This window comes from Manis javanica, chromosome X (assembly GCF_040802235.1).
Source record: "Manis javanica isolate MJ-LG chromosome X, MJ_LKY, whole genome shotgun sequence".
Lineage (NCBI taxonomy): Eukaryota > Metazoa > Chordata > Mammalia > Pholidota > Manidae > Manis > Manis javanica.
In genome coordinates this window covers 3074975-4228407 of record NC_133174.1, presented here as the reverse complement: position 1 = coordinate 4228407, position 1153433 = coordinate 3074975, and the positions used below count along the sequence as shown (strand labels likewise).

Below are 1153433 nucleotides of genomic sequence, written 5' to 3'. Positions count from 1 at the left end.
ATACAAAATTAACACACAGAAATCTGTAGCTTTCCTATACACTAACAATGAACCAACAGAAAGAGAAATCAGGAAAACAATTCCATTCACAATTGCATCAAAAAGAATAAAATACCTAGGAATAAACCTAACCAAGGAAGTGAAAGACCTATACCCTGAAAGTCACTCTTAAGAGAAATTAAAGGGGACACTACAAATGGAAACTCATCCCATGCTCCTGGCTAGGAAGAATTAATATTATCAAAATGGCCATACTGCCCAAAGCAATATACGGATTTGATGCAATCCCTCTCAAATTACCAGCAACATTCTTCAATGAACTGCAACAAGTAATTCAAAAATTCATATGGAAACACCAAAGATCCCGAATAGCCAAAGCAATCCTGAAAAAGAAGAATAAAGTAGGGGGATCTCACCCCCCAACTTCAAGCTCTACTACAAAGCCATAGTAATCAAGACAATTTGGTACTGGCACAAGAACAGAGCCACAGACCAGTGGAACAGATTAGAGACCCCAGAAATTAACCCAAACATATATGGTCAATTAATATTTTGATAAAGGAGCCATGGACATACAATGGCAAAATGACAGTCTCTTCAACAGATGGTGCTGGCAAAACTGGACAGCTACATGTAGGAGAATGAAACTGGATCATTGTCTCACCCCATATACAAAGGTAAACTCAAAATGGATCAAAGACCTGAATGTAATTCATGAAACCATTAAACTCTTGGAAAAAAACATAGGCAAAAACCTCTTAGACATAAACATGAGTGACCTCTTCTTGAACATATCTCCCCGGACAAGGAAAACAACAGCAAAATGAGCAAGTGGGACTACATTAAGCTGAAAGGCTTCTGTACAGCGAAAGACACCATCAATAGAACAAAAAGGAACCCTACAGTATAGGAGAATATATTTGAAAATGACACATCCGATAAAGGCTTGACGTCCAGAATATATAAAGAGCTCACACGCCTCAACAAACAAAAAACAAATAACCCAATTAAAAAATGGGCAGAGGAACTGAACAGACAGTTCTCCAAAAAAGAAATACAGATGGCCAAGAGACACATGAAAAGATGCTCCACATCGCTAATTATCAGAGAAATGCAAATTAAAACTACAATGAGGTATCACCTCACACCAGTAAGGATAGCTGCCATCCAAAAGACAAACAACAACAAATGTTGGCGAGGCTGTGGAGAAAGGGGAACCCTCCTACACTGCTGGTGGGAATGTAAATTAATTCAACCATTGTGGAAAGCAGTATGGAGGTGCATCAAAATGCTCAAAACAGACCTACCATTTGACCCAGGAATTCCACTCCTAGGAATTTACCCTAAGAACGCAGCAATCAAGTTTGAGAAAGACAGATGCACTCCTATGTTTATCGCAGCACTATTTACAATAGCCAAGAATTGGAAGCAACCTAAATGTCCATCGGTAGATGAATGGATAAAGAAGATGTGGTACATATACACAATGGGATACTACTCAGCCATAAGAAGTGGAAAAATCCAACCATTTGCAGCAACATGGATGGAGCTGGAGAGTATTATGCTCAGCGAAATAAGCCAAGCGGAGAAAGAGAAATACCAAATGATGTCACTCGTCTGAGGAGTATAGGAACAAAGGAAAAACTGAAGGAACAAAACAGCAGCAGAATTACAGAACCCAAAAATGGACTAACAGGTACCAAAGGGAAAGGAACTGGGGAGGATGGGTGGGCAGGGAGGGATAAGAGGGTGGAAGAAGAAGGGGGGTGTGAAGATTAGCATGCATGGGGGGGAGGGAGAAAGGGGAGGGTGGGCTGCACAACACAGAGAGGACAAGTAGTGACTCTACAACATTTTGCTAAGCTGATGGACAGTAACCGTAATGTGGTTGTTAGGGGGGACCTGATATAGGGGAGAGCATAGTAAACATAGTACTCTTCATGTAAGTGTAGATTAAAGATTAAAAAAAAAAAAGAAAGAAAGAAAGAAAAGGGGGATTACTCCTTGATAGGATAAAACTATTGGTAAATCAAAGATCAACACATGCTTTAAATATCCTTAATGTTGATCACTTAAAGGGTGTCAGATGATCAGCTATGGAGGTACTCTTTTCTGATAATATTCCTTTCTCTTAATAAAAAAAAAAAAGCAGTTCCTGTGTGCTGACCTCCAATGAGTTCTGCACAGTGGTATAGAGGGCATGTCAAAGCGTGGACAAAGGGTCTGTTTGTTTCTATGCAGAAGATCAAGGCCTAGCTTGGATACCCAGAAAATGAACCAAGATACGATATGAGGAGGAGCTTCTGGCATCAGCACTCTCTGGAGGACTCGTGCAGGGGGATGATCATCAAAAAGCCTCCACAGGGATCCAGGCGATGCTGCGGTTGTGGCTGTGTCCATCCCACCATTTCCTGGACTTGCCACTGGAATGAGGAGGGAGATGTCTAGGCTGGCATGTGCATACAGTGAGACAACGAATTTGAGTGGATCTGTACTGTTGGAACTCAACCAGGAGTTGGGAGGGGTGCAAGTTGTAGCACCCCAAAATCTCATGACTATAGACTATCTATGGTTAAAAGAACATATGGGATGTGAACAGATCCCAGAAATGGGCTGCTTTAATTTGTCTGATTTCTCTCAGACTGTTCAAGTACAGTTGGACAATATCCATCATATCATAGACAAATTTTCACAAATGCCTAGGGTGCCTAAATGGTTTTCTTGGCTTCACTGGAGATGGATGGTAATTATAGATTTGCTTTGTTTATGTCACCGTATTCCTATTATGTTAATATGTGAGCGCAAATTAGTTAGTAGTTTAAAACCTATACATGCTTAAGTTACTCTACAAGAAGATATGTCAAAGAAATAATCAATCCTCCCATGTTTTCTTCCGTCTGCTCCCTCTACAGCTTTTCTTCTTCCTTCCTAATTACAACCCTTAAATAGAATTCGTGCCTCATATCGAATTTACCGAGTATCATAATTCGTCCAGGTGGTAAAGATACCTGAAGACAAGTGCTGGGCATAGAAGCCAAAGGGCATAAATCTGCAAAGAAGTAAAAAGCTAACCTTCTCAAACAATATGGCTTCTCTCTCACTTACCAACTTTACATTTCCCTGTATGGCCCCGGAAGATGACTGGTTAGCCAGAGACGGGTAAGATTCCTCAAGGGAGGAACAACCTAAGACAGGCACAGTCACAGGGGGGCCATCAGGTGAGAATTTGGGGATCAACAGAGGTGAGGCTCAGAACCTCACCCCCCCTGCTTTGAGAGAAATCTTCTGCATCCGTGGATGTCTTGCTGCCCTTGTCTAGCCTGGATTAATACTTAGTCCATAGGCACACACCTGATCATCTGATCATCTACATTTGCCCTCTTACAGCACTATGTTTTCTACCTTTATCTTGCATCTACCTACCACTTCAGCATTTTATTAAAAATAAAAATAATAATAATTATAAAGGGAGAAATGTGGGATCCACATATAAATCAAGTATAAAAATCAAACAAATGACCTGAATGTTTATAGTTCATAATGCGTGATCAAAACCAAAAGTTTGTGTGATGACTGCCCTTGTACTGTTCACCATGTAAGAATTTATTCACTATGTAAGAATCCGTTCACCATGTAAGAACTTGTTCGTTATGCTTCAGAAGATTGGAGACTGACGAGAATTAGGCTTGAGATGGATTAATGATTGTGCATTGAGCATTGACCCCCCTATACAGAATTTTATTGTTGTTAACAACCATTTGATCAATAAATACGAGAGATGCCCTCTCAAAAGAAAAAACCAAAAAAAAAAAAAGAGAGAAGTAAGTTATATGCCAAACTATTAATATTTGCCTTTGGGAAAGGGATTTAAACTGGGATGAATGGAAGGTTAGAGCAGCTTCCTCCATTTTACTGTGTGTAATTCTGTAGCATTCAGGTATTTTAGAGTGACAAAATGAATACATAGCCATGATTAGCCTGTTTATAGTCATGAAATGAAAAACTCAGAATTAATTTTGCAATGTCCCTATGAATCCAATGAGATTTAAGAGTGGACGGGAAAAACATGGTAGCTATACATTTTTGAGTATTTATTTGTTTATGCTTTTTTTATTAGCCTTTTAACAATGAATATCTTGAATGGTGGGAAGTTCTTGTTTTGTCTAAAAATATTTTTCAAAGAGGAGAATGTTTGGTACTCTATGAGGTCCCTGCCACATGTTTCCATGGGGCTGACATGGAATTTAAGATGAGTGGTTCTATTTTGCCCTGTCCTTCTGTGACTTGGAGCGTCCCCTGATGAGCGCCTGCTCCATCAGAGCAACTTCGTCAGCAAATCCTGAGCCATAGGACCTGTCCGAGGCTAAACTCATTCAGTGTACACGTTTGTTTCTTAAGACCTTTGACTCCCTAAGTCGCTCTGAGAACTGCCTAATGTGACTGAAAGAACTTTGGGTGCAGATTTTGTGATCTCTTCGAATAGCAGGGAAGTGCCTACTATGCTAGACCAGCATTAAGTCTGCGGCCTAAAATCCAAAAAGGATGTTTTCTAGTGAATCAATCCTATTAATGGTGGTGTAGGAGGCCGAGAAGAGCGTCCAGGCCCACTGTGATCCGAGCCATATGCCCCGTACAATAGCCGTTCAGCACAGGTGGCCGTTTGGCACCTGAAGTGAGATGCTTCCAAACTGAGAGGTGCTGTGAGTGTAAACACACAAAAAACTTGGAATATAAAATACCCCCTTAAACCTGTCATATTGATTGATTGTAATGTTTGGGATACACTGTGTTAAATAAGACATAATGCTAATTGCACTAATTTATTCTTGCCTTTGTCATGTGGCCACTAGAAATTTTACAATTCCATAGTCATCTTAAATTCTGGTTTCTGTTAAGATTCTATCAGGCAAAGATGATTTAGAAGCACAAGAGAGAATTTTTATGTACCAATCGTGATACAATATGTATTAACACAAGTCTGGTTTCATAGTTTCATAGAAACTTCCAAAAATAATGAAGGAACTTTATCTGGGTCCTAAGTATTCCTACATAAATGTTAGAGTGATACAGATAATCTTCACATGATATTCTAAAGTGACTCAACAGCTCAATATGGAAAAAAAAAACAAAACAAGCAAAAGCGTGGTTTACTTAAAGAGAAGGCAGCAGAGTTTGAACCTCAGTTTTTCTGGGACTGTCCATCTTTATACATGGCTGTAAGGAGTACATATTCATTCTGTGTATTAAGTACATATCCATATTCATATGTACTTCTTATGGACCACAGCACCGGTCCCTGAAGCAAAGAACGCACACAGACTCAAGGTCTGACCGTGACAGGAAACTGCCATTTCTGTGCTAAGTGTAAGGAGCTTCTCTTATGCTCCTCTGCATGTAATGAGCTCTCAGGTCAGTGAGAGAGCGGGGGGGTGGGGTGGGGACGGGCATCTGTTCACAGATACGCAGTTTCCACGTGAAAACTGGCAGAGCCACAGCCAGTACCAGACACTCTATAAAATTATTATTATTTTTACCTAAGGGTGAAGTTGACCTTTCTACCTCTTCAGTTAAACTCATGATGAAGAGCTACCAACCCAGTTCCTTACCGTAAGACTTACTAGTTGGGGGAGCTGGTCAATTTACTAATTTTAAAGAACTTAGTTATTCTTGGCTTCTGTATTTATTTGCTCCAACAAATAATGAGAAAAATGCAGCAATGGAAGCAAGCGGCCTTTGCAGAACTTATAACACGTCATCTTCTGTGTTTTTGCAATATGTTCTCACTTACAGAATGGCTCCAATTAGCTGGTAAGGGCCAAGGTCACACTAAGCTCATATTTTGGCAGTACCTGGATAAATAGAGTGCTGGGAAATGACTTGTTTCTTGGAGGGGTGGGGACGTGTGGCCCAGTGGGGCTGACTCAGGCCCTCACTGCACCATGCCAGCCCATGAACTAGGGCGTCAGCGTCAGCTGGTTGACCTCAAGCTCTGCTTCAGCATCTGAGTCCCTGGGAGAGATGAATACCCAATAAAAGATGGGCTGGAAGACTCATCCTAAAGAGACCAAAGAATTCTGAGTACAATACGCCTCATTCTGAACCTGAACATGGCACTGACATCACTTGGACATGTTCTGTAGACCAGGGGCGCATTTCATTTTGGCATTGTGCGCACGTGTAAGCAGCCCCATGTCCCAGCCGTGCCGTTTTCCTCTGCGGCATGAAGGTGCCCCTACCACGGAGAGCAAACCCACAAACCAAAGCCTCATCATGATTGCGTGGGTCCAATGGTCAACCACCCGGGCCCCGCAGTTCTGAAACCCCAATGCTCTTTTTAATTGATAATCTGAATAAGCAGCACCTTCAACTGAAAATCTAGCTTTTATATATTTACCTTTTATATTTGTTGTTAAATACACTTGCTTCTTGGTTATCCCTATCACAGCCCCTGAGTTGTCCGGAAGCTCTGGAGATACCATCAGTTTAAGAAACCACTGTTCTGAGATGGGAAGCTTCCACGGAGCGACTTCTTCAGTGTCCAAGGGTGAATTAAAATGCAAAACACCACATAAAAGACTGTTACTCCAAGAGGGTACCATGCCACTAAAAACTCCAGTGGAATCCTTACTTCACCCCTCCGTTTATTTAGAAGTCGGTTCTCAGAGAAGAACGAGGGTCAGAAACCTCCTTGGGTACAATCCTTGTTTGACTATCATGGGACACCGGGGGTTCATGGGAAGAAATGGTGGCGATGACCCCTCCTCCGTGCTCTGTAATATGCAGTATATATTGTGAATATAGTGTTTCTGGATTGTACATGTGAAAGCTGCTAAGAGACCAGATGTCAAAGTTCTCACCACAAAACAGGAATGGGATTATGCGACGCGATGGAGGGGTTCGCTAACACGACAGGGCCATCCTATTGCGTCACAGGCGTATATCCAGTCAACACGTTGCACACCTTAAACTCATGCAATGCTGTCTATCAATTATACCTCAACAAAGCCCTGTGTGCACTGGCTGTTTCGGATCATGTGAAGGCTCCATTGTCCCCGTCCATATATGCTTCTCTGCTCTGAATTATGTGGTATTTGGGACACCATTGATCTGGCATGTAGTACATGCAGCCTGTACTGCCATTTCTTTTCTAACGTGGACATCATGCGTCTTCCCACTTGCATTCTCCCGAAGACCATAACATGTGTTTATCACTCCGTCCAGAAACATGCAAACAACAACTTGCATTCAACTCAACCGGGAAAATAACACGGAGGCAGAGGTGTAACACAAATGGGCTTCAGGGTTTGGTGACAAGACTGTGCTTTTACGCTCCTTCAGAACACTTGCAGATGAGCCCCTAGACTCTTGTCTGCTACAACCTCCTCTTGTACCTTTATTCGTTGCTTTCAATGATGCTGGTTATGCTTCCTCAGTTATTTATTACTTTTCATGTGTGGCTCTTCCTAGCCATGCCTACGGCATGCATTGCAAGGTAGACACCTGATAGGTCACCTTACTATTATGGGACTTGTAAATCGTAGACTCTTTTCTGAAGAAACAGCCATCAGTCTCAACTTCAGCTATCCCCCTGTCTATCCCTAAATATCTGGCTGCAGGATGAACAGGCCCCCCGCCCAGCATATTCCTCCCACAAAAATACATGAGGAATTTTCAGGGAACATGAAGGAAGCATTAAAACTTTATTCTCAAGAAAACTAAACATAAACACAGTAATCATGCTTTCAGAAAGATCTAAAAAATGCAACTACACGACATTTCACAATTAAGTTAAATTGTTTCCCCCATGTAACTGTAAGATTACATCTAGAAGAAATAACTCTGTAAGCACATGAATAGACATTTTCACTTGATTTCAAGAATTTAAAGGAAGGCAGTTTTGGCCTCCAGTGGTTGGAGAAGGGGCACTGAAATTCATCCCTGCTCTTTCTGTGTTTCTAGAAAATGAGCTGTTTAAAACATGTGCTGACAGAATCCTGTAACTAGGTAAAACAATTATGTAATTATTGAGGGTTGAGTAAGAAAACATTGTTTGTTTTCATATAATTGTTAATAACTATATTACTTATGGATGGTGAAGATATTACATTTCCTTATGAAGTAAAAATAATTCTGTAAGACTTCAGGCAAAACTGGGTATCAGGCTCCTTAAAGAAGTAAAGATTCTTAATTTCAAGTTATATGGGTCACTGGGCACTTCTGTAGTCTACCAATAATGTACCTTTATAAAGCAGAAATCCTCAAAGGTTTCATGGTGTAACGCATGATTCAAATTACCTGAAAATGTCCTACATGATGGCAACATGTATATATTAAAAATGATCCTTTCCAAAATGTCCTTAAACAAATATCTTATATTTTAAGTACAACAGCAGTGAATGTTTTATCAAGTAAATCCCCAAAGGTAGCACATTTCCGCTACCTGCTGTCTAGCGCCCTGCCCTCTCTTTTCTCACTCTGGTTTTTATGCGAGTGCCAACATGTGATTCGGACACAAAGCAATGTTGCTTGTGAATCTACACATTCTAATTAGAGAGTTAGCAAATTATATTGCAAAAGAAATGTTATTACTACAGTCATATTTTGCGTGGAAGAGAAGACAGTAGTCTGACTAGGGAAGAAGAAAATAAGCAAGCACGTAGGTGTGTTGCTAAGGTCAGAACTCCACCTGGTCTGTCTGTCTGCCCACCCTGACTTCCCTGCGAGCCTCACCCTGCCCCATTTCTTCTGGGGGCCCTTTTCCCCCCTTGCTACGCTCAGCCTGGACTTCAGGAGTGAGCACGTCTCCAGCCTCAGTCACGAGCCTGACTGAATGCAGCCTGGGGAGGGCAGGATTTCTCCTGGGAGGGCAACACAGGGCCACACGCCCCAGGGTATGCCAGACATGGAAAAGCCTCGGCCAAACCACAGAAGTTGGAAGTGACTGGCTCAGGACTGCCACGTGATCCGTCCAGGCTCACGAGAGTCAAGAGATTTCCCAGCATCCTGAGCAAAGCCGCTTTGCTCTTTAAGCAGAAGGGCAGGACCAGACAGCAAAAGATGACCATGTGAGCAGCATTTCAGCAATGAGGTCAACATGTTAAAGCACTTTCCGAAGAAAGGTTATCTTTCTGAGTACCACACAACATCTAGACAGAATGAGTAGAAATGACAACGTTTTCTAATGAGTGTTCCTTTCATTGTTAAAATGCTTCTAGGAGAGAAAACTGCTACAAAACTGCCTGGAGCTATAGGATGAGAATCGAATTCAGAATTGGTGCCCTGTGTGGGCCTTCCACAGACCAGGGTCACATCCCATTGCGGGTGTGCAGAGGGATCAACTGGCATGAGAAATGGGGAGGGTTCTTATTTGTTTCCTTGGCCGTGTTCTTGGTCATTTTATCTGTAAGATCTTAATGCTTTTGCTGCTTTTTCACTTGGAAATGCAGTACACGTACATGGCTAGTTTTCCTATCAAGTGCTAATTTAAAACCTAAGTATCTTAAAGGGCAATTACAAACTTTTGGCTCTTCATCCACAAACTGAGAGCTGTTTTCTTCGGCCACACCATCTTTGAAATGCCCTCGGAACCACCTTCTCTATTTTGGGTCACCTTGGTGAGAACAGGATATTTTGCTTCCTTCCAACACAGGATGGAGGCCATTTCTTCTAGCTTAAAACACAGTTATTTTGTTCCCTCTTACACTGGGCTCCCTGAAGATACCTAAAAGGCCACTACAGAGCGGGACTGGGGACAAATGTGTGTCTCCTGATCCATCAGTCACCACGTTACCGTTAAAGAACTAGAACCACCTCAAAGATGATTAATAATGTAAGAGCCATTTTCCCGGGCACCAAGGTGAGCATCTTCACTTGCTGTTTGGACTCTCCCTGCGCTTGACAGGACTTTTCTTTAAAAAGAGCTTCCCTGTTATTTGTCTCCTTACCTCCGGCACTTCGGTGCTGCTTTCTTCTCACCTGCAGACCTTCCCGTGGGCAGGTGCTTTCTCACCTGGACTGTCTTGCCTGACGCCTACACCCTTTACAGCAGCACGAACCTCCGAGCACAAAAATGACTTTTCGGAGCTGCCGTCATCTCAGCCACCAGGAGAAATCTATGCTCAGAAATGAGCTGCCTCGAACCAAGACATGTTAAAAGGTTGAGGGTTTGATAAACCACTGCACGAACACATTCAATTAAAATTGGCCAAGTGACTGTAACAGATGAAAAAATAAACACTGGATTGCCAAATTAGATTAGGCCACAGACTGCTGGTCCATTACCCTCTCTGGGGTGTCCTTGACAATGCCCTCAACATCAGGTTTCACGATAAGGCAGAAATGTCCCGATAATGAACTTGATAGGAAATGGGAGAAACTCCTTGACCTCAAAGAGCCACAGTCTGTCGTATATTATTTAACGGGCTTCGTAAGCTTCTTTTTATGACTCTACATCCTTATACAGTTCAGTTGTCCAGTACGGCAGACAGTAGCTTCCTATGGCCATTCTGTTCACATTTAAATGAACTGAAATAAGATAGAGCTAAAAATTATTTTCCAAGCACCCCGGCCACAGGTCAGGCCATCTAAAGCTACGTGTGGCTGGTGGGCATCACCCTTGGCCGCCCAGGTAGGGGACTCCCAGAAAGTTGCCCTGGCCTGAGCTGCTCCCTAGGGTAGACGCCTATCTGAGGACTGTTCTGGGGCCTGGTTTCTGTTCTGTGGGGGGGGCCTTTGGTTTCTCCTGGAAAGTCAGCAATGCTTGTGGAAAGAACGTGCCAGCTCCCAGTGCTGTGGCGGTGCCCGGCGAGATTCCTCAGGTCTGAACCATTCAGCGGGTCTCCCTCTCACTCCATACCCACTCGCGAGCCCCTCCAGCTAGCGTTCCACTTCCCAAACCTCCCACATCCGCCTTCCATCCTCACCTTGCCCTTGCACTCACCGTGGCCCAGCCGCATGGACAGCTTGTGCTTTCCCTCGTGTTAAACCCTGGTTCCCACTCCATTAAGAGCAATTCTGCTTCCTTCACCAGTAAGACTGCACTTCCTTCACAGGTCAAAGCTCTTTTTACTCCCAACAGAATATTTATGTGTTTCCCCTGGAGTCAGTACAGTTTTCCCCTCATGGGGACGCCTGAATCATTACATGCTTTCACTTCAGCACATACGTCTTATTCTCCTTGGCATCGCGGAGGTGAGCAGACGTGCCTTACGGATCCAACTGCCTCACGGGTTAGGATATGCGTGGAGCTCGTGCTTCAGCACCTCTGGGTGACTGACACACATTAGGCATTCAACCAGTGAGTCTGGAATTACATTTAAGTGACACACTAGGATAACTCTGCGGAAACTTGGTGGGGTCTGCAGAGAGTCGGCCTAGTGCTGGACCCTGGCTGATTCTCCCTCCCTCCCCAGCTCAAACCCCTGCACCCCTGTCCTCTGGATCATCCCCGCTGTCTTCAGCAAGGTCCTGCGTTCTCACTGTGTTCTGCTCAAGCTGCCCACTGTGTTTGGCCTCTCTTCATTTACTGCTCTGACCATGATGTCCCTGAACGCCCGTCCAGCTCTGTTCCTCAGATGTACTGCTCTGACCCTGGATGTCCCTGAACGCCCGTCCAGCTCTGTTCCTCGGACCTACTGCTGTGACCCCGAGGTCCCTGAACACCCATCCAGCTCTGTTCCTCAGACTTACAGCTCTGACCCCGAGGTTCCTGAATGCCCGTCCAGCTCTCTATTCCCTGGACTTACCACTCTGATCCCGAGCTCCCTGAACACCCGTCCAGTTCTCTGTTCCTCGGACTTACAGCTCTGACCCCGAGGTCCCTGAATGGCCATCCAGCTCTGTTCCCTGGACTTACTGCTCTGACCCCGAGGTCCCTGAATGCCCATCCAGCTCTGTTTCTCGGACTTACTGCTCTGACCCCGAGGCCCCTGAACGCCCGTCCAGCTCTGTTCCTCGGATTTACAGCTCTGACCCTGAGAAAGGTGCTAGATGACCCATGGACAGAAGTGCGGGCTGATGAGTGCAGCTGTCCTGTGCAGCACTTCACAATCTCAGGTGTCGGCAGCTGTTCACACTTTCTTGTATGCCTGGGCATCTCATCTTTATTACCCGTATTTAGGTCAAAATAGTGATGATGATATAAAATTGAAATGATACTTCTCAAACTTAGAGTTGTGTGAATTCATACGTACGACAGTAAATTTCACAGCTCATCCCCACTGCGATACATAATCAAATACAATGCCGAGCGGGTGAACATGTCATCTACACAGCTCTGCGCCTCTGACTTCCAAAGTGATGTGTGATGGAAGTCACGGTAATTCACTGCTATGATGCCACTTGATAAAAAACATCCTTCCTATGTGCCAAAGCATTTTTATTTCTTTATGTCTCTAACCTGAGACACTCTTGTAAGTGAGCGCATGAATTAATGAGTCACTAGAATTATTTCTGGGCTGGATAACAGCCTCGCCCTCCCACAGCAGACACAAACCCTGAGACCTGAGATGACATGGTCGCTGTCTGAAATGTTACAGTTGCCCCTGTGGAGTTATGACCTAAGAAAAGAGAGCAGCTGTCTGGGGCACTGCTTTTGATCCATCACATAGTAATGAAATGTAGGACACGAGCTACAGAAGCTGTCTGATTAGGTTACATCTCCGCTGGAAGCCCCAAGTTCATTTCTAATGACCGGTGGGATGACACACTTTCAGTCTTCAGCGGACGCCCCACTGTGTTCGGGTGCCTGGAGCTTCAAAAAGAGGAAGAGAACTCACATATGATGCTTTCAAGACCCTTGGCAGAGACAATAGTTTTCAGCACATAAAGACAAGACTTTAAGATGAGGTATTTTGAAAATAACCTTTATGTGACAAAATGCTATTACGGCTGTATTTTGGGGGGTGGGGGACACACAGTCAGGAAGTTTGTTAAGTAAAGGTGATGATTTCTCTATAAACATCCTCGCACACACCCACCTCTGTATGTTGTCCGTGACCCACACCCCCTCACCCTGCAGGTGAGAATGGCTGAAATGTGACGGGTATGAACACACAGCAGCCAGGAAGGCAACAGTCACTTATCTTCGAGGAACTGGAGACCCTCCTATCATTCCAGATTTGTGCAAAGTCGATTATTTACCCGGTTTTCCTCCATGAGACAGATCATTACTTCAGTCTGGGATGGAATGGAGCACCCTTGCTGCGCTGACATGAAACATTTTATTTCCTCTAGGAAATAATACAGCACCAGGCTGTAGATACTCTTTGTGTTTTCTATGTCACCTACACAGATACTAGAAAAGAAATAAACAAAAAAATCTGTCGAATTGCACACAGGAGTCAAGGCTGGTGACGCCGTTCCCCAGTATTTTCCATACCTTTTCGGCTGCCGTGATGGTGAAGGATACAATTTGGATGTGTCAGCATAGTTCAAGGTACAGTTCCCTAAAGACAAAGTCATCAGCTGCTTTGCTAAAAGTTGAAATCACTCAGTGCCAGTCCACTCACTGCCAGCCTGCAAAAACTGAGCCCCCCCGCTGCAATGACTTCCCCTCCGGCACCTTTGAGGGAGGTCCTAATTGATCATAAGGTCGCTCCCCCAGTGAAAAACAGCCTGTGTGGAACACACTGATGGGTGAAGGGCTCTCCATGCTGGCTGGGAGTCTCACAGCCAAGCTCGGCCCCGTGCGTTAGGAAACTGCGAGCCTGCTCGTGTCCACGCCTCTGATCCACCCTCCTTGCATCTCTCTCCTACCTTGGCCCTGTCCTGGATGGCATCTGTGGTTATCTATGCCCTAATTTTATTTTCCATTATTACTCCCTCTCCAGAACAGCAAGCGAAGCACCTCATCTTCAGACCGCCTTCCATCCCTGCTGATTGACTGACTACTTGCACTAATGAAAAGTTCAATCTCATCCAGCTCAAATATCCACTGGCACCTGCCCTCCTTTGGACGTCCATACTCCTTGTTATGTTCTTTTGTCTGCATCTCCACTTACGGCCCCGCAGAGGGTAACCTTTTTAATAACTTCCTTGCCAAGAAGCTAAGCTCTCTTCGCTCCACATTTTATGTTATTCAATGAGCAAAACGTTCACACGTCAGATCTGTCTGCTGCTGTTCCTTTCACTCAGAGAGGAGAGCCTTACTGGGAAAAACCATCTGAAAATGCCAGATGGACAACAATGCATTATTGATCACCACAATCAACCAGGATTTTAAAATATCCAGAAAAATGTAATGCATTTCTTGGTTCAACTCAATATCCACTTTTCACAATTATTCCTTTAAAGGCTCACCACGCTCCAAATCCAATCGTGCCTCACTCCGTGTTCGCAGTAGAGGACACAATACCTCCACCACGGAGAGACATCACCCCCTAAACAGGAGCCCCCAGCCTCCCACCCCCAGGCACACAGCATCTGACTGGGGAGAAACCTGCTCACTGCCTGTTCCCTCCCCGGAGCAGTCTGTCCACTGGTTCTGCGGGTCCAACTCCTGCTTTCCAGGAACATAACGCTCCTTGCTACACGTTTGTATCTTTACTCTTTCCTTTCCTAGAGGAGTATTCATGAAAACATTTAAAACCCTTTTACTTTCTCAGCAGGAAAGAGAGGAAGGGCGAAGGAGAAGGAGAGAGCAAGGGAGAAAGGAAGAAAAAAACAGAAAGAGAAAAGGAAAATAATAAGGAAAAAGAAAGTTCTCCTTCACTCTGACTTCCTTCTCCAGCTACACTTTATCAGTTCCTCGTACAAGTGCGGTAATAATTGTTTCCACTTTTGCATTTTGAGCTTACTTCTCACATGAATCTGTCACTCCAAAAAATAGCCCCTGCTCAGGTTACCAGCATCTTCATCCTCCAAACACCATGGATAGTTTCTGGTCTCCTTCCTTTCTGACTTCTCAAGAGCATTATTGTCAGTCTGAAATACCCTGTTTCCTTGAAATCCCTGACATCTGGAAAGCTTTCTGTGTTCTCCCTCCAAACTCAAATGTTCTTTTCCATTTTGCTGTCATTCTCTCCACTTCACAAGGACAGGGGTCTCTGCTTCTCTCCACACATAGCCTTTATTCTCTCGAAGAAATATGAGAGACAATAGTTGGGAATACGGTCGCCCAGAAGGGTGTCACCTTCAAGTTTCCAGGCCCCGTATCTCCAAATCTACACATGGGAACACAAGTGCAGGTCCTTCCTGAGCTCCTGTCTGCGCCTTCCCGCAGAGAACACTCAGCCACTGTCACCCAGATCGGACCCCTGGGCCAATCAGCAGTTGTCAGGATGCTGGAGTCACAAGACTAGAAGGAAACCGCATGCGTAAATCCACTTTCGAGAAGAGATGCGTGCAAATACTTTTCTGTGATAAAGGGAGAAATGTGGGAGTGCTGAGCAAACACACACTAGGCCTTTGCTGTGCGAGCAAAGAGTGGGATTTCGCACTCCGTACTTTCTACCTAAGGAGCTTCACTACATCCGTGACATCAGAATCACCACGTGGGTTGGTCAGGGTTGGTCCAGAGAAACAGAACAAATGGGATGTGCGTATATCTAGAAGGAGATTTATTTTGAGGAATCGGCTCAGTGTGACTATAGAGGCTGGCGGGCCCAACAGCTGCAAGGTGGGCCCGCAGGCTGCAGACCCAGAAAGAGCGGACACTGTAGTTTAATTCTGAAGCCCACCTGCTGGCAGAATTTTCTCTTGTTCAGAAGCCTGTCTTATTCTGCCAGGCATTCATTTGATTGGATGAGGCCCACCCATATCACAGACGGCAACCGTTTTCCTCAAAGCCCCCGATCTGCATGTTAATTTCAGCCAAAAACACGCTCACAAGACACATCCCAAGTGATGTCTGACTACCTCCCCAGGTGCCATGGCCCAGCCGAGTGGACACAGAAAATGACCCATTGCACCATCCCCAGCTCGTATCACTGAGATTCAGACCAGAAACCAGTATCTACTCACTGTTCATCTCCACTAAAGCTCCAGACACCCCCACTTAGCTCACCATGTCCAGACGGAGCTCACGACACTTTTTCTGGATACTCGACTTCTTGTACTGTCCACTCCTTCTTGACCAGGTTATGCAAACCAGACACCGGAGACGATTCTTGAGGGATGCCCCCCACTGATTTCCTCTGACCACCGAGTCACACATCACAACCGTGTCTTGTCAATGTCAACTCCGAAGTGTCACTCGGCCCTGTGTGATTTGTTCCATCTCCACCCAACATGACCCAAGCAGGCTGCCGTCCTCTCTCCCCTAAATGACTGAGAGAGTCTCCTAAGGGCCCTTCTCAATCGCGCTCTCTTGTCCTTGAGGCGCGGCTAGGATTCTCAGGATCGCCTCGTCCATCTTTTCTGCGGACTCAGCATACGCTGTACCTGCAGCTCATATAAATCCTCACCACCCTTTCTCTAGCACCCATGCACCTTGCCCTCAGGAGTGCCCCCGGACAACTCATACCACCCTTGTTCCAAGCCCTGGCCCCTCTGGCCTGACGGACACACATCAGTTCTGCAGGGAAACCTTTTCTGTACCCGAAACCGGACAGGTCTACCAACAGAACGTGTCACATTTCTAATGACGTGTTTCGTGCCGACTGGTTTTGTGCCTGGCTCCCCGCTGGCTTGCGGGCTCCCAGAGGAGACGGGTTTTCTTGAAGTGCAGCTTCAGTTTCATCTGACTAGTAAGTACACCAAAAATGTCTATTTAATGGGTGCTTCTCATTTTTCCTGGTTTTTCTATCACGTAAAAATTTTTTCTACTGTAAGTTGTAAGCAAGAATAACATCTCTCCAGTGTGTCATTGATTTTTGGTTTCTCCTATGTCACCATCCCCACAAAGCAAGGTGGACATGGATTGGAGAGAACTGAGCATTTGCTGCATGTTGACAATGTGAATAGAAAAACATCCTTTCACTCCAAGAAAGCAGGCCCTCCATCTACCCACACATTTTTATACGTCCTACTGCTGTGCCGTCCCCAGTAATTCTTACCAGAGAGTCATGACACCATGCCATCACGGGGCTTAAACACTGACTTCTAAAAGAGTCAACCACTTCATCAGACTCACCTTTGCAATTCTGCCGATACAGTACTGCATAAGGAACTTTCCATGGTGTCCTCGGAGCATGTGGCTAAGTCGCCTCATCTGGCACATTCTATCCTTTCGAGGTCAGTAGCACTTCTGTTACTGAACAAGTGCAACTGTTTTTAATTGTCACCGCGGGTCACTTCCGTCAATCTTGGCAGACAGGACCCTGACCGCAGGCTCTAACTAATGGTACAGCTTCGAAGTACATCTGCCATCACATGCGCAGGGCTGTGCCATCACACAAGGCAGGGACGAGAACAACTGGACACTAAGGTATGATGATTATGTCTAATGATCGGTCTATGTACTATGGGAATCGTACTCTGTACTACATCCTGTGGGAATTGTGCAGTTATTCAAAAACATTCTGAAGCACATGCACGAATGCACTGTACAAATTCTTCAGACTTCAGTTTGATACAATAAAACCTAAGTAGGACAAACACAATCCTTTGACACTTAAATATTTGAAGGTTGAATCCTCATCAGCCAGTTTTGGGTAGAAAGCAACAGCAATGATGTGTTTTAAACATAGCACAGTAAACTGAAAAAAGAATGGTGGTATAGGTAAGGAAAACCACTCACTCACAGTGCGAACCCGTGTAACACTGAATATTTAGGTTCCAGAAATATAGGACCCCTTCACATACTGTTGAAAGGTTAACCATCACAGGGTAAAACTGTGACGCCCAGTGGCCAAAGACTTCCAATGTTGCAGACATTCATCTGCATCCTCTGTTCTTTATCACCATCATAGATGGGTGTCCACTTATTTATTTATCAAATGAAATGCATGAAATTGAAATAGGCAACGTGTTGTATTCTTTACGTACATGCACAAAACATATCCTTTTAATTTGAAAAATTGCAGGTGCCAATGTTGTAGAGTGTGTGTGCTGATACGTAGTACCTGCATCAATGTGATTTATGAACATCTCTTCTTAAATACACACACCCATTTGTGAAGAACCTTCTGATCTCTATTCACGAGGAGAACTCACAATTTTTTCTTTTGCAAAACCCTCAGAGAAATGCAAAATGAATTACCCTACTTGGTGAACCAGTAATGGAGGTAGACCTCATTTATATACTGCAGAGTACTGCCTGATATACAGGGAGACCTTATGATGAGTACATTTATTCTTCCCTTGCCCAATTTCACTGATTGGTATTTCTCTTCCTTAATTTCATTTCTTTTGCATCCCTGGGAAGGTACACAGTGGTGGTTAAGAGAAAGTTACAGTGAGATGTCAACCCTTTTGCCTAATTGATTTATAACTTCATGCAACTGTTCCATAGGCCCCAAACACTTCAGTGTTTTTATTTGAAATATGACACCATACTTTATTTTTTTGAAGAATGGTAAAAATAATTCCCATGTCTCCCCTCTGTTGCAAGGATTACCTAATACATGGATACATAGCTCTATATCTGTTGAGTACAGTGTTTGTAATTTGGTTTTTATTCAATACTTGTAGTTATTATTACTATTCAAATAAATTTCCATCCAGTGCATAGACTGTCTACCCATTGGATTTCAGAATTCTGCAATGGAAATGTAGCTGGAATAAATGGAGGCTCTCTCGGTGCCTGGAGGAAAGATATTCAACTATGTTTACTGACTTCATTCTCTAGTTTACCCAGGCATGTTAATATTGAAGATGAACAACAAATCCCACAAAGATGTCAGGTGGTCTTTTAAGCCTGCAAAACTGCTGTTCATGACTTTGTCTTCCAGAGATTCTTGATGGTCCCGGAAGCCATCAGCAAATATATTCAAAGAAGCCATTTTTATTTTCTTTTAGAATAGTTTTCTTATTTTAATATCCACCGATTCTCTCCTTTGGTTTCTCTATGAGAACTGGAGGGTAATTCAGCCCACTGTCTCCTTTTCCTGAGCTTTCACTGTGCCCCGTTCTCTGGCTGCTCTACAAGACCAGATGTTCGTTGGACCAGAGATGGAGATACTCTAGGGTTCCCCTTACTTGCATAACATATAGAATAGCATAGACATGGATTTGCAACCTACTTTTTTTTTACTTAATATCATATGTTGAAATGTTTCTTATCCTTATGTTACGGTGGCATTCCTGTCATGGGGGCATGCCATATTTTAATTAATGCTTCTTCTTCTGAGGGACACTGAGGCTGCCTGGAATCCTTAGCTATAAATGTGTCAGCCATAACTAAAATTGTACATATGGCCTACCACACATGCATGAGTATATCTATAGGAGAAATTCTCAGGAATGGTATAGCCAGCTCAAGTATCACTATCAAATAATATATTTTTAATACTGCTAGATATTGCCAGATATTTCTCCTAAGGGCTTGCAGCAATTTTTACCTGTGTCAAGAATATACAAGGGTTATTTGCAATATTTTAATTATTCAGTGCATTTGCTGGACGTCTGCTTCTCATGTCACTTCTCACATGGCATCCCCATTGCAGGGCTTTCTCATTTTCTCCAGTTCCAGAATGCAAGGTCTCTCTTACCAGCTCACTCTCAGCTGCGCTTCACACTTTGCTCAGCCCACAAGAGGCTATCAGAGTCCTTCTTAATGAATAACTGAGGCGTCTATGGGCTATGCCATTTCTAAATCAATTTTAAGAACGCAAAAACACTGGCAAGCAAGAAGTATATACAAGCACACATTAAAAATAGGTAAAACACAGTCAAATTCAGAAAAAAAAAAAAACTCTAAGAACATGGTTAAAATTTTCCAAAATAACAGTTTTCCAAAATGCAGTTTGAAAACTGCAAATTTGAAAATTGCAAATTTTCAAATTGCAGTAGAAATGAATAATGATTTTTCTGTTTCAGTGCTGCAGAAACGAACAGGCTTTTATAGTAATTTTAAAAAAGATACAATATAAAATGGCTAAACTCACCATCAGAAAAATAATAGAAATGTACATGTAGTATAAATTAATTACGTACATTTTCACAGTTGGACATAGGACAATCATCTGTCATTTAGGGGCAGTTACATGGAGCTGTTTTGTTAAAGCACATTTTAACAATTTCCCTAAACTAAGGAATCTCTCCTAAATTCAGCTACTGGCTTCGTAACTGATTCATTCATTAATCCATTCAGTCACGCAATGTCTCAGCCAATATTTATGGTGGTTTTTCTTCTTAGTAAAGGACTATGTTGGTGTTATATGACATCCCAAATCTATTTGATAATAATCCTGGGTTCTGTAAATTTAGAGAAGAGTAGGAAATAATTTTCTTTTATTAATAAATTACATGATTGCACTTAATGTATTTCCTACTATCTTTAATTTTAAGATATGTAAGGGAATACAAAATAGTTTATATTTACCCTATGTTACATATGTGTATATGCAAATAGTTCCCTAATTTTACACATGGCATATTATTAAATTATGTTTGTAGATTAAATTGCGTACATTGAGAACACTTCCCTCTACCAAAGCATTTTGGGAAACCATGAGCATGAGCTACCTGTGTGGGTGCTCTTATGTTTGGCTAAACAGTATTACAGCCCAAGGGGAATGACCGGGGAGGGAAGACATGGCCAGACTGCTGGGGCTAGAAAAAGCAGGCAAGTCCATCAAACTCATTCCAAAAAGCTTACAGAGAAAAACCTGAAAACACTCAGAGTCACTTAGATGGTGCTTCCTGGACCTTTGTGGCAGCCGGTGGGACTTAGCAATAAGCACATTTATCTAAACTCAAAAAGACATCTATAGCACCAATTTAAAACAGTGTGCTAAACAGGCAGTTTTGAAAGGCATAGTATTCCTGAACAGGCTTTACCATGACTGAGAAATGACATATATCAAGGCACAAGGCTGCAATATGAAAATAGTGTAAAACGAGTCATGTGACATTGTATAACCAATTACAGTTTTGACTGATATATTCTCTAAGTCCAAATTGCCAGACGCCAAGCATCTGTGTGGCTGGGAACATCTACAGTAGTGCTTTTCTGTTGACATAGCCCCCCAGTGTCTGACTTCTTGGATGATTGATGGCACTCATTTATTAGCTGTGGGGTCAGGGCAGTGATCTATATGAAGGTCTCCCAGGCACAGAGATGTTAAAATTCATTTACTGTAATGCATCAATTGTGACACCCAATAAATGTTCCACCGTAAGTAGGATCTGATATAAGATTTTGTTCATGATGTATCAGTGATGAATTCAACTACCACATCAACATTTTAAATTGAATTATATGTTCTCTAAATTAATTTTATCCCTAAGCATCTCCTTTTCTGTTTACACATAAAAGTCTTCCAAATTCCAATAATGAAAAATCATATTTTAAATTGGCACTCAGGAAAGGATATATATTTTGAATAAAGAGAAGCATTAAAAAAAAAACATGTACATGGATAAATGCTTTCAAATCAACTCACCAAAAACAAGCCCAACTGGTGTAAAACTAGGAAGAGAGGTTTTCACTGGGGGTCAGCAGACTATATCCTGCTGACCAGACCGAGCTACCTTCTCTTATAAATACAGTTTCACTGGAACCCAGCCACATCTACTCACGTTTCACTGTTTCTGGACACTTTCAGGGTAAAACAGCAGTTGAGTAGCTGAGATGCAGACCACATTGTCGGCAAGCCTATCATATTTCGTATCTGGCCCTGTACAGAAGCTTGCTGACCTCTGGTCTAGAGCTTTGGATCTCCAGCTAGAACTTGCGTCAGAATCCCTGGACGTTTAGTAATGGATTCATAGCTGGGCTTCACCTGTAGAGGTGCCAATTCAGTAGTAGGTCTGGGGAGAGGACTGAGTGTACGTATTTCTGACGACTTCCCTAGCCATGCTGATGTGGCTTGTTCCAAGATCATAAGCTGAGAACCCCTAGTGAAGCCAAAACTACTCTTCACCTCAGCTGTATCAATTTCCTCTGCTTAAAAAATAGCACCATAAAGTGGCTGAATATTTGTTGCTGAATTAGGACCTTCCTTTGCATTTTATAATCTAACTGTTACCCATCACAAATTACTGTATCAATGGCTCTGAAGTGTAAGTAATCGTTACCCACCTCCCTCACCCGACAGTGAGGGGCTCATGCCCTCACACAGGCTTAACAGCTTGTCCCGGAATAGCCCCAAAGTCAATAGTAGCCGAAGACTGGAAGTCACATTTCTTCAACAAGTACTGGGGTATCCAGATCACATGGCCTTTTTATAGAAATTCTAGACTCACATGATGGACAAAGAACCAGAGGTCAACTTGTCAACTGCCTCGCCTCTAAGCCCCTGGCAGATGTCAGATTTTCCAGCTCCTCTGGGGTCCTTAGTCCCATTCTCTCACTGGAGAAATAAAAGCAACTTCCCACACACTTTCAAAGTTGGAGCCCCCAGCAAAATCTAGGCGCCATTTGCTTAGAATTTTAAGATAATTCAATAAGGGTTATTAAATGACCTTGAAAAATAAACTAACTCTCTGATTCTGTTTTCTGTGGTTATATTCCATTAGTTGGAAAAGGATTTTCAATGCCAGTGTTATCAACATTATCTATGATATTAGTAGTTACGAGTTAAGTTTCTAAAGACCTGATCTTGAATCAATTATATTGTGTAATAGCTCCGCTAACTGTGGCAACATAGGTTTTTCCTTGAGTGCCACGTCCAGTCAAAATACACGCTCAATTTGAATTCCAGAGCAGCTAGATGAGTTACACCAGTATCCTTCAAAACTTTTGACATAAATGTCCCTTAAAGGAGAGCCACATTTGGTTAAAGTTTTTAAAAAGATGAAGAAAAGGAAAAAAAAAATGGTTGTGCTAAGGCCAAGTTCACAGTTATCTCAAAGAAACAACTGAGAATATGATGAAAGATTAAAAATGTCAAATGACATGTGAATGTTGAAGCCACAACTTAGTGCAGGATTCAGATTTTATCACATTGGACCTGCAATATGGTAACTAAACTCACAAAAGAGCCACAATTCAATTATAACCATTTAGCTTTTCTACATCTTTCTACATCTAATCCATAGAAAATAAGCTCTTTTCCTGATGGTTGGCATCTTCCACAGTGGGAAATTCAGTGCCGAGGACAAAGAGCATGAGGCCTCTCTGAATTAGGACACTATTCAAAGGCATAATCAAGCATTCAAAGGATAACGAGTACCCTGACCTTCAAATCCAATACACCAATGATCAGAAATCCTCAACCGCTGTTCACGTTTCTTGCCAGACAAAATACATCTCATACCATACACGAAGTCATACATTACACCTTCTGAGGAGTAAGCAGGTTTGTGTTTTAGTTTGACGGCAATCTGGAACCAGACCAGTTTCCAAAAAACGAATTTACTTTGCCGTGGTGCTACAGTGCGTTTCACTTCTTTTAAGCTCTGTGAAGACCTGTGAGCGCTCTACTGGCGACAGTTCCAGAAGCTCGGTGGTATGATCTCTCCTCACTGGCTACCAGCTGCTGACTGCCCACCCTTCCCTACCCTCCTGTTGTTTGCCAGTCCAGGGCCCTTTCATGATGCCCAGAGCACTGTTCCCTTTGCCACCTTTCCGCGTTTTATTAACCCTTTTCTTTACAGACTAATACACCATGATGACTTTGCTGTTTGATCATCCGTCCCAAGGATGCTCCCAAACACAGACTGCTTCCTAGACCCCCATCTTTCCTACCGTTCTCGTTGTCCATGGGGATTCCTTCACCATAGCCGAGTCCTCTCCCTCTGGCCATGGGCACCGTGCCACACTAGCTCGCGGCCTCTCAAAGTTCCTCCACCTGCAGCTCCTCACCCCTCACCTTCTCCCTGGCGTTATCCACCTAGCTCCTGTTTCTTCGGGAATCCAGCAAGGGCTTTAATGCTCGAGGTCCCGTGTTTTACATACACCCTCACACCGAAATCCCAGTTGTGCATTGATCCTTGTGTCAATACTGGCCTAGGTGTTTTGTGTTTAATATTCACAGTTCTTGGGGACATGTCCCATCTTCAGCTGACAGAGGAGAAAACTGGGAAACAGTTCCTGCCTAAAATTACATCAAAGACTCAAACTGGACAGGCCGGCCGCAGAGCTGTCGTTCTTCACTAGTGTTCCGTGTCCCCACGTCAGTAAGGGCACTGCCACCTCTCTCCTGGGAATCCACGAACGGGTGCAGAACCTGCTGGCTGTGTTTCCTGAGAGGGGGAAGAGGCTGATGTGTCAAATCAAAGCAACACTGAGAGAGAAAAATACAACATATGGGCAAATAAAAACTGGGGAGAGTTCCTTGTGGTATCCCAGCCTTTGATTCTTGTTTCTTGGAGACTTACTAGATCCTTACATTTCTCGCATTTTTCTTATCTTTGTACATATTTTTTTTTATGCCTGAACCTTAGATCCTATGGCTGTTCCCCTCATTCTCTGCCAAACTATGTACTTTTCTGTACAGAGAGAAAATACATGTGCTCAGCTTGGCACTTAACATGGAACTAGCATTTTTACCTGTGACACAGACAATCTTCCCTTCCCCTCCTCCCGTTGTGATCGCAAAGGTGTTCTTCTTGTCTACCTGCCTCCTGGTTCCCACTGACTAGTGACTTCCCAGGATACGAAGTCTGTTATCTACTCTCCTCCCAGAATTTTTCTCCTCTCCGTCTCATGCCTTCTTTCTACCCATATTTACACATGCTCATTTTAAAAATAAAGAAAAACAAAACCTCTCCCACAACTGGCAGCCACTACTCCCCTTTACAGCTAGGGCGCTCCACATTCACTGTCTTACCTCCTGCTGAACTTCACGGTTACACTGAAAGAAATCACCTCTACGCAAGACAGAAAATATACCGAAGGGCATTTTTTAAACACTTAGTAAACCTTATTATAGGATAGTTTTATAGGTTATTATGGGACAGTTTCAGGTTTACAGCAAAGTGGTAAGAAGATTGGAGAGTTCTTAGATATCCACACCCAATTCCCCTACTGTTAACACCTTACATTAGGGTGCCTCATGGATAACAACTGGCGAACTAATATTGATATGTTATTATTAACTAAAGTCTGTTCTTCATCTGCATTTCCTTAGTTTTCCTAATGTCTGTTTTTTGCTCCAGGATCCCATCCAGGATCTCACATTATATTTAGTAGTTATATCTTCTTGGTGTCCTTTATACTACCACGGTTTCTCAGACTTTCCCTGTTTTTGATGACTTTGACAGCTTTGCAGGAGGTTGGTCTGGCATTTTATACAATATCCTTCAACTCTGTTTTTTCTAATGGTTTTCTCATGCTTTGATCGGTGTTACAGGTATTTGTGGGGAAGACCACGGAAGTGAAGGGCCCGTCTCATCATGTCATGCAGAGGTTATTACATGCTGTCACCAGGGCTTATCACGGTTGATGCCGACCCTTGATCAGTAGGCTGATGAACTGTTTGTCAGGTTTCTCCCAGGGAAAGTTGCTCACCTTCCTTTCTGAAGAACATTCTTAACAGTAAGACATTCACATGTCAAACTTGAGAGTATCTAAATAATCAGGGAATTGTGTTGCACGCACACACACGTGCATGAGAGCTGTCCTCTCGGGAGGGAGGGCACTGGGTTTGCACTGAGATAGAGAGACCCAAGCACTCCCACTGTGGACTTTGAGTGGGCAAGAGAATACCAGCCTGTGGGGTCGGACAGATATCCTAAACTCAGTGTGGAGCATGAAAGATAAGTGGACAGACAGGGTTACATTCTGTATCATTTGGGAACTGATGTAAGTACTGTGAAACAAAGACGAGAAGTACAATGGTTCAAACAGGATGGATGCTCGTGTCTCTCTCGTGCCATCGCCGAGAGATGGGTGCATGGACGACGGCCAGAAGCACAGCTCTGCCATCCTCAACACCTGCCTTAACATCTCTGGGCTGAGGTCTCCTGCTCCGTGTGCCAACTCCGCTAAGCCAAGGAAGGAAGAAACAATGGAAGGCATCTGTGTGCCCCTCTCAGGGACGGGAGGCACAAACTGCTTGTGTGACCACCATTCACACTCCACTGCCCTCAAGTTAGTACCACTACGTATCCAGCCGCAAAGGGGTGGGCACAATGCGGGGTCTCACTGGATGCCCGTATGCTTGCTAAAACTTGGCTAGGTTTATAGGAAAAAGTAGCCAGAAGAGAATGGATACTGGGAGAATAAACAGGTCAAGAATGGGCAGATTTTTAACCGCGTATCTGTGGCCAGGCTGTTCGGTATTTGTCCAAATAATAAGATGACACGTGAATAAAAGCTGCAGATGGAATCAGCGCCGTGTTGAGTTTACGGGCCCACATCATTCTCCACCTCCCATCCACCCACTACACACCTCGAAAGGTGAGTCGGCTGGGCTGCTACAGAGAACAATAAAACTCCTGAGCTCTGAGGCCGGCACTCACCTCTGCCGTCCTCCCCAGGAATGCAATCTGAAGCTTGTTTCCATGTTTTAGTGGGGAAGCTGGTTCTAGAAGCTTCCACGTGAGTCTTCCTGTCAGACGCATCTTCCCTCTGTGGCTCAGGGACCCACAGGTGGGGATTCTCCCACTTGCCAACTGCTTTTGTTTCAGCTGTGCACTCGGGTCTTGGGGAAATGATGACAGGATGGGTTTTCAGATATGCTGGGCTCCCTGCCCACCAAATTCTATTTTTACCTGACTCCCAGAATCCCCCATCCTGATGAGAGTCATTTGCATTCTGGGACTCAGAGGTTAGACTCAGCTCAGAAGTAGCGTTTGTAAAACCTAAGATGCAAGATAGTCTCCTTTTTGCAGTTTCCAGACACCCAGCTAAAGGGCTACCAGCCCTCTGGAGGAAGACCTAAAGGAGGATTCGTCACTCACCCACGTGGCCTCATCTCACATACCTGGTCTCGGTTAGAGATCAGTAATTCACCCACGTGGGCTCATCTCACATACCTGGTCTGGGTTAGAGATCAGTAACTCACCCACGTGGCCTCATCTCACATACCTGGTCTGGGTTAGAGATCAGTAACTCACCCACGTGGCCTCATCTCACATACCTGGTCTGGGTTAGAGATCAGTAACTCACCCACGTGGCCTCATCTCACATACCTGGTCTGGGTTAGAGATCAGTAACTCACCCACGTGGCCTCATCTCACATACCTGGTCTGGGTTAGAGATCAGTAACTCACCCACGTGGCCTCATCTCACATACCTGGTCTGGGTTGCACGTGAAGGTCTTGGGATTGACTAAGAGGCTAGCACTACCTTTGTGCTAACCTGCTTCTGTTAGCAGACCTATCTGCTTCGTGCACACAGGTCAGCAGGATGGTAGTAAGATGCCTAAACTCTTTAACATAAAGAAAATGGAGAGCAAATGAGATGAAGGTAAGTAATGAGTGGACCACACAGGGGACCTAATACCAAGTAGTCACACAGACAACTGACCTTGTCCTTACATCATGCTTAAGGTTGCACCATTTACCTAATCATGTCAATTCTTACTAATGTACCGAGAAAGAGCAACCCTTTGACAGCATGCTGAAATGGCTGAACTCAATAGAGTACCCTTATGAAATTTCCCATTCATAAGACATAGATAAGCCTGAGCCTCCTGCATTGAATATGAACATGTAATATCTCTCTGTGAAGAATATGAGTTATCAATAATTTTTCATCCTCTGAGCATTTTGGAATGTTTTGTTACAGGAATTATATTTAGAACCATACACTTAATTAGTGTATTTTATCATTTACCCATCTAAATGATAAGTTGGTAAAAATATATAGGAAAACATACTCATAATTTTCTGACTTAAGGACAAAATGTAATTCATGATAACATTTCAGTGCCCAAAATTAACTTCTTAATTCTAAAAGTAAAATTACAACTAAAATACATTGTATAGTATAAATTAGCAGCCTTAAATTACACAGGAACCTGAAATGAATACACGAATCTTGATAAGTCGCTGAATTTACTGAAACAATTTTCTGGCTACCTTGAAAACATTTCACCGTACTTTCAGCCTAATTAGAAATAAACAACTTGATTTACTTTCTTCTTTGGGAAAAGAAATGGGAACAGCTTTGTTCTTTTTAAGGGAAACAGTAATTTTTATTAAATATCAAATTCATGTTTCCTTTATGCATGTAAGGCAAAATATTTCAATGCCATCTGCGCCTCAGTACTGATTCATATAAAGTCAGCTAAGTATTTCCTTTGTAATTGAGTTTATCAGTAAATTTGAATCTGTAGCCCCAGGATAGCATTGGAAATAGTAGGAAAATTCACTGACTTTCTCATTTCTGTCTGACTAAGTGCCCCTCGGGCAGCTAGGTGCCCGGCCTCTTTCCACAGTACTGATACGCCAGTCCTCTCAGGGTCACTAATTAGTGTTACTCTGAACACAAGCACTTTTCTTTGTCTCTCCCTCCCCAAGCCTATTCATTAGACATGACCTATATAGCTATTTTTCCCTCTTTCCCTTCTCCCATTACTTCGTATAATTACATCTCCGTACAGTATTGCCTGTCTCTCCTGGTGACTGTTGCAGGTTAAACGGTTCGCCCCGGAAAGAGCCCTAAGCCCCGGGAGCTGAGAAGCCAGCTGTATTTGGAGCCTGAGTCTTTATAGAAGTTATGGAGCTGAACTGCAGTCATCAGGGTGAGCCCTCACGCAGAAGGGATGCAGTCCTTACTAAAAGGGGAGACTTGGGCATGACACAGATACCCACAGTGGAAGACGGTGTGAGGGGACACAGGCACAATGCTACATGCAGACGGAAACACAGATGGCAGTGACGTTTCCACGAGGCAAGGACTGCCGCAGACTGCCAGACAGCAGAGGCTAGAGGGTCCCCATGGAGCAGATCTCCCTGCCGGCCTCAGAAGGAACGGACCCTACCAACGCCTGCACCTTGGGCTTTTAGCCTTGAGAACCGTGAGGCAGTACATCTCTTGTCTAAGCCGCCCCAGGCGGTGGTACTTTGTGTGAAGGCGGCCTAGCAAAATAATAGGTGCCTTTATACCTGAAATAGTGTATACTGCAAATGTCTTGCATTCCTGTATCAGAGAAGAAAAGGACACAGGTGTCTGGGAACAGGAGAAGATGGGACTTTTCCTATTATCCACTGTCTTAATTACTAGGCTGGAGCATGGACGGGGTGCCACTTGGCCAAGACAGACGCTGACGAACACTCTCATACTGCCCCAGAGGGGCCTCGCCCAATTTGTTCACTGTGCAAAGACATGAAAAATCCAAGCCCAGAGCAGGAAGACAGGAAGAAAGACTGAGAGGCCAGCTGCCTTCCGGCTGCCCACTCACCCGCCGTCCTCCCCACCCACACCCTCTCTGTGCTCCAACACCTCCCTTGGTGCATGTGAGGACGTTCTCAGTGCCCCATTTCCACACCAGGGTCCTGCCCTGGGGCAGGTTGTCCCCCAGAAGACACAGGGCAACTTCCAGAGACCTTCCTGGCTGTCACGGGAGGGAGTGCAGCCGGCATCCAGGGATGCTCTGGAACCCTACAATGCTCGACACAGCCGTCCAGCACACACCAGCTGTCCCCCAATGTCCTCAGGGCCCTGGATAAGAAGTGTGACCACGGAAGGAGCGGTGGGCAGACTGTCAGCGGAGAGAAGATTCCCAGGCAGGCTGCCCTACCGTCACTGTGACCTCCTCTCATCAGCAGCTCCACCTGGGCAGGAGGGGCCTGGCAAAGAGGAGAGAGGAGCGTCTGCACTGGGGCGTCCTGGAGAGGTGCGGCCGGTTCCCGCCCTACGAGGCTGAACGTGAGTGATCCCCGACAACGGACGGTACCCCCGTCCCAGCACAGATCCAAGCACACAGCAGACACTTCATCAGCACTGCCTAAACGAATGGAAAGTGATTCTTTTCCTTTCACCAGTTACTAGAATAAATATGAGGGGCATTTTTTACAGTTGAGCATATAATAGGTACAGCAGCTCTCTGTCATGCCCATTCCCACTTTTCCATTGATTAAAACTGGTCGTGCCTCTTAATCCCTGGTTTTTTATTTGCTACATTCCCTATGGAATATTGGTAGAGTAAACTGAGGGCCCCTCTGAAGTCCATCACCCTTTATTTAATTTTTAGTACTCTCTAGTAACAGGTCAGTGTTGCCCAAAGACACCTGGATACACCTCAAAAGATAATCCGTTGCCACACATGTTTTCACCCAGAGCAGGAGCAACCTTTATTTGTTGTATTAAGTTGAATATTGTCAAAAACACAGTTTAGTCACCTCCCCAGTCGGGTTTCCAGAAAGGACAGAGGAACACCTTTGAAAAGTATCTGTGATGGCTAATTTGCAAACAGAAGATTCATCAGAAGAGATGACCTTTTCTTTTTCTAACATCTAAGATGCTAGTACCTGAGAGAGTCCCGCTAAGCGTTTTGTTTTAAAATTGCATTTGCGTTGCCTGCCCGATCCCATTTGACGCTTTGTACTCAGCAGTGAGCCACGTTAGACTTCAAGCGCTCTGCACAAACGGTTGGCTGGAGTTGGAAATCTTTTGCATTCACACAGCACAAGGCACCAGCCCCAGAAGGTTGGCTGGGACCTTTCTCCATCGAGGACAGCTCTCCTCTTGAAGCCCTTCAGAAGCTTGCTGAGGTTGTAAAAACAGCTTTGAATATTTGGTTTGCCATTAGAAACCAAATCCTCTCCGTAATGGTGAGAAATAGCTATTTTCTTAACCTATCCATAGTTGAGCTAAACTTCAAAAAACAAAACATTACACTAAGTTGTGCTTCACTCCGATTTAACTGAAAGAAAACTCAAGGATATTGTTCTGTAATTTTAGAGAGGGCCAGAATTATTAAATTCTAATGGATTTTAGGGGTTCAGTCTTACTGTTCTAAACAAAATAGGAAAATTGTTAAGTTTGTATTTTGATTCAGATTTAAAATTCTGCCAATCACGTTCAAGGACACATATGCAAGTTTGCAAGATATGATGAGTGTTTATGAATTAAACTGTGATTAGAGGTTGGCAGCCTATCCCAGAGGTAAGATTCATTAAATTTTAGATCCATGGGCTGTGCTGTTTAATGACTAATGAGGTGGCCTCATCTCTCGCCAGGTTTAATTGGTTGGAGTGGATTGAAATGGATTAGGAATAAAGTATGGTTCTGCTTGGAAAAAGCTAGACCTCCTTTGATGGCACTTTCAACTGGTATTAAAATTCATTTTCAAAAATACAAGGCTCACACACCAGTCCCCTTTCTGCAACGCTTCATCAAGCAGAAAACCAAATCATTAACGTATATGTGTTTTTTTAAATGTGAATTTCATTTTGTTTCAACAACTTGTTTCCACTGAAGGCCGTCTGTCTCCAGCACCGGGCCCAAAGCTTTTTCTCTTTAATCATGAGGACAGAACCGGCTACAGACAATTCTCCCTGTTTACAGCAACTTTAATCAAGATTTGGAAAATGTGGCAAATATTCTGACATAAACTGTTTTGTTACTGCCTATGGTAGCACTCAGTGTTTACCATTCTTATTCATATGTGGCAAAACAAAAAAAACAAAAAAAAAATTCAAAAACTAAACTTCCAAACAGCAAACACAACTTAGCAAACCTCCAAGTGTAGGATGCGTGTCCCTGACAATACAAAGCAACTCCTAGTGTTTCCCCTCGGGCCACGAGTAATTTGACAACACATGCACTTGGTCTTTAGAATATTCTAAGGAGAAGTAAGACCAGAAGTGATTTCAGCTCAGAGTCTCCGACAGGGGGACTGGAAACGCCACTGTTTTCCTGGGACGGACAGTGGGACGTGAAACTGCAGCCTGTGGTGTCACCGGGGGACTAGCTGGGGGTCAGAGGCTCTGAGGTGCCTATTGGGTGAGCTTGGCCTGTTGCACTGAACACCACGGACTGGGCGGCTTCCACAAAAAACCTTCTCTCAGCTCTGGGGGCAGGAAGTCCAAAGCGAAAGTGCTGGTCGGTCTGATGATCTTTCATTCTCATTCATTCTCCCCCTTTCTCTCTCTCTCTCCCCCTCCCTCAGGAGTGAGAGAAGGATGCCTGTACTTGTTTGGGGTGTCTGAGGATTCTGTATAAGTAGCCCTGGTCCTTGGCCCCAGACACAAGAGTCCCAGGGCTGGGCAAACAGACCTGATGCTTTCAGGCGGGGATCCTGGCACAGAGAAGGGCTGGATCAAGAGTGTGCAAAGGGTTCCTTGCCTCGGAGGATGGGGAACGGAGGATGGCCAAGAAGACAGACCCCCTTTGTGATGTAAAGCATGGAGAGGATGGGGGCCCCAGCTGAGGAGGCGTCGAGGGGACAGCTCATCAGGAAACCGGAAGCAGAGTGAAACTGATGGCAGAAAGGAGAAGCACTGCGGAGAACACAGCGCCGAGAGCAAAGGAAGAGGCTGGAAGGGGGAAGGCCTGAGGTCCGGAGGCAGGGAGGCAGGGAGATGGGCTTCTGAAAACGCAGCGTGGAAGGCGGGATGCGCAGGCAGAGAAAGCCGACGGAGAAGCAGCCAGACAGCAGGCGGCCAGAACCGGGGCGAACTGCTGGGAAGGGAAGGGACTGAATGGAAGAGTGGAATGAAAGGCTGAGAAAACACTATGGCGTTTCTAGGAAGTTTGGCATTTGAGAGAGTCAAGACCAGGTTCGAATTCTTGGGAGACCAGTGATATTGTCAGGGAAATCATCCCCACTTGGAGAGAGTCGGTTTCCCAAAGTCCGAAGGATCAGATACCTGGTGTTCGCCATTGATCGTCCTGCTGGTCTTACTGATGGGCCAGCACCCATCTCAAAAATGGTCTAGTTCCCTAAACTTTGAGAAGCAATGCATGTTTGTAGCATCACCTGGCCTCATTTGCATTTCTCATTTTCTCCTCTCCTGCCTCTTTCTTCTGGTTTAAGAGGCACTGCGTGCCTGTTACACCCAGTAACTCTCAAGGGCACCTTATATTTTTCAGAGAGAAGGAGCTAAATTAAGCTAATGAATATAAACAACCAGGCTTCTTAGATTCTGAAATGAAGAGCATCTCCCAGAGACACACAGTTGATCCATTAAAGATCACGTTACAGTCTTTTTACACCTATACAATGTTTAACCATCATAACACAGGGAATCTGTTGAGACAGGAAATGAAGTTGCAGTTTTATGATCTGAGTAACAACAAGCTCATGGGGCAGAGTAATGTGCGTTTCGGTTTCTGCAGCATTTCTACACACACGGCCTCGCCTGCCTGCCGGCTCATGGGCAGACATTTCATGTTGCTCTGGAGGAGTGTTCTTTGAATTGCATTATGCATGATCCTCAATGTCTTTAACATCTCAGCCTTTTAATAATTCAAAAAAGAGAAAAATGATTTCAACCTCTTTCAGAGTCGAGTTTTATTCCTGTTTTCCCCAGCGTGGTCTACTAAATTACATCAGCCACCCCTTCCCTGGTCAACACCGAGACCTGAGCCGGCGTGGCCGTGACGTGCTAGAGAGGCGCGTTAGTCCATGGGTCCCAGCAGGGAGGGCCTCCCTAGACCCGGAGCTGTGAACTTAGTGAAGACACATCACCAAACACAAAGGGTCTGAGGCTAGAAGGGCTCTCATCTTCTTACTTTAGAAATAACACTGCCACAAAGAACCACCTTTCTGTCCCTGTTTCTTACTTAAAAATAATCATTTCCTTAATTGCTAGAACTTGATGAACTCAGTTAAACATTTATCAATCAGCATTGGGGAAAAATACGACAATTGAGGTTTTGTGTCCACCTCCCTGGATTGTCATGATTCCTTTAGCACAAGGGGTCCTTACAGAGATGACATGACGGATGTGGCCAGGATGCCACTTTCCGCAGCGCACTGCACAGGGTGACACATTTTTCCCAGTGATGCCTAAAGTGTTCACGGATCTGATTTATTCCTAAAGGAACATCTGCAGGAATCAGAGGACCAACAGGTGGGACGATACTCTAGGAATGGAATCTTATTTACATACAGGCTAAGTTTTCTCTCAAATTGTTAAAATGCACACAGCACTAATGTACACGTTACGGTGCTTCCATACAGTAGAGTGGGGAAGGGGGGTTCATTGTGTCCCCCTTCGTGACTTCCTTGATCTTTCTCACATTAAAACATGAAATATTTGTGCAGCGGAAAACAAGCAAAAGATTCCCCAAGGATTCAGTTAGGCCAACAGGTTGACAGAAGAACCTGTTCCATTTACCACTTTATATTAAGTTGAAATTGTCAGAAACCATGTGGGCTGAAACTTTTTTCTAAATCAATCTTAATACTTTCATAGTACAAAGTTTATTTTTGAGGAAAACTAAAATTTAACTGATGAAAATGAAGAGAAAGTGGCTCAGAGCAATTGTGCTCTGACATGAATTTGGAAGGATGTTCTGCACCCTAAACATTTGGCCTCCAGCTGGGTGACTATGTACATGCACATGGAGACATGCAGGAGACGTCTAAGTAGCAAGTTAGGTATTTTAAAAAATACACATTGCCACATGGGTGTATCACTTACAGGAAAAGGTCAGATACACCCCTCAAGCTATTTGTAGATCTATCTGCTCAAAACAATTTCTGAGCCTGTCAGCTGAGAGATCCAAATGCCCTGCGCTTCCCCACCTCATGAAGACGCAGGGCTGAGTGGCTCCGCATTGCACCCCAACACTTGCCCAGTGTCCGGTCAGCGTGTGTACCTCCTAGCTGGCTCTCCGCACCTCCTAGCTCGCTCTGTGCTGCACCCCAGCCCTCTTCCTTCTGCCCCTGGTCCTGCTTGCCGCGCCCACAGCTTCAGCCACAAGGATCTCTCCCTGAGAGGCCTGTCTCCTCTGCCAACACCCACTTCTCCTTCTCAGCTTAGCTCAAATATTCTCTCTAAGCCCTCCTCAAATTGCTCCCCACGGTCGGTCACTTAGATCTGCCTCTGTGTCCAACAGAACGATTTGTTTACTTCTTTCAGAGCTGGCGGAGTCTGAGTGGTGAGCCACTAGGTAGGCTCAGCTGTGCCCTCTGAGAACAGAAACCTTTTCTCCTTTGGTTTCAGGACTCCCCACAGAGCCAGGACCCGGGAAAGCAGAGCGTAGAAGTATGGGTGGGGAGCCGGTTCCTCTCCCTGCAAGCAGAGGTTCGAGACAGGGCCCCGTGTGCCTCGGGGGGAGGCTGTCCCCATCCCCTCCCACCCAGTCACCTGCTGCAGAAGGAGGGATCCCTTGGCAGCCTAAACAGTCCCGGATGGATGAACACAGGACACTCGGCCCTGGACACACGAGACGGGCAGCAGCTGGCCAGCCACGTGGAGTCACATTTGGGGGAGGCCCGGCACACAGGGCCACCCTGGGGCACGTGGGGGCAGAGTGAAGCGGCAGGGGCCCTGGAGGCTGGCTTTGCAGTAATGAGAGGGAGAGGGCACTCCCACGGGAGGGGGCGGCTGGCCCTGAATCGTCTGACTTATGTGGCAGGCTGGCAGGGAGGCGAAGGCCGTGACGCTGAGCACCATGAGATGAGGCTGGTCTGTTAGGAGAGCCAGCTGGGTGGGGAGTCCTTCCTGCTGGGTGGGGGCCAGATCTGGTGAGCGTAGGGCACAGTTAGAACTCGGGGATCCCAACAGCCTAGAGGATGTCAATGCAGTACGTCACAGAGTCTGGCACATTCTCTTTGCTCTTATGCTAAAATGGTTTCAGGTTCTAGGCGGGCGGCCCTGTCTGGACAATCCTTGCAGACGTTGTCTAATTCAAGTTTTGGAATTGGTCACAATAACGGGGTCCCTTCGGTAGCCCCATCACGGCAATAGGGGCTGTGGTGTGTTTCATGGTTCAGTAATGATGGCGATTTGGACAGGAGTCTGCCGTCCTTTCAGCCCCAAGTCACCGCTCTTTCGAACATTTTTTGCACTCTGGGAACTTAAAGGAAAACATACGTAAATGAAAAACCAGGGGTCTCTGTGTGCAGTAGAGGCTTGCCGTGAGGACGAAAGGTAAACCAGTCCACAGCAACTGCTGGTAAGGAGCTCTCCTAGCAGTGAAATCAACAGCGGTCAGCGGGAGCAGGATGACGAGTTGGCAGGTGTGCAGGGAGCAGACAGACATGGGCTGGGGGGTGGTGAGGACTGCAAGCTGGCCTGCAGCTCTTAGCACAGTGTTCTGTTTCACTGCGTCAAGCAAGTCCGGCTCTTTGTCACCAGTGAGAAGCAGCAGGGTGGTTCTTACAGTGTGCTTTGGTGTTGTGTGTGTGATACACGTCGGACGTGACCTCATACAGTCGTTTCCCGTGTGCAGTCACCTTGTATGCAGTGTAACAGATCATCACCATCTGAGTGTATAAAAACACCTGCTCACGACACCCCCTAATCTGTGAGATGTGCAGGCACAGGTTCCCTGGGTCCTTTGCTGGGGGTCTCCCCGGGATAAAGTCAAGGTGTCAGCTGGGTAGCATTCTAAGGCTGGACTAGGAAACAATCCATTCTCAAGTTCATTCGGGTTCCTGACACAATTCAGTTGCTTGCAACTGCAGGAAATGACTGAAGTCCCATTTCTTTGCTGGCTGTCAGCAAGTGGCAGCCACCCCCAGGGTCCTTGCCACGTGGTCCCCTTCAGGGGTACATCCAAGTGCTTTGTTCCTTCAAGGCCGGCATGAGCGTTTCTTCGAGAGAGTCCTGGACCGTCTTGACAGGGCTCACCTGTTAGGTCAGTCAGGCCCACTTCCCTTCCATGAACTCAAATCCACTCAGTGTCTGGGGACTGTGATCATATCTGCCAAATCCCTTTCCCTTCCCCACATCTTTAGTGGTATCACAGGAGCACCCTCACCATAGTCACACTCAACGCGTGGGGAGTACACAGGGCATGTACACCAGAGGGCAGGCATCCTGGGGCCAGTCCACGATCCCGCCTGCCACACCCTGCCCTTCTAACACTGACCTCTGTTTGCAAAACCATGGCCACACTCAAAATTCAGAGACCAGTATTAGTTGCTGAAAGCTATCAAATTTTACCACCTCTAAAAACCAAGTCCCACATAAACAGCACACTTTGTACCACTTCCCTGCAAATGCTTGTCACCTCTAGCTTTCATGACAGGCTGCATAGGGACAGGACAGACAAGCATTTCGTCTCAGCAGAATCATATTCTGAGAACCTCCAATCTCCCGCAAGTCCTGCTTCTGGCGTGCAACTGTGAGAACCTCTCCAGGTGGTAGCCCATCCTTCCCGAACCCATCCCAAACCAAAAATCAATAAATATGTTCTTAATATCTCATTCCTGCATTCACTCATTCATTCATCATTCAACAGATAATCACTGAGACCAGGGGGTCACTGAGCCTGGGGTCACTGTACCTGCGATAGACAGGGTTAGGGTTAGGGATAGGTGAGACCTGACTCTCAGTTCAGCCCCTATGCCCTGAACAATTCCAGAATATTTTCACATGAATAAAAATACTTAGCATGAAGGACTGTCAATGAATTAGAAATTCCGTGCATAAAATCCTTAGCAACTTTCCTGGCACACGACAGGCGTCTAATAAGGAGTAGACATTGTAGGTATTGGCACACTTTCCCTGATTCTCAAAAAGTTTATAGCAGCTGTGACTAGAGGACTGAAGGCGGCTTTGGCTCGTGGGCCGAGCCCCTTATACCCAAAGATTCCACCAGCTTTGGGGACACTAGGCAAGGGCACTCCGGACAGCAGTCCAGAGCAGAACGGCAGCGCTGGGATAAGGGGCTCAAAGCAGGTGTTCTATGCAACCTTTGGACAGAGAGGTCCCTTCTGGCTGGTGCGGTGAAGGAATGAAGGCTTCGCGGAGGACTCAGTGTGTGGGCAGGGCATGAGGATGAAGGTGCTGGGGAGGGAACTGCAGTCAGAGGAGCGGCAGGTACTGAGACTCCGACGTGGGAAATGGGAAGATGTGGAGAACAACACGAGGCCCTGATTGGCTGGGGACAGCAGCTGATGGGAGACCACGGCTGGGAGAGGGTGCGTGGGGCGGTGCTGCCTCTGCAGAGACTGGCTGAGCGTGGAAGACGTTAATCGGAAGATAACGGGGAGGCGTTTAAGGCTCACAGGACACAACTTACCCAACTGAAGCAGAAAGGGCACCCCAGCAGCATCTTGTTGCCAGGGTTGTGTACGTGCGTGTGTGTGTGTGTGTGTGTTCATTTCACACTCCTTGAACAGAGAGACAAAGGTGTGAGAATTCCATCAACATCAACATTCTCTGCAGAATTTGGGAGATAAGCCATTTTATCATAGATGGATTCATCCTGAGATAATATAATGATGGGAAGATGACAAATTCCACTCTTTGGGGAAAAAGCATAGCATTCAGCACATAGCTTTGGTAAGTAGTATGACGGTTCTACTGACTTAGTTGAGATTAATTATATAGATGTTATTTCCCAGTTGTTCTGTTTCAGCAACATGGAAGCCACCATGGAATAAAAGTAAATGTACTTACTTCTCAGTGAAGAAGAACAGGAGCAAGACACTACCACCGAGGCAGGCGGCAGGAACCCAGGACATCCAGGTGTGCACTACTGCGCACGTGGCCCTTCACCTGAGAGTCTGCACTTCCCTCGCCCACGAAATGCGCATAATATCTGTTCTGACTGCCAGGTAAAATATCAACCAGGAACAGCACACTTCAACTGTAATTGTTAGTGTCTGAGATGCAGCCGTCTTATTAATTGCTTTTTTATCTTCCTCTTGGCCAGTGACAAATTGATGCTCCATTAACATTCTGTGTAACAAGATGGGCGCAATCCCACAGCATTTAAAAGATCACTTTAGGGAACATCTTTCCTGTTGTTTTATTTATGCAGACCCTTCCACGTCCCATATTCTGTCTCCCTATTTCCGTGTATGTTGACGCTCAGGGGTACTGTGCACATGAAATGGTTTTCATACGCATGCCTTGCAAGTGCATGCATGAATGAATGTTAAGCCATTCCTGCCTTTTAAGGCAAGCTTGACATTTGCAGTTTCTATATGCACAGAAGTCAAGCTGGCCCTAAAAGAGAGTCATAGCTTTATATAAATCTAAGGAATCATTAAGATTTTAAAAATCATCTTTGCCACACATTTATACACGGATGCTGAGTGACTCTGTGAATTAACGTTGAACAACTGTTTTGAAAGCAGAAGTCAATCTCCCTAACTTCCTCCACATCACACGTAGCAGAGTTCCACGGCATCGTACAAAAAGACCCCATCTACAGTCCACGTGGAGTTTCACTTCTGCCTTCGTAAGTAAATTATGCCTGTCACTGCCATTAGACGTGATTCTTACTCTGAACCATTACAGCACACCTTCAAGAACTCTGCGGCGTTTCCTGTGTCCCTCTTCAGATACAGACATAATGCAAAGCTGTTAGAAGAGGCGATCAATACAGCTGACAAAATGTTCCAGCATCTGGAAATGCCAAAATGCCTTAATGTAGAAATGCCCAGGGAAACTGGTCACTAAGGTGCATTTAATTCCGAGTCATGTTCGTTCCTGCTTAGGGAACTTCCTTAAACATAAGACAGTGAATGTGGAAATGTTGAGAGTCACAATAAGGAGTCTTGGAGTTCCCCTCAGTCATCCGACATCCCTGTGCCTTCCCAGGCTTTGTTCCAGCTTCAGGAGGGGCTGGGAGGCAAAGGGCATGAAAGCGATTATGGGATGTTTGATAGGAATTAAGCTAGATTTGGCTTACTATTAGGCCAGCATCAGATAGGAAGACCTTAGCACTGCAGGCGATCAGAGGGACTGTTCCGAAAATGAGTTGCTTGTAGAGGGCTAGGAGGCAAGCAAGAAGCTAAGGGCGGCAGGAGGCTGCCCAGAGGTCCACAGTGACGGCCCGTCCTGCCACTCGGCGCTGCACGAGGAAAGGAGCCCTTGACCTTGGTGATGCAGGGCCGACCCTGACCCCACACCAATGTCAGAGGGGGTGACGGGGACGGTAGTTTCCACGCTGAGAAGGGAAAGGGTGACAACCCATCGCCCGGCACCTGTGGTCTGCCTTGTCCCAGTGGTGCAGTGGCGACAGGAGGGGGGAGGCACAGGAGCGGGAACAGCGGTAGGTTCTCCTTCCCTTCAAGAATGTCACGGTTTTCAGATTCTCTGGGTGTCATGCACTCGACAGTATGAGACGAGGCACAATGACACGTCACAGAGGAAGAGGGAGAAGGGCTGGCCGCCGCGGTGCGGGGAGCACGGGAGAAGCAGCCTCCCAAAGCAGTCCGCCTGCCCAGGACGATGAGGAGGGCGGCGCAGGCGCAGGCGATGGGAAGCCGAGCTCCCGTGGAGGGCCCGGACGCTCACCCCCGCCCTCTCTGGTCCACCGAATGCAGTCAGCACCCAGTGACACCAACGCCGTGGCCCGGTACCATCCACGGCTCTCTGTGCTGGCCTCCAGCTGGTGCCCCTAACTTGTGGCAGGAGGCATTTTACGTTTGTCTGTTTCCTAGAAGCTGAGGTGTCACCCAGGAGATGGTGGCAGTGGAATTTCAGAGGCGCGTGGGCAGGGGTGGGCTGTGAATTTCGGCTGGTCAGAAGTCTGATTCCTGCCTGGAAGCATAAGGATGGCCTGCTGGCCACCCGTACGCCCTCCTTGCTAAAAACGACTGAAGATCTTGGCCAGGGTAATGCGGCCGAAAGACGTGCTAAACTGAAATTAAAATAGTCTCACTCTTTTGTCAGAGTAACAATGCACACATAAGAATCTTAGAGTCCTACTCAATATTTGGATGTTATACTTTCTCCAAGAAACCTTGGTGTCACTGAGATGACGCACAGCCTGTTTAACGTTTTTGGACGTTCTGAAGTGGAGCGCCTTTCTTTAGGATTCGGAAGGCTTACATGATGTGGGGCTGGGAATCATAAGCACATGCCAGATAAGATCCTTTCCAGTGGTTTGTGGACTGGCTCTGCATGGATGGAAGCACTGCAAGGGAATGCCTCACAGAAGAGAATGCTTTAAGATAGGAAGGAGAAATGCATTAATGAAAAACACTTGGGTCTTAGTTCCAATTTTAGCCATGGATGCCAGGTTAAAACTATTGACCTGGACATAGGAGCACAGATTCGTTATGTCGTTTGAACTGGGCAGTGTGAAGGGATTTCTGGTTTTCAACGTGTCTGATATCCTGACCAATTAGCATGCAGGCCGCTTGACAGACAACGGCTCCACGTCTGGAAAATCTGACAGAATCTAAAACCGATCAGTGGGGACCTGTCTGCTTCAATCACTGCTGGTTGCGAGTTTGTGTCCAAACGAGGTATGTGTTTCAAGCTATATGATTTTCACAATGCTTTTGGTTTTCTTTCTTTGGAAACCTTAGTTTTTACCCTGAATTTAAAACACATCAAATTCAAATCAAAGCAAATAAAGTTCATGCTAAAAGCCCTTAATTACACACACACACACACACACACACACACACACACACACACACAGACATACATTATGACTTTCCCTCCTACCAACACACACACACACACACACACACTACAAGGTATGCACAAAAAAATGATTATAGTTCTTAAGAAAAGGGACAGGATGTACAAGTGGTTTTACTGTATACACCAAAAAATAAAATTCATCAAATTTGGATGTAAAAAGCCCATATGATTAGTAATATACACACACATACATGTATTAGTATTGTGTGTTTATATATATACTTTTTTCTACCCTGTGGTAATCACGCTTTCTTGAAACCATCCAAATGCATAAAATTGAGGCCAATCATAAAAACCAGGCAGCTTATTTATTCAGCAAAGATTTTCTGATCATCCACTCTTGGGGATTCGGGGGAACCTACTAGATTCACATCAGCTTTGTCTTACCTGACTTTGGAAACAGTCAAGGGCTAGACAGAAAAGGCAGGCAATTGGAAATAAAAATACAGCTTGTGCCTGATAAAAGCTGGATTGAAAGATACAGGTTAGGAACGTAGAAAAGTGGATTTCCTCCTAGTGAACCTCCCAAATTAGACCCTGTCCCCCAGCGTCCGTAGCCGGGACGTAGCAGCAGAGCGCCTGCTCTCCTTGGGTGAGGCTGCCGCCAACAGTGGACCGGGATGAGGAGGGGAGAACCCTGAACAGACTGGCTTCTTCATTCCAAATGCACCATGTCACTAGTACATATTTGCACATGACTCAGATGTGCTTTTTGCACACACTGCTTCTCTGCTGCACAGACTGGTGGGTGGCTCCTCAGGTGTAGATGCGGCTGCTCCCAGCCGGGCAGACAGCATTTGAAGGATGGAGACAGTTGGTCTGGTTTTGGTCTCACTGGGAGCTGTCCTCGATGTGCTCATTCCAGGGGGGTGACAGCCATCAGGAGTGTACTTTGGGCATGAAGGATCAGCCACGTGGGCCGTGTGTGCATTGTGACACTGATGCGTCTATGCAGCAACAGTTTTCACACCCTTGTCTTTCCTATGCTCATCAGTGGGCCATGTACTTAATATACTGAGGAACACAACACTCCTAATCATGTGCAAAATCTTGATAAAGTGCTGCGCCTCTCGAGGTGCAGCATTTGACACACCCCCTTGTAAATCTGCAAATGAACAGGCATGCCAGATAGTCGCTACCCCGTCCCTGCCAATGCACTCAGCACCTTCCCCATCCCTCTGAGCCCTGTGTTTCAGGAACCGAATGCTGTCTTCGAGGGAGCTGACCCATGGAATCATTTGCCCCCAGAGCTGCTGACACTGCCTCTTGCCCTGGAAACATGCAGGCCTATCGGTTATAGGGCATTCCTCCACGCCCACAGCTTTCCCGGATGCTCGGGAGTTTCCGGTGAGGCTCGTACATCTAATGCTCTGACTTCACTTCCACAGTGGAGCGAGTGAGCTGTTCTTGAGCACAAAACTTAAGGGAGAGCCCCAAACAGGAAGTCATCAGGATGGATACTATATTAATGTGCTTTGAAAACATCTACATTAATGCAAAACAACCACACAATGAATAAAATATCAACATTTTAAGTAAGAACAGGATCGGACCTTGGACTTGAGTGGCTCACCCAACTCTTGGCCCAGAGCCCTAATAATATATTCAGTTCACATGTACTTTATTATTGCAACGTTTGCAAAAACGAGATACCTGCTCTGTGATTGGTTACAATCTCTCCATGTCTTTACTCCCAACGTCTTTCTCCAATTACCTTTCATATCAGACAGGGTTGGATGATACAAGCACATTTTGAGCATCATTTTCACAGACGGACTGGTTGGGGTAAGGTTGGGGTAACCCTAGGTTTCAGATTAGTGGGATGTTTCTTTACGATCCCAGCACTTTTTCTGTACTTAAGTTATTGCTAGTCAATTCCACTGCTTTCCTATTACTGCTGCAACAAATCAGCACAAATATAGTGACTTGACGTAATGCACACTCACTGCCTGACAGTTCTGGAGGTCGGTGGTCCTAAAAGGGCTGCTGCAGCCATGTTCCTTCCGGAAGCTGGAGGGGAGACTCCATGCCGTGCCTTTCCCAGCTTCTGCAGGATTCTCCCTCGGCTCACAGCTCCATGTCATTCCAGCCCCTGCTTCTGTCCTCACATCCCCTCCTCTGGTTCTGACCTTCCTGCCCACCTCCTGTGATGACCCTGGGACCCCGTGCACCATCCAGGCTCATCTCCCATCTCAAGGTCCATCACTGAATCACCCTGCGATGCCTCTTTTCCCATGTAGGTAACATATTCACGAAGCTGGGCACTAGGGCGGGGACATCTCTGGGGGCTGTGATTCCTTCCACGGCAACATCCTAGTGTACGAATGGCCCCCAGGAACCCCCTCACCACCTACTGTGCTGATTCCCTGGGTGACCTGCCACCAAGATGCCAGACCAGCAGGCTTCTCCCGGTAGGAAGACGTGGCATGGGGTCCCCCGCCCCGAATGGGGATGTCTGAAGTGCAGGAGGACTGAGGTGGGAAATGATAGAAGCCGGTCTGTGGAAATGTCTTCCAGTCTTACAGAACATATGTGAAAGAAATCTGCTGGATGTTTTCCTAAATTTCACACAATCCCAGAAATCTATATCATATCCCACTGAGTTCTCACACCTAGGGCCCATTGTATGAGCTTAAACGATATTGAAATCCAGAGTCAACTTAGTCCACATATTTCTAAAGACTCTTCAAAGCCTCTAGACAAGAAACTAAGAAACTTGCTGTCTGCACTTCCGTCAGGAGTCCGCAGTGAAGAACAACCTTAACTGTAAAAGAATTGGCTGCAGCCATTATTTTTCCTTCTGCCAATGTCAGCTGGGTATCGACAGTTTTCTAAAGCTCGAACTTCCCATGCTTATGTTCCCCCACGTGGAGCTGAGATGCAATTTAAAGTCCTGGCATGACACCATGAAAACCCTGGTTGTAAAACACCACATTTAAGAAAAGAAAGAGGCAGGTGATTGCCAGTTCCTGCCTGTTATATCTGATAATTCTGAATATGAAAATGAAAAGAATCTATTTTCCTAGAACCAATTCCTATTCTCCTGTGTGACGTCTTAGAAGGCTTCAGCTGCCCAGCAGCTGTGATGGTCTTTGATGTCCAGGGCCCGTGTGATCCCAGGTCAAGCCACCTCTGCCTGGACCCTATACATCTACTGACTCGCACACAAGCACACGTGGACGGCATTCTTTCTCAGGCTCGTTTTTGCCTTAAATAACTTATTCCTCTGGGAATATTTTCTCACCTATGGAGTGACTCAGCAAAGGGACAATTCAGCTCTAGCAAAGCCACTTGGTAATCCCAAGGCCAGACGCCCGGATCCCAGCCCCTGCTTGAAGCTTCCATAATTTCCTGGGGATGTCATTTACAAATTTCAATCCAAGCCCACTTCTTAAGGTTCCCCAATAAACAGTGAGAGTTTGGTATTGGGGCATCCCCCATTGTGCCACTTTCTCTCCTGCAAAGCAGCCAGGCAGCAGAACAGCTAAATATCTCCTTTACTACTGATAAAAGCTCATCAGAACACAATGTATTGGATGTTAGCAACAATGGGCTAAACTCACGTCTCAGAAGATTGCATTCTCCCACTCAGGAAAGGGTAATGGTAAAATGACCAGCCCCCCCACCCCCGCCGCACACCCCATGGGGGTGATATGACAGAGGACCGGACCTGAACACACGCTCTCACGAAGCAGGCAGCTCCCAGAAGGGAAGGAGCAGCTCTGTGCTCCGATTCCGAGTCCTCAAGCCACAGAAGGTGCACGACCCCTCCTCCGGAGGAAGGAGTGAAGGACAGAGAGATGGGGACTTTGCAGTAATATATGCTCTTGCTTGCAGAAATGCAGAGAAGAGCATGGAAATTCCATTCTCCCATCAACACCTCCTTTGTGCCTGGAATTATTCTAGGTAGTCACACATGGATTATATTTTTTAGTGTTTACACATTTAAGTTATTTAAAATCCATCTCCAAATGTCAAGATAGAGATGGAAAATTTCCAAAATCAAAAGGCACAGTTAAAAATAAGCCTGCTCTCCCGTTGTTATAAAATAGTGTCCAAAACAAACTAAAGAACCCATAAATTCACATCATAGAGTCCACTGGGAATGTATAAAAAAGAAGACAAACCAAACTGGCTGGATAGCCACAAAGATGACCTTTGAAATAAATATTATGGTCTGTTCTTAAGAACCTGAGACAGGAAAAAGAAAGAAATAAGTAGGAGTCCAATATTAGAACTAAAAAAAAAATCACCAAAAACAGAGCCCTTTCTTAGAAATAAATTATGTCCTTTGGAAAACCTGAAGGGATGCACTTTTCATTTAGAAAATATTGGCCTGTTTTTAGACAATGTCAGGAACCACAAAGTAATATCATAATGGTAAATTCCTCTCATGACTCATCTTTGAAATGATTTGAAATTCAGATGGGAAATCATACGTTCAGGACTCCTTTCTAGTTCAATAACTGGGGGTGAAAAATCGCCAGCAGCACCTCAAAAGGAAAAGATTTAACACACTGGAAACCCACACAGGGCACTTCTTCCCACACTTACTGATAGAGGAATTACCCACTTTTCCCCAAAGTAATCCAAGAGTCTCAGTACCACTCAGTGGGAGCAGGGTATTTTTTTGTAGAAACTGTGTAGATGTGCACTCATGTCAACCACACCACTGCTCCAGGCACAGACCTTACACTCTGCTTATTATCTTACATCATCTACCATTGGGGCAGCCAGCTGAGGATCATTTGGAACTAACGCCTTCTGTTCCAATTCTGCTCCTCGAGCACCCTCTGTTTCTTTGGGTAAAAGGATTGGCTTGTTTCAACAAACTTCAAAAGCTGCCCCGGCAGGGTATCTCAACTATAAAGGAGTCCAGCTACTTACCAAAGGTCAATAGCATTTGAAAAAAGATTTTTCCCAACTTTTTCCTACAGCCAGTTCAGTATTATTCAAAATAATTTTTTTAATTCTTAGATTTCACAGTATTTATTGAGCAAAGACCTAGTTACTCTATGAGAAGTTACCAAAGCAGTCCCATATGGAGATCGGCACCACAGTAGGGTGCTCCATAACAAAAATGGAATTGGCTCATTGTTTTGGTGACAGGGCAGCAAAGAAACTTGTATTTTAGGGTACAAAGCTGAGGTCCTTGGTACAAACCTGGAAAATATTTGGTCCGTTTGTCACCTACGGTAAATTAAAAGGTGGACTGTGTAATTTTTGCAGGAAATGAATGGAAAAAGCTGGAAGGTCCTCGTGTTCAACTGTCTCCAACTACTTTTACAAAGCATTACAAAAAAGAAGATTAACTTAGGCAACAATTGGCTAATTTGCAAGGAGAGATGTAAGGAAACAGGGAGGTCAGAAATTGGGGTCATTAAGAAAAAAAGAACTGTTTCTGCCCCCCATCACCAGGAGGTATAAATGTTGTTCAAAGCCTTCCTCAGAGGCCAAATTAAGCCATTTTGGGCAAATAATGAGATCAAGCCCTGGGCAATGATCTGATTCATGATGTTGCTTGATATATTAGATGATCTCATGGGAGTCAGAAATAAGATGACAAAGTCTAAGGTTAAACTAAGAAGCCAAATATGTGGCGCCGAGCTGAGAACTTTATCCAGAGAAGAATGCTGGGGATGACAGACACATGAACCTACTGGGCAGTAAATAAACTGGAAACCTACTAAGTGTTCTGAGGAATTTATACTTTTACTGAGCTACGAGCCTGCCCTGGAAAGGCATCATACTACAGGAGCCTTCTGTGGATGTCGGAAGGAAGAGCCGGTAAAGGCGCGCAGTAACGGAAGCGCTGTGCAATGCCCAGCACCCACTTTCTACTTGGCCAAGGAGAATGAATGTGGAACTGCCTCCCAGAGAGCCAGACAGCCGAGCCAGTGCCAGAAGCATCCCTGCTTAGTCAGATTTCATGACTGCTCTGTACTTGTTCGTCTAGAAAACGTCAGTCACTGATGGCGTGGCTGGCCTTATTGTTGCCTGTGATAAAGGGCCAGTGGATGTGAGTGGAGTCCCCCGGGAAGGTATCTGCTGGACCTGTCCCTGCTCACTAGCAGCAATGCATCCCTTGGTAACGTGCGGCACCAGGGTCTAACAAGCGTCGGCTCAGCACAGGAGGTCTACCCATCTTTGGCAACCGGAGGAGGCAGTCTGCCTGCAACTGATAATCAGGTGCAAGCCAGCTGACAGCTGCTATGACAATGGCACTCAATAGAGTGCAACATGCATGTGCCCCCAGCCTTCTGAGAGCTCGGCCTGACGGGTGGCGGAGTGTCAGAACCCCTCATGCTACAGTAAATAAATCAGCAGGGCGGCAGCCTCGCCTAGGGGCTCCCCACAGACACTGTGCAAATCAAACACACCAGTCGGCCTCAGATGCAATGCTCTGTCTCCAGCAGCCACCTTCCTGTAAGCGTCTGATGCAAGGCAGGGCTGAGAGGGAGGGGTAATGCCTCCTGGGACAGCAGACGTCCGACCGCGAGGCTGCCCCTATGTGAGGAGTCGAATTCACGGACACTGAAGGTGGACGGTGGGAACCAGGGGCTGAGGGCAGAGGGAATGGGAATGAGAGCTTAATGGGGACAGAGTTTCTCTCCGGGAAGATGACAGAGTTCTGGGGATGGACGGTGGCTACGGTCGCACAGCAATGGGATGTACTTAACGTGACTGAATGCACGCTTGAGAATCGTTAAAATGGCAGATTTTATGTTGTGTATATACTACCTCAATTAAAAAAAATATATATATATATATATATATATTATACGTATGTATATAAAGAAATGCACTATCCAGCCATGAAGAGTCATGGAGGAACCCGAAACGCACATTACTAAGTATAAGAAGCTAATCTGAAAAGCGTAGGATGTGGCTCCAACTCTATGACATTCAGGCAAACCCACAGGGACTGTCCAATGACCAGTGTTGCCAGAGGTTGGGAGGTAGGGGGCGGAATGGGAGGAGCGCGGAGGACTTTCAGGGCAGGGGACATACTCTGCATGAGATTGCAGTGACCGAGCGTGTCATCATACGTTTGTCCAAATGCACAGAATGGGCCACGCCAAGGGTGACCCCAGTGTGACCGGTGCACGCTGGGGGATGACATCAGTGTAGTTGTAAGAAACACCCCTTGTGGTCGGAGTGTGGAGAGTGGGGGGCTGTGCACGTGTGCGGGCAGGGGTATATGGGCCCTGTCTGTACCTTCCTCTTGATTTTGCTGTGAACCTACAACTGTTCTAAAAAAAAATAGTCTCGACAAAGAAAAATAATAACAAGGAAAAAACAAAGTCCTCCTTCTGCAGCACCGACTTCCATTGTCATCTTCACGTTACATAAATGTATGCAAACATAAACTAATTATGAACTCCTTGATCTTTAGTGCTGCACAAGAGGAAGGTGAAACTAAGCTGGCAGATTAGGCAGATTAACAGCCCACAAAACAAGAAATTCTGAATCGCTGTGAATGTGATGCGCCAGAAGCCGCTGTGTTGGGGAAACGAAGTGCCTGTTTAGACCGTGCCCGTGGAAGCGCCTGTGGTATGTTGTGGCAAGCGTGGCCTGCCGGGCTGCGGACTGACGCACTCACCCACAGTGCCCAGGCTCACCCCAAGGGCAGGCTCCTCTCTCTGGAAGGGCAGCTCACCCTGACCACCTGGGCTGAGGGCATCCGCTATTCAGCAGGACAGACACAGGATTGGTGGCCTGGCCTCTCTTTCCTCTCTCAGTACTCAGATAAGCACCCCCACTCCTGAGTGCCAAGGCAGTGGAGACACAAAGGGACAGAGGCCTCCTGCTGACTCCCCGGTAATGTCAGCCACCTTGACGATGCAGGGACAACCTCACTAGTCTTCAGATGAACACCAAAACAAAGACAGAAAAATAATACAAAACAGGACGGTAGAAAATCAGCCAAATAGCAAACATTCATCTGTAGACACTCAGCTTGGATTCCCTACCAGTTAGATCAACCTGAACTATTTTCATATTTCTTCGTGGAATATGTTCAGGTGGATTCAGAGGCAAAGAAGTGGGACTGGTACTTGACACAGGACTTGAAGTCCGATCTGTTATTTAATCAGTGTGACAGTGAGAAAAGATGTTAATTTCTTCAGCATGTTTTCTTCTCTTAAAAAAGGATCAAGTTTGTGCCTATGATCCATTCTATCTTTAAAATTGTATTTTTGATACAATACTGTTTTGGCTAGCATACCTATATATAAAGTATAGTAGAATTTTAATTGCAATAAAATGGTTTTTTGAAAACAGCATTACCACTACTCGCTAGAGCCCTGTCACTGCGTAAAATCAAACATCTTGAGATGAATATTGCATATATGGTGTAGAAATGTTTTAAGTCTTCTCACAGGCAACCATGAATATCCTTTTTTGTACTCTCTTTAGCAGAGCTCAACACAAAGTTACAGCACCCCCGTTAGTGCAGTCCTGAGCTCAATAAATTATCTGTACTTCCCACATACATTTCCTGTGTGTGCTAAAGGTCCTATAAAAATGACATGAATCGATACATACCAGGGATCTACAAGTATTTTCAGTAGAGGGTGAGAAAGTGAGATATGCTTATCTTTGCAGGGCCACACGAGCAGTTATGCATCACTTGCCACTGCAGCCAAAAGCAGGTACAGACAATACGTAAATGAATGACGTTGATTGTGTTCCGATAAAACTTTATTTACAAAAATGGGCACTGCACTGAATCGGACAAAGGGTGGTCATTTGCTGATTCGTGGTATATGAAGGCCCCGATATGATAATGTGAACGCAGAAAATGAAGAATCATTTTCCTTACTCCTGTAATTATTTAGATGTTGAAACACTGGAACTTCAAAGTTAAAAGAATCAGACTCTAAAAGGAAATTGTATACACTTCCTTAAGTGTTTTAATGTACAGTGTCGTATGTATGAAAAGTAACTCGATCCAGTGCAAATGTAGGTTTGTTTTTCTCATTTGGACCATGCTTATACTTTGTATGGAGAAAGCATGCCCACAGTGTAAGGTGATTTCCTTTCGACATCTTGAAACGTTCACTTGACATCAAGGTGATGAGAGACTCAAAGAATAATTTGGTGTCAATGTCTAAGTTAACCTTCCAGAGAATTTTCCTTTCTGTAACAAACAATCTTAGAGGATGAAGAGATGATAGCTTTCTGGCAAGGCAAATTGACATTTTTTTAGAATTTTAATAGTAAAAAGTTCTTCCTTCTCTTCAGCAAGAGCATTATCCGTTTTAATGTAGGTTATTTTTCCTCAAAGGTGTTTCTCTACTTGGAAATCACATATCATCTCCATCCCACTGAAAAAAACTTGGGCTTTCTGTCCATTTAGAACAGGCGTCAATGCGGAGACAGTCCTTGTACCAAAAGAAAAGCTTAAGCATCATGTCCTAGGACACTGCTTACTGTATTTTTGTAAAATTATTTTTAAAACTGACATTGATATATAGCAAATAAAATGTGTATGCCATGTCAAATTGAGACAAGACTCAAGGCTAAGTCAGCATGACAGCTGTGAATGTAATTAAATTTTATTTATGGGTTAAAAGTATTTTTTGGTCAATGTTTTAGTGACTACAACTTCAATTGTATGGTCAATTTAAAATTGCTTAACCAAGGCACACTGAAAATAATCGTATCTTAAAAATGAACTGATCCAGAATGAGATAATAAATGCCAGTATCCCTAGTTCAGAAAGAATGGCAGATAAAAATGTTCCTAGCTATTAAATTAACCTTGAAGGCAAGTTAAATTTGGGTACAGTAATCATACTCCTACTCAAGAAATTCAAGGGAAATCCCTGTGCTGAATACTGTGCATTATTTTGAATCTCCCTGAGAATATGTAATATGTGCTTATTTTCTTAGGAGTTTATACAGATTTAGGCAGCCTGGAGTAAGATAAGGAAAGAATTAAACATTTACATTTTAGGGTCACTGAGAAATGTGAACCCATCTATTCACTTTACTAACGTAATCTTGTTCAAAGCTTCAGGTTTGGATTTAAATAATCTATTTTTATGATGAGTCAACAATCCAAATAAAGTATTTTATGTCTGGTAGAGGCTGAGAAGATAAGGAATGATGGACAGAGCATCCCCAAACTCTGAGAAGTAGAAAAAAAAATAGATGAAGTTACTAAACTAGGTCCTGTTTTGTGACATCCTAGGATCTCAGTGTGAAAACAATTTTCAGATCCTTCAGGTGCCAAGACAAATGAGATTCACACAGAGACACCAATGAGTGTCAGAAAAATGTGAGGCAAAATTAAAAAAGAAAAGTCACCAGAAGAAATAGATGGAGAATGTAGGATTTCTGCATAGTCAGTTATTAAACGACAAAGAAGTTTTTACCCCCTTGCCAAATCACACCTTGATGGGTTTTAAAAAATTCACATGTAACTAGTGAGGATGTGTTTGAAGTCTGTGAAAGAACAAGCTTTTTGGAACTTGAATAACTACGTTCTGGGGTAAAGTAACTACCGATTGCGTGCGTCTCAGAAACGGCTTTGGGTTTGCGAGCGGTCATCCCCTAGCTGCGCACTGCTCAGGTCCATTCCTCCCCTGCTTCTGACCCCATCCCATGCTTCTGCGCGTACGTCCTACGGTCTGCTTTGGACTATGGTAATTCCTATATTCAAGACACCTGTGGTCTGTCTCTATACATCTTTCCTGGAGTTTATACATTCTTCATTGCATCTCATACCGATTTCATCTAAGAGACTGTACCCAAATTAATATTCCAAATAAAGCAAAATGAGACCACTAATTTCAAAATAAATCAATGTCACAGAATGAGAAAGGGATTCAGGGTTGGGAGATTGGGGTTAACACACCAAACTCTACCAGCAGCCAGGCACTCAGTAACTCTGATGTGCTTGGACTCTTTCTGTCTCTCTCTTGTGTATATTTATCTGTTCCAACTCCCTGGATGAAGCTTTATTTTGTAAAATATGAGCTGTGAAAGTACTGAGCCAACTGAGAAAGCCGTACATAGCAACAGTCAAGGGAACGGGGCGTCGAGGCCCTGGAACGGGAGGCAGAAAACCAGGTTCCAGGACTTCGCTGGCATTGACCCTGCTGTGCAAAACTGACTCTGAAGGCTCTCAGGAAGGTGACTGTGTGACACAGTTATGCCAATATTGTAGATTTCGAGGCAGGCATGACTGTCTTCAGTCCCTATGAACTGTGTGTCGTTGAACATAATTGTTTTCTTTTCTCTCAGTGCCCAAATCTGTAAAGAGTAAAGGATAAATGGAGCCTCAGAGGGTTTTGGTGGGAATTAAACTATGCAAAACTTGCAGAGCATGGGCCGCAGTGATTGGCACGGAGTAGCTTCTCGGTGAGCCAATGTTCACCGGAGGTCCAGGTGAAGATGTGCGCCCCACTCTGTGCATGCAGGGGAGACTGCAGCACACCTCGCACGTGGCAGTTGCTCACTTCTTTCCCCTGAGGCTGTCCACCTCCCCATCCTCTGAAGTCACAGACCGTACTCTTCCCTCAAGACTGGAGTCAAATTCCCCCTCCCAGGCAGAGCCTCGGTGTGGTTCCCCAACCTCAGCCAGCTCCCCTCTGAATTCCCACGGCAGCCGCCGGCGGTCCTTCCTCCGCGACGGACCCTGCCGTGTTACCGGTGCATCCTTACTCCTGGTTTTTTGAATTTTGATCGAACGCCCTGCTTGTCTTCTCTTTAAGCTTTTATTCTATTTACCTCTGCATCTTGCTCCTCAGAGTGTCTCAGTTGGTGCAGGGCTGAATGAGTGATGTTTTTATCTCTTTTGTTATGAATTTTCTATGTGTGCTCTTTAATGCATCACCTTTAGGTTGCAACAGGCCTACAAAATAGAAATAAGTAAAAAAACATATATTCTATATGTTTTCTCATGTTTTATTTTCAAAATGCCTTTGCATGTGCTGTGTCCTTTCATCCGTCTACCATTCCCAGCCGTGAAAGATACGTCATGTGGACTTAGTTCTGTCTTTTAAGGCAGAAAATTCATCAAGAGGCGTTGATCTGGTTTGATCAACATTTCACAGTCTTCATTTTGATTAAGTTCTTGATCAAAAAAAAAAATCACAGAGGTGCATCAAAATGCTCAAAACAGACCTACCATTTGACCCAGGAATTCCACTCCTAGGAATTTACCCTAAGAACGCAGCAATCAAGTTTGAGAAAGACAGATGCACTCCTATGTTTATCGCAGCACTATTTACAATAGCCAAGAATTGGAAGCAACCTAAATGTCCATCTGTAGATGAATGGATAAAGAAGATGTGGTACATATACACAATGGAATACTACTCAGCCATAAGAAGTGGAAAAATCCAACCATTTGCAGCAACATGGATGGAGCTGGAGAGTATTATGCTCAGTGAAATAAGCCAAGCGGAGAAAGAGAAATACCAAATGATTTCACTCATCTGAGGAGTATAGGAACAAAGGAAAAACTGAAGGAACAAAACAGCAGCAGAATTACAGAACCCAAAAATGGACTAACAGGTACCAAAGGGAAAGGAACTGGGGAGGATGGGTGGGCAGGGAGGGATAAGGGGGGGGAAGAAGAAGGGGGATATTAAGATTAGCATGCATGGGGGGGAGGGAGAAAGGGGAGGGTGGGCTGCACAACACAGAGAGGACAAGTAGTGACTCTACCACATTTTGCTAAGCTGATGGACAGTAACCGTAATGTGGTTGTTAGGGGGGACCTGATATAGGGGAGAGCATAGTAAACATAGTATTCTTCAGGTAAGTGTAGATTAAAAATTTAAAAAAAAAAAAGAAAGAAAGAAAGAAAAGGGGGATTACTCCTTAACAGGATAAAACTATTGGTAAATCAAAGATCAACGCATGCTTTAAATATCCTTAATGTTGATCACTTAAAGGGTGTCAGATGATCAGCTATGGAGGTACTCTTTTCTGATAATATTCCTTTCTCTTAATTAAAAAAAAAAAAAAAAAGCAGTTACTGTGTGCTGACCTCCAATGAGTTCTGCACAGTGGTATAGAGGGCATGTCAAAGTGTGGGCAAAGGGTCTGTTTGTTTCTACGCAGAAGATCAAGGCCTAGCTTGGATACCCAGAAAATGAACTAAGATACGATATGAGGAGGAGCTCCCGGCATCAGCACTCTCTGGAGGACTCGTGCCGGGGGATGATCATCAAAAAGCCTCCACAGGGATCCGGACGATGCTGCGGTTGTGGCTGCATCCAGCCCACCGTCTCCTGGACTTGCCATAAGAAGGAGGAGGGAGATGTCTAGGCTGGCATGTGCATACAGTGAGACAACGAATTTGACTGGATCTGTACTGTTGGAACTCAACCAGGAGTTGGGAGGGGTGCAAGTTGTAGCACCCCAAAATCTCATGACTATAGACTATCTATGGTTAAAAGAACATATGGGATGTGAACAGATCCCAGAAATGGGCTGCTTTAATTTGTCTGATGGTTCAAGTACAGTTGGAAAATATCCATCATATCATAGATAAATTTTCACAAATGCCTAGGGTGCCTAAATGGTTTTCTTGGCTTCACTGGAGATGGCTGGTAATTATAGATTTGCTTTGTTTATGTCACCGTATTCCTATTATGTTAATATGTGTGTGCAAATTAGTTAGTAGTTTAAAACCTATACATACTTAAGGTACTATACAAGAAGATATGTCAAAGAAATAATCAATCCTCCCAAGTTTCCTTCATATGCTACATCTATAGCTTTTCTTCTTCCTTCCTAATTACAAACCTTAAATAGAATTCGTGCCTCATATCGAATTTACCGAGTATCATAATTCCTCCAGGTGGTAAAGATACCTCGAGACAAGTGCTGGACATAGAAGCCACAGGGCATAAATCTGCAAAGAAGTTAAAAGCTAACCTTTGCAAACAATATGGCTTCTCTCTCACTTACCAACTTTACATCTCCCTGTATGGCCCCGGAAGATGACTGGTTAGCCAGAGACGGGTAAGATTCCTCAAGGGAGGAACAACCTAAGACAGGCACAGTCGCAGGGGGGCCATCAGGTGAGAATTTGGGGATCAACAGAGGTGAGGCTCAGAACCTCACCCCCCCTGCTTTGAGAGAAAAAAAAAAAAATCACATTAAAGTTGATATTTCTCATAATAAAAATATTGAACTACAGTTTAATAAGTCTTAAACCAAGACTCTACAATTATATATACCTTCGTATTTCAAGAGAAAAACAGAAACATTTAATTTGCACATCCAGGCACCTGTTAACAATGGCGTGTTTACTTGAAAGATCTTGCTTTGCTCTCTATGCACAGACCAGATATTACATATTCACTGGACTCAAAAACTGGGGGCGAGGGGATTGTAATCATATAACTGCAGATGAAGCCAATTTCTGTGTGTGTGTGTGTGTGTGTGTGTGTATTTTCCATTAAGGACATTTCAACCCTTGACAGAGGAGACAGTGTTCTTGCTACAATGTATCACTGAATTTGGCTGCAGCAAATCCCCTGCCGGAGAACTCTTGGGAAGATTCTTTGTCTTGCTGAATCTTGTATCTAGTTGCTCCTTCAGCACAGGCAGAAAAAAAGATGCTGACGCTAAAAAAAAATAAATCTAACAGCTGCAGAAATAATAAGGCTCACAATACCAGTCCCATAGCTGTGCTCACAGTAAGTGCAAGAAGATGTCTGTGGAAAGACCTAGCTCAAGGCACGCATGAAGCAAGCGTGCGAGGTGGAGAAAAGACTTAACATCACTGGAGTTACCCCCCTGGGCTGACCGTGCTGGATACAGGCTCACGGGGACTCACGACAATGCCATTTCAATGTTCTTAAAAGTAACATAAGCTTGGGGTGGGGGGAGGGCATTAATTTAGCTAATGCAATAAAATTCCTTATTTTGCGTTTTACTATCTCTTGACATCAGAGTGCAGTGAAATCAGTCTCAAAACATCCCCAAATTAGTGTGTTGACAAGTATGACGCCACCGAGTTACAACATGGGGTGCAGTGAGACTACAGAGCATTAAGGTGGAACAGCCCTTACGAAAAAGAATCATCAATGGCTCACCTGAAAAGAGGGGGGAAATGGTTCTTTACCTTGTAAGTGATTAGAACGCTGCATCTGGCCACCTTGTGCACTGGTAGATGAGCATATTTTTACTTCAACATGAGAAGAAACATAAAACGCTTCAACAAAGACGTTACATTAGGCCCCACTTCTCCCAGTGAGGCCAGTACTTCTTGCACCTGCAAACACAAGGGCCTGAGTACCACGCGTTCAAACACCCTGATTAAGATGGAAGGGACAACTTAGTATGTTTTAGAGAACAGCATCACATCTAAAATGGTTTAAAACGGAACAGTAGTTCCCACTTGCAGTGTAGGCATCATTTACTCAAAAGAATGCCCATATTTAGAATACAGTTTGTCTAATGCAGCTTCATGAAATGCACTAGGCCTATACCATTAGCACAGCTACAGATGGATGTACTAGTTAAGTTTTTTATGTGCTAGCTTGGGAGTTTTTCTAGGATTTATAATAGAATTTATATGAGGAAATGTGTTTTGAGTTGCAAACAACCTCTTACAAATGGACAGTTGGGACTTTCTTAATGTATTAAGTACACTTACATGACAATAAGCAATGTTGCTTAATATGTGGGAAGCATTTTATAGTCCACTGAAATTTTACTGCAACTTGTGATAATATAACTTGCATAGCTATGTGTGTGAACAATGGGAGCATGATTATCTTGGATGAAACCCTTATGCAGTGGGGAAAGTTCGCCTGATGTGTTTGGACTCTTAAGGAGTTATTAGAGAAAACAAGAAAAATGGCTTAATAGATGTTTCCACATGTGTGACTGGAATATTGTAGCACCAGAAAGTGACAAAGACAAGGCACTGATTTTGAAGGAGCCACAAAAGACCTATTGAAGCGAAAGTCATAATCAAATTGCACCTTGGAACCCCAGGCCCCTCTCAGTTTGAAACAGACATTACTGCATGGCAGGTGGGATCAGCCAGGGTGGTGTGACGTGCTCTTCCGTGGTGCGTGAGACGGATGGCACCTGATTGGGAGGCGACTGGAAGGGCCACCTGCCTGTTTGGAGAAGGTGAGCTGCTCAGATGCCCAGACACTTAGAAGCCCAATCCAACAAAGAAAAGACGGATCCATGGATAGGACGGGAGCCAGGCAGGTGCACAGGGACAGTCCACACACGTTATCCGGAAGGAGGGCGGACAAGCAGCACGGTTAAGACTGAGGCTTTAGGACGGGTCCGCCGCGAGGGTGCACCCAGGCTCTGCCAATGAACAGCTGTGCACCTCATACCAGCTTGTAAATGTCTGACTCTTGACTTTCCTCTCATGTAAAGTGGGGATACTCCTTCAACCTGATAAACCTGTGCTGGAGGCTAAGGGGGTAAGGTGTGCCAAGTGTCTGCTGCACGCCAGGGCCTCCTACTTCTGCGCCAAGTAGCATTCCTTGATGGAGAGACACCCAATCTCACGGATGGACAGACCAGTGCGGACCAGGGAGGCTATCCCACAGGCAAAGGGCATCACAGAGCCCGACAGGTAGACAGCACAGCCTCAAAGCAGTAGGCTTGGAATTGCCACCAGCTGCAGCGCCACTACGAAGGTTGCCTCCAACATCACTCCGAGGAGACATATTCAGAGCCCAAGGTGTGTGAGCTCTGCAGGTGCACCTTTCAGGAGGGCCCACTGCTCCCCCCTCGTGCCCGGATGCCCTGTCACGGAGACAGACATCTGGAAGATGTTTACTCCTAGGTGCTCACCCTCCAGGCAAGGTCCGGCAGACTTCCAAGTCTGGGGAGTTTAGGGTTCCAGGCAGGACAGTGAGGTCACAGATCACAGATGTGGCCACCAGAGCCAAGAAAGGCAGGCGGCCCGTCTCAAGACAGGAACCAAATGGAATCTGGTTGTTATATCATTTGCTCAAAACCAGAGTTACACCAGCCAGTGGAACCTTGATATTACGAACCACAGTGGTCCTAGAGGGGATTAAACTTAACACACAGGGTTAACTGAAAAGGAAAGATGCAGACACCAAGACACTAGCTCTACCAACAAATCAGATGCCCAAGGGGAGAGGGCATGTCACCAGTCACCAGAAACAACCCTATGAGGTCCTGCCTACGTACCAGATGTTTACACCCTTCAATGCCATTACCGTGTTTGGCTCAACCTTACTTCCCAAAATCAAGAGAAGATGTAAAAATTCTTTCTGTTCTTTTTCAGTGGCTCATTTGGCATCTGAAATGACAAGGTGAAGGTAAATTTCTGTTTGTACAACACAGGGAAGCTTCAAAACCTTTGGTGTTCCAATTACTGATTCAATGGCTAACACAGACATGTTGAGTTTTAATGACCCGACCCCTCCCCTGTCCGCCCTCTTTTTACGTTTCCTGTATTCATACACTCTCTCAGCTTCTCAGTGTACTGGGCTTGATGACTGATCCATGAATATAAAGGGGGAGTACGCCTGTTTGGCCATTTAAGATGGTGGCATGGAGGCTTCATTAGATTCACGATTTAATCCTTAGCCAGCAGTTGGCTTTTTGCCCCAAACTTTCTTTCACACTCACAAGAAATGTACAATTTAGGGTGATAACAAGAACCTGGTGTGGTCTCAGCTCTTTTCAGATAACCTGCTGCCATATTTTCAGATTTGCCTGCATTGTTGCTCCATCTGAGAAGTAGTGGGACTTATGTCACCTCATAAAGGACAGGATAAACCAGACCAGAATTCCAGAGACGTCATTCTTTTCACCTCATCCATGAAGTTGGAAGAGCATTTCCTCAGATAAATCAAACCACTGCAGGAATTAGGCATGACAAGATTTCAGCCGTGTACTGGTTCGTGTAATGAATTCCCCAATGGTGCAGCGTTTATGTGAGTTTTAATTGCCAAACCACACAGAGTCATCCAACCACACCGATCTATGTTGTCCATTGGAAATCATCTATCTTTTCATTTAAAATAAGTATCCTTTCACACACGCACAGCAAGACTAGGTCTAGACTTTTATTTTTGAGGTGTGATACATCAAGATGAATAGTGACTTCAGTATGGGGCCCCACATGGGCAGTGAACTGTTTTCTTTTGTTAGTGGATTAGGTTAATGCTCTTTCTCTATATGGGATGCAGGGAAAATACTCATCAACTTCAGGGCAATTCACAAAAACCAGCAGCAGGAAAGAAACGCAAAGCCAACTGTCCCACACATGTTTATCTGCGCACCTACACGTGTGTGTGCAGAATTCCACGCTGCTGCGTGTGAAGCGTCTCAGTGAGTTTACTAGCTATCATGTCAACAATCACGGCTCAATGCACGAAAATGCTTCCGCTTTTTAATTAGTCATGTTCTGAGCGCCTATTTTAGCCATAAAATTGGCTAATGGGTAAAACTGCTGTACTAGCTTAGGTGGTTTGGCAATCAAAGAGAAGCCGTGAAAAGCCCAGGAGGGTGAATTTACCTCAGTTGTACTGCAGGCCTAGATAAGTAAATCCTGGATTCAGTCTTCTGCTCACAAGGACACCTGACAGCACCCCAAGGCACCCAAACACCCTCTCCACAAGAACCGGGCCCCTGCCTGGATCACTACTCGGAATCGACAGGCCTTACTGCAGTTGTGCTGGGTCTGACTCTCACAGAAAACAAATTCCAGATCCCTCTGGTCCCTTCACTGACATGGGTGATCCTTGTAAGAGTTTCTCTGTTTTGAGCAAAGCTAGGTGTCCATGGTTTGCCCAGAAGCACAACTTGGGTCCATCGGTGGTAAGTCATCCACGTACTGCTGAAACCAGCTGACTGTGTCCACCTGCTGGTCTGTGTGGCTCCAAGCCTGCATATTCCCAATCAATTAGCTTTGAATTCAATCGATAGCTATTAATTCATGTATGTGTTCATTCACTGAACATGTTCCCTGCAGCAAGCAGTATGCAGAGTACAGGTAACACATCATGGAACAGGGCATCTGCACTCAGAAGGCGTGCGGTCTACAGGGAGGGCAAGGCAGACGGACGTGGACACCCGGCGCTGCCAGCACGGAAGGGTCAGGCTCGCCTATGAGTGCCCATCCCCCAACACTCATGGGAGCCACCGAGGGCCCTCCAACTGCACATGCTCAAGACTGGCCTGACCCGCATCCCAGAAGCCGCTGATGGTCTCTGCTTGCACGGGGGATGGGAGAGAGGCCCCTCTGGGCTCCCAGCACAGTCAGGCCGTAATGATACCCTGGGGAACGGGAAAGGGGATGGAGACGAGGGAAAACTGACCCTGAGAGATGCTGTGGGACAAGGGAGGATAATGGGAGGGTGTACGCTGGGGTGGGGGTCGCTGAGGGGAAGAAAGAATCGAGCAGGAAGAGGGCTTCCTGTCCACGTTTGCATGGCTAGATGGTGACCTTTGATAACCTTGGAGGGAAAAAAGGGTCTGAATGGGGACCATTGATGTGAACATGATGTCTCAGGGTCAGCTTTCTCTGGACAAAACCAACTCAAACAGTATTCTCCACATTTACAAAAATGATATTGGAATCAAATGACTATGACATTTGAACAAGTCTCTAAATAGTTAGATCGTTTTCTATAAATGAAATAAACTTATAAACCTAGGAAATCTCAGGTTTGCAATCATTCCAATATTTTTTGTGAATCTGATAAAATACTTGTACGCCTTTCATCTTAAATCCACGGCTCAGTCGCGTATTTTACACTGGACTCACCGAGCTGATCGGTCTGACGTTCTGTTGGCCAAGGTCCTCTTCTCCCAGATGCGTGGACTGGAGGCTCTGTTCTCTCTGATGAGAGCCTCCTACCCATCCAGGTGTGGCCCTGCACCCCTCCCTGCCTGCACCTCCTTGCGCCCATCACTTCCCCACTTTCCCAGGTAGCTGTTTCTCTCCAGCTTTCCAGACAAAGTCCTGCTCTCTCTTCCAAATGAACTCGTTTTTTTTTTCCCTTGTGTAGTACTTTTTCATTTTGTACCATAGCTCTTGATAAATTTGGAAGGTAGTTGGTTTTCAACTTTCTTTTTTGGCATTTATCATTAGAATACTGAATGAAAGGAAGGCAGAGAGAGGCATAAACTCATTCTGGAAGAAAATATAAAAGAAATTACAAATTCCCGAATAGGTTTGTATTAGCTCTTTAGAAAAACTTGAGAACATGACTTCCATTGTTAAAAAGACTTTATGGGAAAGATAATAAAAGCACTGAATTGAGACAAAACCAAAAGGTTGCTGAGCCACGGGAACAGAGTGGGGAAAAGGCATCATTATTCACGGAACCAATGAATAAAGGAACCATAAAAAGTTAGGTATACAAACCTGTAAGCTGAATGCCTGCTTTAAAGGACAGCCGTCAGAGAATTCCAGCATGTGAGCTGAGAGGCACTACGACTGAAGTCAAATTGGGAAGAAAGATGGCAGTAATTAAGAAGGATTATAATGATTCAACAAAAACATTAAGGACTGCTCCAAAAAAAGCAGGGTTTTGAAACACATGGATTTACGGTTATGCACATATTGTAGTAAAAGGAGTTTCCAAATGTTTCCAGAAAGGATCACGACAGAGTATTGTGCTGCATATCAGTAGCCCGACAAAAGACGGAAATTCAAAATCAGAGCAAGCTTCCACTGCAGGTGTCCTGTCTTCACAGCAATGTGACAGTCGAAATAACCTGAGAACCTTTATAAGTTGGGAACCTTCCGTGACAGATACCCTGAGATGCCAAAGAACCCAGGCATGCAGTCTGCCCTAAACCCAGGGAACAATGAAGCCACTTAGGAGATTATGCAAATATTTAAAATGCAATTAGAGAACCTAAGGTTGCAAAGCAGAGACAGAGAGGGCAGAGTGGCTCCAGTCTGGTACAAAGTGACTGAGCCCCTGTGGGAAAGAAGCACAGAGACAGCAAATGACATCCATGCAGACGATGTAAAAATAACACACACTCACAAAGATGAGCCCATGGCAAGGGCGGGGGCTCTACTAAGGGTTGATATAAAGTGCCCATTTGTTTATGAATGGCAGGAAGGTGCACATGTTGGACTCCCCCCACTCGCATGACATGGAACCCCTAGATGTTCCTCTGTTCATCACGTTTGTCTCTGACAGAGCCTCATGAAAGAAGAGAGCAGCAATATTCTAATGTACTTTCTCATTAATAATTTGAATACCCGATAATGATGGTTACCCTTGTTTGAAAAGCTTGAGCTCTTCGATGTGATGGGGCTCAGGGCAGGCCCCTTGGCACTGAGAAATGGCAGGTGCAGGAAGGACTCTCTAGCCTTACCCCAAAGCGGGTCAGAACGCCCTCCCGGGAGGCGCCCTCCCCACACCCAGAGGAAAGGAGGCCTTCCCCGGGGAAGGCGAGGGGCTGGGGAGGGATGCGCCATCCATGCCTGGCGATGTCCCCACCCACCACGCTGTGCTTGCCCCGTCCTGGCACGTGTGCCCACCAGTCCATGCACCAGCGTGGATCCGCTCAGGCTGACCTGTGTCCTCAGGTCTGCTTTCCTGAGGCTCCCGGGTCATGTAGAACATGCACGAAACAAACGGGTTTGCTTCTCTCCTTTCCTCTGTCTTTTGTCACGGGGTTCCAGCTGAGACTCACAAGGGCAGAGGATAAAGGCAGGTGCCCCCCTGTACAAATGCAACCCCCTCTCACCCCACCTGTGCGTCTACCTCACGCACAGCCGCCTGAGCAACATCATCCTAGCAAGTGAGCAGCCATATCATAAAGGCAATCTTGTTTCATTCCTGGAAAGGCAAGAAGCCCCCAGATAGAAAGCAACACAAACAAAACAAAATACCAGCATTTCATTTTGAGCATATTAGTCAGTGGGTTGGACAGAAGTCCCACATAAGCACACACACGCTTCATGTAAAAATAATGAAGTAAGGTCACCTACCCTCCACAGTGAGTGTGAACCAAAAAGCCTCTCTGAAAGAGTGGGTGGGAATGAAAAACCCCGGCTGTGCATTTTGAAAGATACTTTCCGAGAGAGAGACAGGTGAGTTTTAGCTTAAGAGCTGACCACGCATTTCCCCCTTTTTAAGGGTCATGTGTGACTCCTGAACTAAACTATTAAATGTGTTCCTCTGAGACCGGGGGAACTGCAACGTCTTAGATGTGCTAGCCTTGGCTGACGGTGCCTCTGCGTTCAGCTACACAGAGCCACAGAAGACGTCTCTTCATCACACTATAATACAGACCATAGAATGACATGCTACGTAAACAGGTATGGACGACCACACAGAGAGGCTCAAGGGTAAGTTGAGTCTTCTCAAAGTTGACACTTTCTTACTATTTTGAAGCACTTTTACTGTTCACCATATTCTCAGTAGGAGCTATTCTCAATGTAGATATTGCACATCGTCATCACTACAGGTTTTCACCAGGGCTTATGAGTCCCAAGAATGACTCAAAATGCAGACAACAACATTTTCTCTCCTCTCAGGAACACCTAATGCCAAGATTTCAGGAGACACACGGTAAAACAGAAATTACAAGCACTACGTATTTTCCAGTGTTGTGCTGGAGTAAACTGCAGAAATGATCATCTTAAAATTCATAGTCTTTCCCATTTCCTAATGGTTCCTGGAGGCATGCTATGCAACTGGCTAGGGTTGCCAGACAGAGCACATAAAAATACAGGAATCACATTAAAGATTCAGATAAACAGTGGGTAACTGATGAGTGCATGTATCTCCTGTGCTGAAAATGAAGCACGTGTTAAGCTGAAATTCAGATTTCACTCGCTTGTTGCATTTACATGGCAAGTCCTAAGCCCCTGAGAAGGAAAAATATGCAAGTGCTCTGGCATTCAGTGGGAGAGCGGACACCTACGCTACCTTGAGTTGCTTGGTGCGGGCAAATCGCTCAAAGCCACGTATCGACACCACTCTGAAAACTTGAACTACCTCTTCTTGGCCCCAGAACACTCATTCCACTGTGCTCCCCGTGTGTTACTTTACAACATAATTTTTCCAGTTCTTTTTTCTTTCTATTAATTCCTCACTGGGTCATATCCCCACATGATAAGGAATCAACCGTAATAGGAACTTACCGGCTAATAGGGAACTTTGTACCTAAAAAAAGGTTTTTTCCACTGCAAACTCGTACCTCGGAGGGACAAGAAAGAGCTGCTAAAGGGCCCCCCAGATTCGTCCCTGGGTGTCCCCAGGTGTATGTGGTGGTATCACACTTTACTCATTAGCATTTTCTTCACATTTCCTTTCTTCATAATGACTAGCGCATCATTATTTTCCATAAGTGATGAAAAGCTGGGAACCTGGCCAAAAGTCATCTTAACAGATGCTCTTTCATCATTTCAATGACTTCCATCATTTTGCAGATCCTGGTAATTCTATGTCAGAGGTGGAATTTGTGCTGAGTACGGTGGGCTGCTGTTATGAAAACAGACACCGGAAATAAATCAACCTGGTGACCACCACCCAACAAGCCTGGGGACACAGGCTGCCCTGGTGTGTGTGCCTTGCCTGCGGCTTGGTTTTGCGGAATCCACTGTTTCCCATTTTGTGCTTCATTTCCATTCACCGTTTTACTCACACCCCACACATGGCATTACCTGTAGGGACTCAGGACAGTCTAGGTTTACTTTTGGGAAGATGAACTCATTGCAAATATGCTGGAGTCTGGAGCAAGAGGAACTACAAGCTCTATGTCACTAGGTGCTGAATTCAAAGCACAGGAACAGTCCCACAGAACAGCACGTGCATATGCGGGCGCGCTTATTCTGGAATGCGTGCTGAGGATGAAGACAGTGTTGGTCTCATGTTCCTTCCCATAAACTGAGACCTGAACCCAAGCAGTCTGGATATATAATCATGTCTTTGGTTATATTACTGTCTTTCTTTGATATACTAGCGAATGCCCAAAAGGGGAAGCTTGGCTGTGTGAGGTTCATCAGGGCAGATGGATTATCTGTCCCGCAGCAGGAGTCGGCGCACAGGCAACTCAGCCCCACACTGGCCTGGACCCTGGAAGTCATCTTCCTTCAGGGCCCAGTGACTCGTGCGCACACTCAGTGCTGCTGCCCACGGGGAGGCAGGAAGGAATGCCCCCTCCCAACCCAGAGCCCCAGGTCAGCGCCCCTGCAGGGGACAGCGCTTCCATGCCATTTCATTCCCAACCGAGGGCGCCCCGCCTGCTCACCATGGAGTCACCTTTGGTAGAAGCTTTGCCTTCCCGCCCTTTCGGCATCAAAGGCCTCCTGTGGGGACGCGCCCCACTGGCCCCCCACAAGGGGTCCTTGTGTGTGCAGGGCACTGAAGCTCGTTAACGGGAGAAAAAAAACAGAAACAAATGTCCAGCTGACAAAGACAGAAAGGCCTAGAGGCACAGGAGCCTCCGGAACCACTTGATTAGAAAGGGGACTGGGTATTCATTCGCTTTTTGTTCTGAGAATTAGTAGGAAGTTTTCACTAGCTGTCCTTTCAAACTGGCCAGTTTGAGAGAATTCTCATCAGGAAGCACTTCTCAGTGTGGGAATGCTAGACACTTAGGGCCTGCAGAACAAATTTTTCATTGTTTAAAAATTTTATTTTAAAGGGCCAATATTTGACTTATGCGGCCTTACATGATGTTTCCAAAAGTGAGGTGTACAGGCTGAGTGCTTGTTCTGAAAGCAAAAGAAAAACTTCTAATTTTAGAACAGGTAAAGAGAAAACTCCACGGAATTAGAAGTTAGATCTGAGATTGGTCATAGGAACAGCAACTATCAAGTCCTTTACGTGGTTGGAAGAGAAAGAGGCCTCTCACATACGGGGCTCTGGAGGCTGGCAAAGCTGATATTTTTGCCAAAGTGGGTGTTTTTTGATCCTTGAGAAGCAGAAAGAAGTTATTCATGCTAATAAGTAAGTAATCTCTTAAGTATTGTGAATGTCCTGTTTCCCATAAACCTAGAAATTAAAAAGTTTTCTCTCCTCCCTTCTCCTTTTTCAGTTGTTTTTTTTCTAAGCCTGAAGTCCAAAAGTTTACAGTGTGTCCTAAGACAGATGGTTATCTTGCATTAGAGTTAATTTGGCTACATTGAATAAATATTCATCTGCAAATGTGGTGCCTTATAAGCTTTGAAATAAAGTACACACACGTTACAGTAATGCTGAAGACTAGAATAAACAAAGGCTGTTTGGGCCTGAACATAACCGTTTCCAAATTAGATGTTATGTGTAAAAATGAAAGACTAATTCAGCATCTATGAAAACCACAGGAAAATACACTCTGTCAGCTGCGGCTATATATATGATGGTTCAATCTCTCTCTGTGACAGCTATAAACATAACAAGATCAACATTAAAGTATGTCTCACTTTCCAGTAATATTTCATTTTTTAAAAATCTTATTTTAAAGGGCCAATATTTGACTTACGTTTATTTCATGTCAAACATTTAGTTCTTCTCAGATTTAGAAGTTTGGACCATAAAGTCATTTATAGATCTGGCAAATAATTTTATGGGGCTTACATATTAGATACCTGGATACTGCTTTATAATCTTTAATCTGTGATTCTGGGGTAAAAGTTCGCCACTGGTTAAAACCAGAAGGTTTTACTGTGACAAACAGCGCTAGAGGGAAGCTGGGGTGAGCCCGGTGGGGAACCAGGTGCAGCACTGGAACAGCCCCTCTTTGCGACCAGCAGTGGAAAGAGGTGACCTGTGTCCACACCACCAAGCCTAGCTTTGGCAAAACCCTTCCCATCCACGCAGATTCCAATTCACATCGTCGGCTTGTACACCTATCTCACTCAGCAACACCAAAGTTGGGATTGGGAGTGACCCCTGCAGATCCTGACGGAGCCTGGGCTTCTGAGACCACCAGAGCCTTCCTTCATCCCATTTGATTTCCACCAAGTGCCCTAACTATTTCCAATCCCCGTGCCGTTTTACCCCTGAGAATCATACCCTTTATTTGAATCCTTGTGCATTCAAAAGACAGACAGTACGCATTCTTACATCTCTAATGCATTTCCATAACCATTAAAAGATATTCCTCAGAGTGTCACAGTATGTTATTTTCCCCCTGTGGAAAGCTTCTTGTTTTTGAAAAATGGCACATTTTTCCCCCCAAATCAGAAACTACATGCTAAACTACAGTCCACAAAAATAAACTAGGTCTCCCCACAGGGCACCACGGGGCAATCTTCTCCCCTTTCCCCAAACAAGCTGTTCTGAATGCTGACTACTTCCCAAGGATGTGAAAGGCCAGCATTAGAACAGAAAGGTCCCTGCACCCTGACAGCTTCCCTGCCTGTGGGACAAATCTACAATGAACAAGTCCACAGGTTGGTAAAGTACCTCATCGAAGCAGTTCAAGATGGGTCTGAATGTCTCGGTAGGGCTAGAATGTACGGTGTCGTGCAGAAGTGTTAAACAAAGCCATCAATGCCTATAAGGAGAGGTGGACTTTCATCCAGTTTTTTTTGGAGTGGGGATTGCTTTGCCTGCTTACGGAAAAGGAATTGCAGGGAAGCAGCAGAGAATCGGGGGCAGGTCAGGAGGCTCTCAGTAGGCAGGAGATGACAGAGGGTTGAACTAGATGTGGCAGAGGTGAGAAAACGGGTGTGCTGGGATGCGCAGGAGAGACTGGGCAGAGGGGACCTGGGGATGGAGGGAAGGGGTTAAAGGGTGCCAGGGACGTCTGGCTTGAGTAACTGGGTACATAGAAGAACCATGTGCTGAGATCTGGAAGACTGAAAAAGAAATAGATACTTTTAGGCAAAATTAAATGACCAGTTTGGGACACGCATCTGGGATACATCCAAGCAGAAATCTCAAGACAAAACAAAAGCCCGAATCCACCAGTCGGGCATAAGTCTGGCACACACAGGAGAGTCCTCAGCAGCCACCCACGCTCAGGGGTTAGTAGCTGGTCACTGGCACTTCAAGTGAGGAGGATGGATGGGAGGACTTAGAGCAAGAGAGGCGTGAAGACAGGACCACTCAGAAGCACGGAGAACGCTCAGGAAGGAGGGAGACAATGTGGCTGTCACACTCAGCCCGTTCATGTTGCGAGTGTCAGGCTCAGTTCCGCGGCAATTCCGTGCATCCTTTAGCACGTCTGCTGCAGCGGTTCTAAACTCTGGCTGCATTTTACATTTATCTATGCACTTTGGAATAATCCTAATGCCTGCGTCCCACCCCAGCTGGTCTTAGGAACTGGTCCACCCAGACAGTTCTGATGTTCACCCAGGGTTGAGTATCACTGTTGTTGGCTGTGGACGTAAGAGGTACTTGTCAGATACACATAACGGCAACCGGCTTACAGTGCATAAAGAGCTTTGCTATTTTTCCAATACGCAAGCGTCACTGAACAGTCCCTTCATCTCTCCCTGAAAATGTTAAACTTTAATTAACCGAAGAATTTCACTTAACTATTTCATGTCCTGACCTACAAAAGCAACATAATATACCTGTAGAGATACATTTTAATTTCCTCAGAGTTAATAATGCTGATCTGAGATGGCAAATGCGATCATGTGGGGACATGGAGGATGCCAGCAGCCTCGAAGATAGGGACACTAGCCCCACCCAACAGGAGAAGTTAGAAAGATTCCCCGAGGGTGATGGTGCCTATGTGACCTGAAGGACAGTGGGATATCCAGACAAAGAAGAATATGGGAATTTCAGACAGCACAACCACCTGGAAAAATGCAGGGGGACCCGAACCAGCATGGCGTGTGAAGGGGGCCAACAACTCCTTTTAGCTGCAGCTTGAAAGGCGTGGAGAATGGCAGGGAAGGGATGGTCGCTGCACAGCACGTCTGTGCACGGCAGCGAGCTCGCACTTACTCTCTAGGTGGTGTGACCAATGAAAGGCTTTTCTGACGGGCAGCGCCGAGCCCTGTTTCTGTTTGGGACAATCCTAATCAGTGTTCAGGACATAGGTTTAAGGCAGAAGTGTACTCAGGGACCCCGCTGAGTACAATAACTGCCTCTTTGGGTAAGAGCTGAGAAAGCAGGAGGGACCCAGGCAGATTCAGGTCTGGGAACCGGTCAAGAGGCAAAGTGCACTGAATAAAGGACAAAGGGCTGGACATGCAGGACAAGGGGAGAAAGGACGCAGTTGTTTCCTAGATTCGGCACAGAGGGGATGTGGTGCCTGCAGTGCAGGGAACAGGATGATTCGGGCGGATGCCTGAAACGCGACCAAGTGAGTGTGTCCCTCGGAGAGTGCACATTGGCACCAGTTTTCCGGAGCAGTTGCAACGAGGTGTCACAAATCCCGTTTTCCCTGCTGACACCTCTGAAGTGACTTAAAACAACACAAATCTGTCAACTTCAAGCTCTGGAAGTTACAAGTCCAAAACAGGACTCACAGGCTAAAATCAGGATGTCGGCACAGCGCACTCCGTGCAGAGGTCATAGGGAGAAGCCGTTTCCTTGTCCTTTCTGGCTTCCTGAGTCTGCCCACATCCTTTGGCTCCTGGCCCCTGCCTCCACCTCTGAGGCCAGTGGGCCGGGTAAGTTCTTCTTACACTGGGCTCTCCCTGCACTTCCGCCTGCCGCTTCCACCGTGAAGATCCTGCATGGTCACACCAGACCCATCTGAATAATCTCCCTATTTTGTGTCCAGCTGATGGGCATCCTTAGTCCCATCTGCAACCTGAACTCCCACCCACTATGAAAAGTTAACCAGTCCATGGATTGCAGGAATTAGGATGTGGAGATCTTGGGGTGGTGGTGGTGAGGGGGGCTGTCATTATCCTGTGTACCACTATATCTTAGCCTAAAACATGGCATAGCTGTAAGAGGTTCGGCATCGAATCTGACACTCAACAGCACAAAGTGATTAACAAAAACCATGAAAGAAGCTGAGGTTTCCCAGCAGAATGAGAAAAAAGGGAACAGTGTTTGGGGATGAATGTTTAGGGTGGAGAAGGAGGAGGCATCCATGAAGAAACTACGAGCAACTAGAGAGCGAATGGAACCAGGGGAACGTAGTAGGCATGCGGAAGCTGGGGTTTGGAGGGGTGGGAGCCGTGGTTGTAAGCTGGGTCAAAGTCTGCACCTTGGAAATCCTTGACTTGTTGAAAACGGTGAGGAAGAGATCCACAGGGAGTGGATCTTAATTTTGAGTCAAAGCTAGGACATGGAAAATGTTCCTATGTCTTTTCTACACGTACATTGTACAAAACACGTTATCCTCCGTGGCAAACACAGATGCATCCTTCACGTTCTCATCCTGTGTGAATGTCCTCTAAATTTCCTGAGCACATAAATGGAGTGCCTGGCTGAGCAGCGCTCTTACACGTCAGGACTTCCCACGAGCTTGTTATGGCTGCACACAGTGCGGCGAAAACAAAAAATCTCCTCTGTGGTTTCATTTAGATTATTGCCGCCCATTCTGGTGAAATGTCTACACCTCATGAGAATAATCAATACCACTGCATGCTAACAAAAATTGTATCATGGAAGGGATGTGTTAGCTGTGGTCTGAATCAGCAACTCTTTGCAGGGTGATTTTGTTGTTCCGTAAGTTCACATTTCTCTGCCTTTCCTTAAGTCATTACAACATCTAGGTAATGTGATAGAGCTTCTTTAATATGCAGTCCATATACAAAATACAAAAAAACCCAGAGCTGATGCAGAGCTCAGGGCATAGAAAGGCAAACATGAAGAAAACAAATGGGATTAAATCTGGTATTAAGAGATGTGACCAGGGAAACATATTTACTATGCCGAAAAACTCAAGATACAAAGTTTTATTCGATTTTTCTTCCCTTTTCAGAAAGGGTGATAAAGCCATTAAGCAAAAAAAATGACAAATTTTAAAAAGTACCAAAAAAAAGTGTTGCACCATTTTCTGGGAGAAAGTCACTCAAGTGGGAACATGCGGGCTGTAGGTAGAAGTGGACAGACCTCTATGGACTGGTGTGACGTGCATGGGCAAGGGGGGATGTAAAATGAGGCTGAAGGTTGGACTCACGCTTGTCTGGGGAAGCTGTGTGCCAAGCTGTGAGCTTTGGAACAATAGCCAGAAACTTAATGTGACTATTCTGGAGAGAAGTTTGAAGTCTAAGCAGGGATATGGAAAAACAGGAGCAGACACTAAGCATCCAAGACATATAATTAGCAGACTTTTACCACTGAAAGGCATAAGGAATAAAGGACAGTAGAACTCAGATAATTGTGAGGCTTTCAGAAGGAGCCGATGGCAAACTAACTGATTCACACTTGAAAAAGAGAAAGGGAAATTGTGGAGAGACTCTGACCAGCCAGGTGGCTATTTAAGCCTCCTAGAGCTTAGGGAGAGTACAGAAGACGCAGCTCTGAATCAGAGGTCAGCTGCCCAAGTGGCAGGGGTAGTGGTAGATGCACATGTTTTTAATTTCTAGGAGACCTGGCTTTGATCTGTCCAAGTCCCAGCTGCTAGAGTGTAGCTGGTCCGATTTGACAATTACATCAAGGGGAATGGAGTGAACACTACGTATCACTGAAATTGGTCTAAATCCAAGGTGTAAGGATTTTCTTTGCTCATAACCAAATGTGCTTTTAGATGAAGCTAATGATACTTCAAAATCACGGGGCAGTTAGGGAGTGTTTATATTTTAATCTGAAGCAATACACTGGCAAGAGATGGTAACAATGACATATCCCTATAAATCGCCCTGCAGTTGGCCAGCAAACGTAAATATGTCATCCAGGGTGATAATAAGTGAGGTTCACTTGGCTGAATGGTAGCTTAGTGAATCTCCTGCTACTCTTTTATGATTTTTGTTTGCTTCAGCCACACTTAAAACATTCTTCATCAAGTATCATTTGTGCTGATAAAGTAATTTAGTCTTTGTTTATCCAGTATTTTCTCCTATTTTTTCAGTCATAAATAAATCTTTCCTCTTAACTGTTTAAGAAGAAATTGTTTAAAAACTGTTCAAAATTTTTAAAAAATGTTTAAAAATGTTTTATGTCATCTTTATGTTATTTCTTCCATGCTACATTGTGAAAAAGTTAATATATTTTTGCCTCTACAAATTCTATAAATAACAGAGGCTATAAATAAACTCTAGGTTCATTGTTAAAATGAAAGGTATTTCACCCATCATGAAAATCATAGGGTTGCACAGTGGGCAGTCATGTTTGTGTTTACCTTCTGTGAAATAAATATATTTACAGAGAGAATGCCTGAGTGTCCACAGGGACTGGCAAGTAGGAAATCAGTAAAGAGTTCTCTTCTTGAGCTGCTTTTGGACCACGCAATTTCTAATGTTTTGGACCACGCAACGACTGGTCTAGGCGTCGCCAGGCAGTACTGCGGCCATCTGAGTGCGAGGGGACATGTAGCTTCGTTTGCGGCACTGTTTCCATACATGCCAAGTAGTGCATCAGCTCCACGTCCTGTGACTTGGCATCTATCCAATCATTTGATTCTTTCATGTCCACTTTGTTTCTCCTCTATTCCTTTTTTTTTTTTTTCCTGAAACAGAATTTTCCTTCTCTCCTGAAAAAGTCTATCTTTTAAGTCAAGTCCAGAATGATTATTGTTCATTAAAGGAATAAAGCCATTCATTCATTTAATTCACCACTGGCTAAATGCCCCAAAGCGAGAGGCACAGATGCAGATGCTGGGAATACAGCAACGAGCGAAACAGAGAAAGCCCGGCTCTCCTGGGGTTTACACTCTAACACAGGGAGACAGAAAACTACCAGACGGGTCCAAATACCATAGCGCAGGTGACAATGAAGGCTAGGATGAAAAGTATGCCAGGGTACTGAGAAGAGAGGGGCGGGGTCGGTAGAATTTTAAATAGAGCAGTCAGAGAGAAAAATGTCTGCGAGAGTAGTTGGGCTAAAGGAGAAAGCTGGGCAGGTTTCTGCAGGGAGACCGTTCCGGGTAGAAGAAACGAAGCAGAAACGCCTCCCCGGGAGGGCAGTGTGATTGTCCCCACCTCTTAACAACGGGGAAGGAGAGGTGAAATGAGATCTGATGGCCGAGCACGAGATCCCGTAATACATGGCGGTCCAGTCCAGACTTTGCATTTTACGCTGACTGAGAAAGCAAGCAATACGGTGCGAGTCCACTCTTTGGGCGTCCACTATAATATGCGAGTGTCATGACACACACATGACCATGTGAGTATCACGACTTATTTTAACGGAATCACTGTGGCCGCCCAGGAAGACGAGCATAGGAACAGGTGCGCCGGCTGGCCAGACGGCAGGGCCCAGAAGCGGCTGTATTCCGGGTGCAGCTGGCAGCCGCAGTGGACAGAATACGCCAGTGACTTCCAGCCACAGAGAGCTCGGAAGTGATCCAGGCTCTCCCGGTGCAACAGCTGGAAAAACGCTGCCATTTGCTGAGCCGGGCAGTTTTGTGGGAGCACCAAGATTCTTTGGTGAGGCCAGGGGTCAGGGGGTGGAAGTCAAAAGTCCTCACCCTTGGCCAGCTTCTCTGTGTAAAGAAACAAAAATGAAAATATGAATGCAAATAGGTCTAATATCAAAGCCCCAGGGTTAAGGGCTTGGGACTTTCTTGGGTGTTGCATTTGTATCTCAGGTGTCTGTAAGAAGAGGCGCTTTCTAAACTCCTCTCACTCCAGGTGCTGAGAGACTCACCGCACAAAAGGACATCACAGAGGTCATTCCCCAAATATGCGAGGGGCACGTGTCCCATGCCTGCCTTGCTCCCCGACCTCGGATTACGGCAATGAACGCGCAGACCAGGGCCCTGACCGCACGGCGCTGATGTGCAGGGGTTCTGAGACATGACCGCCTGGAAAACTCTTCCCATGTCCTTGCTGACCTGACTGTCCAAAGCCGCTGTGGCCTGGGCCCCTCGTCACTGCACCTGAAGAGGCTGTCAGGGCAGTGCCATCACACACCCCTGGGGACCCCGGCGGGCTGCCCCTTGGCAAACCGCTCAGACACCCCGCACCTGATGCTCCCCCGCAGCCCTCCCTGGTGCCACGGCACAGAGCTGGTCCTCAGCAGGCTTCTCCCAGCCTCAGACCTTCTCTCAGCACTTGGCACCTTCTCTCCTTGACCCAAGCAGGCTTTTCCACAGACAGGGTTTCAGGCACAGCCTTCCCTGCACTCCTGAGCTTACAGGCCCAGCCAGGCGGGCAGATGCCCTTCGCCTCCGCTCAGCCGTGTCGTCCAAACGGGGTGTCCTGCTTCCCCCTGACGTGGGGCCCACCTTCCCTGACGCAGTCCCATCTCTACTAGCATTGTTTGCTATAGCACAGCTCACTAGGACATTTGACTTAGTCTGACTATTTTTTTTTTAGATGCTGATAAAAGTCTCACCTACCCCTAGAAAATGATGAATTTTCCTCTGCGCCTATTACCACAAGTTTAGCAGCTTCCTCTGCTCAGGGTCCACCTGAGCAAAATTAAGGTGTTGGCAGGACGGGCTCTAATCTGGGGGTCCCAGGGAACCGCTTTTAAGCCCGTCCAGGTTGTTGGCAGAACAGTGACTGCCGGGTGACCATGGGTGGTAGGACAGAGGCCCCTGTCTTGTTTCTGGCTGTGACCTGGGGTCCCTCAGTTCCTGGGGGCTGTCCTCAGGTCCTCCCACTTCCCCTAGTATCAGGGGGCCTCCCTTGCACACACACCCCCTCTTCGTAGCTCTCTAATGTTCGCTTCTCTTACCAACTAAGAAAACTCTGCTTTCCTGTGGCTCGTGCAATGACCCCATCTTAAGGCAAGTGATGAGGAACCTGAATCCCATCTGCAGAACTCCTTGTGCCATGGACAAGATGGGACATCACCACAACAGTAACACGTGGGGGCAGAAGTCACAGGAGCCATCTGCAAGGCCGCCTGCCGTCCCTCCCCACAGAGATTTCCAAGCTCATGTTTTGTCTTATGAGTAAGTGTGTGACCTAAAGGGCCTCACACGAAAATGGGAAAAAAACAGTATATATGACAAGAGATAGGCAACTGCTGAGAGGCACGCACAGACAGTGTGTTCGTCTCACTGCGGCTGGGAGTGACTGCCAGTGGCCAACCCGACCTTCAGACAGTGCGATGAAGTCCTGCCGTGAAGACGAGAGTAGCTAGGCAACACGGGTAATGGGGTGCAGAATGGGGCGAGGGAGACACCTCGCATCTCTAAAGATTTCATTTCTGTAAACACTGGTGAGAAGAGATCAACTGTCAAACACTGGACATGTACATTTTCAAGTGATCTCAACTCTTTACACTGAAGAGCCAGATGTTTAAAGAGATCATTACGTTCAGCTGAGCGGGATGGATCCTGCCCTTGGTTACGGTGGCTCGGACAAGATGCAGAGGGAGGGTGGATATGCTCAACGTAATACTCTTTTTTTCACATATACTTTACCTAAAGTTGAATGTTTAAAAGCCATAGAGGAAAAACTAAAAAAAGACTAGATGAATGTTTCTTCTATTCCTTTGATGTAACAATTATAAAATTATAAAAAGAAAAAGAAAAGTCAAGTGTGGTATATAGAATATTCACTGGAATCTGGAAAAAAGGACTTCTGCTCCTTGTTTTTGCAGGAAATGACGACAGCACCTTGGACAAGCATTCTATATTCTCCCTGCAACGTGACCCTCCTATATTTAAAATAAGGATGTGTCACCATCGTGAGTCACTTTCCCCTTGACGTCATGGTCAAAGAGTGTACCCTTGGCGTAATGAAATACTGCAGACGCACTCAGAGGTCTTACTATTTTGAAGTACTTTCCCCAGAAAGCTCCGGGGATTCTTTGGTATCGCTCAGTCTCCCTGAATGGATTGTAAACAAGCTGCCTGCTCCAGTGCCCTGGCATTGCAAAGTCCCTTTCCTGATTGAAGAGGGTTCAGGACTTTTGCCTGACCTCAATCAGGTCCTGGGGTTCTCGGTGTAACAGACCTGCAAGGAGCTAACTGAATGACTCTATGGCCTAATTTCATCACGGGACTGCCGCTGCAGATGACCACAGGCTGACTGAGCAGGTCGTCCTCAGGATCCCACGGTCTCTTTCCATCTTGAATTCTTACATACTCAATGAGCCCTGCTCCCTACTGGAGGCCAGTCTAAGAGGAAGAAGAATCTCATTTTATGACTTTCTGTTAAAAGCGTGCATGCAAATGATTTTCCAGATTTTTCTGATTCTTCTGGGGAATTCACATATACACATGTTGTTTTCTTAAACAGAAAATTCATCAAAATCATCCAATCTATTAGCCGTTGTCTTGTTAAGTCCTTACTCAAAAAGGAAACACAAATCTAGGCCCAAGACAGTGTGAACACAGAGTAGGTTATCAGAATGTGCATGCTACAGAAGAATAAAAACACAGCCTTACTGGGTAACAGAGGGTTTTCACTAGAGTTTCCATATGAGTTGTTCTCATTATTTTATCTTTTCAGATGAGTGCTGGTAGAGGAAGGGGGCAAAAAATATGTGGCTGGTGGTTTGAAATGTTTTCCTTTTCAGTGCTTGCACTTCAGAGGCTGACACTTTCTCCTTTCTATGTACGCTCCTGAAAGCAGAGAGTGCACACTTGTGTCAATTTGTGTGTAACTAAAATTACATATATGCATAAACACACACACACACGGAATGTGTATGTGAGCTATAAATATATCAAATATGTATATGAAGTGTCTATATGTATGAGATATAAATATCTGAAATATATATGAACTACACACATCTGATTGCATATATATGCACATAATAAATGTGAATACATAAACGTACAACCTTCTGAACAAAATCATAAATTGATGTGACCAACTCTTAACTCATCAGAAGAAAATGAAAATACCTAAGTTATGAGTCCCTCATAAGGTTCAGTAAGTGAGTCTTTCATCTACAAATATCTATGGAGCATCTATTAAATACCTGTTTCTTAAACTGGGGCAGGGACAGAAGAAGGAATAGGAAAATAAAAGTCTCCTGCTTTCGTTTGGATTGTCTCTGCATGAAATCATTGTAGTTTTAAAAAGAGCTGCTGTAAATAATTACAGAAAAGGGCTGCATAGGCTTCCACAACATTGTGTTAAAGCTGGTCCATTTCGTACAGGAGGGGAAAAAAAAAATCCCTCTTTGATTAAGCCACTTTAGTCTTGTTTCCTCAGGGCCTTATTCGTTCCACTGCAGTCAAAGCAATCTTCCTGCAAAACCTCCTTCATTATTCATCGCTTGCTGCTAGAGATCACGGGGACATATTCTTCTCCATCTGTGTCCTTTTCCCAGCTTCTCCATCCTTGTGGTGACACACACCCAATTCATCTTGTCCTTTTCAATTTTCTTGTCCCTTGAAGCAAATCTACGGACAGTGCCTACCAATCATACCTCTATAACATTTTTATAATTCACTCTTTCTATCAGATACACTTTCCTCCTTTTTCACCTTTATTATTTTGAGCAATGACTGGCACGAACATCTCTAGTCTCTCCTTGTCTCTAGCACTACAATACTGTACATAAATGTTACCTATTATATGGCTGAGTATTCCACCATGAAACAGCACTCCCTTTTGGCTTTTACTGTTACTTTTCATTGTTGTTGTTTCTTTGGATTTAACTGAAGTATAACCGACACACAAAAAAACTGCTGATGCCTACAATTTGATGACTTTGTGTCTGTATGTACACAGTTAGGAAGCCATCACTGTCACTTGAGCTCTGCTTTCAAGGGGATTATAATTTCATTGGAAAAATAAGTCCTGTGTTGTGAGCGCCGTCAACCTGCTAGAAGCTGGACTCCAGACAAAGCCCGCCATGCCTAGGTGTAAACCATCAGTCTTGGCCCCCATGGGAGATTCACCCAGACCCCAGCATGTAGTAACAGCTTATTTCTGCCTCCTGTAGCAGGACTCAAGAATGAGGGAAACACCATGTGTCTTCAAGGCTGGCATCAGAGATCCCCAACCTCAGCAACATCTGTGGATGCCCCTACCCACCTGTGGGCGCTCCTCAAATAGTTCTGACCAACAGCTTCTCTGCAAATCCCATCTCCTCGTGCTGACCGGCCTCTGCATTTCCATCCGAGGCAAGGGCCCTCTTTCACTGTCAGCCTCCAACCAAGTTTCAGACAGGCCGTCGATGGTTATCACATCCCAGATGATTCAAGTCGGGACATTTTTTGAGCAGAAAGGATTTATCCTCAGGCATTGCTCTGGGACAAACGGCAAAAGCAGAGGCCGTCATGAACCACCAGGGTTCCTGGGCCACCTTCTCCCTTACCCTGTTCTGATCCACTCAAGACGTCTGTTACCAATAGAAAATGACAAAATAGGGTCTTGTCAAATGCAGTTGTGGTATGTGCAAAATACTGTCTGGATAAATAGGATACAGCAATAAGCTCAGGCCGGAGTCCTAAGGGGGAAAGGTGTCTCACGGAGGGAAAAGGCTTTCAAAGGGAGTGCGGACAAAGCAAGGGACCCTGTGCCCCTGATTAACACGCTGTCCCCTAGATAACTGCTTTCGTCTGCTTCATTTTCCCACCAGAGACTTATGTGTCTATTGTCTGTTGATCATGTCAAGCTGTGTCCCTCCTAGAACAGGCTCAAGGCCCTTAGCTGGCTCTCCAAAGTCACATTCACGTGACTCTTAACAAGGGATTCCTACATTCTGGAGATAAACACTAAACTGTTTACCCAAGAACTGAAATGACTATGGAATTGCCTTCAGAATAATCTATAAAGGATGGGGAAGAGGTGCAGGTGAAGACAAGACTGGCCATGAGGGGGTATTGGAGGCTGAGTGAAGGGAAGGTTATTGTGCTATGATTCTATTTTCCTAACTTTATGGGTTTAAAGTTCTTCATACTGAAATTTAAATATTTAAAAACCATGCTTTTTACTAGCCCTTTTGTATCTCCTATACCCAAATTCAATCACATTTCTTTCTCTTGTGTCAGCCTATTGGAACTTGGCTGGCTTGGTGATTTCCACTGTCAAGCTCTTTATAAAATGTTAATGTGCTATTCGATCACTTCACGTTTGCACACATTATCCATCAGGGGTTAGTTAGTGTCCTCGGTACCGTGACTAGAATAACTAATACAACATGACTCCTGTCTTCAAGCACCTAACGGGGGAGCAGGTACTCACAGGCATGTGGGGGTGTATACTAGCAGGTGTGTGTGACCAAGTATTAAACGTGTTTGACACACACAGTCAGTGACAAGAGTGGGTGTTGTGTTGGAACTGGGATGGAGTGGGGTGTCAGAATTCAGCAGAGAAGAGGTCATGTGTAAGTAAAGTACGTGTCTGGTTAAACCATTCTAGGCAGATGGAGATTCAAGGGGAAAGGCTCCCAGAAATGAAATAGCCTTGGACACTGAATGCCAACTACAGTTGAAAGAAATGAAATGTCATTTATTTGGTACTTTGTTTTGTACTGACAGTGATCATTCTACCTAATAAGAGGATTAAGAAAACAAGAATTATCCTAGATATAATGCAATCATCATAGGACAATTTGCAGTATCTCACAACACAGCTCTTATTAAAGACTTCTTTTTCTGCTTAAATTTTTCACTATACTAATCTTGTGAAAGGCCTTTCTTAATATTCAAGGCTTACTGCTCTGAATAACTTGGAGAAACAGATGATTTTGTGTTAGAATAATACCGCCTACCTCTCCATGAAAACCCCGAATGAATATTGACTGTGAACAGTGATGGCAAGTTTTTATTCCAAGAGGCTCCACGGAGCTCTGACTGCACCCGAATCATGGTGCACCAAAATGCACAAAGAACATGAGACTCATGCCGACACCCTGCGCAGTGGCTGGCAGCTGACGGAGTCAAGCATGACTCTTAGTGCCCCACGCAGAAATCCACATGCGATGAAAGTTCGGATTGTTTGAGTCCTTTAACAACAACAACAACAAAATCACCCATGGGAGTTCATTATATGTGATTTGATCATGTTTACATAGCCTAGGAATGAAAAGATACGCATTTCCCCTAGATTATTAAAAGAAAAAGGCTGATTTTCCAAACACACTGGGATCATTTTTTCTCGTAACACAATGGTGCTTTCCTATAGATAACACAATCTTTGGGTAGTCTACTTTTAACTTATTGAAGGCTTCCTTTATTATTTCTAATAAAAGAAAACAGAGAAGTAAAATGCCTATTAAAACAAATGTCTGTGTACATGCCGCCCAGAATTAACAGCAGTCACTTTTGTTTCAAACACGAGAAAAGAGCATGAAACATTCACAGAAAGAGTGAATCACCCATGACAACATCCCACCTCCCTTTCCTCTTTCTCTTTGTCCACTTGAAACTACCACAACTTAACGCATAATGTGTCTCTTAAGTAAAGTCTCTCAAATAAGTAACTTCATAAACTTGACAATGTTCTATGGATCTTCAAGAAACATAAATGGTAGAAAGTATGGATTCTTCTACAACTTTCATTTTACCTCTTTATACTTTGAAAACTTTTCACAGATACACTGAATTCCTTTTAAATGTTATACTGATTGTATCACACATTATAGGTATATCCCAAATTTACCATTTATCCATTAACAGATTTGGGTCTTTCCCTATTAAAAAAAGTGAAAAATTCAACAATGAATTTCTTTGTACAGATCACTGAGTTCACTTAAATATTCCAAATTTTGTCCAAGAAAATGTAATGATGTGTGTGCATTTGATTTTTATACATGTGCATACACAAATTATTTTTGTCATTCGTTTACATTTGACATTGTTTTATTGGTTTAGTGACTCTGATGTTTTACTATCTGCTACGTAGAAAATTAGGATTGTGGCATTTTCTCATGAATTTTAAGACAGGAATCTTACCATACATAACCAATCACTCCATCAATTCATCCTGTTCTTTTTTTCATGTTATTATGTCATTACCTTTTTATCTCTCTTTTAAATAAAAAGCTCGTTAACTAGATTGACCAACAACATTTCTATATTATCTGACACATATCTAAACTGCGTTAGAAAAAATGTTTCTCCTGGGAGGACTTAAGATGTTTACAGGCTCCCCAGGTCAGAAATTTGTCCTTCAATGCGGTCTACTCCCATACGATATACAAAACTTTCATGCAATATGCTGTTCAATTCTATTTATCATTTTATATATGACTCTCCACTGTGTCATCTTCATAGACAATCGCCACATCTTCTAACAACAACAGTAATCATCAACATAAAAAATCATGCCCATGTTCGCCATAACATGAAGAGATACTATCATTTCTTGAATAATACCATGAAAGCACTTTTTGTAAATTATCTTATTTTACTACCACTACACTATGATCACGGTTATTACGTCCTTTATTTCATATTAGAAGGAAATAAGACTCCCAAGAACTTACACAGGTTGACCCAAGTTACTCATCCACTAAGTGACTCAGGTAACCCCGAGCCAAAGAACCGACAGTCTGAACCAGAGCTATTACGCCCTCCCCACTGTAAACCCACAATGTCTAGGTCTTCAACACAGCAAATACACAAACATTTTTAAGGCAATAAATAACAAGCTTTGTGAGGACAACAAAATTCTAATCAGTAAGGTGTTTTTCTTGTCCCTTGTGGGTAACAGCTAAAGAACAAGTGATGGGGACTCAATACAAAATAAATTAAGTTTCAACATTTATACACATATATATCTGCAAATGAACATATATAGAAAATGAGATTATTTATGAATTCATATTCTATGAGAATACTGCAAATTTCCAAGGGCCAAATATATTTATATCTTGATTTTGGTGCTTAATAGGAAAAAAATTATTTCTACAAGTACTGGGGTCAATTTGTAAATGAGTGTGTGGTTAATGGAGAGTGAATTCCCTCAAGTAGTGTTTTCATGACTTGCCTGATGGTAAGATGCACCTGGGGAATGTGTTAAAAGTACTGATTCTTCAGAATCAAACCTGGGAACACTAAAGCAAAGTACCTAAAGGACTCAGTGTCCAGCCTTCCTTAGTGTATCAGTCAACGAATGGTGTTAGCTCGGGACAAACAGAGAAACAAACACGCTAAAACAAAACAATATTTTTTAAGTGCAGAAGAGGCAATATTAATAAAATAGTTGGGAACTTTGTGGAGTTGAAAGACACACGTCTTCAGACTCAGGCAGACTAATTAAAAAGAAAGCTGAGTTACATGCTAGTCAAACCAATAATATGAAATTCTGAGCCTAAAATGCATGTATTAGGAAAACAATTTTTAAAGATTCTTCTACTAAGAACTCAAACCAAGCAGTTAGATACATAGAAAAAAAAGCAAGGAAATAACTCGAAAAACTACAAGCACAGTAGTAGTAAAGACCGACAAATTAATGAAACCGAGAACAAAGCAGTGACTCAGAGTGCAACAGAGCTAACTGCTGAATCTTTTAAAACAAAGGTATGACTGATGACCTTCTGGAAAGCTGAGAAATAAAGCACAGAATTGATGCTAGACATTATTTGGATAACTACGTTCAGCCAAAAACTCCAAAATCGATAACACACACATTCTTTTAAAACATTAAAACAAACTCAAAAAGAAATTGAGATCTTGAGTAATCTGACACACATTAAATAAAGATGGTATAATTATGTTTCTGCACATTGTGTGTGTTATAGTTCACAGGAAAAAATTTTAGAAAGGACCGTCACAGCGCAACCAGAGATTGCCAGATGTCTCTGCTCCTTAGCTGTGATGCAAGCAAACAGCTATTTCGTACACCCACATAATGGCCAACAGCCATATATAACTATTTAAATTATTTAAAACTAAGTAACACTTGAAACTCAGTCCTTCAGTTTTGGTGGCCACATTGCAAGTACTCTACAGCCACATGAGCCTAATAAAGAATATTTTGGTAAAGACATGCCAGATGAGATTCTGCAAAGGAGAATTTACAGAAGAGACAGTGACCTGCATAGAACGAGGCCCTTCAGACGATCAGCAAGCTATTCTGTGAAGAACTCAACTATGCTGTTGTATCACAAATGCAGTCAGACGCTGCTTGTCCCTGACTGGCCATGGCTGCCTTCCAATAAAACTTTATTTATAAAGCAGGCAGTGGTGGGCCAGATTTGGCCCAGAGGCGGTAGTCTACCAACCCCAGGTACAGTTGGAGGTGCCTAGAATGAGAACGATGATTTTACTTTTCCTCAGGATGCTTTTCTGCCAACAGGAGAAAATCACTGCATCACAATGGAGTAAGGTTTTATTTTAATACTTCAGTCCATTGTACTTTCTGCAACACAACACACTCCACTAAAAAAAAACAGCAGACCATGCCGGTTTTTCTTTGTTTGCGCCCCATGAAAGGAGTCAGCACTGAAAAGTGAGTGAAGCCAGCTCTGATTTTCACCACCTTTCCCCCACGCCATGCTTCCCAGGCTCTACTCAAGAGTGCACAGCGGTCATGGATCAACCTGGCTCTAGCTGTAAGCTACCTGGGGAATGGCATGTTCCTTTCAAATCAAAGTGTTAAAGACCTAAAAGGCATTTCCTTGGAGGCTGAGCAGCAATGAGCCCTGTGGGGGAACATGGCATCAGCCTGTTATGCACATGCAGCCGACCTGTGCCTTCCACACCTTGTAACACGCTTCCTCACATCTCTGACCCGTCTTTTTTTTTTTTTTGAGAGGGCATCTCTCTTATTCATTGATCAAATGGTTGTTAACCACAATAAAATTCTGTATAGGGGGGTCAATGCTCAGTGCACAATCATTAATCCATCTCAAGCCTAATTCTCCTCAGTCTCCAACCTTCTGAAGCACAACGAACATGGGAAGCTGTCTGGAAGGCTTAACCCAGAGTTCAGGGCATAAAGATGAAAAAGCCTCCCCCAACTACTGCAAAGCAGCCTTGAAGAGATTAATTTAGCAGAAATCTTGGCCCTCTACAGACAGCAACACTTAATGTTATGTTGATCTCTTGGATACCTTTACCAACAGCAAGGGTATCAGGCACATGAGGAAAAACACAGCTCACTGCTCAACAAATGTGAAATGTAACCCTTACACCAGATAAACACAGCTCATATTTATTGAGGAAAAAAAATTTTTCTGAAACTATAGTGATTTCATTCATGTTTAGAGTTGGGTCCTGGACATGGATTTTTTTGCAAAAACAGGTGTGATGCCATCTTTTACATAACAAGTATACTTGCCTTTGCTTGGTTTAATTTTTCCAATTGCTCATTAACAAAGAAGACACATTTAAGTAAAGAAAATCCAGGGAAAACAATGAGAAAACCCCGACTGCTTTCTGGATGGGTATATTTAGGAAATGTTCACTGATTCTTTAACCACTGGGGATAATATCTAGCAACCTCTCCCGAGAGCTTTGCACTATACATTGATACTCATAATTCCCGAATCCATGAACACGTCTCCACTAACACTAATAGATGCTCAGGGTGTACCACACATCTCATCTTCAGAAATGCCAGACAGATAAACACCTATATACATATACACACACAGAGATGGTAAGTGCTAGCTAGCCAGCTAGACAGCTTGATAGACGCAGACAGACAGGAATAAAGCCAATGAATATTTACTTAATACTGCTAAGTCTCAAAGCCTCTGTGTATAATGTTTTCCAGTTGTCCGGATGAAGCTCACTGAAGTTAAAATGGGATCACACAGCTAGAAAGGAGGTGACTCATGTCCCTAACCCTCGTCCCTGCTTGACTCACACCCTGTTTCTTCTGTTTCCCACAAGAGCAGGGTCACAATGATCGGATTTTTATAGGATATACTTAGTTGAGACAGTTGAGGACTATGCATTCCTTCTATATTAAAACTGCTACCATGATACATATGTGTGTGTATCATATATGTGTGTGAATGTGTGTATATATACCTATGTATACACATACATACATATATGTATTTTTTGGAAAGACTTCATTCCACAGAAAGTTGACATCAGATGTTGTCAAAAGTCAACGTTAATCAGGAAAACAAAGGCTCTTTACAAAAAGAACCTTCTTCTAAAATGTTAATAGATTGTAGTATGACATTTCAGATTTATTTAGAACAATCAACTTGAATTGGTGGTATGTGGACATTGTGCTTTCAACATTAAACATACTGAAGAATGGAGGCAAAGTTTTTGTCAGAAAATATATACGTCTGTATGCTTTTGAACATAAGTTTTTTACCATAGAGAGAAAAAAAGTACATTTGCTTCTTAAACGATCTAATGCGTGGCATGTGGTTAGTTTCCTTTGTCGCTTCTCAGATCTCCAGTAGTGGTGGACAGGGAAAACCTCCAATGAATGTGACCCAGACCCTTGACCCTAAGGGATGGCCTCTGCACGTTCAGGAGGAAGAAAAATTTCTATGGGACTGGGAGAAAAATAATAGCAATAACTATAATAATTAGACTTAAAATGTCTTAGAGAGTTTCCCTTTGGCTAAGAGGTGCTTGCCCTTGTAGTAGAAACTGATATGAAATTGAGAGCTAACTGCAAATGCTCATAAAAGACATCTCCCCAAATGCAAGGCTGAGGGAAAGGACAAATTAGGTGACTTTCTATGTAGCTGCTCCAGGGGGTGGCTGAGAGCAACGTCTGCAGACCGCACACACTCAGAGGACCGTAGGATGCATTTGTTCTGACTGGAGTTGTTGACCACATGCATATACAGAAGTACAGCAAACTCCCTAAAATTCTGGGAAAGTGGCCAAGGCACATTCCTGCGTCGGCACAGAAAGGTGACCGCTTGAGAAGACATTAGGAAGAGTCACGTCCAGCACAAGCCAGGAGCGGGGACTGGGCTTTGAGGTGTCACGGCAAGTGGAAGAGGCGGGATCTGACAAGGACGGGTGTGAACAGATGGACGTTTGGGCAGTGCCAGGACGCTCCTCCCAATCTAGGAATCACGTAATTCAAATGCATCAGAAGTAAAGTAAGGCAAGTCCCCGGTTGCCCAGAACTCCAAACCACACACTTCCCATTGCTTTCCTTCACAACATGCGTGCACCGGAGCTTCTTTCGAGCCTGCCATGACAGTATAAACTCATACAAGGGCACTGTGTGTTTGCTGTATGCAAGCGGTGTGCAGACATGCACACATACACTTATTAGAAAACTGTGTGCATTTAACTGCGCTCCCCTGATACCTATTTAATAGTCCTAACCAGCAGGACAATTTCTGAGCTCGCAGAGGAGAGATTCCATACAAGAGGCATCCAGCTGCCATTGCTTCTGAGATGCGACTATCCCGGTGACTTAGAGAAAGGCACCCACTTCCTTCTCTTGGAAGCAGCAAATGTGAAGTCAACCTCTCATGATCCAAAAAAGAGGGTGTTTTCTCCCCATGTCCTGGTGCTCCCCATGCAACTTTCCTTTTTCTGGGTTTATGGAAACTTGCCTTGTTAACGGACAAGGGCCTTTCACAAATGTATGCTGTCAAATAGCACAACCTTCTGGCACAGAAGAGAGAGAGTCAATAAGTGTGAATTGCAGGTGATTTAAATATTTAGATCTATGTGTGCCCAATTTAAATTTTTAAGATTGTGATCAAATCAGAACAATTTAAAGGCCCAATGGAGCCAATTGTAACAGCTTATGAAGCCTGCTGGAAAAGAGGCTGCTCTAGACTCTCAATGCTCTGCGTCCAGTGCGCCGTGGACTGGTGATAAGAGGAAGCCAGGAACGATGCTCTCCGCTGTCCACAGGTGCTCACTCACCTAGTGGAGGTCCAAGCTACACTCTGATCAGTCTTGTCACGGTCATTCTCTTCTGTCCATACAGCTCGGTGCAGCCAGCACTCATCAAGTGATGGCCTTCTTTCCACAGCATCCTATCATTTTAGTGCTCGGACTGACTTTGGGGCCCATCTTCTCAAGTTTATTTTTTTACAGGTGACGAGACTGTGGACCCCAGAAGATAAAGAAAAATTGTGCATTCCTTTCGTGGGGACGCGAAAACTAAAGCGCATGGCTGCACAATTCTTTTTCTGCTACGTTTTGATCCCCCTTAGCTCTCGTTTCCCGTGATTTGTAGAAGATTTTTAGTCGATGGCCTGGGTATATCTTACGTTCCCACCTAGGCTTGAAGCGAGCTGACAGTAAAGTTTATGATTTACTGTGAAATTAACCTGCTACTTGAACTCAGCATGAAGGTCGCCTCAGTAACAAAAATAAGCCACGGATGTGACTTGGCCCCAATTAAACAAAACAAGTACGTGATTCAGTCATTCTGTTCCCTTTAACCAGTGTTACTGAAGCATGATATGTGTACTTAAGAGCTAAAAATATCTGAACACATGAGCTCAGCTAATTTTGGTACATCTTCCCTCTTTCCTCATAAAGTTTCTGAAATGATGAAGCACTTGCTTTGATCTCTAAGGAGGAACACACCACAGAAATACACTCTCTTTATGCCCCCAACACCCTCAAATCCTGCCCTTTCCTGACCTAACTCCATGGTTTTAGACAGTATCTATTAAGAATTGCAACTTTCAGTGGGAAAACTAATTGCATTGCAATACTCATGCATGTCACTGGAAAGAAACGAGGCCTTGCACGCTGAGATTTGCCTACTTTATGCATTCACACATGTTATGTTTTGAAATGATGCTGTTATTGCAGATTATGCTGGTATGTATACTGCTGAAGAATGCTAAGTTCTGAACACAGGGATACCTTGAAAGCTCCCAGGAGGAGGAACTTGTGTCTTTCCTGTAAAGCAAAAACAGGTTTCTGCAAAACAGAAGACAATTTCCTGTCTTCAGGGAAAATCTTCTTCATTTTTTGAAAATAATGCCATAAGAATAGAGCATTCCAGACGGCTGGAGTTAGGTCAGTATATGTGTACATCACCCTCTGCCACGCTGTCAGGAAACAGAGAAAGTCTATTCCTCTAGAAGTGTATTCAGTTTCCCTGTCTGGCCTTTTCCTCTGTCCTCGCCCATGCTCTAATCACCTGCACTTTTAGGGAAAAGCAAATACCCAAGACTGACACCTCACTGCTTCAGGCGGGATGGGACTGCTGTGCACTCACGTGTCTCTTTCCACGCCTCCTCTCTTCAGACACCTGCATGATGATGTCTGTCTCTCGTCTGCTGACGTGCATTTCCTGCAGCTATGGAGTGCCTCCTTAGCTGGGATCCCGGGGCCTGTGGCTGCCCTCTCGCTGGCCCCCGCGACGGCACAGAACTCTGCTGCCACCTGCCCCCCGTAGTGCCTTCGCTGCCTCCCGGCTCTGATCCTATCCCCTCATTGCTGACGCACCACCACGCCCCTCGCTGTCTTTCCCTTTAAGCAGCGTACTCCTGATTATTTGGGGTTCTGTTTCGGTCTTCTCTCTAGTTCTCCAGATTCACCCAGCTCCAAAATAAATCCCCTCTTCTTTCCCATTGCAACGTCTATGATATCAAATCCCAAGTAACCACCTGCAGACTCCACGCCTGTGTTCTGCTTTTAGATTCTCGGTACCTGTGGCCTGTTCGATTACTTCTTTATCAGCTGGAGCGCACGGATTATAAAAATGAACTATGCCTTTTCCCCAAAACGTGTTTCTTCTTTCCAACCTTCTTCTGGTCACACCACCGTTCTGCTAGCTGAGCAGAGAACTTGCAATGCGTGGCTGTCCTTGACGGTTTATTTCCTTTTCCATCTGTCAGCTCAAATCTGATGCACACCCATTAATCTAAGGCAACAGGAAGGACCCTGTGGACCACACTTTTGTTCTTCCTTTGTGTATCTCCCTCAACCACCGCCCTTTCCTCCCAGCTCTGCGTGCTGTCACTGCAGGCCTCCCCGACAGAAAGCTCCCAACACACGTGCTTCCTCTCCTCTGACGCTGAGCCCCAAGCCCCTGCCTGTCCCTAAGCCCTTGGGTGACTGTCCCCTGATGTACTCTCCACTCCAGTTACAGATACCTCCCAGCACAACACAAATCCTTCATTTTTCTTATAAGCAAGTGCTTCATTTGTTACCATTGTTCTTTGGGTTCTGGTGTAAAGTCATTTTTCTAACATATTTGTCCCCGTAATGCCTGCCCTTAAAAGTCTCTCTGCCTCTGGAAGTGATGTCAATACTTCAACACCCTTTTCAGGTTCCGCCCATCACGGGGGCAGCTCCGTGGATCACAGTGCTCCCCTGGGCCCCCAGGGCCTTCCTCCGGGGCCCCCCGTGGCACTGCGTGCCGCCCCCATGTCCTCCTGCTCCTCTGCCTATCAGAGCCACAGCATGGAGGCTGGCAGTGCACCCAGTGAAAACAGTGAGCACCCCAGGCCCCCTCACGTGGAGGTACCGGGCAGGAAGGCACGCTCACAGGTGTGTGCTTCCTTCCTCTGACACCTTCACCCCGAGCTCGGAGCTCCAGAAGCCAGCACGCAAGGCTTCCCCAGTCGGAGCAGGAAAACCCCAAGTCTATGTCCCCAAGCCACTGCCCCCCCAGAGCAGGCTGGGCCACCTACGGCCTGAGTTCTCGTGCAAGAGGAAATGAAGCCCTGCTCCTCCGTACCTCCCGGCAGCTTCGTCTCTGGTCCAGCTGAGATGCTGCATCCCTTGGTGCTGCGTGACCATCCTGCGCCGGTGCCAACCCACATGTTTCATTCATAGCCTCCCCAGCTAAATTTTAAGATCTCATCAAAATCAACAATAAAACAGAAAACTGTTTTAAAACTGGCTATTTTCTTTAGGCTCAATTTCATCCCTCCACTCTAGGGCTTGTTTTTCAAATTGTGTTAGTTCTCCAACACCTAACCGTTCGGAAGCTAATCAATGGCTTCTGTGAACAGCGGGAGTCACGAGTTTAAGCATCTCCCCCAGCCAGACTATGAAATGGCAAAGTTTTGCCACAATATGTGGACAAACTGCCAAATCAAACATTATGCATCATCATCAAACACAGAAGCTTTAATATTCTGGACATGTTTGGCAATATAGTCAGGCTTGTTTGTTTCAGTCCATTTGTATCTTGTTCTTTTATTGTAGGACACAGGTCTGCACCCTCTCTTCGGACAGGGAGCCATGCGCACTGTGTGTCCAACGAGGGCAGGTCCCATACTATGTGCAGGGTCCCATACAGTTGCTTGTGGGTGGACTTGTTACTCCTTAGACGGGCTGCGGCATAACCCCTTTCCTGTCCACGCAGCGTCCCAAGGAGAATATCCCGTGGGTGAGGGACCGACAGTCATGCTTAGGAGGGGCCCACTGGCAAGGCAGGTCAGAACACTAGGACAGCCTCGGGGTTCTGGGCTCCCATTACCTTCCGTGGTTTCCTCCCAGCAGGCAGGATCAGGGACTGCCACATGTCACGTGGCGGGGGGTGCCTGGGAGGGATGAGAGACAAGCCTCCTGGGCTCCGGGCCCTGCAATGTGACCCTTGTGTCATCTTTCTAGGGTAAGCTCTTGGAGGACGGCAGTCATCAGTTTTCTGCAAAGGGAACCTTTAATCTGCCCACCTCAGCCTGGGCAGCCTTCCCTGTTTACGGATCCCGCCATGGTAAGGGCCATCAGTGAGCACTGTTCATGCAGGACCTTGGAAGGAAGCCCGGCTCGGCCACACACCTGTCACCAGGGGTCTCTGCCGGGTGGTACCTGATGAGCGGCTGCAACTGGCGCAATGGGGTGGCGGCCCATGTCAGGCCTCAGGCAGTGGCTTCACAGCCATCCAGGCAACCACACACACACACACACACACACACACACACACACACACACACTATGGGAAACATTCTGATCAGGCCTCAGGCAGTGGCTTCACAGCCATCCAGGCAACCACACACACACACACACACACACACACACACACACACACACACTATGGGAAACATTCTGATCTCCGCCTCCAAATACCATCAACCTAGTTTAAATGACACAGTCAGAAATATCATAAGTCACAGGGCCTGTATAGTTTAAATAACTTCACTAGCATCCTACATATTTACCTTATTCAAATAATGTAAAACTTGATTAAAAATGTCCAGGATAATGTAAAAAATGAAGAAAGATACATGTTTAAATCATGAGGTTCTATGTGCAGAAAGGGGGGATTAAAACTTAAAACCCAAATTATGAGTTGAAAGTTCAAATTCAAGTTATTACAACTATAAATGTAAAACAAAATGATACAAATGCAGAGTTCCTAATGAACTCTGGATCAGTTAGCTGGGTAGGAATCGTCCTTCCAAATAATTTAGCAGCCCCCCAGGTCCCCAGCATTCCAGTGGGTTTTAACAAGTCGAACCATGCACACGTGCGCTGTGCATTACCAAGATAAATCCCTAAGAGTGGCAGCAAGTTCCCTTTTCTGATCACGGAGAGCTCCCACCTGGCAACATCTGAGCCACAGTTTGCTTTGTTCTTAACAGGTTAGGCACTCAAACTCTGATTGAGAGAAGTTCTTTCTGCTTCCACGGTGCTTCCTCTTAAGTCTTCGGTCCCTCGATGTGTCTGAGACGCGGCCTTTCATCTTCAGCAATGGGCTTCCAGGGTGCTTACGGGGCAAATGTCAAAAGCCATTTTCAAAGTAGATACTCAAGTATTAGGTCACTAAACTCCTCTACTATGCACACGCAATGCACAAACCTAAGGCCATTTTTTAAAATTGAGTATATTTACAAAATTTCTAAGTAAATGTGGGGCCCATACATTTAAGCAGGAGATTATAAAGTTCTATGTTGTCTCAGACCACATCAGCGATGTGCCTGCTTTAGTTAAGTCAAGTTTGGTTTCCAGCAGTTCTGTCGCTCTTCTCTAAGCATTTGCTGGTCACCGTCACAGTCTTGGTAGGCAGCCTCCGTGTGGACACCCTGTGTAAACATCTGCGGCAGCTGTACCTCAGTACGCACGGAACACAGGAAAGCATCAAAGCTTGACATAAAACATCCTAGGCTAGCGTTTGGATTGTTCTGTTCTCTACAGAACGCAAACTAAAGCCCCAGACCTCCGAAGAGAACACCCCAGACTTCACTAGCATTCAGCACCGAGAAGGCTTTCTCTTCCAGGATGCAAAAGAACGGGGAGCGGGAACCAGAGGAGGGGAGACGAAAGCAGCGACAGTTACTATGTCCCATCTTCCTCATTAACTGCCGAGAGCTGATTCATTCAGGAAATACCGAAACTGAAGGACTAGATTGCATTCTCCGTCGGCAGCGAAATTCAACAAGCATCACTTTCAAAACTTCATGTAAACTTTGAAAAGCTTTAATGATTACTTATAATTGCCCAAGTTTCATTAAGTTAGTCTTAATCTTCCAAATAATTCTCTAAGAGATTTTACTTTTTCCCCAACCCATTATTTTGCTTTGAACATAAATTTTCATTTTTTAAAACTCTGTCATTAAATTGGCCATTTATGTAGCTCTAATTCATTTCTTTCTGCATGAAATAGAATTTAAAAATATTACAAATCCCATTATTTCTTTCTGAAGTATACTTTTATAAAATAACCTTTAACTTGCCCAATTCCGGGATGAACAAAGATGTCTGGGAACAGTCATTACAAGGTCTTCTCAAGGTCTCAGATGCTAAAACATACCTTCTAATGCAAGATCTATTTAAATTTTGCCCCAAATTTTAGTGACAGAATGTCTATATGCCCTGTAGATAAAACCCATCAAATACTTCATTTCCTAGCTTTCTGTAAAATGGATGTGGCTGTGTGGTTAGGTTCTGGCTAATGAGCAGGAGCAAAGTTTTCCCTTCTGCGTAGTACCTTTTGGGAGTTGGGAGGGATGACATCCTAGCTGATGTGACAGGGCGAGCCACAGCAGCCACCTTAGTGCCTGAGGCATGGTGGAGCAGAAAGCTGCAAGAAGCCTGGGTGCTTAGTGACGTGGAAGGGCATCATGTCCTCTCTGCATGGCACCCTCCAGACTTGATGTGAGTTACGATGAACTTTCATTTTTTCAAGCTGCTACGACTCTATGTCTAATATGAGACAACGCTAAGTGACACGATGCCTTAGGATCCGGGCGTGCCTCCAACCCAGGTTAGTAGAAGTCTAGCGCTGTTCTCATGGGCCCATCAGGCTCAGAGGCATCCCTCCGCTCGCTGCTCCTAGTGCGGAGAACACAGGAGCCCGTGCCTGTTCTGTGCTGAGCACAGAGATCTGCACTGGGATTCTCTGAGGTCGTAGGCGGTCTGCTATCCCCCCTGGGATTTGGAGAGAAAGCCGGTTGCCACGTAAATGCCAGGACTCCCAGTTAAAGCTGAATTTCAGATAAACAATGATAAGAAAAAAGTTGGAATGTCACATGGGCTTGCAGCTTCCATCAGCTGCAAAAACATAGCGGTTCCTGAAGTGAAAAAGCAGCGGGAAGCAGGCGAACTATAAAATGAGACCAATAACTGAGCAAACAAGGCATCTGGGGGCTATTGAATACAAAGCCAAATAGTCCTGTGCAGCCCAGTCTACCTGGAGGACGGCCTCTGAGTTATGGTTTTCAACACAACCCAAGGTTCACGGTGGTGACACTGGATCATTGGCCACATAAATTAAAGTCTCCAGGTTCTACTGCAGGGCAAAGTGATGGGCAATATACTTTATGTGTATTTCTTTCTGCAAAAATGGAAGCATACGCTTTAAAAATACACGTCTTAAAAGGCTTCTGTTTTTGATACAATTCACACACAGGGGAAGCCTCGGTCATTCTCCTACACGCTGAATCAACTAGGACGGTCAGAGGGTTTGTGTTTTGTTTGGGCTTTTTAAAAACTGCAGCATAAACCATTTTTTAATGATGCAAACTTTTAATATGCCTTCCCAGATATCTGGTGTGAATATAAAGAAAAACATGCTATTTCCATGTATGTCTCCATTTGTACACTCTGGGGCTATTTTCTGAGATGTCATTTTAAAAACTTGAAGTGATTTCATCTGGAAAAAAAAATCTAGGCATTTACCTCAGTGCAACGAACGAAAAGGTTTCTGAGCTGCGGCTCAGGGGGAAGGACAGAGACGCGAGCGAGTTCTCCATCACCTATTGATGCTGAGCGTGTGTGCGATGGAGGGCTCTGGGTCCATCACTCCGCCCTTCCTGGGATGAGAATCTAGAGGTGTTTTTGAAACCAGTCCTAGGTTTCTTATGTTAACCAAACATTAGGCAGCCAAGACTTGACTTACAGACTCATCTGCATTGGACTCCAAAGTCCCAGATGCTATCATCTTGTTCTCACTTGGATTGCCTCATGCACAACAGTCCTTATGTGAATGCACCTTAGGAAATGCAGCCCCCCAGGACTCCTCAGATTGGAATTATCTGCCACCTGCTGCACTCTTAATTGAGTAAAAGCTTCCCACATATGCAGCAGTTCTTTCTGTTGGTGGTGAAATGGAAGCACTGGAGAGTGCACAAGCATATGCAGTGTGCTACTGTCAGAAAGAGAAAGGTGGATGGTCAGGAGTATGCAGGACCTCTGGTGTCTAAGGCATGCTTCCAAAGGGGGTGGCCTCTTGACTGCTATTGGTATCACCTAATTTATACAATGCTTCTTTACTCACCTAAAACCAAACATAAATTTGAAAGCAAAACAACACAAAATCCATAGAACACACTTCTGATGATCTATAAAAGCTTGTGTCCAAACCAAGATCAATCAAACGCTGAATTCTCTACTTGAAACATTTTCTGGCAAAATGTCTCGGGAGTGTTCCTAACAATGAAGAGTAACACTTTTCAAGAGTGTGGAATCTCAGAAACACATGTGATTGAGTGTGAGTATGCTGCCTTATTAGATAGCGGCTGCCTTATATTACAGACATGTGGGGCCTTTGGTGCTGAAGCAAATTCTTCCAGTATTAACGACTTGTCCATGTGAAAAAGGTTCATTTTTTATCATTTTTCACCAATTCCAGTAACTCATCTCAGTACAACATAGTAAACTGCCTGTGTGCTGATGCCTTCGATCAACCCTGACAGTGTTAAACGTTATATTCTGAGATGACTGCTTACACCCAAGGTACATTTCTAAAGGACGGTGTAAGAGAGGCAATCTTTTTTCCAAAATCTGCTCCGTGCCTGGGTTCAGATATTCAGTGTGTGCTTACCTGAGAGAAAATATATTTGAAAGTCTTAATAACCGTATCTCAAAAATTGTCTGAATCCATTCTGTTCATGAACTGGACTAGCAAGAATCAGATACAAAGATTTTGGTAGTGCAGGACGATTCCTGTAGTCTGTTCAGCTCAACATATATTTGTTCCACTTATTGCCATGTCCCCCAATTTTCCCACTAAACTCTGCATGTGTGATGACAACATATCAATCAGGGCAGATATCAAATGTGGAGTCCATGAACAGCGCGAAGGAGATAACATCACAGTTCATTCTATTTCAACAAATGTTCACCTCTGGTTATTTATAATGAGTCTAGCCAGCATTCTTTCATTCAGTTCCATGCAGATGCACCCGGCTTAGAAAGGAAAGATTTAAGTTTTATGTAGGAATTCCAGTTCCCCTCCAAAATAATCCTAAACGAGTCACAAAGATTTAAATCAGAGTTCGGAGGCTGAAGGAAAACCTGAATGGTAAGGAAGTAGCGGTGGGCACAGGAGGCTCTATGGCACAGGCTTCGGAGGAGTGGGACCCCGGACACCTGCTCCAGCCAACACCTGCTGGTGCTGAGGCTGCTTGGTGCCGCTGACTCGCTCGTGGCCAGCACTCACACCCGCACCACTGGGCTGTCTACCTACCAGCTCTGACCCATTTGCAGAGAAGCTGTTGTCCTGTACTTCATGTCCCCTGGCCAGGGCGCTGACCTCTTACTCTCTTGCAATCACTCACACCAGGCTCGGTGTTCCACAGATTCTCATGTCCACTGATCCCAGGGTGTGCCAAAGAACGTACATCATGAAGAAGGAGACTGACATGGAAAGGAGGCAAGGAGAGAGAGAGACGCACGGGAAGAGACAGGGCGGGAGGGCGGGACAGGCAGGCGTCCCAGGATGTGGGAAGTTTTATGTGCGCTCCTACTATGTGGGGGCAAAGAGAATGGGCTCAAAGCCTACCAGCAAAGAAAGCAAATGCCCACCATCCAGGGTCTTGAAATCTCACACCCACCTCCTTAGCACATCAGAATTCCGAGACTTAAAAGATAAATAGATGTGCATATATAAGATTCACACCACCAGGACACAAAACTTCCAGAAATTTCTTTGGGATCCATAGAAAAGTCCTAGACCTCACACAAGGGTATGGCACTTGGAAACAGATCTAAGCCCAGGAGAGGAGGTGATGCAATGAGGCCCCTCCATTCCTCCTCTGCACCTTTACTTCTTCCCCCTGCACGGCCAGCGGCTGATACCTGGACGTCCTTGCCCGAAGGCAGGCTCTCTCAGGAGAGCCCACGTCAGCAGCCCGGATCTGCTAAGGAATTAGGACCTCCGGAAGCAGCTCTCGGTCAACGACTAACCAGAGTTGGGTCTGGGTATAAATGCCCCATCTTCCCGTGCCTGCCCTCGGGTGGGATAATTCCGTGCGGGGGTCCCACTTGCCCTTCCTGAATCCCCAGGGGGGGCCAGCTGCAGTCACCACAGGGGCCACGTGCCTGATGACAAACACCCTAGGGCTGCCCCCTGACCCCGTCTCAGCCCGCAGCCCCTCCGCTGTTCCTCTGGACCCCTCCCAAATACTTCTTGCATGGCAATCCCCTTGTGCCAGGGCCTGCTTCCGGGTACGCGCTGGAACTGGGTGAAGAAGGCCAAGCATGCATCTGAGAAGGAGTGACATTCCTTCAAGACAAAAGGGATGTGCCGTCGCAGATCCGTGGAACACAAGAATAAAGATTCCTTAGCTAACTTTTTAAATAGAGTATGACAAAGTTCTGATCACAATGGAGGGAGCGATTTCATCATTACCAATGTATTTACGTGTGTGTTTCTCCAACAAGAGCCACAGAGATGAGCAGAGAAAGCCTGAATCAGGAATGAGGGATAAAAGTCACACAGCCAGGGGAGAGTAGGAAGCTCCACAGAGATCACAGAACGTCAGGTCCTTGGAGGTATGGGGGCAATAATACCTCTTCTTCCCACGGAACTCTGGAAATTGGAAAAAAGGAAGGAAGAGGAAAGAAACATGCCAAGTGCTTCCTAGTTTTTTAGGACGCGACCAAGAACAAAGACCTGTGTTTGTTTAGGGACTGAATGAATCGCATGGAGACGGAGAAGTGTGTTTACTACAAAGAGCACCCGTGCTGCCTGTTGGAAAGAGAAGGTGGAGAAAATGCATCACGATCAAAATGCACCAGACACGAAGGTGTTTGCATTCAGGCTGTGGCCAAGCACCCCGCAAGGGACCTCAGTGTGTCCTCAGGGCGGTTCCGGCTCAGATGCTCCGTTCACAGGGAGGGTAAACAACTGGCAGAGGGGCTGACATGCAGGGCTGTTTGCAAGCGGGCATCCCAGCCCAGCAGCTGAGTTGCAAGTGTTTTTCTCTGTGGTTAGCTGGTTTCAGGAGGTAGCTGCTCTCATCTCAGCTCATTGGTCATGAGATAAAGGACAGAAACACAGAGCTTCTTTGCCTCTACTGGTCAACAGGTTCAGGCCAGAATGACACATTGGGGTGTGTCCTTGTGACAGGCAAAGGTCGCACCCACACCCACAGGTCCTAGGGTGTCACGAGAAAGCCTGGACAGTGTGTCTCACCTACGGTGAGTCATACGGTGGGGGGTCAGCCAGGTTCCGGAAGGCAGAGGGCGGGAACACTCAGGAAACACAAGGGTGGGGGATCTCTTATATGCAGCTGTGTTCCGGGCGGACAGGACTCAGGCAAAGCCCCCCGCTGTCAGAGTCCCCTTCTGTCCTAGACAAACGAGTATCATTCATCACTGAAAGATTCGGAAGAATGCACGTTATTAGGGCAAAGCAGGGTTGAAGAAGGAGTCTCTAGAGGGCTGCTGGCGGAGGTGTTCATGCAACATCGACTGGACCTTCTCCTGAGAGGTGGCGGCAAGGGCCAGTTGGTCAGGGCTCTACAGACCAGGCATCTTCAAAGAAGGATGCCCCAAAGGAAGAAGAGAAACACCCATATAAAAGGATGTATGAAAATAAGGAACCAAGAGTTGAAATCTGAGAGTATCTAGTCCAAAGGATTCCAAGGGATCAGGTGACGACAGGTTTTCAATGAAGGGACACCTTGGAAACCACGTACTTCTTGAGAGCCCATGCCTCAACGCTCTCGGAACGCTGTCCGGTCCTGGTGAAGGGCCCTCGTGACCTGAGCACCCCTTAGTACAGCATCTCCTTAGTGGCCCAGAGAATGAATGGCTATCAAGAAACATTCAAGCCCACGCATGGTGTGCTCAGGGTGAATCCCTCAAAGCTTCGATCAGGGTCCTGGCGTTAGCTCCCAGAGCTTTCTTAGAACCCAGGAGAAACGGTCAGCCACAATGCCATCTAGAGGCCCAGTCGAGACCTGCGCCATCAGATCTTAGTTTTCAGCGACGCAAAGTCAGGCAGAGAGGAGGAAAACATGGGTAGCTTAGTCTGGATGGTTGTAGCCAGATCCTGAAGGGAAATGGTAGGAGTGGAGACTTGACTTGGGTGGGCGGTTTGTCTCCGCGAACAGGACTGGTACAAAGGAAGCCTGGGCCTCAGCTGCTGTTTATGACTTAGGAAATCTGGTAAAAAGATACCAGTTTGTGGAGACAGGGAACAGAGGAAGGGGTAGTGGGTGGGAGACGAGGTTACTAATTCACAGGGAGAGGACACACAGCCGTCACGTGAAGCGGACCAGCTGAAGTTTCAGGCCAGGACACCTCCCTGGGGCACGGTCCCACCCGGGTACAGGCAGGAGGGACCTGAGGCCACGCACGCGGGTGGATGAGCCTGTCTGAAGAGCTCGCCTCGTGTGAGAACACGAGCTCAGAGGAACCAGACGTGGAAGGTGCCAACTTAGGAAACAGACCGAGCAGGGGAACGGAGGAGGGTGGACGGAGGATCAGAAGAACGTAGGATCCGATCAAGACTCACTGGACAGGACCTAAGGAGCCACTGGGAAGGGCAGAGCATTTGCAGATCCAGTGTGAATGATGAAGGCATAATATACATTCATTGAGTCAAAACATAACTTAAGCGCTTCACACAGATCAACTTGTTCAATTGCGAGATATTCTCCCTATATTAAACAAAGACAGTGGAGGGCAGCTGTTCTTTCCAAGACCACACACCAAATCGGTACAGAGCCAACCGGTCTGACTGACATTGAAAAATGCACATTTAAACACTACCACACACTGTCTTCTGCAGGAAATGAAAACCGGAGGTAGCAAACGCTCACTGCGCTTTCTAGATGTTTGGCTGAGGAGGGAATGATTAATAGCAGCTAGAACTTCACTGAATGAGCATATGGGTTCTACGTGCTTCCAACTGTCCACTAACGTAATCCTCACGACTACCCACAGAGCCAGACACTATCACCTTCCCAGACGGGGAGCTGGGCAGAAGAGGGGCTATGAGGTGAAGAACGGGTGCTGGCTTTTTGTGAAGTTGCTAGTTGACTTAGGGATGTTGGTAGAGAAAAGAGCAGAGACAGGATGTGTGACCAGTAGAGGGAGAGCTGGCAAATGCGATACAATGGCTCTCCTAACAAGCCGGATAGTCAAGGATGTCAGCCAGGAAGCCAACATGGGAGGAAAGATTCAGGGGGAAACACAGAATTCTAACTGGTTTAAGAGCTGTGTCTCTACTGACAATACCCATCTGGAAAAGGGAAAGAGGCGGCCCAGGCAGGCAGAGCAGACTTGATCAGAATGAAGAACTAGACATAAATAAAATAAGGCAACGTGGAGACTGTGGGTCAGATAGAAGTTAGCCTGCTCCCTAAATCCTGCTTCTTGGGAACCTGTGGCCCCCAGGAGAGGCCCACGTTATTTTGAATTAGGGCAATCACCCAGGATGACCCAGGCGGGCCCATGTAACCACTAGTAGGGTCCTCCTAAGACGGAGGTGGAGGGTCAGAGCCAAAGAAGGAGACGTGAGGAACGCAGAGGCCAGAATGATGGGGGCCACGAGCCAGGGAGCCCTTTAGAAGCTGGAAAAGACAAGAAAAGACGGTCTCCCGGAGCCTCCAAAGGAACCAGTCCTGCTGACACAGGGATTTTAGCCAGAATATTGGGGGTCCCGGAATCTGGGGGTGGGGAGGGGGAGAACGTCTGTCTTCCTCATCAGTACAGCCCTGGAAACCACACAGCCTTGGCGGAGGTCTGACATCTTTGCCCCAAATGAGTCGGGCTGGAACTGTTGTTATGTTAGCATTTTTCAGTTTATGTATTTTAAGAAATAATGTCTTTCAGAGTAACCCTATTACGGACATGGAAAAATTTGCTCCTGAGCAGTGTCAGTCCTTGACACCTGCGTTCGTGGTTATAAAATTCTACTACTTTCTTTTGATAGATATTTAACTGACCCCAAAAAAGGGCAACTGGTTAAGAGTCCAATGTTATAGTCAATGCCAAGTAGTGGGGAAGGGTAGCTGAGTGGGCCACGGGTTCTCTCCTCAATTTCGTCCTTTCTGACAGTAATTTTGGTTACCTGGAGGTCAGTATGGATGTCCCAAAGGACATGATTTGGAAAAAAGAGTCAATGGGTTAGAAAAGAAAATCTGTATCTGAGCAGTTCAGAATAAGCTCTCAAGAGGAACATGACTTATTTTTAATGTGACAGGACAAGTATTGTACCAATGATAAAAAGGATAAAGAAGTTCACTCCTAATCCTGTAACCATGTAATATTTTTTTATATTTTTGACTTGACTTTATCATAAACATTTTTTGTTCATAGATATTATTTTAACATAATGTCGAAATACGTAAAGTCTTGAATTTATATATTTTTAAAAATCCATAACTATCTGATAAGGGTGAGTGGTATATAAAATTACTTTAAAAAGTTGTTTCACTGTAAGTTTAGTATAAATCAGCAGCATACTTACTGTCTCAAAAGCTAATGCAATTCAGACTTCTTAAATGGAATTATGAATATGAAGAAAAGTAAGTACTAGCTCCAATCCACTCCACCTCTTCACAGTACCCTAAGCATGTCTTTCTCAGGGTTAAGCAACTGCACATAAATATGGGCAGTTTGGACAGATGTTCCAAAGGGGGACTGGAACTGTGTGAGCCCAGCAGCCCGCCCCCTGGAAAAGAGAGTTGGGGAAAATGAAGCAAGGACCGACCCGGAGTGGAGACACAATAGCAATTCTCAAATATCAGAAGTTGTTTCATTTAGAGAAACTTTAAACGTCTTCAGAGATGGAAGCGGTTGTCTCAGAAGGCAGTGGGTTCCTTATTCTTTAATGAAGATCTTTGCAAGGTTTTCGGTGAAAGTATCTATGAACTGAGTGGATGGTTGGAGTAGAAAAACTGTCATTTTTTAAATATAATATTCTGTGATCTTTACTCCTGTGAGATGCAAAATTTCAAAAAATTAAAAATTTGATTTTTATGTGATTATCCTCCTTCCCTCTTTCGCCCAACCTCCCATGTTAGTCTGTGCAAAATGGACATCAAGGACCGGAAGAATCCACGACTTTTCATACGGTTGAAGTTCCATAACGTATCGGTATAGCTCTCTAAAGTGTCGAAACTGGCGTATGCATCTCTACTCTCATAATGTGAACCCTCTTCTCCAAGGCACATGAGCAATGTTTGACATTTGATCAGGTGATAAAAAAGAAATGTAACAAAGGACAATAGAATTTTGTTTCAGATTTTGGCAAAACACAAGGGGGAAAATGAATGAAGCGGGAAAGCATTTGGCAAATGCAATATTTTCTGATTTTTATTTATGACTTACTTTTCTACCCTACTTGGCTCTGCCGTAACCTATTGAAGCCAAGAACAATTAGAACACAAAGAGCGTTTTGAAAATATCTGAACTTAATTCACCAAGTTCAAGGTAAGTGCACGTTACTTAGAAGCCAATCTCTGAGTAAGAGGTAAAATATATACCATAAAATGATTCCCTTGACATTTCCTCCTGTAGCAACAACTGTAAAAATTCCAAATTTCATGAAGCCAAATGCAATCCTAAACATCTGACTGAAAGGCAGCCTATTTCACACTCCATAATTTTTATTTTTGTAATGCTGACGTCAGCCCTGAATATTGAGAATATTCCCCAATGAATTTACTTCAAAAAATATTTACATGGACATTTATCCAGTTGGAAAAATATTCGTCTTTTTCCCATAATCATTAACTGCAGATCTTCCCACCTGACTATGGCCTAGGAGAGCGTGGAGGCACAGGGGCACTATTCCAGAGGGCTGGCAGGGCACGCAAGGAATGAGGGAGGCTCCTTATCATCTAGGTAAATGCACAATAGCCCTGTTGCCTTCCAAACAGCTGTTCCTTATGCCCCAGGATTATCTGATGACAATCTAGGACATTAAGCCATTGACAGGGCATATCTCGAAGGTAGAGATGGAGATTGCTTGAGGACACAATGAATATCTGCATCCTTCTAACCAGGCATCTGAAGGCTTGCCGTTCTGAATAATGCCACCCTTCCCTCCTTTTGGGGTTCTCTCCACCTTAAAGTGTTCTTACATCTTAATGACATTTTCTTAGAATATGATTGGTGGTGCCTCTTTCTTCTTTTACGGTGGGTTTGACTTTCTAATGCAGCAAACAATCGTTCTGGGACAAGAAAGGCTGACAGATACAGTAAACAAAATGTGATAGGTAATTCAGTTTTCAGTAGAAAAAAATATTATGAAGTGTTTTCTTGAAATACCACTGGAGAGCAATCACAACAGAGCTTCCAAAATCAAGACGGGAACAAATTCATCAATGCACGCTGGGCACACCTGCAAATAACGATCAAAATCGGGAAGCGGTGTTTCCTAACCTAGCAGTCTAGGCACTGACACCACTGAATGAGAAACAGCGACACATCTGTAAAAGCTTCACTCAGAAAACCTAATTTTTTGGACAGGATCAACTAATTTAATGACTACTTTAGGGCTGATTTGCTATTGTGTTTGGGAGATGCCCAGCAACTCTCCCGAAGGCTCTAAATGAAGAAATATATTTATACACATTTATTTTTAATCTTAAAAGGATGATTTTAAACCTGTTAAAATGATGAACTATCCATGTAACACGTTTCAATCATTTTCCTAGAGCGAATCTCACTTCCGCTGTGGAATGGGCTTTGATCTCCTATAATTTTTCTGCAGCTCTTAGCATTTTCCTCCACCCAGTACCACTGCACCCTTTCCCTCCCTAACCTGCTGCTTTGCCTTCAAAGCTCAACTTGGAAAAAACAAGCTTCCCTCCCAGGTGCCTGGGGACAGGGCAGATCTGTCCCTTTCAAACGCTAAACAGCTCATCACCGTCACAGGTCTGGCCCACCTACCGCCTCCGGCCTGCCCTTTCTGGGGGTCTCCTGCTTGTCAGCCTGGGACTGTTAAGATGTCATTCCGACAGTTACTGAGGGACCTCACTTCGGGCTCAGACCCCGCTAGGGCGCTCGGCCCGGCAGTGAGAGTGGTTAGGGAGGGACATAAAAAAGGTTCATTTGATGCCCTCCCCAGTTTTACCAGCACCGCCCGTTGGCCACGGTTCAGCCAGTGAGCGGACTCATCCTCTCAATCCCATTGTTTCAGGAAGATTCCGTGAATGCCTCTTTGTGGAGGTGACGGGGAGTCTCAAAGGTCTACTGAGGAAATCTTTAGGACCTGCACAAACTCCTCCAAGCGACCACCTTTACCACAAGCCATCTAAAAATAGCATGTCTTCCCTTTCTTTCTATGTTCAGAGTCGAACACAATTGCTGGCCCTGTGCCGTAAGCATGTGCTCTCTCCACTGAAAGTCTTATTTAAGGAAAGAACGGTGGATGGCAGGATGGCTGGACCAATCGGTAAAGACACAGTTGGCCGTAGTTCCGGCTATGCCACTGGCCACGAAAATCCTTACTTCATTTTCCTTATTTGTTCTTGGGCCTTGACATAGAAAACTGAGATTCTCTATTTTATTTGAAAGGTGCTTTTAAACTCAACTTTAGTGAAAATATATTTTGACCAGAAAAAAATTGCTTAGCTTGAGTTGAACTAGATTCAGTGAGGTTATAAAAAATTGATTATCACCAAGCCTAGTGTTCAACTCAACCTCCTTGCTGCAAACATGTTTTAACACCTTAAGTGAACAGAAAAGGTTTCCTGAAGCAAATATTCTAACAAATGTCTGTCAACAACAAACATTCTAGTCTCTCAGGTTACAGGTCGATGCTCTTCGAAAGGACTACAAAACCTTTCAGTGTTACAGAAAAGCTCACTGCTAGTGTAGTCAGACTTTCAACTTCCATGCAAATGGAAGCCACAATAAAGACACATTTATTCTTAATTGCGTCAGTATTTGTTGACCTTCACCCGGGCAGTCTGATGAAAGGTTAAGTCACCATCACAAAGCAAGAGTATCTCTTCTACTTTTGGGTTTTCTAATCATTGCTGCATGAAGCCCAGAGTTACTGCTTTGAAGGCAATTTTAAACCAAGGATGAATCTAAATTTGTTTTTGACTTAAAAAAAACTTTAGAAAGAGAACAGAAAGAATGCTTATCATCTTGTAGGACCACTCCTAACCCTAACAGCGAGTGGGTCTGGCCTGTAAGTTTCTTTAAAGCTGGGCCCCTGTGTGACCAAGGTTTGGACCTTCCATGGGGCCCAGAGCCCCCCTTACATGCATCAGGAGCTGAAAAGTACCTGATTAATTAATACAGTAGTGAATCTTGTTCCTGCCTCTGTTTTCAGACAGGACTATAAACAAGGCATCCTGCCACCAGCTTCTGCACCAGACCCGCTTTAACCAGCAAATACATATTGGCAAATACTATAGACAGAGATGCAGAGACAGAAATAGATACAGTTACAGACATACGCTGTGGCAGAGACAGTTTCAGTTACAAGGTAAAGAGATACATATACAGTTACAATGCACAGCCTCTGCCTTCGGTTTTCAGGTAAGACGAGCATTCTTTAAGAAACGTACAATATGACGTGGTAGGTGAAAAATACCAAGAAGCTATGCAGGTGAGTGATGGATGGAAGAATGAGGAGGCATGGATCCAACGTCAGGAACAAAGGCTTGAGGGTACAGGACAAACCCCCCCATGGAGGCCCCGAAACAGGGGCTCCCATATAGACTAGAGCGGATGTCTAGGAAGGTGGGCAGCATCAGGGACGTCACCTGGAAGCTGTCTAGTCGATAAGCACCTGCGAGCGGATAGAGGCTGGCTCCCCGATGGTGCACGGCAGCTGCGATGGGGAAACCGGGTTCATTCATGGGGTCAGTGTCCAGCCAGTCCTTACTCCCTCAGGGATGAAGATCCCACTGCTAGGCCGGATGCATGGACACACAGTGGGGGCCTTGGTGGAGGGCGGCCAGCTCAGCCCAGCTCTGGATCAGAGCTGTGACCTCCAGCCAGGAGATCTTGTCTCAGACCCCGACCCTTCCTCAACAGGCCCCCGACATTTCCACCACCTCCTGCTCACCTATGAGTGTATTTGCTTAGCTGGAGAGCAAGGATTTTGGTCCAGAACCTACTGTTTTAGAGGCTTTTTCCTGAGAGCTTGACAGTACTCTTCACCCCCATGCAAACAAAACACAACGCAGGTTCTTTTATGACCTGTTAAAGTCAGTCTCCCTTCTGCTCGCCCCACTCTGCCCGACTCCCCAGCCCTCTGTGCCTGGTGCCCTTTCCATCCTCACTGATAAAGCTGGGTGGTGCCACCGCGGCCCCAACAATGGATTGAAGAGTCAGGAGTCTGTGCGTCGTGCTCAACCCGGGAACGCTACTGCCCGTAGGTGGTAGATTTTATCCAAAGCAACATCGCACCAGGCCCCAGGCGGAGCAGACCCCTCAAGGGCAACCACTGACTGGCCCTGCGATCTCCTTCTCCCCGCCTGTGCCAATTTTCCTATCTGTACCAAGAATACCTTGTCCTTGTTGCCTGGAATACCCTTATCCTGTTCAAACACCACCTATTAGGACAGTTCATTACCTCTGTTGGAAAGCTTCTACTCAGCATTTGCACAGCACCATGCAGAGGTGACCTTTGCATCATGTGCCACCCATGGAGGTCAGAGGGCACCCCTAGCTCGTCTGAAGTACCAAGAGACTTGTGCTGGGTCAGGCCCTTAGCGGCCAATCAAGAAGTCTGCATACATAATATAAGCAAAATTTTGAATTTGAGTCACATGGTAAGGCATATACATTTGCTCTTCATAATTAAACACTAGAGAAAGACTTAAATTATTATGTGGCACTTCAAATATAAAGCCAATTGAACAGAACTGCCAAAATGTATCACCGGTATTCCCAAGAAAGTGGCAAGTGTTACCTTATGCCAAGCAAGGCCATTCACCGTACACTGTTCATCCTGGAATCTTTAAATAAAGAAGGACTATTTCTAATTTTGCTGACAGTAACTGTTCCATAGCCTTGTGATATTTTTAAGTAAATATCTGAGTTACTGTAAACAGGAACAAGATTTATAAACCCAATTCAAAATTCTTTTACCTTTCAATAACTTAAGGCTTTGTTCTGTTCACTTAAATTTAAAACCCTACACATTTATACAAGAAAATGATCCTACGCAGTATCTATTCATGTTCCCTCCCCCAGATTGTTTTCCCAAAAAATAAGGAAAGTGCACAAAAGAAGTTAAGAGAACTTCTGACAGATAGAATCTTAATGACAGAACTGGGATTTAAATCTGTTTTGAAACCTAGTTTATTACCACTTGTCGACTTGTCCACGCCATAAACAAAACAACTAGTGTTAAAAAAAAATGCAGTGTTTCTTGCTTCTAAGCACAAACAGGCATTCAGTCAAGACAGAGTTATTAACTGCATCCCATATGTCAGGCCACATTCAGGGATGGAGGAGGTGAACATTACCCATGTTCGGCATTACTTCAATACCCTGTGGTTGTCTGCAAGAATCAAATGAGATTATGCAGCACAGTAGATAAAATGCAGAAGTATGTATACAAACGCAAATTGTTAGGAAAAACTAGGAGTTAATGGGCATCTTGGTCCTCATAGTCTAGTGCTGGAATCTCAAACGTCCTCAAACATCGACGAGGACCAATGCGTGAGAGTTGGGGAGTGACTCAGACCCAGCAAAGCTGGCTGCAACTGGCAAATGTTTTACGCTGATTTCTGTTCTAAATGTGTGAAGGAAGGAATTCCAACATCTTTACATCTTCAAGACCAATTCATGGTATCTGTGTAAAAGAACAAGAGACAAAATTGCTGAAGTCAATAGTTTAGGAAGGATCTCTGCTGCCAGAGATAAGTTAGAAATTACTGACTGGTGCGCTTGGGAAGCCAGAAAAGAAGGAACGACCATTCTGCAATGCTGTGCTGTCTAAATCAGTCCAAATCCATGGATTTGGACAAGTGTACTAAGACCTAAATGTAGATATTTCAAACTGGCTCCCTTTTTTTCTTAAATCCTTGTGTCGGTTTATTTGGAAAAGTTCCCGAGCGCCTATACTTAGGAACGACCATATGAATATTTTAGAAAACAATCCAGTCACAGTGTGGATAAAACACTGCCCCAAAGCATACCATATCTTCACAATTAAGTAGAAAGAATAAAGTAATAACGCACTTTAAGGGGAACAGGAGTTATAAAGTACACTCATGGTACCAATCATCCCTCCGCATACTGCACTGATAGGATGTGTAAAAGTGGAAGTATTGTGCGATGCAACTTTTCTTCTTACCAAATTTGGATTTGACTTCTCTTTAGAGGACAGCTCTTCATATCTCATCACTAAGTTCAACCGTCCACAAAGTGGAGAATATGGAAAGCTCAAACCTCAACTTCTAGTGGCATTTTTATTAAGTAAAATAAAATAGTTCTATGATGCACATTGACTACATACTACTTACACATTCAAAAATAAACTAATAAGTACAGCTACTGTCAATACAGGACGATTTCTACACCTTCAGTTCCTAAGTTGATAGTGACTAGGCTCAGGCCTCCATCTCAGCCCTCAGTGAAGAAAATACGTTTAGAATTGTACCCTAGTAAATGGTGAATGTCAGAAAAGAGAAACAATGAGATAAGAAGGCTAAATTAAGTCTGAAACAATCAGGATCTTGAAATCGTCGTAAGTAGTCAATTAAGGAAATCAGATTTTGAAAGACTTTGGGAAACAAGAAAAGGACTATGAAATGTAAAATTATCGTACGATAATACCGTTTACGTTAAACAGCATTTCTGAAACTTGATACTGTTACCACTTGGATGGATACTTTCGTGTGAGGAATTGTTTACCAGCATCTCTGGCCTCTAATCACCAGATACTATTAGCATGCCTCCCTTGATGGGGAAAAATCGCCTCCAGTTTAGAATCATTACACATTGACAGACAGCATTCCAGCAGCCATTAAAAGGTCTCTCTGGTCAAACAAAGCATTAAGACGTGAATTTACCCTTAGCATTTATGATCACGCACGGAGCATTTGTGTTCATTTTCTGTTGAGCGCTCACTGCCGAGGGCAGTCATCAACAGCACTTTGCCCAATGACTAAATCCGCAGATCCCATACGCCCCTTAAGTCTCACACCTGACAGGTGGTGTGGGAAGGGCAGGACAATGCGAGGACACTGAGGGACCCCTGCCCGGGACGTGGTCCTGAGGGAATGAGCAAGAAGGAGAGCCGCGTGCACCTGGTCAGGGCTGCAGTAACACTTTTGGGACAGGGCAGAGGAATGAGGTCTGTGGTTGTCGCGCCAACATTCATTTCCTAAGTTACGAGAATGGCAGCCTGACCAAGCTCACCGTTGACGTAACAGTGAGCAGAACCACAGGTCAGCCTGGCCTGGGCGAGTGTGTGTTTCTGAGAATGCGGGATTCCCCGTGGCAGCGACCGTCCGGCCACCAGAGGGGGCTGAAGGCCGAAGGGCCGGAGAATCAGAAGATGGCAAAGCGAGACATGGCACATTGTTGCCTTGGGGCTCCCAGGAGACGCTGAGGCTGTGGATCCCCAGGGCACGAGACAGTTCAGAAGGCAATGCCACATTGCTCCGAGAGAACCAGGTGGAATGTGGGTCGTCTGCTCACCCACGTTAAATCAGGAAAGGCTGCTGGCATCTGAACGGATTTGTTGCATTAACCTTGCAGAATATCCCTTGTAACAAGTAGAAAAGGCAAGTATGCACTAAAACGTGAGAGGAAACGTGAGGCAATGCATAAAGGGAGGTTAGTGTCTCAAGGAACGGACGGACGCACCGTCAGATCCACTGAGAAGCATGTGTCAATAAGCACTGGCACAAATAGGTTACACTCCACACCAAAGAAAAGAGCCATCTGTGTCCATGTGGAGATAAACAGGAAAGGAGAAAGCTCTTCTTTACGGTGTCACGTCAACTGAGGACAGGAGAAGAAACAGCAGAATTAGGGTAGCACTGGAGAATGAAGCGAGTGGGTACCACTCGGATGAGGAACAGAGTACTTGCATGACCTCAGGAGTATTTGTGCACAAAATATTGATTCATTACAGTGCCAAAAACCTGGAAGCCTCTTCCTTGATCAAGTGATCAAGGTGACAGATTGCAAATGAGGAGACAAATCTACCCCCAGAGAGGATGCCAAGGAGAACACAGGCTCATATTTGTGACAGTCCTGCTAAAACTGTATACCCAAATCTAGTCACAAGGAAACATAAGACAAAGTCCAACTGAGGATGTAAATTTCAAAACAAAAGTCATGACAATTAGAGCCGTTGCAGGTAAAAAGATGCCAAAGAAATACAGAAGCTAACTGCAGCGTATACATCTGTGCCAACTCTTCCTTCTATACAGAACACCCTCTGGATAACTGGCACAACTGGGATGGCATCTGCGGCTGGCATACGCAGACCCAAATTTCCTGATTTTGATGGCTGTATTGTGGTTTTGTTGGAGAATGTCTTTCTTTGCAGGAAATACCCACATAATTATCACGTCGACAGCTGGCTTCAAATGGTTTACGAAAAATAAAAGCTCCTGGAATTTTTTCACAACTATGTTAAAGTTTAAGAGGATCTCAAAATGAAAAGTATTATATATGGATTATATTTCTTTCACAACAATGGGAACTTTAAAGGATGCCAGAAAAGTTAATTTTGAATAATCAGAAACATTATACTAAGGTGTTGGAGAAAATACCCCTGTCAGACTATTTAGCCATCTTAAAGAGAACAATTCATGAGGTTAACAATATTGGTGATAACTTGGTAAACCTTTAGTTCTGCAGAATTAAACTACTTAGTATTCAAAGACATCAGATTCGTTAAGGAGTAGGAATTAAAAAATGTTGTCTTAGAAGAAAAACTACCCTTGTCTTTTTTTTAAGCCAAGAATAGATAACTATATTGCAAGTAGAGTTTCCTTAAAAAATTTTCAGAGCTAGACTTTAATCAGATGAAGTGGATTTTCCAAATTGAAGTGATTATGTGTGTGTATAGAACACATAATATTCAAGCTCGATAATTTTGTTGATGATCATTGCATACTTTGCTTTGTCTAGAAACTCCCAAGGCACATGAGTTTTGAGTGCCTAGTCAGGTGCTCAAATAGTCCAGATAACTATCTGTAGCAACCTCAGGAGGGGTTTTTAACTGAGCAATAACTTTTATTAGTGAGGCTGGTCTTCCATTGCATCTACACATTGCTCTGATATAACTTACCAAGCCTCCCACCCCAGGGCCTCTTCATAAGCCTTGGAATGAGGAGGACATTAATCCAGCTCAGGGGTTTTCCACTAGGGCCGGTATCTGTCCCCCAGGGGACACTGGCAATATCTGGAGACATCTCTGGTTGTCACAGCTGGGGGATGAGTGCTACTGCCATCTAGTGGGTGGAGGCCGGGATGCTGTTTAACATGGTACAGTGTGTAGGACGCCCCCCACCACCCCAGGCACCCAGCTCCGAATGTCAGGAGACAGAAGCTGTGAACCAGGGACCTATGTTCTTATGCAAACCACCGCCTTGGGGCAAAGGGACTTTGTAGGCTTTGGTCCCCCTGGGATACCCATGAAGCGATGGATCAGAAGTAGATGACAACTGACTCTAGGAAAACAGGGACTGATTTTAAGATGTCAAAATACTGCAGAGGTATTCTAAAAGGACATTTTTGATAATGCTTGCAAAAATCACATATCTTTATATTGATTGAAAATGAGTTTTCTAGAGAGCACACAGTAACTGACACCATGACTTTCAGCCTCTGAGCGCAAATGACGCCACAGTCTCACCAGCATCAACCTACAAACAGAGTGATATATATCTCAAGCCAGATTTTTTAAAATTCCTCAAGTTGTGACAATATCATGCATTTCATGAACCAGAGGTCATGGCTACTGAGCAAGAATGACTCCAGATATGAAGGCAGAGAAATATGAAGAGAAATCACAGTGAAGCTAGCTGGGAGATACTGACGGGTGTTTTCCAAAGAGCTGGGGAGGTGTGAAGCGGGTGAACAAGCAGTGACGATGAGACTGCACCCCACCTGCAGATCGGCCGGGGTTTCAGGGTACCTATAATGATTTTTTGATGTTGTCATTATTGCAAGGTGGCTCCCTTTTGACAATTTTTAAGTAAAGCACATGGGCTGCCAATTCTGATGTAGGGTTGGGACAATAAGTAAAATGAATTCATTATTTATTTGTCGATAAACAGGATTTTACTGTAATAATTTCCCCATTTTCAGGCAACCCCAGCTCTTTTTCCTTGATCCAAAAGAATGGATTATACTGACTTTTTTTCATTTCTATCTTAAACTTGTGTGAAATAATAAGGTATATATTTAACCTACAGCTACTTTTTAAATTCATTCATTTCTTATAATACCACTGCATTAAATATCATGACCTACATATCAAAATTCAAGGTCCCTAACTTGGAAATACCGTTCCCCTGAAACAGATTAAATTTCAGACATCTCAACGGAATGACTGATTGTGTTTCAGGTCACGGAGACCCAAGAGGTTAAAGCCAGCTGAGGACCTTAGGGGAAACCCAAAGTCAGAACACAGGGACAGGGATGTAAAAAACTCTAAAGCTGGAGACCCTGTGCAGGTCCAAAGCAGAACACTTTGGACCAGAGAGTCAATACTTGGTTGAGGAGGGGTGAGAGGCAAAGAAGCGCAGAGGAGGAGTCATGCACGGTGACGAGCTTTAGGAAGACCGCACATCTGACACACATGCGCCTTAACGGGCGGGAAGCTGCAAGGCACGGGGAAGAGTTGGAGGGCCAGAGGGAAGGCAGACGGTTGCAGGCCAACCAGGACTACACCGTGTGTGTGTGTATTAAGCTGTCCATGCATTCACCCATTTTCATTCATGCAACAGCCATTTATTGAAGCCACCTGTGGGAGACTTCCTGCAACAAAGAACAGCTGGTTTAGGCTCTGATAAACACCCCTACTTTGCAAATAGGAACAGCAGTTAACTATGCACTGACCGCTTACAGGTGCGAGCATCTGTGCTAATGACCGCATGATGTAGGTATGACTACTTCCTATTCACATATGTGGAACCCCAGGCTGAGAATGGAACATGCCTGAGTCACAGAGCTATTAGAGAAAGAAGCCAGGCTTGCAGAGGTGATTGCTGTGTGATTTCCAACTTCCCACTGAAATACCTTTGAGAATAAGAAAAAACTCTCACACTATCACTGGAAGCTGTCCGACCACTCCTGTTCTCAAAAGAGGCAAGAAGAGCTGCCACTCACAAAAAGGATGCTGAAAGTAATAAGCAAAAGCACCAAGGAGTTAACTTAAAGCCAGCTCAAGCTACGTGGCCATCACAGGCCACCTAGCAACTTGGTATATTTCCAAGATAAATGTTCTGTATCTCCGCACCAATCTTTAAATCGAGGAGGGGAAAATATTTTTAATGCAAATAACCATATGCATATTATTCTGTGTTGATATAAGAAATCTATTTCATGCAAGAACACCACATTCTAACTTACTTGGTGGAGTCCACCTCTGTTAAATCAAACATTCACCCTCATTAAGGATAGAGCTTAGCCTCCAGATAGAATCACAAAGTATCCGATTTATCACACTGTAGCCTGCACTATTAATCTGCACAACTTCAGATGACTGAAACAGAGTATTTCAGGTGACTGTCAATTGTCTCAGTTTGATGGTCAGCCCGAGTTTTTCCATTTAACACAAGGGGTGTTTTCTTTCTTAGTATTGTACTTGAAGACACGGTATCGATGGCATGGGGGGTAACCGGGTCCACTCTCCAGTCACTTAAGAAGTTACATGTAAAAACAGAAATTAACAGTAATTTAGACCAATGGCATTTTTTTTTGCTTAGTGGCTGGTATTCTGGAGTTGGCTGGCTTAATTCAATTCTGCGCATTCCTATACATTAGGACCCCACTGGACCATTATTACTGTCATTCATACAGTCAACCCCAATTATCCAGCTCGGCAGACATACTGTGAGGAAGCCAGCTGTGTGGGCAGCATGTGTGGTCCCACCCCCTCCCGGCCTGCAGTCTTTCTACTTCCACCAGGGATTGGAACACCCAGACGCAGAGCAGAAAGAACATGGGAAAGACTCCTGGGAGAGAGGGCACCCTTCCAGAAGAGAGAGGGATGCGACGGTACGTAAAATCTCTCTGAAAAAGAAGAAAGATAGAAGACAGCACTGCTGTGGGAATATTTAGTAATAGTAGAAAAAATAAGTTACATGAAAAACCATCTCAAGAATACAATGAACATGTAGGAAGAACTGTAAATTGTAACAACAAAACGTTATTTCGAAAACATAAGAGTCGGAAATAACTACGAAATTTTCAACAGAGAAAACATGAAACACAGAACATGTTCCATCACATATTGATAGTCCTATAAAGATTCAATAAGTATAATAAATGTATTTATGTCAATTCATTAGAACAGTTTCAATATCAATTTTATTGATAGGGTCAATAGATAAATAACGCTGTTATAGAGAATCTAGGTTAAAGTATCTGACTTAAAATAATGAGCTAAGGAAGACACATCATTCATTGATATTTCTTGAAAAATAACATTTTCAGCTCGTGGTTTATAACATATTTCTTTTGAAATGATAAAGAAATTAAGTATAGAAATCTTTGGAGAACTAGATGAAAATATGATTGAATATTTATCTGATCCTGCAATATACCCTAATCTTTACAAACATCCAAAGACATACAAAATAATTAAAAATTTTGACTACATATAAATTTTTTTTTTCGTTTTAACAAGAACATGGTAAAGGACAATTACTCATTAAATATTTGGGGAAATAACTGCCATCTTTGCAGGGTGAAGGGCATTGTTATGGAGTGTTTGTGTGCCCCCAGATCCACATGCTGAAGCGCTCGACTCCCCTGTGTCACAGGGGCCGGAGGGACAGCCTTTGGGAAGCAGGTGTAGGTGAGGTCATGAGGCTGGGCCCCCACGACGGGATTTGTGTCCTGGGAAAATTACAACATGGGGAGAGAGTGGCCATCTGAGAGCTGGGGAAAGTCTTCATCGAGAACCCGACTGTGCTTCCACCCTGATCTCGGACTTTCAGTCTCCAGATCTGTGAGGAATAAATGTCTGTTCTTTAGGCCACCCAGTCTGGGATACTGCGCTAAGGTAGTACAAACTAAGACAGATGTTAAAATATCTCTAATTAGCAAAGAATATTCAAAAACCACTAGAAAAATATTAAAACTTTATATTCCCAAAAAGGTGCTAAAATCTATCTAAAATCATTCAACCTCAATATGAATATTGAAATTGAATAATGCTGAATAATAAGATACTTCTCATCTATCAAAATCAATAGGAAATGACCAGTGTGTGTAAGAGATCATGGAGATAAACCCATTCATATTCTGTTGTTAGAGGAGTTTAGCTAATGTAATATTCTTGGGTTCAAACTGGCAATGTGTATTAAACACAGATCAAATGGTGGGGGACTCTATTACCTAGGACTAGTCTAGGCAAGAGAGAAAGAATTATGTGATAAATGGTACCAAGACAAGTGGTTAGCAATTTGGGTAAAATAAAAAGGTTAAGAGTTTTATATCATTTCAAGTGCTAATTTAATCCTGAGTGTTTTTGAGGATTTAATCTAAACTATGAAACTTTATGAAGAAAACATAGCTGAGTATCTGATCTGCGCAGGGTGAATGATATTTAAACTTCAAAGAAGTAGAGAAAAAGATCTATTTTCTATTATAGCTATACATATATATCATTGCAAATATACATAAAAAGAAGTTTTAGAAACTTAAGAGGTTACTCAGATCTTTCAAGAATCAGCAACTTTAGCAACATTACCACCGTTATTTCTTACAAACTTGAATTCCATTCCTAAACTTTTGAAACAACTGTCTTCTCCTATGTTACTGTTTGTATATTTTCACTCAAACCAGGAATAAATTTCTCCTAAGTAGGCAGGACTTGGGTATCTTTGTCTATTCCATAGGACACAGCTTTGTAACTAGCGAGGATTTTTATTTAGGTCTAGAAAAACTCGTGTGTATATTTTAAAGTTCATGTTCAACACCTTGAGAACAGTCCATCTCAGAGTGAGTCCAGTCCGATGCTGGCCTGGAACCTGCCTGGCCTTCAGAAGTACAGCCTTCTTACCGCACACATACTGAAGCTGTTTCAAGCCGAACACCTCCACCGCTCATCTGGAGCTCTGCTGATAGTCTCAGTTGCTCCCAGCACCCACAGCCCCCGTCTGGAACACCTTCACACCACAGCCCCTTTCCCCTCCAGCGCCCCTCTGTACCACAAACATTTCACCAGACCTTTGTAACTCTCCCGAAATGATATTCATATGCAGCACAGCTACCTACACACATTATTATAAACATGACAGGAAACAATGCCCATTGTGGTACAAGGCAGAAATAAAAACAATGTAATGTACAATAACTCATCTTTTTAAATATGCAAATGCTCGGGCACAGTGACAACAGAACAGAATGAGGTTGTTACATGTTTGCTCCCATGTATAAACTGCCTTAGATACAAGAGAAGATGTTGTTCACTGAATAATGATACTTAAAAAGACCCCAAACACATGATGTTTTGGGAGCAGGTAAATTTATGCATAGTTGTAAATCTACCATAAATACCTAACTATGGCAGGTGGCCTGATACATGGGTCTCTGTCAACAAGCCAGCCAGCAAGCGGCATGTCAAAAAGGAGGTGCCTTTCGAAAGCAGTGAACAACTCTTAGTGGTATTCTCAATGAGACCAAGTAAATGATTTTTCTTGAAGTTACCTCTGGTTACCTTCTGAGAATACTCAATGTGTATTAAACCTATAAAGAGAGTGCCTTGAGTTTCTATGTATAAAGAAGTTAAGTTTTTTAGCTTTAGAGAATCATAGACCATGTTCTCCTACAGGTTCTTCAAAAGTTGTGTGTGCTCTGGGGAGCTTCTCCTTTGTGCAAAACCCTTCCATGCGTTACAATGCCTGTGGAATCCCTGTAATTGTGACAACTGAAACATGCCCCTCTCCCAATTCCAAAAATACCACACAGGAAGCACTGACATCCCATTTGAAAAGCACCGGTTCTATTCTTTTCCCGGTCTCCTTGCCTCAGCTTCGAAGAGTATTTCACAATTTTGCTACTTCTTCTGACCTTTCTTTTTATTCGTACCATTTGAAACACACCTTGTTCACATTCTCAGCTTTTCTTTTCCCTTCTCAAATAAGTCCTTCATCTACACCTGTGTTTACCTTTGCATGGAATGATATTTGTGAACGTTTAGTGACACACACAGTTCCATTTCTTCAGCAAGGAATATAGATGATATTTTTATCAGCCAATTTAACATGAACTTAGTTGGAAGGATTTCAGTAAAAAGAATTAAAGGAAATTCAGCACATGAAAACTTAATAAATATAAAAAGTAAAGCTCATATATTTGTTTAATGTGAAAGGACAGCAATAAAGTACGTTTTTAAAACCCTAAGTGCCATATAATACAAGATTTAATACATTTCAATATCAGTCTCGCCACAATATGCAGTCACATTAGCCAAGTTAAATTTATTTTAAGGCATTAGCTATTTGTGTTCTACTTTCATAAAGTGTTTAGCTATTCGTATGAATGGATTTGTTTTCATTCACCCAAGAAGTAGACGGCCGTTTCATTACCTGCTTGGGGTGACCGCGCTGCCAGGACAGGAATCTTGTACTAAACCTCTGATGGTCTCAGTGCTGCATGGGCTCTCTAAGCACGGGTCTCAGAGACCCCTCGGTAGCCGTAGCCATGGGTAACACTGCGGAGTCAGGAGAATTCATCTGTGGCCCCGCAGCTGTGGTGTTCACAGGGCTTCTCAACTTCTCCCAACGTATGAATGGGTCCTCACAGAAGGTTTACAGTAAAGGCAAATTCCTCAAGAGTCTAAACTTATTAGAAATACCTAATCTGCACGATGACAGCCATGACCCATTCTGTCACCCCCCCACCTCAAACTGCGGCTATCCCATGAACTCTGGAGAGCAATTTAATCCGTAGCTCAAGTCAGTAACTGTTTATGGAGCATTATCCATGCACAACACACTGTACAAAGCCTCAGGAGATGCAGAGACGGATGTACTATGATCACGCACATGGCTCTTCATGAGCAGTCGCCCTGGTTATCAGCCATCCAAGTATTTTCACTCCTTGGGCAGAAAGTAATGAGAGCCCCTTCAAACATACACTGGCAGCTCCTCTGCTGAGTTGCATAAGAAAGGAGTCACTTTACTCTATTCATAGTCACAGCCCCCTCTCAGGGGCCACCTTCCCCAGGCATCTAATGCTACCTCTGAAAAACACAAGACCGTGGTAAGGACTGTAGCATCTCCAGTTTTCCGGGTCCCACAGAGGCGGCAGCGTAGTTAAGGCAGCAAAGGACAAAAAGGAGGTAAAGAAAAGCGTCTGTCTGTACTTCTAGGGCCCCAGGCATAGCGCCCAAGGAAAAGCAAGTCAGTTATACCAGCTGGAAGTCTCGAAACGTGTGGTTCAGCGTGTGGCTGTGCAGACACCATCTGCAGCCCAGCGGTGCTGCTCGCAGCTCAGCTAAGGGGCAGTGGTTCCGGGACTGGAAACAGAGCACCTGAGCCAAGGTCCACAACCCAGTCTGCGGCACCGAGGAACACCGGGGCCTCAGACATCACCTGACGTAAGCATCCAGCCCCATTACTTTTCCCGCAATGAGTGGAAGCATCGCTGCGGTCTTACGCATCTCCCTTTAGATGCACTCACGCACTCGACATGGTCAGAGGGAACCAGGCTCACCAACAGTACCTCACGAGGACAAGAGTCAAAAAAAAAAGATCCTGGATACAGGCAGAGCGGGGCACCCAGTGAGCTAAACGTCAGAACCATCAGGAGGCCATGAGGTGGAGACCTGAATTGGGCATCAAGGAAATCAGAAGGGAAGATGCACGAGCCTGGATGCGGGGACTTGAGGAGAAGAGGCGGGGGTCACAGTGGCACAGAGCAGAGGAGCAAGGGCGGGGGGGCAAGCAGACAACTCTCACAGAAGGTGGCAGAAGCAGGGCAACAGCTCTGCCTTGGAAACAAGTCACCAGATTACATTTATGTCTCTCCAGTTATAGGAGGGAAGCTTCCAGATGTGGAAGGGTCATCTGTGAGCCTTCTGAATAAAGCTCGTAAAATCCATGGGTACCAGACTCCCAGCTTGCATAAAACATGGGTTTCTCTGTCATACTCCAAAAGCTGACACTGAGTATCTGTGGCTGGGAGGCAATCGCATTAGAAATGTCAAGTATTAATACAATAAAACTATTCTTTTCCCCACCTCTCTGCAATCTAGATGAAATCTCTCTCTCACGCTCCTTGTTGTACTGACATTTGTCACTCCATATGCTTCGATTATATCACGGGGGAAATTGTGGAGATTATGTAGCAGCGGAAATAAAAGTCAACCCACAAAACAGAAATGCTCCCTAGCCTGTGTCAGTGAGCACGCCTGACTATGTTTCTGCGCCCACTGGGGGCAGCCGAGGCTGTCTGCTGACGGGGGGTTCGGGCTGCTGGCCCTTCCTTGGCCACCACTGCCCGATGGAGAGCAACTGCTGAATCCTGTCTTCTCTATCCTCACCCAAGACACCCCAAGGAATCTCATTAGGAAACTGATTTTGCTGTTGTCTTTAGGACATAGTCTCCTTTGTCCATAAATCAGTGTAGCAGAAACTCACATCGACGCTCAACCAAAGCGTGTGTCATTCTCTTATGTACTAACTTTCCAGGACAGCTGCTGATGGAAGGACAGGCCAGAAAAAGGAAATGTAGGACAAACTGAAATGTTTTGTTTGCTCAGAGCCCCTTCTGTGGCTCATTTCTAATAGTCTCCTATCTGCCTGCAGTTTTTCTGCAGTTCTTACCTTCAGATTTCTTGTGTTTTCTTCTCTAAAATTCTTAACCCTCTGCCAATAGTTAACCATCTTCATGTAACAATCCGATTGGCTTACTCCAATTGCTTTTGGTATTCCTTTAATTCCCGAACCATTTTAACACTCACATAGCCCCAAATATTTCTTCCTGAAGCGAAAAAAAGGGCCAGTAGGTGACAACTAACTTGAAAAACATTTCTCAAACATTTTTTTCCTCAATTGAATAAGCCAAGTCAATGTTTCCAAAATAAAGGCTTGCTTTGCCAGAAAATATTTGTGAAGGTATTTCAATAGCTGCAATAGAACAAATACTTGGATGGTGGGCAAACAGCACATGAGAACGATCTTTGCATTCCTCCTGAGCCCCTGCGGTAGCTCGTGCTTGTTTCTGCCCTGGCCGAGAACCCGTGAGATACTGGGTGACATTGTTTGTTCCCCAGCTCCTCCCCGCCACACACAGCAAATACGGTACAAATGCGTCATTTGCCAAAAAGAGGATTTTCGTCGTTAATACACACCCATCTCAAACTGCCTGCAGTTCCTTGTGACTCAGAGTGGCCATCTGACAGGAAAGGATAGAAAAAAGCTGGGACTTGGCAGGACTGAAAAGCAGCCACAGTAGCAGGCCGTGTGCTTTGGCTGTAAACCACCTGCGCAAGAATATCCCCGCGTGAATTCTTAGCAGGAACTGGTGCTCTGTGACCAGTCACAAACAACCATAATGTCATTTTGGTGATTACAGCTCCACAATTCATCCTCACATTTGGCAAAAAAAAAAAAAATTCCAGCAAAGTGTATTCCTAGATACCTTGCTTATGTGGCCACACAAATGAAATCTAATAAAAAATCAATGTCACCCCTATAGCACTTACTTTAATATGTATTGTACTGCAAAAATATATCTCCAGAAATACTTAAAATTTAACCGTCTCTGGTCTACTTTTCTCTTGAAATTTATATTTAAAATGCAAACATTTCACAATGTAAATGTCAGAAATTCTACTCAAATAGAAAACTCAGTTATGATCTGTAGTTATGCCTACAGTTTCTAAATGCAAAATTTTTAAAACTCTATGAAAATTTTATCATTTGCCTTAGTAGTTCTCAAGCAAGGGCAGCTTTGTTTCTGGACCCTTCAGTTTCCTAGGAAGGGACGTGTATGATACTTGGGATGTGTTTGTTATCAGGACTGGGAAGTGCCCTGGCACCACTGGGCAGAGCCCAGGACGGCTGCTCAGCCTCCTATAGAGCCCAGGAGGCCCCACCACAATTCTCCAGCCTAAGTGGGAATAGTGCTAAAGATGAGAAATGATGCTTTTCTCTGACTATGTATCTTCCTTTGATAAAAACAAGGTAGAAACATGAGAAAATACCTTATGGAATTTATTCTTTAAATTAAATAATACTTACTCTGCAATTTTCTACTATGAATAAACTAAATATGGACTATGAAACAGTCTTTTGGAAAGTAAAGTTCTTTGTATCCTTTTCCAAAATGCAGCTTCCTGTTTTCCTGAAGGAACACTTAAGAAATTCCTACTCCAAAGGCATCCCAGTTTGATGAGTTTTCCAGAAAAAAGACTGAAGAGTTAAGTGAAATTTAATCAGAAACATTCCAATCTCATTCAATTTCTTTTAAAATATCACATGGATTTTAAAATTAAAGATGAAATCTATCTGAAACATGAAAAGTGGTCATCCTAGACTCGTGATATAAGGGGTATCTGTCAAATATTAGAAGTATAATTCATGTTCCTCATCTCTAAAAGTTTGAATTATTTTACTATCAACTCTCATCTTGGCTGCTTATTGAGCTAGCATCAAGGAAAAGATCTGACCTTATTTAAAGTGTTAATATTGGGGACCACCTTAATCAAATCATCATCGATAATGGCACTTGATCAAAACAGTACCATCACGTGATAGAATGCAACAGAGACAGTGCAGGGACGGGGCTACTCCTGGTGAAGATGTGCGGTCCGAACAGAATCGTGAGGACATATCAGATAAACCCAGACTGAGAGCATTCTATGAAATAAATGGCTTGTAAATATCTGTTGTGCCAAGATCAGGAAAGTCAAAGAAAGATGAGAAACCAGACTAAGGGACACGTCAAGTCCGAGCAGTGCAGAATTCTGACTGGCTCCTTCGGCTATAAAGGACATTAGGGCTATTGGTGAAAGCTGAATGGGGTCTGATCGTTAACTGTACTCTTTAAAAATGGGTGAGTTTGAGAGCATGTGAAAAACATCTCAACAAACCTGTTTAAAAATAGTCAGGTACTATTTTTCTTCTGCCTTATATCTAAAAATTTGACCAATCACCATGTACTTTATTCATTTGTTCATTTATTCGGCCAATATCTTGCCTCTGAACATTACTGAACTCAACCATAGTAAAAACAGACATGGCCAATCAGTGAAATATTCCTTCCTCCATCATCAGTCATGTATTTAGAAGTTGCACACAGCACGTCTCTCTAATATGAGTAAAAATAAAGGGAATTCCATATACAGATTATGCCTACAATCTCTGATATTCACATAAGCATTTAGATCTTTAGTTATTGAAGAGGGACAGCTGAGTGTCTGCAGTTAAACCAACCTAGGCCTTTCAACGGTGGTTTTGAAACACTGACACATTCTCAGGGGATGAAATATTTGGAAATCTACTAAATACACCTGGTTATTTTTTTTAGGCTCCTTGTACACAAAAATATTCAGTTGTAATGACTATGATATCAAATTGCCACATTCCCCCCAAAATCTATGTTATTCTTTCATTTTCTCTATCTTTGTCTCTCTTCCCCTTTTGTAGATATGCCAATGAGGATACCGGAGGTACCCTTCTTTGCAATTTGGTTTTTACTCTCTCTCTTATTTTAGGCACATAGCCTGCCAAGGAATTCCTTTTAGATTCCCACAAAGGCTGCTGTGACTGAGTTAGCGTCATTGCTCTCTTAGAGTCTATGATTTAAACTTCCGGCTCTCTAAACCTGGTCTTCAGATCAGCAGAAGAGCATCCGGCTGAAACTTGGCAGAAATGAAATCATTGAGCCCGAGCCCCTATCCACTGAATCAGAAAGTCCAAGAGAGGGGCTGCGCAGTCCGTGTTTGCATAAGACCTCCAGGGCATCTGAGGAACTCTAAGTTTTGAGAAACAGTGTCTTGATGCATTAGCTCTCAAAGTCAAGGGCATACAGAAACGACCTGGGAACTTGTTTAAAATGCAGCTCATTTGAGTTTTTTGAAGCACTCCAGTCGCTTCTGCTTCTGGGCGCTGGGGCAGGGTGAGCAACTTCATGCACATTCTCTCTGATGCATCCGCATTTATAAGAGGTCCCACATCATCACTGCATGGGTTAAGGAGCAGGATTCCCTGGGAATGGGGAGAACTCCAAAGCCAAGGGCAGCGAGAGGACTTCCAGAAGTCCTTGCTTCCACCCAGCCACGATCCTACAGAGAGGTCTGCAAGGGCAAGCGGGGCTGGTCACACAATGTGGGTGTGAGCTACACATGCTGTCGCCTGATGGCTCTTCTCTGTAGGACCAGCACAGGAACAAGCTTATCAATGAGGTGACACAGACTTCTGGGCTCTTGACAGTCGGAACTGGGCACGAGCCACTTACAGCTGCTGGGAACCCGGGCGCTGTGGAACTCACTGGGTGCTGACAACCCCTCCTGTCATGACGAGCTGCGTTTGCATGCAGCCCTGCACTGGGAAAATGGGCAAGAAGCCCTCTGGCCCCAAACGGCTCACTGTCCACGCAATCCAGAGAGCGCACTTAGGGCCCCAGGAAAGCCCAGACCATCACACAGCTGGCGTTTAGTAGACCTTGCTGGGAGAAGGGCCTTCCTAGACTACAACGCAATCTCTGATCTTTTTGCCTTTCTGTATTATATGGTGCTTCCCGCGTACTATCCCGGAGGAAAATAATTAATGTAAGCACCCTATTTGTGAGACTCCATTTCCTCTCTAACACTGAGCACGGACTCCTCACTGTGATAGACTATGGATGGTTCTGTCAGAGTCTGAATGGAAGCATCTCACACATGGCTATTTTGAATATTTTTCATTTCTGGGTAATTGAAAGTCATTTTGTGGTTCCATGAGGAAGTGGTCAGGAAGACGGATGATGAAGTACACTTGCCTCTTGTATATGACAAATGAGGGTGGGCTGCTCTGTTCCACAGCCTCGAGGTGGAAATCATTTAACATGTCACAGGTATGACCAGATTTTTACTATACTCAGGGGATATGGAGCAAATGGAAAAACCAAAAGATTAATTAAAATACAGTTGCTACTGCTAGAGAAATTTTAAAGGTTTTGGGAAGAAGTCTTGATATGGTGCGAACAGGGGCACCAATGTTAACTCATACAAACAGCAAGTTGGCTTGGCACAGCTTGTCTCCCCATCTCCACCGCCAGCAGGACCTGAAGTCTTATACCGAAGCCCCTGCATACCTTATGGAATCCAGTGGATGCACAGAAAATACATACATGAATGTCTGAATAATTCACATAACAGCTATGGAGTCTGATACAGAATGCAGCTTATCTTCAAAATATTTTTCCATTGTATTTGTCAATTAGGATTTTAAAAATATTCCTCTTTACATTGTCATATATGAATTTACTTTTTAAAAAAATGAACCTCTCCAACAACTGGATGCAAGATTCTTATACTCAGAGGAATGAGTCAACCAGAGCTATGTGTAACAAATTGGACAACCCTGAAGAAACAGATAAATTCCTAGACATGTACACCCTAGTGAGACTAAGTTATTTCTGAGAAAATTCTTTAAACAGAAATATTATTCAGCCGTCAAAAGAGAAGGACCTCCTGTCATTTGTAGTAACATGGGCAGACCCTCAGGGTGCTGTGCTAAGTGAAATTACCTGGACAGAGAAAGACAAATACCGCATTTGGTATCACTTATACATATCTTATGATGCTGTTTCTCAATCATACCTCAAAAATGCTGGAAAACAAGAAACGCAAACCATGTTCCAAGCACCCTTAAAGATCTGGTCTTGGCAAGACTCCTGTGGGTGAGCTGTGTACTAAATCCGGAGCCCCAAAGATCAAGGGGATCTACGGCAGATGGTTGGACAGTAAGTGAAATGCAAAACCAGCCTGGACACATGGAATATTTGGGTGATGCCTCCTGACTGACGACTCCTATGGCCGGGGAGACTCGCAGAACAGAGAAAGCTCCCTACACGAAGGCCTGGGTGCTCGGGGTGGACAGTGAGACGTGCACTGAGGGTCTCCTGTGGAGCCTCGGTGGGTGGACACAGACGTGAAAGGCCACCGCACCAGCGGAACCAAGCCAGCAGACCTGACCCTCGGGCCAGAACCATGTACGATGAAGGATATGTTTTCAGGCAGCGCTCCCCCCATCCTGCCCAAGGGACTAACCATTCAGCTGCATTCGGGGGAATGCAACAAAATTTCAGACTCACTGGTTTGGTGAAAAATAATAATAATATTATTAATACTAGTACTAATACATAATGAACTCCAGAAAGCTAAGGCATTATTTTCTAGTTTGATGCCTTCTCAGAAAATGTTCTCAAAGTAAGAATCTGATGATCAACGGGAGAAGTTCAGACTATACATTTTTTTCAAATAAAGGATTTGGTGCTTATAAGCATTGCCACAAACGAGCATGTCTGCTGTCACACTATGGAAAAATACATTTTTTCCAGACATTAACTCGAGAAGGGTCATAGTAAACAGAGCAAGACGGCAGGGCAAAATCAAGAGCGCCAGGGAGCACACACGGGCCTTTTTTCCATTGTAGGACAGCGCCCCCTGCAGGAACAACTGATGTCCTTCATTTCAGAGTTAAGGTTTTCAACAATCTACTTTCTTGCTTTATGTTCGGTTACTCCGTAAAGTGATAGACTGGTGAGAAGTCTGTTAGGGCGCTTCATATGGAAATCACAGCGTGTCTGGGGCACTGACTCAATGAAGCAGTGTGTAAAAATAAAATCGTTACTTTCTTCTTGAAAAGAAAATGTTAAAGCACATTAGGAAGATTTTCACAAAGGGAGACTATCTGACAAGTATAATTAATAGACACAAATCGCCTGTAAAGCACTAAAAAAATACAAACCAAAGGTCACCAGTGTCTTCACTGCGCAATGAGGAAATAAATCCCATTTAAGTAGAGAATTAAAATACAGCATAGTATATATTTTTGCATATTTCTTCTTGGTTTAAAACAACAGTTTAGTTATATTTTATCCATGAACTATCCATACAGTCTACTTATTTTAGATCAAGTGCACAAATCTAGTCTATTCTGGGTTAGTTAGATTCTGAAAAGCAGGGTTAAGAAAACAAATGGGCAATAAAATGTAGATAGTTTTTTTAAGAAGAAACATTTTGGTTGATTATTTTGAGAGAACGTTTGTGCCGAAGGGAAGGTTGGGTTCTCTGCAAGCAGCGAGCAGGTGGACCCTGGAGGAGGGCGTTTGCTGTGGACAGCACATCTGGGAAGCAGGAAGGGGCAGCGTTTGGAGGGGGGAGCTGAATGGCACTGTGCCGCGCAGCAAAGCTGGGGGCAAGCCCGCAGGTGCCGGGGAGCCGACGGCTGGGTCAGAGCAGCACGGCTTCCAACCCCTGCCTTACACATTCCCTAGACATGGGTCACCCTGACCGAGATACGCCCTTGCGCAGAAACTGAGCAGCTGAAGCCCCCAGGAGGGAGCTGCCTCCCACCCACACTCCCCGGCGGGGCTGCAGGCCTGGGCTTCTAGGGGATCAGCCATGAGGCCACGGAGCCACCCCCTTCACCCATCTCCTTTCGGGGGTCATGTCCCCCTAGGATGCCAGCTTCTCCTGCTGGGAGAAGAACATGTAGCACAGGAAGGTGGGTGGGGCACACTGCAGCCCCCAGGGCCGCCTCTCATTCTTAGACAGCCCCAGCCCTGGCTACCACCTCTGCTGGCTTGCTGGCTTCAGGGCTGGAGTGACACAAGTCCTCACTCCTAAGGGGCTGGGCCCACGCGCTCGGCTCTTGCACATGCGGGGTTGATGCAGCTCTTGTTTTGGTGAAAATAATATAAACCACCGGGGTGACACACCTCGTCCTGGCCCTCATCACGGCACCACATCCCACTCTTGGGCACTTCAGTCTCTCTGTTTGCAGCCTACAGTCCTGGGATTCTGGCTTGTGCCCCGGCAAATGTGTAGTTCCCTGGGACCAGCGTGTCAGTGCCAGGCTGAGCGCTGCAGGCCCAGGGAGTGTGAAGTCCCCCCGTGGGTCCGTAGGAGCAAAGAGTCGGGGCCTTCCTGCTCTCTCCCCTGGTATCAGGGCCCACAGAGCCTCGTGCCCCGTTCAATCTCTGGCACCACATCCATTCTCCTGAATGCACACCCCGCCATCTGAGGACAGGACCCCATCTTACAGGCAGCCCGACTTGTCAGTTGTTGATTTCTCCCATCCTCTGACATCTGAGCACGGTCTAGTTCCTGTCGGATCTGCGGCCAGTGTTTAGCTTCTTATTCCTGGGCTGATCTAGTCTCAGATGCCTGCCCCGCACTGTGGCCCATTTTCGCTCTCACAATCGGGGCCTCTGCAGGAAGTTTGGCGATTCTGCACTGCCCACCGCCAGGGGGCGCGCTTTATAAAGGCCTGCTCTGTGGGGTCAGCCCCCTTGGGGAGCGGCGCCCTGTTTCTGCAGGACACAGCACCACCCTCCTGAACAAAAGAACACCTCTAGGTCCACAACACTGTCCTGTCTCAGAGATGCCTTTTTATCTCAAGAGGCTGGAGTCTGGAGAGAAAGAAATGAACATTATCAGGGACTTTTATCAAAACAAAATGTTATCTACTATTTGGCTACTGGAAATGCTATACAATTTATGAACTATTTATATATAACTAAGGAAACTCCATCACCTTCCATAGTCATGTCCATTGCCATCATAAAAAAATCAATATGCCATTATTGTGGAAAAAAAGTTTTTTTGAAAATCCGCTTGGTGGGAATACTAAACATTTTTTAAACAGCGAAGATGGGAAACTGCCGCTCTTTACGTTCTATAGTTTCCATTTCCTATGCTTTTTTCTCTCTGATGGTTTGTAAGGTTGTGAGGCCTTTTGAGAAACTTGACATATTGAGGCGCTTTCCCTCAGAAAAATGTCAATTATGGACATGCACATACAGTTTGCAGGTGTGTACGACCTCCCTAAAAGCCCACCCATAGATTCTGGAAGATTCCACGGGTTTTAGCATTTGGTAGCCAGGGAAAAATAGATCATGCACTGGATCTGGATTCTAAAGACTGGGTGATGACCGGCTTCTACCATTTACTAATCACATGGCCTCATGCAAGGCAACTGTCGAGTGGCATTTTGCCACCTGCATTGTGAATATCATTGCATATAATTTTATCTGACATACTTGAGGGCGTCAGAGGGGATGACAAAGGGGGGAAACACATCTGAGTGAGGTGCTCACTTTTTTTTAAAGTTAGATTAACAATCATGTCATTCACCTTATACTCATCACTGTGAATTTCTGCCAATAGCTGCCTTTCTCTGATCTCTTCTATGCTTATTGACCAGACCAATCAATTCACAAAACAGTTAACCCTTTTCTCATGACACGAGTGAAGTGCTTGCCTCTAGGATTTTTTGGCCATTGTATTTAGTTACAAAATCCTAATCATATCCACATGGTATTTAGGTACCTGTATGTCTAAAAATAGGGCAAGTTTGACTGAGGAGGCCTTGGTGGGTTGCTACAGGGGGCACATGTGACTACAGGCATGCAGTAGGAATGTGAAAAGGCCAGAGCTGCACGTGAAAACCCAAGGAGCTCTCCATGATGAGAGAGTCTCTGGTAGGACAGAGATGCTGATCAGTATTTGATGAAATGATGAAGTTTCCTCTGGTATCAACAGCTTAGTTACATTGATTCACTGAACCAATTAATTAATACATACTCTTTGAACTTCCACTAGATTCAAAGCATCATAATGGAAAAGCTAATGAGCGTACATCAAAGCTTGTGATGCACCTAGCCCTTAAATAACTTTATTTTGCAACAAGCTCTCTCCAGAGATGCACCATGCACACCAACTCACAACAGCGTGTGGCACGAAGAGCCACAAGAGCCCCACCCTCCTCAGCCCCCACCTACACTCTCTCTGGTATGCCCAGAGGAAGCTGCACCCAGCAGGTGGGCCACCAGCTGGACTGAGCGCAGGAAGGAAGGAGTTGCAAGGAGCGGATGATTTCTGGCACAGAGAAGCACGTGAGGAATGAAGAACGCCAGAAAGGTGTCTATTTCACTGCTTTATAATTACTAATATGGCCCTACACTGATGGCGGAGAAAGGTGGTTATGTTTCTGATAGTGAAAAAGGCTCTATTTTTCTGCAGGCCCTGGGCTAAATCAGCCCCTCGTTTCCAATAGCACCCTCACAAATTTACTCTAATGGAACTCTGAACCCTCTCTGGACTTTCTTCCTCCCGTTACTACTGGAGTGAGGGGCTTCTACCTTGCTCCACTGAGAGAGGCAATCCGTATGTGTCTCAAAGCTGCATCTGAATTTACCTGCGATACAGTTTAGAATCTAGGCTCATCATCCTAAACTCCCAGGCTCTAACGTTATTCTTCTGACACACGAATGAGATTTCGGGCATAATAAGGAAAGTGACTGATGTCCTACAAAAGAGTTTCAAGTTCCAGATGACTATCACTATTAGACAGGTGTCCCTGTCAACGACTGCTTTCAGTGAGAGTCACAGCTGAAGGTCAGGGTCAGCAGATCATTCTTTCCTGAAAACTCCAGGGCACCAGAGCTTTCAGAGGGTGAGGTGCAGAGAGTGTCCTATTATGGCAAAGAAGATGGCTTATCAGACTTGGAATCTTTTTTCTAGTCTACAACAGAAAGGCTTGAACATAACAAAAGAGGTTGAGAAGAATTGAGAAAAAAAGAACATTTTGTCTGTTAAGTCGATGCCATAGTCAATTTCACATGTTAAATTATCTCACTTCATTGAAATGTGAGCCTGTCTGTCACATCACCAATGGAGCATCTACATTCACTATAGTTGAAAGGATGTTTTCAAAAGCCCTTGTATTTACTCCTCTCTTAATCTAGTTTCTAACTGATGCTTCATACACTGCAGTCCCTAAAGATTGAGGCAATTGCGGTTCCCTCCTTCTCAGTTACAAACAGATGGTTTTCACTAGCATATAGCTTTGTATCTCTAGAATGTTTTTTGAAAAGTACAAATACGTTATTTACAGGGAAGACACCCAGGAATGACTTCAATATCCATAACACGTGTGCTTAAAAGGGAATGAAAAACTGAACACAGATTTCCTGATTCCCCTTCCTGTAAACAATCAGCAAGCCCAGAATATTTTCTATAAAAGCACACATTTTATTTAAGAGACAGTATCATGAATCCCATGCTCTTACCCATAAAATATTTCTTCCAATCATGGTTTTGAGGAAGATGATATTATTTAATAATTTGTATTCAATTTAGTCCCACACTGTAAAGTGTAAATAAATCATCATTTAGGAAACGGCACCTCAAAGGCAAGACGACAGTGGTGGGTTTCTTAAAATCTGTGTAAATCCTTTTGCAAAAATAAAAGATAACTGAAAATAAAAAAGACATTTTTATTTTCATTGGCTGCTATACCAACCGAGCCCATCTTTCCAACTCAGTGGCTTAAAACAACACAAGATTATTATGTTATAGTTCTGGGGATCAGACGTCCAAAAAGATGTTATGGTCCTAAAATCAAAGACAGCTGTCTATATTCCTTTATGGAGGCTCTAGAGGAGGACTTTTTTTTCCAGTTTCCTCAAAGTCTGATAATTTTCTTAAAATATTCTCTTGAGAGAATATTTATCATTTTGGATTGAGTGTGCCTTTTCAATGTGGAGAATCAAATCATGTTTTACTGCCAGAAGATATTCTTGAATTGTTAGTATCGCTCCATTCTGTGTCTTTATTCCTTGAAGGTTATATTAAGGTCATGCAATGACTCCAGCAATGGTTTCACTTCTTGAAGATAAAGCACCTCAATAGAATGAATACAAAAAATCATTAAAAGAATGTACTAAAAGAAAAATGGATTAATTAACAATAGTAATAATAGTACTACAAGCAGCTAAAGAGGGTTACAATCCAAGCAGGCCCTCCTTATCTGGGCTGATTGGGTGGCCCTCGTGCCAGGCACAGGAAGCCCTGAGTGCCAGGTGCCCTATGGTAGAGGCCCAATGAGGAAACCTTTGGCATTGACGTCCGTCTCCTGTGTGCAGACCTCACTTTTACCTTAAGCACATGTACGTCATTATTCCAGGCCATAGCCAACGTATTTTATCATTACTATTGATACAAGAAGGTAATCAGGTCAAAACTTCCCAAAATAAGAACCCACAACCCAGGACGTCTTGTACGCATGGACGTAAAGCTTGAACTGAACCCAAGAAAATCAATGAGAATGATCAGAACATCTGCAGCACAAGTCCTGCTGCAATTTCCTGGCTCCATATGAGCCCATCACCTACCCCAGACGGTCAACGCATGCAGACTCTTCAGGGGCTGAGCCAGACGACAGTGAGATGCTCTCTCCCTTTCTTATTCACCGGTCAAGTTGAAGCCTTTGGCACATTGGTCCCCACGCACCTGAGAGCAGGGAAGATGCTCGGTGTGGGCGATCCTCTCTCATGCCTCCCAAGTAACACGGCAGGATGCTTAGGGGGTGTCTGCCCCGCCTCGTAGGGCAGGGGGTTGCTACACGTCTGGGAGAGAGAGACAGCTGTGAAGAGTAAGTGGACCCCCAAATCTCTTTGTTTGCTCTCTGGCCACTGGACGTACACCACTTCCTCATGCTCCCCAGAGGAGGCCGGGTCACAGGAACGCTCGGCTACACCAGCGTCTGCAGGAGTCTCTCCCTGAAACTCGGAGGGGAGACTCTCTCCCTCTCGGCGGCAGCTTCTCCATTTAGGATGAGGTGACGGTACCCCAGGACGGAGGCTTCCTGCTGGTGGTCAGCCCTGCTGCTTTCGCCTCCCGTCCCTCCACCGAGGAGTGCATGAGTCTGTCGTCAGAACGGTCTGTACACGCCTGTGCAGCCGCTTTAGTGACTGCAGAATGACTGTACTGCGAGACACAAAGAAGCAACTGCCGCTCACCTCCCCAGCTTTCCACTGTGGAAACCGCAGCCCTCGCTTAAGAATAACCCTCAATGTGACTGTGGTAGATGAGATATGGAATTGTCAGGGCCCATATGATGTTTTGGTAAAAGTTGAAGCAGAACAACACACCGCACGTCGGGGGCTTAGACAACAGACGTGAACTTCTCACGGTCCTGCAGGCTGGGCCCCGAGGTCCAGGCGCGGGCAGGGCTGGTCCGCCTGAGCCTCCCTCCTGGGCGTGTGCACGCCCTGTGTCCTCACTTAGGTGGTCGTCCCTCTGTGCAAATCTGTCCTGATCTCCTCGTCTTATGAGGACACAGTCCTATTGGACGCCCACCCTAATGACTTCATTTTGCCTTAACTGCCTCTTTAAAACTCACATCTCCCAATAATGTACCAGCAAATTCTGAAGACCGGGGATATTAGGACTCCAACATAAGAGTGGGGCAGGGGGACACGATTCAGGTCATAACATCCCAGGAAAAAAAAAATTTATATACATATATATTATATATATATATATATATATATATATATATATATATATAATATATATATACACATACACACACATATATATTTCAAAAAACTATAATCATAAGTGATGCTGTAGTCCTTTTATTTTCCACTTCTTAAAATGAAGGAAATTAACAAAGCTCACCTCCACCTACTTATCCAAGTAGAGAATATTCCTAATGAGCATTCACATATTTCACGGAATGGAACAGCAAGATCCCTGTCTGATTTCTTCTTATCTCTCATTCATTCAATGCACATTTGTACTGGGCTTTAGGAAAATAATTCCATTTCCCCAACTCACATTTCCTAAACTGCCAACTTCAACAATATGAAGTCCTGTACCAAACACGTTATTTTTGGAAATACGTAATTAGGTAAGCGTTGCCTTTCAAGACACTGTCCTAGGAAAGTTCCAGAAAGCTCTTGCCATAAACACTGTTCTTGACAAACCCATTTACCAACCATGCTAAGTGTCAAGTCATTTCAAGGACAAAAGAAAGAATGTGAGAGAAAGGTGGAGCCAAGATGGCGGTGTGAGTAGGACAGTGGGAATCTCCTCCCAAAAAGATATATATTTTTTAAAATACAGCAAATATGCGGAGCCAGGATGGCGGTGTGAGTAGAGCAGTGGAAATCTCCTCCCAATAACACATAGAGCTATGAAAATATAACAAAGAAAAATCTTCCTAAAATAGAGACCACAGGACACAGGACAACATCCAGACCACATCCACACCTGCAAGGAACCAGCGCCTTGCGAAGGGGGTAAGATACAAGCCCCGGCCCGGCGGGACCCGAGTGCCCCTCCCCCCGGCTCCCGGCGGGTGGAGAGAAACCGGAGCTGTTTTTTTTTTTTTGGCGAGCGCTTTTTGGAAGCCTTAGAGGTACGGGCCCCCGTTGCTGGGGAGGTAGGGTGGCGGGACCGGTGAGCAGGTGCCTGGGAACAGCGCTGGAGGACAAAGAACACCCCGCGTTTCTCCCTGCGGGACCGGCGGGCGGGTGCCTGAGACCGGTGCCTGAGGACGGAGGAGGTCGCACGTTTTTCCCCTTATTTTTTTTTTTTTCTCTTTTTGGCGAGCGCTTTTTGGAAGCCTTGAAGGGACGGGGACCCCAGTGCTAGGGAGGCAGGGTGGCAGGACTGGTGAGCGGGTGCCTGGGACCGGCGCCTGAGGACAAAGAATATCCCACGTTTTTCCCTGCGGGACCGGTGGGCGGGTGCCTGAGACCGGCACTTGAGGACAGAGGAAATCGCGCGTTTTTCCCCTTTTTTTTTCTCTTTTCTGCGAGTGCTTTTTGCAAGCCTAAAAGGGACAGGGACCCCGGTGCTAGGGAGGCAGGGCGGCGGGACTGGTGAGCGGGTGCCTGGGACCGGCACCTGAGGACAAAGAATATCCCGCGATTTTCCCTGTGGGACCGGTGGGTGGGTGCCTGAGACCGGCACCTGAGGACGGAAGAAATCGCGCGTTTTTCCCCTTTTTTTCTCTCTTTTTGGCGAGTGCTTTTTGGAAGCCTTGAAGGGACAGGGACCCCGGTGCTAGGGAGGCAGGGCGGCGGGACTGGTGAGCGGGTGCCTGGGACCAGTGCCTGAGGACAAAGAATATCGAGCGTTCTTTCCCTGCGGGACCGGTGGGTGGGTGCTTTTTGGAAGCCTTGAAAGGACAGGGACCCTGGTGCTAGGGAGACAGGGCAGCAGGACCAGTGAGCGGGTGCCTGGGACCGGCACCTGAGGACAAAAAAAAAAAAAAAAAAAAAAAAAAAATCGCTTGTTTTTTCCTTTTTGTTGCTGTTGTGGTTTTGGTTTGGAGAGTGCTTTTTGGAAGTCTTAAAGGGGCAGGACAGGTCACTTAGACCAGAGGCAGGGAATCTGGGGATCTCTGGGCACTCTAACCCCCTGGGCAGCAGGGAGCACAGAGGCCCCTTACGGAGATAAATAGTCTCCTGGGCGCTCCCCCTCCAAACGGGGCTCCACCATTTTGGAGGAACAGCCCCAGCCAGGCCAAGCCCACAGCAACAGCGGAGATAAACCCCAAAGCAACTGGGCAGGAAGCAGAAGCCCTGTCTGCGCACAGCTGCCCAGCACAAGCCACTAGAGGTCGCTATTCTCCCAGGAAAAGGCTACAAACCAACAAGAAGGGAAGCTCTTCCAGCGGTCACGTGTACCAGCTCTGCAAACTATCTCTATCACCATGAAAAGGCAAAACTACAGGCAGACAAAGATCACAGAGACAACACCTGAGAAGGAGACAGACCTAACTAGTCTTCCTGAAAAAGAATTCAAAATAAAAATCATGAACATGCTGACAGAGATGCAGAAAAAAATGCAAGAGCAATGGGATGAGATGCAGAGAAAAATGCAAGAGCAGTGGGATGAAGTCCGGAAGGAGATCACAGATGTCAGGAAAGAGATCACAGAAGTGAAACAATCCCTGGAAGGATTTATAAGCAGAATGGATAAGATGCAAGAGGCCATTGAAGGAATAGAAGCCAGAGAACAGGAACGTATAGAAGCTGACATAGAGAGAGATAAAAGGATCTCCAGGAATGAAACAACACTAAGAGAAATATGTGACCAATACAAAAGGAAAAACATTCGTATTATAGGGATGCCAGAAGAGGAAGAAAGAGGAAAAGGGATAGAAAGTGTCTTTGAAGAAATAATTGCTGAAAACTTCCCCAAACTGGGGGAGGAAATAATCGAACAGACCATGGAATTATACAGAACCCCCAACAGAAAGGATCCAAGGAGGACAACACCAAGACACATAATAATTAAAATGGCAAGGATCAAGGACAAGGAAAGAGTTTTAAAGGCAGCTAGAGAGAAAAAGGTCACCTATAAAGGAAAACCAATCAGGCTAACATCAGACTTCTCAACAGAAACCCTACAGGCCAGAAGAGAATGGCATGATATACTTAATGCAATGAAACAGAAGGGCCTTGAACCAAGGATACTGTATCCAGCACGACTATCATTTAAATATGATGGTGGGATCAAACAATTCCCAGACAAGCAAAAGCTGAGGGAATTTGCCTCCCACAAACCACCTCTACAGGGCATCCTACAGGGACTGCTCTAGATGGGAGCACCCCTAAAAAGAGCACAGAACAAAACACACAACATATGAAGAATGGAGGAGGAGGAATAAGAAGGGAGAGAAGAAAAGAATCTCCAGACAGTGTATATAAAAGCTCAATAAGCGAGCTAAGTTAGGCAGTAAGATACTAAAGAAGCTAACCTTGAACCTTTGGTAACCACGAATCTAAAGCCTGCAATGGCAATAAGTACATATCTTTCAATAGTCACCCTAAATGTAAATGGACTTAATGCACCAATCAAAAGACATAGAGTAATAGAATGGATAAAAAAGCAAGACCCATCTATATGCTGCTTACAAGAAACTCACCTTAAACCCAAAGATAAGCATAGACTAAAAGTCAAGGGATGGAAAAACATATTTCAGGCAAACAACAGTGAGAAGAAAGCAGGGGTTGCAGTACTAATATCAGACAAAATAGACTTCAAAACAAAGAAAGTAACAAGAGATAAAGAAGGCCACTACATAATGATAAAGGGCTCAGTCCAACAAGAGGATATAACCATTCTAAATATATATGCACCCAATACAGGAGCACCAGCATATGTGAAGCAAATACTAACAGAATTAAAGAGGGAAATAGACTGCAATGCATTCATTGTAGGAGACTTCAACACACCACTCACCCCAAAGGATAGATCCACCGGGCAGAAAATAAGTAAAGACACACAGGCACTGAACAACACACTAGAACAGATGGACCTAATAGACATCTATAGAACTTTACATCCAAAAGCAACAGGATATACATTCTTCTCAAGTGCACATGCAACATTCTCCAGAATAGACCACATACTAGCTCACAAAAAGAGCCTCAGTAAATTCCACAATATTGAAATTCTACCAACCAATTTTTCAGACCACAAAGGTATGAAAGTAGAAATAAATTCTACAAAGAAAACAAAAAGGCTCACAAACACATGGAGGCTTAACAACATGCTACTAAATAATCAATGGATCAATGAACAAATCAAAATAGAGATCAAGGAATATATAGAAACAAATGACAACAACACTAAGCCCCAACTTCTGTGGGATGCAGCGAAAGCAGTCTTAAGAGGAAAGTATATAGCAATCCAGGCACACTTGAAGAAGGAAGAACAATCCCAAATGAATAGTCTAACATCACAATTATTAAAACTGGAAAAAGAAGAACAAATGAGGCCTAAAGTCAGCAGAAGGAGGGACATAATAAAGATCAGAGAAGAAATAAACAAAATTGAGAAGAATAAAACAATAGCAAAAATCAACGAAACCAAGAGCTGGTTCTTTGAGAAAATAAACAAAATAGATGAGCCTCTAGCCCAACTTATTAAGAGAAAAAGAGAGTCAACACAAATCAACATAATCAGAAATGAGAATGGAAAAATCACGACAGACTCCACAGAAATACAAAGAATTATTAAAGACTACTATGAAAACCTATATGCCAACAAGCTGGAAAACCTAGAAGAAATGGACAACTTCCTAGAAAAATACAACCTCCCAAGACTGACCAAGGAAGAAACACAAAAGTTAAACAAACCAATTACAAGCAAAGAAATTGAAACAGTAATCAAAAAACTACCCAAGAACAAAACCCCGGGGCCGGACGGATTTACCTCGGAATTTTATCAGACACACAGAGAAGACATAATACCCATTCTCCTTAAAGTGTTCCACAAAATAGAAGAAGAGGGAATACTCCCAAACTCATTCTATGAAGCCAACATCACCCTAATACCAAAACCAGGAAAAGACCCCACCAAAAAAGAAAATTACAGACCAATATCCCTGATGAATGTAGATGCAAAAATACTCAATAAAATATTAGCAAACAGAATTCAACAGTATATCAAAAGGATCATACACCATGACCAAGTGGGGTTCATCCCAGGGATGCAAGGATGGTACAACATTCGAAAATCCATCAACATCATCTACCACATCAACAAAAAGAAAGACAAAAACCACATGATCATCTCCATAGATGCTGAAAAAGCATTTGACAAAATTCAACATCCATTCATGATAAAAACTCTCAGCAAAATGGGAATAGAGGGCAAGTACCTCAACATAATAAAGGCCATATATGATAAACCCACAGCCAGCATTATACTGAACAGCGAGAAGCTGAAAGCATTTCCACTGAGATCGGGAACCAGACAGGGATGCCCACTCTCCCCACTGTTATTTAACATAGTACTGGAGGTCCTAGCCACGGCAATCAGACAAAACAAAGAAATACAAGGAATCCAGATTGGTAAAGAAGAAGTTAAACTGTCACTATTTGCAGATGATATGATACTGTACATAAAAAACCCTAAAGACTCCACTCCAAAACTACTAGAACTGATATCGGAATACAGCAAAGTTGCAGGATACAAAATCAACACACAGAAATCTGTAGCTTTCCTATACACTAACAACGAATCAATAGAAAGAGAAATCAGGAAAACAATTCCATTCACCATTGCATCAAAAAGAATAAAATACCTAGGAATAAACCTAACCAAGGAAGTGAAAGACTTATACTCTGAAAACTACAAGTCACTCTTAAGAGAAATTAAAGGGGACACTAATAAATGGAAACTCATCCCATGCTCATGGCTAGGAAGAATTAATATCGTCAAAATGGCCATCCTGCCCAAAGCAATATACAGATTTGATGCAATCCCTCTCAAATTACCAGCAACATTCTTCAATGAATTGGAACAAATAATTCAAAAATTCATATGGAAACACCAAAGACCCCGAATAGCCAAAGCAATCCTGAGAAAGAAGAATAAAGTAGGGGGGATCTCACTCCCCAACTTCAAGCTCTACTACAAAGCCATAGTAATCAAGACAATTTGGTACTGGCACAAGAACAGAGCCACAGACCAGTGGAACAGATTAGAGACCCCAGAAATTAACCCAAACATATATGGTCAATTAATATTTGATAAAGGAGCCATGGACATACAATGGCAAAATGACAGTCTCTTCAACAGATGGTGCTGGCAAAACTGGACAGCTACATGTAGGAGAATGAAACTGGACCATTGTCTAACCCCATATACAAAGGTAAACTCAAAATGGATCAAAGACCTGAATGTAAGGCATGAAACCATTAAACTCTTGGAAAAAAACATAGGCAAAAACCTCTTAGACATAAACATGAGTGATCTCTTGAACATATCTCCCCGGGCAAGGAAAACAACAGCAAAATGAGCAAGTGGGACTACATTAAGCTGAAAGGCTTCTGTACAGCGAAAGACACCATCAATAGAACAAAAAGGAACCCTACAGTATAGGAGAATATATTTGAAAATGACAGATCCGATAAAGGCTTGACGTCCAGAATATATAAAGAGCTCACACGCCTCAACAAACAAAAAACAAATAACCCAATTAAAAAATGGGCAGAGGAACTGAACAGACAGTTCTCCAAAAAAGAAATACAGATGGCCAAGAGACACATGAAAAGATGCTCCACATCGCTAATTATCAGAGAAATGCAAATTAAAACTACAATGAGGTATCACCTCACACCAGTAAGGATAGCTGCCATCCAAAAGACAAACAACAACAAATGTTGGCGAGGCTGTGGAGAAAGGGGAACCCTCCTACACTGCTGGTGGGAATGTAAATTAGTTCAACCATTGTGGAAAGCAGTTTGGAGGTTCATCAAAATGCTCAAAACAGACCTACCTTTTGATCCAGGAATCCCACTCCTAGGAATTTACCCTAAGAACGCAGCAATCAAGTTTGAGAAAGACAGATGCACCCCTATGTTTATCGCAGCACTATTTACAATAGCCAAGAATTGGAAACAACCTAAATGTCCATCGGTAGATGAATGGATAAAGAAGATGTGGTACATATACACAATGGAATACTACTCAGCCATAAGAAGTGGAAAAATCCAACCATTTGCAGCAACATGGATGGAGCTGGAGAGTATTATGCTCAGTGAAATAAGCCAAGCGGAGAAAGAGAAATACCAAATGATGTCACTCATCTGAGGAGTATAGGAACAAAGGAAAAACTGAAGGAACAAAACAGCAGTGAAGTTACAGAACCCAAAAATGGACTAACAGGTACCAAAGGGAAAGGAACTGGGGAGGATGGGTGGGCAGGGAGGGATAAGGGGGGGGAAGAAAAAGGGGGTTATTAAGATTAGCATGCATGGGGGGGAGGGAGCAAGGGGAGGGTGGGCTGCACAACACAGAGAGGACAAGTAGTGACTCTACAACATTTTGCTAAGCTGATGGACAGTAACCGTAATGTGGTTGTTAGGGGGGACCTGATATAGGGGAGAGCATAGTAAACATAGTATTCTTCATGTAAGTGTAGATTAAAAATTAAAAAAAAAAAAAAAAAAAGAAAGAAAGAAAGAAAGAAGGAAAAGGGGGATTACTCCTTAACAGGATAAAACTATTGGTAAATCAAAGATCAATGCATGCTTTAAATATCCTTAATGTTGATCACTTAAAGGGTGTCAGATGATCAGCTATGGAGGTACTCTTTTCTGATAATATTCCTTTCTCTTAATTTAAAAAAAAAAAAAAAAAAGCAGTTACTGTGTGCTGACCTCCAATGAGTTCTGCACAGTGGTATAGAGGGCATGTCAAAGTGTGGGCAAAGGGTCTGTTTGTTTCTATGCAGGAGATCAAGGCCTAGCTTGGATACCCAGAAAATGAACTAAGATACGATATGAGGAGGAGCTTCCGGCATCAGCACTCTCTGGAGGACTTGTGCCGGGGGATGATCATCAAAAAGCCTCCACAGGGATTCGGACGATGCTGCGGTTGTGGCTGCATCCAGCCCACCATCTCCTGGACTTGCCATAAGAATGAGGAGGGAGATGTCTAGGCTGGCATGTGCATACAGTGAGACAACGAATTTGACCGGATCTGTACTGTTGGAACTCAACCAGGAGTTGGGAGGGGTGCAAGTTGTAGCACTCCAAAATCTCATGACTATAGACTATCTATGGTTAAAAGAACATATGGGATGTGTTTTAATCCCAGAAATGGGCTGCTTTAATTTGTCTGATGGTTCAAGTACAGTTGGACAATATCCATCATATCATAGATAAATTTTCACAAATGCCTAGGGTGCCTAAATGGTTTTCTTGGCTTCACTGGAGATGGATGGTAATTATAGATTTGCTTTGTTTATGTCACCGTATTCCTATTATGTTAATATATGTGTGCAAATTAGTTAGTAGTTTAAAACCTATACATACTTAAGGTACTATACAAGAAGATATGTCAAAGAAATAATCAATCCTCCCAAGTTTCCTTCGTATGCTACATCTATAGCTTTTCTTCTTCCTTCCTAATTACAACCCTTAAATAGAATTCGTGCCTCATATCGAATTTACCGAGTATCATAATTCCTCCAGGTGGTAAAGATACCTCGAGACAAGTGCTGGGCATAGAAGCCACAGGGCATAAATCTGCAAAGAAGTAAAAAGCTAACCTTTGCAAACAATATGGCTTCTCTCTCACTTACCAACTTTACATTTCCCTGTATGGCCCCGGAAGATGACTGGTTAGCCAGAGACGGGTAAGATTCCTCAAGGGAGGAACAACCTAAGACAGGCACAGTCGCAGGGGGGCCATCAGGTGAGAATTTGGGGATCAACAGAGGTGAGGCTCAGAACCTCACCCCCCCTGCTTTGAGAGAAATCTTCTGCATCCGTGGATGTCTTGATGCCCTTGTCTAGCCTGGATTAATACTTAGTCCATAGGCACACACCTGATCATCTGATCATCTACATTTGCCTTCTTACAGCACTAAACTATGTTTTCTACCTTTATCTTGCATCTACCTACCACTTCAGCATTTTATTAAAAATAAAAATAATAATAATAGTAGGAGAAATGGGGGATCAACATATAGATCAAGTACAAAAATCAAACGAATATTCATATTTGACCTGATTGTTTATAGGTCATATTGCATGATCAAAACCGAAAGTTTCTGTGATGACTGCCCTTGTACTGTTCACGATGTAAGAATTTATTCACTATGTAAGAATTCGTTCACCATGTAAGAACTTGTTCGTTATGCTTCAGAAGATTGGAGACTGACGAGAATTAGGCTTGAGATGGATTAATGATTGTACATTGAGCGTTGACCCCCCTATACTGAATTTTATTGTTGTTAACAACCATTTGATCAATAAATATGAGAGATGCCCTCTCAAAAAAAAAAAAAAAAAAATACAGCAAATACAACTAATCCTAAAAGAGAGACCAGAAGACACAGGACAACAGCCAGACCACATCCACACCTGTGAGAACCCAGCGCCTGGTGAAAGGGGTGAGATACAAGCCCCGGCCCGGCGGGACCCGAGCGCACCTCACTCCAGCTCCCGGCGGGAGGAGAGGAGTCGGAGCGGGGAGGGAGCGGGAGCCCAGAACTGCTAAGCACCCAGCCCCAGATATCCGGACCAGAGCGCAGACACAGTGCATGCGTGGGGTGCTGGAAACTAGGGAAATAGGACAGTAAGACATGTGAGCGGGTCCCAAAGCCAGCACTCCTGTGACAAAGAAAAGTGAGTGCTTTTTGAAAGTCTTAAAGGGACAGGGACCCCACAGCTGAAAGGAAGCATCCTGGGTCACAGTCCAGCAGCTGGAAATTCCAGCGAACTCTGGGCACACTAACCCCCTGGGCAACAGCTCTGAGACCCCTCATGGGGGTAAACACCCAAACAGTCCCCTGTTCATTACCCCTCCGGGGCCCCACCATAGCAGAGCAGCAGCCTGAGGCTGGCCACGCCCACAGCAAGGGAGCTTCCTCCATACCAGCCGGGCAAGATACAGACCCAGTCTACATGCAATTGCCCAAAACGAGCCACTAGGGGTCGCAGTTCTCCCAGTAAAGAAAGGCCAGTAGCAAGTGGAAAGCCTTGGCTCTCCCAGCTGACAGACGAGTCAATAGCTCATCATTGCACCTATCAACATGAAAAGGCAAAAAAATTTGATCCAGACAAGACTAACCCTGACAGCTTCGACATCTTCTACATGTTCCCCCAAAAAGGAACCTGGGGAGATAGATTTAACCAGTCTTCCTGAAAAAGAATTCAAAACAAAAGTCATAACCATGCTGATGGACTTGCAGAGAAACATGCAAGAACTAAGGAGGGAGAATACAGAAATAACACAATCTCTGGAAGGACTTCAAAACAGAATGGACGAGATGCAAGAGACCATTAATGGACTAGAAAACAGAGAACAGGAACGCAGAGAAGCTGATGCAGAGAGAGATAAAAGGATCTCCAGGAAAGAAAGAATTTTAAGAGAACTGAGTGACCAATCGAAATTGAAATGGAACAATATCTGCATTATAGGGGTACCAGAAGAAGAAGAGAGAGAAAAAGGGATAGAAAGTGTCTTTGAAGAAATAATTGCTGAAGACTTCCCCAAACTAGGGGAGAAAATGGCCGCTCAGACCACAGAGGTACACAGAACTCCCATGACAAGGGATCCAAGGAGGGCAACACCAAGACACATAATAATTAAAATGGCAAAGATCAAAGACAAGGACAAAGTATTAAAGGCAGCCAGAGAGGAAAAAAAAGGTCACCTATAAAGGAAAACCCATCAGGCTATCATCAGACTTCTCAACAGAAACCTTACAGGCCAGAAGAGAATGGCATGATATACTTAATGCAATGAAACAGAAGGGCCTCGAACCAAGACTACTATATCCAGCACGATTATCATTTAAATATGAAGGAGGGATTAAACAATTCCAGACAAGCAAAAGCTGAGGGAATTTGCCTCCCACAAACCACCTCTACAGGGTATCTTACAGGGACTGCTCTAGATGGGAGCACTCCTAAAAAGAGCACAGAACAAAACACCCAACATGTAAAGAAGGGAGGAGGAGGAATAAGAAGGGAGAGAAATAAAGAATCATCAGACCGTGTTTATAATAGCTCAATAAGCCAGTTAAGTTAGACAGTAAGATAGTAAAGAAGCTAACCTTGAACCTTTAGTAACCACAAACCTAAATCCTGCAATGGCAATAAGTACATACCTTTCAATAATCACCCTAAATGTAAATGGACTGAATGCACCAATCAAAAGACATAGAGTAATAGAATGGATAAAAAAGCAAGACCCATCCATATGCTGCTTACAAGAGACTCACCTCAAACCCAAAGACATGCACAGACTTAAAGTCAAGGGATGGAAAAAGATATTTCATGCAAATAACAGAGAGAAAAAAGCAGGTGTTGCAATACTAGTATCAGACAAAATAGACTTCAAAATAAAGAAAGTAACAAAAGATAAAGAAGGACACTACATAATGATAAAGGGCTCAGTCCAACAAGAGGATATAACCGTTATAAATATATATGCACCCAATACAGGAGCACCAGCATATGCAAAACAAATACTAACAGAATTAAAGGAGGAAATAGATTGCAATGCATTCATTCTGGGAGACTTCAACACACCACTCACTCCAAAGGACAGATCCACCATACAGAAAATAAGTAAGGACACAGAGGCACTGAACAACACACTAGAACAGATGGACCTAATAGACATCGTAGAACTCTACATCCAAAAGCAACAGGATACACATTCTTCTCAAGTGCACATGGAACATTCTCCAGAACAGACCACATATCAGGCCACAAAAAGAGCCTCAGTAAATTCCAAAAGACTGAAATCCTACCAACCAACTTTTCAGACCACAAAGGCATAAAACTAAAAATAAACTGTACAAAGAAAGCAAAAAGGCTCACAAACACATGGAGGCTTAACAACACGCTCCTAAATAATCAATCAATGACCATATCAAAATGGAGATCCAGCAATATATGGAAACAAATGACAACAACAACACAAAGCCCCAACTCCTGTGGGATACAGCAAAAGTAGTCTTAAGAGGAAAGTATACAGCAATCCAGGCACACTTGAAGAAGGAAGAACCATCCCAAATGAATGGTCTAATGTCACAATTATTGAAATTGGAAAAAGAAGAACAAATGAGGCCTAAGTTCAGCAGAAGGAGGGGCATAATAAAGATCAGAGAAGAAATAAATAAAATTGAAAAGAATAAAACAATAGCAAAAATCAATGAAACCAAGAGCTGGTTCTTTGAGAAAATAAACAAAATAGATAAGCCTCTAGCCCAACTTATTAAGAGGAAAAGAGAGTCAACACAAATCAACAGAATCAGAAACAAGAAAGGAAAAATCACGACGGACCCCACAGAAATACAAAGAATTATTAGAGAATACTATGAAAATCTATATGCTAACAAGCTGGGAAACCTAGGGGAAATGGAAAACTTCCTAGAAAAATACAACCTTCCAAGACTGACCCAGAAAGAAACAGAAAATCTAAACAGACCAATTACCAGCAATGAAATTGAAGCGGTAATCAAAAACCTACCAAAGAACAAAACCCCCGGGCCAGATGGATTTACCTTGGAATTTTATCAGACACACAGAGAAGACATAATACCCATTCTCCTTAAAGTTTTCCAAAAAATAGAAGGGGAGGGAATACTCCCAAACTCTTTCTATGAAGCCAACATCACCCTAATACCAAAACCAGACAAAGCCCGCACCAAAAAAGAAAACTACACACAAATATCCCTGATGAACGTAGATGCAAAAATACTCAACAAAATATTAGCAAACTGAATTCAAAAATACATCAAAAGGATCGTACACCATGACCAAGTGGGATTCATCTCAGGGATGCAAGGAAGGTACAACAATCGAAAATCCATCAACATCATCCACCACATCAACAAAAAGAAGGACAAAAACCACACGATCATCTCCATAGATGCAGAAAAAGCATTTGATAAAATTCAACATCCATTCATGATAAAAACTCTCAACAAAATGGGTATAGAGGGCAAGTACCTCAACATAATAAAGGCCATATATGACAAACCCACAGCCAACATTATACTGAACAGCGAGAAGCTGAAAGCATTTCCTCTGAGATCGGGAACCAGACAGGGATGCCCACTCTCCCACTGTTATTTAACATAGTACTGGAGGTCCTCGCCACAGCAATCAGACAAAACAAAGAAATACAAGGAATCCAGATTGGTAAAGAAGAGGTCAAACTGTCACTATTTGCACATGACATGATATTGTATATAAAAAACCCTAAAGACTCCACTCCGAAACTACTAGAGCTAATATCGGAATTCAGCAAAGTTGCAGGATACAAAATTAACACACAGAAATCTGTGGCTTTCCTATACACTAACAATAAACTAATAGAGAAATCAGGAAAACAATTCCATTCACAATTGCATCAAAAAGAATAAAATACTTAGGAATAAACCTAACCAAGGAAGTGAAAGACCTATACCCTGAAAACTATAAGACACTCTTAAGAGAAATTAAAGAGGTCACTAACAAATGGAAACTCATCCCATGCTTGTGGCTAGGAAGAATTAATATCGTCAAAATGGCCATCCTGCCCAAAGCAATATACAGATTTGATGCAATCCCTATCAAATTATCAACAGCTTTCTTCAATGAACTGGAACAAATAGTTCAAAAATTCATATGGCACCACCAAAGACCCCGAATAGCTAAAGCAATCCTGAGAAGGAAGAATAAAGTGGGGGGGATCTCACTCCCCAACTTCAAGCTCTACTACGAAGCCACAGTAATCAAGACAATTTGGTACTGGCACAAGAACAGAGCCACAGACCAGTGGAACAGAACAGAGACTCCAAACATTAACCCAAACATATATGGTCAACTAATATTTGATAAAGGGGCCATGGACATACAATGGGGAAATGACAGTCTCTTCAACAGATGGTGCTGGCAAAACTGGACAGCTACATGTAAGAGAATGAAACTGGATCACTGTCTAACCCCATACACAAAAGTAAATTCGAAATGGATCAAAGGCTTGAATGTAAGTCACGAAACCATAAAACTCTTAGAAAAAAACATAGGCAAAAATCTCTTAGACATAAACATGAGTGACCTCTTGTTGAACATATCTCCCCGGGCAAGGGAAACAAACGCAAAAATGAACAAATGGGACTATATCAAGCTGAAAAGCTTCTGTACAGCAAAGGACACCATCAATAGAACAAAAAGGTATCCTACAGTATGGGGGAATATATTCGAAAATGACAGATCCGATAAAGGGCTGACACCCAAAATATATAAAGAGCTCACACACCTCGACAAACAAAAAGCAAATAATCCAATTAAAAAATGGGCAGAGGAGCTGAATAGACAGTTCTCTAAAGAAGAAATTCAGATGGCCAACAGACACATGAAAAGATGCTCCACATAGCTTGTCATCAGAGAAATGCAAATTAAAACCACAATGAGATATCACCTCACACCAGTAAGGATGGCTACCATCCAAAAGACAAACAACAACAAATGTTGGCGAGGTTGTGGAGAAAGGGGAACCCTCCTACACTGCTGGTGGGAATGTAAATTAGTTCAACCATTGTGGAAAGCAGTATGGAGGTTCCTCAAAATACTCAAAATAGAAATACCATTTGACCCAGGAATTCCACTTCTAGGAATTTACCCTAAGAATGCAGCACTCCAGTTTGAAAAAGACAGATGCACCCCTATGTTTATCGCTGCACTATTTACAATAGCCAAGATATGGAAGCAACCTAAATGTCCATCAGTAGATGAATGGATAAAGAAGATGTGGTACATATACACAATGGAATACTACTCAGCCATAAGAAGAAAACAAATCCTACCATTCGCAACAAAATGGATGGAACTAGAGGGTATTATGCTCAGTGAAATAAGCCAGGCAGAGAAAGACAAGTACCAAATGATTTCACTCATATGTGGAGTATAAGAACAAAAGAAAACTGAAGGGACAAAACAGCAGCAGAATCACAGAACCCAAGAATGGACTAACAGTTACCAAAGGGAACGGGACTGGGGAGGACGGGTGGGAAGGGAGGGATAAGGGCGGGAAGAAAAGAAAGGGGGCATTACGTTTAGCATGTACAGTGTTGGGGGGGCACGGGGAGGGCTGTGCAACACAGAGAAGACAAGTAGTGATTTTACAGCACAGTGACTGTGAACGGGGATGTTGGGGAGACTTGGTGAAGGGGGGAGCCTAGTAAACATAATGTCCTTCATGTAATTGTACATTAATGATACCAAAAAAAAAAAAGAAAAAAGAAAGAATGTGAGAAAGAAGAGCATGTCAGCTGATACATCACACACCGACAAAAAACACTGATACTTGAAGATTTATAGGAAAGTTAGAAAAGAAGATAAATGACTTGTTAAGGTTTGTTATACCAGAAGGCAAATTTTACCAATATGTATTATCAAATATTCCTGCTGAGGAATTTATAAGCATTAATGACAATGATGATGAGACAAACACCTGTAAGGTAATTCCGCAGGACAGGCTCAATGGAAAACATGCGAGTTTGGGTCTTTAGCTCCCTTATAACATATTAGTGGTGTACGTAATATACCAGAATGTCTTAATTTAAGAAATAATACTCTGACTGAGAAAGGGGGTTAAGAGATGGACCATATTCTCAAAGAACTCCCAGTTTGGAAAGGAGATAACTAATGCGTATCGATGGTGAGGTAGTTTAGGAGAAAGACATGACATACGCTCCTGTGTCTACAAGTCAGCTCCTTTCAGTTACGTCCCCTTCTCTTTTTCTTCCCGTGTACCCTGTCGGGTCACCTGGCCCCTTAAGACAACAGCCTACCCATTCCCCACCACTTGCCAATTTCTGCATCCCGCAGGAGGCCTCTAGGACCAACTGGGTGCCCTCGTGCCAACATAGGGCAGAGGCAGGCTTGCAGGTGGGAGGTGTGGCCCCCCCTCACAGACAAGGTGTGCCTTCGCTCCAGCGGAGATGCCCCGCCCCCCAGGTCAGGATGGGCGATGATGGATCTGGAAACAGGGCAGTGCCCCTCTGTGTTTCATATCCCCTCCCAATGTGTCCGTGTGTGGCCCTTCCCAGTGTGTCCCCACCGCAGGGGACGCCCAGGGAGGACCAAGATTAGCTTCTGCTCCACTTCAACAGCTGTTCTCTGGCCTCCTATGCCTACCTAAAGAGTTTGGGGAGAGAGGATCTTCCTTCAAATCAGGGGTCTGCAAACTACAGTCCCATCCTATTGTTTTATAGCTCAAGAGATAGTTTTTTAAAAAATCCTTTTCAATAGTCAGAAAAAAAAGAAAAAAGACTTTGAGGCACATGAAAATTATTTGTGCTGCCATTTCTGTACCCTAAATAATATTTTACGGGAACACTGCCACACTCGTTTGCTTAGGTACTACTGTCTGTGAGCACGGAGTGTAGTGCTTCCGCCACGCAACTACACAGCTGCAAAGCCTAAAATATTTATTATCGAAGCATTACAGAAAGAGTTTGCTGGTCCCAGTGTTACGTCTCACCCTCTACCCTCTCTATTCTAGGACTTCAGTAAGGCTTGACATCAAGGCCACCCTGCCTTCCTTTCAATATGTAAAGCTAGCTATAAATCTCCGTTTTCCCTGAAAAGCCTGACTTTCAAGATTGGCTGCTTCACCTGAGATTCTCAGCCCTGGGAGCAGCGGTGAACAATGACCTCATTATTTCCTCCTTCCTTGCCTGCTTTAGAAATCCTTACCGGCATTTTAGATAACGGATGGTTCTGGTTCACTGGGTGGGGGGAAAACATTATACCCAAGGGCAAGCAACAGAACACAGGAGTAGGTTCCAAAAAATATTACCTTCGGGACAAATGACATCAACAAGGGTAGGAGGGACACACACCGTGAATAGAAGAAGGGATGTGGGGAGACTTGAAGGATGTGAGAGACTTTTAGGGGTGAACAGGAGGTTGTGAGTGAGGGTGGGAGGGAAGGTGATACAGAAAATAAAATGAGCAAAAGCCTCAAACCTCAGGTGCTCAGGCAGTTCCTCTAAGAGCGTGATGTTTGCAGCAATGAGACACTGGGAAGGGGGGTAACACAGGGACACCTTGAAAGGTAAATTATTACACCTGTACATGCTCTGAAGTGGATTCGTCAGTGTGTGACTGACGGGCATATATCTTGCAACCCAGATGCTCAGACTGAATTTCCTGTAGGCAGAATGTGCGTGAAACCAAGAAAACAGTCGAATTAGTTATACCCTGGCTCATGGAAACAAGGAAAAAGAAAGTAAGGGACAAGGACTAGACAGCTCAGGAAAGGGGGACGCCGAGCATTTTACACAGCCTCTTCCTATTTCATTCTCCCCACCGAGCTTATATTTTGCTCTTCCCAAGTTTAGACGCATTGTGATTCCTCGTATCTGTAACAGCCTCGTTTATTTCAGCAGCCTCCTGTAAAACCTGCTTAATCATACGAAATATTCAATAACTGTCACTGAAATTCACATTCAGAAATATGCGATGCCTAGTAAGAAATGTCAAAGAATTAAAAAGAAGTCCATACATTGTAACAACTGTCATGTGACCAAATAAAAGAAACCCTGGTGAGTCTTAATTTATAGAAGAGCTGACTTCCTGAGCCATTGAACTACAATAATATGCTAGGTGATGTAATTGACACACCTTCGCAGAACTGCCTTACAAAAGGGAGTGCAGAGTACACTTGAGGGCCATAGCGGAAGACAGGACTTAGGTTTAAGAAAATATCACTTTTCTTACTAAATATTTTAACATGAAACTTTGGTTTTTCTAAGTGAACACGGATATTAGTCAACCCAAGTCACAGGGTGTAAATAATGTACTATGGGGACCGGGACTGCTTTACACTGCAGGCAATGGATTCTCCCCCCTATGTATGATTAATTCGCTAAGGGTACTGCATTGAGGGTAAGAATGGGATTCTAATCATTGACCTGTTGGGGTTTCAGATCATGGGGCTCAGGACAGGCCCCTTGGTATCTTGATGCTTCCCAGGTGAAGGCATTGAGAACTGGCAGGTGCAAGAAGGACTCTGGCCTTGCCCCGAAGCGGGTCAGAATGCCCTCCTGGGAGACACCTTCCCCATACCCGGAGGAAAGGAGACCTTCCCCTGGGAAGACGTGGGCGGGGGTGGTGGGGGTATGTGCCACCCAGGCCTGGCAATGTCCCTGTCCACCACTCTGCGCTTCCCCTGTCCTGGCACATCTGCCCACGGCTTTGCACCAGTCCATGCACAAGCGCAGACCCACTCAGGCTGACCCGTATCCTCAGGTCTTCCTTTCCTGAGGCCCCCGGGTCACACAGAACTTACACTAAATAAACGTGTCTGCCTCTCTCCTGTTCGTCTGTCTTACCACAGGGGGCCCGGCCAAGAACTCACAAGGACAGAGGACAGTTTCTTCCCCTCTATGGTACCTGTCCGTTGAGTACGTTTGAGACGGTTGACAGCTGAGATACCTTCCAGGTTTAAAATCTACGAAATTCTTTTATCTGGTTCTTCAATATTCAGTCCAGCTTGTTGAATGCCCACTATATGCCAATCATTCTGTCAAGTAATGCCGACTGGATTCAAGGAGGAAAGGGTAGAAAGAATTGAAGAGTGGTCCCAGTCTGAGATGTCCTTCGTCACTGGGCAACAATTCATGCGTTGAGAAAATGGCAGTTTAAATTCTCTAGACAGTTTCCCTACGTTTTGATCTAACTTAAGTGAATCATGCCCACTACGTGCTTTCTTCAGCTTTTGTCTCCATGATTCTGTCCTTCCTCGTTTATATCCCTAGTTTTTGTGGTTTAATGAAGAAAGGCAAACACAGCCATACAGAAAGTATCATGAAGAAACCATTCCCCTAATTTTCATTTCCGTAAGCTGTGTTCCTCTGTCTTGTGTCAGTACAGCTCTCTGGTGTCTCCAGCAAAGCCAGCCTCCGGCACTGGCCACACCTGTCTCCCAGTAGGTCTCTTCCACCCCCCTGGTGCCACAGAGCTTTTAAATCAGATACCAGGTGAGGCTATAATGCTGCTCCAACTTGGTTTTACCAATGTGCAGTGTCTTCTCATTGTCCTTTCATTTCACTGCTTCTTTCTCTCCACCACAGTCTGTGTTTTATGAGGGACTGAGACGAGGGGGAGGATAGAGGGCAGCCCCTGCTCTTCCATCCTGCATTATATCCCCATTTTCCATACATAAAGCAGCACTGCTTACTTGATGGTCCCATCACAGACTTTAGTTAATTAATAACACAAATGCACAGAGAATCCCCTGCATGTGGTGTAAAGCTCTACGTTGCTGGGGGACCATAAATCAATGAGTAGATGTGGCACCTTTGACCAAAAAGCTTCAGGGAAAAATAAAATTGAAATACCATTTGGGTGAGAATGTTCTTTGTTAAACCCTTCAGTATTCTCAACGGGTTTTCAGAAAAGGGTTTCATGTGCCCGCTTAGACTGGGCATGGCATCTTTTTTGGCAGCCGCTTGGCAAAATCTCAGAATCACTTGCTCTTAAGACTAGCTTGACAAGTCATTTTCCAATCACAGATGAATGACCCACTTTCCTCTGAACCTAACTTGCAGGAGACCTAGCAATGTTCCTGAGCGGGCAAGTTAACTGATAATGGAAAGGTTAAATTTCCTCGGTGTCTCTCAACTTTTATCACGCACCCAGTAAAAGTAGTTCTAACTCACTCACTGTGAATTGCAAACTCAAAGAATTTTGGATCCAGAAGTAGCACAACACAGACGGAGTATACAACGCATCAGCCCTAAATCCTGCTGTGTTCTTAAGACCTCCTTCTCTCATGTATCAAATTATCAGTAAAAAGAAGTTCCAGTAAACTCAAGCCTCGCTAAAATTACGTAACTGTTTCCCATATGTACTACTGTCAGCCCTATGCATTTGTCATGCGTTGTATTTAGCTTATACAACTTATTTATTTAATTCTTCCTCAATGCTCTCAATAGGCTCAGTTCCTACATCCCAGATAAGACCAGGGAAAACCTCCGGTGAAAGGAAGTGAAGCATGGTGGAGCTGGCGGAGTTGAATTCTAAAACCCAGGGATTCGTGGTGGTGGAGTTTTGATGTCCAAGACATTCTTCATTTTCCTCTTTGCTCCTCATACAGTCTGTAGGTCCCTAAGGTATTTCTTAAATTATATTTGAAACAGAGGTTACCGGATTTCAATGTACTATTAGCGTGAGCAGTGAGTCATACTTTAATCAACAAAGCATATTACGTTCTTATCATTAGAATGCTACAGTGGTTCTGTGCAGCTCAGCATGGCGTCTAGGAAGCGTGCCATCCGACCCCGACTTTACCCTCCATCTGTGTTCACACACAGAGATGTGTGCCATTTTTAAGATGACCTTTTCAGAAGCTTACCCGAGTTAACCACCTCTAACAAGTTGTTTCTCCTTTTGGGCCTTTAATACACATCATCTGTCATTAGCTCACATTTATGGTTCAACATGCAAAAGTCAATGAAAAATAGATCACATAGATTCTACATAATAATATGGGATTCCTGAGAGGAACATGCTTTATCTTCTGAAATTGGCAGCATGGCTCTGTTCCAGAGATGGGCTCCAGTTGTGCTTGGTAGGATATACGCTTTCTGGCTGATTGACAAACTTGGAGATGGGCCGAGCGACGAATCTGAAACCCAACCAAGAGTGGGTGTTTGCCAGGGACTTCCTCAAAGGCAGACATCCCAGCCCTGAGCTTAATTCTGACACCACAGGCCTAAGGAAAAGTTGTGCCACAACTGGAGTCCAGCAGAAAACCACGGCACTGGATGAAAGCTCCCAGGAATCGTTTCCAGAAAGAGCGGACGCTGAGGTGGCCCAGGCTGCCTTGACACTCTGTTGTCTTTATTTTTGACGTGATGGGTGAGCACACCTGGCCAGTGGAATTAGCCTGATGCTGAAGTGATCCGGTCCTCTCCCAGGATTCTACTTCCACCCACGTCTCTGAGCGGGATCAGCGGTAGACAAGCTCCCCTTAACCATCCTTTTCTTGAAAACCCGCTGAGAATACTGAAGGGTGTACGAAGGACATTCTCATCCAAATGACTTTTTGATTTTATTTTTCCTTGAAGCTTTTCGGTCAAAGATACGACATCTACTCATTGATTTATAGTTCCTCAGCAACCTAGAGCTTTACACTGCAGGCAATGGATTCTCCCCCCTATGTATGATTAATTCGCTAAGGTCTGTGATAGGACAAAATGTCATCAAGTCATCAATCCTGCTTATGTATGGAAAATGGGGATATGATACCGGATGGAAGAGCTGACCTCTCTCCTCTCTCTCCTCTCTCCAGTCCCTCAGAAAATACAGACAGTGGTGGAGAGAAAGAAGCAATGCCTGCTCATATTTATCTTTGTTACCTCTCTGTGGGTTTTCTAATAACCTATTCTTTTGCCAGGAAAAAAGACTTACATCATTCAGGATGATTTCAGCTGTAAGTCAAGAAGTCTTAACTCCAAAGGGCCTTTGTAATAAGGGAAAACCACTATTTTGTATAAAAGGAAATGAACTGCCACATCTCCTGGTCCTACAGGCTTAGGAGAGCTGCTGCAGCCCCACGAGCTCCAGGCAGGTCGGTTTATATCTACAAGAAGAGATTCTATTGTTTTCTAGAAGCTCCTTTTCTCAGAAAGAGCTGCTTTATCTCTCAGGGGTTTTTCTTCTGAAAGTGCACACGTGTCCCCAGGGTGGTGGCGGGGGGACCTGGAACACATCTGCACTCCGACCTGCCATCCGTGCTGCCCCATGCTTCCTCCCTGTCTGAGGAGGGGACCTCACCGGCTACATGTCCATTTCTGGGATTTGGCTCTTGAAGGTTCTCAATCCTTCTTCCCCACCCTCTCCCTCCCCCTACTGCCTGGCAACCCACCAGACATGTATCTGTTTGTGGCAACTCTTGACACTTTTTGAAGCTTTCTGTCCCATCCTGGGTTATTCTTAGATTCCCAAACAAACTGACTCATACAAGTGAAATCATGGTGGGTTGAGAGAACTTTACTAAGCTTCCCACAAGAAGTCCCACTGTATTGTCACTTTGAGCCCCATGAGAAACCATTATACAATGTTTTCTACATAGGTACTCATTCAACGTTGCTAACCTTTTAAAATGGAATGCTTCCCTAAATATCTTTTTGTGAATTTTAAAAGGTGGGGTGGGAAATATTCAATGAATCTTTAGGAAACAGCTCAGATAGTTGGAATAAAACAAGCCAGTTAATACAGATCTGATGGCAATGACTTTTCACTCAAGGACAAATTTGATCTTTTTTTTTTTTAAAAGAGTTCTACTCTCCATTTTCCATTAAACCTATGAAAGCCATAAGCATTACTGTCTTGCTATCAAATGGCACATTACAGGCAAAGAAATTATACCTAGGTTTACTACTTAAGGAGTTAGAATTACTATTTGAGGACTACTTAATTTATTATGAAGAAAGTTCTGAAAGAAAAATGTACATATATTGCTATGTAAAGCAAGGACTATATATTTTTATGACATCTCCAAATCTGCATTGAACTCTGCCGCTGACGAGGTTCTTTCATGCACATCAGCTGTCTGTGAGGCTCTCTAAGACACCCAAATGGAAGCACTGTTATTAGCAGCACCTCTTTACAGGTGATTTGTGACAAGGTCCTGCACAAAAACGATTTGCTGGGAAAGAAGCATTACAGGGTCAACCCACAACTGAAACCCAACACTCTGAATTCAAAATCATATGCCTTTTCATACAGCATTTTAAGACTCATTTATAAGGAATTTCTCTTGTCGAAAATATGGGAGGCTGAATTATCTGTCATTAAAAATATTGTTCTATACTCTTCAGGCTCATAAAATGTTTGTGTGAATTAATATAAAACACGACGGCTGGCTCACTTATACCCTAAAGTTAAAATACAATGATTTGACATAATGATTTTGTATTTGGTTATGTTTGCAAGCTATGTTACACCCACTTACTAAGTTTTCCATCCTTGCTACCCACTGGTCTTTATAAATCCAGGCTGATAACTGCCGTACTTGCCTAACTAAAGAGAGACACATCACACTCAAGGGAGAACACAGAAGTGGGTGTATGGTCAGGATAATGCCGTGTGGCCTCTGAGAATAAAATAGGCAAGTGATGGAGCGATTGCTGTTGCTAGCATCTACCACACTTTCCATATTGCCCAGTGGGATTGGTTGATACATCATGTTGTCACGTGGCTTCAGTGGGGGAGCAAGTTAGATTAAGAGGTTACTTTGAACTCTTCTCAAAGGTATAGCCAGGAGATAAAGGCAAAGGGTAAGAAATGGAGGAGCTTCTTTTAAATTCCACCCTAGCATCATGCTTGATGGCAGAGATTATGATCCGTCATAACGTAACAGAACTTCCATTCGGTGACTGCTACTTCTGAAGCATCGTGCAGAACGTATCTTAATGACCTTAACGTGTTTAAGCACATGGATCTGTGCCTCTTGACATTTTCTGACTCTCTTATAAAGAACTTCTGATAGCCCATCCACCTCAGCCTCAAGTGTCACTGTAATGCCCACCGGAGCTGGGGCACTGGGATCCCCACATTACACTTTTGGATAACTAAGAATCTTGAACCCCCCAAAGAAGGCAAAATCCCCAAAAAGTCATGAAAATACAGATTTCAGTCATTCATCGGATCTTACTTTGACACATGCCCTGATCTCCCACGATCATAAAGAACACGTGGAAAGCAAGCAGTGGTACCTGCACAACCAACAGGAATTTAAGCTACAGGGCACCCTGGAGGCCACATCCAAAATGAAGTCAGTTCCTTAACCTGGCTGTGTTTTATTCCCATTTCTCCCTCTTTCCCCCAAATGCCAGACACAGACATCTATGACTGCCTCTCTGCCAAATCCACGTGAACGGTGTCAGCTTCCACTAGCTGTGGTCCCTGGAACACAGGACAGCTTCTCTCCACATCTGAGCATCTTCTCCCCACCAGCCTCATCACGGGCCACGTGGGTCGACACGGCATCCTGAGAGTTCAGAGCTTTCTTCTCTCCTTATTTCCATCTTCATCTGCTTCTGCAGCTGCTCCTTGCAACCCCCAGCCCAGAACTATCTACAGGCAGGTCAGCTGCTGGCACTTGACTTCTCCTTCATGCCTGTACACGGTGCTTTTAAAGTCCAGCTCTCCCTGCGCCCACCTTCCTCACCAATGTTCCGTGTCTCCCGCTGTCTACAAGGCACAGTCCAATCACTCTAACCTGCTGTTCTGTTCCGGTTATGGGCCACATTCCACCCCACAACCTGCAGACCTGTGAGCTCTGCCTTGACGTCACAGAGCCTTTATTTTGTGATATAGCACAAAGCTTATCCACAATTATTCCAAAGAGATCTGCCAGCTCGTCCTAATCAGTAGAACATGAAACCTCACTGTGGGTCATGGCCATTATTTTCTCTTTTGTCACCTACATTTTAAAAAATGCTTTTCTCAGTTAATACGCATTTTTTTTTTGGTGACAAGACTTGTTTAAAAACTGCTGGGCTGTGGGCCCTCTTATAATTAAGCCTTCCCTAGACTCCTGCTTTCATTTCTGCTTTCCAGCTCAGTTCTTTATTGGGAATAGGGCACAAACCCCAATTCCAGGCTGGTTGGTTGGACAATGACCCCCTGGGGGGGCTCTTCCTGCTAGAGTTTCTCTCTGCATCCCAAATGGAATACATTTCTACATTCTTCTGCCTGAACCTGTGTGGACTGCCCGAATCTTCAACGGCAACTTGACCTGAGGCTACAGAAAAGCCACTGATACACATGGCCCCACGTCTTTGGTTTACAAGGATGGGACATCCCTGTCCTGTTGTAGAATTAATCACAAATGGGTACAATGGCAGGGACTTCTCCTCTGGCCTTCTACCCTTCAGGCCTTCTTTACCTCTACACAGATCCTACTGTCACCTACATTAGTTAAACCTAACTGTGCATTACTAGCATATACATGCATGTACACACACACACAGGTATGAGGAATATGTACTGTGTGTATATATATACATACTGATGTAACTACTTATATGTTTGTGTGTGTGTGCGTGCCTGTATACATGAGGTGTGTACTTCTAACTCCTTTCTTGGGAGCTGAACTTTTTTAGTTTTCCCCAAGTTTTCTACTTGATTGGCTGCCCTCAGAGAAGGATCAGATAAGCAGACACAGTTAGAAATCAGAGAAAAATATGTTCCCAGTGAACAGGTAAAGTTCAGAATCGTTGCTCTTTGCAGCCAGCTACCAAAATGTCAAATGCTCACATGTTCACAATAACTCTGAAGTCCTTTATTTTCCAACCATTTAATAAAACTCTGTCAATTTTACTTTTGAAACATGTTAACCCAAATCCGAGAAATGGACTCACAAGGACTTGTATGCTATCAAACAGGCAAGAAAGTCTTTTTAAGGAGAAAAATATAGATGGTGTTATGTGTGTGCTTCTCCTTTACGAGTTTTTGGAAACACTCGGGAAAAAACTGGAAACCAGTGTTGAGGTGTCAGCCGACCGTGTCGTGTTGGAAAACCCAGCGGATTCCCCCATGGGTGTGCACATGTGCGATGTGCGAAGCACCCTCAGAATGCTCCGCTCATGATGGTGCTCAGTGGGATGCGTGTCACAATTTGTGAAGTGCCACTGGGTAAGGACAAGATGGGGCACGCTGGTCACAGGGAAACTCAGCGAAGGGGGCACAAGCCACCTGCCAGAGAGGCAGCGTCGGAAACATGTGGTGAAGCAGTGCCCCCGACACAGAGCAGAACTGCACATACGTCGCAGAGCGGCAGCAGCGTGAAGAATAGGAATGAGGCCCCACAAAGAGCGGTGTTTCCTTGTGAAGAGCTCATGACCCTGGAGGACATTAAACAGAGGTACTTTCCTGTAGACAGACGAGTATTTCATATGAAAATGTCAGTGTCCAGACAGACACATTAAAAAATAGAAAACGTGGATCCGCGTGCCCACTGTCAGCAATACTTTCCCCTGTGAATGATTTTTGCACTATTTATGCTAAGTACTAAATACTAAGCTTGCCAACAGTATTAAGATGGGGGCACTGGAATCAATTACTTGGACCCAAAGATCCAGAACAGAGCCCAGAATGCACTTGGTCACATACTGGTATGAACCCCATGCAAAGAACTGGGGGACATGTCATCCATAAAAACTGAGTTTTATTGTTATTTGTTTGACTAGGGGCCCCCAATTAGTCTCCAAGTAGCACTATATCAGCGCATCAAAGGCACACGTTAAAGTGAGTCTCTTGCACAGCCTTGGGTGTGGGAGGCTTTGGGAGGCTTGCTGGCTACGTTTCTCCAGATCAGCGGGGCCAGCTACAGCCCCAGGACAGGCTGCCCAGGGGGCCAAGTGAGGCGCTGTACACGAAGCACCAGGAACCCCTTGTGAGGTGCAGAGCTGCCCTGTGAACCTTATTAGCTTTCATTTCATCTTTTGTGTTTCTTTTCTTTTTTCACCTCTTTGAACAAAAACTCGTAAAGCTCCCTATTGTAGGGGACACGTTAATGAGCCATAGAACAAAACCTCCTATCCAGGGGAGCACAGATCATTAGAAGGCATCCCGTGGAAAAAGAGGCATTGGGGAGTGGGGGGCGAGGAGGAGATGGGGAGAAGGAGAAGAAGAAATAAAAATACAGTATGAATAATAATACGCTGATGAAGTATGCATATTTCAAGATGCAGCAAAATAAACCTAAGTGACTGGTTATTACTGAACCGTTATGTCTTTATACTTCCTTATGTTTATAAAGCATCTTCAAATTATCTCTTGTAAAATTATGACACGAGACACTACATTTTACAAATCAGGGGACTGTCCCTTAGAGGGACAGGTCCAGTCTTACATTGGGTAGAAAACAAAATGCACACATGAACTTCCACCTCCAGAAAGCCCGCCCAGGGTGTTCCCACTAAATCACAGCACTCACAGACTGCTTGAGTCAGAACCCTGCACAGAACCCTAAAACACTTGCTTTTTAAAGAACCACATATCCCCACTCTACTGAAACTCTCCCAATGCTTACAACTGTCTCATTACAGCCTGGAGAATGTCGCTAACTCATTTACACATTATCACAAACTCATAAAAACAGGAAGATTTTTTTTAGAAATAAGTAATTCGGTTCTTGAAATGCACACGACTGGTGTGTTACTGTTCGTGCTTACTGGTCATGAAAGAAAGTCACTTCGTTTCCATCAGAAAGCACCCCAAGGCTGAAGAAGTAGTGGTCAGTCTTCAAGGTTGCTCTACCGCCAGAAAGATGTTTTCGGTAACTGTTTCCCGGTTGGGATCTCCTAGGCACACAGCATGGTACCAGGATAAAGAGGAATGGGATAAAATCCGAATAAACAAATAGCAATACTCATAAATATATTTGTGCAAACAGTGATGAACCAGTGGATCGATGTTTTAGCAGCAGACCAGGAAGACAGGAAGGAGGAAGCCTCTATTTCTGCCTTCACGAGGAAGGACACAAATTGAGATGCCAACACAAAGGAAGAGAGACTTGAGCTGGTCCCAAGTGCCAGTGGGGACACTGCAGACTAACACACGAGACAGAGGGAAGGAGGGCGTGCTCAGTGAGGAGACCAGCAGCCCGAGAAACCTCCGGATCCCTGCGGAGTGCGAGGGTAAGTCTAGGCACCGACTCACGGGAGGGTGATGGCTGAAGGCAGGTGGCAGCGACAGTCACAGAGGCATAAAGCCAGGGCCTCTTCTTCTAAGTGTCCACCGGTGCCTATTCCTTTATTATGATTGTTATTAGTTACTATTATTACTATCTTTTAATTATTTATATTTATTTAAAAATCTATTTTTATCTTTTAATTTGAAGATGAAAGACCAATATTTTAAAAAAGAGAGAAAAAGGAAGGGGGAGAGATGGAGAAAGGGGCAGAGAGAGACAGAGGCGAAGAGAGAGCGACCGTGATCGTGACTGAGCCTGCAGGTGTGAACGCGTGGTCGCTGCAGCTCGCAGAGAGGGACGTGGGCACATGGGCACCGCTGATAAAGGCTACCCCAAGGTGTGAAAGACGCACAGGTGCCTGTGCCCGCACAGCTCTCTCACATGTCTGGGAACACAAACCGCACTGAGGGGGGGCCCGACGGCCAGCCGGTGGAATCATTCCGAGGGTATGAGCATCGTGGGGAAATAGCCCCGGGGAAGCACAAGGCCAGGAGGGGTGTGAAACGGACACTGACAGACAAGGTGGGAGGCAAGGGTGTCCATCCAAGGAACACGCCAAGAGCGAGAGCTGAGGGCACCCTGCCACAGGGTGCCCAAGGCCTGCAGCGGGCGGGATAGGAGGCCAAGTCGCTCCACCCTGATGAAGACGAGGACTGCCTGGTGGTGGTGTGACAGTAAAAACAAGAGTCCCACAGGGCTGGGGGGCTAGCAAAGTGAAGGAAATGTTAGCTGCCACCATCTGAGCCATATTTATGGCAGCATTATCACGGTCTTAGCACCGTGGGAGATGTCGGGGATCCAAAAGTGAACAAGACGTGATCCTGTCCCTAAGGCGCTCTTCCTGTAGCAGAAAGCAAACACGATTACACCGTGGAGTGACATCACAGAGCCTGGAACCACGCAGCTGGGCAGGAGATGGCAGAGGGAGTGGGTACCTGTAGCAGGTAATGCCTGCAGTGGGCACCAGAGGGGGGATGCTGCATGAGCAGAGGACGGGGGCACCGGCGGTCCGACCAGCAGAAACACACGTGGACATGAGGAAGACCCGAGGGACCACACGTCTGCCTGAGCGTCAGTGCAGCCAGGTTCTCACCAGGAGGCATCTCGGGGCCACACATGGGCTCGTGGTCCACGCAGCTCTGATTCTGGCAGGCCCAGTCACTAGCTCCAGCACCTTGGGGAAGTGGCCTCACCTCCACACAAGTCCCTGATCTCAAAAAAGGGATAAAATGACTGCCGGATCATGCCTGGTTTGTTGGGCAGAAAAAAAGATATAATCATGCCTCATGTTTAGTGCAATAGCTGGCTCAGACTGTTCCTCAAATTATTAAAACATCACATGTTCCCACAAAAAGAGAGAAAAATGGTTCCAAAACTGATTTATACTGATTTCCTCATCATTTTAAAGTCTGGGATTGATCATACCAAGGCTATCATAGTACAGATTTTGTTGAAAGAAACTTTTATTCCTGGTACGTGTAACTCAGTTGCTTGTGCAAAAGCCAAAATGTGACTTTTTTTAATCATCTCAGAAACATCTGTTTGGGAAATTAGAACCAGCCAATGGCAGAGCCACCTACTTCTAAAATACATTACGTTTTGAGATTAAAAAATAGGAACTGAAATAAAGAAATAATAGAACAAACAATACTCAGATGAAATGCATTAGACAATTAACTATTCTTCCATTACTGCAGCTTATGTATAATATAGTCTTGTTAAAAAGTAACGCTGCTGTCCAAGCCTATTACATTTTAAAGGCTCTCCTGCTTTATGAAAAACACATAGAATCACCATTATTCAAGTCACATAACTGGATTGTGCAGTGAATTATTTGCAAGCTTTTCTTTAATGGGCACAGTGGAGGGCCACAGACATCAAATCCCCTTCTTTAAGCACAAAGACAGAAGATCTCTGTAGGAAGACCTTTGTGGAAAGATTTTCCAGGTGGAAAATCAACACTGCCACCTGGCCCACAGCTAATTTCAGGGAAAATTTTCTCAAAAATCTGATTATGGGACGGCAACACAGTTCCAAATTCCTGTTAGTGAACAAAAAAAAAGACAGCTTAGGGTGTCAGACAGCTAGGTGTGCAGTGGGTTCCCAGGACTGTGAGGCTGCCAGGTGCTCCTTGCCTCATATGCTGGTTTGAGACCCAAAGGAAGACTTTCAATCACCTTGTAAACAGGTAAAAAGCACAGAAGACCTCAGTGATGTATAGATGATAACAAGATTAAAGGGATTGACTGATCCTTGGAGAAAAATCCCTAAAGTGGTCCATAAACATTAGGAATTATAAAACACAGAAGCTGGTCTGGTTATAAAACTCACCCCGGTCCCAGGGTAACTGTGTAGCTTTGTCAATCTGCACACTGTGCTGAAATACCGACGACATGGCTTTTGATTAGTAAGCAAAGCTGGTGTCTCGGGGCCATCTGGGGCTTTGCGGATAGGCACAACGGAACTCAGCCAGCTGGTTTATACTCCTTTGAACACACACAGGGAAATCGGTAACTGCTTGATGTTACAAAAAGCACCTTCCCGTTCACAAAGCCAAGTCTATCCTGCTCTTTTTCTTTACCGTGTACGTGATGCAGTGGCGCAGAAATGGATCCCTTTCTAGAAGAAAGACAAGTTGAAAGTCTAACAGACTCGGGAAGGCTGGGAGTTCTTATATTATGCGGGTGACAACAGAGCTGCCTCTTTGGAAAGGGGCTGTCACACATGAGACATTCTAAGCAGGTGACAGTGTGTCAGCAATTTTTTTTTTTAAGCATGTATTTATCTTCAGCTAGATAGAGAACCACCATTTTCTAGGATGTCTTAACATTGCATCAGGTCATCCTCGGTCTATCTCATCATCACCTTATTCCAGAAAGTGCATCAACGATGCTCTGGCCATTTCCACGTTGAAGGCATGCCACACTGATGGGATTAATTCAGAGTGAGCTTGGATGAGCAGGATGGTCCCAGCATCCTCAGTGGAGCCATGAAAACATGCTGATCAACCCAAGCAAAACCAAATTGTGATATGCTTGCCCTAGTCCACTGACTGTTCCAAGCAGATAGAGCAAGGAGTGATTCCCTCCGGGTACTTGAGTTTAAATGCCTTATTGGTAGGAAAATATCTCATTTTCATTTTATGCTTTCGTTTCTGCCTGGATACCCCACCTCCCTGAAGACGTGTCATCTTCAATAGCACAAGTCTTGATGAGACACTCAAGTTCCACTTCATTCTGTGGTCAGTTATCAATTCCCTCAAGGTTTTCATATATCCAAAATATGTTCATTTCTTTGCTAAGTGCTGGGGATGCAAATATAAGTATGAAGTGGTTTCTGCTCTCAGTCTAGTACTCGAGAAAGACTTGCAAATAATTACAGTACACTGTGCTGTGTATCGTGACAAAGGAATATGCATGGCCTGGTAAGAACACAGAGCAGGGACCCCGAGAATCCGGAAAAACACCTGGATTAAATAAATGTCTCTTTTAATTGTTCCCTTTCCTCAGATAATGTGTAAGGAAATATCATATTATTTTATGGTTGTCTAAGAGTTGATCTTTCTTTTTTTAAATTAGGTACTTAATAGGAGTATATATTTCTTGGTCTCCAAATCCTAATAAGAGTAATACTTTTCTTTTTTGAAAAATAGAGCTGTTTGTTGAGGAGCCGCTTTATACAACCATAGAACACATTTCTAACATGAAGAGTGTGGCCATTGGAATTCTGAAGTCAAGAAGTGTCGGTATATTTTGCAAAGGGTCTTTCTGAGACTCATGAATGAAGGAATCTCTGAAACATCAAAATCAGTCTCTTGAGTTTTCCCCGTGAACGTATATGAACAAAACCTTCTACGGGGCATTGCACCAGGCATCATCGAACCCCTGGGTCCCACAAGGAGGCAAAGTCACTAATGCTGGCTCACAGGGACTTGTACTGTCCTCGGTTTCACTGTCCCAGGTTTCAACTGGAACATTTCATTTTCCTAGGTCTGCAGTTCTCGTCAGATCATCCCAGAACAATATGCCCAGTGAGGACAAGAAATCCTTATTACCATAGCAATATGCCCACGTCCATGGGTTTATATGTGTACTGAATACAGATAGACTTAAAAAACCAGACTATAGGCTAAAAAGTATCTTAGTTATTCTGGGGTATGCATATTCTAGGTTAATGCTGACCTTGATACCAAAATCGAATTTGACATTGGCTGAGAAAATCTCAACCGAGAAGGACTGTATCATTGCCTGTCAGAGAAACTACAGGTCGAATGTCTGGATCAACATCAGACCTTTCACAAACGCTGCCATTAGGCCTGTCATGTCCCACAGGCTCCCGATTACCAAGCACGATGTCCCGAAAACCAGCACCAAAATGGTTGATAAAGCTGTTGATTCGTTTTCTAAATTTAATTTCCTCAGTAACAACTGCTGGCATTCACAAGCAGCCGCTCTCAGCATCATAAACAACGATCAGATATTCTCCATGTAAACGGATCAGGTGGGATGAAAGACCTCCATACAGCAAAACTTAGTTGGGTTACGTGGAAACATAGCACATTTCCATTTCCAAAACATTATCACAGAAAAACTAAGAAGTTCTCTCAGCTTCAGAATCTCAAGAAGCATCCCACTTACTCAGAGACTGTTCCACAGGCCCCCAAAGTGGTCTCAGAGAGCTCAGGGGGGCAGACAATACAAGCAATTCCTTTCAGAAGGAAAACTGCTTCCCGAAGCCTGGTTCCCTGTCACCCAAATTGCAACCCTGGAGAGTGAAAGGGGGAAGGCTCATCAGATGGGATATAAGGGCAACAGGTGTCAGGGGGAGCTGGCTTAGGTAAATATACAGTGTCCCCAGTTACCAGAAAGAAACTTTCTGGTTAAACTCAGTTATTTTTGCCCCCTGACTATATACGAGGTCATCTTGGGAGAACAAACACACTCAAAAGTTAGTATCGTACACATATTCCTACATACACATATACACATTTACACGTACAAATTCATACGTATGCACACATCCATGAACTCAGATGCCTGGGCCCTCTTCCAGATTTCTGGAAATGGAGTGAATCTTGGACATTTTTTTTTTTTTAAAGCTTCCCCAAGTGATATAAAGGTGCAGCTGGGTCGAGAGGTACCGAAATGGACTATCTCCAAAGCCTTTCTCAGCTCTCAAATTCTGGGGTCATAATTTCTGACCATGAATTTGCAGCACTTGGTATTGTCAAAGTTTTATAACTGCACAGTACTCATTTCTACAACACAAAGTATTTAATGCCAGTGACATCATAACCGGCATTTATTTGTGAAGCGTTTATAGTTTACAGAACAATCAGCATTATCTTTTTCCTCCCTTTACATTAAGCCCATGAGAAATTCAGGTTGGTTATTAGTATTATTTACTTTCTATACGTGGGGAAATTGAGGTTTACAAAATTAAATACATAGTTACAAGTTGTATTATACAATGAACATACAGAATAATTGAGCTTGGATTCTAAACTGAGATAGGATGCCTACTACACAGCTCTGAATCCCACTTCGATCATTTATTAGCTTGATAAGCTGGAACAAATTAGTTTACGTCTCTGTATATTATCACTAAAATTAGAGTAGTAGTGATACATGCCGTATAATGTTATGAGTGCTGCCTGAGATTTTACATGGCAGAGCTCAGCACTAAGCCCAATAAATATTAACATTCACTATTATTGGGCATAGTGATAGTAAATATTAACATTTACTGTTCTGATCAGTAGTACTGCCATTCTTCGTCCTCTACTCCCTTCTTTTACTATAATTACTACAACTGCTAAAACTGATGCTAATGCTACAGGCAGAGTGAACAGCCCTTCAAACAGACAAGCTTCATTACAGTAAAACCCTTTGAGGTAATCTCTTCCCACACACTGTCCCCAAATCTCTTCCCACTCTCCCCGAAAAGCCAAAATGAAACATGCACAATCTCCACACAGGACACTGTGTGAAGTCAGACACCCCAGAGATGTACCCGTACTGAACGGCAGTAATCATTGGCCCAGAGACCAAACTTTCAGTGTCTAGGCAGCTGCAAAGCTGGACTCAGAAGCCTGAGTGACCAGCAGCCTCGGCGATGCACTGCTGGCATGTGCCTCCTAGAGAGCGATTTATTTATCAGCTGCAAGCAGTGCAGGTAGTCGACACCTGCAGCCGCAGCACCCGGGACTGGCTGCTGTGTTTAAATCGAGGCCACCTCTTCCTGGGGACACGGCTGGCCAGGGCTGGAGGATGGTCCCTGGCACGAGGGTCTGGCCGTTTCTGCCCAAGGAGTTGCTATTGTACAGGCAATCTTTGTATCGACGCTCCTGGGGACGGCTGACCCCTCCTGGGAGGTGCGATGCACCTCCCACCACCCCGCCCTCCTCCCCTCCCAGCCTCTCACAGGAATGACGCTGTGGAGTGAAGGCTGCCCTTCAAAGCAGAAGATAACAGCCAAGGGCATCCCACGTGGGGTCAGACAGTCCCATCAAGGCAGTGGGGTCGTGCCATACATGACTGAGAAGCAACGGAAAGTAAATTCTGAGGAAATGTTTGCCTCCAAAATGCTATTATTTATGATTGTCTCAAAGAGTTTATTTATTTGGAAAGTTCTGTGGGGCTATAAAATATGACTGACTTGTCTGTCTTCCTAATGGGGTGCCTACAACATGAAGCTTAAGGAAAAAAGTGATGATGGCTCAAGTTCTATCCATGTCATTTTTGTGTTACGAATTAAATTTGTTATGCCACATTAGCTCAAAGATATGAATATTTTAATAATGCCAGATCCATACAATGCAAGAAAAATGACTTCAAATTTTAAAATATATTCAGTTCCAAGGAATTAAATTTCGTGAGGATATTTTTATTTAAATAGAGAAAAGGTATTCTAAATGACTGTGTTTCCAGTTTTAACTGTTTAATTTCATCCTTATTTCAGCACTACAGTTTCAACGTTTAAAACATTAAAAACAATCAAATGCTTCAGGCTAAATAGTAAACTATTTAAAAATACTATCTGATTAAGTAATTAAAAACTTTTAATATCAACATTATTATGGTTAAAGAAAACAGTAAGAGTTACTATGTGACAAGCAGTATTCCATATTTTTTTAAATATATTGACTCATTTGGCTCCAGAAACATTTTAAATTCTAAATGTTATCATTATCTTCTTGTACATATTTACAAAACTTCATAGATTATTTTGTCCTTGTCAATTAAATGTTTTTTAACATTAACATTGCTCTGGTTTAGGAAGACAGTCATATAATAAATAGTTCTTACTGTGTCACAAATGGGATTCTATGCTCCTTACATGTACAGACTCATTTAGCCTCCTACACATTCTATAACTGAGAAGCAGTCATTATCTATACTGTATAACTTATGGAATGAAGGAACAGAGAGGTTAAGTAACCTTCCCAAGGGCACACAGCTGTAAGTTGTAGAGCCTGGATTTGACCCAGACAGTGTTCATGAATCAGGAAAAACAAATGCTGACTTACCTTAAGCCATACCCATTAAACTATCAGTGTCTGAGTGTATTTGTAAATGTATCAATGAACATGCAAATTGAGTAATTTTAAATAGAATGGATTTGACTTAAACAAATGCATCTTAAGTTTAAAATCCAAACACGTAAGGCTCTTGTCAAGCACTCACCCTGAATACGCAAGGCACGTTTCACTGGGCCCCAGCAGCCTGGCCTGTCTCGTTCAAAGGAGTCTCATATTGCTGACACGCCCCTGGAAGGGAGATACTGAATTAGCAAGCTACGCAGAAAATGAGTCTTAGCCCTCAGACTTAGGCGGTTTCAGCCCTGAAACAGAATTTTCCAGCTTTGCATCAATCATTTTGTCAGACCTCTTGCAGTCATTTATGGGAAAGCATTCAGTGCGTGCGTACTGCACGCCATTCCCTCTGCTAAATCCTGGGCCTCTGAAACAGTTAAGTACACTTACTTATACCTCTAACACTCTATTGAATGAGCAGGTATTCAGTCTTCCCTGTAGCCAAGAGAAAGAATTCAGTTTACAGCAAATGTTGATTATTTGCCTCTCTACGGGATATTGAGCAACATACCTTTGAAGGCAACTCCATAAGAGCTCTCTCTTTTCTCTGTAAAACAGTCCCGATTCATGTGCTTTCTAAACTCTTCCCCCATGCCATTCCACGCTGGAATGCCACTGGCTGGCATTCAGTAGAAGTCGTGTTGTTTTCACTGTGATCTGAACCCAGGGACTGGGTTGGGCAGGATCTCCTACCACCCTATGCCTCCTTCCACTGGAGGTGGAAACTCCTGTCTTGCTACGGCTGGGTGTCATCTTTCTCCTTCATTAGACTGCACCCTACCTGTCTCGTTCATTATACCCACAGGGCCCAAGACAATGCCCACACACAGAACTCCCACTGATACCGCTGAATGAATATTTCATGGAAACAAGTATATTCATAGAAATATATTCATAGGTTATGGAGACAGCTCATAAGCTCTTAACGTGACTGTGTTGAATGCAATGCTTGGAAGCCTGAATGCTGATACATGTGTTAAAAAAATCGATCATATTACTTCATAGACATCCTTGTGCTTAGTGCATTTAATAATTTGAGCACAGAAGGCCACTGCATGTCATAATTTATCAGTTTATTGAGATACAAATTCCAACAGCTTGGTTGTTAAAACTGGTAGGAAAATGTCGTTTAGGTGGTGGAAAAGACTAGTAAATAATTAAACATCAATATCTAATATAATCTTTGCCCTCTTTTCACAGGTGGGCACTGTTACATGCCGAAATGATATTTATGAGTCTCGGCCACTGGATAAGATGTCTGGAAGCAAGATTTGCAAAAAGGAGTTTTACATATACTTAACAGTATTAGGTCATTGACTATAATCAAGTAATTGGCACTTATTTGGTTAGGTTATTTCTTATTGATGGCTTTTTAGATAATGCTTTGTGTTAAATTTGACATAGAAATCTCTAGAAGGCAAATTACATGTTACTTTCACCTCTACGTGTGATATACATATATGTTTCATGAATATTAATTTTACATGGGTAGTCAATTATTTTGTTTCTCTAAGTTTGTATTTGTAACCTCTGAATTTTCTAGGATGAATATGTGCTTCTTTGGAAATAAGAAAGATATTTTATTTGTTCAAAAACTAAATTCTAACAAGAATAGAAAGAACTTAAATTTGTTTTGCAAACTATTTCCCCTTGAATGTGAGTGTATTCACACAAAAAAATGGTTTTAAAGCTTGTTTTCTTGTCCTAGAGGTTGAATTAGCAGTAGCTGTCATTATGAGAGTTTTTTAATAAATACATTAGTTAATACAGTGGACTATATTTTTATTTTTATGCTTTTTAAAATATAGTTTTCTTCACTCAAAAAATAGACTTAATATATTAATTAATAGCTGTTTGGTACCTCAATGAACATTTTAAATAAACATTTAGAAACGATCTAAACAAATGACTCTACGACCATTTGACATTTTTACCCAGGACAGACTTTTCTACCTTTGAAATCAGTATCATATTCATCTATCTTTGAAATCAGTAAGTACTGTACAGAGTAAAGGTGGAGGCAAACGATGAGACAAAAATGACCTTCATTAATCCAAGTCATTCTCTTTTAGATGTTTATCTATTTAGTTTTATATCGAGATTTCAGTCATGATTCAAGCTAGCAACTCAGAGCACCCCTTTCCATGCAGCATGTGTAGACTAACGTAGATGACAAAAATGTGATCTGAAAACTTTCTGACCTGTCTCTGGAGGTGATTTGGGGAAAGCCGAAATGCACCTAGTGGAGAGCCAGCTCGTTGCTACCTGGACTGGGGCCACGTTACACTGAGCCCTCCGTGGTTCTCTCTCAACCCTGGGAATTACGGCCTTTTGCTGGCATTTACCGCCTTCCGTGATGTACAATGTGCCGTTCCCATCGGCCAGCGGGGGTCAGACTGGAAACAGTTATAGGAAACCGTAAACGTCCTGCGGATGCCAGGACACCCACTTTCCCATGCAGGTCAGACCCATCTGGCATCAGTTCTTACGGGATTATGCGCGTCATCTTGGAGGCCAGCCCACCACTCTTGTGAAAGTCACTCATTAACGAAGGGCAAACATTCCTGAGAATCTGCTGTACTGAACTGCTGCTGTCGTTTTAATTGGGCTCCTTGAGCAAAATCAAGGATCACAGTTTTCTCAACCCTTTGAGAGCAGCCAGTGGGGAAATGGGAACGATAACATAGTGACTCCGGTCTCCCACGGAGTCTACAGAAAGCCAGCCTCTGTTCATTCTGCCAGGGAACAGTTGGGGGGTCGGCTTCGAGCTCCGAAGAACCCGGGTTTCTCTCCCTCAGTACGCATGCCACCCAGGAGAAGTGTCTTAGCATGTGTGAGGCCACTCTCTCCACCCACTGCAGAGAACTGGCTGTGCAGGCTGAGGCGAGGAATGTAACATGACCAGCAAAGAGTATGGGCTCAAAACTGTTGCCTGGCTAGTCTTGATTGTACTATTCTTTACGCACAGGACATGTAATCAAGCACCGAATACAGCAGGAAACTCTAGGAGTATTTGTCCAGCCCAAGAGCTTCCAGGCCTTGGCCCACCCCTCATCCTTCACCCTTGGCTGGACCGAGGATGGATCCTGATATACATCTGACCGATAACATATTCTCTCTACCAGAAATACGGCCTCTGGGAAAAGAGATGCTATTCTCTGTGCTATCTGGTTGAACTGAGGCTGGGTAAACTTCGGGACTCAGGGACCCCACGTTAGGTTATGAGTGCCTTGGGAAGGAGAGAGCACATCTCCTGAGAGGAAGGGACATCAGAGATGCTAGAGCGAATCTCCAAGACCGCAGAAATCAAAGGGGAAGCCTGGTTTCTGAAGGCATTCCACTTAATGCCAGTCCTCCAGGCCTGCGTTCTTCCTTGGGTTCTACATTCTAATGGTAATTCTCTTTGTCCACAAACAGTGATTTTCGCTTTTTTCTCTCAGCAACAAAAGGAGTCCCAACTAATTCGGGCAAAGACTCCCAAGAATAGGCATTAAAAAAAAAAGAGTTCATTATTATACTTTCTCATTTTATAAGTAGAACCCAACAAACAGTCTCATTTTAAGCATAGCAGGAAATTTCTTTTCTCCCCTTTTCCTCCACGCTAAGTCTGGGTATACAGAACAGTATTTTCTGAGCAGAGCTACCTGACGGGCCCCTTGCTCCGGGCTGCCCGAGGTACCGACCTCACACAGAGCGATTCTCGGGAATGTTGAACGGATTGCTATCGGCGGGGTGGTCACAAGAGGTACAGAGTAAACACCATACAAATGTATGTTAGATAAACAAAAACAAATGCAAATTTGACATCATTTCTTTCCTCTAACATGAAGTGCATAGAGTTTCTGTGCTGAAAAGGTATCATCGTGATTTGCCATTCTAGCACAGAAAAACAAAATAGGCATGAATTAAATGAAAGATGAATCATGACTGAAACCACCCGAGACTTCCACCATTATATACGAACATCTAATGACAGAACCTGGGAGGATGGTAACATTGGGCATAAGTGGGGTCATTGAACCAGTGAGCTTGTCTACCTGGTTAGGAAAGTATTTCTAACAACTAAGCAAAAATGTTACTTTTTTCAACAGGAGGAGAATGAACTTTAACATTTGTCTATGTTCATAGAATGGTGAAATTAAGCTAAGTTTTGTTTGGCATGTTATCTTATAAAAAAGTTGATGCCCTGCAGAATCTGAATTTTTTTCCTAAGATAAAACCACAAAACATGGCCATCTTTTGGTGTTCAGGCTAATTTTCTAAAATTTGGAGTATATGGGAACAAAAAAGAAAAAGAAAATTTGGAGTTGTACGTATAGGAAGATACAGGAAAATTAAACTTCAGAATGACAAACAGCCTGTTGGAGACCCTTAAACTTATGGTACACCCTAGGGTGTGTTCTTTTATAGTCGCTTTTTGACATGAGAATATACAGCGACTAGACGGTTCTATTATGAAAGGACCGTACTACATAATGGACTATATTATGAAAAGTTTCCTTTGTTAATACTGCATATCAAAAGCATGCCAAGAGTGGGATAATCTCCCACAGGTAAGGAGAGAGAATAAAATACTGGAAAGAAGGCTTGGTGCTTACAATGAGAACATCAACAGGGCTAAGTGGCTTCAGTGCAGCAATTTGGAAATAACAAAATTCCTATGATGCAGGTGACCTGAAGAGAGGCTTCCCCAGGCTACAGATGCTGTTGGAATGACGTCAATCTTGACATTTCTTTTATTCACAGAGAATGATGTGTATGTCTTCATTATTTTTTAATATATCTGCCTAGGGATCTAGAGCAGTTCACCAGAACTTAGGAATTTTTTGTCCTAGGAAAAAGTGAATGAGTACATACAATTCAACAAATATTGCCCATAGTACTGTGACAGTCTTATAGTCCCTACTCTGCCACTTATTTCCTAAGAAGGCAAGCTTCTGACCCAAATTCCAATTAGGAAATTACCAATTCCAAATGTATCTGATTAGCTTGAGATATTACATCATTTCTGTCTGAGAAAGTCAGTGAGGATCTTGTAAAGAACGCTTTTGAAGGTGTGTATTAATGGTATATGTATGTATGGTTTCAAATTAAACTGTGAGATACGTTAATGGGCACTTATTAAGTAGTGTCTATACTTTCTTCCAAAATGCTTTAAAGTGAGAGGTGCTAGAAAGACATTTGGCATCCCTTCTTACTTTGCAAAATGTTTTGGTGAAAGGCCACTGCCATTATGGTCAGTGCTGGCATAAACAGACATTTACTAGCATGTATTTCTCTGATCCTAGGTATAAGGTAAGATCCTTGCTGCAACTGTGAGTCCTGCAGGGAAATGCATCACAGGGCAACATTCACATCACTTACTCTGGGGAGCAAGAGCGTTGCACCATCTGTAACATTCCAAATATCCCGGGATACGAGAAAGCTGAACAAAACTAATTCACCACTGAACAACATTTATGCCGAATAATATAACATAGCAACCAAGTTTTTAGTGCAGCAAACATCACAGTCCTGTTCTTATTTCTGGGGGGGGTTGTATTATGCAGTTTTATCTAGCTAAAAGACTAAATAAAATGTTTTACATAGGGATGATAGCTGAATTTTTGCTTGGGTTTAATTCAACGTTTATTTATGGAATTCTGTAGTGATTACTGACCGCGACGGCCAGACCTCTTCCTAGGGAGCCTTGCCCAACCAGCTCCATCGCGACCTGCTGATGCTTCCTTTCCTGGGTGCCCACTGCCTGTGGGGCACATGCTCACCCTGTCGTGGTCTCACACCCATGTAGCACGATTCACTGTTCACACGGACTCTTCCAGGGTCATACATGTCATAAAAACAAACGCAGCAGCAGTGCTTTTCCAAGTTTGAGAAGTGGACAGGCAAAGAAATTTTCCACTAATACCACAAGAAAAGCCTCCTGGGGATATTTTCCCGTGGGACAAAGTTTTTAAAAAGAGAGAAAAGTTGACAGGAAATGGTACAGTGGTTGCCCTGTAACACCCACTGAGTGCCTGATCCAGCCATACCTGCGGTAAGCCCTATGCCTACACTTCTCGATTCTTTGGACTAGCAATTTTCTCTTCACTGAAGACAGTAAGATACCTGAAACACACAGACCATACAATTCCCAACTCACAAACATTTACTATGCTTGAGCTACCTTCCAGGTGCCGGCGAGAACCGAAAAGTACGACACACTCCCTGCCCCAAATAAATCCTGAACAGGGAGAGTGGAACACCTCAACCGAATTAAAGGTCTCAAATGCTATCTCAGTGCCTCCTGCAGGGTAACACAGAGGAGCATATGGTGAACATGGACAGAAGGTAGCTGAATGTAATCCGAAAGGACACCCTGATTTAGGCCTTGAAGAACACACAGGACTTAACAGAATAGAAAGATGGGCAAGGGTGCTCCAACAAGAAACAACAGTCAACTAAGGGCAGAGAGTTTCTCTTAAGCTGTTTTTAAAATTTTCTACTTCCTAGCCCAGTCCTTGTCATATATTAGACGCTAAATTAAGTTTGTTTAAAGAGAGACCAAAGGCATGAAGATAAGAGATTAGATAAGATTAGATGATATGATTTATTTGGAGTGAGGACCTTGGTACTTTGGTCAATGACATGACCCCTTTTTATAACATTGCTCATAATGGGAATTACGTTCTTTTTATCATAATCTACTTTATGACACTGCTTCCAGGAAAAGCAGTGATCCAAAAGTTACTGCTGTCAGGGAAATGACATGGAGAAAGGGTGGCTTTAATTAATTGTGAGGCGTGTGCTTTTCCAGATGTGAACAAGTCCTTTAAATGCTATAAACAAACAAATTAATATGTCACACTTATTAAGGACTTTTGAATTATTCAACTAAAATTATAAATATCTAACTATGAATACAAATTACAAATTCGGACCAGAGAAAGAACTGGAAGAACTATTGGGAGGCTCTGAAACTCACAGTGACTGAGGAGCACAACAATCAACACGTCCTAAGAGCTTTTGTGTCATTCATTCATTTTTGAAACAGTGTAGGAAAGCTAGGTTTTGTACAGGCCTTAGAATTAGGGGGACTTGGACTGATAATGTCCGCCTCTGTGTGGGTGTGGGAAAATTATTTTAATTCTAAATTCTCATCTATTATATATCCCTTCCTTTCATTACTGTTGTAAAAGTTAATACGAGGCAATGTGCAATGAAGGGTCAGCATGTAATGGGCAGTCAGTAAGTGTGGTAATTATTAATAATGAGAGTCTAATAAAGAAGAGCAGATGCTCAGGAAAGCAAAGCATTTTGCAAAAGCAAGATAGACCAGAATTTTATTTTGTCTCTTTGAAATGAGATAATTAGGTAATTGGATGCATTAGCAATTAGCATGTTTCTTTTAATAACAGCATTATTGATTAGGTCCTGTACTCCAAATTAGAGAATTTTGGCTAAGTTTAATGAGCCCTAAGGTACCAAAGGGGACACTGTTTATCAGTTGATAATATCACTTATCTGACACCAGTATTTATTTCCCCAGTAATAACCTCTACTGTAAGAAGTTATTTGCAGGATCACAAGAACTATTTCTCTCCACCTGTACAAAATGTGAACCATGCATGTGGCCAGGTTGAGGTAAAAGCTGTACTGCAACAAATTACACAGGGCAGAGAATACAGATTTTCTTCCACTGCACCTTTGGAAATATTTAAGACTCTGTAATACATTGGGATCCCACCTCCACCACGTTGCTACCAAAGTTCTGAACCCCTCTTCTAAAAAATACAAAAATCATGAAAGATTATCTTACACTTATATGGAATAGCAACTGCGGAAACAGAAACACTCAGAAAATCTTAACCATCTCTATTCTCCAGCTCAATGTGTTATATTATATTTGGACCCTTTCCTATGTTAAATTAAAATGAGGCTTAAAAATCAGTGTTATATTTTTTAAATGTTGCTCTTTAATAGAAATAACCTGGTATTTAGATTCTGTGCCATGTTAGGATGACCTCTAATTATATTCTCAGATGTATCCGATCACAAATAAATTACTCTTCTTTAGCATGTCTATTTTGAATTGCTTTCAGATGTTATCAAAGAAAAGTTGCTAGCTACATGCACATATAAGAGATATACTACACATATAATTCATATATTTTTGGAAAAATTCACTAGTGCTCCTTTAAATAGTTGGTTGTTCTAGGCATACTTCTAATGGAAAAAGCAGGTGCAATGGGGAAAAAAAAGGAACTTACATTAGTGAGAACTGTTTGGCTTGCAAGATTTAGAAACTCATTTCTATCTAGCTGAAGAAAACAGGAAAGGGTGAGTGCGCTGAGGGGGTGAGTCAGGGATGGGCACGGCTGCACCCCACAGGCTCAAGAAACGCCTTCACACCCAGGCCTGCTTCCCTCTCTCTTTCTGGGCCCCGATTCCGTCTAAGCTGCTTTTATTTTCCGGCCGGGTCCGTCCACGCGGTGGAGCTCACGGCTGACTGACTGCTTGTGCCCAATCCCTACGGAGAGCGAACTGCGGGAAGGGACGCATCCTTTTTCTCCGTGGTTTAGACGGGAAAGTGCCTTTCTCTGAATTCGATGGTGCTCTCAGAACAAGGGAATGCTTCAGCATGCGATGCCACCGGAGGCCTCTGCAGCAAGGGTACTGTTGTGTGCCCCAACAGTGTGGCCACATTCCCCTGAGACTACAGCGTGTTCATGTAACCTTTACAGTTGTTCACTGGCATCAGCACAGGAAAATCTGGGGGGTGATGGGGTGAGGACTTGGCAAATGAGAGGGGGCTGAGGGTGCGGCATGGCCAATGATGGCACGCCCCACAAAGGTATTAACAAGTCTTAAGATGCCAAAAATGGCAACTAAAACAACTACACGGAGAAGAGACAGGAAAAAGAGATTAGACTCAGGGAGTCTGGGGCAGAAGTGTGGCCAGCACCCCTTATCCTACCTGCCTCTCTCCCTCTTCATTGACTACACGATAAACTCCTGTGGACGCGAGCTGGGACGGGGAAAGGAGCAGGCAGGTGCGCGCACTTTATTCTTGGGCCAGGAACTCCAGCAGGTACCTTACAGAACTAAGGGCTTCTCTACCGCTTACACCTGGAGCACCTGCGTGTGTGGCTTAGTACTAGCACATGATCATGGCTCTCTCTCACTAGACTCTACATCCCTGATGAGGAACTGAATTCTCGTCAACTTTCTTTGCCCGGTACCAGCAGTGTTTATTACACAATGGATGCTTAACAAATGTTTAATGGTAAATAAACCAGCTCAAAACTAAATTACTAAGGAAAATAACGAAAAACAAGCCAATTACTGAAAAAACGTTCTTAGAGAGCAATTAAATTACTACATACATCATGAGTGATTTACTCAAATCTAACATGGAAAACATAATACTTACGGATCATCTGCTACGTACCACGTGTTCCATTTGGCGCTGAGATTACGGAGACAGATGTAAATTTCTTCCCTACCTTAGAGAGCTGAACTCTTTAATTAGTTGCATTGGAGAAAAGAGAGACTTCAAGAGACAGTTTAAATTGGTTCAAAAGCATTAAATTATGGAATTTTTGGAACCTTTTTCGCATGAGACTTACATTTGGTGGGCTCTCACTCACGAGCATTTGCAGTCAAACAGGTGATCTCATCTGTGCTTTAAGAAGTGGGTACCGTAGTCGCGTTCATCCAGGCTGCCCAGTGACGAATTTTTCATCTGTCTTCCGCATCAACCTGCTGGTGGTGCCCAAACGCAGAAAAGCACTGCTTTGCCACCCCCTTCCCGGATTCTGGCTCTGTGCCGCTTGTCTCTCCTTAAACTTTTCATGTCACCACATAGTTCTAATCACCAGATTACCCCACAAGTTAGTGGAGGACTTCACAGATTTTAGTGCACACAGCAGTCAGCTTCAGGATATCTGAGGCCTGGGATTCTTCCTAGTAAGCGTCCTGGACGCTGCTCACGTGGGAAGACCACACCACACTCGAACGCAGTTAGAGGGCAGTGTACAAGCTCATGTGCATTTGGCCTTCCCCTCGCTAAATTCAACAGTAGTGAAGAATGCAGAGTAATGTAGTTGCGCTATGCTCAGGCATTAAGGTATCTACAGCATCAGCTGTTTCAATAGGCTGCTTATGAGAAGTAGACACAAAGTATCTTCCTTAATCACTGCATCCTGGGTTCTCGCTTCTGACAAGTGTTGTGTGCCAGAGCCCAGGCCGCTGGCCGCCCAAACAGGGAACAAAGCAGCAGCCCGGGGTAAAGGCCATTTGGGAAGCTCCCTCCTCTTAAGGCAGAGACACTCTTGCACTGGGCTTCCTTCAGTGAGAGCAGAGCACATCTATCCTTCAACAACGGAGCCCGGAGAACCTTCCATCAGGAAATCTGAGGCTCCTCTAGGCTTGGTTCTGATGAGGCAGGGAAGACGCTGTTAAGGCAAACAGTTGTCACAGTCCTCTGAATCTGGGTGGCGATGTCAGCGAACATCCTAGCCACCATTTAAAGCTACTTCTCAATTCTATCCAGAGTCAACAGTGCCATGAGCGGAAACAGATGGTGTTTGTTGACAGCCTGCTCTGTGGCACGAGCCTTACGGCTTGGCGCCAATTTGGGTTTTACCATCCCATTTTGCATTTGAGCCACCTGGGAAGGTAAGATTATGCAACCTGCCCAAGGTCACACGGCGCCAGCGGACTAAGGACGCGAACGCGGCGCAAAGCGTTCGTCCGGACTTTGCACTAATGCTTAGGTGCAAAGGTGCCTAGCAGCGCTGGAGGAGCTGAGCGGAATCGAACCCACACCGGTCCCCGCCTTTTAGTGAGCGCAGCACCGCTCCGAAGGTGGGGCAAGAGGGGAAGCCACTTCCTGGAGGCACACGTGACGAGCCCAAGCACTTCCGGAGCGCCGCGCCTGAGCCGTCGCTCAGGGTCACTGGACTCTCAGATGAGGGCGGGCCCGCAGGTGTCGCTACAAGACGCACAGGGACTGAAACTTATCCCTAAGTGTCGGAAGACAGCGTGACTCCGGACGAGAAAGAGCTTGTCCCTTACCCGCACTCGGGGACACCCAGGTCACGCGGCCCAGTGCGCGCCACCATGTTGCGTCCGGGTGTTTATATCGTACAGGCGGGCCTTAGCCGATGCCGTCGGCGAAGGGACTACGTCACAGTCCCGCGCCAGTCGGTTTGCGCCAACTTTACGTGTGACCTTCCTGGGCTGGCTCACAGCGTGCGCAGTCCAGCCCTGATAGGCGGAGCCGTTTTGAGTGGCGGGCAGGCTGCGTTCGGGTAAGGGAGTGAAGGGGGCCGCGTGGGCATTCAACACGGAAGTGCCTCAGGCCGCATTGGTAGGGCGGTGGGCGGGGCGGCGAGCTCGGTCCAGCCCTGATAGGCGGAGCCTTTTTGAGTGGCGGACAGGCTGTGTTCGGGTAAGGGAGTGAAGGGGGCCGCGTGAGCATTCAACACGGTGCCTCAGGCCGCATTGGTAGAGCGGTGGGCAGTAGGCGGGGCGGGGCGGTGTCTGGCCCCGGGGAAGAGGAGGGGAGGGGAGGAGAGGAGGGGAGGGGAGGGGAGGAGAGAAGGGGAGGGGAGGGGAGGAGAGAGGAGGGGAGGGGAGGGGAGGGCCCCCAGGCCGCGGGCGGATCCCGGGTCTGCGCTGCCCAGTCCCTGCAGCGCCCCCCACCCGCACCCCAACAATCGGCAGAAATTAAACCCAAACCGGGCCCGGGGGCAATGGCTGAGCCTCCTCCGGCACAGGCATCTGCAGGGTGCATCGAACAAGGGCCTTAGGTTCCTACATTTGAGGGTCGGCCCAGGGGCTTAAATCCAAGGGCTTCCAAGTGAGCACCCTTCTGGGGGCATGTGGTGAAATCATGCCCGTTGAAGCTTCGGAAAACACTTATATAAAATTTATGACAAGGATCCGATGGTGCGGTTGACATTTCCTGGAGCCTTTACTTGCCTTTGACGGTTGTGACCTCGGTTTGCTTTGAAAACTTGTCAATGAAATACATTGTATTGGTCAGTAATTGTGGGCGACAGATTAAATAAAAAATATGGGAGCTCATTATAATAATTTTAAAAATGGAGCTGAGGGAGTGGAGCAGGGACCTCTTTTTGAAATGGACTGATGCCGTTGCAAAGAGCCAAATGTGTCGTTTATTTGGAATTTGCTACAGTGTCACTTATCCACAATATAGCCCTCCGCCCAAAGTTTCAAAAGACGGCGAAAAAAGGCCGAATGCCTTGCCAACTGGAACTTGTCCATCTGTTTCTCGCCAAGTAATTAAATAGTAGGTTGCCTAATCTGTGTACAAATGTGGAATGTTGTAACTATTTTTAATTAATAATAACTATATTGGGTCATGGGGAAAAAGGGAGGGGAAAAGAAAGTTTTCTTTAATAAAAGATTTCGGTGTTTAGTTAGACTCTACTTGAAAATACTGGGCTTAGAACAGAAAATTACAGACCAAAAGAAAGGCTTGGGGAGATGATGAGCAAAAGACGACACAGTACCTGGAGTAAACGATACCAGTTTACAGCATTTGTGTTTTTTTGTGTCACCATTTTCTCCGCTAGAATGAAGACCATCAACTTGTCGTTTGCAGGCTGTGGATTTTTGAGCATTTACCACTTGGGGGTAGCATCGGCCCTTCGCAGACACGGCAAAAAGCTGCTGAAGGGTGTCAGGGCCTTTGCCGGGGCCTCTTCGGGATCCTTGGTTGCTTCTGTCCTGCTAACGGCACCAGGAAAAATAGAGGTAATTAACTAGTAAGTAGGCTGTGTTTGTCGTCAAGAAATTAAGACCGAACAAAGGAAATGAATTTGCTTCTACAAAGTTAACTGGAGAAATAATCCTTTGCCTGGAAAACAGAAAAGGTTAAGAGTTTTCTTTTAAAATTGAATCATTAGGGATCTGTGCCCTGGATTTGGAAAAGGAGATTATTTGTGGTGACAATGAGACAAGGAAATAAAGTGCCTTATTTTACTCTTCAGTGTTTATTTAGTCTGAAGAGCCCAGCTCTTCTTTCTCTTAAGCAAAGGATATTTTTTCATCTGATCATGCAAAGAGCACAGGGCCTGTTTTCAAGGAATTGACCATTTGGCCAATATCTCTTTGCTTGCTCCTATTTATAAACAAGTATATAAGTTAAACTGTGGGCCTATGATTTCTATTAAGTGAAATGATACAGGAATTGTTTGCTTTTCATTTTTATAGTAAGAAGCAACGCTGAGTTGCAAACAGACGGCATAAAAATAAGCCTTCGTTATTTCATTTAACGCAATCCATTTTAAAAATCTGTTTTCTGCTTCCAGACAGCATCCTGTACTTGCTGTCTTATGTGGGCGGAACACATTGTACTTGTTTATTACTTACATACTCTACTGGCTTTTAACAATGAATAACGATTAATACATTCGTGCTCAAGAATGAACTTCAGTCACACTTAAAATTACAAAAGTACACAATTCTAAGCATCCAAAATCTTGTGATAACATCAATGATGTGCTGCTTATGGAAGAGAAACTGGAGTTGACAGCAGTTGCGGGGGAAATCCACTTATCTTTTCTTCCTGTCTTTATCTGGGTGCTTTATTGGGGACTAGAAAAGGGATTAAAAACTGTAGAGACTGCACAGGATGAGAACCTGAAGGTGGTGAACATGTAAATCAGGTGTGAACACCCCCCCACACTCGCAGCATCTTACGCTTTGCACTGCAAACCGGCTCTTTTCCATAACTGTCTCCTTTTTGAGGCAGGGGGCCGCCTAAGAGGCCCTTCCCTTGTGTTTACTGATGCAGTCTTGCCTTTAAGTAGGGCGAATCCTGAGCTTTGGAGTTGGGTAGACTTGGTTTCAAATCCTAGGCAGATTTAGAAATATACTAAATGTGACTTAGAGTTAATGTGATTTGGAAACACTGCAATAATATATATAGCCTCTTAACTGAAATTCTGTGATGTTCAGACATTGAATGGTTTACCTGAATTTGAGACTAGATATCACCCTATTTTCAAGTCAGCTGACCAGTCCTTACTTATTTTCTCATAAGCTGGAGACCCAGTGGTGTTGTCTGTTTGTGTTGCTGTGACATAAAGGGTCAGTATTTACTAGGCGCTCACATTGCAAGGTGAATAATGATTCTCAGGGCATCCTCACTTCTCCTTTTTCAAAATTAATCTTCAGCCATTTGATGAAAGGTTATTTTATTTATCTTTCTAGCATTTGTACTGTACCACTTTTAGGATTGCCTTGAGTTTAGGTAAACTGTCTCCAACTTACTCAAATCTGCGTTAGCTCAGCTCTCACTCACGGTTCCTCGAGCTCTGCAGTGTTGTGACAAATACATGCACAATTAGTCTAGTTCCGAGCTTCTGCAGATATAATTAAGAGGAGCACCTGATGCCAGGTGTATTTTAGGTGGCAGACAAATTTAGATGTCGATATGTGAGGAGCTCAGCTCTGCCAGACTTGGCTCTGCCCTCATGATTGGCCAGGCATGGCGTTAGACACAGGGCAAAGCTGAGGAAGGTTCCGAAGTACGTTTCCAGCGTGCTCACATGTGTGTGTAACTAAAATGAATATAAAACAAGCTAAGTGGGCAGTCTAGCTCAGAGGGAAGAGCACACATTTGGGGGACCACCCCCATTTCTCCTGTAAGCTTACAGCGCCTTCCTGACAGGTGGGCCTGCATCTACTGCCTGTTACCTACAAGCCACCCTTCTCACAACATTTAGAGTGATTTTATCCAAACACAACTCTGATTCTCCATCACCTTCCTTTCCCTTCCACAGCCCAGGGCTCACATTGCCTTCACACGAGGTCTGAATTTCTCAGCACGCCTCGCAAGGCCCTGTGTGACTCAGCCGCTCCGGCTCACTAATGAGGCCATTCAGGTGTGCACCCCTCTCTGGGAAGTTCTCATGTTGTCTTTCTCTGTGTTGTTCCTCTTCTGCCCGCACCTCCTAGTGAGCCCTGTTCATATTTCAGGTCTCATCCTAGATGTCACGTCCCGGGGAAGCCTTTGGTGACCCCTGACGTCAGAGGTTGACGCCCGCTGTGTCCTCTATGGTTGCTGTGCAATGCACGACCATAGACTTGTGGCTTATGACAACCCACATGCATTCTCTCACAGTTCTTGGGTCTCCTGAGTCTGAAAGGCCTCACTGAGGTCAAAGTGTGAGCAGCGCCCTGCTCCGTCCGGAGGACCTCAGGAAGAGTCTCTTCCCTGGCGTGTCCCAGTTCCAAGAGGCCAACTGCATTCCCGGGCTCAGGGCCCCCGCGCCATCCTGAAGGCCATTTGCAGAGCATCTTCACATCTCTGACTCTGTGACGTCCGCCTCCCTCTTTCACTTTCAGGAACCCTTGTGATGACGTTAGAGTCACCCAGGTAATACACGATAGTCTCCCATCGCAAAATCCTTAACTACTTCTGCAAAATCCCTTTTGTTACGTCAGGGAATGTATTCACAGGCTCCGCACTTTGGAAGGTGGGTGTGAGGGGGCTGGATTCTGCCCACCCGCCCCCATCACGGGCGCTCTGTGATCTGCTCATTGGGGCACCCCTGAGTCTCCTGAGGGCAGGAGCTCTTGTATTTAGTTCCTGTGGAAGCCCAGTTTTTTTGCTGGATGAACAAATTAATCAATAAAAGACAGACTTGGATTCAAATCCTAACTCTGAGGAAATGGGAAAGATACCCCATCTCTCCAAGCATCCATTCTTTTGGCCGTCAAGGTGGGCAATCTTACCCACTTGCAGGGTCATGTGAAGGTAAGCTCGCAGAGGCCAAATCAGTGCAACCCAGCCCAGGAACTATACCCCCTCCACCCATACGCATGAAACCTCAGCGCCCGAGATGGACCTCCGAAGCCTGCGAACAACGGTCCTCTCTGCTCCTGTCTCTCTTGTCCGTATTGTCATTAATCATCAGCGCTGTCGCACAGCTGTTCTCAGATGTGTTCCAGGCTGCAGAAATGAGATGGGAGAGGAGGTTAATTGTGCTGGAGAAATACGTAGAAGAATCAGACTTCAGCCTTCAAAGATTTTTCTGTATATGGGCAAAGCTGTTTGAGGTGGCTCAAAAAGGAAGGAAAGGGAAATGAGGTTGGGTCTGGGAGAACACATAGCTTGCCTGGGGACCAAAAATGGTGGGTGAGGAGCAGGCCAGGTGGCCAATCACACACCCGTGAAGGAAAGTGACCCCCCAAGGTCTGGGGCTGGCTTAGGGATCCAGGCGCCTGCTGTAATCAGCACAGAGTTCTGAAACCAGGATGAATTTCTTTCTTTTTTTAATTTTTTGACAAAATGTAGCATGTCCTATTTGTTTTCTTTTTCAGGAATGTACTGAATTTACTTACAAGTTTGCAGAAGAAACCCGAAGGCAGCCCTTTGGGGCAGCAACACCAGGCTACGATTTCATGGCCCAATTGAGGTATATTCCTATGTATACATTTGACCCCTGAACATGGGTTTGAACTGTGTGGGTCCACTTATATGCTCATTGTTTGTCAATAGCATATTGGAAAATATTTTGGAGATTTGCAGCAATCTGAAAAATTGTTCTTTTTGCTCTAGATTACTGTATGTAAGATTCCAACCTATAGTACATATAGAAAATACTGTTAACCACTGTTTATGTTATGGGTAAGGCTTCCGGTCAACGGCAGACTATTAGCAGTTAAGTTTGGGGGGAGTCAAAAGTTACCCTAAGCTTTTTGAATGTGCAGGGGGTTGGCACCCCAACCTCTGCATTGTGCAAGGGTCAACGTATCTATGTAGTACATTTCCCCCAGTAGCATCTGAAGACAAAATGTTGAAGATGTTCTGTATCCACCGTAGCAAGCTCAGCTCAGCTCAGCATTTCCCCTTCTGAAATATTTATAAGGTGTTCACTAATTCAAGGTGAATAATGCAGGTCATTCCTTCCTTAGAAGTGGAATAGAGTCGATCCTCCCTCCCAACGCCCATGAGCTGGCCAACAACCGACTGCACGTGTCCATCTCTAACATCAAGACCAGAGAAAATTGCTTAGTCTCAAGTTTTTCCTCCAGAGAGGATCTCATTAAGGTAACACAGCCGTATTTCCTGTTGGCGGAAATCAGCAAGTTCTGATTTAAACTTCCCTCGAGCAGTGAGCATCACCACGTTCTTTAGATCCAGCGTTGCGTGTCAGGCCTGACAGAGGATGGGCTTTCCGTGAATCGTGTGTTTGATGCATGGATTAACCGGTGTCCCAGCTCAGAACAGGGAACTCCAGGGGCCTCCCGTCCTGGCTGAGTGGTTTTCTGGTGATGTTCATTATGCTCACGTCCATTGTGCGAAGCAGGTCGTGAGGCCATTTCATAGCAGTAATCGTTTCTTAAATTCACGTTACTAATATAATACTTTGCAGTTCATGTAAGACTTCCTACATGCACCATCTTATTTGGTCCTTTGACAGTCCTTTCATGAGGGGGGTGGGACAGGTGTGATTACTGCCCTCGTATTGCTTTTCTAAACAAAGAAAAAATGGGTAGAAAGATCTTTTAAATGACATACCCAAGCGTATACTGATGGCCAGTGGGAACAGCTTCTAGAGCCCCAGTCTCTTGGTTTTTCAACCTGATGTTCCATTTTGCACTAATTTACAAATAACCCGGCACTTACTAAGGTAATACATTAAATACCTGTAAATTAGAAAGGATGTACTTTCCGTAGCAGAGATGGGCAATTTTTTCTCTTTCACTGCAAGCTTGAGGTAATACAGAAGATGCATGTTGGGACACAGCAGAAGGTGATGGATTGAGAGTGAGTTGTAAACGTTCTGCCAGAATTACATGATTAATGCATTGATTTTTACTATCGAATCTTATGGTTCCTGTCTTACCATCTGCATGATATAATTTGAAATACCTAATGAGGTGTTGAATTGACAGGTAAAATGACTTTGTGCCTTAACAGATCAGACTATTTTTCTCGGTGCTCCAACTACACAGGTCTCTCACTTACAGATTAATAGTCTTTCTACCTTAGGGAAAGATTGTATCTTTCTGTAATCTTATGTAGACTTACTAAATGTAAAGGGAGAGGCTGGTTAGCCCATGCCTGAATCGATGCCTATTGTCCATGCCAATACAGACCCAGAAGGCTTTCTGTGGGGTGGAGTACGTCTTCCGGTTTGTATGGAAGCACCGCTGAGTGTCATCACGTCATAAAATGGGAGGGATTCTTCCCAGCCTTACCTTCTCCAGTCTGTCTGGGCTGGTCTGTATACAGCAGCTGGGTCCCTGTGTTTGCTATACCCCTTCCTGATTGACTTATGTCTGCTCAGCATGCTGCTTTATTGAGTTAGTTTTTATAATTTTCCTTCCTGCGTTAGAATGGAAGCTCTGAGGGGGAAGGGATGGCTCTGTTTTGCCCACTTCTCTATCGCCAATGCCCGGCACAGTGCCAGCTCCATCAATACATGTTTGAGGAATGAATACAAGTAAATAAATAAATGAGCTAAGGTGGCATCTGTTATAATGATGTAATTGGAAACAAAAGAACAAAGAATGTAGATGCTACGTGTTCAGTGAGGTAGACAAAATAATTTCACTGGTTAGTGGCCCAGCTGGGACTGCAGTCCAGGTGTCTGACATGGTGCTGGTTACGCCACAGGCTGGTGCACCTGCACACCTGTGAAGAGGTCCCCAGAACCTGTGACTACGTCACCTTACGTGGCAAAAGGTATTTTATAGGTGTGATTAAGGTAGAGGTCCTGACATGATGATCCTGAGATGTCCTGGATTATCTGTGTGGCTCCAACCTAAGTACAGGAGTCTTTAAAACCAGAGATCTTGCCTGGATTCAGGGTCCCATGGCAGGTTCTGAGGTGCAGGACCCTTACACAAGAGGGCACAGAGGCTCTGGGCACTGCGGGAGACTCTGCTCCGACAGTCAGCAGGGCAGGGGCATTCAACCCAACTGCCATGGAACTCAATTTTGCCAGAATCTGAATGAGCAGGACACAGACCCTCCCCACAGCCTCCCAGAGGGAACATGGCCCTACCCACCTCTTGATTTTAGCCTGGTGAGATGCACGACAGATTCTGACCCCAAGACTGCATGATAATAAATTTGTGTTACTTTGAGCCCATACGTTGGTGGAAATGTGTTATAGCAGCACTAGGAAACTACGGCATTAAGTAAACATGATTTTTTTCTTTTGTATAGTAACTATTCAGAGAACTAGTATCATTACTTGAGTTCATGGAACAGAAGAGAAATAGTTGACACACGTGTAGTACCTTGTAAGGACAATACCTCAATAATGAACATTTTCTGGGGTTATACAAGGAGCATTTTAAATGTTTAATAGGAAGCTCTAACCTTCTTCAGAACTATGAAAAGGAAGGAGGGGTTGTTCCTGGATAGCAGATGGTGGCGACAGAAATGTATAAAATATTTGTCTGGGTTACACATGAAACACTGAGTTCTAGAGTGAAAGTCAGAGAGGGGGCGGGGAAGCAGCAGGACACGGGGAGAAGATAATGCCCTTGTGGACGGTGGCGGCTCAGGCTGAGGGTTCTGATGACGGGAGGGGCAGTGGAGGAACGCGGTCCTGGGGGCACTGGGTGAGGGTGCCTGTTTTGCCTGTGTGCGTTGGGGGGTGGGGGCAAGAGAGCTGCCCGCCGGCCCCACCGGTTGCCTTAGGTGGAGGCCGGAGGGTTCCCAAAGCACAAGAACAGCCCCCAGTGTGGATAACTTTGAGTCCTGGGAGCTTTGCATCCCTGGCTCTGAACACACAGCCTTGGGTTTATTTTCCAGTATTTGGAACCTCCTCTATAGATGAGAGACAGACGTGTAGAGACAGAGATAGACAGGCAGAGAAAGAGAAAGATTAAGACCAAAACCTTAGGTACAGGAGATCAAGCATCAGTTGGTAGCCAGTAAAGGAATGTGGGAGAGGACTAAACACCGGGGATTTTTTAACCACCGTGTTGCATTTTATGTCTGTATTTATCATTAACTAATTTATTCTCTTACTAACTAGTTGGATTTTTCCAACATGCTAGCTAGGTTCTCCGTTATCTACCAGCTGACTGCTACCTTTTATTACAGACAGGGTGTTTCTGTGTTTGAACATCTAACTGGAAACGTGTGTGTGTGTGTGTGTTTGTGTGTGTGTGTGTGTGTCCATGCATGCACTTCAAGTCTTTAAGTCCTTTTTTTTAATGCTTTATTGGAGTATTCCGTGTTTGATGTGCATGTCCAGGAGTTCCTAGCCAGGTCTGTCATTTCCCAGCAGTGTCCCCTGGGCCTAATTATGTTTGACCCTCAGTTTTCTCAACTGTGAAATGGAGATAAAAAGCTAATTAGTGTTACCCTGGAGAGCAAATTGAATGAAGCGCGTAAAACTGTGCTTTAAAACAGTGAAGCCCTATATGCCTGCTGATTACAGCCAATGCTTAGTAAAAAAACAAGATACTAAGCCAGTCACATGACCTGTCAGCACCGCTGTATGAGTCTGTCATGAAGTTTTAAATGTTCAACTGCACACTGAGTAGAACTGACTCCCACACGTTTTGATCCTTTACTTTTTACTCGCCATCCTGTTCATGTGCCGCTCTGTACCTCTCATGCCGTGGGAAGTGCATTGCCACCTAATTTTGCCACCTTTTGGCATTTGACTTTACGCCTCTTTACTACCAGCCTTCTTTTCTTAAGTGCGCTTGTGTGGTGATTCATACTTAAATTGTATTAATGAAGTACACTTTCAGAGCCAAGAAAAAGTATTATTTTATTTGATATCTGCAGTGATACTTTGTTTTCTGAGGACCTCTCTTTCTGAGATTTTTCTGCTTATTTTCTGAGAACCTCTCTATTTTCTGAGATTCCTTTTATTTAGGATGGGTTTCCATAGTATTCTGAATCTTATGTCCAAGGGATTTAACTCCGTGCTATGTTCTGGGTGTTTGCGTAGCCCCCAAATCTGTATGTTCAATTCCTAATCTCCTATGGGGTGGTGTTAAGAGATGTGGGACCTGTGGGATGAGGTCATGAAGGTGGGGCCCTCCTGAATGAGAGCAGTGCCCTTATAAAAGAGACCACACAGAGGCAGCTCAGCCCTCCCAGTATATGAGGACAGTGGGAAGGGGGTTCTCTGCCGGCACCGAATATGCCAGCACCTTGATCTTAGACTTCCCAGCCTCCAGAACTGGGAGAAAACCAATTATTTGTATTGTTTATAAGCCACCTAGTATTTGGTGTTTTGGTAAGGCCGCCTAAATGGACTAAGATAGGAAATTGGTAGCAAGAAGTGGGGGCTTCTGTAACAAACACGTGGAAGTGGCTTAGGAACTGGGTGTAATGAGCAGAGGCCAGAAGGGTTTGGAGGTGCACAGCGAAGGAGCCCACAGTGCCGTGAATGGACCTTTAAAGGAAGTTCTGATGAGGACCCAGAAAGGAGAGAAGAGCTGGAGAGAGAGCCTCCACTGTCTCAGCAAAGACCTAGGGGGTTATGAGCAGAACGGCGGTACCAGTTTGGCTGCCAAAGGCCATGCAGATGAGATCTGAGAGGAAAACGAGGACGTGTTACTGGAACAGTGGAAAGGCCATCCTTGTTAGTGGGTGACAAAGAACTCGGCTGAACTGTGTCCATGTACTAGTGTCTCCCGGAAGGTGGACTTGCGAGCAATGAAATGAACCATTTGATGAGGCAGTTTCCAAGCAAATCATGGAGGGAACAGCCTTGTTTATGTAAAATGCACATAGAGAGAAATGATTTAAAAGCATAGCATCAAAAGCATAGCAGAACTTACACTATCTGGTACATTCTTCACCTCTTTTTGTTGAAAAGGGTGAGAGCCTCGTCAGGACAGACGGGATGGGTGTGGCCAAGGGATGTCTGACAAGGAGACCAGTTAGCCACCTACACAGAAGCCAGCGCTGTGGTCCCACACAGTGGAACCCATCAGGGACCCAGCGGGCAAGGGCCCGGCCAGCACAGGGCCGCTGCACAGATCCCCCTGCCAGGCGGCGTCCAACAGGGCCTTGGGAGTGGGGCCACCATGGTCCCCCCGGGCAAGGCTGCCTGCACGCCAGGCTGTCTGTGAACCAGGAAACAGGACCTCACCAGACACCCAGATGCTGGCCCCTTGATCTTGCATGTGCCAGAACCAGAAGAGATCAGTGTCCGTTGTTTCTAAACCACCCAGCTCATGGTACTTTGTAACAGCAGCCTGAGCGCACTAAGGCCCTTGGGTTTGTTTCCATTTTTCATAAGACAGGTGTTCTAAGACAGACGTGAAGTCTTGGGGTGTTGATTTGTCCAGAATGTGTTTATGCCGGCCGTTCCCCTCCTCCCCAGTAGTGAGCGCACTGAGATAGCGAAATGATTTTAAAATTAGCCATGCCACAGAGTGGTGGTGCTTGGCCACCTGCCTGAAGTAGTCCAAATCACTGGGTTCTTCATGCTTAAAACTGATGTGCATCTGTGGTGGGAGGCAATCTTCGGAGCCGCGTGCATACTCTGTGACAGACCTACTCAGGAAGGCTTCCGTGAACCATGTTCCTCTTGGGTAGAACCACCCTCCTCCTCCGCTATGATGCCCTACATTTCCCTGCACAAAGAGAGAACGCTCTTCCAGCAAGATCTTCTCCCATTTAGCCTTGTGAAGGTGAAATAAAGCCTGAATTTAAGATTGGTCATTATCTTGGGAAGACGGGTAAAGATACATTTGAATCTGTCTTTGAATTTCAACTCCACCAGCAGGTTCTGAATAAACAGCCAGATTCTCATTAAACTCTACAGTAAACTTAAGGCATAAATGAAACTTGTTGAGAATTTATTCTCCAAGGAAGGCAGGCTACATAATTTTCTAAACGCTCCTTTTCTATAAAATATAAAATGAAAAGAGCTGGTTAGAACGTGTATTGAATATGCCCTTGGCAATGTTTTATACAGTTGCTATAGGAAGTCACTAACTTCTATTTTTATCGTTGTATATTTAGTAAGAATGAAACAAAACCCAGACCAATGGTTTAACTATATATAATGCTTAAAGTACTAGGCCAACTTGGGGGGTGGGGGTTCTGCACGCAGGTGCCTGACTCCTGCATCCCTGCTCCCAGCCCTGTGCTAGTGATGTTTCGGTCCCATCCTTCTGTGGGGTGGGAGCCGTCCTGGCCACTGTAGGTTATTTAAAAACGTTCCTGGTCCCTTCCCACTAGATGCCAGTAGTACCCAGGACCCCCTCCCTGCCACCCTAGTTGTGACACATGAAACTATCTCCAGACATTGCTAAATGTCTCCCAGAGGGCTAAGACACCCTCCCTGGGTGAGAACCCCTTCTCTAGATGGACTGGGATTTCCTGGTGAGAAGAATTTTACTGGGAAAACTGAGGTGAGACACAGTAAAAGCACAGGTTCAAGCATCATATTTTATCAAGTGGCCTTAGAATGTCCATCTTTAGCTCCTTCTTTAGAAAAATCCCTTTTTGCTTGCAATAAAATGCGCGCTGACTACACGTAAGAAAAGCCACTCAATTCTCATCTGTCAAAAGCTAATTTTCCCACTAAGGTGTGACAGAGCAAATACATTGATGGGGAGGAGAGATGGGCATTTTCTACTTCACTGCACTCTTCCTATCATTTAGAAGGATTCTTGCTGCTATTATCCGTAGGGAAGTAATTGGATAGCATTTTTCATCCAAACACCTCCAAAGAGTTCCAGGCATTAACTTGTGAACTTCACATGACACTTTGACACGGGGGGAAAACCCACATAATTCTGGTTCTCAGGGTTGTGATTTTTATTTTTTATTTTTGGCAAAGCACATACCTCCTGTGCAGCATAGTGAAACGGATCATTGTATTTATAGAGCGTCCTCCATCCGGTCGGAAGGGTCTGAGAACTGTGCTTTCACAATGGGTGCGCTATCCGCAAAGCGTTCCATGTACTGCTGCTGGGCGATGTTGCATTTTGCCAAGTAACTTCATTAAGTAGCTATTGTGTGCTTGCAAAACGTTACCTAGGGTCTGTAGTTGGTTTTTTAAAGGAGTAACCAGTTGATGACAGGGCGAAACTGAGTAATGGTGCGTGCAGTGTCCACAACTGTAAACAGCCCCTCTCTGAAAACCACTAGATGTCGTCAATGATACCGGTGGCCCGATAAGGTCGGACCCAGTATGCTCAGTTTCTATCCTGTCTCCCCACTGACCTCCCACAAAACGCCTGCGATGATCCTCATTCCTGCTCCGCCTCGTGGTGGAATAAGTGTGGTTAATGTAGTGCCGCTCTATCACAGCTGCCTGTTGGAAGCCGAGATTTGGAGATGGATGCCCAAGTACAGGAGTATCTGCCTTGACCCTTCTTCGTAGAAGGTTGGAAAATCTTGTGCAAGGTTGTCATTGTGCCTTGGGTTCACGCTGCACTGTCCACATCTTGCACTTCCTCATGCCTGCATTTTCATTTTCTTCCAGAGGCACAGATCACATAGCTTGTTCTGCACTAGCACCAACCTGGCACAGCACGGCTGTGTAACACATGTCATGTCCTTCCTTCTTCCCTGCCCAAGTCCTTGTGTTGGGCTATTACACCACTGAAACATGCTATCGCCCAAACCTGATGCCCCAGACGCTTCTGGGCCACGTGGCAGGAGTTTGTGGCTATGGGAGCCGTTACAACCTGGCCCTCTGCCCTCTGTGGGGCGTGTGCCGCCAGCCCCTCACTGATCCCACTGTTGAGAGTGGAGGCAGAGCAGCAAGGCTCTGGGTATCTGTGGAGCACCGGCCGACCTCACAAGGAGCCTCAGACCCTGTCCCTCTCGGTGGGGAGGACCTGGGTGTGTTCTAGGAGGAGCCACTGCATGAGAGAGGAAGCCTGTGCAGAGCCCCAGGCACAGGAGGCCAACATCGGTGGGTGCCCGCGGTGCTGGCGTGCTACCCAGGCAGGGTCTGTCCCTCAGATTCACGTCACGCTGGCCACTGGCCTGTCACTCAGCTGCGGTTCAGAGTGAATCTGCCTCTGAGAGCCAACCTTAGCAATCAAACCTGTAAAATTGTTTCTTTGGAGAAAATGCCCTCTGAGTTCTCATGAGTTCTCAATAGTTCTAAACTGATGATTCACAAATCAGTTTGGGGGCCATAATCCATCTGATTAATATATACCAAAACAAAATCTCATGAAATCTTGGATGACAAACAGCCACACAGTATTTGCCTATCGGTTGAAAGATTATAACTTAAATATTCAGTATCTACTGCTGTGTCTTTCCAAATGAAACACTAGTGATTCAGAACCTACACTGCATGCAAAATAAATTGTCTGCATGTCAGAAAAGCTCCCGGAACCAAACTTGTGTTGGAGGAAATGGTAATATGTTAAACGGCCATCTTTTCAACTTTTTTAATGGAAGCTAAAGCATAATTGCTATCCACACCTGCCACTGTCTCATTATCATCCATCCCATGCCACCAGCACATAAGATGTGTGTGTCCCTCAGCGACATCCTGGTGACACAAATGAGAACATCCCTGAGCTGCAGCCTCTTCCCCCTCCGGTAATGACCCGAGGGGTTTGTTCCTGTGCAAAATGAGACTGCAACTGTAAGACGATCTTCACAGTATACAATAGAACATTGTGAACAGTTTATCTGCAACTCGTACACACTCAAGAACTTCGACTTATATGGACCTAGTTTTGTAATGACTTGGCTGCCCAATGTCACATGCCAGTTTTACTCAGGCAAAGTTGACTGAATCAGAGAACACTGAATTGCACGTAGCTCTTTAGGGTCTTCCCAGGGATTAAAACACTGTCTTCTCTTTAAGCGTGTCCCGTTGTGCACTTGAAATATAGGGAACTTATTTAATGTTTTACAGTATTTTTTAATTTAAAATCAAAAAATTTTTTTTAATTTAAAATTTCACCAGAATACCATGTCCGATCTGTCAGATAAGTGTCGGTGCCTATATCCTGAGCTGTGTCTTCATTTTCTCCTCCTAGGTTCTCCTGGCGAGCAGCTTCCTGCCCATTTACGCAGGACTGAAGCCAGTGGAATACAAGGGGCAGGTAAGGTCCTCATAACTGACCTGTACCAGTAATTTCTGTATTAATACCTTTCCTCTGAAGGAGCCGATGTTACAATTGTTCTGGTGGCTCCAAATCAGTTCGTGTAATTTTTTTTCCACAAGTAGTTTTGTTTCTTGCTTGATGTATCCAGCCACAGAAGGCTGATGTGCCAGCGTCCTTCTGTGTTGATCGCTGAATACCAGCTTGATGCCCTCCCACAGTTTAAGAGGGTTTCGAGGCCCAGGTATTCTCGAGCATCTTCCCATCTCTAGGGAAATGCAAACTTTTGCTTTAAACATCATTTTGCTGTGAGTCTGACCTTTGCGTATGATTTGGATGACAGAAAAATTTCCGCCGTGCTGAAGACACCTCTCCTGTACTAGGTTGTAATGTCTTTAGGGAGCTCAGGTCTTGATTTGATTGATGGCTTCAGTCATTTCTCTGAAGGGACAGAGTTTGCGGGGCCAAGCAGACTCGGCATCAGTTCCATTCGCACGCTGGAGCCCTGGCAGCAGAGAGCCTGCAGCTCTGGCCGAGATGGGCCAAGCCCACCCTCTGCTCCTGTGGTTTTTATTAAATACACGAACCTCCCAGATTCCACATCTGGTACTACCTAGGTATTGAACATACTGGATTTTTAAAATATTTGTTTATGAACCTAATATTTTTATTTAAAGAAATCTTTTATTAGTGACTTAGAAGTATCACACTTTCATAAGGCTGATGATTACAACAAGTAGCAAACAGTATGGTTCCTTCCTAAACTGTGTGCCAGTTGTTTGAAGTGCTAAAATGTCTTTGAAAACTGCTTCCTTTTCCTAATTTTAAAGGAATTCATTAGCTCTTGGCTGCCTGCAGACTCTAAGACCATATTTAGGCCCCTATTTGTAGTAGATATTCATTAACAGTTGAGTAAATGAATGAATGGAAATAACCTGAACTTCAGCCATATATTTTTTCTAATGAATCTTCCTTTAATACACATGGCCTCTTTCTAGTGATCAAATAAGCTACGGGAATATGCATACTCTCAGAGCACATTTTCATAGGTTCTCGTCATCATTTCGATTAAGAATGAGGATTTTCAAGAGGAATTCTTAATAACTCACTTTTTGAGAGATTAGCATTAACATTGACAAGTGACTGAAATATCAAAATAACAGACAGAATAAGATAACCTCTGGAATTGATATACACAGATCACGAGAAAACCTGTGGGTTTCTTTTCTTTTTGTCTAAGTTAGAATTCAAGTAATATTTTGACTGTATTATATAGAGAAAACATATCATTGAGCCTTTTGCATGGTTATTATTCCTTTCGTTATTGATGTATCTGGGAAAAAGAATTGTGGAATACTCTGTTACTATGCATTTGTATAAAATGACTACTATAATCCTCAGGGTTCTATTTCTTCATGTTTTAGACATTCTACATGCATATGTGGCTCAATCCCCAACACAGCAAACAGTGGTAGTTGGCCTGGCAACCAGCTAGATTTGGTTTAATGGAAACCTCGTTCTCAATTTGCAGAATGGAAGATCATCTTTTGCAGCAACTATCTAAACATTTTTGCATCGTCTGTTTGACTTTTAAAAAAATATATTAGTGTTCCAGGGAATGTTTTCTATATAGCATTTAGAAGAATGTTAACTGCTAAGTAACTCTAGCATTTTCTCCAAAATTGGATATGCAGAATCACTGGGTAACTTTCAGAACTTAAGGCAGCCACGTACAAGTTATTATTTAGCAGAAGTCAGTACCGCAGGGATCCTCAACCTTTGCTTAAAAATTGTATTTATTTTAACCTGTCTCCCTTTCATTGAAAAATCTCACCTGTCTCTTCTCTCCTCCTGTGTTTCTTCCAAATTCTCCCAAATGGGAGACTGTGACCTGTACCCTAGGGGGTGCGTATCTCCTGGTCTCTCTCTCTCTCTCTCTCTGTCTGTCTCTCCCTCTCCCCTATTTTAAGAATCACTAACCAAGACTGTTCTGTTGGTAAGACTGTGTGTTCTCTATGCCATGAAGGCAAAGAAGATACATTTGCAAAAACAAAGTAATTTTTTAAAACCACCTTTACTTCCTCTGGCCTCTTGTTCCTCACCTTGCAGAAAGCTGTTCCGAGGCCACCCTGCCTCCGTGGCACATACTGTAATTTACAGGGGGTGAAAAAGAACAGTGAATTGCATGAGAAGACAGCTGCACCCATTTTTAAGGCATACTCTACAGCAGGGGTGCAGAAATTATTTTCCATGAAGCATGAGGCAGCACATACTTCCGGCATTGTGCAACATACAGTCTCCTTCGACACAATTATTCAACATGGCTTTTTTAGTGGAATAACAGCTCTAGGCAGTATATAGGCAAAAGGGCATGGCTGTGTGCCAGTAAAACTTTATTTACAGAAAGCAGGTGGTGGGCTGTAGTTTGCCAACCACTGACCCAGAGAAAGGAACCCTGCCAGCTTGAATTTCCTTTTCTGTAAAATGGGGAAACTGAATTTACTAGCATGACCTTCCTACCCAATGGTGCTCTAGTAAAGATTATATTAAGTGGTATGTGAGAAGCTGTTTTATAAACCCTTAGGCCCCGTGCCATGGTATTTATAATAATTACAGATGTCAATATCTCATTCATTCTCCTAACAAAGTATTTTTTTTATTCACTTGCTTTTTGAGCAAAATGCACCCGAAGGAAACGCAGCCCTGCATGGGCTTGTTACGGGGAAGGATCCCAGCATCCAAAACCCATCAGGTGCGCATTGTATGCTCTACAACTAGTTGCAGAGGGAATAAATAGACCATTTTAGTAGACAGTGCCTCCCTGTCAAGTTTCCCCCTTCTGTTATATAATAAGAGTTGCTTGGATTCCTAAACCTCGGGGCATGTTTTCACATGTGCCCGTAACACCTCAGTGTATAAGGCAAAGTTTGACATGTGCTGGCAGATGTACAACCTCACCCGCTGGGAGTCACAGGTACTCTGTTATCCCTTCAAAGTGACTCCGTTCATTCTGGTTTCAAGGCTGCAGCCTTTTGGGAGCAGTCACAGTGGACCCCCACCCCACAAGCAGGGGTGAGTTTTTATTTTCTATTGCACAGTTGTTTTTTCAAAACTGGTTGGACTCAAGCAGTCGACTGGAATGTGGAGCACTTTTGGAATGTGCTCAGAGATGGAAATAAAGTGTAGTAGGACAAGTGACCGCCACCCTGGGGCCAGCAGGAAGTGTGATTGTGAAACACACTGTGCGGGAGATTCCTGCACGTCTGCACTTCACTTTCCTCTGGATGACCCTGCTGCGCACTGAAAGATAACCCACACGGGGCGAAGCCGTCGTGGCGTGAACCAGCACAGTTTTTGAGCTTTTATATTTTGTTGAGGAAGATGCTGGAATCATAGAAGCTCATGGCAGTAGCTACCAATGCATGGAAGGCTGCCTGCCACGTGGAAATGTGAGAATGACTGGCAGGAATAGGTGGCAAACAGCCAGAGAATGTATGGGCTGAAGTATGTAAATACAGCATGGTAAACTATCAGGCATGAGATATAAAATACTCGCACTGTTCATTTCCAGGTCGAGGAATGTTGGCTGCTGTTCTGTTGTTTCCAGATATGTTGCTGGAATCAGCACGCCTGGGCACAAGTGTGGTGGTCAGGAGTGGCACAGCTCAGGGGAGCATAAATGAGGAGTAAGGTTCACTGAATTTACACTCTCTGAGCTGCTTGGGGTTATGGCTTTCGGAAGAGCTAGTAACATTGCAAATTTAATCAAGTCATTTGATAAGCTGTATGTTTTCCGCAGTCATTTATCCAATCAGAATCAGCTAACAAGAGCGAACAAAATTTGGAAAAAGGGTTTTCAATTCCCTGAAACAGCAGTCATTAACCCCATGGTAAATTAGAACATTTTGCAATTCAATGAGCCAGATTGCCCTTCTTTTTCCTTAAGTTGAATAAGTCAAATAAGCTCTTACTTAAGTTACATGACACATGGTACATATTTTGAATTTCCCTTGATGAATCCTATACACATTTCCACATCACTGCTGAGATATTCTATTGAGAATATGAAAGGTAATTTTGGACGGTGTCTTTGTTTCTTCTCTAGGTATTGACTTACTCTAGAAGTTGGTACCCATGCCTGTAGCTATCAGGAAAAAGAAAGAAAGTAAGCTGTGGGACAATAGGGCGCAGACCTGGATACTCGGGGTCTTCTTACCACAAACCTCCATTTCTTAAACTGTTTACAGATCTATATATACAGATGTCTAAACATATATGCACATACATGTGTTAAATATACCCAAACACATATGAATATGTGTCTACATGATATGGATAAAATAACAACACATGAACTTTAAAAAAGAATGTTAATATGCAAATTAGCCAGGTGAGTTTCATTTAAATCGAATCTACTTATGTTTTCTCCTCCACCAAATGCAAGTTCCCTCAAAAGAAATTTTCAACACACTGTCCCTTTTTATTTAGTTACTTTTAGAATAAATGTTTATGTTTGGGGGGTGTTGGTAGTTGGCCAGTGCCATGACAGACAGTGAAGCACCCATCATTTAGACACCAGCTTTAGAAATAAAAACGACATAGACATTAAAAAAAAAAAAAAGGACACCTTAGAGAAAATGGATGTTTTCACTGAGATGAGGATGTTTTATTCTCACCTCTTTCTCCTTCCCTGCTCCACCTTTGTGCTGAACACAACGGCTTTGTTTTTTTTCTCCATGACATTTTAAATGTTCCAGCAAAATGGAGTGTGCAGACTTCTCCACTCAAGAGTCCTTTGTGAGGGGCTCTCAGCCGCTACCAGATGTTTTTGTTTCTTTTTGCACATCAACTGAAGGATATTTCCAGTGGCAAATATACCTTGGACATTATTTTGTGTTTGTTTACTGTTCGAGTTGATTATGTTAGTACATCAGTTCAAGGATGGACGGAGACTCTTGCCTTGAAGTTGACAGCATAAGGAATCTCATCTGTGTTTCTTTGCTTGTACTTAAGCAGCATACACTTCTGCAGAAGCCTCTAGAAGCTTTTCTCACCTGCTGTATCCATCCTCCCACTTTGGGCATGAGTCTGAAAGCCTACAATTCTTATGAGTCATGTTTCTTTTTTTTATGCAGCTCTTCCCATTCTTTATGGTTTTAAGACCACAGGTACTCAGGAGCCACTTTGGAAATAGAGGAATTTCTGGTTGTTCTATTAATTTTTAAGTATATACAGAAAATGCTAGTTTCCGGTTCTTATAATAAAAATGGAACGTTGTATGGTTGTGGATGGTTTGATCTGTCTGTCAGCAGTAAACTTGGCTTCCACTTGTGTTCAATAATAAATCCTCTCCTCATTACACACGTCTTACGCCTGCACCGTCATCCATAAAATCTAAAGTACGTCTTAGGTAAAATAATCGAGTTAAGAGGTTTCCTGATTCTGTCGAGTTCTTAACATATAGTAGATTGTATGTGTCCAAAGGAAAGCAAAACAAATCTCCAAGTGGGTTAGTCCTGGTAAGCAGTAATTTGAGAACATATTCAAGGCATGGACTGTATTAGATGGAGAAGCCGACTGAGAGGTCTGTTCTCCTTCCCTGCACATGGGCTGTGTGTTGCTGACGTCTTCCCATGAGTGCTGTTTCCTTCCACAGAAGTGGATGGATGGAGGCCTCACCAACAGCCTTCCCATCCTGCCTGAAGGCCAGACAGTGACTATCTCCCCCTTCAGTGGACGATTAGACATCTGCCCAGAAGACAAAGGGCTGCTGGATCTGTACATTAACATCACCAATCAGCACCTAAGGGTGAGTAATGCGTAGAGTGCTACTTCAAGGGCCCTAGTCCCCTGAAAGTTTACACATGCTTGCAAACCCTTGGATCGTGTTGATAATTTTATGTATAAATTGTACCTTCTCAGTATTGTTTTTAATACTTTCCAATATGTATCATGCATGTGGACCTTGGTGTGTCTAGACTGTGCGTGTGCAATCCCTTCACAGTTTATTAACTGTGAAATGTTTTCTGTTCCTTCACTTCTTTTTCTGGTCAACAGATTTGGTGGGATTTCCGTGCAATGTTAAATAGATTGTGTAAAAAGATGGCAATAATTAAGTATGCAAAAATACTGGAGAAAAATTAAGGACTCACTGAATAATTTACATAACAATCTAACTCCCTTAAGCTAGTCTCAGTTCTCAACTGGGGCGAGATCCCTAGGAGCCATTTGCATCTGTCTGGAAACAGTTTTGCTTGCCTCATCCAGGAAGTCCTTCTGGCATCTAGTGGGGGGAGCCCAGGCTTGCTGCTCAACACCCTTTTGTAAAGCACAGGACACCCCACAACGAAGAAATATCTGGCCCAAAACGGCAATAGTAGCAAGACTAGTCTATACATGGAGTTAACCTTTTAATTTTTTAAAATCACTAATTGCATCTATAATACGAAAGCTTAGGTTTGAAATAATGCACATTTACCTGTACTTTAATATCCTGTCGCTTCAATTTGTCTTTCTCTTCTAGCTGTCCGTGGCAAACTTGGTGAGGCTTAGCCAAGCCCTCTTCCCACCAAAGAAGAGGAAAATGGAATCACTGTATCAACATGGGTTTGATGACACCATTGAGTTTTTACTTAAAGAAAACTGGTTTGAACAGAATGCTTAAACGTCGATAACACAAAACAGATTTCACACAGTTTTTGATGGAGACTTCTAATCAAATCGATTTTTTTTAAAAAACATGCAGGATTCCCCATTACCAGTTTCTGTAACATTCATAATCATTTTTATTATTTGAATTATTACTTGGTACAAGGAAATAAGAAGCATTTTGCTAGAATTCGGCTGTTTCATCAGGACACAGTCAGGTGATAAGGAAACCTTTCCAGAGAACAATCGCGTCCTTTGAAAGGTCCCTTTCACATTTGGGGGGGCGGGGGGGTGGGCTCGCTGCGTAAACCGTGGAATGCTGGAAACGGAGAGCCGCCGCCTGCGCGCTATCTTTACAGAGAAGGAGGCAGCATCTGAGACATGAAAGGGTATTTCCGTGAGATACCAGTGCCCTGTAGTCCCAGAACAGAAGGAGCAACTTTGTCAGGCCGAACTTGTCTCCGGGCCGAACCCCAGCGTCCGAGGCAGGGAGGGGAAAGACTGGAGCAACGGGCAGCACCACTAAGGCTTTGAGAAGGGGTGGAGGTGCAACGGCTTGCTGTTCACAGCTGCCACGCAGCTGTGCCTGGTAGGCTGGTGGACTGGTAGGCCAGAAGCCCACGACGTTTTGACACGAAGTCTGTTTTCCTTATTCTTCAGTACAGTTTCCCCTTCCCACCTTACTCCTTCCAAATCCACCCTCCAGCTCAGGTGGTTATCAGACTGTTTTGTTTGATGCGTCCTTGTTCTAAAGCCTAGGCTGCCGTTCGTGTTCTCTCTACATCTCTCTCTGTCTCTCTCTTTCGCCTGTGTCTTGGGCTCTCTGTCTCTCAGTCTCTTTGTTTGCTCCCACAAGGCCACACCTCAACAAATACTTAGCCTTTAGTTTATATACTCTATCTACTCATGCTAGGAACTCAAACAGGTAAAACACCACAAAACACAAGGGACCAGGTCAGCCAAACAGCCTGGTAAATAAGGATCATATCCACAATAATCATTCACGTATTATGTTTAAATCATGTTCTACTGATCCCAGGTCTTACATTTTTTGAGCAGTTGTCCTATCATTTTGAGGACCGCATGTGAGTTTACACTAATTCCTATACACTGTCTTAAAATCGTTTCCATGGGGCTTTGCCAAGCATGAACTCTTAATTACTTAAGAAGCAGTTAGAAACAAACTAGTTTAATTGCTTGTCTTTAACTGTTATGCATTTCTCTTTCTGCCATTTGAAGCCATTGTTTAAATCAATTCTATGGTTCTTAAAAGCCCCCAATACACAATGTTTAGCACATAAACACTGACAGTTGCCTCCTTTCTGCCGAGTCCTGCAGAGACTCAAGGTAGAGTCGTCGCACCTCTTGGACTGTGTATGTTTTTCCTACTCTAGCAAATGCAGTTAAATCTTCACATTGTTTTAATAAGTGACATGATGGGGATAGATACTCAGTTCATTCCTGCATCTGCTCATTCACTGGATTTTCCTCTTTTACCACTTTCTGGGACCATTCTATTTGTAGAAAGTTTAGTAAATTCTTTATTTGATGCTTCCTCTGAGCAAAAACAAGCCTAATTGTGTTAGACTTTTAAAAAGTATTTTGTCCCTAGCGCATATGTCTTTGACCTTGTTGGTAGATGGTACTTGCCTTGAAAACCACTGTAAGTTCACGGACACTGCAGTGCACCCGGCTTTCTAACGCGAGACACAGGTGGCATTGCAACACAGCCCGCAGTTTGTCTGCTCCAGGGGGACACTGTACCAAATTCTCATGAGAGGCAAGTCACAGAGCGTGTTCTGGGGTGCAAAGGCTGTGTCCGCATGCATCTGTGCTAATGGGAAACACGCCTTAACAACAGGCTCTGCCCTATTGAGATCAGCATTTTGCAAGCTCTGTAGAACTGGTGTATGGAAGGTCTGAAGAGACTTTCTGACCCCGATCCTGAAATGTTTGCAGGGCAATTACTGTAACTGGGGGCTTGATAAGTTCCCAGTTCCCTATTGGGGTAATTTCCTAATGTCTTTGCATTGTCATTTAAAATTTCCCTGGTCTTTCTTTTCTTCTTTTCAGTAACACTCTTTACATTGTAACTATGGTAACCTGCAGCTTCCATTGCCAATGAGAGAACATAGATTTGGTTTCTAAGTTCAATAATGCTCTAAAGGAGCAAGCAGTGTATTAAACACAAAACAAAACAAAAAACTGTTAGTTCTAGTTTCACAGTATTGGACGTGGCGCATGTATAGCAGAAGTTTGCAAAGAAGCATTTAATTATGAATCTAAACAGACAAGGGCACTTGAAATGGACAGTTCGGTTATGCTGCTTTTAATTTTTTTTCTGATGATTAAAACAGACGCATATAATTACTTCCCTTTTTATAAGTATTAATCATAGAAAGTTTTCGGATCTAGTCTGTTCTTTTCATAGTTGAGGAACCAATAATTAGCAAAGTTCAGGGTTTTGAGGTTATTCTTGCTCAAGTTCTATCTATACTATAGCAAAATAAAATTGAAAGGTGAAGTAATTATCCACATAACTCAAAGCAGGAGAAAAGGCGATGATTGCAGATTAGGAAAAGATGATTTAAAAAAAAAATTATCATAGCAACTACTAATTACTAGTACTTACACTACTATATACTTACATATTATATATAAGTACTTATACTAATAAGTACTAGTAATTATTAGTTTAGTTAGGCTGAATTTACCATGTAATTGCTCAACTCTGCACTTAACCTTGGTTACGCTGATGTCTGCCAGGCTTCTCTCCTCGAATGTTACTCTGTTCTCCTTTGTCATTAATAAGTATCTTGTGGGGAAGTATTTCGAACATTATATAAAGGTCTCCTTCTTCATCAGGTTTTCAATTTTATCTACACGGACTCACGGTTTCCTGCTTGTTCCCAGGAAATAGTATCTGCTACGCCCCTCATTGCTCTCGATGTGCGAGTGGCCCTCAGCTTGCTCAGTAGGACCTGTTCCGGCGGCCGGCTGTGCCCCTTGGCAGCTCCTCATTATTCTCTGACCTGTGCTTTGCTTTCTGGAACAACATTCTCCAGGCTTATCTTGCACTTCTGATTCCCCATTCTGGAATCACCCATGTCTCTAAGGGCTGTAATTCTTTTAATAGAAAATGGCATTTATATTCACGGTGTGTATAAACCAAGTTGACTACCCAAATGACAATGGTATTGGTGTGATGCTGCTCCCAGGTCCTCTCAGTGAAGAGAGTTAGGGAATTTGCAGGCATATGGATGTGGGCGTGCATGTACCGGCATTTACATCTATGTTTATCTATGTATCGGTCAATGAATCGACCCGCCCATCACTTATCTATGTATCTACCTATTTTACACATATGTAGAAGCTGTCCTTGCTTGCCTACCTGATGGTGATGTCTGTCTGTCCATTGTTCAATAATTGCATTCTGATAGGGCAACAATAAAACTCTAAATTAAGCCACTATGCGAATTGCCTAAAAGAAGGAAGAAAATACTTGTCATATGCATTAAAATAAATGACTTTCAGTACGCATGTTAGATTAATAAAATAGCAGCACTCAGTTAAGAATAAAAAGTTTCAATAAAAAATGATTCAAAAAAATCGTTCATGGTTAAATGACAAGCCTGTGCCTTATAATAAACTGTGAAAGATATTACAATTAAATAAGGAATAAGAGAAGATGCCTGACATCTCTGCTATTAAGAAAAGGGTTCTAGAAACTCTAGAAAATACAGAAAGATAAATAAAAGCTGGGAAATGTAAAAAATAACAAAACCGTTATCATCTGTAAGTTGTGCAAGCGCTGTGCACATGACCTAATGCACCATAAATCCTCAATAGTTAGGGATAAAAATGAGTCAGTGCCTAAAAATGCAAGATCATCAACTAGAAAAGTATTATGAGAAGTTAAAAACTATCCATGCAAAAAATCTATAGTAATAGATGAAAATTGATACTACTTTTATACCAGCAGAATGTAAAATGTGGAACAATGCATTCACAATAGCCAGAAAGTCACACAACTTCTAAAAACTGTTCCAGACACATATGAAAGTTCTACACATTTACCTACTTCTGCGTCTATGACATCTAATGTTGCAGAATGGGGAATGAGGTTCTGGGTGGTGTCTGGTCTCACATTACATCACAAATTTCACACATTCCATCACACTGTCAGTACTTTTGTTTTCAAAATGTGACAAATGGATGTTAAAGTTCACCTGGCAGCATAAATGCTCAATGACAGCCAAGAAAGGTGAAGTAATTTTGTAACCTAGTCTTAATATCTTCAGTGAATTTTCTCTTAGTGTCTTTCTTCCATTTTTTCTAAGGAGGCATTAGAGATGTTTCTTATTTAAGAGAAGTCAAATAAAGAGATCACTTTTAGGACAGTTAATTTTCAAAAGTTTTTAGTGCATGTGACAGAAGCCCAGTTCAAATTACATTTAGCCAAAGAAGAATAAAGGAATAAAGGAATGACTTGTTCATTTGCCAATACAATCTAGGGTATATCTGGCACATCTGGACACAACTGCTCAGACATAGTCATCAGATAGCATGAGTCTTTAGAACAGGGTCTTTCCAGATGGTGAGGTAAGATGCTCTCCAAGCAAAGCTCATGTTTACCACATAAAAGGACAAAGTACGTAGGGAGGATTTTTCTTAATAGGCCTAATAGAAAAGTCCAAGAGAAAATTCTGGTTGGGTATGACTGGGTCTTGTGCCAGCCGTGATCTCCTGTGGGCTTGGAGGCTGGATATTATGACAGTTCAGGCCTGGAGCCCACAATCTCCTCTTTGGCCTGAGGCCCAAATAATATGGAAGGAGGTAAATAATGAAGTACTTTTATTTCTGGCTTTTCTAAAGAATAAAACAGTGCTCACACAGTGGAGCTATTAAAAAAATCTCTTTCTTCAAGGAAGCCCAAGTTGGAGAGTTTCATCGTATGAGTAGCCTACTACTGTGTGGCATTCAGTGGGGAAGGCCAGTAAGATGGGGCTGGAAAAGCCATCGGATGGACTGTCAGAGTTGGGTTTTGTGGAGGGATAGACTCAGGAACCAGAGTGGAAGCCCATCAAAGTATGTAGACCAGAGACCAGTCTTTAGCTTTCAAATGACAGCTTGCCAAAAAATTAAGTTTTTGAGCAATAATCCTTTGGGGTCTTGCTTTAACGGAGTGTCCCTTGGCAACCTGTGAGAAGTGTAGGGCCTCAGGCTTCATCCCCCACCTAACAGACAGAATCTGCATTTTAACCACCGTCCCAAGCGATCCATTGAGTTTTGAGAAATGCTGCTTACAGGGTGGTTTACACGGTGATGGGAGTAAGAAATTGTTCTAGGAGGGTAATACACTGCAGAAGATACAGATAGTATTGCCATATTTTATAGACAGACTTTTTTTCCTAAGATGTTTGATCTTAAAGGGATGGAGAGAGGACAGCAGACTTGGAAGTTAGATGTATGGTAAATGTTGTATTGGGTTGGTGAACATAGGGTGACAGGGAAGGAAGAGTTGGGTGTGTTTGCCAGCAAACAAGGAAGGCCCCGTGTGGAGGAAAGGAAGAGACAACAAAGGGAACCCATTTTGGGGCAAATTTCTGATGAAAGTTGGCACCGGCCAGATCACAAACTGGATGGAAGACAGAACGCTTTGAGAGAGGCATGATCTGAGGAAGACGAGACGTTGGTGATAACAAAACATTTTTGTGCGGTAAAATGAACAGGGTGCTGGGCTTTTGTCTCAAAATAAAAGGCAGATCATCTAAGTTTAGAACAGCCGTGCGAAAAATGTGAGTCTGCCAGGCCAGCTGAGACTATTTTGATTGTTAGTGAAACCAGCACACTGCCTTTATGGCTTTTCCACCACGGTTCAGTAGCTGCCACCAAGACAAAGAATCAGGGCTGTGATGGTGAGAACTTGGCAAACAGCAAGTGGAAGGTTCTGGAGGGAAGGGACCTAGGAAGTAACAAAGCACTCCGGTGTCAACCGCCCCAGGGTCAGCTGCTCTGGGTTTCGTTTGGACAGAATAATGGATTGGAAGAAGGGAGGGTTGACTCTGGGAGAGAAACATGGAACTACCACAGTTGCAAGGTGTTTTCTTTCTAATGCAAAATTCCAAAAAAAAACGTTCTATACCTAGAACTGTGTTGGTGAGCAAGTTTCTAAATGCATTAGAGACAGTCGCTTTACCTTTGACATTAATAGAAAATGAAAATACAAATTCCATTACCATTTGAGGGAAAAGTCTATTAATAAGAGATTGGGTATTCCGCAGTAACATATTTTAATGATTAGTGGTGATAACATTTGTCTTTCTACCTCCAGTGGTAGAATCTCCTTTGCAGTTTACTTAATCATGTGAAATATTCATAAAATAGTTTACATGTTATTTCTATTACACTCAACTTTTACAAAAACCTTAGTTTTCAAGTTCTATTAAATTAAGTTCAATATTTAAAAAGAGCCCTTAGCAAATGTTTGCTAGTAAAGTGACCTTGCTGCCACCACGTTGAGATAAAAGATTGGCTCCTTGCTTCTCCTTAAATACCATGCTTCCCGGACCCTTCTCAGAACCAGCCAGTCACCTCCCGGTCCACATGGAGGAAGGGAAGTGCATCAAGTGGGGGGTACCACCAGCTTCTCATAACCAGTTCGTTAAATCCTCCTGTACTTATCCCATCCCCCTTCCCTCCCTGTTGCTAAAATGGAGAGAAGGTCTCTGCCCCTCTCCCAGCCAGTGTTTGTCCATTTCTCGCAGGCTTCTCTCTATTTATTCCCCTTCATCAAGGACCTCTCCCTTTTTCTCCTTAGTACTTCCCATCACTAACAGGCGTCACGGTCTCCCATGCTACGCGTACAAAGTTCGCCTGCACCTCCCCGCCTTGAGACACCTCCCTGTCTCCCTACTCACCTTCAGAACAAAACTCCTCGACCTGTACCACCGCCACCTGCATTTAACCACTTCCTATCGACCCCCTTCCTTGCTGGTCTGCCGTTTGCCCCCATCCCTGTATCCCTGTTGCTCCTGCTAGGATCGCACAGAGGGGTCCCACAGACAAACCCCAGGGGCATTTTCCTTTCCTCATCCTACTTGATGTCCTGGCAGCATTTGACCTGCTGTCCGCATAGTAGTCTCTCTCCTGTGTGACCGGCTGCCGTCCCCCGGCACCCCGCTGCAGCTGCCCCCTTCTACGCACCTCTCACATTGGGGCGTCTCAGTCACCTTGCCAGCCCGCACCCTTTCCCGGTCATTCTCAGCACTACAAACGAGTCCTCCAATGCAGGCTGTCGGCTGGCAGTGCCCGAGAGCTAGTTCTGTTCCAGACCTTCTGCCACACGGCCGCCAGACCATCCAGCCAACGGCCTGCTGATGGCTCGGCTCCATCCCAGAAACACCTTCAAACTTGACATGTCTTCAGCTGAACTCTAATCTCATCCTTGCTGTCTCTCCAAAACCCTCAATAAGTTCTTTTTCAAGTGGCCCCAGAAGATTAATTAAATATGGTTTGCAATCTTATGTACCGTCTTTTGGCTTTATCCATGCATTTTATGCTTTCAGTTGCTGAATTACATCACATACTTTTCTTCCAATGGTGAACATCTCCATTAAGGAGTAATTCCATTAATAGCCCAAAGATAATTCCATGGGATGATCTTCTTTGCTTCTGACTACTTGATTTTAAATATTTTAAAGTCACATGTTGTCCATTAGTGATTATATCCTCCATGTTGTTTGGATCTTATTGACCATATTCCAGAGGGAATTGTTTCCATGGTCTTCTTACCTCTCAGCTCTCCTTTACCAGTAGGTATTTCTGGAGTTTAATTTCGATAAGATCCATCCTGCTAGCTATAATCAATCACTGAGAGATTTTGATGCATCTGCCCTTTCTAATGTTAATAGATTCCTTAATATCCAAAAAGCTTATGTGTGTGCAGAATAAAAATAAAAAATTTTTACTTTGATATCCAATTTATTTATATGGAATTCTTCTAAATATCCATATTTCATTTATGTAACCAATAAAGCAAAAGCTTATTGATTAAACAAACTATATTTCCATAGACATTTAGACATTGAAACATCTAATGAAATATTCTAATTGTTTTATTCAAATCACAATCTGATGTATCTGTGCTTCTTAAATTCTTGAAGCATTGTATAAAAGCAGGTACCACAAGCACACAGAATATTGAGCTTGTTGAAAATGGGATTCGCTCACATAGGCTAATTGGGTCCAAAGTGCTAGCAACTTAAACTTAATGGGCTCTTTTGATTCTTCATTCGGGTTGGCTTCCCTGCATTTCATCAATTTTGCTAACTTACACATGTCCAGGGTTTTAGTAATCTCCCACACACCCTAAGATAAAGAAAGAGCATTCAGACTGCTCACGGTTGGAGGGTCTGTTTATCAACCAGTTTCTTCCTGGTTTAGGTCATAATAATTTTTTGCACCTTCGAAGTAGATTTTACCCAACTGAAGAGGCCCTGCTTTTGTACTTTGGTTTTGTCTTTTCTGTAAGGAATCGTGTCACTTTCACCTAAGGAATTAGCCCTGTCATGCTTCCAACAGTCAATCAGTTTCATTGTTCCGTAACCCTCACTGTTATCCCAAAACATTACCTGATCTGGACACCCCAGCTTCTTAACTACACGTCATTGTAAGCTCATTTTTGTGCCACTGCCACCTTCATTGTGCAAGTGAGCCACGTTTCTCTGCCACTGCTGCTTCTGAAGTGGCCAAACCAATTACACTGGGAGTTCAGGTCGGTGCGGCTCTTGGCAATTCCTGCCCTGTTGCCCGCCCACCATGTGGTCCCAGGTCCTGGCATCGGTTCCCAGTTCTATTCCGACACACTCGCACTCCGGGTCTAGACAGCTCTTCTGTGCTCAGGGCTGTCCCTCCTGCGTACGTACTGAACACGGTGTCCTGTCCTCACTGTTCAACTTGAAGTGCTGTCGCTTCTGTCCCCCATGAGTCTGTCCAGATTTTGGGATAAAAACTAAAATTGTGAAGTCGCTTTTGATAGCCATCTGCCTTGCTCAAGAAATAGTTTCTGAACACCCTCACAGGCGATCACCAGCTGTGACTTTAGAACCAGACTGGTCCCTTGGATATAAAAACAGGTGTTTTACATACCACAAATAGAGTTAGACAGATGGAATGTTTAGAATAAAGAAAAATACTCCGCACTTATTTTAGTTCCTATTATCTTGGTCTTCCTGAATAATCTACGACTATCAGTAGAATGGTATTTAGGAGAGAACAGGTCTGAGAAAGTGAAAGAAACAAACTTTCATTTACAGTGTACAACAAAATGTACTAAATCAATGAATGCAGAGACCCCCAGTGCAGAGTACTGAGTTACCATCCACAGCTAACGTTTATATGACCCTCCATTTTCTACCTGCTCATGCTTTTTGATTGTGACGGCATTCGTGTAAATGACACAGCTTCGTGTTCTTGATGAATACTGTCATTTAAATCACTGTTCAAAGCTCAGCAGATTTTTCTTACTCTTTCACTCATCATGACACCGGATAATCTGCAACAATATTCACAGAAGTATTATATGCTTGAAGTTTTGTAGAGGAGAAAGTCACATTGTTACAATCCCCTTCTGCATGGAAAGAAAAGCTTTTCAAATGGCTATGGTTTGCTCTGCTGTGTTTTCCCCTCAGGGTGATGTCTTTGCACACTGCAGATATTTCCATTAGGAGAAACGCTTATAGGTAGAATTACTGGCTGCAAGGGAACGCAGAGGTAAAATCCTGACAGGTGCTGGGCAAATCGCCCTTCAAAAGAGGAGGTTGTAAGGAGATACATTCTCCCAACATTTCTGAGAATGCTTTTTCTCCCCCTTCTCAGCACTCACTGTAGGTGATTTCAGTCTTCTCAAATTTTGTCGATCAGGTAGACAACAATGAACAAAAAGGGAGTATACTTTGTTTTAATTTAGAGAGACCTTATTAACCTTCAGTTGGGTGGGTTTGATCGTGGTAAGGACTGGTGTTGCCCATATTGAGAAACTTATGCCCAAGCTTACAGTCACTCTGAATTCCTTCTTAATATGCTTCTTGGTCATGATGGATATGGTGGTGGGGGGATTTTATCTTTCCCTATCTCCATTGAGAGGAAAACTTCTGCTCTGTGGTTAAAAAGGAATGGGTTTGGGGGGAAGACTCGCATGACCTCATCCTTATTCCTTCATTCACACCTATCCAAGTCTCCAGGTGGATGGCGTTGCTTGCATGGTGCTGGGTGCAGACTCATCCTTGCTGTCTCTTGGAAGCTTACTCTCTCTTCAGTCAGAGCCGTTCTTTCAGCTCCTTCTTCCAAATTCAGGCAAAGGAGGGCCCCTGAATGCCAGAGAGGTCTGGTTTTCTCTTTCTCGCATGAGACATGTGAAAGCAGGTTGTGAATTTTAATTCATGCAGGTTGGTAACTACGTTTGGAACCTGCTCCGCGGCCCCAACGGAGATGGCCTCTGAAGTTCACAGTGGGGAGGGGTCCCGAGATGAGGAGCTTCTTCAGACACATAACATCCTGCAGGTGGAAGATACGGATCTTTACACAGACCTTCTCATGAGTTCTTCTGTCTGAGCTTGAGTTATTTAAGACAGTAGGAGAGATACGCTAACACCCCATGTCTTCAAAATACCTGAGCCAAATATTTGCTGTCATTGTGCATGATTAATCTAATCTGACTTGTGAAATTCTCCTTTTTGTTGAATTCCTTTGGTCATCCCGAAGGGTGTCCAATGGGAGGGAAGGGAACATTGCTTCACAGATTGTGTGTATAAAACCTAGAATTGTACAAACAATGTGATTTTTGAATTAATATTTCTAATTTGAGACATAGTCCTAGACTGGAGCAGGTAAAAAAGAATAGTTTTTACAAGACAAAGAAAAGGGAATTGTCGAAAGTTTCCCAAATTGTTATAAAATTTAAAGACAAAATTTGATAAGTAGATTAAATGTCCATGTAAACTGATGTTTCTCCTGGAACTGGCTAATCCCCCAGTTGGTTTGGTAAGCATTCTGCATACTACTAAAACATGTAATTCTGAAGGAGGGCAATGTGTGCATGTTAGAGTCACACACACATAAACTCTATCAATATGTGTTTAAATATTAATCATTACAAACATCAGCCTACTCATTTGATATTTGTTAGGGCTCTTCTAAATACTTCTATACTACTCACAAAGGGAATCACGAACAGAATTGGGAAGCCATGTTAATCCAAGAAGTTATGAAGTCCAGTTTTTCTGCTGAGTTACTCATACTCTGAATGTAGGTAAGATCTGAAGAGGAAGAAATGCAAAGGACGGATGTTCATGCAACTTTGCAGTCATCATTCATTCATTCACTGTCCTTGAGTAAATGCCAGCTCAGCAATATATCCCCCAAGTACAACACAGAAACAAGTGGAAGACTTAATTGGATGCAAAATTTAAGATGTGATGTGAAAACAGAGAGCCCGACATGAAAAGTGCATCATTGAAATCTCCGATAACTATAATTTTTCGTTAAAATAAACCAGCTTACTGCCTTCAGAACATGTTACTGATAGTAACATAGAAATGGAAAATTCTACAATTGATTAGTGTTCGCCGGCTATTGCTCGTGAGATCTGTTTCAAGGTTTTCCTTCCCTGGAGCTTTAAGCTAATGCTTGGAAGTTGGCATCCTTTATGGTGAATGAATGCTCATTCTGAGGGACGTATTTTCTTCTGCTTTTCCTTGAGCCAGATGTTCCTTGTCTGGCTGAGTTTATGACGTGCAGTTGTTCAGCATTCTCTGCTAGTTCTTGCTGCTGTCCCAGGAGGACAGAGCTCTGTGGGTGCTTAAAAAGCACAAGCAAACGTGTGCAAACTTTTTAACCTTCTCAGCCTGCAATCCCACTCTCCGTTAGAGCCTTACCTCCCCCTAGGCTGACTGTGCAGAAGCACACGTTCGCAGTCCCTCTGACTGGGGTTTGAGTATTCTCCATCCTGGCAGACGTAAGAAGACAGCTCTAAGACCTGGATTTGTTTTTCCTGTGCATCTGATACCTTTCCCGAGGTCTAGGCTAAAACTCCACTCTTCTCTTTATCTCTTACACCCCCGTGTGATTCTTAAGCACCTGGTTTGGTTGCCCTTAATTAGGTTAATGTTAATAAGCCCTAGTAAGTGACACTCAATTGCACTGAAATTCTCCTTATTGCTAAAAAGACAGGCATCCATAATTAGTCCATATCTATGAAAATGGGTAAAAAAAAAAAAGAAATCTGAAGATGTACTATGCACGAAAAGGGGGTTACCCAAATGGTGATACACAGCTCCAATACCCAAGGACATGAGTATTACATTAAAAAGAACCATAGGTTACAAATTGGCATGTAAAAGTGTCATGGAAGATTTTTTTTTTTAAGGCTTAGGAAAAGAGGAGTTGTTTTCCTGAATGGGGGTGGCAGGGGGTGGCTGACAAGGAGTGCTCTGTGGAACAGTGAAGAACTAGGGGAGGTCACTCTAGGCAGAAGAAAGAGGGTGCACAAGATATCTGGAAGCAGGAGACATGCTAGTGTGTAAGTCATTCACTTGAAGCATCTTGTACATGCAGGATGGCAGATCGTGGCACGTTGGACAGGGGCACAGCCTGGAAGCAGACTTGTGTTGGCCTGCCTGAGGAATGTGTAGAGAGTCCTTCAGCAGGAAAAAGACACTGACTTCTGGGTGTAGAAGGAGGAAGGCATCATCACTATATTTCAGGAAGAGAAATTTGAAATCGCTGAATGGGAACCAGGAAACACTTCAGTTCCCAGTATGAGAGATGATTGTAATTCTGTAAAGGGGTTAATGGGAGTCTGAATTAAGTAATGGTGGTGAAAAGAAAAATCACTGCATCTCCTTTTCCAATAAGGTTACTTGGATCATTCAAATCAGTCCTGACGGAAAATGTTTTTTTTCTAAATCTGGATAAAATAACCTTTTAAAGAATTATTAAAAGCATTGAAGAGCTGCAAAGGATCCTACAGAATTGCCTGACCATTAGTTCCTGGGAAGGACCTAAAGCCAGAGAGAGCAGGTGGCTGTGGGACCTTGCCGGCTGGTGGCTCAGAGAGAACTGGGTAACACCACAACTCTGGGCTTGCCCTTGCGTGAAGCCGAGTCTTGTCCTGCAGGGGGACAGACGTGTAGGGGCAAGGCTCCCCGAGGTCTGCAGTCTCGCAGGAGATGCTCCCATCTGAAGCTGGAGCCTCCCATAAATGCAAATCAGAAGGAAACCAGTTGAGTCCCATCCAACCTCCGTGTAGCAGACAGAGCTGCCTTGGCCCTGAGCGGAGGAAAAAGAAAATGGTTCAAAAACAGTGACTAAAAGCCCTCAAGGAGGTGTGGTCTAGAAGGGCTAGATTTGCTTTTGCACTTAGGAGCTATGGGACCCACAAACACCTGTTGAAATAGGCCAGACCCCAAGGCATGGCAATGGGTGCAGACATTGAGGTGAGGAGATGGGGGTATCTGGTTCCAGAACCATCCCAAGCTGAGGATGTGCCAGCAAGGGAGGTATTCAGGAAGCATCCCCAGGAGAAGCCATTAAGGGACAGAGGGAAACAGCAGCTGCCATTCAAGGCTCCTAGGAGTCAGCTACACTACGGGAAGAGGGGCAGGAGAATCATTCAGGCACCTGTGATCCCAAAGGGAAGGGGTCAGAGTGGCTGCAGTGTCCTCGGGAAGCAGGACATGAGCACGGGAGGTCCCTAAGCGGCCCCAGAGACAGAGGAGCCAGGAAAGCTATGCTGGGGAGGAAGGTGGCTTAAAGGGGGAAAACACGAGTGGCAAGAATTATACAGGTGCATCAGGGGAGATTCTCAGGTGGGCTGGTCAGCGGTGAAATGTGGCGGCAGCAAGTTCTCTCCTGAGGGGATATTTTGGGAAGAATTGTTCTCCACAAAGTGCACCTGAGTATGTTGATAATAAGACACCGACAGTCACTTCTATTTGTAGACAATGTCCCTAACAGCACATTCCACCTGGAAATAACTCTCAGGAAGTGGCATTGTGCAGGAGCTATGGCTCATCACGCCGCTCTGGGGGTATTGATGATGGCAGGCGGATGAAGTGTGCTCAGTGTGTTCCAGGGAATTCGGTCAGAAAGAGTCCAGGAAGGGCATCATTGCAAGGGAAAGAGTCTGTATACACTGTGGGGTTTGCAACCGTGCAGTCTTTCGGCTTAAGCATAATATCCATGAATGATCTCAAGCCTTTACGTGACTCTACAGCGTTAGGAATAAACACATTAGATTGTGGATATTGTTGAGGTTTCTGCTTCTGGCCCGAGTCTTGCCCATGTCGGGCTTCTCACTGAGCTTTGAACTCTCTCGTCTCTCCATAGCCCGTGGTCCTCCTTCACTGACAGGAGATCCCTCCTTTTCTTGCACCCACGGCTCTCCAGCTTTCTTGAGTAACTCGTCCTGCCGCTGTCCAAGGGATTCCATCTCCTCTTGACGTCCATGAGCTCCTTCACCACCAACCTCTCCCCACAAGCTATAATGCATCATTTCAATCCCCAGAACACCCCCCCTAAAAAGCCAGCAAAGCCAAACAAGCAGCTTTACTATGTGGTCTGCTGTTCCCTTTTTTGGACAACAAGACGTCGTGAGAAGCTGGACACCTTTTTTCCCAGCTTATACATTACTAAGCACTTGCAATATTGAACGCGTTTCCTACTTATTTCCCTACAACCTCGTATACGGCACTATTAGTTGAGGCTCTGACCCAATTAATACAGAGGAGACTGGGAAAAATGGAAAGATTCATATTAGTTACAAAATTCATTTCATCCAAGGTCAATAATATTGCACTGAATACAAAGTGTAAGAAGAACTCACACAGATTTAAGTATATCATGAATGAAATCACATCTTCTTTTTTCCATTCTTACTAAAGCATGCGTAGATGTATTTTGATTATATTTCTGTTCATTTATTCAAGAAGTATTTATTAGAACTGCTGGGCTCTGAGTGTGCTAAGCTAGACAGACAAGTCCCTGTTGTCCCAGAGCTTACGTGTTCTAGGAGGGGAGGGGAGGAAGGCTTCAGGTGGTAAACAGTCAGAGAGAAGGAGAATGGATCACCCTAACAGCAGAATCATGAAAACAGCTTCATGTCTCTAACTCAGCGGTTCTCATGGGGGGCTCTTTTGCCCCCAGGGGGACACTGCCCATGTCTGGAGTCATTTTTGGTGTGACAGCTGGCAGGGTCAGTAGGTTGCTACTTTGTCAAGGTAGGAGGTCAGGAAGGCTGCTTCACATCCTAAAATGCACAGGGCGCCCCACAAGGAGAAGGGTCCAGACACGAAAGTCGGCAGTGCCGGGGTCAAGTAAACCCTCCCCTAACACTAGATTTATAATGCGCATCACATCCATGTACACTGATACACAAACATAAAAGCCATTATCATGAAATTCCAACAGGGTTTTCAAGATTAAAAATTGCACATTTTTTTCCTCCAAAGATGAGGGGTACACTGTTCACAATTTTTTTCTTACCATATACAACAATCTGGTTTCCTTTCACAAAATGCTTTCTTGAGGGAGGAATGTGACTTTCAAAGCCTCACAGCACTGGCCACCACCACCACTTCAGTGAAGCTTCACCAATGCCAAGACTTTTTTTTTTTTTCCCAGAAATGTTCTATGATTGTATTTGTGACTTTTGGAAGCAGGAGGGAGTCTAGGAAGGTCACAGGCTCTCGGCTGCTTTGGACTCTGACCCCGTGTCACTAGGACCTCCTATCAATTAACACTCACTTGTGTAGTCAGGAGAGCAAATTATCAGAGATGTATCAAGAGATATGTTGCTTTCTTTAGGGTACTGCCAAACATTAAGCCCAGATACATGACTCTGTGCAAATAGAATTAAATACGCTAAATCTTAAGGATATAGACTGCAATTGAATCGTATTAAATCCTGTAAAATTGCCAGGGAAATTGTGAAATTTACCCAGCACCCTGGACAATGCTTTTACTAACTGGAGGATCTTCTTAGAAGCTGCTTATTCCTTCACTGGTTCCATTTAGATCATCTTTATCTTCCTAAACTGCCTTCTCTCCGTTGCTTTTTTTTTTTTTTAATGGACAAGATTCTGTAACTAGTGCTGTCTCAAGAAAGCAACTAATTACAGTGCTGTATATGCATAACATTTTTACATTTCCCTCTATCCTTTTTATATCTTTAATTACATTTAAGCATTTCAGGAATCTATTATGTATCGCAATCAAACCTCATCTTGTCTTACGCGTCTCTTCCTCTCTTAAATCTAGATTTCTGAAACGACTGTGCTATTTTTATGTTTAACCCCATCTTTTCTAGTTTTTTTTTTGGCAAATGAGAAGTGGCATTTCAGTGGTTTTTCTGTGAATTCCTGTGCCATCCAGTGACATGAACTGCCTGGCTAACCCCATCTATTCTCTGACAGAAAATGAGAAAGAGGGCGGTCACACAAGCCTGGGCTTTATGGACAACGGACAGAACCAAATTCTAATCCTCCCTTAATCTCCTGAACTAAAATGTGTTCATTTTAGTATCAAATGACTGTAGGACTTCCTCTGAAGTTGGTGTGGGGATTACATACGTGGGGAATGATGGCAGCTTGTTGTACCTTTCCTATAAAAATAACGTGTGTGGGCTCCTCTTCAAGCAGGAACAGCAACCACAGCAGATCCAGTTTCCTTTTCTCTCATCCTAAAATATGTATCAGTGTCTTCATAGATTTTTCAGTGGAAAATACCATCTGGACCTTTGGGGACCAAAATGCCAATCATCTTTTCCTCAACAGCAGAAACTAATTATCTGTATACACCTCATCTTGAAGTCACCTTGATATGAGAAGATGGGACAATAACTGAACTGATAAAGAAGTTTAAAATTCCTTTAAGGACAAGATGCTTTATAACCGAGGTGTTTCGGTGAGCTTGCAAAATTCTGAAGCCTTCCTTTGTTTTTAGAAAGACACATATAGACGGGAAGTAGGAGGCGCTGTCCCAGAGGGAAAGCAAACGGAATTCTCCCAGAGAACGAAGCATCTTCCACGGTGACTTCCAGAGGGAAAAGCAGCTGCCGGTCAACGAGTTACAGTCACTCGGGATAAATATAAGGCATGTTTCAAGGAGTAAAACTGAGTGTCAAGTTTAGTTAGGTGGAAAGTTTCCTAACAAAAGCCAGAAACACTAAAAGCACATTGTTTTCTCAAAAAAAAAAATCTTCAGTTTCACAAGTGTAGATTTCCACCTATGTGTGGATTGTGGTGGGTACATCGAGGTGGGTATTGGCAGTAAGTATTGAGGAAGACGTCCCTGTATCATCTCTCTCGTTTCTGCTTCTGTTCTGTAGCCCTGCATAGCTGCACCAGTATGTATTCCATCCCATGCTGTGTGCTCAAACGCAGGCAGAGGAAAGGCCAGGACTTGTATTTACGGAGGAGAACACTGCTGTAAACCGGAGCAGCATTGCACTAACAAAGACTTTTTCTGTAATGGAATTGAACAAGTCAGTAGATTTGTTTGGGTCATCTGTCTGTCAAAATTTCAGACCCAAATAATGATATTCCATAATATAATCAAGACAGCGTGCCGACAGGGAATAAACATGGAGATTTATATTACTTTTAAATTATATAAATAGTTTTGACAGGAACTAATGTGTTACAACAAAACTGGTTGTGTGTATATAACACACACACACAGAATGGAGAGTTTGACAGAGACCCATATAAGATAATGAAATTATTGATGAAATGAGAAAATTCAGTGATGCCTAAAGGAAGTCAGTGTGAAGGAGTCTTTCTGCTAACTTCAGGTGTGTGCCTCATCTCATCACTATAAACTCAAAGAAAATAAGAAAATAAAAGGCAAAATAATTAGGATGGTACCCTACTTCAACGTAGCCGTGGGACGGATGTGAGCCGGCAATGGAAATAAATAATGAGTAGAACTGAGACCGTCTGCAGTTAAGCTCTAAAACCTTGAGCTTGCAGAACTGAAATAATTGTTACCTTTTAAAAACTGGACTGTCTGAGCCCAGCATGGTGAGTTTGCAAGAAGTTCTAATACAGCTGCATGGTACAAATGGCGACCCCTCCCAATGAACCACTTTTTGGCTTGACCACCCATCACAGTGTTGCTATGTGGATAGTTTATCAGCACTTCACAAGCAAGAGACCTTTTGGCTGTTAGGCAAATATTTGAATTGTAAGCCAGAGAATCTATTAAGTGCAAATTAATAAACAATAGAAACAATACAAATTTACCAGATAATCTTATGGTTCTGGGGCTCAGGAGTCCATCAGGGGTTTGTTTCACAGGGCTAAAATGAGTATGTGAGCAAGGTGGGGGAGAACACATTCCCTTGTTTTTTCCAGTGTGCAGAAGTTGGTCACATTGTCAGGCACGTGGCCCCTTTTTCCTCTTCCAAGCCAGCAAAAGCCCACCCACTGTGTCCCACTGCTGTTACCTCACTGTAACAGGGGCTTGGCAGCTCATTTCCACATCTATGGACCCTTACGATTATATTGGTCCACCTAGATAACCTAGTATAATCCTCTTATTTTAAGGTCTGATAATTAGCAGCCTTAATTCTATCTGAAACTTTGAATCTCCTTTGCCATCTAAGATAACACTTTATGAGGTTTTGGCAATTAGGACATGGACATCTTTGTGGGAAGGGCCATTATTTTCCCTACAGTAGCACGCACGTAAGGCCTTGTAGCTCACAAATTTGAAACTGAAGTACATAGAATTTATGTGACTAGTAGTTAAGGAATAAAATTTAGAATTTATGTGATAGTGATTTTTAAAACTATGCTTTTGTCTTCTGTATATAGATCTATAAATTTGATATATATTTCCAATATCATAACAGTTGTTAAATCTGTGTGCCTTTGCACATTCTAAACTTTAAAACATTGAAATTGCATGCATTTATTTTTAAATCTTTAGAACATAAATATCAACACTTACCAATTTGCCAAGGGGAATACATAAATACACAAAATAGGACATGTCATGTTATAACAATCTAAGGACATCAGGTAGTAAAGTGGAAACCATCATTTGATCAGATGCTTGAACATCCTTTGAATAAAAATTAAGTATCAAGGTCTTAACTAAAGAATACGCATGTCATTGTGTTTTCCTGTTTAGTTCTTTTGTTTGTTTTTTTAATTTGGGCCCAACTACCTATCCAATTCCTTTAAAGATTAGTATATATTGAAATGATGACTGCATTTGGCATTTTGGTTGATGTTTTAGTTGTTTTGATCACCCTCAGAAAGGTTCTTGAGAAGTATTGTTCTCTACTTTTCATTTTTCTCTATTTTTGATAGTCTGAAATTGATTTTAAATAATTCCTAGTTTCATCTTTTCAGAAATCCACTTACAAAAATGAATTGCTCTATGTCTTTACCAAATTCATCTGCACAAAAACAAGTTTAACAAAAAAACTGTAAGAAGGAACAGAGTTTGACTTGCTCAAACATTGGATACTGAGATATGCCAAGGACAAAATTTGAAAGCATTCATCAATTAAGATAAAATGTCAATGGAGATGTTATAGTCATGAATATTTATGAGGCGAATGACAAAGCATCCTAATATATTTGAAATGTACTTACAAAAGGTAGGTTAAAATGCAAAGGTACTAAATTGTTAGGGAAGACTTTGATGCTCTTCCCTGTGTTTGACAGCATAAGTCAATAGAAATAAGTAAATGAAAATGCAGACGATATTTACAATCCAATCAATAATGTTGATTAATAGATACAAATTAAACTGAGTCCTGGAAGCAGAGAATCCTTCTGTTTTTGCAAGTGTACATATGTTGAATCTCCAAAAGGGTCATATGTTAGGTGACCAAGAATATCATACTAAAGTTTTAAAAAGAAAGTTAATTCTGAAAATATTCTTTGCCCCGAACACACACAGTTTGATAACCATATGGTAATAACAATACTCTCCTAACCACAACAGGAGCAAGAAAATCCAGGAAGTCAGCCTCCCTCACCCCAAAAAAGAGAGGAGTTTATCTCTCAGGCAGGACACGCACAGCCCATCGAAATTGGCCCCTCCACCTATTTTCTCTCATACTATCTTCACACATTTCCTTCAAAACACTGACGTGAAATATCTTTTTTTAAAAATAGATTATTTTTTAGGGCAGTTTTAAGTCCATAGTCAAGGTGAACAGAAAATACAGACTTGCCCTACATACTCTGCCCCACACGTGCATGGCCTCCTACCCCTCTAGCAACATACTGCACGAGAGTGAGACGGGGACCGTGGGCTTAGACAGAGCAGGGTGAGGGCCTCTGGAGAAAGCAAGGCAGGATATTTGCAGTCAGAGCAGTGTAACTACATGCAAGGAAACCCCCTACCAAAACTCTGTGTTAAACATTAAGCTCTAGAGTCATTCTTCAGTGAGATCAGTTAATATTACCCAGATAAAGAGTAGCACATGTTTTTATTATGCTAATCATTTGTAATCACGTGTAAGATTCACTGTAGCATGCTAAAAGGCCCAGGCCTATACACTGTCCTTCCTCCTTCAGACCTGATGAGGTGTTTTGCAAACTGGGCAACTAATTTAGCATGCAAGCCCAGCTCTAAATAACATAGTGAAAGGCAGGAAGGATTCCACCTTAAAGATAAGATTGCATTTTAACACCCAGGAAGTTTAAGAAGCAAGATTCTTAACTTAGTCTTTAGCAAACAGACAATCGCTCAGCCCACCTTGGGGGCTGGGCAGGCGGCCTTCTGATATGCTTCCAGACCAAGAAGCCTGTATCCCTGGGAGAAAAATCAAAGCAGGCAATTCCTTATGTTAAGTTAATGCTAAATATTCAGGGACCACTTAACAAGTCCACACCCCTAAGCCTTTATCTGGTTCCCAAAAATCCTCAACCGCCTATAAATCCCCTAGACAAGGCACCACCCCGGGCTCTCTTGTCCCCTCCTGGCTCACGCCAGCAGCTCTGTCTGTCCTCTCACTGTCTCTCTCAGTAAAAGTCTCCCTGGCTCTCCTACCTTGACTGTTTGCGAAGTTCATTCTTCGACTCCGCAAACAAGAACCCCGGCATCAAGAGGGGCACATTTGTTTCGACCCCCAAACCTACGAGGACATGTCATCACCCCCAAAGTCCGTACTTTACATTAGGGTTCACTTTGGGTGTTGTATATTCTATGGGTTTGCACAAATCCAATGCCATGTATCCATTGCAGTATCATAGAGATTGTTTTCCCTGCCCTAGAAATCCTCTGTGCTCCACCTGTTCATTGCCCCCACCCCCTGCAACCACTGATCCTTTTACTGTCTCCCTAGTTTTGCCTTTTCCACAATGTCACAGAGTTGCAATCATGCCATACGGGAGCCTTCTCAGATTGTCTTCTCTCACTCAGTAGAGTGCATTCCAGGACCCTCCATATATTCTGATGGCTTGATCGCTGATTCCTTTTGAGCCCCAAACAATATCCCATTGTCTGGATGCCCAACAGTTTCTTTATCCATTCACCTACCAAAGGGCATCTCGGTTGCTTCCAAGTTTTGGCACATTGAATAAAACTGCTGTAAACATCTCTGCGCGGGTGTCTGTGTGGACATAAGTTTTCACCTCCTTTGGGTAAACAAGTGCTGAATCAGACTGTGAAACTGCGTTTAGTTTTCTAAGAGACGGTCAGACTGTCTTCCCAAGTGTCCAGCACCGTTTTGCATTCTCATCAGCAATGAATGAGAGCTCCCGGGGCTCTGCTTGTCTGCAGCTGCTGGCGTTAGTGTTCGGAATCCACCATTCTGACAGTTGCGTAGCAGAATCTCACGTTTTAATCTGAATTTCCCTAGTGACGTGACAGGGAGCATCTTTTCAATACACATGTTTACCAATGGTATGTCTTCTTTGGTGAGGTGTCCAGATATTTTTACCCATTTTCAAATTGGGTTGTTTGTTTTCTTATTGTTCAGTTGTAAGATTTCTTGGTATGTTTTGGACATCAGTCTTCTATCAATCAGACGTGTCCTTTGTAAATATTTCTTCCAGTGGCTTATCTTCTCATTCTCTTGACAGTATCTTCTGCAAAACAGAAGTTTTTAATTTTAATGAATTCCAGGTTATCAACTATTTTCTTTCATAGATTGCTGTTATATCTAAAATATCAGCAAAACTCAGATCTTCTAGATTTTTCTCTTATCATCTAGGAAGTTTATAGTTTTTCATTTTCCATTTATGTCTGTGATGCGTTTGAGTTAATTTTTAAAGGGTATAAGATCTGTGTCTAGATTCATTTTTATTTTTACATGGGGAACATCCAGTTAGTTGTTCCATCACCGTTGCTGAAAAGACAGTCTTTTTCCCCATTGTATTTCCTTTGCTCTTTGGTCAAAGACCAGTTGTGACTACTTGTGTGGGTCTGTTTCTCAGCATCCAATTCCACTCTGTTCATCCCTTTGTCTGTTATTTTCCCAATACCACACTATTTTGATGATGAATTATCATTCTTTGTATTCACATACGTCCTTATATTTTGGCTACTTCCCCAATCTTCCCTGTCTTGTTGAGCAATGCATTAATAAGTAAAGACATTTAAACAAATGAATTGGTTAAGTGGGGTTAAAGAGGAAAATAAAGTATCAGTGATACTCATTCATCCCATTTAGAAGCATATGTGACTGGAACATGATAGGCAAGCAGCACAGTGGCAATTGCTGGTGCTGTGACCACAAATGCCTGAATAGTGAAGCATGCAGGACGTGCTCAAAGGTGTCCTTCAAGGCAAGTTCATACTCGGCAAAGTTCCCACATTAAGCAAACAAATGCAAGACCAGAAATATATTCACTCGTTCGATGGAATTAGTCCCAAAAAAGAAAAGTAAACAAAACTGAGAACCAGCACAGTGGGTTAAATCCAGATGCAAATGGGAACCAATGAGTTATGAAAAAAGTGAAGCTACATAAGGAAAAAATAATTGGCAAATTAACAGAAACATGGTAGTTGAAGATGTGACCTACTTTTTCTGCTCGACAGATTAAAAGGTAAAACAGACAAGGAAAATAGGAATAATTAAATAATAAGGTAATTAGTTGCTATATATGAAACTGGCTCCGGGTCTAGTTCTTAAATAACTAGTTTTTCACAGTTTAATTTATCTAATAACAAATCATTGAAAACCAGGTCTTCTAAGGCAGTTTATTGCTTTTGATTATAGTCAATTTATTAAATTTCCCAAAATCACTTTAAAGGCAGAGTCATCTTAAATATAGTATATGAATTTGAGGTAATTTGAATTAGGAATCTGAATTAATTTCCTATTAATTCTTTCTCAACCACAGAATATAAAAAAATGATTTCACTGACCATTTTCTTAGAATTAATAGTTGCAGATGCACAGAAGTCGTTACTTTAGAGACTAATTCTCTCAAAGAATCTGGTTGCAAAAGGCTATATCCGCAGAACACTCAGTCATCAGAATTGGTTTCCCACAAGAATGGTAAGGGTAGTTTTAAAGAATGCTGATGCTTGCATCTCACCCCCAAAATATTCTTAAGGAATTGATCTTGAGCGAGGCCTGGGCATCCAGATTTTTTTAAAAAATCTTCCTGCTTGACTCCACTGTGCAAATTCACAAACAACTAGCTTACAAATCAGGTAGAGATCTTGGTCAAGTGCAGACTCCGCTCCCCTCAGTGCAGGAGAGGTTGCTGATGACTCAGTAACCCCCACGTCATTTGATGTCACTGGCCCACAGCCCCCACTGCGTGGCAGGGGTCTGAGCATCCTGCCTCCTCTCTCCTCACATGTCCAGCACTCAGTGCCTTCTCTCCATCCTTGATCTCCGTCATGACTGTTGTCCTGTTTCCCTGGGAAGGTGCAAAGCATCAGGAGAGATCCCACAAGCTTGCCTTCCAGTCTACCCACCTGCCTGCCTTCAGGCGCCACCTTCCAGGCTTCCCTCTGTGACGTCCACCCGTCCACGCAGCCATCCCTCTTCATCACTCCCAGGTAGTCCCGAGGACCCAGGTCACTCCGATCAGCAGTTAGAAAGAAAGAGAAAAAAAAAAAGGCTGGAAAAAATGTCTTCTGATCTTCATTTCCTCTTTCGGGTACTGCCCCAGGGTTTTCTCCTGACAGCAAAACATCTTGGAAAAAGCTGGTTTATTTTGACATCTTCCAATTTCTGCCTCCCATTTTTCTTTTAAACAAGGCATTCTTGGCACCTTGCCTGTAAAAATGGGCTTTGGGGAGGTCACCAGGAATGTCCACGCTGCTGCCTGCAATGCCTCGCTCGGTCCTCGGCTCGGCGTACCTGCTGGCATCCTGGGACATGATCCCTAACCCCCCGCCGGGGAAGCTTGGGCACCTGGGCCCCTCGCTCTCCTGTCTGTACCCCCCTCCCTCGCCAGCTGTTTCTCCCAGGCTCCTTGGTATTTCCCATGTCTACGCAGCTTTTCAGTCCTCTGTGGTCCAGCATCAGTCTGTGCATGCTTCTCTTTTCTTATCTACACGTCTACATGCCCTCCGCCCGGGGTCTCCTCTAGTCCAGTGGTTTGAAAGCCCACCTCTCTGCTGATAACGTTTCTAATGCCCAGTTTGTATCTCCCCCCCCTACCGGCCCTGAAAGCTGGATTGATGCATTCAAGTATCGCTTGATAGTTCTCCATGGATGCCTTGGGCTTATCTCATTTTTTTACCCCCAGCTTTATTGAGATGTAATTGACACGTAACTTTGAGTAAATTTAAGGTGCATAATGTGATAGGACACACTTAAGTATTGTGAGATGATTGCCATGGTACGGTGAGTTCACACCTCCACCACCTCACATGATTATCTTCTCATTTCCATGGTGAGAACATTCAAGATCTCCTCTCCTAGCGACTTCCAGGTGTGTAACACAGTACTGTCGGTCACAGTCCCCGCGCTGTGCATCGGGTCCCCAGGACTTCCTAATCCGATAACTGGAAGTTTGTACCCTTTGACCCACTTGTGCCCATTTCCCCCACCCCCAGCCCCTAGCAGCTGCGTTTCCATTCTGTCTCTGTGAGTGTGGCTTCTTCGTTCCGCGTACAAGTGAGATCCTGAGGGATTTGTCTTCCTGTGTCTGACTTGTGTCACTTAGCGTAATGCCCCCCAGGTCCATCCGTGTTGTCACACGTGGCTTATTCAGCCGTGAGAGAGAAGGAAATCCTCATCTCGGCTTTAGCATGCCACATTCTGCAGTCCCCACGAATCTCCTGCAGTGCGCCCCTCCCCCACAAAAAAAAAAAAAAAAAAACAGGACTAAGGAAGGATCTCTGCTTCTTTGACCTCTTCTTCGAAGCCTGCATCCACCATTTCAGGCAGCTTCCCAGGTCAGCCGAGCCTGTCACTTCTTCCAGTCTTCTGCTACCCTGTCTTGGCCCCCGTCATTGTTCTCTGGGGGCGTAGAAGGCACGTGCCAGCCGGATCCAAGTGCAGACCCTCCCTGTGGTACACGGCTACTGCCACGGCAGGGAGACAGACACAGGACAGATGATGCCAGCCCCGGCTCCAACCTTCCAGGAGGTCACCGCCTCTCTGCCAGGAAACATCCATGTCCTTACAATTCTGCAAGGCCCGATATGACCCTCTTCTATGATTTTTATGACTCTCCTCCACCTCTCATTCCGTCATTCCCAGGGGCCACATAAGCCCCTTTGTGGTCCTGCACACATCACTCCCCCTCCGAAGGCCTGGACAGTGCCTGCTCCTGCCCAGAAGCTCTTCCTCGGGTGGCCACCTGGCTTGCTTCTCCCTGCCTTCCAGCTGGTCTGTAGTGTGACCTCCACCGGCTGGCAAAGTAGGCAGTAATATTTTCCACCAAGTATTTCTCAATATTTTTAATTCATATTAAGGAAACAGAAAACTATGATTGGCAATATTAAGTACCTCTTTTTTAAATGAGGCGACATGTATTTTGCTAGACAGTAAGACAAAAACTTTGCGGAACAGTGCTCACATCTGGAGATTTTGTTAAAATGCAAATTCAGATTCAGTCCCTCTGGAGAAAGAACCAAGGATTTGCATTTCTAAGAGGCTTCCAGGTGATGGTCCTGGCAGCTGGTCTGTGGACCACAATTTGAATAGAGTGTCTTCAAAGGTTTTTTTTTTTAAGCCTTTAGAACTATAAATATTGAAATGTAAAAAGAAGAAAAATAAATCATGTGTTCTCTCTACTCCTGATTTATCACCAGTAACTTGTTGGAATATTTGTATTTTCTTCATCTTCATGGAGATTGCATTTTTCTTCCCTGATATAAAAAAATTATGAAGCATATTGTATACAAGCAGTGTGATGGCTGCTAGTATATAAAAGTATAAAGACTCAGCCCCTCTGGGCAGTGAGTTTACATGGATGTGAATGAAAGAGGTAGATAGAAGGTTAATGATTCAGTTTCAGTTGCTGATATGGTGACAAGCACAAAACTCTGCATAAACATGTAGCCTTTTTTTTTTTTTAGCAAATACTATATGCTCAACATTCCCTTCCACACATTGAAAACCAGGAGTTTAACATTAGCTCCAGATCAACTCAAAGAACCTTGCACACAGTTTCCCTGCAATATCCAGAAACGACTTCTATCATTGATATTTCATCTGCATAATGTGTAATTATATGTTGAAGACAGTTAAAGTGTAAAACATCAGTGCTATCTAAAGAAAAGTGTTTCAGGAATTCAATCTGAGTGAACACACACACACATCTTGTAGTATGCTGTTTCATCTCTATTATAGAAACAATTTTGTTCTGCCGATAGACACAATTACTTCAGCTATGACACCCATCTCATTAAAATGGTATTAAATTTTACCATAAAATTGGATGTTTTGGGAATTGATAAAAGAGCCCGTTTATTGCTGTTTTCATAAAAACAGACTTTTTTTTTAATGAACAGTGACTTACTTGTGCTGCTGTAGGTTTGTGTTTTATGTTTTGTGCAGAAGTAGTGACCAGGCTCATCTCCCATATAGAAGAGGACTGACTTACACTCTCCTTACACTACGTGTGGGCTGGTCATCCATCCATTAACGTCTTCACTAATTCTCATCCTGGGTATGTTCACTGACTGCTCTTCTGCTAAGTGTCTGCTACTGCGCTAGGCTGACCTTGGGAACAGAACAATGGTTAAGCCGGTCTCTACCTTTGACAATCTTTGTTCAGAAAGGACACGGAGATAGGTAAGCATTCATTCCTCAGCAGAAGGGCAAAAGGAAATACAGTTTGATGGGCAGAGGAGGCCATGCGGATGCACCAGACTAATGTGCAGGGCATCTTGGTTTTAATAGGTCTTGAATAATTAAAACTTTAAAAATGCATTCTTAGCTTCTCATGCTTTTGCAGTGAGTAAAGGAATTTACTATTAGAAGGTGCAGAGTATGAAAAAGTCTGGAGGCAGTTTCAACATGGCCAAGGTGGAGAGAGTGAGAGAGGATGGAAAAAATGGGAACGTGAGAAAGACTAAGGCCATATTTGGAGAGATTTTGTTCTCCCAAAGGGGAACTTTAGATAGAACAAGGGGACACAGCTTTGCCCATGGCACCCACATGATGCAAATTAAACTGTGACATTTACGTAGAACATTGCATGCGTTCCTTCAGCAGTCTAAAACAAACTGGAGTTTGGTGCCTACTTCACAGAAAAAGCCAGAGAAAAACACCATTAGATGTTGCCCCAAAGTGATCACACCCATCTGTGAGCCATTTATAAAATGTGGTTTGGTTTGGGTGTTTATGGCAAAAAAAAAAAAACCAGGAGCTGGAAATTGAGGGGTTTCCGGAAAGCAAAATTTCTCAACCTTTTTATTTTGTAAAATTATTTAACTTAAGCATGTATTTAATTAAACTATCTTGCACTACAATGAAAACCAGCAGCCCTTGGAGTCACTCTTCCCTATCTCTACAACTCCAGAGCTATGCATTTTTAACAACTTGAGCTGTGTCTTCAGGTATTTACTTCCTATTTTCTATGTAGCAAGGATGTGCTGTTTTTGAATTTTTTCGTTTTGTAGATTATCCACCCATTATTTATTGATTTGTCTCTTACCACTTCTCATTAAACACTTTTCTTCTCCTACTCCCCAGCTCCATATAAGAGTCCCAAGTTTTGGCTAAGTCAGTATACTTTATGTTATTAAAGCTGCATACCTTATTCACGGCCAAACCGCATACACAATGATTACATTCTCATGTTGCACAGCTCTTTGGCTTTCCTTGGAGTTAGTCATTGCCTTTTATTTGCTTTCCTAATTTTTATTTAGCTATTATTGACTTATCACTAACCTCTACCACAGAAACATACATCTGTTCTCAAAAATATTCAAACAAATCTGTGTCGCTTGAACAGGTTGCCTCCAGGCATGCTATGTAGCTTCTCTATACGATTTCTCTTCCCCCTTTCTCTTGGCATTTCTTTGGCTTCTCTTGGCATTCCTATGTCTTTACCCTCATTTTTCTTTCTCTTTTAGCAAAACTTACTCTTTAATACTTTCCTGTGAAGAGGTACATTTTTGAGAGTTTGAATGTCTGCAAATATTTGTATTTTCTACTCATACTTGATTATTTTGCTTGACATGGGATTTTAGATGGGGAATAATTTTCCCACGGGATTTTGAAGGCAATGCAAAGTTCCGAATCAACATGATGATTATTTTTATATTGAGGTAGAGTTCCTTGACCTCGAAAATTATGAATTAAGTCAAGTTCTTTATTCAGAATTCTTAATTCTCCAGTCCTTCCCTCAGCTGTTCACCAACTGCTAACGGCCAGAATTCTTCTCCCGAGAAATTGACCAACCCTGGGAAAAATAACTTCAGGTTGTGTTGCAGGTGGTTCCCCATGAAAGATTACAGTCTCTATGGAGTCATTCTATCGTGAAGTCCATCAATGGAAAACAGAAGCCACCAGCTGACATTTCAATGTGTTGCTTTCAACATGGATTGCACAGTCCAGGATGACTGGATAGCTAGCCCAAGTAGTAACATGATATACAGACCAATTCAAACAAAAAAGAAGATAAACACAGAACTAAGGGGAGAGGGACAATTATCCTTAAGAAAACATACCTCTATTTCTTGTTTTTCAAAGTTGGATGCTTTGGGCCTTAAGTTTTAGCTTTTCTTCTTTATAAATATGACAGAGCTAAGTGAACGTTATGTATAAAATATTTAAGTATGATGTGTTTATGTTCATGGACAAAACTGAGGAATATCTAGTAAGACAAACTCAGCACAGAGATAAGATGCATTGTATTATCAAATGCGACTCTGAAATCCTACCCTGGACCAAATTGTAATACTAATTCAACACAGGGAAAGCAAGCTCTGGGGTCATCAACACCACTCACATTCTTTCTTGTCTCATTAGGACACTCTCTGACCCTCATTTACCATAGGAGGTCTATAAATGATTCCTGTGGGAACATCCTGTGTACAGGAGGGAGCCACTTCTCTCTGAAAGATCCCCTTTTACACTCAGAGAGTTACATGGCTTATGTACTTGACAGAAAGCCATTTTCCGGGGCACCATATCCCTACATCAGTAAATAATACTCGCCATGCCAGTTACATTCTGTTAAAAGTGGACCATACATATGATTCCCCTACCAGGAATTGGCGTTACGGTGTTTGCCAAGAGCTGACATTGATCAGCTCACAGCAGGAGGGGCCCTGGTCCCCTCTCTTTTTCTCAGTGTCCCCAGTAAAGAGAAAATGGATTCCTGGGCTACCAGTAAGCCTTTCTTTCCCAAGGTGATAAGATTGTGACATTCAATTTTTTTCACAACTATTTTTATTTATTTAAAAAAGTTTTCAAACACTGAACAATACGGAGAATGCGCCAAGACTTGAATATTCAGATATCTTTGAAGACATTAGGTGAGCTGCTGTCAACATTTTCAGGCGTGCACGTGAAAGCGATAGATGAAGTGTGCTGTGGGCTACTTAGCAAGGAGAACGCACTTGTCTAGTACAAAAATGATTGCACAAAATGGGAGCTCTATCTGGACATATCCCATTTCTTTGTTCATCACTATTGTGGAAAGGTCTAGAAACACGGTCCATATTCCCTTCAAACTAACTTCTGATTCGGGGTAAGCCTATCTATCATCTCAACGGTTGTTATAATTCTTTTTCAGCTATTACCCTATCCTTAGAAAATTAATTCCCCAAACATAGTCCGCCTATATTTCAGGTTGTGATACGTACAGAGAGTTCTTGTTTGGATAAACCAGATGAAGCCCACTGGGACAGCCTCATGCATTGAATTTCTCATGCATAGTTTTCTCACAAACAGTAACTCTTTTGCAGTCAAACTGAATGTGGGGCCAATGAATCACCAGACTTCTGACCTAGGAAAAGTTGTGTAAATCAATGGTACTCTCTAAATAATATATGAGGCTGGATATCCAATATGTTTCACATTGAGGTCTGGGAGGAGAAGGCTTTGGGTTAGACAGAGTAGAGATTAATGAGATTGTGTATGTATCCTGCTCTGTGGGTAAATAACTCAATATTTGCCAGGAAGTCATTGATGGAAAACAGTAGAGCCTGCAATTCAAGCATTAGATATTTTGAGATCATACTCGACAGAAATTAATTAAGTGCTACGATGTCTATGATTAAATAAGTCTTTTGGGGAAACTAGAAAACTCACTAAAAAAGTTAATAGAAGAAGGAAATGAATTCTAAACAACAGTGGCAGAAACGAGAGACTACGTTGTAAGCACAGTGTGTTGAAGGCATGGTAAGGACAGCCCTGCATACTTTGTATTTCCCAGGTCCTTGTGTCATCCCATCAGTGTTTGTTGGGGAATGATACTTGGGTCCTCAAAAGAGAGCAGTTAGTCAAAGGAACGTCCAAGGCTGGTGGACAAGGGTCTTGGAAGAGGGAAGTGGGAGGAGGCTTAGGCAGAGAGAAGGACAGAGTACTGGGAAAAGGGTGGTGAGCAAGGGCGATGCTGCTCCTGTCCCCTTTGGGATGCCAGGCACATGGGAGATACAGACACATTTTAAAAAGTTATAGGGAAAGGAATGTAGCCATGGAATTCTAATTCCTTCATAGTCATGCTTTATATATGTGCAATTGCCCGAAATTCATAGGTGGAAATCTAGCCCCCATGTGATGGTGTGAGGAGGTGGGACATTTGAGAGGGGATAGGATCACAAGGATGGGGCCCCCATGAATGGGATCAGTGCCCTTAAGAAGACACCCCGGGGAGAGGACTCCATGAGAAGAACTGTGAAGCAGGAAGTCAGATCTTGCCAGGTCAGATTTGGTCAACAGACCAAGCTGACCTTGGACTTCCAGCTTCCAGTACTATGACAGATGAATGTCTGCTGTTTATAAGCCACGCAGGGTCTGGAATTCTGGTATAGCAGCCCAATAGCCTGGGACAGTGGGCTTGGGCTTCTGATGGGTGAGGATACAGAAGTTTAGACCTTGGGTTTAGTTCAGGTTCCAAATGGACTTATATTCTATCCACTTCTAAATCCATATTGGATGAGACAAGCACAAATTCCAGAAAATGAAGCTACATTGGTTCGTTCCCCCAGTATTAACCCTGAACTAAAATGTATTTCTATTTTTGTAGGATTTATTTCTTAATCTATGTAAGTTAATGAGCACCATCTAAAAGATAGATACAGACAGAGAGGACCCCAATGAAAAGCAGTTGGAAAACACAGGAAGAGAATGGATTTAGCCAAAAGTTGGCAGTTAACCTAGTTAGAATCTGGTTCAACAGTGAAAGGGAAAATGCCAAATTAAAAATAATTAACAAACCTGGGGTAATGAGTTAACCACATAACTCAATGCATAGAACTCAGATTAAACATGTTGTGCTGGTAGAGTCGGGAGAAGCATCAGAAATGAAACGAAATGGCAAAATATAATAACGCAGGCGCCAAACGATAGAAGGTCAGCTCTAAGGATTTTTATATTGGTTTGTAGAGGAAAGTCTAGTAGAAAGGCCCATTATTAGATTCAACTTTTTTTCACAATCTTTTGAATCCTGTCTTGCACCACAGGATATTTTCATTTAAAATTGTTTACAAAATATTCATTGATCTGTTATTTGTGTGTCTTATATTAAGTCCTTGGCTATCTGACCTGCTTGAGTTTGGAGGCAACAGTGATAATTTGGAAACTGGATATGAGAACTCCATGGCAGAATTATTATGTAATTACCCCTTGTGATTTAAAACAAGTTAGTCCATAGTCTAGATAATATGACTGTTAATATGAGCCAGCTAATATCTATTGAATGACATATGCAGAAATAATATTAGATCTATTTATAAACCTATTTGTATAAGACATTGGAAGAGAATTTATTTACCTAGAGAATCAATAATGAAGCCAAACAAAGACAATGTGGGATGCTCATACAATAAAAACCCGATAAAGCAATTACAAAATACATCTTCGTGTTTTGTTATCTTTAAACCTTACAGATGGTACAGTCGATATGAGTATTGTAAGAGCATTACAATTGCATATGATCGATTAAAAGCAGAAATTCACATTGGCTATCATTTTCACATTCCAACCTGCAGGTGAATCTACCTTAAAGACGTTCACCTACAGTCTAATGATACATTAATGTTGATTCAAAATTCCTGAGCATTAATGGAAACTTTGATCCTTTAATGAATGCAAACGCAGGATGTTAGCAGGAGCTCTAAGATGATATATTTAATTTATTCCTAAAATATATAATACCGCTTGCTGTGACTTTTCCAGCTGGAGTAATTGGTTGCAATTAAAATAATGAGATCTTCCCAATAATGATACTTGTAATACAAATGCAGACTGATACGTAATTTGTAATTCCTATATCATTTTTATGTGGATACATTTCTTCCTAATTATCATAATCTTTTGAGCTAATAGGAATACATTTTGTCATGTGGATTATATTCTAGGAGAATTATTTTTCAACGTAGCTAATTTGAAAACCAGTTGGCTGGACATAAAAAAACAGTGTAAACTTATAATCTGGAAATAACTTTGAAACACTTGTGGTGTCACAGAGCTGAATACATGCTTGCTCTGTGGCCATGCATTCCCACTCCTGGGTAGATATCTAGTTAAGTGGTATGTGTTCACTAAAAGGCAGGTGGAAGAATGGTTATACTGCCACCCTATAGTATTTTTAAGCCACAGACTTTTGAGAATAAAATTAAGTCCTTGGCTGTCTGACCTGCTTGAATTTGGAGATGACAGTGATAATTTGGAAACTGGATATGAGAAATGCATAGCAGAATTATTGTGTAATTACTACTTGTGATTTAAAACGAGGTCATATCCTAGATGATATGATAGTTACTATGAGCCAGCTAATATTTATTGAATGCCATGGGCAACAGTAAATTTATTAAGTGCCTGTGTGAAAATTGCTCTAAGTATATTGACGCATATGAACTCCTTTAATCCTGAAAACAACTATAGGAAATATTACTTTGCCCTTTGTAAAGATGGAGAAAATGAGGCGTAAAAAGACCACTTGTCCAAAGTCAAATAAATAGTAACTAATATTATGAAGAAAATAAATCAGAAAAGCATAATGGAGTCCGATCAATGACTTCATTCTGTAGGATCCAGGCTGTCTCTTTTGGAGGGGGATATATACACTGAAACCTGGGCATCGGGAAGGATGCGGACATACAAACACCCTGGGGAAGATCATTCCATGCTGAGGACGCGGCGAGCGAAGGGGCTGTAGGCAGGAATTTGCTTAGTGTGTTTGAGGACCCAAAAACCGAACCCAGGCAGCTGAGCTGAAACATGGTGGTTGAGGCAGGTGACAGGGGACAAGCGGGGACAGGGAAGTAGATGCATGGCTTTTTAGGCTAAGCTAGGAGTCCTGCTTGCATTTTTAAATGTGCTTGGAAATTCTGGGGGTGGAGGGGAGGTTTGAGCAAGCAGGATGATTTACAACCCAAAATGTGGAACTTTGGGTCACTAGTTACTGGACTGTGTAAGAGCATGAGCTGTGCTGGGTGGTGACGAGAAGTTTCTTGCATCAGCAAAGACGAGGGCTGAGGCAGCCTGGAGAACAGCGGCAGCAGTAGAAACGAGGAAAACTGGACAGATTTGCAGTGTCACTTACAACTAGAATTAACAGGCTTAAGGACAGAGTCTAGTCATGGCTGTGGGCAGAGAGCAAGAAGGGAAACAGAAGGTGTCACTCTGGGTGCCCGTGCTGGTTACTGGAAAGGAGAACCCGGGAGGAGAGCCCTGCAGCTTCTGTGGCATGGTGAACCGGTCGCTTTGTTCCAGAGTTATTCGTGTTGAGTTGCCTTGTAGGCTTCCAAACGTACATACCAGTTTGGTAGCTGGATTTAGGGTTTGGGGAAAAGGGCAGACAGAGCTGGAGACAAGAATTTAAGGGTCCTCATGCTACGAATGCTACACAGGACCATGGGAATAGGTGCCATTGCCCCTGGAGACAGAACAGCAGGAGGAAACCTGGGATAAAGTCCTGGGAAGCCCCCCCCCCCCCTGCATAGTTAAACAGCAGGGGTGGTGGAGAAGATGAGAAAAATCGTGTAAGCGTGTGCTATCACTGGACATAGAGAAAATGTGTTCGCAGCAGAAATGACATAATGAAGAAAAGGATTAAAGCAAGCACCACAGCTAAAGAATTTTAAGGGCTTTTAAAATAATTCCCAATTTTACTTAACAGCAATCAAAACAGAAACCTTAAAATATCTGCAAGTCTCTATTTTGTGTGCTTGTGTGTATGTGAAAGAAGAGTCTCAGCTCTTTAGAAAACTTCTGAAGACAATCCTTATCATGCAGCATGAGTTTAATGTTCCTGACAGTTGGGCCCAAGAAAGATCTAAGTTGAGAAATGTGAATCTTTTCGTCTCTTGAGCCGGCAGGAAGAGACCAAGAGCAGTGTGTCTGCAGGGTCACTATGGCCGTCTCTACACCTTCCAAGTTCATCTCTCTTCAGCGCACTCCCAAAGCGGTACCTGAAAACAGACGGTCCCCCATTACCTGATTCACTGATGTTTTGTTAATTTAGGTTTCCCAAGTGACCGGCTCCAATGCATGCCCGATGGCAGCTCAGCCAGCCGGCAGACCTCACAGAGGTGTCAGAACACCGCCTGCCTGGCTCTTAATGCCTTTGCTGAAGTATAATCAAGCTCACCTAAGTTTCCTACGAGATACCACCTTGGAATAAGGATGTTGTATTTATTAGAATTTGTTCATGAAAAAGCAGGGTTCTTTGGGGGCACATGTAAGCTACAGATTTAACAATTTGTATTTTCTTAGGACGTGTCCAAAGAAAGCATTGCTGTTCTCCCCCAGGGCCAGAGTAATTTCTGGGGAGGACATAGGCAAAGCTCGTGCCATCTCTTTGTAGGATGGACGTCTTTGGAGCAGTCCTCACTTGCTTCTGAATGCACCCACTGCCTAGTCTAAATTGAGGCAGGCTGGTATTATCCTCCATGGCTAAGTTATGTTGTGACACTTCTATGCCTCGATGCTAAATAGTGGGGACTTGCTGGGGGGCAGCAGCCAGGGTGGACCGATGGACTCGCTTAAGAGGAAGCCTCTCAGCCCCTAGTCTGGATTCTTGGGTGGACGCCATATCCTGCCTTCTATTGCCGAAACCTAGGGCAGAATCTCCCATCTGCTCCCCAGTCTCCAGGGCCGCGTCAATCACAAAATACCCCTGCCACCACCGTGTCCTGCGCGGGGCGGCGCTTCTCATTCCTCGGCATGCGTGGCTCCAAGACACCCTGCTTCTCACAAAACTTGGTGTTTGAGCTTTGTCCTATACTTCTGAGCAGCAAGTTGGCATAGTATTTTATTCTATTTTAGAAACGCTGACAGGCAGGAGAAATCAGCAAGGTGTGCTTAGGATTTGGGGAGACGAGAAGGTCACATCCTATGACCTGGCAGCTGTGTTGACCGCAGTCCGTTTCTGAGTCGCCCATGAATACCTCAGGACTGTCCGTCCCTTCTGAGCCATTCAGTGCGCTTGTCCTTCCGTGACCAACCTTCACCCATCCCCAGTGTTTGGGAATGTGGTTTGTGCACCGACTTATCTTTACTTCACTGTCATTTTTCTTGATAAATACAGTGTGTCACTGATCCACGCAACAGTGTATCACGTAGACGTCTCCCCTTTACTGAGGCATCTAGAAAACACACACAGTCCGCTGCGGGATGCCCACAGATGGGTTGGTCACTGAGGCTGTCTTATGTCTTAGCATCGTGCCCTATAGGACTTCTGGACACCCCCAGACGCTGGACATTCTCAGGGACCTGAGGCATGAGAAGCCTCAACAAAAGGCAGTCCCGCTCATCCATCTGATGTCTGCGTCTGCCGACAAATAGGCAAATGAGGGAGCTTCCAGATGAAGCCAAAGCACCAAATACATGCACAGAATGAATGAGCACACAGTCCATCAGAACCCGAGGACTCCGGTGCTCCCAGGAGCTCATACTCACTAGCCTCAGAAGCTTGGCTGTGAGGTTAGTTCGACATTGGTTGAGAGAGAAGCCCAACAGAGACTCCTTGGTCTAATATTCTCTTTTGCTTCTAAGAGAAAACATATACATTTCTTTGTAGAAACATAGCCCTTCCTTCCCCTGCACCCACTGCCACCCCACACACTAAAATTCTGGGAATGTTTTATCATGTGGGCTTTTATGAGGGCCAGTAGGTGGTATGTACAATAACTCACTTACAAAACTACAGAAACTCTACTCACCTAAGCACATGGCTGATATACTGTCTGGAGAAGACAGGCATGAGGCATCACATTCGCTCTCAATGAACACATTCTTGAAGGTCCCGGAAGGGCGTGTCTGTAATATCTGCATAAACCGTCAGCCCCACACAAACTTAGGCATGAGCTTCTCTCAAACTTCAATAATCCCAAGTGAAGCCTTTGCTTTTTGTCCTGTCTCCAGGCATTTCTATCTCACCGGAAACAATATTCCCTTCGTCACAATAGCCCCCGATGGGGCTGCTGTTCTCAGCGCTTCCTCTCTCTGGTATTTCAAGAAGTTTGCCGGGAACAAGAGTTATAGAGTAGGCGTGGAGTGCCTCTTTTTGTTTATATCCCCGGCTGAGAGGCTCCATATGAAGAGTCAGGTGGGTGACTCACCTTGACAACTGCCTACGATTGTCAGGGTGTTTCTCTCCTTCCTCAGAGGCCACCCTTCCTTCTTCAATGTGATTTTCTCTGTCCATGCCAGAGGATCAGCGACAGCCACCCCAAAACCTCCCCTCTCTCTGAATGCAGAACGCAATCAGAACAATGCTCATCCCCGTCATCTGAAAAATCGTTTCTGGTCCCTTCAGGAGCGTAGCAGTACTTCCTTGTCCTTTTTTAGATACATGGAAAGTAAAAACCAAACTGGAAATGATTCACGCGTCCTGCTCCATTTCGGCGAGGCCACAGGAGCCCAGGCAGCATTACCTTCAACAACAGGGACAGAAACGTCCTTATGCAAAGCACATCCTACTCGCTGGAATAGACCAAACTCTAGAAACGTTGGCAAGTTGCCTTCTGGGGAGAACTGATTAAAAAAAAAAAAAAAAAAAAGGCAAAACTGCTGCAAATCTATGCCCCCAAACTAGGCAATAAGAAATTACTTTGCAGGAGTTGAATGCAAAAAAGAGAATACTATAAAATGTGGAACTGGAACTCACAAATGGGAATAAAAGCTGGGACTTGAGCCCCTTCATGAAGTGAGATGGTAAATGGGTATATAATTACTCAGAAATAAAAGGGTGGGGGTGCAGTGTTAACATGTCACATGCTAGGCAGCCAGTCTCTGCAAGCAGAGCATGAAAATCACCCTCACAACACGGAAGAGACAGCCACAGGGCTGTGTTACATGGTGGTCCGTTCATATAGGCACAGGGGGACTGGTTGTGTTCAAGGAAGAGAGACACCACCCTATTTGGCCATGCTAGTACAATTATTACATAGGAATTTTCAATGACATTCAGCCTTTAAATAACATGTTTTTTTTAAAAACCCAAAGCAAGAAGCACTTTCAGTGAAAAGCACAGTATGAAACATTCCCAAGGTAGGTTTTCCCTTTGAATATCCCCCCTGCTTTATCCGAGTCAATGGTGGCCTAACAGGAATCACCTTTCAAGAGGGCTGGGGGTCATGGCGATTCAGGTTGGAACTCTTAGTCCTAAGGCTGGCAGTGGTTTAAGACTGGGCTGTATAAAGAGCTCAGTTACTTCCATTTTATTTTATACTTCTTTAGGAAGAGCATTGCCCTAAATACTCTGCTCCCACCCTGTACCCATCCTAGGGCGAGTTTCCTTCTGCGTCATGTAAACGTGCTACGAGCATGGCTTTATGCCCTGTCTGCTTAGAACATTCCTGCAGGAGGGCCTGTCATTCTGCTTCTCTGAAAATGGCCCTCCACGCCCTCCAGCCCACTTCTGCTCAAGCCACCAGAATGATCTGATGCAGTTACATATCGGTTGCTTTAGCGGAGCGCTGTGCATCCAGACTTGAATGAAACCCCTTCTCCCCATGGCACTTAGCTCCAGGAGCTGGCATCTTTCTGCTTCTCTGAGCCCAGCCCCCCCGGACCATCTCTGCGCCCCTGCATCGTGCTCTGAACACACTGGGCCTTTCTGGAACCTCACCAATCTCTCACCTCGGCACCTGGGCAGTTCTCGGTCCTCCTCCCAAAATGCACTCTGCCCCCACTGTCCACGGTCGGCTCCTTCCGACCGTTCCATTCTGCAGCTGAGACGTCCTACCCATGGATGCCACAGCCACCCCTGTCCCTGGTCACCCTCAGTCCCCGACGCTTTCTATGTCTGCAGAGCAGCTGGCCCTACTGATGCTACCCTCCGCTCCACCGCCCTCCTCATCCCCCTCACTGTCTGTCTCACGCATTCTCCCATCCGGGCAGTATCTGGCCCATATCCGTTACCAGCTCTGGTGACAAGGAATCTTGTCACTTTCTCTCTGCAGCACCTAAAACCGCTTAGCAATAGGGAGGCATCTTTAGTATGGGCTGAGCTGATGCAGGGACCCATCCTTGTTCCCTCCAAGGAGCAGGCAGGAGGAAGGCAGCCAAGCCCTGGGAGTGGGGCTCTGTCCTTTACCCTTGGGGGCCTTGCCTGCCCTGTGAGGTCAGAGGCTACTGTGACATGGCCAGGAGCTCCACCCCCCACCCAGCCGCTCCCACTGGCCCCTGCCACGGTGCCAGCAATCCTGCCAGCCATCCTGGGCTCAGACCAACATCTCCTCGCTCAGAACCCGTGAGTGCCCGTATGAGTGACCTCACCAACGCCTGTTAAGGGGTTACTGCCACTGTGTTGACATTCCAATGGCAAAAATGACAACTCTTCTGGGGGCGCACCAATACTGCACTGCTCAAGGGTGGCTCTGCAGGAATCTGCCCGGTGCTGCAGAGGGGACCTTGTGCATCCTTCTGGTATGGCTGGGAAGACGGTGTCTGGGGTGGGAGGCGGGTCCCATCTCCCAGGAGGACAGTGCCCCTAAAAGCCATGTCTCTCTGCCTCTCTGACTCTCCGTTTTCTCATTGTAAAATGTGATTGGCATCTGCCCCACAGAACACTGGACGATTTAAATGAGTAAATATATGTGCAGAGACAGAGACAGTTTAAACTGTAAGCACTCTAAGAACGTTAGATATTTAAAGTCTGTCATTGGTAGACAATGATCTGGGCCCTTCAGGGAATTTTCAAGTAGTTCACTGGTACAAGTCTGTGGACGATTTCCCACAATTGACAAGTCTCTCAGCCTCAGGGCACTAACAATTTTCACACACAAGGCATATACTGTGTTATTTTAAGATTATAAAAAATTATACTGTATTTTATGACAGGCTGTTCCAGAATTCCCTGATTGTCATCTCTTAAGGCAACGTCCATGCCACCACATATAATGGAAACTTTATTTCCACTGCAGTCCCTGTAGATCATGATAATGTCCTTGGTAAACCTCCCCCCCTTGCATATATTATCCAGCACTTTGAAAATATCCATTTCAGCTGCTTGAGGAAAACCCTGCCTAGCATCATTTCAGGCACGTCCACTCCATCTTAAACCTCCTGGGTTTCCTTTCAGTCGACCCACCGCTCCGCCTTGAGCATAGTAAACTCTCATCGCTGAGACACATCCTTTTCAGTCCCCCCTTTATTCTTGTACCCACTCCTCCAGTTCTGTTTGATGATTCTTTCTGTCCCCTCCGTAACTGGGGTCCACTTGGGAAGCTCACATTTCCATCTGTGGGTGCACCTTCCTTGGAAGATGGAATGATGACTTTTACCATCATCAGAGATGAGCGCAAGCAAAATGACCCAGGTGAATCCAGGTGAGAGTTTGCAGCATCTCCACCGGCTTTTCTGACCTCTTGTCTTAGAGTTGCCCAAACTCCTGTTTCTCTGAAAAGTCCCAGGTCCTCAGAGAGCCCCTTCCTGTGCAACACTTAGGATTTTCTGATGAATTTTGGTCAAATTCAGTGTTGAGCTAGAGGCACTCTCAGCGAGTAAAACCAAAACAAAGCAAACTGAAAGGAAGTTTTTTAATAACATTTGCATTTTAAGCCCATTCTTGTCTAAATGGAAGGAAGTGGATTAATTTCACGGAAGGAAAGAGAGACTGCTAAGCAGGAAGCCCTCAGGTCCCATCCTAGGGACAGGTGCTTCATCGCTTACGGAGCTTCTCTTGATGTTCTGTACAAGGGCAGGAAATTCCTCTCCGGCAGTGGTTCAAAGAGCGCAGACCTGATACCAGAGCTTTGTCCAATCCAGCATGTCTTTGAAGGGACTGCCCTCCATGTATTTACATGTATTTCTTAAATCACTTGAAAAGAATATGATAAGCAACTTATTCTCATTGTCTTCCCTTTACCCACCATTAACCTTCCATCCACTCACCTAGGCATGCATGCACGCGTCCCCTCATCCGTCCCACCATTCAGTATGCTCTGCCACGGTCATTCATTTACCCAACAGATAGGAATCCCCCACCTCCATGCCAGATCCTGTCCCCGTTTTAGAAGCAGACCCGTACATGCCCGCCCAGCACTGATGGTGTAGCAGGGGAGAAGGACATTGCCTTGGGAAGTTACGGTAAACCCGGGGGACACTCAGAGAACCCAAACCACACTTCACAACCTCCAGCCCCCTGCCTTCGCCTCCCCTCCACACACACCAGTTTGCCATATGATTCAACGCCCTTGTCCCGGTGTTCTCCCTCCTCTGAGAATTAGCCAAGGGAAAGCTGACTCCTGGGCACGGGGAGGGAAGCAGAAGGAACCTGCCCATGGTCGGTACAAGGAGGGCCTGTCAAAGTGGTGGCCTCGCAGAGGCTTCCTGCGGAACTGGTTGACAAGCTGCCATCCCCCCTCCCCGCCCCCATTCTGGAAGGGTCAGACTGCTACCCCCTTGGCGGGATGCCCTTGGGGGCTAAAGACACACATCCGCATCCGTAGCATCCCTCAGTTATACTTTGCATTCAGCAGTGAGCTGGCGTTTCCCACACCCATCCTGGACTCCGTGCCAAAAGCCTCCGGCTGCAGGTTTCTAGGCTTTGCTCGCAGACCGCCCCGCAGCCCCGTGGCCCAGGCACCCACCCCTCGCCCTTCATCCTCACCGCCTTCGGGAGCCGCTCTCAGCTTTGTCTTCACCAGACAGCTTTGTCTTCCCGGCAACTTCAGACTTCCTACTCTCCTTTCAGTTTAAATTCTTGAACATCCAGAGATGCCTCATCTTAAATGCAATGAATCTGTAATAAAAGCAGATTTCATTAATTCGCTGATGTAGCCCTCCAGAGCAAAAGGCAAGTAATAAAACTCATGTTAGGATGGGTGCATTATGTGTCCTTCTCAGCCCCAGGGTATCATTTTTATTTGATTGATGATGAACCATGGACTCTACAAATAGATAAATAGTTAATAGAAATTAATTCTCTTGTTTGTAAGATGTTATTTTATTAGGTTTTATTGTATTTTAAAAGCTGTACAGTTACCCACGGGAGTGTGAGCCATTCCTCAGTGGATGTCTGCTGCTGTAAAAAGGGAATTAAAGTTTAAGATAATCGGGAAGTTAAATTCTGTGACTGCAATGTGCTATTTATTGATTTAAATGGCAGGTTTTTAAGTGAATTGTCACTTAACAATACAAACAAATTTAATCCTTAGATTCCATACAAATATTGGTCATGGCTTCCTGGTGGAGCATTACTTTTAAGAAAAACCATATATTTGTGTCTATATATAACACATATATATGATTTTTTAAAGTTATCCATAGACACATACACATATATCGGGAAGTTAAATTATGTGACTGCAATGTGCTATTTATTGATTTAAATGGCAGGTTTTTAAGTGAATTGTCACTTAACAATACAAACAAATTTAATCCTTAGATTCCATACAAATATTGGTCATGGCTCCCTGTGGAGCATTACTTTTAAGAAAAACCATATATTTGTGTCTATATATAACACATATATATGATTTTTTAAAGTTATCCATAGACACATACACATATATAGGTATGTATATACATGCATGTACATATGGAGACATTTGAACCATTAAATATTATTCCATGTGCAGAATGTTATGTTACATATATTTAAATGTGGTTTTCTTACACATTAGTAAATATTCAATATAGGTATGTTAAATAATGTTGATTTTCAAACTGTATATTAAAGTGACTTAATAATAGAGCCTGATTCCTTACTCCAGGGCACAGGACAGATGGTTTAATCATAAGCAAACACGACCTGAATCCACAGAGGGAGTTCGCACAAAGCTCTGACAGGCACACCGGGCAGTACGTGGCTAAGTGCCGTGAATCACCTTCACTTTGGGATTTTTAATGTGGGTCTCGAGCAGAGAAACCAAATAGGAAACCATGTGCTGTAATCACTTCCCTAGATGTCCAGACACAAACTTTATTCACATGGACTTTTGTGTGGTACTCATATTCTTGTAGGTTAAATATATGTATTTATATATATAAACATGTATATATATATATATATATATATATGTTTTTATGGAACACTTGGCTTGAAATATGATTAGTCAAAAAATCGCCTACACTTTTCTGGTCATCAGTAACAAAAACTGTAAACGCCTGAGACAAGCATCTGTAACTCTTTGTATTTTAAGCCTGCTGCTACTGATAAGCCACCACATACCTTAAGAAGGACCATGTTAGAGCTCAGCCATGTTCCTAATGTGCACCCCGTGTACTGTTCTGTGGTTCTGACTTCTGCGTGTCCCCATTTCCCTGCAATAATGGAAGCTCCCGGCCTGTGGAAACCAGCTGTGCTGTGGCTTCCCACAAAGATGTTTGTCCTAAGTCTCCTTTCCCCGCAGTGTAGTGGGGGGTTAGTGTGACAGGGCAGTGAGAGTGCCACACATCTGAATAGCTTCTGCACATTAGAAACTAAAAAAATGCATTTATTGAACATGTGGCTGCATATGTTGAGGTACATGTGTTCCAGTTACGTTTTGCTTCCTCACAGAGGACTCTAGTACTTACTGGCTGACATCAACAGCAATTGTTTGTTTATTTTTCACAAATGCACTGTTTGGGCCTGTCTTGGTGGGCACGGCTTGGGTCTGGTCCATGTGGGGATGGCTGCCTTGCTGGAGGGACAGGTGGAGACTCCTTGTCTGAAGCGTGACTACCGCGTATCTGGGGCTGATGCTGGCTATCGCCTGGGACCTCAGCGGCGCTGTGGGCAGGGTCCCAGGGTGCTACCTCTCTGTGGCTAACTGGCTTCCCCAAAGCACGGCGGCTGGGTCCCACAGTATGTCAGAATTGCTGGAAAGAAGTTACCTTTGAGGACCTAGGCTTTGAAAACAGGCAGTGTCCCGCCCAGACCCCAGCAGAGGGGATCCTAACTCTCCCCACTCCGGAGAGCATCTGCCTCGGTATAGAACAGCACAGTGCATCTCCATCCGGACAAGATGCTGTTAAAGTGATGCTCCCATGTCTTCACGGGCTCCTCCCCAGTCTCTGTGGTTCATGTATGTGCGGCTGCATCTGCCCTCCCTGGACCGGTGGGAGCTCTGGCGTGGAGTAGGGTAGAATGCTGTGGATTGCAGAATTTCACCTGAGAGTGGCACAAAGCCCCAAGAAGTAATCCATTCACCCCAAGTCAGTTTTCTAGAGGAGTGAGCCAGGATGCTGGCTGCTGTAAGCAGTTCCCCCTATTATGACACTCAGTTCTGTAATCATAAGCCAGATTTTACCGGGTCCAGGAACTGGCTTTGTCCTTCCTTACGGACTCCCAAAGAAGAGAAGAATGGGCAGAGAGAATGCTTCTCCTTGCTCCCCTCTTTAAGACACCACCTACTCATTTTAAGCAAACCATCTTCTGTGGCTCATAACGCTCGCCCTTTGATGCTCAGCTCCTTCTCTTTCTCTCTTGCAAAAAGCTGCAGGCATCCTTTCAGCGAACACGGTGGAACCACTGTGGGCGGGGAATCATGTCCGGATTTGGAGACACTGAGAGAGTTGTCACACTTTTTACCCTCAGGCGGTGTGGCTCCTGGAGACAGCTAACTCCAGTTTTTGTGGTCTGTCTCTAAAGGAAGGTATAATTTTGTGCGTGTCCTAAGGAGTTTAAATACTTGAATGGCAAGTGAGTTCCTTCCCAGGGCCTGAGCAGAGGTGCTGTGAGATCTCAAAGGCTCCTTCAAAATTAAAACAATCCAGCTAACATTATACTTTCCAGATAGACACCATTCTCCTTTGGAGTAGAATCATTACAATTAGATGTGGATACATAAAATTGATACTTCTATCATGCATAAAATGCTAACATAAGCTGATCAAACTTCAACAAATATACACTGACTGGTATCTTTATATATAAAATGAATAATCTGACAGAATTGGTAGAGTTGGTCAGTATCTATTTCCATAATATTTTCTTCTTGGGGAAGAGCATATTACATCTGTATGCATACATTTCTGTGCCAACTCAGGTAGGTGGGTATTTGGCTAAATGTGTGGCAGCTTTTTCGTTATGCTTTGATAAACCATCACCAAACTTCTAAATGAGCAGGCATCTTACTCACTAATGGAATATTTCAACTTCTTTTCCTCTGTAGAGCTGGTGTGTCATTATATTTTCCATTCTGTGACTTGCTTTTCATGCACGGAAAGTGCTGGAGCAGCTGTTTATTTGGAAAGGTTCCATTACGGCCATAATAATCTCCAACTAATTGCACATCAAATATTTATTTCTTGCACATTAAATTAATGAAGCAGTTTCAGCAAGAGAAAAATTGGATCAAGTTGGCAAACCGTGCCTATAAATTCATGAAAGATTCCCAGTTCTTTCTTGGCAGGACTCCTTTTCATACAGATTAACAATTTTTAAATGGAAAAATTTCCCATTATCTAGTTGTAAGTTTTTAAATAGACAAGCCTTCTGTGTGGAAGTGCTTGCTTTCTTTTTTCATTTTTTTCCTTGACATAGCCCATTCTAGCTTTCAGAAATGAAAATAGAAGTCATACTGTTGATTTTCAAATGAATAATCTGCTGTCTCCTTTGCTTTGAATAACATGACCTTTTCCCCCTAATTCTACTTTTAAGACTGCAACTATTTTCAGTGGGCAGACCTTTATTTTTTAATTAAAAATTTTTTTCAGGTTTGCTGAAGTATAGCTGATATATGAAGAACTGCACTTTTCTAGTGCATAGTTTGTTGAGTTTATAACAACTGGCACTAAGTTTTCAATCAGAGTCTAGAATGTATTCATTTTGCATAAGTGAAACTTTATACCCACTGAACAACTCCCCATTTCTCTCTCCCCCAAGCCCCTGGCACCCTCCACTGTATTCTCTGCATCTATGAATTCAACTCTTTTAGACACTTCATATAAGAGGAATCAGACAGAATTTGTCCTTCTGTAACTGGCTTATTTCACTTGAACAGACATGTCCCCAAGGAAGAGACACATATGGCCCACAGGCATGAGAAGAGAGACTCAACATCAATAATTACTTTGGAAACGCAAATCAAAACCGCAGTGAGATGCCCTCTCACACCTGTTAGGGTGGCTACTATTAACCACAACAAAAAATAACACAATGAGGATGTGGAGAAATTGCAATTCTTGGACAATGTTGGTGGGAATGAAAATGGTGGAACTCTATGGAAAATAGTATGGGATTTCCTCAAAAAATTCAAAGTAGAACTACCGTATGATCCAGCCATCTCATTTCTGGACATATATCTAAAATAACTGAAATCAGGATCTCAAAGAGATATTTGCACTGCCATATTCATTGTATAATTTTTCACAGTAGCCAAGATATGGAAACAAGTGTTCATCAGCAGATGAATGGATAAAGAAACTATGTGCATGTACAATGGAATATTATTCAGCCTTAAAAAGGAAGGAATCCTAGCCTTACAAGGCAGGAAACATGGATGGACTTGGAGGACATTATGCTCAATCACAGAGGGGACTTAAAACTTTGCTGATTAAAAGGAGCAACTAACAATTTATCCTGAAAATCAGTTTGCCCTTTCAACTTACATTTTTTTCTTTTGACACATTTCCCTGAAAGATTTCTGATACCATTTTCTTTGAGACCCGTTGCTGGTATATAGAAAATGACTCATGATTTTGGGAAACAGTTTCAGGAAATCATTTCTCTGAATGGTTGGTCTTTTGACACTGAGGATAATGCCCACAGATTTCTTTCATCTGAATAAATTATCTTACCATTTTATGGTAGTATAATCATGCACAGTTGCCACCAAGCATTATCGGGTGTTTACAGTGCTTGGTAGAGAACACCAGTCCAAGAAGGGTCCCACCTAAAGTCTGGTTACTGACTGTAGAGTTGTAAGAGGCATTAGCTGTCCCTTTGTGCATGACTCCTGAGTGGGGTTTCTGGCTTCGATTACCTGTGAATGAAACGTGGTTTGCATTTGTTTGCAGAAAGGTCCATTTAAAGCCAGTGGTGAGGTTCTCACCCTGCTGTTTCCTTCGGACAGCAACTCGTCCTATGATTGATTATAAGGAACTGGCTCACTTCGTTATGGGGGCTGAGAAGTCCCATGACCTGCCGCTGCAAACGGGAGGCCCAGGAGAGCTGGTAAAGTTCAAGCCCAAGTCTGAAGATCTGTGACCTGGAGAGCTGCTGGTGTAAGTGCCAGTCCGAGGGCAGGAGAAGAGGGATGGTGGGAGAACAAAGTCTCCCTACCTCCACCATTTTGTTCAGCTCAGAGTTCTATTCATAGCCTTCAGCAGATTGGATAATACCCCCAACCACCCTGGGCAGGGCCGTCTGCTTTACCAAGTCTACCAACTCTAGTGCCAATCTCATCAGGAAACAACCTCACAGATACACCCAGAAACAATGTCTAACCGAATATCTGGGCACCCTGTCGCCCAGTCACGCCGACACGTAAAACGAACCATTACACGTATTTTTAGGATTTATATCACATGCCCTCCAGCGGGAACCCATGTCTTAATGCCCAAATTTTTATCAGCGTCTGTGCCTTCCACTCACTAGATGCCAGTAGCCACCCTCCCACCCCTCCTCACCCCCCAGTCCTGCCAGCCCCAAATGCCTCCAGTCTTTGCCAAGTGTCTGCTGGTGGGGGAGGGGAACCATTATTCCCCAGTTCAGCACCATGGTCCTAGCTCAACACCATTCCACAGGAATGCCCTCCTTCAGGGTCTTCCAACTGCCTATCAGTGACTTCCTTGAAGGGAATTCGGTGCTCTTTAGCTAGTCTTTATCAAAATAAAGGATGCACCGACAACTGAGGATTATTCCATATGAACAAGGATAGAATTAAGCTTCTTTCTGTTCCTCTCACACAATTTCCAGGTCTTTGTGGAGGAAATCAGTTAATATTGTCTAGATTAGTGGTCCCCCAAATTTGTGTGCCTATCAGCCTCATCTGGTGATTTTTTAAAAACCACAAAGACCATGTGACAGCCCAGAAAATAAAATCGGACTTTCTGAGGGTAGAACACAGGCTTTGTTCATTTTTGACATTCGCCAGGAAAAGTCTATTGTGCACACACATTTGTAAACTCCTGGGGTAGATTTTTGCTAAATTGGAAGATAAACATATCATACTTAATTAGCCATCGCTTTTACTGCTGTAATCTTAATCTAAAAAGGTCCTAAAAGGTTTCCATATGTTGGGTACATGATGTCATGTAACTGTTTCTATGTATTTGGGCCATAATGTACAGTCATATGATCATCACAAGATTGAAAAGAGTACATCACTGTACTTGTATGAATCCCAAGGTCCAGTGAGTAGCGCCCTCAAAGTACACAATCAACAGTGGTTAACACATAATTATCCTTTTCCCCATGTAATCCTTTGCAAAAATTATGTGCGGTTCATTCCTTCGATTGCAATCGCATTTTCAAGAATTGTCTAGAAAGCTGAACAAACAATTCAGTCATTGGTTCACCATCAGGAACCATTTTCTATGGCTTTAGTCTGTATCTGGATAACCTGGAATCTACCTTCAAGTAATTTTTTTTCCAGAAAAGTTACCTGGATGATAGATACCACAAGCTGTAGTCCCCCTGAGCACATACATCTTCCCATTGCCTTCACACTGGACGAACATCTTGGGCTGAATTCTTGGGTCAGCCCTCAACATTGTCTGGTTATTAACTCTTTTATGAGTAGACATTCCAGAGAAGCATGAGACCAGCCCTGCCTTGCTCGGCTACCAACTTTCTTTGCCAGGGTATAGAGGTTTTTTGCCTTGTATTTAAATTATGACAACAGCACAGTATGATTCAGTTTGGTTCTATTTTTATTAATTTTGCCTGAACCCCAAGGGAACCCATTCAAACCTCAGTAACATTTTCTTTTGTCACAGACCTTTATTGTTATTTCTGGTCCATTTACTTCCAGATCATCTTCAAGAACACTAATTAGAAGTTGATGCTTTTCTTTGTCATTTATTATTTTAGTCTCTTTCCATTTAAATCGATTTTTCCTCTGTTTCTGGGAAAATAGCACTCTGGGAAAGCTTCCCATGTTTTTACATGCCAGAAAATTGATTATTTTTTCATGTCGGTTCCATTCTTTAATAATTTCAGTGCAGACTTAAATTTGGTCATTGAGTTTTGGGTTTCTGTGTGTTGGCGGGGAGGGGGGAGGTTTAAGTCATGTCTAAATTCACCTTATCCCATTCTCTTCTTCTCCTCCATGAATGCCTTTGTATTAGCCATTCTGAAAGAGTGAAATCAGTCCAAACATCCCAGTTAGACAATAATCCCAATTCCTTAGAAAACTGGTTGTCTGTGAGAAAGATCTAGGACATTTTCCAAAGAGCTAAAGAGCATAAATCTTTAGGGAGAAATTCTCTTTTAAATGTTTCCCCTTTTCAAAGTTAAGGTACAGGTAAGCCTAGAGATTTCTGGGTCTTACATGTGCTTCTCTAAAAAGCACTTCCTTGCTGTGAACCATTTACACTTCTATAGATAACGCACACAAAATTAGAAAACCATTTTGAGGGACTATATTTGTCTCTGCCCTGAAATAGGTTTGTATCTCAAACCCGATTAAGCCATGCCATGATGGAGAGAAAACGCAGAGGGCTGAGTGAGCGGCAGGAGGTACCTCAACAAAGCCTGTGGAAGGCTCAGTGCCTCGTAGTGTCTGTGTCTTGCTTCTATATGGTAAATGTTCAATCAGTGACTGTCTTTGGGTCATACACCCCGACTCACCCTTCAGGTTCTGTGTTCCTCCTTCCAGGCAGTTCACAAGGCTTGACGTAGGGAAGGGTTAGGCATGAGGACTCCCTGAGGAAGGATGGCGCTTGATGGAGGCTCGTGGGGAAAGAATCTGATTTTGCACATCACCCTGGGAGATGGGAGTCTGATGACCTAAATGGAGTTTCAAGACAATGCAGGTCCTACAGTGGAAAGGATGAATTGGGGGGCACAGAACGCCAGCTCACAGAAATACTACTATCCCAGGAAAAGAGATAACAGCTTCCATTCCGTGATTGGTCGGTCCTTACACCCACCGTTTTGCTGAATTTTCTTTTGCCTGGGGATGTGCAGAAGCCAGGCTGGGCAGACAGACCTGAGCAGAACCACCCAAGCAGTATTCCCAAGAAGCTGCGTAAGCAACCTGCACCTCCATTCATCCGCACACAGGGTGCCTAAGGTACATGGTCCTCATGCAGATGGGAAGAATTAATGCAGGCTGGGCATTTCACACAGCGCCCAGTGATCAGAAAGGATGGGATGTTGTTTAATAAACCATTCCAAATTTGTGTGGATATGGAAATTTCATTTCACTGGGTGCAGGGATGCATGCAACTTTATAAAGCAAGCACACAGAAAAAGTGTAAGCTATTATGGATCTTGAGTTAGGGGGATGGGAACAGAGTAAAATTTTCTTGAGGAGAAAACATAGAGCCGATGTGGAGAAGAGCCATCTGAAACCTGGCTAATGGATATTCTTTCCAGAAAGTACAATTTCCCCTCCACTGCCCATCTTTTTCACCTTTAGGTCAAAATGCCCTAGAAAAGCTTGACTTTTGCTTTCATCATTGAGGATAAGATAAGAGTAAATAAGAGTGACTTAAGTGTTAAATAAATAGGGTCCACATCCCATAGCCCTCGACAGACCTCACGAGGTGGTTCAGATTTGGGAACCATACGGTTTGGGGAGAACGCCATCTGTTTCCCACCTCCAACAGGAAACAGTTTTTTCTTGCTTTCTTTCAGAAAATAAGCATGCTTATGCTTGTCACACTTAAGGTGGCACAGGGGGCTGCAGATGCTAATGAAGCTGTCACGATGTCACCTGGTCACCAGGTGACCAAGAATAACATCACCTCGTGAGGACAGGCTAGAAACTAGATGGTGAAAACTGGCACTTTTTTCAAGTCCTTCGGCTGTAGGGTGCTTGAAATGCTCCAGTCACATCCTGTTCCTCTTACCGTTTTCATAAGATTTTGAGCCAAAATAAGCAGCCAGTGCGAATGTAAAGCACCATGAAGATACTCGGACACAGAGACACAGCCCAGCTGCCCAGGGGACCGCCGTCATTTCCAATGTCTGTGTAGATGGAGGCCCGGTGTTGTTTCTTTCCTCCACAACTACAGCTCCCTTGGCTAGAGGGTTTCCCTCTGAAGGGGGGCTTTGAGGAAGAAGGGGTGAGACTGATCATTGCATGCCTGCTGGCAGTTGATGAAGTTGGGGGTCTGGTGCTTGCTGGGTTAGGGCTGGCCTTTGGAGTGATGCCCAAACATGACCTGTCTCCTGGTCCTGGGGGCTGCAGGCTCCTCCATGTAGTCAGACACAGAGCCCAGGGCCCCTGCTGTGTATGTACTTGCCGACCCAGATCTGATTCCGGACCGTCTTGGGCCAGGGGCTTGGACTTCCACTGTGTGTGTCCGGGAAGCCTTGGTCAAGGTGGCCACGGCCTGGGGGGAGATCCATAGATAAACAGCACCTCTGATTACATCAGACCATTTAAACGCCAGGCGTCCTGCTTAGCTGCCCACCTGTGTCCACATCACCCTGTGAGGTGGTCACCGACACACCCACTTCACCAAGGAGCCCTGAGCCCCAGAGGTTGAGTCAGTCACCACAGTTACGGGTAAGAAGTGGGACCAAGAATAAGACCAAGGTCTGTCTGACATGGAAACAGACACTCTTGTATTTCACCACACAGCTGGCCTCGGCCGGAGGGAGGGGGAAGGCCAGTGAGCTGAGCCGCGGGTCCAGTTTGGTTTTCTCTGCTCTGTTCGGAGAGTGAGGTATTCGTGGCTGTCCTGTGGCCTATGTTCCTGGCTTCCCAGCAGTAGGATGAACCTCTTATCTCACGTCTGGTCCCTGAGCTGGTGGATGGCATGGGCAGCCATTGTTTCTCCCAGTGATGGGCGTTGCCATAGATTTCAAAGCAAGATGAACACATTTTAGGCAGTGTCGTCGTCGATGTTCACAGGACTGTGCTATATCATGGATCATCTTTTTGCTGTGTTACAATGATTTCCTTTGACTGTAAATGGTGCTTCAAAGGAAGTGACAAAGGGGACGAGTAACATTTAGTTGAAGAAGTAAAGAGATAATTGAATAACTAATTGTACATGTCATTTTACAAAGGGTATTCTTGACAAGCCAAGATTCACTAGCATTTCTGCACTATTAGGTGGAGCTGGTCAGTGAAAGGCTGTTCTAACCATTGGCTGATGGTTTGTATATCTGTGCCTTTGGTTATATATGCAACTTTCTCCCTTGCAACCCCACAGAGCTTGGCCGGCACCAAAACACTGAGGCCTCCTGCCTTCTAAGGCATTTTTATTCAGTGATCTCTTGTGCACTGCTGATATTTTTCATCGCTCTGTCCACGCGATAAAAAGAGCATAGGTGAATTTGCTTCTCTCTCAAGCAAGGTTCATGCACACACATATTATTTTACTCATTTTCCCTGTTGAGTATCATGTATTCCTAATGTGTGTATCAGTCAGCGAGGCTAAGAGCTGGAAGAGGCTCTCACCTAGGAGAGGAGCCGTGAATTTCCCCAAGCAATGCCCGTCTGCGTGTGTGTTTTCAAGAACTTCATCCTGTCATTCTCCTGTGAGTGCACTTCCTCTGTTAACACGTTCGTGTGTTTGTCAAGAGGGTGAGAGCGTCGTCTCTGCTTTTGAGCCTCATAATTGGAGAACTGAACCTACTTCATCCATTTTGAGTGTTCTCTACAGACTTCCCATGATCCGGTTGTTTGATTTATTAAGTGTGTGATGTTGTAGTTTGAACGAAAAGAAGAAATCGTGTATACCTAAATAGTTTAACTCAGTGACAGAGAACTTAGTTAAACTGTGAACATGAGGCCATCACCCTCAGCTCAAAAGCAACAGCACAGGGGAAAATAAAATAATAATAAGAGGCAACTGGCCAAGAGCCACACACAGAGTGTGCACGACCTCCCCTGCTGCCCCCTGAGTGGGGACGGTTTGTGGACACCCTTCCCACGTGGCAGTGGAGAAGCAGAGGACATTCCTGTCCCTGGAAGAGGACGTCAAGTAACGAAAGTGCTCCCCAACGGAGCAGAATGAATCATACAATAAAATATGTGTGTCAGTGAAGACCTCTGGGATCCAGCACAGGCCACACACCCTCCCGGCGTCCTTCTCCGCGGCTCACTGGCCCCCACCACCCCGGGGAGCCGCGAGCGAGCTCATCCGCAAACAGGGGTCAGAGCGGGAAAAACAAGCCCGTAGACTTCCTTCCCGGTCAAGGACGGTTTTATCATTGTAGGAAATTGCACTTGAATTCTGGTTGTGTAGACAGTTAGTTACCTTTGAAGGGGAAAACAGTGTTGACTATTTGATGTCATTTACATTTTCCAACAACTTCTTTTAATTATCAGAAGTCATTCTAGACAGATTAAATAAAAAAACTGGTATAATATTTGCCTAAATATTAATAAAATACTAATGGAGAGGTTGAAGTTCCCAAAGGATTGGAAGTAGAAATACTCAGCAAGGACACTGGTTTCAGGGAGGGCTGGGCTCTGTCGCCCCGGCTCCCAAGGGTGCCTTGGGTTACTTCACAGTCATTAAAGCCCTCATCTCCCTGCAGCCGGACCTCCTAGAGTCCAGCAGCTCAGGTCACTCACTGCTCAGAGTCCCTGTTTGTTCTTTGTTCAAGGAAATGATTTCCACACTTGGTAGTTTGACTGTCAGTTTTCGATTTTTACTTTTTGTTTTTTTATCTCTTGGTCCTGTTTATTAGAAGCAAAGAGACCTCAAAGTATGAGCTTAAAATTTCATGTAAAATAGGAGGTACTATGGACGGCACCGTGTGTCTCCAAATTCTTATGCTGAAACCCTCACCCTTAAAGGGGTCATATTTGGAGAGGTTGCCCACTGAGACATGATTCGGTTTAAGTGAGGTTGGAGGCCGGGCTTTGGGAAGGGACCAGGTCATGAGGGCAGAGTCCTCGGGAATGAAACTGGTGCTTTTTGAAAGCGGCTGAAGAGAGCTCTCACCTCCCTTCTGCCCTGGGAGGCCACAGCCAGGAGGTGACCCTCTGTGAACCGGGAAGCAGACTCTCGCCAGGTGCCCAAGCTAGAATGTCCAGCCTCTAGATCCAGGAAGAATAGATTTCTGCTGTTTACACGCCACCCAGTCTGTGGCATTTTGTTCTAGCAGCCTGCACGGACTAAGAGCCCCACCTTGCTGGCATCTTGATCCCGGACTGGCAGCCTCCAGAACTGTGAGAAGACACATTTCTATTGTTTAAGTCTGTGGTATTTTGTTACGGCAGCTGAGCAGGCTTAAACAAGAAGTCACAAGACACCTGATCCCTCTCCCAAACGGGCCAGGCCACTGTATCTTATACTGAGACAGTTGCAGCTGCACCTGAGCTCCAGACATCCATATGTGCCCATGCAGCTTTGTGCACATTTAATTGAAATATTTTGGATGTTGGATATTTTTTGTTGAATACATTTCCAGAATCAGATTTCTGATCTGGAATCATTCCCCGACCTTTCAACCTTCATATGCCAGAGTTCTAATACTGTTACATTGAGAACAGTACATGATTATGCTTCCTAGTAAGTGTTATGGCCTTAGAAGCTTCTGGAACAAGACAGGCTAGACATAAATCAATGATTAGATAGAAAATAGATGGATAGGTAGCCAAAAATATAGCACCACTACATTATTAGCAAGTGACTCAATCTTACGAGAAAAACGAAAAGCTTTTGAAGGGCAAAGCTAAAGCTTTCCATTAATTACATCCCAAATATAGGAACTCCATGAAAAAATAAAGCCAGTGGAGATCTAGAAGTTTAAAAAACAGCTACTTTTGTATAATCAGTGAGACTCATCTTTCCTATATGAGACAATACCACCTATTTAAATCTTAAGCTATTTTCCCACTTTCTTCATCTCTGCAGGTACTATGCTTAGGGGAAACATGTGGGGAAGGAAATGACGCCTACTCCTGTGGATTAATTTAGGGGATTCACTTGAAAAATAGCCTTACCTTCCTCCATGTTAAGAAATACTTACTCTCATTCTGCAGATATCAAAGGAGAAAAGAAATGACAGGGCTCTTGGTTTCAAGAGAAATGCCTCTTTATGGTGTCATAAATCGTGTCTGGCAAATTAAACTTCTCTAAGCAAAGCTTTCCCTTCATTCTGGGAAAAATAGAACATTGTTAATATCATGCTTTTGTTTCCCAATTTTCGGTTTCTGCATAAAGTTAAAAGAAGTTAAAAATAGCCAAATGTGACTCAGTTAACAAAAAAATAGAAAACAGGGTAACTCAGTCAACTGAATTAAGAAAAATCTAGCTTAAAGTTGCTATAAAGAATAAAATATAAATCCTTGTTTTTGCAGAAGCATGCTACCCTTTTTCAGTCTATTTGTATCACCCAGTGGCCCCGAATATAATTTTTAGATGAGCATACATTCTAAGTAGACTTTTTTCTGAGTATTATATTCCACCAGATGGATGAAAATGATTTCACAAACTTAACAGTTTCATTACACAGTAAATGTTTGATTAAAGGAGTGTGCATTAAAAAAGACTCAACTCACACGGAAATGCACTACATTAACGTATTTTTAATTCAGGTCTGTGTGTCTGCAGACGCAAACATTAATGAAATCCAGTCTTTTACCTCAGTGCGGAGTAGCAAAGGATGGAGGTGGGCGGGTGTGGGTGTGACTGTTATGGGTTTTAAAACAGAAAGCTCTGCCCAGAGGAGGAAATTGTCTCCACCAGAATTTTTGGAAAATGATCAGAAATGTGTGACTTGACCTTTGCCCACAGGTAGCGTATGTAAAACAGGACATGCAAACAATGAACTCTACCAGGAACAATCAAACGCACAAGGGAAGTGAAAACAAAAACGGTTCTAGAGCTGAATAAGAGATTCACTCCAACGAGGTGTGTCGGCGGGGGTGTGATGTTGGGGTGCAGGGCAGTGGGCGATATGAGGGGTGGCCTTGGAACTAAGCATTGACAGAAGAAATGTTCAAATGGCAAGAAAATCTGAAATTACACTAAACATTATGTCGATTTTTATGCTCTATGCTTTTATTCTAATTTGTGAACAAGCTGGCCTCTTTACGTGAATGATTCCGGTCACCTGGGTTTGTTCCTGTTCAGCCTTCTGGGAAAGGGGGGAATATGGGGCATAGGGAGGGAATGTGGGCAGGAGGTGGGAAACTCAGACGTGGAGCAGGTCCAGTCCCTGCGTGGTACCAGCACCCTAGACACAGAGGGATTAGCCAGGATCGTGGCTGGGGGAGGAGGAATGAATGAAGAAATGGCCATACCAACGGCCAGGCAGCTGGCGCCTTATTTTGCTTGTGGCTTGCCCATGTCCCCCTTCCCGTGAGCTCTGTTCCCCAAGTCCAGCCATGTCTCTCCGTCCCCACTGCGGTCCTTGTGCGGTGGCATCAGCAGGACAGCTTTTAGGGAGGTGCCGATAGCCCTGTGACATTATGGGATGGGCGGTTAACAGGTACCAGGATTGGAACATCACACCAAGAGCACTTGCGTGCATCCGATGGAAGGTTCTAGAGGCGGGTCTGCAGACACACAATGCAAATGCGATTTGGTAAAAGCGGAACTCGGCCTCAAAACGTCTTTTTGGAGATTTCTTGTGAAAACCCCAAGCACCCAGTGCATTTTCCCACATAGGATATGCTAAATGATACATAGTATAAGCAGAGCTGGGAGCACGGTGCCCGATGTGATAGTTCCCAAAGCCTTTCTTCGACCAGACACTTTCAACTCAGTGTTACCAAAAGAATAAAAAAGAAACAAAACCCTTTTTGTCTTTATTGCTTAAAAATTCCCTGATAGGTTTGGCCACTTGTATAGATGGGAAAGAAAATGCTTTCAAGATGAAAATTAAAAATTAATGACTTGTAGAATTGAAGCATAAAAGCCAAAAGTAAAAAAAAAAAAACAACTGATTTTGCATGTTTTCCTTGCTCAAATACATTTAGAGTCCAAAGCTTTTTCTCTGTAAGTTGATAGGGTTTTAAAATAAATCTTACCATATACCTTTTGAAATGTATGTGAACATAGGATTTTCATCATATGAAGACAGAGGGTGCATGTGAAATAATAGAACACAAAATGGATGTTCACAATTGGGATGTGCTCAGGCAACTAGAAGAGGGTGGGAAATCACACTGGTTAATTATTAAGGGTAGAAAAGAAATATCCATTTCCTGTAGAGAGATGGCATTGCATACTAGCAACAGACACAGGTGAATAAATAGGTTGCAGGGAAACTTATTGACTGCTTGCTTGAGTTTACAAATTAAAGAGAGATTGAATGCATTTTAATTAATGTCACAGTGCACACGCAGAGAGAAAGCATATGATTTCTAGACCGCATGCACGGCTAGAGAGACGCAATTTCATAGATTATTTCATAAAGAGTAAATTCCATAATCTGGAATTGGTATAACAATCACCATGAGGAGCAAACTGCTGATTTTAGATGAATATCAACCGTTCATTTAGCACTTAAAACTCAGGATCCCATGTTTACCTGGATGAATGATTATTGCTACCAATGTGTGATAAGCACAATATGAGTCACACAAAAATAGAATCCATCGCCAAGGCCTCCAACCCTTTCCCTTGAAGGTAAATGTCTGCCTAACTACATGTTCATCCCCCTGCCTTTTGGAAGTTTCTCTCCTCTGTCACTGCCCCCAGACATCCAAAAAGGAGCTTCAGGGGCTCTCGAAACCAGTAAGGTTTTAAGTTTTCCCTGCGGCTGCTGTCCGGGCTCCAGGCACACACCCTTCCCCCACTTAACCCCTCACTGGTTACTTTTCCCTAAACCTAAGCCTCATCTCCCCGAGAACTACCCACCAGGTGAAAGCTCTGTTGCAAAGCGGATAACCCTGTGCTGAGTCCTGGACCCACTGGTTCTCAACCTTGGCTGCATTCTAGAAAACTCCAGGCAGCTTCTCAACATTCCAGTGTCTTTCCAGACCAATTAAATCGGAATCTGGCAATGATACTTTTTAACTTCCCCTGTTGATTTGACCGTGTGGCCCACAGCCCTGGTCTAAGGGACGGCCACTGGCTCATCATATCAGATGTTCAGGGGTATTGACACTTACCTCAAGGCATTCAAGAACCATGCCTAACACAGCAATTCACAGGTAGTGGATTGCGTTAAAAAAACAGGGTCCTGCAGCCCAACACATGTGTGCATTGATGAATATTGTGCCACCCCTCTCAGAGATGGAAATGACTATGTCAAATACTCTAGGAAGTCATGGTTTTTCAAACCTAAAGACAAAACAAACACAGGGGAAATAAAACCCTTTTAAATACGTGTTAAATCCAGGACTCCCACATTTTTTTTCTCTTTTTGATCACGGAACAGTTCCTTTTCAGAGCATCAATATTACCATCTGCGAAACTGACCCTGTAATGCCTGCATTGGGAAAGGGCTGTTTTAATGCCCCAGGATTCCTCTTTAAAGACAGAATCTGGGCCCCAGTGTGGGCCCCAACCCTGGCAGAGGATCCAGGACCCTTTCTCAGACATTCCTCATTTGTTCCCATGGAGTCCTCAATCTCCTGGGTCAGCTAAGAACAAAGGCACTGACTGGCTTTGCCTCACCCAGAAACAGCCAATCCCCTCTTCTTTAGTTGATATTCATTTCACTTCATTTGCATGACAAAATGCAGGTATGGGACTTCAGAGCTGGAAGAACCTGAAGACATTACCCAGAATGAAACCCGAAACATTCCTCTGCAGGACCTTCGTCCAGCCACCTAACGTCGCCAACTCCACTCTACCATCTGTAAGACGGGGGTGGTGGAAATACTGCCCTTGCAGTGTTTCTGTGACAACTACATAAAATGCCTTTCAAGGGACCTGTGGAACGGCTAGTCCATAAAACATACTCAACAAGGAAACACGATTACGTTTTCAAGAGGCCAGCCTTTCTGGGGACGACACCAAGTAGAAAACAGACCCGAAGGGCTACGTGGGGAACAAACACACGCAGACCTGCTCACCCAGGAGCTGCAAGCAGCGTGTGCACCACCTTTAGCAGGTCTCACACTGTCAGTGACAAACAGAGAAGAGAAAAAAGAGGCAAAATAGACCAGGGTAAGTACTTTTCATTTTTATTAACCAAAAATGAACTACATTGACACATCGTAATAACTCAAAGTCCATCGATTACCTTAGTGATCACGCTTGGCGTTGCCTATGGACTTGGTCAAATGGGTAATGACATGTGTCCATCATTTACTATCACACAGAGATCTTCTGGGCTCTTCCTCGTCACGGCCGCTCCCCATCCCTGGCAACCACTGATCTTTCGGTTGTCTCCGTAGTTTCACCTTTGCCAGGATGTTACAGATTTGAAATCCTGCAGAATCGAGACTTTTCAGACTGGCATCTCTCACTTGTAATATGCCTTTACGGTTCCTCCGTGAACAGTGATTCTTCAAGTAATGGATGATGCAGAGGCTGTGATGAAAATATTTTAGGCTGAAATGGACGGGTGGAGGACTTCAAAATTAAATGCCATTTATTATGGAGATTAGCTGGCAATTTTGAAGGAGGAAAATAAGTTGCTCACAGCAAGGATGGAGTTTATGGATGTTCCCATTTTTTGTTTAAAATGTTACCATAATATACGCCCTGCGAAGTTTACATCAGCTCCTCATAATTATCATGTATCACACCGGAGAGTTCACTATGCGTCAGAAAGTATGGCGCAGGCAGAGGAAACGCAGGCGTTAACCCCAGTTCCACACCTGATGCAAAGCCACTTTTCCAAATACCAGATCAAGCTGCCCTCATTAATTAAGATATCCCCCTCCTCCAGAAACATCTCATTATTGCTGATCCCACTGGGGATTCATGAAGGTTTACACATCACGTAGCAAAATGTTATCTCTGCAAAGCAAAGCTCTCCACATACTGTGCAAATTCTTAAAGGAGTAAACATGTAGATCCCTTCCAATTGAAATGCAATTTAGATGACTCATTCCACTAATGTGTAGTGGGGTTTACAGATATCCTATTTCAACATACAATTTACACTTCTGACGTTTTCAAAACAGAATCTGTATTTTATTCTCTGCACGTTAATCTTACATTAATTTCAAAGCAATCATTTGTACACATGATTAAAACGGGTGCAGTTTTTCAATATCCCTATATCTTAAGGGTAGACATGTTTCTTTTTTATTCATAAAATGGAAAAGGTCTAGTTTAAGGGCTCATGAATCTATATAAAATCAGAACCATTACCTGGCCTGTCTGTTGCTATGGCTACATGCTCATGCGATCTGGAGATCTGATATAATTCAGGTAACTGCAGAGCGGTATCATTGCAAAGACATCAGAGAAAATGTAAGGAGTGCAGGGAACCAAGAAAAAATAATTTACAAAAGAGATTTTAAAAGAAAAAGGGCCCTCTAAAAAACAATATAACTTCTCACTTAACTATTGTATTTTCTGCTTTTATTAGTAAATATTCATGTATCTTTTTATATATGTTCTTACCCTCCTAGGAATCTATTTCTTCTGTTTATTACTTTAAGGAATTAACTTTAACTGGACAGGAGAAAGGTAGATTTTCTTAGCCATGGAATATTGCATTAAAAAAGTAAGATATGTGTACAGATTAAAATAATTTATTGGCTTTGCTTTCAAATCATAAATTGCAAGAGCTGTGTTTGTGTAAAGGTTTCTGGCACCAGACCTCTATTAAATTTTATGGGGTGACCTTTGATGAAATAACAGAGCTGTGTTGCTTTTGTAAACATTAACTTTCTGAATTAACAGTGGGGTTTGTAATTCAAAGTTACAATGAAATTTAGAATAAAACAGTGATTAGGTATTACTCTTGTGAATTAAGCATGTCTGTTGGTATTCATGCCCGGATAGGTGGCCGAGTGAGAGAGAGGTAACAGACTGATAGAAAAAGAAACCATGTTCAGATATTAACTGCATAATTAACTAACTTCACTGGACGTGATTTTCACCTGAATCTATTACAGCCCAACATGTGTTCACCTCCTGGGATCACAGAAAATTGTGCTTCTTAACTGACATATTAAAGTGATTGATAAATGGTGATTCTTACTAGGGATGTTAGATGGCTCTGTTGAAATAATTAACAGACTATATGGAATTACCAGTGAGATATTACAGACGAATGCAGACCAGGAGAGAAAAAGAAATATCTGAGGGTAAAGATGGGGAACACTGAACACACAGAAGAGTGGTCAGAAATCCTGTGAATTTACCTGGATTAGAAGCCCCAGATGTGAGGGCACAAAACAGAGCCAACTTGAAAGAAAGCTGGTGTTGGAAATACAAGTTTTACCTGTGAGCTTTAGTGATTTGGGCCAGTCTCTTTACTATATCAGCTAGGGTTTTCCAGAGATACAAAAGCAACAAGATAGATAGACAATAGATGGTACATAGATATAGATAGATGATAGATGATACGTATAGATAGACGGTAAATACATACATACATAGATGATAGAGAGGTACCTATGTAGGTCTAGAGATACATCAGTCTACCTACCCATCTATCTCTATATTGAGATTTACCTTTATTCATTGCATCTTATTTAATCTTAAATTAATTTCAAGGCAATTGAAGAATAAAGGAGTATTTCAAGAAATATTTGAATATACAGGAAATTGGCTTGTATGACTGGCAACTCTGCAATGATTAGGGCAGGCTAGCAGGCTGGAAACTGGGGTTTCTATGTTGCCGTTTTGAGGCTGAATTTCTTTCACTCCAGGAAATCTGTTTTTGGTCTTAAGTGCTTCAAGGGATTGGATGGGATACACCCGTGTTACTGAGGGTAATCAAGCTCCTTAAATAAACTGACGGTTGATGTTAATTACATCTACAAAACACCTTCCTGGTAACATCTGCACAAGGGTTTGCCCAAACACTCCTGGCACCAGAGCCTGGCCAAGCTGACATCTAAAAGTGAATCATCACACTGACCCAACTGCCTGCTCCATCCGCTACACACGTGCCTCTCGATTCAGAGAACAGGGTACGTCTGTGTTGTCCTCAGAATTCGTTCTTGAATTGGTCCATCACTGAAATCTTTAGACCTGCATCTGATGGTAGGAGGGTTAACTGTGTTTACAGTGAACTCTTTAAATGAGAGGAAGCTACAGAGAAAATGGACATCGCTTAGCCCTGACCTCTGCCTTCATGGACTTCACGTGTACGATGAGATCGGTCTCTCCGATCAAATGTGTCTGCACGCGTTCACCTCGTTCTGACACTCCTGTGTGTGAGTCTCAGACGGCCGTGCTGGTAGAGCACGGTGGCTTCTGCAGTCAGGCTGCTGGGTTCTGCTATCAGCCTTGCACTTATTAGCTGGTGACCTGCCGAAAAGCAGCAGGACTCACCAGGGCTCATTTTCCTTATCTTGTGGAACCTGCCACGCAGCTAATCAGTGCCCAGCGGATTGCTGCCATGGCGAAGGGGCACAGCTCATGCAGATCAGACAGGAGAGGGCATTCCGGTCAGTGCCCCTAGGTTCGTGCCCTTGCAGTCCTCCCTGACCCTGGTCATGGGGGCTGCGCTCTCTCTCTGCTTGCGGGAGGTGTGGCGCCTGCTCGTGGAGTGCAGTGCATGTGACTCCTCAGCAAACATGCTCTGTTCCAGCAGCAGGGTGGCTCATAGCAACAGGCAAGGTCGATGACCAAGTCCTCCCTATTAGAGAAACCACACCTGCAATCATACGACCTACTCCAGTTATTTCTTTCTGCGTCACAGCCACACATCTTCACAGAATCATATGTGGCTTCTTCTTTCTTGTCTCTAACTCCTCACCCCTTGCAGCCTAGCGTCTGCTCCAAGCACATTTCTGAAACGAGTCACAGAGCATATGTTCTCCTCAGTAATTTCTCCTGCCTCCCAAGTAGCTCACGTCCATCTCCTGTATCTTCTTTTGTCCTAACAGTCATTTAGCAGCATCCCAGACAAGTGCCAATGTGGTACCCACGGGGACGGGATGCCTTAGCATTATTCATCAGCTAAATAAGCATACGGACCTTATTAATATTTTATGTGTCCTTAAAAATCTGTTTTGTCAAATGCTTTGGGAGACCAAAGACTGATCACTTCTCATAGTCTCCACTCTCAGCCTGCAGGGTATTTTGCAGCTCAGAACGATGGCTGTGGAGGGGCTTCCTGGGTTTGTACCTGTATTCATCTCTTTCTCCTCACACAATTTATGCTTCTAATCCGGGAAGAAGCAGAAACTGGTACAGTCAGTTGCTGACTTCAGATAAATACCTCCACCCTCCCTGACTGTACAGCTCTCTTCATTTTGTTCTGAATATTTGATCTGAATAGGATAAAGTTAGGTTCATGTAAATTTTCTACAAATACAGTGACATGGTTCTTTCTAGGTGTGGACTGGGTGGCAGAGGGGAACAATATAGGACAGACAGAGGCTTACTTCTCAATAGATGCCCTTTGGTGCCTTTTAATTTTGTATCATATATGCATGTATTACTCACTGAAATATGTTAACTAAGTACATGAGCAAACAGTAAACTGCAGGGGACCCAAACCTATCGTTTCCATTTAAGAAGAATAGCCAGGATGAAAGAGCAGCTATTTCTTGGCATTTTCCTTCTCCCAGGTTTCCTTTGCCAGTAGATGGACACTGTGCAATCAAAGGAGCCACTGACCGCTTAAGAGACTTGGATTCCAGAAACCAAGCCAGTGGCCACGTTCTCTTCTGGAGTCAGCTCAGAGAGAAATGCTACAGATTGCTCTCACAATGATGTCTGACATGACATGCCTCCCGGTGTCCATGCATGCCATGCTGTCACTCCTCCCAGGAAGACATGGCATTAGGCTGCACGTACTGGATCTGGAGGTGACTGTGATGTGCTTTGACTAATAGCACGTGGTGGACAGGACACTTTTGGAGGACAGGAGATTAACCCTAAGAAAGCTTGCAGCTCCTACTGCAGCACCCTGAGAAGGGAACTTCCATCATCTTACGCTGAGGAAGCAAATGCAGTCTCTGAGTGACAGGCCATATAAAATAAACATGGAGGTGCCCTGATGACACAGAGCGCAGACTCCCTGCAGACGAAGGAGGCTGTACCTCTCCACTTCTCAGCCCCGCCACCTCACACCCTATGCCTTCTATCAGAGTAGAATGGGTAGATCGGGGTTTCTCTCTTGGGTGCTTTGCACTGGCATTTGCATTTTTAATTCATATGAAATGCATCTACAAAAATAATGATCTATAGGTTATATAATGATCAGTACCGCCTTTCACATTTCTCCCTACCTTAGGAATCTCTGCTTCATCCCAGCGACTCAATATGGTCTTGGATTTCTACTCTGTCAGCTGTCTTCCTTAACGGGTGACCCCCTTAGGAATAAGTGGCCGGTGAGTGCACAGAACAGCCTGCTTATTGCTCTCAACAGCTGCTGAAGCGTCTCCTTTCTTTCTCTCCTGCATGAAGATCGTCAAGCCAGTGGCTCTCTGGGAAATGACCCTCAGTCCTCGGGACACAACATGCTTTATGGCTCCAAAGAATTTCTCAAATACAGAAAAGAGCAGATACTTCAAAATTGCTCACTCATGGTCTTACACTCAACATACAGCTGCTGCTATGCATCCCTCCCTGGTCCCATACTTCCTTGCATTGGCCAAATCATGGAAGAGCAGGGTTGGGACTCAGCATTAGTGAGTCAAAACTCAGGAAGCCTCCTTCTGCCTCTCTGACTTGACTCTGGGTCAAAAGCCTAAAGGACTCCTTTTCCTCTTCTTTGCATCCCATATAGTGGAAAGTGCATGTGTAGTGGATGGATCACTGGACATCCTCTGCCTGATGTCTTACTGGTCCAGCCCATCTCGCACTGCTCTATTTGATCATCACAAGAACAGTGGAATGCCCCGGCAAGTCCTGAGTGTGTAAATACCACACATGAACAGGTATGGAGTCCCTGGCATGAAATATCTTTGACTGAGACAGAAAACAGAGACACCATTTCCGGGAGAGTGCCGGCTGCATGTTTTACCCACGCAGCGCAGACCATGTTCACCTTCACACCTGCTCCACCCCCTACCTGAAGTCAAGTCACGTGCCTAGAGCACAGCCCAGTGACACCTCTGAGGGGGGCCTGTCCTTCCCGTGGTTACTCCTCTGTGCCTTCAGAACACACACCGATTTAGCGGACATTAGCCACGTTTTGGGTCATCCATTCCTGTTTCCTTTTGACTCCAAGTGATGTTCTCAACCTTCTACATCCTTTCAAATATCAACCCAGACTCCATGGGAAAATCTGCTGTTAATAAGAATATTTCAAGAAAATATCCTCAGGCTCTGAAGAAGGCATTTTAAAAAAAATGTTTTAAGTGCAATCGGCATCACGGGAAGTATGTGGCTTTACAAGCTGACATGAAAGGAACTGCTCATTTGGATGGGGGAGCGTTGCTACCGTTTTTTACAAACAATTAAAACCACCACCACAGATCAGCCATAAACTAAACAAAAACCACAATGAAAGGCAAAAGCCACACACGCGTCACTCATGATACTCAACAGCCAGCATTATCTTTCCGTCCGAGATGTGTGTAACATTATTTTAACACTGCAACCTAACATTTTGGTCTCCTGGCTTAATTTCACTTTTCTTGATGCTTTACTACTAATAGGAATTCCAGGAGGCATCCTATTTTCCCCATGGCCTAAATTATTAATAACCACGTCAAGGATAGAAACCCAGCCCTCGACCGTTTCAGCAGCTTGAACGATTCCTTCAGCCAATGCAAACACATATAGTTGGCCCCCAAGTCAGTGTCCCACAGGGCGCAGTGTTTGGGAAGAGGCTGATTTGCCCGGATCTGCAGGGAGGCAGGTGGTGCCCTGACCGAAGCTTGCCTGGGAGACAAAGGGCAGGGTCTGCAGTCCTCATGTTCCCGCTGGGGCCACCGTCAATCCTTTTGTTATCTCAGCCACCTGGGCTGTGCCAGCCGAGGGCTGGTCTGAGGACTTCCAAGAGCCTCTCCATGTCACCCTCCGGGGCCACGTGCTCCTCCTAACGTGGGAGAGGCAGGGACCTACAGGGGCACGCTCCTCTCCAGCTCTGCATGGCCGCGGAGCAGGCTCCTCTCCCCCCGTTCCAGCGAGCTGCTGGCAGAGGGTCCGACCTAACAGGAGGCCAGAGCGTCCATTCTTTCCTGATGTTTACTGTGAAACCCTCCCTGGGTCACTTTTAAAGGAGATACAGACAAGAGTCAGTAAGGAGAAACTCCCTCCTCTGTTCAGGCATAAGAGAACCAATCAAAAGGGCAAATAGAATTTCCCGGGTGTTTCCTCTGGGCTCTATGATGGTAAAATCCCATTTCAGGTAAGTGTTGTTACTCCCCTCACAGCTGATGAGACAAACCAGGTTTTCAAAAGTTAGGGGATTTGACTAGGAGCCCTTGTCCCTCCTTTATGTGTGGTTCACAGATTGCATCTGTTCCTAGGAGTGACTTGGAAAGGTTTCAGACACCCCAACATCTCCATCAGCTTCCTCAACGTCTCCCTGACCAATACACAGTTGTAGCCGTCCCAAACTAAGTACGTGTACACAAACACAGCTTCTGAACACCCTCCCCATCTTCACCTCCATCACGGACATTCCTGAGCTCCTTCGTAGAGAAATCCGGAGCCTCCAGTACCCAGATCAGATGGCACAGAGCTCTCCTTGAAGAGCAACAAAAATGAAAATTCCTGAACCTGCTTCTCAGAACCAAAAGGCACAATGGAGTTCCAGAATCTGCTTTTAATCAGAAAACCAGGGATTTCTTTGAACAGTATCAGTGCTGCATAGCATTGTAGGTGCTACCAGATGGAGGGCAGGTGGCTGGAAAGGAACAGGGTGTTTTGGGGGTGGAAATACAGAGAGTCTATAATAAATATATTAACTGTTTTCTTCCATGATTTAAGACTACCGTAACTGGAGGGATGGAGAATATTGTGCTGTCTCCTTACTCAATATGTGGTCGTGGACCAACAGCACCACCACTTCTGAGGAGGTTCTTAAAAAAGGCAAACCTCAGGCTCATCTCCACGCCCAGTGAGTTCTAATCTATATGGTTACTGATTCGTGTGCACGTGAAGTTTGAGAAGGAGCTGGAACTCGAAGAAGAAGGCCTAACTACAGTCCTTCACCGGGAGTCCCATATTCCCCATCCCAGAGGAGAGAGAACCATATTCACACAGCATCTGCCCTATGCCATCGGTTTGCTGGACCCACTTTACAAACCAGGATAGCTATTTCTTTCAAGGTTCACCAAAGTATTTCAGGCTGAACAATTTGCTCAAATTAAGACTGAGGAGTTGGTTCAAATGACTGGAGTTTATAAAGGACACAGCCCAGACCTTAACTCCAACGAATCTTGTTCTAATTCCCCTAACTTTCCCATAATGGGCCTGATGAAAGAAGAGCCAGTTTTTATACATGAAGTATAGAGTTTTCACAGCCCTGCAGTGGATTCACCAACCTGATCCTCTGTGCAGGAAACAGTTAACTCAGCAGACTGAGCCCTGGCTGGCTCCTGTGAATTAAGCCCTGGAACGTTATGACTGATAAGAGGGCTTTTCACGCTTGAGAACTTGAACCATACTTACGAGACTATCTAAGTAGTATATGAAAGTGATTTATGGTGAACATGTGCTCCCCCTCTAGGGGCCTGAAGCTTTGGAATTCATGTTCAGTCACACACACACACACAAAATGTACATGAGCCTATAGGATTGACCCTTGATAAAAACACCAGGTTCTAAGACTTGAGCGAGCATTCCTGGTAGACAACACTTTGCAAATGTCATTATCATTACAATTCACGGTTGGAGGAATCAGGAGCAACCTGTGCTTCTCTGCTGGGAGAGGTCTCATGGCAGCTGGTGCCTGAGTTCCTCTGAGTTTTACCCTGTGGCTTTTTCCCTGTGCTGATTCTGCTTTATATCCTTTCACTGTGAAAAACCGTAACTGCTTCTGGATCCTGTGAGTCCTTGCAGTGAATCCCTGAACCTAGGGGTGGTTTGTGGACACTAAAAGGACCCGCCACATCCTTCTCTCCCCATAAGAGGCTCCTCTCCTATGTCAGGGTCTAGTGGGAAGGCTCTTTCCCACGTGTTCAGGTTGTATCTCTGTCTTCCATAGGGTGAGTCTTCCAGTGCAGAATCCCATCTCCTCTATGCTGTTTCCTCTCCAAGATCAAGATTCTCAGATCCTTCAGCACCACCATACTTAACTATTCCATTAGACCACGCAGTCTTCGTCTCTTGAATGTGCTCGTGTCTGGGTCCTTGTCCAGGCGACTGACTCCAACTCTACCCGTGTGTTCCCACCCGTACAAAGTACAACCTGCTTATCACCTTCTTCACTCCAGACACCTTTCTCTCAGAATCTCAGCTACCTCTGTGGTCACTTTATATCTTCACTTTGTTAAATAACAACATGCTTGTTTATTTATTGATTTTTTTCTCATCCCGTGCTACAGATCCACAATGTGTTTTCTTTTAAAGTTCTCTTTGGCCCCCTCCCTGAGGGGAGGTTGCGACCTTCACACAATCAACATTCATCTTGGAGGAGCAGATTCATAGTTCCTGCCTGTCAATAGCTTTTCGATCCCAGTGAGTTGATGGGAGACAACACTGGAAATGTTCAAATAGAGCTTTTATCAGACAACTAAGGGTATATGTGAAATACTCCACAGAGAGCTAGAAATAAAAAATATTTACAGAGTAACATAGTTCCTGTTTCTGATCTTAACTCCAACTGACATGGAGCTAAAGTGTATTTTACTTGGCAATATTTGTGAGCATCTACCCCTGGGGGGCCTTTGTTTTGCCTCTAAACAAAGGCATAACCCTTGTTTGTGGACGCACACCTGACTTGGCACTGCTTCTGGGTTTGTTCAAGCTTACTCCTGTCCGCCCTTGCTTCCTCTGCTCTCTGCCCAGCGTCACTGCTTGACCCCTACTATTCTGTTCCTGTGGTTCCCTGCGACCAAAAGGCACTTCTCATTGGTCTTCAAAGTTTCCATCCCAAGATTCAGGTCATCTTGTACTTGTTTTGAATATATCTCTGACCCTTTCCTAGCGGGCCTTATAACCTGCTTGTGATTCCAGCTGGCATGAGGCCGTTTAAGTCCTGACTCAATTCACCAAGACATCTGTGACCTCTCTGAATCTCAGATCACATGAAAGCACTTGATCACGCCTCATGTCCTTGCATTTGACAAACTGCTAATAATGTCAGAACTAAAGATCCTAAAACCTAAGACTCCCCCAAATGCTGTGTTGCGCCACTTATGAACACCTTGTAGGCAAACTGCTTAGAGAGCTGCTAGTTCGCTTGATTTAGCTCCACTCATCTTACCTCTGACAATTTGCCAGAGAAGCAGACTTGAAGCTCTATCCTAAAGCAGACGGACCCAGCGCAAGTAGAAGTGAGCCAAAAGTGACCGAGTACGATTCTAATAAAAGTGTGGCCATAGTTTCTGCCTCAGTAGATTTGTGAGGTTCGGGAAGAGAACAGCATTCAACTGCTATGGAAAAGAAACGACGGGTGGTTTGGGTAGAACGCTGGTGAAAGAGAAGCTTCAGAGTGTGGAATGTGGCAGGATTAGGGGAATAAAAGTGTTCCTAAGGAACATTCATTGGATTCTCTGAATGTTCTTGGAGACACACAGAATGTTGCAGAGATTCCTTTTCAGTGAGTTCTTGAGCTTGGATTGTACTTCCATGCATAAGGCCCTGCTGTGCCACATAGCAAGTGAGGCACGTGCTCAACAGACCTGCTGCACTATGGGTGCATGGGAGCAGCCACCGTGCAAGTAGTGATGGGCACGTGAGCACAGGAGTAAACCCTGGGAATCATGGGATGTTGGTTACCTTGGCCTGTGAATTCAGGTCTTGATGTCCCCATTCCCCAGCAAAAAAATTGAAGAGTGTGTAAAACCAATTTTAAATCATTTCTGCCACCATTGTACGTTCTGTGTAGTCATCATGCAGATGGCATTGTGCCTCTGTGTGAACTATACCAGGACTTTAGAGGAATGTACAGATAGTTTAGTAGCCTCTATAGGGAAGGATAAAAGCATGCACAGAAACATCAGTAGGGCACATGCAATGTGATGGGCATTAAGTTTCTGTTAGCTCATTCTAACAGAGATTCTGCAACACCTCTTGACCTGTTCTCTTCCAAATTTGTGATGCTGTTTGAGGATGCGTGTGTCACAGCACCAGACTCCCAACCAGGGGAAATCAGACTGCTGCGCTCTCCACCAGGTAAGGTCCTCCTGGCTGAACAAAGGTGAGTCACAAAGCCATGCGTGTAGATGCTCAGGACGCCTGTCAATCAAGGGTGTGGCAACCAGGAGAACATCCAAGGAAACGGGACTTAATTACCCGTGGCACTCGGCAAACCAGAAGTGGCCAAGCAAAACGGTCAAGTAAAGAGGAAGAAAGTGCCCACTCATGGAAACCGATTTAGGAAAAGGGCAGAACAGCCAGACGTGGCATGCAAGGAGCGACAGTGCGGACTGCAGGCGTGCAGAATCACAGGTGGCTGGTTCAGCAAACCTGGTGTCAGGTGGAGCCCTGATAAGGCCCTTCCGCTGGAAGGCACTGCTCCCAGCAAGTACCTCTTTGGTTAAGAATGAAGGGAGAACCCCAAAGAATATTATTCACCCTTACAAAGAAAGGAAATTCTGACACGGGGCACAACATGGATGACCCTGGAATGCATGATGCTAAGGGACATAGCCAGTCACCAGATGACAAATCCTGACATTATCTCTGCAAGTTTGGTTTCCTTGTTTTTGTGACCATCTGCTCAGCAAACAGGAGGTGATATAAACCAAGATTTTTGGTTCCGGGAGTAAATTCTCTGGTGCACATACTTAATTAACCAAGTAACTCAGATTCAAAGAAAAATGTGCAGTAGCCTGAGCTATTGGTGCAATACAGCAGAACCTTGCTTTAGTGTCTGCGTCACCCACCATACCACACCACGCCATACGGTGATAGCTTTCACATCAAATCAAGAGGGTCTCAGGGAGTGAAGTGAGTGGAGGTTGAATGATTCTGAGACAGGGACTGTGGGTGCAGAGTAGGGTGAGAGCCTCTGGAAAAAGCAAAGCAAGATAATTACAGAGAGAACAGCATAACAATGTGCAAAGAAGCCCCTATAGAAACTCTGTGTTAAGCATTATGCAAAGTCAAGGTCACACTGATTCTCTAGGGTAAAGATACCATACTAGGAATATAGACATCTTCAATGAGATCAGTTAAAGTTCAAAAGGCCAGGAGCAACTTGGCCTGGAATGTCTGAGTGTTCCGCCAGGGCATCGCAGCATAACCCGTGACTTCACTGTAAGCAGCCCTAGCAAACAGACAACAACCCAGCCCACCTTGGGGGCAGGGCAAGTGGTACAAGTCTGCACCCCTAGCCCTTTACCCACATTCCTGAAAATCCTCAGCTGACTATAAATCCCCTAGACAATGCACCACCCTGAGCTCTCTTGTCCCCTCCTGGTGTGAGCCGGGAGCTCTGTCTGTCCTCTCACTGTCTCTCAATAAAAGCCTCTCCCTGGCTCTCCTACCTTGGGTGTTTGCTAAGTTCATTCTTCGACTCCACAAACAAGAACCCCGGCATCATTTTCACAAGCACATTCTGCTAATAGGAGTGCTTCTGTGTTATAGAATTGAGAATTTCCATGAAAATGAAACAAACACAAATCCTTCTTATTCCATGGTATTGTTCTCGACTCATCCATTTTTACGAGTGCCGTTTCACATTATTCAGACGGAAGCTTCACACTGTCTGTCCTAAAAGCTCCCCCGTAGAACACACTGGAACATAGCTGAGTGCTGTAAATGGGAATTCCGACTCCAGGTCTGTGGGTGCTCAGCTGGAAGCTCCACAGAAGCCCCAGGTTTGTGATGGGCACCATGAAGTATCTGGATGAGCAAATTAGAATGAACACGTTTTCCCTGAAAATGAGCTGTGAAAGGATATTTTGCACCTAACTGGAAAAGGATTTACTTGTCAAATGGGAAATAGTCCATTATCATTCTGTACCCACCAAGGTACTCTCTGAAGACAGTTTCTAAGAAAATTACTTTATACCATTTTTCCTGTTCATTTCTGATCCATCTGCAGCCTCCCCCAGGGGTATCATATACAGTGAGGAACATTACATAATGTCCAGTGAGAGTTCTGATGGGTTTTACATTTTTGAATTTTTCTAATGAAAACATGATGTGCTAAAATAATGCTGGGCAGTGATTTCACCATCTTGTATCCCAGCGATTTGTAATATACTATACGAACATTTTATATTAGGTGTTGAATCAAACGGGTTGTAATTTTGCATCAGGGTGGGCAGACCCATTAGTGAATATTTAAGTTAGTACCTAGACTTTCTCTTCCATTTCTGAAAAAAAAGTCCGTCGGGTTTCACTGATATTAAATCATATTAAATGCACAACAGTTTTATTAGCTTAGCTGTCGCAGAACAGTGGCTCATTTTCCAACACACATTTACTATGTGGATCGTTTCCTGTGACACTCCCATTCACAGACCGTGGAGGAGGGCGTCTAGGAAGATCCACAGATGCACGTGGTATGAACTCTCTCCTTAGACTGTGGGGCCCAGGTTTTGGTAGAAGTACGACAGTAGGGGGTGGAGGGCACTGTAGGTATACGGTCAGGTGGTTTCTCTAAGCTCAAAAACCCAGTGCCGATAAATACAGTTTGTCAAGTACCTGGGTTTCTCAACCACCCGTCTCCAATCTGGGGAAATGTTCCAAACAAACATGGCAGCAGTTCAGAGGAGATAACCTAGTCTTTATTCCAGCCTAAACCTCAGTCTTCCCAGTGTATGTAAGTGGACGTCATTGCACTATGAAATCCACAGCGTAAGGCGTTCACAAGAACCAAGGGCACCTTCCCTGTGTACCCCCAAAATGAGTCCCTTAAAGGGCAACCTGGAGTGGGCTGATGGGCAGAAATGTACGTGCAAGGGAAGGAACAGTGGAGATCTGAAACAAGATTTGGTGGCCCCATTCTTCCTGTTGCCATTCAATGGAATAATCTGTTACCCCATAAACCTTAGGCACTCTTAGAATGGAATCAATCCCCAGGAAAAAGAAAAAGGGCATTTTACGTTCATTTGTAAATGAAATCTATTCTGTTTCCTCTCGGATCCATCTGGAACCAGGCTACGTTGGTAAACAGGTTACATTTTATTTGGAAATTTAAATGAGAAACAGGTTCAAGGCTATTGAGTCTACCTTTTTTTTTTTTTAATTAGAAAACCCACCTTTTACTGTGTTTTACGGCAGAAATAGTGCCTGACATGGCAGCGAATGCACCGAGGCAACACTAGCTGGCGTGGCTGTTTCTCATTTACGTTCTTCTCCACCAAGGGCACTCAGCTGTATGCACCGTCAATCTCTTGTCTTAACATCACGGGGCAGAAGGCTTTACGGATTCACATTCTTAATACATCCCAGATTCAAAAAAGAGGTCTGAATTATTGTCTGGGGATTCTGGTCTCTCCTGCTGGGCCACTCGAACAAGCTGGCGATCCCTGGAGCTCAATTATTGGTTAAAATCACCTGAAACCACATCACCTATAAAGGAAACACAAGGCTCATTTTTCCCGACGAGGTAGGAAACGCATAGCTTTGAACTGGGAGGAAGCCTGGCTCAAGAAGCAAGAATTAAGGTCGGAAACACAGAAGGTCTGAGTTCAGGATCCTCAAAATAGAAGCTGGCAGAGATGCACTGCAGAAGGTCAAATGCACTCCAGAAGTCCAGAAGCTTCCCAAGGTAGGTCCTCACCAGGGAAATGAGCCCTAGGACTGTGATGCTGAGATGGAAGCGCACGGGAGCCCCCTGGGGTCCTGATCCGGCTGGTCTGGGCTGGGATGCGCAGTCTGGAATTTCTAAGAGATCACAGGTAATTGTATCTAGATAGCAGGTAGGTTGCATTTTAAGGAGCAGAGAGGAAGAAGCATGTATGGAAAGATGAGCTCAGATTTGGCTTCCAATTAGAATAACCCCTTTGCAGAATTAACACAAACCATACCCAGGACATACTCCTAGACAAATTAATTCAGAATGTCAGTGAGCATAGGTCACGTACCAGTATATTTTCTTCAGTTTTACTCAGGTATAATGACCAGTAGAAAGTGTGAATATTTAAGATGTACAGTGCAAAGTTTCGACCTATGTATCACTGTGAAACGTTTACTACAATCATGCTAATAAACATATCAGTCACCTTTTTGTTTTGGTGAGAACAATTAAGATCTTTTCTCTTTGTGCATATCAAGCCTACGGCCCAGTGTTGGTAACCACGCTGTACATTAGCTCTCCAGGAGGTATTTCTCCTGCAGGCATCGGTAATTTTTGCAAGATCACCGAGTGATTCTAATCCACAGCCAAGGTTGAGAAACACCGGGCTAAATCAGCTCCTCTCAGTCCTTCATGTGTGTGCGTATCACCCAAAGATCTTGTGTAACTGCAGACTGTGATTCAGTCTGTCTGGGAAGAGCCCAGGAACTTGCATTTACAAGGCTCAGGCGATGGTGAGCCTTCTGGACCATACCTTGAGTGGCCAGGTTGCAGGAAACTTAACTACCTGATTCCTGATTGCATATAAGGCCTCATTAATTAGCAGTCACAGTCCTACTAACCCTACGCACAGAGGAGTTTCGTATACCATTTCAAAGAAATAGTAGAAAACAAACTATACAAACAGGAAAAAGATATGAGTAGATAAGTGAGTCATTTAAGGGATATGATTCAGAAAGCCTACTTTTAGCTGAACTAAACCCTTCTCCTAAAAGCCAATCACTACCACTAAATATCCTCCCCATCCCTTCTGGAAAGGTCTAAACACAATGTTAACATGTCTTTCCTCTCTTTTGAGAGGGAGGGAAGGAATTACAATTTTTTTCTACCTGTGTGAAATAGTTTTTTTCCTTTGCAGGCTTTGAATGTGGATGCTATCAAAAGACCGCAAAACATGCCAGGAAATAGGTAAAACTCCAGGGAAACCCAATTCTGGGAACATATATTCCCAGAACTCCTGTGTGTGATTATGCGATAGGAGTGAGAAACAGCAGGTCAAGCCTGTGGTCTGGTAAACACAAGTGTGGTCACCTCTGCTTTCTGATACCTTTGTGCAAAGCTCGATACCGCGGAGTCTGAGTGCATTTGTGCAGAATCAGAATAGCAGTTCCCTTATTCTACCTGCTGTCCCCTTTTCTCCGGTGGAAAGGGGTTATATAATTAGCATAGCTCCATGTTAGAGTTCTCAAAGGCATCACTGTATCTGTGGACCTCTGATTACTGTTGCAAGCTGATAGTATTTTGCCTCACAGTGAATCACAGGACAGCCACACAGTCTTAGGGGCAAAGTATTGGCTGCAATCTGCATTTTAGTGGGTGCATGCATTGTGTCCACCGCTACGGCAACCGGAGTCATGGTGCTCTCCCGGCTCCCCCCAAGCGTGCAAGACTTTATATAAAAGGAAGGACGGTGCTACACGTGTTGGAAAGTAGAAATGCTGGTAGGAGTGAGACGGACAGAGAGGAGGTGAACTTCCTTTCACTCCAAATTGATGCGAGCTGGGAGAGAAGATGAGTGGGAATATTGATTTTATTTAATAAAACATTCACATTCTACAGCTATTTTAAGACGTGAGCAGGGGCAGATCAAAGTAGAGCCTCATGCTTAGAAAATCTGGGGGACTTAAGAAGCAAAATGGTATAATCTTACAGAGCCCTGGAGGGCCTTATGCAAGGAAGACCCTCCCTTCCATCAGCTTCAGAAGAGGGCTGCAGAAAAAGGGGTGCAGACAGCACGGCTGTCGGATCATAGGTTCTGGAACAAGCAGACGTGTGTTTCCACCATGCTGCTGTAACTTCTGAACTCAGTAACTTTGGGCAAATTAAGCTTCCAAGATCGTGGAAGGCTATTCACAGGGCTCCTGGGTCTTCAATGCTCCATAAATTAAACTTTGGGAAAATAACTATCTGCACTAGTTATTTGTAAACGATTACACGGACTCCTTAGTCTGAGAATTAGTGATTCAAGGGCTGCAGTGAAGACTGTGTGCATTCCAGAGGAGCCGTACTGTGGGGCAGCAGGCTGCCCTTCCGTAAGGAAGGAAATTGCTTCTTTGCAGACATGGGAGAGCTAGTAAGTGCAGAAGGAATGATAGGGTTAAGACAGCTAGCGAGTTGGTAAGTTCCTAGTGAGATATATAGGTATATATCTATACCAAGCACGGATCAGTGGATTTAAAATCATAGTGTAAACGTTTAATGGAAATGAATAGTGTTGCATTTTAACCCAAGTTATTAAATAAATATGCATGATTTTATAGCAATATAAATGAAATGTTTGATAAGTGAATAGGTGGGAATATTCAAATGTCTCCGGAGATGAATTCCAAATAATTTATGCCGCCCTCCATCCCCTAGGAGGTGGAGAACAGCCCCCCACTCCGTGACGGCAGCTTCCTTCCAAAGAATTCAGTATGGGGAGGAGATAAAAAGAAAAAAGTAAAGTCAGTGGGGAAGCGTGACAGACAAGTGAGGCGATCAAGGTGAACGTCAGTGAGAAGTCAGGTGCGCCCCCTGGACGTGATGAGAATGGCGCCTTATCCCTGTGATCTGCCCCCCTCAAACCCGTGACCCCTTTCTAATCATGAGAAAAACATCAGACACATTCAAATTGACATGCATTCCACAGACACCCAAGCTGCACGCCCCAAAGCTGTCAGAGCCATCCACACCAAGGGGTGTCTCAGAAACTGTCACAGCCCAAAGGTGCCACAGGAGACACAGCCAAGCATAATAGGGCATTTGGATAGGATCCTAGCAGAGAAAAAGGACATTAGGGGAAAGGTAGGGAGAGCTGAATAATGTATGACCTTCAATTACAGAAATGGATCGATGGTGGCTGATGAATTGTGAGCAATGTGCCATACTTGTGCAGGATGTTAATAAGATGGCAAAGGGGAGGTAGCGTATGTGGGGACACCCTGTGCTACCTTTGTGATTTTCCTGTAAATTTAAAAGTGTTCTAAAATTTAAAAGCTCAATTTTTTAAGGACAGGGCTCCTGGGAATTGGGTCTTGACTGGTGCCAAAATGCTCCCCCCACCCCACCGGCTGCAACGTTCTGGTTACAGGGCGGAGAACCGTGTGATGGGGATATCTGGCTCCCCCTCTTAATTTCATGGTGAGTCTTAGCGGCTCCCTGGTGGACAGCCAGAAGCCATGGGCCACCGGATGTAATTGAACACATAACACTTAGGAAAATTTCATGAACAACATGTGTATCCATCATCTACATAGCCTTTAGAACGACCTTCCAGGTAACAGGAAGCTCGGGAGACAGAGGGCAAGTTAGCACATAAAGAAACCATTAGACAGATACCGAAAGCTCTAGCTAACAACTGACTTTGATTTTGCCAAGTCAGAATCATTTAAAAAACGTTGAGGTCGAGGGTACGGATGGTAGACCACGACACAACCTTGACTAGATCCTGGTTTGAACCACCTGCCCATCAATCCTCTCTTTGGAGGCAACTGACAAAATGCAAACATGGCCCGTGTACCAGAGGCTATTCAGGAAACGGCTTCACCGTTATGTATGGAAAACAGTATTGTGATTTGGGTCAAAGATATGCTTTTCTTAAAGATATTTTTGGAATGAAGGGTCATGAGGTCTGTGATTTACTTCAAAAAATTAAAAAACCAGACTCAGTGTGTCAGAAGTGATCGGTTCAATGGAGCTGATGCACACACGGGTGTACGAGTCACGAAGGAATCCTCCCCAACACCCAGTGACTTAAGGGAACCGTGGTTTGCTCTGACTCCTGTCTGCGGGGCGTAGGTCCGGGGCTCGGCTGGTCCAGGCTACACTTCCCTTGGCCTGACTCCATGCAGGCAGCCTCTAGATGGGCCAGTAAGCTGGGCCCCCTTGCTCACATACCTGTGGCAGGAGCTGAGCAGGCCTGTCGCACCCACAAACACACTGGGAGCCTCACTGGCCAACACAGTCCGTGACGGAGCTCAAGGCCAGCAGAGTGGGTAAATAGGCTTTGCCCTCAGAGGAAACAGCTACAAACTCACATGGCCAGGAGTACTGTAGGGTACGGTGGGGAGTGGCGTGGGGAGTGGCCCTAAGAGCAGCTGTGCACGGGGGTTATCATCCCGTGAGCTTTACCACATTCTGCTCTAATGTTTTCTGTATGTCAAGAAACGCTCACAAATGCAAACCACTGTCTTCCATAATAAGAAGACCTGCACAATTCCTATTTGTATTTATGACCCTGTCTGATTCTTTTCTACTTCCCCTTTGCTGGCAAGATGATGCGCGTTCCAACTTCAGCCCAATGGGCCTCCCCTGGAGATCTCTACACTTTCTCTCTCCATTCCTCCATGCTATGTTCTCACAATAGTCCTCTGCAAATATTTAGCAGAGTTCTTCCTGGGTTTTACAGTATTTGATTATTTTCTTTTCACTTTCCCAACCAGACAGCTCCCTGAAGCCCAAAACTGGGTTTCTTGGCATCTGGCTGTGTGCAGTGGCTACACACAGAATCCGCTCAGCACGTGTACATGCATCCAATCAATCACTTCTCTGCCTGAGAGAGGAGTGCATTTCCTTTTTCTTTCCCTCAATTTTCTAAAAACGCTGGCCAATAAATATTCACTGATGATGATGAAATAATTTTACATCCTGGCCTGTCATTTATAAACTTCCTCTCCAGCCCTTAACCGAGTGTGAGACGTATCATTCCTACTTACTGGTCTGTTATTGGCATGATCTGAGGGAAGGGAAGCTCATGAAAAGCTCTTTTTTTTTTTTTTTTCAGATGTCTTGATCAAAATTACTCCAATGGTGGGTGGCCCCAGCTTCAAGGTGACTTTATACTAGGCATTGCTAGCGCCACAAAAGGATATATGACTTCAGAGGGTGTTTCATTGCTGGGCAGCCTTTTGACTTATACAAGTTCAGTCTTCAAAAGGTGCTGTGGGTAAGGGCCAGTGATGTGGGAAGATGTCCACACCCCTTCGCTGTTACCCCAGGCCCCGGGTTTCTTTGCGTGCCTTGTGCTGTGGAAAGCTGGCCATGGAAGGATGTTAATTTAGCAGTGAACACTGGTAGTGGCTTCTGTCCACAATATTTTGAAGACGTCAAGACATTTTTAACTGAGGGCAATGTATGCAACATGAATAGGACAGGATCCAGTGGGTATATGTACACCATTAAATAGCCTTTCTTCTTGTCTTCTGTGGTGTTCACCAGAGATGTTCATCTCCTCTTCCTATCTCCCCTCCGCCTTACTCTTTTCTAATCTTCTGTGGTACTCACCTCACTGCTGCTGTGCACAGATGCTCACTGTTTCACACTTAGACAGGTGTTGTAAAAGGAACGGGGAAGAATGGGAATTCAACAGTTGCCATGAACAAAGGTGGGACAGACATAGAGGCATTTGAAAACAAAACTTTACCAGTCTAACTGTAATGAAATCTTCTCTCATTACATCTAGTATATGCTTTAAACTATAAACAATATATGTATATTTTATAATATATATATATATTCCAATGAAAAGAGCATTACAAATTTAAAAAAATTTCATAGTGGTCTCCCCATGTAGTTACATTATAAAACCAAATGTTAATTGGGTTTATGTCTCCTTTTTGGCTTTCTTCTTAAGGAATTGGACATCTGTGGCATTCCCTTTCAGTTCTATGCCCCCAGGATTTTGAGCAATTAAAAAGAAAGATTCTGAAACAGACTAAAAGAAATGGGATTTTTTTCTGAGTTAGAAACGTGTCTATCAAAAGAACCAGTCATAGTCTTTATATGTCAAGCCACAGTCCGAAGGGTAACAGGGCCCCAAAGAAGAATTTCTGGTAGTCAGAACATGAAGAACTTAGCAACGACAAGGAATCCATGAACTTTGGTGCTGTGGAGAAAGAACAGACATCAAGATGTGAATGAATGATAATAATGTGGAGCGTTTGTTAGACAAAATAATTTCCAAACTTGGTGGTCATGGATGGTACCATACAGAAACCTATGTGGGTGAGCAAAAAGGCATGCAGATGATGTTAAGATGAAGAACCCTTCAATTTAGATGCCCATGCTTTTCCTTCATCTACAGCACAAATATTTTAACACGTGCATTTTTATGGGACTTGAATGAAACAATGACAATGTACGGTTATATCCACCTCTGAGACAGTCTTACACGGTACGGCATAGAACGTGTTTGCACAAAGGTTGGCAAACCATGTCCTGTAAGCCAAACCAATCACACCAACTGCCTGTTTCAACAAAACATGGGCATATTTACAAGCAAGACTTTATTAGGACAGAGACCCACTGGTTGGTTTATATATTGTTTATAGTGCCTTCATGTTGCAACGGTAGAGTTGAGTACCTGCCCCCACATGATCCCCAGAGGCATCATAAGATATTTCAAATTTTGAGAGAAACACAGGAATACCTGACTTCTGTCAGACATCAGCAAAGGACCTGCCGACACTTGTTCTGAGTTTCGACATTAAATCACGCTGTCTTCCTTTCAGCGGCGTCACATCTTTGCAAAGCTGAGCGCTGGGCGTTCGCTGGGTGAAACATCCATGTGGACTGGGAAATGAGAATGGGCGAATGCAACCCAATCCAACCTTTGTCAAGTCACACAATGGCCTGCCAGGTAGTCGTGGTCATTTAAGGATGAAATAAAAATACACTTTATTTTTCAGTTTCATGTATTTTGTAATGTTAATGAAGTCCAAGTGTGTACATCCTTTCTAAGTGGTTTGGAACAAAAGTATACAGTCTTCCTTTTACCCTAAAGGCATCATGAAGGCTGAGTGGGACCTCGTCTCGGTCTGTATAGTCCCAAGGCAGCCAGGCTACCTCTCAGTGGCTCTGTTGCTCTCTGCACTCAATGCAAATGTCACTTGGTTTTCCATTGCCCAGGAAAGCAATCGCCTTGACGATTCCATGTAAAGAAGTCACCTTTCTGAAAACATGACCTCGACCTTGAGAAACCACTCCTGGGAATGCAGTTCCCGCCACCGTGGCCGTGGCCATGAGCAGAGAGGACCCTACAGAAATGACCTCTCCGTCCCTCACTGGCTCCGTCCTCCACCCAGCCTTTGCCAAGGTTCAGGCGGAAGGCGAGTTGGACCCAATTTTATTTCTCCTGTAGAAGTTGCCAGTCTACGTTCATTGCCTTCCGGCTGTTCCCATTGGCCACCAACAGTCCTCAGTTCTATTTATTCACTAGGACGAGCTGGAGGTTTGGAGCGTTTTTCTTTAATCTCTGAAGGCCCCAGTGATTTGTTTGAAGCTTAGAGCTATTGGGTCAAGAAATAGTCTTCAGGGGATAAAATGCAGGGTTAGCCTCCCAAGTAAATGTTGTCTGGACAGCATGTAGTTATCTTCCTTTCTCCCAGCTAACGGGTTTCTCTCTGTCCCCCTCCCTTGCAGTATCATTTAACCTTTTCGTGTCTAATTTTCTGCACTATTATTACTAGGCTGGTCTAGAGAGCCTTTATTAGACGATACCTGGCAAACGCCCATATACTAATGATTGTTACTTTCCTCTGGCAAAATAAGAAAGGTTATTTTCATTCAGAATCTCATTTTATGGTTCAATGACTCTGGCCTGTTTACAGTTCCCGACTTGTCCAGTTGAGAGACAAGAATAATGCTAATCATTTAACTGACAAAAATAAAAAAAAATCCTGCACCGATACGGATTTCTCTATTTTTATATTTCTACCCAGAGAGGTGCTTCATGTCAATGGTGTCAGTGGTACTAAAACTAGAACCTTCACCGGAGGCTGTGCATGCTTTGGAAAATAAGTACACAGACAAATTAGGTGGGGAGGCCGTGGTCCCTTCTCCTGAAGTGAATAGCAGACCCTTCATGAAATAAGGAACGATTAGCGGGCTTGTGGTTTCAGTAGAGGGATTTTCAAGCCTCTGGGTTGCGATGAACATGCAAGACCAGCTCCTGCCGTCCACACTGAGGCTCCGACCCCAGGACAGGTCCCAAGGCAACATTTCTGCGGTTTGCCGAGCGCCGTCTGGAAGATGCACGGAGTCTCCCTGATGTCTGGATCTTGCGATCAACGTCTCAAAGCAACGCTCCTGCCGCCACCCTGGATGCTCCTTGTTCATGCTCCTCTGGCTCGTGTCCATTTTCTGAAGCCATCATCCCCCACCTCCCCCCAGACCCCATCTCTTTTCTCCTAGGACATGGCCTTCCTCTCAAAGCCTCTCAATCATACTCCCCCGAAATGGAAGTAGTTTTCCTGGATTGGGAGCCAGTTGAGAAGCTGCTTCACTGGCTGGGTCAGTTACCCCCTACCCCACAATGTGTCCCTGTGTTGGGTTGGCTTTTATACTCTGGACTGGATGTCCTCGGACCTTGCTCATCAGCTCTGTCCATTTCATGTTGCGCTATGACCCTTGCTCTAGTCATCAAATACATTTCTGGAGAAACCTGGAACAGTCTAGTATTTTCTGGAAGCTTCCCACCCTTCTGTAGTTAATTGGCCCACCCGACATTGACAAGGGACGAGTCCCAGCCTCCCAGCCAACATCTGGACGCCATCCAAGCAGCCGGCCATGTCTTCACTCTGACGACTGTGACGTGAAGGGCCTTCATCCTCACCTGTGCCTTTTCATCCACTGGATTCTGGGTTATGTGGAAAGATGTTCTTGATCAATGTCGATGGACAGTCAGTGCAGGGACGACTTCACTGTCTACCTCACTGTTGAAAATAATTCCCCCACCTGCTAAGCTCCTGGGAGGTGGATTTTCTGGAATGTCTCATGCTATGAACCTAACCAATAATCTGTATAATTTTGTGAAATTTAATAGAGCAGTTGGCTCTTTCTCACTTGCAAGAGCACTTAATTTGCATCTTTGTTAAGGTCAGAGGGGAAACCTGGGGTCATTATCTCCCCACTCCACAAGCGTAAGTCTAATGAAAATGTTGAGCAAGCTTTAGCTTTCCTGTATGTTTTGCATTTAGACAGACCCAGCTGGAGGCTTCTTTATAATAGCAGAAGGAATAGGTTTTAGTGAAAAAGATAAGCTTCCCCCATTCACTTGTTATTTTGGATTTGTGTTGTAATGACACAGGGATGCATGCATCTGATGAAGTTAAACTGATAAGTGTGTTGTAGTAATTGCCTCAAAATGAACATAGATAAGTAAAAAAAGGAGTAATGTCCCAGCCTAAATGGGATGTTAAACATGCCTCTTTGGTCTTAAATAAATCAGGTATTTATCTGCTCCCAGCAACAGACTTAACAGAAGTCACATGTAGCCTTTCTCTCTACTCCAGGGGGCAGAGGAGGTTGTCACATTTTACATATTATATTTTTATAAGATAGCATGTAAATCTTTGAGTGCTTATGTTTTTATATATGACTTATATGTACAACTTACAATCAAATATTGTGAAGATCATATATGGTCATATCCAGTAAGTGTTTGTCTAGATAAATGATTCTCAAAAGCAGGGGACAATCTCCCCCCCGCAACAGGGGACATCTGGCGACATCTGGAGACATTTTGATTGTCATGGCTGAGGGGTGAGGAGGCTACTGCCCTCTAATGTGAAGAGGCCAAGGACACAATGCCCAGGCCAGCTCTCTTAATCCCCAGCCAAAAAAAAAAAATCACTAGCCCCAAATATCCAGTGCAAAGTTTGAGAAATCCCGGTCTAAACACATGTAGGTATTTTTGGGTGTTATGTGCACTATGAACCAGGGATCTTTACTTAAATTGCCTCATTTGATTATCACAACTTTTTTTTTAACTTCAGAGTTCAAAACAGTATCTATCCGGTACCTCTGCATCCTGTGGAAGCTCCACACAGCTTTTCACTGATTTCACAGAAACGCCCTAGAGGAAGATTAGCAAACCAGTCGGGAGTTGTTCTGGGATGGCCGTCTTCCTGCTACAGACATTCACTGAGAAGGTTAATCACTGTCTGGGGTCACGCCTGATAAACATTGGAGTCAGCCTGCAAGACCACGCACCCTGGTGAGTGTGGTCAGCAGAATAGTGGCCTCCCGGTGGCATGCACAGCCTGATCCCCAGAAAGGTGAATAGATTGTGTATATGGAAGAGGGAAATCAAGTTTGCACATAGACTTAAGGTTGGGGAGCCGATGGACTTGACACAGATGCAGAGAGGACCCTGAATTATCTGGGTGGCCAAATGGAATCGCTTGACACTGAGACCCTTTCCCATATTGGGACACATCCATCCTGCCTGCTGTCATGGTAGCAGCACCCACTTCTTACTACAGAAAACGAAAGGCATGTGTTTGTTTTGACAGCCTTTCAAGACAGGACATGGGTGTGTGAGCAGACATCACCCACACGGACATTGAGTTTGCCAAGTGACCCAAAAGCCAGGAACATTGGTGAATTCCTGCTAGACATGGACACGGTGGCCACAACATCCAGTTTACAGGGTCCAGCGGACTAGGTGTCTGTGCTTCCTGCGTGCTGTGAGGCCAGAGGTCCCCTGGAGGGCAACGAGCCCCCAGCTGAGGAGCAGGGCTCGCCTGTCCGGCTTGCTGGTCTAAGACAAGGGCTTGCCAGTCCTTCAAAGCGATTTTCACAGACCACTCCTTGTCCGCCTCTTTCCTACCAGTTCCAGTGTTGAATCATGAAGTTTCTTTTAACAAACCACTGATAGTTCATCAGACAACTAAGATAATTCTGTTAAAATGCAGTAAATCCTGCTGGCTGGATACGAGTTGAGTAACTGCCTAGTCCCAGCTGCAGAGTTACCCAGCCATTCCATTCACTTTATTTTCTGTCTCTCATGCAACAGAGAACAAGTCATGAGATCTGTCAAGGATAGAAACACACTGTTCTGAAACTGAGACGTGTGCCCAGGAAGGAGGACTGAGGCTGGCGATGCTCACGTGGCTGAAGTTTTGGGTCTCAGTTTTGTAAAAGGGGGCAATACGGAGTGGGCTCTGTCCACTCCTGAGGGGATACTGGAAGGTGAGCCCAAGGCCGCGCTGAAGCATGGATGTTTGGTTGCCAGGTGCTCGGGAGCTCCTAAACAACGGTGTCTCAGCCTCTACTCCCCTCCCGGCTGTCCACCCTTATTGCCCAGACCTGTCATTCATGCTCCCCGGTTGTTCCTGCCACTTACCCTGGAAAGGCGGCCTGTTGTCATCTCCACGCTAAAGCTTAGTGTGACCCAGATGAGAGGCAGGCAGAGAGCGACCTCTTATCCTCAGTCTAATTTGCCAAAATGAAATTTAGCCGGCACCATCCTGTGTCCTACTTGTAAAACCCCACGTTTTAGATGCATCTTTCCGCTGCGCTGTTTCAGAAAGCCTTCCATGCACATCAAAAGAGAAATATATCTGAACCAGCAGCATGCCCATGCAAAAGAAATAACAGTTAAGTCCATAATATTTTCTTAGCATAGCATTTCAAAAGGCAATTTCTAGGCAGACTTATTTTTGTAACCTATTTCCCACCTTTTTCTTGAGTCCAAAATTTATAGGATCATCTAAAGGTTTAGGATTTTGAAAAAGAGGCGCAGTAATCTTTTCATTTTCTGTAGGCTTTCTTATTTTGAACTGCATCAAAAATAAATATGTTTTATGGCCCTGAACTTCAAGTAGGTCTTAAAAGTCATTTAAGGATATATATACTTCAGTTATGTGTGGGATCAAATCTTGATGAAGAGCTCACTGTGTCTGTCCCCTCAGGATAATTTGCTCCTAAGTAGGGCTGTGGCTACTGCATGTCAAGGATTGAGATCAGAAGTGAAAGTGCCCACTCACTGCTCTAAAAGGCCGAGCTGGGAAATGTAGCATATCGATGGGCCTCAGGACAAGGTACGTATTGCTATATTCCAGTGAATAAGCAAGGAGAGTAGATGTAAATTAATAATGCCCCGATCATAAAGCCTGAAAGGGTGGCCTTTAACTCTCATGCCGATAATTTCTCACATACACATTTTATTTCACTCTCATAGGCGGCATGCCACAAACGTGTGTACCCAGACCACACTGCCTTGTGATCCTAGAAAGCTCTCTCCCGCTGTCCTGCAGGGAGTTAGCCTGTTTTTCCTTCCTTCTGCCCTTCAGCCTGGCCCGTACGACGCACTGTCTAAGGCCAACTGAAGGCCAGCCCTTGCTAGGGGTCAGTCTCACTGCCAGCAGAGGCTCTGAACTTCTCTTCCCCCGTGCTCATCTTTTCCCTGCTATGGTTCCAAAGCAGATTCTTCTTATTTTCCTCTTTAACACTTTCAGCACATTCTCTGCCTTTAAAATAACTAACATTTACTTACACGACAGTAATGAGCTTTGATCATCTGGGCTCAGCCTATCTTCCTGGTCTCTCTTGCCGCCTAACTCAAAACCAACCCTTTCTTATATTATTACGGTTGAAAATCATTCCTGTTGTTGACAGAAAAACTCAGTCTCTGTGTTGCCTTTATAATACTTCATGTCTCTGGATTGTTTGCACATTGGGAGCAAAGAATGGGTCTCATACTTTTATACGCACTTTCTTTCCTTCAGCACCTATATAGTTGCATGCATGCAAAAACCCACACAGCATATCTGTTAGACAGGCAATTGGCTATCTCTGGGGTTCCTGCAATGACTGTAGTACAATTTGATAAATGTCTTCTGGGGCATAAACCTTATCCAGTAACCTTTCTGTCTTTTGTTATTTTTAAGTAATATAAAATTATCGTCTTGTCAAAATTCCAGCTTGGAAAATCCTTAAAGAGATGGTATTCTACAGAAAATAGACAGCCTTAAATTTACGAATTTACTTGTAGAGTGATCATCCCACACATAGAGAGTTCAAGGCATTTCAACTAGGTAATTGCCACATTTTTAAGACACCTACTATGTGCAGAGTGAAGCACCCTGAGGGGAAGACATCTGATAAAGCAGTGAACCACCAGGTAAGAAAGATGTGTTTCTATATTGTGAAAATTTTGAAAAAGGGAATGACCAGAGTGGAGTCAGAGAGTAATTAGAAGGCTACGTTAGAAAAGACAGGAATATGAGATATTCAGACACATCAATCCTGATAATGAGTATATCTTTATATTGGAACAGAGGTGAGCACCGTAGGCTTTTTATGCTAAATCAAAAAGGAATAAATGATAAGCCAGAAGACCCGACAAAATATATCCAGTGATTGCGTTCAGACGTGGCACAACGTTAGCGCTCTCGCCTACTGGGTCCAGTGCTGAATCATGAAGTTTGTTTTTACAAACCACAGCAAACAACTGATATAATTCTGTTGGCAAATCTGACAGTTGCCCTTGGTCTGTGCCCGGAGGAACATTCCCGGCTGGAGAAGCAGAGGAAGGCATCTTACTGAGTAGAGCAGACAGAGACAAAGCTCAGAGAGGCGGCCGCATGGCGCGCCTTCGGTAAAGCGCTCGAGCACTCCCCCTGGAGAGGCATATGGTGGAAATCCTTGTAACAGATAAAAGTCATGGATGCAAAATACAGGCATCGAAACTAGCAAACATAAGAAGCAAGGAGATTTATTAAGAGACCAGAGGTAGCTGACCAAAATTCTAAACCGCCCTGACGCGCTTTATGTCCAAACATCTGAGCGCCTAATACTAGGTCATGGGTCTGTGACTGACCGGGTCAGGCAGAGCCAGAATATGGCCTGTTCCTTTAGCAGCAAACAGAGCTCTGCCCCCTCTTGAGACTCAATACTACCGTCTCCCCAAGCCCACCAAGGGTCTCAGGTCACACGGGCCAATCATTACGCCCATTAGAATAACCTGCTCTGGGGAAAGAAGAAGGGCCTTTTTTGTTTAAATCCAATATGTTAATTATTCCCACCAAAACATTATTTCGTTAAGAACATTCCTTCCTAGTGAATGAAAAATGTTAAAGCACCGTATGAATGCCATAATAGAAAGCACATCTAATGTTTTCCAGTAGGGTCCCTTTGTTGAATCACCATGTATGTGGAGGAGTTTCCAGGAACTCAGAAAATTTTCTCCTGCAACATGTCACTGGCTCCTTTGCTTGTTTTTAAATGAAAACCCTGTGCCCAGTGACCTTAAATTATCTGAAAGCTATACACAGAAAGGCAGATAAGAGACTGTTCACCATAGAGCTATTGTGAAGCTGCTCCACATTCTCAAAGCAAATACTTGGCATTCCAAATCCTACCTCAAGAGAAAACAAAATACTCTCATTGAATGTCTCCACCTTTTTCTTTTTCTCTTTTTTGGTTAGTTATTTCCTTTCCTAAGGAGGCCTTTTGGACTTCATTTTACCTGATCGCACTCACCTCACTTATAATTTTAATATCACAACCATACTGTTTATACATTTAATGTTTACATATTTCTGTACTATGTACGTATGTGTCTCTATCAATAGAAGGAGTAAGATCCCTCTGGCTCCATGAAAGCCTTTTTCTTCCCTTGGATGTGAGCTTTCTCATAAGGAGGCTTGCTGTAGATATGCACTGCCCATAACGACTTGCTCTGATGCAGCTAATATGCTAGAATATATGGTAACCAGTAGCCTCCTGCATCTAGGGAACCGAATTTTCATTGTAACTACTTTCAACTAATTTAAGTAGCTATGTGTGGCAAGTGGCTACCATATTGGATACCATAGTTCTGAAAAAGTAAGAAGAAAATGATTAAACCTAAGTTTACAAAAACGGATGTCCTGTAAAAGGGCCAGTGGGTAGCTAGGGAGATTCTTGAAGAAGCGTATGCTAAAGCTCTGGTTCTCAGCCAGGGGCAGTTTTCCTCTGCCCCATGCCACACCAGGAGGCATCCAGCAAAGCCTCAAGACATTTCGGTGTGTCACAGGTGCGAGCGGGTGCTGAGGTGCTCACAGCACCAGGAAGCCACGGGTACTGTCCGCGTGTCAGAATGACAGACAGGGCAGCCCCTTCCCAGCCCAGGCAGGAACTGTGCAGCCTCCGTGCAAAAGGGGCAAGGCGGAGAAACCCCTGCTGCAGGGGAGAGCAGCAGACACTGAACTTGGCACTTCAGCGTCGCCACACACCTGCTTGCTCTGGGGAGAGCAGCAGGCCTGAGGGGCTCGCTTCCCATCCTGATTTCTGAGAAAGAGAGGGACTGCTGAGCTCAGCCGAGGTAGGTATGAGCTCCTGGCACTGGCAGGTTCTGTGAGGCAAGAATATGAAGAGCGAGACCACACAGACCGCTATAGGAGGAAGGGGTGCCTCCGCGCCCTTTCCCTTTGACTCTGAACACCAGAGAATGAGACGCAAGTTCCTGGAACTCTGCGGTCGCACGCCGTTCCCCTGAAGGGTGGTAATCCTTCCACACTAGTCTATGGGGCTTCGGTTAGATGAGGAATGTCACAAATATCAGCTTTGTGCCACACTGCAGAATTGGCTCAGAAGATGAAAATTCCTGGCAAGAAGTGTCTGGGACTATGCACCTAAAATCTACATTGTCTGGTGAGGGTTTGGATGAGACCAGCTGTGCACACCCTCAGCATTTCGTGTAGGTAAGTGTGACCTGGCATGTTCACAAATGTTTGTATCCAGGCTGTGAGAATTCCTACAGCAAAAAGGTAAAGAGGTCTGGGATTTCTTGGAGGAGCAAAGGAAAACCTTTCCTTCCTAATACAAAGGGATGTCTATTTTGCTGATAAGACTACAGGTGACCATTTTGCAACAATTCTTCATTCTGTGTCCCTTCAGTCTCTTTTGGTTGTGTGGGACATCGGTTAGGGTCAGCTGCACCATTGTGAATAAGTGCATGGCGTACACTATTTCAGGAGAAGCAATAGAGAGATGCAGTATCGCAGACAGAAGGCAAGGATGATACAGAAGTTTGGGCGTCTGGTAGAGGATGCTCACCTCTACACGACCGACAGTTTTATATGGAGAGGGGGCACTTTTTCATGCCACTGAGGGAATCTCAGAAAAAAGATTACATGGAGCCCAAATTAGCATGCAGTTCTTTCTCCCTGAAATTTACTGGCCTGCGAAGGAGAAAAACGACAAATATCATTGAAATCGGAAACAAACACAGTTGAGTGTTTCCAAAGGGAATGTATTTTCACCTGTTAGCGTGGGTCATCTCACGGGGTTTTCCTTTTCGATGTCATGGTGATTGTAAATACGATGAGCGCACCCAAAGGCAGTGTCAAAAATTCATTCGATTTCTTAAAGCTCTATTTAATCACGTGGAGCTGTCCACTCAGCTGCTGATGAAAACCGTGTAGAGCCAAACATCGCTCTTGTACTTTATTATGAAATGGTGTTAGACATTAAAATGGGGCCACTGTTTCCAAAACCAGGACTCAAGACTTGAAGCAGTGCCACACTTCTGAAAGGTACCAGTGACCGGCCGGTTCCCTGGAGAAATGGATGGCCTGATGGCTCTGCAGTGGGACAAATCACCGGGCCCCGGGGAATCCCTCCAGGAGAACACAGAAACGGAGAGCGCCCACGGGGAGCAAAGCCTTTAAAAATCTGGAGGCAAATGCAATATCAAAAGGGAAGTCTTTGAAAAGCGTTGCTCCAACATTTTCCCCACTTTAAACTGGTTTTTATTGTAAGGATCCCTCAGACTTAACGAGGAACCAGCAGGGGAAAAAGGCCCCTCTATAATTTTATTTTTAATTGAGGCTTACAAGGAGTCATATGCCGTCATGGGTGAGATTCATGCCTATGGAAACTCAACATGGGCAGAGGACATGTAGGTGAGTATGTGTCTTTGAGAAGCCAATCTGTGAACATGTTTCCCAGTGTATAACATGCGAACCCCTTTGATTCAGTGTCCATGTTGGTATGAATCCATCCCCAGTACATCCACCCCATAATAAAACTGTGGGGGAAGAATGTTCACACAGGGAAAATGACCAGCATGTGATGATATGTCCAGGGAAGGGGGCTTGCTCGTGGCCTTTCCCATTGCTGCTCCGGAGGAGCATCACATGCGTGGTGCACGTTGGACAAGCCAAGAGGATGTGTCCTAGAACTGGAATTGCACTGAGGTCTTGGAAGAGAGAGTGAAGGATCCTGGAGCCTGGGAATATGTGCTTCCAGGCCGAAGCCAGGAACCAGTGGACTAGGAGAAAGAAGAGGCATCCCTGAAGCTCAGGGCATAGGCAGCAGATTCGCTTCTGTGATAGGATTCTTCTGCAGCCTCCATTCTCTACTGGAGCCCTGAGGGGCCTCCTGGCCAGCTGGGGGGCGGTCTGAGGAGACCTCGGCCCCTCTCACGCCTAAGCAAGCAGAGAAAGCATCTCCCACCCACGGCGGGGAGGTCCGCACAGGTGTCATCTCACACAGAGCTAGACTATGAGAAGATAAGAGGCTTCCTGGCTGTGGACTCACACCTGTGTCACCCACAGGTGGTCACGACTAGGGGCCGCGGTACTGCCTTCCGTAAGCAGGCAGAAAGGAGGCGTGTTTCATTTAGGGAGGCTGTGTAACTCACAGGAGTAACGTGTGGCGCCTCACATGCAGGGCCAAGCTTTCCTACTCAGGTGAAAATAATGGCACAGAGAGGAGAAAAACTTCACAGGTTATATGATTTTTAAAGACATTATAATTAGAAAATGACATAGGCTGCCTGGGTCCAAAACAGAGTTCCTAAATAAATAAATGAGTAGACTCAGAAAGGGAAGTGCTGAGAACTAAAGACATTTAACAGGAAAAAAGGACATGAAACTCCACATTGGACAGGCAAGTGACAGGGAAGACAGTGCCTGAATTGAGAGGTGACCGAGTCCCCTTCTAGACACATGGGATGCGCATAACTGTGGATGGGGTACGACTATTTAAGTAAATAGTATATGACACACGTCATTCTTCATCCTGCAGCTTTTACCGCTGTGCTTGAGGACTTGGTACTCTACCAGTATGAACAGCTCCACAAAACCAATCGAGGGGAGCAGTTAAGAGTGTCGACCTTGAATCTCAATGACTTGGTTCGAGTTCTAACTCCCTTACTTCCTACCTGTGGGACTTTGGGTAAATTCCTTAACCCTTACATGCTTCAGTTTCCCCTTTTGTAAACTGAGCACAAAGTATCACTGGCCTTATTGTGTGAGGATAAGGACTTAAAATAGAAGGTATAATATAATTCTTACTCTTCTAAAATGAGAAAGGGAAAGGGTGTTATCCACGTACAAAGGCGACGTGAGTGGGTAACCGTCATTAACTTGTTCTTTTTAACACCAGCACCCGATTGTATAGAAGTCTTCTAACAATTGCCCTACTGATGAACATGTAGAATCTTTCCTTTATTCCCTCCTTGCAAAAGCTTCCTTGGACATAATAGCTTTGTTTCTTTGTTCAAAGGGCTGACAACTATTAATTTGCATATCTGGTGTTAAGTTCATCAACCTTGAGGAAAATGTGAAATATTTAAAGCAGTTTTTAAGACTTCAACCTGCACCATTAGGTTAGCTGTCTGATCCTATGTAAAGTAATGATGAGTCTAATGGCATGGATAAATAATGACGTCTGTCAAGCTCCCTAGCAGTGTTACCTAACTCAGTCTGAAGTCCATTTCAGATGGGACCAGCAGGGAAATGACATTATTTGGAAAACATAGCATAGCTGTGTTTGAAATGAAGAGGACATTCCTTTTCTCATAGCCATTTAAAAATATTTGTCTCTTGTAGAGCATTTAATTGTACTTATTTGCACCTATTAACTTATTTTCTAGATTAAACACCCTACGATGGTCTATATTACATTTCTTCTATAATTTTTGTAGCACTGAGGACAGTGACTTGCATCAAAAAAAAAGAAGAAAATCACCATAATTCTGTTCATCACTAGAGTGGGCTGGTAGGACAAGAATGATCATAAGATAATATAGTTTTTAATACAGACGTCCTCGGCTGGTGGTCAGGTAGACGTTTACAGCCTCTAGCTGTGCTCATTTGCCCTGCACAGTGTTTGTTAAAATTGAATCATTTGTAAGCATTTAAATACAAAAATAACCATCAGAATGTTTTACGGCTTTTCTTGGAAATCGTCTGGAAATCTGGCGATGCCTGCTCTCCTGCTGAGGGGCTAATGGCTGGAGCTGACAACAGCTTCCCTCTCAAAGGAGCATTTCCCTTCTGGGTCCCCAAAGCTTCCCTCTTTAGAACCCTACCTGCAGGCATCCGAGCTTCTGTCTCCTGGGCTAGGATGTCTGCCATCCAACTGAGGGCTTTACATTATCATTTCATCCACAACAGCCTGTAAATAGATGCCTTTTAAACAAACATTGGATAGATGTTCTATTTAAAATATCATAAATAAAAACATTTTATAAATGTAAAAAAAAAAGTTTTTTTTAATCAACGAGAAGACTTAAGCTCTCTTCAGTGTCCTTAAAGCCTAAGGAGTTCTCTCAGTCCCCCAGAGTGGCTCAGCGAGGACTTGGACTTCTGTCCATTGACTCACAGCTGACCCACCCTTTACCTCTCTGCGACTCTGCCTCCCCCCAAAGTTCCCACCACCCCCAGGTGGGCACAGTGCCGCCTGTGCCTCTGGAAGCTTCCTGCCCCAGCTCTTGTTGTCTATGGCTGCTCCCTCCCTGCATTTGGACGTCTTCCTGCCTGCGGGTGAGACTGTGGCTCGTGGGCCTGCCTCTCACTGTTGCGTGTGTGCCCTCCTTCAGGCACCTGTCTTGTCCTGCATCCCTCCCTTCTCTCCGTCCATCTCTGTGTTCCTGGTCATTTCTCTCCTCCACTTTTCACTCTTTTGTCTGCCTAGGTCATCCTTAGCTTTCTAAAATGCAGGAACAAAATTTTGTAGAAAAGTTGTCAGTTTTATTGAGAAATAATCGACACACATCACTGTAGAAGTTCGAGGTGCACAGCGTGATGGTTGGCATGACAGGTGTTGCGAAATGATTACAACAGGTTGGGCTAACATCCATCATCTTTTTCTGTTTTTAAGATATTTCTGTTCATGTATCCGTTTCTGTTTTCTTGACAGTGAACACACTTAGCCTGCATAGAAAATATGGCTCAGTTGAATAATTTCATGTTTGAAATGTCTGTCGTCTTTGTATCCCCAAGTCCACCATTGTCTGCCAACACTAGCTTCTGTCTGAGTTGTATCTTTATTAGCAAAAACTTAATGCGCTGAAAGTCAAGTCCTAAACATTCTGTTTGAGTAAATAGACCAATTAACCATGGTTTGGGGAAAAAGTTCCCAACAGCACTCGGTAGTTTGAAAAATAAACATCTTCACCAATTACATGAGGTGGAGATACGATGCACGTTGATCTAACACAACATCCCTGCTTCATGGTTCTTCTCTGTAACTGTACCATCCCGTTTGTCCCTGAGTGGTCCGCACCTGCAGATTCACTCTGAGACTTCTGGACCCTCTGCAGCCTCCCCCGCCTCAGAGGAAGCCCCCCCTCCCCAGCCCCAGAAGCTGGCCTTCTCTCCATCTTTATTTCCTACTTGGACTCAAAGCCATGAATGTTCTGATAGATTTTTATTATTTGTGGCGAATCTGATTACTACTTAATTACGGTATCTGCATGCAGGTGTTACCTCTTGGAGACCTTTTTATATTTAAGGTTATTATGTCCAATGGTGAAAGAAAATTCCTACCTAAACCTTCCCAAATAAAAGTTCAGGGACTATCAGAAACCCCAAAGCAGGTGGGGAATGTCTGAGGCTAGAGGGACCCATCCAGTTCGTCTAGATCTTTGCAATGAAGGTGAACTATTTTTTTTATGTTTTTTTCCTGGGGGATTGGGTGGGTGGGACCCAAGCACTGAAGGAGTTTTTTGCTTGCTCCTCCCCAGCTGGACAGTTTTTCATCTCCCTGGAGGAGAACAACCTCTTTCCAGTGCCACTGCTGAAGGGCTGTGAGAAATTACACGCACCGAGAAGCCGCACCCTCAGTTCGACGACTCATCTGTGACACGAATCTCACGCCCTCCTTGCAAAAGCCTGGGAGACGACAAAGCTCCAGGACCACCCGTTTTCCCTTCCTTCTTTCCTTCCTTTTTCCCACATAAAACAAAGAACAGATGAGTAAGCACAAAGCACGCCATGTTAACAAATAATAAAGCAGGCTGAGAGGTAAGAAGTGAGAGAACGGGATCGGGACACCCCATCCTGTCCGCCCTCTCATGATTATTCTTAACCAAACCTTTTCCTCTCCTGGTGCCATACAAACACGTCCAGAGGGAGTCTATTTCCTTGTCACATTTGCGCTTTTCTTCTTGGTACTAGAGTGACGATGCCTAAATGCACCCAGCACACTTGCTTTCTTCTTGCAGGGTCTCGATACCCGGTAGGCCTCCCCTCTCAGTGTCCGTCCTAAAGGATGCTCTGGTGTGTTTGTCCTTTTGATTATAGGGTTTCAGTCGGAGCGCCTGGAATTCTCCTTTCTTTGTAAAGCACAGGACCCCTTGCATGGCCCTAGAAAGGGCCTCATTTACTTTCCCTTGTTAAAGGTTTCATTCCATAAACCCATGCCAGAAACGTGCGGCGGCCCTATCCCAGTGAACCGCACTGCAGAACAGAACTGCATACACCCCACCGGAAACGGAAGACGGACGGGTGTGCAAAAAAGTGACTGAAATACAGTCATGCATATCACCTCCCGTGTTAATACCACAGCAAGGGGCATGAAGAGTCCCACCCTCTAATCCAGAATTACATAGATGCCATACACGGTACGTGGGGTCCTCACCTAATCCCTCCTTCAGAACCCTGGGCAAAATTGGTCTGTTTCTTTGAAAGGTGGGTCACTGAAACGTGTGCTAGGATACTTTTGATTTCAAGAAGCAGACATGGAGGTCTGCAACCTCAAGACTTAAATGAGAATTGATTTGGATTATTACATTTCTCAATAAAATAACTCGAAAAGGACAAAGGCAACATCAACCAGGAAGCCCAGAAACAAGTCTGTGTCTTGAGCTGAAGATCACACACCTTCTGAGATCAGCCAGGAGCACAGCAGAATCAGCCTCCAGAAGTCCCAGCCTCTGAACCTCAATCCCAAATATCAGGCTCTCTGTACATCTGGAGAGGGTCCAACCTGACTTTTGCATGTGACCTTGAGTCAGTCCTACTACTGGGGACAGAACAACACTCCCGCAGTGTGGGCACGGCCACTGGGGCCAACTGCTCCCTGGGGCCATTTCCAGACAAGGGGGAGGAAACCCTAGAGTGAGATGCTTACAGCCAACTTCACCCTGCTTTCACACCACAGTGGAATCGAGGCTAACATTCATGAGGAATAGGAAAGCAGAAACGAGGCAAATAAAATGCTTTTGTAACACAATGGAATTGAGGCTAACATGCACGAGGCATAAGAACGCAGAAATGAGGCCAAAAATTTCCTCAGAAGCATGACGCAGTAATGTCATTAACCCAGTGAAAGCTTATTATGGAGAGAAAGGTGGTCAGCTCCTCTTAATTTTCATACACGGATTTAAGTGCCACCAGAGGAAGGCTACGTTAGAGATGAAAAAGAATGTCCTGACAGCAAAAGTCATTAAGCATTAGCCAAGGGTTCTTGGTCATCGAAACAATCCAATAAAAGAGATCCAATACTCCGTGTTAAAAATCACATAAGTCACCATTTCTTTTATATAAAATTGATTGTTATAAGAAGGCTTTGGGATGGAAGAATAATCACCAAGAGAAACTATTTTTACAATCCTATCTGACAGCTTGGGAATTGGGTGATCTCACAGCATCCTAAGAATGATCAATAATAGATATGACCAGTTTTAAGTCTGCTATTTTTTTTTTAAGATAGACTTGAAAGCTTATGAAGTTCTCTAAAGTTTATCACTTTATGTTTGGGAGTCTGGGTCATGGGACTGTCCCTAGACAGCAGTTAAAATTACTAGGAGGACTCTCAATTCAGACATGCCATACTCGAATACTGCATATTTATGAGAAGACCCTGTTTGGAATATCGTTGCAGCCAGCTTCAAACGCCAACAGCAACAGACGGTGTCATTGGAGTTGTTAGCAAAGTTTACCAGAAAGGTCCTTGTATCCTATTCCAATATCTATGGAAATAAAAGACCTCCTGCCAGTTTTAGAAAATTGGAAATATGGAGACTTCTTGATGAAATATTGAAGGAAACGTACAAATGAAGTATTGTACCAGTTACATGTTTGTGACGACAGCATATGTAAGTGCTTGAGTTTAAACATCTACATTTTTCAGTGTATCGTTATCAGAGTTCTTTCCCTAACAGCCGTGGGTAGCCACATGTCAATCATTCTCTCTCGTAAAGCCCTTACAGTCATCATCTTGAATTCTACTTTCTTTCGTGAAAGTTCAGTTTCAGGTCTTCGAGAGACCTTGCATGGGACATCCTGTGTGTTACCCCGTACTGCATTGGTTTGGGTGAGAGCTGGTGATCATAGAAACACGGCGATAAGGCAGTCCTGGAGCTGTCAAAATAAACCCATCACTTTCCAGATATTGTGATCTTCACGTGTATCTCTCTATGCGGCAATGCCTCCTTAAATACTTCCCCATCTCAAAGCACAAAAGCATGTCTACCATCTGTAGTGTTTTCCTGTTGCCTTTATCTTGTTATTGTTAGAAAAAGTTACATCACTAGGGCCAACTAAGAGAAAGTGTGTGTACAGTGGAGTCATCAAGGGTTAGCAAAAAGCTACCAAGTAGAAGACACACACATTGTATTCTTTCATTCAAGATCTCTCTACCCATTGGCTAACTAACTCCGGTGTACTAGGGGCTTCGCAAGTTACAATTGGAAGAAAAGAGGCAATTGAAATATAATTGTCTTGCCGGAAGGTTTCAGCCCCAGGCAGGTTCACTACGGATTCGATGAGATCGAAGAATGACAAAGAAATGTTCTTGCGGTAAAAGGGTTTATACATGGCTTTATTCTCCTGGTGGTAGGTCGAGCACTAGAATCATGTCTACACTGAGCGGTATGCCGGCCTGCAATCCACCTCCATCTCCGCCTCCACCAGAGTGCTGGGTGGAGCTCTTTATATAGTGACTCCGTCAATAATGGCTCATTGACTAGGGTATAGAAGCAGTAGCCTAGCAGAAGGCCAATTCCATGATCAAGTAATTTAGGGGCAGGTGAGGATCCTGGCCACAGGAACTTCTGTTTTCTCCACAATAACGCAAATTCTTCTTTTTAATTAGGGAAAGATCAGTCTGATGCTAAAATCCAGACTTGAAGCACGGGGACTCACTTTGTGTGTGCCATCTCTTTCCGGATAGCTCTGACTGCTGCATGGAAGGTGTTCCCTAATTACCTACACACAGGAAAAGGTTTTCCCCAATCTCCTCCTGGGGTCACATCATATTCAGAACAGTCTCCCGCTACCCTCTTCATGGAGTGGAGTGTGGGAGGCACATTTTCCTTTATTCTCTGTGTCCACATCTTTGTTTTTCTGCCATTACTGTTGCTCTTGACCAGTTTTATATTTTTAAATCTCATTTTCCCAAGAACCTTACCTTAAGACCCAAGGGGAATCCTAAACTTTAGCTGTCTACCCTTAAGGAGTTCAGGGTCAGAAGACGAGAATCATCCTTCCCTCAACCCAGCAGGCTGATCCATAGATGCCCACAGCTGTTGTGAACATAATTCTGCCAATAGCTAAATTCAAGGTCAATTCAAAGAGGATTTGGAGTGTTTTCTTGGTGTAGTAAATAAGCACAGTCAACTTTTAAGGACCATGATCCAAAGTAGTGTCTTTGAAACACAGATAAAAAAAAAGTATTGATCTTCCCTTGCTTGGTCCACAGAATCAGAACATGATACGCTAAATACTTCAACCAGAAGTGTTCAGTCTACACGTTCAACAACAGATACCCCAGAAACTGAAGCTAGATACCACTGCTGCTGCTCAATGGAGCAAAGCAGTAGAGTGTGTGTGTGTGTGCGCGTGCATGTGTGCACATGTGTATGTGTATGCGTGTGTGTGCATGTGAGACAGAGAAAGAAAGGATAATGCAGAGGCTTGAATCAAAACTCATAAAATTCAGGGCCAGAGTGGAATAACTCTCCTTATTGGGGAGCACCACCAGCTTAATCACAACCTGGGACTCAAGTCAGATGCGCTTGACAGCTGGAGGTTAATCAGAAAGTTCCCAGATGGTAGTGTTAACACTTGGTGGACGTGTTCACTGGTTCAGTGGATCCAGGGGGTCCTCCTTCTCCATCTCAAGCACTTCCTTACTTTTGACTCCCCCAAAGCAGTCCTTCTTGGCTGAGTAAGGCTTAGGATGGGCTTCGCTTAACTGGGAGGTGGTTTTTCCCAACGAGGACTTGAAGAGGGGAGACAGAGAAGAGAGAAAAGCCAATAAAGGGTGTGTTCACCAGTGCGTACCCCTATGCAGAACATGTCTTAGAGTTACTGTGGGGAAAATTGGGAGTTTGTATGGCCAGGATCCTCCCCTGGCCCTAAAGTACTTGATGATGGAATTGGCCTACTGCTAGGCTACTGCTCCCACACCCGTAGGCAATGAGCTGTTATTGACGGAGTCCCTATACAAAGAGCTCTGCCGGGTGCTCCCAGTGGAGGCAGAGATGGAGGAGGGTTGTGGACTGCAGACTGTCAGATGCAGATATGATTCCAGTGCTCAACCTCCTGCTGAGAGAATAAAGCCGGGTATAAACCCTTTTACTCCAAGAACATTTTGCTGTCATTTCTCAGTCGCACTGAATCCATAGTGAACCTACCCGGGGCTGAAACTTTCAGACAAGACAGTTACCCAACAGTGTGGCTAAGAGGCTGGGACATTTCATACCAATTCCAACCGTCCTTGGTTGAGGGGGTCACTGGATGAGTCACTGCCCACTGTTTCTGCTCTGCTTCTAGCTGGGGTCAGAGGGTGCCCACTGGACTGACCCCTGGGGATGGTGTGAATGCGGGTTGACCATCACCAGCCTCTGGACACCCGACGCCAATGTCCCGAAGTACAGTTGGAGCCGCACATGCAGATCTCAGCAGGGGTTCCTGTCTGGCAAATCTCCCAGCCCAGGAACCCACCCATGACTTTGTTCAGAATGGTGACGGGAGCTTGCACAGCCTAACACTGTCCTCCCAACCTGGACGTTCTCAGAGCCGGGCCCCGGCTTGCTGCTGCTGCAGGCCGTCAGGTATCTCATTCTTCCTCCTACAGCTTAGGCTGTCTTGCATTTCTTCTGCAACATCTTTCAGTGGGTAAATTCTACCCAGGCCCTCGGTGGCCTCTTTCCACTGCACGTCTGGGTTGGGAGCAGGGCCCCACGTTGACCACTGACTGACCCGTGTGTGTCCATTGGGTTGGCTTCCTCTGCCTTACATTGTAATGTTCAGTTTATACTCAAGTCTGTGTGACACCCACAATACCTTTAAGGCTTAAAGGGGGTCTGAAGCTCATTGTTTTAGGGCTGTAAGTCCACAGCACATCTGTATACATCCACAGGTGCCAATGGGAGGTCCACCTGGGAACAATATTAAAAATTCCAAGCCTTTTGTCAAAGTAAAAAAATAATTCTGTTACATCGCCCCTCTCCCCAAGTAACTCTTCCTCGAAAATGGCGATCCATGGGAATTGTTGAATATCTGCAGACCTAAAGCCCCCACCCAATGAACACTTTCCTCCAGAGAAACAACAAGAATGAAAGTGACCTCTCAGCAACGCTGGAGGGATAGCTTCAGAACAGATCTACACGTGAACCGCAATGTCCAGCATGTTCCTCCCACGTACACAAACCGTCACAACAAAATCCTTCCCAGCCCCAACACCTGGGCTTTCACATAAAGTGACAGGAGTGTTACCTCCTTCACAGAACTTTGCAGCCTAGGAAAATAACGCCACTTACTCTGACTCACAGCCATGCCAGTAATGGTCTCTCTGTGGCAGGCTCCTAAAATTGGTGGACATATCATCCGCTAGGATCCGCTTCCCTGGGACTGGGTCTCATTCTGATGTATGTGATCAGTAAGATGGCCATTTTAATATAACCAAAAGTTCTTTCTGATTGCTGTGTCCTCACAGGAAATAATGGTCTCAGGCTACATCTGTGGGATGCGTCAAAAGCCTGACTTCTCAAGCACCCTTGGGAGAGAAACTGAGCTAAATATATATATATATGAGAATTCTATTTGCAAATCTGCTCTTTCTTATCACCTACATTATTGCATGTGACCTGTTTTGGGCACCTTAATAATGAAACTTCCCCAAGTTTCACAGAAGAATTTCAATATGAGACACGCAAATGGAACCTAGTAAGACTCAACCGTGGTGACACCACATTTGGGAAGTTCATCAATATTTATGGAGTTGGGTTACTGTCAGTTACAGATGATGGAATCATTATGCGAAGCTATCTTCCATGGGTTAATTTTAAAGTTTAAATGCATGCAGCAGTCACGATGTTTTGGTATTTAATTGTCTGTTACCTGGGTCTAAATGCCAGAGTTACAGTCGCATTGAAAAACGCATATTGAAATAACCAGCTTTCATTTATTTCATCTTACAGTCACACTTTAAGTGGTAAGTGAATTGAAAGAGTGTACAGTTAACCTATTTTGCAATTTGGAATGTATAATTTGGAATGTATAGCAAAATATAACTTCCAGATGCATTTTGCTAAAGCCGTGTTGAACATATAGTTGGGGAGAGGTTCAAAAGCCTTGACATTTAAACCCAAATGTTCACTGTGGCATATGAACGTGGCAGATCTGGGCTGCCATTCATTTCAATGACATTAGTATAAGGGGAAGACAGGGCTTAGTAGCCAACCCAATGCTTTAAAAAAAAAGGAAATCCAAATAAATGATGAGAGTATATTCCATACAAACTATGTATGTGTGAGAGCACAGGAGAAATATTTGTTTCTGTGGGGCCAGGCACAATATCTGGCGTACCGTGCATAACCAATGTCTGTTCGTTAAGCAGATAAAATGGGACTCATGTGCAACCTTTAAATAGTGCATGGACTGATCAGAGGCAATTATTTGAAAAGTTATACCAGCCTTTCCAATCAGGATTCAGGATGACTATATTCCATTACCTTATCTCTTCAATCATGAGCCTGTCTGTACCAGTCCCTCCTATCTGATGAGAACAGAGAAGATTCTGTTGAAGTTTGTCATTCAGGAGGCCTTGGTGATATCTGGGAAGTATGGGGGGAAGGAAGCAGATTTCTGGCGATGGCAGAGTAAATGTTAAGTGGCTTACTTTATCATTTGGGGTCTGGTGGAATTCAGCTTTTATCCCAAGACTGTTGAAGAATTCCCAGAAAAATATGCAAGAGCGATGTATTTGTGACAAAGCTTATACCTGGGAAAAAGAAAAAAGAAAAGGCACTATGGGCCCCTCATTAAGCTAACCTGAATGATCTCCTCATTTTATAAGAAAAATCTTTACCCTAATTAATTGCCAAGCTGCCCTTTGGTGTTTCTGAACACGAGTTGAGTGACTCAGACTCACTTATCATGGGTTTTGCCTGTGTGCTTTCATAAGAGATTCATGTTCCCCAGACCTGACCCTGAGTACTCAGTCATGCGCTCCACCTCAAGCAAGCAAAAATACCCCATCAATCTAAATATGTGGGACAACATCGAGATGTCCCTCTGATGTGTCCAGATGCCTGCAAAATTTTCACTGCAGGCTGTGGAGCTGTGAGCACCCCTCTTCAAGTTTAGAAGGGGCCAGGCACCTGTGGCTCCCAGCCCACCACTAGCTTTAAGGCAGCCTGCAAGCTCAGAATGGGTTTTGCATTTCTCAATCATTGGAGAAAAAAAAATTTAAAGAAGAATGATGTATCACGGCATGTAAAAATGATATGAAATTCAAATTTCGGGGTCTCTTTGTGACATTTCAGTGAACACAGCTCGCCTGTGGGGTTAAGCATTGCCTGCGGTGAATTCTGCTCTAAGACAGCTGAGCCCAGGAGCCACAACACAGACCACATATGGCCTCGGAAGCTGAAAATATTTCTGTCTAGCCCCTTACAGTAAACGTTTGTGAAGGTCTGCTCTGGAACTCGTGAATGTTTAAAGTTTAGATTAAGTTGAAAAAAAAAAAAGGTGGGGGAGGAAGCGATCTCATTTTACTCTTAAATATTTGATAATACAAATATTAGAGGTTGCTCAATAATAAATGATTTGGATAAAGGAAATCCCGAAGCACAAAGTACTAGGCAGGCTGATGCCAAGAACTTAAAATATGGATAATACATGTCTATTAAACACGAAGCTAAGGAATCTATAATCACACCCAACTCTTGGCCCTGCGCTCCTGGCAAGTGGGCAAAGAAAGGGGACACACGGTCGGTCTCTCTCTGTCCCTCTCAGATCTGTGTCATTTATGTGAATTTCTACCACCATTTCTTATTAACCTGCAGGATCAAAGAAACGTCTGTGCCTGCTGGCCAGCCTGAGGAAATGGGGCTTTGCTGAGTAGCACACTGTACATGTATAAGCAGTCCCAAAGCTTGGGATGGTGGCCAAGGAAGAGGCCTGGCACCAGTTAAAGAAAGTCCCCCTTCCTCATGGTTAAAGGTCTTAGGATGCAAACCTAAGATAGTTTCTGTCTTTTTCTGTTTCTTCTGGGGAAAGCGTTTGGGGGAAATTTTCCACCTGGGATGCTGTCACCCCTAACCCTACTTTACTCTAGAATAAACTCCTAGACCACGACGGATGGGACTGGGTCTCCATGCATGGCTTCTGTTATTCTTACTGTAGGAACTCCGGGACACGGATTTAGGAAGCCACAATATTTTATGAAGAAAGGCCTTGCAAATGAGGCGTGAGGAGAGGAGCATGCCCAAGGTCACTGACTGTGAAGTTTCATGTGCAACCACAGGAGGTAAAGCAGAATGCACAGGACCCAGTGCCACCACGTTCTTCTGGAGATCTCCAAGCCAGAACCTCAGCAAACCTGTAAGAGAGTTCTGTTTCCACTCAATTCTCCCCTTGAATACATCATTTTACTATTAAACAAGGGCCTTGGGTACGGTTGGGACTTGGTTCTTTTTGCACAAAAAAAACGGACATTTCTCTGTCTCATGAACCTTTCCCCTGGAATATACATTATTATGACATCTTTATGCAAAAAGGCATGAGATGACTGGGTGTCTTCCTTCTGTCTGAATACTAAATTCCCATTCTTGACAAGATGACACAAACTGGAAAGAATAGGCACTCAATTCTTGGAAATAAACAATTTACTGTTAAATTCAAGAGAGTTCCCATCGCTAATTTAGCAGAGAGAAAGACACTGCACCAACGGCTCCTCCTTCAAAGCTCTCAATGTCATCCTGGAGAAGAGTTGGCTACTTTTGAGTTGAATGAAGGAGACATAGTAACATATCCAGTGATTATATTACTTGAATGGGTACCCAGACGACAGACAGGCCGACCATTTCATTCCAGGGGACTGCAGAACGTGATTCCTAAAAACCCGTCTGGAGATCACATTCTCACCCTCCAGTGCCAAAGGTGTTTGTGCCATTCATCTTAAATAGAATCCATCACTATGAAACAGGGAGCATGCTGGGAAGGGATGCTTGCCCATCCGATCTCAATTTGTGTGTGTTCTTTTCTGAAAGTCACACGGAGATGATTGTATCTGTTTCATAGTGGCCACCAAAACCAATTGCAGCAGGACTATAAATGCTAGAGAATAAATTCAGACTAGCATTTCTCAAGTAAACTAGAAAGCATCCAGCAGGCTCAACCAGAGATTACATCTGGTCCCCAGGCTAGAAAGTCAAGCTCACACATCCCAGGCTCCTCAGAGAAAACCAGGGATTTGGTCCAGGGACACTGTTCTGGTCCGTGCAGTGTCAGGATGACCCACTGGAGCAGCTTCCTAGGGCACTCCCTAACTTTTGGCAACAGGAACCTCTCAGGAAAGCTACGTTATTTGTATGAGCATTGCATTGACATTGCATTTTTGCAAATTTATAGGAAAAAAAACCCCTCATTTTGAAATTTTGTGATTCCAGCCACTGGTATTTATCAATGCCATTCAAGATATTAGATAAATTGTTATCCACAGTGTGGTCTTAATCCTATTACGAACAACCATTACATTTCAGAATTATGACCTGTAATGTGGAAGCACTGTGTCTCATAATTCGGTATCTGATTATCAATAGTATACCCTGGTAAAGCATGAAGTCCATCATACTTTGTGAGGATTTACTGCCTAATTGTGTTTCTATTTGATCATACCTTCTTACTAACAGGCTAGTTGTTAGTCTTTATCAGGGCTGGAATGAATTCACAATGTTATACATCCATCCTATTATTGGTAAGATGCTACAAATGGGGCATTTTGTAAGGAAACATAGTCAAAATCTCCTTAAAGCAAATTCATTAAACATGTAAGTCCACACTTAATCATGATTTAGACCCTCAGTGAAATAAGGATACAAGTAAGCACATTTACCTAAGAAACTACTACAAATCTGTAATTCATAGTAATCGCAAGACAAGGGCTATTTCTAGCCTATTCTGCACTGAAGGATATATCCTATGTAATAAAAAATAAAATGCATGCATAAACTAAAAGGACAAGCGTCGAAAAGAAAACTACCATCTTTTATAGATGAAATCATTGCTACATGGAAAACCCCAACTAATCCACAGACCAGTTATCGAACAAACATGGAAATTGAGCAACTGGGTCTATCACAAGATGCACATAAAAATTATATTGCACTTGAGCCTACCAGAAACAAGTGTAAAAAATGTAATCATGGTTTAACATGAAATATATGATATTGAGTAATAAAGTTAAAATATTCTTGTAAGAAGTATATGGAAAAACACATTAAGGAAACATTAAGTGCATTCTATGCTCAGTTAAAATTGTTGGTCCAAATTATGGACAAATTCATCATTGGAACAGAATGAACGAACTGATCCAGGAACGTGCCAGCCCTTGTGTGGCAACTTGATATGATGCAGAGGTCGCACTGAGGTTCTTTCTCTAAGGGATGGACTCACTGATTGACATGATGGAATAATGAGTGATCAATACAAAAAAATAAAGAACCCCAACTTTGGCCTTAAACAAAATTCACTACTAATAGATCAACGACACAGAAGTAAAAGAGAAATCTATAAGAAACTTTTATAAGAAAAAATTCCCCTGGGAAGGAAAACATTTCTTTCAAGGCATGAAAAGCACCAACTTATATAAATAAAATGATTCGTAAGTTCAACCCTGTTAAAACTAGGAACTTCCATTGATCAAAGACACCTTAAAAAAGGGGGGTGGGCCCACCAACCTAAAGAGGATATTTCAACTCAAGTAACTTATAGTGGGTGAGTATCTGAAGTCTATAAAGAGATCCTTTCAGTCAGAAAGAAACACAATTTAGTATGGCATTTAAAAATGGGCAATACATAGAACAGACACCAAGAGGTAGTTTAGATTTTACTTATGCAGCCTGACAAAACTATTAAAGAAAATTAAGCAAATGATAGACACGGAATTTAGAGTGAGTGTGACTTCCAGAGGGGGGAAGAGCAGGTGGGGGATGGTGTATGGGACATCACTCAGGTAGGTGCAGTAGCACAGAAGAGCAGTGATGGCTCTCCAGGTTGCGTAGGAGGTGCCCATGCATCCATTTGATCACTGTGTTTCAACACATATGCAGGCTCACATATTCACATGCATTGAATATTACACAGAAATAAAAATAGAAATTACTGAAAGTCCAAAAAGACATCTTACTAAATGTGCTCTGGATGCCAAGACTCAGGCTACAACGTGATAAATGTGCTACAGACAGCGATTGTTCATGACAGCAAAACTAACTTTATGTTTAATGCCCTGATTGTGACAGTTTCCCACCAGCACAGCTGCTAGAAACCAGCCTCTCTCAAGGTGGCCCCAAGCTATTTCTGGGAGGCCCCCAGGCTCAGGGGTGCCCAGGAACGGATGTTTAGGTTTCCCAGTTACATGTCCTGTTGCTCCATGGAGGGGCACATGAATTGAACGCCTCAAGAATGCTCTAGGGAAGAAGAGACGTTTCTTTGGATACACTTCAGTTCTTGTGTTCTGAAATGGAGTTCTGCAGAATTTTGTAGAACTGCCTTCCTTGGAAATCTTTAAGAATGAATTGACAGTTAGTTATGTTTCTCTGACGGAGCTCTGCAAGTATAACCCGGAAACGCAAAGAATAAATAACGTCTGAGGGCTCAGAACTGCCCTTCCTTTTTGTAACTGTCTTATGATCCTCATTTAACTGTGCACATTCACTTAACAAATAGTTTTAGACTGCCCACTCTGGGCTGCCCTTTACACATTATGTGGAAATAGGAAAGGTGAGCATTACTGTGACTCTCTCAATCCTTACAAAACTGACAGGAGACAGATTCATGTAGGCACAGGGTGTGATTTAAGGCAGCAAACATCAAGTACAGAAACAGACGGACTGATAAAATGCTAGAGAAACTCAAGAAGGACGTTTACGACAGACACACTGCAGTGGAGTCCTAGGGGTAGAGGGGGCAGGGCCTCCCCACGATACAGGGCTCACAACACAACAGCTGCCTAAATAAAAGCGCTGGGTGTGGACATAGGAGACGCAGCAGGAGGGTGCAAGCTACTCTGGGAGAGAGACACGGAGAGACCACGATGCCATGGTGGCTTCCATGTGAGCTGCTGCCGGCAGGAAACGTCTTATTTGTTTTTGAAATCATTTCGACAACACACAACTTTAAATATCTGCAAGCTTTTTATGTTAGAGTAGTTTAGGATTTCACAGAAAAATGGCAGATTGTAAGAGAGTTCCCATGCAGCCCACGCTCCATTTCCCCTATTTTTAACATCTTGAACCAGTCTAGTACATGTGTCAGAATTGATAACCTGATATAGATACATGATTATAAACCAAAGTCCATACTTTATTCAGATTTCCCTAGTGCCCCATCCAGACACCACACGGGATCACCGAGTCATGTCTCTTTGGCTGTGAAGAGTTTTTTTCATCCCTGCGTTTCACATCGTTGACAGTTTGGAGAGGTACCAGGCAGGTAGGTATTTGAGAGAATGTCTTATAAAATGGGTTTGCCTGATGTTTCTCTCATGATCAGGCAAGAGGCATAGGTTTTAGAGAGGAAGCCACTGAGGTAAGCGACATTTTGAACACGGCACATCAAAGATGCAGGCGCCACATGACTTATCGCAATTGGCGATGACCTTGATAGCCTGGCTGAGGTCACGCCTGACATGTCTCTCCTCTGCAAAGTCATTCTTTTCTGCCCCTTTCCATACTGTCCGCTTGGGAAGGAAGCCACACCCAAGAAGTGGGAGTTATTTCTGGAACGAGGGCATAATATCTACATTAATTATGCAGAATTTTCCTGCACAGGAGATCTGCTTCTCTCCCCCATTTATTCATTTCTTCAATCATTTATTGTGATAACTTGTTGGTTTATATCAATTATATTATATACCAATGTGTATCAATAATTTATTGATTATGTCAATATGGACTGACCACATAAATTTGAATACTCAAAACTTTATAGTGAATGCATCTTAACTCTCTTCACATCAAAAAAACCTGTCACATGCCTTTTGGACCTAATCCTTCAAAAAATTCCCCCAATATTACAGAGGCAGATTGTTCTGTCTGTGATATTTGTTGGGTTACCTTTTGCTTTAATGAGCTCAGGTGTGCATATGATTGAAACAATCTCATTCTACACATGGAAGCGTGTTCCATTAAGAGGCCACACCTTACTCATTCTTTTGAAATTCCCAAGTTTCAGATTTACGAGTTTCTGACTTACTGAAAATGTTGTCTGGGTGATGCAGAGCAATTTCGTAAATTGAGTTTCTGAACTTGACCCTGAGTTCCTCCAAAGAATTGGGTTTTGATGAATGAACAATCATAGTAAGGCATTTGCATCAATCCAGTGTTCATCTAAAATTATTAAAACTTAAAATTGCACATGACCTTTATAAATTCCCCTATAAATGCGAGGTGCTTCAAATGGAATCTTTCCCCAGCACAGATCTGGGAAAAGAAAGGCTCTTGTTTGTAACTATGATGGGGAGGATGGCACAGGTTCCCTTAGCAATTAAACCATTAGGGAAATGAAAAACAGCTCCCAAATTACCCTATGTTTAAGCTAAATACTTGCAGAAGTCTTGCAAAAAGATGATTTTTGTACACAAAGTACGCATTTTTAAACGACACCCTAGGAGACAGATCTGTGTGCAAACCGCAGTGACGTGCAGGAATGATTGTGTTTCCCAAGTTCTGTGACTGTGATGTCTTCGCCTAGCCAGATCTCTCCTAAGACCAATAGGAGCAAGACATTTCATTTTGTTAGAACTCCAGCAAAAATATGTTTTTAATAATGCAACCCTGGACGTTCACTCTGACACTGATTTAGCACTGCGGTGTTTCTCTGCTGAAGACTGTGTGAGGGCCGCCTTGCCCAGCGTCAGCTTTAGACACAGGTGCTCGGGCAAACACAGCCAAGGAAGCCGTATAACTTGCTTCTCAGCCCAGAGGAATTCTTCCTGTTGGCCTCTGGAGGGTCACCATTCTTCTCCCGGAACCACAGCGAATGACTCAACAGCTCACGGGAAATGACCAACTTCATTTTGTGGGTTTTATTGAAAAAGCCATTTGTTGATTCATATGTTGCATGATGTGCATCATCTCTGACACTGAGGTTAGGCACCCGCGTCCTATTTTGCTCTTCGCCACCTGAAAATGTGCTCACTCTCTACTCAGACGTGCAAAGAAATGTGTGTCTTCTTTACTGTTTGGAAAGTAGATCTGATCTTTCTCGAAAACCTTGTTAAGGGTGGGAGACGATCAGAGCTTCCCACCCATCCATTCGGATTACAATGGTTTCTTTCTGTTTCATCTCTTGCATGGCTTGGTCTCCTGGGTAGACTCTCAGTCCTTCGGATTTCCACTGCCCCGGGCTTCACACCAACATGACATCCCTGTGTCCGGCAGGCCAACAAACATGCCCTCGCGGTGCTGGTGGGGAGGGAGACTTAGATCCGTGGGGGGCCCTGAGTCCTCACTCTTCTCTGCTCCCCAGGGACCTGTGCAGTCGGGTGCCTGCATTTGGTGCCATCTGTGCATGTTGCCTGCAGGGTAGAAACCTGGAGCCCCTGATCTCTGGGTCTGCGCACAACAGCCTTCCCGTCCTCTCCCCAGCCTCTGTTGACCCCAAGCCTCCTCAGCACCTCCGCATCACCTCACTGAAGTATATGCAACATTGTAGAACCCCACGTGTCACAGGAAAGCTCAGGGGAGCCACAGCCTCACCCCCCACCTCTCGACACACCCCTCAGACAAATTCTCTCCAGCCTCCCCACATCATGCAGGATCGTGAGCCCCTGCAAGAACTGCCTGCCTTTCTCGGAGAGCCTTGTCCTGTCCCCCACAGAGCCCAGGACACAGGCTGCGCATTCCAGGGCATTGTCATACCATCTCCATGCTTACGGAGGTCCATCCTGAAACAGCCGTGAGGAAAGCCTAGTTTCTGACCACTATACTGACTCTGTCTCCCTGCTCTGGCTCATTGTCTGCAGGGACCGAAGGAGCAGCTTCCTACTGCACTTCCTCTCTGGCCCTGACTTCTGCAACATCATATCCTCTTACCAGGCGGTGCCAAGAAGCCACCTCAGCCTTACAGGAGGCTATAGACCAAACGTTTGTGAGTCCCCAAAGCTCCATGTCGAAGCTTTTCCCCTTGTGATGGTATTTGCAGGTGGGGCCCTTTGCAGGTGATTCCGTGATGAGGAGAGAGCCCTTGGAACGGATTAGTGCCTTACAGGGAACCTCACACGGCTCCACTGCCCTTCCTGCCAGTGCGGCCTCGGTGAGAGGACAGCTGTCTACGGAAGTGGGTGCCCACCACACGCTGAATCAGCCACTGTCTTGACCGTAGACTTCCGGCCTACAGACCCCTGAGAAATGCATGTCATTTCTGTAGTTCGTAGCCCCCACTCACCCCCACTAGCTCTGGTCCTAACTGGGTCAGCAGTTGCCCTCACCACGGAGGCACCACTATTTTCCAGGCACTGCTATTGGCATTTATTATTCAAGTCATGTGGGGACCAGAGATTATTGCAAACAAAAAAGAATGTCCTTGTTACTCGCACTTTCCGTAGCAAGGGTGCAGAGAGGCAGCGCATGGAAGAACAGTCCGAGAGCATCTGGCCAATTTCATGTGCAGACATTTCTCTGCTCCTTCTTTAATATTTACTTCCTGAGCCCTGGCCTAGCCAAATGTACCGGCTGGCGCAGTACGATCATACCCGCGCTGTCCCCGCGCCAGCACAACACAGCCTTCCCAGGACAACACTCAAAAGGGCTTGGGTCAGAGGTCGGTTGGAGTCAAACCATTTGGCGCACAGCCCAGCTTGGGACCCGATTATTTCTGCAGTTTCAAGCCCCTGAGGATTCTTCTGATCAGCTGCAGTACCTCACTTCGGGCTGTGGGCCTGGACGTTTTCTCTGGAAACACTAAGGGGCACTAAGGGAATTAGATACCACTTTCCAGGGCAGCCCAGTGTGACCATCTGATAAAAAGACCAAGGGGGAGCGGCCCACTAGCAGTGGGGATCTTCTGTGAGTCCGAGGAGCAGACAAGACGGTGGCCCAGGGCGGTCTGTGGCTCGCTCACTGCGGACTGACCATGCAACAGCGTCCGAACACCGTACAGGCTCCAGCCGGCCCCGCGCATAGGCCCTGCCTCCCTCTGGACGGCCCCTCAAGCCGCACCGCGCTGCAGAGTCAGCCGCCTTGCTCTGACCACAGCTGTGGCCTGGAGGACAAGGCGGGCAGGGGGCACGGCACTCACACCACAGGCCAGGGCGGGAGGGCTCTGTGCCCGTGTGACCCTGTGTCCACCCCTCCCTGCCTCAGCTGCCCCCGGCGCACGGTCCTCGCCACAAACCCAGTTCCAGACAACCCACACATTCTCTGGGAGGCCGGCGCTGCCCATTCGATGTGAGTACAGGAGACTGGTGGCCTCTGTATGCTCTCATTCTAACCGTAGCTCCCTGTGCACATCAACTGCTGGAAGACAGCCACCCACAGTCTGCATGCAACCCAGCCTGGTCTGATCAAGTGAGGGATACATGTGGCTAAACCTATTTACTGCAAGTATTCAAACAACTTTGGGATTGATTTCCGGCTCCGTCACTTACTGGTTAGGTGACACCTTATAACTTCTCTAAACTCTCCGAGTCTTTGTTGCCTTTGGCCTATAAAGGGGGTATTTCACTGGGTGTTGTGAAAATTCAAAGGTTGCACATGTAAAAACACCTGGCATGCATATGTACTTGTGTATACAAACACATGTGCATACATATATGTAAATGTGTATCTATGCTTGCATACATACATACATACATAACCATATATCCCTACATACATTTACATACACATACAATCATATCTGTGTATACATGTGTATATACATGTATATATTCAAGTAATATCAATTCATTTAAATTTCTTTTGTCCGATTTTCAGTGAGGCAGGCTGTCTTCTGCCCTACTAGCCACAGGAAGCAGCCTTCCATTGCTCATTATTTGTGGTGCAGATTTCTTGTGTTCTTTTTTTTTGTTTGAAAAACATTTCTCTATTTCCTCCCTGGACATTGACCTGTGCCATAAACTCCTGCCACACCAGGTCACCAGCTCCCCGGTTATTTCCATTCTCGTGGGGTGCATGTGTTTTCCATCTGTGGTTCACAGATTTATGTAATGCTAGGCCTTCTGAACGTACCGTCACCCCTGCGCATCGTACAGCATGTCAATCTATGGAGCAGCATAGCCTCTGCCGCTAGGATGAGCTTCAGCTCCCCCACACCCCTGGGGATGCATGCATACACATCTCTTTATTTATATCCCGTGCTTCAGTGCATGCCCACCCCAGGCTCTAATTGTGCTTCCATCTCTATGCCCTGTATTTTGGGTCTTTTTTTTCGGTGAACTATTGACTGTTCCCTCCATTGCCCTCAGATTGCATGACCTTCCTGGTGTGCAGGAGAGATGCGATCTCATCCTCACTTCACATTGCTCGTGCCCTACTGGCTCTGAGCAAAGAACTAGGCCATCTGAGTAACGAGCCCTGGGGATGCACCTCATTGCAGGCACGGCCCCCTGACAAGAGAATGCCGATGCTCACCTCCAGCCAGCCAGGGAAACAGATGCGAACAGGAGCATGTGTGAGCGTGTGTGTGTGTGTGTGCAGGAGTGGAGCCACCACACATCTGTGCTCCACGTTTTCACTGCTTTGGGAACTCATCTCATGTTTAGGCTAAAATCTACAGAGGAAGCACTTTTGAGCACCTCTGTGTCAATTATTCTGCTTTCAAACCACCCTAAGACCTTTCGTAAGGACCCACGTGGTTAGAGAGGCACAGTACTGCTCATCTGACCTGTCTGTCCCTCCGGATGATGTACTGAAGGGACACAAGGGAAGTGACGAGATGGTCCAAAGAAGAAGGCAGCAAGCATTTTCCTGGAGGGCTGGCCCCCTTCAGCTCCGTCAATGCCAAGGGGAGGCAAGGGGGACTCATCGGTTAAAACTTTCCAGTTGTGTGGGCTTTATTCTGCAGCAGACTGAGTCAGGGGATGCAAATGTACATTTCAGAGAGAGTGACGGCGTGCTGATTCCCTGGCTGGGCCACATTTTTCTTTTTCTTAGACTTCAGTCTTTATGTCACTACTGTTCTCAAAAAAAGGTCAGTGCAAGAGTCTGTTCTACGTCTCAGCAGCCGAAAACCCTGGTGCTGGGGTCACGTTCTGTTTCTTATTGTGTACCTTTTGTTCTTTTTGGCAGGAAGACCGCTGTGATGTGGCTTCTCAACATTCTGCCCTTCGGGCAGGGGGCAATGGCTTCAACAGTGAGCCTGCTGTCGATGCACATGACTCCCACTCCCCACCGACAAAATGGGAGCTCTGGGTGATGGGTCCGCGTCCTGAACTTTGAGAAGCACTGAACTGAGGCATGGAAAGGACGTCCAATGTTGCAAATTTAGTCCAGTGGTTCTCAAGTTTGGCTACACATTCAAACTTGCATGTAGGTGATTTAATAAAAGATTGAGATGCAGATGATCTAGAGAGGCATTGAGATTTTTTAAAAGTCAGTCAACTCCAGGCTTATGGACAGCCAAGATTGAGAACCACTGTTTTAAGTAGTATTCAGAAGACAAGAAATCCGTATCCTTTGCAAAATAGCAAATGTACAAGATATATATATATATAACACATACACCCACACCCATATTTATATACGCAATTGCAAACTTTTTTGCAGGGAAATAAGCAACTGATCATGGATGATCGGAACTAAAAATGCAACTAGTATGAAACTCCACAGATTGACTGGATTTGAAAGTTCTTGCGAAGAGAACACAGACACGATTGGGACAGGGTGGCACTTTTAAATTCCAAGTCTGTTTACTCGTTAAGTGTCTATGTGCTGTATAAGCCTCTCATACTCTGTATCTAAGCATGTGAAACCCACGTACAGCAGGAGCTGAGACTTCTCCCTACTTGCAAGTCAACAAGCTAGCCCACCAATTTCATGCATGTTGGAAGAAGACATGAGACCCTGGGTCTGAGATGGACAGATAATTATTGCTGACCTGGCATGGAACATGCACCTCACCAGATTCTCACTAGTTCCCCTTTGTCCCCACACCCCAGGATGAAGCAGACATGCTCCAACGGTGCGTATGTGCACTGTGGATTGTCACAGGACAGAATCCTGGAATCTCTAAGGAAAACAACCAGAATCTTTTATAATGGGCAGCTGACATTCGTGTCCTTTGCGCTGGAGGAAACTACGCTATTCTCTATCTTTCCAAACTGCCCACTATACAAACACCCTTGAAAAGATGGTCTGGAACAAACTAGATAGGGCGTCATTGGCAAGACCCCCTAAAATGAGACCGACTTGATGGGAACTGCCGCCTCGAAATCACACAAAAGATGTTCAATGATACACGTGATGGCATTTCTACTGGGTGCTGCTAAGTCAAATTTCAGCCAGCTGAGCATTGCATTTCTCACTTCGATGAGAAACTCGGGTGCCGCCCAATACTAAGGCTAGTCAACACTCCTATCTAACAGAATCAGTTTTTACAGATGCTTTGCTTTCATGCAAATCTTTAAAGAAAGAAGTATAATTTCTCACTAACTTTATCGAGAATATATTGAGAATATTCAAATAGATTTCGACCAAGCTTATGTACTTACTGCTAAATGCAGATTGTAAATTCCTGGTTGACCAGAGACCAAAATGTGCCGAGATACTGGACAGCAGGGTGCTGGCTTTATCTTCCCCGTAACACATTTCTGGAGGAAAAAAAAAATAGCACCCAAAAGTTATGGAGGAATGGGATTGCTGGAGTCAGTAATTAATTTCAATAGGTTAGGCGATCTAAATGCAATAACCATAAAAAAAATTCATAGAGAAAAAAATTAGTCAAATGAAAAGTGGATATGTATACACTTTTCAATTAAGCCTTCTTAACAAATACTTTTGTCTGCATGTATCTCATCAAGCCAGAATTTTAAACATGAAAATATCAATGGATACTTCCATTGTTTCCATTAAATCATGTTTATAAATTTAAGTTTATTACCTATGCACTGACATTTAACATACTAACAAAGAGTACACAGTAAGGATTATATATTATGATAAGATACTGAAATTGAAAACTTGGCAAAATATAAGGCGTTGGACCAATATAACCATCTTTCCATATATGGATTTGCTGCTGACTTAAAATGAAGACCAGCAGCAACCACCGATATCCATGACTTGATCGTGATTTGCCAGAGGCTGCACCAAGCTTTTTGTGAAAATGGCCCCTTTAATTTTAACAAAACCTCCATGCCTGTACTATTATAGCCGTCCCCGTTTCTTGGATACGGAAATAAAGGTTTAGAGAGTTTACGGAGTCCAGAAAGTCACACGACGGGTATAATGAACGCAGCAACAGCCGACTTAGTGACATGCACACTTCTGCTCATTAAAAACATAAGTAAGCAAAAGCTCAGAAATGGCCCCCAAACACTTCTACCTCCATGGACAAAGCAATTATTTCATATTTCTTGCACTTAGGTGTACTTGAATCACCTCTTTCTATTATTCTTTATGGTGTATTGAAAAGTAATTAAGAGAAGATATCTAATTCTACAGTCTCCTGGATTTTCCAACGTATGCAGAGAAAACAGAAACACAAGCACATGTTCATCTGGTATCTCCCTTTACGAAAATGAAAATCTAAAACTGCACGATCTTGTGTTAGTTCGACACACGTTATCTGCGATTCATTCTGTCTCCACCCTTGTCATGGCTGCATTCGCTCTTGCGTGAATACAGTCCCGCTTTTGTGTTTGTCATTTAATCAGCATAAACATTTCCAATGCTGTACAAACTTAGGGAGTACCATTTTAGTGGCTATGTGATACTGCTATCCGTCTACACAACACTGGTGTTTTTACTCATTTACCTACTAACACAAGTCATTTTTCATCCTCCTTTTCCTTTTTTTGGATTTTTCCAAATATGTGTCTTTAAAAACAGTATTTTAAAGATCTTTCAACATCTCCACCAAATGGCCCTTCGGAAGAGTTTAGCCAATAGACAATGTGTGACGATGCAACGTTCACTGGAAACTTAATGGCATGGCGCACAGATGTTCTTGTACATCTCCACCCCTCAAATCTATTAAAGTAATACAGATTCTCATTTTTTTTTGTTGCATCTAAACTGGCTGCCAGAAAAACCCTCTCAAACTAACAAGAATTGCCGGTTCACTGTTTCCTGCAAGCTGGAGGGAAGGGACATAACCTGCCAAGCAGGCTAGGAAGGAAGGCAAGTCAGAGGACAATCCCCCGGGCTCCAGCGGCGGGGCCCCTCCATCCCCACGGCCATCTCCTTCACTCAGCTTAGCCCCGAAGCCTATGCATGTCCCCTTCCAACCAGAACTGACATCATCTCGACTCCTGGAGGCAACCTAAACTCTCTAGAGGAAATTCCATCTGCTCTAGCCAGAGCCACACAGCTCTGCAGCACTCCATGCCCCCGGGCCAGGTATCCTCCCCAGCCCCCCCAGCCCGGCCTGCACCAGCTTCGTGCTGCCCCCACTGGCCAAGGCCGCCCCTTCCGCAGGAAGGACCTGGGACTTAGGAACACTTCTCAGAGAAGGGACTGCAGCGCTTCTAAAAGCTGACCTCATAGGCGTCCCCTGGGGACTCGGTAAAATGAAGATTCTGGTGCTGTAGGTCTGAGCCTGCATTTCCTACAAGCTGCAGGGAACACAGCTGCTCGTAGGGGTTTGTGGTCCAGACTCGGAGCCGCTAAGGCAGAGACTGCTGATTCTCAAACTTGGCTGCAAGTTTTTATCACCTGCAATGGTTTCACATGCTCATTTAAACATCAGCAAACTGAGAAATCGTCATTCTTCCCAGGGGTCATTTTGTTCCCAATGGAAGACTGACAAGGTCTGGAGACATTTCTGGTTATCACAGGCAGGCGTGGCTGCTGGGTCACCGGCATAGGAAAGGTAGATAGAGCCCAGGGACCCTGCCCCGCACCCCACAGTGCACAGAAAGACCCACGAGCAGGTGCTGTGCAGCGCCAAGGATCAGTGGTGCCAACATGCAGAAACCTTTGGGGCAGCTCTTACTCCAAATGATGCTTACATCTGCTGTTTACTAGTAAATTACAAAAATAACGGTGCAATACTTCACTGAGGCATAACTGATTAATATATGTGCAAACATATTTAGTAAGAACTAAATGCTGATAATTGGCTGTTGAGTTGCAACATAAATAGCAAGTAGCCCATTTAGTTCTAGTATCAGATACAAAGTGACAAGAGAGCAGAATTCACTCCCGGCTCCCTCCCTCCCCCCACCCAATTTGGGAAAGTTTGGAGTATTGTAGCTTGAGATTGTTCTTACCTAAACCATTGTATTCCCCCAGGTAGATTTCTGAGAATAAATCATCGCACTGTGGTGCTTTAAACATCAGGCTCCTTAAGACAGGCTTCTCTGCTTTGTAACATGTTATTCTTTGCGTAGTACAGTGTAGCTAAGTGCTTTCTAAGTGGTGTGTTTTATGACCTCCTTGAAAAGTAAACTATCCTACATCTGCAGGATGAAATTGGAGGGTGGCTGGTACCACTGAATCATCAGAGATAAACTTAGCCCTCTGCAGAAACTTGCAGCTGAGGTTGCCTGGAGAAATACTAGGGCAGGGATTTTTATGAATTTTATTCCATACGGTAGCTTATATTTTATTTTCTGTACTTCCTTTGTAGCTCTACAAAAATTTTCCACAGAAGGAGGAAAAAAATATATACTCAGCTGGCATTTTTACAGAAGCACAGAAACCAGATATATGTATAAAGCGAAGGGAAAGCATATTTGTTACCCAGAACCAAAGCTAAAATCCAAAGTCTGGAAAAGGGTAATTATCTGTAACTTTCATTAATGCCATTCTTTAGAATTTTATAAAAGAGTCTTCCATGTTGATTCAACTGTTTACCCAGAGCTCTGCATCAGTAAGAAAATATGACCATCAGGTTGTGATGCGTGTGCGCATATATTCACATGTGCACATAGACACACAGCTCCCTTGCAGGATGGACTTACACATGCAGAGGTCAGGGGTAGGATTTTTGACATAAATGTGCTCCTAAGTGTAGTTCAGTGTGAGAGAGAATCATGAACAGTCTGTCTGCCTTGATGACTATCATTCCCAATAGTTGAATTGATCAACCACTTATCAGGACTGGTTGCTCAATATTCAAAAGTGCTCCATGGCTCCCAGCAGAGACTCAGACTCCAAGTGAGCATATTTAAAATACTTCTAGAATAGCCTGTGTATAAAACAGGTCCATACTTTGATGCCTCTCATGTTATTTTTTTGCATAAGAAATCAATTACATGCTGTATTTTATGTTCTCTTGTAAAATAGGTAAATGATGTCAGCTAACACCCCCGTTCTCCCCAACCCCGTCTGTGATGATTTGTGAAACACTAATATTAATTGAGCAGGTACTGTGAAAGACAGTGTACAATTACTGCACATGTCATCTTCAAGTATAATCTGTAGATGAGAAAAGTGGGAAATCAATTTCCCTCCCAGAAAGATACAGTCAAGACTGGAACCAGGGTCTCACAACATATCCACCTCCCTCCTATCGCTGGGGATATCCCTTGATCTTTGCAGCTACATTCTAATGCATAACATGATTGGAGCCCTCTTCCAGTCATTTCAGCTAATATATTGATTATGGAGATGGATAAGGCCAGAGGTCACAGCCAATATGGACGGAGGAGGTCGCTGAGACAACAGGATGAGTTAAATCACAGTCAGCTCCCAAATGGGAGACACCTGTCCCCACGTTCAGATGTGTGATTCTGCTCAATGATTGGACTGCACGAGCCCTCCCTGGTGTTCAGCTTTGGAATTTTTCTAAACTGGGAAGTCCTGATGGATCTGGGGATGGCCACATTTTAATAGTCTGTGCATGCTGACAAATCTCACCAGCATGTAACAGATGTATAAAGATGTGTTCAGAGCTGCTCAGCAACGAGTTTGCGTTCCTCTCTCTGCTATCCTATGACTTCTCAGCCCAGTCACGTGCGAGGAAGCATTCTGAAACAGCCCGTAGACATCTCTGGTTACCAAATCAGTGCAGTGCGCACCACGAGGTCCCTGTATGCTTTTCTGGTGTTGACGATGGAGAAGGTGCTCGTTGGTGCACTTTCTGGACCTCTGTGACTTAGACGTGATTTTTTGGTCATAATCGCAAATACTTATTTACTGTTTGACTTAATAATACAAGTTTATAGCACATTAATAAAGTGTGTATGTGTTTATCTGGGGGCATTCTATCATTAGGCCATTTTTAACTTAAAATGATTGTTTTAAATAAAATGGTTTGCTTCCCAAATATGTTTGAAAGGGCTTCCAAGCCCTTTATGTATCAACAGCTAGCTGCGTAGGACAGAATAGGTGTCCTTTATTGAAACAGCTGATCTAAACCCTTTAACTGAATGCTCAGCTCGTGAGTTTGCTGTCATCTCAGGCGTTAGGGAAGACATGCTCTGTCTTGAAGATTAGTAGCGTAAAGATGAGCAAGGGGTGTCTGGCTAACAGGTGCAGGAGGAGACATTAGCAGGTGGGTTCAATTCTGGGCAGGCAGTCACATGAACACTCCCAAAGGCAAAGGGCCCAGCACTGGTTTTTAGGTGGAGAAACCATCCCGAGGGCATGGCCATCCAGGGGCCCGGCTAGACAGCGTTGTGTGCTCCAAGGTCTAAGGCAGCCCTAAGACCGAGTGTCAGAGGCCTGACCTGCTGTCACAGAGGAAAGTGCGTCAGCACAAAGAAAAGCGAACATGTGATGGTGTGCGTTAGCCTCAGCTGGCCGGCCACCTGAAAGCCCCTGCACGTGGGAGGAGGGTGTGGGAAGATAAGCACATGCACCGGATCCCAGCCAGCATGCCAGCCCATACCCTAGGTGCAGACACAAGCTTACATGGACAGAAAACATGTTTTCAGTGTTATTTCATATGAAGCTGCAAAGCTCAACCCTATAGACAGCAGATTCTGACACACATTGGACATAAAACATGTATGAGTGAAACTGCCATAGCCATTTACTGGAAGCAAATATACACAACGCATTAATGCAGCCGGCTTACCTCACCACCTGGTCCACGGATGTGGGCGGTGAGGTGCCCCTCTTCTGTGCTCCTACGGAATCGGCTTCTGTTTGCCTTTGTCCCCAAGAGTTTGATCACATGCTCCCAAAAAGCACTTGTATGCAACATGTGTTTCTTATCCACTCGCCCAGACACACTAATTTGGCCATTTCACCCCATCATCACAGGAAGAAAAACTCAAAGACCTCTCAGGATTCACAAGCATTTCAAGGACATGTTTTTAGGTAACTGCACTCTTCCTCTTTTGTTAATAAGCTGAGTAATAAGTCAAAACTTAAGTCTCTAAAGGACTGATTTGTGTGCATATATGCTCAAAGCAATACAAAGAATTTGTGTAGTTGTGATTAAAAGAAGTATCTGGCTCTGGGACATTCCTTTTATAAATATTTTTTAACTTAAGGGGAAAAGTTGCTGCCCTGTAAGTAATTCTAGTCATGCTCAAGTCAGGATTTCACCTCCTACCTTCCTGGGGCCATCAGTGGATATATTAATAATCACAGTCACCAGGCAGTGACTGCCTGTTGGGGGGGGAGTAACTGCCAGAAATTAGCAAGGTATTTGTTCAAAACATGAAATCATGATGTTTAAGTTAAATTGAGAGCGCAGCCAGGATACAAGTTCCGTACTGTGACAGAAATGAACACCTCATGCCATCATCACCTGATAATGTCCCTCAGTAAAATGTTATTACAACTCAACCTCCCTTTCATGAGAAGCCTGTTGAATTATTTGGAAAACAGACAAAATAGCAATGTTATTTTTTCCTTCATATCCCCATGCGTATAATAGAAATCTCAAAATAGTTTGAAATACCACTGCATGGAAGATGATAACGGTTAACCACGGGGAAAAAAAAATCTGTAGTCTAAAAATTCACCTAAACTTTAATTAGCACTTGATGAAGGGAAAGGGGAGAAAGAGTGATTCCAATTTCTCAAATACACACTTGTCCTTTTAATCCGCATATGCTCATGTTTTTTTTTTCACCTTGGGCATGGAAATTATAAAGTTTAGACCAGCACCTATAGTCCCTATGCCACAATATTAATTAGCTAGACACAGTATATATAATTTAGGGGATTTCCCCCCCACCCCTTTTTTTTTTCTGAATAAGAATCCTTTGTTCTCAAAGTGTAGACTGTTATGATCACATATAAAACAAACAGGAGGAACTGAGCAGCTTTAGACCTTTTCACAATAAAATGTCACCGAAGGCTCTTGCGACAGGGTCTGAGCAATTAGCCTGATGGCTCAGCCCTCAGTCGTTATTAAATCACGCCCATGACCCCAACTCACACTTGAAAGAGCAGGTGCTTCTTTGAGACACCTGACGCCTTAGTGCTGCAAGACAGGATACTGTTTGATCTCTACAATCTCGGCCGTCAGAATCCTTTCCTCTGCGTGTCTAGAGACTTGCCACGTGTGGGTTTCAGAGAAGCAAAGGCCAGCAAAGCAAATCCTAAGCTTACCTTTACCCTTCCGGTTCTTTACTCTGCCCCATCCCTAGAAACACAGTGCACAATGAAGAAAACTGCTCCTGACCTAAGCAATAAAAGAGGCTGAATTTCACTGGTTGCATTTTAATTAAGATAATGGTTACTTCAAAAATCCCTCAAATGCAAACCTGCTATAGAATGAGAATGTTTCTAACATGCCTGAAGACCAACTGCCTCGTAAAACAAATACACACACCCAAAAACACCCCAAACAAAGGAAACCAGAAACAGCTTCTTTCTAGGGAACATACATATATTTTATGGGAACTGCTATGAACATATATGGCTGACAATTTAAGAAGGGTGTCTGGGGAATTTCTCACACCCACAAGTTACAACCGATAAGTTTCTATCTTCTACATTGATACTATGGAGCCAGGTAGAACATGGGATGAAAAGTTGACATTTTCATCCATACATCCAGAGAATGAAATAAATCTGGGAACATGTCCATTTCCTGGGAAACAATAGCTTGGTTTAATTTAGATTTCTATAAATAACAAAACGCACTGTTCTTCCCCCAAATTACATGAAATGTTAAGCCCCACAACTCCTTTGAAACCGTTTCACATGATTAGACTGGACTATCATGTCATTAGGGCTTTGAGCCTCTGAAATCCTAAATTTCTCAGATTCAAAGGAGAGAGGGAGAGAGAAAAGAGATTTTAAAAAGTAAAATTATTTCACTAACCTTAAATACATGTTACAAATATTATACCAAAGGAGCTTAAAATACTGGGGTAGTTAGAATTCAGTGTCATGACTTTACATACACACACATACATGTGAATATATCTAACTATATCATATATATCAACACAAGAATATATATTACAAGTATATATTATAAGATTCATATGTACTATACATGATATAGATGTATATAATACATACATGCATTAGTGGTTGCATTGTGTAGGGAACACCATTTTTACTAACGAGTACTTTGAAAGGACCATAAACTAAAGAGCTAGTCCAACTTGACCAATCTAGTTAGTCCCCTTGTAACTAGACACCAACTTCATGAAAACCGAGTCTGGTTCATGATACTTCCCAACCAGTTGGCACCACCACCGCCGGCCATGCAGGTCAGAAGGCACCACAAGCCCGGCTGGTCCTTGTCCTCCACGCTGCGACCCTCCCTGTGGTCCCCAGGGTGTTCTTCAAATCCCTTCTACTCCTGGGATAGCTGGAGAAGGAATTCCAGACATAAACCCTCCTGCTACTGACCAGGAGGGCGAGCTGAGATAGGTACGATAAACAGCCATTTGGTTATTCACGGAGAAGTTCTTACAAACATAATTTCCCCTAAGATTGGCTGACAGCAAGAGGCTTTTCCTTCCCCTCATCCACATTAATGACAAAACCATGGCCGCACGCATTTATTGCGATAGGCAGATGAAAGCACCCTAAGAGAAGTTCTTATAATTTGTCTCATCTCTCCAATAAAAAAAAAAAAAAACCCTCATGAACTACATTATTCAATGGGCAGGATCTACTAAAAAGAGCTCCCCCATGACAACGTTCTGAAACAGGGATCTTCAAGCACAGAATAATCATTATTCTGTGACAGGGATCTTAAACTCTTGTGTCTGCAAGAATGTCTAAATAACGCATTGCAAACGAGTGATTGAGAATCAGAAAATCCAGGCGAAATAAAGTCCGGCAGAAATCACTTTTCGAAATTCAAGTCACTCATACCTTATCTTCCATTTCATATTTTTTTAGAGGCCGGTTAATGGTTTTCACGCCTCAATCCCCTTTTCGAAATACAATCCTATTTTCATTTAAAGATCCCAATCAGATGAAGTCAAATGTATTTGGAATTTCTACCTTATTATTTTTTTAATGGAAACACTCAAGAGTACCGTAAGTGAAATCCTTTGTGGGTGCCCTTATGATTCGTTCCTACAGTGCCAAGGATCCGAAACAAGATCAAGAAACCTATTCTTTGCAGTAAAATATTGAAATGATCATGAGATTTATTTACTCTATGTTGACAGCTATGATCAATTTGCATAAAATGAATGCCTTTTGTGTCTGTGTCTTCGAGAAAGCCTATATTATTCTAAATAGCTGTAAGTTTTATTCCTGGGGTTCCAAATGAAAAGAGAGAAAAAAGAAGATTATTTATTTTAGCATCTAATAGGCAGTGTCAGTCCCTCTCCAGGGGATTTCCATGTTGCTGTGACAATCTCCGTTTCTCCCAGGAAACAAATTGGGGGAAAGGTGGCCTCAAAAAGAAATGAGCCGTGTCTGTAGCTTCCATATACATCCTAGATAAAGTACACAAATGTGAGCTCTGAAACAATTATCTAAACCTGTTTGACTTGTTTGTAGCAACTCTCACTCTGTATCTTTAGGATCTGCTTGCCTTAAATATGAAGAATGTTCTGGAGTATTACCATTACTAAGCACTCTAATGTCTCCGATTCCTTTATAAACCTTAATGGCTTTTCTTAACTATCTTTCCAAGTCCACACCCTGACTTCTCCCCTGTGATATAAGGTGGGAGCCTTAAATTGCATGAGAAATACTCACGTTAATGATGTCCAAATATTAAATTGATCTGTCAGGGCCCAGGGAAGCCGTGAAATGAGTCTGGTGATTCGGACCCGCTCCCTCCCTGGGATATTTTAATGCCGTGAACGACTCTTAATCCCAACATATAATAGGTATATTGTATCTGAAAAAACTTCCATCTTTATTCAGCAGGCAAGTGGAATGCTAATTTCTGTGCAGTCAAGAGTCCGGTACATAGTGTTACATAAAACAAAGTGCTGTTCAGCTCCATTATAAATTCTCCAGCACCTGAATTACCCCTGCCTGCCGACTGTCAGACTGGGCATGCCTGCTTCCTTACACAATTAGCACGTCTCACAACACACAGACTGGGGAGTCTGCAATGTCACTGATGAGACCCATCTAAAGCAGAGGTGTCTGTGACCTGTCATGGCGACAAGCTTTTGCTGAGGAACATGCTTAATACTAAGAAACGTTTGTGAAGATAGGAAAGAAACATATTTTCCTGGCTTTTCTTGAGAACATGACAATGCTCTAAATATAGTTTCTTAACATGTACTGTGTCTGCTATTCATTCGTTGGTTGTCAGAGAAAATAATTATACCCAAAGGAAAAACAAAAACATGTGAGCTAAGTAACATCACCCACATATTATCCTGAAAGGTGCATTCCAACCTATTTTAGTTTAAAATTTTGACCCACTTTAATTATTTCAATGCATCACATTTAAATGTCTGAATTCATTCCTTGTCTAGTTGTGATTGCCAAATTATAAACATATCAAAATAAATGACATACCTTATAAACTATATTGGTGGAATACCTACATTGAAGAGATGGCTGATTTTCAGAACTAAATGCTCACTTAGAACCATCTAATTTGATTTGCCAGAATCCTGCAGGTCTTCCTAAAATCCCCAAACCATTCATCATCCTGTACTCTAAGAATTGTTTTCTAACAAATCATGCATTATTGAGAAAAATATATCTGAGACTCCATATACCAAGGGAGTTTTTATAATAGCTTAGGATTACTGTTATTACTATTGTCTGCAAATAGAAGACTTGAGCAGTTGTTGGGTGCATTGATTAAACACGAGCAAACACAGGTTAGTCCCTTTGCCTGAATCTGTGCCGGGTGTGTATACCAACCTATGGCAAACAGATAGATTCAAGCTTATTCTCTCCAGACCACATTGTGACACTTTTCCTCCAGTACTTGTCCCCAAGAATGTCAACTCCCTGACACTAGCTCCTGTTTATTTGTGCATTTTACCCCCATGTAGATAGATCTAGTGCCCATGAAAGAATCCTACACAACCTAACCCATACCCAGTGGAGTCTACAGACTGGCTCACCCATACCCAGTAAAGTATATAAACTAGTTCCCCCATACCTACAGATGTTTACCCATACCCCAAATGTTTATCAGGTAGTCATTGCTCTAGGCATTGAATTATTTAAGGAAATTCTTCCTATGTGGCAAGCAATTTAATTTCCAAAAATTAAAGGAAGAAAAGATTCCATATGCTGTTAGATTAATATGAGCCACAACCATTGTCCTAAGACTCTTCTCCTGAAAGCCACCTGGGGGTTTCTTGGTACCCAGGGCTCATGCAAATAGAAGCACCGGGGCCTCTGGTGAGGGGCCTAGTGGGCATCTTTGCCCCTGTCTCCATTTTCCCTCACACACAGAGCAAGTTGGCAACATGGTCCCTTTGGCTTCCAGAACGCTCTGTCTGGACTAAATACATTGCTCAATATTAGTGATTATTTCACAGCAGTTCCTAATGGAATTCTACCCTGCTTTCTCTACTTGGTTTTCAATGCCTTTTTCTATTTGTTTAACCATCAGGCAAAAAATGAATACATTGCTTTCATTGCTTCCATTTTATTACTTAACAAATTTAATTGAGTTTCTCCTGTGTCAGGAACCGGCCTAGTATCGGCAGTAATGAAGAGAGAGAGTGGTGTATTATCTATGTGTGCCAAGACTTTGTTAATATCTGGGAAAACGCTGAATTAATAATAAAATAAGAGTAATAACACCAAAGATAATGATGATAGTACTTACCGAACATTTCTTAAACAGTAGGCACTGTGAAAGGCATTAGAAATACAATTATGAAAAAGCTCCAGTTATTTTTGGAAAATGGTGTGAACACAAACTGCAATTGTACTAATCAATAATCAGTGTTCTTTCGGAAATAGCATTAAACTTAAAAGTCTCACATTGAGCATATTTGTATTTTTCTTACCTGTGCCTCCGGCTTTTGCCTACGCAGACAGACCGAGGTCTGCCCTCTGGAACCCAGCGGGGTGAGCTCGTTTCCTGCACCATGTGACTTCCAAATATTTCCACAGCAGGATCACGTCTTTCCTAGATGAGCCCTCTCCACCTGTCCCGGTGTTTCCTAAGTAGCCGTTCCAAGGCACCTCACCTGATGGGTGGGGGTTTCCTAGTTAGTCTTTATTTAGACACAATTACCTTTAAATAGTGGGGCAAAGAAAGGAGCTAAGAACTTGAACCAAAAAGGGTGTGACTAAAGTGAGTGACTTGGAGATTTCATGCCCACGAAGAAGAGAAGCGTGGCCGCTCGAGACGGCTGATAGCCTGGCTCCTGTGAATAGACCTAGGACCTCCCTGCAGACGCTTTGCCAGAGCCCAGATGCAGATGTCCATCCCACCAACATCTCTCCTTCAGGGTGAATCTAACAAAAATCAGAGGAGCCAGCGATGGAGGCCATCTGTGGTCAGGGAAATGGCCAAGTTTCTTTTCCAGGCATGTAACTGCACTGAGCAACTAGCATGCTCTGGAAACAAGATGTGGGGTTCCTTAGCGAAACACTGCAAATGGGACCAGAGAAATCTCCTTAAGCCTGTGCCACCCATTCATAATTTTAACGGGTGTGTATATGTTAGTATAGCGAATCATTTATCCAACTGATGGCAGTCAGAAAAAAAGTGGAATTCAAGTTGACTGGGTGGATACCAATGAAGAAGTGCCCAAATCCTGACATGCTGACAGCAAAGACATAGAATGACTCAGAAGTAAGTCCTTGATTAATATGTGGAGAGAAAGAGGTATTGACTAGAAAAAAAACAGTGATAATTATGAGTTCTTTGGATGCTAGCTTGGAAAGCTGGTGATCTGGGACCGCCTCTGTTTTTCATATCTACTTGTAAATGTGAGTTCAGGCAATGATTCAAAGATGAATTGCTCTGTCACCTGGCCTGCTTCCAGTGCTGCTTCTGAGATAAGCCTCATGGATGTGCCAAGCAGCGATTGAGCAGTCTGTTATATTCTGTCGGATCTTTGGAAATGGACTCTGCAGATAATGGAGGGGGAGATTCATGTCTTTGGCTTATGCACCGCAAGATCCCCTTCAGCTGTCTCCTTGCCTCTGCACGGCACAACTGATGGGGATGCTGAACAGGCTTCTCTGTTCTTCATTGCACTTCATGCTGTTGAGTCCCAGAAATGCTCACTAGCAGTTTCCTTCATCTACTTGAAGGTTTGTGGGGCCCTTAGTGTCCCACACTGGGCACTGCCAGGTTCAGAACCAGTCAAGCACATGTGCACACAGAAGGCCGACTAGTTGAGACACTGGGTGCTTGACGATCAGGCCAGAGACACAGGAGTGTGTGGAGAATGACCCAGGTTCTCTGAGTCTAGGGCAGCATGTTATTTTTGAAGGGGTCTCTGGGATTCACTTCAAGTCAGGACACCTGCTTCTATCCAGGACGTATGGAGTCAACCTTCGAACCTAAAAGGACAATTGCCCATTTCACTTTTTCACAGCCTTCTAGCTGGGGTCTGTGTGCATCACATCCCATCTCCTTTTGGATTCATAATCTCTTAGGGCACTATGCTTAACTATCTCATGTGCCTAATAAGAACGGGTGTCAGGAAATCGAGTAAACTTCTACCCCAAGGATTCATGGGTTATGCTGATGTGAAGCATCCTGAGATCATTTTCAAACACCCCAAGGAAGTGATAGGTCAGAGTGTCCATCAACTCAAAACTGAAGGAAATTTCAATGTTGCACATTTTTAAGAGACCAGAAAACACACTTTTCCTCGATTCAAGAGACTGTTACTTTTATTCTATCAGCATATTTCCAACCTACTAAGTGGGGTCGTTTAATACAATCTTGTTTATGTCAGACACCTGAGCACACTATCCTATCACCGCCCAGCACAACAAGGATTCAAAAACGTCGGCGTCTATCGCAGGAATTCTGAGGGTGCAAATGAGAACGGGGATGCTTTACTGAAATGTTTTGTTTATCTGAGAGTTCATTGTGTAGCTTCCTCTGTCAGACACAATGAAATAACACATTGTTTTCTTTTCAGGAAAAAAAACACACAAAAAAACCTATTTGGTTTCTGTGAAATAATTTCCAAATGAGTTTGTAGTTCTCCCTTAAAGGTCAAGAAGAAGAAAGATTGGCAGACGGTACCCCAAAACTTTAACACTCTAAAAGAGAGATTTTTTTTCTCACTGGGATTGCCACTTCATATAATATACCAACGTTGGTGACTTCCTATTTCCCAAAGTCTTCATGTGCCTCCAAAAATCATTACTCTGGGAGCATCAGCAACTTTTCACGATCCCTGATAACCTGTATGATTCATCAGCATAACAGGATACTGGGCCAGACGATCTCTTTTCCCCAGGTGTGTTCACTTCACGCTTCAAATGAGACACCCAGTCCCTGTCCTTCTTCTTTTGATCTCTGGAGCATGACAAGTCCCTTTGGATGAAGTAAAAAATAATCATCTGGCCCATTTTCAAAAAAAGGCTACCGTCTATGTCACAAGTTTTGTGATTCACTACTGCATAGCTCATCAGAATTCTACACCAATTTCATCCTCAGTAAACTGCTGCTCCCAAGTTCTCAGGCTGATATAAGCAGCAAGCAGTCTTAATAATAATAACTATAATTTATTGAATAGTTAAATATCTGCCAGGTGCTCTGCTAAGCATTCTCAATATACCATTTGATTTAATTTTCTAAGCAACCCTCTTATGGAAGTAATCTTAAGAACCACATTTCTTTTTTTTTATGAGAATGCTGATGCTTAGAGAATTTAAGGATTGTATTCACATTCCCCCAAACTGACCAACTATCATGCTAGGATTGGAACACAGGGTTCCTTTGCCCCAAATGCAGCCATGCAAAATGTGGTTGGACTCTATAGCCAGTGCCCATTATACTGCTTTATCTTTCTCCCAAGAACATAGGGTCCAGAAACACAGGTCATCTATAGGTTGTGATTATTCAGTGAATTTCCTGGTGTTACTAAGGGTATTTGAAGGATGTTCAAAGGTTTCCCTGGTTTATTAATTTCATCCCTCTGGCACCTGGATGACTGAACTCAAACACACCTCAAAATCGAGAGTCTGTGGACCTGCTTCCCATCCTGGTGTCGCATAGTTTTTATAATTATTAACACGTTAACATGAGAGGGACAGAGGATATCATGGGATTAGCATGACTGAAGCTTATTAATTCAACTGAGAGATGGATGGATCCCATGCCCCTAAGCATGGCACGTAACACCCACATACCCCTCCCAGTCTGAGTGGGGTGATTTCAACACACTGCTGATATGTCCACAATTGTCATGAGCAACCGTTACACAAGGGCACACGCTTAAGAAAAGATGGGTTACCTGGTTCTATGGTAATGCTGCACACCAAACCTCCCTCGCCTCCGTGCCTTAAAATAAAATGCCGTCATTTCACCCGTGTGGCGTGGGTTAGACACTGAGATTGTGTCCACGTGGGCACGGGTTTGGCTTCTCTGTTGCATTCACTCCCACGCCCCACAGCTGTCTGGCTGTCAGCAGAGATAAGGGCACCGTGGATGTCCCCTCTGCATGCAAGCTAGCTCAGGCATGCTCCCCGGCTAGGGTGGGCAGTGGCAGCATTGCTTAGAGCAGATGTTTCTCACCACTGAACTCAACAAGAGGGCATGCTACTCAGGGTGCCCCTCACATCTGATTCATCCTGGCAGTTGCCTGGGGAGACCATAATGCTCAAAACTGGAACTACCCAGGCACGGGGCTGTTGTGTTTTTATACTGGCAACAATCAGTGGGTAACTGATGCACAATATTTTCTAAGACAAGATGGTATCTTCTTGCTTTAAGTCACAGAAATAAGCTTCCAAATGAGTAATTGCATGCACTGTTGAACAGTTACCATTTCATGAGATAAATCTTGATAAAGTTTGGGTGTTTGTACACAGTTGGGCATGACTTTCCATCATGACAGCTTTGTAAATAAAGATCTTCTCAAGAATAGAACACCAGTTCCATAACTCTCAGAATAATTCTATTAATGGCATCCACGGAGAAACTGTGCAATGCTAAATGTAGTATGCAAGCTGTGATATCATCACAATAGGAATTATAGATATGTTTGAAAAAATGTTAGATATGTTGGACGTGTTGTTTACGGTTAAGTGACGTGTTGATCTTGCATATTCATTATATTTTCTAAGTCGGTTCCTTTATCAAAATATGTCCCCCAAAATCCTCACCCCTGTCATCTTAGACTAACTCCCTTTGAGTACTCATTCAATGTCTTTTTCAGAGTCAAGACAGATAAAAATGATTATCTTGTATCTTCTTTAACTACCTGCTATGTAAGCTATCCATGAGACAAATCCCTCTTGAAATTTTGCATAAGGAAAAAATTTGTTTATCTAATATGTTTGCTTCCTTTATCAGATCAAAAAATAATAATTTTGAGCCTTATCTTTCCCCCAAAAGAACAGAGTAAATGTTAGCACATCAATTCAGTCGCTACATTAGCTTAGGTTTCAATTTAGTGTAATAATCTTTTCCCAGCCTTTGCATAGATATAGTTTGAGATGAATCCCCTGGTTATATTTGGACAGGGGGAGTATTCTCTCAGTTTTGCTGCATAGTCGTGCATTCAAAATGTCATGGCTTTAAACAGCCATGTTTATTTTTTCATGACCCTGTGGGGTTGATGACTTGGGTAGGACTCGGCAGAGATGGCTCATCTCGATTGCTTGTGGCCTCTCTGGGATCAATCATATTTCTGGGCCCTCTGCAGAGATGGTCAAAAGGGCTGTGCCCCAGCTGCAGATGTCCTTACCTCCTCCAAGAGGCTAGCCGGGGCTTGTTTACATTACAGCAGGGTTCCAAGAAAGCAGAAGTGGAAACTAAGTTGCTTCCAGAAGGTGAGGCACAGAACCCTCACAGTGTCACTTGGTTGCTTTCTATCAGGCAAAGAAATACCAACGGCCTGTCCCAGTGGAAGGGGTGAAGAAAAAAGACTCCATGTCCTGAAGTGCAAATACTATAACCATCTTCAATCCACCACAGCAATGGAGAGAGTAAAGCCTAAGTGATTTGCCCCTGTAGGCAATCTTTGGTACAAACCAAAATATGTTTGTCACAACGGAATGAATATTTTCCACTCAAGGAAATGAAAATCCAGACTCCTTCGGTGGCAGTTCAAATATAAAAATAATTCATGTGTATTTCAAATGGATACAAGATTCATCAGTTAAGGAAACATCAGAGATTTCATAGTATAAATGAGTTATAGAGTCAGCGAAGCAGAATTTAATTGCAATATATTGACACAGCTTATGACATCCTCTCAAAATACTTAGAAGAGTGAATTGAATTATAGCCTTTGTATGATTTAAAACAAGTTTTTATCTTGTTTCCTCTTATATTTTCCTTTTCTATTAATGCTACACAGGTTTTTAAATAAGTAATGTGTGTGTGTGTGTGTGTGTGTGTGTATGCATGTCGTGTGTATGCATGTCTATTCCCAAGTTATATTTATAAGATGTAGCATAGCAGTACCATAAGAATTATTAAAAATCAAACAGATAATTATCTCAAAGCCATCTTTTATTTATGTTTTTCCAGCAGCTATCTGCCTAGGAAAAAAAACAGGTCTGGATATAAATAGACCAAAATTTTAAACGAACAAATTTAGTCATTGGAATTTAAGGAGCACAGAAATATAAGTTTATAGACTTGTTTCTTATTAAATGTGCCTTTCCAGGATTTTTTTGAATTTGACTGAAGGACAAATAGTAATTTGCCTTTTTATGTAATTTCAGTGTTGCACAATCTTCTCAAAGATAAATAAGGAAATCATCACAAAGGCAACGCTGGAAAGCAGGTATGTCCCTCCATCTCTTCTTACCTGCACCTCCATTCAACAGCTATATGGATATAATTACAGCTTTTTATCTGAAGTGATGCCGTTCCTGGCAGAGAAGTGCAAAGACATTAGAGCAGTCTTGACAGAAAGGCCTTTTTGCAGAGAGGAGCAGAAGAAACCGCATTCTCAAATGACTCCGATAGAAGATGGGGTTCAGCAGGGAGTGTTCAGGTCAAGGACTTGGAGGTTCAGTTAGACCTGCAAGGTGGGAAGGGATTGTTCTACTAAGCTAATGACAGGGCCACCGCCAGAAAGCAATCTCCGTGATCCTTGTCTGATCTCCCGGGTCCCTTTGTGAGCCGGTGCACCGAAGAATAGCTATTATGGAGTCCGCCTCCCATCCTTTCTCCGCAGATGCCTTATTTCACCAAGAACTCAGGGCTTCATTACTGTCATAAAGGGGCCCGTTAAATGACAGCTGAGCATCAGAATGTGACCACGAGGAGGTGCAGAGCTTTCCTGAGGATGCACTGCATGTTCCTCCTTCCACAGGACTGAGAAAACCGTTCTGGGAAAACACCCCATCGTGGTGGCACTGGACCCCATTTGAGGAATATTTATGAGCTGGCCATTGTGCTAGGGAACAAGGGTGTGGCCCAGGTGTGAAGCACAGCTTGTGCCAGCAGTGTAGGGTGTTAGCTATTCTAAGCATCTAACCTTTGCCACAGGTCCACGTTGAATGACATACAGGAAAAGATGGTAACAGCTGACGGAGGGCCCTACTGCTGGTCATCACGTCGCATGATGTCACCCAGTACTGCATGCTCCAGCACCACGAATGGGAGGTGGCACGTGGGTGGGCTCTCAGGCCCTTGGATCTGGACAGACCCTCCTTTGCGGCAAGGTGTTACCCACCTCGTGGAGCCCCCACCGCGGGGACCATGCTGGTTCGTGGACACGTGCAATGCTGTCCGTCACAGCGACTGAGATTTCTGTCACGTAGCTGAATGCAGAGTTGCATTTTTCGAATGTGCATCACAAACCTCAGTGGATCCTAAAACCAGCCACGGGGCCTGCAGTGAGCCAGCCATCTGCACAAAAAAGGGCCAGCTTAGGCCTGCAGAGCATAGCCCGCACCACCCTCTCTAGATGGTGATTTTTCACACTTGGCATCCAGAGGCCACAGGTGTGCAGGAAAAGGACAGGGAGACACACAGAATCCAGTCTCTTCTAATCCTCACTTCTCAGCCCCATGAGGTCTCCAGCCGCTTCCCTCGTTTTGTCTGTTTGACACAGTGAGTCCTCAGCAGAGCAGCTGACGCTTTCTGTGTGGAGGCGCGTAACTATGGAATTCATTTTATGTTGATAAAAACTGCCTTCTAGGAAGTTGTCTTGGTCAGCTCACAGCAAAATACTGATTAAGGACACCAGGCCTATGGGACTAGGGTCCACCCTAAGGACCTCATTTCACTTTAATTCCATGTTTAAAGATCCTATGTCCAAATACAGTCACATGATGCATTGACAACAGGGATCAGGGATTCAGCGCATGGATGTTGGGGGGACATGATTCAGCCCATCACAGAACTTGCCTTCCACAACAGCATTTCAGCCTAATTCCACGTCATTATCATTTTCAGCTGTTAGAAGTCTCATCTGCCAGCCCCCACACTACCACCACGACATTCAAGGTCGGGTTTCAGGGTCCAGACGGGTTCCTCTGAGGTCCATCCTCTGATGTGTCGCATCCCTCACTGGCTGCATGTATGGTCCTAGTTCACGAGGGTTCGGCGCTCTCCGCAAAGCAGCGTGGAACCAGAGTTCCTGGTCTGTCCCCAGCTGGTGGCCGCATAGCACATACTTCAAGGGACTTTTTTGTTTTTTCTGCTCAATGGCATACCGCAGCTGTAAAGATGGAGGGGTCCCCCCGTCCCACCCCCATGCCGTCCTCTCTGCTGAATCCCTGAGCTCTGAATCCTGCAGCACATGCAGAATGCATCTCTCTCTTTCTCTGGACTGGAGAACTCCCTGCACAGCAGACAGAGATGCAGACGGTGGGATAAAAATCCCTTATTATGTTTCACAGCAAGTTCAAAATCTGAAAATAATCTACCTTGCATTTGTAAAGTTTTTCTTTTGGGAGAACAAGGCAGAAATCTGCATGTATTGTTGATTAAACCTCATAATCCAAATTTAAGTTTTTTGTTTAAATCACTTTGTATTTTTAAAGTCTTAATTCCTTTACAGCATTATCTGGTGTAGTTTCTTTTCCTCTGCCATTTGAAAAACAAGTTCATCTGGGCCACGTTTTCCCAAACGTGAGATGGTGCTGAGGGTCCCGTAAGCCATGTCAGAGACCCCGCACTGTACTTCCGGCATTGATTCATTTTAGATGGGAACCTCCGAGGTTGATACCACTAGAAATAAATCTCTACAATTGTACTGTTTTCCAGCTCACATTTTCTTCTGGCTTTTCCTCAAGGAGGCAGCAATGTATTATGGAAAGGACCTTGATTCCGAACTTGGAGCTGGGGGACCTTATCTGGCTATTTAGCCTCCTTGACCCTCAGTCACCTGTATGATGGGGAGAGTGATAACTAACGGAAAGCAAGTGCTGAGAATTTACCACAGGAAGTCACCATATTATGATTCCCACCGGCATTTCGTCTTCACTGCATTGAACCCTCACAAATACTATGTGAAGCAGATGTAATCATTATCACCATCTTACAGATAAAGAAGCTGAGACTTCAGGAGGTCAGGTCCCACACCCGAGCTCTCCAGCTAGAAATAGGCAGAGCTGAGGTCTCAGTGGACACTTGCCTGGCTCCTGAATTCTGTTTGCAGGATCAGGAGATCCACAGGGTATTGATGACGCTCTTGATGCAGGACAGGCACTGCAGAGATGGTGGATGGCATCATCACAAACACACAGGAAGGGGCTGCCCATCTTGTGCCTGGAGCCTGGACACCATATGAGTGAAGAATGGCCTGAGACGATCAGTTTTGCATCAAGAAAAGGGAATGGCATCTCGCAAATGCAGCCCTGGCCAGCCCAGGCTTTTAGTATAAGCCTGTGAACATTTGCTAAACGCTTACAAGACAATTGTTTCCGTAACTGTTCTAGAATTTGGTCCAAGATTTGGTATTGCTGTCACTCATGTACTCTTTACCGAGAGGAATTCCATTAGAAAAGGCAACAGGGAAAATGCATTCTTCAAAATCTAGAGTGTGGATATTCTACAGGAAGTATCTTGGTCTCCCCAGTAAATTGGTGGTGTGGAAAAAGTCAGAGGGTGGGGGAATAAAGGTTAAAGAAAACAAAATACAAATTTCAGAAGTGTGTCAGACTCTTCGCCCTCCATTTGGAAAAAACCGATCCAATGAAGAAAGACTCCCCTACCCTACATAAATCTTTTATTTCTCACTAAAATCTTTCACCTTGAAGAAAATCAGAATTTCATCTCAAAAGCTCTCCAACACTTTTTAGCTATCCGTCTTCCTTTACAGTAGGTACCTTGAGCTAAGGGATAAATAGATTGCCTGGAAGCTTAGACTTTTTTTAAAAAAGACATAACCTGAGCATAATCATAAAGAATGAGAGAAGCCCAAATTGAAGATACTCTGTAAAAGAGTTGACCTGCTCTCTTCCAAAGTGTCAATGTTGTGAGGTACCAAGAAAGACACAGGAATTATTCCTGATTCAAAGAGACTGAAGAAACAGCATAGCTGAAGGGTGATATTGGACATTATTCTTACAGTTGGAAGCATGCAAATAAGTCTCTGGATAGATAATGGCATGAATCAGTATTAAGATCCTAATTATGACCGCTGCATGTGGTTATGTAAGAGAATGCCTTATTTTAATGTCCTATTTCTCTGGTTTTTATCTGTGCAACTTCTAAATTTGTTGCAGGAAAACATGGTGGAATGTTTCCATGGGATTCAAGTGTTTATATTCTGTCTGAAAAGTATGCTCCTTCCAATCTTGCTGTCCTGTATGCGTACCCAAAGCTCCCCATTCCGAATTTGCATTTCTGTTCATTGATTTTCATTCAAGCAAATACTTTTTGGAACAAAGCACAGATCCATCTCCATCAGAGAAGTCTGGTTTATTTTAAAGGCCACCTAGTAGTAATATCGGGGCCCCGTGGTGTAACAGGATCAACTAGGAACTACCATTTCTCAAAAGTGGGCAAAGCCATCCTCTGGGACCAGGCAGCACAGAAAGATCTGCCCGAATGAGCTCATAAAGCAGTGTTTCTCTGAGTGCGGTTTTTAGACCACGCACATTGGCATCCCCGGGGGCTGATTACCCAGGCAGATTCCTGGGACGCACTCCAGACCTGCTGAATAAGAGTCTCTTGGGGTTTGGCTAAGACACACACATTTTAAATACATAAGCCAGGTGCTTATCATTCAATATCAAATACATATTTATTAGTATCCTCTGTGTGCCAGATGCTGTTTGAGGTTCTGAAGATCAAGGTGGGTAAAACAGCAAACAGGATACAAAATAGCACAGCCACTTTGGAAGACCATTTGGTAGTTTTTTTACACAGCAAGATATACTCTTACCACGAGATCCAGCCATCTCACTCCTTGGTACTTAGCCAAAGTAGTGGAAAACTTATGTATCTACACAGAAAGCTCTATAGAGATCTTCACAGAGCTTTATTCCACATGCCAGAAGTTGGAAGTCCCCAAGAAGCCCTTCAGTAGGTGGATGGGTAAATAAACTGGGGTCCATCCAGACAGTGGGATATCATTCAGAGCTCAAAAGAAATAAACTGGCAAGCCATGAAAAGATATGGAGGAACCTAAAATGCATATTGCTAAGTGAAGAAGGCCAGTCAGAAAGGACTTCAAATGACATGATTCCAATCACAACACATTCTGGAAAAGGCAGAGCTATGGAGACAATAAAAAGATTGGTGGTTGGGAAGAGAGGAAGGGATGAACAGGTGAAGCACGCAGGCTTTTTAGGGCAGTGAAGAGAGTATCTATGATAATGTAATCCTGGACACACACCTTTACACATCTGTACGTACTCACAGAAGGCACATTGCCAACAGTGAACCCTGGTGTCAATTATGCAACTGGTGTGATGATTTTTTTTTTTAAAGAGCATATTCTTGGCAGCCCTTACAAAATTAAAAAAAGCAACTGTCCCTGGACTCATGGGGCTTTCAGCATCACTCAAGCTTGAGCATAAATGTCCTCAGGGATGCGTGGGCACCCAACCGGTCAGCACCGATCTGCACCCCTCTGCTGAAGCATAAGAACTGAGATTCCCTTTTAGCTTTCCTAATGAACTTTATAGTTTGGAATACATTAAGACTTACAGGACAGTTGCAGAGATACGCGGAGAGCTCCCATGTGCGCCTCTTGCTCATTTCTGCCAAGGCTGGCATCTCCCGTAACCACAGCTGAAGCGCTGACACCGTCGGTCGGTGCCAACTGAGCCCCGAACGGTATTCGCATTTCGCCAGTGCCATTCCTCTGCCCCAGGGCCCCACACATCCCCCTTATGCTGTCAAGCTTCCTAAGTCTCGTCTGGCCCGTGACAGGCTCTCAAACTCTCCTTGTTTCTCGTGACCTTGGCAGGCTTGAGAAGTGTACCAAGCACATATTTTGTAGAATGTTGCTCCTTTGGGGTTTGATGCTTTTCTCATGACTGATTAGTCAGGGGTCAAGGGTTTGGGGTTGAAGACCACAGAGGTGAAGGGCCTTTTGGCTCACATCATATCACGTGGTACAGGTTAGGAACCTGACTATTCACCGGTAATGATGTTGACCTTGACTTTGAATTTGACCTTGATGACGTAACTAAAGTAATATGGGGACTGTTCTTTCTGAAGTCAGGGTGACCCAAAGGATGGTAGGAACTTTTACTCAGGGGATAATGCAGCTTGAATTGCCTATGGGACGTCCACAATGTATCAGTGGGAATTCAGATCTGTTTTTTCAAAGGAATAACCTGAGACTGGCACCTGGTCCCACCACCTCCCACAGTGCCCTGTGGACTGTAGAAATAGCCTCAATAGGCTGGCCACAATTCCCACACAAATGCTCACTTCCCTTCGTCTCTACCATGCTCCTGACAGTGTTTGTTTTTTCCCCAGGGACCATACCTTACTGATCCGAGGACTTCCAAAATGTACAGGGAAGGGTGTTCAGTATCCACACACATATATTTGAACAGAAAAAATGGAGTCACACTTTTTGATCGCCAAGAGGTCCAATTTGGATTTTTGATCAGTGCACAATTGGTTTTAAAGTTTCTTAATAACGGACACTTTTTTTGTTCATTAGATCGGTATCTGCTGGTCCAATATTTATACAGAAATGTATCTTATATTTATTTAATATATGTATTATAAATAAATTCCATATAAAACTAAATCCTTTGCTGGCACTCAGTATGTGAAAAAAAATGTAGAAGCTGACTTTCATATAAGCGGGGAAGCACATAATTTTTTAAAATTGCTTTTAAATAGTGGGCACTACAAGAAAGGTTCTGAAGAAGTGTTTAGTGCCCGGTCCAGGGTGCACAGTCCAGTTGTGAGAAGCTTGCTGATCTGCAGCAGAGAGGTCACGTGTGAAGAGATGGTGATGTCTGGAGGTTAACAGGGGCATGCATTGCAAGAAAAATGGCTTGCATTGGGAGCGCAGCACAGCAGCCACCTGCTATAAAAACAGCTTACTTTCCTGCAGGGAACGAGAATTGTTTTTATCATCACTTCACAGAGGTATTAAGGGAAGCAAAACGGAATCTCCATTCCAAACCTCTGGAGAATTTAAACAAGCAAGGTGTTGGGCAGAAGGAACACTGCTTTCCTTTGCACAGAAACCTGCACTGCGTTTGGTCTTCCAGATTCTCAGGGCTCCATAACATTACTTTTTACATTTCCACCTCCAACGTGCAGGTGTACAGGTCCACATGGGGCACTTGGAGCTGAAAATTGGTCTACGGAGATAAGACAGAACAGAGAGAACAGCAACTCAATCTTAATTAGGGCTGGAAACAGGATTGTGGAAAAATCCCCCAAGTGGATGCACGGAGAACATAACGCTAGAGGGAAAGATTCGGGGTTAGGTTGTAGGGGACGGATTGTGTTGGGAGCAGCGATTGGGAGGGCGGAGGGCACTGCTCCTTTTTAAGAACAACATATGAAACGTGAGGGGAAAAAAGTGAAGCCATGGTAAAGCAGAAGAACCAAAAGCCTGTCCACGTGAATTATGAGGAGCCTCGATGGCTGTGCTCACCAGTGAGAGACAAGTCAGAAGCAGAGAAATGGCTAAAGGGGGTGAGAAAGAAAAATGCATTGCAAGCTCAAGGGACAGAGAAGGGCACCCGTGATTTGTTGTAAAGCTAAATTGTCAGTTGACAAGAGGAATAATGGAGAATAAAGTATGGGGGTGGGAGAGAAGGATCAAAGGAGAAGAAACTGATCAGGAAAGGATGGCAGGACGTGCAAAGGAATAATAAACAACTAAGTGCACCCCAAGAGGTCGGCAGGAAGTGGTGTCCGTCTCACGGGGGAGTAAGACATTCCAGAGAAAGAATGCCTGATGAGGTAGGCGAGGAACCTAACAGCGGCAGAACAGTACCTTTGATATGTGCAAACATTGATTTAAAGCAAAATATTAGCTTGGGCTTGTCCTGGTCCTTCTTTGCTTTGAGATTCCTGTGTATCTATAAAGAACATACATAAATGCATAAAGAACGTGTTCTTTATCTCCATAATCTTTGTCCTGGAGTCAAGAAAGGGCTTTGATCAATACATAGTTTGATTTATCATGAATCTCCAGAACTTACAGAATTTTCTGAGGTAGCTTTCAGGACAACCACAACAAAAGAGTGACTGTTAAGTGTTCTAAGGTCCGGCCTCTTTAAGAACACATTATTGCCTTTATCGATGAGTATCTTAAATATTGGAATCGAATGTCATAACCATTCATTCTCACAATCCTACCTACTGCTATCGTGTACTCTGGGATTCCCCGTTAAAAGAAGAAGTCTGATTATTTTCCTCCTTTGGGCCACCTTCCCTTGGTATTTTATCCTGCCTTCTTTTATTTACAAGAAAGCTTCTAGGGTTTTTTTTTCTTCAATGCTGGTATTAAAGAAGAAAATCACCAGGATGGCCGGATGTCTTTGTTTTGCCCAGCTCTCTCCAACGCTGAAGGCCCCTTTCTTAGGGGACTTCCGACCTGTTCCTCCTTAACATCACTCGCTTTTCCTGTTGCAATATGTTGAGATTCCAGATGCCTTTCCCCTCACCTCTCCCCCCACCAATTTCACCTCTTAATTTTTAAAAAACTTGAATGAAAGGATAATTTCTAGACTCCACCTTCTAATTCACCTTTTTAAGTACCCAACAGACACATCAGTCCCTGCGCTGATTGTCATTTAAAATATTTAAGCACCATTCCCATTTAACCTCTTGCATTTTTGACCTTCGGCTGCTTCCTTCCCAGGGTTGCCCCCTCTCATAGCCCCTCACCTGCCAGTGCTGTTGCCCTTCAGAACCGCACTTGTGGACATTTCAAAGTCTGCACCCTTTTGTTTGCATCTCAGCCCAGCAGGTGGTTTACGTTTCCTCTTGTTTCTCTTTGGGGAGTTGACAGGCAGTGACGCACCTTATCCACTCCCAGGGTAAGTAGTTTTGAACCAAGTGGGAAAACAAAAGTCAAGGTATATTTTCTACGGTTTCCTCTATGGCCAACGTTATGGCCCCTGGGAGTGAGGGGGGCTTGGACTCGGAGGCTACAGTACACCAAGGTAGGCTGTCCAGCGAAAGACCTTTTCTTTGGTGTGTCTCTTGCTCATTGGATGGACCTGAGAACATGTCTATGACCGATGCCACAGCTTTCCAAGGAGCCAGCATGGCAGTGCCCCATTTAAAGGGCTTTGCAAGGGGTGTGCTAGGGTACAACGATCCTTTGCAAGCAAACAGCAGTGTAAAGGGATTCCCTTCTTCCTTGTTCTACTCTGTGCACGTGAGAAAGACTGGCTGCCCCTTTCCAGAAACACATCATTATTTCATGATACACGCTGTGGCCATTTTGACTGGATTTGGAAAAGAAGAAGTTAAATTTAGGTGCTCAAGGTATCTTGAGCTGAAAATCTCTCTCCTGGACTCCTTGTTTTAATCTGGGCTAATCAAGTCCAGTTCCTTTAGCCTATCTGCATGTGATTTAGCTCCTTATTCTTCTTCATTGAGAGTAAACCTCTCAAATGTCATTCATGCCCTTTTAAATAAGGAGGCATAAACTGGACAGAGTTCTCTACATATGAAAGAACATTACTGAGGGATCCCACCGCACTGCCACCCAACATTGTGACGTCTCTTTCCCATAACTTGTCTGATGGGTCTCAAAGCACTGATACCACCCGTGAGACTTTGGTGTTCAAGAAGAATCACTCTGGGATCTCCAGACCCTGTCCGCTTTCCCACCCAGGCCCAAGACCACCACCCTACGCCTGTCATGAGATGGAAGTGGATGAGGATCTGACAATGGAATGTCAGAATAACAATGCACCTTCAGAATAAAACCTCTATGCATCTTCCTTTCCCCAGGGTCTGTTTTCTAGTGAAGCCAGGATAAGACACATCACGGTTCCCAGAGAACTTGCATTTTTAAAATAATTAAAACCTTCAGGAAAAGGAATAAAGAATTCATTGAGAATTCTCACTGAGAATTATTTTCATTTTAGCATAGAATCCCCCAAGAGCTCGAACCCTACTGCACTGACTAGTACAGTATTTCCGATGTACGGCTGAGCTACGTAGGATCGTCAACAACAGTAAGGGTTAACATAATAGCAAGAGTAACGTAATAGTTACTATGGATCTGTGCATGACGGTCCTAGAGACCACAGCACTGTTCAATCAAGAGCCGAAGGGAAATATCTGAAACCTGCGTGTATCCGTCAGGGATCATTGGTAGTATACAATAGATTTATTCTGAACTAACTTGAGAGACAAAGAAAAATGATTGGAAAGAAATGGACATTGTTCACGGAACTCAAGGAACCACCAAAAATCTGGGCAGAAATGAAAATGCAGAGGGCAGCTCCAGGGATAATTTCCCTCGTACATTCACATACTGCTAGGATGAATGAGAACCCACTCATCCTTTAAAGGATTCGGTGTCCTCGGAGGCATCCACTGGACTGGTCTCTGCCCTTCTCATCCCCTGACAAGGGGAGGGAAGGCGTTGATAGGCGAGCCCCAGAGAAACTGCACATGCTCTAGGAGATATGATTCTCCAAAAGAAATTTGCCATGATGATTCACTAACAAAGACAAATAGATACTTGGCAAAGAAAAAAAAAAGAAAAGAAAATTGTGTCTCCTTATTCACACCAATTGTCTGATCGCCACAATTCTCTTTGTGGATAAAGACTGTGCCTACGAGGTGGGGGGGGGGGGGGACTGACCCCCTATGCCATCCGCCTGCCACCTGCATCTGTATTTTATCCTCCATTAAGATTGGCATTACATGTCATGATTTCCGGGGCCGCAGGCTGTGAGAACTGCGAGGCCTCAGCTGGTTCAGCAGGCGTTCCAGCCCCCTGTGTGAGAGAGATGCCCAAAGGCATGTGCCCCTGCCATTAATTTGCTAGTTTTTGATTATTGTGCTCTGCTCCCAGAACGCTGAAATTGTGCCATATTTTAGTCACAGCTCTTTCAAGAAGTCTGTGCTGCCTTCTTAGTGTTACAGCTTGCTAGTGGGTCTTCTAAAGAGCCTGTGCCTTTTAGAGTATGAATATAGTACAAGAGCAGTTTTAAAAATAACTCAGAAGAAATCTACCATTTGGAGGGAAAGGGGAGCTGTCATTTCTTGGATTTTGCTTCTATGGGAATGGGCACCTAACGGAAGAGGGATATTTCTTCCTCCTATAATAAATCTATATGTCATATTTCACACAGACGAGGGCACGGTATAACAATCCCATTGCGAATAAATCTCATACCAGATCTGACCCAGCATGTGACCGGGGCATTGTTAAACTCTGGGGTCTGGCCTCTCACTGTGCCTCTGATTCTTTGACAAATGCTACATGTTCCACCTCCCTTCAACCAGTTCAGCAGCCACGTGGCAAGAAAAATGATAGATATCCCCCTTACCACCCCATGTTAGCTGGCACATAGGGCTGGAACAACAGTCACCTACGATTTTATGCAGAAGAGCAGACATAATAACCCTGTTGCAACTACTGAGCCCTGCTGTGGTGGTGAGGAAGCCACCACAGATGACACATAATGACTTGGGTCAGTCTGTACTTAGTTACACTTATTTACATAAACAGGCAACGGGCCAGATTGGGCCAGGGGCTGGTCTGCCTTCATCACCAGCATCCTGAACTCTGGCCATTTATCCCACAACAGCAATAACAAAAATAATTACTCTCCTTTTTACCTTATTACCTACCTATTGTATATCTACGCACCTGTGCAAATGTACTAATCTCCATAACAACCCCTGAGATAATTATCTCCATTTTCTACAAGAAGTGAGCTCAGTTAACTACTCTGATTAATATCTGCAAAACTTCCCAGTGAAGCTTCGGGCTTTAGTAGTTCGGGGTGTTTTTTCGGTGCGTGAGTCAGGATGGTTGGGCTATGCTGTGAGCATAAGCAACCCCACAATCTCAGTAGATCCGCTAACCAAAACCTATTTTTTCCTTATGGAAAGTTGAGGCTGCTCTGCAGGTCAGTTGAGCACTCTGCAGCTGTCCACTCCAGGCTGCTGGGGTTGTATGTCACCTGTGTACCCACAAACTTTAACCCACACGGAAACCATCGGGGAGCTTGTAACAATAAAGCTTCGGCTACTACCAGAGTTTTGGGGGCAGGATCTCTGGTCTGAACTGCTAACCCTCCCAGGCATGTGGATACAGCGGGTCTGGTGACCACATTTAGGTAGTGAGCGGCACTACAGCAAGAAAATGATTTTACGCGGAGAGAGACATCTAGCCAACATCATGTTGGCCAAATAAGTCACGAGGCTATGAACTTGGAAAGGATAGGAGAAGGCATTACTCCTTTCACAGAGAGCAGAGTTAGCAGGCATACTGCTAGTCGTTGTGTCTACTCGGTCCAGGCTTGTGTGACCGGTCTTCACCCCTTTCCCCATATGATTCTGTTTACCTTCTTGCTTGTGAGAATCAGTTCTGAGCCCCATCCTGCTGGCTTGGCTCTCCCTGAGATCCTGTCCCCCGAGATTGCATCCTTACCTCCTAACCACTTGCTACGCAAAGTGAGGTTCCCGGTCTGCCTGCTTCAGCAGCACTGGGAACTTGTCAAAAACAGTCTCAGAATCCACCCCAGGTCCAAGGCATCACAATCACACTTTAATGAGACCCCTGCGTGACCTGCATGCACATTAAGGAATGAAAACCATGTTCCAATCCACCCCGTAGAAAAGTGAAATATCTTCTGAGAAGTGAAATAAAATAACATAGAAGAATGAATGGCAAGAAGCAATCTAAGGCCCATAACTGCCCCTGGGTTATCTGTCGGTTTCAGCAAGAAAGACCTTCAACTGTGTGTGTGGGGCCTGCACAGGTAATGAAGAAAATGTCTTCAGCCCTCCCAAAATAAGAATAAAGCCAGAACCCTGGAGTTGCTATCCTCTCAGTGACAAGGTGACAACAGAATATCTCATATGAGGGTCAATAAAACACTCCCTTTATTGAGATTGACTTTGTGCAGTGGTGGTCGAGGGAGCACCCCTAAAAATTTATATGGGTTTCTGGCTTGAATTCATACCGACTGGGTAGTTAAAAAACTTCAGTCTGAGAGATTTGGTTTAAGGCGGCTTTAGGTTGTCAATACCTCCGGGACCCTGACAAGAGTAAACACAAATCTTCTGTCAAGGAGCTGACTGCTAACTCCTGCTGCAAACATTTATCTACAAAAAATTCCACTGACCATGAGGCCACAGAATTGAGGAAGAAGCCAGGAAAATGAGCAACAGTAAGCAGAAAGGACGAGCCACAAAGTCAGATACTTTAGATGCTGGGATGAGCAAATACCAATCAAGTAAATACTTTAATACAATTAAAAATAAATGATTAAACTCATGAGTGAGGAGAAAAGTATTATCTAAATGGAGAGCAAAGTTTAAAGGAGCTGAAACAACATATATATATTTGACACAAAATGTTAGCCAATGGCATGCAATAGAATGTATTGTTAAGTATGTGTAAGGCACGCTTTAAGAATTTGCACACATTAACTCACATAATCCTTTAAAGAGTCTTACAAGGTAAATATGAACTGACCTAAAGTCACGCAGCTAATATGTCTTAGGAATAGGATATGAAACCCAGCAATCTGTCACCATAACCTGACCTCTTCATCAATGCAAATAGGATCTCTGAATGGCTGTGTCTAGACCAGAGAGAGACAGAAGCAGAAAGGAAACTAGAAAACTAGAATAGAGGTCTGAAGATCTATGAAAAGAAATGCAGGAAGACAAATGGGTGAAAGGCATGTGTAAAGCTCTGTGAGCAGATTAGGATACCAGCAACTGGAGCTCCTAAAGGTGATGAGGAGAGAATGGGAGCAGGTCATGTCCAGAGAGGCATCTTCCTAAGATGATTCAGTTTACCATATATCAGATTCAGTGAACAGGAAAAAGTAACAGAGATCCACATTTAGAGACAGTAATAAAAATACTGGATACCAAGAACACCAACGTCAAAGAGGCTAAAACAGGTCCACGTACTAACACGTATACACCCCCACACCCACCCACACACACATGCATTCCCCAGCAAGCTATTACTCTAGCCCAAGAAGAACAGGAGAGTGAAACCCATTCTTCACATTGCCAAGAGAAAATAACTACAACCCATACTTGCACTTCCGAAAGAATGATCTTTTCAAGGAGGAGGTAGAGATAGATACATTTTTAGATCACAAAAACAGTGACGATTTACCATCGAGAGAGGCCCATGAAAGAAATCTCTGAAGGAAATGTTTAGGGGAGAAGGAAAATGACCCAGAGGAAAGATATATATTTTGAGAAGGATGGATGAGGAAGGAAAAACAAAAAAGATTTTCCTAGAACTTGATGGATTCTTTTAAAATGTATACGGATGTGTCAAAGGCCAGGAATCACCAAAATACTCTTGGAAAAGGGTGGTTATGGAGCAACAGATACCAACCAAATCCACAGTAGTTAAGAACGTGTGCTTTTGACAAAGGGAACATAGTGCAGGAACAGACCCCGGTGAAGACTTAGTAGGTGATTGAGGTAACAGCTGAAGGAAGGGGGACACCTCAAGAACACAGGTCAATAGCGAACACACTTGTCAGGAAGGATAAGGCGGGAATAAGTGATCAGCAAACATATAAAGCGATGTTCAACCTTCCTCATCATCAGAGGAATGTAAATGAAAAGCTCAATGTAAAATGCGCATCGTTTTAAATCTACCTGATTAGAAAATACTAGAATGTCGTAATATCTGTCAGAAGCACAGCTCTCAAATACTTCTGGTGGGAGTGTACATCAACTGGTCCTTCGGAAATAAATTTGGGGGTAGTCTAGAACTTGGAAGTCGCTTGTACTCCATGATCCAGCCATTGCACCCCTAAGCACCGACGTAGAAAGTCTCAAAGGAAATCTTAAACATGTGCATCAGACACACATAAATAAATTGTAGATCTATTCATAGCATGATATAATACATATAGATTCCATATACATGGACCAGCTCATGAAAATGGTTTTGAAAAATAACATACAATTTTTCTTCTTCTTAAGAAAAAGCATTTATTACCAGACAGATTTTACAGGACTCCATATCCTAAGATACTGAAATGGACTCACATAAGTTCAGACTGTTAATCATTTATTTCAAAGCATAGCTGTTAAATGCTGTGCTAAGTTCTAAGCATATAATGAACAATAAAGAGAGGCTTTGCTATTCAGAAACTGATCATTTCATTTGTAAATGATGGAATCTCAATAGATTGAAATAAGTGTTTTTGCAAAGGGGTGCACAATGTGCTATGAAAGTGCCTACGAGACTCAGAAAGGCTCCAAGGCTCCTGAGAGGAAGGTATAAATCATACATTCTGCAGGGCTGTTTCCGTCTCTCAGCAATGCCCCTGTGATGTATGACTCTCCTGATGATGCTACTGAGGAAAACAGCCTCAAGGATATGCGGGGTCAGAACCCAGCCCTAGGAGAGCCTACAACCACTTTGCACGTCAGTTTGGCTTCCCCTGAACTTGGAAGGGACACATGCTCACGAGCCAGCAAGGCCACTCTGAAGCCCTCCCAAGTCCAAACCACGACTGTGACAGACATTCAACTCCAGGTCCAGCCAGCTCCCAAATGCCTGCCTTTTATGACCTCCTGCTTTGCCATCTGTCTTAATCACAGACCAAAGGCCCACGAAATGCCTTTAAAAAACTCCTCTTAACAGCCCTGCCTTCAGACGTGGACGCTGAACTGTCCTTATGCTTTTACTGGACACTCTATTTCAGCGCCAGGATATTGCTTTTTTATCTCCTGACAAGCTCCTGTTCCACAGCTGGAGAACACAATTACTCGATCTGCATCTGACCCTTTCCATAAATACTGCAATTTCTGCAAAATGGGAGGTCACTTGGTTGTTCAGAATTGAATTAAAAGATCTGTAAGTGTTACTTCCTGTGTCCAGTAACCCACTTGTGTAGTCCCTGGCATGAATTACTAGGTAAGCCAAGTGTGCCATTATTAGCCTTTCAAGACTGTATTAACATTGCCTGGGATTGTCAAATGAGAGTATGCATTTAACGGAAAAGACTTGGCAGATGTTAAATGGCTGATACGCATGCCGCCCCGGCTCTCGGTCGCTATCCTTGTGCTGACAGAATCTGAAAAGCTCAGTGCTTGGTGAGAGGTTACTTTTCCTCTTGACAGGGTGTGCGAGGGTACAGCCTCATGGTTCATGATTGCAGCCCTTTTGCAGAACGTTTAGCTCCTGTTTGGACTCCCCGTAACCTCAGGACTTGGTGTCCGCCTGCGTGTGGTATCTGACTATGGGATGATAGGCTGGCATGGCCATTCACCAGGGGCACAGCTTTACTGGGGTATCGATATTGGAAAAGCAGCCTGTCTTTTGGTGTTTGGAAGCTCACACAGTGTCTGGCTCACACAGTTATTTTGTTTCGGTTCAGGAGAACCATTAGCACCAGCTAGCATTCATGCCCAGGGGCAACTCACTGAGTGACATTTAAAGTTCTGAGGATCTCCTGGGGTCCAACAGCTACAATGACAGCAGGTCTGGACTCTATCCTCATAAGACACTGGACATGAAACCTGCCTTCCTGCTGGACAGCTTCACACCACACAATTCCTTTTCTCCATCATCACTTCAAAGAACATTGTGCTTCCAGAACGCATCTCCCCAATTAATGTGTCATCAGGATGTTTTGGTTTGGTGGTGTAAGACCTACCGGCCTTATTCTGGTCTGCGCTTCCCCCCAGTGAGGAGACGAGGGCCACGGCAGATCGATGCAACAAGCAAGAGGTTTATTGTTCCAGCTAGCTGGGGTCCAAGTGTCTGCCCGGCACAGCGAGTTTCAACAAGGACCCCGAGCACTCAAAGCCAAGGGTTTATATAGCATTTTCAAGACACTTTACTCATAGTAATTTTCCACAGCTACACATTATTCTTGCAAGACATACATCCTGGGGTTAAGCAAGGGCAGGATTAAGACCACTCCTCAATGGTTAGGGAGGTTCCGCACGATAAGCTTGGTATGTAAGATTAGCTGACCAAGGTTAGCTGACCAAGGGTCACAGCTGCCCACCACCCGGTGCTCATGATTAACTTGTTTTTCAAGGCCTTACCCAGTCCCAGTTTTTTCTTTCTAAATAAAATGGCTTCTAGGCCTCTAAGATGGCTACTCTCATGTTAACCTATTCCCATTCTAATAGTGGCAACATACAGTTCGAAATTGGGATGATGACATTTTAATCTGTAGGTTATACTTCACTGGTGTCGACTGATAGCATAGACATGGACAAATCTGGGGGCAAAGATCCAACTTTTACTCCCAGGGTAAGGGTTTGTAAGCAAGCTAAACATGTACAAGTTATTTATTTTCTATGGAACACAGACTCCTCGTCGAAGATATTTACTTATAGGATTCCTCTAGGATTAAGTGAAGAGATTCTTTATATCGGATATCAACTCATAGGGTGTGTGTGACGACTCAAAGATGGCATATACCCCGTAACCCCAAATAGGGTTACACAGTCTATCACAGAACATGACAGTCGGCAAGATGTTTGACAGGATTGTTAGAGAGAAATGGAAACACATGCTCACCCATATGCATGCTGAAAACACTCTGTCAACTGCAAAGTGTGTTGCAAGTTAAGAATTATTATTATTCAGGCGGACAGCCAGGTGCACGGCTTACTTTGCAAAGTTCTCCATGATTGGCTTTGGGCTGGTGGAAATGTGCACTATGACAGGGTATGTTAGCACAACCACAGTTCACTGTGGCCATTTCACCTATATTTCGGCTATTTACAGTCTCTTGTTTATGTTTCCCTGCGGGTCCAGGAACGCAATGTGAATGTTTCCCAAACACCTATTTTAATGATCAGGGAAATAACCTAAATAAATGGATACAATTGGCCCTAGGACAGAACCCTGATGCTTTTCTTCCTTTTAAATGCATAAATGGATGAACCGTGGCTGACTCCCCACAACTAAGAGGCAGTCATAAATGATGAAACTCTCTTAATGGATCAGCGGTACCACTGGAAAGAACTGTCTCGATGGCGATCCTCGTTTTCCCCATAAAACTCCATCTCCACCTATAAAATATGCCAGAGGGCATGATACCGGGTTCTCGGTTAAGGTCTAACAAAATCAAAATGTGAAGTGTTCCCCAGGAAAGTACACAGTAACAGGCAGACCCACTTCTTAGATAATTTCCATAAGAAAGATGATTCACTAAAAAGGAATCCATTCAATACTTCAGTTACCAACCAGGAATGTGAACATGTTCATGGAAGACTCATTAATTATGGTTTTGAAAAAACTGTGATCGAGAAAAAAGATGGCACCGAGTGTGGGTTAATGAAATTCTCATAATGTCAGATCATTTTAAGGTCCTCCTTCATTTTAGGTAGCCGTTTACCTAGGAAAAGAGGAAAAAAGGGATTATACCCTGACAAATTTTAATTAACCTGAAAAACGGTTTTCATAAGCAGAAAAGTTTTGATTGGAAAGTTTAAGCCCTTATCTTGCCTTTAGTAGGAGGAACTCCAAAGTTCAGAACACTTTTAGAACATTTAAAAAGTTAGTTTTGATACTTGAGAAGGTAAGTTTCAGTTTCTCTACAATATTCATGAGCAAAAATGAATATGCTTTAACACCAATATCTTAGGCCAGGATTTTATGTGATAATAATTTCATGTTGTTTTCTAAAATATTTCTTTGGTAGTTTATATTTTCTTTACACTTAAAATGAGAGCAAATGATATTTTTCATTGTTTACGTATTCAGCGTGCTCTTTGACATGATGATCGCTTACATCACACCGCGGTCAAACTCTTATACACGTGACACAGACATATATTAGTGCAAGAAAACCTAACAGACAGCTGGTCCACATGGCACTTTTAAGCCATGCCAGAAAGCCTTCAATTTGTAACGTTGGATAACTAAGCTGCAAGGTAGAACAACTCAGACAGAAATGGATGGTCACTTGATGCGCTGGTCACTGTGTGTCTCTCCCAGACCTTCCTGCCTTCCCTGTCAGCCACACCTGTGTGCCCAACACGGTAGGCATGCAAGAGTCCGCCCCAGCCACACGCCCACACGCCCCCAGCTCCTCCACATAGAAGCATCAGGCCCCAGCAGTTGCGGAAGGGACCCAGAGGAGCAAAGTAGGATGCACAGATGCCCACTCTCTACGGGCACCGTGCACCAATGGGTCACAGAGACAGAAGGAAGGCAGCAAAGAAGTCTTCTCCCATCCTGTTCCAAAATTTAAAGTGTGCTGTGGTGTCCACACTGAGGCATCCTGGGTCCTCCAGTGAGAGCAGCCGCTCAAACCGTCCCTTGGGCACAGAGACAAGCAGTGCTGAGAAAGCACAAATCATGGGCTTCCTGTCCTGGGCTGCCTCTCAACTGGCAGGATTAGCACCTTGGCCAGCGCTCTGCCTAAGGCTGGTGTCTGGAGAACCTGGGCTTCGTGGCAGGTATACAGCAGGCACAGAAAGATGACAGGGTCCACTTTGAAATAATAGTATTAGCCCGCAGCATCTGGCCCTGAAGCTTTCTTATACATGGTCTGTACCTTCAAATACCAGTTTCCTTTACCCTCACAATAGCCATACGTGCTACGTTTTGTTTTGTTCTTTTTTTTTTTTTGCATGTTACGTTTTCACGGTTTTTATTTTGCACTTTCTTTAAAGTAGGACATGGAGTTTCTTTCCCAACAGGGCCAACTTTAGCAGGAAGGAAAGTCTTCTCTCTGGACGTTCCTTGTCACGGCTTTTGACTGACAAGTGATAAGGAAAAACCCCAGCACATCCACAAAGGAAGGTCCTGCACGGTTCTTTAAGAAATGAAATCGAGCTGCTGCAAAAATAGGCCAGCTGAGATTTGTCGGGGGGACTCAGGAGTTGTTTTAAAACATATGAAGCATCAAGCCTCTGCCCTATGATTTAGCATTTGTATCATTACCTTATATATTTAAAGAAATGTAAAGAAATGGTGTCACTTGGACATATCCATTAAAAGACTACATGATACTGAAGCTATTTGTAAGTCTTGAGGTGACTTAAAAAAGTCAGAAGTAAAAACTTTCATTGGCTTTTTTTTTTTTTTGGACTTCTAAAAAAATTGCAGTAAGTTTGCACTTTAAAGAGAGGCGGGTCCTATGGGTTTCACAAACTTTAAGACAAAAAAGCACACCAGTTCTGCGGAAAGACCAAGAGCAAATGCGCTAGCACTGCCCTGCAGCTTTGAATTAGACTCTGGGGCAGGCTATTCAACTCTAACAGTAATTAAATAATGAAAGCGTTTTCCAAAGGCATAAGCAGTATCTTTGAACCTGAGAAACACCTAAAAACCTTAAAAAAAAAACTTCCAAGGATCTTGCTTTAAGTGTTGAAGGGAAGAATTATCTCAGAGTGAGGAGAGCTAGCCTTGACCTGTAGTTAACTAATGTTGAATGACAGGTTGCCCGCCGTGGGGCTCACATCCTGACCACCCGAGGGCATTCCTGCCAGAGGCAAGGGGTTGGTCTCTAAAGCTACTGGATTCCACCTTCCTGTCCAGCCTGCAGGTAAGGAATGAGGGGAAGTTGCTCTCCTAGGGTAATTCTAACATTAGCTCCCAGCATTTTCCCAGGACTAAGCTCCCCTTATCCAGAGAAGCTGCTGGCTGAGTAACACCCCCTTTGGTGCTGAGAAGTCCTCTATGGCTCTATGCACAACCGGATTGAGCACCTGAAATGTGGGCTGTCTGAGCCAAACGCTTTATATATAAAATGCACACCAGATTTTGAAGACCTAATATAAAGAAATGTATGCAACATATCTCATTAATAATTTTATACTCAAGGCATATTAAAATGATATTTTAGATACATTGGGTTAGGTAAAACATATTATTAAAATTAATCTGTCCCCTGCCTTTTTTTTCCACATTTAGAAGATTGAGCTATTAGTAAGTTTAAAATGACACATTTGGCTCTTGGGATTTTTCCGTGGATTCTGCTGCTTCGAGCTGCCTTCCTTTCTGTCTCAAGTTCTCATTCACCTAGTTTTATGTTCTAAACGAGCCACTTCTATTTGAATCCTGGTCTACATGTGTACCTGCAGACACATAAATAATAAACAATAATATCCCTCTCACAACTGGGGTACGACTTGTGTTTTCACTTTCTAGTCATGAATAGTAGGTACAGAAAAAGTACTCTTTACAAAATTTTTAGGTATTTGCATATATACATATACATATATATATCATAAAAAACGCCAAAGGTAAAACTATCATTTGGTGTATTTTTTGTACTTTCAATGACATTGCAAAAAAGTCTTCCATTGTTATAAGCCTTTAAGACAGTCCTTGGAATTACAAATTTTCAGATAGAAACTAGTAATCCAGTTCACAAGAAGGAATAAAAGATCTTAAAAATGCTCTGCAGACTGAAGTTAGATGCCCAGAAGAGCTGTTTGACTCGCGTGGTAATCAAACAATGAAAGTGTTTTCCAAAGACATGGGTAGACCTTTGTGGGTGCGACTCAAAAGTTACTTAAAAAATAAGCTTTATTAGTATTTTGCACTGTTTGTGATGCATGTTTCAGGAAGTGGTGTCACATATGCAATCAGATCACCCTCACTCCACACATGAAGGGGCCCCTCAGTGGCCTTGAGACTTTGAGAAACAGCACCTATGCCCTTATTTTAGGTTCTGAGTCCCAGGAAGCAGTGGACTCAAGTCTAGTGAACACTGATACCAGTGATTAATTTCCCAGTTCTTGGAAGTTTGAGTTCTTGGAAGTTTGTCAGCGTCACCTTAATGCTAATATCCTGTTGAAATTCACCCAGCTGTTTAGACAACGTTCTTCCCTGAACACATTTTAGTGTTGGGGAATTTTTTGTTGTTATGGAAAAAATGCTCAATAAGCTCCAAAAAGCTCTTTATACAGTCTGGATATGAGCCCTTTATCAAATATATGATCGATAAATATTTCTCCCCAGCCTGTAGGTTGCCTTTTCACTCTGTTGCCTTTGATGGGCAGAAGATTTTAAGTTTGATGGAGTCCTATTTGTGGATTTTTACCTTTTAGTGTGTACAATTACTATGAACTATGGTTGTGATGTCATAGCTAAAACATCATTACCAAAATGGCATGAAGCTTTTTCCCTATGTTTTCATTCAGGAGTTTTATAGTGTTAAGTCTTAGGTATAGGTTTTTTCCCCAGTTTGAGTTAATTTTTACATATGGTATAAGGTAAGGTGTAAGGGTCTAACTTCTTTCTTTTGCAGGTGTATGTTCAGTTTTCCCAACATGATTTGTTAAAATATCCTTTCTCTATTCTTGGCATCCTTGTCGAAGATACAAGAGATTATTTCTGTGCTATCAGTACTGTTCCATTGGTCTCTGTCTGTGTTCATGTCAATTCCATACTGTTTTGATCACTGTAACTTTGTACTATGTTCTAAAATGTGGAAATGTGACGCATCAAATTTATTCTTCTTTTTTAAGATTGTTTTGGCTACTTGAGGTCCCTTGTGATTCCCTATGAATTTCAGTATTTTTCCCCTATTTCTACAAACAATGCCATTGGAATTTTGATAGGGATTGCATGAAATCTGTAGATTGCTTTGTGTATTAGGAACATAACAATATTAAGTCTTCCAAACCATGAACATGGGATGTCTTTCCGTCTCTTCTTTAACTTCTTTCAGCCATCATTTTTAATTTTCAGTGTACAAGTCTTTCACCTCTTTGGCTAAGTTTATTACCAAGTATTATTATTCTTTTTGATTCTATTTTAAATGGGATTGTTTCCTTCATTCCCTTTTCAGATAGCTCAGTGTTAGTGTACAGAAAGCAAATGATTTGTGTGTTGAATTTGTATCCTGCAACGTTGCTGAATTTGTTTATCAGTTCTAAGAGTTTTTTGTGTGGAATCTTTAGAATTTTCTACATATCAGATTAACATTTCCATTTTTTTTACCCCTCATCTTTCTATTATTGCGATTGTCCTTGTGGTCCCTGAAAGAGACACTAGCTCTGTGATGCAGAGCCCTACAAAGACATCTGCATAATTGATTCATTATTTTTAAAAGCCGCAGCAACAGGCTGAATTTGATCAGCACAAGGCCGAGCTGTTGGACGGCTTATGAAGGGACATTTCAACAACGCAATACAGCAAGGAGAGCCACCCCTGTCTGTGCGCCTGGCTGACTCCCCACCTATTGGTAATGATGGGCTTTTATTCGCATCCCAGGATCAGAAACATAAAATGTATTCAGAAAGCACTATGGGGGGAAGAGAAGGCAGACACTCTAGAATTTTTGGCAGTGTGCTCTATTCTGCAAGTCACTTGTTAAAATGAGCCCATTTTCTCCCAGGGCGGGCTCCTTAGAGCTTGGCATTTTCTATCATGGTCCTGCATTTTTAATGCACAATTGTGCATATTGATCTTCTCAGAACAGCTCCTCCCCTCATCCCAGTTTAAATTGAAGTTGGAAGCATATCAGTAAAATTTCAGGGTGCTAAATATTACAAGTTCCACTAGCTGATACAATAGGCTAGGAGATTTAAAACAAAGATATTATTCCCAAGAACTATAACTCTGAATAATTTAAAGAGCACTATCTTATAAACTCTCAGGAAATGAAATTCAGAATTGCCCATCACACGGCACTGAAATTAAAAGCAGCCGACCCTGGATGGGCAGGGAGAAGTTATTACCCCCTAAATCATTCATATGGGTCATCTTTCCCCTTTGGGGTATTATTTGGGGAGTATATGTGTTAAAAAGATGAGCAGGGGTTCAGCTGAGGAGAGAGGAAAAAGATCTAAAGGATTGTAGCCTTGTAGCTTGAGCAGTAAGTAACTTCTCTGGTGAGTAAAAGGCAAGACCCATTTCTGACGTTCCCTGAAGGAATGCCAGCTGGTGGACTGAGTTGAGTTCCAGCTGAAGGAGTGTCTGCAGAAGTGCTGGGCTGTGCCATGAACAACCTCCCTGTACTCTGGCACTTGCACCCACTTGAAGCTCCTACTATGACTGGAAAGTATCCCCGGAAGATGGTGTTTCTGTAAGATGCAAGGTGTCAGGGTCCCAAAAGCCTGCTTGGGGAAAAACAAGCTGCCAATCAGGCACGCTGCGTGCTGTGCTCTTTCCCGGGAACGGCCCGCCCGCCCAGACACGCACTGGCAGCCAGCACCCCCTAACTGATGCTGTGTCTGTGTGACCTGCAGTGAGACAGCCCATGGATCTGAGATTCCATTCACTCCTCAGAAAATAATCACATTATTACTCTATCTAGAAAGAGAGAAACGAGGCAATGAAAATGAAAGTTTTATAGAACTGGCATTTTCATGATCACGATCGGACGTGAATGTCACGTTAGATAAATCTCACCGAAGTATGCACCTGGCATTTAGATACATCGCATTGATTCTCAGGACCACATATGAAGGTAGCATGTGTCACAATCGACGGCCTGGCACAGTCACAGAGACGTCAAACAATTTTTTTTCTTAGTCATATGTATAATAAGGGTTCAACTTTCAATCTAGGGCATCTAACATTTCATGAAGTGGCATGCTCTCTGCTGGATTCCAAGGTGGTAACTGCCATTCAGTTTCTGCTCCTCGAGGATTAAGTTACCCGCCTCTGAGACTCCCAAGTTACAGTGACATTGCTCCCAGGAAGGCAGGATGTCACACAGTCAAAGCCAAGGGTGGTAAAGTCTGGCTAGGAAGTTCACATGGTCCCTGTGGGTAAATGCTGCATCTCAGGGTGGTGGACTGCCTGGGCATTGCACCACCACAGCACCTTCCCATTCCTCCAAGCTAAGTGTACTCACTACCTGAGGCTCAAAATTATGATAGTGGTTTATAGAAAAGGGTGCATTTTGTTCTAGTGGTAACAGTAGGACACACAGAAATACTAACAGAAATTACAATCGATTCCTGAAGTTCCAATTAGACCCCGATTAAACAAGGACTACTTTCTGTAATTCCTGGTGAATGTATTTTATATGTACCACAGATCCACGGCATAATATTAACACACAACACTTACATGCACAACACTTAATACATCATACTAAATACTCAACACTCCAACCGATGGTTGATACCTGCTTTAAAAATAGTCTCTAGAAATTAAAATAAGTGAAGATATAAATGTGGCCAAGGTACCTACTCCTAGCACAGATCATCAGGATAATATTTTAAAAGATAATACTTGAAACCCTCTACATCTTATGCTCTTTTAGAGAACTCTGAACAGAGAGCAGCATCTGGAAATGAGGCAGAAAGCCAGGGTCCTTATTCAGGCCTGTCGCACTTGGCAGATACCTCAATCTAACAACAAAGCGGACGTAAAACCGAGATCAACAGACTATGGCTGGGCCAAACCTGACCCACTGCCTATATGCATATGGCCCGTGAGCTAAGAATCTTTTTTGTGCATTTTTAAATGTTTTTTAAAAATGAAAATGCATCATATTTTGTAGACAGTGAAAATTCTGTGACTCCCAGATTTTAGTGGCTGGAAATGACAGGTGACTGAAACAGAGTCATGGGTGATTGCTTTTGCTTTGTCTCTGGCTACACTGGGGCAGTAAACGGAGAGTCAGGACAGAGTGTCTGGACCATAGGGCCTGAAATGTTTACCATCTGGGGCTTTGTAGAAACAAGGTGCTGACCCCTGACCTAGCCCTTGCTACTCTGAGCTGCTGAACCCACATCACCATCATCCGGGGGCTTGAGTGAAATACAGATGCTCAGGTGCTACCCCAGTGCTACTGATTTAGAATCTGCGTTTTAAGGGTAATTTCTATAAACATTAAAATTTGACAAGTCCTACTCTAGAGAAAATAGATACCCTTTACGTTAATCAAGAAAGATAAGTCCATTTGAGGAAATGGAAACAGATTGATACATAACTCACATGAGTCGTAGGTATGCCAGTAAAAAATAAATACAAAGTCATGAGACATTAGCTTGCGTGGGGCAAACAACGGAGGGAATTTTCGATTTAACCCGAAAGGGCTACAGAGTGTGAAGAGATAACAAAGGTAAGCTTAGATCACTTTTCTAAAATGGGTACTTGCTCAATCCCAGTAGTTTCCTGTTTGGGGGGATATGTGTTGTCTTTTTCTTTCTTTCTTTCTTTTTTTTTTTTTTTTTATGATTGACCTGAACTGTTTCTTGTAGCACAGAGCTGAAAATTTACCAAAAAAGCCACACAAACCCCTTCATGGGTACAACAACACGACTGATAACAGGGGACTATTACGTTCTCAGGTTGTGTCCCAGAACAAAGAGCCGGAGCATTTCTGTGGGCCATTTATCCAGATAACCAATTCGCCAATATCCAGTCATCACAATAAGCAGCCCACTGTGCTTGGCGCTTTGAGACTGGCAGCTGCAGCTGTTTATCCCACTATCACGGGGCCGTGATTGCTTACAGATGACCCAAGTGTTCTACACTCATGGCCACAGCAGTTTGAACTTAAACATTCTGGTTTTCTTACCCGAAGCATTCCTTAGGAAGGTCTCCTCTGATCATTAATCACAGAGGAAGAGCTGACAACAAGCACTGGGGCTTTTCCTGGGGCAATTATTAACTCATTCCCCAAAGGAAGGCTGGGATTTAGCCCAAGGGATCTGGGATGACCTCCTGGAATCATCGTTTACCAGGTTCATTTCTCACCAATGCCTAGCATTTCTGTTGGTCCAACTCTAAACTGGGTGAGCAACTGCAGAAGGCCTGAGCTTCAAAAAATATTTTTGGGGAAAACGTTTGTAAAAAACAATAATATCTGGTGGAATCTCCCCCCAAGCAGCCATCCTTATCAATCAACTTCATTTACTTGGCAGGCAGGCAATTGATTTGCATAGAAATCAGTTGTCATGGGCTATTTACAAACGTAATCAATCATCTGCATCTTTTCCTAACTTTTGACAGTGTGGTGATCTATGCCCACAGGAGGTTTTCTGATTCAATTTTAACTCCTGGTGATGGGGTCTACACAACGATGGCCTCATTTACAGCATGTCCGGATGAGTTTGACCTTTTATTATTCCTATCCTTCATGTAGCTACGTTGCCCATTATTGTGCCTCTGACTTAGTGCCCAGCCCTGCGACCTTCTCCTGGAGGTGACATAGGGGCGAGAATACTGACACTGTCCAGATCCACAGCTGTTGCCCACACGAAATACAACCCCACAGTGTTAAAGACGCCATGGTGGCATCTCCTGTTTTACATTATCTAATGGAAATATCTATATGAATAAAAGTGGTCTGATTTTTATTTTAAACCTTTACAATTACTAATACAATTTCAATAATAAATACAAGTTTTATTATAGTACTAATATTCTTCATTGGGCCCCTCTTGGCATTAAAAAAAAATACAACCGTAAAGTGGACAGCCCAGAGTTGTCAATCAGATGAAAAAGAAATTAGAAGTAGTTCCTGTTCGCCTAATGAACTGTGACATGTTGAAATTAGTTACCAAGACTGTCGGTCTGGATTTATTTATTAGCACCAGCAATAGAAACCAAGGCAGGCTAACATAAAGTGGAACAAGACAAAAGAGAAAGAATTGAAACAGTGGGATAACTGGTAGGTCAGAGACAAGTGGGGCCAGCCACCAGCAAGGGCGAGAGCATCTCTGGGAGGCAGCCAGCAGGCTGACTGTTCTGTTCAAGTGTACCACCTGCATCCCTTTTCCCACGCTGCTTAATATCCAAAGCACATACGAGTGAATCCGACCACCCTACATCAGAGCACACGCTCACCCCTTGGGGATGCCTCCTCCCCAAGTAGGAAGTCAGGATGCTGTCATAGGGGTGAGATGAATGGACGTGTTATGGTAGGCAGGCAGCCAGACATGAGCAGGGGACGGGGAGCGGGCTGCATCTGTCTAGATGCCTGCGTATAACCTACTAATTCCATGCAGGTCGTTCTCCTGGGGTGTGGAATGAGAATATAGATCACACACTGGCCAAAACTGGCTGGTTCCAACACAGAGGAGGAGTTGATGGTGATTTCACCTTCAAGCACGTCACACACTCACTAACAGTAGAAATCCCACCTTCCCACGCTGTGGGTCCAGGAGAACCAAATGTAGCAAAAAAAGATCCCCCACCAATGTGAGGGTGGAGGAAACCCCAAATCCAGGAAGACTCTATCTGTTACCTTTGCAATGTACCCCACTTACTGAATATCCACATCCCCTCATATAAAAAAGGCTCCCTATTGTCCCATGTGCAACCCTCTCCAGGTCTGCCCATGCGCCCCAACTCTCAGACATGTACTCTTTCCTTTCTTTAAACTCTAAATCTCCAAATAAACTCTTAATGCCCAGCAACCATTCTTGAGCTCTTTCATGCAATGAGACAGAAGGATGATATGCAATCAAAAACAAAACCTCCCCTAAAATCCCTTGCCTCTTACGTAACATCAGAAAAACCCTTGTCTTCAAACACACATTTTCAGAATGATCCTTCACCTACCCTGTTGCAATAATTGCACGCACAGTAAAAACTTGCCAAGGTCCTCCCTAAAGGAGGCGACCTAGAGCCCTGTCACTCGGCCATGAGTCCTGGGTATCTTGGGGATGTTTGTTTCCTTTCTGGCATTTTCTGGATCCCTCGCTGAAACTCAACATGTTAGTAACTGATACATTTAACCGCAGTAGCCAACACTCCCTACTACGTAAGGTGGAAAAACAAGGAAATAATGCATTTAATTAAACAGTGTCACTCTGTAAGACAGAGCAAGACAGAAGAGATGAGGGGAGCCTACAGACACTGTATGGCATTTCTCATCCCTTCTCTGTGATCTTCATGGGTGCTGGGCAAGGGGAGAAACCCCAGGGGTCTCTGTCCCTTTAGAGAAGAATAGAGAAGAATCACATTTTCCCATGAGTGTCATCAGGCAGTTCAATATCTGACTCAGACAAGCTCAGAGTCAAGTGGAAACAGACATTTCCTAAATGGGTCATGGGCAGAGAGAGAGCCTGATAAAATGGAAGTATACAACAGTTAGACGATTATTGAGCCGTTACGGCAGGGAGACTACTTAGTCAGAAATAGCACAAGCATTCGCTGTTCCTAGCTAAAATTTTGCAATTCTCTTTACTCCAACTTTAATGCATATTTTATTTCATCGGGGTTGTGTGTACTCTGTGTGCGAAACTTCACTTTCCTCTGTACACACATGTGTCAAGTTCTTCCCCCAGGACCCTTTCTCACCTATCAGAGGAGCATTCTGCTCATGTTAGGGCGAGGATGCATTTCACATGGCTCATTCATGTGCGGCCGTGGCTCTGCCTCGGGGCTTCCAAGAAAGCCACTTGTGGAAGGCAAATAACCGGTGTTACATGATATGTACATCAACGGGATGAGAGACGCAAGCAATGGTAATAAATGTAACAAAGGAATGTGAACACAAAAAAGAAAAACAACCCACCGGTTGACGGTTGATTCGTTTTGCTTATGTTTTATGTCCTTACAACGAAGCACGGAGAGACGACGAGTTAAACGCATTAAAAACTTATCATAAAAGAAACCATAAGCCTATGGATTTATATGTGATTATTACAAAGAGAAATACAGAAAGCATATGATAGGACAAAACCAATCACCCACTTTTTACTACAAAGATGTGCTGATTAGGAAACAAAGGAGAATATTTTGTGCTTTGCAAGGTTCATAAACCAGTGGAAATGACTGATTGACGAGTTCTGGATTTGAGTTAGTTGACGTAACCCACCAAAATTGCTCCTTTGAGATACCTAGAATTCTTCATTTTTGATTTATCACCACATGCTTTATTTTATAGCAATGTTTACAGTTTACTGATTCAGTAGTAAACAGGTCCATCCATTTGGGGACAGCATTCTGCTTGTAAATAAACCATAAAACATCATAAAATTAATATAAAGAGCAATAGCAAGGGAAATTGGGACACAAAGTTGAGGTAATAAATTATGACACGTTCCCCTTTTGACCTGTGTTTTAATGACCCAGACTACATTTTATTGCAGAGAACTCATGTGACCACTCATTGCAAATGAAATAATTCTCCAGCCGCTATTTTCCCACCACATACAAGATAAAGCTGAGCATGACTTTATCGTTAACAGCATTTTGTGCTGAAAGGTGATTCGTTCTTGTTTGAAATATTGGCTCAAGGTTTGATTTATAATCCCTTGCACGTTACATAATAGTTTATTGCAGCTGCATCATGAAATGCCTTCACAATCCATGCAGTTTTTACAATATTCTCCCAGCAGACAAGAACTGTACCAATTTAACATCCTTGTTGAGATGAGTAATAGATGCATGGAGATGAAAGAAAAAATCTTTCATCAAGTTTCTGATTCATTCATTCCTCCATCCCTTTTCCCAAGGATTTTGCACGATCCTACTCATGTGATTTGAGTACATCTGCATAACATTTATTTGTGACCCTATTGCAAGATCTCTGCTTTCAAAAACGGTTCCTGTCTACAGAGAGATGTTTGTAGATTACCAGCATTCAGGATTTCTCAGCGTTGGCACTATGAACACTTGGGGCTGGACGATTCTCTGTTGCAGGGAAGTGTCCTGGGCATTGCAGGATAGTGCACATCATTCCTGGCCTCCACCCACTAGATGCCAGTTACCATCTGTCCCACCCAGTCCCAGCAGCCCAAACTGTTTGCAGACACTGCCAGAAATCCCTAGGCAGAGTGTTCACAGTTGACAGCCATTGCATAATTGAAGCTAAGGGCAAATCTAGAAACTCCCTTGGTCTAGTATAGCTTGGTAAAGATGGAGGGAGAGAGAGAGAGGAGAAAGAAAGAGAGAGAGAGAGAGAGAGAGAGAGAGAGAGAGAGAGAGAGAGAGAGAGAGAGAGAAAGAGAGAGAGAGAGAGAGAGAGATACAGAGGAAGGAAATGTTCCCTGCACCCTGGCCATCTCCGACATCTCACCTGCTCACTGCTGCATTTCACCGCTCTTCTTGTTATTAACAGCTTTCTCTGTTGCTGTGCCCCTACGTGCTAAGCATTTTATGTGCATTTTTTGGGTCCCTCCTATCTCTGTAGGAAGGGTATTTCCCCCTACTTTGCCATGAAGGAAAGAAAGGTTCAGAGCGTCTGGGCCAGCATTTCTCAAAATATGCTGTGCACACGCAGCCCCTGGGCTCTGGTTAGAAGTCAGATTTTGTTTCAGCAGGTCTGGGGGTGAAGCCTGGGACTCTGCATTTCTAACAGGAGCACATGTGATACTGATGCTGTCAATTCTTGGACCTCAAGTTGAAGGGCAGGAGACAAGCTTTCTGTAAACTCCCACAGCTACAGACCGGCAGGGTCAGGGGTTGGAACCCGAGTTTGTCCCTCATGCAGGCTGTGTTCTCCCCCTCAGTCTGCCTCATGTGAGCATCTGCACCAGGCCATTGGCTTTACTCTTCTTTGGATGTGTGTTCACGCTAACCCACCAGTAAAATGCAGAATGCATATGATCAGTTCAAGGAAATTGACCCTAACTGGAAAATAAGTCGACCGCTCTCTCCCTTTTCCTACGTTCATCTTACACCTGCCAGATGCATCACCTTCCAGCTGCCAGACAGGGAATGAGATGTCGCATTCAAAGATGAATGGAATATAAACCTTTTCTCTTCAAGTTCACCTTTCACAGGGGTGAGCAAGGCATGAACAGGTAATGGTGAAACCATATCCCAGACTTGTTAGGCTGGAGGAAGGAAAAACAAGGACATGCAAACAGAACAGAGAGATACCCTAAAAGGAGAACAGACCAGACCCCAAGGTCCATGCCTTATATGGAAAGGGGACAGCTCTCCCTGAATTCCATCCTTCTGATGTGCCAGCTAAGACCTGGATGTCAGCCTCCTCCCTCTTGGAAGGAAAAAAGTTTCTAGTTGTCTATTATGTCACCTTCAGCCAATCATACCTCTCCATGGCCCCTAGGATCGCCTGCCCACTCCTCCCCCTCCTAACCCCACCTCCCTGACCAGGCACGACTTCCCCCCAGCCTCCATTTACATAGACTGGTGAACCTCACCTGGGACTGCGCTCCAATAAACTGCCTGTCCCTCTGTGGCCTCTCGTCGCCTGCTTATTTCGGTTAGAATTTATCTTAGAAGACTTTTCCCCAAAGACTGCACAGTGAAATGACAGGCACACAGAGTGATCCTAAATTATTTGGGACTTCATTCCACCCAACTTTTCTCTCCTGTACCTTTAGCATCGTTCTTTCTCCTGAGAAACAACTATTCCATATCATGAATTAGCTCATATGCCATTGATCTCTGGAGGGATGATGTCAGTACAATGTGGAAGTTGCACTGTTCATATAAATTTTATTCCAGAGACTAATGATTCAGAGCACCCAGTCGCAGCGAGGGCACACAAGCACACGAATGCAGAAGAAAGTGTCATCCATATGGGAAAAAAATCTCCATTGTCCACAATTTCCATTCACTGCCTGTTCTGTTTCCCCGTAGCCAGTCCTTCTATCTACATGCCTGTCACCCACCCGGCTGACGTGCCCATGTCCCCAACTTGGTGCGTTTCTGCCTTTGTCCTCCAGAACATTCTGTACCTCCCCTCCCATCCAGCTATCATTTATGTTCAGATAACATTCTATGCTCATCCTGGCATCCTTTTAAAATTAGCACTTTAAATGTCTTTTTCATTTGCTAGTGGTTTTGATATTGTATTTGCCACTCAGGCTACAAAGTTCAAAAGGCTTTGAGAAAAATGTTCCCCACATATTTTGCCACGAGCTTTCCTGGGTGTGGGCAGTTTTGCTGATGGCTACATTTATTTTCTAGGTGTAACCCTCCCAGAAAAAAAAGAAGAAAAAGAACAGAAAGAACAAGCCAAATCCTGTTCTCGCCCTCAAGAGTACCCACATGCTCACAAAGCTCTTATCTTCCTACAATAAAACTAACAAAATCTTCATTTGTTTGCATTTCCCACCGGAAGAACCACACAGATCTCTGGCCATCCCTCACTTCAAAGACAAATTTCCATGAAATATTCATCTGTAATTGCCTCCTCCTCCTGACAGCTCCCCACATACTCCTCATCTAACTGCTGTCTGGCTTTCATCTCACCCCCTGCTCCCAAACAGCTTTTGCCCCGCTTACCAATTGCATTTCTGTAACTCTGTTAAACAGACAAAAACCGGACATGGTCCACCTGCCCCTTGCCTGGGGCGCGGATGCACAGATGTGGTGCTCTGTACCACCACATGCCGCTGTGCACCCCAAGGAGTGAGCTGCCCTCAGAAGGAGTCTTCTGTGCGTGACGCTGAGTCAAAGACGCCAAATTCAAAGACCAAAGGCTGCATTATTCATTACATGACATTCTTGCAATGGCAAAACTGTATGGGCAGTGGGCAGATCCATGGCAGCCAGCACTGGGCTGGGGATGCTTAAAGGGGTGCATTTTTGGGGGTGGGTGGGGATGGCAGTGGTTATGGAATTGTTCTGTATCTTGAGGAGTATTGCATGACTGTCTCCATTTGACATTTCACGAAATAGAACACTTAGAAGGGTTAATCTGACTGCATGCAAAGTATATATATATATATATATTCTAATAAAGTAAGAAAAAATAGAGACATTTGGATTCTGGGCATCCTGGAGGCAATTGCTGCCATGACCCTGCAGATCTGTGTGGCATCCTCGGCATCTCCCTTCCCCAGTGATGGCTCCCTTTCCTTCTCCTGAACGAGGAGCGGCCCAGAGGTCATCACGGATTCTTCTCTTTCTCACCTCCCTTGACAGGCTAACAGCAGGATCGAGGCTGCTTTTCTGCCCGGGGTCAGCCTGCCGTGTCTCCTCCTGGCCACACACACGGCCGCCGCTCTGGTTCAGACCTGCATGGGTCTCCCTTTTTCTTGTGCTGGCTTCCAGCTTCCCAACCTGCCTCCACCTCCCTCTTCCCAGGGAGCCAGTATCCGAGGAACAACAAACTACAGTCCCTTGGGTGTGTCTGCACCCAACACGTGATTTCAACGGCCGCCCGACCCCACTCAGTGGAGGCTAATCTCGAGCATGTCCTTCAACCAGAAGAGCCTTAGGAAAACAACTCTTACAACAAGTGGAGTTTCAGAAAGAAGTGCTGATTGTCTACCAAGTGCTGGAGGCTGAGCGTACAAAGAGGATGCGTTATGTTGTCCTGCAGGAAGCAGGTAAGTAAATACATTTAATAAAATGGCACCTCAAACTCTCCACAAAGGACCCTCTACAGCACCGGTGCTTTTGAAATAAATGGGTGTTCAACAGAGAGCGTGTCGTCTGCGAGGGGTCTGCTTGTCTCTCTCTCTCTTTAATTTTCCCTGAGGCAAGGCTTCACTCTTTTTCAACTTGAAAATCAATGGTGCCTTTAAGTCACTCTTCTTTGTTGACTCAAAAAAAAATCATAGTTTATAGTGAAGAATAAAGATGACTGAGACGTTCAAGTAGTAGACCCAGTCAACACTATCCCAAACACACACTTTTTTTCCAGCTTTCCTGACATGTAATTGACCAGTGAAACTGTAAGCTGTTTAAAGTCATATTCAACATGACTTAATACATGTATACCTTGTGAGAGCATATTCCTCCACTTCCCCCATCAAACAGCATATCCACCTCATCTGTGTGTGTGTGTGTGTGTGTGTTTGTGCATGTGTATGTGTGTGTGTGTGTGTGTGGTGAGAACATTTAAGTTCCCTTGTCTTGGCAATTTCAGTTATGCAATACGGTGGTCACCATTTATACATTAGATGCTCAGATGGGTTCATCTTATGAGGAACATTTACCCCCTTTTACCAATCTTTCCCCATCTCCCATGCCCTGAGCCCCTGGCAACCACCATTCCAGTCACTGTTTCTGTGAGTTTAATGTTTTTTTTTTAAGAGGTCATGTATAAGTAACACCATGAAGTACTTGTCTTTCTCTGGCTTATTTCACTCAATCTAACACTCTCAGGGTCCACCCATGTTGTTGCAAATAGCAGGCTATCCCTTTTGAAAGCTGGATGACATTCCATCGTATATATGAACTGACCACATTTCCTTGACCCAAGCATCCGTCGACGGACACTTAGGTTGCTTCCATCTCCTGGCTACGGGGACTGATGCTGCAGTGAACATGGACTGCAAGTATCTCCTGGAGATTACGGTTTTGTTATCTTAGGGTGTACGCCGAGAAGTGGGATTGCTGGATCACAGGGTAGCTTTATTCCAAATGTATGACAGGTGAAGCAGACGGAAGGAAGAGGGTTTAAGATAGAGATTGTTAAAGAAAAAAAAATAGTAACTTATGAAATCTGCGAAACTGGTAAGGCACACTTTCTTTAGGACTGTCCTGATGGGTGTAAGGATATGAGGGAGAGGACAGGCCTCTAGTCCAAATGCAACGATACAGGCAGGAAGCAGAGCTGTGTGTGAGCGGGAGGGCTGCAGTGGATGGAAAATTACTGAGAGAGGACAATTCTTTGCTAAACCAACCTACTACGTTTCTTGCTAAAGACAGGCCAGGGTGCTCAGATAGCACGTGGATGATGGTGGGGACTGTGGATGGCGATCCGACACAGAGGGTGGGGGAGTCTGGCTGATATCAATCCACAGGGTTTCTGCTAAAACTGAGCTCTTTGAGGACATGCCCAAGAATGGACCCTACCTGGGCTCAGAGGGGTCTGACTAGATTTGCTCACGGAAAGAATCTTTTTTAAGATCCCCTACATGGCAAAGCAAATGTCATAAACTTGCATTATATACTAACAACACACTGTGGCAAACACTACCCCAGTGGTCATCAGAGTCCAGCAGATGGTTTGATTCAGAATCACAGGGATTCGTGAACCTCTCATTCCAACCATAAAACAGTTCCTTGAACCGTCCCCGTCTTATAGCTGATAAAGCTGAATAGCCCAGAAGGGTTAAGTGGCTTGCTTAACACATTTCAGAAATGCAGAACAATATTAGTAACCAGGCGGTCTGATGCCACAGTTTACACTCTTAAACACTCTTAAGGATCTTAAGGCATTGGTCAGCATGAAGAAAGAAATGGAAATCTTATTTTTAATTCCAAGGCATCTTAAAATGGCAAAAAAGAAAAAGAGGGGGAATAAATAGTTTCTGAAAAAAATCACACTGGAGAGGAAAAAAATTGTTAAGAACAAAAATAACTGTGTACAAATCATCTTTAAAAATGACATGAACATTGATAAAAAGATGTCTGTATGGAACCTCTTGAATCATGCAGACAGGACACGGATGGCCACATGAGTGCCCCCATCTTTTGCCCATCCGTCTCTCCCTGGAAGGCCTTCTGCGTGAGAATGAAGTACATTCGTGCATAATGACTTCAAAACTTGGAAATCATATTTCAAGGAAACGCACTCCATTTTTAAACCAAGCACACATAAAATATAGCCAGCTCGACTTCCAAAAGTATTTCACTTTGACAGTAGTCAGCAAAGTAGGTCCTCTACTAGGCTGTTTGTCAAAAACGCACAAACTGTATCCTAATAATCTTTTTTTTTCTTTTTACGAGACAAAATATGTGGTGCCATATACCTGAGAATGTTAAATAAGGACCATCTTTTTTTTTTTCTTTTCCCTGACAGAGAAAGAAAAAAAAAAAAAGAATGATATTTCTTACCCAAAGTACTTTTCCATTATCTTTAGACATTTAACAAACACATGTCAGACCACAGCGGTGAGAAGACAATTCTGTTCCTTCGGCTTCCAGTTAATCTAATAGCGTGTATGGAAAGGTTTTGCGAAGTTATATTCAGTTTCTGGAGATGAAAATATGGAGTAAAAATCCTACAGGATCTTCAGGATGGACATTTCTCAAAACCATTAAAAATATTTCTCTTATGGGTACATCAAAAATGTATCAAATCAGAAATAATATTAAGGGAGTATGAATGAGAACATGGCCAATTTTGCAGTAATTAAATTTTCAAAAATAGAGTGATAAGCCATTTACACATGTTTAATTTCACATTCTGCTGCAATATTTGTATCCCTATAGCAACAGACTTGCATAAAAGAGAGTCGTGCTTTGCTAGTAAAAGATGTTTCCCGGAAGAGAAACAAAAAACCTGTGTGTGGGTAAATGCTCTACTAGAAGTGTGGGTCTGCACTATGCTATCTGCCCTTTTTTCCTGCATTTTTAAATGTTTTTGTAGAGCTGAAACATCAAGCCTTTGGTTAAAGTTTTGACATTTTCTCCTCCAGTGATATCATCTCAGAGGAAGAAATGTTTTGGCCAAATGAATGAGTGAGCAGTTAGCTGGGAGCTGCCATGGGCTGGAAGAGAGAAAGAACTTATCGGCGGTTTAGGACATTCCTCGTGGTGATCTTCAGAGTCTGAAATAAGCCACAGCGAGACATTTTGTTTGGCACAGAGTATGAGCTGCGAGGAACAAAATGACCTGGGAAATGTATATAGAGAAGACTGCTGTTATGTAGTCTAGGGAGTTTACAGTTCGACGGGCAGCCCAGCTGTCTCCTCAGGCACCTGATTCACCACCAGCCTAGGCAGTACCTGTGTGTGCTCATTAGAGAAAGTGTCTCCTCTGGTCCAAAGACTCCTTCGTGGAAAGAAAATACTGACCATTTCACCGCAGGTGCACATCCTACCCTGGGTTGTGTACAGAGGCGAGAGTAGAGAGCCGACTATTTCCCCTGAACGAGGCTCCTTTGCGCAGTGGGTAAACCTCAGTAACATGCGGAGTCTGTCTTCTGGTTTCTGAAAATGGGACCATTTGACCTTCACCTATGCATCAGTGAAAGCATGTACGGTAGTTTTGTACTGTCTTCATGTAGCTTAGCTGGTTGTATGCTTTTCAGAATGCTCCCCTGTGTGACTCAGGGTGAAGGTTGGCCCCACAGGAAGTTCTGCAAGTTGTCATTGATCTCCTTGGCCCCCTTGTCGACCTACTACTTTTGCTGGACTGCAATCCCTCAGCATCCTACCACAACACCTCCTCTAGTGACCGCGAGCCCAGGCTAGGTGCACATACAGAGACAAAGAAAGGGCACTGGTTTCTTCTGAAGGTCACTGAATTCTCTGATTTATACATGGCTAGGGGGATACAGGTTCCCGTTTGTCCTGATAGATTACAAGCGGTCCCATCGGTGCCCAGGTTGTCCTGGAGGGCTCCAGTTTGTCCTTGCTTTCCCCCCAACTTTCTTCTCAGGGGTCTTCCATGCTGACTTCAGACTTACCACCAGGTGCACAGGCACCAAACAGTGTGGCACAGACATATTTACCAGGTCCTTTTTATGCTCCCTGACGAATGACTTTTCTGATTCTCCTCTGTCCCTTTTACAGAGTTCTGCCATGCCAGTGTCTCTCCCACTTACATAAGGTCTAGTTAAAAACTTCTTATGCCTGCAAGTTCCATCAGTCTTCTCTTAAATGCCACTTGTAATATTTTTCTTGGTATTTTTATCCCTATTACTTGCAGTCTGTTTTAGTTGTTTGCTATTTAGTCCGTAATCACAAATTAAAAATAAAACATCACTTTCATGTCCCCTGTCTTCTGCTTTCCAATTACAAAACAATATATACGCTTTCAATGGACCGGTATTAAAATAGTTTAAAACATATTTCCTGTAATCTGAGAATATTCCTTTGACTCCAAGGTAGGATGGAATCTCTAACCCATGATTAGCATTATTCTACACTAATGTGTTTGAAATAGCAATGTTGTAATCCATCCTTCAAGTGAGCTCCAACCTGTACCGTACAACGTGATCCAATCACCTGAGTCTACTTGAAATTCTATGCTCCCATCATACTTGGGGGTGGGGGGGGGTGGAAATCTCTGTTCCTTTCTGCTCATCATACTTTGCCTTCCCTAATGGAATCCTTACTAACACACCAAGTCTGCTCCTCCTAAGCAGAGGGACTTTAAAAACCTGGGTATCAGCTTGATGCAACTTTAGAAGACTATTTAGGTCAATATATTATGACACATCTTCAGAAATCAGCCTGGCTGCCAACTAGAACCTTCACTCCAGCTCTGCATTTCATTTGCAGTTCGTTCCCTCTTAGCCTGCTGTTAGAACTCCTTGCCTGCTATTTTCTAGGGTTTAACATCCGACTTCTCCACTACTATAACTTGTACTATTATCAATACCTTCCCCAGTAATAAGGGAAATTAGTAACTACAACAGCAATAACAGCAAAGCATAGGATTTATTTAGCATCTACAACATCATGGGCACTAGAATGTAATGCAGTTGATGCCTCCATCAATCTCATGAAGTGTTTTTATACCCAGTTAATATACAACAGAGACAAACAATGCAGTCTGACTCACCTGTCTCTCAGTCCCTTACTCTATTCATTCAAAAAACTGAAACTCTAGTGAAATGAATTTCCAAGCCCTGGAGTCATGTCCCTAATCTCCTTTGATTATGTCCCCCAAAATTCTGTAAGACTGTTAACTCCAGGGGGAAAATTCCAGCACAAAATACCTTGGAAACAGAAATCAGTCAAATGGAGAAATAAGGTGGCAGAAACCTGTTATTTCTTACAAGCAGTTGTCCCGCATGTCTCTCGCTACCAGGCTGATGCAGAAGAGACCCCACCCCACTTCTCAGGCCCAAATAAGCCCTCACAGCCCTTGTAAATTACCTGTTGATATGGAGATGACTACTTCTCTCCACCCCTTGGCAACACTTACTGATATGGAGATGCACTAAGGCCAGGCAGGAGATTCTGGAAATACTGCAGTTTTACCCACAAAGATTCTTTGAAGTTTACACCAACGTCCCTGAACCTATGCACTTTGCAAGTGAGAGGCCTCTTTGGAACCATGACCTATCCATGTGGTCCGGCCTCAATCTGCTGCTTTATTCTAGAATTTCCAAAGTCCAAGGACCCACTTGCCTGAATGCCCTAGGTGTTGGATTCTTTGTTTCAAAGCTTGGCAGAGTGAAGCTGGTGGAAAAATTCAAAGTGCCAGTCAAACTAGCAGTGGGGCAGGGCTGCATACTGTAATCAAATGTAAATTTGGAAAAGTAAACCAAAAGAGAGAAAAAGCTGTAGAAAAGTACAAGGTACTTGTAAGACGAAAGGCAGTAGTATCATTGGAGTGCATGCTGCCACCCCAGCTAGCTGTTATTCTGCACTTTACACGAGCTACACTCAACCACAGAGCACCTCCAAAGTGCCAGATGCTCCGACAGTAACCACAGAACAAGCTCAACCCTTCGGTCTGTTTGCTCAGAGTCGAACATGACAAAACAGCTTTTCTTACAACCAAGCTTCAGGAAATGCATTTCTGTTGTCTGTGTTCTAACTATTTCTGTTCCGTTCTGACCTCCACCACCCTCGTCCTAAATGTGCAGAATTAGAAATTGTTAAGAGTTTTGGATTCTGCACTGTGCTATATGCTGTGAAGATCCTGGTATGCCTGAAAATGCCCTTTTCCTCATGTTTTTTGAAGGGTACCACCCCCAAAAGGTGCTTTTTTGGCATAGGGATTATTTTGAGTTAGAAGCAATTGAGAATCAGCAGAGACACTAGAAAAGCTCTTTACCTCCAACTGCCTCAAAAGAGAGTATATAAATTTCCCCTTTTGTAAAGAAAATTTACATTTACAAAGGAAATTTCCATTTGTAAAGATGTTTCCTGAGCAGGAAGACAGCTAGTTCTACAAACAATTCTTATCAGCTGGAAGACTCTTCTCTGTGTAATAAGAAGACCCTTTTTTAACACCCATTTCCTCCCCTCACTTCCCCTCAGAGTGCCACCCCGGACAGAACCCAAACCACTTTTGTTTGTGAGACCTGACTCACCATCATCTGCGAGGCTGTTTCTGCCACATTTTTCTTTGTGAAGTCCAATGAATTAAAATTGGTCTTTTAAAATTTTTCTGGTGTTCTCATCTATCCTTTATCAGTGTGACTCAAGGCCCTGGCCAGTGAATTTAGCAGGATAGAAGGAAAAAGATTTTTTCCTCTCGTACATGTTCAAAAGGATGCTTTAAGGAGAGAAAAAAAGGTGTGTGTGTGTGTCTGCACGTCTGTATGTGTGTATAGGTGTATATGTGCATGTGCCTCTGTGCATATATATGTGCAAGTATGTGCACATGGGCGTGTGCATGTGTGCACATGCGTGCCCCTGTGCACGTATATGTGCATGGGTGTGTGTGTGTGCATATACATCAATGCTGTCTGTGAGATTCTTTATGGCTCAGGTGCTCCTTTTCAGTGGTTAATACTGTCTGTGATGACAAATGGCTTCCCCATGTGCTCTGGAGGCCTCTTTTGGTCAAGCTGGCTGAGCCAGCACTCCTGTGTGAACTGCATTGTGTCCACATTCTTTCTCAACAACTCAGTAGGGGAGAGATTAAGGGACAAAACCCCGTCACAAACATGAGCAAACACAAAGTCCGTTCATAGACGATGAGAATGGAGTTAGCATTACATCAGCAGAGCCCTTCGTGAACCGCTTCTGTAAAGGAATGCCTTAGCCCTGAATGGTCACACTATTGCTCTTTGATTTGCATGTGGAAACCCTGTGTGCTTCCATTTCTGAACACAAGTTCATATTTGTGAGACAGGGACCATGAATGTAGTCAGAGTAGGGTGAGGGCCTCCGGAGGGGGCAGGGCGGGATATTTGCTGTCAGAGCAATGTCAGAACATTCAAGGAAACCCCCCTGCTAAAACTCTATGTTAAACATTAAGCTCTAGAATCATTCTTCAATGAGGTCAGTTAATGTTCCCCAGATAAAGAGGAGTAGCACACGTTTTATTATGCTAATTATTTGTAACCACGTGTAAGGTTCACGTTAGCATGCTAAAAGGCCCAGGCCTCTGTGCTGTCTTTCCTCCTTCAGATCTGACGAGGTGATTTTGCAAACTGGGCAACTGACTTAGCTGCAGACCCAGCTGTAGACGGCAGGGTAAAGGGCAGGAAGAATTCCATCTTAAAGATAAGATTGCATTTTAACACCCAGGAAGTTCCAGAGGCAGGATTCTTTAGCAAGTAGACAACACCTCAGCCCACCTTGGGGGCTGGGCAGGAAGCCTTTTGATGCTCCCAGACCAAGGTGCTAGTGTCCCAGAGAGAAATCAAGGCAGGAAATTCCTTACAGTTAATTTTTAATATTCAGGGACCACTTAACAAGTCCCCACCCCTAAGTTTTTTCATTCTCTTGAAAAATCCTCAACTGCCTATAAAACCCCCTAGACAACGCAGCACTACGGACTCTCTCGTCCCCTCCTGGCGTGAGCCGGGAGCTCTGTCCTTTCACTTTATCTAAATAAAAGCCTGTACCTTGTCTCCTACCTTGACTGTTTGTGAAGCTCATTCTTTGGCTTCGCATACAAAAACCCCGGCATCATTTGCATAGGGCACAATTAGCGACTGGAAATCTAAACCCAAAATAGACCCAACTCCCTTCACAGGGGAGCCACAGAAATATTGTTATACTGAAGCAGAAGGTCAACAGCGCATGAGGAAGGGATACAAGATCCAGAACAGCGGTTCAGAGACCAAGCAGGACAGACACTCGCAGGCAACCAGCAGGAGGTGTCAGTGCGCAAGGTTAAGAGGTATTGTTTAGAACTTAAAATACCAGGTCTTCATCTCCATCAAATCGGTTCAGATTTCCTCCCCACCCGCACTTTGGCATTCAGAGTCTTCCTAGGTTCGGGTGGACGGAGCGCTTACTTAATTTGCTTCAGGACAGCCAGCCTGCTCCAAATCGGTCCCACCCCAGTGCCCCTGCAGCCGTGCCAGTGAATTCCCCGATCTGGCGACGTTTGCTCTTCAGGTGCCAGGACAGTACTCGAGGTACTCGAGGAATAGTTGCTGAACTCCACCTGAGACGTTACGAATCGCCTTGAAGTACTCTCTTCAAACACTGCCCTGGAATAAGCAATCCTTTATCACCAAGAGCTCCCTATTGATGAGATGACCCAAGTATTTCTCTTTCCTTGAAAGGGAAAAAAAGAAAACAGAAGATCCTTGGGTAGTTCATAGTTTGGCTGTGTGTGTGTGTGTGTGTGTGTGTGTGTGTGTGTGTGTGTGTGTGTGTGTGTGTGAGAGAGAGAAACAGAAAGAGACCAAGACACACACACACACACACACACACAGAAAAGAGAGAGGGCAAGGGGGATGATGATAATTTAAAGAAAGCTGACTACAGAAAGAAAACGGCACCCTCAGCAGATACACAGGTACCTGCTGCAATTTTTCCTGCTGGTACAACTGGTTGAACTGGTTGTTCTGGGACATGAAGACGGGCAGGACTATTGCCTTCTCCTTCCTTTCAAGGCAGTCAGTCTGATGCTGCAGACAGAGGAATGGCCACCCCCGGTAATGACCCAGCAATATCACGGGGTACACTGGCTGTGCGTGTCCAGTGCCTCCCAACAACCTAAAGCACCTCTTTTGGACTCAGATTGCTGGAATAATCCACACGTTACAGGGCCCTTTACTCAACATGTTCTATATAGGAATGGAGATCATTCCACCCATCCCTACACACACACACACACACACACACACACACACACACACACACACACACACACACAGAGCACAGATGGCCTCCATTCTGTACAGCAAACATTTGTGGACAGTTTACACTGGGAAACGGCCTCCACACTTTAGAAGTATTTGCTGTTATTGTTGGCTTCCTTTAATCAGTCTTTTCTCCAATAAGATAAATGAGGGCTGGTCATGACTCTAAACAGTGGCTCTCAAATGGGGATGCTCATGTGCCCCCTTCCTGAGGACATGTCATAATGTCTGGAGATCTATTTGATTGCCACAACGTGAGGGGGCGCTAATGGCATCTAATGAGGTGCCAGGGCCTCTGCCGAACATCCTATAATGTACAGAATAGCTCCCACAAAAAAAGACCCTGCTCCAAATGTCAGCAGTGTCCAAGATGAGAGAACCCCTGCCCCAAACCTGTGTATGGGGCAGTCACCCCTGTGTATGGGGTACTCACCCCTGTGTATGGGGCAGTCACTGCTATGTATGGGTCAGTCACCCCTATGTACGGGGCAGTCACCCCTGTGCACGGGGCAGTCACCCCTATGTACGGGACAGTCACCCCTGTGTATGGGGCAGTCACCCCTGTGTATGGAGCAGTCACCCCTATGTATGGGACAGTCATCCCTGTGTATGGGGCATTCACCCCTATGTATGGGGCAGTCACCCCTGTGTACGGGGCAGTCACCCCTATGTATGGGGCAGTCACCCCTGTGTACGGGACAGTCACCCCTGTGTATGGGACAGTCACCCCTATGTACGGGGCAGTCACCCCTGTGTACGGGACAGTCACCCCTATGTACAGGGCAGTCACCCCTGTGTATGGGACAGTCACCCCTATGTACAGGGCAGTCACCCCTGTGTATGGGACAGTCACCCCTATGTACAGGGCAGTCACCCCTGTGTATGGGACAGTCACCCCTGTGTACGGGGCAGTCACCCCTGTGTACAGGACAGTCACCCCTATGTACGGGCAGTCACCCCTGTGTATGGGAGAGTCACCCCTGTGTACGGGGCAGTCACCCCTATGTACGGGGCAGTCACCCCTGTGTATGGGACAGTCACCCCTGTGTACGGGGCAGTCACCAATACCAACACAGCAGAAGGAGTGCAACAAATCTCTGTGTCCCTAAACCTCCATTTCTACTTTACTAGCACGCATCCCATAAGTAACAGCAATGAAGTCTATTCTGTTATTTCCTATTTCCAACTACTTCCAATTCTGCACTCATAAACCTCTGGCCTTGAGTCCGTGATCCAAAGTCAAGCAGCACATGCTGAGAAACCCATACAGAAATGCCAGGCGCAACATCTTCGGGGGCTGATGGAAGTGGCGCTATAACCTCCTGACGGTGTAAACTGGCCTGCCTACCACGCACCTTGAGAAATACTCACATCTTCGGACAATATATTACATTCACTTCAACATCTATTTGAGTTACATTTAATTTTCTGTAAACTGAGATGCCTGAGCAAAGTGATGTCTAAACTGCCTTCCGGTGTGCATATTCTATAATTAATATGTATGATTGTTAGTATCTGTAGCTGGAGAGGAAATTAAACAGAAGAGCTTAAAGGAGAGACTGCAAACACACTCTTCTGGTTTTCTCCCAGCAGAAAGACAGTCTGGTGCTTGTTTGGAGTTTATGATGGTTTTGTTTGATTGATTAGTTAGCTTTACATCAAAAGGTCAAGAGCCTGTTTCTTTAGGACTTCAACACGATGGACGTGGAGCCCCACGGACATTTATCTCCCCCCTCCTCATCGACAGGTGCTGTTTTCCAAACGTCTGGCATTACCTCCCCACCTGTGTCCCTGGTTAGACTGGTCTGTTTAGCGGATTCATTTGGCTTCTCTCTCAGCCACTATGTCAACACCAAATTTCTTTCCTCAATGGGAAAACATAAACATTTATAAAGAAGTAGGGGTTGGCAAGAGGGAAGGTTAAAGGAGTGAGTTTTTTGCTGTAGGGACTAGATTCTGTAAGAAGCAGCCGTTTACAATTCACAGAGGGAGTTGAGTAAGCCTTGATCTGAGCTGAGCCTCAGAGGATGAACCCAGTTCTATTAGAACAACCCAAGTGGTCCGGTCTGGAAAGCAGATGGCTGGGAATAGTTCGCCCTTTGTTGAAGAGCATCCTGATGGAAATGCCAGCAACTCAGCCTTTGCATTTAAGCACTGGAAACAAGGTAAGGAAAGATAGACCGTTGCCAAGTTCTTCATGGCTTCACCCAGTCACTGACTTACTCACGTACATTCATTTGTTTTCCTTCTACAATTATTGGTCACCACTTAGAACAGCACTTCTTAAACTTTAATCAGCGTACAAACCAGCCAAGGATCCTGTCAGAAGGCAGGTCCAATGGGGAGGTCTTGGGTTAGGCGAGATTCTGCACCTCTCACAGCCTCCCAGGTGACCCTGACGCTCCATGAGTGCTATCGAGGGGGAAAACATTTCCCTCTGCCCTTTTAGATTCTGTGCCTGAGACACGCAAATTAACCTAACAAACGATTAACAGAAGAAAAGGTATACCGATTTTCTTGATGTTAATAATCGTATGTGCATGGGGGGCATCACAGAAAAGAAATGAAGACCCCCAAAGAGGCAGTTGGACCCGGGAGCTTATGCATCATTTTAACGCACAGCAATAAATTGTTGAGAAGTGACGAGGCAATGAAAGGAGGGGGCATCTGAGTTCCTAGTGGCAGTAGCGTATGAGAAAGTAAGGGTACGAGGGAAATCAACGGTAGGCAGGGCCAGTTCAGTGAGGTGTGTTATGCAGACTTGAGCTGGCGCCTGCCTGCGCAGTCAGCTCTGGTGATCGACCGTGCTCTATTTGGGGGAGAGACACAGTTTTGCAAATGTAAATGTGTTACCTTTGCACCGCATAATGCTGCCCTGTTTTTTAGGAAGAAAGCAGGGAGGGCAAAGAGTTCCTCCCTGTCGGCTGTTACTTGACCACCTTCAACTCCAAATAACCCTCATGCCAAAGTGGTATATTTTTCAGTGGCATATTTTGATCCCCTTTACTTGCAATGCCGGAAGCTGAATAGTATTAACTCTGTTTGTTACCATTTTCTGGTAAGAAACACACTCTTCCTTCAGCCCAGATTATCTCTGGCATTTTGTGTGCCTATCAACCTCCTCCATTTCTTAAAAGTTTCAGGCACCCCCCAACCCACTCAGGTGCCCCCCCCAGTGTACACATGGCAACCGTCCAGAACATTTCCAATCATTTCCCTTTAAACGGTGGCTGTATGCATGATTGATGAGAGGCTGTCTGTCCCTCCAGACTGTGATGCCGAGAGGAGTTTGTAACTGTATCACTAGCGAGCTGGTGACAGGATGAATGTATACTCCTTGCATAATATAATGATAGATTACATCTGTCCAATGCTTACAGTGTCCATGCCTTCTTCTGGGCACTTTATCTGTGTTAATTTATTTAATCCTCACAACAACTGACAGAGTGAAGTGGGGTCTGTCACCATCCGTATTTAGCATTGAGAAAATTATATTAGTCAAGTAGGCAGGATTCATGCCTAAGAAGTCTGATATCACCCCCAGAAGGACTCAACTACGGTGAAGGAGGAAAATTTGCTAAAATAGTGAATTATCCACAGTTCTTCCAAGTCTTCCATTTCATAAACATCATCCATATTCTGCACTCTAATTCCCTTTCTAATCGTTTAACATCTTTTCCTGGAGAAAAATAAATACCTCCAATGATCTCCCTTTTTCATTCCAGCTGGTCTCTTGATTGCTGCTTGGGGTGGGGGGCTGGGAGCCCACCTGATCATGGGGTAAAAAAACACTCAAACTTTTTTAAAGGGGTATGTGGACTCTTGTGTCCTGTAGAAGGGGAAACACTTCTCCTCTACCCTTTTAGATTCAGTGCCTGAGTCATGCAAATTGAATAAAAGACACTAATGCTTTGGGTTTTGAAATTAAAGATTGACTTCCCTGTTTCCCACATTTTGTGAGAAAGGTTCTCCCTTCCCCCTACTTTCCAAAGCCCCAAGCTTTTGGGCTGTGATTCTCAGATCCCTTCACTTCATTTACCAGATACGGGAACAATCGTTAAGATTGCAAAGGGCGTGCTTCTGACAGGACAATTTCACTGACGTCACTGTGCAGACTTGAGGGGAGCGTATGGGTGCAAAGCCTATTCACTAAACACGCTGTCGTAAGTATCTGCTGTGTATTTTATAGGCACAGACATATACAGACACTATATTTGCCATGCATACATGTATATACATACATAAAATGCATAATGTAAATAAATATATAAACTTACACATTAACTATCTCTGGACTCAAACTCCTAGGAAATGCCCCTGACCTGGTGGTATTTAATTTTGTTTTGTTTTAGCACCCAAATTAGCATTTAGGCCATGCTGGACGGAGCCGTGCAGTGAAGCCACTCACACTCGAAGACAATCTTTGTCTTCATTGATCAGGGATCTTTTTAATCTTTTGAATACATACTGCACCACAGTGACACACTGTTCTAATCCACTCCCGGAACCATGTAATTCTCTTTCTCTGTTCTGTTGTTTATTCCCCTTTCAAGCCGAAATGCCCTCGGAAATCGACAGTGTCTTTGTGTTCTGAACAAACACATTTCAATTTCGATCACAGTGCACAAACACAGGATGGGCTGGAAGATGGCAAAACATGGCGAAGAGATAAGAGCAAAAAACACACTTGAATAACCTCTTAAAACACAATACAAGCTGAAACAGTCTTAGGTAGATACCTGCCATTTCTTTAGCCACTCAATCATTTCTAAATTCTACCAGCCATTTTTTCTCCTTTGGCATAATGCGGACAATACAACGATCAACACATTTTTTTGAGCTTGGTCTTAGATAAACCATTATGGGTTTGGTTACATTAGAAAAAATAAGTTGATGTCCTGAATGTAAAATAATTTTTTTAAATGATCACATCATTTGTGGACTAGCTGATGAACAAACTTGTGAAAATTAAAATGATGACTTAAGGGGAAGTTCTTATAACATGAGACAATACTTGTGATGAGATATTCAGTGTGAAAATAGTACACTGTGTGTAAACCATCTCATTAAAATTATCATGAACAGACATTTGGATAAATACACATTCAGCTATGTAAATATACTAAGTGGAAAAAAGGGAAAAAGCTATAAGAAGATACACCAAAATCATAACTATTTAGTGAAGAATGGAGGGACTGTTCTAAAGAATCATTTTACAAAAGAATTCAAAGAGCCTGTAAGAGTCAATACATCTTGATCTTCTGAGTTATAATTCATGACTTCTCTCCCTAAATATGAAATTGGGGTGCCCATAGATGATTTGTGCAGGCGGACTGCCCACCCAAGAGTATCTCCTTAGATTGGATCAAATCAATAATATTAAGAGGAATTTCATGTCAGATATTTAATAGGTTTTTTTTTTTACTCTAGACTCGCATACTGTTTAATATTCAAGGCTTTTTGAAAATTGCTGTGATGATGAATAAATAAAATTTGGCAGTTAGGCCACATGGGAATAACTAGAATGTTACTTGTAAAATATTACAAGTGTTTACAAGTGAACTGACTTGTACACAATATTATGTATTGTTTCATACACATATACATACCCAGACACGTACATATACACCCAACACATACATGTACATATGTATATATGTTTGTGCATATATATATACATGCATATATGTCACGATAAACATTACCAACTAGGTTGGAAAAACAATTCCAAACGAGAAGCTAGTTGGAAAGAGGGAACCATGACCTATGACTCCTTTCCCCACCCTGTTCACTGGAAGACATGGAATGTTGGTTGAAGTCCTGCTCACCCTCGTTGACTCACCTGCCTTCACACACAGATAGTTTTCTACTTACCTGTGTGGTTTTGTAAAAAATACTTAAACATTGCTGTACCTTCAGCTTCTCAGTCTATAAAATGGGGGTAAGAATTGCATGGCCTGCTCTGTTATTTTGGGGGAGTATAGGTCTCAGCACGAGGCTCATACCCCCTAAGTAATTAGTACCCGTTCTCTAGAATTGTTGGGGATCACCCTGAGTATCCATTCTGCTACAGTGAATGCGAGCTTCCTGACCCCCCAACCCCTCGCAAGATCTAAGGCAGACTCTGCTGATGTTCAGAGGTGGCCTGTGAATGGACACTTCGGTTCTTTCAGAGTTTAGAATAGGGCTTGAATCAGCAAACTACAGCCTAGGGCCACAACCACTCAGTGCCTGGTCTGTGCACCCCTGAACTCGGCCATCCCACTCATTTCTGTGCTGCCTACGTAGCTGCTTCCACCCCACCAAGGGAAAGCACGAGCCTTCTTGGCCAGCAAAGCCTAGATAGAACATGTACCATCTGGACCTTTAACAGAAAAGTTTGCTGCACCTGGGGCCTGAATCCTGACGAGGCCTGTAGATAACATTTTTCTGCTTTGCTCCCAGTTTCACTCACATACAATGATATAGGACATTGGCTTATGTCTGCACAAAGCCCAGCGTCGCTATCCATTTCAAGTGTTCTGGGATGAGGTAATTGCTTCACCATAAATAATGATTTATGAATCACAGGCTTAAATAACCACAAAGAAATGTAATTATGAAAGACACAAGCGAGGAAACCACACTAATGGAATTCTGGCTTCACAATAAAATCCCCAGATGAGTCAATAATGCCATGCATAACGGGAAGAAAAGCCCCAAATGGTGACACGCTCATTTTCCTAGGATCAGATCCTATTTCCCGGGCTACATAATCATGTCTCCATGATTTCATTTCATTTCACTGTGGCGCTTCCCTCTCCCCGTGGCCCTTGGGTAGAATTCCCAGTCACCCTGGCTTCTGCTGGGAAAACTTCCCCGTCTGTAGGATTACCTCTGCCCGTGGGCACAGCCCTGGTTTTAGGAATCCCTCCCATGTGCGGAGTCAAACATGTGGATGGGGACTGACAAAGAGTGGTTTAGGATGCCAGCTGGAGCTGAAAGGCATCTTTAATCTGCTTCCCCTAGAAGACAGCCATGTGCATTATGACCTCAGAAGAGCAGGGGTTACATCATTTCTCTTCCCCAAGTGGGGGGCAGCATCCTTGCTTTTCTCCCTGTGGGGCTGACAGCCGTGAGCCCACAAGGCCTGGTGTGATGGCAAAGATTCCCTGTGCTGCCTCAAACCTGGAAAGCTGTGCTGCTGTCATTCTCTGTCACAGCTCCTTTACTAAGGGGAAACCTAAATGTTACGTGTCTGACTCCAGGCATAGGTGCACCAAACACCATGTGCAAGAAGGGGGTGAGGGGGTGCCCTTGATGAATCCTGCATGGAAATGAACCAGCAGGCTGGGAATGGCGGGGGGAAGAAAGCTGAATTCTCAAAGTGGCCTGGGATCAGGAAGGGCACAACTGACACTCCTGGTCCTGGGGCGCAAAGCTTGTGGTCCGAGTCTGACAACGTTCCCCTGCTCGAAGACTTCCTCAATGCCAGGAGGCTTATTTTTTGCTGTTTTATTTGGGCTTCAGTGACATATGTGCCTGAGAAGCACTTCTTTGCAAAATGTAATAACTCCTCCCATGAAAACAGACTGCTTTTAATGACAATAACTCGATACTGCAGGTGGTCCCATCCATTCCTAAGAAATTTTCACCGGGTGATAAAAGGTATGTGAGCCTAGAACCTGATACAATGGCGGCTAAGGGGGACGAAAAGGCCCTCTGGGGGCACCACAATAATAAAAACATCCAACCTAGCGGTAAATTGGGAGGCGAAAATACCCTTTAGGGGATAAAGCGCCTGCCTGTGTGGGATAAAACCTGCTCCAGGCTGCCACGTATGAGATACCATTTGACAGCGGGACCCACTGTGCCTTCCATCCTGCTGGAAAATAGGATTAGAGTCTTTCCTATTTTCTTCTACAGGACAATAAGAGTCTCTCATCATTAAAATCAAACATATGGGGTCATAGGGAAACTCTGTACTTTCCGCTCAATTTTTCTAAAAGCTAAAGTCTATATATACTCAAAAAAAAAAAATTAAACCCTCACAATCAAAAGCAGTCAGAAAGTCGTGGAAGCAACGATAACAAAAAGCCGCAGGCTAGCTTTTGGCGGTGAACTTTGCTGGTTCTCGGCTTCACGTCACGCCTCCTCCTCACCGGGTCTGCTGGAAACCTGCACAGATTCCAGAACAAACAGTGAAGTCCGTGGGGCATGCCTTTGTGCTTGTCCTGGGTATGCCACCTGCAAAGGAAGGTGAGCAGGCGAGGCGGGACAGAGGGTGAGACGGCAGGGTGCAGTGGGAAGCAGGTCCCTCTTCCCGGAGTCGTCCATCTCTCCTGGGCAGAGGTTCTGTTTATTTCCTAAAAGGACTGCCAGCGGACTAGGATATTCCTTAGATCCAGCTGGTACTGGAGAAATAGAAGGGCAAGGAATTGGAAATGAATGCCATGAGGGTTCGAGGAGTTTCTCAGCCTCCCAGTGGGCAGTCCGTACTCATACCCTACACAGCGTACGGACACCACCCGGATCCTCAGGGTGCACACGGTGCCTGGACTTCTGCCAGCCCTCGGGTGACAGAACGGGGATCTGCACTGTGGGGGTTGATGGAAGGGAGGCATAGCCGCCGGCTGCTTTTAGTTCCCCGCTTGTTCAGGCACTTTGGTTTCCTGGCATTGGTTGAAGAATTGGGTACCCTTTGTACTTCCCAGACCCACCTAGCTCCCCACAGGTTCCCCCACCCCCCCAATCTAGAAGTGTACCTGATTACAAAACATCTCTACGTATCTGTGTGTAGGCATCGACCCTTCTCCCCCAAAACACACAGGGCACAGTGGCTTGTCAGAGGCAGGATTTCTGTTTTCACATTTCAAGTGGGTATGAGATGCAAGGTCTCTTGTCCAGAGTACACCCGTCTGCCACGAACGCCCCTCACCAAATCACTTCTGATGATTCTCCTCTTTGAGTTAAATCGTCATGATCATTGCAGTAAAAGAACTGCTTTGTTGCAAGATTCCAAAATAAAAGATAACCCCTTCCCCAATTTCCCTGTCTGTCTGTGTGAATCTCACCTTTCCATTTGAAAATACACCAGATACAAGGCTGACGGCTTCAAGCCGAGTATGAATCATGCACTGGGCTGGCCGTTTAAACCCACGTAGGTCCAGACTTACTGAGATGAGACATTGAACGCTTTCATTTCTGCGTTACTGGGACTTTTTTCTATACATTGTACTTATTATCTTACTCGTGAGTGATCATATTTGATCTTCAGTGAATTCAAGGCAGCATTTCCTTTCATAAAATACTCCGGTGGTGAGCGCTTTGCCATTGACAACTTCACTGACGCTGTGTTCTAGGCATTCTTTTATTGAATGGCACGTGCATTTATCTAGTAACCCAACCAGAAATTACAAAAATAAAAATCTAATCATTATTAGAATGCCAGTGAGGACAATGAACAGCGGAGTCACATGATTTTAGGTGGAAGCCTGGCTTTGCCACTTGATAGCATTCTGAGCTTGAGAAATGTACTTCACCTTGCCAGGCCACACCTTTTCTCCTCTGTATTTTATAGGAACACATCCAGGGCTTGACTGCACTGGTGCCTGTCATATAACGAGTGCTGAATCCCGGGCAATGTCTGCCTTCAGGGTGTGAAGACAATGATGTCATCCAATCAACTTGAACATTTACGCACCTTTAAAATGAAGCCAGAAGCATAAACAAAGCTGGAGCTCTCTCTGCCCTGCAAGAATGGCTTTCTTTCTACTTATAGGAACTCGTGTGTGTTTAGGAGTCATGTGCCTTTTGAGGAGAGGGAAATGCATCCAGGAAGGGGGGTGATTGACTGAGTGAGTTTTATCCCCACTTGTGTAAAACAGGAGAAAGGAAGCTACAACATAAAACATTTTTTGAGGTCACACAGGTAAAACGGAATGTTACAATAAGGCCTTTTAAAATTGCATTCAGCATGTTCAAGCATGCATTCAACATGCTTCTTTGGAGACTTTAAATAAAGTTGCTTTAAAGCTTTCAGAACATGACACATTGACATCTGGTTAGGATACAGAAACTGAAACAAACCACTGCTCCTAGTGCAATAACTAGGGAATAATAACACACTAAATACATCCTAATAATTCCCAGATACGTCATCAGACAGCTGTGAGCACCCAAAATCAATCTAAATTCCAGAATGAGTCCGGGTTTTCCTGAGTAGACGATGGCTACAACCCCTCCTTCTCTGGAGGTACCTGCTGGGACCAGTCGTGGAGGGGACTGCATCAGCACAGGTGCATGGTCCCTAGGCGGGGAGGGAAGACCCACTGAGCCTACAACACCCCGACAGGCTGGCGGGATGGACTGGATGTCCCCCTCTCCCAGCCCACACTGTAGGGCTGTGCTCCAGTCAGAAAGCAGGGACAGACCACCACCGCCTTTCCAAGCTTAGCACCCAAAGTCCTGCCACACGCGAGACTTCATAAAACCCTTAGCACACCACGCCTTCCTGCCAGATATTTACAGTACGGAGGAGCAAGTCAAATTAATGAAACCTGCCACCATCCCCATGCCAGCTCAGCCCGTCACTGGGCAGAAGGGAGTGTCTCCTCACGCCATCTGCCCTCTCTAAGGAAATGTTTTAAACCATAGACATGAGTAACCATTTTGAAGAGGCATTGTCAGACCCCTTGAACTGGGTGCACAAAACATATCACCAACTGCCTGTCATACCTGAGGCACTGTAGGGGACAGCGTTCCTCACTGTATACAGCGGCATGACCACAGCTTTTCTGTTTTATCAGATCCCCTCCAAGCTTACTCTTACCCTAGAAACCAAGCCTTATTTAAAATAGTTCGTTAATTAAAATGGAGCACAGCTCTGTCCTGGAGTGGAGAGGGGACAAAGATAATACTATATCTAGATATATGTGTTGTGACTTCACCAATTTTCTCATTCCAACGTTCAAAATACATGATGATACATAGTAATTTATTAAATAAATGCTTTGGAATAAAAGAAGGGAAGAAGGGAGGGAAAAAGTGAGGGAGGAGAGAAATGACACATTTCCTGTTATTATATGGTGCTTTAAAAGGTAATATGCTTGTCCTACAGGATGGGAGAATTTATTTGTAAATGGCTTATCCAACAAGGGGTTAACATCCAAAATATATAAGGAACTCACATGCCTCAACAACGAAAAAGCAAATAACCCAATTAAAAAATGGGTGGAGGATATGAAGAGACAATTCTCCAAAGAGGAAATTCAGATGGCCAACAGACACATGAAAAGGTGGTCCACATCGCTAAATGTCAGGGAAATTCAAATTAAAACCACAATGAGGTATCACCTCACACCAGTAAGGATGGCCACCATCCAAAAGACAGACAACAACAAATGATGGGGAGGTTGTGGAGAAAGGGGAACCCTCCTACACTGCTGGTGGGAATGTAAGCTAGTTCAACCATTGTGGGAAGCACTATGGAGGTTCCTCAAAAAGCTAAAAATACAAATACCATTTGACCCAGGAATTCCACTCCTAGGAATTTACCCTAAGGATGCAGCAGCCCAGTTTGAAAAAGACAGATGCACCCCTATGTTTATTGCAGCACTATTTACAATAGCCAAGATATGGAAGCAACCCAAGTGTCCATCAGCAGATGAATGGATAAAGAAGATGTGGTGCATATACACAATGGAATATGATTCAGCCATAAGAAGAAAACAAATCCTACCATTTGAACCACATGGATGGAGCTAGAGGGTATTATGCTCAGTGAAATAAGCCAGGTGAAGAAAGACAAGTACCAAATGATTTCCCTCATTTGTGGAGTGTAACAATGAAGCAAAACTGAAGGAACAAAATAGCAGCAGACTCACAGACTCCAAGAAAGGACTAGTGGTTACCAAAGGGGAGGGGTGTGGGAGGGTGGGTGGGGAGGGAGGGAGAAGGGGACTGAGGGGTATTATGTTTAGTACACATGGTGTGGGGGGGTCACGGGGAGAACAGTGTAGCCCAGAGAAGGCACATAGTGGGTCTGTGGCATCTTACTACACTGATGGACAGTGACTGCACTGGGGTATTGGGGGGACTTGTTAGTATGGGTAAATGTAGTAACCACATTGTTTTTCCATGTGAAACCTTCATAAGGTGTATATCAATAACACCTTAATAAAAAAATTTAAAAAATAAGGTAATATGCTTGTATAGCACCATCAAAGGAATTCACAAGCAATACTCTAATAAATGTATTGAAGTGATAATCATGGAAGAGAAAAAGTTATGTGTTTGCAAGGATGTTTTGCTAAACAGTGTTTTAAAATTAACTCTGGCTCATTAACTTATTACCCTGAAATGCATTTGAACATGACCGAAAATACTCTTTTATTGACTTGAAAAAAATTTAATTCTTTTCCCTTGCCAAGATTCAAAAAAAAAAAAGAAAAGAAAGAACTCTGTCATACTCTCCATGATCCTCATGAACAGAGCCTCCGCCTGACTTGTTAGCTTTTGTATTCCGAGTCAACAGTACTTTCACCTTTTAATTACACCGGGTGCTTCAGAAACTCTTAAACTCTTGGGGAATGATCCTTTTAATCCATCCTTCCTCTCTACTTCTGAGGGGAATGATGACTAGTGCTCCACGGCGCTGCCAGCATGATTTCTTAGATCTTCTAATAACTGTGTGAGCCAGAATGGGCTTCCTTTTATAACCTGTCAAATGCTGAAAGTTTAACCAATGCCTGGCTTTTTGCAAGGATTTTCTGTGTTCTTTGCTATGTAAATCTTTGCTGTATCCGGGACCTGAAGGCTGGAGTTTTTCCCAGATTGTTGAAGGCTACTTATCTCAGTTGACTTCAGAATGAAAAGTGGACCACTCATCACTGGTAATTTTCCATAAGACTTGGTATAAAAGCAAAAGATTGTATAGAGTGAGATAGATATAATAAGTTATGATATGGATTACCTACTGATCTATATTAGTTATTACATATACTCAAATATATAATATATACAGTATATGTAATCTATTATTATATGTAGTTATATATATTATGTACTGATATAATTGGCTATTATATATACTTATATACATATATTCACACACAGCCACTGTGTATATGCTTTTGTGTATGTATATATACATATATACACACATATATATACGTATATATATACATATATATATACATAAAATTTAATTACAAAGCAGCCTTTCAGTGAAACAAGTTTTGAAATTTACATTCAAGAATGAAATATTTCTTAAAGGTTGGGGGAGACGTGATAGCGTAAAGTAAGGCCCTTGTTAACAGAAAATACTAAGCCACCATACAGAACGGTTAAAGTGTACTGTCTCATTGCAATGTAGTTATGCAGTTATCCATATGTTTTTCGGTAAACATCTCTACCTCAGAGGCGTTTTAAACCAGATTACTATGAACATTATTTGCTTCTTCAGAGACACACCTTTGCAAATGTGTATGCCTTGATTTAACATCTTTGTATAACTATGTCTGTGTGTTCTGGGAGGGAGTATGTGCAGAGATATAAATATCATTAAAAATATCTTTAGGTTTAAGAAATTATTTGAAAGAGGATGATATCGTAACTCTAAGTAGACACTACCATGGAGGGAATTTTAGAAAGGGGAGTGAATTTGGGCAGATTTCTCATCCTGATATCTCAAACGTATGTACAAAATAATGTATCTCACATAATTTCATCAGACACTTCCTGTGAATAGACTTTTGCATGGACTGATTACATTAATAAATGTGTTTTATTGGCTTTTTGTTTCTAATTAGACCCTAAATAAAATCAAAACAATACTTTATTTTTGGGCCTTGGCCAGAACAACCAAATAAAAGTGGCATATAATCTTAGGGAATGAAATAAGGAAGTGGAGACAGGCGTTGGGCAGCTAATTTCAACACCTTTTTATGAAGAGAGTTTCACATTTGGAGAATGAATTACAAAATAGACCTAGTGTTGGATTCCAGGCCAGCAAAGGTGAAATGAAATGCAGGGGCACCTCTGTTGTTTGCCGACTTAGCGAATGACTTTGTAAAAATGTTCTTACATGAAAACAGAAAATATTCCTCATGGGGAAAAACATGAGGTTCTTAACTGCCTTTTTATTTTCAAGATACCGAAGAAATTTCCATTTGATTCTCTAATCAAAGCAAAATAATTAATATGACAGACAACGGAGGGATAACCAACCAAAAGGCAATGACAGCTCATCCACATCAATTCTCCCGTGGAACCAAAATCCTTACTTAGACATGATTTTTGAGGCCACTGTTTAGGCAGATTTTGAGAAAGAACCAGTAAGTTGGGGCTGGCTAATTGAACATAATTGAGGGAAATTTTGAGTCAAACAGAAATAATAATAGTGTCTTCTTCTCATGTGAGATGTTTGAAAGGAAGCTACACTCAAAATACAGAAACTCCAAGCAGCTGAAGGTCTGGTCCACGTGAGCTCTAAGAAGGTGGACTTTCACGTCTTTGCCTCATTCCTGTATCCCTCACACCCAGAACCCCATGGGACCCACAGCACATACAGGAACACATCAAAATGACTCGCCTGCATTACTATAGCTGCATCACCATAGATACTATGGTGCGGCCTCAGAAGGCCTGATGGCCAGATCAGATCAACCCAACGCAGCAGAGGGATACTCTCTCTCTCTCTCACCCTCTCTCTCACCCTCTCTCTCTCTCTCTCTCTCTCTCTCTCTCTCTCTCTCTCTCTCTCTCTCTCTCCCCCTCTCTCTGAACTCCCAAATCTTTTGAGATGGTAATTTATAAAGTGAAGGACCACGGCATTTTCTGAGTGAACAGCCTGTAGTCTTCCCGTCTGAACAACTGCTATTTTATTTAAGAAAAAGGATGGATGCGGTGGGGAGCAGGGGCAGTCCGGCTTTAGTAACTGAGGGTATCAAAAACATCTTTTACCCTAAGTGAAAGAGAAGAGAGAAATGGCTTAAATCCGAAGGAAAAGATAACTTCTTGGTCTATTTGTGAAGCTGACCCGTCATTGCCAGGAATTCCCTGCACGGTGCAGCCTGTTGCCACGGACATGGTCTCCCAGGGGCCTGCAACGCAGTTCAGGTGACACTCTCTCCTTGGCTGACATTTGACCCCTGCCCTTGGAGGCTTCGTCACTGCAGGGACCAGGGGCCACTGTCACAGCGGTCATCTCCTCCAAGCTGGGACAAGGGCTGGCCTCCCGCACGGCCACCTCATCCACCACGGCAGGCGCTTAGAGCTCTAGTACCAAAGCCCGAGGCCTAGTGTTGCCTGGATGGGCCAGAAGACTGCCCCTCGGTAAGGTATTCACTTATTACTTAACTGTTTTGACAAGACTCCTAAAACCCTGTAGGGCAGCTCTCACGGGGAGCCGTAAAGCAGAGCCTACTCGGCAGAAACAGCCGCTCGGTCAGAGGGGACGCAACGCCCACCCCACGCGGACCAGCTGCAGGGACACGGGTGGAGGCAAATGTTAACACAAGACTGGCAGCAGAGGAGCAGAAAATGAGGCCAGAGAAGGGGATCCACTGGCATGGTGGCATTCACACCTGCCTCGGGGTTTGAGTTTCTGAAGGATAGCTGGAGTTGACCCTTAGACTTTGATGGGATGGCCCCTGGCATAGTGGATGCAGAAATGGCCTTCTGTAAATAGACTGGGGTGGCCAAATCTCAATGTAGAACCGAGAGAGGGGCACAAAGGGCAGGGAAGGTGGGATGCTGTCAAATTGGAGGCGTCCTGCCCTATACTGTTCCCTGGGAGGGTTCTGAGGGCCTCCTAGCTAAGGAATGCACAGGTGACGGGACTGAGCATATTTTAGAAGCTACTCGGGGCTGTCATCTGCAGGGCAGGTTTGAGAGTATGTGGTGCAGCCCCACCACTAGATTCTGGAACGGCCCAGGGAAGGTGTCGGCACTTAGCCATCAGAAGCAAGGTGGACCTGTTACTGTAACCGGCATCAACCCACCGTCAGTGCGCCTGACGCTAAGAGAATCAGCGGCCTACCAGACCACGGTGATGCTAATGACAGTTCTTGATTCCTTTAACAAAAAGAAACTAGAACTGTCAAGCAGACAGCTGCCATGTACAGAAATAACACAGCTGCTTACTCTATTTCCAGAGCTCCGGACACTCAAGGACCTTCTCATTAAGGACTTTAAGCCCAGTTCTTCTTTTTTTTTTTAAATTAAGGTATCATTGATACACAATCTTAGGAAGGTTTCACATGAACAACACTGTGGTTTCAACACTCACCCACTGTGGTTTCAACACTCACCACACGGCCTCACCTCCCATTGCAGTCACTGTCCATCAGCGCAGTAAGATGCTACAGAGTCACTACTTTGGACCCGATTCTTCTTACAGCGGTCCAGTGGCCGCACACACTTTCCCAGGTCTGTCTCCCAGTTCCCACGTGTATCTGTGGGATGGATCTACTTATGTAGCAGGCAGTGTCCTCCCGCAGTTCCCTGACCTGGGAGGAAGGGTCATGCTAATCGGAAAAGCCCAGAGGAAGTCCCGTACATTGGCCACGATGGTTCATCAGTAGCAATGATATAGTCAGGCCAAAAGCAATGCATGCTTGGGTCCAGCCTTGAAGCCCTGGCGGGTGCTGGAGCTGGGGTGTCACTGCAGCCTCGCACAGATCACCTGTCTACGTTCTACCAAACCAGAACATCACAGGAAATTACCAGGGACCACCACCGACATAAGCATACAGTATCCCCTCCCAAGCCACTACTCTAGAAATGCTGTACTTTATGAAGCAGGGGCAAAATGGTCTCTTGGGGTCTCATTTTTTGAGAATTATTCCATCCATCATCAGAGACATCAAAAGCATCTCCACTTCACACACTGACTCTTCAGCTCTCTCTGTCAGCCTCATCACCTGGCATCCTGCATAGGATCACAACGGTCCATTCATGACGTCACATTATGAGCAGGGGATGGTATGACCTCATAAAACGCGGGCGTGCCAAGAGAAGGGAGATGAATTCAACAGACATTTATGGCCCGCCACATGGGTGAAGTGTTAGGGATCCAGGGGTCTGGCGTGTGCCAGGACATCCCTTCTAAGCGAAAGGACAATTCGTTGTACTGTGAACTTCCTACCACTAACAGAGAGACGTGGAGCTTGTGGCATGAGAGAGAAAGAGAAGCGTCGAAATGGAATTTAAAGTTTTGGTTTAATTAATTGGATAATGACTCTGTTTACTGAGGAAAACAAAAAAAACACTGAGGGCAGAGCTGGGGGAAATGGCCACGGTCGTTCAGTCCAGACACAGGAAATTAAAGACTCATGTGGACAAAGCAGTTGGATACGTAGGACTCTATTCAGGGGAGAAGACCCTGCCAATGATAGGATTTGGGCATCATTGGGGTTTAGCTGGTGGTTAAGCCAAGGGATCGGATAAGGTCACGTGGCTAAGTGAGCACAGGTTAGAGTCCAAGGACTGAGCATCCCCAGATGTAGGGGCACTGAAGCCACGCTGCCTGAGAGCTCCCAGCCGAGCACCCACCTGCCCTAGGCCCACATGACACCGAGGGGCTGCACCTGAAACGGGCTTTACACTGACAAAGTCACACCCTGAGGACTTACGGACCCAACCTCCCAGACTGCAGTAAAAGCCAACATTTCAGCAGGGATGCTGTGACCGTTTGACAAGCTTCTCGCAGAACCCCTTAGCTAGGTTTCAATTCACCAAGGGAACGGGGATTTTCTTAAAATTTTCCACAACTGCAGGGTAGAGGAAAATGCAAACGTCCCACCTGCCAGTCTGATCCACATGAATAGTAACATATTAACCCCTCACTCTCTGAGGAGGCTCTAATATGACGTGTTTTGAATTCAATGACTCTCTCAATTTAGAGAGGTTTGGTGGTTTGGAAGTGAATGGAGCTTTCTTTGACGGAATGGAACGCAATAGAACATCGTGGAATGTTGCAGAATGGGTGGAATGTTGTGGAATGGAGTGGAATGGGGTGTAATGTGATGCAATATAGGGTTCCTGAGCTCCTTGATGCTGGGATATATATATATATAATATATATATATATATATATATTATATATATATTACATTACACATGCTTATTTTTTTCTTACCATAAAATGATTCTTCATGGTAGGTGATACAGAAAATATGCAAATCTATAATAAGATACTAACACTCTCCCATAAACCCACTTCCTAGATTTAACCCTTGAAAACTTTAACTGTAAGCAAATGTATGCTGTTAACGTGCTCCAAAGAGAGAAGCTCATAACGCCTCCTGGGGTAACATAAGTCCCATCTTTGCAGATGAAGCCAGAATCAGGAAGGCAGTTTCACGCTCAACAATTAAGCGTAGCGATCACAAGGTGGCAAATGAACTCTTAGTAAATGGTTCAAACTGTCTAGTCTATAGCTGTCTTCCATGAATGAATTTTAAATGTGAACATGAATCGATATGCATATTACATATGCAAACATATAGAATCCCAAAATGTCCTGTACTCATGAATGTGCTGTAGGTCTAACTCAGCTCAATTACCACTGACTTGGCATTTCTCCTCACAGACCATTTACTGGGGTCAAGGGTGCGAGGGTCAGTAACCTGTCCTTATGTTTAGGGGTTTAAAGGGGACAAGCCCTAACTCCATGCACCCATCTGTATGACCTACAAGCAAAACCCAGGATGAGGGAGGCATGACATGCCATGCGGGGCTGTGAGGGGAGGTTTCAAGAAGGAGAGGAGACCAAGCAGGATTGTGCAGGGAGTCACCACCCGGCATTGACGCACAGGGGTGGGTAAAACCTGAGTAGAGGAGAGGTGTGGACAGAGAGCCATCCACAGACAAGGGTTACTGGCGTTGCCCTTCTCACCAATGGAGAGTTTCCATTGTTACCTTTTATTCATCAATTTCAGGCGTTCAAGATGAAGGGAGATAGAATCTTTGGAAGAATAAGCACACAGAGGTGGAGATCTTTATGTGCCTTGTCTAGAATGCTAACCCACCTCCCTTCTGTGATTTTCCAAGAGTGTGAATTACCCCTCTTAGTTTATGTTCACTGCACTCCAAACACAGCACAACCCGCCTTTTCTTTTTTATTAAAAAAATAAACAAAGCCAGGAATGAGCCATCACCTCTGCCAACTTTTTAATTATATTTTGATGGCTTTTCAGGAATAACACCTTTCTGCAATCATACATCATAAGCAAACAAAATTAAACCCACACCTGAGGGCCTACCCAATCACAGACATCTTTACAGGAAACAACACAAAATTCATTTGAGAAATATTGATTCTGAAAATATTTTTCCTCTTCTCACTATTAAATGTGTCTTCTATACATCAAAAAGCGAGCCTTTTTATTACCGCTCCTTTCTGAGATTGCTAACCCGGTCCCGCAATTGCCAGGTTTGTGGGAGTTCAGAGCAGCCTCTTCCTGCCCTATTTATGGCAGAGCATCTCAGTGTCTCTCCTGCAGCCTGTCCACCACTCCCGGACATGATAGGCTTTTGTTACATGTCTCCTTATGCACAAGGATCTCCAAGGCTGATGAGCGCCGAAACCTACGTAGAGGTACATCAAATCCCCAGGCGCTAGCTATTTGCGGTTTGAAGGGTCTTCTCAAATTGTGTTAAAATAAAAACATTAGTGCTTCTGAAAAAGTCTTCTCCCCACCCTCTGGGTCCCAGGTTTCGGGGTCTGCCCTTGATGCATGCCTTACATATCTGAGATCTTCTACTTCTCATTACTTAACCACTAACTCCAACAATTCCCCCAATTTTGCCTCAAACCCCAGCCCCATACATTAGACAACACTTGCAATGGAAGCCTATGGTTACTGGGTCCTAGCATCAACAATGTAAGGACCCTAAGTCTTTTAGTCATTAAACGCTGGTTACAGTTTTGCAATTATTTTAAAGTTTGAACTCATCATTAATTTATTCAACAACAATTGGTTGAATATCAGCACGGTTGAGACCCTGTGCTGGGTGCTGAGACTCCACCATCCACACTTTTCTCCTTTTTAACAAGGGTTCATTTAAGCCCTCGTAGCTCTAGGACCCAGTTTTAGGATCCAGCCATGAATAAAACAGATTTTATAAAAGTGGCTCCAACAGATTTTATAGAGCATAAACAATGAACGGCGAGAGACTTGCGTTCAAGTGGATAAGGATGGTGGTGGTAACAGTATTAAAAATGATGATTAATTAGAACCTTAATGGTCATGACAATAAAACCAGTCACAGCGAGCTTTTGATCTGAGCATCCCGCAGTACTGCGGCTTTTCACGTGTGCCATTTTTTATTGTCATCACCATAACCCGAGTATGGTTATTTTTCCACACAGATGAGAGTAGGTGCCACAATGTCACCACATCACGAAGAGAGAATAAATTGTGGCAGCGCTGGTTCCTGCTACAACATGGACCAAACTCAAAAACATTACGTTACATCAGAGCCACCAGACTGAAACTCGAACACAGCCTGTGATTGCATTTACATTAAAAGCCCGGAATCAGTGTGTCTATAGACACAGAAAGCAGCTTAGCGGTTGCTGGGAGCTCTGTGTGGGGACTGACCACCCACAGGCGCACGTTGCCCTTTGTGGGGAGATGGCAGCGTTCTGCAGCTGGACTGCTGTGAAGGGTGCACAACTCCATAAATCATGAAAAATCACTAAACAGGTGAGTTCTATGGTATATAAATTGCACAGCAATAAAGCTATTTAAAAAAAAAATAGAAGAATAAAAGAAATGGCCCTAGGACAGGAACAGGGCAGCCTCCCCTTTAAAGACCATTAATGCACTTTCATCCCTGGTTTCCTGCTTATCACCTGCCCTCTTTAGAACACCCACAGGTCTGCAATTCTCCTGCACTGCCACCACACTCAGGCACTCCTGGCACCAGGGGCAGGGTTTCCCACGCTGAGCCACGTGGGACACCAGCTGGAGGTCCCACAATTCTACTCAATTCTGGAGATGGCGTCAGACCCCACAGGGGAAGGGCTCAGCCCTGCAAGACTGCTACCAAGCCCCCGCTTATCAATGCCAATCTCTAGTCCAGGCTGTCACCCGAGCGTCTGACCCAAGAGCTAAGGATAAGGAAGGTGTCCCCAACGCCTCCCCCGGTGTGGTTTATCTGCCTGACCTGCTCGTAGAAGTAGGGAAAATAGCTTACCATTTGCTGATTTACCGTGAAAGAAGATGCTAAAGACCCAGATGACCATCATATGGAAGACACGCGCAGGGCAAGGTATGGGGAAGGGACATGCCGCTTCTGTGCCCGCACGGTGTCCTAGCACCTCCAGGCATCTGCCAGCCTGGAAGCTCCCCACCTCATACTTGGGGGATCTTATGGAGGCTTCATCACATAGGCACGATCCATCATTAACTCCGCTGCAGCCCCTCCACCCTTCCTGGACAACAGGAGAGAAGGCCAAAGCTCCAAGCTGCTGACCATGGCTTGGTGTTCCTGCTGACCAGTCACCACCCAGGAGCCCAACCAGAGCCACCTCCTTAGAAACAAAGACTTCCTATGACCCAGGAAATTCCAAGAGGTTTAGAGCTCTGTGTCAGGCGCTGGGAGACAGACCCCTCTCTATATATTTACATTATCTTGTTTTCTATTATCTCATACTCCATGCAGGGCCTCTGCCTGGCTTCCAGACCCAGCCTTCTCCACTGAAATCAAGCTGCCCTTCAGAACACAGGTATCAGTCACCCGTGAACGCTTCCACGGCCATCTGAGCTCTAAACACCCGTGGTTTTATGCAAGCGTGAGGCATAAAGTCCTGTTCTCTGCAGTGCGTCTTCCAGAACAAGTCAGCAAGCCCACATGCTGGCGGATGGAAAGAGTAACATTATCAAACCCCTATGTGTGGCAAACATGGCTACTTGGCACAAGGCTTCTATTATTCCTCATAAAACCCTGGAGAATGTTTCTCATTATCTCACTTTTCAGATGCAGAAACTGTCGCTGAGAGACGTGAAATTATCTGGTTGACGGTTGTACAGACGGTTCCTGGTGGGGCCCCAGCACGAACTCAGCTTTCGCCAGTGCCAGGAAGTCCCGTGTTCATTCTGGTTCCTTATACCCCAGGGCACCAGTCATCCGAGTTACTATTCCCTTTCAGCACTGGACTTCTTAAAGATGCTAGAACTCGGAGGAAGCTTGCATATTGAAGTCAAAGGGCACTCAGGGGTCGGGCCAAGTTAAGTATGTTTGCACGGGCTGCCATCACTTGGTCTCCAGCCAGAATGTAACTAAGCCATGCACAATCCCGGGAGAACTGTAATGCTAAATTGCCTATAAATAAAATATGTTTTCAATTTTGTTTTTATCACACCAATGAATTGGTGCCAAACACACTTCAGTTATTGTATATTGTCTGTTTGTTTTTTTTCAAAATTCCACTTAAATCTTTTTCTAAAAATAACACTTTATTGCTCAAGGGCATGTAGGATGAGCTAGGAGAATCAACAGCCTACCGGTATCAACAGAGGACATAAAGAACCCAGATAAAGAAGCTGGGACATGCAGGCAGAAAACCATGGCACACATTTTCGTTAAAATAGGTAAACCATGCTGGAGTGCATTTTATAGAAATTCACCAGAGGAGAGTGGCAGTGGGGCCATATTTATTGAAAGAACTTGTAAGACTGTATTTGAATTCAAGGACAAAAACAGTCAGTGGGGCAGTAAATTTGTTTGAATGGAAAGAAGCGCACAAAGTGCATTATTGACATCCGTCAGTCATGCTCAACTGGGGCGGTTGTGTGTGCACACAACCCGGCAATATGCAGACATCTTATGTCTTTGCCAGTGTGGGTAGAGGCCACAGAGACTTCTAACCATCTCATAGCGCACCAGGCAGCCCCACAACAAGAAAACCTGGTTGTACCGAAGCCACGGAGAACCTCTCGTATCTCTAAAAAAATAACCTTAGGGTTGTCACTAACCCCGTAATGGTCTGGATTATACATACTTTTTCTTAGTATCATTTTATACAATTTACTACACTTGCACAAGCAGACTCCCGAATCAGCAGACAGAAGCGTCATTTCAGCGTCTCTTTAAGGAAAGACTAATCTGTGCGGAGTAACGAGGCTACAAACGTCCAACACTATCACGTGGCCTGGGAGACGTACAGGACTTATTCGCAGGTACCGGCAGCCTTTGACCATTACCCATCACGGCATGTGCTGCAAAACGGGATGCTCGTAGCCATTCAGACCGGCAATCAGAAAAACGTCCCCCAAGCAGAAATAAACGGATTTTTTAAATTGCTGTTACAAAGGAGGAACCTAATCAAGGCGTTTCTTTTCCAAGTTCCCTTTTGCTATGAGGTCGAGATGAAAGTCTCTTTAGGGACTCCTTGTTCAGAAACTGCTCAGCTAGGGCCACTGCAATGCCTCACGTTCACTTTCTGGGGACTGATCATTGAATGAAATGGATCGATTGTGCTTCAAGCAAAGGGACGTAGAAGTAAAGGTGCCCCAAGCTCCTCCATCCATTAATTTCCTGCATTCCCAGCAACATCAATTATGTATTGATTTATTGGAGAAATTTCAGGTTCCTGTAGCTTCATTCTGGCCTCAAAGAGACAAATAGCACTTTCCCCATTCACAAACTTCTTTTTATTTATCTCTTAATCCTTACACAAAAGGACACTCATCAAACTATCAGTCAATATTCTGAAGTCTCACTTCAGAATTTTGGATGAAAGGCACCCGTTGTGGGGAACCACATTCCTCTCAGCACCCCTTGTGTGCTCTTGGGTCCTGCCTCTGGCCAAGGAGTTCATTTCGGTTACTTTATCCATTATGCGTCGGTGATCCTGAAGGTACAACCAGAAATAATTCAAACAAAACAAAAACAAAAATGTAGATACCCGCCTACTTGGCGAGGCGAGTCACACCTGAAGCTTGGCGTAACTCTTGATACCACACTTTGGGAATCTCGCATCCCAAACCATCCGGTGTCTGAAGACTAGTCTGCATGCACGTTGGTGTCTCTAATGGAAAGGGCAACAAGAGTGTTTCAATTTCCATCATGGACTTCATGAGACATGGTACAGTGTCAGACCATGAGCACCGGTCTCGCAGATTAGAATTTCCCCAGTGATGGTTAAGAAGAACAATCACACACCCAACAAGAGGAATTGAAACAAAGGGTGGAGGGGACATAGCCTTCTCCTACCTTCCAGCAACTCTACCAGGTTTCAGGGACAGTTGGAAACCCCTTCTTCACCTGTGAACGTTATGGTCCAACTGCCCCTGCCCGTGAGGATCTGCGCCGCACGCAGGTGCATAAGGAGGCAGCCAGTCCTGCCATCGGGTGCCCACTTCCTGTGGATGTTTGCATAATATTTAAGCATTAATTGTGTAATGTCTGTCAAGCGTTTGAAGCTCCTGGGGAAAAGGCACTCTATTAACAGCCTTATCATTAGTGTTTTCTCTGTTAAATTTCCATCACAAAACACATTAGAAAATGAGTAGCGGCCATCTGTCACACAGCTTAAATGCTTCCATTCTGCAGGATTTTGTTTATTGCTGAATGGAGGTGCTCCAGAAGCCATATATAAAAATCATTTTCAAAAACGAGTTGAACAGCTGTTGTGTCCTATGCTAATTTTAACACTTTGCTACTAGCTATTCTTTCTAACAGCCTGAAAAACAAATCCGTTTCCATGTACTTGTTTTTAATCGTGACACATAAGCATGCACTGTGTTAAGCCACACGTGGTTTCATTGATAACGAGTAGAAAGCACGATACGTATTTGACAGTCTGCTGGTTTCTAGTGAAGCCAGTTCTTGACTAAGCCACTCCAGGGCCTGCAGAATGACCAGAAAGGGAGCTGAGCATCACCCGTTTGACCGTCCCCCACCTGAGACGTAGAAACAGCATCTCGTCTTCCTCTCATTTGTTCCCTCTTGAGTAGAATGGAACCTTTTCCATGTGTATCAGCCATTTGTACTTGATTCTCTCTGAATTTCTTGTTCAGATCCTTGCCCATTTTTGGACGGAGGAGCAATCTTTTTCATTGGCATGAGAATTTAGAAAGAAAACCATATTAACTGGACATATTTTTGCAAGGACGTTATTTTCTTCTAAATTTTCATTTATCTTTTAGATTGCTTTTGGACTGCAGTTGAGAGGGACATACATTTGCAATACTTTTTTTTAACTTTTAGGCTTAATGTGATGATTAAAAAAAAAGAAGTAGTTTCCATATTTGCATTTTTTAAATAGCGAGGTGCTTAAATCACATGCAGTGTATTTTGTTGCAGATTTTGAGGGAAGAATCCAGCATTGCCGTTTTTCCAAAGAGCTTTTCAGTTGCCCCTACCACTATTAAAAAAAAAAAATGATCCACTTTTCTGAAATATCATATTATCAAAAAGTGAATTCCTATGTCTGACTGGGCATTTTTCTAATATTCTACCTACTGGATTACCTGTCTCTCAATTACTAGCCCAAGACCAAATTCCTGATTTGGTTCCTAATTCTAGGCATTCCTGGGTGCTGCTACCTTTCCCTAGGCTAATACCAAATCATTTAAATATGGTCCTTATAGTGTATTCTGTACCTAATAACACCTCCTCAGATGTTGCATTTTCTTCCTTGACTGGCGTGAGGACTATGCCAGTAACTGCAACTGTTCAAATGTGTCTTTATGAGGAGACGTTCAGCACCAATGCATCCCCCTGACTATCCATGGCTATTTTTATAAAGTGAAGCCATTCATGTTACTGAAAAAGGTTTTCAGCATCATAATCACACAGCTCTTAAAGGTGGATGGCCTAGAGTGTATCATATGTACCACAAAACGCCTTTATGGGTAGGTTCTTAAAAAGTACAATTGCTAATCTCCTATCAGCATCGTTAGCCTTTGTGTTTAAACATGAAGTGCTAAATTTCATCAAAACTGTGCTCCCAGAAATACCTAGCTAGCATTTTACCCTGACTCCAAACAGAGATGGGTGACAAATGGTGTGACAGGATTTCCTTGGGCCGAGAGTTGCAGAAAACTCTTGCTAAGGTGACATACACAGGTAAGGGGCAGATTGATCTCTGGAAACATTGTGGGGTTTCTGGGATCAACACAAGAAACAGACATGTGACCCAGGCTCCTTCTATCTTTGGTTCCACGGGTCTTCCGTGGCCCAGTCATCAAATGTCTGCTGAGCGTTAGGTACCATGCCAATAGCCCAAGCAGAGTGGTCAGGGAGAGGAGAAAAGGTTCCAGCAATTGACGAAATGCATCTTTCCTTGGCCATGCTCACATCACGTGGACACTGCAGCTGCAGAGAATGTCGGACCCCTAAAAGATTGCATGGAGCCCAGAACTTCCTTCCGACTCAGGCTGCTCTCTCGGCACACCCACCCCGGGCTGCTAACCAAAGGCCACTTCCATTGCAATTGAGCCCTATTCATGTTTCCTTGGTCAGTTACAAGAGCGTGGAATACTCAAACTCATTCAGCCCTTCCAACTACCAGGACGGCCCATCAGGAAGGACTCAGAGGAGACCTGCTACCTGGGGGGGCTTTCCCGATGGAGAATGGCCCCTCTGCTCCCCTGAGTGTATTTCACGTCCTGCCTTCTGACTGCAGGAAGGCACAGGTGGAGCTCCAGACTATTCCTTAGGAAGACAGAGTCTCCACGGCTGTTCCCCAGTGAATTCATGTTACGACATTCTGTTTTCAGGGGTCACCCCTTCCGCACACCTTGGAAGCCTGTGTACATATTGGAACTTAGTAAAATACTGGTGAAATATTACATTGAGAAAGTTTCCCACCAAGTTTATGGGAAACATAAGTGTTTGGGTGGTCTTCTTGGACGATGTTCTGGCCAAATGTTTAGGAGCAGAAGTGGCATGTGCTCCATCCGAGCCCAGCTCATAGAAGTCTTCCGTGAAAGTCCTCCAAGTTCCCTTCCTGCTGCCCAGGAGAGAGATGCCCCTGCTGCCCCCAGGGAAGCCTTGGACAGCATGAACGACAAAAAAAAAAGGAATGTCTGAAGAACCTCTGAGCACGGCAGTAAGAATATTGCATACTGTTCAGGTCTCTACACTTCAATAAAGTCCTAACAGACCAGGAAGAGGTCCGGAGAAGAGAAGCCAAGATGAGTGGGCGCAGACAGCCTTAAAGGACTAGCAGGACAGTATGATTCCATCTGTAAAGAAGGAACCTGGCAGGAATACGATGGAAGTCTACAAAGTCCCGAGCAGCTGAACAGGGATGGGCACGGACTTGTTCACCAAATCCCAGTCTGCCACAAAGAAACTCCCTCTCTTATATCCACAAGGAGGGAAATTTAGGGAAAACACAGAAAGGGTAAGTTAACACAGAGCACGTGGCAATGCCCCAATGTGCAGAAATCATAACCCACAAACCAGAGGCTGACCACAGACATTTAAAAAAACCTCCAGAAAGAACTAGAAAGATTCACACAGGACAGTTCTATTAAGGGAGCTAAAACAATGCTTAAAAAATTAAAGAGGGTAAAAGCGATTCAGCAAAACTGAATGGCTGACCATTAGGCTTATTTCTAGAGCTGCCGCTTGCTGACAATGGCACTGCACACCCACCCTCCGCAGCTCGGCTGCTTTGCAGATAGCTGTGCATTGCTTCCTCTGGCTAGCTGCAAGACGTTATTGCTGTTAGATTTATTTTGTATCGGCCAAAGTGCTGTTTTTATGGAATTGCCCATGGAGAGAAGATCATCATAGATTCTGAACGACATGGAGAGGCCCCGGTAAACTACTAAATTTGGATAGGATTGAGCCCTACGCTGAAGTTCTGCGATGGCCTCACTTTTCAAGTCTGCTCCGGGCATGAAATAGGCCCGGCAGTGTAAGACATCTTGTGGGACATTTCAGGGGAGATAAGGAGACATGGGTCTACCCGAGCAGGCATATAAATCACAAGAGAGCCATTGATAAAACCCCTGGATGCTTGAAGATTAAATATAATTACTTTTAAAAATCAAGGTCCATAAAATTCCTGCTTTCTAGATGACCGTAGTCTAAAGCAAGGAATCTGGTTATTGCAAGAACGACACTTTTAGCTTTTCTAGGAGCTCTTGCAATTAGAAAAGGGCACTTAGTATTTGGAAATGATCCTGTTTCGAAACAGCAATGATTATTATACTCAGCTGATTAAAAATTAATGCATTATGCTTGAATGTGTTACGCAACACAATTTCTCAAAAGAGTGGTGAACTTCTAGAAATTCAGTTCTTTAGTATCCCTTACCGCATTCCAGGAGGAGCAAAAATGTCCTCCGGCGCAACTGGAAATTTTAAAGATGGGGCTTGAATTAAACGTGCGCATCTGTACCATGCCTGAATCTCTGTTTAATCAATGAACAGATGTTTATTAGATATTTCCTCTCACGGTCTGGGAATGAGGATGAACAGTCACTGCAGAATTTTAAAAAGGAAGGGAAGTGTTGCCCCGCTGTGAATCTCATGCCTCAGAAGTTAGTCGCTGATGCATTTCTGCATTTCTGCCCCAGATTCCAAATCCATGTACAAACATCGGGAGGAAGGAGGGTGCTAGAGCACCTAACCGCTACCTTGTTCCCCCAGTGGACACTTTTTGAATACAAGGATGTCATTAAGTACTGCTCACGATTCACTGTGTTAAAATGTTGGCAAGTCCCTGCTGGCTTCACTTGCACCTTTGAGGAAACATGGATTAACATGTTTCAATTTTTTTTTTTTTTTTTTTACTCTGGAGGTATAAATACACACCTTTCCAGGAAAACAGTTTGTAATCATCCACGGGGGAACCCTTTAAAATCACTGGCATTTGGTCAACCTTAGACATACCCCTAACTTCCCTGCCTGATCCCGTCCCTTCCCCCACGGCCCTGACTGTCTTTCTGTGACATTTCCTGGCCCCTCCCTTCAACTCCCAGGCCCACCAAAGTCCATCCTCAAATCTCCCCTGACTCAGGAGCGCCCTGGGTGTGAAGGCCACAGAATGGGCAGAGGGAGGAATGGACGCCAAGGCCTCAGCTGGCTGGCTGGAGGGCTCTGGGACTGGCTTGGCCGCTCGGGCTCATGCACCCTTGCAGTGACCAGGTTTGTACCCCTAACAGGACCGGTTATTAAATGCAGGCAGTCTGAGAAGTAGGGGCACAGCCTTGCATGAGGCAGCTCTCTAGAGCTGAGGGCAATTCCGGGGGACAGACCCAATGGAGATCTGCCAAGATCATACCCCAGGGGACAGGGAAATAGGTGCCTGGATGCTGATGAAGGAGGCTCTGGGAGGGATGACACGGCTCCCATCGCCCTAACCTACTCTAAGGAACTGTTTGTCACTAAAATGGGTCCAGAGTACATTGCACGAAGCATAAAATTCTGCTAGAGAAATGAGACATGGAGTCATCTCTGAGGACAAGTCATTGAATCTCCTCTTCAGCGTTAGGTCATGAAATGTGGATTTTAATTCCTTTAAAAGCTCCTGTGATTGGATAGAAATAAAATAGCAAGCTGATCATTTTAGAGGAGGGGTCCACATACTGTGACCCAGGGGCCTCATCTCATCATTACCTGTTTTAGTGAATAACACACTGGGGTAGCACAGATCATACCCCTTCACCTCCTGTCGTCTTGCTGCCTTTAAACTCCACAGTAAAATAGAGTAGCTGCAACAGAGACCTCACGGGTCACACAGCCTAAGTCATTCACTATCTGGCGCTTGCAGAGACAAATCTGCCAACACTTCTTTGGAGCATGACAGTTCTCAAGGATCTAAATGAAAATAGGTCTGCATCTATCGTATTATGCGTGGAAAATGTCTTGTAGAGAGGTTGCTTTTTATTTAGGGCACTCTGTAAATGTATGTGGATGGACCAACTAAGATTTATTTTTACTGGGATTTCTCCATTACCATCTCAAAATGAGGAGGAAAGAACTTTCCTCCAAATAGTTTAGGGCAGTACCCTAATGGCACTAGCTGGTCCACTTCTGTACATCTCAGACACAAAGGATGCCTCAGTGCCCAGGAACAACTGTAACACAAATCTGTGCTTTGATCTTTCATGAAAAAGCAGTAATTTACCAGAAAGTATTTGGCCATCACTGTGACAAACTATAAGACATTTAATGAGCAGATGTGTTGAAAGTAATATGGACCCCTCTTCACCCCCAGAAATCATGTCACTTTGCCCAATTCTGAATATATTTAGAATGATTGTATATTAACAACAACAAAAAAATAGCTTTCCGTTATCTAAATGGAAAGTCTGAATTTCCAATTAAAAGCAGTGGAAGTGTCTGGCTCTCTGATGACTTTTGATCAGTGTAGCATACGTCTATGATAAACGAATGAATGAACGAACAAATGAATGAATGGAGATGTCTTTCTAATCTGATCATTCACTGCCTTTCTTAACATATCTTATATTTGGACTAAGTTCAACTACTCTCTCCATCTGTTACATTTTATTTTTTAGTCATTTCTGCATTTCTCTCATTTAGTCTCCCCGATTGCAAATCTAAAAGGAACCACTTTTCTTGCCAAACGTCACATCCTCCACCACATTTAGTTTAGAAGCTCGCCCGTACTGTATTATCAATGCCTGGCAGCTAAGGGAATTGGTTGCTATTTAGAAGTCAGTGGAGTGCTACACTGACTTTTAGGTGATCTTCAGCTGGTACATTTGCTCTCTGTTTACCGCTGTGTCAGCTTTTGGGGGGAAAGACTATCAGAACTCACTTTGATAAAGTTAAGAAAAAAAAAGAGCGATTTATGGGATGAATTGGGGGTGGCTCCCTAGAGGAGCAGGAAAAGCACAACCGTGAGCTTCAGGAGAGCTGACATTGAAAGCTGAACCTCTTCTCAAAAACTCATTCTTACACAGGGTTTCCAGTTGGCCCAGCACGCTCACCCCTTGGCAAACGGACCGAGGACCACAGGGACAGAGGACATGTAATTCCCACAATGCCCACAGAATTGCCAGAAGGGGCAACACCCTAAGCAAGTCACACGGGGAGCGAATATAGCACAACGTTCTTGTTCTGCGAAAGACTGGGGTGCTTGGCCCCGGAGCCCATACTGAGTGAGGGCTGGAAAACTAATGAGGAACAAAGAGTATAGAAATAACTTTATCCAATAGCCCAAAACTAGATTTTTTAAAAGTTATGTAGTCTCCAGAGAGAAAGCACCATTTGAAACGCAGCACCCCCACCACAGGACACTCAGTACTTGGTGGGTCATTGCGGCCTCTCGGACAGCAGCCCCGCCCCGTGCCTGCACCTCTGTGGCTCGGGGAAAGAGGCGAGTAAGCAACCAAGCCAGCATTTGACTCCGGATGTGCAGTATGTGAGCTGGAGCTGAGGGGACCCCACCAAGTTCACAGGCTTTTGACATGGCGACATGTAATTCAGAGGTCTCCCATGGAGGGACATGTGATGGGCAACTGTGGAGACCTTGGTGACGTCCGGGATCTTATACTGAGAGCTCATTATTCCTGTTACCCAGAGAAGAGAGGAATAAACTTACCAGCCAGCATCCTCTTCCAAGCAAGTGCAAAGGACCCCACTGGAGCATTTTCCAGAATTTTCCAGAGGAGACACCAGGCACATTACAGACAAACCTTGCCTTAAGGCAGAGTGGCAAAAATAGCCATTTGTATTCCAGTCGTGCACTGAAAGCCACTTGGGCTAAATGACACTTGCGCATTTTTCGTTTAGATCTTTTGAATTATAATCTCTATCTTTATTGCATATATTTCATCTGGACCACTTCCAAATGGATCTTCTGGCATGCTTATATACTATGACAGAGTGACACTCAGTTTAAAAATCATTAGCTTAATCATCTCTGCTACTTTCATTCAGTGTGATGGATGGCTGATTTTGTTTCCTTATTATAAGAATTTTACTTGTGGTACAATTAGTTTAATTCTTCATTTTAAACTGTGGATCACAAAACAAAAATTAAGAGCAGCCAGGTTTGAAATTTTTGTTTCCTATACCTGGGTGTTAAATTAGATTTGACAATGTAACCTTGCCTGAGCTGAACCAACCACAAAAATTTAGTGTTTTCTTGAGATGAGAAAACAGCAGAATTGGACTTACCAGGTATCTTCTGTGAACAGTTTGTGCCATTGGGTCACCAGTAGTTTCAACATCCACCTGTTAGGATTGAGACTAAACCATGTCATACAATCAAGTCAGGGATGTGACTTCTTGTCATTATTCAACTTGGACTAATGCTACATTTTGAAATGTTTTCTGGTTTCTTAAAAATAGTTTCTCACAGGCAACAAAAGTAAAATTACATAAACTGGACTACATCAAAATTAAAAGCTTCCATGCATCGAAGGACACAATCTACAGACGGAGAAGGCAACCTATGGGCTGGGAGAAGCTATTTGCAAATCACACATCTGATAAGAGGTTAATAGCCAGAATATACATAGAACTCCTACAGTTCAGGAACAACAAAAACCCTCAAATAACTCAATTAAAAAATGAGCAAAGAACTGGAATATAAATTCCTCCAAAGATAATTTATACAAATGACCAACAAGCATATGAAAAGATGCTCAATATCACCAATCATCAGGGAAATTCAAATCAAAGCCACAATAACAGCACCTCACATCTGTTAGGTTAGCTACTATAAAAGAACAGAAAAGAACAGACAATCACAAGTGTTGGTGATGGTGCGAAGAAACTGGAAATGTTTTGCACATAGGAATGTAAAATAGGACAGCCGCTGTGGAAAACACTGCGGGGGTTCCACAAAAAGTAAAATAAAGAAAAATAAATTTAGCATTACCTTATGATCCGGCAATTCTACTTCTGGGTATGTACCCAAAATAATGGGAAGCAGGGAGTTGAAGAGGTATTTGTATGCATATGTTCACAGGGGCAGTATTCTCAATAGTTGAGAGGTAGAAACTACCCAAGTGTCTATTGGCAGATGAATGGGTAGACAAAATGCAATGTAGTATTTAGGAACCTCTGACACAGGCTGTAACATGGATGACCCTTGAGAGCATTATGCAAAGTGCCATAAGCCAGTCATTAAAAGAAATTACCTGTATGAGTCCACAAATATGAGGTATTTAGAATCATCAAAATCACAGGAGCCGGGAGGGGTAGGGGCTGGGGAACTGTTTAATGGATACTGAATTTCACTTTTGCAAAATGAAAAAGTTCTGGAGATTGGTCACACAACCATGTGACTATGTGTCACACAGTGCAACTACAGATTAAGACATGGTTAAGGTGGCACATTTTACATTACATATATTCTACCACAGTGAAACTTTTTTTTTGATTTAAAAATATTTTCTCAACATCTATCAAAAACCTCTAAGCCACAGGGAGAACGTCTCGTGTGTCTACCTAAAAATGTAAATTGGACTATTTTCATCAGAGAAAATAACTGGACGGTTCAAGTAGCTGGGCTATTTTTCTGAAAGGTTTCCAAGCTCAGAAGAAATGGCAGGAGTCCATGTAACGTGTGCAAAGGAACCTTTATCCGTCCAGCTCTTGAACACCACGCATAGATTTCAATGCATGAATTTCAGTTGCTGAAGCCATGTGCTGACTGCAAATTCTGCTTATTAATCAACGAGACATCGATTAAAAGCAGCATGAAAGCTTTGTGTTTCCTGAGCTGTTTTAACTGGTGACAGACATAGATGGGGAGGGGTACTGAAGAATGGGGTATCTATGGGACACTTCAATGCACATTTCAATTCAAAGAGACTCCCTAAAAGAACAGATTATTTGGTGGTGTCGGCAAATACTCATCAAGCCTTTTCAGGTATTCTGGGGAGCGAGCTAAGAAGGAAAAGATGTCCTGTTCACTGTCCCCATGCACCTCTAAGACGGACCCCAGGAAACAAAATAATGAAAAAGTCTAGGTGGTTGTGCCATAATGTGTAAATGTCACAGCACAAAATATAAACACAATCCTAGGTGACCCAGAAAACCTTTTCTAAAATGTGGGCTCAGAAAGAGCTTGCCGGAGTGGCCCCGGGCCCCACATGAGGGGTGCAGCAAGGATACTGGGGCTAGCACACTGGCCCCAAGTCCACATGAGAGTGCAGAATTTGGGAACTGCCGCCTCCTGGGTCATTAGCACAGCTGGGGAGAGAGGGAAAACAAAAGTGAGACGACAGGAAAGAAGCCTTTTAACTCCCTGCTTTTAGCCTTGTAACATCTCCACCTTCGGTAGCACAAAGTGGGGAGCCAGCAGATAAAAGATAAAAGCATTTGCTGGGTAGCAGCCTCAGCCTACAATACAGATGGTGGGCTTGGGACTGGGACACAAATGTACCAGATCGGAAGCCGTCTTGATTTCCCTTAGGTTCCTTCCTCGATGGGCTTTATAGCTCAGCCCCTCCTATGGATTTAGTAATTGCTTGCTGACGGAATACAGAAATGTCCAGCCTTGATTTATTACTGAAATGCAAAGGATAAACATCCACATGGAGAAATAGCAAAGTAGGGTCCTGCTCGACGGTCTTGGGCCATGGGGGTACCCTCCTGACAAACTGATTCAGGTGACACCATGTTAAAGTGAATAACACAAAAAGCGGACTTTTGAGAGCAGCCCAGACTGAGAGTAAAATAAAGCAAACAGGCTATTCATGAGGAACAACAGACAAAGGGATTTTTTTTCACCAGTTAGCAGAGGAATCTCCCATCCATTGCCATATGCTGACCTATCACTGGACATTGAACAACAGCCACTTCTCAGGCCCACTAAGACCTCCCAGACCTCAGCATCTAGAAGTCTCAGTGGTGCTCCTCTCCCAATGCTCTTCTCCATTTGTTCACGTGCCAGTCATTCACTGAGACCTTCAACAAAATCTTTGTGTCCTCAGGTGCCGGGACTGTCCTAGATGCCTGACCTCTAAATAAAAGTTGACCAAATAGCTCATTCCATCGTTTTATAGCATTTAAAAAATCTTATTTAAATATCAGGAACGGAGTATCATCGCTAAATGATTCTCTAATATTTATCTATCAGTATTTGATCACTCTTACATTGACAAGTGTTGGCAGCTATGGACAGTAAAGATCACTTGCAATCACAGTCAGGCCTGCAAGGAGGTGAAGAACAAACCTACAACTGACCAACCATGGAACAGGCTGGGCCATGCACTGTTCAAAGAGAAATAGTTCAACTGCTGTTCAGGAACCGCCTTTTGGAAATGCTTGCTTTTAACATAGCATGGATTCTTTGGGATGGTTCACATTTGTGCCAACTTGGCTAGTGATGGTGCCTACTTGTTGAGTCAAACATTAGTTTACATGCTGCCAAGAAGGTACTTTGTAGTTGTGTTAGTATCTCCCATCAGCTGACTTTAAATAAATGACATTATCCTCGTGAATAGGGGTGGACCACATCCAATCAGCTGAAGGCAGAAGAAGGAATTTTTGCCTGCATTTTCAGCCTGCCATCCCCCCTTATGGAAACTGAGCTTGCCAGATGCCACAATTGCATGAACCAATTATTTAAAATAAACCTGTCACATTTATATATATTTGCATATATATACATATTTAAACATGCATACATGTATATGTATCTGCTATTTTTTTGGAGAACCCTAATTGATCTAGTTCTTCCCCTAAGCAGGACAGCAAGGCTCGAGAAGCCGAAACCTCAGCTACAGAGAGAACAGTAGTACCGCCATATGTCACACTCTATCCAGGGGGCACGTAATGCGGCTTTTCTCTCTGAAAACTACCCTCACTTTACGAGGACTGTGCCAAAGACGTGCTTCTCAAGGTTGCATGAACACAGTGGGTTCCCTGGAACTGGAATCTTCTCGTTTTCCTCTTCTCATCCCTGCCAGTGACTATTCAGTGCTGAGGGACCATCTGCCTGGTTATCAATGACACATCCTGCTGTGTAATTTCGTCCTGTATGCTAGTTTTACTTGGGGCCACTCCTGGTAATACCCAAGCTGGAAGAAAAGCAAGTATACAGCTTGGGACTCCCAGTCTGACTTCACAGATCTTTTCCCAAGTCTGACTCGTAAGTAAACATCAGCAATCCGCAGATGTGGTCATTCAGCAGGGCAGTGTTCTAGAATAATAGGTTTATAATGTAGACCACTGCAGATGCCCGATGCAGAATGCCTCTGGGAAGCCTAATGAAACCTATGTAATTGTAACGTGGGGCAAATGAATTTTCTTCATTTACCCTTACTTTCAAGATAGATTAAACAGCTTTTCTTAAAACAATACTATTTATTTTCTTATTAAGGAGTGCTGGCTTTGATTCCCCAGGTGGATGATAATGAAAAACAATCCCTATCAAAGGAGTGTCACACTATACTTGGATATTTTCAACTAGGATCTCTAATCTGGGGCACAGACTTGGGTTTTTGTCTATTCAAGTGGGTTTCCATTCACAAAGGTGGATAGTTTCAAAGGTGTTCACGGAGGGCATTTTTTTCTTCCCATATGTCTGCATTTGCTCTTATTTCCACGGGGATTGTCATGTCCAGACCCTGCAGATTCTTGAGCCGAATTCTCGATCATCCTTGCACGCTCTGCAGGTATTCCTGAGTGCAGATATGATTAGCCTGGACCGCAGAATCAAGCTGAGGCAGACATCTCTCTCTGCATATCTTGTGGATAAGCATAATTCAGATCCCTCAGAGCTTTTCCTTGCCAATAATCATGGCCCGAGAAAGATGAAACGTTTTGTCCAAACACCCCCACTGCTCAGAATTGTGGCAAGTCTTGTGAAGGGATATTTTCTACCTCATTTTAAACTTCTCTGCATGGTGAGATTTCCAGTACAGTAGGACAGAGCTCTGTAAGCAAAGGAAAGCCCTCTGGGATATCACAGGATTTATTTCTGTCAATACAGGGGTAATGTTAGCTTTTATGGAAATCTGCAACGAGGCTTGAAGACAGTCATTTCCCTGGATGTCTCTATGCTTAGAGAAAATTATCCTTTAAAGGTAGTTTCAAATCACAGGGTATCCAGTAAATATACCTAGCGTCCTGTTCCATTGGAAATAACCATAATAAACATATGATTTTATTCTGCAAAGCCTTTATGTATGAACAGGCAGAGGACAAGGTGCAGAGCAGTATAATTTATAATTACCTGATTCTTCCTCATTTTCTCCCTCCCTCCTTTCTTTCATTTCTGCTTAGCTTCAGGTTCCCTTAAGAGAACGGGATGCCAAAGACACAGCTGATACCCCCTTGGGCGTCTTTTCCTTTGTCTGTTTACCACCCCTGTTATCTCCCTAGAGACAGCCAACTTGGTAAGGTTGGTGGGTAGATCCCCATCTATTTTTTCCTAGTTCCAGTAATGGGACAGTGCATCATTGTTGTAATTTACATTTTCATTAGTACTCACCAGGCTCATTCTTTTCCACAAACCTGTCCAAACCCTCTCCCTACTTTTAGAGGGGGTGGTTTGTCTTTTATATTGACTTGTAGCAATTCTTCATGTACCCTGGATACAAATCCTGAGTCGCTCGTATATGTGGTACACAAATAACCCCAGGCTGCGGTTTCTTACTCCAAGGCTTATGATGTCTGTTTCGTACAGCTGGTTTTAATTGGTTTTACTTTTTTAGGATAGAAATCTCTGCATTCCTGCTCCAGGAACTAAATTTGCCTTCTATGCAGTGGACAGGGAGGAGGGGATGGGATTCAATCGTGTAATTTGCACACTGAATTAGTTCTCCTGTTTCCATCCTATGCCTCACTTAGAACCATCCCTGATTCCCCAGCTTGTCAGGGTTGAACATTAGCTCTTTGGTTGAACATTAGCTCTTCGCCCCGGCCGCCCTCAACAAGCATTTAACACAAAGGGTCTGACTATTTTTTACACTAGCTACCATCCTTCAGTTTTCTGTGTTCAGTGTTTCTGAGGTTACTCCACTATTCTCTCCACCATTTTCATTGTCTTATTATTACTGTGTGGAGGGAGAAGATATCAGTGTGACTGACCCATTCATCCCTTTTACTTTGAAGGCTATTCAAGAGACCTCCACTCGGGAATGTCCTATCTTTGGACCAACTGGTGGGGAGCTGTCCAAGGTCCCCAGCTGATGACCAGATCTACTCTTAGATACCCTGGTTGGCTAAAAAGTAAAAATCTACATAAAACATCAAATGACAAAAAAAAAAACACTGCTTGGTGACATGGAAAGTAAACAGATTACACTCTGTCTTCTATCTCTGCAAGCATATTTATATGTTGCTCTATTTTTAAGTAATTACATATATTTATGACTATACAACATTGCCATTCATTTATACATTTTTCTAACTATAGTTGACATACAATATTATGTTAGTTTCAGGTGTACCGCATAGTGATTTGACACACCCATTACAAAATCCTCAGCATAAGTTAGTTATCATCTAATCATTGTCTTTAATATATACTATTATTTGTAGAATCATCATAACACAAGTATGGTTGTGCCAAGTGAAAATTAGCTTACTCTCTGTTTCAGTGAGTCTAGAAGTGCACCTTTAACAGGCTACATCCTAATTACCTCAGGTTATTTTATAAAATCAGATTCTTTGACCCTACCCAAGGCTTGCTGCATAAGACTCTCTGATACTGAGGCTAGGAGACCCACATTTTTTTTTTTGACAGGGCATCTCTCATATTTATTGATCAAATGGTTGTTAACAACAATAAAATTCTGTATAGGAGACTCAATGCACAATCATTAACCAACCCCAAGCCTAATTCTCAACAGTCTCCAATCTTCTAAGCATAACGAACAAGTCCTTACATGGTGAACAAGGTCTTACATAGTGAATAAGTTCTTACATGGTGAACAGTGCAAGGGCAGTCGTCACAGAAACTTTCGGTTTTGATCATGCATCATGAACTATAAACAATCAAGTCAGATATGATTATTCATTTGATTTTTATACTTGATTTATATGTAAATCCCACATTTCTCCCTTATTATTATTATTATTTTGTAATAAAATGCTGAAGTGGTAGGTAGATGCAAGATAAAGGTAGAAAACATAATTTAGTGCAGTAAGAGGGCAAATGTAGATGATCAGGTGTGTGTCTGTAGACTAAGTATTAATCCAAGCTAGACAAGGGCAGCAAAACATCCACGGATGCACAAGATTTCTAGGAGACCCACATTTTATCTACCTCTCTAGTTGATGTACATACATCTCAAATTTTAAAAATCATGGCTTAATGTTGTACTTGATATTTTCAGCATGTTAGTCCAGCCCTGCAGTCGGCGAGATTATAGAACACTTGGGTGATCAGATGTTGAGAATAGAAGCAAGAGCAATACAAATGTGTGAATCGAGGTATATTCCTATCCCACACTGCTCCGCTGTTAGGTATTAAGTGCACTCCTATCCCTGACTATCCCCCTGGGCTCTGGATGCACGTTTCCCATTCAATGTGAAAAATCACAAATGTTCCACCGGCACTGGAAAGTGAAAATGTTTTAAATAAAGAGTGAATTTCCAATGAAGGCAGGTATACAAACAATGAATCAGAAGCTCTACAGGACTGGCGTCTCACAGAGGGTGAAATCTGAACCATCTACGGAAGCATTGGGTAAGCAATAATTATGAAGTGGTAAACTGTGTTCCTTAAGAGGAGATGATAGGAGACAGAGAATGACAGTAAAGGTGGGGGGCACATTACAAGCCAAGAACAGTAAGGTGACTAGACAAGCAAACGTGTTTGGAGTGAAACGGTTTACGTTGCTGTGGGTAAAACTGCAAGTGTCCCCTGCTAGATCTACATTCTGAGAGGCAATACGAGCTACTCTTAGATATTCTGGTTTCTGAACTGGCAAATATCTGCTGTTTGATCCAGGTTATTCTGGCTGAATGAACTCCTGTCTTGCTTATGGCAATAACCAGGTGCAGAATGATAAATGCCTGAACTGTGTCTTCATGCTGAAAGATGTAGAAATAGAGAATAGAGGCAGACATCTGAAACATCTGGGAGGTTGTCAGCCCTATCCAGAAAACTGTTACAATGTGTATGCTAACTGACTCATTTTCTCAGTGAGGTCCTATTATGAAAATGACACAAGTATAAAATAATTAGCCTATGTTTCCAATTCCTTTAGCTCCTCATTTAAGCCTGACATATCTGTTCCTTTTGTCACTTCTCTCTCCTGCATGCATCTTAACTATGCAGAAAACCCATGTGCCTGCCATTCTGGGTCACCCATTCAGTGTATAATCTAAGCTATCATTCTTATGTTTCTTTCAGGGCCATTTCATTAATTACAGGCTGTGCTGCTAGCCAGAGAGAAATGGAAATTAAGGCAGCCAAAATTCAATCTAGTGAATTTAGTTACTCGGTAATGATGTTTATGCAACTGCTGAGATGGAAAGGGTTTGAGACTATTGAATACAATTACATTGAAGGTTATCTGGAGATTTCATTTACCCTTAGTACTCTTGTTCACGATTAGCATGAATAACAGACTTGTGTTTACAGTGGAAACAAACTGTATTATCGTGGGTATCACATTCATTTTGCCCTGACCTGGTGGTGTGGTCCTGAGAAGGCAAAACTCAGGGAGAATTTACCTCGCAGTACTGGCAGCTAATTGCTCACATTTCTGTTTTAATTTCTTTTCTCTTTCTTTAGCTGGAGTGCCTTAACTTGCCTATTGGTCAGGAGAGATAAAACATGACTCATAACCCAGTTTATTAGAAGAACAACAGTGAAATTTCTTTTCAGACTCATCACATTCTGAGTGGAGACTATTTGCAGAGTCCTAAGCAAGAGAAATCAGTAAGAGTCCTTGAAGGACCACATTTCTTCTCAATCTATAATCTACTCCTTCAGCCCTCAGGGATGAGAAAAGCATATTCTGCTAATTTCCCTCCCTATTTAGGGGCTGCAAGCCACAAATGACATGGATCAGATGTCTTCCCTACCTAGCAAAAGAAAATATATTTCAAGTTGTTATTATCGGCCATTTATTAAAAAATAAATGCATTCATTTGTAAAAGCACATGGAAGTAGGACAAAAATGCTTCAGCCAAGACCCTGGCATTCCTGTTGGCATTATGAAATTAAATCAGCTCCTTACAGGGTACCTGTCTCAAGAGCATGACCGAAGAAAGTGCAAATCCCTCCTCCAAAATGTGTTCTTTATTATTTCCACATAACAATGTGAGACACATCGACTTACAGCAATTTCCTAACATCTATCTGTCTTAAGCCAGGTCCCCAGAAATGGCCCCTAAGAAGGAAGATACACATAAAAGTGATTGATGAAGAAAGTAACCAGGAGAGAGAAATTCTCAACCAGATAAAGAACAGCTACAAAAATCTATAGCTAACATTATACTTAATTGTTAAATACTACAGTTCTTCCCAAGGATTGGGAACTCAGGGCTATCTACTCTTAACTGCTTCTAATCAACCTTGTATTAAAGGTCCTCAGGTAAGAAAAAGTAATAAAGGGCATTTTAAAGATAATTTTTTAAATAAGAATTTTTAAGATTAAATTAGAATCTAAGAAAGAAAGAAGTCAAAGTATCTTTATTGGAAGATGGCATGATTTTTTCTTGAAGAACACTAAATCCATCAAACACTACAACTCTTAATTTAGCAAGACCTTAGGATACATAATCAATATACAAAAGCCCTTATTATTTCCATATATTAGCAACAAGCAATGGGAATATGGCATTAAGAAAATAACCATCACCATTGCCATTAAAATAATCAACAAAAAGTACTTAGACATAAATTTAACAGAAGCTGCCCAAGATCTCTACACTGAAAACTATAAAACATTACTGTGAGAAATTAACAGACACATCCACTAATAGAGATATTTACTACTTTCTCATACTAGAAGTTTTGATATTTTTGAGATGGCAGTTCTTCCCAAGATGACCCACAGATACAAGGTTCTCCAAATATAAAGCACAAGGAGCCTTCCTGTGGGAATTATCAAGCTGGTTCTAAAATGTACATGAAAATGCAAAGGACTTAGATCCTCTACAATGTCTTGAAAATGAGAGCAAATCTAGCACTTGAAAATTGTGGGTAATATGTTTCCAATAGCCAGACTGTGGTGTTCAGCAGACAGTCCTTCAAAAGAAGGCTGCAAATGGGAAAAGGACACATGAAATTGAGGGACAGGCACTCAGAAGTGATGGAGTAACTGCAGGCAAGAGTGGTCAATTCCTCAGCTGGTTAAGAGCAGTAACAGGTTTCAACTAGGGGTCTTCGAGACATGTAATATGGAACATGTGAGGTAAGAGCTGCTTGCTGGACATCTAAGTGGACACATGTGCAGATCAAAGTTGGGTATGTGTGAGTCTGCATTTAAGCATGGGGTGGGGAGAACGTGGGAGTCAAGATCACTGAGTTACCCTTTAAACTTGAGATTAGGTAAGAACACCAAGGAGGTAAATATACTCCGAGAGGAAGTAATGAATGGACACTGGGGCACACTGCATCATTTAGAATTGGGAGAGAGGAAGGAACAGATAAGGACAATGATAACAACTGGTGTAGCAGCAGGAGGAAAATCAGTAAAGTACGCTTTCTTTGGAATCTAAATAAAGGACAATTTTATTCATTAAGAGGAAGTATTCAATGATATCCAGGAGTATTAACAGACCGGATCAAATGAGGATTAAGGATTGTCCATTAGATTTAGTAATAGGAAGATTGTTGGTCATCTGGGCAAGGGAAGGTGTATTGGATGGCGGTGGACAAAGTTTTAGCAGAGCGGATTCAAGGGTAAACTGGATTCAGTGATTCTGTAACATCTTCCTATGTTGACAGTTAGTAGCTGTACTAGGGGGGTGAGGATTGAGTAATATGGGGAACTGTTGATCCACTATGTTGCAACCTTGAATCTAAAATAAGACTATATATCAATAAAAAAGAGTGAACCAGCATTTAAGAAGTAAGGTATATAAATGTTAATGCTTTAGGTTTTAGTGATGTGGAGGCTATGTTTCTATTATAGATAAAGAACTATTAATAGGCATATTAAGCTAACCGGCACATATTTTTAATCTTAAAAAAAAGTAAGTTGTAAGGGCAAAGTATTCTTCCTCAGGATACATTCTCCCCAAACCTTCAGGTAACAGAGAAGACACACTCAAAGGCAAATTATTTACCTGCTGGCATTGAGTACCAAGTTCTTTGAGACCAGGACCAAGAAGAGAAAATACATGATAGAGCTTCCTATAGGGTCTTTCAATAGAGGGGGCTTGGCAGCCTAGCAGAGGACTTGAGTCACAAAAAGGGTGATGTACCTGGAAGTACTCATTCAGGCGAAAGGAGACAAATCCACTAGGATACCAAGGCACAGGGCAGAGAGCTGCCCAAGTTAACAGGGGGTGCACAGGAAGGCTGACAGGTGAACGGCGGGGCTAGCAGAGACTCAGCAGAAACAGCCAGGTTGCTGACAGCTCAAGAGACAGTCAGGATGAACCTCGAGAACACGACATTTCTGTGCCTGTGTTCCACTCCATCAGGATTTGTCAATTTTTGCCCTGCTTATGATAGGATACACTTTTTGTTGTTGTTGTTTAATTAAGGGTCCATGCCACAGGAGAAAGAAGTGAATTGGGAAAGGGAAAATATGACATGGATGCATCCTACACTTAGGAGACACACTATCGTATTTCACTTGGCTGGGATCAGGAACATGTGCTATTTTGTTTCAGGGAGCGGTTTGGAATATAAATAAACAGCTATTGTCTAAAAGGGCCTGGGCACTTTTGCTGCTGTCTGTGGTCCTGAACACCACCGTGCAAGTGATCCTCTGTTTCGGATGAGGATGAGTCGGTACCTGTCAGTTCTGATTTATAAGGTACAAGGTAGGCCTGATGCATTCTTGTCAGTCACCAACTGAGCCTACGAGCCATGGGGCAGATCAAATGTAGCTCTGTTGGCATGGAACCCCTGCATTCGGGTGTCCCTTGCAAAAACTGCTCTTGGCTTAAAGAGTGAAAGCAACTGTTATAGGTAAATGAATTTAAGCATTAAATTCTCTGACAGGTTGCTAATGGTGCTTCTCTTCTGACACTGAAATCATGGAAGGGACCTGAAGATTTGTGTCAGTTGGTAAAAGACTAAAATATCTAATTGGTTTTTAAAAGGGAATCAATAATGGTAAACCCGTGGTGTCAAGAATTAGAGAAAGATTCATTGCTGGTGGTCCTTGCTTAGGGTGAATTAACAACCCCAGTGAGCAAGATTCTAGCAATTAATAAAACAACCAGCCATAAGATTTACATTAGCGATCAAAGGTCAATCCATTACAATGAAGGAGTGTATTCATTTGGAAAAGAAAACTCCAGGGAAATCCTATCACTGCCCCCTGATCCTGCATGATTGGATTACCTTTCCACAGGCAAAAGCCTGTAGAAAAGGAGGACATGATGTTCCAGCAGTAATGGATACGAACTGCTCTTCACAAACACTGAGCGGTAATCACATTATTGTTCCACTCTTGAACTGGCTTGCAGGAAATATAATGAAGGTTTGAGGAAGCAGACATGTTGATCCACTTCCAGTCAAACAAAAATAACGACTTATCCTCATTGCTAAAAAGGGCAGTGAGGTACCTGGGAGGATGGTTTCTTTCTTATAAAATGTACGTGTTTTAATTCTACTTCATCTTGGTGAAATGTGTGAAGCTATATATATATAAATGAGTGAAATAATGCATCTGTATGAAAACATGCAAAATAATAATTCTAAAATTTACTGCAGTTTGCTATGCATACTGTAGCTTACATCGAAAAGACCGTAGCTTGTTAATTTTTTTCTATATAAATATGTCTCTGTAAACCAAATCAAAGATTGATAGAAAAATCTTCCATCCCCTAAAGGCTTGTTTATTCTCCTTTTTTGTCAACATTCCTCCATTCCTCCAAAGTTAGCCACCGTTTTGATTTCTATTATTTGTCACATTTACAAAATCCGTGTCAATGGAATCATACAAGATGCACTATTTTGTGTCCAGCTCCTGTTGTTCAATATTATATGTGTGATGATGGTCCATATTCATGCATGAAGATTTTGTTTGCTTTGTATTATGATATAATACTTCATTTTAAGAATATAGGACAGTTTCATTATCTTAATATGGACATTTGGGTTCTATCCAGTTTGGGCGTAGAGTGAACAAAGTTCATAAAAACATTCTTATGTGTGTTTTTTGGTGGGAATATGTACTCATTTCTCACGGCTACATACCTTAGAAGTGGAATTCCTGTCTCACAGAGTAAGGCATGATTTCAAATTAAATTGACACTATCCAATGATTTTTATAACAATTCACCTGCCCACGAAATACGTTATAAAAGTTACTTCTATTCTCGACAACACTTGGCATTTTCTTTCTATTTAACTTGACCCATTCTGGCAGGTTGAAATATCATATTCTTGATGCATGTTTGTTAAATTAAGGCATGTTACAACATTGAGTGATTTCCATATTTTTCAAATTGAAAACAAGCTTGTAAAATATGAATTAAGTACGCTGTGCTTGATACTATGGGTTAGAGAGATGATCTCTTATTTTAGTGAACATTTAAAATGACAGAATGTAGAGTTAGCAGGGGTTTACATTGTTTTCACTGGATTTAGTAAGGCTAAGACCTGGTTACATTTTCTCTCTAAAGCCTCACACTAGCATTTAGCCTTTCGAAGCCTGCCTTATTTTTAATCTCCTTCTATCCCCAGACCTTTGGGAATTCAAATAAATATTTATTTGCATGGCTAAATGTTTAATGTATACGTACACTTTACCAAGACTCTGTACGTGTTTGCTTTCTCTTTCTGCTCCTCATGACCTCTCTAAATGGCCTCCCCTACTCTCTTGGGGGGAAAAAGTCACCAGGACACACAGAACTCCCAAAGCAAGACTCAGGACTCAGAAAGGAGTGCAAAAGTGAACCTTAGTGTTTCCAATGCCTTTGGCATGGTTACAGATCCTGAACCAAAGAAGAGAACATTTAACTGATAAAGATTTCAACTATGTATCCAGATGTGAGAGGATCTAAAATGCTCACAGACTTCCAGGTAATATCATCTCCCTGAGTAGCACTTTAAAAACAAAGAATGTGAATTCAAAGTTTCTCTTTAAATCTCTGAAATACACGGTACTGATTATTTAACAAAGATAAGAAAAGGTTTAATGTAATATTCAAATATAATATTCCTTCCTTTTTTAATTCATTCCACAAACATTTATCAAACTTCTCCTAATACAGGCGGGGGTTTTACAAAGTCTTCAGTTACTGTTTACCTAGTGAGAAGACAGACATTAAGTAACCAAATACATATTTAACAACTTCAGTGAATTATGCTCTCAGGTGACTTGGTGAAGAGATCTAAGATCATTAAACTGTAACCTAGATCACTCACTAATTTTAAGATTTTAAACTAAACATTTCAATGGATCACTAAACAATTAACCCCAAATCAGGAACTGCAAACATCAGCGTTTGGAATGATGCGCCCATTCCATCCCTATCAACCAACACGAGCTAAGTTTATACATGAAAAACTGGCAGGCATCCTAACATCCACGATGGCTGATTGGTTCGCCCCAGAGAGATTCTTACAAGCGCCGCTTTCTTGAGGAGACAATTTGAGAAATGATTTCCCAGCACCATCTGCTGAAAGCACCTGAAGACATCTGCACTGAGTTATTTCATAAAGAAAATGCAATGATGTCAACGACAGTGGGCTGAGAGGTGCATCTATGAATTGTTCTGCAATGCGCCAAGCGGAGCAGACAGATACAGGATAACCACCATCCGGGGCTGGGGCTCATTTACCTAAAAGGTTTTTTTCTTCGTTGGTTTACGTTTTGTTAATTCAGCACCTTCTGGGAGCCATTCTGCTGTGTGCACATTTTTCTTATGTCTTCAGCACCACTCACAGTGTATTTCTTTGGAATAGATGGTCAGTGGAAGTAATTCAGACAACACACCACCCAGCTAGCCCTTGACAGGAAGCCCACATGTGTAGCCACAAAGGATACAGCTTTCCTATAGCAACTACCGCCCTATGGAAGATAACTTAGTACCCTGTAATGATGGGGGAACAGGTCAGAAATTTCCCTGAGCGTGTTCAAGGAACTGAAGCCCCTTCTGTGGACACTTGAAATAAACTTCCTGAGACTTTCATGATTAGACATTTTGCTTAATATAGCCTGAATTTGCTGTATCTCTAAGCTATTGTCCCTAGAATAGTACATGTGAGAAATGAGAAGAGTTCCCATGAGTTACAGTTTGTTATGATTTTAATTGAAATTTAACACTTTTCTTAGCTGATACACTGGAGGAGGGAGAAAATGCTGCAAAGGTCATTCATCGCTGATAATATTTAACATGCATAAAGTCTACCTATCAAACAAATGTGAAATGAAATCAGTAAAGGTAATATCTCTGCAAGGTACCTCCAAGTGAGTAACTGCTCTTTATGAAAACACAAAAGTTTGGAGCCCCCGATTCCCGTGATGAGGAAGGAATCACCGCTGTCCCCTACTCCTCTGACGTAACTCCCTCACGTAACCAGCCCTCCTAATGCGGCAATTTTTCCATCTATAAAATGTAGATGAAATTCCATTCTTGGAAAGTTAAAAGAAAAAGGCATTGCCAACCCCCCTGAGATGCGCCACTTCTGTGAAAGAACATTCATCTTATTTCCAGGTCTGTGGAGGCATTTTGAGACCATCTAGACTAGAGGTCACCAAACGATGGTGTCTGCACCTGGGTGCTTGCCTATTTCTGTAAAGTTTGACGCTGGAATAGAGCCTCAGTCATTCACCAGCATATGGTCCCCATTCCCTCTGGCTGATTCTGAGCTTCAGGGCAGCAGAGCAGAGCGGCTACAATGGAAATGGTGTGGCCCCTACAACATGCACCATCTGGCCTTTTAAGAAAAAGTTTGTCTACATCAGAACTACACTGATATCTAGTTGGGTAGCGAGGAGCCTAAGATCTACATCCATTCAGGCACGCGCGGTACACCCGGCAGAAAAGACCGTGAGAAAGAAAAAAACAAGAAACAAGATGATCGTTATAACATGCCTGGTAATGAGATTTGGCCAGAATGGCAATGTTTCATAGAATAAATCGGCTTATGAATGTTCCTTCCAACATTCTTTCTATTAATGTGACACCATATTAACTGGATAACTGTACATATGGATAAAATGTTAGTGGGGATGTTAATTAAATTAATCACTCTCTGTAATATTTGGTCAGAGAGAGGAAATGAGCCCATTGCTGCCTGATTTTGTGCAATCTGTATGCTAAGAAGGGCTCTTACATTTTTAAATAGTTTTCCAAAAATATCAAAAGACTGTTTTATAATGTGTGAAAGAATATGAAATTCAAATTTTAGGGTCCATAAATATAGTTTTATTGTAGCATAGCCGTGTTCACTGTATGAGTTCTCAGACTTTGGCTGTAAAATGGCAGAGTGGGGTACTTGCTACAGAGACTGGCCCACAGAGCATGAAAGGTTGAGTCTTGGGCCCTTTGCAGAAAAAGTTCACTGACCCCCTAATATAGTCGCTCTTATGTCTCTCCGGGGGTCTGTCAAGCTGTGCCTTCCATGGTAAACGGGCTCTGACAGCATCGAAAAAAATTAACATGAAGGCTGCATTCGCTCTCACTAAGAAAGGGTAACTTCAGCACTTGGCAGCTTCTCCAAAAACCATGTGTTTCTGATCCTGACTCCTGTATATTTCCAGTTCTCAGCCTCTCCTTAAGCCACCAAAACAGTAATTGTTTTACATGCAGTCCAAGGCTATTCCATGAGAACCCTGTCTGGTAATAACCTTCCCAGTGCACATCCTAGGTGCTCAGGGGTATAGATTTAAATAAAAGGGCACCACACAAAGGTAATCAACGAAATGATGATCTTCAAGCAAAATGTCTGAAGTCTCCCATGCCATTCTCAAATGAAGCCTGCAAGAGTAAGTCGTCCTAATGAGAATGCTGCAGTGCTGACCTACGAGCTGGGAGGGTTTGGGAATGACTCCAACCGCTCTTTATGATGTCTGCATAAATTGAGAGAGTAGCTCCAGAGAAACACAGGGTTCTCCCAGTCCAATGGCAAACGCCAGCCGCTGCTGTAGAAACAGCAAGAGCTGATGTGTCCGTCTGAACACCATCAGGCAGGTAAATTCCAGGGAAGGGCAGACTTTTTGCACAATCCAGTGCTTCAAATGATGAGACGAGGCCCACCCACATGAGAAGGGACGATTTGCTTTACGTGCTCCATGAACTGAAGTGTTCACCTCACCAGTACACCTCACAGAAATACCCAGGACAATGTCTGACCAACGATCTAGACACCTCGTGGCCCACTCAAGGAGACACCTGATATTAACCTTCACAGAAGCACGACCCACCAGATTCATGCTCTAAGTATCCAAGGCTACTAAAGGTTTGCAACAGATTATTTCTAAACTTAGAAACTCCACACTTCTAATCAGCAGTGACCATAGGCTTGACTGGAGGCTTTGGTAGTTTCCTAGCTTAATACATACGAAGCCGTTCACAACAGAAAGCCCACTGGACTGTGTCTGAAATAAACACCACAGCCAAGAAATCGTTATTTCTGTTATTGGTTAAGCCCACAAAACAAATAAGCCTATCCCACTTTTTGAATGTATTTCATCTCCTGCCTAAAGAGAAGAAAAGTTTCAATTTGCATTCTGTTTAGGCAATGAATCTGCTTAAAACAGGTGCAAAGGTGAAATTCTTCAAGAAAGCGATTGCAGGATGCCAAGAAGTCTGGGTGGGATGATCACTTACAACATTAATTTCACCATTTTAATAAGTGCATTCTCTGGTAGCATTCCTATTTTTACCGTTGGTATCAATTCCTTATTATTTTTTCCTAATGTCCGAACGCTGCTCATTATTTCTGCTTCCTGAGACTTCCCCCCTGCACCCAAGTCAGAGAATTAGAGTGAAAAAGTGTGCAGTCCAGTGTTTTTAGAGATGCTGGCTCGAGCTTGCTTTTCTGATACTCCCGAACACCCATGACGCTTGCTAGGTCAAAAGGAGCAAATGTTTAGGGATTATGCAGACAAGACTTGAATTCTGACAGACTGTCCACCAAGCAAAGCAAAGTCAGGATATTTTTGTTCCCAGGTGTACAAGAGAAGGGAAGCTTTTTTTTTTAGAAAATGAACGGAAAGAGGGCACAGAACATTTTGGGAGGCTGAGACGTCCACAGGGATATTCATTCCATGGAGTCATTTGCACAGGATCCGGGACAATTCTTGTGGTGCCATTTTTCCCCATGATCACCATTCTCCCCACTGTTGCAGATGGAAAATTCTGAATCTGAAAGAAAGGAGCGACTTGCGCAGGGTCACAGAGCTGCTGAACGCCAGGTCTTCTGTCACTGCATCTCATGTCCTCTCATCGTATCAGCTTTTGACAAAATTACTATAAACTATCTAGTAGAGTAATTTCAATCATAATTGTCCTTAGGACTGGGGCTGTCCGATACGCTCCAAACGCCATTCCTTCTCTGCAGTGGATCACAATTTCGGGGACCAAGAGGAACTGCAGGAAGCAGCTCGAAGCATCGTGTGATTCATGCGCTAAGGTCTATCTTGTTTTGAGGCTGCCAGCTATTTTTACTTTGGCATCACACACCCCAAAAATAATCAGCACAAGTCAGAAGGTAGCTGCAGGGCTGGGATGATGCCTTAAAACCGGAATTGCTTTTCCTCCCTAAACTGCTGATAACTGAAGAGAGACAGTCCTTCAAACTGGAGGACCATGTTCATGAAAGAAAACTATGAAAAGCCGACGAGTATGTGGGTATTTTCTCAGTGATTTTGCTTCAATGTGATCTTTGCAGAACCATTGGCGATGCTCTTCAGCAGTGCTGGGAATGGGCTATGCCACTGTGAACCCCCTGCTTTGCTGATTCATTGGTGACCATTAGCTAAGGTGCTACATGCACATGAGAATATAGTTTTGAAGTAGGACGGCATGCACATGGAAACTTCCACACACAGCATTTCATTGCAGGTCTCTTTTCTCCACACAGTCAGGGAGTCATTTAGAATAGCACCTCAACTAACTGATTTTTTTAAACCATCACAAAGACTTTGAAGAGACAGGTGGCTCTTCAAGACAGATAGCTAGAAGCCTCTAATCATGCTTGAGAAATTCACTTTTAGGATGGAAGAGAATGAAAAGTGCACACTGTTGTTTAAAATCTAATTCCAGAAACAACCCAATAGTGCCAAAATTTATTCTGCCTTATCTCCAGCCCTCTCCACCTCCCCTGCCCGTGTGCAACAATAACAAGCCCAAACATCCTTGAGGCTTCAACAAGATGATGAGTCTACAAGAATGTGATGACTGAATGTGTTCCCTGTGTTCTGCGCCATAAAACAGCCAAGTATCTTATTACAATCTGCTATAATCTCAGATTATTTGCAATAAGAGGAGTAGAAATAGTTTTGATAGCCTTAAATGGAATGAATGTTCAAATAACCAGGCCACTGCATTCTCTGAGTGTAGCAGGTGGTTCATTTTTCGTAAGTAAGGAAGGAGGTGGGCTCATTTTATATGTAAACAGGTAGATGGTCACAGGCATGCATGTATATGCCAGTACAGGCAGAAATGCAGACATGAGCATGTCATTTTCATACATTAGGCTCAGGAGACCCAGACACACAGCCTTTCAGTGGGTGGTGAAATTTATCAGCAGCATTGTGCCAATGCCCGTAAGAGCTGCCTAACCTCTCTGGCTTCAGCCTCCTTCATTGATACATCTGTCTTCTCCAGAATAACAAGAAGAATATTGCCAGATAACATGTGGACGAGGTGGCTGGTTATACCCACAGGTTATTATAAAACTAGGGAGGCTGGGACTGGCTCTTAGCAAACCCATGGAGCTTCTAGACATTGCTAGTTCATGGACTATGGCCTCTGAAGACATGTTAGAGGATCTCTTTGAGAACATTAAAGATTTGCTTTAACCTTTAAAATTGGAAGACCATTTGCTTGTGTAAAAAAGGCAGAGGATAATCGGTGTGTGAAGGAGTCCCGGGCTCTCTTGCAGATCGGTTAACATGCCACCTGCTCTCAGTAAGGGGCTTGGGTTTTTTTACCCAAAAGCTACCTCTAGAAGATGTTTCAGATTTCCTCAGCATTTTCCATAAGCCTGGAATCCATTGTTCATGACATTCTTTTATTATAATCTTAACTTCGCACATTTTCAAATGTTCTTTTAATTTTCAGTGTCATTAGGGAGCATCTTGCTGTACCACATGCTCTTTCCTACACCCAGACCTCTATTACTCCTGTCAGCATAAAACACACCATAAAATTCCCATCTCAGTAAGAAAAAAAAAAAAGAAAGAAACAGCTATTGCTGTAAACTACTGCTCCCCTTAAAGCAAAATCCGTACGTCTTTTTTTAAAGTAAGTTTTAACTTCTTACTGCAGACCATCTTGAATACGTTCAAAAAAGGATGATGTAATGAAATCCTGAGGCTCTATCACTCCACTTCAACAATTTCTGATGTTCTGCCATTCTGCGCCCTCTATACCTCTATGCATTCCTGACTCCCATGTAGTTATTATTTTGACAATCCTTCCTTTGGAACAGAATAAGCATACATTGAAACATACGGAAAATAACTGCACAGGGCTGACGAATGGATACACCTCTGCAACCCAGAGGGTGAACACCATAGACAATGTTTCCATCCCTTTAAAAAAGTTCCGTGGTTCCTCCAGCAAGAGGCAAGTAGTGGTCTGATATTTTGTTTCCCCTGTTGCAGCATCTCCTATAAATGGAAGCATGCAGCCTAGATTCTTCAGTGTCAGGGTTTGGTTTGTTTCATTCATCCGCATGTCTGGGAGCTCCATGCATGCTGTGGTGGGTATCAGGAGTCAGTCTGTCTCTCTCAATCGTGGTATTGCAGTGTATGGCTGTACAATAAACAATATGCATGGCTAGAATACTATAATTTTTCTCCATCTATTTTCCTGTGGCACATATGGGTTACTTCCAGTGGGGGTGGTTGTAAATAAAGCCACTATTCTCATCTTGCACAGTTACTTTTCATGGATAAACACCTAAGAGTAGAGTCTCTGAGTGAAAAGGTATACACATATTTAATTTTATAAGAATGTGCCAAAACCATGCTCCAATGTTGTTGGGCAGAAGAGACCCAGTTTCTCTAATAAAATTGTTGTTGCCAGGGTTTAAAAAAAAATTTAACCATTTTAATTGGCAATGTAAAGGGTGTCTCACTGTGCTTTTAATTTGCATTTCTCCGATAACTTATGATGTGAAACACATCTTCATGTGCTCATCAGATGTTTGTGTGTCACGTGTAAAAAGTTTCCACTTTGAACTAGTGTTAGACTTAAGGAAAAGTGGCAAAAATAATCCACTTTCCTTATCACCCTCCTCCTAGACTCTGAAAAGCTAACATTTCATACAAGCACAGTATGACAACCAACTAAACTGAACCTTATCGTTTAAGGGTATTTTGATAAGTAAACATTATATGGTTCAAAACAAAAGTGATATGGAAAGACACATATCGAGTTGTCCGTTTCCTGCTAATTTAACTCTCTCTTCCTCCATTTCTGGCCAACCATTCCACATCCGTCTAATATTTCTGTGTTCATCTATGGATATATATCATTACTTCCCTTCTTTTTTTTTTTTAAATTATAATATCATTGACATACAATCTTATGAACGTTTCACATGAACAACATTGTGGTTTCAACATTCACCCAGATGATCAAGTTCCCCCCCCAACCCCATTGCAGTCACTGTCCATCAGCACATTACTCCCTTCTTAAACAAAAAGTAGCATACTATAAAAACTCTCCCGTTTGTCACTTTTTTTTTTGACTTAGCAGCTTTCTGGAGATTTTTACACAGGTGGGCATAAAGGGGTTTCTCATTCTTCTTGCAACGGTGCAGTATTCCACAGTCAGGATGTACGCGCGTTTATGTATGTGACTACACGTAGTTTTAAAGATTCCACCGCCGTCCTCTCGGTCAGAGCGTTCTTGTGGGATGGTGTGGTCTCAAGTGCATCTCGTTGTGCAGTTTCTGAGCAGATCGTAATGAAGTACGTCCTCGGGCGGAGGTACCTCTGGCTGCCCTTGCTGCGTGTTGATTATAGTGAACTTGGAATGTGTCCTCAAGGCAAAAAGGCAGCTCCTGTACAGCACTGCAGAAACCTAGATAATAGCAATCCCACAGACAACGGGAGGGTGGCCCCGCTGAACTCTGCAGGAAACAGAGCTCCCCATCCGCAGGGGGGACATCTATGCTCACGGATCACCGCTGCTCATCTACCGGATGGACTAACACAGACGGACGACTGCAATAGCCGAAGGTTCAAGGCACGGGAGGATGGAACCTCGTACTTCCAGGAACTGTTACCTCTGTGGCCGGCTTCAAGGATGGAGCTCTCCTCCGCCTACATGCTGGCCAACGCTGGCTATTGCCAAGTAACTCAGACAATATGCAGACAAATAGGATTCACGGGCCCCCATCCAGAATCCAAGCCATCTGCGCCCTTGAAGACATCTAGGATGCCGAGTCCTAGAAGGCTCTTCCTGACTGCTTCTCTTCTCAGGAGCCCCTTCCCCGAGGCCCAGCAAAGGTTCTGGGAACGTGGCTCAGTTCCTATCCTCATTCTGCTAAAATATGTCTTCCAGACAATTCCTCACCTTCTCCTCGTTTCCCACATCTCATCTTCATGTTAGGCTAAAATATTCCTAGAGTTTTTAGGAGACTCAGCCTCACTGAGTCACTTTTCCTGATGAAATCTCGATAGGGACTCCCCACTGTCTTAAAGATAAAATTCCAAGTTTTCCTTGCAAAAAGGTAGATGGCATTTCTCTAGGTTTATGAGCATTTCAAATATATAAGACAATATATCATTCCAGAATGGCCCTCTCTGTAATAAAAGCATAAAGGCATGAGTAAGGACCGTGACCCATTCAGGATACATGGGGTGGGAGACGAGGTATGCATGACCGGGGATGGGTACGTGGAGGTTTCTCACTGAATACACAGCATTTAAAAACACAGAGCACCTTCCCATCCTCTCACTCTCCAGACATAAAATCCCTCCACGGCCAACCCTGCCCTTGGTTACCCGACGCTCATGCGTGGAGTAGATTTGGCTGGACCTGCCAGGTATGAACGGTAATGTTCACATGATATAAAAATGTTAGGGATGGCATTTTTGGACCAACCATGCCGCAAAATAAAATCAGTACTTCAGCACACACGTTTGGTTAGCAGAAGCGAGGCAGAAGCCAGGTTTTAAGTTCAAATCCCATCACAAGCTGGAGAATTGGAACTATTTTTAATACAAGCTTGACGCCACGAGTTTAAGCATGGAATAATACACAATTCACAAGTCGGTGGGAAATCAGACTCAAAATATCCTGTTTCACAGAGCAGTCGGGGGGAAAAGTTGCATTCCTACTGTTTTTCCATTTATTTAATCATCGGATTGCAGGCTTTCTTACTCTCCCCTCGAGTAAGGCGGAACAAAGGAAAACGTTTTTCAGTCTAGATGAATTAAACCTACATCTTACTTTTTTCCAACGTGCAAATGACTGGAATGATTTGATTACCATGTGTTTGGGGAGGCTGACATAAAAACCGTTTACTAAGAGAACACAGTGTCTCTAATAAATCGTTTACATGTGCACGTGCCATTTGCATATTGACACACCTGAAATACTGTACATTCTCTCTAGGGTCACCTTTTTGTTCTTTTATTCTAAACACACAGAGGAAAGGTAGGAAGGAGGGAGGGAAGGAGAAGAAGAGGGAAGGACGGGCGGCACGCAGGCAGCATGTGTGCACAGGAGGGCGAGTGAGGAGAAACAGTGGAGGCCTGGTAAGAATTTCTACTCTGCACGGTCTTTATAAAATCAAAACTGTGTGGAGCAAAACATGTCACACTCAGAGGAGGTCATTAGGATGCAGGGAAGAGCTACACACCAAGGGGTGGGCAACTGACTCATGAGGGGTAGGGGATGCGCAGACGTGTGCAAGCACTCTGAGGGCAGGAGCGGCCGGGGGTGCCGGGTGCATTGCCACCCTGGGTTGGAGGGAGCAGCTCCCAGAACCCAAGATGCAGCCCCCTGTGCCAGCTGGTGAGGTTCCACAGGGAGAGAGTGGCAGGATTCCCAGCATGACTTCACGCCCAACTCTCCTTCGGTTAATGACCTGCCAATCATCCAGTGTTGGCCCAATAGTCACTGATAGGAAGCAAATGACAAAGGGGTCTGTTTGTGCTGTCCACCATAGCTCAGCCACCCAGAGCCCATATCAGGAAGTGGAGAATGTTCGGGGCAATATGCAAGCACCCCTGGAGACTGGTATGACATCACTAGATGTCATAGGATGAAACACCGCTGTGCTATTTGTAACTGCACATGTCCCTAAGGACATACCTCTTAGAACCTCTAAGATCAGTTTCATTTATTTGCTTGCTTACTATTTTTTTCCTCCATATCAGACCCTAAGCGCACTGTGTGTGCTCCTTTCTACATGCCTAGCAGTAGTTAGGACATTAGTTGTACGTCACCGAAGTTCAAAGAATAGGTTGTGAGTCACGTGGCCTGCATTCAGAAATATCCATGTGAGACAGAGACACAGGACCACCCCGCATAACAGACGACATCTCGGTCTGATTGCACGCGTCCAGCATGCAGGTTTGCAACCCCAGAACCAAGGACATGACAGAATGTCCAGCTACAATGGAAAATCATGCCCTTCCCCAGTTCGTAGGAGAAAGAGCAGTACATGTCGATGGTCAAAATTTGCCAATGCTAAGTTTTTCTCCCCAAACTTTTTCTCAGGTTGCAGATATCTGCTTCTCTCAAGTCACTGCATGTCTGCTAGTCGAAGATGAACCGCTCACACAGTAGCAAATAAATAGCCTCAGGAAAAATTCAGAGCCAGCCTATTATAGATAAATGTGCCTGGCTAAGGTTGGACGCTGCATAGAGAACACGGTCATGATTTCTGATGACAGAATTTCTCCTAAAATCTTTTTCGTGGGATTAAAATATCAACATCCCATACTGTCCTGCGAAGGACATTATGAATTTCAGCCTCTCAATCAGCTGAGAAAAGTTTGGAACCATTATCAGGGCCCGTGTCTGGGTGTCTGAAGGTTATTATTTTTCATTTGCCTTTGATCCTCATGGAAACTTTCGCCTGGCATATAAATCAAGAGTGAGACACCCACATGTACCTTATGGAGGAGCAATGCCTCAGGAAGACTGTCACGAAACATAACAAATAAGTCGGTGCTGTAACATTAGAATGTGACAAATATAAGGGAGTAAACTAAAGCAAAGTGAAGGGGCAGGTGCATTACTTTAGCTGTATTTACTTAAGATTTAGCAAATTTTCCTAATTTATTTGTGTTTTTTTTTTATTACCCTTCCATTATTTTCCTCTAGTCTCAACTAGAAAAAAAAAATCCTTTAGATCAAAGCACTGCGTGAATTAAAAAGGAAGGGCACCTTTTCATGGTAGCACGTTCACTCTGCACTCGACTGGGTGTCAGGGTGTGGGGGGACCCAAGAGACAGAGTGTGATTTTGTAGCATTACAGTAATTTCCTGCATGTTTGAACTAGCCTGTATTTTAAAAATATATAAAATTAAACATTATATGCAGAGAGTTGGAAGCAAATTGAATTTCTGGATCTTTAGCTTGGAAGCCAGTTGGGACACAGAAATACTCTTAGGATGAAAATCCCTATCAGCTGTTGAAAATCTTTATTCAGTTGAGAGAACGACATCATATCAGGGCGGACATAACCAAATCAGCAGAAGACATTTCTAAGAAGTACCTGGTTAATAAGAATTCTATTCATAGGCAAAAATGACTTGTTTTTTAGAACTGCCAGGACTTTGAGTCCCTCCTGTGAGATAATTGACAGGTACATTATCCTCTCTCCTAGCCAACAGGTGAAAGACAAATTAGGATGCCAGTGGTTCACTGAAATGAAAAAGTCATTTTTTGTTCAGACTGCATCCCACAAGGAACTCTGAAAACAGGGGAGGTGACATCAGCTGGGCCAGGGGATGCTGAGCTCTGTGTCGTGTACACGACCAATCTTGGGGGAAGGCTGCCCCGGGAGGAATGCGGATTCCTGGAGGCTGCAGACAGACAGCCTCCGGAAGCCCCAGACTCGGTCAGTGACACGGAATCAGAGGGTGTGCGCAGGTCACTGACAGCATGCCCTCAGCCGAATGAAGACCTACAGAAGCCCTTTTGGGGAGAAAACATGAAGTGCGACAAGAAGAACTATTGAAAGAAAATGGTGATGTAACTAAGCCTTCTAGTGCCTTGTTCTTCTCCTTCATCAGAAAGACAAGGGCTTCACCGAACAGCGGCTCGGGTCCTCTGGCCATTTGGTCTTTATTTCCAGGAATCTGAAAGGAAGAGTTTCCACATCTGAGATAACTGTCACTTGATGGAGCTCTAGATCGGTCCATGCCTTCCTCTTCTCGGTGTCCTCTTTAACCAGACTCCGGAAGCCAAATCTAACGTCAGAATCCTCGTATCAGAGATGATGACCCGAAAGGAGCTTATTTAGACGGCAGATGGACAAGGCTGATCAAGAGATCAACCCATCTTAGGGAATGCAAAATCGTGCAAATGGTCCAAAAAGAGAGGTTAACTGGACTACAGAGGGAAAGGAACCCTGTTAGGTATCTTTATAAAATTATGCACAGTCGAATTTAATTTAGCACGACCGCATTTTAGCGACATAACCAAACTTGGGATAGCCACTTAAACACAGGCGATTCAAAACCATGCCTATACATCAGGCAAATGTTGACCCCTGGCACGTCCCTCTTCCTTTTCATGTTAATAGCTACATAGTAACAGTATACATACACTTCAAAGTAAACAGAGAAAAACATTCTATTCCCCAAACTGCTTCTGTTAGGGAGCCTATCTCCAGCCACATCTGAGAAAAAGCACGTGTTCACTCGTGACATGGCAGACTGTTTATATTCCCTAGTGTTTTGGTGCTTATGATGAAGCACAGGGCATAACACCACAGAGCAGAAAATAAAGATTTTTCTCAGAAAATAACCCAACAAAAAATTTGTAAAAATTTAGAACCCAAAAAGCCAAGCCAATTTTCAGCTGCAAAGGCATTAAAGAGGAAAACGAGGGAAGAAAGAAGTTATCTCAATAGTAAGCCATCACACGCTCAAATTACCTAGTTGACAGTCATATTCGTGTTCTTACATAGTTAACTACCTGAATCTGCTAAATGTTCTTGCAGAAATATATAAAGATACAGGGCCAAGAAAAGGTGTGAATCTCATTGACAGAATAAGGAGCAGTCCATGGTGACTTAAACAGATGCTCTTATTTTAGCTCAGGAGTGAATTTCTAACTTGCAAATCATTTTTGAATTTTAATGCTCTCCACCCTTCGCAGCGGGTTCCGGGGAAAATGACTTTGTTCTGAGTGACCTGAATTCATGTTCTTTTTGAATTCCAGAAACAGGATGATGGGACTTATTACAAGACAGCCTCCATCTAGACATTTCCAAAGACACACGGCATCTACTTTTTAAAAGAATGATTTTTGCACAATGCTTCAAGGATGGGGAGAAGAGGAATAATGTGGAGAAGCCAGGAAGTGGACAGGAAAGATGAGCAGGTGGGCTCAGAGACCCCCAGCTCCTCATCTGCTGGAGAAGCGTGGCTGAATCTCTTGTATGTATCAGCTTTATGCTAAAGAGATTTCTGTGCAGCACAAATACTGGAAAAAGAGTTCAGAAGTAGTTTGTCCTCTTAAACATCCCCTGATCAAAAGGTCTCATTACGGGGTTCCAAAATGGACAAGAAAAATGAATTTGCTTTCCATTTTTATTTTGTTCCCAGATCTTCCTCAATAATCCAGAATCATCTTACGAATGTTGCAGTGCGGGTTAGTAGGATCGTGGGATGACAAGGATAGTTGGTTTCCTCCGGTAACGTAGGGGTAGCCACATGTCTCCCCAAGAGGTTGTGAAGACAATGAAATACTATTTTTAGAAAGGCTTTATAAACTGCAAATATTATGTAGGGAACAGCATAATTTACACGAAATCCCAAAGAGCAGGCAATAAAATGATTCATCTCCCCTGGAAGCTAATGATACTGTGTCTCCAATATCTCCTATATTTTCATATTTTTGCATAAAGAATAAATAATATTTACTCAAAACATGTGGTGTTAGTGCACCATCATTTTCTCAGAATCACTTGTCACATGAAATGGCAGTACTTCCCGATGGCCCTGCGTAGGGTTTCTGTGTAATTTGAAGCTGGCGGGACTCTGAGTACCTTTCAACATCTTCTCCCACCTCTCGTCTCTGGGTTCCTCTTCTTGGGCTCCTGTCTTTGCTGCTACCTGGCCCACTACTTCCTTCCAGCTGTTATCTAAGAAAACAGAGCGTCGACCCGTGCACAGTCACTCGCTGGTGATGGAATGCCTTCCCCCTGCTCTGCTCAAAGAAGACCCCTCCTCAAACTTCGAGTCCAGGCACGACTGTCCAGAAGGGGACGCGCCTCATCTCGCTATCCCCTAAGTGTGGTCCAGCCCCTACACTGAGATGCTCTGTTCCATCAAGGTTGGTAGAATTCAAGAGTTGAAGACAAATCACAGTGAAAAAAAAAGAAAATTCTATCATGGTGTATATCATGAAAAGAGAATTGATTATTCAACGTACTACTCCAACCTGGTCCGTCTTGGCGTTGACTCCTTGCAAGGAGAGAAGTCTGTCCCTTAAGTAATTATGCGGAGAATGTGAATGTTTCCTAAATCAGGCTCCATCTGCATTTGTACGGCCACACTTCAGAGGTGTACACCACAGGAATAATCCTCTACATTGGGGTAGGTGCTTGGGAAAAGCAGTCCCTACAGAGAAATAACATTGGGCTGTCCTGGAGGCAAAGGAGAAGTGAGTGGTGACACTTTAAGAATTTACCAAACAGGGACATTGCTCATGGAAGCCCAATTCATATCTTATTAAGAGCACAAATACACACGCATCCCCTTATCGAGAGAAGGTGTGGGTGCTGTGAACACTACAAAGCTAAATAAGCTTCGAGGTTACAGATCTCGATGCAAGTCTGGCTTGCAAAATCCTCAGCAACTTGTTCCTCGTTGGCCTTTTGGCTTCTACTGAGTCATTTTTATTTCCTTAAAGGACATATTTTGCTCTGCATCTTAGGAAAACAAAGCTGGGTGCCTGGTTGATGATTCCACAGAAGGTCAACAAGCGGGATGTGAATCAAATAAACTGAGGAGACTTTGCTGGTGAGAGAGGCAAACGATGGAAGTAGGAAATAGTAAAACAGAGACAACCAGAGATAAGTGTTCCTTCTAATACGCAAGTTTTAGAAAATATGTTTTGAGAAACCTGGGCATTAATTTGTTAATTAAAAAAATATATCCATCCACTTCAGCAAACTGCTCATGAACACAATTGGGGTGGAATAAAGCTCTGTGTCTCATACACACTCCCACCTACACAGAGCTGTCCTTGGGCTCTGCATTCTGCAGGAAGCCTAGCCTGAGACAGGAAAGGGGGCCACCAACTGCGTCCGTCTGTGCTGCTGGTGATCGTGAGCTTTTCAGAGCTACCAGTGTCAAACCTGCAAGGCATTCCTTAGCAAGACACGTTGTCATTCCTATAATGGCCATTTGCTTTGCCCTCACACCAGGTTTAACAACAAGAGGCGAGACCCAGGTTTCAACTTCTTCAAGGAGTGTTCTACAGACCCTGGCTGTTGTGACGGCTCGTGTTGTTTTAATGTTGGTTGGTCAAGATGACCGGTTGCAGTCACACAACGGGCTTTAGAGAATTGTAGGGACACAAGGACTCACTGGGAGAGAGAGAGAGAGCTCACAGTCTTTGCAAGGGACTAACACAGACCCAAAGACATTTCCAAGAGAAACTCCTAGAGGTGCCGTGAAGAATTGGGCTGATAAAGGAGTTGCTCCATTGCTGCATCAGTAAATGGCTACTGAGCTCAAAATCATGCTGCCTCTGTTGTCAGTAGAAAACCACACCTGCCCCATAGCCGTGGGAGAGACCAGAAATCCGTTTGCTTGTTAGTGTCTAGCGTGCTGAGTCAGAATTCACGAGAAGGTGTATCAAAACCAAGAGACAATGCTTTAGGGATTCTTAAGTAACCGTGGATGGCACATATGTATTAATACTACAAAGTAACAATCCATCACTCACGGTCATTAACTTTAAGGTTGTAGATTTAAAGATGAGCAATGGGCGTACTTTTCCTCTGGGAAGTTTTGGAGACAAATGACTGGCTGGGATCATGACGGATGATTCTTATTTGTATCTTTCTTGGATAAATGACACATCCCGGGGGAAGTGTGTAGACTTGGCATTAGTATTTCGCCCTTGAGAGAAAACTCTTAGATTGATAGCTTAATTGCAACTCAGGCAATTAAGCTATCCTCTGAAACTCAAAAGACTTTACAAGACAGAGAGGAATTAAGATGTTTGCATTCCACAAATACATAAATGTAATGAGGGTGACCACAGCTTTCCTATTACAGAGAGACAAAGAGATGAGAAGAAAATGCAACTTCCTTCTTTAGGAAAAACAGAGAGGCACGTTTTTAAAGGAAAACAGTTCATTTCAGTTATACAAGGTAGGTTTTTTTTTTCTGAAAACCATGAAAGTGATTCTTTGTCTTCATATATATAAAGCATGCATTTTCTAGAAAGCAGTGAAGGATGAGCTGTGCTCAAAACACAAGAAACCCTGAAATCCTGCCCATTTGCTCTAAAGAATGGTGAATAATACATTTATTCTACTTCCGGGCTTCTTGGCCTCAGTAATGCTGACCACAGGCCCTTTGTGATCATTCATGTCACATGCTAAAACCTGCAGGCACCTGAGTCTATGGTCCCTCAATGCTCTGGTGCAATCTTGTTCTCTCTCTCTCTCTCCTTTCTTTCGAAGGAGAGAATCTCTAGGCTGGGACAGGGGAGGCTGTCCTGCACACAGTAGGATAGTTAACACCTCCCTTGGCCTCCATCCACAAGGTGGTCACCCTGCTCCTCCCCTATAAGTGCTAACAACCAAAAACATCTCCAGGTATTGCCCAGTGTCCCCCGGTCCCCTGCCAAAATTGCACCCCCTGCATTTGAGAATCTGTCTCCTAGATGTAAAGTCAAAAAGGAAATACTTCATCTTGCTGCTTTTTTTAAAATTATATCTGAAAACAGGGCAGAATGAATCGTTTTCTCTTTCTTTGCTTGCTTGTTTCAAAATCATTACAAAATATCCTGCTATCCCTGCAGGACCTTCCCTTCAAATGGATGGAGACAGATTCAGACTAATCAGTCGGCTTCTCCGGCTGAAGGAGGATGATGACGTTTATATTTTCACTGCCCTATTCACCTTGCTGTGACTTCTTTCTCATTGACAGGGCAGGCAAGCAGCCAGAGAATCTTACCATCTGCTCGCATCTGAGCCGCACGATTTCCTTCTGTGAAAATTTTCTCCCACATTCAACCAATGTCTAATTTCATTTTTATGATTTTTTTGTTGTTTTTGTTGATTTTTCAGAAAGATTGGATTCACTGAAACATCAGAAGCTACCTCCACAGTGGAAGATTAGGTATTATTTTTTTCCCCAAAAATGGCAGCGCCAGATTTCTCGTCGGGCAACCACATTGCATGTATATTTTTGATGCACACAGTCCTTTTTAAGAACGTGGAGCCATATTATGCATTAGGATGGGTAAATCACTAACGCATTTTAATTTTAAATAAACAGTTGTGTCAACACGAGACGCCTTTGGTCTAGTACAGGTGAGTTTTCCTTCCAAATCCTCATTGGAATAATATCTATTGAAAGAAACAGACTTGGGCTGCATGAGCGAAACAGCCATTGAAAACAATATACCATGTTTTGTGTTTCTGCAGCATTTGGAGGGCAAGGGAGACTGGGCAACGTAGCTGGGAACCATTTCTTTTTCCCCTTTTTTGGGAACTTTGCTCACAGCTCTCCTGAAAGAATCACTCCACACAATATTTGACACCCTGGGGATTCCATCAGCAAGTAATTAATTTTCTTGCCCACGTTATGAGACCATTTGCAAGCTGTTGGGAAGCCAAGTCTCTGTCCTTTAAAATCATTTTTTAAAGCTTCGCTTCCAGTTGTGCCTCAACACGATGCATACTGTGGGAGAGGTCTATTTTATCGGAAGTACTGGCAGTTGGCTGCAGGGTGCATCAATTACACGCATTGCTCGTAAGAAACAAATAAGGCATTTCTGGGAGGTGGCAATGATTTTGTTGGTTATTTCTCAGCCTTGCTGGGGTCGGTTCAAAGCCAGCAGTGCCAGGAGCTGCCCTGCTTGTCTCTGAGCCTGTGACTTGTCTGATCAGCGATCCCACGGACACACACAGATTGCCTCTCCTACCAGCCAAGGGCCAGTGGTTTTTCCACATTCCCCTTAGCACATCTTCTCCGTAGGAAGGTGCTGAGACGTCAGTGGAATAAGGTGCTTGTCAGAGCCAGCGGCAACCCCACAGAGTACTTCTAAATTTCACAACTTTCACACTTTGAAGGATTTCCTTCATATTTTTCCCTCTTTGATAAACAGTCTGGCAGCTATCAAAATAATAAATGTGATTGGGAAAAGTCCCAAACTCCTCCAAATTATAAATTTGGTATGGCCTCTCATGGCAGGAATTATACAGATGACATACTGAATCAAGTATGGCTACGTTACACTAGATTTTCTCAGCTTTGGACTGGAATGCCTACTGAATTTTCTCATCCACATTGAGATTCTGTCTCTCAACACCCACCTGCTGGGGGCCCATCCATTGGGAAAGCTGCCAAGGCTTAGATTAAAAATTGAAGAGCAACCTAACAAAACACCCATAGTCCCTTCATCTGGTTCCGAATTATTTTAATAGGACTCACGGTTAATTTGTTTATATTTTCTTGTATTTACTCATTGTAAAACTAAGATTTAAGAAAAAAGATCTAGTGTTTCCCAGGAGAGAAGGTGTGTTTTCCCCCGGACCCACTCTTTTCAGGAGGGGGCTGAATTATCTTCTCCGGGTTATAGAGACACAGAGCAGCTGAGACACTGACCTCCGGCTCCATCTTGCAAAGTTGCAGGCCTGTGCATTGCCTTGTGAGTCTCCCAAACCTCATCTTCATGCTTTCTGACTTTCTATGCAGGTGGGCACATGGAAAGGGACAAAGGGACACCAGGTCCTTCCTGGTTTGGGCATCTGATACAATCCCTCACTTAATTTGTACCCCTGGACACCACCACTAAACCCCTCACACTCCCAACTCAACTCAGTCACAGTTGGACGTGGCTGAGTCAGAAGCATTGAGGATATATCGGGTGTCATGTCTGCATAAGGTCCAGGAAGGATTAGAGACAGACCTACCTTTTTCCAGCTTAAAGGCTACTGGGATCCATACTAATCTTCTTGGCTTCGCCCATGTCACTGAGAAGCTGAAAGACCCTTTATCGAAAGCAATCTGGGATGCTGAGCATGGCTCTAAGGGCTGTCAAAGCCCTCCACGACCTTCCCTTCTCTGGACTCTTCTACTCCGGAACCTGTTTTCAGCTCTTATTTCTTAACACCTTCACTTACCTTTTCCCAGAACACTCTCCCAGCTGTATGACGGAGAACAGGGCCCCCGGGTGTGTTCATCTGGCTGCTGAGTAGTGACGAGGTGGCTACAGAAAACGGTTGCCAAAGGTTACCCAAAAAAGAATTGGACGGTGAAAGGTAGTTACGTGCTCCTCCTGTCAGCAGGACAAAAAGGGTATTCCAGACTCCCTGGCCCAGTCTTCCAGCCTACAACTTCCTGCAGGAACATTCTTCGGTAAAGGGGAGCACCCGTTCACTTCCTGTTGGGTGGACATTGCAATGGAGGAGAATGAAGAACAGAACGGAAGGGAATGAGGTGGTGTTTGCTGACCCCTCTGTCAACCAGGCATCGTGCAAAGAGCTTTGAGTATTCATGTAATTAGATCCTCTTTGATCCAGAGCTAGATCTTCTTCAGGTGATCGACTTTGCTGCAAAACAGAGGTCCAGGGATACCTGTTTCTCTCATGATTTGAGAAACTGGTGAAAAATATCTTAAAGATGGATCACTCAAAATAGTATCTCCAGTCAGTTTCAGGTTGAAACTTTGGATAAATATATAAATGCTCCTTTATAGGCATTATATCAGAAAATGATGCTCATATTATAATGTGATTATTCATGCCATGTCTGTGCTTACATGTGTGTCAATAATAATGTCTAACATTTGGGGCATATTTGTAACAGGCTCTGCTTTTTATACTTGTTGGTTATTTCATCCTGACAACAGTCCTCTGGGGTAGGTGTTCCTATTTTCACCATTTTACAGATGATAAGACTGAACCTACAGAGATGTTCAACACATAGCTCAGCTGGTGGGTAGCTCAGTAGGACCTGACATGGGTCAGTGTCTGCGTTCCCTCCTTCCGTGAATTATTAAAGCAAAACACACATCAATAAATGGTTCTGCTGGTTAAGCAGAGGCCTGCTGTTTAACTCTGGGTGTTAACTGGTTGTTCAGCCACAAACTACCAACAGTGATGAAAACAGAACAACTCCATCTATGAGCCCCATGTGACTCACGTCTGTGGCCACATCCTCAGCCGGCAGACTTTCATAAAAAAGAAAAGCAACATTTCAAAGAGTCTTTTCATTTCTGAACAAGCAAATGGCTGGATCCCACTGCTAGTAACACAAGACAAATTCCATAAATGCCTGTGAAATGAATCGAGTTCCACTGGCAGATAAGTCATTATTTCTATCGATCCCCAAATCCATGTTCCCTGGCATGTCAAAGAAGTCTTTCACAGATGGAAGGTAATCTTTTCCTTGATAATTGGAATTCTTTTAAAAAAAAAAGTCTGTGTTTTTAGACAGCCTTTCTTTGCATGTAAACATACGGATTTCAGAGTTCTGAGCATGTTCACCTAAATTTCGGTTTTATTTATGTGCATGTGTTCTGTTTTCACTAGCTCCAGGCCATTTAGCCCCTAATGGCTCCTCATATTTAAGGGGTGGGGGTGGACATGTGTTCTGCCTCCAGAGAGACATGCAGTTGCTGGTGGGCACAGCCCACACTTCCTACGTCTCCTTGTATCCCTCCCGTACAGGGCAGCTTGCAGATCTTCTGTTACTGTGTTTGTATAAGCACTCGGGCTGGGTTAGAGGTACAACAAGAGCCAATTTTCTTCAAAAGGGGGCCCAAGCGTGGTGCCACTGGACCTGAACTGTGGCCCAGAAATAGGCTCAAATGCACCTCAGGCCCACGCAGACCAGTGTCCACTGCTGGCATTACCTTTGGTCACTCAAACCAAACCAAGCTTCCTCGACCAGGGAAGACCTGACTATGTGCATTCAAGTGTGCTGGCTGGGATCCCGGAGGACCTGAATTCACGTCTGTGCTGAACCCCTCCCAAGCCTTCCAGACCTATGCCAACCGCCACACCTCCTGGTCTTTGACTGACCCATCGCCCTAAATCCATTCTGTCCTGTGCTCAATTAGAAACACAGGTGTATGTCCCTCCCCCATTTAAGGGCCTTTAGGAACTTGTCATTTCTTCTAGGATAAGCTAGAGAGCCTTTAACATGGCTATTGCCTTCCCCAGGTCTGGAGTGTGCAGCCCCAGAGCCTTTGCACATGTAGTTACCTCTGCCTGGAAGAATGCCCAACCATCCTCACCCACGTAGAATGTAAGCCTCCAGAGGACAGGGAACAGGTCTGTCTTCTCACCTTTGCCACCTCAGCCTTTGGGACCTGGCACACGGTAAGTATATACATTACAGGTGTGTGCACATGTGCCCCTGCTCGAACATATATGCCTAACACTGAGAACCACGCCTGGAACCAAAGAGTGTTCAGTGTGTGTAGGTGAATTGGCTGGATGTCCTCTAAGACCCTCAGAGTGACCTCTATCCCCCTCATTCCACAGTCAAGGGGGCCCTGTTATCCTTCTGTTCTCCTTGGTCCCGTTAATCATAACAAGCCTTGCAAGGGCAGCTTGAATGCTACAGGCGCGTGATTTCAAATCTGCGGGTAAACATGCCAGCAAGAGGAAATACTTTCTTGTCAAAATGGGTCGCACAGGGGCAGCCCAAATCATGCGCATCCTCTAAGGAGACACCAAAAACTCAGTGAAAAGAATCCTGGGGCTTGCACCCAAATTACCTACATCAAAATATGAATAGTTATTTTTACAAGGACCTGTCTTATCAATGAAAACATGACTCATGGAAGCGGGCTCTGTGGCAGAGGTCTCCTGAGGATGTGTTCCATGCACCCAGATGGGAGAATTCTCGTCTGAGCCTAATATGGTTTAAGAAGCTGAAGCCAGACTTCTTACAGCCCATTTTAATGTTCCATAATCAAGAAAATTAGGGCAATCAAAATTTAACAGAACTCTCAGCTTACACCCAGGTTTTCATCAATGTTGGTAATGTGGTAATTTTGCCAATTGTCTGCCCTAAAGGTCACTGAGACTCAACAGACAGTTTGTACCAAGTCCTCAATTTCATGTTTTGTTTTTATATACACACAGATCGCCCGAACTGGGACACTAGTACTAATGTTTTTAAAAAGCCGCCCCTGTTACCCACGTTATCTTTGCACAGCTCTATCACCTCCTCTAAATCTTATGTATCATCTTTCCGGCATAATTGCCATATATTTTCACATGGGAGGGCCTTTGAATCTCCCACTAGTTAAAAGCACTTTGAGGATCCGGAAGTTTATAAAATGCTTTCTTAGCCAATTTATCCTGGTTTTAAAATAACTTGTGAACAAAGTATTTACGGTCATATTAGAATATGATTTTTAAATATTTCCACTTATTTTCAAATTGAGAAACCCAGAATGCAAAATTTAGAACCATGAATTCCAATACTTCGGTTCTCCTCCCCATTCGTACACACATCGCACTCTAAAGAATTGTATTGGATTGGAGGCATTTTTAAAAATCCATTCTGTGTGAGAATTTCACAGATTTTTAACAGAAAAAGTAAGCAATTTTTTTTTCTGCCCCTTGGCAGCTGCAAGGAATATAAAACAGATTGAGTTTCTGGGCATGATTCTTGGGAGGAGGAAAATATAGAGTCACATATTGGAAAGGAAAAAGAGAAAGCACTCGCGAAAATCTCATGCATCACGTAACATTCAAATGCTAACCTGTCTTGACTTCATCACTGTAATATATGGAGTAAGCAGAAGTTGTACATTTGCTTTCGATCCACAGCTTTCACTCTCCTGCCTTGTAAACAGTCTGGAAAATGCCCTGAGTTACGCTTGCTTTAATAATGCATTTTCACCTATTTTACTTGGTTAACCATGATGAAAATTCTGACCTGCTTTGGAAAATGAGCCCTAACGTATGTCTGGGACATGGAGCCCCCCTTTGACAGCCTATGACCCCCAGTGGTGAGGAAATGCATCTTCCTGTGTTGGGTGTTTTGGTCCTGGAGAAGTTACGTGGTTCAAAGTTCCTGGCTGAGGTTTCCTGGTCACTCTCTCCCCTCGTAAAGTCTTTTTATTTCATTCCAGTGTACGACTCTCTCACTTCCATTTGCCTTCTCTCCCACCACCACCTCCTTACATTTTCTTGATGACCAACCCTGCTCATATATGTCACGTACCCAGATCCATGTCACCTTCTGCTCCAGATGACGTCTGTGACCTTTTTCTCCTCTGCACCCATCTGAAAGTTCCTGTAAGCCAGGGGTGTGGTGTGGTGGCTGGTGGGTCTATCTTTCAGTCTTGTGGCCCCCAGGGTTTGTGAGGGTAACGGCTAACCATCCACAAGGCTGTTCAGCACCCCCATTCCTGTGTTTATGACTCCAGGCCACAGCAGCCCTGCTCTGGGGGCCTCTACCTTGCACACCTCTATGGGGACCCAGTCGTCCCTGGGAATGGCCGTTGGTCTGCTCAAGACGTTGGTAATTGTGGTTGACCCTGAGGGGCATGCACAGCAATGTGACAGCCCGCTTGCCAGTCCTGCCTTCAGGTCCCCGGTGTGCACTCTGAGAATCATTCCCTGCAGGCCGGCCCAAGGCCCTGAGGCGGCCTGGTTCACCTGTTCTTCTTTGCCAAAAATGTGTTTCAAGGCTGGTTCATCTGGGCGTCCTCAACTATTTTACACGCTGAACACTGTCCCACCCAGCAAGTGCCCTGCTGCCTGGACTAGGCCTGTAGGACCCTACAGTCACAGGTCGGGAATAAGGCGAACTGGCCGAAAACCAGAAGTTCCCTCTCTTTGTGTTTTCCAATTTATTTTGGTCTCAGCCCAGGAGGGTTGGGTGACTTAGGGTGCAGATTAAAGATGTAAAGTTTGACTTAGGTGCTAAGGCCACATGCTCCGACCCCCTAAGTTCCTACAATGACAAACAGAAAACGCATTCCTGTGGACCACGCGAGCGATCCACATTCCACTGTCCTTTTGTTAGTTTTTGTGTTTTCTTCGTTTCTGGTCCTCTCTTCTTTATCTTTTTCTTTTTTATATTCTTGAGTTGGATGTCGATTGCATTATGTTTTAGTGTTTTTCTTTTTTTACCCGTTCCCCCCCCACACACAACCACAACCCTTATGATACACATTATGGTCTATAAATTCCCCTCTAATTTCACTTTAGTGGCATTATCACTAATTGTGGTAAATGACACATTTGTTTTGTCTTACTTTGTCATTTTCAGTACAATCTCCTTCTTTACCCATTAATATCAAGAGCTTATATATATATATTTTTTATACTTGATTTATATGTGGATCCCACATTTCTCCCTTTATTATTATTATTATTATTATTTTTATTTTTAATAAAATACTGAAGTGGTAGGTAGATGCAAGATAAAGGTAGAAAACATAGTTCAGTGTTGTAAGAGAGCAATTGTAGATGATCAGGTGTGTGCCTGTAGACTATGTGCTAATCCAAGCTAGACAAGGGCAATAAAACATCCACGGATGCAGCAGATTTCTCTCAAAACAGGGGGGTGAGGTTCTAAGCTTCACCACTGTTGATCCCCAATTTCTCACCTGATGGCCCCCCTGCAACTGTGCCTGTCTTAGGTTGTTCCTCCCTTGAGGATCTTACCCGTCTCTGGCTAACCAGTCATCTTCCGGGGCCATACAGGGAAATGTAAAGTTGGTAAGTGAGAGAGTAGAGCTTATATTTTTAAGGGTAAAAAATAAGGGATTCCAGTCATATCTTTGTTTGATTTCAAATTTTACTTCATTGCATTAGGGACCATGATCTGCATGCTCCCTGTGATCTGAGCTCGTTGAGACTTGCGTAGCCTGCAGACACCTCTGTGCGCATTTCACCCTTGAATATTACATGTGATCTGCAGTCATCGGGTCACATGTTTGTTGCATATCTAGGCTACCAACACCTTGATGGGGGCGTTTAAATCGTCTACATGTTTTTTTTTGCTTTTTCCCCCTGTTTCATGCTATCTTCTTTCAAATCTCAGTGACTCCTTGCTCTCTCAGTTCCTGAAAAAGATGAATGTGGATCTGTCCACATCCCCTTGTGGTTTGCCTTTCTGGTTTTTAGCAATATTGCTCATTGCCTACAAGTTTAGGTTCCTAACATATTTTTTTCTGGAGGATAAAATGTCATCTTTTGGGCGTTGTGCAGCTTCCTCTGTCTGCTTGAGTCTTGGGGAACAAGCCCACGTAAGCTGATTGTAAAGATGAACACTATGTGCAATGCACCCGGCACCCCTCCCACCTCTCCTGCTCAGGAGAAATACAAGATCAGCAACACCTGTGCTCTGGAGTCCGCCCTACATTTCTGGTGGGGATGCAAACCAAGAAACTCAGATTTTCATGAACATGCATGAATACGAGACATGCTTTGGGTGGAGAAGTGCAGTGAGCCTGATTCCAGGAAGACCCGTCGGGGCAGTGCTGGCCCAGGGCTTAGGATGTGGTAACTGAGGGGAGTCCGTGCGGCTGGTGGACTGCAGCCCAGGGCTCAGGATGGGGGTCAGGACAAGGGGACAGGGAGGGCAGGTGAGCTCGAGTCCCCAGGAGTGGGGTGAGCAAGTCCGGCCAGGCTGCAGCCCAGGTAGACCAGCTCCTCCAACGCCTGTCACTCCAGGCAAAGGTGGTTCAGGGAAATGAGTCAATGACCGAGTCACTGCGGGGAAATGAGTGGATGAGTGAGTCAGTTCAGGAAAAGGACCAGAGGACCAGGACAGTCCATGGGAAAGTACTGAGTGACTCAGTCTATGAAGAACCACAGGTAACCATGCCAACCGAGGGAAGACACCAATGGCAAAATGACGTGGAAATGCCCCCAATGAGGATAATGGGGAGTCAGTGTGTCACTAGGAGGAAAACCAGGTGAGGACAAGGTGAATGATTGCCTCAGGGCACGAAGTCAATTGACAAGGGACTTGCTCCAGGCAAAATAAGTTGATGACCGAGTCAGTCCAAGGAAAACAGTCAATGACCTACTAAGTACAGGCGAAGCAAATCGATGACTGAGTCCCTTCAGGCAATATAAGTCGATGACCGAGCAGTCCAGGCAAACTAAGTAGATGACTGATCAGTAAAACAAAGTAAGCTGATGACTGAGTCAATCCAGGCAATATAAGTTGATGACCGATTACTCCAGGAAGAGTAGTTGATAACCGATTCATCCAGGCAAACTCAGTCAATGACCAGTTCAATCCAGGCAAATAAGTCAATGACTGATTAGTTCAGGCAAAGTAAGTCGATGACTGAGTCATTTCAGGCTAGATAAGCTGATGACCGATCAGTCCACCAAAAAAGAGCAATGACCAGGTCAGGCCATGGGAAAGTACTGAGTGACTCTGTGTATGAAGAACAGGTAACCAAGCCAACCCAGAGAAGACACCAATGGGGAAATGACGTGGAAATCCCCCCAGTGAGGAAAATGTGGGGTGAGTGTGTCCCTAGGACGAAAACCAAGCAAGGACAAGGTGAGTGATTCCCTCAGGGCCCGGAAGTCAACTGACAAGGGACTTGCTCCAGGCAAAATAAGCTGATGACCGAGTCAGTCCAGGCAAAGCAAGTTGATGACCAATCAGTCCAGGCAAAAATAAGTCAGTGACGGGTCACTCCAAAGTAAAGTCCATGACTAAGTCCAGGCGAAACAAGTCGATGACCGAGTCAGTTCAGGCCAAATATGTCGACGACCGAGTCAGTCCAGGAAAAAGAGCTGGGTCTCAATCAGGTCAGTCTATGGGAAGGTGCTGACTCGGTCTATGAAGAACAGGTAACCAAGCCAACCCACGGAAAACATTAATAGCAAAACGAAACGGAAATCCCATCATGGGGAGTGACTGTGTCAATAGGAGGAAAAGCACAACCTGGCTGTGATTTTGTGTGAATGACTGGCATTTGGAACTTAAAATATAGCTTCTTGACTAGAAACCTTAGGCATTGAAGGTCAGTGATGGAGCCTTGGTGGGCGTTTATGTCCAATGCAGGAAAAAAGATTCTTTCAATTAACCTTGGAAGACCCAACACGAGATGGCTGAAAAACAGGGAAAATGTATTTGCTCGCAAAACAAGTTGCGCAGTAATAAAGTGACTCCAGGATATACACATGCATTTTGCTCAATGTTCTTCTAAAAGTGTGTTTTCCATTAATTATTAAACCCATCTGGAATTCACTTGTAAATATGGTTCGACGTAGGAATGTAGTTGAAAAAACATTATTCTATATAAATAGCCAATGAAGACAGAATCATTGATCAAATAAATTTATCTTATCATTTTGTTCCTACTGATTTAAAACTTTCTTTGATTACATGTGTACTTAATATGTATTAAATATTTAATACATATGTATATATGTCAGTATATATACATACATGATGCCAACGATGCCTTCTGTTTAATGTACTTTATCCATTTTTCATCACATAATATTCACCAATATTATCTCTTTCTGTTAATAAGAACTTTGTGGAAACTTTAAATTTCTGGTAAATTATATCACTGTGCACATATACACACAGACATCACTGTACAAACACTATTCTTTTTCACAATATCCTTGACTACTACTGGAACATTAAAAGGATTCAATTCTTTCTACCCCACCCCCACTCCAACCCACTGCTCATTGGGATTTTGCTTGTATGCATTCAACTTGCAAATTTGTACCTTTATAAAATGGAAAATTCAAATCTAGGACAGTGGACTACCTCCCAATATATGAGGTTTTCTATTTTGTACCAAGTAAGATTTCACAGATTTCTGCACATAAATCATCAGTCTTTCATACTAAATTTATTTCTGTGAACTAATGCTTTTCAGCTTCATTATGAGTTAGTCATTTTTTCATTGTTTTTTATGATATTTCCCTGCAGAGAAAAAAGTCCACTGGTTACTTTTGTTAATTTGTAGTAACCCTGCAAATGAATATTTACTTCATTTGCCCTGATAATATTTGCTTAATTCTACATCATTTTTACTAGTCTCCAAATAGTCTTCAAATAGAAATGATTATGTCTCATATTCTAATGTTAAAATAAATTTTATCATCTTCTTTTGTGTTTTACTTCTAAAGCAAACAAAAAGACTTCAATAATAGTCATGTCCTAGGTCTGTACCTAACTGGAACAGAAATATTCCAGAGTGTCACTATTACATTGATGATTTGAATTTAGGGTCTATAACATTTATCATATTTAAGCAGTTTCTCCCCCATGTTTCACTTAGATTTTTTTACTTGCTGAGGGCTATCTTACATGTCAAATACCTATGTGACATCCACTGATGTACTTAATATCGATTTTTCTCTCAATTTGTATTACCACTTAATTATACTGATATAATTTCTGAAGGTGAAATTGTCTTCATTTATGAAATAAATTTTACTTGATCATAATACAATTATACTTTGGAGCTAGACCTGTGTAATGTCTGCCACCATTTTATTTAGAATTTTTCATCTGTATCCACAAAACAAATTATCTTATAAGATATCTTATATCTTATAAGTGTTACTGTGCGATTTTTAAATTAATGTTATGATCATGTATAAAATGAATTTGGACAATTTTTATATTTTCTGTTGAAAGGTAGAATGCTATTGGAAGGTACTGAATGTTACCCCAAAATATGCCACTGTGGTATAAGGATTACTTTGAGTTTCAGGCAATTGAGAAACAGATATAAGAAAATCTTCCTGGGCTCCCCTATTTGCCTAAAATCTGGACATTTCTTTGCAAAGCCATCCCTCCTCCCTTCTCTACCAGGAAGGGCAAAAAGCTTCACCACCAGAGACAACATTAGACCCTCTCAGCCTGGAGATGGTCCCAAAGAATCTGTATAACAAATCCTACTAACTAGCTTTTATCTTCCCCTGGGAAGCCAGAAACTGCTTCCCTTTGTTCACAAATTCACTACACTTTGTTGAAGATGCCGCATAGGCAGGAATTTAAGTCATCTAGGAGAGCTGCTCATTTTTCCCTGGGTATCTCCCATGCATACAGGAGGCATACGTGTTAGCAAACTTCTGTTTGTCTCTTGCTAGTCTTTCACTAAACGGGTGTCAGCCAAGACCTCAGAAGGGTAGAGAGAGAATTATTTTTTAGTCCCTACCCTATTGTCTAGAATATTTTAAACCAGAGCTGATTATCAGCCCAGAAAATAAGTCGATTCTAAAACCTCACACACTTAGAGGGAACACCTCCAGATACCCGCCTGCCCCAATTCACACCACTGCCCACCACCACTTTTAGAAATACTAGTGTAAATTATACTGGAATTATTAATTAAATAGGAGTAGATATAAATTGGCCATTAAGCCATCTACTGCAAATTTTAATAACTGATTTCTTTTTTTAAGTGTATGAACATTTTCTCCATTGTGCGGGTCCACTGAGGAAGGTTACATTTCCCCAGGGAATCATCTATCCTGTATTATCAGTGAAGTAGTACTTAACATTCTTTGGTAATTCTTCCATTAAACTTAAAAAAAAAATTTCTTGACTTAAGGCATATCTCTGCATTGGCAATGATATTCAAACTATTTGGGAAGCCTGTGATACTTGAGACAGATCAGAATTATCATTGTTTAGTCTATTTTGTTTTGTTCTGTATTTGTCAATGAGAAAGGCTATATTTCCCAAACAAATCACTTATTTTTATACCATTATTATTACTTGGATCTATACCGAATTCAAGAGTCGGAGAGATGTTTCTCACAATTAGTGAAAGGTGATCCACTTGTCACATACAAATGCTTTCTGTGCCAGGAAAGGTAAGATACATCTAAATAGATTAGTAAAACCCAGCACATGATAAATGAAGAACAGTGCTATGTGTCATGGGCAGACCCGATGTCTAGGTACGATGTTAGGGCTCTGTCAAATCCTAAATGTCAGAATCACCGCTGAGTCAGCCCCACAGGCAAAGGCTACCCTCTGAAAACATATAGATGGCTGAACTAATCCTTTGCAATTAGGACCCTCAGAGAAACCCTTGCTCTGATTCTGACATGGGCAGGTTAAATTGGCAACAACAGATGGAATTTATGGACAACAGATGGGTGAGGGGATCTCACAGTAATTAACAACACCCCATGAAATTCCTCCAGGTGAACACTGGATGCCGACTGTGTGCATCTTTTCGACATTCCACACCCACTGGGCTTCAGCGAAGGACTGTAAAATACCTCCAGGGACTTTGGAGATGTCCCCCAAGAGAAGGTCACCCCCCAAAATCCACTGCATTTAAAGACTTAGGCATCATACACATATACCAACCTCTGCCAGGTTACCCCCTGAAATAGCATTTCCTGATTAGTTTGTGCAAAGCAGGCAGCCAGGAATTGCTTTCTTTGCTCTTAATGGGTGATTGGCCCAAACTGCAAGAAAAATGTGGATTTGGAAAATGACGGAGCTCAAATACCACTGTAGCTTTGAGAAATAATATTCCTTTATGATTTACCCCAGTCCAGGTACCTCTGCTTCCAAATCTGCCTCTACAGAGATGTCTCAAACATGACATTTTGGCTTAATGTTCATCATTGTCTCTCCTAAAAATCACACACCAATCTCCCTCCCTTTATCAGATCTAACTTCCCCTAAATCACTGCTGAGATGATGTTACCTGTTCCCTAAATGCTTGCTTTTCTTGCCAAATCTGCCTTAGGTATTTATAATCCCCAGCTTTTACCTCTTTATTATTGGCATTAACTATCTCCTGTCTAGTCCCTTTATCCCTTTTTTCCAAGGAGCAATGCTACTCTACAGTCAAGTCAACTTTTTCTAGGATATTTCATGTTGTGTGTGACTCTTTCCAGCTAGCCAGTCATTGTCCTAGACTTGAAATTCTTAAAAAAAGAAAAATCATGTTCTGTACACCTCTTTGTCAGAATTTCAGGGGTTGCTCGAAATTTTTTAATCAGATTGAGTCTTAGTGAGCTTTTTTTTTTTTTTCTACAGGATGTATTTGTTTTTCTGTGATGCTTGTCATAAATCTTTTCCTCTGGAAATTTTAACTGAACCACATTATCAGCCTCTCTCCCTCCCACTATTCACGATTAGTTTAGTCTTTTTCTCAATTATGAAACAAACTTCATTTCTCATTGCCTATCGTCTCCCATAGAGATGGATCACACAGGAATTATAAAGAAATGGTGTCTTTTAAATGGTACTCTGTTTCCTATAATTGAAATGACAGCTTTTAACAAGCTGTTCTTATTTAGTTATAACTAGTTTGGTAAGTAAGAACATTTGTGTTTTATGCCTGACGGAATAAACTGAGTGCAGACAAAGAAAAAAGACATTCTTACATTCTGAGTATTGGCTCTAACTGACCAACACGATTCCCGGCCATGGACAACTTGTACCCAAACCCAACAGAGTGATTCTCCCAGCTGAAAAGACAACACAGCAGCTAAGTCCCATGTGGGAACAACGAAAGGTAATTTATGGCTTCCCAAGATTATCAGCGTGCCCCTGACATTAGTAAATCTGAACGCCTGTAGGTGTAGAAAACCTAAATTGGCATTCCCACTGAGATTTTTTTAAAAGGCTTGGTACAGCATGAAATTTCACTTTTATTTGCCACGTTTATCCCACACACTGTGTGCCTCTACATCCCACGGTTTCTGCCCTGGCTGTACAGGGACTGAGGGTACCTGGCCCAGAATTAGTACGTTCAGGAAATGGCGCCAAAGATTCCCATGGGGGAGAGTGAGTCCCCAGCGGGTTTTCATGTTCATCTGCATTTCGGGAAGACTGTTTAAGGCAGCAGCCTTCAAACTTGATCGTCTCGGATTCCCTCTCATCCCGACAGACTATCGAACACCCCAGGGAGCTATGGAGGGGCATCTCTTGTTATTTATCCCAGTGGAAATTAAAACAGAGACATGTCTACAATATTAATTTAGCAATGCTGCATCAAGACATAAATAACATATTTGTGGAACATAAACATATCTTACAAAACAAAATTTAAAAGGGAGAAGAGAGTTATTGTTTTTATCACTCTTGTAAACCTCCTTCACCCCTGGCTTCCTAGGGGACGACCTGATTTTAGTATCTGCCCTGAATTCGGTTGGTTGCCACACACTGTTCCGGCTGGAGTCTGTGATGGAAACCCAGTTTCATGCACAGGGGTAGCTGGAAAAGGGGAGTATTTAAAAAGCCTTTTGAGATAACTGCGGGCGTTCTTAATATTACATCCAAACTCAAAAAAGACTAATTTCTTAAAGACGACTTGAAATTTGGAATCTGTAATCCATATTAATTATCTTTTCTTATGCTGTTATATTAAAGTCCATGGTTGTCACTTGAATTTTAAATGGGTCTTTCATCCATGCATGGTTTTGTAACAGGATGCATTATTCATTTGCAGGCCATTGCTTCAGGTATTACTCAGATCAAAATATCTGTGCATTGTTCTACACGGCCTTTAAAAATGTCACTTGTGAAAATTACCCCTGGTCTCCTAGTCTCTAAGGATGGAGAGGCTGTTGAACATCATCATTGGGACAATTACTCTCACCTGCTATTTTTGGGGTGACCAGTTCACTTCGGTCGTTTCAAGAAAACATCTTTCAAATCCCCAAGTCGGACGTTTGCCTCCCAATCCCTCATTCCTGTTGGAGAAGTGTCCAGCTTAGGATGCAACTCAAATAATGGGACAGGTGCTCCCCCGCATGAAAACAGGACATTCTCCTCTCAGGAGAATCCCTGGGTCCCACTGTCCCCCCAAATACAGAGAAGGCAGCCCTGAGGGTTAATAAAAGTACGATCCTTTCCTGCTTCATCAGGGACATTCGTAAATGAAACAGGCTTGTTAAAAATGGCAGTGTGGGGCAGGAGGGACAAAATGACAGTGAGCATGAACAGGATGTCTGCCCTGAGCTGTGCTTGGGGGCTGGCAGCTTTCTCCTGCGCTGTCTTGGCATTGTCAGTACAAAGCCAACCCTCAACACTCTGGCTAGTAGTTTTGATAATCCTTCAGAGAGTTTGGAGCCCCCCAGGGGGGTGTGAACCCCACAGAGAACCCCTGATGTCGTAACTTGAGAGTCCTCAGGCCCACCAGTATTTCTGACCCTGTAAAGCACATGTTTTCCCCGCTTTTAAATGGTTACCACATGATTGCTATTGCACTTGACAGATTTTCTTTAAAGGTCCATGTCGAGTGTCTGGAAAGCTATGCTGATCCCTGCCTGGCAGGAAGGGTTTGCATTTGCTCAAATCCCTTCAGAGCAGCATCCTGGGAAATCTCAGGAAAACAGCACACTGCACGCAAAATCACTGCCCTGGGTAATCACCTTCCAGGGTCCGGAAGAACAGCGTCAGAGTTTTATGAACCAGACAGTCACGCCTTATCCGCCTGGCTCGATGACCTGGTGGATCTTGAGGAGGCCCTGGTGGGAAACCTGCCTGCCTGGCGAAGCTGAATTAGGTTGTGCTCAGGAAGGAGCAGAAGGAAGGGAGGCAGCGGTCGTGTTGATCCATCACCAGGAGTCTTTGGGGAGGACACGGTGCCAGGAGGACTCTTGGAACCGACTTGTCAAGAGGGATTTCCCCGGCAAGGGAGAGAGTAAAGCCCTGTTACCTTCTGCAGTAATCCCGCTTCTGAGAACCAACACGTCACAGCCTTGGGTATGACAGATGTTGCTAGTGGCCAAAAACGCTGACAAGATTATCGCCTCCTCGCCCATCCCAGCATGAATGTGCAGCCAGACTACGTCCCTGCGCTTTCCTGCTCCCGTGGAGCACACAGACCGCAAGGGACTATCCTGGCTCTGAGCTTGGCTACGTGTGTGGAAGCTTAGCTGAGCCATAAGGAGGTAAGCTGGGTTCCAAACAGTCCTGGAGACCAACCTGCTCCCGATGGCCCTTTGTCCTGCCCAAATACGGTGGCAGTGTCTTTACCTCGAGGAGCAGCTCAGCGGTCTCTGGAACAACGATGGCTCCCCTCTCTTGCATATTCAATGCACATGTACCCATATATATAATGTATACACTGAATAATGTATATACAGATCCTCTGAGGTGTACACATGATGCCAATTAAGAAGCCTTAAGTGAGGGCACCAGCCTGATGCTTACTGCAAAGTCAGATGTCGCTAGAACAGCTTCCTAGCCTCCCTCACAGAACGTGCTGGGATTCTGCAGCCCTTCCCAAGTGCGTTAGGACATTTCTGTAAGCTCCTCGCATGATACACATGAACAGTCCTCTGCAGACGTGGCTTTGGGGGTACCGACACGCAGTTAGTACGCACCCTACTCGCACGGTCACTCAGATCCGAGGCACTTCTGAAGGAGCTCAGCCCTTCATTACCCTGTCAGTCCTCAGCTAACAACGGTGCAAATGGCACCTCACCTTTCAGTAGAACTCGTAATATACACCCTAAGGGCTATGGGTCGACAGCAGATTATTGAAAAACTGCCATGCATCCAGGGTTCAGCCAGGCCCTCTCAATCCACGACATGGCACGCTGTCAAGGAACACACAATTCAAATGAAAAGCAAGTAGTGAAAGGGAGAGAGTCTCCAGGAATGAAGGGCCGCGCTGTGCCACGTCAGTGAGAGGGGCCGCAGGGTGTTTGAAGAAAGGCACCTCAGTCCCTTACAGGAGTCGGATACATGGCTGGGGGCAGAGTAGGTAACTGGCTCATTTCTTGGTCTGCTTCTCTCAGAGGGAGGCTCTGCCCCGTCCCTTAAAGTCTACGTGGACACGACACACCACCTGGAGTCTACAGAGCGTTAGCGTGGTGGGTCAAGGATGTTTGGCATTTCTTTCCAGCACAAGCAGCATTCTGATGGGCATGGAAGGAAATGCAACATGGAAAAGCCCAGTAAGACATATCCTATAACCAACATGGCGATGAATTTATCTTGCAGCTAAGGAATTAGCTCACAGACAGCTCTTTTTCTGTGACATCTTTGTCATAGCCAGTCCAGACTGAACGAGAGTAGGTGACGCATATTTATGCAGTGACCTGGACATGTTACTGCCCACTCCTCCTATATCAGATCATAAGCAGACCTGAGGAAGGGACATACCCTGTGTTTGGTGCCATTATTCAGTTCATTTGACAAGTGGCTACTGAGTGTCTTTATGGGTCGAGAAGTGCAGTGGGTGTGTGCGTGGATGTGTGCACACAGATCGGAACAGAAGATGCGAGGGTAAATATCATACGGTTCATCCCCACACCGAGTTCACAGGCTGGACAGCAGAGAGCTGCAGAAGTAAGTAGTCATAAACAATGTCATTATGGTACCATAAAGCGATGCTGAAAGTGCTGTAGGAGCACAGATTAGCCATGTGGAATTGCCAAGCACCCTATTGACACCCTGCAAATGAGAATTTAACGAAAAAGAGGGAAGATTAAGAGACAGGATGCATTCCTGTGCTGCAGAAAGTGCCACATCAAGTGGAAATCGATGCAGAAGACAGAATCGACAGCTGATGGCAAGATAACAGTTAACTGACCCTCAGAGAAGCCCAGCTGCTAATTAATGCTAATTGTCGTGTGTTCTGGGAGAATAGAAAGATGCGCTTTCTTACTGGGTGCTTTGTGGATGTTTGTCCATAAACAAAAGAAACAGGTGAAAGGCTATTTTGTTAACAAAACGAGTACGAAATGCATAAACGGAGGGCCACGAAGAACTTAACCCTATTTACGAAATAAGTAACCCAGAGATTTCATTTAAAAGGCAGATTAAGTTATAGTAAACTGACAAGCAGATCTCTTCACTCAGCACAGTAATATACAGGACATAAGCGTTATATTCCGTAGCCATGACTCCATGTCCAAAGCTGGTTGTCCTTCTGAGCTATTCCATTTCTAAGCATGGCTTCCATTTCTACGCTTTTGTGGAACACCTTCAGGATTATATACCTGGGTCAGAGTGTAACCCCGGTGGACAGACAATGAGAAATGATTCTGGAACTAATGTGCGGGCTGGCTTGTATTTCCCGCCCCATACACTCACTTGTAAATGACAATTTAAACAGGATGGTCACACAAATGAACAGAACATCAATGTGTTTGTGACACAAAAATAGCCGATGTGGGTACTGGCTGACTCCTCTGTCTCCTGACATTCTGAGAAACACCAAAAGGCTCACTTAGTAGAAAATGCCTTTGATCCAGAAAGCAAACAGGGTTCGTGCATTTCTTTTTGTTAGGAAGGAACTGGAAACCAGCACTTTTTCACTCACAAAGTGACTTATGAAAAAAATCCAACACAGTCCAAATGGATTCACATCACATTTGAGCTTTAAAACTTGTTAGTTTTAAAGGGGGCATTAAATGTGGGCATTACTACCTTGAGAATCACCTTCCAACTAACAGGATATTAGAACCAGTGGCTAAATACACCCAGCTTCATACCCTCGCTTCCTAAAAATTTTAACAAAAATGTCAACAGGCTTTTGTATAAAGGTTGAACCTCTCTCTCTTTCTGGTCCACCTTTAATGTTAAATGGGAGCAGGGTTAGCTAGACAGACACAGACATAACGTCCTCCTGGCATTTCTTTTTATAAAAAAATACAAGGTAAGTATGTTTCAGAGGTACTTCTTCTGTAAGCAGCCTTTCAAAGTCAATAGGTGAAGGTCTGGCGTGACTTTGTGCCGAGACTGGTTAAATAAGAAATCAAGCTCAACTGTCATTTTATCTGAACAAGTGGTTGAAACAGAAATGGGAAATGCCCTCAAACGCAGATGATTGCTTTTGTGCAATCTCTCTGTCTTATGTTCAAAAGCATTTATTTTCAGAAACATTGTCTCTTCCTTCTGAAGGGATCAAATTCGCAACTGGCTCTGCTTTAAATGGCCTTAGAATTAAACTCCACAGGGCCCTGCTGCTTCAAAGATGCCACGTTCTGCTCCAGTGAAATTCCTGGAGAGACCGAGGGGTGCCTCTTAGAACAGACAACACGAAAGGGTCTCCGCTGCATCTCAGGGAAACCTGGCTGGCAGAGGGACATCACACATGTCTAACCAGAGGGCTTCATCTTCTATCCTTTTTCTTACAAATGTCCACAGGTAAGAAAACTGTATTATAAAGAGAAAGCGTTCAGAGGTCTGTGCCTAGAGTCACGTCATGCAGCAGGATAAAAACCCAGATCAAATGACCCTGCACAAAGACCTCCTGGAACCAATACCCTGATCTTCTACCGGCACCACTCAGATGTAGCAAATTGCAAAGAAAAGCTCCTATTCTGCTGCACGTACGTTCCCCGAATCTTCTCCTTTCTCCGACAAATTGCCTCCCATTTGCAAAAATCTCCTCTGGGATGGTACTGCAGGTCACCCTCAGAGGTTGTCACTATACAAAACCAAGTGTTAAAGTGACTGATCGTCCCCTTCCCATTTTTTTTCCCCCTCAACTCCTGGGCTTGCTACACCCGTGTTTACCATTTGTCATGTGGACTGAAGTTTCTGCTCTAGCTTTTCAGATATACCAGGAGAAAGAGATAAAAACCAGTGAAAATCAACAACATGGAGCTTACTGGGAAAGCGACTCTCATGAATAAAGAACCACCAATAATCCTCTTATTCTATGAGAGGACGTTCACATCGGCCATTCCCTTTTCCTCCAAAACAGAAATACCTAGGGTGCGAAATGGAAATGAACTTGTGTCAACTGTGATCACGGGGATGTGTCCGGTCACTTGTATTTGAAACCATCGCAAGTTTGTGGAAATTGACGGAGACACCCTCCCCCCTCCAAATGAAAGGCAACCGAGGCTGTTGATTCAGAGTTTGCTGAAGAAAGGGAGTCAGTCACCATCCCTCACGTCGTGCAAGACTTACCTGATAGCGAAAAAGGGGCAGCTTTGAATGCGCAGTGACCGGAGGCTGCTGGCTTATGGAATCGGAGACAGGCTAATGTGATGTGAAGCACCTCATGGGATCGGCTCGGAGCACATTTTATTTCACTTTCTCTGGTTGGTTCTAAACTGGAAGAAAGGCGAACGTAAGAGAACCATTCCGGCGTGACGGCTGAAAATATCAGGCTTCGGAATGCAAAGCAGGTTTGCAAACAGGTGACGAGGTCTCAGTTCTGTCATATGGTGTCTGTCTACTGTCCATTTGAATATTCCCTCTAAATGCATTTGCAAAGCCCTTCCATTAAAACACGGTGACCAGTTAGGATCCGTATGGATGCATTTATCCACGAGAACAAAACAGATCTTAGCAAAAGTATAAATTGCAAATCATGTGTTCACTAAACCAACAGAATTTTATAATGATCATAAATAAAAGTTATTAACACGATTCCTAAAGGCTGTAGGCATTGGAAGAGATCTCAGTGGTATCTGGAGCCAATTCTTTAATTTTCTAAATAAGGAAACTAAGAAGCAAAATGCACATGACTATAAAAGGCCTGGTCAGCAGCAGGGCTTCCGGGCTCAGAGGGTACCAGGTGCAATGCTCTCTCTAATATGTTTTCATGGGGCATGTTCTCAGGGGGGGGGGATCCCTCTTTGACGAAGCTTTCCTTGAAATTTGAGGTCCACATGTTCAGACAAAGCTGGAGTCCTAGGCACATACAACGCTTTCGCCTGACATTGCGCTCACTTAATGAAAACGATCTGTCTCCCATGTAAAACGATAACATCTCATTTCTGCACCAATGTTAGAACGGACCGTTCATCAAGTGGACAGAGAATAGGACTTATTTCAGGATCCATAACAACACCTCTTGGACAGGCCTGTCCAATGTGTTTGCCAAGTCCCCAACTTCCATTTCTACTGAAGGTGGCAAAAAGCCACTATTAATTAGCTATGTTTAATATTATTTTTAAAAAATCAGGTGAGCCTGTCTCACAATTAAAGGGAAGAGTGTCTCTAGGTAACTTGTCTATGTGAGGGGGATTCTGCACGTTAGTTATAAGCATTATTGACGCACTGTAGTACTCCAGCCCCTACTTTGAACGTGCCGTGCATCTTGAAAGAAGTGAAGCCTATTTCTAGAGAGGGAATCTTGCAAACAATGATCAAAGCGTAAATGTATGCAAATTCTTTTAATTATCTCACTAGTGCTTGTCAGCAGCCACTTCCAAGGTTGCACTGATTAGCAAACAAACTCAAATCATTATTATTTCATCTACAAGTACAATGATTCTAAGCCCTGGCTTCCAGCCCAGCAACCGTACTGCCTTCCACCCCACATCCTGCCCCTCCAGAGTTATGCCCCATCACACAGCCAGAATTAGCAGCGACTCCACCTCATTTTTAAATAAATCCCCATAAATTCCTTCCTTTAGGGTATTGCCGGTCAGGATCTCCAGCCGCTAGGAGTGAAGAAAGTCCATAAAACTGGCAAATGGGGTCTATAACGTGGTGTGGAAAATCTCTATCTACTCATTGGATCTCTACCACCCAACAAATAAACCTTTTCCAATTCATGGTAGCATGTGCTCACATTCAAAATGCATGTTTTCTGACTGTAAATAGAATCTTCAAAACCCTCAAGACAATAATTTCAGAATAATTACCAGATAAGATGGAAGTGGCAGGGTGCCTACCATCAGCACCTCGCTTTGTTAAATACAGATAGTACTAAAGTTACATTTTACTCAAGAGGCCAAATGACCTAACAGCCTAAACCGTGAGGTACATGATTTAAGAACTCAAATGCTAATATTAGCTAAACAGTGCTGGGAGAACAGCACCTTAGCAGGGAACAGTGTGTTTACCATGAAAGGAAAATCTCCCCTTTTAAGTGAAATCCTTGTTCCAGCTGCACTTCAGAAAGCGCAAGGAGAGGGTTTTAGCGGTTGCTAAGTATAAACTATACCTTGGTTGTCTGAGGAATGGATAAAAGCCTGCATACATATGAATGGCTACAGTGTAACATGAGAAGAGATAAAGAAATGCCAGTTGAATGAGTTGAATACCAAAATCCTTTGTAGTGTTAAGGAACGCATATCTGCATTGCTTACATTTGTTAGTAACTTTTAACAAAATTTTAAAAACTTTCCATAAATTGTTAAGGGTCTGCGTGGTCCCTGTTCACAACTTAAAATTTCCAAATGGTATTTTCCTGAAATGGGGGATTTCATGTAAATGGCCCCAGATGGCCCCAGTGGGTGATGCGGGGAGGGTCTTGTGCGGGAAGCTGCCCCTTAACCAGACCTCCCGCAAATGCCTTTTGCATTGTGCATGTCCATCTGCGAAATGTGTGCAGTAAAATCCCCCGTGCAGGGTGGTCATGAGGATTAACAACAGTTTGGGTTAAGACTCTCAAATGCAGTAGTTTTGCCAACAAAATGGTTATTGCCATTAAGCCCACCTGAATAAATTATCCTCCTGATGGCACAGGGGACTTTGTGAATCTTGACATCTAGGGTGATGTGTGAGATCTTCTCTGCTTCAGTAGATTCATGGATTATTTATAGTGCATTTTCTTTTGAAACCTTTCTGTTGTTTTCTTTTCCAATTGGAAAGCTACAATGTTTTGAGTTACTGCTAAAAATGCACCCAAACCACTTTTTAATACATGAGACTGTATTTTCCTCATTTTTACATTGTACTGCTTGTTATACTAACAACATGCATGTGTAGCATGTTTATTAATAGAATAATATGGGGGCAGCGCTTCATTTTTTACATGCAACCACAGATTCTGGAAAGTTTAATGCTGTTTAGAACTTCTACATTTGTTTCTATGGAAGGATTTTAAAAAGACATAGAATATCAATGGAATACTGAGTAAGATCCTCCAGGTCACCAAACAATTTCATGTATAACAGTAGACTTTTAGAAATCACCTTTAAATATTGAGGTTTAAAAATATTATTTAATGTAAAATTCCAAAGGTTAAATAATACCATGCATGCATGGATCAAGAAGTGGCTTGTATAGTGGAAAAAGAGGAAATTATTCATTTAAAGAGCGATAAAACATGATTCTTAAGTAATGATTCCTGGGGGTGCTTAAAACGGTGAAATCAACTCCATGTATCTGCCGTCTGACTCTCTCTCTAGGGAATTCTAAATGCGGCAGGTGAATCTACCCACCTGGGATTGCACCCAGCCTTGGAAATATGTTTACGTTAGTCCCAGGTTCCTTAACTCGGAGCGTAAGGGAAATCAATCATTTGGAATTTCAAATGCCCTAATTTTAAAGATGAGGAAGATGAGGAAATAGGGAATGGCTTTGTCTGAGGGTCTAACAGGATCCAGGTTATAAGAGAATCCTGGTTCACTGGAGAAGTGTACAGCTTTTGATGAGCTATTAGGTGGCAGAAGAGGGGACCTGATGAATATCAGTAGACATGGGAGTGGGGTTTAGAAGCTTCTTTCACCCTGAGCTTTGCTGTATGGCTGTGCCCCCTGCCATGTGGTATAAAACACTTTATGGTGTTCAATGGCCTCTGAGCACCAACTTTGCTCTCCTCGGGGCAAAACACATGCAAATGTGTAACCCATTCATTTCTGATTCGAATGAGGCTCTCATCTTGGTTCAAAGTAGATCAGCTCTGCTTTTCTGTTTTGTTTTTTCTGTTCTTTTCTTTGCCAGATAAGGTATGTTGAACCAACTGAGGAAGTCATAATTTGGGTGAATTGCCTTTTCTTATAACACATATATATACACTGGCAGAAGCTCCCTTTAAATGTTGGAAAACCACCATTGAGTAGGTTTTCCAGTGTTGCTATCCTAGGTCAAATTAAATTAGAATATTCACCCATGATGGAATAGTCAAGAATCTTTCTCTTCTTGAAACAGTTCCACTTCATAGTTTTAATGTAGCCTATATTTTGCTATTTATGGTGAAACGCTCTTACCCAGTGGCCACACAATATAAAGGAAATGTGGTGGTTTTAAAGCATTTTCATAAAGATTAATTTGCTTCAGGCATCATACTACCTCATAAATATAATAGGAACACAACCTCACATTGCAAATGTTTGCCCTTGTATCTATTTCAAAGTTTCCTAACAAAACTAGGATATCCAACGGTGAGAAGGAGTTCGATACCATAAAGCCATGTTCTTTGTTAAGTGTGAGAACCTTGCAGATGAAGGTGATGTTTACCACGTGCTCATTACTACAAACAGAATCTGCCTGAACTTCATAACACTTTGGCTTCCTCACAAAGACAAGGTCGTTGGGCTGTTGCTGTGTAATAAGTACTCACACCCTGGGTGTGCACAGTTGGGCTGATAAAACAGAAAAGTAAAAACAATAAACAAGATGGAAGAAGAAATAGAGAAAAAGAATCAAGTGAGAGAAAGATGAAGGGATATTTGGAAGTACAAGTTCAGGGTCCATGGGTCAGAGAATGCATTCTAAAATATAGGTCAGGATGAATGCGGGTCAAATGTTCAAAGTCAGAGCAGCGTTGAAAAAGGAGACCATTTTCCCAATGTGGTCAAATGTGTTTTGGGGTCCATACAAATATTTCTTTGACTAAACACAAAACGCAGAAATCAGGAAACAATGTAAATCTGAGATATACAATAAACTCTGATCATCTCGTTAGTGCTTAATATTTCATAAGGGAAACGTTAAGGAGCTATATCCCATCTACTTGGCCAGTCTGGAAGTCAGATGATAACTCGGGGTGGGAGGGGAATTTCTGGTTCAACAGGCTGATTTCAGCCATACATGCATTAGCCCTCCCCTCTCCATCCTGGGATCCTACTGAAATAAAGTTCTAAAAAATAAAAACCACCAGTGTGTGCTAGGGCCCAGAAGAAGAGACCATTACTATTCAACAACTTTTCAGAACACTTTAAAATGGAAATGAGATTATACGGGAAGATAAGCCACTACTGAACATCCTAAAGTGATTGTGTGGGACCCACAGATACTATGCATCTAGAATCATGCAGAGAGGCACATGGGAATTTATCAGCCGGCCCCTCACCCTAGTGTGGTTATGGAGCAGATGCGGGACCTGTCCCCACCACAGCCCCCGCATCTGCTTTCTAAATAGTGCAAGGTTTCCACAGAAGAGCCCTTGATAGAACCATGGATGCAGGGAACTAGAGGCGATGCAATGTGGGGTGACTCTCTGGACGTAAGAATGAAACGAAATTGGCCAAGGAGTGGAATTCTTGAGGCTCTCACCTTCCAGGATGAGGCCATCCTTTATTTTTTGTGTGTGTGCTTTTACTGGGATCCTTAGAATTCCTGTGGGAACCCCAATGGGCCCTCAAAGAAACCTGTCTGTTGACATGACCTGTCATCCCAGATTTGTGAAGGAACACCCACATTTATGACAAGAGACATAAAATTGGAAAGCATTCATGCCAGCTACCTGCACTAACCCATTCAGGTTTTTATTTGATAATATAAACAGTTAAACAAGGATGACCAGCTCATAGAAAACCAAATAAGCAAAGAATATATATATATATATCTCAAGATGGCAAAGAAAGACTGCAAACAGAAGAAACAAAGAAAAACCCTCTTAAAACCTAATTAGTATTTTAAGCAAGACTGAAGAGGATGTTCCCTAAAACATGACGGGGCTGTTAAAAAATGGAACAGGGAGAGACAGTTGCTAGAAATGAAGTTCACGGGAAGTCTCCCAACAGAATGAAGTGTAAGTTTATGATCCATAGGATAAAACTGAATCAATCTTCCAGAGCATAGAACAAAAATTGCATAGGAACAGCAAGTAAACTAAAGAAGATCAAGGAATTAAATAACACGTTTATAGGGTTTCCACAAGGAGGGAGTGGAGAGACTAGAGAGAAAAGCAATACATTAAATCACAGAATCATTTCATCATTTGCAGGTGAAATGGTGGCAGCTTCAGATGGCGTGGCAATGGCAGGAGGAAACGGCCCCACAACACATCCCGACGAATGCCCGGAACCACGAGGGTGAAGACAAGACATTTCCAACAGCTCAGAGAGAGAAGTGGAAGATGCTATTTCTTAAAAACGCATGTCTAGTCACATTCTTGGGGACTCAAGTCATAGAACAGTGAGGTCAATGTTCTGTAGGCAAATGTGTTTGCACTGAGGTTTTATAGCAAACTATTAAACAGTATGTACGTTTTTTTCCCCAATAATCAACATCTCATAATATTTAGTGCACATGTACTTGTCTTAAAAACAGATTCCTAGGTTACGTCCTGGGAAAGAAATTGCAGGGAAAGCGTAAGACCTTCCAAGAACAATGCCATGGCTATTCCACCAAGTCCTTCACGGCAATGGGAGTAAGTGATGTGCAGCTATACCGCTGTGGATGGAGCTTACAAACACCGTGCTGAGTGACAGCAGCCTGGCACGTTCACGTGCACACAGAGCTCATGGTGCACGAGGCCACTCATATCAAGGCCAAAAGCAGGCAGAACACACCCTCCGTGACAGAAGTCAGCAGGGCTACCCTGCAGGGGCTGCCTCTCCGAGGAGGCAGGAGTGGAGCTTCTGGGAAAAGAGCAAGGTTCTGCTTTCTTGTCTGGGTGGTGCTGAGACCCACGTCTGCTCACTTTGTGAAAACCCATCAGGTGCACACGTACTGCTTGTGCCCTTTTCTGTGTGTTCTACTCCAGCTAACCCTGCTTCAAAGAGACGTAGATGCACGAATTGCCTCGGAGGCTCCTGAACTCTCCCCACAAGTTGGTCAGAGTTCACGATGCACAGGCGGCAGTGAGAAAAGTGAGCGTCCACACAGGAGGGGGAGGGGAAAGCTAGGACGTAGAACAGGTTCTAACATCACGAGTCTTGAGGTGATGGGAAAACCTGCTCCACGACGGCAGAGGCTAATAGGAAATACGCCAACGGTTTACTGACAGCGTAAGACAGAAACTTCAGTAGACATCACCCAGGTCTACGCAGGTCGTAGAAAATTCTCTTGGAATGTGGTGCAGGTATTAACAACTTTGTCTCAGGGTTCACCCTTAGTCAGACGGGTGCATCCCCTGACCTCCGTTCTCTCAGGAGTAATTAGAAACACTTCAGAACCTGACATGAGTCCCGGGGAGGCAGACACCGCCTAAAAGGATCATTATAACTGGCATATGCTTTGAGAATGTCATAGAATCATCATGGCACTGGTTAAGAAGTTGGTATTAATTGAGCAAGTACTACATTTCAGACCCTGTGCTAGTCACTTTACAACTACCGTCTCTTTTACTCCCCAAGGAAGCGCGGTGAGATAGAGTCTGTTGCATGCACATCTTATACCTGGGCAAAGTGTGGCGTACGGGGCTGTGACTTGGCACAGGTGCTTGTCTCGGACATCCTGACCCCTGAGCCCACGCTAAGCACTGTAATGATCTGTCGACGCTGGATGAAGGAGGGGAAGTGGCATGGGGCTGCTGTACAGGCCTCCATCTGCCTCCCAGCCAGCGATGACCCTCCTGTAATGTACATGACTCTGTGGGGCCACCAGGCACACGTATCCACCTGTCTCCCACGACAGCCCGGGAGCCCAGGTGTGGCCACCAGGCACAGGTATCCATCCATCTGTCTCCGTGGTAGCCCCACCATAAATACCCATCACCAGCTCTGCTCTCTTTCTCTCGTCTTTAGCTGAAGGTCACATTTAAGCTGTGGCTTCCGCTATCGTAGGGAATGACTCATTTTCCCTGGGTCTTTCCCATGTATACGGGAGATAGACATGTGAAAAACCTCCCCCTAATCTGTCTTTCATTACAGAGGTCTGAGGCAACGGCTCAGAAAGACAGAAGGAAAATGATTTTTCCTTCCTGATGGTGAGAGGTTCTTCTGTGGGACATCTGGGTCTGCAGGAGACAGCTGGCCAACAGTGGACGGGCACGTTTGGCCTGGCATCCTAGAAAAGTCAGGAGGCGAGTCAGTATCCTTCAGCTGGGTCCAACGTGGCCTGAGCTTTCTGGCTGTGTGAGAGTGTCTGTTCCCCCTTCCCAAGGAACTAGCTGCTGGTAGGTCTCTGTCCCTGGCCACCCCCTACAGCCTCCCTAATGCAGACATAATGGATCAGAAGGAGACGAGGCTCCATGTGAACATTCGAGGTATGTTTGAGTGCAACACGTTTTCTATCCGTTTCCAGTCAGTGAAATCATGTTTCTGTTTCATCAGAGCTGGGCTGTGGAAGTGTCCTTGCAAAAACCTGGGTCCTGGCAGAACGCACGGAGCTGAGCAACACCAGAGTCATGCATAATGAAAGCCTAGAGCTCTGTGACTCGGTCGTCCCCCCCACCCCACCCCCACGCACCATCACCTTACCTCCGACAGGGCTTTCCACCTCACGAGCATTTCTGCACAGTGCCCGGCCCCTGGAAAGGGACATTCAAGTTGCGCATTTCCAGAATGGGCCACCCCAAAATATGCCTTTTTGGTACAGCAATTATTTTGACCTAAAAGCTGGCCGAGAACCCCAGCAGACTCAGAAAAAGCACCAGGTACCCAAATCCCTTTGGCTTCGCCTTGGATGGCAGGTAAGTCATAATTATTTGGATGCCTCCTCGCACCACGTTTTTCTCTGAAAAGTCCCATGTTGATGGACATCATCAAAGCTGGTTTTTCTCCCGTGATCCATTGCATGGGCAGAAATTGGGTCTCCTTAAAGAATTGTGTATCCTTACAGATGGCCATAAAAGGCACAGATGGGTATGTATTTGGCTGCGTGATGCATGCACCTAAGACAGCACAGGGTCACCCTGATAAAGCCTTATGACACTATTAGGCCGCAGTGCGATCCCACACGCGAGCATGCAGTTCCCTGACCAGATTTACCATGATTGCCTTATGTTTGCAGAGAGGATGGATTTAGATGGGAGACAAAAGAGTGAAAAGGGAACCTCAGGATGAAAATAATCATAATAATGATGAATAATGAGGGGGAAGGGAGAATAAGCCATATTTCTAGGAACAGGTTTCAACGTCCTTGGTTCAGAGAAGCCAGAAAAGGACATGACTGAGTTTTCGTGTCCACTGAAAGTGATGAGGAAAGAAAAGGAAATGATTTTGCATGTAGGGGAAAGCAAAGCACAATATCTCCTCAAGTCTGAAGAGGAGAATAATTAATGAAATAAAATGCCACTGTTTGTCGTTGTCTCTCTCATTCCCTCCTGCATTCAAGTCTGAATAAGAAGGTGAATTTAATAATTTATGATCAGATGTGCAGACTTGACACATCTTCCATCGAGGGTACTCTCTTCAGGATCACGTATCTATTGGCCTTTCAATGGAAAAAAAATGAACAGGACTCTGAGTTGTGTGAGTTTTACTATGAATTTACAAAGTTCGCAGGCATGGGTAAGCCAGGCTGGGCATGAGCTCCTCTGTGGGGAACTTGGGACACAATTACTCTTGCGAATGAGGAATACTTTCAAAGGAACTAAGAACAGGCATGCCCTTCATCTTCTTTTATCATGAAAGTTAAGGTGAAGGGACGAATGGGCTGTCTGTGGGGTGACACGGCGAGTGGCTTCCTCTCTCCTGGCCATGGTACACCTGGAACCAGTGCCTCCAGCTTCTCCCAAGAAGGGCTGGCACAGAAGGAGTCTGGCCATGCCCAGCACTGCCAAATACTTCCTTCCTAGCTGGCACCCAGCGTGAGGAACAGCGCCAAAAATACGTCTGTCACCACACCCATGGCAGATGCCTCTCTCCCCTTCCACAGATACCCCGTGAAGGAGAAAGACAGGAGGAGCTGGGGTCCTGCACCACAGCCCATGCCACAGAGTGCCTACTGCCAGCCCAGCCACAGCTTCCCACTGGGCACTGAGCCAGGATGATACTCAAACCTCTGGTCCCTCTGCCGGAGAGCCCGGGTCAGCCCCATGACACGGTAGCTGCCAGGATGCCGCTGGGAGACAGGGGGTTGGCACTTTTAAAATTCTTTCCTGTGTACACAATGCATTCTGCTGTGTAAAATGCAGTATGTGCTGCCTGTTGACATACAAGGTCTAACAGTTTATCTTCAGGGAAGATTCCAGGAATTCTCTCTGCTGTCAACTCACAATTGAAAGATGTCGCCCCAAAACAGAGAAAAATTAATTTCCTGAATATCCCATTTCTTGGAAAGTTACTTACACATTTACATAAATGGCATATAAATGGATTTAAACATGATCCATTTAGACATGGTATTGCCTCAAACAGCTGACAAAAATTGGAAGAGGCATTGCTTTTCATATTAGACAAACCCAAGTCGTACATGTATATATGTATGCACATATCTGCATATAAAGCATTATATACACATATATAACATGACATTACATTAAAATGCATGTTATATATATATACATGTGCACTGTTATAATACAGCTATACAATGTTATATACATTATATATATAGCATTACAATACTTTATATTATCAAGCTCTCCATACAATATGTATTATATATTGTTACATATTAATAATGTATCAAAAATATCAATATATCATTAAATATATGATGTTTCAATGAGTATGTATATTTCATGCATTTTGCATATTTCTATGCAGTTCAACTTTTTTACTACCTTCCTCAAGAAATTCTTAAATTTGGCAATTTTTTTAAGTAGCTGAGATAAGAAAGGGGTTATCCTCTATTATTTTCTGTACACAGAACCAGTATCTTTTTCTAAGCACTTGAGCTAATGGAAGTCACAGAAATGAAAAGAAAAATATAATAAAAATGTCTTCTTTTTATTTTGTTTTTAGCAGTTCTGTAGTGTAGAAAAGTTTACATCCTCTCTAAGGCTTAAGAAATGTTCTTCAGTGACCTCATTTTCCCACAATGTCTTTCTTTTGGGTTGTGAACAAGCATAGTTGGTTATCTGCACCCAAAAAAAAAAAAGGCAATTTATTCGCCCTCCTTGTTCTAAGGACATTCAATAAATGTCTGTACAAGTTTAAAAAATTCATATGTCCTTGAGGCAGACCTTCCCGTGAAGCAGATACTTTTTTAAACGTGGAGAGTAGAAAAAGCAAGCCACTAAAATCATGAAATTATGTAAACTATGCAAATATCTGTTAAAATCCAAGCAGAGTGAATCAAAGGTCTGGACTCATGCATAACAAATTTCTAAGGTCTCTAGCATGTAGGGGTGGGAAAGTCTTTTTCCTTCTATCATGCCAGGCTCATGGCCGGTCTCTGAAACCCTTGCACAGTGCGATCTGTGGATGGCCGTCTGTGAATTGAGAATCAGTTTCCACAGAAAGCCAGGGGCAGAATGTGGGGGCCAGATGGTTTTCCCTACCCTCCAGCTCATTCTGGGTGCAGTGTGCATCCCGAGTGTGGCCCCTGGGTAAGAAGAGATGAGACAGGGGCTGCACCCCCAGCATCTACCTGGTCAGACCGGCTTGCCTTCTCCCAAGGAGGAAATTGGAAGATAAGGACATAGTTAAGTTAGGAATTCTCCCTGGATGAATCTTGTGTGATTTTTTTTCCCATCAACATTCAGTTTTATGAGAAATCATCATATTTGCTTGTTTGCTTGATTATGAACTAAACTCACCTACCCTGCGGTGCGGAATTGTTTTTTGTGCCCATTATCCAGTGTGAACCCTCAGTCGGACTAGGCACCTCAAGTCTGGATTCCCATTCTTTTCAGATCAGCAATTCATCTGGATTCTGATTCTCACTGGCTTTATATTTTACTCTTTAAAACAACTAACATGTAGTGGGCATGCATTGGTTATTATTGTTTATTGGTTATTGTTGTCTATTGGTTATTATGTAACTATTAATGTGTTTCATTCTTCAAACGTCCCCATGGCATGGAGGATCATTTTCCTCATTTCACATTTAAAAACACTGAAGCGCAGGAATGCAGAGATTTGCCCCAAATCATGCATTCAGGCAAGGACAACACAAGGATTGAAATCTACGGTCTGGAGAATTCAGATTCCCAACATGTTCCCATGCCTTGAGCCCTGAGAGTGTGACTATGGCAAAAGGGGTTTGGCAGATCTAATTAAGGTCACTCATTGGTTGACCCTAAAATTGGAAGATTGTCGTAGAAGATACCCAGGCAGGATCAATCAAATCCCATAAACTCTTAAAAGCAGAGAACAAAGAGGAAATCAGAGACATTTCAAAGCACAAGGTGGATGTGGTATAGCATTACTGCTTTGAACGTGGAGGGGGCATGAGCCAAGGAAGGCAGGCAGCCTGTAGAAGCCGACTATGCACCAGGCACCTCAGTCCTCCATCCCATGGAAATGAATTCTGCCAATATCCTGAGTGAGATTAGATGCCGATTGTCCCCTACAGCCTGCAGGTAAAAGGCCAGCCCGGATAACACCTTGCTTTCGGATCTGAGACCCTAAGCGGAGAAGTCAACCAAAGCCACCACGACTTCTGACCGACGGAACTGTGCGATTATCAACTGATGTTGTATGAAGGTGCTGAATTTATGCCAAATGCTGTGGCACCAATGAAGTGAACACGGAATCTAAGCAAATCAAAGGAGGTTGGTCGCTATTGACACTGATGGTTTTCCTACTTCCATACCGTGATCTTGAGATAGATACACATTCAATTCTTCTGGATCTTAGCACCCAGCCCTCATCTCCCAATCTTCACTGACACCCCGCCCGCCTTGTGTCCATGTCTTCATCCCCATGCACCTGCCTTCCTTACACTCTCCCCCCTTCCCCAAGGCCAACCCCTGTGGCTCAATGTTTGCAGAGCAAAAGGGATGTGGGCATTTCTAAGTTCAGCTGCTATCTGGTTTCCCTCCACCCAGGTGCAGATTAAAACTTCATTCTCAGTCATCTTGTCTTCTTCGCCTCTTCGTCCTCTATTACCGAACCTGACGCATTCCACTATAAATTTTAATGTTGCATTTGCAGTTGAATCATAACCGAGTCATTTCCTTGTCTGAGCATCTCTCTCTGTATTCAGTCCTCTGTTTCTGCTCTACTTTTGTGAACAAAGTAGAAGTATTTGAGATACATATATAAGAGCAGCAGAGAAATGGATAAATGGAGTGGTGTCTTATTTCTATAGTGGATTCTCACTCAACTTATAAAAAAATGCAATTTCTGACCATGCCTCCCAGGGCTGCTCACAGACGTGTCCCTGCTAACATCCGCTATAGGATTCTAGCCACGTTCCCCTTTATACACTGCCTCCTAGACCCAGGACTGGATTTCCTGCTAGCTAAATAGCTAGCACAGCATCCTGTATCTGTTTGTTGAATTGATTTGCTTACCTAGGAGGAGCTCTCCTAGGAATTCCAGGGACTCTACTGGTCTTAGGAAGTTTTTATTTTCAAAACTTGGTCAAAGAGGAAATGGTCACCCATGGGACCACCAAGTCTATGAACCTGTGTCATCCAGCATATACTGCATGTCTACTAGGAGAGTTTTAATAAAACTCTTTAATAAACCTTTAATAAAGGTTATCTCAGCTAATTTACAGAATATTAACATGGGAATTATTAAGAAAAACAAGGAGATAACAATCCATGAAATAGACTCCCTTGGAAATGTTTACCCTTGGACATTTAATAGTAAACACACAGGCATAGCTCAAGGAAATGATCAGTTCCTTCTGACCACAGTTTGGTCTTTATACAGGTGTTTCTGGGTTACACTTGGTCTCTGCTCTGCTTTTGATCCAAAGACCCTCATCCCCTGAGCTTTCTGCCTTGGGCTAAGGTGGGACAGTACCTGATGTCAATTATGAATTATTGTCAAAACATTAAGTGTCCAAGTGGCCTGGCATGACACAATTCCACATCTAACACAACCTAAAGAATCACTGTTTCCAGTTCTCAGTTATGTTTCCTTTTGTTGCATTTTCATAACATGTAGTATTCAGGCTATATTTACCATAGAACCTATGAGACTCAGAGGTAACCTAATCAAATTAAATCGGGTTCCTGATTTTCTTTTGCAATCTGTAACTCATTAGAACAAGTAGGTTGTGGAGTGAGCAGAATCTCCTTCAACTGCCTCCAGTGAACCTGTTCTCCAGTGGTTAACTGTTTGCTGCTAAGCATGCAGGCCCTGGACGCATTAACAAAACCTACTTTCTGACCTCCTGGCTGAAGGCCCGTGTGGGACACAGTAAGTAGATCGATACATTCATTACCAATCACAAGGTCGTCTCTAAGGACCCAGGCTACTGAATCTGTTATCTTCGGGTTTGGCCCTATCACTCTGTATCCTATGCAAAATCAACTGGATATCCCAATGGAATGTAAGTTACCAAATGCCACTGGGGGATAGTCCAAAAATAACTGGCTAAGGACCTTCCAAATTAAAGGAAAACTAAATGCAACATGTGATCTTACATTAGGATCTGAGGCTTGGAAATATACGTCATATTGGGGAAATTGACACAACCTGAGTACAGAATGTGGATTAGAATATAGTATTGTTCTAAGGTCTGATTTCTTGATTTTGATAATTGTACCTTAGTTATATAGGAAGATGCCTTTTTTCTTCTTAAGAAACATACGCTGAAATATTTAGCAGTAAAAGAGCCTGGACTTACAAAAAGAGAGAGAGAGGGAGAGAGAGAGAGAAATAGAGGGAGAGAGAATGCAAATGAAACCAAATGTAAATGCTTGGTCAATCTATATAAAATGTCTACAGGACTTCAGTGTACTATTTTTGCAACTTTTCTGTAAGTTACAAATAATATTCATGTATAAAGTTTCCAAAATGTTAAGTGTCGACACACAGAAGTATTTACCAGCTCAGAAAAGTGGACCCCTGAGTGACAGGGCATGAAATCCACTAAGGAGCCCATGTAGTGAAAATATGAGGTGTTGAGTTGCCATATTTGGAGAAAGATACGAGCTATGGATCAAATGCTGAATACCTAAGTATTGAATAGACTGTCCAAGCCAATTCCTAAGAGATTACAAGATTGTGATTAACATGAGTTTATTTCCGTTGTATCTTCATCTTTAGTTGCCAGTTTCATGAGCGTCGGAACTCAATGGATGCGTGACGAATTGCTCACAAAAAATGCATTTGTAGCCTGTTCACAATTGTTTGAAAGCCTGACCATCTTCTTGACTGTCTCTCCTTCTAAAGGAAAAGGCCAAGAAAACACAAAAGTTCCTCCTTACCTTGCCTGTTTCCTTCTGCTGGATGGCCATTCCCCTTTAAGAGATGGACTTTCACTTAAAACGTGTATTTGAGGAGGATGTCAGCTTCCATGACAAGGGAACAAAACGATGGAATACAGTACTGATTTTGCAGGACCACAAAAAAATCTGAATTACAGTTTCCCGACTTTCACAAATGTTTTCAGTTTCCGTACTCGTGTCTTCCAATGCAGAGAGATTTGGAGAACACCTGTGTCTCCCAACTGCTGATATCCACTTGAGATGAAAGCAATCTGAACTTAGAAAATGCTGTCTGGTTTTCTTTAATTGAGCTCTGGGTCTGGGCTAAAGCCCAGTGATTCCCCAGCTTCCCCAGGGGGTTGCGGGATTATCTGGACCCTTCCCTATGCTCGTGTTTCCTATTTAGCCATTTTTTGTATCACTTGCCCCTACACCCCGTAGAAGTGGATCAGAGAATTATTTAAATTCCAACCTGTTGGCTTTGCTCTGCTAGCGTGAGAGGCTAGTCACACTTGTGCCTCGAACTGAGATTCCCTTTGTTGGGTGCTGTCTTCCCAACACTGAACGATTTTCCTCTGTCAGCGTGTTTTCGACTCCTCTGTGCCCTCAGGATTGAGACTGACTGTTAAGATGCTTCCATACGAACACGGGGACCGAATCGTCTCCCAGGCTGGATGGCAAGGATCTGACGTCGCTGCCTCACCTCAAGAATCACAGAGGAATGAGTAAACAAGAAAAGGTTTCATAGTGTTAAGAGGATAAAACAGCCAGGAGAAATGGGAAATAATTTTTATCATATCAAACCTAAAGCAAAAGAACTCCTATAATTTAAAAAATGTGGTGCTGGAGATAGAACAAATTCCAAATGCTGTTTCTCCTAAAATTTAAACTACCTTAGAATCAGATTCACAGTGTGAAAGTTTCCTAGGGGCAAAAAAAAAAAAAATATGTCATCAATTAAAAGGATTTCTAGGTTTCTCTAAATCGAGGCTTACACCTTGCCTTTATCTTGCACCAGCATTATATAGGGTCCTGCCTATGCTAATGAAATAAACCAGAACTTCCAGGCACATAGTGGTTAATCAAGGACTTACTAGGCTGAAATGACTCCATTGGGAGACTCCCAGTTGTAAGAGAAAATACATACGGATAACCCATTTTGTCTTAAAATTTCCTCTCTCACACAATCAGGGGGTCCACATCCTGCTAATGAATCAGATCAGGGGCAAACATTGCGACCAAAATGGGGCCAGATGGATTCCTCCTTCTGGAGACAGAAGTTTGAATCTCAAAGTATCCCTTGAATAGGAAATGGTTTCTTGAAATAGGGGACACTAACCTGGTACCTAACCACAGAAAGATAAACTGCAACAAAAAAGAGTGGAGCCAATGGGCTTGATAAAAGACAAATTTTCAGAGGAAGGTAAAGCCTTGATCTTGTGCACATATAATATAAGTATATGTGAAAGATTTCATTCCATGCGTGTCATAGGAGGGAAGCAGGCAGATGTTACTATCTGTTGAAAGAAAAGACAAAGACACACCTGTGGTAAAGGGATTGAATTGCAAATGCAGGCGACCTCTTTTCCCCAGGCAGGAGAAAATTCTAAGGGGCTCTGTAGACTTTGCATATCCACCATCCAGCTACAATTTAAAGAGATGCGGAGTTGGTAGGGGACACTGAGCTGTCCTGGTGTCTCTCTGACAGAAGGGTGTGCTCTAAGCAACAAAGAGATTCCTGATGTATACACAGTACTGTACTGCTGTCCCCCAACACCCCCATACCCCACCCGAGTTCCCACCTGGTCTCTTATTTAGGGTCCACAGTGACTGCTATAGCCCATAAAGCCGTATCTAATGCCCTCCACCAGGAAGTCATCTGGTCCTTTTCCAGGAGCCCGTGGACATTTACCTGTCATTCTTTACCGCGCACACCGCACGCTAACGTGAATGAGAGTGAGCCGTGTGTGTGCCTTGCCTCTCTGCTCTGCACTAGCGCTTCTAGCAATGGCTTTACACAATTTGATGAAGTTTTGTGAGATGAATAAGTGCATATGGCTTATTCCTCGATCCTGCTCATGGATACCCTAATTCTACAAGGCATGTACGAGTTATGTTTATAGCCATTACACCCATGAGAGTCTCCTTTTGAATATCTGCTCAGGACAAGAACCATTCCCAACCATTCGCAACACACAGACACACACACACACACGCACATACACAAACACACACAATCCTGAGAACTTCTCTAATATCCAACCGACCGTGCTGTGTCCATTAAACATGTGGGCACTGGAGGGCTCACCTCTGGACATTCCTCATTGTAGCCTGGGTGGAATGCTACCAGATAGACACATACAGACATTCTCTTCTCTACCAGGAATCTGGAGATTTAGAGGCACTGTTCCTTTGAACGGAGGTCACAAAAGGCAGCAGGGCACGAACCCACTGCGTTCCCGTGAGTGCATGCAGACTCCGTAAGAGCAGGACAGGGGAAAGAGGATTTTCAGAATAAGAGGAAAAGCATGTCTCTTATGCAAATGAAAAATAAAAACATGCTGATGATTTTATTTTACTCATTAATCAACAAGAGACCCAGATGTCATAACTGGCTCTAAGTAGGGGAAAAGCACACATTTATATGAAGCAGAGGAATTATAAATGAAGGCAAAACGGTTCCTTTTTGTGGGGTGGGGGCTGAATGGACAGTTGAATATCTTTGAACAAGAGAGAATCTGCATATCCATCTGTTACCTCCTTTCAGAGAAGTACATTTTTTTCTACAAGACCATGTGGGAAGGGGTTGTGGGGGTGGGGAGAGCTAACACCTGTTTTCCAAAATCTTTGCTGTGCACCGTTGGCTCCTCACCAGGGGCAGCTGCCCACACTCCCTCAGGTTTCTGCAGGACGCTGGAGTGTCCCTGTAATGAATGAGCTGTTTGCTTTGTTGAGCTGTGCAAGAGGTTTTCTGTGGTTGGCAAACACTAGTGGCTCTGATAAGATATTCATGTCAGAAAAAAAACGTCAGAACATGCTGATGAGACTCTCTGAACCCTCCTTTCCTTGTTTTTCCAGAACAGGGTTTCCAGAATCATTTTGGTTAGAGGGAGACCTGGGACAGTCTGGCTGGAGGTGCTCACATAGGTCTGTGTATTTCTGGAGAGCTGCAAAGCTGGTCTGTGGTTCAGGAAAACATACACTACATGATGGTAAGAAGACAGTGGTCTTAGTACGACTGCTTGGAACAAGTGGTAGGGGGCAGGTCATCACGGTCAGTACCGAGGACATCTCTCTTTGTGAACAGAAGACAGTCTGGCAACACAGGATGGGCACTGAAGCTTAGTACACCTGCCTGGGGTCGCCTGGAGTTCCCACCGGACAAGCTGCACATGTCAAGGTTCTCTGCCTGGCTGTTTAGGCATCTGTTTCCAAGCCCTACCAGGAATGCGCGCCCCAGGGTCTGGCCTGTAGGACAACCCTCTCTACTGTGATGCTTATCTTCCAGGACACAGGCTGTCCTAGTGTCTGTCTAATTCCCTTTAACACTTAAATAGTTCTTTTGCATTTCTTTCACTGGGGTGACCCTGTACGTGGCTGGAAACTTTGTCACAGGGATTGGTATCCCTCAAAGAGTGTCCTGCAATGTGCACTAATGTTACCCACCAAGCCCCACTGAGACTATAGTTGATAAACTGTCATGCAGTCTCAGCCTGTCCATCAAACTCAGGGAGGTTGGAGGTGAAAGAAGCATTTAAATACATTCTGGTCACGCCGTGTAAACAGATTTTACTGAAATTGCAGGTAGAATGCTATTTCTCACTCTTATGCCTAGGGAACACTTTCTTTATAACATATATCTCAAATTTTTAACATCTGTTTATTTCATTTGGCTTTAGAAAACTTTCAGTTTTTATTTCATGCTAATCATTCATTTGATTTCAAAGAATCATTGGGCTACCTTTGTTCTTTCTATGCAGACATGCCCAATAAATATTAATAACCAAAATAGATGGAATGGTGTTTTGTTAGGAAAATTGTAAATGCTTAAGTCATCCTAATGTTTGTATCTTCTCCATAACAATAAGGAGCTCAATAGAGAACATTGAACCCAAAGGCCTCTACTTTTGAGCTATATTAACAATTTTGTTCAGTTCCCTAGACTCAGAGCTAAAAGTTCCCCAACAAATAAATAGTTGTATAGTCTCCAAACATTTTACTTTTCCTCAGTTATGGACCCTACTTTTCAATTAAAATTTAACAAAAACATACTTAGTTTCAGACAACCTACAAGTTCACCAAGAATCATGAGAATAATGGGCGGAGGTGGGGAAAGTCCACCTGTGGCAATGAAGGAAAATCTTTCATGCATTTATGTTTTAAATGAATGAGTTGAGTTTAAAAAAGGAGTTTCCTCATGCATTTGGATCAAAAAAATGTCCCTGTTCCAACAACTGGATTGACATCGATGAAAAATGTCCGTATTACGTTATATCAGGATACAGTGTGAATGGATGTATACAGAAGAACAGTTGGAAAAAGATACCCAAATCTTAAAGTCGCGTGTCCATCTACTCATGAATTCCACCTGAGGAGTTTACCTTCTAGAATATAATCAGACAAATGTACAGACGTACAAACATACTGTGGGTACAACTGTAGTATTCTAGCATCTCTCACCTGGCGTTAGCGTATGTCCATATGAACAGGCGTTCCTAAGGGGCGGAGAGAAGTAGTTCATCTCCATACCAGTGGGTAATTACCTGGGCGACCCAGGGCTTATCTGAACCTGAGAGGTTTGGGGGAGGTCTCGTTTGCTTCGGCCGGAGCAGGAGAGAGAAACGACCCCAGACCGCTGCTTGTAAGCAATAAACAGGTTTTAAAGTTTATTTCTCCCTTTGACTGATTTCGGTTTTAGAGGTATTTTGCTCTGGAATTTCTTCTCCCCAGAGTTACACATACTCACACATTTTTTTGTTTGAATAGAGGAAAGTTAAGTAGCATTCTAAATTGGTTAGTTAAACCAATCATCAATTGGTTAGTCAAAGAAATCATAGTACACATTAGAGAAGGAAATGAAAAGCCCAAGGAAGACAACTTCGGGGAAGTCTTACTCCTTTCCTGTAACCACTGCTTGTGCATTGAGCTCTCTTTCATGAAATAAGCCTACTTGTTCAGGACCGGGACTCAGGGGATGGGGTGCAAAACGTAATGTTTTCAAACCTGGATCATCTGCCTGCACAAGAGTTGGAAACATCTTGCTCAATATTCTCTTTAGTTCAAAATTTTCTCTCTCTTTTCATTCTGTGAACAGAGGGACGGAAACACAAATTTTGCCCTATCATGTCATGTTGTGTTTGTTTGACATTTGTGAAGCTTCCTGCCTGGGGAACATGACCAGACAGTTTTGGAGTAAAATCAATATATGATCACAGGACGGAAAGAACAAAAGAGAGCCTCTGTCCTTGCAAGTTCCTGCCTGCAGCACACGTAGTATGAATTAGCAATTCATAATAATTCAAGGTCAAGTCCAAAGAATGTGACTAAAAACATCATCTCAAGTTTAGGATGTCTCATTCCTAAAATTCTCTGCTGTGTTCCAGGATTCCGAACTTACAGGTAGTACAAGGAATAACAAATACCCAAATAAGGAATTATTAGTTTTATTATCACAGTGGAAGTTCTCTACAATGACCTGGATTTAATCATCTCGTCAGGATAATCAGCAGAACCACTTGTTCCATAAAATATTCTGGCTAATTTGCAAACAGGCTCCATTCCTGGGAAACAGAGTGGTCGCTGGGATATCTATAAAGATAGATATAGAGACAGATATAGATACAATATGATTGAACTGGGACTCAGGGGATGCTACACAAAATGTAGAATTTACCAACTCGGTCATTTTCCTGCACTATGAGTTGGAAATGATGTATGTTTAAAGGATGCAGCCATCATTTGATATGAGTCCCCATTTTAATGGGCTGTTGATGAACCGAATGATCATAAGCTTTGTTCTGTTTGGTAAGACATGATATGAGCAAGATTATCCTAACCGTTCAAAAAAGCACCATAAGAAATGTCTTATCTTTGTTTAAGTATCCATACAGTGCCCGTCACTATAACAAAAACCCCAGCTTTCTAGCAAAGGCTAAATTAAAAACCAGCGGGGTCCCTGCCCTGCTGCAGCCCAGCAATTCTCCCATGGAAACGCCTGCTAAATTAGGCAGGTCCAGAGGAAAAATTGTGGATACAGAAGTACCTATTTCTTAATAAAGAGATGGGCAAAAGTTGCCATTTCCACAGTCCGACTCCTTAAGGTTCCAGAGTATGCTAGGTACAACATAACATACTAGTAAGTAAATAAGATTACTTGCATGTAAATGAAATTCACATGATTTTTATAAATGCCACTGAATTTTGGAAAAATACGTATAGTGTTCAGCTATGAACCAAAGGGTTTGAATAATTTTACTTCCAAATAGCTTATTTTTTTTTAATTCAAAGAATTTGCATTTTAGAAAGAAAATGCAGTACTTCCGATACCAGTTGTCCCAGGAAATACTTCAGTCAGGCTTCAGGTACCCTTAAACAAGGAAGTATTAATAAACAAACTGAGAAGTATCTTTGGTTATCATACTGTTTCTGAATCAATCTGATATCGTTCACCAACCGATTCAGATGGATCGGTGTGAGGAACATACACTCCCTACTCCAGATTAAAGGAGCCATTTGAGGATGGATTATTCTCATTTTGCTCTCTCCGCGGCTTAGTGTCTTGAGGTTCCAGAAAAGTCCAGCACCTCCATCTTTTGCTACCTGTCCATCTATCCACAAATCCCACCTCACTTCGTACACTGGATACAGAAAAGCAATCAGTTTCCTATAAATGCAACACAACAGGTTATGGATTTTCTGAACATGTTGTGCTCCTATTAAATACAATTCTTCCCTCTTCTATTTTGCATGAAATCAACCATTGCCAAATCCCAGAGCCACGTGTGATGAGCCAGATCGCACACTTCGGGAATTCCAGGTGCCTGAAACCTTGAGGTTTACTGAAGCTCTTCCCCTGCAGGCAGCATGGGCTGTGTGACTTTGAAACATCATTTCGTCTTGCCTAATTCTTTTTTTTTTTTTTCATCTTGCCTAATTCTTCATCTTTGAGTTGGGGGAGACACAAACGCGAGCACAACTATTGGCAGGTAGAGAAGAGCTAAGCACAATGACTTGACCATCTGAGGTCGCGTGACCACCCAGGGGTCCCGAAACCTACTGCTTTCTTTGGGGTCTCGTCTCTGGAAGACAAGTGGATTTGCATCCAGCATATGGGGGGATGTTTGGTTCAAGCTAATGGCTGCCAGCAACTCCGGTCCTTCTGAAAGATGGCCTTGCTCCCCGCCGACCAGGAAATTACTATGCACAGAGGATGGGTTTTGGGGTATTTGAATCTCTTGGGCTTCATTTCACCTGTGAATGGGTTCACTTCTTGGTGAATAGAAAGGTAAAGAAGACAATGGCAAAGAAAGAACATTTTTTCACCTGAATTGGAAAAAAATGTATATATATCAAGTCTTTGTTGACGAAAATGAAATTAAAATAATGTAAAAGACAAGTGTTACTCAGGTATGTTGACTGTTTATCCCCACGTGCATGGCTTTGCAGGCCTTTGATGAAATGCCCCACCTGCCACTTCCCTCGGCCTACTTCTGAAGGTCAGCCACGTCAGCCCCACTAAACGTCCGGCAGGCAGCTGACACACGCTGTGGACATTTACGACGTTATGTTTGCATCTCTCTATTTCCTTTGAACAGCCTGTTCATATCCACCTCTGCTGTCAGATAAAAGCCCAGTGGAGCCCACAATTCACTCCCCTGACTTAATTAAAAATCATCCCATCTCTGTCCAAAAAAACCACAGCATCTAGCATGGCAGAATGGCCATTAGTATGTTGTTCTTTCCTGAATGTGCCTGTTGCTCATATGGCTTATGAACTTCAGAGGGCAGGGAATGTGCTTCATTCACTTTTATATTCCCAACTTTGGGTCCAGAATCAGAACAATAGGTGCTCAATTAACACACATGGAATGAAGAAACATGGGAGGAACACAATGGTGGACAAGGCATAGAAGAAAGAACTGTATGCACATTCTTTTTACTAACAATTCCTACTGTTTATGTTTACTAATAGTTACTATCATTGTAACCACCTGTCATTTGCACGTCCTGCCAGATAAGAAGTTACTCTAAGTCATTTAGACATTTTCTAAAGCTCTGTAACATTCCCTACTTTTGTTTCTCTCCAGTTTATCCTTCTATGTGTCCATATTTGATTTAATCATAATCTAAACTGAATTCTCTTAGTTCTGTTTTCCCAAGTCAACTGGAAAGCCTCCTGATACAACAAGGCATGTTTCACTGGTTCACTGTCGTCATCCGAGTTATTCAGCCTTTTACAGCTGTGCTAAGAAGGCAAGATGATCATCTCACACAAACTCAGAAACAAATCGCTCCTGCCAGCACAATGCAACACACATGCCCTGTCCACACCGGACGCAGCTTTCCCACGTCTGGGTCATGGTCCCCACCACTGACGTCTCCTGCTCACTGCCAGGAACCACCCTAGAGGCACAGAACACAACTGAAGCCCACCCTGGGCAGTGAACCACAGCCTAGGGCGGCAGAAGATGGGAGAGGGCTTCCTGTCTCCGTGTAAAACAGGGTCATGGCATCCCTCCACTGCTTTGGCTTGTGCCCCAGGGCATGTCCTGTCTTAGTGACGGGCTCCCTTCTTATTCTAGAATCACTGAGCTCCAGGAAAAATGCCTGATAAACCTGGACATCTCTTTAGTTAACCTTCACAACCTTTATTATTATCCCTCGGGGGCAGAAACTTTCTCCTTCTAAAGTTGATCTTTGTGTCTTTAAAGAGGGCTGGAAACAACTTTTGGAAATGAATCACTCAAAATCCTTATTTCCCTCCTACGATCACCATTAATAGGGCGACTGCTTTTTCTAGGCATCTTCTTCTCGTAGGGGGTGTTTGTTAGGAGTCTTTCAGTACAAACCTGACAATACTGGGTCTGCACTGGTTGACCAGATGTTCCCAGAAAGGCTTGCCTCCGGAAAGCTTCAGATGCTAAGTTGGTTCACAGGGACGTCTCCAGTTCTCATGCAGACATGCGTCAACAAGTCACGGATCACAGAGACACGACCCCACGGTCCTGGATGCATTCCCTCTAGCAGCATTTTGTAGATCCGTGGAGTTCTGGGAAGTACCTCCAGGTCAGAGCATGAGATACGATGACAGGACATTAGTACAGCTTTCTCGGTCTTTCCAAATCCAAGGTTTCTCAACTTTGCACTATCAATATTTGGGGCTGAGTAACTCTTTGCTGGGGAGCTACCCTGGGTAGTACTTGATGTTCTGCAAGATCCCTGGTCCCCAACCACTGGATAATAATAATACCACCACCACCTTTTGATTGTGGCAAATGAAAAATGTCTCCACACTTTCCCAAAACCACGCTATCCTCAATATTCACAAAGAACAATAATCTGGTAAAGGCCCTGAAAAGTTCTGTGGTACAGAAATAAGTCAAATCTGCTGAATTTTCCAATGTACTCAGCTGTTTGCTAGTGGACACATAGTTTTTTCTCACAAAGATAGCCTTGAACAGACAACAAATTTGGAACTACTGTTCTAGAAAATCCTTACTAACCCTCTTTGAAGTGCACCAGACCAGCATCTGATCTAATTTAACACTTGTGAAAATAATACCCCATAATCAAATGTTTATCAAAAAACCTCCAATTGTTTACTTACGAATATGAACACCCACCTAGTACACACATTTGTAATGGAGATTATCACCATAAAATTACTTCAATTACTCTTTATTATTTGTTAGCATATTTATCTAGAAAAACGTATCTTTTCTGGTAATATATAATGCCCCAAGAGGAGCGCCTGGTGCTCTTGACGTGTTAGTAATGTATTTTTTTCTTTGCATTTAATGTTTCAGGTTCATGTAGTACTTGATAATGTTTATATGTGACACAGTGAACAGACCATAAACATGAAAGTCAGGTTTAGATCCAACTCTTAATCTTCCCTCGCAAACACAGTCATATTGGAAAAATTACTCAGGTCTTCAGAACTAACAATGATAATATTCAATCCAGGAAATTACTGTTCTATAAGATTCTGGTCACCAGTCCTAGTGTGTGTGGTTTTCTTCTCCACACCATGAAACAATTCTTGGATACCAGCTGGCGGTCCCACAACTCAACTCAATTCTGATGCTATCTAGGAAATAGCATCAATCCCAGAGGGTCAAAGGTTCAGTCCTTCCAAACCATTCTCCCCACCCCCAACTTCAATTGCCAATCCCAGTCCAGGTTATCTCACCTGTCATTCTGAAGACAGTATAGATCTGAGGTTTCCATGACCCCTACCCTGGGTTTGACTGATTTTCTAGAGAAGCTCACTGAAGTCAGAGAAACATTTTATTGACTAGATCACCAGCTTATGGTGAAAGGAACATCAGACGGAAGAGACGCAGAGGGCCAGGGGTGTGCTGAAAGGACCTGGAGATGCCATGACCTCTCCAGGTGAGCCACCCTCCCCACAGCTATTTGCATTCACCAACCAGGAAGCTCTCTAAACCCCCTCCTGTTGGGTTTTAAGAGCAGCCTCCTTACCATACACACTGTTGGCTACATAGTTGGCCATTGGCAACTGATTTGACCCCTAACCCCCCTCACAGCCTCCCTGGAGGCCTCGGGGTTGGGACTGAAAGTTCTGACCCTCTATTTAAGGTTAGTTTCCTAACCACGCCATCCTTAGGTGCATTCCCAAAGTTACCTCATTCACATAAGAAACACCTTTATTGTTCTAATGCCTTAGGATGTTCAAAGGGTCTTACAAGCTCTGGGCCGGGAATCATCACAAAGGCAAATAACTATTTGGTCTTTATTATAAATCATAACATCACATCATTGTGGAGTATACGTAAGATTATCTTAACACGGAAGATACTCCTTACATGTTGATTTGTGCCCGAGACCCAACCCCACCCCATACTGACTGGGGAGAAATAATTCTTTTCTGAGATTTTTACAAGTTTCTAGGTTTAAAATATATATATATACATATATATATTTTATTATAGAGGATATACTTGCATGTCTCTTGTTAAATAGCAAAAAACATACATGTATAAAGAATAAAATACAATTCATCCATCACTTTGTTACCCAGAGATAAATCCCTGCTCAAAGCAGCAGATAATGCTTTCCCCTCTTTTCAACAATTTGGAGACTTTTAAGCACAAGATTAGACAGTGGCACATATTGTACTTCTTGAGATGAGTTCCGACTTTCGTACCCTCCCAGGATATTGAACAACGCAGCTGAGGAGAGAAGGAAGCCGTGTTGACTTTTGGAATTTCCCTTTGCCCCAGTGCAGGGCAGCAAACCCCTCATAAAGGGCCAGAGACTAACTGTTTTAGGTTTTGTGGCCCATGTGGTCTGGGTCACAACTACACATCTCTGCTCTCATAGCTCTGCAGGCAATATAGAAAGCGATGGGTTTCGTGGCCCTCCAATAAAACTTTATCAACAAAAGCAGGCGGTGGACAGGTTTCGTCTCGTGCACTGTAATCTGCCTTCTCTGGCCTTACAGTGTCAAAGGTTGATAAGGAATGAAAACTCCAGATATAAAGTAGCTCTTGTACAAACTGTCAGACTGTTCCTGGCTGGTATAAAAAAATTAAAAGAGCATCAAGGTAAAACTCCATGACTGAATCCTTACTTGTTAAAACTTTTCATCAGGGAAAAATAATGTGCCCCTGAATTATTTTCCCGTTGAAATGCTGTTGTGGCTTCCAGATGACACTTCAAAGGATGCTGTTTTCTTTGCAGGCAACCTGTTCACCGGCGTATTGATTTCCTTTTAATCCCTCTGATGCAGCTCTTTTTGGCTGCTTTCCAAGTTTTAGCCATTTCTGCCACTACATAAATCTCTTCAATAATTTCCCCCAAATTAAGTCCCCTCTGTCTTCTCGGATCAACCAATTTCCCTCCTACGAACTCCAGATTCAATCAGCCACACATGGCTGACGGAATCTGTTTTTAAAAGGACATTCGGTGAGTGGATAATTTTCTTCAAGGATGATGGTTGAGAAAAACATCAACAATAATATGATTTTCCTTGCAAGGAATAGTTGAGCTGGAGATGGATTTTGTAGTGCATTTTTTTTTCTCTCTCTCTCTCTTTTTTAAGTCTTCAGTTTGCCACAGACTGAATTCCTGCCACATCCATTGGTAAATGGATTTGCAGTTCGACACGTACTGCTGTGCCACGTTCCCAGCTGATCCCTTTTGCCAACTCTGGGTGCCCACAACTTGCCTTTTAGCAGTTTTCCTCAAGCCCCTGCATCAGGGGACCTACTGCCCTGCTCCTCACTGCCGTGCTGGCTTCCCCTCCCTGGGAGCCCAGGATCCTAGCCCAGGGTGCCTAAGAGGAGTGTGATCCGGGTGTGTCTGCGGCAGCAGCACCGTGACAGTCACCAGGAGCTTCCCTCCACCTCCACCGCCTACTGTCCACGCTGACCTCACTGGACACCATGACCGGACACAGATATCTTGAACCAATGCCCCAGATACCTGCAGTAAGAAAACTAGAGGACAGGCATGGAAGGAAGTAGGTCTTTCATCGTTCACATTTTCCCAGATTTCCCAGACTGGCTGCAGCCCATCTCACAGGGGGGAGGGTAACGTGGGTTTCTTACAAGCATTGTAAGAAATATCTGGCCCTTAACAGAAGCAAAGTGCGCCTTAACCACAGGATGCTTCCATCTGTCCAGTGATAAGAGATAGAGCCTCCATTGAGTAATACAATTACCTCCGCTTGGATCACTGAACTGGCTCAAAAACACAACATTTATTTATTTACCCAGCATCGATTGGACCCTTGTAAACTGATTCAGAATGACAGAGAATAATGTCTGTGACAAAATGTCAGTGGACAGAACAGCTGTAAGAAACCAAGTTTAGTTACACAGCCCACCTCGGTCACTGAGGATGTACCTGGGATGAAAGACATTATTAGTACATGGTGGCTTTTGCTGGAATTAGAGGAAAATGATCTAGGGAAGGCCCCAGCTAGGCTTCAGCATAAGTGTGTCCTAAACCCTTAAACAGGAGGGATTTGCATGTGAGATTAACTGGGAGCTCTCCTCTCTCCTAGCTCAGCGCTCTGCGGTGCCAAGTGCTGGCACAATGGCAAGTGGGTGATATCAACATGCTTGCCTCGTTGAAACACACTCAACTTGTCTCACGTCTATGTCTGCTCCTGTTCAGTTTGTTAATGATAGATTAGACTTACAGTGATTATCTTTATTTTATTAGTGATTAAGCCTGAGCATGTTATGTACATTTCATTTCTATTCTCCGACTCTGATAACACTTGTCACATACTGATTTTCTGACCGGATGATGGCTAAACAGAAGTTGTGGTTTTGAAGACGTGTTATTTTGAAAGAAAATATAACTCATTGTACTTGAAAGGGAAAAACACTTTAGAACTTCTAGAAGAAAATATATTAACATGTGGTCATGACTCTGAGTAGTAAACTATAGCTAACCAATACAAACACAAGATATCAAGAAGGAAACGATCGATATATGTGTAGCCTTGCGACAAAAAAAAATTATTTAGCCATAACTTTAACAACCAAGAATAAACAAAACATATAAATAAAAACCCACAGAGGATACTGTTTTTTTGTGCATGAAACTGATGAAGGTTTTTTTTATCAATAATAGACAACTAGGGCACACATTACATAAATACACATCATACAGGAAACCTATTATAAAAATATATATTACATGATATATTTACTATCAATAATACATGTGTATTTTAGTCTGTGTATATAAATGTCAATTAAAAAAACCCCAAAACTAAAGGAGAAAGATGGGCAAAGAATATGGATAGGAAGTTCTCAGGAAAGGATATTTAAATGTCTAATAAACATATGGAAAGATATTTGCCCCTGTAATCAGGGGAGGGCAACCCGAAACTCCAATAAGTTCATATTTCATGACCGTCTGATTGGCAAATATTAAAAAGTTCTGCCGACGTCAATTGTTAAGAGCTGATTCAAAATCTACATTGGAAAGCAATATAATGATCTACTCTCTAAGGCAGAAATTTCATTCCTAATTATGTATGTCGAAGAACCACTCATATCTGTGTTCACACTGACATGTGCAGAAAGCTTCCTTGAGGTATTTACTGGAACAGCAGTAGACTGGAAACTTAATTTTTCACCAATAGAGAAGCAGAGGCGTGGGCTGGATATTCACACCTGAAAGACGTGTTTAGCAGATCAAATGAATCAACTCCAGATAGACTAACACGCAAAACACTCTAACACAAACCTGGGGGGGGGGGATGGCAAATAACAGGAAGGTATGCACAATGGGATGTCTATAAAGTCTGTAATCATGCAAAGAATGTCCCCATATTATTTCTGAAAACCTAATCCATAGAGACATTTTAAAGACATAGAGGTGAACGTTAAAACCAAATTTGGGTTCCAGATTTTTCTGGGGTAAGGGAGGATGGGAATAAGGGGAAGGGGTGTAAAGACTATGTCAGCTGGGTCTGTAAAGATGGTAGATACTCGTGGATGGTTGGATGGAAGGATAGATAGATAGATGATGGATGGATGGATAAATGATGGACGGATGATGGATGGATGGATGGATGAATGGATGGATGGATGGATGGATAAATGATGGATGGAAGGAAGGATGATGGAAGGATGGGTGGGTGGATGGATGGAGGATGGATGGATGGATGGATGGATGGATGATGGATGGACGCATGCATGGATGGATAGATGGATGGATGGATGGGTGGGTGGATGGATGGATGGATGGATGGGTGGGTGGGTGGATGGATGGATGATGGATGGATGGATGGATGGATGGATGATGGATGGATGGATGGATGGATGGATGATGGATGGATGGATGGGTGGGTGGATGGATGGATGATGGATGGATGGATGGGTGGATGGATGGATGATGGATGGATGGATGGATGGATGGATGATGGATGGATGGATGGATGGATGGATAGATGGATGGATGGATGGATGGATGCATGGATGGATAGATGGATGGATGGATGGGGATGGGTGACTGGATGGATGTATGGATGATGGATGGACGGATGCATGGATGGATGGTTGGATGGGTGGGTGGATGGATGGATGGATGGATGGATGAGAAGATGGGCAGATGGATGGGTGGATGGATAGATGGTTGGGTGGGTGGATGGATGTGAATATGGATGGATGGATGGATGGATGGATGGATGGATGGATAAATGATGGATGGAAGGATGGATGATGGATGGATGGATGGATGTACAGATGGATGGCATTTTCTCCAGAATCCCTGTTAGCATTGCGTCTCTTCATTAGTGTAGGTGTGAGAGAGCTGACACTTTTTCTTAGAATTCAGCTCCCAGGAATTTGTTTCCATCCATGTGACTTGGGGTGTGGAGATCGTCGCTGTAAGCCATGTCACTTCTCTTTTCCCTTTTGCTTCCCAAGGTCATTTCAAGTAGCTGAAGTTGTTTAGTGTTTCTATTAAAGGCTGTATACAAACATGAACATCGATCATAGAGAGAAATACGTAGAAGACAGATTTTCAGAACAGGAGGCAATTAACTTTCTGCTCTGCAAGATAGTCTTTGCGAATTATTTTCAAGAACCTTCATAAGGTCAGTCAGTTAACTCTCACATATTAAAAGAAATCAAATCCTATAATATTTCACGTCTATGAATCTCATCAACATTCATAGAATTATTCATCTGATAGTAAGTATCCCAGAGGTATAACAAGTTGCTATTTTTTAATCCACACTTGCCTAATTTTAAGCAGTTTCAAAAAGTTACCTCAAGAAACACAGCATGGGCCTGCAGATTATAAAATTTATTCATAATCACAGTTGATTCTATTAAACAAATTGTGTTTCCATTCTGAGCTACTGGCCTATGACCCTCTATGTAAACATAATTTGGGTGTCATGTTTTATTTAGATAGCTGACATTCTGACTGATATACACAATGCTTTTTTGTCATTCATGGAAGTTTATATAATTTACTCTTAATTCTAAGGGTTATTGGATTTTAAAGGTATGACTCATGCATAAGAGCTGTCACAAAATGAGAAAAAAGACGGCAGCACCCAGGTAATGGTTTGTTGACTATATTACATGGAAGGAAGAGAGAAAGAAAGAACCATCATTCTAAATAAGACATAAATGAGAGTTTTGTGTCTGATACCAGCATCATTCTCGTCTTGGGAATGCTACAATTTTAGGAATGAAATAGAGAAATACCCAGTCCCCTTGCACACACACAGACACTTAACTATATGGTGTGCATATACAGATTGTTTTGTGCATACAAAGGATACTGTTGTTCTTAATGGAGTACCTACCAGAAGATTCTTAAGAAATCACAGGAAATGAGATCATCTTTGGAGTCTGAGTAATAGCACCCCTCCTCCCTATCAAAATTCTGAATTAAGAAAAATATGCCTATGGGGACCAAAAATGTCACCTTTATCGACATCGATGTAGCAGATATTGGAGAAGGTGGCTTTTGTCAGGGGCAACCTCAGCACTGACCCCGAATCAGACCTGCCCCATTCATTTCCAGCCAGCATGGGGCTGAGGCAGGTTCCCCTTCTGAGACTGACCTCTTAAGACCCCCTATGTGGGAAAAGAGAGAATGGCAGGGCTGCCGACTCCCAGGAGAAAGGGGAACAAGCAGAGCTGGCTGAAGCATGCCTCTTGCCGCCAGATAACCATCCCACTTCTCTTGGGGCGGGCAGGGAGTAAGCACCAGGCAGGAGGAGCTCCAAGGGCCACACCCACCATTACAAGGACACAGCGGGCATGCAGATGTGTCCCTGCTTTCTTCAGATTAGGATAAAAAAATGCATTCATGTGAGGAGCTGAAAACCATGGCTATGCATCGTCACCTTTACCCATTACACAGACATCTATTTGAGCGCCTACTGTATGCCTTGTGCATAACTGTGGAGGGCATGCACTCCTGCAGTCCATGCCCCTTGGAGTACATGGAGCAGAAAGCACATGACGGGGTAGGGACTGATTTATGTCCATACGCACGCACGCAACAAGAGCAGTTTACAGCCAGTGAAACAGGGATTGTGGTAGCTGACCACGGTTTAAACGGAGGCTTTAGCCACAGACAAAGCACACGCATATGAACTGGTCTTGACAAAACTGGATGGAAGCCATAGGCTCCTTAATATGGTACCCAAGCCACAGTGGACTCGGAGCTACCCAGCGTACATGTCTTGGGTTTCCATTATGGGAGGGAGGGAGGGAGGGGATTGAGTAACATAAAGCTTGTATGTCCACATTGCTAATGATGCCATCACCCATGAAATCAACTTTTCCAACATTTTTCATGGTTTACAAACCATGGAAAACATTTAACAGAGACGCTGAAAGAAATATAGAGAAAGAACTTCTTGTAAGCCAGAAACATTTGAAGAAGTCAGTGAATAGAAAATAAAAATATGAAAATATGATTTATAACACGCATACTACACATTGAAGAGGTAATGTTCTGAGCTATCGGATTAATCACCGCTATTACTGGAGCACAGAGAGGGAATCAGCACACTGGAAAGATATCTTTGTGTATAAAGAATAATGCTGCTCAATATTTATCAAACATGAAATTAAAAATAACTTACAGGGATCTCTATGTATTTGCAATGTGATTTTAAACTCAGAAGACTTAAATTGTTTAGAGATGTATACAAAACAATTTTGCATACAAAACAGTTTTGCATACAAAAATCTTTTTTTGAAATCTTTTCTAATTACTTGTAGTTGTACAGGGAAGTGCAAAGGATTTTTCTTTTTGTAGCGTACTTTAGTACATTTAAATCTAAACAAACTTCTTCAGACAACAAGATTCTAGCATTAGTTTTCTTCAGCTTTATAAATGCCCTTCTTTAGTTTTTGAGTGCAACCATTTTTTCATCAAAAGCTCCCGGTTTAAAGAAAGAAGAAGAAATTATAGGGGAAACATTTAGTAACTACATGGTGCGCTGTCACCTAGTCATTTGTGAATCATGGAAACATTAAGTAAAGAATATTTTTGAAAGGCAAGAGACTCCGTTTCCAGCATTAAGGGCATCTGTAGGCTGCAGCAATTTCTCCCAGTAGAGGAACTGTACAACAACAGATAGAATGTAAACATACTTCCCCCCCGCCCCCACTAAATCTGAGCTCATGTGCCTAAGAATCAGGTGTTATGACCTATGACCACACGTCCCTGAACTTATCTAGCACTGGGAGAAATGTCTAGAGGTGCCTGGAGGTGTCTTCCACAAGCCTGTCACTGAAGGGGTCTACTTCTGAGAACAGAACCCCCAAGCCTTGGTCTGAAAAATGGAAGTGCCATCTGAAACTTGTGCATAAAGCAAAGGAAACCTAATGATCACAATCTGGGTGGTAAATTGGTCATCAGAAATTATATGGCCCATGTGGTCCCATATCACAGTTTTAAGCCTCAAATGTGTAAGTGCCAGGAGTGATCTGGTGGAAGCAGACACCAATCTTCACTAAAGAAATCATTTAGAATGTAGATGTTAAAGAGTTCTTGCAAGCCATATTCCAATGAATGCACATTTCTCTCTCACACATACATCATGAAATGCACAAGAAATCATTACAGAATCAATGAAATGTGACAAATAAGAGAATTTAAAATGCCGTTGATCATAGCATCCAAAAGCACCAAATACCAAGGCATAAATCTAAGACGAGATGTATGAATCTTCTACACTGGAAACTAGAAAACACTGCCGAGAGAAATGGAAAACATATAAATGGATGGAAATCTATACCATCTCCATGGATTCCAAGACTCCGTGTTGTTAAGATTTCTACGGTTCCCTGACTGGTGTAAAAGTCGAATTCAATCCCAATAAAAAAACCAAGCAGACTTTGTGTACAGTGAAAACCTCATTCTAAAATGTATATGGATATGCAAAGGGCCTAGCAGGACCAAGACGTTCCTGAAGGAGAATAAAGTTAGTTAGAAGAGCTTTGGGGGTACTTTTTGGGGACTTAACAATTGTCGAAACAAAGACACCCCTAACTCTAAATGAGAACAAGCAGAGGCTGCTTATTCAGGGCCTGGGCTGCTACACCAAAAGGGACTCGGCCACCAATATCTGCATTTGGCTGAGACCTAAAGGCAGACAGAGAAGTAGGAAGGCTTTACAGTGAGTCAAGGAAAGAGTCCAGGTCTGGTGTGAAGAAATGGAGACAGGCTACACAGAAGTATGACGTTTCACGTGATTGCTTTGGGTGTATATCTGACTTTCTCTGGTTGGTTCTGAGCTGGAAAGAGGGTAAAAAAATCAAGGAAATTGGCAGACACGGACCACATCCTGAGCATCCTGGGTCAGCTGCAGCACAGGCTGAGGTCCGGCTCTGGCCCAAGTTCTATTTTAATATATAAACTGGGCATTTTGTCTGTTTGCGAATCGGTCTCTCAATAGAAAGCCCTAGTAACTAAGGCAGTGTGGTCATGGCTGAAGACTACAGGATGGAGAGTCCAGAAAGAGACCCACACTTGATGTAGGGCACAGGGGTCACTGCAGTTCAGATGAGAAAAGATGGACCTTTTCCATACATGCAGCAGAAACAGCTGGACAGTCCCATGGGGGGAAACTGATTAATTGTAGAGTTTAATAAGCTTAACTATGCTTATTAAGAGAACACAAAGTAGAGTGTACAATTTCTAGGTGTGTAGAGAGGGGATCAGCATACAGCACCCCAAAATATGCCTCTTTGGCACGAGGATCCTTTTGAGCTGCTGACAACGGAGAATCCCCACAGCAGGAAGAGTATCTGCTCTTCGTGATCTGCTAAAAAGCGGGGCCCATCTCCTGTCATCAAAGACGGAAGTGACCCCGAGAAGAACTTCCATAAGCACAGCTCATTAGCATAGCCTTTGTCTTCCATTAGTCCCACCCACCCATTTTCTGCTCCCTTCCACACAAAGTATCATCCCTTGAAGCGCAAGCCCTTGTTGCTTTGTTAAAAGAGACTCATCATTTCTTTGTTTTACCACTTTTTGGGGTGCACATAAAAGTTAATAAGAAGTAGTGATGCTGAACGATTAGTAAAGAGTCCCTACAACATAGTTATTGTCAAATTAAGGAAAATGGAGGGAGAAACGACCCAAGTCCGACAGAAATACCATCATTATTTCAAATGAAACGCTTAGGGGCAAATCGAGGCTACTTAGTCCTAAGACCAATTCTGCTGTAGCAACGGAGTCAGCTTCCACCACGTGCACTTGGCAGAGAGAGTATTTCAGAGAGAAGAAAGAACTTTTCTTCTTCAGTTTTCTAGAGTAAATATCCTAACAAAAGGGAGGGTGGGCATCTCATCCCCTACTCTTCACAGGGACAACGAAGCCTCTTCTTTTAAATCCGCATCTGCCCTCACAGTGCCTGGCGGGTCAGCATGGGCCTTAGAGAGGCAGCTCCTGGGGATCCAGCCCACCCCTGCCCCTCCTGCAGCCTTGTTAAGATGGTTCAAAATGCCCTCACATGTTCCCAAGTGAGTGCAGCCATGCCAAGGGCTGAGCCTGTCTTTGAGAAGCCACAGGGACGGGGGAGAAATAATATCCCCTTTAATTCCACCAACCTAATGTGACGTTGTTTTAAAAGAAAGCAGCCCACATTGAGGCTCTGTAAGTGACCGCCCCCGGCTGGATGGAAGGGGGCTGGAGGGTACGTACGCGAGCAGTTTGGTCCCCGTCCTTCCCCAAGCTTTCCAGAGGCTGTAAAGGACACGCCATCCAACGTGGCCCAGGTGCTACAGAGGCGTGAGGCTCCACGGGAACCAACTTGGGAACTCATTTTGAGAATCATCTCACACAGAAGTGAGCAAGGGAGATCAACACGCAGCGCTTCCCTTGTGATCTCACGAACGCATCACTCGGTGTTGTTCTCTGCCCAGTGCATTGCTCTCCGGACTCACATCCTGAGAGCTGCAGCCAGAGATGCAAAAGCTAAGGAACGCACGCCTCCTCTGCTAGGCCTGTGCCTCCAACGTATATAAAATGTGTTTCAGTCTGTCAGAAATATTCGCTGGTTCGCTGATGAGACCTGGGCTTTGTAATCCTAACAGCAAAACCATCTGCTGCAGAGATGCAGGGTCAGCGGCTCAGGCACAGACACCAGCTCACCGAAAATTTGTCAGGATGAAGAAAACCGTCTCATCAGTATCCCGGGGTCTCAAAGGCAGTGAAGCCATTTTTGCCTGATGATGGCCCATCTGAAGTAGTGCTTGTATTTCTTTCCCTTTTACCCTGGTTCTCACTACCGTCAAAGACAGCTTTGCGACTGGCTTTGTGCACACAGGACCCGTATGGTCACACAGGACCCCATGCTGGGTTTTACACTCTGGGGTCGTCATTGAAATTCTCAATAATTCCTTCTTTGGCCTTGGGCCTTGTAAGTGAAATGCAATAGGACAAGGGCGCCTGCATGCATGGAGAGGAAAAACACACAATGTGTGTGTCCACTGTGCCCGGTTGTGCCCTCCCCATGCAGCACCCCACAAGCGCAGATGTGTGGTGGACCCACAAGGCTTGGGGGATTGGTGAGGACAAGGGACTGAGTCACGTCTACAGTGAGAAAGCAGGAGTGCCACCAGCCCGGCAAGGCCATGCTTCACACTGGAACCAGAGCGTGTGCTGCACATGTAAAGAAAGGCCGTGTGCCGTGCTGAGAAATAAAACCTCCGTGAAGCGCTAGCCTATCCTTTCCTGTATTGGCCAGTCACTCAGGCTCAAAGGGATGGCACAGAAGGAAAGACCAAGATAGGTGAGCCCACAATTTCTTTTCTATCTGGTTCTTCCTGCTCATCTGAAAACGAATGGTAGAGAGGGTTGGTACAAAGCACACATGCAAAGCAGCAGAATAAACACAGCTGATTTCGTTATGTGAAATGTTTCCACTGTTCTGGTAAGAACAAAACACACAGGCATGCAATGGATATGAAATATAAATTGGGTAATTTCAGTGGTTCTGTATATAAGTCAAATGCTCTTACAGTTATTTCCATGGATAACTGGCATTTGCAGAGATGAACGGCCATACTCACGCTAATAACTTAAATTATTAATTTTCCTTTACTTTGAACATTAAATAGCAAATACAGGACGGTATGACACATCAAGACAGAGTGTGTGGAAGAAAGGAAAAGACTTGACATCTCACTCCTTTGATGGCATGTGTTTCCTGCTTTTTGAATAAGGGATCTCAACATTTTCATTCTGTATTGGGCTGTGCAAATTATGTGGCAAATTCTGCCTGCATATGAACTCTCTACAGAATCCATCCAAGTTTCTAGAAGAGTCTGGGCATTGCAAAGACAATTCTGCCATTCTCTTCATCAGAGGCTTTTATTTTTTCACAGTGATACTCAAAAGTATCTTTCAAGCCAACATTGTGCCGTTAGTTATGTTTACCTTCTGGATATACTGGAATCAATTACTTGAATAAGATAGCCTTGAAGGATGCACTGACAATCTTGCTTTGAGGAAGTCAGTCTTGTAGGAAAGGACCCATGTGCCAGAACCCTACTTGTCCCTATAGGTCCACCCCAGGAGATAGCAGCACAGATCCTTGACAGAGTCCTGACCAGGGCTTGATGCTGAGCCTGCTGGCAGTCAGCAGATTCTTTAATTTGGCTGCACAGGAAAAATCACTTGGGGAGCATCTAAAGAAAAAATCCCGGTCCTTTAGGCATCCCCACCCCCAGGTAAGGCTGTCCAAACTCCACAGGAATCCAAAGTGCAACCAAGGTCAAGATCCACTGCCTAAATCTATGACAGCACTCTGCGTCTTTCCCGAGCCAAAGAACAACCACGAGCGTTTTGCTGAAATTCCAGACAGACCCCTACAATAGTAACTGCGTTTTAAAGGATGGGAATTCTGTATGCTTCCTAAGCACCCAGAAAATAGGCATACGCTCAAGAGCCTTTAAGAGGCATTGCCCTGAGATGAGGTGAAAAGGAAGAAAAATGAGGGGACGTGATCAACAATGAGGCTGCCAGTGGTAAAAGGCTCGAAGAATTAGGCTGCTCTCTGTACATACTAACTGCTAGTTACCTATGTCTGTGCAATGAATTACCATATGGTTGGGGATTAAACCAGCACACATTTATTGTCTGATGCTTGCTGTGGTTGAGGAATATGAGCATGGCTTGGACGGGTCTACGACTTGAGGGTCTCTCAACCAAGCTGCCATCAAGGTGCTGGCCAGGGTGGTGGTCTCAGCTGAGGACTGACTGGGGAAGGGTCCAGGCCCAAGCTCACATGGTTGTTCGCAGAATTCAGTTCGTTGCAAACCGTAAGACCGAAGACTTTACTTTCTTGCTGGCTGTTCGCTGATGATGGCCCTCAGCACCTTGCCATGAGGGCCTCTGCAACACCACAGGCTGATTACCTCCTCAAGGCCAGCAAAGGAGAGAGGCTCCGAGCAATGTGGACATTACAACGTTCTGCTGCAAAATTACAGAAGAGGCGCCATATCTCTTTTGCTTTAAGCTATGGGTTAGAAGCAAGTCTCAGGTCCTGTCCACACACAGGAGAAGGGAATTACACGAGGGTGTAGATTCCGGCAGTGGGGAATGTTGGGAACCAGCTTGGAGTCTAATAGCCAGCAGAACAGCATAGCTACGGAGTGTGCAAGGAGTCTAGACACCTGGGTTCACATGCCTGGCACCCCAGCTTACCGTCCTACAACCTTGACAGCTGCTTAGCTTCACTGATGCTCAGTTTACAGATCCGTACATGGTGTTAAAAATGGTATAAACTTTATACTATTGCTGTGATGGTCATTTGAATTATTACCTCAATGAGCTTGGCAAAGTGGCCAGTGCACAATAATGGTTCCATAAATGAGAAGATAGCACTGTAATTATTCCCATGACACACTTGGTTATACCACTAGGCCATAGTCAAGGCTTGTTCTTTCTTTTTGTTCTGGTATTAGTGAATGAGAAAACAGGTGTTCTTGTATGCTGCATGAATTAAACGGTGGCAGAACAAGGCAGAGCCTGCTTGACCCTCTCAAGTGTGTCCACAGAAATGCATAGCATTATGTGCTATCACACTTTTGCTCTTGGAGCGCAAAATGGATTTCGTCTCACATTCACTGAGCATGGATCGCGTGAGGCACCCTGCCACACTGAGCAGACGACCCCCTATGCCCAAAGGAATGGGGTACACTCACATAACCGTAGGAAGGGAGACTATAGTCAATTGTTTAAGATGACATTTCACAGGGGAGAGAATCACTTCAGACTGAAATGTCCATGTACAAGGCCTCGAAGGAAAGAACAGTAAAAACATACAGCTTTGGAAAGTCTCAAAATAGTAAGTTGTTCAAGTGTCGATGGGTGAGCGCATTATACGGCTCAGAGTAAAGTTCTGCTCATTCTGAAAAATGATATTGGGCTCTTCCATGGTATTGCTCAGGGCTGGGACTTAGCATCTGTTGGAGTCACTGCACAGAGGTGGGCTGGACCCCTTTCCACCCGCAATTTGGTTTATAGGTCAAGACTGATGATACAACAGGCAGGAAGATGTATGAAATGTTTTATGACTTACATGATGAGGCTTTCTGGGGAGAACAGGACAGGCTCCCAAGCTGGTACAGAACTGCTTGAGAGAGCAAGAAAAGAGACATCTGAGATTTTAGGGTGGTTAGGGCAGGAGGATGGGGTTAGAGTCCCTGAACACAGGCAGGAACTTACACAGCTGAAAACTCCCACAATGGGCAAAGGAGGGTACCCCTGGGCATTATCATCTTGCCCAGGTTTGGAACAGAAGAGGAAGGAAGAATTGGGGCCCTGAAGCTGGCAGCAGTCCAATGCCAAAAACGGAATCAGACTCTTTAGGATAGTACCTTCTTTATGCATGCTAGGCAACGGGATCATAAAGATTCATTTGCTTAGGATTGTACTTCAAACCAAGTACTCAAGAAACAAGCAAGAATGCAGGTTTTGTTTCACTACCTGTGATCCAGAGAAAGCTTCGGCCTGCTTCCCACTCAGAGCAGATAATGAGCATAACAAAGGGTCTTCCCCTCCCTGTTACCTTCTGAAATGCAGGTTCAGGTACGGGAGATCACCAAAGAGGAATCATACGACCCCTGGCAAACACATCCGGGAAGAGGATGGTGCAAAAACCGGAAGAGTGGACTAAGGGCTAGCTGTTACAGGAGCTACATCATTCCCTGTTTTTGTGGTTACACCTGCACATTAAACACAAAGATTCTATGCAAGGATTTCCCTAGAAAACCTGTATTTTTATGCCTCAAATTAAACATGAGTACTCTGTGCAAGGATTCCTTTAAAAAAAATGGCATGTTAAGCCAAGATTATGCATTCCACATCTCCAAAGGAGACAGACTAAGGCTCTTTATTATTATGGTATTATTATTTAGTGAGCAGTGGTTGGTACCATTCCCTCTATTCAGAGGGCTGGCTGTCTCAATGCACTGTGAAGAATAACAAAAGTTTTCAGAGACGAGGGTCCTCCACTGAAGAGTTTGTCTCTTAGAAGTAAACAGAGGTCAAGGATGATGGCCAAGGACTTCATTATCTGGGCTGCGTCTTATCACCAGTTGACAATACCTTTTAATATGAGGATGAAAATCTTCAATTGTTATCCTCCAAAATTCACTCAGCTTTCTCAGTAGCCAAATCCAATTATGCAACATAAGTGACAGAGGCATCACACAGCAGATACACTCTCTTGTGATTAAATCTCCTTTTAAAGTTTGCAAATGACTCTGAATAAACTTCAAAGGGAAAACAGCACTAGCTTCCACTGTCTGAAAAGTTGTCTTATTTTATTTTTCCCAGCAGACATGCACTTATGCAGTTCTACAGGTGTCTGTTCTGTGCCGGGCACTGAGTTAGGCGTAGGAAATGAAACGATGAATAAGCAGAAATGCAAATAAGTTCAGGGTGCTGAAATATGCTAAACTAACGGAATGTGCATGGTGTTAAAATGAGCAGAAGGAAATTCAGAACAAATCAGGGGCGAAATTCAACTCACTTTTCAATAGCCAGCCTGAGACTTCTCCTTTGGTCAGACTTTCTCATTATTTTCTTATTCATTTTTTTTCAGGTGACCATTTGGGCCATTTTCTGTTTGAGGTGGTTATCAATGGTGTTGTTAAAAGATATTCTTTCCCACATTGACAGTGAATAAATGCATGGATTTCTGAGTGGGATTGTTGAGTTACAGGGTATGGATACATTCTACTTTAGTTAGCACTGTCAAATAGTTTCCCAAACTGACCAATTTATACACTCATGAGGGTTCCAGTTGCTCTACATCTTCACCAACACTTGATGTTGTCTGTCTTTTCCACTTTAGCAAACTTGGAGGTTGTACAGTTTCATCATGCTGTGGTTTCAAATTTGCATTCTCCCAATGGCCAATAAATTTGGGAAGCTTTAAATGTGTTTATTGGTTATTTAGGCAGGTTCTTTTTAAGGTGTCTATGCAAACCCATCTTTCTATTGGGTTTTCTGCATTTCTGACATTGATAGGAGTTCTTTACTCGGTATATTAACTTTTTATCTGAAATGTTGCAACTCCCATCTCCGACACCCTAAGTGGCTTTTTCACTTCTGGAATGTTGTGTTTGATAAATAGGAGCTCTGGGTGTTTTTACTTTTGATTGTGGCATGATTTAAATTTCTCTGATGGCTCTAGCTCCCACCATTGAACACTCAAAAGCTTTCATTTTCATCAGAGTCTTTACTGAATGTGTCTGTTGCAGTGTCCAATAACTGACCCCTGATACATATGCTCATGGGCTTAATAATCAATCACCCGCAGAACATGAAGTCCCTCTCAGAGGACCATCTTCCTCATCATAGCAGGGGCTGAATAACACATGGTTTCTACTCTCCTAACTGTGAAGATTTAAGCAACATCAGTTGTTGACTGTAAAAAACATCAGCAGGCAGTTTCATATCAAATGACTATCCTCTCGATGTCTTAGAGGTAGTTTTTGTTCAATAGATTGAATCGCAAATTTACCCGGATGAATGATTAGATGTACTCTCTGAGCTGCAATTTGCTTTTATCCAGATATCTGTCTGGGTTTGCCTCTAGGAAAGTACAATTAGGAATAGGTCCTTTCTTGAAAAGCTAGATCAGGGCAGCCCTTTGGGTTTACTCTGTCACAACAGGATACTTGAAAGACCTGTTAATATGTAAAAGCGCCTGGTCAGTATGGCAGTGAACAGAGAAAACAAAAGCCAAGCGTGGGGGAATCTGAGCTGGTAATCATCTTGTGTAGGAAAAACACGGGGGCTGAGATAGTGTTGGCTGTCACCATCCAGGGTCTGGTGGGCAAGCATGCTAGAGAGTCTTATGAAGATGAGATGACCCACCTTCGAGAAAAGGATTGATTATTAGCCTGCTCACCAATTCCCAGGAGCAGTTGTCAAAGAGAAAAGTCAAACGGAAACGATCACTCAGGATTTAAGGAAATTGGCAGGCAGAGAGAAGGACTGGCTGGATTCAGAGCATAATACACTCCAGTAACTACCAGGACAGGGAGAGAAACACTTCAGGAAGGAAGAGGTTTATATGATGGAAGGGGGGATGTGACACACTCGTATAAACATTTAACACTCTCCCCCCGGGATACTGCGGTGATTCCTCTAGAGTGGCAGCTGGCCCGCCTTGCCTGGATTACTGTTCAGTCGGGGACATTCGCCACTAAAATCCTCGCATGTGGGCTGAAGTCACTTTGGGTCCCAGGAGGTTTCCGATCGACATCCCATCACCAGAAGCTTGGCCATCCATGAAAGAGACCGTGGGAACTGCATGTATTCAAAAGGCTTCAAACAGATAATGATCTAGAAATACTACAGAAACTACCCTTTCCTCCAGGATGTAGCTAAGAGATTAATTTTTTCCTAGGGAATTTTGGAAATCCTCGTGATGTTGCTAAGTAAAAAAGATCACACTCTTTGAAATAAAGTCCTCATCTTGGCTGCATGTCTGAAAAGTGCAGATGGCAAGGAGTGTGTAACAGAGGACCCGGGCATCGCATCCGAATATAGTGGGTCCGGATGCGGCTCAAGGGTCTGCACACCAAACAAGCATGCAGATGGACGTTGCTGGTCTACAAGCCATATTTTGCACAGTAAGGTTCAAAATCATCTGAGGCCATCAGGCAGAGAGCCAAAATTGTGGTGAGATACTCCTGCGTGCATTTGCTAGGGCTGCTATAATACATCACCAGGGATTTAGCAGCTGAAACAATACCACCTATTAGCTTGCCGTTCTGTAGGTCACACGTCCAGGGGGGCTCCTTTAGGTCCCCTGGTCAGGGGTGAAATGAACGCATCAAGCAGGTTGGGTCCTTACCTGAAGGCTCTGGGAATAACCCATCTTCAAACTCATGCAGGTGGTTGGCACAATCCAGTCTTCGTCATCTTTCTGGCTGTCAGCCCCGGGCGGCCCCAGGCTCCTGGAGTCACCTGCATGGCCCTTGCCTGAACTCGGCTACTAGCCATCTGAGAACCAGCAAGCACGCACCGACGCCTCACGCTGCTGCACGCCTTCCTCCCCCTCTTCGGCGGCGCCGATCAGACTGATGCTTCCAGCTTCTTCTCTGACTGTAAAAGGATCAAGTGATAAAGGTGGTCCATTCAGATAATCCAGGACAATCTCTGTATTTCAAGGTCCACACACAGCATTAATCACAGCTGCAAAGTCCTGTTTGCTTTGGGAAGTATCATCTTCACAGGTCCCAGGGACTAGGGTGTAGAAATCTCCAGAAGGCCATGATCTTGCCATTCGCAGTTCCTGACAATACCCTGCTGGGGTCACCTGAGGTCTATATCCTCACTCCTTCGGAGTGCAGGCCTGAGCTAGGTCCCTGGGTTTACCTTTGAAAGAACTAAACCCAAGCACATCCAGACGACACATGCCCACTGTGTCCTCGATAGTGTAAGAGTCACTCAGGGCCACATCTGTCATGGCTGCGAGGCTTACACGACTGACACGCTCACATCTTCCCAGTGCTTCTGTGCGTGTCTGTGTCCAATGTCCTCTTCTTACAGAGACACCAGTCCTGCTGCACCAGCACCCACCCTAATGACTGGCATTTACCCTCATCACCCCTTTAAAGACCCAGTGTCCAAATATGCTCACATTCCGATGTGGAGTGAGAACTCCAATGTATGAACTGAAGGCGGGGGGTGCATGATTCAGTCCCTAACATCTAGGATGGGCCCCTGAGGCTGAGCTTCCATTTTCATGCAGGGGAGTGGCACACCCCAGGGATTTCCAATCTGTGTTTTTGCGAATGGAATCCCCCTCATGTTGGGGGCACAGGGAGGTACTTAAAAAGAGAAGGGCTGGCCCAACAATAAATAAAAATAGGCAAGTACTGAATTCTTCATAATAGCTTCGCCAGAGACTTTAAATGGTTTCAATTATACAATAGTACATGTTTTGTGAGAAGTGGGGCAATTTGTACATGAGTTATTCTCCGATGTCAGATTATCGTACAAGCAAAAGCAATTAGCTGGAAAGGGTTTAGGAGAAAGCAGAGGAACAGAGGTGGGTAGAAGGAGAGAAGAATTCACTCTCAGGTATTCAAATGCAAAGTCCAAGGGCAACAATTAATAGTTTGTTTTTTTGTCAACACTCGATGAGCTTGCATAATCATCGACATGCAGTTTATGCCTAGGTCACCAGGCTGGCTTCGTTGGCCCTTCCTATGGATGAGGCTACAGACCCACCACAGACAAGGCGAGGGGTATGAGCTGCTGCCCTGAGGGCAATCACATTGGCACTATTCCATGTGTGCACACACCCCAGGGACCTTAAGGGAGGCCAGCTGTGTGTGCTAAAAGATTGACTCCAGGGCTAGAATTTGGACTGTGGGCCAGGATACCACCCAGAGCTCACAGTTCCTTGACCCTCGACCTTTCTTCCTCAGAAGGGCACCCCAGCCAACTGTTCAAACCAGCTGCAGCCTAAGTGGCTTCTCATAGCAAACACACGCGTGGCAGTCAACATGCGCTCAGCCTCCCAGTCTATCAAAGCATATCGATTTCATTTCTTAATCTTTATTAGCTGTTTAATAAGATGCATGTAAAAGAACACCACGACCCTGGGTCTTGAGATTTTTGCTGGTGTTGTGCAGAATCGTGTCTGGCCTTTATCAGAGGCTCAGGGGCAGAGCTTCTATAAAAGTAGCAGCATTCTCCTGGATATAAGCCAAGGAGGAGGGGAGGGAGATGTTTACAGGGCAGACAGTTAGGACTTTGAAAAGAGATATGTCTCATTAAAGGATAAAGAAAACAGTTCCCATGAAAAGCAATGGCACTTTGAGGAACGTGCACAAGACAGTGAAGGCAGGTGATCAGAATTTAATGTGGCAATGAAATAAGTCGGTTATACCTTATGCTCCTACTGGCTAAATAAAGCACTTTAGAGCAGCGTCTAGGTAGAGGAAAAGCCTACTTGGATGGGGCCCAGGATGGCTCCAGGCACTGAGGCTGCCTCTGTTCCCAGGCAGCTTGCGTACCTGGCGCAAGGGACGTAAGTCTCCTTCCTTGATTGGACCCAGGTGACTCCCTGGGAATGTGGAGACGAGGCTCTAACGAACGTGCCCTTCCTTCCTGCTCATGGTACTTGTATCCACGTCCCATCTCTTGTCCTCTAATTTCTCATCTCCTGTTCACCCCTCCACCTTCAGGGTTATACTAGAGCAGCACGTAAGCTACCAGAGAAATGGTTTTATGTAAAATCAAGGAAGAGAGCATTTTCATGAGCATTTCACCACTTCCCACAAGACCCACTTCCCAGCGAAGGGGAAATGGGAGAGCACCGCTCTCCGGAGGTCAAGGGGGAGTCCAGATTCCTTGAGAGAAGACATGGTCCCTGTTCAATGTCAGTGCTCTGAAGCTGGGTCAGTTCCACCGGGGAGAAGCCTTCCTGCCCCAGAACCCATAGGGCAGGGGCTATGGCAGTGATTTCAGATCTCACCCCATCGCCCTCCTGGTTGGAGCACGGCTTTTACGGAACCTGGGAAAGCTACAGACTCAGGGACAGAGTCCAGGGTGTAGACATGTGGCTTTTGGGGGTCCCTGGGCTGTTTAGGGAACAAGACAGGGCACAGATGGGGGCAGCAAAATAAGGGGAGAAGAACAGAAAAGACCAGTTCCGCCTGTCAGAATCTCAACCTTCTTGCAGGTATCACAGACTTTTCCATCCCCTGTTATGCAATCATTTCACTTTCATGGATGACCATTTTGCATCAGCAAAATGTGTTTTTATGAACTTGACACAAATAACCCAAGCATTTCTAACCTCTGTTTCTGCGCAAAGAAGCAAGTAATTCTCTTTATGCAAAACCAGGTTTCTTACAAAAGAAAGCCAGGCTCATTGTCCAGACTAAACAATGCTGAGTCATGGTATGCATGGTATGCCCTTTCTGTCTAATGTTCCTTTTTAATTACTATTATTTTAATTTCTAATTAGACTGGTACAACTGGTGCTACAAAAACAAATATTGTCAATAGACTTTAGTATCATAAAACAGGAACTTAAGCAAACCTTGACCGTGAAATCGACCTCTTGCTTAAAAACAGCGGCAAAGAAATAGTTGTAAAGCTTGTTGTCCATTTCGGGATGTTCTGCGGAAAAGGGTTTTATCCGCCCCAAAACTATGCAGCTTGGATTTACTGCTATTGTTTTTCTTGTCAGATTTTGTCTACTGAGTATCTTAAAAGAGGATTAGGCAACATTTATAATTGTACCTATAAATAGAGCAGTTGAAAGGGTTTTTTCTTCCTTTAGGGATGACAGGAAGATTTGCAGGATATGCTCTGCATAAATTTTATTTTCTTCTGTTTTTCTACTGAAATTAACTCTTACCTCTTCCCGTCAAGCCTGTCTTGTAAGTTCTCCCCTGATGCTACTTAATTGAGTTCTCAACCATGTACACTGAAATGACAGCTGTGTTTAATATTCTTGGAATTCAACATGTCAAAATAGCGTCCCTCCAAAAAAGATGACATTTCTGTATATTGATTTTGCAAAGTCAGTGGTGAGTGCCATTTATTATTAATTGCTAGTGATATTAGCAGGGTTTATGAACGCTCAGGATGTTTTGACTATAGTTCCCTCCCGCTCTGACAAAACCGGGGATTGTGTACCACTGAGACCCATACCTCACCCTCTTGGGGTTTCTGACAATGACATTTACAGGCATCAATAAAGCAGGAAAGGGTTCAACTCCTTCAGAACTGATCATGTGAGGGATTTTGATGACCTCCCTGGAGAAGATGTTTCCAAATAGGATTTTGGGTGAGTTGCAGGCTCTGGGGCCAGTCACAGATTTTTGGAATGGCCATTTCTACCTTCTCTACATTTTACACAGCAAGTGCCGGCTCGAACCTCACCCAGGGCAGCAAGCATTATTGCGGAATGCCTCCAGCACATTTTCCCTCCAGAGCCATTTGGTCAGAATAAGCTAGGCTGTATGACAGTATCTAAGCACTCTAACTTCTCCTGGGTATAAAACAAAGGTGTATTTCTACCTGACCACACCTACCTTCAGAGGCATGGGCTTGGCTTCCTCCGTGTTCCCAGAAGTGGGGGAGGAGCAAGACACAGGAGACATTCCTAAGGCACATCGCAAGGAGCGCCGAGCATGCCCACACCATGAGGCCAGACAAAACACGAGTCCCCCGAAGTCCCCTAGTCCGTCTAGTGCCCCCGAGCATCCCTGTATTTCTTTGAATGAATCCAATGCACTTAGAGAGGCATGTCAGGGACCACACAGAAGTGCCAGGGTCCAGCCTGGCTTTGTCATGTGGTTCAACACAGCACTATTTATGGAGTGGCGTAACTGTGTGTGAAACGGACATGACTAAGCAAATGACTCTTATTGTGTCCACATTTGGGGACAGCAGAGGGTACATCATGCTCTGGGGTGCCAACAGAGGCTTTACAAAGGAGACTCTGGGAGGGAGGGGAGAACCATCATGCTCATTTTCGGTCTTTCCTTGAGGCACGGTGGATTTATTGATCCTTGTTTAAGAAAAGCACATGGTATGGCTCAGGGGAAGTGAGAGGAGAGACAAGCAAAGTGATCTGAATTGTCACTTGCCTGCCTTTATATCTGGTTTCATCTCCCTGCCCTCCAGCTGTGCTGCAGCTCTTGGGAGAGATCCTACGTCATACCTTCCCCGAGACGGCTACTGGGGCGACTGAAGCTTATCCTTACGGGATGCAGACGTGGACAAGACCCCTCCAGGGAGAAGCGGAGCCCGACCGGACACAGAGGACAGGATCTCTTTCCAAACAATGCACTATGACTTCGCCATCTAGTTAAATGTCATACGACCCTCTTCCACCGGTGAGGCACTAAATACTTAGACAATCTTTCAAATTAGAATAGCAATTACATTATTTTTTCAACACTATTTGCTCTCAGCTTTGTTACTGACCAAAAAAAAAAGAAAGAAATTAAAAAGAAAAAAACCAGCAAAGGATGTCAGGCAAACTTTGTTTTCACTATATCCTAAATACTAGTATGTAGAGATGATAATGCTCACACTCAAACGCCATCACTTTGCATGGATCAGAGACTGAGACCAGACAATGCCAATCAGATCGTCTAGTTAATCTTGCAGGTATTTATGATCCTTTAGTCCAAAAGACCAACATCTTCTGCTGTGACTTTTGATGCTGAGTGTCCAAGGCGGTCTTCTGGGTTCACGCATTACAACTTTACAGATTGCAACACAAATCCCAAAAGCAGCATAAATTTGCAGGCTTATTATGCAGGTGTTTCATGTATGTCAAGGGCATATGGCTACGGTTACTAAACAGGTGCCTTCGGAGACATTAAAGAGACACAAAAATACAATTGTGGAAGGAAAAAGAAAGCTACTGCATTCATTTTAGTTCAGAGTATCGGAGTTTAGTTTATAGTAGTAGAGACCTGCTATATTCATATTCAGGAGTGATTCCAGACAGATGGAAATATGGATAATTTTCCACTTTCCTCTACCGGCTCCTGCTTTCCTGAGATTTTAGACGCATGGTCCTAATTCACACATGGGTGGATTTAAATGTTTTTTTAGACCTTATTAATATAGAACCTTATTTCATTTAAGAATAAGTTCAGTAATAAGAACTTGGGCAGATAAAAGGACACATTACCATGTTTTCCAGGGCATCTTAAGTTATGAATTTCTCCGGAATGAACTGTTTCCTCTGTGCGGACAGGAAGACATGTGGCTCCATCCTTATTATCTTCAGTTCTCTTCTCAAAAATCCCCTTCTATGGCTGAGTCTACCCTGCATGTGTGTGACCAGACCGATGTCCCGTATAACTCAGGCCAGTGGATGTTTCTGAAGTCACATGTATTCTTGTCAATGTTTCATGTATCTTTTCTTGTAAAAGCTGAAGCCATGCGTATGTTAGGCAGGAGAACAATACTTATAACAGACACTTTCACTTAGCCTGCTTGGAATATATTATTGTTTCAAAGACCGGGCAACTTTTGAAATATTTCTCCAACTCCTGGTCTCTTTTTGGTCCTACGTGTGTGTATGTTAGTCACGTTTGGTCTTCTCTGTCTTAACTGCATGCATTCTGAGTGCATATGTTCACTGATTGACCTTACGTGCATTCTGAGTATATATGGTCCATGCTCAACCTTACTGTAAAATAGTCTTTTATAAGGTTACAAATGAGCTTCCTGGGTGAATAGGAAAATATAAAGTGACTCCATTATCTTTTCTTAATTCTGATCAATTTTGTGGCCCACACACTTTAAGAAGATCTCCACTCCCTCTTTATTGCATTTCAATGGTTACAGTGAATGGATAGGTTTCTGCCTGTCTTTCCAATGTAGTAGCTTTCAAGAGGTAAATCAGTTTGATGAAATGACTTGATATAGTCAGTGGTGTGGATAAACATAAGGTGTTTCAAACTTTCCTCCTCTTTCTTGATAGGAAACAAATACAGAAAACTTAAATTATCCACATAATATTTATACCCCAAATAGTAAAGAACTGTACCAATTACCTCACATGTACTCATTATCAGGACCCGGGGTTGGTGAGTTTAGTTTCAAAGATTATGCTGGAAATGATTTGGTAGGGATGAATCTTCTTGTAAGATTGATATGTAATCTGATAGGATTTTCACTATTCAATCAACTCAGTTTTGCCATAAGGGAAAAGATATAGAGTGTTAGAATGTAGCAGATTGTGAATGTCTTAGCATGAAATCCTGGTGCAGGGAGGGTTCACAGGTGTATGTTATCTTCTTTCTTAATCCATCATAGCACCAGGAGTCTTTTCTACATAAGCCAACATATAATTCATGGTACAAAACATTGTTGAGTGCCTACTGTGTGTTAGGCACTGTGGTAGCCATTAAGAACGTAAAATAAAGTCCTGGTCTGATATACTCATATATTTAATTTTCTGGTCAAGGAAACAGACAATAAACACAGATAGGTAGGTAGGTAGATAGATAGATAGATAGATAGATAGATAGATAGATAGATAGATAGACACACAGACATATAGATGATAGATCGATGATAGCGGATAGATAGGTAGATGGATAGATAGATAAATAGGTTTAGCTAATAGATCAGTAGATTGATAGACATAGAGATTTGGGAATTCTCATTTTATATAGATTGTCCTTAGGCATTGCTATTTCATATACCAGTAAGAGGCACCAGAGGTGGTTTTTCAGAAGAGAATTGAAGAAAATAAGGATGGAGCCACGAATCTTTCTATCCACGCAGAGGAGACAGTGAATGACAAATCCCCGTGTGCAGACGGTGCAGGTAAGGAGGACACATGCACGCTGGAGTCGTCCCGGGAGGACACGCACAGGAGCTGGCATGCTGGCCGTCCCCAAGGGAATCTTAAAACAGAGGACTGAGTTCTTGGCCTAGAGACTCATAAGCAAAGGAAACACGGTATTTAGTTGCTTAAGGGCAGTTATTTCAGACTAAAAGGATGAGCTTGCAGCCTGCTCCAAAAAGTGGGTGGGAGCAAGGCTGTGGATGGCGGGCGGTAAGGGCAGCTGAGGGCAGAGCTGTCCATGCCCTTCTGCGCCCCCCTCTGCACTTTCCCAATCCATCTTCGCCACTCTCCAGGCATCTCAGTGCCCACCTGGCGGGTTTCTTTCCACATCACACTGGCGCTTCTCCAAAGCTCTCAATGAAAGATGTCTGCTTTGCTCTGAGATGGGCTACTGGCTTCTGACCTGCTTTCTGAAGGTACGCGGAGTGGACACTTAGCAGGCCTGACTCTTCTCACAGCCCAGTCCCATCTCTATGCCCTACTCTTGACCGACTCTCTTGGGCTCTGCCAAATTCTGTGCTCAGAGGCTCTCCCACGGTGACCTGCCCATCCCCAAATCCAGGTGGCACCCAGCCTCTCTCACAGCTTGCTTCCTTCCCTCCGAAGAGACCTTTCCTTCCTTGGTATTGTCCACGTGCTCCACGGACATCCCGTGTCCCCTCTCCTAATGCGACAATTGAGTGAAGTGTGCAGAGAACTCTCACGTTACCCCGCACCCTGCTCATCCTGGTGCCCGTTGAATTAGCTTTCTTTGCTTCCGGTAACAAGATGACTCACGATCAGTGGCTGGTAACAACACAAAGCTCTCATCTCACACCGTGTCCCTGAGCAGTCCAGCTGGGCCCGGCTGGTTCTCCCGCTCGCAGTCTCACACGGCCAAATGGAGGCGCTCGTTGGCCTGGGCTCTCATCTGGAGGCTGAGAGAATCGCATCCAGGGTCATTCAGTGGTTGGCGGGATCCAGGCCCTTGGGCTCTGGAACGGAGGCCCCGGCTTCCTGGCTGGCCGGCTGTCCACTGGGCGTTGTTCTCAGCCTCTGGAGACTGGATGCGTTCCTGAGCACACTCCCTCCTCTGTTCTTACAACAGCCCCCCCCTTCTGCCCTCCCCGTGCTTCTGCTCCTGATGACGTCCCTTCTGCTGTTTATCTCTCGCTCCCGCAGAGCAGAATGCGCTGCTTTCAAGGGCTCACAGGATCCCACCAGGCCCACCCGGATAAGCCAGGGTCATCTCCCTGTTCAAGGGCAGCCGATGAGCGCCATGAACACATCTGCAGAGTCCCTCTGACCCCAACCACAATATAGCCATGGGAGTAACACAGGGTTTTCAACCTCTTGGGGGACAAAATCTTAGCCAACAGCTCACCCACTGAACGCCTTCTTCTGAGCAACTGGACTGTACCTCAAGCACAACATGTCCCAAACCACCTTGTCTTTCAAACCTGCGTGTCCTTCACTTTTCTAAGTATCCAGAACAGCACCGCTGTTCTACATGTCTGCCCCTTCCGGTGGCTTCCTCCATGTGTAAATGTCTCAGTATCACAGCCATAGCACGGCATGGGAGTATGCGGTACTGACCCTTCACCTGTTGCAGAAATCACAGAACATGAGCATAGCTTGATGCCATGCTAGTATCGGTAAACACAGCCGCCTGGAGTCCCAGGTGCTCCTGGTCTTGCTCGTCCACCCCGTGGTGCAGGAATGTCAGCATCACCTCTCAAGGGACAATGTTCTGACCATAGGTATCACCGTGGAGCTTAGAAATGCAGCATCTTGGACACGTTTCTATCTAATCTACTGAATCCATATCCAATGTCATTGCCGGCTGATATTAAGCAAGAGAGACAGAAAGAGGTTCCAGGTCTGAGGTCTGGGAAGTCCCCCCTCACCTTCAGTGTGTCAGAAGGACATTCTCATGCCAAACATAGAACCACGTGTGCACATACCTTCTCTCTTCTTTCTGGGTCTTGATGTCATGTCTCCTTTAGATGTGACCGTCCCTGTCATCCCAGACCCTTTCCATCAATTCTTTCCTGAGTTCTGACTTTCTGTCCATCACAAAAAGGTGATCCTTCCTCGAGGTTCTCGGAATGCCACCGGTAGCGTGGTTATCTCACTTCAGAACCACGGGTGTCTGGCCGAACCTCTCACGCGTGCTCTTCCCGTACACGTGCTTTGGGACGTCTGACTAGCTGTCTACCTTATAGGAGCAGCAAGTGCACATAAACCAAGCAAATGATGTCCCTCTATGTGGTCTTGGTGCCTTTTGTTTCCATCATTCATATTGTTCTTTATCGGTGTTCATACTCATTTTCCAAGATGGATCACTGCCCGGTTAAAATAAATATTTGTTATTGCTATTTGTTATTAAATGTTCAAGCTGCAATTGAGTTTTGATTTCTTCTTCATTTTTGTAAGGCAAGGGAGAGACTGAATTTTAATATCTGTAATATATCTTCCAGTAAGTTGTATCTGTATAGGAACATGAATCTTAGACTTAAGTAGTTGGTTATGATGAATAGTATAACACTCAACAGTCACCATTTCCCGTGCGCATTTAAAAAATGGGACTTGCAAATGCTCAGAATTACCGTAGAGATTATTATTTTCTATCAATGGCCTTTAGGCGCTTGATATTTTTAGGCAACTAACATTTTGTTTTCCACGTTAGAAATTAGTATCATTTCGAATCCTGCATTCCTTAAACGATACATGCTCTTACAACTACTAATTTTATGCCATTATTAATGTAAGAAATGTGCACTGCAAACTTACTGTCAAAATGTATAATCATGATATCATTTCCAAATATAGAAAGCCATTATAACAGGACAAAAATGAATGAATAAATCCACAAATTTCATTTTTATTCTAGGCATTCCAAGTAGCTGTGTTCCACATGGTTCAGCACGATTGTAATTCAGACAACATTGTACATTTTACCAGGCACTATGAGAATAAATATATGAATATATAAATATGACATGAAGCCCACATTAAGATCATACAGTATAAGCTCACAACAGACTCATGAAACGTCCCAGAGCCGAGCAAGTTTCCAAGATCAAGTACCTTTTTGGCCCAGAGAAACCACAACAAATGAGTATGGCCAAGATATGACAGCCTTGTGCCCTCAAATATAGCTCCGATTTGAATAAATGGAGGAGTGTGGAGAGGATTTGGAAGAAATCTCCTCAGTCACAGGACCATGCGTGGCTTTGTAGAGGAAAGTCACGCACTCCCAGATTCAACTTACAAGAGTCATTCATTGCACCTAACAGTCTGATTTTAATTCTACAGATCTGGGATGGTGACGGGAGGGGAAGAAGGGACAGCCCTGCCCAGATCCATTTGTGCAATAAGAGCCATTTCATTTTGCCACTAAACTGTAGGACCCTCATAAAGCAACAGTAGAGAAGCTGAGCATAATAGGGAATCCACTGACATGCAACCAGAACGTTTAATTATGGAATAGTGTCTAATGAAGAGATATTCATTAATCCCCAGGGAATACTTTCCTCTTTGCTGCATTCATTACTCAGTGTCTAGGAATTCTGTGGTGGTGGTGGTGGGGAATCATGACAAAATTGTCTTCTGAACTTTCCACAGCAGCAGAACGAAAGATGTGAATAATCCACTTTCGCTGCAAGAGGGCAACATTGTCCGGGATGCCGGAGAGATCCATCCACAGTTCCCACCATCATGTGAATGTATCACGGTCGCTATTTCTTGCATTTCACATCTCTTCACAGAAGCTATGGGTCTGTTTTCGAACCCAGACTCGGTGATGACACTGTGGGATTTAGAGGCACTGTGGTGACGCGCCCCATGCAATGGTCTTACTTTCTTCCCAAAGGGTTTCCAGATGATCTATTTCACAGCCTTTCAATTGGGTTTCATCCTCAGACGCCCTAAGGTTTCTTGCCTTGTGGCCTGTTTATATGGCTTTTCTCAACATCTGCCTAAGGATGGTAGGCCTGGTGACTGTGATACCTCCCTGCCCCGTTCTCGGGGACCTTCCTGAAACCTCCTTAATTCGGCATCCCCCAGCCTCCACTCGGCTTCTTGCACGATGCCTCGCTTGGAAACGAGGCAAGAGGAATTCTGATAAAAAACGGGAACTCTGAGCAGAGAAGAGGGGACGTAACGGCGTCCAGACAGAAACAAATCAAAGGCAGGTGGAAGGAAGAAGTACCGCCTAACAAATAAATATTCCAACTTATTCTACAGGCATGTTTTCTTACCATGCCCGGCGACAAAATGCGTCAGGGAGCCCTGAACATAGTATAAAGGTGTCTGTGTTTCTGTCCACAGGGTTCAAGAACTACGTTTTTCAAGGCAGTTCCCACGTGTAACCTTAGGACCACATCGATATGAACATTTTCCAGTGCCAGCAGTGTTATTTACCATATCTGAGGCCCATGAGTCTGATCGATGGCTTAAAACACGAGGCATTAAGCCCCTGACAAGACATTGAACTAGAAGAAACTGTTGCTCGCAATCTGGGATACAAAGTAACACACAGATGCACCTCTTACGTATTGGAAGTGGGTTCAATAAAATAATTATTGGGTGCTGGAAGAGCCTTGTAACTACATATGTGACATGCTTTCCTTTCCCTAGAAAGCTACATTCTTATGTGGTATACATGTTCCATTGGGCCTGTGACTCGAGGTTTTGAAACCTGTAAACTTCCGTCCACCACGGACATGCCGGGGACTTTTGCAGGGAGGTAACGTCTTACTGCTTCCAGTCAGAAGGAAGCGTTCTGCAAAGGAGCACACAACTTCATTTTAAGCTAGAGTTGAAGAGAACTGCACACGTGAGCAACGACATAGGAACCAGGAGCGACATGTCACCGAAACAGCGACTTTATCGCACTGGGCTGGCTGACCTGATCCACAATCCTGTTAGGCTAATACTTTACATCTCGGTTTGCACCTTTCTATTTAGCAGAAACACCCGCATGCCTGATTTCTCCCTCTCCTGATAAGGCTTTTACTGGGACGTGAGGACTGTTGTAGTGAGATGCATTATTTTCTCCACGTCCCATGCTTATGAGAATGGCAACATACCGGATTTCCTTCCTTATTCATTGCTTCTATATTCTTTTTGTCCCTCCGTGTGTTCTTGTTCTTTACTTCCACTGGAACAAAACTGGATCCTCCATATCCCTAAGGCCCCTGTGAGTAGCCCCTTTGGAAGCAAATCTCTAGCCCCTAGCATATTACAAAGATTTATTAGGTGCTATAACTATTATTATTAAGAAATAGTACCTATTTGCTTTGTGAACATACAAGTTACATGGTCTCCAAGGGAGCTCTTAGACAAACTATATTTTATTTCTAAAATCAATCATGGATTAAGTACAGTTACCGTTGAAACTCACATTTTACCCATCATGCACTTTTCAAGTTTAAAGGGCAACCATACAGGCAATCGGTTCGGAAGAAATCCTATCCCCACAAAGGACCCAAAGGGACTTAAGCTTAAGACGTTCTTCTATTATTACACGGTGTTTACACCCTTTTTCATTCTGGACAATGTTTACGGTGCATAAACACTGTTTATGGATTTTCAGAAGCCACCATGTCAAAGTCACTCTATCTCTGACTTCCATAAATGGACATGACAAATTGCTCCTACTTTTTCTTTGCAATCCACAGCCCTAGAAGCTTCCCAAAAAAGTGAAACACCAGCTTTCTAATTTTCCCCTGACTTACTGATGTGATCACCGACCTTCAAGGATGAGGTCTGATGGTAAGAAAGTAAAAATAAGGCTGTGGTCTCCTGCCCAGGCTGGTGTGCAGTGAAGGGCTCTCCACGCCCATGTCCTCAGGGACTTTGACTAGGACGTTGCTGCATAATTATCTCCACTCAGCTTCCAATATTTTCTTCCTTTGTCTGGGAACAGGTGTCCCTCCCATTTATTCTCTGAAGTTGAGAATAATTAAAAAGTCATTAGAGTTCTCTCTTGGCAATGACACTCCATAAATTAAATCTCGGTAGTGTTGAAAAGCTACAACATCACATAACCCTTTCCAAAGTGTCACTTTATCTACAATTCAAATTTCATTGGTGTGAACAGGTCTCCTTCAAGTGTTAATTTGAAACTCAAGGATTTAGATGTAAATATGAAGATATATTACGTATTATTAATGCGGCTGCTTCCAGAGGATCTTTGGTCTGGGAAAGTGTATCAATTGGGGAAGAATGGTACTTTTTAAAGGACCTACCAGCAGACTGAAATTTCTATTGGCATTTCTGAAGTTGACTAGGTGATTTTCTTGCACTATTTAGTGGAAGGTGTGTTCTTAATCCTCATGCTTTCTGTCAATGTTGATCTAGACAAAGAGAACTTTTACAAAATTGGTTTTCAAGTAGAAAGAATTGAGGTCCAAATGCAATGCATTCAGGGTGATTAGAGTGAAAGGCCATACAGCCATGTCCGAGAGTTCTGAGGCAGGATTCTCATAAACACGCATCCCCTCTTCCATCCTGTGTGTGTGAGGGGCATGCACCAGCCTCTGGGCTCGGCAGGAAAGAGCCAATGTTGAACAAGAAATTATATTTGCATGACTGAATTCCATGGACTCACAGATACAACAGGTCCGTGGCTAGAACTGCAGGATAAGGTCAGGTGTGCAGTGGGGATGGCCAATGCAGGGTGGCATTGGGACGTATGGCAAGGACGGGAATCGGCCCAGGAGAAAGAGTTAAGGCTCTCTAAAAGGCCAGGGTGAGTCCTGGAAGAGAAGAACTAATGAGCATGGGAAGAAAACACAGGGAATGAACACGTCTTATCCAGGACGAGCAGCAGGGGAAAAGGGCCAGAGGTAGATAATTGTATAGAAACTGTGCAGCGATCCGCTCACAGGTGGAGATCACCCAGTCAAAAAGCATGGAACTCTGCTTCCAAGGAAATTACCAATGACACCTCCTGGGTTTCCAATAGAGGCATGATATGTGTAGGTCGATGTTGGACGAAGCTCATTCGGGCCAGGACACTGAGCGCCAGGCAGAGAGACAAGAGACAAAACTCTTGTTTTGATGAACAAACTTCCAGTATGACAGAAGCGATGATGACAGAGAAAAGAGGGAGAGTAGAGACATTTACAGTGGACCCTACAACAGCGGTGGCTGAGAAATGAGCACAGGGATGACTGAAGAGGAACGTGGGGTTCTAACAAGGGCACCTCAGTGCAGGGCTGGGGGAAGCCCTTCATCAAAACAGGATACGAGAAATGAGAGGGAGAGAGAGGATTTGATACACAAAAGTATCCAACATAAAATAAGAAAGGAGTCCGTGGGAGAAGTTTTAAGAAAATAACTGATTATTCTAGCTATTGAAGTTGTATAAAATATTCAGGACATTAAAGGTATATATCCGAAGTCATTAATTATTGATAAGGACACCATAAAAAAATCCATTTTGAAAGATACCCTTTCTTTTTGATACTGTGAATTAGTTACTGCTTACTTAACCACCGATAAATTGTTACAGTTCAAATGATAAACAGTAACTAGGGGAAGAATCTCTATTTCATGCTGGAATAAACAGAGAATTTAGAGAAAGCTTTGGATACCTATATTAAAAGAGAAGAAAGTGTAAAAGCACATGCATGTGTGGAACTTAGTGTGGTTTCTGTAGTTTTGGACTGTGGGGCAATATCTGAGAAGTCAGCAGGTTGAACGTCGAGCCCTCGTGGAACCCCATGTAAAAGGGAAATGTGGGGCTGCTTGTCTGAAATTATTAAGCATTTTGAGACACTGACAGAGGAACATTAAAGGGGGCACAGGGTCCTTGTAAACATGGGGTCCAGCGGGACAGCTGAAGTCACGTATGCATGAAGCAGACCTGGGCCCCCAAAGAGAAAGGCACGTGGACTGGAACCTGGGCTGTGGCCCTGCACGGGACCCCTTCCATGAGACGGGAATCACAGCAGAACCACAGAGGTACACGCAGCTAAGCAGTGTGGATGGAGCACATCTCATGAACCATTCCAGAGCTTGATGTGGAAAACAGAAGAGGGTGGCTTAGAAGTTGGAGAAGAGCATTTACATTGGAAAATAAAGACACAGTGGCCATATGATTCCAAGATTAGCACAGCACCAAAAGATAAGAGGGATTTACACGTGAACATGGCATAAAGAAAGGTTGACAAGGATACTTTCTAGATGAAACACTTGAAAAGCAGGACTCGCAAATCCAAAGCAAATTCAAAGACACACAAAGGATACAGAGGTGGTGGGTAATGAGTGAGAAACATACACCCCGTTGCATGATGTACATCTGAGCATCGCCATTGCCTTTCCAACACTCTGTCTTCTAGAAAAAGAGAGAAATAGAGGATCTGCATGCAAAACTTTAAAGACAGGAGAGAGGTGAACATTTTCCAAATGAAACACAGTTAGAATATTGGAAACTGCTGGAATGACCTGCTAAAGGCATGGTCTCATAAAGGTACCCTGGGGTCTCCAGACGGCATGACATCTAGGTTGTCAGTGTTTTAACAAGGAAGCTCCTCAAAACCAGAAACACATGGTGATCCACAGAAACTGATCAGCTATGAGGATATTCTGACTACAAAATGAGCTCGGAGAAAGCTGTTTGGGTGTGAACGTCATTCTTGACACTGTCGCTACACATCACACATCTTCTAGTGGGCACGGAAGAGAGGAGATTGTGGAAGTAGAGGTCTGCCGTGTATGACCTTGGAGGATGCAATGATGATGCACATTATATGCATGCAATATTACATACATACAACATAGCTTCTACTGTGCTTTACTCTTGCTTAAGGGTTTGTCCCTACCACCTACCCCAGGAGGTCTGCCTAACTTCCTCCAAGCAGTCAGGACTTTCTAATAACAGGACCTCGGCCACAAGGGTGGCCCTAATCCTGCCCACCTGCTGACGTAGCACACTCCTTAGCCCGCCTGCACCCATCTGGTCCTATCCCTGCCTCCTCTTTGAGACCCTCCAACTCTCCCCACCCTCTCTGACCATTATAAGTGACCCTGTGGATGAACCAGTCCTAGAGAGGGAAAGAAACACCCCTCCTGTCCTCAGGCACTTTCCTGGAGGGGACAGGGATCAGAGACGTAGATGCACAGGTGGAATTTGAAATTGTGAGTGCTGCAAAGAAAAAGAAAGGATTCTATGAGATTTGTAGGAGGGAACTTACAGAGGTCTAGGCAAGAAAATAGGACTCGGACGGTGACAAGTTACTGGAAGAAGAGCCTTTCAAGGGATTTAAAGGGAATTGTGACATGCCTTATTTATTCAAAGCATACTGCTTCATTTCTGTCATTTCCTAAAACACATATTCTACCCAGCAAAATGCTTTTCTTAATTATCCGGCTGCCCATACTGGCTTCTCCTTCTTCAGTGCAGGCTCTTGCCCTGGCGTGTGGCTGGATTCCTATGCTTTCTCTGTCATACCCGAATCTGACTCCTCAGAATAGTAGGGCAGGGTGGCTGTTGATTGACATCCCAGCCCAATAAATATTTGTTGACAGCAGTCAGATGGGACAAGGAGGAAATTGTCAAGCATGGTTTCTCAACATCAGCCCTACTGACATGTGCGGCTGCACGACTGTCTGTGTTGGGGCTGCCCTGGCATAACAGGATGCTCGGCATCATCTGTGGTCTCTACCCACTGAATGCCAGTAACCCCTCCCGCTTAGGACAACCAGAAATGCCTCCAAGACACCAGACATCCCTCAGATGGACTGAGAACTGTGCTTACGGACACAGATCTGTCTCACTCAGAAAAGGGAAAACAGCATTCAGGAATCATGAAAATAATTTTTGGATGCAAAAAAAAAATAGTATCTGAAATGTGTAAGACCATAAAACATTAAAATACAAAAATAAACTCACAGCACATTAAAAATTTCAGAAAACATTAAAAATTAGAAGAGATAGTACTGACAGTAACACAAAAATGGGTGTAGAAGAACAAATGATGAAAATATGGGTCATAGACTCTCGTAAAATGACATGAAAATCGAAATGCAGGTGAAACAAGAATTCTTCTCCAATGCAAAAATAAAGATTCCTCAAGTTTCTTTCCAGTTAGCAATGATCACACCATAGCTGCGTTGTGGGTAACCTTCAGGGCTAACAGTGGGCTGCTTTCTCTCCTAAAATCAGAGGCATGAGAAATCGAATCCTATTCTACCATGAAATCCATTTTACCAACATAGTAAGCCTCGTCCCCAGATCAGAAATTCCTCCCCTTGCTGCAACTTCCTTAAAGATAAGTATATTTTATATCTCAAATTGTGCTGTGTGTAACAAAACGCACATCCTTCTTTTTGAATTTGACAGAGTTACTGGTACACTGATAACACAAATAGGATATTGTGAGAATGGGATTTTCTATCCAGGTCTTGTCCCTTTACAGTCTCTGGACTTGCCTTAGTTTTAGTCAGCTTCTTTCACGTCTCCTTAGTTAACTGACATTTAAAAATATTTGCATTCTGTAATAGAGGATCTATGTTATGCATTTTTCAGCACCCGTAGAGTGACTGCTTATGTAGACTATGAACTTTAGTTAATAGCAACGTATCAATAGGAGTTCATTAATTGTGATGAATGTGCCACAGAAATGCAAGACATTAATAACCACGGAAACTTAGGAAGGACTCTCTATATCATGTGCTCAGTTTTTCTGCAAACATAAAACTATTCTAAAAATGGAAGCATATTAATTAAAAATATAGATGTATTTAATAGCATTCAAACTTATTTACACCCTCTTGAATACTAGCCATTAAAATAGAATATGCACCTTTTTTGGGGGAAGGAGAGATAATGGACTGAAAGTAAATGGTTATTACAAAATGAGCATTCTTCTCCCACGTCAATCACACATCATCCCAGGGAGGAATCTGAATATCCTTCCCTTTTTTTAGATGCTTAGCTTCATATAAGAGATACTGGGGGGGAGTTAATTGAGCCTCTTACTTTACCAGAAAGTAAGAGGTGTTGCACAGTGAAGGACGGGAAGGACTCAGCCCCGTCACCCTGCTCTCTCCCCTCCCTCTGTTCGGGACCACAGGGCAAGCCGCGTCTTCTACAGGTCCTCTGCCCAGTGTTTTTCCAACAGGAAGGGAATATGCATCACTCAGTGACTTGAGTTCTGCATTTCCTTATTGTAACATGAGTTGCAGGTACTGGAAATCAAAATAATCTTCTTGTACCACCAGAATACACTAACCAGCATGAAATAATCTCTCTGGGGAACATTTTGGCCATGTATTATAAAATCAAACATACCCCTAGCGATTCTCCTCCTGGATTTTTATCCAAGAGAAATAATAGACTTGTGCATGAATGTTCACAGCAGCTTGGTTCACAAGAGCCAGAAATAGGAAACAGCCCCAAAGTCCATCAGCAGGTGAATGAGCAGACACATTATGGAATTCTCCTTTTTAAAACAGAACTGGGCAAAGAGATTGAAGAAAATAAACAGGAGGAAATAAACTGTGTAACTACTGAATAAACAAAAACTAGTGCAACTGTACTATCAGACAAAACGTATTTGATGAATGAATCATTGCTAGATAAACAAAATGCACGGTGAGAAACATAAAGCCTTAAAATACATAAAGTCGAAACTGAAAGAACAAAAAGGAGTTGTAGGGAAATCTGTAATTATTGTGGGGGATTTAATATATCTTTTCCAGTGACTGATGGAACCAGCAGATGAAAATTTTAGCAAGAATGGAGATCAGACTGCTTTACTTAGCACACTTGATGTAACGAACATATATATTACACTAAAAACTGAGAAGTACACATCCTCTGCAACCCTGCAGGAAGCTTTCACTTGGCCTGATGATACATTGCACCAAAAGCAGGTCTTAATGTATTTTGAAACATGGAAAACACACAGTGTACATTTCTGACCTTTCTGCAATTAACTTTGAAGTCCCTATATATTTATGATTTTTTTTAAAGTATGCATTACCCACTGGGAAATGGGGTAAGCATAATGGGAATTAGAAACTATTTTTAAACCATCTGATGAAAAATACATATCCAATCTTCCGGATGCGCTTAGAGCAGAGTTAAGGGACAGAAGGTATGCTAGCAAAGAAGAAAGACTGAACATTCGTAAACTCATCACCATCTGCAAAAAGTTGATAAATTATCAGGAAGGAGACAGACAGAAGGAAGAAAATAAAAATAGAACAGCCGAATTTAATGAAATAGAAAACAAATATGTAGCGGGGCAAATTGACAAAGACAAAAGTTGGTTCTTGAATCGATCCAATGAAATGAGCACATTAGCCAGTCTGATCAATAGCCAGGGAGAGAGAGAGAAAGCAGAAATAACAAATATTAGAAATGACAAAGGGAAAACCATAAGATCTTGCAACATTAAAGAGATAATAGGAAAAACATGAAGGCAATGAACCTCAAGAAAGATGTAACTTAAAAACAGAGAATAAATAGACCGTCTCAAGTCGTATCTACCTATATATACCTTCAGAAAACTGAATTCCCAGTCAAATATTTTGAGAAAGAAAATGCTAGGCCCACATGGCTTCATCAGTGATTAGCATAAGTTGTTCAAAGAACAAGTAATTCAAATTTTATTCTAGCTCTTATGGAGAACAGGGATGGCAACAGTCAATAAATTATTTTATATGCTAAAATAATCTTCATTCCAATACCTGTCATGGTACTGTGAGAAAGGCCAATCTCCCTCAGCAGATGAGATTAAATAAATAAATAAAGTTTTAATAAATACTCCCAAAAATATAGACAAAATTGTAATGCATCAAACCTGGGCTTTAGCCCACGACTGCAAGGGCCAGTGTCACATGGTAGTAATCAGTATCATTCTGAAAACCTTGTCTCATTAGCTAAGTTTCTCTTGCGTGCATTTGCATTTCGATATGAAATTGATGATTTGATTGGACTCCTTGAATCAAGAAGATGCGAAATAAACATCATCTTCTCCTGGAGTGTGGTGTACTTCCTTGAGATTGTTTGCTCAGTTCGTTAAGAAGATACCAATTATTTGGAAAACAAGGTTGAAAGTAGGCCATGGTTGAATTAATTCTAGAACATTTCTGAGTCATTCTTGTGTTATCCTTAAAGAAGACTTTTTAAAGAACAATATTTAGGTGTTACATTTTCCGTGTTCCTTTTTTCCAATAAACAGCGTTGTTAAGATACATGCCTTTCTCTGATGCATTCTAGAAGGGGTACTCTTCTAGATAACTGTAGTGAGTTGGCCCACCATGAGTGGCAGATTTTGGGGAAACAGGCAGTGGAGCCTATCCTCCCAGTGCTCAGTACCAAACTATCTTTCAGTTTCCTGGGGGCTGAGGGTGGGGGAGACTTGTTCCTTTACTCTGGATTCACCCTTTCCTTGAGTGCGATGTCCTTGGGTGGCTCTTCTCTAAGGCCCTAGTGCCCTCGCTAAAGGCCACCTGCATCAGAGCCCACGGTTCCATGAAAGTCTTCCAAGGAATGGTATCTTCAGCATTCCACCTGCCTCTCCATGTCTCCCACATCGCTTAGGTGTGACTGGGCCATCTCTTACTATTTTGTCACCTCTCTCGTCCCACTGAGGACACTTCCTTCTTCATACATTAGCTGTGCTCACTGAGAGAGAAGTGTTGGATAAACCAGCCGGAATACTGCCCTTTCTTCCTTCCTAGGGCTTCCTCTCTCAGTCCTAAGTCATAAGGCCCTAGAGGTTATCTTCAAACTTCTCTGTCCACCCATTATTTGTCTGATGAATAGATGCTCCATCTTCCAGTTGCCCCATAAACACTAGTCTTCTAATGGACTTAGTCCTGAACAGCTCCTATCATTCTCAGGATGAAGTTCAATCTGAGCTTAGCACACAAGACCTGCTAGGACCTGGCCCCTTCCTACCCTAATTAACCATGCACTGATGTTACCAATGATACAGAAGTAACATTAACTCTTTAAACATTTCATAACAGTTCACAGAACAATGTTATCTGATTGCCAGGAAGAAATCCTCTCCTTTTTTTTGCCAGCCTAACTGCAACTTAGTCCCATAGCCGCATGCACATATTTTCTATGACTTCTCACGGTATGTTTTATTTGCCAAATTCCTTGTCAGACTCCCTTGAGGCTATAAGCTCCTTGAGGGAAAGAGCAGATATGATTTGGCTTAGTGTCCTCAGACTTTTCGGCCCAGTTACGGTGCTTAATATTAGCACTAACAGACGGAATAAGGAATCCACTCAGCAGAACGCTCTAAATGCCCAGAGGGCAGGGCAACAGGTCAGGAAGACAGGTGACGAAGAAAAACACAGTAACCATTCATCGATATAAACACTTTCTTACAGCCATCATTTTTTTTACAGCTCCCTTCAAGAGAAATGTAATAGAAACTGTAAAATTCCCAAATGCATCAACAATGTCCTCTGACTTGACATCATTCACCACCATCCTCAGAGACGAAAACACCAGTAAGCAGTTGGCACGAGGCTTCATGGGGATAATCATCCACAAAGTGGGGCCACATCTTCCTTGCACTCGTACCTAAGAAAATAGAAAGGGGCTCTGAATTGATGCTGCGGCAGGCCTGTGGACATGGCCACCTCAAAGCTTGGTTGACGCGGCATCTAGGGACTTGCCCTGTTCCTGAACACTGTCATCCTTAAAGCAGGGAGATCACATTTCTCTAGTAAGAAAGACAAGCAGGGCACATCCCCAGAGCACAGGACACTGGAACTCTTTGGCTTTAAAGCAATCATAAAAGAGTTTCAAAAGTCAGAAAAAATAAATAAGTACATGAGCGCTAAAAGCATTGTAATTTCAGATTACCTGGAAACCATGCGGCTGAATAGGTTTACATATCTGCAGCTCTGATTTCAAGGTCATCGCTCCAGGCAGCGACAATCTGTTGTTTGTAAAATTGACACAGAAGCATATTTTAAAAGCAATTCTCCTATCTGGGCTGCCACTGGGCTCTCAAGGTCATGAATGCATGCAGGGTCTATTCACCATCAGTAAAATAGGAATGTGTGTAACCATTTACATGTTGTGACCATAAAGTTGGAAGCGTCTTTCTGGGAAGCAAATCCGAGACTGAATCTATGCTGCTCAGCATCATGCCGTGTTGGCTGGACACACAGAGGTCAAAAGACAGGAGACTTCAGTGGGTCACCGACAAATCGCTCAGGACAAGGATTCCAGTCTGGCCGGCCTCACTAACCTGATGGGAAACACAGCCCATTCATGTATCTTGCTCTTCTTAAATATTCTTTTCTGGGGGGGATTTAATGAGAGATGACATCTGTGGAAGGCGCACTTTTAGGATGCCCCTCCCAATGATCCACGTCTCCTGATATTCAAGTCCTTGTGGACTCACTGTGGGATAGGATCTCGTGACTCACTTCAGCAAATAGAATATTGCAAAAGTAATGACTGTTGCTTCCACGACTAGGTTACAAAAACCTGAGACTTCTATCTTGCTAGTAGACTCTGGCTTTGATGGCACAAGATGCAATGTTGGAGAGAATCAGTACTGTGTCTGGAGGAACTGGAGGTGGCCTCTCCATGGCCCAGCGAAGCCATGCCTGCACTCCTGGCCCACAGAAACTGTGAGACAATAAATGTGTGTTGTTTTAAGCCACTCAGGTTTTCAGCTCTAAAAATGTGCACTGCCAAAATCCACTGTATGTCCAGCCACCCGCTAGATCTAGCAACCTACTTGGTCCTTTTTCCTCCCCGAGAAGAGCATTATACTCTTACAAATGAAACCAGACATATTATGACCTCAGAAAATGATTTATATATCTAACTCAGGATCACATTACCAATTGTCTAACTTAACATATAGGTCACATTACCTATATGCTACGTTATCCCGGGTAACATATATTCCCAGATTACTGTCGGTAATACACAGATTGGAATTACAACATAATTTCAACAAAGTCCTTCTTCAAAACTTGTGTATTAAGGGGGAAAACTTCTTTTCCCTTTATAGAAAATAACAAAATTGTCTTCAAGTCACACGATTTGTGTGAACCCTTTAGATAGCATCCAGTGGTGATAAACTCACAAGGCTGATTGTGTGACACACCACATCATGCCAAATGTTCCATGAAGATGTAACAGCCAGAATAACTTGTAGTCGTTTTTCCTTCTAAATGAGAAAATGCATAATAATACTGAGATTCGCTTGACTGACACTTTATAATTGGTTACTGCTTATTTTTCCTTCTTTGTGTCATTTTTACTTCTTAAAGATGTTTATTATTTTGTGCTTTTCATACGACACTCTCCCAACATTGTGTGGCTGTGGGTGGGTAGTTAGTATCACTATTGCGTAAACAACGATGGAAGTTACAGACATTCCCCAAAGTCACATGACTGGACATGAATGTAGGGCTCCACCCAAAAATCTCTATCTCAAATCCAGAAATAGTACATACCACTCCACTACATGGCATGTTTTCATGACAGAGACCTATGCGTCATATAATTTCATGATTTTTTTCAACTAAAATCTATCTTCGACAATGTTCAGTGAAAGCTAGGTAGTATTTTCTAATCATTCAAGGTGACGGTACCACTAAGCCCAGCTGAATTCCCTCCCACAATACACAGATCATGTTTTTCCTTTGGTTTTACTAAACCAACTACTCAACAGTTACGCAAAGGAAAAGATACAGCAATTCCTGGTTTCTAAATCATACCCTGATATATAAAGTCTGAAATAATCAGAAAAATGGAACATTCCTTTGGGTAGTACTACTGTCTGTTAAGCGGAAATTTTGCTCCTTAAATGTGAGTATGTTAAAATACTACTTCCAAAATCCCTGTGCTATTTCCTCCATAAAAATGCTCTTTGTATTATAGTAATGAGTGGAAGCCCCATTCCCACCTTTCCAAATGTTGCGCCTTTTCAATGTAAATGCATGGTGCGTTTTAAACGCATAATCACCCAATAGGTAAAAGGTTACTGTGTTACGAGCAAACATGTAATATAGCGTGACTGGGGATGACACGACTGCAGATACCCCAAAAGGCAAATCAGAACCCCCCCCAACATAACATAGAATAATCCTGAAAATGCACCATTAATTCATAATGTGCTTGTTAGATATTTTCTGAAATTATCCACTGTATAGTAAATGCCTCCAAATCATGAGCAGAGACATTGCTGTAGCAGAAATGTACCCTTCCAAAATTCATACCCACCGTGATGGTATTTGGAGATGGGGGTCTTCAGGATGTAGAAGGATATCATCAGATCATGAGGGCGGGGCCCACATGGCAGGATTAGTGTCCCTCTGAGATGAGACACCAGAGATCTCGCTCCGTCTCTCACTTCCTGTCTTCCTCTCCAACGTGTGAGCACACAAGCCGAAGGCAGCCAGCCAGCCACAAGTCAGGAACAGGGTCCCTCACCTTCTTTTTAATTATGGCAAAGCTAACAGACAACAATTCCTGAAGCGTCGGCCCCTCCCAACTATCTGCAGACAGTTCCAAGAGCTCAGCTAAATGGTGAGGCGCTCAGCATTTCATCTGGGATTCTTCTGTGAAATCTCTCAGCACAGTTACTTTTTCTTTGCTAGTTGATTTCATTGCTATGCCCAAACTCTGTATTGTTCATTCCCATAGAACTGGTGGGCTTAAAAAAATATACAGAGGAATGAACCCAAAGTCAGTAGAAACAGATTTAGCTCCAGTTTCCCACCGAATAACGTGATCGTAAGGCAATTTTTTAACTGCTCTGGAAAAAAAAGGTCATGAATGGGTTGTGAAAATCCGTTGACAACGGTAAAACCCTGTATACCTATAAAGTTTTGTTCCTACTCCTATCTATACTATTGTGATTATTACATATTCAGCCAGAATCTGTTCACATGATTTACATCATCTCAACTGATAACATCCCGTCCCTCCCAAGGTAGTCAATTTATTATGCACAGGGAATATAATTGCATTTTTAATGTTTGGATGATTTTGAAAACCATTAGAGGGCCATTGTTGTCTTGAGTACTTTCTGCAGTGCACTTCATCAACCGCCTGATACAACGCATATGAACTGATATTTATGTCCCTTTGGGGGCAGGGAAGCCCTCATCAAGGCTGAATGTGTGGGCCATTGAATGCATTAGCAATGACTAGTTATTAATCTTATAACCTTTTCTAATTAACAGAATAAACTGTAAAACGAAGACAAATTGAATGTATCCAAGGGTGAAACACATTTAAGCACTAAATGCATACTTATGCTGAGAAAAAAAAAAAACAGCCTATGAAGACTTCACCACACAGGAAAGCTCGTCCGTGCGTATTTATAGACAAAAAAATGGAAAACGCTAAACAAACTCCTTTGTCCCTTGCTTCTCTGTCTTCTTTCATGATGCTCCTGACATTGCTAGGCATAAGTGCTGTAAACATCATCATTATTGCTATTTATTTTACATAGCCCCCCTTTGAAGGAGCTCACAATCGCAGAATGCATAGAAACACACAGCAAAACAACAACAACAAGCAAACTTATAAGAGCAAAACACTTACAGGAAAAAAAAATCACACACCAAGAGCTGACATGAAGGAAAAGGCAAGATTCATAAGAACGAACTGGATGAAATGCTACGGCCAACCGCAGTGCATGTTGATGCCCACAGAACAGCTGCAGAATAGCTAAGAGGCAGGTTGATTTGTTTCCTAAACACCGTGTTGGAGAAACAGCTTATTAAGTCAAAATGCGGTGCACGGTTTTTCCATGTCTGTTGACACTGGCATTGCTGATGTTTTCCACCAGTTGTGTATTTCTGTGGGAGCGTCCTGTGCACTGCAGGATGTTAGGCATGCAGTCTCTGGCCTCTAGGGGCCAGTAGCTGTCCCGCTCTACCAGCTATGAAACCAGAATGTCTCCCCTGGAGAGGAGATGGGTGGCACCCCATGTTGTGTTTCATGGCCAAAGGGGCCTGTTTTTCCAAATGTAACCAAAGTCTCCCCTCATCGACTGAGTTCACCAAAAGGGAGATTATCTTGGGTGGGCCTGACCTCATCAGGCAAGCCTTTTAAAAGAAGACCCTAGGACAACTCCGGGTATAGAAGCAGCCAAGCTGCCCTCTGCCCCACTTGAGCAGTCGCTGGCTTTGAAGGAGCAGGTTGCCGTGAACGATACTGTCACAAGCAAATGTTTTCCCCCAACAAACCAAGAGAACTTGGAAGCAGATTCCCTCCCAGTCGAGCCTCCAGATGAGAAAGCACCTCAGCTGACACTTGGCAGCCTTCAGAAACCCTGAGCAGGGGACCCAGCGAAGCTGCTCCCAGGTTCCTGGCCCATAGTGTGAGGTCATCAGTGAGTGTAATGAGGGGTGGTGATTTGTGACACAGCAATAATCAATACGCTACCCATTCCCAGTGTTTCTTCACAATCCCTCTTTTCTTAGAAATCAGACTCCTCCCAACCCCCCGCCCCATCAACCCTCCCTGGACTAGTCATGGTAAAAGGCATGAAGGTATTGTCAAGTTCAACAGCTAAAACTCACACTGGGATGATCAATGGCTTCATCAAGAGTAGAAATCTCTGTGCTGTGTTAATGACAACAGAAAGCGTGTGCAAGTCACCCCTTCTTCTAAGTATTAATGGTAGAGCCCTAACTTTGGCTTCCATGGAGAACCAAGGACAGTCGGTGTTCAAGGGTCTGGATTACCATGACGTTGCTCACAGTTTCTCTCTGGGTTGAAAGGGAAAAGAACCACTAATACCATGGATTTAGGTGGAATTTATCCACATCCAACATGCACAGTTAACCAAGAAGCCCACTGCCCACACTGACTTTGACTTTATACATCCCATGTCCTCCGCACTGAACACTTTCTGATTAAAATCTCCTAGAAAAGTTAGGGTGAATTTTAAATGTGGAATCAATTCCTTAGCTTAATATTCCATCTTAGGTTTAAAGACAACGGAAGACTATCAAGCATTGACTCTCTAAAGTATTTATCATGCCCTGGGCAGAGCTGGTCAATAAATATTGGGCAACACAAAGAATTCTGTATACCATGCTCACAGGTAGGCAGCTTAGAGTGCATGCCCACTGTTATTGATTCCTGCCTGCATCTGTCAATTCATTTTCTGCCGTCAAAGAAGGTTTTCCCCAGAGCTTCCCCTAGATTGTGACTGTCTGTGACTTCCGGGAAACACATATGTCAGAAGAAGGTCCTGGTTTAGGTAGGGGCAAGTGGAGACCCACTGCACCACACACAGTCTGCATCAAAGAGCTGGACATTAATGTTTGAGTTCCCTTCAAAGTTCACATTGAGCAGGTTCTTTCTGGGGCCAAAGGAACAATCCTCAGGTGTCTCAGAGATCCCTGGATTGAGTTTCCATTCAGATGGAGAAAGCAATACCTCTATTATCCCCGTGCCCCCAAACCCTACAATAATTGGCCTTTCTCTAGCACCTAAACTGAAATCTAGCATCGAGGGTTATTGTGAAATGGGAGGAGGATTTCTATCTTAATCAGAAGGACTAGAAGCAATGATAATCCTATATGATGGACACAAACACGGGGGTTGAAAGGGTCTTTGACAACCAGTGAAATACTGTACTAGGATTCACCATAGTTGCTGGGAGAAATTAAAGCATCTCTTGCCCCATTTCTTTTGTGTAACATTGCAGAAGTCCACTTTCCAGAGGTTTCTGAACATAAATAGCAAATCTAAAAAATACAGAAATAGTGCATTTGCTATAGCAATAGGTCCAGACTGACAAATTACCATCACAAACCAGGTGAAATAAGAGTGTGAGAAATCTGTGCAAATAAAACAGATGTATGTTCAAAACACTTATGTAGTACATGAGGTATCATGCCCGCTGTGGTACTCCTTTCGTGTATGTGCTTAATGCTAGCAGCTGCCAAGAATGTTTGAGTGCAAAACCCATACCCACAGAGCATGAACTTAAATGCATAACCTTACAATACAGCTCAGTGAAATGATTCTACGGCCAGACCTTAACATTTCCCTCTGCTTGTATATTCCAAGGCCTTTTAGAGTGGCACGTGTTATCCAGAAAGGCTGGCACTCACAGACTCACATTCGGTGAGTGGTCTGGGGAAGCATCATCTCTGAAGTGTGTCTGACTATACGGCATACTCGAGAAAGGGTAGACTAACGAGAAACAAAAAGCATGCTCCAACCAGGCGTATCTGGGGAAGGAGTTTCTTTTTCTTGTTGTTTTAATTAATGGTCTATCCGAAATGTGCGCAGGGACACCATCCACCATGCGAGAACTCTGAGCAGTGTCCAAGTAGCCATCGCACCTCTTGGCAAAGGCAGAGATCCTCCCACCTGGAGGCAGACCCATTAGTCTGCAGGAGCCATTGGAAAAGGTGCCTCTCTCCTCAGCCTCCACCCTGCTTCCTGTGATGTCTCACCCGGGCTCACCGGTGGTCAAACTATCCTGAAGCCAGAGACAGACAGATTCCACCGAGCCTGAGCAGATGGCCACCCAAGGGACAGAGCATGAAGACTAAGGGAAGGATGTAGGGAATCTCCAGAGAAGGAAGCAGATGACCCAGCATGGTGAGGAGACCCTCTCCCTGCACGGCAGAGCAGTCTCATGATGATCTGTGGCCCCTGAGGTGCGACAAGATCACTCCCCGCCACCCATCATGGCTCTTGGCTGCACCATTAGCATAGCGGCGAGCACCAGTGGATCACCCACTGCTCGCCAACACCAGGCACTGTGCAAATCACTCTCTGTGAACAATCTCATTTTAATCCTCCCTACAATGCATAAGGGAGGTATTCTGTCATCAGCCACGTTTTGGGGATGGGTACATGAATCCTAGTGAAGTCTAGGGACCTTGTAGGTTGCAAGGACGGTCAAGAGAAGAGCTAGGATGGAAATGGGGGACGTCTGAGCACAGAGCCTGCATGTCACCTGCAAGAGCTAGCAGGCATCAGCATCTCTGGGAGACCAGGGGTTTTCCACGATGCACAGTGCAAAAGCACGAGGAAAACCAAGACCGCCATTTGGAGAAGACGTACCTAAGCTCTTCTGGACTTTGGGACTGGACTAGAGAGAGAGAGGGAGAGAGAGAAAAGCCATCATACATGGCTCCCAGGCAGGTGTCCCTGCTCCTAGGGTGACAGAAGGAGAGAAAGCACGTAGGTGTAGATGCTTTCTCTCTAGCAGGGGACACACAAGTGCAGCTGAGAGGTGGCCTGGCACAGCCATGAAGCACCCTATCTCGATGCCCCAGTGGCCCTGCCCGGAGGGGGTGTGCTGCTGCCTCTAGCACTCCATCAATGCAGTCTCTTCCCGGCTTTCTTCCCCAGCCAGCCGAACACAGCTCTACCACCAAACAGGAATCCCTGAGATACAAGCCCATGGCTCCCCATGCTTCCTGTCCCTCATGGAGACACTGCTTCTTAAAGTCTCAATTTCAGCACGTACACAGGCACAGGATATGAAACACAGAATCAGGGCCCATCGCATCCTATATTCAACACTGGCTGGATACAGGTTAAAAAAATACATAGTCTACTGTTTTCTGTCTCATCACAAAGTTCCACTGTGATTTACTAACTATATGGACTCTGGCCTTCTCAAGAAGCTCCTGGCACCCACTCGGAGATCTTACCCGACATGAACACCTCCCCTGACCCATGCCACCTGCCTGACACCTATCAACCATCTAGAGCCTGCATGGGTGGTCAGCATAATTTGAAGGAACCTATCTTCCCAACACCGCCACTCTCAAGTCGGATCCCTGAGATTCACTTGGCATTCTTCTCTTTTGTCCTACTGTGTCTCTTTCTCTTGTCATCGTTTGCTATACACTGAATGTTTGAGTCCCCCTAAAATCCACGTGTGGACTCTGAATCCCCGGGGGGATACGATTAAGAGGTGGGCTTTGGGAGACAATGGGGTCCTGAGCATGGAGCCCCCAGGGCTGGGATTAGTATCCTCCTAAGGAGAGGCCAGGAGCTCCCTCGTCCCCTCACCACATGAGGACACAGTAAGAAGACAGTGTCTGTGACCCAGGAAGTGAGCCATCACCAGATGCAGAATCTACCGGCACCTTGATCTTGGACTTCCAGCCTTCAGAAATATGAGAAATAAATGGTCAGTTGTGTCTAAGCCATTCAGTCTGGGGCATTCTGTTACAGCAGCCTGCGTGCAGTAAGACATTACACAGTCAAAGAATACATGGCATTTTTAGTACTAGGATCTGGAATGTTCTTCTTTTAGTTCAAGTTTGGGGTCTTTAACTCTTCAAATAGAAATCTTACTGAGAGAACATTTGAAGAAATGAAAACCAGGTGAACTAGTTTCACTGTGTGGACATCAGTGGAGGTTTCTAAATAGGCACCTGTCTCCCACCCCAACTATCTTGGGGGACAGTCGCTAACAAGGGAAATAACAGAAAATTTAGCGATCATTCATACTCACAGAAACACAGGCAAACTTTCTCCGTGGGCTTGGAAAACAGGAATTGTGTTAGTCAGAACTCAACTCAGTTCTGTGGGGTTTTCAAGTGAGTGAAAGGTAATAAAGTCTGGATTTGGGGGTTTGATTTATGCCCCACGATCAAGAATCTCTCAAATTGAGTTGCTCTGTGCCTATGGCTGCTGTTCTATCAAAAATCCTACTTTCAAATCAAGAACCAGTTCAAAAACATCGGGGTATGTGTTGATTCACAAAGCATAGATGTTAAGGGGGAAAAAATTAAGATGATTCTACAGTAGATTCTGAGCACAGCTGGACTTCTTTGTTTCATAGAAATCTAAAGAATCTGTGATGTTTTCCACAGTCAGCCAGAGAATCTACCTGTGTGTATGTCATTCAAAAAACAAAAGAAAACAAACAAAAAAAGGTAGCCTGCAATTCACATATTCTGGTGAATCCTTGAAGGCTATACATTTGATGGTAGATTTTTATCCAACTTAGAAAATGTCACAATTATTGATGATCTCCAAGAGTCATTTTTCATCACGGACACTGAAGAAAGATAAGAAAATAGATGCTGTCCAATTTGCTAATGCCTTTTATATTTCTATGGGAACAATTCATGAGTTTCTCTGAGAAAATAGCAAAGAAAAGGTTAGCAAACCAAAGGTCAACAGAATCAATGTAAAGACTTGTGCATTTTTAGACGGTGTTTCCTTCCAAATAATGTGAAGGAGGTTCACCAAAATGATTTTCTGACATACACACTTCTGGAAAAAATAACTGTATGTTTGTATTCCCGAAATAAAGATGAGAAATGGCTCATCTTTCTTGGAATATATGAGCTTATGATTTTGCCCTTAGCGGGGGGGAAAAGAAAGCCTTTGAGCCATTTTATCCAGGCGCCATAGCAACAGGACATGAACTATCAAATGTGGATTCCATTCAAGGGGTCGGGCTGCTGTGCAGTAGCTTAGACACGGCCCTGCTGCGGCCCTTTACGGTGTCCGTGTGCATCAGGGCACAGCGTGGACCTACCAAACGTGGTTTCATGGTGTAGAAGAGAAGAAGCATGTGTGTGTGAGCGGTTAGCCCACTGTATCCATTTCTCATGGCTGCTACCACAAATGATCACACATTGAGTGCTTTCACACAGATGTATTTTTTTTACTATTCTGGAGGTCGTAAGTCTGAGACAGGTATTAAAGGGACAAAATCGGGCTGCTGGCAGACTGGCTGGCATTTCTCCCAGGAGGTTCAGTAAGAATGTTTTCTGGCCGCTTCCAGCTTTTTGAGACTTGGGGTCACACCACTCTGACCTCTGCTCCCGCGGTCCTATTTCCTTCTCTGAAACTGTACCTCCTGATTCTCTCTTACAAGGGATGACTTGGGGTCCCCCCAGATGATCTGGGACAATCTGCGTAAGTCCAGGTGTGGACATAATCATGTGTGCAAAGTCCTCTGTGCCATGGAAGGTGACATATACTCACAGGGGAGGGAAGTGTCATCACTGCTCCTGCCACACTCGTTCTAACGGGATGGCTCAAAGATTCCCTGACATGGGCTTTGAGGGTTCATCGCCCGTACTGGGATAAACAGAGCAAATTCTCACCATGGCCTGAGCGTGAGCCTCCAGGCCTTCCTTGGTGAGTTTCCAGCCATTTTTTCATCCACTTTGAAATGCATTCTCTTCCCCTTTCATGTATCTTGGTGTCAATCAATGTATCCTCTCTTCCACTAATCCTTTCTGGTTACCCACTTGCAAGTTATATTTTTCTCCAAGAACTCCAATGAATGAGGGAGTGCATTCATTGCATTTGGGACCATCTTTCTGGAAGACTTTATTATTTGAAATAAATTAGTTCTATGAATATCCTAATCTGGAAAATACAGAAAACAACAGCTCCTACCACTGGGAAAAGATTATAGAGTCTGTGTAAATGCCTCACCACCTAGCTCATAACAAGTGTTCCAGGAATGTTAGCCATCAGAGTTATTATTTTCATAAGACTTGTGCCAGAGGAAGAATTCTCCAGAGCAATGCCTCTTTGCTTTATCCCCCATGCGTAACCTACGTGGTGGCACACAGTGGTGGAGAATCCACGCATTTTGCAGTCCTTGGGAATAATGGCACAGTGATGCCAAGATACCTCCTTAGCAAAATCTGTGGATGAAATGGGTGTGTGTAAGTAGTACTTCTCCATTTTCACACAACTTTTTTCTCCCATTGGCCTTGTATTTATTGAATTTGTCCAGCTGTTACTCCATTGGAGTTCCACTGAGAATTGTGTTTCTTTCTCAATTGCTTGTCCAAAACCTTTGGGAATATGTGAGCGAACAAATCATGCGCTGTCTTGCAGCGTGTTTACTGTATGTGGGAAGGGTGAGAATTTGTTCCTGAATCCCATCAGAGGGCTTGGAGAACAACAACAAAAAAGCCTATTTTAAACTGAGAAAATTAACCTTACATTGACTAGAACCTAGATGTTTAATACGTATTTCGAATAGATTTCATCGGCTCTTTGAATGCTCAAGGTAATAGAAGGACTCAGTGCAAAGAAATTGTATATGAGAAATATAAAATACAGAAAAATGAACTTCTTGACCTATTCCTCCAACTGCTATTTCATTCTTTTCCCTTCCCCCTTTTCTTATTATCTGATTTTCTATTAGCAAAAGACAGAACCCCTACTCAGACAAAAGTAATTTTTCTCTCCCTAGAATTTAGCCAACATCCTCACATTAATAAGTCCAGGAATTTTCCCAATATAACGCCCTCTTACATCATTTCCGAAGGGCTTCTGATTCCCAACATGGAAATAAACAAGTCAGTGCCTGGAAGGGTCTAACACAATCAAAATGCAGTTTCCTACTCCATGCTTTTCTCTACCAGGCTAGTCTCTCAAGGAGAAGCTAGAAAATGTAGATTTCTATGTGCAGGACTTAAAAAGAGAGTGAAAGAAGCCAAATCTCTTAATTGTAATGAATTTTCCTTAAAAACTGATGGATGGGTTTGGGATTATCCAAAATTGAAGGGGATTTTCGGGAAAGCAGGAAAAGGGGGACAGAGGGGCCCCCATAAGACAAAATTCTTTGCTGCAGAAGAGACTGACTTTTTCATCTCTGACTTGCTATCACAGAGAGAAGGACACCCTCAGAGGAGATCCTGGCTACTCCCTATCTCAGCGGCACAACTCGAGAAAAATCTAGGCAACCCAAGTTTCCCTTTTGGACCTTATTTTATATGTAAGAGCCTAGGGCTCTTTCTAGGAAAGGGTCTGAATCCTTGCTAGGTTATACCGTACAAAAAAATTAGGGTCTGCAATTTCCAGTATGAGAACAAGAATTAAATAACCACGAACATCAACACAGGGTAGCCCAGCCAGGGAAGCCTTTGCAGTGATGCTAAAGTGGCTCTAAAATTGGCAGCACAATTTTAATTTATTTTGTCCATCCTGACTGTTCCTGCCCATCTAAGAGGTCAGTGGACCTAGAGCTGTAATGAGGGCTGAGGTCTGCAGGCAGGGCCTTAGGGGAAGAAGACAGATGGTCAGTGGAAGGGGCCGGACTCAGCCTTGCCAGGAAAGAGCAGTGAAGGCTGAACGGTTGTCAAGGACGTACATGCTGCATAATCGCAGGTTCCTGGTCACCAGGGGCTTCACTGCCCATGACGGGTGGGATAGAGAAGGTCATGAGAATCGGGCTTGCCGAGTCTAGCCTGGAAGCTCCAAGTGGTCCCTGAAGGGCAGCAAGCCAGACCGCCACCCCCTGTGCGCCTGCCTCAGTGTTGGCTCTCACCACACCACCTCCTGCTTTCGGTCCCCAGGGCCACTGCAGCTGCGACATCTAACACGTGTGGACCCAGAGCTATTCTATTCTGAGTCTGACTTTAACAAACACTCAGTGTGAGCCAGATGCGGGCTTCCAGTGAGGTGAGGGAAGGCAGGGTGAGAAGCTGAATTAGAATAATGTCTCTTTCCTGAATCCAGAAAGTAAGAACATATCCGTGGTGAAAAGAGACAGAGATCTGGACAAATGGCGTGAATACCACGTGCCTGGGGTCTGCACAGAGAGATGGGCGTTTTTCTGGAGTAGGGGTCAGAGAAGACCCGGATAGGATTACCGAGTTGGCACTGTTTTGAGAACAGGACGAACAGAATAGGACACAAACGAGAGGGGACGATGGCAGGAAAAAGAAGTTAGCAGGAAATATGGAAAACACGTTCTTCACTGGACTACCTTTCAGAAATGATTCATAATAGAGGCCCTTCTGGGATTTTCATGTGTTTTTAGAAATAAAAAAGTCCAAGAAGTCCCACAGTAAAAAAATATATATCTATTTATAAGGATCAGCATTTCCCAGATGAATTGGATGTCTTCAGACCCTTTGCTTTCCAAGGAATGGCACTCAGGACATAGTGAGTGGGCCAAGGTATCAGGCTCCCCTGGAACAGAGTTGGTCTTGGGAGATGGGGCTGGAGGGGTCAGAGGGCCTTCTGTGGCTATAGCAAGCAATGGAGACCGTCCGGTTCTTGTGGGTGCGTGCGCAGGCTGGAATTCCATCCCCTAGCACATGGGTGATGTGCCCCCGAGCCAAGGCGGGTGTCGTCCTAGTGACCGTAGTGCACACCAGAACACCACTGGGCACGTTTGGAAGAGAAATGAAACTCACACAGACCAGCAGGGTGGATGGCTGCTGGCTTATTCCCTCCCTTCCCGAGCATCATGTTGAGAAAAATGAACGCAGGAAGAAAGCTACTTGGTGAATGTGCGTTAATTGGATCGGGGCGCTGTAACAAAATGTCACAATCTGGGTGGTGTATAAACAGCACACATGTATTTTTCACAGTTCTGGGGCATGGAAGTCTAAGATCAGGGCCCTGGCGGATCTGGTGGCAGGTGAGGGGCTGTTTTCTGGTTCACAGGTGGCTGTCTTTTCCCTGGGTCCTCATGTTCTGGAAATATCCCATAATGGGCAGGGCAGCCCTGATTAGAACCTCACAGATTTTGAAGTGGACAGATTCTATGTGATCTCTAGGAAATGCAAATACCAGTGTCCTGCCACACGTCTTTTTCCAAGTGAGAAACCAACTCCTTGCAATGTCCCTGCCCCCTAACAGGCCTCCCCGACTTCGTTTTATGCACAGATCCTCCCCACAGGCTTTACCTGGCTGACTCCCAGGCCTCCTTGAAGACCTGTGGAGGGTGCAGTCCCCTGCGGAAGGCTGCATGATGCTGTCCATGTCCCTCGGCTGGAGCAAGTCCCTGCTTCCTTTCAAGCAACTCCGGCATGCCCGTCTCTGACGGCAAGCCTGCATCGTCCCTGCCCTGCCCCGTCTCAGCACAGGGGCTGCCTTGTCATCCATCCCCTGGCACACAGACCAAAATGCGTGGAAAGCATTTGTTGAATGAAGGAAGGTACCATTGCTCTCAGGCGGCAGCAGAATGGACTCTAGGCACGACCCAGTTTGCAAGTCTGGAAGTGAGTTGAGAATAGTGACAGAAAGGCATCAACTAGCCCTCCCCCATACGGGACAAGAGTGAATAAAAGTTTAATTTCACACCTGGTGCATTCAAGCTAACAGCCCAGAGACCTTGCACATCAGGAGAGGTGGGTGGAAAACGCCAGGGCACTGAGTCATGTCAGGGGGGTAGGGGGAGACCCCGAGGGGCATGCAGGGGTGCGGAGGAAGGTGGGGAATCTGCCGAGGAGATCGTCGGAGACCACTCACCTTCCGCACAGTCGAGCCAAGTGTGGACAGCCCACCACAGGGTGGATGAGAGCCCGTAAAACACAAGGGCCTCGGCACAAAAATCTGACCAAAGGCAAGAAGCCTGTGCTGAGATCTAGGAATGGACTCGGGGTTTCTCTTTGGAGTGAAGCCTGAGCATGGGGCACGGGGACAAGACGGGCCTGCAGAGCATCCAGAGAGCCGACGCAGGGACGCCGTGCCTTCCCACATGCAGCGCGGAGCTCCGTTACAGAGCCAGCGTGTGGCATTTCTGCTGGCACAGGATCCTCACTCCGCCAGGTAAGGATGTCCAAAGGCTAGGGCAACGTGGAGCACCTGTGGACCCCGGGCATGTTTACACTGCTGAGCATCTGAGAAGGGGGGTTCGTGTCACCTTCTCAACTAGAGCACCTGTGCTTCAGCACCAGCATCCCAGACGGCCAGGACTGAGGATGGAGGTGGACACACACGGAGGGCAGCAGTGAATGCCCCCCACACGCCTCGTCCCACCTTTATCACAGCGGCTGCCGCAGCGGATGGACTGGGGAAGCCCATCAAGGGGACATTTTCCAGGCCATGTTTAACATTCCCAGAGAGGGTGTTGAAAAGCAAGGTATCTCTGGACATCCGGAAGAGCCTCGGGATACAGAGGGACCCAAATTCAGCAATGAGAGGACTTTGCAACAAAGAGCACCAAGATGGCTATGACCTCAGCCCCCTCCAGGTGTGCAAACTAATAAAGTGAAACCGGAAAATGTTCTTCAAGGCCAACCAATGATTTTGTATCTGTGTATTGTGTTAAGGGAAAACCTTACATTGGGTATATAGTAGTGGAATCCATTTATTTTCTGTTGATACAAAAATAGCTTTTGGATATTTCTCTAATTCCGCCGCTCCCTTCATCCCTGTCTCTGTCTTTGCTGGCGTTCTCTTTGAGTCCTGTCTTCACCACCTTTTGAACTCTTAACTCCCAGGTTTTACTAGGACACATATGTTATTTTTCCCTTTGAACAGTACAAAAGCCTGCCATTGTACAAGCAGAAATGGCATTTTGTTCAAAACTGGCATGGTACGTACAGACAGGTGATGGGTGGATTCTTCTACACATGTAAAGTTTTCCAATCATGGGCCACTTGATCCAGTGTACCTTTGATGTGTTCCTGCATATTTTTCCCTTTGTTAGTTCTCCACTTGTGAAGGAGACATAGCTCACAAAGTCAGAGACTCCTCACTTAATCAGCCAGTGTCATATGAATCAACACGATTTTCCCCTGACCTTGAGAAGCACGACTATTAAGGTCAGTCCCGTTAAAGTCTATGCTCAAAAATGAAAAGATGGGGGTGGGGGGCCCAATGTGCGTGTCCACCTCTGGATCTAAGGACCTGACTGTAAAAAGGTACCCAGGGTTTAGGCAGGGGGCTGACCCCGGGGGCCCAGATCAGGGAGTAGACACCTGGGAATAGGGGCTGCCCTTCCTTCTATAGCTTCCTTCTGAAGCCATGAGGGCAGAGAGGGGCACTCCATTCCTCCTCAAAGTGGATGAACCTGGACACTAATACCCCAGCCTGCAGAGGGAAGCGCATGCAGGGGGCCCAGACTCGAGGTGAGGATGTGAGTTCACCCCAAGCTGGGAGTTGAAAATTGCTACTTATCCTAAGCACAAATATGCAAAACTGAATCATTTCAGTAACTACTGGGAGATGGACAATCAGTGATTGAATACAAAAGGCACATATATTCATCTACAAAGCTAACAGTCTATTAGAAATACAAAAATATTTTTCACTGAGACCTGGCCATCTGCAACCAACGGACCAAATGCATTGATGACTAGAAAAGGAGGCACGTGTCCCTAGAACAAACGACTCATTGCTGAATTGGGGGCTGCAAAGTGGATGTGTTCTGATCTGTAGAGAAACGATGGTTTTGCATGCCAGGCATTGGCGACAAAGGAAAAGACTTTCTAAGTTCAAAAAGCTTCTCTTGATAAACCGAAGGCAAAATGGGAAGTTATGTGCCTGGCATTTTAAAATGTAAAGGTCGTCATCACCACAGACAAAGGTAAAATAGGTTTTTGGTGTCCGAAGGAGGAAGGAAAGAAGAGGGAGTCAGAGAGCTGAGGTGTGGGCGCGCTGAGCCCTCTAAGCTTAAGACCGTACGGAGAAGGACAGAGGCTCCCGCAGGCTGACCCAGAAGTCCCTCCAAACTGGAGGGCTGCAGACTGCAATGTCCCAAACCAGGAGCAACCAGAAATAACAGCCACAATGCAGGGGACAAACGAGCCAGCCACGTGGAGGGGGCCCAAGAACAGCCCAAGGGGGGGCAACTGGAAGCAGTTGTCTCATCAGACAGCGCACCCTAAGCCACACCCATGGCCGGTGTTCCTGCAGGGCAGGAAGCAAGGGGAGAGAAGAGAAAACCTCACTGTCCTCCTGGCCAAGAAGCCACAAAAGCCCACGCTCAACCTACATACCATTTTGAGACACGGATGGGAGGCAGGTTTGTCAACAGTAGAGGACAATTCCATCCTGGTTGGGAGCTTGAATTCTTGGTATTTACCCAAAATACAAAGCCACAAGAGACTCTGTTACACTCGAAGCCAAGCTTCATATTTTTTTTTCCTTCCCCCAGTACCATGGGCGGACATGGGAGCCTTTCTCTGTATGATGAGGCCACGAGGCAAATCATGAGAGCCACCCACACACCTGAAATGTAGGGGCCGGTTCTTTGACGTGCAAAGTTTCTCTCTTGGCCCCTGGAGTCTTTGGCTATTGCCACAAGCTGTCCTTTACCTGCTACTGGTTGCTCTGTGGTTCACTCTGCACATGCATCCCGAGCCAGAGAATCAGAGGATGCTCGTGCTAACCCAGATGACTGACAGCTCTAATGATACAGTCATGCAGCCGTGCCTATAAATAACTCTTTCAAGTGCAGTGAGCTCTCGAAACATCCAGGGCCTGCCTATCTGTGATCTACGGCTGGGTTCACATGTGTGCTGAATGGCAAGGTCATACCATTCTCACCTAACACTTTTGTTCATTTCAGACTAATTTGTCTAGCATCTGTGGAATAATTACTACATGGAACGGCTACGTGCAGTTACTTAGTTTGAAGGATTTGATTCCTCTGTGCCCCGAACCACTTGGAGGACATGGTTAAACAGACCAGCTCTGTTCTCATTTGCAGAGGCATCCTGAATTTTACCTACTTCTGAGATATTTGAGAACCTGGAATAAGAAGAACACGTTGTCATGTAAAGAGCACGTTTTATAAGAGGAAAAATTAGCCAGGCTAGTTAGTATGAAAAAGAGCCCAATCATTGCATTAAAATTAGGTTACTGAGTTTAACTATTTGATACACATTTATTCCAATTAATTTCAATTAGGAAAAACAAGTGTAAAGAGCTGTGTAGACATATAGCGACCAGGCAGCTTGCTGAGAACATTAGACATGACATTCATACATAACTACTAGAAGAAGTACTAGAGAGTGAATCATGCCTTCTCAACCATCAGTCCTACTGGCTACAAGTCATGGTGTGACCATTCTTAAATTAAATATCCATTAAGAAGTCTAATCAATCTTGACATGCATGCTATTTTTTTCCTTTTTTTTTTTTACTGGTTAAGAATATTAATAATGCATAAGAATTACAGAACTCAATGAAAGCTGTCTTCTTTCCATCTCTTTCTCCTTTTCTTGGGATGGTGTAACACAAAGAAAAGGCCAGGAGAGGCCAATCTTTCTGAAGCACACCTTGGTGATGAAATATTCAAGGTGGATCCCGGGCAGAATTGCCCAATCGTGACACATTTATGTTGGAACTTGAAATCTCCCATTAATGGTGCAAATCAAAGACTTATAGGAGCATTAGCTGGTTGCACCACCTTTTCTGCAGGTCCCAGACCTGCACCCCATGGTCAGTCAGCAAAAAGGAAACCACACACAGGCCTTTACCAGGCAGAAGTGACCCTTCTGAAGGCCAGGTGACAGATAGAAGCACAGGGCATGATGATCAGATGAGGTCAGGGGAAACTTGTGTGGGAAAAGCAGACAAGTCATTAGTGAGAAGTGAAATTTCTGTGAGAATGAATCTTACAGGCGGTGAGGTATGAGGATGATTGAATGTTTAAGAAAAACTGTTACTCAGGGATCAATGAAACAGAAAAATGGTTATGTGAGACTACAGGACAGGCTTTACAAAAAACAACAGGTACACTTGTTCAGCACCTTTTATATGCAAAGTGTTGTACATATATTACTTCTAACTTTAACAACACTATTGAACCGCCAATGTATTTTATTCCCATTTAGCAGAAAACGCAACTGAGACTCAGAGAAATGTCAAGGAACACCCACGCTCCTTACTGGAATCTCAACACTCCCCCATCCCTGCCATGCCCAAGGGAAGAGAATTAAGTTGTTCCTTTATGACTGAAAGGCGTCTGCAGGTAGTACACACCTGGAGAAGCAGGCGGATGCGTAGGGATAATGCTCGGGATAGGGCACGGCCCGGAATCAAGGATGTGTACAATTCTCCAACCCACATGATGCAGAACTCTAGAATGGGAGCGCAGCTGGGCCATGAACATTTAGAATCACAACTACATTTTAAGATTGTTCCCCTGTGCAGCCGATTCAAGGGCAATCACAAAACGCTTGCTTTTAGAGATTTGTTATTCGATCAATTTTCATTTCAACATCCCTTCATCCCTCTTTCTAGCACTGCTTTTATTTGTAATTGCCAGGATTGCCTATGGTACAGGTTTCTAGGAGCTTTTCAAGGTGTGTTGTGGTAGAAAATGATCAAAAAATTGCTTCAATTTGTTTTTCTTTCCAATTTCCTCTCTCAGTTCTTACAAAAACACGGACAGTGGTATTTCCCCCAGGTTTTATATGCTTAACGATATTTTCTTTATAGTTGGATTAGATGGCACATATTTATCTTTATTTAACAAAAAGCTCTGAAGTGTTCAATATTTCAAACTGTAGCGTAAGATGCTAGGAAGGACACAGAATTCGCAGGGGTCCTGAAGGCGGTTGAACAGACATTCATCAAACTACATGCAAATCAGTATCCTACGCACAAAGGAGTAGCATCCTAAGTAAATGAGTCAGAATTACCAGCAAATGTTACAAGTCAATTAGTTAAACAGCAATAATAATAACTAAAAAACCCCAGGAGGATCTGAAGACCTGCAGTTTGATTATCACACAAGCGCCCAGTAACAAGTTTCTCTCTCAACTGAGAAGTTTCGTTTTGTTTTGCTGTTCAGAGAAGTGGTGGAAAGAAAGACGATGCTTATTTGAGTTTTAGCTGCAGAGCTGATGGGAGAGACTACAGGAGTTCAGAGTTAAGGAGGTCCTAGCCCTTGTGATCTCTTGAGGCATTGCTCAAGGATGCTGTGTGCTGTATTCTACTGGAGAGGCTTTCAGAGTGTGAGACTTGGACCCCTGGGAGTCTGGGAGCTGGTTCTTAGGGTCCTTGAGAAACATCTGCCTGCATAGTCATATGCAAAAGCCATGTCACCTTGCTGATGGGTACACTGATGGTGCAAAAGCAGTGGTAGGTAAAACGGAGCATCTTAGCACCGATCAAGACAGGGGTCCCACACCATGCTAGAGTTCACCACCACCATGCTCCGAGTTAAAGAACGCCAGTTTCACTTCAGAATGCTGATGAAGCTGTAAAAATGACTGATCTTCTTAAACGTCTCTTGAGTATATGTCTTTTTAATATTCTCATGAGGTTTTCAGAAGTACGGAAAAATACCCTTCTCCCACACAAGTGAAGTTTGATGTTGTGTCCAGGAAAAAAATAAATAAAAGTAAGTGTGTTATTTGCTGGGGTAGTGAGGTGAAGGAGTCATGATCATGTTTACTGATGGAATGACTGACAGTCGACAGCAGTTCAGAGTTGGATATTTGGCATTTTCTCAGAAATGAGCCAAGTGGGTCTGTCCCTTCATGGAAAATGATGGACAGTGTTTGTTGCCAGTGACAAAATTCAAGATTCCAGAAAAAAAATCAGACATTCAAAAGACCTGCAAAAAATGTAAAAAAATGTAATGCCACTTTTTACTATTTTCTTTTACTTTGGAAAATACGGTTACTTTTTATGAACATATTTTAATGTGTGAAGCAGGTTTATCATAAGTGTCTCCATTTTAAGATTCTAATCTGGTGAACTTAACAGATAAAAGCCATATAAATAAAATCTCTGTGGGCCCTCAATCACTTTTAAGGCTGAAAAGGGGTCCTGTGGTTCAACAAATCATTGAAGCACCACTATTTTAAAAGCTTCCTGGTTTGTGCAGGCAATTAGGTGTTATATTCCTATGCTCGCAGGTGGGCTGTGGGGGTTGTTAGCTGGCTGGAATACGCCTTGATTATTTATTTGAAGACTATTAACTTTAGTGTTGCCTTTATTCTATCTACCAAATCACTTTCCTCCACATTTCAGCCCTTCCTTCTGACTTATCATCACGCCACCAAGCTCTCCAATCGTCTTGTCTTGCTTTCTCCTCCCCGTGCACATTTCTCCAGTGTCCTGAATGACCTCTTGTGGTTAAATACTCGTGTCTTTGGAAGGATGGATGGGGTAGGCAGACGCTCACGTGACGGCCAATGAGCCTGCTTCCTGGTAATCCACACCCTGGGTCAAAGCCTCCCCTGGTGAGTAAGTCTCACCTAGCGACTTACTTGTAAGAAACACAATATAACAGAGATGATGGGGCATCACATCCATCACCAGGGCACAAAAGAGTGTAGCCTGATCTCACTTCTAATCTCTCCTGCTTTCTCAGCTGGCTTATTTGGAAAAAGCAAACTGCTGTGCTCCATGCTGCTGCTTCCCACGTGGAAAGGAATGGAGAGAAACCTCCAGCAAACAGCTGGAAAGGAACTGAATCTGCGAACAACCACACAAGCTGAGCCATATCCTTCCCCAGCCAAACCTTCAGATAAGACTGCAGCCCTCACTGACACGCGGATGGCAGCCCTGTGAGAGACTGGGAAGCAAAGGACCCAATTAAGCTGTGCCTGGATTCCTGACCCACACTGACTGAAATCATGAACATCTGCCATTTTAAGCCCCTAAGTTTATGGCATCTTCTTAGGCAGTACACCCAAGGAATACAATGAGTGTGTGGGGTATTTCTTCTAAGCATGTCAGAGTGTGTCTCAATGTGGGAAACATCTTCAAAGATGTATCCATTGTGCTTTCCACTAATTGATGCGGAGGTCACAGTGCCTAAGAACAGCAAGTATTTAATAAACATTCACCGGAATATTATAGAACATATTAAATTCATTTTGCAAATGCATGTAAGGCTCTGTGCTGGAGTCTGCATGCAAAATCAAGATGATCAGGCTGTGTTTTCTGAGCTCATGAATCCATCACTGATGGTGGGAGCCAGCCTAATACACTCCTATGATAAAATATTGCATAAAGTCAGGTACTGAATCAAGAGGACATTAATAAGCCCCAAATTAGGATAACCCCTTGAAGGAAACAACTAAGTGAAAATTGCTTTACAGAGAGTTTGTGTTTTGAAAAATCACTGGCTTTTGTTGTGAGCAGAATGCACCCCCACTAAAGATGTTCACATCCTAATTCCTTGAGCTCGTGAACAAGGCACACGGCAATTACATCTGCAGATGTAATTAAGGTCACGGACCTTAAGATACGGAGGTAATCATGAATTACACAGGTTGGCCCAATCCAATCACCCAAACCCCAAAAAGCAGACAACTTTTCTCCAGCGGGAGTGGGAGAGATGTGGCAAAAGTCAGAGAGACCTGAAGCTTAGGCAGGGCTCAGCATGCTGTTGTTCGGAAGACGGAGTGGACGACATGGCTTAAGGAGGAAGCAGGTGGACACAAGGAGCTGAGAATGGCCCCTGGCTGGCCGCCAACAAGGAAACAGGGACCTCAGTGCCACGCCTGGAAGGAGCTGAATCATGCCAACCACCTGAACGAGCCTGACATGGACTCTCCGTCAGAGTCTGCAGGTAAGATTTCAGGCCATCCAGCCCCTTGATTTTCACCTTACGACGTGCACAACACAGAAACAAACTAAGCCTCCCCCTGCCCCCAAACTTCTGACCTACATAACCATGAGATAATAATAAGTGTGTGAGGTTTTAAGCTGCTAAGTTTGTGAGAATTTTTTAGAGCAGCAATAGGAAACGAATAGAGGCTTCAAAGGGGAAGGCGGGGAGACGGAAAGTCATCGCAGGCAGCAGGACCCGTTAGCGTGAGCCAAGATACACAGTGGCAACCAAGGAGAGGAAATGTCAACTTCTCTGATGTGACGCGAACATAAGAAACATGCACAGAGAAGCAAACAGAGGCAGGGACACCAGGTTAGGGAATCAGCATCGAGAATAATAGTTTCAACTCTTGCAAATAGATTAGCGTGGGCAATAGGCTGTAGGAAGGATGATCAATTAGAAATGAGCTCGATAAGACATAGTAAGACCCTCAACGAAGAGAGTGGCATTTGGAATCAATCAAAGCACACAGTTCAAGAGATATTTCTGAAGTGGAATCAACAGAAGACGATAATAATTAAGTGAAGAGTTGCAAAAAAAAGGGGGACTTCAATATTTTGAGGCTAAATGAATCAGAAGACGGGAATGCAATTCACGAAAAGCAAGAGCCAGGGTGGTGCCTTCTATCTTCCACCTACAGGGAAAGGGGAGGTTGATTAATTCTTCTCAGGAAGTTTTGAGCTTTAAAGTGTCCAGTGAGGACATTATGACACTGACTGCAAACTTCAGGGAAAGTAAGACTCGTGAGCAGGGCAGGAAGGGGTTCTAAGAGGAAGTCCTTACAGCCAGGAGGGAGTATGCAATGAGAGATGGGCAAGTTTAAGGGGAAAGTCCTACGCACTAGAAAGGCAGTGGGGAGAAATGGTAGGAAACAGAGAATTCCTCCAAGGACAATATGTGGTCTAAGAAGCTAGAGGGGTCCTGGAATGGGCAGTGTCACAGACCCACGAGGGAGGGCTTTAAAAAGGCAGAGCTGGTTCACAGTGTCTTTCAAGTAGCGCAGAGCATTCCAGCAGGATGGGCATGGAAAGGGGCCACTCGAGTTGGCCGCGGGAAGACTAGGCAGCCCTTTGAAAGGACCGCTGGCACGGACAGCGGTCCAGGGAGGTGTGCTCTGTGCTGGAGGGAGAGCCGGAGGCAGAAGGAACCCTGTGCATGTTGGTATTGATGTAGCAAAAGGTTCTATGATGCAACAAAGAGTGCCTGAAGCGCTCGTGTCAGGGGAGGGGTGACGGGCATCGTGAGGACAGGGTGGCCGGTGAGGGGCCGTGGCACAAAGGAAGAGCTGCAAGATACCGAAGAAACAAACAGGTGAGCCTCGCAGAGGAGTCTGCAAGACAGGGATAAGATGCAATACGAGGCACTGGGAATATCTGAGTGAGGCGTGGAAGTGGTGCACGAATGTTGGCCAACAGACATCTGCACATTGTTCACTAGGAGTCTGGAGACAGGGACACAGGGCAGCAATTCGGCGGCAGGGACCACCGTGTGAACAGGTCATGCAGTAAGTCCACCCGAGGGCTGCCGAGGAGGCGTGGGATTTGCGGGTGGCAAAGAGGGCTGGGCGTGCTGTCTACATACTGCAAACCCGTTGAAGAGCTAGTGTGTATGCATCAACCACATCCCATTACAATCTTCAAAGCTGGTAGGTGTCTTTATGGGCACCTTACACGACAGGAATTGAGTACATGGCCACACAATGTGGTGTTTTAAAAGCAGGCTGGTGGAGCACCCAGGCCTCTGGTCTCTGCAACCATCTGACACTGGGGCGTCCGGGGTGGTGCACGGCCGGAAGCAGGGCAGACAGGGAGGGAAGGAGGGTGAGGGTTCAGTCCCTCCATGGAGCTCTCCACAGTGCGTTCTCCCCTCATCCCTCACCCAGCACAGCCAAAACCACCCCGGGGCCCGGTTACTCTGTGCAAAAGCTTCCCCATGCACGTGTTCGCTTGTGTCGCTGCTCCTCACATTGCACAATTGGGTTGTCATGGGGACAACATCCCCTTTCTTCTTCCAGTGTAGCTGGCCCCTCCTTGGCAACATTCAACAGTGGGTACAGTGAATCAGTGGTGACCCCTGGCTTGGCAGTGATGTCTTCACGGAATGTCTGTTCCAGGGCAGCCGAGAGTCTTGGTCACACAGGGACCAACCAGCACATCAAATACGCCATGCGTGAGATGAGGCTCATTTCCTTCAGCTTGCCATACAGCGTTATCCTGGGTCTCTAACTGGTGGCTAACAGATGCTGGTGACACTGGAGTCACATTGCCACGAGGACACTGCAGCTCTAACACTTACAGGAAGTCATGGGGCACAGGACTCTCCTTTCCAAGTCTCTTTTCCATGCACCCACTGAACACTACCTCCTGCAAGTAAAGTAAAACTGAGAAAATCATCCCTCCCTCCTGGGTATAGCATGAATATAAGATGATGTTATGTTAGCAAGACTTTTGACTTGCGGGGATGGACGTCATTATGGATGGCGGATGGGGTCTAAATGCCACCACGTTTTTTAGAAATAACAGAGTCCATATCCATAAAGCTTTTAGAACATCGCCTGGTGCCTAGTTAGCAGGCAGTAAATATTAGCTAATTTTGACTTGAAGTGGGGCTGGTGTTCCTTTGCAAGTACCAGCTGTCCTCTTGAGATAACTAGGTTGCAGAACAGCGCGTGTTATTGTTAAGAGTTCAGGGAAACAATGACATGCGAAGGAAGATATCCAAGTGCAGCCACCCACCAGGCACCCTGAACAGAGCCCTATTTTGGCAGAGAAGTCCTCTCTTCCTCTCTTGTTCTCTGCCCCACATTCAGCTTTCCTGCATCTCTTCTCTGCTCCACCTGTTCTCTGTACCCACTGTGTCCTGGCTTAGCTGGCTGCCCTCTCAGAACTCCAGCCCTCGGGAGGATCTCCAATGTCACCTCAAGACACGACTGTTCCCAAAACTCAGCTGGGGCCCTTCTAGCCACTGCCTGGTTTCTGAGGCTCCCAAACAAGAAACCTTGACCAGAAATGGGGCTGGTTCAGTGGCTCCTTCATGCCCTGCCTTGGAGGTCACACGTTTCTATGAGCCTAGATACAGCCATTGCCTATTGTTATCTGCCTGTGGGTGTAGTTGGGGGGCTGAGGTGGGCCAGGAAGGGGGTTCCCTGGCTCAGAAGTGGGCATGGCTCTCCACAGGCTTTGGGCTGGAGTTGCTCTAGAAAAGAGTTCTAGGTAGAGTCATATAATTGGAAATATACCCTGGTCATGCTGCTGTGCATAGATTTATGCCCCTCCACTCCCTCTCCTGACATCATTTATTCCATTGTGGAGCATTTTATATGGCGTCTCAGAATCCATAAGGAGAAAAGAGGAGCAGCCGTCTGTCCTCAGAGATGTACACGGGTCTGCAGCAATGTCACCTCTGAAGATAGCCACAGTTGACTGCGTCTGCTAATACTGAATTCATTTAACAATCCGAATGGAATTTAAATATGCCTTGGGCCACGATGCCCGGGGTTCATGCCAAGATGCTCAGTGCAGAGGCATGTGGTGGGGAAGCGGGTACCAGGAGCCTGGCGCTCAGCACCTTTGGAGAAGGGTCATATCACCTCCCTTCATCTGGGAAGCAACCAGAGCCTCTTGCAAAAATTATGCTTTCCGTTCTGGAGGCGGGATTGCAAGCGTATCCTTGCTGCTGTTCAAACCACAAAAGTATGACTTGGTGAAACGTGGGGAGGCGTTCTGAGTGGCACAGGATACTGTACGGAGGCCGGTGCTGGCCCTTCCAGGCAAAGGGTTCTGAGCACCACTCGTCTAGCCTGCAGCAGAGTGAGGGGCTTCCTTTCGTTACAAAGCCATGAGCATTTCTGTCCAGTGCCTTCTGCCCGGCTGGACCACAGAGACTCTAGAGTTGCCACGGACATGAGGGAAAAAGGCAGCTGCTCCAGCTTCATTTCCGAGAAACGTTTCAGCTCCTCGCTTTTTTGTTTGTATCAAAACATCATTCATATGCAATCTTATGACTGTGTCACATGAACAACATTGTGCTTTCACCCTTCACCCACATTATCAAGTCCTCACCCCCCCCCCCCACTGCCGTCACTGTCTATCAGCGTCGTAAGATGCTACGGTTAGCTCCTTTCTTAAAACCTTTCAGTGTTTGCCTCGTCAACCACGCCTCTCACTTCCATTCTTCATAAATAACACATACAAAGGCGCTCAAACACACGCACACAGAAACCCACGCGGGCTCACAGCACGCAGGCCCGCGGACATGGAAGCAGTCGCTGGCATGAGGAATGACGTTCACCCTTCCTCGGTTCCTTCCTTCCTCCTACAATTCCCCGGCTGGTTTATGCACCCACTGAACACTACCTCCTGCAAGTAAAGTAAAACTGAGAACATCATTCCTCCCTCCTGCGTAGAGCGTGAGCATAAGATGATGTAATGTTAGCAAGACTTGTGACGTGCTGGGATGGACGTCTTTACGGATGGCAGTAGAGGCTGCCAGCATCGTGCCATGCAAGATCTGTTCTGCACTTCATTCCTAACGATGCAGTGGTCGTCTGAGCACATAGCTACACTCACAAAGACTCTTTTTCCCAGAGCCCTTTGTGGCTCACTTTGTGTTCTGTCAATGAAAAATGAGGGTCAAACATTGTCCAACTTCTAAAACAAGCTCGTAGAAAAGAAGAGGCACCCTTTCATCCTTTCCCGCCCCCTTTCCTTTCCCCAGGGACTGCAACGTCATGTGTTCGTCACTTGCCTGGGAAGGCAGCACCCTCAAGATCACGAAAGGACCAACCAGGAGTTCGAAACCCTGACAAAATCTTAACCAAAAGCTACCCGAATACCAGCCCACATTCCCTGTGGCAGAGAAAGAAACACAAATACCATGTAAGTCACATTTCATTTGCTTTGAACCTGTGCAAAATATCCCAATGAATACCCGAGGTAATCACAGCTCAGTCCGACGGAGAAATGGCGACGTTCATTCTGGGCCCCCGTCTCTCTTGTCCGTGCCGTCCCTCCCTCTCGGTTCTCCTCCTACGAGTCCCTCCCACCCGGCCCTGCATCTCAGGCCTCCGAAAGCCAGCCCGCAGGTCAGCGTCTTCCCATCTGCAGCCCCTGGTTCCTGTAGGGGGTGGTGAGGATACCCCGGGAGACCTAGAGCCCTTCAAAAGATCCCCAGCCTAACAGCGATGCTGTCCTGCCCTCTGGTACTGGTACTGATTTCTAAAGAATGGATTTTCCGATTTGCTATCCCTGTGGGTGTGTGGGTGTGGAGATCTAGCTCCATCTCTCACAACTTTTTCTACTGAACTACTACCAACCCTTTGTTCAAAGAGCTCACTGGGACATGGCATGGTCCCCACGGGACACTAATGCCCCGATCACGCAAACCCAGCGGCGACACTGACATAACGCCACAGTGCTCAGTTGTGAGGGAGGTGCCCAGATCATTCACAATATTCACAGGGGTTTTTCTTTCTTTTTTTGCACTGTCAGTAAAACGAGAATGCAAGATAAAAATTTCTGCAGAGAACTCAGATACTCTGATGATGTGCAGATGACAGCTGAGAAGCCCCAGAGTACATGCAAAACCTTTGCAACTGTCCTGGATCCCGTACCAGGGGTCAGACCTTCTTTCTCCTCATCTTCTACATCTGATTAACCACCAAGTCGTGATGATTTCAGCTGCTAAAGTCGAATCACCCACTTGTTACATTCTCCACGGTCACACCCAAGGTTAGAGTTCCATCATGTCTTCTTGTGACTGCAAACAGCCATCTAAGCAGTGAGTCCCAGATCCCTGTGCATGGCTCTGTCTCTGCAATGCATGAAGGATGGTCTTTCAAATGTGATCTGCCCTCTCCCCCATTTCAATTCCTCAGATGGTTCCCCAGCGTTCTTTAGGAAACAGGCCAAGGCCTCTGATGAGACATTCCCACACCCTGCTCCCTGCCTGCCTCCAGCCCCACTTTCCCGTGCTTGTTTCAGCTATGCTCATGAACTTGACATGCTCCGTGATGGTTAATTTCCTGCTTGAACTTGACTCTGAGCTGCTATGAAGTGTTCAGACATTTTACCAAACGTTTTCTGGGTGTGTCTGCAGGAGGCTGGCATTTGAATCAGAAAACTGTGCCAAGCAGACTGCCCTCTGTGACGCAGGTGGGGCTCATGCACTCCACTGAGGGACTTGAATAGAACAAAAAGGCAGAGAGACATTTGACCAGCTTTTGCTGATTTAAAGATGGAGGAACCCATGTGGAGTGTACGAGAAGGGTGTCAATGCTGTGAATAACCCCTGGGCTTGGACGAAGAGCTCTAGCCGCAGGGGAGAACTGCAGTCAGTCCCGGCTGACACAGGGACTTCAGTCTGGTGAGCCCTGCCTCAGACAAGCCAGCTGAGTTAACTGCTCTGGGCTTCGGCTTACAGAACTGTGACACATTCAGCCTGCTAAATTTGTGGCCATCCATTTTACTACCTATGAAAAACAATGTAATACAGTTCCCCCCACATCCACGGGAGGAGCAGACATCCCTGTCGCATGCTTTGGCCAAAGAAATGTGAACACGAATGATATTTATAGGCATAGATTTGACGTGTAGCATGTGTTTCTTCTCACCCCTCTGTGTGCAACACACAGAGCAGAGACCCATCAACATGATGTACAGACCAAGAAGCATAAGAATAAACATGTATTTTTATACCACTGAATTAGGAGAAGCTTGTTACACAGCTGACTAATACATGCCTGTTTCCGAGCCAAAGCCTGAACCACAGACAATACACTTCTCTGAAGGGCTACAACTATGGTTCTCTGCTACTTGGAAATTTAAACAGAATGAGGGGGCACCGGCATCAAAGATCAGAAGGCCAAAGAATGCCAACACACTGCCTCAAAACCAAGAAACTGGCAGTGGGAATGTAAACAAACCCACACAAGCGAATCTTGTCTACCCAGATCTGTTGAATGACACATATGCAAAAGTATGTAAATGCTTATGCAGATCGGCCACATCACCTATGCCTAAGAAATGTTGCCCTTTTAAGTCACCAAAATGGTGATGCTCATGCATGAACACTCTATGTAAAGTCGAGCCCTTCTGTGAAATGTCTAGGGGTACAATAAGTGAGTCAACGCCAGTCATGCATCAATACACTAACTCAGTCTGATTCTTCATCGCCCTTGGAAAATCTCCACCTTTTTCATGACATCAAGCCTTAGGACAGCTGCATCGTCTCTTCTATCCTGCAAATGCAAAGCCAGCTCAGACAAGAAGAGAAAAATTGATCAATCAATTTGATTGAAAGGGTAGAGCAGACACAAATTGGTTAGGATTTAATTCTATGACTAGAGTTTAATTTATCAATAACAAGCCCAAGTAGGTGAACTCTTGGGTAAGTAAAAGTTGAATCTCTGTTATCTATCATCTGGAACGATTTTAATTAGGTCAAGGCCCTATCCTAATATTATCTTTAAACATGAGTTAAAACTATTTTAAGCCTGTGTTGTCTGCCAAAAGAATCACATTTTGTCTTGTGGCTCAGGTATTTTTATTCCCAGAGCTAGGCAAGTTTGCATTTTGACTTTTTATTGCTAAAAAAACTAACTCTCCAAATATACCAATATATCATTTGGGATTTGGGGCACAGAGAAAGTCTGGAATCTGCTATGATAGGATTTTCCATAAGATGTTTAGTTTATTTCAAAATAGCCTGAAGAAAATTAAGAAATTGTCCTCTGTAGGGAGGAGAGGTTACAAATGTACATGACATAAAATCAGCCATCTAGTCGAGATATTTAGGTGGGTAAGAAATTAAATACATGTAGTAGATATACAATTTCAGAACATTATGATTTTATGGGATAAATACTTATACCAGGACCATTTTTTTGTAGGCCGTTTGGATCAATCTGAATGGCAGTTGAGCTAATAGGAGTTTTTCAAGTTTTCTTCACCTTCTGGGGGCCTCAGAGGAGAAGATGGTCCAAATGTGTGTGCTTCTCTGAAGATCCTAATAGCACCTTAATTTATTAAGAACTTTTTTCGATTCCTTTGACAAAGTCACTGGATCCTATGGAGGAGGCCCATGAAAATACATACACTCTGGGGACACAATATTATTACAGCAATTTATGCAGTATATCTGGAGACATTAAAATTGTTATGTTCTGCATAGATGACTATGCAACATTTTAAAATATTGAGACTACAATCGTGTTTGGAGATTGGTACAGTGGTTTGAAGTCTGGGGATGAGGTCATGCACAGTTCAATAATAGTCTTTCTACTTTTGTGTTCACTTGAAATTCTCCATGAATCATTGAAAAAAAACATTATGATTAGCAGTCTGCAATTCACTTTTTCTATTTTGTCTTTGCATATAGAAAAGCATAGAGGAGACTGGATTTTAAAATTTAAGTTTTCATCCGTGCCTCACTCACACAAGCATGAGTTCATTATTTTATGCTAAGTTTTCATTCCAGATTGTTGAGGTTTCAATAGGCAGGTTGAAAACATTTCCCTTTCAACATAAGCACAATGCAGTTCCCATGCAAACTGTAAGCAAATGACCTTTACGAACATCACAGTTGATGTAAAAACGCACGGAGTCTGCTGTAGGAGCCCATGTCATAGCTTAGGGCTTGATGACAATGTGTTGCTTTTGTCACATCTAAGGTATTGGCAGCTAAAATGGACCACAAAGTAATCAGAGAACCAATTTCCATGCTGGAAAGAACTCTCTACTTCTCTGCCAATGTAAGAGAAAATCTAGGGCAATGTGATGAACTCCCTATATTGGCAAACCCATATTTTACAGTTCAGGAAAATATTTTGAATGGGAAAATGGTTTGGAGACCATCTCAGTTTGCATTTCTCCTTACAAACTACAATTTGAACAGTAGGAGAGACGTATCAAAATGGGTCTTAATACGGCACTGCGGAAAACACTTTCTAGCTGGGCGATCCTCTCTTATTAGAGTAATGAAAATGTTTATATAAAATAATTGTGTTTAATCACCATGATGCCTGAAAATTCAGCTACCACTGTCTTCACTAACCTCCCTTCTCAGGCCCCGGAAATTCCTTACATTATGGAAATGGATGATTTTATCTTGAAACTAAATTCTCAGAATAACTAATTTAGGGTAACATTAATTTGCTGGGTCGGATTGTTTTCCTTCCATATCATACGAATTTCTGTGGTTTTATAGCACAAAGGAGGAGTTTGAAGCCTAGCCAAGGATGTAAACCTAGCTGGAGAGGGCCAGCGCTCTGCCATTATTGAATGTTTCAAAAAGATGGGCGATACTAGGCACCTATGGCTTTCATGGAGTATGCATTAACATAGCTTCCTGGGCTGCAGCAAAAAAAGACATTCTGTCATTGTCACTACTTTTTATAAAGGGCAGCATGCCATCCTGCTCTTCTGGATGCAGCTCATGGCCAGATCTCATTGAAAGATAATCTAACAGCATCGTCCTTTCTTAGAATATATTGCTTCATCTTCAGGAAGGATTTCTTATATTTCTAGAAAACATCTGTAGAGCAGAGACATGCAGAGACCATCTTTTGTAGAGAAATATGTGTTTTTAAAGCATGGTCGGTCATGAGCTGACACTGTAGGCTGCACATTTTAGACACAGGAGGCAGTGAGGGGTGAGGTCTGAAATTCTGGCTCTTCTGTCCGCCCTGGAGCTAAGGAGCCATCTGGACAGAAGCATTCATCAAGCGGTTGGTTTCTTGTGATCTAAGATCACGGAAGATGGACAATTTCTGGGTAATTGGATGGTAAGTTAGATCCCGACCTGTAGTGCATCATCTTTTAAGAGAATGGTACCAAAACAGAAGAGGAGAGGAATACGACGTGCTTTCACTCTCCTTTCTCTTCACTTCCACCCCTTTTCCCATTGCGATGCATAGCTCACCGTCTTCTAATTGTCATCACTGCGGAATTTAAACAGCTACACACAAGAGGACCCACTTACAGTCCTGGAAAATCTTAGCGTTGCTGGGATGGAAATCACACAGTACGGCTTTAAATATTTCCCCTAACTCAGCTTGCCCTTTCAAATGCTGTCATGGAAAAGAAGAGTACTATATAATTTTTTAGCACTGGGAGTCACTAAACATGACTGGGCTGAACAAAAAGGGGCAAACAATTCAAATGATAAAAGGTCAAAAGATGGTTTGGCTACATTAAAAGTGCTAATAGCAGGATGCACATAAACCATTCTTGTGCCCCTATGTATGCTTTTTACTTTAAATATATTGTCAAGAAAATTTCACATACAATTAAAAACAGGGTGAAACATTTTAAAAACCACTTAAAATGGCATGAAAATATAGGGTTGTGGGGTGGTTGTTCCAACAAAGGGATGTGAACTTGTACAAAGGTTGCTAAATTTCCATGTGACTTAAGAAGTTATCCAATGAAGCGGTATTTACCTCCTTAACACCCACACAGGCTGCGTATATTTCTGAAGATATGGTCAACCGAAATATTAATTACTGTTCGTTTCTTTGTTTTTTCTTTGTTTTTTGTTTTTACCCTGGCCCAAAGCCATCCTCACTCATCTTTCCCCCCAACAACCTAAAATATCTTTCTAAGCCTGATTAAGGCTTGGCTGTTCCAGTATCCAAAATGTCGCCAGGATTCCACAGAACAGGTTCTCCAAGGAAGAAAAATGAGTGATGAATTAGTTTATAGAATATAACCATTCCTTTACCAAACTAGGTGGTAACAGGAGTTTGTTTTTCCAAGATGAACGTGCTGTTGTTTCAGGGACAATGTGCAAATCTCAGTCACTTGAGCAGCAGAGAATTCTTTCACCATCACCCTATACGCTTATCATGAGCTTTCTGGGGCCCTGGTGTGTGGCCATCTTCAACCTGACACCAGCCTTGGGGGGTAGAGAGCACCCTCCATCTGGGATAGAGAGAAAGACACTGGGGGATTTTTATCCTCGCACCTGACGCTTAAGCTCTGACGCAACAGGTGACATTTATCCTCACAGCTCTCAAGAGGCCCAAAGAATAGTCTTACTGTGTGCCTGGACAGCGGGGCAAGCTGGAAACCTTTAGCAAATGCCATGGATCATGTGCCTGCATCCGAGGAAACAGATAAACACAAAACCGTGTGCCCTCTTTCTCTGACTGCAATAAACCAACCTCTCTATTAATTTGAACTCTATTTTCAGGGTCAGTACACTCAGATTGCTTCTTTTCGTCTGAAAATGTCTCAAGGCTATCTGCCAGCTCATAGATTCAATGCATGGGGTTCAATTCACCCGGCATCCCCATGTTCCTTGCTAGGCAAATCAAGATAGTTAAGTGCTATCAACGACTTCTATCTCCATCTATTTATATAGTGTCACAATCTAACTGATTCTCCTACATACGGTGGGACAGGCTGTGCACCGTGCAGATTTACGAAGCACTCTTCCGACTGCGGTGTGTTCATATCACCTCTGGGGTTGTGCAGTAGATAGTGTGTGCGGTCTTACACAGAGATATGCATGTCTATCCATTTACTTTTTTTTAAACCAAGAGATCGCCACCTAACTCTAAGCATAAGGCAGCCTATGTATGTCCTGTTTTCTGTACTTATAACAGGACAATCATAACATCCACCTGCTAGATGTTCAGTGAAGATTAACTAGATTAACCCAAAGAGCACTTGGAAACAGCTCTGAGTTAATGATTCTAACCAAAAATCATTTCAGATTCGAGCCTAGCACATCAGTGCATGGCCCCTGGGACTGATGTCCTGTCCACCCTCAGCAGGACGGGACGTGTTGCAGAAGCTCACTTTATCTCTGCTGTGGGTGTGATAGCTGGGACCGGGTCTCCTGATAAAAGCCCTAATGGAAGGCCTGTGTGGTACCTCTTTCTCTTAGCCATTGCCAAAGCCTGCATTTCCCTCGTCTGATAAAAGGCCACGCCTGTCCTTTTCTGAATTACTTGAAACTCCGACTTCTGCCAACCTTTTCACATGGCACTTGTCACCTTCAACCCGAGAAGCACTAAACAACACCGCTTTCAAACCTTGCTGCAGACGTCCTCAGAGTTTAACAAGAAAATGACGCATTATGAGGACATTTCCAACCGTGACTTTTAAAGAAACATGCAGGCAAGCAAGAATCTCATGAATTAATTAGCCACATTAAGCACGAGTTACGTGGTATTTCAGAGGTCGCTGAAAGAAGTTGGCTGAAAAACATTACATTGCCTTTTGATTTATCTCCAAAACTAAAAAAATCTCATCAACAAAACACTCACTGGAGTCCTTTATATATGCACAAGAATATTTTTGAAGGGCATTGAAAAGGTTATGCATGTATAGGGAATTCAAAGGATCATTTATAAAAAATACATTCATTGGGAAATTTGGCCATTAAAATCCCCATCCTTCCTCAATAGAGGTGACACATTTTGATATTTGCTATCATATAATCAGTGAAGCAAAATGTAACATCCTAGGTTGAAAAAAGAACCTCAGTCTTTAAGTAATCCTCAGGGTGTGTTGGCATAAAGCATCCATACTTCCTTCTCGGCCAAACTACAGGTGTGTAGCCGCTTACCCTCAATTCTGGGCCACTGTCAATAGGGGGTCGTCTTGACCTTATTTTTGTCTTTAATTTTACCTGATACCCATTTTCACACAGTTGACAGTCGTTAAAGAATGCATGTACCACATTGCCTTTGCCCATTCACCCCTCAGTGGGCACTGAAGGGGTTTCCATGTCTTGGCCTTTGTGAATAATGCGGCAGTGAACATGGCTGGGCTAATCTTTCTTCAAGATCCTGATTTCAGTTATTTTGTAGAAATACCTAGAAGCATGATGGCTGGATCACAGGGTAGTTCTACCTTTAATCCTTTAAGGTGCCTCCATACCATGCGCTTTTGTGGCTGTACTACTTTGCATTACCGATGGTGAGTGAGGGGTCCAATTTCTCCACATCCTCGCCAATCCTTGCTGCCCTTCTCTGTTTTCTGATAATAGCCACCCTTCATCTTAGAAATGAAGGAAATCCTGCAACACTCCACAAGGGTGAACCTCAGGGACGTTATGTTACGTGAAATAAGTGAGTCAGTGAAGGACAGACACTGCATGATTCTACTCACACAAGGAGTCACACGTAGTCAAACTCATGGAAGCAGAGAACAGAATGCTGGTTTCCAAGGATTGGGGGAGAGGGGAAGGGAAATGAATGGGGAGCCGTTCAATGGGTGTAGAGGGTCACTTACAGAAGATGAATAAATTCTAGAGGTCTAGTGCACAGCATTGTGCCTATATTTAGGAATATCGCTCTGCACACCTAAAGACATGTGAAGAGAATAGATCTCATTAGGTGTTCTTATTCTAATAGAATTTAAAAACCACACGTAGACACAAAAAGAATAAATGCACGGGGCTTCTACTTACACCGGCACCAGTACGTCCAAAAAACTGCTTGCAATCCAAAGAGCTATCACAAAATGTCCAGTTTATAGTGTGGCCAACATCATGTGCATGAGTCAACGTAACTGACTCCAGCTGCTGGTTACCCTAACAGACTCCAAATCTCGGTGGCTTGAAAGACTAAAGTTTAGATTTTGATCAGGTGACAGTCACCTGTTGATTCCAGAGTGTGACTCAAGGATCCAGGCCTTGTGGCATCACCATTCCCAGGACCAGCTCAGAGGCCTTGACTGGATAATCTGCATTCAGTGGCCACAAATAAATAGGAATGTGTGGGAGCTTTCTGGCCAGGCCTGGGTGTCCCCTGTGGTCCCAACATAATGATAGGTTAAGTGGGAAACACCGCTGCACAATACCCACTGACATGAAACTACATTGGAGCCAGGTGACAGTTTCTATTTCAAAGGGGCCCTGCCCACTAGGGAATATGCCCCATCTTTGTACATATAGCACTTTATGCACTTAGTTTTAAACTTTGTTAAATTTCGACAATATAAATTTTGATAGGCAATTCAAAGTACATATTTATAAAAACATATTCACTGGAAATGTTGCCTTTAGAGAAACAGCACCACCTCTCAGCACAGGTAATATAGTTTGAAGCCTGAGATCTTCATCTATTCAGTTGTGCCAAATCTATACCTAGCTGTCAATATGAAAGGGATTGTGCTGGTTTATTGGGTACAGCATATTTAGACATCGCACAGTTTGATGCATTTGCCATGCAAAACAGACAACATTATCATGAAAAGTCACTGACAAGAATTTGGACTTCATGCACAGAACGATTTTGAGGGCAAACGTTTGAGGGTCTCCTATACAGGAGGGTCCTTTATATCCTTCTTAGAAAACTGACAAGTCACTCCATGATAATTTTTCCTATGTGCAAACACACAGGCAGTTTTCAGACTGCTAGTGTTCCAGTTAGGAAAGCTGATGTCGGTCCTCCACCATAGCATTTGACCTTGTGAAATATTAGTCCTTCACGATCACTGTTGGCCTACCTCAAAGCCATCTCCAGTCCACTTCCAGACCACCACGAGAAAGCAGACAGAGCCATAAAGTGAGGCCAATGACTCTTGGGGATTCCTAGGCCATGTAAGAGTTATGTTTATACTATACCAGAGTTTGTGAGGTGTGCAATAGCATTATGTCCAAAATAACAATGTACAGACCTTAATTTAAAGATACTTTATTGCTAAAAAGCACTAACCATCTTCTGAACTTTCAGTGAGTCATAATCTTTCTACTGTGGGAGGATCTTGCTTCCAAGGTGATGGCTACTGACTGATCGGGGTGATTGCCACTGAAGGCAGGGGTGGCTGCGGCAGTTTGTTAAAAAAAGACAGTGACACTGGCTGCATCTTCCTGTCACTGATTTCTCCGTAGAAGGCGATGGTATTTGATGGCACTTTACACACAGGACTTCTTTCAAAATTAGAGTCCAGCCTCTGCTTTGTTAACTAAGTGTATGGAATATTCCAAATCGTTCATTGTCATGTCAACAGTCTTCACAGCATCTTCACCAGGTGTAGATTCCATCTCAAGAAACCACTTTCTTTGCTCATCAAAAGTCAGCTCCTTGTCTGTTCAAGTTTTATCAACAGATTGCAGCAATTCAATCAAACTGCTAAGCTCACTTCTTTAGCTTCCATTTTTAATTCTAGTTATCTTGCTTCTTCTACCACTTCTACAGTTGAATCACCCCCACTGAAGCCCTGAACCCCTCAAGGTCATCTGTGAGGATTGGAACCAACTTCTCCCAAACCCTGTTCGTGTGGATATGCTGACGTCTTTCCATGAATCACAAATGTTCTTGATGGCACCTAGAATGAAGGACCCTTTCCAGAAGGTTTTCAGTGGGCTCTGCCCAGATTCATCAGAGGAATCACTATCTTTGGCAGCTAGAGCCTGATGAAATGTCTTTCTTCAGGAAGTCTTAAAATTTGAAATGACTCCTTGCTGCATGGGCTGCAGACTGGATGCTGTGTTAGCAGGCATGAAAATAGCACGACTCTTGTTGTGCATCCCTATCTGAGCTCTTGGGTGGCCAGGACAGTCAATGAACAGCAATATTTTGAAAGGAATCTTGTTCTATGCAGTAGGTCTCAGCAGTGGGCTCAAAACATTCAGCAAACCATGTTGTAAACAACTGTGCTGTCACCCAGGCTTTGTCGCTCCACTTAGATAGCACAGGCAGAGTATATGTAGCATCTGTCCTGAGGGCCTGGCGATTTCCAGGATGGTCAGTGAGCCCTGGCTTCAACTGCAAGTCACCAGCTGCATTAGCCCCTCACAAGTGAGGCAGCCTGTGCTTTGAAACTTTGAAGCCAGGCGTTGACTTCTCCTCTCCAGCTATGCAAGTCCTAGATAGCATCTTCTTCCAACAGAAGGCTGTTTCCTCTACACTGAACCCCTGCTGTGTGGTGTAGCCACCTTCATTCATTAGCTGCATCTCCTGGGTAACTGGCTGCAGCTTCTCCATCAGCACCTGCAGATTCCCCTGCACTTTTATGTCACGGGGACACCGTCTTTCCTTACACCTCACGAACCAGCCTCTGCCAGCTGCCGACTCATCTTCAGCAGCGTCCTCACCTCCCTCAGACTTCAAAGAGTTTAAGCAATTTAGGGTCACGCTCGGGTTTATGCTTTGTCCTAAGGGAATGTGGTGGCCGGTTTGATCTTCCATCCACACCACTCACACTGTCTCCATATTGGCAGTACGGCTGTTTCGCTTTCTGATTACTTGTGTGTTCAGCCAAACAGCACTTTGCATTTCAGTAACTTTAGCTTTGCATTCGTAACGGGGCTGTTTGGTGCAAGAAGCCTAGATTTTGGCTCATCTTGTTTTTGAACATTGCTTTGTCTCTAAGTAATTGTTTTTAGCTTTGAATTTGTAGTAAGAGTGTCTTCCTCTCTTGAACACTTAGAGACCACTATAAAACATTAATTGGCCTCATTTCAATATTGTTGTGTCTCAGGGAATAGGGGAGACCCAAAGAGAGGCAGACGGGGAACAGCCGGTCAATGGAGCAGTCAGAACCCACACAACACTTATGGGTTAAGTTTGCCGTCTTACACAAGGGCATGGCTCACGGCACCCCAAAACAATTACAATAGTAACATCAAAGCTCACTGTTCGAAATATTGCGAGAAGGATCAAAATGTGACACAGATGCACAAAGTGAGCAAATGCTGTTGGAAACGTGGTGCTCACAGACCCGCTCAACGCAGGGTTGCCACACACCTTCATCTGTAAAAAACACAGCGTCTGCCAAGTGCACTAAAATGAGGAATGCCTGGATTTGGGGCCCATGAAACAAAGACATGGTGTGCGGTGATGTTCACTAGAAGCAGCTCCAGCAACGTGGACGTGTGATTCTTGGAGTAGGAAATCCAAGGACGGCCGGAGGCTCTAGCGTGGCACACTCACGAGGCCCACAGCAGGTTGCAGGTGCCCTGGAGGAAGCCCAGATAACACATCACACTCTCTGAGAGCTAAAGAGGAGGTAACGAGTCTTAGCTTTTAGCTCACTTGCAAGCCACACAGCAGCCCCTGTGAATCAGTGTCTTCTGCCCACGCACACCTGTCCCTGCCACGTGTGGTCTGCCCGCCTTCCCATGCACACACTGGGCCTTTAATCTGGAATGGCTGAGTCCCACGGGACCCCAGCCGAATCCCAGGGCTAATGCTCTTTCCTTCTCCTTACTGCTTCAGACGCTTATTCTGACCCTACTTCGGTTTTCCTCAGCAACCCAGTCCCAAGTTAGAGAAGAGAGGACAATGACTTGTATCATAATTTAGACCCTCCAAACATCTCTGTTGTAAATACCTGTCAGGCAAAGCCACTGCTTCACCTGGGTTTGGGGCCAATTGAGACTTCCACGGATGAAGGAAAAACATAGTCAATGTGTTTGAAGATCAACATATGTCATATAAGAGCATTAAGACATATTAAAACACACTACATTTATGTTGTAAGGCTATGCTGGTGCCCATGTACCTACAATCTTCAATCTCAAATGTTCATTTTCTTTCCTTCTTCTGATTTTAAAGGAAATGAAGATATTGTTTTACTAGTCCTTACAAAGGCAGTGTGCACGATGGATAATTTGGCTTGCCCTGCCCTCAAGTCACGGAGGTCGGGGGCTCTGCTATTTCGTGTCCATCTCTGCACCTATTAGGGCCTTCCTTGAGCTTTAAGGACTCCGTAAAGATTTATTGAAATGAAACTTGTATTCCCACAGCTTAATATTGTGCCAGAAATGTAGTAAACACTCCACACACTTGCTGAATTGAGTCACACGAGAAAGCACGACGCTAGAGCACAGCGTTTATTCACGGGCCAGGAAAATTTTATTTTAACTTTGCATTTATGTTACAATAAGGTACAGAGGCACCGTTACCACATGCACCTCCTTTATTGGTTGCATTTTCAGACGTGGATCAAATACTTTCCCTGCCTCTCTTCTCCACTGTACGCCCTTCAGGGCAATCTAAACTTTGTTTCCTTTCTTGAACCCTTAATTGCCTCGGTATGTAGGCTGTGGTTTTGCATCCCAGGCAGCGTTAGTGACCTTGTAAAATCACGCTTGTCTGCATGTTACTCTTTGCTTAGTTTCTCACATGTATGAAATACTAGGAATATAAAGATTTCTTTTTTTTAAAGCATGTGCTTAATGCTTCAGAACCCACCAAGATTTGGACATGCGACTCGAGAGGTAATGTCAACGGGGTGGTTTGGAAGTAAGTAGCCACGGACAGCTTTGGAAAAATAAAAACAAAACAAGGTTGTAAAGAAGAATTTTAGGTCTCTCCCGAGCAGAAGACTTCCAATGTCCTGTTGTCCATTCCAAGCAAAACTTTCAGATGGTAAATGGTTGGAAATCTAACATAATTACGGTTATTTCAAACAAACCTGATGTTTGAATACACAGTGGTGATCTAAGCTACTCTGAGGCAAATATTGCAAAGCCCATTTTATCAACAGAGGTAAATGTGTCCTTCATTTGCTGTTAGCACACAGCTGAAACAATTCTATCCCTAAATACGGATTCACATAATCTATAAAAATGCTTCAAGTTATTCACTCCTGAAACACACATTCCCATACCACAAAGAGTTGTGGAAAAGTTCATGTGCATTGTGTATGTGGACTTGGGGTAAACAGCATCATCTTAAAACACAAGTTCCTAATAGTGGCGTCAAACAGTTTTTGCACAGTAACATTAGCCATCATCCTAACACATTGGTGACTCACAACCCTCCTTAATCACATTTCCTCACACAGGATGACAGACGTCAGGTGCTTTTGCAATGAGAAATCCACATTCAAGGTAAGAATCCTGTCTTGTTTTCTGACTTTCAACCATTCCCAGGAAGAGAAAAAAAAAATCCACTTCTATTATTTTAGGAAAAAGAAAAGAGAGGTGGAAATCTGAACTAGCGGATCTTAAGAGGAAGTGGGAAGGGCTGTTGTACCTTGGAAATTCTTCAGTGGGGGATAAATAAAGGAAGTTACACCCCATCGCCAGAACACCTGGGACGGGGCACGTCTTCTCTCCTAATGCCACGTGCATCTGGGATTCCCATCTGCCCGCTCTCTCGTGGAACTGAGCAAATGCTGGGTGAACAGGATGCTCAGTCGGGTTTCTGAGAGATGAACAGCTGGGCACAAGAATGGAAGCTCCTGTGGGCTGGTCAGGGACGGTGACCCCATGATGCTGGTGGGGACTGCACTGCGTTTTCCAGACTGGCAGAAAGCTATTTCACAAGGCTGAGTTCTCTCCTCAGGAGTGACACCGGGTGCAGGCTGGAGAACTGACTCCTGCTGTGCCCCTATCTGCCAATTTCCTATGTGACCCCATTACGCCTTGTCCCTTAAGGGCTGAGGTTGGGGAAATGGAATTATAAAAAAAAAAAGCTGTACATCTCACTGCGGACTGGAGGCACAGGTATTTCCTGGCCACAGGACAAGATCACAACACAACAGAAGGACTTACATTGAGTGCTGTCTTCCATCACTAAACGCTCCAAGAAGTAAAGATGTCATGGTTGTGGTGTGGACCATGGATTGCTTGTGACCCCACATTATCATACACTTGCCATTGCAATAATTCTGAATTATCGTGGAAGGAGTTTGTGGAGCTATAGCCTTTTAGTCCTGAATTTCCATTCACCAAAGAAACATCAGGACGCAAATGTAATATCACAAATCAGGGGGTGGAAGTCAGCCGGGAGGGGGGTGTCCTGAGATCACCGGAGGGCCTGACAGATTCCGTGAAATACCTGTAGCCTCTGTTGGCTCAGAAACACACCTGTGAGCTTCTACCATTTTCAGTCGGCGATAAGCTTTTAGTTGCGCATTCTAGATACCTCACCCTTGTCCAGGAAAGAAAGAGGCTGTGCATATATAAAAACATGTCATCTAGAGTATTTAGTATGTGTTCTAAATGATGCTGGGATTTACCTTCCTGTGACCAGACTGGACCTTCACATCATCTGGTGTTGGTACGGAAGGGACAGTTGCATATGTTAAGATTTACTGAACACTTTTTCAATGTTATTCTCTTTATTACTATTGCACTAGGTGGGGGATGGGGGTCATGGCAGCCAGGGTGCCACACACAGTCATGGAATAAATGACACATTGCCCCATTCCTCACACACATTTCCTCAGGGGTGACCAGGAGAGGTGGGCACCTTCCTACTGTCTGTGCTGCTGTTGGCCACGCTCATTCTGACCCCACCCCCACCCCCCGTCGCATTTACAGGAAAGCCACGGGCTTTGGCCACATGCCCTCCCTAGGCGGTAAGTCCTGATTCCTTCCCATGGGGTAGCTGTCCCGCGGGGGGCCCTCGGTGGAGGCTTCAGGTGAGGTGACAGGGAATTGATGCGTCTGTGGTGCTGGCCCGGCAGGCCATGCATGGAGGGGCACCCAGCTGGGGGAGGTGGGGGTGTAGGGAGGAGGTGGGCGCACGCTGGCTAAAGTGTCTCTCTTTCGTCCTGGGCTTCCCGGTCGCACTGGCAGGACAGGCCCGAGGATGAGCAGCACATCTGGAGCCAGGGCTTCCAGAGGATATTCCCCAGCGACAGCTGGTTGGGGACCGCCTGCAGGGCCCGGGTGTGGAGGTCCGCAGCCTGTTGCATCGTGGCCACGATCTCCCGGAACCGCGGCTCGGTCCTCGGGCTTAAGGGGTTCCTCTCTCGCGGGTCTTTGGAAATATCAAAGAGCAAAGGCGGGTCGTGGTGAGTGATGTACTGCCCGTAACAGAAACACAGGTGGGTGGAAAAGCATCCGTTGGCCCCCTCGGGGGTGAACTTGGGGGTGAAGAAAAAGGCTTTCCAGATGGACGAGCCTGCGGTTCACAAGAACAGAAGATGGAGTCACGTGCAAAGGAGCAGGACAGTCACCACAAATGGCACATGCACAGACACGGCGCTGCGAGGAAATTCTTCACTTAATTACGGGTGAAATGCATGTACTTCCCATGCTTACGGCTCCGCCATAGCTTAAACCACCGAGCATCCTTGCGTAGCTGCCAAGAAAGCACACGCTGACGGGCGCCACAATGCCAGTGTCACCACGGCCGTGTGCACTTATGCAGAATCAGCCTCTCTCCCCACCGCCTCCCTCCCAAGCGCCCTCTGCTCTCTGCCTCCTGCTTGTTCCTATCTCCTTAATGAGATGCTGTGCCGGGAGGAGTGGAAAAGGCCTACTGATTGTTGGAGCCCAGAACGCCAAGGGGACGGTCATTTTAGTGCGATACACTTTCAGCTGGAGAAGTAAAGCGGGCACTCAGTACATATACACCAACGAGACAGGTCATCGCCTTTCACCTCTGCCCACTCTTGTGCTCCCACATTAACATTTTAAACATGTCTGCATCTCTGCTTAGAATAAAATAAGAGGAGAGGTTGGCTGAGTGGTAATATGTACAGGAGAGATAAATAACTTGCACACATGCAAAATGCACACACGCACAAATAGAGCCATCGGGAACAACACAGAACACACAAGGACCACAGTATTTCATTTTCTCGGTTTGAGAAAATCCAGACATACGAAGTCAAGAATTAAATGAATGTGGGAGGAGAGGACAGAAGGGGGCTGCAAAGGGTTACAGACGATCTTTAGGGGGCCAACTAAATGTTCTCATAGGAAGAGTCGCTTCACTAGAGCTGCAGAACTCTATACATTTACTAAAAATGATTGCATGTGAATGTCACGCTCTCTATGTTGCACCTTAATAAAGCTGTTCAGACTTCCAAATTCGGGAAATGCATGGGCCTCGTGGGAAGACGGTTCAATCTTTTTTAATGTGTGAGTTCTGTGTGCCATGAAAGCCCCAAATACTGAAATTTTTACAAAAAACTGCTGTACAATTATGAAATAATTGATTAATGTCCTGTTTATTCTACAATGTCATGACTTTCTGTGGGGCGGACTGCTAATCAAACATCCTCTGATAGAGGTCTGAAAACTGCCTCCTAGGAATGAAAGAGACAGCGGCTAGACAGAGAAGCAATGCACGTGAAGCAAAGCAGAATCAGGCGCAGAACTCACCATGCTTTCAGTGTTTTCGCATAAAACCTTAGGGACCTTTGCACCAGCAGGCATCACACACCTCTTTAATCTGCTTTCACAATTTGCATGTATAATGGTAATGGTCACTTTTGTAACTACGGGTATTTAGTGACCAAATGACCCAAGTACAAGATAAGTTACTGGAATGAAACAATGCAAATTGTCATGGGGAACCATGTGGTTCTCTGAGAGACCCCAGCCTTAGACAAGCTTATTCAACGGGGAGTGAGCCTGGGTGGTGTTCCTGGAAAGAAATGGGTTGCACGGTACAAGCAAAGTGAATGTGTCATAAATGGGTGTATTACAGGGAACCCGTAATGGGACGCCGCTGTACTGGGTGTAGTTGATGTTGGGAGGGGCGGCACATTATGTCTGCGTCCATTTACACATGCTCAGCACACCTGCTTTTCAGAGAGTAGGCACAGCTAGCTGACAAGCAGAGGTCAGACTGCAGAAAGAATGTGTAGACATGGTCACCTCCTCCAGGGAGTCCAGAAGAGAAGTGGGTGGGTTACCTGAGGATGCTTTACATCAACTCCTCACTTCCGCCTTTCCTGCCAGATTTCCCTTGGAAGCATTTTTAGGGACACCTGCAACCCCTTGGCCTCCATCCTCAGGGGTAGTGGGTCAGCCAGGCCAGCGCTGTTACAGAGACAGGAGGGCAGGAGTCCCTGCTGCTCCTGGTCTGAACACCGCGAACCTGGAGAGTGGTTCAAACTTGAAATTCGACTCAAGTCTCGGGACACTTAAAACCCCCAAAGAGTGCAGGCTCCTGGAACAAATTCATCTTAAGGGCATGTATTTCCTGCTGGTGTTTGAAAGCTGCACACACGGGCTCTGTTATTACCGCCTTAGCCAAGCCGGCCGGGACGTGACCTGGTAGACAGACCCAAAGGCCGGTCAGGAAATGTCCGGCATGGTCTCCTGGGGGGGACGGTGCGAGCACTCCATAGCTTCACGTCTAGGATCAAGAATTACTTTTTCTGAAGATTCAATGGGTAGGCTTTCTATGTTACAATCAAAACGTCTTGTAAAATGATAGATTGCTTATTCTCAGCACTATTTCTTCGGACCACTAAATTTCATCAAACAAAAGCAATGGGTCTGCATTTTGCTGCACGTAGATTTACAAGATATGGGTCCTTGCTGTGAGATTCTGTTGTTATTCACCAGCGACTCAGGAATTGATGTCTTTGAAGGGAAAGAATAAATCCCAGTCTTGGGATTAAATATGAGGCGCCAGGTGTCACCTTATATTTCTAGTGGGTATGTGTAGTTCCACCTCCAAAAATTATATTGACAATGAATCTTACCCCGGATTTTTCCATATGCTAGAAAAATGTGTATTAAAGAAATGGTTCTTTCACTATGGTTATAACTCCAGTGGATGCAGAAAAAAGATAGTTTATTTCTCACCTCTGTGACAGATAAATAGTTTAACTACAATGGGAGCTTAAAAACATTAATAACTGAAGTTCAGTCAACTAGGAAAGCAGTTATTAAATGTTGAAGCAAGCACACAGGGGCATGAAGAGGGACATGTTTTTAAAACGTATTTTGAGGAACCATAAGAACAGTCCCTCTACTGAGGTTTGAAAAATGCTCCCAAATTTAAGAGAAACAATTGTCACAAATAACAGTCAAAGACGTCAGTGGCCTGTGGTTATGGTATTAGGTCCCCGTAATCCAAAATGCTGTGGAAATCACCACCTACCCGCTGACACATATCTTTATATGGAATCACCACCAAATGGATGCAACTCCTCAGTTCATGAGAAAGGAAAGCTGATAGTCATTTGACAAAAAGACAAATAGAAATTCCGTGAGAAAAGCTTGACTCCTAGGCTGGATCCTGACTCGGTGACTTCCGAGTATAAACCTGAAACAGCTACTTCATCAATGTTAAAATAAATCAGGGACAGGGTGAATCCAGTGGGTCTGGGGTTCCCTGAGATTCCCTGGGATCTGAGGGGTGTACGACCCCGGAACAGGAAGACAGATACCAAGAGCAGAGAGAGACCATACACGCCATTCGGCAATGCTCCTTCTTTGAAAAGAAGGGAGTCGGACACTAAACCTGAAATACGGTTATGTTCTAACATTTAAGAAGATCAGTTTAAAGGATCAGTTTTAAAATCAGCTTTAAGTATTTAAAATTCAAGCATCAGTGGCTCCCATGGACCTCTCCGAGTCGGATCACGTTCCACTCCCTGCAAACCTAATAACACCCCCTGGGGAGGGCCCTCAGGCTTCTCCTCACCTTTACCCCAAGTTCCTGCCTCTCCCGATGAGACAGGAGCCCCACACGGCATTCCGAATTCTGGGCTTGGCATCTATAGCAGCTGTCAACACAGCTCTCGGGATCCAGACCCCAGAACTCCCGGCTCTTCTAAGCCTCCCCAGATTTCCAGATGGCTGCCCTGCAGAAGTCTGAGCGTCAGAGAAGACAGTTCAGAAAACTCTTCTGTGCTCAGGTATGAACGCGGCGCCACAAAACATAACCAGAAACATCTCACGTTGCTGCAGTGCCATTTGGGGCCATTTCTAACCCATGGGGGCCCAAGAAAGGCACCCTCACCAAGAACATGGATTCCACAAAAATGAGCTCACCTCCTTTCTGCTCAAGCCCCCAGGCAGCCCACCTCTTCTGCTCACACTGCTGCTTCCCTGCAGTTCGGTGAGGCCCCGTGACGAGTTCTGGCCCCACGAGAGCAGCATGGGGCACATCTTTTCTAGGCCAAAGCGCAGAAGAGCTGTCTCCTGTGCTGGTGACATTCCAGTTGACGGGTCTCAGTATGTGTGTCCCTGAGTGACTCGGTCGGCTGGGCTCCTTCCTCCTAGACTGTCACCTCCCCACTATTAAAGGCATGAATGCACCACACCGTTTCGTCTGGGCGACACCTGGGGGCTCTCACCTCCCCTCTACTGAAGGCATGGATTTACTGCACCATTTCGACTGGGGGAACCCTGCAGGTAATGTCTGCAGACTGCTTTATTGCACCTGGGGTGGGTTTACTACTGACACGGAGAGGGGAACTGCCAGAAATGCTGCTCAACATGCTCAATGCAATGGACAGCAGCCCCCACCCCCACCACAAAGAACTGCCTGGCCCTCAAAGTCAACAGAGGCCAGGTTGAGAAAACCCTGTATGTATGGCAGCCGTTAGAAGAAACCTCATCTGGGACAGGCGCCTGTGGTATCAGGGCTAATGGTTACCACAGCCTGACTTGAGTCCCTGCATGAACCCATCTGAGTGGTAAACCAGGAAGTAAAGCATGACTTATTCTCAGTGAAACAAATCAGAAGCTGGCCTCAGATGTGCACCAGCCTAAGCTGTGAAGACCTGGCAGCGAACGGTAGGAAGGAATTACCAGCTCTGAAGAAGAGAGAGGCAGTGCAGAACAACTCGAGTACAAAGGTGAGGATGAGACCCGAGGATGTGAGTTTTCTGTGCTCTTCTGAGCAAATTACGATGCAGGAGGGCAGTGCAGGTGCTCAAAGCATCTCTCATTCCAGGGGAGGCAGGTGTCTTCATGAAACAGGTAGACACCTGGCTTGCTTAGCCTGATGCTGCATAAGACTTGCACAGAGACTAAGCAGAGAGAGAGAGAGAGGGAGGCAGAGACTGCAGTGTGCAGAAGGCAGGGGCTTGGCCAACGGTTTTAAAGGCAAGTGTTCAGGGACCAGTGGATGGCTTCTCTTGGGATACAAAAAGCCACCAGACGTTAACCCGTCTGTGTCCAAGTGCCCAGTCTGCTCTTCCGTAAAATGAGGGCAATCGTGGCATTGCCTGGAGCATCAAAACTTTACTCTTAGGTGTTAAGCTCTCAGAACAGTACCGGGTATGTAGCAATGACCACCCAGGAATATATGAGACTACAAAGCTGCAGTCGATCTAAATGGAAAACACATTGGCTTCCATCTGCTCTTAAATCTCTTGCCACTGTAAGGCATGTCTTAAGACAGTCTTTTCCCCACCTAGGATTCTTAAAGATTAGGGACAACTAAGTTTAAATGACTTCAGCATTGCCTCTTAACGCATCACTCCCCTTTGGATTTCCCCTGGACGAATGGTGTTCAGGTGCAAGCCTTTGCCAAGATTTATGCTGACCCTTGAAGGGTGCCATGCATACAGCATATAGGCCACACACAGACATCGTGGGCTCCCAGTGCTGGCAGGGTTTCTGCCTCTATCACCATCCTGAAGCTCTTCAAGAACCACTTCAAATACTGTTCTGCTTTCCCGCAGCAGACAGCTCTCTCCAAGGGGACCCTCGCCTGTACCTCTGAAATGCTGTCGCCTACTGACATCTGTAATTCCATCCCTGGTTCCCAAGGCCACAGGGGCCTCACTGCTTCTGCAATACACCTCAAACACCATTCTGTGTGTTCCCCGATCCTTGCAGCCATGTAACACCAACTCCCTAATTTGTTTCTTAGATCCAAAGATGTTACAGTGTGGCCCCCACTGGAGCCACCCCGGCCCCAGTGTCTTCTGAGGACACGCACATGATCAAAGAGCACTGTGGACCCAGCCCTCTTTAGCTTGGCCCCAGAGGCACAGTCCTACCATTTCCCAGTAGCCCCAACCTGAGTGATTCAGTGCTGGGCTAATGGGTCATGGATCGTGTTCTGCCTTCTCCGGCAGCTGGCTGCAGTAAGAAGGCAGAGGACGCAGCCAAGGCCGTGGCTGAGAGGACGTCCCTCAAATCCAGGTGGGAATCAGAGCTCCCCTAGCTACCCCGGGTGATGCCTGACGGTCCAAAAACAAAAACCTCTCTTAGGCAGAGCCTCAGTTTTCACGCTGGGAGACAGAAGCAGAAATCCTGGCAGCAAGTGGATGCCCAGTGCATGCTACATCTGCCCTGCCCCTCTGTGCCTCTGTGTGCTGAGATCCTCCTCCGCAAGGCCCCCCACAACACCTCCTCCCCAACCCCCACCCCCAGCAGCGTGTCCAAATCCCCATCTGGATGTTATCCATGGTTTTGTCCTGCTCAACGATTTCACCATGAAAGCACACTGTGAGGTGTGTCACTGTCGGTGGACCCCATTTCTCTTGCTGGCTTATTTGCTCTCTGAGGGCAGGAACTCTGTCCCACCTCTCTCAAATGCCCAGCATGCAGTGCCTCCCACAGAAGGATGGCCTACAGGATGTGCTGGGTCAGCCCGTAACCGAATGAGATGATGGGACCAGCAGCAGAGGGCTGGGAGAGGGAAGGAGTTGGCTGTCATCATGACGGCCGGTGTGGGCACCGGGAAGTCCGCGCTCCACGTCTCTCCTCGGGGCCACCTGGGCATCCTGCCTAAAAACCATTCCATGCCCGACACGGTCCGAACCATGTTGGAGACGCAGGCTGCTGGGACGCATCTGGTAATGGCAGATAAATAGGTGAGGAGGTCCAAGGCTTTGGAAATATATCTATATGGGGTCTCTTGGTGGCCAACATTGGGCAGCCGTCAGAATTAAGCAGGACACGTGAGTCACCATGCCATCAGAGGGGGATGTCCATGGAGGGGCATGGGGGTGGGACACAAGTCAGGGATGGAGCCCGTCGTGGGCAGAACAGAGGTGACATCCCCAAAGACAGCTTCAGCTCAGGAACAAGATGACAAGGAGCTATCCCAGAAACAGTCCATGGAGGTGTGCAGACGCCCAGACAGACTGTTAGGAGGCAGAGCCATCTCTGTGAGTGTGAGCACAAGAATTTCCTGCCTTAGAGGAGGATGCACCTGTTGAGGGAGGGGCAGACTCTAGAAGCAGACAGTGTTGGTTGGGGAACCAGCTCCGTAGTCCCACTCTCTTACTGTATGTGACGTCCTACAATCCTGTCTCCCTGTCTGCAAATGGGAGAAATCACTTTGGGGGAGACTGCTAGCTGCTCTCCCAGCCTTCCACAGTCACCTGGGCACGTGGGCGCCCATAATGAAGGTTTCACCTCCTAGCTGTGCACGGCCGGCCCACTTCTGGAGTGTGGGGTGCAGCTGGGAGAATCTGGATGTCTTTGTGGGGAGATGGCTGACCTTCACGCCCTTCCTTTCTCCCTTGTCCATCCATCCCTGCGTGCACCGCGCTGCCCCTGGGTGGACTGCAGCATCCTTCCCCACCAAGAGGAAGCTGTTGCACCCTGCAGGTGGTGGCAGCGAGCCCGGAGTTGGCATCGCTGAGATGGGGGCCCGTCCAGTCCCCCATGAGAGGGGGATGCAAGCTGGCCTCTGATGGAAGCTTCTGTTACTCACTGTTTTCTGCTACAGCCAAACCCGATACTAATACAACACAAACCTCCTTTAACTATGAAGATCAAAAGGGACATCTAAGGCGAAGTGCATAGCACAGCGTCGGACAGGCGGTACGCATGGAAGAAAAGGTGCAAGGATGTATTCTTATGACATAGCTCATCAACAGATGAACAATGGTCATGTTAAAGTGACAGAGGCCAACAATAAGGATTTGCAAGAGTAAATTATATAACCAGCCAGCACACATTTCTGTATAGAGAGTACAAAGGTGAGGGAGACACAGTCATTATGATGACGTGCCTCGGTCAGAACTGAAGTGGCCATGTAGAAAACACCAGGTCCACCGGAAGATGGAGGCAGAGACTCAAGGAGACAAACTGGCAGAAAGCAGATAGTCCTCCTGCTGACGTCACAGAAAAGAGATGTGCAAAACATTGCAGAAAACCAGAAAAATGGCACAAACAATTCTGTAAGGGAAAAAGAGGCAGGAGAAGTGGTACGTGGTAGATTAAAATAAGCAAATAAGCTGGTGCTAAGACTGAACCAAGGGTTTTAGCCTTCAGAAACACTGCGTTTTGGGGTATTCAGGAAAGAAAATCCAACACTCATTTATTTTGTCTCTGTGAAGAAGTCCGTAAGCATCATGACACATTAACAAAACTCAAGAGCCGGCACTTTTTCATCCATGACATTAATGTAATCTGAGGTCAGACGTGTGAAAACTTTAGTAGAAAAGTAGGTGTCTATTAAAAAAAAAAACTGTCTAAATCTGTATGAAAGGTACTATGAGGTGCCATATGACAATATATTTTAACAGACTAAGTTGGAGAAAAATAAATCCATCTGTGAGTTTCTCTTTTCCATTAAAGGAAATAAATGGTTTGGAAAGCTCAGCTCATTAACTGGAGAGTCTGAGCAAATGAGGACATAAAATAAATAAAATTTTAACCCCTTCAGGAAGGGCTCTCCATCCTCCTTTGTCACTCCTCCTGCTACCTGCTGAAGCAGATTCCACCCCCCAAGTGCTGCTGCAATTATGGGTGCGCACGTTCACGATGTGGCTCAGAGCGCGTGTCACGGCATTAACGGGTCAATGCCTGAAAAGCGAAGGGCAGTGGGAAGGCAGCAATTGCTTGAGGTATTCCAGAAGGAAAAGGAGATTCTAGGACTTAACATATATCCTGGAAACGGTTTCCATATCTGTGTTTGTTCCTTATTGTTCGGGAGAGAACCTGTCCTTCTCGAAGTCACCTCCAGTGTGGGAAAGTCTGGTTTTCGTCTGAAGATGCTGCCGCTCATGTTAGCACAGCTTCAGCCCCTCTATAGATTATCTCTGACCCTTTAGGTCCGACATCCAATTATCAGACAAGGAAGGGCATTCAACGAATATGCACTGAAAGTATCAAGGAGGAACAGGGCCCCGCACAGCCTTTCTTACACTACTCCACCCACGACACGTAAGCAGCTGTCTTAGATCTCCCCTCTTCTCTGAGGGGTATTTTAGAGGCAAAGCTAATGTTTCTGTGGAATGAAAACTTCAGAGAGTGAACAAAATAAACCTTTTTTCTTCACTTACCACAGTAAGGCTGTTTTGATGGGAAACCTTACTGATCTCCTAGTTCGGAAAGAAGGTTCCTTTTAAAAAGTTGGGTATGAACCCATTGTTTTAGAAGGAATTTTATAATCCTACTGCTTTGTCTTGTGATTTAAAAAAAATGGTGCTTTTTTTTTAACTCAAAGAAAAAAGTCTCCAATAAATTGGAATTAAAAATGCAGCAGGATTTCTGAGGCCTTGTAGGCTGAGCGTCAGGATGACCATATCCCAATGATTTTTCTATGATCAGCTGGACTGCAGACTCTGACATTAATGAGAGCATTTATTTTATAGACCATATTCATCAGCTTGAGAATATGCAGCAGAATCCTGGCACCAAGCACCTACCTCCCTTCTAAGATAAATTTTACCTGTAAAATCAAGCTGTCACTACATTTGATTTTTAATAGCACTGATTCATATGTCAAAACTTAAAGCCAAGGTTTTTAATACACACTGAACGGTGGATTTTAACTCAAAATTCCCATTTTAATGCAAGAAAAGTTATCAGTGTTATAATAATGCTTTTGTGAGTTCTTTCACACTGTCATGGGAATAATGCTATCAGATCATAATTAAATTATGTCATTCAACTCGCTGAGACAAGTAAATTATAGAATTATTATAATTATGGAATTATTATAGAGAAGACATCATATACGAAGGTTAAAAGGGATTCGTATTTTAAAAGGGTGGAAACAGAACTCGAGCTCTAAGTTTTTTTTGCAAAAGTAAGTATTTAGTAAGTCTAGAATTGTCACGTTGGTACTTCAGTCCTAAAGACATGTGTAATCAAGTGAAGTTACTGCTATGGCCAAACTGTTGGTCAGCTAGGTCGCCCGGATGGAGGGACAAAGCCTGGATTTCCTGGGGTTGCCAGTCACCCTGGTGTAAATCCCCCAAGCAGGGCTGACTTCCCGTCTGCAACCGTTGAACAAGCTGGCGCGATTCCTGGCCAGTCCACTGCCCATTACTAAACCATACTAAATTTCTCTTCTCGTCTCTTGAATGTCAGGGGGTGACCCTTTGATACTAAGAAGTCTGGGAAGTGTCCCAGGGTTAAGAGATCTCCTACCACAGTAAGCCTGGGATGTTCCAAGCCGACTACACCAACCAGTGATCCTTTGGGTTCTGTTTTCTTAGCAGAACAGGTCGCTCCACACAGAGAAAAGCCCACCTTCCCTACACATCCCTGTGTTCCCAGAATCTCACACAGCCTGCCCCCCAGGTAAGACAATACGACTTCTGGGCAGGGAGTCTGGTCTGGTTTCCTCCCCGGAAGATGCGCTTCCTAACACAGGGGGCAACACATAGTAGGTGCTCAGTAACCACCTGTAGAGCAAATGACAGATGAAATACTAAGTAACCGCTAAGCGTGAGGGACAGCCACATCGGAAACCACTGTTGGCACGTTTCAGATAGAACCTCAAAAGTAAGTAAGAGATGTTTCATGAAGCCTGTGGTTTACTGAGACCCTTTGGGCAGAACGAAAGATTCCAGCATTGAGATACTGTGATTCCTCCTCTTTTCTTGTGAGTTTAAGGAAGGAGATTTTAAGAGGAACTATTCATTGTCAAAGGAGCAGATTTCATCCCAGGGCCAGCTGCCTATCAGAATGTGGGTCTTGTTTTTCTCACTCCTATTTTCTGCCTCTTCCTGTCCTTTTTCTCTGCACTCCTCCGGATCATGTGCTTCTCCAGCCCCTGATTCAATATGTTCCTTCCGGCTTCTCCAACTGGGGTGGAGTTGGGGAGGGGGCGAGGGGAGCTTGATGCAAATGCAGTTTTTGCAAGGTTTGGGATTGACTCTGGACTGACTTCTCTAAGAGCCAAGGATCACAGAACTTAGTCCCTCGATTTCCCCCACAGTCCATGTAAAAAGAAATGGGGGCTCTCATTCATTACATGACTCGGACGGACCGCACTGCTGTCACGAATCTGAAAGAGAAATCTAAGCCTAGGGAGATTTGGGGTGGTGGATACACCAATGAGGCAGGGGAACAGAAGCCTCCCACACCTCGAATCCTAAGCCCTTCTTTTCATCATGTTCCTCTTCTAGACAGTATCACAAGTAAGCTGCTGGTATTTAAAGCACCGTCAGTGAAGGGTAAAGCCACTGCGATTTTTGCAGCTAATCCAAGGGTTGTAATTTTCCACTTCAAACATAACAGAGAGGCTGTTCTTCCCAGGGGAGATCCGGTAAACTGGCTGGGTGAGTGGGGTAGGGATGGGTGGGTTGAACACCAGTATGAGAATCCTCCTGAGTTTGGGAATGAGCCATCGGGGGTGAGGTCACCAGGTATCTCGGGAATGTGCAACCTCGAGGAGCAGAATTCCAAAGCACAGTGGAGAAGAGGGGGTTCTGCTTAACCTACCCAGAGGGAATTCATCTACTCCGGCGTCTACATAGCCGCACCAATAGTTGCTGGGTTTCCATAGAAACCTAAGCCTCTGAGTATTATGACCGTTCTTGTAATTCCAAGTTTACATACATGAAAAAATAAATTCTGAAACCTCTCCCTATCCTTAGCATGATTGCTTCATTCCATTTGTTCCTTCATGCTCATTAGAAATAACAGCAGCTCTAAAAGTGGTCTCGGAAGACCCAACTTAGATGGGCACGAAGAACATCCGGTTTGGGAAACAGAATGACACGAAAGCATTTGAAATTTGGTTTAAAGACCTCAATCCAGCAGAGACTCACGATGCGTGACAAAGGACAAATCAAGGGGTCATGATCTGCCGTCTTTCAGGCTCGAGAGGGCAGGGGAAGCTGTAAGAAGCACAAGTCCCAGCCGTGCCCGGAGCCGAGGGCCTGTCTGGCTGGAGGGCAGAGGGAGCGGCGGGTGCCCGCAGGGGGACCTGGGCAGCTGCTGCAGCAGGAAGAGGGCTGCAGAGCCCTGCTGAGGGCTGGGGGCTGCCTCTGCCTGGAAGGAGGAACCCTTCCTTGGTGCATGCACAGGTCCTACCTGGACAACTATGGGACCGCAAAGAATAGGGAGCACAGGTGGAGGAGAAGGGACTCAAAGCCAAGCAGAGTCACACTTTGGGGCATCTCTTGCCTCGGCAGAGCAAAGCCCCCGGGCAATGTCATCTGCTCGCACAGCACGGTTGGCACAAAGCACTAGACACAAGGGTGCATCTTTTACTCACTGTTCTGCGGGTGCCAACGCACGGCATTTAGGTAGACGTTGCAGTAATGAAAGAGGAACTCGTGGTCCGAGCGTTGGCTTCTCCCTTGAAGCAGGGGCATCAGATCACGCCCATCGATGACCCTGTGGGATAAACCAGGGAGGTATCAGCGGGTGAACGTCCATGTCACTCTTGGGCAGAAATGCCCTGACTTCTGAGCTGTCCTAACCCAGAGCACAGCAGAGCTACACAGTTGCAGGAAGTAACCGAGGCAGAGAGCGCTTGCTGACCCCTGTCGGGTGGCATGTGTGTCTCGGTGAGGCCACTTCTGCCTCGTCTTATCCTTCAGACAGAACCATACTTGGGACCGCACACCTTCCATGACAATGGGGTGGAGAATCGGAGGCCAGACGGCGTGACTTATGCACGGGCACGTGGCCGGGAAGAGCCCGTATGTTGGACCCCCAGCCGACTGGGCCATGCATGGGCTCAGCAGCTCTTTCCTGCTGCGTCTCCTAAACCCTATTTTCTGCCTATCGCTTCAGCAGTGGGAAAGCTTTGGTCTCCACAACATACAGGTCTACTGAAAATAAGAAAACCTGACAGTTTGGGTTAAAAAAATACATATACATAACATGAGAGCAACCTGGATTGGATAGACTTCCATAAAAATGAATTTCTCAATGAGACTGAATTCACTGATAATAATAACAATGACATTAAGTTACCCCTGGGGTGGGTTGTTTTCAAATATAAAAGTTTCTCCTTTCTGCTGGGGTATCTCTCACTATGCTGGGAACGTTCCAGACCATCAACAACAGATGATGTACAACTGGACACGAAGAAAAGAAGATTCTTTGGAGTTTAAAGACAGCGAAAAAGCCCAATGCTTTGTTTTGAGGTAAACATACATTAACAACCACTAGAAAAGGTGATGTCATTGATATCATGGGGGCCACTGCCATGGAAACAAAGGGTCTCTTTGAAAGAGACCGTTCACCTTGAGGACTTTCTTTCTTTGATGAAAAATACTGCATCTCTGTCACCCCCTATTATAAGGGGAAACTGGAAGTCTGGCTTGGGAATGCAATTTGGGTAAGGGTTCTTGAGAGGTCCTGCATCCCTCGAGCTTTTTCTCTGGTTTATTTTGGTGTCCCGGAAGACCCCGTGCTGTAATTACAGGCTCGGTGCCTAGCACTCCTGTGGCCTGCAGCCTGGTTCTTCATCACGCACTCCGCCGAAGTCTACGGGCTGAAAATATTCTACTATCATCCGTTAAAACTAAGAACAAAAGCCAGACCTGGCTCACTTCCCAAGCCTGCTTTTCCTGTTGGCCGTGAGAGCAAGGGGCACGGTGGGGAGACAGCTCTATGCAGACGCTGCGTGTTCTCTGAAATGCTATTTTTCTATCCTGACACGGCAGCTGCGCCTTGTTCCTTTCCAGTCCCTTTTGAGAAAGGCTCCGTCCTTCATAATATGTGACACTGAAGAGCGCAGGGGAGAGGGGAGCAGGTGTGTGGGTCGGTGGGCGTAGGACGCTGCCAGGGCAGAAGAGGGCATGGGATTGAGGGAAGGATGGAGTCCTGCGCCCTCCCACCTCGACCCCACGTGCAGAGACAAAGGCCTTTCCGTGGCCGCTTGGGGGAGAAGGAATCTCTGTTTCTCCGCCACCATTCACCTCTGTTTCTTGAAGCCATGAGCCCATGATGGCTTTTGGTCATAAGCTAACAAAAACTCAGTTCTTGGCTTCAGTACACAAGGCAGAACTGCTTCCTTAAGATGGGTAATTCACAACCAAACTGGGTCATGAGAATACAAACGGGGATTTAGTTTAAAAAATTACGACTCCCCCGTCTCACCAATTCTTCATTCTTAAAAGAAAAATCTTTTTTTTTTTTCTTTTTTCAAGGAGGGAAGGCAAGGCTATTCTGCCAACTTCTTGTTCTTCAAATGCAGAGACCCATCTCCTTATTTTTTTTTTACATCTTACACCTAATGTGCTCTTTGTTAGAGCAGGCAATAAGTCAGGCTTCTATGAGAGCCACTATTTGAGAGAGCAGTAGAAATACGGCCTGTCGGAAGGAGCTTCATTTCTGCCACGAAAAATTGAAAATGATCCTAGTGAGCTAAACATTTAAATGGTGTCTAAGCTATCAAAACACTTGGGATTGTTTTCAACCCCATGTGCAAAGCCACCATTTGCCGTGGTGAGAACCTGGAGACAGCACATTTATTTCCCTTGGAGTTGCTGTCAAGGAAACGTTTCCATCATGTCACAATTTGCAGCGGGGGCAATGCACTCTCAAAGCCACACCAAGACTTGCTGCTTCCTATGGAAATCGTCCACTCGACCTTGTCTGCCAATGAATTTAAGTTTTCATACCAAGTTTGTATTGACAGCCACTGCTACAAATTCAGATGAGTTCTTTCACAGGGTCTGCTCCATGCTGGGGAAAATGGGTTTGTTTGAGATTGTTTTTCATTTGGAAAATGGGATTATTCTCCATGAGTTCCTGACCCACAAGGAGAGTCATAATATTAACCATTGCTTTCCAAGGAGAGCTGTTTCTGAATTTCAGGTCAAATTAAATAGCGTCGGGGCCACTCTCCTGTAATTGGAAAGAGCATGTTTGCAAATGTTCCCCAGGCTGCCGTAACCTTGCATCCCATGAATGGGTTGCTCTGTCTCTTAGCTCTGAGCCAGTGGACCACCTGCTTTTGCCTGGCCAAGTCTGGGAAGGATTTGGGGGTCCCAGGAGAAGGGAAAGATTTGGAGGGACACAGAGAGAAGGTCTGTGGTACTGACAAAGAGGTTAATTTGGGGGCATAATGATTGTAAGTGACCTGTGTCATATTCAAAATAAAGTGATTTTTTTTTTTCAACATAGAAAGTAATAGTATAGGAAGCAATTTTAGGAGCTAGTATGTATATATGTAATAAACTTAAGGGAATACCATGTAACCAGAGTTATTTTCATAATTAAAAATGTTTCCATTCACAAATATGAAATATTCTTCCCTGTGGAATATAATTCAAGATCAGTTTTAAGTGGCTGCATGTATATCAAGCAGTTCATGTTTTGTCCTGCGAACCACAAGTGAGCTAGAAATAGCTCCTGTTTTATTCCACTATCACCCTGCACTGAAGAGGTCTTCTGTACTTGACCAGCTAATACCCATCAGCAAAATCTACTGGGAGAACTAAGTCACTCCCCTTGTCTTCATGAGACAAAAGCAATATTGAACATTAAAGTCATGATTTCTTTTCCTAACTCGTAAAAAAAAAAAAAAACAAGCAATCAAGTTTAATTTTATTTTAATGACGGAAGAGGAGAACTAAGTATTTCACCTCTGAAATTTGATTCCCTATCCTTCCCATCCAGCGGAATGGTCTACCGCCAACATGTAGATGTTTTCCAAAGGTTTCACCAATTACTGCACATCTTTATTACCAACATTAAGAGGCATGGTCATAGACTCACTGTGGTAATTTTCTGTCTGCTTGCAAAGATGAGACCGGCAGAGAGGTTTTCCATTTTAATGAATGACTGCATTTAGGCATTGTACTCTTTTTTGCTTAAGTCTCTGTTGCCTAGGTTTCATATCACGAGAAATGGTTGCCCCCCGCCCCCATGTATTTCCAGAATCAGCTTATTTGGAGATGCAGGGGGAACTAGCTTTCTGAATATGCCTGGGGTGATGGAACTGCAAGTTCTTTACATAAACCATGCCACTGAATGCAAATGAATCACTCATGTAAGATGGGAAAATTCACCACAGAGAGGATTGTCAGAGAAGCACAACATGGAGTGGAGCGATGGCTTCTTTTTCACCTAAGCAGAAAGCCTGCATTGATATCTCATCTCCCACCAAGCTCCCGGTTGGTCAGGAAAGGCCCTAAGTAGACACAAAAATGCTGCCAAAGAATTACAAGGTTGTCCTTGAAGACTTAGGGGTCTTCGGAAATGAAACACTTCTGTTCCTACAAAACATGCAGAAAGAAGTGAGGGCCCCTCGTGAAGTATTCCCCCGACAGCTTAGGTTCAACATGCTGAATGAGTTTTGATTCTCTGGAGAGATGTAAATGCGATATTACTCAAGCAAGAAATGAGGAAAGGTCATTTCCAGAAATCATAGTGGGAAAAAGTGGAGGCTATTTAAAGAGTAGAGATCTGTGTATCAAATTTACAGATGGATATACACAGGAGCACTGGGTCCAGATGCTTTTATTGAAAAGTCTTTATGAGGCTCTCCTTTCTACCACACGCCATCCATGAGCAAAGATAAGGGGCAGAGCAAGGGCTTCCCCACCTCAGACCTATTAGTGTACTGGGCTGACTCACTCGGTCTTGGGGGGCTCTCTTGTGCCCTACAACGCTGCAGGGTGCTAGGCAGCATCTCTGGCCTCTAGCCACCAGATGCCAGGAGCAGTTAGAGCCAGGACTATCAAAAATGTCCAGATATTGATGGATGGCCCCTGGGGGGAGGGGGAGAGGGTCATCCTGCTGACCATCCTTGCTTGACGCATTCAACGTTTCTAGGGAACATGTTTTCTGGACCTGGTTGGTGACATGATTTAAAAGAGATACGGTGTGATCATTATATCTCCACAAAGGAACTGGAAAGCAGATTTCTGCTTTCTTATCTGTGCTGGTTCTAGGAGGATAATAGTATTTTATAAGGCCTTGGGGCTGAACCCAGAGACCTTACCAGAAGGTTGGTTTCCGTAAACTAGAGTCCCTGAGAGCGATGAGAAGACCCTTCAGTATTGAGAAAGAATTCTGCTGATGACCATTGGCTCACATACAAGATATTGGGGTCTGCCTAAGAGGGAGGCTGCTTCCTTCCTCCAGGGGCACGTACCAGCAAACCAGAGGACCCTCCAGCAGCCCCAGACGGGGGTGGGTAGGACGTGCCAGTGGCAAGATTTCCCTCTGCGTTTCTACCTTTGTCTCTGAACTGTTTCGTTCCCCAACTGGATGGAAACCCACTTACAGCAGAATTGCATTCATCTGAATATCATGAGCCCTGACAGAAAAATGCCATTAATGAAATTACCTGGACACTCTGTGTGAGCTACTTAACGAAATATTAAGTTTTTTTCCAAGGGAAAGAGCCAGGGCCCAGGAGTAGATGTAACAAGGGAGTGAGATTTTTGGCTTCATATAAGAAGAGACTTTCTGTCGGGTACGGCTGCCAAGTGTCTGTCTGTCGCTAGGACAGAGCAAGAATGCGTTGAGTAGCGTAGATCTTAAAAGTCCCCTTCAACCCTCCGATGTTATGATTCTATGAGTCTGGATGAATATGAAATGTGGAAGCAGACAGAACACTCCCTAAGCATAAACAAAAATCACAGACTCACAGGCATTCCCTCTGCGACACCGCATGCTCTGCAGACCTGGAAGGTCGGGGCTGCTACTGAACCTGTTGCCCAGACAAGGAATCGTGGCCCAGTCGGTTAAACCCTTAACCAGCTGTGAAGCCAGGCATTACGGCTCGAGGCTGTCTGTTCTTACCCACAGAACCAGCTGCTGCCAAAGCAGGCATCCACGGGGGTCCCCGAGACCCTCTCAGGAGGTCTGCATGGCCAACACCATTTTCACAGTAACGCACACGGTTCCTGTCCTTTGCATAGCCATGCTTTCCGGAGAGGACAGGGGCCTTTCCCAGTGGCTGCAGGGCAGGCGCTGGTCAGCGGAGGGAACGCGTGCTCGGGTGCCCAGTGTTTTACATCTTTCTTCACACTTAACTGCTCCTAGGGTGAATGTCAATATATGCAACCCAATAAACGCCTCAGTCATGGAGAAGCACACACACAGGTCTTCAGACCATGAGGTGTGAGGATGGCTGAACTCTGTCATTCCGCCTTTCCCATTGCTGTGCATGTGTGTGCGTGCACACACATGTGTGTTTGGGGCAAGGGGTACCCAAAGCAGAAGGTGGAAAACAATAAGAAAAATAAGCAGCAAGCCAAGTTTGGAAGCCAGGGAGGTAAGCGAATGTGTCCATGGGCTCAGCCCCTCCTGAGGTGTTGTTCCATTTTCCCATTTCCCCGTTCATTCTTGCTGGCAGCTGATTTAAACGAGATTTGCAGCCCACCTTCACGGCATCGGCCTGGCCTGCCACCGAACTAATGCAAACAATTAATCAGTGCGTGTCAGTTAAATCTCCTCAGATTGGTAATAACATTCAAGAAGGAACGGTTGGCGATGTCACAGAAGTTACGTTTAAATTTAAGAGAAAGAATTTAATTTGGAACTTGCAAAATGGAGAGCCACTGGGGATGGGGCCCTTTCCTGGGGAACCAGGTGCCTTGCTTTCTGCTGCCGTGAATCGTTGCTGCCCGCGGCTGAAAGGGAAGGTATGGGGCTCACCTGGGGTCGGGGCTGGGGGCGAGAGGCCTATGAGCAGCCCATGAAGGGCACAGAATGGGAGACAGGCTCTGCGGAAGGGCATCCATCCACGTGGTGCCTCAGAGTTTACTTCCTGCTGGGATAGCGGGACTGACAGGGCGCTTTCACATCTGCAAGCCCACCAGGAAGTCCCATAACGGGACGTGGGTAACAAGTCCAGCCCGAGGTAGCACGCTGGACTGGTTTTGCAACACGGGCAAAGCCAGAGCATGCCTGCATAATGCGGATGAGCCCACAGCAAGCACCCCGGCGTCACGGTACCTGTCCTCAGGTAGCGGCGATCCGGCAAGCTTGACCACCGTCGGAAACACATCCATGTTGCTCGTGGGTTCGTCGATCTCCAGCCCAGCCTGAAGCACTCCCGGCCATCGGAAGATGCCTGGAATCCGGATACCTCCTTCCCAGTTATTTGATTTTCCCCCTAAAATGCCAAAGGAGAGGCAACGGGGAGATGTATGTTTGCTCAATGCTCAGCTGGCCACTCCCTTCAGTGCATCTCGTTGCTCAGTGTGGGTGGCCAGTTGGGGAGAAGCAAGCTCGATTCCATGAGAATGCAGGAGCAATTCAGTACAAAGGACGGTGAAAAGGGGACATGGGACACGGTCTCTGCTATGCCTGACATAGACCCAGCACGGCGCTGTGGTCCTGGAGCCTTGAATCTCACAGCAATAGAGGACTCCAGGGAATGACCCTGGACTCGGGAAGTTCAAATGCCATCGCTACTTTTTACCAGGTATGGGAGGGCAACATAATGATGCCCAAAAGTTCCATGTGCAAATCCCCCCAGTCTGGGGATATGGTAGCATGTATGGAAAAGGGATTATCCCAGGTTAGCCGAGGAGGTCCAATGTCATCGCCAAGGTCCTAGTAAGGGTAAGAGAGGGACACGAGAATCGGAACCAGAGAAGCAGGACTTGTAGTGAAAGAGAGGAACTGTGAGATGCTAGGTAGCTGCTTTGCAGAGGGACAAAGGTGCCGTGAGCCCAGGATTGCAGGTGGCCTCCCAATACTGGAAAAGGACACAGGGTTTCCTGAAAACCCTCAGGAAGGAACACCTGGATTTTCGCCCAGATGGGCCCATTTTGCACATCTGAACTGGCTCCAGAACCATTGCATCATCAACTGCATTGTTTCAGGCAGCAAATGTGTAATCTGTTAGAGCAGCCGTTGCAAACAAAACACCAAGTCTGTGCCCCTTGGGGGACTGAATCTGCCATCCTGATACTCGTAGGACAACGTGTGAGGTGGGACTACAACATAGGATTATGAGCTCATGTGCAGAGCCTAGTGCCTGGAAGACAGGAAAAAAGAGCCAAAATGGCCATTTTTTCAACATCTGTCATTGCTCTTATTTGATCACCAGTATAGCTCTCGTTGGTTAGTTGGGGAAGCGAGCTTGGTACCTAGGAAGTGACTGAATATAACCAGATGGGGCAGTAAGGGGGGGATTGGCTGGAGCTGCAGTGGTGACCTGACAAGTGGGTCAAAAGGTCCACGGGCACGTCACGGAAGATGCTCACCATAGCCTCCCACCATGGGCCTTGAGGGCTGGAGATGCAGTGTGGCGGCACAGGGCTCAGAGAGGCACGGCCGCACCACGCAGGCAGCACTGGGTGGCTGGAAAACCAGATGTGCCGATCCCCCAGGGTAATTCCCCCATGGCTCTATAACAAGGTACGCACACAGCTGCACACCACTGGAGTAATACGCTCAGGAGCCGAGGCTGGGAGGGACAGAGCTGAAGTTCAGCGACTAGAAAAGGCATTTCCAAACCAATGGCTGGTATGAAGAATTAAATGAAGGAAGCTGAGAACAGAACACTGGCTCATCACAGGGATATAATGCCCGGCCATAAACCCCACTTAAACGTAAAAGGTGAATTGCCCTAGATAGAGGTTTAAGGATCTTGAAGCGAATCCTCATTTCTTGATGCTGTTTCTCATGCGGGTAGACAGAACTGTGATGATTGTGGATGGGATCGTCACTGAGGACCACAGACCGAAATCCTTTTATGCCACACCCTAGATTTGGGAAGTTTACAGAGTTCTCCATAGTTTCCTCAAGCGGTCAATAGCCAGGCGAGCTGTGGGAGGCCCTCAATGTGGGAATGACCGTCTGGTTATCTTTGCGGCAGATGAAGCTCTCGGCATGTGCGCCTGCTTCTCCTTCCAGGAGACCAAGCTCACAGAGTGTCCACCTGTCTCTTCTCCTAGCAGACTGAGCTTGCAGCATTTTCTCTTTGAATTTCAACACAACAAAACAGCTACAAACTATGAAAGAGCCAGTCTAATGAACTGGCTTCTGTACTGTATGCATTGCCCCATGGGTTAAAAAGAAACAGAATAAATCCACGGGAGGGACCCCAAAATACTAAGAGAATGGGAAGCACCCTTTGACAGTTTATCTTCCGGATGCAATGTGGCATGGCGGGTTTTTTGAAACAGAAAAAGGGCATTTGTGGAGAATCCATAGCTCAGTTCCTTGTCAGGCAGCCAGGTTAATTTCTAGACAGATAGACTCTGAGGATGCAGAAAGGTAAGACTGGAGGACACTGAGGGAAGAGCAAATAGGAATGCTCCTTACTATTCTTGCAGTGCTTCTGTCAATCTAAACTGATTCCAAAGTAAAAGCTTTACTCAACATACAGACAACAACCTAGACCCAGATATAGGTAAGGATGGAGATGTGGATGGAGATGCACACCTAGGTATCAAAGTGCACATTCCTGTAGCTACACATGTATATGCGCCTGCCTTAACTAAGAACCTGCCTTCCCAAGATCGGAGTAGGGAGAATGGCGTGAATGACCTCACAGGCTTGTATGAGGACTGCTTCTAATGGCTCAGTTCCATGGACCGCGGCCCAGGTGACACAGACCGTGGCATGCATGCATTTTGTATCTCACACCCTTGCACGCACACCATGGGGACACGTGTACCTCTCTGCACTTCACAGATGCAACATCTGAGCTGCGCAGGCAATGCGCTGAAGGTTGCTCACCCGGCCAGCTGCAAAGTGCGATATGAACCCTGCCTCACCCGACACCAGAGCCTGAGGATCGAAGCAACTCCTCAAAACCACTTCATCTCTGTGGCAACACAATCGGAGCCGGCTTGTCTGGACGCTGCCTGATGAAGATCACAGGTCGGAGGATTTGGAAACTAAGAAAGACAAATCCAACCCTTACGTGTGAGAAGGACCGTGGCACTGAACGCCTTCCTCATCCTCCCGGGAGTTAACAAGCTCATCGTCTTTCAGGTACAAGGCAATGTCCAGGGACGGTTTACAGGGTCACCCGGTGAAGGGGAGGGGCACCCCGGTTGCTAGTCCGGGAGAGAGCGGGACAGAGGGTGGCTGTTAAGAACAATACCTTCCCACATCTTGGCTACCGTGAAAAGCGCCACTATGATGTGGAGGTGCAGGTATCTTGTCGAGATTATGATTTTCATTTCCTTTAGGTAAGTACACAAAACTGGGACTGCCTGATCTCATGGTTGTTTTCTTTTTAATCTCTTGAGGAACCTCCAGCCTGCTTCCCACAGTGGCCACAACAATTTACATTTCCAGCAACCCACTGTAGGAGGGGTTCCCTTTCTCCACATCCTCGCCAGCACTTCCTACCTCTCATCACAATAGCCAAGACAGAGAAACAACCTGAAGGTCCATCAGCGGGTGAGTGGGTAAAGAAAATGTGGCATATAATAATATATATACAAACATATATATTATCAATATATACATGTTATCATATAGTTATTATAGAATACATATTACATGTATGTACATGTATATGTACATGTTATATATGTATTATTCAGACTTAAAAAAGAAGGAAATCCTGCCCTTTGCAACAACATGGGTGGCCCTGGAGGACATTAGGACAAGTGAAATAAGCCAGGCAGGAAGACAAGTTTGTGTGTTGTCATTATATGTGGAATATAAAATATGCAACTCAGAGAAGAAGAAAACAGAAAGGTGGAGTCAGGGGTTGGGGCTGGGGGAAGAGGGCAGTTGCGGTCCAAGGGTACAAAGTTTCAGTCATGTGAGAAGAGTCAGTGTGGGGCTCGACTGTGCAGCAGGGTGAGTATTGCCAGCAATAGTGGAGCATACACCTGAGGTGGCCAAGGGGGTGCATCGGAAGCGCTCTCACCACAAAAGCATAGGACAGGGTAACTATGTGAGCTGATTGGTGTGTTAATTAGCTTCATCGTGGTTATTATTTCACAGTGGATACATGTATCCCCACATCAACTTGTATAGCTTATATATATATATACATACAATTATTATTAGTCAATCATACATCAAGAAAGTTGAAAACAATGTAGCAATGGAAATACTTGTTTTTAGTAAATATGATTGCCATTTTCACCATAAGAAAACCAAATAGTCTTTCCATCTCTATTACCATTTATATAAATGCCTATCCACGTGTACACAGCATGTTGTGAAAATGAACTGGATCGTCCTGTGGTGTACAACCACCCACAGGTCAGAGAGTGTCACAGAAATTCACAGAGGCAGCCAAGGTGTGTGCACACGTCATGATCGAAAGTCAGGGATCTGTTCTGCTCTAGGGACTTTGCTGGGATCCCAGACCTCCAGGTGATGGAAGAAAAGTCAATGGAAGCTCAGTGCATCACCACTTTGCAAACAAAACTCCCGGAGAGACCCTGGTAACGTCGTGCCTTGCCAGAGACTCAAGATCCTCAATAAAGCACCAAGCCACAGTGTCCCTGGTGGACACAGTTCCACGGGGGTGCGGAGCAGGGCTGTCCCTCTGCCCAGGTGAGATGCTCAGAGCACCCGGAGGAGGGCGCAGGGGAGCCTGCTGTGCCGCAGCCCCCACAGACCACGTACCGACCCCCCAGCAGGTCAGCTCTGGCGGCAGCCTGTGGGTTCACCCCCAGCTGGTTTTCTGAAGACAAACTCTCCTGGGGATATGCTCAACCTGGAAAATCTGAACCCCAGGAGTATCATCCTAAGACTCACGGTTCTGAATTTATATTCAGAAACTCAGAAAATTGATCAACAAACAAAATCTCACGCAGTTTCCTAAAGCTGTAAGAGCAGTGTTTTCACAGCAGTGGCAAAACATATACATATATATATATATACACATATATGTATATATTTAAAACTTTTAACAGATCATAAACACATCTGTGCACACTCTGCCTCTGGGAAAAACGTTTGGGGTCATGTAAACACACATGGCCAGCCATGTGTTGACAAGCAAATACCATTGCTTGTCAGATGGCGTAGCTCTAGCCTTCCTCTCCCTGCCATATTCCATCGAGAAGGACATGCACAAAATGTGTCCATCAGGATTAAAGAGTCAGCACGCAGCTGTCTCAGGAACTGCTGTGATTGCCACAAAATGAAGGTCACAGGGACGCGACCACTGAACACCAAGCGTGGCTCAGTGTGACCAGGAATAGTGGTGAAACAGTTTGCCCTGTTGTTGCAGGAACTACGCAAGCTCATTACGGGTGTTAATCACTCATCCTTCACCATCTGTACCAGGAGGGAGGTACCCCATTTCACACTTGACACAATGCTGGTGCAGGTTACACAGCAAGTAAGTGACAGGGCAGGTGGGGATCTAGAACGTGTGCTACTCAGAGCTGGGCTTTGCTGACAGGGTAACTATGTGAGATGATTGGTGTGTTAATTAGCTTGATCGTGGTTATTATTTCACAGTGGATACATGTATCCCCACATCAACTTGTACAGCTTATATATATATATATATATACATACAATTATTATATATATATGTGTTCCCAGGGTAACACAAAGAAATGTGAATGAGGATTGCACACTGCAGAAACCCCACACCTTCAAAGATAGTTCAGATCTACCCACACACAGCTGACACTGGGAGCCCACAGGAAGCACAGGGGTGCCTCTCACCAGCCCTGGGTCAAAAGATGTTGAACTGGCTTGTGAAGGAGAAAAAAGAAGGCTGAGCCAAGTAGAAGACGGCCTTGCAGGACAGACAAAAGACAAACATGTTAAGGCATCGGCATTCTCTCTCTCTCTCTCTCTTTTTTTTCTTTCTGAAAACGTATGTGCAGAGGAAAAAAACCGTGGTGCAAATTTAAAATCTGGTCAGGTAATTGTCAAATCCACACTTTCCACATCTAGACGGCACTTGGACTTGGACATGATGGGAAGTCACACAGGGAAGATGGCTGAGTTACTCAACCTCTCCAGACAAGTGTAGAGAAAATTCTTCTACAATTTACACTGAGACTCTTGTGAGGAGCAGCTGTTGCCGAACCTGGTTTCTATTTTTGTGCTTTTGAGACCTGCCACCCAGCAGGTCAAATCACTTTTAATGGCAAGAGCATATGCGACTCATTTGGATGCTTGATCCGGGCACGGAGTTTTACGAAATATTCTATTTGTCATTTTTCCCCTGATCTGGGTGACACCCATTTGCTGGATTGAGGAAAAACGTGATGAGTGTAGTCGGCACTAAATACTTTCTTGCCTAACATGCTACATTTAACATTTTTCTTGATTTATTTATTCCAGGGGCTGAACCCCACAAATTACAGATGCGAAATATGACAAAACCATGGGTGTTCTATCAGCCTATATTATCAGGCAAAAGTAAAGAGCAGCCTGCTGATGTCAGCACTCAAATGAGGGGGAGAGTATATTGAGAAATACCCTTAAAATTAATGCTCATGGTTGGAAAAGTGAAGGGTGGCGAGCAAGCAATACATGAATCAAACCACTAAACACCTGAGTCAGGGCTCGGCAGATGTTTTCTCTAAAGTGCTAGATAATAACTATTCTAGCTTTTGTGAGTCTCTTTCCCAAACTATGCCGCCACAAGTCCGAAGCAGCACGGATGGGGGACCAAACACAAGAGTGGCTGTGTTTCAATAAAACTTTATTGACAAAAATCACATGTCATGCTGCCACTGGCCCAAATGCCATCATTTGCAAAGCCCTGCTCTAAGTTACTGAATTTAGATTTTGGGGGTCAGGTGGGTGCATCAATCCCTGACCATGGCATTTATTATGCATGTGATGTTCATAAGGATATTTTCAGTGGGAAGGTCAGGGCAGGGGCCATATGGATGGAAGGGTGGTGGAAGGTGGGACATTTCTCAAGTTCTTTGCAGACACTTATCTATGCAGGGAGGCAGGCTGCGAGAGAAACACATTGTCAGGGAAAAGACAGGAGCACGTTTAATTTTCTTGCGTAAACATCAATAGAGATAGTTAAGACAGGAGGATGACTGAGAATATCAGATTGCTGAGAAGATGGTGGGAAGTGAAATCAAAAGTATAGCAAGACAACTGACCTCGGAAAGGAGGAGGGCTGTTCTGTACCCCGGGAGGGACCAGCAGAACGGATGCTGGTCGATGGGCAGAAAGTATAAAGTGTTGCCAAACGAAGGCTTTGTTCTCCTCTCTGCAGAAGCAAGCAGAGTCATTTGCCAGAGGAGGGTGGGTGAGGACTACAGCGCATGTGGGACAATGAGGTGGCAACAGGCTTTCCAGGAAGGGTTGACACCCCCATGCTGTCGGTGGAATCTCATCTTCTCCCTCGTTTTGTTCTCATTTCCCCACTAACTCTCTCCATGTCTCTGTCAGATCATCATTGTTTCCAACACACCTTTTAGGTGAGAGCTCCTCAAATTCTGCTCTTTGACCCTCTTCTCTTTTAACACCAAATGATCTCATATACCTCCCTCCCTTCCCACATGCCAACAAAATACAGATCTCTGTCCACAAGTCCTAATTCCTAGAGGGAACCTCTGTCCACCCAATCACACAAGCCAAACACGAGACATGGCTGATGTCTTCCATTCCCTCAAATCCAATATCCAATCAACTGCCAATACCGATCGATTTCACAGTGTGGCTATGCCCCTCCTTTCGTGTCCTCCCCAACTGAAACTGCTTATCCTTCAAAAGCAGAGTTTTTGTTGGTTGGTTTATGTATTCAGTCAAAAATGATTTCCTGGAACAGGTCAGGCACTGTTGTAAATTCTGGGGATACACGTGTTGAGTAAAATGACACACCTGCCATCCCAGATCTTTCACTCTAGGGAGACCACCTTTCACTGCCTAGGTTCACTCACACTGGCACGTACTGACTTCTACTCCTCAGTTTGATACAACAATCCTCCACGACATTCCCATAATGGCAATCCTATTATGCCCATGGTAAAGACAACAGACCTGACACTTGGCATTCCTGAATGTCTCCTAATTTTCACTCCCCTACCCTCTCCTTACACAGGCTTTGGGTGATACTCTTCACGTCTGGTTTTAACTACTACCCCATGCCAATGACTTTAATATTCATTCCCACGGGACACAGTCACTTGGATGTAGCTACGCCATCAGCCACGCCACCTGATGCCCCTTGTTTACATTTTCATCTCTAGCAATGCCAAGCTGCTCTTGGTTTACTGCGAGCATCTCACGCCTGCCTGGAATGGACTCCCCGCCTTTCCTCTCCTAGTCAACACTACACAACATCAGCCTGCAAAAGGTGAGCCTCCTGTCAGGCGCTCTGAATTCCCAGGTTGGGTGGAGCACCTCAAACTGTTCCTTCGCGAGAGCTCCCTTGCCAGTTTGTTATAAGGTGATGATTTCTTTAGATCTCCACTTCCACAATAAGCTCTGAGCCGTGAGAAGTCAGGGTCCCTGTATTCTTTGCCCTTGCATCCTAGAGGCTGGCCCGATGCCTGGTATGCTGCATTCAGTCAGTATGTGAATGCACAAATTTGACTGAATGACTGAGCTGATCAATGAGCACAACACGTGACTGTCTTTCAAAGGTGCAAAGCCTCCAGGGTACCTCCTGGGCTCACACAAAACTCTGATCCCTGTGGGCCTGCTCTTGGGAAGCATATGAAAATGTCAAAAATCTAAAGACAGAACCTGAACGCACCCTTCAGGTAAACTACCAGAGCCTCTTGCTGTTATTTTCTTCCCAATAAAAGTATCAATTGCTGTCTGAAACACGTGTCCTTGCATGAAAAAGGCAGATGCCAAATTCAGGGGCTGCCAGAAGGCACACATGAGTGACAGGGACACAAGCTAATCAACGGCCTTTGGCATGTGCACAGCTAGGGGAGGAAAAATTCCAGACGGGGTATTATCTTCATGCTGGCAGCAGGAGATTCTGAAAGCATTTCTCTGCACGGGGAAGAAGCCTACATTCTTGAGCACTCAGGAGAGTATGATTTCTGTCCCCCGAGCTTCTGCAGACGCCATCTATAGACTTAATTTATCCATCCCGTTGACGTTTATTACTTGCCTTTAGGCAGAGTAAAAGGAAGGTGGGGGCACAGCCTTCCTCAGGGTGACCTTGACTTGGGAGAGGAACAGAAATGAAGCCTGAGCAGGTCTTTTCTGAGACGACAGGAAATGTTCTGCTGTGAGAAATAAGCAGCATGTTCCAAACGGCGTTAATCAGAAAACCTTAGGGCAGGGGCTCTGGTCCCAGATGGGGGAGCAGGGGGTGCATTTTAGGGAAATAGGTAGCATATCAGGAGCAGAAGGAAGAGAAATCTGGAAAGCACTCACTGTTCCTCGAGCAGGTACCGGCTGAACACCTGCTGCCTGTTTGTTCAAGGCACAGGGACAGCATGGTAAGGCAGCCCAGGCCCCTGCTCCCATGGGTCTCACATTATAACAGCAAAGCAGGCTACGAGCAAATACATTAATAAGCACATTGAATAGATGTACAAAGAATTAAAATAAGGTGGTGTGAAGGTGGGAGGGGCGAGAACTTTTGACTCGGTCCAGGGAGGTGTTGTACAGGCTGCACGGGATTGATGGATCACATCCAGGCCAAGATTGGGGGTGACCTTTCCAACAGAAGGAACTGCCTATGGAGAGGCCCTGGGGTGGGAACAAGATGAGGGTGTTGGGGGACCTAAAAAGGCCAGAAAAAGGAGGATGAAGGGCACTCGGTCAAGGCGGGGCTGTGTACATGCAAGGTGCAGATTCCACGTGCCCTCCGTGCACAGGAAACCAGTGGAGTGCTTCTGGAGAGGAAGACATGCCGTGTGAAGGCAGAGGTACAAGGAACGTGTGTGTCTACAAGCCAAGGAACGCTGCGGATTACCAGAAGCTGGGAGAGGTAAGGACGGACCCTTCCCGAGCGTCTTCAGGGGGAGCGTGGCCCTGCAGACCCCTTATTCAGGATGTCAGGTCTGCAGAGGAACAGAACCACTTTCTCTTGTTGGAAGCCACCCAATGTGCCGGACTTTGTTAGTGGCCCTGGGAAACTCCATATGGGACGTGCAGCATATGTTCATGAAAGCTCACCCATGTGCCTGGGTGCATGATGGGTTGTAGACACGGGGAAGAAGCAGAGAGACCTCCGGGACACCCCCTGGGGGATGAGCCCGCGGAGACGTGATTGATGGGGCTGAGAAAAGCGGGCCCATGCCAGGTATGTTTAAGACATGAAGTTGACAGGACTTGCTGTTGGAATATGGGGCATAGGTTGGGTCAAAGAAAGGGGCTTTGTGGCAGCAGAGAACCCCAGCTTTGGGACTGATTTACTGTGTGCGGAATAGTACCGCTCAGTGAGATTGCTTCAAGCGGGTGGGGGGGGGGGCAGGTGGCGTTGGGGAATAAGGTCTCTAATAAGGATCTGTTAACCAGGATGTACCCACCAAGCAGTCACACCGCATATTACGGGGGCAGCTAGATGCAGGCACTGGGGCTCCCAAAGCAGGGCCTGGGGCTGGGTGTGGGGTTACCAGCACTCCAGTGCTACTGGAAGTGATGGCTTTGGATGGGACACATAGGATCAGGGTGTACATAACAAAGGCAGGGGACCAGAGATCTGTGACCTTGAGGCGTAGGTCAGATGGGGAGCCCCCGGGAAAGGTGGAGGTGGTGTTTCTGTGGTTCACTCACATTCTCTCTGCAAGGAGAGCCTCCAGGGGTTTGAAGCTCTGACTCAGGCATCACGGGAAGCTGGGGGCCGCCTGCCCCTTCCATAAGGGAACTGCCACCTATAGGACGGTGGTCTGGAGCTCCTATACCGCTGCCCTGACCCAGGGGGGTGGGCGTGTTCTCAATGCTCCCCAACCCCTGCTCTGAACAAAGCCCGTACCTGCCCAGGGCACAGTCGCACACACCGAGAGCCATAGCCCAAGCTTCCTAGCCATGTGTCAGGACGGCAAGGTCAGCGTAAACCCTGTGTCCCTTTGAGACAGGGACCATAGATGTAGTCAGAATAGAGTGAAGGCCTCCGGAGGGGGCAGGGCGGGATATTTGCAGTCAGAGCAATGTAACTACATGCAAGGAACCCCCCCTGCTGAAACTCTATGTTAAACATTGAGCTCTAGAATCATTCTTCAGTGAGGTCAGTTAATGTTCCCCAGATAAAGAAGAGTAGCACATGTTTTATTATGCTAATCATTTATAATCATGCGTAAGATTCACTTGAGCATGCTAAAAGGCCCAGGCCTCTGTGCTGTCTTTTGTCCTTCAGATCTGACAAGGTGATTCTGCAAACTGGGCAACTGACTTAGCTGCAGACCCAGCTGTAGACGGCATGGTAAAGGGCAGGAAGAATTCCATCTTAAAGATAAGACTGCATTTTAACACCCAGCAAGTTCCAGAGGCAGGATTCTTTAGCAAATAGACAACACCTCGGCCCACCTTGGGGGCTGGGCAGGAAGCCTTTTGATGCTCCCAGACCAAGGTGCTAGTGTCCCAGAGAGAAATCAAGGCAGGAAATTCCTTACAGTTAAGTTAATGTTTAATATTCAGGACCCACTTGACAAGTCCCCACCCCTAAGTTTTTTCATGTTCTCGAAAAATCCTCAGCTGCCTATAAAACCCCCTAGACGATGCACCACTACGGACTCTCTTGTCCCCTCCTGGCGTGAGCCGGGAGCTCTGTCCTCTCACTTTATCCCTAAATAAAAGCCTGTCCCTTGCTCTCCTACCTTGACTGTTTGTGAAGCTCATTCTTCGGCTCTGCAAACAAGAACCCTGGCATCACCTTTAAAGTGCTGGCTTTTCCCAGGCCCAAATTTGCAATGGGGATGCTTTCGATACTTCAACAGCCCTGATGGGATTTTTACACTGAACAGCCGTTCAGTGGTGACAGGTTAAAATGCAAATGGTATCAGATTTTTGTTGTTTATTTATGTATCTTGTTCTCGCTGAAAATCCCAATAACTCAGTATGGGAACACAGACAAATTAACTAGCCGCCGTAGTGGATACAAGGATTCCTTACCTCTAAAATGGGGTTCAGGGATGACTATTTGGTAAACTAGTTGTATCAGGTTGACACAATCATTCAGAATGTGTGACAGCAGAAGGAAATGAATTTTTTAAATGCAGACTCTAACAGGGATCTAATATCCCTACGGTTAAGAGGACGATCACCTGTTGAATTCTGTGGCAGGATGACTGAGTCGTGGGCATTCTATCAAATCAGCCCCCAGATCTCATGACCCGAAACAGATTTCACTGAGGAATTCGGTGGGATCCCTGAGCTCAGAGAGTAAAGATCTTTTTGATGGGTTCCCATGGGGAGGAGAAGTCACTATTGTCAATCAGAAAAGGATGCCTTCTGGTCAGGGAGTGTAAACGGCCTGATCCCTCTTGTTTGCATAAACCACGAGAGTGCGTCTGAGTCTGCAGCTTTAGGAAATGAGATGTGTGGACATACAGAAGTCTGTGGTCATTCCCCACAGCCAGAGGGAAACCACGTCTTTCCTCCAGGGCCTTTGATCACAACAGTGTTTCACTGCAAACTTGACTTCAACTACATTTGACAAAGGGGGAATATGCTGCAGTATAGTAGCGGCTGCGATACTAACAGTGTCCTACACTCCTGGCATGTCTAGCCCTCCAGGGAGAACAGCAACGCATTTCTAACATATCCAATTCATTCCTTCAAAAGAAACCAGGGAGACGCTACTGACGTGCTGTTCAGAGTGTATTGTAACTCTGGTTTGCAGCCATCATACGGAACCCTTGACATTCTCCGCGACCCATATCGCTTCTATCTCCAGAATCAACTGTGAAAGCCAAATGCAAATATTGCTTCCTCGGGTTCATCCACCTGCAGTTGTCTGGCCATCCCTCCCTGAACGGAAGCTCCACAGCTTTGTACATGTAACTTTCTTAGGAACCTATCGCTTTCTACCCACTTCTGTTACTATGATTTCTGTACACGTCAGATCCACGGCAGCTAAGCTACTTGAGAATCTAACAGGCCTTCAACCCAGAATGAGCGAATAGGGGAACCTGTGCGTGAAAGGCGCTCTGTAACTCCATCTTTAGAGACACCAGAATCTATAAAAGAAAATAAAAACAACTCTCTCCACACAGGTGATGACCCCATGGAAATATGACAGAAGCTTCAGCTTACTATACAGGAAAACAGGTTTTTATTTCTCACTGCTCTAAAATAAGACTGGAAACAGGAGGGCTGGCTGAGACAGTGCCAGTCTCCTAGGGTGAACCCTGCTCTCATTAAACACATTGGTTCCTTTACCGAACGCACATGAAATATCCATCACGAGCTGGTGAGGTAACAGTGGGGTGCTAAGGAGGGGCACGGACATCCTATAAAGTCTGCAGACCAGTGCTGAACAGGAATCCTTTCATTCCAGGGCCCAGGGGACTCAAGGTGCTGAGAATGTAAAAGGATCTGAGACATGCACACGAAGGTGTGAGCAGACATATAAGGTTGTGCAGGTGACAGCACCACTGCGATGATAACACACTGCCCTTTCTCCGTCCCTGCCTCCGGCGCCCTGTGCTCTGGCATTACCCAACTCTGCGGTTTGCAGAAGCAGTCATTGGCCTTTTCTTATTCCCAGCACTATCAGGCAGGGGCGGTTGTGGACTGGCATACAGAGCTACAAGGAGAACAGGGTGACCACCTCCTTTCCAGCCCTGCCTCCTCTGGAAATGGGTCTTGGGACCCTTGGCCAAGCGAGGCTTCCCCTGCTGTAGGCACTGCTAGCATCTCAGGGGGACAAAAGTATAAATGCCCTTATTAAGGCATAAGGATCTCCCCATGCTTCCTACCACCACCCACTCAGGCACCCATCCACCCACCCAACCACCGGTTCATCACGACTTCCTTCCAGGCATGCACCACATTTTATATTTATTTTTGCCTCTGGCCCAGTGCCAGATACATGGTCCAGTCATTATTTCTAAACCAATGAATGGATGAAAGCATTCCTTATATTATCCTTTCTTATCTTTGGAGGTAAAGTCGGATTTCCTGAATCCCTGGAAATCTGTGAAACATCCTCGGGAAAGGATAACGCAAAGCCAGAAGGCCCTTTATCACACGCGTGTGTGTCTTTTGACTTTTCTGGCCTTATTGAGGCAGCCGCCCAGCCCCATCAGGGCCACCATGCTTCACCTGTTTGCATGGCCACTTTTGCTCACCTCTCCACGCCACATTCATCCCACACCCACTGCAGATTCCAGTGGGTGTCTTAACCCTTAGCCTGATGCACCCTTTTAGGCATCTCACCTAAGTCTTTGTGAAATGGGTCACATTTTATAATAATTAGATGTGTCTGTCTTGTGTTCACAGAGTGTGCCGTACCAGCAACGTGGTCTGTGGCTGGGTTTTACCAAACACGTAGTATCTAACGTCCCAGTGACCCGCCTGATACATCCGACGGGCGGCTGAGCTGAGACTGTGTCAGGAATGCACATCAGCCCGAAAGCTCCCATAGACCGAGGCAGGCAGAGCAATGGCCTCACAAAGATGTCTACATCCCCTCATCCCAGAGCCTGAGCATAGGCCGCCAGGCCGGAAGGGAATGTGCAAATGCCCCCCAAGAGTCTGGGTTTTACCTGGGCGGGTCCATAAAATTGAAGGCTCCTTAAGAGAGGGAGGCAAGGGTGAGGGCAAACAAAGCAGATGACGTCACCGAGGCAGAGGCAGAGACAGGAGGGAGGTCTGGGCACACCGCGCTGCCAGCTTCAGAGATGGATGCGGAGGTCATGAGCCCAGGCACACAGGTGGCCTCCACAGTCCAGGGAAGGCGAGGAAAAGATTGTCCCCTATGGTCTGCAGAGGGACACAGTCCTTCCGCCACCTTGATTTCAGACCAGGGAGACCATCTCGGACGTCTGACCTCTAGAATCGCAAGTTACTACGCTGCGTTGTTATAAGCCAGGAAGTATGTGTTATTCTGTTCCAGTCGCGATACTAATCTAATGCATGGGGGTAGAGGGCTACTTGTTTAAATCAGCTACACAATACAGGGCTGGCTGTCATCTGGACAAAAACACCCTCATTCTAATGTCTGCACGGGTGTCCTTTTAATGCCTCTAGGGACCCTAAAAGGAATGGCCACATTGGCCCATGACACAGCGAAGCCCTGTGTCTGGAAGCGTGGTAGACGCACAGCAATGAAGCTCTGAGATTAAGGACGAGGTGGCGGACGGGGAAGGAGAGAGGCCAGAGCTTATGAGTCTCACCCGTCCCCAGCTTCACAGATGCCTCACCTTTATAGATCCCGTTACTTCCTCCGTGAACTTCCCCTTTGCTGTTCAGCTCTTCCACATGTGCTCCGTGGTCCGATGTGAAGTAGACGAGTGTATTATTACTCAGTCTCAACTCATCCAGAACGTTCAAAATCTGTCCTGAAGTGGGAGAAAATGCTCAGTTTTCAAACAGTTCAATCTTTACTTAAGAAAGGGGGATTATTTGCCTTCATCGACTTGTCCATTAATTTCCAAAAGTGCAAAGAAATGCTCTTGGGCACTGGAGCGTTCCCATACCAGTCCCAAAGGGGGCTGCACCCTAATCAGGATGGCCGACTGTGGCAGGGTTCTTTGCAAAGACAACAAGAAGACTCAGTCATTGGGTTAAGGGTCATCCATTAGCATTGTTTGAAACTCCAGACATCATGGAGTGATTCTGTAGGGAGACCCGAGAAAGGATTCTGCAAGAATTGGGCCCACAGATCTCGAGCCCCTTCGAGGAAGATGCCAGAAGACACAGGTCAAACTGTTGCAACAACATCTGGATATAAAAGTAGAAAGACGTTATAAAGTGGTTATACGGAAGTTCGTGGCTTATAAAGAAGTCTACTCTTGGTCCTTATCGAATGGAACCAAACGAAGCCATCAATGTCCCTCTTATGTGAACAAATACGTCTACAAATATTTTATGATGAATGTCTTCTTTAAACGATTACAGGGGATACCCAGGTTTAAGACTGTCCATGCTGAGTATCAGTATTTCTCCCACTTTCAATTTGCACACCCCTGGCATTGTATACTCCCCCCACCTATCAACACTTCAAAATAAACACAACAACAGCTACAAGATTGACTGCTTCCATCTGGAAGCACTGGCTACCTGCAAGGGGGCCTGATCACCTGTGCCCTTGGTTAGACCACACTGAACCCCCCACGTGAATGGAACTGGTTCTCTTATGCAGGTGGGAGCTCTAAAGAAGACAGCTGACTCACTCCTGGTCACACAGTTAGGAAGCTAGACGGCCAGAGTGTAGGAGTTACATCTGATTCCAAAATCGAATCACCCAAGCCCTGTGTAGTTCAGTGGATGGGCTCAGTGAGAAACACAGAGAAAAAGTTTTAAAAAAAAGAAATTGAGTACACATGGAAATGCCGGTGGATGCAATGATACCCAGCTGCTATTTTCTTCCAATTAAAACAGGGAGAAGGAAGTGAGCCCAGATCACACAAGACAGGGCATGTGTTCACAACTGTTCATTGTGGATCAAGGAGATATGGGAATTTACTGTGCGTTTCTAGTTATGCCTACAATTTCCCATTAGGTAAACAGAAGACAGTTGGAGGGTGGAGAAAGGGCTGAACCATGCGGTCTCTGATTAGGACACTATCATCTGCTTTCAAGTCAGAAGAAAATGATGGTCAAACAAGATGCACACAATTTATTACTTCTACAGAGATCTATTTACTCATACGCTGCTAGTTTAAGTTGGCAAGTTAATATGTGTACTTATACTTGGACTAAGATTCAAGGATTGACTCCATTTTTTGGTGTTTGATTGCAAGGAGTTTGTGCCTAGCAAGGTAATAAGAAAAGCTGCCTCCTGCAGTGCCCAAAGGAGATTAAAACTATGCAACACTGGCTACAAATGGGAACCCCCTTACGCAACCTCCAGCTCCTAGCCACCATGACAGCCCAATCAGGCTCCTTTCCCCACTCTCCCAAGCTCTTTTCAGACCAGCTTAGCAGCTACCCTGCTCTCCCCCAGGAAGCCTCACTATGTGAGTAACAAACTGTTTCATTGTCTCTTGGTGTGGATGTGGTATCATCCATCTCAAGATGGGAACCAAATTTGGGGTGAGCTCTATCTCATCACTGTAGGATGACCACAACTACTGGAATCCTACAAGAATGCCAAGTATCCTTTGCAGCAGAAATAATCACAGAATATGGGCGCATCGTAACCAGAAAGTCGGCCACCCCTTGGTGGAGACAGGCTCTCCATGCTGGGGTTGCGCCGTCCCTTCCTTGGTCCAGAAAAGGGGAGAAAATCTGCAGTTAGGTAGGTCTCCATGGAGGTGGCAGAGATTATTTCTAGTGCAAATGTGAGACCCAAGTCATTTGCCAGAAGATATATTTTTGCTATTTGATTGCAAATGCCACGGGCTAGTGTATGTTCAATCATTCTCAATTTTTTGACTCGTATAATAAACATCTCTAGAAGCCACACCATATACATAAATGTCATACTCGGAACCAAGCAATAAGATGCATGAGGCCATTTTAGAAGTTTGTCACTCGTGATAAATCATTAGCAGGCAGACATTTATTGTGACGTGGTTTGGTACAGCTGAGCCAACCACCTTTACACTGGGACTCGGGGTCATTTGGCTCTGACTCTAATTTAAGACTCATCACTTTGAAAATGGTAATTAGTTTAATGAGTTGAATTAAGAAGAAGCAATAAGGCAATAAAACCCCCACGTATACTTGAAAGGAAAAATCCCCCTTTTGGCTCAAAAATCAATTTCTAAGTAAAATAATACAGGCAAGGCAGGTATCAGAGGATTGAGGCTTTGGCTTCCTTGTGTCGTCATCAGCATTTTGCAAAAGAGCACGCAAACCCCTCCATTTCAAATGAAATTCACCTTTAATGTATTTAGAAGAGACCCCTGTGAAGAAATGCCTTTAATAAAAAGGGGCTTCGACGATAATGTCTACAGGCACAAAATTCTGCACAGAAATCCTCACAGCACATTTATCTATCATTGCCCTGGAAGCAACTCGCTGTCCTTCAGGAGGTGAATGGATAAACCATGGTGCACCCAGACAATGGAGTATTATTCAGCGCTCAAAAGAAATGAGCTATCAAGCCTTGAAGAGACATGGAGGAACCTGAAATGCATATATTTAAGTGAAAAGAAGCCAGTCTGAAATGGCTAGATGTTCCAGAACTCCAGCTCTATGATGTTTTCTGGAATAGGCAAAAGCACGGAAGGAATAGAAAGACAGTGGTTATCAAGGGCTTCGAGGGAACGAGGTGTGAATAGACACAGCACAGGGGATTTTCAGGGCAGTGAAACTACTCTGTGTGATGCTGTAATGATGGCTATGCAACAGCATATACACTTGTCCAACCCCATAACCCCATAGAATGTAGGATTCAAATAGGGAACCCTAATGGAAAGCATGGACTTAGTTAATAATAGTGTGTCGGTATTGTCTCATTAATAGCAACATGTGCTGAACTGATTTTATAAATGCCTTTCAGGTGTCACATTGACCCCTAGACTTCCTCATCCATTCATTCAGGGGGTGTTTAGGAAGTACCTGTTGAGCTCCGGCTGGGTGCTGAAGGCTGGGGCCCCACAGCAGATCACGGACAATGTCCCTCTGCAGATTCTCCTCGTGACTCGGTTCCTTTGTTCGAGTCACTGCGTCTCCTACTTACCATTTCCCCATTTCCCGTCCCGGCTATTTGCATCTCCATGAAAACCTGCACTGTGTTTACTACACAGATTTCTTGTACTAAAATAGATATTGCCTCCTGTCCCATCTTAACACCCCTGCCTGCATATTTCCTTCAAATTCCACCATTTCAAAGGGCCATGATGCGATATTTACTTTGTCCCCATCAATATTTCTTACGCATTGCCTAGCGTGGTGATGTTATCATTTTCACCAAAGGCACCATATACAATGAGGCTGGATTAATGCAAGACAGGTTGGCTGAGGCTATCAGGCGCGTACAAATGGTGCAATATTTGGCTTAATATATGTGGAGATTGCCAGATTTCTGATTTCCTTTTAGTTCTTTTGTTCCCAAAAGACACATTCTGTCTCCCATCCTGTTTAGGCCTTATGCAGGAATCTCATTTGTAAAGCCAAGAACCCATTAACCATTTAACTTTTCATAAGATTGATCCCACAAAGTTCTAACATATTTCTCTCTTAAAAATTCTGAACAGAAATCTCCCTTGGGAACAAATGCTGCTGTATTATTCTTGCTTTCAGAGCAATACATTGCGAGTCAGAGGTCCACAAATATTATTTTTCAGTAAGGTTCTCAAGGGATAATGATACCAATTTATATAGGATGATAGTTTTGAATTACCCATGATGGGCTGCAGAATAAGCTTATAAATGAAATGTTTTATTTCCAAAGCTTTCTCACATCATCCCCTGGATGAAACAAATACAGAAAATGAGCTATTTCGAGAGCACTTTGTTATTTAACTGAAGACAACAAGAGCAGGTTGGTGAAAAAAAAAAAGAGAACTTCTTGACCGGAGTTTTGTACTCCTAAAGGACAAAACTTGGAAATGTAAAAATCAGGCCCCTTTTTCCTCCAGGTGAGAATGTGGGTGACACCGAATTCTGGAGGGTTCCCTCATTCCATGTGTGCATTCCCCAAACTAGGGCGAGGCCACTGTGCAGAGTCGGACCCTGTGCTAGGCTACATGGCAGACAGAGGGGTTTCCCAGCACGGGCAAATTCCAGGTCTTGCAGGAGACGCTCCATCAAAACAGAACCAAACAGTCAAGCTCTGGTCTCTGGGTCCTCACGGAAGCACACCCGGTTAGAGTCCGGGGTCCCCGGCCTACTCCTGGGGGCTCCCTCTTTGCCTCTGAGTCAGCAATGACAACCTACAACAGTAGAGGGTTGCCAGGGGGAATGAAGGAAGCAAATCACGTCCAAAACACTGAGTTCAGGACCACTTACACGGAGCTCTCAATGTGCGGCAGCTCTGCCCCCGGGGTTGGAAAATCGGCTTGCCTAATTATAAAGCCTTATTATTTATCTCCCTTGGTCTGGCTTTCTCTTTTCTTACAAGGTAGGATGACCCAGGCAAAACCTTGGAGCAAAACACTGTGAAGGAACTACTTACCATTTTGGAAACATCAGGCTCATTAAGGAAAAAACATCTCTTAGGCAGCCACACAGCATGAATAATTAAGAAAAGATGTCCACTTACTCAGTGGAACTGCAGGGAAACGAAACTCTAAAAAGTTCCCCTAAAACTATTTCAGTGGGTCCTTCATTGGACCAAAGGGTTAATCATGAGGGTCAAAAAGTCCCACTGAGGCCAGGATTTTAAGATAAAGCAGACTATCTAATTGTAGCATCTAGCGCGGGCTGTAACTGTCCAAAAGGCACGTACGTGCAAAGCTAGGTGGTATTCCAGGAAGCCAGGTTACCCTGGGCTCTTCTGAACCTGTTAACCAAGTGGCATAAAGAAATTCTGCTGTCACTGGCCCCAGAAAGGCAATTCTTTGTGAGCTTATTTAGGATTAGAAGCATAACCAACACCTCATACCTCGGGATGTATTGTCAATGGACAAACAGCTTTATTGTGTTGAGTTGGAAGCAAGGTCCATTTAATGCAGATAAACCCTATCTAGTCCTTCTTCCCAAAATAAACGGTCAAGATTGACAAAACTGCACTCTTAATCTTCTCCATTACCTGGAGCTCAAGAGATCCCACAGATGAGAGAGATACTGGGAAGCATCTGAGTTACCTCTAGTATAAAGTCAAGTCCAAAAGCTTACCCATTAAAAAAAACAGTGTATGACCAAAAATAAAATGTGGATGATTTAGCCACATTCTGCAGGGTAGCTGAGATAGAAGAATGACGTTCTGCCGGCTTCTTGGATATGGGGAGGAGAGAGCTGGTATTGTTTGTTCTGGCTTTTCATGTGCTATTGGATGGGAGGGCGTTTTTAGAGACAAGCAAGCAAAATATTATAATCATTAAATAGAAGATGTGGCATTTGCATTTTCCTTTACTTGGATCTAATGCAACTGTTGCATGAAATGCCATCTATGATTCAATTTTCCAATGCTTTCTGGACACATCAAGGTCTAAGGAGGCATCGAAAATGAAACTCTTGCAGGATGGCTCAAGAAGTAAACGGTTGGGACCCAGAGGGGAACTTCTGGGGAATGACGGGAGGGTGGCTTCCGTCTCTGCTAAGGGCTAAGCAAGAAGTAGTGGCTCAAGCTTTGTCATGAGCAATTGAAGTTGCATGCGGAGGACCAAGCCCGCCACAAGCAGATGAAGGAGCCATTCTCTTTGAAGGCCTTTAATAAAGGGATACATCCTTCCCTGATGGCCCTGAGTGAAATGTACACCCATGTACACAATGCCAGAGCTCAATCGTCTCCTAGTCAATCAGATGCACCGCATCCATGAGTTTGGGGATCTTCAGTATTATTTCACTCAGTTTCCCATCTCCTAAACTAACATAAAAATGTCCCTGAAAACCTGTTTAGAAGATCAAAACCTGTTTAGACCATCCCTAAGCATGGTCCAAAGGGCTATGGAAAGTAAGGAAATCTGATACTGAGGAACCAATTGGGCTGCTTTATGCATTTTTTTTTTCTGGTCTTCTGACTGACCCAACCTCATAATCAGGACCTCAAACTGAGGATGGAGTTTCCCATGTGCGTTCACATCATATATCCGCGTTCCTCCGATTTTTACGGGCATATTTATCATCCTGGGAAGGAACCACACAAAGGTGAAGATTCGGATTGTGTAAATCTGGGGTGAGTTCTGAGAATGTGACCTTCTGAAAAGCTCCTAAAGGATGCCTGCCTGAGAACGAGACTTTTAAAAGAAACCTCATGTTTGACTATGTTGATATGAATGTTGACCTATAATAAAAGGAGACGGCATTTTACGGATTTCAAGAACTACACTGATAATGAGATTTTGGTAGCATTTCTGACAATTTCACACAACTTTTATACACAGTGACTGAACATCACAAACCTATCATTAGTATTAGCAGGGCAGTTAAGAGATGGAAAACCATAAGATTGATGCGTTGCCTCTCTGTGGATGCCCCCTTCTTCTCTTTGCTGGCCTTTCCCTCTTTGGCTAGTTCCCATGTGAGGTCATATTGCTTCCAGGAAGAGCATCCCTATTTTGTGTTGCACCTGGTTGTTAGGATAACGTTGTGATTCCCTCCATGGAACCCGTCTTTGCCCTAATCACAGCTGTAACGTGTGTCTTATGCCTTGCACCTACTTCTGGTCTCACCATCTGCGATGATTTCACGGCTCCACTCAGCACTCTTCTTGGATTAACAATAACTTGTGTGTTTTCCAGGGTGTTGCATTTGCTGGAAATAATTTGAATAAATCCAACTAGTTGTCATTCTCACGGAGCATGCCAGCATTTTCCTGCATCAGTGAGGCAGAGGCATGCGGGAGAATGGTGTCGTTGCATCAGTTCAATGGAATTACATGTATAAAACTCAAAGTTGGTGTGCCTGTGAGTCTTAGGAAGCCACTCTGGGTCAGTGCCTGGGGTCACTGCTTCCCTGGAGTCATAAATATCCCAGCGGTATGGTTCACCTGAGCAGCAGGCGATCAGACAGGCAAGGAATCTTTTGCTTGCACGTGTATGAGTCTTACCGCTCTTGATATGTGTCACCATATCCCCTGGGCTGGCCTGTCCTGCAGAAAATAAAGCTTGGCGGTTCTGGTGCACCTATCTGCTCTTTGGAAATACCACTGGCTCGACTTGCCCTGAGAGATTCTCCAGGCTTCGTCATGGAGACCGAGGCTGCCCAGATGACCATACGGCCATTGTTATGATCGAAGCCAATATAAAGCTCCAGAAACCTATCAGCCAGGACTTCTCCAGCCACATAGGATGCAAGGCATGACCTCAAACTCCCTCCCTGTCTGAGCCGGGCTGTGAGAGGAGACAGTGTCTGGAGGCATCGAATAACCGACAAGAGGAGTAACCCTTCAGAATCTCTTACTCAGATTCTCTACCACCCCATCCATAGTCATTCTTATTGTGGCATGAGATTTCTTTGGTGTGCGTTGTATTTTACCATCTAGGAAGTTCAGGAAATAAGATGGAAAATGACTTCCTTTCGCTGACATCTTGCATGTTAATCGCAGATGGAGGAAGCCCCTGTTGTTGCTCAAATGAAGCCTGGCCACGTGGACCAAGCCGCCCCCGTATCGTCACGCAGGCTTTGCTCCTGCTCAATGGCACGTCCAGTTTCCCTGCCTGTACTTGCCCTGCAGCGTCCACTGACCTCCGGCGTGCTGTGCTGCCTCTACGGGGAGAGCTCGGCTCCTGCAAGCAGTGCAGCTCTGCCGCCAAGATCCCCACTCCAAGGTGAGGGCGGTCAGGCTCCTCTGGCGAGTGTGAGCTCCACGGGGACATGTCAAATACATGGTGAAACATGAACAGGAATACAACCCCCCACCCCCCACCCCACAAACACACACAAAATGGTGCAAACATATGTTTACATTTCCATCGTGAACTTTGTTCTCATCCATGATTTTCCTGCTCGGTGTAATGGGTCATATGCACATTTTAAGGAGATGATCGACAACTCTGAGAAAGGGACAAAAATCGTAAAAATGGTAATTATTATTATTTTTATAATGACAGTATATTTGTCGAGCACCTCTTGTATGCCAGGCACCATGGTGACTACATATGGACTCTAAATACATGACTTTATTGAGTCCCATTAATTAATGCAACTAAATTCAAGCAGGTGGAATAAATCTATGCAGGAAAAGATGTTGCATTTGGTCTTCTGATGAGCCCTAATTGGGTCTCGACTTAAATGCAACAGGTGCTGAAATCTATTCCTGACTCCTAATTTTGTCCTCACCTGTCAAATGTATACATGGGAACCCGCTGGGGTGTTACTTGAACATTGCCTTAAGCCAGCTCCCGAAATCCTAATTCATCTTTTCTGTCTGTGCCTTGAAATATTTACCTAGAAAAATTCAACGTGCAGGTGGAGACATTATTATCTAAAACACTTCTGTGATACCTGCAACCTATCATTGCCCACATCTGTTGTTTAATTTTGAGCACAGACATCTCTAAAGTACACGATCAAACTCAAGAACCCTGGAACTGATGGATCCTGGAACCCAGGAGCTGGGAAAAGATCATTAGAGGCCATGGGTCCAAACAGGCTTGTCTTACAGAAAGCCTGTGGCTAGAAAGAGGCACGCAGGTCTTTTGTCTCAATTAATTCCAGAATTTGGAAATCTTTGCATGTTTCTGAGAAGCGGTATGCAAGTCACTTAACCTCTGGGAAGTTCTCTTTCCAAATAACACTGTCTGATAGCAAGTACAGGTATGAGAATTATCTAAATCATCTAGGTAAAATGTTTTCATAAGTGACTAGGACATAATACATGCCTGTTACATTTTAGCTATTGTTAGTCAATGACTGTTTATTACTATCGCTGTGATCATTGTAGCTATTCTTCATGGGGTGGAAAGACTACCGCATTATTTCATTAATCCTGTTTGACTTAATTACTTGACTTGATGCCTTGATCATTTATGATGCTCTCTGCTTTATGGAAATGATTTATAAAACAGTGTTAAAAAACTATCCATTTTAATTTGAGAAGCCAATTGAAGGCAAAATAGTATCCATCCCAGGCCCAAGAACTTGAAATTAAGCTTTGGGCTTCATAGAGATGATAACTTTGTTACAGAGTGTATGAAACCCAGAGGTTAATGATTTACCAGCCAAATCAATTTAGAGAACCAAGAGCAATACTCTACATGATGAATTGTGTTTAGATCACCCGATCTGCTGTGGTCTTGCCCAGTGAGCTGCCCACATCCTTCTGATTCCCCGGCATGCACTCCTTATACCTCTAGGCTATGGATGCAAAACCGTCTTTCTACAGAAAGCTTACCACCTTGTCACAAACACAGGTGTATGAGAAGCTCACCTAGGCAGCAAAGAGAAAGAAAAATGTATACAATGTGTATGCTTCCTGTGTTCTTGCTGCCCTGTTATCGCTGGATTCTCTGATACCCTCATCTACGTTAAGCTTTCCAGATGCGCCTACCCGAGGCACATACAAAATCCAGAAAATGTTAAAGGAGAAACACTGCATTTTTGAAGATGAGGATTAATGCACAAAATCAAAGCATTTCTCATCAACGCAGCTGGGCACAGAGCCCAGGACTGACTGCAGCATGCACGTGATGTGTCAATACTGAGGGGGCAAGTGAGTCAGACAGGGGTCATGGAGGAACACAGTGAAAAACATCAGTACTGCCACCCTGCAAGACAGACCAAGAGGGACAATCAGTGGGACTAAACTTTATGTCCCTTGTGGCTGTATCTTGCCTTCATCTTTAGCCACACATTAGTTCTCGGTATTTAGCCTTGTGGTAGCACATGCATCTCTCTGCTCTTCAGAAGTTCTGAGTCAAGGACACATTTGAGGGGCTCACGCCCAGTGGGTAGGCCTAGTTCTCAACGATCAAGCTCTGAGAGAGCTGTGTGGATTCTGATCCTGCAGTGTAGACAGCTGCAGAGGGCCACAGAGATTTGTACATTTCCTCTACAGTGTTTACACAGTCACAGACCTGGAAATCATTCTTCTCCCTCCTAAAAGACAGGCAAGCCCTCCCACCCCTCCCACGGTTGCTTTAAGACCAGAAACAAAAACCACTAGCACATAGCAGGCAGCTGGCATTTAAGGCAGTGTGCATGGGAAGAGATGACCCCAGCACAGGACCTCCATTGGCAGGACCGCCTAGACCTGCATAGCAGCAAATAAGAAGGGCCGTCCTGCAAATGAGGACATGCCTCAAGTGAGATGTTGCAACAACTGCCAGCAGATGGAGTGAGGCTTTCTTCCACGAGAAGAAAGACCCAGCGCCAGGGAACAGTCATGCTGAGAATGGCTGTCTTGGCAAGTGGAACAAAGCACAGAACAAGGTCCTGACAAACAAACCTATTGGTGAAGCACCACGGCTGTGTGCAAGCCACGAATACTGAAGGGGCTTCTGGGTTTCGGGTGAGACAGGATTGAAGGAAATGTGCAGTATATTGCTTGTAATTCGGGGTATGCATGCTCATGCAAATATATATGCAGGTGGATAGACATTCTGTGAGTACTCACTAACACTGGTGGTGGTCGGAAGTGTATGCGTACTGTTCCGGTCAGAGATTCCCTTTCTTTACCCAAATCTAGTAGACAGCAATCCTCCTTTGCCAGTGACGTCTGAGCCAGACCCGCTGACGTCTAAAAGAGCTGTGTCTGGCCCAGAAGCCCGCTCGTGCTGGGAGACCCTCTCCCCAAGCTCTGTGAGGATAAACTAACAGAGATGTTCAAGCACCTACCCTCTCTGTGAATAGGGCAAATTCCTCTGTTTCACAGTAAATCATCCTCTGCCTTCTTGCCTAGCCCTTCACTTAATTGCCAGGCAGCTCTAAACAAGACCAAAATGTCAAGTGGTGCAAACAAAGCGAAATCATTTTTCTCAAAGCTTGAGAGGTCGTCAAAAAGCTTACTTTCCATAGGTTTTCTTCTTCGTAAAGTACAGTATGTTTACTTGCTAAAAATTGGGTGCATCAATGCATTAATAACATGGCTGTTACTGATTAAATTTGGCAGACTAGAAATAGCAATGTCAACAAAGGTATCTGACAGGCAATTCTACCTTAAATGATTAAAGTTAAAAGATCTAAAATGGTGTAATTTCGTCATCTTTGTTTCCCTCTGGCTATTATTGTCTTACTTCGGAATGAGGAAATATTATGACAGCAGTGTTCTGTCTCTAACAATTTTCTAAAAACCGGAAATGTGAACGTGTGCAGAAGTTACATTTTGCCATGGCTCCCCAGAAGGAGATGAGGTAGGCGAATGTCACCGGGGGTCTGTTTTACCTGTAAGTCACTGATAAACATCAGAAGCCACCTTCCTGTCTTAGAATGAGCATGTGCACCTGCTCTTAGCGACTTCCCACGAATGAAGTGTTGTGTGAAGTACAATAAGTACCCAGTTAATGCCAGAGACAACAGGTCTGTTCTGTTTCAATTCTTTGCCTCTAGGGCATCTGGGATACCAATGAATAAGGTCTTTTTTGGGTTGAGAAGGAGTCATTTGTGAAAACAGGCAACATTCTGACCTGCCTTCACTGGGCTTTACTGCTTGGCAGTGAACACAATGACTTACAGAATCCTGCCGTAAAAGCACAGCCCTCCTGAAATACTTCTGTCCCTAAGTTAGCAGAAGCCCATTCCTGCCCCCAACACAGGGCTCCTGCCGCCGTGTTGAGAGATGTGACCCCAGGGGGCGAGCCCAGAAACCACTCAAGAGCACAGACAGCTCACAGCAGACACTGTGAGTGGCCTTGAATTTGGAGAAGGAGCTCCTTCAGGTTGTATGCAGAGGGTCATCCCCAGTGACCCCAGGTGGCAGAGGCCGTGGGAAGATTCCACTTATTCCATCTTCCCATGGCCACATATCAAACCAACTGTCACAAGACCTGAACACATGACACTGTGCCCTGAGGCATCGGTAGCCATGTGCATCCCTCTCCCACCAAAAAAGCAATTACAAAGTACTCTTGGAGGAGAGATGAGAAAGCAGAGACACCCTGAGAGAGGGGAGGCAGGGGATGGAAGTTGAGTGTGTGGTTACCATAATCACAAACATTCGTACGCTTCTTAATTACCCTGCGGCATTCCTCAAGACATCCCAGCAAGAGAGGCAATGTTATCATCCCTAATCTGTAAACTCTTATCATCTTACAGATGAGAAAGTAGAGGCTCAACGAGACAGCAAACCATCCAGGGTCTGGTGGAGGTGGAGAGAAACCCCAGGTGTCGGGCTCCACAGTCTATGCCCCTCCCAGCACCCCCACCAGTGTCAATAGCCAGAAGCTGTGTCCTGAGGCCATCTGTCCAGTGAACACCATGTGGGACATAAGAACATGGACCTGGGTCTGAATTCTGTGCGAGTTCCTTGCCGGCTGTGGGAGTTGGCTCGACAAGCTACTTCTGTGCTGTGCTGCTGGGCTGGTTGCACATCTGGAAATCGAGGAAATGCGGTCCCGTCCTCAGAGGACCGTGTGAGGGCTCTCAGGAGCTGCCGACGCCTGGAGCGAGGGAGCAGACGGCACGTGGAGATGCCTGTGCCCGTTACTGTGGTGTCCGTATCATTAGCCAGCTTATGACACGGAACCGTGAATGTCACCCAGACAAAGGGTCACGCCCCACAGCCTTTGAGGAAAGCCCTGGGGCTAAAGGGATGGGCTTGGGAATTGCTTCTTTTGATGACATCACACATCCTGTGAGTGGGTGCAGGAGTCTTCTACGGATCCTGTGTTTTCCCCTCTTCTGAATGTAAAAATCCATGTGGCTTTAACACCGGTGTTTGAAAATCCCAGAGCTGTGGTGGAGACACACATTTCCCGCTTCCTCTTTCTCACTCTGTTTGCAAAGTGGACACGATTCATTTAGGAGGAACATGACACGTGATCATCACGGGGACACGGAGTGGAGTCCCAGGTGGACCTGGGGCGTCTGGCTGCAGGTGGGTCACACAGGGGACGGTTCATGCGCAGTGCAGCACCGGCTGGCGGCTCCCTCCTCACTACCCAGGAGACCTTGGGGAGCACAGCGGGAACCTCCCTTTGCGGGGATTGGGGCCAGTCCCTCCCCTGCGTGATGCCAAGGCTTTGTGACCCTGGCAAGGAGGAGCAGTAATGCCAGGGAGAACAGGTACCCGAGGGGATGTGGCCACCAGCCTGCCTGCCCGAAAATGCTTCGACACCGATGCCTGGTGGTGGCAGGAAAGGTGTGAGCCCATCAGCACTGCCCCCTTACAGCGTGGACCTTGCCTGAGGAACAGTCCTTTGCCAGTCCCCGTGGGAAGATGCCATGGGACCACAGCCTCCTGAGTTATGGTGGGGCTGCATGAGCTTCATTACTGTTAACTCCACCCTGACCCTACAGAAAGGGCTGCACCTGATGCTACCGCCTGGAGCCGAAGCACAGCCTCTGACCCCCAAAGCCTGTCCTACTCAAGGTCGGAGAGGTCAGTCCCACAGCAGCCAGGAACGCTGACTTCAGAGAGAAATCCAGAAGAAGGGGCAATGGACACACGGTCCTGCACACACACGCACACACACACTCTTCTCCAAAGACTAACTACCTAACTGAAAAGCAAGTGACCCTAAACATACTGGGAGGAAACACAAGAGACAAGTATCTAATTTGATGAGAAGAGAAAACCTTTTATGAGCCATCCATCAATTCCCTGTCATCAAATTTGATTATGGGAATTTGTCACAAAAAGACTACAAATAAAATGTAAAGGCGAGCAAGAAAATTGGAAAAAGTCTTTGCAACATACAACAAGGAAAATAGGACTGTCCTTAATATATAGATAGCCCATATAGATCAATAAGAATAAGATGGAGAATCCAATGGAAAAGTGCCCTGCAAAACAGGGAATATGAGCAGGAAATTTTTAGGAGAAAAAAATATAATTGCCACTAAAATGCTTGTCTCAACAACATGGGTAATAGAAAGGGAAATTTAACTGTGAGGTAGCACTTCATATATATATGACATCTTCATATGACATATATATTCCTATATATTCATATGACAAATGTAAAAGAAATTGTACTTTTAGAACAACCATAGTATGTAGAGTTGGTCAGATTATAAGAAATTAGTATTCTCAGAGGTCATCAGTGGGTATCCCACTGCCAAGGGGGAAAAAAGGATAAGACAGTTTAGATGATATCAGCTAAAATCCAATGTTTGAATAAATATCCTTTGATCCAGCATTTTAATTTGGGGAAATTTTGGTTTAAAAACGTTCCCACAAGTTTACATAGATGTGCAGAGAAGCGTATTCATGAGAGCATCGCCTTAAACAGAAACACACAAAGTTGGTGGGTCCTGAGATGTCCCTCCCAGAGGAATGGTTAGGTGAACTGTAGTCCAAAATGATGAAGTGCAAGCTGAAATACGGATATGTTGAAAAAGGCCCAAGTATATCATTAAGTGGAAAAGGGAAACTGCAAAACAGTGTATGGAGTTTATGTAAAATTCTGTCAATAGTAATAAGGATCATGTCTGACTATTACTATATAATTTTTGCAAAATATTAAAAAGTGACACAGAATCAGTGAGCCATGAATGAGGTGACCTATTGGGGGTGGAATCACCTGGGGCACTTCCCTTCTGCTATTTGTGTCTGTGTTCTGCAGCTTTGTAAAATATGGGTTACCTCGGTCATCAGAAAAAGAATTAGGCAAAGTCACGAAAGCATTTGACTTTTCAAGAAATGCAGTGACAGAGGCAATAATTACTATTTTTTCTCTTGCAAAGTGATATATGATATGCTGATGGACAGAGCCCCTCACTCAGGCTCTGCTCTTGACCTCAGAGCCTGGTGGCCATCACCTCGTCCTGGTGCAGGGCAGCCCGTGAATGGGGAAAACACTGCCCTAGGGCAGTTTTCTGGTGCACAGAAGGAAGCACGTTCTGCGCTGGCCAGTGACATCCGTGCCTACTGTGTCCTTCTCAAAACATCTCTTTCAGAAAATGCCAGTAACAGACAATGCTGGCATAGGTGATTTCACTTTCATTTACCATAAATTCAGTGTTTACTTCAAGGCTGAAAAGAGTAGGAATCCTATAAAATAAATAAAATCATATCCCAGGAACAATATCACACATACAATTTATGGAAGCCCTGCCTTTGAAAGTCCCCGTTAATCACTGCCAAACAGCATTAACAGCGCATCTTCTTAAATATCGTGCCCATGCCCTGAATCTTAGCGTATACCTTTGCCAATCGAGCATGTGACCTTTATACTGTCTCTTTATTAGTCTGACCGTCGTGGAAGGAGTAAACATGTTGTTCAATAGGTACAGAGATTAGAATACCAGGCCCTGTGAAAAGTCCCTGGGAAGACACGTCTGTCTGCAGGCCCTGTTTCATGATCCCTGCCATACCAAGGGCTTACTTACCACATCGGTCTGCACGTCATATTTTAACTGACTGAGGGCTAAGCTGCTGTTCCAAGCAAATAGCCAAGATTTGACAGTCTGGGGTGAACTAACAGAATTTCTATTTTTGTTTGTTTAACTTCACTTTCCATTCTGGGGAATTAGTATCACACTGAAGGTATGCAATCAGATACATTTTATAAACTCATCCAAGTTTCTAAAGCATACTGTTTAGGATACCACTGAGGAGAAATTTAATGCAAAAGAACCACATGTAAACACACACACACACACACACACACACACACACACACACACACACACACACACACACACACTCAGACACCCTAAAGTCTTCTGGAAATTCCAAAAGAGAATGTTTAAGGAAGAAAAGCATCCTTGTGACAATAAAATCCACTTTGCTGCTTGAGTTGAGTTTTAATAATTGTGTCATGGAAGCCTTGGGATTCAGAAGTTCAAAGCGTTGGCTAGATATTTAAGATACACTTGCTAAGCTCAAACGAGTGTCACAGTCGGGGCTGCATGATTGCCAAGAGTGGATGCCTGACCTCTCCACTGAGTCATCCTTGGACCATGGTGCTTAGGAAAACATGCTCACCTCCTTTGACATATGACAACAGATTTTTGTGTTTGCTTATGAAAAAGAAAAAAAAATAAGAAAAACATCTGACCCTTTAGGAATCAATATAATGTGCCCTATGCAGCTTTTTAAAGAGACTTGCCCTATATCACTCATTGAATTTGCAAAGATTTTTCTGTTTTCTGGGTTTTTTGTTTGCTTTTCTAGAAATCATGATGCTCAAAGCCAACATGTGAAGTGAACTGATGCAATGAATTGGTACAACGAATTCCTTTGTCTGGTATTTATTTTTTTACCCATTTCTTTGTATGAACTGTTTCTGTATCTCTGAAATTTTTCTTTTTTTTACATAGATGTTGCACATACTTTTTAACTGGCTTGTCATTGGTGTTGTTAGCTGCTAATCTTTAGTTTTGACGTCAGGAAAATTTAGATTTCATGTAGCTGAATCTAGCAATCTTTTCCTTTATTCCTTATTCCTTTGCTATGATGCTTCGAAAGACCTTGGTCAACAGCAAAGCAGATCAATAGATGGCAACATATTTTCTTGCATTCTTTCTGTAGCTCCATCTTCCAAGCTCAATACACCCAGGAAACTTACTTAGTTGAAACGTAATAGCAGGATAGGATGCAAGCCAGATGGACCAGGTTAAGATTTTAGGCATCCTACACTTTGTGACTCTGGGCAAATAACTTGCATTTTCTGAACCTCAGGTCCCTGTAAAATTGAGTTCTTCATCTTGACCACACCCCTCTCTTCCCCTTTTGTTCCTCATCTTCATTATTTCCATCATCTCCTTCGTCATCTTCACCCGTCATTGTTTTCATCCCCAGGACTATCACCATTTTCTCTTCACGATGACCCGCTTCGTCTCCCCCTTTGTTACCCCCACCGCTATCCCCACACATCTTTCCAGTGTGTGCAAAACGCTGACCTCCGCGCCAGGCACCAGTGAGGTAACGATAATGCCTCCCCAAAAGTCTGGTCATCTACTGCAACGAATGTGTCACTTATTCTTAGCCGTCCACCCTGCAAAGCCACCTTTCACTTTACATGAAATCCTCTTTCTGGGCTTCCTGCTCTTTTCCATCCTTCTCTCTGATCCGGAGACAGTCCCACCCAGCTTCATTTATTTTTATTTAGACTCTACAGAGCATGCTTTTAAACAAAAGGCAAATTGGAAACGTGCTTACGGATGCACACCGCACCCAACCTTGGCTCTGAGGATGAGGGGAATGCACCTCCTCTCCAGAAGCTTCAAGAGTCTGCTGATAAAATGCTTCCCCCTCTGCTTCCTATCGCCTCAGAGTGCACCCCAGAGCAGGTCCCTGGGATGGGCGCCACAGCTACGAAGAGAAGAGAGTCCTGTGTCACAGGTCTTCTGCACCCTGTACCACCTTCGTGTCACACAGCTGAGGGATGGGGCTTTTCTGTACGGAGCTGGAAGCCAGCCTCCTCTAGGGGCCTGGGGCCATCTCCCTTCCTCTCTGAAACCTGTTAAAACCTTGCAACTGCAGCTGGTGATGACCAGGCATGAAGTAACGTTTGAGCCTCAATGTCCTGTGTCTGGTAAACGCGAAGCTGCATTCATGAGTGGGGGGCCCGTCGTGTTCCCTGTAAAGTACAGCATTAGCCATCCACCCTCCCTGCCCAGCCATACACCTCACACTGACAGGGGATGAAGCCCATTAGGGTAACAGTCACAGGATGGCTGGGCTCGGCATTCCTGGCATGTACACCGACAAGATAAGGGTGCCGGCTGAACGCCAGGGACTTGCTGGCCTTCTATTCATTGCTCATCCTCAGATCATGCTGGGGACTGTACATCCTGGGAATGGCCCCACACCAGGATGTAAACGCCTCCTCCCTGTCTCCCATCTTGTTTGGACCCCCACGCATTGTCCGCAAGCCACCAACCCTTCCCTTCATCCTTCCCGAGGTCTGCCACCACTCCCACTGCCCTCTTGCTAAACCCTCAAACTCTCATGCCCAACTGCTTTCTGTAAGGCTCCCCGGAAAAATTTCAATTGTCCATCAATTCCATGTTCCTTGTCCCTGCTCTTGCACTGGACGGAAAATCACAAACTTCCACACGCTGATGCCAAACAGCTGACACCTGATCTCTCTCTGAGCAGAGCGGAGCTCAGACCGAAGCCAGCGAGTCATCCCTCTGGCCAAGGTCCACCATGCTTCCTGGAAGGGGTACCCCACTCAACCGGGACCCCAAACTCAAATATCATCACTCTGCAGTGTACTACAACCTAAAGTCTGTAGCAGCTGTGTGCCTGTTTACCTCATCCTGAAGGACTGTCTCCCAAGCCCTCGCTGGTATTGATCGGCCTTCTCTAAAAGGCTCCCTGTCCCTGGAATCCAGGACTTCACTTCTCATCTTTCCACCATCTCTGGCTTGTTCTTTCTTTCTTCTTCTTTTTTTTTTTTTTTTGGTGGGGGGCACTTTTCCTCTTCTGCCCTTCCTCTGAATGTCCTACCTGGCTTTGCATTTTCAGTATCCACTGGAAGTGAGCACATTATTTTGACCCTTTAAAGAAGACCCCATTTATCAAGAATTAGATCTTTAAAACACCGAAGATGGAAAGTGGATGTGCTGCATACCAAAGGAGATATGCAGCTTTGCAGCTCAGATTACGTCCTATAAAGAAGGAAAGAATGGCAAGAAGATTGGCCTTGTGTTTTTAGGCCCTGTGATGTTAGTGTTGGAGAAGTAGGACCACAGAGAGATTGATTTCTAAACTTTTATCTTGGGTGTCGACAGAGAGCTCGAGTGTTGAGTTAGGCTGCTTGGAACATCTGTGAGAAGCAATCTCACCCACCCCCATGGTTGCACTGTCATCCTCAGGTGTAAGAGGAAGACACGATTTCCTAGCGATTCCAGCACCTTGGACAGGGTGTTGCACCTGTCAGACACTTGACCCCCATGATTTGACCTTTAACAATGAATGACTGAGCACCTTGTATGTCAGGCTCCCACAACCATCTCAGTCCGACAGTCCTAGAAAGAATCCACTCTTAAATGGATAACCCATCAGACTCCCGTCCAACGAGCCCAATCCTGGTTAGAAGTCCGCTGAGCGTGTGAGGGGCACTAACCAAATTGCACCAGTGTTTTGTTTCTTACCACCACCCAGATGTCTTGCAAAATGAGGCCATGGGGTGGACCACCTGTGCTGGCACTCCTGCTCGCTCCTTATGAATTATGTAATGAATACACCTGGGGCAGGTGCATGAGCCTGTCCAAGCCTCACACGCATGCTGCTGACAGCACACAGGCAGGGAATGCACCTGAAGGCCGGCAGCAGGCGCAGCACATGCTCAGAGGCAGGACATGACTGGGACTGCACGTTGGCCCCTGTCCAGTCGCACGGCGCTGGGATACTTCCAGGATTTTAGCCGGCCTCGCGTGGTTTCTCTGCAAGGCCCGTTTGGGAGGCATGACCCCCTGTCTGTGTGGATGCTTCCCTCGGTTATCGTAACAATACTAGACAGAGCAATGGCACAGCTAGGAATTAGGCAACACGCCACGACGATGTGGGGTGGAACAAGTCATTTGCAAGTCATGGTGGACAATTGAATAATAAAGGTTCTCTGTTATCATCACGCCTTTACAGGATACAGAGAAACCCTCAGTGGAGAAAGCGATGCTCCATGTAATTCTGCCATCTCCCCGGGTTCTGAAAGAAAATGCTTGGAATGACAGAGATGTGGCCTCTCCGGCTAATTGCATTTTCTCTCCTGGCTGCCTCTGTGCAGGATACATTACTTTTTAAGCAAGGATTGCCATTCTGTTTGATTACACAATTATTCAGAATGCTACAGTCCCCTTGTGTGAAACAGTACAAAGCTCTTCTTGGAAAGGACTATTCCCTAAAATGCTCAGGTGTAGGGGATTTGTAAACCAGCAGACGCATCCTGGAAATTAAGGGAATGGCTGAAGGGGAGCATTTTATCTTTTGGCAAAAAAGGAAAGAACACAGTCACAGGGTATGATATTGGGGTCTTCATGGACATCTTAAACGCTGAGAAGTAATTTTCGCTCTGTTCTAGAAGGACCAGTAGTATGAAGACACTGGGAGTCAGACTAGGCATATATGCTATTATAATTAAATAAAAACCAATCAATACGTGCGATGATCCCAGCATGAGCTTGCTTGCTAGCCAACATCATAGAGTTGTAGAAAAAGCCCAATTACATTAAAACATAACACTCATTAAAGAGATAAAATATTCAACTGATCTCCACTACTAAGGTGTGGAAATCGTAAACTGATTTACATGCAACGTTTTGAGAAGGAAACATCAAAGGCAGGCTTGTGTGGGTGTACGCAAAACACCGAAGGATAATAGACAAGAAAAGTCTCACTGGGGTGGGGGGAATGTTCTGGGTTCGGTTTTCCAAACCAAAGGGATTCATCATTGCTACTCACTTTTGGTCTTTTACAGGATGACACAGCCTTAGAAAAGGAAGAAACTTGATACTCACCTCATCTCAATTTTTCCTGTGAAAATAGTAGACCTGAGATCTACAGGTTTAAGGCATCTCTCAAGTTCACAGAGGCAGTTCATGAAAGAGTCAGAAACGAGACCAAGGGTCCAGTCTTCTTGTGTGTTAAGATGGTGCTCACTTCAAGATTTAAACAAAACCAAACCTGTTCTTGTCGTCAACACGGTAGGTGATCATCGCCATATGCAATGCACCACTCAAAACCAGCCATCCAGAAACACCGCTCTGTGGCTATGTCAAGTGCTTCTAAAACATCTAGATTCCTAAGTTAAAACCTACCAGTTCAGTGCACAAAAAAAAAAGGAAGGAAAGAATGAGAGAGGCAAAAAAAAAAAAAAAAAAAAAACGGGAAAAGAAAGCAAATATGTGAAAATCTTAGCAACCTGCTGGACTGACATTTGGACAATTGGACAATTCTGTCCAATTTGATCCATACAGGCTGAGCAGTGTCAGCCCCAGGGAGGACGCCACTAGAAGAGAACAGGGACCTCAAGCACACTGCAGCTCCCACTCACCTCCCTGTCCTTTGCTCAACCTACTTACACTCACTTCCTCTACACTGCGCAGTAGGCGCAAGATCACCTAGCTGTGCAGAAGAACATCAAAGAAACCATGATCATATTATCTCATGAAAGAGTGAAAGATAGAATTTTTAAAGAAAACCTCAATGAGAAGTCTTCCCAGCACCTCTGAAAAAAAGTCACCTTCTCAGCAATAGGGCAATCTGCTTCCGAAGAAAGAGAGGGGACACGGAGAAGAAGGGACCTTTGAGGCTCCAAGAGGGGCAGAACACCAGCCTGGAGAAAAGGAAACATGGTGGGTGGTGGCCATGGGTAACAGCAGCCATGGAAGCCCTGCGCTGCCTGCAGAGGCTCGTCGGGGCTGTGGCTGGCCGAGGTCTGCTGGTCCCACATGCACCACTCCTCTGTTCTCCGTCAACCTCTGCTCACTGCCCTGAGACTCCGGCTTCCCTCGGCTGCACAGCGACTGGAAACGTGTCCACGCACCGAGGACTGAGAATGATTCTACGTTCTGTTTACCTTTCACCCTTCATGTTCGGGTACCTTTTTTTTTTGCACAACAAACCACCAAGCTGAAACAACTGGCTACCTATGAAGGCATCAGGAACACAGATGGAAATCCATAGGAAATATGCTCAGGAGAAAATTGTCGGCCGCATCTTACGCACATATAGTGGATAAAGACACACATACCAATGCTCCAGTCCATTTCCTCGACAGCATCCCCGTAAGTGCCATGTTTACTTTTGCCGGCAAACTCCTCGGAAGAGTAGAGGGCCGTGTGCACGTGCAGGTAGGACAGGACAAGCAGGAACGGTGTGTCAACGTTCCTGGAAAAGAAAAAAGGGGCAGGGCAATATAAGTATGTTTGCCACCGCTTTAACGGGGACCAAATCACACTAGCAGATGCCATTTGAACATAGAGACAACAACACAGAAGGTTGCCCAAGAGCGCACGCTGCATTCAAGGAAGGGAGTCTCCACAGTGCCTGTCGGGCGACTCACTGTCACCCTGTACGAATGAGCAGACATTCTTTGATGTCACAACCCAGAAAGAAATGCAGTGGACAATGGCCTGCTGCTTCCACAATTCTACTCTTTCCTCTTTATACAGTGATTAATACTCATCCAAATACTTTCAAAAGAGTATTGTCTTTGGAATGCATGTGCACACACATGCACGTGCACACACACACACATACACAATGTAGTGAAGACAGTATCTCGAGTTGTTATCACATCAATCTTTCCAAGCCATGCACACGGCCGTCTTCAATGACAGTCCAAGTCTCTTGGAACAGAGACTTATTTGTCAACACTGAAACTTTTGCTGTGAGGGCAACATCATTTGCAACAGCCCAAATCTATACTCTAAAGTTCATGTTCTTGCAAAAGTATTTCTCAGGTGTGAGTGCACCTAAACCCAGTCTGTGGTACTTGCTGAGCACACACAGATGATGGGCAGTTGTCAGTGCCAAGGGTGGCCCTCCTGACACCTGCTGTGAGCCTGGTTCATGCGGGGAGGCTGGGGGCTCCCACCTGAGCCTGCTGAAAGGGGTTGCTTTCTCTTACATAATAGATAATAGGCTCAGTATTTACTGAGCCTGGGAAGGCATCTGTCATTGCTTTCTGGCTAGACGGGAACAGAGCGGGAGTGCCCTTTTGGAGGCTAGTGGGGCCCCAAGGCAGGCGGGGCTGGAGGAATGGGGAGCCCGACAAAAGCCAGGTGTCAATGATTATGTTCTGCCCTGGCCGAGCACCTGGGCACTGCCCACATGAGGCCAGGAGACGGGGCATGTCCTTCCCATCACCGAGCTCCTGGCACCAGCCCAGTTGACGGCCACTAGCACCCGTCCCAAAAAACTTGATTATTCCCAAAATATCGCACTGGCTCTCTCAGATGCAACCACCACCCCAGTCATCCCAGAGACTCATCACTGTAGTACAGTTTCTGTAAAAGTCGCTCTATCTCGAGTCGGTATTTTATTGATGGATCTCTGGACTTCCAGCCTAAGCCAGGTCTCAGCTCAAGTTTCTTCAGCCAACGCAGTGCCTTGGGGGTCAGCCCCTCACAACTGCTGCCAACCATGCTTCACCCCGAGGGCCTCACCCGGCACTAAACCCTCACCTTTCAAACAGGACATAAGCACAAAGGCTCACATGTGACCTAACCCAGGTCCCTCCTGACTGGATTCAGCACATCGTGCTTGGTCATCTGTAGAAGCGTTTGATGGTTTCAATGTTTGTTGATGAACTCTGTCCCTTTTTTTTTTTTTCCTTGCAAGAGTCTAAGATGAAGGAATGTTCTTATTACTCCACAACAGAGAGAACAAACCAACAAGAATTAAGTTGTAAGTGGTGTGTCCCACCTCCAGGAGCAACTGGGCTTCGAAGGTAGGAGAATTGGAATGTGCATCAGATCTGTAATTTACTACTGCTTCTCGGAAAAGAAAGAAGGTATGTTAATGCTCAGAGCTGTCCTGACAGCTGATGATTGATAGGGGACCATCTCAACTAAGCATCTGTGTGGCTACTTGAAGGGTAGATGCCCCCAAAGGTCCTATAGGGGACCTGAAAGTAAGCCATGTATGGACTTGGTGGGTACGCCTCTATCTGGTTATTCTGGGAGAAGTTCATTGACACGTGGACAAAGCGCACTTCCTTCTCAAGGAGCAGGTTATGGCCCTAAACCCCAGTGCAGATTTCCCAAAATGAGCACACATTTACACACTTCATACTCAACCCTCAGCAGACAGGTCCACGATGGAGGGGCACGTTTGACTCTCACCCACTCTCCCATTTTTTTACAATTAAGAAAACCAGGTACAGGGAGCTTAGGAAGTCAGCCTTCCCAGTATGCATGTGGTCTAGGCTGGAACTGCAGCGTGAAGGGATCAGATGGGCTGAGAATAAAAACCAGTGGCCCTCCCAACAACACGACACAGAGACCTCGCTGAAGAGCCAGACGCAGTCAGCATCGCTGGGTGAAATCCCAAGACGGAGGCATTTAGAATCGCGAGCTGGAAATGAAGAGAGAAGGGCTACAGTTGGCCTGACAAGCTAATAAAGGGGGCTCGAGATAAAGGTGGGTCATGGGCAGGGCAGAAAGACCAGGTGAGCAGAAGACGTGCCACATAGCTGCTCCATCAAAGCCACAAAACAGGGTTCCCATCTTGCAATTTGGAGGACCTTCCATGGAAGGGGGCAAGGCCCTTCCGGCATTTATTATAAAAATGTGCACATTTATAAAAGTGTACCCCTCTCCACCCCTTTACAAAGCAGCGGTTTTCTTCATCCAGTAGACATCAGAGATACCCAGAGCCAAGGTCCTGGGTGTCAAAGCAGAGAAACTAGGTTTTCTATACAAAACGAAGCCTGGAAAATGTAGGAAAGAGCGCCTGGCTTGCTAAAACACCGCAGCATGAAGATTCACCATCCAGGAACAGAGATGCATGCAGTGGAGCCCTCGAATGTAGGCTGGACAGACGTACACCATGGGCTGTCCTACACATGCCGTGGACGGCGACTGGCTGCTTGCTCTCGTGGGGAGGCATCCAGAGAGCAGGAAAGGCCACCTCCCTCAGGGCCACGCCAGCGGAGGAGGCCCAGGCTGCTCTTCTGTACGACCTTGAAAACTGAATGACGCTTGGGCAGGGTGGTGGGAGTGAGCTTTCTCAATAACTGCTTAACTCCTTTTTTATGAGCTGGAGCGCTTCAGCAAACAACTCTTTCAAGAATTTATGGCCACTGTCTTGCATGCTGTGTGAAAAGATGGAACTTTCAGCTGCTACATGTCTTCCTTCTATTTGTTAAAAATACAGATGGCCGCTCTATGCCTTCCAAGCAACCTGCAGTGATTTCAATCTGCAAATCAAAAGATGTACATGCTATAAACGCACGAGGGAAAATCTAGGCAAGAAGATGGCTACAGTGTTATTTTTTTTCTGTGTGCAGGGAAGGTCTTTTAAGTAATGTTTCTTATCTGAGGGTTTGACCTTTATTAGTCAACAAGTGCCCTAGCTCACGTCAGCGTAGTTTAAGAGTACAAATGGCAATGTCCACAGGTTCTCCTCTCTGACAGCCCTTGGAGGCTGGTGATTCTCAACAGTCACACCACCAGAGATCCTGTGGCCACCACTGTGTGCAACAGAGACAGACGTACACATGCAACCGTTTGTTTCGTCCCTCCATACCTCCCCCGTCTGCCCAGAGAGCGTTCTGCTAACACAACACGAGGGGCTGGAAGTATAAAGAGCAGGCCCACCAGACTGGCCATCAGTAACCCACATTCAGACTAGAACATGAAAGATGAGTCTGAGCTGACTGAAGGCCACAACAGCAGAACAGACGGTGGACATGGAGAAGGGGAGCAGGTTATGACCGGGCAGGGCTCAGAACCTGCCCCTGCAGAGAGGTTGATGGCGGAGGTTCTTGCAGCGTGCCAGTGTGTGAGAATGCTGACACGTCACTGCTGGAGCTATTCCCGTGGATGGTATTCAGACGTGTGCACTGGACAGGGGCAGAGCCACTGCCAGGTATTTACCAGGTGAGCTAAAGGCACAATGTCGAAGGCATGTGTCCCCAAACTATTCATTTGGTAATCCACAATAATTCTTTAAAATAAAAACCCATATACATGAAAAGTGGCCCAGAAAGGTATCACAAACATGCAGGCATTGCTCTAGCTCAGGCTGCAAAGGCAAATGGACTCATCAAACATTGGCAACTGTGTTAATTTCCTACTTTCTATATTCTGATGACCGCTTTAATGTTTTTAAGAAGCACATGCCATTTTTGTAGCCATAAAAGAGGAAGCTATGACTTAAACACACACATAAAGTCAAGAAAACTATGACAGTCACCTCCTCCCCACACAAACGGAGGCTGATGAAATGGACGGCATTTTAGACTTGAACCGCCGGCTCATTTTCATCCTGCCCACGCCCTCCCAGCCACGGTAAGCACCCAGTGTCCCCACAACGGCCTCGTCCATGCCACTTCCCACTGGGCTCTCTTTCCATGAGCGTCCTTCACAGACACCTCGCCTACGGCTCTGCACGTTCCTTTAGATGACACAGATTGGCCCCCGTCACGAGTAAACCGAGGACATCACACTAGGAGCCGACCACCCTCACCCCCCCACTCCTGGCTCATTCTCAACCAGAAGTTAAATGCCTGAGTTTGTCCACCTGTTTGCCAGAGAACAGGTGGAGGAAAAAGACTTGGAGGCTCTGGTTTCAGATGACCCGGCGTCCTTCACTAGGTCCCCTAATGCAGAGAGCGGAAGATTCTGAATGTCTGTCGGAATAAGAAAGTTCACAATGTCCCTTTGTTTGAGATAATATGAAGAAATAATTGATGTTGTTGGAATAGAAATTGTGACCCTAAGGAAGGAGATGGACTCCAAAGTGCCTTTGGAAAATCGTCTACTTCTTTTTAGCTACTGGAAGACTCCACCCCTTCTTTTCCCTCCTCTTGACGTTCACGTGCATCTTCTTTACTCCCAACTCGTAATACACTGGTGTGAGGCACTGCCCATGTTTAGCAGAGGCGGCGTCCACAAGCTTTCTGGACTGAGACCCTTCCTCTCGGGAGGAGTCCAGCTAAGTGGACACAAGGGTCGTCATAGGCTGTCTCTGGGGACAGGGCAGGCATGCGGCCAATGGGCGGCCGAGCCTAAGGGCTCTTCAGCACGTGCTCAGGAGGAGGTGTGGCAAAAAGCTCAGCATGTTCTACAGGGACGGGAGGGCACCCCCTTTGGACAGACCCCCGCCCCCAAAGAAACTTCACAACAGAGCCTGTGTTCAACCCATCAGAGAAAATTCATATGCTAGGAACACCTGTTATTATTTTGACAGCCGGTATAAAGAAAGCTCATTTTTCTTCAGCTTCACTCTCAGCCTGGATATGGGGACAGAAGCCTGTGTGGGACATGAGTGGTGGGAGGGACCTTGTCCTCACCGGAGACAGCCTGAGACGTGAGCAAAATCGGGATCCGTTCTTAGACACCAAGGTAGCGATGCATTCCCTTGGGGACCGCGTGCTGCAAAACCAGATGTTCCTCAAACAGCTGGGAAGTTTCCCACGAATCCCTGCCAGATAGTCCCACCCCACCAAAAAAACAAGGTGTTTCTGACTTCTCTGGAAGGCTGGGGAGCCACAGCATCACTTGCACTCCTGAAGGGCGGCCGGTGGCTGGCGTCACCCCTTAATGAGTTGCAGCAAATCCAGCTGCTGTGTCCCTAGGCTCATGGGCCCATCACGATTCCCCCCACCACCCTGGACCCCTGTGGTGTGCACGTCGGTGCCCGATACGCTGAAGGGCACGCTTCCAGATTCCAGTTTAGGTCATGATCCCAGGGCATAAAACAGGTGTGTGGGTTTCATGAAAAGAGGAAGGACTCAGAACCCTTGGTCCACACCCTGCTCAGTTAGGAACACTTGCCCTGGACCCATCGTGGTGGAACCCGAGCCTCCCTCCATGGCCTGCTCAGTCTCTGATGCGGGGTTCCTCCAAAGAACCCCAGCCCCATTCCTAGATTCTTAGCCCATTGGTCCAGGAAAGGTAAAGACCAATCAAGTGGTTTCTGTCCTTACAGAGCAAGACAAATCTTTAATGATTTAACCTTTCCACTGTGGGGAAGCTGGGGTTCCTATGGCCAGGATTCTCCCTGAACTTAAACCACCTGATGATGTAACTGGCCTGTTGCTAGGCTACTGCTTCCACACTTGTAGGCAATAAGCCATTATTGCGCTATATAGAGAGCTCAGCCCAGTGCTCTGGGCGGAGGCAGAGACGCTAGTGCTCGACCTACCGCCGGGAGAACAAGCTGGGTAATAAACCCCTTCACCCCAAAGAACGTTTTGCTGTCAATTTCTTTGGTCACATTGAATCCATAGCAAATGTGCCCGGGGTCTGAAACCCACTAGCAAGACAGCACTTTTGAATGTGTCAGAGTGTCTGTCCGTGTGGCCCTTACTATCTAATTTACTGGTCTTACCACGAATTAAAATCGGTATTGCCTCTATTCTTTTCTGGCTTAAAGTCTTCCTGGAATTGATAACATCATCCCAAGATCCCTTTATTCCAAAGATGCTCTAGGCCAGATCCTTGCCATGCATCACGGCCACTTAACCACGGCGCGTGGTTAGGTTGGAGATGCCCTGTAAATGCGTGTCAGGATTTTGACAGTGCCCAATGGAAATGGCAGTGGCCCAGGATTAAAGATCACATCATCCCCCAATTCATTCACCAGCTGTCACGGGTTTTAGGGCATTATGACTACATATGCCATGCGTGCAGAAAGAAGTCGGTATTCCCTGTAGAACTACAGACCATAGGAAATGGGGGACAGGACTCTTGCCCATGACTTTCCCTCCACTCAGGGCATAATCCTTCCACGGAGGTGTTCCCTCCCGTTACTCGTACTTTCCATAATTCTGGCGTCACGCTGGCTCCCATGCGCAGAGCCGTCAGCCCTCAGGGTTCGCTCGAGTCAGAAAAAGGAGCTCATACCACTCGGGGCAGTCAGAGATTAGACACAGAACTCCACGCCATCCCAAAGTTTGGATTCGTTTTCTAGTAGACCTCATGCTAAAGATAGAAGAGAGTTCCCATATTAAGCCTAACTGAAAATTATTTATTGCACTTCCAATCATAGCCTCCTAAACACACACACACACACACACAGACTATCTTGATACATGTTGCATAAACTAAGAACAGAATACTCATGCTAAATTTCATCAGAATTTATGAATCCAATAACTAGATACCACAAACTTAAAAATTACGTGGGGGTATAGAGACACCATTTATTCTTAGAAACTACCTCTTCAGAGCAAGAGTGTGTATACTGAGCAGAGAGGTTTCTGTCAATGGAATTGTTTCTCCCAACACGGGAGCCCTGATCTCAAAGCACTTCGAGAGGGAACAGGCCAACACAGCTGACTCCTCATGCCGCAGAAAGGCGCAGGTCTGCCCCTCTCTCCAGTCTACACCCTGCAACATATGGGTCTCCTCCTGCCCACTGGCATTACAGCTTTTTAAAGGCAGCCTTGAGCAAAAGAAAAACTCCTCTGTGGACACCACGAATGTGCTTTGCGCACCTGTCACCATGCAGCCCCTTCTGAGTACCCAGCTATACTTCCCCACCACCGAGCTGATGGGTGCTGCAGACACGGGAGCTCAGGAAGGTCGCGGAAGGATGCATTCTCCTTTAGCAGCATCAGACCCGGGCTCTCGCCCTTGCTAAGGTCAATCTGAGACCCCCAGTTCATCCCTTAGCTTTCTTCCAACGAATCTGTATGCAGACCTTCTCAGTACATCTGCAGAGTAGATGGCAGAGCTCTGAGGACCATAATGGCAGAGGGAGAAAGCTGAGCTGGCTTTGGGGGCTAGGCGGCACGGGGTTTGGGGGGTCCCTCATGAGAGACACACAGGGAGGGTCAGAAATCTCTAAGAAACCTAGAGTTCATTTCTTTGTGTGAGCTCAACAGGGATTTCTTTCCCATTAAAGTGTATCAAGAATGACCTGTCTCTTACTTAACTTGCACATTACTACACAACTTGCAACATATGGTGAGCTGATTACCTAGCTTTCTAATAGAAGCATCTTCCCAAGATAAATTCCATTCAGAGGAGAGTGGATCAGGGTTGGAGCGTGTGGTCAGAGATGCCAAACCTTCATGTCCCCCACCTGCACGCCTGTAATCCTGGAGCATGTGCCCAGTTCTCACTGCTTTGACCCCTTTTCCTCTGTTGCTCTGACAAACTCAAAATCCATCTCACAGAGCTGAGAATTCTAAATTATTCAGGATATTCTGGCCCATAAAATAAGACATATAAATGTGTCTTTGGATCCTGGAAAACAGTTTTTATAAATAAGGCAGTGTCACCTTCATTTATTTATTCTTCAGTGACATACTGAGGCAATTCTCTCAAGATTCTCAGATCTCTTAGTCAGTGAACCAAACATCTAATATATCACAGGAGGACAATTTTATCCCAGGATGATTTTACCTAGACGCTTTAAATCTTGTATCTCCAGACAATGAATGTAAGAGGCGTTTGGGGAACAGCACCATAGTGTAGACATGTTCATATTTCCACTAATATTGGGCATGCATGCACTGCTCCAATGTGGGTGACAGCCATTTGCACTGGATTCATCTACTTTGGAGAATAAATCCTTTTGCAAACACTCAATAACCATGACGTCCAGTTATGGTGCTGCCAGAACAACATAAATCTCTACATGTAGCAGAACACGTAGAAACCCCAGTATAATGAAGCTAAACCGTTGGGCTTTTGATACCCCTATGATAATCAAATTTGTTACAGTCCCCTCCCAAATTCCTTGGCAGAGGACCTCATGACAATGCCTTGTAATCGCATGAATATTCATAAGTACTATCGATTCCATCATTTCCATCAAAACACCACAACGCACACTATAAAAAAGTGATCCGCCCTGGAAACTGAGAATCATTTCTGAACCCTGTCATTTTGTAACAGGCATGGGCTTATTTATCTTCTCTCTGCATGTTTCTGAGAGATTGCTGGTAGGTGGAGAGGACATGGCAGCGTTCAGTAGTCACAACCAGGTAATTTTTCGAAAATAAAACAGAACACAAAGCACCAGAAGGGATCGTTCAGGCAAGGGAAAGGTCTTTGTAGGAAGCTGCTTTTGGTTCGGTATCTGTGTACATGTCACTGCATGAAGATGTAAACATCTACATTGTATTATTCTAAATGCATTCGATTCTACATCAATCTCACACTCTGAAGAAAAGTCTAGAGGTGTAATAACAACTGTGGCATTTGCTCCTAATAGCAAAAATCCACATTTGCTCCAATATTTCTCAGAGTGCCCGCTGGGACACCTGGTTTATATACCCTTAGGGAGCTTGTTAAGATGGAGATGTGTAGCTTTACCTCAGAACTCGGCAGGCACCTCAGTGGTAAAGACGGGCTGTGCTGTTTTCAGAAGCACCCCATGTCATCCTTACACAAGCTCGGAGGAATCTCTGTTCCATAGTGATGGCCAAGCCTTCTCCCCTCTTCCTTTCTTGGTCTACTTGTGAGAAGGTCCAATGACCCCCTTTGTTTGCTATCCTGTGGTCTGAGCCAGCATCACACCCACAGTGTGGGAAGCTGCCCCAGAAATGCCTCCCACTGGCTGTGCGCCAATAGCTGGAATTACCGTAGGTACTCAAGGGCATCTCCGTGTGCAAACAATACGGGAAACAGATGCCCAGGAGCACGATCAACAGCTTAAAATTGTCTTTTTTTTCTCCTAAGAATCACGCTGTCTTTCATTGTGCCATTTTGTGGGGCCCCTAGGTATTCGTATCTGGTATTTCTTGCCTGACAAAGAGGTCTTCCCTGCCCGGGCATGGCCTTGACTGCTAAGACCAGATGTCTGATTTCTGGATGGCACTTCTGCTTTTCTCTACAGTACTGTCCTGCACGTAATAAATGCAGCAAAACGGTTTTGTGTCTTTTTAGCAGCAAGGGTTACGGAGGTATATCTACTCAGGATTGTCACGCACCCCTCTGCGGACAGTTAATCCCTTTGCTCATTGCAAACCCCCAAATGCTGGACTGAAGGGAGCTTAAGAGGCCCCAAAGAGGTCGTGCTCTCTCCCAGCTTCCAGAGTTCTTCTGCTCAGGGATCTGCCTGGAATATTTCAAGTCTGCCCCCATTGCTTCTATCACAAGGGCAACATCTACACTCAAACACCACACCCAGTGACCTTTATACTCTCGACGGTGCACTTGAAGATTAAATCTGAAGCCCCTCTGGCCATCCAGCATGGCCTCAGAAGCAGGTGACAGGAGGGACGCTGGCAAAGCCACTGAGGACAGCCCCCGCACCCCACCTCCTCCGGGAGGTTATGCAACGTGCGCCACCCATGTTCCCCTCCTCCAGACGGCGTGTCTGGGGGCATCTCCAAAGCATGAAGGGGCAACTCCAGCCCGAAGGACCACCACCCAGCTCTCCCCACTCCCTGGACAGAGCCAGGCGTGACGCTTCCCAGGCAGCACTGACCGTCGTATGAAGCTGGCCGCGTCGCGCGTCAGCCTCTGCGTGAGGTTGTCATAGGACATGGGCTGCTGGGTGATCTCGTGGTCCCTTATCAGAAAGCAGTTCAGGGGCCGGAAGTAGTGGAGGAAGGCCAGCAGGAGGCCGAGGATCAGGGCGGCCAGGAAAAGCAGGCAGAAGAAGACAGCGGGGGGCACGTCGAGCAGGCCCAGGTGCTTGAGGGCCACCAGGGTGAGCAGGGTGATGGTGATGACCTTCAGCGGGGTGTAGGCCAGCACCCTGATGCCCCCGATGAAGACGGTGCCATCCCCCGGCTTGCAGTCTCTCATGTTGGTCCCGAGAAGCCCATAGAAATAACCGAAGCCGTGGCTCAGGGGATGGTGACAAAAGTCTGCGTTGTTGTGACAGTTGTTACCGAGGTGCCACTTTCCTGAGGAAACAAATGGGTAACGGGTTCAGTGACCAGAGCACCCAGGCATGTCTGAGTCCCATGCAAAATAGGAGGCTCCCTGGGCACAGTGATGAGCCAGGTGCCAAGTCTGGGGGATGCCACAGCTTTTTGCTCCCTTTTCCAGAAACAGGGCACAAACGACTCAATGTACCAGAAAACAAGAACTAATTCAAGAATTGAAATAAATATATAAATGAACAAATGAATGAATGAATGAATGAGTAAATAAATACATGAATGAATGAATGAAAATAAATAAATAAATAAAACAAAAGACAAACACCTAATCTATCAAATAGGTGGGAGACAAAAGTACACAGAAAAAACTTAAGGTTTTTTCTGACACAGATGTCTTTCCAAGACATTTCTTTAAAATTAAAGTGTTGGAACAAAGTCGGTTTTGCTCCTTGACTGTGAATGGAAATGAATCCTTCTTCAAAAGACCACCCTAGAGGCATGAAGAGATCATACTCGCAGCTCAGTAAGGACTTCAAACACCTACGCACATTCTAATACAATGTGGATTACATCACTGAATTAGGGAGTGCCTCACAAAACACAAAAAAATGATGTGGGAGGGAAGAGAATGGTCATTATGCTCCCAGGAGACATTCTAGGAGTCACCTGATGACCTGCACAGATCAAGCTAACTGGGGCAAAAGGGAGAGGGCACCATTCCTCCCGATGGACACAGGAATGGGAATATCAACCCAGGCAACTTGTGATACCATTTTAGTATTCAAATGCAAAAGGAAAATCTTTATCAATAGTATGGTACATATATATATATATTATTTATCTTTTATTTATCATCTGTCTCATCTATTTTATCCATTATCTATCCATCCATCCACCCACCATCCATCCATCCACCCACCCACACCCACCATCCATCCATCCATTCACCCACCCACCCACCATCCACCCACCCACCCATCCATCTATCTATCCATCCATCCATGCACCTATCCACCCACCCACCCATCCACCCATCCATCCTTCCACTCACCATCTATCCATCCATCCATCCACCCACCATCCATCCATCTACCCACCCACCCTCCACCCATCCATCCATCCACCTACCCACCCACCATCCCTCCATCCAACACCCATTTATCCACCCATCATCCATCTCTTCTACTGCTCTGTCCCTCCCATCTCTATCACCTACACCATCTATCTTGCCATATATCCATATACATCCACCTGTCCATCCGTGTATTATCTCCCTCTTCGTCTTTGTATTTACTATCCATCCCCCCGCACACACATATAGTGACATATACCTACACATTCAAATAGCCCAGATAAATGCACTGTGTTTTATTGAGAACTGAAAACAATTTCTTTCCTAAAGTTGTACAAACCCTATCACGATGTCATCCCTAGGAAGGCTGCTCTGAGACCCTCTCTCTTTCACCCCACACAGGCACTCGCCACCCCCTCCTCAGCTGTCCGTACCTATCAGAGCTGTTGAGTACCCTTGATTCTTCAGAAGCTTGGCGAATGTAACCTCACTGGTGGGAAGTCCTCCAGAACAGGCTGAGAAGATGAAAACTCCTACGCGGGCCGCCGATGCCATTCCTGAAGCAGGAGAAATCAGCCATTAAAGCTGGAGCTGAGGGGGTGGCCCGAGGAGGATCTGGGCCCCGGGGACAGAGTCAGGCGGCTACCTGATCGGACGGGGTAGCGGCCCGTCATGAAGGCGGCCCTGCTCGGCGTGCACAGGGGCGATGCCGCCAGGTGCTGGGTGAGCTTCACGCCCTCCTGGGCCAGCCGGTCCATACCGGGTGTCCTAGAACAAGAGTCATGTCACTTGGGATGGCTGGGAAAACACAGCTTCCTCTCTGGCTCTCGTAGTGACGTCACCTCCTAAGAATCCAGGGAAACAGAGGATTGTGTGAGATTTGGGAGGCAGAAGAGGGGAGGGAAAGGAGAGATGATACAGAACAAAGACTAAAACAGGGAATAAAACCACGAGGAGTTCTAGACGACCCAGGTCTGGCTCTTTGGGGGGTCACCCAAGCCCTTGGTGGGCTCTGAGCCCCCGTTGCCTGTGACCTAGGGGAGAAGAGAGAAACGAAGCTTTGAGAACAGGCAGCTGAGAGATGGGTGGGGGTCGGCTCCTGGCAACTCCCCACCTACGGAACCCCCAGGCACCTGTGTGCCCCCAAAGGAGGAAGGTCTGGGGCAGCTTCAGTCCTTTCTTCCACAGCCAAGGGCAGGCTGCTAACCTGCTCTCTGTCTCTGCCGAAGGCCCACGTGCCCCCAGGCAGAGGTGAACAGCAGGATTCTGTGGGCATTTCCCGAAGAACACCGGGCACTGGTCAGGACTCCCGGGAGACGGGCAAAGCTATGGGTCACTCACATCCTCATACAGCTTTTTTATGCTTAGGAAATATTCATCTCTGAGCTCACTTCTGGGATGCTGGTTGTGTAAGACAGGCCTTCCTGGTGTCTTTTCTCCAGGAAGGGTCTGGGCCTCATCTTAGGAAGGCCTCCCATACCTCCCCAGCCTTCAGAAATGAACATCTTTCTGTTCTTAGACCGTGCTGGGCTCTTCTCCCATATGCTCCACTGGGAAGCCTGGCCCCTGCCTCTCTGCTAGGCTGGTCCTTGTCCACGCTTCAGGTCTGGGCAGAGGGAATTCTCACGGGCCTCCTGTCCTACAGGAGGGGCCTGTTCCTTGTGCAGGACGTCTGAAGGGAGGGTGTGGCTAACTGTGTTCCCTTCCAGGGGGGCTGCCGTGGCGGGGAGCACCCCGTCCACGGCAGCCCCACAGCCTCCCTGGGCCACAGCCCACCCAGAGTCCAGCTACCACACTGCACCGTACCACATGGCATGGGAAGATCATGTCACGACATATGTGACGTCAAACTGGCTCCCACCTATAATGAAAAATGTCTCTCAGAAAGAATTGGAAAGCATGATGGAGAGCAAGACACATGCAGGGTCGACTTGACCCAAATTCTTCCTTGGGATTTTAATAGGCTTCCTTTTCTTTTCATAACGGCTAGAAACTGAACCTTCTAAAATTTAAAAATACATGTATTAAAAATACTATCTAAAATGAAAAAAAGAGAATAGAAATTATGGCCCTGATAAACAGCATTACATTTCTAAAAAGGAAGAGGGCAACAGAGGTCAAAAAGTGAGATCTAACATGTTTCAAAAGGAGACAGAAGGTGGGCCAGAAAACAGACATTGGCGAAATCAAATCTTACCCCGGTCTATGCTTTTAAAAATCTAACAAATGTCAGAGCTACATGTATATTCGAAACATAACAATCAACTTTTGATGCAAAGCCTCAGGTTGGAACTGAGATCTTGTTATATCTCGTAGGCAAATGTCTCCTCAAAGGAATAATTTAGTTCATTTTTGATCAGACACATATGATGGGAAGCACCTTCCAAGATGCACTGTTGTGTTGCAAACATGCGAAGCCAGAGGGCTGCCAGGTAGGTACATCAGAGTCCCGTGACCCTTTGCATTAACAGGTCCACCCTGAACTCCAAGTACTATTCACAGATCTCAGGAGGACTCTCACAGAAGCTAATGATCTTTCTCCATCTTTTGCTTGAAACCCGTTTGTACTGATCGTGTGTGAGATGATGCTTTTCACAGAACCATCTTCAGGTCTTTGTTTCCTTGTGATTATAAAGAGAAAAGACAGCCCTACGGCCGATGCAGTACTACACAAGGTCCGCCTCTCCGTTTTAATCCTGAAGGCATCCCTTACGTGAAGTCACGTGTACCCGGGAGGCTTAGCTACAAAACTTCTTTCTCTGTCCGTGGGTCCCCCAGCCCTCTGCCATCATCCGACATGGTACGCATCCCTGCCCACCTGTCCCCAGCCGGGCTGGCTGGCTGATAACCGAGGACAACAGGTGTGAGAAGGGGAAGGCAGGCGTGCAGGCGGGGGTGGCTGGCAAGCAGGGACAGGGTGGGCTGCACACTGGATGAAGCCAGGTGCCCGAAGAGCAGACAGAGTAGCAGAGGTGGACCAAAGGGAGACCAACATGGAGGGTGTGTGCAGGCGGGGCACAGCAGCGAGCCACACAGAACGATCAGGGACATCTGTCCGGCGTTCTCTGAGTTTACCCAGCTCCCTACATGTGTTCATGTGAACAGGTGAAGCCACACCTGCCTTCCTAACGCCCACATCTGTCTGTATCTACAGAGAGGCACCCAAGAGTGTGTGCAGTCTGAAGAGTTTTGGGCACTTCAGCGTGGTCTGTGCTCTGGTGGTGTGTGTTCAGTGTCTAGGGACAAAGACCCATCAACAGAGACGGCAACCGTGTCACCCAACCTGAGGGTCTTGTTTCCATAGCACCCGGGGTCTCCAATGCCTAAGTCATCAGCCACCAGCAAGACGAAGTTGGGCCTCGACACTCCCTGGCTCCGGGCCTCACACAGGAACAGCAGCAGAAACCAAAGGATCCTCATCTCCCTGCAAAGGAGACACAGAGGTGAGGGCCATGGCGCGTGCGGACCCTTCTCCTTCTCCGGGACCCCCCTCCCTCCTCAAAGAAAATTGCGTTCTCCCAGGTGGCCCACCCCAGATGAGACGCGCTAAAGAGGTGCTCTGATGTCGCTGGGCCAAGCGTCTTATCAGTCTTCCCGTGAGCTTGCTTCCAAAACAAACACTTCTTTCTCTGCAGTTTTTATAACGAACAAACACCTCTTGCTTTCTCCCCAGACCACAGAGTGGGCTCTGTCCAGGCAAATGAAACCCGTTACTACCTGTCATCTTTTAGTGGCTAGGCTTTGTCCTTAGCTAAAGGTTCTCTGAGCTCTGGAAAGACACATATTTCACTAAGACCCATTTTCCAATGTCCTGTCCTTTCTAAAAGGAGCTAGGAGTGTCCATGCAGTAGCTCTTTGAAAGGAAATGGATAAACATGGGTAAATCTTTCAAAACTCAAGGAGCACGAGCTCCCCAGGTGGGGCTGTGCGCGGTGCATAGGTCAGAGCAAAGGCCCTCCGTGGAAGGAGCCGCTTCCTCTTTCACTACACACACACTTTGAGAACAACCGGATGGAGACGTCAGGGGAGGACGGCTCCTGAGCGCACACAGCCGACACCCGCTCTCTGATGCCCACAGAGTTGCCAGGTGAATATTACACACCGAAGAGAACCTGCAGGCATGTGAGCGGTGGGGCAGTAGAGCCCTCATGCAGTCACCTTGGCCAAGAATCAGGGTCGGATGCCCACAATGGGGCCAGCCTGCAGGATGCACCCACCTGAGCTCTCCCACACATCCTGAGCTTTGGAAGACCACCAGAGACACACCCATTGGTAATGCCTAGGAGAGGCTTCGGGCTTCGGGTTGGCACATCAGGGGGCCCCCAAGTGGACTTAATGGCTTGAAAATCCTTAACTAATACCAGTAACTTTAAGAGAATAGACATAATAATGCTCTGCTCCCATCAGGATGCAACGTACACCATTTGCACCACAGAGGAGCAAGCCAGCGTGCCGTGCTTGTGTTTCTGCTATCTATCTTCATGTTTCACTTAGTAGAGAATATAAATAAATAACCTGTCTTGTTGTAAAACTACAACTTCCCGAGCGCTTCCAGGCACCTTAAGGGTATTGCCCACTTCTTCATCAGCTCAGCTATACGCAGAAATATCATAGGAATGTGTTTACTCTGCACTACATTTGACCTGGCATTCTTACAGTGAGTTGACACAACTTCTCAGCCTCAGGAGTTCTTGTTGGGGGGTGGCTCTGCGCCATGGGGATACTCAGCAGCATCCAGGGCCTCCACCCACAAAATGCAAGGGCACCCTCCCACCCTGACTTCTGGAACCAAATATATCTCCAGACTGCCAAGTGTCCCCGGGGGTGCGAAACTGCCCTCCATTGAGAACCGCTGCATTAAAACCCATCCCCTCTCCAAACAGACATCCTGCTTTTCGGAATCCAGATCAAAGGATCTTCACCCCCATGCATGGTAATCTGGAGCAATACCTTTCTCCCCTGCTTTATCTGCTCCAAAATCCCCTCTTTTTGTCTCCTTCTCGAGGGGTATCCATTTTCTTAGAGGTAAACTCAGCTGTGCAGGGGCCCTCCCTCTGAAGGTAAGCAAGCAGGTGGATGTGACTACTCACAGGCTCCTCCTGAAGCCAATCTCTCATCCCTAACTCTGTCCCTAATTCTCTCTTTGGTGACTTTTATTCTATTTACTGGGCACTAGAGGAATGAGTGGAGAATTGAGTCAGGAGTGCTGTCCCAGCTCAGGACACCAGCTGTGAGGTCTTGGGCATGAAGGATGAGCTCCCTGTGTCTTATCGTCACCCAATGTTCCCTGACATCCTGGCTCTGCCTTTGGGGGGCCAACTGAGATGATGGAAACAAAGGGTTTCTATAAAATCAGGATCTCAGAGAGTTCCCTGCACTTTAATGTTTGCTGCAGCATTATCCACAACATCCGACACAAGGAAACAGTTGAATGGATGAAGAAGATGGGCTACATATATAATATGTAACGCATATATTATATATATATCACATATATAAAGATGGGATATATATATAAAACATATCACATATGAAAGAAGCTGTGATACAAACTATTTAATATTTAATAATGCTTGTGTTTCTGCTATCTATCTTCATGTTTCACTTAGTAGAGAATATAAATAAATAACCTGTCTTGTTGTAAAACTACAACTTCCCGAGCGCTTCCAGGCACCTTAAGGGTATTGCCCATTTCTTCATCAGCTCAGCTATATGCAGAAATATCATAGGAATGTGTTTACTCTGCACTGCATTTGACCTGGCATTCTTACAGTTGACACAACTTCTCAGCCTTGGGAGTTCTTGTTGGGGGGTGGCTCTGTGCCATGGGGATGCTCAACATTTAAATATTTAATACTATTATTAAATACTGATATATAATAATATATAAAAATAATATACATCTAATGGGTATATTTACATAGTGGGGATATTTTACATATGTGTTTGTATGAAAGAAAAGATATATACATATATACACACCCACAATGGAATATTACACAGCCATAAAAAAGGATATTCTGCCACTGGTAACAACATGAATGAACAAGGACATTTTGCTAAAGGAAGTATGTCAGAGAGAGAAAGATAAGCGCTGTATGATCTCATTCATATGTGGAACCAGAAAGAGGGAATAAAAATGTTGAGTTCATCGAGTCGGAGAACAGTGGTGACCAGGGACAGTGGGTGGACTTGGGGAAATGTCGGTCAAATGGCACACATACTTTCAGTTCTAGGTGAATACATTCTGGGGATCTAATATACAGCATGGTGACTATAGTTAATAATATAGTATTAAATATTTGAAAGCCACTTAAACAATTCTTCTTAAGCATTTGTACTACACACACACACACACACACACACACACACACACACACACATGGTAAAAATGTGAAGTGATGAATGTATTGACATAAGTGTGGCGATCGCTTCACTATGTCTACATATGTCCAATCATCTTGTTTTCATTTTGAATATACACATTTTATTTGTCCATTAGACCTCCATAAAGGAGGTGGGGGAAGAACATTCCTCTGCCTCCCCTGAGAAAAAGGAAAAATAAAAATAAAAAGGTTTTCAAAATGATAAAGGACAAATACACCTTGTAAGGGTGCCTGAATTTAGCTCCACTGTTACAGCTAAGAGGAATCCACTGATAATTCAGCCAAATCCATGTCAATTCAACAAATGTTTCTGGGCCAAAAAGTGGTACCAGGTTCTGTGATAGGCTAGTGATGCGTCTGTAGTTGACTGAGACAGAGAATCACCCTGTCACAGGAGGGAATCCAAAAGGGAATCCCACTGAAATGAGCTACAGAGTGAGAAATGTGGCTTCTGCAGGTGAGGCTTCGATCCTGGCCCCCTGCTTGGTAAAATCAAGGGCCATATATTGTCTGTCAGCAATTTCTTTTGTAAAATGGATATAAACATAATAATACCTTTTATGTGTTGTGAGGATAAAATTATACACACAGTGCTCTGATTCACTAAGGGACTCCTAGTTAGGGGCCAGTAGTTGTTAGTTGTTATTATCAGTACAAGTATTATAACCTTGTGTAGGCTATAATAATCCAGTAATAAGAGTTACAAACAGAGATACAGAGGGCCACCTAAAAGATGGCCCCAATGTCACCTTTGGTCTCTACATATCTATAGCTTCCTTCCCTGGAGTGTGGCTGGACCTCATAACTTCATTATAACGAATAGACTACGAGACACCCCTTTGCTGACTAGGTTTCCCAGAGGTGGTGATGACTTCTGTCTTGCTGGAAGACTCTCCTTCAGCTTGATTTTGATGAATAAGTTGTCATGTTGGGCAGACCCCTGTGATGAGGAACTCCAGCCAACAGCCAGCATGGACAGAAGGCCCTCAGGGCAATGGCCTTTCAGAAACTGGATCCTACCCGCAATCATCTGAGTGAACTCAGACATGGACCCTGCCTCTGTCGAACCTTCTGATGAGACCACTGTCCTGGCAGGCCCCTTGGTTTCAGTGGTGGAACTAGCTACACTGTGGCCAGATTCTTGACCCACCTACTGTGTGAGAACAAATACACACTGCTTTAAGTGCCAAAGTGTTGGGGTCATTTGTTACACACTAGCAGATGACTGATCCAAAGCGCAATAACTTAAGGTGAAAATTTAGCTGTGTTAATGGGGACCTGAGAAAGGATTTCCACGGCAGTGGCTCAGAAGGTCATATTGAACATATTAGAAGAATGTGTTTCATTAGTAATGAGTAGTTGGAATTTATATAAGTAATTTAAAGATACATTGCTCAGCTCACCAACCATGTGAAAAATGAATTTTTGTCTTAAAGGCTGAAAATGGAAATGACAGCAATGGAAAAAAGTCTTTATGGTAAGCCAGAGGAACACGGTTGAGAGAGAGATTAAATGCAGCAGAATTCAGCATGAATGTTATGTAAAGTGTCACCAAAAGCCCAGCTATTCATTCTAATTCTCTGTGCTTTTTTGGGAGGCTTAGTTGAAGTACAGATTGTGTTTACTGACATTAAACCCAAGAGGAAGATAAAAGCCTTTTAATAAATAGGAATACCTGCATAATTTCTGAATCACAGAATTGAATGGTTAGCTCAATGTGACAGTATATCATTAATTATACCTACAAAATGTGCCAGGGGTAGAGATGATTAGATCATGGGGGACAAATACCTTCCAGCCCAATTAAGGATGTTTGAAAATGTGCTAACAGCCCCTTGGAATCCAGTGCATATACATGCTCACTGTCTGATGTCACCACAACTTATTTTCTTCCCACAAGCATGGATTAGAATAAGGTGTTCATAAATATGTTTCAAACTATTAAAACAGAGTGAGTTGATAAAAGTGCTTAAAAATTAAAGGAAAGGGTGCAACTCAAAATATTAAGAGCAGGTACATTAACTTCTGAAAACTGCATGATTTCTCCCCTTGCTGTTCTGAACAACCTTAATTTGGCTACACAACAACAAAAAAAAAAAACATGGAAAAAAACCTTTCCTGAGAAATCAGGTATTCCTAAAACCTAATTCTTATGAAGGAGAGAGACAAAAGAACATTTTTATAACCAGAGATGTAATTACATTAAATTTGTTCATTAAAAGAAAATTTACACTGTGCTTACATAACAAAAACTTGAACACGGCTAAGAAAACATTCCTGATCTGTTTACTCACTAGGGAAAAAGGCATATTGAAAATAGATAAAAACCTACATTACAAGCTATTTTTTTTTAGAAGAAATGCAGCTTTGTTCAATGCAAGCTATGTAAATTATCAGTGAAATTTGGTTAACCAAGTGTTATCTAACAGATGCCTTGTTTTAAACCCATAAAGAAAAATAGTCTGACGCTAGGACAGCAAACACCTACCCAAGTACGAGCTAAAAAGGGCATTTGTTTGGATTTAACTATCTATTTAAAGTGCTTATGATTTTTCTACAATAAAGATTCATGTTTTATTTACTTAGCAAGCCCCTACTTTTACTGACTGTAATAGTGGCCAGGGGTCCTGGGTCTCTGCATTTCTCAATACGTTCAATTACACCTCTTATAATTAAGTATGTCTGTTGAAGAGTATTAATAAAGAAAGGTAACACTGAAAACGGTCAGGGTCGTCCACCCTCAGTGTTGACATGTGACATCTTCAGAACAGGTGGGGAAACACCAAGTTCTGGGAGAACAAAGGGGCTCCTGGTTCCCACTCAGTTTCTCCCTCCTTTGCTGCTCTAAGCATCTCATCTGAGTGGAACCATCAGCATCTGTCCCTCTGAGCTGGCTGCTTCCCCTCCGCATCATGTCCTCAGGGCACGTCCACGCTGCATGAAGCACGCGTCAGAATCACCTTCCTTTTAAGGCTGACTCATATTCGTTTGCATGGATACACCACATTTTTGTTTATGCATCCACCTGTCGATGGTGATAAAGTAATTTTAAAAGACAAACTATAGAAAATGAGACACCAGAGAGGTCATCTCTATTAACTCCAGTCCTGGAGTCCTGACCACTGCTATGGAGTTCTTTTCGTCATTGGCAGGATTAAAAGTTGAGAACATCGACGTAGTTTAAAGTAACTGTATAATGTACATGCTAATAGCATATTTGATCACTCTGAGCCGTACGGTGTATCGTTACTCTTGGATACAAGACATTTTGTTTATGTGCAACCCAAGCAAACACTTTTAAGTTCTCAATGAATTCTTAAGTAACTGAAAAACATAAATATAATTCTGGCATACAATACACATATGTACACACTATATACATTGTATACTATATATATATACACACACACACACATATTATATAGAAAAAACAAAAAGTATGACAAAGTGTATGCGTCTGTTGTCAGATTATACACATGCACACATATATTATGTGACTACGCTGTAATGTCTATGAGTATCATTGCCTTATCGAGACTTAATATGATGTTTTCCCAAATTTTACAAGAAGTTGTTATGGCTGCTTGTACATTATTTTCATTCTAAGTCGCTGAATCTCTTGTAGTTAGATGCTTACCTCTAATGGCTTGCTTCAGAGACCAAAGATTAGCACCCCCCCCACCTCTATGCATAATATTTTGTAATTATCCTACACAAATATTTGGTCCCACAATCAGGCTCTCCAGACAATAGTTCATGTCATGGAGCTTTGATCAAGTGTCATTTTGTGAGAAGCATACTTTGCAATGTGTGGATGGCCTTTTAAGATAAGAAGTCATCTTAACCCTAAGCTGCATTGTTTTCTGAACTAAAGAACACAGTGCATTTGGAGATGGACTTGCAACCTCAGGAGAACCTAGCACATTCACAAATGTGAATAACCGCCATGGAATATCCCCATGAGCAATTCGTCTCCCTTAATTTTCTTACGCTTTCTTATGCTTCGGAAGATTTAATGTTTTCTCATGGTTGTTCTTTAGGGGGCTCAGCATTCTATAATGAAGAGATGGCTTCCCCAGAGGAAGCCCACCGGAATGAATTCTGATACTGTATGTGAGGATAGGGCATGCCAGCCGACTTCCACTTGGGGTGCATCACAATGCATTCACACGTGGGGCTGTGACACTCAAATTTCAGGTCTAACTGGCACAGCGAGATCCTGCCCCTCCCGCAGTGTCTGTGCGCTGGCCACGGCGATGATGTAAATGGTGCTCAGCGTAGGGCGACTGCGTGGGAGGGGGCCTGCTCAGCCCCCTCCAGCTTGGACGCTTTTCTGTTAGCCACTCACCATAGCGTGCCTCGTGTTTTCATGGACTTAAACGCACTGGATTTTATGAAGACTGTGTACTAGAGTGGTCCTCAAAATCTTGGGGAGTGTGAGTATCTTAAAACTATCCTCTCTGGCAGGTGGGGAGTCTCTGTACCTGGACAATGAGCAGGGGGACCACTGGTTGGGGCATGGGGGACGGAGAGAAGCCTGGCTTTTGAAGACCTGCCTATTGGTAAGAGTGGACTATAGGCTTTTATAAGAAAAACCAAGATGCCAGTATGGTCTCAATGTCAGTTTCCTCCTGAAGTTCACAGTGAAATCCTACCCTCTAAGGGATGGCACCGGGAGGTGTGGCTTTTGGGAGGGGATGGGATGCACACCCTTATGGACGAGGCTCCAGAGAGCTTCTCATCCCCCTGCCCCATGAGGAAGCGATGGCCAGCTGTGTGGCATATGCAGGACGGAAGGTCCAGACGGCTTCCCGTCCATCTTGCTAGAGTTCTCTGGGGTTCAGCACTGGGGCCCATAATACAGTGCTACCCTGCCTACGGAAATCATCTTTCCACCTAGTTTTCTCAGGCATCATAGGAAGAACAGGTTTGGGCTAGCTGCAAATTCCAGAATCCCTGGCCAAAACACCGCAAAGCACTCCTATCTCACTTGCATTGTTGATAGCTAGAAAGAAGGAACGATGGAGAGAATGCAAACATGGGCAGCTCACATACAAAGAGTCTGCAGAAGGCTCGGAGGAGATGAAGCGGGGGTCTGAGATGGAGCACAGGGCTCCTCCATATGCTGACCCTGCCATCTGTGTGGGAAATACCACGAGGTCATGGGACTGTCCACTCTGGAGTCCTACAGCTTTCTTCATGGGGGTGACGACCGTTCAGCCAGGCCATGTTTTGAGATGAGAAAGGACAATATTAGTTGAGCTATTAGGTACTGGGACCAAGCATGACCGATTTAACAACCAGGTTAGGGAATCAGACAAAGATGACTGCAGGCAATGAGAAAACCCTGCTACGTGGAGGGCCAGCCCTGCTCTTTCTCTGAACCTGATGCTCTGACTTGCTAGGGGACCCCTCTGCATAAAGGGGGTTCATAGCAATGTTGGTCAGCCTGGCCATCTCTCCTGGGCGGATGGGGATGGACGCCCCCGTATATAAGCCATCACATTAATCACCACTGGTGTTTTAGCCACTGGGAAGATGTGCACAGGAGAGGAGCTGTAGGCAGAATGCAGAGGCATTTCATTTTCTAATTGCTTTGACGGAGAAGATGGCAGGCAGCCGAAAGGCATGGCCACCTTGGAACACACTCCCAGGTTCAGACCCCAGACAGTGGAAGGCCTCACCTGATCTCTGTCCAGACCCATGTCATTATGACATCCTTGCCTGTGAGTCTTCATGGCACCTGCCACAAGGAGCTAGCCTGACATCTCCTATAAGCCAATGGGACCCTCCAGAGAAGATCCCACTGTGCCTGGGGTCAGCGCCGGCTCACAGCAGCCCCTGCCTCCCGCTTCTGCCCAGGGAGTCAGCCCTCCGAGGGCTGGGTGCCAGGGAGAGCAGGCACCTCCGTCTCATTCCCCCATCGAAGCAGGAAGCCCTCACCTGCTGTGGTTACCATGTTGGTCTAGGCAAGAGGGAAACAAATCTGAATGGAAACCCTGCCCGACTCCACCGTTTGGAAGAAAGATCTCAGAACAAGTCAAGGCAGGAGATGACAGTGATCCTGGCAGAACTAAATGTGTGTCACTCTTCTCTCTTGTCCTCTCTACATACCATCCTCCATGTCTGCAGGTGGTTAACAAGATTCATGGGATAATGTCCTGGGAATGTGTTTTATTAACAGCAGTGCATGGATAACATGTTAGCAGCACTCGAGCTGAGGGCCGTCCGCCCCCACCAGCTCACTCAGGTATCCTGCAGACGGTGCCCAGTGGTGGGGACCACCCCTCCACACCTCTCTGGCCATCCTCCATAGCTTTCCGGTTCACACCATTTCCACCGGCTCCTGACTTCTGGGCTCTGTGTGTGAATTCGGTTCTCTGGGTTGGATTCTCAGAGAGACCCCTACTCTCTGTCCTCTCAAGACACACGCAGACAGTTGAAAACATTTCAAGGGGAGAAAAAAGGCAGTTATGGGATTCAAAAAATGAGTTTATATTGGTAGTAAAGACACAGAAAGTAAAAGGGACCCTATACCCACAATAAAGCACTGAGCCTCAAGATCGTAATTACTTTTTAAATTGTAGTAAAATTTACATCCTTCATTTCACCATTTAAACCACTGTGAAGTGGACAGCTCCATGGCATTTAGCATGCTCCTAACATGGTACAAGCACCCCCTCTACCTAGCTGCAGTGCATTTTCAGCATTCCAAAAGGCTGCACCCGTTTACCAGTCTTCCCCTTCCGCCTGCCCGTCCCAATCACTGGTAAGTTTTCTCTGTTCTGAGCACTTCCTCTAAATGGAATCACACCCTATGTGGCCTTTTGGGTCTGACTTCTCCCACTGAGCATCAAGTTCATCCACCTTGCAGCGTGCATTAGCACTGAGTTCCTTTTCATGGCTGAGTAATACTCCAGGGTATACAGCCAGGCCACATTTTGTTTATTCATTCATCTGTTGCAGGACAATTGTGCTGTTTCCACTCTGAATCATACTTCTATGGACCTGTGTGTATAGGTTTTTGCTGGAACACCTGTTTATAACTTCAGTGGGTCTATCCTAGGAGTGGGATGGCTGGGGCGTGTGGAAATTCTGCATTAGACTAATCGAGGAATTGACAGTTGTTTTCCACGGTGGCTGCAGCGTTTTAGCCTCTGATCTTCTCACTAGCTTATGAAAGGCTCTTGGTTAAAATCATAGTTGTTTTAAACCCAACAGAAACCTGCACAGACTAAACCTTTGTGGCAAGATGATGCCCTCAGCTGCTTCACACTGGCGCAGGGAATGGGGAGGAGAGGGGGAACTGGCTGAGGCGGAATGGCTGCGGGTGCACCCCTCAGGACCCCGAGAGGGCCCAGCCATGTGGCCCAACTGCACCCATTCCTGTGGATCCCCTCTGACCCCACTGGGAGGTACTTCGTCACAGCTGGGGTGGGGTAAGAAGGGGAGTTGTGACCCTCTCCAGGGCACGTTGAGCTTTCACCTGGGGCAGCCCCATTTGGTCCTGGTTTTCAGCCAGCGTGGGAATGGGCAGTTATCAAATTCAGGGCAGGGGAGCACCAGGAGAAGGCCTCCAAGACCAAGCAGGCCAGCAGCCAGGCTGTAGAGCAGAGGGATGCCTTTCTGCATCACTGGCACCCCAACCCCTAAATTCTGTAGATGGGGAGGTGGTGCTTCTCTTGAAAGCCCTGAAAGCCACAGGGGAAGTGAATCTCATTACAGCTACAGGGACCGGCACCTATGCTGACGGAGAGGCTCATTACAGGTGGCCACGTACACAAAGGGGCGTGATGGTGTCTAGAGGTAAATACCGAATTTGGTGTCCACTGTTCCCATACACTCAATGTGCATCATTAAAAATATCTATACATATCTATCTACATACATGTCTATAATTATATATATATGACATGTGAAGGAGCATAAGACGAACAAATGTTAAAATGATCTTACCCAGCTTCTAGAACAGGCCTGACCATAATCCATATCTCAGAGGTCTATAAGAGAACTTGAGCCACGTTCCTTGTCTTCCACAGGAAGTGCCTTTTGGATAAGAAGTATCTACAGACATTGTCAATCAATTAACAGGATTTCGGGGAAGCAATTCAACATCGCCTTTGGCTAAAGGTCAGTTTTAATGCGCATACATAAAAACATTCCCATCTTCGGATAAATAAAGTTCGAAATCAAACTCAAAATAAGAACTTCAAAGTAAAAGGTTCAAAAACAAACTCCCAGGCTGAGCAGAAGATGAGCTCACAGAAAATGTTAGTCCAAGTTCACTGTTAGGGTAGAATTATTCGTCTGAGATAAGCAATACCTTTGAAAAGTCTAGATAATACAGGACTTTGTGGCAACGACTGTCTTTTGGTTAAATGGCATTTTGAAACCGACTCAAGATACCACACTTCCAGCTGAGCGCCTCTCTCCCCACACACACCTCTGTTTGTGCTCAACTGTGCGGAGGGAGTCCTAATGGAAGGACATCGTCTGTGAAGGAGACACGCCTCTCGCAAGGATTTTCATGTGCTCAGTTTCCTTAAGCTTTAAGCTTGACAGACAGTTAGAATCATAGGACACAAAGTAGATCCACGGTCAAAGAGCAACAAAATTACAGTTGACAACGGAATATAATTCTGTTTAATTAACTGGCTAATAATGGTAGCTTCTTATTTATTAACACGGTGCCTATGCAAACATAAACAAAGGGTGCCCGATGTCACCGTAGAGTATGCTGAATGTAATAGGTAAATGTCCTATTACTTTCTAGGATATTATAATGTAATAGGACATTACAGTATATAATGTAATATTTACCTATGGCATTCAGTGAAATACATGTACTGATGAGAGGTACATGCAGCGTGAGGATGCATATTACAAAGAACTGTATTCTTTTCTTTAAGTGAAAAAAAAAAGATCTAGAGACTAGAGACTAATACTCAAGATGTATGTGCCACAAGATTCCAGAATTAATGTATGGATGGGCTGTGTGCACTTGGGAAGCTCCATGGCAATCATTTGGGACTGTCCTGAGCTGATTAGGAACAAGGCACGGCTGTGATGTAGTGGTACCAGGTGTCTTATCCTGCTACTGTCAGCGGTGGAATGAAGAGGAATTTTTGCCCTGAATCTGCAAATCTCACACTGCAGCCTCAGTGGCTAAGCAGCTGTTCTGTGGAGAGCTGATGTGTAACAAAGTTGCAGCGAATGTGAAAGATTTGCCAGAATGCGCACCCAGACTCCGCTTTCCTCACTAATTCCTACCAGTGATTTGCATGAATGGACCGTGAGACTATTTATCCAACATGCAAACAACAGTTCGTGGTCTGATGAGAAGGAAGTCTCAGAAAGACCTTGATAATTGGAATGAAAGATGGAAATGAGCCAAATTAAATCCAATGGTGAGATGCATCATCTACCTGTTTAAGACACAGAACCAGCAGTGCAAGGTTGCAGATCTTAAGATGTGACCTAATTGCAAGTCATGTGAAGATTTTAATCGATGCCAAGTTGTTAGCCGGGTGAGCGACAGAGTGGCCTGCAGTCACCGAGGCTACAATTAACGCTACTGGAGCATACGTGAACAGGGAGGTGTTTTTGAGACAAAGAAGAGAAGTTCTACTCAAGTCTTGAGGTGCCAGACCAGAGTTGGAATAATGTTTGATCCGTTTGGATCTTTGCAGATTAACAGGGACAGATACAAGCTGGCTTACTGAGGTGAACACAGGATGCTTAGGGCTCCAGAAGCCACTTGGCATGTGATTATTCAAGAATCATTAACATTTCTCCTAGCGTGTAAAAGGCATCTTGAGTTGCCTTGAAATCTGCTTGAGTGGCTGTTTGCAAAAGAGGAGAAAGCATTAGCTGTTGTCTGAGAGGCCAGAGCTAGGACTGCGTCCCAAATAAGGAACACACACTCTCACAAGAGCAGCCAGACCACAAAATGAGCAGCCTGTCACATCACATCGTCCCTGCCATAAAATAACCGAGTGGAGACCGGGAACCCCATCTGGTGGGGGATTCTGCACAAGGAATTACTTTCTGGAGTGCTGGGGAATTTGAACAAAGTGTCTAATGTCATCCTTTCCATGCAGGAGATTCCATCAGTCCATAAGCAAAGCCATCACCTAAGAAATAGCGAAGCAGAAATGAAAGATAAAAGCGTACCTGGGGAGAAAGGACCCCACGCTAACCAGCATCCTGTCTATCTCTGCAAGGCGTCCATCTTCACCATGCCCCCTGATCCGCCTATTAGACCATATGTGAGGTCTCCTGGTGAAGTCAGCTACGCAGGAACATGATAACTAATAAATAATCTGGCCACGTAATTTAATTATGGATCATTTAAATGTTTTGAAACATCCATAAAAGCAATTTACTTCTTACTAATTAGCTCTGTTTATAACCCCTTCTAAACCTTCCCTTGCTGTGGCAGCACAGAAAATCATTATAATCGATGGAAATTACCAAGCCACAACAGATTTTAAGAAACAAGTACATGACAATACTTGTTGGGAGAATATGGAACAGAAGCAGGTAGTGGCTGTGCACTTTCCAACTCGGTTTGTTTCTTCAAGGTTAAAAGCAACAGGCATACTCCTGGAAGGTGCGTTTATCTTCACGGCGTCACCAGCTGCTGCCTGCAGCCACGGGGATGTGAGCGGACGGTGGAGGGCATGGCGATTTCATGCATGTATCCTCTGCTCATGGTTCCTGCCCCAGAGGGAGGTTAATGTGCCCACCCAGTCTTGGCATCCTTCTAAAGTGTATCTTTATTGTATGGCTTGGCTCTGCTGGTGGGGCTCGGCCAGCGTCGTGTGTGATCATGCAGTGAGGATGTGCCTAAAGATCTTCTATGGGGTGGCCCCTTGAATGTATGGTCCCCTGCACCCCCAACAACAGGGAATGCAAGCAGAGGTTGTCAGGCTCACTTCATGCCCCTGATGGGCTGAAGTGCACCCAAACCCCTTGATCTTAGGAAACAGACATGGTTAAGAAATGCTCAACTCTCCGTGTTCTGGAAAATGACCTCAAAGGACCTCCCCTGTGTGCCTCACATAAGGCTCACGGATGCCCCCATGCCTACGGAGGACAAGACGGGATACATACGCTCCGGATTCCTCTGCTCCGTGTCTCAAACTATTAACTGAATTGCTTGTCGTCACTGACCAGTTGGAACAACATGCCTGTTAACCAAACTTTGGTTCAGTTTCCATCCTTCCCCCAGGACCCTGAACTTGGACTCACTGTCCCGGCCTGAGCCAGGGGACAGCCCCTCCTGGGTGAACCATTCGCTCATCCACTGTCCAGTCAGGCCCCCTTCCATCCTCCTTGCCTACACCTGGGTCCTCTAGCCTTGCTTACGCCTCCTTCAAAAGAGAAAACCCACTTTGCGCTTAAACTTGGCAATCTTCCAAAATTTTTTTTTTTTTATTATTGTATTTGCCCCCTTGCAATAACCCTTCTGAATAAAAGTCTCTCCTGACTGGGTCACTGTGCAGAGCAGGTTGTGCCGGGGAGAGGCTCCTGGATCTGCAGAGACAGAGCCTTTTCAAGCTGATTTTTATATAAAATCAGCCCCCCCTTCCCTGTGACATATCATAAAGCTGACAGCATCCCAGCCTGGGGTGTAGCATCCTGGCTGTTTCGCATCTACAGGAAGCCAGACGCTGCTCAACTGACATGATTTTGATGATTTTTGGAGCAGGTTGCGCCTGCCCCTCTCCTGAGACGGGGGGTCTATCAGCCTATCTACCGCTCAGTTACTAAGGTAAGCATCTCAGATCAGCTTCAGTGAGCTGCACGGTCCTGCATGCTGGCTATACACGCGGGCTGCCAGCCCGCTGCAGGTGCTTCCCTCCCGGGCTACTGTGGATGGCCGTGTGGGTCCAGGAATGGGCTTCCAGGAAGGGCCACAATGAGTCCGCTCTCCCAGCAGGTAAGAGAAGCACGTGCAGAGCAGGGGAATCACAGGAGGGTTTACTAGAAGACGGCTGACCGTGGTGCGGGCGGGAATAGGCAGGCCAGGAGGGGGCACGTCAGTCCCAGGAGCGGATACGACCCCGACACCCAAAGTGGACAGTGGCGTCCACAGCCAGTGAGCTACCCGCAAGGAAGGAAGGGGGTGGGATGAGTACCTGGACCCAACTCCCGGCCACGTCCAATTCTTGGGTTTACTTTGGCCAAACAAAACCAGAGCCAAAGGGCAAGAGAATCCGTTTGTACAGTTTGTAGGGAGCCTCCTCCAGGCAGGAGACCCGGGTGCCTCCATGGGGCACCAGGGAGGAAGGGAGTGCTCTCACGGGTCATTGTGTCACTGATGTGTCTGTCACGCCACGTTACGGGTGACGTCCATGTCCCCACATCCCAAGAACAGCAAGCGTCCAGCGCTGTCCACACCTGTCTGGGAGCAGCAGAGGTGAGACCACGCACTGGACCCTGGGTTCCCCACTTCCAAAAAGCTGTGTGTCTCCTTACCACTGCCCGCTGATGTGTTAACTGCCTTCATTCCACAACCCAGGGCAAGACATTAAAAAATAAAAATAAAAACTAGAAAAGGAGAAGGACAGTACTGACTCCAATTTCCACTAACGCGTAAAGAAAGCAAAATAATCTTTCGATGGGGGTTTCTATCGTGGTCACCTGGACTGGACGTGAGGTTCCACCGTGTGGGAATGAGGAGGCCACTTGGCTGGCTCTGTGGAAAGGTCAAGACACCAAAGGCTTCTGACGTGCCGATTTCAGAAATAAATCTGCCCGAGTTGCTACTTTTGCACTGGGCGCCCCTTGCCATCAGTCAAAAGAAATATGGCTTGGAGTAGAAAACGTGAACATTCGCCGGTGGAAACACACAGGAAGAGCATCCCTGGTGGGCCTGCTGTGCAGACGGTACCATCCTGCGTGTGGCACATGAAGGACGTGACGATCCCAAAGATGTGACGGATCACTGCGTCTTCCTGCGCTGTTGGCATCTTGGCAAGCTCCTGCAGATACCACCCCGTCTAAGTGCCGTGCCGGCTGCCCCACATCCTTATGACCACCTCTGCTCAACCTCCAAAGAGCCCTGGTTAGCAGATGAGTGGCAGGGTGGTCCCACATCATCCGTCATGGGAGAACCCTCCGGGGCAGGCGGCAGCATCACCTGGCATCTGTGAATGACAAAACCACGGCCCTAGAGCTTCGGGACCTGCACGGTCAGGTGGCTGGTAAGTTCAGAAGCCACGATTCAGAGACAAGCTTGACCAGCCTGGGGCACCTGCGTTCAGCCGGGAGACGTGACGCCTCCTAACCTGTGCTCCCCAGGAAGTAAGACCGGAGACCGTCTCATCTCAGTGGCAAAATGGGGATGCGCTTGTGAGCCAGACTGGGTTAGATCTAGGGCTTTTCACATCCCTGCAGGCCTGCCCTTCCAAAGAAAATATGTGCGATACAGTAATGTCTGCAGAAGGTCCTCTTCTTGGCTGACGTTCTAGCACAAGGCTGCTACGGACAAGTTGTCCAGGAGGATTTACAAGAAAATTAAAGAGAAAATCCCCAGGCTGAACAAAACGATCATTCTTAAATTCCAGTGCGAGGTTGCCTGTGATTTTTATAGGTCTTTTCAGGGAGGATAAATATTGAGAGGATATTTTTCATAAAAATAAAACTACTCTCTTTTTAGGAAACTCAAACCGTGGATAGAAAATAATTATTTTCACTTTTACTATGTCCCCCCTCCCCAGGAAATGCCCATGATCAAGTGCCTGCTAAAAGATGGGCTATTCCAGAATTCAGTTCCCAACCTCTCAGTAATCTCATAGTATTCCATGTGGGTCCAGAATGCTGGCTCAGCCTGCCAGTTTCCACAAGCATCAACTCTCACCGATCCAAGACATGGAGGTCTCTGTCATGGGAGGTTCCACGGGAGACACCAATATGGAAAACACTGCATGGGGGTATCCACACTGGAGTCCAGTCTGACACCAGAGAGCTGACAGAATATCTCAGCTCTATCTGCATCCTCATACGCAAGCACCCACCTCTGAGGCCAACATCTGACAGCCTCCCGTGGTCACTTATTGTTTCCAGGATTGGGGTCCTACTTACACCCTCATCACAAAGGAATTGGACCCCAAGCACTGAGCTCCCCAATCCCAGTTCTGTGTGTGGTCCAGTCAACCTTCATCCACACTGCCTTCCCTGATGCACGATTCTAGAGAGGTCCTTTAGGCACCAAAGCTCAAAAGGGACTGTGAGGTCCACCATCAAACTAGACAATAGTCTTTAGACCAATATGGGATGGGTAGGGGGAGGAAGCAAAATGCCAGCTGGCACCTGCAGAGAAGACAGGGGAGTGCCTGGCACCTCATAGTGTCCCATTCCTTTGCTGAGGTCAGACAGGGATAGTAGCCTTTGCACATGAAAACATGAAGAAAGTTGTATGTGGATGGAAACCACTGCAGACTGCAGCATTTCCAACCACAACAAGGCGTGTAGGTACTGGGACAGCAAGCATCCCATTTAGGGCTGATGACAGGTAAACCCAGCAAGCCCATTAACACACAGTACTTGTCAGCAGGCACGCCATGTAGTACAATCCCTCATCCCGTACACCCAAAGGGAATACCCGTGGCTTACGTGTATGTAGGTACGAAGCATTCTGGTTATCTCGGAGGGATTACCTTCAGGACCAATGGATGAGTTATCTGTTTACAAACAACTAGCTCTCAGGACAAGGCGCCAAGTATACGCCTTCTAGAAAATCCTCTCTATAATAGCAAACCCTTAGTAGATAAGAGACCTCAGTCTATATTGCAGGGCATATTTCTTCTGTAAAAAAGCGCCTCCCCTTCTGAGGTCCCATCTTCCGCGAAGCCGCTATGTCACACACACACACACACACACGCACGTCCATCACCTCACCTCCTAGGACAGAGAACAAAGAAAATGTGCCACACATTCACTTCAGGGGAGGTTGTGATTTTTAACAGCACGTGTAACCTTTGCGCTACCAGAGTCCGCAGTATATTTCCTTGCTCTGAGCTCCCGCATGGGTCTGTTGGGTCCAAGGACAGCCAGGCAGGGAAAGGACCACGTAGAGAATCATCTCTTTAATGGGTCTGTCACAGGGAGGCTCTGAAGGCATGGGGGCGGTGAAGGAGAAGCACATGTTTGCATGCGATTCCAGCCCGGCTTTTGGACTTGGAGAGATGCCTTCCACCGGCTTGAGGCAGGGCACTGCTCCTGCCCTGAGATGAAACACTGAAATAAAAGAAGGGCAGTTACCAGACTTCTCCCTCCAGCCCCGCTGGGAGTCTGAGCAAATGACATTGTGGCCCAGGAAGCTGGAGCGTGCGATGGCACCCACAGTACGGGATATAAGAAATAGCAGTGGGAAAGAAAAGCACGCTGGTTGCACAGAGGACAACTCTCTACAGGCGGACAAGGTCCGACCAAGAGAAGCCAACAGCATGTGGGTGTGGTAGGCAGTATATTATAGACGTATTGGTACACAGGCACACACACAATTACAGCGGTGAGGATGGGTGAAGGGACGAGGGTATTTTTATTTTCTTTTTTAAGCTTTCCTGATTTTTAATTTTTTAAATAATGTGCCTTACTTTCATCACCACAATAAAAAATACACAAAAATACTTTAAAAAGTAAAATACAACAGGGTGAAGAATAAGTTCTACTCAATATCTCATGGAGAAAAACAGCTATTTAATGCCCACATTTTGTTCATGCTTATTTAAACTGGGTCACAAGTGCAGCTTGTGGGAAATCCTGCTTCTGGTATCACTGCTTGGGAAGCAGAAACCCGGTTTTACTACAATACAGAAGTGAGCAGCATCGTACTGTTCTATGAACACCAGGAGGCCAGCAGACCATTCTTGTGCCCCCCTGGCCCTGGCCCTGGCCCATCACCTCACCTCCTAGGACAGAGAACAAAGAAATGTGCCACACATTCATTTCAGGGAAGGTTGTGATTTTTAACAGCACGTGTAACCTTTGCGCTACCAGAAGTAATCACCTGAATGATTTTTCCCACGAAATCAGAGAATAATTCTTCAGTGATGCATTAGATTCCCTCAATGAATGAATTATTGATAACCATTGAGTCTAGTTTTTAATCATGAATGAGTTGGCAAAAATATAGGAAAGTGTATGTCCAAGTTCATTGGTATATAATGATCCTTCTATTAAAGCTCCGATTTGGAACACATTAAAATACTCTGAACTCTGTCCTGTCAGTCACTATGTCCGTACTATAGGGTGAAACTGTAATATGGAGGTTTAGTTAATTCATTATTGCCGACAAGATTTTCTTGACATCATTTAGACAACTCAAAACTTTAAAAATTAACAAATGTGGAGTCCATAACAAGAAGTGTAAATGCAGTGCTTCCCCCGCTTGAAAGCATTTGTAAGAGAGACTTCCATTACTGAATTATTAAAAGATGACAAATGTCCTATAGCCCATGACTTCCCAGAAACTCCTTAATCCTTACACTTTGCCTGTCATGGAAATTTTTGCAGGCAGTGCCCATAAGACTCATCTGCAGTGCAAAGGTGATTTCAGGACAGTACGCTAATTGTTGCTTTTGTGAATAAAAATGCAACTCCTGAGTAATGCAGAAAAATCAACCAGCAACTCTTAAAATGTGTTTCCTTTACATGAGGGAACCATTGTAATTCTTCATAAAAATTTCAAGCTATCAAAGTGCATTACAGGAAAGGAGTATCAATGGGCTTGGCAACCCTAAATGAATGAAGTGTTTTCTCTGACAACCACTGAGTCTGTAGGATATATAAAGTGACAAATTCACAGCAGTTTTTCACCATAACTTTGGTTAGCCCTTCCTTCAAGTTAGGATTTACATTTTATTCAACACAGGGGCACCCATGCCTTTTATATAATGCTCTGGGATCACCTAGGTCTGTTTGTTTATAGTGGAAAAGAGAAGCTTTAATTGTTGATAAACAGGGTAAGGTCTTTTGATCCAAGTAGGAGGGCAAAACATTTGAAATACCCATTCTCGTAGGTTAGAAACGATTACCGATCAGCAATGTCATATGGCTCAAATGGGTATCACAGCTTAAAATGAGTGATCATGTAGCCAGGTGCTGGGCTAAACTGCATTCAGCCTCAGCTCTTAACACACCTCCCGTGGGATTCTCAGGGAACTGCCTAATGATTCTGAGTTTGTTTTCTCATCATAAAAGAGGGCTACGAATGCTATTCTGCAGAGAGGAGGGCAGCGAACGTGAGCTTTAATGGTAAAATGGCAGATGCATCAAATTCATGATCTCTACAGCTATTTAAAATTCCAATAAGGGAGTTTTAAAATCGATTAGCCCGTTGGGACAGAGGAAGACAGAAAGAAGACAAGGGCAGAGCAGAAATATCCACAGGCTTTTAGAAGGTTGGCAACTGTAGGAAGCATCCCTAAGTAAGCAAGCAGAAGACGCTGAAATGTGAGTGCCTGCAAGGGGTGGGAGAGGACCCGGCACCGAGGGCGAGTGGGCTGGCCCGCCCACAGAGCCGGGGGCCTCCTTGTGCAGGGAGCCGGATTCCCTGGAAGACAGAGCTCCTGTGTGCTGAAGGTGGTGGAGGCGGGGGACAGACAGCAGATGTGGGCAGCTGGAGCTCACAGATGTAAGGGCCGGCCATCCCACAGGTTCCCAAGCCTCCCTTTTACTGTGAACATAAGTGAGGAATCACAACACCCTGGAAAGGTGTCGGGGAGACAGCATCCGTGGCCGGGGGACCATGTGTGCTTGCTACACCCTCATACGTGAGATCCCCAAAGAGCCAGACAGAGATGTCACGTTCAGCCTGGGGACAGTGGCATTGCGATAACTGAATTGCTGATCCTTCTCTTTTTTCATGGTGAAACCAGGATGTTGGGGCTGAGGTACCAAAAATCAGTGTCTGCTTCCAATGGAACCCAGCAGAATGCGAGTCACCGGATGCATGAAATGCAAGCCTCTTCAGTCTGCCAGCCTGCGTGAGCATATGCTAGCCCACGACCATTGCATGGGAAAAGGGTCCGTACCGAAATGGTCGGGTGTATCTTCTCCCCTTTTCCATGAGGTCTGGGCACCAGAGGATCTGAGCCTGCTAGCGTTATTTACAACTACACGAAATGTGGGCTCTGCTTTTCAGAAGGATCTAGAGTCTAAATCAATGCATGGGGCCCCATAGTAGTTCAAAGGGGATATTATGACCCTTCCTGGTGGGAGGGCGAAGCAATTGGTGGATAAGCAATTGGTTAAGGCAGAGCAGGATGACAGGGAGTGGGGGACACCCGCATGCTAATTAAATAATGTCAAACGATGTGCAAGCAGGCAAGCATAAATGGACACAGATGTGAAAAAATGTTCCATCTCACTGGGGACGGAAAACTAAAATTAAAATGCAAGGAAAATGCTGGTTTTCATTTATCAATTTGGCAAATATTATGGCATGGTAACACTGCATCTTGGACAAGAGGTGGGGAAATGGGAACTGTTGTGCAGTGGCTATGAAAATGCAAATTGTGCTGACTTTTGGGAGCAGATTTGGAATAGACATCAAGTGTCTCAACAGGTTCACATTCTTTGAATTGGTGTCTGTTTCTAGGAATTTATCCCACGTATATATTAGGAGGCACACGCATGCTGTTTTTAATACAGTCCTAGGAACATTAGTTAAGAGGTTCGTGAAGCGGGTAGAGATATAGAAAGCTAAAATAAATTCCATTATAGAGTATAAGGCAGCCCTTAACATTCTTGAGTTTTGAGGAATATTTTGTCATGAAGAAAAGCTCTGTGATATACTTTGGGGAGGAAAATGCAGAATCCAGCATTAAATAAAGGCAGCATGATCACAAATTTGAAGGAAAGGTTCATCGTCATGTATGATGTGTATTTTTTATAGGTGTGTGTAGACAGATGCACACATAGCTGGAAAAAAAGATGAGATAAAATTGATTTGTAATCAGTTCTGAGGGAGTTGGACTATCTGAGGTTTCTATATGATTTTTTACATATTCATGTATTTATCCAATGCTCTTATTTTTACAATCAGGAAAGAAATTGTACCACAAAGTACAATTGAATCATATTTTCTGCACGTGGAAATGGTGCCATGGGTAAATTTACAAAACTCCTCCAACATAATAATGGGAATAAAAAGAAAATGGACCTGGGCGTCCAGTTGGCCTGGAGAAACCCTAATTTAGACAACATCAATTTGATGAGGCCTGATTTTTAAATAACCATGTTCTGTCAACTACCGTGCAGCTGGCCCTTGTCACACAGTCAGAAAATAAAACAAGGATCCCTTTTCAGAGAAATCTTTTTACGTCCCTATTCTGTTAGCACAAGCACATGGCGAATGCTTACTCAATACTGGTTGCAGAGAACCGAATTAACACATTTGTAATGTCTCGAGTTTTTCCCTATGGAAGGAAGCTCGGATTGTAACAGCAGAAGCCTGCGGAAAAGCAGCAGACGGCATGCTGCGGGTCTACACCCTTGTGCGGGGCACGCCGACAGTTAACAAGCTTGATTTCCTTCTTCCACTCACATTTTTTAATTTATTTTTTTGGTATATTTAGCCAGAAGGAAAGAAAGTGATCAGCAAAGTATGTGGTTAAAAGAGAGAGACAAAAAAAAAAAAAAATAGAGCGATTACTTCCAATTGGTGGTATATGGATTTGAAAGGAGGAAGCTAGGTGGGTGTGGGAGGGGTCGTGACTTCAGGGGTCCTGCCTTTAGGCAGAAAGTCTGTTCTTACGTTACATCCTAGGTGGCTCCACGTCCCCGAAACTCGTACGGGGAGCCTCTAAATCAGTGCTGCGAGATAAATGCACTGACCTGCAGATAAATGCGCAGCTCCCTGAAATGGGGGGGCCTTCCCAGATCCATGCAGAGCATGCCGATTTGTGGGTAGGTCATTACTGAGAAGAATGCAATCAAAGACCAGGATGGGTGCCATAAAAGGTCACCTTGCCCACAGTGCACCCCAAGAGGACACAGGGTGTAAGTGAGGGCACCGCCGGCAGGTGAGGTGTCTGATGCCTTTGCTCTTTAGTTTTAACTAGGATTCTTGCAACCCTAAAGCTGCCAAAAGAGTGTGTGTGTGTGTGTGTGTGTGTGTGTGTGATAAAGACAGAGGCTATAAAAAAAACACAAAACTGGCTTGGGTCTTCATATGGAGCATGTCTTCAAGGAGTGTCTATGTTGCTGAGACATTGTTACACCCCAAATGTGTCCCTTCAAGAACATTCTCAGTGTGGAAACCCCAGGGGTGCAGAGACAAAAACTACCATATGTACCTACCTGTGTGTGTGTGTGTGTGTGTGTGTGGGTGTGTATGTGTGTGACCAGCAAATAGTGGCCTTCAAACAGTGGGGGACAAAGGGAAGTGCACATAAAAGGCTCCACAGAGCATGGGGACGAGGGGCACGTGTGGGGCTTGGGGATAATGGGGAAGACCACCTCCTGGGAAAATGGGAGTCCACGAGGCGCAGAGCTGCGGGCCGCTGAGTCAGAGAGGCTGCAAGATCTGTGGGACTTGAGTGTAAATCTACGCAAGCCCCGAAGAGCAGACGCAGCGCTACGGAGATGGGCTGACCGTGGCACCAGGCACCCTCTCCTGTTCTTGGAGGCTCACGCCCACCACGGAGTGAGCAAATAACCAAAACGCATCCCGCCTTCTCCCTCTCCTTGGCACACACCTCCCCCTGCCTGACCCAGCAGAAGTCCACCAACAGGGCAGGAAGGCAAACTTCGCTGGCAGGAACAGACAGCAGGAGAAAAGGAAGCTCACTTCGGTGCTCATAGGACGCAGCCGGTCCTCAGCCATTCGCTCTGCCTCCCGAAATGAGAGGGACAGTATTAACCACATCAGTAAGGCAGGGAAACAGGAAGCTTTCCCCCCAACATCACAGACATTGTACATCAGTATGTGATTTGGGGGGGTCGATGTATCCTATGCAATTTCAACATCCGCAGCCCGTCTGATAGGACACTTTCTCAAAGGAATCACATCATAGCTCTTGAACGCTTTCCAATATGATGGGAGAATCATGGTGACAATAGTATTACCTAAATAATGTTTTCAGATTATGAAGAAGGCAACTAGAGAGTAGAAATGAATCCAGTTCTTGGCATTTCTAATCAAGATGACCCAGAATACCAGTGCAAATAAAGCCCAGTATAATAAAAAAACAATTCTCAGTTTCCCAAAATTCTCTAAAACTTCAAATTGGTAGTCTCAGAATAGGAAATGAAAATTACTTTAAGTTCTCAGTAGGACATCCCATATCATCACACGCTTCACACACGCATCGTATGCTCCTGTCTCCAAAAGCTAAGGATGTTCGAGGCAACTTCCTATTTCTGGCAAAGAGAAATGTTCTTTGGAGGCAGATTTGTTCTGGAGTCAATGTTTTGTTTTGTTTTGTTTTTTTCTCAGCATAATTGGTCTGGTGTTTATTTTAAACAGCAAAGCATGTAAGTAACTCATGAAGGAAACAGCATCTCACTCATTACTGTAGGTATATATACGGTAGGTATGCACCTGATCAGTCCCTACCCCCGAACAGGAGATCTGGAAATAAATAAATCATGATGACAAATCATCAAGAAATAAGCAAATAAATCTGACAGATAATGAAAACCGGTGGGCTCCACACTCATCTGGTATATTATACGACAGAATACACACATCAAATGCCCACAGGCTCTTGAAATACACTGACAAAACCTAAGGGCTCCAGAGACTAAAGTATACTGTTTTAATGATGCAGAATTCAAAGAAAGAATGCACGTTTTACATTATGAGAGCAGAACATTAGCAAAGCATTATATCCAAAGGTACATTTTCATTACAGCATCAAACACAGAGTGGATTTCAAGAAAAATAGAGACAAGAAGTACGAGAAGTTGACAGAAGTATATCAATCAGTCATCACCAACTGATCGATCATCCTTTTAAAATCAGAAGGCTACGCCTTTCAAAGATAAAATCGATCTATGGACAGATATTGTATTACCACCTTCTAAGATTTTATACCGAAACATGATGAAGAGTTTGAAGTTGTGGTACAGATTATTTCCTGCCTGACTTCAAATAACATACGTTATACTTGAACCTATATACTGGACTTTCTCTCCATAGAACTCACGCCTAACATGGAGAGGTTAAAAGTGGACAAAATTCATAAACTGATCACCCCACATGCAACATACCTTAAGGAACTACCGTACGCCTTCAATTATTGGGAGCGAGAGAACAAAAGCATACAGGGGGAAATAGGGCAGAAAATTCATGTGCCTTAGTTTCAAAGGTTGTTTCTACCAGTATTTACGAAAAGAAAGTACTTGCTTCTTCCAGGAATCAGATGCTTCTGTTCCTCTCCCAGATCTGGGGTAAGTTAACTGGAGATAATCTTGAACAGATATTAGGCAAAGATGCACATTAAGAAACCTGATTGACTTACATGTCATTCTTTGCATTGGTGTAAGTTAGAAAGGTGATTTCTTTTTTTGCATGTGACCATACTTGATTGAACTCTAACACATGTCATTTATACCAGTATCACTATTAGACTGGCATCCTTGTCTTTCACTCATGGGTTCCACCGTTATTTACTAAACACCTACATGGCACTCTACACTGCTGCTGGAATGTACCAGTGAGCATTGCACGTCTCCTGCCCCCCATGGAGCTTGCAGTGTGTTTGCAGACAGATATGATTCACATCACCCTGTCGGACACATAAGCACATTGTGATGGCATGAAGGGGCAAATGGGATGGGTGTGTGTCTGGAGGATGGAGTGGGCATTACCTAGCTCCTTACCAATGATGCCTAGGGTAAGGAGAGGGTGGCTGATGGGGAGCTTCTAAGGGGGGAAGAGCAGCTGGCTGTAGGAGATATTTAGTGAGATAATGTGCCTGCAGGGGAGAGAGAAAGCAACGGGGAGCCGGAAGCTTGGCAGAAAGCAGAGAGGGTAGGAGTTCAACCACAGAGATCCTCCCAGCCCTGGTCCCGGAATCCATCTTCCAAGCAGCCACTGGAAAACTCTAACAGGTCCAGAGCGGGATCAGGCCTGGGATTTGGGAAGGTACCTCCAGCTGCTGATGGCGAGCGAGGCCTTAATGGATGCAGGCAGCCCTCTAGGCGGGTGTGAGATGATAACGGCTCAGCCCCAGGCATGGAAGGAAAGACAAGAGTCTCCTGAGAACAAACGGAAGGACGCTGTGGCTCTTTTGGGGTTAGAGCTCTTTGGGTCTAAATGTCATTTCTTCCAACATAAACCATGTGTCTCTTTATTGTCGGTCATCTGTGGCTAGACAATAATGCAGCTAAAGCATCCATGGCCATGGACAGACCCATCTTGTCTTCATGTAAATAACTGAACATCTTTTGGTTTCAGCATTGCCCTCAGTTATAAGCTAGGACAGGTAGAGAAACCACCTTCTGGCATTGTTTGTAAGTCCCAGCGTCTTCTTGCATAAGAAAGTCCAACAGAGATGAAAACCCGCCCTGCTTTGCTAGGGTAGATGGCTCGGCCCACCCCTCCCAGGCCCGGCCACACTTCCCACGGGAAGACTTTGCTGACCACTGCCTCTCGGGGCTAACATCCTAAATGATTTTCACTAGAACGGATGTAAAGACTGCAAACGGAGCGCTTGCCCGGAGTGCATCTGCAGGTGTCTTCATAGAGACGGAATGCTTTATTTTTGGGGTATTTTTACATGCTATTTTTAAAAACGTAGAACAAAATGATCTGTCTAAAGTATGAAGACAAGCCGTGCTTGTCAAGAAGGAGCGAGACAGGCTTTGTTACTCCCATGCTCGTGCAGAGATCCACAGACCTGAGCTAACCGTGCGCGAGCAAACCACGCAGGGGAACACACACACACACACACCTGCAGAAATGAAGCTGACTGCTATTTCTACACGGCCTGAGACACCTCCTGCATTCATGTCCAGGAGGGATTCAACAGTCATGTGCACCCTGTCTCTGGTAAAAGAAAGTAGGAATTGGGCAGGTTCGGAAGATGGCACAGGAATGACCAGGGCCAATTTCTGAGTGTACGTCTTGATGAAAAATCTATCCTGTGCTCAACCCTCCACACAGCTATGTGGATGAGCAAGATGACAGGGTTCCCACAAATAGCACCCCGCCAAGAAATGGGGATTGCTTTTCGAGTCACAGGGATCAAGGTTGGCCAAATGGAACCTAAAATCATACACTAATGCATCCCAAACGGGCCCGGAATACGAGGAGAGCACAAGGACAGGCACCCGGGTGCAGGTAAATGAGGGTGTGCCTGTCATGGACTCGTCCAAAATTTTAAAAACAAAACCAGTGGAACTAAAAGATCTCCTGAAACAGGAGAAGCAAAAGAAAACTTCCAACGTACCTTCGCAACTTTCAAACTTACAAAAGAGTTGAGAGAATAAAAACTAACACAAGTGTCCTCCTTCACCTAGGTTCGCTAATTGTACGTGGGTACTCGTGTGTGTATACATACATATGCACACATGACATGCATGTCTATTTTTTTCTCCATCAGAAGATTCAGGATAAGGGATATATATGTTTGTGTATCATGCTGTTTCCCAGTAAGCTGCAAGGGTTTGGAACACTTCACCCCCTAAGTAGCTCGGCACGGGTCTCCCACGGTACGGACGTTTTGCTCTGTGAGGACTAACTTCACGATGGCTAACATTCAATCGACTCATCTCCCAGACAGTCCCCAAATCATTGCACCACCTGCTTCTCTTACCAATCCAGGACCCCTTCAACGTTCAGGCATTGTTCATGGTTGCTGTTTTAAGTCTGGAACAGTCCTCAGTCTTTGTTTTTCACGACACTGGCTTTTTGGGAGGAGTCTAGACTGTTATCTTAGACAGTGATTCATTCTGGAAGAGTTTTTTTTTTCCTTAAGCAGAGCAGAAGGTTTATTTAAACACACTTCAAGAGAGGACTGGGCCAGAGTCAAGGTGGACAAAGGCAGGTTAGCCTTCCTATTTCATTGTGAACAGATCCAGGCTGAAGATTTCAGGCAGGTTTATTCTGTATCTTTCTTGCTGCCCCATAGGAGGAGGTGCATGGCGAGGGGCCCCACTATCGAGGGCCTCTTGGTTAAGACGGCCACCGCCAGATTGCTGCAGTTTTTCTCTCACGATTTACCTCGTAAGGAACCTTCCCTTGATCCTTCTCCCTGAGACACAGACCACAGACACCCAAAAAAATCATTCTTGGGGTGGGATAAGTCTGTTCCCAAACCGTGCTTATTATCATGGGCATTTGCTGATGTAAAATATCCTTATTAAGGATTTACAGTCCACTGGAAAAACTTTTTCATCTTTTTCAAAGCATTAAAAAAAAAAAAGACTGACTAGCCTCACATGTACTGAAGGAGATGAAGAGACTCCTGGCAGGTCTTGTCAATCGGAAGGATATCTCCTAGAAATCTCCTTTTCTTGAAATTTTTAATTTCAGTAAAACTCTTCTTTGGAGGGGAACAAATTGGAAATACCCAGGACACAATGAAAGTATTTTCTTGATGTTTACCAAAGTCTTCATGCACTTCATTCAAGAGTTTACGATGTTGCATCCAAGAACCCTGACTTCAAACCTGGGAATTCAATTAAAATCCCCCACGCGCATGGCTTCATGTTGGTAAGATATGATGGATATTGTTATTAGGTATTTAGGAACAGATATTTTAGTCCCCACTGAAAGACTCCCACTTTACAGCAGAACATTAAGAGAGGATAATGAATGCTGTATTAGTTTTTCATGAATTAATCATGAGCCTTTTTCAGCTGCACACTTGTAATTAGCGACTGAACCTGTCCATTTTCTTCTGAGGTCTTCTAGCTGGGTCCAAAGAATGTCAGTCAACCTTCCTTCTGGACTAAAATAACAAAACTCGAAGCATTTCCTTCTGGACTAAAAAAAAAAAAAAACTCGAAGCATTTCGCTGCAAAATGTACAGTCGTTTTCCACAGGAATAAAAATAAAACTGCACGTAGCAGGTGTTAAGGCTTTGAAAGCCGGGTCAGAAATCAAAGTCGGCTACTACATTAATGATCATGTTGGAAGTAAATGATTCTTTTAAAAATATCCCTGGAAAGTTTGTTTTGAAACAGAGAAAAGGAACACATGATTCTTTTAAAGAACAAGTTAGAAGAATCACAAAAGAAAATGAACCTGCTAAGCTGCGCAGCATTAAGTCTGATAGGAGCTGAGGTTAAGCCTGTGGGTGTTTCCTGTGGTAACAGAATCCACTGCCTTGGGCCTGAAGTTTAATAGCAAAAACATTCTAAAAGGGTATTGTCTTTTGTTCCCTTTAAGTCTTATTGTAAGTCAGGTTTCTCAAAGTATAGGACCACTGGGCACGCTAGGAAGAAAGGGGTAGCTGGCGTTAAAGGGTCTTGGCGTTTCTGCACCTAGGCACTGCTGACATTTGAGGGAGCTACATCCTCGCTGGGGGGACCATCCTGGGCATTGTGGGATGACAAGCAGCATCCCCGATATCCACCCATCAGATGCCAGTAGAAAAGCCCAAGTCATGTAACCCAAATGTCTCCAGACTTTGCCAAATTCCCTGGAGGGTTAAACTGCTCTGAGGAGGATGGGAGCCAGGGTGCTCAGTGGCCACGTGAAACACGGGTCTGGGACTCCACTGTGGGGTGCCTTCCTGGCCCGGGGTGCCCCTTCTCTGAAAGGTTCTGCTGTGCATCTCTGAGCTGCTGCACAGGGAACAATGACATGCCATGGACGCAGGAGTGCCCAGCCTGACACCCTAATGGCACAGCGTCCCAGGGACACGCCTGTGTCTGAGGGAAGCGTGCAGCACATGCCTTCCCCGCCTCTGAGGCCTTTCACAACCCCATTTCCTTCAGCCCATCTGACACCACCACGCACCGCCAGGGGGAGGCGCTCATACTGCAGGAAAGGAGTTTGCTCTGCCCCGCAGGTTGTTGAGGCAGGGAAGCAGGTGGACCAAAATGTGTGACCATGAGCCTTCGCACCTGGCCATGTGTGTCCAGCTTGGTTGGTGATTCAACTAGAATCACCACGCAGGTCCAGGAAACACATTTGACCACTGCAAAATCCCCACCTCTACAGTCCTCAGAACGTGCCACATCACAAGCCACCTGCCCTTGCCCACTACTCTGAGGGCACTGTCCTCTGGTGCCCATCAGCTTTCCTCTAGCAACATGAACTCCCATTCATTGAGGTGCCCCTTGGCCACAGGTGACCCTTCATTAGAAAAGAAAGAGGTAGTGGGTCAGCTCCACATTTATGTTACCTCTGCGAAGCCAGAATCTTCCGGAAGACCATGACAAAGGCCACCAGATACTCCTTCTTGACTAGGGCAGCACAGTCAGGGCGAGGCAAGCATTCATGGACGGGTATTGATGTCTTCTGAGTGATGTCTCCTGCTGTCACCTACCATGGCGCATCTTCTCCTTTGCTAGCAGTTATCACTATTTGCAATAACATATCTGTTTGATTTATTTTTATTTGGTATCTGTCCTTCGCACAGGCTTTAAGGACTTTGAGGGCATGAGCCATTTGTTCAAGCAAAGCAAGCTCTCGATAAATATTTTCTGAAGACAGCTGGGGACGCCAACTCCTGCCTACAGGACTGTCTCCCTCTCCATCCTTTTTCGGACCCAAGTAAGGATGTTTATTTTACATTTTCAAATGGTTGGAAGAGTATTTTGCAGTGTGGGAGAAGTATATGAAATTCGTATTTCTGTGTGTGTAAATACAGTGCGCTGGGACACAGCCAGATCCATCCGCCGCTTACTTATAATCTGTGGCTGCTTCCACGGTTCAGCGTTACGGCTGAGGAGCTTCAGCAAAGATCGTCTGGCCCGAGAGGCTGAAAATGTTTACTATCAGGCCCTTTACGGGAGAAGTTTTTCAACCCCTGATATAGAGTCCTATACATGAATTGAAAAAAGTCAGAAGAAAGCCAAGAAAATGGGTCTGAATTTACTGAAGATTTTTTGTGAGCTGTTGACATTTAGACAAAAACTAGCCTGTGCCTTGAAACGATGCCTCCATGTATAATGCCATTGTTTATACTTTAAAATATGAAGCATAATCCCACGTAGTGAGTAATATTCACAACACTCCGTTAGAACAAAACGACTGTTCCACAGATTTTTCTAAATGGGGATATCTTGCTGTGTGGAAGTTCAGCTTCCAGCAATCATTTCTTAGGTTCAATCAGTGCCCCAGAAATATTATTGTTCCCCCGGAGATGGCATTTGAAACCGTAATCAATCTTCCGGCGTGGCTTTTCAGGTTGGATTTTTGTTGAAACAGGGTGATGTGCTGTCGACATTGATCCTTAACCTCCTGCTGAAGGAGCAGAGAACCACTCGGCAGGGTCACCTCTTGTGGTCTTTTACCACGACATTATTCAGCAAGGCTAAGACACCACCGGCGCGGATGTGAACAAGGGGAGATTCCCCTTGAGAGGCAGGAAAGAGCCGAATCATCATGTGTTCCTTTCTCTTGCCCACACCTTTAATTTACAGAAAACAGATTTGACCATATCAGCATGGAAGCCCTTTGACCCATATTTGATACTCTGTGCTCAGTCCCCACGGTGACTAATGAACAAAAGCCGCATCTAAAGGGATTAAGTCACAATGCCTATCACAGTGGTACAGCCGCAACGGTCTGTACCTACCAGTGGAAGGAAGATGGGGAAGCTAATCAGGCCCTGAAGTGCCCTCTTCTCACAGGGAATCAAGCCTCCAGAGATTATGAACATACATCACAGGGATTTTATTTATTTATGTACAGGAATGTTATTTATTTTGAATTGGCTGCCTCTGGTATTTTCCTTGGATACAGGATGCACGGAGCATAGTCATCATCTATCACCACGCAATTTAATTCACCAACATACTACTATGTAAATACTTTACTATAGGGCTTGTAGTCTCCATAGGTCCCCCTGGGAGGAATACGCATGCGTTTTTTTTTTTCTGCAGGCATGTTAAGTGTTGCCCCCCCACCTGCTGAGGGTGTCTGGTGAGACATGGCAAAGGTTCATGTCATCTAAAATATGCATCACTCTGAATTTCAAAAACACATCTGGCTCCCAGGGCTTCCGATAAGAAGTTGTGGGTGCATTATCATATTCAGCGTGCCCTGAGAGCTTGTGTAACCCAGGATGGTGGAGACACTGGGAATGTGATCAGAGTGGGGAGTGGGGGTGACGATGGCATTGCGCGTATGGACATCTGGAATGATCCGCGCAAATCACACAGCTGTACCCCCACTTCACGGAAGCCCCTTTCTCCCAGGAGCAAAGTTTTAATTGTTTACGTAAAGTGAGAAAGCCACAGGGGCTGTGCAGTCCTTCCCCCATTTCACAGGGTGCTGCCTCACTCGTGTTGCTGGGAGATAGTTTAACTTCCAATCCACAGGTGAAAATATCGGGATTTTTTAGTACTTGAGTCCAGCTATAAAGTGGCCTGTATGCCTGAAATAGGACTGAGGTTGAAATGATGACACAAAACACCATTCTGAGGCTTGCCTTGGTACAAAGGTTCCCTCCTATTATTCCCCACCAACCTTTCTTGGCCTGATGCCACCTCATTTCCTGGTATTTTCATGATGACAGCTCCAACACGTGGAATTTGGGTTGACCCTGAGATCTAACAGTTGGCAGACGGGTCTTCATAGTTCTAACATTTTATGCTAAACACGATAGTATGAATGAACGTGTGTACAACTTTTAAAGCATAAGTGGCTAAACGTCACTTTGGTTTGTCACATTATCATGGAAGACAGTCCCATAGTCCCTGGTCAGCACACATGCTGGGCCCGCCTACTAAACTGTGAAGGGTTTCCCCAACGGACATTAAATGTCCCCTTCTCAACAGGTGTACACTTGAGCAATGACACTAGGAATCATGCCTACAGTGAAAAGTCCTGGCTTTGGGCTTCCTGACAAGTGGCATCTGACTTTTGAGGACAGTTTGTCAACTTTTGAATGTGGGTTTCACATCTTGATTTAGAGGCAGATTCACAATTACTAGCTTTTAGTGTCAAATTACTAGTCTTGGGGAGCTGGGGGGATTTATGGAGCATGCCAGCTCCCCCCAGCGAAGTCTTTTTTTTTATAAATTACCGAATAACTGGATTGATACCCCCCCCCCCACAACTAGTGCAGTAACATTCATTAAATTAATCTCTGGTTTTAGGTTTTAGGGCCTGACATAAGCTCAGGACATTTGATGTCCAATGTTGGCCTGGGAGCTTTGGAGAATATGGTGTCACGGCTCAACCCACTGGGCCTGACTCTGCTGAGTTTGAGTAATGCTGCACAGGAATTAAAATCAAAAGACCTCGAGTGAGGCTCAGAACCTCACCCCCCCTGCTTTGAGAGAAATCTTCTGCATCCGTGGATGTCTTGATGCCCTTGTCTAGCCTGGACTAATACTTAGTCCATAGGCACACACCTGATCATCTGATCATCTACATTTGCCTTCTTACAGCACTAAACTATGTTTTCTACCTTTATCTTGCATCTACCTACCACTTCAGCATTTTATTAAAAATAAAAATAATAATAATAGTAGGAGAAATGGAGGATCAACATATAGATCAAGTACAAAAATCAAACGAATATTCATATTTGACCTGATTGTTTATAGGTCATATTGCATGATCAAAACCGAAAGTTTCTGTGATGACTGCCCTTGTACTGTTCACCATGTAAGAATTTATTCACTATGTAAGAATTCGTTCACCATGTAAGAACTTGTTCGTTATGCTTCAGAAGATTGGAGACTGACGAGAATTAGGCTTGAGATGGATTAATGATTGTACATTGAGCGTTGACCCCCCTATACTGAATTTTATTGTTGTTAACAACCATTTGATCAATAAATATGAGAGATGCCCTCTCAAAAAAAAAAAAAAAAAAAAAATCAAAAGACCTCGATTTACAGGATGGAGACCATGAGGGGTGAGCGCCTTGCCCAGCATCACACAGGAAGCAATGGAAGCTGCAGAATTCCAGGTCTCCAGACCCCAGTTCCGTGCTAGCCAGGTGACAGAATATAGCTTTGCCCCATGGAGTGAACGATCCCGGCCCCTGGAGACAAAGGCCAGTCATAACAGCAAAGGGCAACTAATCCCCAGCTCTTTTGTTTGCCAAGAAATGACTTTTAACAAGTGGGAACAGTGGCCTGTCTAGTTTCATCACCAGCCGGTTGCAGAGACCAGGGACTCGGATGGGAGTGCCTGCGCCATCCAGGCGAGCAGGCAGGAAGCCGGGGCCATGCATAGACACAGCTAACTCTGGCTTCCTTGACACGTCTGTCAGGAAGGGAAGGAAGAGAAAGCAGAACATTTTAGCTCAAGAGAAGAATGGCAGAGGGAAATGGGAAGGGAAAATCATGGACTCTGGGGACCCAGCCAGGCGGTGCCCCAGGGGCACCCGATGGGAACAGGCGGGTAGGAGAGGCCACAGAGGCTGAAACTCCCTCCCCTGTGCCTACAGCAAAATATCTTTCCCCCAACTTATTAAAATTACTGAACAAATACCAGAAGCAATGTAAAAAAAAAGGGAAGGGGGAAAACTTACTTGTATTTTTTTTGGCTAGTGTCCAGTTATGATGAGCATTTTGGTTTTAAGAGTTTTGTGTGGACAGAACAATTTTGTTTTCTGTACAGTAAATCTGTCTCTGTACCCAGCAGATGTCCCCGAACCAGCTCAAGTATACTGATTTGAGAAAAAGTCTCCACTGTGTAAGTTCAAAGCAGGATGGGATGGCAGGGAAGTTATGACACTACTTGTCAGTGGACATATAAATACTACAGCTTCTCTAATAATAATTTCATTTTAGCAAGCAGTGCAATATCTTATCAATGAACTTCCAGACAGATAAAAAGCTAAGTGATAGGCCCACAGAAAGCGCCGATCAAGTTGTATTTTTAGGAAGGTTATCAATGGAAACCAAGTGTCACAGAATGAATAAGGCCCCCCAGTAACGGCCACACCCTAATCCCGAGAACCTGTGAATGAGTTACCTTACAAGGCAAAAGGGAGCTGGCAAGGGTGACCCGTTAAGGGCCTTGAGATGGGAGATTGTCACGGATCACCTGGGTGGGCCCAGTGTCACTCCATGGGTCCTAATAAAAGGCAGGCAGGTGAGAGTGAGAGATGTGCACAAAGAAAAGCCAGGGGCTGTGGTGAAATGAGAAAGGGGCCAGGGGCTAAGAATGCAGGTGCCTCTAGACACAGCAAAAGGCAAGGACCAAAATTGTCCTGTAAGGCCTCCAGATGAATGTAGCAGTGCTGACACATTGACCTTAGCCCTTCTGACCTAAATGTGGCAAACGCCCATGCGTGCTGTGGTCAACAAATATCAACATCATCTCCAAGTGACAAAAAGACGGACGAGACAAAAAACATTCTAAGACATGTTTGCGATTCCTATGAGGTTCATTCATCAAAATCATGTAATGAGAACACAAGTCACAGACAGGGGACCATGAGAAGCCAGCGCTCTCTCTTCAGGGAGCTCACTTTTTTAATTCAAATAATAAATACCCAGTGTGTAAAGGGCAATAGTTGGAATGCATGCCACCTCAACAGGCATCGCTGACCTGGCATGTATTGGTAAGGAGCAGTGGACTTACCCCTGGAGCTGGGGGGGGCACCTGAACCTCCACTGAGATCAAGTTTGCAGTGCCCCTTCTAGCTCACCTCTCAGAACAAAAAGATCTAAGCTGCACGTTGAAGGTGGGATTGGGAAGGTGGTCAAGGGTATCTTCAAAGGGGAGGAAGAATATAGGAAAAGAGGGAAAGCTGAGTGTGGCGAGTGTTCGGAGGGGAATGGGGCGCAGGCAGTGGCCGGAGGGCTGAAGGTGCTCAAAGCTGGCACCCTGGAAGGAGGGGTTACAGTGAGGACCTGGGAAACACGAGGCTTGGAGCCAAATGCAAAAAGATTTTGCAAGCATCAGAGGGCCGACAGCAAAACTTTTCAAAGCAGGGTGAGGAGGGCCCTCCAGGAGAAATGAGCCCAGTGTAGATGTAGGCGAATGACTGGCACAGAGATAAAACAGGTAGAATTTGAGTCACCCAGAAAATGAGGCCAGGGAGGCCTTAGAATCACCTGTGGGAGCTCATGTCCGAAGAAAGAGACAACAAAATACTAAATCATCAACTGCTAAGGCCTGCCAGGCGGATGGGCATTATCTAACTGCTGTAAATAAATATCACTGACACGCATACTATATTTTCGGTAATGTATGAATCCCTCCCATTTTGCAGAAGGGGAACCTGACATTTATAGAACAGGCCAAGCAAGGCAGATGTCGGTAGGGACCAACGTGTGCGAGGAATATCTGCGGGCCTGCCAGTGAATCAGTCTGCTTGTCTGAGTAGAGTTTTCAGGGACAAAGTCTCCCGCTCAAAGTGTGAGGAGGAACAGCGGTGGGCAGCGGGATTCCAGGAGGGTGGGGTTGGAACGCAGGGGGGTGCTAAAGGACACTCACTTCAGGTCTGTAAGTCAATCAAGAAGCAATACAGATGCCACAGCAGAGGACGTGGGGCCACATACTCTTTGGAATCAACAAGCATTTGCACGCGATTGTCTGGAAGAAATGCTTCAGCACAGTCTCAGGTTACAGACACGAAGCGATAGGACAGAATGTTACCTGCTAATGCCACGTGGGGCAAGGCAGTATCAGGCCTTTAAAAATACCAACGTGGTGGAAATGGGTGGCTTAGCTCCGAGGGGGCTGCGTCTGATGCAGAGGGTACGCGACCCCATCAAAGGGCATGGAATCGGAATTGGGGTCGACATGGGAGCCACGGCACAGAGGCAGTGTTTCCATCCATTTCTTTGGGACTTGGGTCTGACCTCAGAAGAGCAAACCTCTCATTTCACGGCTCTCTCTCCTTCCTCACCCTCCCAAATATTCCCTTTCCAAGCCTGGGTTCTGTCAAGCGACACCCTCTATCAGTGGTCCCGCTGCATTCTCTAAATGCTTCACACTTTCCCTTGTCCATGGGATTCCTTACGGCTCTGGGACTGTGAAGACAGACTTCCTGCTGGGGGACATCCTAATACGGCAGCCATTCCTTCTCCTGCACGCCTGGCCGGATGATGACACTTGCATTTTTAAAAAATATTATTAAAGTACAATTACATGAGCAACATTATGGTTACTAGACCCCCCCTGTTATCAAGTCCCCCCCACATACCCCATTATAGTCACTGTCCATCAGCATAGTAAGATGCTCTAGAATCACTACTTGTCTTCTCTGTGTTATACAGCCTTCCCCATGTCTGCCCCGCTGCCACATTATGTGTGCTAATAGTAATGCCCCTTTTCCCTCATTACCCCTCCCTTCCCACCCACCCTCCCCAGTCCCTTTCCCTTTGGTAACTGTTAGTCCATCCTTGGGTTCTGTGATTCTGCTGCTGTTTTGTTCCTTCCGTTTTTCTTTGTTCTTATGCTCCACAGATGAGTGAAATCATTTGGTACTTGTCTTTCTTCGCCTGGCTTATTTCACTGAGCATAATACCCTCCAGCTCCATCCATGTTGTTGCAAATGGTAGGATTTGTTTTCTTCTTATCGCTGAATAATATTCTATTGTGTATATGTACCACATATTCTTTATCCATTCATCTACTGATGGACATTTAGGTTGCTTCCATTTCTTGGCTATTGTAAATAGCACTACGATAAACACAGGGGTGCATATGTCTGTTTTAAACTGGGTAAATTCCTGTGAGTGGAATTCCTGGGTCAAATGGCATTTCTATTGACACCTGCATTTTTATCTGAATACCTGTATATATATGCCAGGGCACATGCTCAACCGTGTCAGTCATTCACTATGAAAGATTTTAAAAGACTGTGGTCACTTCCTCCCAAGATTCCTATTGCTTGTAATTCACTGACCAACTCCTCATTTATCATGGTCAATTTCAGAACAATATTTTATCTGCCAGATGAAGTTTCCAGAAATAAGAGTTTATCAGATATTAAGCTTTCAGCTGGGGTGAGATGTCCGGCAGATGTCCAGGAATCTGAAGTCCCACATTACCAATAGATTAGGCCTCTGTGCCAATTTTCTTATCTGGAGGTAAGAACCCATCGCTCATTGTCTGGACCAAATCCTGCCCCAGCACGCTTCCGTGTCCAGGCTTAAAGTTTTGGTTCTTATTTACAATGCAATCTGCCTCTATCCCGGGCACTTCCCTTACACCTGCTAGTAGCAGCGTCTTTTGCAATAATTACGCATTTGGTCAAATGAGAGCAGGCTGAGATATACAAGTGATGATAGTCTGATGGAGACATGGTGACTGGCTTCTAGGGGAAATCAGTCCTAAGGGTCGAAGTATAGGCAATGACCCTAATGAGGGGAAGAAGGGAAAATCAGAAGCAGGGTCACAAGACTTAGTCCCAAGGTGGATGAAAGACAGGCATTCCAAACGGGGACGGTCACAGGGATTTACAGAACACACAGGTTTTGTTTCCTCATGGCTCAGGGATTTCATTCTGGGCCCTGTAGGACAACGATGACAGGGACATGTCCTAGACTGATGCCATCAGGATGCTGCCAGAGGCCCCGGGGCAACAGCCGGGTGCCGTGAGTTCAAAGAAACAGGGTGAGACCTAGAAAAATGGGACTACTTAACGACCTATTCAGGCAGAGAGAGAGAATGGGGATGAACAGAAGTGGGCTCCAAGGATCCCCCCAGGGTGAGGAAAATGTCCTCAAACTGTTTTATGGAGATGACCGCATGACTCGATGTCATAAAAACCACAGAGTTCGGCAAGTGGGTGAACAAAATGACACGGAAAATACGTTCAAAAAAGCTGTAAGCGTGTACTTCATCAGTACTCTTTAAAGAAAAAAAAAGAACAGCCTGACTTCAAATACATGGATTTAAAAGGGAGTGTTCTGTGGGCCGGTGAAGTGACAGAGGAGGCTGGACCTCATGTATTCCTCTTTTTGTCTCTTTCTGCCCAATGTGAACACAGAAGACTGACCGGTGTCTCTGACGCCCTTGCAGGCTTACAGCCCCTTATCTCGCAGGGCTCAAGAGAAACCCTGTCATGGTATGGAGCTGATATGGACAGTTGCCACACCTGGGTGCCTGGTCCGTATGGTGGCCGCTTGCACACACACCTCCTTTGGAGGCGGTGCGAAGGATCTGCTGGGTGGGTAGGCTGTGTCCTAGACCAAGCCAAGAGGAAGGGGCTGGGAGGGCCTTCCCCACGGTCTGGAGGCAGCACAGCCAGGATGGAGAACTCCCAGGGCTAAGAGAAGGCAGTCTCAGTGCAGAGGTCACACAGCGAGCACACAAATATGAGAGAGAAGTAAACAGAGCTTTACCCACTGAGACAATATTGGGACAGCACAGGGGTCCATCCTAGGGGCTCAGGGCCACCTTCAGCCATGAGTGGTGCACATGGGAGGCTTCCTAGGCACTGAGGAGCATGCCTTACTGGAGGCATGGGGGCCTGAGGGTCCTAAGGAGTTCTGGGGGGCAGTAAGCAGCTTTTCACTGTCCCTCATCTAAATTTGAGTGCCCAACACCCTGAGAGCTCACAGATACTCCAACGTTGTGTTTTTTTAGTAAGATACCCAAAGAGAGAACACTATCGTCAAGATTATTTCCATTAAAGGAGGATGTTTTCAAATCAAACCCTATTTTTACCACTGAAAGGCTGCCAGGGCTGCGTCCTAACTCGTTCCGATCAAATTTACTTATATTCAATTATTACTGGGTTACACATGGAGAATGGAAAAAGCCCTGCTCCTAAACCCGTCTGTAACGAGCGGAGCAGTCACACATCAGCCCTGGTTTTCAACTGCACTGGGAGGAGTTCCATTCATCTTTGTTCCTGTAACATCCCAGGAAAAAGAGTCAGTGCGCATTTCTGCAGGAAAACCACAAGCATTTCCTGTCCGGGATGATGGTGTTGAGAATATAATTATAATGCTACAGGCAAACATCCTTTCAAGACCAGATTTGTGCATTGGGAGGCTACAGGTCTGGTTAAAAAAAAGAAAATTCCCAAAGTCCTATTTAGAAACAAATATTTCTATGAATATAGTTAACTGTTGGCAGCATCCAAGCAAACTGGTGAATAACCAAGCGTAGCATTGGTAGGAAAATACAGAAGGGCCACAGGAATGATTCTTCCTATCCCTAAAATGTCCTTAGCATGGGTCAAAATGATGCCAGCCTCTGCAAAACGATGCCACCATTTAAACCGAGAAAAAGTACTTAGACTCAAAGCGTATTTTTGTGTGTTATGAGATGCAAATACAAAATGCACGCCCTGAACCCAAATCAGAGGAATAGACGGTCCACTTGTATGTTCAAAGGTCACTGGGAATGCAGGGAATTCTTTACAGATGGCTACCAAGAGTAACCATATTGATTCCTCCGACGGATTTAATCAGACATGTAATTAGGTATCACATAAATTCCACATACAGCATTGCATCATGAGATGTTTCCATTCCTAATGAATGGCTGCACAGTAACCAAGAGCACACGTTTTGCTGGAAATCATTGGTAATGAGTCACTCAGCCACTTCTATGCCATAAAATCCCTAATTCATAACTTGTCGGCACCCTGCCAACTGTTATTTATTGCAGGTGAGGAACCGAGTGTTGCGAGAGAGACAGAAATTAGTCCAGTACCACAAACATGTCAGCTCCTGATATAACTGGAGCACGCATATTCCTAAGCCATGGGCCACTAGCTCTGTCCTCTGGACCTCAGAACCACCCGTTGTGTCCGCAGACCGAGGCACGGGTGATGTGCTAGGGCGGAGCAGGGGTGGACAGCAAGGATGCCAGGTGGCAAGAGAACAGTCAGTGACCCGTCTTGAAGAACAGCAGGGTGAAGGATGGGTCACAGCGGACGCTGTTTGCTCCTGGCTGCATGGCGCAGTTGCAGGTGAGGGGCAGATCCAACTCACCAACTCAGAGACGCCTGGAATGGCTGCACTGCTCCGGGAATGTCACCAGCCACTCGAGCCTGGGGAAAGAGCTACCCACAGGGGGTGCCGAGCTGCAACCGCCCTAGGACGGGTTTCGGTGGCGCCCCGAGGGCCTGCCTGGAGGCCCCTGGAACCATGTGACCCAGCATATCAGGTGACAGTTTCTGGGACACCCCCTCTCTCTTACTCCACCAGAGCCGGAACTGCCCTGGCTATTGCCTTTCCCAAGGGCTGCAGGGCAGACAGAAACAAGTCCTAGAAATGCAAGTAATATAAACGGCGGCTCTGCCAAGGGCTATTTCACAACATGTTCCTCCTCGACACAGGTTCTGACAGGAGGCAGTGTCATTTTGCCTCTCAGGGCTGCTAAGACAGAGCAGAGAAAACTGCTAAGACAAGGACCTCAAAAGTAAAGAGGCATCACAACACGCAGTGGTAAGCAGCACGGCGGTTCCTCAAAACGTTCAACATAGAATGACGGTGTGACCCAGCGATTCTGCTTCCGAGCATGTGCCCCGCAGAACTAAAAGCAAGGACACAAGTGGGTACGGGCACACACGTTCACAGGAGCTCGACTCATGCGTGCCCAAAGGTGGAAACCAGCATCATGTCCGCCCACAGACACTCGGGTACACAGAAGGCAGTCTGTCCAAGCCATGGAGTAGGACACAGCCTTAAAGTGGAATGAGAGTCCGAGAGATGCTACGACACAGCTGGACCTTGAAATCATGGTGCTCAGGAACAGAAGCTGGTCACAAAAGTCACATAGTGCATGATTCCATTTACATGACATGCACAGAATAAACAAATGCACAGACAGAAAGTAGATTCGTAGTTACCAGGGGCTGGGGGACGGCAACTGCTAAAGGGTAGGGATTTATTTTGGCGGTGAGGGAATGACAAAAAAATTCTAGAACTAGACAGAGGTAGTAGTGGAACGATCCAAGCGGCTGAATGCACTAATGTCTCTGAATTGCACACTTGCAAATGGCTAATTGCATGCTCTGTGAATGTCACCCCAATAAAATAAGAGACATCAAAGCTGAAGCGGATTTCTAAAAAAATAATATCGACCATTCTGATATCATCGGCATGACATAAACAGCGTGCAACTGAGATTTGGACCAATGCCAAAACCCCATTGTGCGTGGAAGTGGTTTGGTAGGTCATAGCTGGGGAGGATGCGGACCATCCGTTCAGCCGAAGGACCTCAGACACTGTTTCAACATGTGTGCAATGACAGAAGGACTTGCTGTGATCATTCCCTATCGATAAGAGAGGGCTTCCTGCTACAAGGCCTGGTGGGACGGAACACAGGTTGCAGGCTGACCCAGCAGCCAGGATAGTGAAGGAACAACATCAGTGGGGTCCCCTGCATGAAGGGAGGCAGGGGCTGTCCAGACACCTTGTCAAGCCTGCTTGTGGAGAAGGACACTTCCTGACCGCCTCATGTGTTCAGAGGAGCGGCCAGCCTCCAGACATGCTCCTGAGCAACACAAGGATAAGGCTTTGATGAGTAAGAGGAGGTCCTGGCCTTACACCATGCAATATGCAATCACTTCCTGGACTTCCCATTTTATCATCATCAAATGTAAACAAATGGTATTCAGGGGAGCTCATTTGCATGGATATTGGCAACCTGGCCTCACATACCGGTTTCTCCAAATGTCTGACTCTAGGTCATTTGATTCTCTAAATCCTATTTAGGCTCCCACTTCCACTGACAAAATGCCCCTGCTGTAGTCAGAATTAAAGACAGCTTCCATGACCCCCTGCCTCTAGTGCCCACACATCTCTGGGGTATTATACCCTTGCATGTGGGGGGATCCGCGACATGTTTCTAACCAATAGGATATGCAAACATGAAGGGATGTGGCGTATGTGATTGAGGCCCCTAATCAACCGACTTTGCGTTAATCAAAAGGGACACCGCTGTGGGTGGGCCTGGCCTCATCAGGTGAGCCCCTGAAAACAGACTTCATGCAGAAGAGATGTGCCCTGGGGACCTTGGAGAAACACTCATGGTGTGAGATGCCTGCAGGGAGGTGTGATCCTTAAAAACAGGAGGCCTCAGTCCTACAACCAGAAGGAATAACATCTTGCCAACATCTCAAATGAACTCAGGAGGGGTCCCAAGCTCCAGAGGTGAACACAACCCAGCCTCCTAAGACTCTGAGCAGAGGACACAGTGAAACCATATGCCCAGACAATGTGACTATGGACAGATAACCTATGGGTATTAGTCTAAGAGACAATCAATAGTATTGGTCTGCTATGCAACACTGGCTGCCAAATATACATGAAGTACTGAGACCACCACCGAATTTAACCAGAAACCAAAACCAACCCTTTCCAAACACGGTGGTTGCCTCCACCAGCCAGAGATAGTAGCAACGGGTTGCATCAATCAGACGACAAAGAATTTTTAACTTGTCTTTGAGGAAACTGGTCTTGAATCATGCAGTTTTCCCTTTGATTCTGTGAACTTCCCACATACGCAAAACAAAACGTGCATTCCTGGGTTTGAGCGAGGTGGTGCTGCGTTTCCATCACGTCCAGACAAAAACCTTCTGAATGGTGCGCCCTCTGTCCACAGCCACCAGTGACTGTCACCTGCTTGGTCAACAAATTTGTCCCTTGGACTGATTTGCAGATCGGAAGTTCCTGGAATCCATTTCGCGTTGCCTGCGATGGCGACTCTGCCTTGTGATACGTCAATTCTTTGCTGTGACCCAGAATGACCACAAATGACTTTCGACATCCCTTTGGATGAGTCACCCATGTGATGTGTGACACTAGGGTGGAGCAAAAACAATCGTGACCCTCTGACATTATCTAAAGAAAACAGGTTTATTTTTCACACCCGTACAACAGGGCTCAGTATACACTACAGTATCGGCCTGGACCAGGGTGTATCACCTGGGGTGGCCCCTACATTCCAGGAGAAAACTTGGCAACATCTGGAGGCAGTCTGGGCTGTCACAACCTGTGGGCAATGCTCCTAATGCTGGTAACTATCTAACAATGCACAGGGCAGTCCCTGACAACAGAGCATAAGCCGGCCCCGAGGATCAGTCGTGCCAAGGGAGAGAATCCAGCTCTTACACAAAGTTCAGTCTTAATTAATTTTGAAATGCTTTTCCTAGACAGTGGTTGTCAATCAGGGGTGGCTTTGCTCCCCTGCCCGGGTGATACCTGGCGATGTCTGTAGCACCCAACAACTAGAAGGGTGCTACTGGCATCTCCTCCGTAGTGTCAGAGGATGCAGCTTAACCATGCTACAATGTATAGATCCTGTCCTGTAGAGAGTCCTGCAGTCCCAAATATCCATCATGCTCAGGCTGAGAAACCCTTTCCTACATGCACACAGGCTCGCCAGATGACACGTTTCCATTCTTCTTAAAGAACCAAACATGGACTTGCCATTTGTTTTTGATGGGATCACATAGCGGCTTTTCTAAAGCAAAGGCATGCTTCTCTGTTTAGTATTCCCAGAACATGGAAGCCCATGCTGGGCCATCATGACCCCTAGGAGGTTTGAATTAAGGGACAGTCTGCCTTTTAGATGCCTGGGCTCAGGAGGATTGGGGTCAGAAGCTGCTTATCCCTGGGCACAGCAACCAAGAGGCACAGCCATTCTGCCCAGCTGTTCTGGCTGAATATCAGGTTTCTGAGTGTTCTCACATCACGGCACAGCTTGGAGGCTGAAGAAAAAGAACGAGGCTCTAAATGCTCCATGCCGCCTCTGAGGGCATATGTGGGCAACATGATGATAGCACACATGCCAAAAGGTGCACATGGTATGGCCAACCCGGTATGCAAAGTCACTGAAAACAAACCATGACCCATTTGCTGGGGCCACGGCTGTTTCAAAATTCAAAATATTTCATATGATAGAAGGTAATGGGTTTTTGAGTTGAAAATAATGTATTAAATGCATTCAAAGACCACTTGGAAGTTTAGCTGTGTGCAGGTCAGTTTTGGGCACTGTCGTTTTCTATGCAACAGACCTTCTATCACACACACCATGAGACAGTCAGACTAAAATGGGTAACTATGTGAGGTGATGGGTGTCAATCCACTGTGGCGGTCCCTTCGCAATACATAGGTTCATCACACCTTTGCGCTCTACACTTGAAACATAACCAATGTTCTAGGTCAATTGTATCTCAGTAAAGCTGGAATATATGTACATACTTGCCATTCAATATAACTGGCAATATGTGTAAAATATATTTGTGTGTGTGTGTATATGTATATACACGGGATATATATTAAAAATAGATATTCTTTTTCTATATATGTAAATAGGTACATTTTATATAATGAAGTATATATTTTATACGTTTAAATACTGTTTCACATATTTGTATATAACCCAATGCATAACATACTTTCTCTATATAAATATGTGAACATGTACATGCATGAAGGTAATGGCCACGACCTCATGCCATCCACAACACCTTGAGCAAAGTTTGGGGAAACGACCTGCAGTCACATCTATTGACAGGTGCTCAGCGAAGCAAAAGGACCATTTGCATTCTGTGGGAGGAATAAAGGCAGTTCAACTTTATGTCAGATTTATGTTCGTTTGTGGTGCTGCCAAATAAGCTCCCCAAAAACTTGGTTTCCAATCTCTTCTTGTTTCTTCTTCTTGTGCCCGGAGCGCTGGGGATGCGGAACTCGGCAGGCGGCCCGTGGAAAGAAGCCGCGGAGAAGCCAGGTGCTGAGAGCACGTCTGCGCTGAGGACCATGGCCACGCCACGCAAACTCCTCTGACCCCAGAGTTTCTCATATGCAACACAGGAGGTGAGCAAGGACGGGAAACCCTGCTCAGTGGCCCAGCTGGACACGCTAAGGTCCTCCAGCAGTCATGAGCAGCGGCCGGGATACCTGCAGGAAGAGGATTCGAGGTGCTCCTACCCCTGCCTCCGTTCCAGGTTCTAAAGCGAGGGTGGTTTTCCTACCCATGAAATGGCTGGCAAGGTCTGGAGCCCGTTCTGGACTGGAGGTTGTCCATGCCCAGGACGGCCCTCACAACAGAGGATGTCCTTGCCCCAAATGTCAATCTTTTCTTGTTTCTTTTTGTGTTGGATGGACAGCTGCAGATCTGGAACTCGGAAGGCAGCACTTGGAAAGAAGCCGTCAAGAAGTCAGGTTCCCAGGTGGAGCAACCCTGCTCTGGGTCAAAGCTCCACCTCCGGCATTTTAAAAGCTGTTTCTAGGTCAGTGGAGCTGAAGGGACATTGGGCAACAGGTGGAGGCATTTTGAGAGGGGGGGGTACCTACAGTACTGGCATCAGTGGCTACAGTCTGAACATCCTCTAATGGACAGGTCGATGCACCGTGAAGTGCAGTAGCTGAGAAGCACGGGGGGAGACAGATTAATAGTAAAAGAGAACGTCCCATCCATCTACCTCTGTGTATGACGTCCCCCAATCCCGGACCCACCGCAGAGGACCACCAGACAGACCCGCATTCCCTGCAGTCTTACCTCTGAGTTTTCTATCAGGGCTAAAAGTCAAAGGTGCTGCCCCAAACAAGCCCAGCACTGCATCTTTGCCGTGGCATTCTTCCTCACGGTAAACGTTTAATTAGTACTAACATTGTCCCCTGCAAGGTTCACATCGTCTTGGACAACCTCGGAGCTAAGACTGGACGTGTTTCATCATTGCTACATCTTTTATTACCTGGATCTCACAGGTGACAGGTAAGGGCTTGTTGACTCGGTGATGGAGTTTTACAGGGTTAATTTTCAAATGAGGCAGGAATGTTAATAAGAGGACAAGACACAAAGCCACGCAGATGGAAACTGGTCTGAAGAACATGTCTTAGTATTTTTTAACGCACAGACTTTTCACGCCTGTTGCATTCAGCCTTTTAAAGGATGCCCGGCAATTACTGTTTAGGTTTTCAATACAAATAGAAGGAGGCTTTATATCTTTTTTTTTTTTTTTTTACCCTGCATGCACTGAGAGCTTTTACATTTCTGGATCCTGATATCATCAGTTGCTACATGATCATCTCATTATAATTGAATATGGGGAAACTTCTCAGTTGGTAAACATTGATGTCACTGTAAATACCCATTCATAGGGTTCATCTATCAGCTTAGTGAGACAAAGACTGCCTACAGTAAAGGACCGTAAAATGGAATAATCTTTCAATAAAATACTTTCACCATTTTCAGTGATACCATCTTCACTGACCATGCTTTCAGTCAGCCCTCTGATTAAGTTGACAAGGGTTCCAGAGGGCAGAATCGATGTGTACATGACAGAGATGGTACCCAGATGACAAGTAGTATAAACAAGAAGGTCTTAACTAATTCGGATCATTCACTCATGCGATCCTAAGAGGAATTACATACATTTCCTAGCACCTCTTTTTTTTTTTTTTTTTTGGAAAAAAAGAAATAATACATGTGTGTTGATTCAAAGTTGGTAAATTTTGGCATTCACGGCAAAGCATGAACTGTCTTGTATGGTCACTTTGATAGTCAGTGTACATTTTCGGAATGGAGTAGTTGATTTCTGAACGACGCACTCCTTCCTTAACACCGCCCCTTTGTGACGGTGGCTTAGGCAGCAAACACAGTCACTCGGGTAACAAACACCCCATCCTAAAGAAAAGCCCTCACAGCCTGTTAAGAAATGTTCGATTCCACGGTCCGGAGGATAAATTCAATGATCTAGCGCATGCTCTTCTTGTTTCTCAGAACGCCCATCCAAGGCATTCATGACAGATTTTGCATCTGTACATGTAAAATGAACATTAATATGTCAAAACTTTAAAAAAAGCTTTAACAGAGAGTGGAACTGCATGTGATGAATTCCTTCTCAAATTTACTTTTTTTCTGAAAAGCAATGGCAGTAAGCTTAGAATAGCTCTCTCATCCATCATGGAATACATGTAATGGAAAATACACCTTATTTATATCCATGGTACCTAACTCAGAAGTAGTGGTTCTAATATTTTGATTAAGGCTCATGAATCAATTTCCTTTTTGAAGAAGGTATAATGCAAAATGCACCTGCTCATTGGCTCAGCTGTTAGGTTTCCTGACTCTAAGCCCTTCGTTAATTCTTTTTACCAAGCTCGTATTATCAAAGTACCACTTGAACCAGAAAGAAAGACTATTTGGCGATTAGTTTCTTCTCCACCCAAAACCTCTATTTCAGGGCAAATGAACAGATGAGAACACTTGTATTTGTATAGGTGGTTTTACAGATTTTTAAAAAATGTAACATGACAGATGAAAACGTACAAACTTCCCTTAGTCTCACAGGAGATGGTTCAAAACTCCATCTCCCACAGCCAAGACTTAGTTCCTCAATTATCTAATAAATGCTTGTCCTGCATGCTATTTCAGAAAGGGCAGGAAACAGCGTCCTTTGAAGCAGCACCTTCCGAGTGACCATTCCCAGTAGACATTTTCTGTCATCATTTATCTCAATATTTTAGCAGTAGAGAAGCAAATTAAGGAATCCAACTCACCAGTTCTTAGGAGGCTGTCTGGTGGGGCTGATCAACGGGAAACAGACACCATGCCTTTGCTCCAAGGATGTCACACAGCTTTTCTAATAACTCCACTGGATAGCACCCCAGTCACATGCTCTGGGATGTGAGCAATTCTTGGACAGCTCTGGAAGTTATACTGACCGTCATTGGTCACGATGTCATCACTGTGTAATTGGCGAATCTATCATAAGAAAGTTATTTAACTGCATATGTTTCTCCACCTGGGCTTCTCTCACACCCCACGTGCCTCAGATCTAAATCAGAGGAAAGCCGGACCTCCTGAACCGAGTAATGGCCCCGTAGGAAACATGACAACCATCCTGAATGCCTGATTGCTGTCTATGTGGACCTGCAGGCACCCTGAGTGGAAACAGGAGTGGAAGCGGCTCCAAGCACTGGGCCGTGGGGTTGTCCCCTCCAGGGCGCACTTTACAGGAAGGGTGTGGACCCTCTGATGGTAGGGCAGGCGGACACATGGAGCCGGGCTTTCCCAGTGATAAGAACTCGGATGGAGGTGAGTAACAGTGACGGTCATGGTTGGAATGCTCTTTTGATAGCTCTGCACAGAAGCCCTGGGGGCCTGTTATATGACTTACACCTATGCACGTACACATGGAGCCCCATGGAATTCATTCTTCATCAACCACAAAGGCTGGGCCATAGGCAAGGCCACCAGGAAGCTTCGTGGATGGGAGGCATGCAGGCATCACCTCGACACTGGCCGAATGAGTGGGGGACCATCTGCTCCCATGTCTTGGGGGAAATTGCCGGAGAAATAACCTCCAGCAATTCTCCTTTAATATTGTGCCTGTGTCATTCATTTCATTTGGTTTAGAAGAACAAAAAAAAAAATCCAAATTATGAGTCTTTGTTTTCTTTCTTCCACATCTATAAATAAAACATGGCTTATTTTTAATTATTTCATGTGCCCGTGGCTCTCGGTAGGCATTCAAATAATTAATACATAATGTAGCAGGTGCTAACATAGTTCCCATTCTTAATAACCTGGGATGACAGCGTGTGTGGAAACCCGAAAAAATGGCATCATGAATAAGCATGACTTGGATATCCCAGAAAGGCTACATTTGGTTTCTAAAACTCTGAGGGTTTAATTTGGAGAAGTCACCCTGCAGCCTGGGCACGGTTTTGTGGCTGTGGAAGGGAGGGCGTGTGGAGGGCGGCTCTGGCTTTCTCAGTGACCTTCTGCCCCACCCCCAGCTGCTGTGCTGGACCCCCTGGCATGGCACGTGCAGGGAACGATGAGCCCAAAGGGACAGGGAGGTCTCCCATCACTGGTACATCTCTGCCTGGCTTCTTCACAAGGTCTCGGGAGCCACACTGCTTGACCCGGCCCGTTGACAACGCCTAAGACATGGACAGTGGGGCCTTCTCTGCAGGAGTCCCTGCACCGCCACCCTTCTGCAAGAGGTCTCACTGAGCTGATGTCCGGATAGCTGCAAGGCTGTCTCCTCATTGGCCCCCGTCGGGTGCAGCATCTTTGCTGGAGGGATCCCGGGAGTGTAGCTACGGCTGCCTAGCTGGCTCAGGAGCCTGGCGCCAGCCCCTGGCGCTCCCAGAGGTGCAGACACCGATCTCAGTTGTCTAAGGAGGTTCGCCAATCCTCCTTGCGGGGCTGGGCTGGAGGCGGACGCCCACCACCCTTTGGTGGGGGGCTGAGATGCAAATGCTGAGAAACCATTCATAAACCCCTCCTCTGTCCTTCTGAAGCCTTCTACAGCCTCGTGGGGCCTGAGGGACTCCAGGGCTGCAGCTACCTTCACGGCAGGTGCCTCCAGCACCCTGTTTCTTTGCATCCCAGTCGAGGCTTCCCACTTGGTGGGCTGTTACCATAATATTACCTAGAAACGATTTATTTTACTAAGGGGGAGGAGGGTTCTGGAGTCAGACGAGGTGAATTTCAGTTCTGACCCTGGCAATAGCCATCTGTGTGACCTCAGAGAAGTCCTTAATCTCAGAGGGCCGGCTTTCCCTTCTGCACAGCAGACAGAATAATGCATTCCAGGCAGGGTTATGCATTAGAGAAGATGGCCCAGAGCACGATGCCTGGCACATAAACAGATGTTCTTTTTGTCAAATTTTAGAGTCACGGAAGTGAAAAGATTCCACCTGAAAGACCTAATCTATGTAAACCACTGGGCTGTATGGTTATGTCACACAGGGCCTTTATTCATTGCCGTAGGTGTTTCTGAAATCATCTAGGGTGGAACCCAGCTGGTGTTTGACATCCCTCCAGCCAAGCTAACAATCAGGGGTGTCTCGAGGGGACCCTAAAGGGAAAACCAGGCGTGCCTTCTTAGTTGGGACCCTACAGAGGAAGAGCCCAATGGGGAGACTATTGGTGGGAAATTCTGGAATCCCACAGACCTAGGGCATGGTACAGTCACTCAGGGATTAGCAAGCAAAGATTCATTCCCCAACACTGAACATTAAGACCACGCATACTCATTAGAGCCTTGAATCAAGGAACAAGCATCTCAATGCAAATCAGGGAACTGGCGTAAGAGCCATACAGTGCCCACAGATGGGTGCTTATCTTAGCCACATGGACGGAAGGGTGCCTGGAGCCCCAGAATGCACTGGGCAGTCCCTCCTACTGTATTATCCACAATGGCACAGCATTTATCACAGGCATGTATACATTCAGGATGAGCTCAGCTCTTCTCAAGCAAACCGTTCACACCTTCCTAAGGCCCAGAAGTGCTAAGACCTCCCAGGTGGTCCCATGCCATTGGCCTGGAGACCCTCTCAGGCTATTAAAATGAAAGTTCTCAGCACACAGAATTCTTCCTCTGTATGCTGCACAGAGGTAGATGGGTGGTGGGGTGGGGTGGGGGCAAGCAGAGAAGGAGGGTGCGCAAGTTCCAGCACTTTCAGGACAGGTGTTTTTGGTTATTCAGCAGATCATGCACATTCCGTTTGCTAGCTCGGCTAATCCTAGCCTTCTCCTGGATAGAAGGCATTCTGGGGTTTGAAGCTGCAGCTTTATTATTACACCCCAAAAGAAGTCTCCTAGTAAACTGCCTTGCTTTAAATGGCATTTGGGTCTATGCCAGAAGGAAGGAGTCACAGGAACCGATTGCCTCTGAGTTTCTTTCAGATAGCTTAAATGTTCCTAGGAAATGGAGTTGACATACATGCTTTTTAAATGTTATTCTTTATACATTATTAGAACAGCAGCCAGCCAACATATTCAACTGAAATGTATCCATAAAAGAGCAAAATACATTTATTGTGCGTGTTTGATCCATCTATTTCACTTATCCTATCATGCCAGTCTCCAGCCTGCAATTATGTGTGTACACATACACATTGTATAGACAGAACTGTTCATCTTAGATTGATTAAAGCTACACATGCATATTTACATATATGATGTAGGTATATAAGTAAATAAAGTATGTTTAAGTGATATGTAATGACTTTTTCCTTAGGATTTTTAGAAGTATACCCACATTATTCATACATAATCTCTTACACACAAATACGTGTATATATGTAAGTTAAGAGCATTTAAATTTTATGTACATTTTCTCAAGGTTCTTAAAATCATGCTACGTTTACATATATAACATAAATGTGTGTGCGTGTCTGTATGCATATACGTGTGTACATACACACATCCCATTCCTCTTACGATCCTTAAAATCTCTGCTATGTGAGGTCCTTACGATTCTCATTCTGTACAGTTTCCTATATAAATTTACTCTGCTTAAAATCACACTACATTTACATATATAACATAAATGTGTGTGGTTTCCAGAATATTTTTTCCTTTTTTTTTTTTTTATACAATCATGAATACCTTTGCTTTGCATATTAGTTATCTGTTCAGGTTAAAATTTAGATCACCTACTAATGATATAAGAAATTTATAAAAACGTATAGAAAAATATAAAAATAGATAGTTCTGTTTGTTCATTCTCTTAGGGGGAGCAAAACCAGTTTAGGGCTGGGTCCAGCTGCTCCTCCTCAGGTGTATGGCTTGAGGTGCAATAATAAAGTTCTTGTAAGCTCCATTTGCTCATTTATGTATTAGAGTAATTACCGCGCCTGCCCTGTGAGATTGCTGAGCTTGGTTATAAAGTAGAGAACATAGCCTAGTCCTTGGAAGGCTGGTGGATTTTACTACCCTTGTTTTGAAACAAAAAGCCATGAGCAACAAATCATTCTTTAATTTGCACTTCTGACACTTGTCTTGAATGACATACGTGGGCACCACCTGGAACCTGGCAGCTTGTCTCAGATGCCACACAGGGTCCAAGCCCTTCCCTGGAGCCAGTGGTTTCATCAGAAGTCGGAATTGTGCAAGGTGCATGTCAGAGACAGCACCCGGCCAGGCCGTGCCAGGTCAGGCAGCCACGTGGTCCCAGGAGAGATGACTCTGCACGCAGGGCCGTGGGCATCCGCCTGAGTCTGGGGAGAGAGCTCTAAGGTGCCCCACACAGTCTGCCATGGGCACGCCTACCTTTAAGCAGCGCTGGAGGGCGGCGTTTCACTGTTCTTGTAGGATTTATTTACGTCCTTTGTTCATTCTGTGAGGGCTGGTTTAAAAGTTAAGTAATATAAGCTGTAAATATACACCTAATCCTACACGCACATGGCATGATGCTGAAATCAAGTCAAACGGCGACGGCACAGGAGGCATGACTGTCCACCATGCAGTTCACTTGCAGCATCTGCTGGGTGAAAGGCTTACTTATTTCCTACCCTTTAATATAAAAACAATTGCAGGCAGAGGTTCTCATGAGCCCCACTCCACAATCAGGGCTGTCACGAGGGGACCCTAACGGGAACCCTTTAGGGGTCCGGGACACCCCCAGGAGGGGCTCAGTGGCCTCAGCCTCTGGGGACCTGATGAAAGTCAGATGCTGGCTCCCTGGGCCTGGGTGAGGCCAGGAGCCCAAAAGCTGGATGGCCCCAGAGCATGCTAATGTCACTGGTCCTGGACCCTGTAGTTGTCCACCAGCATGAGGGGGGAGCCCAGGTCGTCGCTGGGAGGCAGAGTGCTCTCTGACCGCAAAGAAGGCCAAGAATAACGAGGTCACCCACAATGCCAGCCACATCCCAGAAGAACAATACCACAAGCCCCCAGCTCAGCCACTATGGGAAGCTTCCCTTCCAGAGCCCACCAGGCTTGGGGAGCAGGTGGCGGGAGGGAAGCCAAGCTCCAGCAATAGAACCCAGGGCTTTCTGCTTTCTGGGGGTCTTCAGGGAGAGTTCCACCCAGGCCCATCCTGACCCTGAGCTCAGTGAAGACCCCCGTCTCTTCAGGATGCGGTGAGTGTGACCACCGCCTACAGGCACCTGCCTGCAGAAGCCACAGAAGACGCCCAGCCCAGGGCCGCCTGTCGCCCTCCATGCATACGGGCGGACTGGACGTGGGTGGGTCCCGGAAGGCAGGCAGGGTAGACGGGCAACTGCAGAAACAGGTCTGCGTGGCGCGAGGCAGGCTCATGCCACCGTCCCCCATGCAGTCTCTGGAGAAGGGGTGGTGAAGGGGGAGCCTCGTGGGCGTCTGCACAGGCACACAGCAGCTGTCTCCAGCAAGGAGCTGTACAGGGGGACAGGGCAGGCAGGGTGGGGGGAGCTGTTCTTCATTTTCACCCACTTGAATCCGAGACAGAGTTCTTTCCGGTGTATCCTGAGTCCCGGGAGTGGAGGGCTATGGTGAAAGGCGCTGCTCAGACTCGACAGAGCCTCTGAGCTGCCACCCTCTTTTTCCCGCCTCTCTGGCTCCCAGATACCAGCACATTATCGTTACATGCGTGTGGGTGTGTGTATGCGTCCACGGACAGGGCCCGACAGACAGGAAGGAAGGGCTACGGTGTCCAGTGGGTGGAAGGATGCTGGTAAGCAGCTGACAATTCACAGGACAGCCCCGCCACGGACAACTATTGTCTGAGTCGGCTCGGGCTGCCATACCGAGGGCCTGCCCAGGCACCTTAAACCACACATGTTCATGTCTACCGTCCTGGAGGCTGGACCCCGAGGTCCAGGTGTGGGCAGGGCTGGGCCTCCTGAGCCTCCCTCCTGGGCGTGTGGACGCCGTCCTCTCCCTGTGTCCTCACGGGGTCGTCCCTCTGTCCGTGTCTGTGTCCCCACCTCCTCATCTCTTCTTATAAGGGCACCGGTCCCCTGGGATCAGGGTGCACCCTACTGACCTCATTTGCCTTAACCACCTCTTGAAAGGCCCCATCTCCAAACACAGCCATATTTTGAGATACACCAGGAACTAGGCCTTGAACGTGTCAATTTGGGAGGACACAATTCAGCTACCCAAAATATGAACAGTGCCACGGAGGGGACAAACCCCCACCGGTTTTCCTATGGCTCCTGCAGGATTCTGAAACAGGCACTTACTTGTTCCTCTACCTACCTGCTAAACCCCATGGGTCAGCCCACAGAGTGTCCTTGAACCACCTGCTGTCCCTCTGGGAAGCTGCCTGTGGGTCACGCTTAGGCCCACCCTATCAGGAAAGCTGTCCACGCAGATGACATGGGACAGACACCTGTTGTAGGACCTCCATTTCCAGCCCTCAGAGACACCTTGGAGGTTTGTTACAGCAACATCCACTTCGGTCCCCAAATGCACTGTCTCCTGCGAAGGCCCTGGGCACAGCAGGGTAAACCGGTCACTCCATGTAAAACAGAAGCAAGTAAGGATCCCACAGAGCAGAGCTGGAAAGAAACCTAACACTCGGTGATGGACAGAAGGTGGCTCCCAACATTCACAGGCTGACGTCCTTACCCCCAGTGGGATGGCATTCAGACGGGAGGCCTCTGGGACTGTGATTCTGATGCCAATTCTGATTCCTGGGTCTTCCAACACCACGAAGCAATTCCCTATATGGGTGTATATATACCACAATTCTACTCAAGACCCCACAGGGGAAGGGCCCAGCCCTGCAAGACTGCCCCCCACCCCCATAACCTTTAGATGCCAACCCAAGTCCAGGCTGTCCCCTGTGCTTCTGACTCACCAGCTCTGGATTGAGGAGGTTCCCAGGACCCTGTCCTTGGCTTTAATTTACTAGAATGGCTCACGGGACTCAGGGAAGCAGTTTATTGACTCTTAACCTGCTTATTATGAAAGGGTATGATAAAGGACACAGATGATCATGCACGGGTCAGCGATGTGCCGGGCAAAGTGTGTGGGAAGGGCAGTGGGGCTTCCATGCCCTCTTGGAGGGCACCACTCTCCTAACACCTCCACATGTCCACCCCCCAGAAGCTCTCCAGACCTGTTCATTTGGGATTTTACAGAGGCTTCATGACATAGCCACAGTTGATTAAATCATTGGCCACTGGGGATCGATGGTACCTCCAGCCCCTCTCCACTCCCTGGAGGTCTCTGGGCAAGACTGAAAGTTTAAAACCCTCTAACCCTGTGCCTGGGTTCCCCTAGAAACCAGCTCCCATCCTTACTGGCTTTCCAAAAGTTACCTCATTCATATAACAAAAGACATCTTCATCTCTTTCCTCACCATGGAAATTCCTAGAGTTTTAGGAGCTGCGTAAAATGGGAGTAAGACCACATATATATTTATTACCATTCACCATATCATAGGAAGGTTATTAGGGTGTGACAGGTCATGAACGTGGAGGCCGCATGATAGGATTAGCACCCTTGCAAGACCAGACAGCAGAAAGACGACAGCCATTCATGAACCAAGAAGCCCGCTGTCCCAAGTCTGCCAGCTCCATGACCTTGGACCTCTAACCTCCAGAACTGTGAGAAACAAATGTCTGTGGTTTAAGCCCTCCAGGCTGCAATACTTTGTTCCAGCAGTCCAGCAAACTGATACACTCTTAGTAAGGGTCTCTCATCAGAAAGATCAACAATGAATTTACAAGTCTCTGAAGTTGACAGACCGCTCGCGACCTTAGGACGCACTTCAGAGGTTGCAGGTGTGTATGTTTTTCTTATTGTGTGCTATTTGCAGTGTGAAATTATTAATTAGAAAAAATATGTGAATTTATATACTTTATGCTTATGTGTGTATCCATACACAAGGAATATAAATAAGTATGTATGAAGTATATAAATACACAGCATGATAAGAGTGTGTGTGTGTGTGTGTGTGTGTGTGTGTGTGTGTGTGTGTATGTGTGCGCGCGCGCGCGCAGCTGCCAGTATTCCTTGGGTCTTGACTCAACATACCCCTCTGGGCCCAGTGCTGGTAGCAAGGTCAACCTGCAGGAAGGGCATCATTCGTCACCCTCACATTCCATGGGACCAGGTCACAGAACGAAGAAGGGACTCAGGGTTGCACAGGGTCAACAGCAGGGCTGGGACTGCTTCCAGATAACTTGGGCTACAAGCAGATTTCCAAATACAACACATAGAGCAGACATTTAGAAGGATCAACACAGCAAAATGAGGAGGCTGAAATAAGACTGTGTACAGACTTAATTTTCATAAGAAGTGCATGTTTATGTTTACATGTCATATGCGAAAGGATCATCTTTTTATTATGCCATTACTCGTGAATGATGCATTTTAAGTTGTCAGGAAAAGGAACCGATTGCCCCATGGGAAAAATGCAGTTTTGCAAAACTAAATTGTCATTTGTGGAAGGAAACACATCCTCTGTCTTCATTGAAGCTTTGACTCTGTATTCATCTCTGACTGCTGGTAGAATTATGAAAACCTAAAGGGCATCTGGTTCCTGCTGCAGTAACCAGATTAATTGAAACATTTTCTTGTTGTTTTTTTTTTTTCCATTCATGCTTGTAATGAACAAACATTAAAATACTCTGGGCATTTTGTTATTGCTGTTGTTGTTTGTTTTCTTTTTCAAGTAAAGAGGTGTCTTCCATTGTATGCAAGAGGTGTGTCTGAGGAGTGCTGTTAAAATGACTTTAAAAAAATGATTTGAGCCATGTTTTTCACATCTGTGGGGAGAAGTCCACAAGGTCCGGAATGCATCTCTTGGCAAGTGACAGGTGGTTTTGTCGGTTCAGCCAAGGTTTCTAGGGGGATTCCCAGCGGGTAAGTGAACAAACTGGCTTCTCTTCCAAGAGCCGAGAGCGCTAGTGGCTGAAAAGCAAGACATGGGGGTCCCTCTCCAAATATGTCTGTACCAACATGTCTGACACCTTCATCGCCTACACATGTGTACACTTACTTTTGCAGCAAATCTCTAGAAAGCTTCAAAACCCGGACAGGTCCCCAAGTTCCCTCTAAGGAGCCAAGTATCCCCGACATTCAGATCAACTATGGCTCCTAGGTTCCCTGCATTTCAAATTCTTACTCCTGGTTCTTTCTCCCTTTAAAAAATACTTCTTTTATCTGAGAACTCAGCGGAAGTACAGCGTTGTTACAAGCGGAGAAAGAACAGTTCCATTCGTTTCCAGAGAGTGGAAAGCAATTGGGATGCAGAACTGCAGAGGCTGCCACAGGTGAGCGCTGGCGTCGGGAGGCCTCATTAATCACTGCGGAGCCCATCTGTTACGGGTCAACCCTCAAAATAGGTACGTTGGAGTCCAAAACCCAAGTATACCTCACAACACGACCCTGTTTACGATAGCATCTTTATACGGGTAATCGAATTAAAAGGTGGTCATGAGGGTGGGTGGTCAATCCGATATGACTAGTGTTTTTATAGAGGGAACTTTGCACACAAAAACAGATGCATAGACAGAAGATGGCCATGCACAACGCAAGGAGAGAGGCCTGGAACACGTCCTGTTGTCTTGACCTCAGAAGGCATTAGCCCTGCTGACCCTTCAGTTCAGACCTCTGGTCTCCAGAACGGGGAGACCACGCACTCTGCTGCTGAGGCCACCCACCTGGGAGACCACGCACTCTGCTGCTGAGGCCACCCACCTGGGAGACCACGCACTCTGCTGCTGAGGCCACCCAGCTGGGAGACCACCCATTCTGCTGCTGAGGCCACCCACCTGGGAGACCACGCACTCTGCTGCTGAGGCTGCCCACCTGGGAGACCACGCACTCCGCTGCTGAGGCTGCCCACCTGGGAGACCACGCACTCTGCTGCTGAGGCTGCCCACCTGGGAGACCACGCACTCCGCTGCTGAGGCTGCCCACCTGGGAGACCACACACTCTGCTACTGAGGCTGCCCACCTGGGAGACCACGCACTCCGCTGCTGAGGCTGCCCACCTGGGAGACCACCCACTCTGCTGCTGAGGCTGCCCACCTGGGAGACCACCCACTCTGCTGCTGAGGCCACCCAGCTGGTGGTACTTTGTTACCGCAGCCTTGCTGCCTTACATCACAGTCCCATTACTAACTGGTTGATAAACTGCCTTCTCCGAGGTGCGGTGTCCTCAAAGGGAAATCACCACAACACTAAACAAGGGTTAGTCTCTTACAAGAACAGCTACAAAAAGACATAAATGAAGCAAACACAATTTGCTAGCACCAAGACCCACCTTGTCTCCTTGGACAGCCCCATTTTCCCCATGAGGATCCTGAGGTAGACAGAGGTCCAGTCTCCTCATCGATACGCTTGCTGAGTCCAGGCATGGCCCAGCGCACACTTGATGCACTTGACTGGAAATATTTTAAACATTTTCCCGTCTCTGGAACTTTCCTTACATCTGCTTATTGTGAGGTCCTATCCTTATGCTTAAATATGCATATGCAACGCCAAAGGACACTCAATAGGTACAGGGACCAAAAATGTATTTCTTAGAGTAACAAAATCGAACATCTTTCCCCCCACCCCTCGCAAAAAAAAAAGTTTTTCAAGTTGCATTCAGAAAGGCTGGGAAAGGAAGAAAATTCAGAGCAAGCGAAGGCAGATGAGCTACGCGGGGGTACAGCAAGGCAGGCCAGAAATTCTTGTTCTGTCGCCCTTTCCTATCAGCTTTGGCCCGGGGGAGGTCCCGGGGGCTGCACACCCTCCGGCCTCGGACGATCCCCACCCCTAAGACTCCACCCCTAGGGGCACACGGCTGCACACGTGCTGATGGCACGAGGGCTGCCCCCTAAGCGTCCCGGCAAGACTGGAGGGCGCGTGCGAGGAAGCCGCTCAGAAGGCCCGGAGAGGTAACAGGGCGCCTGCGCACAGCGGCTTGAGGCCCGCGAGGGGGTGGGGTTGTTGGGTGACCAGGAGCGCGCACGCGCGTGCGCGGCTCGGACCGCGGCTACGACGAGGCCCGAATCGCGCGTGCGCACAGCGGCTTGCGGCGCGCAAGGCTTCCAGAGCGCGCGTGCGCGGGACGACGGGCGCGCGCCTCCTGTCCGCCCCCACCCGGCGTAGGCGGCGACGCAATGGCGGCGCCCGTGCTCCCGCTGCGGCCAGTGACCCACCTGCTCTTTGACATGGACGGCCTCCTTCTGGGTGGGTAGCCAGGGCCGCCTCCCGCGAGGGCTGCCCGGGGACGGCGCGGCCGTGAGGGCCGAACCCGGGACCCCCGGGCGGGCGGGCGCGGCGCGGCGGGGAGGGTCCGCGGCGTCCACGGCGCTCGGGGCGCGCACGGCGGGGCGCGTGGGGCGGTGCTCCGGGACCCCGTGCGGGCGGGCGGGCGCCTCGGGCCGGCGCTGCTCCGGGTCTGCGCGCCGGGGTCCTGGCCGCCGCTGCCGCGCTGGGCTAGCGGTGGGCGGCCCGGTGCTGCGGTCTCTGCCCGCTGTGTCCGGCGGCGTCCGGGTGCCCGAGGCGGAGGCGCGCCCTTGGGGCGCAGCAGCTGCAGCCCGGCTGGTTGCCGGTCCTCGAGCCGGCGGGCACCGCTGCAGGCACCGTGCGGAGAGGAGCTGCCCGCTGCAGGCACGGCGCGCAGGGCTCGGCTGGCCGCGCCGGCATCAGCCCGAGCCGCCCGGCTGGCCGTGCGGAACCGAGGCCCCACCCCACATCTGCGCAGTCGGAATCTGCATTTTCTCCCAAGCGCCTCAAAGTTTGCAGAACACGCCGTGCAGGGGGTGGTGGTAGGGGGCCCAGGGCGCGCGCCCGTCGGGCTGCAACGGCGCGCGGTCAGAAAGTTCGCCACAGATACAACCCAAAAGTAGAATTGAAACAAGAAAACGCCCCACGGGTAATTCAAAAGTGCCCTGAGTCCTCGCCCGAAGCCTCGACCTGTTTCATAACACTATGAAGGATTGTCGTGTTATGAAACGCATGTTCTGACCTCATTGCCCCCATAAAGCTGTGAAAATGCATACTTTTAGACTGCCGAGCTGGTGGACATGCATATACATTATTGCCTCATCGCATAAACTCCTGCAAGGCACTGTTCCTCAGCCACACAAACCTGGGTCCACTCACCTGATGCGCAGCAAAGTCTAACTGACATCAGGATGCAGTGACAGACACTGGGTATTGACTGCAGGGCGCCCTGCGAGGAGAACGAGCGGCTAATGGCCAAGGTCCCGAATTTCACGTTTGCTTCTATGCAAAGGTCTTTTAAGAGCAAAATGAAAGAAAAGGGTTGCACGGTGTGTGGTCAGATGATGCCCATCTTCTGATGGGCAGTGGTGAGGTGACGTGACCGTTTCAGGGCTCGTAGTTAATCAGTCTTTCTAGGTCCACCCAGTCTGCTAATAACCTGTGTGCTTGTGGTCAGGAGGTAACCCATCTGTTGGGGGGTCAAAGTCCTATAAAACATCTGGACAATACACTACTCCAGAGTTAATCTATAGCCTTGAGGGGGAACTAAGAGTCCTGTGTCTGTGCAGCTTGCTTCACTTTGGTTTGCAAACTCCCATTTTCCTTAATCTCTAATTACTCAGTCCATTACCCACACTCTGGGTCATAATTGAGGGACATGGGATTCTCTTTGTTGCGGAAATGTCTTAGGGGCTTCATCAGAAGGGGGGCTGCGTGTGTGTGACAGTACGGAGAAATATTTGCATTGACTAACCACAAAAACAAAAAGCCCTTCGTGTCAGAGACGTAGAGGTACTACCCCACGGTCATACAGCTAATAAGGAATAAAAGTGAGAGATGACTCCAGATCGATGTGATTCTAAATACAAATGATGTGCTTTTCTTCCATGGTGAGTGGGACTTTGTCCTCCCCTCAGCTGCTGTGTGGTTCAGTAATAAGACTGATTTTCTTAAACGCATACGAAAACCAGTCTCTTCATTGTATGGGTGCAGACAGATACCTGGATGAAGTCCTAAGGCAATAAAAAAAAAAAAATCCCCACAGAGGTCCCTAATTGGAGAGAAAGCATATGCAGCTATGAAATAGGAAATGACTCAATTTCAAAAACCTTCTGGGATTGATATGTTTGGCTGGTAGGTAGACATGGATTTCCCTGCTCAGGTGGGTAAGAAGTTAAATTGTCAGTTAAATCCCTTACCCTCTAATGAAAGGTCCAGAGAACCAGTTGTGGGAGTCTCATTAATGTTAATACAAAATGAGATGTCTCATTACAATTAAATTTATTAAACTAAATGAGGTTAATGCTTCCTCCCAACTCGAGATTCACATGTAGCCATTCCGTGGGGCAATGAATATGGTTTATGTGGAGGTACCCGCAAGGTTACTTATCAACTAGGGTCTCTCCTCTCGCTGGTTCAGGCAAGTTTATTGATTCAGCATGTGGCTCTGATTTGCAATCTTCTGAACTGGCCCCTACCCGTTGCTCTAAGAGAAGATAAGTAAGACCTACCTCTTTTTTCTCTCTGCCTTTTCTGCCCTTATTCTCCTTTCTGCCCTAACTCCTGTGAGGTAGTAAAGCCTTGAAGAACTTTCTCAAAAACGCACCTTGGCTTACTGTATTTCCTCTACAAAACGTCTTGTGTAAAACAGCACTTTCCAAAATGTACCACTTCAACTCATTTACTCTACCCAGTTAGGCCTGCTCTAATTCTTCACTGCTTCACTGCAGTATATCCACTGTTTGTGTAACAATATGATGTCATTTATAATGAGGCCTTTGCAGGAAGTCTGCTTTTCATCATTTTGAATGCATTTCCCAGAAGTCCTGTTTGTCAGGGTAGCCCCCATACACGCATTCTTGGTGAAGGGAAATTGGAAAAAGAGAGTTTTATGGGGAATTCTTCTGTGATGGGAGAAGTTTGTTTAATCAGAGGACATGAGGAAGTAAGTGAGGTTTTTGCAGATAGAAATGTTGACAAGAACATCAGGGCACTTTCCAAGTGTTTTTGAAACATACAATGCTGTTGTGCTTTCAAACAGAAAATACCCTTTTGGATTATGTGTTTGTTGACATAAGGTAGCAGTCAGCTGTGGTCTAGGTAGTAATTTCACCTCTCAAGTGCCATTTACAGAAGAGAAAAGGGGATTGAGTTGTTTATGAACCAGGACAAGATTTTGAAGGAGGGGAGTGACAAGTATTAAGCCGCATCTCAGCTCCTGGAAAGGGAAGATTATCTAGTTCATAAATAACTGAAATTAGGAGCACAAGAGATGGTCTCATTCTCTTTGAAACACAAGGAACTCTGTGGTCTAGAGCAGCACCAAGACAAATAGAACCACATAAAATTTTCTAGTAGCAACTCTAAAAAAACAAAACATACAGATGAAATGAACTTGAATGGTACATTTTTTTTTCTATGCTAGCATATCCAAAATACTGTCACTCAATGCCGTCAATATATAAACGATTGGGATACTTTACATTGATTTTTTGATACCGAGTCTTTGAAATGTATGTTTACTTTACACTCAAAGCCCATCTCAGCTCAGACTAGCCACATTTCGCACGTCTGATAGCCACATTTTGGGATTGCTGGCCATGCCAAACGGTCCAGATGGAGAGCTTCAGGAAGCAACCTAGGATGCCAGCTGTTGATAATGAGAACAGACAGAGGGTAGATGTTAAGAATATTTGTAAAGAGGCATTTTGGTATCTATACGATGTGGTATACGTACAATTGTTTTCCAGGAATCTGATGTGGTCATTACTTAAAATCCTTACAAAAAATCAGCAAAGAAAAATGAGCTTTTCAAATTCTTAAATAAAATCAGAAACTAAGAAGATGGGACTGCAAGGAGAAATGAGAAGAATATTTGTAGTATCGTTTATAACGTACTGCATCTCCATAAATGCACACAGATTGCAGGATTTTAATGGGTTGACATGGGGCTTCCCTCATGCAAAATGGGATGTCTCATTACAATTAGACATTGTAAATATCATTACACAGAGTGTAACTGATACCTCCATAATTCACATTCCTGCCCAATAATAGCAGTTGAGACTGTTTGGTGGTGCCTATTTCTCCAGGGCCCAGGATGCCCCGTAAGGTCCTGAAGGGGCAGGGACTTTGATTTTACTGAGCCAGGAAATCTCCATTGACTGAACCAGCTCACAGTCATGCCCAGACCGGCAGGGATCCTGTCCCACACTGGCGTTCTCTTGTTCATCTCATCTGGGCTGATTTGTTTGGACACTGAACACTCATAAAGCTGATGGTGAAACATTTCTATGTACGGTACGAGTACATGCCCTCGATCAATTTTCGGAGGGACTGACTGATGTTTCCATTTGGTCCTGCAGAATAATTACGAGTCTGAAAAGTGGAAATAATGCGCCTTCCAGTGCCCATAGCCCACATCATGTCATGTTCCTGCACCCGAGCATTCCCAGAGAATCATGGTGCTTTCTCGGGAAGGTCGGGAAGAGTAAAGGATGGTTTGGGATGCCCCCGTGTGTGGATGTCTGCCTCCAGAACTTGCAGCCTTCACAGCAGGAGTGAGGTGACCATCCTCAGCCCTTCATTTGGAGAACCCGCCTTTGCCATGTGCTTCCCAGATGTCGGGGCACCTCTGCGGTAGGACGGATGTTTACATTCTGTGGGCCCTGGCTCCGCTGGGAGCTAACGGCACCCACCTGCTCTTCATGTCGCCTTGCTAGGTGAAATCTAGGTCATTGTCCACGTTTGCAAAGGAGTTGACTGCCATTGGGAGACCAGTCTGAGACCCTGTGGCCAAGTGGGGCCCACACGGAAGGGGGCCTGCCTTGGACTTCCTCAGGTGGGAGTGTGATGGTGGCAGGGGTTGGGGCAAGGTGACTATAGACCCTACTGGCCGTTAGAGAAAAGTGGGTCAGTAATAAAAAAGCGGTGCACGTGTGGACTCGGGTTGGCCTCAGACGCCTTTAGTTCTGCTTCCCAGTCAACCAGCACAAAGCTCCATTTTTTTTATGTAGTTTGTAGTCGATTGTCCCCCACACCTGCCGTTGTTTTCTAGAATTGTCGAGACCGCGGTGAGATTTAAACTGCACCATCCTGCGGATAAATGAGGGCTTTGTCCAACTGTCACCGTGACTAAAATATTCCGCAGATTCCTGGCAGTGCGCGTGTGAAAGGCCCTTTCCCTGCTTTCTCCTGCCTCCGCATCGTCCTAGTGGTTGTATTTGGCGTCCTGGCACGTCACCTCCAGGACTAATCACGGGAGAGCGAGCAGTCCTCGTATTTTCTCACGAACCTGTTTGTTCTTCGTCCTTGAGAAGCTGTGTGTTGAGGATTCTTCTGTCCCCTTTGTCTTTCTGATAATGTGCTGTTTTACTCTGATTCTATTTTTGTTTACCTTTTTTTAAACTACTATATAAATAATCAGTTACACTCTGTCATTTTTTCAGGGGTAGATAGGTGATTCAAGACAATGCAAATAACGCAAAGGTAGATAATACCCTCAAGAACCACCTGCTGAAATCACCCCCTATGTGCCTGCCCAGGTAACTAACTCATCCAAGCTGGGACACGATGTTTGACAAGCGACTGATGGACAGCGGGTAGCTGGAAGGTGTCGTAGCGTTAGGGCACAGTGGATTACCTTTGACAGCCCAGTCCCTTCACGGGGATACATGAATACCCGTGACTGATCGTTTGGGCATTCGATACAGTAAAACCTTCTCTCAGCTGTGACCCAGAATTTCTTTTTGTGGTATCTTAAATGGGGGCTGATACTCTGTCAGGAATTCACATCCCCCCCAAAAAAGAATGTTAAGTTTCCTAAATTATTCCAGAGAGTATCTGCCCAGGGCCTGCGATTCCCGTGGTGTGCTGCACAGAGCGGGTGACACTGTTCTGCGGCCGCCTGCCAGCCGACTCCCCTGGGCTCCGGGGACAGGTTCTCACTGCATGGCGCTGCTGACTGCCGTAGCTGCAGGCTTGGCTTTGTCTTACCTCCCTACCTGCAGGCTGCCAAGATCCAAGGAAACGTGGGGTTGGAGCTTGAATGTGTGTGAACTAAGAAGATGATTCTCAAAGTAATGCTCGAGTATGTATGTTTCCGTAAGCGCAGAGGTATCCTTGACGTTGGGACCCTGGGGTCACTTATTCATGCATGTACAGGGTTCGCTGTCCCTTGCTGACCTCAGTTTCAGCAGCTTGCAAGCCTAATTATTCCCTCTTGCTTTTTTATTTTTATTTTTTTAAAATTAAAGTATCGTTGATATACAACCTTGTGAAGCTTTCACGTGAACAGCAGTGCGGTTTCAGCAGTCACCCATGTTATTAAGTCCTCACCCCCCATCGCAGTGACTGTCCATCAGTGTAGTAAGATGCTATAGAGTCATTACGTGTCTTCTCTGTGCTATTCTGCCTTCCCCGTGCCCCCCCAATACATCATGTGTGCTAATTATTGTGTCTCTTAATCCCCTTCTCCCTCCTCACCCCTCCCGTTTGGTAACCACTGGTCCCTTTGCAGAGTCTGTGATTCTGCTGCTGTTTTGTTCCTTCACTTTTGCTTTGTTCCTATACTCCTCAGATGAGTGAAATCATTTGGTACTTGTGTTTCTCCCCCTGGCTTATTTCACTGAGCATAATACCCTCTAGCTCCATCCATGTTGTTGCAAATGGTAGGATCTGTTTTTTTCTTATAGCTGAATAATATTCCATTGTGTATATGTACCACATCTTCCTTATCCATTCATCTGCTAATGGACACTTAGGTTGCTTCCATATCTTGGCTATTGTAAATAGTGCTGCGATAAACATAGAGGTGCATCTGTCTTTTTGAAACTGGCCTCCTGCATTCTTAGGGTAAATTCCTAGGAATGGAATTCCTGGGTCAAATGGTATTTCTATTTTTAGTTTTTTGAGGAACCTCCATACTGCTTTCCACAATGGTTGAACTAATTTACAGTCCCCCCAGCAGTGTAGGAGGGTTCCCCTTTCTCCACATCCTCAGCAGCATTTGTTGTTCCTTGTCTTTTGGATGTTGGCCATCCTAACTGGTGTGAGGTGAGAGATCATTGTGGTTTTAATTTGCATTTCTATGATGATTAGCGATGTGGAGCATCTGTTTGTGTGCCTGGGTATGTGCTCATAACAAACATGTAATCAGCTCTGGGTCTCGTGTTCCTCTCCGGAAGCCCTAGCCATATGTCAACACCCATCTTGCTTAAGCGGTCGTTCTGACCCTGTCCAGCTGCAAGCAGCCTGATAAAAGCATTTAAAGGCTCCCCCTGGGTCCCAGGAGCCGTGCAGGTTTCCAGCTGTCCGAGGCAGTTAGAGTGGCCTACTGCTGCCATCCGGGAGGTGGGTCCATCAGGGTGGTTGGAGGTGGTTGGCACTGCCGGCTGGGGAGAGTTTGGAGATAGAGCTTTAAGTTGATAAGGAATTTAGGCAGTGCCCAGTGGGGTGGATCCATGGGGACCACGAGAGAGAGGGATGCTCGGGGCCTTCCTTCCATCAGGGACCCCCACAGGCTTCGGTAGCATGGCCCCCAGATGGCGGGTGCTCGGACTGGGGTGGGGATGGGACACAGTACTGCCCCTGCACGTCCGGGACTACAGTTGGGCGTGCTGTGGTGTGCGGGGTGGGGGGCAGATGCCGCCTCCAGCGCTGTCACCTCTCTGCCGAGCTGACCCAGGCTGGGTGGAAGAGTGTGCTTCCCACACAGAGGACTCATCCTGAGCTCCGCGGGGGCTGGGGGAGTTGCTGGGTGGAGGAGGAGGAGCTGAGGGTTCCCTGCGCCCGCAAGGCTGTGCAGACATGCAGGGCCAGGGGTCGGAGAAAAGGGGGCTTGGGTGGCACCAGAGAAGAGGCTACTCAGTGCGTGGCAGGAGCAGAGGAGGGAGGAAGCCCTGCCCAGGACAGGCAGGTGAGCCCTCGTGCCGTACTCAGGAATTTGGACATTACCTCCCAGCCGGCAGACTCCCTCGGAGGCAGAGTGTGCCATGGAAGGGTTTACCTCAGGGTGTGCCGGCTCAGCCGCGGCGCTGGGAGGCCCGCTAGCAGGCTGTCGTGGTCACCCCGGTGGATGATGCGGGGCTGTGTCTGTGTCCTAGGGCTGCTGTGAGAAGTTGCCACGATCTGGTGGCTGAAAGCAATACAAATTCATTTCTTCAGGGTATTCAGGCCAGCAGTCCAAATTCAAGGTATCAGCAGGGCCACACTCCCAGGGGAGGGTCCTTCCTGCTGCTTCCAGCTCCCAGGCATCCCTGAGCTTGTGGCCTGGACCCTTCAGTCTCTGCTCTGTCTTGCCATGACCTCTCCCATGTGACACCTGTCACTGGACTTAGGACCCAGCCATGTGATGCAGGGTGATGGTATCTGCAGATCCTCTGCTGGATCACAGCCTCAAAGAGCCTGTTTCCAAATAAGGTCCCTACACAGGGTCCAGGAGGGCAGCATGTGGGTGCCTCCCACACAAGGACACAGTTGGCGTGAGCGGAGGCAGAGAGGCCTGGTCCAGAGCCTGTTGCTTGGCAGCTGGCTTGGGTGGGGGTGAGGGAGAAAGACATGGCGAGGAGCCCATCAGACTCAGGTGAACAGCGCCACCTTGTTCTGAAGTAGAGACCAGAGGGGGGCAGTAAGCCCTCATAGAAGTGATGCCATCTGTTGCGGGCACGAGAACATGGGGAGGTGCAGTTCTGTGAAAGCCTGGGCAGCCCTTAAGGGGACGTCATGGATGAACCTCCCGTGCTTTCCCACTCAAACAGCAAAGCCCCCGTGCCATCCCAAAGGAGACGGAAACAGGCAGCCGTCAGTCGAGGCCCATCTTTGCAGCGGCCATACCCATCGTAGATGTTTTCAATTTATGTTGGAGGTTCGCCTTCCCACAGACAGTGCGCAGGTAGGTAGGTGGCCTAGGTAGGATGGAGCTGGAAATCTATACTAACCTATGCCCACCATGTTTTGTTGTATGTTTTGTTTTATTTTGCATGGAAATAGCAGAAGAACAAGTTGGAAGCCAGGAGGGAAGCGGGCTACCCCGGTGCAGAGAGAGCCGTCAGAGCGCTTCATGGGTCTGAGGTCCCCGCATCGTCTGGTTCTGTCTTGACCTGTGTGTCAGAGCCAGCCGTTCTGGGGTCAGTCTTTGAGGATGTGTCGCTCTGTGTGGCTTCCAAAGTCTGTGTTCCTTTGATTCCCTTAAAAGGGTCCGAGTCCTTGAAGAAGGGAGGACCTCGTATTCCAAAGGCAAGTCCAGGCTGTTGATACGAGGAGATTGTAACTACGCGGTGTTTCCCAGAGGGGCTGCCGTTCCTCGTGGCGGTTTTTGCCCCCCTTTCCCAGGGCCTGGGGGCAGGCTGAGCCCTTGCAGCCCTCTGATGGCGCAGAAGAGCTCAGCCACACCCTCTGGGTCTGGGAGAAAAGTCTGTGAGCACACCTCTGGCTTCCAGACCGTGTTCTCCTGGAAGGTTCAGCTGTAGGTGGGTCTGTGGGCTGTTCGCTGTCAGCCCTCAGAGCCTTGCCCGGACGTGGAGCGCCTGTCAGCGGAGCAATGCAGATCGGTGCACCCCTGCAGGTTGGAGGGAAGGGGAGTCCTTCCGTGGCAGGGCAGGGCCGAGCCCTGCGTGCTGCGTGCCCCATTTTCCATACAGTGCAGGCGGTGTGAGAACAGAAACACACGTGAAGAGAACTGGGGATGTGGGGTGGTGTGTTCCCCGTGATCTCCAGGGGTTGTTAACTGTCCTTAATGAGATGTTGGGGCATTACTAATTACATCCTAGAACATCTTTTGCATAGACTGACTTTCTCTAATTATGTCGGAAAGGTGGTTGCCAGACCTGCCAAAGGCTAAAGTCTCTCTGTCCTGTCTTCCCAGGTGAGGACAGTGTTCAATGTGTTGTTTCACCTGCAGGAGCTCAGAGGGTGGCTGCACTTAAGTGCATGCTTAGTAAACAACTGCAGTTACAGAAAAGAGACAGCGGGGCTGGGTCAGGAACTTGCCATGTAGCGCATGCGTAGCCTCGTGTATTCCCGGAATGACCACCTTGGGCCCTGCGCTTTCACGCAGCGGCCGTCTGAGTTTGGTCTTGTCACCAATCACCGCCAGCAGCACTAGGCTGTAAACCAAGGACCTAACATAGTCGGGGTGTGTGCAGAACTTGGAAAAGTGGAACGTGTTTCCCCAGATAGCCATGCTGTAAATAGAAAGTACATACCCAGACCCAGGTGCAGAAAACCCTCCGCACACCAGCAGAGCTGTCTGATTTCCCAGTGTCCCCGCCCACCTCTTACAGATGATGGGGAACCCCATTCTGGGCATCAGCTTGGAGTGCCAGGAGCACACTTCTGCTCCAGGGGAGCCCCTCTGTGCCTGTGGCCAGTAAGATGCAGCCCTGACTTGTATGGCTGACGCCTGTCACACAGCTCTCATCATACGGCCGGCATGCACACAGGTGGTGAGTTTATCGTAGGAGCTTAGCACTACTGAGGGCACGTCTTGGGTTCTGTGAGGGCTGCTGTACATCCCGGCTTTAAAAATATACCAACTGGTGATGTTAGAGTTTCAGAAACATACCCGTCCCTTAAATGTATCGTTTCTGCTGACCCCTGGCCCTTAGCCTCCCAGCCCGCAGACTGTGAGGAAGTAAATTTCGGTGGCTTAAGCCGCCAGTCTGCGTACTTGGTTATGGCAGCCCAAGAGGACTCTTGCACCCAGAGATTTAGAATTTTGCTACCGTGAAGGGATCAAGCTGTCCAGACCAGCACGTAGAGATTTCTGCAAACTGCAGCCAGGAGTGTGGACCATGAGTGTCCAGGCTGGGCGCTGAGTGGGCACCAGCAGGACAGGGCAAGTTTCTCCACTGTCACTCCTGTCACCTTTTGCCATTGAGCTGTCTGACATTCCTACCCAGACTCACACACACACAGAATCACTAAATAAAGAACACCCCAGTTACATGACATTTGTCCTTTGCTTCTTACGGAAGGAGCATTTTGTACCGTTTATCACTGTTTTCATCTCAGTGTGTTTCCTGGACTTCGTGACGATTTGATTGCCCTGATTAAAACTATTTTCTGGCATCGTCTCCATCCGAATGCCTACACGGCTGGGGATCTACTCCAGGGGGCTCTCAGTCGGAGATTCCCTGGAACCGACTGCGAGGACAGAAACAGAAGGCAAGCAGGTGGCCCATCAAAGGCAGACCCTGGGGACGGATGGAAGCTGATGGCTGCTGGGGAAGAATGTCTTTAGAACCACTGAGCATCTTGTGGAGGCCGAGGGCTGGTAAAGAATGGCCGAGCATTCTTTAGTAACTTCACGTTTTCAAAAGACATAAGAACATGTGGATTCAGCATGAATCCAGAAAGCCTGGGGTCCAGGGTAACCAGCTCTGAACAGGGCTCAGCTGTCTGGAAGATGGGAAAGAGCACATCCGTTCAGAACCCTGTGATCGTCTCTTTCTTACTAAATGGCAGGGCCGTGACATGTCCAAAAGAAATGGAAAGAAAAAGACAGACAAACCCAGTGATTAGAAAGATTCATGCTTGTGTGATTGTGGTGTGGCCGTCACGCACGCAGGTGGCCTCAGGGAAGTGGCCACACGCCCTCTTGCAGCTCTCTGCAGCTGCCCTTGACCTCTGCTTGTTAGGGCGCTTGGGAGTGAGATGTGAAGATGGTTTAACCTTAGGTTGTGTTTTTGATCTGTTTCAGAGTCCTTGTACAGAAGCCATTGCGATCAGAGAGAAAGAGAAATGGATGGCTGAGAGAGTTTCTCATTGTATTAGTTGTCTGTTTGCTCTGGCAGCCAGTTACTGCAAACTTAAGGTAACACAGATGTATCACGTTGAAGTTTTGGAGGCCAGAAATCCTACATCGGCCTCACCGGACCAAAGTCGGCGGGTCGGCAGGGGTGCGTTCCTTCTGCAGGCTCTTCACAGAGAGTCCACTTCCGTACCTATTCGAGCAACCAGGGGCTGCCAGCACTCCTTGGCCCTTGGCCTCCGTTCTCATCTTCCAGCCCATCGTGTTTCGTGACCCTGAGCATTCTTTAGTAATACAGGTATTTGCAGCCATGAACGTGCTCCTCAGCTCTGCTTCCCTAGCATCCCATAGACTTTGGTATATTGTGTGTGCGTTTTCAGACATCCCCAAGTATCTTCTAGTTTCTGGTATTTCTTCGTGACTGTTGACTGTATAGGCGTGCGTGGTTTAAGTTCCAGATGTTGGTGAATTTCCCAAGTTTCCTGCCTCTGACGTCTCACTTCATTCCTCTGTTGATGGGGGTAATAGTTGGCATGATGTCACCTTACGGGAGGCCTGTTTTAAGGCACAGCAGAACGCATCGTGTGTGCTTGAGAAGAAGTTTCTTTTGTTACGGTTTGGGTGGGGTGCCCACAGATGTCTGTCGGGCCCGCTGGTGTATGGTGGTTCAGCTAGTTCAGGGTTTTAAAGCAAGTCTTGTATTTCCTCGTTAATTTTCCGTCTGGTTATATTCTCCCCGTGACTGGAAGCATTTTATCAAAGCCCCCAGCTACTCCTGCAGAGCCATCTGTTTCTCCCTTTGGTGTGATCAATCTGTTTCATGCATTTTGGGGCTCTGTTGTTAGCTCATACCTGTTTATGCTAGTTGCATCTTGATGGATGATGACCTTTTTATTATTATAGAATGTCTCTACTGAAATCATTTGTTTTGTTTCTGGTAAAAATGCTTGTCTTGAGTGTGTCTTGCGTGATACGGCCGGTCTGTTCTGGGCTCATTCCTGTTTGCACTGGACATCTTTTCCATCTTCTCACTTTCAGCCTTTTTGCACCTTTTAATCTAAAGTATGTCATTTAGACAATATATAAGCTGGACCATGTTCTTTTTCTTTTTTCCATCTATTCTGCCAGCCTTTACCTTTCACTTGGGGTTTTTCACCATTTACATATAATGCCACTGTTGATAGCATAGAATGTCTGTTCAGCATTTTGTTGTTTTTTGTTTTTTGTTATCCCTTTATTCCTCTATTACTGCATTCTTTTGCATTAACTAGATATTTTCTAGTGCACCACTTTAATTCTCTTGTCATTTCTTTTGATTTATATTTAGTTATTTTCTTTGTGGTTTCTCTGAGGCTTACAATGAACAAGTTACAGTCATCCTATTTGCATGAATACCAACTTGATTCAAAAAGTACACAAAAACTTTGCCCCTAGGTAGCTTCATTATCACCCTTATCCTGTCCTATTATTGTCAGAAAGATTACATCTTATTCCTTATGTGCACATCAACAGAGTTAAAATTACTGTTTTATACAGTTGTCTTTCTAGTCAGATAGGAGAAAAAAAAGATGTATAAACTAAAAACACATTCATGTTTTATGTTTCTCGGTGGACATAATTTCTCCCCCATTTGTGAAGCATTGCTTTAAGGTATAAGTTAAATCATTATTTCTTCATCTCATTTTAAAGCCATTTAACCTGACGCAGAAAGATGGCCCAGGAAATTTTTGCATTCATCCTTGGATCATGAACCAAAAAACAAATGTTATTGGTAAAAGGTATCACATTTTTAAATGATCCCAAACCTTGCAAAACAAAAAAATAAACATCTATGATAATCACGGCGTTAGCCCCCACCTTCCGGTTAGAACTGTTTTTGTTATGGTAGTAAACTTTTTTCAAATACTGAAAGCAATGTTGCAAAGAGAAGTACATACAAAAAGCACAACGTGACCCTAGTAATAGTCTGAACCGTAGGACTCTTGGAGAAAGTCCCAGCGAGGGTCCACCCTGAGATTCCCTAATGCTGTGCACACGGGCCGCCCAGGGAGTGGGGACGGCTCACTCTATCCGTGCGCTCTTACGCAATCACTTCGAAGTACGCATTGGTTTCCAAGTGGGTGATCAGATCTGAGTCCAGGCCCATCAGCAGTCTTTGTAAACCATGCCCAGCGTCCCCAGTGGCAGGGAGGCGCCCTCTGCTGTCTCCCTGAGCTGTGCCCGCATACCCGGTGGCATTTTCTAGGGGGGTGGCCTGACAGCGAAGCTGTAGCGGGATGGCTCTTGTGGATAGAGCCAGATTCAAAATGTGGGGAGATAAATACCATCTCATAAAAGTCCCGCAGCTTCCTTACAGGCAATAGGAAAGCGGTCTTTCATCGCCATCTACACCTTCTAAGATTGTGCTTTGGAAAGTCCACGAAGTAAGCGTGGGCAGGAAGGATACAGGAGACGCCAGGGTCTGTCAATATCTGGAATAGGAAACTAACGTGAATAAGCCTTTTTTCCCCGTGGGACCTACTAAAAGTGTGGTTTTAACAACAGACCAATAACGCATGTAGCATGTAGTGCGATTACTCCCTGTACATCTGGGCTCTTTATGCTGTGTATCAGCTTCTTCTGCAAACGAAGGTAAAGGCATTACTCTCTGTAGGATTAAAGGCCGATTTAAAGATCCCGTAGCTCCCTTGCAGGTACAAATCCATACTCTGTCTGCCTGCTGCCCTCACGTGTCACGCAGCAGCCGCAGAGACAGCCCCGCGGTGGAGGGGACCCCGGCGTCCTGTCGCCAGCCCCAGCCTCTGCCAGACGCCTGCCTCCCGGGTCGCCTACCTGCAGGTTCTCTCTGTCGGACGGACGACGCTCAGTGTTTCCGTGGGTGGGGCCGGCCGTCTCCCCTGGAGCCAGGCGACCTCACTCTCCTGTTCAGTAGTCCCTTCCAGCCCACCTTCCCGGTAATTAAACTTAAAAGAGGAGCAGAACCTGCTTTTAGTCGGGATGGTGTGGGAGTGGAGGGGTGACTCCCTAAGGAAGCGCCGTGGAGTACGTGGTGCCCTGTGCCCCAGGCAGGACGGGGCTGGGGACGGAGGCTCGAAACCATGGGGCGTGCCTTCCTAACCGTGAGGCCAGGCCGAGGGGTCCTCTTTGTATCTTCACGCCCCCCTTTTGAGACCCTCATGGGAGAAGCAGCGTCTTACCCTCAGCTTATTTTCGGCTTCCCCTCCTGGTAAGCAGTGTGTGCTGAGCCCATCTTCTGTCTGCACGGTTTCTGTGTGATGACATATTTCATCCCCAGGCCACCTTAGGTGACGGGGCACAGGCTCCCTGTTGCACCGTGGTAGAAACTGATGCTCAGGACGCCTTCCCTTTGGCAGGGTGGTCCCTGTAGGAACTGGCAGTGCCGGCATGGAAACCCAAACCTGCGTGGCTCTCCAAAGTCACGCCCCCCTTCTTCCACCGTGCACCCCCAAGACCTCGGCTTTGGGGATAAGACAGCTTCTCACACGGAAGAACCAGCTGGTGAAAGTGTTCACCTCTGCCCACAGTGCTGCCCTCCCAGCCTTTGCACCAAGACGGAAGGTGGTAAATAATTGTGACAAGCTTGCCTGTGCCTCAAGGTGCAGAGAGATGTTTAAATAGCCCTCGTGGGGGACGGACAGCCCCAACAGGAGCCGGCCTGACCCAGTGTTGCCTAGACAAGCTAACGCACGTGAACTCCGCCTCCTCCCCGATGTGCTGGCCCAGAAAGAGGCTGTTGTTTGTGGTTCCCAGATTCTAAACCTTTGAGTTCCGGTTCTCAAAGGAGTGCCATTAAGAGGGGAATTTGTATCTCCTGGGTGCTGCTTCACTGATGGGCTCCCTTAGGTTTGCCAGGCGCTCTGGCTTGTATGTATGCCACACGGTGGGGAGGCAGAGGGCTGAGCGCAGGAGGGTGTGGTGTAGGAGTGAGACGGGGTGTAGGGAGAGCAGGCCTCTTCGGGGACAGAGTCTGTGCAAAAAGGAAGAGGTCCATGTCCCTGAGCTGCAGGGCCCTGCAAGACTCAGTGACCTCGTGGGGAGCTCCGTGCCCTGGTGTGGTAGACTCTGCTCCAGGTCTTGAGAGACATCTTGGAGCAGCCTTACCCTTGGGGAGCTCTCAGACAGCTCACTTGTCACCCAGGGCCCTGGCAGTGGTTCCACTTAATGCCCTTGGCTCAGTTTTCTTCAAATTCCGGGAATACAGGAGCGAGGTGTTGCAGCTTTGAGCTTCTAGGTTAGTCTTCCCGGTGACATGGAATGAAACAGGGACAAACTCAAAACCTGGAGTCCAGGTTTGCAAAGTAAGGACCTGCTGGGTGGAGATGAAAATCCCCAGCCGGGGTGCAGTCTAGCTACTGGCTGACATGAGTCGCTCCCCAGAGAGGCAGGTTTGCACAGGGACTGAGAGCAGGGGTCAGGAAGTCAGACAAGAGCAAGGGGTCACCTCTGCCTTCGGGTGGATTTGGACAGTGACCTGCAAGCCCCAGGCTGCCCGGCTGGAAGTTGGGTGCAGGGGCTCCTGGGACACCCCACAGAGGGCTGTGGCCCACTTCCATGGCACCCGGCCATGGGCGTGCCCAGCAGTGACTGACTGTTAACTAGCTTCGCAGTTACAGGCTAATAAGTAATGTGTGCCGTCAAACAGCCGTGGGGGCTGCAGTGGTTGTCACCCTTGAGTAGGCATCCGACTCTTCCCCAGGGCTTGTGAACGCACACGTTGCTGGGGCCCATTGTGCTCGTCCGCTGTCTTAAGATTCTTAACACACCAGCACAGTCCATTTTTCTCAATGAGATATTCACAGGTTCCTGGGTGGGTGGGGTGCCTTGGGCATCTTTGGGGGCTGTTACTCTGTCCATTTCTTGTTTCGTCTGTAAGTTCAGTTTTTATATATTCTAGGTACAAGTTTGTGTGTGTGTGTGTGTGTGTGTATTGTGAATGTTTCTCAGCCTGTGGCTTGCCTTTTCTTTTCTTACTGGTGTCTTCTGATTCTGATGAAAGCCCCTTTACCCTTATGTTCAACTATGGCTCTGGCTTTTAGTGTTTTATGAAAACTTCATGTAGCCCAGGATTCCCAAGACGTTCTTTCTCTTCTTTCAAAGTTTTATAGTTTTGGTTTTACCTTTAGGTTTATGATGCTAAGGACCGATGTTCTTTTTTTTTTTTTTGCAAGATGCAGTATATTTCCATACATCCATATTTGATCCAGCCACAGTTTTTGAACAAGTTCATTTTTAAAAAAGATCTTTTAAACTTTAATATGGATGTTCAGAAAAAAGATATTGTGAAACAAACCCCTACTCACTAGATGGAGTCATTGATAATGCCAGTGAACCGTGCTGAATGGCAATCAAAGAGGTTACTTTACAAATGGTCATTCAATTAAATTATCATTGCGGAGCTTTATTTCAAGCCATCACATATATTATTACTTATGAACAGTTCAAAACAGAGAGCTTCCAGCCACACAGGAAACAATAGATTAAATACTTAACTACTTTTCTCTAACCCTACGAGAGCAAGAAAGCTTCTAGTTTGCAGCAAACACTGGGACTCATCCAATTTCTTTCTTGTTAATTATTCACGTCAGTCTTTTACATTCCTAAACGCAAGGATGCCCTTCTTTACAAATGTCGCCCCTTTGTAAAGGTTAAATAGCTACAGCAGCGTATACACGTTCCCTGCCCGTGTGGGCAAAGCGTGGAGTGTGATCACAGATGGGGGAGGCCCCAGAGGGCCCTCACCGGTGAGAACCTGCAGCCTGCGCTGGAGGACGGGTGCACCCCGTGCCCTGAGCGGCTCAGCTGGCTCTCTCCCTCCTGCCCCTGCTGCTAGGAGTGCGTGTGCGCCTCCTGACATCCCTTTGCCTGACTTCTGCCTCCAAAGAGGACATTTCTTGGATGGCACTGGGCTGGTTGGGGGTGACGTTTCACTAGGTCTTCCGCTGAGAAAAGGATGCTGATGTACGTGTTGGTGTTTTCTTTTTCTTAAGCTATTATTGATAGACACTCTTATGAAGGTTTCACATGAAAAACAGTGTGGTTACTACATTATTCAGCCACATTATTGAGTCACCCCGCCACCCCAATGCAGTCACTGTCCATCAGTGTAGCAAGATGCCACAGATTCACTCTTTCCCTTCTCTGTGCTTCACTGTCTTACCCATGATCCCCACCACACACCATGTGTAGTAAACATAATACCCCTCAATCCCCTTCTCCCTCCCTCCCCCCCACCCCCCCACCCCTCCCTTTTGGTAACCACTAGTCCCTTCTTGGAGTCTGAGTCTGCTACTATTTTGTTCCTTCATTTTTGCTTTGTTGTTATACTCCACAAACGAGGGAAATCATTTGGCATTTGTCTTTCTCCTCCTGGCTTATTTCACTGAGCATAATATCCTCCAGCTCCATCCATGTTGCAAATGGTAGGATTTGTTTCTTTCTTATGGCTGAATAGTGTTCCAGTGTGTTTATGTACCACATTCTCTTTATCCATTCATCTACTGATGGACACTTAGGTTGCTTCCATATTTTGGCTATTGTAAAAAGCGCTGCAATAAACATAGGGGTGAATATGTCTTTTTGAATCTGACAAGTTGTATTCTTTGGGTAAATTCCAAAGAGTGGGATTCCCGGGTCAAATGGTATTTCTATTTTTAGTTTTTTGAGGAACCTTCATATTGGTTTCCACAGTGGTTGGACTTCACTGCATAGTCAGGATCGACTAAGTCATTGGCTACTGACTGATCTATTCACGAGAAAGATGAACCAGTCAACGTCATCCTTTCAATATAGCATGTTCCCCTAAGCTATGTATTTATTCCTCAAAAGAAACTATGGCATATCAGGTGTCTTTTCAAAGGAGGTGTCTTGATGCCAGGCCTGTGCCAGGGCACATTCAAGATTTCTTACTTAAAGGATCTTGTTTCACTACAGACAGACTAACAAATCTGATACAAGGGTAAGGGAGGGAAATAGAAAGAAGTGAAAGGTTAGTGACAGGATGCAGCGTGGAGGAAAGCGTAAATACCGAGATTCACATCATACATTTTTTTCTATAATTTCTACTAAATAAACAAATCTCTATGTGCACTTGTTGAAATTTAGGTCTTCTTGGTTGACATGCATCCGTGTTTAAAACCACTTGACTTTGTGCAGCACAGGGCTCAACAAAAACGTGAGATCCATGGTTCTCCACTTTAGCCCACACGCGAATGCCCTGGGGACACTTCCTAAAAAGGATCTGCTGGCCTCTTGCAGAAAAGGGGTGGGGGCTGAGACTTTGCATTCTGATGCTTCTGATGCAGTGACCACCCTTTGCAGATACAAGTGGGCCTGAGAATTTGCATTCTTGATGACGCTGATCTAGGGACCACCCTTTGAGTACTAGTGGGTAAAGGAAACCACTGGAAGGGTATCTTAGGTGAACAAAATAAGTTCAAAAATAAATCTTTTCAACCAATCCTTTTACCTACCACATACTATCAGAACAGCTTCGAAAAGGACACCACCGCTTTTGTCAAAATGTACTGTACACACGGTTTTCATTGTTAAAGCCATTCCCCACGGAAAATAACATAGTTTCGCCCCATTCAGCAGCACTGGTACGTGTCCGGGTGAGAGAAGCATGCGGTCCACCAGAGCTTCCCCTCTGCCGGCTTGGGACAGTTTGCATTTAGGTCCAGACGGCCTCTTCCATGGGAGAAAGTATTTTCTATCTTTAAGGAACCAAATACCTGGAACACAAACCACTGGCTTTAGACACTCCCCACCCCCTTTTTTTGTATCTGGAAATAATAAAAACTAAGACTATTTATAAGATATGTGAAGTGTTTAAAAAAAGCATTCAGTCGCTTTGGTCCCAGTGGGCCAGGTTATCGGTGTGGGTTCAGGAACTGTTTTCCAAAACTTGCAGAACCAGTTATATGTAGATTTTCTTCTTACTGTTTTTATAATGTATAATGCATGTATTCTGTGACACAGACACTCTTGGGGAAGAGGTCTGGGGCACTACGGTGATCAAACCTGTTGAAAGGTGTCTGTCAGTTCCCATTGTATGTGGAAGGACATGACACATAGGAAACACGAAAACCGCCTTATGCCTGTCCAGGTCAGATTTTGCTGCTGACTGGAAACTTTGCCGTTTCCAGAAGTTTATGGAACAAGTTTATGGCAGAGACAGCTGACGCAGGCATTGCCAACAGGAGACCCCGACCCAGGGCCTCCTGCTGTTTAGGAGGTAGCACTGGCCTTTCCTGTGGGTCGTGGATTTGGAAAGGAGGTCGTGGAGATGGGGAACTGCTCAGACATCCCTTTATGTCTGTGAGAAACGGCACGGTGACACGCCAGTTGTGGAGGTGAAGAGACAGCTGCATGCCTCCTGTCATCCGCAGACTCGGGGTGCTGCTGTGTGCCCCAGGCAGCCCTCCGAGTCCCTCTGGGGAGGAGCAGGGTCTCAGACTGAAGCCTCTTTAAGTCTGTCGGTCCATGCGTAGAAGACCTTCCACATGCATCCAGGCAGTTGAGGATAAGCGTGTGCGCCTGCGCACTACATGTATATGAACACAAATGCAAACGGCTGCTGAGTCCTCGAGTCCAGCATTGTCCACGCACAGCCCTCCCCCTGCTCCCTCTGTGCACATGGGCTTTCGTGGGCCCTGGAGCTCCCAAATACTATGTTAGATGGAAGGAAGTCATATTTAGGCGCCGGTATTGTATTCTTCCAGCTCCCTGAAGGAAAGACATTTCAAAGGCATTGAGAACCCAGCAGTTTCCAAGAACTGTTACTGGGCCAAACTTTATGAACTTGGTGTACAATGTGTTCCTTTACTGCTGCTTCCTGACCCGTACGAGGACCTTATTGCAACACTTAGAACAGGGCGGTCCATCTCCTAACCACCTCGGAACTGAACTTTGTCAAATGCATCCGCTTCTCTGCCTTATAAGCCACCTGTGAACCCAGACGTCCTTCGCCTCTTGGGATTGCCGAGTGCCTGTCCGTGCTGCAGCCATGCAGGAAGCCAGGGCCCTATTCCACCTCTCAACAAAGGCTTCCTGCTTTCCTGAAGGCACCTGGGCTCTGTGTCACCAGAAAGCCCCCAGCCCTGTGCAGCTTACCTGGTCGTGAAATGCTTGCCTGTGGTAGACCTGCCTCAGTTTGCAGATGCCGCTTTCCCCCGTAAATGCCACGTTTTGCAGGTCACGTAGGTGTTGCTTGGATTTTCAGTGAAGGTGTCTTTCTGCAGAGGTTCATGGACACCATGGACACCATGGCGGAAAGGCTGGCGATGACAGCTGGCATTTAATGAGGCCTCTGTGAGCATCAGATGCTGTTCCGAGAAGGTTACCTATGGCTCCTGGACGTGTAGTACTCACGCTAGTATTACTGTATGAACATGAGCAATAGTATTATTACTGTTTATATGTGAATTATGAAGGTATAAAAACATACATGCAAATCTGGAGAACACTCTTTACTGATTGCATTGAATCTGCTCTACTGCGTCTCAGTTCTTTCCGTGTGATTAGCACCAGTGTACACTTTGCGTCTGTTCATCTGCAAGGGAAGCCGGGAGGTTGCCCGAGGTGGCTGAGGCTTTGCCCCTAGGACATGCCCAGCTGGAATTCAGCTCCCAGGCTCCCGGGCCGGCCTTCAGCGTAATGGTGCAGCCTTGGGAAATGAGAGAAAAGACACATATTGGTCTCTGCCCCTGGTTCCTGGCACCCAGCTCCTAACCCCCGTGGGATTTCCTACGTGACGGGAGGTCTTTGGTCCTAACGAAGGGGCCTCCGGTCTACTCCTGGATGGGGCTGGTCACCAGGCCATGATTGGAAGACGGGATTGGAATTTTCAGTCCTACTCTCATTCTCCGGAGAAGGGCTGGAAATAGTTGATGATTATGTTTACATGAGGAAGGCTCCATTAAAAACCCCCAGTATTGCAGTTCCAAGAGCGGCTGGGGTGGGGGGGGGCATGTGGAGGTGCAAGGAGAGTGGTGCACCCCAGGAGGGCACGGGAGCCCCACATCCCTTCCCACACACCTTGCCCAGCACATCTCTTCCATGTGGATGGTCATTTGTGTCCTTTATTGCATCCTTTTTTGATAAGTGGGTAAACAATGAACCGTTTTCCTTCGTCCCGTGAGCCATTCTAGCAAATTAACTGAACCCGAGGAGGGGGTCTGCGAGCCTTCCAACCATAGCTGGTGAGTCAGGTGGCTACGCTGCCTGTGACGGCCTGGACTGGCGCTGGCATTGAAGTGGGGGGGGAGGGACATTACTGTCCTGCAGGGCTAAGCCCTTCCTTCCCCTGTGGGGTCTGATGCCGTCTCCAAGCAGACAGTATCAGAACTGAGCTGTGCAACACCCAGCTGGTGTGATGGGATGGCTTCCTGTTGGGAGTGCTGTGTGTGCCCGGGGTGGTGTGGGGTGAGGGGGAAGCAAGGACTGTGTCCCCTGCGGAGGCCTGTGCAGACGTGTGCAGTGTCCCCGAGGAGTGTCCCAGCAGCACCAGGGCCTGGGGTACTTGGCAGGGGGCAGCGGGGACATCTCCAACAGCAGTGGGTCCTGGGTGCTGTACTCAGGCACCCTGGGCTTATGGGCCAATGACACCACATAGTGTCAGATGGAGTTCATGGCCTCTAGTGCGTATTTGAACTCAAATACGTACCTATTTATGCAAAGGACCATTTGATGATAACAGAAACTTCATTTTTCTCGCAGTTGTTAACTTTGAGGTCACAGCTCTGAAGATACTGCAGCCAACTTAGAGCCGGCTGTCCGGGGCGTGGTTCAGTCCAGAGGACCCGAGAGCATTTCCGCCATCCCCGTAGGCCTCTTCCCTGGAGGTGGCCTACACTGTGTGTATCCGTACGCTTATCCCATACAGGCTTGCATTAACGCAGCGTGCGCACTGAAGATCTGTCTCTCTCTCACCTTTGCCTCTGTAGATACTGAACGGCTCTATTCCATGGTGTTTCAGGAAATCTGTGACCGCTATGAAAAGAAATACACCTGGGAAGTCAAGTCCCTTGTCATGGGCAAAAAGGCTTTGGAGGCCGCACAGATCGTCATAGACGTCCTGCGTCTCCCGATGGCCAAAGAGGAGCTGCTGGAGGAGAGTGAGCGGATGCTGCGAGACGTGTTCCCCACAGCCGCGCTCATGCCAGGTGCGGTCCCCGCGCGCTGTCCGGGCCGCGTCCGGGCACGGCACCCGTGCTCCTGCACATCCCTGGGAACGTCCAGCCCCGGGCACGCCGAGCGGGTCCGTGTGCCTTGTGACTTCTCAGACACTCCATCTTTGGGGCTCCAGGGTCCTCTTGTCAGAATTGCCTGACCCTCTTGTGGGCTGTGATTCGGTCTCGTTTTTTTTTTAAGGACTTCTTAGAATAATGCATTCGTTTCACTGAGTCCCCAAAGTCCAAAAGCATTAGAATTTTGTTTGTGCCAATATTATGTAAAAATGATACTCGGGACAGAATTGCTTCAGAGTTTAATACATTACTTTTCCTCCTTTTCAAAACCAGGCGCAGGCTTAATATTAACTAGGCAGACTTTAACACAGTGATGATAAGCAAGCAGCTACATCTCCCCGCAGAAGCTTAATTTTTTTTTTTTTTTTTAATTACAGGCATAGATCAGTTTCAGCCTGTCTGCCTGCCCTTTACCCCTTTCATGACTTGTTTTCCTTTGATAGGAAAGATGCCTTTTCTCCCTCGGGGCTTGTTGACTGAAGATCAGTCAGAACTGAATTGCTGGCTGTTCCTGGCTAACACTGAGAAGGTCAAGAATGTTCTAGATTACGGAGCCAAGAGAAAAATGCTTAAAAATGGAGTACTGTTTTAAGATTCTTTCAGGAGGCATGGTGAATGCTCAGTCTTTAGAATCCATGGTGCGAGGGGAGGAAAAATTTGCAGTTACAGCAGTAATTTTGGATTTAAAACGTTAATATGAATCACAGTCATTTCTGACATGTGTTATTTATGTCTCTACATATACCCAAAGATGCAGATTGAATATTTCCTGGAACTAGAGAATTTGCTGTAAAGGCCCTGCTCATACCTGTGCCTGTGTCACTTAGAAACCACGTGTGCTGCCCATAGTTCACACAGACACACACACACACACACACACACACGACCCCCATATGCCCTCCATGTCTGCTGCTCTGTTTGCACACAGAGCCATCCTGACAAGCCTTAAATGGAAGCACATCCATACATATGTTAATTTTTTTAATCATGTAGGAACTGTGTAGCTTAAAACTCACCATCTTACCCATTTTTTAGTGTACAGTTTCAGTAGTGTTAAATGTGTTCTTCATGTTGTGTAACCATCCCCACCATCCATCTCTAAAACCTTTCTTACTGCAAAACTGAAATTCTGTCCCCATTAAACACTAACTCCGCATTCCCTTACCCCCAAACCCCTGGAGATCACCACCTACTTTCGGCCTCTTTAAATTTGACTCCTCTAGGGACCTCCTCGTCTAAGTGGAATCCTACAGCATTTGTGTTTTTGTGACCAGGTCCGCAAGGTGCATCCAGGTTGTTACATGGCAGGACTTTGTCCCTTTGTAAGACTGACTGGTGCCCTGTGGTAGGGACAGACTGCATTTAGTTTATCCATTCGCCTGTCAGAGCTCACTTGCTGCTCAGCATTTGTGAGTCATGTGGCCACAAACACGGGGGATGCAGAACATCTCTGGTTCCCAATTTCGATTCTTTTCACTGTGCGTCCACAATTGCAATAGTTGGGTTACATGGTGATTCTATTTTAATTTTTTGAGGAATCCCTATACACTTTTCCACAGTGGCTGCACCGTTTTATTTTCCCACTGACAGTCCACAGCATTCCGATTTCTTCACATTTTCTCCACCACTTGTTATTTTCTGTATGTTTTTTTTTTTATAGTAGCCATCCTAATGTGTGTGAAGTGATATCTCACTGTGGTTTTTATTTGGACTGCTCATCATTAATGATCTGGAGTGTCGTTTCCTATGCAGTTGACCATTTGTATGTTGTCTTTGGATAAATGTCTATTCAAGTCCTTTGCTCATATTTTAATAGGGTTAACTTTGCTGTTGAAGAGTTGTAGGAGTTCCTTATATATTCTGGATATAAACCCCTTGAAAGATACATGGTTTCCTGTTTCATAGGCTGCCTTTCCACTCTGTGCATTGTGTGCTTTGATGTGCAGAACTTTTAACATTTGCTGCAGTTCCATTTGGCTATTTTTGCTCTTGAGGCTTTTGCTTTTGGTGTCAGGAGATACCATCGTAAAATCCAGCCTCGTAAAGCTTTCTCCCTGTTTCCTTCTAGAACTTTATAGTTTTAGCCTTCCCATTTGGCTCCCCCAGGGACCAGGTATCAGTCGAGTGAGGTGCTAAGCATAGATAACCACAGATGATACTTGAATCCAGAATTCATTTCTGGTTAATTTTTGTATATGATATAACCTAGGGGCCGAAATTCATTCTCCTGCATGTGGATATCCAGTTTTCTCAACACACAGTTTGTTGGCGAAAGTGTCCTTTCCGCATTGAGTGGTCTTGGCCCCCTGTTGAAGATCTTTTCACCGCATCTGTGAGGGTTTATTACTGCATCCTCTATTCTGTTCCTTTGGTCTGCCTGGGTGTCCTTATGCCGGTACGACATGGATCACTATAGCTTTGTAATGTATCTTGAAATCAGGAAGATGAGGCCTCCAACTTTGTTCTTTTTCAGTATTATTTTGGCTAATTATGGTTCCCTGAGAGTCTCTACAACCTTGGGATGGATCTCTATATTTCTGCAAAAAATGCCATTCAGATTTTGATAGGAATTGCTTTGACTCTGTATATTGCTCTAGGTAATATAGACATTTAACAATACCAAATCTTCCAGTCCATGAACTTAGTGTGTTTTTCCATTTATTTCTGTTTTTCTCTTTAATTCCTTTCAGCAGCGATTGTAGTTTCATTGTATACGTCTTTCAGCTTCTTGGTTAAGCTTATTCCTTTTGTGGTGCTATTATAAATGGCAGTGTTTTACATTTCTTTCAGATTGTTAAGTGTTAGTATATAGACGGGTGACTCATTTTTGCATGTTGATTTCTTGTGATCTGGAGTATTACTGAATTTGTGTATTAGTTCTGACGATTCTGTGTGTAATGGCTAGGTTTTCTGCATAAGAGATCATGTTACTTGTGGACAGATATATAACACCTTCCCTTCCAATGGGGATGCTCACTATTCTTTTTTTTCTTTGCTTTAATTGCTCTCCGGCACTTCTGGAATTGACAAGGGACGCTTCTTTATCCTGTTTCTCATCTCCAAGGGAAAACTTTCAGCCATTTTGTACTGAGCATGATCTTAGCTGCAGGCTTTTCATGGATGGCCCTTACTATCTTGAGGTTGTTTTCCCTCTATTCCTACTTTGAGTGTTTATATCAGGAGAGGATATCGAGTTTTGTCAAACGCCTTTCCTGCGTAAATTAAGACGATCGTGTGGTTTTGCCGTTCATTTTGTTAATCCGTTGTATCACATTGTTTTTCGTGTTGCACTATCCTTGCGTTCCAGGACTGAATCCCACTTAGTCATGGTGCATTATCCTTGATGTGCTGCTGAAATCAGTTTGCTAGTGTTTTGTTGACTGTTTTTATATCAGTATTCATCAGAGATATTGATTAGTTTTATTTTCTTGTAGTATCTTTCTGTGGCTTTGGTATTAAGGTAATGCTGGCCTCATGGAATGAGTTTGGGAGTGTAACCTCTTCTAAAATTTTTTGGAAGAGATTGAATATTGGTGTTAATTCTTTAAATGTTTGGTGGAATTCAGCATTGGGTTTTTCTGTATTGGGAGGTTTCTGATTGTTGATCCAATCTCAGTAATAGTTTTAGGTCTGAACAAGCTTTCTATTTCTTGATTTGACCTTGATAGGTCATTTGTTTCTAGCAGTTTGCCCATGTCTCCTAGGTTACCCAGTTTGTTGGCATACGCTTTTTGTATTTTTCTCCTTAATCCTTTTTATTTTGTGGCCTTGATTTTAATGTGTCCTCTTTCACTTTGGGAATCTTCCCTTGTTCCACTTGTTCCCCATCTAGCAAAGGATGGGTCCATACCATTAATATTTGACCTGGATTCTCTTTCATTGTTTAACATCAAAAGCACCCATACTGTATATGTACGAACCTGATTTCTTCTTTATCCAGCAAGGCCTTTCAAGTGGTTTTCCTTCTAGAATTTTTCCCTTTGTTCTAAGATGTACTTGAGATATGTTCTAATGCAATTCCAAGAAAATATGAGGTCTTATCTAGGTCATCTGGTGATTTGGCAGGAATGCTAAGTCTTTGTTATGAAATCTGTTTGATCCAGTCTATGTAGCCTTCCCATTTGGCTCCCCCAGGGACCAGGTATCAGTCGAGTGAGGTGCTAAGCCTAGATAACCGTAGATGATACTTGAATCCAGAAACTTATACCGAAGAAGTGAGGCAGGAATCAGTTTTTCAAAGACAGTTTAGTCCTACAGAACCTACCTGGGTGCCTCTTCTAGTGGTGCCACTTGTTGACCTCTTCTGGATGAGAGTGCTAAAAGAGTTATTTTTTTTAAATTATATGAATATTGCTTTTGTGTATAAGAATTTTTGTGTGCGCTGATTTTAACTTTTCCTAGCCTCACAGAGGAGAGCAAGCACTTACCAGCGATTCTAAAGTCTGTCTTTGAAAACATGAGGTCGTTTCCACGCCACACACTCAATGGGGAGGTGAGCTAAACACAGGCAGACCCAGAGTACAAAGCTCAAGGTAGTGCTGGAGAGGAGAAGCCTGAATGAGGCGGGGAAGCTGGGTCCGACCAGCGACAGGAATCTGGAGAGGAGAAGCCTGAATGAGGTGGGGAAGCTGGGTCCGACCAGCGACAGGAATCTGGAGAGGAGAAGCCTGAATGAGGCGGGGAAGCTGGATCTGACCAATGACAGAAGTCACCTTGACCTTCTGAGATGGTCAGGGTAACAGAATGATCAGAAATTATACTTAATCCTGAAATGGAAGGAAAACTGAGAAGGAAACTGTAGGATTGACTGGAGTAAACCTGTTGATCCAAAAACTTCTTTTTTCCATAGGGCTTCAGTTCTGTAATATGCCAGGCAGAAGAAGAAGAATAAAATAGGTCATTTTCCACCCCAAAAGGACATGCTTTGCTCCCTACTCCCCATTCCTTCTGCACTCCTTCCGCTGCCACCTCTTTTATCTGAGCCAGACCTGAATTCCCCTGGAAAGGTGACCTGGCATCCTGGCTGTGGTGACTCTATTCAGAAAATGTTGTCACCGTCCCCTTTCTAGATCTAGGTGTCCACTTTGTTCACTTACTGCTGTGTTCCCTTTATGACACTGCGGATGATAATGTAACCCTTGGCTTTCTTTTTTCTTTCTGAAGCAATGTTCTGGTAGGTTATTTTAGGTGGTAGACGTCACCTTGAGCTCAGTAGAAAGGAAGGCTGCCGGTAGAGAGGGTCTGTTATTAATTCAGCATCCTTCCGTCTTTCATGTTTTCAAGATGAAAGCTGCGGCCCATGCAGGTATTTAGCAAGTTAAATTGGAGGAATGGATGGCAGATTGCCAGAGGAAGCGGGCCCTGATTGTGATGGGGGCGTGTCCCTACCTGGGCCCGTCACCTGGGGAAGTGGCCCCTGTATGTGATGGGTGGCTTCTCCCTACCTGGGCCCGTCACCTGGGGAAATGGGCCCCGATGGTGGTGGGGGTGCGAGTCTTTGCCTGGGCCCATCCAGCCACCTAGAGGGGGAGGGTAGGGCTGACCCGTGGGGCATGCAAGAGCCCATGGAACTCATCTAAATCACCCTCACATCGGCAGCCTAATTTCTGAATGTTCTGGAAGCCTCTCTCCAGGAAGGCATGGGCCATGAATGTCCTCAGGAAATCCAAGCAGCAGTTCTGCAGGCATTGTCTACATGACTTAACAGAGAAATGTAAACTACGGCTTGCTCAAGGGTATAATTATCTTCTGAAAATAGGCGTCTTTTAAATTGTGACAAATATTTCAGAGAAAAAAAATACATAAGTGGTTCATCCATTGTGAGTCTTCTGGGGCTTTAACAGGTATGGGCGGTATCAAAACTTGAAATGTGATTTTATGTAAGGAAAATTCTTGACTTGCAGTAAAAGAAAACCTTTCTGGAGTATTACCCATGAAAGATGTCGCTTACCGCCGTCACATTTTGAGCAACTTCTTTCATTTGTGGATTCCCTGAGATTAGTGGAATAACATATTCTGGCATCATTTAATGAGAGTAATTTGGTTTAGAAGGCCAGTAACGACGTCAGCATGCCTTACGGCACAGGACCCTCTGCAAGGCTTACCGGAGGTCCTAGCTCTTTGCCTGTGCACCTGTTTCACAGGGTGTGGGATTCCCCAAGGGAAAGCCCAGGACAGGGCATCTGAGTCCGTGAGAGGACTGTGACAAGGCTGTGGAGTCCATGCACTGCAGGCACCCCAGGGCTGCCCCGTGGCACACAGCCCCTCAGGTGTGCAGGCAGCCCCCTGCACCTCCGGGCCTCCGTCCCCACTGCAGCTCGTACCCTCCTGGTCCTAGCTCTCGCCTCCTGGCTCCTGTAAGGTCAGCCGTGACTGGGGAACACATGAGTGAACTTCCCCCCAGCTTTGTGGTTGGGGGCTGGAGCTTGCAGTAAACTGAGGTGGACAGGTAGGAGGTGGGTGGGCGAATGGGGAGGGCCCGGTCCGACAGACAATGTGGAGGAGCCACATTGGCGAGTGCGTCTGCTTCTGGAAGCGACAGCTCAGCTGAGCCCCTCATCGCTGATCGGCACCGGGAATGGGCAGACATCTCAGCTCAGTTAACTAAGGTCCTTGTGTCACCCAGGACACTCTGGGGCTGTCCGGTGCCACTAATTCTGCACATCTAAGTAAAATCTGGCAAAGTTGTGGTATAATGCGAATCAACGGACTCAATTTTGAAAACAAAGCATGCCCCGAATTTTCCAGGTGAACTCAGGATTCACCGAGGTAAGGTTTGTCACGTGTGGTAGAATTAGAAGAGAAGGCTGGCTGTCCAAGAGGGGTCGGGCCCAGGGCTGAGCCTGGAACCCCCACACCACCTCCAGCAGCTGTCGTGTGAGAACAAAGGACTTTGCTGCTGTGTTGAGACCCAGTGGCCTTGTGAACTGAGAGGCTGGACATGGGCGTTACATGTGACCAGTGTCCCCTTTACCTAATGCACCGGAAATGGGCATTTCTGAGTGCCCACTTCAGAGAGCAGTCTGAAACTTCCAAGTCACATATTACCTGGTTCGTATGAACTTCCTTAACTGATTTTTCCTTGTCTTATGCAGAGATTTCAAACAGGTTGGCATATCAGACTGATTGACTTTTTGTGTATGTAATTATTGTCTATTAGGAATTTCTTTGGACCGCATTTCATGAGATGAAGAAAATTTTCGAAAATTAAAAAATTCTGCCCCTTTCAGGTTGCATTGAAATGGTAGGCCAATGATTACTGTCCAGTATATGGCCCACTAACATCCCCATTACAGAGTTGAGCTGTGTAGCCCAGGAATTGAACATTACACATTAATAAACATGCATGCTATATGTAGATGACCTTTTATTATGTAGTCTATAAAATAGGTAGATAAGATATGTAGCTATTATAGATACTTAAATTCTCAACGTTATTTTGACAGCTTGCTCTAATCATGCTTTAATAATGTGAACATTAATACAGAATACTTAGTTAAATGGATGTTGGAAGACAATTGTTGGGGCTTGTGAATCATTTTTGTAGAATGGTGATTCCTTAGGAGGTTAATTTCCAGTGTGGTCCGAGCTTCACTTCAGTTACTGGAATGATTCCTGTGAACTGTGATGACTGCTCATTAGCACCCCGGGGTGAGAGGGTAAGGGTAGCGGTGAGGTTCCAAAGCCTGGGTGGCGTCCTTCACTCGAAAATTTGCCTCAACTTTTCCCGGCTTTCTGGATGTTCCATCTTTCCTCTGGTGCTTGCCCAAGACCTGGTGGAGTGCCGCAGAGACTGGCAAACTGTTCCTGTGCCTTCGGCCATACAGACCGTGTGGCGTTTGTCACACCTGCTCAGCTCTGCGTCCTTAGCAGAAAGAAGCCACAGAAAATGTGGAGAGGGATGGGTGTGGCTGCACTCCCACAAAACTTTCTCTGTGGACCCTTCCATTCAAACTTTCTGTCATATCCCCCTTCTGACACTCCCCATTTAAGCATCCAGGTGGGTTGGACATGCATTTCAGAGAACCGTGTTAAGATGAGGGCTCAAGAAGTGAGGGTTGGAATCTCGGATGCAAGACACCCGAACCCTTGGGCACTCCATCCCCCTTTGTGTATCCAAGATGCCACGCCGACCCCACCCTGAGCAGAAAACAGGCTATTTATTCTGCTTAAAAGCTGAACAGAGAGACTTCAAATCTGGAATGATCAGGTGCGTGGAGGGTGCAGCGAGAATCAGAGGCGAGGGGAGCAGTGGCCCACGGAGGCCCCTGAGGGAACCAGCAAGATCCTGGAGTTCTCTGAGACAGGAGCACGTCCACTGATGGAGGGAGGGTGGGGATGGCGAGGGAGAGGACCGGGCGTCCTGCCCTCGCTCCCGGGCACGGGGCTTGGGGAACAGGCGCCTTGAGGGCAATGACAGCCCATGTGAAGAGTTCCCCTCCCACCGTGCAGGGCTTCACGGTGGGAGCCGATACGCCTTCATCTCCCACAGGCTTGTGAGCACTGCGTCCCGGGTCATTCCAGCCCAAAGTGCTGATTAGAAATCAGGAATGAAGTGAAAAGCCAGGCATTGCCAAAGGTCCCCTTTGAGGAAGGCGAGGTATCCAGATACCCCTCGGAGAAGCTCTGCCCCAGCAGCCCCCGGGCCCTGTCCACGCTGCCCTGCTGGGGTCCCAGGAAGGGGCCGCCCCCCGCCAGGGCTCCGGGTCTGATGGCAGCTGGTGATGCCCGGGGCCTCTTTCTACTCATGTGAGAGCAACTCCCAGGCTGTTTGTTCCTTCCCCCACCCTCTTCCCCTTCGCAAGCTCTGTCCGTGGTCGCTCACAGGTTCTGAAATGTTGCCAGCACATTTTTCTCTTTAACAGTCACGAATGATGCTCTTTTCAGAACCAAGGCCCCCGTTCCTGGTCTCCACCGCCGCCTCTGCCGTCTCAGGCTCTGTGTTGACTTTCCCGCGGCTGCCGTAACAGAGGACCGCACAGTCGGTTGCTTAGTGCACGTAGATGTATGCTCTCACCGTCTGGAGACCACAAGTCCAAAATCAAGGTGTGAGCAGGGCTGCACTCGGTCCTGAGGCCCAGGGGGTCTCCTTCCTGCTCCGTCAGCTTCTGGGGCTCCAGGCGGCCTGGGCATGTGGCCACGTCCCTCCCGTCTCCACCTCCATAGTCACATGTCTCCTCTCTGTCTCCCCTCGTGGTACATAAGGACACCGGTTGCTCTGGTGAAAATGTCTGTCTCCCCCACATTCATGTATAACCCCCAGTGTGCTGGTGTTTGAAGGTGGGAGCTGTGGATGTGATCCGGTCCTGAGGGTGGAGCCCCCAGTGGCATTCATGCCCTCATACAGGAGAAGCAGACAGCTCCCTCAACCCTTCTGCCCTGTGAGGACGCAGCGAGAAGTTGGTCATTTCTGAGTCAGAAAGAGGGCTCCCCCCAAACATGGGGTCTGCCAGTGCCTTGATCGTGACTGAGCCTTCAAAACTGTGACAAGTACATTTCTGTGTTTGTAGGCTGCCGCGTTTGTGGTACCCTGCTACCACAGCATGCACGGACTGGGACACCAGTCTCAGGTGTGCGTACACCTGCCGTGCTCTCACTGCCAGCGTCCCTAACCACATCCGCAAAGAGCCTTGTGCCAAGGAAGGCCGTGTTCAGGGGCACCAAGCGTTTGGGCTTGGTCAGCAGCCCACCCAGCACACGGTCGCATGCCTTTGATGTGTACCAGTGCACTGTTAGCCTCCCTGCCTTTCTGGTACTGGGAAAGCCGCCTTCAGAGAGGTGGCCTGTCAGTCCTTGCACAGGGGAGGGCGGGGAGGGACAGGGGAGGAGGAGCCCAGCCCAGCACTGTCAGCACGATGCACGCAGAGAAGGTCTAGGTGGGCAGAGTCCCCACGCAGCATATCTGGGCCCAGGGTAGCCTCGATGTCTCTTCTGCTTGTGGGCACCCGGTAGTGTTCACCCCCTGACCCCATGGCCCATCCCCAGTGACACCTGCCATCATCTTTCTGTCTCACTCAGAGACCCCTAGGCTCGGCGCCCACCGCACGGTTCTTTGTGGTGTGCGCATTTCTGTCAGCGGCTTCGTCTCCTTTGGACGGCTAGCTCCTCAGCGTCGGCCTTCGTGTTTAGGTGGAACGCTGCTAATAAAGCCTGAGCCGTAGTGTGTGGGAGGATGTCTCCATGCAAGGAATGAATCCCAGAGAAATACTGCCAAGGGCGCATGTCTGCTTTCAGCCTGTTCTACATGGTTCCTTCTTCAGATCCACGTCATGGCAGCACCTGTGTCTGCACCAACCTGAGGTCTCTAGGATGAGGTGCAGTGGAAACTTCCTTCCAGTCCGGATTGCTCATTGCCCGCATTCCTTATTTCTCCCCCTGGAAATAGTCTTCTGAGATCCAGTTCTGGGTAGCCATAGATACCAGTCTCCCTGTCCTTCCCTGAAACCAGCATATGCACACCAAGGACTAACAGCTGTTAGCCGGATTCCATTTAGATACTGAATTAAACAGCTTCTCCGCAGGACAGAACTGCATTTACATTTTTACAGTCTTTTCCTTCTCAGAGATGGTGCCCGAATAAGAAAAAGTCCGTGTGCAATATTTAAAGGCCACAAAAGTGATTGAAGGAATCAGGCAATTATGTTTCAGGATATTTGAATGTTTTATTAATAGACTATAAAGCTGAAGTTTTGTCGAATGAGAGTGACAGTGATAACGTTTATCTGGGCTTCCTTCATGCATGTTAAGTGCCCACCCACGTGCTTACGTGAGGCGCTTCTCTTGAGTTCATGTTTGTACTGGTCTCAGACATTTTGAAGGAACTCATATGTTGGGACAGATTTAAAAACAGTCATCCAATGGCATTTTTGATCCATTGCTCTATCGATAAAAATCATTGTGTGTGCTCTCTAGTACAGGCTTCTTGCTGAATATTTACTTATATGACAGCACTGTTACGTTAGGTATTTTACAAAGTATTCACACAACTAGAAATGTTACAAGGAAAAGCTAATACCAAAGAAACTATTTAATTTTTTAAAATTAATAGCACCAAATAAATTTTCCAAAAAAATGTTCTTTTTCCAATATGTTTTAGAGTGAGCCACTTTTTTACATATGCTCTGTTATTTTTTAAATTCTTGGCTTATTTGTCTAATACAGTTTGTCTAAACAAGTTAAAGAAAACTTGTTTTAAATTCTGGTCATTTTGATACTCAGCTTTAATTACTCTATCCAGAGAAAGTTTCATTATTCGCTGTATTTTTGTTTTGAGAATTCTTTTAAGCCATCCACTGGGTAAGTAAAGGTTCTTTTTATTGAAATGTAGCTAATAAATTTTATCCTCCGTGATATTAATCAGTGGTTGTTACAAATTAATGGGATGTTCTGGCATTTTAATATTTTTAACTCAGGCATTCAAACCCTGTGGAAACCCCTCGTGTAGAATACTTTTACAATGGTTGAAAGTTGTTTTTAATTGTGAGGGTGTGTGTATGTGTTCACGAGAGGATGTAGATCTGTAGTTTCCTAGTCAGGCTTCTGTCCAGCTTGGCAAAAAAATGTTGCATTTTTTTCCATTCTGACACTTTATAACTTGGGCAAATTAAAATATTTATAAAGCTGTTACAAGGTCATTATCAGCTAATCCCACCATCTCTGCTATTTCTGTGTCCATTTGTAATGGTCCCTTTTTTCTCCTGGGTTATGGGTTGTATTTCTCTGCTTTGTGGGCATGGTATAGCTCTTGACTGGATCTTGGACATTGTGAATTTTATATCCAGCGGAGTGCTGGATTATAGAGATTTCATTTCATTAAAGAGTTGTCCCAGAATGGAATTAAGATCCCCTCCTATTTTCTGAAAAGTTTGTTGAGAACTGGTATTATTTCTTTCTCAGGAGTTTTGGTAAATTCACCAATGAGGCCATCTAATCCTGCGTACGGCAAAGATTTTGCCTGCAAATTCTTTAATGAATACAGGGCTGTCTGGGTTATTATTGTCACATTGAGTGAGCTTTGTGGGAAGCATTCACCCAGTTCATCTAAGTTGTTAAATTTATTGGCATGAAGTTGCTCATGTTTGGATTGCTTCTTTTTTCTTGATCAGTTTTAGCTCACCATTACCAGTTAAAGCGATCTGTTCAAAAACCAGCTTTGATATAACTGGGTTTCTCTATTTTTTTTTTTTTTAATTTCCTACCTTATTTTTATTTTTCTCTTCTTTTTTGTTTGTGGTGAGTTGGATTTGCTGTTTTCCCTTTGATTTCCTGGGGTGAAAGCTTAGATCACCAATGTTGTTTCTTCCCATTTTTTAATGTGACAGTTTAGATCCCTGATTTCCTCCCTAATAAGTGCTTCTCTTCGCATTTAGTACTATAACTTTCCCTCTAAACAATGTTTTAGCTATCCACAAACTTTGTTCTCTACCAAAGATTATCTAACTTCCCTTTATGATTTCATCTTTGACTCACGTCTGACATAGAACCACATTAATGCCTGAATGTTTTTGATTATCCAAGTGCCTTTTAATTATTGATGTCTATTTTAATTGTGTTGTGATTAGGGAACATTTTGTATATCAATGATTTTAAAGTGTTTGAGAATTTTTTATAGCTCATGGACTCATATACCCTATCTTCTTGAATGTTGCATGTATATTTAAAAATCACTTGGGTTCTTGTGTTACAGAAGTATCAGTTCAGTTAAGTTGGTCGGTAGTGTTTTTTGAAGTAAGCTGTATCCTTATTTTGTCTGCCTGTCCCATCAGTTATTGACAGAGGAGTTTGAAACCTCCGTCTATTTCTCCATTCAGGTGTGTTAGTTTTGCTTTATGTATTTTAGAGCTTTGTTGTCTGATGCATACCATTTTAGAATTACTGTGTCTTCCTGTTGAGTTGACCTGTTTGTCTTTAGGAAATGTCCTTGGTGAGCCTTGATCATTGTGATGCATTGTTCTGAAGCCCACTGTCTGTTAATAATATAATTATCTTGAGTCTCTTGATTGGTAGTTACATAATATATAGCTAGCTTTCAGTCCTTTTATTTTTAACCCGAGTATTTATATTTAGAGTCAGTTTCTCATTGATAATATAAAATAGAGTCTCTTACTTTTGTTGTATTTTTTTTTCCATTCTGACACTTTATAACTTGGGCAAATTGAAAATATTTATAAAGCTGTTACAAGGTCATTATCAGCTAATCCCACCATCTCTGCTATTTCTGTGTCCATTTCTAATGATCCCTTTTTTCTCCTGGGTTATGGGTTGTATTTCTCTGCTTTGTGGGCATGGCATAGCTCTTGACTGGATCTTGGACATTGTGAATTTTATATCCAGCGGAGTGCTGGATTAAAGAGATTTCATTTCATTAAACAGTTGTCCCAGAATGGAATTAAGATCCACACTTTCCTTTGAACATCTTAGGACTATTTCTCTAAAGGGTCAAGCGCTCACAGTGTCAGCTGCCTTAATGGTTTTAGGTATTTGAAAGAACTGTGTCCACCTTTTCTGCAACAATTAAGAAAGTAGGGACATGCCTCATGTAATTATCAGAATAGTCATGATTATGTGATAATTCAAAATATTATTTTAGGTTTAACATAGAGAGGTTCGTGCTGGTTAATCAGCACAGGGTAAAGGTAGAAAGTCCTGTCATTTTTGACGTTCCTGACAACCAGCCATCCCTTACCGGGTCGGTGAATAACAACATTCCCTGGAGTTCCCTGTTCTGATCCTCACAGTCACTAAGAGTCGGGGAGACCATCCCTTTGCGTGGTGAGCGGTGGCGGCTGTCGTTCAGCCATGTCAAGCAGGGTCTGTTTTGTTCTCTTACTAGGAATAAGCCCCTCGCTGTGTAGGGAGGGCTCCTCTCTTCAGCTGGGACCCCACTCCCTCCTCGGCGTCTGATGGAGGCCGTGTCCCCCTCTCTCTCCCCAGCAGTCTGAGAGGAATGATTGAATGGCTTCCCGCACAGTCGAGTTTTCTCAGAATGCGCCAAGAGCATACCCGGTGCTTCAGAAGCAAAGCAAAACCAAGCCCGCACCACGGCTCGCAGAGGCCAGAGGCGCCTCCCCGCGCTTGCTCTGCCCCGTGTCCCCGCGTTGGGCGGGGGGGTCAGTGGGCACCGCCACCCGTTCCTGGGGGTGCAGGAACGCAGTGCACCCCTGCTCCGTGTTTTGCTTGGAGGAGGGATGTGTGAAAGCCGACAACCTCCGCTAGGTCGGTGTGTGTCAGATGAGACAGTTCCTGAGCAGGGGGGGTGGGATCCCCGAGCTGGCAGAGCGCCCCGGGGTGCACCCTGAATGCTGTCCCCCCCTCCAACCCCCAGGGGCCGAGAAGCTGATCCACCATCTGCGGAAGCACCACGTGCCCGTGGCTGTGGCCACCAGCTCCGGGGCCCTTTCCTTCGAGATGAAGACCAGCCGACACAAGGAGTTCTTTGGCTTGTTTCATCACGTCGTCCTGGGCGACGACCCCGCAGTGAGGGGCGGGAAACCGCACCCTGACATATTTCTGACCTGCGCAGAGAGGTTTGTGCCTCCTGCTCCGGTGGACAAGGTAAGCCCCGCGGGCGCGGGAAGGGGCAGCTCGGGCGCGTGGCCCAGCCTGGAGGTCCCTGTGCTCAGGGCCACCTCGCGTGCCCCCCACACCTAGACAGCAGGGTCGGGGGTCCCCGGGTGAGAGGCGCACAGGGCATCCCTGCACGCTACCGCGTGCAGCCAGCAGAGCCACCCAGCCAGCCAGACCGCCCGACATCTGGGATGCGCAGAAAGCCTGCTCATCACAAAACACTGCCCCGGGGACGCCATGCAGGAAGGGGGCGTTCGGTGAGGTGGCGCCCTGGCGTCCCCATGTGTCATGAGCAGGCCTGAGCTGTTTGCCGCAGTGCAGATGCAAATCAACGTCGCACTGCCCCCGCCTCACTCGAGCCATTCGATGCCCTCCCTGCCCCTTCCCCCCCAGGCTGGTCACGTGGCTCTTTGTCGCTCACAAGGTTTTGCTTACAGTGACCTTTGCTTTTTACCATGACGTTTCCAGGCCTCTGCCTGCTTCTGCACTGGGAGTGGGTGGCTTGGGGATTTGGCGACTGCCCTGCCCCTCCCACCTCTTTGGCTGCTTCCTTCCGCGGGGTCCATAGGGGACATGGGGCCAGTGGTGCTGCTGGGAGCCCGCTGAGCGTGAGTGGGCGGCCGTTGTTAGCTTTGCTCCGGACGCTCCTCCCACACAGTGGCTGCTGTGCGGAGCCGTAGCCTCAGCCGTCCGCTCCTGCAGGTGCCCAGACAGGGCGGCGCGGGGTTCCTGCAGGTGACCTGTGACGCTGCCGCAGCAGCAGGCGGGCGACCGGGGCTGATGGGCGCTGCCGCGTCCCCCAGGGCTCTTGTTCCCGGGGACTTGGCTGTTTGGTGGGAGGGCTCGTTCAGGTGCAGAGAAGTGCTTCACCGTGGCCTCTTGTCACTAAGGACTGACCCAGAGATGGTGCTGATGCTTCGCTAGGCAGTTGGCAAGCTCTGGGAGAGTCGCTCAGACCTGCTTCCGAGGAAGCCAGGGGCTGGGGCGTTTGAATGATGTGTTTTGCAGTGTTTTTTGGATCAAGGTCTAACTTACCACGCTGACCCATAGAGGCTGTAAAAATATGGGACCCTTGCACTGTTCCCGACTCCCTAGAGCCAGCTGGGTGTTCCCCAGCTCACTTGCATTCTAACCCTAATTACCTGGGGTCAGTGCACAAGCCACAGGTGGAGGGCTCAGTCCCACGAGACTGCCCCCACTTCAGACGTCAGCCGCAAGTGGGGTACCGAGGCTGCCCGCATGTCTGCCTGGCCAACCACACATTGCGTGGTTCCCATACAGCCCCTGTCACAGTTTCAATCATATATTGGAATAACTCATAGAATCAGGAAAACGCTGGTGTTTACTGACTTATGATAAATGGTATAACTCCGGAGCAGGCCAGTGGAAGATGTGCTTGGGGCCAGAGGTCTGGGGAGCAGGGGTGAGAGCTTCCTGCCCTCTCTGGGCTCACCTCCGTGTGCCCGTCACCTCAGAAGCTCCAAGAACATTTTCTAGGGTTTCTTGCAGACATGTCATCACTTAGGCATCATGATTATGTCATTGGCCATTGGTGACTGTATCGTTGCGCGTGGGGGCCAGGGGATGGGGCTGGAAGTTCCAGGCTTCTAGTCATGCCTCTTCCTGCCACCTGACCCTGTCATGAAGCCGCCTACGGCCTGCGAGGGGTCACTTAATGAGCCTAAACTTAGGTGTGGTTGAGAGGGGCTCCTGGGTGGAAAGTGTGTCTGGTCCTTAAGTCAGAACATCCGTATGTCTGCGTGCTTGGCATCCCGCTCAAATTACACAGAAAGGTGTTCTTTTTCCCTAAGAACTAACTTCTTCCTTAAAGAATCTTTTCATGCCTCCCGGTTGTAGAGCCCTCCTCTTTTTAGAAATGCCGTTTTTTGTTTGGTGCAAGTTGCTGTTTATCTGTTCACAAGTTCAGGTTAGGTGTGTTCCCCGCCCGTGGCACTTTCCTGCTGAATTCGGTTTGACTGAATAAACACAAAAGCAAGTTGTGGCAGGTAAAAAGGGGTTCACACCCCGTTTATTCTGAGGGCGGGAGGTCTCAGGCTCTCCTGGCCCTGTGCGGCTCTGTCCTGCCCCCCCAGCACAGGCCTCATCCTCTCCGAGCACCGCAGCCCCCCGCTTCCCTACACCAGCTGCCGTTCTCGCCTGTTCTCCCTGCCGGCTGCCCTTCTCCGCGGTCTGAGCTCCCTGCCCTCCTGGCCCCGGGAGGTACCCTGTAGGCAGGTCCCCGGTGACTGGCGGACGCCCGACCTATTCCGTACCAGGAACTGAGAGAACGGGTGTTTCCCCTCCACCCCTCCCGTGGGCCCGTACTCCTGTGATTGCCCAGCCGCTCTGGACCTGGTAAACATCTCCCTGCCCTCATGAGTAGGCTCTCATATATACGCAGTGGGTGCTCTGAAGGCCAGGCGGGAATCCTGGGCAGAAATTCCCGTTTTCTCTACGAGGTGCCACACTGGACCAGCGGATTCCCAGCGTGGTTCAGAGCGGACACACCGCCTTTCAGTCCGGCCTTTACTTCCTCCTAAAGATCGGACAGGGTACTTGCCTTGCTGCGATCTGTGTGTGGGGCTGAGGCAGAAAAGGAAGAGGATGTCACGTTTCTTCCAGCTAAGGCAGACCTTCATTTGCAAGGAGCCCCATGTTAATGGAAACCTGACAGTTCTGAGTTTTCAAGTGTGTAGGGAGCAGAATTTGTATGGAAAGCATGTGCTCACTTTGTACGAGGCCATTTGCAGAGAAACCCCTGCACGCTTCCCCTGTGCACAGAGAAGCCCCTGCACACACACCTCCCCCGTGCACAGAACCCCCTGCACATCTCCCCCTGTGGACGTGCCCCCTGAGGAGGCACCGTGCAGAAAGGCCTGATTTCCCCGTTCTTCTCATTAGCAGCGTTTGTTTCAGACCCGGCCAAGAAAAGCAAGCAATTACAGATCTGAAGAGGAACTTGGCTCTGAACGTGTTCCAGACGTTACCCTTGTAACTAATCCATGTTTATTTATGGCTGTGATGGTCTTGCAGAAGTGAAACCTTTCTTGTCATAATTTTTAGGCAAATATAGTTAAGGCTTAAGGGCTTTTTCCTCACACAGTGTGCATGTTGTAATACTGAAAGGAGATACTAACGGGCTCCCTGTAGTGGAGGAACCCCTCATTTTTTCCTTGCGTTTTGTCTTCCTAACACAGGAAGCAGTTTCCAAGGGGCTTGTTGAAATATGCTTTTGTCCTGCTGTGTTCTCATTGGTACGAACACATTGCTAGTGTGCCTCCCGAGTTCAAGGGCATTTCATGTGATAATTAAGTCGCTACAGGCTCTCACAGTTGCTCTTGGGAATTTTTTATGTGGTGGGTGTCACCACATTAATTAGGTGCAGTAAGAGTGGTAGCACAGTAGTAGAAACCAAGCAGTAGAAAAGGGGGACCTCCTCTTAAGGCACGAGTTACTTTTACTAGGAGAAAGTGCCTTAGAGAACGGCATTAAATAAACTTTCATTGAAAACATTTCCTTCTGAGTTACCTACGAATCACGCTTCCATGCTCAAAGTAAACAAAGATAAGGCCGTCTTGCCGCGTGCCCTTAGCCAGTCCTCGCTAATGAGCACGCGTGGAGGCTCCCGCGTGAGAGGGCGCCCCGGCCTCGCAGCAGCAGCCCCAGGGGTGCAGGGGATCGCGCTCAAACTTCACAGTCGGCACACGCACTTGTGGGGGCTGGCGGGGTGCTTGGAGCTAACGTCTGAGCTGTGCTGGCCTGTGTCTGTGGGTGACGGGACATCGCCAGGCCGAGGCACGTGGAGGGGCCACATGGGGAGTCAGTCACTCCCCGGCCCCCTGCTGTGTGACTTCTGCCACTTGAGTTCTTAGGCACAAAACTGCACAACTTGGTTCAAAAATAAAATGATGGCACTTTGACATGTGATGTCTTGGGTTGATATTTACTACAAGTAAAACTTGAAGCCCATTTTAAAAAGCATAACAATCGCTACTTTGCATATTTTAGTTTTCTTGTTTATGTCAAGAGCTGAGTTTCAGGGCTTTTTCTTTACTTAATTACCTGTTTTGTCTTTAAGAAAGTTCTACACATGGAACTTTGACACACCATAAGAGCATACACAACACAGTATGTCCATTTTAACCAGTGACTCTGGTTACCTGTGTGGTGTCTTCATCTTAAACCTCAGACCATTCCCCCTGTCACAGGAGTCATCACCTGAGATGACTTACCGATATGTGAAAAGGCCATTAGTATATTGTACATAACCTGTTGACAAAGACACAGGTTAACTTAAAAGTCAATCCCTGGAGCTGTTTTTCTCCTACATTGTGCATGTCCCCACATCTGGGCACAGGTGTGGGCTGTCAGCATCTTGCCGCCATTCACGACTGTGAAGAACTTGTTCACCTCCCAGAAGGACGGAAACCAGTGGATGCACTGGCCATGTCTGGCTTGGAACTCACGTTTGAGCTGTGCCGGCCCATGTCTTGTGGGTGGACTGACATCGCTAGCCTCCTGTTCCCCACCAGCCCTGCAGCGGCACAGCCATGCCGGAGCGTCTCCTGGGGGAAGGAGAGTTACCACACTGCAGTCCGCCACCCCCAGGGGCTGCAGGGACCCTGCCTCTCTGCCATCACCACCCAGGCCTCGTGACCACCTTCTCCTCCTGTCACCCACCGAGCACAGTGCTAGCGCCTCTGGTCACTGGGCTTCAGTATTATTTCATGGCTCTTGCAGCCACATGTACGAGGCCCTCCCTTCACCAAAAACAGAAACTCAACTGTTACATTCACAGTTCCCCGTTCTTCTTCTTCCACTGAATCTGGCTTAGCTTGGTGTCCTTCCTGAGGGCCAGTGGGCAAGACTGTTTTGCGTTCCCAGATCCCACGGCTGGGGAGGAAGGTGTCTCCTGTACTCTTGAGGTTCGCTCAGGAGGGGCCTGCAAATGAAACTGACAAAAGAGCTTGTTAATAGAGAAAAGACAGTTTATTGACATCTACTTGGAAGTTTACAGAAAAATGTGCTTCAAGGAGGCAGTTAGAATCTGGAGCTTACACATCATCTTAATAGGGGTTGGGGAGAGACAGCGAGCGAGCGGGACGGTGCTGGGGGAACAAATGACTTAGGGAAAGTAAACGGTCTCCTAGGAGAACCAGTGGGAGATGTGATAGTTTTAAGACAATGTTACAGTGTTTAGGCGATTTCTTATCCAGGTGCTGACCTGTGCTGATTTCAGCCACCAGAGTGAACCTTTCCTGGTTGTGAAACTCCCAGGAAGGGGATTTAAAATGCATGAATTCTTTAGGGAGGCTTTGCTTTTAGGATGATAAGGAGAATTGAGACAAAGCCTCTTTGTACAGCTGTTCATTCTCAAATATTTTTGGCTCAATAGAATCCTGACGCCGCTGTGGCATGTTCTGGACCCCTTTCACCACCAAGAAGTCTCTGTTCTCCTTTTCCAAACACCCTATTGTCACCTTCTTGCCGCCGCCTCTGAATGCTCAGTGTCTAGCTGGCCACACATAAGGCCCTCTGCTTGCTGCATTCCCGCAGCCTCCTCGCTTCCTGCCTGTGGCTCGGCAGTCCGGACTTCAGCCCAGGTGCTTCCACCGTCCGTGTGGCCTTAGGGCATCTTGCTGTCCTTGGCCTGGTTCCCTCCTAAGCAGCTGGCCCCGTGGCCTGCCCCAGGGACCTCTCAAGACCGCGTTTCAGGCCCTGTCTCACACCGCATCTTCAGCCCTCTCTCCTCTTTCCCAAGGCCACTCGCCCTGGCACCTACTGCTTTCTGCCCAGGTTCTCCCAGCCCCTTGCCACCCCCGTGGCTTGCTGCTCTGCAGATCCCATCCAGACCTGCCGCCCCGTGCCCCCCTCTGTGCTCAGGAACTCAGATGGCTTCTGCCCATCTTCCAGACCTTTGGCAGTGTCTCCCCTGCTGGCGGCACCAACGAAATAAAAACATGCATGCATGATCACCTTTCTTATGGATACAGCCTTTTGTAGATTTTGTCAGTTGTCACTAAGAAACAAGCTATACACCAACTCACCGGCATAGAATACTATATTTGCAATATTTAAAAACATAATTACCCGTAATCACAATCGCTAACGGAATGGTGGGAAAGGTCCAATGTCCTGGGACAGCAAATACGGTCTACCTCCCACACACTCTCCTTCCCAGACCCACTGAACGATGCTCATGTTCATTGCAAAATCAAGTATGGTAATGCTCTTGATAGTTTCCTAGCTGATCTGACAGATCAGCTGAACTGAATAAACAAAAACAATGGCGACACGACTTTCCTTTGCGATCCCAAAAACCATTAACCCACGCGGAGCGTCACACTGTATCAACGGGTGATGTTTTGTTCACTGAGACGTCTCGCAAATAGATTCCTAGGCAATTAGTTTGTTCTCCTTCTTTGGATTCATACACACAGGACACATATATCAAATGAAATGTAAATGCTGAAACGATATGCCAGGAGCAACTCTTTGTTACCACGACTTAGAACATTAGTTGAGGGACTCCTTTATAATTTATTCTTGTAATGGGGTGGCACCAGTATAACTGCTAAGCGGTTTCTTCAGTTCTGTGTATATCCATGCATGAGGGTGTGAAATCTTCACATATCAGCGGTTTCAAAGAATGATAGTTCTCATTAGGCCATCATGATGTTGTGTAGCACATCACCTGTCTACATAAAGCCACCATCACAGAAGGAAACAGTGGGCACAACCCCAGATATTTAAAAAGATGAGCTGTATCTTGGATTTCCAAAAAAATATTAATGAAACGTGTGCCCTCCGATACACCTATTAGATATAAATAGTACTGCAGGAATAAGGGCCAGTGACTGTTTAACTAGCCCTGGAAGGGTTTCTTTGTAAGTCGATGGCCTTTGCGTTGTTAATGTTTCTAAAACACTGCTGCGGCACCATTCTTAGGCTCTGGTCCCATCTTGCCGCCCCCTCTTCCCCCCAGCCCCGTGGCAGGCACACCGCTCAGCCCGGCCTTCTCCCCTCCTGCTTACTCCAGGGTCCCACCTTAGCTTTCTGCCTCTATTACTGGCATATCACAAGGGAACCTTTGGATCTGGGGGGCCGGGAATGTCTTCAAAGGCTCCTTAGGCAGCAATAATGAACAGAATGGTTTTGAAACTCTGGATTTGTCATATACTAACTTAGTGATTCCAATTGATCTCCAAGTTAATTATTTATTTCTAAGTTAATCAACTGGGTCAGTAGTCCCCAGTAATTTCCAAGGATGGCATTTAACCAATTCAAAGGTGGTTTTCTGTTTTATGAAGGGTGTCCCCACCACTGTCTGTTTAAACCAGGCGACTAGGTCATTTTGATTGGGTGGGGACCATCCCAGTTGTAGGTCTCGGTCTCTGTGTCCTGGGAACTGAGTCGGGCCTGGTCACCCCAGTTCAAGCCCAGATCTGGCTAGCGCTTGTCTGAACTGTTCATCAGGGGGTCCTAATTTCTGTGGAGTGCAGGGAATCTTGAGCCAGCCGTTCTTCAGTACTCTCGTAATTTTGAAAGTCTGTAACCCCGTCACGTACTGTGGTCATAAACTGGGTTAAATGGAATCCCTGACTGTTTTGTAAAACAAAACATCACTCCCAGTGAAGGCACAGGAACTGGGGTGTGAATTCCGCAGAAATAAAGTAGCTTGGCCATTGGTTTGGGAATCTGCAGAGTGCCTTCTTTCAGCTGGTAGTGAATTAGAGCATATTCTTTCTTGACATTTTCTGGGAGGAACATACATTTTGTTTTATTAGCTGGAGGCCTCATAGCCTAATCAGAGGCTACGTTGGTTGCATTTTGTTTTATTTTTTCAACAGTGAGGTACAGCATCTATAGCTGGGTATGTTTAGAAAGCCTTCGACATGAATTCCAAGGCTTAACATCAGCCTAGTTATGCATATGCTCATTTTCCATCCTCGCCGTTGAGAGGACCACAAAGTCAACGGCTGGAAACCTCAGGGTTCCAGAGGCCAGAATTCCAGGCGTGGCATAGCTGCGTTGTCCAAGTCTTCCCAGTGTGGAATCTAGATGCTGGCTGGACTGGGTTCCAGTCTAGACGATCTGGGAAGAATGCATTTGCAAGCTCTTCAGGAGCTGGCAGAATCCAGCTCCTCTCAGGATAGGCCTCTCAGGGCCCCCTGTTGTTGCTGGCTTCCGTTGGCCCCCATCATTTTCTCCGGCAGGCCTCCCCTGTTGTGTTGTACATCTCAGAGCCTGCAAGGGTGCATTGGAACCTTCTTGCACTTTGAATCTCCTCTGCAGCATCTCTGCTGCTCCAGCCAGAGAAAGTGCCCCTGCTTTCAGTGCACGCTGATTAATCCAGACCCACCCGTCCAGCCAGGACACCCACCCTACCTTCAGATTCATAACCTGAGTCCCATCTGCAGAGACCCTTTTGCCACATACAGGGCCACAGTCACAGATCCTGGCAGTAAGGCGTGGACCTCTCAGGGCCATCTGCCTACCAGAATGCCTAATCTGAGTTTCACCTTCCCCTCTTATAAAATGGGGTGAGACCATCAGGGTTTGTTGAAATTATATTTGCTGCAGGAGTAAAGCCGCCTCCAGCAACTCAGCCCTGGGCTTCCTTCCTCTGCACCCTGGGCTTTTTCTAGATTGTTGTCTAGGGCTCAGATTGCCGATTCCTCCAGGGTTGCTCTGCACGGCACCGTGCAGCTGACCTGTCACTTGCACCCAGATCCTGGGGTTTTCTTGGCCACTCATCCCTTCCCAACTGCCCACCACCAGTGTTCTGATGCCCTCTGCCAGCATCCCCAGGCTTGCCCAGCAATGCCCCAGCGCCCCCCTCACTCTTCTTCAGCACACCCTGTCCCAGTTACTCTTGCAAAGAAGGCTCCACGTGAATCCCAGGTTGCCAATGGAAGGATAGATGCCTCCTCTGTATGCCAAGACTGAGAAGAAGTTCATGTAAAGGAGAGGGACATTAACCAGGACACACGCTGCGGTGACCTGAAGTGCCTCTTATCTGGGGTGCTCGGTGGAACCCACATCTGAGCAGGCAGGGGAGGAAGGGGGCCACTCCAAGCTCCTTGCATTTGCGCCCAGTGCCATTTCTAATGAAATACAAGTGTAACCTAAATGCCAGAGCTGATAGACATGTTGAAGCCAAGAGTTGCCATCTGTGCTTTGGCTTATTGTAAGCACCTTAAATTACAGTCAGTGTGTAAGGGAAGATTCAGAACACTTCCCGAAAATGTGGACGGTAAATTGCATTTGCATTCACACGCATCATGCCCCGTCAGGCGTATCTAGCGAACACCTGCCCCAGATGCATTCCTCCGAGCCCTGGTTTTGAGGACATTTCTTGGTTTCCTCTGAAAAACTTCCATACTTAGGAAACAAATTCAGCAAAGTTTAAACAACACATTTACCCATGACAGTACTTCTGGACCATTTCTGTGTTAATAGTGACTGTCCAGTTCTTCTTCTAATGCACAGAATCTCCTTTTTGCCAAAGATTTCCCTGGATGGGTGCTTCAAAGAACATTCTGGAAGCAAGATGACAACCTAGTAGGGAGTTTATTAGAATTGGACATTAATGGGGGCAATGAGAGACAAGTGAAACGGTTGCCACCCTCAGCTGGAATGCAGCACCTTCATTTCCAGGAGTGCTGGCTTTGCGACCATGTGGGTCAAAACTGGCGTTCACCTGGGGATTCGGCACCTCGTATGTTTACAGGGAGGAGGGTGAGGGCGTCCGCGGGAGGTAAACCCTCAGGGCGTTGCCCCCAGACACCTCGAGTTGCAGGATGATCAGGTGGCTGGGCCCTTAGGAGCGGTGTGGCTCCCCGAGACTGGAGACCCCTGCGAGGTGCCGTGCCGCGTGCTCCCCTGCAGTGAGTCTCACCCATCTGCTGGCTCGGCGATGAAGCGTTCAGTCCCCTGCAGGCACAGTGCATCCCTCCGGCTCTCCCTGGGGGCTGTCATTTCCCGTAGTAGCAGTGCAGGGCATGGAGACTACAGGGAAGCGTCACTCCCATGGGTCAGCGTGGTACCTCCTGCCCTGCGATGACCCCTGACACGGCCTGCACAGCACCTGTTCGCAGGGCAGGTGGAACGTGGCTGTGCCGCCCCGGGGAGTGGTGGAGCCCTGCCACAGAGGCAGCGTCCGTCCCTTCCCGCGAGCCACAGGCAGTTCCCAGCAGTGCGGCTGCAGGTGTGCCGTCCAGAGAACACGGACTGGAGGTTAAGTGCAGCTTATTGCTGTGTGGTAGCCTGCTCGGGCCGCCCTGACCACACACCACAGGCTGGGTGCTTAACCTGCAGAAACTGGCGTTCCCACAGCTCCGGAGGCTGGAAGTCCTGCATCCGGGTTCTGGCAGGGCTGGGTCTCTGGGAAGGACTGTGTCCCAGCCTCCCTGCCCTGACAGGGCCCTTTCTCTGCACATGGGGGTGAGCAGCCTCTCCCTTCCTTTTCTTACAAGGACACTAATCCTATCTGATTAGGGCCCTCCTTTGACCCATTTAACCTTAAAGTCCTCCTAAGGACCCTCTGTCCATGCACACTCACATTGGGGATTAGGGTTTAGGTTTAGCATGAGTTTTGGGGGGCACGGTTCAGCCCGTAGCACATACTTAGGCATGTTAGTCATATAAGTGAATAATCTGCAAGAGGCTGACAATGTCACAGTTTAGCACTTAGCACATAAAACTTAATCTGGGCACAGATCATGCTGTGTATCATGGGTATCAGCAGAAGTCCAAGGAAGACTGGGGCGATCTTACACATTTACTTGAGTACATAGAGGAAGCAGGAAAAGAAAAACGCTCTCACACAGTGGTAAGACTTGTTTTATAAATCTTTACAACACTGAGTGCCTTTGAGAGCTTTGCTGGGCTTTTCAGTGGCTTCTGACAAATTGGTGGACACAGAAGCTGAAGAGAATGTTAGAAGACATTTCCTGAGCTGTGTTAACGTCCTTTGCTCAGCTCTTACGTTACATGCCTACACCTTACAGTGGACACGCCAGTGCCTCACAATGGATTTTTCATGAATCACTGAAGCAGAGAATTCCTGAGGAAGCTCCCCACCCATTCCCGCCAAGGGGTTAAGATCCTAAATTTCTTCCAAGCCTTTTCTCAAAAGAAAAGGGAGTCAAGTCAGTGGTGGTTTCATTTATGTTGCTTCCTGGTAAGTCTGGAGGGTTTCGTTAGGAATATGTTTCTGTCAGTACTGGTTTTGTAGTTTGCTTTTCAGACCAAAGTTTATTTGATAAGACAGTAGCTCTGTCATGCATGAGGGGTTCGGGAGCTCAAGGTCAGACCCTACTGTGCAGGGAACACACCACAACTAGGTGTGCTTTACCTGTAGGTGCGTGGGTGGGTGGGAAGACAGACCGACAGACAGATAGGCGGGGATGGATGCCTGCATGCCTGATGGGTGGGCATGTGAATAATGCAGACTACGAATGACAAAATACATGTAAACCAGTCATTTTTACAGAATTACACTAAACACACTTCAATAAACCTCACAAAGTATGTGCCTGTGCAGCCTCACAATATCGTGGCCCTTGTTTATAGGTAATTCCCTGGCAGAGAACATGGAGACGAACATTTAACTGTTCATATGACTGCTGCTGACTGAAAGCTAACCAAAAAACAGATTTTAAGGCCTCCTGGGAATTTTGATACCTAACAAGTTGAAAACTGAACTTAATATTGCAAATTAATGTGTGGGGAAAAACCCTGCCAGAAGTGATACGATGCAAGTTTTAACTGAACAAGTGGTGTTTTAGCAGAACATTCTTGTTTTTAGTGAGTGTATTCAGATCACACATGGCTCTAGGCATGGGGCCTGTTTTTGAGGTATAGAAGTGTTCATTGTACAAGTCCAGGTTTTTTGAGAGTCTCGAAAATGAACGTGAAGTGGTTTTCTATCAAGTTTGCATTTTGCAAAGGGAAATCTTTATTCCTGAGAGGTGATAGAACCACATTTGGGAAGTCCATTTGTTCCAGAAAACCATGTAACTTGTAATTATTTAAAAGAAACCAAGTGCAGTCTGAAGTCGGTGTGGAGCGTGCTGCCCCGGAGGCTGGGAGCGAGCCGGGGTGGGACCGAGGGGGGCTTCTCCCCGGTGGGTGCCTTCCCCTGAGCTCGTGAGGAGGGACGGGAGGGCTCACGAGCGGGGGCCCAGCGTAAGCCTTTACCTGGGATGGGGGGCCCGGCCACCAAGCACACCTCTGGGCGGCTGTACACCGTCACTGCGTTGATGGCCTTTCTTTGGGAAGGTCCTTCACCTGGGCCCTGCTGCTGCCCGGCCCTGTCCCCAGAGCCTGGGTCTCCTGCACACCGTGGAGAGCCACCCGGCCCCTCATGACCCCTCCCCTTCATCTCCAGCTTATGCCCGGCCCACGTTCAGCCCCTCACCCGCCTGTCATCGCTGCACTTGGCCCTCCCACCCCGACCCCACCCCTCACCCCAGGACCCCACACGTTATAGGGTTTGGGACCATGTTGCCTTCCTCTCCAGCGTGTCCTGCATCGAGCTCCGTCTGCTGAAGCCCCTCCCTGCTCCCACCCACTTCCATCCAGGCCCCCCCACTCTCAGACAAAGAGTATGTTACACAGACCTTCGGTATGACACGCAGCATCTCAGTCACATGATGCTCCTCCTAGAAAGTTGCAGTGCAAGATGCACAAGAACCCCTCCAGTGGTCCTGCTGAGCAGCCTGGCGAAGGATATGGGCATCGGCTGCCTCCCAGGGCGCTGCTGAGCCTCAGTCTTCAGAGAGCAGGTTCAGCACCATGAAAGATGGCACCCGTAGATGCTCCACCTCCTCAGTAGCTGGAAATGCCCTGCTGTCTGAATGAAGCCCCTCCAGCTACAGGTTACTTCAGCTCATTTGCTCTCCTAGAGATGGAATTCAGACATAGTTCAGCCTTCAGCCTTCCACTGGGTAACCCGAGAAGAGCGTGGCATCCTGGGGACCCGGGCCCTTCCTGAATTCTGTCACCGGCGTGCCTGCGTGACCCTGAGCATACCTCTGAATTCCCCTGACCCAGACCCCTTACCCATGACAGGAGGGCACTGGGCCCGCTGCTCTCCTCCAGCTGGGGCACCCCGGGGCCCTTTAATGACCCACTTCGTGTACCAGGACACTTGGCCATCTCCCTGACTGAGCAGGTGTCCCTATGCTCACTCCCTGCTGGGTACCTGTGAGGCTGTGACTGACCCAGCCCTGCCTAGGGACACCCAGGTGAGTGTGAACACAGCTGCGAGAACATTCTCCTTGCCCAGAAACTTCCCTGAGGTCATGGAAATGTGTCCTGCAATACCCAGTACGTGTCCTGTGCTACCAAGAGATCACTACACTAATTAGGTGATACAGACGTGCAAATGCACACGCATGCCCCCATGACCCCCGTGACGTAGGGAGAAAGGGTGTCCTGGGCCGCCAGCCCCTCCTGCCTGCCGGCAGTGCTGCAGAACCTTTACTCAGAGGGAGAGCGTCCTTCACAGAGACCAGAGGGCTTGGACAGAAGTCATGCATTATGAGTGGGTGTAATGACTTCAGGGGCCAGCGGAGTCGTTCAGAGCAGGGTGGGGCTGGCGGGGCTGGCACTGAGGGAATGGAGCACTTAACAATGTGGGGGTGACGTTCGACCAGTGGAAGTCTTGTTAGGTGGGGAATGAGAGGGTAATTACTGCTCAACCAGTGAAGCTTCCTATTAGCTGCGTGGAGCAGAGAGAAACTGCAGGCAGATGCTGGGTATCTGGATGCACAAGCACACTTCCCCGTTGTATTTGTGCAGATACAAGCTGTGTTATTTTAGCTTATATTATTCAATGGTTTCATGATGCTTGAGTCCTGTGAGTCATAGGCAGAGACTGTCTGGGTAACTTTCAAAGATTTATTCTTTGGTTTCAATAGATAGATAAGCCATGCTGTGAATATTCCTAAAATGTCCAGGTTTTCAGACACTGGGTACTTTTCTCTTTTGAGTGGCCCTTAGAAGCACATAGATCTTAGGAGCCAAGACATGGAGAATAAGGATGACATAAGAGGCATTTGGGGACATTTCTGCAGGTGCTTCCCAGGAGAGTCGTTCTGCTGTGCGGTTGTACGGCCCCTAAGGTGCAGGAGGGCGTGGACAGTTCCAGCCAGGCGCACATGGAGTGGGGTCACTGAGCCTTCAGTACCACAAGTGCAGCCTGCGGGTGGGTGGTTCTGTAGACCCAGCACTGGGCCGGTTCCATGTGAACAGGTCCTGTTTGGAGTCTGTTCTCTGCCCTGCGTTCGGCTGCTTTCTTAACCAGATGTGGCCACATACCCGCGCGTGGAGGCCCGGCGCTTCTGCCCTCCTTAAAGGCTCGCTCCTGTACCGCCCCCGTTTGCTGAGTTTTCGGGCCACATTCCCAGCATGTACCACCTCCCATAGGCAGTCAGTTAGCTTTTGAAAACTTCACGTGCTCTCTTCACATCTCCACATTTATTGATCTGAATCTCGTCAGCTGAAGTGAAGCGTGCGAGCCCAGCTGACGTCCATGGAAAGCACCTTGTGACAACTGCTAGTGACGAGGCAGCAGCAAGGAGGGTGCAGACGGGACACTGGGCTCCAGTGACGTGTGTCACACTGTCTGGGCTCAGTGGTTCTTTTGTGGCTGACGTGACCCACGCCTGTTTTAGTATCAGAGACCGCAGTCGCCTGTGACCTTGTGGAATCAGCGGCCTCCATGGTGCTGGGGATGAAGACGCTCACACCAGCCTGCTGTGTTCCCCACCCCCCGGATCGTCGCTGCCTTGTACGCTTGCGCACACTGACGTTCCTTTGACCCTTCGCTGCGCGGTGCCCTGTCGCCTCAGTGGCATCAGCGAGGCTGACCTGCCCTGGCATTCGAACATCCTGGGTGTTTTCTCGGGGCTGTCTTACTCAGCACGTTCCTTCGCCCTCTGCCCATGCCTGGCAGATGCTGTATTTGGATTGTTAATTCTAAAATCTGGTGGGGACAAATTAAGGATTGGAAATGGAGAAACCAATAAAACGTGCATGGCCTAGGAAACAGTGACATATCCAGAAAGGGGGCCTGTGGGTGACTCCCTGTATCGCAGCCAGAAAGTCCTGTAAAGCTTTGCTCATCACCCCACGGCCTTCGTCCTACTTCCAGGAGTGTAAGCAGTGGTGTTTGCAAAGAGCTCTCGGGTGCGGAGGGCATCCGCAGTGTCTCAGATGGGGGTGGAGGTACTGGGCCTCCTTTCTGACAAGTGCCACCGTTTCTGCGCCGCCAGTTTTCCCTGCTGCCAGCCCACCCTGCTTTTCAGAAGACGCCTCACACAAATCCAAAGTAAGTGACTTTCATGACTCCAGCCAAGCAGAGTTCCCCCAAGGGACCCCCAAGGTCTCTTCCTGTGCCCCAGGCAGTTTCTCAGGTGGACTTTACAAAGCTTCCAAATCCTCAGAGAACAAGCTGCTATTTCAGAAATGAAATGTCATTGGACATGTAAGTGCCTATCCATGGCCCCAGACAAAGCAGCCAAGGACATTTAGAATGTGATCGGGACGCAGCTTTAAAAAGGCAGGGACAGAAATACCACCAGCAGGAGGCCCCTGCTCAGATGACTAAGAAAACCAACCTGGGTGGTCTGAGTGCAGTGACTCCCCCCCCTCAGATGGAGACAGCATCTCTCCGTGGAAGCAGACAGCCTAAAAAACAGCCAGGGGGGCTCCAGAAGTTCTCCGGAGGAAGGCAGGGGGACTGTGTGCAGTTTGCTCCGATGGGCAGGCTTGAGCCCCCAGTCCTGCCTGCTGGACAGGCCAGCCCACTCACTCCCTGCAGGCGGCTGGGCACCGGCATGGCCCTGCGACCTGTTCGAACAGCTCTGGTCCTCGCCTTGACCCTACAGTGAGGCAGCCGACCACCCTTCTCAGCCCCAGACGGAAGGGAAGAAGGGGGCAGACAAAGTGTACCTGCTGCAGAGCAGACCGGCGGGAAAGACTAGGCGTGCGTGTGTTAAGTTGACTCTGTGAGTGTGTGTGTGTGGGAGGGGGTGGGTGGGCAAGTGTGTGTATATGGGGGTGCTTCCCACTGACCTAAGGGCATCAGGACGCAGCGCTCCCAGCGCCAGCTGTACCCAGGCTAGTGCCCAGCAGCCCCATCCAGGCCGCCAGTTCTCAGGCAACCAACTCACTGCTGATGACAGGGACTAGGCATCACAATGAAGGCAGGGGGACCAGGGTGGGGGACACGGGGTGAGGGGAGACCAGGGTCCAACCTCGCCACTCCCAGGAGTCGTCCGGCAGTTAAGAACGGTGGGAACCCATGAGCATCTGCTGCCCGTGATGGAGGAGCCCTCTTTACAGATGTCTGGCCCTACGGAATCTTAATGGAAAAGGATTTATGAACCCGCTTCCACGTCCAGTGTGTGATTCCAGGGCTGCAGGGAAGCATTCTAGATGTGCGTTTTCCCAGGATGGAGAATGACAGAGAGATGACACGCTCACTCACCTATGGACAGACTTCAAGTCTCTTTTTAACAAATCCGAATGTGAACGTTCCCGTAGCGTGTTCCCATGGGGGACGTTCTGGAGATTGCTGATGGAGAAAGTACACAGACACCCCGTTTAAATCTGGGTGGGGGAATGCGCGTCAGTCCTCCAGTAATAAAGTGGGTTTACTCGAGAAGCCGAAGAGGTCCCGCGCATGGCACTCAATCTTAGTGCTAACGAGATTTTCGTTGCATAACGTTGGCTCACACGGGGCCTGAATATTTTACTAAAACACCCTCAGCATGTAATTTCCAAGCTGCAGTACCTGCACCATTACCAGCTCTGAAATTATGTTTAAAAAGCATGGGTTTTCCCCCCACACAATTTCCTCTCATGCTTTGAATGTTCAATTATTAATTGCACAGATTTTATGATTCTAATAAAGTTTAAAACCCAGAATCCCATCTTGTGCCCAGCTGCACCACATCCGATAATGCTTTAGCGGCAGCAGTGGAAACCTCGCCCGTCTAGAGTATCAGCGTAAAGTAAAGCCCACGGGACCGGGTCCTCACCACAGTTCCTGGGAAAATCCCACTTCCTCTCTGTCTCCCTCTGCACAGTGACAAAGCCGGCTGGGGTGATGATAGTGAAAACTCCTGAATGTCTCGTTACGGAAAAGGCCATCTCAACCTTCTTTTTCTTCCTCACCCTACAGTGCCTCGTCTTTGAAGATGCTCCCAACGGGGTGGAGGCAGCCCTTGCAGCGGGCATGCAGGTGGTCATGGTTCCAGATGCCAACTTACACCGAGACTTGACATCCAAGGCGACCCTGGTGCTGGGTTCCCTGCAGGACTTCCAGCCCGAGCTGTTCGGCCTGCCACCCTATGAGTGACAGGTCCAGGTGCTGCTCTGGGTGGCCGCTGTGTGACCCACACCACCCAAGAAATCACCAAGTGCGCTCTCATTCCAGATTGAACTCAGCCCTCATGCCATGTGGGCTTGGCCCGCTCTCTCAAAAGTGGTGCTGAATTGAAAGTTGACGGTTGGACGGAAAGCAGATAAAGCTCAGAAGAGAGATCAGAATTGTCATGTCAGTGACCCTATCCCCTACTTGAATAAACACATGATAATCATACAAATGATACATACTCATACATGTGCATGGATGTGCGTGTATGTATGTATATATGCATGCAGAGATGTAAAATACTAATCTGAGACAAAATGAAAGTACACTTATGTTCATTTCTTTTTTGTTTTCTAAACCTTAACTAGAAAATGTACAACATGTAGATGTCTATATCCATATGTACATGGATAATGTGTATATATATGTGAGTAAATATTACATATAGTTATATATACACACACATATACTGTACTGCTCCACTGGATTATAACATGCAATAGCAACTGATAAAATGAGATATAATTCTGTATTTGGTTTGTATTCAGAGTGGGAAAGCCACATTATGGATGAGCCCTAAGAAATGAATTCTCCTTATGACAAACTTCACATACTTTTAGTACCCTCAAAACGTCTGTGTTGGCCTCTGCTCAGAGACTAACTCTGAGCCATGTCATTAATAGTTTCCTTTTAGAGCGCCTATAATGTAGCCTGCATTTTATATCTAGGCACATGTTCACATGTGAGGATGTTTTCTACCTCAAAAAATAAAAAACAAAACTCCCTCCTTGAAGAAAGTTTATTTTTCTAATACATTCTTTGATGCAAATATCTCATTTCAGAATGTATACTTGGTATGCCTGAGAGCCATAACACGTTTTTGGAGTAACGTATCACACATTACACTTTGGCGATTGATCCCTATTAATAGGTGTACTCAGCCTTTTGTGATGGTAAAATTGGCAAAGGCATTGAAAATGGGAAAATACAGTCATGGGGTATTCCTGCTCAGTGTACCATTCCCGGTGGCCTCTCTCATGATTGTCATTGATCTAATTTTTCAACTCTGTAAGTTGTAGAAAAACCATAGTAATATGTGTGATTGTCTGGTGGGATGACTGCCATGGCTTGTTGATCGGTTTTGCATCAGTTCAGCAAATTCATTTCAGCATTCTTGATTGCCTATCTCCTTACCTACTTCAATTCGCTTTGAACTGGTTGCAACATCTTACTGGTTCCCTCACCAATTAATTGAGTTGAATAAAGTCTTTGATACTTGTTCACCTTATGTTTGTATGGTTTTGTCTTTTTAAAGAAGGAATTACATATTCTAATGAATGTAAAACGTAAATAGGACTAATTGACTTTTTTTTTGACTAAACAGTACTCACACTGCAAAATGGTATTAAATATATATAAGTGAACCATAGCACCCTTGCCTACAGAAACTATGCGTTCTCTATGGAACGGTGGCTTGTGAGATTTGGCTTATTGTTCTTCCAAATATTAATGTTGCTGTTTTCTAATCCCTAAACCATTTTGCATGAATAGTGTACGGAGATTTAATGCCTCTGTAAATGATGTAGATCTAGATCAGGGTATGTTTTCCTCTAGAGTATATTTGATGTCAGGTGCCTTCATGTTGTTTTTGTTGTTTTAAGCAAGGCTGCGGTGAAACCCTTGTATTTTGGTACCAGGGAAAATACTGCTCTTAGCCAAAGCACACATTTTCCTATTCTCCTGCATCAGTTTCCTCACTACGCTTTAGAGATGTTATTCCACTGAGTAATCTGTCAGTTTCATGGAGACATAACGATGAAGTGCAGAAGGCATGAAGTATGAAGAGTCGGTGTTCTGTCTTGGCTCATTTCACGTCTGTCCTAGTTGGGACATGCAGGCATTATTAGGAGCGATGCAGGCCCTCCCTAACTGGCAGCTACTCTTTGCTTACCCATTGCACATCCTTTGGGAGGATTCGTGCTACTGATGACAGCCCCCCCGACAGATGACACTATTAATCGCTGCTTAATTCCACCTGTGTGGAACACTTTGGAGAACTAGCTAATTACTACTTATTAGAGTCTTTCCACCTAATAAGTCCTCAGTTGGAGTTCAGTGATTTCTATAAAAGCAAAAAGTCCTGGAAGACACCTGTTTTGCACTTGAGGGAATTCTTATTAAAGAATAGGAATTGTTGTGCTGTGCAAACAGTAGTCAGTGTTTAGCTACCGCGGTTTATATATTCCTTGAACATAACTGACAGTTTGGCATGCTTTGGGTGGTGGTTCCAACTTTCAGAAGCAAATGGACGCACGCTAGCAAGTTTCATACTGAAGAATGTTTGAGTTTTAGCCTGTCTGTACTGACTCTTCTGTTTAACATTATCTTTGTGCTGCCATTCCACAGGCTGAAGTCCAGACCTTCTTGGCTTTCCATGAATGATTCCTGACCAAAGTCTATTACCAGAAATCTTTAGAATTCTTCTTCTTCTTCTGTGAAGGAAATGAAGTGTTGAAAAGCAAAAGATTGCAGATTAGACTTTAATTCAGTGCTGCTGCTAAACAGCTGTGTCACATTGTTTTATGGATTTCTAACCCCAGTTTTCTTCCCTGTGAAATAGGGGTAGTGAGTTCTCTGTCACACTGGTGTGAAGAACAGATTGAAGTTGCACATGGAATGAGAATACTAAGCCCATTATGAATGATGTACAAAGTGGCAGACACACTCCCAGTTTCAGGGTCCCAGTAGCATTCTCACCTGGTTTTTGTTGATTGGAGACACTTGATTTATGAAAGATGTTTTTAACAACATGTGTTGATGGATACACATCTTCAGGGTTATCTGTGAAGGCAGGTCTTCAGGATATCTCAATATACTCTGGTTTCCCATCAGTGTCTTTCACAGATGGCATCTTGTACGCATAAGCAGTTGATTTTTATCTCTATTAACCACAGATACTTCCACTGGGTGTAACTTTTCATCAGGAAAACTGTCATCCAGGGTAAGTCAAGAAATACTGCTTGCATACAATGTGCCAGGCATACAGATGTACACAACTGAATAAGACTGGATCTTAGGGTATTTATCAAGTCTGCACACTAAGGGGCAGGAGAAGCGTGAGACTCACAACCAGGTCATTGTGTCGCCTGGTCTGATTTGATTACTCCTTGAATCAACCAAATTTTTCTGTGTATCTTTTGACCCAAGTTGTTTTTGAAGGATAAAGGAGTTAATTGCTCTTCCTTGTTCCCCACGCTATGGTGGGTTCCCGTCAAAAAGTCATTAGGAACTGTGCAAAGTCCCCTTAGTATGAAAGCATTGTAGTAAAGCTTTTCTTTTCTTTATTGCAAACAAACGATTCCCAAGGTGGTGAATTTCTCCAGCTTTGTATATGAAATGAGTATTTTTACATGAAAATAGGTCCAATTACTTATCGTAATGTTAATAGTATATTTCTCTAGGGCTTGAAAATTACAAAGAATACTTATATTCTATAATGTCTCTTAACAAACATGAGACCATGGCAACACAGACTCATAAACAATTACTTATTAAGACCCTTGCCAAACGATGGTGACGTCATGTTATGCAAAGTCACTTAAAATGGTGTGTTTTCAGAATCTACATCAGGAAAGAATTGGCATGCATTTCTTATTCAAAGTGTTCATAAACCGGATCGGTATTTCAGTAGTACAGAGAATACCTATTTCTCTGGAAGCCAAGTCAATACTGTAGTTGGTGGTGAAATAGACATTCCACTTAGAAGTGCAGAATCAAGCTAACTGTGACCTTTTGTCATTGTTCTAGAAATTCCCACCTGTGAATAATGCTGTTTAATGTTCAACGATTTGGTCTGGTGATGACAGCATCTCTCAGCTGCTGTATGTCTAAAGACGTCTTTCTCTCACCATTCTTTCTAAGGATCTTTTCACTGGATATTGAATTCTGGTTTGACGTTCACCTTCTTTTCCCCTTTAAAGATGCATTTTCTATTATCCAACTTTGGTAGTTTGGGTGGTCCTACCTTTGAAGGCCACCTGTCTCCTCTCCGGGAGCATGAACGTGCTGTGAAGATTTGTTCATGGTCTCCAAGCAATCGCTTGCTTTGTTCTAATCGCATCTGCACCTTGTAAATCCCCCCCACCCCATGTCTGGAGTTTGCTTGTGTGTCTGTAAACTTCTCAGCCGTTGTCTCTTGCAGTATTCCCAGGCTCACGACTCAGGGTCACTGGCATAAAAGCAAACGTAAAGGTGCACTCTTAGCAATGTGTGTGATCCGTGAGTCCTGTCCAGGTACCGGCTCTGCGACCACAGGCCAGGGCTCGGGGGCTAAAGGGCCCTAGTACGATGGCAGGACAAACAGGAAACGACCTGGCCCTGGGGATGACTTGGAGTTGGATGGAGCCCACACACCTAACGAGGATTAGAGTTCTAAATTAACCAGGGAGCCAGGCACCCTGGCAGCAGCCAGGAGGCACCTTCCCTTCCCCTCTGCACCTTCCCCTGCGCAAGGCTCCATGTCTTCTGTGAACACAAACCAGCAGCCACACAGCTCACCGACCTGCAGGGACGGCCCACCTTGAGGAGAAAGGCACACGGACACTGGCTGAAATGTGGGAAACTCATGCAAAACAGTCTTATTTAGTACAAAGTATCCACATAGGCTGGTCACTTGAAAATTGCAAGATACTGTTAACTTCTGCCTGAGAAGGCCACCTAATATTTTTTGAGTTTTGAGCCCAAGCCGGGCACTTAATATATTTATGACCGCACATCCCTGTGTGTTTGTGTCACATCCCCATCTTTGTACTGGAGGCGATGTTCCCTGTTCCCTATCTGCTCACTCTTCTCCTGGGGTTGCCCTCCGGGGCCGTGACTGGGAAGGCCCCTCCGTCACAAAGAGGCAGCCGAGGGTCAGAGTTACAAGTGACCCTCACTTCACACTCCAGAAAACGTAGTCGTGTCCCTGGCATCATCATCTTTCATCACAGGGAGAGAAACACGTATTCTCAGTTCCGGTAAAAAGGATGTTTGTTGTCCCATCACCACTCTGCTGGTGTAGAACCAACCCACTCGGGTCCAGCCTGGGAGCAGAGGTCCTGCGTTTGAACACCCATAGGTGCGGCACGCAGAACACAAACCTGCCTTAGCCTCACTGTCAGTTTTTATCAAGACTGTTGTCCTTAAACGCATTTAAGATGCCCACTAACTGGGAAGATACTCAGGTGTTTGAACACTGCCTCGAATCCATAGGCGAGGCAGCTTTCCCATCGTGAGGGTTTTTGGTATTCTCAGCGACCTCCCTGAAAACACTGCAAAATGTCATTCTGGAGTGCTTGTTCTTTGCAAGTACTTAGGGAGCCTGTGTGAGGAGCGTTTGTTCTCTGCTGATTTCCTTCCTAACGTGCGCTCGTGTTGACAAGCAGGGTGTCAGCTGGTTCAAGGCTGGGCCTGAGCCGACAAGAATCTGCAAGTTCTCAGCCACAGTGCACGTTCCGCAGCGTGGCCCCATCCCGAGGCCCAGAGGTCCTAAACGCCAGCATCAGGGTATTCTTAGGGTTTTTAAGGCACCTCAGGGATTAAGAATGGAGGTTTTTGGTCCCTCACAACATTTCCTGAGATGATGTCCACCATCTGCCTTGATTTCTTCCCTCCCATCTCAATTTCCCACACTCCCAAGCCCCACTCTCCCAACACCCAGTGAGAATTCACTACCTGAACTCCAGGATGGAGGGTGAGCCACTGCCTGCGTGGTTCCCGGCGCCCTGATGAACGTCTGAGATGCGTGGATCGTGTGGTCGCCTCTGCAGTCCACTCCCTCCTGTTAGCTAAGAGCCGTCACCTGTCTTTCTCTGGCCAGAACGTCCCTGAAGGAATACCTCAAAGTGTATCCCAAGCGTTCAGCAGGGGATGGCGGCTGTGGCAGTGTGGGAGTGGGGTCCAGCGCTGACCGTTTCCCCAGACTTTCCCAGCAGTGGTGACCCAGAGGAACATGGCCCTGACTCCCCCTTGCAGTGTGTAATTTAGTGTGGAAGAAACAGGAAGGAGTCACACGCATAAAGGCACTATTGCAAATTCTTATAAACTCCACAAAGTAGAAAAACAGAGCCTAAGACAGAATGGCAGTGACCGCTCAGTGACCATTCAGGGTGTGTAGGGTCAAGGAGGGGACCTCGGTGCAAAAGCGGCCTTTAAGGTGCCATCAGAAGTCAGTAGACGCTAGCCTGGGCACTTTTGTTGAAAGGAAAGCAGTTAGATCATACAATGCCCGACATTTCCGCTCTTGATATGTCAGAAGGAGGGGACTACAGAAGCCGGTGAAGGGCACTGGCTTGGTGGACGTGGCGAGTCCCACAGCACTCAAACGCGTTCCTCTAAATTAGCTCGTAGCAAAACATCTTCCTGTATGTCTAACTAGTTAGGTAATTTGGACAAGAGAAAATGCAGATCTCAACTGGGTGTTCAGAATATGCCAAATGAATCCGTAGACTCGGTCCATTTCCTTTATGTAAATATGCTAAGCCTCCTCAGCAGTATGTGACACTGGTTAGCAGAACCAGCCGCACATGAGAAGGAGCTCAGATCACCCCTGGTTCATATGGTGGTATTGTGACCCCCCCACCAGTTGGTCCAGATAAGACAACCCCAGGCTTAGAGGCGATGTACAGCTATAGCGGAGTCTCAGGCATCCAAACAAGGTATTTCCTGAGAACGGGGAGAAGGGAATCGCTCGTGGCACCAGGCACCATACGGAGCATGTCGCGGAAGTGCAGGTCGACCTGAAATGCAGCAGAGGCACCAGAAGAAAGATCAGGGCAGATGGTGGGCAAGGGTCTGGTTTTCTGGAGTTGCACAGAACAGCTTAGGACCGCTGGAGACGCTGCAGGGCATCCTGCAGCCTAACGTGGGGACATGGGCCATGACTACAGGTTTGCTGGTCACGTGAGCAAAGACAGTGGCTGTCCCTACAGGGCAGAGAGGAGCCACCCTGGGGTCCAGTCTCTGTGGAGTGTGGCGTGACCAAAAGACCGTAAGTGGGCAAAAAGAGGAGGCGCTTCTAGGCTCCAGATGGTGGACCAAAGCTACATCCTACAGGCAGTGAGGATCCCTCAGCAGTGGACAGTCTCAATTTCTCGTTCAAGAAATGAGGCCTCCGAGAGACAGGGAGGAGAGAACAGGCTGCACAGCCAGCCAGGTGGAGGGCGAGCCCAGAGGCAAGAGCCCCCACAAGCTGCACTGGCATTTCCCCCGGAAGTCCACTTAACCCCGCCATCCCGTGCAGCACTGCCTGAAGTTCCCCGGGGTCATTGTGCTCCCTCACTCTTCAGGTCCCACTCAGAAGACACATTTGCATACAGCTCTGCGTAGGAAGCAGCCATGTGCTTGTACAATTTGGGGCCCCCCGCCCACCCCCAAGTACTTCCCATCCCAAATAACACTTCCTGAACTCAACAGAATTCATTCCTGACCCCCATTGCTCGGAGCAAAATTCCATGGTGACTGTAGCAGTAGGTCCGCAAAACCCCTTGCAATGCACATGACCCGGAGACTGTGATTCCTCTCTCACCCTCTCTCATCAGATTGCTCCCTCCTCGTTAGCCGAGAAATGCTCGTAAGAGGGAGTCAGATTTTGATTCAGGGAAATGAAGAGGGGAGCTAAGAGTGGAGGACCTTGGAAAAGGCGGCACCCCAGGAGAGGAAGTTGCTTTGAGTGGGTGCTCCACGGGATGTCGCAGAGATTGACAGTAATAGGAGGCCAGGAAGAAAGGGGGGAGGAGAAGAGGGGGCTGCCACAGGGCAGGGTGGGGCCTGGAGAAGGAGACTGCCCAGGCACCCACCATCTCCCCTCGTGCTGGCTCCTGCCGTTAAGGCCGCTAACTGCTGGGTGCAGGCGGTGAGGGTGCAGTTAGGCAACCTAGACCTGAGCTACCGGCACCTCCCGGGATGCCCTTGGTCGTCTCATGGTGCACGCCCGCCACCATTGTCCAAGCACTTAGGTGTCCTGGACCACTCAGAGCCTACCCCTTCCTTTGGAAACTCTGCAGAGCTCCCCCGTGGGGAGCACAAAGGCAGCAAGATCAGGAGGTGACTGGTGGTGTCCTGAAGTCTCAGAAAAGGGAGGTGCGTCGCCAAGGTGGTGCTGGGCTTTCTTCTGCAGTCTGTCCGTGGCCAGGCTTCCCCACGGCAGCATTTCTGTTGGAGTCCAGCCCTGCGGCAGCCGGCACCCTGCATCCGCTCGGGTGGGCCGACAGCGTTGGGGCTGCCTCTCCTGAACCCCTTTCCAGAGCACATGCTCGGCTCTGGGCTGGCCAGTGCCCGCATCTGGGGGTCTGAAGGTGACGGCGATGCTGCATTGGACCACTTTTCCAGGAGAACAGCTGGTGGCTCTGTGGCCCAAGGTCATAAAAAGCTCTGTCTCCAGGCCGATGCCTGTGCCGTTACCTTACCCGTGAGTCTCAGAGCAGGTGAACTCACAGAGAGAAACATGTCTCCACATCTCAGCACTGGAGTGGCACGTCGCCCTAAACGTAACCCGGACCAGGCCGTGGCTCAGAGAAAACTGAGAGAAGAAACGTCCCTCTGGGCTAACCAGAGTCAGAATTTTTTCACAAGAATGCCATTATTATCCCCCAAAGTATACACGTACCATCTCAGCAGCTGAGAGAGAAAGAGTTTGCAGTCAGCACTGGAGACTCATTTCCAAACTGACATCATTACAGATTGTTGTAAGAAAGTCCTGCTGCAAAATAAACTTGCATATATCAGATTAATTCTCAAATAAGCCCTGGAGATGGCTGAATCAAATCAGCCATGCTTTAAAAAGTCTACTGTGAGATTTTTTTTTTTTAAATCTTACTACGGTAGAAAATGAGCAATCAGAGAAAGAGCAACATTCATCCCACGGCATATGGAGATCTGAATAAACGTATAAATTATTTCTCCTTCAAGCGTATGACTTCGTCACTAAAGTTGCCTTATTCACTTCAATATAAATCCATTATAAAACAGTTACTAAATAATGCAGATTAATTTGCACCCAGCCATAATGGTATGAATGTTGAGCATAATATGCTTTGTTTTTCAATTCTGAGTATTTTCCATACGCACTGAACAATAGCAAGAACGCTCTCATCCTTTTAAAACTTATTTTGTTGAAATAAATCAACTGTTTCCATAAGAGGTTTCAAAACTGACATCTTTCTTTGATCTCTCAAAAGCCCACACACTTCACCTAACTTTAACTGTGTTTAAATGGCTCTCTGAAGCACCCTGAAAGTCAAAAGCCCCTACATGTCCCCTCTTGGGGGCCCTGAGGAGGATGTATGCAAATCGGTGCCCGTCTTCTATCGCAGCCCAAGTCGCACACCCCAGCTGGTTCCTTCCCTCTTACTTCTTGCATTTATGCACTGCGCTCAGCGGGGCCAGTAGTCCATGGAGCTTAAACGGGGAAAGTGCTCTCCACTGGCAAAATTGGAACGAAAAGGAGAAAATAGAAACTAAGGTGAAAATTGGGGGAAAAGACCGATGTGATTTGGTACATTTCAATCCAAACAGCTTAGAGAAAATGGGATGTGGCTGTCAGTGCCGTCTGCCGTTCTGAATTAAAGGAGAGCATTCCTGTGCTGTGTCCCACTCTTCTGATGGAATTAAAATTATCCATCACGTTGTTCTTCTCGCTTCCATCCTCATTAGGAAGGTTCTCCACAAACCGTCCCTGTGTAGCATTAACAAGCACACCGTTTTCCTCATATATGTTCTGTGCGTGGTGCCCGGGACTTCTGAGTCCATGTGTGCTACACATGCCCTTCAAGTCGTGTCTGTCGCTCCCTCTCTCTGGTGTCAGATCCACTGGGCAGAGGGAGAACAGAGTGGATTTCAAGGAACTGTTCTCTCAGTTACACATGGCTGTGTATGTACTTCTGTCCCATTTCTTCTGTGACACGAGCCTAACACAACCAAGGGAGTAAGAAGCAAGGGGATTTCATCTTGGCCGATGCTGGGGGTCCCCTAAGACCCTCCATCACAGTACATACCCAGAGACGGTCGTGTGTGTGTGAGAACTTGGCTGAAGATGGTGGGGGACATCTGGGGTGTGTGACTTACCCTGGCAGTACAAGAAGACGGGTTCCGATTTGTTGGGTACATCATTCTCAGGGCCCCCAAGAGTGAACACATAGGGGCTTTTTATTTCATGGTGCTTCAGATCACCATTTAAACAAAAGGTGCCCAAGCACCAAAGCAGTTAAACGTGTCTCTGAAATAAAAATTCAAAAAGGAGAGAGAAGACGTGAAGGAAAAACTGGTAACACGTGACAGGGGAATAAAAAGCAGACATAAGTGAGAAATAACTGAGAATGAGAAGGGAGTGAGGGAGAGAGACGGAAAGAGAGAGAGTCAAATGGAGAGACACACAGAGAGGCAGAGAGATGGGGACAGAAATGGAGAGACAGTGATTGACAGACAGATGGATGGACACAGAGATAAACACAGAGACCAAGAAACAGAAGAGGTGGAACATCTGTTAAACTGGTGCCCTGCCAAAATTCAAAATCAATGGAACCAGAAGAAACAGTCAAAGATATCATTCAAGGTAAAACTGAAATGCAGGGAAGTTTAATCTGAAAGTTTGAACATCACAGTGAAACCGAAGGCTGTGTTTATATAGATCAATTCACAAAGAAATAGTCCAGGAAGTCCTTGGTACATTGAGTTATGGAAAAGATTCTATGGATATTCAGGGAGAAAACCTAGAAAGCTGAGATTGCTCTGGGTCAGACATGCAATGCTAGAAGTCAGTGGGGCAATGCATAAGAAGTCCTCAAGGAAGCAGTGCCCATCTGAAGCTTGCAACCAAAACTGAAAATACGTTTAAAGCATACGAATTAGATAAATTCCAGGGATATATGTCCATAAAGAAAGCCAACAAACAGAGGTTGAATTCTCACCAACCACGGGGAACTGTCTCTAAAAGATTCACTGCAACCTCTAAGGGTGTATTTAAGTGTAGAACCATGGTAAAGCCTGAGGAAATGAGGATCACAGAAGAAAATGAATGTTGTCCACCATGGCAAGGTAGAATCACGTTACTAAATTAAAAATCGTACCAGCAAATGCAGTTCAAAGTGAAAATGAAACGTACAACACAACGCCGATTTTTCTCATGTTGAATTCCAAGCTTTGAAAAGGTACTGTTTTTGAATTCATCTCAAGCAAAAGAAATACATGTATATTTAGGTGATGGGCATCACCACTAGAAAAACTAAAAGGCTAACAATTTTTTTCAGAAGTTTGCAGGGAAAACCCAAGAATTCAAATCAAATATACACCCTGTTTCTTCATTTCATAAGAATAATTGCATCAATGGCTCATGATGCCAGTAAACCTAATTTCCACAGACTGTGTGTATTACCTCAAAAGAAGAATGGTACCGTATGCTCTCCATTTTCAAACAAATATATATCTTGCAGAACGTTTCAGTCTATTTCATTTCAGTACAGTAGACATCAGCAATATTAGGCAGATCCCCTATGCAGACTTCTTGGAAAGAGGTCCAAGAATTCCCAGTAACAGCCGCAGGTGAGGTCCCCGACTCAGAAATGTGGTTTCTTTTTGTGGCACAAGACCTGGACACAGGGAACATGAAACGCTTCTGTAGGACATGAGCGAAAGTCCAGGACAGAAAGGGACGCGGTGATGGGCAGAGTCTCGTGGCAAGGACAGGTGGGCACAGGAGCAGGCATGCTGGTGGGTGCGGAGGGCTCCTCGAAGGAGAAGGATCCGAGCAGGGTGTAGTCACTCAGTCCCTCAGTCCATTCTTCGTCTTAACACATGACCCTAACTTCAAAGTCCTGCTCAAGGGACATCCGCTCTCCCGGAAAAGCCCTGCGACGTCTGAGCATGGTGGGCAACCTGTCATCTGCAAGTGGGAAGGAAGCACTCTGAGCCCTAGTTGGTCTCAGCCTGCCAAGGACCCAGGGGCCCAGGTTGCTGGCCAGGACAGCCAAAAAGAGCTGAAGGTTCACTTTTAAATTAAAAGACATTGTATATTTTTTGAGAAGTTTTAGGTTTATAGAAAACTTGAGTCAAACACCAGCAAGTTCCCATAGATGTCCCTCCCCCACCCAGATTCCCTTCTTGGGAACCTCTCCCATTAGTGGGGTGCGTGTGCTGCTGTCCACGAGCCGATGCTACTGGTACTATTAACAAGAGCCTGTAGTTTATATTAGGGCTCATTCTTGGTCTACATATCGTGTGGGTTTTGACAAACCAGAAACGGCATGCCCACCATGCTGGTACCATGCAGACTGCATTCACTCCCCCGAAAATCCTGTGTGCTCCCGTTCATCCCCCAGCCACTGTCCCCCACGCATATTCTACTGTCCCCATAGCTTTGCTTTTCCAGAATGTCACAGAGCCGGAGTCATACACTGTGGAGCTTTTTCACATCACTCTCTTTCACTTAGCAAGATGCTTTTACATTTCTGCAGGTTTTTAAAACAGAAACTAAATATTAGGTTGAGAGACGGAGAACACATCAGGAACCATGTATGTTTTCCCTGACTTGAAAATGGAGCCGGGTGATTTTTCTAACGTGTAACATTAAAGCACTAATTCCTGAAACGGCAGGCACGGATGGTGATTGGTTAACCCCAGCTTCATCTCACGCAGGCATTGTGTACCTCGCAAACACATATTTCTCATGCTTTCGTTCAAGAGTTATCTGTTCATAAAACGCTTGCCTGAAAGAAGCTTACAAACATCCTTATTATCCGTGTTATTACAAATAGTATATCATCTATGCACTGGATTTTATCTGAAGAAGGGAAAATATATACATGCCAGTGAAGTTGGGTCAGAATAAAGAAAATGATGTATTGGGAGGTTTTGTGCACTATATTTTCTGTGCATTAATATTCAAAGAGTTTTTTATTTTCCTTATATTTAATTGTGACATTTATCTGAGTGGTTTTGAACTGTGAGTTTATATTGTCTTACAGAAGTTCACCTCCCTTAATTCAAACTTTCAAATGTGTGTGGACAAAAAGGGCATTCTCCTTGAGTTGAAAATACTTGAGTCCAAAAACATAACCTACTTAAATCCATCTGCAGGTCATTATATTTTGATATCAAATAACTTCCTAATCAGAAGAAGGATTTCTTCCCTCCCGGGTACGACGATAGATAATTAGACCTGCTGGTGTAAAAAACAGAAAAGGCAGTTGAACTTTGCAGGTTTTCATGAGGAGCAGAGTGTCAGCCCATTAGCTGTGAGCTGTTTCATTCTGTATTTCTCAGCCCTGGGTCCAGAAATTTGACTTTGAAGATTAAAAAGCTGGTTGGGGGAAACATAGACCACAGGGGTAGCGTTTACAGTTCTGTGTGTGTGTGTGTGTGTGTGTGTGTGTGTGTCTGTGTATAAGTTCATTTGCCGAAGCTGAAACCAGAGAAATATCACGTGACCATATGACCACCTCTGAGAGATGCAGATCTTCACATTCTGGGCTAGAAATGATGTCTGCTCCTCTGTGGAATACCTTACCCTGAAGCAGTGGCATGATGATGACCTTTTTAGGATACCATTGGAAAATATCCAAACAGAAATTTGAACTTTGCTCGCAAAAAGAATTATGTGGATGCATCCGTAAAACATTTTCGTTTTGCTTACCGGCTCGATGTCACCGCTCGTATGGATGGCAGATAACAAGATACCCTCTGAAGGTGATCAGAAAAATGCCCCGCCCACTTCCTCAGATATGTAAGGGAATTCCTTCCCACTCCCGTAGTCCCTCAGGTGTGAGTGCCTGCAGAGGGGTTGTTCTTTAGGACTATGGTGTGCTAAATGCAAACCTATCACCACGCTGAAGTGCCAGCCCCTATGCATCCCCTTGGGCCCTGGGAAGAGCGCTGAGCCTGGGGGTACCCACTTCCTTGGGAGGACCGCGCCCTTTCCATCTATCTTTTCCATACATCATTACTCAGTTGTCCCCTTGCCTCCGAAGCCCACTGTGGACCCCCCGTGGGAAGCCTGTTGATAGGGGCAGGACTGTGTGTCTGGCAAAGCTCCTGTGTTGACCTCCTCACCGCCAAGGCCTCAGAATAGGAATGAATTTGGAGATGGAGTGTGTCCCAAGGGTGTTAAGGTTAAATGGGGTCATAGGGGGACCCTGATCCCATAGGACTAGTGTCTTTACAGGAAGAGAGGAGGGCATAGACACGCACAGAGGGACGACCCCGTGAGGACACGGAGAAGGCGGTGTCCATGCACCCTGCAGAGAGGCCTCGGGGGGAGACAGCCCTGCCCACACCCGGAGCTCTTTCCCAGCCCCCAGAATTATGGAAAATGAGTACCCCATCTAGTGTTGTTACAGCAGCCCTGGGACACTCATGAACATGCTTATGAAACCTTCCCAGTCACAGCACGTCTGCGAGGCTGAGCATCCCTTCCTACTGACACTAAACTGAGTGCCACTCAGGTACTGTGACCACAGAGCTAAGCTCCATTTCCTACCTGTTGTCATCTGCCTCAGTCACGCTCATTTCTCTAGGACCACCCGGCCCGTCGTCCTGGCCTGACGCAGACCTTTCCCCGTGCACACATGCACAGACCCACCTCCCCTGTCCTGAATTGATTGTCTTGCCGCTGGGTAAGTTGAAGCTTCTCACTCCAGCCTATGCGGCTCACACATCTGCGGGGTCTTAAAATTGGTCAGAGGAACTTGAGAGGGGGCTTCAAAAAAGCCAGATCCTTTGTATGACTCCTTGCCAGTAGTTTGAATCTTATTGTCTCTGCTGAGAGCGTTGAGGTGTCTTTGCTCAGTAATAGATGTTTATGGATTCAGCGTGGATAAAAAGTGGGCTATTTATCTTCGTCCTTTGGCAGACATCTATATATATATATATTTTCCCTGCTCTGCAAATGGGAATGTGAGAATGATCTCTCAGGATAGGCTCAAAGGAATCAGCCAGAGTATTAGACAGCAGCTGTGCGCATGGACAGCGTAAGAGGCTTATTCATCCCGTTGGTGGTGGGCAGCCTCTGAGAGAAACCTCTGAAGCCGGCCTTGTTAGCTGTGGGCTCCTGGCCTGCGCCCCGGCGAGGAGAGCTCGGGTGCAAACCTGATGGGAGCTGAGGGTGTGGGAGCAGGGCTGGCGCGGGTGGACAAGCTGACCCCGTCTGCTGGCATGGTCCTGGCATGAGAGGCTGTGCGTCCCAAACAGTGCGTCAGACACACCCGGTACAGGCCATGTGGGTAGCTGAGGGGGTGCAGGAAGGGGCTGAGCAGTAATTTGCAACCAAGAAATATTTACCTTACATTTCAAACGTCGGAGATTCACCAGTGGTTCTTAGCAGTAATACACAGCACATCCCCTGGCACTGTTCGTGATCAGGGTGGCGATATGAAATATGATAGAAACAAGGGGCAGAGGGCTGAAAGGTGCTCGTGGGGGGGACACTGTGCTTGTTTCTGTCCCTATAATGCAAGCCCTTCCATCCAGTTATTTCTGGGGTGCTAAACAATTGGTTTCCAGTCCATGTGGCCCACTGGGTTGACTTACCTTCCCCATGTGTTTGCACTAATAATGGCAAAGCTAACATTCCCATACAACTGCCACTGAAATAAAAGGCCGGGTATTGCTTTTATAATAAAAGGACACTTATTTGAGCAGACTGCCCTTTGCAGTAGCAGACATGATACCGGCCACAGTGGAACCACTAGACCCTAGGTGCCTCATCAGACATCCACGTGGTCTCATGACCTCGCCAGAGATGGTGAAGGTCAGGACAGGAGCCAGGGAGCCCTGCCTCGGCAACCTCGCCAGACTCGCGGAATAGCCGTGTGGTTTCACTAAAACCATCGGCTGCTGCTCAGAATGGGTCCAGGCCACTTGTTCCTGGCAGGTCCAGGCTGCCGCTGTATGAATTTCCATGCCCGATCACTCGTACACAGGGAGGGGTGAGCGCGGCAGCCCCGGGCTGCGTTTCAGGCACTAGGGTGTCCCAGTCACTCTGCTAGAACGGCTGGTACTGGGGGTGGACACACCGGCCATCAAGGTGATGCTGAGCCTTCAGACAATAGAAGGGCCCAGGGGGGTAGGGGCACAGCTCTAACAGCGCCCGGCCTTCTGTCGGAGCACGTCCTTCAGATCATGGTGGCAGAGGAGCTGGCCCTCGTGACACAGAGCAGTTTAATATGGGAAACGGTACGGAGAAGGAACATATCGGGGATTGAGGTGACGTGCTCAGTACAGCTGTGACTTACGATTGACAAATAATTGCAATTCTGGAAAGAAAGACCTGAGGGTTTGCATTGAATGCCTGTTCGGTGTGTGCCAGTTCACTGGCGATTTGTCAGAGACATCTGATTGCACTATCAGGCCACTGCAATGTGAAGCTCGTCACATCACAACGGAAAACATTGCTGACATCCAGAGAAGTCTGAAAAAAAGTTTAATTCTTTCTCAAGGTCTATCGAATGGGCAGAACCACTTAAACTTGTCTTCCTGTAATCTGCCTGCTCAGTATCTCTCTAGCAGGTCTGATGTGCTCAACCCTCTTCCCACCTTCCCAAACTTTCTCTCCCCCCCCCCATTTTGGTATTATTTTTTATTTTTCTGTATTTTTTTTCTGAGATTTTTCTGTATTTTTAAATCTTCAAATCTGCCCAATCCTTCAGGAATTTTTCCTATTGCGTCTGAGTTCACCATCTTGATAAGCATACTGGGTCCCCAGAAAGTGAGCAGGTACACCCAACATCTGTCTTGGAAAGTGGGAGAGGGGAAAAAAGGGTGGCCTTCCATAGGTTACCTGTTTTTCAATTGAGGCATAATTGATATACAATATTAGTTCCAAGTACACAACACAGGGATTCAACAGTTATATTCTCATAAGCTAGCGTTACTCACCTTGTATTTGTTTTTTTAAAATAAACACAGTCCCAAAGTAGAAGATCACACACGTGTTATCACCACTGTGGAATTTAAGCACATGTGCCCTCATCCGTAAAACATGAATTTTTGTTCTCGTTAGTTATTCGGGGGCCACAGGTTTTCTCCAAAGTGCTAGGATATCAAAAATACACTCATTATGCCTCTCAAAATTATCTTTGATTTTTAGTACCTAAAAGTCTGTGAGCTCCAGCACATGACATGTGTGCTCATCATGAGAGACATTGGGATTATGAGTGAGAGCAAGTTACATATTGTTTTTCTTCTTTTTTACAATTACCTGCATTTAAAATGATCAAGAGGTAAAAGGAATATTCCTCATTTACTCCCATTACTTTCCTCTTGGGGGAAGAAATGAGAGCTCATTAGGCCTCGGTGTGCGTGCAGGCGGGCGTGTATAAAGTGGATCATACATAACACGCAGTCTTAGGAAGGACTGTAAGAAATGCGAGCCGCCAGGATGAAATGAAGCCTTGATTTCTCTGCAGGTGCACAGCAGGTACAATGAAATCTGTTCTCACGTCCTGCAGTCCTGATGGCAAAGGCTGGGCAAGCCGACAGTAGGAGTGGAAGTAGAACACGGAAGTGGCGTGCAGGCCGCCAGGCCGCTGGGCCCCTGCGGCGCGGTGTGCAGGCCTGGGAAGGGAGGTTTGGCGGTGACATCTCAAGGAGGCTCTGCCGCGGTTGCTGAGGGCACCAGTGTTCTGCTCAGGACAGGCCTTCAAAGCAAGGGTCAACTGCTTCCTAATTGTTCCCTGGCCCTTCCCGGAGCAGAGTGAACAGAGGCCTTTATAAACAGACCACAGTCCTTGCGGCATTCCATTAGTTCACGTTTCAGGAAAAATGCTCTCCTAGATCCTCAAAAAGCAATCATGCAGCGTTGCCTAATGTATGTCATCGTTGAATCGCCGTGTAGCACACCTGAAGCTGATGTGATATTGCAAATCAACTATAGTTCAATTCAAAAACGTACAAATAATGCATTCAAAATAACGTAAAATGAAAGCATCTCATCACAGTCTTTGACCGGAGTGGGGGTTCACTGAGGTTTTCGGGTAGGAGAGCAAAGCCATGTGACATACCTTGGGGAGCCTCAGGGCTCTTTGCAGGAGCTGGTGTCCCCTGGGGGCCTTCACAGAACTGTAAGTGAGAGTCGGTGGTGCACAGGACCAGAGCCCGCCGCCGCAGTGGGTGGAGAGACCCCCAGGGACCTCCGGTCCCAAGGAGCAGTGGGTGGCCAGTCCATGTGGGAGCAGGCCATAGGTGGGGGTCTGGAGCCGCCCTGATGTATTCATTGCGGACACAGGGGAGGTCTCATTGGACTCCAATCCACGTTGGTCTGATTATTGAGGGGGGGGGTGCTCAGGGAGCAGAGGACTCTGACTTGTGCTTCTCCATCTGTTTTTTCCAGCTTTACTGAGATGTGACTGGCACATAACATGGTTTAAATTTAAGGTGTGCAACTCGATCATTTTGCACACTGCACTTACATGCTGCAGAATATATTGCACAGTGGCGTGAGCTGATGCTTTCATCATGTCACACAATTACTGTTTCTTAGATCCCTAGAACTTGCTCATCTGACAGCTAGAAGTTTGCACCTTTGACCGGCATCTCCCCATCTGCTGGTGACACCCATTCTCCTTTCTGTTTCTTTGAGGACTGCTTTATTTGGACTCCGCATATAAGTGAGATCGTAGAGTATTTGTCTTTTTTCTGACTTACTTCACTGAACACAACGCTCTCCAGGTCCACCCGTGCGTCCCCAAAGGGAAGACTTCTTGTCCTTATGGCTGAATAATGTTCTAGTAGTGTTTGTGTGTGTGTCTCACCCTTATCCGTCCGTCCACAGATGGACACCTAGCTTGTTTGCACATCTTGGATATCGTGTATCACACGGCAGTGAACATAGGGGTGCAGATATCTCTCCAATATCCTGTTTTCATTTCCTTTGAATAAATCCCCAGAAGTGGAATTCCTGGGCTGTCTGGTATTTCTCTTTTGAATGTTTTGAGGACCCTGCATACTGTTTTCCATAGTGGCTGCACTATGACCAGTTTACAGTCCCACCAGCCACGCACAAAGGCTGCCGTTTCTGCAAATACTCACCTGCATACGTCGGGTCTGGCCTTCTTGTGGAGGCAGGAGCCATGACAACAGGTGGGAGGTGTCTCACGGTGCTTTTCATTTGCATTTCACTGATGATTCGTGATGTGGAGCATCTTCTCATGTGCCTGTTGGCCATCTGTGTGCCTTCTTTAGGACTCAGTCTCTTCCTGTCCCAACCCATCAAAGGTGTACAGCAGGCTTCCGGGCAAGAGGGCCCACTAGTGTCAGCCTTGGGAGGTGCACGAGCATCTTGAAGGTGGGGACATTTAAGAGCCCGGGGTACGTAATTCCCTGGAGATTCATTACTGTAGACCAGTGAGCATGAGGATGATTCCAGTTAAGAATAGGAGATGCTTTGTTTGTTCCTTCCTCGTCCCAAGGACGGAAGAGGCGAATTAAACATGCGCTGCGTCACCCCAGAGGGTAGAAATGGGAGCACTGGGTAAAAGTTACACGAAGGCAGAATTTGACTTATGATTAGGAACTACCTTTTCAGAAAGGATGTTGCTTATCAAGTGGAATGTTACAGTTTGTTAAAATCTGACTTTCCTTCTCTGGACTTATTCTAAGCTTTCTGGATACTCTCGTTGGGGTTAAATGTCTCAAATTTGTCTTAAATGCTTCTTGTGCTCCATCCTGTTTCTAGAACGCTCTGAGTAGGATATCTATGTTTTGGCTGTCTTCCACACTAGGCTGTCAACATTTCAGTGACAGAGATTAATTATGTCTTACTGACCTTTGTATTTCTAGCACCTAACAACTTTTGGGCACATCAGAGTTACTGAAAAAAAATAATAATCAAATTGAAATATGAGCTTCAAGGTTGCAGAGTCATTTACAGTAGTTAAGAGATAATATTTGGTTTAATTTTAAAATCCTTCTAAACTTTAAGGTTCTCTGAATCCACTCCCCAGCAAAGTTCCTGATGCTAAACCATCATTGCCAAATTAGATGCTCTGAGCTGACACTCCAGTGGATTTGAATAGAGTCTCACCTGGTTCCTGTCATCATCAGACACTCACAAAATGGCTAGTTGTGGGGTTGGAGTACAGCTTAAGGATCCTGCACGAGACCACAGCCAGCCTATATTTTCACCAGCTTAGCTCGCAAGGCACAGGAAACAAGTCATTCCCATGAGAAGAAGTCCCCAAACCCATATGACTAGGCTGTCACCTTCGCTGTATGATGATAGCAGAGGAAAGTGACACTCGCTAGCCTCATTATTTTCCTTTGATTTCACATCTGGCTATTGGCCTATCCCCTTGAAATTTATATTAATTTGACTGGACCCATGTTCTGGAAGTAGGAGATTTTAAAAAATTATTTGGAAAACCAGACCAAACCATAGCCATCATTTTGCAGAAACGTGGACAGACATATGTGATTCTCTCAGCCAGTTCTCATGGAACAGACGCCGTTTTATCATCACTGGGTCAGATATTTTACTGTTGCATTTCCACATCCCCATGCCTGCATACATCTTGAAAATTGATGAAGTATACGTCTCATGCATTCTACTCTTACTGTAGTCTTTAAGCACTTGGTGGCACTAAGCACTTTATTCTATGCCCTCTTGAGAATTCAGTCCCCGTTTACAAAAATGAAGAGAATAGAGGCAACTCATATGAAAATTCATCAAGGACATTTCTCAACCTCCCCTTCCTCTCTCTGTTTAAGTCGGCTTAGGAGCAGGGCTCCCCGTGTGAAGCACGTCTACATGCAGGGAAGCCGCCTGTGGGGAGGAATGGACAGGAGGGCTCCAGCCAGGGTTTGCTTGGGTCTGGATTCCTGCTGCATGTCCGCCTCAGCTCCCCACAGTGCCCCTTCCAGTGGATGGCCATCCAAGCAGGGGAGGGCCTTCCTTCTCCTTATCCCTTCCCACTGCCAAGATCTTCCTGCTGGGATGGCTGCGCATCCCCCTGTGACTCCCGCAGGCAGGATGCCCCTGCTCGGGCGCTCAGAAGCAGCTCTCGGTGGCAAACCACACCGCTTCTCGTGGAGCCAAGTGGACCTCCGCAGAGCGAGAGCATTCGGGAACATGTGTCCAGAGGCTAAAAATGGGACGGTTTCGAAGAGAAGTACTTGTCCGTTTCAAATGATAAAATCTCCCAGCTTGCGGATGATATTTATAGAGCAGCTGACTGCCAGAAGCTCAAAGCTCCGTCCTCATCTAAGCACGTAACGGCTGGCATCAGACATGACTCTGAGATGGCTAGCGGGCGTCTGTTATCCCCGTTTGCCCACAAAGGAAACCTAGATAAAAGTTTTAAGTGGTTTTGCCTAGAGGGACGAAGAAGAATTGAGGTGGCATCAGGAAGAGAAGAGAAGAGCTCGATTCAGACTGTGTTTGGGAAATAAATAAATGCTTTGATCTTTGATCTGTATGTTTGGGTGCAGACATCACACACACACACACACACACACACGCACACAGTTCCCCAGCTGGCAGAGTACGGTTGATGTTGCAGTATTCACTTCCAAAACACAAGTTTCCCTCATGAAAATGCCGATGTTCTTGTCCGACGTGCTGTAAATCACAGATGCCGAGTCAGACCACACCAATCAAGTCTTATGTCTGGGTAGCGTTCCCAAGACGTAGGTCCCCACCTGGTTTCTTTTGAAGTTGTGTGTTTTGTTCTAGAGCCCTTGCAGGATCAAACGAATAAGGAGTGGAGAGAACCTGGTCTGAAGAGGGAAGCCACAGCCAGCATCTGAGGAGGGCCAGGCAGCGAGCACATGCCCAGGGCCGTTGGCAGGGTGCTGCCTGCCCCTCGTGAGCCTCCCCACTCAGGCCCACCCGGGCCTTCATGTGGTGGAAGGTCTGGAGTGAGGATGGTGGCGACACGTGAAGGCACTCATTCCCGGAGACAGAGTGGCTGGGAAGCTGTGCCTCCCCCGGTCATGGTTAAATACCACAGAGAGAAGGCCAGCCAGCCGCCACCGGGCACTTCCATCCCAAGGCAGCCATGCTGTGAGCAATCCACAAGCTGCCGGGCGTTCCCCGTGCCAGACACGGGCGCTAGAAGCCTCTTCCTCCCCAACCCCCCCATGGTCAGTATTTTGCATGTCTAGAACCAGATCCCCAACCCAGACAGGCTGCTCCCTTACTGATGCGCGTGATGACACGAAGGGAAGGTTCTGTGGTTTCACAGGCAGTGAGACTGGAGGGAAGTAAACATTTTGGAAGACGTCTAGGCAGCTCATCTCCCTGTGAGGCTGTCCTCAGTGTGTGTGCCCTTGGCGTGGTGCCCAGCAGCTTTCTCACCAGCGAGAGGCAGGCGTGTGCCCCGTGCCTGCACACTGGGGCTGATTTGTGACCCCGTTAACAGCACGTCCGCATGGCTCTCCTTGGTGGGCTGCCTCAGCCTAGTGTGAGGACTGTAACCAGGCGTCTTCATAATCAGGGCTGGGGAACTGGGAAGAGTTGAACTGCTGAGGTTTGGCACGGGTTTTTTTTTTTTTGGAAGCATTGAACCGGATCTGATGCCCGCTTCTCTGCAAGAACAGCGCTCTCACCCCCTCGGCTCTGATCGCTACGGAACCACAGGTCCACCTAGCAGCCCGTCATCCATCAGGAGAGGGTGCTGGGGCCCGAAGCTGTTTGTCTTGCTGGGGCGCTGGGATGCCCATCAGACCAGCCGGGGGAGGGAAACCACCCCGGCGTCGCAACCGCACCCACCTGTGTGAGACTCCAGTGGGTGGGATCGAGCACCGAATCCTCTCAAGCTCTGCAGGTCACCCTTCGCAGGTGTGCAAAGCCACTTCAAGGACGCAGCTGGGGCTGTGTGTCTACCAGCATCTTTGGGGGGAAGACTTAGGCCTGTCCACATGGACTCACACGAGACAACAGCTGTTTTTCCTGACAGATTTGGGACTCCGAACTGTTGATAGCTCAGTGGGCCAAATTTAAGAATTTTAATGGGATTGGACCTGACGATTTGCACTTGAATTCAAGCCCCATGCACGGAGTTATCCCATGTCCGTCACTTAATAATCATGACCCTGTATTCTTTCAAATCCCTGGAAATATCTCCAGATCTCCCTTTCAGTGACAAGTGTCCTCCCAGTGCCAACTTTACAGACACTGGATGGCCAAGATTTACATAATTTTTATGTAATTTAAATATTTAAAAAAATTTTTTTAAATTTTTTTATTTCTGTCCATGGCCAATATTGATTGAATATTCTAAGAATTTTCTGCAGTTTCATGTTTTTCTGAAATTATTTATTTCATGTATGATAGACATTCATTTTTTTTCTTAATTAGATCAGATGTAATTTTATAAAAATCTGTTTTCTTTATGTTCAAGGACATCTGTTTCTGTTTCTACTTCTCAACAACTTCACAACACCACACATTAAAAAATGTAAATAGCTAAGTCATGATTTTTTTTCCTTGATCTGAATGGTATTAGGCTACTTTGTAAATTCCCCCACAAAAGTCCAAGTAGTTTTATTCCCTCTAAATTACTGATGGCTGCTGCCCCAAGTGTTATTTTCATTGTTTCGTGAGCGCAGTGTCAGATTATTTGGGCTCTAACCTTCAAAGGCAGGACCTCGCCTCAGGCATGATTTATTTTCTGATTGTCATTTTAAGCCGTAGGTTTGTTTTATTTCACTTTAAAGCATGGGTAATGGTGAAGAAAGAGCACCTTTTTCATGATATTTATGTCCTTTTAGTTGCTTTGAGCACAGAATTTGCAAGAAACAACATTATAAACAAAGCGGTGAGGTAAGCATTTCTCTACCTCCAGTAAAAAATCAGAGATTGAAATTTCCTTCCAACGCCCGTGGTTTGACATGCAGGGAAGAACGCGCTCTGAGAGCAGCCCCCTGGTCCTGACCGCAGAAGGGGTGGGGTCACCTATCCCGAGGGTTTCCAAGGCTTGCAAGAACCGTGTAAATGTTAACCGCACTGCATTTAAGTCGTGCCAGCGTTCCAGCAGTACCAGATAACATGGCAAATACTCAGTTTACAGGTGAGTCATTATCTTAGGATTATGCTCCAAAAACAAACCATTTTTGTTTCTTTCACTTTTTGGGCCAGCATACTTTAAAACATCACCATATGCAGTAAAGCCCTCATGTCCCTATATGACTGTGACATGTAGATGGCTTTCTTGGGGTTTTCAAAGCATCAGCTAATCCCTCATTAACGATGGAATCCCACAGTCCTTTCCCGTTCAGCAGCTCTGTGATGACCTCCGTGTCATCTGCGATGGAGACGACACTAATCCTAAACTCTGTGTGCAACATGAGTTGCAAAGCTGGCATGAGGTCTTGGACCTGTGGGCCTGCTCCTGTGCCAGAGGGTCAGCCTGGAAGGGGAAAATGAGGAGCAGTTTAAGCTCAGCCACCACTTGCCGGCTCCTGTGGCCGGATCTGTTGAAGTCCGTGGGGGATGGATAGCGAAGGCATCTTCCGAGATGCCTTGCCATGGTGACAGTAATGGAGTAAAGAAAAGTGCGTTTGCCCAGTAAGGAGCTACCGCCACACCCTACTGGTGTTGACCCCAGCACAGACAGGGCTGTGTCATCGTAGCTGAGACAGGTTGGTAAAGTGCATCTGTGTTGTTCCGTCTTCTGTGTATTACATCGTATAACTCTCGCCATAGCCCTGGGGGAAACGGAGGCATGCTGTTGGAATTTGAACCTCAGATCTGGAGTCTCCTGTCTTGATGGTTTCTCCATGCTGCTGCTGGCTGAGGCTGACCCCTGGCATGTTAGAACCCACTTTCCCCCATGTCAAGCACCATCTCTCCTCTCAGCCTGCTGTTGTGTCTGACTCCAGTACAGCCTTCTCCCTGTCATCAGCCCACAGTGCCTCCCGTGAGGGAACACTCGGGACATGCCCTTGCTCATGGATGCTGGCTGTGCGGCCTCTGAGGAAACCCAAACCCCACCTTGGACAAGGTCCAACCCATCCGAGCCATGACCTGAGGTGAATGCCTGATAGCGCCCTCCTTGGCATCCGTCCCCCAGCTTTGTTGAAACACCACTCGTATTCAGAGATTGACAACAGAAAAGCAAACACCCTAAGTGAAAGGCAGGCAAAGAAATTGAGCAGATATTCCTCCAAAGAAAATGTACAAATGGCTAGCAGGCTACTCGTTAGGGAAATCCAAGTCAAAACTACAGTGAAATACCAACTCACACGGACTGGGATGAATCTTATCACAAAACAGGAAATAGCGGGTGTTGCCTGAGATGTGCAGAAACTGGAACACTTGTTGGGGGGAACGTGTGATGGTCTATGGAAAATATTGGCTGTTCTTTGAAAACTTAAAATAGAATTAAAATAGGGACACCATATAATCCAGCAATTCTAGTTCTGGGTTATGTACCCAAAGCACATTCTCAAATAGATAGTGTCAACACTCTTGTCCGTAGCAGAGTCATTTACCATAACCAAAATGCGTACAACCCAGGGGTCTATTCATGTATTAAATAGATAAACAAAGTAGTAGCTGCCACAATGGAGTATTATTTAGCCTTAAAAAGGAGGGAAATTCTATACCTGCTACAACATGGACGAACCTTGAAGACAGGTACTCACTGAAATAAACCAGTCCAAAAAAAATACTGTATGACTCCACTTACATGAGGCCCCTGGAGTCATGAAATCCATAGAGACAGAAAGTAGATGGTGGGGGGCAGGGACTCGGGGAAGCGGGTGGGGAGTTAGGGGCAGTGGGGACAGAGTTTCTGTTTTGCAAGATGAAAAATGTTCTGGAGATGGATGGTGAGGATGGTTGCACGGCAAAACAGAGTTTCTGTTTTGCAAGATGAAAAATGTTCTGGAGATGGATGGTGAGGATGGTTGCACGGCAATGTGAATGTCCTTAATACTTACAAACTGTTCCCTTAAAAATGATAGAGTAAATTATGTATGTGCATTTTACCACAGTTAAAAAATAGAGTAAGCACTCCTGTGTCTCACCTCTGTGCCTCTGCTCATTCTGACCTTTCTTCCTTCGCTGTCTTTCCTTTTAAAATCCTACCAACGCCTACAGGTCTAGTTCAAGTGTTACCGCCTCTGTGAAATATTCCATTTTGCAGACAGCTGAACTGAACCCTGCTTTCTCTGAATGGCCCTCACCGTTCACTGAGGTTTTGATCCTAGCCGTCGATGCAGAAGTCTGTGTAGTGTTAGTGCGGGCTGGTCTGAGCAGCCCACGCTGACCGCCCCTGCTGGCCCCAGCAAGACCGCAAACCCCGTGGGGATGACTCACGGTTTTCTCCACCTCGTAGCCAGCCCAAGCACAGGCATCATACGCACTCACACTGCATGATTTGGCAACTCTTCTCCTTTTTCCTTTTTTGCCAGAACTTCAGGGAACATACTGGAATTGTCTCCTCTGCTCATGAGATTTGTGCATTCTTTCAGCATTGGGACACATACGGTCTCTCATTTAGCAATTTAAAGTTTGCAGAAGGACCTCAAATTGGCCTGAAGCTCTTTGAATGAGTCGAGATAAGCTCCTTTGCTAAAGAAAGAACTTTCCGACCTCTTAATACTATTTTCATACCCTAATCTTTAAATAATGGTTCTAGCAATAATTTCATTTTCCACATATGTACCAGAAGATCTGAGGGTCATCTAAATATAAAATCGCTCTCCTTCAAATACCCCTAGGTTTCTGTTTAATAGGGAGTAATGGCCCCGTCAGCAGACCAGATATAAAGGAAGGGTCTAGTAAAGGAAATAACAGGCAAACCTTTATTTATGATCTTTCTGTTCTGGTGAATTGTAGATGTTGTGTAGGCAATGGTGAAAAATGAGTTAAAAGTTAGGGATGGGTGAACAGTTTCATACCAGTCTTTGTTTATCATCAGACATTAGAAGCAACCATCTCAGTAATTCTGCCAGGCTCCAACTCGGTAGATGTGCTTCACAGGAAATATTTGTTCTGTTTCTCTACAATTTGAATAAGTGATTTTAGAATTCTTGAACAATATCCTTTTCTCCTACTTTTCTTCCACCATCATTATTTTTTTTAATAAGCTTGGTTCCAGCAGATGAGCATGAACGTCCTGAATTTCCTCCTTGCCATTTCCTGATATTTTAAGCTGCATTCATTCATCTTTCAACGGACCCAAGGAAAATCTTTCTGCAGGACCCGCCGTACCAATCTCATAGTGGGACATACCGTTCACTGGGGCTCCCCTGTGCTCTCTCACCTTGTGTTGTTTAGTCTCGGTTTCAGGCGAGAGATGAGTTGCTCCTTCAGACCGTTTGCACATGCAGTCTTTTCCTACATTCCGTGACTGGCTCTCACCCGCTTGCGTCTCCCTTCAGCCATGGTGGTTTTCCGTTCAGCTGGGTGCATCCTCACCTACGCTGCCTGTCCACCTGGCCCCTGTTCAGACCTAACGTTTTCTTCTCGGCAAGACTTCTGTAGCCGTTTGTCAGTGAGTTGAGTTCCTTCCAGGGAGGTCATAGCATGTGAGAATGAAGGGCAGGGCTTCAACACAAAACATGTCAGTGGAAACGCTGCTCTTTGAGGCTGACTTGAACACTTGCCACTTCCTAAAAGAAAATTGGTAAAAATTTTTTTCTTGTTCTTACCTTTTTAAGGAATCCCGGTGAGTGTGCAGACCTTGGAGGGAGTAACCCCATGTGTGAAATTAGGGTTATTGCAGATACTCCGTTGGTTTACCCCTTTCTTTCTTTTCCCAAGCAAATTGATGTATTTGATGTTGGAATTACTAATTTTTGTAGAGTGACTCTAATTTCCATCAACATCAGGACATGCACAGAATAAAAAGGGGCATCATTAATAATTAGCAGGACAGCAGGGATACAACCAGATACCAGTGTGGTCCCTGGGAAACCAGTCCAGATCCTCTCCCCCACTGTGCCCTAACTCAGTTTCTCAATGTCTAAATCAAGTAGCTAAAAAGCCAGGAAGCTCTATGAGAAAAGCAGCTATAAATCTTGATTATAATGACTTGTTGTCTATGGGGATGCCGAAAATCTGTGTGAAAATAAAAAATTTAGGTTCTCTCTTCACATCTCACAAAGTCAGTTGAACCCAGTTTCAACCTGTGGAAACAAACTGCAAGAATTAACATGAGAATAAGCTCTGTATTCATTCATTCATTCATTCAGTCAGTCAGTCAGTCATTCAGTCCATCAGTCAGTCAGTCACTCATTCTTCTAGAAACATGCCAGTCCACCCCCATCTTCTAGAGGCTCCCAGTCAAGAGGGAGAAAGAGAAGCTGGCAAAGTGGGGACCCTGTGATGAGGTCTGTGGTCAAGGTGTACCCACTGGGCCCTGTTGTTTTAAGCCAGTGTTTGTGGGAATTTGTTACAGCAGGGATCAGGTGGCTAATACGGAGTTGATGAAACTTCCCCAAAGGATCTGTGCTTCGGCGAGATGCAGAGGTGAGCCAGGTGGCAACTGGCAGGAATGCCAGGAGGACCCGGGGCAGCTAGCCGCCCAGGACGGAGCAGAGAGGCTACGCCCAAGGCAGCAAGGCAAGTGAGGTGGCGTTGGAATCACGGGGGCCCTAGTACAAAGGCGAGCGAGGCAGCCTCGGAATCACGGGGGGCCCAGTGCAAAGGCTTTAACTAAGCCTACCTGATGAGGCTAAAGCGGGAAGGATTCAAACATAGTTTATATCAACACCATGGCTTCCCCGCAGTGTAATTTCTCCAGGCTGGATAAATAGCAGTGACTTGTTGTGCTTTAAAGGTGACTTCAGAAATGGAAGATGCATGCCCATATTGGCAGAGAGCTGACACTGTTGACAGTCCAGTAACATGCACTTACGGCATCACAGACAGATGGCTTAATATCTACATTCTCCTCATCTGTAAGGGGGGACAACCCCCCTTAGAAGTCCTGTATCATCGGCTTCTCGGAGAGCTATCGCGTCTGGCACATACACACTCAAAAAACAAACAATAGTACTTACTACTTAATACACAGCGTATCCGTGTCTGCAGGAAAATACGAGGACAGACCGCGTCAGTCAGCTTTGCTCTCAGAATTGTTACGTGGGAATGGTCAAAAGCATAACTGTAAGGAGATTATGTATCATCAGTTTAGTTTTACACTTTTAAATGGGTGAAAGAGTAGGATTGAAAACTGGCTCACCCCCTTGAGGGCAACAACTATTTTTAAGGGTCTGCAATGCACCAGACCCCGGGCTGAGACAAATGGGTAGCTGGGTGCCTGCCGGGTGCACCATCTCAGTTTCTGCGATCAGAGAGACATTCAAAGCAAACAATCTCTACGCATTTATTTTTATTACTCATGTCATTCATTCTCATCATCAAAAGCTTGGAACCTGGAGGATATCATGGAAAACAGTCAGCAGTAACTTGATCATTGGAGATAATCACTAGTAACAGTGTGGATATTTTTGGAATTTTCCTGAAGTTTTCAGCTTCCCTGTAAAGCCTCTGTTTCCCGCCTACACCCCTGTCCCTCTTCCAAAAAGCCCAGCAGGCATGAGAAATCAAAAAGCATATCCAGGGATAGAGAAATAAAAAGAATGGCACATAGAGAAAACGGTTCTTTCCTTTGCTTTTCAGAAGCCTAGAGCCTCGGGTACCTGGACCATGGATGGCACGAAAGACCCATTACAGATCCAGAGACTAGAGAATAGGAAAAAAAATACAATAAATGAATTTTCTCATCAGATAGAGGCACATATGTTGTCCTCTAGTTGTTTATAGTTTCCTTTTAGGTGTTGTTCTATATTAAATATTGAATCCCTGCAAAAATATGCTGAAGAGATGATGAAGGGGTCAGGAATATGGTGCCAAAACCTGAAGCAGCACGGGAGCTATATTTCAGCCTCTGACCATCCTTCTTAAACACTTGGAGATGCTCATTCCAACGGTGAAATACCCTCCTAGCACTTCTGGCCAGGAAACCATTCGGTTTCCATAATGAGGCCACAAGTCCCGTGTAACAGCTCCAACTTGGAAACTGACTTGGTACCTCTCCTGTGTCGCGCACGCCTGGCCCACAGGACATGTGGGGTGAAGTGGACAGGCCTCTCTGCGTCCCTGGATGGCCTGCAGGGGACTGGAACTGGCTCACATGGGGGCTTTCTAGGGCTGCCTGGTGGTGTTTCGGCTGGGCCCCTGGCTGGGGGCTGAGGGAGTGCGTGTCATGCTGGCTCTTAGGGTGTGTCCCTTCGCCCCTGCAGAGGGCAGAGCTGCCCACTCCGTGGCGACAGACCGCTCCAAGGACGTCTCCTCGCCCGTCTCAGATCTCACCCCGCTTGCATGTTCTCATATGGACCGTCTAGCAGCTGGTCCTAGGGTCCTCCAGTAAATTCTTAGTGGTTCCTATGAACACCTGCCCTATGCAGTTTTGCCCACACTTGCCTGGGTAGGTGATAAATGTGCATCAGCTTCTGGTTTTAGATCTGTCAGTTTTTGCCAATCTGGTGTGCGTAAAACTCTTATCTCATTTCCCTGATAACTAATGATATTGGACATAACATCGTATGTTTTTGAGTTTTCTATAAAATCCTTGCTTAAGGGTTTTTCCTCATTTTTGTCTTCATGTGGGGTGCTCTTGTTTATATTCACTTGGAGGAGGTATTTATGTATTCCAGATGCTAAGCCCTTGTGAGTTCACATTACAAATAATTGTCTTTTACTTTTGACTTAGTTTTTTCTCTCTCTGGCATGTTTTGACAAACAGAAATTCATGGAATGCAGTCAATTTGTTTTTCTTCTTATTTATGCCTTGTAGGCATTTTTTTTTGTTCTTTTAAGAAACGCTTTCCTATCCTGAGGATATCAGACAGTCTCCAAAATTGTCTTGAAACTGGGAGAGCTTTATCTTTGCCATTTGAGTTTACCAGCCATCTGGAGTTGGTCGCTGTGTACAGCGCAAGGTGGGGTTTCGGTTCAGTGTTTTTCTCCATGTGTATCAATATTCATCCATCCCAGCACCATGATCCCAGCTGGGCCCACATGTCTGAAGCCCTCACTGCCGTGTAGGGAAAGTCCTTGTCCCAAAGGTCTGTTTCTTTGCGCCAACTAATATGTCCGTTGTAGCCCTGGCCCCACACGAGTGTAAGCACCGTGCGTGTCTCCTGATTCTGAATACAGTGAGGGTTTTCTTCTCCACTTCCTCCTTGTCCCCCTTCTCCGGGGGCGCCGTACCTGTTCAGGGGTCTGCTCTTCCATTTACTGTTCACAACCACCTTGTAAATGTCTTGCACACACCCTGCTGATGTTCCAGTGGAAGCTGCATTCATTCCCTAGGCTGGTCAGAGGAGCAGACTGTAAAGGTGTGGCTGAACGTTCTTTTACAGAAAAAAGTATCTGCTTTCATTTAAAGAATTCGTATGGTGATGGGTGGGATGGTTGGCAGCTCTGTGGCTCCAGGACGTGAGTAAGAAAGCGACTGTGATTATAGATACAGTAACAAAGTAGGAAACCGTTCCCTCAGACGCCCTGGGCTCTCGCCGTTTGTCCAGTAAGTGTTGTGCAGTTTCCTGGGCCGTCCTTGTTACCGGCCTTCATCCCAAGATGGCAAAATCTCACCCTTCCTTCAGGACCACGTTAAACCACTTGTTATCAGCTGAATGTGCCACCCCCACCCCCCAATTCCTGTGTTGAAACCGTAACCCGTATTTGGGAGGTCGTTCGGTTCATATGAGGTCACGAGGATGGGTGCTGTGTGGGACCAGTGCCTCTGGGGCAGAGGAAGAGGCGCCCGCAGTCTGGGCCCGTCCACACCATGGAGGACGCAGTGAGACGAGGTGTGGACAGGTCAGGAGGAGAGGCCCTCCAGGAAGGGAATCTGCAGTCCCCAGCCTGGGACTTCCAGCCCCCGCAGCCGTGAGACCGAAGTGTGTGTTCCAGCCGCCCAGCCTGTGCTGTTTCCCTGCGGGAGCCCCGCTGAGACACCAAGCCTTAGGCATGAAGGACTTTCCTGGACCGGGTGGGCCGACATCATCAGGGCACAGTGAGCACTGCGGTGGCTCAAGCCCATCCGTCGGGGAGCCCCTCAAGGCCGGGAGACTGGGATGGACTGGATGGGGCTGCTGCTGTGCAGGGCGGGGAGAGGGGAGGGCAGCATGTCCACGGTTTGCTCGGCCAGCGCGCTTCCTTGTCCACAGACACGAGCCATCGGGGACCCTCGCCGCTGCGCACGCCTCTTGCTCGGGGCTGTCGGGGCGACGTCATGCCTACAGCTGTCAGAACGGGTCTTCAGGGCTGTTTTTATAAGCTCGCAGTCTGTCCATTCGGTCCTTTGTGTGGGTCTTTCTCTTCGGTGCAAATGTTTGAAGGACGGAGCCGCGTCACACGGTGCCACAGCCCCCACGCTGCCCAGAGGGACTCAGACAAGAGGGCAGGTGGCCCTCACTTACTACCAGGCGGGATTAGAGGTGAGACTCAACTTCGGCGAATCCCAGTCTGCACCCGACTCCCACATCATCTCTTTATTCATTCACTAAGTTTTTAAAAATCCTAGTGTTTTAAAATTGGCATGTGTTTAATAAAACATTGTCTACACACTTACGATTCCTTCTTCACTAATACTGGCTTATTATTGTGGCTACTCCCATATCCTTCAATTACCAGCAGAAATAGCAATGTTCGTGCAGTTGGTACTGTACAAAAATATACAGAGTTTACCGGTGGGTCTTACCTGAGAAATACACCGGGTCTAAGAGCGCGAGAAACTGACGCAGCCTCTCCTTTCTGTCGCGCATCCTCAGCTCTGTTGCAAGGGTTTGCTGCTCAGTTCTAAGGAGAAACTACCCCACGCCCGTCCCTTCATATACTGTACTCCCTCAGCCATCTGAGAGCTCACCTATTCTAGTCCAAAGCTTGGTAGATGTGAAAACTGAGTCAGGAAACAGGGGTGCCTTTCTCCAAATGATAGAGTTGATCCACAAAGCCCGTGGCGGGACGCAAGTCTCCAGACCACATTTTTCATCCATGTATTCATTCAACAAGAATCTGTCAAGCATCTGCTGTATTCCAGACAGAATAAACAGTGCAGACAAAATGCAGGCCATCGTGGGGCAGCAGACAGTGGGGAAGAAAGTGCTTAGCTACATGACCCAGCAATTCCACCCCCAGGTATACGCTCAAGAGAAAGAAAGGTGTGTAGAAAAGCTCTGCATGAACGTTCACAGCAGCGTTTTTCACCGTCACGAAGAGGTGGAAACAACCCCATTGCCCATCAGCTGATGAATGGATACACAAGCCGTGGTCTGGACATTATTCGGCCATGAAAAGGAAGGGCATGCTGACACCCGCTGTGACATGGATGAGCCGGGAAAACCTTGTCCTGGGGAAAAGCAGCCAGACACAAAGGAACAGGTTCGGTGTGACCCTGTTTAATTGAAGTGTTCAGAGTAGGCAAGTCCACAGGAACAGAAATCAGACAGATGCCCGTAAGGGCTGCAGGCGAAGATGGGTTAGGGGGCAAAGGCCGGGGGGTGGAGGGACTTTTTGTGGGGTGACGCAACTGGGGACATGGTTGCCCGACTCTGAACCTCCTGAAATCCATTGCATCATAGACGTGATAGGGGTGAGTTATATGGTGTCTGAATTGTGTCTCAGTAAAACTGCTAATTAAAAAAAAAAAAGGAAAGTACGTAAGACCGCAAGGGCTATCCAGAAAAATTAAATGAGAAAGGTGTTCAGGAGCTCTGGTGGGGCTGACCTGTGGTTCAGTGTTTGCCCACCAGTCTCTAAGTTGCTACACCTAAGCAAATCATGAAAGGTGTCCTTAATCAGTTATCTAATGACATGCACAGAGCTGCCCACCGCTGCCTGCCCACCTACATCCACTGCATTGTGTCTCCGCAGGCTTAAAACACGTCCAGATGACTTGTGGCCACAGGAAGCCCAGGGTTTGTCCAGGAGAACGTTGCCTATAAATCCATGGGAAATCCCACCTCAAGGACCAGAAATCTACCTCACGATTAAGTAGGACTCACACACGTGGCTCTCCCAAGAAGCTCTGCTTCGCAGGCAGGATCCCAGAAACAGTCAGGGGGGGAAATGGGTGATTTCATAGCAATGGGGTGAATCCACACAGTCAAGCACTGAGTGTCTTTCTGCCCATTATATCAGGTTTGCATAACATTGCTCCTACGACTGCAGGATTGGTATTCTGAAACATGAATGTGCTTGGTATTTCTCCAAGTTCTATCCTAAGAGGGCTTTAATGTTTGTCAAAAGCTTTCATAAACTTTCCTGCAGGCTGCCTACTCTGGAGCAGCCCCTGGCCCCATGAAGACGCTCAGCATGTCCACCCTCCTGCAGCAGAGGCCCAGGGCCCTCAGCTTGTCTGGCCTCTTGCCCTTAGCTCCTGCCTCCTGCACTGCTCAGCCCCGGACCCTGATACCTGCTCCTACAACTTCCACAGGCATCGTGGCGGAAACCTCCTGAAGGTTACACCCGGCCCTTGGAGCCCCAGGGGACTGAAAGAGGTGGCCGTGTACTTCCATAAAGATGGAAGAAATTGTACCCTGAAGAAGGGATGCCCTTGAAAGCACTTGAAAGGCATATGTAACTTGATCAGAAATCGAAAACGGAGAGTTGCCGAGGGCTCTGGTATGACCCTTCCTGGCACTTTTTGCTATTTCTGTGGTTAGGTTTGGCCCCGAACGCGGAGTCCTCTCTTGGGCTTCCCAGGAAGCATGCACGCTGGATGGCCGGCAGCGCTGGAGGGTGGTAAATGCTAGCAAATATGAAATGTAGATTTAGAGGTGTCAGAGGAAAATAAATTGGGTTCACGTCATACTTTCTTGTGAATCTGAATGTCCTGACAGCAGAATTTCATTTCCAGTCTCAGACCTGGGGCAGAGATGGCCTGCTGAGCCCCTATGAATCAGAAAGTTTACACACAACTTTCTTCTCCAGCTGCCAAGACCCTCATTTCATCTGTTCTCCAAACAAAATGACGTTAAGGCCTGGAAAGCCTGCTGTGGGGCAGGAACTGCGTATGCGGGAAACTTGAAACATTGGCAGTTACCTACAGGGAGTAAAACATGCGTGCATCATGCAGCTGGGATGCCATGGATCTGGACAGAGCAGCAGACAGAGAGCCAGGAGGCGTGCATCGAAAGAGTCTGCAAAGAATAATGTAAAACCTAGCATGCTTACGTGAGAAATGTCACAGTCACAGGAAGAATGGACCTCTGTCTTCCTAAAGAACATTAGCACCGAGGAGCGTGAACTCCCATTCCAGAAAGGCGACCCCATAAGGAAACTAGCTGCAGATCGTTGGAATTGACAACTTAGAGTTTATCGTGTGGGTTTCAGTGAACTGCTTAACACAACTGGGCTCTCACTGCAAAGAGCAAAGTCCTTTAAAACCTCCCTCTCAAGGTTGTTGGGGTGGTAGTTTGCATACGTGACAGCAGCTAGGACATGCTGCTTGATACCGTAAACCAGGTGTCCTGAGCCATGGACAGCGTTCCAGAAGTCAGGCTGGCAATCTGTGCCCCCTGAGCCAAACGCGGCCCGCTGCTTGCTTGTGTAAATAAAGCCTCGCCGGAACTGTTGTCACCGTCCTCGGCTGTGTTCCGGCTGCTGCTGCGGAATCCTGTGGTTGAAGCAGACACCGTATGGCCCCCCAGCAGAATATATTTGCTGTCTGATCCTTCCCAGTAAAAGCTCCACCCCTGCTCCAGAACATGAGGTTATCGTCCTTCCCTTGGGAATAGCAAAGGCTTTCCATTGTGGATGAACCGTTAGTTCTGGTCTTGGGCGATTCCATTTAATGTTATGAACTACGTATTGTCCTCTCTGCTTACTGGTGAGAAGAGAGGCTCTTAGGTGTTACTTGCTACAAGTCCCATCATGAAATCCCATGGCATTCTGCTACCAACTTACGGTGTGGGGTCACATAGGTACACACATGCCCAGGGTGGTGTTTGCCCTGACTGTGCCTTCTGCCCCTCCCCCTGGATGGGCAGGGGTCTATATCCTGAACCCCTTGAAGCCGTAGCTTCTTCAGCTCCCCCCCGTACCCCAGATCAGGCCACATGCTGCCCTGTGGTCCTCAGGGCATTCTGCCGTCTATCACCTGACATCCCTCCCTGGGGCACACCTGTCCGTTTCCCATCTGTCCAGCGGTGTGGGGGCACAGCCAGAACAAGGACCACATCTTTTCTAGCATGAGGCACCCACGTTACTCTCCAGTTAAGAGAAAAACAGTTATTTCAAGCAACCTTTGCAGTCTCAAGTCAAGGAACAGAAAATTCTAGAGAGAGGAGTCAATAGATTCCTAATCTGTGTTGGGTCCTATCCTATGTCTCCTATCCAAACACACTGTGTGGTTTGATCTTGCCCCCCATCCCCTGCCAACTGGTGATAACCCTGCCATCAGAACAAGGGAGGGCTTTCCCAGCTCCAAAGAGGGAGACGGTACCAGCTGAAATCTCAGCAGCCGAGGGGGCGGGAAGGAAGATGCGCGAAACGCCAGCGCCTCAGAGGCAGAGAATCGCAGGGAGAGCTTGTCCTAGTGAGGGCAGCAGGTAATAATAGTACCAGGATTGGTATCCCTCCAAAAGGGGGGCTGTCAGGAGAAACGGAACGTGGGCCGGTGCCAGCTGTGAAAGCCAGGAGAAGGCGAGTAAGAATGGCAGCCTCCTTTGTTATTAAATGCGGCTCTGGGGAGGCTCCGGGTGGTCAGCCCCTACCGACCGCTGTACTGCCTCTTAGCACCGTAATGGCGATCTTGATGGTCACTTATTCACATCTGAACAAGCCTGGTCTTCCCAGGTTTGGCCCTCCTCTGTTCCGCTTTGCTGCCAAAGACGATGGGCTTGGGTTTGTGGCATTGCCTACCATTCAGTGAGTCCCTCCCTCTTTGAATTATTCTTCTTCCCTACACAGCTTCCCAGTACGCTCTTGCCCCCAAGGGAAACCTTTTCCTTCCTGCCTCCCACAGACGGAGCTGGTTGCACCTTTGCTGGGGTTATCCACTTGACCACTCAACCCCAAGTCACTTGCACTTAAATTCTGGTCTGTCTGTGAACATGTTTTCTTGCTTGGGCTGCAGGTGGGCATCTCGTGTGTGACTGCTCAAAACCAGCTGCTTAGATAACCTGATATACAGCCCATTGTTTTTACTGTCTATTTGATGCATTTTATTAAATCATCGAAGATACTGAAAAGTGAGTCTCACAGAAAAAAAAAAAGTTCTATTTTTGCTATGTTCTGGGAAAAGAGGATTTTTGAGACTGTGGTAGAAACAGGACACCTTATGTGAAAGACAAAAGATGGTCACCACCTAGAAGCATGAAGTCTCTATGTGCCCTGAATTTGTCATATTTATACTAATGACACGCTTTATGTTTTATTTCTGCTTGGAGGTAAAACTAAAGTTTGGGTGGCTGCCAAGTCACTGGGCTTCAGGGGGATGCTATATATATTCCCAAGGACATAATTACATTGGCATCGCCGTACTTGTCTACTCAGCTGATGCTCAAGTTCAAAATAAAGGCAGTGGAAAGAACATGAGACTCGATCTCAGGAAAATTAGCTCACTGCTCACCATCTATGAGACTGTGTGTGTGTGTGTGTGTGAGCATCTTGGCTTCATTCCTTGATCGGTTAAGTACAGGAGCTGCAGTGGACAGATTCTGAGATTACTTCCTTTTCTACAATTCCCAGATGTTATTTATCTACAGGAAGGCAGAAAAGAATATGACAATGATAGAGCAACATATAAGCAAGTTGAGTCTATTCATTGCCAAGCAGGTGTCTCTGAGTATATGTAAATGTGGAACAGGACAGCAAGGAAGTGGTTCCACAAAAAGAAAGGAACTCCAGAGGCCTTTTGGAACCTGAGAAATGACACATGCACTTTTATATATTTATAAAAAGTCAGTGTAAAGTAGATTTGATAGCTGCTCATTTTGAAAACTAAAGGAAACAATAGATATATAGAATGATGTCAATCATTCCAATAGTGTCCATTTTGTATATCAAAATAAGTGTGATTAAATTTATATTACGCCTTCCACCCGAAGGACAATTATATTTTTGTATGAAATGAGCAGAATGTAGGATCGTTTCCCTAATTGGTCCAAATCAACTCAGTTCAACCAACACATTCTTAATGAATTGATACTCATGGAGTTGGCGGTCTAGTAGGGGATATAGACCAAAAAGTAAATATTGGAACATATTAGGAACCGGTATGAAATAATGTGGCAGTTACAGTGGAGATAATTAGCATATTACATTTTATATTTCACAATTTTAGAAAAACAAACAAATAAGTTTTCCCATTGATAAGCTTAGTTACAGATCTGTCCTTTCCTAACCAAAACAATCAAAAAACAACAAAAAGAAAGTATTAAAATTAAAGTCCATCTTTGATGAAGTGAAGAACTACTGAAGTGCTGAACACAGTACAGGAAGAAAGGCTGTCAGTTGGTGAAACTTGGGCAGTGTGACAGGGAGATACTAAGGAGGAATGCCTTATTCTTCAGAGGAGATGCCAAAGCAAAATGGAAGATACTGGTTGGGACAGCAAATCAGGATGACAGGACAGGGTGCTGGAAGGCAGCATGGAAAGCAAGATTCATCAAGGAAGCAGTGAGACTTGGTACATTTGCAAGGTACAGCTACAAACATGGCATGATAGGAGAGAATTTATAGACGGTAGCCACTGTGCGGCTGACCTGGGTGAGCAAAATGGGTGATAGTTCTCACCCTTCAGAAAGCCTGTGGAATTTTGATTCAGGGAGACCCCCTGCTAACCATGAGTAAGGGTATATCATAATGCAAGGCACTGATGGGAAAAAAAAAATTTTAGGATACTCAGACTAGCACAGAGTGTCCAAGCTATGAATAATTGGTACTTCCATAAAGGGAAGGGGAGAAACACAACAAGAAAAAAAATCACAGTATGGGGAAGGAGAAAACTTGACCAGAGGTTACATGAGGGTCCTATAGCCAGGAGGGAATTCAAAATCTCTTCATGGACTTTCCTTGTAACAATATAATGGGAAAATCTCAGTTTCAGAGAGAGAGATGTGGCTCTCTTTTTAGACATCAAGGAACTTGGGCTAGTTAAAGAAGAATGGGCACACTGCCTCCCTAGGAATATAAAAGTCTTGCAGAAATTTGTGAGAAAAGTATCAGGATGTCTTAAGCCCACAATAAGTAAGGCATCTAAAAATCTGAAAGGTGTCAAAAGAGCCTTTTGGGTTACTTTTACAGCTCCAAGAAGGAGAGAGAACCTCAACTTGTGTTCCATGGGTCAGCTAGCCCCACACATGAGGCCTTCACAGGGACTCCTCAGCGTTGGCTGAAAATGATTCTCTAAATCTTCCTTCCCCAGGACCCAGGTGGTAAGAGATTCCCCCTATTCCTTCACAGGTGCCCCTGGCCTTCCCATCTGCTGACATTTCTCTTGCCTTCTTTTCCCCAGAGCCAACCTATGGTGCGAACAGCCACTCCTGATTTCCAATTCCATGATATTCCTGGATAAAAAGAGATGCACTCATTTGTTATCTAAGGGCCTACGTGGTAATCAGTAAGGGGAAATACATAGGCAATAATAAACTTGGGAAATCAAAAAGTCTCCATCCAGCTCACTGCTGCTCCCATGCTTTGGAGCACTTCACATCTGTCCAGCTTGTGCAGACACGTGTCTTCCTTTAGGGAAAGCTGACACTATCTTTAATCCTTTTATAAAGTAGAGATGGAGGTTTTGAGAAAAAAACAATGCATTTTACTGCCTTCTTTCAAAAAGGTAGACGACACATGGGAATCAGTTGCACTCAGCAACTGCTTTTCCTCGAGTGTGTAATGGGCATTTCAGGGACCCTCCCAACTTCCTGACAGCAAGCTTAGGAGTTTCCTTGTGCAACACCGAGTTTTCCTTGGATCCTTGCTCCTGAAATTATGGGATGGCTGTGGTCTTTTCACAAGTCACCAGAATTAACTGAAAAAACAGTAGTCTTTAAGTATTTCCTCCTGTAATTCTTTTTCCTAACGGTTTGGCATCCGCCTCCTTCGCTGACTGTTACGTACTAAGCTCCTCCCCCTAGAAAAAAAGAACAAATAAAGAATAAGCAAGCAATTAGTAGCAGAAAACACGAGAATGGGATTGTTTGAATAATAGGGAGTGAGGGCATTTTGTTCATTGCTCTAATTTTATGTTATTTATAGTATTGCCAAATTGGTCATCAGATAAAAATAGCTGCCAAAATCATGGTCTTTTACAACATGGAGGTGTTCACAGAGAGAATGTTGAATTCTAGTGTTCCATCACAAAGACAGGGTTCAGAACCGTTGGCTAGTTTTTTTTCCATAGCAAGACAGAGTATCTCTCAGGCTTTCATTCTGATTCCTCTCCTCTGTCTTTGAGAATAATCTGTAGACAGGTCGTCATGAAATTAACATTTAGAAGAAGATTGCCGTCCTAAGACCACAAGGAGCTTAGAAAGGGATCCCAGTTGTGGAGAAAGATTTTCAAGCCTGGACAAGCTGCTTCTCAGATTCATGAAAGAGCTTACACATCATCTAGATCAATCACTATTGGCAATGTTGAAAAATCCTTTACAGGGCAGTAGAGATGTCCTTCCCAGAAACTGAAAATGAACAAATGTTCTAATTCTTCAAAGACGAAGAGGCTGAATTGCACAAACGTGTCAGAAGAAAGACGGGGTTTTCGGCAATGTCACATGCCATTCAGAGGTCAGTGGGGACAGCTGCAGACAGGACACTGGGTTTGGTGCTTAGCGGTTACTTGAGATCAACAAGAAATCAATTCAGAATGGCGAGAACACAAGCTTGATGTCCTCTGTGAGGATAATTTGGAAGTGGCTTATCATAGAGGTTGGTTGGTCAACAGGTAAATGAGAAAGCAGAGGGCACTGTGAGTCAGGGTTGGCTCATTATGAAGCACTCATGCCACACTAACACCTTTCCACTGGACTGATAAAGAGGAGAAATGTAGTTGATTAAACAGCAGTATCTCCATCTGAGATGTTGCAAAATCTGGATAAAAATTTTCAGTCGTAGCCTTGAGGACTGGATGATGATGCAACTAAGACAAACATGAAATGACTGGCATTAATGAGTTAGGGACGGCTGTCCACCTGCAGGGGTGTTTCTCCTGCTCTCTCCCTGGCTGTCTGTTCAGTCCTCTCTTGGGGACTTGGCTGAAGGAAAGGAGAGCCTGCCGATCAGGGCTGCAGAGTCAGAGAAGCTGGGGTGATTAACTAGCACATTGAATGATGCAGCTGAGACGAAAGAAGCCAGGAATGAAAGTGAGAATAGAAGGAGCCAGTGTAGAGGACACTTGCGAGGCTGGACCCACGGAAATGAACCTATGGACACTGATAGCAGCTAAGCACTTGGTCAAATATGCTGGCTACTCAAGTACAAACTCGGGCAGACAGGGCTGAACACCTGCCTAATAAAGATAACCAGGCATTTTCATTGACTGTCAGGCAGTAGGAGTCTTCGGTGTAATCAGTCTAACAGCGATAATGCTCATGTAAGTTAACACAATTATAGTAGAGATGAAATGTGGAACGTGGGCAAAGTAACCTTAGCTCGGCCCTCACCTTGGCTGACAGCATTGATTAGAATAACAGCACAGTAGCTAGTTAAAATACTTGGATATTTATAGGTGCATGTTGCCAAGTAACAGTGAAATTTGGTAAACCGTGTAACTTTGGGGCTGGAAAAGTCAATGTAGAGTGTGTGAGTTGCATTGAAGACTGGTGAACGGACCACACCCACAGAGTTGTGGAGTTTCGTGGTGACTGCCCAGTGGTATGTTTCAGAGAATGACGACTGGTGATAAGGACACAGAAAATAGAGGATGATGGGTGGGTGCAAGAAGAGGAGATGAGGGGATGGAACAAAGACCTGGTGGAGATGGGGAGGGGTTGAGGATGGAAGACAAAGCAGGCTATAGGCATAGAGCTGGACTCGAACCTTCTGGTGATTTGCATGCCTGCGCGTCTTGTCTCTATCTGTGTGCACGCTTCTGAGGACAGCTGGTGATGTGCAGCATGCTGCAGCCACGTACCTGATCTCAGACCATTGCTCCTCACCTGATGCTGTCTTCACCCTTATGCCCTTGAACACAGCAGTAGCTAAATAACCGTGTGAGTGCTTGTCTCTTTAGATGCTAAGGCAGGTCCATGGGAACAAACCCGCTGTTGGTCTCTTTCCTCACTGTATTCTTCGTGCCTCTTGCAAAGCCACGTATAAGCATATTCTAAGCACTCTATAAACATACCGGAAGGAATTTTTGAACATGGCTCAACAATTCAATAACTTCACTATGTAGCGGAAATCTTAAAAGCAGAAAATACCATGGAAAGAAAGAATGCATTTCACGTTAGCCTACGAACATGGCAGCCCGCAAAGGAAAGATACACTTTCTCACTACAGGAGCATTTATGAAAAGTGAACACTTAGTTCATGAAGCAGATTATCAGTAAATCTCATCAGGTGGGTATCATGTAAGTGACATTTTCTCTTCATAATGCATTAAATTAAAAATCAAGAACAAAGAGGTAAATAGAAAACCTCTATACAGGGGCCGGGGGCCGGGAAGGCTCCCCCACTAAACAAAGTAGAAGGCACTTTGCAAAGCTCCTGCATCGTATTTATTTTGAAATATTTTAATTATGAGATGTTGATTTGTGCTGTCAAATGCCTGCTGATTGAGCTGCAAAAAGACATCCTTTGAAAGAGAACATACTGTTAGACGACATAAATTATTATAACATTATGTTTTACACCTTTTATCATTATAACATTAATAACACTATTAAATGACATAACATTAATCTAGAAGCAGGTCTCGGCCATGAATCTTGAGTATTTCTTGTCTAAAGATGCTTATCCTCTGCCTGTCATGGAGGTAGACACCTTTGAACTTCTGCCAGTCCTTAAACGCTAACCTATTTCACAGTTGCTGCAGGGGTCCAAGCCTAGACACCCATAGTTCGGAGGTCATGAGGTTGGTGAATGGTGAAAATAGAAATGGAGGCAATTTCATCAAGAGACAGGAAATCAACCTTGTGGAATACAATCTGCATTTTCTGCTTGGGGTGAATTCTTGGTGTGCCATTTCTGGCCATGCCTGCCTGTAAAAATATTCCTTTGTCATGGTGGCCCAGAACTGATTCTTGAAAGGTTTTGGTCCCCTTGCTCTATTTTGTCTCCTTTGCTCTTTTTTTTGACTCTGAGAGGATCACGGTCATTCATTCTTTTGTTACATCATCTGCCTTTGTTTGAACGTCATCACCATTATCTGACGTAGAATGAGCCCATGACTACAGTTTTCTTATCTCTTGGTGGTGATTCAAGCTGGACAATGATAGAAATTGATTAAAAATAAAAGTAAAATCAAACGAGTTGGGCTACTTTGTTTCAGTAATTTTGAACACCCGAGGGAAAAACCGATCTTATGTTTCTGTTGTTGATTCCTGTTCTTGTTCCTTTTCTTCAGAAAGATATTTCCACGGTGTTGCCCACGGAAGACGGAATTCAGCATAAAGACCATCTCGGGCCGCATCAGAGAGACAGCTGACGTGTCGGAACGCCCCTAGGAGGTGACATCTTATGATACTCAGAGGGCCACAGTGCACTCCACAGAACTGGGTTTGGAAAATAAGGACAGTGCGTGGTGTTTGCAGTAAGTTCCTGTCTCCCTGCAAGGTTCTGGAACCCACTGCAGTAGGGCTTGTCTGTGGGCCTTCCCTCCCGTAAGCCCTGTTCAGCACCACCTGCTGCATGAAGATCCGTCAAGCAAGCAGCACTTCATGACGGCCTGGGACTCCAGTCCCCAACTCCAGTGCCCAGGTTGCTGGGCTGCATGTGGAGAACGCCCAGAGCTTCGAGCCCACACACCTTCCCAGAAGTTCCTGGGCACCCATGATGTCCACAGTCACCATACTGCAAAGCGATGGAGCACATGTTCAGAACCCCACTGTGCACCCTGTGCTTTTTCCATTGTGCCGACCTTTTGGCCCTGGGAGAGCTTCCTGAGGCCTGGCCAGGTCAGGGCCTCAGTGTTGGGCCTCAGCTGATGGAGACTCCGTCCCTGCCTCTGGCTCTTCGAGTCACTGACCCGGGAGCACATCAAGCCCCAAGCAGACCCCCCAGGTGGCAGCGCTCAGGATGTGGTAGCTTCGGGGCTGCTGAGAGTTTGTAATTAGGTGTCTAGCTCTCATCTTAAAAGTCAACGTGTCCCAAGTCGAGTCAAACCTCCATGGAAGAAAAGAATAATTTATTCTGTGACTGCAATAAATACAGTCTGACATCACAGATGTATTCCATCGATTATTCTTTAAACTAGAAAAGAAGTGTGTCAACATAAAAATGGTCTTATTATGGGGAACAAATCCCATGAATGTGTGTACTATTGATTCTCGGTCAAAGATGCCGTTTTTCCGTTTGCAGACAACGATGTTTTGCACAAAAGCTCTCTGTTCTTAATTGCATCTGACATCTTTGCACCTACATCCTGAGGCCTTGATACTAAGATCTCTACTCTTCTTAGACGAAGGGGCAGTCTGTGGTCCCTACAATGAGACTGGTTCTTTCTGTCCGTTCCCAGAGCAACTTGGAGAACAGCGCTCATTTGCTGAGGGTCACTCGGCAGAGAGGTAAGTCACTCATCCTTGGTTTAAATGCAGGCTTAACTCTGGCAAATATAGAAAAGCACGTGGGCAGAGTTCTTTTACAGAGCACATTTCTGTTGCCTAGGATATGAATCCTTAAAGCCACTCTGACCGGTGATTGGAATTTTACACACAGGATGTCTCTGCTTTGCGTGGTTACACGTTCACTAACGTGTGATGTGCCCTTTTGAGTCTGTGATTATTTTGCTTGGATTCCATGCTCAGACAGTGAGAGGGGATGGCTTTCACTTTGACATTTTGGCCCCTAGAGTGGTAGGTGCATGAGAAGCTCCGCCGTTCATCCAGGGGGTGTTATGAGGGGTTGAAGTCTCCTGAGAAGCAGCTGTGGGATGCCTCTTTGACTTTATTGTTTTTTGAATGGAACCACATTCAGAATTCTTTAAGGAAGGAGCTGAGGGGATGAGGCTGAACCTTACTTTAAAGGGACTGTTACCTCGCTGACTGTTTCCGTGCCCAGAATCATACCTGAGCTATTCTGCCAGCTCCAGGGGTGCCATCTACTGCAGCCTATGTAAATGGAACTACCAAGGGGCACCACTGACTTGCACTGCCGTCTATTTCATGGTGCAAACTTAACCATCGTGGTGCAACCAAGGGACCACATCTAGACATTCCTCTTGACAAGTGTGGACCCCATCCATCATAAAAGTAGTTCTCTCTTTCCCTGTACTCTACCTGTACAGGTAAAAAGCTTGGCTTGTTACATTTGTCTAAATCGGATCTTGAAAATCTGAGTGTGGACCCCCCTGAAGAGCCGTGGGTATTCCCTTCTTTGAAAAGGTGAATGATGGTGCTCCGGGGAAGTATCATTTTTAGAAGATAAAGGCTAAGAGGCCCAATCCGTGTGGCCATATAGAAACCTGGTCTGCTCTGCATGCTGCCATATCCCACCTGCTTATATGCCTTCCCCTCTCAAGGTTTCACAGACCCAGTCTCACTCCACCTACTACCCACAGCCTACTCCCCTACCCATAGGGAACCCCAAAATTATTTTTTCTGCTAAAGGGGGAGATTTATCTTACTAGGCTTTTTGTTCATATCTTTGTGCCTTCTACAGTGTGACACAACGTCAAGCAATTCCCGTATGAACGTTTAGCTCTGAATAACAGTGTACCCTCTGTCATCTGATTTTGCAAAATGGCTAAATGATAGATGAGTGGCCCTTCCACTGCTATGTTGTATTAAGTCAAAATCTATTTTCCAGAGCTATAGGTATTTAGTAGAAAATGTATTAAATGGTATATATTTTTTCACTGAGATTTGCGCAGAGGAAAGCACTGTGCGTTTAGAAGTGTGATTGTACCTTCAATAATATCAGATGCCATAGTTCATGTCCCATTATCTGTATTGTGGTTTAGAGGCTGATTCGCTTCTGCAGAGAGATCTGTTCCAAAGAGCCGGGGAGACCTCCCTTTATTCCTAGGATGGGCGCCCCCTGGGGACATTTCTTGACACCCCATTTGTTTGCTCACTTGGACAGAGTCAGCCTTGATGAGGCTGCCAGCAGACAGAACACACGTGGGTTTGGTGGAGGCGGACGCCAGGGATGTCCAGCCATCTGCAGACAGATGCGATGCTCACACCTGTTTCACAAGCAGAAGTCCTTGGGGGGAAGTATGTGTGCAGCAAGGTTTCTAATCATGTGTCTCATGCATCATGTGGCTCTGGAGCTGTTCATGCTGTTCTGCGCTTATGGCTCTGCAACCTTCTTGTGTCAGGACGACGTTGTCTGTGGGCGCCCTGCCCTGAACTGCCATTCAGGGCCCGGCCATTGGTGTGCACCCCAGGGACCTCCGCGAGGCAGCACCTACTGGCTTCGTGGTCTTCTCACTTCAGGGCCTTCCCCTTCTTTCCATCCCCGCCTCCTCCATGGCTGTGCCCTGCCCCTAATGCTCACGCAGGACCAATACCTGCCCCAGATCCCCAGTGCGAGCACCCTGCCCTCTGACTGACCTTCCCTGCACCACTTCCATGGGCTGGGTCCTTCCCTTTGGGAAGATGTCCCTCCTCGGCTCTCACGACCTCACACATCACACCGTCTTGTTGATCTTCTCAGCCCTCCTACTGTCCCTGTGTTTCCTTTCCTGTGTCCACCCATTAAAGGGTGTTCTCGTTTCCAACCATCTTCTTGGGCAGCTTCGTCCCATTCAGCCTTCAAAGAAGGATTTAAGTGGCCCTTGTTCTACTCCTTCTCTTAGCACCTCGAGTTCTGATGAGATCGACCTATGGTGGAACCTTCAAACTGTCTTCTTACGTGTTCCCCCCACTGGAATTAGTCAGGCACTCAAGAGAAAGAGACCCAACAGGCTATCTGTAGATATACACAGAGATAAATAGATGAAAGATAGATAGATAGATAGATAGATAGATAGATAGATAGATAGAGGGAGAGAGAGAGAGAGAGAGAGAGATCGATAGTAGATAGATCTATAGATCATATATATATAGAGAGAGACAGATCTCAACAGATAATAGACAGAAGTAGCCAATAGATCTTTATTTACACAATAGATAATTGTGATTTTATTAGATGCATCCAGCCATTTATATATGATCTGCCTTTTTATTTACCGTCTATCTAGACAGATCTGTTTCTGTCTCTATAGATAGATATAGATATTTTGATAGGTAGATGGATAGATAGATAGACAGATCTCTTTCTATATAGATAGATATAGATATTTTGATTAGATAGATAGATCTCTTTCTGTCTCTATAGATAGATATAGATATTTTGATAGATAGATAGGTAGATAGATAGATAGATAGATTGATAGACAGACTTGAATCAACCTATCTGCTAAGAAATTTAAGGAATTGGCTCATGTGACCATGAGGCTGGCAAGTCCAGAACCTGCATGGTAGGCCAAAAAAGCTAGAATTTCAGGAAGGGATCAGTATTGCAGTCTTAGAAGCTATATTCTTTCTGCGTAGGCCTTCAGCTGATGAGATAAGACCCACCCCACCACCCTCTATCCAACCACATTATGGATGGTAACCTGCTCTACTAAAACTACTGATTTAAATGCAATCACACCTACAAAGTAGCATCACAGCAACCCCTGGACTAGCGTTGAACCGAAGAATGGGACCTAGGCGTCGTCCACTGATACACAAAATTAGCCGTTGCCTCAAGTACTGAGCACCGTCCCTGGCACCGTATGCAATGACTCTGTGTAACTCCTGGGTAACAGTAGCAATAGTGACGGTCAGTTGGCTACCGAGTTTATACTACGTACCAGCGTCTGCTCCTTAACCTTTGCATGCACTGTTCTATTCAATCGTAACAGCCATCTTCGAGGCGGGTAGTTTTGCTTCAGATGACGGGGCTGAGCTCCAAAAGCCGAATTTGTAAACTAAATGGGTATAATCAGTGAGAGGCAAGGTGGGACTGGAATCCAGATCCCTTGGATTCTAGCCACACCCCCTATAGTCTGTACCTTCTCCTTTTTCCCTTATTCGGTATCATTACATAGGTAATAACTGTGTGCTCCGATGTAAGAGAAATGTGTCTTTCCCTTGTTTGAGCTGCTCTAAATGCCAATTTGTGAATCATCTTTCTCAAGTATGTTCAAAAAAAATAAATGCCTTGGGTCACATTAAGCCTGTTACAACCCAAAGCCTCTCTCTTGACCTCCAGCTGCGTCTTGTTTTAAAACAATACTTGGAAGGAAATAAATTGCTAGCTCTCACAGCAGAGCCTGTCTGCCCCGCTTTGTGAGATCATTACCATAATGTCATGCGTCAGGAAGCAATCTTCTAAATGACACTTCAGTGACCCTAAAGAGCCTTAAATCAAAGAAGAGCGCCTTGGGTTATGAATAGTTAGTGCATAAACAGTCATCGACTTCTCTTTTTCTAAATAATCAGGCAAATACCACACAGAGGACAAAGTCATTTAGCTTTTGATTCTCTGGACTATTGTCTGGGTCCACATAGATATCATTGTTTTCTTGGTTGAGATGCTGAATTTGGACAGTATTAGGGAAAAAAAAGAGTCCAAAACTTGGAAAGGAGTCATCGTCTGGCATGACGGTTACGGGTCTTGACTGGAGTATTTGTAAAACTAGATTTTAAGCGTCTAGGGAGAAAGGACCATATCTTATTCAACATTTTATCCCTGGCTGCTTGAACAGTGCCTCTTTCCAACACAAAAAAGCCCAAGACCCGTTTCTTGAATTTAATTATGGAACCTACCCAAAGTAGGGAATCAGGTCTTTTAATATCGACTTAGGTTTTCCTCTTTCTTCAAGAGCTTTGTGTTCCCAGACACACAGAGAATGTGCTTTTCTCTTGCAGTTTCCAGTGCATTTTCCAGAAAATAAGATGTATGCTAATGCCTTTTCAATTGAAAGAGCTTTTGACTAGGAGTTTTATGGTCATTTGAAAATAATCACTTGCTATTTGTATTATGCAAAAGACTTTGTCTAAAGCACTCGGTTTGTAAATAAAGCTCTCTACTGCCTATAATACAAATGTCGGTCCACCGTGTACTTCCCAGAACGCAGTTCTTGAAAAAATAGCCGAATAGCCATGCTAATGCAGACCACTTGCCCTCCATGGTTAGAACAGTAGTGCTTTCTGTAGAAAATGAGATGGCTGAGAGTCACTGGACATTCCGTTTCTCCCTCCCATGCATGAGACGGAAGTGATGTCTGGACAACCTGTTTCTTTCTTTGGAACAGCTCACAAAGTGTGGGACATGAAGGGATTCAAACCAGCTTCCCCAGTGACCACCTTGGGGCGCACTTATGCATCGGGTACAGAGGACTCCTGGCATCCTCCTTGCCCTGGTGGTGTCAACATGTGGCTAGAAATGCACTGCTAACCACTCAGCATTTCCAGAAAATGCCCAGTTAAAAAGGAGGGTTCAGGGCACAGATCAGCTGGTGAAAGAGAAGACCCAGCCCAGATGGAATGAGACTCCTGCCACACCTCGTCCAAGAGCTGCTCGGTGGGGATGGGAGAATCCAGGGCTTGTCCTCTGTCGCCCATGGTGTTTATCCCACAGTCCCCGTTACAGTCATCCCGTTATTGCCGAAGGTCTTCCTGCCTTCCTGCAAAAGTGAAATAAGTTCTCCAAGGCTTGCTATGTGTTGAGAATCTGATTGTTGGGGTGAGTAATTCAACTTGCTAAAAGAAAGCAGAGGATGAAGGGGGGCACCAGAGACGAAGCAAGGAGCTGCATGGACAAACCGAGGCCCCCAGGGCTGCAGACAGGCCAGGGGAGCGATTGCACTGGGACGAACGGCTCGCGTGAGTCTGTTTCACGGAACGTCGTGCGTGTCACGGGATGGGTTAGTACTTCCCTTGGTGGGTGTTGCTGTGGGAATCCCAAACTCAATCCTTAAAGTGCCATGGGGGTTGTGGATATCAAAACAAGACAAAACAAAATTACAGACGTGGGTTTCGTAAGAAGAGACTTTTATTCAAAAAGATTATTGCAAGAAGGGGGAACCATGGAGGGGTGGAGCCTGTTGGGTTTAGGGGAATGAATGCTCCGTCTCCAAGGTCAGCAGACAGAAGTTAGGCAAAACCCAGGGCAATTTCTCTTAGTGCAAGGAGCAAACGTGCCCTCCCTGACCTCCTGCTGCAGTAACAGCTTAGCATGGGGAGGCAGAGTGAAAGCGGGCACGGTCCGGACTTTGCCCCCAGCCAGCCTGGCCTTAGGCGGAGGTCTGTGCTGGCTCAGGTTGGGGGTGGAGCAAACTTCAGGGTGCTGGGGGAGGAAGGGAAGCTGAACCCAATTTGGCCAACAAGCATTGTGTTCCAGTTGATCGCCGAGAAAAAGCTGTTTAGTGAATCATTTAGGAGGCAAAGAATGGAATCTGGAGGGGGGTGTCTGGTCTTGTCCTAGGTGAAAAAGGGGGATTTCTGTGACTCTTGGCTAACTTGCATGTAGAAGAATGGTTCTTTGATGCTTTTCTGGAAACTCAGGAATGGAGCAATTTCGTAAGGTTCACAGTTTTGCAAGATCATGAGGTTCTGTTGTTCGGGTGAAGTTCAACATTGTCCTGGGGGAGCCCTGGGGGGGGTCTTGGCAGCTACATTGACACAGATGCTGAGCCTCTTGGCTGCGCAGGCTCTGAGCACAGGCGTGTAAATAAGGACGCTGAGGATGCACCGAAGGAGGGTCTTGTGTGATCCTTGTTTATGGAATGCGGTCGCTGCCATGGTGTGGGGTCGCAGCTCTCGTTGGCGGGCACGGCTGCAGGAACCCTGAGACCCCCCAGTGCCTCCAGGAGGAAGCCCTGAAGGCCTCTCTGACCTCGCTGGGACAAGCTCACTGCATGTCCCTTAGAAGGAGCTGGCAGCCACCAGTCTGCTGTCCGTCCCTATAGATTTGGCTTCTCTGGACATTTCCTATAAATGGAGCCCATAATATGTGACCTTTTGAGACTTAGCCCCAGTGTAGCACACAGAGACCCTTATTGCATTGTATATGGCCAAATGATGTTGCATTTGTGTGGGACAGACCACATTTGGTTTATTCAGTCATTAATTGGTGGACATTTGGGTTGTTTCCATGTTTGGCTATGTGAACATTCACCTATGAGATTTTGGGGGAGAGATGTTTGTATCTCTCTTGGGCAAGTTTCTTAATTTCTCTAAGACTCTTGGCCTACAGAGGTCACCATGCTTAGAGTGGGGGGAGTCCCAGTAGGCACCTCCTTACTAGTTCCTATAGAATCTAGGGTCCTGGTCCTGGAACCCTGGGTAAAATCAAATACCCCTGACATGTACATAACTGCTTATACAGCTGGTGTGGCTCATTCTGTGCACGTCCTGTGGCGTAGGTGGGCACTGAGTCATACCCCTTTGGGATCAACCGTGTTCTCAGGAAGTAAAGAGCCTGAATCCTCCTGGAGGAAAACATTGACAGATAGAGCGTTGGCCTGACCACAGTGATGGCTATATCCTCTCAAAAAATGTTGGGAATGAGAACAAGGTCTGTCCAATCCAAAGGTCCTTTCATTCCATCTGGCCAAAAGGCATTCAAGCAGTGGTGGATGGAGAGAAGATACAGGACTTGCTCAGACCTGTTGCCCTGTTGCGGATCTTTCTTAGTCGTGGAGACCATGTTAGCCCACTGCCTCTCCTGTGTGCCCCGTCATGCCCATTTCTAGCCCCCTTGCAACCGTGTCCTCCCAGAAGAAGGTGAGCAGAGCTGAAGTGTGTCAGGCCTGAGCGTAGTCACGCAAGATTCCCTCCCTGCACTGACTTCCGGCTGACTGCACGTTGATGTTCAGGGGACTGTGCGAGACGTGCGCTACACATGACAGAAGTGTGGCTGCCGAGATCCCCAAGAGGCTATGTGGAGAGAGGCTTCCCCTGCCCCACGGCCCAGGCTCCGCGCTGTGCTCGACAGTGACCACGTCGGAGCCAGCCCTGTGCGGCCGGTTTGTTACTGAAGCTCAGCCTGCTGTGACACACAAGCTCTGGGAGCATCTCTTCTCAGAACCCCCTCTGTCAACTAGGGATGATCACAGAGCTGACATCTCCTGTTACGGCAAGGATAAGTCAAAAACAATGCATGTAAAATGCCTTCTAGTGTTGTCATCCAACATCTCTTTGTGGAAATAAAGGTAGAGGAGAGAAATCATAGCTTATCAGCCATAGCTGAAGGTCTAGCTCTGTTCTCTTAGAGTGGGACTCAGAATGTAGTTTTTACAGCATGTAGAGAGAGACCAACAATAGCCATATGAAGCTAATTTTAAGCACTCTAAATATCAGCTTTCTGTGCAACTGGAAAAATGAAAAATGAAGTCAAACAGCCCTTTGCAATGGATATAGAACAATTGACAGGAACTTCTCATGAGCTGAATTGCATGGCATAAAATTTTGAATTATTTTGCATTTTTGAGGCACTGTAATTACTTAGACATATGCTCAGGGACACTTTTAACAAAATAAGAATTTTCCAGAGTGACTGTGTTATTAGAACAGGAGTTCATGTTCAAGAAATAATAGTATCTAAGTCCAAACATGGGACTTTCTGAAATTGACTTTTGTTTTCTAGGGAAGAGTTGATTGAAAACTAGACAGAACTCTGAGACATTAATCCTGCCCACTGTGAGCTCCCTGAATGTATCTTGTGTGAATGCTCTTATAGACTCAAACATGGGGATATAGGATCTCAAACTAATGTTGTGGAATTAGACAAGCCTATGAGGACATCTGTGTTATTTTGTTTGACTTTTTAAACATCTCTCAGAGGCACGCCCTGACACCTTAAAACGGTGGCCCAATAACGGAGACTGACGTCTCTACCACTGGTTAAAATTACACCTCCCCAGCACAGAGCGTGGGTTTTGTGAGCTCCACCATGGGAATGTTATGGGTTCTCAATACATGTAAAATTATAATAATTGTGTCCACTTGCCATTCCTTTCAGAATCATTAATTGATTTCCCTTTTTGTCTTGGAATTACCGAGTGCATTTTGAAATGTTGTATCAGTTCCTAGCATACTTCAGACTTGTTGAAAGTAGGTTTCCACTCTGCGGAGGCAGGTGCTTGTTTTTGTATTATTTATGAAGCGGATGTTTATTCTTTCTTAGCATAAAGAACCCTTCTTCCAAGTGTTGTTCTCTTCTCAGAATAACGATGAAGCGTATCGGCGTGGAGAAGCAGGGCAGTGGCCAGCCCCGTGCGCCTCAGAACCCTGGCCAGGTTCTTGGGTCTTGCCCTTAGTAATGGGGTCAACTGGGAAATGACTTAGAGTCTCTGGGTGCTGTTTATCTCTTTTATAAAATGAGAATGGTCCTTGCAGTGTCTCCCACATATGGCTGCTGTGACGATTAAGGAGATTAGCAGAACAGTTCTTTCCTCCTTATAAACATCCCATACTTGTGCGTTGTTTTCATTGTTCATCTTTGTTTCTTCACTGGTGTGTTTGTTTATTCATGAAGCGATTTTCGAGCACCTCCCGTGTGTTGGAGATGGTGCCGACTCCTTGCAGACGCAGAGATAAATACAAGGACTCTGTGCTTGAGCAGAGACACTAACTCATGGACAATGTCCACCCGATGCAGCGGTTCTGCCTGACGCGAGTTCAGGGAGGGCTGGGGTGAAGAAAGGAGCTCTCAGGGAGGGTCAGGGGAGCTTCACGGTGGACATGCTTTCTTTTTTCTGGACATTTTCTTTTCTAATGGTACCCTTCCCCTCCCATGAAATTTTACTACCAAGGTTATGTACACCTGTTTAGGTACTGCATGCCTGTTTGTTGTGCCTTACACATAAAGACAGATTTTTTTCACCCGTAAGAACCAATCGTTGTGTCTCAAAATGCTGTTGTCACCATTGAGAATGCCTGTGTAGCAAAAAACTACATTGGATGGGCAGACAAGAAATGTTGACAAGACAGAAAGGACGGTATTCCTATGGCCATACTGGCATTGAGTCTTACATATTCACGTTTTCATGATCCACAGAATGTCTCTATATCTACATGTTTATATTAATTATTTTTACATATGTATGTGCCTTGTATGTGCTTTTGCTGTTTAGGTGTGTCTATTTAGGTTATTATAGCTGAAAACATACATTGTTCTAATTAACAAGTCTAAATTATTTTTAATGTATCCCTTAGCATCATTTTTCACATAATCCAGAGGAGGGGAAAAAAAAGCATACAATCCTACTGGTATTATTTTATATAAATGACTTACTGAGTGGAGAAATCCTAGTGCTCATAAGTGCGCAAAACGGGGTGATTGTAAAAAAAAAAAAAAAAGCGTCATTAAAATTTATTTACCCATCCTAACTATAGAAGCAACCATTTATGGAGAAGTATGGGTATAGTAGAAAAGTATAAAGGAGAAATTAAAAAGTTGTCCATGATCATAGGACTGAGGTAACATTATTGTAAACGTTTGGGTTGCACACATATTCCGGCTACGGCAGAAACACACGTACAGCTAAAAGTTGAAAAAGAGAACGGAGGTCTCCAGGACAGTAAGAGACACCCAAGTGTGCAGTCAAGAATTTAATCTTGTGCAAACAGATGTAGCCTTTGCACTTTAGCTGCTGGCAAGTGACCTCTAAGCCCTTGGAATGTCATGCCTTCCAGGAGTGTCATTTGTTTGCCTGGGGCTTTGGGTCACTGGATAATGTAAGTGTGAGGTTTAGGATTCGTGGGGAGAGGCTTCTGGCCATGTCACAAAAGCCCACACTGTGACACAGGGGTGGGGGACTGTGGGACATGCAGTGTCCGCTTGTCTTCCAGAGTGGCTGGAGGTTGAGGTCCTGCACATGGTCAGTCAGCCATACTTACATGATGGAGAAAAAACAAAATCTCTGGCCCCAAGACTCGGTGAACTTTCGGGATTGGCACCCCTCCAAGGGTGTTGTCACATGCCAGTTCCAGGAAAAGTAACACCACTGTGACTCCACAGGGAGAGGGCGTCTGATCTGGGAGCTGCACGTTTGCGATGCTCCTGTGTGTCTCTCTACATGCCTTTTCCCTTTGCTGATTTCCACTGTATCCTTTCGCTGTAGTAAACTGTCACTGTGAGCAAAACGGCTTTCTGTGAGTCCTGTGAGTCTTTCTAGTGAATTACTGAACCTGAGGGGAAACCCCCTCAGGAGGGTCCGGGGAAACCCCCCCCAGAGCTTGGAATGAGCATCAGAAGTGGTGGCAGTTTTGGGGAGTGTTCCCTTTACCTTTTCAGTTGACTAACTTTTGCACGGGCATATAGCCAAATGTAAGGGGAGGCCCTAGAAGGGGGTCACAGCCAGGAGCTGTGGTGCAGAGAGAGACACGTGATGCAGGGCTCCAGCCGGGAAGCTAGAGCACCCTAGCTGGGTTCCTGCGCAGCACTATTGATCAGGGCTCTAACTTGGGCGCTTCCCACACATGCCGCATGGATGGGCTGACCCCACTCAATAAGCTGGAGGCTCTCATCTAGTACCAGTGAATGTTACAAACAGCCCACTCAGTGCAAGGGGGACTTTTGCACTGTTTTTGGGCATCACAGGGAAGGAGAGCTTACTGGCTAGGTGGTTGTCAGCCCAGCACGGAGGGTGGGTGATATTTGGGGAGGCCACCTGGAGAATGGGGTCTGCAGGAATGACTGCTCAACTCAGTGACATTCAGCAAGAGCTCGTGTTGCAGGGCACAGACCTTTCCTTTCTGGAGGGACAAGTCCATGTCGTAGCCTTGCAGGAGTCAAATTTGAAAAGTTTGCGGATGATCTTGAATCTCTGGCTAAAGAACTTGGGCACTTTCCTATCTGTTTTATCACTTGCTGTCTTTCACTACAGCCTTGGGAAAATTGGTTTCTTCATTTGAAAAACGGTTTGTTAATATTTAATTTACAGGATTCTTGTCAAATGTTCAGTTGGAAATGTATATTAAATATTAATTACATTCCCTTATACCTTGGAGCTTGGAATGAGCATCAGAAGTGGTGGCAGTCTTGGGGACTGTTCCTTTAGGTGCTCAAAATAAGGGTTTCCTTCTACTCTAACCAAGAACACCCTCCAGGTTTAAGCAGGAAAGTTCTATGAAGCATGTGGTATTTAAGAGTTTTTTTTTTTTTTTTTTCTGGATGAAAACAACAAAGGTGAAATTGAAGCAGAAATCAGTTGAAAACATAAAAAAAGAAACCCAAATAAGTAAATATGACTTTTGGTATTTTGAGAATTAATCCAGTTTTTAAAATCCCATGATCACACTAAACAAGGAGGGGTTACCATGCAGAGCCCGGATAGACACTGTCTTACCCCGTGACCACGGGTGACATCATCAGTGGTGAGTTGTACGGAAATCATGGTCCCCTTGTTAGGATGTGATGCAGTCACCTGACCATTGAGGACTTCTTCCCTGAAACCTACAAGGCCAGTTTAATCATCAGGTAAACATGAGACAAACCATTATTAAGGAGACTCTAAAAAATACCTAACAGTCAAGGTCATCAGAAAAAAGGGAATTCTGAGAAACTGATGCAGAATACAGGAAACCAAGAGGCATGATAACTAACTACAATATGTTATCCTGGATGGGATCCTGGAACAGAAAAAGATGAAAGTTGGAAAAACTGGGGATTTTATGAGTTAATAGTAATGCCCCAAGATGGGTTTCCTAGTTTTGACACACTTACGATGGCTAAATAAAATGGTAACATTAGGAGAAACTGGGTGTAGGCAATCTCCGTACAATCTTTACAACGTTGCTGTAAATCTAAAGTTGTTCCAAAATAGTTTACCTAAAAATATTCAACAGGAAGAATAGTGTTAGGGAAAGGAAATTTCCTGCTAACTCACTGTGGGTGTCTGTACAAATAAATTTAGTGCCAAATGAACCACTCTGTTCCCCTTTATATTCCATGTTCTGTACACAGGCATCTTCTGTCCACGTTCAACAGAGTAAGGGAAGAGGCCCTTGGGTCCCTGATCTAGAAATATTCTAGGGTCACTCCAGTCACACTCCTGTATATAACACTCAGAGTGAAATTAACTGCCCAGGCTTTGAAACATCCTCTCCCACAGAGAATCCAAGCACTTCCCAGCTGGCTATTGATGTTCAACCCTTTTCTTCTCCTTTAATAAATTAAGGGCACCCAGAACGTCTTGGCATTTTTAGGGAGTCTTACATACAGGAGGTATGACTTGAGTCAGGCAGAAGGAATTCCTCTTTACTTGGGGGAAGGGAAGCTCAGCCGTTTTGTTCTATTCAGGCCTTCAGTGGATCTGGTGAGGCCTACCCACCTCAGAGAAGGCCGTTGGCTTCTCCCTGCCTTCCTATGAAAATGTTAGTCTCATACAAAGACATCCTCACAGACACATTCAGATGTTGGACCCGTAGAGTATGTATGGCAAACGATCGGAAGTCATTTCCATGATTAAGTTATAAAACTAGGATTTCATCTGCTAGCAGACTGTCTGTTTTGGACACATGAGAAGATTCCAGTTCTATATGGCAAGGGACGGAGGGAACTCTGGACAGCAGCCTGCAGGGGACTGTGTCCTCCCCATGTCCACATGAATGAGTTGGTCAGTAGCCCCTTCCCCATCGGAGCCTTCCGTTGAAATCCCAGCTCTGGGGGTACCTTGATTGCAGCCTGGCAGAAGACCCTCCGTCAAGACCTAGCTATCCCAGACCCAGAGAAAGTGTGAGGTAATAATGGGGATTGTGTTCAGGTGTTAGAGTCTGCAGATAATTTGTCATTCAGCAGTAGAGCAGTGATACACAGAATTTGGACGTCACCCTAAGGGGAACAGAAAGCCATTTCCATAAACCAAAAATCTTAGGATTCTATATGGAGAGATTACCGCAAGCAAATAGCAACTTGGGATGGAAGATGAGAACTTGCCAATTGTATTAAGATTCCCCAGAGCAATGTACCAGCTCCGGAAGAGAGATTTGCCCTTCCTCTGCCTTTTTGTTGCATTTGATCACTCGAGGGAATAGATGAGTCCTCTCCACATTGGCGCAGGCAGATCTTTACTCAGGCTACCGATTCAAATGTAATCTCCTCCAGAAACACCCTCACAGACAACCAGCAATAATATCCTACCAACTCCCTGGGGCATGCGTCAGCCTGTGAATTTGGCACATAAAATTAACCATTACGTCAAATACGAAAGCAACAATCCATGGTCGGTAACCACAGGACGGGAGAAGCACCCTTTGGTTTGGTAGAGCGTGCGGTTTCGCAGGGCATCTGGGTTTAATGGCCTTGCTTCACTGGGGGGTGTGCAGACCATCAAAGGAGGAAACCAATAAGGAAGGAAAATAAGAGATAGAAAACTTCAGAAGGTACACATGGAAATAAAGATCTGGAGGCTTATACTGTGAAAGGTGTGATATCTAGTCCCTCCATCTGCTGTATCTCTAATGAAGTCTGCAAAGTAAAGTGACAAAATACCCCGTGTGGATGGATTTCTCATGGGAATGGGTGAGGGAGACAGATTCTGTGTTGGGTGACCCCGATAAAGGCCTGTCTTCTGGGCTGTTGATAGAGTGCATGTATCTAGGATAAATGGTTTTTACATTCATGTTCCAGCATATGTCATGAGTTGACTTTAGGTTTCACCATTTTTGACTTGGATGCAATGAAGAAGGATTGACCTAGGAAACAGCGATATTATTTGCCACCATCATTACCACCACGTTGGCTGGTGTGACTGTGTCTTCAGTCACGCTTTTGTCCTGCCTTCTTGCAGAGCACAATGTCAGCCTAGTTGTTTCAATTTCCACAAAAGTAGACGGTTTCCTCAGGTTCCCAACCCACTCGATGCCAACACCCTGGAACATGTCTTTCTCTGCTATTTTGTCCATTCCGGGGACATTTCATTCTGTTGGTATTACCCAGGCCACATTGTAGGACAGAAACATTGCACAAACCGACCACAGAACATACGAACTCTAGGAAATTCTCGTAGGCAAAAAAAAATGTTCCTTCCTCCAGTGTTATCAAATACCTCCACTCTCAGGCACGGTCTAGGACTGGGAGCTTGTAGGAAACGGAGAATCTCAGGTCCCATCCCCAGATGAGACTGGAGTGTCTCACTTTAACAAGCCCCCTCATGCATCTGTGTGCACCCTGAAGTCTGAGAAGCTCTTTTCCACGGTGTGAATGTGAAATCTCAGCTGCTCCAACCAGTGATGTGAGAATCGGGCAAAGGAGACCGGAGTTGGTGGTTAGGGAACCGGCCTGGGTTCGAAAGGTCAGACTCCCAGCTCCTGGCTTCTGCGCTGACAGCCTAGAGGAAGTTTCTTCTGAGACCAAGACTTCACTTTATCACAAGGACCCATATTCAAACACCGATTGAGTAAAGCTGTCCTTTCCTCCCCTTTTCTAAAGCTTCCAAATAGCTGTCCGAACCAAAGAATAATTTTTATAGAAGACTTCTCTCCTGAGTCAATGTCAAAATTGTCCTTTTGTGTGCTGGGAGAAAGGGCTTTGCTCTGTTCCGGGATGTCTTCATTTGTTTTGTCTCAAGTTGAAGTCATGGAGGAGTGGAGGCAGGGAATCATGTACAGCATCCAATTTTCCTCCTCTTCTTTTTCCTTTTAAGAGGCTGGATAAGAAAACTAGTCTCATTTGAAAGCCCAAAAGAGAATATTGTGGTAAGAAGCTTATTCTGTGCAAAGGACAAACAGGATTGCCCACATCGAATCCTTTCTCTGTAGCGTTAACCACTGTCAAAGTAAGAACAATGCAATCCACAACTTCCTCTAAGTTTATATTCAGCTAAACTGTTTATATTTTTAGAAGCCTTTTTTTATGTGATTACTGCTGGATTCATAGCTTTTGAATCTACCTTGGTGATAAAATGTAACCATGTACGTATGTGTTGATACTCTCCACTAGGCCATCTTGTCTTGCTGATTTGAGACCAAGTCTCTACAAAACTTCTTCTCTTTTTCAAAGTATCAAATTAGTACATGTACATTTGAAACCTAGAAAATGCCTTTGAGCATAAAGAAGGCAATGAAGTCCAGCACCGATCCTGCCGCCAGAATGACAGACATTTCCATTTTATCATAGAACTTTCCGTATCTCTTCATCATAGCGAGACCTGGAGAATGATGTCCAACAAAATGGGATCGTTATGTAAAACTGCTTTGCAAATTTTTATGAATATTTTATATACTATTCACATCTTTCTCTACAAATTCATGATCTCCTTTGGTACCATTGTTACTGGGTACACATCACTCCGTGGTGAATCTTGCACATTTTGTCTTACCTGTGTGATGTGATTGTCGGTTCTGCTAGAACGACCTTGTAGTTAAATTATTCCTTTATATCCATGTTTTTCTCCTTTGGGTAAATTCCTAGAGGTTGAATTTCTGAGTCTCACGGTGGCCAAAACTTTATGATTTTTTGGTTTGTCTTTAAGGTTTTCCAATTTAAGCTTTCCCCAGTTGTGCATAAAAGTCTGCAGAGCTGTGCTCTACTGACAACCCTTGGGAACCCTCTTTAAAAAAAAACACTCTCGTAATCTTCATAGATTTTAATATTTGGATTTTCATCTTTTTCATATGCACTCCTCTAACTTGCTTGTGTTGTTTTGACCATTCAGATTTCCTTTCTCAGTTGTTCTTTATCTGCTTTGCCCACTTGTTTACTAATGTTTCTTACTAGTTAGAGTTTCAAAACAGGTAGAACACGCGTGATTTTAAAGCCCAAAAAGAAAAATATCAAGATATGTATGTTAGTGACCAAAAATGGAAAAGATAGAAAATTGCAAATGTTAATTGGAAATCACCGTCTCCTGATTCCCAGCCTTTGTCCCAGTCCGTCTCCACATTTCCATGCTGGGTGGTAACCACGTTGGGTCTGTGTGCTTCCAGAACCTTTCACAGGCACCTACAACATAGTGTCAGCACATCTGGCATATTTTTCAAATAATTTGGAATTGTCCCAGGTACTCTGTTGTGCTTACATCTTAGATGCCCTTCTTTAAGTGCACTGAGATGGATGGATGACTATGGAAATCTTACATAAATCCCATGGACATTGAAGCCCATGGATGCCATGTGCCTCTCGGACGCCACGTGCCTCTCAATCTCGGACGTAGCCTAACCACTGATGGGAAGTCTGGGCATCCCTCAGAACCCATTACTTTAGGGGCAAATGGAAGGTGGCAGAATACAGTCATAGATGGGTGTGTCTGGGCCATATTTCTGCTTTGAAGAACAGAATACCCCTCTCCTCACCTCGCCCCAGAACTAACTGCGACCACCTGCTTCCCTCTTTCAGTGATGCATGTCAGACAGACATGAGGGAGCCCCTTGTATGTCATATCCTTTCAATTCTGGAGGTAGTGGCGACTCTGTGGATGGCTGCTACTTTCCAGGTTTCTCCAGGTGAACTCATTCCATGAACTTGAGAAGGAGAGAAGATAGGATCAGCAGTTGGCATGTGGACACTAGTCAGTAGTGTTGACAAGGAATGGGGGCTGAAGAGCTGTAGGCAGTGGAGACCGTGCAAAGGATCACACGGGGAGAGAACCGAACTCCAGCACTGCGTCGGTGGCAGCTCTTTGCCCTAAACGTGGTCAGCTCCGCGTCACCACCACACCAAAGCCATCGATGGAAGAAACCAAAACTTCCACATCCGAGGCAGTAGCCTGCAATTTAAATGACCAACACACTCCCCGAAAATGGCCAGATCAAGGGATGTGAATGTGCACTTCTTTCTATTCTATTTTTTTCTCATTTGTGTTCATTTAAAATGGTGTAGCCCTGGCCTTAGGTCATAAACCCTTGAATGGCTCAGAATGGATCTGTTTAAGTGTTTTATTGAGGGGGAATAAAATATTCATGTCTGCCTCCAGCGGCAGTGTGTGAGATGCTCTTTGAAGTGTTGGAAATGTGGTACCGTTTAAGAGAGCTGAAAACTCAGGCTGAGAGGCAGTGTGTCCTTACTGGGGAAATGCCAGCATCCCACACTTGGGATTTAGACAACGGGAACCCGCTGAATACTTCCAGAACTAATAAAAACAGGGTTTTCCAGAATGTCAATGTCTTATTCCTCATCTGTCTGTCTAAATGCCTAATACCAAGGGTAAATGTTGCCTGTGTTCTCAGCACCGTCCAGTGGTAAATTGGGTACAGTTTTGATTCTGTTCTGTCTGTGAACCACCATAACTGGAACCCACCTAACAGAACTCTGGGATCATAAATAACATGGCGCTCCTCTGAGCTGAAATAACACCTTCGATCACAGGCCCCCCAGTAAAAAGACTTTCTGGCAAGATGAAAGAAACCGTTGAAATGTTTTAGGTAATAAAGTAATTGCCAAGATGACAACTGGCAAAGGAAAACACATCCTATTATTCTATTAAATAGTTTGAGAGTCCTAGTGATGAAGACTTTTAGGAAATGTTGCGGTGACAGCACAATTTGGAAGTAAGTATGAAAGACTTGAAATGTACCTACCGTAAAAAGCTCCGCATCAGACTCACCCAGCCTATGTTAGGAGTTGAAGAATTCCATTAATAGTACATAATTGTGGTGATATTAAGACCCCATGCAGGGACTTTTGAGTCAAAAAGACAAATGTGAGCGTGCAATTTCTAAAGGATGTTGATGTTTATCTGTGTACATTAGTTTCCTTTTTGCTGCCGGCGCAAACTGCTTCAAACCGGAAGGCTTACAGTGACACAAACCTATTCTCTCACAGTTCAACACGTCAAAATTCCAAAAAGCGAGGTGTCAAAATGTGTTTCCTCTGAAGGCTCTAAGAAATAGCCATGTTCGCCTCTTCCCACTTCTAGTAGCCTCGTCCGTGGCTCCTGGACCTGGGATAACATCACTGCAATCTTTGCATCCTTCGTCCTGTGGTCTCTTCCTGGTGTGTCCTCTGTCCCCTCTCATCTTCCTAAAAGGACACGAGTCACTGGATTTGAGGCCTATCCTAAATTTCGGAGCATTTCATCTCCAGATTCCTAACTGATTACATCGACACCTTGCTTCCCAATAAAATCACATTCTGAAATTCTGGGTGGACCATGGGTTTTAGGAATCACTACTCATCCTTAGGATAGCTGAGGGGGATCAGACTATGTCACCCCAAAATAAGCCGCTTTGGCATAAGGATTATTTTGAGCTGAAGGAAGTAAAGAAGCAGAAAATACAGAAAGAACTCTGTGCCATCCAACTACCTACTCCAGAATAGGGCGTGAATTTCCCTTTATGGAGATGTACCCCTTTCCCTCTCCCACCGCAGGAAGTCAACCCTTATCCCTGAGACAGAAGGTCAGGACTAAGATGGGACTTCTCAGAAAAACCTCATGAAAATAACCCTTATTTTCCATTAGTTTCCCTATATATATATATATGTTTACCTTCCCATGGCTCACCACTGCTAGAAGCCCAACCCCTTTTCCCTTGTCATCACATATCTGCAGTTTATTGCCTTCTGTTAAAGTGGCTTATAAGCTCCTGGGTCTTCTTTCCTATGAAGGCTTCCCTGTGCGTAAATAAACCCTTTCTATTATTAATCTGTCTTTTATCAGTTTAATTTGCAGGCCTCAATTTAGAACCTAAGAAGGTAGAGGAAAACTTGTTTCCTCCCGTACGTATCCAAGGACGCTGCATTGTGTCCTCAGCTTCTCCCCCCAAAGCAGTGGCTGCAAAGAGCCCTCTTTCCTACCGTTCACCCCAAGCCCTAACGTGAGGCTTCACTGGACCAGTCCAACGCCACACATGCCACTCCTGTAGCTCAGCCTCGAAGACACCTTCAGTCGGGAGCAAAGCAAGTTGCACAGGCCCCCTCCAATCCCACAGTTGAGGCTTGGATATTTCCCTCTAATGGAAAAGAAGATCCTCTTCCGTGGAGAGAAGAATTGGCTCCAAAGTCCGGGACAATCAGGCTAAGAGCTTCTCCACTGCAGGCTGGTACACACAGCTTGGGGTGGAGTGGGGCTGGGGCAGTGTCTAGCAGGCCTTCTTCACCAGTGCAGCCATGTGACAGAGAAAGAACCCCAAAGAGTAGGACCCCTTTCTGCTCCATCTCTGTGCAAGGGAGGAATGCTTGCTCTCATAAGAACTCTCCCAGCAGCAACCACAGAGGAGTTGTGGCTGTAATACAATAAACACTGCATGTCAGAAGCAAGACAAAGCACATTTATCGAAATGACTGGTCGTTTCACACACACTTCCTCAAGGTTGCTCACCTGTGGCCAGCAAAACACTTCCCTCCCCTGCTAGCCACAAGATAACGAATTCTCTGATGGGTCCTAGATTGCATAAGAGTAAGGCTGCAATTGTAAAGTTTTAGGAAACTTTATGGGCCTGAGGTGGTGTTCAGGTTTGAGCTAATAAGGAATTTCTTCTTTTTTTTCCTATAATTTGCTTCTTGCAAATATGGCCCATTGGTCTGAACTTGGTGATTCTTATCAAGACCTGTATTTGCCATAGCAACTGTTGTTGTAGCGTGAAAGCAGCCATACATATATGTAAGCAATGGGTGTGGCTGTGTGCCAATAAAGCAGCAGAGAGCCAGCAGAGAGCCCAGCAGAGAGCCAGCAGAGAGCCAGATTTGGCTTGTGGGCTCTAGTGTGCCAACCTCTGCTGGAAACAGTGAATCCAGCTTAATGAGCAATGAAAAAGAGCTTTAAAGACCCTTTCTTTTAGGGGAAACGAGAGGCTAAGAGTTGGAGGTCCAGGATTCCAGCTCAGTGTTTTCAGACTTTCCCAGAATGTTTTTTATTTCATTTATTTATTTTTTAATTTACATGATGAACACAACCATATAAAAGAAATTGCTGACACACTGTTGATGATACCAAACAGAGAAATGATCATAAGCAAATCTTCCTTGTGTTTTGAAAAGATGTATGTGGGATTCCTTCTTTAACAGCTATCTATAGTTCTTGAGTTCTATTCATGAGCATGCCCAAGTTGTAGGACTAAATATGTCTTTAAATGTTGAGATATTCATTTTAAAATATAAGATGATTTTCTTCAATGCTATGGCTCTAAGGAAACCTTTCACATATAGTAACACATCGCCCCCGACACGTTGGGAAGGCGTTCAGTAAAGACAAAAACCTATCTCTTCTCAATGGAAAAGAAAGAAATTGGCCTTTTTACACTTTCTTAAATGTAAAAGATTTCACCACATCTCTTCAAATGAGGGATGGAAACTAGAGATAAAAAGTCATGGTTTGCATAAATCAAAAGAAGCAAAGAGTGGAGAATGAGTTTGCAAAGAGATAATTTTAAGCATACATTATAATTGGTCTGCTAGAGTACTTATCCATTATCTGCTTTTTTTAGTTATTACCAATTTTCTGGGACCTAACGGATAATTGTGCTTAGGAATTTGAAAGTAAAATGTGACATTTGCATTAAAGTTCCCCGTTCACCTTTGCAGCTCTTCACTTTGGCGGGCATGCTTTGCCAGAAGAAAAAAGAGAAAAGTCGTTTTGTGAAGGTGTTTCTTAAATTGACATAATTCATGCACCCCTTGACCTGAAAGGGGTATCTCACTCCCTTTTGTGAGGTTTGATCCTCACTTTCATCCTTCCAGCGGAACGAATCTCGACCCTGCAGAGATGAAATCGTGAAAAGTACCAAGTTCAGGTGCAATGCATGAGATACGCATGCTCAAGAAGGTGGCAGAAGGGAGAAGAATCTGTGCATGTCAAGCAGCACGATTAGGTGATGCCAAAATGCAGGCTGCATGCGTTTAGTTAGGGGCAAGGTCCTCCCGGACAGAGCTGTCTGTCCTCCATCAGACACTTGCTTGTAGCGGATGACAGAGCCCAGGTGAACCTGCCTTTGCTACTTAGGATGAATTCACCAGCCTGCCTGGAAGGCTGCACTCTGACTGCAAAACTGAGTTAATAAGCAGTGGCCACGCTAAGGACCAAAGACTGCAATGGTGTTGAAACTGTGCCTTCAGAACTTCTTATGCACAGTGCGCACAAGAACACACGCACACATACGTTTCTGTATAAACATGCATTTAATTAAAGAGGAGGCTGCTTGTATAAGGTGGTCATAGAGATAAGCAATGAATTAATTCTTACTAATTTAAAAGCTTTGGGGCATGAAGCCTCCCAAGAGTTACATATCTTGGAGCTAGCCTTTTAAATATTAAAGATGTTTTTAAAATAGCAACAGGGATTTTGAACCAACCTACCCACCACAGGGAGAGTAGGAAAGATCCGTAGAGGAAAATGATTTATCTTGTTTATGGGCTGACTCATGCGAGTACTGCAGGCTGGGTCCTGTCCATAGCTCCAAAGGTCCACAGAATCCTTCACCTCCAGCTAAGCTTCCTCACATTTAAGATCCCTGCACAGAAGAGCCACCTCTTAAATTTTGTGATTTACGCTGAGCTGCTCAGCAGCAATTAGGAACACAAACCGAAATAGCAGAAGCCATTACTTCATTGGCTCTGTAGGCTCCATCCTGTGATGTCTAACAAATCTACTGTATTATTCCCTTAGCCTCAGACATTTTCGCTTTTAAGTATAACACGAGCAGACACCTGCCTGTCCCCCATCCTTATTCGTCTTCTGTCTGGAGTGAGCTTCTCGAGATGGTGGTCTGAGCTTGCCCTGTTTGTGGTGTTCGCGGCATCTCTTCAAGCTCTGTGAGTCTGAAACTAAGCTCACGAAGCTGGAAACCTGGTCCTTCTTAGGGACGCTCTGTCTCTGTGAACAGGACCACGGTCCTTCACTTGCACAAGTGATGCAGCTCAGAGGCATTGCAGTGAGCCTACCAATCATTAGGATCACCAGCGACGTCCGGACCAGTCCAGGGGCTGGCATGTGAGAGAACTCCAGGGGCAGCTCAGGGGGCTACAGTCAAGCTCAGGAGGGTTTCCGCCCTTCAATCACGAGAGGGCACGGAGCCGATCATGTCACTAAAGTGCAGGTGGGAAATGCAGACCAGCAAGGTCAAGAGAGGCTGACCTGCAGGAAACCTGACAGAACAACCTCCCCCGTGTCCACTGGCCCTTGTAAAGTAGGCTCAGCCCCTGGCCTTGTCTCATTTGGGAGCCTCTGCTCCTCTCTGCCCTTGGGCACACCTGGCAGGACCTCTTCACTCTTTGCTCCTTCCATCACATCCATTATCTCCTTGTACACCCCCAGGAAGTGACAGAGATCTGCTTTTAACACTCGCCTGGGATGGAAGGTAATTCTCAGTAACCAGGGCCTTCCGGGTCACGCAGCCCGGAAAAGAGGTTCAGGGGAACTGGGACTGGATGGACCCTAAGGAGCAGGACATTTAACCGAGTGTGGTGTTTTGGGTTCATCAGTACGAAACTTGGGTTGCTAGGTAAAATGCACGTTACTCGTCTAAATTTGAATTTCATGTCAGCATGGAACATACACTGGGAAAAAGGAACTGTTGTTTCTCTGACAGTCACCTTTAACTGGATCCCCTGTATTGGTACTAGCTAATATGGCCACCCTAGTACCAAGTAAATCCCATGTAACAGGATATTGGCCTCCAGTGACTGGTCACTGCAGTACACGATCGATACCAGGGGCCAGAATAAGTACTTAAGCATGGTACTGTTTCTCTAGGACTGTGATTTTCCAACTGGGATCCAGGAGTGATCTGAAGTATGCAAAATTTTCATTCACTTCTTTGAGGTAAACTTATGGGAGATGACAGGTCATTTGTGACATTTTGGAGGGAGTATCAATTCTATTGCAGATGTGGGAAGTAGATTTTAACATCTTTGTGGCTGTGTCCTTCTGTGAGTAGCTTATATTTTTAATTTTACATTGCACCCACTATTGGGGTATTCTTATGGGATGGAAGGACACATGTGCTCCAAGTTGGAAAATAAAATGCAAGATATCAAAGAGATTTCACAAGTTACCTTATAAGAATCACGCTGTGCTGGAGCCACGACACCAAATTTGGAAATAATGAGAAGGATGTTCCCAGTTCGGAGGTTCCCACCAAGAGATGAACAGTGGATTTGAATCACATTGATGACCACATAGCATTCTAATCCCTGGGAGAAACTGGGGGTTCCGTGCAACAAGTGTCAGTCACCCTGCCCAGTGGGAGTCGTAGGAACAGGAGAAGGTTCTTCTGCATAAAGGAGAGGAAGTGACCTCCCAGCGTTCTCAGTCCCAGTTAGTGCACATCCCGTAGAAGGATAATGTAGCTCTTCCTAGTAGCCTCATCCTGCTGCCATGAACTCTGGTAATATTACTTCTTTTTAGAGTTAGAGGCTTTATAAGGAATCGTTTCCTCAGCCTCCATGGGCTGTCATGGCTAAGACTGTTTGTGCAAACAGCAACACGGTGCCAGTTACTAAAAGAAATAGGATGATTTCAGAGAGGTTGGTGAGAGTGTATTGCACTCATACCAGGCAAGTGAAGGGGCAGATGCCTACCCCCTCACGAGGCAGCGGCAACTGGGGTCCTGCTGTAGGAGATGCGGGAACACTGTGTCAACAGTTCGGAGTTCCATTCTCGGTAACAACAAATGCATAAGAAAACGGTTTTGTAAAAAGCAAGACAGCATAGAAGGGCATAGAGCTTTATCTTGCATTTTCAATAATTGTTTGTAGACTAAAAAACAGGATGGCATTAATTAAGCTGAATTAGTGCTGAGCCACCTCATTTTTCCCAACGAAGGCTTTGTGCTCCATTCTGTTTTCACGGAATTAGCATCATTAAAAAGAAAAGAACAGAGCCTTCAAAGAAAAGATCATGCTTTTCAGACCTGTAATTTAAATTTTGCTGTTCCCATTTACGTCTTCCCATAATTCTTGCCTCCTTTGTGTTTTATAGTGTGTGTTTATTCAGTTATATTTTTAGACACTAATTCCATAGCGCGGCCCTGCCTGACTGTTAGCAGGAGGCTGAGAGGCAGACGCAGGCACCGCGTGGGAAGGATTCGTCAGGCGAGGCTCTCTGCAGAGCGTTTTCTCCGTCCTGCAACAACACGATGTTTCAAAGATCCCGGCGGCCACTGGAAGTTACCTGTTGCTTGAACACGGTTTGAAGACAACAAATAGACATTAAGAAACATAATCCCAGGCTTGCGGCAAATCAACATATGAGACAACAAGAAAAACACCAAAACAGAGGAGAGAAAGATAAGGAAAATGCATCACCTGGCTACCAGCCTCTTTACAGCCAGGTGGTTAGGTCGCATTCTTTCCATATTGAATGTAATGGACAGACTCCATTTCTCCTTTGAAAAGGGTAACTTGTAATCACCTAATCACAGGCAGATGCTTCTCACTTAAAAGAGGAGTAGGAAGGAAATTAGACAGTAGAAGAGGTTTTTTTGTTGACGTGTTCACGTTGCTTTTTAAAGACACATTCTGCGCCACTTACCCGCTTAGATGTCCTAACACACACCACCTGGTCTGAAGCTCCGGCCCAGCACAGCCCCTCTTCCCTGGAACATCCCGGCGGCTGAGAGGTGTATAACCAAATGCTGATCATTGGGGTAGATGATTACCAGGCCCAAAGGCTTACAAGGAAGAGCAAATCTATTGCAGCACGTTTGATAGCTTTATATTTAAACTGCACATTGTGTAAAGAAAAATGCAAGTCGCTCTAAAAAGCCAGTAGTGTGGACAGTAGCCCCTGGCGCCCCAGGTTGTCGTCCTCCTACTGCAGCCACTGTCTGCCCTTCCAGCCCTACCCACGGGTACTCAGCGTTCATTCAGCAAATAGCTCTGAAGCAACGAGTTGGCGTGAGAGGCACAGCAGTGAACAGAACAGGCAGCCGTCTGTGCCGTCCATGTATGAGATGGGTCATAGGCAGGATAAATATGTGACATTCAGGATGTCGGACGGAGATGTGCCAGGGAGGGCGAGCAAACCGGGAAGGGAAGAGAAAAGTATTTGGGCTCTGGTGGAAATTTTAAGCCAGGCACCTGGGAGGAAGCCCCGAGAAGGGAAATCAGCAGGTGCCTGAAGGCAGAGGACGTGGACATGCCATGGTTGCTGCGGTGCAAGCAGCCCTGGGACAGAGGGGCAGGTGGAGTGGCTCATGGAGAGGGGGGTGGGGGCTCTTGGGGACCAGCACAGGACTGGGGCTGGCTACAGCACCAAGAGAGTCATGGTGGCAGGGTGGGTGTCCACAAGGCCACCAGGGGCCCCAGGACGCATGGCTTTAGAGTCACCGTAAAGCTGTGAGTGGCTGCGGAGCCGCTGCGGAAGGTGTGAGCGGAGCTGGCTAACGACGGGCACTAGCAGTCAGCAGATGGGATGAGGAGGGCCAGTCGATGGCAAATAAAGAAGCCGACCCCACACGCTGACACCACATGACAGGGGCTTGCAGGAAACCACGCTATGGATAAGTACAAAATGAAGGCTGTGGCCATTGGAGCGCGTGGCTGAGGTGTGTGTAGGACACGACCATTGTGGGAACAGGGTCACAGAACTGTGGGGAACCCCAAGAACCCCTGAGTTGGTTTGAAGATCAGAATACATTGAGGACGTTTCAGATTCAACAGATGCAGAAAGAAGCCTTCATTTTTATGAGACTTCTCTTTTAAATTTCCATTTGGGTTTAAAAGCTCTTCTAATTCTATAGCAGAATTAATGAAGGCAGGAAGCCAAACCAAATGGGGGCAGTATCACAGAATTTAGTAGAAGCATGGTTTTGCTTTTGAATTTAAATGAGAAATACATTGAGGCTTTCTGCTTACATGGGGATGGCAGGGTGGACAGGAAGGAGACTTTTTGAAGGTCGTGATGACATAAGTCATGTACGTTTCAGTTCCAAAGAAAAGCTCAAGATAAAAGATTTGCACTTACAGGCTGCAAAGAATTTTAGCTTCTGCACAATAGGACTCAGTGAGTGTCTGCTGAATTGGAAGGATTGGATTTGGTGTCTGTGTGACTGGCTTTCAAATGATGATGTCACCAGAGGCTCATTGCTTGTGCCGAAAATGCAGGCATCCCAAAATGTCCAGTTCACCTCAAAGTGCCCTTTCATTTCACATCTTGAGATTTCCTCACTCCCTGTGCACCTGTCGCCTGCCTGTCTGCACAGAGCTGTGCGAGGGACGGTGGAACATCAAAGATGGGTCAAGAGCAGATGGATAAGGGTTGGCATGTCTGGCATCATCTGTACGCAGTATACCCTCTTCAGGCTCATTCCACAGAAAGTGCTATGGAGGGAGTGTTTAGGCTTGACACTACTTAGAGATGAGATGGCACCAGCTGCAGCCACAGGGCTGAGGTTCCGGTGACTCCTGGTGAGCGCACGTGCCCGCCCACCCGGCCTGATTTCCATGTGGCTTCTCTGTGTTTTCCCTAAGACATCCAAACTACCATCGCCACCCTGTTCTCGTGGGCATCTCCTTGCTTGGTGTGATTAGGGCGACTCACCAGAGTGGTCCCAAAACAAGTGGTCAGGAGACTTTCCATATCTGCCATCATAACCCCCTCAAGAGCTCTTTGGGAGGAAGAAGAAGGTCTGCTCCACAGAAACTCACGCACAACCGCTCACGAGAAATTGCACAGGCGTCACACATGGAAGTCTGTCACCACAACATGTTTGTTTTGAATGAATACGAAATACAAGTCAGAAATCCACAGGCTAGTTTCATTATAGAGATACCTACTTTATCTTTAGACTTTTTCAATGATTTTCCATATTTTTGTGCTGTTTGTTTACTTGGTGTCTGCAAACTTGCTAATGTGTCAGCAAGATGTAGGACGTTTTAATTTAAAATAAAAGTCAAAGGGCTATAAATAAAATGCAGGAGGAAAAAAAACAGGATTTTTTTCTTTGCCTCCTGCATTTTTTGAAGGTATTTCAATGCATGTTTTCCATGAAACAAAGAACAAAATGCAACATTTTTTTTTTGTGTGTGTGTGTGTGTGTGTGTGTATCCTGAAGTTTTTTCTTTCATTTTCCTGGAAAAACTCTGCATTGACCAAGAAATAATAATTTTAGTTACTGCAATCTTGTTTTATAAATCATGTTCCGTTAGACTTAAATGAAAGCAATGAATAATATTTACACTCACTGTTGAGCAAACTCACACGTTACAGTTTCTTCAAGTAGACATGCTTTTGAGTAAAAGATGTCAAAATCAAATCAATCGAATCAAAACACTAGCTGCATTACTGAACAAAGTTAAGCATTCACAGGGTTGGTTCAGCAGCCCCGAAGTGGCATCAGCAGCCTGAGCTTGGTCTGTCTCCGTACTCTGCCATCTTTATTATGTGGCTGTTGGCCTCATGGTCATGTGATGGCTGCTGCACTTCCAGACATTCCATCTACATTCCAAGGAGGAAGAAAGGAAACGTCTAAAGAATGCATATATAAAGGATATGTATAGGTATATATAAAGAATATGTGTGTATCTCTATTGGGTCTGTCTCTCTGGACAAAATACACAAGGGCATAGCAGTATAGCATATCTCAGCTAAGCTTCTAAAAGTGTCTCAAATGGAGCCACAGTTTCCTTTTCTGTAAATTGACGACAATACTCACTGCCCCAGAGATCAGGAATATTAAGTAAAATCACATATTAAATCCTAGGGCAGTCATCATTTAACAAAGAGATCTGATTATGGACCAAGCGTCAGAGTCGGAATCCTGCATTTGAGAAGATGGTGAATGATTTCTGTTCAGATCTGTCCAATCAAGCACTTCCGGAGCACCTCTTTGGTTGTGGGCTGGGGTCAGCAAAATATATAGGAGGTGGTCTCTGCCTTCAGTGGTCTTAAAATGTATTTTGTAGACAAGACCGAGTCATGTGCAAAAGATGGGGCACAGAGTATGATCATGGGTCACGTGTGGTCCAGATAATCACATTTTCTTGTGACTATAGGGTCTCCCACGTTCCTTCTCTTTCCCTTTCTCTCTTGTCTTTAAGGGTCACACAGATGTGACCAGAGGTCACTGAAGCATGTTTAAGTGGTGGTGGTGGGGAAGTTGGCAGTGGGGTGGGCATTCAATAATCGATTCAGAAGCTCTCACACCTGAATTTTTTACAAATATAAAAGGAAATATATCTCACTGAGGAGAAATACACACTCATCAGCTTAACATGCTGAAATTTTTTAAACAAAACAGCGGGGATATAAAATTACTGTTTTTTTATGACTGAAAACATACAATGTATATATGAGTTGGACATAGAAAGGCAGGTTTTAGAAAAACAGCTGGGACAAAATGAACTGTTCAAATCAGTCCTTCAAAGTGCGCTATTTAGGAAGGACAACTGAGAAACATAAAGGCTAACTCTGTGTTTGTGGAAAATAGAGTCTCAGCATAGTAAAGGGGTTTGTTTGAATGACACGTTTCTGAAAAAACAGCACTGTGAGCTTATGTTACTGTATGTGGGAGCTGAACACTGGTGTGATTTAAGAAATCATGTTTAGTTGTATGTTTCCAACTTTCCAATATAAAATTGCTTTTGTATTACAATGAGAAAGAAATTACAGATGGTAGGAGGGCTATTGTCTTCTTATCCAGGTGGGCTCCCAGAGAGGAGTGGGGAGCCCTGTCCCTTTTCGGTACCCCATTACTGTGGATCCTTCCAGTGTCATTCTAATGTGGGCGAGGAATGCGCATGTATTTACTCTCCAAAAATAATCCTTTGCCAAGAAAATGGGGGCTATATGTCTAGGGTTTTCTCTGGTAGTTTTTTCATAACTTGGGAAGCTTTCTAGATCCAGAATGTAGAACATATTCAAGTTATATTTAATGGAGAAGATGTGCAAACAAATAGCATTGCCTCAAAACCTAGGGATGGTCCAAATGCTTATTTTAGATGGTAACCAGCACCCCTGGAGGGTCATAGCACGCGACTCAGACATGTTCAGGATGAGCCAGATGGACTTTTGTGTGCAGTAAAAAGTGAAACGAATGGGTTTCTCTACAAGCCTGAGAGTCACTATTAAGAGTCCCCATCAAAACACAGAGTTCTTGGCCAACTGCATCCCAGAAAGGAAATGAAATATTTCCCTGAGCAAATCCATTTTTCCCCTGTCAGAGGTTTTAGGTCCATGGCTCTGTGTGCAGGTTACAGATGTTAATCAGTAGACTACCCTCAATTTATTCACCCTTTCCTGCCCGAGGTCCTTTGCATATCCAACGTTATTTTTCTTCCTACTTAGAATATGCCTCTGGGGGGAAAATCTTGGGAAAATATTTTAAAACATTCCACTCATATGAGTTTTATAAATGATTTGGATTGGGGAGTGGGGGTTTGAAGCTTCCAGGTGAGAGAATTAGGAAGGAGGATCGTCACTGCTCTTAGAAATACTATTTCTTTAGAGTGACATTCTGCACCTTTGGGATTTCATCGTCTGTGAAATGTTCTCAAACTTGGAATAATTTTGTGATAACCTAGGTGAACAGAGACCATCAATATACTGATATTTTTTTAGTCAAAGTATTTTCAAGAAAGTTTCTGATGGAGGATTGGGGGGCATGAGATAACAAGGGATGCTTTTTTGAAAATAAGAAAATTAATCTTTTAGGCAAGGGAATCTGTATATAATTGTCTCAATAATCTACTGATATATTTGTAAAACGATTATTATTAACTTACCTAGTTTATGGTAACATTAGGGCTGGGAAGATCTTTCCCCCTGAAAAAAAAGGCTCTTGAAAATTTAAAACACCTTAAACAATGTTTCCTTTGCAAAAATTTCTAAGGTTTTCTATGGTGCTTTTTTCGTAAACTCGTGAGCTTTGTAGATCCAAAATGTGGTACGTATTAAATGGATCTCATCTAATACAGATAAACGCTGCTTTCTCCAATTCAAGTCACATACATAATAGTGTATAGTTATTTCAAGTGTAAAAAGAGTGGGTCAGAAATAATCCAAGCAATGAATGCATAAATACATTGATCACTTTGCCCAGTCATTCCAGAAATTCGACTTCAAGAAGCTATTCATGGTTTGTCTACAGAACATCAGTCTCAGGATTTTTGCTGAACTACCACTTATAAAAATGAAAAATTGGAAACAATGTGTATGCCCGACCATAGTAGATGGACAAAATTAATTCTGATACAGTCATGTTACAAATTTGATGGAGGAATGATTGGTTGATGTGGAAAGCTGTTCATGATATTAAGAGGAAAAGGGAGGGTTTGAAACATATTCTGTTTGTATCTCTGCAAATGTAAGCGCAGAAAGTGGTTTGCAATGATTTCGATAAAACCACGGATGGTGCTCATTTCTGGGGAACGGGATTAGGAGCATGCGGCGGGCATGAGGGGCTGGAGGTGGAGCCGAGGCACATGAGCAGAACCCCGTGTGTACGCGGTGGCGCCCCCAAAACAGGGAGCCCCAGGCCAGCAGGATGCATGTGTATTTTATTGTCATGCATCACTTCTGGGAGGAGTTAATGCTCTCCCAGGCTCCTCAGGGAAAGGCCAACCGGGAGTTCTGCATTTGGGAATTTCCAGGACTCTGTCCTTGGCACATTTGGTGTTCCGTGACTTTTATCTTTATCCTTTAGCTGAAATAAACTATAGGGGTGAATATAACCTGAGTGAGTTCTGGGCACCTCTTCTAGAGAATTGTCAGCCCTCAGTGGTCTTGGGGACCTCTGAACTTGTCAGGGGCATCAGAAGAGAGGATGGTCTTATGGGCTGCTCTCTCTCCAAGGCTGCTGATAGTTTGGGGGTGATATTTAGGACTGTAAAGTCTCAAGCATAGAATGGGGCATGCTATGAGCGCTCAGGCTTTATCAGCATCTGCCCTGTTGAAACTCTAGGCCAGCTGTTCGCAGGGCATGAGGTCTTCCTCATCTCTGGCATTTTACACCTTTTTGCCTTCCCTGGAATCAAAGCAGCCCGTCCGGGCACGCATCCATTTTTCTGCTTGCGTGGTCCTGTGTGGCCCTGACATAGTGGCCTCTTTCCATAGTGCTGCACATCACAGGCGCTCGGGGGTCCTCAGCGACCCCCTCATCCATCCCACAAGCGTCCAGCATCTCACAGCAGGAAAGCCTGAGGCCAGAGCTAGGCAGACAGCAGTGAACCCACCGTGCAGCGTTCCCCCTCCTGTGGCACGTGGAAGCGAGACATTGCACGGCAGCTTGTCAGCTACTCAATCTGCTTCTCGCCGATACCCCCATCCCTGTTCTCACCTCGCATCTGCCTGCCTAGTTTGTCACAGCTAGACTCATGTTCTCATGTTCCGGTTTTTCTCTCCTCCTTTTGGTGAGATTATCCTGGATTTGACTCCGCTCCAGGTCAAATGCATGCACGTTGCTGACTCTTTGCAGGGGGCTTGCTGTGCGTGAGGAGAAGCCTGAGGAGAAGCGTGAGGATTGTAGCCATAAACCAAACAAGTCCGACCCTCATGGGGTTGCCCTGAAAATTGACATGAAATAAACGTGAACCTTCTGGTCTTGCTAAATGCTGTGAAAAGGATACAAAGAATAAAGGGTGGGAGATGTGGACAGAGGTGAGGATGGGAGTGGAGCCCCTGCGTCACTAAGGAGGCCGACTGCAGACCAGCAACGGGAGGATGCGAGCCCTCTGAGCAACTAGAGGGAGAGGGTTCTAGCCCAGGGAGCGAGGAGAAAGGGGGCTCTGTACATTCAAGGGAAAGGGGCGCTGAGGACGGCATCCTAACAGGTGGGAGGCGATGCCTCACTGCGGTTTGGATTTGTGGATCAGCGATGTCCAGCGCCTCTTTGTGTCCCTGTTGACCATTTCTGCGTCTTTGGGAAAGTGTCTATAGACTCCGTCTGCCCATGTTTTCATCAGGTTGTTTGTTTTCTACGGAGCTGTGTGAGTTCTTTATGTTTTGGATCTTAACCCTTTATCCGATACGTGGTCTGCAACTATCTTCTCCCATCCCGTAGGCCGCCTGCTCATCTTGGTAGACGGTCCTGGGCTGTGCAGAAGCTTCTTGTCTGGGTGCAGCCCCACTTATTGCTTTGCTTGTGTGGCCTGTGCTTTTGGTGTCGTGTCTACACAATCGTTGCCAAGACTCATGTCAAGCAGCTCTCGCCCTATGTCTTCTTCTAGGACTTTTCGTTGTTCAAGTCCTATGTGTAAGTCTTTAATCCATTCTGGGTTCGTATTTGAGAGTAGGGTACAACGGGGGTCCAATTGCATTCACAGACACGTGGTGCAGTATATAAAAGTATCGAATCAACACGTTGTACACCTTAAACTTACACAGTGTTATACTTCAATTTCATGTCAGTAAAGCTAGGGGAAAAAGTCATTCCATGCCCCCCTCTCCCCTGACACACACAGAAACCTAGCATGCCTGGGGAGGCAGGGAGGAGTTGGGCGGTTGACAGCCTTCCTTTGCAGGCTAGCCTCTGCATTTGCACCACTGGCAGTCCCTGGAGGCATTGGAAGTGACCTCTGAAATTCCCTGGCACGTGGGCACCTAAGTCATCGGGAGCAGGCGCTCTGGAATTGTGCCGGGACTGACATGCCCCACTGTGCCTCTAATGTACAGCGTCGGCACCTGTGCGCGCTGAGACGCCTCCCCCTGCAGCTTCCTCCGTTTCGGCTTCCCCCTCCTCCGTTTAGCGTTTTGATCACGCCCGATGGGTCAGTTTCCCAGGCACCTCCATCGAACAGTGTGTCCTGACTGCACCAGCAGCAAGCCTCGGCGAGAAGTAGCTTCCCTTCGGGTTTAGACTCTCACCGTTTGTCTAAACTCAAAGCAATTTTCAGTGCAGCCACAGGGGGCTTCGCAATCATGTCTTCCTCTCCTTGTCTTCACTTACTGTCTGCCTTTTGCAACTCAGTGTTCCTATAGGAGCTGTGTTTTTAATTTTTCACTAAGTTATTGGGAAGCTGTGCCTGCTGATACCCACTCCCTGGCATCTTAGGGCAGGAAGCAGACGGAGCCACCTGGTAGCAGACGGAACGTGCACCCGCTTTCCGGGTCCTGCAACACATGGGTAATCAGCAGGAATTTCCAAACTGCCTCATCTTTACCGAAGTGCCTCTTGCCCCCAGAGCCGTTGGCTAGGAAAATATCCCACACTGAGTTCTTTGAATGCTGTCCTGGGTATGGGGCCAGCAAAAGAGAATGGAAAGCCTGGGATTGGCGGCTTCAGGGGTAAACCGCATAAACTTAGAGAGCAGAAAGATTGCTTCCTGAGGATTGTTGGCAGGAAAACAGTTCAATGTCATCAGAGGGGACAGTCATCAATTCCACATAATCAGAGGGGAAACGTGTCAATTGGCTATAATCTGAGGGAAAAATTTGCCAACGGTATTGATTAAAATGGTTTGAAGTCATTCCTCTGTACCTTAGCTTTCAGATCCAAGTCCATTCAAAGTAGTAAATATCAGGATTCTGCTTTTGTGTTTAAGACCTCCCTGTACCAGGTGCTCATGCATCATGGAGGTGTTTCATAACCAGGAGAACAGAAACGCCTGGTGGCTGTTTGCTCCGCCAATGCCTCTGGGCTGATCGCCCTGCAAATGCCATCTGGTCATCTTCGCCACCCATGGCTGGTATCATCCCTACATTCTCAGTGATACACCTCGGAAGAAGGTGACCTGTCATCCCCCAACCAGCGACCCGTCAGGGATCCTGATGCCAGCGAGCACTGGATCTGCGACTCACATCACAGCCCTCTCTACCAATCCAGTATTTCTTCCAGGAAAGACAGTTATCTAACTGTTGCTTCCCAGGTTATCACCTTACGACTGTGAGATTCGGGCACCTCTGTGGACGTCAAATACACCCTTCAGAAAATGTAGGCAACTGTTAGAAGGGGCCCCCAGAGGAAGGTGGAGTGAAGGAAGGGAGTGGGGTGGGCTGACTGACTCGGGGGGCCTGCGGCAGGTCTCGGCCCTGAGAATCCCAGGGCGTGAGGGCAGAAGGCAGGTGTCCAGCGTCCAAAGTGCACAGACTCGAGCAGCAGAGAGGGGAGTGAATCTGCAGAGGTGCCAGCCTGCCAGAGGGCTTGTGCTGGCCCCTACTCGCCAGCTTTCCCTCCTGCACACCTGGCTCTCTGCCCCCAGCACGCCGACCCACGTGGACGCCATCAGCAGGACTTCCACGTCTGGCCTCCTACTGGACTCGGTGAAAGGGGGTCCTCCGTTCATCCGTGAGTCAGGGAGGAGACGGAGGTCACACTGTCCCATTGGGTGACTCCCTTCCTGCGCATCTTCTGTCTGCAGAGCCCTGAGCCAAATGCCGCTGCTGTCTGGGCGGCCACGTCTACACCGTCTCCACCATGCTGGCGCCAGTCACTACTCCTTCCGTTTGCCCATGTAGGCCCAGGGGGGGTCAGCAGCCTGGATGCCACTGGCCCCAGGTTACTGCATGCTTCGCAGTATCCCGCATACTCTGGCTCGTCAGCAGTGGCCCCGCTGACATCTGAGGGTGCACAGTCCTTCTCGCGGGGGCTGAAACTCGTTCTGTGTGTTGTGTGATGTTGGGTCGCATGCCCGGTCTCTGCACCCCAGATGCCACTAGCACCCCCGCCCACCTGACTTTGCCTGTGGCAACAAAGGACATCCAGTCACCCCCAGCTTCCCCTGGGGGCAGCCCAGCTCCCGGCTGAGAGCTGTGCTGTACCCCCCGCACTCTTACAGACAGACCCATTGCGAGGAGAGCCCTCTGTAATTCCATCTCTACCGAGACCCTGACGGACCCAGTGAAGCGCAGAGGAACTGAGACCATTCATTCCTGAGGAAGTGAAAGGTTAATAGGAAAGCTTTATACGGAGCTATTGCTGAAAAAGACAGAAGAATGGATTTCAAAAGACACTCAAATGCCATTACTTAGCCGTGAGAAGACTTAGCTCATTTGCTAAAGCCCTTGGTTTTTAGAAACTTTACAGAACTAAAGGTGTGTCAAATTAAGAAACATCTTTTTTAACTATTAAGGTCAAGGGAGCACAGGTCTAGGGCAGTGGTTCTCCCCCAGTAACAGGGACACTTGGCCATGTCTGGGGGCGGTTTTGATTGTCCCACCTGGGAGGAGGGGTTTCTTCCTGGCGTCTCGTGGCAGAGCCCTGGTCTAAGGGGAGACAGCAGAGAGGGGTCGTAGAGCCTGGCTTCTAGTCTTTGTCGACTCCCAAAGCTGCCCAACTGCAGGCATCTTGTTTAAATGTACAGATCTCACACCAGTCATGAGTGCACAAGGTCAAAAAGAGGGTTGTTTCCCAGCATCTGTTAACCTCTTGCTTTCCTCCACACCAGCCACTTTTTCTGGCAACATTTAATTCTAAAAATCCAGTTTTTGTATAGTGTAGCCTCCTCCCCTGCCCAGTGCAAGGCCTCTGTGGCACTGCCACTCATATTTCAATGTAGTTATTAAAAGAGAGGGGTGGGTCACCTCCAGGGACTCTGCGGCCCCTATGATGGGGTGACTCGTGGGTTACCTGGACGGTTGTCACTGCCTCTGCAAGTGGAGAATCGTTATAGCCACATGCATTTTTAAACAGATTCCACCATAAGGCAGGTCACATCATGGCTGCCTTTTTCCTTCGGTTAGTTTATAATTGAGTGACAGAGATACGACAGGTGCATGGAAAGTTAAGTACCACAGTTTCAAATAACCACACAAACAACAGGGCAGCGTAAGGAGTAGATGGCAGTGTGGATGCCTGCTCAGGAGGAGATGTGTTTTTGATGGTGGCTTCTAGATCCTCCATTATGCATTAATTTGGCTTTGCCTTGAACACAGTGGAACTCCTTGGGTATCTTTACAGTCATGTTAACAGAAAGCGTACCCTGGGCTCCTCCTCCCCGTTATGTCTAGAAACGGGTTCACAGCTGTTCCCACCGGCTCTTCCCTTGAGAGACACACTGTCACATCCCTCGTAGAAAGCTGTGCAGATCCTGAGAATGAGTCCTTTGCTTTGGCTCAGTTCCTGCGTCCACCATCAGGGACCCATTTTTAAATTCTTGGTCCTCTGCTATGACCCTTGTGTCATTAATGTTTAGCCTACTCTTTACAGCATTTAGCGTAAGTCCCTGTAGGTCCATCCGTGTGGTTACAAATGGCAGGATTTCTTTCTTTTTTATGGCTGAGTAATATTCCATTGTGTATATGCACCGTATCTTTATTCATTCATCTATTGATGGGCACTTAGGTTGCTTCCATATCTGGGCTATTGTAAATGATGTGGTGATAAGCATAGGGGTGCATATGTCTTTTCAAATCAGGGTTTTTGTTTTCTTCAGGTAAATTCCTAGGGGTGGAAGTACTGGCTGGTAATGTATTTCTATTTTTAGTTTTTTGACTGAAAATTTGCTTTCCACAGTGCCTGCACCAATTTACATTCCCACCAACAGTGTAGAATGGTTTCCTTTCTCTGTATCCTTGCCAGCATTTGTTGTTTCTTGTCTTTTGGATGGTGGCCATCCTAACTGGTGTGAGGTGACGTGTCACTGTGGTGTTAATTTGCATTTCCCTGATGACGAGCAATGTGGAGCAGAAAAGCAGAGCCCCTCTTAGGTCACACTGATTTATAAACAGAAAGTGACTTAATTTCCTGCGAAACCTACTTCAAGAGGAGTATGCACTTTAAAGTACCTCTCTGTCTCCCTCCTTTTGTCTGTCTGTCTATCTGTCTCTTTCTCCATTTCTCCCTCTTCTTGGATCGGGTTTCTCAACCTTGTTAATATTGCCATTTGGGGCCAGGTAATCCTTTAGTGTGGGGGGCTGCCCTGTACACTGTACGATGCTTCACATCTCAGGCCTCTGTCCACTAGATGCCAGCTGCACCCCCTCCTCCATTTGTGAGGCCCGAATGATCCCCACTCATTGGCACACGTGACCTGGAGGGCACGGGGGGCCTGTTCATGAACCGCTACTTTCGGTAACAGATCTTAATATCTCAGTTTTCCCAATAAGCCTGAAAGAGCCATTTAGGAGGGAGACACGTTTTGGGACTTTGAGCATTTCCTTCTGATGTAACCTCAGTGAGCTTTAGCACGGAAGGGTGGAGACAGTCCAGGTTTACAAAGCTCGGAATCCACTTAGGTCACTGCAGGGGGTCCCAGTGCCTCCCCTCTGTGGTCCTTACATCTACTAAGGGTGCATTGGACGAGCTGCTAGTCCACTCTAAAGCCGTGAGTGTTTTAAATGGTCTGTATTTAGTCCCCACAACCACCTTACGTGCATTATGGTGATGACTTTGCGGACAAGGGAACAGAGACTTAAAGAGGTCAGCAGGTTGGCAATCAACCCACGCGTGGCCCGTCTCCTACTGTGCTCATAAAGGGAATGGGCTCTGTCACACTGAAGGATCTGCAGGTATTTATAAATGTGACCCCAAGGGGTAGAGGGGGATGGTCAGGGGTCACAGAAGAGCCGAGCCTTCAGCTAGGCCTTGTAGGACAGGCAGGTTTGAGTAGACAGAAGGGAGGAAAGACCTTCTCTCGGGAGCGTCGTGAGGGGCAAACCTCGGAGGTCCTGGACTCTCAAACGAACAGCACGGATCGTATCCTTTAGTCAGTCCCGGCCCCTTGGCCACATCCAGCCCGCCACTTGTTTTCGGCAGTCTTGACCTTGAGCCAGAAACACTTGTTATATAGATTTAAGTAACTGGGGGAAATCATGAAAAGAACACTATTTCATGACACATGAATTTATATGACATTAAGATTTGCACGGCCGTAAGTGAAGTTTTATTCCCTCTCTGCCATCCCTGACCACATATGTCGCATCTGTAGGCCGCCTTCATGTCACAGGCAGCACCGAATAGCTGCAACACAGCCCACATGCTCCACAAAGCCAGGAACGATCTGGTCTTTTACAGAAAACATTTGCCGACCCCTGTCTTGTCTATTTTGAAAGCGAGCAGAGTTGTTTTGTTAGATGCACAGGAGGATGAACCTTTGATCACATCCGTTAATGAAATGTAGCTATTTAGGCAATAACTGTGGAAGTTTAAGGCAAGACCAGATGCCTGTAAGTAGGTTTGGTTTTTCAGTGGGTTTGAAACCCTCCAGTGTTGAAAACCCAGATGAACTTGGTCCATCCCGACGTGCATTCCGGTGAGAAGAGTGGCAAGATGGCCACGTGTTATTTCTGGGTTCTGTCGCCACCTCCTGAAGGCAGGCAGGCTTCCCAGAATTGTGGCTGGAGATGATCAGAACTCACGGTCTCCCCCACCAGTGGGGGCTCACGTGTCCCCCGGGTCACCTTAGGCTCAGTCCTCCGTCTTCAGCTATTTTGGATTTTGGATTCAATCCCAGTACAGGCGGCAGTAACGAGAAGTTTTATCAACATCTCCTACCACAGTAGCCTTAGTAATAATATTAACTAAAAGAGGGTGAGCCCCTCATTATGGGCTGCTTTTCTACATGCATGGTTACATGTCTCATCTTCGGGAAAACGTGCAATCCCCCAGGGAGATAAATGATCCCATTTTACGGTGGCAGGAACGAAGGCACATAGAGGGTGCATGACCTGTCCAAGATCATGGACTCTACTTTGTGGTGGACTTGGACTCAGGCCTTCTGACTTAAGAGAGAGAAAAGCAAACATTTAATCCAATCCTGCATGTGCTGTGCGTGGTGTGGCTGGTGCAAGGAAGTCATCTTCTGATTTGTGTTAAATATCAGAGGGATAATGCAGCCTGCTCCAGTGTGTATCAGATCATACACACACACACACACACACACACATCTGCATATGAATTTTAAGAATCATATATATGCATTCAAGACATCAAACCACGCTAGATTATATGACACAGAAACCAACTCTCGGCCCTGACCTGTGTTGGTTTTCATATCCAAATAATGTTTAAATTACTCAGCAGTGAAATGATGTTTTCCTCTAAGACGTATTGTTTCCCCTCGTCTTGGCTTGGCACCTGGTCTTGTGGAAGCAGTGGCCGACTGAAGGTCAAGGCAAAGGGTGGGTCTCTCCTTCTGGACTTTCACTGCCTCTGAGAATGACACTGACCACACATCTAAAACGTGAACTTTTTTATCAGCAAACCGTTAAACCTGAAGGAATATGTGGTTGAAACCTGGCTTTAAAACCAGCTCCTAAAGTATTTAGCAGCAATGCCCAAAGAAGGAACTTTCAGAAATTGTACTTTTTAGAAGTCTGCAGAAGAAGAGAAGTGTTAGCGGTCCCCTGTCCTGCCATGACTACTATCCCTAAAATTCTGTAAAAACAAAGGTCAGGATAGCTCAGAGCTAGAAAATTCAACACCTCTGGGTACCAGGGTCTCATAAAAATTTAACTCCAAGTTTAGGGCACCCCCAGGTATCTTCTGGAAGCAGAAAATAAAAAGCAGCTGCATGAAACTGCAGGAGAAAAAAATGATACACAGAGTGAAGGGAGGCCCAGCTACATCAGCCAGTTCACCACGTTCAAGGATGAAATCGCACGTCCGCCTGGTCCCGTGGCTCTGATCACTGGGTCCCTGAAATAGACTCAGGTGTCATCACGCATTTGGGTTTGATGTACAGGCACCTTTATATTGTTTGCTCAGCCGTATGTCACCACTAAGATGTACAGCTGAAGACGTCTAACATTCAGACAAAGGAAAGCACTGTTTTTCCGGAATCGTTTCCAGCTCTGCGATGTTAACTGCAGCCATTACCCCAGCCCTGTTTCAATCTCTCTGCCGCTCACATCCACCCGTTCTGCTTCTATACCGAAGACTCATCAGACCTCTGTGTCGCCTCCTCTAAATGAGAGACTCTCTCCAGCAAGAATGCCAGATGTACACTTTGCAAAGTGAATGCCTGAAAGTGTCGCTTATTTTCTTGTGCAATGTCAAGACTTCTTTCATGAGCGGAGTTAGAAATAAGCCTTCCCACCCTTTGCAGGATGGAAAGCCATCGATTTGGTTTGGGGAAAGACCCTGTTCTGCCACGTGCCTGCAAAAGAGAGCAAATCCCCCTACCGTTCTTGGCGCCGCAGTCCGCTCGTGTGACTTCATCAGCCCTCGAACCGGCTGGGAGACCTGCCTGTCACATGGAGATCTGGTGCAGAGTTGTTTGGTCTTTTCTCAGATAATGAAGCCGATTTTAAACGTGCAGCGTACAAGTAAAACTTCACAAATCTTACTGTCAGGAGGGCTGAGGCAGATCGACTTTGCAAGTCTTGCCTACACAAATGTCTCGGAAGTCATTGAGAGTAAGAGGTTTAGAAGTTCCTCTTATAAAATAACTGCATTAACATAGTTTGTACACCCTTCTTGGGGCAAGTTTTTGTGAATAAATCAGCAGAAAACAAAACTAACTAAACCCAGTATCCCAAGTGTTTGGCGAATGCCCATGTTTCCTCATGGGGTCTGAGACTTTGGTCCAAAGTGTTTACATTTGTTTTTCCACCCAAGTGTACACCACTGAATCCTAGAAGCTCCGAGCTACAGAATTTCACGAAAGGAGTAATAATCACAACCTGCATGAACACGGCCTTACACTCTTTAAGTCGTTGTTTTCGGGCTTTTCTCCAAGTGGGTTCCTCTTATGTCCCCAGCACGTGGAGAAGCGATTGGAATAGTTCTTTGGGACTAACGGGGTCAGGTTTTGTCACTTGCCATCTAGGAACAAGAGGCCTGGTATTTCAGAAAAACTGGTAAAAACAGACAGAACACATTGGTGACAGTGAAGCAGAGAACAATGGGTGAATGACACTGCCGGTCATTCCTACTGTCTCACCTCATCCCGGGACACTCTCCTGGTGCGGTGGGCTTCGTTGTGTCCCCAAAATTCATAGGTTGAAGTCCTCACCCCCAGAGTGACTATATTTGGATACAGGGCTTTCAAAGAGGGGATTGAGGTAAAATGAGGTCGTGGGGTGGGCCCTGACCCCACAGGCCTGATGCCCTGATAAGAAGAGGGGATCAGGACACACATGCACAGACGGGTGACCCCGTGAGGACACAGGGAGAGGGCACATCTACACGCCCAGGAGGGAGGCTCAGGGGGACCTGCCCTGCCCGCACATTGACCTGATTCCAGACTGCAGGACTGGGCCAGACAAACGTGTCATTTCACCTGCTCAGTCTGTGGTGTTGCATTACCTTGGTGGACAAATAGACCTGGCTCCCCCCACCCAAAAACGTCTCGTCTTGTGACAAAGTCAGCTTTAGGGCCATGTCCTTGAAACCTGCATCACTTAAGGGATCCTGGCTTGAATTACATTCTCTGCCTCCTCCACCATCATCTTTACAGATCGGTCTGTCTGCATTTACCTCGGAGTGCAACTTGCGCCCCATGGCTTACATCTTCGATTCTCTATGCCCCCTCTTCATAGCTAAATGACAAGACATTTACTATTTTGGTATTTCCTTAGCAGGCAGCTCATTCCAATAACGTATTGGGAATTAAATCCATTATTGGTAGGCCTGCCAAATTTGGCAAGTAAATACAGGATGCCCAGGTAATTAGAGTTTTTGATAAACAACCCATCTTTCTTTTTTTTTTTTTTAGTACAAGTATATGTCATTCAGCATTTGGGACAGACTTATACTCGAGGGCGTCTGTCGTGGATCTGAACTCGAATTTAATTGAGTGTCCTGTGTTTTCCTGGCAACCCTGGTTGTTGAAAGCCTTTTTCTTCCGTTTAAGTATAGTTGATACACAATACTGTATTGGTTTCGGGTGTGTGACATAGTGATTCGACAGTCAGCTGCATTATTAAATGCTCACTCTAAGTAAGTGCTGACCATCTGTCAGCAGACAAAGATATTATGATAACATTGACTATATTCCCTGTGAAGTCTTGATTTGACGGAAACGGGAAAAAGATTTAATCAGCAACTGTGCAAAGTGCTATGGACGATGGCAAGAAGCACCAGGAAGCTACCTGTTTTGCCCTTAGGAAGCATCTGACCATGTGATCTGTGCAAATTAACAAGGAAATTGACTCCATTGGTTCACGAGATCGGTGCCCCATGCGACAGGAGTCCTGAAAATGTGGGCAAGAGGGGCCGCTGTAGAATGTAAGCAATCCTGGTGGGCTTCCTGGAGGAGATGATCTTTCAGCTGAACTTTGCAGATGGGGTCAAAGGTCTTGAGGAAGAAAGAAGGGTCAGGATGTGAAAGGCAGTGGGAGGTAGCTTTTCCAGCCTCAGAGAGGAGACAAGGAGTTTGGAACTGGGGAGGACGCCTGCTGTATGACCCTTGAGCTATGAAGTAAGTGCCTGGGTCCGTGGTCAGCTTGGAGAGTGGAAAATGAGGGGCAGGGAGAGACCCCACAAAGTGAGGGTTGGGTGCATAAGATGAAGTGTGGGGACGGGTCATTAAGTCAAGGCAGGCAAAACAAATCAGAATGGTATAATTGATTACCTGAGTCATCCATCCACCCAACACGTACTTATTATATAAGGTACCAAGTTAAAGCTTAGGAAAGAAAAGCATCCCATGCGCCATGCCGGAGAGAAGTTCAAAGACGAAATGATCCACCATACACAACTCAACAGAAAAGGAGAGGAAAAATGCTAACCCAGCAGTGGGATAGGGGGAGGAAGGTAGAGTGAGCCAGAGATCATCACAAAGACACAAGAAAGAAGGACATACTTAGATCCCCTGCCACATTCCTCAGGGGGAGGAATTCAGCACACATACTTTGCCTTCAAAGACATGAAAATAGTGAGTCAGATTCCCGTTTATATTTGGCAATGTCTCGGTCTCTATTGTACGGAGAATACATCTTGTGTGATGATTCACAGCGTGGGTCCTGGGAATCAGCTCGGGGAGTCCTGTCTAATTTCTTCTTAGCATTTCCAACACTGTGTTTTCTGAGATGATGGCCAAATCAGCCTTTTTTCCCTTCCTAGAACCGATACGAGCCCTCAAACCCGCCTTCCGTCCAGAGAGCGTTTCGCAGCTTGCTCCCGCTGACCGGGCCATCCCTCCCTGGCAGGATCCAGCAGGCGGGGCATCTGGAAATGGTGCTTTGGAAGCATCCCCCCTTGGAAGGTCCTTTCTGCTTCACATGTTGAGCCAGAACATGAGGTTCCCTTCCCACTAGATGCTGGCATCGCTGAAGTCATTACTGAGGATGCCGGATCCTGTCAACCATGATGTGTCTTGTGGGTTCTGTCCTGGTGAAATGAATTGCCTCTTGGTAATAAAATGTTCACCCACAGGTGGTCAACTGCCTTTTCTGGGCCACGTGAATCAGATGTAATGCAGTGTTCCTTCCTGCAAGGAAGCAAAGAAAGACGGTTGGCGGCTGCCACACAGCTTTCCGCACCAGCCATGTGGTTTCTCCAAGAAATTATTCCTTCAGAAAGGAATTGATTCAGTTCATGCTACCTGGCGACACGGTCTCCATTTTCAAATCCTTGTCAAAGAATGTCATTTGGAATTATCCTGCCATCTCTCAAAAGGAGCACACCTGTGTTTTAACGTTGCCATAGGCGTCTTTTGATGGGGACAAGGCCGCCTGTCATGTCCCTGAGCTCAAGTTCTGATCTCCGTCTTTTAGACTCTTCAGAACCTGCATCTATAAAACACCTGCACTTCATCAGGAAATACGTGAGCTAAGTGATAGGATCCTAAATACACAATCTTTCAGTGACCTTAAAAGAGACCTAAGCATTTCCTATTCCTTGTGCCACTTGCTATCTCTTGGATTCGTTCATTGTTTTTCCCTTGCATTATAATTGCTCACACACCAGGGAAGCCTCATCATGAGTTGGCAGGTGAGAATCCCATCCATCCAAACATAAAGGGAAGGAATAAACCCTCAGGCAGAGGACAAGTCTGCCAGTTATGGGAATTTCTGGTGGGACCTATTGTGATTCAGAGGAGAATGGTTTATATCTGTACTCCCATCATGCTTTTGAAAATGTCTTTGAAAAAAATTAAGATTTTTTTTACCATTACTTTCAAGATAAACAGTTCACCTGTTTCAAAGCAGGCGACATGAAAACTGACTTCACTGCGTTCGAAGCTTCAATTATCAGCCTTGTGAAAAATTTTGTAGAAATTAATAAAGGCCCTGCCTCTTTTATGTATAGAACTATATCTAGAAAAACTGTAATAAAAGGGGTTTAAGACAAAATGCCCTTTGAATTTATTCTTGAAAATGATTCAGTCTAATGGAAATTCTAGCAGTAGAGTCAGTTGCTGTTTGCACAGGTATTCTGGGATGGCTATTTATTGCACTTAAATGCTGATGGCATGCAGCTGTGATAGTAATGTAACATGGGCCACATTTCTGTTTCTCTGTTTCTCTGCTTTGCGGCGAGACCAAGATACAAATATATGTGTGTGTATATATATATATATACACACACATGTATTTGTATTTTAAAACAGAAAAATATTTGGAACTTCAATGCTTGAAAAAGTTTAAATGATCATTTATACATTATCAAAGTCACCCCATACCATCTTAGAAAGGTGATAGCAAACTTCAGAAATTCTAAATATATCTTTCTATTGAATTTCCTTTGTTCTGTTGTGGAATTTTACCATCTCCATAGTATATCTGATAGGCATTCATGTGCCTTTTTTTTCATTTTTTCATTTTTATTTTGTTATCATTAATCTACAATTACATGAACAATATTATGTTTACTAGGCTCTCCCCTTCACGAAGTCCCCCCCACAAACCCCTTTACAGTCACTGTCCGTCAGCGTAGTAAATCACTACTTGCCTTCTCTGTGTTGCACAGCCCTCCCCTTTCCCTCACCCCCCACATTATACATGCTAATCATAATACCCCCTTTCTTCTTCCCCGCCCTTATCCCTCCCTACCCACCCATCCTCCCCAGTCCCTTTCCCTTTGGTAACTTAGTCCATTCTTGGGTTCTGTGATTCTGCTGCTGTTTTGTTCCTTCAGTTTTTCTTGGTTCTTATACTCCACAGATGAGTGAAATCATTTGGTACTTGTTTTTCTCCGCCTGGCTTATTTCACTGAGTATAATACCCTCTAGCTCCATCTATGTTGTTGAAAATGGTAGGATCTGTTTTTTTCTTATGGCTGTGTAGTATTCCATTGTGTATATGTACCACATCTTCTTTATCCATTCATCTACTGATGGACACTTAGGTTGCTTCCATATCTTGGCTATTGTAAATAGTGCTGCGATAAACATAGGGGCGCATCTGTCTTTTTCAAACTGGGCTGCTGCATTCTTAGGGTAAATTCCTAGAAGTGGAATTCCTGGGTCAAATGGTAGGTCTATTTTGAGCATTTTGAGGAACCTCCACACGGCTTTCCACAATGGTTGAACTAATTTACATTCCCACCAGCAGTGTAGGAGGGTTCCCCTGTCTCCACAACCTCACCAACATCTGTTGTTTGTCTTTTGGATGGTGGCCATCCTTACTGGTGTGAGGTGATATCTCATTGTGGTTTTAATTTGCATTTCTCTGATAACTAGTGATGTGTAGCATCTTTTCATGTGCCTGTTGGCCATCTGAATTGCTTCTTTGGAGAACTGTCTATTCAGCTCCTCTGCCCATTTTTTAATTGGATTATTTGCTTATTGTTTGTTGAGGTGTGTGAACTCTTTATATATTTTGGATGTCAAGCCTTTATTGGATCTGTCACTTAGGAATATACTCTCCCATACTGTAGGATGCCTTTTTGTTCTATTGATGGTTTCCTTTGCTGTACAGAAGCTTTTCAGCTTGATATAGTTCCATTTGTTCATTTTTGCTTTTGTTTTCCTTGCCCGGGGAGATATGCGCATGAAGAAGTTGCTAATGTTTATGTCCAAGAGATTTTTTTCTAAGATTTTTTTTCTAAGAGTTTTATGGTTTCATGACTTACATTCAGGTTTTTGATCCATTTTGAATTTACTTTTGTGTATGGGGTTACACAGTGATCCAGTTTCATTCTCTTGCATGTAGCTGTCCAGTTTTGCCAGCACCATCTGTTGAAGAGGCTGTCATTTCCCCATTGTATGTCCATGGCTCCTTTATCGTATATTAATTGACCATATATGTTTGGGTTAATGTTTGGAGTCTCTAATCTGTTCCACTAGTTTGTGGCTCTGTTCTTGTGCCAGTACCAAATTGTCTTGATTACTATGGCTTTGTAGTAGAGCTTGAAGATGGGGAGTGAGATCCCCCCCCACTTTATTCTTCTTTCTCAGGATTGCTTTGGCTATTCGGGGTCTTTGGTGTTTCCATATGAATTTTTGAAGTATTTGGTACAGTTCGTTGAAGACTGTTGTTGGTAATTTGATAGGGATTGCATCAAATCTGTATATTGCTCTAGGCAGGATGGCCATTTTGGCGATATTAATTCTTCCTAGCCAAGAGCAGGGGATGAGTTTCCATTTGTTAGTGGCCTCTTTGATTTCTCTTAAGAGTGTCTTATAGTTTTCAGGGTATAGGTCTTTCACTTCCTTGGTTAGGTTTATTCCTAGGTATTTTATTCTTTTTGATGCTATTGTGAGTGGAATTGTCTTTCTGATTTCTCTTTCTATTAGTTTATTGTTGGTGTATAGGAAAGCCACAGATTTCTGTGTGTTAATTTTGTATCCTGCAACTTTGCTGTATTCTGATATCAGTTCTAGTAGTTTTGGAGTTGAGCCTTTATGGTTTTTTATGTACAATATCATATCATCTGCAAATAATGCGTGCGCCTTTTTTTTTTTATTTTTTCAGCAAAGTGTGCTTCTCTTATGTTCGTAGGGGCTGGCTGAGTCTTCCTGTAAAAGGCCTGGTCTTACACATTCTTGGTTTGGTTGCTATCTGGTCTCCGTCTTAACTACTCCCTACTGATGTCACATTAAAGCAACATAGACAATATAAGAATAGAAGGGGACCAGAATGTGCCACTCTAAAATATGCCACTTGGGAAGGAGATTCTCTTGAGCTGAAAGCACTTGAAAAATAGCAGACATGGGCGGGAATTGCTACCTTCCTCCTTTCTGCTTAAAAGCATGGAACAAGTTTCTCATGAGAAAGGTGCCCTCCTTGTACCAGTAAGGGAAGAGCAGCTGTCATCACTGGAGAGGGGGCTTCAATGCTGAGATGACTCTCTACAAACAGACCTTACTTATTTTAACCCTTACGTTCTTTTGGTTTGTTAGTCGCACTCCATAATTTATCTCCCTTTGTTAAAATGGTATATAAGCCCCCAAATTTAATTGCTTCTCTAATTTTTCGGTTCTTTTGTGTCAAGTCCCTATGTAACAACAGTAAGACTCGTGCGCCATTTTTCCTGTTAATTGTCTTTTATCAGCATATGTGCAGACCCTAGCCACTGAATGTAAGGGGCTAGAACAAAGACTATTCGTCTTCTACAAAATGCACAGGCATATAGCCACATTGCAATTAACCTTAACAAGTGTTGGGCTGCATTAACCTCTGGACTGATAAGGGCTTTGATCAGCCAGATATTCCCTCTTCACTTTTATGTGCAATAGGAGGAGAGGAATCCTGGTGAGAGCCTTCATTTGTTTTGGTAACAACCCTCTAGAGATCACTTTGAACGTATCTCTGCTGTTGCAGGCCCTTAACACATAAAAGTCTGCACCTGCGTCAAACTGCTCCTCAGTAGATCTAAAACCCTCAGATAGCAGAAGAAGACGATGTCGATGTACTTCCTTCTTATGCATTGCCACGCATTGTGATTTATCAGATAATAACCTTGATTGTGCATCTTCCCAAGGAGACTCATGGGTCTGTGAGGCTGGAGACAGAGGGTGTTGTATTAGCTGTTGCCCAGCATGAGGCACAGGGCCTGGTGTGAAGACCCTCACACATAGAATGACATGGACTCTGGATACTGAATTTACTAGATTGATCCGTGTGAAACTGGCATCTCTGTAGGCTAAACACAGTGACATGAACCTCAGTTTTCTCTACAATTCAACCTAAAATTAAAGGCAGCTGTGGAATGCAGAGGTGACCACAAGCCATTACATTTCCTAACAAAGATAAGGGGGAGGGCTCCACACAGTGTTTTCCAAACTTATACCGTCCCACACCCCCATGAATAAAACAATAAAATCCCCATATATTTACCTGTTTTTTATAAGCTATGTGCACTTCAGACCATTATCTAATGTCCCCTGGCACAATACCCAGTACCGGTGAGAGTCCTCATTCATGGTGGTGGATGTGAATCACTCCTTTAAATTGCCAGCTTGAAACTTCAGAATTTCGTTTGGAGTGGGAGCTCACATTTTGTGAGACTTTATTGGACAGCCATTGCTTTTAACTTGAGAATGTGTGCTGGCAAGAGTGAGACAGCGGGTCAAACGTGCTCCCCTTTCTGCCGTCTGCTTGTGCTGGTATTATTCGCACTGAACTCACTCTTGGTTTCTTTGTAGGCGTCTCTAAGTCACCTGTCCATGTCCCGAGGAGTAATGTCCTGAAAATGAGGTGGCATCCTCAGGAAATGCTTCGCGTGGGCCCTTGTACATGGCAAAGATTTGCCCTTTGCTGAAAATAAAACCACTCTGAGCCGGGTCCGTCCAATAGAATGGCCACAGCCTCAGAGAATATTTATAACTCAGGTGATGGCAGAAGTTATTATAAACAGAGGCCCTTGTGGGAGCAAGGTGTTAGCCTGAGCTAAGCACACTCTGACCTACTGATGAGCTGTTTTTCCCAGTGTCCTGATGAGCAGAATGAGCCGTGCAGTGATTTAACCACTCATCCTGAAAGCTGTTCATTGTAGAACATTGCATTTTCCATCTTAACTTGTGGAGTGCCTGTAATAGGACTTTGCTTCCATAAGCTCCCAGTGAGCCGGCCGACCCTGGGAGTGTGGACCCCAAGAACTCTATAATATTGTGTGGACACTAAGCTCTGACAAAAAGCTGGGTGTCTGGACAGCGTTTGCAGTGGCCAGCTGCAGACAAATTGTGTCTCTGGCGACTCAAATCTAAAGGCGATGTGGAGTCTTATTCTCCACTGATACATTCTGGTTCTTCCGTTTATTTATTAACTTTTCCCCTTTGCTAAAATGTGAGATTTTGAAGAAAAGCAACCACAGCAGAATGCAGAAGAACTGAGCCGTGCCCAGGGCCTGCAGGTTAATTTGTGTTTGTTAAATGAATGAGCTGATGCATACAGTCAGTGGCAGGACCAGTTTTAATTCTAATCATCTGACATTAAGTGAAGGTGTATTATTTTCCAATTCTCTCCATACGCTTATTATTTAGAATAAGCTTCTGTTTTAAAATTCTTAAACTTCTTAAAGGTGCTTGTTCATAGAAAAATCTCTTATTAAGAAAAGTTATAGACTCCCAGAATGCTCTATAATAGGTTTAGGATAAGATAGGTTAGTTAGTGCCAAGCTGCTTGGTTAATGGAAAGTAAACAAGAAATAGTTGCATAGAAATATATCTCATGGTCTCTATTTTTTCTTTAGCTAACATTATAAGATTTGAAGCGAAACCATTTGGGCAATCTTAAATTCTGGACTGGATGGTGTTTTACATGAGGGAAACATTTTTAAATCACCAATTTAGAGATTCCTTTATCATTGAATTCTAATCCATGTGTTTCCCATGAGAAAAGTAATGCCTGGAGGCAGGAATTGCAGAATTCAGTCCACAGCCAAGTCTTCTGAACCCCAGACTTGTATTGGACTGAGTTAAACGTGTGTGTGTGTGTGTGTGTGTGAATTGCATTTTCCTGTCACATCCAGTTGGAGAATACACGCTGAATGGCAGAGAGAGCAACTTCAGTGACAAAATTCAGGGCCATCCTGTCAAGCAAACAAATACGGTCACACTCTGATGCACTGCCATCTAGTCCTGGCACAGCAACATTTCCCCCAAAAGCTTCAAATGCAGAGTCTCTTTGAGCTGCGTCCTCTCTGGCCTTTCTCTCCTTCCTTCATTAGACGCAGGTGGTCCAGGCATGCAGAATGGATTTGCCGCATCTCCGGGGATGGAGGGTAAAGGCACTATGCATTTCAGTTTCTGTTTGGAAAAAAACCTTTTCCATCTGATAGGATATTCAGTAGACACTTCCCACCATGAAACTGACCTTAGAAATCTATTATCAAGATCCTCACCACATTCACTACTGTCCACCTGTCCTGACAAAAGAGAAGGCTGTTCCTGGACAAGGAACCAGACTTTTCAGCAATAGTCGTGGACTTTCACACATGCCACCTTGATTATATGCAAACAATCTTGATCTTTAATGTGAAGCATAAGGATTTCATGCCACCACCCTGCCCGGGAAAGAAAACCCCTTGTCTGTACCTAACCAGGTGTCTCCCCAGTCAGGAGTGGCTCTGCATTGCTATTAGGAAAGCTGATAAGAATGATTATCTAATGAATCTTAAAAGCTGGGAAGTTCATCCTGCTGACAGGCTTATAACATACACTGTCGAGACGAGTCATGAGATGTGGGCGACTTCATACCAGATGCCTCTGGTGGCACCAGGGGCAGGACTTCCATACCCCTCATGGTAATGGACACTGGGCAGAATCAGGGGAAACCCAACTTATTCTAGAATTCACACAATAAAAGACAACACCGCTCTTTTATTTAAACCTGAACATTGGAAAGCGGACGCCCGGGAAAGGACAGTGGCACAATCCTTCCAACCATAGCCCAAAATCGCGTGTGCATTTTCACAGCCTTACATTTTATAAGGTTGTAGGGGAGGTAGTAGGTTCTCCAACAGGCCATGCCAGTAGCTCTAAGTGCCGAAAAGGCCTTTCTTAGGTAGTCAGCTCAAGTCCTGTTTCTAACTTGCAGAGAAATCAGGAACTGGAGAGGGTCCTGTTCCTTTTTTTTGCATTAACCTTAGTTGCTTTCCCCAGCCTCCCCCGAGGAGTTCTCATTTATCTTTGGTGGGTTCAAATCACCTTCAACAGCGTCACTTGCAAATGATGAGCTCAAGCTCAGGATTTGGGGATGTGGGGCTTAGGAACCCTTATTTCAAGAAGCTTCTTCTATCAAGGAGATTCTGATATGCACTGAAGACAGCTGAGTAATTCCTTAAGGGGTTCAGTCATTCTTTTCAGCCGGCAAAGGGCTTGTGTGTTAGGGACTGGGTGAGCTCCCTGGTTAATGCCTGGGGATATTGCTTATTGAACTGGCCTAATGGATGGCTCTCATCAGCTGCCTGCTGGGTGTTTGCCCCATTCCACCTCAACCCCTACTTCAGGGTACTTGTCGGGGAAAAATGACCCTTCCTCCTAACACCCAGGAAAGCTTGTCACGTGCTGCCCCCTCCTCCACCTCTGTGCCATACTGACATCCTAGAAGTGTCAGAGATGTGCTTCAAAGAGCTTTTGGCACTGTAGGCTTTTTATTTTTCTAGTGGCTTCATATTCTTTCTTATAATTTAGAGTATAGTCCTCTCAAAGAGTCCCCTAAGGGACAGGACTTCAAATAAACCTGCAATTTTGTCAGGATTTAACTTTACATCTCAGCCTGCTTAACCATAATCCAATCTGAAAGGCAGACTGATTAGAATAATCCCAAATCCCAGAGCCGACGGGTAAATGGGACACAAACTGTTTTTGAGAAGACAACACACCTATGTGGCAAAAATACCTGAACACGGATGCGTTCGTAGGAAGCTAAGGTTAATTGACTGACTCAGCGTCTATGCCCTGTCCTTCAAGAGTGGCATCTGATACTGCAAACCTTGGAGGGCTAATGGCTGCACTTCCCAAGCTCCCTTGCAACAAGGGTTTGTGGTGTGATTTGGTCCATCGACCAGAGGCATTCTCTTGTGACTTGCTTTAGAAACAGGGGCAGGTGAGGAGAAAGGTGGTCATGCCAGGGCGGGCCTGGCAGGTGACGCAGGGCTGTGCACAGCACCCGGCCCTCCAGCTGTGGCAGAGTCAGCATGTCCCGGACGGCCGCTGTAGTCATGGTGCTCTGCCCGCTCTTCCTGGAGTCCTAACCAATGATTTGTAAACCCATGGTCTGCGTTCATTGTTTCCTGCAGATAATAGCTAGAACTGTGTGCCACCGAATCCCAACACAGTGGTTCAAAACCAAGTGTGCTCGTGTCGGGGATGGAGCTGGGAGGGGCAAGGAGAAAAGCCACTCTTGCCACTTTGAGATTTTGAAACAGCCCTTTAAATAAGCTGTGCTTGCACACTGAGTTAACATTAACTGCTGGGACATGTAAGAAAAACATTCACAACAATGTATATCTTCTCTGGTCATTTCTTCCTCCGAGTCTTTGAGTCATAATAGGTATGCAAAGAGAGGGAGTCCTTAGATCGTGAAGTTTTAAGTTTCGACATCTAAATAAGTGTCGTTTCTGAGGAATGGATATTGCAGAATCTTCTGGAGAGAAACATTATTATTCTTTAGTCCCCCAGAAGGAACCAGCATATTTATTTAATCCCATTGAGGAGGCACAGTGGGGAATTTAGCCACTGAAAGGCAGTGTGCAGACTGGAAGGAAAGATGTAATTCTCTTCTCTCTTCATTTGGGAGCTTTGATTGCCATGTAGATGGACCAGATTCACCAGAATGGGGCCGCTTCACACTTCGTTTGGTGCATGGGAACACAGCCTATAGTTTCCCAGTTTGAATTTACTCCTGGGCCACCGAGCACCACGCTGTACAGTGATTTGACTGACATCCGTACTGATAACTGAATTGGCTGCTGACAGCCACTCACCCTCCCCAAACAGTCCCCTCTCTGTTGGTGGTCTTTTCCTCTGTTCTTGGTCCAAAGCAGTTTGGAGGGGATTTAACAAACAATAATCCATGAATTTGGTGAATAAAATCAAATGCGATTGTTGATTTCTGTTTGCTCTGTGGAAGGATGTTTACTGCTGGATACACAGAAATTAAGTTAGCACAACAGCTTTCACAGAAAGTGGATAAGATACCTTTAAAACCTGTAAAAGGATGACACCAAAAAAATGGGGGGAAGATGGTACGATGCACAGTCAGCATTTCCGAATCAGTAAATGCTCAGTTTGGGGTAAAAAAAAAAAAAAATTCTAAACCATCGCATTTAGCTAAATTCTGCTAGAGGTGTTTAAACTTTAATTTTTCTGATTAGTGTTTTGCTTAATGGAAAAATGGCTGTATATTCTTAGCTTATATCAGGATATAATGCCACTTGATGTAATGGCAATGGTATAAGAATAAATTGCTTGTTTCATCAATCTGAGTGACAACTGGCTTTTGTAGTGCCAGTAAAAAGCAGGTAATTACCTGCTGCCCACGGGGGTTGACAGGTATCTAACACACGGGGAGTGTAATACATGGCTGAGTTCTCTGCCCCTAGCACACTTTTAGCTTACAAAGGATATGCCTTTATGTAATCACCAGTTCATTACCAGATCATAGTATGATTCACTTAATAGGCTTACTTTGTAACAAACCATGAGCTGTTTGAATGTAGACTTAATCAGTGAGATCTCATTCATGAATTGGGGGTGAACGAGTAGTCATTGTTTGATGGTGTATGCTCAGTTTGGGGCCACAGTGTGTCTGCTTTTATTGAAGGAAATGTTTATTCAATAGCAATCTACTCAGCTGGAAAGATTAATTTTCCTTTAAAAATATATACAATTGCCATTTGTCTTTTCTTCCACAGCACACACGTGCTAGCTGGCCCTACATGACCCACCTCGTCCCTGTGTGTTGGGGGGGCTTCCTGGTGTTGACATAAAGTCCTGTGTCCAGGGAAACCTCTTAGTCCAGAACAAACAAGGACAGGTGGTCACCCTAAGCTGGCTGAAAGTTCCCTGCCCTGCTCGCCGGACTGTCTCCCTGAGTTAGTGGCTCGGGTCTGAAGAGCAGGCCGTGAGGATGAAGAGGGGCACACAGGGGCCTCTGCAGGAAGGGGGCTAAGAGATGAGGGCAGTTCTCGTGAGCAGCTGGCGTCCTTCAGGGCTTCCTCCAAGAGCTGATAGAAAGATTTCCTGTTTCAAAATATATTCCTCCCCATTGCTCCGCAAAGATCTAACACTCCACAGCCCTTTTGATTTTTAATAGAGCTTCCATCTCAGAGGAGATTTTAGGTCAGATTCCCTGGAAGCACAGCGTGAGCAGAGGCATCACGGGCCACTGCTTCATTGGTGACGCGCTCTCAGGACCTCCAGGAAACGAGGGCAGCAGGTGTGGGGAGCAGAAAAGGCAGACAGGGACCTCACTTCAGCTCGGAGGCCTTAGCTTCATCTCGGAGGAGCTCTGGAGCACAAATGGGACTGTGGACATGCCCCACCTTGTCCGGGGGGCCATCGTGGTGGCTTGAAAACACAGCGGCACTGTCGTGACCTCCTTCCCACCATCCATCTGTTGACCTCTTTTCATCTTGCAAAACTGAAACCCTGTCCCCATTAAACACTAACTCCACATTCCGCCTGCCCCCCGAGCTTCTGGCAGCTGCCATTCTCCTCCTTGTCTCTGTGATTTCGGCTACTCTACGGTCCTCATATAACCAGAATCTACAGTATTTGTCTTTTGGCACCTGGCTGATTTCACGGAGCACAATGACCTCAAGGTTCATGTGTGTTGTACCAGTTGTGAAGATTCCCTTCCTTTTCGAGGCTGAATGATACTCTGTGCTATGGCTGGACCCCATTAGGTTTACCCATTCGTCCATCAGTGGACCCGTGGTTTGCTGACACCTTTTGGCCATTGTGAATAATGCTGCCATGAGCACGGACGGACAGATGTCTCTTCAAGGTCTGCCTCCTTCACTCGGCATATACGCAGAGCCTGGATAGCCGGATCATAGGGCAGTTCCACTGTTACGTTTTTTAGGAACTTCATGTTTTCCACAGCAGCTGCACCAGTTTACGTCTCTGTACCCCTCCCTCCGTCCCTCCGTCCCTTCCTTTCTTTGTAGTGACCATCCTCATGTGTGTGCGGTGACCGCTCACTGTGGTTCGGATTTGCGCTTCCCTCGTGATCCGTGATGCTGAGCATCTTTTGTGCGCTTGTTGGGTGCCCTGTGGCTTTTGCTCCTAGACTGCAATATGCCAGACAGAGAGCCCCTCCCAGGCGGCTGCCTCACTGTCTCCTGGAGCACTCACTCAGCACTGCCCCGCGGCTGCACGCTGTCCGAAGCCCGAGCTGCCTGGAGAGGCGTGGGCAGCTGTGCCCCCCCGGGAGCCCCATCCAAGCTCTGCCCTGGAGTCTTCCCGCCCTGGGCATGGGTCAGGTGACTGAGGAGGACACAGGGGTTTCCAGTCCCTGCTTCTCCAGGCCACTTCCAGTCACCTGGGTCTCTCAGCTGAAACCCCACATGCCGGACAAGAACAAGCTCTGCTAACTCAAGTCCAGATTCTCAACCCGCACAATTCATGAGCCTGATGCTATGGCTGTTGTTCTATGTCCCTAAATCCAGGGTGGTCTGTTGCGGAGTGCCAGGCCACAGGAACACGGTCATGCCAATCACTGGTTTTGATCCTGGGCTGGATGTGACCCCCACTCCCTGGCATTTCCCATTTGGCTGAAAGCAGTTGGTGTAGCTCTGAACCGCTAGGAGCTGATATTCTTCTCCGCTGGGGAGTGGGTGTCCCAAAGGGTAAAGGGGCAAAGAGTCACCAACACTATGTGCTGTGGGTCACCTTTAGGAGTTCATCTCCCCCGGTGTAGGAATTTATATTTTGCCAGGCAATTAATAATGTCAAGCTGAAAATGCATTGTAAAAGTGAGTGAAAACCAACACAAAGGGAAGGGACCAGTGCTAGGCCCATAACTGCCCCATTTTTTTCAATTTCTCCTAGAATGAGGCTGTTGGCAACTCATTTAAAGACATGCAAGGACAGCTACCTTAGAAAATGTCTAGAAGAGACTATTTTTCCAGGGGCACAGACGTTTGCTGAGATGTTCTTAAGAATATAAAGATGCCGGAAGAGCTGGAGTCAGTTTCCTACTCAGAGCAAGTTGATTGGAATAGAAACAATGCACAGAGGCTGCAAAAAAGATGGTTGAGAGACACAAAGAAACTTTAATGTAAATGCTAAATGCTGACCTGCATCTGTTCTCCTCCATAGAGGTGAGCGGTGAGGTGACGGACAGTTTCCACGGTAAAGTCCTCCATTTATAGAGGATTAGAATACGGGCATAGGACAGATCCTAGGGCATATTCTAACCAGGCCCACCACCTCCACCTGCTGCAGGTCCACCACCTCCACCTCCAGTCAGAAAAGGTAAAACCCAAAGGGAACATGCAGTATAGGGGAGATTCTCGGAATATTACCAGGATCAATGAAAAGAACCTGGAAATACGATGACTGTGGATACCCTTCTTCCTCCTCTGGCTAAAATCCACGTCTTCCTCCCCAAACCCACCCGAGAGGCCCAGTGGACCTCTTGTCTTGTTATCCAGGTCAAGTTTCATTTGTAGAGCAAATTGGGTAACATCTCTTTCTCTCCGATTTCTATGCCATTTCATTCCTCTCTACCGCAATACGAGTTCCACATAGCTGAGGCTGTCTTCACATTCCCAGTCTCAGCATTCCGCTGCCTGCAGAGAAGCCTCTCCTATATATTTGTCAGAAGAACTGAATCAATCTGTGATACGCTTTTCTCCTTGGCCTGGAGCTGCTCTGCTCTTCGTGTCCGTAGCACAGTCTCCTGGGGATCAGAAGGAGACGTCTGCATTCCCAACACATTCGGTCCTTTGTGACAGTCACGAGGAGCCTGCATCCTCCGAAGACGCATCACAGGACGGGGCTCCTTCCTCGTGACCCTGCAGGGTGACACAGGCTGCCTTTCATCCTGCCCTCACCCCTTGTCAGCCTGCACCGCTGGGCCCTCTGAGAGGAAACTGCTTTCCCAATGCTATGAACAGCGCTGCAGCTAAATTAGTCTTGTAGCTTGAATGCATTTTCTTTCTTTGGTACTTAAAATACACTTTCCCAAGGGTACCACTGAAAGAGCACACACTGAATTTAAACAAACGACAACTTTTAGGAAAACTTGAATGTAGCTTCTATTAATTAATCTTTAAAAAGTTATTAACCAGGTGCTATTTCACATCTTGCGGTGCAATGTAACTAGCAAGGAAAAGCAAAAATATCACTGTTAAAAAAGAAAACACTTTCCTTCCCTTTACTGTGGGTAGTTGTTCTGAAAGCAGATTTGATTTCTTATTTGACCTCTAACTACTTCTAACCCCCTAAGAATAAAAAATGTGAGTTTTTTTAGATGAGGCAACGTAGTATGCTCAAATGTGTATTTATTTTTACCAGAGGTTTGTGCAAATTTGTTCCATTCTTTGCATATCGGCCATGATAGAGGTATCTGATTTGCCCAAATTGCAATTAATTATTATGCTTAGAAGAAAAGTTACACTTAAACTTTTAGTTAAAATTCAGTGATCCAGTCACATAGTGTTTCCCCTACGAAGGGAAACTGGAGAAAATGTTGCTAATAGTAAGAACATTGAAGGATACATAGTCATTCTGTTCCCCAAATTGACACATTTACCAAGTGACTCAAAGTGTTGTAATATTTCCTGGCTTCTCTTCTTCCACATGTCTTAGGGGAAACATTATCCTGTGCTCTGGTTAACACTTGAGTGAGAGAGATTATAAAGGTACGGTGAAACCTCTTTTTAATGGGAGGTTGAAAATAGCAGCTTGCACATGATTGTCTAGGAGAGAAAATTCAGCCACTTATTTTAAAACTGAATTCTTTAGACTCGAAAGAAATCACTTCAGGAAAATAGTGAAAAAACTATGACAAGGATGAAAAATAAATAGTAAGTAATCATTTCCAATAAATTTAAAATGCCTGTGCTCTGGAAAAAAAACATTTACTATTTCAGTTGGGCATTTTTTTTACAGTGTCAACACACAATTTCACTAATAACAGAAGAGAATTATAATGGGAGGAGGCAGAGCTGGACAAACGACAGCCCCCCCACCCCACCCCCAGCAAACATCTAAATTTTCATCCACACCCTTAACCCTTAAACCTGTGCATGTATTCCCCTGTATAGCAAAGGGGGAACTCCGGTTGCAGAAAGAATCAAGGTTGCCAGTCAGCCTGACCTTCAGGTAGGGAGATTGTCTAAGCTGATCCATTTGGGCCGGTGGCATTGCAAAGGTCATTACAAATGAGAAAGAGGATGCCAAGACAACCAAAGGGATATGACTTGAGAAAGTCTGGACCAGTCCTTACGGGGTTTGAAGATGCAAGAGGCATGAGTCAGGGAATGCAGGCCGACTCTAGAAGCTGCAAGAGGCCAGGAAACAGTCTCCCTAAAGGCTCCAGAGTAAATGAATCCTTGCTGGCAGTCGGATCTTAGCCCAGTGAGACCCATTTCCACCTCATGTCCTCCAGAAGTGCAAGAGTACATTTGTGTTGGTTTGCACCACCGAATATGGGGCAATTTGTTCGAGCAGGTGGAGAAAGCCAATACAGGCTCCCACTTCAATTAGGGGAACACAGATGTCAGGAGTGGAAAATAGGAACATTTCCTGGCAAGTGTACTATTGTGTTGGAGGTGGGTGGTTCCAGAAAGGCACGTCTGGACATAGACCAAGTTGTCATTCACCCAAGGATTGAAGTATCCTCCACTCCCAAAGTACCTTTTCTCTTATCATTTGACTTCTCTAAGCTCAGTTTTCAAGAATGTTTCAAACCACAGTTCTTCCACCACATGACAGCGAGTCACAGATATGGGTTGCCAACAGAGAACACCTGTATTGTGTTACATGTCAGAGTGTGTGTAGCACAAAACAAAAAGAAATTTACAGTCTCAGAACCGTCTGTGGGAGATATTCCCTCCTTTACATTGAAACTCATTGGCCAGTGTCGGCCCCGCCATCCACCACAGTTCCCCACAATGCAAACTGGACTTTTGCCGTCAAATATGGCAGCTGCTCACCCCACGTGGCTTTTATATAACATGTTGAGTCCCAACTGATATGGGTTCTAAGTACAAAATAGCAGATTTCAGTGGCCTGCTATGAAAAAAAAAGGAATGTAAAGTATTATCTCAGTCATTTCTCAAATATTGTTTCTGTGTTGAAATGATTTGTGCGTATTGATTTATATAAAATATGCAATTAAACTGAGCTTCACTTGTTTCCTTATCCTTTTTTTAATTGGAGCTACTGGAAATTTTAAAATCACATACGTGGCTCGTATTTGTGACTTTCACCATATTTCTCTTGGACAGTGATAATCTTGAGCTAATAATGGAAGTGACCACAACCCCAGCCTCTTAGCTTTGCAAATTGATTGTCAGTCAATATTGGGCATGTCAACCAGAGATATTTGAAATCTCAGACTATAAATCAGGTCAAGGGAAGAACCCTCGGAAAATCACGCTGTTTTATCTAAAGCATAGACTGGCTGTGCATCGTGCCTAAATACCTCTAAGCTGGCCATCAGAAATGATGATGCCCAGTTCTCCTCCTATAGACAAGGAACAGCAAGCCATTCAAAAGGGATTAAGAAGATATAAAGAGATCACAGGAGATACTCAGCATATTTCAGGGGTTCTTCTTATAAGTTTCACTTCAGTGAGTCATTTTATGTGCTGTCTACTCTTAAAATGACGTGGAAAAACAAGTGTTTGGAAAATGAATTCATCTCTTCTTCCAGACTTCTGAATATAACATGAACATCTTTGGAAGTTCAGCACAGCCTTCTGTAATCTCCTGAGCTAATCCTTTAGGAGACCGGTTGCCCATCCACATTCATCCACATTGTTGGGCACACTCGTTGAACGCAGTGATTGAATGCTTTCTGTGTGAGGTGTATTGCCAATTATGCAGACTTGGTACTGACCCCTGCAGCCATCCGTCTCCGGGGGGAGGTAAGCAGGAAGAATTCTGGGTGTCCAGGAACATAGACCTGGAACGTTTCTTGTCTGGATGGTGCTGCAAGAAGCACCATTAGGACCAACAATTCTCTTTAGCCTCCCCAGCACATCCAGTAGGGACTCCAAATGAGTGTATCAGAGAGCTCTCTCAGCATGGCACCTGCAGCCCCCCCATGCAGGGGCCATGGCAGTCCCACCCTCGTACCTGAGCTCCCAGCAGATGCCATGCATGACGTTCCCATCAGGCTGACAGCTTCTCAGGCGAGCTCCTCCTTCCCCCTTCTCAGCTGGGGGCTGGGTGGAGGTGGAGGTCAAATGGGCTAGCTGCCCGTCCTGGGGTGGGGATGAAATTTCGAAGTCCACACCTTCCCGCATTTGGCCCTCCCCAGAATGACAGCCCCCATCACTGGCCAGAAAGCACTGTTGATGAGGGAAATGTTTCCTGTATCCCTCAAGGTTCCCTCACTGGTCTTAAGAAGCAAATTGACATGAGACAGATGAACAGGAGAAACCAAAATTTAATTTCACATATGCGGAAACCCCACACACCTGTGTGGTTGCAACAGGAAGGTCATGTGAGGTTTGATGCCACCCCTCCTGAGTTAAGGACTGGGCAGGGGTCTGGGACGTCATAGGGGAGGAGGGCAATTTAAGACAATGAGAAGAGCAGGTGTTGGGTAATTAGGTGTTTGCCCAGCTGTACAGATGGGTTACTCAGAGGATTTATTTCTTACAATAACCCTTATTTTAGAGAAGACTCCAATATAGATTCTTGTAGATAGTGAAGGAAATGATAAAAGTTTCTCTTGAGCCGGCAAGATCTCGATCATCTTCAGCTCAAAACAGCTTACCTGGCACCGTGGCACATTTCGGGGTGGCTTATTACGAACCCCTTCTCCCCTTAGTAACCCACTATCTCTATGGCTTGTCACTTTTGCTAAATGACTTCTTCTGCCTCCTCAGCTGTGCTTTCTAGAATCATCCTTTCAATAACCGCCCTCTCCACAGCCAGCTCCTGTCTCAGGGTCTGTGCCCCCAGAGGAAGATGGTCAAACCAAGTCATCCCTAAGAACAAGAGGCTAGTAAATTGAGACTTGCAAGCCTGCTTTGGCATAACTTTTAAACACCCATGTGATCTGACACTGTGATATATGCGCGTTTCAAATACCATCATTTTGATTTGTAATGGGAGAAAACATAATTGACACAGATTTACATAATCTCAAGCGTTGCTATGGAACGTTACAGAATTTCTTGAGAACGCACTGGGCAGAAGAGAGGGTCAGGAAGCCATGAGCCTGAGCCACAGTTGAAAACTCCACCTTCATAAATTAGTTAGAAATCCTCTCCATTCTTGCAGCATTGCAAGTCTGGGGACACAAAGCTTGCTTTTTAGGGCCTGGGAGGATTTCAGGGACTGGTATTATCACAAGAGGTTTGGGAGGCCTCTGCCGTTTCAACCCAGAACCCCCGGGTGGGAAGATCAAAGGCTTGGCTCCCCAGCAGAGGTGTAAATTATGCATCCCCTGTGGGAGAAGGAGGGAGGCAGTACTTGATGAAACTTTCATCAGATCTCTCTACACTAAAGTCAATAGAGATGGGATTTTCCAGGCGTGTAGCACGTTGAAAAATGTCTGCGTATGCAAATATGGCTACGGGTTCACATCAGCTACATTTCTCCCTATGAAATCGCACGAAGATCACCAAGATTTACAGCAGGAGAGACATCCACGCGGTTGTGCGTGTTCCTTTTATCCCAGTGTCTCTATTCATTTGTTGACTTGTCTCTCTCTCTCCAGAGTTGAGCATTTTATAACAAAACACCACACAGCACTGAAACAATAATGTACAGGAAGGTCCGTGATGACATATGTTCCTCGATCTTGGAGAAAGCAAAACATTTCGTTGGGGCCAGAATAGCAGCATAGTAAGGATATGGGCTCGAAACCAGACTGCCCCTGAGCTCATTGTTTACGCCATGCTTTGGTCTCTTGATTGCAAAATGGGACTCTGAACACTTTTGCCAGGCAGCTGCGTCTGGGGAGGTCTCTCTCTCTCCCTGTGCATGAGATGAAACCACAACCTGCCCAGGGGAGGGTTCCTGACTCCGATAGAGCAGGCCTGAGGAGTGTAGGCAAGCAATTAAGTCATTAAAGTGAGAGTAGCAGCGAATGTCAGCAGCCGTGCAGGCAGCGGAGAGCAAGAGCCGGCACAGGGAAGAGACGGAAGCTCATGGGACTCCTGCTTGGCACAGGGCACATCCCCTGCCAACTCCTGAAGCCAGGGTCACCTGCCGTCTAGTGCGCACTTGAATCTGCACCGCATGGGAATCAAGCCTGTGCCACCCCAGGATTTGGGGAGCCATGGAGCCCTGGATGGAGTGAGATGATGTTCTGAGAACTCCCCAAAGAAGTCAAAGAAAGGAGATTAGCAGACAGGCTACTAAAGAGCATGATCACACAGCTGCAGTGCTGTCGGGGGTCACCCAGGTGACAGGAACTTGCAAGCCCAAATCAGAGATCCAGTGGCCCTCCTGACTTGTCTGAAGTAGGACAGAGAGAGTGAAGACTGGTGCTTATGTCTAGGAAACTGAAGATGTACTCAAGTAACAAAGATGTTTCCCACCAGGAAAGGGGTCTCTTATCAACCTGCCAACAGGCTCGGAAGAGCACGGAGACAAAACACAGTACATCAAGCAGCAGGAACGCTTTATGTGAGGCAGAATATGTGCTTGAAGAGACTTTGAGCAACCTCAGAGAGGAGGCATGCTTAGAGGCTTAGGATTCTGTCTTTCAGGGCTTTCAAGCACGGGACAAAGGGTTGGAGGTGGACGGGCTGTCGGCTTGACGTGCGGTTTCATGACGTCTGTCTCCGATGAGGCACATCATGTCACCATCCGTAGTCTGTCCTCTAGATAGTCTGTAAGATGAACTCAACACAAGGAATTTCTTGCTCCTGTTCTTCTCCAACATAGTGGTTTGCCGCAAGCAGTGGGAACATATCATTTAGGACTCCTTGCCCCGCCTTAAGATGGGGGTCGGTTGTCTGCTAATCACCATAAAATATGTTAGGAATCTCACCTCCTAACTCCCGGATTTTAAAAATGGAATCTTAGCCGTAAGGTGGAGTCTCTCCTGTTCTACTATACATACTATTTATATCTCAGTATTTTTCATCATAGGCAGGAAAAATTAATCATGATGCTTGTCCCATGGTCCGCTCTACCTCAACAGCATCGACCTACAATGGTGATGAGACTGTTGTGTTAATCTATTTCGACCCCTGCAATTAACACAGACCTCACCAACTAAGACTCCAAGAAGGCTAATCGTGCTACCTTCAGATGTCAGCCTGTGGGTCCCCAGACCACCCATATTTTGCACCAACTCTATAAATTCAGAGGTATACACAAGCCCCCAGGTTATCAGATTCACTAGAATGACTCAGAGAACTTAGAGAAGTGCCATACTTACAGGTGGATGGAAAGGATAGGGATGTAGGGTGAAGTCTGGGTAGGCATGCAGATCTTCTGAGCACCCTCCCCGTGGAATCAGAACACCCACCCTCCTGCACATGAGGTGTCCACAAGTCAGGACGCTCCTCTGAGTCTCAGCGTCCAGAAGTTTTTATCCGGTAGGCACGATGGAATGACAAGTCATTGGCCATGTGACTGAACCCAGCCTCTCGCATGCTGTCCTCCCTAAGGGCTGGGGGGCTGAAGGTCCCAGCCCTCTAATCCTTTGGTCTTGCTGGGGACCAGCCCCTTTCCAGAAACCAACAGGGATCCCCACCACAGGTCCCCATTAACATCACAGACACTTCTACCCACAGGACATTCCAAGGGTTTTCAACATCTGTGCCCAGAACGTGAGACAAAGGCCAGACACATTCTTTGGTATCCCATATCTGTGAAATATATTCCATAAAGCCTGCCACACAGTGAATGCTCAATATATGGCAGCCAAAGGTAGGGTAGAAAGGGGACAGGGTATCAAGTGACATATTTGCATCTCATTTGGAAATCTCCTTGATTTGCGATGTGTTTGTGTGCATTTTAGTGTCTGTATCTCCGCTGTTCCCTCCGCTGAGAAGATATTCTAGGAGAGCAACTTTATCCAGCCCACCTGCACTCCTGCTAATATTTGCCTCCATTTTCTGCCTATTCTATCCTACAGTTCTTTGGGGACCATACAATTTTATTGTTTATTCTGCCTGCTGGAGAACATTTCTTGTGCCCAGAGCAAATGCTTGGTGATTTTTTTTTTTGAACAAATGAATCCATGTTTGCTAAATTTCATCAGATTTTAACCTGTGCTTTAGTTCTTAACAGATCTGTGTAGAATGTACATACATGCTTTTGGTTGTTGTTTAATATATCTTTGTTCTTAATATCAGCCAGGTGAAAACCATCTCAATTTCCTTGTGACTAGCTATGGTTTCTTTCTTAAAACTGTGTCATGTAAGGTGCAAAAAATAATTTAATTTGAATATATAGTCAAGTGCTGAATACCTACACCTATATTGGCTTATTTAAATCAAAATATCAGGAATCAGGTAGAAAATAAAAACTAAGACAAGAAAGTGGTGGAGCCCATCGTAAATGTAAATCAACTCTAATCAAGTTTCATTAAACTACTGGCCCATCCTGTCTGAGTTATTCCATTTCCCAGAGAGGCCTATGATTTACAGATTCCAGAGAGATCTATGTTCTATATTTAGACTTGAGAGTGCAGTTTATTGAGAGGGTCCTCCCCATGATCCAATTTGAAGTGTGCAATTTCAAATATCCTTGGTCTGTATTGCCAATGTCTGCTGATAATTAATTTGGAAAGGTAGGTAAAGAGGAGAAGAATCATCAATTGCAATATTAATTCAAGACCAGCACCATCAAATAGTTCGACAGGATGGACTTGTGTGGAGGGCATGTACCTTGAGCATGACTCGCTTGCAGGTGTGTCCCTTGCTGTCTGGATTTCAGCGCTGGAAGTAGCCAGCGATTATCAGTGATGTTCAGAGACCATTCAGGGGAACCCGATCAGGGAGATGGCAAAGGACGTGTCCTAGGACAAAGGGTGATGAACTGGACAGGGCTCTCCAGAGAAACTGAACCACAAGGAGACATATACAGAGAGACTGATCATTAAGAAGTTGGCTCACGTGCTTATGGAGGCTGAGAAGTTGCAGGATCTGTCATTTGCAAGCTGGAGACCAAGGAAAGTTAAAGGTGTAGTTCTAGTCCAAATCTGAAGGACTGAGACCCACCAAGGAGAACCAATGGGCCAAGTTTCAGTCTAAGTTGAGGAGAAGACGCATGTCCCAGCTCAAGAAGTCAAGCGGGCAAAGTTCCCCCTACTTAGTTTTTGTTTTATCTTTGTGTTATTCCACACAGGGTAGGGCAATCTGCTCTACTCAAGTCTGCTGATACACATGTTAAACTCATCCAGAAATGCCTTCCCACACCCCCCCCCAGAATAATGTTTGACCAAATATCTAGGCACTCCGCTGGCTCAGTCAAATGGACACAAAAAATCAACTCTCAGAGGTGGAGAGGTGTCCCAGCAAACCCCATCCCTTCTTTAAACCTTTTCTGATGGCACTTTTCTGATCTTATTCATTCCTGCACCATCTGGATGCACATAAAAAAACATCATGTTATGATATAAGGAAGCAGGTCAAGTGTGTGCCCTGTCATCTCAACATGAAAACCACAGGCCCTTATTAACGTCTGCACCCCCTTCTTCCCTTATCCCATCCCTGTCCTGAACTGCAAGCTGTAGTTGCTTCTAAATTTATTTTTCACTCTAACGTCTAAATATTTGAAAAGGGTCAAAAGCAACCTTTTCCATGGCCTATATTAAGCAACCTTATCCCTGATGGATAGAGTCCTGAAGGAAGGTTTCTGAGACTCAGTAAAATTGAGAAATGTTCTAACATCCACGCTTATAATGCAGCATTAGCATCTTGAAGGTCCACCTATCAAGAAATCTTGAAGGGAGGAAGCTTGTTGAAGTTTATGTCATTCAAAAATTTCCACTTACTGGATCAAGCCTTTCTTTTCCTGCTTCCTAGCATCTGTCAGTGTCTTTCTAAACTATTGTTCCCTTGACCATATTTTGGTAAATCCTGGTCCAAAGTGTCAAGGCAGCACAGAGGGATGGTTGTATTGAATATGGAGCGAGATTGTAAAACTCAGGACTCTGTATGTATTGTGGTTGTGTGGAGGACGTTGCGTGGCTGAACATCTTGGAGACGGCCAGAGGCCACCACATCCCAAGTGCTTTTGGGTGACACTGGACTAAAAATAAGTTAAAGAGGATGAACAAAGATTCAACAGCGACTTTCAGTTCAACTCCCCAGTTTACAGTAGTAGAAATGGTACAATTGGTATTACTCGAGAGCTAGTCATTGAAATGCATTATTTAGAAATGGCTCGGCACTGGCTTGAAACTATGAATTTCAATTTTCCAAACCTTGAAAAGAGAGAGAAACAAAGCAATCTTGGCACTTGGACGTGGTTGACGATCTGTACTTGTACATGTCTCGGCGGTGTTTCTTTTTCCCCGATTGCAAATGTTTTGAGATTTGGGATCCTGATGCCTTTAAAACATGTAAATATTATAACTGCTCTGGGCTGCAAAGTCATCTGTGAGTCAGAGTGTTAAAAGAAAGAGCTGTATGTGTGAAAGTGGGGTCATCTTTAATTTACACATAATGGAAGATTAAAAGCTAAAGGAAGTGGAATATTTCATCATAACAAGGACTGAAGCATTTTCTGTGAAGCGTGATACATGCTACCACATAGATGAACCTCAAAAACATTATGCTCTATAAACCACAAAAGGTCACAGAGCGCATGATTCCATTTATGTGACCTACTCAGAATAGCAAATCTGTAGCGGTAGAAGGCAGACTGGTGGTTGCCAGGGGCCAGAGGGAGTGGGTAATGGGGACTGACTGCTAAGGGGTACAGGTTTCCTTTTGTGGGGAGGAAAATGTTCTGGAACTACATAGTGGTGCTGGTTGCCAACATTGTGAATGCACTACATGCTGTGGAATGACTGTGTATTTTAAAATGCTTGATTTTTTTGTTATAGCCATTTAACCTCAGTGTGAAAAAGTAAAGGAGAAAATATGGTGAGACTTGACAAGACCACTCATTTTTCATTAATGCCGGTAACTCAGGACAGCGGAGCCGGGGGATTCCTGATGTGAGCCTCAGAGTCGCAGGAGTCGCCATAATGAATGTGTCACACAGATGATGAGCAGACGATATGCATCCCTTTATTTAAGAAAGAAACCATCCCCTTCACTCTCTGAATAAAATGATATGAACCCAACAAGTGTTTTGTGCAATTCTGGTTGTAGGAGAGAATTTGCAATAACTTAGTTGTTTTACAAAAGCCCAGCACCTCTTTAGCCACAAGCAGGCTGAGGAGAGCAGGGTTATCAGGCTGGGTGGCCTCTCTTGTTCCCAGGGGGTCCAACCCCCGTGGGCTGTCGCTTGCCTGCTGCAGGAACAATGCCCCCTCCAGCGTGGAAGTCACATCGGAAGCACCGGCTGTGACAGCCCAGCAAAGGGATGCCGACTGCCATCAGGCCGGTGGGGCTCTGTCACATGCCTTCCCCTCAGACAGGATCATGGTACATTCTGATCTGTAGGGTGCCCTGGATGGATTCTGTCCTCCACCAGATGCCAGGATGCCCACGGGAATGCAGGATGGGGGGCCACCCTCTGCCGTGCCTGGAGACCACACCGTATTCTCGTCCCTCCGGTGCCTCCTTCAGCCATGCAGAGGCGACCCTCCCCAAATCATGCAGGCCTGTTGTTCAAAGGCAGCGCCTTCCCACAGGCTGCCCTCCCCCTCTGCGTGCTTCCCTCAGCCGTCCACAGAACACCAGAAACCTGACAGGCAGAAATGGGAAATGGGCAGGAATGGACACATTGGCATAACCCTCAACAGATGTCTCTACTTTGTTCTTGCACACAGCCTGGCCCACAAACACCCACCTAGGAACTGGAAACAGCCGGGATAGCTTAGAATCGGGGCATCGTGCACGGGGAGGGTTCCTGGGGGCACTGGCTCTCACTCCGTGGACCTGGAGGCTCATCTGGGTGGAGCAGATGTAGAACCGCGTGTCCCAGACTCAAAGGTTGGGCTTGAGGATGCCCGGGTTCAGGTGACACCCACGTGACACTATGTTCCCCATGCAGTGGGGACAGTCATCCTCTTTGGGTCTTGCAGTATTGTGACCGCACCAGGAGATGTCTATACAATAGACTTTGTTGCTGTGTGTTACCTGTAATGGTCTTAAAATGCTCTCTAACTCTCGTGACTGTGAAATAACATTGCAAAATAATGTAATTAATGGAGTTTGTTATATGCTCAGCATCGCCTCCCACTCCCCCAAAGGAAACTCAATAAAATTCTATCCATGCTTTATTTTTGCAATGAGAAAGTGCCGCCTGCATCGTTACCAGCATGTTTGCAGTCCTTTGCCGTGAGGTTCCGAGCAGAAGAAATGAACGGTAGCGCCTGATTTGCCTTCACTCCTATGGAGATCCTCAGAGAAGCGTTAACATCTGGCATATTGTGTCACCGCTTGAAAGGTGACTGGGTTTTCTTAGAATAACTCTTCCCAGATGTCGCAAATTCTCCCTCTTCAGAGATGCCTCACAATGCAAAAAAGGAAAAGATCATCTCTTCTTATAGAAGTGATTTTTTTGAAGGGGTGGGAGAAAGGGGACATAGGTACTGGGAGGGTCATTTTCCAGGGAAAGAGATTTCAGAAAAATATATGTGCCTATACGATTACAAAGCCAACACATAAGTTATATGCCTGAAAATGTTATGAAAAAAACTGATTTTTTTTTCCAAGTACTGCATTGTTTTTCCCCTTATCTTTGTCCCCAGAGAGACTTCTCTATTTTTGTCAGATGAATAATCACGTGGCTGTTTGTTTTCTTCTTGATATAATCCATCATATGTGCTTTGGGTTGTAGGGTTAGCCTCAGATTAACTTGTTTACATGCATCTCCAGAGGGTGACTTTGGGGTCAGCTACTTTAATCTGAATGTCTGTTTTTGGTAATAGCAAACACACATGGCAATACATCTTTGTAGAGGCCCTAAAGAATACCCCTAATCTTTCTCTCCTTCAAGGATCATGAGAAAATACATTATGAGGCTCCAAAGTTGTAGGCTGTTAAAATTTAGAATAATGTTGTTTATAAGCTAAATTCCTAACCTCAGTATTCTCATTTATTTTTCTTTTCTCATGTGGGCCTTCTTGCTCAGAGGTGCTGCCTACCTGGTTTGAGATTCCCGGGTAATTTATCATTTAGATTAATTAAAGACTCCAATTCGGTGGTTTTCTTTAGGACCTATGACAAATTGGTATTGGCAAGAATTTCAATTTTCAGTTTCAAGACAGTAATTTTTTTACCCCGGGACGCTGTAACAACCACCCCACCTTCTCCAACCTTGCACGTTATCCATCCCGTTTTAAAAAATGAATGTCAGTAGGAAAGGTCCTTTATCAAGTGTATATTAAATCCCTGAACAACTGACATGGGCTTCATTTTTCTGTCCAGGGACTCTGAGCAGAGCCTGGTGACCACATACTGTGCCCCTGGAAATGGGCATCGTCGTGTAAATTTAAACCACACGTGGCTTGATGAAGGTGGGGGCATTCAAGTATTTGTTCTTTGAGAATTCCGTCCTTCATCCATGGTTTGCCTGTGGGTTGCCTCTCCTAGAAACATATCCGGGGTGCCTGTAGAGGGTGGCCTTGATCCGAAGCAGGAATTAGACTCATGTCCATTGTTAGAAAGGCAAATCTAAAGGGGCTCAAAGCCTCCAACCATTCTCTAATGTGATTTAGGATGTTTGGAATATAATATCATGTATGCTTGGCACAGAATTGGTAAGTTTGGCCAGATGGAAGTTTTGGGGTTCCGGGAGAGGAGACGGAGACACTGAGGTTGCCCAGAGCCACACAGCTCGAGAGTGAAGCATCCAGGCTGTGTTCGGAGAGGTCTCCCTCATCTTTGCCCTGTGCCAGATGTTCAGGACGAGGTTTTCCTAAAAGGGACCAAGCTGGATCCAAAAATCAGCCTATAGGACGATAGTAATTAAATGGTGCTGCTTCCCTAGAGGAGATTCAAGCCAACATACAATTGCATACTGTGTGTCGGGGGGTAAATGTTGGGGAACCCTGAGAAACCTAATATTGTCCAGATGTGATCAAAGGGCCCAAACTAGATGGCAGAGATGTTCTGGACCATCTGTCACTTTTTTGTTAAGATACATGAGAATCATGTGGGTGATACTCGAGATATAGGGTGCCCATCTAAGACCAAAGTGGAAAGGCTCCGTGGTTCCTCAGGCTCGAATAAATAAATGAATCACAGGAGGAGTGGGGAAAACTCGGGTCATGCAAAACTACACAAGTTTGGTGGGCTTTAGGCAGATGAGTGTCCTGTGCGCTTTTACAGATGTGGAGAAAGGAGAGCTTCCTTCTTTACAGTGGAAGAAATTCAAGCAGTTCAGCTAAGAGAACTCGGATGGAGAGGTTAGGATGTGATGTTGTCAGGTGATGTGCAGAAGGTGTGGCAAAGATCGGCAATCCGCTGTGCGTGGGACTAAATGAGGTCGATTCAAACTCATGGTAGGAGGGGTTGCTTTAGAGGCAGACAGGTGGTCACACTTGGCTATGGGAGCGCATGCACACTGAGCACAGGAGAATCACTGCACCTGTCCGAGCATATTTCCTAATCAGGAAGATGGAGACAGTGACCGCATGCTAGGAGGACATGGGGAATTTTCACTCTGTGTAAAGCACACGAGAGGCACTTGCTGAGTATTGCTCTCCTCTCCTCGGTTCATAGAATGAGGGGAGGTGGGCAAGTAGCCTTTAACATTTCAGGTGATGAGAAGACGTGATGGGACTCATTTATTTGTATATCAACCCAATCCCTGGGTCTAAAATCAAGGTGTCCACAGGGCTGCTGTCCTGCCAGAGGCTCCAGGAAAGAATTCCATATTTCTTGTCACGAACTTCCTTATTCCAATCTCTGCTTCAGTCTACGCATTGCCTCCAACCCATGCTGACTTCCTGACTCTGTTTTGAGGACCCTGTGACTCCCCTGGGTCCACCTACACGATCCAGGGTCATCTCCTCATCTCAGCATTGTTGACCCCACTGCATCTGCAGACTCCCTTTTGCCGTGTAGGGTAGCACACTCACAGACTCTGGGGGTTGGGGATGTGGACGTCTTTGGGGAGCATGATTCGGCCTGCCACACTGGGTTTAGTGAAATTTAAGGAAATTTTTCTCTTGAGCTTAGTGGGCTTCTGGAAGACCCTTCTGTATTGCGAGTCTCTCTTGCAGCACCCTGGATGCGTGCAGTACATCTGCTTTGCTTTCCTGATCCGCCTCTGCCTCCGCCTTTCCCAAAGTCTGTCCTCCATGTAGATTCTTACCCTCGGGGTTATTACCTGGCCTCTTCAGCTGTCCTCCTGGGCCAAACATGACAAGGCCCCTGGGTGGCTCTATCCCCCAGCTAGCCAACACCTGGCCCACAGGGAACACAGAGACAGCCCTGATGTAGCCACCTGCTTCCACACCCACTGGCCAGTTCTCAGGACGTCTCACCTTCAGGGAACAGTCTCAAGCTGTCTTAGGGCTTCCAATGACGCTCCTGGTCTTTCTGTCTTTGTAGCTTCCCTGGAGAAATGTTCTTTCCAAGATGTGATCCATTTTTACATCCTTGGTCTGGAGGAGGGATCAGAGAGTTTGGGAGTAGATCCTGTCTAAATTCTACCTGTCTGTCTCTTCCTTTGCTTGGGTATGCAGTGTCAGTGACATCCTGGTGCCCAGACAAAGCTTCGATTTTCACAGCCTCAACATGTAGAATGTCTGTAAAAATTTCCACAAGTAAACCAGATGAAGTCCGTAGTGTTGGTGCCATAGAACAGGGACAAGAAGACTGTCTGGAAACAAACTTACGGATTTTGGAGTCCCTCAGACCTGTTTTCAAATTACTGTTTGCCTGACCATGGACAGCTTGTCAAATCTCTGAGCCTTGGTGTAATGGATTGATTGCATCCACTGCCCTGTTTAATGCCCCTCTCTGCGTCCATGTTCTTTGCAATTAGTTGGGTACAATCCAGAGCTTTAACATACTTTGCGAAAAGCCCTGTTCTGCTTCCTGTATTGTGTTTTTATAAATTGGGTCAGCATGGCCGGACATTAGTTTTCTTATGACTATGAACTAGATAAGGATTAATTATAATGATCTGGTAAAAATGCACATATCCCTTCCTATATATTAAATGTGGCAGAATAAAACAACATGCCCTGTAAATCTGCAAAGAAGTAAAAAGCTAACCTTTGCAAACAATATGGCTTCTCTCTCACTTACCAACTTTACTTTTCCCTGTATGGCCCCGGAAGATGACTGGTTAGCCAGAGACGGGTAAGATTCCTCAAGGGAGGAACAACCTAAGACAGGCACAGTCGCAGGGGGGCCATCAGGTGAGAAATTGGGGGTCAACAGAGGTGAGGCTCAGAACCTCACCCCCCTGCTTTGAGAGAAATCTTCTGCATCCGTGGATGTCTTGCTGCCCTTGTCTAGCCTGGATTAATACTTAGTCCATAGGCACACACCTGATCATCTGATCATCTACATTTGCCCTCTTACAGCACTAAACTATGTTTTCTACCTTTATCTTGCATCTACCTACCCCTTCAGCATTTTATTAAAAATAAAAATAATAATAATAATAAAGGGAGAAATGTGGGATCCACATATAAATCAAGTATAAAAATCAAACGAATATTCATATTTGACCTGATTGTTTATAGGTCATAATGCGTGATCAAAACCGAAAGTTTCTGTGATGACTGCCCTTGTACTGTTCACCATGTAAGAATTTATTCACTATGTAAGAATTTGTTCTCCATGTAAGAACTTGTTCATTATGCTTCAGAAGATTGGAGACTGACGAGATTAATGATTGTACATTGAGCATTAACCCCCCTATACAGAATTTTATTGTTGTTAACAACCATTTGATCAGTAAATATGAGAGATGCCCTCTCAAAAAAAAACACACAAAAAAACATGCCCTGGATTCAGGTTCAGACCTAATCCACAATCTAGCTCAGGACTCACACTGTATCCTCCCTGACTCCTGACTAGGGACCTGGGCTTGTGACTTCTTTGGCGAATGTATCATAGCCAGCATTTGAGAAAGTACTTCTGCTTGCCGTCTTTGACCCCAACCACCGCCATGAGAATAAGGCCAGGCCAGCCTGAGGGAAGATCTTCACTGAGGGTCTTCCCTCATTACCCCCTGGCTAGACCACAAATGCAGGATGGAGCCCATGCAAGGTCAGAAATAAACCCAACTGACTCAAATATGTGAGAATAAATGGCTGCTATTTCAGGCCACCAAGTTTTGAAGTGGTTTTGTTATACAGCAGTAGCTAACTGACACACTTTGCTCCCTCGTTTGTGAAACAGAGGTTGTAATATGTATTGCATATGAATATGGTGAGAAATAAATATACATAAAGAGCCTTGTATTATCTGGAACACAATAAATATCCCAGTATAACCTGTAAACTTAAGGGTGATCATGTATAAATACTGGGATCTATTTGTGGCACTTAGGAGGGAGATTCTGATTAAAACAGAACAGATTTTTAATGTAAAACAAGAATTGCTATCTTCTGTTTGGCCATACTCTATTTGAATTTTGGATACTCTGGTAATTATTTTAAAAGGGTTTGAATGGAGGTAAAATGTTTTTCCCTTCTTTTTCATTTTTTTTTTGGGGAAGGGTGGCAGGGCAAAGCTGTGAAATTATTTCTGTTTCAGTTCTTTCCACTGTAATTCCTTGGTCTTAAAAAATAGATTGGCAGCAGGAAATGTCAATGCCTGACAATCTGCTTTTGAGAAAGTGGAAGTATGTAAGTCACATTTTCGTGATTTCTACAAGACACATTGAGCTTTTATCAAAATTTATATCCTATTTAAATGATGCCTCTGAAATCATTAATTTTACTGTTTAGCAAAGAACCTTTGTAGTTCACTACTTAGAATTCAGATTTTTAAAGGTTTTCATGAAAAGTGGCCACCGAGCTTCCTGTAGAGCATTTTTATAGTTTTAGGTCAGCATGACTGGACTTTAGATTGATTATGACCCTGAACTAGGAAAAAATTAAATTACAATTATTTGGTGGAAGCAGACATGATCCCTTGGTATAAATTAAGTGTGGGAGAGAGGAAAGAAAGTGTACTGGTCCCCACAGCAACTCAGGCACTGGTACCCGCACCAGCTCAGGCACCGGTCCCCACCCCAGCTCAGGCACTGGTCCCTGTACCAGCTCAGGCACTGGTCCCCACACCAGCTCAGGCAACAATCCCCATACCAGCTCAGGCACCAGTCCCCACACCAGCTCAGGCACCAGTCCCCACACCAGCTCAGGCACCGGTCCTCGCACCAGCTCAGGCACGTGTCCCCACTCCAGCTCAGGCACCTGTCCCCACACCAGCTCAGGCACCGGTCCCTACACCAGCTCAGGCACCCGTCCCTGCACCGGCTCAGGCATGCATCCCCTGCACCAGCTCAGGCATGCACTCTCTTTGGACTATGTCCTCAGCCATAAGGTGACTCAATTCCCTGATGGATAGTAAGAAGATAGAAATGATATGTCTCACATGCTCAGCGGTGCTTGGACCTAGTCATTATTCAGCTTTTCTTATCAATACAAATTAGAAGTTTGAGGACCTGCTTTCAGATTTGGATCTGAAATATAAAAGTCTATGGGCAAAGAGTGAAGGCATCAGCTGTGGGAGGCCGGGTACCATCTGACGGAGGATTACCTGAAAATGGGAGGCTGAGCCAGCACGGGTGTCGAGGGATCTCTGAGCCACGGACCCAAGTCTCCCTGAGCCACAGCCTCGGTGAGATGGGAGATGGCTGAGAGTACCACTTCAGAAAGACAGTTCTCAGTGTTCCAGGCACCAGACCAAAATGAGCCATAAGAATGATGACGTGAGAAGACCTACATGCAGTGAGCTCACATTTTCATGGTGAGAGTCATCGATTACTGTACGAAATTACTTACTGTGCAAATTTCAAAAGGCTTTCTCTCCACTTGCATATTTGGAAGGGCAGCCATCTGCAGGGCACGCTTTGGGCAGCCCTGTCCTCAAAGACCCCTGCGTGAACCTGCTTCACCATGCAGCCCTAGCTTGCAGCAAACTCCCCACAGATCTCGGTGCCATCCTACTGGCTTGAATATTTCTAGGGAGGGAGCACTTATAATTTCAAGAGGTGCTGTCTTCTACTTTTGGAAAACTTCCATGAATCCTTCCAAGATACAAGTGAGGGCAAAAGGCAGGAGCCAGTGGCTGGGTTGAGAAAACGCAGTCCTTCCTGCTGAGGTGCTCCAGGACAGAATGTAGGCAACGCCAGAAGGGGACCAGGATGGCTTCCCCAGGTACCAAGAGACTTAAGTGCTGAATTGCAAGTTAACATGCAATTAGATAGAAAGGGTTCAATTTGGGGGCTGTCATGCAAGGAAGGTTGTCACCAGAAACCAAAACAAGAACTTCTTAGGGGAGTCCAGGCGCAGGGTAACTGTTCTTGCCTCCAGCGCCCCCCTGCCGTGGTCCATCCCCCACACTGCGGTTGAGTGATGGTGCCAACATGCAAACCTGGCCATCTCCTGTCCCAGCTTTCTGCTGCTCGGTGCCCCTCCTCAGCGATGTAGGGGGACTGTTTGAAATTCCTCATGTGTCCAATGCTCCACATACTCTGCACTTCCTGGAGAGTCAGGAATAACAGGGCTGAGAGGGTGAGGATCTCCCTCCCCATCTCTCTCTGTTCCTCTTCCCGACCAGGGATGCCTTACCTGATCTGTTGTATTTGGTGTCTCCCCATTAGGCTGTGTTTGGAAAAAATAAGAGATTCCCTTGCTAACTGAATCCTAGAGGACAAACCCCAGAGTTTTGGGCTGGCAAGTCCTTAATTTCTTCACTTCGCTCACTTAACAGTAAGAAAATGCCATAAAAGTTCACTTGCATGTCAGCTCTTTCCCACTTGCCTTCATGCTGTTCCTTTGCTGGGAGCTCAGCACCCCATCTCTGTACACGTGCTCTTGAGGACACTTATCTTTAAGACTGAGCTCAGATGTTGCCAGTGGTTTTCTCCAGCCACAGGCACTGACACATGCCCTCTTCTGTGTTCCTACAGGACCATGTGGTTGAAGTATTTCATCATATACCTTCTGGCTGTTTACACTGGGATACCCCAGATGGCAGGGCCTATGTCTTGTGCGCTGGGGTACCTTTCGGGAAAAATAAGGAGTCTGTCATATGCAGAATGACTGCCATCCAAAGGTACCTGGGCCCCATTTCCAGAACCTATGACCCTACCCTGCTACACGGCACAGGGAAATTAAGGCAGCAGATGGAATCAGTGGTCAGATGGCTAAACACCCGATGCTAAGATAAGGAGATGATTCTAGATTATCCAGGTGGACCCCATGGAATCACAGTGGCCCTTATAAGAGCGGAATGTGCAGGCAGGAGAGAGGATCAAAGCCATGGCGATGTGAGAAAGACCCCACCACCCGCTGAAGATGGGGTGGCCACGAGCGTAGCCCCGGGGCACCTCTAGAGCCTGGGAATGGCAGTGAATCCTCTCCTGGGCTTCTAGAAAGGAATACAGAGCCACACCCCCTCGATCCCAGTCCAGTGAGGCCCTCTGTGGGCTTAGGACCTCCAGAACTGCAGGCCGAAAGTCCCTGTTGCGTCATGGTGATTTGTTACAGCCGCAAAAGGGAACAAATACGGTCCCTTAGAACTGTTCGGTGCTGATTAAATGACCTGTTTGGACAGATAAATGCAGAGCTCACCCCGAGGGGAGCAGCGATTCTGCTTCGTACTTGGGTGAGCGAAGCTCCTGTCCCCAGTTTCCTTCTTGGACAGGACTGAGCTGAAGACGGTGTTGGATCTGGAGGGGCGAGTCCCAGGGTCAGAGGGACAAACCAGTCTTCCCTGGACTGTGTTCTTCCCTTTGTCTTTGCTTTCACAAAACCTCTGCCTTCCTTAACACAGCTGTGACTCTTTTGATACAGACAAAACACTGCCCGTGCTGGTTTCTTGGTGACCCTCCCCCAGTACTCTCTTTACTGACCCTGTTCATTTGACATCAGGACTTGGGGTAGCATTGAGACACTCTCTCTCTCCTTGCTACGGGGTACCTGTGTCTCCTTTCTCATTAACAGCCTCCACTGGGGGCCCCTGAGCCAGTGTAGCAAACAGAGCCAAGTCTGAATCCTGATGGTACACAGCTCGTGGAGCGCGGAGGCATGTAGGGTTGATGGAAGCATTGCCATGCCAGGATTGTGGGGCTTGGAAAACACGTGTCCAGCAGGCTTCTGCTCCTGAGGGACCCAGCGGGGTACAGCCCCTTCCTGAGAGGCGGGGATCCTTCATCCCACTGCGTCCCACCTTTGGGCTGAGGTTCCCGACACCTCAGGATCACAGTTGTATTCATTATCTGTTCCTTCGTAATAAATTATCTCAGAACAGAGTGGTCTAAAATGACGAAACATTTCTGCCGTGTCTCTGTACGGTCTGAAATTCTGGATCAGCTTAACTGGGTCATTGTAACTCGGGGTCTGTCGTGAGGTTTTAAATCACTTGGCACATGCATAAAACTAGAGGACATTTTAAAGTGCTTTGACCCACTGTAAGGTTCCTCAAATAAGTTGGCAAAAACGATGTGAACTTTAAGTCATGGCTGAAAACCAACGTCTGGCAAAGCTGTGGGAAGAAAGGATTTTATAACAGCTGTGCCCGGCATATAGTAAAGTCATTTTACTTTGCTTCCACAAACACCAGGTATTAAGAAATACCAGGGTTTGTCCATCTTACTCCATTTTCAATCTCACCAATGCACCGACCTTAATGGGTATATGTTCACAATAAACATAATAATCCATATATGAGTTCTGAATGTTCCTTTCCCACCTCAGTTCACTGTTTAGAGACAATGCCACTGACTGCTGTGACTATCTCAGTGATCAGCGTATGTTTCACATTTTTATTGTTTTAATTTTGTTTGCAGTTAACAAAAATTTTATTAGCTAAGTGCTAGTAAGACACAGAATCACTAGGTCCTGGGTCATGTTTTTAATAATTCGAAGAAACAGAATTCAATACTATAAAGTGAACATGTTCACTGTACAACTGCACACGAAGGGCCAACAGGGAAGTCAGAACAGATGTTTGCCTCAGATGAAAAAAAAAATATTTGTGGGTTTTAAGAGAGACTAAATAAATGACACAAGATTGACATTAAGGTATTTTATATTTAAATATACACATGAATATATATATATATATCTCCACATACATATCTGTGTGAATTTTTTACAGTATTACTATATACATTTGGAAAGGATTTCTCTCCCAAAAATGAAAATTAAGCTGGCAGAGAAACTTATCTTTCCAAATTCATTTTAGCAATAGACGAATATGAGCATTTGAGAGCTATTATGAGCTATTTGCATTGAAACAAATACCCTATCTTGTGTCTTTCGAGCTTCTTTCATTGAAGAAGTTTGCAAAGTGTATGTTAAATAGACCCAGCCCCCACACTCACTCCCAGAGCACACATACACCTCTGTGTATGCCAGGTGTTTTTTTGTCGAAGAAACACAGTAATATAATACTTTTGGTTATCTCAGCTTTTTAAAAAATGTAATGCACAACCATAGGAATGATATAATGACACTTTGTGATTTGATTTTCATTTACTCCAGAATGGTCCAGGATTAGATGCTGTTTATTTGTTTAAATATGTCTTTTTGGGTACATGTCATTCTAAATCGGAGAAGGCAGGGGAACTATTAGTTATGGAAAAAATCTTAAGGGTCAGCTGGGTGACGGTTAATAGCTATCTGACCTTTGCAAGAACTAGACTGTATATACATTAGTATTTCTGCCTGATAGATGAGGAAACTAGCTCAGGAAGTCATGTAATTTAACCATTTTCCCTAGATCCCTGTCATGTTCTCAGTGACTCCAAAGACAGTCCCAATGGAGATGACCCCTGAATATGTGTTTGTCTTTTTATCCATGCATCCATCTATCTACTCCCATGAGCTTTCTCCCTGCCCATCATCTACCTGTCTCTCACCTATCAGTCTCTCATCTACCCACCTGTCACCTATGTGTTCCTATCTGTCCATCCACCCATCTATCAATTATCAATATATGTGTATGTTACAGATACACTTTCTACATAAAAATGTCCCCGTGAAAATGTACTTAGGCCCCTCTTCACCCCGGCTTCCAATTCATACCGTTTTTACATGGTTGCCGATGGCCACTTTCAATAGTTTGCTGTTCATGTTCAGGATTCCCAGTTCTGTCATCCTCCTCCTTTACCCCAAAAGGGGTGCTGAAAATTGCCGCTAACAGCCAGTTTTGAGAAAAATTGCAAGCTGTGGCCCCTCTTTCCACTCCCTATTTAGCACACGGGTCAACGTCCCAGCGATGTGAGCTGGGCACAGCCCTGCTCCTGGAGACCCAACGTAGGTTTTTTTGGCTGGTTGAGTTTCCCAGATGGTCTTCGATTTATGTCCTACAGAAGCACGCCCATCGCTCAGGAGGAAGGGTGCGGGGCTGCCCCTGGGAGAGCCTGACCTGGGTCCCCTTTCCTCTATACAAGGCGGTTGCCTGGGAGTGCGTGGCATCTCCTGACAACGCGTGCTCGTCTGAGCACCACAGCTGTTTTTCTGTCTTCTAGGCTTTCTGTTTCCTGTGGTGATTATTTGTCAGGTCCTATAGGTTTTGTTTACTGGGAGCAAGGGGGTCAGACATCTGCTCTTAGGCTCTTATTTTCCTAAAGATGTTTTGGATGTATTTTGGCCCAATTTGCGGGCATTTGTAGGCGGGAGTTTCACCTGTTTCTATCGTAGTAGCACTAACCAGGGATGTCGGCGTTTCTCAGTGTTTGCTTTGTTTTCTCTTTTGTCATGATTATATCTTGTTTGTTTATATCTTTCCCGAAGATTGGAAAGCAGATCCTGCTTTTTGAAAAATGCTTGTGGCCCCCTTTTCGTTTTCCTAGAACTACTTTTCATTTATGCTACAGACTAAGTGTGTGTGTCCCTCAAAATTCATACATAGAAACCTAACCTCCACTATGATGGTATTAGGAGGTAGCCTTTGGGAGGTGGTCAGTCCCAAGGGTGGGGCCCCTGTGAATGGGATTAGTGCCCTTATCAGAGAGACCCCAGAAAGCCCCTCACCCCTTCCACCCTGTGAGGACAGAGAAGACGGCTGTCAGTGAGGCAAACAGCAAGCCAGTGCCTGGACCTGAGACTTCCAGCCTCCAGAACCAAGAGACGTACATGTCGGAGGAGGTTTATCAGCCCCCCAGTCTATGGCATTTCAATAGTGCAGCCCAAAGAGACTAAGACAATGCCTGAACCCACATTACAAATCTCCGTGGAAAATGCTGAGAATTCCTGACGTCTAATAACTGTCTCCTAAATATTAGTTGTTTTTGTCATTACTAGTACTTAAATTATGAAATGGTTACCTTTTAACTCCTACTATCCAAAGAAGACAACTAGTATTTTATTGTCATATTTTCATATTCTCTTCTGACAGCATATTGGATTCTTAACAGAATTCATATTTGTTGAGTATGATACAAAAAAATGTCCCTCTTTCAACAAGTTTTGATATTTAATTCATTTGGGAAACCATATTAGAATGTCTATTTTTGTACGAAAACTGTGCTTATCTGGTGTGAACGAGTCGTTTTCAGACCGCATCCCATAATTTCACCATGCTTGAGTGCTTGTTTGTGAGTTGAAGTAGATTTTATTTTGGAGAAGAGCTTTTGGGTTATAAACAGATGAAATCCTTGAGCATTTGAGGATGGTTTCTCCCTTAGCTTCTGCATATGACAGACTTCTCGGGTGGATATGCAACTCTTTGGGCACCAATGTTTCTGTGTGAAAAAGAGAAAGACTTTTCTAAAGTAAGATCAAGTCAGGGAGCTGATCGGATCCTCAACCCGGCTGCCACCTTCTCCTTTGGACAGACGTCCTATGGACAAACCACTCAGAAATGGCCCTGTGTGTGGTGTGGAATGTCAGGGAGCCGGCAGCTTGGCACAACACCCACTCTGTCCCCAGCAGCTGGGCGGATTCAGAGTTGGGGCAGACGGGAGGGAGAAGCCAGAGCACAGATACCTGCTACCCAGCAGGGGGCTGCTGGGGTCACCCCTCGGTCAGGGTGCATGTGGGCCCAGGAGCACATCCACCCTCATCCACGATGTTCCCAAGGGGAATCCTGGCCTTTGACTGGCACGGCCTGCAAGGCAGCCCTCCCTGTGTCCCCAGTGCCCACCACAACTGGGCAGCCACGACCCCCAGGGCTGCTTCCGTCTGACTCCTGCATTCACTGGGAAGCCGCTCTGCTAATGGGGCATGTGATTCCTCTTTCTCTGGGGTCAGCAAAGCCTGATCAGTGTTCCTGGATGGGCAGCTGACCTGAATAGACATTTTTCCAAAGAAGACATCCAGACGGCCAACGGGCACGTGAAGATGCTCCACATCACCCATCAGCAGGGAGATGCAAATCAAAACCACCATGAGGTATCACCTCACTCCAGTCAGAATGGCCACCATCCAAAAGGCAAGAAGTAGCAAGTATTGTTGAGGGTGCAGAGAAAGGGGAGCCCTCCTACCCTGTGGGCGGGAATGTCCACTGGTGCAGCCACCGTGGGAAGCAGTGTGCAGCGTCCTCAAAACACTGGAAATAGAAATGCCATATGACTCAGTAATTCCGCTTCTAGGAATTGACCCAAAGAAAACAAAATCTCTGATTCAAAAAGACATATGCACCCCTATGTTGGTTGACGCATTATTTACAATAGCCAAGATTCGGAAGCAACCTAAGTGTCCATCAGTAGATGGATGGATAAAGAAGATGTGGTACATATACACAACGGAATGTTATTCTGCCTTAAAAAAGGAAGAAATTCCTGCCATTTGCAATAGCATGGATGGACCTAGAGAGTATTATGCTCAGTAAAATAAACCAAGCAGAGAAAGACAAATACCATATGATTTCACTTATTTGTGGAGTCTAAAAACAAAACAAATAAAACAGCAGTGGCCTCATAGACACTGAGAAGTGACCGGTGGTTTCCGTGGGGATGGGGTTGGAATGGGGCAGAGGGTGAGGGGATAAAGGGCCACAAAATCTCAATTGTAATATAAACTAGTCAGAGGATAGAAGTGCAGCATGGAGAATATAGTCAGTGATTCTGTGACATCTTTCTGTGTAGACAGATAGTAACTGCACTAGTTGGGGTGAGGATTGAATGATGTAGATAACTGTTGAATCATGTTGTAGACATGAAACCAATATAATATTGCATGGCAACTATACTTCAATAAAAAAGTGTTAAAATAATAAATGACTTATTCACATATAACTCCTTGATCCTTATGTAAAAGCACTGTCAAATTTGGCGTGTGTCTAAAGAACAATACTCACTTTCTGTCCATTGATAACTCAGACTAAGTTTTATTTTTACATTTTTATGAACAACAAGGTTTCTTTTTTTTTAAAAAAAAAAAGGAAGAAGAGCAGCTTGAAGCCCCTCACGGGGAGCTGCCAGCTGTTGTTTTGTCATTGGGGGGGTCTCTGGTGCCCCCAGGCCTGCCTCCAGGACCCCCTTTCCCTCAGAGTCGGCACAGCATCTCTGTCTCCAGTGTCCCTCAAAGCGACAGAACTGTTCGCTCCCCAAGCAGGTTTACTTTTACTTAGACACTCTAAAAATTTAACATCTCAACATTTAATTTTTCTGTGTGTATGTCCCCTGCATACATAACTTCATATAAAAATGCACCCGTGTCATTCCAATCATCATTGCATGTAGTCTTTTTATTCTTCTTTTTCAGAAGAAGGGGACCCCGCACTTTGCTCCCCACTGCACGTCCTGCCCTGTCTTGAACCCCACCTTCACCCTCAGGGCATCCCCCCCCCACCTTCTCTGTCCTCACATAATCCCACTCCGTGTCATACTGCAGCCCACACCTGACAAGGACCGAAACACACCAGCCCAACCTCGAGACGCCTCTCCTCTCCGGTTCACGGCATGACTGTCCCCGCTCCGTGTCAGCCCACTCTCATTGTTTTAAAATTAGTTCCCGTGGGCCCTGTCCAGCCCTGTCAGAATACACAGGGAACATAAACACCAGATGTGGCAAACGGCACCCTGTCTGCTGCTAACCATGAACAGTGGCTGACAGAAGAGAAGACGTCCTCCTAAAAGCAATGAGACTGCAGAACCGGCTGTCAGAGCCCCGCGCTGGTGAATGGAGACAAATTATTACACCGACTTCCCTGGTTAAAAAAAACAACAGGAATGCGTGAAGACATTTTCAAATATGGTTTTGAGTGGATCCATTCTTCCCTTCATCCATTCTATGGAGGTAGAAAGGGGGAAGTTGAAAGTGTCCGTTGGTAGCACAAATCTTTGCACTAAGAGCGTCCTCAGGGTGTCTGTGTGCCCTCCCCACCCACCACCATCGTATTCCAGAAGGCGGAATGCCTAAGGGATATGCAAATGAGGACGTGTGACCGTTAGCACAAATTGTACTGTATACCCTTGGGTAAGTGAGACTTAAAATGCCCGCCCAAATCCTCTCTGTTATCAACATACTGCTGGGGTGTCCATGCTACATTCATACCTAAGTCGTACCCCTTCCTTCTTAAACTTTTGTAGGGTCTGATTACATTTTGCCAAATATGTTCAGGGACAGATATGTCTTTCTGGAAGGAATCTCTTAGTGAGCTCTAGAAATAGCAGAGAGGAACAATAAACAAAGCACACTTACTTATATTTTGTTCTTTAAGCATTTCATTCACCTTTTAGACTGTTGCCACCATCATATCATAAATATGATTATTCACATTTCTTAAATGACAAGAAAGTAGGCTTAGAAAGGATCGATTCTCAAGTGGGTTAATGAAATTCAGCCATACATCCAATTCTGTATAACTCAGAGGCACATGAACTTTTTCCACCATACTGCATGGATGTTATATACCTGTGGCAGGGGTGCAAGGTAAAGAAAGCAGCCCGCGTGCTGAGCTTTTTCCAAAGGTCCGTTCACTGGGTAGACGGCCAAAGAAAACCCTAGTATGGTTGAACAATAAAAATAGTAACGACTGTGGTTTGTGTTACTCTTTGTGTTGGGTGGGGGCAGAGTAGAGACCTGCTGACTTGCACAGTTTGAAAACACAGAATCTAACGCACAGGTGCAAGGCGGGGAAGTTTTCCACCCCAACATGTGTCTCTTTGGCACGTGGATTATTTTAGGCTGATTATTTTTCAGTAACGGAAGACTCAGGAAGCTTTTCTTTCTGCCTGTCTCGCACCTGCCTAAAGGAACCCAGAGATGGGACATTCTCCAGGAGGGGCATTTCACCGCAGATAACTACACTATACTATGAACTAGAGGTGGGAAACTAGCAAGGCCTGTTGGGTCCAGTTCCTCTCTGTGTCCCTTCATTTCTGGGTGGCCCAGCAAACCTCTGTTTTCCAAACAACACTGATTCTTTTCCATCTTCCTGTGAACTGCCCTTGTTTCCTTTGAGCCTCAGGCCCCTACCCCTTCCCGGAAGTCCAGCATGACATACATGCCTCATTTTGCCCAAGTGTCGTTGGGATCTCATGTTTATGCGGATTCCCATACGTAATTAACTTTGATTTTCTGCTATTAATCTGTCGCCTATCCATTTAATTCTTAGACCAGCCAGAAGAACCTTGAAGGGTAGAGAAGAATTCTTCCTCCCCAACAAAGGACATATTGGACATGCCGAGGATTTATTCTGTTTCTCCTAGGAGCTCAGCATATTTATGAATTAATTCACTTTAATTTGGGATGCTATGGCTGGCAGATAAACTGAAATGCAGAATCTTACATAAAATGTTTTGCTATATTCTTACAAGCGTAGTCTGTGACTCGAAACAGACCAAAGGAAGCTAAAATCTTTCTAGACCTTTCTCAGTTCTGCTGAGCTCTGCAGGTGCATTTCCAGCTGCTGAGATGGGGAAGAGTTTAAAATAATCCAAAGGATCCCCTCGGTGTATGTGTGCCATCCAAGTTTCTGCCTGCGTCCAAAACTTCAAGGCTATCGGAGAACAAAGATCTCCCAGCCTGAGCAGTGAGACTTCGTACATAATAGGGATTTCGAGACATCAAGGACGAACAAGAAAAGAAACACAAGAACCGTGGCCAGACAGTGGGTGTCACAACATACTCGGACACGTGCCTGTAGACTTAAGTGAAAAAATCCTGAGCATTGCAGGCAGATGGAAATAAAATGTCCTAAAATAAAATAACTGGAACGTGGATGGAGTGGGGAAGAAAAGACAGAGAGAAATCCTTTTTATTTTCATTTTTATTTATTTATTTTTTTTTGAGAGGGCATCTCTCATATTTATTGATCATATGGTTGTTAACAACAATAAAATTCTGTATAGGGGACTCAATGCACAATCATAAATCAACCCCAAGCCTAATTCTCATCAGTCCCCAATCCTCTGAAGCATAACGAACAAGGTCTTACATGGTGAAAAGTTCTTACATAGTGAATAAGTTCTTACATGGTGAACAGTGCAAGGGCAGTCATATCACAGAAACTTCTGGTTTTGATCACGTATCATGAACTATAAACAATCAAGTCAGATATTATTCATTTAATTTTTATACTTGATTTATATGTGAATCCCACATTCCTCTCTTATTTTTTTTAAATAAAATGCTGAAGGGGTAGGTAGATGCAAGATAAAGGTAGAAAACATAATTTAGTGCTGTAAGAGGGCAAATGTAGATGATCAGGTGTGTGCCTGTAGACTAAGTGTTAATCCAAGCTAGACAAGGGCAATAAAACATCCATGGATGCAAAAGATTTCTCGCAAAACGGGGGGGGAGGTGTGACGTTCTAAGCCTCACCTCTGTTGATCCCCAATTTCTCACCTGATGGCCCCCCTGCAACTGTGCCTGTCTTAGGTTGTTCCTCCCTTGAGGAATCTTACCCGTCTCTGGCTAACCAGTCATCTTCCGAGGCCATACAGGGAAATGTAAAGTTGGTAAGTGAGAAAGAAGCAATATTCTTTGAAAAGGTTAGCTTTTTACCTCTTTGCAGATGTATGCCCTGTGGCTTCTATGCCCAGCATTTGTCTTGAGGTATCTTTACCACCTGGAACAATTATGATACTCGGTAATTTTCAATATGAGGCACGAATTCTACTAAAGGGTTGTAATTAGGAAGGAAGAAGAAAAGCTTTAGAAGTAGCAGATGGAAGAAAACATGGGAAGACTGGTTATTTCCTTGACATAACTTCTTGTAGAGTAACTTCAGCATGTATAGGTTTCGACAAACTACCAGTCAAATTGAGTACACACATTAACAGATCATTTTCATTTCTGAGTGAGATTTTAGAAGAGCCACGGCCGAAGTCAGCGTCCCAGCAAAGACAAACCCCAGGAACAGAGATGGGATGTGGGTTGGTGAAACGGTGCCAAGCGACAGGGGCACGTGGAGGAAAGACGACTCAGAAGCACCTGTGTGGTAGGCGGGCTTCTGACTGGATCCCACTGAGCCTGGCCTCCTGAGATTCACCCTTGCGTGTGACTCCTTTTCCGTGAATAGAGTCCAGATAAAAAGGCATCCGACATCAGGGCATTTTCTAATCAGCTCAGACTGTCATAGCAAAATGCCACGGATGGGGGCTTACCCGACCGAATCCGCTGTGTCCCAGGGGGGAAGTCCAAGGTGAGCGTGCCGGCCGGTCCGGTTCTGCTGAGAATGCTCTTGCTGGTTTGCAGACGCTGACTTCTCGCTGGGTCCTCCCATGGTGGACAGACAGCAAGCCCTGATGTGTCTTCCTTCTCTTTTAAGGACGCTGGTGTCATCAGGGGGCCGCCGTCATGGCTGTGTCCACAGCAGCATGGAACGGAGAGGCCCTCTGCGGAGCTGAATCCACAAGGTGGTCACATCCTGAGCTTGGCTGCAGGTCAGTCCAGGTGGGGTTTGCAGAGGAGGCCACAGCCTCACCGGGCAGTTAGATTTGTACTTTTGGGGGGACCCATCCAGAGGGCATTGGTCTGCACACGTGTCCGTAAACATTGCTTTGGGTCACTAAACTGGAGAAAATTGGATAATCGCATACACAGCAATAATCCATATGATATGCTGGTCCTTTTCAAACACTGAAAGGGTTCTAGAAGGTGAGAAAGACTCAAGTGGGCTCTGTTGATTCTCTACGAGCAAATAAGTGCCAGTGAAGGCAAGTTGAAGAAGAGAATGCAGTTCATTTAAAATGAATTCTTTCTATCCAGTTGAGATTTCTGAAAATGGAACAAACTTGTATGAAAAGCACTACATTTCTAATCAGAAGAGATCTCGAATGGGGATGGAATGCCCATCTCCCAGAGATGTCATGGGCTTCCCCAAGTCTTGCATGAAAGCTCAAGTCCATCCCTGGTTCTCGAACCTGGGCACCCATGAGAATTAACATGGGGAAATGTTAGAAAATGCCAAGTTACAAGCCTCACTGCCGGAGTTTCTGATCTCGCAAGCTGTCAGTGAGTCCCAGGTTGCGTATTCTTTGACAGGTGGCTCACTTTTGATGTAAGTTCAAGGACCGCTGGTTGGAGCTCATTTGCCTAGAAGACCAGTAAACACCCAACCTTTGGATGTTAGGGCTCACATTTAAATGCCCATAACCAAGGGAGTGAATGCTTTCTTGTTCCCAGTAGTTTTTTTTTGTAGACTTAGTCTTTTTCCACAAATATCTCCCCCCTGCCACCCTCCAAGCAGGCAAGGTAAATGTCAGCCTGAAACTCTTTTCCCTGAGAGGCATGCGGTGATGTCCTGCGCATGCTATTTTCATCAACTTGGCAGAAAGAAACAGAATCCTGCCCATTTTCAAGGAACCCTCCCTGAAGCGTCCTCCTGACAACCTGGATTTTCTGCTAAGCGTGGGTCAGATAAACGAGACAAGAATGTGTGTGTTCCCTCCATGAATACAGGGCACTGGTGCTGGTGCAGACACAGCCCTGGACAAGAAGCTCTCGACCTTCAGGGGCCGCACAGCCCAGAGAAGACCCAGAAATGTTATGATATGAGCAAGATCCCAGTGCAAAGAGCAAGGCAGCCTGGCCCCTGCGTGGGGCAGGAGGGCGACCTCAGGAACCCAGGAACCTCCCCTTAGGCTGTCGAGCATTGAGACTTTATTTTCTGGGCATTTGGGGGCGAGGGGCAGGGTGTGCTGAAGAATTTTACACAGGGGAGTAACAGTCGTATTTCAGGAGATCACCCTGACTTTTGGTATGAAACAGATGAGTGAGATACTTCCTTTAATTGCATTTGAAGAATTACATGCAAATAATTGTGAAAGTCAGTTATCGTGAAAAGAATTCTGAGTCATAATAGACGCTGGCCATGGGGTTGTCCGTACAGCGGGGAGAAGACAGCCAGTGGTCCTGTAACGCCTTCCTAATTTGACAGATAGTGACCCCACTAGAGGGGGTGAGGAGTTGATAATATGAGCAGCAGCTGAGCCACTGCATTGTACTTTTGAGACCAATATATTGTACAACAATGTACGCTTCAAAAAAATTAAATTTAAAAGAAAGAGGCTCACACAAAGCAGCCCATCCTGTCCCCGGCTCCTCCGTTCTCCCATGTTAACGGCTTTCCTGGAGGCCGTGAGCACCTTAATGGTTTCTTCCCAAATTGAGAGGGAGACATTCCTTCTCCTGTTTGTTTAGAGGTAGCTCTGCTCTCTTATTCTTATAACGACTTATAAACAATCACCAAAATATACAAAACCACAAACCTGTGCCAGCCCCCTGTCCTTCACCCCAATACCTGGTGATGTTTGAAGGCTGGGTGGTGGAGATGGGGAGGTTAATGGGTGGAACAGCTGCCAGAAACTCTAGGAGGAATTAGTCTTGCAAAACTGAAACTCTACCCCCATTTCCCCTGCCCCTTGGCCCCTGGCCTGGCACCCTCCATTCTACTTTCTGCCCTCTTCTGAAGGACTCATTTTCTCACTGGTTCTGGGATCAAGCCTTGTTTTTTTTTTTTTTTTTGAGAGGGCATCTCTCATATTTATTGATCATATGGTTGTTAACAACAATAAAATTCTGTATAGGGGACTCAATGCACAATCATTAATCAACCCCAAGCCTAATTCTCAACAGTCTCCAATCTTCTGAAGTATAATGAACAAGTTCTTACATAGTGACTAAGTTCTTACATGGTGAACAGTGCAAGGGCAGTCGTCACAGAAACTTTCGGTTTTGATCACACATCATGAACTATGAACAATCAGGTCAATTATGATTATTCGTTTGATTTTTATACTTAATTTATATGTGAATCCCACATTTCTCCCTTATTATTATTGTTATTATTATAATTTTTTAAATAAAATTCTGAAGTGGTAGGTAGATGCAAGATAAAGGCAGAAAACATAGGTTAGTGCTGTAAGAGGGCAAATGTAGATGATCAGGTGTGTGGCTATGGACTAAGTATTAATCCAGGCTAGACAAGGGCAGTAAGACATCCACGGATGCAGAAGATTTCTCTCAAAGCAGGGGGGGTGAGGTTCTAAGCCTCACCTCTGTTGATCCCCAATTTCTCACCTGATGGCCCCCCTGCGACTGTGCCTGTCTTAGGTTGTTCCTCCCTTGAGGAATCTTACCCGTCTCTGGCTAACCAGTCATCTTCTGGGGCCATACAGGGAAATGTAAAGTTGGTAAGTGAGAGAGAAGCCATATTGTTTGAAAAGGTTAGCTTTTTACTCTTTTGCAGATTTATGCCCTGTAAGCCTTGTTTGTTTTTTAATGTGGAGAGAACCATTCTTCACAAAGAGATTATGCTCCCCTGGTGTAGACTGAGTGATGCTTAAAATCGAAGTTGCTGTGTTTGCAGAGGAAAGCACGGGGTGCTGGGTGTGGAAGCCTAGGACAGCTTCAGGTCCTCTATGCTGTTGTGCTTCCCACACAGAAGGAGAGGCTAGATTCCCTCAGACATAAAGCAGTGCCTTAAAATCATTTCTTCAAGGCCGTCCATTCCAAATGTCCCTGTTGAAGGAATGACTTGTCAGCTGCATATCCCTCCCCACCCCAAGGCCCGGCCTGCGGCAGCTGCCCCCTACCCTCCATGGGCACGCAGAGGGCTGCAGGAAAGCAGATGACATGACAGTGGAACTCTGCCATTCCACTAGGATTTACTGGAACTTTCACTTTATTTTGGACCTGAAGGAGTTTATCAAAACCCCAAAACACCCTGGCAAGATGAGTTTTCCGACTTCCAAGGCTGACATCATCCCCAGCTCCTCAAGATGCCCTCTGAGACATGTCACCCTTCCAGGACTTGAAGTCCCAGGGTGGCACATTAAAGCCTGTCTGTATGCACCTGCTCCCCGTGATTTAAGGCAGTGACCTCCACCCGGAGATGCAGATCCTTCTCTTGTGGGGACAGCACGCAGAGTCACAGGGCCGCCATGTGTCTGAGCTCTCAGCATCTTTCCAGAGGCGGGAGCATTTCAGTGTCACCCCCTGATGCTTGGCTGGTCCCCTCCCAGCACTGTCTGTGTTCTCCCCATGACCTCCTCCCTGGGGTCCTTCCCTGCCTCAGTTTTCCTTCCGAATCCTGCATCCTGGCAGCTCACGGATGCCCAGCCCTCCCACCCTACACCTTTACACTGAGTGTCAGACGGACCCTGTGGGGTGTGCTGCCCCGCTGCTCACATGGATGAGCACAGAGTGTTCACAGGTGCAAAGGAGGCACACACACAGGATGGCCCCCAGAGGGAACCTCCCCCCCGCCCGGCTTCGGGTCTGTATGTCTCTGCTCTCATGTGCCACCATCCACCCCAGATGGTAAACACGAGGCGAGAAATAAGAACTCCCTCAATGCACGTGTCGTCTTAACCACACACCCACTACACCTGGAGGCATGAGAATCGCAACTTGATTATTGGACTGTGAGTAAGGCCCAGGGGTTCTTGGGTGTGCTGGCTCTGCTTCAGGACAAATACCTCTGAAGACATGACTGTTTGGGCTGATCTCCCCAGAAAGGCATACATGGCATGCCGCCTCCAGCCAGAAAGCCATTGTCTAATGAGCAGAAGGGATGCACGTTCTCCAGTCGTCCATTCTGCGTGTGCAGTTCTAGGGAGGGCCTGGGCTCTACAGACAGACCTGGGGGACAATAGGTGTGAGTAGCTTAGTCGCTCTGGGCATCTGGACCCCGTGCCTATGTGCTGAACCTCCAGTGGCATTTGTCAAACGCTGCGCTGTTTCTTCCTGCCTCCCGTGAATATACGTCCTATGTTTCACCCCCTCTGAGGGCAGTCGTGTCTCAGTAATTACCTAATCTTATCATTGACTTCTAGCACTTCTACCAGTTCTGAATGGGATGGTGTTGCCCCCTTAGGGAGCCTTTTGGAAATGTCTGCCCTTTTTAGCAACCAAAATACATAAAGACACGAAGGCTTTTCTGGGTAGGGTCAGTTGACAAGACACACTGGCACGCCGAGGCAGCCCCGCAACAGAGAACTGCCCCATGTCCTGCCTGATTCTTGGAAGCCTCCTTAAATACCCCTGCACATAAAGACCTTTTTCATCAGTATGTGAGCCCACAACCTAACTCTGTTTTCCCCGTATACTCTAAACCTTTTCCCCACAATGTTGAAGCCCACTCCTGTTCTTACAGAATCCAAGCATCGTGGATGGTGAGGGAAGCTATAGATACTTTCTTTTGCGTGGGACTTACCCACACGTTGAGAGGCATTTGAGGACATTGTGGGAGTGACAGGAGTTCTACTCGCCGTCCTGGAATCATCTCCCATGCACAGGAGTTTCCATACAGGTCTACGTTTCCCATGGCAGTTTATCCCAACCTGCTTCCTTCCGTATTCCTGGAAGGATGTGCAGAAATAAGTTCGCTTGTGTGGCGGTGTGCGCTGTCTGCTTTTGTCCACCAGGACAGCCTGGGACCGGTGTCGTCAGGTCATCCTTACTTGCTCTGCCATTACCTCCCTTTTCTTCTCCTGCTACCTCCAAAAACATCTTGTCTGTAGGTCCTTCCCACAATGCAAAGTCCCCACTCCAGTGCATTCTGCATTCTCCTCCGCCATGCCCCACATTCCCCTTAAGAACGTCTGGCCATTGGGCGTCATCATTGGCGTGTTGGAATACATATAATTTTATTAGAACCACTTTCCTCGATTTTCTTCTTTATAGCATGGCTAGGGCATTGCACTGATTTATTTTCAAATTATGACTGTGATAGGGTGTAGTGTGCGAGAGTTTTCATTACAAGGTGGTAAAGAAGGCATTGCATTCCTGACACAAAGGCGCGTGGATGGCGATAATGTTGACGGCTTCTGGGATGTGCGAAGGACAGCCTCAGGAGCAATATTTCAGATTCAGCAGACATCCCCGAGACACGCTAATGCCCTGGCTGGGTGCTGAAAAAGGGTCCCACATGGGAGTGGAGGAGGAAAGGGGGGCCAGCATTTCCGTCTGGTGTGGTGGCCACGGTTAGGGGACCACGTCCAGTCTTCCAGTCGGTTCTCTTCATGTCCATAGTGCCAAACACACATGTCTCTGGCACATGCATGTCCCCCAGTGGGCAAGGACTCATTCTTGTGCCTCTGACTCCAGGAAGCTGATTTCTTTCCCTCTGCTCTGCCCTGATGTGCGTCTAGGTATGCCTCTGCCGCTCAGCCACTTTCTCTGTGGGGTAGGGAACATCTTTGTGTCCTTGGACTTGAGTTCTAAAAAGTCACCTGTACACCAAGTACAACAGATGTGCTTTAGCCTCAACGCCCAACTTCAACCGTATGTTTATCCCGAGGGTGATTCAGTTTACATCTCCATCTTCAACACCTTTAACCTGACTGATTTTGATTAGCCAGGGGAACCATCGCCTGGCTTAACTGTGATAATGAATGGAAACCCATTAGGGAGCCACAGGCATTATTTTAATTCTCCCTTATTTGGGCCATTTTAGGTGAAAGAGAAGGAGACCAGGTCACTTTATTTCCCCTTCCCAGGCACCAGAATCAGAGCATAAATGTGATACAGCTGTAAAGGGTCGTTTCCTGGAGGCACACATCATAACCACAGAATAAAATTTGCATTCCTGCAGGCTCTAATTTCGTATTTATGAAATTTTTATAGGTTTCCTAATGGAGTCTATGCCTAAAGTTTTGCCAAGGTGTGAAAAATATGTTATAGTAAATGGATGTATCCACTGCTGGGCTTCAGATGTGAGAGTAAAAATATAAATAGTTGAAACATATTCGGGTGAAAGACTGCAATGTAGGAGACATTAGTCACATGCCATGCCATTAAACACTTTGATATATATTATCCTATTTAATGCTTATAAAACTTCTTAAGGTAGAACTTACCATCTTCTTTTTATATATTAGGGGCTGGGACCAAGAGGCATGGTCCCTGATAGTAAATGGTGGGTGTGTTGGAACCAGATCTGCCCACCCTCACTGTGGAAACAATTTCTCTGCTAGAATCTGCTCCTTTAGGTCCTGTCCTTCCACCTTTTTAGACCTCCTTTTCCTAATTGGAACTGCTACCACCGTTTTGGCTATTCGCTTCATGAACGTCTTTTTCAATCATCAGATTTAGCCCCTTCTGCTTCCCGCTCCCGTGAACAAATGCATCCCAGTATCTGTAACAGAGATGCATACATTTCCATCTATCTGCATACGGCAAATGGAAACCTCAGCCCACTGGACTATCGCTTTCAATATCTGTCCCCATAAATAGTGATGAGGGTAAACCCTGGGCACCACCCTGTCAAGCCAGCCTGAGAAGACAACTCTGATCTGTGGGCTTTTCTGGAGGATGGGGCCAACCTGCTCATTTTACCCTGAAAAGAGAAGTCATGTGTCGTCTCCCCCAGCAACAAGCCTGGTCTCTCACACACCACGCCTTCTCTACCCATGTCACACACGTGAAAAAACGGCCATGCCCACACATGCCCTTGTTTCCATTTCAAACCTTGCAGGAGCAGAACACAATTTCTCTTGCAAATCCCAGTGGCAGAACTCTCACAAAGCACGAACAGTGAGAGTCGGAGAACTGAATTTCAACACACACACGAATAGTCCCCTCAGCCACGTCATTTCAGTGGATGCCTTGATGATCGGGAAGGAGAAGAACATGTTGGCATTTATTAATAGTTATGTTATATCGCAGTGACATAGTGTGTCACTGTGCCATCGCCAAGAGCCCAGGTAGGCTGACGCAACGGCGTCTATACCTAGATACCGGGTTAGGGTGTGACTGGAAGAAGCCCGGGACAGGAGGTACACATTTAAGGAAAATAAGTATGAAATAAGTTGAGCACTGTAAGTGAGCAATGCTGTGCAGAGCAAGGATTGGCAGTGGGAGGGTGCCCTGGGGGAGCAGGTCCCCTTTGGGGGATGAGCACCCTTCACAGTGGCTGCCAGCCGTCCCCTGTTCCCTTCTGCATGGCTGGCACGCCCCTGCGGGGCACATGCTGCCTTCTTTTCCTGTTTCCCGCCAGACCCTTCCCCTGGGGACTCTCTGCGCCTGCTCTTCCTTCCCCCCGTTCGTGCACACCTGATGACCTTTTCCCTGAGCTGGTCAGCATGGGATTCGCCCCTCAGTCATTGCCCCCGGGCTCCCACAGAGCTCAGAATGCCATCCAGCATTCACGCCGTGTGTGTGGTCCACCTGGCTGTGCAAAACCTGACTCCTGGCCTCCTTTCCCACTTGCCCCCTGCCCCCCTTCACTCTTTGGGCTACATGCCCGCTGACCCTCGTGCTTCCATCTCTGTGCTTCTCTCTGCCCTCAAGACCCTCAAACAGGCTGTCCCCCTGGCTGGGTCCCTCAGCCCCTCTTCTCCAGAAAGTCCTGTTCACCCGTCAGCACGGCGGAGCTGCTCTTTCCTAGGAAAGCTCTGACCTGCTTTCCCTTCCATCTGCAGGGCCCGTCCCCAGGTGTGCCCCCCTGCCCTGTGGCTGTGCTTGCAGCCCTGCTTATAAGCGGTGACGGTGACGCAGGGGTCCCTCCGCGACTGGTGGCCTCGGGGCCCCTCTCCTCCTGGTCCCTCCTTGCACTTGCCTGCTTCTTCTGCATCCACTGCACACCCAGCACAGTGCCACAGGGCAGAGGCACAAGGAATACGGGTGGAATTAAATCAGCGGTTCTCACCCAGGGATCAGGCTGGCGCCCAGGGAACTCAACAACCTGTGGAGATACTGATTCTCACGCCAGGGACTGCTCCTGCTGTGTGTGGGTTAGAGGAGTGTTCTAAATATCCTAATACTTGATAGGACAGGAAATGCAACTGCCCTGAAGTTAAATATCTTTTCTGAGACATCAAGAAAAAACCAAGTGCAGCCACATCTGCTGTTCACAGCCCATTTGCGCCCCCTGTTCTGGGGTCCTTCCCGTGACAAGGGAACTTTGCTCAGATAGGCAAACTCCAAGCAAAGAAGTCCTGGCACATGAGAAGCACCCAACTGCCTGCATTCTGCACCCCTTGTGCATGGTGGTGTGTGCACACACGCATGCATCCATGCTTGGTGTATGCACGGGCATTTTTCCCCAGAGTGCCTGTACCCTCTTACCTCGTGGATGCCATTAATCCTGGAGCCCTTCTGATTACCCCATGTCAGACAACGTTATAAATTCATTTACTGCATATTTTGCCTGGAACATCAAAACAATTCATGAAAAAACATGAATTTTAATATTGAGATGAAGAAAGCATTCCCCTGAGTTCAATTACCATGTGGTGGCCAGTGAATATAAGTCTCACAAATATAATTAAAGTACCACAAAAGAAACAGCATCAGTATTCTTTACCTCGCAGCCACTGCCGTACAGAGATGTGAGGGGCCGTGCTATCGGCTGGGGAGCTGATGCAGATGGGCTGTTCATCTGTGGGTTTTGGATACCCTGGCCTCTTTCCCTCATCTTTTCGCTTTGTAAATTCCTCCTCCGTGTGAAGTGGGATTGTCCCATTTCCTTCCCCAATGAGGAAATGCATCACATTCAGAGATACATAAATCTCTTACCAGAATTTTAGGAATTACCACGTTCCTAGAAGAGAGCTTCCAGGTAAGGCTGAATTCCCACAAGGCAGTCATTTAAAAATGGCCATGTTTTTCCTGCTTCAGCCCCTCAACTTTCTTGTCATGCTGAGAGTGGCTTCTGTGCAATGCACATGTTTTAGAATTGATGAGGAGGTTGGGTGGGTGGGACGTATTTACGGGCTGGAAAATAAATTTAACACTGGACAATGTATTCCCACTCTGCTCTGCCTTCATGTAGGTTTTCCATTGTGTTCTGCAAGGATTCCCACTGCAAACCCTATGTGTCCTGCAAACCCGTTCTCTCGCCCACTCTAGCTTTGCTAACGGATGCATTCGTGGTTGCTATCCCTGACTTTTGCTCAAAGGATAGATTCTGATTAGGATCAAGAATACGGCATGGGTTTTCTTTGACCAAGACTGACAGATAAAGATCTCACTCTAGCCTTTGGCGCCATTTCTGGGCTCCCCTATATGGTTGTGCCACCATTTCCCCCTGACTGTCCCCTCCTGGAGTGGCCTCTCATCTGTGATCTGCTGCTGTTGACTCTCCTAACGACTAAGAGCTCAGATTGAGCCAGACAACCCGTGGCGTACCCCTGCACAGCCCCCTGTAGTTTACTGACTCCCTCCACGACCTAGTTTCCCTTTCTGGAAAATGGGGATAACAGTTGTTCGTGCCTGAGTCAAGCTATGACCGAAGCCCAGCACGATGGGTCCAAGGGTCTAAGCTCAGTGGGACCCTGAGTGGCCTGAGGAGGGTGCTTCTCTTCACACACTCTCTCCAAGCCTCAGTTTCCCACCTGTAAAAGGGCACAACAGTTAGCCTTCCTGATGGGATCGCCATGGGGGTCCAGGGTGTTCTCTGAAGCAAAGGTGCCCTGTGAGCTGGAACACGTGGCACGTGGCATACGGCTGGTGACTGCCCGCATCAAGGGTGACGCTGTAATGGATGCACAGGGAGGCACAGGTGGGCAGGCGGGGAGATCCGCTCCGGCTCTTCTCTCTGGGCACGGGGCAGCAATAATAGGTGGCACTGCCCTCACCCACTGTAAACCTTCCCTCTGGCGCCTGCATTTTCTTCCCCTCATGCTGCACCCTCTTACAGGCGACCACCAGCGTCCACTTACCCCTCACTTTGAAACCCCGTCCAGCCCTGGGAGACACACACACCACCTCCTAGCAGGGGTCCATTGATCGTGGCTGCACAGAAAAGGATTCTGCATGTTTGAAATTAATGATGGCCAAGTGCCCATGAAGCTACAAGGGGAGTCATTCTGCATGGGGTTCCTTCTCTCTGGGGAAAGTGGCCCAGCAGGGAGATGTAGAATGTGGGTATCTGGAAAACAGGTCAGACCTCACAGAGGGAATCGCCCGTCCCAGCGGCCCCAGGCCCAGGACAGCATGCGGCGTGTGTCACTGCTGTCCGGGGAAAAAGCCATTTGCATGAACAGTGCTTCCCACCCCCTGGCTTAGGCCTTTCCTCCCACAGCCCCAGCCCACCTGTTCTAAGCAGGTTCTTACGCCAACCCCCAGCTGTGTGTCCTGTGTGTCTGGTGACACTTCCACTATGACGCTATACCTTGCACCGTTTTCCATGCACGGTGGCAGCTGTACCAGCCTCTGCATCCTCTGGTGGAACCCACATCACACAGGGTGCATTTTTAAACCTTTGGCGTGGGTGGGCCTGGCCCCCAGGGTAAGTGCATGGGGCTTTTTACAGAGAACAGCCATCAGGAAGCCAGCTCTCCTGTGAGGGCTTGTAATGCCCTTCGCTCTTTAAGTGACTGCAGAGCGGGATTACGTTGAACTGGGCTCCATGTACTTACTCTCCTGCGGCCTCATCAAACAAGCTGTGTCCCTGGGATCAAACAGCACCTCCCGGCTGCCCGTGTCAGCAGCTGCCTCCCCATCCATCAGGCCTGAGGCCGGAAGGCATGAGCAGCATTTGAGGAGGTGACTGGAGCGTGCTTCCCCCGGTGGAGACGCAGACACAGAGACACTCTGTGCAAACGGCAGGTGACCTGGTAGGCAAGGCGCCCGCGAGGTGTGATTTTAGGTGAGGGTGGCTTGTCCAGGAGGACAGGACCCACTTACTTCCTCAGATGCCCAAATAATTGGCCAGGAGGCTTGCTTTCAGCTGTGAGCATCGATTAGTAACAGTGAGAGGCCATTTCCCATCGCTTGTCCTGGGAGGCCGAATTAACAGAGGCCTGCTTGGTGAGTGACAATTTAATGTCCGCCAAAATTAATAGGAGATGGTGTGAGAGTCCTTCACCAGAGAGTAGAAAATCAAGCTGCAGGGGAGGAAGCGGGAGTTCTAGTTGGAGCTGAAGCATTGCACGGCGGAAGGGAAGGGCTGTGTGTCTGCAGGGGCCCGGCAGCAGGATGAGCGCCTTGCATTTCCACCCGAGGCTGGCAGCTCATTTTTAACCGTAACAACCACTTGTTATCGGGAACACCTAATATTCAGAACTGCTTGTAGTGGTGGCTACTTTCTCTTATTTTTCCTTGCATGAGAATTGAGTATTTTCTTCCCTTAGGTTAAATAGCAGGAACTAGACATTCACCACATGGGCCAAATAAGAACATAAAAATTTAAAATTCATGATTTAAGACACTGAAATGCAGAGTGGCTGGCGGGGGGCACTCTGTCTCAGTCTAGATTCAGACAAGAATCTGCAACATGAAAATTTAAAACATTCTCTGCTGTTTTTGATGCCACACCTGGTTTTTCATCTGTGGAAAATATAGTTTATCGGATTGCATCAGATTCAAACATGATGCAGCTTTTTAGTGAAGTGGCCTTTTCTCCGTTAGGATTTCACACCGTTCTACCAAGAACACCACAGGTTTCTGTACCGCTCTCCAAACACAGGCCCGTTTTTTTGTTCTTGAGATGAAATTAAGATCAAGTGCCAGGGGAGAAAAGAGTCATTATTACTAAAGTCATATTAACGATGGTCTATAAACAAAATGGGCATCGTTGTTTTACGGCCCAACACTTGAAACTCTTGAACTACGAAGGAATAAGGATACATACTAAAAAAAAAAAAAACAGTGTACATTCATTTCCTGTTTCTTTCTTCCCAAGGTATATTTTAAAATGTACTTTTAATTGAAGTATAGTTGATATGCAACATTATATTTGTTTCAAGTGTACAGCAGAGCAATTCAATGATAATCTACGTTACTAAGCCATCACCCCATTTTGTATAGTCACTGTCTACATAGAAAGATGTTACAGAATTAATGACTCTTATCTCTATGTGATATTTTAAACCTCGTGACTAATTTATGTTGTGATGGAGATTTTGTGCCTCTTTATCCCCCTCACCCTCCCAACTCACCCAGCCCAGCCCCTCCCCCATGGTGACCACCAGTCACTTTTCAGTGTCTATGAATCTACTGCTGTTTTGTTTTGTTTAGATTCCACAGCTAAGCAGAATCATACGGTATTTGTGTTTCTCTGCCCAAACCATTCTAACAAAAGAAATAGAGTCTTGCCCTTTTCATCCCAAGCCAGGTTTAACAGTCAAATATGCTATTAATCTTTTGGTTTAGTCATATGTTTGAGTATATAGAAATCGAGACCTTGAAAAACCTTTAAACCACGTTTTAAGTATCTAGAGGTCACTCTATCTTAAAATACTTTATTTTACAAGTTTAGCCAGATTTGTGTTTTGAGTTCTTCCTGAAAGAGTTTGGTTTATTTCAGCCAATAAAACTAGCCTCTCATGGGTCCACACTTGCTCTTAAATCCTTCAGGTAATTTAGAATCATATGCCTTACTAAGGAATCACTATTGCAAACCTAAGAACTGTTTTACAGGAACCAGGCTGAAGTTCAGCAGTTAGCCACTGATTACATCTGTAGATCATCTGTTTAACATCTTATTTTACCCACATAAAGAGAACCTCGGAGACTGATCCATAATTATTACTGAGACGATTCATCCTTTTAAATGCCTGTGTGGCATTTTATTGAGTGGGTGGACCATTATTTATTTAACCATTTTTCTATTGATGGACATTTAAATTACGTCCAAACATTTTTGCTATAAACAGTCATTCCATAAATATTCTTGTCATATCCCATAAGCTAGAACTGACCTATTTAATTACTGTAGCTTTAAAATATGATTTCATATCTGTGGGGCATCATTTTCCCCCTTCATTGCCTTTCTTTCCCTGAACTTTCCTGGATCTTTTTGCAGGTTTTCCCCCTTGGGAACCTCGGAATCAGCTAGCCTAGTTCAAACTTAAATCTGATTCACCTTATCTTTTTCTCAAATGTGAACGTGGACACGTGAAAGTGAAAAAAGTCAAAAGTATTTTGTACTCTGATACTTTGACAGCTTCCACCTTGTAATGCACTGGCTGTAATGTCTGCACGAACAGGGTCACATCCACTGATGCATCGCCCACATGACGTTATCATTGCAGTGGCCTGGCGACCCGTGTCACGGACACCAACGTCGCACCATGTTGGCGTTGCACTGATACTTCATCTCCCAGTGTTTCCATCTCATTTCCAAAGCGGAGGAGGGTGCTGGCGATTCAGTCAGTTACCATGTGCTGTGTAACAAATACACACAATGCATGGTGTCCCACACACCCATCCGTTTCTTACCATCTCCGTGGTTCAGGCATCCTTGAGTGGCCGAGCTGGGTCCCTCTGGCTCAGGGGTTGTATGATGTCAACTGGGATTGTAAAGCTTCCCTCGGTCCGGAAGGCCTGCCTGCAGGGTGGCTCCCTGGCCTGGCTGTGGGTGGTGGGTCTCCGCTCCGTGCGCTCTGCTGTCTCTCACCGGGCAGCCTTCTGTGTTGGGCTGTTCGAGTTTTTTACACGGTTGCTGCTGGCCTTCTGCAGATGAGGGATCCAGGACAGGGAGCGAGATAGAAACCCTAATGTGTTTGATGAGCTAACCTTGGGAGTCTGACAGTGTCGCTTGCATAGCCGCAGTACTCTATCGGCCGTGCAAAGCATCCCTGAGACACGTAAGTGAGGTCTGAATAAGGGTGTGAGTCGCAGGGGCAGGGATCCCTGGGGCCACTCCAGAGAAGCTACTGCAATGACGGATGCTTTCTGTTCTCACTCCAGAGCCAAAGAAATAATTCATTTTTTGGTTTGTTTGTTATCATTCATCTACAATTACATAAAGACTGTCATGTTTACTAGGCTCCCCCCCTTCACGAAGTCCCCCACACACACCCCATTACAGTCACTGTCCATCAGTGTAGTAAGATGCTGTAGAATCACTACTGTCTTCTCTGTGTTACACAGCCCTCCCCGTGCCCCCCACACACATGCTAGTTATACATGCTAATCGTAAGGCCCCCTTTCTTTTTCCCCACCCTTATCCCTCCCTTCCCACCCATCCTCCCCAGTCCCTTACCTTTTGGTAACTGTTAGTCTATTCTTGGGGTCTGTGAGTCTTCGGCTGTTTTGTTCCTTCAGTTTTTCTTTATTCTTATACCCCACATATGAGTGAAATCATTTGATACTTGTCTTTCTCTGCTTGACTTATTTCACTGAGCCTAATACCCTCTAGCTCCATCCATATTGTTGCAAATGGTAGGATTTGTTTTCTTCTTATGGCTGAATAATATTCCATTGTGTATATGTACCACATCTTCAAAGAAATAATTCTTAACCTAAATGCGGTAGTAACTGTAGAGGCGGAAAGACAGACCCTTTCTAACCAAATTTCCCATTGCATATGACCTAGTGATTTCCCTTTATGACTTGGACAATCACCCATATGTGCAAGTTAAGGGGCTGTCATGACCGCACTTACGAATGTGCTCACTAAAATAAACCTTTAAGGTCACTCCGAGAGTAGCCTCTTAATATCTCCCGCTCTTTGTTGTAGCATAATGCTTTATAACATCCAACAATTTAATTTCGTTCCTCCTCCATAGTTAATTTCCTCATTTAGGTTGAGAATTATTTCACTAAACCAGTGGAGTGGAAATTGTTTTCTGTCAAAGGCACCAGAGATTATACCATCTGCTCTGTACCCATCAGGGCTACATGGTGAATATTTTCAACAATCTGCATAGACACTTCATTTTCACCGGCCACATCTTGCCCATTATAAAATCTCTAATTTGTTCTACAAAATTCAGATGTGATGAATAATGCTAAGAAACGATTGAGTGATATGGTGTCTTGTCATTTTTTTATTCTTTCTCTCTCACTCTCTCTCTCTTTCCTCTCTTAGTCTCTGCCTCTCATTCTGTTTTAGATTAAAAACATACACATCTAAGTATATCATCTGGAAAGAATCAGATGCTCCAGTGACTCAGTCTGATATGAACTTCAAAATACAACTTGTATTAAGGTGAATTCTTTACTCAATTCTGCATACCAAAAGCAAGGATGTAGAGGTAATAAATGGTTAGAAAGTAAGTAGAAAAATGAACAACCATTTGGTGCACGAAGCACTTTACGGTGTTTTGTTTTACCAAACTGGCCAGGAGACTTTTAATCTTTTATTGCTTCTTTCCCACCCACAAACTGACTTCCCTTAAGAAATAACTTGAGTCCAAAATATCAGTCATCATAAAAGAGAGTTGCTCATTAGCATACAAACACACAGACACACACGCTCTGAACCTAATTAAAATAAACTATCAGTATTGATCCCTCAGGCGTCTCTAATGATATAGAAAGTGTCACATTTGCTGGGCAATAGTGGTCTTCCACTCAGGGCCTTCTCACGGTCCAGAAAGCTGGCAGTCAGCGGTGAGTAAGACATGGGTGTGGAATCCATTCTTCCCTTCTTCGCAGGGAGGTTATGGGTGCAGTGAACTTCCCAATGGGGTGGCCAAGAGGCCTTGGAGTGCAAAGCTGCTATGGTGTCTGAAGCACAGTTTTCTCAGGATTGCACAGGAGAAACCCTTTAGTGTGAACAGCGAAGGCCTAGTTTGGAGGAAGGAGACCAGCCCGGGGCAGTTTCTCAGCATTTTCCAGAGGGATGGAGAGTTATTGTGTCTCCATTTTTCACATATTCCAAGCTCTATTCTACCTGTACGTCATTTTCTTATCTATGCACGAAGTCACAGTGAGAAGATGTGGGGACCGTTCTTCCTGGATGTTTGCATTTCTGCATGTACTGCAAGCAGAGAGGTGCTGACAGCCTGTATCTGGACTGTGTTTTCAAGGTCATTTGCAGACCCAGCTGCCTCAGAAGTCATCAGTGGCGTCTTCCTCTCAAGCAAGTGGCCCATGCGTTTACACACCACTACTTGATTCATAAAGATAATGTCTTCCTTGGGAGGAAAGACCAGACAGGTCCACCGTGCATTACAGATCCTCAGTCCAGGGTCCCTAAGCACCTGGCTGGTCTTCTCTCACACAGTGCATTGTGTATGCAGGCCCGGGCCCCCCGCACCCTCTCCGTGGCCCCTGGGTGAGCCTCTGTCCAGGTAATCAGCACAGACGCCAACTTCCTGGGCTGCCACTGCGGGAACATCTCAGACCCTTCACAGTTCTTAGCAAAGGACGCCAGCTGGTGAGCAAGGATGAGGAAAACGCTATCAGTCCTTGATGGATGTAAATACGGTTTTTAAAGAAGCTTGTCCAGAGGAGGAAACATTTCCTCTAATAGCTGGGATTTCCGGGTGTGGCGAATAGCCCAATACTCCATTGTCTTTTCGGTTGATGCCCGCGAGCCCCCGAAGTTCCTGGTGGGCAGCGGAAAGGTCAGGGTGGCAAGGAGGAGAGCATTAGACAGAGGTAGGTCCAGGGAAGGAGAGTGCCAACACGGGGTAGCCAAGCATCGTTTTAAGTTCCAGCCAAGCTGAGAAGTGTTCTAACCACCTCTGGTTTCTGAGGTTGAAGATGCCGTCACTGTCCCTTAGTTCTTTATGGTCGTCCTAACAATCTGGGCTGCCCTGCCTGGCCACGTTCTGGACAGGCACTGGTCACAGATGGAGGTCAGGCCCGGGGGTGGGCATCCGAGCAGCAAGCCGCCTCTGCTCTGGAGGGTGGTCCTTCCCACAGTGATGCCGAAGAGAGGAGCAGATGGAAGGACGTGCACAGGAAACGCCGTCCTTCACTGCTCTTCGGTCTTGCTTGGCCGAGCTCACAGAAGCAACATGTCATCGGGCCGCTAACCGTTTTCCCAGCACCAGGAAAGCGTTTCTCCAGGACTAGGACTTGCCCTGTGGCCAACGAAACCGGGTGCAGCTTCAGTCTAACGACGGCTCTGACACCTGTGGGCAGCGCTCTCATTAAAATGTAACTGGTACGGCGAGAACATTCTGCTGTCCATCCATGCAGCCGAGCCTGCACAGAGTCCTGTGTTCCTTTCCTACAACTCCAGCCATGTTCTTGACCAGCCTCACCCCGCTCGTCCTAAGAACAGACACATTCATGCTTTGCCTCGTCTTATTTTGCTGTCTCCCCGAAAGGTGTTGGGTCCATGTTTGCCTTTCCGAGTCTGCTGACTTCAGGCAGGCTGCTGGCCAGCCCACTGACTCTTCACACAATGTAATACCTGACCTCTTTGACAACACTGCCCACGTAACTACCAGGGCATGGAGTTTTCTTGTTTATTTTACTACCTTGTTACGTGAGTTCCAGAAGCTCTGGGAGAGCAGGAAACTGTCTGACCTACTTATCTGGAGCAGGAGTCTCTTGAGATGAGGACAGGGAGTGAAACTACAGGGAGAGGGCCATGAACTGCTGGGGTCAGGGGACAGTCGGTGGCAGGCACTGTCTAGGATGGTCCTGCCTCCTGGTATCCACAGCCCTGTGCGTCCTCCTCCCCCGGGAGAGAGCGTTGGTGTTAGGCGTTCACTTCTAATGAGCTACATGTGGCAGAAGTGATGAGATATCACGCCCAAGATTTGGCTGAAAAAGATGGTGGGGTCCAGTCTCATGCATGTTTTAAGTGGCAACATTCGGGGATGATTTGTTACACAGCAATAATTAACAATACAGACCCAGATGAGTACCTAGGACAGGACAGGGGTTATTAGTGAATGAGTGAAAGAATTCTCAGTCTAGGTTTTCCAACGTGGTCCTCCTGACCTCTGGTTTCTGGGGGTGCCCTGTTGGGTCTCAGACCTTCTGGGTGACAGAGATGAGCCTCTCTGCAAGAGCAAACGAAGACATGGCGAGAGAAAGGAAGCCTTTCTACGGAGCCTGAGACATCCCAAGAAATGTACCTGAGATGGGGTTCATGGCATTCACCAGAAATCCTCTTGCAGAGGCCTGATGCTGTTTGGAGGTGCCATTCTGTAAGCCTGCTGGGGGTGGGGAACACAATACACTCAAGAATAAATAGCTTGCTTGACAATAAGTGAATGACCCTTTCTTTGCCTTCTGAGCTGTGAGAGAGCAGTTAGCTCTCAGGTTTCATATCTCGGAGAGGGGTATGCAAAACGGGGTGTGATTACACCTTCTTCTGAATACGTGTTTGTAAGAAAGTCCGATCACTAGCCTGCCTGCAGCATGCACTTGGCTGGTCCCTCCCATTTCCAAAATCCCGTATTTGACTCTAGTGTCAGGTACGTCTCTTCCCACGTGAGTGAACTGCAGTGCACCGATGTGGTGATAAACCATCTATTTGCTATTTCTAATGATTTAGTTTTTTTCAAAAACTCTATTACAAAAATTTCCAAAATATGCAAAAACGTGAAGGAATTTTCCACAGAACAACCACGTACCAGTCCTATAGGTGCCCCTGTTCACGTGTTACTTACTCAATGGAGCAGTTTCCCATTGCTGTTGTGCAACTTACCAGGCACTTGGTTAAATGACACGAGTAGATCTGCTCACCGGTCTAGAGGTCAGACGTCCGCTGCAGCTCACTGGGCACCATGGACAAGGCTGTATGTTTCTGGGGGCATGTGGGAGAATTTGTTTCCTTCCCATCTAGCTTCCAGAAGCAACCTGTGTTCTGTGAGCTTGACTTCTCCCTCTGCCCAGCATAGCTCCGTTTTGTGCCGTTTCTTCCCACAGATGTGCATCCTGATAAACTTCGTTCTTGATGGTGTCTTCATCTGCTTCCTGCAGGACCCAGCCCCAGACACCATGCTCTGTCTTCCTGCTGGGGGCACAGGGTCTTGGCACAATTTTGGAGAGTTTAAAGTTAGTTTCTGGAGGAATTCAACGATGTGTATAGCACAAAACCAAACATACAAAAGCTGTCTCTCACTCTGTCGCATGTTGGGTCCGCCTTGTCTGGACTAGATGGCAGGTGGATGTTGCTGGAAGTTCCCCAGACAGACGTGCCTCTCTGAGGCTGGAAAGCTTGGTGCACAGCTGCCTGTTGGGGTACCAGCTGGCATTTCACCATTGGGCAATGGAAATGGGGAGACAGCGGGTTAACCCTGAATGCAAATGAGCTTGTTTCCTGTATTTCTTTCTCTGAGCACTGATGGACTTCCTCGGATGGTAATTTGCTAAGTCACTGAAACTAACTTTACTAGGACCTGGTCAAAATGGCTATAACCGATAGTTACCTCCAGCCACTGTGTTAACAAATGAGGAAGACAGTTGCATTTCCTACCCACTTACCATAAAGAAGGAAGGAAACAAATTCCTTACTGAAAGCTGTGTCTATCTCTCATCTATTGATCTATTTATGTCTCTTATTTATCTATTGATCTAACATTCTCTTCCTCTCTCCATATCTACCACCTACCTGTCTGTCATTTACCTCCCTATCTACTGTCATCTGTTTATTTATGTATCACCCTCCAATGGCTTCCCATTAAACCCAAGATAAAACGCAGACTCATTCCCAAGACCGCAACACTCCAAGCGGCCCTGTTCCCACTTGCGTCGGGAGTCTCATCTCTTTGTGCTCACCAGCCTCAGACCACCCGTCTTTCCGTCTGCTCACCGACCAGCCCGCATTCCCCGGGCTGCATGTGTGCTCGGCTCCCTGTCATCCTGAGGCTGTGTGTGTCTTCTCTCCAGGGCACCTGCTCTGCCCACCTGCTGAGGAGATGGCCACTCCAGCACACCAGCCAGCTCAGAACCACCCCTCATGTCCTTATGCATATGCATGTGACTCTCTGTTACCTTCCGTTCTATATTTTCCATCACGCTAAACAGCATGGTCACATAAATTCTGTGCATGCTTATGTATTTGCTTATTGTATGCATAGGCTTCATGAGAGTGACTTTATCTCTCCTTTGTACAGCCCCCTGCTCAGCGCTTCAAATGTTTATCAACACGTAGTTGGTACCCACCAGATATTTGAATGAAGGTGTAAATTATTTTGTTATGACATAGGATAATATACAAAACTGAGCTTACATATATAAACTAGGTGTTTTTTCTCTAATATACATAGGCTTTAGATAGGAAACTGTAGTAGCCAAGGTGTAAGAAACCACCAGCCTGCTTCAAGATTCATCAATGGCTCTCCCCAGGCTTCTAGCAGTAATGGTGAAGGTATTTCTTGAGTCCAGTGATTGAAATAAGTGCCAACAATATTTGCATAAGGATGTAGTCAGTTCAACTACCAAAGACAATGAGTACTTAACAGAAAGGCATTAATAGCCATACACTTCCACCCTCCACAAATTAGAAATTATGTTCCAATTTTTGGTCTCGGGTTATCATGCTGTAAACAGTAGGAAATGGTGTAAAAGAGTTTCAGGGAAAAATAATTACCTGTAATTACAGAAAGGATTGTGGAGTAGAGGAAAGATGATGGTCCCTCCACCTTGGGATTTCTCTCCTGAGAATAAAAAGATGGTGGGTTAAGAGGAACACACGGAAGTTTACTAATGTGTAATCGCATGTAGACGTGGGATGTGCCCAGAAAAATCGAGTGACTCCATATGGGGGCTGTAGAAGTCAGGATCTTGGCAGGAGAAGAGGAAGGTGATTAGCTAGGCAGAATTAGGGGGCACTGAATGATTTGTGGGGAAGATGATGGGGCCTTAGGGGAACAGACAGGAGGTATGACAGTTTGTGACAAAGCCTGGGTGTGTTGTGGACACCTAGTCTCCTATCTGTGGCAAGAGTCCATCTTCCTGGTTGATGACCACTCGCCCCCATGCCTCGGGAGGGAATTGATGATAGCTGAGTCCCTTCTTGAGGGTCTTCCTTCAGGAAGCAGATAAGAGGAGTTTGGAAAAAAACCTCTCCCCGTATCTGCTGTTTTTGAAGTGCTTTCTGCTCAGAGTAATCAATATGCTCAAGTGGCATCCTTCAGTGCATGTAACCAGAACTCCCCCGGTCATAATTTAAGGTGGCATCTTCTGCTCCCCTTCCGTTGTACCCATTGGATTGGACCGGTCGTTAATGCCACCGAATTTCAAAAGTGATAATATCACAGAGCACAAAAAGCAAATCAGAGTAAGACAATAAGAGACCAAGAAATGGGGAAATCCTGTCCCACCACGGGACTGACTTTGCGTTTCCCCCCTGGGTGTCTAGCTCCACAAAGAGGTTGTCTGCAGTTTGCTAGAGGATGTGTGCCACCCCTCCCAGCTGTACCCAGCAGGCACAGCCGTGTTTCAGTGTCTATTCAGCAACCAGCCCAAGGTCTAAAGGGCACATACTCAGGTGAGGCCAGGGCAGAGTTTTACGTCCTCTGCTCATAATTTACATCATGCTGAATTTTAGGCTGTTTAAGACCCGTGGGTTGATTCTGGAATGGATTTCAACAGCCATCAAATCACTCCTAAGTTCTGTCTACTGAGATAACATCAATCACACCAACCATGTAAAGCATGTGACATTTGACCATTGATGTGCTGACAGGTCATCAGTACAAACTTCTAGTGTAGATCAACCTGAGAGTGAGAGACAGAACAAGCTCTCGAGATGGAGAATTTGCTGGAAATGTTTCCCATCATAGTACAGAGGAGAGATTTGAGAAAAACACGGGTTTTGAAAGGAATATAAGAAGGTTCCATCAACTTCATAAGACTTAGAAGGTGGTGGTGGAATACTTCTGAGACTCTAGGAACAAGTCCCAGGGGTCAGATGTATGTAACTGAATGCAGGTGACAGAAAAGACGCTGTACAGGTGGCCCAGGTGGGTGCATGAGGGGTGCGCACCTTTCAGAGTGGTGGCCAAAGAGTGCCACACACATGCCTAGCCTACCTCAAAGCCTGTAGATGCAAGACTTGAAGTAGTGCAGAAGGTTTGCTATGTCTAAAACCTGAGCTAAATCTTTGGAGCACCTGGTGAGATTCTCACTCTGAGAAGCTGTGATCTGTACAGGATGGGTCCCCTTTCATATACAGACACTTCTCTTCTTGAAGTAGGACTCAGAGTATCAATAATCACCCTGTGTTTCTCTGTTTCATGCCTGTTTCTGCTTCGAGATTTTAAACACTAAGACCCAGGCAATGGCACGGGGAAGCCTGTCCCTCGCCGTGTCATGATGGCCCCAGAGTCAAGCATTTTGTTGGGTGAGTGGAGATGATCAGTAAATCGATATGGAAGAAGAGAGTGCAAAGTGAAATGGCATTCAGTCAAACATTGTACGGGTCAACCAGGGGCCTACACAATAAACGTTATGGGGTTTGAGAGACGGAGGGGACCGAGAGCTGAGCGTTCTTGGAGATGGTTGATGGAGTAGAGACTTTAAATGATAGACGAGATTTGGAGGGAAAGCACCTGCATGTCCCCAGATGGAAATGAGCAAAGGCATGTTCCAGTTACACCAGACGGAGCCTGGGGAAGTGGGAGAGGAAATCTCATTAACTGGAAGGAGAGAAGCATATGGTGGTTAAGAAACCAGAACCCAACACATGCTTTGCCTTAAAAGCCACATGTGGCTGTAATAGATGCTGCCTGACTTGTTGTTATGTATAAAATATCTTCCTTAAAAGTCATTAGGATTCTTCATTTGGGGCAAGGAAGGTGTGAAGGAAGCTTTTGGAAATGCAAGCATTGAATGTGTTGCTCGTTTCTTGTTCTGACGTAACATATTGAGGGAAAACTCAGGTAAAACACACATTCATAACATTAAGGAATTTAAGTGAAGTTTTTTGACAGAGTTACCTAATGGTTATAGTTCAATGGGAAGAACTATCAAGCCAGTGAGATGTGCGTATGACGGGAATACCATCCTGGGATGGAATGCAATTCAGGTGCAAAAAAAGCATCAGTTTCTATGAAAATGAAAAATACTAAAAAAGAGACACGTACTTCGAAGAGGACATTCAAGTATTGAAATGAAAACTCTCTTGGAAATGTGTCCCTGGGTAGTAAGGAAATTAGCTGATGCATTTTCTTGCCCGTATGTAAAGCATTTGCAGAAAGAGTAGAGGAATCTTAAAAACAAAATGAGCCACAGGTAATGCCATGCAATGATTTAGTGATTTAAGCAGGTGTCTGCTTAGAAAGGACCTTCTAAAATTAGCCAATAGTGATTCTAAGAAAAACACTCTGGAGTGATCCCTGATTGAATCAAATCAAACCAGAAATAATGAATTACTCGTGGATAAACATTCCCACTGGCAGAAGAAAGGATGCCAGCCTGCACCCTGGCGTGCGTCTCTGATGGGGCATTAAATCTGGTTATCCATGGCCCTCGTGTGAGCACAATGTCAGGGGCAACTCAGCGTGTAAGTGGAAACCACAGAAAGCTGCACTCTGACCGCCTGTCAGGAAGCAAGCCTATATTTTTGTTGGTTAGGAAATAAATAATCTCCTGCAGCCAGCGTCACACTAAAGAAAGGGCTTCTCACTTTATAGCTGCGTGAGCGAGTTTGTGGGACAAAGGACAGGTTGCCCATGTGCCCTTCCCAGGCGGGCACCAACCATGTGCGCTGGCCGTGGTCTCGTGTTCCTCACTCTCCTGAGGGTCTCCTGCCTTCAGACCTTTTGCACTGGCTTTCTGCAGGGTCCCAGGAGCAGAGTCTAATTTCCGCAGGGCGCCAGCCCTGACCCTTGGGATTTAAATGACTGTTTACAACCTCTGGTGCTTACAACCTTGGGGATCAGTGACGCAAAACCCAGATGGCACCGGCACCCGGCTTCCACACAGAGTAAATGCTAAAGAGGCCACACTCAGAATGGAGCAAAGCCCATGACGTCCAGCCACTAGACAGCCATCGTGGGAGATGTGTGCAGCCTCTGGCTAAAACCGGAGACCGTCCCCTCTCGACCCCAAATGGGAAACTACCGCTCTCTCTACATTCCGTAAATACGAACCGCATGCATCGCTTCATAGTTCAGTCTCTGGGAAGGTCTCTGCCCGTGTGAATTTCCACGCCATAGTGTTAGGAAGCATGCGCTGCGTCCCGGGGCTCATACAACCCAGTGCTCACCAGGCCGTACACCTTCTGCATGAGCGGGCGCGGCTGTCACACGGGAAGGGCCTTCGGGAAGACGCACAGGTGATGAGTAGCAGGAGAGACCTCGCGGGGAGGCTGCCTGACCCAGACAAGGGGGTAGACGTGGAGTTCCTGGGGAACCTACCCAATCTCGTATTTGAAAATGCTGGCTCATCTCACGGCACAGCACACACAGAACATTTATGAATTCAGGTTGTTCCACAGGACACTCTTACAGGTGACCAGGCTGCTAGCACGGCCTCCCGGACTGGCCGTCGGGCTTTAGAAGATTGATGCCCAGGAAGGGCCGGCTGAGGGCAGAGGCCATTAACTTATATGCTTGGTATCACCAAAGATCTTCGGCAGGTTTTACAGTGCGTGCAGTGCTCAGACACGAGCGTGTATCATCCCAGGTGGAGTCTGTGTTCAGAGAGGAGAAGGGCGAGGAGCTCAGGCGTCTGAATTGCCCTGCCTGCCCTGAGCCAGCCGCATCCAGTATCAGTCCTGCTCCCAGGAAACCCCTGAACATGTGTAACTCTCTGTACCATATAGATATTGTTTTGCACGGCGCAGACAGGATGTAATTTTACGGGGTCCGGAGAGAGTGTGTAACACATCCACAGGGATAGGCCTCTTGCCGAAAGGCTGTCCTGGTGCTTTTCCTAACTGGTTTGCCTGCTATTTCAGATGGGACTCACCCTGCCAAGGGCACTCCCAGAGCAGGGTTGCTGACCTTGACATTCCCAGCATTCGGGGCTGGCGATCTGCTGTGGAAGGGCCGGCCTGGACTCCGTGACACGTTTACCTGCTTCTCTGGCCTCCGTGACACGTTTACCTGCTTCTCTGGCCTCCAAACCCTTGATGCCAGAGCCAATCCCCTGGCCTTCAGCAATTTTGCAAACCAAAAATATATCCAGACATTACTAAACATGCCCCGTTTGAGAACCACTTCCCTGGAGGACTTACTTTCCCAGGGACTTTATGCAGCAGGCAAAGGGTGCATTGAAAATGGTCAAACTTGTTCCCTGGAGAGAGATGCCTAGGGGGTCTGTGACATGGAATCTCTGTTCCCGAAACAAAATTGAAAAGAATTCCTAATGAATTCAGGGCCAGGCAGCTCAGAAAACTACCGTTTCACCCTGAGAGGACTCAGAGGCAGGCCCCTCCCCTTCTTCAGTTGTGTGTCAGGACTTGTGTCTCTCAAGATTGAAAACATTTGGGGAGAAAGCTACTGAAATACGCCAAACTGTCCCATCCTGAAGTTCACAGAACAGGACCTTCAGAGGGTCCACCTCTTGGGTGAATCTGCATCTCTTGAGAAAAAGACACGTTTGTATGACCACCGACATAGGGCACTGCTGAGCCCATAAAGTCTGATGAGAGAATGACACTGTCCTTGTAGGGGACGCCACAATGCCTCCTTCCCACCTGGTGGGCTATGTCCATCTGGGCCATCCTCCTGAGATGAGCTCCTCGGGAAATTCATTTGTCATTGTCATTCAAATGAGTCCCACAAATATAAGACCACACGACAGCACTAAGAGGGCAGCTTTTCTGTCCCTTGTTTCACTGCACCACCGTGGTGATGCCTTAGAAGCTGGGATCCTTTAGGTTGGGTGGGGAAGCTGTGTGGAATCCACGTGCAGTAGGACTGGTCCAAGGGCTGCTGGAATGCTTGGGTCTGAACTTTATATTCTGGTCAGAAGTGCAAGAATGCAGATGGAATGGAAGCAGCCCCAGAGAAAGGAGAGCCCCCCGCCTTGGCTGCGGCTGACAAACTCAGGGTGTCCATAGGACGGGGTGACAGCTCTGCCACTGACTCCCCTCCATGGACCGTCCTTATAACATAAACATCACTTTCAGTGCATTGCTTCCTGCACACCCCGTTCTCAGCAGGGGCTCTTTGCCCCGCATCACCTCATCCTTTCTGCAGGCACCCCGCCACAGGGGTGGGGGGAACGTCCCCAGAGCAGCTCTCCTGTGCCTGCGTCTGCGCAGTTTCCCTGTGGGCACACAGTAAAGCTTTGCTTTCACCGCTCTGCAGAGCGCAGGTCCCCTTTTGTAGCATGCTTGGAATAGCTGAAATTCCCAACATTCATAAAGAGGATAAATAATAAATACTGAGTAACACATAAGGGCTGTTCCAGAGCCTGGGAAATGGGCTTGGAGAGAGGGCTGTGGAACCCCGCGTCATCAATGAGCCCTCTTCTGGGGCCTCCGCTCCTCTGTCCCCCGAGCTTTCCTTTCTCAGTGCCCATCCTAAAAATAGCAGATACCCAGCAGCGGCCACAAAGCGAGCTCTGTGGGCACATAGTGTATTTTCATCTTCCTGCCGCCAGTGTGCCACGCTCTGGCTCGAGCTGGCTTTCCCGTTTGGTATTCAGAGAGCTGATTCATTGTGTGGCAGGCATTACTGCATTCTGGATCGGCCCCTGACAATGAACGCTGTCTGCATAACAAATGCGTCTTTCTCTGGCTGCTGCAAATACACAGCGATTAACATGAAATAAAGGCTGCGGCCAGCCAGCTCTCCCTGCCCTACGAGCCACACCACTGTTTTTATCCAGCCCTGCATTTACCAGCTCTGGTGGACATCAGCTTTTTTTTTTTCTTTTTTTTTATCCCCCCTCCGACTTGAAAACCAAGCAGGTGTCCCCCCTGCCAGCTCAGATCCCGACTCTTGCAGAGCTGCCCTCCGGATGCAAATGCCCCGTTTCCCTGCTCCTGTCATTTACGGAAAGAGACACAGCAGAAGGGGCCGCCACGCACATGGTGTCCTGGCGGTGAGCCGGGAGTCACATGCGTCTTCCAGGCTGGGGAGATGCTCAGGTGGACGGGCAGGGGGGTGAACTCTGCAGCTCAAGGACGATGTGCAGCCATCTGAGGGCGGCTGGCCCTGAGATTTAGACAAGGGTCACTGTAGATTTGCGTCCCTCTTTATCTAAAATCGTCCTGTTAGGAAACACACAGATAACACCATTCTTGCTTCCAGCAGCGGTCCTGTAGCAGATTCACGGTGTTTTCTGCTGTACCTCCGTGAACAAGACCTACCCCATGAAACTTTGGGGAGAAAACTGAAGAAAAAGGCAGGCACCCCCTTCTGCTTCCATGAGCTGTAGCAAGCGTCGTGGGGTCAGAGCCCAGGCCTTCTCATTAAGGCTCATTGAACACGCCAAAACTCCAGAGTAGTTGTGTCCAATTGTATCCTTATGGGAAGAAATATTCTTCGTGGCTCCGGAGCAGGTCTCTTGTGAGGCACTGAATGCCCCACTAGAGCCGGTTACTGCTCATCATACCTCTCAAGGTCTTAGAAATCCTCCTGATTTCCAGGGAAGCCAAGGCTTTTTTCCAGGCAACTGGTCAAAATGGACAGTGTTATACATAGTCCCATGTTGATACCATAGTTTCCACTTAGACGCACCTGCTGTGAAGGTTTAGGGAGGAAACCGCAGTCCCAGGCATGTTCTACATCACGTGGCTGTATCTCCGCACCTGCTGTCTTGTCACTGTTTCTCTACCACCTCTCCCACAACAGGCATTTGAGGCAACCTCCATAAAGATGGAGATGATGGAAATAGCACCCCACCAGGTGTGCAAAGGGCTGGGAAGCAACTGTGCTAACCAAGAACATCACATTTTCCCCGAACTCTCTAGGTCAAGGGAAAAAAAAGTGAGGGGGGGAGAGTGAGAAATTATTCACATTTTTATAATCAGAGAATATGTGGCAGAACTCCAAGTTCCTTCTCATACCTGAGATTTCCTCCAAATGTATTTTTTAATGTCAGGTGCTCTTGGGTCTTGATTTGGGTCCTTGATTCTTATCTCACACTGAGTAGGCTGCTGGATTTAGGGAACCCATATGCTGGATTTGGGGAACCCAGAGACTTGATGCCTCACCATCAAGGAGAGAGTAGTTCTCAGGGCTAACTTTACAGGGTTCACAGTGAAGAGAGGAGATTCCCTAGGTTTGTAGGGCTTATTATTCAGCTGCCTTTTCCCATATTCTTCTTTGGGCTAATTGATGATATACACCGATGATGGAGCAAAATTGCTATGTATAAAAATTACAATGCAAGCAACATAAATACCCTTTTCTGGACTCAAAACCAAATCCAGTCATATAGTGGTGATGCATTTCTTTATCCATTTTTTTTTTTTGTGGATAAGAAACGAAGGCTGGCCGAAGCATCATAAATACCAAAGAAACAGGGAACCTGGAAATGCAGAGACTAAATAGAGCTCCATATTTACTCCCCTGACCCTGGTTCGCTAGGAAAATCAACCTGTAATTGGTGACGGAATAACACGTGCCGAGTGTTAACCAGAAATCCAGAAAGTCTTCATATGTGATCTATGAAAGCATAGGTTTCCATCCACAGAAAACTGACCCAGTATAAGGGGGACATGTCCAAACCCTATAATCTGCCAATTAGAACTCTAAATTTAACCAAGGGAAATATTCAGAGATGTCAGCAGATCCTGATTACTAAGAATATTCACTGAGGCCTATATTTATAGTTGAGAAAAACTAAATGCCTTCCCCCCCCTCCCCACAAAGGAACAGAGAAATGCATAATGGGCCTGTTTTGTATTAGCATATTATATCTAGGTATTAAATCATGTTTTCAAATAATGATTCATGATGTGGGAAGATGCACAGGCTGTAGGGTTAAGCGAAAATATTGCAAGTTACTGAACTGTATATAGGGCATCCGTTCTGAAACTTTAAAGCTCTCTGGAGGGCTTGCTGAGTAAGGTGGCTGCCCCTTCCTGCGCTCAGAGTTTCTGGGGAAATAGGTCTGGGGTGGGAACCAAGAATCTGCATTTCTAACAAATTCCCAGGTGGCACTAATGCTGCTGGTTGGGGACCCCATGCAACCGGACAAATTTGTTTAACAGAAGTTAACAGGTCAGCCACCTGCTTATAGGGTAGTAGTGGCTGGTGACTGGACTCAAAGGGGACAAATTTTTAAAAATATCAGTGTCCAGTGGGGATGGAAAATGGTACAGCCACTGTCAAAAAGAGTTCTGTATTTCCTCAGTAAATTAAAAATGGAATTACCATATGACCCTACATATCCACTCCTAGGCCCATTTCGGAAGGAAATGCAAACAGGTGTTCAAAGGAAGCATGTTAGCAGCAATGCTCTTCACAGTCGCCAAAAAGGTGAAAACACACGTGTCTATCAATGGGTTTATGGGTAAACCAACAGCAGTCCAGCTGTGCTGCGGGATAGTACTCAGCCATGAATAGGAGCCACACAGGGACCCTGCTACAACATGGGCAAGCCGTGAGGACAGCAGGATACATGCATGAAGCCTGACACCAAACACCACCTGTTGCACAATTCTGTTTCTGTGAAATCCCACAATAGGAAAACCCAGAGGGACAGAGAGCCGATGAATGGTTCCCAGGGGCTGAGGTCGGGGGAATGGGTCACGGGCGTGGCATTTCTTTAGGGGCCATGACAATGTTCAGAAACGAGATAGTGGTGGTGGTTGTGGTACATGGTGGACGTACTAGACGCAAATGAATATTTAAATGGGGAATTTTATGTTATGTGATTTTTATGTCAATTTTTAAAAACTGTCTAGCATTGCAAGATAAAAGAGCAACGTCAAGGGGTGGGCACTGTCAATTTTCTGTTCAGAGTCTGTGGACCAGCCCCACCAGGAAATTTGTCAACCACGTGGACACTGTGATCTGTATAATCTCCCAGCTCTCCCCCAGACCTGCCAAACGGCACCCTGCCTTCTCATGAGGCTGTGCCCCCTTCCCACACTGTGTATCATGGATCGTCACTGTGCGGAAAGTTGCCGTTCCTTCTCCCAAGGCAAAGGGTTTCTGTTTTCTAAGGAGTTTGAGAAATGCTGGCTCCAAGCCTTTGAGAATCTCCTGCAACTGGCAACTGTCCGCGAGCCCTGTAGAGCTGAAGGTGCAATCATGTCCCCCCCATTATTTAAAAAATAGAGCTCCACTTACAGGAACACCTTATACGTCTAAGAATGCTAGTCTCTTTCTCCAACGTAATCCAGGAAATGGTGCTCCAGGAAAACGTTGAATCTTCTGGACTTAACTTCATCCAGAAACTGCCTTCAATTGGGAAAACCTTGAACAGTGACCCTAAATGGCAGCACCCAGAGAGACTAGTAAGGACCAGGAACAGATAAGCCTCAGACTTCACCGGAACCTGAGCCATCCAACAAGCGACAAAAACATGGGAAAGAGGCAGGGTCCCCTCCCCACACAGCCCTTTGTCCCTAAGCAGGAAGATTCTCAAGTGTCAGCCCCACCCTGAAGGTAAGCTGGGAAGGAAAGATTGTGCACCCATCCCCCACGGGTTCGCCGCAGTCCTCAGCCTCCCCCTCGTATCCAAGCACCTCTCCATCCTGCCATCAAATCTTCCTAGGTTGCCTTTGACCCAACAATGTCCGAGAAAAACTTTAATACACATTTTTCAAGTCATCCCGTGAAGACTCAATTTCCAAAATAATAAAAGTGTCCAAACAGGAAAGAAAGTTCATGAACTTGTGGAGAGAGAGTCAACAACCCTCTTTGTCCCATCAATAGATTATCTATCTATCTATCTATCTATCTATCATCTTTATTTATTTGTTTGTTTATCTTTGTCTCTATGCATCTCTCTGAGAATCTGGTGAACCATACTCATGTTTGTTTTTCTGGAAAAAGCTGGAAATAGCAATGTGAGGTTTGACCTGGTGTGATGTATTCAAGAAGCCAGATCAAAGGTCGAAGATGAGAGGGGCGCCAATATTGAGGTGATGGAAAATGACTCGCCCTGCTTTGCGTATCAGTCTGCTAATATTCCCGTATCGATGGGACAGGGACCTGCTGTGGCCTTGAAGCCCCTCAACCAGAGGCGGCCTGTGGCTTTCACATGTATATGCTCGACTCATGTATGGATTAAAATCACCATTTTAGAAAAAAGGAGGACACATTTTTTTTTTGTCTGCACATTAATATAGTCAAAAGAAGACCTCCCCGTCCAGGCCCACCTTTCTGAAATCGGGAGCTAATTCCCACAAATTAACTAAGGAACCGGGAGGTAAAGCAGTGATTCACCAAAAAATTGCACTAATGAACGAATGAACGGGAGCCAATGAACAGGACGTGATGCTCACGGCTGCTGGCTGCAAGGCTTGGAGAAAAACGCTTCTTAAAAAGGGTTTATGGTGAGAAAATGGACATCTTCTGATTGATTCATTTCCTGGATTGAAAACACATGTTAAGGTGTCTTCTGTTCCACATCCGTTTCGTTCTCTTCCAGGCAGCCTGCAAAATTTCTCCTTCTAGCATGTGTAGGGATCTGCACCCTGCAGCCTGTGGGCCAAATGTGGGCCCACCACTTGGTTCTGGAAAGTTCCATGGGAGCACAGCCACAGTTGTTCATTTACAAAGTGTCTATGGCTGCTTTCATGCTACAGCAGGTGCTCAGTCATTGCTAAAGCTTAAAGTATCTACTCTCTGACCCTTTACAGAAAGGTGTGTCTACCTCTGCTCTAGAGTACTTCTGCGTATGGTGTCCTTTCTGCATGCACATCATGAGAGGAAGCATTTACATAGCCCCCCTGAAAATTATACCCACCTGTGATGGACATGCTAGGGTGCCCAGGTATTTGGCTATACATTATTTCTGGTTCTGTCCATGCAGGTGTTTCCAGATGAGATTATGACTGAATAGTAAACTGGGTAAAGCAGATGGCCCTCCCCAGACGTGGGTGTCACCTAGTCCCCTGAGGGTCTGAAACGAGCAAGAAGAGGCAGAAAGGTTGAATTCTCTCTCAGTCTCTCTGATTATTGAGCTGGGATGTCACCTTCCCACCCTCAGGCTGAGATTTACACCACCGGCTGCTCATTGCCCAGGCCTTCACACTCAGAACACCACCATCTTTCCTGGACGTGCACATGGCAGGCTGGGGGGCTTCTCCATCCCCGTAATTGTGTCAGCCAATTCCTTATAATCTCTCTCTGCGTGGATAGACAGATGGTAGATATAGACCCAGGTGAAGATGATATAGGGATAGATAAAGATAAATGTAGGTGATATATATGTGGATGTGAGTGTAAACAGCCAGGTGATGCAAATACAGCAGAGAGAGATGATAGAGCTGTAATATAGACATAGATAAAGCTTTCTCCCACTGGCTTTGATTCCCCGGGCCACCCTGATACAAACCGGTGTCTGTTACGTTTTCCTAACTCTCATTGCCCTATTCCCCAAAACCTCTGAGAGTGCTGACTACGTGGAAGGCAAGGTGATTATTAGGAGGGTGAAGGGAGCAATTCTTGCCCTCGAGATGGTTTATGATATTCTGCAACCAAGCGGGTTTTGGAAGTGGAGCAAGACTTCTGGGGGCGCCTGTCCAAGGGGGCCTGTGCTCCTGTGACCTCTGTGAGGGTGCAGCACCCGAAGGCGGTGAGCCTGGGATGCACGTCAGAGAGAGCTGGAAATAAGGCAGAGGGCACGGAGCTTGGGTGGGGGCAGGTTTTGTGCCCCAGAGAGAAGAGTTTGCATATAACCCAGTGGAAGACTTTTGGACAGTGAAACAACAGGTCACTTACAAGATTGAGTGTTGTGTGTGTGTGGTGAGTAGGCTGGCCTGGAAGAGGAAAGGCCTTACTCCTCTGTCAGGCAGATTTCCCATCTCTTGAAGATTTTTCCCAGGAGATAACAGGCTGTCATCCGCTTTTCCTCAACATTTGAGACCTAATGAGAGATATTTGCTTTTAGATGGGCTTTCTATTCAAACTCACCAAGCAGCCTGACATTGCATACCCGTCGGTCAGGTTTTGAATGATTTAGGAGTTGATCTTCTATTCTTTATTTTTTTATTATTAAAGTATCATCGATATGCAATCTTACGTCACATTCTATTCTTAATGCAGCATGAATGAAGTGGTGGCCTGGAATGAATGCCGTCTGGGAGGAAACGGCCTGGCCTAACAGGCGGCGATCCATCCATCCCCTTCCTTCCCTGCCTGTCCCAAGACAAAGGCGGTTCTCATAGGGTCAGTTAGTTTGTGTTAGAGAACAGGCCGCTGTGTGATGTGCGTGGACATCAGGAGGGCCACATGCAGCTCCGTCACAAAGTCCCAACAGCAAACACGGGTCCGCCTCCAGCCTTCCCATCTGTGTGGTCTTGACAAAGTCTCACCACGCTGACCTCTGTTTTTTTTTTTAACTCCAAAACCAGGCATCAGCAAGGTTTTCCTGTGAGTTCATATACGACCGACATGGGTTTGGGCCAGGTAGCATCTGCCACACCTACTCAAATGTCCCCCTGTAGAGCAAAGCCGCTGCAGACAATACGTAAATACGAAAAGCGTGGTCAGGATTGACCAGCACGCCACAGTCAGCCCATCTTTAGACTAGATCTAATGGGAAGAAGGCAGGCGTGGAGGGAAATTCAAAATTTGCTTGTGCTTTTCACATCTGGTCACGGGCAAGAGCAACTTTTCATCAAGCTGAGAAAGAATCAGGATGCGGAGAGAGAGAAAATCAAAACAGAACCGTGTTTGGGAAGGACTCCATGTGAATCAATCACTCTCCCCTTCTGTCCTCTAAGCTTGGGATGCTCAAGGAGACTGGAAGGCTTTGAAGACTGTCTGCGGAATAGATTGTGTTTTCAGTTTATCGTCCTTTTTAGATCGCTTGAGCTCCGCAGGTGTGACCAGACCACAGCAAAGGAGTGGTAACTGTTCCTTTGAACTGGTGTTCTCCTTCCCATCAAAGCTGTTATTTATTTAAGTATGACTGCGCGCCCTGCCACCAGGCTCGCCCAGGATCCTGTCGAGGACATGCACTGAGTTGGTGACTGCACTATAAAGTGTTTCTCCAAACAGCAAGACGATGCTGCGAGAATATCAAAACTTTGCCATCTCCCCAAAGACAGTAGAACTCAAACAACGAAAAAGATGAACTCAAAACACAGGCGGTCAGATGTAAGCGTCCATATGACAAGCTAAAGGAGAAGCAGGCAAGTGAGAAATAGTGATCCTGATTTTTGTTCCTGTACCCTGGATTGAGGTGGACGCACCTGTCAGCCTGCCCTGTTGCTTCAGCATCTTGGTGACGAAGAGTCGCACCTGCCTGTGGATTAATGAAGGACCAGATGGGCACTGCACAACAGCCGTGCAGGGTGACCTCGCCTGAGAGCATCGTCCTGTCTCCCCTGCCAAAGGTGACGAGTTGTTCAGGACGCAGCCGACTGTGTCCTCCACACCTTAATGAGAAAAACTGACCTGCTTACTCACCAGCTGGCTTCTTTGTTTCGTATCCAAGTAATTTCTGCAAAATCGTGCTCTTTTTACATGTGCAGATCAAGCCAGAAGTCCTTCGGGTGTGGCTCATCTCTGACAAAATGCATGGAATGGGGTTACAGATGAACCCAGACCTGCTGGGAGATGCAGGAGACGAGAGCTGCACCCATTTACTCACGTCTTCAGGACCCATTTGTAGGAATGAGGGTATAATGATGTGACATCTCGAGCTCTGTGCGGCTCAACACGGCTCCTCCTGTCCATGCACAAAACTGCAGTAGTCACGTCTTCTGTGTTGTCGCGTTTAATAGAGTGCAGCCTGTCTTGATTTCAACGGGGGGCCGCTTCTCTGGAGAAAGAGGAAACAATGCAAATATCTCATTGTTTTCCTGTAAGGAGCTAGTTTCCTACACAAAATCTGTGCAATAATGTTCTGCCACAGTGAACTTCCTTTTCAAAAATTATTTCATTTTGGAGTGTGTGTTTATGTTGGTTGAAAGGGCATGACATCTCTCGGGGGCAAAAGGCACCCCGGTAAACTCTATCTCCAGCCACCTCGATACTTTTGATTAATTTCCTGTGAATTCTGGATCTTGCCTTTTTTTTTCTCAAAAAGAATTCTAGAGGGAATATTAGCCTGCATCAGTGTCCCCAACACCATTGAAAGGAAATAAGCTATATTTATTTACTAGGTCCTCCTTACAACCGTAAGGCAGAAACATCATTGCTGCTGTGCGAGCTGCTATGTTCAAGCAGACTCAAGTAACGGGGAAGCCATGGAATCAGGCAGTGTTCTTAAATCCTAGAATCTATTGGGCAGAACTAAGGGTTTCTGTTTGGCACTAGTGACATTTTGGACCGGACACTTCTCCATGCTGAAGTCCGTTCTGTGCGTGGTAGGATGCTGAGCAGTGGCCCTGGGCCCCACCCACTAGATACCAGGAGCCCCTCCCCAGTTGTGACATCTCAGAATGTCTCCAGACTTTACCAAGTGTCTCTCGGAAGGGGCCAGAGATAAGGGATGGAAAATTGCCCCTGTTTGAGAAGCACTAATTTAGTATCTTCTTCTTCAAAAGCAGAGGGCTGCAAACTCAGATGCAGGGGCCAGGCAGGTAATTTAAAGAGGTGAGTGGCATCCCTGTAACAGCAGAGGTTCAGCAGCAGTATGACCTGACCCACTCACCATATAGTTCAGGACAATAGAGCAAACAGCTATTTACAAGGGTTACCATGGACTGCCATTTCTGATTCCATGGATGAAAGCAGGGTTTGTCCACCCCGGCTTTATTTAAATTTGGGGCAGAGTACGTCTTTGTTTTGGGGCTGTCGTATGCTATGTAGGATGGCCAGCCATGTCCCCCACCTCACCCTGCCGAATCCCAGTACCACCACCTCCTTGCAAGTTATAGCAACCCGTGATGGGTTCAGACCCTCCCACATGGAACCAAGGAGGACAAAACTGCCCTTGATTGAGAACCCCGGATGAACCCCCTGAGAACTGCCAACATCTCGTTATCCTGGACCCGCAGAAATGCCGACCTCAGATGGTCCAACCTCACAGTCTCTGGGCCGGTCACCTCCCAGCTTCCCAATCAGTGCATTGTTCAGATGGCGTAGAGTGGGTGTCGTAAATGGGCACGTATAGACCCGGGAGGCCTGTTCAAATCTCAGAACCCCAGTGTGTGCAACAGTCTCTGAGATGCCCCCGATTCTGGGCAGACTTAAATGCAAAGCACGGGGCCGATGGGGTTTGAAAGCGGGCATACCGATGACTCACTGGCTACGCAGAAGAAAGTGGGTGTGGGGTCATGGAGACAGACTCACAGCGGAGTTTTCAGCTCCACCCGACAAAGCCTGAATCGCCTTCCTCACCCCTCCACGCATCCATTCCATGATCAGAAAGCGCTGCTGGGGCATTAGGATCTTTCTGAACTGATTGCCCATGTGCTCCAGAGCCGCTCCGTGGAAGCTGGCTCTAGTCCACTGGTCCTCCATGTGACCACGAGATGTAGTGGGCTATGTCCCAAGGTGGGTGAAAGGCAGCTGCCATTTCAGGGGAAGTGACACCATCCTGTCTTCATTAGGAGGCAGGTGAGCCCATGAAAATGGGTCGTTGTTCCTGTCCGGCTGCATATTCCACATTCCCCACCACCTAATGAGGAAAATAAAATAGCAAGTGGCACGTCTCCTGGGAGGTCTTCCTTCAGGACGAGGGGCCTCACTAATGAATGAGTTTCATCATAAAGCAAAAATTAAGACACATGGCAGGGCTAATACCAGTCAACCCCTCAGTGGCAGGTGCGTGTCCAGCAAGAATGCAATCGGTTTTGAGTCCGTTAACAAAGGACCCAACACATGTCATTGTTGACCGGAGTCTTTATATAACATCAGCCTAGCTACGCTAAGTAACTGCACAGCTTCACGACACCGGCCCATTGCAGTGTCATTTTTCTGGTTTTAAATGTAAAATCTGTACAGAAAATAAAAATATGAAGTGAAGAAAAAAAAAATCTCTCATTGATTCTTGATAAAATGTTGATGTGTTCTGACAGTGTGTAAAATGGCATATACCATTTTAAGGAACATATCATGCATGTGCCCCCATCCTATTAAAGGCTCTTTTTGTTGCTCTTTTTGATAGATGTGTCTTTTTTTATTTCAATTAAGCATTTTATTTTGATGTAATTATAAACCTAGAGTTTGTGAAGTAATAGGGACCTCGCATGTACTCTATGCCCAATTTCCTGCAATAGGAGCGTTCTGCAAAACTTTAGTGCAACATAACAGCCAGGATATTGATAATCTTACATTCCAAATAAAATATGTTTCCATTACCACAGGGACCCCTCATGGAAGCCACATTTACCTTCCCCTGGCCCCAGTTTCTCCTTAACCCCTGCAGCCCCTAATTTAGTCTCCATTTCCACAAGAACATCGTGTCAAGAACATGATGTAAATAGAATCATACCCCTTAGAATCACCTTCTTTCACTCAGCATAATTCTCCCGAGATTCACTGCGTCGTTGTGTGTCTCATAGTTTGTTCCTTTCTGTTTGCTCAGTAATATTTCATGGTGTGGATGTAGCCCAGTTCTTTAGCCATCTGGGTGGTCCACAGTTTTTGACTATGACAAATAAAACTGCTATAAACATTCAGTGTGAACGTAAGTCTTCTTCTGTCTAGGCTGAATGCCCAGGAGTGAAATTGCTGGATATTAGGTGTTAGCTATGTTTTCAGTTACTCAAAAAACTGCCACACTGTTTTCCAAATTGCCTGTACCATTTTATGTCTCCCACCAGTAATATGTGACTGATTCAGTTTCTCTGCATCTCTCCCAGCATTTGGTATTGTCATTCTTTTTTAATTTTAGCCATTTTGGTAGGTTTGTTATGATATGTCATTGTGGTTTTCATTTGCACTTCTGTAATAGCTAATAACGTGGAACGTCTTTTCTTGTTCTTCTTTGCCATCTGTACCTTTTCTTCACTGAAATGTCTATTTACATCTCTTGTACATATATGGTCAGTAGAATCATTTGCTTTTTTACTTTTGTGTTTTGAGGGTTCTTTATATATTCTAGACACAGGTGTTTTGTCAGACCTGTGGTTTGCGAATATTTTCTCCCACTCTATAGCTTGTCTTTCTATCCTCTCTGCAGGGTGTTTCACAGAGCCAATGTTTAAAATTTTGATGAAGACTGATTTATCAGTGATTTCTTTTATGGGTCAGATCCAAGAACAGTTTCATTTCTTCCTTTCTGATCCATATGTCTTTTACTTCCTTATTGCAATAACTAGAACTTCCAGCATATGTTCAGTAAGAGTGGTGAGTGGGGACGTCTTGACCGTGTTCTCTTCTTAGGGGAAAGCATTCGCTTTGCACGATTAAGTCATTTATAGCTGTTCCCATACAGTCAAGTAAATTTCCCTTTAGTACTACTTTCCTGACAGTACTTATCATGAATGGATGGCAATTTCTGTTTTTTAACTGGTGTACATAGACCATTTACATTTAATACAGTGTTTGATATGTTGGGGATACATTTATGCCACTTTTTTGTTGATTCTGTTTTTTATTTCTCTTTCATTTCTCCTGCCTTCCTGTGAGTTACTTGAACAGTATTTAGAATCTCATTTTGGTTTATCTGTGGAGTTTTTAGTGTGTCTCTTTGTATAACTTCTTAGTGGTTTCTTTAGATTTTATATTATATATTCATAGCTATCACAGTTTATTCACATTTCCCTTACTAACGTTTTTAAGGCTTTAATTGATCTGATTGCATATTGATTTTGCATCCATTTTTAGAAAGAACTTCACATGTTTCTAAAAAATTCATTAACAGTTTTTATGGTCATGATACAAATGTACAACATATTCAGAAAAAATGAATATAATTAAGATATTTGTATTTTGAATGCTGGCGATTGATTTTTTTGTGTGTGCAATTCTAATTTTATGGGCCTAGTAAAGTTTTATGATTTTTCTAGATAGGTTGAACATATACCTCATTAAGATTATTCCTAGATATTTTTTGTTTTAATTGTTTGGATAGACCCTTTTCAGTTAATATTTTGCAATTAGATGTTTCTTGTACATAGGCACAGTGTTATTTATTTTGCAGCTATCCATTTGATTCATATTTCTAGTAAATGGTCATTATTTTTCAGTAGGGTTCAGTATCTTTTCAGACAATTCCTCTGTATTTCATGCTTCCTACGCACATTCTTGAATTTTAGCTACAAAACAGATGGAAGCATATTCTGAAAGATGCCTAGTCAACAAAGTTGTGCAATACCTCAATAATTTTAGCAAATGCCACATTTCCTTCCCCACCCATTGATTCACAATCCCTCTTATTATATTAAAGGCTTTTGTGTTACACAGCCTCCATTAGCCATGCTCGATTCAGTGTTTTCCATTCACAAGCCACCCATATCAAAAACTCAGGAAAACGCGTAGAAATCCGGCATAGATGATCCTTAGGAGACAAAGCATTTATACTCTTAAAATACAGAGCGATCTTACAAAGTAGAACAAGAAATATCGACTCCCCAGTGGACAATGGGCAGCTAGAGGCGTATCAGCAATGACCGACACACCATCTCTACCTCTCAGGTACATCCGCAAACCAAACCATGGCGGTTCCCAGCGCTGCCTCGTTTCTGATGTTCCCTTAAATGCAGTGCTAAGAGCTGCCTTGCACTGAAATTTGAGTTTCTTGGTAATTGCTTGTGATCCTGGCTGCCCAGCCCAGGACAGGAGGCCATAGCCTCGCCTTCTGCTTTATAAGCCGTTGCTGGCCTCCTCAGTCATTCTGCTCCGTTGCCAGGGCAGGAATCTCTCCATTGTTTCTATCCTACTCTATGATGCCTGCCCGGATCGATTGCATTCCAACGTGAATGCAATCACTCTTTTACCTGGTAAAATGCTTGGATAGTGAGAGGAAAGTTTTGCTACCCTCCGAGTGCACCAGACAGATGAATGTGGATCATGTCCTAGCTGCCAGCACCATGCAGAACCGATGAACGAGTTCGAGATGATAAAGACACCAGCCAATATCCTAGCTGTGTGTTGGTCGGACTTGTGCGCTGGCTGGAGACGATAAACTCCCGTGCAGGGAACACCGCGGTGCCAGGTCAGAGCCCCGTGTGCTCATAAGCATCCTTGATATGGAGCAGGACGTGCCCATTCTGTCCTTCTGGGGGACACCACACCAAGAGGAATAAAAAATATCTGTGACCTTTGGTCCACAATTAATTACCCAGAAAAACATTCACAGATGTCAACCATAATTTAGCTCAAGAAAATTTACAACTTTTTGTTTCCTAAAATAGCAGTAAGGAAAATCTCCTCAATGCTCAGTAATAGGGAAACATCTCATTAGAAAACATACAGATATGATAAAGCATATGCATTATGATATATACAGACATTATATAATTATATAGGTCGGGAGTCAACAAACTTTTCTGTAAGAAAACAAACAGCAAATATTTTAGGCTTTGGGGTTCCTACAGTCTCTCTCAAAATTATCTTACTGCCCTTATAGGACAAAATCAGCCATAGTCAATATATATAGACATGGGCATGGCTGTGTACCAATAGAACTATACTGATGGACACTGAAATATATATTTCATATAATTTTCATGTGTCAGGATATACGATCCTTACTTTGATTTTTCAACCATTTAATTTCAACGTAAAAACCACTCTTAGCTCGTGAACTGTGTAAAACAGGTAGTGGTCAATACTTGGTCTATGGACTATATAGTTTACTGACCCCCCAATATAATAATAAAATCATGTTTTCAAATAGTATTTTGATGCTCATACATAGCATTGAATGAAACCAAAGGTAGAATCAAAAACCACTTTAGAATATGCCCCCGCTTTGGAAAAATAAAAATATAAAAATGACATATAAAAAGGACTTGGAAGAAACAACCCCAAATATTAACATGTTTTTCCCTGTGGGGTGGCCTTGGAGTGATTTTTCATTCTCTTTGTATGCTTTGCTGTGTTTGCTGAATGCTTTACCGTGAGTATTGTTTTTATAATGTGAAACATTACTTTGAAAAATGCTACTCTAAAAAGTCATTCTCAAGCTGGCTTTTCTTCTGTATGTTAAGTATTTAGTTCCCATTTTCTGAAATGTATTTCCTTTCTCACCGTCTGTCGCCACCTTTCATGGATGTTTGTCATCTATGGGGAGAGCGTCCTTTATTCGTTGCGTCACTCATGCTTCCCTCCTCCCTACTTCCTGCCCCGTGATCTTTTCACAGATGACATTTTTCAAAGTCTATCTGAGCCAGAAGAGGAAAAATATTAAACATACTCATTACATTGGAAAAAGAAAGTAGAAAAGTGTCCTTTGCCTTCGACCGCCACCCATTTTAATTTTAGTATTTTGAGAATCAAGAGATGCCTTAATGTTGTGCCCATGACATTTTCCGTGGAAACTTGAACTGTACCAAAAATGATTAAGAACAGATTTCTCCTTAATGTGCGCCAACCCTGCATAGTTCACTGGGCCAAGATTCCCTTATTGTGACATAAGCAGCTTCCCTTCTCCTGCCGGCTTCTCACTGGGCTCTTAAGAAGCGTAGTGGGACTGCTGTGAATCCTGAGTGTTCCGACTCTTTGGAGTCCTGCTGCAGACCGCCTGCCGTCACCTCCACTAGGAAGAGGACGCAGTGTGGCCCCCTCACCGTGTGGCTCTCCTGACCCCAAACCTGTCTGCATCCCAATCCCCCTCCCCTAAAGGAAGTCCTGTTTGAATATTTTTCACATCTACCCCAAAGATGGAGTCACGGGTCAGACGGGTACACCTGGACCCTCCAGAAGTTGTGCGGTGGGGTAGCCTGGCTGACTATTTCCTAGGCACATCTTTACTGAGGACCTGCTTTGCAGTAAGCGCTCTTGTAGAAATGCAGGGATGTAGAAGATGGACAAGGCAGCTGCCCTGTGCCAGCACCCACCTGTCATGGAGCCTCGAATTAAGTATCATCAACAAAGGAAGCCTGTGCTCAGAGCCAGAGAAGCAATACTTGAGGTGTGGCCATGAATGAAGAACACAAGCCAAGTTTGTGATTGTGCCAGAAAACACACTGTCAGGAGATTGCGAATGAGGGTGGGTGCTGGGAGTCCCTTCTTAGTGTAAGCCAGAGGGTGGCTGGACCCCGTGTGGGTCACTTTTTAGGAGAAGCATGCAGTGTAGGTCCCTGCAGAATGGCTGAGTTCCTTGTCTTTTATGCCATTGGAAGGGAGAAGACACGAAGGAGGAGGGCATAGGGCCCTGCAGGGGTAATGCTAAGTCCACTGGTTTTGCACCAATTCACCCCTTCCCTGTGCTGGGCCTTCCTTAGCACCGTCCTGCACCGTCTCACTGAATTGTGAACACAGCTCTGAGAGGTTAGTACTGGGTTTGCTCTGTGCGTATTAGGGTTCTCCAGAGAAACAGTACCAATAGAGTTATTTAAACAGACATTTATTACGCATTATTACGCATATTACGTGTGTATGTGTGTGTGTATAAACATACCCTATAATCAGTCTGTCTGTTCTCACCCCACAAAGCACACCAAGAAAAGCATGAGGTGTACTATCTCCTCAGGGTGTACTATCATCTCATGACCATTCCACCAAGCCGGCTTGACGCGGCGAATATCTTCAAGAGAGATATTTCCCTGGCAAGTCGGTGTGTGGTCTCAGCTCTCTTTAAATTGACACAATTATTTGCCAGAGCGGTGTGAAAATGCGCCTCTTCGTAAATCCCCTTCAGCAGTAGAGGGAATGACTCTGGATTATCCACAAAGCAACCATCCTAAGAACATAAAAGTGATATCCGTCTTGGGAATCGGGCAGTCGTGGAGAATGATGCCACTGAAGTGAATGCTGGGACATAGAGCCCAGGAAGGGTTTACTTGTTCAGAACGAGCCCTGCCCCTCATCCCTTTGGAACTCTTTGCCTATGGCAGCCTACAACTCATCACTGGGGATTCATACGCCTATGTCAGTTTCCTGAAGAGTCACCCAGGTCCTTGCTGTTCATATGCAAATGTGTGTTTCTGACTTGGTTGATTTACCTGTTCAACCTTTCCTGCTACACTTTGTTCAGACTTTGTGGTCCATCGATCAAAACAGGGCCGTTGTAACCCGTGCATGTCTTGCAAATATGCAGAGTACTCGTCATTTTTCCTTGACTTTGTCCTGGGAGGACATGGTTTCTCTCTGCTGGTGATGCATTCTGGCCTCATTGGTGTGTCTCCTCTCCGGCAGTCCCGGCGCCCAGGGGAACCTTCCTGCTCATCTCCACCTCCCACGGCCCATGAGTTCCTTTCCGTTCAGCTCTGATCCCAAGCCTGTCACCTCAGCAGTCTGATCCTCAGGGCTATCATGTCCCATTACCCTCATTTCCCTCTTTCCTCTGCCCCATCATTTCTTGAACCCTGGCTGAAAGCACTGCCTGGCTTCTCCAGCTCTACCTGCTGAGTATTTTGAGGGATTGGCATCATGCCTGTGACTTACAAGGACCCCAGTGCCGCCAGCCATCCTTACAGATCTACAACCCCTTTGGGTTCCTCCAAACAGGAATTCCACGCCCTTCTTGCCTTGTTGAGGCCACTCACATCCCTCACCGTCCCTGCCTTCCCCTCAGGAGAACCTGTTCCCTACGTCAGAGGACACACAGCACTGGGACGGGCTGTTCTCCGTCGCCCTTACCCTGTGGCCTTGACTTCTTTCGTCCAACCTCATGGATGACTTACCCATTCTTTGGTGAAAACGTTTTTGCAGAGGGATGGAGAGAAGCCTGCGTGCCAGTGATGAGAAAGGGGAGATGAGGAGACAGGAAGATGGGGGATACATTCCCCTCCTGGCCTTATTGACGAGAGAGAAAGACGGCGGGCAGCTACACAGCGTGTAGGACTGAGAGTGCCTACAAACCATGATTCCTGTCCCCCAAACCTCTGGTGAGTGTGCAGAACCACCCGTCCCAAAGTGCTCAGCGAAATTCCTCCTGCTGTACACAAATCTTGCACAGTTTATAGGTTTTCATCCTTAAACTATCATTCATACAAACATGGGGATTTCTGAGCTAAGGACCAAGAAGAAACACCTGACCATGGCTGATAATGAGCTCTTTTTTTCCCAAAATCTCTCAAAATGAGATGAAAGGCTGCACTGCACGTATGTCTTGAAAACTGATCGCTAGTCCCTCCCTCCAAGAGCTCCCCCTTCCCTCGTAAGGACTTCAACAACCTGCTATTTTAATTCTGCTCCTCTCTGTTTCTAAAGGAGGCACTCAATGTTTCTTCATTGCTAAAGTATTGATGAGCAACCCATTTACTAAATAAATTCATACAATGTAGAGCTGGAGGAGGTAATTACGAAAACATGACCAGGGACCAAAATATTCCTCCATCGCCAGCTGCTGGGATTCATTTATGGGAAACCAGAAACTCTGCAAACCAACACGCCAAGTGTGTTACATAAGGAAATGCACCTGTAGAAATAATGAAGGGTACCAGAAACTTCTTTCACAGTGCGAAGGACATAGCGTGCTTCCTGGAGGTCATTCAGCTCTCGCAGCACCGCTGCTATATGTCTGTCAACTAGAAAATTCCCAGGCTGTTGCTGACTCCGGCAAGTGTTCAGACACTACCTCCACGTCCCCTTTAGGCCTCTCGGTGGAAGTCGTTACTCAGTTAATTACCAAACCACAATTGATTTAAACAAGTTTGTCTGTGACGCCTACAGTGCATCTTATCATTGGAAGGGAAACCTCCAATGATTTCCTGGACATTTTTAATTTAATTGTTTCTTTGAGGGAAGCACAAAACCCTGCCACGTTCAGCGAAAGAACCAGCAGTCAAGGATTCCAACAGAGAAACCCCAGCCACCTGCAGTCAGCCAGTGAGCAACCCTCCTGGGCACCTGTCTTGTGCAAACTGTCACGTCCATGTGCGGGAGCCTGTGCGGGGGATGGTGAATAGGGATCTCAGCAGTGTGCTGTCTTCTTTCAGGTGCAGCACACACTTCGCTCCAGCAAAAGTGCTGTTTGCAAAGCATGTAATTCAACGAGCACCAAACTGGTTGGGCAAAACGGACGCCCTTGAGCTGAGGGGGTATGACAGGGAGCAGCCGGTGTCCCCTCCCTGCATGCCCTTGCTGGGACTGTGCAGTCCCACGTGAGCACTCTCTACAGTGCGACCCATACATGTTTTACATTTGGGGAGCATGGCCGGGGGCGTCAGCACGCGAACAGACCTGCACACTGACACGGCACCTGTAGTCATCCCCCGTGTGTAGCTTTGCTCTTCTCAGGCCCCTTGATGCCAAACGCTAAGTGCAGATGTCCCGCAAGGACAACCTGTCACCTCAGCCGAGTTCACCCCATTTAAATTTACCTCTTTCATCCTGGAGTCTTGGGCTTCTGATGCTAGTAACTCAACATGCTTGTTCTTTCCAGGATGGAAGAAAGGGATTTGTAAGTGGCTGTTGGACATAGGACACATGCAGTTGCGGAAATGTCCTATGAAAAGGGTCACTTCCTGTGTCACCAGCAAAGGTAGGAAACCAAATGTTTACCGTGCCCCTACGACTCATGCAGGTCATCAAGATTCATGAACCTCTGCGTCAGTCATTCACTGAGTGCCCACTGCGGACTGGCCACTAGGTTCTCTCTCTGGGGAGTTTTTCCCACCATCCTGTTCCCATCTTCCCTGAGATGCCACTTCATATACTAGACCATCCCTGCTGGGCCAGCACACCCACCTCTCTTATCCGTCATCCTTTGATCAAATCAGCTCCATCCCACCAAATCCTTGGGGAGAAATTATCTTCTGTTCTAAGGCAAACAGAAAACAGTCACTGGCAGGAAGGACCTTCCTTGGGTTTTCACATCTCTTGCAACATGATGTATGCCTGCACCTTGCTTTTCCGTCTGCAGAGGTTGTAGGACAGATGTAAGCATCTCCCCTGTGCTCTGGTATGTTCCACCGAGCAGCAGGGTGCTCCCCAGCATCTGTCCTGTTCCTCTCCACATCGCAACCTTTCCGAGAAAGGAGTGTCTGTAAATGCATGAGCTCCCCGTGCTTCTCAACATACATGCTAAATATCATCCATCAGCACTGTTTCAATTTTAGCTCAAGCACTGCTGGGCAAACGTGCACAGAATTGTCTATGCTCACACTCACCACGTCTTTCCCTCCTACTTCAAGTCCTTCGTCTGCTCTCAGAGTTCACTGTCCTTCGATCTCAGATCTCTTCAGTCAGTGACCTAAACGGTCACAACCTTAATACCTGTTGTAGCTCATAGCTCTGCCACACACACAGTTTTGGTCTCACAAACTTGGTGCTTGTTTTTTTTTTTTTTTAATTTTAATTGTTTTCTCCTTTTAAAAGGAGTAAACAGTCCGTTGCTCCGACGACATGCTTTCTTAGGACTTGTTCATTTGTCCCCGTGCAGGCTGCCGAGGTGATTCGGGGCTCTGAGAGTTTCCAAGCAGTGAGTTGTCTCCTCAGTGGTGTTGACCCCAATCATAGTTACACTGCCACAGGACAGGGGTGCTGGGGAGACAGGATATGACTAATTTTGCATCAGAGAACTTATTTTGCCAAGAGTAATACAGCTAGGATGGTGCGGGGAGGCTCTGCATTCAGCCTCGACGGCTGAACATAAAAGAAGCTTGCAGGAAACTGAAGAATTACTCAGATCCAGGGCCTGAGGGTTTTCCCAGACACTTGACAGTGAACGTGGTACAGGTGTGATGATCCAACCTCATGCAACACCCACCTGCAGAGCTGCTTCTAGGTCACGACCCTTGAACTGGGGTTGTGCTCACAACGACAGCTTGTGGACATATGCAGCCTGTTACTGATGCGGCCCAATAGATAAATACTCATCTAAGGGCAACATCTCCCAAAGCAGAGGAGAGGGATTACTTTCCCCTCCAAGGCTTTTTCCCTTCCTTTCTCTATGTGGGGAACTGAGGGACGCAAATAACCTGTGATGGTTTCCATAGATCATCTTCACACACGTTGTTCTATCATATTCTCTGCTGCTTATTCTGCAGACTTTAAGATGTGAGTCTAAAAATAAAGACGCGTAATCTCTACTATTCTTTTATTTAAAGCTCTGGACAATTACTGAGGGAGAAAAAAAAAAAACCCAGGGGATGAAAAATAGAGATTAGAAAAATTGAATAAGAAAGTCATTAGGTACAATACATCATTTGGTATATGCTGCTCTGCGATCTTGAATTTTAATAGTGAGTCTGAGAAGAGTTAGGATTTTTACTGAGTATTATGATCCGGTAAAATTATTCCCATCAGGGTATTTTCATAAGGACCTCCAAGATTAAATTGATATTTAAATATACCTTTCTAAAGCGGATTTCGTTTCCTGTATTTTCAAAAGCAATTATGGCTGTCTAATTAACATTAGCCAGTGATCAATAATACGCTCATTGGAAAAGTCTCTGAAATGATGCCTGTAGTTAATTGTGTAGCAACGGAGTAATGTGTCTTCCTATCTAAAGAGTATTTCAATATTGACAAGGGGCTCATGCATATGTATGTGCCTGGAAAGGTCAGTCTGACTCACAGCGTAGCACCATACTTCTTGAAAATATGGCTGAAAAATATGTGGAATGCATGTCTGAAGCTCACAGGTCTAGGAGACAAACTCATGTGCAGATACACCTGAGCCCAAGGGGAACAGAGCACCCTATTTGGGGCATCATGAATTCATGTATTCAGTCATGCATGCAGTAGGAAAAAGAATGTGTTGACTAAGGCACTATGTTAAAGAATGGTAAATGAATATACTTCCAGTCTCAAGGCACTTGTCATCTCGCAGGGGAAACAGAAATAATCAAGTGGCACGAAGCAGTGTGAGGTAGATGCCTTGAGAGACACATGCACAGCTCTTTGTGAGGCCAAGCCTGGCGCTAGCTGTTCTGGCTAGAGAGAGGTCAGGGAGGTGAGATGTGCAGATGACTGGAGGCAGTGCCTTTCCACTTGACTTGGAGGAAAGTGTAGGTGCCGTTAACTTCCACAAGAAATAGTCATCTTGCTGGAGACGTAACTCGTGAAGCCCCAGACCCAGGGGTCTGTCATGAGAGATGTCCTTCCTCTCTCTGCGGAAAGGCACAGAAGACTCAGAATTGCCTGTTAGCAAAATGTCTTTCTTATTTTCTGGTGTGTTTTGGCAAACCAACTCAGCTAACTATATTGTCTTTTTTACTATTGGTTTGTTATTAGTATTGTTATTTAGGGTTCTTTCTTTTCTTCTCAGATTTTTTCCATCACTGTTATTGCAATCTATATGGGCATTAAAATACTGTTGCAGTGACGTCGTCTAGATCATACTGCATCGTGACATTGCCCGAAGAGGTGGTGTTGAATAGTGGGTGACAGTGGGCAGTTAAGACCAGAGGTGAATTCTGCACTAAGGATGCATCTTGTGGGGTCTTGCGCTGTCTCAGTTGTAACACCAGCACCTCTAATCACATATTAGGGTCCTAATGAATACTTAAATGAAATAATATATTAAAGTGCTGGATCCAAGATACAGACTGAAAGACTATCAAAATTTATAGAAATATTTTCTCAAGATACACACTTTCCTATCATCATTTAAAATAGTTGCACATGGTTCCATCCACCATATATGTCACTCTTTATGTAGCCCTTCTCCTATCTTTCAATATTTGTTTCCAGTTTTATGCTGCCACATACTTGTTCAGTTACAAACTTCTTTATGCACAAAGCATTTCGCATATTGAAGATGCTTCCCGAGGGCATAAAATCCCAGAAACAGAATGACTAGTTGGGCATCTAACATGTTTAAGGTTCTTCTTGCATCTTGCCAATTTGCCTTTTAAAGTATGATATAAAGTAGAGGACATTTTCTGGGGATGATTTAGGGGGACAAAGTCTTCATTTAACTGACAGAATCATTCTCATCCAGACCTTGTAGGATATCAATTCATCCAAGAAGCTTTTTAGAGAAATACCTGGCAGCAAATGTAGATTCCATTTCCCTCAAGCCAGGCAGGTGGCAGTGACTGTGACTCAAAGGTCCCTGGGGGAGGTCACCGATGCCTTGCGTGGGCATTTCCCTCAAAGTACACGTGGGTCCTCTGCATGACCACACAGATGTACCCATGGTCAGTGACCAACATTAAAAAAAAAGGGTGGGAAAGAAGGTTTAAAAGATGCTCTGTCATTGTCCTTCCTGCTATAATGACTGCCCTGTTCGCAGAAGCAGTGGGCCTGCATTTAGAGCTCAGAGACCCCTCCCACCTCAACCTTGCAGAAACCGGTTTGTGTTGGGTGCCTTACGGTGCATGACCAGTGCATGGTGGAGGGGTCACTGGGAGTCACACCTTCTAATTCAGGCTCTTCTGCCAAGGCCAGAAAGCACTGCATAGACTGATGCGGGGCTGACTGTGAATGAACATGCACATTCTCTTCTAGCAAAGTGGATGGAGTGTGGCGTAACGTAGAAACCTAACATAGCAGAGCAAAGTAAATAAGAAATGGGAAACAAAAATAACGAAAACCGGGACGTGAGGAGAAAGCAGGTCTGGTTTGAAATCCTGAGTCCTCCTTGACAATGAGATGCGGAAAATCCTTGACAGCCCCCGGTACGACGCTGGGAGATAGGATCCAGTACATAATGTCACGTGTGGTGACTGAGCTCAGCACAGTTTGAACCGATCCTTTCCAGATGTGGAATTGTGTTCTTCAGGCATCCCGTTGCCTTGCTGGCAGGCCGGTCGCCAGGTGACCCCTCACGTGGGAACAGGTCATAATGAAGGAGATCGTTACTGCAGTTAAAAGAGAGCAATAGGCAATTGTGTTCACTTCTGGACACCTTTTCCTGTTAAAAAAAAAAATGACAAAGCAGAGGGAGTTGCAAATGGTGGACAGGAAAGGGCGTAAATTCCTCATCCATCTCCCCCAAGAAAACATCTTGAGCAACTAGTGCCTATCACAACCAGATTGCTCACATGTCTCAAAACAAAAAAGCCTGTGGCATGCATTTTTTTCATACTTGACAGCAATGTTCTTAAATATGGGTGACTTTGTGACTGAGGAAGCTATGCACTTTGGTTTGTCTGTTATTTATTCTTAAAAATAACAGAACTTGGTTTTCTGCAGTCTGATGTAAGGAGAGGCCGGTGTTTTCTGTGAAGGGCCAAGTAGTTGATTTTTTGAGTTTTTGAGCCACACTCTCTATCCCAGATACTCAACTCTGCCACTGTGGGTGTAACTAACTGTGTGCCTATAAAACTTCCTTATAAAAACAGGCAGGGAGCCTGACTGCGCTTGGGGGCTGCCGTTTTGTGACCCTCCCCTAAATGAGCCCATCTAATATCTGAATCTGGGAGAGACTTCTGAGAGTTAGTTCAGAAAATCCAGTTATGTCACCTCTGTATTATTTATCCTGACTAAGCCCAAAGATAAACATTTGGGAAATAAAAAGAAGTCATTTTTTTATCAGCATGCATTTTTTTAATGTCACAAAAACAAGTTGATATGAGGAATTTACTTATATATAAAAATTCCAGGAAGCATCTTGTGATCTGTCTACTGCCTATCATCTATCCATCATCTATCTGTCTGTCTGTCTATTATCCATCTATCTTCATGTATATCTACATCAGTTTTATCTTTTTATGGCTATGTGTGTCTGTGTGCATATACATACACACACACACACCTCTACACATGTAGACCTATACACACACATACTTAATTTTTATTCAAGTCATATACACACATTTATTTCCACAGGTAACCATTTCCATACATATGCATCTATGAGCACATTGTGAGCACAGAGTAGAAGACTTGTGATGTCACATAGATAATTCTCAAAAGGTATGTTGGAATCTGTCTTTCCAGCATGTTAGAGCTGTAGAAGAAAACCGAGCCATTAGGGTGCAAGTGACTTAGGTTTCTGAAAAAGGACCAGTGCCAAGATTATTTTAATTAAAACTGTTACCAAGTTCAAGCTCGTGCCATTCACTGCACAACATGCCAGGAAGTCGAGAGACAAGGTGTCTGGACAAGGAAGGCGACTCTGTCGGGAAAGGCAGTGGGTGGAGGAGATGGACTCATGTCCGAAAGCCCCCTCTTATCTCAGGGTTGATTCAAAGCTCCTTCAATATTAGGGAAGCGGGAGCTGGAGGGGGCTGAGGTCAGAAGCTGACGGTCAGCCTCACACATCGGAACGTCAGCAAGGGTCTGAGGAGGGTGGTGACCCTACTGTCCTTGGTTAGCTGACTCTCGTTGACATGGCTCTGGTTACGATGTTCCTGTAAGTCCTTCACAAAACAGCTGTCATTTCTGTGCCTCTCTTTGGGGAAGGCAAGTTTCGGGTAAAGGGGCCGGTTGCATCAATCTTAGGTCATGAGCAAAATCCCTGTGGATGCTTAACATACCTGTGAGAAGGGCTGCAGGGCTGAGCAGAAGCTTTTTGGTCCAAAGACTAAGGCAGTCAACAGACAGATGTGATATGAAGGCCATGCTTTGTCATGCTGTTACAGCCTGGCAGCCCCTGTATCAGATGCATGAATGCATTGTGTCAGAACGCTCAGAGAAGATGCTCTCAGGGTGTGAGATGATGGGCACCCTGGCTGATTGATGGCTGTCGGTATTGCCCAATTGACGTTCCATTGGTTGAACTAATTTGGGGCCACCCCGAGGACTGGAGGAGTTTCCATGGACCTCTGTGGTGGGCCCCTTTTATGAACAGGGCTATTATTCCAATGTGGCGCACGGCCTTACATTTGAGGAGGAAAAAGTGAATCACAACACTAAGCGGCTTGCAAAAGAGATTGTTTCAATTGAAAAAATCTTACTCTTGGGGACATCTGTCTGGGGATCCTTGTGCTTTATCAAATAAGATAAAAATAAAATTTAATCATGGAATGAGAAAGCAGGAATAATTTAGAAACAACTCTCAGAAATAAATATCTTGAACTGTTCAGGATATGACCCTTCTGCTCGTTCGTATAAACCCCAACTGGGTGCACAGTGTCTACTCCATGATGAGAGGTATTTAATTGTTCCTTTTCCAGAGGGGCGAATGCCAATCACCTCAGGATGTCTTCAGAGGTTGTGCCCGTGCAGTACTGTAAAAAAAAAAAACAAGAACGGAGAAGTTACTTCAAAAAGTTATTTCATTCATTCGTTCTGTAGAAGGAAGGGTGACCAGCCATCCTAGGATGGCGGAGCTCCCAGGACATGAAACTTTCAGTCCTAAAACTGGGACAGACTATGCAAAGCACACTGAAGAAATTGGGAACAGCATGATTACTCTGCAAAGGGCTTCTGGGGTCCAACACGGAACGAGAGAAACTGTGGCCTAAATCAAGTCCCGCCGTTGTTTCCGCTGCCACCCCTCACAGAGCCTTACAGGCTCATTAGGAAGCCAGAGGCGTGAGACCTTCCCCATAACCAAGCCCTAGAAGCTGCCAGCATGCTCAGACGGTGGCCAGGTCTGACCTTCCAGCTGAGACTGCGTCATCCTTGGAACATGGAGACTGACTCGACGTTTTATCGTAACACTCTTTTGAAGAGCGCGATTGTAAACACAACAGGGAAAGGAACGGGTGCCTGCAGTGAAAGAGGGCGTACGAATAGGTCTGAGCATGCAGGAGGGGTCATTTGCAAAGCCACTCATCGTTGTGTTCATCCTGCTGTCTTTCCAGGGCTTCTCTGCCACTGTTGACAGTGGGGCTGGGTTGCTCTTGACCCCCCGGGCTGTCCTTGTCCTGTGGGACGCTGAGCAGCATGCTTGGCCTCCCCTTACTACGTGTCCGCAGGAACCACCCCCCACACACACGCTCTGTGACAACCAGACGTGTCCCCAGACAAAGGGGCATAATCGCTCTCCGTTAACAGGTGATCATCCATAATAGGTTGTGCACAAGCACACAAGCAGGGTGAGGAGGTGGGCCCTCAGGAGGGCATCGTCCTATGACGTCCTCTAGGTGAAGCTTGGAGGGCACCGTGTCCCACCACCCACTGCCGACCCCGCCAAGGGCCAGGCTGTCTGAGGCATCGCGTTCAGAACCGCCAATGACAAAGACGTTGGCCCTCGACCTCCACACCTGGCATGTTGTTGATGACTGTCAGGTACTTCCTGCAGCTCTCAGACACAATTCAGGAAGGAAGACAACATGCAAATACTTGTGCTCGCTGCTCTGAAGGACTGAGTGGGCCTCCCGACTGGCTCCAAGAGCCTCTTGTGTGGGGGGCAGGCAGGAACTCCACCAGCTGCCTGCACTCTCTCCCTCTCATCCTCTCATACTGCTTCCACCTTGCCCTCCCACGACCGTCGACTTGTCAGTTAAAATCAGAAGCGTTTAAAAATCTGGCAATTTGCTCACAGACTCATTAACACCATCGTAAAAGCCCCTGGGTGTCGGGTGGGGTTTGTCAACCTCGGCAGTGCTGACATTTGGGGTCGGACACTTCTCTGTGCTCTGTGGCATGTTCAGCAGGGTTCCTGATAGACAGGACCTGGCTGCATGAAATCCCCAATGTCTGCTGACATTGCCAGACGTCCTTGGGTAGTAGAAAAGCTCCAGGAGACTTCCACTAGTTTAGGGGAGAAAGATGAAGAGCCCATGAGGGACAGCAACCTATTTACTTCTCATTTATTTCAAGATGATTTAGGTCTTCCCTGGGAGATTAAAATCCACTGGGGTGAAAGTTTTCTTTTGAATTTCTTATGCTATTGCTGTGTTCCCCCATCCAGATTATCACAGATGCTCCATCAATAACATCCACCATAGAGCTCGTTGGAGTTGCAGGAGAAATCAGGAGAGGGGAGAAGAAGAGAGAGCAGCTGGCAATTTCCTAGACTTCAGAGAAGAACAGAGGCGCAGCTCCCAGGGGTCAGTACAGACCGGTCTACATCAGACCCTGCGCATGCAAGCTGTAACACGCCAAACACAAAGAAACAAATAGAGGATGCAATTCCCAATCCAGTATGGGAAACGCAGCAGAGAAATTTCTATCAATCCAAAAGTAAACAAGGAAGTAAGAAAAACACTCTTCTAAAAAAAAAAAACAATGAGTGTCGCTGAGAATGTGAAGTGAGAAGCCAGACAGAGCCCACAAGAGTTTTAATGGCTCCTGAAAAGACTGTGGGGATTGGCTTTCTACCTCTGTGCACAGGGATATGTGTACAAGAATGTTTATTGCCACTTAAATGAAGTATTCCACCTGTACATGAATTGTGGTGGAGGGAAAACATGCCAGTGAACAGTGACTTACCGAGCGCCCAACTATCCCTGCGTGACCTTCAGGAATGGGCTTCCTGTTGAAGTATCCCGGGGTGTGGACGTCTAAGAAAACATTGACTGCGTGCGTGTGCAGACAGGCCGAATGTATCAGATGTGTATATGGGACAGGAATAATCCTGCATCATCAAAGTATAAAGAAGTGAATAGATCAGATGAAAAAATTATCCAAAGAGCAGTTAATGGCCATGTGGAAGAGGGTGAAGATCTCCCATCAAGGTGTACGCAGGAGCTGTCCACTGCATTCGCCATACCGTATTTCTTTTGTGTCTCAATTTATTTCTACGTGGTATCTGTGTAAAATAAGTAAATATACAAGCAAGAGGGGGAACATAGCCGAAAATAAATACATTTTATTTTTGTGGAGGTTTTACCTTTCCCACCTTATTATTCACCATGTTTAAATGACCCCGTCTCACTTTTAAACAAGTATCTGACTCAAGCCTCTTTCAATGTCTGGAGGTGGTTGGTCACCGAAAACGCCTGGACAGCAGTGCAGTGTGGATGGAATTGTGTTCGAGGGTGGACGGTCTCAGCCCAAGGCAGCCTGAACTGTAAATATGATGTTTGCCTTGTTAGCGGAGTGCAACCTTAAGTTGCTTGCAAAGAAGCCTGCCCGCTCTGAGTATAACTGGCACTCAGACAACCATGGGATGTTGTCACTAACACAGGAGGGTTCATAGAGCACAGCTCATGCCTGGGTATCACTGGCTCCCGGAGCACAGGCGTCCACAGAGCAGAGTGTACGCAGATTGTTTTGATGTAGAACAGGTGTGGTTGGGAATGTGTGAATGGTAGGCATCCTATATTAATATGATTAATTCATTTGTAATGAGCTCCCAATGCACATTTGAGCCCTGTATTTACAACTTCAGGCGTTAAGTCTCCTCTTAGTATTTCCTCTCTGTGCACCTGACATCACAAATCCCAGGGACGCCACGAAGCTCTGGTGTGGCCACAAACACGTGGCGTTAGGTAGCACCATGCTGCCCCAAGATCCCAGCCAACATTCTTGGGGAAAGATTTTGGCTCAGTTTTAGAAGGATGGAAGTGAGTCCAATTCCAGGAAGGGAGAAATAGTTGTCAAAGAGCTGATGGAGATGAAGGCAGTTCAGGTGTGTGAGGAAAGCCCCTTCTCAACACCTTGAAAATATTCTGTGTCCAGCAATGCCTGAGGGCTTTTCTGCAGGTCAGGTCCCCGTGTAAATTGGGGTCCCCCCACTTCCCTGAGTGGATTGACGGGACAGATCATATCTGACACTTTAGAGTCTTCAGAATAGATCCAGAATCCGACCTGTCTGTAGAGCCTTGATCTGAACCGCAGGGGACCATCTTTCCCCCGATCTCTTAGGAGCTTCCTGACTCGTGTCACCCAGACTGAATGCTCTCCACCCGGCAGCTGCAGGAGCCTCTGACTGCCCGCTCAAGACCCCGCAAGGCCCCCGTTTTCTTGGAGGCAAAGCCAGAGTCCCTGTGATGTCGGAAGGCACCACACTTGGGTCTCTCCCACGTCTGCTTACCTCTGTGACCTCATCCCCTCCTGTTCTCCTGAACACCCCCCAACCCCCTCCTGCTGCCTGCCTCCCTGTGCCCAGCACTGCCGGACCCCCTTGCCTGCAGTTTGAAGCCCCTCCCATGACCGGGCGAGCCCCATTCACAAGTGGATGAGAGGCTTTAGTGTGCAAAGGTGCGACACTCAACAGGTGTTTCAGTCCCCGTCCCTTCTGGTTGCCCTTCAGTCACTCCCCTGGTGTCTGTGCCACTGCCGGGGACTCGATCTGCGAGGCTGACCCTCATCACTGTGGGGAAATGTGCCCCTCTGGGCAGTGCCGGCTGCTGATGGCATCCTGTCCTGATGGACCACTAATGCATCTTTCCAATCCACCTCCAGCCCAGGAAAAAACGCTGGTACTCAGCTGCTAGACAGGTTTTGCAGAAAAGTATGATTAGTGAAAATGAAGTGCACAACTTTATCAGGGTCCTCAAATTACCACTTTATTAATCCCTTTACTCAGTTATGTTCTCAACCATCTTATTCAGACGCCTTCTCCCTCTTTTTATCCTACTTCTCTGTCTCTCTCTCACTTTTCTTTTTTTTGGCAGGAATCAGAGATTCACATTTTGAATTTACTTATCCATTCAGCTATTTCTTTTTCATTTTATAATCCGTTCAGCCTATGTGTTAGCATTATTATTTCTTCTGCCTCCCGAAGGATTATTTTCCTGCTGTTTTAAAAAATCATGTCCCCATCATGTATCACCCAAGTTCTTGCAAGCATTTTAACTTTTATATTCTGTGTGTAATGGTATTTATCACCGTTTTTTTGGCTTAACTCTACAGTTAAACAGATGCCTCTTGGCAGCGGCTACTATTATCATGCCTTACTGTCTCTAATGGTACTTTTTATATTTTAAAATTCTGACAGATTTCTCATGTTATTGGAGCCCATCTACAAATGTTTATGCATGGCCAAGAAGACTTCATGAGTGACATACTGTCCTTACATGTTAAAAAAAAAGAAAACTCAGTTAGTTTTGTATGTGGGAGATATTTCCCCAAGTATGTATTTCCTGGCCATAGGCTAGGATTTGCTTTAGAATGTGTTTTTCCACGTGTGTCCCAGAGGTGATATTGTGACCCTAAATGTCTAAAATTGGCCATGCATATCTAAATTCCCCAGGGCTCTTAAAATCTGCCAGCGTAAGCCTCGTCGGGAAAGATCAAAGATGTTCAGTCTCCCACTTGTCTGAAATAAGCCAGTGGGGGATGGACCCTCATGTGCTGTGGACTAAAGGGGAAAAGGAAAGTCCCCTGCTTGTTTTGTTCAGAAGCCCCGAGGACTGGAAAATAGCTAGGCTTCACCAGCGTATCCCATCCATCCTGGGAGGACCACGTCCTGAGAAATATCCTCATCGTCTCTGCCACCTCCTAGCGGCATCCTCGGCAAGAGGACTTACCTGTGCCGTGACCCCTAACAATGCACAGCCGTGCCATCGGGGACCCTGCGCTTGGGGCCCAAACAGCAGCTTCTGCAGACCATGGGTGTACAATGAAATTGAGGGGTGCACACACATTCTGCCATTTCTTCCATTGTCCATTTGTTTATTTAAAAATAAACCTTTTCCCTTTTTTAAGTGCCTGGTATTGAGAATGCCCTGCTGTGTCAGAGTACAGCATCGGGTTGATTAAAATAGACATTTTGATGTTCCCCCTGACATCTGTGATCCACATAGATGTGTGCGAGGCAGTAGACGGGCTGAGCATCTTTAATGCTGTAAGTATTCCCCCCAAGATTTTAGCAAGTGAGATCTAGAAAACATCCTCTTAAGCAACTCTGCAGAAAAGAGTGATTCTTACTTTACGTTAGGACATTGCCTAATTGATGAATTATGAAAGTCTAACAACTACAAGATCAACTTGTGTTCATTTAAGGTAAGTCTTGAAATCATCTGTGTATTTCATTCTGCCACGAATGCATTCCAGCAGGGTTTTCCTCATCTAAGACATCAGTTATTTTGTTTTATTTTACTTTTTTTTTTTTTTTTAACGAATGGTTGGTTTCTTATGCCTTTTGTTTTTTTCTCTTCACATCTCATAAAAATGTCTTGAAAAATACAAAAGGGAAATGAAAACTGTAGAGCCGACGTTTACACACAGCAGATATTCGCAGACAGTGTGCCGTGTAAGTTTACTCACTTTCGTAAATGCGTGATAAGATGGTTTTATTGTTCCTTGACCTTTCAAGGTTTGAATTTATTCACTATGTTCTCTGAAACATGGCAACTCAAGAAACGTCTTTTTGCCCAGAATGGAAGTAAAAATGTAAGGGAAAAAGATTAAAATACAAGAAAAAATGTGAGATTATTCCAGGAAGAAAAGCAAAGCAACAGATTTCTTTCCAGTTTTGAATTAAATCTGCCATCAACATATTTTGTTAAACCCAATCAACCTAGCTTATTAAATTAACAAAAAATTAAAATAGTTCAGACTTACAGTATGAAAAATTCCATTTTCCACAGCCTTGAAAACAGTGTTGCCTTAGCTTGTAATTTTTTAAAACAATCTAACTGGTATGCCATGGTAGCTTCCTGTCATTTAAACATATATTTTCTTAATTTTTAATTTCTGCACAAATGTTCCAAAAGTCTTTTTTTTTAAGTTCTTCAGCTCCTTTACTATAAACTATTTTTATGGCATTTAATCATTTTCTCCTTGACTGTTTTCTTGTCTTACTGATGTGTAGGACGTCTTGACTGAGTCAGGAACTAAGCCATTTTGGGTTCTGTCCCTTGTAAATCTCTCTGTCTATAGCTTCTCTCTTAAAGTGGTTTACGATGCCACCAATCATGCAGAAATTCTGTCTTTTCACGTGGTTTCTCATACCAATATGTTCCTTAAATAGGGTTTGTGTGTTTGGAAAACGTTTCCTAGTCCAAGGTCTTTAACATATTTTAATATTTCTTCTAATTATTTGGATATTTCAAAGTTTTTTTTTCAGTCACCAGATATTTTTCAATACAGTGGGGTGAGGCTCTGTCTACCCTCTCCCACCATCTGCAAACAAAACCACACCAACACCATGAGTTCGCGGCCTGTCCCTTTCCCCACCCACCATCATTTTGCAATCAATTCTTGCCATATTAGGAGTTTATTTTTATCCCTTCATCTTTTGACTCTTTCTCTCTGTTCCTTTAGATAGTTTGTCTATCCAGTTTCCCATGCTGATTTGATTTTTTTTACTATCAACTTTCTAATGTCTTGCAACGTAGTAGGATGATTTCCCCATCTTTAGGACTCTCCTTCCAAACAGGGCTGGCAATTATGGACACTTACCTTCCGTGTAAAATGAGAACCACCTTCTCCAGTTTAAAGAAGTACACTATTGCAATTCAATAGCCGATCGGCTCTGAAGCTAGAGCTTAGTTGGAGGAGTATAAACATCTTGACAGATACTGCCTTCCCTTTAGTGAACAAAGCGTGCCTATTCATTCATTACATCTCTTATGTTCATAAAGTCATTCGTTTCTCCCCATAATAGACTTTCATGTATTATTATAGGTATATTTCAGGCACTTTGTAGTCGATTTTTGGGTGTGTGCTTTTAATATAATGCTTGTTAAATGATGTTTTGTAATAATTTGTTGCTGGCATAAAAGGATGCAAAGTGCTTTTTGTGTATTGGTCTAGTATGCAGCAGCTTTCTGGAACTCTTTTGTTAACAGATGCCCTAAAGATGCTCTTAGATTTTCCTTGTAAATAATCGTAGTGCCTGTGCCTAATGATACTTTCCTTCTATACATTATTCCCACCCCTTTGACCAGTTTTATCTGATTGCCTGGCTACCACTTCCAAAGTAAGTTTGAGCAGATAGTGTGTGTTGAATTTTGTGAAAGGATATTTATGTATTGAAAGGGGCTTATGGCTAGATTCATTAATTGATTAAAAATTCTACTTTAAATTGGTAAGTAGCCAATCATGTCAAGGAGGAAACACTTTACCGCCACCCACCTGGGCTCTGTGACTGAGGCAGGACAAATTTAACGGACCGAAGACAGAGTAACAGGAGAAAAGACAAAGGTTATTCACATGCTGAGATACATGGGAGCTCACAAAGAAACTGGCTCCGGGGAGTATGTACAATTTAGTTTTATACTATCTTCCTAGGACAGTGGGAAGGGGAATGCAGTACCGTTCAGGAATGATAAATAGGCCTTTAGGAGAAGGCATGGGAGGCTGTGCAGGTTTGCAACGTCGTTTTATGTGGTCTCTCATCCTGGTGCCTGGGTAGAGGAAAGGTCTTTCCTCTGTTAAAATAGCCATATATCCGAATGCTGTGCAGTCCAGAAAAATGACAGAGGGGTACTGAGGTGGGAAAATGACCATGATCTATTGTTAGCTTTTAAAAGTCATCAGCATGAACTCCTTTTTAGTAAATATATGTCTACACATATATAAATAATGTACATACTATGATACGTACATATGTGTGTGTATATATATATATATATCTTTCTGTAAGAATACATATTTATATATGTGTGTGTCTTTATATATACAGACAGAATATATACACTACTATTGAACACCCACACATTCACACACACACATCACACACACACACACACACACACACACACATATGACGAAGGGGCAGCCATTTTATGACATCTAAGATCTGAGTGGTGACAGTGGTGAGTTAACACAAGAATGTGAAGCATTTTCTCAAGACTCCCTTATATTTTATTCTGAGGTCCTCTCTTCAGCTTTACTTTTATATCATTTGAAGTACATGGAAGAACAAAAAAATCTCCAAAAAACAGGTTATATTTATATGTCTATGCCTGTCATCTCATTCAATCATCTATGTGTGTCTCTATGTCTACCTGCGTCTCTATGTAAATTTTTCCATGGCTCGCGCTGGATGGCTGAATTACTGACCATCTAGATTCATGCATTTTCTGCAGTAAATATCTGCTAAGGTTCCTGTAACACTAAGCCATCTGTAACTCTGCCACCAGCATTATCAGTGTGCAGAGATGATTTGTCCCCCGTTGGACTCGCCCTGTCCCCTGGAGGGCTCCTTCTCTGCGTATTCCCCTGGAGCCAGGGAGCCCGCAGACCGTCGCTGCCCCGTGGCACCCCCAGTCCGCAGGCCACAGAGGAAGGTGCATCCCGACAGAGACAGCTTCATTCTGCTCTCTCCCGCGAGAGAGCGTTAAGCGTAGGCTTTCTGAAATGTATCTTGTTTCCAGACACAGTGCTTCAAGTGCAAAACACAAACCTGAACAGAATCTTTCCACTAACCTGTGCATCTCCATGAGCCTCCTGCTGTGCTGATTATCAGGGTCATAAAAATGAACAGACACGATTCCTGGCTTCCAGGGACCGGCCTCCATGTAAAGACCAGCCTCTCCCTGGGGTCTCGTTTACAGGATTGCAGAGACCCAGGGAACACTCGCCAATCTGAGGCATCTGCCTCTTGGGGCTCAGGGTTTTCCCGACCCTCGGGGGCTGCTGCACTTTATCACAGTTCCCCAGACTCCCTCGATGACGCCAAGAGGCTCGGAAATCTGTTCCTCCAGTGAAAACCACCTCGCTTCGTCTTGATGCTTCCAGCGGAGAGGTGAATTCCGCAGAAAACATAGCGATTTCTATACTCCAAAGCACTGCTTCTGTCGACTCAGCCCTGGCCCACCAGCTCCGTGCTCCCCGAGTTGGGCTGCCCACCCCTCCAACCGGCGGAGCAGCTGTTTCATGAGTCTGGAAGACCGTTTCGACAGGAGCCACTGCTAGCCAGAGGGCAGATGGCTGACTCGGGGGTGTTCTCTGCACCCCAGCTAGGGTGCAACCAAGGCTGGTCAGGTGGGAGAGCATAACATTAGCCCTGTCAGTGCCACCCGGGCCCCAAAGCAGGGCATGCATGGAGGCACCAGTATCCCTGGCTTGGGACCTCAGCAGGGTGGCACCCCCAGCTGTGGTGTCACTGGACAGGCACGTGGCTTTGTGCAACTCCAAAGGGACCTACCTGGTCCTTCCTACACAGAGAAACCTCAATATGTTCCTTAGTGCCGCGGGTGATATTTCCACACAGCAGCAACATTTAAAAAGGCACTTTGGTCACTGGATCATTCCAACCCCACAGACGGCACACTTTTCTTTTTTTATTGACGGGAATTGGTCTATAATTGGCAAGCTGTGTGCTTGGGAGAGACGTAGAGAAAGGCAACTTTTGGGGGGATGAGCCAAGCACAGCGCTGGCAGCCGGCTGTGGGGACCGACTGCCACACGCACACATTGCCTCTGACCGGAAGTCAGCCCGTTAAAAGTGACTGTGCAGACAAACCAGGACCTTCTGTAGACGACCATGTTCGAGGATTTTACTTACTTTCAGCTGGAATGAGTTCATCTGATCAGGGCTGACGATACTGATGTTGTCGTTGACGTGCAGTAAGCATGGGGCTGTCTAGGCAGACTTTGTATGTAGTGCGTAACGGGGTCGTGATTCAGTTTTAAGAATGTCCAGTTTCTCGGCGTGTGCCTTCGGTTTGGGGAAGTAAAGGCACTTTGTGAGTGAACTGTGTATCTAATTCCCCACCGTTAAAGGTAACTGCCTATCTGATGATGGAAATATGTTGCCCCATGGTCTGAGCCTAAGGTGGCATCATTTTAAAGACTTCCATCAGAGATAAGCAACTCCACTCCAGCCACATTTGTTGAGTGCCTCTTAGGAGCAAGATACTGCTGTGCCCAGGGAGGGGCAAGCAGTACCTCAGCTCTTGTCCATTAACGTGGAGAGGCCCATCATAGCTCCTCTATGGCACCAGGGATGAAAGCACCACGCCGGCCTTTGGGTGACTCAGGCACAGTTGAATGACAGATTCCCTTTGTTGGAGGAATCGAGAAAGACTCTCCGAAGGAGATGGCCCTTAGGCTGGGTCTTGACAGACCAGCAGGACTTGGAGAGACAGAGAGAAGAGACGTTTGGGATTGGAGCTTCGGTAGGAGGGCCTGAAAGTGTATGATGTCTCCGGGGGATTGTAAACGGACAGCATGTGTGATTGGAGCAGGGGGCCCAGTCAAGCCATGTGCTGAGAGCTGGGGGGAACCGTGTTACAGGCAGACCCTGGGAACAGCCGTGCGCTTAGCAGCTTGGACTTCATCCCATAGGCAGTGCAGTGTCGCTTGGAGATCGGAGTGGGGGCATGACGATCCCTAACCTGGATCATTTAAAAGGATGCTGACAAGGGGCTTGGCAAAAACCTTGAGGATGATGGTCTCCTTTTCAGATCCTGAGACCCCTTGAGCTAAGCGCATTTTTTGAGAGGATGGGCTGTCTGTCCAGGTTCATGCTTGCAAGGGTATTCCATATGCATACCTACGCACAGGACAGAGGGGGGCAAGTCCTTCGCATTTGGGACAGTCTTTGCCTGGATCTCTGATAACCTTCTGAACAGAGTCAACCAACAGATGAGAGACTCCCTGGGACTCTGTCCCCACCCTACTCCTGGCTGCTGCTGTCCGTCCTCTGAGGCTCATGTGGGACCCTAATCGCCGAGGCATTGGCTATCAACTGACCACACTCAAAATGATGACCACCGAAGAACTAATAAACTTGATGAAATGATAAGGAATCAAGAAGGGCCTTACCGTTTCCTGCCATGGTTAAATAGTCTGGTTGGCATGAACTCTCGTGCTCTCCAGGTGAATGTCAAAAGCAGCTCATTTATGTGTACAAGCCATTTTCTGTGGGCCCCAAAGGAGTCCACAGATATCATATCACTCATCTCTGCAGCACTTTTGGGGGCTATGTGACAGCCGTGGGGCCCTGGTCTGCAGAGCAGGGAAATGAGAGGGAGGCATGGAGTGTCCTACCTCAGGCTGCAGAGTCTATTTCTACACTGGCAGAGAGGAACATCTTATTTTGGGGAATTCTCTCTACCCAGTCCATTCTCGCCCTGTTCGGTGGGTGGGAGGCGGGTAGAGGCTCCTGGAATGCATGCCACCATGGGCAGTTGGCATTTCACAAGAATTCTTTCCGTGACAGTGAGGAAAAGATGACCCATTTTGGGACTGTGGAAAGAGTCCTTTCTTTCCTTAGGGCATCTCTCCGTGGTTGGCAATCCTTTGGGTTCCTCAACTATTTTAGGAATTCCGCTTGTTTTGTGGGGTAGGAAGTACATTTTCTGGGTAATCCAACCATGACTGCAGAAAATCCATTGGAGTATTTTGCTCTAGAGGAGACACTGTCCAAAATGAACAGTTTCCCCAGAGTTACTAGAAGGTTATAAAAGTGCCACCTCCATAGTGACCTTTGAATAGTGTTTCTAAGCATATTTCTTGTTCCTCTGTTCTAATCTGTTCTCTGGTCGAGAATGACTCAGCCAGTCTTGGATCTACGGCGGGCATGACATAGAACTCACAAGTACCATTCATGGCACCTCATGTTCCCTTTATGATTGAATTCCAACCCTCCTTTAGGAATTCCTTGTGTATTATTACTGATGTTTATTTAGGCAACCTTTTAAAATTTTTGGTAAAAGGTATGTAACATAAATGTTGCCATTTTAACCTTTTTGTAAGTTTTTTAGATCAGTGGTAGCAAGCACATTCACACTATGGTGCAACCATGTCCAGAATTTTTCCAACTTCCCAGATGAAACTCCATACCTGCTACATACTTTCAGTTACAACTCCACATTCTTCCATTACCTGAGCCCCTGGGCCCCGCCAACCCTGGAAACCCCTAATCTATGTTCTGTCTCTGTGATTTTAACTGTTCCGTCTACCACATGTAAGTGGAATCATGCAGTATTTGTCCTTTTGTGGCTGTCTTATTTTACTTGGCATAATGTTGAAGGATAGCAGAATATACCACCCCAAAACACACCACTTTGGCATAAGGATTATTTAAGCTGAAGGCAATTGAGAAGAAATGGATACAACAATCTCCCTATTCCCCACTGTTTGCCTAAAAGCAGGACCTTCATTTGCAGAGATGTCCCTGCCCCTTTCTCTACCAGAAAGGACAAAGGTTCACCACCAGAGACAACCTTAGACCCCGTCAGCCTGGATGAGGTATCAGAGGAACTACATAACAAACTTCACTAACTAGCCTTTATCTACCGTTAGTCCCTCTTCCCAAGTTTGCACCTAGAAGCCTAAAACCAGTTTCCTTTGTCTTGTCATTTCCCAAGTTGTTCTTTGTTGATGATGCTACAGAAGCCAGAGTTCTCAGCCACCACTTTCAGTTACTCATTTTTCCCTAGGGACCACCCATGTCTACAGGACATAAACATGTTAATAAACTTACGTGTGCTTTTCCCTTGTTAATCTGCCTTTTCTTACAGGGGTCTCAGCCAAGACCTCAGAGGGCTTGAGAGACAGTTATGTTCCCTGGCATGCAATGTCCTTAGGATTCATCCATATGTCAGAATTTCATTCCTTTTGAAAGCTGAATAATATTCCATTGTGTGTGTAAAACCACATTCTGACTAGGGATAAGAACACTAAAAAACTAAGGAGAAGATTGTCCACACAGAAGCAGCAAGCAGACACTGCCCAGCTGGTACATTTTCAGGGCAAACATCAAGGTTTTTCAGCAATGAGGAGTCATACTTAAAAACAAACACACCGTTTGATGGCATCATTGCTGGTGTTCAAAAATGGTAGGAATGACCCAGATCATACTTTTAAAAGCCCCCAGGTGATTCTGATGAGCGCTGGATTGAGCCTCCCTGAGTAAACACAAGATATGAACACACACATTCTCAAGTCTAATTGTAGGGAAAAAAATTAAAAATAAAAGCTACTGGGCTTGCTGTCCACCAAGATGTAGACCAAAGCTAGTGACAAAAGACAGTCTATAAATCCAGATGGAAAAGAAAACATGTTTGCAAATGGGTCCGATTGTTAAGCGTTAATAGCAACTTCTTGAGATAAAAGGGTAAGAACAAATTTCCACCTGTTGATCTAAATCAATTAATTTTGGAATTTCCTTCATTCTGGCATGCTTCCTCCAGAGATGCTCTCAAATTTAATTAGTGATATATAAATATATATATATATATATATATATATATATATATATATATATATATATATTGTAAAAGTGACATGCTTTTTTTGTCTACTTGGTAATATCAGCTATACAGAAGTGGAAAACCTTTGGTTTTTTTGAAGGCATAGAGTCAGAGATAAGCCATAAATACCTTTTTAAAAAGTGCTCACTTTTCTTTCAAAGGTTCTTGGCTTTAGAGACTGTCTACAGTGACAAGGTACAGATTACACAGTGCAAGGGAGAATTAAATGTGGTTTACTTTCTGTTATTATGGAGAGGCATAGAGTAATGATTCTCTAAAGAAGTAGACACAACACAAAATCTCTGGGATCTGTTAATTTGACATCATATTTACCCAGCCAACTGTTTTCTTTGTCTCGCACAAAGTAGCTATATTCTTTGAATATATTTTAAGTATTTTTTGGATATAACCTAAGAATTTGGAGGAAGCCATTTCAAATGTTAAATATGCTTCTGTGAAAAACAAAATCAAATGATACAGGTTTGTCTAAAACCCCCGATTTAGTCGCCAGATAATTCTACAACCTATCTTCTGTGCAGAGAGCATCACATGGAAAAATATGCAACTGTGTATTCTTATACATGAACATAACAAATTTATCTTTCTGTACATGATACATATATTAAACACATGGAATCATCCTAAGCTTATTACAATTTGTTTATTTCGTTAAGAATACAGCATAGATATTTATACATATGTTGACATTTTGAAATCTAATTCTTTCTGCATTTATCTTGAGATGAAAGAAAAAAATAAACACACAAATGAAAACTCTTTCAGAAAGATCCTTGGAAAACTACCTCAGCTAACTGAAAGTTAACTCAATGGGACATAAAATAACATGTGCATTTTCGTGGTACTGAAGGGGAAAAATATTTTGCATCTTTGGGAGTATGTTTAAATTGTAAAGAAGAACTTTTCTAATGACCCATCTCTAGTTCCAACAAACGAGTGTGGGATGAAAACTGTTGCCAGATCTTAGAGAGAAGAGCTGTGCATTTTGCATCTCCTTACCCTTCGATTGCATGCGTGTAGTAGATACTCAAAAAAGGTTAATTCAGTAAACGAAGATGCTTTAATAACAAGCATCCCTTGGCTGACGGCAGGCTGCACAGAGCTAGAACACCAAACCCCAACTGGCTTCAAGAGTGAGGGCTGTTACCTTATTGGATGCAAGACTAGGGGTGTAGCAGGCCTCTGAAAAGATTGTTCAACAATGCAACTGGGTTATCAGCATCCTGCAGCTCCTTTTAGGGCCTCAGCATCATTACGGCTGTGTGTGGTTGCCAACAGCAACCAGAGCTTCTTCATCCACATCCTCACGGATGAACAGTGACCAGCCCCTGTTTCCCTGGAACCCCACCCAGGAAATTTCTTTTCTGTGACTCACTGGCCAATGTGGCATGGGTGAGCCCATCCCTGGAGCCAGGGATGTGGAATGACTAGTGTGGGTCCATTGTCATGCTGTGGAAAGAGTTGAAGATACCACTCTATACCCCAGGCTGATACTTTTCTTTCTTTTTTTATTAATTAAAATGTAATTGACATACAATATCCTTTAAGTTTCAGGCATACATCATAGTGATTTGATATTTTTATGCACTAAGAAATGATCTCCACAGTACGTCTAGTTACCATATCTCATCAAACAAAGTTTTTACAATATGATTGACTGTGTTCCCTGTGCTGGACGTTCCTTTGCATGACTTATGTATTTTATTACCAGTTTACCTTTTAATCCCCTTTCATCACGTATTTTCTTTTGAAAGAGCATAACATGCTAAAACACAATCTCGTTGCATTCATAAAACCTCAGTTTGGGCTGGTGGCCGCGTAACAAGGTTTGGCGTAGAGAAGTTTGAGTTCCAAAGAATGTACGGAGATTTTCCCAAAGTGGTTGTTTTCATGGTGGCCCTGAAAGAGAACTAGAGCCAAACAGTTTTACTATCTGGTCCAGTGATTCATCTTTGATGTATGTTATTCTGATAGCAAAGGTCACTACAGATAACCTTTGTGCCTAATCGTAGCCCTCATAGCTTGAAATGAGGACCCTCAGAGATGCCCAGTTAGTTGAATTGAGAGTATTCATAACGGTGATAGGCCATGGAATCGAACCTATATACAAAGCAGAATTTGGGGTTGAAGGTCCAAAAGGGAACCCCATCTCTAACAGGTTCTACGATTCAAAGTAGTTGCTCTACGGTTACCTTTCTAGCTGAGTATTAAAACAATACAAACAGAAGACTTTCCCTTCCTACTGCTTTATCACCGCATTCGCTACACAAAATGTTTTGCCTAAAATAAGCTTCAATAAGTGAAGTTCTTTATTCAGAAGTAATAATGGATACAACATTAAAAGCAGTTATAAAATGTATATGGTAGATAACAGATGTTGAGATAGATTATCTTATTCAGTCCTTAAGCCTTTGCAGAAGACACAAGTTGGGATCTATCTGCCACTTCTCTGACTCATACAGACTGCCTCCCTAACTTCCATCCATCCGTCTATCCATGCATCTGTGTTTCTCTCTTTCTCTCTCTGTAAAGAAGAAAAAAATAATTTCTCTCTTTTTCTCTCTGTATGGGAAGAAAAAAATATTTTTCCTCTACCCTCTTAGGCTCTGTGTCTGAGACCTGCGAATTAAGCTGACAGAACGTAGATTAACAGAAGAAAAGGCATATGTTTCTTTATTGATGCTTATATTTTTTATGTGCAAGGGGGCTTCACAGAAGAGAAAACCCGAAAGGCAATCAGACCCAGAGACTTTATATACCACTTTAACATATGCAATAAATGGTGGAGAAGTAACCAGACAAAGCAGAAGGATTTTGGCTCCAAAGGGCAGTGAATTATGGGAAGATGACTAGGAAATGCACAGGAGCTAAAGGTTCTTTAATAAAGGTTATGCTGCAGCGATCATTGCACTCTTCCTGTAATGGTAGGGGGAGTGCACCTTCTCAGATGGACACTTATATCCCCTTCACAAAGGGACATGTATGTCCCACTTTAAGGCAGACAGGGTGGGATGTGGAAGGTAAGGCAGAGAGTTCTTCCAGCATCTGCCTCTTCCCAGTTGCCTGGGCAGTCTGTCTGTATGTCTGTCTATCTATCTATCTATCTATCTATCTATCTATCTATCTATCTATCTGTCTATCATCTATCATTTCAAAGCTCAGACTCCCCACAATTTACATGCATGTACACATATCTAAAATTATTATGGGAATGTTTGAGACATGAGCCTCAATAAATGCAGTAAGACTCATTACTATCATGAATGTCTGCAAAGTTAAGAATGTACCCAAAAAGGACCAGTAAAAGAGCTTTTGTTTTCTGACTTTCCAGGGCAGTGTGTTTTCTTTACGATTTTCAATTTTTACAGTTAAAAAAAAAGGTGACTTGCTTTTTCAGGCTTCAGTGAATGTTAAAGAATGAATTTAGACTTCTCATTTTAATTTGTTCCTAGGTCAGCATCTTCCCTCACCCAAAGAGGGAGAAACAGAGACACTAAGGAAAAGAAAGAGATTGCCTGATATAATTATGTAAAACATCATTCTGTCTACCACTTTGGGAACCAACGAAATCACAGAATTTCTAAACCACAGACTTTTAAGTAGCAAGTAGGCCAAAGAAGACTGTAAGTGTCGCTCTATTTAAAACTCCTGAGTCTCAGAAGCTTAGTTTGACCAGCATTACCTGCACATACTTTCTCTGGACCCTGTGGAGTCCCTTTTTATGGATTGTGTAAGCTAAGGGGCACAGTGGCTCATTCCTCCACCTTTTCTCCTGAATTTCACTTAGGTTGACCCATTCCTTCCTACTGAAGTTGAAAATAGTCATGCCTCTTTGATGCACAACAAGTAAGTGGTAGGTAGTCCCGAGAAGAAGAACAAGCTTATGCAATCAGAGGTATTTTTTTACTTCTTTCTGTCAGTCCTACAGTGCCATCCTGGGTAACAAGCAAAATAACCACTCTCTCTATATATTTGACATCTTTAGCATTCACTGCCCTGCCAAAAGGGGTTCTGAGGCCCCGTTGTGGTGTGCATGGCTTCCTGATGTCTGAAATAATACTGATCTCTCTTCATTGGAAAACCTGCCTGCCCCCACCCCCTGAGGGAAATTACTAACTAAACATGGTTTTGCGAACCACTAAGTGCGCTTCATCATAGTCAATAATGTTTATTTCAATGATAATAGATTTATAGTTGGAAGACAATTTTGACTAGATTTCTGGGCACAGAAAACCATCCAGAAGAAATCTGGCTGCTGTTTAAAAAATCCCCAAATTCAAGCCTAGAATGCAGTGGACACAATTTGTATAATTATTTTTCTCTATTTACTTAACCTGTGTTTTGGTGGGGTTTTTAAAAAATAAGAGGAAATGATGTCTGTCTTATGGATTTTAGAAAGGCATTTCGGGCTTGTAGTAAACAATGGTTATGAAAGCACTTGGCTATAATTCACAGCCACATTCACGCATCATTAACACTTGATACCGGATAATCTGAAAGCCCTCGGGCATCTTGGTATTTGGGTCACAGTGTATCTGCATATCCGTCCAGACTTCAGCAGTGTGGTTGGGTTAGCACAGTCGGGTTACATCCGGTATGGTTCACCGCTCAGTGGTCCCAGCCTCCACCCAGAGCTCATTATAAATGCACGCTCCCAGGCCGTACCCAAGACCTGCTGAATCTCCGTGTGCTCTGTGGCAGGGCCTCCAGGAGGGTCAATGCACGTGGAGTCCAACACGTCCACTTAATGAGTTTCCCAACTCCCTGCACACAGTGATGAACCTGACAACACTTCTTCGACAATGGGCTGGGTGTTCAGATCATGCAGCAAGTGCCTAAACCTTTCATGATGTCCCCTAGCGCCCGGCCTGTTTGAGGAGCAGACCTCAAAGGGCACATCCCCACCCCACCCTACGAGGGCCCCACGGTGCCCATCTGCAGACTTTCCAGACTGATCAGCCCCTGTGGATTTCAGAGCAGGGCTTGTGGTGGTCAAGCACCAGGGGGAAAAATGCAAGTGTGCCCCCAGCCATCTGTTTGCATTGCACATCTCTGAAGACCATCCCAGCCGGGTCACCAGAGCTTTTCTGAAAACTGTAACAAGGCTATGTGTACCTGCCAGCCCAAAAGAAATGAAGGCAGGCAGGCTGGGCCTGCACAGAAGAATCACAGGGAGTATTGCCGATGGCCACACACCTAGGCAATCTGGTGGCCCACCATTGTGTCTGGCTCCCCAAGCATCCCCCCAGTGCAGCCACTCACTCCATCTGGGATCTGCGTCATCCCAAGTACTTTTAAGAATACAGTTCCCTGTCTGCAACGCCAGATGCCCTAAATTCAAGTACAGACAGAATGTTCCATGTCAGGGCAACCCCCCCCTCTTTGAGGTGTGTTCATGAACCCCAAATTCTGAAGTTCCTAACACTTCAGGGGAACGGGTGAGGTGGAAGGGACAGTTAACATCTGTTCCATTTAGGATGCATCTTTCCACATTCACACTTGTGTATATGGTTAAGGGAAACATCAGTAGCAAGGTGTCTATTTCATACAGTTCTCTGGTGAGCGAATATATTGATATCTACAAGGTGCTTAAGGCAGTGTGTGCCGAATGGCAAAGAAGGTGTTAAGTTTAGTACTGGGAGCATTCCTTAGGCCCATATCTAAAATGGCAGTCCTATCCCACCCCAATCAGTATTGTCCACTTGATGTTTACACTTATCACTACTTCACGTACAATATGTTCTCCCTCATCACTTTTTAAAATTGCCTTCTTTTTTCTTTTTGTTTTTTTGTCTTCTCTCAAACTAAAAGGCAAGCTTGTTCTCATTTAGGGCAAAGAGTTTTGCCTTGTCTTCCCAGCTGTATCTCTTCGGCCTAACAGGGTGCCTGTCACAAATGGTGCTCAATTCGTTAAATTACTGGCTCTCTACTGATGACTCCAGCAGAAGAAAGAAAGAATGAATTCAGGAATAAATGAGTCTGTGGATGCAAAGGTGGCTAGTGCTAAGTCTGTGCCATGTCTCACCAACTGAGGCAAAGCCTATCTCTTAGATTTTGAAGAACCATGTAGTGTTTTTGATCAAAGCGATGAGAAATGTTGCAAGTGTGAGAGAAGGCAGGGAGAAAACTTTTGCATAGCCTGCGAATGCAGACCCATGATTTCCATTAGATCAAGTCAAGGCAATGATGATGGTGAACCTTTGCAAAAACTTAATTCTGAGGAAATTGATTAGCTCTAGGAATTTGGCGTGCAAATAGGGTTTTGAAGTGCCTCTTGCGAGTTATCTTCTAAGACTGTTCTGGGAATTCATGGGTTTTCTTTGTCATTATTGTTACTTGTTGTGCTGGTTGTATTCCTTTGACCCAGACGTTTGCTTGCCTGCTCACGAAGGCCTGTTTTAGGGACCTCAGAATATTCTGGGGGTGCAGATGTAATGGAAAAAGCAATGACCAACTATCCTAAGGTTGCATGCTGCTAGAACTCCCATGGCCAGCACCTGTCTAGTTGGAAAAAACTGCTCATGTTAGGGCTCTGGTTACAGAGAAGGGTTCATCTTTGTGTTCTCATCTTGATATTTTTCTTATAAGGCTATAAGACATCGTGAGTTTTCAGCTCCATGAGTTTTGAAAATCGTGTGACCGTGTGTAAGCACAAGCCAGATCGGAATACAGCCTATGTCACCCCCGCAGGCGCTCAGACCTCATGCCCGGTCAACACACTGCAGTCCTCACCATTGATTCATTTTGCTTTTTATCAAAATTCACATAAGTGGGAACTTACAGTGCACTTGTTGGTGGTTTTCTGTGTAACATAATCATTTTGAGATTCAGGCACGTTGTTTAATGTGTCAACAGTTGTATTTGTTTGCTACAGATGTCGTAACAAAGGATCACAGACGAGGCAGCTTACACAACAGACATTACACGCCCCCTGTCCTGGAGGCTGGAGTCCAGGTGTGGGCAGGGCTGGTCCTCCTGAGCCTCCCTCCTGGGCATGTGGACCGTCTTCTCCTGGGTTCTCATGGGGGCGCACCCCCTCTGTGTGTGTCTGTGTCCTAACCTCTTCCTATAAGGACACTACTCCTATGGGATCAGGGCCCACCTTACTGACCTCATTTTACCTAAATCCCCTCTTTAAAGACCCCATCTCCCAATACGGTCATATTCTGAGGTCCTGAGGGTTAGGACTCCAACCTATGAATTTGGGAGGGGGGTGCAGGGTGACACAAATAATGCAATGTCCCAGTTAAAAAAAAAAAAATCCACATTTCTACCTGGTGTCACTTCTCTTCAGCCTGAGGAATATGTATTAGCATTTCTTTTCATGCAGATATGCTGATACATTTTTCTTAGCTTTATTTCATTAAAAAATTTTATTTCACTTTCAAAGGATACGTCCACTCCATAGGGAATTATGGGAGACTGTTCCAGGGTTTGCATTGGCAGAAAGTGTTATCTTTTGGGGACTTGAATTTGCATTTCCCTCTAACTAATCATCTTGAGTACCTTTAATGTGCTTATTGGCCACTTGTTTTCTTTCTTTAGTGAAGTGTCTTTGGCTTTTGCTCTTTTTTTTTTAATGGGTTGCTTTTCGCTTTATTCATTTCTTTAGCTCTTTGTATTTCTGGATTCAGATCTTTCAATATGTATACGTATTGCAAATGTTTTCTTTCAATCCCTGGCTGACTTGAATTTATTAACCACATCCTTTGTTGAGCACAGAATTTTAACTTTAACGAAATCCAATTTCCCATTTTTTTTCTTTATATTTGATTCTTCTTGAGTCCTTTCTAGGGAAGTATTTGCTCTGGGATAGCAATTTTACTGTTTGACTTCACAAAATTGTGATTGAACATGTTATAATGAAGGGATAATCCTGATGCTCTAGTGAAAAATGCTCTATTCTATGTAACAAAAATAGAATAAGTAAGTTTGTCTATCATAAAAACATATGCAAATGTTTTTTTTTGCAAATGATACATGTTTTGCAGAGCATCAACATGTATCAAACAAAACTGGCAAACCTTAAAGGAGAGATTTGTATAGAGCGATTTTAGCCGGAACTTGGAGATCAAACTGTTAGAAGAGAAAGAAGAGAAGGCATTACGTTCATTACGTTCTGATCAATACAGTGAATAACGATGTGTCATGAGACGCACATGGAATTTTCCACCCACAGAGAATCTTTGTGTTTGGAACACAGGATGCATTTACAAAAATTAACCATGACCTTGGCTGTCACAGAGGTGTCGGTATTTGGAAAGCATCAATGTCATATACCCCATCTTCTCCGCCATCGAGAAAAGAACACTAAAAACTAAAACAATATAATGAGTGTGCATGCAATGCATTCAGCTTAGCCACTGGCTTTTGTCGTTTCCATGTCAGGATCAAGTAACCCAGGGGATGGTCTGCGTGTGGAATGGGGCATTTTGTACCATGCAATGAGCTGGTGGGACTCTTGAGGGTAGGTCAGCGGGTGAAGTGAGCATCGTCCTCGTGTTTAAATGCACCAAGACAAAAGTAATTATTAGCATTTTCAGTGATGGATGTTGGTCTTGTAACACCTAAAAATGTCTGGTGTGCACTTACCGAGGTTCAGATGAAAGCCTAGTTATTTTCAGTATTTATGCATTTACAGCAAAAGTTTAAAATTTCCTTTTCAAAAGACAGTGCTTTGGTCCTTGAAGAACACCCCATTATTATAGATAACTTAGACGTTGTGAACTTAAGTGTGGTTTTCTCCACATCAGCCTATTTCAATTTTCTAAAATCTTTGTTTCCACCACTTCTGAGCCATCACTCCAATAACACTCTGCCTACAAAGAATCCCTTTGCAATCATTTGTCCCTGTACCTAAGAACATCTACCACCCTGGAAACTGAAAAAAAAGATATCATTTCCATGCAATAGACAAAAATCCCTTCAAAGATGAGATAAAAGAGAAATTATATGGAATCATGGAAGCACCATGGACGATTTTCTTAATTCAAAGTAACCATCTCCCTTCGCCGCGGTCTGCCTGCCATTGTCCCTAGTTCATTGTTTATTTATTTTTTCACTCCCTTCATTTTACATGGTAATACCTCTTTTTGCACGCCCTCAGAGCAGTTTCCTGTTCTTTTACAGACAGACATGATGAGCTGGAGTGGAGTCGACAGTACGAGAAGACAGGATCCCTGGAAAAAAATGCCTCATGCTTTGATCTGTCAGCTCCCTAAAGAAACTGACCTCCAAGCATGCGTGAGTAAGCGCTCTCCATGAAAGGGGAAAACGCGAAAACAGAGACGTTGGCACAACTTCAAGTGCTGGTTTTAAACAGACCTGTAAATCAGACTGATTTTACCTTTTGCTTTAAATCTTTAGTTTTTCTCCCAGATGGTGTTCCTTACTTTTAGATTCATTTTTAGAAATGAAGCGCTCCGTTTTTTTTCTAATCAAAGTGACAGATTTTCAGATTTAAGAGGCTTTATTGCAAGTTTTGGGTTGTTTGTGGCCCAGGGTGTCTTCATAACTCGTAGTCACCCCTTCTCTGAGGAGCAGCCCACTCGTTGGCTGAGCTGTGGGGTCAGTGCCTACTGACTGTCGGCAGCTGGGAAATCCTGGCTGGAGAGACAGGCCTGCCACTGGGCTGCAGTGCAAACAGCTGTGGGGGTTACAGAGAGATGGTGTGCACGCGCGCGCGCGCACACACACACACACACACACACACACACACACTGGGAGATCATAATGGGAAAACACACCTCTGACTAGTTTATTGAGTATCTCTGAATATAGAGTAGTAGCTTCCAGAAATTATGGTTTTCATCGTCTCTATAAATCCCAATAGGAATGTTTCATACATGTCTGTGTGTGTCTGTATAACGTATATATTTACAGAAAAGTTGACATGGTCAGCAATTATTTTAATCCATGATATATATACAAGTGTCTCTAACACTTTGCTTTGTAATATGTGTGGAGATTAAAAACAGTGTATGTTAGGGTCACGTGTGTGTGTGTCTGTGTGTGTTCATACATAATAGTTGTACTATGTTATATATTATGTATATTACAAAAGAATATATTTCAGATGCACTTTTATAATGTGGATTAAAACAGTTGTGATATACAATCAATGCATAGTACTATATGTATAATATACTACATATTATATAGTTTGTATGTTGTATATATTATACATACATGATATATATAGATTATATACATAATAACAGTGTATACACATTAATATATTTATCATAGTTTTAATCCACATGTCATGAAAATGCAATGTCATATATATTCTTTGTTATATATATATAACATACAGGTGTGAAAATATATATGAATATGTGTGTGTATGTATACACAAACACACACACAAAGTGCACCTAACATATGTGGCCTTATAATAAACCTATAGTTATATAAATTATATATATATATACACACATAGTATATATAGTATATAGCAGTATGCATATGTTAGTGCATATATATATATATAACACCATATGGATTAAAACAATTGTTAATCATGCCGATTTTTCTGTGAATTTACAGTGTAATTTCAAAAGCCTCATTTCTGCAACTCCTCTTTTCCTAGCAACGTGGAAGCTAATGAATCTCTGCAATGCTTTTGACATCTAACCCTTGAACCTGTGTCCAACATCAATTCAAAATAGCACAGCCTATCTTTCACAAGAACACATTCTGATTCTCCTATTCAACACATGGCTTTTTCGCTGAAGAATCAAATCAGAGATATTTTAAACAAATATTGCTTGTTGAAGAGCAGAGAATCAAAATTGATTGGCATGCAATTATGTGTCAGGGGATAAACTATGGTAGATTTGCAAAGGAAAGCCTTTTTTAGAAAAGCTGTTCCTGCATTTTAAAACACCATGAGACTCTAAGTGACTCAAAATTTATAAAATTTGATATTTGTATCTGGTAAATAATCTGCTAAATAATTTTACTGCACCCACAAGAGGAGGGGGGCAAACGTTTCATGCGGGTCCGCAGCGTGTGCTGGAGAAAGTATTTCTTTCTGCTTGAGAGGAGACAGGCTTCGTATACAGAAAAGACGTCATGTAATTTAGGGTCAGACTGATCCGGTGGTCAGGAGTGTTTCTTTCTTGTTGGCTGTGTAAATTTGGGTGATTTGTTTGACCTTTGCAATTCTCTTTTTTGTACCCAGAAAACAGAAGCAGCAATGCCCACTTCAGTGATCAATGTATAAATTGGGAAATTACATATTTTTATACCATTAATCGTATGTATGCATATACATATGTTTGTGTGTGTATGTGTACATGTGAGTTCATACATACATGGCATATCACTCATATATATATGGTATATGGCTCAGAGCCCCACACAAATTAGATGTTATTTACAACGCAAGTTTTCTGACGTCAGCTGGAGCATTCTTTGCCTATGAATGTAGGTCAGGAATTGGGAGGCAGATTCAGGGGCCGGTAAATAAACAGCCCAAATGACTTACTCGGCAAGGCTCTCTTCACAGGGACCTTGGCACCTGATTGCCAGAGTGGCCGTGCAGGAATGCGGGGTCTACATTGCCCATTTTTTGCATTTTTCAAGAACAGTCAAAAGTTCAGATTTTCCTGTAAAGATCTAAATGTGCAGATGTTGGCCACGGGCTTGTTTCTGGGTAGCACCACCACTCAGGGAGATGACAGAAGCAGAGGCGCTCCTTTGAGGGAGACTTGGCTATTCATTGTTGACTTCTTAGTCCTCATCCACGACCTAGGGGGGTGGTTCCTGACTGGTTGCGGCCACATCAAAGCTTGTCAGCAGTGCAATTCTTGAGCCACCCCCTAGTCCTACTGCATGAAAAACCCTACAGTGCACCCCAGCCTCTGTGTCTTAAATAAACCCTTGAGGTCAGGGCCTGAAAATGATGTGCATCAGCTCAGATCTGACCCACAATCTGCCTTTTTATAGTCATGGAGTAAGAAGGGTCTTTACATGTTTAAGTCGTTGGGAAACAAACAAATCTAAAGAAGAGTCAGTTTGCAACACATGGAAGCCATATGGAGCTTAGTGTCCATGGATACAGTTTTATGGGGACACAGCCACACCCGTCTGTGTCAGATGACCAATGACAGCTTTAACATTTACAACAGCAACGTTCAATAGTTGTGTCCAAAGCTGTATGGACCCCGGTATCGGAAATATTTATCATCAGGCTCTCTACAGAAAAACCGTGGGACGCTGAACGGAATGATTCTGACATATGTTCACGTTGGAGGACCATGCTTTCAGACTGTGACCTGTCAGCCACCCTCAGTAAATGTCACCCTGGGTTTGTGTTAACATGAGGACAAAGGAACAAGGATTAGGGGCAATCACACTGTGCATTCGTTGAGCACCTGTTTATGAATCTATCCTAGGCAGATAAGTAGCAAGATCTCTGGTGTTTGAATAAGACAGAGTTAAGATTTTCAGCCTCTTTCCTGGAAGTTTGGAAACCTTAGATGATCTCCTCTTTGGATTCCTCTCCTGTAAACACAGCCAATCATCCATGCCTGCAGCATCATCTTGAAGTTAAATAAATAAGTGAGATTCCTTAGAAAGTGCATAACTAATTTCCTGGCACTTGGTAGGTGTTTTAGAAACAGAATTATCGTTGGAGTTTTAAAAGATTGTTTTCACTATTAAGAGATTTCCAGGAGACTGTAATATACCAGGCACTGATGCTTCAAAACTGTCTAGACCTGAAAAAAAGAGAAAAAACCACCCACACAGTGTTACACATTTCAAAAAGTGCTGGGATGTGGAGCAAAATGCTGTATTCCCTTTTCAGCCAACAACATTACTTTTCTTTAAAACTCCTATTAAACAGGACTCAGGGAAAACTAGGTTTTAGAGACTTAGGTTTTAAGGGACTGCATGAAAGCCCTCATCAATATTTCTATCAAACAAGGCACATGCTTCAGATAATGAATAGCTAGTGATGCAATGAATTGTACGTCTATTTTTAATCGTTGCTTCTAAGTGGCAGGATCCAGTGTTTTATTAATCTGGTCTTCCATCTCCCCGTCGCATGCCATGTCATTTTGTAACTTGGCATTATTGTCCCTCATCTCCCAGGACTAAACATGGTCCCCGCCAAAAAGACAGTGCTTGGTTGGTTGAAGATGAACCTGTTAGATAGCTTTGAATCATTTCATCTTCCCAACTTATAAAAAGCCACCTGATCAGCCCCCCTCCCTGACACCCAGGACAGTGTGTCTCTGGCTCGGTCAGGTTACCGCCTCCGTTCTGACAGCACAGCAGCCAGCTCCACACACACCCAGGGGTACCGGGTCCTGAACCCGCCTCTCCAAGGATCCAGCTCCTTCCCACCCAGCCTCATGGCCCCGGGCAGTTCCCTCCCCTGGCCCGGGCTCTGACACATTCCTCTTAATGTTTTCCAGGGCAAGATTGCAAACACTTTGATTCATGTGGGCCCGTGGTCCTGTTTTCTGAGTTCTTCCCCACCTGTGTGTGCTTCTTTCTCTATTTCCACTGATTTTCCTTAATACATCCTGGGGTTGGAAGTTCCCCAAGTAGAAATAAATCAACCAGAATCTCTAGAGTTCCTAGAGAGGGGACTTTGCTCACCCATCTGAGCATGACGTCCCAGATGCCCCGTGTTTATTACTTTCCCTGTGATGAGACTGGGAAACCCCACCCGATTGCCTGGGAAACTGCCCTGTCTGCCAGCAGACACAAAGAGAGCTTGAGTCGGGTGGAGGCAAAGACACCCATTGTAACTTAAGTCTCTAAGATTCATTTAAAGCTGCAAGTACATAACAGGCATTTCTCTAGAGGAGGGCTGCAGTAGATAAGATGTACCGCTGTGTTTGTCTTACATGATTATTTCCGGTTCATTTAAAGTCAGATCTGTCACTGGATTCATCTCTACCACCTCTGCTGTTCCTACTCTGCCAAAATCCACTGCTTTTTTCAAAATAACGTTCAGTGGCGGGGGGTTGGGAGTCAAGTTCATTTCAGGCCTAATTTAAAGAATAAAGTCTCCAGGTGCAAATGCTGGCCTTAAATGGGAAATTCTTGTCAGGCACGTAAACCTCCTGTACGGCTGCGCATCTGTAACAACAGCCCTAAAGGACCACATTAAACTTTCACTTCTAGGTTTGAACAGAGATGAAGGATGAGAAATCTCTTATCCCATCTCTACATTCGTCTTGCCCATTAGTCACCATAAATTAATTTGTTAGCCTTGCTACACATTTTATTCTGTGCCAGAGCAAAAGTGAATCAAATTTTTTTATCTGACCTAAATTTCCAATACCTGAGTTTCTTTGTAGCACAATTAAAAAGAACAACAACAAAACACACACATTTTGAAAGACGTCGTGCCTTCAGGAATGTAGCCCAGGACTGGTGTTGAGAAGTAGCTGTAAGCTTGAATTAATAATACATGCTTCATTTGCCTAGGTTTATTCATTTAGATTAAATAAAGAATATAGTACTTATCTTATCTCCTTTATTAAAGAACATTTTATTTGAGTGAAAATCTACGAAAACAGCAGGGCTAAGAGTGGTGCAATAGATGCCCCAACGGAATATGATGGGTAAAGTTACATATAACTCAGATTCTATTTCTCTAAGAGTGGTATAAGCAAAGGCATATTTACAGTTTAAAATAAATGCAGCCAATTACCAGTATATATCATTTTCTACATGAATAATCTATACTAGAGTCAAACTCTATAGAAGGGTTTTGTTCATCTGGAAACAAAGTTACTAAGGTACAAACAGACAAATTCTGGGGGACAAGGGCAAAGTCACCTGCCAGTATTTAATGATGACCAGTACTTACCTAATTGTTGCTGTATTCATTATTCTAATTGTCTTACCTGTAATACTCACACTGCTATAAAATGAATGACTGCCTACTTTTCCACCTGCCAGTATATTGCAAGATCTGACAATTTGCCCATTATCCAAGTGGGCTTCCATTTTCTCCAGTTTCTCTTTTTCATCCCCTCTTTCTACCTGAATAGGTACACAGTGATTTTTTTTGTCTCATTGTGTTTATATTCCTAATATAATGGGAAACTAGATGTATTCCATAACTGAATCGTACTAAACTATAACTGACTGATATGGCTTCCATTTGTAAAGTATATTTTAATTATTTTAGAGGGCAAAACATGAAGAGAAGAATTGCATTCAGATGGTTTACTAAAACACAAAAGGAAAATGAGGTGCTTTCAATTAAAAAAATCAAGGAAAGACTTGAAAAACCACTGTAGTTTAATCAAAATACTATTTGGTTAAAGGTCTGCTTGCAGTAACAGCTTTCTAGTTGATCTCAGACAATGCACCCTGCTGACAGAAAAGGAAAACGAACAATCAAAAAGCCCGAAGACATCAGAGAGCCCTCAACATCCAGAATTTTCAGAAGTGTCTGTAACTGGGCATTAAAAAGACACTACCGGTAAAATAAAGGACTGATAAATTAGACAAAAGACAGCCTCCAGAGAAGAAAGGCAAGGTACCAACTTGGAGATCATATTTACAGCATTTAAAAGCAGCCAAAATTTCATTTCCTGTAGATAGACAGGACTACAAATCAAGAAATAACAACGTAACAGTCGAAACATGGGCAACAGGTTTGCAGCAGCGCATCCTATTTTGGACATGCAAATGCCCAGTGCACCTATGAACATAACACTCGGCTTCATTCAGCAGCAGGAAATCTTACATTCAGACAGCAGCAGGAGGCCTCTACCCAACCAGCATAATGTCTACAATGAGCTACAATTCTGACATCACCACGTGGGAGCAAAGATACAGAGCGACTTCAAGTCACGTACATGGCCAGTGGGGTATAAATTCGTACAGCCCTTTGGAAAATTACTTGGTGATTTTCTACTCCATTTCAGTCCATGACAAGCTAACTCTAGATATACCAAGTTCCAGTCTTGGTGGAAAATGAGTACATACGTGCTCCAAAACATTTGTTCAATAATGTGCAGAGCATTACTAGCCGGTAAAGCCAAGAACAGGAAAGAACCTAAAATGCTCCTCAACAGTGGGATGAATAAATCAATGAGGGGCCCTCACACAACAGGCTGTTATGCAGAAGTGAAAAATGAATCAACTGCTATGCCATGCAACACGCATCAATCATGTTCAGTGAAAGAAGCTGTACAGAATAAGAAATACGATGTGACTCCATTTATACAGAGTTCAAAAACAAGCAAATCAATGGTGTTAGAATTTAGGAAAGCACTTATTTTTGGCATCAAGCGGGGTAACTACTGGGTCGGGCCAGAAAAATGCTTTCAAGATGCACGTAACGTTTGATTTTTTGACGTGGATGGCGGTTACATGAGTGCATCTACTTTGCGATTATTCATTTCATGTACAAACATGGTGTCTGTGCTTTTTGCATGATATGTCATACATGAACAGGAAGTTAATATTAACTTTTTAATGTTCCTTGATTGAGCAGTTACCTGTGAACATCCACGTTACGGACTGAAGGGTTGGTTTTGAAAACAGTAAAAACTCGCTTTCCTTTCAAATAAAAAATCAACCAAAACTTGATAGGATGTTTTCCCCCTAACTAGAGTATTCTCTTCATTTTAGCTTTAGCTAATATTAAAAGGCTACAGCTACGGGTTTCTGCAGGCTGCTTTACATGTGGGCTGATTTTCAGCTCACTCGTGTCTGCATTAAGATTTGTGAAACGGAGCATGCAGGTGATCTGCAGCTAACGTGGTGGTGAGGGTAAAACTGGATACAAAGGCATCCTGATTTCCCTAGGCAGGTTTCAGTCATGAAGACATTTGTTTATAATTGGGTACTTTTCTTCTTTTGGCCTCTTAATAGAAAAGAATCGTTGAAACTCACTAGCTTTTTCTTAACAGAAACACTAAAGGGAAAAGAAAATGCAAAAAAGGTTAGTATTTAATGTCTGTTCACAGTGACAAATTCAATTATTTCCCCCTGGAGAGTTGGTGCAGGAAATGATGTTGACATTTATTGCTAAATGGACCGTTCGGGACTCTGTGAGGCCACCTTCCAATGTCCACTCTCCCCGCACATCACATGATTTCTTATTGTAACGCTTGTTCCTAAAACATCCTTTTCTCTTTCTCTAAAACATTTCCCATTCTCTTGATTTCTTCCCAGACAGACCCTAGAATTAACTCCAGTTTTCCCAGAGCATTGGAGACCACATAGATGCACAACTTTGAAAAATGTCAGTATGAATACTTTTATTTTTATCGAAGCATAGTTGACATACAATCTTATGTTATTTCAAAAATACAACACCGTGGTGCACCAGTGACCCATATGATTAAATCTTCACCCCCTCTGGTGTGGTCACTATCTGTGTGGAAATATGATTAAGATTTGTTAAGTCCAAGTACTAAGACGCATTGGTAAGAGAAAAAAAAATTGAGTCAACATTTTAAAGCAGCAAAACTCAGTCATCTGTAGGACACAACAACTCTCTTCTCACCTAAGTTACCAAGAAAAGCTAGGCAACAGCGTGTCCTGGAGAAAGCTGCACATATGCCCTGAGGCTCAGTTTTCTTCTCTGTAAATTAGAAGTCACAGTACTTAGAAGGGTAAGACGGAGCTGGAAACTAATTGGTACCCGTGACAGAGAACGTCATGTTCTCCACTCCAAGGGCTTGCCTTTGTCCACTTGTTCCAGAAAGACAGGGGTTTCCCCTATGTCTACCACAGTGCACTGGGCATTTTGTGTTGGCAACAGAAATAACAAGTGCCACCTCATCACTGCCCCCTAAGTCCTGAGATGTCCGCTGCTTGTAGCTCTGACAGGTATCATTCATCACTTCCCTCGTGGCTGGTCTTTACCCAAAGCTCGGGATCCCTAGGGCTCCCTGGAGAGGATACCCTCCTCCCACAGGATCAACAGAAAGGGTTAGACTGCGCAAGGTGGCTGCCAATTCTACATTTCCCACCGTTCACCCCACAAAAGCTGCTGTGTGTAGCTGTGCAATTTCCTCCCTTGCTGCTCTGTAACAATGAGCAGTATTTATTGGATTGTTGCTACGTGTATTATCGTGTTAGTTCTTGTCAGCAGTTTGAGAGCTGCCACATGCGCTGGGAAGCATACAGTCACAGGCAACTGTAAGCAGGAGAGAAGGCTTTAAAACCACAGGCTTCCTATCGTTGCCACTCAGTTCCAAGGGAACAACACCAGCGATTAACATTTCCCCTGTCTGTAGATTCGGGTTCCTTGGAAGACCATTTTCTCCTTCCATCACACGGAGATCCCCACTTTCTTTAGGGAAGACATTCTAGACAGTAGATCTCATTCTCAGATCATCTTCCTGCCCTCCCCTCTCTGCTCCTCTGACAAGCAGGGGCCATGGAGGAAGAGGGAGTTGGGTGGCCCCCACCCTGGGCTCCTTGCTGGCCATCAGAGTACCCTCGGGCTTCCCCAGTTGTGCACCATCACGAGAGACAGCTCTGCCCCCTCACCCAGCTGAACGACACAGGACTTAACCGAGGGAGTCGGAAGAGGAGCTGGTGGCTGTTGCCGGGATCGGCAACATGGATAAACCAGGGAAGGGAAGGTGCCGAAAAAGTGCATTGCAGAACCTAAGGATACATAATCAGGTGAGGCTCCTAGGGCGCCGCAAAGGGGACAGGAGCCTCGCTCTAGGAAAAGGGGTGCCCCACCACAAAAATGACAAGTGGGAAGTTCAAACGTGGTGTGGTTCCCCCTCTTGGAAGCCAGTGCAGTGTTACCTCTCCCGCCGACAGCCTTGTTCTCATACTCTCTGTCAGAAAGGCAGACGTGCGTTGATCCAACACGGCCTGTTTACCAGGTCCAAGTCCTCCTGTAAATATGATGAGGTGCAGCTTGAGAACTGTCTCCAGTCCCGTGGTGCTGTCCTCTGCCACCAGTTTTGGGTTTTCTTCCTCTCTGTGTGCGTGGCGGTCTGCCGGCTCTCCCTACGCGTTCATTTTGTGGGTAGATGGATTCGCAGTTGCTTTTCCATGCACATAAGCTGTGGATGTTAGACGGGTGTCTCCATGAATTCTGTTGAGTCTGCCAGAAAGGAGAGGCTGCGACTCAACAGAGCGAAGAGAGTGGCATGGCTTGTGCAACCTCGGCAGGAGATTTCTCCAGAGGCAGGTCTGCAAACATGTAGGAGCCTGGTCCCCATCGTAGGCGCGATGGGAGGGCACCCTGTGTGCTTGGTGGGGCCTCCCCTTTTCTCTCCGGATCCCGCAGCGCCCTGTGGAATGTACTGTGCTGGCTGGAAAACTGCTCACTGCCCTCTCCTGCCACCTGCTCACTCCACCCCAACTCAGAATAAAACTCTTTCTGGTAGCCATGCCTAGGGCTCAGATTCACCTTCAGGCCTGCATTGCAGTGTACCTGTCAGCACAGACAGACCTCGCGGATTGACCTGCGTTCAGGCAGGTTGAAAGGCTGGTGTGTGAGCAGGGGTGTTCAAGACGTGCAAATGTACAGAATACCCATTTCTCATGGCAGACATTCTGGTCTCTCTGGTCCCGGAAGATCCCCTTTCTCCGTGTTCACCCAAGACCCTCTAGGTTGCCCTGGTGAGGCTCGGGAGTGTGTATGTATGCTTACCTTTCCGTCCCCTGTTGGGAGGGACCATATCTGTCCTATTAGCTACACTTTCTTTCAGGTCTAACACATGTGGCGGAAGCTATATGGATATTTTTGATTTCCAACGAGAAATTGATGCTCAGAAAGCTACTGTGCTGTAATTATATCCATGGCTTCTTTGGGGACCACACCGTCACATCTGGGTGAGAGGCCCAGCTACACAAAGATGCCCAAGGGTGTCCCTCGAGGTGGGAGCATCAAGGGCTGGGTCTGTGCAGGGCGTGCACACTGGCTTCCCGACGTCCCACTGCCCTCTGTCCCTGTGCCAGCGCCCCTTCTCCACCTGGCTCCCTACTGACAACCTACAGCCTTCGGAGACCTCTGGCTGCCCCGTGGTATTTCGATGACCCTCATGAGGCCTCAAGTCCCCGTGTGTTTTGGCGGGAAGGGAGATAATAAAAAATGACATGGCAGCCCCATCACACACAGCTGCAGGGTTCTTCCATGTCCAGCGGGAAACGGCGTGCGCAGTCACCTTCCTGTGCCCCGAGAGAAGAGGCGAGGAGCCAGCTTGGCACCAGGCACGCAGTGGCCCGTGTGGAGGCTGTGTCCTTTCTTGCCAAAGCCCATCTCCACCCTCACTTCCGCCTGAAGCTCGCTGACTCTCGCTTTACGCCTGCAACCCTGTGGAACAGATGGTTGATCTTCTAGGGCCAAAGGCAATAGGGCACGTTGTCTATGCACTTGATCAATGGAAAGAAAGGGTTCTTTGCAATGTGAGCCAAGTGCCTGGATTGGCTGTCGTTCCTTCCTGTTTCTGTTGGGAACAGAGCATCAGAGAGAAAGGTCCCCACCCTACCCTGGGGACAAGGGGGGGACGGGGAGTGGCTTCCCTGCTGCAGATCTGTTCCCTGGAAATTGAAAGAGGAGCCAGAGAGGACTTTGTAGAAGTTTTGCTTGAGGGCTCAATACTCAAACATATGTCTCTGCAAATGGCCCATATGTTACGGTCTTTACATAGGCAACATTCCCAGGAAATCATGGGGTTTCCCTAAGTAAAGATTAAAGTTCAGCAAATGCTGTCAAAGCTGCCCCACTGACTTTTGCAGCTGGCCGGCCCTTGAGTAAAGTAAGCGATTAGCTTCAAATAAATGTGTTAAGCTTCTCTCCTCTCTATTGCCTGCTGGCTTTTCCTGGGAGTTTACATTTATGGGACAACTGTTAGTGTATGTGGGGCAAACAGTGCTTTATACACAGTTCATGTCGGAAGAGATCAGGATTTTGAAAGAAGGCTTGGGTATCTGATCAGCAACACAGCGACTCTGACTCATTGATAATGACCAGAAGGTCCATGCTGCTCCCCTTATTTTAGTATCTCCGGGATCCTGGGAATCATAAAAACCCTCCCCTCTTTCTCTTTTGTTCTACAGCTGGAGAAACCAAAAAAAAAAAAAAAAAAAACACCAGGAACTGCTTCCCTTGAAGGTGGTGGGGATGTTCAAGCCACGAAAATCCCTACTCACGCATGCAGGGCCCCCCACCCCTGGTCCTAGCCCCTAACCGTGATAAAACCCAGTCTCTCCCTCTCCTCTAGCTGTCCTTTCACTGCAGATACCACTGGAGCCCTTCTCCTTGGGAAATGCTTCTGCTGTTGACTGTGTGCCTAATGAACTTTCATATCATTGGTGGCCACACATTATTGCCCATACATCCATGCACCCGTGCACAGGGGGCTGACTGGCATTCACCAGGGGATGCCGGGCACCCCGATAAAACACCATCCTAGCTAGCAGACTAGCCAGCATCAATAAATGAATCCATTATGGAGTTGTATATACACCTGTGTTCACACAAAGCAACGCACCTGTGTGCAGAAAGCCACTGAGCCCCGGAAGATGACTCCAAACTGCTCAGCTCATTTTCCCACAAGTAAACTATCCACCCATCCTCTCATTCATCCACTCATTTATCCTTGCATCTGTCCATGGATATAACCATCCATCCATCTGTCCATTCTGCTCTCCCTGCACTTTTAAGTCATACATTTACAAACGTAACTTCATGATCTCAGGTCCAGTTGGCATGTGGTCAGGTGATGGGAAAACAAGCTCGCAGAATCTGCATCTAATTTTTGTCAGTATCTTGGGTCTGACGTTCTCATGGTTCCAAGCCAAGGACTTCAAGCTCCTTGTATTTAGTCACCTCTTGCCACGTAACGCATCACCGCAAAGTCATCAGCTTAGGACAACACGCCCTGATCGACACGCAGGTGCTGCAGGCCAGGCTGGCCTCCCGGTGTGGCTCAGATGGGTTTCCTGCTGCACGCTCTCTCACAAGGCTGCCATCAGGATGCCAGCCAGGATGGGGCGGGTCCACCCGGAAGGTTGGCCCAGAAGGATTTGCTTCCAAATGCACGTGACTGTTAGCGGTTTGCAGTCCCTCGCAGGTTCTCGGAACGAGTCTCCATTCCTTGACGGCTGTTACCTGGCGCTGTCCCTCCATTGTGGGTCTCTCCCTATGGCTGCTTCTTGGTTCCAAAGCCAGAAAGACTTCTGCTAGAAGCACAGAAGCCGCTGTCTTGGGTGACCTAATCACAGACGTGACCTCCGTCATCTCTGCTGTATTCTGTTAGTTAGAATCACGTCACTCAAAGGAAGGAATTAAATTTGGGAGGGGAGGGAATGTGGAGGTCACTTGGGAAGAGGAACCACTAACCGAAATTGTATCCCTCCATGCATCCATTCACCCACAACTGTGAGGATTAGATGTCGGTACCTGTGAAATACATATGAGAGACTTAGTAGATCGTAGGAACTCAGTGCAAGCTGCTATTCCCTCATTGCAATGTGTGGAACACCATGCCGAGCCCTGGGAGTCCCAGGACAAGACAGAACTGGGGCCTCAGACAGCTGGGCTCTTGGTTAAGGCAGAAAGAAGATCACAAAGGGTACAGCATGAGCTCTCCACTCTGTTCAAGATGCTCTGGGCATAGGAAAAGGAGGTGTCTAAATTCTGCTAAGAGAGGAGGGCATGAGAAAGAAGGTTTCTCAGAGAAAGGGTGGTTGAGGAACGAGAAAGGACTTGAGAGCTGAGGAATGAAGAACTCAACCACAACAACTGTCATGTCAGCGGTGATGGGGACAAAGGACTGGACAACTGATCTTGTGCAGAACAGAGCAGGTCCTTGAAAGGTTTGCTGTCATGGACTGTGGACTTTCAGTTTTACTGTCCATTCTGTCATTCATTCATCCACCCATTTATTCATCTATCTGTCCATCCATCCACCCACACACCCCTCTAGGTTCCTTGCTATCCACCCATCCACTCATTCATCCACCCATTTATCCTTGCATCTGTCCATGGATATATCCATCCATCCGTCTGTCCTTCTAGCATCTCTGCTATCCACCCGTCCACCCAGTCATCCCCCATCCATCCCTTCATACATACACCCACTCATCTACCCATCTATCCATCCCTTCTCTTTTTCCACAGAGGCTTTATGGTGGCTTAGAAACACACATAAACCATATATATGTAAAACAATAAACAAAGCAATGTTTACTTACAGTGAACACAATACAGAAGTTAGGGGATGACAAGGAGAGAAGTCAAACAGGATTCCGCTTATAAAAGTGTGCGTTCCTTATGGCCCTGTATACGTGCCAAAGCAGAGCTATACCTGTGCTCTGTTAGGACGTTGCGATTGCTTCTGCTTTCCAAGGATGCCTCTGTTTGTACAGAAATTTCTGCTGCCCAAAATATGAGTGGGGGAACCCCGAAGGTATTGCCTATCGATCAAGTACTTGACAGTATTTGCATAGACACTGACGAATCCAGTCCATCTCTCAATCCATCCTTCATCAGCGTCCAGACCCGGTTGTGCGGTGGCGATGGGATGACGCTCATTCGAGTCAAGTCAGGTTTCGAATTCTTGCACCCAAAAAACCCATTCTACTCCTTTGCTGTCAGCAGCATTTACGACAGGAGAATGTATACTTAACATTTAGCCAAAAATGAAAACCTCTGCAAAATACCTAAATATAGATTCCTTCATTACCTTCAAATCAGCCCAAAGAGCATGCAGAGGCTGCTGCTCCGAAGGAATCAAGTCGCCCCGTGACCACGGCGTGCTGTGCCATCAGAAGGAACCGCAGTCACGGCCCAGAATGCTAATCCTGGAAAAGCCACACACAGTTAGGCAGCCACAAAATCCCATGATAACATGTAATAATCATTATTCCCCCTTTTCATTCCCCCCCTCCTAAAATCAAAAGCTGCAGACACTGGGCCGTCCCTTAACCATTCTCTGTAGCAGGGTCATTATTCTATATGGCACCACTAAATACACTCATCACTTTACAGAACCCACGGTCGCCTTCCAAATACAGCATCCCGTCCTTCCAGGTAAAGTTAATCAAAGCTGTAAAAGGGCTCTGTTCCATCTCTTTATTTCTCCCCATTGGGATGGGGCACAGAAAATGTGATTCTTTGGAGGAGAATCACGGAACTCCACAACAACAACAAAAATCCTCCTTGAGATGTGATTGCCTCTTGCCTGTACTCAAAAAGCGTCCTCACAGAGACGAACGAACCCTCTCCTGGAAAACAGACATCTCGTGTTTTCAGAGAAGAACATGCTTTATCACTAGGAAGCTCTTCTTTATGTCCAGCCTGACTGCTTCCTACTGTCCTAAGTTCCTGATCCTTAACTGGAAACGATGAAGAAACTGGACAATACCTTCTATGGACTCTTAAACTCCTTACCCCAAGGCCATAACCAGAACTCCATAACGCCAGTGACCAACAAGTGTGGAATGACGCTCATTTTCTTGAGATGACTACTTCTTGGAGAACGTGCCAGAACCACACCACACTGAATACTTCCTTGAGGGCAGAGACTGGGTTTCATCCTATTTTGCACCCGCACAGTACAGCACATTTATAGACACACAATGAATATTCATACATCTTCTTGAAAGAATCAGTGAATGAATCAATACTCCCTCTATTCAGTATAAACCACTGTAGGCAACGAAACAAAATGCCCATCACTCATCTGTCTCAATGCACATCCTCATCTGAAAGGACAATATAAACAAAATTCTCAGGTAGTGGATTATTTCTCGGTGGGACTACATGAAATTACTTTTTTTTTTTTTGTAGGTCAAAAACAGTTGAATATCAGCAGCAGGCTAATATTTGCATTCTTCTGCTGGTATTTGGGGCTTGTTATTTTCTTTAGCAACATCAGAAGAAGTACTTTTAAGATGAGCTGGGGGTATATAAATAGCATCTCACCTTGGGAAATGGCTAAGAGAAGATCAGACAAAAAGCTAAAATATGTAGTTCAGGAGTGCGCTCTTTCAATTATAGGAGAAAACTTTGGACGCAGGTAGATGTTTATTTTAGCAAGTTGAGGCGCTTTCATGAATAAAGCAGTGGGGAGTGCAGCCCACTGAGACCCCCTTGTGACCTCTGACTTGCAGAGCTGTACAATAATACATTTTGCTGTCTTAACGCCCCTGAGGCTGGGCAATTTGTTAGACCAGCATCGGGAAACCACCCACAACATGTTCCTCTTTGCAGGAATTTTTTATTTGTCTTATATCTCAGTGGGTTCTTGTGACACAATGAGGATGCTACTAAAATAGATCCAAACTACGGAGCTGAGACAGATGTGGTCCCCTACTTAAGCAGGGCTTTTTGCCCTGACAATGTATTGGGTGCATTTGGGGAGAAAAAGACCCCCACAGTTGGGCCTGGGGAGAGGGCAAAGTGCTACATTTTGCTGAATGAGAGATGCGTTTGTGTGACCCTGAAACTATTCGGTCCAGTTTCTGGAGGAATAAAATTAGGTTTAAAAGGAGCATTCTCAATTTCTCTCTCTCTGGGCTTCTCCAGCCCTATCATTTGCTGATAGACAGTCAGTCTGAATGTCTGTCTTGTTCCAGGTAAAGGGGCTTGTCCGGGAGGTACCACCCCGTCCCACGCTTCCCTCTTGCACAGTCACAGAGTGCCTTTCCCATGAGGGCTTCATTCCCTCCTGCAATATCCCTCCTTAAAGGACAGCCTTTCTTTGCACACCTGCAGACAGAAAGCACTGCTGTGAATTCAAAGTTCTAAACGACTGTTGACCCAGTTAGGTTAAAATTGTCCACCTGTTGAATTTCTGTAAGTAAATATATTTATCAAAGTCTACGATAAGTGCATAGGCTTCGTTCTAATGTGCAACGATAATGAGTTTAAGAGTAACGCAGAAAATGTCAATTATGGCTTAAATAGAGGACAACTGACGGGCCATCCCAGCACAAGAGTGCCAATTACTCACCCCACGTCGCTAATTTCAATACCGTGGCCCACTGGAGATATTAGGAGAGCTAATTAACCTCCGGGGAACTCCATTTGCCAATCAGGAAAGCTGCAAAATTGGACCAAGCTTCTGCACCTCACAAGGGCAGATGCCCTCGTCAGGAAAGACTATCTCAGAGCCACAATGTGCGGCGAGCGATGAACACGTGGTGGGTGAGGAGCACTGAACTCTGTGCTTTCCAAACTGTTGATCCCTCAGCCCCAGTCCTGGGGACGCTGCCCAGGGGCCAGTGCTTTTAGGAGCATTGGTAAGAGATGGAAGGAGGAGAGGGGAGTCGCATTTTTCAGAAGCTGGATCTGGAGGAAAACATGACATTGGCATGGCAGGAGTAGGAAATAAAAAGTAGCAGCCAAGAGGCTCTGAACTGCCAACTGGATAGCCTGTCAGTGGACGCTGAAAAAAAATGAAGCATTTGAATCCAGGGTGAGCAGACGGCAGAAATCGTGCCCGGTGACTCCGCGCTGACTCTTAGCCTTGTGCCTCTCCAAGTGTGGCCTTACGCTAGCTGCATAAGCATCTCTCGGGAGCTTCTCAGAAGTGCAGATTCTCAGCTCGAAGCCAGACCTCCTCCATCAGGTACTCTGGGGGCAGCTGGGCAGAGGGAATGGATTCAGCCTTGAGCATCTCCACCAGCAATCTGGGGCGGGGGGGGGCGGCCAGGACGGCCTGTGCTTTGTACGAAGAACCTCAGCAGTAAAACATCAGCAAGCACAGAGCCAAGTCCCGGTCTTGGAGATACTGGGGGACTAGGCAGGTTTGCAAAAGAAAATCTGAGGCGTGCGGAACAGGCCAGGGCTTTCATTGTTAACCGGGCGTGGAACAGAGCTGGGAACTAGGCTTGCAAACAAGGCAGAATTGCCATGGCTGGCGTGGGATCAGAAGTCTGGCAGAAGGCAGGGGAGGGCTGGCCTGAAACGGTAGGACTGGAAGCCGGTGTCGGTGCACCAGGTGTAGGGCCCCTGCTGAGGTGAGGCTGAGGAAGCGAACCGGGGGGCCCCAGCTGCGGGAAGGCCATTGCCATGTTCTCCTCTTTTCCATCTGTCCTCATGGAACGTCACCCTCGTACCCTCTTTCTGCTTCGACCCTCCTCACGTTGATTGCTTTATGGGGATCTTCTTACGAAGTGGCTCCTGTGAGGATGTTGTTACCTTAGGACTGATTTTCAGTCGCTTTCCTGTCTTTCTTGAGGTTCGCAGGCTACGACTGTGCTCAGAGAGTCCCCATTGCAGACACGCTGTCATTTCACACAACAATTGGATGATGTTTTCTCTGTAGTTTCCAACGTTGTTGCTTAACACTGCCCAGCTATCTAGTCGTGGCAGTATATGGGGTCATTGTCCCTAAGCAGTGGACAGAATGTGAATGGAGAAGGCAGCGGGCTGGGATTCTGAGAGCTGGTCCACCCCGGACCCACTCCCTCTGTGACCTATGGCAAGCCCATCAATGTCTAAGCTTTAATGAATTCATTCAGAACAAAGGTATTTGAGTGGAAATGTTTATGGTCCTTCTTGAATCTCCAGCTCCACCAATCTATATTGTTGATTCTCACTCCTGAGTCATAGTAGGACCTACAAGCTTCACTCAATATCCTAAATGCCCAGTGAAGACTTCCCAAGCATGGAAACAGGCTGAATATCCCATCCTCCCAAAAGTTGTGAGGCAGCTCTCTTCTGAATCTCAGTATCTTAGTTTAGACGGGTCTACCCCGAATACCATGCACTGGGTAGCCAAGAGAGTGCATTTCTCCTAGTTCTGGAGGGCAGAGGCCAGGATGAAGGCACCGGCAGATTCAGGGTCTGGTGACACCCGCTTCTGTCACAGATGGCATCTTCTCAGTGTGTCCTCACATGGAGTGATGGGAGAGTAGGGTCTCTGGGGTGTCATTATAGAGGAGGGTCTCTGGAGTGTCATTATAAGGGCACTAATTCCATTCCTGAGGGCTCCACCCTCATGACCTGAGCAGCTCCTAATACCATCACACTGGGCATCAGGATTCCACCTGTGAATTTGTAGGAGGGACAAACATTCAGGCTGTGACACCAAATGACTGAGTTAACTCTACTGAGCATAAAGGGAATCAGCTGCTAGGATAAGTAAAAAAGAAAAGAAAAAAAAAACAGACACAGGAAGCCAGTGTTCCAGGTGCCTTATGTCACCGTCACCTGTAAATTACCTCATCACAACTCTCTGCAGCCTCTCTCAGCCTTCCAGGGGAGGTAAAAAGAAAGATGACTTTTAAAATCAAATGGGCATTTTGCTCAAGGCACAAACTCCCTTAGTCATAGTCAGCATGCCACAGAATCTGTAAGACAATGTCTGATTTTGTAGCAAGCATAGGAGGCTAACTCAGAGGAAAGCCCCCGAGACGACCAGCCGCAACTTGTGCATCCTGGGGAGTCCCTGCTTCTGAGTGACTTGTGGCAAAGAATGAAAACATGAGTCCAGCTAGCCTGGGGTGGCAGATGGAAAAAAGACAATTCAGAGTATTTAGAAGTGTGCAGCATATACCATTATTCCAGTCCTGAACCAAGGAAAGATACCTTCATGCCCGGAGATACATTGAGGAAGAAAATAACGTGTTCAGGGCTCTGCTGTGAATCCGGCAGTAAAGGTCATTGTTCATGCACAGATATTCAAAGGTAGCATAGAAGGAAGAGTTCCAGTAAAAATACAAAAATCTGGAGTCATGAATGCAAAGCGTTGGAAGGAAGTGAGGAGAAAAAGAGGCACTTAATAGTGAGTTTGACGAGAGCAAAACAACAATTCAGGTCTCCATCCAGAAACGCCCTCTCTGTGGCTCCTGGCCAGCCATTGCCAGATTTTTTTTTACTGCGTCCTTGACGGGAAAGACAAGGACCATATGACGACAAGTGCTCTGGCTTCTCGGAATATTCTTATTCCAGGGTCGGGGGAGGAGAAAATCCTCCTCCATCCTCTCTGGGTCTGTGGCGGGATCTGAATGCTGAGTGGTCAGAACACACAGCAGCAGGAGAAAAGCACCCCCATTTTACTGAGTTTTTACATGCACAGGAGAGCCGTCACAGCAGAATGAAGACCCAGAGAAGTGCCCGCAGGCAGCTCTAATTCCCTTAGAAAAAGAAATGATCAATTGGTGAAGAATGACAAAACACAAGGGTTTGGACCATGGGTAGTAAGTGGTAAAGAAGTAGGAAATTCTGACTTAGTTATTACAAAGTTTGTTTGCACAGATTTGGCCACCAGTTCCCTGTCTCTGGTACAGGAAGGGTACCTTTCACGTGAGGGTTTTAGGATTTGTTTCAGGGAAGAAGGACAAGGAAGCGGAGCAGGTCAGGGTGACCTTTCTGCTTCCACCGTTTGCTCAAACTCTTTCCCTTTAACAACGAATGTGGCAAGGTGCCGTATTTTAGGGTAGCCTGTCCTGAACCCCGTCAACAGGGAGGCAGGACTCAGAGACCAAAACAAAACAAAACGGTGTTGCCGATGAGCATTATCCATTTTTAAAAGAGATTTATAACAAGCTTGACATTCCGGCTCTGTTTTGAGTTTGCACCGCAGGAAACCAGAAAGGTCAGGAAACCGACAAACTTCTACAGAGACAAGGGAGCAACATCATAAAACAGACTTTTATCTTGCAATGGTTTTCAGTGAAAATTTGAAATACATCTCTAGGGGGAACTCGCTAAGTATAAGTTTGTCAATAAATCTTCTTTGGGAAGTTTTTTTTTTCTTTTCCATAGAAATAAGTTCACCCTGTGAAAACTGTCTTTGAAAGGATACTTTTCAAAGAAATGGTAAGATCACGACTCTCAGCTATAAAATGAACAAGTGTTCAAGATGGCACGTAACTCAACCGAGATGGGCGGACCGCTGGGAAGGCGTTACAGCTTCAAAGAACAATCCTACTTGTAGGTCAAAAATATGGCAATGAATGAGCAAAGGCAAAACACGTTTCTCATTTTGTTGAGGGGGGACGTCAGAGGAGTTTCCAAAGGGCAGAATTTCCATGCCTACACACAAGAATTATCATGCATTATTCACAGTCACTTGGCTTTTTGCAGACCTGGAAAATCACTCAGCAGGAATGTAAGTCACAGAGCCCTGCAGAGCCAGGATCAGAGAAGGAACACCGTCTAAGCAAACCCAGGCCTAGGTTCCTATGGAAGCTGGAAGCTTGCCTGCACATTCTTTGTTTTATGAATTACAGTGATCATATGTTATAGTGCTTAATTTTTAATTTACTCGCAACTCTGTGCAAACGTCCAGTATTTTTTGGAGAAATGTAATGGGTGGATGTGGTTCAAAAGTAGGCAATGGTTCTCTTACACCATTACCTCCTTGTCTACCCCCATGGTTCTCCTCATTTTTAAATTCTTAATGTTGTTCTTCAGCTCCCTTATTTGCTAAACTTGCCCACCACTTGTTTTGGTTGCTCCAGAAAACGAACTAGAATGTGAGAAAACAATTGACTGGCCACGGACGACGTTATTCCAAGTAAATTTGTGGCAGGCTTTGAGGATAATCCTGAACCCAAGATTTCAAAGCATATCTTGAGCATTTGCATTGCCCTTAAAAGTGTCAAAGGCTGATCACTTTTTGAAGGGGGTAATGCACATTTGTGTGTTTATGTTCTGTGTCATGTACTAAAAATAAGTGAGTTTAACTGTAGAGTCACATGTTATTCAGAAGGAAAACAGCGCTGGGTTTAACAAAAATCAAACGTGAAACAATGAGGTTCCCTGGGAACTGGGTTTAGGAATGAAGAATTGTAGGAAAACGTGCTTTAAAGAAAAGTATGCATTGCCCACATAGAGCACACATTCCTGAGATTTTCTAATTTTCACCTCTGTAAATGGTAGGTAACAGTGTAGTGTAGGGACCCAGAGCAGCCCCCCCACCGCAAGATGTGCTGTTGTGCCGTGCAGATTATATTTCAGAGTTGAGAGCAATCAAGGCCCCAAAGACTCAGGTGGAAACTTTGGCCTCCCCCCCACTCAACTGCATAGACAGACATTAGATGGGGGGCCTGCTCCAGGACAGCTGTGCCCTTAGACAGCTGTGCTATAATGTAAACTAGGGGTGGTAGACGGGGAGGGCTGTGGCTAAGTCTGATAAATTCCTCTCTGTGCCCCCCTCATTGTTACTGTAGCCCTGGGAATATGTGATTATCAAACATTTACTTTTTTCATATTCCTGTGGCTTGCTCCCCTTTTCTTTGGAGTCTCAGACCCCTTCCTTCCCTCTTCTTCCGGGTTCGGGATGACAGACAGATGTCATTCTCCCTGACTCTCTTTGGAAGCCATGTCTTTGGCTTCCCTGAACATATGTCATTAAACTTTGTTTTTTTTTCTCCTCCCCATCTGTTTCCTGTCAATTAGATTCTTGAATCAGCTAGAAAAACCTTAAGGGATAGAAGGGATTTCTTCCTCCCAAACAATAGTGAAGTAGTTGTTAGAGACCCCAAAATTCTTTTTTGTCCCATTTAGGCTTAATTAGGGTTAATCACCTCTTGACCCCCAGCCCAGTAGAAGACCTAGTTGACTCTCCATTAGCACATTCATTTCAACATCCCTGGCCTCTAATTTTATTTAAAAATTAAAAAGAAATTTCCTTGGAACCCATGATGACAGAGTAGTGGTCCCAGCAACCCCCAATTTGGGTTTGATTTATTTGTCAGAGCTGTTCACAGGACTGGGGGAGACATTTCCTAAGCAGACCACCGGCTGGTGTCTAAAGGAGGTGACTCAGACCCAGCCATGCGGAAGACAGGCAGAGGGCACCGGGAGAGGGGCTGGAGCTTCCGTGCCCTCTGCAGGCTGCCACCTCCCCGTCTCCATGCGTTCACCAGCCTGGAAGCTCTCCAAACCCTGTCCTCTGGGGTATTTGGAGAGTTTCTGACTTAATGCTTGACAATGGAACCACTGGCTGCTGGGGATTGAACCCAGCCTGCTGTCCGTCTCCTGTGGAGGTAGCGGTGGGGTTGAAGTGCCATCCTCTAGTACACGTTGGTTGCCCTGGCAGCCGGCCCCCATCCTAAACCACCTGATTCCCATAACAACAGACTCCCTGGTGACTGTCCTCACTGGGAATCCCAACGGTTTAGGAGCTCTGTGCCAGAAAGGGGGACCACGGAGAAAAACCAAGCATACATTTATTCCTGATCACAATGTCACTTGCCCAGTGGGATCCTTTATCCACACTGGTGAAGACAGTGTCTCTTTCTGCTCCTTCACTCCTTCATGGGGTCACATGCCAGGTGATGCCAGGCAGACAGAGCATTTTGGCCACGGGAAGGATGAAAACAGAGCCAGGAGTCCATGCACTTTGGCTGTGTGTGTCCCCAGGCCCTTCCATGTAACCTCAGTGTGGCTGCCTCTCCTGGTGTGCGTATCATGGCTTGGCTTCCAGAAACACTGTGGCCGTTTTCAGTGCTCATTCACCCCAATGTTGTGACCAAAAGTCAGTGGGGGGAGGGGGAGGGCAACCACAGGTCCTGTGGGGACATGGAGATGCCCTCAGTGCCCAGCACTGGAAGTAGATGGACCAAGGAGGAGAAACAAGACTTTTTGAATGTACAGTGACAGAAGCTATGTTGCAGGTTTTCACCCCTAAATGCCAGATGTGTAATATGACAAGAAACCATTCAATTCTCATCATTGCCTAGGAAAAAGCTGAGCTCTAACCTATAAGGAATACGCTGCATCGTGGAAGATAGTCAAGTAGAAACACATAATGTTTGTTTTCTTTTCTTCTGTTTGTTCTTAAAAAATGGAACTGGGTGCATTCCTGTGTTTGTGAAGTAAAAGCCTCCGTGGGGTGGGATCGCAAATGGCAAATGCCTCTGAAAAGCCTCGTGTAAATAGGTACCAGTTTCTACCTGTAGTCGTGGCTCTAAAATCTGCCTGGTAAGGTGTCAGGAGTGTCAATCATGAGATCTAGTGGGAAGATGTTTTCCAAACTATAAGCAATTTAAAATTTCCTTCGAGGCCCCCCACCCCAAAATAAAGAGTTGGTATACCCACGTGAACAGCGCAGGCTTCCCAGCAGTTACCCGTGACTCCTCTCTAGGACTCCTGGTGTCTGTGTCTCGGAAGGAACTCAAAAGACGAACTCAAAGGTAGAGTCTACCCATCACCATGGCAGGTGGCTAGTCAGGTGACAGTGTTCAGTTTTACCTGAGCCCTGAGCTGTCAGAAAATAACAGAGGATAGCAAACATCGCCACCGTTTTATGATCCAGGATATTCTAGGAAATGCCTACCAGCAGAGGACCACCCCGCCCTTGAGCGTCCCCAGGGACCACTCACCCCCCTCCTTCCTTACCACAGGCAGATGACAAGATGATCCCCTTGTCTGTTCGCCTCTAGGAAACCCCAGCCTCCCATCCTTTCCTTCGAGATGTTCCTCACTAACAATCATTCCCTGCAATAGCCCGAATAAATCACCTTGTTAATTTCCTGGCACCGTTTTTGTCTTTCGCCAAGGGAACCAGACATTCTAATTCTTGCTGCTTAAAACCCTTCCCCTGAGACTGCATCTGTATGTGGTTCGCTATCCCTGATCTTTCCACCCTCCGTCCAATACCATGTGTTTCCTTATCCATTTGCCCGCAGCGTGCCTCTTAATAAAAGGGAGCCGGTATTTGCACACGGTGCTATGATGCATCAGACTGGAACAGAGGCCCCGGTAAATGCAGAGTCTTGATGGCTACACAGATGAGGTTGGAGTCCCTTGATGGGCCCTTGCGAGTGAAAGGGTCCAGCACAGGCTGCTGCAACCTAAAAAGTATTTTGAGTGGAAGGCATTTAGAAATATGCTTTTTTTTCCCCTCTGAAGTCCCTTATCTGCCTACAAGCAGAACCTCCAGAGGGGGCTCAAAAGAGCTCCCATATGAGTCCCCCTGCCCAGGAACACCCTGGGGACACAGCCTCATCACCGGGGACAAGAAGACAGAACCACACCCAGACATTGTCACTACACCAGCACCCCTCCCATCTCCTCCTATGGCCCATTGTCTTCCCTGCAAGTCATTTCTTTCCCCTCCACTGCCCATCTCTGGCCCCCCATCAACATGGCAGATAAGCCCCAAATTCTAACTCCCATCTTGAGTCACATGTTTTCTGCGTGAACTTTCATATGTAAAAATCTCTTTCCTCCTGCCTGTCTTTGGCCTGTTTAATTCACAGCCCTCTGAACAAGAATTTAAGAAAATAGAGAAGAAGTTCTTCCTACTTGACCTGAGGCACAGGGCAGATAATGGCTGCTTTCTTTTCTAAGCTGACACAGCAGTGCCATGTATTGCTATTCATTTCTTGCTTTTGATTGTACTAAAACACACAACATAAAATTTGCCGTCAAAACCATTTCTAAGTGTTCAGGAAGATTAAGTCATTTCACATTATTGTGCAACATATCTCTGGAGCTGAGTATATGTGTATGTCTAAGATGATCTTTTTAGAGCAGTTTTAGGTTCACAGAAGAATAAAGGGGAAGGTACAGAGATCCCCATAGTCCCCCTACTCCCACCCATGCACAGCCTCCCCTATTATCAGCATCCACACCATGAACCTACATGGACACATCTTCATCGTCCAAAGCCCACGGTTTACATCGGGGTCACTCTGGGCGCTTTACATTTCTATGGGTTTGCACACATGTGTAATGACATGTATCCATTACAGGTTCACACAGAATATTCCGTGCCCTACACACCCCCCTGCACCCACCTATTCCACCCCTCCCTCTCCATAACCCCTGGCAACCACTGATGCTTTCATTGTCTCCCTCATTTTGTCTTCTCCAGAATGTCCTTGAGTTGGAAGCATACACTACATCGCCTTTTCAGATTGGCTCCTTCCACTTAGTAATAAGAGTTTAAGGTTCCTCCATGGCTTTCCATGGCAGGATAGCTTATTTTTCCTTAGCTTGAATAATATCCCATCGTCTGGATGGACCCCAGTTTATTTATCCATCACCTACTGAAGGACATCTTACTTACTTGCACATTTTGGTGATGATGAGTAAACCTGCTATACACATCCGTGGGCAGGTTTCTGTGTAGACGTAAGTGTTCAGGTCCTTTGAGTAAATACCAAGGAGCATAATTGCCTGATCACCCAATCAGAGTATTCAAACTCTGATGGGAGTTAGAATGGTGGGCTGCACCATTGTGCACACCCACCGACAATGAATGAGCGTTCCTCTCGCTTCTCTGGAATATTTTCGTGTTGTGAAGCCGAGAATTTATACCCACTGAACACCGTCTCCCTAATTCTCTCTGTTTGCATTGTATCCGCCATTCTTTCCGTTTTAATGAGTTTAGCTACTTCTAAATACCTCCTGTGAGTTGAATCATACAGTATCTGCCTTTCTACGACTCGTTTATGTCATTTAGCCTCATGTCCTCAAGGTTCATCCATGTTGTAGCGTGTGACAGGATGTCCGTCTGTCTTATGTATATACCACATTTTCTTTTTCCACTCATCCATTGGTGGACATGTGCATTAATCGCACCTCTTAGCTACTGTGACTTATACTTCAATGGACATGCATGGGAAAATATCTCTTTGAGATCCTGCTTACAATTTTTTTTTGAATATATACCTAGAAGTGGGATTATTGGAATTTTTAAAAAAGAAAATGGGCAACATACAGTTAAAAATCAGCTTTCGGGAATGAAATAGCTGACAGTTAGATGCATTTGTATAAAGATAAGCTAGGCATCCCTGGAGAAGACTGCTTCCCGTACATTTATTTCCCCAAAGCTTTGTATATAGAAAGAAACCTGAGCATTGATTACAGTTACTTGAGTAGACAGAGTCCCTGGAAGCCATATAAATTCTGTATTTACAGTATCTGAGTTCATTTCCATATATTTTTCAGTCCAATGGTGTTTCCACTGAATCGGGGCTTTTTTTTTTTTTTTGGTTTGTTTGTTTATAATTCTGTTATTTTACATGAAAAATGGGATGTCAGGTTATGTGTTATGTTGTTATAATAATGTACCCAGGGAGGAGACCGTGGTGTTGGAGTACTTCACACCAGCCACTGTGGTAAGGAAGGGCTGTTTGGAAAAAATGCAGACAAATGACCTGATGTGCTACTTAATTAAAGCCTCCAAGACTGCATTGTCCCAGGAACTGTAGTTCTTCTCCAGAGGTGGGGATTCCTTCGTATTTAAAGAAGCAGGGTGATAAATGTGGACGACGATGCCCATGGGAGTGGAATAACCGTTTATTAGAGGTGCTAGGACAGGATGGACATACAGTACTGCCTGCCTCGAGCCCAGGAAGATGAGCAGCAATGCACTGACACCCCTGCTTCCCCCTGCCAGTTGTGTTTTCAGCCGGAATCCACCTACCATGGCTGCAGCAGGCAGTCATTTCTATCACGGGTGTAATGAAAGAATCTATTTGCACTTTGCCTGCTGGCACAGACCTCCGAAAACTGTCGGAATCTCTTGAATGGTAGGAATGTCTCCAGTTACCTATCGTGAGACCCTTTAGAGCACACCTGAGTGCATGCTAATGAGGTGACTCAGGCTGGGGACTGGTCTCCAGGAAGGTTGGAAGGCGGAACGTCCAGCCCCACCCCATTCTCTCAAGAGGAGAGGCTAGAGGCTGAGTTCTCTAAAAACACATGCACAGCAGGATTCAGGGAGCTTCCGGGTTGGTGGACACCTTTAGAGGCTGCAGACGGCACATCCATACATCCGTATATCGGGTGGGAAGCTGGCCTTTCCCACACCCATACCTCCCTCTAGGTTCCCCTTCCATTTGGCTGTTACTGAATCGTATCCTTTATAATAAACTGAAACAGTAAACTCTTTTCCTCAGTCCTGAGCCGTTCCTCCAAATTATTGCACCTGAGACGAGGGATGTAGGAACTGCAAATTTGTAGCTAGATGGGAACAAGTGGGTAAACTGGGTGCCCCATTTGCCGCTGGCATCTGAAAAGAGGGCAGCCGAGTAGGACTGAGCCATTATCTTGTGGGATCTGCGCTAACTTTGGTTAAAGAGTGTCTGAATTGAATTGGTTTGGGGGCACCCAGCTGGTGTGGGAGAATCAGAGAATTTCTGTAGGGAAACCACATATATAGGAAGTCAGAAGTGGTATGAGGAAACACCACACAGTCATATTATCACAAGTCACAGTCTTGATGAATCCAGTCCAGTTGTGGTACTGGAGGGGAACAGAAACCAGAAAATATATTCCAGAATCTTCAACATGGCCGCATGCCAACCAGATGATGCGTTAATTCTTTGCAGAACTTTGTAAAACATGGCCTGTTGGTCATCCCCGAGAGTGTAAGAATTACCATTTCGCTAGTTAAAAAATGGCTCTAGCATTTCCTAATTCTAATTTGCTTGAAGTGTTGTCATTATGCCACCTGAATATCTCAAGATGATGAAGGCAAGAGAATACATCTCTTTGAGTGAAATAATTTTCAGTGTAAATCAGACAACCTTTTATTGAAGCATTACAATAGAAAACGTTTTATGTTGGAAAGGAGAATTCTGGTGTAGAGCCTCACAGAAAATAATAGTTGTATATATCCTCTGGGTCCCTATGTCCTATGCGTCACTGTAAGCTCCTCCACCATTCTTGGTTTTACTATCCATGGTGTAAAGGGCAATGTCTGAAGACGTTTTCAGTTATCAGAAGTGGGGGATGTGTGCTCCCAGCGTCTAGTGGGTGGACATGTGGGAGGCTCGTAAGAAGGACAGTCCTGCAAGAAAGAGTTTTCTAGCCCCAAAGTGTCATTAGTTCCAGCGTGGAGAATTCCAGCGTGTGGGACTCTTGAAAAGTAGCCAGGCCCACCATCCTTAGATTTCTCCCTTACCTCTTTTTTCTCAAGATTTCATTAATGTTATCTCTTGAAGGAGTAGGTGGGCATAAAGCAAATGTGATTTTGAGGAGAGGATTTTGAACGTTATGAACTGTTCAATGAGAAACCCCAGTTCTCACTGAGAACTGGTGCTACAGTCACTGCGTACTACGTATTACACGGGGCCAGAGAATAGCAGAAAACTGGTATTGATAAGCCCGGGGTAGAAATTCTGTGAAACATCTTTTGGGGGAAAACAGAAGAAAACGACAGGGTATCTATTTGTTTCCACCTTTATCACAGTTGATGGTTTTCTTTCTGCATAGCTTTCCATAAGAGAGTAAGTAAAGAGCAGCTTACATGTTCCTTTTGAAACAGGAATGAGTTCTAGGATACTGGGAGGAAATCCTTCGTATCGAGGGTAGTAACACAACAAAGAACATTCTTTGAATGAGCAGTTCTGACTCTGAAGGCATGTTATTGTAAAAGTGCAAAAAAAACAAGTCAAGTGGGGAAGATACCCTCCAGGGTCCAGTGGGTGTGGCGGCTAACTTCTGTGATACGCAGTATCATGACGGCAGGAAGAACTGGGTTTTTATGTGGGTGTCCTTCCTCTCCATGGTGCCGTCCAAACAGTGCTGGAGCTCTGCACTGGGCTGGGGGAGAAATCGTGATGGGATCGGGGTTAGAACAGGTCATTATTAATTCAGCAGAAGTTCAATGTCGTTTCAAGAAGCCAGCTCTTGTTTTCATTCCATTCACACCAAGGGTTTGAGTGGGCATTTCTGCATCCTTGAGAGCTTGTTATTTTAATATGTGCCTTCTCAACGGGTGACGGAAAAGGCTTAATAGAGAAAAATGAATTGCGGTCCATGGCGCATGATAAGTAGAACAGATACACAGATGCATCTTCCAGCTCTTCTCGCCCTCAACCTTGACTTTTAGTTGAAACTGAAGCACGGAATCTGAGCTTATGTTTACTATATAATTGGCAATGGGCTAGGTAATGGGGGCAAATATAAGGTGTATTTGGTATGTTATATAAGGTGTATGTCCCCTTTGAAGATATATGTGGTACCCACCTTGGATGTCTACATATAAAGAAAAATGAAGCAATACCCTTCTTACACACCACATACAAACTTATCTCAAAATGCATCCTATACCTAAATGTAAGAGCTGAATTATGTAACTCTTAGAATAAAACATGAATGTTTCTTCATGACCGTGGTTAGGCTTTGCTTTCTTAGATATGACCCTAAGAGCATAGGGGACAGAAGATCAAGGAAAAAATTCGACTTTATTCAAATTAAAAATATCTGCTGTTTAAGAGACACCATCGAGGAAAAAGACAATTCACAGAGTGGCAGAAATATTGGAAAGTCATATATCCAGTAAGGGACTTGACTCAGAATATATAAGTGACTCAATAACAAAAGAATAAATACACTAAATTAAAAAAGCAAAGGAACTAAAAAGAAACTTGCCCAAAATAGATCTATGCATGGCCAATGCTCACATAAAAAGATGCTCAGGATGAAAAGAGTTCTTTGCATGGGTGCTGGGGATGGTCACACCACAACACACGTGTACTTAATGCCTACCTATACATTTAAAATGGCTAGGATGCTAAGTTTTATATTTTGTGTTTTCTTTATAATTAGAAAAAGCATTATGTATACTGTGATTCCATTCATTCATATAATATGAGATATAGATGCATGATTCAGTTTGTATGAAATCCCCAAAAAAGCAAATAAACTGAGACAGAAAGCAGTTAAGTGATTAGCAATGGGGTGACCTGGGAGGATGGGGGAATGACTGCTGCTGAGCGTGAGTTTCCTGTTTGCAGTGCAGTGGGGGAAGCGCTCGAAAAGGAGATCACGGTTAATGCTGGTGCAGCTCTGTGAATACGCTGCAAGTCATTGACGTGTGCAGAGAACATAGGTGGCTTGGGGGGTATGGGACTGAGAGCACAACGAAACTGTTTAAAAACCACAGTGGTGTCTATATTTACTAAGCCGTCATTTTTGGTCATGGTCTCCATGGCTTAATTGTTCATAACTGGCTGCCTTGTCGTTGAAGAGAACTTTCAGCTGCACCAAGAGGAAAAGAAAGAGAAAATATTGAGGATGGGCGGAGATGGGTGCACATCTTGATGGGTATCGGCCTGGGGCGAGAGGCGCCTTAAATACACCAAGGTCGAAGGGAGGGGAACGGAAGCAGCCTGTGTCAATCACCTTAGACAAATACAGCGGATTTCCAAATGACATGCCATCCTCACGCGTGCAAGTGTGGCTCCAGCTTCACTCAAGCCGAGTAAACCGCCTGCCTGCTCCTCAGCTCCAGGAGCCGAGGCGTGGAGGGGCTAGGCTGTGGTCCCGGTGACTGGGCAGAGATCTCTGCAACACAGAGTCCGGGCTTTCCCAGGCGGCTCTTCTCTACACAGGCACAGCAGAGCAGTTGAGAGAAGCTCCTGTGCATGTACCATGTTCCCTGCTCAGCCAAGGACACTGCCATCCTCATGGTGAGGGCCAGGCATTCTGCACAGTGTGCACAGAAGACACGTCTAGGGGGCATGGTGAGGGGCCCCAGTCACCACGCAGGGCTATCCTGCTCATTCTCTCCTTCAGTGATGCACATAATCTGGGGCCAGCTACTGTGCCGATCTAGTACTGAGACCCAGTGTAAAATTCCTGAGATGTAAATGCACCAGGGTGGGCTCTGGGGGCCCTGCAATGAAAATAGACTTCTTTACCCCCAGGAGTGGTCATCTGCAGCTGAAGACTGGCATTTTTCACACATAACATAGTGGGTGGCACAGAGAAGACAAGTACTGACTCTATAGCATCTTACGATGAGGATGGACAGGGACTGTAATGGGGTATGTGGGGGGGACTTGGTAATGGGGGGAGTCTAGTAACCACAGTATTGCTCATGTGATTGTATATTAATGATACCAAAATAAAAAAATTTGAAAACCTAAAAAAAAAGAATGGCATTTCTTCAGCAGCCGCATGACCCCTTGGGTGCCGTTTCAATTCCTCAACTATCCTTAATGTCATTAAAAAAAAATTTTTTTTAATATACTCCTGAAACACTAACAGATTCCCTCACTTGCCTTAATTCCCAAATCCCTTCATCTCTAAGTGTTACCACACTGGACATGTCCCTGGGATTACAAGGGAAACTACTGCATTCTGCATTTCAGAAGAACTAACAAATCATGCCTGTCACACACCATTTTCCACTAGTCCTATCCCCAGTGTAAGATGCGTTCATAGACTGCATCGATGGCCCTTATTAGAAAATCCTCCGATTATTGACCCTCTCTGTGCAAATCCACCTGCCTCAATTCAAACTCCAAGATTCAGAGAACCGTGAAACTCTTAGCACTGACTCCCTGGAGCAATTAATGATAGGACTTTACAGTAAGATGTTTAGAGCAAAAGTTCCCAGGGCTATAGATCCTGCAGACATCTTGTCCGCCAGCCGTACAATCTGGTTGTGTCTCCCGAGTAGAGCCCAATGCTATTGATCCCTCTTCTTACTTTCAGGAACTCGATGCTCTCGTCAAAGACCAAACAATTCTAACTACTTGGAGTCAAGGTGATAATAACTGGTAATCTGGGTTCCATATCACTGTGTTTTACTAAAGGTTTTGAGCCTTGAGCTCTAGCAACTTGAGTCACCAGAGGACTTGTTGAGTGTGGGTTTAAATGCTGGCTCCGAAACTCGCTAACCACTGACGGAACGCACTCCATCATCTTGGTGATCCCCACAGTCCCATAAAAATGGGGATATGACGGCAGTATTGCAATATTATCGTGATGACTCAAGGGACTGACGTATAGTAACTGGTACCACGTTTGCTAGGGGATGCTCTGTGAATATTAGTTCCATTCTTTCCTGTTTATTACAAAAGCTGACTCCCATGGCAAATTTAGATGCTCTTCTAGATTTCATTAGAATGGTATTCCTGGCCAGAGGAGCCTTCCATGGTATCCTAGAAACTTTTCTATGTACCTATCTTTGTGTCAGTGCTGAGGTCTACACTACATGCAGGTGATCAATAATTATTGCAGTTTCCCGAAACCAGGTCCAGTGTGTTCGATTTCCATTGCAAGTTCTTTATTTTTCTACCTATCAACTGGCAGTTATTCAGCATGATCCCCACTCCTCTTCTGGTGTGGAAAATGTCTCTGGTAACATTTGGGCAAATCACTGTATTTCCTAAAGTGGTCTTTGCAACATATTGGTAATATTTTGTGTGTGTTTTACTACACACTACAGTGTTCCACTCTAAAAATACATTTTTGAAGTCCTGTGAGATTTTTATTTTAGAATTGAATTTAGCAGCTGATGATGCATTTTTCTACACCAAAAGAAAAAAAAAACCATGAAAGAAAATTATGCCATTTTGGGTTACATTTGATTATTCGAAGGTTATTTGCATAGTAACAGGATTTTGTTAAGAGGTCGCTGTGCCTGCTGTTTATTCTCCACTTGAAGTCATAATCCTGTTTGTGACATTGCAGTCGTCTCCATGGCAACCAATTGTGATTCCACAAATTGAGAATTATGATGGGGATCAAGTGAGATCAAGTGGTAGAGGGGGAGGACATAAACTTTATAAAAACAAAAAAAGATTTTAAAAATCTTCATTACTTCAAAATATAAAGACATCCTGCTGGAATCCAAGCGTGATTCTCATCCACCATAAACTTAGTCCTAACTTGACTGGTGGATGGGGACTAACCTGATTACACTAATTACCCCACAACCCAGGTAAGAGCAATTTCGGTTTGTCAAAAGTTTGCCTATAGAAATTCACAGATGGTGGTTGTGAGCGTTGTTTGCTAAAACTGGCATTTCTCTGGCAAGCTACTGTGCTTGTAGAGGGGGTGGTCTCTAGGCTTCTCTGAGGGTTAGACATTATTTAAATCTACATTTAAGTCACTTCCTAATCATGGCGAGTGGACGCTTTCCCAAAGGCATACAACTGGAAACATCACGGCCCTGATTTTAGTTTTGTGACCTAATTGTTTTCCAGGACCCCGTGGCAGCTATCAAATTGGCAATAGAAAGTATAAATATCGAAAGGTGAATGTATTTTTTCTGACCTGCCCATCAGAAGGAAGTTTTCTTTAGAAACATAGAGGGTTTTTCTTTTCTGGTTTTATCATCATGTGTTTACCAAAGATCTGGATTTTGGAAAATGAATTTTCCCACATTCAGAGTTTTGAGGTCTTTCCTCACTCAGCGCTTTATAAATGTGAGTCTAGGAGATAACAGTGTGACCCCAGCTCACGGGGGGTCATTGACATTCCACACAATATTCAAAAGTACGCATCTCCAAGCTGACTGAATCCTCTCAGAATAGTCAGAGGCCAAGATCAGTCATTACTGCACATTCATAGGCATTCAGGCCAATCAGTTATTTCTCCAAGCCTGCCATATGAATCAAAAGATCAATACACGGCCAAAGTCATTTATCAGAACACTCTAATAACGCTAAGTGACAGGCTGCAGAAGGCATAGGGAATTACATTTGGGTTCAAAGTGGTTGTTAGGAGCTGAGCCCCGTCCCATCCTTCCCCCACCACATTCGTATGTTGGAGTCCTAACCCCCCAGTCCTCAGAACGTGATTGTATTTGGAGATGGGGTCTTTAAAGAGGTAATCAGGGTAAAATGAGGTCACTAGGGTGTGCCCTGGTCACATAGGCCTAGTATGCATCTAAGAAGAGGGGATCAGGACACAGAACGCACAGAGGGAGGACCCCGTGACGGCGTCCACACGCCCAGGAGAGAGGCTCAGGAGGAGCAGCCCTGACCACACCTGGACCTCCTGGAGTCCAGCCTCCAGGACGGGGGACAATAAAATCTGTAGTTTGGGGCCCCTATTTGTGCTGCTTTCTTACGACAGCGGAAGGTTACGCCACTCAGTAGTCCACGTTTGTTTTTTGTTTTTTTTTAATGACCTTCATAACTTTTTACTTTCTTTTCTCCATCCCTTATTTTAAATAGTGAAAAGTAACCATGTCCCCTGTTGGGACAGCAGGGTTTAAGGAACGGAGTGGTTAGAAGGGCAAGCAGGTAGCTTTGAGGACTTTGACAATTCCACGCTGAATCGTCACAGTCTCTAGAGTTCATGCCAACGTGTTCAAATCATCTTCTACAAAAGGTTTATAATCTAAGCTGATAATCCAACTGTCTCCTGTTGAGAAATTGGCTGCGGGCCATCACTTGTTTCAGCGAAGACCACCTGGAAATGAAAAATTTCATCTATGAAAAGGACACCAGAAACTCTGCTTAAATCTTGTAAAATCCTCGTGGGCTCTGCTGAAAAGCTTTGTTGTCTTTTCTGGAACATTTTATCATTCTAGTGTGCTGTTTTTGGGGACAGAGTTGGGGGCAGGATTGATCAAATGAGGCCTAACATAGGTTATTTTGAACAGTTTAGACTCTATCCTAATTGTTTAAAAACAAACAAACAAAAAAATACATTCTGGAAGGAGATTCACAAGAAGAGTGGAACACCCAATTTTTGTTTTGAAAAGGTCACCCAGGGCTTCCTGCAAGAGAATGAATTGGAGTCAGGCATGAGGGGATTTGAGATTCCCATCTAGGGGGCTACTGCAACAGCCCAGGCAGAGACAGTGGTTTGACGTTGGGTGGCTGCGGTAGAACTCAAGAAAATGAACAATTTTCTTGAAAGATACACGCACAGAAACACAAGTGTACACACGTGTGTGTAAATTTGGGTATTAGAGTCAGCAGAACTTAGTAACTGTGCATGAGAACAGAAAGAGAGAGGTGAGCTGGCACAGAATGAGAACAGGTCCCTCTTGAATATGATGGAGTTTCTGGTCCCAAAGGGACACGCACATATCAGACGTCCAGTTGTCAGGGCTGGTGCTCTGAAAAGAAGCCCAAGTTGAAGGAAATGCTTGGAACCTGCCAGTGTGTATAGGTAATAATCGTGGGTCTGAATCAGGGAGACAGTTAAAATAAAAAAAAATGGTGGTTGAAATGAAGGGAGGTGTCGGGAGCTGGGTTATCAAGCTAAGTCTAGAAAGAATGACGTGAACATCTCATGTCTGAAGTAAGGAAGTGGAATCTGTGGACCCATTCTCTAGGCTGACACAGGACCAGACCAGGGAGTTACCTTTTAAGAATGCTTATACATCTGCAAATGTGTTGAAAGAATCATGATTCTTGAAAATGGGCACCATAAAAGACTAATTCAAGTGTGTGAAAGAGAAGATTATAATTCCAACTGGCCTGTGTCCTGTCCCTCTTTGCCTCTATAAACTACCTAACTGAATAAAATTACTAGGTGAAATGGTTTTATCGCTTTCTGGAATAGAAAATAGAGCTATGTACCTTCCTCACAGTCTAATAGAAAGACAATTCAGAGAGTTCATAATGGTGGAGTTAACATGATTGCTGATGTTTAGAATCCACGTGCAGTTCCACGAATCCAGCTCCGTGGAAGTGTGATTCTGCCTGAAGTCATGAGGGCGGATCAGAAAACCCTGAACAGTTGCTTCAAAGCCCATGAGTTTGAGAAATTAGTTTGTTATCTGATGTAGGTCAGATAGGAGCAATGAAAGCACTATATTGGTTTCTGACGGAACAAAGGTAGCGGGTATGGAGAGATTTTTTTTTTTGTAACAGTTATTGTCTCGAGTTACTTAAAGTATAACAGATTTTCCCAAGTCACTAGAAGATAGAAGCCTGTGATGAAACATCAAGAAAATCCATGCCCGTCAATGTGCCTTGCGGAGGGGCAACATCACGACAGATTGGGTAAATCTACCAAATGATAGGGAAGAGATATAGTAAGAAATAATTCCCATATCTACTGAAATTTATCACAATCTATTTGCTCCAGCATATATCCAAATTGGAATTAAGGTTTGTAGAAATGGAATGAAATTTTTAATTTCTTTGTGAGTTTCTCTAGAGGACAATTCTAGGATAACCATTAAAGAGAGACTATTTTATATGAAATATGTTGTATATGAAAGCTAATGAAGGATCTCAATTCTGGGAAATAAAGGTACAAAAAGGCCTTCAATAGGGCAGGGGACTTACTTGGAAGAAGTTTATTTAAAAATATTTTCAATTCTTGTAGGGAATTTGGAGAATACAGAAACACAGAAAAAGAAACAAAATAGGCATCGCGTGACTATATTGCAATTTCTTTATTCCATCTCATCTGCACAGATACATGGGTTGTTTCCATGCATACACCTGCCATGAGCATTCTTGAACACGTTTTTTGGGGGATATGCATTTTCATCTCTCATATAAATATCTAGGAGAGGAATTGCAGGAATCTGGTATCATAGTATGTTTGACCTTATAAAGAATACTCCAGGGAGACTTCAAAGTACCTTTGCCATTGACTGTCCCACGAGGAATGTCTGAGTGAATTGCAGTTCGATTTCAGTCTCCTACAGTGGCCTCGCACCTGTCTCTTCTGTCTGTGGTGGCTTGTGACTCTTGTGTGTGCCTTCTTTTGTATTAATTGGATCCTTTTTAGTATTCTGTCTTATCTCCTCTATTGAAAACAGATGATAAATGAATACATACACAGATATAGATGATAGATGATAGACAGATAGATAGGTAGATAGATATTCATTGACTGCAATGGCAGGGATATTGTTCACCCCTTGTTTCCATAGAGTCTACTAGCTAAGAATGGTTATTCTATTTTTAAATGGTTGCATGTTAAGTAGTTATCTATGTACCTCCATAAACAAACAAACCCTCCAGTCTGTGTCTTGGTCTACAGTAGGTAAGCTATGTCCTACCTAATCTTGAACAGAAAATGGTTGCTCATATCTGATTGCCTAAAGCCACACTGTTCAGGAGGGTCATCATTTGTCCTCTGTAGCTATTGAAATGAATTAAAACGCAATCAAATTAAAAATCCAGTTCCTCAGTCACCACGGTTCACATCCCCAGTATCTAGGTGTGGTGAATGGCTACCATGCAGGATAACACAGAACACATTAATCATGTCAGAAGATTCCAAAAGTTGAACAACAGCGCTCTAGAGATCCCAGTATTTACCTCTAACATATCCTAGTCCACCTTTAAGAAAATCATACTACCTCCAAAACTACAAACACTATAGACCCTTACAACAGAATAACCACACGTATTCCCTTCCTGCCCTTTAAATTCTCGTTATTTTGTGATTTACTTCTGTATAGACTTTAATAAAACATTCTTGCGATTTTTGTTTTAAATAATGAGTACTTGTTAAAGTTGAACATATAGATACAAAAAGAAAGGAATTTTATATTTACCCAGATATTTACACTTTCACTTGCTATTTTGATTCATAGGTGGGTTTTTATCTGGGATTATTTTCCTTCATCCATAAAACCTTTGATTTTTACATTTTTAGCGTGCGTTACGGAGGAGGTCCGTTGGAAAGGCATGCCTCAACTTTCATTGTCTGAGAAAATGTCTATTGCACTTTCAGCTTTGAAGGATATATTCACTGGATATGTAATTCTAGGTTGACACTATTCTGTCATCACCTTAAAGATGCCTTTCCTTTGCCTCCTGGCCTCTTTCCTCCTGGTGAAAAGTCAGAGTAATAACATCACGTGCCTGTGCACAATACATCTGTTCCGTAGCTGCCTTCAAGATTCCCTCTTTATCTTGCAGTTTCTCGATGAAATTTAGGTGGTGGTCCCTCTGTGTTTATCCTGCCTGTGGTCTGCCGAGTATTACTCTGTGCATTGATAATCTGGCATTCATTTCAGAAGGTTTCCAGTTTTTATATCTTTGAATTCTTCTTGCAAACCATTCTCTTCTGCCTTCTCTTCTGACCCGGATATAAAGAATCCAAACTGAAATACAGAGAGAAGAAAAGACTAGAGACCAATACTTTAGCACTCGGTGGACTAACTTCACTGCTGACCTCACATTTTTGGGGAGTGGGATTACAACCTCATCTTTAATAGGGTTTGGGATCTGGCGCTGGTAAGATGCCAGAGATCTCTTAGTGCTTTACAGTAAAGTCACCCTTTTCCCAATTTCTTAGCCATGAGACTGCTTTGTTCTTTTCCCAGCAAGGTGCTGTGTTGGGGTATTGTGGGGTGTGTACTGGCTCCGTCTCTCATGTCCAGCTTTCTGAACCTCAGGACAATTCGTGCCACCAGGTGGCACTGTCTGGAATTGGACGGCCATTGTCTTATAGTTGCAAAGGCCCGGGATGCCCAAGTACAGTTGCAATTGGTTCTCTAGCCCTGATGCCATCTTTTGAAAGAGGCTGCCTTGAATTTGGTGGGGAAACCCATGTGCTTTAGGGGTACTGAGCTCACCTCTTCTCCCATGGGACACACTCTCTCTTTACTTTGCGACAGTTTTTGGGAACGAGTTGGCAGGTGGGTCAATCTATGATCCGAGACTGCCGCTCCCTTGTATTTCTGATCTGACATGGCAACACACACAGGTGGCCACTAAGATGTCACAAAGATGTAGCTACTTTCTCTTTACAATCATCTACCAAAGATTCCTTGTGCCGCAACCACTTCAACAAAGATGAACATAGATATGGGTCTTAGCTTTCCCAGAGAGGGTTTTTGCTCCTTTTTTGGAATTTGTTGTGTGTGTCTGTGTCCTGCACTTTTAGCAAATCTTAAAATATATATATACACCAAGATTTTTTATTTTTATAACATCTTTTAAACAAGGCACTCTTGTTTTCATTATTAGGATGAATCATGTTCTTTCTTGAAATGGAAGTGGCAATTCTAATGATTATATTTAATTTTGGTGTTCAATTAGGTAGGAAATGAATGTTATTTTTCCCCAGTTAACCCAAATGCTCATAACCTTGCATTAGATTGTCTAATATACTTGTGCATTTCTGTATGTTTCTTCTTGTGTTCATTTCATTTTATTAATCAGTCTCAGTATGGTTGTTCTACTATCAGACTCTTTTAATGATTGCAGATTTATGGTTGGGATGATTATTCTCCCTCTATTTTTCTCCGTTGCTCTTCCTTCCCAAATTGCCACGTCTGTTCTTAAATATTTTCTCTTGCAGATGATCAGAGGAATGATTTTGTGAACTAAAACACGAAACAAATTCTCTTATGCTCTCCATTAACTTTGTGTCCAACAGATTCATTTCGAAGAAAATGCCATTAGTCATATTGAATAACCTCATCCAGAAACATGCTGCATTTCTTCATTTTCTAAAGTCTTTTTTTATACATTCTTTAGTAAATCTTGCATTTTTCTTCATAAATAATTCTTTTTTATTTAAAGAACAATGGAGAACAGAGACATTTATTACATCAGTAAGCAGCTGGACAACTGTACATACCTGAAGCTGCCTTGATGGGAAGGAAGTCGGTGTGTGGTTTAAGCTGACTGTAGCTGGATGTCTTTAAACTTATTTACAACTGACATTTGTATTTATCTTTCATCGCCTATTCCAACCTCAGGACCTGTACGTGTTTGTTTATGGACACTCTCTTATTTCAGAGAGTAAATGGGATTCTTTTCCTTACATTAACATTGAATAACTAATGCCAATTGTACATTTTCCAGAAATTGAAAAAGGGTTTTTTTTAAACGCCATTATACTTTGAATATTAAATATTCTAATATGCATTTTAATAGGAAAATTTGATGGCCCGGTAATATACAACAGTTAGAATATTCATGACAAATGAAGAAAAATGGATGTAAGTATTAACACCATGACCTTGTAAAATATTGGAAGTGTAATTCTCCCTGAATTCGGTACTAAAGATTATGGTTGTTAAGGTCTGGCACAATCATTGCTGAAGAATAGCTATTGTGCTGTTTTGCATTATTAAAGGGTATTATGCACAGAGCAGGAGCTGAAAGAATGGGGGGGAAAAAATCAAGATAGCTACCAACGTCCTCTGAGCTGATACTCACCTCTACGGGTTGACATAACATACCTCTGAACATGGATGTCAATTAGCAACCGCTGTGGAGATGTATTCAGCAGATCTTAACGAATTAGAGGCATATTAAATCACCAAAATTTATAGGTCTGACCTAGCATAAATAATGAAGTCTCTTCATGCTGTGTATGTCCCAGAAACACATATGTGGAGCACAGCAGGCCGTTTGCATAGAAAGGCTGCACTGGGTCATCTTAAAATATTTAATCAAATTTTAAAGGAAGTGAAATCATTTTTAAATGGCTGCTCTATAAACAGAGAATTAACATCCACATGGTAGTAGACTATATATCAACGTTTTCAGACTATATTTTTTCCTGTGCTAAAGACCCACAAGGTGTTATGGGGTAGAGCTAAAACAATAATCTTTTCCCAGAACTGTGAAGACATTAGACTTAATTAGTTTCCTATCAGGGAGAAAAATGTTGGAGGATGAAATTGGAGTTGGAATACTGACATAAATTCTGAACACACTTGGCAAATGTGAACATACGGGGATGCTTACAGCTAGCTGTCCAGGCAGACATTTTATAGGTAGGAGAGAGATTTATCTTACGGAGGTTTATCTTCTTCTCCTGGAGTGTTTTAACATTCTTTTTTAGGGCAAAACTCATTCCTTCTGTACGGTCCACTTGCTCAAGGTGTGAATGGCTTGAAATTTGCCCTTATTTGCTTATCTCGCCAGTGTCCTATGGGTCATGAAATACTGAACTGCAGTATTTACAACACAACACGGCTGAGCAAACTCTTTTACTAGACTCTTTGCTCCACAAGTCTCCATCCCCTCTCGCGGGTCAGCACACAGTTTCTGTACGGGGCACACCAGTGAATCTTCCAGGCTGAGAGGGTCACAGGGTCGCTCCCTAATTTCTGCAATCTGCCGCCGTGGCATAGAAGCCTCCTTGGGCAACACAAACAAATGGGTGTGGCGTTATGTCAGGAAAACTATTTATAAAACCACCAGGGGCTGAGCTTGGCTAGCTCCATACCTAGGGCACCTTTGCCCTAGACAGAAGGAAAGGCCTGCATGCTCAGGGGCATCCCATTGATGTACTCTTGTGTTTAGAATAGTTCAAGAACATTCTCTTCAGGGATGGTGTGCTGAAGGCAGCCAGAGAGAAGAGAAGTCAAAGGGTGCCTTCTTCCTAAGCCCAGGGGAGGAGGGAATACAGGACTCGTATTACTCTGATCCTGTAAAGAAAATCACTACATATGCACAGAGCTTAACTATAATCACTATGATTATTGTGCTTGCCTGGGTATCTGTTTCTAGAAAGGCAGGCAAATGCTGCCATTTCTCACACTTCTATCCATCTTGTTTACACCTGCCGACCGTCCTAGGTGTCACTTTGGTTGACTTGAATCTATACCCTCGAAGATGAAATGGGCAATTATGCCACACACACACCCCTCCCTCCTGCCCTCGCAGTGATGGAACTGAGTCCGTCCACTTCAGCCGGAGCACAAGGCCTGTCTGTCTGCTTCTGTGTGGCCACCACAGTGTAGCTGCCCCCACTCCTGCCTCTTCACGGCAGGCAGCGGGATCTCACCATGTCCTAGAAACATTTCTTTGGCATGGAACAGTGTCCCCGAGAGCAGAGATAATTCAGCCTGAATGGGAGCTCAGCACCGGAATGGCTTCCCCTGGTTTAAAAGCCTTTTGTGTCTGTCCCTTTGATGGACAGGCGCCGTGGACCCCGGAGCCCAGGTCCCAGAAAGAATCCCAGCGGGGAAGGCGGATGGCTGCGTATTCCTCCGGCCTGGAGCTAAAAACACACATGAGAAAAGAGGTTAAATTTGCGAGAGAGAACAATACCAATTACACCGACAGAAGACCTGGTATGTTGCACTCAGCCTGATTCATGGCAAGAGGCCCCGCCGGAGGGGTGTGGCCCACATTCCTAATCCTGTTGCTGGAGTTTTTCATTTTTGATCTGATTTCTGTGGCCGAAGTGCGAGCGTGGAGATAGTCGATCCCAGGGCTCTGGGGACGCATGAGCCCTGGACAATGTTCCTCTAAAAATAACGGGTTGTGCTCAGAATAGCAGACTTTCTCCTTCCGCCTGTGGAGACGACCTCTCGGCTCCTTGCGCACAAGGGGAGACCCACAGAAAGACGACAGAGAGAGCAAGGCCGTCCTGGAGTGGCCTGAGGAGGGCCCCCCACCCCCCTCCATCATGTCACTGAGCATGTCTGCATGGGACCGTATTTGGGAAGAGGGTCACCTTAGTTTTGCATTTCTGGCATCCAGAACTGTCAGGGAGTTGGAGACGTGCACGTTGTGGGAGCTCGTTGTGACAGCCACGGGATGCTGTGTGCCCGTGCAAGCCCCCTGCATGATGCCAATGTTCTTCCCCAGGTCCCAGTGACCAGCTGCATTCCAAAGTCAAGACCCGCCAAAATCTGAGAGGCTGTTCCGTGGCTATTGAACTTGATTTTCCTTGAAAACAAAACCACGGCCCATATCCCACCGCTAAGATGCTGCAAAAGGCCCTTGAGTCTTTCAACCAGCGGCAGAAAGACCGTTAAATATAATCAGGGGCTGGCAGAGTAGGAATGCTGACCTGCTTCTCATTTGTTTTATTTCCCCTGGAAAGAAATCAGATGATCCTATTCAGGACCCCAGGGTGAGAGCAGATGATTAGCAAACACAAAGCCGAAAATAACCTTGTCTTTCACGCAACCTTTTTATTTTTTATTTGTTGGCCTTGAACCACGTTGTGACAAAAACAGGTTTAATTCCTTCACACCTCGTGCCTCAAGGTATCTGATTACTTTTTTAAAAAATCCTGTCTGGATCCTTGCCATCCCTCCCCCACCACCCCCCCAACACTGGGTTCACACTGCTGGTTTCATAGAGTGTCACCCGCATTGTCAGGATGTGAGGTGAACGCAGTTCTTTCTACAAACGTGGCCAAAGCGAGTGGCCGCAGGCGGGATGGACAGGAAGCTGCAGAGGAATCAGGCTAGATTGCCTCAGCCTTCCTGTGCTTTCTGGTGCCTTCCTGGGGGCGGGGCAGGGGGACATCCTTTGCTCGACCTCAGGGCAAAGTGCAGTCAGCTGGCAGGACTGTGATTCTAAAGGGGAAATTGTGCAGTGCCAGCCTCTCCTAGGATGAGTCAGCAAACGTGGAGAAAGAGGGGGTGCAACGAGCATAGTTAGGGCTTCTCCTAGAGGACTTCAGAGTCACAGTGTCCATAGCAATAGGGAAAGAAAGGGGACGCATGGAGGTGTCTGAGCTGCCACCCACCAATCAGGATAAGGACTTTCTGCACAACCAGTGTTTTTCAAAAAAAAGTGGTTCTAACATGGTATGTACATGTTAGGAAGTTTTCCTAGTACATATGGAGGCAGAGATGCCCAGAGGTAGAAGGAGCTAAAAGGATTTTCTATTCAATTCTTTACTTCTTGTGCTGGGTTGAACTGCGTCCCCCCTGCCATGTTTGTATGTTAAGGCCATAACCCCTCAGGACCTCAGAACGTGACTGTATTTGGACAGGAGGTCTTTAAAGAGGTAATTAAAGTAAACTGGGGTCACTAGTGTGGGCCCTGATCCCCTAGGACTGGTGTCCTTTTAAGAAGTGATGGTCAGGACACAGACACACACACAGGGACGGCCCAGTGAGGACCCAGGGAAGAATGGTATCCACACGCCCAGGAGGGAGTCTCAGGAGGACTGAATCACAGACTTCCTGCCTCCAGAACATGGAGACATACATGTCTGTTGCAAGCCGGCCTGTGGTCCTTTGTTACAGCAGCTCCATCAAACCCTAGCAAGCTTCAGAGCCCCAGTGACTCTGCATGTCCCCCAGCAAAAGCCCTAAAAACTGCACTGCACAGGGAAAAAAATCTTCCTCTAACATTCCTAATAAGGAGGGTTTAGCCTCTGGTGGATTCGTCCAACCATCAAGCAATCAAACCCTGGGAATGTGATGCGAATGAACTATATCGCATCGGAGATTCCCCCAAATGCTAAAAGCAAAGCTGTTTTCCTCCTGAGGAAGGTTCTTCACTTCCTCAAATTGCCATTCCAACAGCCAACCGTGTAATTCCCGCCTATTTCTCTTAAAATATCCATACAAAGAGCCTTGAATACTTTCCCATCAACATCCCGCAGATCAACTTACCGACAGAACATGATTTCCAACAACTTCCCAAATTCCTTCCTACGGTAATTTGAATTAATACTCTCTGTTCCCTTTGTGAAGAAATGTATTTCCAGTTGGAATGAGAAGAGACTCCCAGCAGCGCGATGGGGAACATTTTAGTTTAAAAACGAAAGGCCATCTTTAATTCCATTGACTCTTCAAGAAATGTCAGGCAAATATTATCCTATACCTCCCCTCAGTCCTGGCTCTTTACCCCAACTACATTTTACGTGTTTTGAGAACTTGTACGCGTCTAAGTTTGGGTTCCCTAAACATGGCATCTGAGATAAGCATTTGTTACATAAAGCTTATTGAACTGTGATCGTGCCGGGGAGGGAGGGACCGGGAGGTGAGGACATTGCATCAGTCAGCTCTTGCTGGATAACAAATGAGCCTGTTTGCAGTAGCTGGTAACAGTACACATTTATTTATTATCTCAGAGATTCTGAAGGTCAGGAGTCCAGGTGCAGGTCGAACTAGGTCCTCAATTGGGGGGTGGGGGAAGCGCTCACAGGGTCATCATTTGAGACTCTTGCCAGTGCAAGTAGATCTGGCAGAATTAAGTGGTTTACAGTTGTAGGACTTAGGTCCCAATTTTCCAGCTCACGGTTGGCCAGGGACCGCTCTCAGCAAACAGAGGCTGCCTGCAGGTTCTTGACACATGGCCCGATAAGCAGCTGTCATCGTGACTATTTGCTTTCTTCTAGGCCAGCAGAATCCTATCTTTCTGACTCAACCCTTTCTTCTGATTAGGTCAGGCCCACCTAAGGTCATAGATTCACTCAAACATCAAGCAAGAGTAACCTAATCAATGGAGTGGCATTCATCCTCTCGAAAGGGCCCACCCATTCTCAAGAGAAGGGCACACCCATGGTCAAGAATATTGGAGTCCGTCCTAGAATTCAACCTCCCACAGCAATAAAAAGTGAGTTCATGAGGGGCTGCGGCTGAGGATGGCTGAGCGTCAGTCACACAGGAGATTCCCTGAGATTCCAGTGAAGCTGGAGGATTGATTCACAGGCTCCCATTTCTCTGTAGGGGCAGCACCCATGTGTCCACTCCCCTGGGCGTGCAGACCACCCACCCACAGGCCCAGCACACACCTCCATGCTCTCATAGCAGAGACAGTGCCTTGCAGAGAGAGCTGGCAGCCTGCAATACAGGACTGAGCAGGGGCTGATTTAGGGCTAGAGGTTTAGGTCTGAGACAGTACACAGTCTGTGGGAAAGGAACACAGGGCACTGATTGTGCCCCCTGCCAGGAGTGTCCTGCGAACCCCCAGGACTCCCAGAGCGTGTCTGTTGTGTGTTCCCCCTCTCTTTCTCTCTGTATGTATCTCTGTGTATTTCTCTTTCTCTCTCTCATAAGCCATTTCCCTTATTTTCAAATGGAAGCTCTGCATGGGTTTGTTCTCTCGAGTCTGGGCGCATCGTCCACATACCCAAATTCAGGGAGTCTTTGCCGGGCGCTCACCCAAACTGGCTGGTCCCCGCTGTGCTGAGAGGTTCTGCCCTGCTTGGCACCCTCCTGATGCTGCATAAATGCTCAAATATTCATTGGATTAACTGCCTGCCTTCTGACTTGGGGCTTTAAGACAAAACGGCGGATTACCCACCTTCCCCCATAATTCCTGGCTATCGTTTATCCAGCTGCTCTAGTTTCCGTTGCCAGAATATGGGCCTTTGCCCTCACCTTTTTGCTCGATGCACATTTTGACATCTCCACACAGAGCCACTTCAACTTTGCTTTCTGTGCAACAGACTGTCCTGCTCACCACGGATACCCCCTGGCTATCAACAGCCAGCGTGTCTCAGACCAGGGGACCTCGAAGTCAGTTTTGGCCAAACCCGCCTATGTGCATCTTTCTTCTGTTCAGGGCATAGGGGTGGTGTTGGTGTGCCGCCCGCCTTCACATCGCCCGCCCATGCCCGGGGAATGCTTGAGCTCCACGACCTTTGGACGTCTCCATCCTTTGAAAATAAATGACAGTGCCTTTGAAAACTGTGCAGAAAGGAGGATTTCTCGCATCGTGAGATCATGCGTAAGGTTGTACCTGCAGGAGGGGTCACTGCGTAAGACTCGTGTGTTATGAGTAGGAATCAGTGGTTCAGGGAGGAATGTGGGTCAAGGCCAAGCTGTCAAAAATCAACCTTGGGGAGGGTGTCTGCACGTATGGAGCTGAGGCCCAACACCTGCTTCCGGGCTTGGGAGAGGAGGATTCCCATCCCTTTGGAATTTCCAAGTAAGACAGAGGCACGTGGATCTACCGGCTCCCAGATTCACACAGGGTGGGAGAAGTGTTTTCCCACAAAGGAAATCGAGGGAGGGCGAAGGGGTCCCTAGGTGGCTGCGTCCCCACAGGTGGGGGCCAAGACAGACTTGGGCATGGAGAAAACCAGCAACGAAGGCCGTGTGAGCGGGCCCAGCACCACAGCCGTGTCTGAACCAGCACTGCACCCTGCCCCCCCACCATGTGGAAGACCATTTGGACATGTTGTTTTAAACCATAGGGGGGTTGGACAATGACCTGACTCATTGATGGAATGCATAGCATGTGTGACGTATGCGTTATTTGGGAAGGCACAAGGATAAGCAATTCCCTGGCTTGAAGAAGTTCCCGCCTTGTTTTCTTCCTCTTTCCTAAAACATCCTGCAAAGGGACCTCATTGTCACCAAGAGGTCAATCTGTCACACCATTTCTGCTGGTGGGAATGACGCCATTCCTGCCAATCAAATTAGCCGTAGAAAATGTGGAAACAGACGGGTTCAAAGGGAGCAGCGAATCAAGACGTGACCTTCCTTTTATTTTGTTATTGACTTGTGATTTTGTATTGTTTTGATATCATTGCCTAGAAACGTACGGTCAAATGGACATATTAATGCCTCTGCAATATGCAGGCATATATGGGTACACTGACATACATACACATGTTCCTACATGCACACGCTTCCTACATACATAGGATTATGTATATAGCACAAGTGGAATCACTGAACCCTTCTCTATATAATTGCCTGCCAAGGGAAAGCTGGGCTACAAGTCCGGTACTCACGAGCCACAGTGTAATTGAAGTTGTTCTGCCTGGCCATCAGGACGGTGGATTGTATTCGAGTCTCTGCCATGAAATAGTCGTGTGATGGTCATTCTTCTGCTCCGGTGTTTTCTTCTGCATAATTAGGTGATTGGCAAATGTGACCCCTCCCCTCCCGTACCATCAGGACGGTTGTGGATCTGCTAAGAGCTCACCCAGGTGTGGAGGAACTCAGGATACGGTCTGCTTCCTTTTGACGGTGATTCCCACGGGTTTATGATGGTGATGGCATGTTGACGGTGGGTGTGCCCAGTTCATTCCCTGTGCATGTTTGTTTTGTCATTTTGGACTGCCAGAACGAAATACCCTAGACTGGGGGGATCGACGACAAACACCGATTTCTCACATTCTGAGGCTAGACGTGTGGTATCGCGGGGCCGTGTGGTGCAGCTCTGGGGAAGACCTGCTTCCTGACTCATGTCCTTTTGCTGCGTCCTCACATGCTCAAAAGAGAGGTCAAGTCCTGCTCCTCTTCTTATGGGGCACTAATTCCATTATACCTAAGCCCGATCCCCTCCCAATGGCCCAACCGCCAATACCATGCCCCTGGGGATGGGGGCACCGTTCAGTCACTCACAAGGTGGACGCCTCCTCTCCCAGGAGGGACAGCTTTGTAAGTCAAGCGAGTTGCACACAGAAATGGGTCTTTGTCATAACGTGAGCCGCAGCTTTGATGCGTGTTTGGTGAGCATGCCTAGGCTCGTGCAGTCCGTGGCACAGGGTGTCGTGCAGCAATGCGGTGTTCACTCAGGGCTGCCTGTGCACACAGAATATAACGGTGTGCGTTCCGTACAAGCGGAGACCATGTCCACACTATCTTGCTTGTGTGAATCAGAACCAGTGGACCTTGGCATTCCACAGGAATGGGAAAGTACTTGTGTTTTCTTTTTTATTATTTGGATTATTCTGGAAAGTTCCTTCTCAATCGGCTCAGGAAGGAAACACCAAGTGTATAAAGAAAACCTGAACCATGTTCTAGCTCTGCTGTGGTCACTTCCCTTTTGTCGTGACCGTAGACTGAATTTGCTTTGATGACCCCACACTGGCCCAGATGGGTAACCGTTCCCATCACTCGGAACGATAGGAAATCACGTGCTGAGTGACATTAGCTCAGTGTTGTGAAATGCAAACAAACAGTATTTCACCAACAATACAATGAACATGAGAAGATCAATAAAATACCTCAAGAGTTTCACAGGAAGCAACAGACTGCATCGGGATGATTGGTTATCAGACAGAAAGTTCTCTTTCTAGAAGATGTCTAACGGAAAATGTCATCTGTAGGAAGGAGACGCACGGAACCTTTTCTTAGGAGAGCAAAACTCTTCCCACTTCCACCCGCTCTCCCCATGCTACCTCTTAGCAAAATAAATAGAAAGAAAAGTGCCATTTCTGCTTTAAAAAAAGTCACTGGGGACAGATCAAAAGAAACTTTCAGAACTTGAAGTTTCCTAGGACAACATGAAATAGTGAAACATTAAAACTCATTTGTTGAAAAAGTCACTAAAGTAAAATGTGGGGAAAAGCATTAGACTATTTAACTTGTAGGCTACGTATGTAAAATCTTAAACAGGGAAAGCAACATAATGATGTTTTTATGTAACTTGACATATGCTTTATTGGGAGAGAATCACACTATTTGGTAATTACCAAAATGACTACTTCTCAAATTCTCCTAATTATTTCCCATAAAACATGTCAGTCTGGCCCCATTTTTAAGCAGAGATTTTAAATGGCTGTGTAGCAGATAGCATCGTGCTTTGCAGAATATAATTATGTAACAGTTCGATTAACAGCATCCCTCTAGAATGTTCATCCATCTCCCAGTTACTGAAAGAGCTTGTCTGTTTGCCAACTACCTTGGTCGCACTCTCATATTCCATCTCTTTGTGAGTGCATTTCTATGATCCTATACCATTCTGCTTTGCACATCTGTAGCATTTTAGTTTGCAAAATTCTGTGATGGGATTTGTGCATCATGTGAGAAGGTGGGGGGTACAATCAATGCTGTTTTAATGTAGGCTAATTATAACATTTTTTTGTGATGAGGGATATCCTGTCTTAGACATCTGAGTTACTATCCCCCCATATCTGGTAGGTAGAGAGACTTCCTTCCCAATGAATGACTTAGATGGTATTCTCAAAATTCGGTAGCAGGTGGAGGTTAGGAAGGAATAGATACTGGCAGTTCCATTGTTTATCAGCTCATCAGTAGATTGGCTTTTCATTCAGCAATATGCTGACCACAGATACTTTCTTGATACCTGCTAGGAGTCATGCATGACAGTAAGTCCTGGGAATGTAATGGGGAATAAGAATCCACCATCACTTCCCACCTCAAGAATGCAGCTAAATGGGCTACATGGCTCAGAAGAGGACTCAGCAAAGGGAAATGCTGGCATGTTCAGTGACAGGGAAGGACAGAGGAGGAATATTAGCAGAAGACAAGAAGTGCTTACTACGGGAAGGACAAGTAGAAATTTTGTGTTGCGGTGGGCAGGGGATTTCAGGAGGTGAGACTGGGGGTGGGTTTACCAGGCAACATGAGCCACGTGGGAGGAAATGCAGGGATGTGAGAAGCCGGGGCCTGTTGGGGAACCAGAAATAAATGGGGATGCTTGTGGTGAGAGTGTGGAGGGGCAGCTTGGGCACACGCAGGAATCACATTCAGAAAGTCATGGCACAGCCTTTGGGATTCACCCTAAAGGATACAGGAAGCTGTCAAAGTCACAGTTACTTTCAAATAGTGTCATGATCCGATTTCTATTTTTAAAGATTTCCCTGACTGTATTTTGGAGAACAGAAGGGAAAAGGGTAAGATGAGAAGCCAGGAGAACATTTAAGGGGCAATCAGAATAATTCCTGTGAAAGAGGATGGGGACCCTCTATGGGAGGTGGTACAGGAGACAGGAGCTCTTGTGAAGCTTTTTCCAAGTAAAAATCCACTGCAGAAGTCTGGGTGATTTAACCCATTTGTTCTAACCTGGCAAAGAGAACCATGAGATTCCAATTCTACTCGCTCTTTGCCCTTTTCCGTCACGGTTTGAATCTTCTGTTCCCATGACAACGAAACAAGAGGCTGAGATCCACTGAGCAGGAAAGGTGGCCTTCAAGTCGATGCACCAGAGTGAAACTCCACCCTCTCAAACTTTAACCCCGGTCATCCAACCGCGTCTTTGCATTTACGTTGAATCAAGAGTCAAGTCCACCTTTTTAAAAATGACACAGTTTAGCATTTAGTTCCTGTTCTTCTGCATATGGCCATGTCTTGAACAAAATGAGGAGAATATACCTAATTCCTTATAAGGTCTGTCTTTCCCATCCTTGAAGGAGATGCATATCTACCAGGTGGATTATGTGCAAATGTCTCAGGTTTTGTCCCTCGCATCTGGGAGGGTCTGTATCGGTATGGGTGCCGTGGAACGCAAGGGAAGCTCAGAGAATTCGGCAGGAAGGTTATGAGGGAGGTTTGTGAAGCCCTTGATCGTTGGAAGTCAACACTGGGATCAGGTGGGAAGCCAGAGGCCATCTTGCACAGGCTGCTCTGCTCTGCCCCGGGGGTCAACCATCCCTGCCACCATCCTCATCTGCTCAAGAGGTAGTAAGAGGGCACTTTTGTCCCGTCTGGCTTCCCAGAAGGGTGACATTCACCTTGACTTACCTTTGCACTAAGTTCACACACAAACGGAGCGAGGAAATTCCCCCCCAAAAGAAAATGTGCATGTTGCCATCAACTGAGTGTGTTCCTCCAAATTCATGTTGAACCCGTAATCTCTCCTGTGATGGTGCCTGGAGATAGGATCTTTGGGAGGTGACTGACCCATGAAGGGAGGGCCTTCGATGGGTTTAGCACCCTTAAAAGAAGAGACACAGGGCAAGAGAGAGAGAGAGCGCTTCCTTTCTCTCTGTCTCCCGCTCTGCCAGACGAGGACACAGTGGGAAGGCAGTGGTCTACACACCACAAGGAGGGGCTGAGCAGAGCCCAGAATCACTGCCACTGCTGCCTGGGGTCTGGCTGGCACTGATCTTGGGCTTACCCTCCACAATTACTAAGCAGTAAGAAGCCAACAATACGGTGTTGCTTTGCCCCTATAACAGCATCAAAACCCACTGGTTACTCAAACATTCAGACCCACTGGTGTAGGTATTTTCCTAGTTAGAGGATCTTCCTCAAATAAGGCAAAGCTTCATTAACACTGACCACACATACATAAGTCGATAGCTCTGTGTATGAGGCCATACAAGTCTTCTAATGTCAAGCAAACAGCCTAAGTGGGGCTGCTTTGGTGATGATTTGTGGTAGCAGATCACCACGCTGTGCCCTTCTGATGCCCATCTAAATACAACCACCTCTTCTTTGCATTGGCCCAGGGAGTCCTAATGAGATTTAAAAGATAAAATACAGTTTGCTGATGGGCTAAGTCAGTTATTTTACACACGTTGCTGAAATCTAAGTAAATCTCACCTAATCCATTACATGCCGTGAATCACATTGCACGTGACACCTTTTCTGTGTGACAAATGGGTTTATAGGGTATTACTCACACAGCATAATGGTAATGTGTCTGCCTGATGGCTGGAACCCAGGCCCTCCGTTTTTCTGCAAGAGTTCTAATCCATCATTTCAAAGCATCACAATATATGGAAATGCCTCCTTCTCAACAGTTGATAAATAACGTATCAACGCTAAAGCAAGAGGGTTTCCCCCCAAAGCAGTGAAGAGACAGGGGAGTCCATCACCCTCTCTACAGCTCATCAGAGCTCATGGGTATGAAGATTATGAAACTGGACACATTGAAATCTGTATATTGAATTGTCACCTTTTGAGTGGTCCGCCTATTCAGGGGCTGTGTGTCACATACTGCTGAGGAAGCTGGAAATCTGGGATCCACACATCTCCCGGCATCTTGCACCTATATTGCAATAATATGCTTTTGTCACACAGCTCATTTTATTACTTTAGTACGAGTGATGTTTTACTGCTGACGGCAGATGTGGCAAAACTATTTTCCACCTCAGCATCCTTAGACTTATCACCGTCCCCTCCCCAAAAGCAGCGTGCTCTGTAATTCCGTGTCTAGGTGGACATTTTCAATCATGTTTCTGTAAATTATGGGCGATTTCATAGACAAGGAGCTTTTAGCTCCGTACAGACACTTGGGAAGATTATCCTCTTTTCCCAAAGGTCGTCTGTCCCCTTAAATTGATGAGATATTGATGTTTCACATACGAATTCAAAAACAATCTATGCTAAAAGACTGTCTTACTTGGAAAAAACTTATCATTGGACAACTGAACCATTAGAGTCATTTGAACTTAAGGACTCTCCTAAAAGCAGGAAGGATTGCTCTGCAAAGTAAGGGGAACAAAAGAAAGATTCTATTTTATACGTTGAAATTTCTCCTGCTTATTGTCTACATAATCGCAGCTGTGAGTGGGGAAAAGAGGAGACAAGAGGTGGACTTTACCCTGGTGATTTCTTTACGGATCGAGAAGAAACACTTGACTATAATGTCGGCTCAGCTGGAGAGTAAATTCTCCCTACAATCCACTGTTACGAACACAGGGCACTTTTCTCTTTCTCCTCAGAGCAGTGTGTGTTATAAAAACACACACACAAGGCTGTTTCAAGAGCACTTTCTTCCGTCTTTGGCAACGCTGAGCGTGCTCCTGTTGGGCTGCAAGTATTTCATCAACCATTTCGATTGTGGGAACGCAGGAAAGATGATTTAAAAGAGGCAAGAGGTCCCTGGTGGCAGACTCCTGTCCCTGGAAACTGCTTGGAAGTGATTTCTCTCGACACAAGGCGTCCCGATCAACCGTGGACACAGTATTAGTATTTACAGGAGTCGTTGGCCCATCAGGACACCCAATGCATGCACATGGGACTGGGAGATTTTTTTTAACTTGGCTACACTTACTTGGCCAGGAAATTTCCCAAGAGTGGGTTCTAGCAAGGCGAAATACCGTGTGGGAATGCTGAAGAAACACCTTTGCTTGGAGGACTCCAAGCCTTCCTGAGGTGTGTTGAAGAATTTATATCAAAGGCTAAAAAGGAACAATGAGAAAAATGAGGCTGCAACTGATGCCCCTTTAGGGAACATACCATAATGTTGAGGTACCCTGATGTAAGCCACTGGGATTTGCTACTGAGTACACATTGGGAGTAAAAACCAACCAGCCTACACATATCTTATGAGCAGAGTGACTGGCCCTGCATGAACACGTCAGGAGTAGAAGTAGAGGTTAGAGGTAATAGTGGTCCGGTATGAGTCAGACTCCCTTAGAGTAAACGTAAATGGGGCATTAGAATAGGTTAAATAGGTGCACATCGTGTATTGAAATAAGAAGAAATTGTCTCCTTAGTTTCAGCACTAAAGGGTCCTCTGCTTCAAAATTAGTTGGATTTGTAAGAAAATATAGGAGGTTTGCAGAATTTCACGGAAGCATTTGAAATGCGCTTCAGTAATAAAATAACACTGGTAAAGAGTGTGACACCAAAGATGGCTGAGCTCAGAGACGGCAGTAAGCTCACAACTTAGGGAGGGGACATCGTCATGGAGGAAGAGTTGGAAACATGGAACTCAAAGCCACACACATGGACAAGGGGGCAGGGGTGTTCCAGGCCTTTGTGCGGCCCCAGAGTTTAAGGAACACTTGACTTAAGAAACAGAGCAGCCGTGTCAAGAAAGCTCTTGTGAGGCCAGGGTGGTGACCGGCTGAAATGCTAAGATCCGGACCAACACTGCCCTGGGGAACCTGGTACCGCGGCTCTGTGCCGGCCGTCAGCGTGGGCGCACACCTGGCACAGCTTTCTTCCTCCACCCCTGGTGTCAGTCTTCATGCGCTGTACCATCTTCCCTCCCTTCCCTGAGGTCCTCGAGACCCACAGGTGTCCGCGGCTCCAGGCTGTGCCATTCAGTGTCCCAATGTTTATGAATCTGATTTTCCTATTTATTTCTGCCTTGTTTTTTTTCTTGCAAACCATGTCTTCAGTGAGTACCTCTATTTTAAAATACTTGATTTCTTCTTTTGAGCTCTTTCTGGCTTTTAAACACATCCCACAGGCAGGACACCACATAACTGAGCCCACAGTTCTCTCCAAAACGGTCACCCTTGGCCGTGAAATACAAGACAGATGGAGCATCTATCAAAGATTGGATCTGACAACTCAGTATAAGGTAGGATCCTGCATTGGATTCTCGCCCATCACGAGAGCATTAGGGGAAAACCGGTGAAATCTTAATAAGATCTCTAGCTTAGTGAACAGTGTTGCATCAGTGATAATTTTCTGGTCTTGTGATTGTACAGAGATGACATCAGATGTTATCGTTAGAAGAAACAATGTAAAGGTACGCCCTACAATAGTTTACAGTGTAAACTCTACAACATTGGCGACTTCAGGAAGTCAATGATTATCCTAAAATACAAAGTTAAAAAGTAGACAGGAAAACAAAATCACGCAGTTCTGGGGCATGTTAAACGTGGGGCGTGGTTCTTTGTCCTTTGTTTCACTTACAGTTTTAAAAAATGTTCTCTAGCCTTTTATCTGCAGTGATTCTATGCCCCTCAGGTCATTGGGTTTTGTTTCAGGCTATTTCTATGGCACAGAAGAGCTTCCTTCTCTTTTTACAAAATTGAGATAAAATTCACCTAACATAAACTGAACCATTTTAAAGTGTGCAATTCAGTGATGTGTAACACATTCATGGTGTTGTGCAACCGTCACTTCTGTCTGGTTCCAAAAGATCTCATTCCTCCCCCGACAAAGGAAACCCTATACTCATTACATACCAACTCCCCAACCTCCTTCCAGCCCCTGGTACTCACTAGGGATGGGACTCTTCTGGTGACCTCGTATGAGTGAAATCTCACAGGATTTGTCCTTTCGGAACTGGCTCGTGTCACTGAGCATCGTTTTCAAGGTCCATCCCTGTGCTGGTGGGTATTGGAGCTTCCTTCTTTTTTATGGAAGAATAATATTCCATTGCAGGGGGAGAGAGCACCCTTTGTCCATTCATCTGCAGATGGAGATCTGGATTGTTCTCACCATGTAGCTACTGTGACTAATGCTGCCCCAAACATTCATGTGCGAGGACCCACCAAAGCTTCTGTCTTCACTTCCCTGGGGTGTATACCTGGGGGTGGGGTTGCTGGGTTTTAGGGTAACTGTTTAAGTTTCTGAGCCTTGCTCTTTACCTGCCCTAATTCCATTCTTTACTTACCATTTACCTTACTTGTTTTTTCTATAACTAGTCTGTAAGGACACCCCGCCAATGTGAACATGCTAAAATCCATCCATCATAGCTGTGCACTTCTCAGACCAGTTTTATAATCTTCATTCCTGGGAACAATGATTGGGCTGGTCTTGTCTCCCCTCCTGAGGCACACCGGACATTTTCGTACAGTTACTACATTTATGTATCACGGGTAATCCAAATGCAGTTACGTTATTGGAGAGGTTTTCATTCATTCTTTATGTTTATGAACATATTAATATTTTAGCAATATTTTTTTAAATGCTCAACAAAATGAACCAGGCTTATTGTTTTACTTTCCTTTAGATGAGTTCTATAGTAGCGTATCCAGTGGGGTAGTGATATTTACTGAAGGAAATCCCTGTAATTTCATTATCTGCCCTGGCTTGAATGCCTTCAAGTAGGTATGACCTTGTCCATTCAAGGCCCCTAGAGAGGGTGCATTCTAGCTCCTCCTTATTAGGAATGCTCTAGAGTAATTGGAATAGACATGTCCTCCTCCCCCTAAAATGTACTACACAATCCAATTCTAACAGAGAACATCCTCAGGGCAGCTTTTCTCCTGACCGTTTCTTGTAGTCGGGGTCAAATCTTCAACCAAACCCATAACTGGCCGTCGCCCTTATCAGCTGAGCCTTTTCCCCTGACACCCAATGGAACCAACTGAATCACTGTTCTCTGTGCCATCGTCACTGCCCCATTTCACAACGTCCTCCCAGCCCATGTGGCACTTCTGCACGGACTCGTGAACAGCCACACTATCATTTTAGGCAAAGACATGATTGTTTCTCCGGCCTATGCTCCTACACACCCAGTTTGGCTGAGGATTGCTGCAAAGCCAGGGCCCAAAGCACTTCAGAAGTTCCACCTGCACTATATCCCGACAGTGTCAGACTGAGTTCTCCCAGGAGAGTGACACACAGGCACCACCAACCATTCCTAGACTGCACGATGTCCCTTGGGTTCCTCTTAACCGGTCAGCACAGTCCATACCTCCTAAGCTTCAGCCAGGCACCTGCTCAGGTACTTGTGCCTGTATCTGCTCAGCGGACAGCCTCCTCCTGTTGGGTTCCCTCCGAAGACCCCCTTCCCTCTCAGAGCCTCCCTTAGCTTACTGCCACCATGCCCAGCTGGGGAGGGGGAGAGTGTGAAAGAAAACCAAGTAAACAAAGTACAGTAAAATGACCCTGGGATGTAACTTTACACTCTACAATCCAAGCTCCGGAAGGCCAGACTGCATGCCCTTTGCTTGTGCATTTCCACATGCGCAGTCCTGCGAGCCCCACCTAAGGGTTGCCTGGTGCATATTGAGCAGTCACTGCATGTGAAATGAAAATCTTGCCCATGCACACATTCCCCTCTTCGTTTCTCAGTACTGCTTCTCATCCCTCCTTCGCTAAATATCCACGTCCTTGCATTTCCCAAAACACAGGGCTCACTCTGATATCCCCAAACCTTTCCACCAGTTTTCTTCTCTGACTGGTTCATGTCTATACATCCTGGAAGACCCAGAGCATCAGCTTCTCATTTTTGCAGAAATTGCTCACTGGACACCCAAAGCTGAAGGAGGCATGCATGCCCTGTTCATGCACAACACCTTATATACACATTGATTTCTAGTCAGTATTAGGACCAACAGGTTTATTTACATGTCAGCACCTAGCCATTTAGAGGGAACTGTATTAGTAATACAAATACGGCATTCAGTTTTCCGTGTTTCTGATATTTACATAAATATAGTCACCTGGGACAAATTCTTCTTTGACTTACTTTTTGAAAAAAATTCAGTGCTCCAGTTGTTAAGTTTATTCAACTTGAGGTCTATACGTGTCATTTATTAGTTATCACTACTCCATTGTCTAAGTGCCTCCTAAAAATACAGCATCTAAGGAAAATCTGACATTGTTTTCTGCCGTGATCACAAGAGGACCATTTTGATTGGTTCTGACGTATCTTGACAGGTGTCTTATTGGAAGAGTTCAACCAGGTTAAATTGCCCATAGTCCAGAGATTTTTTGTTATTTGAATTGTTGGGTTCTGCTCTGAACTCCTTCTCTAAACCTAATACTGGCAAGAAGGATGCGTAAACAGAAAGCTGTCTGTATGTTATACTGGAGCATCTATTATAGATTTTAAAATTGCACCCAATGCACTGATTTCCAAAGGTACTCATTTGTGCTTCCAGGCAGTTTTTGCTCCTTTTTAAATTGTTTTTGCAGCCATATTTTGCTCCTATTATTCTATGGAATTTAGTTGACAAGCATGCATTATTTCAGTGATTTTAACATGAGAGTAAAAATTATTCCCCTTTGGGTCCATGTTCCACTACTCATATGCATCAATGGACAACTGTTTTCTATTCCCCGTATTCTGAACTTAATCATTACTCACTCTATTCACGGGTTAGGGAAAATAACCAACAGTGCCACTGAAGTGACAAAACAAATCTACATGTAGGGACTTTTCATTAGAATTTGCTGAAAGGGAGAAAAAGCAATCTAGTGCATATATCTTACATGGCCTAGGTTCATGAAATCATGGCTTTGAATCCCAGGTTTTGATCTAACTAACAACTGAGCTTTAATATACTACTAAGAGGCTGACTTACACTAGACAGTCTTACATATTCCTTTTGTTTTTAATGTACATTCTGTTTTTCTTCAACATGCAGTTCATAGGCGCACCCTCATCTTTGAATATTTAGATCTACTCAAGTTATCTCTAATGACTAATTATGATAGAAACCTGTAAGACAATGACATACTTGATCAAGGAATGTGAGAGATTCTTAATGAGTCTGTTCAGAGGAATGAGGTGTTTGAGAATTCAAGGCTGCAGAAAAATCTGCTGTTGGAGGAAAACTCAAGATTCTTCACAAAAATTCTTAATAGAAGCAAGTAGATGAATGTGCGCAGATGTCATGGAGCTGACGTAGACAGACTTAAAGTTTTTTATTTCTTCCTTATAAATCTCTAACTTATCACTGTTTCAAAAGAATCGAGTCTATATACACCTGAGCACTTCAGAAGCTCTATCGCTTTTGAGCACGATTCAGATTTTTGCATTCATGCTGCCTCTTTCTAACCCATGGTAACAATCAGCCGTATCTCCCATTTTCTGTGGTCCAAGCTCCCCATTTCCCAATTACATGCCATCTTTTGCTGCATATACCATGTCTACACACTGACCCTAGAAAAACAAGGGGGGTGTTTTGGATCACCTTAAAATGTTCCATGATCTTTCCACCCACAGTAATTGCGTTAGGACATAGGTACAGCCTTGAGCCTCACTGACACAATAAACAAATAAATCCACCAGAATGTTGGCTTTCTCCAACTCTTGGACACCTAACAGAATGCAAAACCAGAGCAGTGCTTTAAAAAAAAAAAAACTGGAAAAATAAAGAAAAAGCAGGAATGTTCCCCTGCACTGACAAGACCCCTGCACTGACAAGATTGAACGCAGAGAATAAAAATATTGCACTTCAAAGAGTTCCGTGAATGTGTCTAGTGGTGGTCCTTTCATCCCTCAGACCCAGCTAGAGTTACAGTAATAGCTCTGATAGAGAAGAACGTGCCTCGGGGCAAACTGCAAATCCCTCCTTGTGATCATATGACATGTTAGTACCATGGGTTCTTATAAATTACCATTTTCTTTCTTTCCTACAAAAAAAAAAATTGTGAGGCAGAGAAAATATCGTGACCATTTTGTAGCCAAAGAAACTGGAAATCAGGCAAGCTGGTAATTGGCCCCAGGTTTCCCTGGCTGGTCAATGCCTAAGACCACGATGAGAATCCAGGACTCTGTGCACCTTTGTGGAGTAAAGTCTTCCCATGAGTATCCTCTTCTTTGTAGAGGGCAGAAACGTTTACTAAATCGTATGCTAAGTAATTGGAGCCTGAAATTAATGCATCCGAACTCCAATCTGCAGGGCTATCTGATATGCAAAACAGAACGACTTTATTGAATCAGGAGTCTGAACGAAAATGAAGCCTAACTGATAGCAGTAAAAAATAAAAAAATAAAAAAACAAGATAGATACCCAAGGCATCACAATTCCAAGTAGAGTTAAATAAAACAATGTGTTGCATAGGGTTTCTAATGAAAATGTTCAAAGGGCTGTCTTTGTAAAGACATCTACTTGATGAGTCATTACTTTTGACTCTAAATTATTTGACCTAATAACACTTTAAAAACAAAAGACAATGTCACAGCAATGAGCTAGATGAAAAGAATTCCCCTTAATCAGCTTCATATGTAAAAGAAAGGTCAATTATGAATCAAGTCTCGACTTCTTGGCATTGTCCTAAGATAAGAATACTTAATAGCACTTTAAAAATAGTCTGCATTAGTACAAGGATTTATACCACCCCATTAATGTTCGTGGAGACTTGTCAGAAGGAAACCTGTCTTTCCGTGGTCTCTTGGACGGGGACTAAATGAGCTGAGTTCCTAAGTGCCTCAGACTCAGTGGTGTTCATGAGAGGTTCACACTCCGAAGGTGAACTACGTTACGGAGAAGACAGAAAAATAAAGCCAGACAAATATATGCCTTCCATAGGAATTTCAGTATAGAAATCTGCAAATACAATTCTGAGAAAAGAGGTTCATGTGAAGGCAGGCAAGCGCACAGTTATGAATCTATTAAAGATGAAACATGATCTATGGATCGCATCTTTAATGGAACAGAGACAGCCTGACGTTTGGTGGTAGACGTACAGAAACCACGGGAAGGGAGGCATCCGTGCAGAAAGGGGTCCTTCCCCATCCCTGCAGGTACCTCGTGAAGTTCAACAGCAAAGGTAACCTTGTAAGTCTGAATACCGAAAGGTTACTCGAACACAGAGACTTATGTAAAAGCACAATAGAATATTCCTTGTGCACGTTAAAATGTCAACATTGTAAACGCAGTGATTAAGCCTGCTGAGGGATTTAAGGCAGCAAGAATCAAGAACTCATGAGCTAAAGAAGCCCAGCAGAGCTCTGATACATAATCCTGCGTGTCCGTGGGAGATTTCTGCCCCACTCTGATCCCAGCGGACGACCTCAGAGAGCAAAGGCATGTCCTCATCTGGAGAGGACCTCGCTCTTTGAGAAGCCTTAAGAGTTACCCGAGGTCAGGAGTTCTCCAATGGTGGTCCTGAGATCACCACATCAGCGTCACCTGGGAACTTGCTAGGAAAGCAGATCTAGGGCCCTGCCATTGAGTTACCGACCAAGACTCTCTGTCAGTGAGGCCCCCACTCCCTGGGTGGTCGCAATGCTGCTGAAGTTGGAGACCTCTGTTCCAGCTGAGTTCGAATTCCTCTATGCCAGGCCAGAGGGTTGTGGTTACCCCGAAATACGAGCTACTACCACCTGATCTAAAAGGGTTTCTGTGTTGCATTTCTAAAGAGTCAGCCTCTCTGGGTGGGGAAGTAATGTGTGTGACGTTCACACTTGGGTCATCCTAGTATCTTCTGTTGATAGTTTGGCTTCATCAGCCCTGTTCTCCAAGCACACCTGCTGATACCTATTTGTCACAGAATTATAAGCATAATGGAAATGGGGCTGTTATAAGATCATTTCCCTAATGACACCCTGGAAATGAAATTGCTATGAAAATTGCCTTAAGGTTAAAATACAAGATAAGTAATGAATAATACCTGAATGAGTCAAAGCCTTCCACCTTATTTTTCCTGTTAAACTTTTTTTTTTTTTTTTTTAAGTATTAGAAGCAGTCACAGATGGTTCTCGATTGTTAGTTAATTTTCCGGTGCAGAGACGTGGCATCCTTGCAGAAGGAAAAAGCTATCCTAATTAAACTCATTCTCTTCCCTCAGGAACTGGAGCATTATTGATGAAATCATTCCTTGTTAAGATACCTAAGGAATAGAACAGATATGAAATTATAAAAGGAAATGCTGATAAACTTTATAACCACAAATTATTTATCTAGATGTTTATTTTCTAGATGAAAATGTTAAGTGATATTAACTCAATAAGGAGAAAACCTAATTAATCAGTTTCACAATGCAAATCATGAGAATGAACAAATATCCTCAAATTAAATGAAACCTGATTTATCTCGGGGCAAGTTCTATGAGAATTGAAGTAACATATTGCTGCCACATTTTGTAATCTTAGGAGTATCTTTTAAAGACTAAACTTTCTATACTTCTGTCAGTCTACCACAACATCATATTTTTCTCAGTGCAAGGAAAATAAAATACAGGATAAGTAAACTCCAATTTCCATCAAGCAATCATAGGCCACAGTATGAGTCTGGACACCTAAGCCCCACAAACCTTCTCAAATTCTCCCCACCTAACCAACTAAAACTTGGAATTGTATCACCTGTCTTCCTCAGAGGGTGGTATTTCTATACCAAAGTGTGTTCAAAGAAGCAGGGTGACAATCTGAATATTTCTGATCTACACACACACACACAATTCAAGAGCAAAGTACGTCTGGCTGAGACAAGGAAACCGTGGCGATGCACACAGAGATCAGAAATCACACAACAGAGACAAAAAGGGAAAACGGAATGAAAACAGCCACAGAGACAATGAACAGCCTGCTGGGTACCAAAGACGACGGCATCGTTAGTTGAAATAGAACACGCGTGAGCAAGTGACATCTACTCAGGGCCAAATAAGAGTCCTGAAAACACCTCGGCACAGCAGGAAGAGCAGACACGTGTGCCGTGCACCCCAGAACGCCAGGCAAAGGAGACACGCTTCCAGAACTGCACGGGGAGCACATAGCCCATGACCTTGAGGGGTCTACACCTCCCGCAGGTGCTCATGAGAGGTGCCAGCAACCTCCAGGCACGGGAAAGGACATGCTCTGCACATGCAGATGACTGCGCCTTTGAAGACAGCCCTCCAACAGCCAAGAAGCTCACATACAGAGGAGCTCATGCAAAGAAATTGGGGTGTACACAGGCCAAGACAGGATTCCAGGTTCAGTTTCAATGCTTGGTTGCTGATGTGTTCACAAACTGAGGCAGAAGGTGGAAGAATGTGACACAGGCGGGTCAATAATGTGACACAAACATAATCCAGCTTGGATCGTGAGAGTCCCGCACCCAGAAGGCAGCCCCAGGGTCGGGGGCTGTGCATGTGAGCCCACCTTTGGGAACATGTGTAGGACGCAGCATCTCCAATCCGTGAGGGAAGGAGGGAGGGAAAGGTGATACGGCCACAGCACACGGAACACCAGAATGTTCTCGGGGAGGAGGCGGCTCTTGCCTCAGGACCCGAGTAGTAAGAGAAATAGTGGAAAATGTCAGTGACGCGTGTCCTGAACCCGAGCTCGAGAGGCTCTGACACTCCAGTACTTCAGGTTCATGCCTGCTTGGAAAAATTCCGAGTGTAAAACTAAGTAAATAAAGAGCAAACCGGATTGCCACCCTTACCAAAGAGGAAAGGTTATGATGCTTATCAACTGCTCCTGTCAGTCCATAAAAAACAGTGCATCAAAAATGCTCCAATAAGAAAAAAAAAGGTAACAAAACAGTCGAAGCTTACACAGAAAGCAAATAGTCATGACGACAAAATGCTCAACCTCATTAGAAGGGAGAGGAACTAAAACTACGATTCTAAGTAATTTCAGCCTATAAAATGGTTACAACTTTAAAATAGCTAATAGTCAATATTGGTGAATTTGACCTTCCCGCCGCCGATTTTTCTTTTAAAATGCCCAACACAACACTGTCCTATACTATATAAACCTTTGAAATGTACTAAACATATCAAATGCATATTTCTTCTACCTAAGCTTAACCTACCGACTTGCAATGCAGAATGTGGAGAGGGGAATTCTCTTTTCTGTGAAGTTTTAGCACAGAGCAGATTGGCTTAAGTGACAGCCAGTGACTGGGTTTCAAAGGGAGGATTGAATGTGGACACAGTTCTGGGTCTGGACTGTCCCATTTCTGGGGTCAAGCAGGGTGTGGACTGTACATTTCTGGGGTCACAAAGGGGTGTGGACTGTCCCCTTTCTGGGGCCAAGCAGCAGGGGTGTGGGTGCCACATGCTCTCTTACTTGGTTCCCTAAGAGGAGAGGGCCAGACTCCTTGGTGTCCCTCCCAGCCCTTGGTGGCAGGATGCTCACTCCCTTTTGAGAATTTCTGTTTTAAAAGCATGCTCGGGGCTCCGCAGTCTCTGGCTTATTTCCAGCCGCTCTACATTTTGTCCACATTTGATGTTGCCAGTCTTTGCAAGGATTTAGTAATTCAGTCATTCTGGTAGGTAATGGATTTAATTTTAATTTCCCAGAGGCTAACCAAGTTGAGCACCTTTTAAAAATACATCTACATTCAAGAAATATGCCAACATGAAGGAAAGTCACAGTGAACAAAGCTACATAAATAATATGAAGGATTACAAACTCATATATAAAACTTAAATAATATGAATGATTACAAATACATATACAACAGGAACCTTAAATAATAAGAACCATTAAAAATACATATACAATAGGGAGCTTAAATATATGGGTGATTAGGAATACATATATAATGTAAACCTTAAAAATATGAGTAATTGCAAATACATACATAATAGAAACCTGAAATATGAATAATTACATATATATTTAATAGAAACTTTAAATAATGTAAATAATTATGAATACATAAATAAACCTTAAATAATATGAATAATTGTGAATATATATAATACAAAACTTAAATAAATCAACATGTTTACAATATACATATTTACTATATTAACTCTTGCGCGTGTGTGTGTATGTTTGGATGTTTGAATATCTCCTTTTTTTTGTAGTATCTGTCTTAGATTTTCATCTATAAAAATCGCAAGGCATGAAATATTTGCCTTATTTTTTCCTCTGCGTTTATTCCATGCAAGTTTTTATTCTACGTTTTATAAATCAAAGTTTTAAAAGTAACCCCGAAAAACATGTTTAGCAGGAGAACGATTTCAAGCTTTCTCGTTGCCAGGGAACCGCATGGCCCTGTGCAAATCGTGTGGCTTTCGAATTGGGAAAGAACCTTAACGTGACTGTAAGCTTGGCATGTGGCAAAGTTGGGGAAGTGAAAAGCCCCTCTTGGCTTTATTATTCAGGGGGACCTTGCACACGTTTTGCAAACCCCCTTCATTTCCTCATCCATATAATGGTCCAGGGGGGCTGCTGGAGCGCTGAAGGAAGCAGCATCTGCTTATCTCGTGACACGCAGGTTTATTTACTCGGAACAGAATGTCCCCTAGAGTGGATGTCCCGGGACATCCCACCACCAGCTACCAGCTACCACATCCTGGACCCATACAGAAGTTTCTTTCATTAAACCCTGGGTCAGCACAATATAAAATTGGAACCATCCAGGGATGCATTTTCAGTAGTTCCTGGTGTCACCCATTTCACAAATCTTGAGCATCAAAGTTTCCCTGTACAGGATAAACAGTCCCAGTCATGATGCCTTGAACACTGAGGTAGGCATTACCCCTTCAGACTGGAAGAACCACAGAGACAACGTAGGAACGCAGAACCCCGAGAGGTGGGCGCTGCTCCCTGAATTGCCGAAGGCAAAGACTGCCTCTGGAAGCAGACCGAAGTATTCCCGTCCATCCTGAACATGCTCATCACAAGCATCTGTTTGGTCTGATCCCCTAAAGGCTTAAGAAGGATGTCAGCGATGCTATGGCTCATCGGCAAGAACGTTATTCCTCTTCATTGGATTTCTTGATCCCATGAAGTAGTGTCTGTCTTAGATTTCAATGCATAAAAATCCCAAGCTATCAAACATCCGCTTTATTTTTTCCTCTGCCTTTATTCCACGCACCCGCCTTGGTTTCAAAGGCAAGCTGATTGAGTAAGGTTCCAGGTTTTAGAAAACCCTGAATAACCCCAGGAACATGTGAGAAGCTGCTCTTGATTTCAAGACTGGGCATTTGTGGTGGGCCCACTGGATAAGCAGAACCTTCCCAGGGCTCAACCAGGAGGGTCAGGAGCAGTTCAGTAGCTCGAAGGGACGTTTCCAAATGCTTCGCCCGTCTTGCCTCCGTCTGGAACATTCACTTCCTTGGGGCGTTCCCCCATTTGTTAGTAAATTGAACCACAGCACCAGACACACGCTTGGAGGAATTCATCAAAGCAAAGACAGCTGGTCTCAAAATATTGTTCATATAAGAGAGTGGAAAAAATCATCTCAGATGTTGGAACCAAGGTGGGACCATTCTTTATCCATTTTTGCCTTCCCTGGCTTTCAGCTGTTTTCAGATGAAATTGTTACGCCCGAACCCCATTTACTCTTACAAAGGTGAACTTTTTCTAGGTAAAAATATACCAGAATTTCTTTTCAGAAATTTCCTTTAAAAGCTAAGGCCAAAGTGATTAAAAGGAAAGAAGTGCCCGGGGAAATGTTAATGATGCGTCGTAGTGCCCTGTAAGGATGTAGCCCAATTTTTATTTCTGTTTTCTCACAAACGTAAAGAGCACTTTAATTTTTAATTGAAGATTTTCTATATAGCACTTCAAGGACTACCTTATATAGTATTTGGAGGACTAACTGAGATCTTCACAATCAGACTTACTCAGTATTGAGCAGAAAATATGTTGCTATTCCAAATTTTCCACGCACGCACCCAGCCTGTTTTGCTGTCTGATTCACAACCAGATCAGCTGATGCCGATATGACCTAGGAGTCAGTGGGTCTAGATATACTCTTGCTGGGTAACTGTGACCCAACCCTTAATCCTTATTTGTTGCACACTTGACCATTGCACACTCAGACCATTTCCTACAGACCCACATTGTGCATTCATTCCACGGCATTAGGATATTTGCGTCGAGCGCCCCCGGTTTCTGCACTGGACTCTTGGAGGAAATGCTTATCTCATTCCTGTGTTCCTGGCATCCGATCATGTGCCTCGCCCTCAATAAACAACTGCCGAGTGAAGACGTGAAGGGTGACGAGTTATTGCACATGCACACGCGAAAGGACAAATAAACCGTGTATATTTCATAAGACGATGGTGCAGAAAGTGTGGAGGTCGGGGGAGAAGAGAAAACATCTCTGCTTCTTTGCATTCATTTTTGATTGGCTTGTTATCTGGACCTCCCACCATAATGGAGATGTTACTCTGTCCAACGGATAGGATTGCAAACGAAAGCTGACGTCGGGGTTTAAATTGCGGCGCTTCCTCCACGTATTCTTCTGAATCGCACTTGCCCACCTTCTGATTGACCGTCCATCTGTATGGCTCTGTTTAGTGACTGTTCCCCCTCCACGGGGTGATACACTCAGCGGGAGTTTTTAGCCGTGTCACTACTGCATCCACGGGATGCAGCACCACGTGTGGAGCTTGGGCGCATGCATGAGTCATTCATATTTCAGAGGTGACGAGTCCATCAGGCTTCCTCTTTTAATCCTCGAAGTTAAAAAAAATATATCTCCAAAGCACAAATTCTGAATTTAACATGTTCTTTGTTAAATCGTTGCTTCGTTGAAAGCAAAGATGTCACATGAGAGTGATTCTAAGCACTTCAAAGTGATGATAACTGTTAGGAGTTTGCAATTAAATATGTTGTTTTGCTCATTCTTGGGAATTTTTTTTCAACATGTTTCCCAGTCTGTGCTCAGATTAGGTGATCTTTGGGACTAACCACTATTCTTAGTGTTTCTTGAAGCATGAGCTCAGGGGTTTAAATGTACTATTTCAGGGTGGGCTCTGCCTAAAACATTAAAGGGAAATAGTGACCAACCTTTGGGGAGTGGTGGCCGGAATGTGCAGATGGATCCCCACTCTCATCATTTCTCCAATGATGTCATTTGTGTTTAGATTAATTCAAAGTTAGGCTTTTGTCCCCCCAAAGCAGAGATGAAATTTCCAAAGTTCTCAAATACATTTGCTCAAAATGTGTTTGGTGGTTACCCACCCACCCTTTTCATTCAAGTTAAGTGTAATTAATTTTATTTAAAAGCCCTCAGTAATAACATAAAAAGGATTAGTAGGACTTTAAACAACAACAAAAAAACCCCACACAAATGCCTTATTAATGAGCAAAGTGAGATGAAACCTCATTTCCAGGTGCTGTGAGGTGGGAAGGAGGGTCCGTCTTACTCTCTGCTGAGCATCTGCCCTTAGATGAATAAATGGTGAATTGATAAATGAACTCACTCAATACCATGAGATTGCTCAACCCCATTCCATCCCCAACCGCCTGACCCTGACTTACATCAGGATCTCTGCCCAGCTTTGATGCCCACTTCTGAAGAATACATGTCTTGTAATATTATTGAATTTCAAAATTCGTATGAGTCTCAAAACTAATTCATCCCATAAAATGCAAGAATGGCTCAATATCTATTAATGCCCCTGCGCCACAATAATAAATCGCAGAGGACCTCAGCCTTCTGAGCCATATGTGCCAAAAGGAATCTGATAAAATCCAATGTCAACTCTGACTAAAATGGGTCATAAAAAAGGACTGATAATTTTATAATGAAAAAATAAGTATTTTCTGCCATGAACCAGCTTTAATTCACAGGGAAATATGAGAAAAATTCTTGTAAAGTCTGCTTAAGATAAGGTTGCCCTCTCTTGTCATGATGACTTAACATTGCTCTAAAATTACTAGTCAATTCAGTTAGACAGGAGAGAGAAATATAAAATAAAAAACAGTCAGGAAGGAACACAATAATTTTCAGATTTGAGTGTATATCTGGAAAACATTAAGACTGTAGTTGGAAAACCTGTCAGAAACAAGAGAATTCAGTAATTGCATAGCAAATATGTGTGTATGTGTGTGTGTGTATGTAATTATATATACATATATATCTTTATAATTATATATGTATATAACATATATGTATATAATTTAAATTATTTAATATGAAATATATGCTCTTGCCCTTTAGAAATTCTTTGACAATGCTCACACTTTTTCCTTACGAACTTCATACATATGAACTTGTATACCATAGTACTCGATATAGTTGGTATATATACACACTTGTGTATACACATGTGCATACACATTCCTACATACATAAACACATACAACTATACACAGATATGTGTGCACAAGAACAATACACAATGGATCTGAAAATGGTCATGGTCTGGGTTTTAACAGTATTTTCTCTGCATCTCACATCCCTTTTTCCTTTGGAGAATCCTCCTCCCTTCCATGTATGTGCATGACTTTTTTCAGTAAAAACCGAATGAAAGCAGAAAAATGAAGTAACGAGCCAAATTGCCTCTTTCTGTTGATTATCCTGCCCCCCACCCCACACACATATTTCCCCAATACCGCTATCTCTTCAGAGTCAAACAAAAGATAACCCCTGGGATTTTTTTTTTTCCCAAACAAGTTTTGCTTAGTTGGGCTATAAACTAATCTCACTTTTGTCCTGAATGAACCCATAATTTAATATTTCTTTGACAGCTCAGGTAATGGGTTGGGAATCTGCTGTATGTCGTACTTGGTCTCGGGACTGTCAATTATTTTTGTACAGAAGATGCACAGGAATTCAGGTTAAAAATTTCAAAAGAGTACCTTTTGCAAGAATGCTAATGAAGGCAGCACTTCTTAATATTATTCTCCAGTGTTTTATATTTCTATTGATAATTATATTTTTGCTTTACCTTCCATAGCATATTACCATCCCACTGAGCATACGCCCACATCTATCAATATCTATCTTGTATCACCCATGTATCTCTTCATCTGTCCATGCATCTATCATTTCTCTGTCTATTTATCTATCCATATCTAACTATATCTGATCTACACTATGCAATATTTGGGCACGTAATATATAACAGACATCTAGCTAATTTTAAAACCACATTCTTGATAATAATGATTAGCTAAGAAGTCTTAGAATAAAATTCAGTGGTCATTTGCAGGAATTTCCCAAGCCATAAAAAATCACTTCTGACTACCTTGAATTCTGTGAAAGATGATCCTGGAGAGATACAAGGTGCCTTTATAGCATTTGCTACAGCACCCAGCTGCCAATCACGTGTCTCTAGGACGCTCACCCTTGCATGCCTGTCACTTGTGAACATCCGCTTTCTGCCTGCTCTTTTCCTCTGCATTACAGAGCTTCACAATGGAGCATTAAATATTCCTGTAGCTCCCTAACAAGCCTAGCGAGTGAGAAATTATAGAATCAAACTCCCCTGCCTGTTACAGGCACAAACATCCGTTGCGTCAGTCGCACGTGAGGTCTTTTTGACAGCACCTGTTCCCGTTATCATACTTCTTAGCGCTCCGTGCGTTTGTTGATTCTGCAAAGTAAATGGCAAGTTGAGAATGCAGTTGAGGAGGGGACAGGATGCATGAGGCCATGGGACAGCTCCACTGAATTTAGCTCACTCATGGGGAGCATAAACCAGGTCACATGGGGCCCTATGTTTAGATGAGGGACACTGGGTGGTCAGCTCACCCTGGTGTGGCTAGACTTGCCCGCTGCGGAGACAGACCTGCATGCATCTTTGATGAGGGATTGTTGGAGAAGGAAGCTAGTGGTCAGAGGGTGTGAGGATCAGGTGGATTGGGCTGGGAGCACCAGCTTGTCCAGGGAGTGTCCGGCTTTGGGAGTTCCCCTCCCTGCTGCCCTTGTTTCCTCTTCCGGCCTTATCATTTGTTTTCCAGACACTTCTCAGAGTAACCTAGCGGTGGTTTTTAGGCACCTCCTCTGACAGTGGAACATGGTAGCGTGGACAGTGGTCTCCGTTGCAAAGCCTCTGCAAGGGGCGAATGCAAAGCGGTGAGATTGATAAGCAGCTAACTTGGAGAAACACTTAAGACGAACTACACATACTCCCAGGAAACCCGGAGATCTTTACCCAGACCCAAAGCTTAGACGGGAGCATCGGGGGCCACCCTGAACACCAAGACAGGAGCAGACACAGCTGTCCCTTTGCACCTCCCTACCAGCAGGGTGTCGGGAAGGCAACACCCAGCCTCAGAAAACCACCCCCTTGCTGGAGGACCGTGTACATCTCACTCTTCTTGAAGTAAACAGAGAAAACCAAATGCATGTTAAATAAATATTTGCAAGCGAGGCAAAACCTGAGGTAACCAAGTCTATGATTGTAAAATAGGAGAGAAACATGTTTTCTTCGACACTGGTCATTTAGACACCCACCCACTTTTTGGAAGTGGTTTCTACAGTCACGATGTGAACTTCCCAAACTGGCAGTCACGTGAAAGACCAGGACAGTATCGCCTGGGCTTCATTCCGCCGTCCTGCTGAGAGTCCCCTCCAGGGCTCCAGCTACGCCGCTGGCATTCTCACGTCTCAGGAGACACTGGCCCTGTCTGGACTCCCAAGATGGAGTCCACGGAGCCTCTTTCCCCTTCTCACCCGGCACTCCTGCCTCTTCCTAGAGTCTCACACCCAGGGCACCAGTTTTCTGAAGAAGCCTTCCCTAGGAGAGGTGCCTCCTCCGGCTTTGCAGAGCCTGTGGCCGCCCCGTTACTCGGTGAGACTGTAGTGTTGTGTGTGTGATGGAACACTGATGCCCTCTGCCAGCCTTCGAGCAATGTGGGAGCGTCCTAGATGGAGGCTTTTTAAAGGTTTGTTAGAACAGAACAGAGAAAACGAAATAACGTGCACACAAATGTCTTAGACATTCCGGGAATGGCCAGAGGCCTCTATGCATGTTCGATTTGTGACGAGTGGTCCAGGGTTATGTTAATTCTGTTGTGATGTCAGCTCACCTGTGGGTCAGAATCTCAGAGACTGGGGCCCTTCAGTTTCTGCATCCCGGCCCGATGGACATCCATGTTGGAACATTGCTGGTGGTGGGGGCTCCCCACTGTCTTGGCCCTGTAGGATTCCAGCAGGGTCCCTGGTGCCCACTCACCAGATGTCACCCTCCCCCTGCAGTGACAACTAAAAACGTCTGCAGACACTGACAAGTGTCCCCTGGGGGAGGACCATCTCCTCTGAGGTTGAGAACCACACAAATACCATAAAGGGTCACTTCTCTCTTTTTTTCCTTTTAAATAGTGGCTGAAGGGGACCATTAAGAAAAGGAAAAATAGCATCAGGGAAATATTACAGTAGCTGCAGCTTGCTTGTTAGAAATTGATGAAGCCAGATAAAGCTCATCTTTCCTCTCCAAGGAGGACAGAGAATGGAATCGGATTAAACACAGCCAGAAATGATACAGGCATTTCCAACCAAGGGGCTTTATTTGGGGTGCAGGTTCAAAACAGGGGCACGCATCGTAGAGGAGCATGTGTAGGGGTGCACAGCTATGAGGCAGGTATGTTTGGGCTCTGCCTTCCACGTGGCCTGCCATGGGCACACCCCCTCCTTGGTTACCCTGTAGGTGGTCGGGGGCCGGGACCCTGTCTGCACGTCTGCATTCACGTACGAGGCATACAACAGGGCTCGAGCGTGAATGAGTCAGCAGCCTTGTCCGTCTTAAAGGGCAAAGTTAGTCTCATGTGCATTAAAGGTATTACTAGTAGACAACCACAGAATTGTTTCTTAGGAGACACCGGTCCCATGCTTCCCACTCGCAACTTGCTGGTTTATGATTAATTACCTGCTCATAGCTGCTTAGGTAATTGCATTATTAGTGGTGAGGTAATTGCATTAGTAGCAACAGGAGAAAGAATTTTGTCTCTGTCTCTGCTAGGAGGCTACATTATTATACTCAAAACACTTCAAATGACTTCTGGGATGAAAAGCAGAGGTCATTGTATTAATCTGGGTTCTCCAGGGAAACAGAGACAATAGGGCATATATAGATCTAGATATATCCATGTGATGATACAGAGAGAGTATATAGATTTATGACATCATATATGGCACATGGAGGAGAGTATGATGTCATATGTGTGCACATTATAGAAAGATTCATGTAGTGGGGTGTGGAGATAAGGAAGCGTATGGTTTCTTTTTGGCAGTAATTATATGATTTCTGCAGCCATACTATGCTCTTGGTTCATTCTTCTAGTTTATAACTTCACAACAGCAAGATCTCTGGTGTCTCTATCCACACTCACCCACACAACTGAGAACTCAAAAGTAAAGTAATGGAAACTGAAAGCATTTTATACATGTTTCTTGAAGAAAAATTCAATGGACTAATTCAACATATATTTTTAAAACAAAAAGTGGGGTCAAAGCAAACATGCCTATTCAACTTGCAAAATCCTAAATATTTCCCATTTAAGAGAGGAGGAGAATTTGTCTCAAGATGTTATTCTCCCTTCCCTTAGACTCATCGATTGTATTTGTTTTCTTTTGTTGAAATATAGTTGATACACAATATTGTATTGGTTTCACGTGTACAACATAGTGACTCGTGTTGTATACCTGAAATGATTAAATGCTTACCACCATAAGTGTGATTATTCCCAGTGACCATACCAAGATATTACAATATTATTGGCCATATATGCTCTATGTTGTTCTTCCATTCCATTAATTTATTTTATAATTTGAAGAGTGTAATCTTGCCATTTGTGACATCAAGTGTAGTTCCAATGGGTGGAGGTTTATATGCCAACCTCATTTCAACATGGAAAATTTATCAGAAGAAATGACAGACTCTTGATATTTCTATCGAAAATTTGTCTGAAGAAATGATACTCTTGTGATGACTTCCGTGGAGATTTTACAATGTATTCGCATCAATTCATTTGAAAACATCAGGCAAAAGAAAAAAAAACGAAGTATTTGAATTATTCCTATCTGCGAGCCATAGGTATACTTGGAAGCTAAAATTTCTTGTAAGTCAATATTCCTATGAGTAATCACTTTTATTCTTGGATTAGAAACAATCTATTTTCAGTGGAGTCTTCCACGTATTTGTATTTTTTCCCTTTAGGGAAAGCATTTCTATCGGTGATGAATGCTTCGACACTATTTGAGTGTTATGTTAAATAACATAGCTACATCCGGTTTGAAATCCCCGCCTTTAAAGGATCGGTTCAAGCCATCAGATAACAGTAATAATTAGCATTTACCCTAATTTGTGCGTTTTCCTTTACACGTTCTTTAGAGGAAGATAGTTTTGGCCCTGGAGGGCTCCAGGGTTCCGTGTGAGTTTTAGGATTGTTTTTCTCTGTTTCTGTAAAAAATGACGTTGGAATTTGGAAAGTGATTGCATTGAATCTAGGTCACTGTGGGTAGGACAGACATTTTAACAATATTAGTTATTCCAGTTCATGAAACACGAGTGTTTCTCCATTTATCTGTGTCATCTTTAATTTCCTTCATCAATATTTTATGATGTCCAGTGTACAAACCTTTCACCTCTTTGGTTAATTCATTCCTAAGTATTTTATTGTTTTTGTTGCCATTTGAAATGAAATTGTTTTCTTAATTTCCTTTTTGCACAGTTTATTATTAGCAGACAGAAAGGCCACTGATTTTTGTATGTTGATTTTGCTTCCTGTCACTTTACTGAATTCGTTTATTAGTTCTAAGAGTTTTTATTGCTGTTGAGATGGTGTCATCTGCACCCAGAGCTCATCTGATTTGTTCCTCTCCAGTCTGGATGAGTTTCTTTCTTTTGTGTAATTGCCCTGGCTGGGACTTCCAGGGCTCTGTTGAATAGAACTGGCTGCAAAGGGCATCCTCGCCTTATACTGGACCTTAGAAGAAAAGCTTTAAGTGTTTCATTGTTGAGTATGATGTTAGTGGTGGGTTTTTCACATACGGCATTTATTGTGGTAACTGACTTCTGAGAGTAGATAAAACATTCTCTATTTGCTTAAATAATGCTTACAGAATTCAAGAGGTGGGAAGAGCCACCGCTATCAGAAGTCACAACTCATTTATGGAGAAGGTCTCAGATCCCTGTGCACGCACTTTGGCTATCCCCCCTATCTGTTGATGCAGGACTTGGACTGACGCTGTATGGGCCCCTTCTGGCCCTGGCGCTGGTCCAGTCCACCCCAGGGATGTCCCAGAGCCAGCAGGACATCACAAGTTTGCTTCAGGTACACTTACAACCCTTCACCCTGAAAGATGCGACTGAGAATTGCTCTCTCTACTATCATGATTCTGTCTCTAAGTCACTTTTATCTCCCCAGTCCTTGAAATCACATTTTGGAAATGGAATGCAGGCATTCTGGGATAGTCTGTGGGGAAAATGGAAGTTCCTATGACCAGCATCCTCCCCTGACCCTAAACTACTTGTTGATGTAATTGTCCTGCTGCTAGGCTACCGCTCCCACGCCCGTAGGCAATACGCTGTTACTGACTGAGTCACTGTATAAAGAGCTCTGCCCGGTGCTCTGGGAGGAGGCAGAGATGGAGGTGGATTGCAGACCTGCAGACTGCTGGGTGCAGACAGGATTCTAGTGCTCGACCCACAGCCAGGAGAATAAAGCCAAGTATAAACCCTTTTACCCTAAGAATGTTCCATTGTCAATTCTGAGTCTCACCAAATACATAGTGAACTTGCCCAGGGCTGAAATTCTCAGGCAAGACAAATATATTCTTATTTTTATAGTGTTTTAATGTACATTTTAAGATTCTTCTCCACCTCTCAAATTACAGGGATTTTTATTATTTTTTAGTCTTACTGGAAATATTCCAATTTTGACGGAACATTTGAGGAGTGTACATAGATGCATAAATGTAATTTATTTCCAATTTATATAGTTTTTCAGAATAGAAATGCCAAGAACGGTCAAAAAAAATTATAGGTACTACATTATAAATACCGCACTCAGAGCAATACTAGCTATTATGTGTGTGTGTGTAAGTGAGGGAGATGGAGAGAGAGAGAGAATGGTATATCTCTGTTATTTCTAGATGCTGAAAAATATGATTTCACGATTTTTTAAACTGAAGGCCAATATTCTGGGTTTCAAGCTTCCACTCTTTTTGTCTTATATCATAATTAAGTCAAAGAAAAGAACCCATGCTTGAATTTCAATTACCTGGAATTGCCCTCACAACTTCATACACATCTTCAATTCCCTTTCATACTCTGAAAAGTAAGTCTAACTTCCATTTGCCTGCTGTTATATGATCGCCCTGTTTCGGAGCATTCCCTAAACACACGTGTGCAGATTTTCTATATGATTTCCATCTGAGCAAAAGCGGAACACAGCTCAGCAGTATGTACGCTTTTTGGCAGATAACCAGATGAGAAAATAGATTTCATTCTCTGATTGCAGTCCTGCCATTATCAAAGAGATAATTTAATTTCACATGCATGCTCTTGACTACAGCTATGCCTGTCATCAGTAATAAACCCAACAGGTTTTACGAAACACACACAGCTGTGTCTGTGAAGCATGTCTGAAACTTAAATAAGGTTGTGCACTGGGGACGTGGAGGTTTCTGGTATCGCTCGTTCCTCTGGGTCAAGAGAGAACAGGGAAAAAACTTTTCACTGTTCCTCCGGAATTTTCTGTCCCCCCTCTGGTCACCTGGATATTCGCCGGGGAAGCATGAATCTGCAGCTCTCAGGACAGGGCTCAGGAAGCAAATTGGTGTCGTCTTCTGGGAACAGTAGTGACTTTTTCTGGAGAGCAGAGATGAGCAGCTAATTAGAGGCACAGCTTGGCTGCTCCCATTTGCTGGAGGCTGGGGAAACCATCGCACTGATTCCAGGGTCTCCCCTGGGCAGCCATCAACAATTACGCCCTCAAGCATGTACTGTTGGTGGGGAAAAAGAAGTTGCTGTGATCAGAGATCCTCACCTGACCCTAAACTATTGATGGTGTCATTGGCCTGCTGCTAGGCTGATGTTCCCACACCCGTAGGCAATGAACTGTTGTTGACTGAGACACTACATGAAGAGCTCCACGCGGTGCTCTGAATGCAGGCAGAGACGGAGGTGGATTTTGGACCTGCAGACTGCTGGGTGCAGACAGGGATCTAGTGCTCCATCTCCTCCCGTGAGAATAAAGCCCAGTATAAACCCTTTTACCCCAAGAACATTCCATTGTCATTTCTCGGTCTCCCCGAATCCATAGTGAACTTGCTGGGGGCTGAAACCCTCAGGCAAGACACCATTCTCTACCGAGTTTGGACCAAATTAAGTTCATCAGCTGCCAAATTGCACTAATCCCATTTTCAAGCCAGTGCTTCATCTGCATAAGTAAGGTTTCACAATAAAAATGCAGATTCCCAAATGGTCAGTCTCTAACAAGCCCATGGAAGTTTCTATGTGTGATTCATTCGAGAAACAAAATCATATTCTTTTTCTACTGTTCTCAGCTTTGCTGTGAACTTGCTTGCAGAGATGGAGGCGTAAATGTTTCATTTTCTCCAAATGCTGGCAGAGGTTTGCATAGGTGTCTCCAGGCGTTGCACAGGCATAAAACCCATACGGCTGGGCCCCACCCCACAGGTTCTGGCTCGGTGGATCTGGGGTGGGACCCCCTCATCTACCCCTCTAACAAGTTCCTAGCTGGCTGCTAATGTTCCTGGCACAGACTTTGAGGACCTCTTCCAAGAGGTACCTAAGTCTCACAGGTCACCTCAATCATTATATTCAACAAATCAAATAATTCCATATTTGGGGCACCTGATTCATAATGGTTCACTTCATTATGACATTCTTCTCAAAATTTCATTGCTTAACTATCCACACCTTGGTACTTAAAAATATTTTAACTCTAGTTTGGATAACTGTGAATTTAAGAAAAGAATGAAATTGGTGTAGGCACCATTCCCGATGGTCCCATCACACCCATATTTCTTCCTAGAATTTAGTAGGAGAGGTTGTTTCTCCTTTCATTAAAATTAATGTAAAAACCTCTTTTACCTTGTCTGGAAATGAACGAGAACATCTGGGAATACATGGCTGCTAGAGGCACCTTTGAAGCTCAGTCCCTCCCAGAAGGCTTTTCTTCTCCAAAGGTCACCTTTGGATTGTGCTCATTAACCCAGGGGCCAGGCAGAGCTGTCAGGAGGACTTCCACATTCTAAGTGGCGGACACACAGGTGTGCTGAGAAGGGTCCAGTCTTCTAGTCTCCCCAACGTGCGTGGTGGTATCTGAATTTCCGCCCTTCATTTAACTACCAAGTATCTTACTGAACAGTGGGAACTAAGTTAAAAGGTTAAGTACCCTGAAACTGGTGAGATGTGGAGGAGAAGACATTGAGTACATTCCAGAACTGTGCTGATTTTCTAGGGGGCCCACAGATTGGGAGGCTGACAGTCACAGGAATCACCCTCCCCAGCCCTGGAGATCAGACATCATAGGTCCAGGTGGGACTCGGAGGTCCAGGCAGGGCAGGTCCAGCTGCCCTGATGGCAGTAAGGGGAGCACCTGGTTTCTTCATAACAAGCCCATCTCTGCCACGCCCAAGTTTGTGCTAATGACGGGCTCCTGGTGGATGCAGGCAGGTCGTCAGGGGAACCAGCCACGTGAGGAGAGGATTGGCCATTTCAGCCCCATGTCTGAACCTCCAGGGACGGGAGAGGATCTGGAGGTTGAATCCCTCACCAACGGACATGATTCAATCAGTCATGCCTAATGGAACCTCCACAAAAACCCATGAATGAGGGGTTCACAGAGCCTCCGGGTTGATAAATGTATCCACAACCCTGGAGAGTGTGCATCCTAATCTCCTGGGAACAGAGGATCTGGTACTGCAGACCCGTCCACTATGCACCACTTCGCCTGGCTGCTTATCTGTGTCCTTCATGACAGCTGTGTAATAGTAAGTAACGTGGTGCCCTGGGTTCTTAAATCTTCATAGCATGTTATCCAAACCGAAGAGGGGGCCCTTGGAGCCCCCGATTTGTAGCCAAGTCGGACAGAAGTGTGGGTGGCCTGGGGACTCACTACTTGGGATTGGCGTCTGAAGTGCTGGTGGTCTGTGGGACCCACCTTTAGCCTGTGGGTCTGAATTCATTGGGAGTAGTGTCAGATTGGATTCCAGGGTAGGACTCAGTTGTCTCTGCAGAGAATGGAGAATTGCTTGGTGCAGAAAGCTCACATTTGGCGTCAGCAATGCTGTGAGTAGACAGTAGCTTTCCATTAACAATTAATTTTTTTTTTCTCCTTTAAAGCAAATACCTCCTCCTGGCTGACCTCTCTAGCCCCTGGCCTTTTTCCCTGCCAGCCATTCTCCTCTCTGTGGTCAGAGAGAAGACTCTAAACCACAGAGGAGATCACACATCATTGTCCTTCTTAAAACCCTTAATGGTCTTGCATGGCTGTTAGAAAAGATAACTTCCTTCACCTGTCCTGCAGATCAGAGCAGGCAGCTGGCTGGAAGGGTGGTCACATCAGAAACCTGTTTGGGGGCTGATGCATATGATGACCCTCAGAGGACATCTCAACGTATTTTATACCCTGTGTTCCATTGCTTTGCTATCTCCAAATGATTGGTTATTATATGTGACCTAGGGGAAAGGTTGTAAAATATTTTGGAATCAATGTGCTCAAACATCTAAGACTGAGTCCTTTCAGTTTTGCAAGGCAGACCACCATCCTAGCATCTGCTGGTAAACCCAACATCGCCTTGCTGTTTCCAGTATTTGTCCCACCTGTTTCTACTCCAGGTTTTAGTTGATTGTGTGGAATTTCCGATAAGCATGTCCTTATTTTATTCCTGGTTTAATAAGCCTACCTCAGTTTTGTAATGCATGGGCCTGGTGTATGACATTAGTAATCTTTGCCGTGTCAAAGATCCGTGCAAGAAGGTGAACTCTGAACCCAAGAAAGGACACTTGGTAGAATTTAACAGGGGGTGGCAACCACAGGAAGCATAGACGTGTGTGGAGTGTGGGCGATGGCTTGCTGGAATATTTTAATTTGCTGCATTTCTACTTCTTTTTCTACAATAAGAAAACCAACAGCAAACAGCAGCCTGATGACCTTTTTTTTTTTTTTGGCTGATCTTCAATAATTCTGGCACCTCATTTCCCGACCAGAGGTCCTCACAATGTCGGCTTTCCTGGAATATCACATTCCTGCCCCAAAGCATTGCCCAGTTCCCCACAATTACAAGCTCATTCCCAAAGCAGTGATTCATGACTTGGCTATGGACTGGGGAAAGCTCTACAGTCCTTCCTGCACGCCTTGGACCCTTGATCAAACTGGTGGGTGTTTACTTAATCGGCGAAAGCACGGCTTAAAGAGCTCTATGCAAGACAGTTTGGATAGGGAAGGATCCTACAGTCTCTATTCAGTGGGCAGACTCTTGCAGAGACCAGCCCAGTGGGAAAGGTAAAATCCTCTAGCTGCATTTGCTACTTAACATTCCTGTCCTCTTACTCTCCCCACCCCCAGCAGCTAGAAAGAACCCCTCCAGCTCCTGTGACCTTGGCCAGTATCTTACCTGTTTGGTTACTGGGGAATGGCCCTTGACTTTGACCCACCTCACACCGAGGGGTTCGTGCTTCAGCATACAGGCACAGCAGGCAGATAGGGTGTCCATGTGCCGCTCAGCGTAGGAAGTCAAAACGGGCTAGCGCTGGACCCATTAAACCCTGCCAGTTGCACCCCTGCCTCTTCTCTGCTTTTAGCCATGACGGATAGGTCGCTAGCCCCACTCAAACTCCATGTACCCAAGGAGACTGTCACATATCCATGAGCTCTTTGTGCTCTCTGATGGCAGAATCTGTGACTTATGTCAACTGTGACTTCCTAGGACCCCACACACTGCCTTGAATATGATAGTTACCCCGAGGTTACGTGTAATAAACGGAATGACGTCTCCCTTAGAAACTATGATAGCTGCTCATTTTCTGCCATCTTCATCTTTACTGATATTGTTCATTTTGTACAAAAGGTCCTACTGTGTTCAAACTACTTCATTTAAAGCGTTTGATCAAGACTGAACAATACATCGGTTTTGTGGGCATCTGTGAGCTTAGCCAACAATGTTTTGTTTTGTTTTTTAGTTGTTCAAACTTCCCATTATCTAAAAATAGTTTTGAGATAAACAGATCAGACATTCTTATGATCGAAATGTTTCCTTTCCAAGCATTTCAGCATGATGAGGGAAAGCTACCCTGTATTTGGGAGAGCTATGATCAAATGCTCTACTTGCGTTCCCATCAGTCCACCAGACTCCAAATCTGACCCACTTGTCCATGAGGTCCAGATTTTAGTTCCCAGGTAACCCGGGGCAGGGGAGCTGGGCATGAGTGACAGAATGACGTCAGTCAGTGAGGCCGCTGTGAACCCAGGCACTTCCTTTTTCCTGCCATGCATTGTCTGGTCATCTTTAACTTGTAGGATTTCTATGCCATTCCCAGCCTGGCATCAGCACAGAATTGTGATGTGCCGGCCAGTAGACCACCTCTCCTCTACATCTCTGCCAGTCAGGAGCTGTCTGTTCTCTTGAGAGCTTTCACGACATCCCTCTTATTAGCAAGAATGACATGACCTGCCCCATTCTTGACCTGCACACCAGCAAGATTACAGGGATTGCTGTGGTTCTGTGAGATACCCCGAGGAGCTGAAGATGGCATTAGCTGTTCTGCAGACACTGGGATGGAGTGGGGCGTGAACACATGTGCAAAAGCACTCATCTGGTCGGCAGCATAAGTGGGGACATCCATCCTGTGAGGCAGCTGCCGGGGTCCCAGTGCAAGTACTTGTCTACAAGCGTTCATGCACTTCTCCTTTTCCTGCTGATAGACTAAAATTTCTGATGCCATACGATTATGAAAGCCTGCTTTGTTTACATCAAATCAAGCAGATGTGAGAAAGGGTCAGGAGTAGAAAATGCACAATAAAGTTTGTGCATTCTTTGCATGTTATTTCATCGCTGCACATGACAGAATTCAAAAACAGCAGCGCTTTTCAGACGGCAAAGTTCTTGTCAGAGGGAGAATGGACATGACAAAGCTCGAGCAGCACCCGGTGTTTGTTCCTGTCCTGAACACGCTTCGGACGTTGTAATTATCTCATAGAAGACATTGACTCACGCTCGGAAAAGTCTTTACACAGAGTCCTCGGTGACACGGAGCTTGTCTAAAAAGACAGTGCATTTGATGTGAGGATAAATAAAATAAGGCATTGTGAATCCCCGCAGCCCAACGAAACAAAATACATCAGGGTAGGTGTGACATTCGTTTTGACACGGGATGATCATTTCCCGTAAATCGCGATGACTTAAAAGGGCTGTTGTGAACAAATCACCAAGGCACATGTAAACCTGGTTTTCTGTGACTTTCATATCTTTCTTTGACTTTACCCACCCATGGCGAAAGACGCGCCTTTCCGTAAAATATTTAATTAAATTTCTGTAATTCATTCGGAGCCACCGCTGTCAATTGTTTGCTTTCTGTTTCTTCCATGCCCGTCTGCCTTCAGCGGGAACACAATTTGATTTACGACGGTTTTCTCACCTGTCCCGTGATTATGGTGCTTGATGTGCGACGTCTCGCATGCCTTTAGGAAACCTCAGTAATGATCCAGCTACTCTGTTTCCTTGAATCCAAGAAAACTGGATATTGTATAGCTTGTCACTACTCTCTGGTTCTCTGAAAGAAAATGCTGCCAATTAAACCGATGACAGAATGTTTTCTTATCACTTATGATCTTTATTTTATACTTACTCAAATGGCACTCTTAACATGTATTGTGTTACACCGCTTCTGTGCACACATGAGACAGAAAACAGATACAAAAGTTAGCCAAGGGGCCCCGAAAACTCCGTTATGTTTTATATGTCGATGTTCACGACTTCCGGCACTATGGAATGATCTCCCGTGTCATCAGTATTTGCTAATGTGATGTTCCATGCTTCATGCTCACGATTTATATGGAAATACAGCACACATATTTGAAAGGGTACAAGTTATTTACATGCACCTTGAATGATCAGAAATGAATATATGTGTGTATTCATCTCTGAATGAAATGCTAACCATGACATGCAGATTCCCCAAACCACTAACCCTCTATTCTCTATCATGATTTTCTGCACCAGAGATTATTTTAGGCTCCTTTTAATATTTATAAAAATAGAATCATAGGATATTTATTCTTTTGCACCTCGCTGCTTCTACTTAGAGTTATGTGTCTGAGATTCTCTTATGCATGGTGGTGATCAGGTCATTTTTGTTGCTAGACGGTGGTGCATTGTTTAAAGATACTTTCCTTTATCAATTGATTCTACCATTGCTGGACATTTGATGAGTTTCCCATTTGGGGCTATTATAAGTCATGCTGATGAGTGTTAATTTTATGTATATGCCTAAAATAAAACTGATGAGTCATAGGGCGTATGTTCACCTGTATTAAACAAGGATGTACACTTTTCAAAGACTAATATTCATTGATTTTTCTCCCCCAAACAGCCTATGCATATTTCCCTGGTGCTCTATATCCATGCTGTCCAGTATGGCAGCCGCCAGTCATCATTTAAATGTAATGACCATGAAATAAAATTAAAAATTTAGTTTCCAAGTCCTAGGAGCTGAATTTCAAGTACTCTGTGGCGTCATGCAGCTCGTGGCTACCCTATTGGACGGCACACAATAGAGCATGGTCATATCAGAAAGCTCCATTGGGCAGTACCACTCATATCCTTGCAACCCTCGGTATTGTGACTCTGCACATGTAGAAATCCAGGTGTGTGCATGACAGTATCACTTTGTGGTTTTCGTGTGCCTTTGCTTGGTGGCTAATAAGTCTGGATAACGTTTCGTATGTGTCCTGACCACTTAGAGCTTTTCATTTCTAAAGCACCTAGAAAAGTGTCCTGCCTATATCTGATGTGGTTGTCTGTCTTGCTACATTCTTTTCCAATGGATTTGAAGTCGTCCTGCATATATCCCCCTATGCCAGTCTCTTTTTCAGCTGTAAGCATTGCCCGTCTCTCCTCCGACGTACCACTTTCCCTCCCACTCATATAAGAGTCATCACATTTGACCAGAGGTTGGTGATAAGAAAGCCAATTTTTGCAATCTTTACATTTAAGGTCTGTGTTTTCTGTATGCTGCTTATAAAAGCTCTGCCCCAAGGACATGGGGTGTTTGTTTCTTGAGATGGATACATCAATGGGTATTGTACAAAAAGGAATTCTGTCAGCTATTCAGTGCAAATAAGGCGGAATAAGCAAAGGACGTCCAATAGTAGGTCACCTCAGTGGAGGCAGAATCCTTCCAGTCAAATTCTAGAAAAACTATAATAGCACAAATAAGTCATTTCTATTCTACTCATATGTACAACCTAAATACCCATGGCCTCTATTAAAGGCCAGGTATCATTCTATGCCATGTCTGTGTTTTTATTATTAGAGCAACAGGCATTATTTCTGTTTATAAGTCAATTCTAATGTCAAAGTTTCTTTGACATTATTTTACAGGCCCTTGAGATGAAAATATTTATAGAATCTTAACATGTAAGAACACAAACGGCAAGTTAGTGGTGGGAAAACGTCAACCTTAGGACAAACAGCAGCTAGCTAACTAGATCCCTACCGCACGCAGTACACCACATAAATCTCAGACCGATGAAACATGTCATTTACAAAGAAAAAGAAAGTAAAGAAGTAGATTGTAAAAATTACACAAATACTAATAAACTTTGAGATGTAGAAAGACTTGGTAAGCTTGATTCTCAACGTTTCCAGCCGAAGCAGCCTGGGCCCGCCCAGCTCTGCTGTCCACCTGTCCTTCCTCCCATCCCCAAGTCATACCCTCCCCACTGGGACCAGGTCACCCCTCAGATGAGCTCACGCCTCATTTCCTGCCCACCTACACCCACTTCATGGATCACATGTCCCCAGGAAACACTTGCATCATAAGCTCTGATAACCCTTCATAGCCCGAACCAAAACTGATGGTGGTATATTGATTTCTCTGTTTTTCTTAAGTGAACATCTTTCTTTCCTTCAACATATTAAAACCCTCAGGAGAGAGACAAGGCAAATTTTTTGCAACATTACTGCCCCAGGGTTAGTGTTTCTTTCCCAAAATGAGGCTCAAAAAATATTTTCTGAAAGATACTTACAAATAAAAAGTTCTGTACAATGAAAAGGAAATGTATATCACCAGTAATGAAACAAGAGCTTTTAATATGTGGCACATATATCAAACATAATATAAAGAGCTCTTAAAATTGATAGGAAGATATTAGTAAAATAGGGAAAAGTGAGTAAAATAAAATGATGGCTAAGGCAAAAAAGACCTACTTACAAAAGCATTTATAGAGCCCATAAGCATATGAAGAAATAGTTTAAGTTTCCTAATAAACAAAAATGGCTTATATTTGAACACTGCATACACTTTCCATGACATGAACAAATATGAATAGTAGGGAATGTGGGCATAGCTTCATGGCAAAGAGTATCCTTGGACACTTTGAGTAAATTTGTATAACCTTTCTGTTAGGCTATTTGGAAATACATAATATAAGCCTTTAAATGTCTTGAATTTGTCTCTACACATACTTTCATAAATTTAAATATATTCAACCCAAAGAAATATAGCATTGATAGGGACATATATGATCCCAAGGAAGTTTTCAGCACCAAAAAAGCAGCATGAATGCACTTCCCTATGGCAGATATTGGTTAATTAATCGTGACATATCTGTATACATGAATACTATATCTGATTATGGACACAGATCTCATCAAACATATTTAGCAGCTGGAAAAGAAAATCACCTTAAATAAGGTTGACAGTTTTTCCCTCTAGTGTGGAGAATAATGGCTGAGATGTTTTTGAAAATTGGCTAATCAGAATTTTTCTATGTTTAACCCAAAGAAATATCATATATCCATATCTCCAGTCACAATTGAGCCATTCCCTTCAATCTACAGGTTTCTTTCAAACATCTGCCCATTATTTTTTAAACAAAATTAGAAAATAAACTAATCTCTCTATAATGTATATAGATAATGATACATGTAATCTCTCTATATAGAATATATACAGTAATCATATAATCTCTATATATTTTTGCCATATATATCTACTATTTATTTTTGGCTTCGAAGGTACACATAAGCTGTCTGTAAACATAGTGTTGTTTTCTTGTTCTGAATCTATACCAGACTCAACTCTGCCTTAATAACAACATGCTATTTCTTTTTCTCAGTATTTGCAGATATGCCTGAGGAATTTAGACAGTAATGAGTCATTTACTTTAGTTAGAATGTTTTCTTTCAATTTAAAAACCCAAATCCAACTTTCATTAGGCTTTCTAAACAATGCAATATGTTTGTATCTGCATTATTTAAGTGTCATTTATCAGCGGGCAAGATTCCAGTTTACATGATTAGGCACATTAATGAAATATTTACAACTTTTCCCCTTGGAAATATGCATTTATATTTTCATCCATAATGGTCAGCAGTCATCTTAATTGCTTAATTTTCCTGCAGAAAACATTGGCACTTACATGATTTTTAAGTAACTCAAATCAATCTTACTTTATTCTAATCATGTTCGTTGTTAAGACCTTAAATTGGGGGAAAAAAATGTGTCTGGGAGGTGACTCTCTCCTTGCAAATTGGACATTAAGACTTCATCAAAACTAATGTCCACCAACATTTATTGAATATCTGATGCACTTTGAGCTCAGTGCTAAATGCTTGCAGGCATTCTAAATAGACACACACACACACACAAAAGAAAAATATAAACGAAGAACTCTGTTTAGTGGAATAAAAAAAAATAGCTTGAAAATTCATGCTTATTAAATCTAAAACGAGAAAGGAGAGTACCTTGGAAATGAGTCTGCATTGGCCTGAAGAGAAGAGAAGAGCATTGAACATAGCAGGCACACCTCAAATACAGATTGCTCATGTAACTTCAAGGAGGAATCAATTCTGTTTCAAATGAAGAAAGATATTTTTTGCCCAGAATGGCAAATTGGCTTACAAAACTAATTCTGCTAGAAATCTGGGATACTGGAATTTGTGGAGAAGATGCCATTCAAATTAAATTGTAATCTCTAAGAAGGTAGCCAGCATGCTCTTTTATTCAACAGTACATATTCAGGACAATCATCGGCTCATAATTGGCGCTTGTGAATATTTCTGTATAAATGTTTGAAGCACTTTAAATGATCCCCAGGGGAGAAGAGTCAAGTTTTCACAGACTTGCTTCTAAGATGAAGAACATAAATAGAAAATATCCAGTATTCCTGTTCAATATGGTAAAGGTATTTTTTTTTAACTTCAATTCCTTCCTCAGTGTAAATAGAAAAACTTCTTCAATAAAAGCCAGAAATGCCAAGTCCAGCCCATTATCCAAGCTCCTGCTCAGCTAACGGTGAGGTCTGCCGGAGAGGGGGCGACTGACAGCCTGTCCTCCGTCAGAATGAACAGATCCTAGAAAAAACTGTCATATTTGAAAGGCATAGCCAGTAATTAGAAAGAAATGCAAATGGCCATGCGTAAGTCCTTTCTCTGGACAATGCCCGTCTATCAAGACTATACCATTTATTCCACAATCCTATTTTCAAAGTGGAAATATGACTATAAGCACCTCTCCACCTTATGCTGGGAGAGCACCTTATGCTTACGGCTGCCTCAGGATACAATCCTGTTGATGGGAATAAACACGAGAAAAGCCTTTGAATGTGTGTAAGCTGTCCTGTCCATTGTGTTCCCATAGGTTAGGCTTCTAACTCCAGGAGGCTGCCTGTGGTAAAGAAGTTCCCTTAAGTTTGAGAATGCATTCATCTCAAGATTCCTACTATCCCACATGCAAAGCACAGGGTAGGGGGTTTTCCTACATCTACAAACTCTCCCTGAACTCTTGAATGTGATGAGAGACGTGCTCTCCAGGGCAGATGATAAGTGAGCAGATAATCAGTTTAAAGCAAGAACGCAGTTCAAAGCTTCAGCGCGGGTTCCTTTCATCTCAATCTCCATACATTGACTGTTGTCTATCCCAAGATAAGGAAAACTCAGAGTAGCCAGCAGACCATGGTTCCCTGACCTTCCAAAAATAGCAGGTGAGGTGGGGTACTACGAGGCATGTGAGCAAAAGAAAAATGAGAGAGAAACTTTACACAAGGAAAAAAAACAGGAAGGCAGATCATTGTTCATCATCTACAACAAATTTCCAACACAGGACTTCTCATTTTTAAGTGAGTTGAAACAAAATGTCTCAGAAGACAAAAGAGGTTACGAGACAGAGGAAAATGTAAAGCACGTTGGAAAAGCTAGTGAGAGAGATACTAGAGGACCATGAGGGTGCAGAAGGTTGGAGAAGCCTCTTGCAGGACCGTCCAAAGGCCTTTAAAAGACTGATTCCGGAAACACACAGGATGTAGGTTGAAGGAAGTCACTCGAAATAAAACAATAAAGGGTGAAGATGTTCAGAATGAGGAAAAGGGTACCAATGAAGATGGAGAGGATAAAATGTTTATATAACTAGCATTCCTGGAGATGAAAAGAGCAGAAAGGTTCAGACAGGATACAAGAGACCTTTCTTGAGATAAAAGCAAGATTTGAACGTCGTCTTCAAAACTCGGTTCTGGAAAAAGCTGCTACCCAAGGAACCTGTCACCAAAACAGAGCCTGTGTACGTTGCCCAGTGCGAAAATGAGAGAATCCTAGGGGTGACTGGGGAGGAAAACAAGTCCACTATAACATGGAGAAGAAACAGGATGGCCTCAGCGTTAGGAGGGAATGGAGCAGTGCCTCCGGTTTGAATGAAAATACTCCTCAGAATCGTCCTTGGACTGCAAAGACCTCTGACAGCAAGCCTGACTCCTGGACAATAGTCTCCTCAAGAATGAAACCACCCCAGCGAGCCTGGGGACATAACCGTGACATGGGAAGCCTCCATTGGGAGGAGCGGTACTGTGCACTCCATCCGTTCCACTACAGTTTTAGGATACAATGGTGGAGGATGTTTTGGACACTGGCTGAATTGAATTGTTATAAAACCTGCCCTTTCCAAAATGAAAATATAACTAACAAATTTGGAGGAGGAGAGAGAACGTGCCAGGAAGGTATCTGTAGAAAGAGCACCAAGCCTATAGATTCCCCCTAAGGCCGAAAAAACACAAAACCAACCAAGCAGAATCTAGAGGCTGAACTGCAGACTAGCTCAGCTCCTTCCTGGCCCCACTGTGTGGCCTTCCCCTTTCCTGAGTGAAAGAAGGTATTGGGTCCCTTCCTCCCTTCTTCGTGCAGAACCGGGGACCAGCAAGTTGTATATTCAGTCCGGGACATGAAATAAAATCCTTTGCTTTCCCCCCTTTTCTTCATCTTAAAATATAAGCTGATGTAAAATGAACTACATGACTAAATACATGCTCTCTAAATTTTGCATTCCTAAGCTCCGAATACCATGTGTTCCTTCAAGAGGGATCCACTGTTTTTTTTAAAGGCCCCAAATCATGACGCATTTACCGTGGTGAGCAAATATCTTTTGCGCCCTCACGCTGAGGCCTGTCTGCTCTGCGGTGTGTCTTTGTGGGATGGGTGCCATCACTGTGACATTGGCTGCCTGTATTAAACAAAAACCAGAGCAGACCTTGTGAGTTCTCTTTATTTCATACGGAGAACAATGGCCTAACTCCCAGAAAACAACAGCTTTGAAATCATCTGTCAACGGGAGTTGAATTTTAACCTCTAAGCCTGTTATGATCGGAGATCTAACTAATACGTAACATGCTAGAGGTGCTTATTATTGCTACAATGTATAAATGTATCAAATTAATATGTTGGACACCTTAAATTTGCACGATTGTTGTATGTCAAACATATTTCAATGTTAAAAAGAGAATTTAAGAGAAAACTCCAAAGATCTAAGTAAATAAGGGCAAAACCCTATCCATAAGGTTTGAGTTCTGCCCAGAACCCTTCCCCACGCTGGGGGCCAGAACCCAGATCTTTCCACCTTCCTGCCCTCTGAGAATTCATCTGTCCTCTGTACTCATTTATGTTTCCCATGTCGAGCGTGGCACTGGGGCAAAGTGGGAAGAAAAGGGAATCCATTCAAAACCAAGCATGTCTGAGTAGAAATCACCTTCCTTTTCTGAGCACCAACATAGGGTCTTAGCAATACTAAACACTTATTTTTCTCACTCTTATTTTCCTGTCTTTTTCCCTTGCCATTATAGGAAGAGAATATCACATATCTTAATGGGTGGATGACTTTTTTTCTTTAATTTACTTGATGTTACTTTTCACTGATAGAGAAAACTGGACCTGAAATTTACATACATTCATAAGTATTCGGTCCACCTATATGGGTGTTCATTGAGGTAAAATGCATGCTGTATAAATTAATTATATCCAAGCCAAAGCTGTATATTTTCATGTGACATGGGCGTTTTAAGGGGCTGTGATTGATAGATCATTAGAAGAATTAGACTTGAGGTTAAATTAGTTATTGAACCGCCTGCAGGCCCGATGCTGTCTGTTGTGGGGGAGAATGAACCGGGCAGCCAGCCGCTCTGCATAAATCAGGTTATCACACCAGGGCTGTTAACATCTACTGTTGAGAGACTGGTAGTCCTGGAAGGAGATTAGAGAACTCTGGGGATGAAATGTTCATTTTTATGAAATAGCCAGTAAGTTGATTTCCACCACAAAGGAACTGTTGTAACGGCTTAAGGAAACATATGGTCCCAATAACTGCAAACCCAGAAGGCAGGGGCATCCCAATTTGCCCTTTGAATCACTTACATCTCTGTGTTTTGAAGTCATGCAGGATTGAGATCAATGATGCAATTTCAAATAACCCCCTATCGCCGAGAAGTTGTATTTTAAGGAAGCGCTGTGCCCCATTTTTAAGAAACTGATCTTGAAATGCGGCCTCCCTGGGGGTGGGGCACTATAGCAACTTAGATTCAACGACTTCCTAGTAAGTGTGGCTTCACTGTGATGGATTCATACCATGAGCACGGTTCAGTGAAGGCCCAGGTTGGTGAGCGAACGCCGACTGGTCAGACGGCTCTGCCCCTCTGTCCCCTATGCACCACGGCGATCTCAATCCATTCAGCCGACTTATCCGTGTGATCATCTTGTTTGTAGACTTTAGATCAATGCATCACCCATAGGCATATGTGCACTGGTGATTAAATATGGCAAAGCAAATAATTAACTCAGTTGGTATTCAATGCATGCCTCCTGGGTTCCAGACATCCCCCTAGGTAATGGGATATGGTGATGAGCACAGAGGTGTGATCTCTGCTTCCATGGCTATTATATTCTAGTATGTGTGTTGGAGGGGCTGGTGGGGGGAGCTCTAGCAATAGATGAGACACAAATACATGAACAAGGCCATTTTAGATATGTTCAGTGTAGTTAAGGAAAATAAAACTGGATGGAGATTAATGCAGATCCAGAGCTCCTTGGAGACTCTACAGATGTCCTGTGCGAAGCAGGAGCCAGGAGAGGAGGGCCTGAAATCTGTGACCTCCAGCCAGTGCACAGAGCAATCAGGTGCCCAGGGGAAATAGGCCCGCTTAGACACGGTCCTGCTGGAATCCCCCCGGACTCCCCATTAGACACAACAGCAGCGTGGGTGCAAAGCGTAGCTTTCGGGTGTGTGAGCGGATCAGGGAATTGAGGCCAGTACTGCAGGTGTGTCTGAGCTTTTTAGCTATGCCTCTGAGCCCATGAATGAGGCACCCACTACCTTAAAAAAACGGACAAAATGTCTAGTTTCTGGGTGGGGGGAAACCAAGAATTGTAATGCGGCCATGCTTCTTTTGATACGCCCATGATTCATGGACAGCAGATGCCAGGACATATTTGGGAGGAATCACTGCATTTAAAATGGTGCAATGTGACGGCAAGACTGAAGAACAGCCAAGACTGTAATGTGTTGAGTAGGTCATAGGCAGAGAAGAGGCCACTCACAAGGGCACTGTGTGAGTGTGTGTGGGCATCTGATCCCACTGGCTCCCAAAATGGATGTGTTGCAGAGGAATCATGGCATCTACCCAGGCTGGCATGGAGTGACAGATCCTAAGGCATCGACCTGGATATGTGGAGGACTTAGGGGTGCCCCAAGGAGGATCCTTCCAGCCTGCTGAGGGATCTGCAGGTCTCTGGAACACATCATAGCTGCTGGTTAAATCGTTAACCCAGCAGGTGCCCTCAGGGCTGTGGCATGGGGGAGCTTGGCACTGGAATTCAGTCTGGCTTCCTGTAAGGTCTCTTAATGCAGAGAGACACATGGGCTGAAACATGGTCGCCTAGAAGAACAGTGGCTTTTCTAACAAAGGTCCCACCTGCGTCTGTCCAGCAATGCAAGCTGACTGAGGTGCCGCTGTTTGGAGCCCAGCAGAGTCAGAGAAGCCAAACACTCGGCTCCCAGCTCAGACTGTCAGTCAGGTTCCTACGGGAAGTGCAGGCACACTTATATATAAGTACTCCGTTGGAACCTATGGCTGTCCGGGGGCATTTACAAACATGCGGGCCGGTGTCACTAACCAACTGGGTTAGCGTATCATGCCAAGGAGAGCCTGTTCCATTCTGGGACTCCGAGGGGGAGAGGGTTTAGAAGAATGCTTTCAAATACATGGCCTTGAAACAAAGAATGGAATTAGAGATGGGTCCGTGGGATGTGGCGCCCACCCGAAGGATGCATTCATCGCTAGGGCTGCCGTAACAAGGGACCACAGACTGGGGGGCTTACACCGCAGACACTTTTTTCTCATCACAGCCCCAAGAGAGGAAGCAGGCGGGGGGGGGACAAAGAAAGGATCTAGAGGGAGATACTCTGGAGAGAGTTGGAAGCTTTCCAGAGCGGAGACCACCTTGTAAAAATCTCTGGCAATCACGTCCCCATTGTGTCTCACCACGCCTCCTTCCTGGACCATTGTTCAGACTTAGCCCTGATCACCAACGGGCCATACCCTCCCGCTTCTCAGGGTTCACACATGCTGCCCACTCAGACAGCAGTACATCCCCAACACCGGATCCCCTAATCCCCTTCTGCCTTCCTACAAGTCATGCTCACCCAGCAGTTAGGCTTTAAACATCGCTTTCTTGTCTGTAATCAGTGTGGGTGCCCTTTCCATGTACAGCCACAGAAAGCTTCCTGCACTAACCCCCATTGTACTCCCCTCCCATCTTATCACAGCTGCTAGATAACTTCATGCATCCTACCAGCCTGTGGACCCCTCTAGACCCCTGAAGACCAGGTCATGGCCGTTACCTCTGTGCCTGCCTTTCCATGAACAATTGATGTACAAATGAAGATGCATTGTGCACCCCTTGGAAAAGTACAGATACTTTTTTGTTCAATGAATGAAATCATGTCTCAGCTTTAATTTTTTTTCATATGCTCTGTTGACTTATAGAAAAACAAAACAGAGAAAGGGAAAAGAAATATTGAAATGTAGCTCTTCTTTGTTTCACCTTAGTTACAGTACCTTTAACAACTAAAGACGATACAAAGGTCCCAAGAATGGAAAAACAATTAGCAGATTCATCAACTGTTTGCTTATGCTCTTATTAGTTGTAAAGATAATTAGTTGTCTTAAATGAAGACTTCTTGGATTAATGCCTTTTACATGAAAGCCACTTATATTTCATGAATATTTCTGCAAAATATATCAGAGTGGCAAGCCTTGTAAATGAATTAATGCAATGACATTGTGCATCAGGCGGAGTCCTTATAGATGCATCTAAATTTGGGTGCAGGGGTAAAATAGAAATACATGAATTTGCAGGTGCTTAAATTTCTGCAGAGTTGGTCTGAAATACCCAATTTCATCATTGGAGGGAAAGATCTTTTATAAGGATAGCAGAAACTCTTTGTGATGTGGACATTTTCAATTATTTATATGGCCTGATAATATCTGAGAAACTTGCTGATAATTACTGGTTGATCCAAATTTATATTTGAGGATCCATTCAGGCAAATTATTAATTCATTAAGCAGCTATTTGTCTGCCCATTTATTGCCTGCAGGACTCTATCCTAAAAGTGGAGGAAGAAAAGGAATAAGGTGGTATACTTAATGTTAAAAAGCAAACACACAAACAAATATAAATTGGGTATATTATGAACAAAGCATGAGACCTAAGGGAAGTAGCAGAAAGTTATTTTCAGAGAAAAAAGTCTACTTTCAGGTGGAAAAATGAGGGACTTCTTCAAAACTGAAGTGAACTTTGACTTGATCCCTAGAAAATAGAGGGATGTTTGGGTCCAGAAACACTCGAGATTTGAGGGGAACAGAAATCACTCTGATTGGTTTCTGAATGGAAGCTATTTCTACAGAATCCTATGGAAAATAAAGAAAGAGGGAAATTTCCCTCATTGACAACTTGTTTTAATACCCACATCCTCTGTTTGACCAAGGGATAGCAATTTTAACAGCCCTGGAGAAATAGTTGCTTATCTGTGTGATGGCTCTCCTCGGGGTGTGAATTCATACTTTGTCTCAGAGCTGTAAGATTTTCCTTCTAATAAAATCATTTAGCAGTTGCAGGTGACTATGGCCTGACTACTCCTTGATACGCTTCGCAGAGCGTAAGTCTTAGCAGCAAAGTATGACTTTGACACTTTGGATGATGTAAGGAACAAGCCTGTGGTACCCAAAGATGCTCAACAGCATCATTCCAGGAAGAATGTAGGACTGGTGACAGACACTTCCATCCATTCTTGTAAAATATAGGATGAAATTGCAATGTTTCAAGCATAAATTCAGATCAGTCTCTTCAAACACAGACTTTCCAGTATCTTTGGAATGGGGAGGGGCTGGTACCACCACCAGCAGAGTCTAGTTGGTCTGGGTATGATTACAAAGAAGGTGAGTCATAAGTTACCCCATGCCTGCATTTTACACAATGGCAGGGCCTTAGGGGAAGCAGGGGTCTTTGTCTTCATTCACTGGGGGCACTTTTAAAAGTGGGAGCACATCTGAATAGCATGTTTGAATGCAGAGAATAACTAACCTCATTTAAAGAGACCAAGTTAGAGTAACACCTGATTATTCAATAAGACCCTGTTGTTTCAATTGTCCGGAAAAGAGCAGAACACAGCAGGATTACCCACGTCCCAAATCTTGTGAAACATGGTATATTTATATATCCAATATCTAGTGCAATCCGGGCTCCTTGGAGAGTGGTTCTATTATACAGCGTGAATTAAGTTAGAACTGTCCTCATGATTTCTTACCAATAGCCTTTGAGTCAAAGGACACCAGATGAAATACAAGTTTTCATTAGAGCAAAAAGTAGCGTCTCCAGCTGAGGCTGGGAAAGCACCAAATTCTACAATTAGCACTGACTCTTCTTATCTCTTTTATAGACTAGTTGGGATGGGGGACTGGGATCCTTGTGATTTTATTGTCACTGAATGCCTCCTCTCCGCCCATCGCCAACATGATATATTCTAACAGTGAATGTAGCCCTGACTGTACGATAGAGAATTTCAAGCGCAAATTAATGTTTGGGTCCTTGTAACTCACTTCCCTACCCCAGGAAGGCCAGAACTCACATTGTAAAACAACAGATGCATATTTTAATGAGTCCCATTAACGAAGGCCAAGGAGTGAAAGAGAATGCTTGGAACTATAAAACTTGGGTAGAAAACCTCATTTATCCCATAGCCTATGGAGAAGATAGCATGTAAAAGAAATGCTGTCTCTGGCCAGCAGCCAGTGAGGACCTTACATCTCCTAAAGCCAAGCCAGCAAGTCTGGGAACAGATCCTTCCCTAGGTGAGACTTCAGATAAGACCCCAGACCAGCTGACTTTTAATTACAATCTTAATGTTTAACTTGCTAAATGTTTGGATTGGTTCTTATGCACCATTAGACAAAGGATAGAGTTATAATATCTCATAATCAAAAACCAATTACGTTTTCGACACCAAGGGGTTGGCCAACCAAATGAGCATGTAATCATATGAAGAAAGCAGAGTCAGACCCCGGAAATGAGAAGACCACTCACTGCTTACCACGTCAACAAGTGTGGCCAAGAATCTTAATCTTCTCTATGGCTCTCGGTTCTCTATAAATAAGAGCAAACATTTTGCAAAGTTTTTCAAAGATTAAATGACACAATCTATTATTTAGCAAAAGTGTCTGGCTGAGAACTAACCATCCATAAAAGAAAGTTGTTTTTTTTTTTCCATATATGACCATGTGCCTCTTATAAAGCACGCACCTGCAGAATATTAATGGAAGGGGGAAATGCTCACAACATGTCAAGTGCAAATTCAGGTTATAAGAAATGTATGTTAATGCAGAGACAAAAAGGCTAGGGGGTTGTATGTCAAAATGTAGGTTAAATAAAATCGATTGTGATGATGGTGACACACCCCTGTGGATAGAATACAGTAAAAACCACTGAAGGTGCGCGTTATGCGGGTGGAATTGTAGTGTGGCAATTACAGCTCAATAAAGCTGTTAAAAGAACAGAAGCAGTGTTTTTCTTTATGTTGCAGACTTGGTTTGCCTTGTTACACATTCTGACATCCTCTAGGGTGACCACATTTTCTTTTTATAATCATGAAGTCTTGTTAAAAAATCTAATAATGACTTCAGCTCAAAAACACATGCCATGAACAACTCTATGACATATCTGCTTATTTCTCTTCCATTAGGAATTTACCTTCCATACACAGTTTAATGTATGGATTTATCATTCCCATGAGCCACACAAAGAAAATGTTTTGCTTTATTTCATTTCTGTTATCCTATTAAAACCTAAACTTTATAGATGGGTGCGAGTGAATCTGATTGTTATGCTGAGGACCAAATGAGGATTTCATTTGGGAAGATATACTAAGCATTGGCAATAATTCCCCAATATATTTTCTTAGAACTTTGCTTACAATCCAATCTGAACCATTGTTTAAAAATGCAAACGACATGGGTCCAGCATGCAGATGATCACCCAGCATCGTGCTAAGTGTTCTGCCCTGTCTCTCTGAGCTCCCTGTCAGTCCCATGAGGCGGGTCTGTAGAAAGGTTCCTAATGATTCCCCACCTCCTGATGGGTCCTGAGCAATGCCCCCACTTTGTGTATTTGTGTGGGAGGCCCTAATGACTTCCTTCCAATGAATAGAATAGAATAATACAGTCCCCACTCATCCGTGGCTTTGTGTTCTGTGGTTTCAGTCACTCCAGGTCAACCACCATCTGGAGGAAAATGACCCTCGTTCCGATGTGTCCCCAGAAGGTGCACAGTAGCCTAACACTGCCTCACGATGCCTGCGTCATCCAGCTCACTCCATCTCGCCAGGTAGGCATTGATTATCTCACATCATCACAAGAAGGGTGAGTGCAGTACAATGAGGTCTTCTGAGAGAGACCACACTCACACAACTTTTATTATGTATGTTTTATAATTGCTCTATTTTACTATTATTGTTGTTCCTCTCTTACTGTACCTAACTTACAACTAAACTTTATCATGGGAATATATGTGCATGAGAAACATCATATATACATACACATATCTATCTATCTACAGATGGTAGATAGATAGATAGATAGATAGATAGATAGATAGATAGATAGATAGATAGATAGAAGGTTTGGTACTATTTATGGTTTCATGTATCCACTGGGGGTCTTGGAAAGCAGATAAGGGGTCAACTGTACTGAAAAAATGAAGAGATGTCACTTGTATGATGAGGTCATGAATGTCTGCAATGTCCATCTTGGTAGTAGAGTACTTATAGTACCTTCTCGACTTGCAAACTTGGGTGGTGTATGTTGACATGTTTAAGAAGCCCACAAGGGCAGGCACTGAGGGACAGTTCTGGCCACCAGTCACAAAGAAAGCATGGCCCTCTGTCCAGCAAACTTCAGAGAACTGCACCCTGTCAGCAACCGTGGGGGCTGGGATGCGTGTGCTTCCCCGGTTGGGCCTTCAGATGACTGTGCTCAGAGGGTGCAGCTAAGCCGAGCACAGAAGCTGTGGGATAATGCGTGTGGCTTGCTCTAAGCCGCTGCATTTTGGGATAACTTTTCATGCAGTAATAGGTAAGTAGTACATTGCGTTATTTCATTAGCCAAACAGGAAAGAAGGACGTCATGTGGGACGACGAAAAGATGTCTGTTTTCAGAAATGTAGGCAAAATGATACAATTCCTCACATTAGGAGGTGTTGCAGCCAGGCAGGAAATACATATCAACACACTGTAAGATTTTGATACGTTTTTCATTGATACATTATTTGTAAGTGTGTGGTTGATGGGAACTTGAGTTTCAGGCTCTCTCTTACCCTTTGGAAAGCAAACTTACTTTCTCCTAAGATGTCTCAGGGCATGTTTTTCAGACGAGCCCCAAGATGCTGTCTTTCCCCTATGTTATATTAAGGAGAACAGCGTGTAATTCTAGGTTTCCGTAAGGCAGTTTTTTACAGCGTAATGCTAAATATCTCTTTCTTAGGGTCAGGAACCCTGGAGGTAATCCATGAATGTGTGGACTCATTTACAGACACCCTGTAAGATGAGAGGGTTTTTGCTTTCTGAGTAGATTCTTTACATGGTCTCCATAACAATGAATCCTTTAGGGTAATAACAGGTTTACATACAAGCATTTCCTGGAAACTGTAAGATGATCAGATGCCCTTGTGCTATATGACTGAGGACAGTGCCATGTAGATGAAGGCAATATTTTTTGGGAAAATTCTGTGATTCTTGCTTAGTTCAAAAAATAAACTGGACTTGAACTTTGCAACTTCATTCACTAACAAGCCTCTCTCCCTCTGTAGATTTTATTCTTCCTGCTCCCACACCCTTTACCCAGGTTTTGGGGTACATAAAATATTGACAATTCACAAAACCTTTTTTCACACGTAATTTGTCCTGTGATCTCATAAAAAAACAGGGGAGGGATGTGGTATCTACCCTTCCCAGAACAGGAAACGATAGCTCAGTGTTTACAGGGAGCTGGGCCACCTCTTGTAAGATTTAAAATGTTTACTGCCTTAATATTGGCTGAAAATCAGGTAATACATGTTTTTTTTAATTTTGTTTAGAATATTTTCAGTATTCTTCTCACATCGTTCTCTCCCTCAAAAACTCTCTGTACACTAGCATTTGGGGTATTTTTGAAAATCTAAACCTTAAGGAATATCTTCACTCGTATGTACAAGTTCAGCCAATGTTCATTTCCAAGGCAATCGGATTCGCAAATCCCATTCCGAATACTGTGTCTGTGTTTGCCAAGCTTTGAAGAGACTAAGTTTACGGATATATTCATTCTTCGGGTAAATTTAAACGGGTTGATAAAAGGACTAGCTATGTCTAATTTCTTAACATACATGACTTGGAGGAAAAAGTTAAATGTATGAATAGAGTGTACATTTCTACAGAATAGCTCAACAAAGTGTCCAGCTAACAGTTTACATTGACCTCGTATAATAAAAGTGTTATTAGAATACCTTAAGTAGAAAATATAAAACCTATTGCAGAGCCTTATACATTTAAGTGGTTGTGGGCCTACGAATCTTATGTATCTATGAGAGGGAAGCAACATTACCTCACATGGACCATATGTTAAATGGTGACTAGTTTAAAAAGATGAATTGAAAAAAATGAACAGAATAGGATTTTCTCTTCTGCACAAACCAACATTCAACATCTAGTCTAAGGGGCAGTGTACAGTTTCCATGGACACAGCTATTTTTGTAGGAAAGATAAAACCAACATTGTCCCTTCGTAATGATCTTTGGAGCATTTATTGAGTATTAGTGAACTATCTGCTCTTCAAAAACAGTGAATTCATTAACAAAAAGATGGTCAATTAAAGAAGAATTAGAAAAGTTCAAAAGGAGGCTTTCTTTGGATTAATGAAGATAGGGAAAATCTCATTTTCTGGAAATTACATAATGTCTGAAGCCCGAGTGAGTTGATCTTTAAGATTTCATTTATGTACCTATCCCAAACTTTGCAGTGGTAAGCTTCAATAATGACTACAATCGAAATGCAAAGAGTAAACTCAAAATTTTCACAATTCAGGGGGGCTCTTTCCTGAATTTCGATCTTTGCACTGGAAAGCATAAAGCCGTACCGACTGTCCAGATGGCACATTTATATTTATCATATAAATATCCTCGTCGTTGAATAGTGCAATTTGTTAGTCCCGGTGCTGGAGGATGGGAAGGCGGATAGAATAACACCACAGAGCAGACTCTGTCCTTTATCTGTGTCATTTTGGGAAAGCCGCTTGTCCTGCCTGAAACCCTATGTACTCAACTGAAAAATAAGAAGGTGAAAAGACATAGAAATGCTCACAATTTAGATGTTATGAACAAGGCAGGTAATGCACGTGAAACTGTACCAGCTGGCGTGGGAATGTCCAGTAATGAAAGCTGTCGTTATTACTATCAAGGACTCAAGTGTCAGCTCGTGAGCATCATTCCGTAGAGAGCACGCTGCTTAAAGGTCTTCCTCCACTGGAGGAAGGGTGCATAGGCCAAGAAGACGACGTGGGGTAGATTGAGGTGAGGGGCGGGCGGTGGGGAGCAGGCACTGCGTCTGGGAACACTCACGGGAGGTCTGGCATTTATGCGGGAGATTCAAGACAGGGGGCACTCTTAGCTCTTCCCTCCAGTGTGTGTGTGTGTGTGTGTGTAACACGAGGAAGCCATGGGGTCTCTTTTATAAGTACACTAATCCCATTCATGGTGTTGCACCCTCGTGACCTAATACCCTCTCAAAGGTTCCACCTCCAAATGCCATCCATTGGGGGTTAGGTTTCAACATAGGAATTTAGGGGAGTTGCAAACATTTAGTCTATAGCAGACCTGGACACGGCGGGGACAGGTTTCCTTGTATGGAGACAACCAACAAGACGCAGGCTCAAATGCCATATTGTGGCCGTGCATGTGTGAGTCCCGGATCCCGCACGGAGGACCAGGGCCTGGTGGTGAGCATATGGCCCCACGCAAGGCACAGCTCCTCCCATACAGGCAGATATTCAAAGTCCAACAAAGCCAGCTTGGAGATGGAATGTCCGTCCATAAAGTAAAAGGCAGCAGGCAGCAGAATAGAGGTGTTTATTCACTTCCATGACAGACATCCAGACACCTCGTGATAATGTGAAGGCCACAGGAGGATATAAAAAACAACTCAAAAAACATCAAGCTTTCAGCGTTTTATAGAAAAGCACTTTTGTGTTGTTTTTAATGGTGGGCGGAGGATTTTTTTTTCTGTCTTTATAAATTATGGACTTATGAAAATGTTCCTAGGATACGATCTGCAATATCCACAACCCCCCGTTAATCATGTGAATGACATTTAAAGGAAATCATTACTTAATACTTGAGAAAAGAATATAGCAGTTGGTGAATGGCTGGGTGGTTCAACTATACCGATCAACCTTGACATTTAAAATCGCAAAACAAGAACTCAGGTCTTTGAGAACGTTCAAAGGACTCATACATATAATCCAAAGTGGAAACTAACTTCTCAGGGTTTTTCACATTAAATGAAGAGGCATAAATAGTGTTGCAAACATTTTATAAGAAACTGAGACAGAGAAAAGAGAAAAAAATAAAGCTTTAGGAGAGAATGTCCTAAGACAGGGCTGTAGTGAATGAATGCAGAAATATATGCCGATGCGTGCTAGTAATGGGAAAAATAAATGAATCAAAAGCATGAAACTCAACTGAGAATTCCTTACAGAAACCTGGCCTGGGTAAATATCTTCCTGGCCCTCTGTTTGCCAATGAAATTAAAACCCATGATTCTTAGTCCTGACTGAGACAAGGCACGTACGACCTCTTCTTTCAACAGCGTGATTTGGTTTTATATGAACACAGAGGGCCAGTCAATGGGCAGAGGTTTCAGGGAGTCAGGAGAAGCTTCCCATGGGAAAACACAACTTGATTCTCAGATTGTGGATAAATTGAGAACACCGAATCTACAGTGAAATGTCTAGATATAATTGGTACCTCAAAGGAGTTCTCACCTATGCTTTTTCCACCCATCCCAAAGTTTCAGGGGCCACATAGAGTTCAGAGGAAACTGGCTTGTGTCTTAATAGAGCTTCATAATTTGCCATCTAACAAAATTTCCTTCTGGTCTCAAATACTGGGATTATTCATTTTTTAAACAAGTATATGGCTCGAACTGATGTTTTAACAGCAGGCTCGCAAATGCTCTGTGCCAAAGAGTGGGAAGTCCTGAGGTGTGGCAAGGGACTGAGTTTTAGGGGAGCATGCAGGATTTTGAAGGAAGACTTCACACACGAAGTAGCATTTGAGCTTACTCCCCACCTCAGTATTTTATTCCATTTCTAATCAGAACAACAATGGACTTTTCTTTCCCTGAAGTACTGGTTGTGACGTGCTTTGGGGCTAAAACTGGCAAGAATGTTTCCTCTATTCCAAGTGCCAGCTGCTCTCTGGAACCAGCCTACTTCTATCAATAGGCCATTAACTTCAGCTAGACTGGTATTCAGTCTTTTGAACTTATTCTGGTTATCTGGACTTTAGATTTGGTAATCTGGACTTTGGTTTGGTGAAATTCCTGAGCTGGACTTTTAAGGACTTTGAGGCTTTGGTCAAAGGAAATCCCAGCAATGCACTGAATGCAAGAGAAAAAACACAGTGGAGATTCCAGGGGCAGAGTATGCTCCATGAGCCATGAAAGAAATCGGGTGGTCTAGTTTGCTTCTGTGGAAGAAATGGGGAGCTAGATGTTAAGACCGAAAGCCGATCAGGCTCTTAAAAGTCGAATGGGACTGGCCAGGATGGGTCTGGTCCTGTGGCTGCAAATGAGAGGTGCGAGGGAAGAAGAACTATAGTTTAATGTGCACAGCCACCTGCCGTGTCCTTGGAGAACAAACCCCAGAACTGTAGCAGATCGAGGGGGCCTTTGGAATTGTCTGACAGAACAGAAACTTCTTTAAACAAGCATGACACTGTATATTGATGTGCACCAGTGGAAGATCACCAACTGATGAATGAATGGGTACAGCAAGTGTGTTCCATCGCTACAGAGGAATATTACTCGGCAATGAAAAGGAGGTGTGCTGATGTGTGTCCCATCCTGGATGAAGCTCAAAACATTCTGCTAAGTAAGAGCGACACTCACAGAGTGCCACACACACTGCCATGTCTTTCTTTTTAGATTGCAAGATCCTGGGAGCCAGGAACATTTTCTTATCCCACAGGTCTAGTACTAGGTTCAGCATAACACTGACTTCAGTAATTGTGTGAGTAAATAAACAAATAAAAATGACCCGGTCTGCCAACTATGTATGAAAGTAAATTTTAATAATGGCTGATTAATTTCAGAGCAACCTGCCCACTTTGGAAATCTGGCATATAATTTCCCCTATAACTCAAGTTTCAAGATGTTCTTTCTGTCTGCCATTCATGAAATTCCCAGGGAATGACATATCGCCGATCCTCAGCACAGGCCATTTTGGTGTATGTGGATATTTAAACCTTTTAAGGCCTTTTTAAATGTGATTTGGGAGTGAAAAATGAGGTAGTCCACCACATCAGATTCACTACTCCACTTTCTCAGGGACGGAATGGTTTAATAAAATAAGCCCTGCATTCTGAGCAGGTGGCATCTTTAGGAATGCCTCATATGTAGTATAAAAGAAAAATTAGGAGCTAAGCTGCTGTTACAACTCCAGTCAGGATTTTCCAAATTGCAATTCTCATAAGGTCTCCTTAGAAATCAACATTTGAAGAAATTACAGCTAAACCACTAGCCATAGACTGAATAAATCTGTTGCATGAGGATGGATTGAGTTTTGTCTTGATGAAGAATGAGTCATAATACATCCTAGACAATCTGTGAGTAATTTGAAGGGAACATAATATCTGTTGGCCACGTTATGTCACTTGAGCGCTCGTGTATCTACCGCTTGGCTTCGGGAGAACTGTGCGGTCAGATTGTTATCCCAGACAAGGATAGCAAAATGTGTCTGTGCTCTTTTATGAGATAAAATACATTGTCTCCAATACAAATAATGACTCTGTGTGTGGCCGGAAGTTTCCAGTGATTATTATCACTGGGGGGAAATATGGCACATTGCAAATAGCGTGATACTCTCTAGGAAATGTACATGCCCAGGACATTTTAAGGAAGGAATTTTGTTTCTAGTTATCTCAATCCAGCTGACAAGGTCATAGTCTTTTTTTTTTTTTTTTTAATCACAATGAAAAAAATCTTGGTCCAGAGTTGTGTTTTCAGAGGATCAGATTATAGAGAATTGTACCCACTGTGAAGCAATCTACCTTATTTTAAAGACCTGTGTTATTTGCGTGGTGCGTACATGCATTACCAACAGGCAATTTTCCTGGGTTATGTTTAGTAATATCTTTAATCTCTGAGGGTCTCTTAGCTGAAAGATTCCAGAATTAACTTTATACTATAGAGTAATTCTGTAATGTAGAAACAAGAATGGAATGACCACAAAAAGACAATTTTTCTTGAAAATTTCACCCTAAGAATGAGCTCAGCCTCACTCCCCTCAGCTCTCCCGTGAAAGGGCCAGAGTTTTTCACCAAAGACCCCATATCACATACCAGATGGAAATATAAATACTTAACTAATTTTGCAGGGACAGGATCATATATGTTCTCATTTAAAACAAGCAATGGTTAAAGGAATCCTTAGAGAATGCCATTTCCTCATTAAATGATATATATTTTTGCTTATTAAGTAATATGTTCTATAATCATTGCAGTTTGTTTCTCTCTCCCATGCATCATAAACTTTGCAAAATGGTTCTATTTTGCCCATCTCTCTGCAGCTGACTTTGCATGGTACTCTATTTCCATACACAGCAGGTGTATGTATTATTAAATATTTGCTACAATTATTGTTGCCAAGTCCCTGATACTGTCATTTGGATTGGGGTTCAGTTTCCCTCGCTGTGGAAGGGAGAATCCTCTAACCTTAGGTGTGTAGTTTTGCGCTCACTGTAGACACTCCTAGGTACATAATCCATCTCCTTCCCTGACTTCCGTTTGTACCAGGCATTATTTACCTCCCTAAGCCTCGCTTTCCTTATTGACAAAGCAGAGATAATTGTCACACCCCAGTTATAGAATGGCTGTGAGAATATAAAGTTCTGAGGGCATGTACATTTCTAAGAATGGGCTGGTTACCATTATGGTCAAGGCACTAAACTCATTTCGGCCTCCAGGTGATAGCTTTACATAGTTGGGGGTTTACTTAATATTCTTTTTTAATGCAGTAGTATAAAGAACCAGCCCTGGGCCATTTATTCCCCACCAATTTGTTTCAGTCACTCAGGTGATGAGTATCCATGTTTCCAGAGAAGAGCTTTACAGCTTTGCAACTCGGTGGAGAAAGTTGAGTAGGATACATTTCTGCTGTTAATTCCATAAGGAAAAAGCTCTTTTGCTTGGAACCATCACTTTTAGTATTTACGCCATTTCCACTTAAACACACAATTAAAGAGGCATCTCCTCGCCAGGAAATAAAACATAAATTCCAGAGAAAACGGTCGGCACATTTACTGGAGAAATGAAGCTTTCCCTCCTACCTGTGTGTTTTCAGAAATGTATCTCTCACAGTTTTCTAATTCCCTCCGTGGCATCCAGACCAAAGTACTCCAAGGTGCACTTAACAAAAAATCTTTTACCTTTGAATATTGTATTGAAAAGGACAGTGGCTGTCTGTCCTGATGAACTGATACTGCACCTATGGTCTGCAGAGTGGATCTAGCAGCGTTTATTTTTCCATGTAAAAGTCTGCGCTATTAGCAACCAAGCACAGAACAATTCACTCCTGTTTAATGGCAACTGATTAACTGCCTGGATCCTATTTAGAGTAACTCGTCACTAATGGAGAGAGCCCACAAATCTTACATTGAAAAGGAGGCAAATCCCAAGACCCTCTTACAGAAGAGGACTTACATGCATCCTTATTTCATTGTAAAAGGCTCATTGGAAAATACTTGATATGTGGAGGAGAAAGTTAGTCCAAGTTACAGCAGGGAGAAAAGTTGTCACATTGGAAGCGAACAATGGTAAAATCGACTGCATGGATAACTTAAATCTCCAAGTCTCTTTCCGAGGAACCCAAGAACATACTTTGGAACTGAGCATTCCGACAGCTTTCAAGGAATATGCCTGACCCGCTTGTGCAGATGACTCAAGATTCTTTTTTCCCCCAATAAATTGAGTTACTGGGAGAAGCATTACCTGTCACTTTTAGAAAAGATCTAAATGGGTTACACTTGTTCAAAGACCCATTTGGCATCCAAAATTGGAGACATGCGATGGTCTTTTTCAAAGGGATGCTGCTCTTAACAAGACATTATCTAGTCTATTTCCTGAGCACATCTTTATTTGATTAGGCGTCTAAATCGCTTTAGCCTCTGGCTCAGGATAAACTGTTCGTGTGCCTGCGAATAAATAAATGAGTGTGAGCAGTTAGCCACTGCAGGAACACCACAGGGGCAGAATCACAGGAGCCAGAGAGGGCAAGAGGGGGGGATGAAAAAGCTGGCATGGGGAGGGGCAGGGGGAAGGGCCACGTGCTAACTCTCTTCTCGAATCAGAGACGCGTCCCTGTGGCACCCGGGAGGCTGCTGTCTTAGAAGAAGCTCATTCCCCCCGCTTTGGCCTCTCTCATTAAAAACAATACATTAAGCAAAATCACATCTTGACGTTTTCTTCGCCTATTCAGGAAGGGCGAGAAAAAGAACTTTTGTCATTTATAGATAATAATGGCATCCTGTGGGGGGAGCCTTCACATAATTAAAATACACATTTCACCCAGCCTTCCTAATGGAATAAGGAGATGGAAGAAGGGCCAGAATGACCCCTTTTCTCCTCCTCCTTTCTTTTTAAGTGGAAAGCTTTTGCTTTTCCCTCCCACCCACCTTCTGTCACCACCTGTCCGTGTTGTGTGAGATGCCTCTGCTTTGGAGAGGCCCCTCACCCTGGACGTGAGGACAGGCGTGTTTCGGGTGAGCCCCATCACTCTGCCCCCGTAACACTGTCCATCTCTCTGTGCTGCGTTTTGTTGACCTCTGCCAAGTTGACTTCCATTACTAAATCACTTTTCGTAGTAGCCAGTTGCTATGGTTTGTGGATATCAGATTCAAGTCAGTTTCTTTTTTGCCAAGTCCCAGAAAGAAACCCCTCACTCCCTAATTGCACCTGCCGGCCCCCTTCCTTAGAGTCATGCAAACGTTTGCCCCCAAAGACAAGGACATGTGGAGAGCTCAGCCTCGCTCCCCTCGGCTCTCCCACCAAAGGGCCAGCAGGGCATGGTGTTTCAAACCTGTAGTTCACATGCTCCTTGGCATGGCCCATTCATCATCCACAAAGAAATTTGGCCTGTGCCGAGCATGCACGAGGAAAAGGAGGAGCGGCTGTATCCTCAGGCCCTGATTAGCAGACACCCTTATCTAGATCCTGTTACAGAATCAACCCACCATGCGTCATCTTGCGAAGCGCTGTTCAGAATCCATCCATCTATTGTTTGTGGTTCCGTATATAGTCCTTCTACATCACACCACGTAGAAACCTACCATGTTTCCATACAATTTGCTTGTGACTCGAGGTCATACTTTGTGCACACGCAGAGTCTGCCAGGCTTGACATCGTGGTTGGATGCCTTTTAATTAGGATAGTTACGTAGGTGTGCCTTCTAGCCTCCTTCAAATGTTTTTTGTTACCAGTTGGCGTGCGTATGTGCTCAACATTTACACGTCTCTGGAGGGAACCTTCCCGAGCAGGCATCTCTATCACAAGGCTGATGAGTTGTGTGTATGTGCGTGGCTGACATAGACGTGTGGGCAGGTCTGTCATGCGTTTGCAGGGCAGCACCAGAGGTGAAGATCACAGGCACATGGGACTCATGGAAGCAGACCTCTATGAGCCATCCTGCCATCTTGCCTTGACCGTGGTGCCCTCTCTTCTGGCATTGCTGAGCCTCTGAACCCTGGCCGAAGGGGAGCTGCCTTGGCTAAAGACGTCATTTCAGAATTCCGTGTGGGCTTCCTTCCTTGGCTACAGTTTGGGTAACAAGGAGTAGCCCTTCCCTTTCCCCCAAAAAGGGCCAGGGCAGGATGCAAAGAATGTACACCTGTGCTGTGTCTAAAGAGAAAACCAAGATAAGAGGAAGGCATCCAGGTTGCATGCTTCCCTGCATGCATTCATACGCCTCCCCATTCCTTGATAACAGCTAGCCTGGGGGGAACGGGGCAGTGGGCTTCAGTAGACCAGCCACCCGAATGCCATCCCCATTCTGTAACTAGCCCCCCGATAACACTACTTTACTGTCCAAGTCGGCTTGTCCACGTGGTTGTTTGTTCTCTAGGTTCCCCTAGCAGCTCGGGGAAGTTGTCCCTTTTATGTTTCCCTGGGAAATTCTTGTAACACCGTGTCTTGCCTTCACATTTTTCACTCCAAACCAAACTCATAATAATCCCCCCCTCTTGGTAGGAAAACATGACAATAGGTTGCTGTTCTTTGGATTATAGGAGCGAGATCCCATTTCACTGATGGAGGTTTCTGTCTTTTTCTTCTTGCGTTGGTGTGATATCCATTTAAGCAGAGTGTCTCAAAGACCCAGGGCTGATGCTTACATTAGGTTACTTGGCAGAGGAAATGCGGGAAGATGGGAATCAGGTAATGACCGTGAATTTGGCTCTTTAGCTACCAGGAAGTCACTCTGTGAACATGGGAAACATTTCTGACTTGTCCCAGCTCCGTCAGAGACATCACTATCTGTGGCAGCTAGAGCCTTATGAAATGTATTTCTCCCATAAGTTCTTGAGATTCGAAATGACTCCTTGATGCATGGGCTGCAGAATGGATGCTGTGTTAGCAGGCATGAGAACAATACAACTCTTGTTCGGCATCCCTATCAGAGCTCTTGGGTGACCGGGACGTTATCAATGAGCAGTAATATTTTGAAAGGAATCCTGTTCTGAGTGGTAGGTCTCAGCAGTGGGCTTAAAACACTCGGTATACCACGTAAAATAACTGTGCTGTCACCCAGGCTTTGTCGCTCCACTTAGATAGCACAGGCAGAGTACATGTAGCATGTGTCCTGAGGGTCCGGCGATTTCCAGGATGGTCAGTGAGCCCTGGCTTCAACTGCAAGTCACCAGCTGCATTAGCCCCTCACAAGAGAGGCAGCCTGTGCTTTGAAACTTTGAAGCCAGGCACTGACTTCTCCTCTCCAGCTATGCAAGTCCTAGATGGCACCTTCTTCCAACAGAAGGCTGTTTCCTCTACACTGAACCCCTGCTGTGTGGTGTAGCCACCTTCATTCATTAGCTGCATCTCCTGGGTAACTGGCTGCACCTTCTCCATCAGCACCTGCGGATTCCCCTGCACTTTTACATCATGGGGACGCCGTCTTTCCTTACACCTCACGAACCAGCCCCTGCCAGCTGCCAAGTCGTCTTCAGCAGCGTCTTTACATCCCTCACCTTCCCAGATTTGAAGAGAGTTAGGGTCCTGCTCTGGATAGGGGTTCCCCCTAAAGGAATGTGATGGCAAGTTTGATCTTCCATGCAGACCACACAGACTGTCTCCATATCAGCAATAAGGCTGCTTTGCTTTCTTATCATTCACTGGAGGAGTGCTTTTCATTCATTTCCTTCAAAAAAGTTTCCCTTGGCCTTCACAACCTGGCTGTCTCTGGAGGCCTAGCTTTCAGCCTATCTCTGTTTTCGACACACCTTCTTCTTAAGGTTAATTCTTCTAGCTTTTGATTTAAAGTGAGCGATATGTGACTCTTACTTTCCCTTGAACCATTAGGGGCCACTAGAGGGTTATTAATTAGCCTAACTTCAATTGGCTGTGTCTCAGCCAGGAGGCCCAAAGAGAGGGAGAAGGGGGAACCCCTGGTCAGTGGAGCAGTCAGAACACACAACATTTATGGATCAAGTTCACTGTCTTATAAGGGCACCGTTCATGGTACCCCCCAAAATTACATTAGTAACGTCAAAGCTCACTGATTGCAGATCACCATTACGAATGTAACAATAATGAAAAGTTTGAAATACTGCAAGAATTACCGAAATGTGACAGAGAGATACGAAGTGAGCAGATGCTGTTGGAAACATGGCTCCATACACATGCTCCTGAAGGGTTGTCCTAAACCTACAATTCTTAATAAACACAGTGTGTCTTACACACAGTAAAACAAGCCCAGTCAAAAGAGGAATGCCTCTCCTTAAGCGTGTTCCCCTCCCTGTCTTTAAACCTCTTGAGGGCCAGGGTTGAATCCCTTTCCTTTTCTTCTCCTGAGCATTAAGCACAGTGCCTGGCATAATTATTTGTAGAAAGAATCAAACTTGGAATAAAAATCTGCATTCTCATCAGGTATAATGACCCCAAACATCCTTGAAATCCACACATTTCTCCTACAACAAAGTTGAAAAGGAATTTATGCACCTCTATAACAAATGCATCTACAATGTACCACACATACCTGGAAGGGATATTCATTATTGAATTTTAGACGCTCGCCGTGATAAATGCATTTCCTGAAACATGCCTCAATGGCACATTAAACGTACCGGAAGCATCAGATTTGGTAAGAATTGCCTGATCGAAGCCGCCCGACGGATTCAGATCAAACTGGGGCTTGCTGTTCTACTTTGCCTTCTGTTCCCCAGGCTTATTTGTGGAAATGCATATTAGTTTAGAAAGAAGTATTCAGTTGAGTTCAGAGGCCTGATGCAAATTAATTAATGAATTCAGCCTACAGCAAAACATCTATATCAAAGGACTGCCATGGTGCCTGAGCCATCGATGTTTAAAACATGAGTTTCCATTTCGTTTTATTTTTAGAACCTTCAAGAATCTCTTCTATACCCTTGTCCTCCATGCTGACTGGCAGGTTGACGTCAGGATCTTGGTCTGCAGGGCCGAAGCCAAGGGAGGGGTCTTGGTCATCTGACTCTTTGGTAGGATGTCAGGATAGCCCCAAGGAAGCCTTTGGTGAGCAGATAGAAGGCTTGTCAAGCCGTGTCCACCCACAGCCCCTCCATGTGGCCGCCCTGGACTTTGCACATGGAAACATCTGCTTCCTTCTCCCCACTGACTTCCCCCTGACTCTGTCTTGTCACCCTTTCTGACTTGCATTCCTGCTCTGGTAACTGGCTTGCGGTGCAAGGTCCCAGGCCCGGCTGTGCTCCACACTGGGGACCTCTACCTTTGTCCAGGCCCTGCCTGTTTCTCTGCCTCCTAACCAGCCCTGTAGGAACAGGGTCCTGCCTTGATCTTTCCATTTCCATCAGCACAACTGTGTTTGGGCCTTGGACACAGGCGGAGGCATATGGCGCGAACTTCTAACAAGCACTGCGTACACGGGCTGTTTGCTTGGGTTTGTGAAGGGCGGCTAGCGCAGGGTCCCCAACCCTGCCCTCTTCCAACTTCCTGGAGCTGCGGTCTTTGCAGCCTGTCGATATTCATGAAACTCACTCTGCCTCAGGCCTCCCATCTCCTCTCGGCCAGGCAGCTGAGCCTGCACCTGCCTGGCCCTCCAGCTGGGGAATGTCTAGCAACACGTCTTAACCTTCCTATGCCCTTTGTTTAACTGCCATGGACGAGACCTTCCGTCCTGAGATGTGACGACATTCCCCTGGCGAAGTGGGCTTGGGGTTATGGATTTAGGACACATTTACCCCATTTGTTCATGTCTTCTCAAGTTGTTATTGCAGTCGGGGATTACTAGGTATAATGGGATGAATCATGTCCCCCGAAGGCTTAAGTCCTCACCTCTGGCACCATGAATGTGTCTTTGTTTGGAAGTAGGGTCTCTGATATGGAATAAGGGTGACAGTGTATGGGATTAGGGTTGTCCTTCGTCCAATGGTATGGTGTCTCCATAAGACAGGCTAGAGGGAGACTGGTATCCAGAGAGACACCCAAGGAGAACATCCCGTGAGAAACACAGAGATTGGCAGGTTGCATCTACAAGCCAAGGAACTTCAAGGATTGAGAGAAACCTCCAGAAGCTTGGGGAGAGGCAGGGAGCACTGTGTCTGTCCCTCATGGACATCTGCATGAGCCAGCCCCACACTCACCTTAATTTCGTGACAGCAGCCAAGGGAAAGAAACTAGTGGACTGGGGAGAAGGGCTGTGGTGCACACTCGGGCACAGCAGCCTGGACAGAAAACGATCATGTCATGTCCGGACAATACCTTCCGCTGGAAAAGGCGTGATTCTCTGAAACACAGCAAAATTCAGTTTAAGCCTCAGCTTTCCCCTCTTTCCAATCATAGCTTTGGGTTAATCTCCCTATTTTTTTTCCAAAAGGAGAAACGATTGATGCCTCTACCCCAGGAAAAATCCTTCAGGCTGATGCTAAACAGCCTCCCTGTGCTCACCTCCCTATGAATCGCTGTAGCCTGTACTTCTGGCCGAGCTCCAAACGCCAGAGCCTCCTGCCTTCTGAAAGCTGATATTTATAGGCACTGGCCACGTGTGATGGTGTTTATAAATTAAGTACCTCATTCAGTCCATGGATGTATGTACCAGTGCTGCATTCCCATGCCACTCTCTATATACAGACATAGAACGGTTAGGTGCTTAGCTCACAGAGCCGTTAAGTGAAGGTGCAGGAAAGATATTTGATGAGAGACTGACAACGCGTGCTCTGTGTATTTGCACCAAAAACATGCAGTTTAGCGTTAGCCAGGGAGAAGGAACCATCAGAGAGCTGTGTAGCCACCTCAGCATTTGGGCTCTTCACTCAACCGTTGGACACTTCCACGGACCGCCTCTCTCCACATCTCATTTTCTGCGCACTTGGAAATTGGAGACACTCATCGTTTCTATGTTATAATGTGTTTGGGAAGATAAAACATCTGGCAAGATGAAGAGTTAAATGAGGATGAGGATGGTTGTTGTTATTACCATCGTTTGGAACGTGCGTAACACCCTGAATCATCACGATCACCCTTCCCATAGAATGTTTTTTCCGCGGAGCAGGTCCAACCTGTGCGCATCATCTGTGGACACACAAAAAAAGCTTCCAGGGCTTGGTCTTGATTGAAAATGATAATCACAACTCTTCGATTTGGGCCAAACAGAAGAAAGGCAAACACAGCCACGCTTCTTGTGTTTACATAGTCTACGGTGGCTTTCGCGCCCCTGGAGTGCAGTTAAGAGGTCACAGCAGAAACAGGATGGTTCACAAAACCCAGAATATTTACAGCCTGGTGCTTTTCAGGGCATATGTGCCCACCCCTGCTACAGATGCTCATATGTTCTGAGTGGAACTCTTAGTGTTTTTGACCCATTGTCTTTAGTAAATGTGCTTTTTAACAGATGTTCAGAATAATTAAGTGATTTGCCAAACACCAGACAACAGAGGGGCAGCTGTGTTGCACTCTGAGGTCCTGGCATTCTAATTTTGAAGCTTTTCTCCTAATACATCTCTGAGACCAGAGAAGCAGCTTCCTGGAGCTTCAGCAAGTAGAGTCAGGGGTTGGGTGTGTTTCAGGACTTTAAAGAATCTGGATGCAGTAAGAGGCTTCGGTCATGTCGTCCAGCAAATGGAGATGTAGTGAAGCAGGACTTCCCCTTCAGATGGAGCAGGGCATGCACCGTGTGCACACCAGTTCTGTGCATATAGGGTAAATACACCCTGGGAGACCGCTGCAGGCCTGTCTGCATGTCTGTGTGCCTGAAATGTGACTCTACAGTTGAAAAGTACCGGCGCTTTATAAATACCAGTAATGTATTAACCAAGCAACCAGGTACACAGATACCTATCTGGCCAAGATCGGCCAGCATTACAAAGATAAATACAAACAGGCTTCTGTCTGAGCTCTAACTCTCTGTTCCTACTCAAGTCTTCTAGGGGTCATGGCAGACCCTTATGTCATCACAGTAAATCACCACCAGGACTTAGACAAAAGTGTCATCGGTTTCAAAGAGCTGCCCCACTTTAAAAAGGGTTCTGAAAGCTCTGTTGGGTATGTGATTTCAAGCAAAATGCATTGAGTGACAGCCATAAAGAAGTGAAAATGAAGGATTTTACAGCAGTGAGCCTCTCTCTTTGCCACCTAGGGGATAACTTGACAGCCCATTCATGAACTCTGAACGAACGTTTGCTGTCTTAACTGGGACGAAGCAACTGTGTGTGTATCAGGAGGTCATAGCCACTGCTCCTAACTCTTGAACTTTGTTCTGAAGAAGGATCAGGTCTGAAAACAGTGAGCTAGAAGCCCAGAGTTTAGGAGTCTACTGGGTATAATCCATCATGGGCAATGAAAGCCAGCATTATGTTTTTTGGAGACCTGTCAGGACATGGAACTAAATGCAGGAGGCAGACAGATCTATCTTCCGGTAATTACATTTCTTTGCTGGTTGACATCCTCAGTATAAATGGTGTTTTTTGTTTCTTTAGTCTTGAATTGAATGGATAATTATTCCTTTATATAAATTAATCATCATAAATATTACCATATTAAGAAATCAACATCCATATTGTAATACCCTTAAACGGGTTACATCCTCTTGAGGGAATCGCGTCATGGAAAAATCATGGTATTAACCATCTAGACTAATGCTGTCCAACAGGACCTTCTTTCTGTGAGGATGAAAACTTCCTTATCAGTTCCGCCCAGTCTCAAGGCCACAAGCCACACGTGGCTATGGAGCTCTTAAAAGGTGGCTAGTACATCTGAAGAACTGAATTTAAAATTTTAATTCTACTTAATCCCAGTTTTAGCTTAAACTGCCCATGTACCTATTTTTGCTGTATTAGACACGAGGACTCTTTACTAGATGGTATTAACCTGAATCGTATATGCTGGATTATTGGCTGGTTTTCAAGAGGTTAACTGTGTGGTAGGCTGAATAATTCCAGTACCCCTGCTAATGTCCATGTCTTCATCCATGGAACCTTTGCATATGTTATTTCACATGACTGTTATGGGCCAAATCATGTGCCCCCCCACCACCAAATTCGTAAGTTCAGGTCATGACTCCCAGTGTCTCAGAATATGACTGTATTTGGAGGTGGGGTTTTTAAAGCAGTGATGAAGGTACAGTGAGGTCACTAGGGTGGGTCATGATCCCATAAGACTGGTGTCCCTATAAGAAGAGGGGATGAGGACTCAGACACACCCAGAGATGTGACCCTGTGAGGACATGGGGAGAAAACATGTCCACACACCAAGGAGAGAGGCTTAGCCCAGTCCACGCCTGCATCTCAGACTTCCAGCCTCCAGGATGGTCTGACAGTACATTTCTACTGCTTAAGCCACCCTATCTGTCATAACTCATTGTGGCAAGTCGGCCACATGAATGCAATGGCAACAGGGACCTTGTGGAGGAAACCATGGCTTGACATGTAGAGATTATCCTGCCATATCTGAGTGTTCTAACGAGAACCATTCCTAGCTAAGTTTCAAGAAATGTGGCCTAAGAAGAGGCAGGAGAGATCTAAAGCATGCCAAGTGTAGGTCAGCCGAGACTGGCTTTGGACATGGAGGAAATGGGTTATGAGCTGAGGCACGCGGGATGGGGCTCCAGAATCCGAGAGCAGCTCTCAGCTGGCAGCCAGCAAGAGGGGACCTCAGCTCTACCTGAGGACATTTACTTTGTCAGCAACCTGACTCAGCTTGGAAACGAACGACCCACCAGAACCTCAGAATAAGAGACCAAGGTCAGTGGAACCACCTGGACTTCTTACCAACAGCACCCTGAGTACGAAGTAGGGCTCCTCTGAAGCATCTATTTGTGATCGTCTGTTACAGCTCCATCTGTAGAAAATAAACACATGCCTACATGCCATCTTTATCATTTGATAGTAACGTTTCCTGGTCACCACAGTTTATGGACCCCTTAACTAATTCCTAGGCAAACTTGAGACCAGGGGTTTTCCGTCTTTCAGTGCTGAACTCACTGGAACTCTGTCCTCCTCCTTACAGTGGATACATGACCAGAGGCCAACGTCCAAGCAGACACAAAGGTACTTAAAATGATTTTCTAAGCAGTTCTTGTGGGTAAAATACTTTTGTCGTGGACCCGACCCAAAACAACCTTAAGGGGACCATGGGGAGAGTTTCCAAAATCTGAGGCACACGGCCTTCATGGTAGATGGTGCTGCAAATCTCTCCAGTTCTCAGGAACCTAGGATTCTGGTGGAAACATCCTTTTTCCTTGGCATTGCGAAAGGAAGTTGTTGCGTCAAGTATGGCAAATTGGCTGCAGCTCTACACACCGAGGGCTGACTTTTGTTTCCCCCTGGGGTCGACCCGTGGCTTTCCCAGGCATTCTCCTAACACCTGCACAAGGCTTCGCACTCTAACTTACAGTGAGTATTTAAATGTAATGGTGCTTTTCTCTTATCGTTACCCATCCATTCACTTATCCCAAAAGAAATGCATCAAACTTTGGGTTCACTGTGAAACCACTAAGGCTACAACATAATTATATGTGCTTCTCATGCCCAATGTTCCACGACACCATTTATCACCAACCTGCTGTTTAATTTATAACAATAACACTCCATTCGACAAATACTGATTCAGTGCCTCGCATATCTCAGGAACCTTTTGGAAGGCTGCATGGATATAAAGGGGAAGAGCTACAGTCTAGTTAGGGAGAGAGGCCGGCACAAAGGGGGGCAATGGCCGAGGCATGAACAGCACGTGGCTGACCATCACGTGCCTTAACCCTTATCATTGCTTTCCTTCATCTCAGCCCTGGCTTCTCCTAGCATTCCACAGATGGGCATGGTGGAATCCTAACCCGTCTTTGCACGCTTCCAAAAATGTTTCCCCAAGGGTCCTGCCCCAGTTTATTCACTCAAACACTACTCCAGGTTCTGCTGTGAAGGGACCTTGCAGATGGAGTTAAGGTTTCATCAGATGACCTTAACAGAGTATCTTGAATTATGCAGGTGAGCCCAGTGCAATCGCAGGGGCCCTTAAAAGGTGCAGAAGCACTCGGGGAGCTGTGTGGGAGACAGAGAAGGGCTGAGACAGATTCACAGCATGGAAGGTGCTCCACCCACCATGGCTGATGTCAGAGGGGCCAGAGGCCAGGTAAGGGAGAGACCCCTGGAAACTGAGGCATCTGCAAAGAAACGGTGCCTACACATTTATTCTATTCTGGTGAGACTAGGACAAGAACCAGCTGAGCCGCACTGTGTCTGGAAATCTCCCCCAGAGAATCCACAAGCTAACACGTGGGTATTCTTCTAAGATGCTCACTTTGTGTTAAATTGTTGCAGAGGCACAGAAAGGGTGACCCCAGCTCCCGAGATCCCCAGTGACATTGAATGAGGGTGGTTTCATGTATCAGCCCAACACTGAGAAAAGAATGCCATGAAGATGCAGTATTTTGACACGTGGCTGCCTTTTGCAGCATGAGATGTTTCAGAGAACTTAGACCTCCTTGAGTGTGACACCAGATTTGAGTCAAAACACGCCTTGTATTCCCATTGCAATGACACTAAAATGCTGTGAACATTCCACTTTTGCCATGCTGGGAGGGCTCCGTGTCACTGTTATGTTGACATGTGTGGGTTGAATGCGACTTATGTGTATGAATAAAAGGGTTGCAAAAAATATAAGCAAACCATTCCTGGGCATGGATCTTTCACCTGTAACAGGATGTAAGTTTGCATTTACAAAAGCTCAGTTTAAAAGACAGCTCACTGTAAAAGAAGCAAATATCTGGTGTGTGTGGTGCCCATTCTGGGCTGGAGTTTTCTATAGAGGGACTGTGGAATGTTGAAAACATGTTCTTGACACACGGATAAGTCAAAGCCTGCACTTAGGTGAGATGTTTACTTCCCACCATGACAGGAAAAATAGCATGGAATGGGGGAAGCTCAAGAAAAATTAAGATATTGTGAGCAGGCCAGTGGGGTTCAGTGGGCTGGGAATTTAATTGAAGCAGGATTGGAATTGTGGGGGGGGGTCGTTGGAGATAACAGAGGATAAACTGAGGAAGGTCTTTAGGCTAAGAAGCAGTTCTCTGGTACATGCATCTCAGAAGACTGACTTTGTGTGGCTGTGGAATGCAGGATGGGCTGTATCAAGCAGGAGGCCAAGCAAGAAGATGATGTAGGAGTCTGTTGTGTCACCTTAGAATCAAGGCAGACACCTGGGTGGTGGAGGGATGAGGACAAAAGCTCAGGTGTGAGAAAACTCACCTTGTGCCTGATTTTGCATCTGCTGGTGGCATGCTTTATTTCAAATTCTCCGCACAGAGAAGGCAAGACTCAGAGAGTGAAAATTTCTGACCAGCAAAGAACTCAGACACAAATGTTATGTGTGTGTATAAAGAGACTAATGTCATTGGTAAATTATAGTGGTCAAATTAAGTAGGACTGGTATGTCTGTTTTAATTTCATATGGGAAAATCCAATTGTCTTTTGTAGAATCCTACACCCCAAATGAAGAAGGGTACAATGACTGATAGTAACAAATCATGTTTTGTAAGATTTTCTGTTATCATACACTTTGTGGCCAAAAAATGATTAACTAAAATATACACACATATAAAAAATATGTATGACACATATACACATGAGTATAATAGGTACACACATATAAAATATATATCGCACATACATATATATGTATTTTAATTGATCTCTCAGGACTGTACCCTTTGACCACAAAACTTATATAGAACTGCAGTTGAAAAATCAGGTCAGCACACCAGCAGACTCATTTTAAAGACAAGGAAACTGAAATTGAGTAACTCAAAAGTTAAATGGCAAATGAGCCAGTTAAAACAGTATTCATTCAACTTGTTCCTGGGAACTCTTGCTTTCGGAAGGAAGTTCAGATGTCCTGGGAGTGGTTGATTCAAATTTGTGAAAACTAATGTAATAAGATTACATCTGTCACTCACTATTCAAACTTCAAATTTCCACATTTGTCAAAAAAAAAAATAAAACTTTTCCTTGACTGATTTTATTAAGCAACCTGTATAACTTTAAACTAAAAATTATGCATCTACAGAATACTGTATATACTAGTTTATATATTGAGCATGTGAAAATGGATTTGTTTGCAGCCCTTAGAGAGCCAAGGAAGATAGACAGCATTGGAGTTAAGCTCCCAGGACAGCCAGGCTTCTGTTCTTGGGTGTCCTTATCTAAGACAATAAACTGGACTGTTCGGCTCTGCTTGGGCCGGTAGTTATAGAGTAGATTACCCCGATCCCCTGCAGAGCGGTGGGCATTTGTGCCACACCATAAACACACTTTTTATAAGCCTTGCAGGTAAATCTCTTGCAGGTGTTAACACACCAAATCCTTGGCTGCAAGAGACAAAAAAAAAAAAAAGAAAGAAAAAAATTAGGGACTGATGGGCATCACCAATTCCTACTTTAATGTTTCAGCTACATTGTTTCAAAGCTGCTTTCAAGAGTGTTTTTAGTAACAGCTTTATTGAAATCAAAATATAAATCATGCAATTCACCCAATGAACATATATGATCTAACAGTTTTTAGAATATATACAGACTTGTGTAGCCACCATTCCAGTCAATTTTAGGGCATTTTCATCACCTCCAAAAGCAGACTCTGCCTCTCTTCATCATCTCCCCTAATCCCTTTCATTCACCCCTAACCCTAGGCAAACACTAATAATCTACTTTCTACAAAATCCAAGTCCTATAGATTTGCCTATTATAGACATTTCAGGCAAATGGATTTATACAATTCTGTCATTTTCTGACTGGTTTCTTTCCTTAGACTAATGTTTCAAGTTCATCCATTATCAGCACCTATTACTTACCTTATTCCTGTTTATGGCCAAATAATATTCCCCCATATGGATATACCACCATCTGTCCTTTCATTGATTGATGGATCTCCATCTTTAGCAATGCAGTTTTTACCTTAGGAGACGTGTCCCCTCTCTGGCCCGAATCAACCATGCTGGCTTTTGTTGTCATGGTTTTACCTGCCATCAGTGCTCAGAAAAACCCAGAGGGACTTGGGGGGTGCATGATGTGGCCGTTTCGTCTTTATGAACTCTTTGTACAGGTGCACGTGCTCCCACCAAGTGAAGGTAGCATCGCGGCCATGGGAGGAAGGGTGGAAAAGCAGAATTAGACGAGCATGAGCTCAGAGCTCAGAGAGCGTCGTGTGCAGGAGCCAGAGGTTGGGCTGAGTGGAAGCGACAAAGGGGAAAGTCGATGAAACAGACTGCCGCTGTTCCTAGGGTTCTGTGGGTCTGCAGGTCAAGGAGGAGGACTTTGAAAGTCACCACGTGAACTGGGAGTTTGCAGGAGGGAGGCTAAGTGTCACACTTCCATCCTAAAAAGAAACTGAAGTCAATCCCTAAGTTTCCTGTGACTCAAGGGGAGCAGTATTATTGATTATGGGAAGAATTACCCTTTGAAAAGCAACTCGCTTGTGAATAGGAAACTATTCTTTTCATCCCACCACTACATTTTCTGAAGAGTTTTTAGCTGAGTAGCCTGCCAGTTCCCCAAATGGTTTCGGGTACTCTTTTTATGTATAAACTCCTACCGTCTGCCCAAATCTAGCCACTGAAAATTACAGTCTTATTCCACATAGATTGAATCTGTATTTTCTGTTCATTTCTCTGTACTCCACTGCATGAATAGCCTGCTTCTTAGCAACTTCTGGAAATCCCTGGAAGCTTTTATCAGTGTGAACATCAGCGCACCTGCACGTACAAAAGTAATTCTACATAAATGCTCACTGGATCCCTTAATGCAAAGCTTTTAAAATAACAGACCTAACCTATGAATCTAAGTGTTACAGTCCATGTGTTTTCATTACCCCATTTGGGGAATTCCTTTGGTACGGGTTGTTTTAAAAAGAGAACACATTACATACCATGAGCAATCAGTTTTGTGCCTTTAAAAATCTCCAGATTTCAACAAAGACAATATTTCTCTGTTTGCTAATATTCATTACTTGTTAACACCTCTGTTACTCTGATGAGCCCATTATGTATAATGAACTTTACCAATTTAACGCACTGGGACGTGCAACAGGCATCTAGGGAGACTGAGGCATATAGTTCAGTTACTTGCTCAGTGTTGGGGTGAGTGTTGGGGTCATACCCGAACTCAGGGGTTTTGTTTCAAGTTCTGACTCTTTCCGTGCCCTCCCAGTGATGTCACACTGCTGTGTGGTTACCCACCAGGGTCACTACAGTTGGCTCTAAATAAATTTGGCTATTTTCCGAAGGTGAAACAAAGTATCTCTGAAGACAGAAAAATAATGAATTGCTACCTCTGAAAACAATTGCAAATATGTAAAAATTATACAGAACATACGGTGTAACCAAAATGCAGAGGTTAGGGGGTAACAGAGAAGGGCTGCTCCAGAAAATACATATTTGACATTTACTGACCCATTTCTCCATGAGAGTCAGAGGTACGTCTCCTTCCCCCTGCCTGGTTTTATTTTCAAAAGTTCCAAAAGTGTAGAAAAGCTGTCATGATAATACAATGGTCATCCCACATATCCCTCATTGAGAATGACCGCCAGCGTTTACCATTTTCCCACATTTGTTTTCTCCTCTGCTTATGCATGCTCTTCTATATACATAAAATAATCATAAATACATGTATAATGCACATATATGAATGCCTATAAAATACATAGAAATAATATACACTCACTTCCTTCTGAATCATTGGGAAGGATGCCCTTTTACTGATACATTCAGTAGGTATTTCTCAAGAGCAAAAGCAATCTCTGGCATAACCACAATATAATGATCACACCCGAGATAATTAAGAATGGATGCAAGAAGATCTAGTGTGTGATCTCATATTAAAAATATCCAATTGTCCCCAAATCCCACAAATATATAACATGTTATACATAATATGGGTCTGTGTATATATTTGGGATTATCCATATGTGTGTGTGTGTATGTATATATATATATGAGATTACATATAAAATATCTGGATAGACAAGTTCCAGGTAAGAAATACGCTTGGCATTTACTTGTCACATCTTTTTGCCCCTTATAAATGCAGCATTGCCCCTCTCTGTCTGGGTCTGTTTCAAAAACCTGACATTGTTGAGGGGTCCATGCTGCGTGTTTCATAGATTGCTCCTCAATCAGGATCCGTCTAATTGCGTCCTTGTCATGATTAGATTCAGGTTAAGCTTCTTGGCGAAAACATTCTTTATGGACTTTGAGCACATCATATCAGGAGCCCAATCACGTCAGTTTCTGCACTGGCTTGGAGGGGTTCTTTTGATCTCAGGTCTGTATAGACTCAAATAGGGAGACAGATGCAACTATTCATATCATTATCTCTTCCAAAAACCAGGCATACTGGAATATTTTAATCAAATAACACGTTGATGTTGCCTAGGTTAATTGACTGACTGGAACACATTCTAATGTTTTCTAACTAAAATACAAAAACGATTAGACCGTCAGCTTAGCCATGACATGTAGAACCTACTCAACAAGTGTGCCTCAGTTTTAAAATTCCCAAGTCCCCAAATGACTCTGATCACCTCAAATTGCCAGAATTTTCATCAAGACGGCAATGGCACTTGATCACATCTCTAACACTACAAAGCAAAACAGGACTTTTCCTGTAGACCAACCTGACACCAGGCCTCCTTATTTGAGGTTGCTGACGTGACTTATATTACAGGGTAGCTATAAATATTTAATAATAAATGAATGCACGTCAGGTGCCTAGTCACACATGTGGCTGAAAAGTTGGGCTCAATTCACGCCCATCCCCTTTCACAGCCATGCACATTTATTCTGGGATATTTCAGACCCCGTAGCATTCGCAGACAGTATAAGTTCTGTTGAAAAGTGTCAAGGTGTAAAAGGAAAGAGGACATGTTGAGTTTTCATAACCAAGCACTAAGTTCAGAGCCTACCATCCTCACGTGAACAATGGTAACTTCATACACTGAGTATCGCACCCATGTGTCTGCCAAAACCTTGGATGTCGGACAAGCAAACTCTAAGGATTCACTCGCAATATTCACATAAGAAAGAAAGACAGCATCAGAAAACTTAACTATTAAGCAGGTAAATCAAGACTTATTTTTGGCCAAAAATCTCTACTCTAGCTTTATTACTAAAGGACACATGAAAGATTCAAATAACTGCAAGTGAACTTCTGTAGGTCCATTTCCATTTTGGGGAGGAGAAATCAAGTATTTCACATTGTATTGTGTCTAGACTTGCCCATAAATACATACTAAAAATGCAGACATTCGTGCAAGTTTTAAACTTTGAACACTGGCGTGCGATGATCTATCCCTCCTTCATACTTACCGTCATGTGTTTACTTCTGCACCCGAATTTGACTCAAAATGATTGTTGTTCATTCATTTAAGTCTCGCATTAAAATACCCTCTTGATGGCAGACAGCACTGGCCTGAATTCTTAGGGCGACTGGGAAAGAAAAAAAAACACATTCTTCTAAAGTGCATTTCCAATGTTTCAGCCTTAAACATGGCATGATTTTCCAGCCCTCTTAGCCCCTCCCCTTAAAGATGTATGTGCTTGGCCACCGTGGGCTCTACAATCCTTGTGAAATCATCTCTCTTCTTCAGAAAGTAGAATCTCTGACTCCCATTTCTGTATCATTTGCATTTCCCATGGCCCTTGGGCAATGGGGCCGTGTGTTCCTCCTTGAAGGTCACCTTCATCCGAGAATTACTGAAACCAAAGCAGGTTTCAGTATTCTCATCTTTTCATGAAAAACACTACTTTTAAAATCAGAAGATGAGAATTCACGTTGGAGTCTCTAAGCCATGCATCTTTATCCCTCTATCAATTGTATTTAGGTTGATAAAGGATGGAATCCTTTTGGTCTTGTATTTTTTATCTTTGTGTGTGTTTTTCCTCTTTGAGAAATAAATTTTGTTATTTTCTATGGGGCTTTTGATTCCTACAGTGAACTTCTACATTGGAAATGTTTAGCCTGGAATCTTGTCTTCATTTTAGGCTCCGTAAGGGGCTGGCTAAGACCTTTCCATCAGAATGATACAAAGCCCCCTCCTCTCTCTGAAATAAGACTTTCTCCTTCGTGGAGTCTAAGAGTTGGACTTTACAGAATGGATCTTTCTAGTCTCGCACCATCATTGAGAATTGTTCTGCACAAATGTAAAACTTTCTGTGAACTTAAATATACCCATGAAAGATCTTAATTTAAGGCAACATCAAGGGCCGTGATGTTGATAATTCCAGCCAATACTGTCTTTTTGGAAAGATGAGTCTATTTTACGCTGAAGATTCAAATCCATCTCCCCCTCCAGACTTAACTTAGGATTGTATCTCAAGACAGATCTTGGCTCCAGCCAAACGAGTCAGTTTCCCAAAGCTTTATGTTCCTGGAGTTTTTCTGCCCCGTGCATTTGCACCACCGAATCCTACAAGTTCCCTGCCTCATAACTTGGGGAGACTGGTATCTATACCAGCCCTGCCCATCTGCTCACTGAGAGCCAGCTGGAATAGCAATATTACCAGCCATCCAATGGAGCCTGTCTCTTAGGCTCCGTATGCACAAATGTGCGGCTGTCTGCTGTATAAATACACTGCATCTCTATGCTCATGCACACACACACATTTTCCTCTCCACCTTGAAGCCGCATGATGCTATCCACGGTACACAGGCTCTTGGTGGCAAGCAAGCTAGATTCTGAGTTACAACACAGCCTTGCAGCTGCGTGGCTTCTTCCGTCTATGTTTTCTCAGCTCTAAAACGTGCATCAGTATACCGACCTGATGAGACTCCTGTGGATAGGAATCAAATAACAGATGTAAAGAAACCCCTGTGTACACAACATTGTTTGCATGCACCAGGAATAAATTGCACTCACCTTGGAGTTTTGCTCAATCTTATGAAGATAGGAGCTCGATGATTATATGCTGTTCCATCAATTGATTTTTAAAATTGATTATGCATCCACCTGGGGAATTATGCCTCCTCAGTTTTCAGATTGCATGAAAGGAAATGTCAGTCTGTCATCTCCTCTATCAATTGTATGACCTCGGTTCTTGTGTCAGCACAGATTAGATAGAGCACTTAAAATATCTTTCTGTGATTTCCTCCAAGTTCTTAAGTGATTGCAAGCCAGGAACTCTATCCCTTCAATTCTTCCATGGCCAGACCTCCAAGGACTCAGTAATTCTGAGGATAGTTTCAGCCATTTCTGGTTTCAGTCTATCCCGTAGATGAACCATCCCCCATTTGCCCTTCAGCTACCTTGTTCCTTTAAGTAAAAAGTGCTCAAGTGAGAAGACAGCATTTGGTCCTCATGCCAAGGAAAGTCAGGGTTGGGAGGGAGACTGGCAGATTCTCCGGGGTGTGTGCAAATAGATTAATTCACTTTACTGTTGTAGAAATCGTCTTGGAGGCATGCTTGTTTACCAGCTGCGAGAGGCAGTTAATTTCAGCTCATTGAATTGAGTATTGGATGTTGCTATGTGGGGAAACACAGTTCGCCCCACCAGCTCTACTGAACCCATAATTCTCGAACAGAAACGGCAGGTAATTGAGCTCGCGTCAATGAGGTATCGAATCAGCTCTGCCAGAGGTCAGGTGCCTCCTTAATTCTCCCCAAAGTGGAAACCGAAGGAGTGATGAATTTCCTCTGTATCCATCCTGGCATATGCTGCCCTGCTGTCCATGTTAAAGACACGTCTGAACATCACTCTTGTAAACAGAATTAATGCATTTCCATCTAATCTTTGGTGGGAATTATGAATTCACTGGGGGCATAGTCAATGATTTCTCTTATGAAATGCTTAAAACATTTTGCAAGCAAATGTACAAATGTAGCTTCACTAGGATTTTTAAAGTAGGCGTAGAAACTTTTTGTCTATGGATCTGAGTCCAGATTCCAACTTTGCCCACTAATCGCAATCGGGTTTATAAATGAGTCTCTCTTCTTTGAGCCTTAGTTTCCAAGGGTGCAAAAAGAGCACAGAAATACCCAATATTATGGACTAGAATCATTATAAAATGTGTGCCTTTGAAATAAAGATTAAATATTCTAATGCAACACAGTCCATTAAAGAATGTCCCATTCAAGAGCTGATCCTCCTAGGCTGCACGTCTTAGCACACTTTCTTACCGTCTTCCACCATCTGTTACCCTGTTGGGTGTAGAGTTCTTTACTTTTTCTCATATCATGTGCTTCAAACAAATACTACTTAGGGTTTGCAGAATAAACTACAAAAGGTCCAACATGTTTGACCTTTACCTCGACCTCCTGGGAACCTGGGCTCCCCCCCAAAATCTCCTGGTGAGTTCATCCCCTCCTCTTGGGGAGCAGAGGAGATGTGTCCTCATCCCAATGAGCCCTCCCTCTCCTTATTGTCCGAATACAGAAAACCTTTCTCCAAGCTTCTCTGAAACATGTGCCGATTCATCTTCCCCAATTACAGCACAAAGCTCGGGAAATGAGGTCCTTTTCTATTTACTGTTGAGATCATTCTGGTTCAGCCTGGGCTGCCGTGGCTACCAGGAAGAGTACAGTAGGAGCCCCTAATTCGGAGGACAGCAGGTGTGGTCCACCGCAACACCGTATGGTTTATTTTCGGGAAGGTGCCGGGATGCCTAGGGAAGGCTTTCTTCCCAATCAGGTTCAGAGCCTGAGAAACTAGGAGCAGAGCCTCTCGGGATTTCAGCTCTACCATCTGACAGGTGCTTTAGTTCAGCCTAGGCTGTAACTCAGCTCACCCATCTTCACCTGTGTGAACGCTGACCACCTTGACTTGTCTTCATCTATGTTACCTCCAAGTCCTGGTCAAGAAGAGAATGTATTAGACCTTCTGTCCATGCAGTATTGCTCCCTCGGACACCATTCTCTCTAAATGGCATTGGCACCATCAAATGCATGCGTCCAAGCAAACCCAGTGACGGGGGTGGAAAGGAAAAGGTGAGGGAGCCCCCTGCCCACTGGCCTAGCTCATAGGCAGCCACCTCCTGAAGACAGTGTTCTCACATGGGCGGGCATTTCTCCTGCCAGCAGCTGTGGAAGTTTCATTCCCTCCGCAACCCTAACGTGGCTTCCTGGGTCCATCATTCACCCAGTGAAGGCTGAGATGGGGAACAGGGTTTTCCAAGACACTCAAGAGGTGTGGACATAGCCTGCTGCAAAACACGCATTCAGCTCAGTGCCATGGCTTCTGGTCTTCAGTTTCATCCCCACTCCCACCTCAGGGGCCGCAGGATAAAGCAACTTCCAGGACCATCCGGGCATCTGGCTGGTCCATCCGGAGCCTACCTTCTTTCCCCATCACCATGGAGAGAAATTCTTCAATTATGTACTCATTGATTTTCTGTTTCCTGGACGCTTCAAAGGCAGACCATTTGTAATATCAGTCACACGAGAAAGATGGGGTGCTCTTTCTTCTTTCTGGGTGACCCGGCATATAGAAAATACCCAGTTGTGTTTGCTGAACGCCTTAAAGCTATCACTTCTTTCCTGTCCTATAAGCATTTGCCTAACACATTTATTTCTTCTACAAAAATGTTAAGCTCATGTAATTCAGGGATTGTTTTATTTACACATTTCTCAGAGGGTGCCTGTGCATAGGAGGGGCTCGTTCACTGTGTATAAATGGGCAGCCTGTTTTTAAATATCACCTGCCATCCGTGTCAGAAGGAATCATAATTCTGCTCTGTCCTTTTTCTGGTGCAGCCTAAGCCGTTATCATTTACCATTCCTGAGACACTCAGTTATTTGGGAAGATAACAGCTGTTCGGAGGACCAGACGTGGAAACGACATTGAGAGGCAGCTTTTTCCTACAGTTTTAGAATGACCTGCATTTCACTCGTAAGGATTCCCCAGGTGAACATTTCATGTGAAAAATAAAGACATAGAAAATAGACTTCATTCAGCTACATTGATTTTCTTCTAGCCTACATCTATAGACTTCAGTGATGAGTGTAGGGAACTGCAGAAATGACATGTCTGGCCCAAATTGCATTTGTTCCCCAGCATGGCATTTTGGAACAGAAGCTAAATGCATGATATCATTACTTCTTGGAGAAGGCACATAACGAATGCTGATAAGTCTTACATTCTTCGAGCAAAAAAAAAAAAAAAAATCCTACCCAGATATGCTACCCATAAAGTTCTAGCTGTCTCCAATATACAGAAGAAACACATTCCATCATCCCTTAAAACCACATCGTCCACAAATGATAACGAACGCTTGAGCCAATCAGCCCTATAGGAACATTTAATGATCGTATGTAAAGCTGACTTAGCTCTTGACTTGCATTGTCTTTTAAACCATTAAGAACTCCTACGAGGTTAAGAATTGTTACCCTGTTTACAGATGAGGAATATACATTGGAGGCCACGCTTTATTGAGATTATTCAACTCTGCTGTGGTGTGGAAGCAGCCCTGGGCTGCACCAAATGAGTGGGCATGTGTGTGTTCCTGTAAAACTTTATAAAACAGGCAGTGGGCAGAAATGCGCCCATGGGGCATAGTAAGGTGACACCTCTTCTAAAAGGGTGATGGTGGGGCTGCTGAGCAAGGTGGTGGACACATCCTGAGTGGGTGTGCACTACACAAATGCACTGTGAAAATATTGGAAACTTACAGAAACTGACAGTCCTGCATCTTCCAGAGACAACTGGTAGTAGCACCGCAGTGTATTTGCCTCTTGTCATGGGATATATACATTTGTACCGTGGGCAGATTCATGTATATGCACTGGTTTGCTTAACACACACCGCGAACCAGTTTTTTCACTGTTAAAATCCTTCGTGAACATCATGTTAAGGTTCCGTGCCACTAACACCTGCTACCTGTAGCCAATGACAGGCTGAACTTGGACTGCAGGATGCTGGCCCTCTTGCCACAAGGTCACTGCTATAGACTGGACATTGGTGTCCACCAAAATTCATATACTGAAGCCTAGTCCCCCAGGGGATGGTATCTGGCGGTGAGGTCTTTGGGAGTTGACTAGGTCATGAGGGTGGAGCCCTCAGGAACGGGATGAGTGCCCTTATAAAAAAGACCCCAGGGGGGTGCCTTGCCCCTTCCGCCAGGTGAGGATGCAGGGAGAAGACCCGTCTGTGAACCAGCAAGTGGGTTCTCCCCGGCACAGAATTTGCCAGCACCCTCATTCTGGTCTTGCAGTGTGCAGAGCGATTAGAAATAAGTGTCTGTGTTTAAAAGCCCCCACAGGCTACAGCATCTTGTTATAGCAGCTGGAGTGGACGAAGCATTCGTATCTCCGGATGCAGGTCATGTTCAGGACCTCCCTGAGGGGTCAGGCTGAAGCGCATTTGCAGCTGGAGTCGCACCCACCACCCAGGCTTCTCCCAGCCCACTGTCCCGGATGCCTGACCCTCTCCTGAGAGCGGTTCCTCAAACATTCACATGCATGTGTGCGAAGAATCCTTTCCACAGCTCTTGTAACAGAAAACCTGACCTGAGATACCCTTTGCATACATTTTAAAACATCTAGTTGTATCTTGGTCTTAAGAACCTCATTTTAAGAGATAGTCTCCTTTTTAAATACCGTCATTTCATATAACTTGAAAATGAACAAGAAGAAAGATCTATGATTTTTCTAAGAAAAGTATAACAAGTTGCTATAAACGCTTATGGAATTCAATCACTTGCATCAGGGATGAGACAATCTGTTTGCCAAGTCACATGGTGGCTCTGTCTGTTGAGCATTCAGTGCATCTGACAGTACCTCGGTAAGCTGTAGGCTTTATGGTTGGGAAAAATAAACTCAGAGGATTAAAATAAATAAAATAGCTGGAGACCAACTTAACTTAAAAGGACCCCATGGCAGAGACACAAAAGTAAAATATTTAGTTCTTGGTCTTCAATAGAATACAATGAATGTTACATGTGTGGGAGGGAAAGAAAACATTTCTACCGTTAACAAAAAATTCATGTCTAGCTGCTGTGTTCAGGTCACAATGCAGTCAACCATGAGAATCCATTGTCCCCAACTCCAAGTGATAACTTCTTAAACTGCCACCATGCCTGCTCGTACCTTGAGTCAATCACGCTGTATTTTAGCTATTGTGTGTGTGTTTTAATCTCCCCAGAGGGAAATGTATTTATTCAAACAGCTATTTCCACTAGCATTCTAAACAAGAAGGCATAATTTAACACGGTGACATTTTTCTTAAGGATCCTTTTTTTTTAAAGTCACCTGAAAACATGTTTGAATAATCGAAGGATAACATGTTTTTTTCCCCTTTTTCATAACAAACACAGAAAGCTTATGTTGATTCTGCATTTTTCCCTGAAGGATAAAAGCTGACGTGTTGCAAGCCTGTTTGTTTTTCACAGATGCCCTGATCTGTTCAGTGAAACCTTAGCCAGATTCACTCCAGTGCATGAGTGATCTATGGTTTGTTTCTGTGCGGCTCTGATCTTAGGCTGCTAGAAGGCTGTCAGCATTTCCACGATCCATTCATTGTCTTCACTTGCATGATTTCCAGCGCCAGCCAGGTCTTGACATCAAATATAAGCTGTAGATCTCATGCGAGCCAGTGCCGGTGGGTGGGCACAACCGTATTTGAAACCCAGTGTTAACGATTCTGTGCTGTGTGAGCTTCAGTTTTCTGTGTCCAAATCGTATACTGAGACACACACTATAAAGCTTCAGAGTTATACCTTTATTGGAGTTCTAATACAGACGGTGGGGGCTTCCTAGATTTTTTTCCACGTCTTCTACGGTCAGCCTTCGTGCTAGGCTCTATGTTCTTTGACTTCCGTCAGCGATGTCTGGCGTCGCTTCCCATGTGGAGCTGCCTGAGGCTGGCTGCCCGGAGCACAACTGGGTGCCTCACTTGGCATCTCCGCCTTATGTGACAAAGCCCTGCTAGCTTGAGATCAGCCACAGCGGGAGTATTTCCAGCACAGACGTTGCCACTGGAATAGATCAGAGTCCAGATATGCACCAACATATATAGGAATTCTGGACATCAGTAATTACCGTATCAATCAGTAGGACCGGCTACACATCAATAAAATATTGCAACATCCATTCAAGCCACATGGAAAAATAGAAAAATGTGATGTGTCGCACAACGTCCATAAGGACAATTACCAAATGGGTCAACGGTTTAAATGCAAACCATGAAACCTTAAAATGTAACAGAAGGAAGGATGATAGAATTGATGTGTCTTGGAGGGGAAGACCTTTCTCACTATGGCAATATAAATAAAACACTGAGGGAAACACAGATCAATCAAGTTTCTGTGTAAAAACAAACACCATAAATGAATGACATCAAAGCAACATGAGTCCCTTTACTAGCTTTTTGGGGTAAGAGTTTCTATGAGAGTATTAATTGCACATAGGCAGGGAATACACCCAAGGAGTATTCCATTCTTGTATTAGCAGAGCCCCCAATAAACACCCATCCTTGTGGTGTCCATTATGTAAACACTAGCTCAGCTGTCACTGAACTTTACATCTTCATTATTTAAATTAAAAAAACATTGTTCCTCGCTTACGTCTGCTGTGTTTAAAGTGTTCCATAGCCACGTGTGGCTACCATTTTGGACTCAACCTATGTGGACCACATCCATGTTGGCAGAAGTTTCCACTGGACAGCTGGTCACTGGTCCACTCAGTAAATTTTTCTTAACCTGTATGCCAAGCACTGCCCTGGTTGTGGTCACTGAGAAATGCTCACCCTAGAGAAGCTTATATTCCAGCAAAAAACACATAACACCAGCAGAGGCAAGTCTTATTCTGCAGTGTCTCGGCCTCCTACACACATTTTAGGCAAAATTTACTGATGTATTTAGGTTCCTTGCCACAGACTGAGTCCCCTGTAAATGGCCAAAGGAGCCCTTTCTCCTCTTTAAAAATCCCTAAGCATGATTCAGTGTCTGGGACACAGTAGTACGTGGACATTCTGTGCTTGATTATATATGCAATAAAGTGATCTTTATGACTTGCTCCCTGTTTTGTTTGTAGCAAACTAAATGTCACATGGTTAGTAGAAGGGCCGCATTCAACATCTATCTGTCCCTTTCACATCTTATCTGGAGAATATTAAAATGATCAGTGATGTATTTCAGAGCAAGGCATCCTTTAAAGAAAATGCCAGGATCTTAACTATCTGAAAAAAGACAATGATCATTGGGAAAATTGCTCCATCTATGTATGTGATCATCTTCCTTCCTGTTATGTTAGGTCTTTGGGTGTCTGCTCATGCACCTAAGGGCTCTCAGCTCGTTGCCAAGATGTTCTCTGAGGAAGAAAAGGAAAGGTTGGAAGTAGTCTTGGAGATGAATGGTTGCAAGGTGTCTCGATATTCATATTGAATTTGACTTTATGATACCTTCTTTTAACCCAAATTAGTACATGATGGCTTAAATGCATACAATTACATGTCTTAAGTCAAAGTGCTTATGTTCTTTCTAAATTGAATTTCGTTAATCCAAGTGCAAGGGGTTTATTTTCAATACGTTTGATTATCTCAATTTCACGTTTTCTCCTACAATCAGTTTCTGCGAACATGAAATAAGTCCTATACAGTTTCCCAGGAAACCAAATTGGTTGCTGGTTGGTGAAATCATAAACCATGGATATTTGGAAGGAAAAATGTATTTATGAAATTAAATATGAATCTTTACATTAATATCAGAGTGTTTTATGTATCCTGGAAAGTCGTGGAAAATTTGTTAAAGCTGAGCCAAAAACATAGGTTGTTCCAGTCCTTCCTCTAATGACATGGATCATTTAAATTGCATGCTCACAACTTTAAAATAAACCTCTTTAAAAAAAAAAGAAGTTATGTCTCTCTTTGATAAACAATACAAGTTTCCTATGGAAAGATGTTGAAGAGAGAGAGAAAAAGGCAGGAAATACACTCACTAGGATCCCTGAATTCCTTGAAATAAATGTCAAATCTTTTGCGGGTTGTTTCCCACAAGTTTGTTTTTCCTATGTTCATTTTTATGTAATTAAATACACAGTATCTAAAATTCTCATTCACTAGAATATCACCTAATGGTTGTGGTGTTTACTCTTTACATGTTTTAATGATCTTCCTTCCTTATCTATTTCTTCCATCTCAGGATCAGAACCATTGCCTTTGAATATATTCAAATTAAGGTAGTAATTTTAGCCACCGTAATCTACAAGGGGACCCAATACTACATATAAATCAGATTTGGAAGCCACGGGATTGCTCACCTGAGCACTGAATGTCCAAGCATTCGCCAGTTTCCCCTATCGCATCGGACGGTCACATCTCAGGACACTCAGGACGGTGCTGTAACCTTCTTAGTGGACCTGCTTGTCATCACACTGAATCAAGTTCCATCTAGAAGACATCTTTATAATTCATTCTTCATCTTTAGCATATATCCCCAAAACTCGCCCTCCTGCCTCTGGCCCCTGCAGTCAGAAAATACCCAGCCCAAATTACTTTTCTCTATTTTCCCATCCTATTCTGACTCTGAAAGGACCACACATGGTTTTGATTCATTCCATTTAAATATCTCCAGGACTAAGGAAGGGATAGCATTTTGCACAGACATTCATTCTTAAAGACATCAAGGCAAGCAAAATATAGCCCCTGCCATCACGGAGTTTAAATCTGCAAGATCAAATAGACTGGTTTATAAATAAATAATGGGATTTTGCCACCCTTTCCTCTCAGTGTAGCTTAACCTGATCAACATGCACTTTGTCACTGTTTACTGCTCAGTAAAGATGAGGATTTGATTCCCAATAACGGGTAGAACGTCCTTGTGAGTTTTATGATATTTGTAATTGACCCCAGGCTGATTCGTGTTGTACCAACGTAGTGACAGTATATTCATGATGTATAGTAGAGAAGGTCAGTCTAAATTAGTGAAGATTGTGAATTTCCAGAACACTCATTGACAAATTACGTGCTTGCAAAATTTGTCCATAGGGCAGATGATAATGAAGAGAATATGTTCATTTGTCATTATGAAATTGATTGTGGTCAATTAGATAGCCTTTTTTTATTATTACTATTTTTTTTTTTTAGCCCTTATCTGACCTGGACTAATTTAGCTGCTGAGCAATACCCAGGTCCTGTTCGTAAATATCACGAGTGTCTGGACCTGACACAGATCAGCCCGTCAGCTTGGTGGAATGGCAGCAAAGGTCAATTCCACCAATGCTACAAATATGTATAAGCCTGCAGACGTATTTTGATAAACGCAGGAAAGCCTCTACTCTGTGTTCGGACACAAATCCTTTTCACAAAAGACATATACTGAGATTGAATGATATTGTGGAGACAGGATTGGGTAAACTTCCGTTTGGTTTGGACAAGTCTCCCTTTGAAGTGTGTGTGTGTGTTTAGCGGACACAGACAATACCAAGATCTTGGTCCTGAAGGTAGTAGGTTCCAAGGTGGCCAGCTTCCCAGAAGCATGCAAACTTGCTCTCCTTTATGGCTGCTGAAACACACTGCCACACCCTCGGGAACAAAAACCACCCAAATCCCTTATCCTACAGTAATTTAGCTGAGATTGCCAGCATGGTCTCCCTGGGCTGATACCATGCGTCAGCAGGACATGTTTCCCCCTGTTGGCTCTAGGGCAAAATCTGTTTCCTCGACCCCAGCCACACCCTGGTTACTCTTTGTCACACAAGGTAGCATTTTTCACAGCAGCTGGGAATTACCAGGCAAACATTTTTGGAGCGGGCATTATTCTGCCTGCCACGCTATTCAACCACATATCTTGTCTCCAACCCATCACCGGAGAAAAACTATTTCTAATATAAATCACGACAAATAAGGATCCTCTGTGGTAGACTTCAAAAGGGATATTTGGAATACATCCTTTATGGATACTATTGCATTTCTGAATTAGCGACTTAAAATGACAATATTGTACCCTAGATGGCAAATACGGTTGATTTTCATAAACAAATACATCATTGAGTTTACAAGGGAATCATTTTAAAGCGAATTGCCAAAAAATAACATAACAGCATGCATTCAATGCAATTTGTTCTCAGAAGTAAACTGAATTTTATCTCTCCAGGTTTATCTAACAAATGTTTTTTGAATTTGAACTTTCCAAAATACAGGATCCAAAAAAAAAAAATTCAGCCTGTAGACAGGCTTAGTCCAATTTCCTCGTTTTAAAGATCATAAATATAAACAGAATTTAAGTGACCAGCTGAATGTTACAAATATCATGAGTTAGGACCTAGTTCTTGTAAGTACAAGTCCAGTTTTTTTTAGCAGAAATAAAAGTCTTACCTCAAGGGTTTGCCATTTAGAATTATTAAAAGTTTTCAAATTAGAATTACTAGAATTCTTTGAGTTTATGATAACACATCTTAAAACCATTTAAATAGAAGCAACCGGCTTGCTGGATTGTTGTCTAACTTCAGGTTTCAGCTACCCCTTCATTGATTTTACTTAGCATCTGGTAAGGTCAAAGGAAAGACATGAATCTACTGTGTAACCAATAGAGGCCACTTTCCTACCAAGAAACTCTTAAACGATGCTCCTGGAATTGTGGGAGAAAGCTCCCAAGGAACCTGCTTTCGTCCCTCAGTCATGCTTTGCGTCTTCTCACGCATGCAATTCAGTTCATTTTACGGAAACAAGGAAACACATTTTTGGTCTCCATGGAAACCACGTTGTGTTCTATTAGCATCGAAGTGAATGTCAAACACTGAGAAACAGAGAAAAAGGAAAGTGATTTTAAATGTCAGTCGTTACTGGAACTCCTCAAAGAGATTCTGAAGCCTTGTGACTGCACGAGAACAGCTACCGCCTTGTGGCTGCGTTGCATTTCCCTACAGGGTTTCTATTTCCTGATGCATATTTCATCCTGCACTGAGCATTCACAGAAGCATGTGGTTTTCACCACTCAGAGAACTGTGTCTTTTCCTTTTGCTACAGAAGTTTGGCTGGAGGGTCCCTCCGTGGTGCAGAACTCCCCCCATTTCCCTATCACCCTGCCTCCGTGACCTTCTAAAGGCATATGAAAGCCACCCTTTCCTCTGCAGCCAAACGACATCAGCACAGCAGTCTACATTCAACCTCTGCAAAGGATGTTTGGCTCTCAGCTCCCATAGAAAGACTGCCTGTGAAGATACTCTCAACAGTGCATCTATTCATTCCTCTAACAGATATTTATTCAACATCCCTGTGCTCAGAACACACAGGTGAGTCGATACCCAAGTCCTGTACTGTCCTCAGGGACCTCCCGTTCTAATGAGCAAAGCAGTCATAAACGTGCTCTTAGAAAACAGCATTATTTGTAATCTGGAAAGTGTAGCCACGGAGGCTGAGAAGAAAGAAAAAGGGGGAAAAATGTCTTAATGAACAAACTCTACTGGATGCAATAGGTTTTTTTTATAACTCCAGGTACAACTCGGAGGTTTCTAAGTTAGGAAAGGATGTATCGTTACTCTCAGGGACCATTATGATGAGTGGGATGCCAATGGAGAGATAGAGACATTAAATAAACTCATTTCGGGGAGTTTGGTCTCTTAGATACAGATACCTACTTTGGCCTCTTTTGAGCTATAACAGGAATGTATCAGCAGCTTTCTTTCAATGAAAATAGAATGACTATGAAGTTAAATCTTAAATGCTCAAGTGGTTTTTAAAAGAGCTAACCGAAAGATTTATAAGGGGAGACCTATGAATGAAGGCAGATAACTTAAGGAACTCTTGTTAAAATTCTAACGTTTCAACAAAAAATCCTAAGAAAACCTCTTACAGAAGAGAATGAAAAGGGTTTGCTCAAAGTGTATATAAATAACCAAGGGATAATGTCCAAAAACAGACAACATTTCTCCCAGGTTAGGAACTATTTTAAGGTATGAGCTTGCAAAATTTTTACTGCGTCATGTTCTGAATTGCAGAAACTGAAACGGCAATTACATCGTATGTTAGCAGAAAGTTTATGTTGATATTACCCTCATACAAGTCATCCTCAAAAGGGTTATTATAGATCAAGAACATTTTTGAGACTATGTGATGACAACGTGTTTTTAACAGCTTTATTGACATTCAAAAAAGTAGATATATTTATGTATACAGTTTGATGAGTTTGAACATAGGCAACACCCATGTTCTCATAAACACAGTCAAGCGCCTCCAAAATTTCCTTCTGTCTCTTTGTTGCTTTTCTGTGTGTATGAGATCTACCTTTGTAGTTATCTCACACCTATTAGGATGGTTATCATAAACAATAATGAGTGTTGGTGAGGATGTATAGAAATTAGAGCCCTTGTGTACTGTGGGTTAGAATGTAAAATGGTGCAGCCACTTCGTAAAACAGTTCGGAGGCTCCTCAAAAAGTTAAAAATCGAAGTGCCATAGGATCCAGGCATTCCACTGCTGAGGCCCTCAGGATCTTGAAGGGATGATCATTGCACCCCTCTCCATAATAGTCAAGATGTGGAAATAGTCAGATGTCCATCGATGGCTGAATGAATAAAGAAAATGTAATATATATATAATTGACTCATAGGAGGCAGTCAACCTCATGGAAGCAGAAGGTAGCATGGTGGGTGGGTACAAGGGATGGGTGAGGGAAGAGTAGTTGTTCAAATGGTATAAAGTTTCAGTCATGCAAGATCAATAAATTCTAAGGATCTGCTGTACAACATGGTACCCACAGATAATGCTCCTGGGATGACAGGTGGTTTTATTCAGTACACCTACTTGAGACATATCCTCTCTCTGGTCTATGGTAGGTGAAAAGTAGATGCTCAACAACTAGGAAGTGAAAGTTAAGACCCATTAGGGAAAAAAAACTGGAGGGTACAGGATAGAGAAGTGAATAGCTGGACTCTTCGAGCTCAGCGCTGAGAGGCACAAGAGAAAATGAACACAGGTCTGAACCCCGGAAGAAAACATTTCTTTGACCGTCCCCTGAGATGTAAACACCGTGGGCACAAGACCTTTGTTATTGATTGTTTGTTTCCGTTTGCTTTTTGCCACTTGATTCCCAGTACTTAAAACACCTGCACCATTGTTGAATACCTGAGTGTGTCTTTACCTGCCCAGGACTCAGAAAAATGCTAGCCCAAAGTCTAGTATCTGGATGGATACATGAATGAATGAATATAAAAACAATTCCGTAACAAGAAAATATTCTTTCACGCGTGCACAAGAAAGTTTTCCCTTTAAATCTGCCAAATTTAAATACTAAATCCTCCACGTCAACTCAAATACGCTAAGCACACAGCAAGCGTTCTCGATGCATTCAAGTGCATGGTGAAAAAAGATGACAGAATGATTTGAGAATGTTTACATTCAACAATTTCAGCAATATTATGCAGCCTTAGTTATGAAAACAAAGTGTTAAAGCCCAGGCAGTGTCCACGATAGGTGATCATTCGGTACAAAATAAATTTACTTTCCTGACACTGGAAGGCTCAGAAGCTTGCCCGCTGGTTTAAGAGCAAGAAATCACGATTCAATAGTGCATTTCAGCTTCTTGTATCAATGTCTCGGTATAAAGCATTAAAAATTTAAAAGAAAAGTACTCTTGATTCTCCAATTAACCACTAATGGAGTGAACCAGTTCTTTGGCAAACAAAGGGAAGATGGTTTTAAAATGCAGGTTCTCCTGAAAAGGGTAATTTATTAGGGCAATTAAGAGGGTACATGATCCGGATGTTCCCCAGGGGTGTTCAGACACCCCTTGGAAGAAGCAGCCAGCACTCACCTTGAGGGGAACAGCCGTCCATCAGCTCAGCTCCCCAGCCCCTCCTGGACCACATAGAATCTTTGCAGACTCCTGATTTCGGTTCCCACGGACGGATGCAGAAACAAGGTATGTTTCCTTAACTGGCTTTCATAGCCCTGGTGAAAAGAAAAGGTTTCTTCATGTCAAACATTTCTGACAGTTTACTGAAGAGGGCTCCACCCTCTGTCCCCCTCTTTCTGCCCCCCATCCCCACCTGTACACACACCACACCGGCCCACCAGTAGGTAGCCTGGCTAAGTCCCAGGGACACCTCTTATTTCCACCAATAATTTCTGAATGACGGACTGTTCCTTCATGCAGAAGGCTTTTATGAAGAATCAGTCTTGTGGATTTTCAGAATGAGATGTTTCCATTCAATAATTTCAAGCTTGGCCAGCTCCCAGCGTTATTCTGTCAGGTAAATATGAGCTCAAGGCAGGAAGACGTGTGCACTCATTATAGGCAGAGGAATGTTTAAAAGGATTTTCTCTTTCAGAGCTTATCCAGATGGATTTATGGTTGATCCAATAATTGCTTTAATAGCAGCACATGATTCAGACGCATCTTCCAACATCTCTCTCCCTCTTGTGGTCCCACGGAATGCGGGACTTAAAGATCCTTTGCATTATCATCACAAGGGCTGGCTAAATGGGAAAATGATTCCCTGCAGACTTGCATGATCAGGATTAAAAAGCCAAGTGTTGGCATGGCTGTGAATATGCGGAATGTAGATTCTAATTTTACACAGAATGTAAGATCGGTCTAAAAGACTCACTTTGCAGGGAATACAGGTTTAAGAACAAGTCTGCCATGTGGATAAGGGAACACAATTGGCACCCATGAGTGTTCTTGGCAATGACCTGCAAGAGAACTGGTGACTTTGCGTGGTGAATGAAGCCATGGTACTTACCGGAAATCATTGCAGAAGATTTTCAGAGCACCTGTAGGAAGTCCTGACTGTTTGCAAGACCAGCATTGCCCGGATTGCTATTTCCATACAGCATTAGTGGGTATTTGTTACAGATGGGCTGGACTGTGCCCCTCCCCAGTGGACACGTGGAGACATTTACCTCCCAATGCCCTGGGTTTACTGGTCACATTTTCCCAGCGTCCAATTTTGCTTTGCTTCCACAGCCTTACCAACCAGGAAGAGTCTCTGAAAAGAAGTCCAGCCGTGGTTCTCTTGCAAGAAATGCCTTCCAGATGAAACAATTTGCCTCTCAATTTTAAATAATAAATGCAGCACCTTGTAGGATTCTACATTGTGATTGGAAGGGTACCATGCTTTGATAAATCTTCCTGGATCCCAAAAATTGTGTGCAAGAAGGCAGAATTTCTTTCTGTTTTGCATTACAGAGGAGATGAAGGCCTAAGAAGGTGGTTTTAGGCAGCGTATTGGAGCATTTAAGAACATGGCTCTGGAGTCAATGCCAGCTACGCAGAACGCTACCTCAGGGAGCCCAGCGAGTCCGTGCATCTCAGTGTCTTCACCCACCCAGTGAGCAAATAGAGGACAGACACAGTGTTGCTGCTCAGGACTGAAGATGGAATTAAATAAGCCCATGAAAGTAAGTCGCAAGGAGCCTGTATAGCCAGTCTTAGTAAGTGTTCGGTCTTCCTTGTGTTGTGGGAGTTTACCTGACCGTCAGCAGGTGCTACAGCAGGCTCCCAAATGACATCCTCTGACCCTCGATTTCTTGTGCCTTTTACTGTGTGTAAATCATATTTCTGAAACTGGCTTAAAGGAACTGATTGCTCAGAGCTTAACTTGTAACTAAGACAGCTGACCACATTATTCTTCTCATCTTACCGATAGAGAGATAGGCCGTCAGAATCCAAGTCACCACAACAGCGCACAAACCTGGAACTTCAAAAATGTATCTTCAAACATAGGAATGCCCACAAGTTCATCAGAGAGACCCATGAAATGGACCCAGTGTGTCTTAGCGAAAATCACCTAAACAGCACACAAAACACAGTTTATACTTGACACGGTCAAAGACATGCCTGAATTCTGCTTTAGGACCCTACAAGTCTACCCTTTAAATGCAGTTTGATTTTTTTATTCCTTTTGTCTTGTTTGCAGCTAGTGTGGGACATGCACATTTGGGTCTTTGATACTAACTTCCTCCAGCTTACATCTACATCGTCTGGGGTCGTTGCTTGCTCAGGGTCCCCAGGTGCGTTATAGAGACTGTGACGGCACGCCAGATGGATAGGCCCTCTCAGAAACCAGGAGGGAACAGCCGACACACACACTTTCCCACTCAGCATTGCATGGGTATCCATTACAAACGCTCTTTCCCCTGTGTACACGAAAGGTCTTTTAGGAGGCCGTTTTCACTGGTAGCCACAAACAAGAAAACAACCATATCCCAAAAATTGAGGCACAGCCATGACTTCATCCATCAGCCTAACGCAGACGCTGTAGAATGCCCAGCTCACTACATCGACTTGGTCTGCATGGCATTTTATTTTGCAATCATCACCAATGCACATGAAGTTGTGATAAAGAGATTTTTGTGGACCTTTCTTCATGCATTTTCCCTCAATGCAAGTATCTTTTAGAATATGATTTATCAAGCACTAAACATTGGTTACATTTTGATTGTGGAATTTGATTTTCTGTTTCCCTTAAAAATGGGAACATCCAGCAAAATGGGACCTCTATTTTCACATGGCAAAAAGTGCTATCAAACAAGATTTTCAACCTGAAACAATTTCCTTTCTACATAGTTGCCAATTCATGCAAATGGCTTAGTAGGGGGGTCACATGCTCCTTAGTGCACCATCCTGTTCTTTCTCTGCCCAAAATTCTGGGGCTGCTGTCTCTCTGTTTCCTGTGATTTCTTTCACCACCGACTTGATCCTCACCTTCCTTTTACCTGTCTGACCTCAGGAGGAGTTAAGTTTGAGACACCTGGCTCAGGGTGACTCCAAGATGTTTCAAAACAAAACTAACTTGGCTGTATGTCTGACAAATAGAGAGAAATACCAAGACTATTGGAAATCATGTTGGAAGAGGTTTCTGGGTACGAGGGAGGTGAAGGCAGATGATTAAATCAAAAGCGTGAGGAAATGATGAATATTGCACAGGTAATGCCCTTTAGGTGTTAGACCAGGTCTGTGTTTGTGTCCGTTGGCCACGCTCCATGGCTCTGGAAGAACAGGCTGGGCGCTTATCAGGGCTCAGGCTGCGCTGTGTTTTGCCGATGGCACAGCCCCTCTCAGATGTGTGGAGTTTTTGCATCTGCCCAGCAGCAAAAAGAGCCTCCCACGGATACTGAGAATGACTCCACAGACATTCTCGAGAGGATTCACTGAGGAGGGGTACTTACCTGCCTCCATAGAAAAGGAATGTCTGTGACACTGGAATGGTGAGGGTTGGGGCTGAGAGAGAGCCTTTTGTCATGGAGTAGGAGATGGGTGCCAGTGTTAAAGTTTAAGGATGGGGTCACGCTCTTTTGTGGTGTAGTTGACTGTGGGAGTGGTGGGCTGCAGTTCCCCTGGGTCACTGTGTCCATGAATCTCAGATTCAGGGTCAAGAACACAGCCAGCTTGTCAAGAGCCCTCCCAAAGGTAGTGTGTGAAATGGCTCAGGACTCCGGCTGCAGTTCCCAGTGTGGGGGGCAGTCCGTGTCCACCACCTCGCATCACCAGAACTCACACATGACATTTATACACGCGGATCACGTCCCCAGGCACTTTCCTTCCTTCTCCTGCATCTGTAGCCCACCTTACAGGTCGGTCCATCTTACCTGTGGCCGACTTTCAGTGCCGTCACCAGGGAGGCACTGGTGGGCATGATATTTTCAGGCACCGCTGAGAGGTCATTGCGTCCCACTAGTGCACATTGCTCGTCATTCCGCCTATGCTGTTATTAATAATCCCTGTTCTCCGAGGGCTGTTGTGGACGGCATTTGCTGCCCTATCCACCCATTCGATGGGGAAGGTCAGAGGAAACACATTAATCTCCATCTTACCACATTTAACCTCTTTCGAGGTTTCCTTGGTGTTGTGAACAGCGGGCTCTTTGAATTTGTCATTCAAGGGCATCCTGTCTTATTGCTGTTGACAGATAATCTTAGAACATGTAAGACTGAATTCAATGGGGCATGTTAAATAATAAGGGTTAATATTGCCAAAATAGAAATGGACCAATAATCAACCCTAAATAAAGAAGAAAAGCATAAACAACAATGGTCTTTTTTTTCCAGACACAGATGTTTATACTTGTAATTGACAAATTAATCTGTCTTTAGATTTCCCAAAGGACTTACAAGAAGCTTAGCAACTTTACATAATTTTGAAAAGCGCTCTGGAGTATTTATAAATAGTAGTAGTAATCTATATTTCTAAACTTTTGTTAAGGTATTTAGATCTGGATCTTTAATTAATTGATTTATATTCCATAATGATAATGCCATTTCATTTGCTGTTCAAAGAATGGAGATTATGAGAAAGATAGAGCCCCAGGCCATAATTACCTACACTAATTTTTTTCTACTTTACTTTTAGGACTCCACATTTTTTTGTTAATATGAAAGTTTCCATGCTTCTTATTTTCATCCATTTTTTTTTGCTTTGTGAAAGAAGTCAGGAGTTTTTACCTCTTTACCCCCTTTTATATCTGGTCTGGGGTGGATTTACTATGTTTTAATGTTTATTTGTAGGAAGAATACGTATGACTTCCTGTGTTTCTTTTCTTAACACTAAGTAAATATCAAATAAAAGCAATAATAGCAAATCAGTAATGTTAGGTTGATCCCATTATTGGAATTTTATCATTTTGTGAATTTCTGAGAAAAATGAATAATCATGTTTTCTAAAATAATCTATCTGCTCATTAATTTTTCAGGCACTGCCAATTTATTAATTGTGTACTATGCTCCTCTTAAAAATATCATAAATTGATTTAATATAGAAATAGAGAAAATTTTGAAGGCAATTCATCTCAGTATAAAATATCATGTGTACTTATTTATTCACTCCTGTTGCACACATGCATGTAATTTCCTAGCTATATAACTTTCACTGGCAGTAATTGGTTTATTTCATCAGAAGGGAGGTATGTTTGGAAGGAACGTACTTCTCCAGAATTTACTGTTCTGCATTCCTGTTTAAAAGCCAGTTCACGCATGTTTCATGTTTAATTCCACAGTGATGGTGGACATTTTTTAGAGTCCAGTTGTGTGTTTTCTTGAAATAACATCACCAGAGCATTGGCTGCATACCCCAAATTTGATCACTTTTAATTTAGGACTTGGGTAACTAACATGATAACAAGGACCTAGTACTGTTGGAACTGGTCTTGGGGGACTTTATTTTGTAGGACAAGGACCATTTTTGACCACAGTTAATTTGCTATTGCCTTGACTGGGACCAGCCATGTACCCCTTGGACTATAGCTCTTTGGAATTATAGACTATTGCACTTCTGTGGGGTTTTCAATGGATACTGAGCTTTCTGAATCCCATCCACATGTGGAATATCTACAAGGGAAATTCTGACACAGGGTATAGTTTCTCATGTATTGAACAAGAGCTAAGAGGTTCCCTACTAACAATCAAAGCTGACTTTACATCTAATGAGAAAATACAGAAACCAATGCTAAACTAGTGGATGAAGTTTAGTTATGAAAGTCCACTTTCAATTTTTATTAGTGGGAGCCTTTTACGTCACGGGATGAGGTAGGAAGATTGGTGGCCATCACACCACGTCGTTTTTTTCCTTCATCATTTCACATTATCTGTCAAATACTTTACCTGGAAATTACATTATATTTTCTTGGATGTAAAAACCACACACACACACACACACACACACACACACACACACAATAAAATGATAGAAAGCATGTATAATAGATGGTTGATGAGTATGTGTTAGATGAAGCGAGTGTAGATTTCTAGAATAATGAGTATGCAAGTCTAGTACAGGTCAAGTCTAGAACCCCAAGGAGGTTGACTTTTGAAGACATGGCTCTGTCTTGTGGCTTTTGGGGAGGAACACTGGGGAGACCAAGCTCTGCAGGATGGGGACACGGAAATTCCTCTAGCTCCCTTCTGTGGGTCTTCAGGACAGACTATGCCCGTTGTGTGTGATGTGGGGATTCCAAATGGCTGAGGGTGGAGCTCAGCAGAAACTGAGACCATCACCCCTCCAGAAGGCAAAAAATATATTTTAATTTCTGGATGGATGAACACTTATACCCACAAACCAGTTCTCAGATGGGCTTGTAGGCGTGCCAAGTATCAGAATGACGGAAGACCCAGGAAATGAGATCCTGATTCTATTCTATCAGAATGACCATGTCTGCGTCATGAATCCTATATTCTCTTTGAGAAAAATAACATAATGAGTCAAAACTCGCAGGAAAGTTAAGAGGGCCACTCTGTAGAACTAAGGACATAAATGATCACTGAATTTGTTTATGGAATCAAACAGTGAGTATCCGGGAATGGAATAAGTTGCAAATAGCTGGATTTACGAGAAAAACGAATCATGTTGGGGCGTTGTAAGATGGATGCGTGCTCCAGGCAAGAATATCTCAGGAACACTGGCCCCTGCAAAGTAACTAAGAATCGATGCAAATGAAGACAGTTTCTGCAGCAGGAGAAATGAATCCTCTCGCCAGGACAAACAAGCAACTGTGTAAAAGAGAATTCTTTGGCATCCTCAACTTCAACTTGACGTTTGATGCCTAAATTTATGTTGATCTCAAAATCCCTTGAAACGCTTGCCAGACACGAAGTTTCTCAGGTAAATCCCATACTTTAGAAATACGCATAAAAGAATAAAGCATATTAAAGAAAGACTCATATCTTTCTGGCTGACCACCACCTGTATCATGGGCTTGGGAGATGTGTCCACCACATGCAGATGGCTATACCATCCCTGCCATCTAGCAGGGTGGAAAAAAATTAACTTGGGATGAAAGCTGCTGATACTAGAACCTTGTATCTGGCAATGTGGTAAGAGTTCTCTTGACTCAGTTTACTTCACCCATAAAATGAACAAATGGAAGCAATCCCCTTGTAACATTCTCTCCGACTCTGAAATTCCATGATAATCAAGGGCCGCACGCATCTTACAATCACAGGAGGAGCTCAGAAAGGGAGGAAGCCTCAGAGGCTGCCCAGTCAAAGGTGATTTTCACAGCGTCCATGGGCTTGTGGGTGGACCTCAAAGCTGTGCAGCATCTCGGTGGACAGAATGGAAATGGGGACGTCATTGTGCAGGTGAGGATGTGAGCAGAGACTAGGAAGTGATGCAAGACAGAGTGATTCAAGATGCCACTCATGTCATGTACAGAAGGGAGCACAATATGGAAATGTCATTTAATGCTAATGTTTCAATTGTCTCTTGACTCTGCAGCAGCCACAGTCCGTAGTCCTAACCTGGAGGGAAGTCTGTCGGGGGAAGAAAGAACTAGAGAGGACTCCTTATGCAGACAGGGTAGAGAAAAATGTAGAGGTGGATATAAAAGGTGGATGAGTCCTTTGGGAAAAGAGGGGGGTGTCAGCAATTAGAATTACAACGCCTAATGTGCCAGGGCACCGGCCAAATCCATATTCAAGAAGACAGCACTGAAGCAACCAAGAAGGCATTCAGGGGGTGTTTCTGTTACAGAAACTGTAAGAACAACAGTAAGACACGCGGCTGAACAAACAGAGCGACCGAGAAAATCCGTGCAGGAGTCGGAGGGGACTTCTCCCCCTGGAAGTGCCCTTTTCCTGAGAAAGAACACGCCGGTCTCCTGGGGTCCAGCTTAGCTCTGCCTGGGGCGGGACCGTTGGACGGGGTCAGGAGGGGAAAGTGGGTTCCTGACCTTGCATATGGAGCCGTGTCTTAGCTACTTACAAACGCTGTTGTATGTCCGACTGCTTCATACGAAGGATGCTTGGAGAATCGTCCTGCATGGCTCACGGTTCCAGCAGAGATGGAAAACGGAGTTTATGTGTTACCAGTGCCAACGGTAAGGTGAGTCCTTGGAGCTGAGAGGGATGCCTCCTCCTGGGTCGACTGCAGGGTTTCTCCACCTCAGCACTGCTGACATTTGGGGTCCTATACTTCTTTGCTGGGGGGCCGTCCTGGGCACAGTAGGATGTTGGGCAGCCTCCCTGGTCTCTGCTCACTAGAAGCCAGTAGGAACCTTCCCAGTGAGGATGGTGAAAACATCTCCAGATGTGGTCAGAATCCCCTGAGGGGCTCCATGACGGCTGGCTTCCCCTTGGGGTCAAGCACAGCCAAACGCCTTACACCGTGTGAATGGAAGAACAATGAAGCTATTTTCCTAATGACGAGAACCCCAAGTTTCAAATGCGAGGGCCCCAGGACTTTACTAACACAGACATCATTTGGAACAAGTCTAGGCATTACATTTTTCTAGGTGGCTTTGATTATGCAAAAAAAAAAAGTCCATACCGCCTCCATCAATTTTGGGGGGCAGTAAAAGGACAGAAGAAATAGGGTGGACACAAACAGCTACTCATTTCCCTTACAGATGACATTTTAAAGAACAATCTGAACTCGGAAAGGATTGGTTTCCCTGTCCTGGGAGATTTTCACAGAAGAGTCCTTTTCCCTGTGGCCTCAGGGTCTGTGTTTGGGGTGGCATGCGTTTGCTCCAATCCCTGAGGCCCTTTTTCCATCCCCTGATGCACTGGCCTGGGAATGCTGTCACCAGACACGCAGCGCGGGGCGTTTCCTTCCTGGCAGGGAGGCAGGCGCACAAAACCCACCAGCCTCCCGGATTGCACCCAGGCTGTGGGAAAGACTCCCTGAATGAGTTCATTGAAGTGCGGCCATGCAGATGAGGAGGTGGCCCCGAAGCTGGCAGTCCCTTCAAAGGATTCCCGGGAGCATTCTTTTCCCTCCAAAAGCACGGAGGTAGGAGATGTAAGCCTCGGGATCCTCCCGATTCACTGGGACGCCCAGAAAGCCCAGCTCCCGCATCCCCCGTGACATGCAGCCATTCAGGACCCATCAGGCAGCAGACAGCCCCACAAATCACGCTGCCAAACAGCATCTTTGAAGTCAAGGCTGCTGAGCGGCGAGAATGCCCTTCTGTGTCTTCTCAGCAGGGCAGGGGGCTCAGCAATTAGTGTGTTTACCCAAGTCCTGCACAAACCCCACGTCACGTCACTGGGAGACAATGAACAACGATTATACACTGTCTGCTCTGCGCTCAGTGGTTATGGACACGCTCCTGACGCTGGGGCCAGAGGCTTAGGACAGCCAGTGAACAGGTTCACAGGGCTTAGATTTATGCCTCGGGTCGGAATTTCTTTGTGTCTCAGAGGTAATGAGTGGTGTGGCCATCCATCCTTCACATGGAAAGGAGACTGGGAGTGATACCAAAGCCCTCCATCCTCCGGACCCCAGTCACGTTTGGTAGATTTTGTAAAAGGCAATAGATTTGGGTGCCCCCCCCCACTTCTCCCTGCACTTCAGCTGGATAGAAATGTCTGGCACCCCAAAGCCTGCTTGCTGGCTTTGCTTCTGGAACTCCTTCAATTGCTAAATGGCTTAAGTGAGGTCGGCAACATTCACGCATCGCTGCTGGCTGCTTACCCCTTCCAGGTTCCAGCGTTCTCCCCCAGTTTCTTCTAAGACCTCCTCTGTTCCCTCCAGCAACTTGCACTCCAGCCAAGGTGGATTCTTCCAACCAGCATGTTCGCATCAACTTTCTGAATTCCCAGTGGAGAGAGTGGGAACCTTACATTTGCAGCAGACGGCCGGCCCTTCTCCTGCCTACTGGCCAAGACCCCCAGGGCCCCCAAAGCATGCCATTTGGATATCGGGACAGCAAAGGGTCTCCAGGGGCAATGTACAGCCAGAGTTATAAGGACCAGCAACCACACACAAAGCCCATGCCTGCCCCCATGCTCCACACATGGGCTTCGGGGCTGAGATCAGTGGCTGTACCCCATTGTACCCTGAACCTCCAAACTTGAAAACCCAGCGGTATTGGAAAATTCCTGATGGCCTCTGGAAAAGAGTACCTCTTCCTTCCCCCTGAAAAGCACTTCCTCTGGTCCTTTGAGGCTCGTATTTGTGGGAAACCCCGCATAGTGTGTTCTGTGGACACTGGGGAGGCGAGAAGAGGCCTTAGTTGTACTGTATCCATGGGGAGGCAGGTGCAACAGCACGGGGCTCTGTCCCCAGACATCCTGCATGAGCGTGTGCCGCACGTACCCCCAAACCACAGCAGAGGGAAGCTGCCCTCCGTCCAGGGCCTCCTCCAGGGAAATCACCTGGCCTTCGAAGACATCACGCAAAAGGGCAATAGAACAAAAAGCAAGGATTTGAAGCCTGGGAAGCATTTTGATTTTGCACTTTTATAGCTGTGTTACCAGCACAACAGGTAAAATTTGTTATTTGCAGGTGGTTTGTTCAAGAACGAGGCTGGTGAAAAATCAGTCACCACCTGCTGGATCCATAAACTTGTCTCTCCTCTAGACCAGCTCATGGGTCAATATCTCCCCAAGACCATTTCCTAAATGTCAAGTGACCCGTTAATTTCCCTGAACGTATTTTAAAGCATCGGGACGCCTCCTTGGAAGCATCTTTGCACATGCCCGGGTCCCACAAGACCTCTGCACAGAATGTCATGACCAGACAGCCCCGCTCTTTCCTAGCAGCCTGTGATCTCGTGAAGTTTGGTTAATGGGAGGAGGTTTTTCCAGCAAGCTTGGGGTCATTAAAAGGCAAGAGCCGGATCTGTGCACTGGCACTGGAAAAAGGTTAGACAAGACAAGGTCCCTGTGGGAGGGAGAGGTGAACGGTGGCTTCGTCTTTAACAAACACGGCGCCCTCCGTATCGGAGCTGTTTGCCACCCCGCCGCACTTCTCGAACATTCATCCAATAAAGCGGTGGTTTAAGCAAAGCTAAGTGGAGCAAAAAGAATGTTCCTTTTGTTACTGGTGAGAACAGTTCCAAGATGACAGAAGGATGACGTCTCAGCAGGACAGAAATGGAAAACTACCACCAGGGTTTGGCTCGGACTCCATCTCTGGATATTTGGGGAGATGCCAAAATGATTTTTAATGTATCTTCCCAGACACCGTTTCTACTTTCCAAAGGCAAGTCTGGGGGAAGATGGGATGTATAGGAAATCTTAAGGCTTAACTGTTACCTGCCGAATGTGCCTCTTTGGGGAACTATTACGACATTTATGTTCAATTACATACCATTAGGTCTTTCTCCTCTCTCACAAAAACCATTGTCTTCAATGCAAATCAACCATCATTCAAAACTGGAATTGTTAAAAATACAAGACTCCAAAGTGACCCACATTACATCCCATGGGAGGTTCGGTGGGTCGCCAAGACGCCACACGCGTCAGGACTGGCTCCACACGCACAGGCTCCTCAAAGCAGCTCACCTTCGTAAAAACAAGTGGAACCAAAATACTTGGGGGAAGAAATAGAACAAAAAGGTCTCAAGAGAGAGGAGCAGATGCCGTCCAGACTGGACCCTGGAAAGAAGGAAAGAGGAAGACAAGGACGGTGGCTATAGATTTTCACCAGAATCAGGCATGTTTCAATAGACGATGCTGCTGATTATTTTTCCTATTCAGGGAGATGCACGGGGGTGAGGGACGCTAAGCAAAAATGTGAGAATGTTCAGAAACCAGAGTCACAGAATTTCCGCTGTTACCCTGAGTGGAACAACTAGTATGGTTCAGGGGTGGACAGGTGCCAGCGATTTGGGAAACGTCCCCTGCCCTAGGCAGTGGGATTAGATCCATGAGCTAGACTCTGAGGTCAAGCCTGATGGGTAAGCATGTAAGGATGAGAAGCAGTGAGTGGGGGATGCTCCCAGCAGGTGAGGATGCAGGTGCAATGCAGGATGCAAAGCAGAGACAGCCCATTTCTGGGTCTGAGTACGTTAGCATTCCTCTGGACCACCCAGCATACAGGAACACGCTGGGGACAACCACGTTGTGACTGTACAACACCATGAATTCAGGCCTCACTCACCTCCCCGCGGCTGCCCTTCCCTACGAGGGACACCGTGATCACATGCACAGGAGGCATTTCCCAGGCCCTGTAAGAGGTGTGCTGAGACCTGGGCACGGAGGCTCCATTGAAGAGGATGCCAGGTAAACAAAATCATCAGGACTCACCCTCTGCCCTGTGCCCTCTGTGCCCTTGAGTTTTGGGTGGTCCTGTCTTACAAAGAATGCCGTGTAGGTATGCAAAAGATGCCATTTAGGGAAACATAGTGGCCGGGAGTGAGATTCATGGGTTCTGCACATTGGCTGTTATTCTTGAATGGAATTTAAAGGCAGAAAAATTCAGTGCTCTTAAACTGTGACCAGGGAGCGGGTCTGCTCCATTAGTCTACAAGTCAAGTTGTGGAAGGCACTTTGGGAAGCAGAGGACATGAGAATGCAGACCCAGTAGGAGCTTCCCAGGAGGGTCGGGGGTGAGGTGCACCCACACAAAGGCTCCGAGCAGTGGATGCGAGCGTTCCAGTCCTGTATCAGGCTTGCAGACAACAGCCTTGGCAGCTCAGATGAAGACTCCAATAGATGACAGACCTCTTCTGTTTTGATGGGGGCAGCTTTCATTTCCAGAAGGGGATCCTTCCCTGATAGGAAGGCAGAACCTTCAGCTTTTGTAGGATGACTCGTAAAACAGAGGGGACGTAACGCAGAGATGTAAAGTGGGGTGATAGAGATGGAAGTGATGATGTGTCAGACATCTCTGGGGAGATGACACGGTGTCCGTTAGACAAAAGTCAGAGATGTGTGACTCTGACAGCCTGAGAAGCAGAAATCTGATGGAGTCACTCACTTCCAGGGCCAGAGTCAGAGAAGGCGGATGTTCCAGCGCGCACAGTCAAAGAGCGGCATCACCTTCCAGCCACGTTAACTGATTAGTCAGCCCTTCCACTGCTTAGATGAGGCCCACCCACACGGGGCTGGGCCATTTGCTTCACCGGGTGCAGATCTCAACCAGAAACACCCTCATGGAGACATCCACAAACAGTATTTAACCAGCTATCCACCCAGGCATCCATAACCATCAAAGTGACACATAAAACTAGCTGTCGCGGTGTCCGCCCTGCTAAGTGGGTTTGCACCATGCCATCTGAACGAGGCTGGGACTCTGCTTCCATCACATACTCTTTGGTGCGTATCCAAGAGCCTTCAAATGTTTTCAGACACCATCACTTTCTATGAGTCTGGTTTCAAAGCTGTTCTCTTGCATGGTGCTTTCAGCATGCATGCTCCAAGTTAAACGAGCCGGTATTCTCATCACCACCATCATTTCTCTGTTGTCGTCTCCTTGATAAAGGAGAAAATGCATAGGAACACGGATAGTAGGGGACAAAACCAGACTTTGATCCTTCTGCTGCTGACCCCTTGGTACTTCTCATCACATTATGCTCATTGTCTGTGGGGTTCCTGAGAGCCTTAAAATCACCTACCTACGTATAGTGACCGTGCCAAGACAGTTGGCCCTGTATAAGCCGTCGTCGTAGTAACAATTAACAGTGCAAATCAAAATTCTGTTAACATTCTGTAGAACAGTTCCATAAAAATGAGTGAAAAGGGATTTTGTGGATTACAAATGCTCATTCATCCTCTTTTCCTACACAGATTTCATCCCACATGGGCTAAATGCACTATTGAGAAGCTATGGGTGTAAATGGCCAAACGTGTACTTTCTCTAGAAAATGGATTTCTGGTTAAAATCCTTTCATGGTTGGGTATGCGCCTGCTCTTTCTGGGGGTTAAACTATAGAGTGAGGAGATATTTATCTAGAGACATATGTGAATATTTGGATATTGGATGCCCTGAAGTGAAGGGAATTCTCCCTGCCACCACCTGGGGAGCACATCACAGCGCTTTTAAGCACACAGGAGCTGAAGTGAAGACAAACTAGAAAATGTCCTGTGATTACCCCCCACCCTCTTTAGCAACTTATTGGGCCAATACCTTAATAAGAACTGTGTGGACAACATTAAGACAATGACTTAAATAGTTTCCTTTAGAAGACAAACGCCTGTGTAACTAAACTCCTTTACCAGTAATTATTTAACAGGGAAATTATCACCAGAGCAGAACAAAAGGGAAATTCTTTTTTAAGCTACCAAAAGCTTTTTATAGACCCTAGAGGGAAAAAAAAAAAAAAAGGTGCATTCCCACACTTGGGGATTTCATTCGTACACATTCAGCAGCATTGACCATACTGCACAAATGCCGAAACCCGTTTTAAAATGATCTTTGACCCGGTGCAACAGCCATCCCATTCTTTGGGATTCTTTAGAAAATTCTTGGTGGCCCATTTTCAATTAAACATTTATGTATAAAACCAAAATAATAGAGCAGGGTTTTGAAAACTTCCTAAAGGGCCAGAGAGTAAATATTTTAGCCTTTCAACTTTATGAACCAAGAAACAAAGTGGAGATTATGTAGATATCCATACAACTATTTAAAATTCAGCCATTTAGAAATATACCCACCATTCTTAACTCACCAGCTATTTAAAAACTAACAAATATCGGCAGCTGGCCAGATCTGGCCCATGGGTCATAATTTGCTAACCCCTATTTGAAAGATTCAGAATGGTCTGGATTATCTTCCTGGTAGTGCATTTAATAGTAATCACATTATTGACAATGACTGTCACTAAAACCTGCATGTTAAAGCTTATGGAATCTTTAAGTGAGAGTTTATGGACGCTTATGGAAACATTCACGCATTTCCTCGTTTGAGTTACACAACCTTACATCCCCCCATCTTCCTGACGGTTGTTCCCATGGGGAATTTTGAGAAAACAGTCTGATGGTATCAATCTGATATCAACAGAACCATCTTTTGTCTGAGATGTTCATAAAAAGGGCGTGATTTGTGGAATCTGCCCACACATAAATGACGGCCAAGCCTCTCTGAGCACTGCTTTATTGACATTGCCCTCAAGAAGACAGGATTTAGAGAAAAACAATAGGCACTGTGCAATACCACTTAATCCTCAGGATTTTCGAGGATAAAAAATGTGTGGCTAGGTTTCCACGGTGAACTACTTGCACTTCTGGCCTTCGACAAAGTAGCCTTTTCAGCAATTGATGCAGAAATCCAGTTTCCGTCATACACACGACTATATAGTTTTTGGAAGTCTGAACCAAAGCAAGCCCAGACCACCTTACAAAGATCATCCTCTGTGTGAGGCAATTTACGCCATCAGATTAAGGGCCTGTTTCAAATTTAAAAAGTAGGATGGGAGGCCCAGGTCCTGCTCACTTCATGACTGATGGTACAGGGAAAAATATTGAGCATGACACCCGACATCACCTCCACAAAGTGCCAGAAGATGGGAAGTTGATATAATACCTGGAGGAAGATGTGCGGCTGAGCAGCTTCTTGCGAAACCAGGGGAGCACATTCTAACCACGAGTTCACAAGGCCTGGCTTCTGCCCTCATGAACCACTGTCCTGGAGTTATTCACCTGTTTTCCTGCTGTCCACACAGAGGAGTTTGAAAGTGAGCTGGAAAAGCTGTGAGAGTCCAGAAAGCTACAAACCTTTCTCTCATGCTTGTCTTTTTTCCCAATCCTTACTTTCAGAATTAGCTCAAAAACAACTTGAGCTTATTACCTGGCCTATATAGCTTGGCATACCGTGACTACAGCCATCCCACAGAAAATATCTTGAAAGGAAATGATAATTATGTGGCATGATACTGTTGCCAACTAAGGCTACCATGGCAATTATATTATGACACATAAATGTATTGAAACGACATGGCGTACCTGAAATGGACACTGTGTTATAGTTTGAATACATTTCAAGAAAAGAAACACTCATAGAAAATATCTTGGCAATGGGCCGTGTTTTCTCTTGTCGCCCGTTTAATGTGGAACAGCATACACGCCAAGGGTGATGGACGGCCCTTCCTGCAATCTGTTTCCAGAACTCTCTCTGTGTTGCAAAACGGACATTGTCTGCACTGAACAGTCTTCCCCTCCCCCTCCCCCAGCCCCTGGATTTCCCGGGTTCTCCTTTGTGACTGGCTTATGACACACCTGCAAAATGTCCTCAGGTTTCACTAAGGGGAGTTTTTTAAAGTTCATCTCACAAGACGTAGGGTTGTAGAATACAATAACCCCAATTCGGGAACAACCTTCAGTAGAATTTATTCTTTTAGGATGCAGTGATTGGTTCCAAGTTATGGAAAAATGAGCCACATAATTGCAAGGCACGGATCCCTCCTTCAAAGGATGTCCACTTCCTGTGAAAAGGTGAGGGCCATTGTCATTCTTGAATCTGAGAATTTCATTAGGACCTTAGTACCGGGAGGGAATATCTTCCAATTAAAAAAGTAGGGCACAGGGTAATCACGAATAAAAGTGATTTAAATGTACATGGGAAACATAATCCTGCTATCTGTGCATGACGTGATGGTGGTGATTTGGGTGGTGATGGTGCGATGGTTTCCAGTAATAGCCAAATGTGCCCAATTCCAAAAAACAACATAACATGCTTTTAATACCGGCTGTCTTTGTAAGTGGCCGTCCTGTTTTTGTCATTATGCAATGGGAAGAGCCCCGTTAGTCAGGCTACTTAAGAAATATCTGAAAGTCCCAGCGTTTAGCAGCATTGTGAGGGCCCATTGTTCCTGTGTGCTTGCACATCTCCTTGGCTCGTGGTTTCTTGCCGATGATTGATGTTAAAAAAGCAAGGATCAGGGTTGCACCTGGGGTTTCAGGAAAGCATTATTGGCTAAGGATAATGCATCCTATGGCTGGGCTCCTAGAGGAGTTGTGTTCCTTTGTCCTTTGTCCACAGGACAGCATACGGGGGCCTGGTGTGTGGCAAGCCCTGACACCTTAATCTTAGACCTGCTCCAATTCCATAACCTCAGATTAGACCTGTGGCATCTCCACACGGGAAAGGAGATACAAGGATGGATCATGACTCTTCAGATGAAATTATAGCTGGAACTTCAATCTACTGAACAAACAACAAAACAATCCATCAACAACCAGAAAGCCCTTCAGCCCCTCACAGCTTCCCCGCTTCCACTCCTGAAGGGCTCAGCACAGCGCTTGGGGCTCCTTAGAGCATAGTTTCAAAACTACTGGGTTGGGGCGTAAGACACAAAAAGAACCAATTATTTTTAAGCAATGGAAATTGATTTGAACACAGATGATGAATGTTCCTAAAAATAAAAGATATCATCAACAAAAAGCAAAACTTAGAATGTGTGAGGGCTGTTTGGAACACATTTTACCGCATGGGTTTATGACTAGTATCAAGAATATAAGAATGTAAACATTCATATATATAAGAATGTAAGTAAATATTTTTGTATATTACACTTATAAATACATACACAGATATCAAAATCACTTAGAAAAGGGGTAAAAACTCCATACAAATAGGCAAGTGATTTAAATGTAATTCAAATAGTTTCTTTTTCTTTTAAGAAAAAAACCTGATGGCCAGTAACACATTGTTGTCTCTTACTCATGGACAAGGAAATTTCAAGCTAAAACATGAATAACACTTGTATCAGTTGGATAAAAAAATGAAGTTAGAGTCAAGTGAGGAGGAAAACATGAAGTAAAGATGGGTCCCTATACTGGGAGAGGGAGCGTGTACTGATGCACCCACTTTGGGAAGCTTTCTCAAAACATCCAAAACATCGTTGGGTTCAAGAGACACTCAGCCTTCCAGACAGCACTGTGCTCCACAGAAGGTGCTGGGTGGCATCACCCTACGTGAGAGTGTTTGCAGTAACTTGCTTATAATAATGAAAACTTGGAAACTACCCACATGAGAATAATCAAGTATTAAAAAAAATGAGTCAAATGGAGTTACAGGTAGCCATTCAGTGAGTCTCAAATTTAATTATGAAATGAAAGATGACCTTCAGCATGACACTATTTTCTTAAGTTCTGAAAATGGATAGATAGGTGATAGAGATGGATAGATAGGTAGATAAATAGGTAGATGATGATAATGGTAGCCAGCTTCTAAGTAGGAGAGATGGATGTTTGGTTAGATTGATGACAGATGATAGGTAAATAAGTAGCTGATGATAGGCAGATGATAGTATAGATGGGTGGATGGTAGATAGATGCATGATAGACAGGCCTCACATTTATCAAAATGACAAGACTATCAAGGGACATAGGGCACTGCTAAAACCAAATTGAATGGTCTTGCTGGGAAGTGGGAGGGAGAGGTGGAATAGAGGGTAGGTACATAGCGATTTAAAAACATTTCCCCAATGTTATTAAGGTTTGCAAACCAGCATAAAATAGGCATGAAGGGAATGTGGGAAACTTGTTCACATCCCTCTTCCCCCTACTTTCTCCACCACACCCCATCCCTGTACATCAAACCTGCTCACAAGGTCTCTTCAAAAATATTTTGAGGACATGAGGAAAGTGACATGCGTTATTTTCCCAGTGTGAAGTGATGGCTCGTAGGTTTCAAGTGCAATGAACAATATTCTATTAATGATTGGTTTATTTCCCTCTTTCATTCATTTTAGCATTTTGTTTTCCTGCTTACATGTGATTTTTTTTATGTATCACAGACATTATCAAGCAACAAGCCGTAAGCTCTTTCCTTTTGAAAATATGAATTTTTTCAGGAGTTAGGCCTCTGGGAATCCTGGGGATGTGTTAAAACACATGGGCATAAGCTCACGTGCTTTGATAAAGCGGTTCAGTCATGACGGTCAGTTCCTCTGATCTGATTCCGTGCATCCGATGCAAGTGTGTATTAAAGCACCAGTATTCCCTGAATTGAACAAACCATATCTCTGTCCATATGTCTTACCTGCCAAGTTACTTTCCCGTAATCAGACTTTTCAGTCTGGACTTCCTATTTCTTTCTCTGAGTGGAGTGATCCGGACAGTGGTGTGATTAAATCTCCAATGTCTCCTACAATCTAAAGTAGGATAAAATTTGATGTGTAGGGAAGACGTGCAGGAAGACAACACAGAACGTCCTTTGACGGGGAGCAGAATAATGGTGCCAGCTCGAACAGACCTTATTGAGGCCGATATTGCTTGAAAACAAAGAAACTTATAGACTTAACTGCCAATGTTCTTATTTAAATGCATCCTTTATACACAGAGAGCCTGCATGGACACTTGTCTCCTTATATACCTATATATATATGTCTATATATATACCTATATATATACCTTATATACCTATATATATATATATGTCTCTCCTTCTCTGTCACTCTTTCTATATACACACAAGCATTTATTATACTAAAATATACAGAGTTTATATTATTACATATTAATACATTGATCATCAATATCTGTATGCTAATGTATATATTCATATGTAAATAGAACTATCTGTGCTAATTAATATATTAATAGATATTACATTGTATTATATAGCTGTATATTATGTTTTTATTATAGATTATTAGATGTTATATTATTGATATTAATGCTATGCTGATTAGTAATATAGTTTTGTAGAGTTTGATATCAAGTTTTCTAAGTCCACTACGTTTGTTAACTTCACGTTGTAATCTTCAAAACAGCCATGTGCCACAAGGTATTTTGATACCCATTTTACACACAGTGTGCAGATGCCCCAACAGGCAGCTTATACCTCCAGCCCCGTAACAAGCAAGTGCCAAGTGTTAGCAGTGACGTGGTTCCAGGCAGTGGTCCAGAGATCCCTTCCCAGCTCACATGCCCTGCTGGACACGGGCATGGGATCTCACTTGTCACCACGTGCATAGGATCCCACTTGTCCCCACGTGCACGATGGCACTTCAAGAGGCTATGAATGTCCACAGAAATCTGCCCAACTGAATTTCCCAGCTTCAAGACCAGTCATGGCCATGTAAATTTCACATCCATTCTCCCTACTAAGGGGATGGAACCCCATCTCTTCCCTATAATAATTGTGTTTGCACCTCCGAGCCAAAAGAGGGCGACGAAGGATCGTCTGTGACTCTTGGGTCTCTTGCTAAGGATGCAGATGCTGCAAAGCAGGAGCTTTGGCTGCATGCAAGTGAATCACCATGAGTCACTAACAGCTTTGCATCTATTTAAGCAGCTCCTAGAGGGAATGTTCTCCATGTATTGAAATTTTTAAGCCCCATTATTCTCCTCATCGACAGCCACATTCATCATCATCCACAAAGAATGGAAAATGTTGTGTCAGCTCCCAAAGTGCTGTGTGCCCATTGCACAACGTCTTGCGTGCTTAATGCATTTCCTAATGGTGGTTCCAAGTCATGGGGGTGGGGGGGGAACAGAGGGTTTGGAGCAGAAGGCCAGAATCTCACTAGAGCCTCTCCTCCTGTTGGGGACAGCCCTGCCCATCCTAAGACAGACATTGATACCCAGTGTGCAGATAACCAAGACTTCACTCCAGGTAGTGAAACCCCATGAAAAACCCTCTTAGAGGGTTATCTCTAACCCTCTTAGAGATAATTAGCTAGCACACATATCAAGCCACCTCTGATTTGGGGAAGCACAAACACAAAATGGAAAAAATGAGAAGCTACCGCTGATGGCATTCAGATGTTCAGATTGACTCAGAAGCTCTCTGGTAAACACAATAAATAAATAACTTGTTGGGACATTCAAGGACACCCTGCTTACCTTAGATTGGAGTTGGTCATCCACAAGAACTGCAGTGGCGATACGCATATGAGAACGTTAGAAATTAGCAGTGGACTTGGCTTGGGTTGGCCAGAGCAGAACCTGACATGGGGACCTGCGTGCAATTGAGACACAGGGAAAAATCAGTGAGGGAAACATGGGGGTGGGTGAAAGAAATAGGGGAGGGGAAAGGTATACAAGGAAAGAAAATAAGGAAGGAGAAATAAATGAAAAAAGACCAGCCTTCAGTAAAATCCAGCCCTCTGGGTTTCTGGATATCCGTCCTGATGCCATGGTAGGGATACGTATCCTGGTCACGAGGGTGGGGAGGTCGGGGGCACCTTTCCAGGCAGAGCAAGCACATTTCCGACAGGAGAAAATGATGTGCACTGGCCCGGCAGAGGGTCTGGGCAAGGTCCCAAAGCAGCTTCTATCAGACCAACTCACTCCGACAATGAAAAATCCCTTTAAGCTTTCCTTTAAAATGACATACTTTTTCACGCTGTGATTGCTAACAGGGACCCCTCAGAAACTGGGAAGTGTTGAATTGAGATTAGATAATGGCTTGTTGTGCAGGTACTGAAGGTCATGGTTTCTGAATCTTCCACGTATTCCAAGTGTCAGGTAAAGATTTGTAAATGAAACATTGTGTTTTTGTTTTGTTTTGTTTTCTTTACAAGATTTATTGGTATGATTTCAAAATCATTTTGTACCTGTGTTTTCCTGGCTGATAAATCCTCATACTTAGCTAGAGCTGATGCTTAGAATAATGATTTCTCAATGAGAAGTTGAACTGGATTTATTAGCGGGTTTTATAAATCAAGCGCAGAATATATAGTTTAAACTTCTAAGAGCACAGATTTATGTGTCCTTGCAATACATCATGAGAGTAAGTATTCACAATGTCCTACATTGTTTTCTTTTTTTTGGTGGGGGGGGAGGGTTAATCTGGTCGATTACCGGGTAAATACTTCATGTCTTTTAATTTATTTCATACCCATAATTAGAACTCATCATTTCAGTAATATCATTCGATTTATGGTTATCCTAGATGCATGCCTTTAGCGGAGTTTGGAAGCCTGCCTGCATATTAACAGCTACAAGGAGAATTCACTAATCCCTGAGAATGAATGACAGATGCACAATACTAATATTGAATCCCATCCGTAAAGGACAACGCAGAATTAAAAAGAGCTCTGCTTCCGTTCTCAAACAGGCACTAGTTAACAATTATTATGAGGTGGTCATAATTCAACTTTATAATTGTATAAAGTTTCATGATCGACTTAACACGTTTATGCCCACTTCCTTATTTTATTTGGACCTTTGGAACTAGGCAGGATACTGATTATTTTTTCAGTTTCGTTTATGAAACAAGGCTCAGACTCTGTGCATATCCAACGGCACTGAGACAGTCTTCAGACCAAGTCCCCTGTGGGTTCTGGCATCCGGTTCTCTTCAGAATCCCACCATGACATGCTTTCGCTTGGACCTCCAGATCTTAATCCCAGGAGAGAAACTATGCAAATTTGATCTCTCCTCAAAGTCCTTATACATAAGAACCACACAAAAGGTTAAAACTCTGACATGTCATTCTTTTATGCCTTCCTCCAACACCACAGGAGGGGCAAACATTTCAACAAGGCACGACAGACACAAACCACTTCTACAACTGCTACTGTAACCTTTCTCTCAGGGTTATATTCAGGGCCAGTTTCCACAGGACTCTGGCTGGAACTCATTTGTTACGTTTGACACAGACTAACAGTTATGCCCAGAGAGGAATCCTGTTAGCCTTGCTGCTGGGCAGCTCATTCAATAGCTGTCAGACGGTCATAAAAAAAGAAATATGGATTTAATTTTCAATAGGGGATTAAATACTTTGTTAATATTATTAAAGTAACATTTTAAAATTTTAATCAATGATTAATGCCGTTCTGTGAAAGCCGCATGCAAAGGGGACTGTTAGAGAAAAGGTGTTCAATATTCTATATAAATGACTAGCATTTAAAAAGATGAAATAAGGAGAGTTAGAAGTTGAAAGTAACAAGATTAGAACAATGTTGAATAAAGTGACTCTGTAATTCCATCGCTCAACCACAGCTGGAGAGAAACGGGGACACAAAAAACAATGTGTAATCCTATAAAAAATTCTAAAAAGTTACTGAAAAATGAATTTTATTGAATTGCTGGAGCTATACATGATTAGATGATAATCATGATTTGAGAATTTCCTACAAGTTATTGACAACCTCCCCAGGAGGATGCCTCTATACTCAATATTTTGCCTACAATTTCAGAGTTTGAGAAGGTCCTGACTTCTATCCATAGATTTGTTAGAACTGTTATCTCTTCAATGGTGGTTTTGGGATTTCACTGTTGTGACCATTACTGTAATAACTTAGGGACACTACAGCATTTAGAGGAACATTAAAATAAAACAAAATGAAAAGGAATTATACTATTTCCTACAGACTGTTGAAACGTTTCCACCATGTAGTCATTTATAGACAAAAGCTCTCAAGAAGTATCTCTCAGTCTAGAACCTAACTCCATGTTATATCATCTCGCAAGCAGTATTTTTTTCACACAGCTTTAATAGGCACTAAATTTTCCAGGAACACAGCTGCCAAGTAATTAGAGGGAAAATTGAAGTTTATTTGTTTGGAAGCTTACCCAAGAGTTGTGAACAATTTCAGAAAAATTCCAGCACTGTTCATGATATTTTAGTTATTGGTACAAGCAATTCACCCCCCAACTTCTTTGGGCTTCTTCGTTAAGTCATGTAGTGAAAATATGTGTTATATTATGACATATTACTTTTCATTTATTTCTTGTATTACTGCAGCCAGGGAATTTATTTTTACTATCACCAGTATGACGATGATGATTAAATTATGCGTGTTGGTAAATTACGACATAATGGCTAAGATTGCTGGGTTCATATTTGATCATTTATCAGATTTGTGACCTTGGGCAAGCTATTTACCTCTCTTTGGTTTAAGTTCTTCAACTGCAGGATGCTGATAAAAACTACTTATGTACTTCATAGAACTTTTGAAAATCATGTAGGTTATGGTATATGGATTTGTGCCTGACACCTAGAAAATACTATATAAAGTTAGGTATCATTACTAACCAGTAATATAATTGGGCGAGAACAAGGTATATTCCAAGTGTCTGTTATAGATGTGGGATATTTGTTCTTGTTGGGGACTTAAGGAGCTTAGTTGATAGGTTTAATTAAAATTGCCTTTAAGACTATAAGATCTACCTTTAAAAATATAGGTGTATTTCACTACTTTTCCCTGAAACTTATCCTGGGCTTGGCACCACTGAAATGCTCTCCCTTACCTGTGAAAGAAATCCTAATTAATTCTTGTAACTTTACAGAAATTAGACATTCTTCCTTTATTCCTCTTGGTATATAGACCCAATTTCCTTCTGACGTCCTATGTGTTGATTGGAAGGATTGCCATTCAGAGATGTCATTTGCCTCCGATGAGGGATATTTTTGTTCCCACAAAAGTGACTTCATGCAGTCCTACTGCACACCACGGCCATGCCACTTTGTTTGGGGCTATTCATGATGTCTCTGGTTACCGAGTCTACTGGCCTCACATCCCACTGTGATGGCCACCTTGCGCATCCACAACTTTTCCACCAAAATGGTGATGTCTCAGCATCTTGTTCCTGGTGATAAGCAAGTAAGATGTTGGTTTGTACTAGTAAAGGTTGGCAACCGTGATGATTCCGAGAAATGGCATGGATTTCATAACGTCTTGTAATACAAGTCCAATGATGCATTATTTTCTTGGCTCTGTTTTAGGCAGCGGGACCAGGAAATCTTACTGGCTATGTAGATTCACCTTCCTGAAGGAATATAGATGGCTTACACTTCTCCCTTCATTATCTGCCTCTCCCAGCTTCACAAGCACCTGTTTGCTCTCCATCCACCCCCAAAATTAATCTTCTTTAAAATCCGTAACTTGGTAGACTCTATGACACAATCCCACCTTAATACAGTATGTGGATCCAGCTCTGTCTGTGTTCCATGACCCTTACGTCGCACCCTGCCTTTCAATATCAGGGAAGAACAAATGGTAATTCGTTATTAGAATAAAATAATTCCACACTACCTCCACTGAAGATCTCAGCAAACCTAGTCTGAAGAATTAGCCTAAGGATTAATTGAAGAAGTAAGTCACCCACCTTGTAGATTGCTACATCAGGAATGTGTGTCCTCTGTGTACAAGGACAACATTTTCTTGGGCAGCACCAAATGGCAGCCAAGGTGAACCAGATACGATATCATCTGTCTCTGGAAGATCCAGCACAGCACAAAAACGTCCTAAGGTCTCATTTCATCAATTGTAACAGTGGTGTGGGAAACGGTGATCACTCCATTTTTTTACATCACTGTATGAAACCCATCCCCCACACCAAAATGACAGCTTCATGTTCCAGAACAATCTTTGCTTCTCCTAATGAATCAGTGAGCTTCCGTAAAACTACCAGCTGGAATGTGTCCTGGTCCTAGTATTCTGGAATTATGCAAACAAGAAAATAGGGGTGTTACATATGCCATGATTTCATGTGTCAGTCATGACTTCGCCTGTCCTCATATTTTCTAGAACAATCAGTATTTCATTCTGTAGCTCCCTAGTAACCTTTAGTGTTTACACTTTTATACTGAATCAGTAGAAGCAAATCAATCTTAAGTTACCCTCTGACCTTTTCCCAGGGGATGGAGCAAGTCTTGGAAAGAGGTCGGGAAGTTGGGGAAGCCATTACAACCAAGTGGAAGTGGATTTATGAAAGAAGCTTACCTGGGATATGGGGTATGTTTTCCTGTCAGAAATACAAAATTTCCCCTTCATCTGCAGCCTGGTGTGGACAAACTACAGCTCAGAGAAAACAGCTTCTTTCCTCTCCCAGGAACACGAGATGTGACATTATTTCAAAGTATTGTTTCACATGGCAACTCCATGTCCTGCCAAATCGTTTATTCACCCCTACTTCAATAACATAGCTGGGTGTGGCCAGTTAATCTAGGGGCCTTATAAATGATTTAAATAATCTTAAAAAAACAAGGTGCTTTCCAAATAATCCAATTAAAAAACTGGTCAGAGGAGCTGAACAGATACTTCTCCAAAGAAGAAATTCAGATGGCGAACAGGCACATGAAAAGATGCTCCACATCACTAGTCATCAGAGAAATGCAAATTAAAACCACAATGAGATATCACCTCACACCAGTAAGGATGGCCAGCATCCAAAAGACAAACAACAACAAATGCTTGTGAGGTTGTGGAGAAAGGGGAACCCTCCTACACTGCTGGTGGGAATGTAAATTAGTTCAACCATTGTGGAAAGCAGTATAGAGGTTCCTCAAAAACTCAAAATAGAAATACCATTTGACCCAGGAATTCCACTCCTAGGAATTTACCCTAAGAATGCAGCAGCCCAGTTTGAAAAAGACAGATGCACCCTTATGTTTATTGCAGCACTATTTACAATAGCCAAGAAATGGAAGCAACCTAAGTGTCCATCAGTAGATGAATGGATAAAGAAGATGTGGTACATATACACAATGGAGTATTATTCAGCCATAAGGAGAAAACAAATCCTACCATTTGCAACAACATGGATGGAGCTAGAGGGTATTATGCTCAGTGAAATAAGCCAGGTGGGAAAGACAAGTGCCAAATGATTTCACTTATTTGTGGAGCATAAGAACAAACAAAAAACTGAAGGAGCAAAACAGCAGCAGACTCACAGAACCCACGAATGGACTAATAGTTACCAAAGGGAAAGGGACTGGGGAGGATGGGTGGGAAGGGAGGGATAAGGGGGGGCAAAGAAAGGGGGCATTATGATTAGCATGTATAATGTCAGGGGGGCCCAGGGAAGGCTGCACAACACAGAGAAGACAAGTAGTGATTCTACAGCATCTTACTACGCTGATGGACAGTGACTGTAATGGGGTATGTGGGGGGGCCCTGGTGATGGGGAGAATCCAGTAAGCATAATGTTCCTCATGTAATTGTAGATTAATGATACCAAAATAAAAGTAAATAAATAAACAAACAAATAAGTAAGTAAAAATAAAAAAAAACAAGGAGCTTTCATTCACTTAAGAAAATATCATATATGCCCAAAAGAAATTATTTTGGTAAGGTGGTCAATATTAACGGAGTGAGATAGTGTGGAAAATTCAGTTCTCCCGCTTCTGAGAAAGTTGTGTCACCAAGGAATAATTCCTAGAAACACTGAAAAGTTTTAAGGCTCTTTCACCCAAACTATCTTTTGCAGAATAAGAGCAATTGCAGCTTAAAGTCAATGTTGGTCATTTTTCCAACATCTGTGTCTGTCATATTTATGTTCCCAAAAACCCCAAATAGTCTCAGGAAAGTTAACTGGTACAACCACAGGGAAATGCCTCTGAATTTGGTCTTCTGTCGCAAAGCAGGCTTCGGTACAAAATAACATCTAAGAGATTGGTTGGGGATTCATTCATCCAATCAGCCTGAGTTTATCATCTAAGAGTTCTATATAAAGTTAAGAAAGAGATGCACTGATGGAAACATCTTTTTTTCTCAAATACTTGTTAATTATGGAGGTGTTACAGGTTGTCTGCATCAGGTATGCTATTTATTACGGATGTATGTACATTCAGGGGTTATTGATTTTATAATAGAACAGGGAACAAGGAATACATTTTGGGATTCAGATACACTGGAAGCTGGTTGGACTGGAGAAGGTGGACGGGGATGGGAAGAATGAATATTGGGAAGCTTTCAAAGTGGGTGTGATAATGCAGGACTGTTGATTTGTGAGTTATCCATGGGGCCAGAGACGCTGAGGCAAAGAGCTGCACTGGTGCAGGTTGCTGTCTCCAAGATAAAGAAGACACCGTAGTATAAGTGATTCAGCTCTTTGACATCACATATGGGGAACTGTAGGGCTGGGGAACGTTTGGCTGTCTGTTCAGAAAAATACCAAAACATATTTCTCATCTGTGAAAAGATAAATATAAAATCTCAGCAATGTATTATGACAACACTTATTCTAGCTTTATAGGCAACTGCCATCTTTGGCAGGTGTCACAATATTGGACCCCAAATATTATGGGAATGCTTCACTTGAAAAATACTAATTCTGCCTCTGTCATACGATGCTGCACACTTTATTTCACTCCCATAATTGAGGAGTTGCTTTCTTTGAAATCATTTCCAATTTCCTTTTTCTTTTAGTAAGTTTCTTTCTTCTACGCCTTTCCCAAAGAATGGGTGATAATAAATCAATTCCTCCATATATTTATTGCCGTGCCTAGCTAAGCCGTGCTGTTGCACATTAATAACCTCATGCCAATCAAATTCACCATTTCTTTTATCTCAACTTTGAACCAAAAATGATCTTGATGGATCCAAGCATTGCCGTCCACCAGGTTCAGTCCTCATTAAATGAGAGATGTTACTGTTGTCTCTTAAAATAAAAAGTTTCGCCACTTTGCTATCAGAGAATTTGGTTATGTGACAGTGTGTGAGTTCCCCTGTTGAACTTTTTCACCATCTACTCTAGGTTGAATGTCCATGATGTGCTCAGACACATTAAAACACAAATGATAAAAATTACATTTTATAGGAACATTAGATAGATTATAAAAATGATAAGCACCAAAAGACTGTGCATGCATGTTAGTGGCTCACAGAACCTGATGGACAAGAGAGTAGCAGCGAAGTACCATGGCCTCGGGGAAACTATCAGAATACTGTCCCCTTAGAGACATGGCCATGTAGGGAAAGAAGGAAACAGGAGAAAATTAAGGGTCTCCCCCTGCACCCTCACCACCCTGACCACCATCATCCATTTAAAAAGACCACATTTCACCATAGCAACCGAGGAAAGCAGTCTTGTACAAAAAACTGTGTTCACAAAATGCCAGGATCTAAAAAGAGATCAAACCAAAGAAAGCTGTTGTGGAAAGAAACAGTACTATGAGATGCAGCAGATAACAAACCTCAGTGCAAGGAGAGAAATCGAACAGCAGAAGTTCCTGGTTCATCCCAACACCCCGAAACCCTGACATAGTATAGCTCCAGAGCCCAGATGTGCTCACCGACCTCCAGCCATCTCAGCAAACCCCACCGCAGAGGCCCCATTTCCTGGCTTTGGGAGAAAAGCTTCTTACAGTAAGGATGCCCCCACTGGCTGCCAGAATTACAGGTGTCCTGCCTTTGGTGGCTGACCTTCCAATGGCTCTTTTTCTTTATTTTTAAAGATGGCACCTCTCCAAACTCAGATCATACGTAGCATTTCAGGCGATCGTCCAAATGTGTATAACTCCAAGTGGGTCCTGTGCTTTGAGCTAGAAAGTGTGATCAAGGCCACAGATCATCTCACTCCTCGCCACCAGACTTATTCCACAGGGTGCAGAGGTCATGGAAGGCTGATGCCAGGTGTTCCCAAAGTAATAACTGAGAAGAGAAAGTTGAAGAGAGGAGACAGTTCATCCGCCACCTTCATTCCCCGCCCATCCCCACGTGGATCTGGGTAATGTTTGATGACAATGGGACTTTCCTCTGTGACAAATTCACATGTATCTCTCTCCTTTCCCTCTGCCCCACTCTGCTCCCTTGGTTAGGAAGGCTTGGCCTGATCCACCGACACCGCAGGGCTCCACTAGGCCTCGCAGGCCTTCAGGACGTTCAGAGGCTGAATGCTAATTATGGTGTCACCACCTCGTCTTCTGTGAAAGCTGTGGGGACATGCAGGCCTGCAATGCACGCCAGTTAAAGAAGGAAAATGGGACACTTGCTGATAATGGGGGCGGTCACCCGGGACACAGCTTCTCCACACCCTGGAGCAGTGTGTGTGCTTGGAAGAGGTGCTGATGTGTTCTTTAGTGCACCCCAAATACAAGGACTGATATGAAACCTGGGACAGTAACATGCACCAAGGTGGACTCCGTGCATGGTCGGACCTTCTCTGCCCTGATGGAATTCAGAAGGTCATCCGTTCTCAGAAGGAAACACAAAGACAGACAGTGAAAGGTTCACTTAAGCAGGCAAAGGATACCGTGGCTTTGATTTTTATCAGAGCAATCATATGCACATAGAGGCTCCTTTACAAACACAGGCTTTAGTAACAACTTGCTATTAAAGACAAGTTTAGGACATGCATATTTCAATTCAACTGTATATAAAAAGAATACACATTTTAATTCTGTGTATATTTTATCTGTTTAAAAATAGTCACTAATTTACTTAAGAAACATTTACTGAGCATCTACTCTATACTGAGAACAAGCTCTTCCTACAGAAACCATGGTTTTTTTCTAAGGCTTTGTTTTTTTTGTGGCTTAAGTTTTTTTTTAAAGTAACCTTGTATGTGAAAGTAATTTCAAACTTAGAGAAATGTTGCAAGAATATTACAGCAACATATGTTTTATCCAGATTTATCTGGTATAAATACTTTGATCCATTTGTTTTATTTTTGCTTTATTAATAGATGATATGTAGAAATAGGTAGATAGGTGATAGATAGATAGATAGATAGATAGATAGATAGATAGATAGATAGATAGATAGATAGATAGGTAGATAGATAGATGGATAGATAGATAGATAGATAGACAGACAGACAGTAGATACCGATAGAATGATAGGAAAGTAGATGATAGAAGCATAGATACAGACAGATAAAATAAGATACATAGACTAGATAGATAAGGAGATAGGGAGATTAGATGAGAGAGAGAGATAGTAGACACTTTGTGACCATTTAAAAATAAGTATTGTGGCCCTTTACCCTGATATTTTAAAGTCTATTTTCTAATAGACTGTTCATTGAATAACCACAGAACAGTTTTCAACTTTAGTATATTTAACAGTTAATATTGCCTATTGTACTACCGAATTTCCAGTTTTTTATCCAATCAAATAATGTTCTTTTTAGGATCCTTTCTCTCCCATTAATGGTCCAGCCTTGGGTAGTGGGTTATAGTTTTTGTCTGTTTCGTCTGGAAGAGTCTCACTTTTTCTTTGTGGTAACACCAACATTTAGATGAATTCTGGACGCTTATTCATCAAATGGTCCTCAATGTGCATTTGCCTGGTGGTCCCCGTGTTCCATCCCTTGTCATGCATCCCTAGCTGAAGGGTTTCCTAAGCAATGTATCCATATTCAGCGCCTGTGCCCAGCAATGCTAAATGTTGATGACATGGTAGGTGTTTTCAAGTTTCTTCACTGCACAGTTTCTTTTTTTATCCCTTCTGCACAGACACAATACTCATTAATGATTCCTGCTCAAAGGCATCTGCTATGATGAGAGCAAACTGCTGATTTTTCCATGCCTTTCATGCTTACCTGCCACATTCTACTGTAAACATTTTTCTTCCCCATTCACCTGTATATTTATTAGTGGTGTGGACCCATGGATTTTTTGTTATTTTTCATGCTTTACTGTAACAATATGTCTTTTTTTCCCCTAGCCATAAGCAATTATATATACATTTTGTAATTTTTTATCATACACTAGCATACCATATGTATGTATGTACATATTTTAAAAAATAATGTGTCACTCACAGAAGATCACAAAGAGTGTCTCCGTCTTTTTCACAGCTGCATAGTACTCCACTTTGTGTCATAATTACTTCAACCATCTATTTGAGCATTTAGGTAGCTTCCAATAGTTATACCTACCATGACTAATAGTGCCATAGAAATAGCCTTGTGCACATGTGTTTCATATTGTTGGAGATGTAGAAGTGGGAACGTTGCATTTCCAGAAGTGGGATTTTTTTTTTTTTTTGAGAGGGCATCTCTCATATTTATTGATCAAATGGTTGTTAACAACAATAAAATTCTGTATAGGGGAGTCAATGCTCAATGCACAATCATTAATCCACCCCAAGCCTAATTTTTGTCAGTCTCAGAAGTGGGATTTTTGAGTTGCATGGTAAAGATGTATGTCGTCCTGTTACATACTGTCACTCCTCCCGAGAGCCACTGTATGTCTTACAGCCCTAAGGGCAGTATTTCCAAAGAGCCTGGCCAACAGACCATATTGCCAAGGTGTTGATAACGGTCAATATAGAGAAGACAGTGTTGTTTTAGCTTATATCTCTCCCTACAAAAGTCAAGTTCAACACCCTTCCATATAACGGTCATTAAAAAAGAAAAGTCTTGTGTGTCAGTTATGAGTTTGTGCCTTTGCCTACTTTTTAAAAAATCTGTGGCTTTTCCCCACATTTTTTTAAGTCTTTGTATATTAGGGACTATCAGCCCTTTATCTGTGAGAAATATTTTTTCCTCCTTTGTCTTTATTTTTAACTTTATTTATGGAGTCTGATTCCATGTGGAGCTTTCTGTAATGTCAAATTTATCATCTCTTGTTTTATTAAATCTGGATTTTGTGTCATCATTACAAAGCCATTTCCATACACCGAGGTCATAGAAGAATTTTCCTAGTTTTCCTCCTAGGACTTTTGTGATTTTGTTTCCTTTAATTTTTCGTCTCTGGTCCATCAGGGATTCATTCTTGGGTATGGACCTAATGTCTATCGTTTCTGAAATGGCTGCATACATTTTTCATCATGCCATTTATTAAAACATCCATTCATCCCCAAATGACCTAAAACCTAACTTGGCTACACAAGATTTCCGTGTGTCCTTGGAGGTACTTCTCTACTTTATTCTTGGGTTAGTCTAACACTGTAAAGACTTGCTCTAAATTTTAATCTCCTTTGGAAGAGGAACAAAATATACCTTCTGGTTTTTTTTTTTCAGGTCTACATTTTTAAAATCCTAAAGCATTCCCCTCTTCCTCATAAATCTCTTTAAATAAAAAGAAAATATTTTGGGGTTTGATCAGTGACATATCACTTAGTCAGGATTTTACTGTGTTTACAAATTCCTAACCATTGACAACACAAAATTTATCAGTAAGCTTTTATAATGCATTGATTAGAACAATTAGAAACAAAATGAAAACACCTTAATTATAAGGGGCTTATCAAAATGATTTACAAATGATTCATTATGAATTGTAACTATGGTAATAAGCTGATGATCACTTTTAAGAGACTATAGTTTACATTGAGTAGCACACGGTAAATATCTCTTCCACATTTCAACATTCTGTTATGAAATGTCTGGACTAAACATATGGGCTACTTGGAGACAGAATGTTTGGATAAAAATGCTCTTCTTTATTAGAGTTCACATCAGGTTATTACTAGACCCAGCAGTACATATAAATTGGTATCAGGGGACGATGTGAGACAGCTTGTCCTTCCTCGCAAGATTAATTGAACATTAAATCACCTTTGTTTGAGAGTGAACTACAACATCACCAAGCCCTGTAATTCTCCACCAGGCCTTCACTTGTTTATAACAGACAATGCTAAAGCATCTCAGTCTTAAATAGTGATGCTCATTAAGTTCAATTACAGAGGAGATAATTAACAGCCTGTGTCATCAGTAATGAAGACCTCAGATCACCCTGTTCACTTCCACACATACGGCACACGTATGCCCTATATTCCCACCCATGTACCAAAAACAGCACTCGAGGGGTAATCGGTGGGGAAGCCTGCTTGGGACGAACCTTGGCAAAGTTAAGAAAAGGCACCCCAAATTTGAAACTGAATTTTATTCCAGAAGTATCACAAATGGATATAAATCCTTAATGAATTGTCAGTACATATAGAATTCCATATATTTATCTTATACATAATAACTTAATTTTTTAAATGATAATAAGTGTGTTTCATGTAGATATATCCTTTTTAAATATATTAGTGACATGTTGTCTAGCCAGGAGAAATACGTTTATAAAAACCAGTTAGTCTTCTTACACTATGTTTTCCAGAATTGGAAAATGGTTTCCATGGTGTAATAAACCACCAAGGATATAAAAAAAGAGCACAATTTCACTTATGTATCTTTTCAGATAAACCATGATTAAAATTAGTACTTTATCCCTTGTTAAGATGCTATTAGATCATAAATATCTTAACAGATTCAAGGTACATCAAATAAAAGTATCTATGGTACATGTCTAAGTTTAGACAATTTAGCTTTTTATTTTTAGTTGCACCATCTTCTGTACCCATCCTACACCTTTTTTGACTCTTTTCTTCTATCCTCTGTCCTGTCATACAGGATTCTGAATCAGCCTCTCATTATCCCCAGTGCCTGGGTTTCTCTCCTGTAACATGAGATGTGTGTTGGTCAGCATCCAAGATGGTGAATCAGCTGTATCATCAGCTAGGAACAGCTACATCATATTCTTTGTTGAGAAGAAATGAAGGCTTAACTGGCAACAATATTGATCATTTAGTCTGCATGGAAGCTGAAAGAGGATATGGTGGCGTGAGTCCCAAATATCTGCTTCTGATGACCCTCAAATGTCAAGTGGACTTTGTGTATTTAGAAGTGAAGTTAGCCATATATGTGGGGGGCCACTTCTCAAATCCCTGTTCTATTCCATTGATCTATTTGTCTATCTTTATGCCAATATTATGCTGTCTTGATTATCACTTGCCTATGTCTTAGAATTCGGTACTGTGACACCTCCAAATTTGTTGTTCTTCTTTTCCAAAGATTTTTCTTTTCTATTGCAGCTTCTTTAGAATTTTAGAATAAGTCTATTCATTTTGACAAAAAAAAAAAAAAAACCTACTGATATTTTGACTGGGATTGCTTAGAATCTGAAGATTGAATTGTAGAGAACTGACAACTTGGCAATACAGTCTTCAACTCATGGGCACAGTAGCCATCTCCATTTATTTAGGTCTTCAGTTTCACTGAGCAATGTTTCATAGTTTTCAGTATACAGGTCTCACACACCTTGTGTCAGAATTATCCCAAAGTATTGCATACACTTGATGTTATTGTTACTGATACTGTTTTCTCCATTTCAGCTTTTGTGTGTTTATTGCTAGTATTTGAAATACAGTTTAATTTTGCATATTGATCTTTTATCTTGCAACCCTGCTAAATACATTAGCAGTTCTAGTAGGTTTCTTTTGTGGATTCTATTTTTTGCATAGATGATTAAATAATCTGTAAATACAGTTTTAATTCCTCTCTTCCAATCTGGAGACTTAAAAAAAGAAATGTCCTCATTGTAGCAATTAGAATCTCTAGTACAATGGTGAGAAGTCGAGAGAGCAGACGTGTTGGTCTTGTTCCGATTTTACGGGGTCTGGCGGGGAGATACATGTTGAAGAATGCTACTAGTTGTGGGATTTATATAGATGCTCTTTATCAGATAGAGGAAGTGCCTTTCTTTTCTTATTTGGTTGAGCATCTTTTTAAAAAATCAGGAATACACACTGAATTTCAAAAATCTTTTTTTCTACTAATATGTTTTTTTTAATTGGGTAGTATGACATTGATTTGGAATGTTAAAACAACCTCATAATCTTGGTATGATCCCTCTTAATAATGGTTTTTAGTTATCCTTTTTATACTGTTTTGCTATACTTTGTTAAACAATGTGTTTAGAATTTTTGACTATGTTCGCGAGGAATATTGGTCTGTAGTTTTCTGTTCTTGTGCTATATCTGTCTAGTTTTATACAAAAGTATATTTCTGTTTTTCTCTCAGCATATACTGTTATTGTCATGCATTTTAGTTTTACATGCATTATAAATTCCACTGTACATTCCGATCATTTTTGCCTAAACCATCAATTATTTTTTAAAGATATATACATAAGAAGAAAAACCCATCTTGTAGATTCACCAAAGAGCTTTCTTTTCTTCTGCTGTTTATTCTGGTGTAAATCCAAACATCTAATGTCATTTTCCTTCTGGCTGAAGGAATTATGTGGACACTTATTTTAGTGCAGGTCTGCTGGTCATGAATTTCTCCAGGATTCATGTATCTGAAAATGTCTTTTCTTAACCTATGCTTAATTTAAGATATTTGCTGTTGGGTATAGAACTCCAGGTGACTTTTTAGAAACTACATTAAATATGTGTCTTCACCATCTTGTTTACACTGTTACTGACAAGAGGTCTAAAGTTATTTTTATCTTTATATAAAACACATTTTTTCCCTCTAGATGCTTATTAAGATTTTATCTTTATCACTGATTTTGAATGTTTTGATTAGGATGTGCTTTGATAAAATTTTTCTAATATTTCTTACACTTGAAGTTTGTTGAAATTCTTAGATCTATAGGTTTATAGTTATTCTTTAAATTTTGAAAATTTCTGACCATTATTTCTTCAAAGGTTTTAAATCTATTTCATTCTCATGGATGGGAAGAATATTGTCAAAATGGCCATCCTGCACAGATTCAGTGCAATCCTTATCAAGGTACTAATGGCATTTTTCAATGAACTAGAATAAATAATCCTACAATTTATATGGAACCACAAAAGACCCCAAAAAGCCAAAGGAATCTTGAGAAAGAAGAACAAAGCTGGGGGTATCATGTTCCAGGACTTCAAACTATACTACAAAGCTACAGTAATCAAAACACTATGGCATATGTAGGAACAGATACATAGATCAATGGAACAAAACAGAGAGCTCAGAAAAAAACCCATGCACATACGGTCAGTTAATATATGACAATGGAGGTAACACTATACAATGGGGAAAAGACAGTCTTTTCAATAAATGGTGTTGGGAAAACTAGGCAGATATGTGCAAGAGATTAATTTCTAACTCTATACACAACATTAAACTTGAAATGGATCAGAGACCTAAATGTAAGACATGAAACCATAAAACTCTTAGACAAAAACATAGGCAAAACTCTCTTGAACATGAGTAATTTTTTTCTGGATACATCTCCTCAGATGAAGGAAACAAAAGCAAAAATAAACAAGTGGGACTACATCAAACTTAAAAGCTTCTGTACAGCAAAGGACACCATCAACAACAAAAAAAGGCAACCTGTGGTATGGGAGGATATATTAACAAATGATATATTTGTGATAAAGGGCTAGTATTCCAAATTTGTAAAGAACTCATATGACTCAACACTAAAAAAACAAGCCAATTAAAAAATGGGCACAGGACCTGAACAGTTTGCCAAAGAAGACATGCCAATGGCCCACAGACACATGGAAAGATGCTCCATATCGGTATTCATCAAGGAAATGCAAATCAAAACTACAATGAGATGTCATCTCACACCAGTCAGAATGGCCACTATCCAAAAGATAAGAAATAACAAGTGTTGGTGAGGATGTGGAGAAAGGGGAACCCTCCCACACTGTTAGTGGAAATGTAAATTGATGCAGCCACTATGGAAAGCGGTATGGAGGTTCCTCAAAAAACTAAAAGCAGAAATACCATATAACCCAGTGTTTCCACTTCTAGGAATTTACCTGAAGAAAACAATATCTCTGATTCAAAAAGATATATGCACCCCTATGTTTATTGCCACATTATTTACAACAGCCAAGAGATGCAACCTACGTGTCCAACAGTAGATGAATGGATAAAGAAGATGTGGTACATACACACAATGGAATACTATTCAGCCATAAAAGAAAAAAAATCCTGCCATTTATGGCAAAATGGGTGGACCTAGAGGGTATGATGCTCAGTGAAATAAGTCAGATGGAGAAAGACAAATACCATATGACTTCACTTATTTGTGGAACCTAAAAACAAAACAGCAGTGGACTCCTAGACACTATGTGACTCGTGGTTACCATGGGGAAGGGTTTGGGGTGGGTGAATGAAATAGGGGAAGGGGATAAAGAGACTCAAAATCACAATCATAATATAAATTAATCACAGGGATGAAAGTACAGCATAGAGGACATAGTCAATAGTTGTGTACATCTTTCTATGTAAGCAGATAGTAACTGCACTAATTAGGGTGAAGATTCAATGACAGAGATAACTGTTGAATCAGTATGTTGTAGACCTGAAACCAGTATAGTGCTGTGTATCAACTGCACCAAAATAGAAACAATTTGTATGTCCTCTTTCCTCTCCTTTGGGTATTCCAGTTGTTCATCCAATGGGATATTTGCAGGTTGCCACAGATCATTTATGCTCTTTTCAGTGCTTTTATGTATATATTTATTTATTTCAGTTTTGAACAGTTTCTGTTGCTATGCTTGAAACTCCCTAATATTTGAATGTAGAACATTGTGAATTTTACCACTTTGGGGTTGGGTATTTTTATACCACTGAAAATCACAGGCTTAATTCTAGGATTTCGTTCAGCCGTTTGGAAGGAGATGTATCTCTTCTTGTCTTGTTTCAAGGCAGGACCTACCCAAAACCCTGAGCAGTACACAGGTTATGGGCAATGATTTCCTCCTTCCTAAGGGGGCACCCCTCAGTCCTCTATGCGATGTCTTAGGTATTATGAGATGTCTTTTTCCCCCACTGGTTACTGGGAACAGACACTATTTACAGCCCTCTGAGCACTAAGCAGTGTCCTATCTATTCCCTTGGGGGGGTCCTATCCCCATCCTTGAGTAATAGGCATGTCCTGCATTAGTCACATGCCCGATTAGTAATCTGTTCAATCGTTTAAGGGGTGCCCTGTGCAACTCTTTGGCATTCTCTAGGCAACCGTCTCTTTCTCTGCAAACTTAGTTCTCAAAATCCTAAGGGTCTTGTTCTCTCTACTCTCAGATCCACTGCTCAACTCAGGGAGTCGGCTGGGTTCTGTCTGTGCCCCCCTCCCTGTACCATTAGCTAGAATCTCCCTCAGGGCTGCAGGTGCACCACCATCATAGGGTTCGTCTCCCTGGCTACACAAGCTCCTAGGGTTCTGTCTTCATTGGTTGATAGCCAGTGTCTTGAAAACCAGTGCTTTCTTCTTTTTTTTTTTCTTTTCTTTTCCTATTGGGGAGCTAATTCATTGCTCCTTCTTAACCAAAAGCAGAAATCTTAAGTTTAACTTTCTACATCTTAACTTATATAATTCCTTGTTATGAGAAAATCTCTGGAATAACTCATCTGGCTGTGAAAAATACCGGCCTTATGCATTTCAGAGCATTTAGCATCAGGAATCCTGTCACCTGGCTACTGCCCCTAATGCCAACGTGCATTTGCTACTGCCGTCCGTCCAAGGTCTCGTCGTTTTTTCTGTAATGGAGAAATACTGCAGAACAGGGGGCTGGACTTTGGAGCCAACATCTGTGGGTTGGCATTATGGCTTCAAATTTCACCTGCTGTGTTCCGGTGGGGAAGGTACCAAACCTCACACATCTCCATTTCCTTATGCATCATGTGGGGATAACAAGAGTGCCACCTTATCAGGTGGTTTTGAAGTCTGAATGAGCTACTATTTGTAAGACACTCAGAACAGGGGGCTGGCACGTAAGACCATATGTGGTGGCTAAAAAAAATAGTTCCTCCAAAAAGGAATTATAAATGTTGCAGTGAGATAATGGGAGAGTACTATGTGTGATTTCAGGAACCATTATGGACACAAATAGCTATCTCAGTCCAGTCGTAATGGTTTTATCAATAAATTATGCTTAACCCTTTTATAGCACTCCATCACATCAGTACTGTTTTTTAAATGGGTCATCCCAACAAGATTGAAATTAAATCATTAATCTTATTTTTGATTCAGAATTCTAATGATACTTGCTACTAAATACACAGAGTAATTATCAGCCCTCCAGCTACTCACAAGAGGAAAAAAAAAACTGTTTTTTAGAAGACTTGGATAAACATGCGCTTAAAAGAGAAATTTAAATGATGTTATGACAAAATGGTAACTGGTAAGGATGGAAGAATTAGGTTCATGCCCCGATATACTCAAGGTTTTAATAGATTCAGGGAAGCACATCTCCTGAGATGCCCTTTTTGAAATCGGACATTTATCATGTGCTTTTTCCCAGGACGGTCGGATGGGGTGGCCAGGTTTCCCAACTGTGATGGAATAATCCGAATGTGGAAAGAGCCAGGGCCCGTGAATGCTTTGCATTTACAGGTTCATCCTACCATTTCCATCGCATCTCTGTAATTCCAGTTCAGTAGTCATAAAAGAACACCATCCGGATACAGAATGCTCAGGGATTTATTGGAGACACGAGTTTTAGTGTCGTACAGCAGACACTCAGACACCTGGTAGGGAAATTGGGCATTTCATGTTCATAGTCTCAAAGGTCATCTGACTCCGAGCCAGGTAGCTTGGGTTTAATTAAGTCCTGATTCACAAGCCCCACAATCCTGGTCCCTAAATGCTCCATGAACTTAGCAAAGTCAGGGAAGGGACAATGCAAGGGTGGCCTTCAGTCATGTGTCACAGGGGATAATTACAGGTTCCAGAAATCCCTTTCCGAGATAAGTCCCTGCCCTGTGTGAATCACCCCAGAGGACAGCCTTGAGGGATTAGTAGGGTGGGTAGGAACAGCGCCATTGTGCACTCAACGTGGTCTCTGATGTTCTTACTCACTTTATGTTTAGCAGCAGTCTGTCTGCAAGTACTTGTTGCCCGCTCCTCCGTCAGCTCCCCCAATGTGCACGCTTACCTTCAGGATGGGGGGCCCCGGATTCTGCAGGATGCCCTCATTGGGAAGTTAGAGGCATCAATACTCAACACAAGGTCTAGTCCATCCTTCACTCGTGCCTGATTGACTTGTGGGAACAGGAAGACGGTAGGAGGCACCGTAGTCATATAAATAGGCATGATACCACACAGTGAGAACAAACACCCTCCCTTCATTGTCATGGGATTTCAGCCTTTCGCAAATCTAGACCCCTAATAAAGGTTTTCACCTGGGTGGATGTAGCCTACCTACATCCCTACATTCCAAACATACCTAGTTTGGAAAGAGAAATGGCCACCAGTGGAGGTATCAGGGTACTGTAGTTTAGGAATTAAGGAGAAATGCCTCTAAGTATCTGAAGAATGAGTATCTCCTTTCATTCTAGATCATAATCTTTAGATAGGAAACTGCAAAGAACAGGATTTTCTCTTTGACTCTTAAAAGTCAACGGAGTAAAACTAATGCGATAATGAGTTTCAGATATTTTTGAAGAGCCAGAAATTAGTGACAATGACTGTCTTTAATGATTTTCCTCGTTTTGCATTTCTTGAAAGTAAAATAAAAACAGATAGGGTTGCACCTGTCTTTTGATCAGGAACTAGCCAGGGTTAGATAGAGGATAATGCATCAGTCCCACCAGAGGCGGTGTGTCCACCAAGGGGCGTCACCCGGCTGGGACTCGGGAAGGCAGATGCCCTTACTTCCTGTCATTGTAGCTTTGGGACCAAACTTCCTCAACCACCCCTGAGACAATACCCATGCATCCTAACACCAAAGATGCATGATGTTTCAATACACGGGACACTTACTTCCCTACCAGCCTGCCTACTACGCTGTTTAAGATCCCCCCCCAGTCTTCAAGACTTCAGGAAAGTTTGCTTTAAACAGGTGCTTCTCAAATTTCAGTGTCTATACTAGTCACCTGGGAAACGTGTTCTAGTGCAGATTCTACGGTAGGCATGCGTTTGGTCCTGAGATTCCACGTCTCCTACAGGCTCCCAGGCAAGGAGAATGTTACTGGTCCAAGAACCATACTTCCAACAGGAAGACCTTAAGGATGTTGGATTCATAAATTCCAGACCAGGGCTCAGGAGGAATGCTCACAAAACATGTTTGGTTTTTAAACATTCGAGTTACATCCTGACACCCCAAAGTGAAATGAAAACTTAGCAATAATCCTATTAATTCAAAGCCCAGGCCACATGCAGTCCTCAATTAGGTGGAAAGATTATTTTGACATGAAACAAATTAACAGCTGAAACATAAAACGAAGCCAACAGATTGGCCATGACGAGCAAAGGGGAAGAAATGCAACATGGTTTACAAGACAGGAAACAAAAATTCAAAAATAATACTGACATTTAGAAGCAAGACAACAGACTGAGAATAAAAATGCACCAAGTGCAAATTGTGTCCATAATCTGTGGGTGATTTACATTTAAAAAAAAAAAAACACCGGTGAATTCTGAAACTTCCTTTGTAGATATGGATTCCTCCCCCCTTTTTTTTCCTTTGAAAATATACTAATGCCTATGTGAGCCCCATTTTTCTGTAATGTTTTGCCAGCAGCTGGTAGTAGACCTCAGACAGATAAAAATGATGGTTCTTTTAAAAAGGGGGGACAGTATTCAAATCTGTGAAATCAAAGTTGGATTGAGGATGTCATTAATTAATTCTCCTTTATTTTTCATAAAGGATCAGAAAGAGCAAATAATTTATGATGCTACTTTTGTTCTTTTCAAAGGATCAAGAAAAAGGATATTCCAGATGGCATCCATTTCGGGGACCTGGGTAAGTGTGAGACTTGAAATTCGAAGACCTGGTATTAATTTTTTCTCCATGGTATGTTCCCACCCAAACCACGGAAGACACATGGAGCCTTATCTCTGAAAGAATCCCAGGGCGCAGTGTAATAAACAAGGTTCCTTCTGCCCCCTAGTTCTAGGTTTTCCACTCAGTAAGGCTGGGTCGATACCTGAGAATTTTGCTTTTTAGCAAGTTTCCAGGACATTCTCACCTTGCTGGACTAAAGACCACAGTCTGGGAACTACTGTTTTATGTCATAATATCTCCGCCAGGTTACCAAAGAATTTCTTGACCTTTTTTTGCATGTGTGCAAGAATTAATTAGCACTTAGAATGTTTTTCCTCTTCTTCCTCTCATATAATACAAATGACAAACGCATATGTACGTGCATTGCAGAAAAAAATAAAGAAAAAGGAAACAACGTATAAAGAGTAAATGTATAAAGAGAAGCCTTCTCTTGATTTAAAAATACCTAAATTTCTAGCCCAACCTATCTGTGTGAAAGAAAGAGCACCTAGAAAAATTTTCAGAGGCTCTGAAACCATTTAAGAAGAAAATGGCATAAGGTTTGATTACATATTAAAGTGAATCAAAGTTGACCCTTCTAACATACCACTTTTGGTATTAAAATATTTCATTTTCAATTAGGAAATCTGCAGTGGTTCAAGGTCTCATCAGGGATAGGAAATTCCTATGCCCGTTGGTCCCAGGTCAACCCAACCAGGGTTTTTCTGGGAAACTAAAGAATTTCCCTGAAGAACAGGGCTGATCCCTCACCAAGTCTGGTTTATTTCTGTTTGGGTCCTTATGAGAAGTGGGGCTTTTCCCATAGGGAAACAGATGCAGTTCATCAGAGAATTAAACTACTAGTTATCTGTTGCACCTGTAGCAAATCACCATGAATGTACTGGCTTAAAACAACACAGATGTATTGTCTTATGGTCCTGGGGGGGGTCAAGATTCTGATGGGGGTCTTCCTGGGCTAAAATGAAGATGCTGGTGAGATGGCATCTTTTTGGAGCCACTGAGGTACAGGCATATGGCATTTAGGTGCCCCTGTGTAAACATGTTTGTGTGTACATATGTAGTTTTAATCAAATTTGGACAACAGTGGACATACTATGCTTTCAACTATTTTCTTCATTTGATATCTTCTGAATTTCCCCCTCGTCAGTTAGAGCTGCATCATGGGATGAGTGGAGACTGTTCGGTTATATGTCTGTAAGTGTATTTGGGAAATAAATATGCCCCATTGCTTGACTTCGAAGGAGCTTTCTACACATGATTTTAACTTCATACCAATCTTGGTATCTCAGAAAACCTGTCCTTTATTTTTTAAAATTTCCTTGGATCATCTACAAAATATGTATGTCCAAGAGAATTTTAAAACGTTTCTTCAAATTAGAGCTTGAATATTTGATAAATTTGCATTACATTGGAGTGGAATTTATCTTTGTAATTTAAGTCTTCCTAGATCTACACGGGCCATGTCTCTCTCTTACGCAGTGTTTGTATTAATTAAATCAGGTCTATTTTTCCTAATGTCCTCCCACTGAGTTTAAGAATCCATTGTTCTTCACAAAAATCCTGAAACTTTGTTAGTAATTATGTTTGTCTTCTCATGTTTGTGGCTATTGTGTAAACAATTAACATGTTTCCTAACTGGTTGTGGTTTGAACATAAAAATCAGATGGATTTTCTGTCTTCTAATAGTCAGTGACAAATTTTTTTAATCCCTGAGCTTCACCATGAGCTTAAATCATTTTGGATATTATTTACTTTAGTTGACTATTTTGGTCAGCTATGAAAGCATCTTCAAAAATAAAAAAAAATTTGCCTCCTCTTATCAAATATGTTCCTCTTTCTTTTACTGAAGAAATATTGTAAACAAAAATGGAGTGAGAATTCTTGTCATACCACTGGTGGATATTCAGGGAAAGTTAGTGTTTTGCCTACAGGTGACTGTATTTTTGAAGTAAGTGTCTGTCTTTATCATGTTAGGACTTTCCTTTTCTTGCTGTTCTATTAAGAATCATTATTAGGTGTGGGTGTTGAGTTTTATCAGATTTGTTAATGTTACCTAATCTATGAAGGAAACCGCCTGCTCTTTCTGCCATGTGCCATTAATACACTGGGCTATATAATTGGGATTTTATAACATTCACCTGCCTCACATTTCTGAAATAATCCTTAGTATTGACATGTTCTTTCAATGTCCAGATTTCTTTCTCTGTTCTTGAGAAATTGTATATTTACCAGAATCCTATGCTTCTGAATGTAAAACAACATCGTATGGCATGATTCTTTGACAGCTCTCTCAAAGCCCCTTGGAACCATTTGTCTAAGATTTTCACCTCTTTTTGAGTCAATTTTAATAACATGTTTTTGTAAAAATAATACTCTAGTTCATTCTCATTTTCAAATGTTATATATATATATATATCTTTGATAAATGTTTTAATTTTTCTGTATTTGATTGTATAAAATCTTCTCCCTCATATTTTGGATACCTGTAAATTAATTGTCTTTCATAGTTACATATCTGACATTATATTATGCTGTTCCCTAGAAAATCATATCTAGCTTGATTTTACAAAAATACATTTCCTCTTCTCTAAATCATTCACTTCCACTATTATTTATCACTTCTTTTGCATGTGGTCTCATCTGTCTTCAAAGTTCCTAAGTGAGTACTACGTCGCCTGTCTTCCTCTATTTTTAGTAATAAAGCAGCGTTAACGCTCTATGCGGTTTTCCTTAAGCCTGGCCGGCCCAACACTCTGTGGGTTGAATATAAACTCACACATTGTTCACTTTTGGTCTATTGATGCAATTTTAATATCCACCTTCTCCCTCCTTGCCCCCTCCTCATCTTCCACCCTTCTGCCAGAAACCTTAGTAACATTCTAATTATCATGGGAAATACTCTTAAACCCTCTTTACCTGAGAACCATCTTTCACATCCTCCAGTCCGGTGTATGCTGTCCTCTCTGTTCTGACCTGACCTCCCTGCCAAGCTTCAAAGCCTGCATCCTGTCCGGGAATCCTACCCTCTAGCTCAGAGGCTGTGCACTCGGTTCTTTGAAGGGACCACAAAGTACCTTCCCACCTTTCCCCTTGGAGGAACCCTCTTCATCAAGATTCAACCCAGTTGCTCCGTCACGTGCGAGTCCGAGTCCATTTCCCTCCAAAGGAGAGCACGTCGCTTTCTACTTCCCTCCAGACTCAAACACCCCCTTTTTCTCCCATTATCATCTCCGCATTGTCCTTGCATTGCATCTCTTCCCTTCCCTGTCTCCCGTGGCTGTGTTTGATTATAGAAATTCACCTCCTGCACAACTTCAGAGAGGACTGGCAATCCATTTTTGTTGAGGGAATAAATCAGTCTCCATTACCTAGGTTGCCGCACCCAGTTCATGATTTTCCCCCTGTCTGGCCCATTTTCTGAGCCAGCCGTCTCTCGCATAATCACGCCCTGAAAGTCCAGAGCATGAGTAGATAACCCAAGCGCTGTGATAATTCCCTTCAAGGACCTTCTGACCTCATAGTGATGTAACTGCCCCTTGGGCAGGCCCAACCTCGGGCCCCTTGGTGAATTTAGTCTTACAGTTGTAGCCATAAAATATCAGAACCAGAAGAACTTTGGAGGGGTCTGTTCCCTGCACTGAAAGGAGGCAAGCCTGAGCCCCCCTGTTACTGGTCTGAACATACCGTTCAGGTACAGAGTGTAAGGACTGAAGCCTGTTTCCCTGAGACATGCCCAGTGTCATCCATTACCCAGCATGGGTCTCCCTGTCAAATGCTGTGGATTCCTGACCCCTGTCCTGCACTGCTGGGAGCCTGTGACTACTCTGTTGACCACACCCTGACCCCACCATATTAGGGAAAACAACACCACTCTCAGGGAAAATGCAGCTCTCGGACCTTCCAGTGAAAAAGCAAATCCTCCAAATATACTAAGAGACAGTTTTAAAAGTGTAGTTTAAGGGGTAAAAAGAGCCCTTACCTCTATTGCTGATGGGAGTAGAAATTGCTGTCATTTCTGGGGACAGATCTTCAGCAACGTGCTTTAGAACCTGTGTAACTGTTCACTGTCAATATTGTAGGTGATTCACGATGTCTGTCCTCATACTTGTGAGAATCACAGCCCATCTCCTGGGCACCCGTGATGTCACAAGCACACAGAGCCCCAACATTGTGACATCAGTATGGACTGGGCCTCGCAGCAGTTGAGAGGTGAGATGCCCCCAAGCCTTAGTGGTGCCTAGCCCAGAAGGGGGGTGAGGACAGGGGTGAGCTCACCTGCTCTGGGATGTTGGAGAAAACGATCACTATAGGATACAAGAAGTGTATCCCTCTCTCTCCCGTTCCTGGCTAGAGTGATCGATCCCTGGACGCACAGAAACAAGGAGAATTCACAGACAGAAGTTGTTTGCACATGGAGGTGAGTTCCAAGCACTGACACTCTCCAGACTGGGTGTGCCTCAGGGACGCCTGTATCAGTCCCTGAGAAAGGTCTCAACTTCAAAGGAGACACCCCTTTTGTATCTTTCTCGGCAGTGGGAAAGAATGGGAAAATGGGCATGAAGAGATTCCAGCTTGAAAGCTCTTGACCTCTGGAAAACAGGCTTTCTGCTGAAATCCGCCTCCTTTCCAAAGTTCCTTACCGCACACAAACGACATACAGTCGTCACGATAATGGTTCGCCATTGCTGCGTATCATTAACCCAAGTCCTTCCTTTACTCTGACTTCGTCAGTTTGTACCTCCCCGGAAACCCACATGGCATTCGGTCCTCATAGTATCTTAGGCTTCTCTGGGCTGTGACAGTTTCTCCAGCTTTGTTTGTTTTGATGACCTGGACAATTTGGCCGAGGGTGTCTCAGGGGTTTGTAGGATGCCACTCAGTCGGGATTTGTCTGACGATTTTCCCACCTTTAGACTGAGGTTGTAGGTTTTTTGGAAGTGAGACATGTTTACCACATCCTAGCAAGGGACATTCCATCACGTGATACCACCATTGGTGTTGAACTTGATCACCAGGCTAAAGTGGTATTAGGTTTCTCCACTGTAAAGTTACTTTTTGTGCTAAAAGTATATTTGGTACATCCAGAAATATACAGAGAAGAAAACTTAAATTAGCTGTAATTGCATCACTGTTTCCCAAGGGGTATATATCCTTTTAGGTATTTCTGTATCTATGTACTTGTTTCTGATCTAAGCTCTCCATAGCTATGTTTATATCCATCCAGTCCTTTTAACTTGTTTCATTAATTCGTATATTGCATGTTTGGCCCCCTGTCATCAGCGATGCTGCAACACCATCATGAAATAGCTACAATGAAATTCAACTCCTTTTTATTTTAATGATTCGTCATTTGGGGCATTTAGCTTCTGGCCACCTCTTCACTGTTAATAAACAGAAGAACATACAATTAAGTCTTTGCACACATCAACGATTATTTGCATACAGTGTATTTCTAGGAATGAACTGCCAAGTCAGAGAAAATTTATTTCTCTAAAGCCTTTGCTATCTGTTGTCACATTCCCTTCCAGAAAGTATGTAACATCTAACCACCCATCAGAAGCCTTTAAGTATATACTACTTCCCATGGAAACCTCCAGAATTTCCTATAGTGTGTATATGTTGTGGGATATGTATTATATGATACCAAGTATATGTATATACTATTCGTTCTGTTTTTCTGGAGAATCCTGCCCGAAGCATCCTGTGAGCGGTCCTTAACCCAACCTTGGCATGACTTACGTACGCCAAAGAATCAATCAGACAACATCAACAAAACAATGGCCTAGGGTATTTCTCAATGGCACCACTGGGGTTCTCAGACCAGCGCAGACTGCCGACCGGAAAGCCGAAGTATAACGTGTAACCCATCACCTGTTCCGACGGCATTTTCCAAATCACACCAGGCCCTGTGAGCAAGTCAGACACACATTCAGTGATTAGCACATGTGTGGATACAAGTTTAGGCTGCAGGCGGAAGCAGTGAGCTCCTTGGCTGTCGATGATGCTTTTTAAAATAGCAATACAAGTTGCCCAAGGACTGCCCAGGTGCTCCGGCCATTGCAACTGTGCTCAAAAGAAGAATTCACCCCCCGTGTAAGGCTAAGAGGCAGAAAGGTATTCTGTTGTGATAATGCAGGTTGCATAAGGCAGATGTTCTGGGCATGTTGTTACAAATCATAAAGGAATGTCTTCAGGGCCATTATTTACCTTTGCATGAACAAACACGTGGCCTCACATTCTGGCTGTATGCAGTGTAGCTACGAATAATGCTTCCTAGACATAAGTCTGAAGCACCTTCTATCATGGAACATTTTATCTTTCTCCCTCAGTGTCACTCATGAAATCCTATCTTTACAAGGAAAATTCTCAGAAAAAAACTCTCTTTTTAATGTCCTAGAATTCTTCAACATGATCTAGATATCTCAAAACTCAAGGCCCAGAGCAATATAGTGAACTCTAGCTAGAGTAGAGCTGATTGCTATCTCTTTCAATATCTTAAAATGGACTAATTGTGGATCGCTGATTTCAAACTGTTGAGAAAATAGAATGCCATCCTGGAAATTGGAGCATTTTTACCTAAAATATATATTCAGAAAAGTTTAGAACTAGCATCACAGGTCAATTAACTCACCCCAGGAAAGCACCTGAGTAGCAAAAAATAAATTAATATTAATCAGTGCAAACAGCCCATAATCATATTTTTAAATTGAACTTTTATTTTCCATCCAGTGCCATGTGACATTTGAATGCTCTTTAGAGTTTCTATGCTTTTTTTTTTTAATTGATGGAACTACAGGTGGTGGTACGATTGATAAACACTTTTGCAAACATCAAGGCAAGGGGGCCATAAAGAAGAGTTGAGAACTCTGGAAAGAGATGAAGAAACTTAATTTTTAGTATAAGCTTCACTCAGTGTTTATTCACACAAGCTAATTGGTGACTTTGAAACATAGTGTCTTCAAGTATACGCTTTACCTGACTCCAAACTGAGAGGTAAACGCAGATAATGTTTATGGAAATACTTGGTAAGCTGAGAAGTGCTTCCCAGATGTACTGTAGCAGTTTGGTTGTAAACTGAAATTGCCAAGTTCCTTAACCTACTAAGCATAATTTAAAAGTATATTTTTCTTACTAGAGTTTCAATAATTTCTAAGATGACCAATACTTTTGTTAGGAGTGCTACATTATAGTTAAAGTCTGTGTTTGAATTTCACGGGAGAAGTTGTATGTCTTGTTTTTTTATTTTGGGGGAAGCATTGCAATTGAATGTGAATTGGGTCAATAGGGAATTCTAATGCTGCTTGGGAACTCACATTTTATTACTGACGCAAGTTTAAGATCAGTTATCAGAGAGAAACGCATCTCTCAGTGTCTGTGGTTTGTACAGGATGAATGGGTGTATATATGTCAAAATTTAAACAGACCATTACCTCAATTTTACTGCTCTTCCCACATATAGAAAACCAGGAAAAATCTCCACAGGGCATCTGCGGAAAACCAAGCGCTAACGTCTCACTTCATGGTGAAAGGTTGGGTGCTTTCTCCCCAAGATCCGGAGCAAGACAAGGATTTCTGCTGTCCCCACTTCTGCTCAACATTGTGCTGGACCTTCCAGCCCCAACAGGGAAGAAAATGAAATAAAAGACATGCAGAGAGGAAAGGAAAAAGGTGGTTTTTGTTTGCACATGCCATGAGCTTGTATATAGAAAATTCTAAGGATGTGAGATCCGTATAAAAAAATCAGTGGAATTTCTATACACTTGCAATGGATAATCCAAAAATATAATTAAGAAAACAATTCCATGGACAATAGCATAGGAAATCATAAAATGGTTAGGAATAAATTACATGAAAGAAATACAACTTATCCTCTGAAAATTTAAAAAAAAAACTTTGCTGAAGCAAAGTTAAAAGAAATGGAGAGACATCCTTGTCATCATGATTTGGAAGACTTACTGTTGTCCAGATGAGGAACATTCACCAACATCGTCTCTGAATTTAGAGCAATCCCATCAAAATCCCAGTGGCCTATTTCAGAAATGGAAAAGTTGATCCTAAAATTCACAGGGAATTGTAAGGGACCAGGATAGCCAAAACATCCTTGAAAGAGAAGAACAAAGTGGACAGAGTCCCATTTCTACTGATGGATGGAGAGATGAGCAAATGTGGTCCATCCGTGGTACATTATTCCATATAAATGAAGAACACACACACTCTCTACAGTGTGGGTGATCCTTGCTGACAGGATGCTAAGCAGAGAAACCAGTCACAAAGACCATCTGTTGTGGGATCCCACTTATAGGAAATGCCTGGCGTAGGCAGATCTCAGAGACAGCAGGTGTATTTTCAGTTTCTGAGGGCTAAGCTGGGAGGGGTGTGGTAATGAGGAACTCCAGCCTAACTACCCAGGTTCTCTTTTTGATGCACGACCTACTATGATGGTTGCACAATTCTGTGTCTGTGTAAGGAACCACCGAATTGTGTACTTTAAATGTGTGCCTTTTATGCTGTGTGGATTATGTCTTAATAAAATTGTTAAAAGTAACAAAGTGGAAATCAAAGGACTCTGTAGCTTGAACTGCTTTTTAATAGCTGAGTCAGTTCCCATAGGGTTGATTTATTTTTCCTTTTGAGTCCCACAGTCTCTGCTTAGCCAAATTCTGGGAGCTTTGGCTCATTTTACTTCCTTAGGGTAATTGAAATCATGCCTGCCTGGATTTAGGGGAAATTTTCATACATGAGAGTATGGCTTTCTGATGAACCCAAGGAATTAGCATCCATGTAGCATGTCCAGAGTGACACCTAATCAGTGTGCTATTCTGACAGCTTTTGGTGATACAAAATAATTCAGTGCATGGGAGCCCTTCACATTCAAATTCAGGATGACCTAAGCCAATAAATACATTTTAAAAACTTTGTCTTTTAATTGTATTTATGGCATGTATTGGAATGCAGAAATTATAAATTCACATCTGGCCGAATCAGCAAATCTTTACGGCGTCTGGGTTTTCTCTCTTTCTTTGAAAGTTATGTCCACTTCAGCACCCTACTCAGAAAAGGAACCCTGCTCCTTCCACAATTTCTACCTTTGTATTTAAGTTTATAGAAGGAATAAAATAAGGTATAGATAGCTGAATATCTGTCATTTGTCATCGATCCCTCACCTATATTATCTATCTATATTTATCTATAATCATCTATGTCTATTGAGATATACAGATACTATTTAAAATATAGTCTGTGTATATATACAGTATACAGTTACTATATGTAGTGACAAGTACTGTTACATATACACATATACATGTATGGACATAGGCACCTATATGGTTTTCCCTCCGATGGCCCTCTGGTCACTATCCCAAACCTCTTTGTTAAATGTGTGCTCTCTCTTCTGCACTCG

General features: G+C 44.7%; 3 protein-coding genes and 3 long non-coding RNA genes across 29 annotated transcripts; 4 read left to right on the top strand and 2 right to left on the bottom strand.

The window, feature by feature from the left end:
• The first annotated feature begins 178697 nt into the window (after window positions 1-178697).
• On the top strand, window positions 178698-203930 carry PNPLA4 (patatin like domain 4, phospholipase and triacylglycerol lipase). Of its 8 annotated transcripts, XM_073227947.1 has the most exons (8): window positions 180149-180538; window positions 182572-182673; window positions 182913-183167; window positions 184115-184209; window positions 184709-184844; window positions 193748-193813; window positions 199470-199622; window positions 200337-203930. In XM_073227947.1, exons 4-8 carry the CDS (start codon window positions 184196-184198, stop codon window positions 200475-200477), a joined length of 510 nt encoding a protein of 169 aa, XP_073084048.1. In that variant the 5' UTR covers window positions 180149-180538; window positions 182572-182673; window positions 182913-183167; window positions 184115-184195; the 3' UTR covers window positions 200478-203930. The 8 variants fall into 8 exon arrangements, with proteins under 8 accessions (XP_073084042.1, XP_073084043.1, XP_073084047.1 ...); XM_073227941.1 differs by lacking the exons at window positions 182572-182673; window positions 182913-183167 and adding an exon at window positions 178698-179067 and having other exon boundaries at window positions 180358-180538; XM_073227942.1 differs by lacking the exons at window positions 182572-182673; window positions 182913-183167 and adding an exon at window positions 179071-179207 and having other exon boundaries at window positions 180358-180538.
• A 14290-nt stretch (window positions 203931-218220) lies between these two features.
• On the bottom strand, window positions 218221-703608 carry STS (steroid sulfatase). 13 transcript variants are annotated; one of them, XR_012127519.1, is made up of 13 exons: window positions 701773-702488; window positions 641823-641963; window positions 639186-639307; window positions 638974-639096; window positions 637065-637488; window positions 626704-626840; window positions 604609-604746; window positions 589370-589529; window positions 582717-582838; window positions 461245-461385; window positions 315856-315954; window positions 242137-242268; window positions 218221-222573 (listed from the first exon to the last, which is right to left on the bottom strand). XR_012127519.1 is itself a non-coding variant. In XM_073227936.1 (12 exons), the coding sequence occupies exons 1-12, from the start codon at window positions 701784-701786 to the stop codon at window positions 258787-258789; spliced, it is 1659 nt and encodes a 552-aa protein (XP_073084037.1). In that variant the 5' UTR covers window positions 701787-702489; the 3' UTR covers window positions 258772-258786. The 13 variants fall into 13 exon arrangements, 10 of the variants coding, with proteins under 10 accessions (XP_073084037.1, XP_073084036.1, XP_073084039.1 ...); XR_012127520.1 differs by lacking the exon at window positions 218221-222573 and adding an exon at window positions 241328-241344; XR_012127521.1 differs by lacking the exon at window positions 461245-461385 and having other exon boundaries at window positions 218222-222573; window positions 701773-702481.
• Window positions 239169-250762, top strand: LOC140847474 (uncharacterized). Of its 2 annotated transcripts, XR_012127526.1 has the most exons (4): window positions 239169-239951; window positions 247473-247679; window positions 250065-250200; window positions 250588-250762. It is a non-coding gene; the product is annotated as an uncharacterized lncRNA (long non-coding RNA). The 2 variants fall into 2 exon arrangements; XR_012127525.1 differs by having other exon boundaries at window positions 250065-250762.
• LOC140847475 (uncharacterized) lies at window positions 550833-556407 on the top strand. Of its 2 annotated transcripts, none has more exons than XR_012127527.1 (3): window positions 550833-550999; window positions 554405-554565; window positions 555178-556407. It is a non-coding gene; the product is annotated as an uncharacterized lncRNA (long non-coding RNA). The 2 variants fall into 2 exon arrangements; XR_012127528.1 differs by having other exon boundaries at window positions 550833-551192.
• Window positions 701652-868560, top strand: PUDP (pseudouridine 5'-phosphatase). Of its 3 annotated transcripts, XR_012127522.1 has the most exons (6): window positions 701683-701803; window positions 705928-706127; window positions 724309-724495; window positions 738903-739132; window positions 800030-801188; window positions 868325-868560. XR_012127522.1 is itself a non-coding variant. In XM_037013473.2 (5 exons), exons 2-5 carry the CDS (start codon window positions 705957-705959, stop codon window positions 756516-756518), a joined length of 765 nt encoding a protein of 254 aa, XP_036869368.2. In that variant the 5' UTR covers window positions 701690-701803; window positions 705928-705956; the 3' UTR covers window positions 756519-757821. The 3 variants fall into 3 exon arrangements, 2 of the variants coding, with proteins under 2 accessions (XP_036869370.2, XP_036869368.2); XM_037013473.2 differs by lacking the exons at window positions 800030-801188; window positions 868325-868560 and adding an exon at window positions 756342-757821 and having other exon boundaries at window positions 701690-701803; XM_037013475.2 differs by lacking the exons at window positions 705928-706127; window positions 800030-801188; window positions 868325-868560 and adding an exon at window positions 756342-757821 and having other exon boundaries at window positions 701652-701803; window positions 724277-724495.
• Window positions 868561-1120889: 252329 nt separating this feature from the next.
• On the bottom strand, window positions 1120890-1148442 carry LOC140847476 (uncharacterized). The gene is made up of 3 exons (XR_012127529.1): window positions 1148010-1148442; window positions 1122696-1122810; window positions 1120890-1120999 (listed from the first exon to the last, which is right to left on the bottom strand). It is a non-coding gene; the product is annotated as an uncharacterized lncRNA (long non-coding RNA).
• Between the last annotated feature and the right edge of the window lie 4991 nt (window positions 1148443-1153433).

Coding starts and splice junctions, on each gene's coding strand:
- PUDP (XM_037013473.2), top strand. CDS start 705,957: ATGCGCCTTCCAGTGCCCATAGCCCACATCATGTCATGTTCCTGCACC. Junction 724,496..738,902: donor CACAGCCGCGCTCATGCCAG/GTGCGGTCCCCG, acceptor TCCAACCCCCAG/GGGCCGAGAAGCTGATCCAC. Junction 739,133..756,341: donor CTCCTGCTCCGGTGGACAAG/GTAAGCCCCGCG, acceptor CTCACCCTACAG/TGCCTCGTCTTTGAAGATGC.
- PNPLA4 (XM_073227941.1), top strand. CDS start 178,877: ATGTTGCGTCCGGGTGTTTATATCGTACAGGCGGGCCTTAGCCGATGC. Junction 179,068..180,357: donor GGCGGGCAGGCTGCGTTCGG/GTAAGGGAGTGA, acceptor TTTCTCCGCTAG/AATGAAGACCATCAACTTGT. Junction 184,845..193,747: donor CCAGAGAGGATCTCATTAAG/GTAACACAGCCG, acceptor TTCTCCTCCTAG/GTTCTCCTGGCGAGCAGCTT.
- STS (XM_037013463.2), bottom strand. Junction 639,097..639,185: donor CCGCTACCCCGTCCGATCAG/GTAGCCGCCTGA, acceptor CTCCTGCTTCAG/GAATGGCATCGGCGGCCCGC. Junction 637,489..638,973: donor GTACTCAACAGCTCTGATAG/GTACGGACAGCT, acceptor TTGTTTCCTCAG/GAAAGTGGCACCTCGGTAAC.